This window comes from Gnatocerus cornutus, chromosome 1, assembly GCF_029298725.1.
Source record: "Gnatocerus cornutus isolate USDA-ARS CGAHR chromosome 1, icGnaCorn1.1, whole genome shotgun sequence".
NCBI lineage: Eukaryota > Metazoa > Arthropoda > Insecta > Coleoptera > Tenebrionidae > Gnatocerus > Gnatocerus cornutus.
In genome coordinates, this window is record NC_142233.1 from 34,376,069 (window position 1) to 35,485,866 (window position 1,109,798).

The following is a 1,109,798-nucleotide window of genomic DNA, read 5'->3' on the forward strand; positions in this document are numbered from 1 at the left end:
GGCCACGTTTCTATTAATCTCAATATCTAACAAAAACTTTTCAATTAACAAACCCCTAACTCGAGGTAACTCTCCCATAAAAATCAAAACATTGGCGCATGGTCCTTCGCTGGAAGGGTAGCAAAACGGCACATCCTCTGGGAGATTGTTAATTGAAGAGGTTTGGGGGTTGAAAAACGAATTCAATTTTTAGCGTAAAACCGCGAGATGACAGGTGGAATTTCTGAGAAAACTACCCGACAAATGTCGTTGCGTTAAATGTCGGGGGTGGCTCACAAGGGGTGATCATCAGATGGATATAATTTGTATTGGCCAGATTTACGCCCAGGGCAGTGTAATGAACACACAATTGTCAGCTTAAGTTTGATTGCACCCCCTGGCATGCATGCGCCCCCCGATTGAGAAGACTAGGACTTATACAATATTAAACGCTCGGTTAGTAAGGGCTTAGTTTGCGACGAAAGCGTGAACATGAATGAGGGGAGCACCAGGAGAAATCTAAATGCATCACCGAATATAATTAAAGCCACCCGCGCAAGTCTACCACCCTTTGAAGGAGACGAAGAATTCACAGCGTACCTGTGCGAAACGAAACAATTTCTAATGGAGTATTTTGGGTTGGAAACTGGAGATTTGAGAGTTTTTTGGGGCTGCAGGCTAAGAGAGTGAAAGGGTGGTTGATCAAAGCTCTAGGATTAATTCAATCTCCGGGTGTATTTCTCGCTCAATTGTTATTCTATTAGGACAAAGCCCTGTCAGTATGCTACTTATTCTATTTACACGTTTTATTAAAATGCAGGAGGGAGTTGGAATAAGCTGAGGATTTGTCGTAGGAAAAATAAAATTTTGGGGTTGAGCAAGTGGTAAGAGCGAGTCCCGACTGGTTTTGTCAAAATTTTCATGGGGAAAAATTTAATACAATTGGAAGATTGTAATGAAATTACGTCGGAAATTCATGAAAATGTTTTGCTTAGTCGGCGAGGGCAAATTTATGTAATTTTGGTTCAATATCTCGTATATTTTTTTTTTCAGTAAACTTTGAATATTTCGGCTAATTTTATGCAGAATTTTACGTAGATTCCAAATCTGGACTTGAAATTCACACCATTAAATGAGTTATGGCCGATCAATGTTTCGGCTAGTTGATTTTCATTTTCCTAATTTTTAAAGTTAAATATCTCGGAAAATATTACAGATATTAAGAAACGGTTTGCGCCGTCTTTTATGTTCCTTTAAAATTTGCCTTTAAATACCCAAAATTTGATGGTCTTTTTTTTGGCAAAAAGATTTCGACCCAATCGACAAATTTTTTTCAAATTTTTGTTTTTTTGCCCAAAACTTGTATACTATTTGTCCGATTGATCTCAAATTTGGTCAGTGGATGAACTTTGAGCTGCTTTTTCGATTGATGCATAACTCAAAGTTATTACACGTCGTTTTTACCTCAAAAAAAATATTTGAAAATCACCCAAAAAAAAAGCCTTTTTAAAACCTTTATTGGTCAATGTCTCGTTTATTTTTGAAGCAAAGTTAACTCAATTGGGCTCATTTTACGCAGACTGTTACGCTGATTCCAAAACCGAAGGAATTTTTAACGTACGATAACAAATAACTAAGTCATGGCCGTTTGAATTTTTGGGTTGTTGCCAGAATGCCAAATTTTTTTGTGCTTTTTTTTAATTTGATTGAGTTAGAGATTCTTTCTTTTGGTCTGTCCACTAAAATTATAGATTTTAATAAGATGAACTGAAAATTTCTGGTCACCTTAAAAGCAAAAATTTATAAAAATTCTCTCGTTGGTTCTATGATTTTGACATTTAGCACTCTTAAAAAGTAGAACACAAAGCGCAAGTTCCGAAAATTTCATATCTGCAGCACTTATATTAGCAAAATTACAAATAATAATATTCAATAAAAAAATGGAGATTTCTAATTTGCCATAAAAAAATCTAAAATTTCTTCCTTCGGTACTACAATTTTGACATTTAGCACAGTTTATAAACAGGACACGAAGGACAAGTACCTAAAATTTTATGAGACTTGCACTCATAAAACCAAAATTTCATTCATAGGAAAGCAAATGCGAATTTGACCTTCTCTCAGGCGACAATTCGAGATTTTGATCAACTATAACTCCGTTATTTGTTGAAGTACGGAAAAAAGCTACGCATTATTGGATTCTGCGTACAATTGTGCAAATTATGAACCTTAATAATTAAAGTTAAATAAAATAAGCGAAAAATCGACTTAAAAAACTAAAATTTTCAACTTTCCGAAAAACGATGGCAAAAACCGTTTCATCCCATTTGTCGTAGTTTTCGAGATATTGAGCTCCGATATATTCGAACCTTCAAAAATTTGGCCTTCTGGCAACAACTCAAAAATTTAAAGGCTTTAATTCAATTATTTGTTCGCAAAAATTAAAAATTCGCAATGCGTGACATTCAGCGTAAAATAAACCCAAATTTGTTAAGTTTTCTTAATAAATAAAAAAGGCCAAAAACTGTTTTACAAAGGTCATTTTGGGGTGATTTTCAATCGCTGTTTCAAGGTGAAAACGACGTTTAATACCATAGTGTTCCACATCAATTGAAAGAGGAGCTTAATATCTATTTAGTAGCCAAATTTGAGATCGATCGAACAAATAGTTTACGACTAGTCAAAAATTAAAAAAATGAAAAATTTTTATCGTTTGAGTCGGATTTTTTTCGCGAATCAACTATCGAATTTTGAGCTTTTGAGAATTTTTTCGAATGTAAAATGACCTGAGAAAAAAAGATGACCCAAACCGCATGTAAATATCTCTCATAGTTTCTGAGATATGTATTAAGCTTTAAAAATTAGGAAAAATTAAAAAAAATTAAAATCAACTATGCGAAACTTTGATCGGCCATAACTCAATTAGTTGTCGGATCTGAATTTAAATCCCAAATTTGGAATCTGCATAAAATTCTGCGTAAAATGAGCTATATTAACTCAATTTGACTTCAAAAATAAGCGCGATATCGACCTTAGCACTTTGGCATTGGTTTTAGTCGTACACTTTTCCGAAAAACTCAAACTTACAAGTTTTGGAAAATTTAAGAAAGATTTCTTAGCCAAAATATCGCGAGAAAAACGATGGCGAAAACCGTTTCTTTCGATCTGTCGTAGTTTCCGAGATATTGAGCACAAATTGTTTCAAACCTTCAAAAATTTGGCATTCTGGCGACAACCCAAAAATTCAAACGGCCATGACTTAGTTATTTGTTATCGTACGTTAAAAATTCCTTCGGTTTTGGAATCAGCGTAACAGTCTGCGTAAAATGAGCCCAATTAAGTTAACTTTGCTTCAAAAATAAACGAGACATTGACCAATAAAGGTTTTAAAAAGGCTTTTTTTTTTGGGTGATTTTCAAATATTTTTACCTCAAAAAAAACTTCAAATATTTTTACCTCTTTCAATTGATGTGGAACATAATGGTATTAAACGTCGTTTTCACCTTGAAACAGCGATTGAAAATCACCCCAAAATGACCTTTGTAAAACAGTTTTTGGCCATATGAATTTTGGCCATATTCCATTATGAATGAAATTTTGGTTTTATGAGTGCGAGTCTCATAAAATTCTAGGTACTTGTCCTTCGTGTCCTGTTTATAAACTGTGCTAAATGTCAAAATTGTAGTACCGAAGGAAGAAATTTTAGATTTTTTTATGGCAAATTAGAAATCTCCATTTTTTTTATTGAATATTATTATTTGTAATTTTGCTAATATAAGTGCTGCAGATATGAAATTTTCGGAACTTGCGCTTTGTGTTCTACTTTTTAAGAGTGCTAAATGTCAAAATCATAGAACCAACGAGAGAATTTTTATAAATTTTTGCTTTTAAGGTGACCAGAAATTTTCAGTTCATCTTATTAAAATCTATAATTTTAGTGGACAGACCAAAAGAAAGAATCTCTAACTCAATCAAATTAAAAAAAAGCACAAAAAACGACCTTCTTATCCCTGACTTGTTTACTGATAAATTCCAAATTTCTAGAGCAAATTTTCTGTTGAATTTTAGTCAACACGTGTGTATCAAAACGGATATTAGCAAGCATCGCAGTGTTTGTATTCGAGTATTCTCTTTATTTTGGATTAAAGTTCCGATTAAAAACTTGATTCAATTTTCCAGACGCTACAGTTCCCGAAACTTTATCACTGACTCGCGCAAATAGTTCCAAATCTGATGAAATAATCGCGATAATGTCCCACATTTTAATAAAACAGACGAATTAGACACTATTTGTGCAATATCCGGCGGAAATTCACTTCACTTGTCGTATAATCTGATAATCAAACATTAGCATAGAAAACATTGACAGAGGGATATACCTCTATAAGTGAAAAGATTAACAAAATCCATGTTATTGTGCGCTAATATTAGTGTTTGTATAATTGCCATTCACATCTGTTTATTATGTATCGGCGCGGTTTCAATATAGCCGCCCGATGCAACAAAAATCGAGAATTTCCCCGAAGCGTTTTGGTGTCATTTGCATTCTTGTGTTGGCAATAACAATTATTGTTGCGTTTCGAGTAGGTCATGGTGGTGACAAAGTGCACTAGATTAAGAACGGGCCTCATTGTTGAGCTGTCATTGCGGCCACTCCATCAACGAAGGTTTGTTACAAACAGACACGTAGTTTGCTAGAAACGTCAGTCATTGTCAAGTTTGGACGTTTTCGGTTGGCAATGAACAAAAGAGGAAATTTTTCTTCAAACTGCAATATCTGTATCCGCAGAACCGTGGGATAAGCTCCTGATTGCGTTCGCCTGACACGCGCTGCTGTTTTCCGAATCCACGTGCCATGAAATAGAGCCCCTTTGTAAAGACGTGATTTCGTCGTAGCTAAATCAAATCCCCATCTAATGTCTTTAATTGAAATCGTATTCGTGTAGCCGAGGAAAAACCTCCACCGGCCTACTCCCAGTGATGCACTTGTTCTTTGTGCCGGCATACGTTAATCCCTAGTTCAAATGACACAAGCGAACAGACGATGTTTGCGGGGAATCCCCAGTGACTAGACTGAATTAATTAACGACGACCAATGAGGAAGAACCTGTGCTTTGCTCTCAAGCTTTAAAGCTTTTGCAAACTTGCTTTTAGAGCTGCTTTTACCTGAAATTTGCTAGGTCTGCGATGCCGATGATTCGACAAGACTATTCTGGGACCTTTCAGCGCTCGAGATTGACTTTAAACCGGAGTTTAAATTGCTGGAGCTATCGATTTCGCGAAGAAGGATCATTTTCACTAAACCATTACCACACAAATAACACTATGTAACAACAAAAATAATTATTTTGTTCTTTTCATATTTATCGTTAGAGACAGACGTATTTTGTAACATGTTATCATTGGTTTTGTCGAAATGTCGGTATACTAAGAAAAAAAAAACATTTTCAAAACTTTCTGTTTTCGTTGTTTTCCCCACTGCGAATTAAAAAGTGGGCGCAAGATGACAATGTAAATAATTTGCGGATCTAATTATCTACGTAAGGGGGTGTTATACAGGGTGTCCCAGAACTCATGCCTAGCCGAAAACCGGGGATATCTGGAAAAGGTGTGAATGTGTAAATTACTGAAAAAAAAGTTCCAGCTCCAACAGAAACTGAGAAAAGACATGACAAAGTTGACCAATCACAAGGCCGCGTGGAGATGGTCTGGAGGATACACTGGCGTGTTGCTAAGAAACCAGTTTAAATTTTCTCCTTTAATTTTGTATGAACAATCTGGTCCACTATAAATTTCACTGACGTTAGAATGACAGGCTTCAATAAATCTAACTCATATTGAACTTAGTGTGCAGAAACGGCTCAGCGTACTTTAGAAATTGACTAGAGGGTTGAAGACTACTGGTTGACGAGCGTTGAATGACAAGAGACACACCTGGAGGACAACTGACACAGTGAAAATCGAAGTGGAGTGTGAAACGGCGTTTCTTTTGGTTTCCCTTGCTTGCTGGTTTCCTAGTTGGTGTTTGGTGTCAACAAATATCCTAAAACGGTTCAGGAGTACTCGGCGGCAGAATGCCTCGAAATGCGTCTTATTTTTGAAGAGTGCTATCGAAATTAGTATTAGCAGCAAGAACGTACCGAGGACGTTGTCCAGGTCGTGATTATTATCCGGACAACAAAACGATTCTTAGTGTTGTTTCTCGGGCTGGACACACTGATCAGTTATTAACAGATCGGCGCGAAGTTGGTGGAGCACCAAGACAGGCCAGAACTGATGAAAATAAAAAAGCCGTTTTGGAAGCGGTTGATGAACACTCCACGCAAATTATCTGAACTGTGGGACGCCAGTTAGAAATCGGAAAATCTTCTGTACAAAAAATTCTCGCGACAGATCACCGGCACCCGTACCATGTCAAAGTTTAGTTAGAAGAGCTCATTTGTGTGTCCAAAATAATGGTGGTTTGTTCAAGTATTTGATTTAACCATTACATCATGTGCCTTGTTCTGTTTCTTGTTGTAATAAAAGGGTTCTTTTTAGAACCGTCATTGTGTGGTTTTTATCTGTCAAATTGACATTAGATGTCAGTTATAAAAATGTAGTGGACCAAATCAATTTTCCTTTTTCGGATTTAATTATGAAACCTAGCAACGTTAATATTATTTGTGCTTGAGCGTCTGGGATTGGTCAGTTTCGTTAACCAATTTCTCAATTTTAATGCACATCAGGACAAAACAAATTGCATTTTTGGCGTCCTGATTGCTGTCGGCATCCGCCCTTTTTCGGCTAGGCGTGAGTTCTGGGATAATTAAATTATTAGTGAAACTCAAAATAATTTTCGCGACAACATTTTGGGAAGCGTATAAAGCCTATTTCGGTATTAAAATCTCCAAATCGGCAAAGAGCTCAATGTCTTTTGTAGAAATTGTCCCTTTAGTCTAAAGTAGTATCCATGAGTCTTTGAAGTCAATGATATTTACAAATATTAGTATCCGGAGAACTTCAAGATCATTTCACTAACTGCAATGTTTGGTTGCTGTTATTTTCTATTTGTTAACAAAAAGGAAAATTGTATTTTGAATTTTTATCGTAAAACCGCATTTTATTTTCGTAGTTTTATTGGTTTTTTAACAATTGTTTTATTTTATAAATACAGATGTTCTCGGATTGAGTTCACAAGAGGGTAAAAAACTTTATTTTCCATGTTACAAAAAAATGACAAAGGAATAACATTTTTTGCTTATTTCGAAACAGATAAATCTGCAATTAAAATTTCAAAATTATTAGTTTGTACTATTAAAATTAATTTTTTCATTATTTTTTTTATTAAATTTTGTAATCGTATTTAAATAATAGCAGGCTGTGGATTCACAATATCAAATAGTGCGTTAAAGATTAAAGGAAAATTTACCCAATAATGTGTAAGTATTAAAAAATTGGAAAAAAATGCTATTGCATCCTTAACAATAATTGAAAAAATTCGAAGCAGTCTTTTTCTTTTTTCGATTTTAAGAACACACCTTGATAATATTAATGTTTTAATTAAAGATTTATTTATTTTAAATTAAGCAAAAAATATTATTCTTTTGTCATTTTCTTGTAAAATGAAAAATAACGTTTTTTTTCCTCTTGTGAACTCAATCCGGGGACATACTGTATAATTGTAAATTTTCAAAACAAATGAATTTATTATTTTTCTTGCAGACAACTCACACAAATGATATTTATATTCTTTAAAAGAAAGTCAAATTACAACTATATTAACAAAAAAAAACAGATAAATATAACTTTTGCAAAATTTCGTTACACAGTGTAATATAATGTAATATCCATTTACAAAACATAAAAATCAAATTACCTTAGATTTTTGCTAAATCAGAGTGTACTTGGCAAGCTGCATAAATCGAACTCTCTGTGGTATACTGTACTTTGAAGTTTGTTGTTAATGTCAGATGCATTTATTTTATTATAGGTTAACTAAGGGAAGCGTTTTAAGGATCCAGTTGATACATCTCAATGGAGAAATTATCGATTTCTTTAGTTATTCTCGCTCAACGTAAAATTCAAGTCGAATTTGAAACTTTGAAATTGAACTGATGACATTAGAATTAAAAACGCCCATTTAGTTACCATACTCTCGCCAACTGTCACGTTTAGGAAGTTTTGTATTCGCCAACCTTAGTATACAGGATGTTCAAAAAATGGCGGACCAACTATTCACTACGTGAATCTTCAGATAATAACTAGTAGCTAAATTAAGTTTTTTCCATTATTGAGTGCTTCGTTGGAAATCTACAGCCACTTAAAGTGGCGCTAATTATGGCACAAATTTTTCCTTATAATGAACTCAATGTTTACAAAATTCTACTAAAGTTCATGTTTTGGGTGACATTTACATACTTACAGTCTTACATGCCTTAAATGTTGATGCAAAACGTTATTTTGCACTTTTAAAATTAAGCTCAAAAGCGCAAAATTAATCTGGCAACATTTCACTTCAAGAATTCAGTAATTAATTGTTGCCTAGTGCCTGACAATGACCATTTTTTTAGAAAAGTCAAACATTTTTTAGGTGACACAAACTAGAGGAGTTTATTTCTCTAAAGATGTATAATTTTGCTGAATATACCGACACGTGATGGAAACAGTCGAGAAGCAGTAAGGGGCAGTAAGGCTTGTGAATTTCCTAACTGGCAAATTCCCTCCAAGAATACTTTTCAACGAGTTTATCAACAGGTACGTGAGACGGGCCGATTGGAACCAAATTTATTAGGATCATGGAGGACCCAGGACTATTCGCACACCAAGAAGAGAACAAATGGTTCTTGATCTACTTTGTGACTTTTACTAGTCAGGTGTTGTCAAATTTAATTGCAAACCATAGTAACCAATTACATGATTTATTAATAATTGCAACTACCAAAGTGTTGCTCTGGTCTCAAAATTATACTCGTAATAATTACCGAAAGAATTGAACACTGTTGCCGTTTTTCGCAATATTTAAAGTTATTTTGCTCCCGTACAAAACTCCAAATAAAAATTTTAAACAGCATTTCCAATTCACAGCGTCTTGGAGTTTGACGTTCTTATCAGTTGGTCCGCTATTTTTTGAACACCCTGTATATGTATAACTTTTATGTTTTGTGAATAGATATTACAATGTTTTAATGTGTACACGTATTTTAAAGCTATTTTGACAATTTGATATCAATTTTTACTTTACAGAGTGTTTTACTTCCTCAAATACTGATAGCAGTCAGTATTCTTCGTGGAATACAGTTTTATAATTTATTAAAATTAGTACATAACACATAGGTAGTAACTTTTCCAAGTTTCGTAGCCGATGTACGGACATTATAAAAACATTCCAAATTTAAACAAAGGGTGTCTAAATTTTTTGCTCCGCCTTAACAAATTCTAAAATTGGGTCTTTTGCTCTACAGTTTTGCAATTGGTAGTCAATTGACGGATCAAATGTTGTATTTTCCTCAAATTTTATAGCCGTTAGCATTAAAATTACCAAACTTATCATAAAACTAGTTATTTTGATAACCACGTTATTGCAATTTCTTATCCATCTGCTTTGGTTTTAGTGAGTTGTATGATATAAATGCTTTTCATATCTCTGCTTTTCACAGCAAACATACTGTTATGATTATGAACTTTAAACGGCTAGGCCATCAAAAGTTTAAAAAAAAGGAAATTTCAAATATCGATACATACATTTCATAATTTTTCAAAATAAAAGTAATTCAACTTACGATGAATTAAAAGTTGACTTTTTTGAAAAAGGAGGTGTCCTAGAATACATTGTTGGTTTTCGTTTTCATGAGCAATTTTTTTCGAATAAAATTTTTTCCGCCGAACTGTGACTATTCTGAGACCTTTCAGCGATCGAGATTGACTTTGAACCAAAGAGTTTAAATTTCAGGGTGCTATCGATTTTACGAAGAAGGATAATTTTCACTAAAGCATTGCCACACACAAATAATCGGCGATTTAAAGAATTACCTTTCGCCATAATTCACTAATCGATGAAGCGTCCCAACTCCGATGAATAAAATAGTATTTAATTAAAAATTAGAGATATCCTGGATAAAGTGCAGTAGAGCGTTTTAGCCGTGTTCGTTTAACAATTTTTATATTGAAATTTATGTTTGCAGTGTATTAAACGGTGGTTATTATAACAGCTCAAAACTGAAAGTAAACAATGTATTAAGCAGTGTGTACAGAATTTTTTAAAAATCCTGGCCCCCAGTAATGAAACAGCAGTAAAATTCATAATACAAACTTTACTCAATCAACAGGCCGCGAGGTTCGAGCGCATTTTTAATAACTAAGTTGCATTTAAAAGCACTTTTATAATGTGATTATTTCAATATTTGCTTTCAGCATGCGCTGAATTTGATGCATGCAAATGAATGGGTTTTAAGAAAAATTTGCGATTTTTGTTTGGTTTGTCAATTAGCATGTCTGGATCGTTAACTTGGGGAATGACGACATCGATTGGTATTACGTTCAAAAATGACAAGTTCCATATGCCTAATTAATTTATTTTGTGTCACACTGATGTTCTATATATCTAAATCTTTTATAAACAAGCTTTAGGTTTTTTTTCTGTTTGTCTGACTATTAATGTTTGTGTTGCGGATTAAAACAAGTATTTACATGACGTTTGGACGAATATTCATGTTTGTTGTTCCTGTTATTTTAATTATTGATGTATTTAAATTAATTGGAGTTTTTATGGCTACAAGTGCATTTTATTTAATAAATACCTATATATGAGCATGTTGGATAAATAAACAACTTTCAACACATTTTAAAAAATTTCATGCAGCGGAAATTTATTATTCACTTCAATGTGAAATCTTTTTTCAGTGTTTTTTGGCTTTAAATTTCCTCACTGCTTTATCTATTTTAACTTTTTCTAGACTTTGATTTGTATTTTGCACCAATTTTTACCTAAAATCCATATCAATTTTTAACTAACTTTTTAATAATTTTTTAGACTGAAAAATGTAGATTTTGGCTTTTAGAAGTCGATATTTAGTTCGCTGTTTTGACTGATGAAGATTGCAACGAACTTGATGGCATTTATGTGCCAAAAAAAAGCTTTTCAAAGAGACAAATTTTAGAATTTTTTTGTTGTACGCCACTTTAGAAATTTCCAAATTTTTAATTTCGTTAATTTTGTTGTTATAGGTACGAAATTTTGGAAGCTTGCTTATTATGGTTTATTTATTAACTGTGCTAAATGTCAAAATCATAGAACAAGAGTGATTATTTTTGGAAATTTTTGGTTCTAAAGCAAATCAGAAATCTTGAAATCATTTTATTAAAGTTTGTTACTTTGGTAATATTAGTGCTATTGATATAAAATTTTGGGTTTTTGCCCTACGTATCAATGAACTGTGCTAAATGTCAAAAAAATAGTGCAGAAGATACCGACTTAAAAATTTTTTATTATTAGGGCAAATGGGAAATCTTCAATTTTTTTATTAAAATATGTAATTTTGTTAATTTTAATGCTATAGACACGAAATTTTGGAAACTTGCTCTTAGTGCTTTACTTATTAAATATACTAAATGTCAAAATCATAGAATAAGAGAGATTTTTTTTAGAAGTTTTAGATTTTGAAGCAAATCAGAAATTTCGAAATAATTTTATTACCATTTTTAGGTTTAGTAATTTTAGCGCTATTGACATGAAATTTTGGATACTTGCCCTACGTATCTTAGCTATGAACTGTGCAAAATGTCAAAATTATAGTGCAGAAGACACCAATTTTAAAAAAATATATTTTTAGGGTAAATGTGAAGTCTCCAATTTTTTTATTGGCGTCTGTAATTTTGTTAATTTTAGTGCTATAGACCCGAAAGTTTGGGAACTTGCCCTTTGTGCTCTAGTGATTAACTGTGCTAAATGTCTAAATCATAAAACAAGAGATATTTTTTTTTAATTTTTGGATCTTAAGCAAGCCAGAAATCTCGAAATCATTTTATTAAAATTTGTAAGTTTAGTAATATTAGCGCTATTGACATGAAATTTTGGGTATTTACCCTATGTGTCTTACCTATGAACTGTGCTAAATGTCAAAATTATAGTGCAGAAGATACTAATTTCAGAAATTTTTACTTTTAGGGCAAATGAGAAATTTCGAATTTTTTTTATTGGCATCTGTAATTTTGTTAATTTTAGTGCTGTAGACACGAAATTTTGGGAACTTGCTTATGTTCTACTAGTAAGAGAGAGAATTTTTAGAAATTTTTGGTTTTGAGGCAAGCTAAAAATGTTCAAATCATTTTATTAAGATTTGTCTGTAATTTTGTTCATTTTACTGTTATAGACCCGAAATTTTGGGAACTTGCTCCATACAAGTTTTGTAATAATAGCTGTGTTTATTATTATTGAAAATGAAAAATTTCCTCTTTATCAACTATCCTAAATACCAGAATTATAGAACAAGAGAGCAAGAATTTATCTGTCTGAAATATATTAATTTTTTGTTGGTTTTCGGTCCGAAAAACACTCTTGAGAGCGTGGAAAATTTTGAAGCACCTGAAATCATCAAGCCGACGACAAATTTAACCTTCTTGGTTTCTCCAGCTCCGTTTTTGGGTTAAAGAAAGTACCCAAAAAAGTGCAACATGTCACACATCCGTGTAAGCACCTCGTTAATATCCATATTTATTGCACATTACACAAAGCCATTCCATAAAGCTCAGCGGTTTGCTTGAACCTCCTCGCCGCTTCTAATATAAGAAATCTTCCTAAGATAATTACAGCAATGATTATAAGCAAACAAAGAGTCTGCGTTAAACAAAATCAGCCTTGAATGTAGCAACAAGAAAAATGGAATGGGAACAGCGAGGCAGAGCGGAGTAACGGGGAAACGAATGTGTTCAAAGCAAACACAAGATGAGAGAGATGCTGTAATTTATTGAGTACACGGCATACCTGGCCTTATCGTGCCAGAGATAACACAAACCGCCATCTTATGCAAACACTGAGACTGGTTTATGGTCACATAGGATGTCTTGTTGCAGGTTGGGCAATATTCCAGGAATTATATCACCTTATCTTGCGCTTCTTACGAAACATGCGGGGAAAATTCAACGCCATGTACGCAGTTAGATTAATATAGAAAAGCTGCGAGGGGGTGGAAACACTCCAAGTGACGCGTGGCCGCTCTTTGTCTCGCTTTCCAGCTGGTTATGCTTTTATTAATGCCCTTCGGATTTAACATTGTCTATTTTTAGAGTTAACACATTAAGAGCGATGAGATTTTTATTTTTCTTCGTGTTAAGACGTGTTAATAAACGATGATGAAACTGGGAAATGCACGCCATTGTCGTTAAATTAGACACGGAGAACTAACTTCTGAAAAATAGAATTACTGTTATTTCATGAAAAACAAACTTGGAACACTCTCTAAACCACTTTATTGCCTATCAATCATCAGTGGTACAAACAACATCAAAGTCTAATTACCGGACCCTAAACCCTTGGAAAAATAAGGAGCAAAGGTCGTCTTCAAGAAGTCGAAAATAAGATAAGAAATGAGTCAGTTAGCAGGGCTACCATTACAATTAAAATTCTAGAGCCTCACGCTGTGATTTGCCGAGATACAAATTTTGTTTGTCGGGAAGTATTAGCTAAATTGGTTTTTGTCAATAAGCTTCAAAATAAGATAAGCTTTTCTGAGTCAGCTACTTACTAATGACGGATTTTGCACCAGACAGCTCGTTGCCAACAATAAACAACAATACTAAATATTTCGGTACACTTTGGGTCGAATAAATATTTACAAGTGACGAGTTTTGAAAATAACTGCACTTTTTGGTGTTAAGTGCCTTTTCTTTGTTGAGATTTTATTAGGATGGTCTTTAAACATTTATAAGAATTTTAAAGCAGCTCCAAAGACCTCTAAAAATCTTTAAAAACGTATTTTTTGAATGTTATCGAATTCAAAGTACGATGAATTTAAACAAAATGTGAAAAAATGTGGGAAAACCTAGAATTTTTTTCAACATCTTGTATTGTCTTTATTTTTGACGTTACAAGAATGAAATTAGTAGAAGTTTGTCCTGTTCTCTGTACTATTAAAATCGCAAATTTACAGAAAATTTGCTCAAACAGAATAATTTTTAGAAATTTTTAGTTTGAGCGCTATGAAAAATGGATCAACACCTTGTATTGTTTTTGATGTAACAGCAATGAAAATAACGTAAATTATTCCTTTTGCTTCTTTTAATAAAACCACAATTTTACAAAAATTTTGCTCACAAAGAAAAATTTTTAGAAATTTTTACTTCGACCACTATGAAAAAAATTATTATTTTTTTTAACACCCTGTATTGTCTCATTTTTGATATTACAACAAAGAAAATAATGGAAATTGTTTCTTTTGCTTGTTCTAATAAAACCACAACTTTACAAAAATTTAGCTTACATAGAAGAATTTTTAGAAATTTTTGGTTTGGGTATACCAAGAAAGAATGAAGAAAAAATTTTAACGCTTTGTAATTCCTTCATTTTTAGTGCCGCAGTTTTAAAACTTGAGACAGTTCCTTATTTTGACTCACTTATCTGTAGTAGCAAGTTACAGAAATTTAGCTGAAAAACAACAATTTTGAGAAATTTTTACTTTGACCGTTATGAAAAACTCACCATTTTTTTTCAACGCCCTGTATTGTCTTCATTTTTGGCGTCACAAGAATGAAATTTATGGAAATTGCTCTTTTTGCTCTTCCTATTAAAACCGCAAATTTACAGAAATTTAACTCAAATAGAAGATTTTTAGAAATATTTCTTTTGGGTACCAAGAAAGATTGAACAAAAAATTTTAACATCTGTGATTTTTTTATTTCTAGTGTCACAGAGCTGAAACTTGAAACAGTTGTTGCTTCTGTTGACTCACTTATCTGTTGTACATACCAACTTACAAAAATTTAACTCAAAATGGATTTTTTTTGAAATTTTTACTCTGGGCACTCTGATAGACTCAATTTTTTCAACGCCCTGGCGCTCCACGAATGAATTTATTGGAAATTGCTCTTTTTGTTTGTTCTAATAAAACCGCGAATTTACCGGTTGGTCTGGTGATTGCTTCATTTTTAGTGTCATAGTACTGAAACTTGAGACAGTTACTTCCTTTGACTCACTTATCTGTTGTACCAACTTACAAAAATTTAGCTCAAAAAGGAAAATTTTTAAAAATTTTTACTCTGAGCAGCACTCTGTTTAACTTATCAATTTTTTTCAACATCTTGCAATGTCTTTATTTTTAACGTTACAAGAATGATATTAATGGAAATTTCTCCTCTTGCCCTTGCAAAATTGTGCATTTTGGTACCTCCGACTTTTCTTTTTGGAACACAAAAAATTGACGAAGCCTTTAAAAAATGTTTCACCTTCTGGAAGTGCTGAGCATTAAAGTTACTAGAATTACATTAAAATTACTAGAAATTCACTTTGATGGTTTAACAATTGGTTGGTAGCACTGCCTGGTGTCAAAACATCAAAACTAAGCACAGTGCTACCAACTTAACCGAAATATGAATCACAAATCACACCCTTCTCAAATTTTCACAAAACTCTCCGCTGGTAAAATTCACTCCATAAGTTGCAAGCAGCATCTCTGTGAAGCGTCGGAACCGACTAGTATTAAAGATCTTTGATGGCGAGAATCCCGCTGACACTAAAACTGCGATCTCTTAAATAAACAGGGGAGAGTTGCCCTTGCAAGGCTTACTACAAACTATATGCACTTTAATCCATCATTCGAGCATCTACTTCAGTTTTAATTTAATACTCAAGTTAAATGTTTCTTGTACTCGCTGTGTAAATATTGAATAGTAAAGTTTCTTAGAAAACTGTGGATGTTCTAATTGAAAGGACGAAGGAAGATAAACTCGGAAAAAATTTTGATCGTACGGCGTACAGCGATTACCTTTTATACAACCTACTCAGTGCTCCAGCGGTACCGAAGAGCAGATGTCTAGTAAATACGATATCGGTGAGTCCGGACAAAGGATGTGTACATAGGACAGAAAAGCAAACACATTTTAGTCGCGCGGATTTCATACCGAGCCTCATACGACTGTTGCGCCCTCTTTATCTCCAATTAAAGCGCTTTACTGCATACGACAAAGAAAACTCACATTTACGCTGTGGAAACTTTAGGTGGATGTAATGCATTAGTGGGAAATACTGCCCACGTTTGACTGACAAGCAGAAATTTGAACAGAATTATCCGGGGTATTGATTTTTTGACCACCGATAATTGGGGGCAAAAATATGGGTAATTTGCGATTAATTCGGACTTTCCCACATTGATGGACTAGAAGAACGTTGCAGTTATCTGATAAGATTACCGAGAGTTTTACGATCTTCACACGCTGAATAAATAGAGTTCTGAGAATCGTTTGATTTTTCAGGGAAATATGTTTGTGTATTTTTATAGAGAAGAAATGTCTAGAAGGGTCTATAAAGTCGTTCAACTAAATCAATAGATAAAAAAATTACGTTGATATTGCCAACATTCCTCCCATGAAGAATTATAAATAAAGTTTCCAGCGGAAGGAAATTATTTGTCTTAACAAAAACACTCTTTCTCGTACAGGCAATGTTTATGTTATTATTTTACGTTGTTTTTCCGTGTTTGTTTGTAACAGGATAAAGCGTCACTTTCCTTTATTTATATTAGTTGTAATCATGGAGATAAGACATTACCAATTCCTTTTCAATAAGAAGCTCAAAATAAATATTTGAGTTGAAGCGATATCACTCGGAAAACGGTTAAAGCTGGAAAATACAACACAAATTATTAGAAGAGAATGAAAAACAAAATTCTAGAAATTTTCACAAATAGAATCGAATTATTTAGATGAATTGCGTTTTTAAAGTTCTGACTTTTTAATCTTTATGAGATTAGACACTTCAAACTGATTCTACATCGAGATTTTTCCAGTTTGATTCGTTGAGATTTATAAAGATTCTAGATCTTTTTGGAGATGCGTCGGAATGATAACACTAGTGAATAAGTTTCGGAGCAGTGAAAACTCTTTTCTAAAGCAGAATTACCTCGTGATTCTAAATCCGAAGCCCGTTTTGCTCCATTAGGTCAGAACTAAGAGATATTTGCAAATTTTGAGCCCTATGCGTTCACTTTTTGTTTTTCTCAGTTTTGCTTAACAACCTGCAATATCATGAAACTCAATAATATACGTTGGAAAGGTAATTAAATAAGCTTTCGAAAGAACTATAGAAGTCGCCGGAAGAATTAGTTTTTTCCAAGAAATTTGAGAAAAACTGATGAAAATTTCGAAAAACGAACGATGTTTAAAAAGTTTTTAACTCTTTTTGCAGAGAACTCCTAAATTAGTGCTTTGATTTTTTATTGTAATTCGTCATTACAAAGGTTAAAATCTCTGTTTTCAACGCGGAGTTAAACAAGTTTTTATCTTTTGTCATTTTAGAAGTTACAAGACAAAGAAAATGGAGCGAATTTTAGAAAAAAAAATCATGTTTTGAAAACTGTCGAAGATTTTGTTGAAATTTTGATTTGAATACACACACAATTGTAGTTTTTCGATAAATCTCGCTTCGTTAAACGATTTCACTGCTCAGAATGGAAGATCATAGATAAAAATTAAGCAACTTAAAAAGTTCTGGTCGTGTTTTTTAAAATTTAAATGAATTTCGAAGACGGTTTCGTATCAGTCTCGATAATTTTTAATTAATGTTTTTCGTAAAATTGTTGAAATATTTTTTGGTCCAATGCCACCAGATTGTCCGGAAAAAATTTTAAGTGAAGATACAAAAAATAAATTTTCCGTGGCATTCACCTCTCAATTTTGTGCTAACTATTTTACAGATTGGCGAGTATTTCTGTTTAACAGTTTTTTATTGTGTCTCTTAGAAAATTCTGAACAATTTCTTTCAAAAAATTTCCACTCTTTAATTTTTTTAGTCCATAAGCAAACTAAGAACTCTTCATCATTAAAAAGTTTTCTTGTGTATTATCTTTCGGTTCGTTAGCATTAAATTCATTTTAAAACTCAATAAGTATCTAGAATTTAGAACTTTTTTAACAGTGGCATTGATTTTTTTATGAAATCGACAAAAATTTGATTTTTTTTTAAACCCTTCCATGTTTTTTGTTCTGTAACTTCTAAACGATAAGAGTGTATAGTTTGGGGACTGAAATACCGTGTTTATGACTTAATTGGGGTACTCACTGTACAAGGAGACGAAACCATCACCGTTGTTGATTCCTTTATTTTGTGGTTTTGTCTCTTTGTGCAGTGAGTACCCCAATTAAGTCATAAACACGGTATTTCAGTCCCCAAACTATAGCAATGCAAACGCAAGATTTCAAGCTTTTTCAATGATGTATTTATTACAATGAAGAATAAATGTAGTAATTTTCGAGTTATATGCAAAATTGCATTTGTAAATCGCTAAAAACGGCATTTTTGGGATTTTCAAAAATTTCATGAAAAGTACCTACTTGTGCTAGCAATGGGTTCAATATGCCGTTGGAAAGCTTATTAATTAGCTTTCCGAAACACGGACGAGCAATTTCCTAACTTTACAAGTTTTTAGGAAAAAATTTTAGGAAATTCTTGTACAGTAGAATCTAAAAAAATGTTTTTCAAATATATTTTTGAATCCGGACCTGATGGTGCAAAACGGACTTTTCATTTGGAATTGGCCAATCGATTTTTGAAATTACTCCACTGCCTTATTTTTTTTTAAATTAACCGACTAGAGGAATTAATCCAAAAGATAAAAATTGAATATATTTTTCGAATTTGCCGCTTTAATAGGTCTATTAGAGTACTCAATTTGGAGTCGTTTATAGGTATCTATAAAAGAACTCAAAGTGGGAAATTTTGTTTTTTAAGAATTGGCAGAACTAACTAGTCTGGCTGTCACCTGTCTCCTGTCAAGTTCTTGGTCAATTTGGTTTTTACGATTTGTGTTTAATAAATTGCTGCGTGAATAAAAATGTATGAATATAATTGAACTGTACTTTGCGGCCAACAATAATTGTACCTAAATATAATAGATATGAATACTGGCTGTGAGGTTAGGTTACGTTATGTCAAAATTCAGTGACAGTGAAACTCAATAAATGTCAAATTTTAAATTAAATTTGAAAATCAAGTGGCAAGTCGTGGTTACAAAACCATTACCAATCGTGTAAAACGAAAAGTCTTAGAAATGGAAAAGTTAAATTTTTTATTAAAGAAAGGGTGCAAATTCGAAAAAATAGTATAAAGGACTTGTTTTATAATGACATTGGTGCACTCGTCCCATACAAAACTCGCCTAGGGCTCGTTTTGTACACCGGGACCTCGTGCACCAAGTTGGCCATTATAAAACACGTTCTTTAATATACTATTTTTTAAATGGTGGATGCGCCGGACTAAATATGAAATTAGATCTAAATTCGAAAATATTTGGGAAATAATTTTCAACATTTGTTGACTAGTGTAATAGAAAATTTTATAGGCTCCCAGAGATAATGGGAGATTCTTTAAAATCTTGTTATCTAGAAGGTGATGAAAAAAGGCGCCCATGCTACCTATCATGTTGCAACTAATTCTTCCCTGAGCCCAAAATTTAAATTAATTTCTGGAAAGTAATGTTAAAGATGCTTCAAAATTATTTAAGATTATTTTGGCATATTCTCAAATTGTCTTAAGAAACAGAATCCTCTCTTAATAGAAGTACTAAAAGAATCTTGGAGATTTTTTAGAAATTTTCTGAAAACTTGAAGGTTTCTTAGATTATTGTAAAGTTTTAAAGATTCCTAAAAATTATTATTAAAAGTTCCTTAAAGTTTTTAAAGGTTTTTTTATCATCCACCAGGAGAGTTACTGCAATTAAAATAACGCCAATGGGGAGAATAAGATCCGCAACCGATTTTTCCGCAATATTCGTGAAACGGTCTTAATCAGAAACTTAAACAGAATAGCAAGTGCTATTAAGGAAGTTCCAGTGTCTTAAGTTGTACGGATATATCATAACTAATCGGCTTATTACCGGTCATAAGTAACATTAAAATCAAGGGTCGCATGTTTGCCTTTCGCAAAGATAAACTGTAAGGTTTCGCATCAACACTCGCCATAATCTGCGTAAAATAAAAATCACATCTTAATTCCCCGCGACAAGACTTCCACTCTGATCTAGTACGTAGATCTCCCCACTCCAAAAAACAATCGAATCCAGCATCCATATCATATGACCCAAACACAACCGGGGACCAGCGGCCCTCCCCTTTAAGTAAACAACCAATCAGAGACCGGCCTGATAAAATCATGGGACCATAAAGCTATGCATGTACATGCTACATGCGTGTTTGTTGTTTCTCTCGTTTAAATCTCCCCACGTCAAAACACCGGAGTTAAGACAGAGAGAAACGCGCCGCGGTGGTGACGGAAAAGATGGAAATTTGATGGCTGCGTGCAGGCCGCGTTTAATGCACCTCGTGAATTTTTAATGATCGGGGGGAAGGGGAATAGTTTCGATATTGGATTAGTTGAGTTTTCACGAGGAATTTAAGAAATGAGGAGAAGCACGCAAGCACCGACGTACGTTTCAGGGGCTCGGTGCGATCTTGATCTTTTTTTTTTGGTCATGCATTTTTAATAATTGTCGCAAATGATCCTAAAGTGTTTAATGATTGCCCTTTTGACACGTGACCTTACTGATGCCAGCGACACGTGTCCTCGCGTCGGCCGGAAGTAGATTCGGTTTTATTACTCCCCCATTCGTCTTCCCGGTGACACTAATTAATAATATGTTCACATCGCAAACTATGCGAAGCAACAATCCAACTGAAGTACGTAGTTATAACTGGTTAATAATTCTATAATTTACAGTTTACACATGTACTTATGCAATTAACGTGTGTTTGAACAAATGCATTTATATAAATTATTAGCACAGTCAGGTAAGGTAATTATTTGCATTTCTATGTCGAACCATTTCAAAATTCTAGAATGTAGTTAAAGTCGACTTTAATTTAAAAAATCTCGAATTGAGTGTGTGCTCTAATGATTTTCGAGCAACGATGAGTATTGTTCTTAAACATTTGTTTGCTTGTTACTGAATTAACGGAGATGTGATAATTAGCACGTTGTCAAACACGAAATGATGGAAGGACACCCTGTATAATCAAGAGCGCTTATTCCGAATTCGGTCTTTTGTTTGCGTATGTTTAGCTCACGATGTGTAATTCCCCACATTAGTGTTTGTTATAAACAGTATTTAACCATTAGAGGGTTAAATAAGACACTGATGCTTGCAACTATTAATCGAGACGTGTTAATAAGGAAGAATAATTCTGCGAGGCACAGGGCGATTAAATTGACGGTACTCGTTCTACTTCTCTAACTTTATCTAACTGAGCCAACAGTTATTAAAGTTTACCAAAAATCTAATTAGGGAAGTTAATAAAATAGGAGTGGAAGTATTTTTGATGCATTTTTACTTACAACTGGGCTAAACCTGATTTCAGCGGATTTGGGGTGTTTATTTATATTACAAACCACATAAATTTTCGTAATTAACTACTTAATAATAATTATCATGGGAAGCAATGTTTGCACCAAATATGATACTGTAAATTATTTTGTCGCTGTACATTGATACTAATGACGTTTAAACTGGTGATCAAAATTCAAGCGCATGATGAAGAGCTCTTGCAAATTTGTTTATGTTGGTAGCTCCGATTTTTCTTTTTGGAAATGTTAATAAATGTGGAAACTTGAACTGTCAAAACGCATCATGTGGAGCTTTGTTCTTAAGATAGAAAGGAGTATTTTTAGAAATGCTTACTTTGAGCACAATGAAAGTTAACAATTTTGTTTTCAACACCCTGTATTGTCTTTTGCCGTTACAAGAATGAAAGTAATGGAAATTGCTCTTCTTGCCTTTTTTATTAAAAGCCCAAATTTACAGAAATTTAGCTTAAATATCCGAATTTTTAAAAATTTTTACTTAAAGCACGATGAAAAATGTATTAATTTTTTTCAATACCCAGTATTGTTTTTATTTTTTATGTTACAACAACGAAAATAATGGAAAATGTTGCTTTAACCTGTTCTAATAAAATCGCACATTTCCAGAAATTTTCGTTTATCCATAGTACCAACTTACAGAAATTTAACTCAAGCAGGAGAATTTTTAGAAATTTTTACTTTGAGCTTCATGAAAAATTTTCCAATTTTTTTCACTCTATATTGTCTGTATTTTTGATATTACGACAATGAAAATAATGGAAATTATTTCTATTACTTGTTCTAATAAAACCACAAATTTGTAAAAATTTAGTTTGAATAGAAGAATTTTAAAAGTTGTTTTGGGTACTAAAATAGTATATTAAAGAACGTGTTTTATAATGGCCAATTTGGTGCACGAGTTCCCGGTGTACAAAACGAGCCGTAGGCGAGTTTTGTATGGGACGAGTGCATCAATGCCATTATAAAACAAGTCCTTTATACTGTTTTTTCGAATTTGCACCCTTTTTTTTAATAAAAAAAATATATTTTCCAATTTTAAGAGTTTTCGTGTTACACGTTTGGTAGTCGTTTTGTAACCACGACTTGCCACTTGATTTTCAAATTCAATTTAAAATTTGACATTTATTAAGTTTCACTGTCACTGAATTTTGACTTAACGTAACCTAACCTCACAGCCAGTATTCACATCTATTATATTTAGGTACAATTATTGTTGGCCGCAAAGGACAATTCAATTACATTGATACATTTTTTATTCACGCAGCAATTTATTAAACACGAATCGTAAAATCCAAATTGACCAAGAACTTGACAGGAAGCAGGTGACAGCCAGACTAATTAGTTCTGCCAATTCTTAAAAAACAAAATTTCCTACTTTGAGTTCTTTTATAGATACCTATAAACGACTCCAAATTGAGTACTCTAATGGACCTATTAAAGCGGCAAATTCGAAAAAAGAACGAACAAAACGCCCTGTAATTTTTCATTTTTAGTTTCACAGGACTGAAACTTGAGACTGCTGCTTTTCGTGATTCATTTATCCATAGTATCAACTTATAAAAATTTAGCTCAAAAAATAGTTATTTGTGTACCAAGGCCAAAAAGTGTTTCTTTTTTGGTCGAGCCTGTTTTTAATGGCCGAGGCGATAGCCGAGGCCAGAAAGAAGGCGAGGGCAAAATGTCACTTTTTGGCCGTGATACACACAAAATTTTTTAGGCGACATCATTAAATTTACTAGTTAATTAATTTTTACTTATGATTTATTGATTTAATTATTTATAACAACTGAATAATTGGAAATATTTATGAATCCTTTAGAAAAGTTCATATTTTTTTTTTACATTTGCAGTTTCGGCATGTGTAGCTTCACAATTTGTATGAATTAGGTTTGATGTGCTTTTTGATGTTGTTGCAGCAGCACTGCTATCCATGTTCATTTTCAATAATTCAACACGTCTTTACAGCAGTTTGTCGATTTGATTTTACCCAAATAATTATAAAATTGAGGGTAATATTGGTATCTTGATGTAATATGCAAAACTATGGATAGATGGCGCCACCATAGATCGGCCGAAAATGTTTGCGGCCAGAAAAGGCTCACTTTTAGCCGCTTTTAAAGCCTAAAAATTTCATTTTCAGTTTAAGTCGCCTAAAAAAGAATTTTTAGCAATTTTTACTTTGAGCGCTATGAAAAATGTATCTTTTTTCAACATTTTGTATTGTCTTCATTTTTGATATTACAGCAATGAAAATAATGGAAATTGTTCCTCTTCGTTGTGCTAATAAAATCACAGATTTACAAAAATTTAACTCAAATAGAAGAATTTTTCGAAATTTTTACTTTGAGCGCTATAAAAAAATTATCAATTTTTTTCATCGCTCTGTATTATTTTGATTTTTGGTGTTTTTGGTGTGAAATTAATAGAAATTGCTCCTCTTACCTATCCTGGTGAAACCGCAAATTTACAGAAATCTAGCTCAAATAGAAGAACTTTAAGAAATTTTTGTTTTGAGTCCAAGAAAGAATGAACAAAAAATTTTATCGCTTTGTATTCGTTCATTTTTAGTACCGCAGTACTGAAACTTGGGACAGTTCTTTCTTTTGACTTATTTATCTGTAGTACCAACTTACAAAAATTTAGCTCAAAAAGAATAACTTTGACCATGCGTTTATTTTTGAATGAATTTAAAGTTTAAATGCAAAAAAACACGAGATTTTCGGTGAGACTAAGCAGCCAAAAGTTTCCTACAGGCTCAAAAAAACTAAAAAAAATAAAAAAAAAATACTTTTAAGCGTTCTTAAATTGTCACAAATCTACGACTCTTCAAATGAACGTTTAACAGTCAATAGAAAAAAATTCTGGTAAGATAGCGCCGTATAGATGTCAGTGGTCAAAAAATGAGCATATCCGCTCGATCGATTCCTTATTGAAGAAACATGGCAACCACCACTCCGGTTTTTAGCTGAATGAGCCCATTATGCTTCAATTCTGAGGGTGCAATGAAGCATTTTATTGCTTGAATGTAATGATTACAAACAGTTGGTATGCCTATTTGAGTTTTAGCCACAGGGCACATCCCCTCATCCATAACTCGTACATTCATAAATAAAATTCCATTTCTAATTAGCCTGAAACAGGACAAACAGGCCGCTATCCCAATCAATATCCAAGTTTTTAATTCGCCACCGATGGATACAATACAATCTTCCTCATGTAATCCCGTTTACCGTGACCGATAACGAAAGAACCAGCGGTCCCGTAGGCTAAACCGGTAATTTATTTATCCTCCTCAATATACAGGATATCTGGGATTACGTGTACTACGGGATTTATGTCGATGTTGCCGATTATAAAAGGTTAAGTAAATTCGTTCCAGCTTGCGGATTTTTTGTCAAGTTCAGCGAGACTATGGAAACTTTTCCAAGGCTGGAGGATATTGCTAAACAATGTTTAACAATTATGATCATAAATTTTCCCACTATTTGCTCTACTACCTATGATATTGTTATCACGTCTGGTTTGGTGATCCCTACGGTTTTCATCAAATATTCAATGTTTAAATATTGAAACTATGATAAATAATTCTTGAGACTTTGACCGTGTGACCGCTGCGTGGATGAAATTTTATTATTTTAATTTAAACGTGTTTGCTGTTTCATTCATACTTTTTAGTTTTCGATAAACAAAAATTACAAACACTCAAATATTTATGTTTAATAGTATAAATAAATTAAGTAGAATGGGAATTTCATATTTATTATTTGACTTTTTTACGGTTTTATATTAACAGTTTGCCGTGCAAATTTACAAAACGATTAAATTTGAGTAAATTTCTTTTCTATGCCGTTTGTATACAAATTAAAGTAGTAAGTGTGGCTCCGTCCATATAAATAAGAATTGGTCAACAACTAGTACAAACACGAGGATTACAAGTTGAACTTTGTAATCGTTCTTTGTGCACATTATTGACTATTGATTCTGTCTATTTAGTCATAATTGAGTCGATAATTGTTCCTAGTTGTTTATTTGCTTTGGGATGTCTTCATTTTTCATTGTATTCCTCCACAAATAGACGGGGAAAATTGGGGGCTGCCGGGGCCCTTTCAACCATCGAAACATTAATAAAATGTGTATCAAAATTATAATTTTGAGAAGCTGTGCTTGGGTGAGATTCTAGAGTGTTCGGCTTCGGAAGCATATTAAATGTGAAGTTGCGATTTGAATTTTTCACCGCATTAATATCGCGTGCTTGAAATTAATCCGCTTATAGTAAATTTATATAAAAAAGGAAACAATGCTTCCCTGTATTTACGCAGTCAACAAGTTGTGTGCTCGGGCAAATAACTAAATATTGGCCCATCGCGCACTGCGTTTGATCTGTTCAAATTTGAATTTAAGATTAAATTTGTTAGACCTACAACCCACCTGTCAACATTATGCTCAAATATTGTTATTTTTACAAGTTATGTTGATGTTTGCTCAATATAGTTGTTACATTTGTATACTTTCCGTGTTTGGATTCGATGCAGCTTTAATCATCATTCTCACTTTTCTCCTCATTTTTCCCTTGTAAACACTCGATGATTTATTTGGTGAGTTATTAGCGAATATTTCAGCGATTCGATCCGTCGTCTTTACGATTCGGTTTGCGGATTAGGGGCTGTATATACCGAGGAAACGTCAACAATGGGCTTTTGTGACCGTTTAACTTCCTGGATTTCTTTCGGCGATTGGGATGCGACGTTACGCCTCGGAAATTTATTTCACAACTTGTGTATAATTCCGATAATTTTTCAAATTAGCTTCGTACGAAACATTCTTCATATTTCTTCAGTTAGTATGATGGCGTTAATGATTATGGTTCGTTGGCGTTCGACATCTAATTGAGGCTCTGCGGTTAAGTTATAATTCATGTAATTGTCACTGTTTGCTTTACTTATCAGCTACAAGAGATACTAGCGTTCAATCCATGATAAATCAGTTTCTTATGGGTTGCGACCAAAACGGATTTTTACCTTGGATTTATTGCCCAGTTCATCCACGATTTTATGCAAAGCGCGAAAGGTGCGATAAATTACAATTAATTGCCTCCTGATTCTAAATCCGAAGCCCGCTTTGCTCTATCAGGTCAGGACTCGGAGATATTGCTAAAATACAGTTTTTTTTTGAGACTTTAGACTCTAGCGATGAGTTTTATAGGTCGTTGGAAAGCTTATTAAATTGGCTAAATTAACTTTATTAAGCTGCCGGTTTTAACACTTTTTCTTCATTCTTTCTTGGTACCCAAAACAAAAATTTCTAAAAATTCTTCTATTTGAGCTAAATTTTTGTAAACTTGTGGTTTTATTAAAACAAGAAATAGGATCAATTTCCAATATTTTCATTGTTGTAATATCAAAAATAAAAACAATACAAGGTGTTAAAAAAAATGGATAGATTTTTTCATAGCACTCAAAATAAAAATTTGTGAAATTCTTCTCTTTGAGCTAAATTTTTGTAAGTTAGTAGTATGGACGAGAAGCAACTGTGTCAAATTTCAGTGCTGCTACACTAAAAATGAAGGAATTACAAGACGTTAAACATTTTTCTTCGTTTTTTCTTGGTAAGTACCCAAAACAAAAATTTCTAAAAAAATTTTTATTTGAGCTAAATTTTTGTAAATTTGTGGTTTTATTAGAACAAGCACGAGTAACAATTTTTATTATTTTTATTGTTGTAATATAAAAAATGAAGACAATACAGGGCAACAAAAAAAGAATAAATTTTTCATAGCGCTCAAAAACTAAAAAATTCTAAAAATTCTTCTTTTTAAGCTAAATTTCCGTAAGTTGGTAGTACTGATAAGAAAGTCAAAAGAAGCAACTGGCCGAAGTTTTAGTACTGTGACACTAAAAATGAAGAAATCATAGGATGTTAAAATTTTTTGTTCATTCTTTTTTGGTACTCAAAACCAAAATTTCTAAAAATTATTGGATTTGCGCTTAATTTCAGTAAAAGTTCAGTTTCAGTTTTAAATGAACAGGTAAGAAGAGCAATTTTCAATAATTTCATTCTTGTAATGCCCAAAATGAAGACAATACAGAGTGTTGAAAAAAGTTTTTCATAGTGCGCGAAGTAAAAATTTCAAAATATTTTTTTTAAAGCCAAATTTTTGTAAGTTGGCGTTACAAATAAATGAGTGAAGAGAAGCAACTGTGTCAACTTTCAGTACTGTGACACTAAGAATGAAGGAATCACACGGTGTCATAAATTTTGGTTTATTCTTTCTTAGTGGCCAAAAGAAATGTTTCTAAAAATCATTTCTTTTTAACTAAATTTTTGTAAATTTGTGGTTTTAATAGGACACTAATGATAAAGCAAGGCCATAACTTCCCTAAATTTTATATCTAGGTATAAAAAAAGCATTTTTTTGGAAATGAGATCAGTTTTTCGAAAATTTGATGAGTTTTATAGGTCAATAGAAAGCTGATTAAATTGGCTTTTCAAAATACAATCGAACAATCCTATAACTTTGCAAAGAAAAAGTGAAGAACACCAATTTTTGACTTTCCATTTTTATAGTAAGTGCAATTTTTTTCGAAAATTTATTATTTATTAAAACGACTTTTGATTGGTTGACAGTTTAGACTCTAAAACGACAAACTGCACTGACAAACAGTTAAAAGAACAGAAAATGAATGATAAGCAGATAAGTTGAAGCTATTTTTAGCAACAAAACTGAAAAAGTGTCTCCTTGACGCACATGTGTTGTAATTTAATTTCAGTGCTGCTTCACAATGTGTTGTAATGCAGTGAATTATTTACAATATTGTTCTTCATCCGGTTGCTCTGTGATATGTTTATTACTCTATTTTTACCTAAATCTGGCGTCATAATCATAAATAATAAATTTCTTACGGTCATAATTTAACAAGGGTAGAGATAAAGAGCGTGATTCACGAGCATTGTTTGAGGAATTATTTATCTGACACGTACAAATCTTGTGTCTTTGGGTACTTTAGCAGTTTAAATAATAGTTTTCGTCGGTTTTTGTGTCAACATTCTCGTCCTAGTTGATAGGATCGATGGAGGCATCCAAATGAGAACCGTTCAAATATAATAATTTGACAATGTGCACAATCCATATCACATTATAAGAGTGTCAAATAATAAAGTAGAGTGTTCCAGAGCTCACTAGATTAAATATGTACTATGTACACTGAAATCTTTGCCCGTTGTACGTGAGGAACGGAATTTTGTACAAACTGTATTTGGAGAGTATACAAAACGAAAGTATGCCTCAGTTTGGTCTGGAAATATTTACCGACAGTTATACATTTTCCTGCTAAATAAATTATTTTAGTAAATGTCGGCATTATACACCAAGGAGGGAGCGAAAGTCAATGTTTGGTATGAGTGATGGAGGAATGTTTTAAAATGTTTGCCTGTTCAAAACTCGGCAGAATTATTTTGCTTTTCTTTGCAAGTTAAAGGGAAACTCTCCCGCAAACAATTCCTCTGCCTCTTCCATCGCCACATCGGGACAAAAAACACTATTTAAATAAGCCGCGGAAAATTTTATTATCTACGCCATGCTTAATTTTATGTTAAATAAATAGAAATTTGTGTAATTTAGCCGTTAAACGGAGGGAAGAAGATGAGCAGTTTTCAGCAAATATTTTCGTTTGGAAAAAATTTTCAATTGAGCACACCTCGGAGATTTGTCTAATTCATCTAGTTTAGCTACCCTCGGCGTAATTGATATTGTGGCAGAATTTAGGGGGCGTGGGGTGAATTTCACGGAGGCTTTGTCAGTTGACACCTGGCCTTCCCAACCTTTTAACTTTTTCAATGTCCTGTGTGCTGCTTGTTCTATTCATGTTCTGTTGACTTTTACAACGTTTCCGATGCCAATTTATATGTGATTTGGGATGTTTAGACCCTTTTATGTCCAACTGAAAGGAGGACGCGCGGCATTTACACCAGTGATTAATATCTAAATTATGACGCGATAATTTTAAATAAACTAAATCACACGTCGAAATATGCAGTTATTAATTACATTTTTCATCAAAAGTCAAAAGTTTGTGCAGAATAATAGCACCATTGCACACAAATAACCGGAACATCCGACGCAATATCAAAAGAAGTTTGTTTGTATACATGTATAAGTTCTTTGTCCTTTTTTTCACAAAAGTCAAAATAGGAAACACACCGTAATCTTGTAAAATGCATTTAAGAACGTGATGTTTGTCCCTCGTGTCTTTTGTAACGCAGCGTGGAGGTGTTTGCTATTATAACATTTGTGAATGGGGAAAGAAGCACTGGCGAATAAATATAAAATATAAAAATTACAAAGAAATCGGAGAAGTGGCTAGAAAAAGCAGTTTTGCAGAACCAGATCAGGATCCACACAAAATCTGTGTAATTCTAATAGTTTTAATACTATAGATATAAAATTCGGTAAGTTTCTCCTTAGCATTAGTGCCAAATTATACAGGGTCCGGCAACACTTGTGTCCACCCCTAAAATCGTCTTTAATTTTAAAGATAAAATTTTGAAAATTTGCATACGCTTATAGTTGACAAAGCTCTAGAAGCTGACACAAAAATTTGTTTTGATATCACGGTTTCTTTGGCGCCGCGACACCTAAAAAGTTTAATTTTTAGCGATTTTTGAGTTTTTGCGGTAATATTAGCGAATTCAATTTTTTTTCAACATAACTGTAATACAAATATTTGAGTTTTTATTTTAAATCTACTTCAAATGGTGTTTAAAATTTGCGAAAAAAACGCTGTTTTATCAAGTTAGTTTTCAACATTTTGACGGTGCAGTGACAAACTACGTTTACACCAAAATTTCACAAGTCACTTCATTCATTCATATGAAGGTGAATTTTGATTAGCTCGGGTATGTTGCACGTTCTGGACACTAGAAATCGTTAATTAACATCGACAAAGCGACAATTTCGCCAAGTAAGACTTTTGTTACCTTCTAAAACGAACCAAAGAATAGATGTCATTTGTGACACAAGATGTTGACAGATGGGTGTAAACGTAGTTCCCAATTTTGACGTAATAAAATTGGAAACTAACTTGATTAAACAGCATTTTTTCCTCAAATTTTGAATACAATTTACATTAAATCTAAAATGTCAACTGAGATATTTTTAACACATTTATATTGAAAAAAAATTAAATTAGAGGTTCATTTCATAAAACTTCACAATTAGCTAAAAAATACACTTTTAAGGCGTCGCGACGCCAAAACTATAAGTGATAAAAAATAAATTTTTGCGTCGGCTTCTAGAGCTTTGTCAACTATGAGTGTATGCAAATTTTCAAAATTTTATCTTTAAAATTAAAGACGATTTTGGGGGTGGACACAAGTGTTGCCAGACCCTGTAGATTTTTTAACCAAAGAAGAAGAATTTTAGATTTTTTTGATTTTAGGAAGAATAAAAAATATCAAAAGTTGTATTCTAGACACTGGAATTCGGGTAGTTTAAACTCTATGACAATGAAATTTGGGAAGCTTATTCTTTATGACTCGCTAGCTAATTTCACCAAATTACAAAATTATAATTTAGAAGACAAAAATTCTAGAAATTATTTTTATTAAGAACAAAAAAGATTAAATTTTTGGTCTTGGCCTTTGAACTCGGAAATTTTGAAACCTTTTACAATAAAATTTTAGGAGTTACATTTTTATGACTTATTTAATGACTCTGCCAAAATACAAAATTATTGAGCAAAAGACAAAAATTCTAGATATTTTCATTTTTAGGCCAAGCAAAAAATTCAAAATTTTGTTTTAGACTCTGAAACTTTGGTGGTTTAAAATGTATGACAATGAAACTTCGAGAGTTTATTACTTATGACTTGCTTGCTCATTGTACCAAACTACAAAATTATAGAGTAAAAGAAAAAAATTGTTTAGTTCAGCCACAAAAAAAATCAAAATTTTTGGTCTAGGTCTCTGAACTCAGATAGTTTTAATGCTATGACAATAAAATTTTTAGAGCTTTTTTTCATGACTTTCTCAATAGTTGTTACAAATTACAAAATTATTGAGGGAAAGACAAAAATTCTAGAAATTCTAGAAACACCCTGGAACTTTGGTGGTTTAAAAGCTATGACAATAAAATTTGGGGAGCTTATTATGCATGACTTGCTTGCTAATTGTGCAAAATTTCAGAATATTAGAGCAAAACAGACAAATTTTGGAAATTTTTATTTGGAAAAAGACAGTTTTAGAGATTTTCGTTTTTAGGAGAGCCAAAAACACTAGTATTTAATTTCTGTTAATTTCTGACAATACCTCAGAGCCAATACTAGGTAAAAAATTAATTAAGGACATCGTAGAAGCGCAGAAAAAACTGTCAGAGTAAAAAGCAGCGCAAAAACTGCGATTGCATAATACTCCACCAATTAATTTGTCTAAACAAACATTTTTACATTTCTTTGCAATGCCAATTTGTGCTCTTAAACTATAAAAACGCCATTACCATAAAACTAGAGACTTTTTGAATCTAAAAACTCAATTATAATTGATGAAGTAGTTTTTTTATTTACACAGTTTCGCATTACAACCCATCAAAGACTCGCACAGCTCAAAATAATTAATGAGAAGGCTAACCACTTTGACGAATCTGATCAAGTCATCTAACGTCACCCACATAAAATTCGACACAAAATGCGGAATTCAAGCGATATCTTTTGTCTCAAAGAACCAAAATTGGGCGAAAACGATGGCAGCCAGATCTTCTCAGTCCGAGGCTCAAGTTTCTCAAGAATAAATCGCCGGAATCAAACCACAAGCAACGTTTTCCAGTTCGGCCCTGAAATTAACGAAAATCCCGAACTTCCCGTGCTTCCTGAGACTCTTCCCGAGGAAGTAGAGCAACCTCCTGAGGACGAACCTCAACTTCCTGTTGAACCAGAGGATTTGAAGAAACCTGCGAATACTTCAAGCATGCCCCGAAACCCCTTAACCGGCGATGGGATGTTCGACGAGCACCCCCGTGGAACAAGAAAACGCGCCGAGAGATCCGACGGAAGATGGTTGTGGTAAAGCGTGTAATTGGTTCAGTGTTGAATAAATCATGTTGAAATATTCATGGTGTATTCCTGAAATGTTTCGCTATCTGTCGAAGTGCATTCGCACTATCAGCAGGAACAGAGCTGATAGGGAGAGCCCCGTTTTCACCCTCGTATTGAGTAAACACTCTACCAGTCGGCCCAGCTAGCAAATGCCCCATGGAACTTGTCCAAACAATGTACTCATCAATCAAACACCACCCACTGGTCTTGCGTATGTGTGAACTGAACCTAACGGTGGTCGATATTTAGTGATAGATGTCTGTTTACAATTATTCGGGTTTGTTTTTTAGGTTTTTGTGGAGGTTTGCGAGGATAAGAGTGAAATGTAGGCAACACAACATACAGGGAATTATTACGGTTTTGAGTTATGCAATGTGGTGCGCGTTTGTAGAATATGCTGCGGGAAAAACAGTTTTTTTCTGAGACTGAGGGCAAGATACGAAAAATTTTAGGTAAATTTAAATCAAATTTACGTTTAAATTTAATAAACGAAGAACACAAAAATAATTTTTGAAACGGTGGATGCGCCCGACTAAAATGTTAAAATTAGTCGAAAAAAAATTGGGCGAAATTTATACTGGTGAAATTGAAAATCGTTTCTATAGTAGAATTGTCTCCTGATTTTAAATTCGAAGCCCGTTTAGATCAGGTCAAAACTTAGAAATATTTGCAAAATAAGTTTTTTCTCAGTTTTGCTTAACAACTTGCAAAATTAGGAAACTCTATAATATATCATTGGAAAGGGAATTGAATAAGCTTTCCAACGAACTATGGAAGTCGCTGAGTGAGTAAGTTTTTGCCACAATATTTGAGAAAAACTGATGAAAATTTCGAAAAACGAACGGTTTTTAAAACTTTTTGACACTTTTTTGTAGACAACTTTTAAATTGGTATTTTGATTTTTAATTGCAATACGTCATTATAAAGGTTAAGATTTCTGCTTTCTAACACGGTGTTGAACAAGTTTTTATCTCTGGCCATTTAGAAGTTACATGAGAAATAATATGGACTGATTTTTAGGAAAAAAATTATGGTTTGTTAACTTTCGAAGATTTTGAATTTTTTTAACTTGGATGCCCACATCTCGCGCTTCTAAATGATTTCACTGGTCAGAATGGAAGATCATAGATGAAAATTATACAGCAAGTGTTAAAAAGTTGTTGGTCGAGTAAATTTGAAGACGTTTTGGTATCAATCTAGATAAATTTTTCGTCCCAGATATAATTTTTTAGAAATTGATGATATTTTCATCGGTTACTGCCACCACATTGTCCAGAAAAAAGTTTAAGTGAAGATACAAAAAATAAATTTTTAGTGACATCCACTCCCCATTTTATGCTAATTTCAAGAATGTCTCTGAATCCGGACGTGATGGAGCAAAACGGATATCAGATTTGGAATCAGGAGGCCGTTTCACTTTTAAAATGCCTTTCCACTTTTCGAATACAAAGATTACCAAGTTTTTAAAAAATGGTGGATGCGCCGGACTAAAATACGAAAGTGGAACCTATTTCGAAAACATTTTTACATTTACACAGAATGTAAAAATTATTAAGCCCTTCAAAGTATGAATTTTTAAGTTGCAAGCTCAATTAGAAGATTTTTGGAAAAGTTTGTGAAATTATGAGTTTGAAAAATTTTTTAAATTTGTTTTTTACTCAAAAGTTTTGAATTTTGGGACAATTTATAAGCAAAGCAGGATCAGAAATCTCCTAAAATTTGATTCCAAGACCGTGAAAATTAGCACAGTTACGGATTTTTAAAAAAAAAAATAAAAATTTGGTTTCCCTCAAACATGAAATTTTCTGCAATCTGTTTTCTTTGCTCGAGAATTTTGAAATTTGGGATAATTAATAAGCAGAGTAGGACCAGCAATCCACCCAATTTTCATTCCTATACCGTGAAAATTACCAGAGTTACAAATTTTTACAAATAAAAATACAAATTTTGGTTTCCCTTCAGAACAAAATTTTCTGTTATCTGCTTCCTTTGCTCTAGAATTTTGATTTGGGACACTTAATAAGCAGAGAAAGATCAGAAATCTCCACAAATTTTATTCCAAGTCCGTCAAAATTACTAAAGTTACGAATTTTTACAAAAAAAAATAAAAAATTTTGTTTTCTTTTTGGATGAAATTTTCTGCATTTTGTTTTCTTTGTTCTACAATTTTGAAATTTAGGCCACTTACTCAGCGAAGCAAGATCAGAAATCTCTCCAAATTTTATTCCATGATTGTAAAAATTAGCAGAGTTACAGATTTTTACAAAAAAGTTTAAAAAATGTCCTTCAGAATGAAATTTTCTATAATGTTTTGTTTGCTCTGGAATTTTGAAATTTGAGATAATTAATAAGCAGAGCAAGATCAGAAATCTCCCCAAATTTTTACAAAAAAAAAATATATTTTGGTTTCTAAAATTTACTTCAATCTGTTTTCTTTGCTCTAAAATTTTGAAATTTGGGAGAATTAATAAGCATAGCAGAATTAGAAATCTCCACAAATTTGATTTTTATACCATGAAAATTATAAGAGTTACGTCATTTAAAAAAAAAATTTAAACTTTTGGTTTTCAATTTCTTTGCTCTAAAATTTTAATACAATTAATATGCAAAGCAAGACCAATAATTATTCCAAATTTCAAGAACAAAATAACGGACCAAGGAAGACAAATTTTAAAACCAATAAAAATTTTAGCATTTTTGACTGTAGAATAATAGTTTTATTAGTCCGATAGCAGTCAAATTTAAGTAGTTATTTTCAACACTAACAATAAACTTGAACTAACAATTTTTGTATTTAATCCAAAAATTGAAATTAACGCATTTTTACATTAAACAATTATAATTTAACACACAAAATTTTAAATAAAACATTTAATTTATTTTTTACATTTTGAAACTTGATTTTTTTTATTTTTGACAAATTACAAAATAAATAAATAAAAATGGTGTATGCGCCGCATTAAATGTTCAGTTAGCACATAAACTGTGCCTCTTTTGAATAATTATTCGAAAATTTTGTACATTTTTCGCACGATATTTCTGTTAAACATTTCACGAATTTCCATAAATATTTTGGCCTACAAATTCCAATGAAACTACAGAATAAGTTCCTGCAAAGAAATGTCATCGCACAATTTAGGCAATCCGAGTAATAAAACGTTCAAAACAGGACAAAATATTGAAAAAACATAAAAAAATAAATAATAATAAAAATATTATAAAATATTATAAATACTATTCTCACATATCGAGCGCCTTTCTGACCCTCCCCACATTCGCATTCGTGAGCCGAATCCCGATTAACTTCTCATACGAAAACTTATTCGTATTAACATAAAAATTCACCAAAAACCTGTTCTTATTCTTAATCGCCTTTTTCTGCTTCTTCGGAGTTTCCTTCAAACTCAAGTCCTCAGCAATGGTCTCGTCAAAAATTAGCGGATTTACAAACCTGCGATGCTTCAAATAAAACCGCTCCAAGGTCTCCAAGAAAATCAACGTATTCTTGTTTCCCAGAACCCCAAAACTCTCCTGAATATTCCCAGAATTGTCGTGAAAATAAGTGACTGAATTGATAATAGTCATGATCACAATCACACCGATAAACGCCCCGAAAACTAAAAGAGGCGTGCTCATATCTCGGTGCTCCTCGTGCCCGACTAGGAAGAAAATGCGGAAAGCTGCGCCGAAGAACAGTAACAAACTTATAATGTAGAACATGTAGGAGAAAAGCTGCGTCATCAGATTCACGAGGAAAGCGTGGAATTGGGAAAAATTCGGGCTAAATCGCCAGAATAAGTGGAAAGAAAGAGCCATCAGCATTGTCGCGGCTATGCCCAATTGATATCGGAAGACGTTGCTGGAAATCAGCGAAGATAACAGTAAAATTGCGACAACGGAAATGTCGACAATCTCATGAAGTTTGTTGCTCCTCCAGTTGAAAATCGACCAAATCCTGCCGCTAAAGATGAGAGCCAGAGGAACAGCAATGTAATTTAAGAGGTTTAAGTTGATGAAGGCCATGATGGTCATGAGGTAAAACAACATGTTGAAGACAAAGAATTTTTGATAAATGGGCTCGATAAGCTTCCACTTGATATCAATGAACGACGAGATAAGTGGATGTTGTAATAAGTGACTCAACTTCGGTGACTTGCAGATTTTTTGAAGGATCTCCAGCTCTGAGGTCACTCTTGACCCTTCAACTTTGATCAAATTCCGGAAATTGAACGCGAGCTCATACTTCCCGTTATTGATATCGTTGTAGCTATCCGGAATTATACATCGGTTTAGATAATTCTCTAAATCCTCCGGCGCCATGTAATCTAGAGGACACTTCTTGGAGTCGTTTTCAACAGTGAGCGACGCCCCGCGCTGAAGAAGCGCCCTGATGGCTTCTCCACTAGAAAAGATAACAGCGTAGTGAAGAGGAGTGTTACCATTCGCCGACTTTATCTCCAAATCCAGGTTCTTGTACTTGAGGATCTCATCAAAGTACTTCGCTTTGATGTGCTTCGGACGCCCCCGGAGAAACACCAAGAAGATCTCCTCGTCGATTCGCATCTTGTTGGTGTTGAGGAGTAACTCGAAGATTTCTGGGTGGTTCCTCCGCGCGGCCAACTCCAGAGGGGTCGTTTCGTTCCTTTCGGTGGTTTTACACACATCTGCGCCTTGGTCAATTAAAAACTTTGCCGCTTTCTTGAAGTTTTTCTCACAGCAGAGTTGGAGGAACGTGTTGTTGCCATCGTCAGCGTCCAAGAGGCGTTTCACCTCTTTGGATTTAATGAAGGCGTCTTCTTCGTTGTGCACCAGGAGTTTGAACAATCTGTCTTTTTGTTGCACCTCCACGTTGCCACTGCTGTTGTATTCTAACTGAGAAAAATCCTTGAGGACTTCTTGCGTCTCTGGAGTCAACACCGCCACGTCAATGGCTTTAGTGTTCAACAGCAGTTGGATGCAATTCGTTAAGTTTCGCATCACTACTTCTTGTTTATTGGAGCGTTTGTTGTAGCGACTAAACGTGCTGCTGATGAAGCTGATGGGATTGTGCGAGAAGTAGTCGCTCCGATTAACATCCACCCCCGCGTCGATGACGATTTTCATACACTCGGGGTACTTCTCGTCAGCGATGTTCCCGTACTTTATCAAAAACATCAAAACCGTGTCCCCTTCTCTCACTTGGTTGATCCCAGTGGAGCTCTTCTCCACGATGCGCTTCACGGAATAACTTAAACTTTCTGTGTCGCATTTGGCGGCGGCGAAGAAGAGGAGCTCGTTCACATTGTCTTCTTTCGCGTAGATTTCACAACCCGTTTCGATGATCATCTTCAGGGCGTCGTTGGCTTTGGGGATGCGTTTCGAGAAGCGGATTCGGGGGATTAGAGGGACGAAGTTGATTAAACCGAAGTTGTACTTAAGGATGGCTTTGTTGTTAAGGATAATCTGGCGGGCTTCTTCGAGGTTTTCCTCCTCGATGAGTTTGATGACGGCTTTGGTCTGTTGGCGTACGTGGATTTCGGTGGCTTTGGTCGACATTTTCTGGAAATGGAAAGAGTTAGTTTTGGTTTTGGGGGAGGATTTGGGGGGTTACCTTCTGGGGGGGTGATAAATAAGGGAAATTAAGGTTGGGATGTCTGAGTTGGCACTGATACTGATACGTTTGTTGTGATCAAAGTTAAATATATCGATAATTCTTATCAATCTTATCAAATTGGAGTACGAAATTATAAGAACAATGAAAATATGTTTCTAGGCGCCTTTAAAGATTTCTAGAAAATTTGTATTTCTAATGAAATCCTGCGTCATATCTAAAGGGTTTAAAAAACATAAAAAATACAAAGAAGTAACTGAATGTAAGAATCTGATTCAAACAATGAAATTATTACAGCTTGCAAAAAAACAAAATTTTGCAATTTTTGTTCTTTCCTGTAATAAAAATGTGTCTCTTTTGCTGTGAAAATTTGTATTTTAGCACAGTTAGTCACCACGTTTCAATTAACAAATTCTCTAAATTTTATTTTCATAGCGTTAAAATCACCTGAGTTACAAACATATAAGTACCGGGTGTTCCGCGGATTGCTGCATTAACATGGGAATTTGAATTTTATTTTTTTCCTGCTCTCCCAAACCATCAAATTAAATTTAAGAGAATGTTTAATCTAAGAGATACTTTTAGAGTTTATATTATTTATATGTTTTGACGGCATTAATAAAAAAAATAGTTAAAAAATTGACATTCAAGATTTGTCACAAAATTAATGCAGAAAAATGTTTCCTTATTAAAATAACAATTTTTTCCCAAACACCAAATTTTTACAAAAAAAGCTGACGCGCGTTTCGATAGCAATGCTATCATCAAAAGAGCGATTATTAAACTAAAAACTAACAAATAATTCGTCCTTATATGTATACTAAAAGCTTGTCGACGCGCACCCTTTGGCGCAGGTAAAAGCGAGTAGAGGGAGGAGGAGGGGATGGGGCCGTTGTCTGAGTTCATTATTACATTTTTGTTTCTAAATATTTCCAGACTTTCATAAATGTCTAGAAATTTATAATTATTTACATTTTTAATTAAACGAAGACAACTTTCATCAATGTGGTGGTCATTGTCGAAAACATGTTGGGCAACGCTTGATTTTTCAAACCTTCCAAATTTGAGATGAGCTTGATGCTCTTTGAACCTTTTTAAAATTGACCTTCTTGTTTGCCCAATATATTTCTGTTCACAATCTTTACAATTAAAGATGCTGCCAGGTGTAACGGTTTTGATTCCAACATTGTTGATAAAATTGTTAAAAAATTTAGATTTAAGAAATTGGTCACAGAATGTTCTACTTTTCAGAAAACACCTGAGAAGACTTCTTTTGTCACCATCCCTTACTCACCTTCAGTGACAAAGGGACTGGAAAGAATTTTCCAGGGTTTGGATCTCAAAGTAGTTTTTACGTCGGGTCCAAGCCTCCAAAGTCTTCTAGGTAATCCTAAAGACCGAATAGGAACAACAGAAAAATGGGGAATTATGAAATTAAATGTAAAGATTGTGATCAGAAATATATTGGGCAAACAAGAAGGTCAATTTTAAAAAGGTTCAAAGTACCGGGTGTTCTACGGATTGCTGAATTAACATGGGAATTTGAATTTTATTTTTTTTTTCTGCTCTCCCAAACTAATGTAAAGAAATGTAAAATTTTAAATTTTCCGCTCAAAATTTCGAAGGTTGTCTGACTGCAAAACGAAGATCTGTCATTGTGTAACGTCGTTTTATGTCTAAACTAACCTTTTTACTGGAAATATCTCTCCAATTTTCAGTAACACCAACTTTGAAATTTTGTGCAGGAAATTTGAAATTTCACTTTTTTTATTCAATTTTTTGGAAAATATTGGATTCTAAAAATTGTTCTCGAATTAAGAATCTCTTAAAGCACAATTCCTCATTAACCGGATTTAATTTGAAAGTTCGTGAAAGCAGAAAAAACATAAAACTTAAATTTCTGTTTCGTGGAACACCTAGTACTTAAAATTAGATCTAGAATCTAAAATTTTATCGTGCAATTCCTAAAACTTGACCTCAATGTGTAATTTTCTTTATAAACTGCCAATAATGAGAGTTTTCAAAGCCACAAAATTACAAGATTAGATAAAAATCATCGAATCAAGACCATTAATAAAAACACAAAAACATTTTTTACTGATTGTCCTTAATAATCCGTAAAACGAATCTAGGAAATCGTAAACCGTTTTAAAGCACAAATAAATGATAAGAAACGCTTTTATAACCACCACGTGGTCCGAAAAAGTACAAATTTCAAACCTCCGATTTTACAGAGTGTTTCAACAAATATGCACACCTCAAAATTTGTTTAAAATGTCCTTAAAACGAACGATTACTTACTTTTTTGTAACGAAGCCTCAACGTTTTGGAGTTATACAAACCAAACTATTGTAATCTTATCATTTTGGCTGTTCATTGGCTGATAGAGCTTCCACAACGAAATGAAACTCGTCACGCAAAAGCGGGAAATGTTTGTGATAACTTATCTATTCGCGGCAAACATGGAAATGACAAGTTCTTTCATTGCCATTTAAAGTGATAATGGCCGAGCAAGATCCACTCATCTTAGACATTCTGCCCTCAGGTACTAATTTGACTTTCCGGGCCTCCCCAATTAAAACTTTCTTTCAGAGAAACCGGAAAAGAAGAATGTCTCCTCCAAAGTGTTCAAAATCATCCGCAATTTTGATAGGGCGTGTAACCAGAAAAGGTACGGCGAAATTAGAAAAGTATACAAGGAAAACAGCTCGTTTTTTGATAAAATTGGGATTTCCGAAGACTTGACCACCATAACGAAGAAGATACTGTTGAACCAGACCGAAAGAGGCAGTTTCAGGGAGAAAGTAATCGACTCAATTCTGAGATTTGCGTGTGAGCAGTCTAGAGATGACATCGAGCGTTTGTTCTTCTTGGCCGCAAGATATCAATCTGAAGAACTCCAGGAAGTGATTAACAAAGTGGGATCTTCGGAGGATATCAAGAGAACCAAGTGTAGCGATACTGCCATTATCTTCGCCTTGAAGTACGGACGCGTTGATAACGAGAACTTTGTGAGTTGCATGACTATGTTATTTGAAGCTGGAGTCGATATCAATAAATTCGATTTTGAGGGAAAAACGGCCATAGATCATGTTGCGATTTTGCACGAAATTCACAAAAATGACTTCTCCGTGGTGGAAAATCTGCAAAGGGTCGCCGCGGTGTTCTTGCAGAACGGAATTTTTCAACACGACAACAAAACCACAGTGAAATTTCTCACACAACTGGGTGTTGACACTGAAAACTTTCCACCGATGGACGAGAAAACGAAGATATTTCTGTGGACGACAAGGAACAACGTCCAGGAACTCCTCCACTTTGAAGGTATCGACTCCTTCGTCAACTCAGACGATGGCGAAAACACCCTCCTCCAACTCGCCAGTCAAAAAACGGACAAGATGCTACCAGTGGTCAGGCTTCTTCTCGCCAAAGGAGCAAATCCAAATTTAACATCCTCCAACGAACTAACACCTCTCGAGCACGCAGGGTTCATGAACTCGGCGAAAATCTTCGAAGAACTGTTACGGAACAACAAGACAATCATAACGGAGAAGCAGTTCTTTCGGTTTGTGAAGTGGCGGACGCAACCGATGAAGGCCAAACTGTTTGAACTTCTCCTGGAGTCGGATAAACTGGACGCGGATTTTGTCTGTGGAAAGACGGGGAACTCGCCTCTTCATTTCGCTGTGCTTTTTTCCCATAAGAAAGCGATTCAATTATTGTTGCGTCGTCGACCGTGTCGTCTTATGCGGGTTTTGGACATCATCGACCCTGAGGATCTTGAAGAGTATTTCGATTATTGCCTCGCGTCGGATAATTACACGGATTATTTCACGGATTCTAATTGTAAGATGTTGTTTCGTTTTGGTTGTTTGATTGATGAGAATTTAAGACAAACCAGAGTGGTGACCAAAATTGGGCGCCAGCAGAATCTTGAGCATCTCTTAACTCACCCGTTTATCCACACGTTTCTTGCTTTAAAGTGGTTCAAAGTGAAGACTTTCTTCTGGATTGTCCTACTTTTCCAAAGTGTTATCTTTCTGTCTTTATCCCTACTCTTTTACCAGCAACCCAACACTCCTCTTCGTGTTGTCTGTGGAGTAATCGCAGTGGTAAATATAGCTACAAAAGCTCCAATCTTTTTGGCTTGTAAGTTCAAAAACCGCCGCTGCGATTTCTTCGTGTTGAGACGAGCGGCTCTGCACAGTTGTCTTGAGATCCTCCTCATGGTAACAACGATTGGCAGCTTATTCCAAGACCAATTCCGCGCGTTTGTTTTTGTGGAAATGGCGATTTTGTTCTTGTTGACTGCTGGGTACCACCCGAAGATATCCAAGCGGTCTGTTATGTTGCAACAAGTCTTTACTACTTTCAGCGAGTTGTTGTTGTTCTTCTCGGTCATCATCATCGCGTTTGGTATGGGCTTCCAGATCTTGTTTGCAAAGGAGAAATTTTTTGGGAATATTGGTACTTCAGTTTTCAAGTCCTTCATTATGACCACTGGAGAGTTTAATCTCGAGGATGTTTCGTTATTTGAATCCTCCGGTTTTGGTGGTTATATGCTCTTCTTTCTTTTTGCAATGAGCATATCGCTGGTTATTGTCAATTTCTGGACTGGTATCGCGGTTACTGATATTGAACGCATTGAAAAAAACTCAAAAGTGAATGCTGCGAAAAATGTGATCGTTTTCATGCAGTTTACGGACTTTATATACAGTGGAATTATAAAAAGGTTTCCAAGGACTGGGAGTTGGGTGAACCCTTTGCTATTCTCTGAGACAAAAAAGGAGGATGAGCTTTACTACTGCAATTTTTATGTAAACAGAGAAAAACAGTTCGATGTTGATAGTCTTCCGACGAAAGTAGACATGGAATGTTTTGATAAAATTAAGAAGCATCATAATAAATTGAAGAGGATTACGAATCAACAGGAAGTTTTGAATGATTTGAAGGATATTAAGAAGATGTTGGAGGATCTAAAAGCAAATAGTTCCAAGAGGAGCTAATGAAGAAATGGATTGTTTTATTACTGAAAATAGTACTATTATACGGCATGTCAGAAGGTCCATTATTTACAAGTTGATGTTTGCGACCCGAGTGAAATAGGAATATAACATGCAAGTGTAAAACTGTGCTTTATCTACGACCATTTTCTGAAATAAGTATGACAGTTTTTTTAATAAAAATCACTAAATTCTTTGACAGCGTTAATTTTTAGAAAAACAAATTTTTGAAAACGAAGAAATTTTGAAGCTGAATTTTGATAACTTCACACTTGTCAAACTAGTCGAAAATTCTGCGTTAGATATCTAGTTTATTTTTAGAGAGATTGTTTAGATAAAAAATTGTTCTTAAATTTTTCAAAAGTCGAAAGTTGACGTTTTTCGCAAAAATTCATGACTAAAACTAGGTCAAATTTTTAATATCGATATCTTGCTTATTTTTTGGACTTGCGTTGTGCGCAGAATTTTCCGCAGATTTCAAATCTGGGATTGAAATTTAGATCCGACAACAAATAACTGAGTTATGGCCAATCAAAGTTTCGGATAGTTGATTTTCATTTTTCCTAATTTTTAAAGTTTAATATCTTGGATACTATTAGTTTTTCTCGGCTCATTCTAAGTTAGAAAAAGTTCTCAAATGCCCAAAATTTGATGGTCAATTTTTCGACTCAATAGGTAAAAAATTTGCATATTTTGTATTTTAGACAGTCAAAACCTACGAATTTCAAAAATGATCATGTTATAAGCGAATTATTTGATGGCCGTAATGAAATCACTTTTTCAAAAATAAACAATATTATTTTAGCTTGTCCCGGTAATTTCTGTTCATTTAATTGCATAACAATCGTTCCAAAATCAGCATTGCATGAAGGGTTTTCCGATACTATTGATCTAAAATAATCTTTAAGTGTTAAACAAGTTAATTCAATAGTAAACGCTGTGATAAGCTATCAAGTCCATATAACGAGGTTCCCACATTTTCACGTTGAAACCCAATTTTGATGATATCAGAAACTTTGTGATACCTAATTACAGAAAAATGGCGTGTCTCTTGAATCTCCATCAAACAGGTATTTTTACACATCTAACAATAAATTTCGCCCCTTAACTTCTTTCAGGACACAATAAAAATTCAAACACGTTGCACACCTCTCTCTGGTGAAATTTTCTTAGAAAAATAACGTTATCAGATAACAGAATTATAAAATCATGTAATTTATTGACTTCAAACCTTTTTCTTCCAGAGACCGACTCTGTTGAAGACTCTTACTACCTCTACTTAATACGAACCTTCACCAACGCAATCAACCGCAAAGATTTCAGCAGAGTCGAGAAACTCTACAAAGAAAATCCTTTACTCATGAAAAGCATTGGGATTTCCAAGAAACTAAAGCACGTTCCACGAACCAAATACTCAGACCACAAGAAGAGAAACGAGTACAGAAACGAAGTCGTGGAGTTAATTCTGAGCTACGCTTGCAACAAAATTAAAGATAAAAACACACTTCTGTTTATAGCCGCTGCAAAATTTGAACCCTCCAAACTTCAGGAGGTGGTTAAAGATGTTGAAGACATCAACACGAGTAATTTTTGCGACACTCCCATTATCTTCGCTTTGAAATACGGCAACACTCTTAGCAAACGTTTTTTGGAGTCCACGAAGATTTTAATCGCCGCTGGAGGAGATGTTAACAGATTCGACTCTGAAGGAAGAACCGCGATGGATTTTATCGCCGCTCTTTACAGTGAAAACAACGCCGATGAGCTGAAGACAGTCGCTGAGCTCTTGGTGCCGAAGATTTACCAGCCGTTCGACTTCAACTCGCGAAGATTTCTTACAACTGTGTTGAACCTCGACGTTGAGAGCCTTCCACTTCTTCCAGTAGACGATAAAACGAAATTATTTCGGTGGATGCGTGAAAATAACATCTCCGAGTTCATTTCGTTCGAAAACATCAAAGAACTTGCAAATACTGACGATGGTAACAACACTTTATTACAACTAGCTTGTCAAAAGACCGATGAAGCGCTTCCGATGGTTCAACACCTCCTGGAAAATGGAGCTGATCCCAATCAAACGGGCGTCAATAACCTGTCGCCGGTGGAACTCGCTGGATATTGCAACAACGGCAAAATATTCGAAGAAGTGTTAAGTTGCGACAATATCACCATTAGTTTGGAGCAGTACCGAAACTTGTTGAAGTGGCGCTTCAAACCGATGAAGAAAGAACTGTTTGATCTTCTCCTCGTTTCCAAGAAGCTTAATCAAGAGTTTAAGTGCGAAGGAGGCAACACTCCTTTACACTGCGCCATCGTCTTCTCTGATAAAGATGTGATTCGTCTTTTGCTAACACGCCATCCTCGTCTCCTCGACACCAACAACACCGGAAAGAGTGTTTTGGATATTATCGATCCGGACGATCTCGCAGAGTATTTCGACTATTGTCTCGACTTTAATAAGTCGAATTGTCATTTCAACGACATTAACTTTCACATGAAGTTCTGTTTCCAATCTTTGGTTAACATGTCTGGTGATGACACCATTCCAAGAGAAGTTAGAGTAGTATCCAAGATAGGCCAACACGCGAATCTTGAGAACCTGTTGACCCACCCTCTGGTCCAAACTTTCATCTCTTTGAAGTGGTTTAAAGTGAGATTTTTCTTCTGGATACTCTTTGGTCTTCAAACCTGCATTTTTGCACTTCTTTTTGTGTTGTTTTACTTTCTGTCCGATGGCTCATTTGTGTACTATTTGTGGATCTTCGTGCCCACAGCTCTCAACATTGCCATCAAAGTCCCCATTTTCTTAAACTTCAGAATGAGAGACAACCGCCCTGACTTCTTTGTTCTGAAGCGAGCGGTCTTACACGGGTCTCTTGAAATCCTCCTGATGGCCACAACCATTGGGAGTTTGTTCTACAAGCAGTTCCGCGCCTTCCTCTTCGTGGAAATATCAATTCTGTTTTTGCTCACCGCTGGGTACCACCCAAGACTCTCCAAGTGGTCAATCATGTTGCAGAAAGTCTTCCGGACGTTCACAGTGCTACTGACTTTCTTCTCGCTAATCATCATCGCGTTTGGAATTGGACTCCAAATCCTCTTCCCGGAGGACACGTTCTTCCAGAACATCCCAACTTCGATTTTCAGGACCTACATCATGACCACCGGCGAATTCAACCTGGAAGACCCGTCACTCTTTAAGTCTTCGGGATTTGGAGGCTACCTCCTCTTCCTGTTTTTCGCAATGAGCATGGCAATGGTTCTTGTAAACTTCTGGACGGGCGTCGCCGTCAGCGACATCGACCGCATCGAGAAGAACTCAGAAGTCAACGCGACGAAGAACGTCATTGAACTTATGTCGTTCATTAACTTTATTTACACGAAATTCGCGAAGAGGTGTCGATGGGTGCAAAATTATCGGAGTCCGCTTCTGTTTTTACGGTTCCAAAAAGACTACAAGCTTGTCAAGGTGGAGAAAGTTGATTTTTACCCCAATAGGGATGAACAGTTTAGGCTGGAAGGTTTCCCGGCGAGGTTAGACGACGGCTGTCTTAACAGCCTGAGGAATTATTACTACAGAAGGAGGAGGATGACGCGGGAGCGTAAAATTTTGAATGAACTGGCAGGTGTTAAGAAAACGTTGGAGGAAATGAAGACGAAGTGTTTGTGTAAGAACGAAATTAAATTGTAAAGTAGCAACTCAATAAAATTATTTTTTAGTTATTACGAAGCCGATAGCAAATCAACCTAATCTATTTTATCAAAAAAAGTCATTGTGCGATATCTTATCTTTATTAATTTTCACGACGGGAAAATCCGAAATTTCTAGTTTTTCTAAATGCCCTCCAGCAGCACGTGATGGTTTCTGAGTAGCACTTAAGATGCTGCATTATTGTTTAACATAACTTTTTTCAATCGCGGAAAAGAAGTTAACTTGAAAACCAGTTTTGAATGTTGTGCAACTAATAAAATAAGGTGAAAATTGCAAAATGGTTGACCGGAGTTCCTTTATCGTGGATATGAACCCAGCAGGTACTTTTGTCAATATTAAGGTAGATTAAAACTCACCTGGTGAAGATTACTGGAAATTGTCCGTAGTTTTCACTTTTAGAGAACTAGAGACGCGGATAATGTCAAGGTTTTATCTCGATTACCGTAATGATGAGAGATGTTCGACCTTCAGCATGGGAAATTTTATTCTATTCTTTAGTGGGTTTTTTTGTTGTGTACGATCGATTTCTGGTGTCAAAATTGCAAAAATACACGTCCATTATTGAGAAAAAAAATTTTTGCTGCTTGAAACTTGTTCAGAACTTTGAATTTTCGAGATTTTTAAACTGTTTTAGTTTCATTAATCAACAAATTTTGGAAAAAAAATGTACTAAAGGCGTGGAAGGTTATTTCTAAAGTGTATGTTTTGCTCCTCATTTTTTTTGGTTCTACTAGGCAAAAATTTGTTTTCTTCACTTTTTCCTAAAAACTTACAAAGTTATACGATTACTCGCCAATGTTTTGGAAAGCTACTTTAATAAGCTTTCTAATGACCCAAAGACACATTGGTAGGGTAAGTACGTTTCATGATATTTTAAAACTGGTCTCATGTCCCAAAAAAGTTTGCTGTTTTTATGTTCAATTTTGCATATAACTCAAGAATTATTACATCGATTTTTTATTGTAATATGTCATTGGAAAGATTGAGATCTTGACTTTTTGAGCATTGAAACGTTTTTCGAATTTTTTTTTCCTGTAAATCGCTCCATATTCTATGTAATGTAACTTCTAAATGGCAAAAGATAAAAACTTGTTTAGCACCGCGTAAGGAAGCAAAGATCTCAACCTTTATAATGACGTATAAAGACAATCAAATATTAAAGTACCAATTTAGGAGTTCTCTACAAAAAAGTATCAAAATGATTTTAAAAATCGTTCGTTTTTCGAAATTTTTATCAGTTTTACTCAAATATCTTGGCATAAACTTTTTCGGCGATTTCCATAGTTCAGTAGAGGGCTTATTTGATTACCTTTCCAATGATGTACTACGGTGTTTCATGATATTGCAAGTTGTTAAGCAAAACTGAAAAATAACAAAGTGAACGCAGTGTATTCAAAAACTTTAATACTTCGTTCGAAACTTTGAATTTTTGAGATTTTTAGATTGTTTTGATTTCACTAGTCAACACATTTTGGAAACAAATTGTGCTATATACGTGGAAAGTATCTGTTTTGCTCCCACAGGTCCGGATTCAGAGATTTTTTAAATGAAACATTTTTTTCGGTTCTACTGGACAAAAATATGTTTTCTTCACTTTTTCTTGAAAACTTGCAAAGTTATGGGATTGTTTGACAGTGTTTTGGAAAGCCGATTTAATAGCCTTTCCAACGACCTATAAAACTTATCGGTAGGTTAAGTACTTTTTATGATATTTTTGAAAAACTGGTCTCATGTCCTAAAAAACGCTGTTTTTAGTGATTTTCGTTCGCAATTTTTGCGTATAACTCAAGACTTATTGCGTCGATTTTTAATGGTAATGTATCATTGAAAACCTTGAGATCTTGGTATCACTTGTCGATTTTTTTACAAGACAAAAAACATGCAGACGAAAACAATTTTTATTTCTAAAAATCGTTCCATATTCTTGGACATGTAACTTCTAATAACAGGCAAGAGATAAAAACTTGTTTAACACCGCGTTAGAAAGCAGAGATGTCAACCTTTATAATGGTATATTACAATAAAAAATCAAAGTACCAATTTAGAAGTGTCAAAAATATTTCAAAAATCGTTCTTTTTTTGAAATTTTCATCAGTTTTTCTCGAATATTTTCCCAAAAACTAACTCTTTTGGCGACTTCTATAGTTCATTCATTGGAAAGCTTATTACTTACCTTTTTATTGATGTGTTACAAAGTTTCATGATTTTGCAAGATGTTAAGCAAAACTGAAAAAAAACAAAAACAAAAAAAAATTGCAAATATATCTAAGTTCTGACCTGATCAGAAAGCAATTCTACTTTACAATTCTACTGCCCAGTACAAATTTAGTTCAAAATTTGTTGATTTTTTAAATTTTTTAATTCTCCGGAATGCAAAAATTGCAATTTTTTGACCTTTTTGACTTTCGGATTCAGTTTTCCAAATTTCATTACCATGGTACCAAAAATACCAGAATTGCAAGTAATAATAAAAAATAGAAACTTTTAGGCTCGTTCTACAAATAAAATTTTTCAAAATTCATATTTTATGTTCGATAAATTTAAGATTTGGTTCAATTAACAAACAATTTCGGAATATTAATGCCTCAAAATTTGATTATTCTAGAGCCAACACAGCCAGAATTATAGTTTTTTACAAAAGAAAAGATTAAATTAAGACATTTTCCCGTTTTTATTACCCTGAAAACTATTTCAGAAAATGCTGAAAATGGAACCCCTCAAAACATCTACAAAATTATCCGCACTTTCACCAACGCATGCAACCAGAGAAACCTCAAAGAAATAAAAAAACTATACCAAAACAACGCAGTGCTGAAAGAACTAAAAGACTTGGAGGAACCAACCTCGTCTACGCTCTCAGATCCAAACAAGAAAAACGCATTTAGAGACAAAGTTATCGATTCAATTTTAAACTATTCTAGCACCCAACTCTACGACGAAACCGATAAATTGTTCATTGCTGCGGTGAAACTCGACCTGACCAAACTCCAAAACCTCATAGCTGATTTCAAGAAAAATTCTTCGACGTATTTAGGGAAAATCAACAAGCCGAAGCTGTCGGATTCTGTCATTCTTTTCGTGTTGAAGTACGGGAATGTCCACAATAATAATTTCCTTCCCTGTGTGGCTCTTCTGGTGGACGCTGAGGTGAATATCAACAAGATGGACGGGACAGGGAGGACTGCTATCGATTACGTCGCCGCTTTGTACGAATCGACTAAAAACAACGATGAAGCCGTGGAAACTTTGAAGAAAATTACTTCACTGTTTTTGGATAAAAAGATTTTCAAACCTGAGAATCAGAGGACGTTGGATTTCCTCAAAAACGCGATGAAAATCGACGTGGAAAACTCCGAGAGTTTCGTGGAAATGGACAAGACAACGAAGCTCTTCCTATTTTTACTGAAAAACAAAACTGAAGAGTTCTTGTCGGTGAGGAAAATCAACAAAATTTCGAATTCGGACGACGGAGAGAACACGTTGCTGCAACTGGCGACCGCTGCCACGAAAAAAACAGACGCGATGCTACCAGTAGTGCGGCACCTTCTGAAGAACGATGCGAATCCGAACAAAACTACGGAATTCAACACGTTGACGCCTTTAGAGTTCGCGGGTTTTTACAACAACGCCCAAATTTTCGAAGAAATCCTCAAGAACCGAAAGACGAAGCTTACAGAGAAGCAGTACAACAACTTCGTGCGTTGGAGGTCGCAGCCCATGAAGGTAAAACTCTTCGATCTCTTACTGGAGTCTGACAAGTTAGATCCCAATTGGATTTACGAAAAAACCGGAAATACTCCTCTTCATTACGCGGTGATCTTCTCCAACAAGAAAGCCATCGAGGTCCTGTTGAAACACCACACGTGTCTTGTCGACAATAAGAGCAGCAAGAGCATTTTGGATATCATCGACTCTGAAGACCTCGAGAAGTACTTTGATTCTTGTCTAACTCTGGACAACTACACGGACTACTTCAGCGATGTTAATTACCGGATGTCCTTCCGGTTCAACTGTTTGGTGGACAGTCCAGAGAGTACAACACCGAAAGAAGCGAGAGTTGTGTCAAAAATCGGGCAGCGCCCCCATCTCCAGCAACTTCTTACTCACCCTTTTATTCAAACGTTCTTGAATTTGAAGTGGTTTAAAGTGAAGACGTTCTTCTGGATTATTTTGTGTCTACAAGCCATTATGTTCTTGCTGCTGTTGTTCTTTTTCTATCGGCTACCAGAAGATAACAATTCCTCCTGGGAGTGGATTGTTTGCTTTGTTCTTACAGGGATCAACTTCGTTATCAGAGCTCCTCTCTTCACAACTTGTAGAACTAAAAACAAACGCCCCGATCTCTTCGTGTTGAGGCGAGCTCCCTTGCACGGCTCCTTCGAAATTCTCTTGATGGTAACAATGATTGGTAGTTTCTTCCACAGGCATTTCCGCGCTTTTCTCTTCGTAGAAATGCCAGTACTGTTTTTGTTAACCGCTGGGTACCACCCAAGACTCTCAAAGTGGTCGATTATGTTGCAGAAAGTCTTCAAGACTTTCACGGTTTTGTTAACTTTTTTCTCACTTATCATCATCGGGTTCAGTTTCGGCTTCCGCACCTTGTTCCCCGAAGACGAATTCTTCCATAATATCACCACTTCTATCTTCATAACGTATATTAAGACCACCGGTGAGTTTAATCTTGAAGAGAACTCAGCCTTTGAAGATTCGGGTGTTTTTGGTTATGCTCTGTTTCTTCTTTTCGCGATGACCATGTCAATGGTTCTTGTTAATTTCTGGACTGGAGTCGCGGTCACTGATATTGATCGCATTGAGAAGAACTCGGAAGTGAACGCTTCTAAGAATGTCATCGTTTTCATGCTCTTCGTTGATTATATCTTCACGGTACTGTTAAAAATATGTCCGAGGATACAGAATTATCTGAATCCTTTGTTGTTCTTTCGTGTCGGAAAAGGCAACTCGGAGTACACAAACGTTAATTTTAGTGTCCCATTTTTTGTCAACAAAGAAAAGCAGTTTGAGGGTGGCGACCTTCCGGCCCGAGTGGACGATGACTGTTTGGAGAAGATCAAGAATCATTACAATAAATTAAAGAAGTTGACGGGGGAACAGGAGATTTTGAAGAAGTTGGATGATCTCTCGAAGGCGTTGGAGGAGATGAAAGCAGCCATGCTGAAGAACTGCGATGATGGTGGAGACAGTGGCGCCAACACGGGGAAGAATTGTCGAAAGTGGAAACCAAAGAAATAAACAGGTGGATGCGCCGGGATGACTTTAATTTCACCTTTCGGTTCCTCAACTTCAAATTTCGCATGATTAATCGAAAGAAGCAATCTAGTCGAAATTGAAAAAATCTCATGACTAAAACTATGTCAAATTTCTGTGATCGATATCGCGCTTATTTTTGGAGTAAACTTTAGTTATTATACATCATTTTACGAAGAATTTTCCGCAGATTCCAAATCTGGGATTTAAATTCAGAGCCGACAACAAATAACTGAGTTTTGGCCGATCAAAGTTTCAGAGAGTTGATTTTCATTTTTCCTAATTTTCAAAGTTAAATATCTCGAAAACTATTAGAGATATTGAGATGCGGTTTGCGTCATCGTTTTTCTCGGCTCATTTTACGTTAGAAAATGTTCTCAAAAGCCCAAAATTCCATAGTCGATTTTTTGCGAATAAAATTTTGACTCAAAGGATGAAATTTTTTCAATTTTTTAATTTTTGGCCATAACTTGTAAACTCTCTGTCCGATCGATCTCAAATTAGGCCAGTTGATATATTCTGAGCTTTTTTTTCGATTTTTGTATAAGTTCAGGGTATTAAACGTTGTTTTCACTCCGAAAAGAATGATTAAAAATTACCCCAAAAGACCTCTTTAATAGTATATTATGATACGAGTTCTATACTGAATATTTTGTCGCACGCACGGGTTTAGGGCACGACGAGCGCAACGAGGAGTGTCCTAAAGGAGTAAGTGCGACAAAATCCAGTACAAACGAGCTATCATACGCTATTTTTTTTATTTTGCGCATTTTTAATCAAAACAAGAACATTTCAAAATTTAGGGAATTTTGCCACATTACTAGAATATGAATTTTTGAAATAGACGGCTATGGATATCTTTACAACTATTTCAAAACGTCATATTTTGTTTGTCATCTTGTCATCTTTAAAAAATGAGTGAAGAAATTGAGTGCACACGTCCTGAAATTCGGGCTTTGACTGCAAGCACAATGTGTAATTTGCTCCCGACAAAGGCAGCGCCAATATATGAAAAAAAAAATGGGCGTCAAATAAAACCGATGCCAACCTTACAACACAACATTGCACTGTTCAGTACGATACGGAAATTGCTCAGTACGACACCGAAAACAGTATCGTACTAGCTTCAGTACGAATGCAAAATAAAAAAAAACAATTTTTGGCGACTGCCTCGTTTATTTACTAAGCAAATTCAACAAATTTTGGCTCATTTTACGAAGAATATCACGCAGCATACAAAGCTGCAAGAATTTTTAATTATTGTCAACAAATACCTGAGTTATGGCCGTTGAATTTTTGGGTTGTCGCCAGAAGAGCAAATTTTTGAAAGTTTAAAACAATTCATGCTCAATATCTCGGAAACTACGACAGATATTAAGAAACGGTTTTCGCCCTCGTTTTTTTCGCGATTTTTTAGTTAAGAATTCGTTTTTAGATTTTACAAAAGCCAAAAGTTGGAATTTTTCGGAAAAAATACACGACTAAAACTCGCTTATTTTTGGGGCAAACTTAAGTTTATGCAGAATTTTGTGTAGATTCTAAATCCGGGCCTAAAATCTACGTAGGACAACAAATAATTAATTCATGGCCGTTTAAAGCTTTGGAAAATGAACTCTCAGTTCCAAAATTTTTAATGCTCCAATTCTACGAAACTACGAAATTTTGAAGAAGTTAGATGATCTCTCAAAGACACCGGAGAATATGAAAGCAACCTTGTTAAAGAACAGCGCTGAAGGTAAAAGAAGAATTTTCAGAAGTGAAAACCAAAGAAATAAAATGGTGGATGCGCCAGGCTAGATTTAATTTTACCTTTCCATTCCTCAACTTCAACTTTTGCATGATCAATCGAAAGAAGCTATAATCTAGACATCTATCAAATTAAAGGTAGATTAGCTGCATTGTCTGACATTGTAACAACAGATCCACCCGGTTTAGACGAGGATATTTACATTCGAGACGGATTTGCAAATATTTGAGCCTGTTGACTGTTACCTGTTCTACGATCTAATCAACAACGGGAGTTTGAGCGTCCTCTATGTCTTAATGCACGAACCAGAAAGAGATGGCCATAGCGTCCCGACGCCAATAATGCGATTATTTCGTATTAGTTCACTCTTTATTGCCGCGATTCCACAGCAAACATCAAATATGTGCTTAATACACATGCGTGCTTGTTACGCCTTTTAAATCAAGCTTTGGATGTCTTTGATATAAAACCAACAGTGGAACAACGGCGTGTTGTTATTAGAAATATTGTAAAAGTTGAGTTACACCCACATTGAGGCACAAAAAACATTATAATTTTTAATAAGTCTCATATTGACACAAGTGAATGAATATTCCATTTAGAGATACATAATTAATTTTGTTGTGCGAGCCGTTCTTATAAGTTTCCATTTTAAAGTTGGTCTCATCCAAGTGGAGGCAAAGGGTTGAGATGACGCTGAACAAACAACAAGACGTATCTGAAGCGCTTCCTTAATTAATAAACTTCTACTAATGAAAGAAATAATTAATTTCAGCCTGCCACTGCGGCGCTATTTTAGACAAAATCACTAAACTTTCAGGAATCTTTGTTTCGTCGTTTTTGGAAAAAAGTCATTCGGAGGATGCACAAATTAACTAGCGAATTCACTAGTTAATTTACAATTTTCTATTCAATTTCTTTACGGTCAATGTTTCAGAGGCGCGACACATGTAATAATGAGTACATTGTTTACTCAAGCTGACGTCAATGTTTGTCCTGTCTGACATATTGCGAACGGCGAAGGGTAATTTCCTGCCTGCTTTTCGTTGCTGGTGAGCGCCGCGCCGATATTGCCTCCATATGGCTTTCCTAAAAGCATTTTGGGGCGCACATAGGCGACAAACGGATTTTTAGTTTGAAGAGATTCTCCATGTTCTTGCGATGGATTTCGGAATTTTCAAGCCATAAGCCGATTGCGGAATAATTTAATTTTTAATCTCTAATCTCCCGAATTAAGGCGAATACAAAAAAAACCTTTTCTCGCTTTTTTAGTTTAGAAATTGATCTTCGATAGTTCGAATTAGAAATTTAATTTTTTTTTAGCTTGAACGTTAGCTGCTTTTCGGTCTCTAATGGAGACACGGTCGATATCTCGCTTATTTATGAAGCAATATTAAAGTATTAGTCCTCATTTTACGCATGATTCAAAAAGGTAAAACTTGTTGAGATCGGTCCACAAATAACTGAGTTATGAGCGGTCAAAGTTTCGGATATTGAATTTTGAGTTGGAAAATCTCCGAAACTAGAAAATATTTTGAGAAACGGCTTCATCGTTTTTCTCGGCTCATTTTACTTTAGAATATATCCTTAAAAGTAGAAAATTCGATCGTCAATTTTTTGGGCAAAAAAATTTTGCGAGTTAATTTTTCGTTTTTCGATCACCGCTCGTAACTACTAGCCCTATCGATCTGAGATTTGGTCAATTGATAGATCTCAAGCTCCTCTTTCGATCAATATATTTCAAATTTTTTATTTGTTAAGTAAATTTGAGCTGCATAGGCTCATTTTACGCCGAATTTTGCGCTGAATCCAAAAATACCATCATTTTTCTCGTCCGTCAACAAATAACTGAATTAGCGGTGTTTGAAATTTCGAGTTGACGCCAGAGGGCCTAAATTTTGGAGGTTTAAAAAGGATTTTGCTCGATATTTTCGGAATTAAGACAAATATGTATAAAAAAAACCTTTTCGAAGTCGTTTTTCTCGCAATTTTTTAGCTCAGAAATCAATCTTTATATATGCTATTTATTTTGAACGCGAGGTCCAAAGTCCAACATGTGTCCAAATTTTGGGACTGTACGCAAAATTGTGCATGGGGTTGTACTTCTTAGTGATATTTTTTGGTTTATTAGGTCGCATGCATTGTCTTGTTGACAGTTGACTTTGTTTACAATTAACTGAAATGACAGAACCAATATTAGCAATGTGAGAAATTATTTAATTTTCTCAAAATTTAGACAAAAATCGTCAATGGTTTTGTTCGTTATGTGTAGAACTTTTTTTGATGAAAAGATGGATCTCCGTAACTCACAGTGAGACTGAAAAACAAGGGTTGTAATTAAACATAACCTATCGTGCTAGTTTTTAACTGTAATTAACAGTAGAGGGTGCAGTGGGTGCAAGTAATGTTTAGTTTATGGCTTAACATGTTCAGATCCTCAAATTAAAACGCTCACTTTGAAACCTTTGAGAAAAAAAAGAGAAAAATATAATCTTCGAGAATCTAAATGTTGATAACTTCGTCTTTTTTGCTCACTGAACGTCAATAGTTGCACTTGAATGCAAAATGTTTGCCTAAAGGTTTAATTTGGAAAAATAAGCGATTTGTTTACAAACATGTTTAGTAGTCAAAAAAACATCCACATCGCGTAGTACAAATCTTTTATTAACCACTGTTCATCAAATTAGACTTAAATCTTTTTGTATTTTCAGTAAATTCCAGATTTAACCAAAAGTGTCAATCAAAATGTAAACAAACTTATTTTGACGCCCCCACGCTAAATTAGTACCAACTTTGATAAAAACCCTTAACTTGCCAGATACACTCAGTTCTCATATATACCTTCCGCCACTACAATTGGGACCTTTTATAGGTAATAAATGAAGTTTAGTTCGAATCCAAAAGATTCGTTAAAATCGGTCAACAAATGATTGAGTTATGAGCGATCAAAGTTTCGTATATTGGATTTTGAATTGAAAATTTTTCAAAGCTCAATATCTTCGAAACTAAGAAAAATTTTAAGAAACGGTTTACACCATCGTTTTTTCCGCCTCATTTTACTTTTTCGGCATAAACTTGTACACTGTTTGTCCGATCGATCTCTAATTTGGCCAGTTGATAGATTTTAAGCTTTCGATTGATCGATAACACGAAGCTATTAAACGTCGTTTTCACGTTGAAAACAGTGACCGAAAATTACCCCAAATAGACCTCTTCAAAACAGTTTTATGTCAATGCCTCATTTATTTATAAAGCAAACTCAACTTATTTAGGCTCATTTTACCCAGAATGTCATGCTGAATCCAAAAACATAAAAAATCTTTAATTTTTATTCACAAATAACTGAGTCCTAATTTAATTAGAATTTTATTGGGTTGGGATGGTTTAGGGTTAATTTCTTAGATAGATAGATATTTTGGGTTGTCGCCAGAAGGCCAATTTTTTTAAGGTTTGAAACAATCCGTGCTCATATCTCGGAAACTGCTAGAAATATTTTCTCGCTATTTTTTACATAAAAAATAGTTCTTAGATTTTTCAAAAGTCGAAAGTTGCAGTTTTTCGCGAAAATTTATGACTAAAACTATGCCAAACTTCTGATATCGATATCTCGCTTATTTTTTGAAGTAAACTTGTTATTATGTACACTAGTACGCAGAATTTTCCGCAGATTCCAAAACTGGGATTTAAATTCAGATACGACAACAAATAACTGAGTTATGGCCGATCAAAGTTTCGGATAGTTGATTTTCATTTTTTCTAATTTTTCCTAATTTTTAAAGTTAAAGATCTCGGAAACTATTAAAGATATAGAGATGCGGTTTGCGCCATCGTTTTCTTTGGCTCATTTTACGTTAGAAAATGTGCTTAAAATTCGATAGTCGAAATTTCGACTCAAACGATAACAATTTTTCATTTTTTTTATTTTTGACCATAACTCGTAAGCTATTTGTCCGATCGATCTCAAATTTGGCCAGTAGATAGATCTCAAGCTCCTCTTTCGATTGATCTATAATTCAAAGGTATCAAACATTGTTTTTACCTTGAAAACAGTGATTGAAAATTACCCCAAAATGACCTCTTCAAAACAGTTTTTGGTCAATGTCTCGTTTATTTTTGAAGTAAACTAAACTTATTTGGGCTCATTTTACGCAAATTTTTTTATTTTTGTCAACAAATAACTGAATTATGGCCGTTCGAATTTTTGTCAGAGGGCCAGAGAAATTTTTGAAGGTTCGAAGCAATCCGTGCTTAATAACACGGAAACTATTAGAAATATTGGGAAACCGTTTGCGCCATCGTTTTTCTCGCGATTTTTAGCTAAGAATTCGTTCTTAGATTTTCCAAAAGTGAAAAGTTGGAGTTTTTCGGAAAAAATACAAAACTAAAACTAAGTTCTGTAATCGATATCTCGCTTATTTTTGGACTACACTAGGGTTATTATAGCTCATTTCGCCCAAAATTTTGCGCAGATTTCAAATCCGACCTCAAAATTTACATCCGACAACAAATAACCAAGCTATGGCCGTTTAAAATTTCAGATAGTTGATTTTTATTTCCCAAAAATGTAATGCTCGATGTATTCGAAACCACAACAGATAAAAAGAAACGGTTTGCGTCATCGTTTTTCTCGCGCTTTTTCATGTACATAATTGTCAAATGGCAAAGTGAAATCTGTGTTTTTTTTCAATTTCCGATCAGCTGATTTTTCGCTCAACTGTCAACGTCAAATTGCACACATAACCTGTCTTTTCCACTCTAAGAAACGAATAATTTCACCCAAAATTACCTAAGTTTCCATGAAGTAAACCCAAAAAACATGTTGCGACAACCCAAGGTATGCCTCATTTAATATTACCTGCTATTCCAACAATAATTTATAGGTTAGATTTGCCCCCTTCAGACTCAAAACGGGCAATTTTTCCTTAAAACGATTTTCTTCCAACGTAGTAGAGCCTTTGAACAACAAAACGTTGCTCCGAGTTTCTGGAGCAGAAGTCAAAGACTATCTCCAAGGTCTAATAACTAATGACATTGAACATCTTAATTCAGGACCTGGTAGTATGTACACTGCGTTTCTAAACAGTGCAGGTCGACTTCTTTACGATGCTATAATCTACCGGAAAGTAGAACCAAACGTTTATTTAATAGAGTGTGATGTTAAGGCTTCAGATCTGTTGCAAAAGTACATGAAATTGTACAGAGTTAGGCGTAAAATTGATATTTCACACGTGGGAGACGAATTAAAAGTTTACGCTTTATTTAACACCAAAAGTGACGAGTTACCACTTTCAGATGGTCAAGAACTGAGCAAACCCCACGAAGACGTGACGATTTTTCGGGACCCAAGAATCGCGGAATTAGGGTCTAGAATCATAGCCCCCACAGAAATCAAAATAACAGACCACCTCGACGATGTTTGCATAAAAGACCCTCAAACTGAGCGGAATTATCGGTGGCTGCGTTACAGCCTAGGAGTCGGAGAAGGAGTCGAGGATTTACCCCCAGGAGATTGTTTCCCTCTGGAATGCAACTGCGATTACCTCCATGGAGTGAGTTTCCACAAAGGCTGTTACATCGGTCAAGAACTAACAGCTCGAGTCCACCACACGGGGGTTGTCAGAAAGCGTCTCATGCCCATACATTTCACGAAAATCCCATCAAACCCACCGGAGAAAATCGTACAAGACAAAGTCAACTTGGGGAAGTTAAGAGGCGTCGAGAACGACGTCGGTTTGGCGTCGCTACGAATTGAAAAAACTTTAGCCTTCAAAGAAATTAAGCTCGGGGACGGAATTTTCGTCACGGCCAAGCCGAAGTGGTGGCCGTGCGAAGCACCGAAAGAAAAGGCGAACATCTCCAAGCTGCAGTAGCAAGGATGGAGTCTAAGGCGACTAAAGCTGAGGAAAAAGAAAGTACACCGGAACCCAAATACTTTCAGTGCGAAATTTGTGCCTTACGTGAAATGTACGACTATTTCGGACAGGAGCCCCCTTTCACTAAGCAGTACAAACTGGTAGAAAACGCGTATGTGATCGAAGACCCGTTTGTGCCCCCCAAACAAAACGAGTTTATTGTCTTGGGGGCTCACTGTATCAAATGCGGGAAAAGTGTTTGTAAGGATAACAATTGTAGTTTGTTTTATGAGGGTACATACTGCATTTATTGCGCTAAAAATTGTAGTGATACGTTCCCACCAACAGTCCAGGAGAAATTAAACAGAATTGTTGTTTACTTGGGGGCTATTTGTTTCACCTTTAACTTCTTTTGCAGCAAGCCTTTGTTGAGCTTGTTTTTCTGAAACAAAAATCGTTAGACAGTTCGGCTGAAGAGAATTTTATTCGAAAAAAATTGCTCATGAAAACGAAAACCAACCATGTATTCTAGATCACCTCATTTTTCAAAAAAAAGTCTAATTTTGAATCATCGTAAGTTGAATTACTTTTATTTTGAAAAATTATGAAAATTTATGTATCAATATTTGAATTTTTCTTATTTTTTAAACTTTTAATGGCTTAGCCGTTTAAAATTCTATAATCGACAACAGTATGTTTGCTGTGAAAAGCATTTATGTCATACCAACTCTAAAACCAAGGCAGATGGTTAAGAAACTGCAATAACGTGGTTATCAAAATGACCCAATTTTAGAAATTGTTAAGGCGGAGCAAAAAATTTAGACGCCCTTTGTTTAAATTCGGAATGTTTTTATAATTTCAGTACATCAGCTACGAAACTTGGAAAAGTTACTACCTATAAGTTATGTACTTACTAATTGTAATCAATTACAAAAGTCAAACTTTAGCAAACTGGAAAATTGATGAGAAAAAGGCGCATATTCTAGAGATTTTAACTATGTTCACTACCCAGCAAAATTAACGCAAAATCGGTCTATTAATGTTAAAAATGGCTTCAAAAAAATATTGACGATTCACACCAACTTACGATTACTTTAATTTGATAGAACATTTATAGGACAATGCAAAATTGCAAATTAAACTTATGCAATGCAATTTTCTTTGAATAAAATTCTCTTCCGGCGAACCGTGTAGAGACTACTAATGCGACTCCCACAACAAACCTTTTTCGGTACAAATTTAACGCCTTGAAAAGAGTTCCCAGTGGGTTTCTCTCCAGGATCTTCAACCTCCTTATGTTCCCGCGTCCTCTTTACTCTCCCTGGTTTGTTCTTCTTCTCTTTGTTATTCTTTATGTTCTTTTTCGCCGCACCAAGATTACAAGCGCTGATCCTAACTTCCCTCTTTTTGATCTGAACGTTCTCCATTTCCAGCGCGAGGGTAACAGCGTCGGAATTCTCGAAATTCACGTAACCAAAACCGCGCCCCATTCCAGTTCGCGAGTCTCTGACGATGCGGACGGACTCTATGGGGCCACAAGCCTCGAATGTATTCCACAAGTCGTTTTCTTCAGCGCCTGGAAATTAAGAATAAAAAAGGAGTAGAGAGAAGTGGAGACGTACAAAAATTTAAATTTCCAACGAAAATCGCTCTGCTTTCATCGGGTTTTTCCTGGGAGTCACACAAGTGGATTCTTAAGTGGTGCTCTTTGTAGATCATTCCGTTTGCTTCTGCTGCTTTCACGGCGCTATCGCGTTCATTGAATCTGAAATTAAAATTATAATTGAGATTAAAAGAAAAAAGTACAAGGGGGCTGTACCTGACGTAGCCATAAAGGCTCTTTCGCTCAGGGTGGAACTCCTTCTTAATATACGCCACTTTTTTGGGTGTTTTGGGGTTAGCAACTGGGATTCCTCTGATTCTCACTGTATCCACAAGGCCAAATTTCGAAAACTGTTTTTTCAAACAGTTGGTGTCTGAAGCAATGGGAATGTTCCCCACAAAGACAGTCCTAGCGAGTTGCTCAGGATCATGTTCAGTCTTGGCTTGCCCCTGCAGGCCGATTCTCCTTCTAGCACCCTCATCATTCTTGACTTTTTTAGGGGATGGTGCTTCGCCCTCTTGGGGCTCAACACTCACGGATTTACGCTTCTTTGCCTTCGGTTTTTGGGCTTTTGAGGGTTTTTCGTTCAGATCATTGTCCTTCTGCGAGTCTTCTTCGGGTGCTGGGGTTTCCTCCAACAACGTGGTCTTCTTAACCTTTTTCTTGATCACTTTTTTCTTATTCGGGGTTACCGAACCAGTAATTAAATCGGATAAACTTCCAACTGAATAATCCATGAAAAAAGATTTTGGAAATCTGAAAAACTTGAGCACGATGGTTGACAACAACAGAGGTTAGAAAAAACACGCGGTTTTGACTTTTGACAGATCGTGCAACAATTGTGATTGGTTGGTTAAAACGCCCTCTTAAAAAGGCGATTGGTTATTGGTTGCTTTAAATGCGGGAAAATTGAAATAAACATTTTAAAATTATGGTTTACGAAATATTCAGTTTATTGTGCTAAAAATTATAATTAGATTGAATGGGATAAAAACAAGTCCATTAACTGTCAAAAAAGTTACATTATTATATGAAATGTATTTGTCCCCATTACGATGATTTTTGGGCTTTCACCTTCTTCTTGGGGGTGATTTTCTTAACCTTTTCTTTCTGTAAAAACAAACATCACAAAAACACTAAAACAATTTGCAATTCAAACCTTTTCCGCAGGTTCCTCTTCAATTTTCCTCTGTTTCTTGACTGTCTCTGATTTGCTTGCATTTATACTTTCTTTTTTTTCTTGATTGTCTTCTTCACCCTCAGACTGCTCATTCTCCTCTCGTTTTCTCTTTACTGCCTCTGTTTTATCTACGCAGGGAAAAATCTGGAGCTCCCTTCCTCGTATTACAACATCTTTCATTTCGAGAGCACGAGCAACAGACTCAGCCTTTTCAAAGTTAATGTAACCAATTCCTCTTGATTTTTTAGTATGGCGGTCCTTTAAAATATTAACAGAGTTTATGTACCCACAATACTGAAAAGTTTTCCACAATTCATCAGTTGTAGCGGCTATAAAAATAAAAGTGAGAAATGAACTAATTAAAAATGATAACAAACCATAATGTAGATTTTTAAAGTGAATTGAATTATTCCTATCAACATTTTTCGGATAAGTACTGCATAAGCTGATTGATAATTTTTCACCATTGTGCATTATTAAACTATTTACAGCTTTTTCAGCACTTTCTTGTTGTTTAAAGCTAAAATAAAAACTTATATAATAAAAGAAACCCATGAACAAGGTCAACTTACGTGATGAACGCATAAAAACCTTTTATTTTACGCTGAGTCTTCTTCTGCACAAAATTAAGATTTGTAGCAGGAGCCGGAACAGCCATCATCACAACATCCTCAATATCTCCAAATTTTGCAAATTCATTTCTAATTTGAACTGAATCAGAGCTCACAGGAATCCTTCCCACATGAATTGTTCTAGCATTCTTCTCTGAATCGTTTTTATTTATAACATTGGTTTTCTTCTGTGGTTCTGCTGGCTTCTTTTCTTCATCTGCACCACCAGCTTCTTCATCAGAGGTGCTTTCTTCGTCACCTGAAGCGTTTTCTTCGTCACCCGAAGCGCTTTCTTCATTTTGGGGCGTCGAAGTTTCTTCCTCAGCAGAAGAACCACTTTCTTCAACAGAGTCTTCTTCAGACGGTGGGGCGAGTTCCAACTTGGTCTTCTTTGTTACTTTTTTCGACATTTTCTCAATCATTATTATTTATTCGGGTTACTGAACTAGTAACAGACTCTGCGAAACTCTCGAAAAAGAGTGCACCTAAAATTGTGACAAAAAAAACCACAGAACTTGCAGCACTGAAAACACGATGCCGAATGAGGTTAGAAAACCGCGTGGTTCGACAAGACACCAAGCAAAAGTATACTCGACAAACTTCGCCACTGCTCGGCTCGTCCATTATTGGCTGCTGAGCGCGGTGGGAAAATTTTGTTTTTAAAAAAGAAATTTATGATTGGTTGCCGCAACGCGGGAAATAAGAGTGGTTTAAACCCAAGGTTCTTTATTTCAGTAAGGGTTAATACTTCTGCCGCTCGCAGAAGACATTCGACTAACACGACTACCGCGGCTACTGTATTTTCGAGGATTTCTTGAGCGGCGGCGTACACTGGCCTTCTTCTCAAATATGAACTCGAAGGGCACATCCTCGTCGTCTTCATCAAAGTTCGGAGGTTTTCTGCAACGAAATATGAGCGAAAAGACTGTTTAAACTATCTCTTTACATAAACCACGTTGCTTTGGCTTTTTTCAAGCCCGTGGCCTGCTTCATTTCTCTGAGCGCAGCATTAAGATCCATCTAAAAGAAAAAGTAGTTTAAAATCTAAAAAAATAACTCGCACGTCTTTAATCTGCTTGCGTCTCGACCAAATCTTCAAGTTTTTCTTCAAGACATTCATCTCCGCTTTGGTCTTTACATAGTCTAATATTGGCGGTACTCGGTAATTCTCACTCTTCAATTTTATCTTATCGTGCTCCTTTTTTGTGTTTTCCAGTTCAACTGCTGCTTTATCGCATTCTTCGTCGAGTTTAACAATCAAGTCTTCTCGAAGTTTTATCGTCTCTTTAATCGCGTTCAGACTTTCAACTTTCTGCAGTAAATTCTTTTTTGTTCGGCTCAGAACCAAATTCGCGGCTCCGTTCATTTTCTTCAGCTCCAGAAGAAGCAAATTTCTTTTTTCAATTTTTTCAATCAGATGCTTATTGGCGATTTGGAGCTGCTCAAAGTCCACTTCTTGGAGATTTTCACCGAGCGATTTCTTTTGAGCCAGCTGGCTGCACACTTTTTGGTATTGAACCTTCAAAGAGCTCGTTCTGAGGCGGAGTTTGTCGATAGCGGTGCGGTTCTGGCGAAAATTCTCTTCCATAAATCTAAAGAGACATTTTATTATTTTACTCGGCGCATCCCCCAATTAATATTAATAAAAACTATTTTATTCCCTGACCGTGCGAATCTGTCTGCCGGATTTTTCTGGGCGAATTTCTCCGAATTTCCCTGAACAAAAGCAGCGTCGAACGTCTCTAAACTTTCTTTGAGTTCACTTTCTCTGATGTACATTTCTTCTAGCTCAGCTTTTAGTTTGTTTCGAGCTTTATAGCATTTTGCTCTTAGAATTTCAAGAGCTGCTTCCGTGTCTTCCATTTCGCGGATGACCAAATCCATTTTTTGTGTGATATTAATTCTAGAAAAAATTGTTATTTTGATCATATTCAAACTTAAATAAATCCCGCCTCCACTAAAGTCAAGTCAAACCAACCACGCGGTCAGAAATTCACCAGATTTTACACCGAAGTCAACGACAAACTAGTGACTTTTCTTTTTGTAGAGTTGGTGGACCGGTGAAGCTGTGAATTCGAATCAACATAACCAAAAAGTGCGAGTCATTTTCCGACGAAAACGTGGGTTTCTCGCCTTTTTTAAAGTGATCTAACCTCGTTTTTTAGCCATGGACAGTGCAACCCCCGTGGACGGTCACTACGTTGATCTAATCGATGACAAGTGGCGCTCCGAGAAACTCCCTGAAGACGACATCAACGTCCCCACGTACGAATTAGCAGACCCTGAGGCTGACTCTGGTGATATTCATCTCACCCTCAAAGAACAAGAACAGAAGTGGACGGACATTGCTCTCACTGCGTTGAGTGAGCACCAGTGATGGAGCTCCCGCGTTTGGGGCAACAGTGTGCTCACACTGCCTGCAAACAGTTGGATTTCCTCCCTCTGTTATGCAAATGCGGTAAAAAGTTTTGTTCCGAACATTTTAACATTCACGTGGAGGAGTGTGAGACCACCGTAAATCTAGAACGCGAGGAGAAGCGGAAAATTAGCGATGTCTTCAAGTGTTCGCGCGAGGACTGTAAGGAAACGAGCATTGTACCCCTAATTTGTCAGAGATGTCGCCAGCATTTTTGTATCAAGCACCGGCACCTTGCTCAGTGTTTTGAAAAAGACGAGAAGACTCTTTCTGAGGAAAAGGAGAAGTTTGCAGCCCCTGTAAGACAGTTCAATGAGGCTAAAGTTGCGGTGGATAAGCAGATCGAGAAGAACTTGTTAGAGGCGAAGAAAAAAGGGAAGAAGACTAATTTGGTCAATAAAGTACAGTTGATGAAGATCAAGAACAAGGCCAAGGGACTGGGAAGCATCCCAGTGGTGGACCGGGTGTACTTCAACGTCTCATCCCCCGGAAGTCAGGGTAACCCACTATTTGTTTCCAAAGCTTGGAGTCTAGGGCGCGCTATCGATGCCATCGCCGATGGATGCAGCTTAAAAAACGACAACAATAAGTCTGGGAGCAAAAAACTTCGCCTGTTCAAACACGACACTAATGAGATCCTTTCAACAAATCTTGCAGAGACTCTAGACGCTCTTATTTCCACGGGTGTTATTGTAGATGGAGACAATTTAGTTATAGCTTATGTAGACGACAATCAGACGGTTTTATCTCCTTGATTTGGATTTTATTCACCTACCGGGGCCCCTCCTTTCCTGTGCCTAACGACGCGTCGAAACTAACAGAGAGAATGGAGCCCAGAAACGCAGATTGGCGGGTAGAGCGTCTGGATAAAGTCAGACGTTTGGCGAAGCTAGAACGGCGCTCTTGCGCCACTTTTATCCCTTGCTGCATTTCTAAAATTTCGTGTTAGTTTGAGTGGAAATTGAGATTGAAATTGCGGCACCTTCAAGGGATGAAGGGTCGTTCTTTTCCAGGAAATGCTGGAAAATCATGTTTTCTAACTCAAAGTGCTTCACACTTTTCTGCAGGTCTTGTACGGCGTTGACCAAATCCGTGTTGTTCATGTCTAGGAAGAGAGTTATCACACTGGGAATAAGAGAGGGTTTGTACCATCTAAAGGGTTCTTTTCTTCCGGTCGGATTTTTTTCAATGGGCTTCCCTTCTGCTCCAGACTGTTGTAGCTTTTAATACTGGAATGAGTCCGAAGCTTCTTCCCTAAGCAGAAATATTAAATAATACACTGAGTTTAAAAAAAAATGAACCTCCCTGAAGGAGTAAACATAGAACGTCCAAATTTGACTTACGTCTTAAGACAAATACGGTAGAACCTCGATTATCCGGATCAATGTTCAAAAAAAATACGTGACGAAAAGTTTTCTGTTATCGCTTCAGATTACTGGTGTCACGTCAATAAACAATGCGTGCCAAAGAGTTTCTTGGTATTGCATGAATTCGAGACTTGGCGAGGTCGCCACTAAGAAGAAAAATTGTACCTATCAAACAATTACAAAATATTCCAAAATATATATATATATAATATTTGTATTTACATGTTTAACTTTCATAATATTACAAGTTTTGCATTATTTTTTTGTGTTTTATTATCTTAAACTGATTCAAGTGAAGTGAAATTTCTGGGGATTTTTTTAGGGTTGGTAGTACACAAAAATGTAGGGATTTTTCTTGATAAAATGTGATAAATTTTATAAAAATATTACCAAAATAAAAGAAATATAAAATAAAATTTACTGTAAAATGGTGGAGGCGCCAGTATAATAATAAAAGTTTTGAAAATTAGTCATTTTTTCAAAAAAATGGAGAAAAACCGTGAAAATCTGGAAGCATAAAGCATTTGAAGAAGTTTTTAATAAGAGAGTGGACTGCATTTATTTAAAGTTGGAATTTTGACAAATCAGCTTTAAAGTTTTTAATATGACAAGGTATCATTGTCCCCCAGTATTTGACATTTAACATGAAATTTGTTGTGTATTATGGTTATGATTCGTACAGTGAGAGATTAAATGACAGAAAAGTCACCACGTCTGCGGAATAAAAAGTGTACGCGCGAAATTTAAAATAACAATATAAGCCTACAACATACATCATTATCCCCCAGAATTTGACATTTTCCAATTTTGGCAGAAAAATTGTTATGCATCACAAGTACGTAATTAATTAATGCAAGTTCTTAAACTGGTCCTTCAGGTGCGCGTAATAATTTCTGGGGATTTTTGGGGGTTGGTAGTACAAAAAAATGTAGGTATTTTTTCTTTATAATGTGACAAAAATTTCATTTAAATTGTACCAAAAAAATAAAGAAAATATAAAAAAATAATACTGCAAAATGGTGGAGGCGCCAGGTTAATAACAAAACTTTTGCAAATTGTCATTTTTTTGTGAAAAAATTGGGAAATATCGTGAAAATCCGGGGACGTAAAGCATCTGAAGGAGTTTTTAATAAGACAGTGTACTGCTATCTGGTTTATATGTAAAGTTGAAATTTTGACAAATTAGCTTTGGAAATTTTGAGTTGACAAGATTGGCAACATTGTTTCCCACAATGTGTCATTTGCTCTTTTGACATGAAATTTGCTGTGTATTAAGGTTACCTAATTAAGGGGATATCAAACAAATTTCAATATAGGGCAAATTCAATGTATTTTTCCAAACACGATTACTCAAAAACTATTTGCGTAAATTGCTCTCTGTTTTGAATATGAATATGAATCTGTTCAACGTGCACTACGTTAAATGCTATTTATAATTTTTGTAAAATGATTCTTTAATGATTTTTGATTAATTAAATACGAAAACTTGGCTGAAAGCGAAATAGTTTTTAGCATTCCACATGCATAGACTAATTTTACATAATGTAATTTTATAAATAATGTTTACAAGCTGAAGCTTAAGCATTACGAAAAAGACCACAGGAAAAGAGTTATTGGAAGCCAGTGTTATGTACATATAGGTTGTCTCAAAATTCGCGAATTCCGAATTCAAAGCGTTGTAGAGAATCACTTCAGTAGTAAAACATAAAGATTCGGGAATTCCCCACAAAAATACATTGATCTGAATGTGTACTCTTTGAACTACATTTTTTTCAAATGCAGGGTAAAAATTTCTGTGTTTATTGTTATTTACGGTGTTGACGATTGTGGATAATAATAATGTAAAAGAATTTCTTTAAAAATTTGCTTTATTTGGGAGTAAAAAAATCTTAAATTTTTGTAATTTTTCTTAAAAATGGAACGGCAACGTGGCTAGAAATTAGTCTGTTACTATGGATGCAGGCAACTATATATAAATTTTGTCAAAATCTGTCACCCCGCTAAAAATTTGATTCAAATGATGGATTTTTTTTATTCAAATAATGAATACGGAGACATGTATTTGGTTTTGGAGGCATCAGATAACAGATCTGTGGTACATAGATGCTCGCCTATACCATGAGCGATAGCCCAAACGACTGCGTCCGCCAATTTCAGGAGTCTTTTGTCGCTGGACGCAGATTCCACACATGGAAAAGCCGATTCTTGCCGCTTACCGTAACGATCCAAAAATTAGCACACGAAACTTGGGTCGTCAGTTAGATGTGCATCTGAGATGAGGTTGCGAACGTATCTAAGCAATACAAATAGAGATCATCAGATAGGTCAGGATGTGAGTTTTGCACTGTTGTCGAATTGAAGAAAAAAAAGTGCTTACATCTTTTTCAGGAAGTGCGAAAAACATTTTTTTTAAGTATTTACGGGCACCACTGGGTTCTCTCTACCGCGCTCTGAATTCGGAATTCGCTAATTTTGAGACACCTGTATAAGGCGCCAGGTCTTTTATTTTCTTTGACTGAATTTTATTGATCCTTTATACCATGTAATATCCATTCACAAAACATAAAAGTTACTATAGTTGGCGATAAAAAATAACCCTAAACGGAACAGTTGGTGAGATTGGTAACCAAATGGACATTTGACAATTTTAATGCCAAAACTTCAAAATTAAATGTTTAATTTCAACTCACTCTGCAAGAAAGCGTAAGAAATAGATAATTTCTGCATTGGGAAGTTTCAACATGACACTAAGAAGTTCTCTAAGGTAAACTAAAATTGAACAAACTGAACTGACATTGACAACAAACTTCAAAGTACAGTCCATTAATCAAACACTTTAGATGAGAAAGTTCCCCTAAAAGGGCCGGGATTAAATTTGGAAGGTTTGAAACTTTGCTAAAACTTTCCCCCACAATTGTGAGATACCGCTGCGGTCGCTGCAAATGCCACGTGAATGATTCTAATGATTCTGATTGGCCGAACTGGTTGCTAAGAGCATTGAGTCGTTATGGTTGTTACAAACTTACAAACTGCGCAGACAAATGTGTGGTGTTGTCACATTATCATTCTCCAAAACGTTCAAATCAGTTGTAAATCCGAGCCCAAGAATTGATTTAACACTAATTGAAGCCAGAGGACATCAATTTTCTACATTACGTACATCAGGCCCAGGTACCATCATCAGCTATAAAGAATAAACAAACTGAACTGTTTTCAGGAATGAACAAGTTCTCCATTAACAAAATATCGAAGATAATATGCCAGGAAAGAAAGGTATACTAAAATAATGATTCCCTAAACCGAGTTAACACATTCAATTATCTAGGAATAAACAAGAGATTCTCTTGTCCAGATGAACAGGCACAAAATGGAAGGATGAACGCTCAAAATAAAGGACAATGTAAAGTTTTGAGATGTGGACTTATACATAGATGGATAGACCAGAGTTCTAGCGAAAAATCGCCAAGAAGAATGAATAACGAAACCGATAATCAATCAACAGGAAGAAACTGAAAAATGTTATCTGTGAATGGATCACACCGGGGGAAAACTAATCGTTTGCAAGATTGGCTGTTCCCAACATACATAAAACTATTCAAGAACATCAGTTAAAGTGCAGTGTACGTACTACTAAGAAATAAAAATTACAACAGCGATTTTTGGGTTATTTGATCTTAAGTGAAACTACAATAAAAATAATAGTAATACTAATCGTAATTCAATTTTAATTCTCCCCACAAACACTTTGGCGCTAGTGTTTTCATTCCGCCTATAATGCATTCACGATCTTTTTAGACCGCGGCAAGCCATGGAAATCTAGTAACTTGGTTGGTAGTCAACCTTTGTGAGCCAAAGTTTCCTGAAAATGATTGACATTTGTTCTGTCGATTGGAGTTGTCACCTTTTTTTGGTTATGAATTGTGTCTGAAACCTTTCCTCTGTTGCCAGTTTGAACCGAACATTCAGAACTTGATAATTTTATTAAATTTTTATCTAAAATTTTGAAATTATTTTTCAACAAATGCAATATTAATCATAATGGAAGACATTACTGCTGCTAGTACATTCCATTGGCAAGAAGTTTACCATTCTCAAGAAGCACTTCTACCAGGTCTTGATTCTAGTCATAAAACCTTAAAAAAGTTTATTTGATCGAATTAGCATTTGAGCCAGGGTTTTATGTTATGGAATCTCACACTAAAAGCAAACTTTGGCGAATTTCGTTAACTAAAAAGTGCAGCAATTTAGAATTTGAATTGTTTTTGTTTATATAAAGTCTTGTGATCGTTCACTTCTCTGTGTTTGTAACTCATAGACTTAATAATTTTGAAAAGTGTTGTTTTCTCGGCATAAAATTCTAATTGTTGCCGCTTATCAGCCAAAACTTTTCATCTTTGGTGTCCAGAACATTGGAAACGGTTGCACGCCGCATCTAAAAATATTTTGAAAACAAACGTCTATGGGACCTTGTACCTTACAAAGAATATATTTGTAACACCTCAGATCGTTTGTTCCCGTCTTAAATCAAGGCGATCTTTTTGAAACTGCAAATAGCACATTTTTTGTTCGAAAACGAAATCACTTTAGGCATTTTATTGCAATATTTTGAAGATAATGCCTTTAAACTGTTACTTTCACGATTAAAAGGAAACACACGATTTTTCCGGTATCAGAAAAGTGGCAAACTTGCATGCATGAAAGACACATGTCAGATGTGACAGTGAAAAAACTACCTCTGTCAGTCATTGTAGCCAACAAAAAGAAAAAAAAACATGGCCTACTCTGGTCTAAAAAGATCGTGAATGCATTATACTACACCGTACTTACTCATCTAAAGTGTTTGATTTATGGTACAGTCCCATGAAATGATGATTGAAAAGTACACTCTGATTTTACAGAAATCAAAGGTAACTTGATTTTTATGTTTTGTGAATGGATATTACATACCGCCGCGGGCACAAAATCTTAGACGTCATTTTTCTGACGCTTCAAAAATTTGAATGTAGTCTGTGTATTACCGTCATTGTCAGTACTGACGTTAAAAACATCAAAGTATTGACAAGTTGTCAATTCAGAATTGGCATGACTGAAGCCGATAATATTAGAATAGTCTCTTTAGTACAGAGTGGCATAATCTACAGTTCATGGGTCTAATTTGTGAAGTATAGAACTCAACTATCACGTATTTAAGATTTACGGGCATGGGCAATAATAATTTGGCCATCAGTGTATTCAAAACTATTAGCTATTGTCCTGACCATAAGATGATGGTAATAATAATCTAAACCACTCGGGCTGGGGTTTTAAGATTATTATCGTAGTAAGCAGAGGGTAAACTCACTAAAAGAGTGCCGTCTACAAATCGCGACGTGAGAATTATAAGGTTCTAAGTGTTTTTTTGTGAAAATTTAAATTGTTTGTTTTGCGAATTTTTTTAAACATTTTCTATCATGAATAAAAATTGAAGAAATTTTTTGTGACCTTGGGTGGACATTTACTTTAACTAATTGTAGAAAAATTCTCTGCAGGAAAAATGAAGTTTAGAGTCTGCCAAATAAAATTCATGGCATCTAGAGATTTTCTTGGAATTTTTTTAGTTAGAATCTAGAGATCATTGAAATTTTGATCTGGCACTGGATGCAATGAACCATTTTATTTCCAGCACGCCCAGGAGAGTACGAAGAAATGTTACGCATTTGTAGTTTATTTCTATGTAAATATTGTTAAAACGTTCTACGTCAACTCCTTCAGGGTGGTTCATTTTTTTTGAAACGCAGTGTATTTAGTAAGAGAGTGGTACCTCGGCTCCCTCGGCTCCCTCGGCTCCCTTCACTTTCCCCCGACGTGGTGCTGTCATTGGTATCACTGGAAGCCTCCTTTTCCACCGAACTTTCAACACTAGCCATTGTACAAAAAAATCACACAAAAACCTACGCGTCACTAAAATGACTTAAATTCCGATGGTTCTCATGACAACGCCCATTTGTCTTGCTAAAATGGCTGTCTCCGTTCAAAATTGTGTCAACTTTCAAAATGCACCGAAAGCGCAAACTTCCACGGGGCGATATCATCGCTACATTCCGCAAGTTCCTCAAGAGTTCGACTGTGTAAGTGGCGTGTGGTGGAAAGTTGAACTTTAGAGGGTTTTGTAGAGGGTGAAGTCACCTGTTACCAAAGCACAACTTTATAAAGATCTCGTGATTAGGGATGAAGAGTTCAAGACGAATTATTTCGGGGATTATCCGACGAAGATTGTCTTGTCCAATCAGTGTGTTAGGCCTCCGGTTTGGAAGGGGGTGGAATATACGAGGACCGTGGAGGAAAAAGTAAGTTTTTTATTTATTTAGTTGGGCGTTTGAGTTCGGAGAAGACTTTCGATTTCTTTTCCTGGAAGTACAAGCGCTTTATCGATTCAACAAAGTTATTTCATGGACAAGACGAGTCGTTTTAATATGACAAAGTTTTCACTTTTCTCCTTTAAATTCCTCAAGTTCAAAGATCAGACATTTAACCCTTTAACTGTTATAAACGTATACCTATATATGGGGTATTCCATACCAAATCGACCACTTTTAACCCCGGCCCTTTTCGATTCGGCTGAAAGTTTTTCGTCTTTTTCTACCCGATGAAAAACAGTTTTTAGAATTTTTTCAAATTGTTTTACCTAATTCCAAAAAAGTTATGAATTCTTCTAAAATATGTTTTTTTTATTTTCAAATAGCTATAACTTTTTCATAAAATAACTTATTGGGACGTTTTTTTATCAAAATTTTTGTTTTGAAATGTAATTTTTAGACAAAAATACAAAAATAAATTAAGACGATAAACTCAATAAAATTTTCGTCTTTTTTGAGAAAAAACGCTATTTTCTCGAAGTTTTCCATTTTTATTTTTTATTTTATTTTCTCAAAAAAAAAAACTTCAATTAATTTTAGGGCTGAATAAAGAAAAGCATGCTTATTTCAAAATGTGAAAAAAACAAAAGAAAGCAGCAACAAACTAAAATACTCAAAATAAGCATAATGATTAGGCAAACAACTTTTCAAATAAAAAAGTTGCAGCCATTATTTGATACTTTTGTTACACACTGTATACGTTTACAACAGCTAAAGGGTTAATTGAAAGGTGGTTAAAAATGGAGAATGCGCCGCCACTTCTTTAATCTTTATTTACTTCGCGCCCTGCTTAGGCACAACATTCTAATGAAAAATTCATTTCCACTGAACCTTAACTGAATAAATTTATGATTTTTTATTTTTATTTCAGTTACGCTCGGATCCCCCGGCTCCGATCGCGTTTCGCCTTTCGGAAATGAAAGATTCGCACAGAATAATTTACATAAAACCTCAATACGATGAAGTCAGAGCTCCCTGTAACTTAGCGAAATGCCACGTGGGTTGAAACTACTAATTTTCGTCACACTGAGAAGTTTTCTTTAGGTTGTGAAATTAGGCAGCGAGCAGCAGCCTGGAATCCAGGCAAACTTCCGGAGTTTTTGGAAGTGGAACGATCCGTACCTGACTAACTACAAGTCCGATTATGTTCCGTACGATATGAGCAACGTTCTATCGGAAAAAACCCTAACTTTCCAGAACGTAAAACCCCAATTTTTCGTAATTACAAAAAACCACCTCGTTGCTTTTTCCAGAGACGAGATTTCAACATCGATGTCTCCTCAGGGAACAAAACAATGTTCGATAAACAAGTCTTTAAGAATGTTCTCCCAATGAGACTTCTCACACGAGCACAGGACCGTGTTCCCAATTTGTGAGTTCCGAGAATCCCAAACTCAAACCTGAAGATTTGTTTCAGCGGGATGCAGTCCGAGTACCAGGACCAGTACCTCAATCAAACGTTTTCTTACTTGTATCCATACCTGGAAGATCGTTGTACGATTTTCGATGACTCATTACCTCCGGCGAGTCGATGGCAGAGTCTAGCACCGCCTGGAATGTACTGTTCTGAGTATTGCAACATCGGGGGTTTGCCAGTTCGGAGAACTGTGGATGTGGCTGCAGCCCCGAGAGAGATCAAGCGGACGGAGGGTTGTTGTAGCTAAAATTTGGTTTTGCTAGTTTGGGTTTGAACAGTGGGCATTTAACCTTGAAGGAACAAAGAACCGCAATAAAATTCCGATGAATCATAAAATGAATCGATTCTTTATTAATTTGTAACCCATTTATATCTCATACAAAGTGAATGTTACCAATAAGTGTCGTTTGCATGTTTGCAAAGTCCGTTCCTCCATTGTCGAGGCCTAAATGGTCAATAGAGATAAATAGGGGAAGAGCACCGAATATTGGATACTTTTAAAAAAATTATATTAAAAATACTAGCTTTTAAATTGAATCAATTAAGTTATTATTTATATTGAGTTTGAGATGTTTACTTTATGATCTTTACGTTTAAATTACAAAAAAATATACGATTTTTATTTTATCGGCAGATATTTATTTTCATTATTTGTTTCAAAGGTTTAATTGTATTTTAATGAATAAGTAATTGAAAATTAGCCGTAATAATTAATAAAAATCCTTCAATACAAGGTGTTTCAGTTACGGTTTTGTGTCCAAATTTTTGTTTTTTAGGTTTCAAACCACAATTAGAACTGTTTTTTTCTCAAAATTTACTTTACTCTATGGTTGAGGTTGAGGACTACAAATGTCAGTTGAACAATCTATACCCACATTTATAAAGAGCGGCAAATTTCTTTGACATTTCATAGCCACCCTTGATGCTAGAAACATTTATTAACACCTTGTTTAACATTCATTTACATGGTTACTTAATTCTGGATATTTAATATTAAGGGCACCAAAGTATCCAATATTAGGGATTTGCATACTTTCGGAAAGAAAAATCAGGTATTCATTATGCCAGATTCAGATTATTGATTTTTATTGATTTTTTTACTATAAAACAAACATTAAATATGATTTACTTACCCAATAACTCAAATTTAATAATAAATAATTATTTAACTCGCGCAAACAAAATATTCAATTTAGCACAAAATACGTTTGTGTTATTATTTTCGAGATACAGTAGAACCTCGATTATTCGGATTAATTGTTGCAGAGGTCATGCGGATAATCGAAAATCTGGATAATAAAATATATGGAAAAAAAACAGTAAATCGGTGATCTGGATAATCGAGGTTCTAGTGTATTGAAAAACTGACACGTGCGAGGAGTCTATGACCTGAAATCTTAATGGCTCGCTTTTCCAAACTGAGTTAGGGTGGTATCCAATATTAGGCAACCATTCGGTGTTCTTCCCCTATCACTGATAATGTCGCAACTTTTTATTCGACAAGCTTTTGTTGAATGTTGTCGTTTTTCCCAGAGTTGCACTCAGTTTCACACAAATGAGTCGGGAATAGTTGGATCGTTGCGACATGACCAGTTCCCAGTAGAGCATACAAATGGTATTCTTGTTATATTCGTCCTATTTCAATTGTTGCTGGGAGCAGTTTTCAGAGAATGAATGCGAATGTGAATTTTTACAGGAAACTGGCATCTAGATTAAAACTAAAAGGGGCGTCGAAGCAGGCTGTGGAATCTGCTGGTGACACTGCAATTTAAATTTTTTATATTAATTGTTATTTTTAATATTCCAGATGTTTTTATTTATTTTTGAAACGAAGAATTTTATTCCTTTGTCCGGTAATTGCAGTAATTTGGTGTGTCGCTCGAGGCGGATGACCTTTGACACGAGCAAAGGGATTAGAAAAAGAATGGCCAGAAGAGGCGCATGTAAAAATAAAGGCCAGGAGCAGCAGAACAGGTGCACATGCAATCTCGTCGATCGTGTGTTTTATGTCCACCGGATCGATATCGTTGGTGGGTGTTGTGTCGGCGGCGTCGTCGAAAATCCTGCCGTCGCGACGCCGCTCCCGCTCCGTTTCTGGGGGCAAAGCTGATGGTTCTTTGTGTCCGTCGACCTCTGGTGGTGGCAGTCTCGCCGTCCCGCGAACCACTCGGCTTGTTTTTGTTTTGATCGTGCCGGTTTCGATGGTGGGGGCCATAAACAAATCCGAGGATTCTCATTCGTCGCGGAGTGCTCTAGCCAAGGACGATTGTATTAGCAGTCCCGCAACAGTGCTCCTCGAGTGCACGTTCTGTGAGTTGGCCCCAGCGAAAAGACAGCTTTTGCGGACTTTTCGCCAGCAGGAATATGATTTATGCGGGTAGGAACAAGCTTGAGGTATGTTGGACATTGGTCATTCTTCGCGAGCCGATCTAGATAGAATTTTTGCTTTGTTTTTATTGACGTTCCATTGTTTGATGTAAATCAGCTGATTGTGTAAACGTCAACTTTGGTATTGAGTTTTCATTTTTTTATGACATAGCATGGGCACGACGTTTAGTTGCGTTTTTTATTTTTTATTTTGCTACTTTTCTATTATTTGCATCGCTAGTTGTTTATTTTTCTTCTCTTTGTTCACGAATTCGTTCCTACTACTCATTGCAAACATGTCCGCCGTTTAATGACATTTCTCAAATTCTACGTCTTAAAATTCTACCATTATCAATCATTCATTACATCCCTCATATTGTCATCTCTTATCAACACATTCATTACGATGCACGTCATTTAAATACGTCGACATTTTTCTCTCCTTGCTTCGACGATACGTTTTATTTTTGGACCAACAGAACTACGAATCTATGCAAAATTTACTTAACGTCCAACCATAATTTACGACACCTCATGTAGATTTATTCAAAATTATTTCTGCATGAAGGCATTGTTACATTCGCTCGATTTTTAATTACACAGGAAAAAAGTTTATTTGGGTTCAATGTTTTATCAATGCCAATTGAAAGATAACACTATCAGTTGACATCAATTTTTTATTAATACATTGAGGCAATAACTGACGAGGCCTTGGAATCTCAAATGTGTTGGTAGCCCTGTCTAGGGTCATTTTGACAGAACATTGACACGGAGTTGTCACGTGCACACAGGATTATCACTTTATCGACTAAAGGCAGAGAATTTAAAATGCGGGTCTGTGATTCGTCGTCAATTTTTTAAATTCCGGGTTATCAAACAAGAACTGTCGCATTTGACAGATTGTTGCCAAATTGTAGGAGCATCAGCAATAAATTTGTTTTTCTATTTTTTCAGTGCATATTTACAGGTAGTTTATTATATTTTTATGTTTTTTGTCATTATATTTTGCGATAAAAAACTTGTCAGTTGCTTGTGTTAATCAAAATTGACGCGTATTCATTACAGGTATCTAACTTATCCACTTCAAATTCGTCTGAATTCTAAAATTGGTGAATTCTCTGCAGGAAAATTTACCCGATTTACAAAGGACCAATTTTAGAAATCTGCAAGATTTGAATAAAATAAGTTAAAAACCGGTAGTGGATACATGTTAATTTTGATTAATTGATGGCGCCACAACTAAATGTCAAGTTTTTAAGTAAAAAAACAGTCGCGACTCATGTATATAATAATTTTATTGACATTTTGAAAATTTGAGTGTAGTCTATGTATTACTGTCAATTTGACTTTCAGTCACTACTGTCAAAAATTACAGAAATAATGAAATTCATAAAGAATTCTTTAACTTTATGTCAGTTAAATGACTGATGTCCAAAATGATTAAGTCACGACTGTATTTGTACTTAAATGAAATGTACTTGAATGAAATAAGTTAAAAACCAGTAGTGGATACATTATTGATTGATTAATAGATGGCACCACAACCAAATGTCAAGTTTTTAAGTAAAAAACAGTCGCGACTAAATCATTTTGGACATAGTTTTATTGATATTTTGGAAATTTGAGTGTAGTTTATGCATTACTGTCAATTTGACGTGCAAATTAAGTCAAAACTGTCAAAAATGACCGAAATAATGAAATAATATAATTCATAAAGGATTTTTTAGGCGACTTAAACTGAAAATGAAATTTTTAAGCCTTAAAAGCGGCCTAAAAGTGAGTCTTTTCTGGCCGCAAACATTTTCAGCCGATCTATGGTGGCGCCATCTATCCATAGTTTTGCATATTACATCAAGATACCAATATTACCCTCAATTTTATAATTATTTGGGTAAAATGAAATCGACAAACTGCTGTAAACTACAACAAAGACGTGTTGAATTATTGAAAATGAACATGTCTAGCAGTGCTGCTGCAACAACATTAAAAAGCACATCAAATCTAATTGTGAAGCTACACATGCCGAGACTGCAATTGTAAATAAAAAAAATATGAACTTTTCAGAAGGATTCATAAATGTTTACAATTATTCAGTTGTTATAATTGATTAAATCAATAAATCATAAATAAAAATTAATTAACTTGCAAATTTAATGATGTCGCCTAAAAAATCTTGTGTATCACGGCCAAAAAGTGCCATTTTGCCCTAGCCTTCTTTCTTAATTAAAAAAAGGCTCGGCCAAAAAAGAAACACTTTTTGGCCTTGGTACACAAATAGCTATTTTACATTTATGTTAATCAAATGACTGATGTGCAAAATGATTTGGCGTTGACTGTCAGTTCTTGTTTGACATTTCACAGGAGTTTTAAAAAACGCTCTACCAAATAATCATAGAGCTGCATTTTAAATTTGACCCCTCCGAAAATTCTCTGCAGAAAAAATGTTTAAATAAAAAAGATTGTTTTTGGCTAGGAATTAGATAAAGGATCCATTGTTAATTAATACAATTAGTGCTATCGGTCAAATTATAACAAACAATAATTATAAGAGGCAGTCACCTCTCAATTATATCGCTTTTTTTATTCTCACGGTTGAGTTAAAGTCGAGACATTTTACATCAAGCTCTGAGCAGAACTGTACGCTTTATGACTGTGGCAACCTTGGTCTATTATGAACAATAATTTCGCATTCCGGAGGCTTCGGAATTGGAAATATGTTGGTAGGACCGATTTGTTACGACGTTTCGAGATAAAAGGCGTCATTGCAACACTGCTACCAACCTGCTAATAATAAATTATTACTCAAAAGCCTGATAAGCAGAATTTCTTTGTATGATTTATTGAATAATGTCAATTAACAGCATGATTAGCGGTTTGACTGATAATTCGAACGTCTGCAGTTCAAGGTGGAGATGTTTCTGAAACGTTCACCCACTTGTGTTATCAAACTTTAATTTCAAATGTTTGTTAGTCGCGTGCAATATTTGCCCCTTATCGTTTCCGGCCAAATATTAAATATTAATTTGAAAAATCTGTCGACAAAAGTGATTCCGCCTTTGTTTTTGGGGCGAAAATTGGTCTGGCGTCTCGTAAAAACTTAGCAAAATTGTCGTATCGACCATCTCATCTCATTGGCGAAATTGTGTCTTTAATAAAGTGCGTTATTTCAGGGGATTTAGCGATCTGATTTGGCTGGGGGAGCAGAAATTATTTAATGTAAGAAAACGATGGCTCTCACGAGTACTGTAAGGTAACACGTAGCATTTTAAATATCGTCCACACCAAATTGGGGAGGTAACTTGTCAAAGCGTTGAATTAAGTTAAAGGAACAGTTTTGTTTTGTACACGACGGCACAATGCAATTATATTTCTAGATTTTCTTTGGTTTAAGTTCTTTTGAATGTTTTTATTTTGCATGTTAGTCTGCTCGCACAACACGTGAAGAAGGACATAATGAACTAAGTGCAACTGTTTCTAATCTAGCACGCCGTTGGTGGCGAAGTAAAAAACATTCTAAAGGGTCTAATAAAGAAACCAATTCACTAATGGCTGTAGATACGATGAAACAACAGGTTTGTAACGTGTATGTATGTGAATTTGCATGTTTCGTAGAATTAGAACGAGTGTCTTAATCCCCCCCTGTGGTTCCTCCGACTGAACAGATCTTCTTGTAGTTAACAAAGGTGCTATCCGACGATGAGGCCCTCATCAATAAAAAATTGCCAAAAGAGCTTCTCCTCCGGATATTTTCCTACATAGACGTAGTGTCTTTGTGCCGTTGCGCCCAAGTCTCCAAAGCATGGAACGTGTTAGCTTTGGACGGGTCAAACTGGCAACGAATCGACCTCTTCGACTTCCAGAAAGACGTCGAGGTAACACCGAACTCTCCCCTTCTGTTCTAACCGCCTTCTTCAGGGTCCCATCATAGAAAACATCTCTCGAAGATGCGGCGGCTTCCTCCGCCAACTCTCCTTGAGAGGATGCCAGTCCATCGCGGACGGCTCAATGAAGACTCTAGCTCAATTGTGTCCAAACGTGGAAGATCTAAATCTCAACGGCTGCAAGAAATTGACCGATGCGTCGTGCATCGCGTTCTCGAAACATTGTTCCAAACTGCAAAAACTTAACTTGGACAGTTGTTCGGCCATTACAGACAACTCGCTGAAAGCTTTAAGCGACGGCTGCCCCAATTTAACTCACATTAATATTAGTTGGTGCAGCAACATCACGGAAAATGGAGTCGAAGCTCTGGCGCGAGGGTGTAGAAAACTCAAAAGTTTCATCAGTAAAGGGTGCAAACAGATTACTTCAAGGGCTGTTATTTGTTTAGCGCGGTTTTGCGATCAATTAGAAGTTGTTAATTTACTGGGGTGTAGCGTAAGTGGAGGTTTTGTGGTGGCGTGTAATGTGTAATGAAACTCTTTTTTTTTAGAATATAAGAGACGAAGCGGTCCTAGCGCTGGCGGAAAAGTGCCCGAAACTGCACTATTTGTGTCTTTCAGGCTGCTCGGCGTTGACCGACGCTTCTCTTATAGCGCTGGCTCAGAAATGTCACTTCTTGTCCACGCTGGAAGTCGCTGGGTGCTCTCAGTTCACCGACGCGGCATTCCAAGCTCTTGCCAGAGTAAGAATTAAGATTAAGATAAATTTGTGCTAACCCCCTTGTCCCTAGAGCTGCCGATATTTAGAGAAGATGGACTTGGACGAGTGTATTTTGATCACGGACAACACGCTGATCCACTTGGCTATGGGGTGCCCCCGAATTGAATATTTAGTAAGTGTGCACAGTTCGAAAAAAATTGTTCATGGAAACGAAAATCAACCATGTATTCATTGTAAGAATGTATTTTTTTTCAAAAAAAATCAAATTTTAAATAATCGTAGGTTGAATTACTTTTATTTTAAAAAAATATGAAAATTTATGTATCAATATTTGAATTTTCCTTATTTTTTAAACTTTTGATGGCTAGCGTTTAAAATTCTATAATCGACAACGGTATGCTTGCTATGAAAAGCAGAGATGAAAAGTATTTATGTCATACAACTCTAAAACCAAGGCAGATTGATAAAAAATTGCAAAACCGTGGTTATCAAAATGTCGTAACTATACAGGGTCCGGCAACACTTGTGTCCACCCCCAAAATCGTCTTTAATTTTAAAGTTACAATTTTGAAAATTTGCATACGCTTTTAGTTGACAAATCTCTAGAAGCTGACGCAAAAATTTGTTTTTTATCACAGTTTGTTTGGCGTCGCAACGACTAAGAAGTATAATTTTTAGCGATTTTTGAGTTCTTGCGGAAATATTCGCGATTTAATTTTTTTTTCAACATAACTATGATACAAATATTTGAGTTTTTATTTTAAATCTAATGCAAATTGTGTTTAAAATTTGCGAAAAAAACGCTGTTTTATCAAGTTAGATTTCAAAATTCTGACAGCGCAGTGGCAAACTACGTTTACACCAAAATTTCACAAGTCACTTCATTCACTCTTATAAAGGTTAATTTTGATTAACACGGGCATGTTGCACTTTATGGACACCAGAAATCGTTAATTTACATCGACAAAGTGACAATTTCACCAATTAAGACTTTTGTTACAATCTAAAGCGAGCCAAAGGATAGATGTCATTTGTGACACAAGATGTTGACAGATGGGTGTAAACGTAGTTCCCAATTTTGACGTAATGAAATTGGAAACTAACTTGATAAAACCACATTTTTTTCTCAAATTTTGAAGACAATTTGCATTGAATCTAAAATAACAGTTGACATATTTTTTACACATTTATATTGAAAAAAAATTAAATTAGGGGTTGATATCACAAACTCTCACAATTAACTAAAAATTACATTTTTAAGGCGTCGCGACGCCAAAACTATCAGTGATAAAAAACAAATTTTTGCGTCAGTTTCTAGAGCTTTGTCAATTGTGAGCGTATGCAAATTTTCAAAATTTTATCTTTAAAATTAAAGACGATTTTGGGGGTGGACACAAGTGTTGCCGGACCCTGTATAGTTTTAAATAATTTTGGTAATTTTAGTGCTGCGGCCATGAAATTTTGGTGAACATACAACTTTTGAGCCGCAATTGGCTCTACCAAATTGCAAAACTGTAGAGCAAAAGACCCAAAAATTTTAGAAATTGTGAAGGCGGAGCAAAAAATTTAGACACCCTTTGTTTGACACCCTTTCAATGTTTTTATAATTTCAGTACATCGGCTACATCGGCTACGGAAAAGTCTAGAACCGAAGACACTGGGGTCGATTTCAAGTGTGACTTACAGCGTTACTGCAAATCTCATTCGCAACATAGCAACCCCAATCACATTGCTCATACCTTGGCAACGATTGCAAATTTGCGTTAACGCAGTGACTTGAAATCGACCCGACAGACTTTAAAAATTTTATTTTAAAAACGAAGCCAAAATTTCCGATATCCACCATTAAAATTTCGGTAATTTTATTACTTCAACATGAAATTTGGGAAAACTACTACTTTTGACTTGTGTATTCATTCTACTAAATTGCAAAATTGTGTTGCAAAAAACATAATATTTGGAAATTTGAATTTTCAAGAGGAAGCGAAATGTTCTGACATCCACCACTAAAATTCGTAATTTTAGTAATTTTTGTGTGACAGCTATAAAAATTGGGAAATTTTCTACTTTTCACTCGTATATTAACTTTAGCAAACTGAAAAATTTTTGAGAAAAATGCGCACATTCTAGAAATTTTAACTATGTACACTACCCAGCAAAATTAACGCAAAATCGGTCTATTAATGTTAAAAATGGCTTTAAAAAATTTGTTGACGATTCACACCAACTTACGATTACTTTAATTTGATAGAACATTTATAGGACAATCCAAAATTGCATATTAAAATTTTGCATTCAGAACTAAACAGTTTCATTAACTGATTTAACACAAATATGACAAAAATTCGTTAAGTAAGAAGTCAGAAATGGCTTTATGCCACGAAGAATACTGACTGTTATCAGTATTCGAAGAAGTAAAACACTCTTTCGAGGGCAACTCGATCCTTAATCGCTATCATTACACAACTTGTTGGTTAAATAACTTTTCCGGCGATCGTTTGTTTTTAGGTACTATTAATTCATGATTTGTCGGTTGAAATTATGCTTTAAATTAATTAATGAATGATTTAATGTGTTAATTATAGGCAACCAATTACACACGCAATTCGATATTACTCACTCACTACGTTCGTGCCAGTTAAAATCGCTCAATTATTAATCGCTTTCATTAACCAACTTGTTTGTTAAATAGCTAATAAAATGCATATAGATATTACAAAAAATAAATTTTTAAAGATAATTTTGCGGCGCGGTGTAGTTACACTATTTTGCCAACCACGTTATTGGATTTTTTTTACCCAGTTGTCTTGGTTTTAGAGTTGTATGACATAAATGCTTTTCTCAGCAAATATTTTGTTGTCGATAATAGAATTTTAACTAGTTAAATCATCAAAAATAAAAAAAATTAAAAAGTGCAATTATTGAAACATAAATTTTCAAAATGTAATTAGTTCAACCTACGATGGTTTAAAATTTGCCTTCTTTTGAAAGAGAGGGTGTTCTAGAACACATTGTTGGTTTTCGTTTTCATGAGCAATTTTCTTCGAATAAAATTTTCTTCCGGCGAACCGTGGTCATCCTATCATTTCAGACTCTTTCCCACTGCGAATTGATCACCGACGAAGGCATCCGCCACTTATCTATGTCTCCATGTGCCGCAGAAAATCTCACAGTTTTAGAATTAGATAATTGCCCCCTTGTTACCGACGCTTCATTAGAACATCTAATATCATGCCATAACTTACAACGAGTAGAATTATACGATTGTCAACTCATCACCAGAGTCGGAATTAGGAGATTAAGAGTAAGTTTAACGAGAGGAAACCCGCGGATTTATGGGGTATTTTCAGAGCCATTTGCCCAACATTAAAGTTCACGCTTATTTTGCACCAGTGACGCCGCCACCATCCGCTGGAGGCTCCCGACAGAGGTATTGTAGGTGCTGCGTGATTCTATGAGAAAATGACCCCCTTGGCTCCAATGATATGCCACCGTCATAATGCTATGTGTTCAGCACGCGCTTCACGTGAAATTTAATACGTATTCACACGGAACTCTTACCAGACAATTGCGCAGTTTTAAAGGCTTTAGACGTGAATTTATGACGCATTTTTTGAAATTATTTCGACGCTTCTCCGTTTCTTTACGCGATTGTTGCGTAAGACTCCCTGAAAATGGTTAAAAACGTTGAAATTAGCTCGTATGGAAGTGTGTATTGTGCTCAAACAACGTTTTTAGTGCATTTCATCTATTGGGGCCATTGTGGGGCAATTCTACAAGAACTTGTATATTTCTCATTTCTCATTGTTTTAACTAAATTATTGTTAGTTTTAATATTATTTATACATAATATTGGGTGCTATTAGTATAATGTTACGTTATAAATGCGAGGTGGTGCTGTAAACTAGTGAGAGCATTTAAGTTCAAGTTTCAGAAAGTTGGTTTCTTTAAGTTTTTGGGCGCGACAGCACGTCTCGCATTCACGAGATTTTAACTATTTGTTGAGGTTACAGAATTGTGTGATCTTTATTTTAAATTATTTTCAAAGTTATAGTATTTAACGGTAATGGAAAATTGCAAATATAGTCAAAGCATTTCTAAATATTATATAGACGTCTTTAGTATCTGTAATGTTCAATATCACCACTTAAGCTGACGGATTTTCGGTGTTTCGTCGTACTTGATCGCCAAGTACGCCGGAGGTGCCAGTTTTTTATCCCAGTTTTCTTTCAATTTTTATTGGTACGCCTCAAATTGCCTGTGATAAAAAATGTCCCGAATATTACGTTTTGTCAAACTCGTCCGATCTTGGTTTATTTTCTGAAATTGTCGTTTGATATTGGATTTTATTTCAAGTTTAATTGACTATCAGTTCGAAAATTTTGTTGACTGAAAGTGTTTCCCGGGTAGGTGCGGATTTCCTTTGAGACAATGATAGAGAATGTTTACCATATTTTTGTATTTAACTATTATAGGTGTTATATGTTGTGTTATACACAAGTTAGTATGTATATTATGTCACGATGTAACATAATATTAAGAATAAAATAATGTGTAGGTTTTTATTAGCCCTGGCGGCGTTAACTATAGGAATATTTATTTACAAAAGACTGAGCACGAGCTATTAGAAATTTTTATTAATTGTATTGTATGTGCATTTTTAATAAACGATAGTCTAAGAGGAATTCAATTTTTGAATCTAGCGCTTAGACCCTTTGCTCCTTTTTCGACCTCAAACGTGAAAGTTTTGAGATCTATGCGAAACTTCGTTTATTACATATCTTGGCACTCCTAAATCCATTTCGTTAACAGATTTTTCAAGAAAATCCAAAATTAACATTTGGAGGTGACGTTTCCACTAACAAGTCTAGTGGAATTTGAATCGACTTGTACCCTTGCAGACAAAGAAAAGAAATTTTCTCTTTATTTTCCTTTTAAAATGCTGTTAAAACTAGGGTCAAATGAATACATTTTAAATAAGTAATAATAAGTTATGAAAATAAGTTAAATTTATAACAGAAGGGAAAAAATATCCCGGCGCATTGACTATTTTTATAAGTAATCACGAATTTTTGGTACGTTTATGAACGTTCAACTAGAAAGTTGAAATTTATTCTCTTTAAAAATGCGATAATGTGAGTTTTCTGTTTTGAGATTTAACTGTAATTTAAACGTGAGGGAAATAAAACGAAATCTGTTGATTATTGTACAAATTTTATTAACTCAAATACAATATATTCATTAGATTATAATTCAAACATACTTAATTAAATTAACAAATTTTAACAATCTTTAGCTTCAAACGTTAAACACTAGTCGTTTTCGCATTCAGAAGAACTTGCAAATCTGAGAATAAGAAGAATCAGTGTATTCATTCAGGACCGGACTCCAGAATGAAATCCACGAAGATTGACTCGAAACAAAAGAGAACAACACCTGTGTTATCTGTGACAGTGAAGGAAACAAATATATACTCACCGGGGGTCTCCACCCCCTAGCTGTAGACGATGAGAGGCTCGAGCTGTTGTCATCTGTTAACCTTTTGGAGATGTCCATTTGGGTGCTAGCACTGGACAAACCTAAAATCGAAACAGTTAGAAACTCAAACCTAAATCAAGGAACCAATGATTTTCACCGTAATCTGATCTGAAACTACATTTAAAATTTTAGAAAACAGCAATACTATAAAAAGAAAAAGAATTACCATCCGTCAGCATCTTGTCTCTTCAAGAACTGCTACTTTAATTTTTGGTCCTCTGTCTGCCATTTGTGCTCTAGAAAAAAAAAATTTTAGTCAGAGGAGCCGGCCCTGGTGTAGTGGGCGCAAGCGCTCCACAAGTGACCAAGGGAACTCTGCGGAACTCTGCTATCTGAAACAAAAAACACAACACAAAACAACAAAAATTAAAAAGATACAAACCGGTGCTAGCACTCAACATTTCCAAACCTGAAAGAGAAAATGATTAAAAACTTATCGCTTTATTTGTGGGAACATCTCCGGGAACTTCGGAATCCAGGAATCGCTTGAGAAATCCTCGAACTCCTGCAGTTTCAGCTCTGGAAACAGCTTCTTTTGGTGACACCTGGCCCTGGTGTAGTGGGCGCAAGCGCTCCACAAGTGACCATGGGAACTCTGCAGAACTCTGCTATCTGAAACAAAGAACACAAACACAAAACAAATCAACAAAAATTAAGAAAATTATTCAATTGGGTGCTAGTACATGTTCAGACCTAAAAGAGATACGGTTAGAAATTCAAACCTGTCGTCGACATCTTCTGCGTGGATTGTGACATTGTGAGCACGGAAAATTTCCAGGATTCTAAAATCTGAAATATTTTATTTGCATATACAGGGTCCGGCAACACTTGTGTCCACCCCTAAAATCATCTTTAATTTTAAAGATAAAACTTTCAAAATTTGCATACGCTCACATTTGACAAAGCTCTAGAAGATGACGCAAAAATTTGTTTTTTATCACTGATAGTTTTGGCGTCGCGACGCTTTGAAAATGTAATTTTTAGGTAATTGTGAGGGTTTGTGATTTCAACCCCTAATTTAATTTTTTTTTAATATAAATATGTTTAAAATATCTCAGTTGTTATTTTAGATTCAATGCAAATTCTCTTCAAAATTTGAGAAAAAAATGCTGTTTCATCAAGTTAGTTTCCAATTTCATTACGTCAAAATTGGGAACTACGTTTACACTCATCTGTCAACATCTTGTGTCACAAATGACATCTATTTTTTGGCTCGCTTTAGATTGTAACATAAGTCTTACTTGGTGAAATTGTCGCTTTGTCGATGTTAATTAACGATTTGTGGTGTCCATAAAGTGCAACATGCACGTGTTAATCAAAATTTGCCCTTATAAAAGTGAATGAAGTGACTTGTGAAATTTTGGTGTAAACGTAGTTTGCCATTGCGCCGTCATAATTTTGAAAACTAACTTGATAAAGCAGCGTTTTTTTCGCAAATTTTAAACACAATTTGTTTTTGATTTAAAACAAAAATTTAAATATTTTTGTTACAGTTATGTCGAAAAAAATTTGAATTCGCGAACATTTCCGCAAAAACTCAAAAATCGCTAAAAAATAGACTTCTTGAGCGTCGCGACGCTAAACAATCCGTGATAAAAAACAATTTTTTTGTCAGCTTCTAGAGCTTCGTCAACTGTGAGCGTATGCAAATTTTCAAAATTTTGTCTTTAAAATTAAAGACGATTTTGGGGGTGGACACAAGTGTTGCCGGACCCTGTATATTTGTTAGTCCCGTGTTAGTATCCCAAAATGTTAGTTTCCCAATAGTTAGATATCGTTAAAAACCCAATGTTACGAAAAATTATTTCCTCATCCCGTTTTATTATGTGCGCACTTATTCTAAATCTTATTAAATAACTTACTTTCTAAACTTATTTCATAGCTTACTTGCTAACTTAATTGTTAACTTAACTATAACTATATTAGGTACAGGAGAGCTCTGAAATAAAGACTTAAAAAATACAAATCACTGAAAAAATGGAACTCGAATTTTCCTGAAGTTCTTCTCTGGAATTCATCTGAAACGTACAGGAATTAGTGAAAAGAAGCATAAACTCAGTTCGAGGCAAGCCCTGTAAAAGAAAGTAGTGAAATGAAATGAACTTGCTTGCTGGCCGTAGCGTTGACTCCTCGCATCCATAAAGACCCTCCTGGAAGTCGACCTTTTGTCCTCCTCCACTTCGAAGTCTCCTAGAATCTGTAACATTCAGAACATTAAAAACTTCCAGACAAGCCCTGAAAAGAAAAGTAGTAATGAAAACACGGACTTGCTTGCTGGCCGGGGTGTCGAATCCTCGCTTCTTGAAGATCCTCCTGGAAGTCGACATTCTGTTTTCCACTCCGATGATGACTACTGCAATCTGTGACATTCAGAACATTAAAAACTTCTAGACAATCTCTGAAAAGGAAAGTAGGATTGAAATGGGACTTGCTTGCTGGCCGGGGCGTTGACTCCTTGGATCCTGAAGATCGTCCTGAAGTCGACTTCCTGTCCTCCACTTCGATGATGACTGCTGCAATCTATTACACTCAGAACATTAAAAACTTTTAAACAATCCCTGAAAAGAAAGAAACAAAAATGAAGTGTAACTTTGATCCAATGCAACCTAAAAATATCAAAAAAGAAATTAGTAAAGACACACACTTGAGGAATCGCTTCTCTCCTTCATGACTAAGAAAAGAATGCAACATTTGTTCCCATCAACTCATCTGAAGATTTCCGTGGAAAGGGCCAATAGGAATGAGTCCTGAAGCTTCTCATGTTTTTTTACAGTGGACAGGTTGCTAGCAAACCGTGTCCACAAACCCTCCTCCTTTTATCCGGGCTTGGGACCGGTAGCAGCGTCCTTAGTGCCTACTTAATGCACCCCAGGACGCTGCAGGCGGAGTTAAAAACTGTTTGAAAATGAAAGAATGAACAGAAACTAAAGCGAAATGTGTCTAAACCGAAACGTCCCTAGTACTAGTACCCACTCTGCAATGATTCAACTTCAAACTCGCTTTATTTCTCACACACGCAATATTAGCACGTCTATCTTCGTCGAGAGCCACTGCACAACTGCCCTAGTGATCGACTAATTAAAAACGATTACCTAACTCTTTTTTTTCAAAAAACTATTTGTGGCAAACAAAGGCCCAGACGAGAGCCGCTAAATGATTGACACCCGAACATCTTATGAAATAGGATTATGTGATTACCTAACTGTTTTTCTTATTGCGCAAAAAATTGTTCGCTAATAAAGGCCACTGCGCTCCCGAAACAATGAAAATTTTAAGGGACGTTTCAATTTAGGCACATTTCGCCTTAGTTTCTTCGGACTTTTCGTTTATTACTTTAAACAATTTTGCTTTTAGATTTTGGATAGATACATGAATTTACAGGAAACATTCGGTTTACTTCCTTAAAATTTTCATTGTTTCGGGAGCGCAGTGGCCTTTATATATTTTATACAGTTATCTCTCCACTAGAAAAGCTAACACATGAAGCTATATCAGCTAAGTTGCGCATTGAATTAGACTTAAACAAATCTTACTTTAAACAAGAGTACGATTTTAAAACTTATGAATGAAAAGTCCCGCGAAATGTTTCTGCACTGCATTGTTCCCAAATAAACTCACCTACCTTTTAATTCAAATCCACAAACGGCACTATTTCACTTCACATGCACCAACACATCCGTTCACTTCAAGTCGCGGCGCTCAACTGATTAAATGAAGGGATTAAGTCATTACGAAACCGCGGTAAAAACTGTCCTTCGCGTTCATTCGTCGCTGGATTAAGACCGCCACATTGTTGTTAATATTTTCGCGCGAAAATTCAAACAAACGTGGGAAACCATAGCTAGCGAAGAAATTCCAACTTGTAGGACTAATGTGAGACGACGAGTCGAAATTCGACTGTAACTTGTATGATGGACAACTGTATTGTTGGTTGCCTAATGTCAAAATATTTTAGCAGCTTTGACATTACACCACTTTTCAAAGTTAAGAGAAACTAGAACAAATTACATCAATTTTGAGATGGTAAAACGACTCTTAGCTGCTCTAGAGTACCCGCAATGTGACTCAGTGAACGTAAACGGTAATGTTGCCGAAATATTGCCGGCTTTATTTATCTAACCTCACTTTTCAGACGAGACAACTTTTAGGAAAATCGTAGCCTGGCTGGAAGTTAATAAAATAAACAAAGCGAGCCCTGATGTGAAAAATGAGTTAAAAAATGTGAATTCCAACGACTGGACTGCGAGTTTTGAGAAATACAGACACGAGCTTGGGGCTCCAAACTTGGAAACTCCACAGGAGCAGCTCCAGTGGCTCCTGGGCTATGCCGTGCAAATAGAAACTCATAAGAACAGTACGAGTCGTCGGGTTTTAAGGAATTTGTCCTGATTAGCTTTGTTTTAGGAGATCTGTACATTAAACATGCAGTGGAGAATTTGAAAGTGTCTTCAGTTCCTAGTGTGGTGGCTGAAAATCCTTTGGACAAACTAGACTGTAAATTGATCACAATTTTTGATTCTTTTTAACGCTTTATTTTCAGTTCAAAGTAAAGATTTCGCTGATGGCATTACAAGTGTAGCCAAACAGTTGAATATAACTCCACATCCTGACCCTCTGGTGACTCTAGAAGCTGTTGCCAAACTCATCACAACCAGACTGTCTCCTCAAGCGCAAGCAAATCCAAGCGAAGTTATAATCAAGGTACTAAAATCGGAGTTTGCCCCTTTATATTTTGATTATTTCAGGGCACCCCATTCCCATTCCAAGACGCAGATTTAGGCTTTGATCTGAACGACCCTGTTTTAAACCAAGCCGCTAAAGTTTTACGGATTCTGTACATCCACGATCTGCGCGACTTACAGACGAGGGCTAACGAACTGATTGTTGCTGTACAAAACGTCACAGCTAACCCCAAAACGGACACCAAGTTAGGCAAAGTTGGAAAATGAACGCGTTTTATTCATTTTCGGTTAATTTATTGGAGCGGCGAAACGGCGATCGATCGAAAATTTCACCAACGGCTAAACCTATAGAGCCTGAATAAAAAATTAGAACGTTTTATGGGGGTTTTAATGATAGAATTACCCAGTCCTAGTAAAATTAGGGAGCTTTTGTGTCGCTGGAGGGGCTGCTTGGCTTGATAGATGAGGTAGCCCCCAATGCCGCTGAGGCAGCAAATTGAAGTTACTTTGCACGAAAAGCACGTTTCGACGGTTTTCGACATGATCCAAAAATGGTAACATAACCTCACATGTTACCTCCTTAAAAGTCGTAGATTATTTGTACCGGTGCACCTGTACCTACTACAACAAGTCTTAAAAAAATTAGGAAAAGCCTCACTTTTGGCATTGTAATTTACCGCAGCATTTCAGGACTCAAATCCTCACATCTTGTTGTTGCAGCAACTCGAATTTATTACCAAATAAGTGACGAACGGTAGGTGTTGTGCCTCGAGAGTAGGTCAAATTACACGTTGCCACGTTACCCGTAGTTCGTTTCTCCGAGTGTTAACCTGAAAATTTGACACTTCTTCACGAATCAAAACCCGCAAAATGACGGCGATAGACCGCGTCCGCGTAATGGTCCTGGGCGACTCGGGCGTGGGTAAGACCTCTTTTGTCCAACTCGCTGCGAACAACGAACCCATAAGATCCCCAAGTTGGACGGTCGGTTGCTCCGTCGAAGTGAAACTCCACGAATACAAGGAAGGCACCAAGGAGCAAAAGACCTATTTCATCGAATTCTGGGACGTCGGAGGCAGCAATAACCATCGAAATACAAGACACGTCTTCTACAACCCCTGTCATGGGGTTATTCTAGTCCACGATCTTACAAATCGCAAAAGCGAGATGAATCTTCACAAGTGGCTGCAGGAACTGATAAATCGCGATGTTAACTCCACGTCGATTTTAAGTGCAGTGTCGGTGGACGAGTACGACCCTGAGAACTTCTTGGGGACGACGCAAATGCCGATTCTGGTCATTGGGACAAAGGTGGATCAAGTGGATGAGAGGAAATCTGTAATAGGGACGTTGGCGAGTCAATTTGGGGCAGATGAGATCGTTTTAGACTCGCGACAAGCGAGATACTTGGCAGCGGGGTCCTCCAACGCCGTTAAGTTGTCCAGATTTTACGATAAAGTCATTGAGATGAGGTACCACTCACAGAACCGGTCTTTCAGTGAGAGGTTTGGGAGCAACACAGTCTCGCCTGTGCTGCCTTCGAAGTTTTATTCGCCCCATCAAGATTAAGACTGACTATTAATTTATTATTACATTACTTTTAATAAAAATTACTTCCGTACGTTCAGAAGTTTGATCCCTTCCTTGATCAACTCAACATGCTCATCCTTGAGGTTAATCAACGGCCCTCTTGCTTTCCCTACGTTGATGGGCGTGTACAGATTCATGGCAGTCTTCATGGTGGGCACCCAAGTCCCATTTTTGGTGATCACATCGCAAATTTCAGTCAGAGTATCTTGAGCCTGTCTGGCCTTGTCCACTTGGGATTTCTTGATAGAATCTAGAATCTCTACTCCCAAATGCGGGAAGATGTTCAAAGTAGTGGCAATCGCAGAGTCCAATCCGAGGGCGTACGCCCCGGCCATGAGTTGGTCAGCCCCCAGGAAAACCGCGTATTTCCCATCGTTGGCTTTCAAAGCGCTCACCGCTTCCACCAAGTCAGTGGAGGTAAATTTAATTCCGTGGAAAGTGGGGATTTTTCCGACGACTGCTTTCAAGAACTCGCCCATGTGTACTGAAAGTGCGAGTTTAGTACAAAAAAGAGTTACTGTGCCGGCACCAAATTCCGTGTTTATGACTTCATTGGGGTCCTACCTGCACAAAGGGACAAGATTACTACAGTAGTTGATTCTTAAATCTTGTAATTTATGACAGGCATCGGTAAAAGTGATCACCCGGTGTGGGGTGATGTCGGTACCTGCCATAAATAACAAAATTTAAGAATCAAGTACTGTGGTGCAGTTAGGACCCCAATTAAGTCATAAACACAGCATTTCGTGCCGGCTATTGTAAACCCAGTTGACATACACCTAGTAAATTTTATGGCCACATTATGAGAGGACCGGACAGTCTAATCCTTGCGGTTGGGGACCATAAAAATAGACGCACGCCTATTCAACCATCGGTCAACCCTCTACCTAGTCATTTGTCGGCTGCAGTTTACAACACCCAGTTTTATTTCTAAAGAGCCCCACAAACCTCGTTCTTGCACGACGTTTCTGAACGACGGTTTCGACGGTTGGAACGAAACGGTCGGAAAAACCGAGGTCTGTGGGCAAAAACCGTCGTGTTGAATCGACAGTTTTACCCACAGACCTCAGTTTTTCCGACCGTTTCGTTCCAACCGTCAAAACCGTCGTGCAAGAACGACGTTTGTGGGGCCCTTAAGGGTGGTTTGACTTAAGCCATAAAATGTTTACTAGGTATATACAGTGCAGTAATTATTTACTGGCGACGTTGGTAAAGCCCGGAATGTGGTAATAGAGCAGTGGCGTCTTGGGGGCCGCTGCGCCTATAGTTTTCAAGTATTCAATGAGGTCCGCAGAAGTTTTAGGTTTGAAGTAGAGATCGGGCAAACAGAGAAGGGAGTGGGCACCCACAGATTCCGCATGTCTTGCCAATTCCAAGACGTCGGGCAAGGGGGCTCCTCCAACTTGCACCATTAGGTGTTGATTCGTGTTTTTGACCGCTTTGACCCATTCTTCAGTTGATTGTTTTCTTTCGATTACGGTCATTGACATGCCCTCGCCGCTCGTACCATTGACTGCAAGAGTTTAAATTAGAAATGGAAGGAAAAAAATATTTCAAATTCGATTTTTCATGTGATAATCCTTACTTAATATCCCTTTAATGTTTGCATCGGCAAGAAATTTTGCGTAGTCCTCAATGACCTTCAAGTTGAGCGACCTATAAAAAAATTATATTATGGAAAATAGACTGGAAAAACTCACAGATCCGGATTGAAGGGGGTGAGGGTGGGCGCCATAAGCCCCCTGAACGAGAATTTCGACTGTAATTTTTCCATTATGGTTATTTACGTCAAAGCACTCGCACTTACCATGATTGATGACAGTGATAACTTCCAGCAGACAAATCCAATCTAAAAATGAGTAAAATTAGCTTTACACTATTACTATATCATCAAGCTGCAGATAACACGCGTTATTGAAATGTTCTTTTCACTCAAAAGATAACAGTCTCATATTGGACAATAGCTAATTGTGGTTTACACTGATTAACATCTTTTACTACAATAATTCGTAGTGAAACCAAGATAAATAATAGAATTCCATTAAAGATACTTACAATGGACGTGGAATTGTTCTGATACAATGTTCTGATAACATTTTATGACGCAAACAGCTTCTGTAAACATTTTAATATTAAAAATACCTCAAGAAGTGTTTAAAAAATTAAAAACAAACAATTGACATGCTGACCGGTGTGAAGTTAGCGCTTGCTTGGAATTTAAATTTAAAATCTACTAAAAGCAACCTTTTTCAGTTCGGTGAGAAGATTGAACCCAAAGAAAGAAAATTTAAACTCTGATTTAGGATTCAGGACTTGATCCTTTTATTTAAATTTAAAAAACCCGCTGTGACGTGCGTCTTAGCTTGGATTATTTTTGTCACTGTCACTTCTGACAGATGATTTTGAGGTTATATTTCCTTCATCCACGTAGGAAGAAATGCAATCTTTGGTGTCGTAACTTTAGTATCCCACCATGGTTTTACGTCGCTCGAAAGGCTACCAAGACATTGATGGCAACAGCACTACAGCCCCCACGTCTGACGCGGACAATGGTTTGCCCCAGGACATCGAAATGGCCTCGGTGTCGGTGGTCCCCGATGGTAAATAAACAAATTTTTGTAACTGTGCCCCCATGGTCTTGTTTTAGACACATTCACGGTGACGCAGGCGGTGAATGCTTTGGGTTTTGGGTGGTTTCAAGTCAAACTGTCTCTGTGGACTGGTCTTTGTTGGATGGCTGACAGCATGGAAATGACGATTTTATCTATTTTATCACCGGCGCTGCATTGTGATTGGCACATTTCTAGGTACCAACAAGCGTTGACTACCACAATTGTGTTCTTGGGGATGATGTTGTCTTCAACTTTCTGGGGGAATCTAAGTGATAGATATGGGCGTAAACACGTAATTATATGGGCGCTTTTTGGTACATACCAAACTAACTCACGTTTTTAGGCCCTGACTTTATGTGCAGTTTTGTTGTTTTATTACGGCTTGCTAAGTGCTATAGCGCCTAGTTTTATGTGGATTTTGCTGTTGAGAGGCTTAGTAGGATTTGCAATTGGTTGTACCCCCCAATCGTAAGTACCGTTTGTTTCCGTTTGTCTTTGCATTTTGTTACGTTTTTAGAGTGACGCTTTATGCAGAGTTTTTGCCCACCAAACAAAGAGCAAAATGTGTTGTCTTGCTTGATGTAAGTCCTCCCTTGTGTGTGTGGTTTGTTTTTATTTGAAATTGCAGTGTTTTTGGGCATTGGGTGCATGTTTTGAGGTTGCACTAGCATTAGTGGTCATGCCTACACTGGGCTGGCAGTGGCTCTTGGCCTTGTCAACTGGTCCATTGTTAGCTTTCGCTGTAGTTTGTCCTGTAAGTGACCACTCAACCATTCCCATTTTTCTACATTTTAGTTTTTTTAGTGGCTGCCTGAGTCCGCCAGGTACCACGTCGCGAGCGGACAAACCGACAAAGCGTTAGAAACGTTAGAAAAAATCGCTAAAGACAACGGGAAACCGATGCTACTGGGACGCTTGGTCGTAGACGACGCTACGACTTCTTCGCCTCATCGGGGACGCTTCCGGGACCTCCTAGTACCCTCTCTGAGAAGAACATCTCTTCTACTGTGGTTTATTTGGTATGACAGCATCACCTTATTCCCTTATAACGTGTTGATTGAAGGATGGCGTGCGCGTTTTGCTACTATGGCCTCGTTCTTATGACCACGGAGCTCTTTGAGACCTCCAGCATCTTGTGCTCAAGCACTCCTCTGCCATCCCAGACTCTCGATACCTGCGCCGCGGATTGCAAGCAGCTGCAGACCACAGATTACATGGACTTGTTGTGGACCACTTTGGCGGAATTTCCGGGTATCTTTATCACGATCTTCACCATCGAGAGATTCGGGCGGAAGAAGACCATGGCGGTGCAATTCGTGGTGTACGCGGTCTCCTGCTGCTTCCTCGTCGTCTGTTCAGAAAAGTACCATTCAATAATGTGTCTCTTTAGTTCCTTTACGTTCTTTTTCAGACGCGTTTTCCTGACGATAATGTTGTTCTTAGCCCGTGGAATCATCGCGGGGGTGTTCCAAGCCGCGTACGTCTACACCCCGGAAGTCTACCCCACGTCTTTGAGGGCTGTGGGAGTTGGATCCTGCAGCGCTATGGCTAGATTAGGGGCCATGGTCACACCCTACGTCGCTCAGGTACGCTAATTTTTCTAAAATCGGATTATAAGTTCTGTTTTTAGGTACTATTGAAAAGCTCTATTGTATTTGCAACTAGTATCTACACCGTGGCTGCACTTTTGGCAGCGATAGCATGTCTGGTACTTCCATTTGAAACGACAGGGAAGGAATTAACGGAAAACGTTCAACAACATGCTAATGCGAACGTAAGAAATAACACGAATAGTACAAACACGAATTAATTATTAACCCGTAAGACTGCTCAGTATTACAATGTGGTATTTTACTAATACTAATGAGATTAAACCAAAGTACTTATGCTTTTTGCACATTACCATATACATGATTGTTGATATTTATTTATTTATTCATGTTGTTCGTCTAATTTATTGTAGTCTTAGGATGCAACCGGTGCTGGATTTTGTAATTTTAACAAATAAAATTTTAAAAATTTGAATTTGCGTATTTGTGACAAGAAACCTGTAACGCTCGTGGCGTCCTCTGTGATTAATCACGCAAAACTATAATTTTGGAGTCGAAACAAATGCTGGTTTTGTCTCCACTGTTAATTCGACGAATTTAACGTAATTTAACGTGGTCACGGCTTGTGTATTGCAAGAATTAACATAAAAAAAGTAATTTAAGTTAAAATGTAGGAAGAAACCTGTAATACCGACCGCGGCGCCCTCTGTGGGCGGCTGCCGCCGCGTCAGCTGTCAAGCTCCTGTCATTGAAATGTCAGACATCAAAGTCGATCCGAATTAATATAAACATGCTGGTTTTGTTTATAAACGTAATATTTCGGATTTAACGTAATCGCAGACCTTGAGCAGGTTGTGGTGGTGCAGTGCGCCCGGACAGTGGCCAATAAGTGAGCTTCCAACAGGTAATTAGTCGGGCTAGTAATGGGCATGTTTATCGATTCCACTGCTCTATCGTAAGTTTCGAACAATTTAAGTATTCTCCCGCGTCTAGGATGTCAGTCAATCAAAACACTTCGAATAGTAAGGGTCAGACGAAAGGAAAACGGGGCTCTATGAATCGACCGCAGAGTGGCATCATCGACGGAGATTTTTTCTTTGGATTTCGCTCAGACATAGAAAATGATTGTCCGCTCACGCCGGCTTACAAGACGAAGCTGTTTAATTTGTTTAGGCTTATTGAAAAAGAGTTCGATATTTTGTATCAGGAGAATCAGACATGTAAGTTGCTCCCGTGTGTAGCTGCAGTCCCAATTGTGTTGTTGCAGTACAAGATAAGATAGAATTGCTGAATGAGAAAATTGAGAAGGACACGTTCGACAAACCGGACTGCGTCGATTATGAGAACAACATATCAAAAGTTTTAACAAAAAAATGTAAGTTCTTGTGATTTTGTTGCGAAATTCTCATTGTTGCTTCCAGTGAGCTCATCTTCTCAAAAGTCCAAAACCGCCCATAAACTGAAGGCTCAAACGAGCAAAATAGTGTCGAGCTTCAAGGCCCCCCAGTACAACTGTGGTCTCATTAGAGACTACTGTGGACACAAGGATGGAGTGTGGGAAGTATCTGTGGCAAGGCCAGGTGTTCCGGTAATTGGGACCGCTTCTGCAGGTATGAATCTTTTATGGCGACCTTGACCCTTAATCAATTCGCAACTAGCGGCAACATGTGTCCAGATATCGATTCGATAATAACAGAAGACCAGCATAATTATTGCCAATCAATATTGATATAAATTATGCAATTATACACATCGAGTATTGAACACCAAATTGCTGTGGAATAAGAAATGAAAGGTCACGGTCAGATGAATAAATGTATAGTGACGCAGTGAGGCGATCAAAATTCACAGGATCTCGTCAAAACAGACAATGGATAAATGGGAAAGTGAATACAATTCCAGAATTAATTCAACGAATGAGCCGTGAAATTTTCAGCGACTCGAAAGTTAATTAGGCGATTACGGCTCTGGGCGGCGACCTAATTACCGGCGCTTTTTAACAAAATCACATTTTTATTTAGTTTAATTTTAGCACGTTAAATGTGTGCATGCTAAATGTCCTTGGAGGCGCGATAGCCAGTTCTATAATTATTAAATACAAGTAAATCCAACTGGTCACAATAAAAGAGACTTTCTAAATGTTCGTTTTTCCGATTTAACAACTTGAATAAAACGGTAATGTTACACTTTTGAGAACGTGCTTTCAAATTTAATTGTTGTTTTACGCCGTGGTTAATTTTTATGGACTCGCGATAGTGATGAAACATTTATTTTCGAACGATTTTACGTGGAAAACGTCCAGTTGATATGGGGAATAATGCAAACATGTTTACAATGTAAAGCGATTAAAATATGACTTGATAAATATAATTAAATTGGCGACTGGCAGGAAATTTGTGTTACTCAATTGAGGAAATCGAAACTTTGGTGTTATTGTTTACAATTCGTACAGAATATTACAAAATATATTATCTTATTTTGTATTTAGAACCAACAAACTTACTAGGAATGTCCATATTTCGCTTCAGAGAATACGAAAATGGCACTTTTAAAATGATGGGTTCGGTGCCGTGATGATAACAAAAAGGGTTTTTTCTCCGATTGTATAATAATCTACGTTTTACGATATCGTTCAGCGTCCATAAAGTGGCTTTTTGTGGACGACATCCGTAATGACAAGTAAAACGACCGCTTGTCAATGCCAAATAATTATAAATAAATAATGTCAAAATAGAATTTAACCTCTCGTATGCGTTGTAAATTTCTCCATACACATTTCTGGACTAGTAGAATAAAGACTTGCACTTGCACTTCAAATGTAAATAAAGTTTGTAACCATAACATTAAAAACGGCGCAGTTAGAAGCTGTCACAAGTTTCTATGCCTAATTTTATTCTTTTAAAAGAAAATTGTTACTATAGTCAGAATTTTATAACTTTGGTTTAACTCCGCCTACCTTTTGGGCCAATTGAATTTTACCTGGAAGTCTGATTTACTCTGCAACATTTTGATAGTTCTTTGATATTTGCCAGAAGCCGGAGTAGAAATGTCTACACATTAGAAGACGAAACAAGATCAAAATCGACGAAGGTTTTACGATTAATTAAATTCCCGCAAAACTGCAAATCTTCTTGACAAGTGTGACACTAGAGTTGTCAAATTTTTGATTATGTTGTGTAAAGGAGGCTATCCATTCCTTGATTTGACAAATTCAAATCGTCATTTGTCTATGGGGGCGGGGTTAAACCAAAGTTACAAAATTCCTAGCATACTGTTATGGGACCTTCTTGGGACTTGTCGTCGTCAAAAAGGGAAATCAGTGATGGGCACTCACAGAGACACTCAATGTACTTAATTAAAATGTATATTCGACAAAAATACGTTTACAGGGTAACCGCAACTACGATGGTAAAAACGGAATTGAATTATAACAGGGTGGTGGTGGTTTTATATGAGTTCTAACAGATAAAAATGGGTTAAAGACCAAATGTCTAGTGGGGGACGCATCCGGATCAAAGATCAAATACATAATTTCTATTAGAAATACAAATTAAGAATATCTACCCGGATCAAAGGGCAGACGTCTATATTAGGGTAGTATCAGGAGCAAAGGTTAAGCTTAGTTATCAGAGATAAACCTACCACCCACTATACTTTAAGTAATATGAATAAAAATTAATTACAAATACATGAAATATTATTAGTGATTATAACAATACAACTGAATATAAAGTCTTGTATGTAATTCGTACATAATTAGGTTTTTTCCTGCAGGAAATTTACCGACTTACAAAGGAACAATTTTTGAAATCAGCAGGTTTTGAAAGGGATAAGTTAGATATCTGTAGAGGATACTCGTCAATTTTGATTCATAGATGGCCCCACAGCTAAATGTCAAATATAATGATCATTGATCCAAATTACCATTTTCTTCCTAGGCAGAAAAAGTGTTTCCTCGACAACAAGCGCTTTTTATTACCTATAACAAAATTGCCTACTTTATTGTCTAATAACGACCTAAAAATAGTGACTTGTTGTGACGTTTGGAGAAAAACAAGTTGCTGATGCTTCTACAATTTAGTGACAAATGTGACAGTTCTTGTTTAAAGGACCAATCATAGAGTCGCATTTAAAATTTGGCGCCTACACGACATTATCTACAGTAAAATTGCAAATTTGAATTAAGGAGGTCAAAATTAGTATAAACTTTGTTTTCATTTGTCTAAAACAAAAAAATATGCACATTAATGTTACTGTCCGCCTCAGAATGCTACATTTAAAAATGCTTTTTATTATTCACACGAAACAAAAAAATATTTGTAAACTAGTATTATCGATCTCTCAAAAAAGAGCAAACTCGTTCAAAATTGAACGTCCGGCAACGCGCACGAAAGGTAACGAATTCATCGTTTTTTCTGCACTTTCGTGACCATGGTTCGACCGCTCGTAAAATTGATGGGCAAAAAAGACAGTTTTTTACGAATCAATAGTAGCCACCGAATTTCCCTCGAGTACCTAATACAATTTCCATCGTCGTAATCACGCATTACAGTTACATAACGAGAAAATCTACATGGTCATTCTAAACCTGAGTTATCCTTATTGACTTTTAACGAGTTTGGTGCATGTTTCTACTTAAATTCATGCTAATTATTTAGTAATGCGATCCTTGAAACGATTTAAATTCCCATTTCAATATTTCGGTTATTATTAACTAATTAGTAATGTGTTTACGTATCGGAACAATCATGCAAATTTCTTCTTTTTTTAGATCACAGTGCGTGCATTTGGAGCATCGACACAACACGATGCTTGCTTCAATATCAAGGACATACAGGATCAGTGAATTCCATCCGATTTCATCCTTCGAAAGATTTGGTTTTGACCGGGAGCGGCGACTGCTCTGCCCACATATGGCAGGCCGCTTTGAACTGGGATTTACCGGTAATTTTCCGCGCAGAGTTCTCAGTTTTCATATTTCAGTGTTTATTTATAACAACAGTAATTACAAAATAATTACTTAAACATAAGTTCTGTTTTTTTTAATGACTAAGTATCGTAGCGAATTATCTATGATGATCCTGCAGTTCGCCGATACACTTCGACTTGTTTAATAATTGTCCACTTTGCATATTTTGCGATTGACCTTCTAAGCGAAACCAATTTCGCCATCGAGCAAATCATTTAAAAAATCGAATATTTACGCATTCAATTGGAAAATCTCCAACTCAACCGATCGAATTTAAACGTGTGACTCATCGGTAATGTTATAGAAGGGCCAATCATCCGAAGAAGAACTTGAAGGAGACGAGCTTGACGATAAAATAGACGCGAAGATCTCATCCCTTCGGACGCCCTTCAGAGAGTTACTGGGGCACAGCGGCGCCATTTCCGCCGCCGAGTGGCTTATGGGGGCCGACCAGGTTATCACCGCTTCGTGGGACCGATCCGCGATTCTCCATGACGTCGAAACGGGGATTACCATCTCTACGCTCTCAGGTTTGGGGGAGTTTCTATAAAAACGAGTCTACTTTTTCTTCCCTAGGGCATGACCAGGAGTTGACTCACACGGCCACTCATCACAGTCATAGACTGGCGGTGACTTCGTCAAGAGACGCTACGTTCAGGCTGTGGGATTTTAGGGAAAGTTTGCCGTCGGTTTCGGTGTTCCAAGGACACACAGAGTGAGTCATTTCGCGGTCTGACAGTTTTTTTGGGTACAAAATTATAAATACCGCTCTGTTTTGACCGTGAAAGAATAATATTTATGGAAGGTCTAATTTTACCAATTCTGCTTTGAGGTGGTTCAATTCAAAAAACGAGTGGAAAGAACCGTTAACTTAATGTATCGGGTGTTCCGCGGATTGCTGAACATTGGGAAATACAGTCGAACTTCCACAATTCCAACTTCTATTACTCGAATTTTTCTACAACTCGACTTCATACGATATAATTCGAAAATTTCTTCTGAAGTTGATTAATAGGTTTAGATGTGACCATGAATCTAGAATTTTATCAAAAGTGCTAGATAGCTATAAAACTTGCAACAAGATGCCCAAAATTGATCTTCTGGGTTGTGTAAAAATCGTATCCGCCATATGGAGCTCCGATGTAACCGAAAAAACTATTCAGAATTTTATTTCGAAAATCTGGTTTTGGTAAGTGATTCTGACAACGATATCCCACTAGATGAATTGAACCAGACAACAAATTTCTAAGTGCAAGAAAAAGAATATTCTAAAAAATCTGATCAGAATGAGATCTTTAACAAAAATTTCAGAAAATTATAAAAATTGCAACTCGAAACGATGTAGATTTTGAAGATTTACAATTAGAAGTGAAAAATGCGTTTGAAATATTGAAACTTTTTTTTGCTATGACTATGCTATACTGACTTTTATAATTCTTTAAAAAACAATTTTATGAAAGAAATTGTAAGAACAAACATTTGTGCTAAAATTTAATAACGGATTATGTACTTTTATAAAATTTTAATTTTTTCTTTAGTTTTTCTTTAACTCGAACCAATTGTGGTTTGCCTTCAAGTTTCGAGTTATGGAAGTTCGACTGTAACAATTTTATTTTTTTCTTGCTCTCCCGAACCTTCAAATTAAATTCGGTTAATGGTGGATTGTGCTTTAAAAGGTTCTTAATTCGAGAGCCATTTTTCGGATCCAATGATATTGCGGCGTTTTTCGAAAATTTCGAATCAAAGGTGTGAAATTTCAAATTTCCCGCTCGCAATTTCGAAGTGGTGTTACTGAAAATTGACCCAAGGTCACAAATTTAAATTTTCTTCGTGTAATTCGTTCCGGTTGCAAATGTTGCAAAGCGCAAAAGACGATCGTGTAAGTTTCAGTTGGTTTAGGTTGCAAATGTCTACCCAAGGTCACAAATTTTAAAATTTTCATCGTTTATTGTAATGCGTCGCAATTAGGTTTGTTTCTTACCGATTTTCAACACCAGTCGCATCTTTGGGGAATTTCACTTCACTTGGAACATCTTTAAGGGCACACACTGATTAATTACGTAATTTTTGATGCACACCAATTTTCATTCATGTAAAAATTGATAAATGTCGGGAGAGACAATGGTGCCAACATTGTAATCTTAAAATTTCCAAAGTTACTTGATCGAGATATCAACTTTACATAAAATAACTCAAACTGTGACCATTAAACTGACCATAAAACTGCTTTAGAAAGGCTTATTTGGAGGACAAAGTTTAGTTTAGACATAAAGCGACGTTACACAGTGACAGATCGTCAATTCGTAGTCGGACAATTTTCGAAATTTCGGGCGGGAAATTTGAAATTTTACATTTTTATAACTCAATTTTTTACCAATGCCGCAACAACATAGAATTCTAAAAATAGCCTTTGAAACAAGAGTTCTCTAGTGCACAATTCTTAAATACCAACCTTAAATAAAATCACTGTCAAACTGGATATTTGCAACCTAAATAGACTATAAAACTGCTTAAGAAAGATTTATTTGGGGTATAAAGGTCAGTTTAGACATAAAGCGAAGTTACACAGTGACATCTTTAATTCGTGGTTGGACAATTTTCGAAATTTCGGGCGAGAAATTTTACATTTTACATTTTTATTACTTGATTTTTTACCAATGCCACAACAACATAGAGTTTTAAAAATATCTCTTGGAATAAGAATTTTCTAGGGCACAATCCGCCCTTAACCAAATTTAATTACAAAGTTAGGCAGAGCAGGGAAAAAATAAAATTCAAATTTTCTTCGTGGAACCCCCGGTATATCGCGCATTGCTGCAGGAACTGACTGGCAGTTATGCAAATTTCAGATTAATAGTTTCCTATTTTTGTTCGGTCACCTAAAAATTATGTTTTAGTTATTGGATTATAAAACTTTATTGGTTTTACTTATTGCTTTCAACTCTAAATATTTCTGCAGGAGCGTGACGTCGGCCGTCTTCACTCGCGAGGACAAAGTGGTCTCTGGTTCCGACGACCGCAGCGTGAAAGTCTGGGACCTGAAGAACATGCGGTACCCGGTGGCCACCATAAGAGTTGACTCCGCCGTGAACAGACTGAGCGTCTCTTCCGCAGGAGTTATCGCAATCCCGCACGACAACCGCCACGTGAGACTCTTTGATTTGGCTGGGCAGAGGTTGGCGAGACTGCCGCGGTCCAGCAGACAGGGGCACAACAGGATGGTGGCAAGCGCAGCTTGGGCCGACGACTGCACCGGCAGCGTCAGTCTCTTCACGTCGGGGTTCGACCGGAGGGTGTTGGGGTGGAGCGTGATTTCGTTGAAAGATCAGTAAAATGTTTAAGTTTCCTTGTTGTATATGTGATAAGTATTTATTATGATTCTTTTAAATATGAATATTTTTTTAGAATTTTTTTCGGGCATCGGATAGAGATGTGTTGAAAATTGAAGACAAATAATTGTTGATATTAAATTATTTTAAACCTTTCCAACTTCCAGGTTGTCGGAATCAATGTGAATTAGCTCAAAATTGTTAACAATCATAGGCTCATTATGTAAGTTTTATTAGGCACTAATTCTAGTCACGTTTCAAATATTTTTTCAATCACACTTTTACAAGTTTTCTACATTTCGCATTGAAGAAAGTGTCAATTTTATCGTTATAATGATAACTTGCCCTGTCGATCTTTAATGTATAACTGTTGTATCTCTTAATTGTTGTATTAGTTCAATAAATCTTTATTCAAAGTTGAGTTTACTTATCGGACATAACAGCGAGTTCTTCAGCCGCTCCTTCAAGCAATTGGGGTGGAAAGAGTGGTTACAAGGGGTGATTTTTGCGCGACTCATCCTGTTGAGACGTCGTCAATATCCTCCAAGTCTTTCGTGCTGGCGCTCCGGAAATTATCAAAATTTCCATTTTTTTTATTAAAATCATAATTATGCTATTTTTGAAACTATAGGAATGAAATTTAGAGAATGCTCTAATTTTGAGTTAATTTCAAACTACTAAATCGCAAATTTCTAGAGTAAAAGAAACAAATTTTGGAAAATTTCATGTTTTTGACGATGCAAAATTTAGATTTTTTGTAAATTAAAATTTGTGTTTTTGGTAATTTCAACGTTATCGCAATGAAATCTGAGGAATATCCTAAATGAAATTTGTTTATACATAATTTGTACCAAATTACAAATTAATAAAAGAGAAGAAACAGATTTGGACAAATTTTTATTCTTACCACAAATCAATATTAATTTTTTTTTATAAAATTTTGTAATTCTTATAATTTTAAAGCCATTGCAATGAAATTTTGAAAAATATTTTTTTTGGATTTGTTTAACAACTGGACTAAATTAGACAGTTGTAGACTTGAAGAGACAAATTTTTGAAATTTTTATTTCAAGGTTGACCAAGTTTCTATTTTTTTTTATTAAAATCGTAATTCTGCTATTTTCAAAGCTATAATAATGAAATTTGGAGGAACCCATAATTTTGACTTATTTTCAAACTTCACAAAATCACAAATTTTTAGAGAAAAAGAAACAAATTTTGGAAAATTATTCTTTTTGTCGATGCAAAATTTCGTGTTTTTTTTTAAATAAATATGTATTTTGGGAAATTTCAACGCTACAGCAATGAAATCTGAGGAATATTTTAATTGAAATTTGTTTATTAGTTGCATCAAATTACAAATTATGTAATAAAATAGAAGAAACAAATGTTAACAAATTTTTATTCTTACGACAAATCAATTTTTTTTTTAATTTTTGTAGTTTTGATAATTTTTAAGCTATTGCAATGAAATTTGGGACAATATCTATTTTTGATTTGTTCATAAGTATACTAAATTAGATATAGTTATAGACCTGAATCAACAAATTTTAGATTTTTTTTTCTCGGATGACCAAAAAAGTTTCCAAATTTTTTTATTAAAATTGTAATTCTGCGTATAATAATGAAATTTGAAGGACGGTCTACTCTTAACTTAATTTCTGACTTTCCTAAATCGCAAATTTCAGAGTAAAAGAAACAAATTCTGGAAAATTTTATCCTTTTGATGATGCGAAATTTCGATTTTTTTTAAATTTGTATTTTGGATGATTTCAACGGTATGGCAATAAAATCTGAGGAATATTTTGATTGAAACTTGTTTATTACTTGTACCAAATTACAAAGTAATAAAACAAGAAACAAATTTAGACAATTTTTTAATTGCTACGAAAATCAAAATTATTATTTTTTTATAAAATTTTGTAGTTCTGATGATTTTAAAGCCATTGCAATGAAATTTGGAAAAATATCTATTTTTGATTTGTTTATTAACTGTACCAAATTATGCAGTTGTAGATATGAAGAAAGAAATTTAAGAATTTTTTTTTAAATCGTAATTCTGTAATTTGCGAAGCTATAATAATGAAACTTTGGAGAACTTTTTAATTTTGACTTCATTTCTAACTCCACTAAATCGAAATTTTTTAGAGTGAATGAAACAAATTTTGGAAAATTTTATCTTTTTAACGATACGAAAATTCGTTTTTTTAATTAAAATTTGTATTTTTGGTAGTTTTACCGATATAGCAATAAAATTTGCGGAATATTCTAATTGAGACTTGCTTATTAATTGTGTCAAGTTACAAATTAATAAATCAACAAAAAAAAAACAAAAATTGAGACATTTTAATTTTTACATTTCAAAATTATTATTATTTTTTACAATTTGTAGTTCTAATAATTTCAAGCGTTGGACTTTTAACGCATAACCTGTTGTATCTTTTAATTGTTGTATTAGTTCAATAAATCTTTATTCAAAGTTGAGTTTACATATCGGACACAACAGCGAGTTCTTCAGCCACTCCTTCAAGCAATTGGGGTGGAAAAAGTGGTTACAGGGGGTAATTTTTGCGCGACTCATCCTGTTAAGACAAACGGCGCAAACGTCGTCAAAATCCTCCAAGTCTTTCGTGCTGGCGCTCCGGAAGTTATCAAACGCTTCCCGCGCCACTCTTATGATCTTCCAGGAGTTGTAATACGCGTCTTTACTTCTTATATATACAGTGAAGAAGAAACAAACTGGAGCGAAGACCACAAGTGGTTGCGTCGCGAGTAAAACCGCCTCCACGCCCACCCCCAGGGCTATAGTCACCGCGTTCAACGCGAGAGGGGTGTAGAGGTGCTCCAAGTCGTCGAACCACTCCAAAGAAAGACTCTGAACGATCTTCAACGCGATGTCGCAGAAGATCCTCTCAGTACACACGTAGTAAAGGAATGTTAGGCTTCCATAGAGAGCGCTCGGCTGGAAATGAATGCCTTGTTCCCGAAGACAGATGACCACAACGATGGCTTTCGCCCATTCGATCACAATTCTGCAGAAGCCCTCGGTGAAATTCCAGTTCTGGAACAAGGAGGGGCGCCCCGTCGTTACGATATCTCGAGTTTTCGTGGTGAAATACGCGATGACTGAGTAAAAGAGAAGCGTTTTCAAACCGCCGAGTATAAAATCTTCTTTTCTTCCCTCTTCGGTGTACTCTCCAGTCACGAGAGCACACGCCAGGAAGAAGAACATCTACAATGGAAGAATGAGAGTTGGGGCACTACTGTGGGGGCTTACCTGTGAAACCAGCGCGTAAATGTTGTGAAGTTTGATGTAGAACTGCTCGAAGTCGTGGACCTCGGCTAGAGCGAATCTGAGCGGGTGGAGGATGATTCTCAGACCTCCTGGAAATTTGAGTTAGAGCGTTATATAGCGAAGAAGTGGAGGAGTACTGTTGGGGGACGTTTCAGACGCCATGGAGGATGCTGCGGATTTTACATTTTTTGAAGTGACAGTGACGTGTCACTGAAATTTGGGACGTTTTGGTGGATGCGCCGGGAGCAGTTTTTTGATTGGAAAAGGTGTCGTCATGCAAATTAATGAAGGCTTATCGCTGATAAAAATTAATTGTTTAATCACGTGCAAGAATGAATAAATTACGTCTAGTCGGAATTAGAAAAAAAATTATCTTTGGTTTATCATTATCGCGTTAGACTTTGTATGTTTACGTGGGTATTTTTATTCCTGTTTTGAGGAATTTAAAGTCAGAGTTTTTAACAACAAGCGAAAATTTAGATTGGAACCTGATGGTGTGCGATTTAATTTTTTTTTTTGAAGCGTAGCAGCCGAACTTGGCGATATTTTTTATTTAGGGCTGTAACTCTGGTAATTTTAATGCCACAGCGGTCAAATTTGGGGAGGTTGGTAACTTGGAGTTGATTATTAACTGTGCTAAATTTTAAAATTATCAATAGTAATACCATGAGTAGATGAATATTCGTGATAATTTAGACGATTTATTAGCTAAACGAAATTTATGATAATTTATTTATAAATTTATGATGATAATTTAACATAAATTGAGTTTGCTAATAAAAGTTATCACAGAATATTCATCCTACGAATTGTATTTTGCACGACTATTCCATGCATACAGTAGTAATAATAATAATAATTTCGTCAGCGGAATTATTAGCAAAACGACTCATTTTTAAACGTCAAAAAATTAATTTGCTTATGTAGCCATGGTTGACACCAGCACCGTGCTAAGGCTTGCCGCGACTATTCCATGCTTATAAGTTAACATCCAATCAGATTTGAGATCTACCATGGTATTATCGCGGCAAGCCTTAGCACGGTGCTGGTGTTGTCAACCATGGTTACATAAGCAAATTAATTTTTTGACGTTTAAAAATGAGTCGTTTTGCTAATAATTCCGCTGACGAAATTATTATTATTATTACTACTGTATGCATGGAATAGTCGTGCAAAATACAATTCGTAGGATGAATATTCTGTGATAATTTAGACTTTTATTAGCAAACTCAATTTATGTTGCTCTTAGAAAATACCACTCGTTGCTACGCAACTCGTGGTATTTTCATAGCAACATAAATTTCGTTTAGCTAATAAATCGTCTAAATTATCACGAATATTCACCTACTCATGGTATTACTATTGACTATACCATGGTAGATCTCAAATCTGATTGGATGTTAACTTATAAACATGGAATAGTCAATAAAACAGGCCAAATTTTGGAATTTTTTTTATAGAGGTGAACCGACATTACTCGACTTTTTTAATCAAAATTTATAATTTTGGCAATTTTAACGCTACAGCAATGAAATTTAAGGAATATTCTAACTGGGGCCTGCTAATTAATTGTGCCAAATTACAAATCAATACAACAAAAAAACAAAACATGAGAAGTTTTCTAGTTTTTCTAGGATGACCTAAAAGTTTTCAATTTTTTTATTAAAATCGTAATTATGCTATTTTCTAAGCTAGAACAATGAAATATGGAGGACGTTGTAACTTTGACGTAATTTTAAACTCTACTAAATTACAAATTTTTAGAGTAAAAGAAACAAATTTTGGATTTTTTTTTTATTTTTGACGATGTGAAATTTCGATTTTTTGAAATTAAAATTTATATATTTTGATATATTTACATTGAGTAATTTCAACCTTTATAGCAATAAAATCTGAGGAATATTTTAATTGAAATTTGTTTATTAGTTGTACCAAATTACAAGTTAATAAAACAGAAGAAATAAATTTTGACAAAATATTTATTCTTACGACAAAATTATTATTATTATTTTATAAAATTTTGTAGTTCTAATAATTTTAAAGCCATAGCAATGAAATTAGGGAAAATATCTATTTTTGATTTCTTTATTAACTGTACCAAATTAGACAGTTGCAGACCTGAAGAGACAAATTTTAAAAAATTTCATTTCTAGGAAGAACTAAATGTTTTTCAAATTTTTTTATTAAAATTGTAATTTTGTTATTTTCAAAGCTGTAATAATAAAATTTGAAGGATGTTTTAATTTTAGCTTTATTTCTAATTCTACTAAATCGCAAATTTTTGTCTGAGCGATGTCTTAATTGAAATTTGTTTATAATTTGTACCAAATTACAAATTAATAAAACAGAAGAAATAAATTTTGACAAATTTTATTCTTGCGATAAATCAAAATTATTTTTTTTATAGAATTTTCTATTCTAATTCTTATACATAATTTTAAAGCCATTGCAATGAAATTTGGAAAAATATCTCGTTTAGACTTGTTTAACAACTGTAGTAAATTGGACAGTTGTAGACCTAAAGAGACAAATTTAAAAAAAATTTATTTCAATTATGACCAAAAAAGTTTTCAATTATTATTAAAATCGTACTTATTTTTGAAGCTATAATAATAAAATTTTGTCTTTTTGACGATACGAAATTTCGATTGTTTTAAATAAAATTTGTATTTTTGATAATTTTAACTCTATAAGAATAAAATGTAGGGAATATTCTAACTGAAACTTGCTTATTAATTGTACCAAATTACAAATTAATACATCAACAAAAAAAAAACAAAAATTGAAAAGTTTTAATTTTTTCGTTTAAAAATTGTTTTTTTTTATAAAATTTTGTAGTTCTGATAATTTTAAAGCCATAACAATGAAATTTGGGAAAACATCTCTATTAGATTTGTTTAATACCTGTACTAAATTAGATGGTTGTACACCTGAAGAGACAAATTTTAGAAATTTTTCTTTAGAGGATGACCCAGAAAGTTTCTAAATTTTTTTATTAAAATCGTAATTCTGCTATTTTCAAAGCTATATTAATGAAATTTGGAGGACGTTCTAATTTCGACTTAATTTCAAACTCTACTAAATCTCAAATTTTTAGAGTTAAGGAAATAATTTTTGGAAAATTTCATTTTTTTCATGATGCGAAATTTTCGATTGCGAAATTTTCGATTTTTTAAAATTAAAATTTGTATTTTGGGTAATTTTAACGCTACAGCAATAAAATGTGAGGAATATTTTAATTGAAATTTGCTTATTAATTGTATCAAAATACAAATTGATAGACCAAAAAAAACAAGTTTTGAAATTTTTTATTTTTTTAGCGGAGAAAATTTTTATTGTTTTTTAATTATAAAAACTTGTAATTTTTGTTTGGACATTTTTTGATCATAAAGTTTTGTAGAACTTAATTTCTTTAATTTTTAGGTATAACAGAAGGAAAGCTCAAAATTCAAGTTTATAAAAATGGTGGATGCGCCGGGAAAAATACTAAAAATGCAAAGATTCTGTATTTGTTGTTAGATTATATATTTCTTAAAACTCTAAACATGTCCAGTCTTTTATTGTTAAAATACTTTTATTCACATACAAAATATAAATACATAAATAAATACAATATAAATGTAGCAAAACTACTCTACTTGCCTATTTTAAGTCACGTACAAAATTTTTGCTAACCCACTTATGCTCATAAATACAAACTGGCTACAACTACTGTGTTAACGTACAAAAGTATACTCTCTTTTACACATCGGACAGTTCCCGGAAGCACTCAAGCACTGCCTAAGACAGCTCGCGTGGAATAAATGATGACAAGGCGTAACTCTCGCTCGTTCCATCGGACTCAAACAAACAGCACAGACATCATCACAGTTCTCTATTTCCTCATCTGTAGCATTGCGGAATTGCCCCAACACCGCCTGTTCGTTCCTCAGGACTCTCAACGAATTCGCCACCATGTCTTTGATCCTCAGATAAACCGTCAAATAAACGGCGATAAAAGTGAATCTGACTTGTCCATAAAAGCACAAGAAAATGACGAGAATCGTCGCGACGGTGATGGTGTAGTATCTCAAGATCACCGGGGCGTACAAAGCCTCCAAGGCCTCGAAGTACTTAATCCGCAAGAAGACAAGAAGTGGAGGAAAGAGTTCGATGAAGACTTTCTCCGTGCACATGTAATAACTCCAGGTGATGAAGGTGTAGAGCGCCGTGGGCTGGTAATGCTCCAAGCCTTGCTCTAACCCAAAAACGAGCAGCATAAATGTTACGGTGATGATGAAGGTTATTGCTTTAGTCCACTCGAGGACGATTTTCGTCGCTGACATGGCCACGTGCTTGATGTTGCTGTGATGGGTCATGTTGACAGTAACCGACCAATCTTCCTTCTCGATCAGTTCTTTGATGTACGACACGCAATACGCGATGACGTTGTAGAACATGAGCGAGTACAACCCCGTGACTTTCTTTTGGGGGCAGTTGCCGCCCCCGAGGGAGCACAGCAGCACGCGATCGCACATCATGAAGAACACCAGCTGGAAAAAAACGAATTAGCGCCGGGTTTACAGGCCAAATTTACGTACTTGTGTTGCCAAGTTCGACAAGTTTGTCATTTTCATGAACATTTTTTCGCATTTGTCCAGAGGGGAGTACACTCGGCTTAGGAAGTACCACACTGGACCTGACCACTGGCCTAACACGGCTGAAATCGAAGAATTATTCTTTGATTGGGAAATTATTTTAGTTATACCTAAAAATAATATCAACATTTCTTTTGTCATATTTTTGGACGTTCTCTGGCACTAACTCCTGGAAAGTGCAAATTTAGATGCATGATGAATGGCGTGCCCGTGCTAATTACATAACTGCACGTACTATAATCAAAAATGATGCAATTGTGTCGGATTTGAGGAGTTTATCGAAGTGCAGACTAAATATTTATTGACTTGATAAAAGTGTCACATTTTTATTAATTAATGTGGGCTTGTTTTTGAACCAAATAAAGAAAGTATGCTCCCAAATAGACTATTATTGACTTGTTCACAAGTTTGATAACACTCATTATATTTAGAAAGTCATAGAACTTCAACATAGCAACAACAAAAGTGATAATTTTCAAACGCGTTGCCTAAATATGATACTGAGCCGAAAACGATTAAATAGGTCGAATTTAAAGAATTTATTGTTTACATGTTGGCAGTGAAGGTTTTGCGTAACAAATGTTGGTGTTTAACCTCAAACTGTCAACGAAACGTATTGCGATGAAAGGCAGGGATACCAACGGAATTTCGGTTTCTGAGCTTCTCTTTAGTAGCTTTAGCTGTTTTTAAAACCTTATAGCATTTATATTAGAAAAATCTATTAATTTTAACTTGTTTATTAACTACTTAAAATATAACAAATTACAAATTTATACATCACAACGAACGAAAATTCCATTTTTTTATTACATCTTGCTATTCATACAATATTAAAGCTACAACAATGAAATTTGGGGAGATGGCTATTTTAGATTGGCTTATTGACTGTACTAAATAACAAATTTGTAGAATTGAAGAGACAAATTTTAGTTTTATTTCTAGGATAAATAAAAAAAGTTTTTTTTTTAATCGAAGTAATTCAGGCAATTTTAATGCTATAGCAATGAACTTTGGAAAATAACATAATTTGGATTTGTTTATTAAGAGTATTAAATCACAAATTTGTATACCAAAAAACAAAATTTTGGATATTTTTTTATTTTTTTTTAAATTAAAATTTGGAATTTTGGTAATTTTTGCGCTGTAGCTATAAATTTTTGAATATGATATAATTTTGATTAGTTTATTAAGCCTACGAAATCACAAATTTGTGTGCCAAAAAACACAAATTTTGAAAATTTTTATTGTTGGTAGGTACCATCAAAAATCCAAGTTTTCTTAATTAAAATTCGTAGTTTTGGTTATTTGTGCGATATAGCATTGAATTTTGAAAAATGTCTTAATTTGGTTTTGCTTATGTAGCGTATTAAATATTAAATTTGTACGTCAAAAGATACAAATTTTGAAAGATCTTATTTTTACGTCGATAATTTGGATTTGCGTATTATGTGTACACGTTTGTACGCCAAAAAAAAACAAATTTTACAATTTTTTATTTTTAGGGCGATGCAAAACTTGAATTTTTTTCAATTAAAATTTGTAATTTTGGTAATTTTAACGCTGCAGCAATGAATTTTTGGAAATATAATAATTTGAATTTGTTTAATTGGTGTACTAAATCTCAAATTTATAAACCATAAAAAACAAGTTTTAAAAAAAAAAATTTTTGACGATCTGAAATTCCAATTTTTCTTAATTAAAATTCGTACTTTTGGTAATTAATGCTATAACAATTAATTTTGGAAAATATCGTAATTTGGATTTGCTCATTATACTAAATACTATTGTACTAAATTTCAAATTTGTACGCCAAAAGAGACAGATTTTGAAAATTTTTATTTTTAGAACGATTTAAAATTCGAGTTTTTTTTTTTTAATTAAAATTCGTACTTTTGAGAGCGATGCAAAATTTTATTTTTCTTAATTAATTTTTGTTTTAATTAAAATTTATAATTTTATTAATTTTAACGCTGCAACAATGAATTTTTGGAAACATAACAATTTGGATTTGTTTATTAAGTGTACTAAATCTAATCTAATTTGTACGCCAAAAGAAACAAATTTTAGAAATTTGTATTTTAGGGCGATACAAAATTTGAATTATTTTTAATTAAAATTCGTAACTTTGGTAATTTTAACAGTATAGCAATCAATTTTAGAAAATATCATAATTTCGATTTGCTTATTAAGCGGACCAAATCACGAATTTGTACAGCAATAAAAACAAATTTTGGACGTTTGTATTTTTAGCATAAATCAAAAAATTCCAATTTTTTATTAAATTATACAAAAAGGACCAATTTGTGAAATTTCGAAACAGCAAAAGAAAAATAAATTCGAAACTGTACTTTTTATTGAAACCCGCTAAATTTCCGGCTTTGAAGAAAGTTTAAGTGCTTTGACCACAGGGTCCACAAACTTATTAGTTATTTCTGTCTTTTCTCTATTTCAACGTCGTCCCACGCCCCGTCAATAACTGTCTTTGACAAATTTAATTCTTCTCAGAAAACTGCACTCCACATTGCAGACATTCCTGCATGCCCTCATTACAAAATGCCTCTGATTTGTCTATTTTTAGAATTAATCATTTTAATGACATCTCCAATTTTTTATTATTCAAGACCGGGGGAAGATCGTCCATAAATAGTCGATAAAAGTGACACTTTTTAATTTATTTTCTGCCAACACTAGTTTCTTAAAACCCCAATCAGGCCAACACCTAATTTGTAAATCAAGTGTTAATTGGTGCCCCATCAAGTCGGCTCATCGTGACAGGCAAGCAGTGGCGTTTCTTGCAGTGTTAAATATTTTAGTTTATAAAACACAATAATTTAATGGTTCATGACGAGGTCGCGAACTTGCTAACCCTCGATTTTGTCTGGAAGCTGCACAGACGAAAGATAACGTTACTTTGCTACGTCGATATAAAAACAAGTCGTAATAATTATACACAATACACAATACGAGATAAGGGAGATGATTTATGATTCGCCGCCACTGGTTGCCTGTCAATTAAGCCACACGAGGGTGTTTTTGAATATGTTAAGATGTGGGGTATAAAAATGGTGGCTTCCAAGCTACCACCACACATCAATTCCAGTCCCTTCAGCGGTAGTTTAGGGTAAGTGACTTATTGAATTTAGATCTGTTTGTGTGGTATCTGGAGAAGCGCCAGACGAATTTACACTATTCAAAAAATAGCGAATCTTAGTAAACATTACGTCGTATTTACCGAGTTAAAAATACAAGAACATGACTTATTTACATTCGGAGTTATTTTCGATTTTTGTTTATGTCCGAGCGGTTTTTGGAGCGATAAACCTTTTGTACTCACCTGGAGCCTTATAAAAGAGCTTCTTCAACCATCTCATGGGGTACTTGTAATTCGCGGAGATTAATACTGGCAGGACTAAACACGAATAAGTGGCGACGCACCACCCCCCTAAACTGACCAACAGGGGTGCATGTCCTCTCGAGCAATAGGGTAAAAGGAACAGAACGGAAAGCAGACACACTGAAATCGTTTTCTTAAAATTCGGGGATGTTTCTTCTTGGTTCTTCTTACCTGTTTCTGCAATCTTCTCGTCCCGGACCTCAGGATCAAGCTTCTGTATCGTGTGGAAGCTCCTTAATCTCCCTCGTACCCTCGTGATCATCCCCATTACAAACCGCGACGAAGTACTAGAAAACTTCTAGAACACTAAACTTTTAAAATAGAACGACGTAGAAAGCCGCTGTTGCTTCGGTCTGTTCTTTGTGCTAACTGGCGAATTTGTTTATTGGATTCGTTTGTTCATGTTTTTGTCTCTGCTTTGCCCCCCCCACTTCGCGATTTTTTTATGTCCCACTTTTACTCTTTTGCGTCAGGATGGCGTGCCTTTTGGCACACACGCGATTTGACTTTTTCAATGTTGTGGCGCTCATCTTCGCATGCGGGGGATTATTTTTAAAACTTAGACGCGTAAACATATTTTCGGTTTTTATTCAATCTGCGTTGTCAAAAATCTTGTTGTTCCCTTGAACTAGGGTCAGTGTTGATGGAGTTTACCAACAACGCGTCTATTCTTGAGGCCTGGAATTCGAACAAAGAAATTTTATTGCGTCTGGTGCGAAAATGGGACTGAGTGCATATAAAAAGATTCGCTAGAATCGTTGGCGACATTTCAAGCGGGATTTTGAATGGTTTTTTGTAATAAAACCACATCCTGGTTTCAAAATTTACGACAGGAATTTTATCATTCTCATATTTTTATATTAATAGGAAAGTACGCGTCTGCAGCTCATTCACTTCTCGAAATGTTTTCGTGAACCTAAATAAAGTGTGACCTCTGCAATCAGATCTGTTCTTTATGGTTCTGTTATCGTTGCTACGTTTCATTTTTGCAAAACGCACCAAGTCAACTAAACCGGCACAGAATGGGAAATTTTGATCTTTAGATCGAATGGAATTTTTTTACATTTTTGCACATGTAACTCGGTCAGTTTTAATGTTACTGTCATGAAATTTGAGGACAATTTTATCTTGACCTTATTTATCAACTGGACCAAATTACAATTTTCTAGAGCAATAAATACATTTTCTAGATTTTATTTACATCGATCATAATTTTCTTTTCTTTAATAAAATATGTAATTTTGGTAATTTTAATTCTACAGCAAGGAAATTTCGGGAGCATTTAGACTTGCTTATTATGTGTTTAAAATCACAAATTTATACAGCACAAAACAATTTTTTTTTTGAAATTTTGACTTTACGACCATCTAAAATTTGCGCTTTATTAATAAAAATTTGAAACTTTGTTCATTTTGAAGCTACGTCAATGAAATTTGGGAAGCATTTTAAGTTTAACTTGCTCATTAATTCTACAAATTTACAAATTTATAGAACAAGTTGGAACAAACTAATATTTTCAAATTTTGTGGTATTATAATTTAATTTATCTGCAATTTTGTTATTGTATCTGCTACAGCATTGAAATTTTGTAAATTTTTATTTTTTGACTTGTTGATTGACTGTATGAAAAAACTAAGTTTTCGAACAAAAAAAAAGTTTGAAATTTTTTATTTCCAGGGCGGACGAAAAAGTTTCGATTTTTTCATTGGGATCTATAATTCTGGTAATTTTAACGCTACGACAATAAAATTTGGGAAATATTTTACTTTAGCATTGCTTAAAAACTGGATTTAAGCACAAACTTGTGGACCAAAAAAAAACAAATTTAGGAAATTTTTATTTTTAGGGTGATTCTAAATTTTGACTTTTTAACATTTAAAGTCCGTAATTTTCGTCATTTTGACGCTTAGCAATGAAATTTTAGTAAAATTTTAATTCAGTCTTTATGATTAAATGGACTAAAAGACAAATTTTTAGAGTAAAAGAGACAAATTTTGGAAATTTTGAATTGTCGGATGAACGAAAAAGATTTTTTTTTTTAATTTGTAATTTTGGTAATTTTATTGTTGTAATAAAATTCGGGGAATATTTTACTATAGCATTAGTCTTAAGGACAAATTTGTAACGCAAAAGGAACGATTTTTGGAAATTTTTATTTTTACGGCAAGCCAAAGTTTTGATTTTTTTAAGATTTAATTTCGTAATTTTCATCATTTTGACCCTGTAGCAATGTAAAATTTAGTAAAATTATAATTTAGATTTTTTGATTAAGTGGACCAAATGACGAATTTTTAGAGTAAAAAAGACAAATGTTGCAAATTTTCAATCCTGATTATGAAAAATTTTCCATTTTTTTAATTAAAATCTGTAATTCTGGTAATTTTAACGCTACGGTTATGAAATTTAGGCAATATTTTATTTTAGCATTGCTTACAAGCTGGACTTAAGCACAAGTTTGTAAACTTAAAAAAAAAATTGTAAATTTTTATTTTTATGACGATCCTAAATTCCAACTTTTTTAAATAAAAATTTTTAATTTTTTTCATAATCAATGAAATTAAAGCAAAATTATAATGTAAACTTGCTGATTAAGTGAACCAAAAGACAAATTCATACAGTACAAAAGACAAATTCTGGAAATTTTCATTCCCAGGATGAACGTAAAAAATTATTATAATTAATTATTCTAATAATCTTAACACTGTGGCTACAAAATTTGTAAAATATTTTTATTTAGACTTCCTTCCCAACTGTACTTAAGCAAAAAGTTACAGAACCAATAACAAATTTTTATTTTTCCAGCGGAATTCGGAATTTCGATTTTTGTAAATTATATTTTGTAGTTTTGGTAATTTTAACGCTGCAGCAATGAAATTTAACAAAAATTCTAATAAAGACTTGCAGATTACAAAAAGTCAAATTTATATAACAAAAATAACAAATTTTAGAAATTTTTGTTTTTAGGATAAACCAAAAATGTTCATTTTTTAATCAAAATTAATGTAATTCTGGAAATCGCTACGGATAAATTACAAAATTATGAAGCAGCAAATGTTTTAAGCTTCCTGCAAAATTAGGTAAAAACAACTAAATTTTTGGCGCTTGATTAAAATGATTAATCTTGGCAAAATAAGAATGCAAAAATTTCAAAAACACAAACAAAATTGCGTCAACATTTCCATCTTAATAGAACGCTATCAAGTTTCGGTTTAGCATTTCCGGAAAAAAGCAAAAACAAATTTTTAACGAATTATTTGAACATTACATTTCCATTACTGGTAACCTCAGGCAGGTACGAAAACCCACGTCAAATCAACACGGAATTAGAGAAAATAATGATCGCCCCAACCTTTGTTTGTTGTTTGGTGTCCACTATTAATAAGCATCCAAAAATACAAATAGTTGCTTCAACTTGTAAAATAACACTTCAGTTATCTCAGTTTTTCTTCATTATCATCCCAATTTATCTAAAATATGCCCTCTTCAAATATTTTGCCCGAAAAAGTCCTCTTAAAAATGGAATTGAGTCCACAGGCATTTATAGAATAACAGCTCGATCTTCCGAGAACCGTTTTAGTGGTGAAGCACGATGTCAAAAATTATTTCTGCAGTCCACCTCCTCACAATCCGTGACGTCTTTTTATTCTACTTCCAACAACATAGTGACTATTTTCCATTGAAAACTCGTGTTTTTCACGCGATTCTGGCATACGCCACAAAATTAAAATTTTATCAATGAAATCCAGCGCTAATTTTAACCGAGTGACACAACAAAGCTCGACTTTCAAAGAGAATTATCTAGGATTTTTCTCATTTGTGCACTTTTTGGACTCTTGTACTGTTTACTGTCGGACTGGACGACAAACAAGATTGTGAACTTATGTTTACTGCTCTAAATACAACGGACTCTTTATTTTGAGAATTGGAGAGAGTTTTCTCTGAACCGATTCCTCGTGGGGGTGCTAATAAATTGACCTAAATCCGAGATAATCGTTACGTAATTGTAATTTCGAATTTTTCGATAATTCTCCGTGTTTGTTATTTATTGACTTTTGAACTTCGATACCAATATCTGAGCGACCTTGGAGTGGGAGGAAAAATGAGCCCCAATTTTTCATTCGCACTTTTCAGCTGCGAGTTATCGCAAGGTCGCCCCATGAAATTCGGCCCCAGCTAATAATATCTTATCTGAACAAAAACCCGATTATTAATAATTTGTTTGTAAGTGCATTTCCCGAATCACGTTTGTTTTTAGTGTTCCAAAAAACAGAGATAAGGACGAGTCTAGGTAGAGAAAAACTCTTGAACCGAAAAAATAAACACGCCAGTTGTCATCGAATTTCTATTCTTAGCCACAATTAAATTATAAATAAAAATGGTAAATATCAGTGTCGCTCATTATGGTGACTTAAGATAAGTAAGTCTTGATGGGAAAGCCAACAAGAAGCAGATGTTCAGTGCCCGGTCATCCTCCGGTCCATCACGACGGTGGCAATTGCAGTTTTCCAAGGTGCGCTTTTAAAAACATAACGATATAGTTTAGATGTATTGCAAAAAGCTCGGGTTTTGTAAGTTTGTGACTCTGGAGCTGGATATTTACAAATTGCAGCTCTATCAAACCGGGAAAAGCAAAAAGGTAATTTTTGCGCAGCCCCCTAAAAACCCGTACAAAACCTCCGATTCTTACAAAATCTGTTTTTTCCAGGACAGTATTTTTAGAGCATTCCAGAAGCTACAGCAGCCGCTGGAGCAAACGCTATGTTTTCCTTCCACAACTTCCTCCTCGTAGTTCTAGCTCTCACCATCACAGTTCTTATTTTTAGCGACAAGTAAGTGCTCGTAAATCAATATTTTACAACTTGAAATTAAATTCGTCTTCAGAGGGACCGCGATACGACTCCCCTGCACACGCTGCAAAACCGCTGAAGAATGTAACGACGACCCTCCTCAACTTTGCGTGTACGGAGAAAACCGAAATTACTGCGGGAGAAGAGTCTGCTCGAAGGTAAGAGTCCTGGACACCGTCTTCTGGAGTAACTGTGTTTTATTTTCCCCAGGGACCTGGAGAGAAATGTGGGGACAAATTCGACATTTTGGGGACTTGTGGAGAAGGACTGTGGTGTTCAAATCGAGATAACAGGTGCCATGGGTGTTACATTCCTACAATGGCTTGCTATCCAGATGATTAATGTGATCTCAACTTTAGAAAAACAGTATTACTTAGTTTTTAAAGATTATCACTTGATTACGTTTTAGCTTGATATTTATAACTTACCTGATGTATTGCGGTTACGTGCTTGTATTTATTTTATTAAAATACAGATCTCAGAATGGAAGGAATTGTAGTTTAAAAAGAAGGACTAGGCACGTGTATTTTAATGGCGATGTGTGTTTCTGATTAAAATATACCAGATGGAACAATAGTGGTACTTTTGATTATTATGGCTTCTAATTACATGTCTGTGAGCGCAAATTGAAGTTACGACATCGAGGAGCTATTTGCTGTGTAATTATTTCATTGCTATCAGGGATTACGTGAAAATGCGAGAACCACTGGCGAATTTAAAGATAAAATAAAAAATGTATCCAAAGTGTGTGGTTTTATTTATCTTGAAATTGCGCAATCCTCAAGTAAATAACATGTTTTCGAGTTAATAGGGCAAAAACTAGAATCAATATTTTCCAACGTTGTTTACTAATATTTGTAATTTTGGCACTTTTAGTGCTACCGCAATCAAATTTGGGGAGGTTACATCTTTTAAGTTGCTTATTAACTCCACCAAGTTATAAAATTATAGAACAAGAAACACCAATCTAACATTTTTCAACGTTTTGTACAAATATTCGTAATTTTGAAAAACTAAAAATTTTCAAGGTTGTCTACTGAAATTTGTAACTCCAATAATTTTAGTGCTATTGCAATTAAATTTGGGGAGATTACAATTTTTCAGTCGTTTGTTAACTCCACCAAGTTATAAAAGTATAGAACAAGAAACTCACATTTTAGAAGTTTCAATTTTTAAGAAGAACTAATATTTTCCAACTTTTGTACTAAAATTCGTATTTTGACATGTTTGGTGCCATCGTAATCAAATTTGGGTAGGTTACTACTTTTAAGTTGTTAATTAACACCACCAAATTGTAAAACTATCGAACAAGAAACACGAATTTTAGATTTTTTTTTTAAAGAACCTAACATTTTTCAACGTTTTTTACAAAAATTCGTAGTTGTGACACTTTTAACGCTATTGCAATCAAATTTAGGGAGGTTACTACTTTTGAGTTATTTATTTACTCCACCAATTTCTAAAATTTGAGAGCATGAAACTCGAGTTTTAGAAATTTTAGTTTTAAGGAGAAACCAATATTTTCCAACATTTTGTTCAAAAATTCGTAATTTTGACATTTTTGGTGATATTGGAATCAAATTTAGAGAGACTACTACTTTTGAATTGCTTATTAACTCCACCAAATTGTAAAATTATAGACTAACAAATACGAATTTTAGAAATTTTAATTTTTAAGACAAACCAATATGTTTTGTACAAAAATTCGTAATTTTGACATTTTTAGTGCTATCGAAATCAAATTTGAGGAAGTTACTACTCTTCATTTATTTTGAATGCCGTATTTCAAGGTCACAATTTGTAAAAAATTATGGAGCTCTACGGCAAATTTGAGAGGATTTACGTATTGAATTGAATGAAACACAAACAGGTCTTTGGCTGTTAAAGTACTTATTTATGTTCAATCCAACGCATAAATCTTCTCAAATTTGCCGTAGAGCTCCACAATTTTCCCAAATTATGACCTTGAAATGAGGTATTCAAAATAAATAAGTCTTACTTTGGAGTCGGTTATTAACGCTAGCAAATTGCAAAATTATAGACCAAAAAATAAAAACATTAGAGATTTTTACTTCAAAGACAAACTGAAAATATTCAACGTTTGTCTGTTGAATTATTTTTTCGACTAATTTTGATGATGTTGGCTGCAACACACAATATTTCTAACGTTTGTGGTTTTATAATCTCTGAAACGCAGCGTCCGATTGTTAGATGGAGTCCCAATTAAAAGAAGCTTCTTCGAAGGTCTCTGTAGATTCGATAATCGTTTTTTCTTTTTCTTTTTTGCTATAAAACCTTGTAAATCAGTGAAATCAGTGGAGAAAGTAAGTTAATAAACGTATCTAAAAAAATAACACTTTATTAAACATGTTATAAATTTGAGTTAAAGCTTTAGTTTTAGTAGAACAGTAAAAAATGGAGAAAAAGCGATTTTCCAAACTTACAGGGCGATCAATTGAAATCGACCAGCGTTCTGCTTATTATCTTTTCCTTGCTCTTTTTGCACTGATTATTCGAACATGGTTTTTATTTCAAGTTTATCTGCTTCCACGCGACAATATCAAACTCAAAAAAAACCTGAAGGTTTCCATAAAGTGCAAAATTGCATACCTGAGCATTACAATTTATTCTAATTTATCGAAACCGGAAACTTGTTTATTACTCATTCATTATCAAAGTATGTGCCGACTATTGCTGAGTCAGTCATATCATTTAGATCTCGCAAAATTTGATTAAAGCAAAATTTTTAATAATAATTTACGTCGTTCCGGGTCATGGTGTTTACGTCAAGCTTTAATTACTCCAAATTAGTTAATTGCGGTTAATATGATTAAATCAAAAGTAGACAAAGGTTTATATTTTTATTACGTTTCTAAGAAAATATAAATTCTTACAATTTTTCGAAAAATACGGGTGCTCAAAGTGGATTTGCGTACTCGTATTTATTCATGACTAAATACTACAAGTGCTTATCAGCTATTGTTAATATAATTGGAATTATGAGATTACGCTTAACAATTTGCAGAGCGACGAGATTTTCGCGTGTTACTAAAAGGAAAAATATGCCGAATTGAGGTTAACACCAAACGAAAATAACCTGCAATTGCAAATAAACCAAATCACATTATTTCTACATAGTGGAAATATTTATAAGATTGAACTTGCACCAGTTTTTCATGGCCGCGAATGGTGAAACGCCGATTTAAAATAAGAATGTTGCATTAGTGCGCCTCCTTCCCCTGCTTCTGCTTCTTTTGTCGTCTGCGAACCAGAAACCCCCTCACTCCGGCTTGGATCTTCACAGCCGACTTCTCCTCGATGTCACTTGGTTGCTTCGGTTTGTTCTGCAGCATCCGCCCGGACTCGGACAGTCTTCCGGCACTCTTGCGTCTCGCCGAGCGACGCTGGTTCGAGATGTCCCCGGGGGCGCTGATCTGCAAACGTGCTCTAATTATTTCGTTTAATTGATCATGATCGTTGCGCGTGGGCAATAAATCAATTCCTTATGAAAATAGCGATCGTCTTCAAGTGCTTGGGTTTTGAGCGGCAGCCAAACACGATAATTAACAAACAGGGAAGAAAATTGCTCATGAAAACGAAAACCAACTATGCGTCCTAGAACACCCCCTCTTTCAAATTTTAAATCGCCATAGGTTGAATTACTTACATTTTGAAAATTTATGTTTCAATAATTGCATTCTTTTTATTTTTTAAATTTTTGATGGTTTATCTGGTTAAAGTACTATAATCGACAACAAAATATTTGCTGAAAAAAGCATTTATGTCATACAACTCTGAAACCAAGACAACTGAGTAAAAAATTTGAATGACAAAATATTATAACTACAATGCTACAATTACAAAGAAAAGCATTTATGTCATACAACTCTAAAACCAGGACAACTGGGTAAAAAAATTTCAATAACGTAGTTGACAAAATACATAAATAAATATATTTTTTTTAAATATGTACTTGCATTTTGAAGCTATTTTGATATCAAATTTTTTCTACAAAATTAACACTTGTTGCAAAATAGTTGGAAAAAACCAAATTAGGAATCGCTGTGAGTTTTTACCTCGAGATTTACAGTTGGCCTCAAATACTGATAGGTGATAACTAGATCAGTATTCTTCGTGGCTTACAGCCATTTCTGACTTAACTTTTCTTATTTAACGATTTTTTGTCACATTTGTGTTAAATCAGTTAATAAAACTGTTTAGTTCTGAATGCATTGCAAAAGTTTAATATGCAATTTTAGATTGTCCTATAAATGTTCTATCAAATTAAAGCAATCGTAACTTGGTGTGAAGCGTAATAATATTTTTAAAGCCATTTTTAAAATTAATAGGCCGATTTTGCGTTCATTTTGCGGGGAGTGTACATAGTTAAAATTTCTAGAATGTGCGCCGTTTTCTTAACAATTTTCCAGTTTGCTAAAGTTAATATACGAGTGAAAAATAGAAAATTTCCCAATTTTTTCATAGCTGTAACACAAAAATTAATAAAATTACGAATTTTAGTGGTGGATGTCAGAACAGTTTGCTTCCTCTTGAAAATAAAAATTTCCAAATATTGTGTTTTTTGATGTACAATTTTGTAATTTGGTAGAATTAATACACGGCTCAAAAGTTGTAGTTTTTCCAAAATTTTGAAGGAAATCCACTATTTTCCAACATTTTGTACAAAAATTCGTAATTTTGACACTTTTGGTGCTACTGCAATAAAATTTGGGAAAATTACTAATTTTGAATTGTCTATTAACGCCACCAAATTGTGAAATTAAAGAGCAAGAAACACGAATTTTAGAAATTTTAGCTTTTAACCGAAACCAATATTTCCCATCTTTTTGTACAAAAATTCATAATTTTGACACTTTTGGTGTTATTGCAATCAAATTTAATGAGGTTACAACTTTTGAGTTGTTTATTAACTCTACCAAATTGTGAGAATATAGAGCAAGACAAAGGAATTTTAGAAATTTTAGTTTTTAAGAGAAACCAATATCTTTGTACAAAAATTCGTAATTTTGACACTTTCGGTGCTATCACAACCAAATTTAGGGAAGTTACTAATTTTAAATTGTTTATTAATTTCACCAAATGGTAAGAGTATAGAGCAAGAAACACGAAATTTAGAAATTTTAGCTTTCAACCGAAACCAATATTTTTCATCATTTTGTACAAAAATTCATAATTTTGACACTTTTGGTGCTATTGCAATCAAATTTGGGAAGTTTACTAATTTTGAATTGTTTATTAACGCCACCAAATTGTGAAAGTATAGAGCAAGAAACACGAATTTTAGAAATTTAGTTTTTAACCGAAACCAATATTGTCCAACACTTTGTACAAAAATTCGTAATTTAGAGTCAATTAACAGCTTAAAAGTTGTTTTTTCCCCAAATTTCATAGCCGTACCACTAAAATTACCAAAATTATCATAAAATTAGTTATGACAATATGATAACCACGTTATTGCAATTTCTTATCCATCTGCCTTGATTTTAGAGTTGTATGACATAAATGCTTTTCACATCTCTGCTTTTCGCAACAAACGTACTGTTGTCGATTATAGAATTTCAAAAGGCTAAACCATCAAAAAATTAAAAAATAAGAAAAATCCAAATATTGATACATAAATTCTCATAATTTTTCAAAATAAAAGTAATTCAACCTACGATAATTTAAAATTTGACTTTTTTTGAAAAAGGAGGTGTCCTAGAATACATTGTTGCTTTTCGTTATCATGAGCAATTTTTTTCGAATAAAATTCTCTTCCGCCGAACTGTGGAAGAAGGAACACCTTCACCTTTCAACGAATTGTTGCGCTTCCAAGCCCCCGAGTACATCGGGCTATTTTTGCGTTTTATAATTAGTCACAAGACTGAAAGCCAAACTCCAATATTAATAATCGTGTTGGGTCGTAATTGACATTGACATGTTTAAAGACGTCTTTCTTTCATAAATTTCCAAGAACAACATTCCGTGTTCAATGATCAAGGCGTAAACAATTTAATTTAGGAATATGATATACTTTCTTGGCACTGACACGAGAATTAGAAGCTACAAAGTCAATAAATGTTTGGAAAGCAAATACAAAAATTCTGTTTATCGCCGGTGCTGCGCTCGCATCAACAATCTATAAAACTGACTTTTATCTCCGGAGGAATTTTTAGTTTGCCGATGTTACACGTGTTGAAATTGCAAACAAAACGAAGAAATTTATTCGTGAAGGCTACACAGAAAAAACACTGTCCATTCTATGCAGATATAAGTGCAAATGAGGGGTAATTATACAAGTAGAAGACGTCCAATTTTACTTTCTTTTACGTTGGTGGGCCAAAATTAAATAAGAAACGCGCCAACAGACGTTTGGAATGCATTTTTACCACAATAAAATGGATAGAAAACACATTCTAACACCACTCGGCTGAAGTCTCGTGTTATAAAAAGAATTTCTAATTTCAAACCGTTTACGTTCGTGCGGCGTGGCCACCATGGAGGAGTTAAATTTGTTTGTAATCTCTTGATGACAATCGCATTAGCATTAGCGAGAAAACTTACAAACGTTTCAACAACAATTTGGCGCGATTTATCGACCACTAACCGTTTTACTTCCTATTTTTTGGCACAACTTTATAGTAATAAAACAATATTGTAGTTTCCTCAGATTATGTAACTTTAAAAGACTTAAAAATAGTTGAATTTTATGATGATGAGTCGAACACGAACGCGTTCATTATGAATCTAAAAATTGGTGCAATTAGCGTCATCCCAACTAAAAATATCGCAATTATGCGCGGTATGAATACATCAAATCTGTTCTAAAGTTAAGTACGGGGTTATCTGGGGAATTTATTTTTATTTTGTTGGGTAAATGGGAATTTAATTAACTGGTTTTCAAGTCAGGGAGTTCAGGAGGCTGCTGATTTACTAGAATTGTGAAATGTGGGGTTCTAAGAATAAGAATGCTTACTCAATGAAGCTAAGACGAGAAAAGTTTTCTTTTTCTTTGAGTTTTGAAATTGAAATTTCTAAAATATTTTTTGTGGTTCAAAAATTTTGTAATTTGGTGGAGTTGATCAATGGAATTGACGTAGTAATGCCTCCAAGTTTCATTGCGTGGCGTTAGAATTGTCAAAAGTGTGAGACTAATTAGAAAATTACGAAAATTTTTGGTTGGTCCTAAAAGTAAGAATTTTCTAGGTGGCCATTTTTTGATCTAAAATTTTGTAATTTGGCAAAGTTAATAAGCATGTCAAAAGTATTAATGCTCCTAAATTCCAGTGCTTTGGAGTTAACACCAACAGAGTTATTAATTTTAATAAAAATTTAGAGGTTTTGGATTTGATATAAAAAAATATTTTCTTTAATTTTTGTTTCTTGTTCTAAAATTGTGTAATTTGGTGGAATAAACCAATCAAACTCACGTACTAATGCTTCCAAGTTTCATTGATGTAGCGTCAAAATTATTAGAGTTGCGAGGCTAAATTAAAAATTTCTAAAATTTTTGGTTGGTCCTTAAATTAAAAAAATCCCCAGATTGCCATTTTTTGATCAAAAATTTTGTGATTTGGTGTAGTTAAAAGAATTTTCTGAAGTAGCAACGCCTCTGAATTCATTTTTATAGCGTCTAAACTACGAAAGTTAACGAAATTAACTAGATAGAAAATTGTGAAATTTTTCAGTTCGTTCGACTGAAAAATTTCTTTCATGTCTCAAATTTTTTTAATTTGGCATTAATTAATATACACATTGATGCTAATAACTCTACCCACTTTCAAATTTAGTAAAAAATTTAAAATGTTTAAAATTCTAGAAACTTTTTTTCTTTCAGAAAAGTCGCGGATAATCCTTTCGTTGTAAAGTCCTAATAAGTCCCTTTATATGCCATTTTTTATTATCAACATAATCCACGTAATAATTTAATTCATTTTAAAGTTGATGACCCATTCTTTAAGAAAAATTTTCCGTTGAAAATACTTTAGGTTAAGCTTGAATTTCAACACCTGATATAAAAACTAAGTGTAATTTAAACACATAAAATTATCAAACAACGTGTCATGTTTTTACTTAGAAACAAAAGGAATGTCTACCACTCAAAACCCAACAAATCGAAGCTATTTTCGCCTCAATATCAGTGATTAACACACGCAATTATTGAATAAGTCATAACAAACATCTCCATTTTATAAATATTTAACCTCCCATCGGTCCATTACGAAAAGCAAATAACCAAACCTCTGATTTACAGTTTTTGATCTCAAGAACGCGCCATGAATGCAAAAAACTCGCTTACCTTGTTCTTCAGTTGCTTCCGGACCTGGTAGCCCCGGAACCCAGCTTGTATCTTGGTGGCCGCTTCAGCTTCCATCGTTTTCTTCTGTATCTTTGTCGCGTTGTTCCTTTTTTCTGTTTCCATACCAGCTGCCGACGACGATGTGTTGTCTGGCTGAGTCTCACATGTTGAGGCGTCTTTATTTGACGCCTGCGCTCGATCCTGACCGTCGGTGCTGATTGACTCGGACAGGAGTGACGTCAGGACCTCAGCACCTGCTGAACATCGAGGAAAAGAAGTGTTAAATTTAAGGCCTTGGTGCGCCGACTTCCTGGTGTAATTGGTCAATTAGGTTTGGAGGCACGCGGAGATTTTTATTGCTGAAATGAGTAAGCAGGCAGAAAATGTGCAGTGATATGAAAATTCTTGTCCGATAATGTTATCGGCTTTATGGCGAGCGGCAATTTCGCGTTATTGCCGTTGAAACTGCCGTGTTAACGGCTTTTCCTAATTAAAATATTTATTGTGGGAGGTTTACCGCTATTAATAATCTGTTGAGGATAAGAGAATTTTTGCTTGACAAGTGACGTCTTTCTGACGATATTTTTACCGCGGAACAAGTATCCATCGTATGTACACCTCCAAGATTAACGACTGGATATACATGCTTTATTTTTAGTTTTGTTTTATTTGTGTCATGCCAGAAATCTGTTCCTTTCGAATAACAGACGTAATGGACGTTGGCAATAAAGCAAAATTGCCAAAAGTTGTAGATTTTCAATCATCTCTGCTCAATGTTATTGTCTTGGCAAGTGAATTAATGGAGTTCGCTCGTGCTTGACAATGAAAATCTGTGTGGGGCCCACTTACTATTATAACAAATACTTGACCTGGTGAGGCGTCGTTCAGCTGAACAGATAGGGGCAACACGTTATCGTGAAGTTCTCCCGTATTTACTAGACCTGGAGGTGTGTTGGGCTGACTTGGCGCCGGTGGAGTCAGCGAAATTGGGACGGTGATGGTGTCGTGGAACTCGCCGCTGTGCACCAGGTTGATGGTCGTTCTTCCTTTATCCTCTTTCTTCGGCTGATCACTGAGTTTAGATTCCTCCTCCAAGTCTTCAACGGACTCCGTCGACGACTTCACGTCCGCGTCTTCTTCTTTGATTTCCGAGAGCTCGCGGAGAGGAATGTGAATGCGGAGGAGATCTTTGTCGGTGTAGACGACACTCTGTTCAGGGTCGTCTGTACCGGAAGCAGCGTCGACTTTCTCAGTTTCGCTTGGTAGTGAACGTTCTGTTAGAGTTGAAGTTGTGGCTTCGGAGTCGTTCTCACTAAGACCGGAAGATGGTCTGTTCTTTTCTACTAGTTCTTGGAGTTTATTGTTAGTTTCGATCTCTCGTTCTAAAGCGAAAATGTTCAATTTGTTGTTGGTGTGGTCATAAAGAGGCGTATTTTGGTGAGCCGGTTCGTTTCTACTTGGATCTGCAGGTTCAGAGTTCGTGTTGTGAAGTTCGGATTTTCGGGTCGCTAAATCTTCAAATTGTATATTGTGGTCTTCTATTTCGCTTTCTAGGGCGGGTATATTCAGTTTATTATTCGTATTTTCTGAGAGTAACTGGTTTGTTGCACTTTTCTTGGAAGCATCGTCGTCTATTTTGTCGCTTCTTTCTGACTGAACCGTTTCTTTATCGTTTTTACTTTCAGTACTTGGTAAAGAGGAAGATTCGCTTATTTCTTGGTCTTTTTCTTCAAGTTTTGAAGGCTCAGGTTGACGTTTCTGCAGCTCCACAATTACATTTTCTTTCTTCACTTTATCTTCGCTTTTTGGTCCATTTAAGCTCGCTTGTTCTTCACCAATTTCAGGTTTCGGTTCTTGAGATGGACCATTCGCTGTTTCATCGTCTTTTCCCCCTTTATTTTCATCGTCCTTTGAAATTAACATTTGATCCGTTCCTCCTTCCATACCTTCTTCATCTTTTTTTTCTTCATCATCATCCATGGAGAGTTGCTTGTCGCATTCTTCCTGTGACACAAGCAAAGGCTGCGAACTGGTGTCATTAAAAATAACAGTAGCTATTGAATCGACCGATGTTGACGATTCTTGGCTGGCGGCCAGTAGCAATTTACTCGTTTTCGTCGCTTCGCTTTTTTCCCCGTTTTGCTCTTCAGCTTCGAGCGGATCATTTTTTGTTGGCTCTTGAATCAGTTTTGAAGAATTTTCTTTACTTATAGACTGTTTTTCTTCACTCTCTTTCGCTTCTTCCAGACTTTGTTTGCCTGATAATTTCCGGGCTGATTTTTGACTTCTTCCATCTTCGTCTCCACCTGTTTCTCGAGATTTTATTTCTTCCGCTTTTTTTGTTGTGGTTTTAATTTCTGCTTCTTGACTGCCGTTTTGCTCTTTACTCTTTTCGTTTAATTTGGCGACTTCAGTTTCATCTTTCTTTGACGATTCATGAACTGGCTCTGAACGGCTTCCATTTCCACTTCTTTTTATTTCTTTTTCTACACTTTCCTTTACTGTTTTTTTACTTTTTGCGTCTTTTTGATCGCCTCCTTGATCTAGTTTTTCTTCTACAACTTCTGGACCTCGTTTTTCTTCAGTTTTATCAGCTTCGGCTTCTACTGATCTTTGACTTGGTTTATTTTTTTCGTTTAATTTTATTTCTTCTTTTTGTGTTTTCTTCTCATCGTCGTCAACAATAAGTTCTTTTTTTGTAGACTCCTGACCGATTTTTGAAGAATTCTGTTCTTCACTTTTTCTTGTTTCTATTTCAGCACGCTTATGTTTTTCTTCACTCTTTTTTACTATTGTTTTATCCGGTTTTTCTTCATTTTCGGTAGCTCCCATTTCTATTGATTCGTGAGTGCTATCATTTTCTTTTTTTGGTTCATCCATTTTCTTTTGTACGTTCTTCTGATCGGTTTCAACACCCAGAGATTCTTTCTTTTCAGTTTCTTTAGTTTCTTCATTTGGTCTAATTTCAGTTTCATCTTCCTTTGACGACTCTTGGACTATTTTTGAAGAGTTTTTGTCTCCACTTTTCTTTATTTCATTTTCAATACTTTTACCATCTTTTTCTTCACTATCTTTTGCTGTTTCTTTACTTGCTTTACCCATTTTTTCTTCGACAACTTCTTGAGCTAGTTTTTCTTCATTCTTTTTAGTCTCGACTTTTACTGATGCGTGACTGCTTTCATTTTCTTCCTTTAGATCATCCATTTTCTTTTGTACGTTCTTCTGATCGGTTTCAACACCAGGAGGTTCTTTCTTCTCAATTTCTTTAATTTTTTCCTTTGATGTAACTTCAGTTTCGCCTTTCGTCGGCGACTCTTGGACTATTTTTGAAGAGTTTTTATTTTCACTTTTGTTTATTTCATTTTCAATACTTTTATCATGTTTTTCGTCACTATCTTTTGCTATTTTTCCCCTTGTTTTACCCATTTTTTCCTCGACGACCTCTAGAGCTTGTTTTTCTTCCCGCTTTTTAGCTCCGACTTCTACGGTTGCTGGACTGCTTTTAATCTCTTCTTTTTGTTCATCCATTTTCTTCTTCTGATCGATTTCAACACCCAGGGGTTCCTTTTTGTCAACATCTTGAATTTCTTCATTTGGTATAACTTCAGTTTCGCCTTTCTTTGGCGCTTCTTGGACAAGTTTTGAAGAGTTTTTATCTCCAATTTTCTGTATTTCATTTTCAACGCTTTTACCATATTTTTCTTTATTATCTTCTGCAATTTTTTCACTTGTTTCGCCCATTTTTTTACCAACAACTTCTAGGGCTTGTTTTTCTTCAGTTTTTTTAGCTTCGGCTTCTACTGATCTTTGACTATTATCATTTTTTCCGATAAATTCCTTCACTTTATCTTGAGATTTTTTCTGATTGTTCTCAACACTCAGAGATTCTTTTTCCTCATCTCCTTTAATTTCTTCATTAGTTTTAGCATGATCTTCAAGTTTTGAAGATTTGTCATCTTCAATTTTTTTCATTTCACATTCAGAACCTTTTTTCTGTTTCTCTTCATTCTCTTTTGCAATTTTTTCTCCTGTTCCACTCATTTTTCTCTCAACAGCTTCTTGGTCTTGTTTTTCTTCAGTTTTTTCAGCCTTCGCTATCTTCTGATTGCTCTCAACAGCCAGCGAATCTTTATCTTTAACTTCTTTACATTGCTCCTGACTTACAGTTTCATCTTTATGTTTCTTCTTTTCTTTTTCAACACTTTTATTAAGTTCGTCAGCCTTTCCTGCTTCTCTCTTTTTTCCTTCAACAACTTCTTGAGATCGTTTTCCTACATTTTCTTTAATTCCGAGTTTAATTACCGATTCTTGGCTGTCTTTTTTATTCTTTTCATTAAGTTTCTCCACTTTCTTTTCATCAAGTTCTTCGCTCTTTTCTCGCTTTTCCTCCTCTGGAATCATATCGGACGTGACCGGCCGTGTCGGCGCATCTTCATATCCCAGCCCATCATGGCCTGAAATTAGGTCAACTTCGTCTTTGTTTACTCTGCTATTTGAAATAGAATCATCAATTATCGCAGTCGTATCTAAATCAGACAGTTTATTTGTAGTCCTAGAGTTTAATTCCGCGCCCATAAATTTCACTTCGTTTTCGGTTTCTTTATTATCCTCTTTGTTACCCATAATCCTACTATTTTTAGCGCCCTCACTTTCAATCTGTTTATTTTCTCTGTTTTGTTGCGCGCTCGAGTTACGATTTGTTGAAACTTCCTTCTTTTTACTTTTCTCTTCAACAAGTGGAGAGTGACGTGGCACCTCCTGTAACCCCTCGAGCGTCTTCATAACTTGTTCATCAGACAGTTTAACTTCAGCACCCGTTTCTTCAGTGATGCTGTTGAGGCTGGAAAAAGTGTGTTTCTTTTTACGCACCATGTAGCCGCGGACTCCAGCCTGGATTCTCGTCGCCGCTTTAAAAATGTCGTCATCGGTTAATGCGCGTTGCGAATCCAACTCGTCGCATTCGCTCGGTTTTTGCAGTTCTGCTAACTGAAAGAAGAGTTAGAATTGAGGGAAAAACACGTGTTGCTGTCTTACCCTCGCATCGACGTCTTTGATGTTTTTTCGTACTTTGTAGCCTCTCCAGAGGGCCTGGATTTTCGACACGGCTTGGTGGGTGTCGGATTTTTTCACGAGTTCTAAAGGCTCTTTGGTTTTGACGTCTTTTGAGACGGTAGCGCCGAAGAACGTGTCTTTGGAGAGGTGTTTGCGGACCTTGAAGCCGCGCCAGAGGGACTGGATTTTTAGCACTGCCGCCAACGTCTTCATTTTTTCAACGTTTTCTGATTTAAGGTCTTCTTTTAATTTGGTTTCTTCATCTACAAATTGTTTCATTGTTTCATTACCAGGTGCATCTGAAGATAACGCCAAAGTGTCTTCTTTTTTGACATGTTCTTCTTTAGTGGTGTCTTCCGATTCTTCTTTGGGCGCTTCTTTAGTTGTTACTCCGCGATCTCCAGCAGTTCCATTTTCTACGTTGTCTAATTTGTTTCTTTTTTCTTCAGCTGTGGCGGCAATCTCTTTTTTGCTTTCTACAATTTTCTTAACTTCTTTTTCCCCATTCGCCTTCTTTCTAGATCGAAATCCTCTCCACGCAGACTGAATTTTAATAGCCGCAACAACTTCATTGGCCACGACGCTCATTTTCGGCTTTCCTGCACTTCCTTCAGACGTTTTCTTAATCTCCTGCCTCAGTTTATAAGGATTGTAGCTATTCTTAAAATTCGTACTCCTGTTTAGCTCTCCAGCTTCCTTAATCTCTTCACGCAGTTTCGAAGAATCAAAACTTGCCGCCTTTTCTTTGGATGAAACCGATCTTTTGCTTCTTTTCCTTTTAATTTCTTCATTCTTTTTGAGATCCGACGCGTCTCCGTCGAAGAGTTGTTCTTTCGATTTTGTTTTCTTCACTGGTTTTTTTATTGAATCTACGGACTTGACGCGTTTTACTTTCTTCTCGTCTTCTTTCACTTTTAATCGTTCTTGAGATGAGGACTTTGATTTGGTGTTCTTTATTTTGATGGCTTCTTTATGATCTTTGGTTTTGACTACCGGTTTTGAGGTTTCGGCGGTTTTGCTTCTTTCATTCTTGTTTGTATCTATGTTTTCTTTATTCTCATGGTTATCAGGTTTTGGCACTTTTTCCGTTTTTGTATCTTCCTTCGTTTCTTTCGTTGTTGCGCCAACCACTTTTAGCGTTTTGGTCAAACCGTTTGTTATTTTATCGAGATTTTCTTTATTCTCATGTTTATCGGTAGGTTCTTGTTGTCCCGTTTTTGTGTCTTCTTTCGTTTCTTTTTTTAAATCTTGCAATACATTTTTGGACGAATCTTCAGTGACTTCATTTTTGTCGTCAAGCTTTTTCTTATTATTTTCATCTTCCTTTTCAAGTTCTTGTGGTTCATTTTGTACATTTTCTTTCATGTTTTTTTCTACATCTTCTGTTTTGACTTCACCACTTGTATCCACTCTTTCCGACACTTTAGACAAATCCTCAGTGGTTTCTTGGGCTTTTTCGTTCTTGATTTTATCATCATCCTCTTTGTTCTTACGTTCATCTGTGAGTTTAAGAGACACTGCTTCTTGTTGCCCACTTTTCTCATCTTTATTTGTATCTTTTGTTAAATCTTTTGTTTTATCTCCTACAATTTCATTCTTTGCATCGATTTTTTCCTTTATTTCCTTTTCTAAATCTTCTATCTTATCGTTATCAACTGCATCAGCTTTTTCGTTCTTAGTTGTATCAACATCTTCTTTGCTCTCGTGTTCATTTGTTGACTTAACAGATGTTGATTCTTGTGCAATTTTTATTTTTTCTTTTACTTGCTTTTCTGTGTTATCATTGCTATTCGAACCAACTACTTTTTCCTTCTTATTTATATCAACATTTGCTTTCTGCTCTTGTTCATCGGTAGATTTTTCAAAAATTGAATCTTGTTGTTCCTTTGTAGAAACTTCCTTCGTATCTTTTTCTACATTTATTTTCTTATCATTATTACTTTCTTTCTTTTCATCAGCTTTAACAGCATTTTCTTTGCTTTCATGTTCATCGGTGGGTCCAACAAGTGTGGTCTCCTGCCCTACAATTTTTGTTTCTTCCTTTATTTCATTTTCTACATTTTCCAGTGCGGCATTACTTTTATCTTCCTTATTTGTTTTAACATTCTTATTCTTCTCATTTTCATCTGTAGGTTTGACAGTTGATTCTGTTTGTTCGCTTTTTGTAATTTCTGTTTTATCTTCACCTTTCGAATTGACTGTTTCTAAAGTGTCCTTTTCTTTATCTTTTTGGTTCAGAACATTATCAGCATTGTCTTTGTTCTCAGATTTTTCTGTGACCACAGATTCCACTTTTGTATTTTTCTCAGTTTCTTTTGCAAAATCTTCCGTTTTATCTTCAATGATTTCATTCTTCTTATCAACTTTTACTTCCTTATCACCTTCGCTACTTTCTTTGATTTCCATTGCATTAGAGAGTTTTTTTGATGCAATTTCTTCAGTTTTTGCTTCTTCCTTTCGTCCTTTTTCTAAATCTTTCGTTGCGTCTTTATCATTTTCTTTCAGTGTCTTAAAGAGGTCTTCGGTGGTCACTTTTCCCAAATTTTCATTTATTGATTCTAGAGCTTTAGTTTCGGTTTCATTTGCATGTGTTATGAAGTCTGCTTTTTCTTCGTCTTTCTTGTTTTTACTTGATTCTCTATTTTTCACGTCTGTTTTATGTTTTGACGCTTTTTCTTCAGTTTCTTCTGTAGCAAGAGTGTCTAAATTATTTGACTTTTCTTTGATTTCGTTTTGCTTATAATCTTCTTTATTAGGCGAAGAAGTCGATTTCATTGTTTGTTCTTCTTTATTTTGGTTTTCTTCGTTTTGCTTTAATTCAATTTTGTCTTCACTATCAGGAAGTTTTTCGTGTACTTCGTTCTTCAATTCTTTATCACCTTCCATTTTTGATGTTTTTTTATCTATAATTACATCTCGGTTCTGTTCTTCTTTATCTGTTTCATCTACAGACTGCAAGTTAGTATTTGTTTTAACTTCTTCTTCTTTCCGATCCACTTCGTCCACAGACTTAACGAACGAAGCATCTTCTCCTTTCTCCCCTGAAAGGTCTTCTTTTTCCGATTTCTTTTTCAACACTTCCTCCACCTTTAAGTCTTCAGCTCCCGCGCTCTTCAAGACGCAACCTGCAACCGTCTTCTCCACATTCTTAATAACTTCCACATCTTCCTTTTCCTTTGTTTTTTGACCAACTTTAATCACCTTCTTCGCACCGTTTTTAGTCCCAGACTTCTGCAATTTTGTCTCCGCCTTACGCGGTGTCTTCGCACTTTCTTCAGTGCTTCGACTCAGCGACCTTTCGGTGCTACGTGGTGTTCTTTTCGGTTCCTTTTTACTCTCATCCTTACTGTTTTTCCGAGCTTTTCGTTTATCTAGAAACGTTTTGGCTTTATCGATCTTTTCTTCTTTGGAACCGAGAGTCATTCTTCGTGTAATCAGTGGCTTTTTAGCCGGAGAGTCAGACATGATGCTTCTTTGACGAGTGAGTATCTTCGCCGTGTCTACAGAATTGGATTTTATTTTGAGGTTCCTCATCATTTTCTCGGGGGAAATTTGTTTCGCGGCGGAGTGGAGAGTTTTTCCGTGAGTTACTAAAATCAGATTTTAGTGAAAATTAGTCGGAGGATTTACCAACCTTTTAAAGATCCTTTCTCGCGAAGATTAAGAAGATTGGCGAAGTACTCAGAAGCGAATACACAAATGTCTTTTGGTTTCTTCAGAATTACTTCTTTTGTTAAACCTTCCATTAGCTCCTCGAGGCCCACAGGGACGCTCACTCGTTTTACTATCATTTCCCCGTTGTCACCTTCTACGGATGTCGCCATCTGCATGATTAGCAGTTGTGGACAGACGACTGAAGACTGAAGGATATTTGATAACAATGAGGTGTCCTTGGGATTGGTCACCTTGCAGCGATCGAAATTATGTCGTGACGTTAGCTGGAAAAGTAAAGTGGTCTGTTCGATCGATACTTCAAACAGCCCAGAAGGTTGAAATTAGAGCTGTTGAACCCATAATCGATGGAAGTTGTAAAAAACTTATTTACATAACTTCTTTTCTGGGAAGTTAAGACATAAAGGTAAGGTGGTTATTTGGTTGAAAGGAGCTACTGTTGAGCCCCTTTAACACCCTTAGATCAATAATTTTACTGCGCTGTTTTATTGATTTAACTTGAGGGAGAAAGTCCGCCAAGGTATTGAAGGAAATATGTTGTTAAGCCATCGTTTTTCTCCCGATTTGAAAACTCTAAATTTTTGGTTTTCACTTTCTTTGGTCAATTTCTCGCTTATTTTTGAAGCAAATTTGCTCATTTTACGCAGATTCCAAATCCGAATAAAATAATCGTGTTATAGCCGTCTAAAACTTGAAAAAAAATCCAACTCAATCGATAAAAAAAATTTCAATTTTTTGTTTTTTGGCCGCCTTTTTTAAACTATTTGTCTTACCGTTCTGAAATTTGGTCTGTTGATTGACTTTGAGCTGCTCTTGCGATTGATGTTTAGCTGAAAAGTACCAAACGCCGGTTTTGCCTTGAAAAAAATTATTAATAATCACCTCAAAGAAACCCTTTAAAAAAAAAATCGGTTAATAATATCTCGTTTATTCTTGAAACAAACTCATGTTGTTTGCGTTCATTTTACGCAAAATTTCACGCGGAATCCAAAACTGTCTGAATTTTTAACGTACGTCAAGAAATAACCGAATTAGAAGTTTTTGAATTTTGAGTCGGAAGTTCCGGAATATTTAGGGCTCCATATCTCCGAAACTACGACAGATAGAAAGATGAGGTTTTCACCATCGTTTTTCTCACCTTTGTGTTGTCAAGAATCGATTCTTACATATCTTAAATTCAAAAATTATATTAAACAAATTTTAGTTATTTAGTTTTTTGTTCTTAACTCTGAAGAAAAACAAAATTACATAACTGATTGTGTTCTTTTTCTGTAAAAGTCGTTACAAATACAACAAAAAACAATCGATGAAGCAAGTTGACCGTTTTATTAATTTTCATAATAAATTGAGGTGACAATAATAGATTTTTCTCTTAAATTGGGTGAATAGATAAGCCTGTAATTTTCTATTTTTGGAAATTCAACCGGAATCTTAGTCAGACCAGTTGTTTATCATTGACAATCATTTTCATAACATAATAAGGTATTAGAAGAGGTCATTGTGCGCAAAAACTGTTCTTTCGGCTCTAATTGATTTGAGTTAACAAAAATAAAACAATTTTAGATAATAAAAAGTTTATTCAAATTCTAAATTGTTCAAGATATTCCAATTCAAGAGGATGCAACACTGGACTTGGGACTATAAGAGAATGCAGGGGCCTCCCTAGATCCACACTGGCCATCCTCTCAAGACTACACGCCACAATTTGTTGATTGTCAGATCCAACTCTCGCCAAGCCCACACAAAGTCTCTCTTCAGTAACTACAAAGAATTTATTATTCAACAGTTTTCATTAACTTTCAATTATACCTGAGCCCCCTGGGTCTTGTTTCTTTACAATTTCGAGTAGCTGCTGAGCTGCTTCACCCACAGACATGAACCTGGGAGGCATAAACTCCTTTTTCTTCCTAGTTAAACTCTCTAAAGTTGGTTCTTTAACTTTGATATCCAATAAACACAACGTGTGCATCTTATTCGTGTAATTTGAGACAATTTTCTGGAAAAAACTGTCTGGTTTCCAGGTTTCAGTCCAATAAGGAATGGACACAGTCTCTCCAAAATTGTACAACTGCAAACCACAACACCCCACAGCGTTCAAGATAGACGCATTGTGAACAACTTTAGTCTGAATTCCTCGTTCCCGCGCTCTCAGAACCAGATCTGTGTGAGTGGTGGCCCCAAAGGGGTCCCCAACCACCAGTAACGCGACGTCGGTGGTTTCTGCACCTTCCAGGATGTCGTCAGCGCCCTGTTCGACAAGATCGCGATCAGCCACAATCAATTTTCGCCCGTAAAACTCCTCCTGGAAGTAAAAACAGGGTCATGGGGGCACAGGGTGGAAATTACTCACTAGGGCCTCCGTTCCGCATGTTAAAATCGACGTGTAGGCTTCTAAATAGACGCGGTCACACTTTTTGATTATTTCCAGCCCTTTGACTGTGACATCCTTGCAGTCGCCGAGGCCGAGTCCGATTATGAAGAACATTGTGGAAAGTGAGGTTAGCAACAGACGTCAGAAAAAATGTAAAAAGGGGGATTGGGGGTGACCAGACGTTTGATAATCGCTCTTTTATTACGATAGAGTTCAAAAGTGAGGTCCTTTTAATCACAGAGTGTGGTAATTCCACGAAAACCCGAAGTAAGTTTCAATTTTACTAGGGACTTTCGTGTTTCCACCACACGTGGTCTGTTGATTTGACATTGACAGCTAAGAATTTGACATGTAAACAAACGCTTTTAGGCATTGATTTTAATATATTGTGTGGTTTTCCTTCCGTTTTGCGACTTTTAGTGAAGGAAACAGTCTCAAGATGCCCACGGTGCTCCTCCTGGACGTGTCTCTCTCCATGACCCGCCCGGTCCAAATCACCGAAACTGCGGAAACCACAAGGAAAAATTTAGCAGTTTTGGGTATAAATGCCTTTTTGGACCATTTGAGCGTCCACTCCAAGCTCGAGTTCATCTCTTTGGTAAGTTTCGAAAACTAAACCTAACTTTTTTTTTGTTAAGTTGGCAACGCTCCTAACTGCCAACGAAAATCCCCCAGATTTTGACGTACACCATGCGGGAAAAGTTGTTGCCATTCAGTGTTTTCCGTGAAAAAACGTTTTGAATTGGCTTCTCTCGTAACTCAACGAACTCCCCGGCTTCGGTTTCTAGAAGCGCAAAACAAGTGATAATTTTTATGTGATAAACACGTGACGAGGTTAGGTCACAATGGGTGAAGTAAAGTTGGCTAAAAATGGGAATCGGTGCACTACGGTGGCCATACGGTACCGCTTTATCCTGCAGAACGTCGGCGACGAGCAGCTGGTGAAATTTGTCCCGCACAAAGTCAAGAAGTTGAAGGTAGAGCAGGTGAAGGAAGAGGTGCAAGAAGAGTTGACTCCGGACAGTGTGGAGTACGAGGACGACGTGGAATACTTGCGGAGTTTAGACCCGAAGGAGTGGAAGAGTCAGGACCATTACAAAGTCCTCGGAATTCCCGATCTTCGCTTCCGGGCGACTGAGGAGATTATTAAAACTGCGTACCGAAAAAAAGTGCTCAAACACCATCCAGACAAGCGAAAAGGGCTGGGGGAGGAAATAAAACCCGACGACGACTACTTCACGTGTATTACAATGGCATACGAAACTTTAGGGAACCCGCTAAAGAGACGTTCTTACGATTCCGTCGACCCAGAATTCGATAATAACATCCCGAGTGGCAACGACCTCAAGAAGGATTTCTACGAGCTCTTCAAGTATTACTTTGATTTGAACTCGCGGTGGTCCGAGAAGACGCACGTTCCGACTCTAGGGGGGCCGGAATCCAGCCGCGAAGAAGTGGAGAAATTTTACTCGTTTTGGTACGACTTCAAGTCGTGGCGCGAGTACTCCTATGAAGACGAAGAAGACAAGGAGAAGTGCCAAGATCGAGACGAGCGGCGGTACGTAGACAAACTCAACAAAGCCGAACGCCTCAGGAAGAAGAAAGAAGAAATGTCGCGAATCCGTAGTTTAGTTGACCTGGCTTACAATAACGACCCCCGGATCGCTCGAATTAAACAAGAGGAGAAAGACAGGAAACTCGCGGCGAAGCGAGCGAAACAAACCGCCGCACAAGCCAAGAAAGAGGAAGAAGAGAGAATACTCAAAGAGGCGCTCTTAAGAAAAGAGCAAGCCGAAGCCGCCGAACGCGCTAGAATCGAAGCGAAACGCCAAGAACGCGAGGCTCTCAAGAGAGCGCTGAAGAAAGAACGGAAAATCCTCAGAGATTCGTGCAAAGCGAACAACTACTTCGCTGATAACACAGAGCAGAATCTTGTCAACATGACCGGGCTGGAGACGATTTGCGAGATGCTGTCGCTGGAGGAGCTGGAGGAGCTCAACAAGAATATGATCACCGACGCGAAAACTGCCTTTGAAGAAGCCTTGAAAGACATCAATGACCGCATCGAGAGGGAGAAACAGGAGGTAATAGAAGCGGCGAAGCAGAAATCCACAGATAACAACAAAGACGCGGTTGCTAAAGCAGTTCCTGATTGGAATCAAGAGCACATCCAGCTCTTGGTCAAGGCGGTGAATCTCTTCCCTGCCGGCACGAATCAACGCTGGGAAGTCGTCGCTAACTTCATCAACCAACACGGGAGCTTCGATTCCAGCGCGAGGTTTAATGCAAAGTCGGTCCTGGCCAAAGCGAAAGACTTGCAAAATACTGACTTTTCGAAGAATAATTTGAAAGACGTGGCTAATAAACAAGCGTTTGATAATTTTAAGAAGGATAAGCGCAATGTGTTGAATGTCGACGAATCAGGGATTTCCAAGAAGCTAGACGGTGTTAGTCAGAACGGTGACAAAAAACTTACAAACGGTGACGCGAAGCCGAAACTGGAGACTCCGTGGACGACCGCTGAACAGCAGCTGCTGGAGCAGGCTTTGAAGACGTACCCTGCATCCACTGCGGAGAGATGGGATAGAATCGCCGAGTGCATTCCTAATAGAAGTAAAAAAGAGTGCATGAAGAGATACAAAGAACTCGTGGAGACTGTGAAGGCGAAGAAAGCCGCTCAAGCGGCGGTCGGAGCTAAATAATGTCTGTAGGGAATTGTGTTTATTTATTTTTTGCAAGCCTGATGCCCTAACAATAAAGCGAAGTGTAAATCTGTAATAAAGCCGGTAATTAGGACATCCTCTTAAATTATACAATAAAGTTATATCTTGACAAGACTGTGTTTTTATTGCGCATTTTTTGGTACAAGGCCGAAAAAGGTATTACCGAAGTTTTTTGCGACGAGGTCGACAAAGTGTGTCGCTTTTTCTAGATGGCGTTTTCCTTATATCTTGACAAGACTGGGTTTATTTTCATTTGCGCACTTTTTTTTAACAAGGCAGAAAAAGGTCTTACCTCACTGAAGTTTTTTGCGACTAGGCCGATAAAGTGGCTGCTAAATTTCGATGTGCCACTTTTTCCAGATGGCGTTCTTATATCTTGACAAAACTGGGTTTCTTTTCTTTTCCTCACTTTTTGGTACAAGGCAAATAAAGGTCTTACCTCAAGTTTTTTGCGACTAGTCCGATAAAGTGCTGCTAAATTTCGATGTGCCGTTTTTTCAGATGGCGTTTTCCTCCCTCTACGAGGAAAAATGCGCCTTCACCCGAGACTACTCCCTCATCAAAAACGAGCTGCAAAACATCGACGATTACGACAAAACCTGCATCGAAACAGCGCTCCACGGCGTCAACCAGATGGTCCTGGGGGAATGGGGTAACAACACGGCGTGCCAGGTCTGTCGCGTACCTCCTATATTAAGACCGCCAAGAATGTCTCGATATTTTTAGATAATTCTTATAACCGATGGAAGCACCGGCCTCGGACCAATGTCGCTGAAAGAGTCATTTTCGACGTTGAATCAGCGCACGGTATCGAACCCATTTCCGGTCCCCTTCTCGTTCCCCGCGAAGCTCCACGTTGTTTGTATAGCGCCGTCAACAGATCCGAGTTTGGTGAAATGTAAGAATCTCTCGGTAGAAACCCGCGCTCATCTTTTCTTCCAGCGAAACCTTTGTACCAGAGACTCGTGGATTTGACAGGGTACGATGGGTCAATTTGCGTCCCTGATGGTCCTTTGAACGAGACCACGGTGGTTAGCATGTTTCAGAAGTTAGCCGAAGACATGTACGCGTCGTTCAAAGGCACCCTCAAGTGTGGGAATTTAGAGTCGAAGGTCATCCTCTCCCCGGCGCCTGTGGTGAGTTCAACACCACTTCACCTGGCGCTAACACACAATTTCAGCCCTACACCAAAATCACCGACTTCGACTACCAGACTTTCACGCTCTCGGAGCTGATCGAAGTCTGTGGCTTCATCTCCGTGCCGGACGTGGGGTCCCCCATGGCTGTCAGCCGCCATTTGGTCCTCCCAGCGAGTGCTAACAAAGACCACGTCCCGCTGCCCGCTGAGATCGATCTAACCGACGACGAGGCGACGGATGAAGGCAAAGCCCCTTCGTTCTGTGTCCTCCTGCATGGAGCCCTCAAAGTTGAAAACATGGCCGCATTGGTCACTCTAGCGGACAACTGGTTCGGGTTTGTCTACTCCTGGGCCGACTCTAAGAAGAAGTCGAATTTGATGCTGACTATTCTCACCCCCGGTTCGGATGTCGTACCCTGGCTGGGCGATTTGCACAATTTGGGGTCTTTAGATTCACCCCCGGAACAAACAGGATCGTTTCCTGTGCGACCACAGGAAAAAAGGAGTTATTCCCAGAACGGCGTCGTCTGGATAAGACAAGCGGGGCTGCAGAGCGACATCCAGAAGATACTGCGACACGCGAGGAAGCTCCCGGAGAAGACGCAACAGTTTTACAAAGTGAGAACCCCCGAATTTAGTCACTGTTAGTTAAAGTTTGTTGTTCCAGGAGCTCAACAGATTACGAAAGGCGGCAATTTCGTTAGGATTCCTCGATCTCTTGAACGGATTAGCGTCGATTTTTGAGCAAGAGTGTTTGCAGCTGCCGGGGAGCGCCCACCCTGACTGCTCTCTTCAGTTACAACACGCCGCGGAGGTTCTCCGGAAGACGCAGAATCGCGACATTAAATACGTTGTTGTACCTTTACAGACTAATTATAACAGTTCTTAGTTGCTATTGTTTTATTTTACAACAAGGGAACAGTTTGGTTTTAACTAAATGCGGAAATTTAGGGAGACGAATAAGGCAAAGCACGCTTCTGACAGCGGGTCCAGTGTAGTGCAACATCGCGGAGTGCATCTCGTTTCGTGCGGTCAAAAAACTGTTGTGCAGAGGCGGCATCTTGAAGTTATTTACGCTGTTTCGGGCGAACGAGTAGGAGAGGATATGGATGGTGTCCAAGAGGTGCCGCTGAAACGACGTTATCATGTAGAGGACTGTTAGCACCATTCCGAAGATTAACAGTTTGCGGATTTCGTTCGTTTTTTTCGTGACGATGTTGTTGGTACCACTCTTCACCGTCCTCCCGAGCTTCACTGTTAAAACAACCAGACTTACGAGTAAGAGGAGCACAGGCAGTACGACCTTAAACACCAACATCGAATACTGCAAGATTTGTCCATAGAACATGTCTATAAGTCCGCACAAAGCGTAGTTTTCCTTCAACTTGAGCGTCGACGAGAAGGTGAAGTTTGGCACACTCAACGACACCCCGACAATCCACAAGAAAATCGTCGGGAAAATGATGGAGATGTCGTCTTTCCGCTTCCGGTAGTCGATGGTAACGAGGCGGTTTTCCTGCTTCGTCACGAGACACTCGTTGGAATCGTCAGTGCTGCAGGAAGTCAGCGGGTTTTTGTTGTTTTTCTTGATTTGCAGGTGGTGGAGGTTCCAGAGGGAAATCGCGTGGAAGTTGAAGCAGAGGAGGAGGTAACTTAGTACGGTGTTGAGGAGGACTTCCGTTCCTTTGAAAATGGGGCAGTATTCAGGGGGGATGAACCAACTCTTGCGGTTGAGGGTGAGGATCTCGCTGGCGGCGACGAAGAGGACGGCGATGTCCACCAGCGCCAGTTGAAGGATCAGCGAGAGAATACCTTAAGTTTCCAGAGGGTATAAAGAAGTGTTGGAGGTGGTACTCACCGTTCCTTCTGCTGCGAAGGAGCGCCAAGGCGTGCACGGCATTGACCACTCCGCCGCATCCCAAAAGAACAAAGTAGACCATCATGATCGATTGTTGTACCACTGTGGTGTCTGTGGCATTTTCGCTAATTTTAATTTCCGTCTCATTATCCATTTTACGGCGCGAAGAACATGTGTACAGCACAGGTTCTTAAGTGTACGTCATGACGAAGACTGGCGTTTATTGTAAGGGAGAACGCATGATGAATAATAGTTAAGTGTCTGTATAAAAAGAGTAAAACTATTGAGAAGGGGACATGATATACCGCGCACATGTCTCGGATCGCATTTGTGACATTATTCTTGGAAGTCTTTCACGACCCTGCTTAGCCTGTTCAGCAAGGTTGGTCAGTGGCGTGCGGCCTTTGTACTGGTGGTAATGACATTCTATTTTGGGACACGCTGTAGGTTTAAGAATGCGATTACCGCGGCGTGATTTATGCGAGGAACATATGGATTTAAACGGGCCCATAAATCTGACCTGAGAGCGAAAATCGACTTTAAAATTTGCATTTTTAGACAGCGGCAAAAGTTAAAATTTTTCTACAAATTTGGCTGCTATAGTTAAATGCAGAAAATAATAAACACACTTTTTTCATAATATAAATCACGAAAAGAAAGCTTTAATTACAAACAAAAATTTTCAAAATTGGACAACAGAGACATCAATAATAGCGTAATAGGAATTATTCGTTTTTCTTTCTAAACGATTGTGACCTAGTGTGGAAATCCTATTAGCCAACTCCATTTTTTTACCAAAATTATTTTTTTTTGTAACGTAATGTAATGAGAATATCAAATATTTCAGAATAATAGAAACCTGATAGAAATGTTTAGAAAATGCTTAAAATTATAAATTTTTTGTTATTAATTTAACAAATATTTAACAAAAAAAAACAAAACAACATTAAACCATCAAACAATAACCAATCAATTAATAAAAAACTTCAAAAATCTTGAGCTTCTGGCCTGTGAGGAAGTTTTTTAAAATAATCTTGATACTCTTCTGGAATCTATTTTAGAAGCGACATCAATTTTTTATACTTTATACAACGAAGGTTGTCTTAAAAAACAGTTTTTTTGACGACTTAAACTGAAAATGGAATTTTAATGCCTCAAAAGCGGCCTAAAAGTAAGTCTTTTCTGGCCGCAAACATTTTTGGCCGATCAATGGTGGCGCCATCAATCCATCATTAAAAAAAAGCTCGGCCAAAAAAGAAACACTTTTTGGCTTTGGTACACAAATAACTATTTTTGTAACGTAATGTAATGAGAATATCAAATATTTCAGAATGATATAGAAACCTGATAGAAATGCTTAGGTAATGCTTAAAATTTTCAGGTCGGTCGTCAATTTTTTTTATTAAAATAAAAGTTTTGTTAAATTTTTTGTTATTAATTTAACAAGTTTTTAGAGCTACTCTTGGCTGGATATACACAGCCAGATCCTCTTCAGAATCAAAAGAAGAATATAGAATAAATTGCAGTCGATTGTTTGAGTTTCCAATTTACCCAAAAATTGAGTTAAGCTGTTTTCGCACTCAGACACAGAAATGTTCGCGCGTTTATTTCATTTTTAAATATATTACGACATCTAATAAAAACATAAATAGATCATATTTCGATGTGAAAAGAACCGCCGCTGCCAAGTATCCAATATCAGCTGCGTTTGTAGCAAAACATGTGTGTACAAGAGATGGATGCATTTAATTGGAAGATTACGAAATCGTCGCACTGTTTGATTGAGTTTCTGAAGGTTGATGCCCTCTTATCTGCAGGGTTTGGGTCGGAATTTGAAGTTTAAATAGACGCTGCTATCCTAAGACTCAAAGTACTGTAAAGACAATAAAAATGGTAAAACCGGAGGTTGAGAATACAAAACACAAAACGTCGTTTATTCGCCAAATTTTACACCTATTTATCTTCGGATTGATCATCCCTCGGACTCATCATGAGTGAACTGTCCGCCGATGACCTCTCAGTCTCCTGTCATCAAAAGTACGAAATATTTAGTAAAGACACATCACCCGTGAAGAGATCGAGTACATTTTTTTCCTTGCTTCCATGAGCGCCGTCGTTCGTATTGTACGAATACCAAGGATCGCTCTTAATCCCTGGGATTCTCACCCGCGACTTCAGAGGTGCTAGAATCTTGTTAATCAACGATTTGCACATCAGCGTGATCTTCGGTTCTTTTGGAAAAATCACTTTATTGGACACTTGCTGGTGGAGGAAAGTTTAGCTCTGCGGTAAGTTGAGGGAAAGTTACCTTCACTAGGTCTCTGTAGTTGGTGTCGTCGAAGGGGAGTCTGCCGAAGACCATGGCAAAGAGCACCACTCCCATCGACCAGACATCGGAGTACTGGGGTTGATACGGAATCCCTTTGAGGATTTCGGGCGAGGCGTAGGCGTAACTTCCACAGAAAGTCTCGCTCAGAGGAGCTTGTCCGTTTTTGATTTTCATGTTCCCGCGGGCGAAGCCGAAATCGGACAATTTGATCTCGTTGTCCGAGTTCAGGAGCAAGTTTTCGCATTTGATGTCTCTGTGGACGACGCCTCTTTCATGGCAGTAATCCACCGCGTCCACCAGCTGCCGAAACCAGCGCCTCGCTCGAGTTTCGTCTATATACGAGTCTTTACGGATTATCTCTAGGAGGCTGCCACTCGACGCGTACTCCATGATAATATACACCCTAAACAAAGAAGAAAGTCTTTTTTTCCGGTAAGAACTCGACAAACCGGTGAGTCGTCTCAATCGCCTGAAGAAACCGAATCAGATTCGGATGCTTCAACCCTTTCACTACTTCAATCTCCCTCGGGAGGAACTTCTTCAGGTAGTCAGCCGGGGCTGAAAATTTGCTTACGATCTTCACGGCGACGTCCATGTTGTGTCTTTCGCTGTGCGCCATCTGAGTGACCAGGAGACAGTAACAAAATGTCTTGGATTTGGATACGAACCCGCACAGTGGCGTAGGAGCCGGACCCGATGGTCTTTCCCAAGGCGTATCCGTGGGATTCTAGGACTGTTTGCTTTTTGCTGTCTTTGAGGATTTGTTGGCCGGCTACCACCGGCGTGGTGACCACAGTGCTGTCGCTTTGCTCTGTGTGAGGAGACGACATTGCTCGGGGTCCCCAATCATGTCATTGTGAACGAAAATTTTGACAGTTGCGGAGTGACACGGTTTTGTTTCTTGGGTTTTTATGTTGACAGGCTCTCAAGCTCTTTGTTTTGTCCTTCACTGCATGTATTCGCAGTAATTTGCATCACACGTTTAAAAATGCCGCCTCGTCTTCGTACTTTTTTCTGATCTAGTGACATTCACTCTTCAAGGTTGCCCGTCTAGTAATAAAATATTACATTTGAATAATTTGAATGGATATTAATTAGATTTCGATTGCAATTTCTTTATTTCATGTCAAAACGTCGAAAATGAACTATTTATTAAAACTGCAAATAAGCGAATAATCTGTACTTCGCTGCCACCAGTGACATGTTATCACTAGAGTTCGGACAAAATATTCGGTTATCGCTTAGATCACCCTCACTCTTTCCCACTATTGTCTTGCTCCGCCTAGATCTCCCTATCATATTTAGGTATTGATAAGGTGGGGGTTCGATCGCGCTGTGATGTGCCCAGGACCGAATTAGGCTGAATATTTTGTCCGAACTCTAGTTATCACATATCTAGACGGTGAAAAGCTAGTGGTGGGAGTAGAAATCTGTGTTCCTAGCAGAGATTTGGAAAATAATAGATCCGGTTAGCATATGGAAATTTGGACATACGTTACACAAAACATGTGCAACAATAATTTTTATTTCTGTCTCTACCTATTGCACTGATTCCTATCGCTGATACGCTTATGCAGTATTGTCTCTCTCGTTAGGATGGAACCAATCAGAGATCATGACGTAGATCGTTACTCGAATTTCAAATGGCAAATTCAAATTGTCATAGCTAATGTCAGTAAAGAACTTTGAATGCAAAGTTTTATGAATTTAAAGGTTTTAGACGTTATTTCTCTTGTATGATGCTAAATTTTGTGACAAAGTTCTTTCATCACTAGTTTGATTTCGTTTTGCTGTCTTTTATTGTTGAAACTTTCATTCCTTAATAGGCCGAAGCTCTTCTACATCAAGTGGAGACTCCCACAATATGAATGCGGTAAAACCGATCATTTATAGCTCCACAATTAAACGATATTGATACAATTCTCAGAGTGCATAACATAGTTTTCAATAGGTTTAAGGTCAAACAGTAATGACAAAATCAAAATTACCAACGTGTGACTAACACTTTTCTAGTCTGACACCAGAAACCTGGCAAAATGGAGAAGCTAATTCAAACAGCCTAGATTAATTGTAAGAACATAGAAAACTTTACATTAGACCCAGACTTCTAAAGAAGAAAATGCAGAAAGTCTCTTTTAAGATGTATTTGCCACTATTTACATCAATTTGATTTTGTTCCTCGTCCGAGTATAAGAAAAAAGCGCAGTCTTCTCTCGGTCTGCCACGATCTTCTTTTACTCCTTTCTACTCATTGTCAACCTTTTTGCCTTTGTCCAAATCTTAGACAGAATCTTATTTGCTACAATGTCACAGGTTTCCTAGCGTGTTCTTCTTTCTGTTCTTACTTGTCGTCAGAGCTGTCCATTATTTTGTTAACCAGTTCTGGAGCTTCTTATATTCTTTTGATGTTCTCAACAATCTACTTGTCCCTTTTTAATGTATTATTTTACTGCTTCCATGTATATTTCTTCAAAACTTTGAACATTTCACCATTCATCCAATTTAGTTAGGTACACCTTGGATTTTTATTGATCTTTTCTCTCTTCGTCAAAATCCATGTTTTTCTTCCTCTCCGTATGTTTGGTGACTTCCGTTTCAATTATAAATCATCTGCTAATCGCATAATAATTCACTTTCTTTGCACTTTCTAGTCTGTGGTTAATTTTCATATTTTGCTTCTCAATTTCTCCACAGACGACGATTTAGTTCAGAAACATGCCAGTTGTAATAATATTCCATTGATTTTTATTTCATTAGTTAGCCCTTATTTGTACCATTTCTATTCTACGCTTATTACAAAATCTGTTTCGACAATTCTCGCACAAATTTGTTCAAATGCGTCTTAAACCAAAAATTCTTCTTTCTGAACTCACTTTCTGTCGTCTGTAGTATGCGACGTCAGTGGTTTTATGGTGCTGAGAGAACTTGTTGTGTTACAGTACTCATTGGATTACTCATTTTGCTGTGAACTGTCACACATTACAATTGTTGTCAATCTGTTGTCAAGTTTTAAAATTAGCCAATCAAAAACTCTCCATCCTGGCGAGAGAGATAGGTATACATTGTATCCAGTGAATGCGTGCAACAGACAAGGACGAAAGTTGTAAAGCTAGTCGTAGATATAGTTTCTAAGACTTTTGACTATGTCCCCCCATCTATTAATTCCAAAATCTCTGGTTCCTAGCATGGGCCATTTTGGAAATAGCATTTGTGTATGCAATGACATAAATCTGTTACAACGGCGTATCAAATGTTGCCTATATTGCATAATCAGTTTTACATTTTGAAGGGCAAAAAAGATGTTATTATAATTTTTCTAAGATGTTTTTCCAACGATGTCATTAAAACTAGTTGACATGCATCGTTATTTATTAAAATAATGGGTTTTATAATAAAAATGTATGTATTTGGAAGAAGTCAATGGTAGTCTGATTTCTTTTCTTTGCTGTCGTAAAATTCTCAGTGATTTTTGATAAACTAGTTTCTACTTTATCGTAATGTAATAATAATAAGTGTAAATGCTAAATGGTCTGTAGTTTTTGTAATGTATAAAAATAATTAAAAATGTAAGAGTGATCACCGGCGCATTCACCATTTTTCATAAGTAATAATACAATTTATAGTTCGGGGACTGAAATACCGTGTTATGACATAATTGGGGTACTTACTGCACAAAGAGGCAAAACCACAACATAAAGGAATCAACAACGGTGGTGGTTTCGTCTCTTTGTGCAGTGAGTACCCCAGTTAAGTCATAAACACGGTATTTCAGTCCCCAAACTATACCTCTCAAACAAAACTGTAGAAATAGTTTGTTATTGGACAACTTTGTCTCCAAAGCAATTTTTCAGGAATACACACATCACAATTTTTCAGCAGCTTATGTAAAAAAGCGCGAAAGAAACTATGAAGTTTAAAAAATTATTTTTGAAACTTTTATGAATATTTAGTTTACAGGTTCGAGGTTTTACTGTAATTTTAATTTTAACGTGAGGGAAATAAATCAAAATTTGTAAATTTGCGTTCACATTTTATTAACTCGAACAGAATACATTCATAATATATTTCAAAAATTACTTATTTAAGATACTCCTAATACATTTCCTACAATCTTCAGTTTAAATGTTAAACACTGTCGCCTTTGAACCAAATTTCGAATCTAAGAGTAAAAAGAAGGATCGTCTAATCCGCCTGATTGGGTCTTCCAGAATTGGATCCACAATGATTGACCCGAAACAAAAGAGAGCAACACGTGTTTTATCTGTGACAGTGAAGGAAAGAAATGTACACTCACCGGGGGGTCTCCACCCCCTAGCTGTAGACGATGAGGGCTCGAACTGTTGTCATCTGTTAACCTTTTGGAAACGTCTTTCAATTTCCATCTTCTGGTCAGGTGACCTCGAGAACCTTAGATATCTGGAAATAGGAGACAAACACAAACAAAAGCAAATGCGAAAAATCAAAATAAACAAAAGTTACCCAATGGATGCTAGCACTCAAGATTTTCCTAAAAGAGAAAAAAGTTAGAAACTCATCGCTATTGTGGAAACATCTCCGGCAATTTCCGAATCCAAGAACTGCCTGAGAGATCCTCGGACTCCTACAGTTTCTGCTCTGGAAACAGCTTATTTTCGTAAGACCGGCCGACCTTTCGACCGGCCGGCCCTGGTGTAGTGGGCGCAAGCGCTCCACAAGTGACCAAGGGAACTCTGCAGAACTCTGCTGTGAGTGGCAGCTCCGACAAATTTTGTCATTTGTTTCAATTGTTTTAAAATTGTGAGTGTTCTTTTTGTTGTTAAAAGTTAAAATGTAAATAAATTGTTTGTTTTTATGTCTCAACTGAATAACTAGTTTTTTTTCGGAGGCCTAGGCCGCCAAATGCTGTTTTCCGGCCTGTTTACATGCAATTGATTAACAACCAAGTTTTTTCTTGTAAAGTTTATTAAATATCGCATGAGACTGCCAGTTATCAAATATACAAGAATACTTACATAGTTTACAAGTTATTTGTTGTTTATTTATTGGACACAAAGTGTTGAAGCGAAATGATGTTGACAAACCGTACGACTAGAATTTGCTGCAGTGAACTCTGACTAAGTTAATAAAATCTGTTCCCCGATCACTCCCCATTAAAATTATTTACAAACCAAGGAAGTGCAGAATTTAGCGTGCTTTTCCGTGCGATCACTTATCAGTAAGATCTTTGGTAAAAATTTTCTAATTTTCAATGGCACTATTCGAAAATGTTACAAAATTAAAATATTTTATCACATTCATCTACATTAACAAAGTTATTGCGTTAAAATTAGTTTGTACAAGATAACAGTTTAACTACGATATGAGTATGATTCAACAAAATGTGGATATGTAAGTACGAAATGAATTCCTCCCGTTTCGCCCTAAAATGTGAGTATTACAGAGTTATGGCACTTTAGCGCGAAAAAGGATCCACGTTTAAAAGGCACTCGCTGCAGCGTCCGATTGCAGTAAAGGCAGTTCTGGACATTGGCGCAACAGCGTGAAAGCGGGAGACTTGATGTCGATAACCAGTGTGACCCCGGCTTTATACTCCGCCGGAATTTTAATATGCGAAGTGAAGACGTAATCAACTCGAGCCTCCCTTCTACTCTCTCTCACAACTTTCGCAATTTGCCCTGAAACAAACTTTGAGCCAAGTTCTTTACGTAATTTGCTACTACTGACCTACAACGTTCAATTCCTTCCACCGAACATCGTTAATCCTCATTAACTCGGGGAGATCAACTTTCGGATTCCACCTAGAAATTACGTCCTCGGTCCTAACAAGCAACACGGACTCGGAGGAAAGTTGCGGCCACAATTGGTCGGCATCCACGCACTCCAAAGGGTTCGTTAGGTAAACTCCTTCTGGACCCACCCCGAAGATCATTTGGTGATGCCAACTATCAGGAACGCTCCCCTCGCATTTCTGGAGATTGAGAGTCGCTATAGGAACTGCCCCGTTCTTGATCCAGTAGCCCAACCACGACTGGAGATTCACCAAGCGCTCCGGATGCATCGCGAAGAACCTCGAGTAGATCTGCTTGTCAGAGAGTTTGTACAACCCGGCGATGACATCGCGATGGGTGCACCCCGCTTTACTTCTAGAGAGCAAATACTCTGTCAACGGGCTGGAGTTGGCCCGCAGTCGCGTGTTAACGCACTCCTGGACCTTCTCCAGAGTGGGAATCGGGAACCTCAGCGCGTGCAGCACGTTCAACACCGCGGTGGCCCCGCACGCCGAGGGCCCCACCTGCGTGATCTGCTTCAAACACGCTTCGTGGTGCGTCCAGATCATGTTCTTCTCCACGTCACTCCCGACGGAATTCTTGTCGTCGATGACAATCTTCCCCTGAAACGCGTTGACGTTAACGTCGCCGTTCAAACCGGTTTCGCTCGGCGAAGACAACTCTCCTCGGGAGCTGTGGTGCTTTTTGACGGTTCGGAGCGACTTCGCGGTTCGTGTCCTTTCAGCGATTGTGCAAGACCAGGGCATTTTTATCTCGATTTTAGGGGCGACGGGAGCTTTAACGGGCTCGGGGATTGTCTTAGTTAGATTCAAAAATTTCGGTTTCGCGACGTCGTTCAGATTTTCTGGTTGGATTTCTTTGTTTAAGTCCTTTGAGCAGCAGGGTTGTGGGTCTTCCATTATCTCGGTTTTGGTGTCCAAGGGGAGACTCGCGGCGTTGTCGAGGTCCGTGTTGGAGACGGAGTCCGAATCCGCGTCGCCGGAAGGCCCCGGGTCGAAGTCCATTTCAAGGAAGTCCATTTCCGGACTGGAGTTTTCTGGAAAATGTCTCATTAGTTTATGCAATTATGCAACGCTAAAAGTGCACGTTGGTTTTGTCCCACTATTTTTAGACGTTGTTTACTGAGTGAACAATAGCATTGCATCTCATTACTTTAAATTCTATTTCCTGCGCTTGGTGCGCAAATAAGCTACGTACCCTCCCTGCCATCTCCAGAAGCCTCCTCCAGAGGTGGAATTTCCAGATTATAAAACGAACTGGGCAAATCCGCGACGTGATCCCCTTTATAAGTGTAAATGCACCCATCATCTGATATTGACAGCAGTTCATTATCATCACTTGAGCTGTCATCCTTTGCGTTTTGCTCCCTGTAAGTCCCCCGGGCTTCCGCCAGGTTTTCAAACCCTGACGTTGAGTATGACCCATTTAAAAAATCATTCTCCACTGGAATATTCAAAGGACTCCTTTCAAACAAGTTAATGGGACGCCCTTCCTTCCCCGCTTGCAACCCCCCACATTCCACATAAGTATTGCTTAGAAAATTGCTACAAGTTGCGCCGGTTTTGGAGAAACCGTTGATTTTGACCGTTTCGTCGTCCACATTGTTGTTTGTCTTCTTCTGGGCGACTTTCGAGAGTCTGGTTTTTGGTATGGCCCCCTTACTCTCGTCGGTTGTCAAGCTCAAGTTTGCGTTACTGTCGGGATTCGAGATTTGGCTGCTTGAAGGTAGATTGTCTTTGTTAACCCCACTTCTTGCGGTGTCATCTGAATTCATCGTAGATGCTGAAACGGTGGTTTAGACGAACTGATTCATTGAGTCTGAATGTGGGACTGTTCCATCAGTGGCTACTAGAAGTGCTTCTGCAGTTTTGACACAGTCTGCTTGTAAAAACTGACACTACATTGGAAACAATTTGCAATTACCATTATTTATTTTTATCTCCGCCATGACAGTCATGCTTGGCAGTGAATTGACAGCTGACAGAAAAGTCCCCAGAATACCTTCAAAATTCCCTATAAACACGAGACCACCTAGCGGAATAATACCGAAGTTGTAGTTTAAACGTTTCTCAACAGAGGGCTACTTTTTTTTGACAGATAAATAACCTCAATTACGACTTTTTGAATTAAATCCGTAATCATAACAAAAAGAAGAATGTCATGTGAAGTGAAACAAATTGACGGCTCCATGCTGGAGGGCGTGAGTGGATTTCGCCCCATTTCCCCCAATATGACGAGTTTTTTTAGGGGGGCCAAATATTGAGAATTGCCCTCGCTTTGAGCGTCATCAGGAAGATTCCCATCCGAATTTCGAAAATTCGGGCAGGTCGCAGTAAACCGGGCCTAATGGAGCAACATTTAAAAGGTGACCCCCTCAAACTCAAACATTGAGCCCTCTTTCACTGTCGACATTCAAGGTATTGAGCTTCTGCGCGACCTCAGCAATGCCAAAGTCAAAGGAGTCGCTCTGGGCTCAACGGAAGTGGAGTTCTGGCCGGGTCAGATAAAAGGGGGTACCCACGAGGCGCGGGTTCGCACAGCCGGGAGTATAAGTCTCCTGTTACAGGCTGCCTTACCTTGTGCTCTATTCGCGGATTCTCACTCAACCCTGAGATTGCATGGTGGAACAAACGCTGAGATGGCGCCCCAGATTGATTACACAACTGAGGTTTTTAGACCGCTGTTGGAGAAGTTTGGGGCTACTTTTGATTTTGATTTAGTTAAAAGGGGGTACTTCCCTAAAGGTGGAGGTGAAGTCATCATCAACGTCGATTCCGTGGTCAAACTAAATCCTGTTAATATCACCGACAGGGGTCAAATCAAATCAATTTTTGGTTGGAGTTTTGTTGCGGGAACTCTTCCTATCAAACTTAGTCATTTGATGGCAGATTCAGCCAGTCGAGAGTTGAAACGGTTCTCCAACAATATAAAGATAGAAAGGTACAAAGAGGACCGTAATATCGCCCCAGACAACTGCGCGGGCATAATGTAAGTCTGAAGCCCTTAGTTTCCATAAACAACACTGAAATTTTAGATTAGTGGCCGAGACCACAACTGGATGTCTACTAGGAGGCTCTGCTCTTGGTAAAAGAAACGAACACTCGGAAGAAACAGGAAAGCGAGCGGCGCAAGACTTAGTGAAACCGCTCGAAGAAGGAGCTTGTTTAGATTCGCACTCGCAGGATCAATTCGTGATTTTTATGGCTCTTGCTGGGGGGCCTTCTAGCGTGAAAGTTGGGGAAATTACCATGCATACAAAGACTGCGATTTTTATTGCAGAGGAAATGACCAATGTAAGGCACTAGTTTGGTGTTACCGGCCGTAAATGTGGTTTTGTAGGCAAAATTTGAGATTGAGGCTGCTGGTTCCGCTAATATTATACACTGTAGGGTTCAAGATGAGGAGAAGTACCACAGTGAAACGTGTTCGACGTGAAGAAGTGCGAAAAAAAATTGTTAGATTGTATTGTGGTGTATTTATGTAAATGTGGAAGTAACAATAAAAAGTTTACATTTTGTAACTGAAGTTTTTCTTTTCAAGTTTTTTCGAAACTGTAATTTAATATTACGTAAATTACAGAGCAAGAAATTTATTCATATGTCTCTAAAGGGGTTTTTAGTCAAAACCGGACGTAGGCGAATTACAAAGTAAAGTTTAAAAAAAACTGTTATAAAATAGTTGTTTGTGTACCAAGGCCAAAAAGTGTTTCTTTTTTGGCCGAGTCATATTTTAATGACCGAGGCGACAGCCGATAATTATAAAATTGGGGGTATCTTGATTAGTAATTTAAAGAATTAGCGATAAATGGCGCACCCCTAGTACGGACCAAAATGAAAGCAGTCAGAAAACGGTCATTTTGTCTCCGCATTTGAGAACTGAAAATTCAGTTTTTAGTTGAGGTTGCCTAAATTTTTTTTTATTTAACCCAGATATGCATACTGTCCTTTTAAAAGGACACACTGCAAAGGTTTCTTATTAGCAGGATTAAATAATATCTATATATAAAAGTAAACTCAGTTGACATATACCTAGTAAATTTTATGGCCACATTATGAGAGGGCCGGGCAGTACTAATCCTTGCGATTGGAGACCATAAATGAGCACGAAATGAATGCGGGCCTATTCAACCATCGGTCAACTCTCTACCTAGAACTTTGTCGGCTGCAGTTTACAACACCCAGTTTTATTTCTGTGGGTGGTTTGACTTAAGCCATAAAATGATTACTAGGTATATGTCAACTGAGGTTACTATAGCGTCATTTTTTTTCTGTTAAAGAGAGTATTTTAGCTTTTTTTGGCAGTTTATTTAATGCTGATTCCGGTACATAACGTTAAATTATTACATTGACTTAACCAATGGCTAATCAATTAGACCTGAAACTTGTCGGGTAAGTTTTTCGGATTTGTTGAATAAGAATTTGGATATGATAGACACATTTGGAACATTTTTTTAGGCATATCCGGGTTAAGATGAAATTTGGTTGTTCTAAAAAAATTCTAAAAATCGTCCACCGCCATATCGTTTATAAAAGTCTTCTTCCAGTTCAGGCACTAATCTCAATTACCAAAATCCGCATCCAATCGGAAATTCAAACAAATCTAAACTAGGACCGTTCGTATGATTAAATTTCCTTTGTAATTCGAGAATATTATAATCATGATAGTTCATTACAAATATATCTAGAGAGAAACCTCTGAATATAATTTCGTTCAATATTGGCTGACGCTATTCAAATCTGAATCATTAGACAGACAATCTATTATAGGTACATAGAATTATAGTGGTGCAATGTTTCTGCGTTGCAACCAGTTAATAATATTCGGTTTCCGTAACACAAGATCTATTAATTCTCCCATTCAAGAGAATGTATTCAATCTTGCAGATTATCTCTTGCAGAGTTGCAAGTTCTCAAATGAAGAGAGAGAATTTTATAACCGCCATCGATCTACTTAAACCATTGCCGCCATGATGTCATGTAAATTTCAATATTAAATTATCTTTCACACAAGCGTAAAGCTTCACGTCATCGTTAACATGCAATATTTAACGAACGTGTGAACCCCTCAAACTAGCCGCGTTTAGCATGTAATAATTATATTTTTGCTTGTTTGTCATCATCACGTATTTCCACAGAATAATTATATTATTCACGTAGGTAAATTCCTCTGCTTTAATTATCTCCTATTGTTTGTCCATTTTCGTCGTGTCGTAGTCTCCATTATATCTACTTAACTCGAGAACACACTTCTAATCAGATTCTCGAGTGGCGGAATTGTGCTTTTAATCAAACCGCGATCAATACCAATTGCTGTGGTATAAGAAAAGTCTTGATAACAGGTCCACACGCGAGTATTTTATCAAGCTTGCACGGGAAAAACAAACAGACAACTTTTAAGCCAGATGTAATCTATCAGAAGAAGAAAACTTTCATCCAAATAATTTAATAACTTTGAGAATACCACCGAAAAGGAAATTCTAACCCATGCAACTTTACCACTTGACTATTGTAATAAAGCTATTAAGACTACCAACTTGGCGCATTGTTTGACGTTTATTTGTATGCTTTATAGACAATTAGGGGGCTAGTTAGGATAGATTGCCTTATAGGATCAATTTGCAAGAATAGTTCCGTGGCCGTTTTGAATTTCCCTTTACTGCCATTAGGAGATTTGCTAGCTGACAATTCGCGCGAAAAACGAGCAAAATGCAAAAAAATAAGTTTTTCGGTGAACGTTTGTTTCTGGGCTCTATTAATGCATGATTTTTCGGCTGAAATCATGCATTAAAGTAGACTATTAATGAATGTTTTATTATAGGCAACCAGTTCTACACGCAATGCAATTATGATTAAGGCCCTGTGGATCTGTTTGTTTACTAATACCTAAACGACGATTTTTAGACTTCGCTTAGAGACTCCTAGTTCGATAGACATCGTTTGGAATTACATTCAACTTTGACAACTGCAAACACATCGGGCACATTTATTATACACATAACCACACTTTAGTTTTTGTATATTTGGTTGCATAACAACCTTTGTACCAATTTTCTTTTTTTGGTGAATTTTTCAATATTCGATCACCGGAAAAGTTTTGTAACTAACTCTATGGTTCATGGACGATTAATAATCTCGATTATTAACTTAAAATAGTTCAATTATTAATCGCTTTCATTAACCAACTTGTTTGTTAAATAGCTAATATCGAATCTCCATGTTTACTGTCTGGAAAGTAACATGACTCAATTAAATCTTAAAGTTTGCAAAGACAGTCTCGGAAAAATTAGAGAAAAATAAACATTACTCCACGTTAACTTGCTTTATTGTGTAATAAGTAACGAAGTTAGCTGCAGCGTAGTTCCGGAAACTTTTAGACAACGAATTATTTATGTTTCATCTTAATATTCGAGTTTTAAAACGCAGTCAACAGTAAAATAAGCTCCGATTTGTTGATTTTAGTATCGGTATTTTAGGGTAGAAGCCTCCACAAATCAGGCGCGTAATGAGGCTATATATAAAAATAAAAATTAAAAGTACGAAGATCCGCAGTAGATAACCGGAGAAACCCACCCAAGCATTCAAACTTTTCTGCTTTTAATGTATCTCGCAGTGCTTTTAAATCTAATAAAAAATACTTGCTCCGACAATATCGCAGTTTCAACAGTTTTAACCCGAAGGCAGCCAACTCGTGAAAGTAGAAAGCCCTAAAGCGTCTCTGATTCTATAATATGTTCGATACTTTGACATCTGTTACGACCTCGAGTCATTCCATTGGTAATAAAGCTAAACTTGAAACAATCCGAAGGGCTTGAGGAGAATTTTGCTTTACCTGGATGGGAAGTTTCCGAGTTGAATAAATTAAAATTCATAGTTTGTTCAAATTAGTCGGATTTTCAATATTTGTCCGAGGTAATCTTAAAAGTACACTGGGATGGTGCAGGATGGGATAAAAGGCGGTGATAACTAAGTCTGTCCCTAAAAAACCTTCCAAGCATGAATTTACGCTTCATGCGAACAGCGAATAAAAATTACGAAGCTGTCTTTTGTGTGATTCCTTCCGTGGAGGGCGCAAAATCCAAGAGGGCAACCGAGATGAATAGATAAAAAATATAAAAAATTGAGATTATTTGTTAAAACTTACGCAAAAAACGAATCAAACATTTACTAAAAACTGTTTCAGCTTTCGCTGAAATTTAATTTTTAAATCGCTCTACGTAGCTAATGTCATTCCACAAATAGAATGTATGTTTTATGCATGAAGAGAAAATTGTTATTAAATTTTAAGAGATTTTTACATAAAATGTATTTTCGTCGACTAAAGGTTAAATCAATCGATTTGTTAGAAGGGGGACAATTAGCTATCTGTTCTAATTCCAAGGATATGAGACCCCGGAAGAAGTAATAAGATAATAGAAGATAATAATTTTTTACAGTCCGGCAAACCCGGAAAATCATCAACATTTTTATAGTTTAAATGATATTGAGGGACATTCTTTTAATTAATCTCCGATTTAGTCAGTTTTAATTACTAGGTAATTATATTAATTGATTCATTTTACCTTCGACACTTTTGTTGAAAAGCAATACAATGGTGATGCAAGTAGCAACACTATCGTTTTTGTATGTGACGAAATTTATAACGACAGAACTGAAATTATTTAATTTATAGCCATATAAATACGTATAAATTTTAGCCTCGTTTTCAGGCTGAAAAAACGTGACGTGAAGGAGAATTTCACACAAAAATCGATAAAAATTTTTAACAAATTAAAAAAAATGCTCAAAAAATGGTGGATGAATATTAGAAATTTTTCGAAAAATTGTCTATTAACATTGAAGTAATCGGTTTTATTTTGTATACGAACAAAAAAAGAAAGAAATTTATAAGAGATTTTAACAATTTTTGTGAAATTTTATTCTGCGGACAATCTAAAAATTTTCAATTGTTTAAGTAAAAATTTGTATTTCGGAGAATTTTGACACTATTATAATAAGATTTGGGGATTTATAAATTTGAATACGTTGATCTTCGCTAAATTAGAAAATTATAGACCAAAATAGCCTAAAATACGTGACGCGAAGGAAAACTTTACACAAAAATCTCTAGAAAATTTCCAACAAATTAAAAAAAGTTTGAAAAATGGATGCGCCCAAAATATTGGATATTTTTAGATAAATTCTCTATTAACATTGAAGTAATCGGTTTTATTTTGTAGACGAAGTAAAAATTATAAATTTATAAAAGATTTTTGTGAAATTTTCCTATGCGGACAAGCCAAAAATTTCTAATTTTTTAAATAAAATTTTTATTTCTGATAATTTTGACGCTATTATAATGAGATTTAGGGATTTTTTAGTTTGAACACCTTGATCATCGCCAAATTAGAAAATTGTATACCAGAACAGAAAGTTTTTAGAAATTTTTATCTTATGGCTAAACGCAAAATTTCGAATTATTAAGAATACAATTCGTAATTCTAATTATTTGAACGCTGTAGCAGCAGTTTAAATTAATTTTAAATTTAATTTTAATTTAAAATAAATTATAAAAAATTTTGTGTAAAAGGGAAAGCTTTTAGAAATTTTTATTTTGCAAACGAACTAAGTGAATAAATTTTCATTTTTGCAATGAAAATTTATTATTCTCGCGCGATAAATAATTCGATAGAAAATTTCCAACGCATTATCAACAAATTAAAAAAATGCTCGAAAAATGGTGGTGCGCCCAAAATATTGGATATTTTTAGATAGATTTTTAGATATTAAAGTAATCGGTTTTATTTTGTAGACCAATTAAAAATTTTAAATTTATAAGAGATTTTAACAATTATTGTGAAATTTTCTTCGGTAGACAAGCCAAAAAATTCTAATTCTTTATATAAAAATTTATTTTCTGGAAATTTTGACGCTATGGTAATGAGATTTTGGAAATGGAATTGTTTAAGCATTGCCAAATTAAAAACCTGTAGACTAGAAAAGACAGTTTATAGAATTTTTTATTTTATGAACAAATGCAAAATTTCGAATTTAGCAATTAGCAAATAGCAATTAAATTTTAGCAGTTTACTAGTAATAGACGAAATAAGAAAAAAATAGAACAAAAGGGCCAATTTTTAGAATTTTATTTTGTTAACCAACTTAAAAGTTTCATTTTTTCTCCATTAAAATTGTATCTAATTGTCATATTCATTGTGCTATTGTTAGTTAAATCTGATTTATTATCAAAACACAAAACACATGAAAGCTTTGTGTATTGGACAGATAATAATTTAATTAAAATCTGGTAGTAAATGAAAATAATTAATTAGACAATACGATTTGAAAAGATTTTTGAAAATCGCGCCAACGTTGCGTATCGAATTAATTTAATTTTTCCCGACAGCTTGCCTCTAGATTTGAATGTTAAATACGCCTCTAGAGCCTTTAATGAAAATAGCTGAACCCCTCGCCAAATTGAGTTGGTCGTTTCTTTGATAGCAAATTCAAGCCGTATCCTCAAATAATTCTATATTAAACCGTTATAGAAATTCCTCGGAGCGCTAATTGTACACATCTTTATTTCCAGTACAGACACTTTCCACCCCGTGTGTGTATTCCACAGTCATTTCACGCAAAACTTTGCCCCAAAACGACCCTTGTCTAGTGTCGGCAGCGACTCGAATATGAAAACCCCGAAAAAGGAAACTGCGGAAAACAACTGTCACCTCATTGATATGACCGAAGAAGCGGTAGGATTTATTGATTTTTGAAATTAATTCTTTGTTGACGCATGAGAGGGTCATTAATCGTTGTATAGTAAGCGAATCTTGAAGAATTCGTGTCTTTTTTCCGCGCGCTTCGATGAAATCTAATCAAATCTTTTTTCGGCCTGCCATAAAATGGTACAATACTCAATCAAATCTCGCTGAAGGGTGGTCGCCGCTAATAATTTCGAGGCGGACGTGGTTTTGTCCTCCCGAGGGTAATTTATGCGACGTCCTTTCAAGATGACTCGCTTCACACAAAGTAACGTTTAAGTTATATTAAACATAGACGAGGAGCAAAAATCTGAATTTGCTCTTCATCAGCGTTGACGTCTCTTCGATCATTATTTTGTTTCGTGGTGACATCACAGTGATTTCAGTGTCACTTACTCAAACTTTTTTTGATAAGGATCTGAAGCTTTCAATAATAATGAAGTTAATCATTGAGCTTTCGCTCGATTATTAAACACCCACGACAGTTCTTCTTCCAATCGTATCGATGTGGGGAGAAAAACGGGCATAATGAACGTCGTCTTTGCATTAATTTCAGAATCATTACTCTTGATAGACTCATTAAAATTGTGCGAGCAACATTCCCTGCTGATATCGGGCAATTATTGTTGTTAGTTTAGCAAGTTCTTAGATAAATCAAGGCATCTGAACAATAGCTCATCATGTGGGTAAGAAATTCGAAACTGGAGCACACTAATGGGTTTACTTGCACCTCGAGAGCGCAAAAACAGTAATAATTTGGAATTAAGTAAATGGTTCATTAAAACGGTGTCGGGCGAGTTTTTAGAAGTAGATATGCGTGTTCAACTTCACAACACGACCTAATGTTGCTTTACAGCAAAAATGTGTTCTTTGTACCGTTATTATGATGGGGATGAGAGAAATATAAAGGATGCAACAAAAATACGCTTTATTTTTCAACTGAATTTCAGCTTCTATCTCAGACTATGATGGATCAGCAAGTTTGGATGTAGGTTAATTATGTTTGTATAGCCGATGTCTGAACATTTCAACTGGTTCTGTCATGCCACCGAAGTATCGTCAAAAACGCCCTAATTGGAGGTAAAGTTTCTTCATTTACACAGTAATCAGTACACACAATTAAATATAACAAATTTCTGTTACTTTAATTTCATTACTTTGATAAAGACAATGCCAGCCAATGGAATGAATTTAGGGATTTTTACATAAAGTTTATTCTCGTCAACTAACTCAATCGATTTGTTAGAAGAGGACACAATTAGCTATCTGTCCTAATTCCGGGGATATGAGATCCCGAAAGAGGTAAGAAGAGTAATATTTTTCGCAATCTGGCGAACCCGGAAATTTCAAACGCGAATATTTTAGCTCTCCGTGGCTTTGGTCATATCGGCTGAATTCTATGTGAAATTCTGCATAAAATGAATGTAACACATTTCATAGATATTCGGCCGAAATTATTCAATTTACGCAACAGATACATCAATTTTAGGGCTTGTTTTTATTTTATGGTGAATAATGATAAAATAACAACAAAATTCAGCTGCGAGACGTTCTTGCAATTTAATCTCGGATTCAACAGCATGCAGCTATAATTCTGTGGTCCTAATTATTTACTGATTAATTTTACCTTTGACACTTTGTTGAAAATGCAATGTGATGGTGATGGAAATAGCAACACTATAATTTTTGCATGTGACGAAATTTATAGTGAAATTATTTAATTTATAGCCATATACCTACATACGTATTATTTTCAGCCTCGTTTTCAGGCTGAAAAAACGTGACGTAAAGGAAAACTTTCCACAAAAATCGATAGAAAATTTTTAATAAATTATCAACAAATTAAAAAAAAATCTTAAAAAATGGTGGATGCGTCCAAAATATTGGATATTTTGAGATAAATTGTCTATTAACATTGAAGTAATCGGTTTTATTTTGTAGACGAAGCAAAAGTTATAAAAACTTATAAAAAATTTTAATAATTTTTGTAAAACTTTATTATGCGGACAAGCCGAAAATTTCAATTTCTTGAAAAAAAAATGTATTTTTGTGTGTATGTATGTTTTACAATGAAATTTTGGGATTTTATTAGTTGGAACAAATGTGATGTGATGGAAAACTTTATACAAAAATTGATAAGAATGTAAAATTTCTGATTATTAACAAATTTATGAAAATTGCTCAAAAATGGTGGATGCGCCCAAAATCTTAGATATTTTAAAATAATTTGTCTATTATTAACGTAATCGGATTTATTTAATAGACGAACTAGCTAGTAGACGCACACAGGTCAAAAATTTCTATTTTTTTTAAATAAAAATTTGTATTTTTGGGAATTTTAACTCTATGGCAATTATATTTGGGCATTTCATTAGTTTGAACGTGATAATATCTTCCATCAAATTAGAAAATTGCAGAAAATTGCATTGCAGAAACGACAGCTTTTAGAATTTTTGCTCTATATTTTGGTATTGCAACAAAATTTAAGCCGTTGACTACAGTAGACTCTCGATAATTTGAATATTCAAGGTGCCTAGGAAAAAGTTCAAATTATCGATAGTTCAAAATATTGTGTGATTCAAATAATCGAGAGAAAGAGAAGAAAAAATTCAAATAAACGAGAATTTTAAAGACAATAGTCAGAATAGACAAATCAATTAGAGAAGAGAGCGTAAAATCTATCAACTCCACTTTGAAAAAATATCGTGAAACTTATGTTTTGTGAGCAAATTATTCTTCTGGTGAAACAGATTTATATTACGACGAAACTTCCAAGAACATAAGACATAAGTCAAAAAAATTAAAAATTTGATTTTAAAGCTGCGATGGAACTTTTAGGAATGCCTTGTTCGGAAGTTTTCAGATTTTCTTGTACGCCCACGCGAGGAACTTCCAATTAACGAGAGTTCGAGATGGAAAAATTCAAATTATACAGTGTTGGCGGGAAAAAAGTTTTCGATTTTACTTCATATTAACGAGGGGACCAAAATACAAGGTGTTTATAAATGTTTCTAGCATCAAGGGAGGCTCTGGAATTCCTGCAATGCACTATTTTGCTGCTTTGTTTTCATAGTGAACATACCTATGTTTAACTACACTTAAAATGTCACTCAATGACGTTTCAGTTACGAATTTGTGTTCACGTCTTTGGTTTTTAGGATTCAAACAATAACTAAAACAGTTTTTTTTGTCAAAATTAACTTTGCTTTATTGAGTTTAACTGCAAATTTCAGTTGAAACATCTAAACCCACATTTGTAATGAGCTGCATATTTCTTTGACATTTAATAACCACCCTTGATGCTAGGAACATTTATAAACATCTTGTACTTTGAAAATTTTTAATTTATCGAGAGAAATCGAAGGGATCGGGAAAAAACTTATCGAGAAATTCAAATTATCGAACTTCAAATTATCAAAAGTCTACTGTAGTTTGAACATGTTCTATTAAATCGATAAATTTTTGAAAAATTTAGTGTAGAAGGAAAAGTTTTTATAAATTTTTATTTTCGAAACGAATTGTAAGTAGATACATAAATTTCCATTTTGCAATAAAAATTTATCATTCTGCTAATTTTCGCGCGATGGCAAGTAAATGGAGAATTCACTAGTCCTATGAACATGTTTATAAAAATTGTAGAGCCTCGGAGGTATTAGATATTACAAATTTCGACGCAAATTAAAAATTTGGATCCAACTCAAGCATGATTCCGTGGCGTAATCAAATCCGAATTTTCGGTAGTGGCAAAACTAAAAAAATGGTTCTTTCCGTCCATAATTTTGAAATTTGAGTTTGGCAAAAATAGTAACATCCCAATTTCTGTTTTGTTTTCGCAGCTTTTTGCTTTCGCTTTGTACGGCGTTTTTTGCCATAAAAACTATTTTGATAAAGCTAATGCTAGTCAATAGATTGAAGGTTTCCAATCTTTAAATATTTTTTGTTGTTGTAGAAGTTTGTACTTGGGCAAAAGTCATTACCATTTTTTGCAGACTTGTTGTGTAACCAAATATAACATTTTTCGTGTTTCTTGTACTACGCGTAAACACGTGATTGTATTACTCTCGTGTTTATTTTCCCAAAAAAGAATCCCACATTTTATTTAAGCCTAGTTCAGAGCTTCCCATCGATTTATCTGACTTGGCTCACATCCACTTCCCCTTGGTTAAATCTGTCGGATTCCAATCGCCAACAATCATTTATTCACCACAAATAAACAACCAGAGTGACACAATACAAGCACGACCATTCATTTCTGCAGAAGAATTCGGCAAAGAAAAATATTAAGACAAAGAATGTTTATTGAATCTGTCTCGGATTAAAATAATAAACACCATGTGGTGGTTGTTCTGGAAAGTTTAATTACTAGATAATTACGCGGCTGATTAGTTGTTTGATTCAGTGAAAAGATTAGGGAGCTGCTTCTAGTAACAATATTTACTTTGGGTTTAGTTGCATGCAAAAGAAAAAAGGAACATGTGTAGTATAAATCAACAGCTAATGGCACCACTGCGGATCGAAAACAAACATTCACAAGGAAGCTACTTGATCTTTTAAGAACTTGTAATGTAAAGCAGAGGATTCTTAACGTAAATTCCACGTTAGCCGTCGAAGATCAAAGAAGTCATTTTAAGACATGCAAAGCGAGATGTTGCATGTTTTTCCAACACTTACTACAATGTTGACCTAACATTCAATTTGAGTTCATTCCGAGGAATGTTTCCTTTTATGGTTCTATTGTTACTCAGTGCTAACACGGAAATTGTTCACGTTCGTGTTGTTTTATCTAGTATCTCTAACGTCTTTAGCCCACAGATTAAACAAATCACTAGAAAAATACACCTCTTGTTATTCTAAAGAGTATGCAAATATTTGTGAGTTTGAAGATGGTATCGAGTTACTAAACAGAATTCTGAATGAATTCGCCGGGAGCTACTTGAAATAATATTAACGATGTGGTCGTTTTTTGCTACTGGGGCCATTACACATCTATTTTTACTGGTTATACAAAATCAATTCGCTCCCACGGAACGTCTGATTGAATTCTACCAGAAAACACTCCTTATGCTGTTGTCAGCATCTCTGTACTATTGACACAAAGAAATATGAATTCGTGAGCTGTTTTATTAATGTCCTAAGTGCACTTCACATCTACGTGACAGAAAATTGACCCTCAATTTTTGTGGATCTACCATCAAATCTTATTGAACTAAATTGGATTAAATAAAGCCCTTTGAATACGCGGAAAGGTTATATAGCGAACTGAAACGCGATGCAATTTCCATCACCGCATTTTAATGGCGCCGAACTCTATTTAAATCACAAAAATACTATTCTGAATCACGATTTGATTATGTGTTTGAAATATTGCAATTTGTGTATAATGAGAATAATGACGTTCAGGTTCGGTCAAAAGTGGTTGTCTGAACAAGGGCGTGGAATTTGCGCTTTGAATTGGAACATATAAATTCGTTTAACTTGTGATGGACGCTAATAATTGTGTTTTTAGAATTTTGCGCTGAATCAAAAACTACCCTTATTTTCCCCGTCCGTCTACTAATAATTGAATTAGAGGCGTTTGAAATTTTGGGTTGTCGCCAGAGTTCCAAAATTTTGAAGCTCTGGAAACGATGCACATAGGTAGATATGAGCGATTTAGGCGGCAAAAATTATTTAACCGATTATTACGGTTCGAATATAGATTTTAAATAAAAATGTTTCTTTTATTCAAGTAAGTAAGTAAGCGGTAAGAGCGAAAATGTTTATTCCACGCTTCTGCTGCCTCATCTGAAAGTTGTCCAATCGGCAGTAAAGATTTTTCTATAATAGCCCCACCATGAATCAAGACTTTATGCATTGTTGGAGTCATAGGATGCTATCCATACAACTCAATATAGAGTTTTGCTGTTTCAAAGGCGTATTGATTGTATTTCGCAACATTTATATCATGGCCACTTGATATTGCTTTCAATATGACTTTTAGCCTATAAATTAAATCATAGTTGACCCCTGTAATGTTAGCAGCCAGTTGTGAATTTTCAAAAAACCGTCTACTGATGTTGCTGTCATTGGTGTTGCCAAAATTAGATTTTGGCATGTCAACCAAGAGCCCTGTTTCTTGACGAAATCTTTCCTGTATTTCCTGTTTTCTATTTAATTCAACTTTTTTTTTCTTGGGTGTTTCTTGCGCGATATTTTTTAATGGATAATTTATAGGCCAGATGTAGAATACTTTCAAATATGCGGATTCTAGCATGTAAAGCAGAAATAGCAAACTCCAGAGCATCTGGACTAACTTCATTTTTTTTGCTCAAATCATTAGTTTTTCGATGTACCATCACATCGACTTGTTGATTTTGTGTCGGTGGCAGCATTGCAGACCTTACCATCAACCATTGTCATTTTGAAAACATGCTCAAAATAAAATTTTTGGCCCTTCAAATCTACTTCCGTGGTGGCTAGCGACTTTGCACTATCTTCAACATAATTTATTTCTTTTCTTGTTACTTCCTTTGATTCTTTTAAGAAGCGGAATCTGATTGGACGACAATATCGTGGAGACGAAGGTGTCGGGTTTTGCCAAACAACTTTTGTTCTATCTTCTCCACAAACAACTTGCAATGGCACAAAGGAACTTAAAAATATATTAGCGTCAGATTCCGTAATGTTGTTAAATTTTTGCTTAAACTGAGCCTGTTGGGAACCGTCACAACCTCATTTGCAAACTATTTGTGGCGAATTTCTTTCGGTCTCATTGAGTGTTAAAAGAACTTCCTCGATTGACAAGCGCCTAACCGTAAGATCCATAAGGCACTGTAAATTAATTTTCTTTCTTTAGAAGGATAACATTCTTCTTTTGCCTTTAACAGCAAATCATAACAGGGAAAAATTTTTTCGTTCGTTGTTCTGATTACTTCATATTGGCGTCTTGTTAAATCAGCTTCTATAAACATCCACAGTGCCTGCTGTGGGGTCAAAGAAACATCTTCCTTTGTTTCAGAAAGTTTTTTTTTGCATTTACTCACACTTATTGGTGAATTCGTAATGTCTTTTAATACTTTTGATGCATTTCTTTTCCCGCTCTCTTGTAAAATTACTTGAGCAGCATGGATTATGATTTCATCTTCCACCGCAGTACGAACTTCTTCCGTTTTTCGCCTCTTGCTTCTCTCGCTCAATTCCATAAATGACTTTCGGGCCGACCTGGGCGACTTTGCGCCACGATTGGAATTTCAAATGTACCACGTAACCAAGAATCGTTATTTTTCAAAAATTTCTCTCTTGTATTATGTGCATTAGACCATCTTTGTTTTACATTCGCTTTAAAATGTGAAAATCTATGTTTTAGAGACTTTTTATGGTCCTCTGTATCACCGTAACTCAAAAGGAGATAATTTTCCAAGTATTCGAGTTTTGCAGTGATTGATGACTAATTCTGCTGATTCATTTGTTCAAAGAGATGTCTCCGAGTGACAACCTTCACACTCGAGGTGTCTAATGAGCCTATAACAAAAAATAAAGGCATATTTATAATTAAAATTTGCCCAAAAATCTTTTAATTAAATTATTTCAAAGAGTGGTGAAAACTGGTGGCTCCATTTTGGAGGCATATTAGATAAAGGTATGTAGTATTAACCCATAAAAAAGATACAGTCGGGACGGACAGGGAAACAACAAATACGCGAACCAAAACTAAATTGTCTCCAAAGAATGTTAATAGTTATTTACAGTCGCGTGTGGTAACTTACATTTTACAGCGCGAAATCAGTTTGAAGCACGACGGCGTAGCCGGAGTGCTTTAATGATTGAGCGCTGTAAAATGGTTAACGCACAAGAGTTGTATTAAAATTTTTGGCCGAAAAATTTTAATTTAAATAATTGGGTTTTTCGAAATTCATGAGAACTGTCACATCTGACATTTGTAAATTTCATCATCTGTCAATTCTGTCAATTTTGTAGTTGGTGCACAAAAAGTACACAAGATGGCGTTGTATAAAAAACGTTTTAATATTACTTTAAAAATAGAAATACTCTCTTAATTGAGATAAGAATTTAGGTAGATTCCACTTTGGTGATCAATCTTCATTATGGTAAAGTGATTTTAATTTATAAACGCATCTGAAGAGCAGACGATTTGGGCAATTTTTACAGCACGGCGTGTGTAAACGTCCAGGGCGCTTGTAAATCTAGTGTTTCCGAAGATGTCAATTGAATGTTAATTTGACGTTTACAATTCATGAGGCCAAAAAATATGTAACAATCTTATATGTGCTTACCTGAATGACTGGAATCCATATTTTTGATTGAAAAAACTGTATTTCTATTCAAAAATGTGCTTTTTGACAACGTCAATACTGACAACGCCAAAAAAAAACGTACATACACGAGCGACAATAAAATTCCAACAGCAAGTAGGCCGTTTCCACGCAATAAAAATGATGGGGAAGGGTTGAAATTTGTTTTTCAAAGTGTTTATTAACTTATGTATTGTATTGGTTTTGCAATCCGACTCAATTTTTAAAATCTCTTATGATCGGTTAAATCGCCCAAATCGACCTATGTGCGATGTTTCCCGATATCTCCTGAATTAGGTCAATTATAAAAAATCTCTTTTTAAAATCATTTTTATTGCGATTTTTTAGCATAGAAATCGGTCTTGGATTTTTCAAAAGTCGAAAGTTAGAGTTTTTCGCAAAAATTTCATGACTGAAACTATGTCAAAGTTCTGAAATCGATATCTTGTTTACTTTTGGAGTACACTTGTGTTATTATAGCTCATTTTACGCAGAATTTTACACAGATTTCAAATCCGTGCTCAAAATTCACATCGGACAACAAATTGAAAATGACTTTAAAAACACCCTCTGAAAATCTATTTCGGTCGACATCTTGTTCGCTTGTTAAGGACATTTGAGCTAAATGGGCTCATTTTGAAATATTGCACATCGTCTATAATGAGAATAATGACGTTCAGGTTCGGTCAAAGGCGTGGAATTTGCGCTTTGAATTGGTACATATAAATTCGTTTAACTTGTGATGGACGCTAATAATTATGTTTCTATTTGAAATGAATTTTAATAATATCACTCATGACGAGCTACAAAATTTATTTTTATATTTATACAAAACCTAAATATCTGGTTCCAGGACTGTATAAAATCCCAAATAAATTCACCATTTTAAATTAAATTTCGAGAATCTAATGATTTCAGAGAAACTCCCAATATTTAAAATAAATATTCCAAACAAAATATAAATTGATATAATTTCAGGTCAAATATCCGACATTTAATAATAGTTGCTCAAATAGGGATCCCAATAATTGACATGTATATAAAATAAAATTAATTATAGAATTGATGTTGATATTTATTAATATCTAATAATGGACGCCCCACGCACGCACGTAAATAAAGCAAATTTAGTGTCATCAAAACTCGAAATCCCAGCTTGAAAAGGCTCAGAAAAGTTTGCTTGAAATATGTGGCATCTGCGAGTCAACATTCCCACGTTTCAAAAATGTTTTCTTTTTATTTCGGTCGCTTGTTTGTTTTTAATTTCATGTGAGTACATGATCTGCGCTAGTAATAAATTCTGTAGTGGATTACCCCGACAAAAAGTGCATCCATGGAGCCATCATTAGAATACATAAAGTAATAACACAACGCTCGCTGTTGGCATAAATTTACAAATGAGCACCTCGCTGCTTTACTCTTCCTTTACAATTTATCTTAGTTTGTTTCGTATCATCGTGCCCCACATGTTCAACGAACTAGGCATTAATGACGCTTTCATCCTAAGAGCTACATGCTCACGTGTTTGTTTGAAGAACGCATATTTATTTTTGAATCTAGAAACACCGCTTCCATTAATTTGAATTAGTTGCAAACTAATCCACTTGCTGCGGCGGCGTTTGTGGTGTAATTTATGTAAGTTTTGCATAGAAATAGTCTCACGGTACATGTTAAACACCATCAATTTGCAATTTCTACTACCACTTAATGCATTATTTTCATTTTGGAATAAAGCAACTAGTGAAGATGGGGGCGGTGTGTTTACCGCTTCTGCCGCCGAGCGCTGCCTGCAACCGGCGCTTCAGTACGTCGTGTGCCGTCGCGACGGTCACTTGCTTGTGCTTTGTCATAAACTTCTCAAACTTGATGACGGAGGTGTTAAACCCCCGACTTTAGTTCGTAAAAACTCCATTATCGACTTGTGTAAGTATCCAATTCTAATCACTTCAAATTGAATTTGGCGCGGCGGCGGAAGGGGGAGGACAATCTCCGAAAAGCGCTTTCTTCGTAGAAATCACCGGAAACACATTTAGACACTCGCGTAATTTTTTTTTATTAAAATCGACTCGTATTTCTTCTGAATTGTTGCACAGAAAGACCGGAATATAATTACGTAATAAGGAAAATAAACGTAAAAAATGCCTCGCTTAACTTTGAGTAATTCCTTTTAAATTAGGTTTGATTAAAATTTAAAAATTGGACAGCCTGGAGAAAAAAGCCGCGATTAAAATTTAAGCTAATTTAAAAAAATGTTTTTACCATTTCCTAACAACTGGAGTTGATAGATTGTTTCAGGGCTCAGGCGTGGCGTCACAATAAATGCCAGTTTTTATAAACATTACACGCTTTGATGATAAATAATTCAGGAATTAGAGTTGATTCTATGGATTTTATCAGATGAAACAGAATAATTATTCATGTAAAAATGGAACTAGGCAGCTACGATAATATTATTGTATTGATTGCCGAATTAAAAATTACCCTGAATAAGAAATTGGTGGTTAAAATTTGATTGTATAGTTTGGCGTCATTATTAGAGTATTAAAAAAAAATTCGATACGTTGTCGTTACATCTATGAAAAAAGATTTTCGTACAATGGAATAAAGAAGAATTGGATATTAACCCATTTTGGGCTGTTATAAAAATATCATGGAAAACTAAATGTAAAAATAATGTGCACATCATTGAAATATAACATCAAACTAAATCAATATTTAAACTCACCTCATTGCCATCATTCTTTCTGTTTAATTCACTTATTTCCCATGTAATAAATACACACGTATCCATTCATAAAAATAAAGAACCTCATTAGAATCATTCAAAGCGACCAGCTTTTTCACCAGAATTAATTTAATTTGCGTAGGTACATGAAATTAAATTTGATGGGAATCCAAAAAAGTGCGATTAAAATGTGTCTCATTTTATGAATCAGTCAACCATTGGTGTTTTATTTTATTTACGATGAGAGGCAATTTAATCAAGACAAGTTTGACACAGAAAGATTTATAGTCACACCAAAGCTTGTTTTCGTAGGCCCCGAATCTGTTTTAACTAAGGATTACACAGCGTAGGTTGGAGTCCCGCAAAAAGATGAAACCGGTCCTGGTATCTGCATAATCGTAATTGACAAAGCTTGAAAATATACCGTGGGATCAAAAAAATTGATATTTTAAGCTCAATTGATCAAAAACTGTCAAAATTTTGGTTATTTGTCGAGAGTTTGGTTTGCTGCAAATTTCTGATTATAGATATTTTATTTAATTTTTTTCACGAGGTGGGTTCTAATTTTTAGACCTTTAAATAATTAAATCTGTGAATCTTGCGAATTACGGTCTCTAATTCAGACACGGTCGATAGCTCGCTTATTCATAAAGCAATATTAAAGTATTGCTACTCACTTTACGCAGAATTTCACGTAGTATCCAAAAAGGTTAGACTCGTTAGGATCGGTTCACAAATAACTGCGTTTTTTAGCCTACGCATCAGTCTTTGATAATTTGAATTTGAAATTTTATTTTTTTCAGTATGGAAATCATCTTACGCAGAATTTTGTGCTGAATCTAAAACTACCATCATTTTTCCCGTCCGTCAACAAATAACAAAATGAAATTTGAAATTTGAAGTTTGAAATTTCGGGTTGTCGCTAGAGGGCCAAAATTTGGAGGTTCGAAAACGATTTTGATCGATATCTCCGAATTATTATTAATTAAGACGAATCGAATTTGTTCTGTAAATTTAGGATTTTTATTTTATATTTTTGACAAGGTTAATTCTAATTTTTAGACCTTGAAATAATGGAATCCGTGAAACAATTTGCAATTCAGCTCGCACACTTAAAAATATAATCTATTTGAGTAATTAACACTACACAAAGCACATTAGTTATTCGAGTGGAATGTATTGTCAACGTTTCGATGCTAATTGAAATTCCAGTTCTAATATTCTAATATTAGGTCTGAGTTTCTAACTTAATTACGCGTTCAATTTGAAATGACGTTCCAATTAAAATTAGAATATTGTTCGTCTTGGGCGTTATGTTCCTCAAAGGAGCATCTGATCCGTAGTAGATAGGTCAGCAATACACATAAATAGTTGAGTTAGAAACCTCATAACTTTATTACAATCGATCGAAGCAAAGAAAAATTTGATGAATTGTCGGATGAACACGTGAAATTATTACACACTTTTTTGTCCTATATCTCGATCCATAAAATCAATGTTTATTTTATGAATCCGCATGTTAAAAGCGCTATTGTATGGCAATGAATCAACATTAGAAACTCGACAATATTGGCATTTTTAATGCGATAAAATCGCTGCATGTCAGTCGAAAAGAATGTTTATGTAATCGAGTTTTCAGCTCATGTTTACCTGCAAGGTACTTAGTATTATATTTGCTTACCACAAGTTTACGAATTACAAGAAAGCATTTAATCATTTGACGCCCACATGCATTAAAATTCAATTCCGCCATTATTCGTGAAGAATTTCGAAGAAATAATGAAGTGGGAATACTCTACATTTTTCTATTTCATATTGAAAGTGGATGAATTATTCATACAGATGAAAGAAAAAATGTTGACTAAACTGGAGGCGCCGGAATTATCGAAATTAATTACGTGAAAAATTTCTATGGAAACGCTCACAAAAAATGTTTTCAGATGCTAATTTATTTAAACCGCTTTTATTCAAATGTAAAATCAATGATAATGATGCTATTACAAATGTAATAATTGGAAAAACTGATCGATTAAACGCTACGACCTGTATGGACATGTCAACTGCACGTGAAAAGTTAAAGCAGGTCAAAATTTCACTTTTTCTTTAGCAGATGCATCCGAGGCTAAAACCAATAATTTCGCAAACTTTTATTCTAAAGCTTATGGATCTGTTAACATTCTGGCAGATCAAAATTTCCGCTCGAAATTGAGTTCCAGAAAACCTTTATTGCAAAAGTTTATACTATCGCAAATACCTAAAAAGCCGTATCAAGATAATAAATCTAAAGCATTAGTAGTTTGAGGAGTTTTCTTTTTTATTGCTGCATAAAGTCAAGACATCAAATTATTAAGTTTCAAAAGCTTTTAGTTTGCTTTAGAGCTCATTTTTTTAATTAGGGAATTTAAGAAGGTCGCGTTTTATGGTGATGTGGATATCGGTTTTCGTCGGAAAATGCTAGTTCCACGTGGATTTTAAAGGTTGAGAGGAAGAATAATGTATACATTCTTTGTCGTAGCTTGTAATTTTTCAGCCTGTGCTGGAATATTCTATTTTTTGCTTCCACAAAATTTTCGATGAAAATGGTGGATGCGCCGGGCAAAGTTTCCATATTTCTATTTTGATATCACCGCATTTCACGTATCTTTTTATGTATTTTATTGATTCGCCCTAGTTCCCGTAAAACAGTGGGTTTGTCTTAACTCAATTTCCGCGTGATTACAGTGATTTTTATCAAACTTTCTCGAGCGAAAGTACGTAATTTTTCTCAGCAAGTGTGCACTCGTCATAAAGAATGATACACTCAGGAGATGATTCTGTGACAATTTTTAGGGTGGCGCGCTAACCCGAAATAAATTTAGTAAATTCAGCACAATTGAACGGAATAATTACGAATTCCCTTCGAAAAGTTTGAATGGATTTCAGTCGAATAAATTATTCTCGGGAGTTTTTCCCATGGAACTTTGGGTTTATAGGACGTGTTTAAATGTGTTTTAACGGTATTTGCTCATTTGCAACTTTTCGAACAATCCGTTCCCTGTTAAAAACTTAAAGAGTCTGACGATAAGTGGGAAACTTTTAACGGGTTTTAGACATATTTAAAGTTCAAAGACAGCGGTAAGTTTTTCGTGTACAAATGTGGTATACATTTAGGCAATATTTACATTTAATTTGAATATATAGCGCTGTTCACCTTTGTGGAGTGGAGCATTAAGCAGATGTCAGCTTTGTCTTCTCAGGAGTCGGACGCAACGTCTCATGTAAGCTTCGTATATTTCCGTATGCAGAGCGCATAATGTTTGCCATGAATAATATAAAAGTATTCAGCTCAGCCTGATATCAGAATACACTGAATTTTACTAATTAAATGTCAACGTGGACCCTTTTTCTCTTGATGCGCAAATTACTGCTTCGTGTCGAAATGGAAGTTTTTGTTCTCTTCACACATGTACAACAAGATTGCTATCATTTTCATGTACTTTGTGTGTAAATCCACTCCACGTTTTCTAGATAAAATCACGCTCTGATAAAGTCATTCTCTTATTCATACAGTCGAATCTTTATTTCCAATGATGACAACAAGTCAAGACTAAAACTGTTTCACCAAAAATACATTTATATTTAAACAGTCGATGTAATGGATTTGGACGGCTAAATCCTCCGGGATTAAAAACTTTTAAATTGGCATTTATTACAAAGTTAGTATGCGTATTTATTACCGGGGATTACGGGTAAATATTTTATTGCGTTTTATTACGGGTAGTGATGCATAACTGATACTATGTTGATTTTACCTGCATTTGCATAAATCGTATTATTGTGGTGTTTGTAAGCGGAAATGGCACTAGTTTAAGTTTTGGTCGAAATTTATAATTTTTCGTGCAAGGCCTCCTTTATTTTGTACTGCGGAATTCATATTTGTCAGGGAAAATGTAGCATGTCAGTTGGCCAGGTAGATTAATACATTAAGTTGGAATCATTAGTATTCAGTTTTCACCGTGTATTATTTAAAAACTGTTTTTTTTTACATTTGTTGTTTATAAATGAACGCACAGGAGGAAAATTGAGACTCCGGTGGGAGTAAAAAATTTGTATAAATATCTGTAAAAAAATTGGACTTTTAAATTTTATTTTTTTCATTATTGAAGTTAGCTGCTTTTCGGTCTCTAATTCAGACACGGTCGATATTTTTTTTATTTATGAAACAATATGGTGCTCATTTTACGCAGAATTTTACGTAGAATCCAAAAAGGTAAGACTCGTTAAGATCGTTTACAAATAACTGAGTTATGGACGATTAAGGTTTCGGATATAGAATTTTGAGTTGGAAAATTTTCAAAGCTCATCATCTCCAATACTACGAAAGATTTTGAGAAACGGTTTTCATCATTGTTTTTTTCTGCACATTTTATTTTAGAATCCGCCCTCAAAAGTCGAAAATTTGATGGTGAATTTTTTGGGCAAAAAAATTTTGCGACTTAATCGACCAAATTTTTTCAATTTTTTGTTTTTTGATCACCCCTTGTGAACTATTTGCCCGATCTATCTGAGATTTAGCCAGTTGATAGATCTCGAGCTACACTTTCGACCGATATACATATAATTCAATGGTACTCAGCATCGTTTTCGCTCCGAAACAACTTCTTGAGGATGACCCTAAAAACACTCTGAAAATCTAATTTGGTCGATATCTCGTTTATTTGTTAAGGAAATTTGAGCTATAGGCTTATTTTACGCAGAATTTTGCGCTGAATTCAAAACTACCACTTTTTTTGTCCGTCAACAAATAACTGAATTAGAGGCGTTTAAAATTTTGGGTTGTTGCCTGAGGGCCAAAATTTTGGAGGTTCGAAAACGATTTTGCTCGATATCTCCGAAATTTAGGCGAATATAGAAAAACCTTTTTTTGAAATCGTTTTTCTTGCTATTTTTTAGCTTGGAAATCGATTTAGATAGTTCAAATTCAAAATTTTATTTTTTTAGTATGGAAGTTAGCGGCTTGTCAGTCTCTAATTCAGACACGGTTGCTATCGCTTATTTAAGAAACAATAATTAAGTATTGGTGATCATTTTACGCAGAATTTTACGGTGATTCCAAAATTACCATTATTTTTAATGTACGTCAACAAATGATTGAATTATGACGGTTTGAATTTTTGCGTAGTCGCCAGAGAACCAAAGGTTCGAAAGTGTCTGTGCTCAATATCTCGGAAACGACAATTCAAATGAAGCGGTTTTCACTATTGTTTTTCTCGCATTTTTTGGTTAAGAAATGGTTTTTGGATTTTCCAAAAGTCAAAAAAGTGAGTTTGTGCAAAAATTTATGACTAGAACTAGAACGATGAAATATTTTTTGGTTAATCTGTAACTTCAAAATTGGAGCTTTCTAAATTCAGAAACACTGAATAACTATAAATTATGTTATCAACAAAAGCGCCAGTGAAACGATGGCGAAAACTGCATTTTTCTATTTTTTGTTGTTCCGGAGATCTGGAGCATCGAAAATTCCGGAAAAAGTCCACCAAAACAGATTTTATTAAAAATTGAAAAAAAAACCGAATTCGAATTCCGAGTTTTGCCCGGTTTATAAATAAAGTTAAGAACTCTTAACAAGCACAACAATATACACTAAACTTGCCTACTGCCTCGAAAAAAACTTCCGTTTTCAATGTACACAAAACGCAACAAATTGTTTAACTCAAACAATTCGTTTACACTGTCAGAAGCCCGCGTTAATATTTAATTTGACGGAAAAAGAACTTTCCTTGTTATGCATTTATTTAGCCGCACATCTTTGCCTTTCTATTCGGTCGGGAATGCAATTTTCCATAACACCCGTAAAATCTCTGACCTTAAAAATGGTGGAGGCGCCGCTCAATTAAACCCACTGCACTTTTAACAAAGCCCTAACGAAGGTATTCGTAGTTTTATCACGCCTGATGTTAATTCGATGGATATGAATATTTTATCAGGTGTTTGTTTCATTTATGATAAATTGATAAATGATCAAATAATTGTTTGGTTAATGATGGAGTGCAGCGCTAAAATGGTGTTTTAATAGTACTTCCGTTCCGAGTTATTAAAACACTTTTTCTTTCTTGTTGAACGCAATAGAATCGTCGTCGCATTATAGTAAGTGAATGGTAGTTTATTAAATGGGCGAGTTTGTATCTGTCTGGGCAAGAAAAATTGTACTATTAGGATCGATTTTTTAATGTAACAGCTGATAGTAGTGGTTTTCAACATCATTGCGTTTGGATAAATGAGCACTTTTTTTTATTATCAACAGCTTTAATTTGATAATAAACGTCTTTTTGGGGTAAATACGATAAATCAATAGCTAATCTAATCGAGCGTCTCCTGTTGTCACGTTTTTCTTAATCCAAAAAATGATGGATTTCGCATTCAACTTTCCCCCTAATGATGATGGTATCTGTTGACAAATTATTATTCTTTTAACCTCTCTTTTTCGTGCAAAAGAAAGCTTTCTCCCTAAATGGGTTTTCAATGGACAATGGTATAATTAATCTAGTGTTTGTCTTAATTATGGGCAAGTTCGATCGATAAGACAACTCGGACAGTAACAAATGATTGCGGTTGTTTTCACCCTATTTTAACCGATTCGGCGAATAATGTTTAAATTTAAAAGCGCTAGACCGGGAGAGGCTATTAATCATTTGAACATAGTAATCTCTAGTTTCATTAGACAACAGTGATTAGAGTTTGGCGGTTCGAATCAGAAAGTATGTCGCGGTATTGAGTGACTTTCAGGGCTCCAGGATTTTACGTTACAAGATGAATACATTAATTCCCAGTGGGAATTCGGGTTATAAAGTTTCTAATTCCCAGAAGTGACTTTTGTCTTAAGGAACTCAACACTGCCGCTAACAGAGTCGCTTTTTGCTTTTGCGACATTACCATGTTACACTACATTGGCTTAAATTAGATACATCTCGAGCTAAAAATTGAGCGTATTTTTTCAAAATTTCTGCTCCATTTACCCGTTTCCGGTGTTATCTATATTTTTCCGTCGTTCCACTCATAAACTGCAGAAAAACATTAAGTCCGAATCGAGTGAATAGTGTTCGGAAATCTGGAAAAATTATGACGGACGCGTCGAGCCACATACCGAGCATTCGAGTGGAAAATTCTGTTCGTCCAGTTAGTTTATTTGAATCGTGTCAAGTTTTCATCTCACTGACACAAAGTTATTATAAACGGCCCAAACTTTATATTTAGAGAGTTTGAGAACTGTCAGCTCCGGCAGGACTATTGTTATAAATTGGTGTGCTCATGGGCTTACCTTTGTTTAGATACATGGAAATTTTCGAGCTGAAAACCAGATTTGTGGAGTAATTGGGATCTTCTTTCTTCGAAAACATGAAAGTCTAATATAACGAGTTTTTTAATTACACGGCAAGCCACTTACGCCAGAGTGGCACTAATTATCTTGCTTTATTTAGGTTAAAACTTTTCTTTGTAGAATACAGAGCGCATGTAGCAAATTAAAATTTATGTTTCTCACACAACGCGTTTCGTCTCTCCTCGAGGGCAATTAAATTGATAAAATACGTCCTCATTTACTTGGAGAAAAAAATAGTTGTACTGAAAAATTATTATGTGATGCTATAAAACCGTCTAAGTTTGTCGTTAATTTTAATTATAGAAAATAATTGTAAACTTTGTAATTCAGAAATTAGTTTTTCGTAGCAATTCAGACACAGTTGATATCTCTCTTATTTATAATGAAATATTAAAGTATTGATGCTTATTTTACGCAGAATTTCACGTAGAATCCAAAAAGGTAAAACTCGTTAAGATCGGTCTATAAATAACTGCGTTATGAGCGATCACAGTTTCGGATATTGAATTTTGAGTTGGAAAATTTTCAAAGCTCAATATTTCCAAAACTACGAAAGATTTTGAGAAACGGTTTTTACCATTGTTTTTTTCGGGTCATTTTATATGGCTGTATGAGCTCATATTACGCAGAATTTTGCGCTGAATCCAAAACTACCGTCATTTTTTTTTGTCAACCAACAAATAACTGAATTAGAGGCGTTTGAAATTTCGGGTTGGCACCACAGGGCTAAAATTTTGGAAGTTCGAAAACGATTTTTCTCGATATCTCCGGAATTAGGGCGAATATAAAAATAGATATTTATATAACAAGTACGGAAAGTGACCAATTTCGCACGAGTGTAAAAGTAGATGCACGAGGCGCCAGCCGAGTGCAGATGTTACACGAGTGCAAGAAAGACACTTTCCGACGAGTTATGTACACTATTTTTCCTACGACCTTTCATCATCAGGAAGAAACCATAAGTTTTGATAATAGTTCATTTCTTATCTATTCTAAATGTCATTTTTCTACAACCTCATTAAAAAGTGACGTATTTCACATATTTAGATGGTTCATGTTTTTGTACATCCAATTCCGAAAGTAAAAGTCACTCGTGTGATATGAATATATCCGCACAGACCTGTCAAAACTGATTTGTCAAAAACGACCTAACCAATTCATTTTTATCATTATGCATGTTGTTTTACAGTGAATCGTCTAGATATTTGAGACAAAAATTCAGGAGTTTCATTTGTATTTGAAAATAACTGTCAATTTTGACAGGTCTGTGCGGATATATTCATATCACACTAGTGACTTTTACTTTCGTAAATGGATGTACCAAAACCTGTCAAAACTGATTTGTCAAAAACGACCTAACCAATTCATTTTTATCATTATGCATGTTGTTTTACAGTGAATCGTCTAGATATTTGAGACAAAAATTCAGGAGTTACATTTGTATTTGAAAATAACTGTCAATTTTGACAGGTCTGTGCGGATATATTCATATCACACTAGTGACTTTTACTTTCGTAAATGGATGTACCAAAACATCAACTTTCGGAGTCATTTAACCGTGTGGAAAATGTTACTTTCATATGGGGTCGTAGGAAAAACTTTTTTCAAAATGTTTTTTTTGTGATTTTTTAGCTTAGAAATCGATCTTCGCTAATTTTATTTTTTTCAATATAGAAGTTAGGTGCTTTTCGGTCTTTAATTTAAGCAATATTAAAGTACTGATGCTCATTTTACGCAAAATTTATTTTTTTCACAGAACACGTTTCGTCTCTCCTCGAGGGCAATTAAATTGATAAAATACGTCCTCATTTACTTAGAGAAAAAATAGTTATCCTGAAAAATTACAATGTGAAGCTATAAAACCGTCTTAGTTTGTCGTAAATTTTAATTATAGAAAATAATTGTAAAGTTTGTAATTCAGGAATTTGTTTTTCGCAGCACGTCGGAGATAAAAATTGAAATAAATGTTTGGGTAATACCTATAAATTTGTGCAAGCAGGAAATGAAAAAAAAACTTTGTTCGTAAAATACAATTTATCACACAGTTGTGTGTGGGATCTGTGTAATTTTAATACTATCAGTTTTTTATTATTAAGCGTGGAAAATGTGTACCTCAGACATAAATTCTCTCAAAGCACTTATTACCGTTTAACTTGTATATAAAGAAGGTATTATTTAAGCGGTCTGAAGTTTTCGTCTCGAAAGTGGCTTACAAATCTTTTTAGCAAATTTCTGTTCTGTTTGCCTCAAAGCGATTCAGGTATGACTGCTTGAGGAGGCACGAAATAATAGCTACTTAAACTCATAATTGGTGAATTTTTTGTGGATCAAAACTCATGGAGCTCAATGGATAGCGGTGAATTCGGTGGAAGATCAATAGAAAAAAACGGAGCAAAAACGAGTTTTAAGAGGAGCGAGCGACAAAAAATTAGCACGGCGGGGAAAGAAAGAAAAGAACCTGAAAAGTGGCGAATTGAAATTTCAAGATTTGGCGCATCCACCATTTTTTTTTTACGTTTTGGGTTATTTGGTACGTCCATAATATTGCGACTTCTAGAATAAGCAGCATATTACCATTTATACCTCTCCACTGATATAAAAAAGTCGTTTTACGGCAATGAGAATTAATGTAGGGACTTAATTTTAATAACCTCAGTGGCATTTTCGAACTAGGTTTTACCAAGTAATCTCTTTCACCGCACTAAAATTAAAACTTCCATTAAGTCCGAATTATTTATTTAAATACGAGTACTATTCCCTGGAAAAATTGCCTCCACATCCGAGCCCGGAACACAATTTATTGGTGTTGTTTGGAAATTAAACATTGAATCACTTTTTTGTACCAATAAATTAATACGAACCCGTTTCATGTAAAATATTTGGAGCCCATTTATTTATTTGATCTTGTAATGATACTCTGATTGATCGCTGACAAATTAATATTAATTGGAAGAATCAATTAGTGTAAATATTTAAATGTCCGCGTCCAAATTGTGGAGTTTTATTCAATTAAAACTAAATTAGCGCAGTCTGCGTGATAAATTCGCTATTAAAACTGGGAAATAAAAGTTAAAACAAACAAAAAGGCGCACTTTTTGTTCTGTACTTGTTTGTTCTCGTTTTACTACTCACGCGACAAATTTCCACTATGATCGATCAACACTCTTTTCGTGGACATTAGCAGCAAAGACATGCAATTTTTAAATTAGTATCAACACATGAAGCTGAAAAATCCCTGCATCTATTTTAACTCCAATGTGTCAATTAATGTAACATCCTGTGCATTTTTCGTCGGGATGACAGCTAACAAATTAGGCAGGCATGCTTAAGTCGGTTCTGATTTGTGGAAAGTTTGTGAGACAAGTGTGCTCCATATTTTTAGAACAAAATTTAATGGAAATGTGGAATTTGTCGATATTTTTCTTATTTATAAAGCAATATTAAAGTATTGGTGCTCATTTTACGCAGAATTTCACGTAGAATCCAAAAAGGTAAGACTCGTTAAGATCGGTTCGCAAATACTGAGTTATGAGCGATAAAAATTTCGGATATTGAATTATGAGTTGGAAAATTTCAAAGGTCAATATCTCCGCAACTACGAAAGATTTTAAGAAACGGTTTTCACCATCGATTTTCTCGGCTCATTTTACTTTAAAATTCGTCCTTAAAAGTTGAAAATTCGATAGTCAATTTTGGGCAAAAAAAGTTTGCGACTGAATCAATGAAAATTTTTCAATTTTTCGTTTTTCGATCGCCCTATTTGCCCTATTGATTTGAGATTTGGCCAGTTAATAGATCTTGGGCTGCTCTTTGGATCGATATACATATAATTCAATGGTACTCAACGTCGTTTTCGCCCCGAAACAACTTCTTGAAAATGACCCTAAAAACACCCCCTGAAAATCTATTTCGGTCGATATCTCGTTTATTTGTTAAGGAAATTTGAGCTGAATAGGCTCATTTTACGCAAAATTTCGCTCTGAATCTACAACTACCATCATTTTTCCCGTCCGTCAACAAATAACTGAATATTAGAGGCGTTTGAAATTTCGGGTTGTCGCCAAAAGACCAAAATTTTGGAGATTCAAAAAAAAATTGTGCTCGGAATCTCCGTAATTAGGGCGAATATAAAAAAAGCCTTTTTGAAATAGTTTTTCTCGCAATTTTTTATCTTAGGAATCAATCTTCGATAGTTCAAATTTAAAAGTTTATTTTTTTCAGTAGTTAGCTGCTGTTCGGTCTCTAATTCAGACACGGTCGATATCTTGCTTATTTGTGAAGCAATCTTAAAGTATTGGTGCTCATTTTACGCAGAATTTCATCGGGATGACAGCCAACAAATTACTCAAACATGCTTAAGTCGGTTGTTCTGATTTGTGGAAAGTTTTTGAGACAAGTGTGCTCCCTATTTTCAGAACGAAATTTAATGGAAATGTGGGATTTGTCATTCGAGAGTTGATTTAAATTCTTCATTAAATCCGCGCTCAGCTGGAGGCTAATTTTAGGCCGGATTTAAGATGACCTGTCAGGTTTTATGGCTCGTTTTGATATTTCGGACCAGATGAGGTCTCTGCATTATTTGCATTTTTATTTCGATTTAATTTCCGACTCTTCAAGTCAAAGGTAAAAATGTGAACAAAAACTTAATTACTTCCGCTTGTCTAATTACATCCCTGTCAAAGTGTTAATTAAAAACAAATTTCTCCCCAATAACCGGATCGATTGAAATTGAGTTGTAACGAAGATGAACTGATTTTTGTGCACAAATAAATTCGGAACAATTGCTCGGAGAATTTGCATAATAATAACCGCTGACAGAACGGGAACGTGCATTTAAATTTATAAATAAAAGTTTACTTGAGCTTAAATTTTCAGTTAAATTTTTATTTGAATTTTAAATGAGCCAATTACGAATGAAATTTCGCAAATAAGTTTGAAACTGGTGCACGTTAATTGCAATTACAATCCATGACTTCCCAATTAACATTTAGAAGCGCGTTATACAAGATTTAGGTTGTAACCTTGTATGAAATTGAGAAATTAATTATTTAAGCGCTTAAAGCGAACACATTGTTTCAAATTAGTCACATTTTTAAGTGAACTGAATTGTAGGACAGCTTCTTGATATTTAAGTCGGATCGATTGAAATTTATTGGTATGGAGAATAAAAGATGTTCTATAACTCTCATGTCTAGTTAACATTTAAGTGGATGTAACATTTAGATTTATGCAGGTCAATGGAGGAAGAGGATTAAGAAAGAGTTTTTACTCGATAAAAACGCTACGCCTAATTTCCCCATTCTTCGCAAAATGCGCAAGAAATTCCTGTGGAAGTAGGTAATCGTGTCACCTGAGTAACAAGATGCCACTTAAGTCATTTGAGCGTGTTTAGAAGAAGATAAGCTTGTTGCTAACTAACTTTAGACATGCTAATTGCACCGCACTTCCATCTTGACTTCCATTACGCTGGGTTTAATTACACGTCACAGAGAAACTCGTGTTGTTTGACCCTTACAAGAGGATCTGCAAGCAATGTTTACAAAGGAAATTTGATAGTTCACAAGCCTACCCCGAGCAAATAAATGTTTACTTATCTTAATCTTCTTTACATGTGGCTACGAAAAATTAGATTTACATTGTTGATGATTTTTTCGGGTTTTCGCACCCTGTTGACTCCAATTTACCTAATAAGCTCAGATATAATAGGGTTATCCTTAAGCTGTAAAAGTGTGAGGGTTGGTAATTAAAATTACACCTGCTTTTAATTTAACTTTGTGGCGCTTAAAGCAGGGGCGAGTGTAGAATTCTTGTTCGGCGAGGGAAAGTGAAACAGGTCAGGCGGTATCGTTTTATTTTTTTTATTGTTTTGTTAGGATGAATTCAATTGTGAAGTGTTTATTAATTTTTATTTCTTGGCGCATCCACCATTTTTACATTTTCTTTTGAGACAGAGATATTGTTTTACAATTTTTTTTTGGTGTCACATAAAATATTGCGTCTAATTTTGAGAGTACCTACTATAAATTCTTAACAGATTTCTAGATTTTAAGCTCTATTCTGCAAAAATTTAGCATTAAAATAAGCGGATTTCTCTACGAATTTTGCAAATTTCGTGAAGATTTCTGCCGTTTTCTCGCGATTTCGCCGTTGAATTTGATAAAAATAAGTAGTTTTTTAGATTTCAAGCTCTACTCTGCAAATTCAACTCAGAAAACGGCCAGTTTTTGAATTAAAAATTGGTTTCTCATCTTTCATACTCTTTCTGGAATAGCGCAGAACTGTTTTGTACATGCAATTCAATAACACTCTGTATACAACAATATTTGTAATGGCTTTGGATAGGTTTTTCTTGAGTCCCTAGGAGTAATAATTAATCATTTATGTACCAACTTTGTAATTTTGGGCCCTGTGGTTACCAAAAATCGCCTTTGATTTCGAAGATAAAAATTTGCAACTTTGCATACACTTGATCAAGTACCACAATCTGACTCAAAATTTTCTTATTTAAGATTGCTGTTTTTTTTTATTTTTTTTTGACAATTTGCATAAAATCTAAAATAACTCGTATTTTGACATATTTATATTGAAAAAAAAAATAAAATAAGCCGTCGCGACGCCAAAACTATCAGTGATAAAATAGTTATTTGTGTACCAAGGCCAAAAAGTGTTTCTTTTTAGACCGAGCATTATTCTATTGTCATAGGCGACAGTCGAGGCGAGGGCAAAATGGCATTTTTTGGCCGTGATACAAGATTAAAGCATTAAATTTACAAGTTAAATAATTTTTATTTATGTTTATTTGATCTGATTTATTGAACTGAAAAATTGTAAATATTTATGGAACCTTCAGAAAAGTTCATATTTTCTTTATTTACATTTGCAATTTCAGCAAGTGTAGCTTCACAATTTGTATAAATTAGGTTTAATGTGCTTTTTGATGTTGTTGCAGCAGCACTGCTAAACATGTTCATTTGCAATAATTCAACACGTCTTAGTAGCACTTTACAGCAGTTTGTTGATTTGATTTTACCCAACGTAATTATAAAATTTGGGGTAATGTCTGTATCATGATGTAATTTAAAAAAATAACGATAGATGGCGCCACCCTAGTGCAGACAAAAATGAAAGCGGCCAGAAAACGGTCATTTTTCGTTCGCATTTGAGAACTGAAAATTCAGTTTTTAGTTAAGGTCGCTTAAAAATACATTTTTGCGTAAGATTCTAGAGATTTTCAGGCGATTTTGAGGATGCCACTGAGGGTGACGAAAACAAAAAATAGTCGTTTTTGTATTGAGGTGAGATAAATATACTCGAAACTCATTACAAAAATCGTGTGACAAAAGTTGTGCCGAATTGGTAAGAAATAGTAAAATACTTGTTAAAAAAAGCGAAAAAGTCCTGTTTGTCATCAGCAGCTAATAGAGAAATCTCCCGCTTTAGCCGTCAAATTAAGTTTTAATGAAAGTTATTTATTACTTGTTTGTAAATTTCGAGCAAAGCTGACAGGCCCGTTCTTCACTCTCATTGCTTCCTCAGTTCTTTATAACTTGTATTTTTTGCTGTCCGCGTTATTATCTCAGCAAACTAATTACGATTTTTCCGCGCAACTCCTCAAATTCCAGCAATTAACTAAAAAAATAAAGCATTTCGTTGTTTCAGATGCATATGGTGTCGTCTAACAAGGGACGTTCGTCGTCGCTATGATACCAACTAGTACCATCTCATTAAAGCAGAATAACACCTCGCAATCTCTTCCTGACGGAACCCCTTTTCAGCAAATTATGAAACAATGGAACAGAGCGCCTGAAACACGAGAATTGCCGTAAACAAAGCCGTTCCGCCGTGATGTAATAATAATAGTAGCCGGGTTGTGTATGTACGACCTTTTGTGATTGTGCGGATTTCTATGTGCGGCGATTCGATTAATTATGCACCAACAATTAAGACTGATCAAGACTATCTTCCGAGGATCTAGCGTTAACAGCCGTTGATGTGTGGTTTGTTCTTTCTTATTCCATTTCATCCGGAATAATGGCAGTGATTGTGCATTCTCTGAACATTTACACCTGTTTCTTCTTTGTTGTCTCGGCCGAAGTCATGATGACTTCCTCCTTACATTACCAAGGTTTGTATTCAATTTGTTTGTTGTTATTAGTCAGATCTGACTCATTAAAAACTAAAACATCTTGCAGAAACATAATTTTGTTAAATTAACTAAAACCATGAATATTTGAAATGTTTGCGCTTGATACTTTAAATAACCACTTTATTTTCAAAATTAATAGACCGATTTTTTGTTAGTTTTGCTGGGTAGTGTACCTACATAGTTAAAATCTTTAGAATGTGCGTCTTTTTTCACAATTTTCCGGTTTGTTAAAGTTAATATAAGAGTCAAAAGTAGAAAATTCCCCAATTTTCAGAGCTGTAACTCAAAAATTACTAAAATTATGAATTTTAGTGGTGGATGTCAGAATATTTCCAAAAATTGTGTTTTTTGCTCTACAATTTTGCAATTTGGTAGAATTAATACACGGCTTAAAAGTAGTAGTTTTCCCAAAGTTCATGCTGAAGCAATAACATTACCGAAATTTTAATGGTGGATGTCGGAAATTTTTGCTCCGTTTTTAAAATAAAATTTTTAAAGTTTGAGCCTTTCCGTTCAAGGCTTTTGTAATTTATTAAAATTAGTACATAACTTATAGGTAGTAACTTTTCCAAGTTTCGTAGTCGATGTACAGAGATTTTAAAAACATTCAGAATTTAAATAAAGGGTGTCGAAATGTTTTGCTCCGCCTTAACAATTTCTAAAATTGGGTCTTTTGCTCTACAGTTTTGCAATTTGGTAGAGTCAATTGACGGCTCAAAAGTTGTATTTTTTTTGTAACTTTCATAGCCGTAGCACTAAAATTACCAAAATTATTATAAATCTAGTTATGACATTTCGATAACCACGTTATTGCAATTTCTTATGCATCAGCCTTAGTTTTAGAGTTGTATGACATAAATGCTTTTCACCTTTCTGCTTTTGACAGCAAACATACTGTTGCCGATTATAGAATTTTAAACGGCTAAGCCATCAAAAGTTTAAAAAATAAGAAAACTCAAATATTGATACATAAATTTTCATAATTTTTTAAGATAAAAGTAATGTCCTAGAATACAATGCAATTTTTTTCGAATAAAATTCTCTTCCGCCGAACTGTGAACTTCTATTATAATGCTCACATGGTGAAGAAACCGTGGTATGGGAAGCACAATTAAACGTATCGTTCACAGAAAGGCTATAAACAATTCTGCAAAGGATTTCTTTTTGAAAGCAAAAAATCAATTAATAATATGAATATTTTGTATACTTATGAATTCAAAGTTAAAATACCTAAATCAACTAAGTAAAAATATTTAAGCAATACCAAATATCCAACAATATTTCATATTTTGTCCAAATAAAGAAGTTAGTTTAGGGTGGATGTACGTCTAGAGGATATAAGTACATTCTACCAATTTGTGAAAATGAAACTCGGGGCTGTGGGCGCCTTTGCCTGTGTAAAATGTAATTTACTTTGTTCAAAATGTTACAACATAAATAAAATTAGTCTTGCTGCTATATTATCTTTATTTTTTAGCATTTTTTGCAAGGTTTAATTTTAAAATATACAGTGCACAATTGAAATGGTTATTTTAATTGCAAAGAGGCTTAAAATGTCTACCTATAGTTTATATATATACAGGATGTCCCAGAACTCATGCCTAGCCGAAAACCGGGGATATCGGGAAAAGGTGTGAATGTGTAAATTGCCGAAAAAAAAGTTCCAGCTCCAACAAAAACTGAGAAAAGACATGACAAAGTTGACCAATCACAAGGCCGCGTGGAGATGGTCTGGAGGATACACTGGCGTGTTGTTAAGAAACCAGTTAAAATTTTCTCCTTTGAATTTTGATTAACAATCTGGTCCACTATAAATTTCACTGACGTTAGAATGACAGGCTTTAATAAATCTAACTCATATTGAACTTAGTGTGCAGAAACGGCTCAGCGCACTTTAGAAGTTGACTAGAGGGTTGAAGACTACTGGTTGACGAGCGTTGAATGACAAGAGACACACCTGGAGGACAACTGACACTGAAAATCCAAGTGGAGTGTGAAACGGCGTTTCTTTTGGTTTTCCTTGCTTGCTGGTTTCCTAGTTGATGTTTGGTGGTAACAAATATCCTAAAACGGTTCCGGAGTACTCGGCGGCAGAATGCCTCGAAATGCGTCTTATTTTTGAAGAGTGCTATCGAAATTAGTATTAGCAGCAAGAACGTACCGAGGACGTTTTCCAGGTCGTGATTATTATCCGGACAACAAAACGATTCTTAGTGTTGTTTCTCGGGCTGGACACACTGATCAGTTATTAACAGATCGGCGCGAAGTTGGTGGAGCACCAAGACAGGCTAGAACTGATGAAAATAAAGAAGCCGTTTTGGAAGCGGTTGATGAACACTCCACGCAAAGTATCTGAACTGTGGCGCGACAGTTAGAAATCGGAAAATCTTCTGTACAAAAAATTCTCGCGACAGATCACCGGCACCCGTACCATGTCAAAGTTTGGTTAGAAGAGCTCATCTGTGTGTCCAAAATAATGGTGGTTTGTTCAAGCATTTGATTTAACTATTACATCATGTGCCTTGTTCTGTTTCTTGTTGTAATAAAAGGGTTATTTTTAGAACCGTTATTGTGTGGTTTTTATCTGTCAAATTGACATTAGATGTCAGTTATAAAAATGTAGTGGACCAAATCAATTTTTCTTTTTAGGATTTAATTATGAAACCCAGCAACGTTAATATTATTTGTGCTTGAGCGTCTGGGATTGGTCAGTTTCGTTAAGCAATTTCTCAATTTTAATGCACATCAGGACAAAACAAATTGCATTTTTGGCGTCCTGATTGCTGTCGGCATCCGCCCTTTTTCGGCTAGGCGTGAGTTCTGGGACACCCTGTATATGATATTTATGAATTAAAGGAGGAGATTTTTGTTATTCACAGAAATATAAAAAAATGTTAAAAATAATAAATTTAATTTGTGCGCGTCACACCAGTGACACCACAAGTTAATTTGTCTCTCTATGATCTGCAATTGTAACTTAACAAATTTTATTTAAATTATTTACAGCACTGTAACTTACTTGATAACAGTACTCTTCTACTTGAAAATAAATTAAAAAATTATTGTCATTTTGTCAATTAGTCATTACATCTACATAAGTTTTTCATTTAGTTTCAAGCTTCTGACTTTCAGCAAAAAATCCCAATCCCCGAAACTATGAATAAATTTCAAAATAATAACCAAAGTTAATCCCTAATTGGTACAAAAAGTCTTCGTTTTGTCTAGAATTTTAATTCAACTTAGCTTCCGGCTAAATGAACGCAGAAAATTTAGTTCTTAATTTAGCACATTTTGAGTAAAAGTCACCGAGCAAATTTAAAATAAACGTATTCAAAAAAACTCTGGCTTTTAATATACCCACAAAGTCTACCTTCCATTATTTCTCATGTATAAACAAATAGCCCTTAGCAAAGCTGTAGGATTTGTGTGGTAATTCCATTGGCGAATATCTGAAAATTGACGATGCTCTGAATTATTTAAATCTTTGCTTGTACAGAAACACAGAAACAGCCGGAAGCTCCTCACATTAGCGATTTTAGATTTTTAATAAGGTTGAATTTGTAACATTTTGACTGGACTTTTATTAGTGGTGGAGTCTTACATTGATCCATGGAATAGCGTGGGAAAATTACATTAGGCCTGCATTACCGAGTCACTTTAAAAAGGTCAGTTTTATATAAATAGAGACCCGGTGGATTTTCTTCAATTGCGACTCTCATATTTGATACTAGATGAAATCAGCCCAGAAGCAAACATTCCTAAAAATCCGCCTCGCAGTTTTAATAAGACGACTGTTTACCTGCTAAATAAATCAGCCGATGGCTTTGTTTGCCTCGGGAAAAGCCAGAAGGTGACTCAATATAAAACTGGAGCCCCTAAAGTTCTAATAAAGAACGTAAAAGTAGTAATTCAAGGAACTCCTTCGCTGCAGATGTTCGACTTTCGGTACTAACTCTCTCGAAATTTAACGCTAGAAATATTCCAGATATGGTCAAGTTAAGAGATAAGAGATCGTACGAAACTCATCGAAGCAGAGACAATGTGGTGAAACTCCCTTCAGTGACGCTGTCCGGCAACGTCTTCGCAACGGCCAATTCGACGTCGGTGGCGGCGCAGATTGGTGGAACGGCGAAGTTGCCCTGCATCGTTCGCAAGTTCAACAGCGGCGTAGTAAGTGTAGTCATAAAGTTGATGCTGCAGTAGCAGACTTTTCGAATAAAAACAAGATCGCACAGCGATATCAGTTTAAACCGGTAAATAGGCTGCGCATTTACAGCTTAGATGGTATCTTCTCGAAGTCATTGAATGTTTGTGTTTCCTAACTTTAAAAGGCACACTTGACATTTTCGAGGGGAACGAGCGTGCTGCCAAATCCACTACTAAACAGGCGCCGTTTGCTTTATTAAGGACTCGACTCGGTTCGGTTTTTCAAAGAAACTCATTTTCAATAAAATTTCTTTCAAAGGACTCTTTAATGTATGCGCAGGTTTTTAATTCGCGCGAGCTGGAGTGGAGGTAGTTGTGAATTATTAATTTCGTGTGCAAGGATTTGCGTCTGTAACAATGCAGATTTTTTCATTTTGACGTACTTAAAAAAGTTGCCCACAGTTTAATTAGTTCGCGAATCAATTTAATTCGCTAAAAACGCGGAATTAGTTAAAGATAATTCTCGGCGAAGTTAAGCCCCAGACCCGCTTCTAATTGTATTATCCCAGATATGTTTACCTGTAAAACACACTGAACCGCGTAATCACAGTAATTCCCATTGATCCATCGAAATTAATTTAGGTTTTAGAATACTAGAAACTTTACGGTCCGCTTCATTTTTGCTACATTTGTTGAAACGTAAACCATTCATCCGAATTATGGAATTGGAAACAAAATCCGTAGCTGCCAACATTCCATGCTTACCTTAGCACACATAAATAAATTTCGTCGTGGAAAGTGAACATAAATTTACGTTTCACCGAAGACTTCAAGATCAAACGGGAGTCCTCAATAACCCAGATTAACGATATAAATTAATGTGGCTTGAGTATGATGAATGTGGTGGCTGCAGCTCCAAATCCTCCAAGAGACCTTGTAATTTTGCCCTGAATTTGATATGCTAGTTTGCGCCGGTAAGGGCCGATTTCACCAACTAGTGTTTAACTGTAGTTTTAATAAACTGAATTTAACTGGTGATTTTAAATTAAGTTTTGTTTGTTCTGATTTCACCAAGGAAATCAAAGTTTCCCTAAACCGAGATTTATAAAACAGCGATCAAGACAAAAGGAACACTGGCAATGCTGCAAATTTTGCCACTATGACAAACTATTACTTTTTATATATTGAGAAACACGTTCTGGTGATCAAACGCAAGGAAAATTAATTTTTTTAGCATCAGTATTGGTAGATCTTGTGATAAATGTGATTAAAGAAGAAGCACCAAAAAATAAAGATTTTTGAGGAAAATTCTTTGGGGTTCTGTAGAGCTTCTTTTTTGGTAACGACGATTAAGCCTGGAATAGACTTAAGAGAAGCTCGCGACTCTTCTCGCGCGAGTTTTTGCTTATGTGTTTACACTGTTTACAATAAATTCGGCAAGTTTCTTTCGCGAGAATTTGGAGAATTTTGGCTTTTGCAATTTCTCACATACCCTTTATTTGAAAGAGTTGCGACAACTTAAGCAAGATCAAAAATCGCTCGCGCGAGAACTTCCGCGAGTTCCAGAGAGTCAACTTGCAGCGGTAGTTAGACTAGGAAGAGCACTGTCCGACAGAAACTCAAATCTATTTTTGCCTTTACCATAGCTCAAGAACCTTTAAAAAATGTGTCTACCAGCTACTGGCGTTTGATGTTTTTGATGATTTGGATTATCTCTTCAACATTGTTTAATCTTAACAATGTTTTTGAATCGTATCATGGGCTATGAGATAATTTTTAGACACAGGAAGGAGTTACCGAAATTTTTGGAATCATCTAGAAGAACGTTCTGCTCTACGAATTATGGGCAGAAGATTAGCTGTTGCAAGAATAATGATAAATTTAAAAGCAGCCAATATTTTTTATTCATCTGTGTAAAAAATTCAAGTAACTCTGCAATTGCCTTCAAAACAAATGGCACTTTTTGGCTTTACGAGGTGCAATCTTAGGTACATTCCTAGAACAATATTTAGCATCTAGACTATGCATGTAGTTTATTAGCCCTCCTGGAACCACAAATTCTCGCTCATTCTTACTAGAATCGCCAAAAATCCTCTCTTTATCTCTCAATTTTGATAAACATTTTAATGTCAAAAATTGACAATTCATTAATCTCAGTTTTAGATCGTTAACTGCTGGTTGAAATTGGCCAGTTACTTGCTGAACGTAGATTAGTACTAAACTAAGTTTAAAAATGTTAAATCATATTTAATGTTGATCTACGTTTGAGGGAAACTAATTATAGTTTAAGTGGGTAGTGAAATCGGCCCTAAAAGTAGTAAAAGCATCGGTTTGTCGTGTGCAAATAGAATCAAGCACGTTTAATAACTAGCAAACATTCTTCTCTAGAGCTACAAAATTTAATTGCCTGCATAAGTGCAATATTAAGTTTGAACCGAAAAATGCTCCTGTGGATGTTTACATGGTCTGTTGCTCTCGAATGCCCTCTCACTACATTAACTGCACTCACACGTCCTTTGTTCAGAATCATACGTATAAACTTAGCTTATAAATTTGCCTAAATTGTTGCTCGAGTATCATAAACACCCCCAGAATCGCCCTCGGAAATTAAATAACGTGTGGATACTAAAGCCAAAGTAAAAAACCTCCGACAATAGAGTCTTCTTTTGGGTACTTTCAACACAATACGAATCGATTTCCAATTTCCACCGCCGCTTTTCCCCGGCAATGAAAACCGCAGGTTTCGTTTTCCGTAGGTGTCCTGGATCCGTAAAGATGTCACTCCTCCTACAATCCTAACGATCGGTCTTGGTCCATACATAGCAGATGACCGTTTCATGGTGGAACACGCCAGACATCTCCAAAACTGGGATTTGCTGATAAAACATGTCCGACCATCAGACGCTGGACTTTATGAATGTCAAGTGTCGACACATCCTGCGACCAGCATTTTCATCGAGTTACGAGTCACAGGTGAGCAATACAAGAAAATCACCACGAACACTTTCATTGTTTCTTTTGATGGATCATTTCGTTTGGGATTGGAGCGGATTCGCATTTTTTGCTTAATTAAACAGATAATTAATCATATCGCGCTTTTATAGGACGTAAAAGGATTTTCAATGACTCAATCAAGGTACTCGTAAAAACCAATCAATTGCGGTTTATTGGGGTTTTTAAACTCGCAATGAATGGGAAATTGGATACTGTGTGACGGGGAGATTTGATAAAGACACTTAATGCTGTTACAGCTTATCCAATTATTTTTAAACGGTCTTGTTTCAAAAATCTAATGCTTTTAGCGCAAGTCGAAAATAATAAAAACATCTTAATTAAGCCCAGGAAACGCTAGAGCGCACAGAAACAAATTACGTATTAATTACAACTAAATATTTAATTAGAAGTAGGTATATATTTAGGTACAACTTTCCAGGGAGTTTGAAACACAAATGGTGGATGCGCCGGGAAAACGAAATATGTATTGTAAAACATTTTTTACAACTTTGCTCATATCCCTGGAACCTGATCTTTCTGTTCTTTTAGGAAAATATTGCGGATTGAGGTTGTATGTATTTTTTAGGTCCACGAAATGTTATTCACTGCTTTTATTTTTCTCTTGAAGTGGACTGTTATTTTTGGTGGAAAGCTTCCATGTTATTTTATGTAAATAGTCAATATAAAATCGTAACTTGTATGGCTGTGATCTGGAGCGAATACTTTGATATATATCTTGCATTATAAAAAGGATGAAAGTCGCCAAAATCTAACCGGAAGATATCGACATCGCAAACATGCGTGTGCTGTTATTGCCGAATTTTCATAGTTTTCGGCAATTTCCCCATTAAAACTACAAAGAGGTAATTTCATCGCTATTTTGCGTCATTAACAAACCATTGCAAAATGTGTAAACATAACGCCACTTTACAGTTAATTTATCAATGGGCTTTGCTAAAATTACATCTAAATTTCGCTCGAAGGCTATTTGTACAAATGTAATTAATTCGCCGGTCATAAACAATTTGCTGCAGAAAATAAAATTTTGTCTCAGAACGAAACCAACTCCATGCAAATGTAGAAAGTTTTAACAGCCATTATCGATGCAAACGACGTGCCACAATAGGCCACCAAACTATTATCAGGTGCTTCCATTAAACGTGCAAGATCTTTTCTAATTACACAAGGAAATGTATTCTCGCAGTTTTTGTGCGTCACACCGAATTGTGTCGCTTGTAAATATTTAAAACAGGAAACACATTTATTCATCTTTTACCTTTATTGACATTACACGCCATTGTTGTAGTTGGCAGGAGTGAATGCATGGACATAAAAATTTTCATTTATTACTGACAGCACTGGATTCACAGGAAACCCCAACGATTGTGGTCATTAGCAGTGTAGCTTCGAGCAAATAATATTGTAAATGACTGAAAAAGTTCGTGAGATGTGGCTACAAACGACTGGAAACAGATATCAATTTTTGTATTAATTTCAAACGACTGGGTTTGCCGTGTTTGCCCCCAAGTCATCACTTTTTCAAGCGTATCAATTAACGGGTACCTGCGAAGTTTGCATAGAAATTGATGAAATTTTCTGTAAGTTTCGAAGGTCAAACGGTTTGTTTGAGGACATTTTGTATTTGGGATAGCTCAAATATTTGGCGTGGGCCCACTGAGGACATGGATCACGATGAGTCCACTTTCAAAAATGAGAAAAAAAATTGTCCATAATTTCTAATATGCGGAAAAGTTGGGTGACTGAATGTGTAAAACAATGACAATGACAAAGTATTACAAAAAAAACGTTTTGTTTCTATGTAATACCAGATCTTGTGTATTACACTAATTTATCGACCCTTATAAAATTTATATCCAGAAAACGAAATTTAAATAAACAATTTGTCATCTTAAAAAATTGGGATTGATGGAGGAGATGGATTTTTAATAATAAATATATGTAAGTACAGTACAGTACAGTCGTTCTTACAAAAAAATTTACGCTATTCCAGATGGAGTATGAAGTATGAAAAACCAATTTTTAAATCATGACAAGGTAAAATTAACTCCAATCCATGTACTTTCTACACCACTGGCAAAAAACCCATCTGGAATGACTTGTTTTCAAAGCAACCAGCAACTAGATTTATTATTCACTATGCCTCTCAAAAACACTCTGTATATGTATAAAACGAATCTACAAGTTTAACAAATGGAATAACTCTACCGCAAAAAAACATTTTATCATGTAGCAATAGCTAAAAATGTTCACTTCACGTATTGTTTGGCACAGTTTTTAATAATATGCAGAAAAAATTTCTGGTAGTTTGTAAAAACTGGCCAAAAATGAGTTCAGTTGTGTTATGTTAAATGTTTGATGCCAATAAAAATATTCTCTCTGCCTGCTTCGGCAATATTCTCGACTCTAACTATGTGGAAAAAATAAAAACTTTTCGTAAACAATTTTTAAAACTTGAAATTAAAGTAGCGCCCAAAATTTTAGTTTTATTATTAAAAAAAAAAAGTTTAGGGCTTTTTAGCGAGCAGACGTCGGAGTTGGTTTATTCTGATTTTACGAAGATACATACAAAATTCTTGAATTTTATCTCAAACTCGTCATTTTTTTTAATGCATTACATTTGTAATTCTTTTTAACTTTTTTATTGTTTTGTATTGTTTATTAATTGTTATGGCTGTTTGTTATTGTTTTTGTTCTTTGTCATTCCACATTTAAAATTAAACTGTTTTTGAGCTTATTTTAAGCTGTTCAAGTTTATTTTAAAATAAAACGTAGTTTTTTTTACATGAAGCTGTTTTTGTAATTGTAGAAATGAGTTTTATCATGCACAATTGTTTAAAATGATGGACAATTTTTTTCGCAACTTTATTATTTGGATTAACCGTGGGGTACAATCGTTACAAGTCTGGATATTTCTGCATATTTCGTAAAACTTGTTGCATAAATTTTTGAAAAATTGGGACATAATGGTGTAAAATTTCCCTGCGCTGTGGCGTGAAATCTATGCATTTGGACTAGAACAGCGGTGGAGATAGCATCAGAGCGTGTTTTAGAGGCCGTAAAATGCAAACGATCGCAAAATTCAAACGTAAAAATATAAAATGTATCTTTAAAATGAATTCTGAATCCATTTCATTGTTATTTGATGTTAATGACATTTTTTATTGAATCAAGTCGGAGTGTGATGACCCGTGTGCTAAGTCTGGCGTTGTTTATTTCATTAAAAGCAGTGAGTAAAAAGGGAAATGTAGAATTTAAAATTTTACGACATACAACCGCGTCTGGTAATTACGGTTTCGTCAAAAAACTTCGTTACGGTTAACCCTTGGGCTTGGAGGACGTCGATTCCGCCATTAACAAATTTAAAACCCTGTCAGTACATAAGCGGGATAATTCTTGTCGGTTTCCTTTGTCATCTTTCTCCGTTGTGTTTGTCGTCATCAAATATTTGTGTTTTTGCACAGGTACTCCCCCGCTTTCATCCAATATTTATTTGCTCGCCTCAACGATATCGGTTGAAATATCGTCTGTTACAGAAGCCTCAGCGGAAATCATAGGGGCTCCAGATCTGCACGTTCGTGCGGGTTCCTCTCTTCGTCTCGTCTGCACGATTTTCCACTCCACGGAGACTCCGGTTTTCGTGTTCTGGTACCACGAGCAGAGGATGATCAATCACGACGCGGGAGTTACCGTGACCATCGACAAGAGTAGCAGCGTCTTGCAGTTGGAGGATGCTGATACGACGCATAGCGGAAACTATACCTGCGATCCTGCCAATGCTATTCCTGCATACATCAATGTTCACGTTCTTAATGCTACTGAAGGTAACGACTGCGAAAACCGCACGACCTAATGAGTTTCGAGCGGAGAATTACCTAGATGCTGGTTTATGCATTAAAACCACCCGAGAACATGCTCGAGTTTCGTACTGTTTAAACTTTTATTGATGCATATTATTAATATCGCGCGCTTCAATCTTTTACGATTCAAAACGACACATTTTCTTTTAATTTATTTTACATCGCATGCTCCTGGGTTATATCACCTCAAGAGGTTGGCAGGTTTGCTTTACATTTGTATATTCTGACGTGCTAAATAATTACAGGAAAATACGTCCCTGCAACATGTAAAAGACTTTTGTTGAAAAACGTCGTGTGTAGCGTATTGTTTTATTCACAGCTTGTTTATGCTGCCCCTTTATTTTCTGTCGAGCTTGACGAGTGTTTCCGTTTTATGAAATGAAACCTGGTCGCTTTTTAGGTGAATTGAGGTATTACAGAATTTAATTATTTTTAATTGCGTTCTAAAAAGTTCAAGTTCGAAGGATTAAGGTCAATGGTGCACGCTGCAGAAATTATATAGCGGTCAATCCGGAAGTGGGTATTAGCTTTGTTAGTGGAAATGGGACGAAAATGAAAAGGTTTTTCGGTTAGCACTAGAACTACCAAGGCGGTCTAATTCACCGCTCGCGATGCTTAATTGCTTCAAAAAAGTAATTCTATAATGCTGAGATTTTATGACTATATGCTTTCAATTATGTGGACCAATTTTTCCTAACTTGATATAATTATTCCTGTAAAATACAATGATAAATATCGAAAACTAACATTGCTGTCAGATTGACCGTTAAGAATCTACAATATTTTCCTTGAATATTTGTCATAAATTTGTTACAAAAATGGATAAAACAATGTTTTTCACATGTTTCTGCATATTTAGCTTACAATCCTGACTTATAAGCCAGAATTACACGACATCCTTTAATTGATAAAGAATTACGAGAGTGTTTTCTAACTCTTACCGAAGATGATTCAGACATGAAGATTTATATCGAATCATTTAGCAAAAAGAAAGCTATATGTCCAATTTTTATAATGATAGTTCTAAGGATAATCAATCTTCAATTATCAAAATAGTGCCAAACCAATGAAAAAAAGTTTGTAATAGAAAAAATTGATAGGTAAATATAGCATAGGAAATAGAAGGAGTTTTGATTCTAGAACTTCATCATAGCTAAATGTTGGGAAAAGCAAAAACCGAAAAAATTTGTGCCGCTTGGAGAAAAATAGAAATGTGGTCCGTGTAGCAAGAAAACGTGTTGCGTAAACTTGTTGAAAAGAAATGTAAATAAATAAATTAAATTAACGCATATACAGGGTGATTTTAAAATTGAGGCGAAAAAAAATCCATTACAGCTTATTGTATAGTAAATGAAGGAATTTTGCAGGTTTCGTTTTTTAAATTGCTGTCTGAGTTAAAAAAATAAAACAAAAGATTCCAATTTTCATGCTACGCCAATGATCATACTAAGGTTACTATGCAAAGGTACATTATTAACGACATTATTATTGACGTCGAGTAACGTCAGGATTTTGGAATTTTTACCATCACCTTAAAATTAATAAAAATCACTGAAATCGTTTTCTAGGTATTTCCGTAAAGCCGTGTTTTTTTTCCGCTTCTATTTCAAAACCACCCAGTATATTTTTTTAATTATTTGTTAAAATCTTTGTATTGTTCGTAGAATTAAACATTTGTTCGTAAAAATTGCATAGAATAGTAATTTGGATCATAAGGCCGGAAATGCTCTTGGAGTAAAATTGCGGAGGCGGAGCCGAGTCGAAGCAACATGAAGATTTTCCAAAGCATTTTCGTACGTGTGATCCACACTGTTTTTTAGGTCAATAAAATTCTGATCTAGCGACTTTAACTCTTTAAGGTTGCTCTCCTAGTAACTCTTTTGGAAATAAAATATTTTAACCTCGTTTAAAATATTTCAGCAGACTCCTCTGTCAATAATTGATGCCAGTGACCAGTAAACAAAAATATATTTAGTTTATTTTTTGGAGGCCTAGACCGCCAAACGCCGTTTTTCGGCCTATTTATATGTCTCCAAAACCGTTAAAAAAGGACGGCGGCCTAAAATAGCTATTTGTGTACAAAGGCCAAAAAGTGGTTCTTTTTTGGCCGAGTCTTTTTTTAATGGCCGAGGCGCTAGCCGAGGCCAGAAAGAAGGCGAGGGCAAAATGTCACTTTTTGGCTGTGTTACACACAAGATTTTTTGGGCGACATCATTAAATTTACAAGTTAATTAATTTTTATTTATGATTTATTGATTTAATCAATTATAACAACTGAATAATTGTAAATATTTATGAATCCTTCAGAAAAGTTCATATTTTCCTTATTTACATTTGCAGTTTCAGCACGTGTAGCTTCACAATTTGTATGAATTAGGTTTAATGTTGTTGCAGGGGCACTGCTAGACATGTTCATTTTCAATAATTCAACACGTCTTTGTTGCACTTTACAGCAGTTTGTCGATTTGATTTTACCCAAATAATTATAAAATTGAGGGTAATATCGGTATCTTGACGTAATATGCAAAACTATGGATAGATAGCGCCACCATAGATCGGCCGAAAATGTTTGCGGCCAGAAAAGACTCACTTTTAGGCCGCTTTTAAGGCCTAAAAATTTCATTTTCAGTTTAAGTCGCCTAAAAAGGTTATTTTATCGGACCGCAGTGGAAGTTCTAGTGTTAATAGTAATTTCCACAGGAGTCTAGTGTAACGCCAACTTTCAAATTAGTTTGATTTAATTTTAGGCCATAGAATCAATCCATTTTAAAATATGTAGAAGCGAAATGGTAGCTTTTCAGGGTATCCAACTATATAATTACGTCTCGATATAAATTATCGATAATTTTTATTTTAGCTTCCTGCCGATAATGATATTAAACCTAAACCACCGTAATCAGTAGCTCGTGGACACAACTAAAATGTAATAAACTTCCCGTAATTCAATTAATTAGCGGCGAACTTTTCAGTTTTATTAATGAAATGAGCGATTTGAGCTTTAGAATTAATTATCACTTTTCAAAGCGCTTTTGACACGAAAGTGTAAAGTAACAACACAGAATCGTAGTCTCTTATTATAGTATTACGTGCTCAGATAATTACAGTATTTTCATAGTTGGAAACTAATTATTTTCTTTCCGTTTTTGCTTTCAGAGGAAAATCCAGCAGCGATGTTGCATGCAAGCAGCAGTGGAGTTTCAACGGCGCTTTTTATGACTGTAATTTTAATTGTTACAATTCATGTGAGTTTGTCAGTAGACAGTTGATTTTCCTCTAAACTGTATAAATTGTAAATATTTTGTACAAAATTATCTGTAATTCAGTAGAAACCGAACTATTGAATTGTAGCATTTTCTGCATTGTATCATCAACTGTGTGTTAAATAAAATAACAATGAAATTCACGTGACTTTGGATTGGAATATTAAAATCATCCTGAAAAAACGCAATTTATTTACCCATTATCCCGGTTGAAATCTGGCGACATTGAAAAACTCCAAAGTAATGAGCGACTTATTTTTCATTATCTTTACCGTGGTAAGCATCACGTGAAGTGGAAAAAAAGTGCGTGGACTTGTAGAGGCACGCAAGCAATTACTATAAGTTCTTTGTGTTTTTTAGTGTCGCAACCGTCGAAGTAATTAACGCCACATTCGATTACGGCGGGAAAGAAATGTTTGGACAACATCAAGGATTGTGCGTGCACATTTAAATATGTAAGCAGGCTTTTCCGGAGTCTGTTTAACAAAAGAACTTTGATAAAATCGGATTTGGACGTGACAGACTGAGGTAAGTGCAAAGTTTGAGGTAATTTAAGTTTTGAAAAGCTCATTCGGTTCCGAGTTGGGTAAATAAAATAGTGGCTAATTTGAATTCTGATTAAAGACTGTGTGTATGGCGCCACTGGATTTAAATAGCCAAGGGTGAGGCGGATTTATATCCGTATAGTCTTATATGGGAGTCTTTACTGCCACTGTGGAGCTTTTATTAAGCGTTATAGTTCTGAACCACTTGAGAGCGCAGCTGATACCCGATAAACTTTAATATTGTTTGATATATCTCTTTCCGCGAATAATGCATATTTAATGTTCGACCGCTGCCATATTCTGGGTCATAATTCGTCGAATACAAGCGCAGCAATGATGCGGTATGAAATGATCATGACAAACTATGCCAAATTTCTGATATCGATGTCTCGCTTATTTTTTGGAGTAAACTTGAGTTATTTACATCAGTGAACGCAGAATTTTCCGCAGATTCCAAATCTGGGATTTAAATTCAGATGTGACAACAAATAATTAAGTTATGGCCCATCAAAGTTTCGGATAGTTAATTTTCATTTCTCCTAATTTTTATTTAAAGTTAAATATCTCGGAAACTGTAACAGATATTGAGATGCGGTTTGCCCCATTGTTGTTCTCGCGATTTTTTACATAAGAAATATTTCTTAGATTTTTCAAAAGTTAAAAGTTTAGTTTTTCGCAAAAATTCATGAGTGAAATGGTAAGCAGTTTGATGATAAGCGGTTTTGATGCATGATTTTGAACAAGATAACGCGTAAATTCAAACCTGAATTGCCCGAAAGCCATTTTAGAACTTTGAGGTCTAGGGTCAGAAATCAATTCTCCAACTAATTATAGAAGGTTTATTGCAATTTAAATGCCAAAGTTTTTTAGACAGACAATCTTTTAAATTCAATGAATTTTTAAGGTTTTTTGAGTTGTTCATACACATGCGGTGCACTTTGAATCCTTCATAATTTCAATTAAGCTAATTAAAATTTCATTCCAGCGGGTTCTAAATTAGCTCCACTACAAAACATTTTGATTCAATACGCAAAACGCTTGTACCTAGAAGACTAATAAAATTTGCATAAAAAGCAAGAATACCGCCTGAAATTCCCGTCCTTAAACATCTAGTATTTATGCCGAATTAGACAATAGTAAACGCTCATAATTCTTCCCTTGACTTTACAAGGGTCCTTTAACTTTCTGTGGAGCATCCTTTGGATATTGTTGGGTTCGTAATGAAGAGAATAAAAAAGGCAATTCCTGCGAATAAGCTTTTCTAGCATTTTGTAGCTCCTATCCCTTTTTCTTTTTGTGGCGCTTTTTAAGTTGAAAGCCACATTAAATAAATTGCTATATCAATGAATTTACTGTTCAACATCACACTCTTCTCATTACGAAAACTCCTCCGTATGAGAATAAAATAAATCGTTTGACACAACTACGGGACAATAAATAATAAATGGGCTTAAAACGTGTCGGAGAGACACGCAATGTTGCGCTAAAACATACATTTCATTTTACATTGTAATTTATGTATTAAAATATTATCATTTTAGTTTTGGTATCGATCGTGAATTTCTTCAAGCTCGCATCAAAGTTCCAGTGCAATGTAACAAATGCGTTAGTAATTGATGTAAATGAAGTGTAGCACCACCAGTCAACTTGTCAATAATTCATAGTTTTGTCGGTTGTAACATGAAGTGCTGTGCTTTATGACACCCTATTTGTTCAGCCATTAGACCCACAATAAAGCTCTAATGTGTGTGTCTGTGGTGAACATCGCGATCGAATTTCGGTTGGGGCGCGAGGAAACCGCCACTCCATCCACCAAGGGAAACAAACAGATGGTCGAAAAATTAGCTCCGGTTATTGGACGAATGATTCATCGTCATATTTTCTGTATTTTAACCTTACACCCTCTAATTAGCGTCAGAATTTTATAGAAAACTGAAATTTATTGGCTGCGAAGAGATCTGTTTTGTGTTTTTAACCGATTAAAATGAGCGAAATTTTCTCTGCCCACTGACTTATTTCTAGCTATATTATTTTCCATATTTCCGTAGAAATGCGCGCTGTTTGATGCTCTCCGACGTTCTCTAATGGAAGTGATTTAAATTTAAAAACTTCTCTGCAAAGCAGACCCAACAATGCCACTACCGCTTCCGGTTAGAGGGATTTCCATGAAGAATGGAATTTTTCAAAACCGTTTGCTGCATTAAATTTGCAGGTGTCTAATTGTTCACGACATTAGCTTTGATCTCATTAACAATCCCTAATTGCATTCCGTACACTTTAGAAAAGATTTACGAGCTTTGCGCCGAGTTTTTTAAATAAACAGACTTATACGCCAAGGTTAAACTTCTTGCCTCAGCCCTCTTTAGTGCCTGCGTCTGATAAAGTGGCACGTCTTGTTCTTGATGCCTCCCCAATTAATTAATAGACTAAATTTAGCTAAGGGGCGACATGACTGCTTTAACACTTCAATAACATTATTTACTGGTCCGATTTTTTCTCAGCTGGCGTAAATAAGTCAGGCGAGTTTGACTTTATTATTTACTGTCTGGAAAGTCCGAGACATCTTGTGGGAATTGCCGGAAAACCACCAAAAGGGTTTCGCAAAAAGTCCGCCTCCAACCAATCAATACTGCAGTCACAATCCATAATTAATTAAAACGATCGTATTTTATGAATTTTCCGTTTTGATTGGACGTGGCGTATTAACTTTTTTATTGCAAAAATAATTGCAACGACCACAATTTAACCAGATTCATATTTTGTTTTTTTTTTGCTTTTTTGCGCTGTTCTATTTGATTGTAAAGTTTTAATTGCGTTGTAAAACTTGCGGCAAAAAGACGAGTGTTAAGATCCAAGTTTGGGAATTTGTTGGCTGTGCGGTTGAGAGAATTGAGATACTTTCTCGGATTGAATACACACAATCGACTTTACGGTCAGATATTGAAGTTTTTGTCAACAGTTTCTGTTTTAAAGCTTCACTAGTCATGCAAAGTTTGGGGCTAATACGAGGGTCGTCTGAGAAGTTTTCGACCTTCCGAATTGGATTAAAGCAGAAAATAAAATTGGTTTATTTTGGTCTAGAATCTTGTAGTTCAGCATTAATAAGTATGATAAAAGTAATATTTTCTATAAATTTCAGCGCTGTTGCGTCAAAACTAGCAAAATTAGAGCATTAAATATAAAATTTTCGAAATTTCGAATTGAACCCAAAAATGAAGATTTCTAAATTTTGTTCCTAAGTCGTAATATTTTGTAAACAGACAAAAAATAAGTCATTTTAGAGGAGTAATCTCTATAAATTTGATCTATTGCAACTCTCAGAATGAGAGCCGTAGATATAAAAATTTGCAAAATTGTTTGTTCAAACAAAAAAATTTCTAAAATTTTTGTATTTTGGTCTATACTTTTCAATTTTTGTGCATTTAATAAGTATGATTAAAGTGATAATTTCCATAAATTTGAGCGCTGTTGCGTTAAAACTAACAGAACTGGAGCCATAAAGATTTAGTTTTTAAAATTGAACTTTGTCACAAAATTGAAAACTTCTAATTTACATTTCTAGTGTTGTAGAAATTTGTAATCTGGCACAAAAAATTAGTTATTTAAGAAGAGTATCCTTATAAATTTGATTGCTTTCCAAAATTTTTATTGGCCCAAAGAAAAAAATTAAAATTTGATCTCAAAATATAACTGTTCACGCATTTAACAAGTATGATGAAAATAAAAATATCCATAAATTTGATTGATATAGTGTCGAAACTAGCAGAATTAGAATCATACATACAAAATTTTCCGAATTTCTCGTTTGTCCAATCAAAAAAATCCTAAAATTGTTCTATTTTGGTTTACACATTTGTAGTTTTGCACACATAATAAGTATAATAAGTATAATAATGTCCATAAAATTGATTCCTCTACTGTCAAAATTAACAAAGTTAATATAAATATACAATTTTTAAAATTCAATTTTGTCACAAAAATGAAAATTTGTAAATTTTGGTTCTTGAGTTGTAGAATTTTGTAATTTTGCACAAAAAAATAAGTCAGTTATGAAAAATATTTTCCATAAATTTGATTGCCGTAGTCTCAAAACAATCAAATTTAGAGCTTTAAATATTAAAATTTTGAAATTTCTCCTTTGTTTATAAACAAAAAAATTTCGAACATTGGTTAATTGCGGTCTATAATTTTGTACGTATTGCAAATTCAATAAGTGTGATAAAAGTAAGTATATGCATAAATTTAAACTAGAATCAAAACTGTCAAAATTAGAGCTATAATTATAAAATTTTCGACATTTCTTTTTTTTTGCTTAAACAAAAAAATAATCTTAAAATTAGTTTATTGTAGTCTACTATTTTGTACTTTTACACAATTTATAAGTATGAGAAATGGAATGTTATCTATAAATTTTATAGCTGTAGTGTCAAAACTATCAAAATTAGAACCATAAATAAAAAAATTTTAAAATTTCATTTTCAAAGAGTAAAATTCCCAAAATTCGTCTATTTTTGTCTATAATTTTTACTTTTGCCTATACTGTTAAAGTAATAATATCCATAAATTTGAAAATTGTGGTGTCAGAACGATCAAACTTAGAGCCATAAATTAAAAACTATTAAATTTTTTTTTCGGTTTTTGAGGCCAACAGTGGTGTAAAAATGGTGAATGCGTCACGAAGGAAAATCTAACTAAAATCAAGATGAGAATGATTCCGCAACTAACGTGGAGAAAATGATGGATCTATAAAAGCTGTCTTAAATAACATGCAGTTGTAAAATAAAAATATTTGAAAGTTTTAACATGGCGAAGTCAGAAATTCGTTCCAAAGAAGTTTATGTGAAAGGCGAAATTTTCTCGGAAACACGCTATAAAGAATATTATGAGTCCTGAGAAACAAGTTTCATTTAGCTAAAATACCGTAAATTAGAAATGTTGTTTGTGTTACAAATTGCGGAACGCACCATCGAGGTATTTCATTATCGATTGAGTTTTGTCATTAAAGTACATTCAAAGAACGTTAACAATGTCAGTATCGATACATAACAGGAAATTACATCCTGATATGCTTACACGACACGTTTGAGCTCCTCTCTAAAATAAGAATAAGTGTATAGTGACTTGCTATCTAATTTGTGTCACAGATGAAGATAATTATACAAAGTATGATTTATGGAATGGAAGTTGGGTTAATAATAAATCGAGTTCGGGACCGGGAATGTTTAAAATTAAATTTCAATAGCAACCATCACGACATCACGAACATCCGATAAATCCATCCCCAACCCTGAAATTCCTATCGGATCACTTTAATACTTTAAGCATCGGTTTAACTGGGATTTTCCAACAGAACAATGAAAATTGTGGCAACAACGCGCCAATTGTCGTTTAAAAACATCAACCGACTAAATACGTGGAAAGCAACCACAAACCCTGCTCAAAATGCATGCATTTGTACGAATCCAGACAACAGAAGTACAATAAGCCATTTAGTTCGCCCTAGTCGTGCAACTATTAGAACACAATGGCCTGGTAAATGCAGGGGGGCGGCGAAGCCCGCTCAGATTTCGACTTGGCCATGACAACACCGCCGTCGGTCGGTTATTTATTAGGGTGGGCGGAAGCGGACAGCGACTTGCCGCCAAATTCTAAACGACCAGACTGGAGACCTCCGAATTTATTGTAATTTAATATCTTGAGTGTTTTTGATTTATTCCTTTCGCTAATTTCACCCCTCACGTCCTACACAAAAGATTCTTATTCATGGGGGGAATTTTTTATTGACCTTTCAAAGCCGTAAACTAAACACAGCGTCGACGGGGGCGAAACGTTCACTTTTCTTCATTGTAACTGTTTATTTGCCATCAATCAAAAGCCGCTGAATTCTGGAAGGTTTAAATTCATGCTGCTTTTTGTGGGAGGATTAAATCGATTACGGCACGACGGTATTAATTTTCTACATTTGTTTGTTAATATTTTGCACAGGCGCCAGGTGGTGCAGGCGTTTGGAAAATGCAAGCTTGGTACAACGATTTTAGTAATTTATGTTGTCATAAAACAAATGGAAACTTTGACTTTTTTATAAATGAATATCTACGACCATTTAGTTTAGTTTTCTGAAAGAGAAAACATCCCATCGCGAGGTTCATCGTCGCCCAAATCCCGTCATGTAGAAGGAAAAAATCGTACCTTGTTAGACCTACTGTAATTGAAAAATAAATATTACTACATATAAATTTTAGAGGAAACGAAGTAACTTACCCTTTAATCCTGCCCACGCGCTGTATCGACAGGCTCGTACCTCTGCATCCCCCTCTAGGAACCAGGAACCACTCACTCACTTTGTTTCAAAGACAATTTTAACTACATTTTTAAGACACTACTGAAACTAAACTTAACAATCAAAAGTTTTGGCACTCGAAATCAATGGTGGAATTAGCATAAGAGGAATAATAAGAAATTAAAAAAAAATTGAAGTAGATAAAATGACAAAATTAGGAACGTCATAAAATAATAGAATGAAGGAAAACTCAATTAAAACTGGACACAAGTAAGTGGCAAAATAAAGACCGTCAGGGAATAAAGAATATTTCAATAGAAATGAGACAAGAATCGAATAAGAAAAAACGGACTCTGGGAAATGATGAGATTAACATGGAAGTGTTATGTCAGAAATTCAAGTCGACAGAAATGATGATTGTTAGACTGGAGAAAATAAATGAAATTCGGGTGACTCTCTGTAGCTGTAGCACTAAAATTACCAAAATTACGAATTTTAGGGAAGGATCTCTCATATTTCTGCTTTACTTTAAAAGAAAAATTTCTAAAATTTTTGTCTTTTGATGTACAATTTTGCAATTTCGCAGAGTTAATAAACGATTGAAAACAAGTAATTAAGATTTCATAGCTGTTCCACTAAAATTATCAAAATTATGAATTTTAGCGAAGAATTTCTCAAATTTTCTGCTTCGCCTTAAAAATAAAAATTTCTAAAATTTATGTCTTTTAATCTACAATTTTGAAATTTCGCAGAGTTAATATTTGATTAAAATCTAGTAATTCTCTGAAATTTCAAAGCTGTAGCAATAAAGTTAACAAATTACGAATTTTAGGGAAGGATTTTTCATATTTCTGCTTCATCTTAAAAATAAAAATTTCTGAACCTTATTTTTATCAATTTTTAATTTTAAGTCAATATACTATGGAAAACTAGTAGTTTCCTGAAATTTCATCTATGCTGCACCAAAACTACAAAAAAAACGACTTAGGGAAGGATACCTCATATTTCGGCTTTGCCGAAAATAAAAATTTCTAAAATTTATGTTTTTCGATTTACCATTTTGCAATTTGGCAAACTTATTGTTAGATTAAAAACTATTGCTATAAAATTACTAAAATTTTAGGAGAGGATAGATATTCGAAAATTTCAAACATCAATTTAATAAAATGTATTTCTATTTAATTCACATTTATAGATAGACTTAAATCGTAGATAAACATTTGTCAAAACTAAAAAAAAGTCTAAACTGAGCACAAAGACCGTGATGTTAAACTACTTTTATTAGCACTAACAAACCGAAAAACTGACAATTAAACACGTCTAACGTTTCTTTGAATTGAAAATCTTTCAAAACGTATAGGTGAATAGTGTGAACCCCCCTAATAAATATTTTACTCAGAACAGCAAATACACGCGCAAAACGACTCTCTCCTCTAAAAGTCGAAACACAACTGATTCCAATAAAGAGATTAATGCGTAATTTCCTAATTGTTTATAACTATCTATTTCTTGAGCGAACAAAAAATAATCAGGTGGCGGTTGTGTCATAACCGAGGGTAAAGAATGACAACGACTTTTTAGAAGGCCGAGTTTCAAAATAATTGCGGTCGTAACCATACAAAATTATATAGTTTGAATATCTTCAATCTGATAAAATAGCAACAATAGGGCGAAAAAACCGAAAACTGCGTCTTTCTATCTGTCATAGCTCCGGAGCATTGAAAATTCCAGAATAAATATCCACCAAAATAGATTTACATTCTAATCTAAACAATTGAGTTTTCGAAATCCGGACATGCAATGAAGTTAATCCACGACTGAAAAGTACAAACTTTTTCAAATTTCATAGCTGTAGCACTAAAATTACCGTAGTTTTCATCTTTAGTAAAAGATTTGGACAATTTTTGCTTGGCATTAAAAATAAACATTTCTATAATTTACGTTTTTTGATCTACAATTTTGCAAGTTGACAAAGTTAATATACGATTAAAATTTAGTAATTTATTACAAATGTCTTTATTTTTAGGAAAAGAATGAAAAGTAACGTCAGAATCCCGGTAAAAATTCTGGCATTAGATTTACGAATTATAATACAAAAATAATCTTTACAATTATTTGACATAAACATTTATAAAAGTCACAGTTTTCTTTAAATTTATTACATTATGCCAAAAAATTGACAAATCGAGGCAACCTTATTCAATACATGGTTCTACCAACCTTGGGAAAATGCAGACTTTTGTGATTTATTGGGAGCACTGCAGGTGCGTTTATTATCTCGGTTGGGCGCAATTCGATACCATTCATCACGAATTAATAAGAGCCATTTTTGCGGAACAAATTAACCAAAGTGTCACAAACTCTGGAGGGAATTAGCGTTCGCAATTGATTAGTAAATATTAGTAACAAGTCGTTGCCTAGTGCAATTATGCGGTAGATGTAATCTAATCTCAATCTGCAATTTCTAATAAAGCGATTTGAGATATTTTCCCGCATGAAAATGTAAAGCAAAGTCAAATATCCCGACACAAAACTGTCAATTTCTCGTCCCAACATTAAAGTTTAATAATCTCCAAGTTTTCTTCACCGCAACCTGCTGAGCTCCAATGATAAAAACTTCTCTATCTCGTGTTTTATCAACCTTTTCCAAATGAACAACCGTAAAAACTTTTCGTTATTGATGTAAGGTTTGCTTTTATAGACACTGAACTGTTGATCTTTCGCTAATTTAGAATGCTTTCTCGAGATTTTACCTTCTTGAGATTGTTCCTCTATTAAGTCTTGATTTATGAGGGTTTCCCGTTTAGTACCTCCTAATTTTAATGCTGAAGTCCACCTCTCCGATTTTTTTAAGGTTGTCCTCTAACCAAATTCAAAGGAGTGATTGGTTTAACTTACGACCTAATCAGAGTTTCCTGCCAAATTCAATCAATGTCCTTCTAAATTGTAAAGTGCTCTGGACGCAAGAAGCTTTCTTTGAAAATTCTCAGGAGAGGTCAGGTTTTTTAATGAGGTTATAGTGAAAGGGACAGTTTTTTCTGCCAAAGATGTCTAAGATGCTGGGAAATATTTATAACTTTGCACGTTTCCCGGATTTGCATTCGAAAAGACATACATTGTTTACGAGACAGGAGATGCGAATCAAAATTGAAGCGACGCGAAAATGTAGCAAAAATAAAATTTTAATATGCTCTCAAAAACAACAGGTATAAAAAAAGGATTATTCAAAGCGGCGAAAATACCCAGCAGTTGATTAAAGTAGAAATGATTGCAACATTTTATATTTATTTACGAAATTATTTCGCCAAAATAAAACTTGAAACTACATCAAAACGTCCGTCGCAATAAAGATTTTGTTGGTCTGCAAAAATCAAATGTGTTGAGCTCTCTCATAAGTAGAATCTCGCAGCCATTTTATGCTCTGATTTGGTGTGGATAGTCTATAGAAACGATCCACTTTGTGAATATTTGGTGAAATTTGCGGATCTTGCAGACATGAAGCCAAACCCCTGAAGCCTATGAGCCATGCTTTGCTCTACAATAATTCACAAACTTCGTGGCCCCTGCAATATGTGGAATGTAAACTACGAGCAGCATTCGTTCGGTGTCAAATAAACGAAACCCTTAGCTGAAAGGCCGCGTTTTCCGAGTTCTTCAGCATCGAGACGACACATTCATCCGTGTTAGCTCAAGGCGACTTGGTTAAGTGGCATTGTCAGCTAATACTCCAACGATAATGTAAATGTTTAATAACTAATCTCGAGCGAATGTGCAATATAACGTATTGTTCTGTTGATATTTTATGACGTTTGTAATTTAGGGCTGTAAATATTTAATTTGACTGAACGGATTTCCGTCATCTTTCGAATTATACGGTGATTCAACACGTTCTGCAATCCAAATTTTCTTTGGGAATTTATTGTCTATTTGAGTTTGTAGATTGCAATTAGTTCGACTTCACCAAGCTGAAAACGCCACTAAATTTTACACTTCGCAATTATGTTTCTTTAATCTCAGACGACTTTAATAATTTTTGAACTTCGTGAAGTCTGAATGTAAGGGAAATGTCTCGTTAGCGAAGATCTATGCAGTTGTGATTCAAGCTTCCGCTTTACCAGTAATTAAAGGAGAGAGGTGAGGACCGATGACCGTTCTTCTGGTCTAAAAATAAATTTTTATTTCTGCGCTCCGCACTTTTTGTATAATTAAATTTGTAATTAAACGAATTTAAATCAAACCCTTGATCCCGTCGCAAAATGGAAGCGATTTGCTGATTTAATTTGCTGTCATTTGTACTCATTCGCTGAAAATACTAATTAATTAAGTTCCGCAAATGGCGTTGGCTGCGACGATAAATGACTTTTTTAAAAAGTCAGGACAATGCTAAAACGATCCAATTCAATCCGATTCCGGGTCATTTGTCGTATTAACATTCTTTGAAAAATGAAGAAGTAATTTCGGAAAGGTCATAAATTTAATGGAACATCGATTTTTACCTAGTTGAGGTGAGTAAACGTTCCGAGCAAACTGTAAAAGTTGAACGTGTTGCTGAATCTAATTACTTGACCATTAGGTGGTAATTGTCTGCTCACGTTGACTGCAAAATGTGTGGGCAGGAGCTTGTCAAAACAATGTGGGCTTTCATTGCCGAATAAAACGCTGTTTTATGGCACACCGGACAAGACTGAATCTTCTCTTGCTCTATTTAAAATAAGAACTCTGCGTTGATTGCAAATTAACTAGCTTTTCATAACCGAAAATTTATGGGAATAACGATATTATGGCTGATTCTGATGCAACTGTGTCAGTCGAAACCACTTTGTAAACCGGGCAGGTATTTGACTAACGGATATCTCATTAAACTTGATGGGTAAAAATCAACATCAAAAACTATTTTTGAAGCTCACAGAATCATCCCTCGAACATCCTCGCTCTGGAGTAGACAAATGCATTTCTAAACGTGTAAGTATATGATGACCCAGCGTCGACAAAAAACTACTCTGACTACTAAATACGCTTTGAAGCTCTTAAAATCTTCAGTAGTTAGCCATGAGGAAATTTCGCGAACTAAGTAATCAAATGTTGGACGTTATAAGTGAGTGCATTTAAATAATTTATTTCGGGCTGTGAAGAGAAAAATGCGGACTAAGCAATGACTAAGCAATCATATTTTGATCATGAAAATTGCAATGTAAAGTTATTACAACAAATTATATTTCTAAATCTAATTTTGTCGATATGTCGGTTATTTGTGTAGTAAATTTAAATTTGCGATGTTTTACCTTAGAAATCGGTCTTAGAAAGTTTGAATTCGCAATTTTCAATTTTTCAATGTAAAAGTCAGCTGTTTTTTGGTCTCTAATCAGACTCGGTCGATATTTCGCTTACTGATGAAGCAATATTAAAGTATCATGCTCATTTTTCGCAGAATTTCACGTAGGATTCAAAAAAGTAAGATTCGTTAAGATTGGTTTCCAAATAACTGAGTTATGAGCCATCAAAGTTTCGGATATTGAATTTTGTGTTTGAAAATTTTCAAGCCTCAATATCTCCGAAACTACGAAAGATTTTTGGGAAACGGTTTTCACCATTGTTTTTCTCGGATCATTTTACTTTACAATCCGTCTTCAAAAGTTGAAAATTCGATGGTAAATTTTTTGGGCAAAAAATTTTTGCGACTCAATCGAAAAAAAAAATTTCAATTTTTTGTTTTTTGATTGCCCCTCGTAAATTACTAGCCCTAATCTAAGATTTGGCCAGTTGATACATCTCGAGCTGCTCTTTCGATCAATATGTGTAATTCAATAATACTAAACGCAGTTTTGGCCCCAAAATAGCTCCTTAAAAATGACGCTAAAAACATTCTCTCAAAAAGGAAATTTAAGCTAAATGGGCCCGTTTTACGCAGAATTTTGCATTGAATTCAAAACTACCATTATTTTTCTTGTCCGTCAACAAATAACTGAATTAGAGGCGTTTAAAATTTCGGGTTGTCGCCAAGGGCCAAAATTATAGAGGTGCGAAAACGATTTTTCTCGATATCTCCGGAATTAAAACAAATATAAAAAAACCCTTTTCGAAATCGTTTTTCTCGCAATTTTTTAGCTAAGAATTCGTTCTTGAATTTTCCAAAAATCAAAAGTTTGAGTTTTTTGCAAAAATTCATGACTAGAACTATGTCAAAGTTTTGAGGTACATATTTCGCTTATTTTGGGAGTAAGCTTGCGTTATTTGAACCAAATTAGAAACGTTTGAAATTGCGGATAGTAAATTTTGAGTTCCTGTAAATAAACTTTGATAATTCCGTAACTAAGGCAGAACGAAAAATGTGGTTTTTACCATGGTTTTTCTCGCGCTCTTTTACCTAGAAATCCCAAAAAAATTTTCAAAATTAGCGTCGAAATTTTTTAACTATTACAGCTTCATCCAGTTTCTTCGGATTCATCAACTCTTCGAATTTATTATAGTCTTCGCATACGCTAGTAAATCGCACATGTAAAAATTCGTTTTTTCCCAACATTTAGTTGAAATGTTTTACACAAAAAGCGATTTGCTTTCCAGTTCGCTGATTTAATGACCACCTTTGATTTCGTTCCTTACTCTTTCGAATCGAGTTTTCTCAAAGTTTTCCCAGCATAATTTTACATACGTTGCTTCTAACAAAGTAAGTACATTTAATGGTCTGCGTGAACCGCACGTAAGCACATTTTATTTCTTCCTGAAGTTTCCAACTTCAGGTCGTAACAAGTAAAGCCGTTAATTTGTTTCACAAAAGTTGAGTGTAGCGAGAAAAAATTCAATTCCATGTGAGGTTTAATTTGTCGCTATCATTCATGCGAATGTCGGCTTGGGCGCGTGAAATTAGGTGTATGTATATTATTTGCATCAGCAACATTCCCTTCCTGATGGAATATACGTGTTGCGTCCATCCAGTCAGTAAAATATTTATAAACGCGGTTGATTAGCCTAGAACCAGATGGTGTTGGCCACTCTGAAATCTGCGTGTATGAGAGTTTAATAAGGTGAGCATGGAAAATAAATGATATCGTATTTTGTTCCCTTCCGGTCGTCATACTTTAATGGAGTTGTAAAGTATTTAGCGTACGAAATACGTGCACTCTGACGTACAAGTTAGCGAGTTGAAGCTTAAGAAATGGAGTTAGCAACAAAAAGTGTATAAATTTAAAAGACCATTTAAAGTTTTAGCACAGGATATTTCGCTTATTGTGTGATGTAAAAGTTCCAGGCCGTGATGTACCAGCAGCTAGTTTGCAAATAAATGGCTTTCCAAGTAGCCTGCATTGTTCCCGACGAATCCCTCAAGAATTTCAGCGGAAATTTGCAGTGTTTATGTTCGACTTGACGTCTGGAGTCGACCAAGAACGCCGACAATTCCGCACCAACTTGGGCCGTTTGTTGCAGCATTCGATACGGAAAAATAGCCGCTGTAATAAACAGGAACGGACTTGCAGAAACAGAAGGGTCGCCGGCGTCGTTAAGCGCCCCATCTATAAATGTTGGCTTTCGAGGTATCAAGCTTTATCTACTGTAACGAAATAGGATGTCCGACATATTCCGAAAAATAAAATTAAGCCTCCATGAAATATGAGGTAGTTTTATAACCGCGTCATTACTCTTGGTCGACGGCCGACATGATCCATGCCGATGACCAACCTTACAGATTACTTCACTTTTTATCCCGCTTTGCCTCTCACGGCCGGTTTTTCCAAAACCACAAAGAACTCACTACATTTTACCGCCTGATATACGACTCTTTAATAAGCTAGGGACATATTACCGTTACCTGCCTCAACCACATAAAAGTTCGGTCACCAGACCAGAAAAGAGCTTCGAATATTATTAGTCCTGCGTCTGGAAAAAAAAAAACAGTTCAACGATGACCTCTCGCCCATCCCGTGTTTAATTCCTCTTTAGTCCAGGCAAAATAAGCATGAAATAATAAAGTTAATAAAGCTGATTTTTTGTGTGGATCTTTATTCAGAACTAATCGTATTCAAAATAGAGTGATTTTTTTTTTAATTTACAGGAAATTTTTTGTTTTTTTTTACAGCATCTTCAAAATAGACTAATTTGAGCGCTCTTTTTTATAACACAATACATCGAAAAAGTGTAATCCATCATCGTATAAAATTAATCTTCATCAGATTGAATTTCTTTGTGTATATTTTCTCCAAGAACTTGATATAGTTTCTGAAGATCCTAAAAGAAATAAAACGGATAATTGTATATCTTTGATGACATTTCACACTTAAGCGTTATTTTCATCGGATTTGGGCTAGATGAATTACGGCAATTACCCACCATAGTGTTCAAAAATTAAACTTAACTATCCAATGTGTTCTATAGTTCTAACTACCATTTTAAAATATAAAATTGAGTAGTTTATCAGAAATGGGTAAAGGCACAGTTAAGATTATCTCCAAAATGTTACATTTTAATTTTCATCACCGTCTTTAGAGGCGGTGACTTAACAAATTAAGATCTGCCGTCTATAGTGTAATAACATTAGTGATTTATCTAGAACGATAGTTTGAAATATTTGAGCAATTCTTTGTACACAAAATGACAGAAGTGTGTTTCACTTGTTCGAAAACGTTTACTGATGGTAAAATTCTTAATGAAACACAGAGTATTTTAAAGACCTTAGAACTGCTTTTAGAATTCACAGACCCGTGAGAATTTAACATTTTATTTCAATTTACGTTTACTGTCTACGTCGTACTGTAAAATTGTTGCAGCAAAAGCAAAAAAATGATTTGAAAGGTGTGAGTACTTCTAGGACTCAACCTCGCAAAAGGCTTCCACAAAGTAAAACCATTTTTGCTTTTAAGAACTCTAAAGGATTTTACAGTGACAAAATGGTTGAAAATGTTCATTACCAATTTTAAATATTGGTAATGACCAATTTTATTATTGCTGATTGTTGCTGAAGACAGACATGAGGACTAAAATGAGGTTTAGAAGGCAATTAAAACTGTGTCTTTATTTATTTCAAGTAAACTAGTGAAAAGTAATTGTTTTAATGGTGGCAAGAGTTATAATTTTGATTTTGCGTGAAAAAGGTAAGTTTTATTTTTCAACAGTATGCGCTAATTGCTGTGGTTTAACCTGAATCTTAGGTAAATAAGTCCAAATTGTACGATTTCAACCAAGATATACATAAAATTCATCCTGTTCTTTTGAGGACTTTCAAAAACTAGAAGAAGTTCTTGAAGAAAATAAACTCCATGAAAAAAAATTTGAATAAGATTAATTTCATAAGTTGCTGGAAAATTTCGTGGATTAAGAATGCTTCCTCAATCTAAAAAACACACTAAGTTCTATGTTTCGAATGTAGTGAACAAAAGAATAAAAATTTTGAAATTTTGAGAAATACTTTCATATCTCAAAAGTGGTAACTCCTACTAAAAATATTACGAAATCATTTTTGTGTCAAATTTGATAAGGTACAATTTCCATAATAAGTATTTTTGCCATTGGAATCAACAGTGACAAGATTTTGCAAATATTTTTTTTCTTTGACATTAACTACCGTGTAACTTTTTTAGTAATACACTTATAAATGGGGATTTTTGACATTTTGTTTAGAACAATACAATGAACGTCTACACAAAAAATCAGCCTTATGAGAATTATTCCCAGCTTTTGAAATTTTTGTGTGTATTTTGCCTAGACTACTTTTTCTGAGCTTAGAGTTGAGCGTATACACAGCGCCTCAGCGATTACGTTGGACGCTAAATCTACGGATTAGCCCTATCGATATCAAAACTAGATTTAATTTGTCGTTTACCGTAGGGATTGTTTTCCATTATCAAACATTCTATGAATTAGAGTCGGCTCAACAAACACATGTGATTTACAGTCTAACATCTGGAAGGTGGGGCACAGATGTACCTGTGATAATTTAAGCACTAGAGGGTGTTTGTTTAGAGTTGAGATTTAAGCTCGCTCTAAATGGTGTCGTAACAGGTTAAGTTTGTGTTTGAACTGCATTAAAGTATCGTGGATAGGTTGCCGGCAACACCGCGGTTACGTTTCTGAAACACTCATTAAGGGATTTGTGGTAATTATTTAGCATTTGAATCAGCGAATTTCGCTCATTTTTCACCGTGGATGCTAATTTCGCGTGATCCTTATACTCTACCGCAACAGTCACTTTATTATCCGATTCTCCAGTGCTGTGGCTAATGTAGAGGCCAACCGAACTTAGTGGTCGCTTCGAAACTGGAAGTTGCCGAAGTGAATTTCCACTTTGTTACTCACACATGACGAATTATATAAGCGCATCAAGTTTGATAATTGCCTCCAGCTACAATTCAGAATGCAGTAGAATTATCGATCGTTAGAGTTGGACCGAAGCCCACCGTTGATATTTACGATCAGGACTGGAATCTTGCATAAAAATTTTATGTCCGCGCTTGCACTTGAAAAATAACCTCGTATAAACGTTATACTCTCATGTCTTTCTGATTATACCACTCCCGAGTTCAAAACTGATAATTGGAAGTATTACGATATGTACATAATATCCGTCTAACAACTTGTACTACTAGTTTAAGCAATAAATTGCTTATCAAAGTGCAGACTGAAGGCAAGTTTAAACAATCCTCGTTACGAAATTATTACATGAACCGCATGCTATCGACAGCTGATGAATCTCCCCAAAGGAAGGCGCGAGCAGCTTGTTAATATTAAACAGACCCCAAAGCTTATCGAAATATAAATCATTAATTTTTAGTGTACACATGAGTAAAGACCACACTTTTAAAGCAAAGCGGAATTTAAATAAGCTTTGATTTCCCGTATATTCGCTCGCAAATTTACTGCAAAAAATTACTTAATATACATGATTCATTTCCCCAATAAAAAATGGATAGCAATGAAAGTATCATGTGAAAAAAGTAGATAAATATTTTCAGATCCAGTAGGTACATAAATTTATATCGGAATTTTGAAGTTGCGCCAATTTTGTAACAGAACTTAATATTTTCAATGTTTTTAGTGTCAAATCGTTTTATAGCACTCATTTATTTTGGAATAAATTTATAGGCATTTTGAAACACCCCAATAATTCCACATTTATTTGCACTCATAGAACACCACAAGATTTCAGATAGTTTTAGAAAATGGTAGTATCCTGGAAAATCCCAGAGAATCCAGGCGAATCGTAGAGAGATCTAAAAAGTATAGAAAAACCCAAAGAATGCGAACAATCCTACAATATCGCGGGGAATTTCAGGAGAGCAAAATAAATCTAAGGATTGAAATAATTCAGATCCGTGAGAGTTCTGGCAAATCCTAGATCAGTCTAAAAAAGCGGCCTAGAAATCTTAAAAATTCTTGCATAATCCTGAAAAAGATTCGCAAATCTCAGATGGTTCTAAAAATCCTGGAAAATTCTTAAGAATTAAAGAAAATCTTGAATAAATATTAAGAAGAAAATAGAAAATTACATCCACTTTTTAGCGCTTGCAGTGAATTTCAATAAAACCATGAAAACGTTATAGAATCCTGGAGAATCCTTGAAAATCTTAACAAGTTCAAGATAATCCTAAATAATTTTGCAACCACGGCAATTATTTTTGCTGTTTCTCTTTCTTCTTTCAAAGCCCTTAGCAAATCCTCGCATCGATCAAATTATAAAATAAAATTGTCATCCGGAATGAAAAGCAGAATTCTAAACAACAGAGTGAATTTACATTTCATATTAATGTGCTAATTTAATATTTCAATAAAGTTGATAATAAAACCAGAAATGACTTGTTTAAAACTGCATTATAAAATTCAAAAAAATGTTTAACCATTTCCTGACACTTAATTTATAATTAATTAAGGTAAAAGCAATCTAGACCCGTATTATTCATTACATTTTGTGATCGATTGTTCGAAGTGTAAAAATAGAAAATGCGTAGGTGAAATCATCGGGTTTGTTTGTAGTAGGTATTATTTTTGAGTAGATATTGATTAACAATTATTTGTTATCGGTCTTCAAATAGATCAAGTGTTTACAATTAGTTTAGCTTGCGGTATATTTATCTATAGAAACTTTTTATTATGCTTGGTTAGAGTTAGTTTATAGCCGCCGTTTTATTGCCGATACTTGATCAATACGGGCCATAAAATCTACTTTGTTGTTTATCAGACGTCGCTTTTTAATAACAGATTTTCCTCATTTCACCGTTTTATTAAATCACATGTCAAAACTTGTCCGTTAATCTTTCGTTTTTTATTTCACTTTCGACGTGCTTCAGACATTTTTTACCCGTACTTCATTGATCAAGAAGATCACTTTTATATGAAGGTGGATGCGCAAGGGATTACAAACGTCTTTCGAATCTCCAATAAAAGGATGGTGTAGATTTTATGAAGTACGTCACAGGCGAACATTGACCGCTTTTGCCAAGTGATTGATTAAAGCTCTTATCATCTCAAAGCACGTTTACTTCAAAACAGAACACAGAAGCTTCGTTGTTATTTATACAATCGTAACAAAAGGAAATTGTGATTTTATTTCGAGCTGGAAGAATCATCGCTCACTCTTTAACACCACCGCTTGAGGTCTATTCCAATACAAACAGGTTTTGCATCCTTATGAAAATAAATGCGTGAATAAAAACTGCACTGGTAATTCTCTCCGTGACGTCAATTTGGAGGAGCAAAAAGAAAATTGAGGTTTTGTGAGATAGACAAAAAGCGCGCGGATCTTGTGTTTGGGGCGTACGAGAATCTCTCTTCCAAGATCTCCAGGTTATTAATCATCTAGTCGAAGACCAGCGATTTCCAAACAAAAAGAGAAAGGATTATCACTGCCTGCTAATGACAAACTTGAACTTTTGGCGGTTGCTGGTTCAAAGGCGACAATTTTTCATCTTATTTTTCTGTTTCACTGAAATTATTATAAGCGGGACCAACACCGACATGAAAATATAAAGTGGGCATGAACAGCGCCGTAATAAAATTGCGAAAGCGGATATTATGTACATATCTAATCTGCTTTTTATTAACTTATTCTCATTGGGGTGCTTTGCGGGGGAATCTTTTGAAATAATTACCTGTTAAATTTTTTTTCGGATTTAGGGGGCGCATCACACTAGTTAATTACGCGATAAAAAATGTAAAATATATTTGGTTTCCTAAAATATGCAAATATGTAAACAGATATTTTAGTGCCCAAAACTTTAAGAACTTAATTTCTCCCCAGAGTGAAAATAAAATCCGCTCTTGATCGCTTGTCATATCCGCAAAGAAAGTAATTTATTATCTGAGTTGACACTGCATACCAAGCATCGCTTAATAATGACAACAATTATACTGTAATTACAAATTAAACTTTAGGTGATTAAATCGCTGATTCAACGGAACGTCATTATCATAGTCGCTTATTGAAGGTTCTAATGAAGGCTTTCACGATCAGGAATTCCATCCAACTGATTTAATTAAACCAGAGATTATCTTATTTTTGAGATCGTTTATCTTTTACGGCTGGTAAATTTTAAAGCCTCATTTGGAAGTTTGAGAGTATTGAGATGCTCGAGTTTTAAGTTCATTTAGCTGCCATAAATGTGTCTTACTTTCCGCTGTACATACTTATTAAAGGAAACACATTTACTTCTTCCGTTTCCGGTTAATTACCACAAAGAGGCGGAGGAAAATTCCGGATTATTGTCATCAATTTGTTTATGTCGAATATGGTTATGTTTGGGATGGCTATTAGAGCTTTGGTCGGGCAAACCGCAACTTGTCCATTAAATGTAAAGTTCTGTACGAACCTCAAAGGATTATCGCAAATGGATTTTACTGAAACCGACTGGCCAATGCATATTCAATAGTTTGCGTTTCGCCTTTCCAATTTCTAACCGCACGCCCTTCAGTTAATATATTGAGATACTTGAGCAAATTGGGCTAGATGAGGACGAAATTCCTGATATGTCGGAATTAAATTTAGAAACGTTTTATTGCAACGTTCGTGTTTACGGCGAATTGACCATAACTGAGTTAAAACGTTTTTAAAGTCGACAATAAAAAGTAATCTCGCTATGTGATTTGAAAAATGTAGACAACTTCTTGGTTTTGCCGCAGAGTGAAAATAAACAGACACGTCATGCCCGCCACACCGCTTGTTAATTTGTATCAGGGTCATAATTATGCGGATGATTAAAACCCTATCATTAGTGTGCTAATCAAACAATCTACTACAAATTAGCAAGACCAAGGTAATAATCAAAATCCATACAAAGCTCGTAAGCTAATTAGAGTTATGTAAAACATAAATTCCCATTGTTGGTTTGTATTTTCGAAATTGACGCCCAGAAACAGTGCAACCTTAAATTAGGCGTACTAAACGAGTTTAAAGGTGGAACACTAATAAATAATTCCGTAAAGTAGTCAGACCCCTCCAACAATATTCCACGGTAATTACTTGCATATGAATATGTAATTTTCTTCACCAAAGTCCTGCTTTATATGCAATAGAGCGAATATTGTATCAGTACTACAGTGGCGGTTGTAATTAGATCAAACACATGATAATATTCTCGATTTCGTGCTAAAGTAAACAAATGTGAGGACTATTGTTTCGAGTGGGTTTTACAAGCGACTGACTATTTGCGTTATATGAAATTTTAGCAGTATGTTTGTCTTGCGTGATACTATTTCACGGCTAATTTTGTTGTTGGTGCATCCAATTATGTTAAAACGAGTGACTAAAGACCTAATTGGAAATTCAACGGAGACATTACAAATTATAATTAGCCGAATTTCCCCAGTCTAATCTCAACTACAAAAATGGTGGATGCGCCGTTTTTTTTCCATGATTCGATTTCGCCGTACAAATTTGTAAGGTATCATTTCCAAACTTTTCAATTTCGTTATTCTCTCGTCTCTACAAACATATACATACCTATTACATCCGAAAGGGCGAAATTAATTTACGTAGAATACGGTCCAACCGGCATCGGCAACCCTTTTCACTTTCCTTTGAAACGGGTTTACGAAGTGTAACATTACCCAGAATCTAAACTTTTTTCTTGTGTCATTTTTTTCTTACATTTTCGGTGCTATTTGTCATGAGTAATCTCTATCGCTCTTTGCGCTTCAGTTGAAAATTATGAAAGCCCAACGGACTTGATACAACAAAGTTAAATCAGTACAAAATAAATTACAAATCAGTGAACCTGAAGAATTCGACCAATTGGAAATTCAAACTGTGCTATTCAATTCACTGATTTACGATGCTTGGATTGCAGGAGGTTTCATTTAGACATAAATAAGTGTAACCGGTGAAATTGTTGACGAAGACAACGTCGAAGTTTTGGCTAATTGTAATTGACGTGGAAAATATAATAGGAGTTTGTTAACTATTGTAATTTCATTTTGTATTCATGAACACAGGAATTGCAAAATTATTATTGAAACTTTTCGAAAATGATGCAGAGGTTTAAATAAAATGAAATACATCAACAGTACTTTTAAGTAATATTTTGGGATAAAATTGGGTATCATTTGTATTTGTACATTGCGGCAGAATTTTAAAACTATTTGAACTTGATTGTGTTTTAATTATTCGTTGTGGTTGTAATTAAAAACTCAATAATTAATTAAACAAATTTATTATTCACTTAAAACAAACCCGCAATAAATATTTTCAATGTTTGTTAACCGAATTCTATCGTTGCGTCCAGTTTGTGTTTGTACTGATATTAATAAGAAACTTCTCCAAAGCCCGTTAATAATTTCGGAATTTTTCCCATCAGCCATCGATCGCTTTGCTCCAAAATTTAGATTTCCAATCAGGTTAATTAGGTTATCCATTTTTCACCGCGAGCAAAATGGTAAAAATTGACACTGACCATATCAAACAAGGAAAATAAATTTAATAATGTTGAAACAACGTTTTTGTGCTTTGTCCTGGAGCTGCAGACTGTTTTGCACACAATTATAACCTTCCAAGAACGGCGCATACAACTCGGACTTTGTGTTTGTGGTGGACAATGAATTTCCCCACCCCATCTAAATCCGAAACCTATTTTAGGATCACTGGCAACACAATGTTGTCTTAAACATTAACGTCGGCAAACACGTTTTCTAAGACTAAACTTGAATTAGTTATGCACAGAAATGCGAAGTTTGCTGTGTGCTTCGAGAAATATTCCAGCTTCATTTAATTAAAATCAAACTACGATCAAGATTTTTCGTCGTTATTAATTGCATCAGTTTCCAAAACATGTTGCCACATCACAAACGAATCGATCAAACGTATTTTGCCCAAGGGAGAATCCGTCAGCACATCCAGACCTTGTACAGACTTATAGCTCAATCACTCAGATGTGACACTTGTCTCCGGTTATTTCCGGGTACCTTTACTAACCTTCGACGACGGATATTTGCTACCGTGTTTAACTCGAATTTAGCGGAGCGGAAAATGCGGTAAAACGTAATGGATATGACCGAATTTCAATTGGAGTATTTTTTTAAGCAACGTCTCGGAAACAAGCTGTTGTGTTGGGACCTAAACCAACAAGATTTCAGAATCCAGAAGGTGTAAAAGAGTTTATAATTGCGACTTAGGACATTAACGTTAATCCTGGAGGCTTATTGCGCGGAGTTCTCCGCCGCCCCTCGTAGCATGCATTGTTTATAGCGCCTAAATTGGAAAGGAAAGATTTGCCTATGTTGTAGGAGTTGCCTAATTTAGACTTCAAAGCCTACACGCCCCAATAATAACAGACATTGATGCATTAAATTGTTTATGTTGTTTGAGCATCTAGGTTAATCTCTCGTGTAATTGACTTTGCTATAAAGTTTAAACATCCATCAAGTTCGCATTCGAAGCAGCTTACCACAACGAACGAATTTGATTGCACGCTTCTCTTAAAGAGGAATGAAATAAATAAAATGTGGAGGTACCGAGTTAAAGAGAAAATTATAAGGATCATTTTATTTTAAATGAATAATCTCCGTTAAGAGCTTGACATTTAATCAAAGAGATAATACGTTCTCTCGGCATTAGAATTCCCGTCGCAACTAATTCCCATATAATAATTTAATTAATAGCAGTCATTTCCAAGACAAAGATGGCTTCGAAGTTAAACCTTCAAGTAGAAGTTTGAGTCTAAAATATGAATTCATATCTAATATTGTTATGATATGCTATATGAGACGCGCTCTGGTGATTGAAATAAGGAAAAGACAGTTTTCTTACAGGGACGTAACGCGTTCTTTTTCCGGGTTTCTTTATCTACATTTTCAATTACATAACGTGATGCATTATTCATGGCACGTTGTCAGATTCACGAAAAGACAGCTCTACCCTCTACAGATTGCATTTGTAAATTTTTAAACTCACTTTGGTAACAGAATATGTATGGAAATTGCTAACAAAGACTTTATTGGAATTACATTTAATAACGCGGCGGAGTCTTCCTTCCAATCGCAGATGCTTCAGCGCAACATACCACATACCAACATTTTCAATTCTGTGACAGGGGAGGCAGCGCTCAAACTGAAAGCAGCAGGGAAGAATACATCCCTAATTTAATTGTTAACTAACTTCTATTATTTTAAACTTTTACTCAGCGGTCTGTTATTGTTCTCTCTCTGTTTAGACGTCCAATTTAACAAGCTCCAATTATATTTCCACAGGTGGCGTCTTTATTTCCGTCACATTTTTGTAATTCCGCTTAACGAAATTGTCGGGTTTTATTAAAAACTTTTTGTCTTTTTTAGGTGGAGCATCATACAGGCAACAAGAGAGCACAAGAACCTGGGAGTCACACGTGCGTGTAATATCTCTAACTTTCATATATGAGTTTGACGGTCCGACGATATCTCCGACAAATGTACCGGATGTCGCACTTACAGAACACGCCGTCTCGTGTAAATCACATCGCTTGTTAAATTTACAACGACACATCTCTTTAAAGTTATTATTTTCGGCAGCATTCACGTTGGCACGGATTTAGAAGAGTGAGGGTTTTTCCCTGTTAATTTATGTATTTCTTGTTGTTGGAAGTTGGGAAGTTTTTTACATTGAAGAGAGTTCCAATAAGCTCTATGATTCTTTGTAGAGGTTTGGATTCGATTAGTTTGGGGACTCGAGGGAAACGAAACTTACTGAGATACGTTTACCTAGTTGTTTCGAGTCGAGAAAGTGATGTCCGTAAAATCAAACGACCGCTAAAAGTTATAGCCATAAACTCGATATTTTACTTTTCTTTAGTCTTGGCTTTCTCACAGCGGTAGTGGACATAAAAAGGCTTAATTAGCCCATTTTAGAGTTACTGATTCAATTTGCCACTAAAGAATAACGACGTCCTAAAAGACTAGTTTCACGTTAAAATGCGATCCTATTTAAATTACACTACACTCGTTTTATTGCTGCAGTTGTCGATCAACGTTCTTTCAATAAAATGTTGAAATTTGAGACGGCTTTTGAAATATAATTTAATATTTTATGCAACAATGTGCAGTCAACTGCAATCCGTAAATATTTATGGAGGATGGCGCTCTAAATAAAAAGGAAAAATACATGGCTGGCAGATTCCTTCGATGTTCTCATATTGATCAAAAGGACATCTCAAACTTTAAACCTTCCACGGTTATTCCCCAGAGCACGAGATATCAGCAAAAACGACGTTAAATGTTTTCCAGTCGACCCACATGGGGGCTGTAATGGCGCCCCTAAACAATCAATTCATAACCTTCAGAAAGATGCGGCCACCTTTGACAATTTTTTCACTTTATACTACTTCCAAACCTATTTTTAAAATTACTCTATGACAATAAATGACTGAATAACACTGTGTCACAAAATTTTAGAAAAGTCATATTTATCAGATTTTTTTGTTAATATAGTTGCAATTTGGATTTTTTTAAAGAATATAAATATAAATAAATATTTGTGTGAGTTGTCTCCAAGAAAAATTATAAATTCATTTGTTTCACGCTTTGGAAAATTAACAATTATAGTCATAAAATAAAACAAAAGCGTTAAAAATACAATAAACTATTAAAAAAAAATGCGGTTTTACGTTAAAAATTCAAAATACAATTTTTGTTCATTTCTTTTTGTTAGCAAATGTACAATAAAAGCAACCCAAAATAGCAGCTACTGAAATGATCTTCAAGTTCTTCAGACACTGAGATTTGTAAATGTTATTGTCTTCAAAGACTCACGGATACCTAAGATATGATACTCAGGCAACCCGAACGCGTCCAGCTCGCGCAGTGACGTCACTCGGAGAGTAGCAGTTGGAAGAATTGCCATTGTACGGTGCTTAAAAGCAGGAATAAAAGTGTTATATTCTTGTTATTAAATAATATTATTAAAAACAATGTTTTACACAACATCGATTTAATTAAGGAACACTTTAAAATTCGTTTTCTATTTTAATGCTGAATGAAGGCAGTTAAAACAAGTGAAGGTTTATAGATTTGAATTATAGATTTTTATAGAAATGAGGTTCTAAACATTTCATTAAACATACGAGCGAAGATATATCAGTTTAGAATAATGAAATCACTAATCAAGGGTGTGATTTTTTCAGATGTAGAAATAAAATATTTTGGTTTTGATGTAATTATGGTATTTTTTGCAACTCCTCAAAAACCATAATGCGAAAAAATTTCAAATTACGTATTTTTAAAATTAAAATTGTCAACATAACATATCATACTCTTTTTAATCTGCAGAAATTGGTAAGCCATGCTATACTTCTTTACCCTCATTTCAAAGATAAAAAAAAAACAATAAAGTAAGTTTGAAAAAAGTTTTATCAAGTTAGAAAAAAGAAATCAGAAGCTACAAAAACAAACTTAATTTGTAACGAAAATAGTGTCAATGCGCTCCGCCCCACCCTCTGCCTAGGCACCACCGTCGCCTTCTCGGACATAACGGCCAAAGACCCCACTCCACCACCCTCACGATTCATTGGTCCAGCTCAGCGCTGTATTGTAACGGTCACCCGCAACCCTCTATAAGATGCACCGCCACCAACAACGAGCACTTGTTTCTTGATCTTTCAATAAGACTTTTCTTTGAGAGCGGTGCACCGGCAGCGGTCCCAATCCCAAAAGAACAAGCGAGAAAGACTCCTGCGGAGACAGAGCACCGGCTAGCGGTCCTGACCCCAAAGGCAATTTACTGTAATAATTATATTCCTTGTAAATAAAGACATTTAAAACTTAACAGAGTTTAGTTGTTATAACTGACGCCCAACGTAGCGGCCCGAATCCCGCCAAGAGATTTCAATATTGCGCCCACGACGCCGATTACAGTTCGAAGAAGTCTTCGCTTGAACCCCGACATGGCACTGCAGATGTCGAATGAGCAGTTTCAGCAACTGATCGACCACCTGCGAAGAGCGACTCCACAAGCACCTGAAGCACCGCAGGTCCAGGTGTCCAAGCATTTTAGCCAGTGCTCGGCACGCTTCGACGGTACCAGAAACGCCGCGGTTGTCGATGAATTCATCATCGCTTCGACTCTCTACAAAAAGGTGGAGAAGATCGCCGATGCAGATGCCATCGAAACACTACCACTGCTTCTCAGGGGAGAAGCTCTGCAGTGGTGGAACGGCGTAAAGGCAAACGCCACAACCTGGGAGGAAACCGTAAAACTAATACGGGGTGCCTTCGCACCAACGGTTCCGAATCATCGCCTCTTCGTCGATATCTTCAACCAACCCCAACCAGATGACATGACAACAGATAGATACGTCACCATCCAGCGGGAGAAGATGTCCAGAATGTCTAGAGAGTTGGATGAAGAATGGCAGATAGACATTCTTTATGGCCTCCTCCGTCACAAAATTCGTGACCGTGTCACGCGCACCAGCGTTACGAGCTTTGCTGATCTCCTAAACAAAGCTCGCGCTGTTGAAGACGGCGAACAAGAAAGGAAGGGAAGTAAGAAGACGGTAGTCGAACCTGCAGGCCACAAAAAGACTGAACACGGTACTCGCGCTTCCAGGCCGAAATGCGACTACTGTCGATGTTTCGGTCATCAAGAGCAAGAATGCCGTAAGAAAAAGCGAGAAATGCCACCTTCATCGAGCTCCACCCCACAGAACCCGGCTGAGGGAATTAAATGTTACGGTTGCAATCGTCCTGGGGTGTTCCGACGCAACTGTCCTAACTGCAACCCCAAGCCAACATCAAATGGGCCGAGTACAGAACCCATGGCATTCTGTGCCGTGGAAGCGACCACACTGATACCACGGTCGCGTCCAGCGATCCAAGTCAACATCGCCGGCTCAGAGGGAACCGGTTACCTAGATACCGCCGCCTGCAACAGTGTAGCCAGCGCGTCACTGTACCACCACCTGCTGAAAACGGGGCACACGGCCAAGACAGAACCCGTGCTAGCTACCCTCGCTGATGGTACAACTCGGCACCTGGTGGTTCCTTCTATAACCACTAACGTCGCGGTCATGGGCAGGATTGTGAAAACCACTTTCATAGTCCTGTCAACCAACAACAACACACGTACTCTGCTGGGAGCAGACTTCTTGGAAGACGCCCAGGTGGTCCCTGACCTGTGTGGCAAATATTTCTACTTCCGGGATCGTCCCGATCGGCGCCATCCGTTTGTAGATATGGACAAACATAAGACGCCCACGAAAGAACAGGTCCAAGCGGTGTTCCAAGAAATGAATTTGGACGCAATGATCGAACCCATGGAAGATGATGACATCTACGAAGGGTATGGTCCGGCACCACCTGTCCCACAGATACAACAGACCGGTATTATTACTCCACACGGGGTATGGAACGTGTATCAAGCTCGGCACGCAGATCAATTTATGTGGGGAGACGCTAACGTCGCCATCGCCGACGCTTATGAAGAGATGCCGCAAATGGATCTTTTCCCCGGCGGCCCACGCAAAATATTTATCTCATCGTTGCACTTACGACCCGAAGAAGGCACGATGTACCAAGGCAAAGATCGCAACATATTCAACGAGACTATCGACGAGTACGCAGACGTCTTCAAAGAAAATGGACCTCCAACTCCATATGCTGAACACAAAATTGAAACCGGCAGTCATGCACCAATTTCGGTACCCCCATACCGACTTACGGCCGCCAAACGAGAACTACTTCAAGCAGAGATCGAGAAGATGCTGCGAGCCCAGGTCATTGAAGAATGCGATAGCGCATGGTCAGCACCCGTAGTGCTGGTACCCAAACCCAATGGCACCGTTCGACCATGCATCGACTACCGTCGACTCAACGCTATCACGCAGCCAGATGCGTACCCCTTGCCACGATTAGACGACCTTCTACAGTCAGTTGGGCAAATTGGGTGTATAAGCACACTTGACCTCCAGGCCGGATACTGGCAAATCCAGGTGCGACCGGAAGATCGAGATAAGACAGCCTTTATATGTCCCTTCGGCCTCTTTCGATTCTTGCGACTTCCGTTTGGGCTACGAAACGCGCCCGCATCATTCCAAAGACTAATGGATCGATTTCGCACTGGACTCCCAGACCTCTCTCTACTTGCATACCTGGACGACTGGGTCGTCATCTCGCCTGATAAAGACACCCATCTACAACATTTGCGGTTGGTATTCGAGCGAATGCGTGAATTCCGATTACGAATCAACCGAGCTAAATGCAAGTTTGGATGCCAAGAAGTGCAGTACCTCGGCCATATAATATCACCGGCCGGCATCGCAACAAATTCCGAAAAAGTCCGCGCCGTCACACAAATACCTTCTCCAAAGAACGTAAAACAACTACAGTCGTTCTTACAAACTTGCTCCTGGTTTAGACGCTTCATCAACGGTTTCGCGGCTATTTCGAAACCTCTGTGCACCCTACTAAAAAAGAATGCCTTTTGGGAATGGGGTCCAACTCACCAGGAAGCATTTGAACAACTGAAGAGTCATCTTGTCGCCGCCCCTATCTTAAGACAAGCAGATCCAAACATTCCATTCATACTAAGGACTGATGCTAGTTCTTACGCCATCGGTGCGGCGCTCCTCCAGGGGGAGGGTCCTGAAGAGAAACCGCTCGAATATGCAAGCCGACTCTTAACCACCCCAGAGAAAAACTATTCTACTACTGAAAGAGAAGCCCTCGCCATCGTTTGGGCTGTGAGAAAGTTTCGTGGATATCTTGAAGAATCATCCACTATTGTCATCACTGACCACCAACCTCTTAAGTGGTTGATGACATTAAAAACACCTACCGGAAGGCTCGCCAGATGGGCTCTTCAACTACAGCCTTTCAACCTGGTCGTCGAATACACCCCTGGAAAAGCAAATGTAGTCGCAGACATGCTCTCTAGACCTTCGATTGAAGAGACAATTACTTCTATAAGCACCGTGGAAGTTGACTTCCCAATCCGAAAAGCAGACGAGATCCGAGCTGAACAGCTCAAGGATCCAGAGTTAAAGAAAATCATTGAAGATATCACTAAATCTAGTGCTGACCTAACTCAACCCTGGGTTACACGAGGCTACATCCTAAATCAAGGAGTACTGTACCGATACTCCCAAGATGGTGAAAGAGATGACGCTCAGCTCGTTGTTCCAAGTCATGAACGCACAAAGATTATGGCAGAATACCATAATTCACCAACTGCCGGTCATTACGGAATCGAACGAACAACGCGTCGCATTGCACAACGATATTACTGGACGGGAATGCGACGCTACATTACAGATTATCTTAGAAATTGTCTCGAGTGTCAACGGTATAAAACCGCGAACATGAAACCCGCTGGGCTACTACAAACCCCGGTGCTGCAACAGCGCATGGAAGTACTCGCCGTTGATTTATTTGGCCCACTACCCCCATCTTCGAAAGGAGAAAAATGGGTCTTGATCATTGAAGATTACGCCACTCGTTGGATTGAAGTATTCCCGTTAACCGAAGCCAACGCCGAAACGTGCGCTAGCACTCTGATTAACGAGGTTTTTCTACGCTATGGTCTACCCAGACGTCTCGTCAGTGACAATGGCACCCAATTTATTAGTGCCGTAATGCAGAAAATCACCTTCTGTCTGGGGATATCTCAGTCATTCACCCCAGTGTACCACCCAGAAGCCAACCCTGTGGAAAGAAAGAATCGTGACCTTAAAACGCAACTAGCAATATTACTAGGTGATCAACCTCATCCGAATTGGCCCCAGAAATTGCCAGCCATTCGATTCGCGATGAACACCGCCTGGAACGTTAGTACAGACTATAGTCCGGCATACTTGATGTTTGGGCGTGAACTCCGTACCGTAGACGACGTCACCCACGACTTACGAAGCATCACGCTTAGCGAAAACTTCATACCAGAAGCAACACCTCTTCTACTAGAACTCGATGATACCTTAAAGAAGGCCCGGGAAACCCATGAAAAGGAGCAAGATCGTCGGAAAAAATACGCCGACGGAAAAAGACGAACCACTCCCCCATACATCCCTGGTGACCTAGTAATGGTAAAAACCCATCCACTCAGCAACGCCTCCAAAGGTTACACCTCGAAGTTTGCCCCTAAGCAAGATGGCCCCTATGTAATCCTCCAACAGAAAGGAGCCACTAGCTTTGAAGTTGCCAGTCCCTCGCAACCAGACCTGGTGTTGGGAGTATACCACGCATCCGATCTAATACCATTTAGAGGACCTCTAGACGCAGCGACCAACCCCATCGCTCCCCTACGAAAACGAGGTCGACCATGCAAGATTCAGGCCCACTAGCCGAGTCGTCTTCATGGGCCTGAGGGGGAGATTGTAACGAAAATAGTGTCAATGCGCTCCGCCCCACCCTCTGCCTAGGCACCACCGTCGCCTTCTCGGACATAACGGCCAAAGACCCCACTCCACCACCCTCACGATTCATTGGTCCAGCTCAGCGCTGTATTGTAACGGTCACCCGCAACCCTCTATAAGATGCACCGCCACCAACAACGAGCACTTGTTTCTTGATCTTTCAATAAGACTTTTCTTTGAGAGCGGTGCACCGGCAGCGGTCCCAATCCCAAAAGAACAAGCGAGAAAGACTCCTGCGGAGACAGAGCACCGGCTAGCGGTCCTGACCCCAAAGGCAATTTACTGTAATAATTATATTCCTTGTAAATAAAGACATTTAAAACTTAACAGAGTTTAGTTGTTATAAATTCAAAATTAATTAATAATTTTCACAAATTCCCTCTACCTTTTAATCTTATTTCTTCTTTCTTTTAAAACTAAATTTAATTTATTAATTCTAAAATTTTTTCTAAAGTTATTGATTTTCGCTTAAGTAAATCTACTTTTGCTGTCAAGTCATTTTCGAAGTCTGTGTTTACGCTATCGAAACAAAAAGTAAAGTTTATTTGATTATTTGACAACATGCAAAAACATGCAAACACAAAAATGATCTCTGAAAAAAAACTGATTTTCCTTATTAGGTGAAAGTGTAAATTTACCCGATAAATTTTGAAGTTGAAAGCACATTGTCAATAAACGTTGCCGTCGTGTTATTGTCGATCTTAAGTTCCCTATAAAAATTTGATTAAAGAAAACTGAAAAAACTATAAAGAATACAATCAAAGAAAAATTGTTTGATTAATTACTACTTTTCAGCAAATAATGGCCTCATATTTTACATAAATAAAAAGAAATTAAAGTAATGTAGGAAAATTATTAGCGATGAGTTACCAACTTATTCCGTTTCAATTATGTTTTTCACAAATTTGGCTTGATCTCTTGAATTTGCACGCTTTTTCTTCCAGAGCTGTTGAAGGTTTGCGTGATTTTCTTTTAGGAAGAAATAAAGAAGAAACAGCTTCGTCTTTTAATTTTCTTCCCTTCTTTGGTAAATAATTTTACAGTTCGTATATTAAGTTTCTCTCTGTACAGAACTGTTTTGAACATATTCTGGCATTTTCTAAATTAAAAAATCAAACCGACGAATCAAACACGAAATCACCCACAATTTTCTTGTCACACTGGTTTTGGAAAATCTAAAAAAAATGATATTCTTTTCAACATACTTTCCCTGATTGTCACTATTGCAACCAAATATAGAACAACGCATTTTAGTATTTATTCGCGACGTGAGAATTATAAGGTTCTAAGTGATTTTTTGTCAAAATTTAAATTGTATGTTTTGCGATTTTTTTAAACATGTTTTATCATGTATAAAAAAGAAGTGAGTTAATATTTTAACAAGCCAAAATGATTTTAATAAATCCTGTCATTTTGTAAATAAATGCTTAATAAATTAAAGAGATATCACTGATAACGTGAACACTGGATCAATTTAATGCTGTTAGTTAGATGTTAGTTAGAACCTTATAGTTCTCAGGTCGCGTATTATAATTATCATTATTATTTTATTAACGAATTAACTTAAAAATATAATACAGAAAATTTGAAAATCGTTAAAAGCTGGAAACAAGATAAATACAGATTCCAATAAGACAAACACGTGCCTTACATGTGAACTAACGACTCTCCGAGTGACGTCACTCCCCACTCCGTAGATGCGCAATATCATACCTTAGATTTCATTATACCATGCACGGATACCATGTCTTTAGACTCGATGCGCAATTTGGAGATTTTGATGCCGAAATAGGCTTTATACGTTTCCCAAAATTTCGTCGCAGAAATTATTTTGAGTGTGACTTATTTAATTGTTTTATACCACCTCCCTATGTAGATAAATAGATCCACATATAATTTCCGTTGTCATATTGTGGTCACTTTTTAATTCGCAGTGAGAAAAACAGCGAAAACAGAAATTTTTGAAAATATTTTTTTTCTTTTAATATAACGACATTTCAACAAAACCAATGATAACATGTCAAAAAGTCAGTCTCTAACGATAAATATGAAAATAAAAATAACATACTTATTTTGTTGTTACATAGTGTAATTAGAAGCTGTTTTTGTTTTCTGCCTTCTACTTCTAAAATATTTGATTTGTAAGTAGAAAACTGGCGTAAACTAGAGTAAATGTAGTCTTAAAATGATGAATATTAAAATGCTGCCGTGATAAAAACCGCATTTTTTAAACTTAATTAATTACCATTACCGCGGGCTAATTAATAAGCGAATGTTAACGAATGAAAGTGATGGATAGTTAGAGGACAAGGGACAAGGGACAAGTGACAAGTTAATGGTGTAGCTTTAAGATAAGGGATGAGGCTTTCTACTTGGCGAAATAAAACGGGTAAGCCGCTTAATCTTTGTACGACATAATTTAACGAAAAAACAGTTTGTGATTTAACACTAAACCAAATAGGAAATAGATTAAACGAGTTTGCATTAAGTTTCCGCTTCCTTTCGGCTTAAACAACTTTAATAAGGTGCACTTGTTAAAATGCAGGTATTTTTGGCCCAAGTTTGTCTTTAGAAGTAGTACTAAAGTTAAGTCCTGCTTCGGTGGGACTATAATGGAATAGGAGTAGATGAGACACTAAGGAAAATAGACGCCCACGCAAAGAAAGTGTCTCGTAGAGCGTATAGAAACTAATCTCTTCGTTACAACTTTATTCTCTAAAACTTATTACGGTGTATTTTCAGCTGATTCTGCTCTATTCCGGAAGATTACAAGAAACCGATCTTAGTTGAACAGACTAGCTAGTGAATTAAATCAAGAGCAATTGACAACACTTGGGTTCGGCTCTAGTAAAAAATCTTAGAAATGTTTGCGCATAAATCTCCGAGGTCGTATTGGAAATTTCCGCCACATTCCACTCTAGAATAAAACTGTGCTGTTAAACAATGCAGAATGACAGATATTGCGAACTTGAATCTCGGATATTATAGGATAGAGTTAGCTTGTTCCCGGCTGCAGGTGATGCCGATACAGAGATGCTGAGCAAGCTTGACAAGATAAGATGATCACCGAAAAGGGAGGGTTTCGAATTAGCATCCCTATCTCTTCTCCGTTTTCGTTCGAATTGTAAGGTTCGCTACTCATCAGGATTGATTGATAAAGGGTCGATATGTGGTTGAGAAACGAGCAGACAACTTTCATTCGACTAATGTCGGCGTGAAGAGATTCAAACCGGAAGACAGAACATCACGTTTTAAACGGAAGTATCAGACACAATGCCGCGATGACGCAGATAAGTCAGGTTTTAATGTATAGATTTGATCGACTTTCTTTGTGGAGCGGGAAATTTGCACTCAAAGAACTAATTATTCTGTCGAGCGGAATATATGAAGGGCGAGGTCGACGTTGCTTGCAGAAAAATAATAAAGATTTTTCGGATGGGTTCTTTAAACGATTGTATTATTCATGGAGTAATTTTTCTTTTGTTATTATTCCCCTGGAAGCAGCTTAATGGAGTATTAATTACACAAAAACCGAAAAATGAACTTGGCAGGGAACTTTATAGCGTTGCGTTAATCCGGATTTAGCTATAATTGCACACTTTGCTTTCATTGTATTTATAGATCAACTATTAAAATTGAAGATTCTTCTGTTGCTTTTCGGGATTTTTTAGCACCACAAAATGAAAAGGACTTTAGTTTAAGAATTCTGGAAAAATTGAAAAAAGAAAAATTGAGAAGTTTACAATAATTTTAGGCGTTTATCTGTCACTTTGAGGATGATCTAGGATTTGTCTAAATCCGCCAGGATTCTCTTGGATTTCATTCTCTTAAATTCCCTGCATCCTTTCAATTTCTAGTTTTCTCCAGAATTCAATAGCTCTAGGATTTTTTATCTTATCTGTTGAATTTTCAGTTCTCAAATGCGGACGAAAAATGACCGTTTTCTAGCCGCTTTCATTTTTGTCCACACTAGGGTTACGCCCTCTATCGTTAATTTTTTTAATTACATCAAGATACCGACATTACCCCCAATTTTATAATTATTTAGGTAAAATTAAATCGACAAACTTCTGTAAAGTTTAACAAAGACATGTTTATAATGTCTAGCATTGCAGCTGCAACAACATCAAAAAGCACATCAAACCTAATTCATACAAATTGTGAAGCTGCACATGCTGAAATTGCAAATGTACATAACGAAAATATAAACTTTTCTGAAGGATTCATAAATATTTACAATTATGCAGTTGTTATAAATGATTAGATTAATAAAACATAAATAAAAATTAATTAACTTGTAAATTTAACGATGTCGCCTAAAAATCTTGTGTACATCAAGGCTCGGCCAAAAAGAAGCACTTTTTGGTCTTGGTACACAAAAAACTATTTTAAGAAGCTCGTGGGAAACTGAAATCTAAAATTGACGTAAATTGCAAAACTGAGATACTTAATTAAAGAACTTAAACGTCATTCCAACGCTGTGACAATAAATTAAGAGGAACTAACTTTCAGGTTGTTTTTTGTGTTTTTGTAGAAGATTTGATGGTGTTTTAATGCCGCCGCAATAAAACTCGGATGAAAAACAACACGATTTTTATATGTTGCATAATATAACAAACTAATTTCCCTCATTTTTATGCATGTAAAATCCCGAGTTATTTAAGAGCAACACGCAATCATTACTTCGGAAATTTATGCAATTACTTTAAAGTTGCACATTAAGGCCCCATTAATAACATTCCCGTCAAAAAGTTTAGTTATTAGATAATTACGAAGAATTTTACTGCAGACGGCCGCTAGTTAAGTGAGTTTTCGTTTCTTTTTAATGTCGTATGTTTTGGCTCGAATTTAAGAGTAGGGTTTGACGATAAATTTGATTTTTTATGCACGTTACCGTTGTTTTGAGAAGTCGTTACCTGAGTCTGGTTGAACATATGGAAAGTGTCTGAACAATTTGCACATGTCCTAATGGTTTGGATACGTGTTCTGGTCCTGAATACATTCTGACAGGCTTCATTTCTCCCGGGAATATCGTATGAAATAGTTCACGTTACTGAGAACCACCGTTTTCAATCCCTTCGAGAAATCAAACCAAACTATATTACACTTACATGAGAATGGTATAATCATGATTTGTGTACAGTATGTCTGACTGAAAATTGAAGGTTCCAATTGTGTGGACACAAAAATCCGATATTAATTCGCAACTGGGAAATATGGTAACGTAAATTAACACAGTGAAGCAACGGTTTTAATACGACGCCCGTCTAAACGCGGATAATCCTCTTAGTCGCACAAATTAAATTAATCTTCCACATACCGTCTCTCTTTTTCCCAAAGAACGTTTCATCAGACGGATTTTACTTCAAAGGAAAGATTCATTCAAGTAATCCAATTAGTTTTGTGTTTATGCGCGCTTAAATACTAAAAAAAATACTACAGTTGTATAATCTAAGATTAGCTTTGTCAAGCATGATTGTCATTTTATTTAGGTCGCACATATTTGCATCAAAGAAGGAAGCTAATACACAATCAGCAAGTATTTTACAAGGAAACGTTTTTCGCAACTGGCACAAGCTAAAATTCTACAACGAATTTATGTTCCAAATTGAATTCAATGAATAACTTCGTAATTTTCCGTTGGAAACTCGAGCGAAACAAGTAGAGAAAATTCTTGCTTCCACTTAGCCAAGCATGGGGTATTAACAGTCCGCAGCCACATGTTTCCACTTTTTAAATATTTGCGCAGGATAACCACAAGTTCTTCGGGTCATTTTTAATTTACATATGCTCCGATTTCCCTTGGTTTTTCCGCAAAATCCGCCTTTAAAGGAAAACTACATCGAGGGCGCAAATTGCAAATTTGGTCGTTCTAAAATTCAGAAAGCATTTTACTTGCACAAAGAAGGGGTTGATTGGGTCCGGAAGGTCGAACTTTACAGCCGGAACCCAACCGAGGAGACAAAGGCTTATCACTGCTGACGACTGATCGGAACAAAGATATATCGCCTGCCACCCATCATTCTCTGATTGAACTTTGCAGACATAATTTTACTATAATTCTCCCACATTTTATACTGACCCCATTAAAGTCCGGCGTGTTTGCGTAGGACGAAGATTAGGTCAGTATATTTACTACCAACAGCAGAGAATATCAATTTTTATAACCAAGTTACATCGATTTTGATAATGGAACTAATTAAACTAGAAAATTTTGTTGTTATATTTCAATGTTTGCGATAGTAATAACAACAAATATTATAACGCTGGATTTCATTGTTCGACATGTAATTGCTCAATTTTCAATATCAAATTCGAAATTCAATAAATGCAATTATTGGGAAGGTTGCAGTACAGTTGAATTAACATTGAAAAAGCAGATTTAACTGTTAAAAACAACGAAAATTGCATTATTTCTGTTTGTTTCTTCTTAAAGAGTTAAAAAGTCCACTAAAACATTCAGTTTTGTTCGCATTTACAACGCTCCGTTATCATTATTTGCTCATAAAATTAAAGCCAACAAAAAGAAATTTAATGCACAAACTATCCACACTTTTTAGTTACTTTTGAAAACAAATTACTTCCTAGAATGTTACATATTCAGTGTTCTATTTTCGAAACATATTTAGCTGGCGCATGGCGTTGCCAAAACGCTCTCTCAGCTGCACAAACTTTTCATAACTTCCGAACGCGCATCGACCAAACTTTATTATTTCGACATAACGGAACCAAAAATATTTAGTCTGATTTTCTTCCCGGAAAGTTTCCTTTTTGTCTATTCATCGAAAGATTGAAGACACAATAAAAAGCGAATACAGGGGCGTTTTATCGATTTCGCTGGGGCCGTGGGCAGAAATTCATAATCTTGGGGTGGTAGGATAATTGCATAAGAGGATTAGAGCGCAGGGCGGAAAGTTATTGGACGTTGAAGAAGAAGCGTTGCATTACTGAAGTTGTTAGTAAGTTGTTATGTGGAGGTTCGGATAGTTTGAGCGAAATAAGAAATGTAGCCCAAGAGCAAGACGAGATTGTTGTAGATAAAAAATTCCACTGTAAACGAGAAAGTTTTAATGGAAAAATTACCATAAGACGACGTGGTGTTGCATTCAACAATTTTTTAGAAGAAACGTTGAATATCTGCACAAAAAGTGATTAAGAGCGGCGATTTTCAGTTCCATAACGATCCTATTCATAAGTTCTAATAGAAATTTTTCCCATGCATATTCGGTATGAATGCCGACATATTCGGGCCACTATGATAATTTATCTCCCGTTATTTTCGCTTATGTCCAATTGAGTTTTTGAAATGCAATTTAAGTCGTTAACAGTCGAGCTCATTGTGCTTGGTGGTACCTCTCCCAAAGTCCTTGGAAGAAAGTCATTAATTTAAAATTGCAAAACGCTATAGATACCTATTTCTATTTTCTCATCGTAGAAAAATACGATTTGAATCGAAGCAATGATCGATCTGGAGGAATTGAAGCCGTTCGTTTCCGTGTTTTGTTTGTGTCGAAAATTTCCAGATGAATGAACGAATAATATTTCAGTACCTAACGAGTTTTTGCATCGTCTACGCCAGCCCTGTTTACCGCATTGCAGTTCTCGTGTAAGAAACCAAGGACAGCTTTCCGATATTTTCCGTAATAATGATTGATTTTATAAGTATTGAAACAGGGTCTGTTAATCGAGAATAACTCTATGTTCTTACCTAACGAAATACATATTCATGAGCTTATTGAATATTCCGTCATGAATGAACGGACTCGGACAGAGAAGAAAATTGTCGCTCGACGTTAATTACGAAATACTATACAAATTTCATGAGAGAGTTTTTGGATGGAAGTTAATTTTGTCCGTATAGTCAACACCGTTTTCCTTAGTCGTGTTTAAATATTTTGTGCACTTGCTAACAACTAAAGGTTCATGTGATTTCTCAAGGGGTTAGCTTTAACTCAAGCTACCCGAACCCGTGAGACTCTGATCAGAATAGAGCTCTGCTGTATACAAGAAAAATGGAAATATGGAAAATGATTAATTGTCTGATTAAAAATATCATGGGCTGAATTCCTGACAAGGGCTATTTATTAAAATTCGCTCTTGTTGATATTAAAGGCCATAAGAATCAGATTGTAATCCAATCCCTAATGGCCTTCGAGTTTAATTATCGTAAAAGGCATTTTTTCATATAAAGAAAATTTAATAATACACGAACTTTACTTAACCGATCTCAAATTGATGACAATAAAAAATCCGTCTTTCACGATATTGGCAAAAATGGTGGATGCGCCAAGGTAATTCCATAAAACCTCTATTTCTTAACAAACTTAAAAATCTAAAAAAATTGTACAAAAATTATGGATGTGCCGGTTTAGTTTCCTATTTTTATTTTGTGCCGTTTCAGCCGGAACAATGTCAACCCAATAATCCGGCAAACGTCCTCCAATTTTGGCTCAAAGTAAAACCGCCCCCACCAGAAATCAATTGAGACTGAATGATAGAAAAAGAAGTTGTTTACACAAGTGGTAAGTTAAGGTGAATACGTGAACCGAGTTGGAACCGCCAAATCCGAGAATATGTTGCACATGGGAAGGAAACATAGTCGTAAAACGATGTGCGCCAGCACTCCTAGTGCCAATACAGGTGGATTCTGGAGAAAAATAAGTGCGTGATCTGTATAAAAAAAATCTTGGCCGCAAGCTGCACTTACTATAATAGAGAATGGGCGTAATTAGATGCGCTATAAGCAAGTAATCTGCATTTAATATGAAATTACCGCCCCATTTTCCCAGCAGAGGCTTTTTATTCGTTAACGCTGCAGTAGTGTCAACATAAAAACAAATAATGACTTTAATTCTACATGTTGGTGCTCTAGTTTTTAATACATATTTTTCCCAGTAAATGGAGTAGAGCAGTTTGGAGTTTCCTGTATTGTCCTGTTTTCTAATTTATTATTATAAAAAGAACAAGCAGTTTTCTTGTAGAATACGAGACAACTTGGCATCCAATTACACTATAATTTAATAAGAAACTCAACATTGATTGTTGCGCAGATGCGATCCGTGACATCGTTATTTCCTCTGCAATGAAGCTTTCTTTAAAAATTCATTATTACTATGTTCTACTCTTGGGAATTTAATGTTTTGCAGATAACCCGAAATCCATGTCGTTCGCCCCAAGATAGTTCCGCATATGAGCTCGTTCGTCTCAGGTAATAACAATTTTATTGCGGCTCGTAATATTTCAGAAGTAGACCTAAAGTCGGAAAATAAATTGGAAAGAGTCGTTTTGTGATAATTTTTTCGCACCTCCGCAGGTGTGCTTTTGTTGACACAAGCGGTGGGTGCTCGCAAACGATAAGACCGAAGTCCGGAAAAGTCCTTAATTACGTTTAACCGGTGGCATTCCGCCTCACCGAGACAAATAGCTGCATGTCACGAGTCAAATATACCGTCGAAAAGTTTTTAATTTCATTAGCATAATTCGACGATTTTCGAAAATCACGCAACGAAGAAAAACAAAAATACTCAGCCTTAAAGCGACTTGGCGATGCGAAAATCCTCACAGAATATAAAACGATTTCTCTATTAGAAAGATCGCGTGGAAAAGCTTATTTCGAATTCGGACCGCACCGGAGGATTCCTCTCCAAATATTGCAGGGATATTAAGGTATCTTTAAAACTTATTATTGCTTTTAGTTTCTGATTTGTTGGGTTCATGGAACGCTGTTAACGTCAGAATTGCAGTGATAATGCCGCTTTATAGACGGGATTTTAGTATTTTATATAAAAGGGAGCTTATCGAAGCATGTCAGAACTAGAAGCAGAAAAATGATTATCAATCAGCTTCCACTGGGTATAAATATCGCGTTACGCGGCTACAAGCATTGCACATTGTTTTCTGATAACTTTAAACACTGACGAGCATTTGGGCCATTACACATCCAATTTCTATTGCAGTCTCAGCTAATCCGTGATTTACTGTAATGTTCCGGGCTAAAAATATCTCGTGGAAACCAATCCGGGCTCTTTTAACTCCTCCTTTTGTTGATGGGAAACCTGCCTGCATAATAATAAATGACAATAAAATTTCTGTAAAAGTTTAGATAGTTCATTAAAATTTAGATGCTTGTTATTTGCACTGTAATTCGGGTCAAATAACTTCCCATTATTACCAACCGTTAAGGAAGTAACGAGACAATAAATCCTATCAATGATCGTTATTTTATAGAATGCGGAACTATCAAGTTTTCACGGACGATATTTTCAGATAGGTTTGTAATTTACAATAAATCTTTCTATTGCCGCGATTCTGTGCCCCAATATTCATAGATTTCTGCTTTGTGTATGGTCCACTAATTCATAGGATAAAACTTGCGAAATACGCTCGTGATTTATATTTTTACGTTGCTATTTTAAAAATTAAGATTTCCTCTATTGATACATTGTTACATTCCTGCAAACACAGCAAATTTAACGCATCACAGCTCCGACTTTACATAAATATTGCCGCCGATCTCGACTCTAAGTAGAAATAAACAGCTTCATTTCCTGTGAACGCTCTTTAATTAAAAGACTTTCTGGCAACGAAGTAACTATAGGAAAAACGAAAACATCTTATCGCGTTTGAACGTAAGCAGCAGGCGGCTCATTGCTCCTGAATTCTTTGTTCTCAAAAAAGGATCCCATTGATAAACTAAGTTTGTGAATGCTTTCATTACGCTTTTAGTTAACAGTTTGTAATTTTACAACCGTAGCGATATTGAAATTCAACCAACGTAAACGGGAAATTATACATTAGCAGTGATTTTAATTAGATATTATTTAGTCCAATAGGCCTCAATTACTCGCCATGTCAAGATCAATGGTCTGTTTATTGTTTCCAAATAGCTTCATTGACGTGAAGTAGACGCCACAGTAGATAATATGACTAAACTTAGAGCATTTGCTTCATCATTAGGTCGTTAGTATGAGTATAATAGTAGGTATAATATTTATTACCCCTTTTAAAAGAGACGTTTGTCAGAAGATGTGGTCACGAACAAAAACCCAATGAATCATAAAATTATCAGTACAAACAGTCCGGAATCTGCCAACTATCAATAAATAACAACTGAATTAATTCAACGGGCGAGAGGGACGGAATTCATCGCACCCGGTAACGGAATTTATCGACTACCAAGACGTAAAATAAGGTTAATGTCGCCGAGAACGAAGATTTAACGGCTTCTGATTTCGGAAGCGCAAGACGCGATAAATCCGTTACTTTTAAGGGATTTTTAAATCGACTTTACGAAAAGTTTTCGCATATAGAGACGCTTAATTGGAGACAATAACAAGTATAGAGGCCGACAATCTCGTGAAACTGTGATTGTTCATAATAAAAAGTTTCTTATGGCAAACGCGACTACTAAAACACTTGCAAGTCGTCACTGGAAACTTCTAGTTGTAAACCCAACTCCAATAATGAATAAGTAATTAATATCCATTACTTGCTGACCTAGTTTCTTTGAAAATCTTTAAAAGTTTGTTTTCTATTGAGCTGTCATACTCTTCTGGATGACTTCCAGCCGACATGCAAGATCGATGCTTGTGCATCAACCAGTAGAGAAAAAACGTAACAAGTCAGCATTTTTTATTCGATGGTAAAATTCTGCAAAGCTCACAATTATTCGCGGTGCTGCAAAAATGGCATTAATTAACAAAAAATAGCGTTGAATTTATTTTAACTAATCAGAATGCTGGTGGCTCCAAAACGGCACTAATTATATTTAAATTGAATCGTAAATAGAAAATAGAAGAAACGAAATAAAGTTTCGCATTTTTGACGTTTTCAGAGAAACAAATTTGGAAAATTTGACTCAAAAATAGAAACGAAATAAAGTTTCGCATTTTTGACGTTTTCAGAAAAACAAATTTGGAAAATTTGACTCAAAATCTGTTTTTTAAAAATTGTGAAAAAACAAAAATACCTACTCTTCACCATTGACTTCAAAACGGCACTAATTGTTTTAAAATTCAATCATTAGTATCGAAAATATAACAGCCTAAAAATAGTTCTGCATTTTAGATACTTTTTAAAATTTGTGACTAGAAATCCACTTTTAAGAAACTAAAAAAAATCACACGATGTTTTTTACCGTTGGCGGCAGAACGGCTTTAATATATTAAAATTGAATCGCTAATATTGAAAATAGAAGAAACGAAAGAAAGTTTTGCATTTTTGACAACGCTTTCAGAAAAATAAATTTTAAAAATTTGTAAGTCAAATTCCGGCCTTTAAAAAATTTTGAAAAAAATTAGAATAATACTCTTCACTATTGGTTTCAAAACGGCACTAATTATATTAAAATTCAGTCATTGATATCAAAAATATAACACCTAAAAGTAGTTCTGCATTTTAGGTACTTTTTCAAAAACGGAATTTAAAAAAATTGTAACTCGAAATTCAGTTTTTAAAAATTTTTGAAAAAATTGGGGTGGTGTTCTTTACTGTTTGCTACAAAACGGCACTAATTTTGATAATAAAAGAAACAAAATGGAGTTTTGCATTTTTGCCAACGTTTTCAGAAAAATAAATTTTAAAAACTTGTGACTCAAATTTCGGTTTTCATTAAATTTAAAAAAAAAAATGGAATAATTCTCTTTACCATTGGCTTCAAAAAGCAATAATTGTATTAAAATTCAATCATCAGTATCGAAAATATAACAGCCAAGAAGTAGTTCTGCATTTTAGATAATTGTTCAAAAACGGAATTTGAAAAATTTGTAACCCAATATTCAGTTTTAAAAAATTTTTGACGAAAATTGGGGTGGTGCTTTTTACTGTTAGCTTCAAAACGGCACTATTTGTATTTAAATTAATCAATCAGCAGTATCGAAAATATAACGGCCTAGAAGTAAGTTTGCATTCTAGGTCGGGGTAGGTAGGTAGTTACTTATTCAAAAATAGAAAAAAAAATAAAAATGTGTTACTCGAAATTCACAACGATGTTTTTCATTGTTGACTACAAAGCGACTCTAATTGTATTAAAATTGAACCGTTAATACTGAAACTAAAAGAAACAAAATGGAGCTTTACATTTTTGACATATGTAGAACATTAAGAACAGAGAAAAAATTAAAAATTGAGAATAAAATAAGCCAAAGATCAAGCAAAATAGAAAACCTGGAATCTAATATGTTACGACCCAGAAAGTTCGTAAACTTGAAATCTGAGTTCAATTAATTTTGAAAAGAAAGCCTAATCGATCAGATGAAAGTAAAGTTAATTGTAATTAAATTTTTGTGTGATAATTAATTTAATTTTTTGTACATCTATACAACCACCATCAACGTTTTTTAAATGAATCGAGCCACCCCAAATCGAGTATTGTTTTTGCCACCCAAATTCAGCAATTTGTCATTATATTAATATGTTTGTTACCAACGCAACAATCGATTGGCGTTGACAATTGCACCCCACAATTGAACTAGCCTGTTAACATGATAATTAATCGTCTGAACTAGCATCCAAAACAAGAAATTCAGTAATATTTTAGTGGAAATCATCTCTGGTAGCTCATCTCGCAATTAGAGCCGCACTTTTTCTCACAGCCAAGTGTAATAAAAGTTTCACTTTTGGTAAACTGCCCTAGCTCGGAAAAAAACCAGTTCTTTATGTCTCGCAATTAAATGTTGCGTGACTTGAATTCAGCTCGTTTTTCCTCGAGAATTTTCCTATAAAAATTAATAAATAAGTATACATTGTTTTATAAAGAAGGCATTTTAGTGCAAATATCAAAGACGAATTTTATTTTCGTCGTAAAAAATGTATAGGGGGAAAAAACCATTGTGTGTCCATCCTATCGCTACGATAACACAACCTGAATTATTGCAGGAACGCGCTCTGTGCAAACTCTTTTATCAGCGACAGGAAGAAGTACGGATTGTTCTCTGACCTCTTCTCGAAAACCAACAAAAGTCGGCAATTGTTTCCGATGTATTTTTTCAAAACAAAACGATAATTGGAACGAGTAGACAGACAATACCGATGATATTCGAGATTAAAGTTAAACGAGAAGAATTCTTAATTATATGCCTCGGGGGTGAATACTAAAACCTGCCCCCAAATCGGGGCGGCAAGGAATGGGAGATTTATGGCGGTTTTCCTTGATTTCATTGTAATTAAGATGGGCTCAATAAAATTCAGCCTAAGGCTGCGCTAATTTCTGTTCCCGGGACTAATGACTGTTAAGATCTACTCGTAATTAGCTAATTCTTCTCAAACTGTCTTTGTTAATACAAGAACGATGACATGCAGCCCGGCGTCATATCAAGAGCGAAACTGAATGACGCGCCTATAATCGACTCCCCATAAATCACATTAAATCACCGCGATATTGGAATTCTTCGTGCGTTCAATGATAAACGACAGTATAATATGAAAAATTGAGATTTTAATGAGTTTTTAAGCTGTGCCGTCTCTGATTTAAGACGAAAAGTAGTTTAAAAGAGAAGAAGAATTGGACTAATACTTTTTATATTTAAGAAGGTTGGGTAAGTGACAGATTCGTTTCCAGGCGCTGCCACTGATTATATCACAGCCAGATTTCAATTCTCAAGTTTTTTAATCAGAAATGCACTCATCAGCCACGAATAGTATAGTTTCAAATATGTGAAAAAAATTGTCCATAATTTCTAATATGCGAAAAAATTGGGTGACTTAATGTCAATGACATAAATTCAATGACATAATGTCAAACAATGACATAAAGTATAAAAAAATACGTTTTGTTTTTATGTAATACCAGATCTTGTGCATTACACTAATTTCTGACCCTTATAAAATTTATATGCGAAGAACGAAATTTAAATAAACATTTTTGCCATCTTAAAATTGGGATTGATGAAGGAAAAGGATTTTTAATAATATATGTAAGTATACAGGGTGTTCTTGAAATGCATGTACATAAAAATTCTGCGCTATTCCAGAAGGAGTATGACGTATGAAAAAAGGTAAAATTAACTCCAATTTATGCACTTTCTACACCACTGACAAATAACGCATCTGGAATAACTTGTTTGCAAAGCAACCAGCAACTCGATTTATTATCAACTTTTAAATCAGTGGTGCCCAAGTAAATTAATTTAAATTTTTGTGTAATTTTATCTCGAAAACAGAAAGTCTTTTACTAAACATTTTTTCTCTTAATAGACTCAATTTGTGACAAGGTATTGCCACATTCTTTTTGTACATGCCTTTCAAAAACACTCTGTATATAAAACGAATCTACAAGGTTAACATCAGAATAACTCTACCGTAAAAAAAATCATTTTATCATGTAGCAATAGCTAAAGATTTTCACTTCACCTCTTGTTAGGCACAGTTTTTAATAATATGCAAAAAAAATTTACGGTAGTTTGCGAAAACTGGCCAAAAATTAGTTTAGTTGTGTTCATTTGTGTTATGTTAAATGTTTGGAGTCAATAAATAGTTATTTGTTTCACTAGGCTAAAAAATGGTCTTTTCGAAATGCAAGGAAAGTATTGAAAAGATTTCAATTTCCGAGCATTTCCAAAACATTTTCTAGCCGTGTCAGACACGAAATTTTGTGCGCCGACAATTAGAGGAACGCAGGGTAATGGAAGCCATCGGGTAATGGGACCGATAGTAATACAAGAAACAGTAGGCACATTTGCGCGATCGTAAGCACTCGGTCGCTTCCGTCAACCATCGTTAAACTTCGCCCGATGAACACGAGTCGTTAGCGCCATCCGTTAAGTCACGAAGAAGGGTTGTGTGTTTTTCGCTCTATGCTTATAAAAAACTGTCGATTGCCAGCGCCAAGCTAAGCATGAAGTTATATTCTATATTTATTTTTTATTTGTGTTACAAATAGTTCATCGCATTAATAACTAAGATCTCATTTAAAGTATGTTTAGTTGAATTTTCGGGCCAGAGTAAATATTATGGCCCAATTTCCCAAAAAACGTTAAGTGGGCTCTCATTACCCGCATGTGTTGTTTTTATCAACATTTTCCCTTAGTAGGCTTCCATTACCCTGGTTTCCCCTATTAATAGTTATTTATTTTGACTTTTGGTTTGAATTGGAAACGTCATTCCCTCATATGGGGGAATTTCATCAGCTGGGAAATAGGTTGGTAGCATCCCACTCAAATCAAACGATTGCAGATTAATTTAAATTCAAATGTGTTTCAGCAAATTTTGGTGGTATCTTTACTTAATTAGTTTACCTTTATTATTTTTTAAAGTCATTGGCCTCGAAATCGGCACACAAATTAACACAATTGACTTTTATGCAGCGATGCGAACTTGCAAAATAAAACCAGTTATTCGAAATGTCACGTTTGACTGCCTAGACATTCAAAAGGTGATTTTCTTGCCGCAAATGAGTATCACAAATCTCATGAAAAATGACAGAGGCGCACAAAATATTGTTTCTGCCTACTTCGGCAATTTTCTTGACTCTAACTACGAGTATATGAAAAAAAATAAATACTTTTTGTAAACAATTTTTAAAACTTGAAATTAAAGTAGCGCCTAAAATTTTAGTTTTATCAATTATAAAAAACAGTTCTGATTTTACGAAGATACAAATAAGTGAGATACAAAATTGTTGAATTTCATCCCAAACTCGCTAGCAAATTTTTTGACGTGACATTTTTTTCATGCATTACATTTGTAATTCTTTTTCATTTTTTTTATTGTTTTGTATTGATTATTAATTGTTATGGGTGTTTGTTATTGTTTTTGTTCTTTGTCATTCCACATTTAAATAAGCTGTTTTTGAGCTTATTTTAACTTTTCAAGTTTATTTTAAAACAAAAAGTAGTTTTTTTATGAAGCTGTTTTTGTAATTGTAGAAGTGAGTTTTATTATGCACAATTCAAAAGCATTAAAAATGATCGACAATTTTTTCGCGATTTTATTATTTGGATTAACCGTACAGCTCATCCATAAAAGACATCCTCCTAGCATCACTCGTCTATTTGTCTTAGCAAATAAAGTTGAGAGTTGTACGAACATGTCAGCACGCAATCAAAATCCCAATACGCCACAAAATTGCTTTCCCGTGTACTCTGTTTGATGGTAAATGTAGACAAGCTCCACATACCCATAACCATCGGCAATTCACAACCCAAGTAAATGGAAGTTGGACTCTGGGGTAGTTCATACTTGCATGTTTAATAATACGAAACGATGGTCCAACTAATTTCATACAATCCCGAGATGGTCATTCTCCCATTCAATTAGGTCAGAACATTCATGGGTTTTTGCACTTCTTGTGTCAACGAAAATAAGAGATTTTCAAAGCAATCGTTTCGCCCGAAGAACCCTTTAGCACTGTCTAATAACACCAATGGATGCACGTCGAAAGGATACTTCAAAATAATTGCGTGTGGTAAGCTTCCCAACTACGTGACCTGCGAATTGCTAACGGTACAGAAAATATTCCAATGGTGCGAAGAGGAGAGAGGAAAAGAGGTATTGTGTAAATTCGCGGTGGGAATGTTACCTTAACCCTGCGAGATTTAAGAGAAGGAATTTCTTAGGGTCTTTATTACATTTTAAATACATTCTCCTTCTTCACATGCTGAATACAACATGAAGCTGGTTAATCTCAATTACTCACCGGGGAACGGTTACGTGCTCGATAAAGATTATATAATATTTACAAAAGAAACCATTGTTTAGGGAAACATCGGAGCGGTTAAAATAAATCTTTATTAAAAATTCGTACAAACATCGTCATCCATCACTGGCATAATAGCTTTTTATTAACAGAACATTGGTCACGATAAAAATACAATTTTTAATTGTTTACATTTTTATATAAAAATTTAGAAATATGGAAAATTGGTAGATGCGTCGGGTACTACCTTAAAACAAAATGAGGTTCTCGAAAGAACTAATCTTTCCGACTCGTTTTGCGAAACAAACTGAAATTTTAATTAGAAACAATATAATAAAAATGTTACCTGAAGTTATTGCGAAAAAGACCCAAATGCTAACTTCACTCGTAAACAAAACACTTTATAACTTTAGGTGCATCACAACACTTTTGAAGAAACCACTGGCAAAGAATAAAAAAATCTAACTCAAAATAATGCAAATTTGAACAAATTTGCACTGTAAAACCAACATTTCTTTACCACGAATATTGTTAAATTGACAGGAACTCCGGATAAAGACGTTTTTTGCTACGATTTTTTAGCTAAGAAATTGTTCTTAGATTTTCCAAAAGTTAAAAGTTGCATTTTTTTAATTTATGACTAAATCTATGGCAAAATTTTAAAATCGATATCTCGCTTATTATAGAAGTACCTAAACTAGCGTTATTATAGCTTATTTTACGCAGAATTTTACGCAGATTCCAAATCTGATATTGGAATTCAGATCCGACAACAAATAACTGCGTTATGGCCGATCAAAGTTAAGGATAGTTGATTTTCATTTTTCTTCATTTTTCCTAATTTTTAAAGTTAAATACCACGGAAACTAAAATTAGAGATATTGAGATGCGGTTTGCGCCATTGTTTTTCTCGGCTAATTCTACGTTAGAAAAAGTGATCAAAAGCCCAAAATTCGATAGTCAATTTTTCGCGAAAAAAAATTTTGGCTCAATCGATGAAAACTTTTCAATTTTTTTTTTATTTTTGGCCATAACTCGTAAACTATTTGTCCAATCGATCTCAAATTTGGCAAGTAGATAGATCTTGCGCTCCTCTTTCGACTGATTTAAACATAAAGGTATCAACCGTCGTTTTCATCTTGAAAACATCCCAAAATGATCTTGTTAAAACAGTTTTTGGCCAATGCCTCGTTTATTAAGCAAATTAAACAAATTTTAGCTCACTTTACGCAGAATGGCGCGCTGAATTTAAACTCGCAAGAATTTTTATTTTTTGGCAACAAATAACAGTTATGAAAGTTTGAATTTTTAGGTTGTCGCCAGAGGGCCAAATTTTTGAAGGTTTGAAACAATTCGGGTGCAATATTCCGAAAACTATTACAAATATTAAGATGCGGTTTGCGCCATGGTTCTGCTCGCAATTTTTTACATAAAAAATAGTTCTTAGATCTGTCAAAAGTCGAAATTTGTAAATTTTTGCGAAAATTTATGACTAAAACTATGCCAAAGTTCTGACATCGATATCTCGCTTATTGTTTGGAGTAAACTTAAGTTATTATACATTAGTGTACGCAGAATTTTCTGCAGATTTCAAATCTAGAATTTAAATTTAGATCCGACAACAAATAACTGAGTTATGGCCGATCAAAGTTTCGGACAGTTGACTTTCATTTTTCCTAAGTTTTCCTAATTTTTAAAGTTAGATAATTTGGAAATTATTAGAGATATTGAGATGCGGCAAAAAATAATTCTTAGATTTTTCAATAGTCTAAAGTTGAAATTTTTCGCGAAAATTCATGCTCATGACAAATTTTGGCAAAGTTGCAAAATCAATATCTCTACATGAATATAACTTGAAACTAAATAATTTTTGGCTTTTAAACCTTTTAGAAGTTGTACTCTTCAAGTGAAAACGACATTTTGAAACGAAAACAAAAATCCAACTAATTTTATAGGTAGATTTTTTTCTCGAATTTTTAATGCTTCATATCTTCGAAACGACGAAAAGTAGGAAGATACGGTATTCGCTATTGTTTCCTACGCATTCCAATTAATGAAAAGCACAAAACTAACTGTTTGATTAGTCATTTCAAAAATATCACCATCACATCGTTTGAAGCAAACAACAACTTTTAATGGCAAAATCGACTAACTCTCTTAAATGTTAAACAAGTAACTAAGTGCGCAATTTTTTATGAGACGTCAAGCTGTCACCAATTTGTAAACGAAGTCGTTCAATCTGTAATTTGTCGTCTATTTTTCAAGCCATTCAGTGACAAGCGCAATAAAAATTGTAGCGCAAGTTTTGAAATGAGCACAATAAACCAAATTATTTTATTGCGCTCGTGTAATTCATTTTATGACGTAGAAGTTGAAATTGTTTTTCCTCCTCCACACATTAATAAGTTATGATGGGTCATAAATTAAAAAAGGTGCTCTCATACAAAATAGACGAAGAAATAGGTCAAGAGTATGACAAGCTTATATCATGAAGAAAATATTTATCGACAGGGTAAAGTGTTTCCTGGAAACTGTAATAATATATTTTACAACAGCAATCACACATTTCTACCAGTGTTTGATATTTATTGTGTAAATAACCGACAAAGCTTGTTTGTGTACCAATGCAATATTTACAAACGTGAAATTTAACAATCTTCGCGTAAAAAATGATTGTTAATAATGCGGCAGATGTGGATAATGGATTCTAAAAAGAAAAAATCGTAAATGGCATATTATCATCGCCTAAAAAGAGCTTATCGATATATTAAACAGTAACGAGATGAGAATTTTAAACAAGTTTTTGCTCGATAAATTTTATCTCAACTTAGTTTAGGACAACAGGTGCTTAGTGAAACAGTGAAAGAGCCCATTTAAGTTCACAATTAGACAGTCTAACACGACTTTACTATTTTGTTTTTATCAAATTTTGAAGCGCTTATTAATTATAGAACTGCGCCTAAAATCCTTGTAGATATATCCTAATAGGAGCTTTTTTTACTTAGCACGTAAGCCGGTAGAAAGCTCCTGAGGCAATTTCCCTTTCCGACAGTTTTTTCAGTATCAGTAGCCTCTCGTTACGCATTCTAATGTATAACATCATCCCAGTGGGACCCTGACGGACGTGACTTGAGCAAATTGCTCTAGAAAATTTGACTCCTTAATTTCGTTTTGATTGTGTGAAATGTCGCACTTTTAATTAGTTTGAAATTTACATTCTCTCTAAACGGAGCGCCCTAAAAATTATGATTTAAAAATGATACAATATGATAAAAATACGTAAAGTGTATTAAATCGTAGACTAATTAACCGGTGGAGGTTTAATCTCTTGATGTGCATCCCCCGGACGTCCGAGACCTTAATTGGTGGATGGCGGCGATTATAATATGACAAATTTATTAATTAAGATTAGCTCGTAATAAATTTACGCTACGTTGTGTATGTATCGGCTTAATTGCATTCTAATCTGGTTAAGGTGTCTCGTAATTAAACGCTCCATTTGAATATTAATTTTCACTCGCTGCGTAACTTGCGTATGTTTTGTAAACTTGTTTGACAGCACCGTCGCAGCTTCAACAAGGGAGTTATTTTATTCGCGATTCTAGCGAAGTGGTTTAGATGATTTATTCTAATTATAAGATGAATGACTATTTCGGCTAACTTGGCTGAATAGAATTTCAACAAGTTCGCATATTCGCAAGGAAATTTTGATGAGGCGCTAAATTCATTGCGAACGGAAAAATTCAATTGAGGGACCTTGTTCACAATGTGGCTATTGTTGTGTTTATGAAATCAATTTGTGTGATCTTTTGTTGTGGTGTAAGGCTATCCTGTTATCGGGAAGACGAATCGATTTCGTATCCATTTCCCAACAGCTTCGTCATTTTGATCTCAATACTTCGACCTCATTCATCATCGGATGTGTAACATACTGTTCCCAATAACATTGTAATTAAATAGACTCGCCGACTTGTCATTTTTCGCGATTTTATTACGGTGGGTATTAAGTCCCAAGTGTTTAAATAGTGTGAATAACAATACCCAATCCTTCTGTTATTGCTGCTTTACTAGCATTTTATGTCAGTCTTTTCAGTTCGAAATGAAAACCTCCGCCTCTTGTTTTAGAGTGGCTTCTATTTTGTTTTATTTCCTTGGATGTCATTTTTATCCCTTTCAATAGCTCAGTTCAACATAGTTCATCTCACACAATAGTGCTGGTTTATTTTATCTTGCAATAATTTTTATCTGATGTATCCGCATATATTCGCTCACAATAAAAGAAAGACGATAATGGCGGAACGTCATAATTCGTTGCACTCAATTCGAGAGATAACCAAATCTTTATTTTGCCCGATAAAATGAGTCATCTTTTTCCCAATATTATTTTATAACTTCTGAGGCAAATATATTGTTCAATATCAGTTTGTAATAAATAAAATGTTTAAAAATGCATAGATGAGCTGAAGCATTCTAAAAGGTCTAAATAATCTAAAATAAAAAGTGTACAAAAAAATAAATGAGAAATAAACAAATAATAAAATGAGACTTTCACAAATTCAGATGAAGAACTATTCTATGAAAATGAAATATTGGCGGCCAAAGATAAAATTAACTCTTAATTTTTTCTACGGTTTTTTGTATATCCGTTTTAAATATGGCAGCAAAAACAAATACCTTGTATCTATAATAATTCTAATTGTTGAGGATATTAAAATGCAATGTTTATTTGCGAATTAACGAATTTTTACCTAGAAACTCATCAATTTGTATAAATTTGCAAGATTCTGTTTTTTTTTTCTTGCTATGACGTGGTGCCCAAATGAGAGAATACAGGTGTGTCTTATATTTTTTCTTTGTTAATTGTAATAGAATTTGCAATGGGCTCAGAAACCATGAAAGGCGCAGCCTCTCTGATTTATGAAGTTTCTGCGTAGTACTGTTAAAGCCTGTTGGTTCTATAATTTATTTTCTTTTAAACCTTTTTTTTTTCATTTTAAAATTTTCAGAAAAATCTACATTTTGCCATGCTTAATTATTTGTATCCAAGTTTCAAAAATCAATAAACACAACACAAAATATGAAGTTATCTTAAAACTTTCTTTGCTAAATGTTAAATGACAAAATACAATAGCGAGATCCACGAAAAAGGCGAGATCTACAGAATTCCGAGAGCCATCTAGTCTAGTATAAAAAGTGTAGAAAAAAAAAAGAAAAAAAACAAATAAACTAAACAATAAAAAGATACTCTAAGAAATCTAAATGAAAAATTCTATGGAAATGACATATTGGCGGCCAAAGATAAAAACAAAAGATTAAAACAAACTCTCAATTTCCATTTCCAAGCGCGAAAAATTTAGTCCGATATTTCAGCCAGCACTCCAAGAAAACTAAAACCAATTTCCTCCTTACCGAAACTTTGTCTAAATTTCCGGGGCAGCATTACCCAATGATACATGCTACTAACACGGGAATAAATCCTTATTAAGTACTTTAGTTTTTCTGCCCCACTTTATGTGTTTCCTTAAGTTTACTTTGGTAAAAGATACTTGGATGTTTGTGGTTTTCTGCATTTATACTTTACACTTTGTAGTAAAGTAAATTATAGCCTAGGTACGTAAACTTTCGAGTCTCTAAGAGATGTCGACATGTAAGATTAAACCAGACCAGCTTACAAACATGTAAATTTCCCGAAACGTACGTGTTTTATGAAAACGAATGTTAAAGCCATCCCGGAGAAAAACTATTAGAAAAGTTATTGTACATTAAACCGGCTAAATTCAGAAATTTTAAAGCACATGTTTACATGGCGTGGATGAGTTACGACCTGCAGGTTACAAAGTAGAAAATGTAAACGCTCCCGACTATTTTCCTTCCGTCCCGCAGCAATATAAAGAAATTAATTTGAAATGGAATTGAATTGCATTCCGTTTGACAGCGACATCAATTAAAGGCACAGAGAATTGAATTTTTATCTTAGTAATTTGAGACAGGAAAGCGGAAGCTTTTCTTGTTAATGGTTATGGACTTTATTACGGAAAGTATCAAAACAGATGGTGTAAGTAGCCGAGATTATGTAAATTAAGTGGTACTTAAAAGAGTGTATTTTCCCGGCATATTCGTAGTGGGATAAACCAGAAAAATCCACTAAAATCAGTGTACACTAAAAGGAGTTGTTTAATTTTATGATGTCTGCAAGTTCTCAAACGCAGCAGGGCGCAAATTTACACCGAAATATAATTCATTGCCTCATAAATAACACATGACTAACTAGTTAAATTCCGGAATAGTCCCCGGAGCTCACGCATGCCACGAGACCGCATCTGTCGTTTTATGGTCCATACATCCAGCGACCAAAGTGCCCGTTCTTCCTGTTCTTGTCCCAAATTTCCCAAGATTACATCGTGAGGATCTTTTACTTTCGGCGAAGCAGCGCATTATGCTGCTTTTACCAACATTGCATAGCAACAAGTCTAATTTCAGGAATGTTTCTGTTAACTTTTCCTACTGATTCGCGCCAAGGAAAAAACCTATTGAATCTGTGAAATTTATGAAGTTATTCCCCCATTTCCGAAGAAATCTGAAGTGTGCGATTGAGAATATTGAGATAAGTTCGACGTGATATGGTTGTTAGGAGCTTAACTTTATCCTATTGTATAATGCGGCAGTCAATAATGCTGCCTGTCATTTTATAGGATTTTCGGGGGAATTGATAGATAAGATAGTTGCAAGCATGACGATTCCTTTTTCAGAAATATTAAAATTCAACTAAATTTATAGTCGCGAAGCTTTCGCATAAATTTGTAGTAAACAAAGAAGAATTTACATGTTACAATACGACGCAATTTTAAATTTTGGTTAGTTTCCTGTCGAAACTTGCTCCTAAGATTTACTTTCAAGTATCATGGAGTTAATCAGACAGTTGAGGACGAAATAATGTATGAAAAGCAATTTCCTTGTGACATGGTGAAAGATTTATTAACTATTTTGCATAATAAACAAATATATTGCGGAATTATGTATATGCGGCGGTTTTGTAAAAAATGTAGCTAAGAGTTGTTAAGCAGCCCTGCTAAATCATGCGCGGTCATACGATATAATAAGGTAGTGGCAATAGTTATGTTATGAGGGATCAAAGTTTTGGATCCTATTGAATTTTGAATTGAAAATTTTTTCAAAGCTCAATATTTTCTCATCAGTCAACAAATAACTGGGTTAGAGAGGTTTGAAATTTTGGGTTGTCGCCAGAGAGCCAAAATTTAGGAGGTTTGAAAACGATTTTGCTCGATACCTCCAGAATTTTCGCTAATATAAAAACAACCCTTTTCAAAATCGACTTTTTCGCAATTTTTTCGACTCAATCGATAAAAAATTTCTTTTCTTCTTTTCGTTTTTCGATCGCCTCGAGCTGCTCTTCCGATCGATATATAATTCAATACTACTAAACACAGTTTTCGCCCCAAAACAGCGTCTTGAAAATGACCCTAAAATCACCCTCTGAAAATGTAATTCGATCGATATCTCAGTTATTTGTGGAGGAAATTTGAGCTATATGAGCTCATTTTACGCAGAATTTTGCGCTGAATCCACAACCACCCTTGTTTTTCTCGTCAGTCAACAAATAACTAACTTAGAGGCGTTTAAAATTTCGGTTAGTCGCCAAAGGGACAAAAGTTTAAGCTCCGGAAACAAATTTTTCTGATATCTCCGAAATTATGGCGAATATAAAAAAACCGTTTTTGAAATCGTTTTTCTCGCAATGTTTTACCTAACAAATCGATCTTAGATAGTACAAATTCAAAATTTTATTTTTTTTAATGAAGAAGTTAGCTGCCTTTTAGTCTCTAATGTAGACTCGGTCGCTACCTCGCTTATTTATGAAGCAATATTATTAGCAATGGTATTGGTGCTCATTTTTGAATCCAAAAAGGTAAGATTCGTTAAGATCGGCCCAGAAATAACTGAGTGATGAGCGATCAAAGTTTCGGATATTGAATTTTGAGTTGGAAAATTTTCAAAGCTGAATTTCTCCGAAACTGAGTAGAATCCAAATAGGTAAGAATTGTTAAGATTTGTCTACAAATAACTGAGTTATGTTATAAGTAATAAAGCCGGCTTATACAATAATTTAATTGATTTAACTTAATCTCGCAACTAATTTGACGATTCGTGACATTTGATTGGCGGAAAAACGATCTTATGTCACTTTAACATGATGTTAAGTATTTAATCAAAATTAAAGATTTAACGTAGCTTTTGTAAACCGGCCCATAATGTTATAAATTCAAAGATTTTCTTGTTTATAAATATTAGACCCGCTAATGCTTTTATTAAAATTAATAATATCCTAAGTAGAAACAATTGTAGAGCTAAAATATTTACGACACGACGATTGAATTGTTTGCAAAGCTCCCCTTTAAAACTTGCGAAAAGTTGTACAATTTTGCTACTTTTATTTATCTTAACTCGCTCGTGTAGAACAAAATGAATAAAACAACGCCGAGTTTAAAATTCTTGTCATTTTAAGAGCTGTGTGATTAATGCTATTTCTTTTTTTGACAACATCTTGCCCCTTCGAGTCGCCAGTATTATTTCCCCAAAAATGTATTTGAAATCAGCTTAAATGTACTGAATGTTTTGCGACCAAAAAGGGTTCTGCGAGCAAAACACGAGCGAAAGGATGGAACGTCATGTGGTTCAAACGAAAGCGCAAAAAGTTCAAACTTGCAGCTCGTTATTTCGATACCCGATCTCTGCAGCTAGTTTTATTAAATTTTCGTTGAAAAACTATTTCTACCTAATAAAATAACGCAACAAAAAGTGAATATTAGCGAGTTTTTTAAGCCACGGGGAAAAACTGTTGTCGTGTTTATTGTGCTTTTCCCAAGTAAACACGCTTTTACTTTTAAAGCAAAATTGTGTAGTTGATAAACGGTGTAGATGAAAAGATAACAGAAATTTAAATTATTCTATTAAACTAACACTAGCCGGTTTTGATAAAAATAATTAAATTTGTTGCTCGGGTTTCTCGTAGATTGTTGGAAACTTCCTCTATGCACGTGAAATTCTAGTTTAGAGTCGCTAAGCTACAATTTAATCGATACTTGTCGCGAGTATCAAAACCTTTGATTTAAGCGAATATAAAAACGTCAATAAAGTTCTGCTTCGCGGCAATAAAAAGTAATTTTTACATTGGTGAAATCGTAAACTTGTCGGATTACAAGATGTTTCCAGCATAGTAAATTTGAATTAAATTTAATTTGTAAACATAGCGGATCAAAAATTCCCCTCAAATAAATTAATCACGTATTTAATTATGTCATCTGTTGTAAATTGAAAATCATTACATTAGCGAACGTGTCTCGAGCATTATCACGTTTCTCGTTTCGCCCATTCTCAGCCTCATTCAGGGTGTACCTAGATTGAACGTTCTTACCGCCATTTTATCACGTGCTTTTGACATACACTAGATGAATATCAACGCTAAAAATATTCATTGTTGTAATGTTATTAACGAAGTTTCTTTCCAATTTGTCTCAACTCCGGTGGCCCAACAAAATTCATACATAATTTATAGATTTCGACAGCCTTTCTGCAGATTGCTTCTGTGAATTTTTTCAAAACCCGTAATTCGTGCGATATTGTAAATGACGCTGCCATATTGCCGCTGGTTGTTCTTTGGATGCTTGCCAGATTAGGTTTTTGTTGATGTGAGAGATCAAAATTTTCATGTATGTAGTGTGTTCTCTCTTTTGCTGGAGGCCAAACTTTCATTAATATTTATGTTATGAAGAAAACGCTATATCATCGCCAACATTACTGCTCACAAGAACTTGCATTATAATTTTAATTGAAATGCCAAAGAAGCTAGTAATGAGTAAAGCAGCAGCATGCAACTTTTGTAATAAGTGAGATCCTTTGTATTATGCCCGTTTTGAAATGTTTTGCAAATGTATGTCAGTGCCAAGACAATGAAACCTTATTTAATTCAACTGCTCAATTTTGCTTCGCTGCGCAAAAACCGTACATAAAATGGTGGATGCGCCGGGAAAATTGTCACAAAAATTTGGTTAACACCTAAACCTTCTCACTTTCTTTTATTCTGGTAATTGATGGACTCATGAAACAAAACAAAATTCTTGATAACAAGATTAATGCCGTGCGTGTAACATAGACGAAGGATCATTAATTATAAATGTTAAACATTTAACGTTACGAGTAATTGAAAATAGGCCAAGTTTAGGGCATCGCTTTAAATCAAATGCGGTTCGACGGCTCGCGAAGTTTCGGGGGGTGATAACATTCTTCACACCATTAAGCAGACACTATCGTTAGCCGTAACAGTGCGTTATCTAAACACTTTTTCAAGCGACGTACCACCGTTAATACGTCAAACAAATCACTTTTTCGCCGAATTTTAATATCGTTACACCCTTTACGAGGAGTCTAAAGTTGGCCATGCGGGGTTGAAACTGGGGGAGATGGGACTAGATAACTGTGTCAGTCGGTTAGGGTTTCCTGAAATTTTAGACTTAAGCTTCCTAGAATTTCATAAAAAATTAATTGACAAGTTTGACCCCCAATATTTCCACCGTTTTATTTTTATTTCTACAATTTTCTCGGATCGACTTTAGCCCTGCTGTACCGTAACCGTTACAAATTTCATAATTCCTGCAAAATGCAGCAAGATTGTTGGGCATTAGTATTTTTCTCGCAATTTTTTACCTAAGAAATCGATTTTAGATAGTACGAATTTAAAATTTTATTTTTTTAATGTAGAAGTTAGCTGCCTTTCAATCTCTAATTTAGTCTCGGTCGCTATCTCGCTTACTTATGAAGCAATATTAAAGTATTTGTGCTTATTGACTCAATCGATAAAAATTTTTCAATTTTTCGTTTTTTGATCACCCCTAGTAAAGTACTTGCCCGATTGATCTCAGATTTAGCCAGTCGATAGACCTCAAGTTGCTTTTTTGATCAATATATAATTTAATAAGATTAAACGTAGTTTTCGCTCCGAAACAGTATCTTGAAAATGACCCAAAAATCACCCTCTGAAAATAAAATTTGAGTTATATGGGATCATTTAACGCAAAATTTTGCGCTGAATCCAAAAATATTCTTATTTTTGTCGTACGCCAACAAATAACTGAGTTAGAGGCGCTTGAAAACTTGGGCAAATATAAAAAAAAACCTTTTTCGAAATCGTGTTTCTCTAGCGATTTTTTAGCTTAGAAATCGATCGTCGATAGTTCGAATTCCAAATTTTATTTTTATCAGTATATATATTATTTTTCTCTGAAATTTTAAATTTAGGCATTCTTAAATTCCCAAAAAAATTAATTGACAAGTTTCACCCTCAAGCCCGCCCCAATATTTCCACCGTTTTATTTCTATTCTCGGTCACAAAGCTCCCGATTTGTCTCTACAATTTTCTCGGACCGACTTTAGCCCTGCTGTATCGCCGTAACCGTTACAAATTTCATAATTCCTGCGAAATGCAGCAAGATTGTTGCGCATGAGTGTTTCAGGCCGCTGAGAGGATGATTCGAAGTTAAGTTCAGTGTAGTTTTCAGCACGGGGTAGATTACGCCATGCCGCACGGACAAGTGTTTGTGAATTGTGTTTAAAACTTCTTCGCGCTGAAACGAGGATTATTTCCCTCGAACGGAACCATCGAAAAACGAAGGTAAGTGGTGTAATTCGAGCGAATGCGACTTTCCCCGTGAAAATATGTACGGAAACGTTCGCGATAAAAAAAAACTCGGCCGCTATTTCTGTTTAAAAGTTTTATCTGGCAGTGAGGAAGAAAAAAGTGGAGTTTTCATTAATACGGAACTAACCGCCCCTCGCAATATATCATTACGGGGAATTACGTGATAAATACCTCATACATAATGCAATCGTAGAGATGTAGAATCTGTTGAAAGCGGTTATGTGTATGATTTTTTCTACCCTGTCTAAGAGGGATTATTTATTAGCCTTGACTTTATCGCACCCTTAACAATGCTGTTAATAATGTCATTCTGTTGCAGGGGAGGTTTGCGGTGAGGGCTCGATATTAGGGATGTGAAGCTACAGCCGCGGCAGTCTAAACGAAAATCTAGTGCTTAAACCATAGTTTGCCAATGACGTGAAGAATCAAGATGGATGCTTAAAAAACAGTGCTCTGAACTAACCGAGAATGGCTTTACATTCTCTGAACACTCTAATGTACTTTGTGTTTTTTTTCTACTTTGTTCACGTCATAAATGGATCTTCTCATTACTTAAGTAAGTGCTCCACCAATCAATATCCTCACCGAAACCAATAAACTGTTTCCGTGTTCTTGTCACTACCATTTATGAAATCAATAAATCTCCGCGACGGATATATCTAGAATTACTGATTTTTTGCGAGGGTTTGTTTCTCCGATTGTGGCCCCAAAAAAATCTACTCCGACTGCTTTTAACGGGGGCGGTCCGTCTTGATTAGGGGCGGTTATTTCTTGACTGAAAGGTTTACGACAAACGCTGCTCGACACACAAAAAAGTGTCGGAGGATAGAGGATTGTTAAAAGTGGTTTTTGCTGCACAAGGTATAAAAGACATCAAACGCTCGCAAAAGTGATGACATCAAAGAAAATCAAATTGAACAACAATAAAATTTTGCAGCATTTACGCGTTATATGTGAACTGTGTTAATGACAAAGAGCCTTTATTGTCATAGGCGGTTACTAATTGCGTTATGGAGGTTGCAAGTTGTGACTGACAGTGAGTTTTAACAAATGCGGATTTTGTTATCAATCCGGTTGTGGTCAAATGGTGTTAATTCAGTTTCATCAATTCTGCAAAATTTTCACTAATTTTCCAAAGAGTCGTAAAAACTCCACCAAATACATTTCATGTCGTAAATTGAGCTAAATCTAATTTCGTTCTAAATTGTGTCATTTTGCCAGACACGAAACACATCAACTCACAGATATTAAATTATGCCTAGAATGAGTTTGGGAACGACACTTTATAAAGAAGTGTGCATAATAAATAAGGAAAAGTCGGTTTTTTTTTGCTCCAAATGAGCACATAAACATCTGAAAGAAAATTTATTTACTTTGACCAGTCAACAAAGAATTTAACTTCAACATTTGCTCATTAGCCTCAGACGCAAATACTTTTTCGCACATGTTTATCTCGTCGTTGCATTTACATGTCTCACTAATAAATTCAACATCCATAGATACATGGATACGTAATTTATTGACCCGTGCCATAAACGCATGCAAAATTCATGCAGGCATATCACGTATTCTCGAATGGAACATCAATGCGTATGAGTGAAGTTCCGCCAAGTTTATTGGATTTTGAGTACCACACGTATTAAAATTTAATAGATTCAAATTATTCAAAATAAAGCGGTCTAAACTAGACTTTGAAGCTATCGGAAATTCAGCTCCAACTAACTAGTAATCTAAAATTAAAAACTAGTAATTTTAGAATTTTACTTGTCATATGTTAGAACAATGAAGTTCGATCGATGGCGGTGATATTAACTGCAATTAAGAAAGAATGAAATATCAAATTAAGTGCGCGACAAAGCTACATGCAGTTCCTTTTGTCACCGCCTTGCATAGTTTGAATTTTAAATTATCTTTGTCAAAAGAAGTAATTTTTATGTAAAATTTCTTTATTCAAACTGCTTGCGGAGCTATATGCAAAGTCTTTAATTTTATTCTGAGAATAAAAGCTATTATTCTCCGCATTTGCTTCTTTTATGATTCACATTGCTAAACACAAACTTGTCCCACATCTCTCTGATATTATTTAAATTCAAATTCCCCGGCTAGCAACAATAAGAACAAACCATTTGCAGAGTGTTATTAAACACGACAGCCACACAAAAAGTACGATCGAAAGAAATTTAATATCATAAAAGCATCTGTAGACCGAATTCTAGAAAAGTTTACAATCAAAATTAATGAATCTTCGAAGATGTGAAAAATGTTTATGAAAAGGTCACAAGATAAATGTTTGATCACGTCAGTCATGATTAGCGCTAAATTCTTAAATACAGTCGACTCCGCTTAATTGGGTTTCCGTATAATTGGGATAACCGCTTTATTGGGACGTTTTATAAAAGACAAAATCAAATATAAGTAAAGTTTCTTCTCTTTATTGGGACAAAACATCGGATAATCGGGACAGAGTATTCTGGAATTCCACATTTTCCAATAAACAAAATATTTATAAAACGCAATTTTCGAAAAACCAATATAATTAACTAGACAATTTACGACTCCCCACTAAGAATTGGACTTACAGATCACTGCACTACATGCTTTTGGTGTCGGTTTCAAATTTTTAATGTTTCGGAATAATTTAAGCATTTTTAAAAAACTGGAACTTTTAAAATCATTGACATTTCTTTAGTTCCTATTGTACCTACTAATTTTATTATTGTTTTTTTTTCCAAAAATGTAAAAGAGATTTCTGGATATTCAGGCGTCCTGATTACGAAACAGTAATCGGTTTTTCAAGATCAAGTCTAGTTTTTGAAAAAATGGCTACTTTAATGTCACAGGCTAAACCAGCTATAAAAATACTGTATTCCAAAGTTTTTTTTTTTAAGTTTTCTAATTTATTTACAATCGACATGTTAAAGCAACATCGCTTAGAAGACTGCAGTGATAATCGACAAAATCGCAAGAATTGGCCTTAAGAAACATGTAAAATTTTATGATTTAAGGCTAAATCTGGAAAGAATCGACAAAAATCGTAAATTTAAACTTAAATTGATTAAATTGGACAGTCTGACTTTTGATTTTCCTTTTCATGTTGCCAAAATTGCTTCTTCTAAATTTAGAAAAACAATTGAAAATAAAAAAAACTAGAGCTGACATGATAAATCTGTTGACTCTAAATTAAGAAGAACCGTTGAGACTTTTTTAGAAAAAAAAGAAAAGTTCAATTTTGTTAGATTGTGTAATCAATAGTGAAAATGTAAATTAGAAAAAAACATATTTTTCTTCAAGTTTTTGCGGAGATTATTGGGAACTCCGGATTATTATGACAAATTCCCTTTTCCCGATGTGTCCCTGTTAAGCGGAGTCGACTGTATTGCTAACTTTTAATTCTTGCTTGGTGTCAAAGAAGATCTGCACGTGCAACACACTGCGCTGCTTAAATGAAACCACCAGAAAAACGTTGTGCACTTGGCGTTTTTATTGAAAAGGCAGCTCGCTACTTTGACATATTACCCGTTGCTAACTACGTGTCACGAGGAAATTGGGAATGTATTTTCTTGCTTCTCTTAGCTGGATTCGCTCACATCAAATTTAAAATATAGAGTTTTAAGAGTATCATCGGTCCAATCTTGATCCAATCTCGAAAGGAATTGGAATCCGACGAGCCACACGCTGAATGTTTCAGATCCCTTTTGAGGAAGCTGCTTTTGAATTTATATCGAATTTTAGCTGTATTTGTTGCATTCAAAAGAGCCATTTATCCGCTGACGTATTGTGTAATTACAGGGAACGAATAAAATCGTTCTATTTCTACAGTATTGCCACTAATATCGTTTCAATTAGTGACGCAATTTGGAAAGGTTAAACCTGAAACACCTACGAAGTCGCGCTAAAATATGAATTGGCTTCGATCACGTAATTATTTTATTTAGGAACCGTGACGACCACCATTAGCCCCCGGTTTGAGCATTATTTAAATAAGATAAATTGCGCGAAAGTCCCACGATTGTTTTCGTGATAAATGTCTAAAATCATAGAAGAAGAGATTTCATACGTCAACGTTAGCGGTAAAATAATGCGCGTCTGCTGCGCTTTGTTCCAGTTTTATACTAAAACACGGAAATTCTTTATTCATCCAGGTCGAGGAAGTTTAAAGAATCTCACTCATTTATTAAGACTCGGTTTATTTGAGTTACACTCGGAATGAGTTCGACCCTTATAAATTAAAAATCTTCCCTCATATTTTAAACGAGACACTGCTGACCGCACACCTTTTTCAATTTTTACGGTCTTCATTGCTTATTCATGAAAAGAGAGAAATGCGCATCGTGGAAAGAACAATGACACACGTATTAAAGGTACTTAAAATTGCTAAAAGATTTAGGTACCTCTTTCACGACTCAAAGCCGAAGATAATTTAGTTAAATTTTGCAAGAGCGGGGCTATAAAAATAATTGTTACATCCACAGAAGGAGTTGTCTATTAAATTTTAACGGCTAAAAACCGGAGAGGACCCGAGGATCGTGCAAGCACATTCTGTTCTCTATTTTCTATTTATAGTTTTAATAATGTCCAACGAGTTAACAGTTATTGCTGGTAAAAATGACCGTCCCTTGCTGTTTGGCAGAGAATAGTTAATTTCACTGAAAATTGGAGTGAAAAAATTCAGTGTAATTCTCATGAAAGCACGTCCCCATTTTCTCGGTAACTTTTTTGTTGTCCACTGTATTCACTAGGTAATAAATAATTCGTAATGTTCATGATGGAAGCGTGTTGCATGTTTTGAGTAATTTCCCACATTATTTTCAGATTTAATTGAGGACGATGGACGATATGTTTTTACTGCTACTTTAAAGGGTTTTAAAAAGTTTCCGCTCTCTCCGCTAAAAACTTTAGTTATAGAATTTCCATCCCAGTATGTAAAACCGGTGAGCATGGCAAACTTCACGTTTTTGTACGACTAAAGTAATTAAGTTTTAATGGAATAAGACGAAGCTTTGACCCAAATTACCAAGCGACCGGGCAGGTTTATCTACCAATTACTTAATAAATCATTTAAAAATTCCAGTTTAATTGTATTACCGCATTTATCGTAAACAGGAAGCGCTTCTTCATTCTACTTTTTGCCGTATCCTATCTGCTGTCACTTTCAGAAAAAAGAAGAGGGAATGCGTGTGTCACGCAAGTTGCGGCTAACCACTTGCTCGCACCAGCTAAAGTTTTTGATATTGGTTGAGCAAATTTATGGCGAAATTTCCGAGTTTATAATTTACATTAATTTCGTCTGACGTTACACCCTAATATTACAGTAGACATTTCAGCAGGGTATTTCGATTAGCCAAAAATACGAGAACAGTAATGATAGGGTGAGGCGTAATTTACCACACATTACATTATTTTCGAATTGAGCCAACACTTGAGGTGATAATTCCGCTGAAATTGGAGAAGTTTTTAACCATTTTGGTGTCCGCGAATTACATTTGCAGCACTTGATTTAACATCTATATGCAGAATGTAACGTGTATTTTAACCTAGCAGCTCGTTTTGCTATGACATTTTCCAAACACCGCCGTTATAGATCGGTAATTACCACAACGATCCAATGAAGTGTTAACCAAAATGTCACTGGGTCAATTCTTAAAATGAAAACTATGCGGATCATATTTTACTAGAAGCTGCGGAGAAATTACATCCATAAATTCGGATCAGTGTTTTATATTTAATTGCGGCTATCCGACGGTCGTAAAATTTTGAGTCAAAAATGGTGGATGCGCCGGGATACAATTTAATTTCCATCCGGATTCCTCGAAATTTTGGAACGGCGATGATTAAATCTAACAAAGTAGGTTGACTAAAATTAATTAAATTCAATTAATAGGCCTTTTAGCAGAATTAGACTAGATCACAAAAGACGAGCTTGCACTAAATTCTGCAGTGATCGGCGAGCAGACTAATTTAAATTAAACTGGACCAAATTAGATTGAAATGAATTAGATGGAGCTACATTTGATTAAACAAACTAGATCACACTAAATTAATTAGATCATTTATGATCAAGGTTGAAATTTTCGTGAAAACGGACGGGTGACATTTTTTATTGATGAATCGGTAAAATCGAGTTCGATTTCCAAATCTTGAAAAGGAAGATAAATCGCAGCATCAACGGTGTCTTCACAGAATCCTACAATATTCAAATAAATAGTTGACGAAAAATTGCAAATTCTTTTGCTTTTTTGCATATTTTGTCAAACAAATTGATTTTGATTAAGCAATAACGGTTATCTAAAAATAGTTTCGTTTCCATTCAATGTGTAGTTTAAACTTCGGGCAATCAATGCATCCGAAATAGTATCAATTTATTATTCACGATTTTCACCTCAAAAATAGACATAAACAATGTGACAGAACTTATAATTTGAATGATAAAACAAAAAGATTATTCAACTTCTGAAACCGAATGAAATGTAATTTTAAAGAATATAATCGACCGCAAATTGCTTTCCTGGAAAGAATAGCTAAAGTCTCTCTTGCAGTTTTAATTCAGTAGAGGAAGTGACACGCGTCCCCTCAATCTCCTTCATTATTAACGTGATTGAAATTTAACACAGTGGCAATCTTTAAGTGTTCTGTCACAAATAACCAATCCTATTAAGATAATGGCTTCGCAAACCACACAAAATTCGGCAGCGTCAATCTCTTTGACAGTTACATACTTTCTATATTGATCCCCTAAATTTTACGCTTCCAGGATTCATATTCATGTAGAATTTCCTCGTTGGAGCGCAGCCCCTTGAAATTTTTGCAGTCAATTTATATTTGATAAGTATTCAAAATTCAAAGCGCGTTCTCTTATAAAAAATGAAACGGTTTGTCCCCATATCAAAGTATTTTAAGCAACGAGGGTGCTTTAATACCGCTCCTACCTTAAAACCGCCTGCTTGTAAAATAACACAAATATGAATAAGAAACCGCTTCTTTGTTACAGAAAACGTCGACAGCGCCATGTTTCGACACAGAAGAAGCTACGAACTCCGACGCAAAGGAAAAGAAAGTGTTGTTGATAACAATTCTTTCAAAAGTACGCTAAATGGCAGCAAGCCTGGAGTTTTTGCGACGGAAAATTGCACCGTGGTCGTCGCACAAATTGGAGGGACGGCAACGCTGCCTTGCGTTGTCAGAAAATTCAATAATGGGGTTGTAAGTAGACATTCATATTATTCAAGTTTAATTAAGCTAATGCCATAAATCAAAAATAATTTGTTTATCCGGTGAAGTTGTATACCAAAAAATCTACATTAAAAAGTTAAATTGTTTTAAAACGGCGGAACTCGGTCGGGAATTACCTCTTCCTTTATTTTTCATTAGCGTTGTTTCAACAAGACTTAATATTTAATGATGAGTGCAAAAAATAATTTAATTAAAACGAAAAAGCGTATTTGCCTACGCACGAAAACGACGGATATTTATCAAGTCCGACAAGTATAAATTATAAACAAATCAACTAATAACAATAAAATTCCCATGGTTTCTCTGAAAACTAAATTACGACAAATTAACTCGCAATTATCAAGTACTTAACAATCATATTGTCAATAATACAACTTTTGTTGATGATCCCATCCAATTTCACAATGATACTAAATAAATACGTTCTCGTATTTCACTGTGACCTAAATTCGCCGTTAATATATGGCAATCAAAATTCTCGATAATAACAGACTTTTATGAACACATCAAATATTGCATGATTTGCGATACATACATCATCGGCTGGATAGAAAAATGGAAGCAATAACATAATTGCCGCTATCTTTCAGAGCACTGAATTCAAGCCGGCAATACTTTACATTTCTATAATCCATCATGGCATTACTAGCTAAATTCTCGCTCAATGGGCTTTAAATTTTTTATTTTTCGTAATGGAAATGACCTGATTCAACTCTACTTTGCACGTCTGATATAAAAAAAATCGGACATGGCAGTTCAATTAATATAAATGCGCTATGACTATTGACTGATTTCCTGAACAGTGCAATGATTTCATTAAAAATTTAAAATACTTGATGCCCTTGAATGTTTAATTCCATCATAAATCAATAAAATGGAGACGTTAAAAGCGAAGTAATTTAGTCTACGAAGCATGAATTATTCTCATTAATATTAATACAAGAAACTATTTTATAAGACATCAATACCTTTGATTTTATGCATGATAGACAAGACTCATGCATAAGTTCCAAAGTTTAATAAAACCGTCGGAAATTTCATTAAGTTTAAAGTATCGGTGCTGTTGGTGCGGAATAACAGGAACAAAATTAAAAGGTCAAAACCGAGATGAAATATAAAATATGAATTAAGACACAAATCTCCTCCTAACTATGAAATTATTAAAAATGCTCTCTTTGTGCTCTATTGTATGCATCAACGTCACGATTCTCTTCTTTCTCCAATTAAAATTCAAGTCCGACCTCACAACGAACTTTCTTTTTTCAAACTTATCTCGAAAACGGCGTAATTACCTGTCAAAAATTCAAGGAAAATACTAGAAAGTTCCAAATCGCCGCCAGCAATAAAACAAATATTAACTTCGTCATTTGCACAGTTCAAGTCAAATTTCACGCAAACAACCTAAAAATGAGCTTCATCTCCCTAAGGCATCATTGCTACGCTTTTGTAGGTAAAGTTCACAATTTCTCGAGCTTTGGAAGCACCTGAAGCATCCACTACTGTATAGCCGAAAACTGTAATTGAAAATGGCGTCTATGCGAAGTTAATTGAATTTTTTATCTCGAGGTCTCGTGGATTCGCAAACAGGATTATCACCTCCTGACAGTCGGTCCAACTACGTACAATACAGACGACCGCTTCTTGGTGGAGCATGTTCGACATCTTCAAAATTGGGGCCTCCTTATCAAGCACGTTCAGCCCTCGGATGCTGGTTTCTATGAGTGCCAAATGTCGACTCATCCACCGACAAGTATTCTTATCGAACTTAAGGTCACTAGTAAGTATCCTTGACTTTGCACAATTATTTGAACTCTAAAGGAAGCGCACGGACAAAAGCAAAGAGGAAGCTAATCATTTTAGTTCCTTTTGAGAAAATGAAAATTATTCTATTTTTTTGTTTGCTTTTATAAAGAGCGTGGTGCTCTTTGATACCGCTACATTAAAGGCGGTGCACTGAATTTATATGACGGTGGAGAAAAATCGGCGAAATGCAACGACGTTAACGCTAAATATTTGCCAAAATAAAGAATTTCTTTGAGCATTTTTCACGGAGCTTTTCAATGAGCTTTCCTGAATTGTTTAAATTCTTGATAATCTGGAAAAATTCGGTCCAAGTTAAAAGATTGAGAATTTCTATTGCCGAGTTGCATAAAATACGCTCATATTTCGTTTGCTTTGTGGGATATTTTCCATTCCTCAGTTAAACAGCTTTTGACGCGCTGTGTAATTTAGCAACTTTTCAGCAACAATAATTTCCACTTCAACAATTATTCAATGTAGAATAAAGACCGTTTAATTAGATCTCCAAAGATAATAAACCTGTGTTAGCTTGAAATTTTTGGTCCGTTGGAACATCAAACTTTCATCTGTATAAGAGGCGACATGAAATTGGGGAATAAATTAAAACTTTCGCTTTAATTACAATTAATTATATGTTTCAACGTCAAATATGCAACATTAATTTCCGACTCGACTAAATACGCTTTGAAGTGAAGTTACAAAGTGCATAAAAAATTTCTTTCCCAATTTAAGAATACCTTAACAAGCTAACTTCAGTAAAAAATTCAAGATCGCGACCCTTAATTAACAAAAATGTAGTGTCAAGGCAATTAGTCTGACCCCTTTGATGGAAATGTTGTGTTCCTTGCAGAGGCCTTAGCGGAAATTCAGGGTGCCCCCGACTTGTATATGAGAGCGGGGTCGTTGCTTCGCTTAGTTTGTACCTTGCGGCATTCCACGGAACCTCCCGCCTACGTTTTCTGGTATCACGAACAGAGAATGATTAACTACGACCCAGGGGTTAGCGTGAAAGAAGGCCGCTCTTCCAGTGTTCTCCTGCTCCAAGATGCTGATAAGAGTCACAACGGCAACTACACCTGCAGCCCTTCCAACGCGGTGCCCGCATCCATTAACGTCCACGTCCTTAACGCTACAGCTGGTAAGAATACTACAGCTTCTTGAGTGTTTCTTGCAATTAAATCTGCTCGTGGAAGCCTCTTAATGTTGCATAGGTTTCTTCTTTTTGTTGTACAATGTATACCGGAAAGTTTCTAGGTAAGAGGATTTAATAGTTGTGGCAAAATAACGACGGATGCTTGTGGCAGTGATACTTCAGAGATTACGAACTTACTTAATTAATGTATACTGTAACAATTCGTTAATTAATTAAACAAAACTACATTGTGCTACTTAAAAATAACAGCTCGAGGGGTCAACGCCTCCAGATCTTCTTTAAAATGGTAATTTGAATTGCGACGACGTGTCACACCAAATTTCATTCAGTTGGCGACATCTTAAAGGCGTAAACTTTGCTCCTTCGGGCAACCATTTGTTTCTATCTTTGCAACACGACTGATCAGATAAACTTTCCCAACATAGTCGCAGGTTTTGCCATAAAAGAGCTGCTTCCATAAAATACATTTATCCAGTGTTCTAGTTATTATAAATTATACAGCAACATACAGTTTGATAATTGCCATACATAAAACATGAGTTTATTCAGAGATCCTCCGAATAGAATTTGCTGGCAGAATCAGACGATCTGAAATTTCTGGCTCTCATTTTTGGTGTAGATAAAAAAGTCGTTTGTACATCTAAAACTACATCTTAAACTACATCAAATCATGTATGCATGGCTTCATATTTAAAATGGCATTTTACATGTGTCTCATATGAAGTGACAATAAAAAGCAAGTGCCTCATATATCTTAATATCCACTTAAAATTCTATTGTGTACGAATACAAGATGTGTGTGTTTCTACCCCGTTTTTACGATTCAATTTAAATGGGCATGTAATATTGAGGATTTCATGGCATCGTTTTTATTGGCGCATCTACCAATTGTGTCGAACAACTTAAAAGTGAAATTTTTCACTGATCGCAAAAATAAAAATTTCTAAAAACAGGTTTTTTTGTTCTAAAATTATGTGATTTGCTACACTAAATGAACATAGCGTGAAAAGTAATGTCTTCAAATTTTATTGTTTTAGCTCCAATATTTCACATAAAAATGATTATAACAAAAATAGTAGATTTTCTTATACGGCAGAAACGTGGTATTTTTGTCGAGCAATTAAATTGCAGTAGCAAGGCGAAGGGTAGCGTAGCCGAGCGTATGCAAAATTGCGAGACAGCAAAGCGACTTTTCGGCCAAATAACAAATACTACTTTTTCTCCAAACGTTAAATTTAGTCTTACGACCGACCATGAGTGCACGCAAATTGAACTTTAAACATGGATGGCTATGCATGTAGTTGTCATTAATAACATTTACTGTGATAAATATTGGTTTCAAAAAGAGTTTCAAAGTTACGATCGTTCAAGTACTATACAAAATGTAAGTCTCAAATAGTAACCGTCACAAAAAGTACTTTTTCTGCTTAGACAGTAAAAGTGTTTTCATGTCAACGAGCGCTTTTCATTACTTATAACAAAATTGCCTACCTTACCGTCTAAAAACGACTAAAAATAGTGACTTTTTGTGACGTTTGGAGAAAAAAGTAATGTTTGTAAGTTTTATTGCATTAACTCTAATACTTTAGAAGTTACAGTTATTTCTAAAAAAAATTGAATTTTTCCTGACAGTAAAAGTAAACATTTTTAAAATCTGTCTTTTTTGTTCTAAAATTTCGCATGGATATATAAACAGTAGTAATGTCTCCAAATTGTATTGTTTTAGTTCTAACATGACAAGATAAAAGGAAAAGAAATTTCTAAAGAATTGTTGAAACTTTTTTACCCCGTTTTTACGATTCAATTTAAACGGACATGTATACTTCATACCAATTGATAGTGAGGTCCAAATGTCAAACTTGGCCCGAAATTTGGGACTATCCCGAAAAATTGTGTGGAGGAATGTACTTCATAGGGACATTTTTATACACCAAAAGTTGACGACCTTGTCTGACAGCACTTTGACAGAAACGTCATCATTTGTAAACATTGACATTTGGCTCCCGTATTTACGGAAATTTGAAGTTATTTCAAAATTGGAATGGCTTTTGAATGGTTTTCAAAGAAGTGGATTCTTTTTCTAGTTGTTGACAATGAAATTATAAAGTTTGCGTGGCCCGCAGTCATATGAGTGAAATATTTAAGTTGCTAACTTATTAGAAGAACTGGTTAGAAGTGAAACACATGGAGAATTTAGCAGAGCTTTTAATGTTTCCATAGTCAACTATAAAGTGTTCAATTCGTATTTAGGTTTGTAAATTCTATCTACCTCAACCATCGAGGATTTTGAAATGCTAAATTTGAATACGTCTATACCTCACATATCAAAGATTTTATATTGTTTTAGTGTAGGAAATAAAATGTCGTCTTTTTTCAAATTATGACCAATTGTCATGGGATTCACTCTGACGTGCGGTTGTCAGCACAAAACTTCCCATTGCAAAGAAGTTTAACAAAGTTGTGTCCCTTTAATGGTGCATTTTAAAGATTTGTAGCAATTAGACGGTTCCAATAGTAGATTACATACCGAGGTTGGAAGTTCATGATTCCTCTCGAGAGAAAAAGTTTGTCACCGAGGCGTCAGCCGAGGTGGACAATTTCTCGAGAGATAGGAATCGAACTTCTACCGAGGTTTGTATACTATTTTATTCACAATCATATTAAAAAAAATAATAAAGAAAGTTAAAAGTCCAATATTGTTAAACGTTTATTAGCTTCCAAAAACTGTTACCAAATTACTTTCGCCCATGCTCTACATTGGAAATGACTCAATTTGTGACAGTTGTGAAGCTTTACGACAAATTTAAGAGGATTTATGTATTGAAAACAATCACGAACAGGTCTTTGGGTGTTCCAGTACTCGTTTATGTTCAATTCAATGGATAAATCTTCTCAAATTTGCCGTAGAGCTCCACAATTTGTACAAATTATGACTTTGAAATGCGGTATTCAAAATAAATGAGGAGTAAGTAGTTTAACTTGGTTCAACCTCCTACCAAAGTCGCTACTGTCAATTCATGAAGTTTTAGGTTAAGAATTTTTGATTTCAATACAACTTTATTATTATAAATATCTTGAATAGTAAGATGAACAATATATTTAATCAACGAAACGTAAAACTCACAAGTTAAATTATATTAGAGGAAACACCGTTAATGTTGAATGTGAACGAAGAGTGATCATAACCTGCAACATACAGTGTCAGACCTTATTTCAGTTGTTCACTTGAAAAGTTAAACTCCTGCAGTCAAACGAGACGCGGTTGTTTCTCCTCTTAAAATGTTGACATTCTTCTCATTTTTTGTAAAATTCTCCGGAAAATGTACTAGTTTTAAACGGTATAAGAAGCTTCAGCATCCATTTCACACACTTTTTGAAATCAACTTCGACGCCAAATGACAAGATAGAAATGTCAAATTTAGTAACGCGGCCTACTTCATTTATCAAAATCTAGTTATCTGGCATTTGGAGGTCGGGAAATGATCACTTCCCAGCGAGTTGGGAAGTGAATTACCGTAGTAACAGCTCACTTTCCACCTTACGAAAAGTTAGAAAATGAACAATTGTTGACTGATTGTGAATAAAAGTATTTTCCTTTACAAAAGTGATCACTTTTTTTAACGATATCGTATGTGTACACCAAACAAACTTTACAATAACCAAACTATCAAATAGAAAGAAGTTGAATTGTGGCCTGAAATACACCAAACATTAGGTCTACCTTTCTTGAATGGTGAAACTTACAGAACAGTGAAGTTCATGGTGGCCAAACAATATTCCTTTGTAACCATTGAACTCTCGTCAATAGTTTATGCTCTAAAATTTTAAACAAAATAATGACCCTCATGTGAAACCTTAAATGTCAACTTACACATTGGTACAGAGCAAGTGAAGACCGAAATGGCTTTTTTTAACGTTGGCGCAAGCATTTTCATCCGCTTACAATCCACTTTTTGAAAACCAGAAAATGTCATCAATTAAAACTTTGACTGCGTCATCCCCCTCTACTTCATTACTTTGCAAGTAATACCAACTTTTCCAAAATTTCCTAGCATAGTACAATACACTGCTCAATGTGTATATACTCTTTAACACTAAAATGGGGGCCACACTATCAATTGGTATGAAATATAATATTGAGGATTTCATGGCAACATTTTTATAAATTTATTATTTCTCTGTATGTTTGACATGGAAAAACTTGCTTAAAATGATTTGCAGAGTTTAATCGCCGCTGTTAATGAGAGTTTAGAACTTTATAGCCATCGACACGAAAGTTAATTAAAAAATTATAACCGAGTCCGTGTTGATAGACTAATAAAAAATTAAAAAAAGTGATTTGCTTATACGTGACAGTCAGGGGCAACGAGATTACAACTAAAAGTTCCACTGCTAGTAGAGAGAAATTTCGTTTTTTTGTCTCCTATAACCGCTTATAGGAGATTTCTTATAATAAATCTCGAACGGAACATAAGAACATTCATTCGGCGGTATACATCTACAAAGAAATTGCTTTTCTGGATTGGTTCTCTTTGCTCAAGATTAGTGTTGCGGGTGCTGAGTTCTGTTTTATTTACCCGAAATTTACACGAGTCCAAACACAAATTTCAAAAGGATTTTTAAGGGTCCAAAACGGCCCAAAAACAGTAAATCTAAAGAGTCTGGAAAATCAATCCAATCTGAAGTTAGTTTACATACTTGAACTCGCACCTAATTAACTTTCTACAATATAACAATAACTATCTTCATACCCAAGCCTGATTTCGACAGTTCACTGAAAAGGGTACGACCGCCCCCGCAAACTTCATCACGCCCCCAACAAAAACTTACCAACCCCTCACTTAATCGCCGTAAAAATCCCCAACTGATTGCTGCCACTAACTCAACTCAGCATGAAATTCAAGTTTCATTGTAACCTGCACTACACAAGACATTCATAATCTTATCAAAAGCGAGTTGCTCCAACCGACTGAATGTAAATAATCGCCTATTGATTACACGCATTACCAGCTGTACTCCCTCGAGTTAAATTTGTTTGAAATCTTCATTAATAACAGTTTGTGTTGATGCCTTGGTAAGGATTTATCGGGGATTAACACATAATACAATGAAACAACGGACATAAATATTCGTACGAAATAAAACATTAGTTTTAGCCCTAGCCATAGGATGTCCAAATTAGTCCCTGCATAAAACAGAATTGTCCTTTACATCGTGTTTATTTTATATGGGGTCGTTGGCTAAATTTATTGTTATTGCTAGATGTTAAAAGCATCACGATTAATGACGGACAATGAAAGGCATAAACAAGAAAATAAGAAAACTTGGGAACAACGAGCATTCAAATTTAACTACATTTCTGTAGTGTGGTGGGTAGTTACATACCAAATTCCAATGTTTTATTTAGAACTGCGATGAAATATGCATTACTGACTACCTGGGCTATTTATCTCAAAATCCACGCTCTATTGTTCCCACCCTCGTAAAATACAACAGCTTGGATTCATTCGAATTTTAATTGAATGGGAGTTCCACGTACGCAAATATTTCCACAAAAACGTCATCCCAGTAATGATACGTCACTATTATTATAAACGTCGATATTTACAAGGCTTCAAAACACTTTCCTAAATTAAAATAAGTGGCAGCTATAAATAGAAAACCACACCACCAAACTGGGAAGAGATTTTTAGTCGTTTTTTGACATGCAAAGACTGCTCCTGACACGAATATAATGAAGATTTTTATTAGAAATAAAAGTGTGTCGTGTCGAAATATTGTTTATCACCAGATTTTCTTTAAGTGGGCCTTACGTCGCAGAGTATACTGATATCCCAACGAATAAAAGTATATTTTTATAAACTTTGACAATGAAAGTATCTACTGGGGAATTTCGGGAGTATTCGCCGCAATTCACAGGGGATACTAAATCTTATTGTAAGTGCGAAAGAAGGTCAAACCCCCCGACTTCACCGCTATTTGAATCGTAAAATTTTAGGGGTTTCGGTGATCAATCATTTTAAGATAAACGTCAAGATCACGTTATCGAGATTTAATCAATTCGGTTGTGATGACTATTATTCGAAAATTGCCGGACATTTACAATTCTATTGGTCATTTTCGACGATCGATGGAGTTTTTCAGTTGCTAGACAAGAAAGCACTTTGTGGAATTGACACTCGGTCACTTAGTCACCAAGCATTGCTGCCACTCTACATTTAATTAAATCGCCAAACTTGTGCATCGACTGAGTACCGGTGGCGATGTGTGAACATCCCGGAGATTTCTGGCGTGACTCCGGAGAGCGGAAATGTGCAAGTTTACAGCTTCTTATTAAAAGAGAACGGACTAAAACGGACAATTTTTAATTTCTCAGATTTTCAACTCTTGAAACCTTCTATTTCTTAGTGAAACCTGAGAAAGAAAAAAAATCCAAATTCCTTAAATTCTGCATTTACCTTGCTAAAATTCCGCATTCTTGAAGTCGCCACCACACTGAAGATCGCTCATCAAAACCCTTTCATAATTATCTGGAATAAAAAGAAAAATTTGTCACGTGATGAAATTACGGCCCAAACACGAAAGGAGTCCTAATTCACCCAATTTGACGCCGGAAAAGAACAAACTGTGATATTAGTTCTTGGAAAATGGAGAATGATAAATTGATTCTGCAGCACAAGTAAACACGCTTTAGTTCTGCATTTCGTTTCCATAAATAATTGGAAGGATTTTCTGCCTTTTTCATTAATTTCCACGGAAAGTCCCGATGTGGCCACGTCCAGAGAAAATTTCCAAACAATTGACGTCGGTGAAATTACAAATAAAGTTGATTGTCGGTGATTTGGACTTTGGCTTTTTTCAGCGTCAACCTAATTGAGCTTTACGAGACATTGATTTTCTCTTAACAGTGGCGTAACGGTGTTTGTGGATAAACTACACCAGTGCTTTAACAGGAAATCGCAATAATTCCGTATCTTGATATTGGGAATTAATCAGTGGAAAAGTTAACAAATTTTCTGACTCAAATTTTCTGACTTTTAATGAACCGGTGGCAACTTATTGATTTGTTTCAAAGCAGGGCGTGACGAGATAGCTAAATATTTTGTCAAGTGTTTCGTATAAAAAGTTGCGACTCCACCTGTGAAAATAAAAAGCGGCGCATCCACCAATTTCGACCACATTATTGTCACCGAATCTAATTTAGCGCGTGAATCAAAATCCAGGATGTTTTATTAAAAATGCGCAAAATAGCGATTGAATTTCTAAACGTGAAATTCCCAAACAATTCTTTTGAACCTGGCGATGCAATTTGGATCCGGCTCCAGCGATGCGAGTCACAAAAGCGTCCCCGTCTCATTAAATTCTAGTTAACGTGGACGAAAAATTTCGGGTAATTTTACATTCTTTCTGTTTTAGAAGAAAAGCCAGCGGCCATGCAACACGCCAACACCAGCTCGTCGTCGTCGTATTCCCTCGTGAAATGCAGCATTCTCTTCATCGTCCTCATACCAGTGCTACCAACCACGTGATCGTGACACAGGACGAGATTTATTGGACTCCTGTTTGTGATGTTTTATAAGTGATATGATAGTACTTCGTAAGCCTAACTCAACTTTGTAAATTTGTAAATATTTGTTTATAAACGTTTAATTGAAACTGGGATATTATGTATCATTGCCAAACACTTCCATGTATTAATATGTGAAATTCGATTTTATTTTTATTGAATAAATTACTAAAATATCATCGCTTTCATGTATGTGCGCCCACGGAGCTTGGAAAACGAATCAAATTCACACGATGAGATTGCTTACATTTTCATTTTCACGTCTACAAAAAGACGTCTTCTAGGTATCTATCAGCTAGATTTATTTTCGGGGGAAATCCTATTTGGGTCGTGCGAAATTTTATCGATTCGCGCGTCCTGCCGTATTAACAAAAATCACCTCTTTTTTCTCTAAATTCGGAAATTAATGAAACCGGCTCAAGTGGTCGGAACGACAAACAATGAGAAAACACGACATAAATTATTTCGTGCTAGGGGACTTAAAGCTGCGCAAACAACATGATCACTACAGTGCCCAACCGAAGTGAAAATTTATATTATTTAAAGAAAAAAACGCCCTTGCTGCTATTTTTTATGAGATGACAAGTTACCTTACAACCCCAAACGCAATAACAATACAAATACCAACACTTATCCTTATTTATTTTTATCCGAAGCGACTGAAATATTTTTCTTGGCGAATTTTACACCGCAATAGAATGAATCACATATATCAAGCATTAATAAAAAAATATTTACCGCCATTTCGCGGAAAATGTAGTTGTAAATCAAAGCGTTCGCTAGCAGTGAGAATGCTGACGGTTGGTATGATTGGTTTGGTTATTTTACTGTTTTACACAGCGGGTATTGCATTACTGCAACTGTCGAGAAATGCATGGAAATCGTAATTCAAAGTTCTTTGGAAATGCTGTCCAATTATCGTAACAAATTGAAAATGCACCCGAATAAATGGAAATGGTGTGGTTTATTTACATTCGTTTCATTGTTTTGAATATCGGCGAATTGCATTGAAAGGAATGGAGCGAATTGTAAGATGCTTTGATCTGATTGTTAAAAGGGCGCTGCGCTGGTTACATCAACTGCATTAGAGGAAGACTTTTCCGTAGGTAAGTTTAAAACAGTTTTAATTCTAGTTTTCTACTTATTTCTGCTTCATAACTTCCAAATGTACCAATTATTCATTCAGTATTTTATAAAAATGGAATGCAAAAAATAAATTATCACTTTTTTAGACTTTTTCAGGTTCGGAGGTCCCATAAATCAGAGATTTGCAGATTTGGGTTTACAAGCTTTCAGATCTGATTAAATTTTTAGACATCCAACTTCTCGTCTCGCAGTTTCTAGATTTTCCAGCGTTTAAGTTTGAAGCTCTTTCCGATTTCTTTCAAATTCTTGAGACCTACATTTGCCAGTTTTTAAATCCTGCGATTGAAAATGATAAAAAAATAAAGTTTTATTGGCGCATCCATCAATTTTGTCGAACTCAAAAGTGAAATTTTTCAGTGATCGCAAAAATAAAAATTCCTAAAAACAGTCTTTTTTGTTCTAAAATTATGTAATTTGCTAAACTGAATGAACATAACGTGAAAAGTAATATCTTCAAATTTTATTGTTTTAGCTCCAATATTGCATATTGCAAATGTTGAAACTTTTCATATCGTAAAAGTAAAAATTTCAAAAATTTTTTTTGTTCTAAATTTGTAGGTACATTTTGATACACAAAATGGATATGTTAGCAGTAGTCTCGAAATTTTATTGTTTTAACTCTAAATCTTCATGAATGAAAAGTAATTTCTAAAAAATGTTAAAACTTTCCAGATCGTAAAAATAAAAAAAAAAAATTTGTTTAGTTTGTACTAAAATTTTGCATTTTGATACTCTAAATGAATATATCGACAGTCTCTAAATTTTATTAAATTAACTTTAACACTACACGAGTTACAGTCATTTTTAAAAAAACGTTAAAATTTGTATAATCGTAAAAATAAACAAAAATTTGTCTTTTTTGTTTTAAAATCATGTAATTTGCTACACTGAATAAAAATAACAAAAAAAAGTCGCTAAGTTTTTTTTACTGCATTAGCTCCAATACTTCAGGAGTTATATAACTATATGACTATATAGTCATTTCTAAAAAAACCTTTCTTGACAGTAAAAGTAAAAATTGCTAAAATCTGTCTTTTTTGTTCTAAAATTATACATTCTGGTACACGGTATCAACAGTAGTAATGTATCCAAATTGTATCGTTTAAGCTCTAACATGACAAGAAAAAAAAAGTAATGTCTAAAAAATTGTTTCAAACTTTTCTGATCGTAAAAATAAAAAATTCTAAAATTTGATTAGTTTGTTTAAAAATTTTGCAATTTGATAATTCTGGTAATGTTGAATCTATCCTGCCAGTAAAAATGAAAATTTCTAAAATCTGTCAAATTAAGCATGTGTTAAATTAATTCTTCTGTTTTGACTTGGACAAAATTTTAAATATTTTAGAGTGCATTTGAGTTCACGTTAATGTAATCACTTGGGAAATTAAAAATTTTGCTGGAACGCTGCATTTAATAACCCTTCACATATTTCAATGTCACTCATCGGTGTTTTCTTATAAAAGCGACGTGAAATAATCAACCAGTTGCTTATAAATTACCCTTTTAATTTAATTGGCTATTTAGAATTCCCGCAGTTTATAAACAACATGAATGCTTTGTTTTAATGCGAGTTGTAACTTTTAATGAATTAATCGCAAAATGTTCAGTCCAGAAATGCAGTTGAAAACTTTATCGATTTCCTTGTTGCAATCGGAAGTGAGTGCAACCACGTTGAAAAATATCCAAGGATCCTCTTGTGCTTTCATCACCCCGTCGATTCCAACTCGTCCTAAATTCGGATACTGTTCGGTTCACTGATGACTATCTTGATGGAAGATTTTAATTCTTTTCTGGCTGTGGCGTTCGATTTTCCACCAAACAATAAAGGCATTGTTAGTGACAACACGGCTAACAGTGTTGCGTTCTAAAAATATTAAATTGCATGGAAGTATATAGAATTCTTATCAGGCGTAATTCGGATCCAATAGATCGAATGTAAAGCACATAAAAGTGAGACACAAAAAGTTTATAAGAGCGTAAATTTGAAGAGTAAAACTGTTTCTGAACTGCACAGATGTTCAAAGAAACGGAAAGAATATCTGCCGCCCTTAAACTTCATCTAAATGGAAATTGCCACATATTGCTCGGCCTAAATTTACGGCATTTTCCACCAGAGATAAGGGAACAAGAAACGCGGAAAAATTATTTTCTCTCCGCAATTGGACGAGTTTATGAACGAAAATTATCAGAGGATCCCGGCTATTATTAAATCCTCTAATCAATCACTAGGCATGGACGTAACGTGCTGTGGACTGTCGACCTTTGAGGAATCAATCATCATAAAACACAGTAGCGGCGCGAAGAATAATTTAGAAATTGCCTGATACGTACAACCCAATCGACAGGATGTTACTAAACCTCTTGATAATACAGTTGATTAAAACTAGGAAATGGCGGTGAACAAATATTAGCATCATTATTTGTTTGTTTATTTATTTAATTAAAACAGAGTGTAGTTTAATTAAACTAAAACGAAAAAAACCTTCTGAATATAATCTTGCATATTTTTATATTTCCGAGCACTCTGTGCTAAAACGTATCCATTATTTACTACTTACTGAGAGGTGTTTGATAGAGCCTTTGTTCATAATACCTCATTCATCTTTGATGAAAGATTGTAGCTTTAGTGGCTGCGATAATGTCTTGACTCTATTGTCTATGAACAAACTTCAATAACATACTCGTATGTACGGAAAATAGGCGATACTTTGTTGAGAGATACCGACACAACTTTAACAAAAAGTTTGTTTCCCAGGGGAACAATAATTACCCGCATTTTAAGGCCAGAGCAGCGAAATTTAGAACCATTACTGTTTTTAAAATGCTTATTAACTCAACCACGTCACAATCTCCAAAATTTTAATATAAAGTTTTTGAACAATAAATAAAAATTTAAGATTTGTTTTCAGATCAATCCAAAAATATTTGTAGTTTTTGCATTTTATTTCCGTTGAGTGCAATAAAATTCTGTACATAACTCGGCTCCAATTTCGTCTTTACAACTTTACTCCCGTCTAGCGGCTCATACGAGAAACTTGCGACTCAGTTCCAAAATCCAATTTTCTCTACTCGTTACGTAAATAGCTTTAGTCGAAATTTTGCTTCAGAATAAGTGTGTTTTCTCAAAATTACCGTAAAATGGTCTTTATAAATATTAAAATAACAACTAACAATATCTTCAAGTTGAAAAAGAAACTTTTCCAAGAACTTCTTAATTAAATGAAGTGAGTCCTTTTCCAATTAAGTTAGATAAAACTTGAGATTTAACTTGTTAATTTGATAGATACATTTGAGTTTTATGTAGTTCCTTCAGCCCTAGCAACATCAAACGTTTTATACGAGCATTATTAATTAAATAGCAGAAAAGTGCCAAAACAAACTTTCATCGTAATTAAGTCGTAGTGTACTTATCCGATTGAAATCTAAAGTGTTGTGAGTCGTAAAGCTCCCCATGAAATGAATAATATTTTAGCCGTAAAAATAAATCGAAGAGTGATACGTATAGGAAATCGGATTGAACACCGATTCGCGTAAAAGCAAAAGGTGTTAAATATATTCGGCACGGCTAAGTATTTTCCAGTTCAGTACTGTTGAATAATGTTCTGTTAAGATTTTGGTTGAGAGTGGAGACCGAAAGCTCGACCGAAACTTTTAAACATGGAGACAGATGTTGACAGAACTAAGTCAGGAAGAATCGATAGGGTCCTTGGTGAAAGGCAAGCAACTTTGCTGTCCCTAAAGAAAACTAATTTAATAGACTGGTCGTGGCTCACGTTTGACTTTCTCAAACCAACCTAATAAAGTGTGAGGAGGATCATAAGGAAGTCGAAACATAGTTTTATGCGCTAAATGGGATAAAAGTTCGACTACAAATACCGAATTAATTTAAAGCTTGCTTTTGTCATGTCAGTGGCTATATCTGTATATTTGAACACGTACAGGAGCTACTATAGATAGAGAATTCCAATTTCCTAGGATTTCAGCTTGACTTGGTTGATAACAAGCCATCCTATTCGCTGTGCTCTGTCTTAGAGATTTGTGAGGCTATCGTTGTTTTCGCTGACTTGGAAACGTGGCATCGTTTTACAGCCTAATCTTTCCGATGACGGTTGTTTGGTATGTAACGTTACCCCCAAAAATCCTTCACTTATTCATATCCCCTCGAGCAATTAGATGATTTTCGCGTTGGATTGGATATTCTCTCTCGGACAATCACGACCGCAATCTGAAGAACGCAACCACTCGCAGTACTGTTATCGTTGCCTTCACTTAATTAAATGAATATTCATGAATGCGCTTGTTGAATATTCCGACCGGCTTTACCACAACGGAGGAAAATTGTCACGGTATAACAAACAGAGAACCGAATGTACATATTTTCAAACTTTTCGTTATAGCAGAAAAGGCGCCATTTCATATTCAAGCCACACATGCTTTTTAACTCAAACTCATTTGTTTCAGTAATGTAAGCGGACAGACGGACTCGGAAAGTTCTGCTTTATGTACTTAACAGGCATTTTATTTTTCTCATATCGGAATTAAAATTTTTCTAAAGGAATGTTCAATTTGCCTTTCATGTTAATTTTCATATTGAAATTCTTACTTCCACTCTAGACACGTAATAAAAACAATTTTTTCTCGCCCGTAGTAAAAACTAACTTAGTTCTGCAAGTGTAAAATTACTCCTTTTAATCTTCGATAAACTAACACCGAGCAAAAAGGAAACTAATTATAACTTTACGTGCAGGTTAAATACGTGACCAAGTAGTTAATGAAAAATGTTAGAAATTTACACATTTCACTCGTTAATTGGAAGAAGCAAAAACAGATTATTAAGGAAAAATCTAAAAAGTTTAAATATAAGCTTTGGAAAAATCTCAAAATTCGCAGGCTTTGGAACGAACCTTGAAAATAAACAGAACGAAGAGAATAAAAAAATTGTTAAAGTAGACGTTTAAAAAATCTTAAGTCTATAAAAGTATTTGAAGAAAATTAAAAATTTCAAACATTTTAAATATTTTAAACAATCCAACAAAAGTTTGTTGAATAAAAGAAAATGTATACATATTTTATTTCTGTGGATTTTGTTCTATTTCCGCTCTTTTAGATGTGTAACTTGGAAACACACAACTCTAGCTGCAGATATATTTGTAAATTGTTTTTTATTTTTGTTTATTTGATATTGTTGTCTACTTTAAAAAACCGGCGCATCCACCATTTATTTTCTTTGAAATTAACATTTTTATTTAAAGTGATTATCAGCACTGAGAAGTAGCTAATCGACAAACGTAAACACAGACAAAACAAACTAACATTAAAAATGATATTTTCAGTCCTCTTTGTAATACGCGAATAAGAGCAAAACTGTGGCTTATAGCAATTGTTTCTGGCATGAAACGAAGAACAATAAATTTTTCTTATTGGAAAACAAAATGTGAATAACTGTGCCAAGTTTCCCTCTGACAATTCTCGTTCTAGCCGACTTTACAAGCATTAAAAACAAAGTTGGGGCACAAAAATGCCACGCATTTCATTTAAACAAAGGCAAGTCTTTAGTTATCACCTGCGAGTGAATTCATTAAAATTACAAAGCCGCAGGATTACGCATTAATCAAAAACCGGAACCGTCACAACCTCGCAGTGAATTACCCTAAAAGCAATTATTATTCTAGTAATAATTAGTCAAACTAATTTTGTTGTCAAGTTGAAAAATTTCCAAGTTGGAGTAAGAATTCTTAAATTTAAAGCTCTGACAAGCAATTTATACTCGAGTGGTTTTTGTCGGGACGTATTTATTTACTTTATAATTGAATAATCATTTGCAGATCGTAGAAATTCCTTTCAGTAACCCGACAGCTCACTCTTAAAGACGAAAATTAGAAAATTATGAGGTGCGTCGAAAAGTTTTCTTTGCGGCATCTTGAGCAAGGACAAATTGTATTTTTAACGTATTATGCAAAACTGAGAAGAAGTCAGTTTGATGTTCGGTGGAAACTTCCTTCTATGTTTGTGAAATAAACAAACTCAGGTCTTTGGAGGTGGTGTTCCGGGAGGGCATAAATTTAAACAGCAGACTTGCGGAAACGAAACAAAGCATTAGTCTTTCTCTAACACTATTTCTTTTCAACTTGGACGCTAATGAAAATCGCAAAACGAATAGCGAGATAATAAAGACCCAGTTGCAAAGGCCATCGCATGAGGCCACTTCGCTGGCGCTTTGATCTTTTCGGACAAATTAACAGTTGGTACATTCTCGGCAGCATAACAATTAAATATTCATTTTACTGCGGTTGGTTTTCCTTTCCTGTCGCTCGGCAAAATGAAAATAAATACTCAAAGGCAATAAAACTTTCCCGAAAATGTCGGAAAGTAGTGTCGTTTTCTCCTAAGTGCGTGAAAATAACACGCGATCGAGTGTCTTACACCCGTGGGATAAGTTAATGCCATGTCCATTTTCCCAACGTAAGGTGCTCAGGATTAGGAAGCCCTCACGTATTTCACGTCAGATAATCGATTGCTTGTAATGATTAAGGGGATTTAGTTGGTCAGATTGACAAGCAGTTGGTCTTTGTGGACATGAGAGATGAATTAGGAGGATCTTCATCATACAGACGCTCGCTCATTCGGCTTAACTTCTTTGACATTTAAGAAAGTTTGGATTCTTTGTTGCATTCCTCTTCAAATTTCCCAGCGAAGAAAATTAAAATTCAAGCAAAAAGTTAGCGAGCGATTTATTTCCAGAGCCGAAGCTGGCAGTTTTTTAACCCCTTGAACTTGAATGTTTCACAAAAAAAGAAATACAACCGATTTTACATTTTTTTAGTAAAAATTTTATCCAGAAGAAGCGCAAAAGCGATAATTGCCTTTGGGGAGGCGAGAGTTGCATCTATCTTGTTTACAGCTACCAATAAAATAGAAGCATCTGCAGCTTGTAAACTTCATACATTTTAGAGTTTTTCTGGCTTTAAACAGTGGTTAACAAATGCTGAACGAATACTGTTTCAATGAAACTAACATAACAGTCGATAAATCGTAATTTTTCGCTGATTTATTGCTAATATTTCCTACGGGGGAGTTCAATCTTATTAATATTCATAAAAACTTTTCAACACGAGATACATCATTCCGAGAGCAAATAGCTTAGTTTTAACCGTGCTTGAACCCAGTTATGGTAATTCACCACATTTTAACGCAGTACACATTCCTGTGCTTGTAACAAGTTTAAATGTGCCGTTTTAATGGATTTTATCGATCATTCAGGAAGTTTGGAATGTAACATTGATAGTTTTATCGCCGGAGCAATGGGATTTAGAAACATTATACGTTTAATTTTAGTATGGATTAACAGTGTCAATTTAGAAATTAACACATTTTTATATTAAAAAAAACAACATCAGTATGCTCTCTAACTGCATGCGAATTAAAATAAAAAACAAAAACAAACTAACAGTTATTATTATCACGTAGATGAAGCTCAATTATTCGGCGTTGTTTTATTCCAAGCTGCATGGTGCGTTGGTTGCAAAGTTGTAAGCTCACAACTTTAGTGCCATAAACTAAAAAGCAACAAAATAAGTTTGTCGGTGATACATTCAATGTAGAAATAGCCGGAAACCAATTTTTTCTATTGTAAAAATGTTAGAAATGGTGGAGGCGCCGGGACGTCAATTTAATAAAGCTTTTATAACAGAGCCTAAATTAGGTTTGTTTTTTATACATGTGTCTGTATCAGTTCCAGGTAAAGCCATTAATATCCCTAACAAGATTTATTGAATACCATTTGTTACAATTTAATATCCAATAAAGTGCTAAATTCGGTTAGATTATTTTCTGGATTAGCCTGAAAATAACACCGCCTCTCTTATTCAGATTTCAGGCTGAATAATTTATTTTTTACGTAAGACCAATATCGATTAGTGTGATTGATAATAATGAGATTGACGGCAACGGAATACAATGCGTGTCACAATTCAAGTGCTGGTTCGTTGTAATACTTCAAAATCATATCGATCAACAACATGACAGCTTACTGAAAGAAAAACTGATTGAAATTTAAATCGGCTCTTCACATATTTCGGAAACACAAAACAGTTTTTTTGATGGAGAATTAAAGTTTATGAATTCACCGAGCCATAAAACTACAAGCGTTGAAGTTTTTAAGACCGACATAATTTTACTGTGCCGTAAAATAAAATCGTACTAATTACCGCTCCGTTATTAATACTATTAGAAATTGTTATTTATTTAAAATCGCTCCCGCATAAATCTTAATATCAGAGATTAGCTGTCTGGAAGGGCGCTCACGCATGAAATATGGGATTCATTTATCAGCACCGTTCGGACGTCGTGTAAATTTCAGGAAATAATGTCAAGACTTGTTACGGCGTAATAAATTCAACGCAGCGGGATTTGTTTATTAAAAATTCATAACATGTCTTTATCACTCGGAAGCGATTCATCAGCTGTAAATGATAACTGTAATTAAAGACGGCCGTTATTTATTCTTGCGTCGAGGTTCAACTCGGCACAAATTTCTGCACATATTTCATCTTATCTATCCAAGTCATTTGTTTTTCTTAGACAACAGAAACAAATCTGGGGCGAAGTTCCGACAACTCTTGATATTAATGTAAATATTGTTGTTTCTGATTCCCGAATGTTGGAATCGCGACGTTGACGATAATTATCAGTACAGTTTAGGATCGATAAAATCCATTAAAAGGGCACATTTCAACTTGTTACTGGAATATGTACTGCGTTAAAATGTGGTGAATTACCATAACTGGGTTCAAGCGGTTAAAACTAAGCTATTTGCTCGAGGGATGATGTATTTGTGTTAGAATTGAGAGGAATGTTTTTATGAATATTATTAATATTTAATTTTAGGTGTGCCCCAAAAATTTACTTTTTTCGAGTATTTCGTCGTTATAAACAATTCCATGGAATCCCGGAAGTTGAAAGATGTGTATATGCAAAATGTGCAATTTACGCCGCGCAAAAACATAACGTTTATAACCTTCCTAAGTGCATCTAATAAAGTTAATTATCTTCCTAACCGAAATGCTCAATGGCCTTAAAGGTAGGAGAAATGCCGAAGATTAAATATTCACCGCTTCGCCTACAAATTACAGTTCATTTTATTGTTCCCTTGCGAGATAAAAGCTAACCGTTAAACGAAGAAGCATCCTTCTTCATTTATCAGCTAGCATAAGCCCTGTAAATGTTGTAATTGAAAATTTTCTTCAGAATCCGAGTGAATTGCTCATTGTTGCTTACCAGTGTCATTTTTATTGCCTGAGAATAGCATTTAAGAAAAGCAGCGAAACAAGAGATTGTAAAGAAAAACAAATCACGAATGAAGCTTGTAAAATATGTTGTTTTCGTGATAAAGCACGGTCATTTGTTATAACGTAATATATAGCGATCCCTGAGGATGTATGACCCACTGTTAATAACGACAAGATAGCATCTTTAAATATCTACGCTTCCAGAAAACAAATGTTTGAAAAGAGGGAGCGAATGTATAACGTAAAATACGAGTGGATTCCCAAGATCAACAAGTTGAGAGCCCAACAGAAACTATCTCTTTGCAAGAGCTCATAAACCGATAAATTCCGTTTATAACTGAACCGAGCCGTTTTTTTCTTTTCTTTCTTGATTTGTGTACACCGGCGAAACGTGTCGGTTTGTGAATACAGCCTCGCAAACATTGATCTCCTATGCGGAGGCTAAAGTGAAGACCGATGTCGAGTACCTAGTCGTGTCGAAGTAGATCTACCATAAGGACCATTTACAGGAATTCGGTATTGCTCATGTTGACGCTACACGACTAGGCAATGATGCCGACCGCCATTTCCTGCGAACCTATTTGCTAGGTGAGATGCCTTTTCCGCATGTAAACAACACTTGTTTGTTTTTACTTGTTTAACACGCGCTACTGGATCGAAAAGATGGATATGAGCGCTTACTATGCAAAGTATTTGCACTCTCCTAAATTAAATTCGGACGATTAAACGGAGTCATTAATTAACTGGAACATTGGAAATTGCACGGCATTTTCTCAGTTTCATACAACGTTTCATCAATAGCAATCCATGCAAAATAGACAAAAAAAATCAAAAGCTTGGAATATTTCCCATAAAGCTGATATTTTGTGTGGACGTTTATTTTATTGCTTCAAACAAAATGTCAAAAGTCCCTATACAGGGTCCAGCAACACTTGTGTCCACCCCTAAAATCGTCTTTAATTTTAAAGATAAAATTTTGAAACCTTGCATACGCTCAATAGTTGACAAAGCTCTAGAAGCTGACGCAAAAATTTGTTTTTTATCACAGTTTGGTTGGCGTCGCGACGCCTAAGAAGTATAATTTTTAGCGATTTTTGAGTTTTTGCAGAAAAATTCGCGAATTCAATTTTTTTTCAACATAACTGTAATACAAATATCTGAGTTTTTATTTTAAATCTAATGCAAATTGTGTTTAAAATTTGCGAAAAAAACGCTGTTTTATCAAGTTAGTTTTCAAAATTATGACAGCGCAGTGGCAAACTACGTTTACACCAAAATTTCACAAGTCACTTCATTCACTCTTATAAAGGTTCATTTTGATTAACACGGGCATGTTGTACTTTATGGACACCAGAAATCGTTAATTAACATCGACAAAACGACAATTTCACCAAGTAAGACTTTTCTTACAATCTAAAGCGAGCCAAAGAATAGATGTCATTTGTGACACAAGATGTTGACAGATGGGTGTAAACGTAGTCCTCAATTTTGACGTAATAAAATTGGAAACTAACTTGATAAAACAGCATTTATTTTCTCAAATTTTGAAGACAATTTGCATTGAGTCTAAAATGACAACCGAGATATTTTTAACTCATTTATATTAAAAAAAAATTAAATTAGAGGTTGATATCACAAACACTTACAATTAACTAAAAGTTACATTTTTAAGGCGTCGCAACGCTAAAACCATTAGTGATAAAAAACAAATTTTTGCGTCAGCTTCTAGAGCTTTGCCAACTATGAGCGTATGCAAATTTTCAAAATTATATCTTTAAAATTAAAGACGATTTTGGGGGTGGACACAAGTGTTGCCGGACCCTGTATACAGGGTGTCTCACAACTCATGCCTAGCCGAAAACCGGGCATATCGGGAAAAGCTGTGAATGTGTAAATTGCTGAAAAAAAAGTTCCAACTCTAACAGAGACTGAGAAAAGACATGACAAAGTTGACCAATCACAAGGCCGCGAGGACATGGTCTGGAGGATATACTCGCGTGTTGCTAATAAGAGACCAACATTATTACCTAGCAACATTATTATTATTTGTGCTTGAGCTTCTAGGATTGGTAATTTTCGTTAAACAATTTCTCAATTTTAATGCACATCAGGACAAAACAAATTGCATTTTTGGCGTCCTGATTGCTGTCGGCATCCGCCCTTTTTCGGCTAGGCGTGAGTTCTGGGACATCCTGTATAGGTTGCTAAAAATATATATAGTGTATATATATAGTGCTGCTAAAAAAGTTACGCGGTGGTAAATGTCCAAGGCAACAAATATTTGCAAATATCTTGTCACTAGTGATTCCAATGACAAAAATACTGACTTATTAAAAAAAATTGTACCTTATCAAACTTGCCACAAAAAAGATTTCGCAATATTTTTCGTAGGAGTTACCATTTTTGAGATATGAAAGTTATTTACAAAATTTTATAACTTTTATTCTTTTGTGCACCACAGTCAAAACATAGAACTTAGCGCCTTTTTTAGATTGAGGAGCATTGAGTCAACTTAACCCACGAAATTTTCCAGCAATTTATGAAATTAATCTTCTGCAAATTTTTTTTCATTGTTTAGGAATGGACTGTTGTTACGTAAATAATAATCGACATCACTTTTTGGGTTTTTTAATTGGAATCTTCAACCGGCTGCCCGGCATTTGGCGTCTCATCAAACACTCTCTTTTGCTCATGCACAGAATGCAAAACATGGGAATACCGCGAAATTCGATTATACGCCTGAACATTCATGGTACATATTTTCTTCAAGTTTTGGAAAGTTCTCAAAAGAACAGGATGGATTTTATGTATATCTTTATAGGTAAGATGAACCGGCAATTACCACATACTGTTGAAAAATAAAACCTCACTTTTTCACGCAAAATTAAAACTATAACTTATACCACCATTAAAACAATTACTTTTCACTAGTTTATTTGAAATAAATAAAGACACAATTTTAATTGCCTTTGAAACTTCATTTTAGTCTTTATGTATGTCTTCCGAAACAATCAGCAATAATAAAGTTGGTCATTACCAATATTGAGAATTGGTAATGCGAACTATTTTTAACCATTTTGTTACTGTAAAATCCTTTAGAGTTCTTAAAAGCAAAAATTGTTTCACTTTGTGGAAGTCTGCTCCGAGGTTGACTCCTAGAAGTACTTACTTACACCTTTCAAATCATTCTTTTGCTTTTGTAGCAAAAATCTTACAGTACGACGTGGACAGTAAACGTAAATTGGAATAAAATGTTAAATTCACATGGGTCAGTGAATTCTAAGAGCAGTTTTAAAGTCTTTAAAATAATCTGTTATACATTAAGAATTTTGCCATCAGTCAACGTTTTCGTACACGTGAAACACACTTCTGTCATTTGGTGTACAAAGAATTGCTCAAATATTTCAAACTATCGTGTTCTAGACAACTAAATCACTATGTTACTGCACTATAGACGGTAGATCTTAATATTGTTAAGTGTCAAACTTGCCTCTAAAGACGGTGATAAAGATTAAAAAGTAACATTTTGGAGATAATCATAACTGTGCCTTCACATATTTCAGATAAACTATTCAATTTTATATTTTAAAATGATAGTTAAAACTATATTTTTATTTTAACAGATTAGATAGTTAAGTTTAATTACACACTATGTGGTAATTGCCAAGATTCATCTAGCCCAAATCCGATGAAAATAACGCTTAAGTGTGAGATGTCAACAAAGATATACAATTATACATTTTATTTCTTTCAGGATCTTTAGAAACTATTTCAAGTTCATAGAGAAAATATACACAAAGAAATTCAATCTGAAGAAGATTAATTTGATACGACGTTAGAAAATCTGGTGGATTAGATTTTTTTCGATGTATTCTGTTATAACAAAAGCGCTCAAATCACTCAATTTTGAAGATGCTGTGAAAAAAAGACAATTTCTTCTAAATTTCAAAAAAATCACAATATCTTGAAAACGATTAGTCTTACGAAAAATATTATAACGTTTTTTTTTGTTGAAAATTCAACTCACCATAGATTCGACCAATAAGTGACATTTATTTTTTCAAATATTTTTCACACTAGTGAAATTTTCAGTGACAATTCCACGCAAAAATATCACGCGAGCTGTCAGTTGCTTGTCAGTTCGTTGAATTCATGACGAATATAACTCGGGAGCTCGAAATTGTGGGAAATTTTTCCTCCAGTACTACTCGTAGTTTGTTTCTCCGGACAATTGATCGTCGAAAAAACTATTCGTCTGTCGGAAAAATTTCCGACAATTTCGAGCCCACTCATATTACTTATGAAAATTTGATAAAGTACAATTTTTATAATGGGTGGTTTTTCCGTTGGAATCATCTGTGACGAGATATTTGACATTTACCATTGCGTATTTTTTTTAGCAGCACACCTATCGATGAGAACTTTTAACAATTTGTTTAGAACAATACAATGAAAGTCCACACAAAAAAAAATCCTTATGCGAATTATTCCGAGGTTCATGTTTATTTTGCCAGGACTATAGTACACGAGAAAAATTCCTCAAAAAAAATAACTCTAAATAAAAAAATACAGGTAAAATTAAAATTGGTGGATGCGCCGTTAGCTCCATCGCATTTTTTATTTCTCCATGACTAATTTCCAGCAATCCGCGCGTGTTCGAACCAGTCAGATTGTGATACACGATAGACCATAAAAAAGTAATTCCATTTAATATTTCCATTATACCGGACTTCTGCACAAAATGTGTTAAAACTTTCCAAAGTTCTAGCAACATGGTTTTGAATTTTTTTATAGCCTTTGATCATGCAAATAGCGGTAAGTTAATAACCGAGCACGCACTATGTGCCATTGAAATCAATTACAACAAAAAAATTCCGCACAACACCGTTTTCAATAATTCATGTGGTGCGAATAGTTAAATGTCTGCCTCACCGATTTATGTTTGTAGTAAATAGAGAGTGAATGTTATTGTCTCCCAAATCGGTAGTAATTTTACTTGGGTGTCTCGGTAAAAAATACGGGTAGGCTCGCACCGATATTGCTTTTCTGCTACTACAAATGCGTGTTTTTTGTGTTTGTTTTAAGACGGCCAACACAAGGAGCTATAGACGTAATTTGTCAGCGTGTGAGTGATGAGAAGAGCTCGTTCATCACACTGACGAGAATCCCAGCAGGCGTGGAGCCGTCCATCTTACCGATGACTGGGTGCACATGCTCTTCATACCAGAATTCCGCTCTAAACAGATTTGGAATCGTGTTATAACATTCACTCACATAACGAGTCGACAAATTATATTAATTACACGTGTGTCGGCTTGCTTATTCAAATATATGGCAGCATACACCTGCGTGAAGAGACTTCGCAAGCTCATTGCGCGAGTTTGCAGATCGTGTTTCCGATTTCATTACTGATTAACTGATTTTGTCATGTTTGTGTGCGGAGGATTCAAATAAATACCAGGAGGAGTTTAATTAGAAGATTTTTCTCCAAAGAATTTAACTTAATCTTCTCAAAACATTTTTACCAAGTTACCTATTGTTAAGTAACGTTAATTGTGAACACTTTAAATAAGTCTCTTAATTTCAAACTCTGAATGCTCCCTCCTCGGTATTTAAGGGAAAGAAGTCTTTTAAATTTAATTCATCTCCGTCAAGTATCACCGGAGATGAAAAGTCTGAACAGAAAACAGCAAAATACGGATTTTCGTAATTGGTGGGGAATTCAAATAAAACAAGTATACTTGTAGCAGCCTTACTAGTTAAACCAGAAAGAAAAATGTTTTGAATTTACCATGTTTTTGTGCCGGGGCAAAAAATCCGGGAGTTAATTAGAAATATTTTTCCAGACTTTAGAAATAAAATAAAAAAATAACAGACGTATATTTTTTTCTTCAAGAACTCGGGATATCAAACATTAAACGAGAAACAGTTATTCTATCGGAAAGCCCGAAATCTCTCGAGACTTTCTAAATAAACTTGCAGGGTCAGCATTTTAACTATTGCGAATTAAATCCAAATCGAATTTTATATGGTTAGCTAACGAGCAATATTTTCCCTACCGTTCTACCGACATGCCATGGAGAGTTGCGATCAAGGTTATTGATTATCCTCACCCTTTCCAAACTTCTGGCACTGTACGACGTAATCAAGTCAAAATTATTCTGTCCTTCAACTTGTACAGGGTAAGTGAATTACGAATGAAAATGTAACGTGTTTTACAGTGTCGAGAACAAATGATAATTTGTTTAAAATTAAGTCGTTAACCCTCTATTTGTTCGTATCAGTAAATTTATCGCTTTGTACACATTTGTACGAAGAAAATGTAGCACTGAAATCAATCGAATTGTTTTAATTATCGCAGAGAAAATGCAGTTTCCCAATGTACGAACGTCCAAACTCACATTCACGACTAATTACGTACAAATAACCACCATAAACAAAGAGAGTTTAAGGCGAAGATCATTTATTTCCATTTTAAACTGTTCACGTTGACATTAAAGTAGAAAATACGCCCGTTTTCCCAACACATGAGTTCGTTGGCGGCGCATCTATCTTGATTGGAATTCTAGCAATTCTTTCTTTAATATCACAGTCTTTTTGAGTCGATAACGAAGAAATCATTGAGTTAAGTGTAATATATGTCCGTGGCCGCACGTCGCATCTAACGCAAGGAGAATTCGAAATCAACTTCAGTGCAAGCAATAATCTTCACGCTGACAGTTTACGATTTTAAATGCGGATTGTTCTACAACTGTGACAGAGTAGGATTGTTAACTATTTGACTGAAAGTGCCCCGGACACTTTCGACGTTTTATTGAATTTTCTAGCGTTTATTAGAGACAGGTCTAGGGGTTGCTAAATCGAGAGGAAGGAGCGTGGAAGACGAGATAACAGCTTACTTGAAACAAGGAGTTAAATTATTTTCGGCTGGTGGTTGTGCATGACAAAAATTGTATTAACAGTGCTGGCTGCAAGAGAAACTGTTGAGACCGCATGTTTTGAGAAAAAAACGACAGACGGAGTTTGCTAAAAATGATGGATGCGCTTGGTTTAACAGACTTTTAGACCACGAAAGCGGACTAATTTCTAGTTTTCTAGTAAGTAAATCTCAGAGCCTAAAAAATTCTGAATCTACAAATATTTATTCTCAAAAATTGAAACTTTCTAGTTTCTATCTGAAAAATAAAAAATTCTGAAAAACTAAAAATTTCTAATTCACCTGCAAAATAAAAAGATCTAATAAATTTGTCGTTTCCTCTACAACATTCTAATTCTGAGAAGTTGATAAGCAATTCCAGATTAGTAACTCCTCCAAATTTTGTTGTAGCGTGAAAGCTTCTAAAAATGCAAATTTTTATTTTCAAAAATTGGAAACATTCAGTTCATTTGCAAAAGAAAAAATTCTAAAAAAATGTCTTTAGTAGTTCTTCATCATTTTAGTTTGTTGGAGTTAATAAGTAGGGTTAAACTAGTTACCTCTGTAACACACAACGTTGTTGTCATAACGTAAAAACCTCCAGAATTACTTTTTTTTTTTCAAAAACTTAAAATTGTTAGTTCATCTGCTAAACAAAAAATTCTAAAATATGTGTCTTGTGTTCTACGACATTCTAATTTAAGAGAGTTGATAAACAGGTTCAAACTAGTAACTTCTCCAAACTTTATTGTCAAAGCGTAAAAATTTCCAAAGTTACAAATTTTGTATTTGAAAAATTGAAAATTTCTAGTTCATCTGCAAAATAAAATATCCAAAAAAATTCTCCTTTGATCTACGACTTTCTAATTTAGAAAAGTTTCTAAAAAACGCATTAAATTCTATAAATGAGTAAAAACGGTGCGGGATATACCTACACGAATTTGTTTTAAAACAAATTGGATAAAATTTTATTTTAATTAACAGGAGCTCAGAAATCACCAGAACTTGAACAAAAATAGACGAAATTTATTAGTAGTGGTTGCTTTCAATACTCACATTTATAAATTTTCACAACTTCATATTGAACGTAAATGAATTGATTTTTCTGTAGAACTTTCAGTCTTTTGATTTTTTGCCTTGCGCACTTTGTCCCAAAAAACTTAAAACAACCGCATTAGTCAATTTAAAATTTCCACAACATAAAAGTAATCTTAAAACTTAGCAAAGCCTTAAAACGATATATTTAGGAAAGAAGGGATGGAAGAGCAAGCAAGCGAGGACCCATAAAAGCGTTTCATACTAGTTCCAGCAATAAATAACATTCCTTTTAAACATTTCGTAGTTCTACGTCTCTCTGTACTCCTTCAATTACACATAAAGCCTAGTCCCATTTCTAACAAACTGCCTAAATAGTCTTGCGGCCCCATGAATGGTAATTGTAGATAATTTGAGCCAACTAGAACAATATAATGACTCGAAGTTTAAGAGAAGGGAGAACAAGGTCAATAATTGAGAGTTTAATAACTCGCGTTAATTACTTTATTGGAAGTGAAACGAGTTCCATTTCCGCCCACGTCGTGCGATAAAACCGCGCCATTTTGTTATAGTGATTTGTTTTACGCTTGTCATAAAAATCCCCATACTTATTATGTAAACTCGAAAAGCTTGGCTGTAAACGCTTTAAAAATAAATTCTGTTCTCGATCTTGTATGAAAAACTTTTCGTGTCAGAAGCTGCCCGGAACGGGGAAAAGTTTCAAAGAAAATTACAAACAGCGGCAGGGGCATGACGTGATGTGTTTATGGCCTACAAAAAGTCTCCGAGTTTTGTTATTTTTATTCACTACCAACCTAATTAATACCGAACCAGATTGTACCGTAATGACTGTGCAAATTTTAACAACAAGCAGTGCAGGCATATGAATGTTGATTGGCTTCGTTGGAACGGAAATACAATCACATTAACTCCAAGTTCTGCAGCACGACGGGCAAAGATAAATACAAGCTAGGATCAATCGCAAGTGTCAGAAGCTCTGTGTTATATTCTTTTGTAATTCGCCCGGTTCAGCTAAGCGTGAATGAAAACAAGATATACGTGTTACTACAGAAAAAATTAGATCAATAGAAGAATGCGCTGCTAAAAAACAATTTTGGTCTTGGCGAGGTCGTGTCCAACAACTACACGTTTATTTCTCTATTTCGGCCATGAGAAAATCTCATGCAAACAATCCCACGACTGTCACTAGCTTTTGAATAAAACATTTGAAGCATCGATCGTATTTTATTTTAAACCGAGGCAACATGATGTGAATTTTCCGAAAACGTGAAAAAATCGGGAAATCGCTCGTGGAGATTCTGCTCGATTTCCGTTGTTTATGCCAGCTCACCACTCGTGTTATCTACGTTACAACTCAATAACAACCACCGCTACTAATATTCCGTAAACAAAAGATAATTATATTATAAGCAATTACCGATAAAGTTGGTTGCAGTCTAAGCATAAATGCACCTTCCATGCCCGGAAATTAATTGGTTAACAAGCACCAAATAAAAAAACACTTGACGAGAAATTTACATATCCGAGGTGGAAAAACAATATTTGAAAATAACGTAATAAAACGACGGCGACGGCTGGCAATTACCACGCAAATCGCCTAATTCGATTAACTTTAATTAGAACGAATGTCTGCTCATAATAAATGTAAAAGTAGCAACTGACTCGACTGTAGTGTGGCAAATTCGACGTTAATTAAATTAAACCATTTGTTTTGAGGTGCAAATATTTCCTTGATTAATCAGCGCCGTGCCACATAAAGGTGATGTTTTCGGAATTAACTTGCGTGAAAAATGATGATCGTTCTATCTTAGATAATTATTTTGCCACTTTGCGGAAATAGGATTAGCAGGGGGAGGCATAATGTCTGGTGACAGCTCAATTAGAATTTTTAGAAGAGTTTATTGTTGACTGTACGAACTTAGATACGAGCACTTCCAAGCGAACTCTTCTAGCAGATTGAATGTAAATAAACAAAAAAGTTTTCAAAAATATCTGCACAAAAAAAAATTTGAAAAATTGAAAGTTTGTTAACCCGGCGCATCCACCATTATCACACACGGTTTGCCGAAAAAGAATTTTATTCGAAGAAATAAAAAGTAAAAAGTAGAAAATTCGCTAGAAAATTAGAAAAAACTTTTATAGCTGTAATACAAAAATTACTAAAATTACGAATTTTAGTGGTAAATGTCAGAACATTTTGCCTCAATTAAAAATTTAAATTTTCAAATATTGTGTTTTTTGCTCTACAATTTTGCAATTTGGTAGAATTAATTAATACACAGAATAATTTTAATGGTAGATGTCGAAAATTTTTACTTCATTTTTTAAATAAAATTTTTAAAGTCTGTGTCTTCCGTTCTAGACTTTTGTAATTTATTAAAATTAGTACATAACTTATAGAAAGTAACTTTAAGTTTCGTAGCCGATGTACTAAAATTATTTCATTCCGAATTTAAACAAAAGGTATCTAAATTTTTTGCTCCGTTTTAACAATTTTTAAAATTGGCTCTTTAGCTCTACGTGTTGCAATTTGGTAGAGTCAATTAACATCTCAAAAGTTGTATTTTCCCCAAATTTCATAGCCGTACCACTAAAATTACCAAAATTATTATAAAACCAGTGACATTTTGATAACCACGTTATTGCAATTTTTTATCCATCTGCCTTGGTTTTAGAGTTGTATGACATAAATGCTTTTCAGATCTCAGCTCTTCACAGCAAACATACTGTTGTCAATTATAGAATTTGAAACGGCCAAGCCATCAAAAGTTTAAACAATAAGAAAAATTCAAATATTGATACATTAATTTTAATATTTTTTCAATATAAAAGTAATTCACCCTACGATGATTTCAAATTTATTTTTTTTTTGAAAAAGGATTTGCCCTAAAATACATGAATACATTGTTGGTTTTCGTTTTCATGAGCAATTTTTTTCGAATAAAACTCTCATCCGCCGAACTGTGTACTACGAGCAGACATTTCAACACCTCTTTATTGGCTGTTATTTTCATTTTTCCAAATCTTGGCCCGTTTTTCCCTTTTCAACCCCAATTATTTGCCGTCCGTGGCCGCCTCGTTCCGCTTATAAGAACCCCAAAATTTAACGCCCTCCTGGCTGAGCAAGCAAGGGTCAGGAACGACTTTCTTGCAGTAAAATTACAGAAGCAAAGTTTGGTGAGTTTCTTGTTGACACTCTAGAAAGTGTTGCCCTTAATATTACCAACGCGTGTTGAATTATGTCTTTTGTGCGAGTCAACTTTTTAGAGAAATTTGAACACACTCAACCTGATAGGTTTAGTTAAAAAGTGGAATAAAACTCCAGTGAACGACATTTTTTTGGTGGGTGAGTGCTTATTTATTATTTGTGCACAGGAAAAGATCTTTGGTAATCTATTTATCTCAAGACCGGAAGTAAGAGGAACTCGTGAGAGACATCTTTGAGAGTAAGTCTGTCAGGCGAATATCGGTAATGCATTTAGACGTGTGTATTTTTACCATGACTTACAAGATCGGATAATCCATGCATTGATGGAGCTGCGCTTTGAATTTTCATTGCAGCTCACGTACGAGCTTATCTACGTAAAACAGTACAAATAACCTGATAAATTTTAGTTCGTCACTCGATATATCAAATATCCATTCGTCATGTTTAATTTTTATTTGCACAAGGTAATAACAGTAATAACGACCACTTTTGGAAAAACAGAATATTTAAAAATATGCACGTGAAATGTAATATTTGACGACTGATTTATGTTCATTTTAAACTGAACTATTTTTGTACAAATGTTTGTTCGATTGGAACCAAAATAGAACGAGCGAGTTTTTTATCATTTTCTTATTGATTCCAGCAACTAACAGATCGTATGTCGGAAATGCACCAAAGGAAACTGATCGGAAAACCGCACTGACATTTAAAAACGTATTATGAAATCCACAGATCTACCTAAATTCGTTTTTCAGGTTGTATAACACGAAGCATAAATCTCTGTCTGTGCGAATAAACAACATGTTATCTTTCGGACGTCCCGGAATATTTTCCATCCTCTAAATTTCATTACATACCGTGTGGGCACAATGTTGAATAGATATAATAGCATCCAGTTTAAACTCCAAACTTCAGCTTATAAAGAGCGCATTTCCGTTGTAGCTGCCAACTTAGGTGAGATTAAATCAGTTTGCAAATATCTTGGTGCTCACCACAATCAACTCCAGTCGCTGTCTAAACATTTTTGTTGGGCCAAAAAATGAGAATAATTAATTGTCGGATTGGGATTGAAGTGACAAACTTTATTTAGGTGAACGTGGATCAAGTTGGATTTATGGACAATCGATACTTTTTCTCTTAGCTGATGAAAACAGTAACTCGATTTGCATTTATTTGGCTCAACTTTTCGTCATTACTTAAGACAAGATAACAAAATAAGTTGTTCAAAGACAAGAATCAGTGAATGTAAATTTCTTGTTATCGGCAGTCTTTGCCATCTTCTTGTTACTCAAGTCTCCATTCAAATGTAGAAGTAAGCTTATCAGGTCTGTTTGCAGAAGACCTTCCGAAAGGTCGCATTGGTTTAATCAAATTTAAAAGACGTTTATTTGCAAATATAATCGCCTCGCATGTTTTTTCATCATAAGCTTTTTGGCTCCCAATCAAATCGATTTCACCAAATAATTAATCTTATTCATTTCTCTTTTGCGCAATTTTCCAATATCTACAAGGATTCGCTCTCAACGCCAATGCTTCCATCAATCACGCCTGTTAATTACTATACCATTACGCATATTAAAAAGCGGCTGTTTCACTGAAACGAACCAGATGGATTCGATTTATTTATTTTGTCGAGACCAATACAATTAGTCGCAATCATCAAGCGAAAAGTCGTCAGGATTTATTTTAAAGAAAAGCTCTATATCTGACAGAGAACAGACGCAAATGCGGTTTTACCACAAGTCCTTAGGGGAAAACCCTACTTATTTTATTTGTGTTCTATTATCGCAAACTAGGGAAAAAGGGTGTCCAATGAATTTCAATTAGTGAAAATTACCCGTCGGCGTTGTTATTAATTTCCGCGCTTTCAATCAAAAGTCGGGAATAAATGACAACAGAATTAGAAATGTTGAGGGAACGCGCTGAAATGTCTGGGGACACAAAAGAGGTTTTTAAAAGTAAATCGAGAGCCTCAAATTTAAATCTATGAATGGAAAAATGCAAAAAAGTGCCAAAGAATAAAACATGGATTGAATTTTATCGCGTAAATTGAAATTTTTATTCGCAACTATTTTTAGTAATTTGCATTAATTCTCAAGATATTTCTTTTTATATTAAGTCTGTGAAGAAAAAACGTGGAAAGTTGTGTTAACTACTCGCCCGACACCTAAAATCATAATGGCGCATCCACCATTTTTACACTTGTGAACCTCGACTTTACGATGTCGCGGCACCGCAAAATTCCTAGATAATAGCCTAGTTATAAAAATCAGAAAAAGCAGTGTTAGCAACTTGTGGCGTAAACCAAATAACACGTGTCAATAGAATCAAAAGCCAATAAGTCCGCATCCACAGAGGTCACAATCCTATCAATTTAACCACCGCAGTTTGAGTGAACATTGCACTTGAAGCCAAAACCAACTCACCATCTATTTGTTACTGCAACGATTTAATTGCAAATTAAATGTAAACGTTCACCATCATCGCTTTAATACCACACTATTATTTGTTAATTTACGCATTAAAGCGTAAGGGAATCCACAGCATGCATATTAATTTAACTTTATCTGGTGGTGTGTAGTTGCTTTATAAGCTGCATGCAAATGTAATATAATTACTGCAAACAACGCATAGAAACGCAATTCAGAATCGACAAAACTCTCATGACCTCTCCGGTTTCATGATATACTGAAAAGTGGTTTCGGATTGTGTTAAAAAACAAAGAACTGAATTCGAAATAATCTGATTATCTGACAGGGGATAAAAATGAACCTTAACTCGCCGAGAATAAAGACGAAGATAAGTAGGTTCCGGGTGAAATATAGACCAAGGGTGATTCGCATGACAGTATTATAAAATTTTTACAATGCTCATTTCCAACTGCCTCGAATATTTCATTTCGGTGGGTTCCCGCTTTCACGGTTGTATCACACATCTTATTATTTTTCCTGTTGATGAAAACGGACTGTAATGCACGTATATGACGGAACTGAAGAGGGCTTTTATTATACTGGGTATTTTGCCAGCCTGATTTATTCTCTCACGTAATTAGGAAGATACAATTGACGCGCAGCACAGAGATTGTAAAATGTACTCGTATCTCGCGGTAATTGCGGATAATTAAGGCGAAAAGTAAACTCCAACTGTGATTTTTAACAACACGTCGTAAGGGATGGCATAAAACGGGTTTATAGGCGGTTTCACTTCGTTTCATTAAAAAACTGAAACTCATTCAGGCAAATCTAAAAAAAAATAATTATTTCAATTGGTCATGTTGTTTGCAACCCCCGGCCAAAAATCTGTAAAATTTTCTATAGTCCAGGAATTATCCCTGATCCTCTATATTCTAAGAAAGAACAAGAAATTGAAAGAAAGAGACGAAAACCTCAAAAATACTTCTAGTAATAATTTGCTGACAATTTCTGATTGTCCGCCTGAAAAATCTGCAAGAATTGCAGCAGGATTAGAATAACCCCGCGATCGTTAAAAAGCAATTAGCAGCTAAAGAAAGCGATAATTGAGCACGTAACCTCCCCTTGAACGGCACTTGTCATTATTGAGTGATTGGTTCCCAATAAAAAATCCAACATTTCCGATTTTTGGCACATTACTTAGCAGAGCTTCCATTATTAATCTAGGACTGTTTGGAAACGAAGACATCAGCACTTCTGTTTGACGTTAGCTTCACGTGTGAATGATTGATGAATCTCGTCAACAAGAACCTATCTGTGAGCTTCTGAATTCATTCCTTGCATATCGCGGCTATGTTCGGATGGAGACGTGCGATTCTGGCACGATTTAATGTGAATCAAGCATAATAAATCATTTTGCATGGACGTTATATAGATGGAAGTGCATATCATATGCCGACTTCACGCGGAAGCTAAACTACTTTTATGATAAATCTGAAAACTTGTGCAGGCATTGGAATTCTCTTAAATGTATGAGGATTATTTTTCTTCGGAACCAATATCGTTGAGTATCCGAGCTAGGTCGAAATCCCAGGAATTCCTAATTCCCAGCTAAATATCACACGTAACAAACTAGGTACGGCGTAATAAAATTCCTTTAGATTTTGAGCTTATAAAAAGTAATCAGAGGAAGAATACTCTCATCAGCTCGAGAGCTTTTTGAAAAACTTCATTCATAACGAAAGACCGACTCGCACAAAAGAAGTAATGTAACTTGTGTCATAAACAGCTTAAGGGTGGAATATGAAGAGCTGAGTCGGTAGGAAAATGCAAGCTCAACTTGAGTAATAATTAACTTCCAGGCTATTGTGCCCATGTAGAGTTGACGCGTAAACATCGTCTCGCTAGCAAGACATAATGAATACGATGGGCGAACTGCGAACTTTGATCAATAACTAAGTGAACACTAGTACGATTGCTGACGTTAAATGGTTCGTTTGTTAGTGCTATAATTACTGTAACCGGGAACACGCCCAAATGGACAGGGAGCTGCCAGTTAATGTTTCTCCATCTCTGATTTGTTTTGTATTCTTTACTATTAAAATAATTTAATTTACCTGTGTTGCTCCTTCCTTTGTCTTCAATTAAGAAACAAGTTTTCGCGAGATAAAACGTTCCTTAATGAAAGACTTTCGTCAAACTTTAACATTATTATTTTACTTTACAACGCCGAAATCTGAAGACTTTGTTTGGACTTGAGACGAACCTCAAAGGGTCTAATTTGATTTCTACCTTCCAGACATCTTTGAGTCTTAATAAAGCACCATTTCTTACAAACGCAATAAAACTACAACGTTGAAAAATTGCGACAGTTAAAATAGTGCAATAATAAAACTGAACCGTCGCTATCTTCACTGGAATCTTCACGATTAAATTAAGATGGAAAATTAATTTTCCTTTTCGAATTCCTCCACCAGTCAATCTCCAATCCTTCATAAAGTAATTTAAAATTCAGATAAAATAAAATACCGCACTTTTTGCAGCTCTAGCCTTATTATTACAAAGTTCGTTTTAATATTATCTTTTCTGAGACAATTTTCAAACTGCAAGTTTGTCGTAGGCGTAAATAACTATGCAGATTTTGTGAGTGCAACTCTAATTATTCCAGCTTGAAGTTTGTTTCATATTCGTTAGCAAACAAAACAGTGTTCACTCGTCTGAAACAGGTAAAAGCAAGACAACTATCGTAAAACTTTTAAGGCAAGCACTAATAAATTTACAGCTTGATCGACAAAAATTGTATCTGCAACGATAAACCGTGTCTGCGGCGGTTGAAGATGCTTATGAAAACAGAATTAATCACTGAATCGATAAAAGTTGCAGTTTGCCGTCGGCAAACGCTTTAATAACGCATTAATTACTGTAAACCTGTCGACGATTCCGAAAAAGAATGGGCTCATTGGAGCGAACGTAATATAACGTTGCGTCACTTGCAAGCAAGATTTATTTCGTAGCTTAATCCATCTTAATTATGCCACTAATTTTACCTTTAGATTAAGCGCAAGACACTTTAAAAGGATTCCTCCTAGTTCAGATTTATACCGTGTAAACACACATCGGGAAAAAGACGATTTGCAGCACGTGCCAGTGAATAAATTGCACGATTTAAAAATTACTTAAAAAGCAAGGACACGAAGTGGCAGGATTGTTATTAATAAACGGGTTAAATAATGGAAGTAAATAAAAAAATTCCATTTCGACGCGATGATCTCTTTGGCACCTCGTTTTTGCCATGTGGTGTTGAGATGTAATAGAACTGGGGGAGAAACGATTCCATTTCTGCTTGGTTGGATTATACCTCAAAATTGCTTACCAGTGAAAATATTTTTTAATAAAAATGCTGATTCTTGCATTACTCACGGAAAGGAAAAGGGTCAATCTAATTTTCTAATATTCCACTTGCGGGAAAAGTCACATGAATATTATATGGAAGGCGCTTAAAACAAGAAAATTGAGACCAGAGGGGGGCGGCGAGACGAGAGACATTTCAAAAGCATATTCTCAAGATCCCAGATAGCATAACCTTTTAAATTTTGTTTTTTTAACAAAACAGAATTTGTACCAAAAATGTAATAATTTTTATACTTCCTTTAGGCGATTTCACCCGTATTTTGCTTATAGGTATTAAAATGTCAAGTTATAACAAAACCTCGAGAATTAAGTAAAGTTTTGGCCATTTTTTTTAATGAAAGTTGTTCTTATTTAACAGAGTTCCAATTATTCTGATTTTGTTGGTAAAAATTCAGTGTTATATCTTTCGGATCCATTTTTTTTTTCGAAAATGTGAGCGAAAATATTTCGGTTAATATGTCATTTATTTATCAAGCAACACTCAAGTTATTGATGCTCATTTAACGTAGAATTTCAAGCAAAAACCAAAACTGTGCATTTTTTGCGTGCGTTAACAAATAACCGAATTTTTAGACAAAAGGTAGCTAGTTCAGATAGTAGATAGTTTTAGAGATTATTTTTTTAGATTTTTGAACCTAAATATCTCTAAAACTAAGACAGATATAAGATGGGATTTTTACCATCGTTTTCCTCACTTTTCAGCCGATCAGAATCATATATTATATAACTAAAAGTAGAAAACCAAAATAAGTAAAAAAAACAAGCTTTCTAATCAAATTTGATCTCGCTTATTTACACAGCAAATTTAAATTATTAGTGCTCATTTTGCGCAGAATTCAACGAAAAATCTAGCTCATACCATTAGTCATCGTATCTCCACAAATAAAAACTTGGAAGCAATTAAACTGTCGGATATTGAAGTAAAGCTAAAATTATCATTCTTGCAAAGTAATAAAGAGAAAAATGGTGGAGGCGGCACTACCTAAATAAACAAACCGTTGAAGTTTAAAAAGAAAACGGAAACTTTGAAATTAAAATTTTATAAAGCGCGAGAACTAAAAAGAATTCCTCTAATGCCTTCATTTCCGTTCGACTTCAGTTCCGTTTCTTGATAAGTTCTTTACTGAGATTAGGTGTCATTAGCTGCTCGAAAAACACAACAAAAAACGCCTTAAAGTTCTCAGATCCCTTCGCTTCCAATTTGATTTATTTCCATGCGTACCAATGTATCAAAGTTGAAAGAGAAGCACAATTTATTGACAAGTTTGTCACTTTGAAATAACGCGCATTTTTTACGTAATCAATATTGAGGAGAAAAAAAGTGGATACGAGCCTGCAGCGTCTTAACGCCGAGTTAATAAGACAGAAAACAAACCAGTAAAAAGCAAGTCAATTACGCCTTAAGTAAAATTCTCACAATCCTGAAAGCTACAACGAAAGCTTTATTTCTTAAGAATTGGAAGGAATCTGCATATCTGATTCCCAAGACTATTTGTCAACTGTAGAATTGTGCCGGTGTCGGAACTTGAAATGTGGCTGCAAAAGAAGAAGAAAGAACCTCGGCAATAACCGTAGCTACGAGACTCCATTTAAATGGAAATGATGGTCTACATCCGCAACCATTTACATCCTGTTATATCGGTTGTGACAATATGAATATGAGTATATTGATTGTGGAGGGTGCAGGTTGCTCGAAATGGTTTATTAATCGACTCGAAAAAACAGAGAAAACTCCGGGAAACAATGCAACAAGGCGTGTTCAACGAAATGCATTGTTTAACAGGAAAATCCAGGAAGATTGAGGAAATGACCCTTTATTGTTTCGAATGAGTCCTGAAATAGAGTCGTATATTCAAATGACGCACATCAAAAGATGCTTATCTAATACAGTTCTTGTTATACTTATAAATTGCAAAATTTCCTCCAAATTAACAAGTTTAGAGCACGGGTAACATATAAATAAAAGACGCTGCTTTCCAATTTTATACTTTAATTAAAAACTTTCAAGTGCGAGCCAAAGCTTTTGCTTTTCACCAACTTTCAATATTAGAATTCGGGAGATAGCTTGTAACTCTCACGTGATTAAAGCCAAAGTAAACCTACAGTTTGAATGACCGATCTAGGAAAAGGAAATTTAATCAGTCAAAATAAATTGAGTACAAAGTTTCTCCGACTTTAATTCGGTGCTACTATTATCTACTTATTTCCATTAACTGTAAATGCTTATTTATAAATCGCGAGGGTGCTTTGGGAAAGAACTTGAGTAAATAATTACTTTTTCAATTCTATTAGCGCAAAGTTTTAAGCACTTGAAAAGACAGATTTTCTTGAAAAGACAGCAGTTTTTTTCACTCGACTACATTATAACGTATAATTAATGCACGACTTAAGTGAGGTTTATTAAGGGTAGTACGCGAGCGAACTTACAGCTTTGTACTGTAATTAAATTACGAGTTGAAGTGTAGTTGTACAAATTTTTGTTATGTTAGAAAGGGTACTAATTTAACATCATAAGTAGGACTCGCCGCATCCGTGGAATTTATTTAAACAGCAAAGTCGCATTGTCGCTCCAAATTACAACAGAGCACAGCTCGAAATGAAATAGTTTAATTCCATTTAAAGTCGGATAAAATCTTAGCTTTATCGTTGCTGTATACATTCAGATCCAAACACAATTGTCTTCTACCTCAAATTAGTTACGAAGTTACGCTGCAATGTATAGCAGACATAATTGCACCGGGAGACATACACAGTTTATCAACAAACAAGATTTGATTGCATTTGGGACTGTGCAAAACTATGACAGATTGTGACACTATTTAGCTACAAAGTTTTTGCAACCGAACCGCTCCAGATTATTGTTTAACTTGTTTGCATAGCGGTCAGATTATAACTAATCATCTGCCAGAATAATGTTCCGTTAGATTTAATTGATTAGCTAACCCGACTAGGCAAAACGTTCATTTATTGTTTCCAAGTAAAATTCGCAAGTAAATATTAGTCAAGCAATTATAAATCACAGTGGTGGCGTGTTAAAAACGCACCAATTTTGTGGATATAAACAATGATGGATGCGTCGAGCTAAAAATTGGTTAAGCAAGGATTACCGCTTATTTTTTACATAGTTAATTCAATTAATCATTTTGGTAATAGAGCAGAATAATTTGAGCTAAATTTGAGTTCGAGGCGACTATTCTAATCAATCAAACTGGATTGCAGGCGCCGACAGCTGCTATTTTAACCGGCGGAGCTCTTTTAGTAAACATTATATTAATTATATATTTATAGGTTATAGTGGTTCGAAGTTGGGTGTAAATAAAGGCGAAGAGGAAATTGATTTTGGAAATGCTTGCTTTCATAAATTAAATTTAGTTGGATTTTTTTAACTCAAATTTTTTAAATTTTTCTTCATTAAAACAAACAGAATCGAAAAAAAATATATTTTAATTTTTAATCTTTTTAAAAATGGTGGATGCGCCATGTAGATTCAAATAAAATTACTAATTAATATTGTAAATTTACATTAAATAAATACAACAATAAAACAAATTTTTAAAAACAGCAGAATGTCAATAAATTGATTTCCCTAGCAAATAATACATTTTCCAAATAAAATTAATCAGTTCTGGCACTTTAAAGTTGCATACAAATTTTGTTTGCTGTTTTTAAATGCATAATTCTTGTTAAAATAAAGTGGTTGAAAACTGAGTAGGCATCTTTAAATTATTCTGCATAAATAAATAGTGTATAGCATAACCCATTTATTTGAATAAATGTGCATCCTGCATATAAACTAAGCCTCAGCTTTAAATTAGTGCCTCGTTAAAAATTTTCTCCCGGAACGCCATTTGGGGTTTAATCCGGTCTTAGTTGTGTTTGATTAGGAAACAGTTGACTGGATTAATTTATACTGCGGCCCCGAGCGGCCCGAATTGTTCTATCTTTAGGTGAAAAATTGAGGAGGACCCTTTAAGATTTACACAGTTAATTTCCATAGCTTAGTCGACCAAGCAGGGAACAAATTACATGGCGACAACGTTAAAGTGGGCACCCGGGAATCTGGTTTCTAGATTACAACCTCGTCAACATGTTTTACTGCAACCAATTTATTTGCACATGCATATTAAAACACTCGTTTAACTTTTCGACCGTAAAGATGAGTGGCTTAGTTGAAGAATTGTCGGGCCGCCAAGAATGACCTTAATGACAATCATTCCTGCTTAGTCTGCCATTTAAATGGAGGGTTTTCCAAGCGTGCAAGTTTTTCACTGGATACTTTAATTTTTAAAGCTCATTTATTTTCTTGACATGGCTTTTAGGGCGGCCTTCCGGTTTCACTTAAACAAAAAACAATAAAATGGTGGATGGAAGGGTCGGCATATCAATGGTCCCTCGATTTTTTTTTATTTTAATTTAGGGAAAGTGTGCGGTGGTTAATCAACAGAAAACCAATTTCCGTATGCAGCAGACTAGAAATACGATATACCACACAAATTGAACGTCATTAATAGTAATGACTCTTTGTTGGACGGCTGCTCAAATCAAAATTAATAAGCAGAGGCAGACACGAAAAATCACTCGTTAAGTGCAAGTTTATTTAGTTCTAAATAAACTAAAATGTAATTACTTATAGCTCCCAAACTAGTTCTCGCGTGAAGTTTTAATTTAATGGGTCTTCATTAGAATTAGAGCTTCTTTATCGCAAAGTTTTTAATGTATCCATTCGAGTTATTCCGAGTTTGCTTATCACGTATTCGTGATGGCAAGCCTTTATATTGCTGCTACACATTTTTGCTTTTTCGTTTAATGCATTTACAGATTTAACAAAGTTGTAATGTTACTAAACTCTTTGATGTAGTGAAATGCGTTAGAAGTAAACACGTCTAGAGCACTTTGTATTGTCGGAAATTTCAATATTTGTAATGTTGATCGACCGGCAGGAAACTAGCGGAAAAAGCCAAAAAAATATTGCAGGTCGAGTGCTCTTTAGTTCAAGCTACTTAACTTTGTATTGATTTTCCAGAGGTGGTTTTATTTTTATGTTTTCTTGAAGGATGGTCTACTTTTGATAACCTTAAGAGCAATAAAAGTAAATATTTTATTTCATATATAAAATCAATATTTTAAATGTCGTTGGATTACTACACTGGCGGAGAAAATAAAAATTAGAACATGTCGTCTTGATAAAAATTAGTGTATACCCTATGTAATTTTGATCGGAGAACACGATGGTAACATTGAAATTTTTCCAGGACGTCTAGTTTTTGAGATATAAAAAAACTGCTAATTTGAGTGCAAAAGCATCTAAAATCATCTCAAGATAGTGTATGCAAAATATTATGAAAATCGGTGAAACCGTTCTTGAAAAGATTTTATAGTAAAATTTCAGGAATTAGATATAAATATCTGTCGTTTTCATTCATCCAACTAACTGAAAGTCTTCGTTTTGATAAAAAAAAATATGTAAGGTAAGTTGGGGTAATATCAGACGCGCGGGATAAGACCGAACGAGGCAGATTTGTAGTGGGTCTGTTCATGTTTGAAGTTATCTTCAAACTCTCCTGACTGCTATTCTACTAAAAAGTTCTTTGTGTCAGAATTAATAATTTTTTTTATTTTTTGTGTAAAGTTCCTTGATTCGTTCTTTTCAGATTGGATTTATATAGATGAGTACATGAAATTAGTAGTTACTTGAATAACCTTTATACACATCAAAGTTATGATTCCTTAAATTTAGTGAAAATTGATCCAATTTCTAGTTAATTGCGAGTTAGAATTTAAAACTAGTCTAAATAACGTTTGATGGTTCTGACTTAAATTACAGTAGTCATAGATCACAGTAACAATGAAAGCTACAAAAAACACGTAATTAAAAATAAAACAATTTGATTACACTTTTTTGGAAAATCTGGTTAACTATGAGCGCATGCAAATTTTCAAAATTTTATCTTTAAAATTAAAGCCAATTTTGGAGGTGAACACAAGTGTTGCCGAACCCTGTAATTTTTTTTAATATAGTTTATTGGGGTAAAAGTCATATTTTGAATGGTACTTAATAAATGCTTAACAATTTTCACATAATTATAAGAATCATGATAACAAAAACATATTCAGTTAACCGTTTTTTGAAATAAAATAAAAGAAAAATTGATATTTTTTTTTTCATCTAAAACATTTTTTGAATAGAAATAAGTGATTATCTTGAGTTTTTATATATACACGGTCCGGCAACACTTGTGTCCACCTCTAAAATCATCTTTAATTTTAAAGATAAAATTTTCAAAATTTGCATACGCTCACAGTTGATAAAGCTCTAGAAACTGACGTAAAATTTTGTTTTTTATCACTGATAGTTTTGGCGTCGCGACGCCTTAAAAATGTAATTTTTAGGTATTTGTGAGGGTTTGCGATATCAACCCCAATTTTTTTTTAATATAAATATGTTTAAAATATCTCAATTGTTATTTTAGATCCAATTCAAATTGTCTTCAAAATTTGAGAAAAAAATGCTGTTTTATCATGTTAGTTTCTAATTTCATTACGTCAAAATTGGGAACTACGTTTACACCCATCTGTCAACATTTTGTGTCACAAATGACATCTATTCTTTGGTTCGATTTAGATTGTAACAAAAGTCTTACTTGGTGAAATTGTCGCTTTGTCGATGTTAATTAACGATTTCTGGTGTCCATAAAGTGCAACATGCCCGTGTTAATCAAAATTAACCTTTATAAAAGTGAATGAAGTGACTTGTAAAATTTTGGTGTAAACGTAGTTTGCCACTGCGCCGTCATAATTTTGAAAACTAACTTGATAAAGCAGCGTTTTTTTCGAAAATTTTAAACACAATTTGTATTTGATTTAAAACAAAAACTCAAATATTTGTGTTACAGTTATGTCGAAAAAAATTTGAATTCGCGAATATTTCCGCAAAAACTCAAAAATCGCTAAAAATTATACTTCTTAGGCGTCGCGACGCCAAACAAACCATGATAAAAAAACAAATTTTTTGTCAGCTTCTAGAGCTTCGTCAACTGTGAGCGTATGCCAATTTTCAAAATTGTAACTTTAAAATTATAGAAAATTTTGGGGGTGGACACAAGTGTTGCCGGACCCTGTATATCTCAAAAACTGGAGGTCCTAGAGAATTTTCAGTGTCACAAAAATCGTGTTAGCCAGTGTTATTAGAAATTGCTCGCACTGCTAAATAAATAAACATTTTTCCGTAATGTTTATACAAATATACAGTGGTGTTTCCACAAGAGCAGCAAAAATGTTTGTATAACAAATAGATCATGAACGTGCCGGTTGCTTTCAATTTAATTGAAACAATATTTCACCATAATTAAAACAGATCGGTAGTTCGCGTTGAAAATGGAAGCGATTTGCTTAACGTTGCAAACTGTCTTGAAGCACAGTCTTAAAACAACCATAAATAAAGTCAAAATAAAATCTACACAAAGTGACGGTGTTGCGATTTGCAAATCCCTCATAAAGTATTACGACTGTACATATGCGATACAGTTTCGGAGCACCCTCTCTAAATGCAAAACGTTTCTAAGTGTAAATGTAGAGCGGGGCTCTTGAATGCTTCCTCGTGTTAAACTCGACTTGGCAATTTAGCAAACGCATTTAATTTCCTCGATTTAAAATTCATTCGATAGCGCGCGTTTTGATAAAAATGCACTTTTTCACAAAGTCCCTTCAAAGTGCCTCGAAAAGACAAAATCAGCTAAGCGGGCAGCAGGACATCTCTCCAAGGAAGTTAGTTAATTTTCTTGTTGGTTGCACAGCTTTGGTTTGTCCTGTTCGTGATTTGATGAGATAAAAGCAGCGTCCAAGCGTGAATTCTTTTTCTCCAACATTGATTAAGCTAAAGAGACTTGTCAAAACTGGAAAATGTGTTTGGCATTTGATCGGGGCCGCGCCGGAGGTGACGTTAACGCTTAAAATAACGCAATTATCGCACTCAACTGTTGTACGAACATAACCGACATCTCGACTGCGGAGAAGTTCAAATACGGTGGAGAAACTCCTTCAAAACTATGTTTTGAGAGTTATGAGTCGTGACCGAGACTGCATCGTAACTGAATTCTTGTAATTAGTTTAACTTCTGAGCGAGCGAAGATTTCTATTCCAAGTCCCACAGTTCCGGTTTATTAACTTAACCTCTCTTCAAAATACTTACGAAACAATATAATAAGATGAAGGAATTAAGGTTTCCATTTTAATGTCTCTCGGAACAACATTGTGAAGTGGGGTTCTAGTTTACCGGTTTGAAGCTGAGAGGGAAATTTATACAAGAATTCCAGAAAATCCCGTTGTTTTCAGTTTTAATTGCCATCGACTTGCTGCTTAATCAAATGCATCATCATCAACTGACATTTTAAGAGTCACCTAGATTTAATTTACCACAATAACAAGCACAGTTATTCTGCACCTAGATTAGTTAAAAGTTATGTTTCAATGTATAGGAGACACAATTGCACCAGAAGACACAAGCAAGATTGATTGCATTTCAGACTATTCAAAACTGTGACGGTGTATTATTTGAAATACAAGGAAATTGAAGAATGTGCTGCATTAGGAACAATATATCAAAGTTTGTTGTAGTGCGCTCAGTCGATATTGCAATGATCTTTTTGGAATACGCGCAACAAATATGTGCTACTAGAAAATTTTGTTTTTTTCAGCGGCATTTAATTTAGAAAAAGCCTCGTAAAAACCCAATTTCACAATTTTATTCATTTTAACACCGAGTTAGGAACAATACAAAATGGAAAATCAAAAGAAAACATAGAAAAGAATTTAAAAGAATAGCCAAAAAAATGTAAACAAATTTAAAAACAATTCAAACACACTCTAAAATAAATCCATCATCTAAAAAACAAGCCAAATCCAAAAATTAACTCAAAAGTCTAAATCTAAATCTAAAAAAACGATCTAAAAAAACTCAAAATCAGAATTCAATAAATGGTCCGGCAATACTTGTGTCCACTCCCAAAATCGTCTTTAATTTAATTTAATAAAAGCTAAAATTTTGAAAATTTGCATACGCTCATAGTTAACAATGCTCTAGAAACTGACGCAGAAATTTGTTTTTTATTACAATTCGTTTGGCGTCGTGACGTCTAAGAAGTATAATTTTTAGTGATTTTCGAGTTTTTTCACATTTCTGAATCAAGAAAATTAATATCTTCTAAATTATAAAAAAAAATTATGGGTGTCAATTTAAAATAAGAAAGTTGAGTATTGCCCAAAAGATAGTAATTTATTTAGAAAAAATTTAAAATCATCAGTTTATAGTAAGTTAAAAACCATTTAATTTGTTTTTTAAATTTTCGAAATCAGTTTATAAATAAAAATTCTACAACGCCTGCCGTTTTTTTTAAAATTACCCTGTATATTAAAAAAAAAAAAATCTGCGGTTGATTTCACAAACCCTCACAATTAGCTAAAAATTACATATTTAAGAGGCCGCGACGCTATCAGTAAAAAAAAATTACGTCAGCTTCTAGAGCTTTGTCAACTACGAGCAAACACAAATTTTTCAAATTTTATCTTTAAAATTAAAGACGATTTTGGAGGTGGATCCTGTGTAAGATCCAAAAAAAAATGTAAACAAAATTAAAGTAAAATCTGAAGAAGATCCAAAGCTTCTAACAATTAAAAAATTGAGCGGAATCTAAAAATTCGAATCACATGAATCACTTATAACTAAATGTTCATCCTCAGTTCTTTATTCATATCGTATGAGCATCTGTTGGCGTCGTAGAACGGACTAATCTCGGTTTTATAGACAATAAAGTCTATCTTCTAAATAAAATGTTTGTAAGTACGGAATGTGATAAATCAGATTGAATTCGACAAGCAATTAAGGACGATAACGTTCCACAGTCGTTTCAGCCGCAGAGCATAGGGGCGTTCCGCACATTAAAAGGAAGATAATACACGTTATATCTTGTCCAAGAACATTTATACGTCGCTGGAGAATCATCGACTTCTTCAACGAAATGTGAGTCGGTATGGATTTTCCGTGATAAATAATAACCAATTCATGCTGAAACATCTGTAAAAAGCTTACACTCGTACAAATTATGTACTCTCCACTCTAATACCTTTTAATAATAGAATAGTTTTAATGGAAAACTTTGTTTACAGTTTATTAAATTTTGATGTGCAGAACAACAGATTCAATCATAATTCTAAAATGGAATTTAAATTGAACAAAAGCTCCAGATAAAAACGTGTATTTTCGAAATGACTACAAATTGCTGCTAGTTTATTGTGTTCAAATTTCGAGCTTTCCGCAAACATGGATTTTAAAAATAAATAATCCATGGTAAACCCCAAGTTGTCTTTAAGCAAATACCATAAGCTTAAAGGAGTCTCGTTTCCCGCAGCGTGAAGGGAGGGATTTAAAAGATACCAACTTAATTTTCCTTGTGACTGCCCTGCTACCCACGTAATCTGATAAGGCCAGTGTGAACCCCTCGCCAATATTAGCTTCTACATGTGTCTCAAAGTCGGAATGAAACTTATATTTCTAAGTTTTGCGTCATTTACTGTCATATCGCTTTATATGTAAACTACTAATCTCGGATTCAAACGAATCTCTGAGCTTGATTCTTGATATCCAGTCACGCACCAACACGCTTATCTCAGTTAAATAGCCGAGCTTTCTGTGCATGATATTGATGTTTGGCTTTAGTAAAGTGAAAATAATTTCCCGTTGAGCTCCCGGCATTTTGATGCAAATTTTATTTGCAATTACACTTTAGCAGATCTGCCTCCTAATGGCACAGTGGAATCATACTTTACATTTTAGACTTGACAATTTAATGAAATATGGGAATTGTTGGGGATGCACGATACATGAAAGTTTTATTAAATACAAACGGCTCAACTAACTGGGAAAACGACCACAGAAAAACTAGCCAATTTTTGTGCAAAATTGAAAGAATCCAAAATAGTCTTAAGACTGATTTTGTAGCACTAATGTGATACATAAATCTCCAAATTTTTCGCAAATTTTGTCGCAATTATTTACAAACTTGATCTGGAAGTTAGGATATATTTCCGCAGTGTTTCATTTCCGAAACTTCGACATGTTTATCCGTAAACTTTTTTAATATTCTGATTTGCTTTGATTTAAAGCCCGACGCCAAAAGGCACAACACTAAATCACACTCGAAATCGTCTTGCGAACAAAAAACCCCAACAAAAGTTGGTGGTAATGTTACCTTTTTCACGGTCTGTTTTAAATTTCAGAAAGATATCTACTAACACGATTTATCGCAGTGCTATCGAAAAGTGATTATTTTTTAATATTTGCCTGTGATTTATGAAACTGGCAGCTTACCATTATTTGAGCCGAATGTTTCCCATTTCCACACACCCATAATAAATTTCCCTTGGGCATAGTGATGCATTTCAAACAACGCGTGTATTCGCAGATTCCGTACTATTCATCGTGATAACCGACAAAGGATGGACGGATTTATTAAACCCGACGAGCCACATCTGACGTATGCATCTAATAATTGTGGCATTGATTACCTGCCCAAAGAGCGGCGGTTTGGGGAAGCCGCCCCTAATCTCCACTCGCTGAAAGTAACACAGGCTCCGGCTGCGTCAACATATCTCTACGGACGGAAACAGTCATTTTGAGGGGGCTTAATTCTAATACTTCCTCGGGAGATGAACACATTTATTTCTACGACGCACGATTCTATTTTTAGGGAATATATTATTCACGGCTCGGGGGATTTATTATTTAAACCGTAATAAACTATGAAATTGGGAAAGACGACCTAAATTTCGAAGCAATTAAAACTATTTTTTAATGATCGTACGGTATAATTTCTCTCATTTCGCCTTTAGACGCATTTTTGCGCGACGAGAAACCCAACACCTGCCTCTTCGTACTTCGAGATTTAATGAAGGGAACTGAGTTTGGAGGAACTGCAAGTTAGAACAAAGTGTATATTTTCAAATTTATAAACCTCAATTCTTCCAGTTCGAGGCTCAAATCTCTTCAGGGAAACTTGCCGGCGCAAACTTTATTGTGTAAAGCTATACTTGCATTTCTATAGCGACTTTCCACTTAATCAATTATTGTTCAACTAGAGTAAGAACTTGTTCCATTCCAACTCATTAATATGGTTTCCGGGGGAACAAAAAGCTCTTCCGGGAAAGAGATATTGACAATTAGAAGTAATAACCGGATTATTTCTGTGCGGAGACAAGAAGAATTGTGTTTTTATTGAAACTGCAAACATTGCAGCGTAAAGTGATTTGTTATAGCGGCTTGAAATGAATTGGAACTGATGCACTTTAAATAAATAAAGTTGGTTTATAACTTCGATTGGTTATATTTATTTTTGCAATATCCGGGTATACGGGGAAATAATTCAAGTTTTTTCCAACAAACGCGGATATCAAAGCACAGCGATATATTTATGTTTGTTTAGTGAAATACTGAAGCCATAAAAATGTGTTTCAAATTGTAATAAGAGGGCTTTTCCGCACGACATTGTCAAAATTAAATTAAATTGTATTAAAAGCTCGAGAAAATTTTCTAATCCAAATAGTAAAATGGTGGATGCGCCGGACTAAACTATTTATTTCCATATAAACAAGGAATAGGCAATTTAATCATTAATTTAGTCCAATATTGACTTGATCATTAAGGACACATCTCAACATAAAAGGAATATTTTAGATCAGTGCGCAACATTCAAAAGAACAGAGTTCAGCGAACATGCCCCCAATTTCAAGTGACTGTTTGTGGCTTTTCCGCATCATCTGCGTCGACATTTTCAAAATCAAACTTATGAAAATATTACTAAAAGTTTCACTAATTATTTTGATTATCCTAACACTGCTTCAAACGATCGAGTTCGTGCGACAATCAGACAGATACTACTTCTTGAAATACCAACCGGTTTACTTCGGATCATTTTTTGTAATTTCTTCAATTTCCACCTTACGACAATCTCAACTGGCTTGTTTTAGATTCTACTGTCCATCTATTCACTTCCTTCGTTTGCGAACCATTTAATGGTGTTCTTGAATGATATAATTATTTTACCCATTGACTTCGCGGGTCCTGCATTAGAACGCCGTATTAAAACAGAATCTCTTTGTTGTCACATTTTTATAGTTGTTAACACTGGAATCGCTCTAGTCAGTGGAGTTCTTCACGCGTTGCCGCTCGAAGAAGACGAAGAAATTTTCTACACGCTTGTTACCCTGAGGACGTATTTTCCTCAGTGGGGACACATTTTCTCGTTTTTCTACAGATGCGGGTTTATTCTTGTCTCGATGATAATGCCCGCCAGCATGTATCTCGTCATTTATTGTACAACCCATCTGAGATTCCAAGGGTATATTCTTATTTATTTTTTACAAGAAGTGAACCGGGCTATTAATGACAGTACGAAAGAGCTAACTGGCGATGCAGAACTCCAGAGAAAAGTCACCACATTGTTCAGATTCTGCATTGAACGTCACTCGCGTTTCTTGATGTAAAGTGAAGATTTTTGAAGAAACTAATTATACTGAGTTGTTTGTAGAAATGGAAACATTGTTTTGGAGAAAGTAAGACCTTACATCTTCGGTTTCACTGTGTTTGGAGCAATTCTCTTTATCAGCATCATGGCTTTTATTTTTTCGGTAAGTTTTAAGTTTCGAAGACATTAATTTTTTTATTAGTTTGAGGGATCGTTCGAAGGGCGATATTCGCGTTTAGTCACGCTTGTGATACCAGCAGGACTCATTTTCCTTCATGTTATTCTCTGTGGGCAACTCGTTGAAGAAATTGTGAGTTCAAAAGTTGAAAGTATAAAGTTAAAAAATATTTCAATTTTAAGGGAATTGATGGGAACGATGTTTTGTTGCTTGCAAGTTGGTACAATTTAAACCACACCAACAGGACAATGTATTTGATGGCGCTTCCACACACATTAAAGGCTTTTAAACTGAAATTTTCAGAATCCATGTCTATTAACTACGAGTTAGCAGTGTCGGTATGTTAAGTGGATGAAGAAGTAGAGATATTTGATATTTTTTTTAGATTTTGAAATCGGTGTATTCAATTCTGTCGGTCATGGGATATTTTAAGAATTTCAATCTGTAAAACTCAAATTTTTGGAGGTTTACGAGGGCGGGGTGAAATGTGACTTCTAATGTGACTTCCATCAATTCCTAAATCTTAAAAAATGGCTTGGTGGAAAAAGATTTGCAAATGATAACCAAGTGATCGACGCCAAAAACGAATATTTTGAAGAACTCGACAAATCCACTTATCAATCTGGAATAAATGCATTGAAACATCGTTGAAGTAAATGCATTGACCTCAATAGAGATTATGTTGAAAAATAAATACGAATTGTTACAAAAATTGCTTATTTTCCTGTTCAGGCCCGGAATATTTCACCCCGTTCTCGTATGTTTATCATTATCACAGTTTAAACACCTGAAATTTTAATAATAAAAAATGTTTGTTTAATGAAGAAAATTCTCTGTAGTTGTGTTGGAAATTGAAAATTTCAAAATTAAAAATTGTTTTTCTAGTTTTATCTAATAATCTTTATATCTATGTCAAACATTGAAAATAAAAGCGAAATACTAAAAAACTGCTTGACCTAAGTTCCCAGAAGCAAAAACAATTCTCAAAAGATCAATATGCGAAGACTCAAATAGAATAATAAATGAAAAAATATACAAAACAACATCACTAGAATAATTTACACGCTCTACTTAATGAAGCCTAGACTCAATAGAATTTTATTCCCTAATAAAAATCACAAGAGGACAAACTTACAAGAATTTTTATTCCTTGGAAATTAATTATTTCTTAAGAGTTATTCAACAAACCTTTTCTGTTTAGTGAAATTAGTCGTCTAATCACAATAAAAAAGAAAATCTCGCCATGTCCTCTCAATCGGGTAACTAACTCCAATTCTTTTATATCCATTTTTATTCATTTTTCTTTCAGACTATATGTGGCTTTTCCGGATCATCTGCATCGACATTTTCGAAACCAAACTCATCAAAGCGGTTATAAAGCTCACGCAAATTGTAATCTCTGTTCTAACACTGTTTGAAACATTTCAATTTCTGCATAAGTCTGACATTCATTATTTTATGAAGTACCAACCAGTCTACTGTGGCTCACTTTTTGTAAGCGTTGCCTGTTTTCCCTCAATTTTTACCCAATTTTTCAGATTCTTTTATCAATATATTCACTACCTGTCGTCATCAATAACAGCAAAATGTTTCTTAAAAAGTTGGATTTTTGGCCCTTCGACAGTGCAAGTCTCATCATGGAACGCAGAATAAAACAAGAAGCTTTGTATTGCCACATTTTTATTGTTGTCAATACTGTAATAGGTTTACTCAGTGGAATTTTACATGCTTTACCACTGGAAGAAGACAACGAAATTTTTTACACTCTTGCCACAATCAAGGAGTTTTTTCCATACTGGCAACACGTTTTGTCTTTTTTCTATAGATGTGGTTTTGTGTTTACCGCACTGATAATGCCAGCTAACTTTTACATTACTATTTACTTAATAACTCACTCGCGGTGGCAAGGCTACCTGCTCATCAGTTTTTTAGAAAACACCAACAAAGTGATCAATGATGCTACGGACGAACAAATCTGTGATGAAGACTATCAGAATGAAATAACTAGAAAGTTTAAGTTTATGATTGAGACACATGCGCGGATTTTACGGTATAACCACTCTTTACTGATAATAATTTATAAGTCTGTTTCTAGATGTGCATCTGTGTTGTTAAAAAATCTAAAATTGTTCATTTTTGCTTTCAGTGTATGTGGTACAATACTCTTTATCAGTATCTTAGCTTTTATTTTTTCGGTAATTTACGCTAACGATTAGAGCCTACATTTTTTTCTTCAGTTTCAGGGATCCTTCGAAGGACGGTATGCGCGTTTGGTGACATTAATAATTCCAGCAGGACTCATTTTCGTTCACGTTATTTTATGTGGTCAACTAGTCGAAGAAATAGTGATTTACATATCTGAACTGTAATCAAAACTAATTATTATTATTTTTCAGTTTAATTATGGTTACGATGTCTTTTTACAAACAAGTTGGTACAATTTGAATAAAAAAAATAGAAAATTGTATCTAATAGCGTTGCCCCACGTATCAGCAGGATTTCGAATACAATTCTCAGAATCTATCGCACTTAATTATGATCTAGCAGTTTCGGTGAGTTGAGGCTTAAATCTTCAACATATTAATTTGTATTTTTTAGATTTCAAAGTCTGTTTATTCGATCCTGTCGGTCATCGTTTCTTTCAATCAGTTCTAATTTAAAAATAAATCTAATAAAACAATTTTGGGAAAATATGTATTTAAAAAAAAATATATTAATAATAAAAAAAGTTTGTTTAGTAAACAAAATTAAATGTAGGTGTATGTACATTAGAAGTTTAAAAAATAAAAATTCTTTTTCTACTTTTATTTACTAATTTTTATATCCGTGTCCAAATATTGAACATAAAAGCTAAATACTAAAAAGCTACTTGACCTAAATTTTCAGACACTAGAAAAAATTTCAGAAGATCAATACCTACACGAAAAGTCAAATAGAATAATAAATAAAAAAGTAAACAAACAAAATCACTAGAATAATTTACACGCTCTACTTAATGAAGCTAAACTCAATAGAATTTTAGTCCCTAATAAAAACCACAAGAAATCAAACTCTCAAGAATTTCATTCCTTAGAAGATTAATTATTTTTTCATTTTGTGTTTAGTGAAATTAGTCGTGTAATCACAATGGAAGAGAAAACTTTCGCCATGTTCACTAAATCTGGTAACCATCTCTAATTATTTTTTATTCATTTTTCTTCGTTTTTCTTTCAGACTATATGTGGCTTTTCCGGATCATCTGCATCGACATTTTCGAAACCAAACTCATCAAAGCGTTTATAAAGCTCACGCAAATTGTGATCTCTGTTCTAACACTTTTTGAAACATTTCAGTTTCTGCATAAGTCTAACATTCGTTATTTTATGCAGTACCAACCAGTCTACTGTAGCTCACTTTTTGTAAGCGTTGGCTGTTTTCACTCAATTTTCACTCAAATTTTCAGATTCTCTTATCGATTTATTCTCTCCCTGTCGTTATCAATAGTACCAAATTGTTTCTTAAAGAGTTGGATTATCAGCCCTTCAACAGTGCAAGTCCCATCATGAAACGAAGAATAAAACGAGAAACCCTGTATTGTCACATTTTTATAGTTGTTAATACTGCAATAGGTTTACTGAGTGGAATCTTACATGCTTTACCACTGGAAAAAGACAACGAAATTTTTTACACGCTTGCCACAATCGAGGAATATTTTCCACTGTGGCAGGGCATTTTATCTTTTGTCTACAGATGCGGCTTTGTATTTATGGCACTGATAATGCCGGCAAACTTTTACATTTTTATCTACCTGGTAACTCACTCGCGGTGGCAATCCTACCTTCTCATCACTTCCTTCGAAAAGACCATCAAGGTGGTAAACGATGCTACGGACGAACAAATCTGTAATGAAGACTTTCAAAATGAACTAACAAGAAAGTTTAAGTTAATGATTGAGACGCATGCACGACTTTTACGGTATAATTTCTCAATAGTGAATTTGATTTAACAGTATGTTTCTAGAAGTGCATCTTTGATGTTAAAAAGTCTAAAATCGCTCATTTTCGCTTTCAGTGTATGTGGTACAATACTCTTCATCAGTATCTTAGCTTTTATTTTTTCGGTAATTTACGCACTTACAGATTAGCACCTACACTTTTGCATCAGTTTCAGGGATCTTTCGAAGGACGATATGCGCGTTTGGTGACACTAATAATTCCAGCAGGACTAATTTTCGTTCACGTTATTTTATGTGGCCAACTAGTCGAAGAAATTGTGATTTACAAATTTGTGGTGTGATTAACACTAATTTTATTTTTAGTTCAGTTCTGGTTACGATGTCTTTTTACAATCAAGTTGGTACAATTTGAATATGAAAAATAAAAAAATGTATCTAATAGTGTTGCCTCACGTTTTGGCAGGATTTAAAATACAATTCTCAAAATCTATCGCAATAAATTATGACCTTGCGGTTTCGGTAAGTTGAGACTTTAATCTTTCAGATAATAATTTGTAGTTTTAGATTTTAAAGTCTGTTTATTCTATGCTGTCGGTCATCGTTTCTTTCAATCAATTCTAATTCAAGATTGCACCAAAACGCACTGTTGGCTTTTGCGTCATAATAATTTTTTGTACGACCATAACCTAAAATGACATTTTTGACACTCCTTACGAACGTCAAAAGTATGGCTTTTTCGAGGAGCGTTAAAAATTTTTTTTTACGGCGTGATAAAAAACTTGAACAATAGGTTAGAACATGTAATTAAATAATTCAAGCTGCAATTAATAATTTAACCATTTTTAATAAGATTTTATTCAACATTCAACTACATACAAATATTTAAAATTCTTAATAAAAAACATAAAAACTTGTTAACGAAAAGTAATGTGGATTGTACTATTTTGAACATTATTAATGTTTATTCCTGAAAGTAAAGCTTCCGAGGAGAATGTAATATTAGGGCCACGTATCTCACACTGAGCTGAAGGTTCTGGATCAGGAATATTAACTCCATTTTTCTCAGCATCAACAGACCTATTTCCACCTTTACTAGCAAAATTTTTTTTTGCTGTATCCACTTTCGTACGGACACTTTCTTCCACGTATCCTTCAGCAACACTTGACGACTTTCACCCTCCTAGTCGTTTTAATGTTAAGATGTCTGTCCCAAAACTTGCCAGCAACGATGCCAAAGATCTTCTAAAACTGTGCCCGGTGTACCGTTCGGGATTAGGTAACTTTAGGTAATGAGCTATTAAACTTGGTATTTTTGAAAACTGGTTAATCCCAACACATTGTACGGTACATTTTCCTTTCTGATACTGTAGGAAAAACCGTCTGTGTTTCACATGAACCGGACGTAGAGCAGCGTATTTTTCGTAAACATCGAGTAGATTTATTCCGTTAACTTCCTCACCTATGACAGTAAATGTCCGTTCAGTATGTGTTTTAGAATCCGGTATCTTGACGAGAAGAATTGACTCTTTTTTGATAATGTCATCAATAGTTATGTTGCAAAGTTCTTCCCGACGATAAGCCCCTGCTAGTCCCATTATTAACGTCACTTTGTACAGCAAGTACGTGTCATCTGGAGCATTCAACAAAAATTTTTCCACATCTTCCCTAAAAAACACTTTATATTTCTTCGATCGATATCCGACAGACTGTCTCTTCAAAAATGCCTTCAGTTTATAGTATTTAGTCACATCAACATGATCCTTAACGTATAATACTGACTTTAGCATTGAGAATTTGGACCACAATGTTGAAGATTTGCATGTTCTCGACTTCTCAATCAAGTACGCTAGAAGACCGGATTCCGATATTTTGCTTGCCGTCTTCTGTTCGCACCACTGCTTAAATCCTTCATACTCCTTTTCGTATAAAATACGTGACTTTCTTGGTAATAAATCGAAAGATGCATCATTTGCTTTTTGTCTAATTTCAGGAGGAGTACAAGAAAAATCTGTTTCGCTATCACTCATCGTGTTTTGTGCACGTTTTGTGTTGCAAATTTAGGTTATTGACGATTTTTCCTTAGTAACATCAACAACGACGACTGGATTAAATTCAGGAAATTTTGATCAAAAATTCCTGTCCGTTTTCAGAAAGATGCCGACATGGAGGACCATTCTTCGCATTTAGAAAAAGCTTTGGATACGAGATTCTTCATTTTTATTTTAAGTAGCTTACGTTCCATTCATAGTTTATAAATTACTTTGACTTAAATAAAAATAATTAGATTTCTTAAGAAGTATTATGTTAAATTATGGTCGTACAAAAAGTATTGTATACAACACGTGGCTAAATAGTGCTTTTTTTACTTGTGGGCTTTATAGCAGTCGCCTTCGGCTCGTGCATATAAATGGCCCACGCGTAAAAAAAGCACTATTTTAGCCACTTGTTGTATAAAATACTATTGCACGAATACTTTGTTATTAAGTTATTATAAATAAAACTAGTAAAACAATTTTGCAAAAATATTTCTATACATAAAATATATTTGTGCACTAGTTTTGCCTATAGTCAAATCCATCATGAGTTAACATTTAATTTTTTTAATCAATAAAATTGTTGACCTTGTTATATAAAAAAAGTCTTTCTAATGAATCCTACTAATGACCAAACTGCATAATTTATACAATAAAGCACTTTATGGAAAATTACAGATCAAAATAGTCTTCAAAGAACAGTAAAAAAAACGTGCACATTTGCCCCAGTCATATGTCTTCTTTACGAAATTTACTCTCCGATAAAAAAATGGAATATTTTTTCCACTTTCAACGAATTTTTAGATGATTGCTTGTGGTTTTCTCGAATTATCTGCATTGACATTTTCGACGACAAACCAATGAAAATTCTACTAACCGCTACATTTTATATGATAGCTTCTCTGACACTGTTCCAAACCATCGAATTTTTACGTGAATCGGACTCGCAGTATTTTATAAAATACCAACCAGCCTATTATAGTTCATTTTTTGTATGTAGATAACTCTCAACTTTAGTAACTGTTCTAGTTGTATTTTTCCAGATTCCTATTGTCAATTTATTCGCTCCTGATTGTTATCAACAACATAACAATACTTTGCAGGGATGTAAATTTTTGGTCCATCGATTCCGCAGGTTCGGTGGTAGAACGTCGCATCAAACGAGAATCTTTCTTTTGCAACGCTTTTATTTTTGTTAACACTGTTCTTGTGGTGTGGAGTGGAGTTCTTCACGCTTTACCACTCGAAGGAGACGAAGATATCTTCTACACATTAGCAATGATTAAAAAGTATTTTCCTCTGTGGCGACATTTTTTGTGTTTCTTTCACAGATGCTGTTTTGTGCTTGTGTTTTTTATAATGCCTGCGAATGAGTACTTAGTCATCTATTTTTCGAGTCATGCTAGATTCCAAATTTACATGCTCTTGCATTATTTAGAAGAGACCATCAAGTGGTACGATGATATCACAAAAGAATTAATTGACGATGAAAAATTCCAGGAAGAAATAAGAAGAAAGCTGATCTTTGTCATTGAAAGACATGCTTTGCTGACTCGGTTAAAAAAGGTAAAACTCTTAAGTTTAAATTTAAACTTTTTTTCTAGATATGGAAGAGACTTTTTCTAGATATGGAAGACAATCAAAAAAGAAGAACCTTTCATTTTCGCTTTCAGTGTCTGCGGAACTGTTCTCTTTATAAGCGTCCTAAGTTTAATTTTCTCGGTATTTTTTTCAATTATCTAAATCAACAATTTCTGGGTCAGTTTCAGGAATTTTTCGAAGGACATTATCCACGTGTCATCACAATTGCGATACCAGCAGGACTTATTTTTCTTATGGTGTTTTACTGTGAACAATTATTTTAAGAAACAGTGAGTTGAAATCGTCATCTTTGAAATCTGTTTTTTTTTAGAAAGGAAGTGGTTACGACTGTTTACTGCGTTCAAGTTAGTACAACTTAACGAGAAGAACAAAAAAATGTATTTAATAGCCCTTCCCTATGCATCACAAGGTTTCAAAATAAAATTCACTGAATCCATTGTGATTAACTACGAACTGGCAGTTTCGGTGACTTCACAAGGTGAAGAAAAGCTAGAAAATGCGTGTTTTCTTTTAGATTTGCAAATCTGTGTATTCGATTCTGTCAGTCATGGGTTATTTTACAAGAGAAAAAGACTAATTTCAAAATCAAATAGCACACGTTTCAGATGGTTAATAACACCACGAATTTTTAGAATAGTACTTTTAGTATTATACCACTTTTGACCCAAGTAAAACGTTGTTCTTGTGATGTTATCAAAATTCTGTTTGTAATTCGATACTACTGGTCACTGCTTCTTTCAAATAGTTCTAATTTAAGATTGCACCCAACGCACAGTTGTCTTTCAGGTATGTCAACTACTTCATTGTTTGAATATTTTCATTAATAAAAAATGTAATAGTGAATAAACTCATCATCCTTGACCTATTTATTGTTGTTGCTTTAACAATGATCCAGTTTAGAAACCCAATTTGATAAAGTTTAGTAAGTATGCAAAAAATAAAAATGTCATAGATTCAAGTGAAGATAACAACCTTAAGGCCTTGACGCTTAAATTATATTCATGATGGTCTTCTCAACCTTGGTGGAATAATGTACTTGTTATTAATGATAATGAGAATAATTTAGAATGCTTAGAACGAATAATTTATAAACTAGTGCAGCTAGTTCTATACAAAAGAGAAACAATTCAGTACTAGTCATCCAATAAACCTTTAAAAAACAATTATTTTTATTGTACTAGTGAGTGTATTAGAACTATAGGGTGTTCTATCATAATGTTATTTTGAAATCGCCATAATCGATTACGAATATCAGACAATTATTTCCAAACAATCGATGACAATTAACTAAGAAATCGAAGTTGCCCCAAAACTAGAATAATTCTTTCGGATCGAATTCATAGTCTATACAACATGAGCCTAATAGATACTTAATAATTTATGCAGAACTAATAATACAAAACTAGTTGGAAGCAAATTTTCTCATTGAATCCCAACAACGAATATAACCAGACATGTCCTCTCAGACCATTTCAAGCTTCGTTCCCGGTAAATCTAAACAATTGACTATTTAGTGTAAAACTAATTTTTTAGATGACTGCTTGTGGCTTTTTCGATTCTTCTGCATCGACATCTTAGAAAACAAACTCATGAAAATTTGGTTAAAGTGTACTTTCCTTGTGGTTTCTTTTCTAACATTCTTTCAAACTATCCAATTTTTGAGAGAATCTAATATGTTTTATTGTATGAAGTACCAAATGATCTACGTTGAATCAATTTATGTAAGTTTACATTTCTTTCAAAATTCACGTTTATCATAAGTTTTAGCTTTAGTTGTCTATTTATTCGCTGTCGAGGGTTTCTAAGAATGTTGCAGTTTATGTTAAAGATACAAATTTTTGGCCCATTAATTATGCAAGTCCTTTCATCGAAACCCGCATCAAAGAAGAAACTTTTTATTGCCACATGTATATAGTTGTACACACTGCACTCGTGTTAGTGGATGGAATTCTTTTCGCTATACCCAAGAAAACGACAAGGAAATTTTTTACAATCTTACATTTAACGAAAAATATTCAACATGCGGAAGTATTCTGTCTTTTTTCTATAGATGCAGTTTTGTCTTCGTATTATTGGTGTTCTATGCAAACTTATTACACACAGTTATTTATATTGCAACCCACGGGAGATTTCAGATTTACATGCTCTTTGACATTTTGGAAGAACTTAACAAAGATTTAGACGATAATACAAGAGAACTGAGAATCGATAAACATCTTCAGAAAAACGTCTAAAAAAAATTTAAGTTTCTTATAGACAGACATGCATTGTTAATTGAGTATAAGCAACAACAGTCACCATTTAAATTAAAAAAATATTTTTGTTAGAAATGGAACTGCATTGTGTATAAGCGTAATTGGTTTTATTTTTTTGGTAATTTTACTTTAGGTATTCCAAGTAGTAATTTTTGAGTTGTTTTTAGGGACGTATGGAAGGACAATATCCGTATAATCCTGCTAGTAATTTCAGGCAGAATTAGTTTCGTACATATTATAATCTGTGGACAACTTATTGAAGACGCAGTAAGTTCAAAATACGTGTTTATCTAAATAAGCAGTTACTAATTTTAAGACAACCAATGGTTATAACGTACTCTTGAGGGTAAATTGGTACAATTTGAGCAAAACTAATATAAATATGTATTTAATAGCCATATCATACGCGTTGAGAATATTCAAAATAAAGTTGACAGAGTTGCTAGCAGTTAACTACGAGTTAGCAGTTGCAGTAAGTGTAACCTTCAATAGTTATAATTAAACGAGATTGTTTTTCAGATTGGCAGAACTGTATATTCGATGGTGTCTGTCATGAGCTATTTTTATTAGTTGTAATTAATTTAGTACCCTCATAATAGATTTAGTATCCTAGATATAAAGAACCAAGTGAATCATGAAATAGCTCTTTGTGTATTAGGTATTTGGCGAGACTGCCGCGCGACATCTCTGTCTTTCGCAATCGGCAATGTGAATTTTCGCGCTCTTAATACACAAATAACTATTCTAACATTGGTTATTTAAATCAATAAATAATTAATGTAATAAATGTAGTAAATAAACTCATCGTCGTTGATCTATTTTTTCATTAATAAATATGTAAAAACACACTGCATTTTTTTTATTCAAGAAGATAAAGTTAATAAACCCAATTTCGTAAAGTTTAGTATTGTGAAAATTTCAATCATTAAAGTGACGATTACAACTTTAAGGTCTTGACGCTTAAATTATAATCATGGTCTTCTTAATCTTTTTATTAAAGGTAATGAGAATAAATTAGACTAATGCTTAAACCGAATAGTTTATAAATTGGTGCAGCTAGTTTTATATAAAAGAGGAACAGTACAAAACAAATCTAATTGATACTTAATCACACTGAATAATTTATCCTGAACTAATATAAAACTAGTTAGAAGAAAATTTTCTCATTTAAACCCAACAACGAATATAGCCAGACATGTCCTCGCAAACTCTTCGAAACTTGCTTCCCGGTAAATAAAAACAATTAACTTTTTAATCTTAACATACATTTTCAGATGACTGTTTGTGGCTTTTTCGTTTTTTTTTTGCATCGATATGCATCATCAGTTTATTTATAGTAAATTAAAAACCATTTAATTTGTTTTTTAAATTTTTGAAATCGGTTCATAAAGAAAAATTCTATAACACCTGCCGTTTTTTAAAAATCACCCTGTATAATCTGTGAACAACTTATTAAAGAAGCAGTAAGTTCAGAATACGTGCAATTTATTTAAAAAAAAACAGTTAAATATTTATTTTAAGGGACATAATAGATATAACATTCTGTTACGCTTAAATTGGTACAATTTGAGTGAAAATAATAAAAGAACATATTCAGTGGCAAGGACATGCACGTTGAGGACATTCAGATTAAAGTTGACGAAGTTGGTATCTGTTAACTACGAGTTAGCAGTTTCGGTAAGTGTAGTTTTCAAAATTTATGTATAATAAACAAAATTGTTGTTTTTTTTAAGGTTTTCAGGACTTTCGATGATGTCTGTCATGAGCTATTTTTATTAGTTGTATTTTAAATATAATAAATAAACTCATTATCGTCGGTCCATTTTTGCATTAATTAAAAACACACCCAATTTGATAAAGTTTGGTATATGGAAATGAGATGAATAAAAATTCCCTCATTTTGTTCTAAAGGTTGTAGATTTAGTAATTTAAGTGCCACAACAAAAATTGTTCATTCTGAGGTATTTAAAAAGTGTTAAATTGTAAAAATTATAGAGCAAAAAAAAATAAAAAAAATATTTTTGAGATAAAAAAAATACCCCATTTGGTTCTAAGGGCTGTAGATTTAGTAATTTTAGAGCAACTAAGTGTTTTATTTTAAAGTGTTTTAAAAACATGCAAAATTGCAGAATTATATAGCATAACAAAAAATTTTTATAGTTTTTTATTTTTGCGATCAATAATAATGTCCCCATTTTGTTTTGAGAGTTGTAGATTCAGTAATTTTAGTGATAATGTAACTAAATTTGGCAAGATTGTTTTCTTTGAAGTGTTTCAAAAGTGGATCAAGTTGTAGAATTATAGGGCCAATGAGACAAAAATTTAGAATTTTTTATTTTTTGATAAATAAAAAATGACTCCATTCTAATCATGACATAAGCGACTTTCTATATTGATTGTAGAAAACATATTTTGTTTGTTATTATTACATATTATTATCAATAAATAAGGATAATATGTTAAAAAAAGTAAAATTATATCTAAAAAATGAATTTATTTATCCACTAGTTTCCTTATACGTATAGCTAAATTCATTAAAAAATGGTAACATTTTAATTTTTTATTAATCTATCCTACTAATGCACAAACTGCATAATTTATAGAATAATGTCTTTATAGAAAAATACAGAATAATTTTCGAAAAACAGCAATAAAAAACGTCCCATTTGAGTAGTGTTTCTACCAAAGAAAAGTTCTTTTCTTGATGATCCTACGAGACCATGTCTTCTTTACGAACTTTACTCCCTGGTAAAAAAAAAACAGTTATATTTTTGCCACCTTGATAGATTTTTTAGATGACTGCTTGTGGCTTTCTCGAATTATCTGCATTGACATTTTCGACAACAAACCAATAAAAATTTTACTAAACGCTACATTTTATACTGTAGCTCTTTTGACACTGTTCCAAACCATCGAGTTTTTGCGTGAATCAGACTCCCAGTATTTCATAAAATACTTATCAGCATACTGTAGTTCATTTTTTGTAAGTAGATAAGTTTCTTCTTTAATAACTACTCTAGATGTATTTTTCCAGATTTTATTGTCGATTTATTCGCTCCCGATCCTCATCAATAACATGACAATATTTTGCAGAGATGTAAATTTTTGGTCCATCGACTCCGCGGGTTCAGTGGTAGAAAATCGCATTAAACGAGAATCTTTCTTTTGCAATGCTTTTGTTTTTGTTAACACAGTTCTTGCGGTATGGAGTGGAGTTCTTCACGCTTTACCACTCGAAGAAGACGAAGATATCTTCTACACATTAGCTACAATTAGACAGTATTTCCCTCTGTGGAAACATATTTTGTGTTTCTTCTATAGATGCGGTTTTTTACTTGTGGCCTTAATAATGCCAGCGAACTTCTACACAGTCATCTATTTTACCAGTCACGTTAGATTCCAAACCTATATACTCATTCATTATTTAGAAGAGATTATGGAATCTTACGATGATGGCACAAAAGAATTAATTGACGATGAAGAACTCCAGGAAGAAATCAGAAGAAAGTTCATCTTTGTCGTTGAAAGACATGCTTTGTTGACTGGGTTAAAGAAGGTAACACTCTTAAGTCAAATTTCCAACATTTTTTTCTAGAAGTGGAAACCAACTTCTCAAAAAGGAAAAATCTTTCATTTTCGCTTTCAGTGTCACCGGAACTGTCCTCTTTATAAGCGTTCTTAGTTTTATTTTCTCGGTAATTTTTACCGTATGTAAACCAATAATTTTCGGGCCAGTTTCAGGGATCTTTCGAAGGACGATATCCACGTTTAGTCACACTTATGATACCATCAGCACTTATTTTTCTCATGGTGGTCTACTGTGGACAATTAGTTGAAGAAACAGTGAGTTGAAAATTCGTCATCTTTAAAATCTGTTTTTCTTTTTAAGGAAGGAAGTGGCCACGACTTTCTACTGCGATCAAGTTGGTACAACTTAAACGCGAAGAACAAAAAGATTTATTTAATAGCCCTTCCCCATGCGTCACGAGGTTTCAAAATAAAATTCTCAGACTCTATCGCGATTAACTACAAACTGGCAGTTTCGGTGACTTGATAAGGTGAAGAAAAGTTAGAAAATGCGTGTTTTTTTTAGATTTCCAAATCTGTGTATTCGATTCTGTCAGTCATGGGTTATTTTACAAGAGACAAGAACTAACTTCTGGATTAAATAGCGCACGTTGCTTGGTAGCACGAATTTTATTACCACCATTTTTAGAATAGTACTTTTTGTATTCAAATAGAATTTGGCCAGTTTATTATTCACATGTTATCAAAAAAAAATTCATAAATAAAAAACAAATTTAGCATATTTACCTTTACTCTTAAGTTAAATAACAACCAATTAAAATGAAGAAGGAAAGATAATCAGGCTAAGCATGTATTTTAAATTACATATTGATCAATAAACTGTTAGTTCCTCCTAGTATCTATTTTTTAGATCAATAATCATCATCGACCTCAAAACAACGAGATTATAAAATATAACTTAGGAACTTTATCCACTAATGTCTTAACTAAATAATTCATATGAATAATGTAATATACCTACTTTACTAAGAGCACAAAAGGAAAAAGTCTTCGAATGGCAGTCCCACTCGAGCAGTAGTCATTGTTATCATGTCTTCTATAGGAGTGTTGCTCCCCGGTAAATAATTAAAATATTTTGCATAAATTTCAACGATTTTTCAGATGACTGCTTGTGGTTTTCTCGTGTCCTTTGTATCGACATTTTCGAAAACAAACCAATGAAAATTTTATTAAAATCGACATTTTACATTGTGGTACTTTTAACACTGCATCAAACCATTGAGTTTCTACGTGTATCAGACTCTCAGTATTTTATGAAATACCAACCAGTCTATTGTAGTTCATTTTTTGTATGTACCACTCTAATTTAATCAAAACTGCAGTCGTCGTTTTTCAGATTCTATTATCGATTTATTCTCTCAAGACCTTTAGTAACAACGTCATGGTGCTTATCAGAGATGTAAATTTCTGGCCCATTGACTACGCAGGTCCGGTGGTAGAACGTCGCATTAAACGCGAAGCTTTTTTTTGCAACGCTTTTATTTTTGTTGTCACAGTTTTCGCAGTGGTAAGTGGAGTTCTTCACGCTTTACCCCTCGAAGACGACGATGAAATTTTCTTCACCTTAGCCACGTTTAAATTGTACTTTCCTCAATGGGAAAGCATTTTTTCTTTTTTCTTCAGATGCGGTTTCATACTCATGTCGCTAATAATGCCTGCGAATTTGTACATTGCCATTTATTTTACAACACACTGTAGGTTTCAACTCTACGTACTCAATCATTGTTTGGAAGAAATAAACAAATTTGACAATGATAACACGAAAGAATTATTCGACGACGAAGAATTCCAAGAAGAATCCAGACGAAGATTTACATTTTGGATTGAAAGACACGTGGTGTTCATTCGGTTGAAGATGGTAACACTGCTGGGTCAAATTTCACAGATTTTCTTCTAGAAATGGAAATATAATACTCAACAAGGAAAAACCCTACATTTTTGCGTTTAGTGTCATGACAACTATCCTCTTTATAAGTGTCCTACTTTTTGTTTTTTCGGTAATTTCTTCAGCACCAAAACCAACAATTTTTGGCCAGTTTCAGGGATCCTTCGAAGGACGATATTCACGTTTAGTCACTTTTATAATTCCAGCAGGACTTATTTTTCTTCACGTTATTATATGTGGACAATTAATTGAAGATACAGTAAGTTTCTAAAACGTTATCTTTAGAAATTACGCATTTTTTTAAGGAAAGTCACGGTCGCGATCTGTTATTACTTTTAAGTTGGTACAATTTAAACCAAAAGAACAGAAAGGATTATTTGATAGCCCTTCCGTATGCATCAAAAGGTTTCAAAATAAGATTTTCAGAATCCATCGCGATTAACTACCAACTGGCAGCTTCGGTGAATTAAAAATGTGTGAGAACGTAAAAAGTACGAAATTTTTTAGATTATCAAATCCGTTTATTCGGTTTTATCAATCATGGGCTATTTTACAAGTGACAAGTTGTAACTAGAGTTCAACGGACCACGTTTAAATTTCTTGCAACTTTATGTTCGTTTACCTTAATAGAAGCACCCCCACAGATGTTAAACTGCTAATAAGGACCAGAAGAAGTGGAAAAGTGGAGTGGATTGATCTTTCGGTATTAATATTTAAGTATTTTTAAAGATCTTGATATTAATCTAGTAATGTCGTTTGTTGTATTAAGCTAAATAAATAGATTAAAGATAATTGTTTTTAATTAGTAGGAGCTGCATTTTAACTCAAACAGAATTATTTATATTTATAATGCCTTGAAAACGTTTGTACAAAACTAGTCATGAGAAACATCTTTGAATGTTCGTTTTAAGCCGCTTATTTTAAATTGAAGTCGAAAAAATTGTATTTTACAAACCAAGTTGTCTTCGAAAGCCCTGCGAGACTTATTTCCTGATGGTAAGTCAAAACGAGTTCTAATTTTCCCAAAGTTGCACCTTCTAGATGACTGCTTGTGGTTGTTTCGCATGATATACATCGACTTTCTTCAAAACAAAACTATGAGAATTCTACTAAAATTCATGTTCTACGTGTTGTCGTTTTTAATACTCATCCAAACCATTGAATTTCTGTATGAATCAGATTTTCGTTATTTTATGAAGTACCAGCCAGTTTACTTCGCCTCATTTTTCGTAAATGACCATCTAATTCTGTAATTCTATTCTAGCTGTACTTTTCCAGATCTTGTTGTCAGTTTATGCACTTCCAATTCTTAGTAACGAAGGAATGTTATTAATCAAAAATTCAAAATTTTGGTCAATCGATTATGCAGGTCTTGACATAAAACATAAAACGTCGCATCAGACAAGAAACTCTCATTTGCAACATTTTTGTTATTGTGACCACTACAATCGCGCTGCTCAGTGGAGTTCTTCATACTTTACCCCTTCAAGACGACGAAGATCTCTTCTATACATTAGCGACAATTAAAAAATTCTTTCAATGGAAAAGTATTTTGGGTATTTTCTATAGATGCGGTTTTATTCTTGTGTCTCTAGTAACGCCCGCTGATATGTACATCGTCATTTATCTTACCACCCATATAAGATTTCAATGCTACATGCTAATCCATTATTTGGAAGAAGCGATTGAATTCTATAATAACACGTTGGACGAAGTCATTGGGAATGAAAACTTTCAGAAACAAGTCGCAAGAAAGATTGGGTTTTGCATCGAAAGACATGCTCTGTTAAAACGGTAACATAAACTAACATTCAAATATGTCAACTAACTATCTTTACAGAAATGGAAACTTATTTATTAAAGAAGAAAGACCCTTCATTTTTATGTTTAGTGTATGTGGCACCATCATCTTTACAAGCATCCTAAGTTTCATTTTCACGGTAATTTTCAAACAAATTGCACTGATAACTAAATCGAACTAGTTTCAGGGATCCTTTGAAGGACAATATGCACGTTTAGCCGCACTAATTGTTTCAGCAGGACTCATTTTTTTTCATGTTGTTATATGTGGACAACTAGTAGAAGATATCGTAAGTTGATAAATACAGCTGTCCCAGAACTCGCGCCACAGCGACAATTCAAGGCAACAATTCTGAACCAAAATTTTTAAACTAAATTTTTTTAACTCAAAAAATAATTGAGATAAGACGAAAAAACGGTAGCCAATCCCAAAGCTGAACAGAATTTGAAAATCGGTAACTATGGACACATAGTTCATCCATTGGTCAGATGAACATTACACTCTTGTTGCCTAGGAAATTGGGATGGCCTTTTACTCCACTTCTCAAATAAGCTTTTGAGATTGGTTGCTAATTTTTTATTCGTTCTCGAATACACTATTAAATTTAGTCAATTTACCATCTGTATTGCGGTCGACCCCTCCCTTGCTCTCTGGGGCGCGAGTTCGCGACAGCCTGTATAATTATTTGTATAAACAAATTATTTTTTAAGACAAGTAGTGGTCACGACGTTTTATTGCGCTCAAGTTGGTACAATTTGAACAAAACCAATAGAAAAAACTTTTTAATTGTTCTACCACACGCAACAGAAAGTGTCAAGCTGAAATTCTCAGAATCGATAGCATACAATTACGAATTAGCAATTTCTGTAAGTTTGATTTTAGCAATGGTGTACACAACATGAATTTTCTTTTAGATTTTGAAATCGGTATATTCGATACTGTCAGTTTTGGGTTATTTTACGTTTGATAAGTATGTAGCTCGAGAGCCAAATAGAACCAATTGTTAATAAAAGAACAAAATTTAGCAGTTTTGTTCTAATTCCAAAAACTAATAACTAAATTGCACACAATAATTTGAAAAAAAAAACATAATATTAATAGTACCTACTAATAGTAAATAGTAAATAAGTAAAACGGCTATAAGAAATCTTAAATTAAGTTTAAGTACTTAGATTGCAATGAAAAAAAGAAGAAATTATTATTACCTGAAAAAGAGTCACTTTTCAATTTTAATATTATTTATTATTACACTAATTAAATCAAAATAATATGAACATAAAATAATTATAAAACCTTTTAAACAAACTGATTGCAACATTTTTGTAGGTGTTAATACAATTATGGCGATGGTGAATGTCATTTTTCATATTCTTCCCATCGAAGAAGACGAAGAAATTTTCTATAGTCTCGCTCTATTTAAAACATATTTCCCACGATGGGAATTCATCTTGTCTTCTTTCTACAGAACCGGATTTTTTCTTGTAGCTCTTGTGATGCCTGCTTACTTATACATTTCAATTTACCTTTTAACCCATACAAGATTTCAAGGGTACATTCTCATTCAATCATTCAAAGTTTGTCTCTTGCATTGAAAAACACGCTCTGTTTGTGCGGTTTAAGTGAGATAGAATTAAACATATCCACTCCGGTATTTTTTCCAGAATCGGAAACTTGTTCATCAAAAAACAAAAACTCTTCATTTTTACTTTCTGTGTATGTGGTACCGTACTTTTGATAAGCATCTTAGCTTTCTTTTTTTCGGTAATGTTCGGATTAATGGCACCAACCCCCTATGTTTGGATTAGTTTCAGGGATCCTTCCAAGAACGATATGCACGTCTTGCAGCACTAATTATTCCATCTGCACTGATATTTGTGCATATTTTTATTTGTCGACAACTAGTTGAAGATATAGGAAGTTCAAAGTTTGTATATTTAAAAATGAGTTTTTTTTAGGCAAGTAGTGGCCACAATGTTTTATTGCAATCAAGTTGGTACAATTTAAACAAAAATACAAGAACATCTTTTTTATTGCTTTGCCGCATACTTTAGAGGCTGTTAAAATACAGTTCTCAGAATCGATCGCAATTAATTATGAATTGGCGGTTTCTGTAAGTTTGATTGTGAAACTGTGAACAGGACATCAATTTTTGTTTTATTAGATATCAAAAGCGGTTTATTCCATTTTGTCTGTGATGAGTTATTTTACGTTAGACCAATTAACCTAAGAATCAGAGACTTTTGGATCTTTTCTAGACGCACAAAAGTCAACGCCACAACTTTTTAGAAAAATGATGCTGTTATGTATTCACAAATTTTACAATAAATATTAGCAACATTTTTTTGTATCTTTATTATGTTACCTATTTTTCAAAAGTAAAATTCAAAACATACCACTTAATAAATAAATAGCAGATAAGTAAGTATTCCGTTTCCAAAATGTGAATCGGTCTCTTAATTACTGTTTCATTAAATAGCATTTGAATGGATGCACTTGGAAGTAATCGTGTGGATAAATGAATAAAAAAAAACACTAAAAAAACACGTTTCTAATCTATTCTGAAACAGAATAATAATTTATGCAATAATGTTTCTTTCCTGCGATGAGTCAGAGCTAGTCCTCAATAGCAGTGTGTCTCCCAGTTTCGTTGAAACTCCTTTTTTAATAGTGTAGTCTAGAAGTGCAAAAATCACCATTTGTCATGTCTACAACCCGAAAATCATTGTTTCGTGGTAAATTAAAAAATTTAGTAATTTTTCCAAACTAACCATAATCTTTCAGATGACCCTTTGTGGCTCTTTCGCTTGATTTGCATCGACTGTTTCGAAATCAAAACCATGAAAATGTTACTAAAGTCATTGAGTATAAAAATAATTTAATACTCAAGGCTAAAGTTCACTTTTCGCATATTGTCGTTGCTGACACTGATCCAAACGGTAAATTTTTTGTACGCATCAAACATTCACTATTTTACAAAGTACCAAGCAGTGTACTGTTCTTCATTCTATGTACATATCTAATTTCTTACCGTTCTACTCTAATTGAGATTTTTTAGATTCTGCTATCGATTTATTCGCTCCCTGTTTTTAGTAACATAGTAAAAAAGTTTTTCGAAGCTACAAATTTATGGCCTCATAATTATGCAGGTGTTGTGATTGAACACCGCATCACACAAGAAACGTTGTTGTGCAACATTTTTGTTGTTTTTAATACAATCATCGTCCTAGTGAGTGGGGGTCCTTCATGCTTTACCTCTTAAAGATGACGAAGAAATCTTCTATACCATTACTACCATTGGAAAGATTCTATATTGTGAAAACGTCTTGTCGTTTTTCTACCGATGCGGTTTTATATTTATGTCTCTAGTGATGCCCGCCAACATGCACATAATTATTTATCTGGCAACTCGTATGAGATTTCAAGGCTACATGCTTCTCCATTATCTAGAAGAAACGAACGAGTTCTACAGTGACAATGCGACCGAAATCATTGACAATAAAGACGTTCAAAAAGAATGCACCAGAAAGTTTACGTTTTGCATCGAAAGACATGCTCTTTTGCAACGGTAAAATTAGGCGAAGCTTTTAATTGTTTGTTAAAACATTAGGCACACTGGCTACTTGAAAACTATAAACCCTTTATTTTCACATTTAGTGTGTGTGGAACTATGCTTTTTATTAGCATTCTAAGTTTTATTGTATCGGTAATGTCTAAAAAAATCGCGCCAGCGTGTTTTAGTCGAATTAGTTTTAGGGATCCTTCGAAGGACGGTATGGACGTATAGTGACACTAATTATCCCTGCAGGATTCATCTTTGTTTACGTTATTATATGTATGTGGACAACTAATTGAAGATACTGTAAAAGTCGTCGATCGTCTGGCCTGGGTGGTTTAGTCACGCCGGTAATTTCTGGAGGGTCCGCAAAATACTTACGCACGCGCCTCCACCAAAATTACCTTACCCTGTTAAACACACACGGAAGAATTCTCAAATTACTCTTTGTTCGTCTTAACGTTGACCCTTTTGGTCCTACAAATAATTTATGTCTATCACGATCGTCCTGTACTCGTTTTCCTGGTCGAAATTCAAAGAACGGACCCAATTGCTACGTTGTGTTTTAAATCAAAAAAAGGAAATTCATCTTCGATGGAAATTCGTTGTGTTCTCCGGAAGACAACTCGGGGTCTTCCGGGTAACCAGATTACAGCAAGGCCGCTGCTGCAGAAGGAAATGAAAGATTTGGGCACACTTCACTTAAGTTTATTTACAAATAAAACAAAGAAAAAAACCACGAACTTAAATAAATTCGGGCAGATCGCTTATCCACAGGGCTGTGCTCCCCCTAGGAGTCTCTTTACGTTACGAGCGTGGGATTTCCTGTACGCGAAGGCTTCACCCTAACTCATTTTATCCGCGCAGGCTTCACCCTAACTGACTCGTGCGAGGTTCGCGAAGGCTTCACCCTAGTTAATTTTCAGTCTCCCGAAGGCTTCTCCCTAACTACTTATTTTTGTTTCGGTCTCGCGTCGGACTTTAAGTTTTCTGGATTATCACAGGTAGTGGGTAATTGAACATGTTCGGTCTCTTCCCGTCGGCTTAAAGGTTTGAATTTCAAACAGAAAGATATGTACTCCCAAATGGAGAAAAAAAATTAAGTTTATTAGCTGACCCGAGTTGTGGGCAAGAAAACGGAAATTACCCTCAGGGTTCAGCGGTGATTTAGATAATGAAATAAAATACTTTAAATCTGAGTACAGTCGCGGAACAGTAGTGTCGTCAAAATTAGACACTAAACAAAAGATATTTTCAAGAATTAGTTGCAGATATTAGAAAGTTCTACAATAGAGCAAGCTGAAAGGGTTGCATTTTGGTGGTTTTCCAGGACGCTTAGCGCTAAGGTTGGGATTTCGGCGAACGGCTTTGGGTTCGCTTGGCAAAGCGACACGGGTGACGGCGGCACATGGTGCGGCGGTCGGTGACGGCGACGAACGCGGTCAAGAGTTAAGCGGGCGGTCAGCGGATACGCAAGGCGGCAATCAAAGGCTCGGACCTATACGATCACAATCTGAACAGGCCCTGAAGGTGCCGTTGTTGTGATTTAGGTTTATGATTTTTGGATAACGGATACAAAATGCATTACCACCTTCATGGGTCAAATTACTTATGGCTTATTTGGATGTGAGGCAACAGTGTTGCCTTGATGAGGCCAAAATTTGGCGATTTCAAACGTGAGGTCGTCAGCATCATGTGCTTTAGCCGACCAAACGATACGTGATACTACGTGATGGCGGGAATGCTCTACGGCATCTAACTCCCGGACACGGTAAATTAAAGTTAAAGATACTGAAGTGATTATGTGATCCTCTATTGTAGTTGATTCAAAAAAAAAACAACTGTCTAAGCAGTCATATTGGGGAATAAAATTGAACCACGTTAGCACTGAAGTTGCTAACGTCCGGTGACGGTAAGATTTGGTTCTACAGATTAAACAAGAAATTTTCTAATGGTGTTCTACCTCAGGAGCAAATTTAGCCAGAGAAAGGTAACATTTAAAATCCGATAGATTATCGGGCGACTGTACGGAAGGTTCAAAAAAAACAATTGAGTTTAAATAGGGAAGCTTCGACCATTACACGTCAAATACACCGCTGCCCGGAATCCAAGTGCCTTGGTGTTCTTTTCTCAATCGCGTTGCCTCGAACATTAGGATGCCGAAATTTGGGGTCCTTTCAATTTTGAAATACCGCGATGACGATTGGCGCAACGGTTTATGCGTACACGAAGAACAACAGAACAAAAAAAAAAAAATGCTCGACTTACAAATCTCCTCCAAGGATGGCACTTCACGATTTTTTTTTTTGTTGTAATTAACGATGGTAAAAAACAAAGATTTTAACAAACTTCGCACTGAATCTGGTAGTCAACAATTCACGAAGGAAAATCCGACTCAACCCCTCGAAAAAAAGACCCTTTGGCCCTTTTTAAAACTTTGGTTGGGGGTCGTACCCCACGCTAACTTCTTGGCCAATCCTAACTGCTTTAAAACGACGCGTCCACGCTATTGGCCAAGCATTTCCCCCGAACGGAGTACTCCTCATTAACTCTGGGCTCGCCTAATTGGCTTCCCCGACTCCTAATTTACCCTGATTGCGGAATCCTAATTAGCGATCATACCCTGATTACAATACATTAATTAACTTATTCATATCTTCCTCGAGTTGCCACGCCGGCTCACGAACTATCTGCATGGTCTTAAGTACATGAACTCGATTCTCCCTACTTATCTAATTAATTAATTTGAGCGGCACCATGCTCATCTGAAACTCAACCTGCTAGTTTGACTCCCTGGCAAATCTACAGAAATTGTGGCGAATGTATCATGCAAGAAAATGTCCAGCGGATTCGGAGAATCCTTGCTTATTGTCTGATTAATTGTCTATTAAATTGGACTTCGTGTTTCATTAAAAAGGTTTGTTTCTATAAAGTACTACTGAACTCTAGGTCTGCAGAAAATCAGGAATTAAAACGGCTACTTTGATACGGTTAAAATGGCATGCACGTTGCTAATTGTTAGCAACAATTGGCGGATTTTAGGGTAAAGCACCCTGTAACTTTAGAAGTACCCTACGAAGATAGATGGAGCTACTGGGACTGGTACCGAAGCCCTTTTTGCAAAAACTGTCATAAAACCTCAGGGAAATTGATTAACGGATCAAATTGTTCAGCTGGTGGTGACTAATTGAATGGAGAAAGTACTAATGAAGAATCGGGAGTCAAATTTCGCGTACAACTTAATTATCTTAATCTAACTTAATCTAGCTTCGACTGGGGTGGCGTTTTCGCAAATCCGCGGTTTGCGACACGCTGACGATTTTCGGTGTTCCGTTGGTACCCGTAGTTGATCATTTCGCGAATTGAAAGCGTTTACGTGACGATTAATCCCGTTTCTCCGAATTACATAAAACTGTGACGACCAGCGACGCGGTCCCCACATCTGGAACCCATTGGCCGCGCTCCGGGTGAGCCCTCAAGCCCGTTCCGCTTGTCACAGTATCGATGACTTAATCGAGAAAAATCTACTTACTTGACAGCTTCCTCAATAAATTAGTCAAGTTTATCGCTAACAGACCAACTAACGGAGTCCCGATTTGAAAAGAAATGTCCACCCCGTCGAAGTAATGTCTTCCGATAATTTTAGGGAAAGTCGAACCATCACATCGCGCCCCCTTTTGTTGTCCGGGTCGTCGAAGTCGATCCCCGGGGAACAAAATTTCTTAGTGATGGCAGGTTGTTGCTCAACTTGAACCTGGTGTCGTCGGAGCCCGATGATACACTTTCAAGTTGGCTACGTTGTAGACCCCTTTCGTCTCTTTCGTCTTCGCATCCATCAGTCGGCAGGTATTTGGATGTGGTTTGGCAATCACCACATATGGACCCGAGTACAAAGGTAGAAATTTGGCGTACACCTTGTCTTCGACTGAGGAAACTGGTTTTTCGCGAAGTAGAACCCAGTCATCGACCTCTAACTGGATTATTTCGCCCTTCTGTTGTCGTTGTCGTTGTTGTGCTTGCTTCTCCTGGTGAGCTCGCACGGCGTCGTGGATCTCCTCGATATCTGGACGTCGTGTTGGCGGCAGGAACTTCTGTATGATTGCGTCAAATGGTGTCGGTGGTTTTTCGCCGTACAACACCTCATGTGCCGAAAAGCCGGTACTTGTGTGGCACACGTTGTTTAAGCACTGTTCAATGTTCTTTAGGTGGGACACCCAACTCGAGTGCTTCTTTTGGCAGTATGCCCTGAAAATTCGACCTAATTCACGCATCACTCTTTCACTTGGGTTTGATGCGGGATGTCGGATTGATGTGTGCCGTACTTGAATGTTCGCACTGTTTAACCTGGTTTGCCAATGTCCTGACGTAAACTGGGTTCCCCTATCACTCAAAACACACCGTACTTCCACATATGTGGCGTAGTCTTCAACAAGTTGTTTCGCGGCTGCTCTAGCTGTGGCTCGTCGCAGAGCGTACAGTCTCAAAAACTTGGAGAAACAGTCTATCACCACCAACACGTATGTTGCTCCCCCACGTCCTGCAGGTAGTGGCCCGTAGAAGTCGACACATACGAGGTCACCGGGTCGCTGCGCCAGGATGGGGTGAAATGGTCCTTGTGCTTTCCGATTGGGATGTTTCGTCTTTTGGCATAGGTCGCATGTCTTCAGAACTTTCTTCACGGTTGCCAACATCTTCGGGAAATGGTACTCGCGTCTTAGGGCGGCGTGGACCTTGGCTGGCCCAAAATGCCCTAGCAACCGGTGATGGTACCATACGAGTTCCTCGATGTGTTGTCGTGGAACCGTTAAGCGTGATATTTTAGTTTTTGGACACCTGTGGACCAAACAATTAGAATGGATTTGATAAATTTGCCTTACGCGCTGGTGGGTGTCCTCTACACCATCTCCTTCCAGGATGTCGAAAATTTTTGCTAACTCCGGATCTTCACGTTGTTTCTGCGCGAGGGTTCGATGTAGTTCCACGAGGTTTGGCGTGTCCTCCACCTCGAAGAAGGCGATCAAAGGTTGCTCTCGTGGATACTCGTTTTCTCCGTTGCCGTCAAAAGGAAATCTAGACAGCACATCGGCCACGACGTTGTCCTTTCCTTTCACTACTTCAACTTCATAGTCGTACTGATCGAGGATGAGTGTCCACCTCGTCAGTCGTTCGTTCATCAGACGGCATCTCTTCAGAAACTTTAGCGCTCTGTGGTCGGTCCTCACCACGATCTTTCTTCCCTGAAGGTAAGTTCGGAACTTCGTGAGCCCGAACACAACTCCCAAAAGTTCTTTCTCCGTGGTGGTGTAATTTAGTTCGGCGCCACGTAGTGAACGACTCGCAAACGCGATTGCGCCTCCAAATCTGCACACAAATTGACACAATTGACATTTATGCAGCGATGCCAACTTGTAAAATAAAACCAACTATTCGAAATGTCACGTTTGATTGCCTAGACATTCAAAAGGTAGTTTTCTTGCCGCAAATGAGTATCACAAATGCCATGAAAAATGACGGAGGCGCACAAAGTACTTTGTGTGACGGGTACTATTTGAGACTTACATTTTGCACTTGCACTTGCACAATCTTAACTTTGAAACTCTTTGAAACCAATATTTTTCACAGTAAATGTCATCAATGACAACTACATGCATAGCCATCCATGTTTATAATTCAATTTGCGTTCACTCATTGTCGTGAAACTGAATCAAATGTTTGAAGAAAAAGTAGTACATATTTGTTATTTGGCCGAAAAGCGGCTTTGCTGTCTCGCAATTTTGCATACGCTCGGCTACGCTACGCTTCTCCTTGTTTACTGCCATTTAATTAAAAATAAGGATTAATCAGAATATTCATAGGATCATTGGTATCATTGGTGACCAATGGTTTTGCTCGACAAAAAGTACCACTTTTCTGCCGTATAACAAAATCTACTATTTTTTAGATTACCAAATCGGTTTATTCAATTTTATCGATCATGGGCTATTTTACAAGTGACAAGGTGGAACTAGAGTTCAACGGCACACGTTTAAATTTCTTGCAACTTTATGTTCGTTTACTTTAATAGAAGCACCCCCACAGATGTTAAACTGCTTATAAGGACCAGAAGAAATGGAAAAGTAGAGTGGATTGATCTTTCGGCATTAATATTTTAGTATTTTTAAAGATCTTGATATTAATCTAGTAATGTCGTTTGTCGTATTAAGCTAAATAAATAGATTAAAGATAATTGTTTCTAATTAGTAGGAGCTGCATCTTAACTCAAACAGAATTATTTATATTTCTACTGCCTTGAAAACGTTTGTACAAAACTAGTCTTCAAAGAGCATCTTTGAATGTTTGTATTAAGCCGCTTATTTTAAATTGAAGCTATGTTTTCGGAAGACCTGCGAGACTTATTTCCTGATGGTAAGTCAAAATGACTTCTGATTTTTCCAAAGTTGCACCTTCTAGATGACTGCTTGTGGTAATTTTTATTTCAGATTTCTAAATCGGTTTATTCAATTCTGTCTGTAATGAAATATTTTACGTTTAAAAATTATAAATTCTAGTGTTATTATTTACGCAAAATTTAGTCTAGCAAAAGATTGTTTCTTATATTATAAGAATACAATTAATAAAAATCGTTCCACGTGGAAGAATCTATTTATTTCCATTTCCACGATTAATTACAAATAAATTGTCCTGAATAATTTAGTGGAAGCGAAGGGCAAATGGAAAAGTTTTACTGACAAATTTTTCCATAATCAGATGACTGAAGTTACTCGAGGGAAAGTGTCTTTAGCTATAAAAGAGTCACTGGTTCTTGAGGAACATACTCTTCTATTCAATTTGTGAACAACCGACTTTATTTATATGGTAATTTCAATTATATGGCCTGATGACACCATGTCTTCAATTCGAAATTTGCTGCCCGGTAAAAAAAAGTTTGATATTTTTTAAACTTGCAGTGGTTTTTAGATGACTGCCTGTGGCCTTGTCGCATAATTTGCATTGACATTTTCGACAACAAACCTATGAAAATCCTACTCAAACTTATATTCTACGTTCTGGTTGTTTTAATACTATTCCAAACCATCAAATTTATGCGTGAATCAGACTCGAAGTATTTTATGAAGTACCAACCGGCCTATTGTTCATCATATTTTGTATGCAGGTACCGAACTCCCAAATTTAGTTCTAGTTGTACTCTTCCAGATTCTATTGTCGATCTATTCGCTCCCAATCTTTAATAACAACATGGTGGAGTTCATCAAAGACCTAAATTTGTGGTCTATTGATTATGTCGGTCCTCAAGTAGAACGTCGCATCAAACGCGAAGCTCTCTTTTGCAACGTTTTTGTTGTTGTTAACACAGTAATCGCGCTGTTGAGTGGAATTTTCCACGCTTTACCTCTCGAAGAAGACGAAGATATTTTCTACACATTAGTTACAATTAAAGAGTATTTTCCTGAGTGGGGATATATGATTTTGTCTTTTTTCTTCAGATGCGGTTTTATACTTATAGCCTTAATAATGCCTGCGACCATGTACACAGTCATCTATTTTACAACCCACGCTAGATTCCAAACCTATTTGCTTCTACATTACTTAGAAGAGACTGTCGAATCTTTCGATGATTGTACGAAAGAATCAATCGACGATGAAGAATGTCAAGAAGAAATTAAAAAAAAGTTTACATTTTGCATTGAAAGACACACTGTATTGACCCGGTTGATAAAAGTAAATACTGCTAAGTTTAATTTTAAACATTTTATTTTAGAAATGGAAGAAAACTTCTTAATAAGGAAAAACCCTTCATTTTCGCTTTCAGCGTATGTGGAACTGTTCTTTTTATAAGTCTCCTAGGTTTTGTATTTTCGGTAATTTTTGTAAGTAGGTATGTATAAATCGAAATTTGTTGGTTCAGTTTCAGGGATCTTTCGAAGGACGGTATCCACGGTTAGTCACTCTCATAATACCTTCGGTATTAATTTTTCTTTATGTAATTTTATGTGGACAACTAGTTGAAGAAACTGTGAGTTCTACAATCATCAAATATCACAAATACATATAAAAACTGTTTTGAAGGAAAGTCTTGGTCGTGATATTCTGTTGCGTTCAAGTTGGTACAAATTAAACCAGAAGAACAAAAAGATTTTTTTAATTACACTACCGCATGCATCCCAAGGTTTCAAATTAAAATGTTCGGAATCCATTGCTATTAACTACGAATTGGCAGTTTCGGTGAGTAATTAAAATTACAAATATTTAATAATGTGTAATGGTTTTAGATTATGAAATCTGTCTATTCGATTCTGTCCGTCATGGGTTATTTTACAAGAAGCAAGTTCTAGCTTGAGGGATAAACTATACATAAACTTTTTTCTAATTTTAGTAATTCCAAAAAATGCGTAGAAAATTATATGTATAACTTGTACACTAGTCCACTTTTACAAAATAATAAAACCAAATTGATTGTGCGTGCTTCAAAATAAATATTTTTACACTATGAACAAAAGAATATGTGAATAAACATATAAAATATTGAAAATTGCATAAAATAGTAAAGAGAAGATCGGAACATATACAAAAATTATGTCAAAATTTTTTTTAGATCAATAATAATACTCCTTATAAATTGTTGATTTTCATATTAAATAAGAATAATAAATATAACAAAAAAAATATTTTCACTAATACCAAAACTAAATAATTTATACAGTGTGTAACAAAAGTATCAAATGATAGCTGTAACTTTTTTAATTAAAACGTTACAAAATTTTTTTTTTAAATAAAATTTGTTTCTTTTATTATTATGCTAGTTTAAAATTTTTTAGTTTGTTGCCACCATCTTTTGTTTAGTTGCGATGGGAACCAACTCTGTTTTTTCAAATAGTAAGTAGCATGCTTGTTTTCTCTTATTTTGAAATAAGCATAATTTTTTTCATTCAAACCCAAAATTTTACAATTTTTAACCAAAAAATTAGCAAAGAAAAGAATGTTTATTACGACCTAGTGGTCAAAATGCTAAAAAAAATTCACAACTAAAATTATATCAAAAAAAAATTGGATCAAAAAAGTAAGAAAAACAAACTAGGTACACAAAAAATGTAACAATACTAAAGTATTGGCTCTATTAACTGCTGATATTTATTTAATAATAATCGATATTTATTTTTAACAACTTGTTTTATCAAAACTTACAAAATTTTAGGTCTGAATAAAGAAAAACATGCTTATTTCAAAATGTCAAAAAAAATAGTTACCAGTTAAAAAAAAACAAAGTTGGTTACCATGGCAACAAAACAAAAGAAAGTAGCAACAAACTAAAATACTCAAAATAAGCAATGATAAGGCAAACAACTTTTCTTTGAAGAGAACGAGAAGCCTTTTTTGCAACATTTTTGTGTTTGTTATCACGGTAATCACGCTGTTCAATGAAATTCTTCACGCTTTACCACTTGACGAAGACGAAGACAATTTTGTTACGTTGGCTTCATTTAAAAAGTATTTCCCTCAGTTCTTCTACAGATGCGGTTTTATACCGTTGTCCGTAATAAATGCCTGCGTACCTACTCATCTACTATACAAGCCACGTGAGACTCCAAAATATTTATTATCTGAAAAAAGTCAACGAATGTTTTGTTGATAGCACGTAAGAAATTATCAACGACAATAAACTCCAAGAAGAAATCAGAAAAAAATTCACGTTTCGCATTGAAAGACATGCTCTATTGAGTCGGTTGAAGATGGTAACACTCTTTACGTCTAATTTCAAATATTTTTCTAGACATGGAAACATACTTCTCAAAATGGAAAAACCGTTTATTTTCGCTTTCAGTGTCTGCACAGCTATCCTTTTTATAAGCATCCTTAGATTTCTTCTTTCGGTAAAATTCTTTAGTCCCAAAAGCAACAATTTTTGGGCCAGTTCCGAGATTCTTCGAAAAACGATATCCACGTTTAGTTACTCTAATCGTTTATACCATCAATAGTCATTTTTCTTCATGTTATTTTATGCGGACAACTAGTCAAAGAAACAGTAAGTTCAAAAATCATCTACTTTACAAATTATTAAGTCGCAGTCACGACATTTTACTACGTTCAAGTTGGTACAATTTAAACCAGAAAAACAAAAAAAAATTTTTGATTACACTTCCGCTTGCGTCACAAGATTTCAAATTAAAATTCTCGGAGTCCATCGCGGTTAACTACAATTTAGCAGTTTCGGTATGTCAAAGTCTGGAAAAGTTAAATGAGTTATGATTTTTTTAGATTTCTAAATCTGTTTATTCGATGATGTCCCTAATGAGTTATTTTACAAAAAGCAAGTCCTAGTTTAAGGAAGAAAAGACGCATGTTTTAGATTTTCTTAATAGCACGAATTTTGACACCATTTTTAAGACGACGTTTGACGACGTTTTTACTTTTCCAGCAAAATGATTATCTTGAAATAATTAAAAAATGTCTTTTATTATAACAAGAAAGAATTGATCCACGCTATAAAACTTAGTTTCCAGCGAATAAGTAGTAAATTAAATAACATAAATTTTACGAAGAAATAAGACCAAATTAGTTGTGCAAGCTTCAAAATAAATGTTCGATGTCTGTTTTTACTCTAAGCAGGTAGTTAGGTACATAAAAATATGTGAATAAACAATAAACATTGAAAATAGCATAAAATAGCAAATAAAAATTTAAACAACAAAAATTAGAACAGAAGAGAGAAGAAAAACGAAAGAAATACATATGAGATCGATGAAATGTCAATATTTACCTATTTTTAGATTAATACAACATACAAAAGAAGGTATTAAAATAAAATTTTCAGAATACATTGTGGTTAATTACAAATTGGCGGTTCTGTAAGTTCTGTCTGTAATGGAATATTTTACGTTTAATAAGTAGTAATTCGCCAAAACAGCGCAAATTCTAGTGTTAAAACTTAGACAATTATAATATATCTATTATAAGAATAGAACTATTAAAAATCGTTCCACGTGGAAGAATCTTTTTATTCCGATTCCCAAGATTAAGAACTAAATTGTCCTAAATAATTTAGTAGAAGTGAAGGGCAAGTGGAAAAGTTTTACTGACAAATTTTTCCATAATCAGATGATTGAAGTTACTAAAGTGAAAGCTATAAAAGGGTCACTTTCCGTCACTAGTTTTTGAGAACATACTCTTCTATTCAATTTCAACTATTTGGCCTGACGACGCCATGTCTTCTTCAATCCGAAATTTGCTGCCCGGTAAAAAAAAGTTTGATATTTTTTAAATTTGCAGTGGTTTTTAGATGACTGCCTGTGGCTTTGTCGCATGATTTGTATTGACATTTTTGACAACAAACCTATGAAAATCCTACTTAGACTTACATTTTACGTTCTGATTGTTCTAACACTGTTCCAAACCATCGAATTTATGCTTGAATCAGACTCGAAGTATTTCATGAAGTACCAACCGGCCTATTGTTCGTCATATTTTGTAGGTACCTAACTCTCTAATTTAGCTTTAGTTGTACTTTTCCAGATTCTACTGTCGATCTATTCGCTCCCAATCATTAATAACAACATGATGGTGTTCATTAAAGACGCAAATTTCTGGTCTATTGATTATGTCGGTCCTCAAGTAGAACGTCGCGTCAAACGCGAAGCTCTCTTTTGCAACGTTTTTGTTGTTGTTAATACAGTAATCGCGCTGCTGAGTGGAATTTTTCACGCTTTACCTCTTGAAGGAGACGAAGAGATTTTCTACACATTAGCTACAATTAAAGAGTATTTTCCTCAGTGGGGATATATAATTTTGTCTTTTTTCTACAGATGCGGTTTCATACTCATGGCCTTAATAATGCCTGCGAATATGTACGCATTCATCTATTTTACAACCCACATTAGATTCCAAACCCACTTGTTCATATATTTCTTAGAAGAGACCATCGATTCTTTTAATGATGACACGAAAGAATTAATCGACGATGAAGAATTGCAGAAAGAACTCAAAAGAAAATTTACGTTTGGCATTGATAGACACGCTACATTGACTCGGTTGATAAAAAGACACATCTCTAGGTCCAAATTCATAACAAAAATTGTTTTCTAGAAATGGAAACAAACTTCTCAAAAAGGAAAAACTCTTCATTTTCGGTTTCAGCGTCTGTGGAACTATCCTTTTTATAAGCGTCTTAAGTTTTGTATTTTCGGTAATTTTTGTAAGTAACTATAAACCAAAATCTGTTGGTTCAGTTTGAGGGATCTTTCGAAGGACGGTGGTCACGGTTGGTCACTCTTATGATACCATCAGCACTCATTTTTCTTCATGTTATTTTATGTGGGCAACTAGTTGAAGAATCTGTGAGTTTTAAAGTCGTGAAATATGATGAATATAAAAACTGTTTTGTAGGAAAGTCGTGGTACTGACATTCTGTTGCAATCAAGTTGGTACAATTTAAACCAGAATAACAAAAGAATGCTTTTAATTGTATTACCGCATGCATCGCAAGGTTTCAAATTAAAATTTTCGGAATCCATCGCGATTAACTACAAATTGGCAGTTTCGGTGAGTAATTAAAGTCGCAAAAAATCTAAAAAATCTGTGATGTTTTTAGATTAGTAAATCTGTCTATTCGATTCTGTCGATAATGGGTTATTTTACAACAAGCAAGTTCTAGCTTAAGGAAGAAAAGACACTTGTTTTAGATTTTTGATAGCACGATTTTGACACGATTTTTAGAACAACTCTATTAATTTTCAAGCAAAATGTAACTACCTTAAAATAATTGAAAATTTTCTTCTATTATTATAAGAAAGAATTGATCCACGCAATAGAACTTTTTTCCAATAAATAAGTAGATGCCTAGTAAATTACACAACATCACTTAACATAACAAAAAATAAAACCAAATTGGTTGTGCGTGCTTCAAAATAAATGTTCGATAACTGTTTTACTTTATGTACTTAAGAATATAAGAATAAACATTGAAAATATCATAAAATAGCGAATAGAAAGCTAAACAAAAGACAAGAGAAAGATGAACGAAACAAATACATACAGGCTGTCCCAGAACTCGCGCCCCAGAGAAAATGGGCTTATGGAGGCAACAATTCTGAACCAAAATTTTGAAACAATAATTTTTTAACTCAAAAAATAACCGAGATAAGACAAAAAAACTGTAGCCAATCCCGAAGCTGAACAGAATTTGAAAATTGGCAACTATGGACACAAACTATCATCTATTGGTCAGTTAAACATTAGACTCTCGTTGCCTAGGAAATTGGGATGGCCATTTACTCCACTTCTCGAATCAGCTTTCGGGATTGGTTGTTAACTTTTTATTAGTTCTCGAATAATATTAAACTTGGTCAATTTTTGTTTTGAAATTTACCATCTGTATTGCTGTCGGCACCCTCCCTTGCTCTCTGGGGCGCGAGTTCTGGGACACCCTATATAAGAGATCAATGAAATGTCAATATTAATTTTTTTAGAGCAATAATAATTGTTGCTTTTCCTATTAAATATGATTATTTAATATAACTAGAGAACTATTTTTACTAATATCTGAACTAAATAATTTATACAATAATGTGTTGTAACAAAACCACATAACAAAATAGTCTTCGAATAGCAGTAGTGACAAAAGTCCCATTCCAGTAAGTCTAAAACTCTAGTTTATAATATTTTTTTACTAATTTTCAGCAGACGCGTAAAGACAAAATAAGAAGACAAGAAAAGTGGAGATCATGTCTTCTATACGAGCTTTGCTCCCCGGTAACTAAAAGTTAGATATTTTCAAAAATTTCTATGATTTTTTAGATGACTGCCTGTGGCTTTCACGCATTCTCTGCATCGACATTTACGACAACAAACTAATGAATTTTTTTCTAAAATTTACATTTTACACTCTGGCTGTTTTAACATTTTTCCAAACCATTGAATTTTTGCGAGAGTCTGACTCGCAATATTTCATAAAATACCAATCAGTGTATTGTACATCATTCTTCGTATGTATCTAAATACACTTTTTTTTAGTTTTAGTTACTATTCTTTCTATAATTTTGCAGATTCTGTTATCGATTTATTCACTCCCCATCTTCTTGAATGTCACGATAGAATATATCAAAAATGCCAATTTTTGGTCAATCGATTATGCAGGCTCCATTGTAGAACATCGCATCAAACGAGAAGCCTTCTTTTGCAACATTTTTGTGCTTGTTAACACGCTAATCACGCTGTTGAGTGGAATTCTTCACGCTGTACCACTCGAAGAAGACGAAGACATTTTTTTCTCGTTGGCTACATTTAAAAAGTATTTTCCACAGTGGGGTTTTATTTTGTGTTTCTTCTACAGATGCGGTTTTATATTGATGTCCGTTATAATGCCTGCGAATATGTACGTACTCATCTACTTTACTAGTCACGTGAGATTCCAAGCCTATATGCTTATTCACCGTCTGGAAGAATTCAGCGAAAGTTTCGATGATAGCACGAAAGAATTAATCGACGACGATGAATTCCAAGAAGAAATAAAAAAAAAAATCACGTTTTGCATTGAAAGACATGCTTTATTGACTCGGTTAAAAAATATAACGGTCTTAAGTCTAATTTCAAATATTTGTTTCTAGAAATGGAAACAGACTTCTCAAGAAGGAAAAACCGTTTATTTTCGCTTTCAGTGTCTGTGGTGCTATCCTTTTTATCAGCATTCTTAGTTTTCTTCTTTCGGTAAGATTCTTTGCTAACAAAACCAACAATTGCGGAGCCAGTTTCAGGGATCCTTCGAAAAACGATATCCACGTTTAGTTACTCTAATAGTACCATCAATTGCCATTTTTCTTCATGTTATTTTATGCGGACAACTAGTCGAAGAAACAGTGAGTTTCAAAATCATCCACTTCACAAATTATAATTTTTTTTAAGGTAAGCCGCAGTCACGACATTTTACTACGTTCAAGTTGGTACAATTTAAACCAAAAAAACAAGACAATTTTTTTGATTACACTTCCACATGCGTCAAAAGCTTTTAAATTAAAATTCTCGGAGTCGATCGCGGTTAACTACAATTTAGCAGTTTCGGTAGGTCCAAGTCTGGAGAAGATAAATGAGTTATGAATTTTTTAGATTTGTAAATCTGTTTATTCAATTTTGTCTCTAATGGGTTATTTTACAAGAAACAAGTCGTAAATTGAGGTAGAAAAACACATGTTTTAGATTTTTGATAGCACGAATTTTGACACCATTTTTATGACAACGTTATTACTTTTCCAGCAAAATGTTACCACCCTAAAATAAATAAAGAATTTCTTCTATTTATAAAAAAGAATTGATCCATGTGATAGAACTTTGTTTCCAGCGAATAAGTTGTAAATTAAATACCATAACTTTTTCGAAAAAAGACCAAAATGGTTATGTGTGCTTCAAAATAAATGTTCGATGTCTATTTTTACTCTATGTACATAAAAATATGAGAATAAACAATAAACATTAATAATAGCATAAAATAGCATATAGAAAGTTAACAAAAATTAGAACAAAAGATGGAAGAAAAGAGAATGAAATACATATAAGAGATCGATGAAATGTCAATATATACCTATTTTTTTATCAATACCACATGCAAAAGGAGGTATTAAAATAAAATTCTCAGAATCGATTGTGGTTAATTACAAATTGGTGGTTTTTGTAAGTTTAACTGAGAACGATGTATAAAATTTTAATTTTTATTTTAGATTTCCAAATCGGTTTATTCAATTCTGTCTGTAATGGGATATTTTACATATAATAAGTAGTACTTCGCCAAAACAGCGCAATTTCTAGTGTTAATATTTACGCAAAATTAAGTCTAGCAAAAGATTGTTTCTTCTATTATAAGAATAGAACTAATAAAAATCGTTCCACGTGGAAGAATCTTTTTATTTCCATTCCCAAGATTAAGAACAAAATTGCCCTCAATAATTTAGTAGAAGCGAAGGGCAAGTGGAAAAGTTTTACTGACAAATTTTTCCTTAATCAGATGATTGAAGTTACTTAAGTGAAAGCTATAAAAAGGTCACTTTCCGTCACTAGTTTTTGAAGAACATACTCTTCTACTCCATTCGCGAACAACCGAGTTTATTTATATGGTAATTTCAATTATATAGCCTGACGACGCCATGTCTTCTTCAATCCGAAATTTGCTGTCCGGTAAAAAAAAGTTTGATATTTTTTATACTTGCAGTGGTTTTTAGATGACTGCTTGTGGCCTTGTCGCATGATTTGCATTGACATTTTTGACAACAAACCCATGAAAATCCTACTCAAACTTACATTTTACGTTCTAATTGTTCTAACACTGTTCCAAACCATCGAATTTATGCGTGAATCAGACTCGAAGTATTTTATGAAGTATCAACCGGCCTATTGTTCATCATATTTTGTATGTACCTAACTCTCTAATTTAGTTTTAGTTGTACTTTTCCAGATTCTACTGTCGATTTATTCGGTTCCGATCATTAATAACAACATGATGGTGTTCATTAAAGACGCAAATTTCTGGTCTATTGATTATGTCGGTCCTCAAGTAGAACGTCGCATCAAACGCGAAGCTCTCTTTTGCAACATTTTTGTTGTTGTTAATACAGTAATCGCACTGTTGAGTGGAGTTTTCCACGCTTTACCTCTCGAAGGAGACGAAGAGATCTTCTACACATTAGCTACAATTAAAGAGTATTTTCCTCAGTGGGGGTATATGATTTTGTCTTTTTTCTACAGATGCGGTTTTATACTCATAGCTTTAATAATGCCTGCGAATATGTACACAGTCATCTATTTCACAACCCACGCTAGATTCCAAACCTACTTGCTTCTACATTCCTTAGAAGATACCATCGAATCGTTCGATGATAGTACGAAAGAATTAATCGACGATGAAGAACGTCAAGAAGAAATTAAAAAAAAGTTTACATTTTGCATTGAAAGACACACTGTATTAACCAGGTTGATAAAAGTAAACACCGCTAAGTTTAATTTTAAACATTTTATTTTAGAAATGGAAGAAAACTTCTTAATAAGGGAAAACTCTTCATTTTTGCTTTCACCGTATGTGGAACTGTTCTTTTTATAAGCGTCCTAGGTTTTGTATTTTCGGTAATTTTTGAAAGTATCCATAAACCAAAATCTGTTGGTTCAGTTTCAGGGATCATTCGAAGGACGGTATCCACGGTTAGTCACTCTTATAATATCATCGGCATTAATTTTTCTTAACGTAATTTTATGTGGGCAACTATTTGAAGAAACTGTGAGTTCTAAAATTGTCAAATATGACAAATACTTATAAACACTGTTTCAAAGGAAAGTCGTGGTCGTGACATTCTGTTACGTTCAAGTTGGTACAACTTAAACCAAAAAAACAAAAAGATTTTTTTAATTACACTACCGCATGCATCTCAAGGTTTCAAACTAAAATTTTCAGAATCCATGGCGGTTAACTACGAATTGGCAGTTTCGGTGAGTACCTATAATTAAAGTGGCAAAAATCTAAAAAGTTTGTAATGTTTTTAGATGACTAAATCTGTCTATTCGATTCTGTCCGTCATGGGTTATTTTACAAGAAGCAAGTTCTAGCATAAGCATAAGTAATAAACGACACATGTTTGGATCCACGCGATAATTTTTTTTTTTCTAATTTTAGACATTTCTGAAAATTACGTAGAAACTTACATAACTTATGCACTAGTCCACTTTTACGTAATAATAAGACCAAATTCATTGTGCGTGCTCTAAATAAATGTTCGATATCTATTTTTACTCTGTGTACATAAGAATATGTGAATAAACGTTAAACATTGACAATTACATAAAATAGCAAAATTAAGCAACAAAAATTAGAAGACAAGAGAGAAGAAAAACTAAAACATACATACAAGAGATCAATGAAATGTAAATATTAAATTTTAAGATCAATAATAATACCTAATTGTTAATTTTCATATTAAATAAGATTGTTAAATATAACTAGAAAACCATTTTCAACTAAATAATTAATACAACAATGTGTTGTAACACAAGCACATAACAAAATAATCATCGAATAAACAGTAGTGAATAAAGTCCCATTTCACGTCTAAAATTCTTATTTATAATAATTTCTTCATAATTTTTAACAGACGCGTTAAAGCGTCTCTAATATAAGCAGATGCGAGCTTTGCTCCCCGGTAAATAAAAGTTGGATAAGTATTTTCTAAAGTTTCAAAAATTTTTTAGATGACTGCCTGTGGCTTTACCGCATCCTCTGCATCGACATTTTCAAAAACAAACTAATAAAAAAAAATCTAAAACTTAAATTTTACACTTCGGCTGTTTTAACACTGTTCCAAACCATTGAATTTTTGCGTGAGTTTGACTCGCAATATTTCATGAAATACCAATCAGTGTATTGTGCATCATTCTTGGTATGCATCTAATTGTACTCTTCTTTTACTTCTAGTGACTATTTTCATTATTATTTTACAGATTCTGTTATCGATTTATTCGCTCCCAATCTTCATATATGCCAATTTTTGGTCAATCGATTATGCCCGCCCGATGGTACAACGTCGCATCAAACGCGAAGCTTTCTTTTGCAACGCTTTCGTGTTTGTTATCACGGTAATCACGCTGTTGAGTGAAATTCTTCACGCTTTGCCACTCGACGAAGACGAGGATATTTTTTTTACGTTGGCTTCATTTAAAAAGTATTTCCCTCAGTGGAGTTTTATTTTGTGTTTCTTCCATAGATGCGGTTTTATTCCGATGTCCGTAATAATGCCAGCGAATATGTACGTACTCATCTACTATACAAGCTACGTGCGATTCCCAATCTATATGCTTATTCATTATCTAAAAGAAGTCAACAAAGGTTTTGATGATAGCACGAAAGAAATAATCAACGACGATAAACTCCACTCCACAAAAGAAGAAATCAGAAGAAAATTCACGTTTTGCCTTAAAAGACATGCTCTATTGACTCTCTTACACCAATTTCAAATTTTTTTTAGGCATGGAAACATACTTCTCAAAAAGGAAAAACCGTTTATTTTCGCTTTCAGTGTCTGCGGAGCTATTCTTCTTATCAGTATGCTTACTTTTCTTCTTTCGGTGAGATTCTTTAGTATCAAAACCAACAATTTTTGGCCAGCTTCAGGGATCCTTCGAAAAACGATATCCACGTTTAGTTACTCTAATTGTTTATACCATCAATAGCCATTTTTCTTCATGTTATTTTATGCGGACAACTAGTCGAAGAAACAGTAAGTTCCAAAATCTTCCACTTCACAATTTATTAATTTTTTTATTGTAAGTCGCAGTCACGACATTTTACTATGTTCAAGTTGGTAGAATTTAAACCAAAAAAACAAAACAATTTTTTTTATTACACTTCCACATGCGTCAAAAGCTTTTAAATTAAAATTCTCGGAGTCGATCGCGGTCATATAACTACAATTTAGCAGTTTCGGTATGTCCAAGTCTGGAGAAGATAAATGAGTTATGATTTTTTTAGATTTCTAAATCTGTTTATTCGATTCTCTCCTTAATGGGTTATTTCACAAAAAGCAAGTCCTAGTTTAAAGAAAAAAGACACACGTTTTAGATTTTTAATAGCACTAATTTTGACACCATTTTCAAGACAACGCTATTACTTTTCCAGCAAAGAATTTCTTTTGTTATTATAACCAAGAATTGATTCATGCGATAGAACCAGCAAATAAGTAGTCAATTAATAATATAACTTTCAGAAAAAAATAAGAAAAAATTGGTCCACGTTTAGTCACTCTTATTGTACCATCGATAGTCCTTTTTCTTCATGTTATTTTATGTGAACAACTAGTCGAAGAAACAGTAAGTTTCAAAATGATCCACTTTACAAACTATTTAACTTTTTAAGGTAAGTCGCTGTCACCATATTTTACTACGTTCAAGTTGGTACAATTTAAACCAGAAAAACAAGATTTTTTTGATTGCACTTCCGCATGCGCAACCTTTCAAATTAAAATTCTCAAAATCCATCGCGGTTAACTCCGATTTAGCACTTTCCGTAAGTTAAAATCTAGGAAGGATAAATAAGTTATTTTTTTTAAATTTACAAATCTGTTTATTCGATGCTGTCACTCTTGGGTTATTTTACAAGAGAGAAGTTGTAGTTTTTCAATTCACCACTAATTTTTCCCCATTACTGCAATATAGTTTTAGTCTTCACGCAAAATGTAGAAATTTAATATGTAGCAGCACTGAGTATTACCGGTAATCAAAAGATATTTTTCTTATTAAAAAATCCAATAACATTCATAATATTAACATTAACATTTAACATTTATTTTTTAGATCAATAAGAAATGTCTGCCTTCATAATACACAATACTATTTTTCAAGCAACTAATGGCGTACACTAATGCTCTCTAACTGAATAATTTAAATAGAAATACAGATTATAAAAAACAAGATCCAGAGAAGCTTCTCCAGTCATGACTTCTCTACGAATTTTGCTCCCCGGTAAAAAAACTTAAAAATTTCCTAAACACTCAATAATTTTGTAGATGACTGCTTATGGCTCTCTCGCATTATCTGCATAGATATTTTCGACAACAAGCCCATGAAAATTCTTCTAAAAGCCACATTTTACACCGTGACTCTCCTAACGCTGTTTCAAACCATTGATTTTCTACATCAATCAGATTCGCAATATTTCCTGAAATACCAACCAGTTTATTGTGCATCGTTTTTTGTATGTCGCTCTAATTTAGTAACTATCCTAGCTGTACTTTTCCAGATTCTCCTGTCGATTTATTCACTTCCGATCATTAGTAAAACCATGTTGTTTATCAGGGATTTGAATTTTTGGTCCATCGATTATGCCGGCCCGATGGTACAACGCCGCATCAAACGCGAAGCTTTCTTTTGCAACGCTTTCGTGTTTGTTAACACTGTTATTGCGCTGTGGAGTGGACTTCTTCATGCTTTACCTCTAGAGGAAGACGAAGACATTTTTTACTCGTTGGCTACTTTTAGGCAGTATTTTCCTCAGTGGAGACATATTTTGGCTTTCTTCTACAGATGCGGTTTAATACTGATGTCGCTAATAATGCCTGCAAACTTGTACATGGTCATCTATTGCACAACGCACGTTAGATTTCAAGTCTACATGCTCATTCATTGTATAGAAGAGACCAGCAAATGTTTTAGGGATAGTAGAAAGGAAATAATCCACGATGAAGAACTCCAAGAAGAAATCAAAAAAAAAATTGTGTTTTGCATTGAGCGGCACTCGACACTGCTTCAGTTGAGAAGATAACACTCTTTGATCTAATTTCAAACGTTTTTTTCCAGAAACGGAAACGCAGTTATAAACAGACAAAAACCCTACATTTTTGCCTTCACTGTTTGTGGAACCATCCTCTTTGTAAGCGTTCTAAGTTTTCTATTTTCGGTAATTTTTCTCAGTTTCCGACCAACAATAATTTCTGGGGCAGTTTCAGGGATCCTTCGAAAACCGATATCCACGCTTAGTCACACTTATCGTACCATCAGGTCTCATTTTTCTCCACGTCATATTATGCGGGCAACTAGTCGAAGAATCGGTAAGTTTCTAAATCCTCAGCTTAAAAAACTGTTTTTGTTTGAAGGAAAGCACTGGTCGCGACATTTTGTTGCGTTCCAGTTGGTACAATTTAAACCAGAAAAACCGGAGGCTTTTTTTAATGGTCCTTCCACATTCAGCACGAGGTTTCAAAATAAAATTCTCAGAATCCATCGCGATTAACTACGATTTAGCAGTTTCGGTAAGTTGGAGCGAAAATTTCTACCAGTGGATGATTTTTTTTTAGATTTCCAAATCTGTTTATTCGATTCTATCGGTCATGGGCTATTTCAACAGTGATAAATTGTAGTTCCATCAATTTAAATTCTCTTGATGGAAGCACCAATTTTTGCATCTTAGTATTTACATTAAATTTATGTGCACGAATTTCTCAATAAATGGTTTCAAATTTTCTGTTCATTTCATTTCAAACTAAAACTCTGAAAGTATTCAGATCGACAAAAGTAGATATAGAAATTAGAAGAAGTAAACATGTACGCACTTAATAAATATAAGCCACGTTTTAATTAATATTTAATCAAAGCAGCGTTTTATGGCGTGGATCGCTCAGCTCAGCTAATTAAAGGTATTAAGGTGATGTGGCCGAAATTGATGAAACTTTTTCATTAACACTCAAACAGAATAAATTATACATTAATGTGCGTAGTGGTTTGAACAATATCGGTCAAAACTAGTTTTCAAACAGTAGCAGCAACAACAAAAAACGTTTGTTTTAGTCTGAGTGAAAAAAATAAGCCATGTCATTTTCCGAAACTGACCCTTTGTGGCTTCTTCGCATTATTAGCATGGATATTTTCGAAAAAAAGCCCATGAAAGTGTTACTAACAATGACTTTTTACATAGTGTTGTTTTTTACTCTCTTCCAAACCCTCGAATTTCTGTACGTATCTGACCGTCTGTATTTCTACCAGTACCTACCAGTACCAGTCTACTTTTCTTCGTTTTTTGTATTTATTCGACTGATCTCTAATTCTATTCTAACTGTAATTTTCTAGATTGTGTTATCGATTTATTCACTCCCAATCTTTAGTAACAACGTGAGAGTGTTTATCAAAGAGTCAAACTTTTGGTCCATCGATTTCGCAGGACCAGTAATTGAACGACGCATCAGACGACAAGCTTTCTTTTGCAACAGTTTTGTGATTGTTAATACAATCAGCGCGCTAGTGAGTGGAATTCTTCATGCCTTGCCCTTAGAAGAAGACGAACAAATCTTCTACACTCTTGCGACAATTAGAAAGTTTTTTCCACTTTATGAAAACTGTTTGTCTTTTTTCTACAGATGTGGCTTTGTCTTTGCGGCGTTAGTGATGCCTGCTAACTTTTACGTGACAATTTATGTTACTACTCATATAAGATTTCAATGCTACATGCTCATTCGTTACTTGGAAGAAACGAATGAGTACTGCGAGAACGAAACGAACGAAATGATTGACGATGAACACTTTCAGGAAGAATTCAAAAGAAAATTTACGTTTTGTTTAGACAGACATGCTCTATTTATAAGGTAAAAATAAAGAAAATTAAAGAACGTTCATTAATGCACCGTTTCCAGAAATGGAAATTTACTTCTCGACAAGGAAAAGCCCTTTATTTTCACATTTAGTGTGTGTGGAACTTTACTCTTTATCGGCATCCTAAGTTTTATTTTTTCGGTAATTAATAAAAACAACACTAGCAGCTATATTTGGATTAGTTTCAGGGATCCTTTGAAGGACGATATGCACGTTTAGTCACACTAATTATCCCGGCAGGACTCATTTTTGTTCATCTTTTTACATGTGGACAGCTGATTGAAGATATAGTAAGATGAAAACTCATTATTTTTAAAAGCTAATTGACTTTTAAGTCAACCCGTGGTCACGATGTTTTGTTGCATTTAAGTTGGTACAATTTGAATCAGGAAAATAAAAAAATAGTTTTGATCACCTTACCACACACTTTAAATGGTTTGAAATTAAAATTTTCAGAATCCATCGCAGTTAATTACAAATTAGCAGTTTCGGTAAGTTCTGTTGTGGTATAATACAACAAGATTTCAAGTTTTGTTTTAGATGTCCAAATCGGTTTATTCATATCTGTCAATAATGGGATATTTTACGTTTGGCAAATAATTTATAATTCAAGATTATAAAACAAGTTTTGCATTACCATTAGCACAACATCACAACACAATAAGTGTAACCAATCAAATAAACGTAAAATATGAAATTCCGAGAGCCGAAAAAAATGTAACAAAAAAATAGTGGATCCGCCAGTTTGGGTTTTGACTGTGGTTCCTCTTTTTCACATTTTCTTTTTAAAGGCAATTCAAAATATTGATTGTTTTACTTATTCCCATTTTATAAGCATTTCCGTTGTTAAAACATTATCGTATAAATTATTCTGTTTTATATCCGAGTTGTTACTAATGATCCGGATATATTGCTTTATTCAACCATTCCTCCAGGGTTGTTTTATTTTGTTTTAAATGTAATTTAATAATTTACATAAAAATTATATGTTGACTTAATTGTTTTTGCAGTTTAAAAAGAAGTTACTGAAAAACAAATTGAGTTTAGAGTGCAATTTGTCTCGTGTGATTTTCGTTCAATCGCACCTTGAGGTGTACTTTTACGACTCATTTTAAATTTTAATTTAATACGCGAAGCACTTTAAATTTAAATTTAAAAATTTAAAATTTATGAAAATCATGTTTTCCATGGAAATAAATTACTACAAGTTGTAGTACTATCGACGACAACGGCAAAATTGTCTAGCGTAATTTTCACTTTAAATCATAGGCGCACTTCTAATTGTCATTTATGACAATTGATGACAGTAGTTAGTTAAATTCGGCTGAACATTGAACTTTAGTCGAAAAATCAAGAGCTTTTGCTAAAATTGATGAAAATCGGTCGCTAAGCGTTTTATAGGTAAAATAAAATGTTTAGAGAAAAATCAAAAAGAACGTTACTGCTCAAAGTCTGATTTACATTATTGAAATTCAGAGAAAAATCCATGACGAAAAAGTCGTTCAAATTTCGGTGTCGCCATAAGTACCAACTTAACTTTTTATCATAAAATTTTTACCTTCCGACAATTTATATTAAAACTCAAATAAAGTAATTTATGGTAAGAATGTGCATACTGACTGGACAACAACAAAACAATGTCACCAACATTGAAAATGAAATTTTTTAAAGTTTTGATTGTGCTACAAACTCCCCTCGTGGAGGTACAATAGATCGGTCCGCTTTTAATTTAAAAAGTGATAAAAATTACCTTAATTTCGCTCCTTTGGACTAGAAATATGGCACAAAACTCTCGGAACACTTCCATAACCGTTTTGAACACTCATTTTCACATGAGAACACTGCAAATTGCGTTTTTATCGTAAATTAAAAAACCGACACAATCACACCACTAGTAAAACTACTGATAGTTTGCGCCGCAGCCTACTCGAGTTTTTGAAACTGGAGTTTAACCAAATCGCAATTTAGGGTGTTAAATAAAAAATCACCGCCAACAATTTGGAAGAAACAAAAATAAAACAATGAATGCAATATGAAGAAAAATCTTGAAAATCCTTACTGTGAATATTTAAAACTTCAAAATTTTAAAAGAATATTAAAAAAACACGCAACCTTGGTGCTGCCACCTACACTTCACCAGCAGAACTAAGTACAGAAATCTACTTTTAATGGTAGCGCCACTAGTTTCCGGTCGCCATTCTTTCTTTCTGTCAACTTGCGTGTGCGAAGTGGACTTTTCGTGGTTTTTACCAAATAATTAAGGAGAAAATGGGTTTCCAAAATATCTGGTACTCTCACCCCCGCAAATATGGTCAAGGATCCAGATCTTGGTGAGTTTTAAACAAATTTGTCTGAGAAAGTTCTATAACCTCAAAACGGCGTGGTATTTACTAATTGAATTGAGAAAAACGTTTAATTTTCGTTTAAATTGCAGCCGAGCTTGCTCAAACAGGCACGGCCTGATTCGTAAATACGGCTTGAACATCTGCAGACAGTGCTTCAGAGAATACGCTGCTGATATTGGTTTTAAGAAGGTAAAAACCCCATTTCTAGCAAACACGATACTAAAGCCATTATTTCAGCTCGATTAAATTAGCTCTGGAAGCTTCAAGCATCGTAAGAAACTTGAAAATGTAATTTAATTTTGTTAAATAAACAACCACATTTAGTAAGAATTTTTTGTTTTATTTATGTACAATAATTTAGTTTCAGTCAGGTTTATGGGGCAAGTCTGTTTAAAATGTCGCGAGCTGTCTCGCTGGGGACAATTCTCTCCGCCACTGTCGTTATTAGCGTCAGCAAAGACCGCTTGGCCGGGCGACAGTACCGTTTCCCCCGTTCCTGGCAGCACAAATTCGGGAAACAGTCTAAAGGATTGTTACAGGTCTTCGGGAACAAATCCAGGAAGGGCGGTGGGGGCGGCGTACACTGCATGTAGCTCATGACCAAATTAAGGGCTGAAAACCAAAATGAGCGATAATTCTTCACCTTCTTCACACTTACGCTCCATTAGGGGCCTAATCACCGGAAGCCGGTCCCATTTCGGTTCCGCTGTCCTGCAATACCCGACGACGTCCCCGCTGGGCAGTTTCTCAGGACAACATATCCTAGGGGAGCACTCCTTGTCCTCCTGACACTCCTTTATCTCGAAAATCTCGGGAATATAAACCGTCGGACAGACTCTCTCCACTAGTCCGAACAACGCTAAATCGTAAATCAATCGATTATGTAAAAGTATATGTGCGATAATTGGCCATTTTTGCAACTTTCTCCGGTCTCAAATAAAAGAAACTGAGAGGAAGTCGGTTGCGTAACTGGCAATGAAAAGACTCATCTCAGTTTTAACGATGAAGAAAGTCGAAATATTACATAAATGGACTTTCCAAGATCGGAAATCTGCACGGACCATCATTAAATCTGATTATCTAATCAGCAGTGGATTGGTACGTCCCAAAATAAAATGTTCTAAAATTTTGCACTTTGACACAGTTAATGAACACTTTAGAAGAAGTTACCTCCCCAAATTTCATTGTCAAAACTTAAAAACTAACAAAAATACGAATTTTAATAACAAAAAGTTGGGAATATTTGGTCCGTCCCAAAATAAAATGTTCTAAAATCTCTATTTTTTGTTATAAAATTTTGCACTTTGACACAGTTAATGCACACTTTAGCAATAGTAATCTTCCCAAATTTCATTGTCATAACTTGAAAATTAGCAAAAATACGAATTTTAATAACTAGATGTTGAAAATATTTGGTCCATCCCAAAATAAAATTTTCTAAAATCTCTATTTTTTGTTCTAAAATTTTGCACTTTGGCACAGTTAATGAACACTTTAGAAGTAGCAACCTCCCCAAATTTTTTCCAAGATCGGAAATCTGCACGGACCATCATTAAATCTGATTATCAAATCAGCCGAATTAGAGAAATGGTGAGGTACTTACGAGAGTGGACGGGCTCTTCGGGGGGCGCGGGGACGCCTTTCAAGCACCTATTGTTACAACATTGGAGCATTTTATTTCCTAATTTGGTACATTCTTTTGTGACTTTGCAGGGGATGGAGAAGAAGGGGCTGGAGGCATCTTTGCCGGGGCAGACGAGCTTGTCGACGCTTTTAGGGGTTGCTGTCACATTGAGCTGTTTTTCTTTGGACTTTTTTTCCTTCGACACCTCATAATCTAGAAATTCAGTAATTAACACAGAATGACGCAATTGTTATAAAATATAAAAAAAATCCATTGTTAGGCTCAACCTTGGACCAAATTAAACTAATATAGTCCGCACTAATTAGATCTTCAGTGTTGAAAGTACAATTTTCGTAATTGAAGCAGTAATAAGACCAAGAATGCGCCGTTTACTAAAGTCCTTGATAAGGAAAAAATCTCACCTGTTTTTTTCTCCTGGCACCAAACACAATTGCACAACAAAACCACCGCGAAAAAAGAAAACGTCGTAAATCTCATATTCAACACTTGTAACTACATGTCTTCTACCAGTTTCGGGTCTGCAGAGATGTAAATTAAGCCACCACTAGCTGGGATTGATATTTACACTCTGGTTTTGCTTTCACGCAGTGACCAACAGCTAAGAAATGTTGGGGATACCTACATTCGCATATTAATAAAGAGCACGAGTGGAAATGTAATTAATTGTAAAACTATTTGCTTAATTATACAATGGTCAAGTGGCGAGCAATCTTAAGTTGCATAAGGTGAACTAAATTTGTGCGATTATAGGAAATGCAGGTTGAAATGAATGTTGTTTTTCGCGTTTTTTTCTAGTTTTTTCTTGTTTATTTGGGTTATGGAGGTGTTTTAAGACTAATTATGCCGTATTTCTAACAATTCTCTGTAAAAGTACTTCAATTTCTTAAGGTGTAATAAAATATGTCATGAAATTCCAAAAATTCGATTTCTCCGGGTAATATGAATAGAAATCCACCAATTTATTGATCCTCGTAAAATGCTTAAAATTCTACGTTTTATAATTATTGTATTTTCTGAAACACAGGTGCAGAATGAAACAAATACGCATAAAATACCCTAATGTTTAAAAGTCTTGCACTCTCCCCATTTTTGTTCTTAAGTTAAACAAAATTTTCTGGTCATTAACTTCTTTAAAGCGATTATAACAATGCTATACACCAAAAACCAAATATTTTCAACTTTTTTTTATTAAAATTCGTATTTTTGTTAGTTTTTAAGCTATGACAAAGAAATTTGAGAAGGTTACTACTACTAAAGTGTTCATTAACTGTGCAAAAGTGCAAAATTTTAGAACTAAAAATAGAGATTTTAGAAGATTTTATTTTAGGACAGACCAAATATTTTCAACTTTTTGTTAATAAAATTCGTATTTTTGTTAGTTTTAAAGTTATGACAATGAAATTTGGGGAAGTTACTTCTTCTGACATTAACTTTGCCAAAGTGCAAAATTTTAGAACAAAAATTTGAGATTTTAGAAAATTTTATTTTGGAACGGACCAAATATTTTCAACTTTTTGTCATTAAAATTCGTATTTTTGTTAGTTTTTAAGTTACGACATTAAAATTTGGGGAGGTTACTTCTTCTACAGCGTTCATTAACTGTGCCAAAGTGCAAAATTTTAGAACAAAAAATAGAGATTTTAGAAAATTTTATTTTGAGACGGACCAAAAATTTTCAACTTTTTGTTATTAAAATTCGTATTTTTAAGTTATGACAATGAAATTTGGGAGGTGCAAGATTTTTTAACGTGAGTGAAATTAGAAACATTCAAATTTGGAAAATTTATCAAGTCATCTTATTTTTCAAAAGCAGCCATTTTATTGGTCAAATCCTAAATTGCAACGTTCTGATTGGCTGGGAATTTCCGCGGGAAATAATCTCGTGTTAATCATCGATGCATTACTGGAAACTAGTCATTTCTCCACCAGGGAAATATGACGGGTCATTTTATTAGTTATCACAATCAATCTAAAGAGCAGCGGTCGTAACCTTTAACTGCAAATCGTAGATTCTTTACGAAAGTGTGTGTGTTAATCGCCGTGAAGCAAAAGAACATATTTCCAAATTCTCGTCGACATTTACCGCGAAACTTTCCCAAGAACCGCTTCATATAAAGAAACCGTAAACTTTAACACTTTTAAGAGATAAGCTATAAATAACAAGTCCCAAACTGATAATAATGTCATCATATCGCTTTCTACGGCTAAAACTTAAAAAACTGTTGAAATTAGTCATGTTTTATTAATCCTAGATAATCATGAAAATTATTCCACCCACTGGTGTCTATCAATAAACATTTGTTATTAGAAACGAATAATGAACATCTAATCCACGATATAAAAATATAACAAGAAAATCAGAATAATCAGTTATCACAATATTTGGTAAGACTACCACCCGTGTCATCCCCTCGCTTGTCTTTGAGCACTGAGCACCATCAACTTCTCCCCCAATTTCGCGTTGTGCTCTTTCAAGAACCTGATCAAATCGGCTTGTTTCTGTAGGAAATCGTGCAGTTTTTCCCCTCGTAGAGGAGAACCAACTTCTGTCGCTTCAGGGGTGAGACAAGCGTTCCACTCTTCTTTCTGTACATCCGGGGGGGCTTTCTGGGTGTTAAACCTCCTAACTTTGACTAAAATTCTAGTTGTATTCAATGCGGATTTGGGTCAAGATTCTTACTAATGTAATTGATGTTAATCCCGGCGATCAGACAAAACTCAAAAGTTACAAAGGCACAGAGATAAGCCTTGGGGGACATCGCCCCACCGTTGATGCACTTCTCGGCGAAGTTATCAGGGTAGTACTGCTGCACCAATGCTTGGATTAGCATAATGACGGCGTTCCATAAACTCACGATGTATAAAGGAAGACGATGATGCACCGCTGTTTGGTTGTAAAACTCCAAATATCCTAACATTCTCAGACTATAATGTTTGCTCCTTGCTATCTGATCAACAATCTAGAATTTAGGCTAGTTAAATTAGGTCTTACAGGCCAAACAGAGCTACCAAAGTAAGGAACCACAACCCTATATGTGCGTAGATAACAATAAAGTACTCTTCACATCGACTACTTTCACTGGGGTGCAGCACTGCAAAGACCACAGCCAGAATTTCAAGGGCTAAAGTAACAATCAAATGGACAGAAAATGCAGGGGCTGTTCCCAAAGGCCGGAACGTCCCATAAGACTCCAGAATCGGCTGCAAATATTCAGCATCCGCCATGTTCCCGGATTCGCTAAAAAAGGTGGCTCCCTGGAATATTTTGTTTATAAATAAACATGATCACTTGTCAATGTCACGGGTGAGGTTATGTCGCCTGCAGGGAAAATTGCGACTTACCCCAGAATTCGTATTGAAGCTTCTTGATAAACTGACCATAATTTGATTTTTTGAGTTTGGAGGTCCACTGTCAGGTTCTGCCACCTTTCTTGTGGAAGATTCGATAAGTTATCATTTCAAACGAGGAGACACCACTGACAAAATTAGTCGAATCAAAACATTGGAGGGTAGGCAACCAACACTTCACTGGGCAATCTAAAGTTGCTCAAAATGTGGCGATGTTAAAAAGTATTTTGGAAAGAGGCAATTAAATTATCGGTGCTCGTTTTGCGTAGAATTTCACGTAAAATCCAAAAATGTGTGATACTTTCACGTACGTTAATAAATAGCCGAACTAGAAGCGTTTAAAGTTGCGGATAGTGAAGTTTTGGTTCCGTTGTTTGTTATGTCGGAAGCGACAAATCAAAAAAACGGTTTTTCCATCAATTTTCTCGCAACTTTTAGCTAAGAATTCCTTCTTAAATTTTTCAAAAGTCGAAAGTTTGAGTATTTCGGTAAAATTCATGACTAAAAGTATAACAAAGTTCAGAAATCGATATCGCGCTTATTTATAAAGCAATCTTAACGTATTTATGCTCATTTTACGTAGAATTTTATTTAGAATCCAAAAAGATAAAATTGATTAAGATCAGTTTAGAGTTATGAGCGATCAAAGTTTCGGATGTTGAATTTTGAGTTGGGAAACTTTCAAAGCTGAATATCTCCGAAACGGTTGCCATCCTTCGTTTTTCTCGGCTCATTTTACTTTCAATCTTCAAAAGTTAAAAATTCAATGGGCAATTTTTTGGCCAAAAAATCTCAATCGATAAAAAATTTCAATTTTTCGTTTTTTAATCGCCCCTCGTAAACTAATTGTCCTATCCTTGAGATTTCGCCAGCAAATAGATCTCGAGCATAATACCATACCAACGCAGTTTTCGTCCCGAAACAGCGTCTTGAAAATGACCCTAAAATCACCTTCTGAAAATGTAATTCGGTCGATATCTCGGTTATTCGTTGAGGAAATTTGAGCTATATAAACTCATTTAACGCAGAATTTCGCGCTGAATCCAAAAATATCCTTATTTTTCAAGTAACATCAACAAATAACCGAGTTATAGGCGTTTGAAATTTTGTGTTGTCGCCAGAGAGCCAAAATTTTGGAGGTTTTGCTCGATATCTCCGGAATTATGGCAAATATAAAACAATCGTTTTCGAAACCGTTTTACTCGTAATTTTCATTATTTCAATGTAGCCATCATATTTTTTTAGTTAATTTTAATGGTTGCATATGAAGGTATGCAACCAATAATACCCTAACGGATCTTGTGCAGACTAACGAACAAAACAACTGTGAAAGTCAAAATTCTAACCTACAAAAAGTAGCAAACTTTTAATTTCAGAAATCTCGCCACTTTAATACAGACATGTCTGACTCAGAAGACGACTACATGTCCGACAAACTCCTGCAGACTTGGTAAGTGAAAATTCCATCGGCCTTTGAAATTTAACTCTGGAAATCAGTCAGGAAGACGTTCGCCCTGGACTTGTCTTCAACCGCACAACAAAACGGAGGTACGACTTGGAAAAGAAGAAAAAGGAAGTGGAAAACAAAAAGCCTAAAAACAAACATGAGTTGGAAGAGGAGCGCAGACAAACTGGTCTAAACACTGCCATTTCAAATGATAACAAAGGCTTCAAAATGTTGGCCAAAATGGGCTTCAAACAAGGCGAAGGCTTAGGAAAGGCCAAAAGTGGAATCACAGAACCCATCAAAATAGAAGTCAGAAGTGGAAAATCGGGGGTCGGTCTAGAGAAACACGTTAAAGAAAAAATCAAGAAAAAATTGGAAATGAAGAAAGAGGATCTAACTGTGACTCTGAACGAATTTCAAAAGACCAACAGAGTCAAACAGGCGTTGAGGTTCCTGCACAGGGACTTTACCACCGCCCAGAAGACCTGTGAAGACTTGGACACCAGAAAAGTAAATTCTTTGTTCTTCTACCTTTCATTCATAAATTATTTCAGGATATTGACGAGCCTATTCAGGAGTTCTTCTGGACGCGCGAAACCATCAAGAAGAGACGCAACATTGAGGACGAAGAAGATGAAGAGGAGTTTGATGAAGAGTTCAGCAGCTACACCACTGAAGAAAACTTGACAGAGATGATCCATTACCTCAGAGAAAAACACTTGTATTGCATGTACTGCGCGTTTATTGCAACAGATGAGGATGACCTCAAAACGAACTGTCCTGGTCCCTGCAGAAGTGATCATGATGATGGTTAAAAAGCGTTTTACTTGATTATTTTATAACAAATAATTGTACATCAATAGCCACTGATACACTTAAGTATTGTTAATGCTTATTCTAACTACAACCTATGATAGTTAAGGTCCTGAAAATTAGCCACTTATGTCCAGATGTCTTCAGATCTTCCAAATTTGAATATAAGAGAAGCAATGAATATGCAAACGTTTTGCAAGAACAAGCCTACGCCCGGCCAGTAGTGCGCGTCTTCTGAAAAGAAAATTAATCTTACAATGAGAGTGGAATTTAACTCACTTTTGCCAACAAAATCCGCAAATAAGATTCCACAAGAAGCAATCACTGAAGCAAAGCCCATGACAAAGCCCACAAACAACCACACTTTGGCCCCTCTGGAGCCCAAGCAGCCTCCTTCATACGCATCTCCGCGCATTTGGGCATTAGAAACTGAGTTGATCATGATTAGAGACAGGGTGCCAACAACCCCACACATGTGATATCCTGCCACAACTGTGCCGGGGTAAGCACTGGCGGCGTCAATTATAAACCACCATCCTACAAAGAACTAGAAACCCTATGAATCACCACCGATTTTACAACGGAAATCTTACCAAAAACCCTGAGATTATCGATGCATAGGCGTTGCGGCGGTCGCCCCCTTCGAACCAGATGCACGGGGGGAGATTTATGTTCTCGAAACAGTCAGCAATTCCCATTGCGAATCCCACAATCTCACTCTAATTTGTAAACATTAAAGAAATATTGACGTTTGTCAAGAGTGACACTGACGTTTCTTGCGACTTTGGGGGCGTTGTCGTGGCAGACCTGTAATTTGACACTGACACAAACAAAACCTCAAACTGTCATTGTCAGAGTTTTGTTTTTTTTCACTTTAGTTTATAGAGATTTCGAGCCGAAGACATGAGATTCAGGTAATACTCCCCAACACCAATAAAAGGGGGCACAGGAATCACCCCAACTTGACGAAAATCCCATGTCGACGTCACCACCCCCGGCCCCAAAATGATGCAACAATACATGAAGGAGCTCGAACAGGTACTTTTTGCCCCCTTCTTTAAAGTCGCGTCATCAACATCTTTCAGGAGCCGTTCGACCCCGAGGAATTCGTTGAAAGACTCGCGTGGCGTACCATCCAAGAGACCAAGACGGCAGACGAGGAGGATTTCAACCCCTCGCTGCTGCACGACTCCTTCGTTCAAGCCATTAAGTAAGTTACCCCCAGGTTACCACTTCTTATTGTTGTCTTTAGAGATCTAACACTATTACAAGAGCGCCAGAAGAAGAAGTGCGAGAGGCTGGAGACCACAGTGCGTGAAGACGAAGCGCAGTTTTTCCAGGAGATCCACAGTCTGTTGGAACAGAACAAAGTGAGTGCAAATTTGTGGTTAAAGGGGGCTCATGGTTTGATTACAGAGGGCTATAGACACTTTCCAAGAGTTAGATGGGAAGATCAACCACGTCGCCACCAAAGTCTTGCATCTGGGGGACCAACTCGACAGTGTCAATGGTCCCAGAGCCCGAGTTGTGGACGCCCAGAGTCTCATGACGCATTTGAACGAGTTTATAACCACCGGCCCCCTCACTTCTAGTATTTTCACGGACTCCACAAAGGTACCCCCAGGTTTAATCCCAACTCCACTCAACTCTGTTTTTCAGATCGACAAAGCGGCGGAGATCATCCAGAAGCTGTACTTGATTTCCCAAGACCTGCCATCACCAAAGTAATAACCAATGTGCCCCCACGTCTCACTTAATTTTATTGCAGATTTGAGGGATTGAAGCGCAAGATTGAGCGAAAATACGACGAGACCGAACGAGCCCTCATTGAGGAGTTTTCCTCGGCGCAGCGAAGGGATGATTTTAAAAGAATGAAGGAAATTGCGAATGTTTTGTCGCAGTTCAAGGGGTACCCGCACTGCGTCGACGCCTACATTGAGAACAGCCAAGCCGTAATCACTCCTCTTCGTTATTTAACAGTGCCAATGAGAGTCGTTTCAGGGTTGCCTGCTCAGCAAAGACGTCTTTGGCCACCTGGTGGTGTTGTGCCAACAAAACTACAACGTCATAAAGATGGTCTTCAACAATCCCGAGCAAGTTATGGCCAAGTTCGTTCTCAACATCTATCATCTGAAGCTGCAGGAGTACATAGAGACCAAGTTGTCCTCCAAGTTGGACAGTTTCAACTACTTGAAGATGCTGTACGATTTGTATTTCAGGTAAAGAGATTTCGACGCGAACTTCTTCGTAATTAAAGACTTGCAGAACCAACCAGCTCTCGCAAGAACTGTCGGTCTTCAACATGGGCAGCGACAAGAACTATTTGAGTAAACTCACGAGCAACATCTTCAACAAACACATAGATAACTACATCACGTAAGAAGCGCGGAAAGTCGTCGTCTCTTCTAAACTCGTGTTTCAGATTGGAGCTGAAGTGTTTGAAAGAGCGAAGCTCGGCGAACCTGCAGAGATACTACGAGTCCAAGAACCACCAAAAGAAGCAGATTCAGTCTGGAGGGTACAATTTTAACACTAACCCCGCCGGTATTAAAGCCAATTTTTAGTTTTCAGGACTTGAGGAGGGACCTGCAGGCGGTGATCGGCACCAGAGCCAACATCAACATCGCGCAGATCGAAAACTACGGAGGAGAGACGTTTCTCTCCGAAGAACTAGCCATCACGATTCTACAAGACACCAAGCAAGCCTTCCAGCGGTGTCAACTGGTAAGTTCACAGTCGTACTACCACCAGTCTTCAGGTTCTTTTTTAAGTTGTCAAAACCGGAAGACCGCAGCTCCAACGCAACTCAAATCCTGGACCGCCTGTTAAACTCTTTGATGGTGGAGCACGTGGACTACGCTCTGGAGTTGGGGCTGCAGGCGATTCCGGTCGTGGAAGGACCGAAGACGCCGCCAACATTATACTTCTTCACTGCTGTCCATCAGAGTAACAACATCACGCATTTGTTGGAGAAGCAGTTCACTGATCTGGCAGTGCCGTTGATCATGTAAGAAATAAACCTCCGCGTCGTTTGTTCTTATGGTGGTTTTAGCAACACGCCGAAGTACAACGATTGTATGCAGAAGAAAAAGTTCGTCCTGGAGGACATCGAGAGAAAGGTGAACACAGGCTTGGACAGGACTCTGAATGCGGCGACCAACTGGGTCAAACTCTACCTCCAGTCCGAACAAAAGAAAACCGATTTTAAACCGGAAACGGACGATTTTGATACCGTCGCCTCTCCGGTAAAACCCCGGAAAAGCCATTCAGATGATAACAGTGTAATTCCAGGCGTGCAAGACAGTTTCGCAGTACACAACAACCCTCATCAAGCAAATCAAAACGAATCTCGATGGGAATAACGTGTCGGCGCTCCTCCAGGAGCTCGGAATTCGTCTCCACAGAGTCGTTTACGACCATCTCTTGCAGTTTCAGTTCAACACACCTGGAGCTATGGTGGCGATTTGCGATTTGAATGAATACAGGTCGTGTACGAAGCCTTTGGGGCCCATGGTGGCGGAATTGTTTGAGACCCTCCACGCGTTGTGTAACCTTCTGTTGGTCAAACCGGAGAATTTGCAGCAAGTTTGCTCAGAGGACTCTCTGGTGAGTGCCAGGGGGTTGGTGGTGAGATTGATTTGTTTTTTTAGGTGAATTTGGACAGGTCCGTACTGCATAATTTCATTCAATTGCGGAGCGATTTTAAGACGCAGAAGCAGAACTTTTTGAAGGTGTAGAAATATATTGCGTTTGTAAGTAAAAAGTGTTTTATTTATGGGCAGAGAAGTGAGAAAAACACGAGAGTGAGAATGTTCTTTTATTAATATATGGTGTACAATGTAAACTCGCAAGAATTACATACTTAATTCGTAATAGGTCCTGCAACTAACTCAATTAATATAGTTCTACCAAGACCAGCTGCTTTCACGATTTATAAAACTGACAGTAGCCATTTTATAATCAAGATTATTACAACTTGAATACTTCAGTGTTTAGAGTTTAACACGGAGATTCTTGACAACCATAAAAATAAAGCAAAGTTAAAAAAGATCTGCAACTTATTGGAGTGAACATAATTTAAAACTTGACAGGGTAATAAAATAGTCTAAGACTAGCCTCAAACTCAGGATCTGTTTGAAAAGTCATGAGAACATTTGAATGGTAAAAAAAGAACTTTTGAAATATTAACGCATACGGTATCTATTGTTTTCGTGAACTTCACAGAGTTCTCCTTTAAAATTAAGTTCAATAACAAAGTCCAAGTCCCTGTTATTCCTTGGATTGGGCTTCATGGTGAAGGCCCCACAGATTTCTTCCCCCTTTTTAACTGTCATGTAGTCTTCAAAATAAAAAACGGTTTGCTTCCAATGAGTATACGGAGCATCTGGGGCAGTGGTGAATCCAATTCTCTTGTGGCATTTGGTGAATTCCACCGTAAAAAACGTGACGAGAGCTTGAACATAGTCGTTTCGGCGAACCAGCAGGTTAAAAGGCGCGGAAAACTCCAAATCTTCCTTCTTGACTGTGTATAAATCCACTTCTTTCACTAAGCACGAGTTTGTGACGATTTGTTTCGGGTCGACGACGTCAACTAAAGGTTCACTGATAGCCACCTTACGAATGGAGCTCATATCGAAACCGTAAACGTCGTCCCACCAGTTGATCTTCTCGTCTTTATACTGTCGATCCTCGATTGCGGTGATAAACAAAGAGCAGCGGTCGGGGAATAATAGGCCGTCGGGTGTGAGCCACTTGTCGCGGGCGAATAATACTGTATCTAACATACTTTCGTAGAACAAGCAGTAGCCCATCCACTCTGAGATGATGATGTCGACCTTCTGTACCCCGTCTGGAAGCTCAATCTCCTCGACTTTCCCCTTGATTATGGTAATTATGTGGTCTAACTTGTTCGTTTCTACGATTTTTCGCGCATAATCGACAATATTGGAGCATTCTACTGCGAAAACCCGTTTCGCCCCGGCTTTGGCAGCAAACATACTTAAAATTCCGGTGCCACAACCAATATCCATCACAATTTTACCCGCGAATAAGTGTTTATTATGGTGCATCGAGTTACGGTAAGTTAAAGTCCTTACTTCGTCTTTCAACATTTCTTCGTGGATCCCAAAGTGAGCGTAAGAGTCGAAATAGTAATCGCGCGAGGTCATCTCTTCAGCGGGAATATCCTCCATTCTTTCCTCCTTGTGGACGTGATTATTGGTCGCTGCGACGTCCGTTGTGTCCATTTTCGTAAGATTATCCTAAGAAAAAAAAACGGAATTTTACCATGCGCTCGCATAACCCCACAAACCGCAATCGACGCAAAAATCCACCCATTTCGCCACAATTCGACGGGGAATCAAAAATACGACCAATTTTACCTTCGTTCGCTTCCAATTGGATCGAAACTGATTTTTTTGGCGCCGACAAACACGCTTTTTCTCACGACACTGTCAAAATGACAATGACAATCTAGGGGAATTTCGTGTTCACCGTTACCAATTTTAGTAGTTTTTATAAAAGCCGCAAAGAAGTTGCAAAGTACGCAATTACCAAACGGGGAAATGCTATTGATCTACGCAATCGGAGATGATTGATTAATACGCACATTTGATCCCACAATGCCTGTGCTGTTGTTAAACACTAATGTTTCTTTTAATTCACAAGACGCCATACCTGTCAACTTGCAAACAACTGAAGCTCGAGGAAACGGGCTGGGGGGCGAGGAAATTTGACAGTTGCGATCAGCCAATGGAATTCGCGGACGCAGAGATGCGCAATTGCGGCGTCGCGGGCAGGGCCGGACTAAACCCAAATCTTACTTTTCCACCCTTTCATTACTTTTTCTTTCTTAAATTCTCGATCCTTTTCTCTTATTGTACAACCGCAGAGAGAAATTTATGGGTTTGGTCAATAACTTTACAAAATTTCATATTTTTTCGTAATGGTGGATGCGCCAGGTCAAAATCACATCCAACTTCCGTTTCCGTCTCACTCTGTATAATTCCCATTTAATTTAATTAATTTTTCGGTAATCGTTTGTTTCTGGTTTTTATTGATGCATGATTTTTCGGCTGAAATCATGCATTAAAGTGAGCTATTAATAAATTATTTTATTATAGGCGACTAATTATACACGCAATGCAATTATGATCTTGAGTTCACATATAGACTCCTACTAGTTCGATATACATCGTTTGGATTAATCTATAATGCTAATAACCACAGTTATTTAATTTTTAAATTACACTCGAATTTGACAATTACTTAACGATCATCCATCATACACTTAAGTGTCATCTCGTCTTGTACCAATTTAAAAAAACTCTTATTTTGATAATTTTTTTAAGATTTGATCACCGGAAAAGTTCTGTAACTAACTCTATTGTTAATGGGCAATTAATAACCGCTTTTATTAACCAACTTGTTTGTTAAATAGCTATTAAATAATTGTCGATTTTATTCAATCGAAAGTTGGCTGTGGCTCTTACGGCGCCGTGGCACGTGATGTGTCGTCGCCGTCGTCTTAGCAACGCCCCTGTCAACACTGCCACATGATGATTACTTGCGAAACAATTTTAGACGTAAAATGCCTGAAGAGCTAAAACAAGAAGTCGTGTTAAAAACACAAAAATCTCTCGGAAAATACGTGAAAAAGCCTCCGTTGAGTGAGAAACTGTTAAAGAAACCGCCTTTCAGGTTTTTACACGATGTGATCAACACTGTGATCAAAGAAACGGGATTTTTGAAAGGCCTCTTCTCCGAGGAGGAATTAAATTCTGAGAATGTGAAGGAAAAAGACGCCAAACTGGCGTTTTTGAGCAAATTAATCGATGCAGTTAGTGAGTATCTTAAAATTGATGTTGCGCAGTTATTTTTGCGTTTTTTTAGAAGCAATAACTAACACGGATTTGGCTGTGCGCCCCAGTAAAATCGTGGCGGGGCTCGAACCCGCGGAAACCAATTTATTACTACAAACAATTGGAAAAGCAATAGAGAAAAAGCTAGATAGTGGCGAGTACGTAAAACAGGTTCGCTCCGGCGAGATTATCACCACTGATAAGAAGAAAAGCAAGAAACCCCCGGAAAAGAGCGACAAGACTAAAAAACCAGCGACAAAAAGTGAAGTTAAAGTCCGGACATCCAAGACTGAGACCCCGAAATCCACCGACCGAGACAAGGCGAAGACCAAACGCACCTCCAAAGACTCCAAAAGTAAAGACTCTGACGCTAAAACCAAGAAACCGAAGAAGAAAGAGGAAGCTCAAGTCGCTGTAGAGAAAGTGTTAGTTCTGGAACCGGAGAATCCAACGCCCCCAGTCGACATTGTAAGTCCTTCGATACAGGAAGAACCGACGATAAAAACCCCCGTTGAGCCCTCAACTAACACCATCCTCGAGTCCTCGGCGGAATCTAAACCCGACAATGAGCCCCGAAAACGGAGCGCTTCGGCGTCGCGCCCCAAGTCCGCGCGCCCCCGCAGTGGCGATTTGAAGTCTGAAGAGCCCAAAGAACCCATTCAGATTCAAAGTCGTCCGAAAACCTCCCTCCGCCCCCCCAGTGTCAGACCTTCCAGTGCCCGACCTGGAGCGCCGCGCCTTCGTCCGGATTCTGCTCTCCCGGTGAAGGAAGTGGTGCCCATGGGAAAAATAAATGTGATTGTTGAGAATTTCGACAAAGATGATGAGGAAGAGACTGTGGTTATACAAAGCAATCCTGAAGTTGTTGAAGACGCGGTGGAGAGCGTGGAGGTTCCTGGGGACAACAAGGGACAGTTAGTCGAGCAGATCCTGGAGCAAATTAACAAGAGTGAAGGGAACAAGACGGAGAATGAGTGGCAGAAAGACGGTGAGTATTTGTACCAACAATGCAAGTGTTAAATTGGTATCAGTGTTGTATGGGAAAGATTCCACGACGAAAGAAACCAACAATTTAAAGTCGCTGATACAGTCGTTGACGAAGACGGCCAATCCCTTGGGGAAACTGTTGAATTATCTTCATGAAGACATCGATGCCATGCATGTAGAGCTGGAGTCCTGGACGCACGCTAAAAGACAGTTGTTCGACGAAATTACCAAACAAAAAAAGTAAGTTTCTTAGTTATTAATAGAATCAATAGCTATTTTTACACGGTGAGTCATAAAAATCATTACTGATAAGCAATCCCAGTGTTAAATTAACAATTATTTTCTAGAATAAGCGCGGAGATGAACAAGCCTCTGGTCGCGCAGCTCGAGCACCTTAACCATGAGATCCGCAAAATTGAAAACGAGCTCGTAAGCACCAGAAGCAACATCCTGCGGAACGACACGAAAATCAAAGAACTTTTATCAAAGTAAAGTAAGATTTTGTTGTTAATTTTGTTGACTTTGCACAAGGATCTGTAGTTTTTGGGTGAAATCATGAGTGTGGATTTTGAAGTTGTATTGTTATAAAATTTACATTTTATTACAAAACTGGCCCAAATGTAATGTTAATGTTTTATAAAATATAATAAACAGCAATGCGTTCTAAAACTAAATTAATAGAGGACAGGTGAAAATAAATAACAGTCAACCAATTTAAATAAATCCAAATTTATATGACAATAATTTTGCAAGCTGTTATCCGTTCAACTGGAGTTAAACAGTCACGTAAAGACAAATATTAACAACTTACTAGTATGAGAGCAACGCACACATGTAGGCAACACTCATCAAAAGAAGTATTGTCTTAAATTAACCAGAAAACTTACATAAACTTGTAAAACATTGCAAAAATTTTAACATATATAGAGGCTAGTACTCGTCTTCGTCACCTCCGGTCTCCACCTCGTCGGGCGGGGCGAAACCCTCCTGCAAATTAAGCTAGTGACTTCCTTCATTAGCTCTAAGGATCGAGATTCCTTACCTCTGTGGCATACAGAACGTCCAAGATCTTTTGGATGAGTGGGTTCTGCGCCTCTTCAGCCTCTTGACACATCACTTCGATGTCTCGCAACTTGCCAAAATAAAAATCCCGCTCTTTTTCCAAGCCATCAATGGTAATCTGCAACAGCTTTGATTGGACGAGGGAGTGGAAAGGGCGTACCCACCTTAAACTCTGCAATTTGATTGGTCAGTTCGTCTAGTCTCCCAGCGTCTCCTCCTTTGTTTTGAGGATTTTTCGTGATGGGTCGAACGGTATTGACTTTTGGCACTAAAAATGTGAGATAACACTTTCGAGTTCTTTGAGTGTGGTGAAGAAAATAGCAAAGAAAAAACGAAAGCGACATTTAGAGAAGGCTAGTGGGAAAGTTAGTGCATTCCAATTAGCCTTAATGGTGTTAGGCGGTAATTAATTAGCGACAAAAAAGTGTGACCTACTCGCTCGGCCTATAGGTTTCGTCGGAGGTGATTTGGCAGGTGAAGTCGGAACCGTCCTTTTTGCCATTAATGAATTGGTGCTTCTGGGGGCATTCGCGCCGCCCCCTCCCATGACCTCGCCATTCCGACACGACAGCGCATCGTATTCATTACCCCTATAGTTAGCATCGAAGAATTTTTTGAACCATTGCAAAAACTCAAAATTGTCTTGAAATCTTCCTTTCACCAGTTTGTCAATGGGGACTATCTAATCGCAGCCACCAAAACAAAAACAAAGCGAAATGAAACAAACTAAAACGAAAGACCACATGCTTGACAAAAAACAACAAAAAAACGGGAGGTGGTGTCTTCGGGACTAAAGCAAAAGCGCGAGAAATGGACGAAACCCACCGCATGGGTTGATTTCGTTAGGACAGGTAAGTGGATTTACCCTGTCTGTTAGGTGCAGGTTTTGCCACGTGGGGTACAAGTCCTCCAACGTGGTGCTCATGTGCGGCCGAGCCGATTATTATACCACCTCTTGCTTCGTTTGCGTCGTATTCTCTACCATCGTAATTGGCGTCAAAAAATTTCTTAAACCATTGCAAGAATTCAAAATTGTCTTGGAAACGTCCTTTTATCAATTTATCTACGGGTATAATCTACAATTATCGCAAATAGCCCGTTAATTGATAAAATTCTGTTAACAACAAAGAAAAGTTATATTTGAGCTGTTTTTACTACTGTTTACAGCGTTTCATTCAAGTCAAATTGCGTTTAAAAATGGCTTTTAGTTGATATTTTTATAACTTCCTTTTTATGTAATCACATAGAGAAAGAGCAACGAATAATTGGATGGTTGCCTAATATTGTATATCACCCTAACTCAGTTTGGAAAAGCGAGCCATTAGTTTACAGCTACGTCATTTGAATATTTTGTTTGCGCGGGATAAATACGCTTATTTATAATAAAATTTGAGTTATTAGGTTATCATATTTATTTAATGTTTGTTTTTTAGTAAAAATCAATATAACATGTGAGATTATCGTTTTGTTTCACCCTCTAACTAAAAAAATCGACGTGCAGGGTTTGATCTACTTGTGAAAATGTTGATAGGAAAACAATATTTAAAAATAATTAGACTAGTTTCATTCTTGCAGGCAAACCTGTGTACCCTAGTGTAATTTAATTCATTCAGTTTAATTTTTTTTAAAGTATCCAATATTCGGTGCTCTTCCCCTACATCAAAAAATAGGTGACTAAGCATGACTTTTGAGTGATCTAAGGACAAGAATGTGATTAACAGAGGCATGAATCACCGCAGAAACCTCAATTAGCCTGAAAAAACAAAACAAAAACTGCGGTAGCCTTCAAGTTACCCAACAAAATCGAAATTTGACCTGAATTCAGAGTTTGCTGGTAAAATATTTAACAATTACAGTAAGCTGAGTTAAGTGCACGCATTACAGTTACGGCATATCTGTGATCTTTTGCCTTACAAGCAAAAGACCCATAATTGTTTCATCAATAACCCCATAAACCCTGGTGACGTCACCTTTGTTACCTCAATTGAAAATGGAACAAGTATGCACTTTACTCCATAATAGGACTTGACAAAAAATGATAATCAATAGAGGAAGTATTGCAATAAAATCAATGTCCATTGAATGAACGTCATTTTGGTTGTTTTTTAGTCAGACTGCAACGCCTTTTCCCTTAACATTTCTTACCTTGTCCACACCCATCTTCTTAAAACCAGCTTGTAGAATTTTAAAGTTCTGAATATACTCATGTTCCAAGTTTGTACGGAATTTCACTCGTTTCAGTTGAACTGAACCAGGGAACAACATGTCCATAAATTGGCAGTATGCGGCTCCTGTACATAGCTCTTCGATCTTACCGAAATTACTTTGCAAGCACTCATTAACCCATGCTAGCATATCATGTCTTGACAAATTCTCCGAAGTAACGTTAGTAGAATACACATTCACCGCCATTTCTAGAAGAGACATTGCATTAAAAAAATTCCACGGCTAGATTTAGGTTAATATAAAGTCGTAGAAATACCACGCGACTGTTGTATTGAATCAAACCAAAACGAATTGAGTAGGATTCAATACCTCGATTGTAAATTACTTGAGGCGAAAATGATGCATACCGGTTTTTTCACGGGATGTTGTTCCGTTATCGTGGAAAGCTTAACCAACGCGTCGGTTCTAAAAATAAGTTCTTTTCGACAAGCAAATTTGCTTGTTACGAGAAATATCGCGTTTTTTCAGAGGGTTAGTCAAAAATTTTCATCAATTCCTTCAAAAGTCGGAATTTCGGCCATGGCATTGACGTTTCAAAAACCGCAGGACAAACCCAAAGGAGCGACGTGCGGAAATCGCTCAATCTCGACTTACTTTAAAAGGGAAAACGCGGGGGCGACATTAAAACTAGTTAATTATTTACCTGTGAATAATTAATTTAATTCTTGTGGTCGGGAGTGGTTGGAAATTTAGCAGAGGATTTTAACACCGGTCTACCGGTCATTCACCATATTCTAAACTTTGCGGAACGAAAGTCCCCACATTTCGGAGGCCACACTGGAGACGAATTGTTGGTTGCATAGTCTCCAGGCCATGAACTAACCTCGAAATGCGAAACGTAAATATTTACGAAAAAGTTTTAGTGCGATGAAGAAAGTTACGAGCTGACAGCGTTTACCAGGTATTGATAAGAAACTTTATTTGACTTTTAATCTATTTAAAATTAATAAGCACTTTGTAATTTTTGATGGGGCTCCCTTATTCTATTCTTTGAGGAACCCCAAAGCCGAAAATCATCAATTAAATTACGTTTCAAAGGAATGATCGAAGTAAAATAATAAAACTCGTCATTTCTTTAGCAAAATTTATTTAAAACGATATAAAAAGAACACGCAGTCGATGCCCTACAGCCCCTGAGCTAATTAATTATTCTACTCACACTAAAATTATCATTGAACGACTTTTTTGATTAGAACGAACGTGACATAAATCCCTAATTGTGTTCAACAACTTAAAACTACGCACTTTGTGATCAGTCTTCTTGGTACCACCCCTGAAATCTCTCAACAGCTTCCTGCCACTTGTTAAATCCGGCCTCAACTTTACCCCCGTCACTTCTCGGTTTGAAGGTTTTTTCCACTTGGTTGAACACCTCGAGGTCTTTGTAATTCTTCCAAACACCTGAAAGAATCGTCAGGGGCTAAACAGGGAATTACAGCCTCACCTATTGATAACCCCGCGAGGAATCCCACCCCTAAAGCCGACATTTCTCTGAAAACCAATCGTTCGACTAAGACTCCGGTGAGGTCCGCCAACATCTGGCAGACGAAGTCGTTGCTGGAAACTCCTCCATCGACACTGGAAAAGAGTGTCTTCACCGTCAACTTAACAATGAAGTCTCTTACATTAGTCGTTTGTACTCCCGGTCTCTTTCGTCTTTTAGCGTCTGGTAGGCGAGGACTATCCTGTAGATAATCCCTTCCATAACGGACCTGACTAGATGAGCATGAGTTGTCGTAGCTTTGACTCCCAGAAAACCCGAACCGGCTTGTTCATCATTAAGAGGGGGCTGCAGTCCAATCCGATTAGAACTTTGTTAAATATTTGCAAGTTTGCTTACGCCTAATCCGCTGAACGCGGGGATGAAGAAAACCCCATCGCTGTCTTCAACGCTTGTCACCACGTCGTAGATTTCTGAGGGGCTCTTAATCAAACCTGAAGGTGCAGTTAGTTAAAAACACTCGTTATTTAAAGGGTACCTATGTTGAGGAGCCACTGAACCAAAGAACCGCAGTCGTTGCAAGGTACTTCTCCTATGTGGACGGCAGTGTCGTTCAACCTCCAACCAACTAAAGGATAAATCCCTGTTACACTAGTGTGGATCTTCGATGAAGTATTGACATTCAAAAAGGCACCCGTTCCTAGAGTCGCTTTAATATCATCAGTGGCGAAGCAACAGGAACCGAACATCGAGGAGGATTGATCTGACATCTAGAATCTTTTTACTTCTTTGGTGATACAACTGGTTCCACTTACCACACAACCGATGGGGATAGACACCCCGAAAACCTCTTTGCTGGTGCTCCCAAAATCAAAATCGTTGTCTACGACCTGCGGGAGGATTTCTTCGGGGATTTTAAGGGCGAGTTTCGCCCAAGAGCCCCACTCTTTGATGAAGGGATCGAAAAAACCAGTCGCCGAAGCGTTGCTAATATCCGTGATGTGTAATTTTCTCCCGGAAAGTCTGTAGAGTAACCACGTGTCGAGAGTCCCGAACATTACGTCGTTTTTTATGTCGGCGGCTTGGAGCTCCGGGACGTTTTGCAGGACCCATAACAGCCTTCCGGTTACCTAAACTCGAACGTGAGTGAGAAATAAGGGAAGTGGTCGTACCTACGTGATTCGACGAGATTTTTAGCCTACTTCCGGTGAGAAACCTTCCGCTTCTGGTAAAGAAGTAGATGCTGTATGCCCCGTACCGAACCGCCTAAAGTCACAAACTTACTACCAAGGGGGTACCAAAGCTGTTTACCTTCAGATAAAACGAAGAGTTGAGTTGTTTACAAAGTTGTTTGGCTCGGATGTCCTTCCACGTAATAAAATTGTGGAATGTTTTTCCTGTTGTTCGAGACCACGTTACAAAGGTTGCGCGCTGAGTAGATATTCCGAGGCTTTTGATTTGAGTTGCGTCCAACGCAGCGGCCGCGATGGCGTTTTTGATCACTTCTATAATTTGATTCCATAGTTGGTTTGGGTTGATTTCAACAAAGCCGGGTTTGGGGTACAGTAATTGGACCTGCATGTTTTCATTATGTTAAGAATTTTTTTTCATTGGACTTACGTTAGATGTGGAGGAGCCCACGACTTGGGCTTGGGGGTTTAGAATGAGGCATCGTAGCGTTGTGGTTCCTATGTCTAATGAGGCGATGTATGAGTTGGGGCCTTCCATGGTTCATCTTAAAAAAGAGTTTTTATGAGTGGGACTGCAGTCAGTGTTTTTACGACATTCATTTCAATTTCTTGAAATTTGTGACAGATTTTTTATCGACACTGCCGGAGAATTAAGTCATGCTCACGTGCATGTTGACAATAACGGGCGATATTATCTTATCGTAAACAAGTTGCGGGCTAAGAATCATACAGATTACATCACTATCTACCTAAACTTTTATCGAAGATCTATTTCTCGAAGCAATAATTTACTCGATCATTGGAAGAAATCAGTTTTTATTTGATACGCCGCATGCTATCGCACCCACAAAAACTTTCAACTGATAGAGATATACTCGTTTTGGGTATTAACAAACAACCTTCGAAACGAATTATTCAATTGCATAATTTAATACACAATTGTCTACTTACGCAATAATAAAATTATCAACAAACAATATAATAATAATTTTATGTTATCTGTGGTTTTCAACACATCTGGAATGCAGAATGTGTGGTTACTGTCGATGACCTCTTTTTTAAGAGTGACCACATTTGCAATTTACAATACTATGATCTCGACTGACCAGTTAAGTTCGTTATCATTATTTACAGTAAATATTGACTTTGCGCATGTGTGACTTAAATAAAGAAATCGATAATTAGGTACTGCCACTGTTTTTTTATCACCAACAGTGGTGGACCATTGTACCCACATAATTACCAATGCAAGTTATAAATTACACTGGCCGACAAAATAAAAGTTAAAACATGTCGTCTTGATAAAAATCAGTGTACCCTATGTTATTTTGATCGAAGGACACAATAGTGACCTTGAAAATTTTCCAGGACTTCTAGTTTTTGAGATATGAAAAAACTGCTAATTTGAGTGCAAAAAATCATCTCAAGATGGTGTGGGCAAAAAATTATGTAAATCGGTGAAACTGTTTTTGAGAAATAAAGATTTTATGGTAAAGTTTCTGGAACGAGATATAAATTTCTGTCGTTTTTATTCACCTATGTGGTAGTCTTAGTTTTAAATAAAATTAAATTTTTGATAAAGAAAAAAAATTATGTAAGGTGTGTTGGGGTAATATCAGACACGGGGTAAAACCGAACGAGGCTGCGCATGCAGGCAGGAAAATATTTTTAGTGGGCTGTTCACGTTTAAAGCTATCTTTGCTATTCTAATAAAAAGTTCTTTGTGTCAGAATTAATATGTATTTTGTTTTTTTTTTTGTGCAACGTTTCTTGATTTGTTCCCTTCGGATTGGATTTGTATAAATGTGTACATGAAATTAGTAGTAACTTAAGTAACCTTTGTATACGTCAAAAATATGATTCCTTAAATTTAGTTAAAATTGATCCAAATTTCTATTTAATTGAGACTGAGAATTTTGAACAAGTCTACATTACCTTCGATGATCCTGACTCAGATTACACTTGTCAACCGTTTTTGAGACAACTACACAAGAAAAAAATGGCGTTTTTTTTCTTTTTTGATATTTTTCTTCGTGTAAAAGATCTTTTGAATAGAAATAAGTGATTATTTTGAGTTTGTCTATATATCAAAAACTGGGGGTCTTAGACAATTTTCAAGGTCACCATCATGTTCAGGGGATCAAATTACATAAGAATATCAACTTTTTCGCTGACGACAAAAATCGTATTGACCAGTGTTATCGTGACAACAGGATTCTCATGTTTTTCCTAAATTACTCACGAAATTGTTTGGATTTTTTTGTTTTCTCTTACAATTCGGAGAATGATAAAATTGAGCAAAATTAATTTGTTGTAAAACAAAGAAAAAGGCAAAACAAGTGCGAGTGCAAATTTCTTCATGCATATAGAAACAACTTTCCTGTTAGGTAAATATTGAATAATATTGATTAAAAAAAATTGTACCTGTTCCAGGCGTATGCAACCAGTAATACAGTCGGTATTTCGGTGCATTCCCAAAATCCTGAAAATTCTCTCCCATCGGAAGGTTTAAAATAGCGTCGCGGCGTCAGGGTCAGGATTTTGCGGTGTCGGGCCCAGCGAGCTATAACCTAGTCCGAGCCTGGCAATCAGCCATGTACGAGCGTCGCTAATTTCCTATCTTTGGTCCAACCACTTAAGCTTTTTATCTTAGTGTCTCGTAGTGGAAGTGCGAAAATCAACAACAGCCTCAACATGGATCCGGAGGCTTTCCTCGACATCGCCAACCAGGTGGTCAAGCTCAAGATGTTTCCCTATTTCGACATTGCGCACTGCACCTTGTGCGCCCTGTCCGTGAGGGAAGACCTAGGAAGCGGTAGGTGAAATTAGACACGGAGGACAGTAGCCGTCCTACTTTTATTGTTGCGATTCGAAATGTGATAAGAGATAACAATAGTTATCAGGTTGAGGATGTTACTGCAGGGAATATTTTAATGATGTAACGAGGGCAATGTGGCGCTTGCGTGATGGGGAATTTTATCTATGGATTTCATTCAATTTAAATACAGCAGGAGTTATTTACGGAACTTGGATACATTGCGTTTTGATGAGTGGAGCGTGTTCTTGACATCGCCACGGAATTGCCGCTCACTTTTGCATTGTCATCGTATTATTATATCACTCTCATGACAAACATTTCTAGGCGCTCAGGCGTTTTCCCGCAAACACCCTCTGGCCTGCTGGCTGTCGTACATGCTGGTGGTCTTTGCCGGTGGCATGGTGGCGAATGGACTCCTCGCAGAGCCAATTTTAGCGCCTCTCAAAAACACCCCCCAACTAGTGGTCGCTACTCTAGTCTGGTAACTTGGCCTTTCCTCCTTGACCATTTCTTACTCTTCCTCTTGTAGGTACGTCATATTTTACACTCCGGTCGACTTGGGGTACAAACTCGCCAAGTTTCTTCCAATCAAGGTGGTTTTCTCCGCCATGAAAGAAATCTACAGATGTAAAAAAGTATACGATGGTGTCACCCACGCCGCCAAACTCTACCCCAACGGATACCTCATCATGATAATCATCGGAACTCTCAAAGGCAACGGCGCCGGTTTCACGCGCCTCTTTGAAAGACTCATCAGAGGCGTGTGGACTCCAACAGCCATGGAATTCATGCAGCCCAGTTTGTACGTATTTTCATCCACTCTCGTCTTGTTTTAACTCGAGTTTGTAGCTACACGAAGGCGTCTCTCGTCGCTTCCATCATCTTTATTTTGGATAAGAAGACGGAGCTCATTTCCGCTCCCCACGCTTTAGTATACTTTGGAATTGTGATCTTCTTTGTGTATTTCAAATTGTCTTCCATTCTTCTCGGAATCCACGATCCTTTCGTTCCATTCGAGAACTTGGTGTGCGCGTTGTTCTTTGGAGGCATTTGGGACAGCTTGGCCAAGATCTTGGGCAGGGGACAACTTAAAGAAGGCGAAGTCAAAGATGCCAAAAAAACGAATTGAAGTGATTTTGTCGAAAAGTGCAAATTTGATTGAGTGCGGAATATCAAATTTGACTTTTCAGGTTTGAATTTGAAGACTTGAGAAAATAAAGCTCTTCATTAGATGCTGATGTAGAGCTTTATCGAGTGACAATAATTTTGTGTTGTACCAAGATACTTTCATTTGTATTTATAAATAAATTATTTCTCTTCATTTCACGTTTCTTATTTTAAAACTAGCCTGTTCTGTGCCGCGCCGCTCCGCTCAGTCGGGGCAATAAGCGCATAGTCCGTCTATTTGTAAGTAAATAAGACAGTCGGGGGAATAAGCGCATTGTTCGTCTATTTGTAAATAAATAAGATAGCCGGGGAAATAATCGCATAGTCCGTCTTTTTGAAAATAAATAAGATAGTCGGGGGAATAATCGCATCGTCCGTCTATTTATAAATAAATAAGACAGTCGGGGAAATAATCGCATAGTCCGTCTTTTTGAAAATAAATAAGATAGTCGGGGGAATCAGCGCATAGTCCGTCTATTTGTAAATAAATAAGACAGTCGGGGGAATAATCGCAAGTTTGTCTATTTATAAATAAATTACTTCTCTTCATTTCGCGTTTTTTATTTTAAAACTAATAAAATTATCCTTAAAAACGGATCAGTCTGTGTTCAAAACAAGACAAACTCCCTGTAAAATCCAATGACTGATGTGCTCGGTCGTTCCAAGATCGGCCTCAAACACTAACCCCACCCCCATGGCGTTCCTTCTCATCGACGTGGTGTAAACTGGCGTTCGCAACGTGTTTTGCAACTTCAAACGAAACGCCTCGATAGGGATGACGTTCATCACTGGTAGTTGCTCGATCAAAATTTTTGGCAGCGACCGCCGAAGACATCTATTTTCGGCGTCCCATCCAGCTCCTTCGAGATACAACCCGTGGATCATACAATTACCCTAAACACCGTGTTAATATCTTGGAGACGCTCACCACCATCTTACCGCAGGTGGTCTCAGAGTGACATCGTTCGGATCGACGTACTCGCTCACGTTGGTGTACAAAGTCGAGCGGTCTAACGGCCAATTGTTAAGACGACACGCGATCTGCACCAACGCCGCCAGATAAGTCTCTGGAATGTGCAGACCGGAGATCCACAAAACCGCCGGCTCCCCCGTGTTCGCCTGAAAAACCAATAAAAATGGTTCCGAAACTGGTTATCGTACCCAAGTGAAGAACTGTTCTTGTCGCTTTTCAAAGTACTCAATCCAACCGCCCAAAGTCTTGCAGGTTGCTGGACTTAACTTCCTCCAAGCATTGGGTAGTTGCCCGTTGTACAAAGAGTACGCGACGTTGTCCAAAACCGCATCCATGCCAATATCCCCGGCTAGCGCCTTCAAGAGTTGTGTCAACGTCCGTCTCATCATGGCAATGAGAGTGTTGAAACGCTCCAGTTCTTGTAAAAGAACGACAACTGTCGGTGACATGACTCTCTGGAAGGTCCGTCTGACTCTCCAGACTTCGTACTCGTCGGGGATCTTTTTCAAAATGTCGTCGGTGACGTTCTCTATGAACTCTTCGCGACTGATTCCCTCGCCGCTGGAAGCTGCCAAAGAATTATGTGGTGGTTGGGTTTTTACTCTTACCCGTTTGGGGTTGCAACTCGATTAACAGCCGCCACATTTCTTTCGTCGCTTGGGTGTAGTACCCGATTTCGGCGTTGGGGTGAAGACCGAAAACATCCGGAGAGTTGGCCAGAGGAAGCTCGTCGATGGTCGCTGCAACGAAAAGTTAACCAACTAGTACCACCAGTGAAGACCTCACCAATATATTCGTCTTTTTCTCCATCTGGAGGGACGACGTAGTCAACGGTACTATCGCAGTAAAAGTGGAAAGGTTGGAAGGTGTCAAACAAGAAGTCGCCCATGTACTCATCCATGTACGTGGCGACAATGCGCCGATCGAAATCATCAATCACTCTTCCTCCGTACATCACCTCCCCTATCAAATATTTGAGGCTGTTCCAGGGGATTCTCGTGTCTTTCGCCTCCAAAGCCTTCATTAGATAAGTGTCCAGGATGTGCACGCAGACGTTGAAGTCTGACTCGTTGAAATCGTAACAAATATTCCACCCGATCTTGTCGTACTTCCGCCGCTCTTGCACCACCGCGTGGAAGAACGCCAACACGTAAACAAGCGACTTGTAAGCCGGATGGCTACAAGCCTCCAAAGTCTGTTCGCGGATCTTAAAGTATGTGTTTCTCAAATTTAACTTTAGACCGTTTGGTGGTTCCGTGACGACTTTTAGTGAACTCTGCAGAATCCCAATGGGAAAGTTGTTTACTGGGTCTGTGGTCAACCACAATCTAAAGTCGGGATGTGGTTTGGACACCTTCTCCAGCTGTTTTTCCAACAACCGAACAAACGATAACAATAAGTGGCAGTTCTGGAACATCAACCATTGGCCTCTGGCGACGGCAGTGTCCAGTAACTGCAACGCGGCGCTTTCCTGTCCTTGCCCTAACGACAAGTACCTGAATTTTCCACCCCCGAAACCACACCTGTCTGCTAATTTCATTAACTCAGCTGTTGGATCCGAACCTGGACTTAACACGAAGATCACAGGAGTATAAGGACTGCTTTGGTCGTAAATACTATCAAAGCTGATGACCGGCGGCATTATGTACTCCTCCCCGATAACTTCAGTGATGTAGTCACCAACAGCTCTGTAGACGCGGTCGACGCGGAAACAACGCAGCATCATCAAAACTTGGAACGGCCGAAGTTTTTCTTTGTACTCGCAGGGAAATTCCGCCGCCTCCGGAGCGTCCAAGTCGTACCACTTCTGCCATTCCTCCGTGTATCGTTGGATATCATCCGGAAGAACGTTGAAAGGCTCGGCGAAATCAGCGCTTAGTTTCATCAAATCCGCCCATCCTGCAGGGGTAATAAACTTCGTTGGATTCTCCCGAGCTGTTTTCTCCAAAGTGACGCAACCTTTGATGAAGAACTCCAGCTCTGACTGGGAGATATTTTCTTCGTTGAGCTCGAGTTTCGTGGTCATTTGGAAGGAAAACAACAACTTGTGGACTTCGAAGATCCCGGTGCATCCATAGTCGTAAACGTTCTTCGTCAGAGTGTTGATTATGTTGGACAAGCGCCGATTTAGCACTGTGTGAGGCAGCGCCTTCCGGAGCGAGTACGCGAAGACCTGCAGGTACGACGAGAGGGAGTACTGGTACATTGCGTTCACTCCTGCCATGTCTGATAGCACGAAGTATAAAATAGCCCCACGTCTAGACACGGGTCGATACCCATCTCTTAATTTATTGATATCGCGAGCGGTGTCGGCGGCGAGTAACAACTTATCCGATACTTCTTTCGCTTTGCTTTTGGTGTTTTCAAGCGTCTCCACCAGCTCGCGATTATCCAACATGTTCCCCGTGGTGGTGGACAACTCCCTCAGGAGCGAATCCTCCAAGTTTTGCAACAGATTCTTATTCTCACTCGTCTCCTCGATGAGGTTTTCCCGTTGCTCCTCCAAGTCCGGTCGTTCGTTTCGGACCACCACACTCAAAAGTTGGTCCTCTAACCCTGACAGCGTCACCGTGTAGTTGATGACCACGGCTTGGGCGTAGACCGCGGGGTTGAAAAACGGATTGGAAAATTTCGTGGTCATGTACATCCTAAAGTGAGGGTCATAGTCAACTTCTTTGTCGCCGAGCATCACGAAGACTCTCCCAGAGACAACTTTCAAGCTCTTTTGTATGACGTCCGTAGCCACGGGGTCGATGTAGTCATCAACATCTTGGAACAAAATTGGAGATCCGTACTTGATGGCCATGTCCAGAAACTTCAAGAAGTCAGGATCGTTGAAATTCAAGATTTTCAAGTTGTTCTTCTCTTCACGTCGCTTGATCCAGTTGAGGGCTTGTTGCTGCGGGTCAATACACAGAGGAAATCGGGAGCCTTTCAGCGTCAGAATGCCGTTTTGGACAGAAAGTTCGTCCGGTGGAAGACTTTCGGAGTTCCACATGCTGATTTCCACGTCGTTGGAGAGGTTTGATTCAACTCTGTACGGTTGCGTCAGAGGAATGTTCCTCTGCAAGATGTCATTCTGCCAGTCGTCATAGATCATTTCCTTCCGGAACTCGTAGGTAAAAGGCCCGCAGTAGCTTAAGAACGCCGACGACAACAAACAGTTACCAACCAAGCGCTCTTTCTCCAAATGCAGCATCTCCAAGTCCTTCGTCCATCGGTCTCTTTCCGAGCTCAAACCGGTAATTAACTTATCAGCGGCAATAAGTCGCCTCATCATAATGTCCGTTTCTTCTTGTAATTCTTGACGGCGCTTCATCGCCGCCTCGTACTTCTCATTCAACTGAGCTAGAGCCTCCTCAAGTTTTGCAATCTCGCTATATAACTTCTCTAAACTTTTCTTCGCGGCGTCGTAATCTCTCTGGAGTTGCTCCACTCGCTCTTTCTTTGGTTTCACCTCGCGATAGACAGTGCAGTAGCCCAAGACTGCTTGGACGAACTTGAGGAGACCATAGCCCGCTTTACTGATGGACGCCATGTCGTCCAACTTCGAGGATTTCTTCATGTGCGCTTTGACAGCTCTTTGTTGGGCTTGCGTGATTAGATCACAGTTCATTTCTTGCAGAGTTCTCAGGAAACTGGAGTCCGCCATCATCCCTTTGGCTGTTTTCCACGAAATCTCTTTATACCCTCGTATGATGGCCACGCATTCGCACACAATCTGCACAGCTTCTGGTGGAGTTGCAAAAGATCGAATTTCGGTGATGTCGGACTTGTCAAGATCCGCTAAGGCTAGTCGTGCGGTTTCCAACGCGGGCAACGCTGCTTGGAGCGCTTCTTCAGCGTCCGCTTGTTCCAAACCGATTATCCTCGCTTGTTCTTCAATTTCGTTACTTTTGAGCGACGCCAAGTCCTTCTTCTCCGTGGCTATCTTGGTTCCTTCGTCGATTTCAATCAACATCGCTTCGCATTTCCGGGTGGCTTCTTCCACAATGATTTTTTGCTTCGCGAGTCTGGCGTTGAGCACCGCCAATTCAGCGCTAGCTTCTTTGATTTTTGCCATCCCGCTCTGAAGACGGTTGCACTGACTCTCAATGTACAAATTCTTCTCGTCCAAGAGCTTCAAGTACGTTTGCATCAAATCCAGGTAATGTTTCGGAGTGACGTAATTCTTCCTCCTCAGTTTCAAGAAGTAGTCGCCGACGTAGTTCCCAGAGGACTTGTGCACGTGCACCACGTGTTCGATGATGTTATCCCGGTAGATTTCCGGGATTTTGGGGTTTTCTTTGAGGAAGACTTGCGCGACTGCAAACAGCGCTTGGTCGGGCCAGTTGAAAATCCAGTCGATTGTAGTGTTGTTGACCAAACCCGGGAAGCTTCTACAGCGCTTACTTAAGACGTCGCCAGAAGGTGACATTGCGAGGACCAGGTGCAAGTTGTCGGCGCACCGGTGGAGGAAGAACTGCCACACCGCGTCTTTCGCAACGCCGTATCCGGCATTGACTGCCGCGCTGCGTAACTGCGAGATTATTTGCTCTCTTTCGTCGTCGGTGAAGAGGGCCGGGACGCTCCCAATCATCAGAATGTTATTGATAAACTCCAGGAAACCTTCTTCGACGATTTGGGCGGCCGTGAAGTAGAAAACTGTCGGTTTTCCTGCGACCCCAAGTTGGTTAAACAACACTTTTAGATCTTCTTTGAACGTGGTTTCGGTGTAGCCTTTACAGAGGACGATTTGGAAAACCTCGCAGCCTGCAGTGAACGCCGCAATTTTCGTCAAGCTTGACTTACCACTTCCTCCGATTCCCACTAACATGACGTGGCCTCTTTCGAGTCTTATTCCTCGATGGATTCGTGTTAGATGCTCTAAAGCGTCGTCGAAGAGGACGATGTTTAATTTTCCTTTGCGTTCGCTGAAGACTTCCATGATTTCTTGGAAGAGGAAGTAAATTGCTTCGTAATCCAGAAGATCCTCGTAGTAGCGAGCTTCGTCTTCGTTAACGGCGTTGCGGTAGTCACCAAAGAGAAGAGGATTCCTCATTGAGTACTCCACCACGTCGATTTGTTCTTCTTCCGGTGCTGGTTCCTCTTCAGCTTTCGTTTCATCGAATTCAAAAGACCCGATGTCGTCACCTTGAGGAATCACGACTTCTTCTTTAACCGGCGCCGCGTAGAACTTATCAATTTGTGTCTGAATCTGCTCAGTCATGAAATTTTGATCTTCGGTGTTTATAAGTCGATCGCAAATCACCCTCGTGAATTCGTTCCTCCACACTCTCACCATCAGATGAAGCGCGTAGAAGAACTTAGGGGTGGTTTTACACATCCCCGCTGTTATTCTAGACAGATCTCGCATGTTAAAAATGTAGTGAAACTTGCTAGGGGTTGGGGGTAGCTGCACTATTATTATATTATAAAGATTCAGAGTCATAGTGATCAAAGTCTCTGCCTGTTGAACGACTTCCGGAAACCCCGCCAAATGCCCCGCTAATATCGAAGTATAAACATGATGAAGAGTTTCCGACGAAGGAAAAATTAGATTGAACACCGAAAACATCGAAATGAAGCGCGGATCGATTTCGTTGCGACCACCTCCGGCTACTCCCATCGCCGCAAAGTACGAAACATCCTTGAGAATCTTCCAGTTCAAGTCTTTTCCTCTGTCGTAGAACCCGTGTCTTTCAAAAAGCAGCTTCAGAAGAGCGATGGGCTGCTGAGTGCCGTAGTCATCAACTTGCGGCATGTTCATGTCGTCGATGAAACAAATCAGTCTTTTCCCGATCGGAGGACCGTAAATGTCCTTCGTTCGTTTTTCCACGCACGACTCCAAGTTCTGTTGGACGTCCAAGGAGGACGTCCGCGAAGAAAAATTAATATTCAAAATGATGTTAGTGTCTAGATTTAAGTTGCGCAGGAAGTTCTGAATGATGGCGGTTTTGGAGGTGCCAGTCTCACCAACCAGCACGATGGGTCGTCCAATTTTGTTCATCAAGTTCAGCAGGTAGGTGATTTTTGCCGTGTCCACCGTGGGGACGAGGATCTCGGAAAACCTCCTGGAGGAGTCGTGGACGTAGTCCGTTACCACCCATTTCCAGGCGATCCAAACTAGTTCTTGTACGTCAAAATAGTAGTCGTACAGCGACGGAAAAGCAGACGGCATGTGCTTGTGGTCCGCCTTGTTATCAACGGTGTCGTCCACTCGCAACATTGAACACTGGGATCTTACGAATTCGTCGAAATCCACTCTGCAGTCGGCAACCAGAGCGGCCCCAATCGAGTTGTAAATACAATAGACGAAAATGCTTTCAATGAGATCAATATCGACTTCTTCCTCCGGGTCTCGCGTGTCTTCAAGTGGTTGCGGATACACCGAATTTATCATGTTACAAAGTTGCGTAATCATGTTAAGCCCACTTTGAGGAATCACAGTTTTCAACGGAGCCACTTGTTTGTTGGTGAGTGTTCCTTCCAGCACGTAGGCCATCAAGTCGGGGATGTACTTCTCGTACACTTCCTGGAACGCCTCCTGCTCTGGAGGATGTTTCCGGCTTTTAACCCACCGGTCCCAGTACGGCTGGAACCCCAAATTCTTCGGATCCACGTAAACCATCCCTGCTCTGGAGACCGTCGCCGGCGAGGCGTACTGCAAGTCGCCCACTTCGAAAAGAAGAGCGCACACTGGAGTCTGCAGTCTGATCCTCTCACCATTCGCCAAAGTCAAGAGTTTATTGTCATCCATGACCGAATTCATGTTTTCAATCCATAGCGCGTCCACGTCCCCGTCGAACAAAATGTACCGCCTCTCCGGCTTCTCGGTGACTTTATTCATCTCCCTGAAGATGTTGGACAAGAGCCCGTCCGTCCAATCCCTGGAAATTGGGTCCAGGATTCCGTAGAGCTCGATAACAGAGCACGCTTTCGGATTCAACGTGAAAATCTTCGTTTTGAGCCCCAAAAGCGTCTGCGCTCGAGCTAGTGCTTCGAGCACCACAGTCTTACCACCACCAGTAGGTCCCACCAACATTGTAGAATGACGAGTCATCATGGTCTCATACAGCTGAACGACTTTATCGACTTGGTACGGCAATACGATGTACCGCTGTTGTTCCAGGACTTTCTCAACAGCGGAATTAAAATCGGGATAGCCAACCCTCGGGCAGTCCATTCCAGGGAACAAGTCCCTGATCAAACCAAGGAAGAGAGGGACGTCCTCGTAGACAAACTTCGGGTGGTTCATGTCTCGTAAGGCTCTCATTAGTACAAGAGCTTCGTTTAAATCAGGAGAGGCTCTCTTTAACACACCCGCCATGCGGAGGACAGCGTTTAAAGCCCGAAGACCCCAATCGTAGTGGTACTGCTTCGACAACTGTTCTCTTGCGAGTTTGTACAACACTGTCATCTTCTTCGCGAGGACTTTGGCGTGGAGAAAACCGTCCGAAAATAAGGAGATTAGGCAGATCATCTCCAAATCGGGGACGATACACACTACTGGTCGAAACAACGCTTTTACTGACTCTGGGAGTTCCGTCCTTCCTGCGTATCCGGGATTCATGGTGATGAAGATCCCGACTTTGGAATCCAAGTTTATTTCCGTTCCTTCAAACGTGAACTTTTCGAGTTTCAACTCCAAAGCGCTCCTGATGGTTTGAAGTTGCGTTGAAATCACCGACAAGACTGAAATGTCGATTCTGTTGAACTCGTCGAAGCAACCCCAAGCCCCACATTGCGATAATCCCGCTAAAATCGTTCCAATAGCCCGAAAATCCATGCCTTCGCCGCAGTTTGTTACAATGCACAAAAGCGCCATCGCTTTCGCCAAATCCTTGGTGGTTTCAGTTTTTCCGGTTCCTGCAGGTCCCGCGGGAGCTCCCCCTAAATGCATGATGAGCGCTTGAGTGATCGTCAAGTAGATCCGGTCGGTTAGAGGGGTGATGACAAGTCGCCCGTTGAGCCCCATGTATTCATAGCCGTACTCGAAGCTACCAGTGCACTGGGTCACCCATAAATTATCCAAATGGTTGACCCAGTAGAACCGGAGTTGACTCTCCCATTCAAACTCTCTGATATCCGTGACGCTGTTGGTGACGAAACCTTCAATAATATCCCTCGCGTGCACTTCGATGATGGCGATGGTTCGAAACTTCGTCCGATCATTTGCTGTAAGTTCAGCTCTGACTGTTATCACGATCTCATCGAGTTGTTTATTGAGCTGCTCCAAGTATTCTTTCATCGCTCTTTTGTTCCCTTTCTTAATTTTGACGAAGACGTTCTCAACTTCCGCCGTCCACCAAACTTGACTTCCGGCCAAACAAATCATTCCTTGGTAGTCCAACATCCATTCCGGTCTCGGGCGTCTTATCTTCCCGTAGTAGAAAATGGCGCTTTTGGTGATGAATCTGTTCGATCGCCGCATCTCATTAAGAACGTCGTTCATCCAGTCTTCGATTTTACCACTGACAAAGACAACGTTGCGAAACTCCATGACTTCACCTTCAGAGGAGATCATGGCGCTCGCGACCATTCGATCGTTGTTGTCCAAGTGCATCCTCAAGGATTTGATGTTGTCAAACATTTTAATCATGTGTTCTTGCACCACCTCGGGGTTGCTACTTCCAAGAATCGACAGGAGTTCCTCGGTGGAAATGAAGTAAAATCGGGGGAATCGTCGTCGCTTCGAGTCCAAGTAGTCATTTAGGGACTTCTGACACTTGTCCAGACCAATGCTGAGTCCTTGGAACTCCTCCAGGCGTCCTTGGGTGTTGCAACACTCCATCACGTTTGCTCGTTTGGCGGTGTCGATCATAATTTTCCTGAAACTCTTGTCGATATCGTCGAATTTCTTCGCTTCTTCGGGTAGTTGCGACCTGATGTCACCACCGATGAAGATTCCCTCCAAGTACATCCACTTCCGTTGTACGCTCAACCACTCATCGATCACTTCTCCGATCATCGCCAAACTCTTCTCAAGCTTCTGGACCTGTGTTAAAAACGGCCCCACAAACTGCGACCCCGCCATGCTCTGCAAATTCATGGAGTTGTCTTCCAGTACTTGCATGATCTCTTCAGTTGAACCAAGAACGAATCCACGGTCCTCACTCCCTTTCATGTGCTTATGGAGGATGAAATTCAAGTTGGTCCACGTCTCGACAATCTGTTTGACTCCTTTTTCTATCGCGAGTTCTTTAATCGCGTGGTTGATGATCTCTTCGGCGATGTCTTGGTAGCGATGAAGTTCCATCGCGAACATGTTGTCCAACGTGAACCGTTCGGCGGACATGTCGAACTCGATGCCGGTTTTCTGCATGAGTTCCTGCCAATGTCGCTCTCGCAGCGCTTCGTTCTTCAGCGCGACCATCAAGGGGATGACGTTCTTGAACTGTTTCATTTGAAGATCCACCATTTGTCCCACCGGTATTGATCGGATGGCACGCGGGATTTTGCGGTAGTCTTTCATAAAGCCGTCGATGCCGTCACTGAGAGCCTGGGGGTCCAAGTTGGCCCATAAAGTGCGCCCCCACACTTCCCTGGCGTGCTTCTGTGTCTTGTAGAACTTGTAGATGATCCCCATTGCGTCAAAGTCGTTTTTCACTCGCAAATACTCCGAGTAGTCAGCTAGAGGAATGTCGAACAACATTTCAGCATTGACGAGTTCAATTCGACGCTCTTCAAGATCGACGAATTCTTTGCCGTATTCCTCCATGAGAGCGACACCTCTGTCGAGGTTTTCGCCAACAGCACCGGGGCCTTCCTCCTCAAACCTCTTAACAAACTCGGCCAGGATGTCGCAAAACTCTCTGATTTCCGTGAGCGTCATCTGGGCAAACCTGTCTTTCGTCAGCTCGAGTTTTGTTTCTCTGTAAAGCGCGGAGAAGTGGAGGGCCTTCCAGTCTTTCTCCAACTGGTAGGCGAGGTCCTCGTGCTCCTGCTTATAGTTTATATCGTGTTGGCGAAGAATCGAGTAAATATCTTGACACTTTAGATATCGCAGCTCCATGTCGACGTTGGTCTTCAGAATCGTTCCAATTGCCAGCATCACCGACTTGAATTTCTCCAGACCTTTGATGTTTTGATTGACCATCGCGCGAAGCTCCTCCATCGTGTTCTTCATCTCTTCCATGTTCTCTTCGGTGTTGCGGTCGAGAATAATCCCAAGCGTGTTCTTCCACTCCTTTGTGTGTTCAATGATTGTGTCCAGAAGCGGTGTCAAGTTCAATCGGATGGACATAATATCGATGTGCTTGTCGTGGTGTTGCATGTCCTTGACGATATCTGCATAAAACATGAACTTATCGTCATATTTTGCAAGCTCTGTGTTCTTCTCTATGAACATCTGACATGTGAGCTCTTTGTCGTAGCACCAAATGTTCCGATACCGCTTCCACTTCTGTAAATGTCGCTGCACCTCCAGTATCGACTTCTGGGAGATGTCTTGAAGCTTCTGCAGAGAGTCTGCAATGTCTGGCACCCGCAGCACCTCATCATAAAAGGTGTAAATGTACACTTCTCCCGACGGTAACGTCTGAGGAGGACACAAAAGACACATGTCGTTCATCCACCGCGGAAACCTCTTCAGTTTGTCGAGGAAGTTCTTCACGCTTTTCACCATGATATTGTACACCTCCGCCGACGTGGGTTTCAGAAACAGCTCAGGTGTTACGATGACGGCGTCCACTTGAAAAATCGGCTTCTTCAGCTGCATCTTTGACACGAACGTGGTGATGTTTCTGATCGTGAAACTAATAAATGCTTTGTAAATCTCCGTTTCCCAAAAGGCGTAACTGCTCATCATGAACGGCGACTTCCCCGTGTTCGTCCCCAAAGTCAACGTCTCAATTTTGATCAAAATCGGCCCCAAACTCTCGTAGATCTTCATCATTTGGCAAACGCGCTTCAGCCGCATGTCCGCCATGTCTGTGAAGAACTGCTTGCATGGGAGCCGCTCGGGGTTTTCTTCGATAGTCTCATAGTCGAAAAGGTTGAACGAGGATAAGAGTTTGATCTTCATTTTTAGTTCGTTTTCGATGTGCACCACCTGGCTGTAGAGGTTTTCCAGCGACGAGATTTTATTGTTGCACAAGTTCGCGTAGTCCACAATCCCCAAAGAGGTCCAGTTGATCCTAGAGAGTCCCTGCTGGATGAAAAGCTCCACGTTCTTAATCTCATTCCGGAGAAGGTTCATCTGCGGTACGCTGAGTTTTTTCATAATGGTGTTGTAACTCTCCAGCATCTTCTTCACCGCGGCGACGTCTTTCTGAATTCGATCTTTCCTCGACGCGATCATTTTAACATTGTCCGGCAAGTCGTACTTCATGGTGTCTAAAAGCTCCGTGCCGCGGATGCACATGAGGAGATCTTCGTTGAAATTCAAAGCGAACTCAATGTTTTGTTCTATGACGATCATGTTGCCCATTATTTCGTGCCAGGTTAGACTCTTTTGCGAGCGAATCTTATCCATGACTTGGTTTGCCATCTTCTTACCAGTGACCCACTTCACCACGTGTCCCGCTGTGGACATTCGGGCGATTTTCGCTTGGGAACGGACTTTTTGAAGACTTTCGCCTCTGCTGGAGGGCGTCGCTTCGGATTGGATGGTCATGACGCTCCTTCGGAAGCTCCGTTTGGAGTCGGTGTCTAAAAAGGAGATTTGAATTAGGACGGGTTTTGGGGGGTACGAACCTTTTGCCGGGACGGCAGCGTTAACGAACTTGAGGACCTCCATAAGCATGGCTTGCTCCATGATGGGGGTGCAGTGCTCCAACCATGAATTCAGTTTAAAGTGTTGGTAAGACTGCAACGTTTTAACAGTAGCGAGGTAGTTTTTGAAGATCTCGTCCTTTTGCTCCGCGTGTTCTAATTCAGGGACCTTTTGGAACTTTAAGATTGGCATCTTGACCAAGTTTATTAATAGTTGCACCCAGTAGATGGCCCCTCCGTGGGGCGGATGGTCTTTGCAGATCGGAGGATGTCGCTTGTTCCTCTGCAACAATCAGTCAACGAAGGAAGCTAGAAGAAAACTCACCGTAAAAGCATCGTCAATCACCAACAGCTCCTTGTTAAACTGGTCGAGAATGTTATCGAACTTTGTCAGGAGTCTGTCGAGGATGACCTGCCTCGTCTGGACGTTCTTTAGCTTCGACAACATCTCTAAAGCGCTCTCAGAGGACCTTAAGTTCTTGAAGCTTTGATCAATGAACTTGACTCCTTCCTGCTCGAGTTTTCGGACCTCTTTGTAAAAGTACACGATGATGGCCTCCCAGTTCTCTTTGTAGTTCTCGTTGAAGATGTCGAAGTCCGCGGACTCGATTTGAATGACGAGTTTCTCGACGCGTTTCGCCACGTTGTCGATTTTTTGAGGATCCACCACCATCGCCCGCAGTTCCGGGCCGAAGATATTGTTGAACTCTTCAATAATGATGGAGACTTCGTATAAATCCTTGCAAACTGTGGCGATGTAGTCTGACTCGGCAAAGAGTTTCTTCTTGTCGAACTCCCATCGCTGGCCTTTCCCAGAGTCTTCGATTTTCTGGCGAGTTTCCATGTAGGAAGTCTTCCAGATCTCCAGCATCTCCTTGGCGGAATTTGTCAACGATTTAATCACCTGAATGGAGTTTCTAAAAAGAAATTAACTCCAGACTTCTTAGTTTTGTTTCTACCTGAATAAGAATTTGGTATCCAAGTTTGATTTTACTTTCTCCACGAGACAATGGACGATTCTCTCCATGAGGGGTACCATCGTCTCGTCCGTGCAGTAGTACCTTGATAAGACCCAGATGAGGTGCAAGCCTTCGATCAGCACCGGAATGCACTCTTTAACACGAACGAAGTTCTCACAGCTTGTTACCATCTGAAAAAACTCTTCTTCAAGTGTTAAACGAAGAAATTCACACCTTAAAATGACGGAGAACTGTCGACAGGAATTTGACGTTGTCTCTGGCTTGGATGTGGTACTTCTTCAGATCCACCAGATAGTTAATGAAGGCGTTGATGACCGGTGACATGGCTAGTTCTAGAATTTCGTTGACTCGCACCACCATCGGCTTCTTCAGCTGTTCGACGATGGAACTCAGCGCGGCTTCGCGTTCCCTCCAGTATTCGTACTCGGGAATGGGACCAGCTCCCTCAGGAGTCTAACAAAAAAAGTTTTCAGTCAACAGTTGAGAAACTTTAATGTGTTACTTTAGCCAGATAAATTTCGAGGACTTTGAGGATGTGGCGTTCCCACGCCATTACCATTTCCTGCAGAGTTTCAATGAGCTGCTCATCCTTCACCAGCTCTTCGTTCGGTGTGTCCGACAGCAACACCTCAGGAAAGTTAACCAGCGGAAGATCAATTTCATCGTCCACATGCTCGATGGTCCAGTTCAAAGACTTCTCCAACGCGCCCACTTCCACGACCAGCTCGTCCTTCACAGGCGTGTCAGTGAGCGTCTTCTTCTCGCCCTCATCGCTTGTTTTTTTCTCTTCAGCTGGTTTCGTTGGATTCACGTTTGACATGGACAGTTTCCGAAACCCTGAAGGCGTTTTAAAAGTTTGATCCGACTCATCGCTGAAGTTCTGTCGCGAGGTTTTTGTCGCTGGTCTTTTAACACCTCCAGGTTCCACGAAGGAGCTGTGAAGCATTGGCGCAAACGTCTCTTTAAAGAGGTATTTCAAAGAAGTTAGAAAATTGCCGGTGCAAGAGCCGATGAGGAAAAACGAGGGCATTTCAGCTTCGGCTTCTTCGTACGTTTCGAAGTTTGAGACGGAGATGCCTTCTTCGGATCTCCGGAAGAGATAAACGAAGCGTTTGTTTTCGGTGTTGAGGATTGCGTCGTTAATGCTGCCGAAGTTGCCGTGGAGGATGTGGTCGATGATGAGCTTCTGGACGATTTTCTGTAAAATCACCGTAAAGTTGTGAAAATAGAAAAGTTGGTGGTACCGGAACGTAGATGATTTCCGGCTCGCCTTGCTCTTCCTCCGCGGTTTCTTTCTCTTCTTTGGCTTTCTTCTTTTTGCCTTTTTCCTTCTTTTTCCTTTTTTTACCCTTCTTCTTTCCCTCACCATCACTCGCGTCGGAGTCTCCAGCGCTCTTCTGTTTCTTCGACTTTTCTGTGTCTTCCGCTTCTGATGACTCACCTTCCGTTGATTGTCCCATTGTTTCAGTGATTTCCGAAATCGTTCCTTGGATAGGTGAGGATTCTTGGCGGTCGTCTTTTGGTTCGGATTCTTTGCTGTCCGTCACGTCCGTGGAGGCGTCTTCTGGGCCACTTTCCACTTTTTCTTCTCCTTTGTCCGTACCTGGTTAAAATAATTGCTGGAGGGAAGAAATTTTTAATATAAGGTGTTAAGTACCGTCATCGGCAGAGCGCGCGGAGTGTGGAGAGGCCTTTCCCTTTTTTCCCTTCTTTTTTCCTTTGTCTTTTCCTTTTTTTCCTTTTCCTTTTTTTGTTTTCGTCTCTTCGGCGGGTTCCTCGAGAACTGCAGATCGCTGCACTAAAAATCAAAGTTGTACCCGGGAAACAAAAGTTGTTTATTTTTCCTCAAGTTTACTTCATTTATTTTATTGCGTTTATCCTTTTATTTTTACTGCTTTTTAATGGTATTTTATCCAACCGGAAGAATTGGTGAGGTAAGAAGAACTCACCGACTTCCGGCACCATAATCTCCTCGTCTACCAGCTTCTCGTACGAGGTCTTGCAGACGTAGAAGAGCTTCTTGTGCGCCTCGTCCTTCTTGAGGAAGTCGTCATCCAAAAACGACGCCAATTGGTACTCCAAGTCGTCGTTCTGGGCCAGCATATTCTCGAAGTACTCACCAGAATCCAGCCCGAAGAACCTGGTGATGCTATTTTTAACCCATTCCCGCCGAAAGTCCGTCGTCATTTTAACTATTTTATTATAAAAGTACAAAAAAATAAATCCAACTCGAAAAGTCTTGTTTACAAACACGTCTCCAAGCTCCCGTTACCAAGCCATTCAAACCTCGCGCGCCAGGTCGCCACGCCTCCAAACCGAAATTCCCCACTCGTTTGACATTTGGTGAAAATGACGTGTAGTTTTGACAGTTGACATGTTTTGAACGAAAATATTTATTGCAAAGATGCAGTGAGAACTGTACGATTTAGTTTCAGATATTATTAGTTATCGGTTGGTTTTATTTCTTAACGATGGCTTCGACCACTGAAAGTGAAGTCGAGGTGTTGAAGCACGAAATCGAACGGCTTTCAAGGGAACTCGACCAGACTAGCAGCGAAAGAGAACAATCTGCCCAATACGGCCTTGTGCTTCTGGAGGAGAAGACAGAGTTGGAAAGGCGATGCGAGGATCTCGAGGTGGCTTACGAGAACACGAAGCATGAGCTCAAAGTCACGCAGGAGGTAAGAACTGGGTTTGCTTAACCTCAAGTCTTTCAAACTAATTGCTTCAGTAAACAGTTTCGAATTCTTTTATTGTACGTTTAGATCACTGAAGTAGACGGCGGTATTGATCAACTAGTTAATTCGCTAATCGTGTCGGGGCAGAGTTAATTATTTAAGTTCTTAAATTGATGGTTATCACGCTTCATGGTGTTATGAGTGTGCTCAGGCACTTTGGTGTTTATTAAACAGTTGTGGAGCACACATAGGAAAATTTTATGCAAATTTTGTGTTGTTAGTTGTGGTCTGGAGCTTCTAAGATGAATTAATGTAATTTTTATTGAACACAAACAATCATTTTCTTAGATATAAATACTGATAGAAAATACTCCTCTGTGGTCAAAAAAGACAGAAAATTATCAAGAATATAAACGCCTTTTCGTCTACTTTTTTTACATGACGGTTCTGCTCATTTTTCGTCAAAAATTATGACAAAGTAGGCAACCCAACATACAGACGACATTACGAAATTAATTTCTTTGGTCATAAACTGGTAAATTACGCAGTTTTATGGTTATTTAATTTCATGCTATTTATCTTTTGCCTCTTTTTAGTCTAAACAATAATAAAAGTTTATTTAACAAGTCGAATTTATTGCCGAAAGGTCGTAAATAAAAACGCCAACGTCCCTTGGTACTCGCTTATTTATCCTTTTGTACAAAACTGATTCACAGTCATAAGATAGATGATAATTTTGCTAACAATAACAGCAAATAAAAGATGATCCTCTTCAAATATTGAGCTCAAATTCAACAAAACACATTAATAACTCGCATTTCCGTCTTGCTTTTATAACTTCCTGTGTTTTCATCAGAAAGGTTATTCCTCTGCGCCTCTGCTACCGGAAAGCTTTCCAATTTAAACCTCAATTATATCTAATTTCTCCCGAGTCTAAATAGGTCGCGTTAATCAAACGAAAATCAATAATTTGTCGCCTCGTTCTTCAAATAACTAATCTGCTTCCTCCCCAGGCCTTGGCGAAGTTCCAGTCCAGCCACAAAGTAACTACCAAAACTGGCATAGAAACCGAAGAGTCCCTCCTCTCGGAGTCGGCGGCGCGAGAAACCTCCCTCAACTCCCAAATAATCGAACTAGAGAACGAAATAAAGCAGCTCCGGCATGAACTGGACCGCGTCACCACTGAGCGCGACCGCATGCTGCAGGAGAACACGGATATGGGCAAAGACAAAGAAGACAGAAGTATGGAGTGTAAGAAGCTCCGAACGGAGCTCCGCGAGATCAAATTCAGAGAAAACCGCCTCATCAACGACTACGCGGAGTTGGAGGAGGAAAACATCGCGTTGCAAAAGCAGGTTTCGGTGTTGAAGAGTTCTCAGGTGGAATTCGAGAGTTTGAAGCACGAGATTCGAAGGTTGCACGAAGAAATGGAGTTGTTGAATCTGCAAGTGGAGGAACTGACCAATTTGAAGAAGATTGCGGAGAAGCACATGGAGGAAGCGCTGGAGTCTTTGCAGTCGGAGCGGGAAGCGAAATACGCGCTGAAGAAGGAACTCGACCAACATATTAACAGAGAGTCGTTTTACAACATCAATAACTTGGCGTATAGTATTCGAGGGATGGGGGATGAACCGGCACTGGGAAGCGACGGCGAAGACGACATTCCAGGTCTTCGACGAATTGAGGCGAGTCTTGGAAGCACCAGCGCCTCGGAGTTGACGTCGCCGGACGACAAACAAGTCGATTTGTTCTCGGAAGTCCACCTAAACGAGTTGCGAAAACTGGAGAAGCAGCTCGAAATTATCGAAAAGGAGAAACTTACTCTGACGCAGAACCTGAGGGACAGTCAGGCCACCGTCGAGAAGAGCCAAGGGGAGTTGCAAGTTTTCATTGCGCGACTAACGCAGCTGGCGGCTCATGTGGACTCGTTACAACACGTCTCGCAGAATGTCGATAAAAGCGTATCCAAGCCGGCACAAGAAGCTGGGAAGATCCTCAACCAGTACCAGCAGTGGTTCAAGATGTCTTGTAAGGAAATCGAGCAGCTCAAGCAGGACATCCGGGAGTTGGAGAAGTTGTCGAATGTCTCGGACGCGACGTTGCAACTCCGGACTGAAATCACGAATCTGAAGAACAAGTTGTCGGACACGGAGCAGAAGAGTTTGGACTTGGAAGGCGACTTGAAACTCCTGAGGCAGTTTGCGAGCGAGGCTGGAACTTCTCTGGATGAGACTCAGATCAACATCCAGACGGTGACGGAGGAGTTGGCTCAGTTGTACCACCATGTCTGCACGGTAAACGGCGAGACACCAACTCGAGTTGTCCTGGACCACGAGAAGGAAGGAATGACCCCAAGTGAGTTCCAAATTTGTTGAGATTTAGATTTTAGAAAATGACCGTTAAAAAATACAAATGATTAGCAAACAAAAGTTTTGAAAGTTGGCAGAAAAAATTGACAAAGGCATCAGGAATTAATTAAAAAAAGTTCTATCTATCTAACATCCCCAAAAATTGTTTCCTTTATTTGTCTTCTAAACTATTTACTTTAGAGCAAATCGTCGTCTAAGCGGCAACATCCGCAACCTCAGTTGTGAAAATATTTTATTACTACTTTTTCTCAGATAAATTTTTCAGGGAAAACTTACTGGTAGAGATTATCTTTTGGATTACTGAATAGATCTAACCTTAAGCTAAAATTTGATATAAAATAGTCATTGAAAAAAATTATCTACACTGACGAAAAAACTATTTTTTTGGGCTCCCGCATGACTTTGTAAAAATTGAGATTGCGGTAGTTGCCGCTTAGACGACGAAATATAGAAGTAACAAAAAATGTTGACAATTAAATTTTCTACAAAAATTGTCTCATCCATTTTTTACGTACAGCGAATGGTACTCGCCCAAATGCGGCCCGAAGATGAGAGTGAGTAGGAGCAGCGTCCTGTATGCGGAGTGTGCGTGCCATTCATTCTCTAATTAACAAATTTTAGAAAAAAATTACTTGAAGCCTGAAAACCTTATATCTGAAGTTGAATGACCTCATGATTGTGACTCTACATATAATGCATTTTGTTCTATCACAGGTCAGGACTCAAATTTGTAAAAAAATGCGAGTAGGTACACCACGTTTACCTACAATTTATTTTCCCAATTTTATTTAAATCTTTTTTTTGAATCTTTGTTATAAATAATCTTAAAGTAATTAAATAAATTTTACAAGCTCTTGCCAAGATATTTATGGAATTTAAAAACAAACTTAAGCTAATATGGTCGCAACATCCATTTTCCTAGGATTTTTATTCAACTTTGCACCACAAAAGTATTGCCGAGAGGTCCAAAATTATAAATCGTATTTTTCAAAAATCCAAAAAATGTCAAAGAGTTTCAAGAACTCCGAGATTTACCGAAACATCGTTTGCAATAGTTTACACACATATTTAGATTTCTTGACATTATCCATTGAAATTAATAAAATTTAACTTTTTAATAGCACTTTTTTTCAAGTTTAACATTCAATTTTCTCAAAAACTGTACGATAGATCAATTTATAATTTTAGAGCATTGCTATTAGGCCTTTAAAGAGTATTTCTATAAATAATTTAATTCAAAAATTAGCATAGCGGTTGTTTCGGCCTTAAAATTTATTAGTTATTTACGGTTCAACTAAGTTATTTTAGAAATTACATACAAGAGGGATAGTTAACATAGATAGTCATTGAAAATAATATAGAAATTAATTTTTCGATCGATCCATTTAAGAATTAGTGATTTCTTAGTGTGGCTTTAATAGTTTTCTTTGCATGGCAATAAAATATTGATTAATGACAATTTCAAAAACCAAACTCTATGTGGAAACGAATGAAATTCTACAAATGATGAAAAACTGAGATTCCATTCTTTATAATGATGTATTACAGTAAAAAATCAAAACGGCAGTTTATGAGTTGTGCATTAAATGTCTTTTCAAAAGTGAACTAGTGGGTTTCTGAAAAACTTCTGGAAAATCAGTTTTTCTGAGATATCCTGGCAAAATCGACGATTTCCATACTGAGTTGGATAACTTATTCACTTTTTCAATGAGATATAACAAAGAATTGTGATATTGTAGGTATGTTAAGAAAATCTGAAAAAAAAACAAATATAAACAAAGTGTACTTTTGGCGACCCCAAAATGTGAACGACTTTTTCGTTGTCATAGATTTTTCTCTGAATTTCCATAATGTAAATCAGACTTTGACCAGTGGCGTTCTTTTTGATTTTTCTCTAAACATTTCATTTTACCTATACAACTCTTACTAATCAGCAGCCACTGCTCTTAGCGACCCATTTTTATCAAATTTTGCAATAGCTCTAGGTTTTTCGACTACAGTGCAATGTTAAGCCGATTTTAACTAACTACTGTCATCAATTGTCATAAATGACAATTAGAAGTGCGCTTATGATTTAAAGTGAAAGTTACGCTAGACAATTTTGCCGGACACATTTCGTTGTCAATAGTACTCAGAAAACATATTTTTAAAATAAACCTTAGTCCTGACCTGATAGAATAATATAAAAAGCAGATTCGGAATCATGAGGCAATTCTAGTTTAGAAATGATTTTTCACTTTTCCAGTACATTTAAGGTTGATGTTTTAAGGATTCTTTCTGCAAACTTTCAAAACTTTAATAATTTGTTAGGATTTAAAACTTAATTTCTTTGAACTAATTGTTCTAATTGATTTCTAGTGACGGAGACTGCGCCCCCGATCGGAGAAATGTCGAAAATTGAACTGTTGAGAAGCCGCCTCAAGAGCGACATCCCCTTGCACGATCTAGAGGTTTTGAACGACACTTCTGTCTTAGCTCGGAACGTTTGCACCATTGTGGACCAAATTAAACATCTCAGAAATGCCATTGAAAACACAATAGAATTATCGAAAATAAAAAGAGAGAAATCAAACGGATTATACGAATGTAAGTTTGCCCCGATTTTGCCCCGCGAGCGCTAACATTTTCCCAACAGCCAACAGAGACGAAAGCAGCGAAGAAATAGCCGAATTACAAGAACAGGTGATCCGATTGAAGAGTTTGCTCTCGACTAAACGCGAGCAAATCGCCACTCTACGAACCGTCCTAAAATCCAATAAAAATACTGCCGAAGTGGCGCTCACGAACTTGAAGGCCAAGTACGAAAACGAGAAGACCATCGTCTCGGAAACGATGATGAAGCTCAGAAACGAGCTGCGACTACTCAAAGAAGACGCCGCAACATTTTCGAGTAAGTCTTCGGACGATTTGAACAAAATTAGTGTTGTTTTCCCTTCTCAGGCTTGCGGGCGATGTTCGCCGCTCGATGCGAAGAATACGTCACCCAAGTGGACGAGCTCCAGCAGCAGCTCAGCGCCGCGGAGGAAGAAAAGAAGACTTTGAACCAACTGTTGAGATTAGCCGTGCAGCAGAAATTGGGTTTGACTCAACGATTGGAAGAACTGGAGGTTGATAGAGAGATTAGGAACGCACGTAAGCCAAACAATCGCAATTTCCAGCGCCCCGGCCGGTCGAACAGAGACATGTTCTAGCGCAGGTCGAAACCTGTGATTTACGCGATTGCATTTATCACCACATTCTTTAAACTTTGAGGTCTGAAATTTGGCGCTGAGGGAAGTCCGGGAGATACTTCTTCCAAAGTATTGTGAGGTAACTAGTGCATTTATCGATTTTATTTATTTCGGAATATTTTTATATTGTAGTGTAGGTCTGGAATTTTGTTTAGTGCAATGGCCCTGCTGCCAGTTTTTTTGTTAATTCGGACTAGTAGTGGAACATTACGAATTTAGACTAGCCTACAAACTGAATTATATATTTATTGGTAGATGTGGCCCTATTTCGTGTGATGTATAGATTTTACTCGAGTTTATTTATTTAGTCTACTTAAATTAGCCCTTGAAGGGATTTTGCAATATACGTTAGTTAGTCATGATTTGGTGGTGTCAAAACTAAGAAAACTAAAATGAAATTGCCAGTTGTGTCCACTGAGGCAACGTAATAATACTGTGGTCTGAAACAAGTTGAGAATTGATTTATTTTCTAACTGTGGTACTAAAATGTAATGATTGTTACGGTTAAAAAAATAGTTAACTTTGTTAAGACGTAGGTTAAGAATAAAACGGCGAATTGCTGTTTAATAGTGAATATATCACAATTCGTCTTTTCCGTTGGTTCTGAGTCCATGATGATCATGTTTGTTGATTTGTCCTGTTTCCGAGCCTATGGACCACGGAAATGCCCGTCCCTTACAATAATATTAAAAATCCTTAATGTTTAAAACATGTGCATGCTCTAACACGTATTTTGTTAATTCTTTCGTCAGACAGCTAACCTGTTACTTTTTATATTTATTGTTATAAGTTACTTTAACTTTTGCTTATATGTGGTTAATGTTACTTAATTGTACCTAATATTTTTAATATAATTATTACTTTAACTACGACCGGAGATTTATTGTCCTTGGAAGTCGGATATTAGCAATGGGCACTTATCACTGTTGCGTTATCTGTTACGACCTTAAATTATCGCCCGGTGAAGGTTACAAAAAATAAATATTTATATTTGTCATTGAATGTTACTAACAAATTGAGTTTTATAATTTCTGGTGTCTGTTTAATAAGAATAAAACGTTTATAAAAAGATATATTTATTCTATACTTTCAAAGAAATCACAAAATAGTTTCCTATATATCATATTTACTATGTTAAATATCAGTTTGAATGGTAAACAAGTCAACACGAAATCATCCTCAATTGTGCCGATATGACAGTGATATCTTAACAAAAGCTTCTAGAAGGAAGATCCTAGATTGTTGAAGTTCTAACGCCGCCAAACTCGTGGCCGAAGATCACAGTGTCGTGAGAATGACTACAACATTAAGTAGCGGAGAAATTAAGAAAAATATGAATAACAATTTTATTACAAAATTAAAAATGGAAAACAAAATAAACTACAATGAAAAGCCTAAAGGTAACATAAATAATCAACACAACAAACTCTGTCTGGCGAAAATACGTATTATTTTGGTTATATCAATGCGCTCAACTGTAAATTTTCGCTACAACTCAAACAGCTCATCCTGCTGCTGCTCGTGCTGTTGGAGAGACGATTTCACCCTCCGCCCCTGTTGCACCACGATGGCCTGGGGAGGCGAGAATAAGTCACTGGAGCCGTTATTGTTCACTGATCTTTTCATGCGGGAAACCGCGGCTTTCCGCTTTTCCGTATCAAACTCCCCTGCAAACCTACAAATGGGGGCTATTAATTCATTTACACACGCTGAAAAGGGGGAATTACTCGCTGTTGTGTTGCGTCCTCTTGACGTCTTTTTTCGTACTCGCGATGGCGGCGTCGATTTTCCCTAAAAAATCCTCCACGTTGTCGTCATCGAAACTACTATTGCTAATCGGCGACGAGATCTGCGGGGGGCTCACTACAGGCGGCTCAGAGGCGTTGGGGGGCACACAGTTATCACGCGCTGGTATTAGTAAATACTCTTTGAGGAACAGACTGTCGGAGGCCCACAAGCGGTTGATTCGGCGGATCTGCTCGATCTGAAAATCGCCGATTTAGTAAGAGGGTGAGACCGAGGAGAAACTTACAGTAACGTCGTATTTTAGGGCAATTCCTTGAAGCGTGTCCGCCTGTGAAACGTAGTGTTTAAAACAGTTTTCGTTGCGATTCACGTGTTTGCTGGTACTGCCGTATTTCTTGAGAGATCGGGCGGAATCCCTGATTGAGAGCTTTTCATAGGAGCCTCTATCCATTGCATTTATTTTTAGAGAGACTGAGGATGAACGTTTCTAATCACTGGAGATTTACGAGCGCTGAACCACTAACCCGCTTTATTTATGTCTACGAATGATAAGGAATACTCTACTTATCGCTTTAATAGATCACTACATTGCTGCGAATTTGTAAGAAATTATAAGAATGTTGACACTTTAAACGTCATAATGTCATTCTGTGACAGTTGTGAACTTTCTTATCGCAGCGACGTTGCCGGATTGGGAGAGATCGCGACCAAATTCGGCTTTTCAAAATTCACCTTCTGAGCAAAATTGACTCGATTTTCCATAAAACCGCTCAAGTGGCAAAATACTTGAGGTGGAACTACCGAATTAATTTTTTCGCGACTCTTTTACGACGCCAGATTGAACGTTTGATGTGGCAACGCTGCGCGTTTGGGAATTTTGCGTGCGCGTGGTTGGCCGTCCCCGCACCACCTGCGAATTGACATGTTGACGTCTGTCATTTTGTTTGTTAATTCTCAAGATTCCTTCTATGTGAGATAAAGTAGCAGGTAACCACCCAAATACTCGCAATTACCCGCAGAAGCATTGCTTAGCAATGTCGTATCAGTTGTACAGAAATACGACTCTTGGACACACTTTGCAGGAAAGTTTGGACGAGTTAATACAGGTACTGTTGATTTTCGAAAAACTGTTTTACTCGCTGGTTTTTTCAGTATGGCCAAATCACCCCGCAGCTAGCATGTAAGGTTCTCCTTTTATTCGACAAGTCCATAAATATGACTCTGGCGACTCGAGTCAAGTCGCGGTTAACTTTTAAAGCTGGAAAACTCAACACTTATCGCTTCTGCGACAATGTCTGGACGTTCATGTTGAACGATGTTGAATTTAGAGAGGTGCAAGAGTTTACGAAAGTTGATAAAGTTAAGATTGTGGCCTGTGATGGAAAAAGTAAGTTTTTCTTAGTGAGGGTTCCAGCTGACTGTTGTTTTTTAGGTGTTGGTGATGAAGGGAGCTCAAAGAAGTAAATTTATTCCAAATAAATTTACTTCCCGCCTTGTTGTACATATTTATAATTGGTATAAGTGTATGGCTATTCTTGTGTTTTAAAGAGACTGTTTATTACATGTTGTGATTGAATTAAATTCAATTTAATTCAATCATAACAAACAGACTGAGTGGCGTGAATTTTTTCTATTGTTATCATGTTGAAATACTTAAAGCAAAAAATTTTGTAACATGTGTAACAAATAAAAGTTTTAATTGGCAACAATGCGAGTTTTATTTATTCCCTTAATTTTAATCAGGCGTGGGGGGAATTTCCAGGTAAACATAACCTAAAATTCGGCAGGGAAATGATGCGAGACTCCCAAATTCGATGCTTCTAAGACGAGATATCGGCGAAAAGGAATTTTTTATTTATACCGCAATATGGATCGGATCTGTGCTGTATTCAATTTATTGCTTCACAACGAGCACCAACAAATGTGAGTTTCAGCTCTTTGTTTACTTTCTTAACTTTTTTTTTATCTTCAAATTTTCCAATTTCTTTTCAGATTTTCGGCACTATCAAGACCCCTATTCAGATTTCCGCCCCGGCTGGTCCTTCATCCCCCGAAAAAAAGACGACGTGGACGAAGAATGGCGCTTGTTGAAACACCTCTTCAAGAAACAATCAATTTGGCTGATAATTTCGACCACCGGCTCTGAAATCCTTCGCCAATTCAAACTCCTTCACGTAACTCACCCAATTTTTTTTCTTTCTAAAAAACTGAACTTTTAGCTCCTACCACTATGGCAAATCCTCATCTCAACAATCTGCGTCTTGTTCGAATTGGGGCCCCTCGCCTTTGGAATCCTCCTCTTCCAACCCTTCGTCTTTTCGCTCGTGGCGTTACAACGAAACAAACTGACGATTTGGGGCACCAACGCCCTCAGTTTGTTGCTGCTTCTGTCGTACAAGAAGTTCGGAGATGACGAGGATTTTCGGGGGGCTCTGGGATTGGACGCCCGGAGTTACTATTTCGTTTTTGTGGGCATCTATTGGATGAATCTGCGGTGTGTGAGCTACTCGCTAGACTTGGCCGAGCACCCCGAAGAGTCGCACAGTATCAAGTTTTTCTCGTACTGCTTTTATTTGCCGTATCTTATCAGCGGGCCTTTCGTACCGTTCCGGGATTTCCAGTCTTGCTACCAGAGCTCCGGTAATTTAAGGGGGCGCTTTCTCAAACTAGTTCTGCAAGTGGCTCGTTTCCTCTTCTGGATGTTGTTTGCGGAGTTCTTTTTGCATTTTATTTACGTAAATGCAATAGGGTACCACCCCCAGGTAAGTCGCCTCACGGATCCAAAGTCTTTATTGGGTTTTCCAGCGGATTTCCTCCTTCGATTCGTGGTCGTTGTACGGCTACGGCTACACCATGGGGCAGTTCTTCCACATCAAATACTTAGTGACGTACGGCCTGGCCAACAGCTTCTCTCAATTTGAGAACGTCCAAGTTCCCACACTCCCTATTTGCATCGGACGGGTGCACCTCTACTCCGACATGTGGAAATATTTCGACGCCGGACTATACAAATTCTTGCTCCGGTACATTTACATTCCTCTGCGGAAGACGTATGTGAAAAACAGACTCCTCTCCAGTTTAATGTGCTTCGTCTTCGTTTACGTCTGGCACGGAACTGAAAATTTTATTTTGATTTGGTCGATTTTGAATTACCTTAGCATAATAAGTGAGCAATTCGCCCAATGGGTCAACAAGAAATACGTGGAAGACTCCGCGATTTCTAGGAGAATTGGAGAGAAATGGATGCGGAGGGTCACTTGCGTGGTAGCGAGCCCACTTTTAGCCCTCTCGGTGATTTCCAACTTTTTCTTTTTCGCTGGGACCGAAATTGGGGGGATTTTCACCCAGAGAATATTAAATGGTACTATTAGTTTTTCACGACTCGTCTTAATTGTTAAGTTTCAGATAGTCTCAAGTCGAGTTTGGTGCTGTGGGGAGTTATTTACACCTTTTGCCAAGTCTCAACGGAGTTGCGATCGGAAACAAGCCGTTTTTGTAAAAAGAACAAATAGGTGATCTAAATAACCACTTTTTAAAGATAAATGGAATAATGATTATGTAATATAAAAAAATGTTAACATTTTAGTTTGGTAATAAATTATAGTCTCGTTGTTAGCGTACTTTTGACCTGAGAAGCGTTCTTCTTCCGATTTTCTTGCAATTTCTTCAAAGCTTCTTGCCGCTTCTTCTCCACCATTTCCTGCAGCCTCTTGTTTTCCAGTTTGGCCAACGCCTGTTGCCTCTTCTTCTCTATTTCTTCAAGGGAGCACGTATTTGGCGACTTGTTCTTCTTTTTTGCCTCCAATTTCGCCTTGGCTTCAAGTCTCTTTCTCTCAATTTCTTCCATCACACTTCTGGAGACTTTATTCTGTGTGCTGAGCCCTGCCAGCTCAAAACTTTTGGTTCTGTGAAACTCCAATTTACCAGAAACAGTCTCAATGACGTTGGTTTGCGTGGTAATTTTATCCGCTGAAAATGTCCTCTGGAATGAGACTTTGGTCCTGAGATTAACTGTGGTCTTTTGGAGTTCATTCAAAGAAGTGGGGCTGGTTAGATTCTTCTCACTATATTTCTCAATCAGAGTATCTATGCTAGTATCACATTTTTTAGGAGGACTCAACTTCTTCTCGTTCTCAATCTGCTGGCTGAATATAATAAGTTGCTCATCTAAGGAATCATCAAACAGATCGTTAAACTCATCACATATTGGCTGAGATTCTGGCTCAAACCCCAAATCAGTGTCTTTAAACTCCAGTTCTTGCTGCGGAGAGACACACAACAAGCTCTCATCAGGCGCCGCCAGTTCCTCTTGTAAAGCCTTCAGTTCATTTCGCAGCTTCTCAAAGTTTTGGTTGTTACTGTTAGAAGGGTGTCTTTTTAATGGGTATTTCGGTGACTGGGCCGGAAGTAAAAGCTTTTGCTTCCTCCTTTTCCTGTGGGAGCTTTGGGGAGAGTGCCAGTCCCACAAAACATCAATCTCTTCATTTGATTCTTGAGTCATTGGAAAGTAAATAGGGCTATAGTCGTTGTCCAGGTCTCTGCATTCCTTGTTAGGGGTGGAACGCCCAGATTCATCTAAAAGACTCGATTTTAAGCTACTGGAGGTGTTAAAACGGGTACAAACCTCTTGCTTTGAGTTTGAAAGACAGTTTGGATTTCGCCACAGGAGTCGTCGTCATCACTTGAATTCAGCAAAAATTCAGTTTATAAACGCATAACTTTTACTGTAAAAACCAAACATTTAAACTTAAACTAAGGTTATGTCACCAGTCGGTTTAGTAACTTTCTCTGTCAAATCCAGTGAGTCGTTTTTTCCCCTAGACTTCGAACCATCACGTTGCCAAAGCGCGCGAAATTCAAATTTCGTTCAATTTTATTCAAGATACAAAATTCAACTATAAATCGTTAGTGTACAAGCTCGCGGCGAACACAATGTCCCTCTTGATGGCCGTGGAAGCGTCCTCCATCTTACTCTGCAGTTCCGGGTCCCCTATAATCCTCGCCGCGTTCCGCACGTCGCAAATCGTGTCGTTGAGCTGCTGGATGCAGCGGACAATAATTCCCTCCTGGATGTCGGTCAAGCACATGATATCAGCGAAAGGCTACGAAAAATTGTAGTAAAAAAACGACGCCGCGGCGACTTACTTTAGCGGAGGCCCACTCGTAGACGATCTCCACGAGGGCAAAATTCAAGTCGTTCTGAAACTCGTCGGTTTTGATGTCCAGGTTCATCTCCAAGTTGGCGATTTCGAAGTGGATCTTTTGCATTTCTTTAATCGCCTAAAACTCATTTTTATTGATTGATTGCGGGAGTGTGAGAAGACCTTGGTGAGATCCTCGGTGATGTGCACGTCTTCTTCCTCTTTGTTGTCTTTCTTCGGCGAGAACACGAGGGCGGATAGCAGCGCCGCGACCTCCGCCGGCTGGAGTTTGGTGAGAATGTTGCGTAGCACCAACTCGGTGATGAGGAGCTCGTTCATCCCCATTTCGCACGCCACGCGGCCCTTCAACTGGACTAAAAACCACAGAAATTTGTCTTTTGTAGCATCAACATCACTTATCCATTACCTCGATTCTGCAAATCCACATAGCTCAGTCTTCGCAGTAACTCAATCCGATTTTCGTAGTCTGGATACAAAGACAGGCTGGCACTAGATAAGTAATGCTGCAACTCGTCCCGCTTCCTCTCCAAGAACGTTCTTGTAAAAACCGTAGAGAACTGCTCCTCGAAATTCGGGATCTGCGTGCTGGGGAGGTGGTCAATCAAAATGTCCTTGAACCGGTACACTAGCAGGAGGTCCTCATGGATCTGTTGATCGTTCACCTTCAAATCTTGAATGAGGTGTAAATACGGCTGACTCTGCATTTTGTTGAGCGCCATGGTAAACTTGTGCAGCTCCTGGATGGCCTGTTGGCAAGTCTGTCCCACTGGATCGTTCTTAAATCGCTCAATTTGCCTCTTATCCCAGTCTTTGACGACGAGATCCGTGTCGACTTTCACCGTCTTATCCGCAATCTCAAAGATATCTTGAGCTGGGATGGTCAAAACCAAGTGTCCCGGTGCCCCCAGAGGGGTGAAGACGTCGTCGTGCGCCAACCCCACCATTTTGTACCAAAGATCGTGCTTTTTTTCTTCGATTTTCGAGTCGGTGAGCACGAGGACCTTGTACGATGGTTTCTTACCGCGGACGATTGACAAGAGGAGCGCTAATTTATTCACGTGCGATTTGTGCGTGATTAAAAGAATCCTTCCGGGTGTTAACACTTTGAGGACTTGTGGTGACGACATCACACTCTCCTGCAAAAAAAATAAGCCGGAAATCAACCTTCGCTCGACTTACAATGCTGTGGTTTCTAGCATCCAGAAAAGACGACGCCGCTTTGTAGAACTTCACAAGAGGTTGCAGGTAGCTGCTCAGTTCTTGCGTGCAGAGGTCTTTGATTTGGTTCTCCACAGAGACGAGTTCTTGTTGCTTGTCCACCATCTTCTTCTGGTGGTCCGCTTCCCGGAAACTCCGGCTCATCATTCCTTCCACGCTCAGGCTTTCCACGCGTAAAAGACTCAAAACCTGCGAAAAAAAGTTGAGAAACTAACCCGTTTGGACGTTTGGGGAGTCGTACCATTCCGTAAGTGAGCCGAAATTGGCTCTGCAAGACGTTCGGACTCCCCATCATCATCGCCTGGAGCTCCTCAACCCTCGGAATTTTATTCTTGCAGAGAATGATGACCGTCCCTTCACTGTCGAGGCCTCGGCGGCCCGCCCGTCCGGCCATTTGGATGTACTCTGCGGGTTTCAAGTTCCGCCGTTCTTGACCGTCGTGTTTGGTGATGGAGTCGAAAACGACGGTGCGAGCGGGCATGTTCACCCCCATGGCGAAGGTCTCCGTGGCGAAGAGCAACTGAAATTCATTATTAGACAGCATAAGAGTGCGCGCGCGCAGACCTTTATCAGCCCCTTTTGGAAGAGCATCTCCACAATTTCCTTGATGATGGGCAAAACCCCACTGTGATGCACCCCGATCCCTTTGTGCAAGATGTTCCTCATCCTTAAAATCTGCGGGATGTTGCGGTCAGGCTCCTTCAAGCTCCTCACGCACTTCTCGAAGAACATGTGAATCTGAGCCTTCTCCTTGTTGGTCGTCAGATCCAAACTCAACAAATTCTCCGCGTTCTGATCGCATTTGGCTCTGGAGAAGGTAAAGGCGACGATGGGCAACAAGTTGTTTCTCTTCAGATGGTCAACCAAACCGTTCCACAGGACTTTCTCCTGCTTGGGGGTGAATAAGAAGTGTTGTTTCGCCTGGGGGTAGGAGGATTTGGGGTCGATTTTAGGCAACGACGCCACCGCGTTGGCGTACCCTCCCATTTTCCACCCCTCTGAGTTCAAAACCATGAATCTGTTGTCGCGGGATCCGCCCCCTGTCCCCGTGTATAAAAAGTGAATCAGAGGCACGGGTCTCCTGTACGTCGTAATAACGTAAACTTTCCTTTGATGAGTCCTCCCCAACCAGTCGGCGAACTCGATGGTGTTAGGCACCGTCGCGCTCAACAAAACGACGCACACGTGCGCTGGGAGCAAGATAAGCACTTGCTCCCACACGTGCCCCCTTTCCCTGTCGTTAATATAATGAACCTCGTCGAAAATCACGTACTCTAAATCCCGAGTTATGTCGCTCCCGCAATACAGCATCGACCGTAAAATCTCGGTGGTCATAATAAGACACGCCGCAGTCTGATTGATCTGGAAGTCCCCAGTTATCAACCCCACGTCCTTAAACTCCTTCTTAAAATCCCTGTACTTTTGATTCGAAAGCGCTTTGATGGGACTCGTGTAAATCGTCCTGGTCATGTGCCTCTGGGACAAGGCGATAGCGTATTCAGCCACGACGGTTTTACCAGCGGAGGTGTGGGCTGCCACAAAAATATGATTGTGTTGTTCTAATTGCAGAATCGCGAGCTTCTGGAATGTGTCGAGTTCGAACGAGAACTTATACGCCATTTCCGGGATTCGCTCTTTAAAGTCTTTGATGGGTTTAGAGGTGTCAAGGAGGATCGCCCACTCGGTGCTCTTTAGCTCGCTGGGAGGCGGAATGCTACTAATATTTAAGACAGGGGGGTCGTTGGGGAGAACCTCGTCTTCCTCAGGAAGGGTGCCGCGGCAGGGAGAACTCTCAGAGACGTCCTCAGTGGCAACTGGGGGGTCTGGAGTGCTACCTAAAAACCCATGCTCCTCCTTCATGATTTCTAACAAATTAATAACATTTTTGGTGGTATCAACAAACTCCTTCTCTGTTTTTTTCTGGTTTGAGACAGTTTGTCCGTCGCTATCGAAAACGATTCCCCGCGAGAATCCCGGGGGAACAGTCAGGAGCTCTGAAACAAACCCTCAGAATAGGGACATGGGAATTCCTTGTCACCTGTGTCCAGGAGGTCAGGTTTCGTCACCTGGGAGCTGAGCTCAGGGAAGCTCGCCGGCCAAAACGGGATATACGAGGCGTTCCCTCTCACAGCCTCCGAAGGGGGCGCCGGGGCGCGGTTCAACGACATTGAGTTCTTAGCGTTCGCCCCCGCGGATTGAATGGGAATTTCGCGAAACTCTACGATTTCTCCAGTATTGGGATCGCGCTGGACCTGAATCAAATCGTTTATTTAAGCTCGGGACTAAAATAAAAAGTACTTTAAGGGTGGTACTCAGGGGGGAGAGCCCGTAGTGGAGCAAATCTTTGATGTTGGTGTCGCGCGGCCAAAACTCCTGATTTCGCTCATATCTATGAATGGGGAGACGCTCTGGGCAGAGGAGGTAACTCTTCAGTTCTTCAGTAACATCGGGTAAGATGGGTGGGGGCTCCTGAAACGTTAGAATAGCATAGAGGATCGAAATGGGGGTTTTACCATTGTGATGTGTGAGGTTATGTCCACTTGTCACCATCAGAGAGTCAAATTAAACAACGCTTTTGTTGTCAGGGACTCCTTTGAGACGTTGGGGCTATCAATTAATTGAAGAAATTCCACGTTTCGGTCAAATTTAAATCAAACAAACAACAGATGCTGGTGTTTTTGGTTTTGTCACATTGGTGGCGACTTGTCAAAAGTGTCAAATTTGACCCGGGGTCAGCGCCCCCTGCCATCAGATGTTCTTCCGTCGAGTTAATTATAACCTACGAAATGGGAGGTAAATATTAGAAAATTCCACAATAGTCCCGGGTCTAATTAAACCAAAATGACCGCTCGAAATCCCGCGACCTTAATGGCAATCCCAGCAGAAGACACGTTCGATTTTTTATTCAAAATCGTCTTAATTGGAGACTGTGGCACTGGAAAAACCTGCATAGTACAAAGATTCAAGAATGGGACGTTTATCGAGAGACACGGCAACACAATAGGCGTCGATTTTTCCATGAAAACTGTTATGGTCGATGGGAAAAAAGTCAAGGTAAAGAATAAAAATTTGTCCCTTAAACTAATAAAAGTTTCAGCTGCAGATTTGGGACACTGCAGGGCAGGAGCGGTTCCGCACAATCACCCAAAGTTACTACAGATCAGCCAACGGTGTCATTATAGTCTACGACATTACAAAACGGTCGTCGTTTCTATCAGTTGCTCGTTGGGTGGAGGAGGTGCGGCGGTACTCTGGCAGTGCTGTTCTTTTAGCTCTTGTTGGGAATAAAGCTGACATGGAAAGTCTGAGAGAAGTGGAGTTTGAAGAGGCGGAAGTAATGTGCCAGTATATGCCGGAAGTTTTATTTGTCTTAGAAACTAGTGCAAAAGATAACTCAAATATAGAAGAGGCTTTTCTCTGTCTTGCCACGGAGCTAAAGGTGAGAATCTGAGTTTGATTTGTGGTACTCATGGATTTTTGCAGCGGCGACACGACAACGGGATGTTGGGTAATGATGATGATGATGATACCGTCAAATTGGGTGATAGTAGAGCAGTGTCAAAGTGTAGTAGTTGCACTCAGAAGATATTTTAATTGGTGTGATAGTAACGAGACTTTGTGCCTTAATTTGGTTTTATAACTGCATTTCTAAAATTTACACTGATTTAGATTTAAAAAAAAAAGCTCTCTAAATGGTAGAACTGATAGTTAATACTCATTTATTGGTTTCTGTATCCCCAAAACTGTAATTTGTAAAGTGATATTAACTTTGTTACGTAATTGTATACATAATTTGTTGAAAAAGATCTTAATTTTTGATGTATTTATATATTAGACCCTAATGTTAATTTTAGCGACTTTTAAAACAACTTAAAACTTTTAATAATAAAAATTTTACGATAAAAACTTGTTTTTTTTTAAGTAATACATTACGTCACCAGTCCGGAAACTAGTGTATTTTCGCACGAGTGATAACTTTGACTCGGAAGTGTTTTCCGAAATTTTTTTGAAAAACCCGTTTCTTTCTCCTTGCTTCGTCTTTAATTGCGAATTGACGTGACGACATAATTACACCAAACCGTTGCTTTTTTTTACACATCTCGACTAAGCTGTGCCCATTAAATAAAACATTGTGATAAATAAATAATTATATTTACAATAATTAAATTTATACACTGTACAAGTAATATTCATTAATAAATAAACAGAAATATGTAATATCGTACACTTATATATTTCAAGATCGTCCAATTCGTGGTGCTTAAAATTCTACAAATCATTTATTAATGCCAAAGATGTACAAGTCGTAGCATATCGTCTCTACAGTGACTTAGTTCGTCTCACCCGTTTTCTATTATCGCTAATTTTCTTTTTTTTACATATTTTTTACTGTCGCGTCGTAGGTAACTTTGTTTTCTTCTTCGATCACATTGTCTTCGTCCGAATCACTACAAAAAAATCATAAATATATGAAGAAATAAACCTAAAAAAAAGTACCTGTAGTGATTATGCGAAGGGAGAAAGAGCGATTTGGGGCAGTCCTTCATGTAAGGCCAGCACTCTGCAGGGCCCCCGGATTTACCGCGACCTGCATTTTCAGCTTCCACGTATTCGGCGAGCAGAGCTGAATATGGCGAGCTGCTTGCTCTGAAAGTTTCATGATAATGATATTTTCACTATAAATTATTGATGATATTCAGGTGTCTTAGAATTCTCGCACTTTCTTTTAATGGGAAATTTTACATCGAAATCTGAAATAATTTTTGTGTCGCACAATGTGAAAACAAGGAAAAAGTTTTGTTGGTAACTTAGCGACGGAACAATGTCAAGCGATTTATGGACTGTGATTGGCCAATATAAAGCGATTGCAACTTAAAAGCTATAAAAGTCCCTAAATATTGCACTTAGCAACGGAACAATATCTAGGGATTTATGGACTGTGATTAGCCAATTTAAACTGCATCTTATTCAAAAACTAAAGTCCCTAAATATTGCACTTAGCAACGAAACAATATCTAGCGATTTATAGACTGTGATTGGTCAATTTAAAGTGATTACAACTCAAAAACTATAAAGTCCCTAAATATTGCACTTAGCAACTAAACAATATCTAGCAATTTATGGACTGTGATTGGCCAATTTAGACTGCGTCTTACTCAAAAACTAAAGTCCCTAAACTTTGTGCGACACAAAAATCGGTTTGATGAGGCGTTCTGGGATACCTGTATAAATTCTAAGGTCTAAAAAAGTATCGAAAAGAACAGATCAAAGTTAAAAATCAAAGAAAAATAAAAGAATTTTTGGAGAATTGGTCAGAATTTAGAGCGAATTATAAAAAGAAAACAATTTTTAAAAAATGTTTGCAAATATTTACGAATCTAGTTCTTACTTTTTTAATTAATCGAATTCTAATCATCGCGTGATGATCGATGAATAACTGTTCAATGAAACGATCAATAAAACATTAACAGAGTGCTAATAAGACAGGTTAACGCGTCTAAAAACGCCTGTTTTTCTCGCAAGTTAATCTAAGGAGTGTTCCTAGCAATGATTGCGCTGAAATCGATTGAAGAATTTACATAATTACAATGTAATTGACCGGCATCGAGCTGACACTTCCACCACGTGACAAACTAGCAGTTAATTTCAATTAAACTCTGATTATCATAATGAGCGAGTTTAATTTCAATTAAATTTATAGCGACGTAATTTGATTGGAACTCACGTCAGAAACAATTTGAGCATTTCTCCAACGAGCCCAAAGTTCCTTAAGGGATGAGCGTGCACCTCGCAGATGGCCCTCAATAAGCACGCCTTCCCATCCATTCCAAAGTTCTCTAAAAACTCTTCGAGGACAACATACAACAGCGCTCTTTCACCCCCGTGAAAAGCGTGTTTGTGTTGTTCGGGAGGTTGGGGGGCTTCCGCAACTCTCTTACTTCGACTTCTTTTTCTATAATCCAACAAACTTCCTATGTAATCGGCTAAGACGCTTCCTGCGGCTCGCCCCATGGAGCGGGCCAACACTGGAGGCACCACTCCGAAGGGGTTTTCGTTGTCGGTCAATCCCAGTTTGTTGAAGTCAACTGAAAGTGACCACAGAGTCAAATAAAGAGTGGAAATTAAGGGAGGAAACTTACTCGTGAAAGGCAGACTGACCGTCATGTTAGAAAAAAATCCATCGGGAGGATATCTAACGAATGGCAACGAAAGAGAAGGAGTGATGACTAGAGTTGTGCCCGGAGGTAAGGCCAATCTACCGTCGGCAGTTACCCAGAGGATTCTTTTTTGTCTGGAATGGATCTCTTTCTCGGAGAGGCATGCAGGGGATAAAAGAGACAGTAGGATGAGTGTTATGGCGTTTACTTCTCTCCACATGTGTTTTCTTGGGACTGAAATCTTCATCCTGCAACCACAATGTCGTGGAGACTTAGCAAATCAAATAGGCGATTATATGCTGCACATCAAAAACCAACTAATTTTTTTAAACTTTTTTAATAAAATTTGTATCATTGTTAATTTTTCAATTATGGCTATAAACTTTGAAGAAGTTACTATTTCTAAAGTGTTCATTAACAGTGCCAAAGTGCAAAATTTTAGAACAAAAAATGGAAAATTTCATTTTAGGACGAACCAAATTTTTCAACTTTTTGTTATAAACATTCATATTTTTGTTAGTTTTTAAGTTATGTCAATGAAATTTTGGAAGGTTGGTACTTTTAAATAATTTATTAAATGTGCGAAAGGGCAGAATTTTAGAACAAAAAAAATGGAGATTTTAGAAAATTTCATTTTAAGACGAACCAAAATTTTCAACTGTTTGTTATTAAAATTCGTATTTTTGTTAGTTTTCAAGCTATGTCAATAAAATGTTGGGAGGTTATTAGTTCTAGAGTGTTCCTTAACTTTGGCAAAGTGCACACATTTAGAACAAAAAATGAAGATTTTAGAAAATTTCATTTTAGAACGAATCAATTATTTTCAACTTTTTGTTAAAAAAAACCGTATTTTTGTTAGTTTTTAAATTGTCAATAAAATTTTGGAAGTTTAGTACTTTTAAAAAGTTTATTAACTGTGCCAAAGGGTAGAATTTCAGAACAAAAAATAGAGATTTTAGAAAATTTTATTTTAGAACGAAGTAAACATTTTCAACTTTTTGTTATTAAAATTCTTATTTTCGTTAGTTTTTACGTTATGATAATGAAATTTGAGAAGATTAACACTTTTAAAGTGTTCATTAACTGCACCAAAGAACAAAATATTAGAGCAAAAATTAGAAATTTTAGAAAATTTTATTTTAGAATGAGCCAAATATTTTGAACTTTTTGTAATTAAAATTCGTACTACTTTTGTTAGTTTTTAAGTTATGACAATGAAATTTTAAAGTGTTCATTAACTGTGCTAAAGGGCAAAATTTTAGACCAAAAAATAAAGATTTTAGACAATTTCATTTTAGAAAGAACCAAATATGTATTGTATATGCAAATTTTGTTAAAAAAAATTGTCTTTTTGTTAGTTTTTAAGTTATATCAACAAAATTTTGGAAGATTAGTACTTTTAAAAAGTTTATTAATTGTGCCAAAAGGCAGAATTTTAGAACAAAAAATAAATATTTTAGAAAATTTAATTTTTGGACGAACCAAGAATTTCACACTTTTTTATTAAAATTCGGATCTTTGTTAGTTTTTAAGTTATGTGAATGCAATTTGGCGAGGTTACGATCTCTAAAGTGTTCAAAAAATCTGTTTGTTAATACTAATGTTCCGGAGTTGCAACCCCCCAGAACGCAATAAAATCCCAATTCCGACGACCCCAGAAATTTCTAACGAGACTCAGTTTCAGCGACATTCTGCACTTGGTCGTTAGTCCAAAACCGTCTTTCCTCGAGCCAAATTCAGACAAATCGCGCTCGCGAAGTAATCTGCCGCACTTGTTCTTGTCTCTATAAAATAAGTTAAACATTCTAACGGAAAACGTCATAAATAAATCAAGATTAGTTAGCCAAAGATGGATCTTCGCTCTCTTTGAATCCTGACGAAGACGAATAAAGTGGAAAATCCGCCCCAAGAGTTATACAATAAACAAAAAGACAATGTTAATTACTTCGTCCGATTACGCAATTTAAAACAAGTTCCTCAGCCTTGACCGAATCAATGCAATCTTCCGATGCACTTGCAAATTCCCCAGCCCCGTTTCTCATCGATATGTCGAATGCGTCCAATCCAATTTCTCCATTTTTGTACGCGGCTGCACACCCGTTATTAACACCGAAAGAGGGCAATGGGTGTACCGCGGAAAATCCGCATTTTCCTCGTAAAAAATCGATTGATAATAATTAAAAGTTGTGACATAACGGTCCGAAATTATGATGTAAGCAACACGCGACGGTGTGAACTACTTCTTGGTGGTTCCTGGTATTTTTTTTTATTTTGATCGAGTCAAAAAAGTCGGTCAGGTGCAATTTGCGAAAAGGTTCAATATCCAAACGAGTTCGTCGTTAAGATGCGAAACGGGTTATGGTAAACTGGTACTGAAAATATTCGAGGTACCACCCATGAGTTTAATTTTTGAACCAGATTTGGTTTATGATGTAATGACGTCAAAGTTGAGGATGATTGACGGGTGCTGGGTGATTATAAAATACTTGAGATTTTTGGGGGCATCAGTCAAAAATTTAGTTTCTTAGAAGAAGTGTGGAAGAAACACGGAAGTTTCTGGCAAAATTTTCCTATTTTGCTCCACGACTTGTCGATCGAAATTTATCGCACATTAATAGAGGACCTACATACTTTTTTTTTTCTTGATAAGTCACTAAAATGCAAATATTCGATTTATATACGCGAAGAACGCGAGCTTTTCCTAAACTAGACACCGGTTTATGCAAATTTATTCGCCTATTATGGAAGATAAATATTTCAGTTATGTAATTTAAGTATAAGATATTAGTTTTTTAATTCCAGTTAAATGAATGGCGATGAATTGATTTATGGTTGTCTACTTAAAGAAAATTTATGGCATTGGTGGAGTTACATTTTTAGACACGGACGTGATACGATTTATGAAAGGGGCTTTGGAATTTAAATTGGGTTGGTAGGACTGTTTTATATCAACAACAAGTTTGAGACTTATCGGGTCATGTCAACAATATATGAAGTTTTTTATATGAAGTGACAAATTGTCGAATAGAAAAAAATTGTAAATCCGTTAATTTTGGTACTATTATAATGAAATTTGAAGGAGTTGCCATATTTGACTTTAATATTATCTCTGCCAAATATCAAAATGTTAGCACAAGAGGGAATTTTCAGGGTAAAGTAAAAATTTCCGACTCTTTATATAAAAATTTGTAATTCCGGTAATTTTGGCACTATCTCTATGAAATTTAAAGGGGTTGGTATTTCTGACTTTATTATTATCTCTGACAAATACCCAAATTATAGCACAAGAGGGACAACTTTTAGAATTTTTTATTTTTAGGGTAAAGTGAAAATTGCCGACTTTTTATGTAAAAATTTCTAAATCTGGTAAATTTGGCACTATCACAATGAAATTTAAAGAGGTTGCTATTTTTGACATTCTTATTAACTCTGCCAAAAGTCAAAATTATAGCACAAAAGGAACAAATTTAAAAAAATATATTTTCAGGGTGAACTCAAAATTTCCAAGATTTTATATTAAAATTTGTAATTCCGGTAATTTTAGCACTATCCCAGTGTAATTTGGAAAGATTGCTATTTTTAACTTTATTATTAATTCTGCCAAAAGTTACAATTATAGCACAAAAAAGACAAATTTTAGAAATTTTTATTTTTAGGGTAAAGTGAAAATTTTCGATTCCTTATCTAAAAATTCGTAATTCCGGTAATTTTGGCACTATTACAATAAAATTTAGAGACGGTTTTATCTTTGACTTTATTATTAACTCTACCAAAGGCAAAAATTATAGCACAAGAGAGACAAAATTTACAGGGACTAATTTCAGATTTTTTTGACCCACATCACACATCAGTGATCTGCAGTTAATAGCTATTTTTTTTTCATCTAAAATATCGTGCAAACCTTTAGAATTATCATGAAGATACCATCGACTGAAAAAAGTGTCTTTAAAACTGCTAATTACAAAAGTAGGTTACCATTAAAATCATTTAATATTTGTCAATAAAAAACTGAATAAATTTGTAACCACTTAATTATTATGTATCGCGTGTTCAGCATAAAAAAATGTTTGTTCTGTTATGTTATAAGTTATAACTTATCATTATCAATTAGTTAGGCGAACTTGGAACATTACTTCTTGCAGTTCGAAGCGGATATAAATAAAACTAACTGATAAGTCAATCAAAAGTGATAAATCCGTCAAAAGATAACGATTCAATTCTCTTCACTCTACTAGCTTATCCTCCTTCCGCCCAATTTCCCAATTACAAAACCACAATGTGAATTTCTTCCACCATAAAGAGCGGAACTATCTTCAATAGATTTCTCATTAGCACGCTTTTTGAAGAATGAAAGCACACGACACGTGCTCACGCAAGCTCTCGCAAACCACTTTCGTCTTTGTCGTTGCAAAAGCCCAGTAATTAGAACAGACGACTTTAAACAATTTCAAAAGTACCAGGAAGTGCACAATTTGAGTAAACCCACAAAGAGATAAATATCATTTTTCTTTAGTTATGCTGATGAATGGTACTGTACGTTGTTCCATATTAGTACTTGTCTGCATAACAACACCCACGAAGGGAATTTGACATTATAATATCACGTACTAGTCCTGAATATTGAATTCAACAATGCGCGCTTGAAAGACATACATTGAATACTTGAAGCACCGGACTAGAACCTAATTCATTTAGTTTACTTTCAATTAGAATTTATAATTGTTTAGTAATCGGTTAGGTGGTTTCGCCGGTGTAATTATGATGGAGTGTTTGATTATTCAGTCCACGAAAGATGGTGTTGAATAAGGGCGCTAACGGTCAAAATCGCATTGGCGACCTCGCTAGACAAAATAACCGAGTTGACATAGCAATATAATAAACACGTTATTAACTACCTGATCTACATAGATAATTTTACGATTAGCATATAGTATAGATACTAATTCGATTAACTGTATAATGTAGAAAAAATCCGGGCAAAATCATCCCGGCAGTAATTACATTAGAACTGCTGGAGATGTAAGAATTTTTACAGTTGTCCATAAGACAGTACCGTTTGCGAATACTATTAAAGTCGTTGAATTATTTATACGCAATGTTTCAAGAACATAAATGGTCAAAATTTCTAATTGTCACAAGACAACGGAGCCACATTCCAGGAGCTTCATTTGATTACCGCAAAATCGTAAAAACTCAAAATTTCAGAACTAAAATCTACACATTGTAAAAATTTAAATACCTCAATTGTAGTCTTCTAAAAATAAACCGGCGGCGTGTCCAACAGGTCCAAGAAGTCCGCGATCCCGCTGCACCCCGTCATTCCTCCAGATAGCACGAAAATGACAACACTTCTTTTAAGCTCTTGCAAACTGTCTGGTGCTGGTGCTTTCCCGAGGATTATTCGCGTGCGAATGCGACTCACTCTCTACTTCGCTGACCGAGTCCGTGGCGTACGATGGCCAATTCTTGTGCAAGCTCTGTCCTGACCAACGTCACAGTTTCAGGACGTCGTCTGCTGAACTTACTGAACTAGTGTCCTAGCTTCAGGGCTGGCAGATAAAGTAGATCACTTGTGGAGGTTTTTTGTGCGATTTCAACGGGAAATTTGAGATGGGATGGGGAGATGGGAGATGAAATTTACTTTCAGTTTGTTTAGTTTGGAGGTTTTTGTGGGGTTTTATGCATGTTGGGGGCAGTTATAGAAAGAATTCTTTCTTTCTGGCAGAAATTTTAATTTTTAAGATTTTTATTAAAATCTGTAGTTCCCCTAGCTTTGGCTCTTTCACAATGAAATTTGAAAAGATTGCTATTTTTGACATTCTTATTAACTCTGCCAAAAGTCAAAATTATAGCAGTACTGGGACGGATTTTACAAATTTTTATTTTCAGAGTGAAGTAAAAATTTTCGGCACTTTATATAAAAATTTGTAATTAGGGTGATTTTTTTCACTGACACTACAAAAAGTGGAAAGATTGCTATTTTTGTCTTTCTTATTAACTCTGCCAAAGGCCAAAATTCTAGCACAAGAGAGACAAATTAAATTAAATTAAATTAAAGTAAATTTAGCACTATCGCAACGAAATTTAGAGGGATTACTATTTCTAACTTGCTCATTAACTCCGCCAAAAGTCAAAATTATAACACCAGAGGGACGGATTTTGGAAATTTTTATTTTCAGGTTGAAGCAAATTTTAGAAATTTTTATTTACAACGGAAAGAAAAAATTTGTAATTCCAGTAATTTGGGCACCATGACTATAAAAATTTAGGAAGATTGCTAATTTTGTCTTTCTTATTAACTCTGCCAAAGGCCAAAATTATAGTAACAGAAGGACGCATTTTAGATTTTTTTTTTCATGGTGAAATGGAAATTTCTGACTCTTTCTATTAAAATTTGTAAATTCCGGTAATTTTGGCACTAATACAACTAAATTTTAAGAGAATATTATTTTTGACTTTATTATTAATTCTGCCAAGAGCCAAAATTATTGGACAAAAGAAACAAACTTTAGAAATTTTTATTTTCAGGGTGAAGAAAAAATGTTCGATACTTTTTATTAAAATTTGTAATTCCGGTAATTTTTGCACTATTACAATGAAATTTTTAGAGATTGCTATTCTTGACTTGCTTATTAGTCTGATAAAATTTAAAATTATAGGACCATAGGCATAGATTTTAGAAATTTTTATTTTTAAGGTGAAGCAAAAATTTCCGAAATTTATATTAAAATTTGTAATTCCGGTAATTCTAGCACTATCACAATGAAACTTGGAAGAGTTACTATTTTTGACTTTCTTATTAACCCTGTTAAAAGCTAAAATTATAGCACAAAAGAGACAAATTTTAGAAATCTTTATTTTTAGGGAGAAAAAAAATGTCCGACTGTTTTTATAAAAATTTGTAACTCCGGTAATTGTGGCATTATGACAATGAAATTTAGAGAGGTTGCTACTCTTGACTTTCTTATTAACTCTGTTAACAACCAAAATTATAGCACCAGAGGGACAAATTTTAGAAATTTTTTATTTGTAGGGTAAAGTGAAAATTTTTATTAAATTGGTATTGTAGCTTTTTTTCAATATTCTCTGATTCTCTTTTTGTTTATATTTTCTTAATAGCTTGTTAATTGAGTATTTTAAAAAGCAACAGATACGCAGAAATGCTTCGCTACTTTACCATATAAAAACTAAAAATGCAATGAAGAAATATCAACAAGTTCTTTTTCAAGTTTTCCAATTCTAATCAATTTCTTCATTAACGATCCGATAATCCAATAAAATTGCTAATGAGCCCAACACTTGCTTTACAATTCCAGATAATTCCAACAGCCGCATGTGCTCATCTCGGACTCAAATCGAAATAAGATAAATGATAAAAGCACCTCTCCGTTATATAAGAATAACCGGTCTCTTTGACACTTGGTCAGTAGAACTGCACCGGTTCATGTGCGACTTCTTTCCAGAAACAACCAAGCCTCTAGTGATACTTCATTTCGCAAAAATCCACTAAAAAAATAATAGCATCTAACCGCATTCTTATTTTAACGTGTCTCTGTTCCAATTAGAGCAAAAGACCGATCGCGCGGAAATGACACTTCATCTTTAATTATAGGTAAAAGATATCGAGATGTTTGAGCTGTTTTATATTGCAAAAAAGTAAAGACGGAATTTTACGAGTGACTGCCATTCCATAAGGTCATGTCGAATGATGCAATTATTTAAGAAGACCTAAATTGTACCTTAATCTTGCGCCGATAAAAAACACAACGGGTCTTGGAAAGAGGATTCATGTTTGCAGTTAACGCCGTCTTGCTGCAAGATTCATGAGGTAAATAAGACTTTTCGCGTAAATATTCAGTATCAACGTATTAGCCTGTCGCTGAGGAATCTCGGAAATTTATAGGATTTTACAAATTCCTAGCGAATTTCGTAGTTCAACAGAAGTCAGAAGCGCATTTTTCTGTGGATATCTAAATTAATGTAATGAGATATTTTTTATTGGAATGTCTTCAATTTTCACATTTTCCATCACGCTTTCACGGAACACGTTGACAAAGTACGCAATGAATTGTTAAGTACTCTATTGTATGCAACAACATCCTGTGTTCTATAAAGAAGAATTAAAATTCCACTCTGGTGTCACATTAGTTAAAATCGATACGATTTCCGAATTTTTGGGCGTGTTTTGCCCCAAAATGTAATTAAGTGGGACTAACAAGACTTGATTACTTAATTTTTTATTGGTTTAAAGAACATATAAATGTGTTAAGTCTCAGTAAAATCAGCTTTATTTTATGGTTTTATACCGCGTTCCATGTTTATTGCATTTTCTTTCTGCACGTTTAATGAAGTCATTTATCATAAGACTCTTGCAACTCCTGGCACCCTTCCCAAATTTCGTTATAAAAACAAAAATTTGTAAAATTTTACTTTCTTGTGCAAAAATTGTGGCCTTTAACTGAGTTAATACGAAAGTCAAAAACGGTTATTTCTCCAAATTTCATTGCGATAGTGCTAATATTACCGGAATTACAATTATTTTTTGTAATTAATTTTTTTTTCATCCTAAAAATGAAAATTTCTAAAATTTGTTTCTCTTATGCTATAATTTTCGCCTTTGGCAGTGTTAACAACGAAGTCAAAAATAGCAACCTGCACAAATTTCATTGTGGCAGTATCAAAATTACCGGAATTATATATTTTTATATAAAGTTTCGAAAATTTTTACTTCTGAAACTAAAATTTTCCAAAATTCGTCCCTCTTGTACTATACTTTGGCCTTTAGCAAAGTTAATAATAAAGTCAAAAATAACAACCTCTTTAAATTTCATTCTGCTAGTGCCAAAATAAGCGGAATTACAGATTTTAAAATAAAGTGTCGAAAATTTATATTTTGCCTTGAAAATAAAAATTTCTAAAATTCGTCCCTTTTGTGCTATAATTTTGACTTTTGGCAGAGTTAATAAGAAAGTCAAAAATAACAACCTCTCCAAATTTCATTGTGATAGTACCAAAATTACCGGAATTACAAATTTTTCTATAAATTGTCGCAAATTTTGACTTCACCCCGAAAATAAAAAATTTTCTAAAATCCGTCCCTTTTGTGCTATAATTTTGATTTTTAGCAGAGTTAATAAGAAAGTTAAAAATAGCAACTTCACCAAATCTTATTGTGGTAGTGCCAAAATTACCCGAATTACAATTTTTTTTATAAATTGTCGCATATTTTTACATCACCCAGTAAATAAAAATTACGAAAATTCGCCCCTCTTGTGCTATAATTTTAACCTTTTGCACAGTTAATAAAAAAGTCCAAAATAGCCACCTTTCCAAATTTCGGTATGAGAGCGCCAAAATCACCGAAATCTTTAAAATTACAATCGCTGATCAATCATTTCTGGTAATCCCCGTTCAATCTCAAAAAACGAATTTATTAGATAATTATAATCTTGTCTGATTTTTCTTTTTTTATTTGTTTTCGAAACTCGATCAATGAACGCATCACCGATAATAACTCCTTGTTGATCTAAAAAAACAAATCAAAAAAAATTTTGATTCACTATTTTTATCATTTTAACACAAAATCTGTATTAAACTAATCTGTTTATATTGACACAACAATAGAATGTCAATATTTATCGTCTTTTCAAAACGATTTTCCCAATAATCAGATAAGATAACAGACAAAACTTTGCGAAACTTTGCGAAACTGCGTCGAGATTCTTTTTCCTGCACGATGAGCGACGTAGTTAGATCTTCCGTTTCCAAAACTGAAAGTTTCTCCAAAAGCAAATCTGCGCACAGAAATCTCCGATTAAAACGGCGTCCACGCTCTCAAAGGTACTTCAAGTCGTCTAGTTCTGAATTCTTAAAATTTCTGTTTTAGACAAGATTCCGTTGGTGTGATCGAGGAACTCGTACAATGCGGGATTTGTCTGGAGAAGCTGATCGAGCCGAGAATGCTCCCCTGTCAGCACACCTTCTGCTTAAGCTGTCTTCACTCCCATTTCACGGCCAACAGAGTCCTTCTTAAGCAAACTCCGGAGAGCCAAACCTCCTTGAAATGCCCCGTTTGCCAGAAGAAGGTCGACTTGGAGAAAGGCGCGGAATCGTTGAACAACCTCCCTAAGAATCTTTACATAGATTCAGTTCTGCAGCTTGTGGAAGGAAACCTCTCTCCTGTCGGCCCCAAACCTGATTATCGCTGCGTGAAGTGCGATATCTTCGCACAGGGCGAAGAGCAGTGTTGTCAACACTGCATGCAGGTGAAGATTTCACTCCTTTAAACACCACTTCACCGTGGAATTCCAGGTCTTTTGCAACGTCTGTTGGAACATCCACTTATCTGAACTGGAGTCGAACTTGACGGTTCTCGTCCAACAAATCGAAGAGTCCAAATTGAAGCTCCGGCACAAGTTGGAGAACTTCGAAAACAGATGTGAGCAACTCAGAGAGAATATCCACGACGCCACGCTCCAAAAGATCGAGTTGTTGAAGATGGACGAAGAAAAAGCGATGAAGGAAGTGGAGTCAATCGTCCGGGAAGGCAACGTCACTTATGGCAACATCTCCACGAAGATAAACGACCTAAAGACTAAGATCTCCACCAGCTCCGTGGCCAAAAGTGGAGGAAAAGTTAGTTCTTTCGTTACCTTTCCTTCGTAATGTTCCTCTCAGGTTTTCAGCTTCATGAATTTGCACCGTGAGACCTCCCGTCTTATTAGCTCAGTGAACCACTTTGGGGAAGCTCGCGTAATTTTCGACAAAGATTCGTTTCGTTTGGACCAAGCCACTGAGGGGGTGTACAATGGGGATGAAGACGACGCCCCCAACTCGTTCGAAGTTGCGAGTCAGCAGTACAGAAACCGCTCTTTTGTACCGAAATTAGTGTGGAAGAAGTGCCCCCGACCGGCGAATGTCGCGGTGCCACCGTGGGATAACAGTCTTCTTTACATCGCCGCAACGGATACTCACTCTGTCTTGATCCTCAATAGAGACAGGAGGAAGTTGCAGGGACGCCTCACCTCGCCGGAGATGCTGTACCCCCAAGGTCTCGCCTTCTCCAAGCTGCGCGAGGAAATCTATGTGTCGGACAAGTGGAAGCACTGCATCCACGTCTTTTCAAAGACCGGCGACTACTTAAGAGAAATGCTGCAAAAGGGCACCGGCTCTGGAAAAGTGCGGAGCCCCGATGGAATCGCGCTAATGCAAAACGACCAGTTGGTCGTTTCGGACAGTGGCAACGACAGACTCATCGTGATAAACCCGCAGACGGGAGACCACTTGTCCACCATTGGGATTGTTAACAAGAAGACGATGCTCAACATGCCCACTGGAGTCGCCGTCCATGGAGACAACATCGTTGTGGCCGACACAGGCAACCACAGAATCAAAATCTTCCAAATGGACGGGAAAAAACTCCAAGAGTTTGGCGCCCTGGGTAAAAATAAAGGACAGTTCAGATCGGCGGAAGTCGTGGCTGTGGATCCCTTGGGATTTATCCTTGTGGGAGACGGCGGAAATGCAAGGGTGCAAATTTTTAAGCCTGATGGGACCGTGGCGAAGGTTTTCGGCGGGGACGATGGTTTTGGATGGGTGTCCGGGATTCACGTCACTCCAGAATTTGATGTTATTGTGGCCGACAGCAAAACGAGGTGTCTGAAGATATTTTAGGTGGTATCGCGGCGAGGTGGTGGGTTAAATAAAAAACTAAATTACAAAATAAAGTTTTTTCTCAAAGCGACTAATTACTGTCCCTACTTTTTTCACCCTGAAAATTTCTAAAATTTGTCCTTCTTGGGCTATAATTTTGGTTTTCGGCAGGGTTGCTAATAACGTCAAAAATACCACCCCTCCAAATTTCATTGTAATGGGACCAAAATTACCGGAATGACAAATTTTTTTGTAGTGTCGGAAATTTTCACTTCAAACTGAAAACAAAAATTTCTAAAATTAGTCCCTCTTGTGCAATAATTTTGGATTTTAGCAGAGTTAATAATAAAGTCAAAAATAGCAACGTCTTTAAATTTCATTGTGCTAGTGCCAAAAAGATTTAAGTTATAAATTTTAATATGAAAAGTCGGAATTTTTTTCTCCACTCTAACAATAAAAAAATCCTAAAATCCGTTCCATTGGTGCTATACCTTTGGCCTTTTAGAGAGTTAATGATAAAGGCAAAAATAGTAATCTCTCCAAATTTTATTATGTGAGTGCCAAAATTACTGGAATTACAAATTTGAATATAAAGTGCTGCAAGTTTATAGTTCACCATGAAAATGAAAATTTCTAAAATGTGTCCCTCTTGTGTCATAATTTTGGCTTTAGCAGAGTTAATATTAAAGTCAAAAATAGCATCCCCTCCAAATTTCATTGTGGTAATACCAAAATTAACGCAATAACATATTTTTATATAAATTGTCGCAAATTTTCACTTCACCCCGAAACTAAAAATTTATAAAGTTCGTCGCTTTTGTGCTAAAATTTGACTTTTGGCAAAGTTAATAAGAAAGTCAAAAATAAAGTCCGTTTTTTATTAAAAAACCACCAACACCGCACTCTCCCACCATTTTACAACCGGCAACGTCGTCAATGGTGACTTTTTGGTGATAAAATCAAATAGGTTAGTTGCCTAATTGACAATTTGATTACACAAAACGACCTTTCAGGCTGTGCCGAGTCTTTTCACTATTAAATCATTTGATTTGCAATCCAACAGGCTGTAAAAGAAACGTTTTTAACGGAAACACTGCCTAATTTTCAGAAATTATTTTCTCACCAAAAATCTCCATAGGCAACGTTGCCGGTTGTAATGGAGGGGAAAATTGCGGTGTTGGTGATTTAAAAAAAAAAAACGGACTTTAGTAACCTTTCCAAATTTTATTTGTATTTGCATTTTGTAATGCTGCTAAAATTACCGGAATTACAGATTTTAATATAGTGTGGCAAATTTTTACTTCACCCTGAAAATTAAAATTTCTAAAATTGGTCCCTTTTGTGCGATAATTTTCGTTTTTGGCAAAGTAAATAATAAAGTCAAAAATAGCAACCTATCCACATTTAATTGTGCTAGTATGAAAATTACCAAAATTACTTATTTTAATATGAAGTTGGAAATTTTTTCTTCACCCTAAAAACATTCTCTGGTATGTTATCGTTGCAGACAGCAAAACGAGGTCTCTGAAGATATTTTAGGTGGTACCGCGGCGAGGTGGTAGGTTAAAAAAAAAACTAAATTACAAAATTAAGTTTCTTCTCAAAGCGACAAATTACTGCCCTATGATCCAGAGCATGTTGACTCCAGCTCTCCCTAGATTAACCCTTCCGAGCATCCCGTGCTCCTGCTTGTTCACATGGTACAAAAAAAACAAAATACTGTGGAACAAGTTACTGTAACCCTGGAAACAAAGCAATAAAGTCTTGTTTCTTTTGTTTGAAAAAAAATTACTTTGACCATTTCGTAGACTGTCTCTCCGACGATGACTCTATAATGAGGCGGTTTTTCCGACACCTGCTGTATAAAAAGACTCGTGGGGGTCAACAGAGGCAACTTATCTTTGCATTTGATATAATAGAGCCCGCTAAACGGCTTTGTGTCCGGCATACTCGGCAGCGGCATCAACTGGGTGTCCAAATACGACGCCAGCAAGTGCATTATCACCTGGAAAAAAACAGTGTAACCGTTTGGCCCCAAAGTCGGTTCATTTTACCGCTGAATCCGTTGGTAAGGACTCGTCCCAGTCCTTCCCATTGTAGCTGCTCCCACTGTTCCACCGAAAGTCGCTCATGCAGCCCCCTTTCGCTAACTCTCGGATCCTCTTCTCCAGGTACTCCTGGTTGGACGTGATCTCCAAAAACGGGATCAAAGTCGGTAAACTCGGGATAAAATGCGTGATATGAGCAATCTGCGCAGTTTTTCTCAACCGATCCAAACCGACGCTCCCGATTTTAATATCCGTAAGTCCGTGTTTTTCAAACGACTCGTTGATCTTATTAAACTCGCGGACAAGCCGCTCCAGGATAGTCTGCGAGACCCATTTTCGAAGATTCTCGTTCCATTGCGTCAACGCGACGATGTCCACGTTGATCCGCGTCCAAGGGGCTAAAGCGGAGATCTGCGCGTTCGTTGGAGAGACTTTGAGCTCGGTTTTAGTCTTCGGGCTGCTCGAACTGGTATCTGAAATTGGGTCTAGAATCTCGCGAGATTTTTTATTGTTAACTACCAGACTGTGAAGACAACTGGTAGGCGCACTGCCGCAGAAAACTCGACATGTCTTTGGCGCTCTTGGTGACAGGGTGGCTCCAAAACGAGCTCAACAAATTGGAAGTCTGCTGGGTTTGATTGTTCAGGTTCTTAACACTGGAGTTGACTTCGAAATCTTTTAAATATTTATCCAAATCGGTCTCATCTGAGATGAACTCAATGCCAGAGGTGTCTTTGTACTGGATGTTACTCAAGGGGCTGTTGGAAAAGGAGGAGAGATTCGCGTCCGGGGAAACTTTATGATAAGTCCAGGATGGTGAAGACAGAGAGTAGTTTAAACCTGTGAGACTTGGATAAATTGTTGTATTAAAATCGTAGTAAAATCTTACTGTCGCTCGGAGACAAGTTGCTCCTCCAGCTCAACGCAGTCATGTTCATTGGAGTGCTGGATGATGGTAAACTAGGGCTGCTCCCTGGGGAGCTTGAGAACGAATGAACAGGAGTCTGGACGCAGGCGGAGGCTACAGGACTCACAATCTTGAAATTGGGGTCTAAAAAACAACTTTAACACGAAAAATGAAGGCGCACCAACCTCACCAGTGTCACTAATCCCCAGAAGCTTCTTCTGCTCCAAAGTAATAGGAATCAATTCTTGATTAAAATTCGAGATCATAATTTTCGCCACGTAGTATAAAATATTTACACCTATTATAACAGTGAGAACAAACTTAACGTAGTCATAAACATCGTAACGAAACGGACATGAATTCGTGCTGCAACAAAACGGGGTTAGTTGGGGCTCTATCACAGCAACACCAAGTTACATATCATAAAGGAGCACTGAAAGGAGAAGAAAGTTTACGGAGCCCCAGATAAAACTCTTGCGGACATCACGCCGGTTTTTGCTAATTGTTAAACTTCGCTCCAAAACAAACGAGGAGTTGGGGTTGAAAACGTTACGCTTAGGGCTAAAACGCAGTTCTTATTAATAGGAAAATTGGGATTTAGAAGTACTCACGTGCTCATGGTAAATGCAGTAGCATGTCACTGGAAAAATTAAAATTTCTGCAACGACCAACCGGCCTAACCTACGATTCTTAAAAAAACTAACCTAGCTTTTGGGTTCAGGCGGCAACGCGATTCCACTAGACTTAAAAAACTCGAGTTGTTATTGGTTGCTATGGAGTTTGACAACCAATGGCGATCGTGGAAAGGATTGGCGGGATTCAAAAGAGCCACTCACGGAGAAAGAGTTCACAAGTTTAGTGGAAATTGAAAAATAAAATTATAATCCTTATTAAATATTAATTTATGATAACTGGGTAATTTCTACTTTATTTATCAAACTTCGTGGTGGTTTCCCCTCGTCTCCTCTTATTCAGCGCGCTTCTAGGATCATATATCTCGAACCAATCGTCGTCTTTCTTATTGGCATCTTTGGCCAAAATAGGGGTCTTGTCTTGGAAGAATAATCTGTGCTTCAGCCTAAAAAACACACTTGTACCCCCACATTATTGCTATTAGTACCCACCAAGCTTCCTCTTCGTCATTGTTCTCTTCAGTTTCTTCACCCTCTTTCATTGACTGTATCTTCTTCTTAAACTTCTCCAGAAGCTGCAGAGTGTACTGCTCTCTTCCCGCTCCTTTTTTGGGAACAGATTTCGTCTTGTTTTTATACATGTCGTATTCATTTTTATATTCTTGAACCGTTTCGTTTTTCTGCATTTCTTTCTTTTCTAGAACTTTCTCGTCCTTTTTCTTTAGCTTGTTTTTATGGTAGTCTTTCTTCACGTTTTGGATCTCTTCTTGGATCTTGTCACTGAAAAAAAGAGTGAATTTGTGGACAAAATGAAGGAGAAAAGTTACAAAATCTTCTTCTTTTCTTCCTGTCTCTGCTCCTCCAAGTATGACTCATAGGTGTCAATAGGTTCAACTGCTGTGGTGGTCGTGGGTATTGGCTCCTTCTGTTTTCTCTTCAGTTTCCTTCTTATATTCTCAAGTTGTTTCTCTGGATCCACTTCCTCTTCTTCCTCCTCCTCTGAATCAACTTCTTCAGTTTTTGAACTCAGTTTAGGATCGTCTAAGACGTCGTGCGTGGATTTCCCTTTCCCCGTCAATTTAACGTTTACTCTCAGCGACTCCTCCTCGTCCTCTTCGGCTTCCGTTCCAAAAGACAACAATTTAAAGTTTCTGAAACAGATCATCACCACCTGAAGAACGTAGAAACTTTCTTACTTCACTCCCGGAGTTTTCTCCTTCTTCTTCTTTTCCTTGACTTCCACCTTTCGAAATCTCGGCTCTATGTCACTGAAGGGATTGTTCAGCACCTCCGCTCGAATAATTTTGTGTGGATAAACCGGCCTCTCGTCCCTAACGAGCCCTTCTTCAAGTTTCAACATGTTGAAAATGGTTTCTCCGGTGATTTTCCCAAATATTGTGTGTTTCTCCTGTAACTCCGGTGCAGCCCCCAGGGTGAAAAAAAACTGGGACCCGTTATCGTCTTTCCCTGCGTTGGCCATTGCCAGCAGCCCCCGCCGAGTAAACCGCAATCTCTGGTGGAACTCATCCTTGAAAGGCTCCCCATAGATTGACTCCCCACCTGTGCCATCACCATTGGGGTCGCCCCCTTGCACAATAAAGCCTTTTATCACACGGTGGAATATCGTATTGTCGTAATAACCCTCAAGACAGAGCTGGATAAAGTTGCGACAGGTTTTGGGGGTTTCTTTCGCCCAAAGTTCGATGTCGATGTCGCCAACCGACGTTTTCAGCAAGACCTGGTAAGTTTAGTTTGAGTTGGGGGGTAGTATTTTAAGGGGGTTTACCTTTCCGGTCGTTGGGGGCTCCAAAATGTAGACGTTACTCATTTTGTTGGGTTTTTGAGTTTGTTTTGATGTTTAGAAAGTGACAAGCTGTCAAAGATTGAGGTTAATCGTGGACACGGTGACGGTTTCTGATGAATCTTGGTTTAGTTGCCGGTGCGCTAGAATGTCGCGCCATCTAACAGGAAAACACTAAAAGTGCTCTAAGAGAGTAAAAAAAACAGAAATCTAAAAATTAAGTACTAAAATGTTATTTAAATAAATGAAAAAAAGGTAAATAAAAAGAAAATGTTTCTCTTAATTTTATTCTTTGGAAAAACTGCTCGCTGAAGTCTTAGCTGCTTTATTTAAGTGTGTCTTTTTAAAATTTTAAAATTTGCTGTAGTTAATAAGAACAAAACAGATAAGAACAATATCTCCAAATTTCGTTGTCGTAAAGTGTAAATATAAAATTTTGAAATTTTTGGTTTATTCCCAAAATAAAAATTTCCAAAATCTGTGTTTTTTGGTATAAAATTTTGAATTTTGGTGCAGTTAATAAGCAAAACGAGTAAAGTAAGCTTTTTAAATTTTGTTGCTGTAACGTAGAAACTACTAAAATTACACGTGTAAATATAAAAATTTTAAATTTTTGGTTCATTCTCAAAATTTAAATTTCCAAAATCTGTGTCTATTGGTATAAAATTTTGAAATTTGGTGCAGTAAATAAGCAGGACAAGTATAGTAAGCTTTCTATTAATTACATGTGTAAAAATAAAATTTTGAATTTTTTGGTTTATTCCCAAAACAAAAATTTTCAAAATCTATGTTTTTTAGTATAAAATTTTGAAATTTGGTACAGTTAATAAACAAGACGAAAATAGTAATCTTCTTAAATTTCGATGCCGTAACGTTAAAATTGCTAGAATTACACGCGTAAAGAATGAAATTGTGAAATTTTCGTTTATTCTCAAAATAGAAATTTCTAAAATCTGTGTTTATTGCTACAAAATATTGAAATTTGGTTTAGTTAATAAAAAAGACGAGTATACTAAGCTCTCTAAATTTCGTTGTTGTAGCTTAATAACTTTAAGAATTACATGTGTAAAAATTAAATTTTGAATTTTTTGGTTTATTCTCAAAATAAAAATTTCCAAAATTTGTGTTTTTGGCTATAGAATTTTGAAATTTGGGAGAATTACTAAGCAAGACAAGAACAGTAATTTTGGATTCGGCAACGGTTTCTGCTGATTTTTGTTTTTGTTGTCGGCGCGCTATAATGTCTCGCCATCTAGTGTAAAGCATCTAAAGTGTTCTGGGAGAGTACAAAAAATCAGAAATCAGAAAGTTAGGTGGTAAAACGTTATTGTTTGAATGGAAACACGCCAAAAAATGGTTGTCTTTTAATTTTAATTTTTACAAAAACTGCTCAATCAAACTTTTGGGATAAAAATAGAGTAGAAAAGTTGAGATTAGATTCAGTTATCGTGACATTTCTGTAAAAATCTAAAAGAAATTCTGATTGTGAGTGATGGTATTCTCTGAGGACAGTTTTCCAACCGACGGCGAAATTATCAAATTTATTTAATTGTAGTAAAACCGCGCAATAGCTATGTTTAGAATTTCTGGGATCAGCCTAAAAACATTTATTGTCTTAGCTGCTCTATTTTAGTGACCACTTTATGATTCAGTGACCTTCGTTGTTTGCTTCCTAAAACTGATCTTCTTTTCTTTTTTATAAACAAACAATTTCTTAAGAGTTCAACTCTTATCGCGGAAGCTTTTCCGTTATCAGTCAATCCAGACTTGACAAAACAATAAAAACCGAACAGATTGTTACGAGTATTTAATTGAAGCTAATCTCGCTTATCTCCAAACCAAACTAATCTGTGAAAATTCGGGAGAAGTTGAACTCTAGAAGCAGCTTCAAGAGTACACTAAAATTAGATCGTTTTGACCGCGACGCAACACCACTCGAAAACAGTGCTAAGATTAAGATAAAGAAATCCAGTGATAAGATCTTCAGGTATGACAGACAGGTGTCTGGAAGCATCTTCAAATGTTAATTCATGTTAACAGTAAACGGGTGTTGAAGATATGAGTAGACCCCCCAGCAGTATCGAAGGTAATTTCTTTAGTTGTTTGAATGTTTCGTTATTGATATTAACTCTTATCCAATCGCCGCGAATTAAATAAACAATTTTTATAAATGTTTTTGATAAAATTGGGTCAGTCTTGGTATGCACTTGGACTATAACCAATGCTTTGTTTGGCGTAGTGGTGACATGGAACCATGTGATATAGTTCAAAGAGAATTTTTTCGGAAGTTTAGAGGTAAAAACATTGTTTTGCTTGTATTTGTAGGACTGATTGGTGTGTTTAATCATGTCATGATGACTGATAAGTTTATCATTTTGGAACGGCAACCAATTGTCTGGAAAATTTTGGTACACAGCCATATAAATTACGACGTGGGTTTTTGGGTACAAATAATTTAATTCGCATAATATAAACTTTTTAATGTAAGATAAATATTCTGTAAATAAACAATTAAATTTTAGGGCACTATTATTATTTAACATTGCTGTTATTAATAATTGTATTTAAATGACAATTTGGTAATCTCTGTTAAGCACTTTTATTGCTCTGTGATCATAATTATTATCTAATCTTTTGTAAATCCAAAATGCACCAAAAGAAGAGCGATTAACAATACAAATATATTAAAAGGTTGTTTAATTAGTTTGATATTTTTACAATTAGATGGCAATGATAAATTATGCAAAATTTGGCAAATGCTGAAGTTTTTATTTAAGTAAAGAGCGACTCTAAAATTTTATATTACAAGTGCATAGTTTTTTTGACTTTTTAATTATTTAATGAGTTTGAATGAAATGAATATTTTGGTTTTTGCAGCTGTTATACTATGATTATGAGATAACCTTTACGACATTTAAAGAAGATTATTTTTAAAAGGGTCAATTTAGCGTGACTTGATTGCAATTTTGCATATTTATACATTTTTTTTAGAATATGTAATCACATATAATTGAATGGTAGAAGACGTTTTAAAATAAAATTTTTCTTTGATTTGTGTGATTTTTACCAACTTTTTTAGATCATCAGTTAATATCTCTCTCAATTTTGGTGCTACCAAATTAAAACTAAAATGTAACGTAAATATAAAAAAATGGAAATTTTTGGTTATTCTAAAAATTAAAATTTTCAAGTTTTGTGTCTTTTGGCATAACCTTTTGAAATTTGGCGCAGTTAATAAGCAAGATAAAACAGTAATCTCTCCAAATTTCGTTGCTATAACATTAAAACTGCAAAAATTAAACGCGTATATGTAAAATTTTGAAATTTTAGTTTATTTACCAAACTAAAATTTTTAAAATCTGTGTTTTTTGGTATATAATTTTGAAATTTGGTGTAGATAATAAATAAGGCAAGAATAGTTCTTCAAATTTTATTGCCGTAACAAAAAAACTCCCAAAATTACACGTGTAAATACAAAATTTTATTTTTATTTATTCTCCAAATATATTTTTTTTTAAATTTGACTCTTTTGGTATAAAATTTTGAAATTTAGTCCAGTTAATAAAGAAAACGATGATAGTAAATCTTGAAAATTTTGTTGGTGTAATGAAAAAACTTTAAAACTTACACGTGTAAATATAAAATTTAGAAATTTTTGTTTATTCACAAAATAAAAATTTCCAAAATTTGGGTCTTTTGGTATAAAATTTTAATTTTTTTTTTAAAAGGCGAGAATAGTAAGTTCTCCAACTTTTGTTGTAGCAACGTAAAAACTGCTAGTATTACACGTGTAAATATTTATAAAATTTAGAAATTTTTAATTCATTCTCAAAATAAAAATTTTCAAAATTTGTGTTATTTTGTTTAAAATTTTGAAATTTAGTACAGTTAATAAGCAATATAAGAACAGTAATCTCCCCAAATTTCGTTGCCGTAACGTAAAAACACGTGCGAATGTAAAATTGTCAAATTTCTAGTCTAATTAAAAAATAAAAAAATTCAAAATCAGTATCTTTTGTTATAAAATTTTGAAAATTGGTGCAGTTAATAAGCAAGACGAGAATAAAAAGTTCTCCAAATTTTGTTGTTTTAGCATAAAAACTTCGAGAATTACACGTGTAAATATGTAAATTTTAGTTTATTAAAAAAATCCAAATTTTGTAGTTTTGAGTATAAAATTTTGAAATTTGGTAGAGATATTGAGCTACACAGAAATAGTAATCTTTTCAAATTTCGTTGCCATAATGTTAAAACTGCTAGAATTACACGAGTAAATATAAAATTTAAAAATTTTTGGTTTAATCTCAAAATAAAAATTTCCAAAATCTCGTGTTTTGGTATAAAATTTAGTTAATAAGCAAGACGAGAGCAGTAAGTTCAGAAAATTTCGTTGTTGTAACAAAAACGTCAAAAATTACATGTGTAAATAAGTAATTTTTAGTTTATTTCCAAAACAAAAATTTCTAAAGTTTGGGTCTTTGAGTATAAAATTTGGAAATTGAATACAGTTATAAGCCACACGAGAATAGTAAGCTCTCCAAATTTCGTTGTTGCAACGTACAAACTTCGACAATTACACGTGTAAATATAAAATTTTGAATTTTTTCGTCCAATCCAAAAATAATTTTTTTTTATATCAATGTCTTTTGGTATAAAATTTTTAAAATTGGTGGAGTTAATAGGCAATACAAGAATAGTAATCTCTTTAAATTTCGTTGGCGTAACGTTAAAATTGTTAGAATTACACGTGTAAATATAAAATTTTGAAACGGTTCATTCCGAAAGGATAATTTCTAAAATTTGTCTTCTTTCTCAATGCGTCGTTTTAATGTTATCCTTTTGTTTCATTACAATAACACTTTATGATTATTATTGTCAATCTTAGAACTGCGTATTACACAACTCCATCTCTTTTAAAAAAAATTCCGCGGTTGCAGCACAATCTTCGAGATAAAAACACAATGGCCATTCTACTTATCTAACAATGGACCTAATCCACCTTTTTTTTACAGAGTGTCCTTTAAATTCAAACAACCAGTGTCAAAAACGGCCAAGAACTCTCAAAGGCCCTCTTCGCGTCCTCCGACTATGCATCCTAGGAATCTTCCTCCCCAGCTTACTGATAGCAGTTCCTTTATACATGCGCTATCATGTCTACGGCCATCAACTTTACCCTTTAGCAATGTCAGACATGCGACTTCTTGATAACAAAGTTTCAACCACATGGTGCCAAGTAGGTTGTTGTCCTACTAGTCTTACCACTGACTTTTAAAATTGCAGAGACAGCTAGTCAGAGTTAACACCACATTCAATGCTTTCCTCCTGGAAGACTCTCCTAGTTTATCCAACAATTTTCAGTACCTGACGATGGTGCGGCACTTAACCCTCGAAGACGACACGAAGGAGTACTGGGGCTTCTACCTGTTGCAAGGCTCTTCTGTAACAGTGTCTACTTGTGTAAGGTAGAGATAATTTAACACTTCAACACCCTCTTTGTATTGTCGGTATTTAGATGGCCGGGCGCATCGCTCACCGTCCTCAGAGGCCACAAAAACCTCCACGAGTGTGCTTTTATAGGTGATGATTCATCTGAAGAACTCGACGAGTTGATGGAAGCCGTCCGAGAGAAGGGCTACTTGCCGAAGGAGAGTGAATCTGAAGATGATGCTCCGGCCAACGAGCCGGATTTGATGAAGCGCCACCGCGAAGAAGTCGAGTTCCATCATCCCATCCACAAACAGAACGCGAAGAATTTTACTATCACTAGAACAGTGGATGATTCTGACATCACCGATCCGAAGAGGTTGAAGCCTCTCTTGGAGTCTCTTCAAGTTAAAGCGAAGAAGAACAAGCAACACTCGGAAGAGCAGCACATGCATGTTCACAGGAACTCCACAGTTGCGAAAGGAGAGACGAAGAACGTGAAGATCGAACCGGCGCATCCTGATTTAACTAACTCAAGAGAGGCGTTAGATGCCATCATGAAGAAGTTGGAGAGTTTGGGGAATAAGAGTAGTGTGGTCCTGCAGGAGATCAACAAGAAGTTTGGTAATAACATTGAGAAAGATGCCAACAGGAGGAGGAAGCGGCAGATTGTTATTTCCAACGCCATGAAGGCGAGTCTTACTGAAGACGACGAGGAGCACGACGTGGCAATTGAAGAGGTGAGAGTTTGGTAAGATGTTGAGGGATATTTATTGGGGTTTCAGGGATTCACTCCTGATGGCATCGCCGACCATCGAGGAACCATCAATGAGACGACTCTCAACGACTACAGTAACAGCGAGTTTTGGTCGTCTTTCTCCAGTTCCGAAGAGGCGCTCCTCAACTGCAGTGGTCTTATTCTGAATCTTCCTCTGACTCCTCACCACAAGTGCAATTCGGACCTCACCGACGAGCAAGCCGAAGAAACTAATCTCGCCAACACCATCACCTACAAGTACCAGTTTCTTCGTGTTTTTCCACCTCTAAATCTTCTTTTGCAGGGTGCCTATCAACGGCTACTACTTCTTCGTTTTTAACAGCGAAAATGAGATCCAACCCAATTATTTCCGAGTACAATTCTCTTTGAAAAAGTCAATTTATAATGTGACGAACGCAGTTTCGACTTGTATGAACAGTTCGGAGACTTGTGCCATGAATCTGAAGTTTTTCTCTTCGGAGAAGTTGGTCATGGAGTTACCGGTGAGGGAAAATGGGAGTTTGTGGAATCAGGAGTTTATCGTGGTGTCGGAATGTGAGCCTAGGACTGTTATTTATGCGCTGTGTGTGATAGCGGTGCCTGTTCTTGTGATACTTTTTGCATTTTCGTGATATTTTGATACAGAAATAAATGATAAGAGGATGCAGAAGACTTTTTTTAAGATCAAGTTTTCTGTGAAACTTTTCGAGGTCTGTCTTTACATAAGAATAAAAAAAATCAAATTCAAAATCATAGTTATTTGATGTAGGATTTGAAACGTCATTTACACATTTAGGGAATTTTGTTCTGTACGCAAATGGTTTGGTAGCACCGCATTCAGTTGGTCTAGGTTGCAAATGTCCACTCAAAGTCACAAATTCTAAAATTTTCATCGTGTAATTCGTTCCTGTTGCAATGGCGGTGTTGTGTGAATTGGGTTTTAGAGTACAAAAGACGATCGTGAAAGTTCTGGGAAATTTATGTGTCAAAATTTAATTTGTTTCTTACCGTTGTTAAACAGCAGTCGCATTAGAGGGAAATTTCACTTCACTTGGAAAATCTTTAAGGGCACGCACTAATTAACTACGCAACCTTGATACAAAGCAAATTTCATGTCAAATGGCAAATGTCAAATGCTGGAGGACAATAATGCCAATCTTGTCATCTCAAATTTTCCAAAACTAATTCAGCAAGATTCCAACTTTAAATAAAAAAATAACTGTCAAAATGGACGGTTTGTTGTAAAGTCCGTAGTTGTAAAGTAGGAAAAAAGTGTTAATATATTTTTTATAGATAATTTTATGATCTACAATTTTAGTTTGAAGTATTTTTAGGATAAAACTTACCGTTTTGCTGAAAATCGCGAAAAACTCATTTTTATGACGTTTGACCGTGAATAAAAAATTTTCCATACACGGGAATGATGGGGAACTTTCAGGGTTTGTTTATAATTGTATTTTGAACAATTGTACCAATATTCAGCTTGTTGCGAATTTATGTAACTTCACCCTAACTTTTTGGTCTAATTTGAACGGACTATCTTACTTATTTTAAGTATCTTTCAGGGAAATTACACTCAAAGTTGTAAACGCTTCAAATTTCATTGCGATAGCGTTAAAATTCCTAAAATTACGATTTTTGTTATACAATTTTGAAAATTTATGATTGTTCCTATAAAAAAAAATGCATTCACGATCTTTTTAGACCGCGGCAAGCCATGGAAATCTAGTAACTTGGTTGGTAGTCAACCTTATTGAGCTAAAGTTTCCTGAAAATGATTGACATTTGTTCTGTCGATTGGACTTGTCACCTTTTTTTGGTTATGAATTGTGTCTGAAACCTTTCCTCTGTTGCCAGTTTGAACCGAACATTCAGAACTTGATAATTTTATTGAATTTTTATCTAAAATTTTGAAATTATTTTTCAACAAATGCAATATTAATCATAATGGAAGACATTACTGCTGGTATATTCCAATGGCAAAAAGTTTACCATTCTCAAGAAGCACTTCTGCCAGGTCTTGATTCTAGTCATAAAACCTTAAAAAAGTTTATTTGATCGAATTAGCATTTGACCCAGGGTTTTATGTTATGGAATCTCACACTAAAAGCAAACTTTGGCGAATTTCGTTAACTAAAAAGTGCAGCAATTTAGAATTTGAATTGTTTTTGTTTACATAAAGTCTTGTGATCGTTCACTTCTCTGTGTTTGTAACTCATAGACTTAATAATTTTGAAAAGTGTTGTTTTCTCGGCATAAAATTCTAATTGTTGCCGCTTATCAGCCAAAACTTTTCATCATTGGTGTCCAGAACATTGGAAACGGTTGCACGCCGCACCTAAAAATATTTTGAAAACAAACGTCTATGGGACTTTGTACCTTACAAAGAATATATTTGTAACACCTCAGATCGTTTGTTCCAGTCCAATCAAGCCGATCTTTTTGAAACTGCAAATAGCACATTTTTTGTTCGAAAACGAAATCACTTTAGGCATTTTATTGCAACATTTTGAAGATAATGCCTTTAAACTGTTACTTTCACGATTAAAAGGAAACACGATTTTTCCGGTATCAGAAAAGTGGCAAACTTGCATGCATGAAAGACACATGTCAGATGTGACAGTAAAAAAACTGCCTCTGTCAGTCATTGTAGCCAACAAAAAGAAAAAAAAAACATGGCCTACTCTGGTCTAAAAAGATCGTGAATGCATTATAGTAGAGAAATTTTTTCAAAATTGGATTTTCCACGAAAAAATTTTGAAATTTGGCACAGTTAATAGGCAAACTAAAACTTGTAATCTCTCCAAATTTCATTGCAATATCGTTAAAATTACTAAAATAACGATTTTTGTTATAAAATATTGAAAATTTTTGGTTGCTACTAGTGGAGAAAATTCTAAAAATTATGTTTTAAACGGAAAATTTTTGAAATTTGGCACAGTTAATGAACAAGTTTAAGATTAAAAAATCCCCAAATTTCATTGCAATAACTTTAAAAATACTAAAATTCCGAGTTCTGGTATAAAATATAAAATAAAAAATTCAATTGTTTCAAAATTGTGAAAATTTTTTGTTTTTAGTTGATTATGGTTTTTATACCACAAATAAAATACCGAAGAAGACATGACATTGCAACACCAAGCATTAAAAAAACTAGTTTTTTTAGAGGTCTAGGCCGCCAAATGCCGTTTTCCGGCTTATTTACACCCCTCAAAAAACTGTAAAAAAGGACAGTGGCCTAAATAATTATCTGAGTCTCGATCCGGCCATTTAAACGACCTCTTGAAAAAACTGTGGGAAAGTGGCATTATAATAATCCAAATCCTAATTTGTCGGACACGCGTTTTTAATCCCTCATCCAAATTAATTGACGCAGGCAGCGAGAAGATCGGATTACAGATTAAAACTATTGGGGTGAATCTTCACTGTCTTTGCCGGATTTTTCGAGCCCGTCTTAAATAAATTATCTGACGTGCCAAACTCATGATACATCTCTCACTGTTTTTAAAGTGATAACACAAAGCTCCCGAGTATTGACAGGGACAAAGCATCATCCCTTGTTGACTTGTGCCCCCCGACTTCACCCTGCCTTATGGATGCGTCAAAACATCTTTTGTTATCACATTAAGCTCGAGTGGTCATGAAAATTAAACCAGATGAGTGGCTAATTTTCCCACCAAACTCGTCAGATTTTTTGGTCCTTTGAGCCCCCTAATCACCCCGTAATGAATAAAAAGTCACCCAAGGTGGTTCCCAGCACGTTTTTATTTATAAGGGTGTTTGGGTCGCGTGCGGGCGCCGCCCGGCCCTAATATAGCTATAAAAAACATATTAGCTTTTAAATCTATTCGCAGAATAGAAAACTGATTTAATCGCGCGATTTTTACTGTTATAAAGTCGCCCTTTCCTAGCGTAATTTGTATGAATTTCAAGTTTTCATATAACGGATCGACCCTTGGAGCTAGGGGAGGGAAACATCCGATTTGGGGGCGGTTCCAGCGTTATCTCGCAGTTGCAGGTATGTTGACTTTACACTTGGAAAAACATCAATTGTGTGCTTAGAGTGACGAAGGCAGGACCGGCTCGAGGAGGAACTGTTAAGAAAAACACTGTTGGAGATGAAGGAGAGGCCCCATTAAAATTACCACTTAAAAAGAAAGAGGAAATAATTGAGTTCAGGGACACATTTAATTAATTTTGACCTAAATATTTATCAATTTCCGCGCTAAAATTTCGTATGGGCATCGCAGCCCTCATCACACTCATCACCCTTCGGGGTGGAGTTTGGCTCTCTTTCCCGCCTCCCCTAGATATTTGCCGAAGTCATTGGTCCAGCGGGGGTGGCTGCTGAACAGAGATAACACTCCCGGCAACAGGATATGTTGCTGATATTTCGATTGTGGCGTTTTGATCATTTCCGTTTTAACTCTCAACGTGGCGATAACGAAAAGTGAATAATTTCTTGTGGTTATTGTTGTGGTCTAGTGCCACTGTAAAAACCAATTGCGAAGTCAAATGGTGAGTCTTCGGTGGATGTGGGAATTTTTCCGAATTTTCGTTTTGTGGTAGCCGATGATTACAATCTCTGATATGGAATGGTCTGCCGATGGGGAAAATACAGATTATAGTACTTCGTCGTCACCGATAGTACGGAGGAATCTGCAAAATCCAGACCCGGATTCGTTGTCAGAGGAGGACGATTTTTCAGATGAGTTTTCGGTTATTGATAGTGATGACGAGAAGAGGGCTTTTTCTCAGCATGCGGTGCTTCAGGTAGAAAAATTCTTTAAAAATTATTTACTTTTTATTTTTTGTTGTACCCAGATGAAAAAATTTCTCAAATTTGTATTTTCTGTGACCAAATTTTCAAATTTCCCAAAATTTCATTGCAGTAGCGTTAAAATTACCAATATTACGATTTTTGGTGAAAAATGTAAAAAATTTTGCTTGCTTTTAGTTGAAAAAATTTCTACAATTTATGTTTTTTACGGAAAAAATTTGAAATTTGGCACAGTTAATTTGCAAGTTTAATATTGTAATCTCCCCAAATTTCATTGCAATGCCGTTAAAAATATCAAAATTACGAGTTCTGGTAAAATTTCTAAACTTTATGTTTTCTGTTAAAAATGTTTGAAAGTTGGCACTGTCAATAGGCACACTAAAAGTTGTAAACTCTCTAACTTTTATTGCAATAGCGTTGAAATTACTTAAATTACGATTTTTGATATAAAATATTGAACATTTTGTATTGTTAGAGAAAATTGCTTGGGTTTTCTACGGAAAAAAAAATTGAAATTTGCAAGTGTGAGATAATAAAAACTCCCCAAATTTCATTGCAATACCGTTAAAAATACCGAAATTACGAGTTCTGCTATAAAAGATTGAAAATTTTATGTTGTTCTTTGTAGAAAAAAATTACTCAAATTTGTGTTTTCCACAAAAAAAATTTTGAAATTTGCCACAGTTAATAAGCAAGATTGAGATTAAATATTCCCCAAATTTTATTACAGTAGCGTTACAAATACCTAAATTACGAGTTCTGGCATAAAATATAGAAAATTTTTGGTTGGCCCTGATAAAAAAATATTCTAAACTTTATGTTTTCCAAGAGAAAATTTTGAAATTTGGCACAGCTAATAAACTAGTTTAAGATTGTAAACTCCTCAAATTTTTTTGCAATAGCATTGAAAATACCAGGAGTACGAATTATGGTGAAAATGTTGATTGGAATATCTCCTAAAGAAAAAATTTCCAAAATTTGTGTTTTTGAAATTTTGGTACACCTGACAGGCAAGTTATGAGTTAAAATCTCCTAAAAAATCATAGCTATAGCATTAAAATTGCCTGATTTACACGTTTTTGAAACGTTTTAAATTTCTGTTTAGACCCCCGTGGAGATCCCAACTCGCGGCGTGGTAAAAAAAATCTTCACCAACAGCCGCGAGCGCTGGCGTCAACAAAACGTCAGTGGAGCCTTTGCAGAACTCCGAAAACTCGTCCCAACTCACCCCCCCGACAAGAAGCTCTCAAAAAACGAAATCCTGCGTATGGCAATCCGGTACTAACTTTCCGCACTAGAAACTCTCCCATAATTTAGCAATTTTCAGATATATTAGGCTGTTGAGTAACGTATTAGAATGGCAACAAAGTCATGAAGGTCCCATTCAGGTGAAATGCGAGGACTCTGTTTTTATTAGCCGCCAGTCATCTGTTATTTCCGGGCAGCACTCGTTACGCATGAGGGCGCGTTTGCGAAGAAGTGGTTTACCATCTCAACCACTTCCTTTGTGCGATCGCAACGGGAACAACTTGTTGATGATTGCTCCCAATAATCACCTACCGCTGCGAAAAGTGAACATTTTTGTTGATCTTGGACGGAGGAATGAGAAGATCAAAGTGGAGTTGGAGGACGTGAAGGAGAAGGAGGACGAGTCCAAAGACAAGTCGCAAGAGTAGAAATTTTGTTCTTTATTTGTTATCTGTTTTGTTCCGTCATTTCCGTAAGATTACGATTGTATTAAACAAACCACCCAAAATAAACTTTGTGCAATAAAACGCTCTTTTGCTGACTGTAAGTACTGTCGAACATTAAAAAACAATACACATCCTGTCATTTAAATTTCTTATCGCAGGTTCTGATCACTCGGAAGTCGACACGCGAAGACTTCCTCTCTTCTTTTACTAGTAGATACCTTCACTGGTACTACAATGACGTCACACCTGTCGACCTTGTGACCAATGGGAGTGGATTCCTAGGTACGACCGCGTTCACTGCTGTGAAGAGTTTCAGATCGGTACCACGTATCGCGTGGACTTTTTCCGTCGGCCTTTCTAATACACTTGTGCGAAACAAACAATACTGCGGTCGTGGAAATGGTGTGAATTGTGAATAATTTGTGAGAAGTGAAGAAAACGAGTGGAAATTCAGAGAAATCTGATAAGTTTAAGAGATTTTATTGTGGGCAAGGTGAGGGTCAGTGAGATTGTTTGGAGGATTTCGTGAAAACTCGAAAGTAAGTACGAATTATAGGTGCAAATGCGCGAGGGTCAATTCAAAGGTTGTTGGGTGTTTATAATCGATGATATAAACAGGTACTAAAAATAAGTTCTGTGGTTAAAAGAGAGATGGGCACCGTGTTTGAGAAGTGTGGAATTCCACGGTTTGATCGGTGAAATTGTAAAAATCGTAAATACGACGTTATACGTCGTTTTAGTGTCCAGTTAAGTATGAAAAAATTTGACTATAAATTAGTGAAATGTTTGGCCACCCCGAGCAGACAAAATTTCTAAAATTTGTGTTTTTCATAAGAAAATTTTGATACTTGGTACAGTTAATAGGAAAACTAATAACTGTAAACTCTCCAAATTTCATTGCAATAGTGTTAAAAATATGAAAATTACGAGTTCTGGTATAAAATGTAAAACATTTTTGGTTGGTCTGAGAAGAAAAAAATTGTAAAATTTGTGTTTTTTACGGAAATATTTCAAAATATGGTACAGTTAATAGACAAACTAAAAACTGTAAATTCTCCAAATTTCATTGCAATGGCATCAAAATTTTCATTTAAACATAGAAATAAAATAATACAAAATAAATAGAATATTGAAGTAGCAATGATGTTATCGGGGATAATTGAAGTTAAAAAATTTGTTCAATTTTTTGCTGTCGGTTTTGCGTTTGAGAAGCTGTGGGACCTGTCATGGGTTCCAACCATTTTATGACTTAGCGGACACTAACTTAGAAATCGCCTTAATTACTGTGGAATTCTATGAATTGAACTGTCGTCATAAACAAAAATTATCAACAGCAGTCTTTTTTTAAAAACTGAAAATCTATTGTGTAATTGCATGAGTTCAAGAAAGAGCGCAAATAAACCTTTTTTGCAAACAGCGATACTCGAGAGGTTAACCTTCCAGAAAAATCACGAGAAAATCAGGAAAATTAATGAGAAATCACTTGAAAATTAGGGTCAATCAATAGGAGATCAGAGGAAATCACTAGATCAGCGGAAGTTAGACGAAATCACTAAAAAATCAGGGAAAAATATTAGAACATCAGAGGCCAATCAAAGGGAAATCAGAGGAAATCATAAGGATATCAGGGGAAGTTAGACGAAGTCATAAAAAAATCAGGGGAATTTGGACGAAATTACAAGAAAATACAAAGAAATAAAGAAAGTTTGGCGTACGCCATTTTTGAAAATTTTAACTTCTGAGATTAATGTTCCTGGGAAATCAATGTATCAGTCTTAATAAATTACTATGAATCAGAGGAATTCGTTACGAAATCAAGGAAACTTAGACGAAATAAAAAAAATCAAAAAAAGTTAGACGAAATCATTGGAAAATCATTAGTATATCAGGGACAATCAATAGGAAGCCAGGGAAAGTCAGACAAAATCAGAAGAAAATCAGGTAGTGTTAGACGAAATCTAAAAGAAATCAGGGAAAATTAGCGAGGAAATAAGAGGAAGTTAAGTGTAAGCCATTTTTGAGAAGTATTAATCTCTGACAAGTCATGTCATCAATAAAAAATCACTAGACAATAAGAAAAAATCATTAAGATATTAAGACTTTAAGATATCAATTGAAAATCAGGAGTTAGACGACATCAAAAGAAAATCAGGGGAAGTTAGACGAAATTACAAGACAGTCAGCGAGGAAATTAGGTGAGCTCAGCCTCTGGTCAATACCAATTTATGAATGAATAAGCTTAAACAAATAGTTCGTTTCCAAACAATGAGTTCCAAAATATAAATTATTATTAAGAAAGAAACCTTTAAAGGCGCAGCCTGCCTGATTTATGAATGTTCTGCGTAGTACTGTTAAATTTTTAATAGCGAAGTCCGTTGGTTATTTTTTTTTAAACCTTTCAGTCTGTTTTTTTTCTAAAATTTTCAGAAAATTCTTCATTTTGCCATGCGTAGTTATTTGTATCAGAGTTTCAAAAATCAAAAAACACAAAATATGAAGTTATTTTAAAACATTCTTTGCTAAATGTTAAATGACAAAATACAATTAAAATTTTACAAAATGGCCCTCGGAATTCTGTAAAACTCGCCTTTTTTGTTTCATAATCTAACAAACAAACAATTTCAAATTAATATGCAACGCCACGGAAAAGCGAGGTCCACGAAAAAAGCGAGTCTACAGAATTCCGAGGGCCACCTAGTAGACAAACTAAAAACTGTAAATTCTCCAAATTTCATTGCAATGGCATCAAAAATACGAAAGTTACGAGTTCAGGAATAAATTATTGAGAATTCAACTCACCATAGATTCGACCAATAAGAGACATTTATTTGTTCAAATAAACCAATCACAGCAAACTTTTCTTGAAAATTTTCACTAGTGAAATTTCCAGTGAAAATTTTTGGTTGGTTCGAGCAGAAAAAATTTCTAAAATTTGTGTTCTTTACGGTAAAATTTTGAAATTTGGCACACTTAATAAGCAAGTTAAGAGTACCCACTTCCATAAGTTTTATCGCAGTAGCGTCAACACAACGAAACAAGATTTTAATGTAGGATTTCGAAAATTTGTGGCTCATAAAAATATATTTTTTTTTATATTAGTGTCTGTTGTTCTAGAATTTTGTAATTTAGCACAAGTAATAAGCAAGTTAAAAGTAGCAACCTCCCCAAATTTTATTGCTCTAGCCCCATCACAACTAAAGATACGGATTTTAATGTAGAATTTTAAATACTTTTAGCTAGTTTTAAAAATTAAAATTTTTAAAATTTGTGTCTGTTGCTCTAGAATTTTATATTTAAGTACAGTTAATAAATGAGTTAAAAATTGCAATTGCTTCAAATTTCATCGCTGTAGTGCTAACACAACCAAAGATACAGATTTCAGTGCTGAAATTTGAAAATTTTTAGTTTATTGTAAAAATAAAAATTCCTTGCTTGAGAATTTTGTAATTAAGCAGTTAATAAACGAGTTAAAAGTAGCAACCACCCTAAATTTTATAGTTGTGGAGCCAACACAACCAAAGTTACAGATCTTAACGTAAAATTAAAAATACCAAAATTACCAGTTCCAGTATAAAATGTTGAAAATTTTTGGTTGGTTCGAACAGAAAAAAATTCTAAAATTTGTGATTTTTTTACGGTAAAATTTTGAAATTTGGCACAGTTAATAAGCTAAAATTAGTAAACTTTCTAAATTTCACTGTAATAGCGTTAAAAATACAAAAATTACGAGTTCTGCTATTTCCGAGAAAATTTCTCAAATATGTACTTGTTTTCCACGGCATTTTTAAATTTAGCACAATGAATTATAGCCATTGATAAACAAATTTTACTTATCAGAGATTGTTGTCTAGACGAGTCTGTCCCCACTCAATAATTTTCGTATCCCAAACGTCCAATAAATTTAATGACCGATTATAATCAATTTTCACTTCACCCATGGAAAAATGCATTACAATGTCACCTTTGCGAAATCCAAAGGACAATTTTCCTAGCATTTCCATGACTATGTTACCCTCGAGACACAAAATCACCACTTCAAATTAATTAACGCAGATGAATTAGATCATTATTTTCAAACAGTTAGTATTAGCTTCAAGGCACTTCGTTGCATACACAAATGGAAAAAGTGAGGTCATGCATGTTTATTACGATGCAAATCCTCGGAGAAGTTGTCATAAAGTTACCTTCCTCGTAGCTTTATGAAACCGTAAATAACAGCTGTGGCGCATTAAAGTATTTCTTGTTAAACTCCAACTGTGAGAAAGCATATAATAAATAATTGTTGGCATTTTCCGATTTTCCGCGTTATTCTGCATGTTCACTCCAAATATCCCAGTTATGTAGGCTTCGATGCCAACGCCTCTGGATAAAATTGTATAAGCAATGCTTTAACTTTCTCTAAATATTGTATAGGTAATCATGTGAAGTAATACGTTCACATACTTCATCTAACTCAAAGAAGGTCAAAAGTAACTTCTGCGTTTGAAGTCTCTTTGACCGCTAATTACTTCGAATCAGGTAAAACGAATTTTCGTGTCACATGTCCGTGAAGGTTACACGTATTTTACACTTTTGTGTAATTCTTAATTGTTTCTGAACCGTGCCAGGCATTGATAAGTATTGATAACTCGCCTTGGCTTCATTTCATGGGAAATAACTCAAATAATTATCAACAACTTGATAAATACCCACCACTATTATAATCCTAAAATTAGATTTCGTAGTAAACCGACAATAAATCCAATGAATTTGTAATATTATTGATCTAACGCTATAAGTTGCCATTAAAAAGTACACTCACCTCCTTCTTTTCACCCCAGTAACTTTCACTATTGACATTACTAAACGTGGATTGCGTTACTGTTTCAAAAGAACCATCGCCAAAGATCCCAAAGACTTTGTTCGTTATTAAAATCCTCCAAGTGGAAATAGAATTTCCGTCGCGTTTGTACAATATTGGGTTTTTCAATTGACCTGATTTGTAAATCACCTGTCGGTCTCCGCTGGTCAGTGACGCCGGTTTATAATTCTTATTCCGGCGAGTCTTTGAAGCTCAACGCACGTGAGTTTGGTGTCTATAATTGTTACTACTGCAATGTTATTAAAAGTAACTGCACTTCTTCATGGTGATGCACACGTTTTCCGTACCGAAAAAAATCAAGTTTGTTGGCTTATCAGACATTAAAATGTATCTTTTGGGTTTTCTTATCGTTTTCCGTTTGCCTTCTTCGCCGGTGGTGAATCATTTTGTACATTTGTCCATATCCTGTGCGATAGGATAGTACCTACTTATAGACGGCCTAACGAGGCTTTAATATTGTCTTGTTGGAAGTATTGTGCAAACTAATTGTCAATTTACCGTGTTTGGATTATTGATGTAATGACATTTATAAAGGAGAGTTCTCTATGCATATTACTGCAGTTGTGTAACGTTTTTACCTTTACAGGTTGTGTATTAATTTACACAGAATTATCGTGAGTGTATAATTTTACATTAATGTGCGAAAGATTTGTTCGACCTAAAAATAAAAATTTGTGTTTTTTGCTCTACAATTTTGCAAACTGGTACAGTTAATAACACTACTCAAAAATAGTAATGTCTCTAAATTTGATTTCTGTGGCAATAAAATTACCAAAATTACAAATTTTGTTAAAGAAATTTTAGCTTCGTTTTATAAATAAAAATTTCTAAAATTTGTGTCTGTTGCTCTAAACTTTTGCAATTTAGTGTAGTTAATAATTGAGTCGGAAGTAGCAATATTCTTAAATTTTATAGCCGTAGTGTCAATATAAATTTTAGTACAGAAATTTGAAAATTTTTAGTTTGTCGTAAAAATAAAAATTTCTAAAATTTGTGTCTGTGACTTTAGATTTTTGTAATTAAGTGTGGTTAATAAATGGCTCAAAATAATCAATTTCTCTAAATTTCATCGCTGTAGCGTCAACACAACCAAAGATACAGATTTTAATATACAATTTTTAATATTTTTGACTTATCCTAACAATAAAAATTTCTAAAATTAGTGTCTGTTACTCTTGAACTTTGTAATTTAGTACAAATAATAAACAAATTAAAAGTAGTAACTTCTTTAAATTTCATCGCTGTAGCGCCACCACATTCAAAAATACAGATTTTAATGTAGAATTTTGAATAATTTTAGCTAGTTCTAAAAATATTTTTTTTTAAATTTATATCTGTTGCTCTAAAAATTTGTAATTTAAACCAGTTATTAAACAAGCTAAAAGTAGTAATCTCTCTAAATTTTATCACCGTAGTGTCAACTAACCTAAATGTACAGATTTTAATGTAAAATTTTGTAAATTTTTGGTTCAGCCTAAAAATAAAAATTTCTAAAATTTGTGTCTGTTGCTCAAAAGTTTTGTATTTTCGTACAGTTAATAAACAAAATAAAAGTAGCAACACAAATTTTATCTCTGTAACGCCAACACAACCAAAAATACAGATATTAATATTTAATTTTTGGTTTGTTCTAGAAATAAAAAAATTCTAAAATTTGTTTGTGTTACTTTTGGGATTTATTGCTATTATTATAAATGACTCAATAGTAGTATTTATTTTTACAACTGGTTGATACATAACTCAGAGGCCTTAAATGTTTGAAATCAATTTTTTTAATTAATTTTAAAAACATAAAAACATAAGAAAATTATGTCTTCTTTAGATTTTCGCTAATTCGAGTGAACTTTGTTTTAAATAGCTGTAAAACATCTTTTTGAGAAACGCAGCTTAATTTCAGATTCTCCTATCTTCAGGGAAATTTTACAAAATTTTGTATCGGCGCCTGTAAGAAACGGCGCCAAGGAGAAAGCATAGCTCGATTTTCAACCGTTTCTCTCTTTATTAATTCATTTTAAATTTCATTTAAATTTATTCCTGTTTTTGCTCGTTAGCGTAAAGTATATATAAACACAATATCCAACAGTATAACCTGAATAATTATAATAAAAGCGTAAATTTATGACGATGCACAGATTACAGTTCAAATATTGTTATTATGTATGTATTATAATATAGTAGCAGGAAAGCGACAGATTGCGTGCAATTGAAAGTATAATTTAAATGTTAGCGAGAGTAATAAAATAGTGATTTTAATTTTATTACATTGTCAATATGTGTTCCGATAAATTAAAAAAGAAGTTTATAAATACATAACGCATAATAAAGAAATTCAAAATTAAAGTAAGTCCTTGAACATTAGTCCAGGCAATGGTGGTATTATCAATCACTTATCAGTTTGTTTACATCCATTTTAAATTGCAACTATGAACTTGAACATTGTTTAAAAGCTCAAAACCATAAAACTTCAATTTCAGCGCTCTTGCTTATTTTATTAAACACTTTTAATGCGAGTGGGTTTCAAAATGTGGGCTCTTAATTTGACTGAACGTTCTAAAATTAGACGAAGAAGTTCTATGTTAATTGTTATGGAACAAACAATTTTTTGTGGCCCCAAAAGTTACGTTTATTCTCTCAACAATAATAGAAGATGACAGACAACAATTAAAAAAGATTTCTAACTAGGAAACTGATATTTAAAACAATAAAATTCTATGTGGTTGCCTTCAAAAATGCCATGTTTTGTATTTCCCAACAAACATTGCTAATTTAACTGCTTTTTTGATCTCTACAGCATTCGCGGTTTTCGCAAGGTTTAATCAAAGTTATTTATTGTTAAAATATAGTCACGTTTTCGATTAAAGAACCATGTTTTACTTTAGAGTGTTAAATTGTGTCGCTTCTTTTAGCTTAAAGTGTTTACATCATCCAAATTCCAAACCAAACAAAACCACAATTAAAATAACAAATAATTTGATCAATCTCGTGCTTCACTTCTTGAAATATGCGTCCACTCTTTCAGGGTCACGGAATTTCCTTGGGTTTTTTAACAATTCATTGTTAGTGACTCACATGTAGTCAGAGCACATAACCACTTGAAGGTTGCAAAAACTCACGCATTCTTACTCTCGAGGAATTTATTCATACAATTTCGGTGCTCTCTGATTTTAATAATTTAATTGCAATTGTTACAGGTCATGATCGCTGCTTTCCTCTTCCTCCTTTCTCTTACCTACATCAATGCACTCCCTCAAGGAGCCCCCACGAAAGTATGTCAAACCATGAAGCCGTTTCACGGGCGCGGAATAGCCCCGCAGAGCGACTTATCGCCCTATTCGATTTATATGAGGCGGAGGAATGGCGGCGTCGTTGTTACTCTCAAGTCGGATCTTAACATTCCGTTCCAAGGATTTATGCTGCAGGCGAGAACGCCGAGCAGGGAGCTGTTGGGTGTTTTCCAACCGAAAGGAAACGTGGCGCATACCATCGACTGTGCAGAGGCAGAAGACACGCTGACTCATAACAGCGCGGAGAATAAAGATGTTGTGGAGGTGGAGTGGCTGCCACCGGAGGATTTCGAAGGAACTGTCATCTTCAAGTACGCCTAATTCTAATTAGTCCGGTCAAAATAGACTTTTCAAATAACAAAAATTCCGACAGAGCTGAGACTTTAGGTACGCCTGTAGAAATAAAGGGTCAAAAGTCCCCATAGATCCTATGTGTGGTAAAAAGTTATTTTTTGGCTTTTTTTTGAAAACGGTAAGTTTTATCAAAAATATAGCCCAGATAAAAATTGTAGATCATAACATTATCTACAAAAATAATTCTTATACTTTTTTTCCTAACGATCACCATTTCTAAGATTTCGCCGTTCTAAAAGTTGAAGGATTTACATTTTATCTGATTTTCATAAAAAATGCAACACCTAGAAGCAGTAATAAGATTTTAATGAAATTTGCAGAAAAGCTTTATTTCAGCATAAAATTAAAATAACAAAAATTTCATTAAGATATTTTAACTGGTTATGTCTTCCTGGCTTTTTGCTTCTTGATAAAGTACTACTTTTAAATGTGTTTTTATTGCAAAAAATACGATTTTTAACAGTTGTAAATAAAACCTTTGTACAAATTTCACCACAATCAGCTCACCCCATTTCTTTTTATGGAAATCAGTATATTTATTATACGTGGGATTTGTGTGCATATCATGTATATTGTAAATCCTTCAACTTTTAGAACGGCGATTTCTTAAGAATGGTAATTTTGAAGAAGAAAAGTATAAAAGCCATTTTTGTAGATAATTTTATGATCTACAATTTTTGTCAAGGTTATATTTTTGATAAAACTTATAGTTTTTGAGAAAATTCTAGAAAACCAAAAATTTTAACTTTTGACCTTAAATAACTTTTTTAGCACACAAGGAATCCATGGGGCTTTTGGCACTTTATTTCTGCTGGTGAACCTAAGATCTCTACCAAAATTCAGCTCTGTTGGAGTTTTTGTTATTTGATCACTATTTTTATGTCTATTTTGACCGCACTAATGTAAAATGTTAAACTGTCAATGTGTCAAATCTTAAACTTAGAAAATGGCAAAAATTCTAAGAGAAATCAAGTAACATTTGAAATTGACACTAAAAGTGACGTTTCAATGTGTCAAATGCTAAACATTAAAAATGGCAAAAATTCTAAGAGAAATCAAGTATTATTTGAAATTATCATTAAAAGTGACTTTCAATGTGTCAAATGCTAAACTTTAAAATTTATCAAAAATTCTAAGAGAAATTAAGTAACAAGTGAAATTTACACTAAATGTGACTTTTCAATGTGTCAAATACTAAGCTTTAAAAATGGCACAAATTCTAAGAGAAATTAAGTTGTCAAATGGTAAACTTTAAAAATGGCAAAAATTCTAATAAAAATTAGACGATTAAAAATCAACGATTTCTTTTAGCTCGACGTTCGCGCAGAACTACCAGAACTTCTGGGTCGGCGTGGAGTCCCAACCCATCCAAGTAGGAAAACGATTCGCGGATGATCCCATCGTTGAGACTCCCAACAGGAATCGAGGGACCACTCCCCCGAACTTTTTCCCGAAAGTTGAGAGCGACGCTGTAGGTTTTGACCCGTTCTACGAGGGCTGTGGGGTCAGCAAGCTGTGTTTTGGAGCCCCGGCGAACTGCATCGACTCCCGGGACTGTAAAGCTGTAGTTGCTGTAACTGTAAGCGGCGAGCGGTACGAGTTTGAGATGAAGGCGACGACGAATCCGGGGTGGGTGGGTGTGGGGCTGTCAGACGACGAAAAAATGGGGGATGATTCTGTTATTGAATGCGTGAAGGATGGGAATCGGCCTGTGAGAGCCTACATGTCTTGGACTAGTGGAAATCCGAACTACGGCGCCGCTCGACTTAGCAATGTAAGTTAAACTCAACTCGGACTTATTGTTAGTCTTATGGTGTCGTTTTAGCCCCAATTGGGAATCCGCCTCCTCAACAGCAGCGTGGTGGACAACGCAATTTACTGCAAAGTCTCAAGAGATGTCCGCACCAAAGTAAACGGAAGAATTTTCGACTTAGCCAACGAAAAGTACAATTTGTTGATAGCCGCAGGTTCTGAAGCGACTCGTAAGTGTTGAAAGTCGACCCTTCCAACCACACTGTTGGAATTTCTTGCAGCCACTTCTGTTGGATTTCACACCGTGGCATTCTTGGCTAGCGGCTCCAAACAGGCCTTGTCCGACGTGAGCGCCGTGGCCGCTGCTTCCAGACTCTTAATAAGACTCCACGGTTCCTTCATGTTGGCGGCTTGGATCGGTACCGTTTCCGTCGGTACTCTCTTGGCCCGCTACTACCGCAACACTTGGGTCGGCAGCTCCATGTGCGGGAAAGACATTTGGTTTGCTGTGAGCTCTTTTAGACCCCCTAAACAAACCCCTTAACTGTGATTTTCCAGTGGCACCGAATGTTTATGGTGTTGACTTGGGCTCTCACCGTCACTGGTTTCGTCCTGATCTTCGTCGAACTCAAAGCGTGGTCTGCGGAAAGGAACCCTCACGCTATCCTGGGGACTGTTACAACCGCCCTCTGCTTCTTCCAGCCGATTGGGGCGTATTTCCGGCCCCACCCTGGAACGCAGAAGAGACCGATTTTCAACTGGCTGCACTGGTTGGTTGGGAACGCCGCCCACATCATTGGAAGTACGTTTCGTGTTTACTGGAACACCTTCATTACTTACTTTTTGCAGTTGTCACGATTTTCTACGCAGTCAAGCTAACGAAAGCTGAGCTCCCTGAAGAAATGGATTGGATTTTGGTCGCGTACGTCGCCTTCCACGTCGTGGTTCATTTAATGCTCTCGGTAATGGGATGCATCTCGGAAAAGTCTTCGGAAAGACGCGTCACCTCGTTCCCTATGAAAGACCTCGGAGGGTCGGGGAGAAGTTCGGCTTATGCAGATCGGAATGCTGATGCTCCTGTGAGTGCCATATTCATTTCCACTTTCTCTTCTAATTGTTTCTGTTTTAGTACTCCACTTTCCGGAAATGTATTCTGGCGCTTTATATTATTATAGTACTAGCTCTCGTGGTCGCCCTCATCATGATCACAGCTCTTGCTCCGATTAAGCAGTGGTGGGACACCGTAAGAAATTCAGTAATGTAGTTGGAAAATACCAAAAAGTATGACATCTTACAAATGACTGATCTTTTTATATAAATGTAACGATTACGGACGTATGAGTGTAATAATAAAAAATTAGATTAAGTGCGATGCTGTAAGGAAGTTATTTGGACATTGACAGCACTTTAAAGATGTAGGTGTTATAGATTTTATACGTTGTTTAGAGGTCGTGCTAATTATTTTAATTGTTAGATTAGAGAGTACTATGTAGCTGATTTATTTGTAAATAAACGTTGTTTCTAACTACTTTGTTGTTTTAAATTTGTCTAATTATCTACGTTTTTGTAAGGGCGCAAAAATAAATTTCCGAAATTGAAAATGTCAGGCCAAGCAAAATATGAATAACAAAAAATATGTAAAAAACATGCTCAAAACGCCTGCAAACTCGACAACTAGCTAAACACAAGCATCGAATTGCGACGTATTTTGGTCGAAATCTAGCTTATTTGTGGAGCAATCTAAAGTTATTAATGCAGAATTTGATACAGAATCAAAAATCGCGTGGGTATTTTGTTCCATCCACTAAAACTATGACAAAGCTCTGAAATCGATATTTCGCTTATTTTTAGGAGTAAACTTGCGTTATTATAGCTCATTTTACGCAGAATTTTTAGCAAATTCCACATCTGGAATCAAAATTCAGATCCGACAACAAATAACTGAGTAAAAGAAATGGGCTATCAATATTTCGGATAGTAGATTTTCATTTTCCTAATTTTTAAAGTTACATATTTTGGAAATTTTTAGAGATATGGAGATGCGGTTTGCTCCATCGTATTTCTTGACTCATTTTACGTTAAAAAAAATTCAAAAACCCAAAATTTGATAGTCGATTTTTCCCGAAAAAAAAAATCCAACTCAAACAATGGAAATCTTTCAATTTTTTGTTTTTTGACCGAAACTCGTAAACTAAATGTCCGATCGATCTCAAATTTGGCAGGTTGATAGATCTTGACCCACTCTTTTGATTGATAAAAACACAAAGGTATTAAACGTTGTTTTCATGTTAAAAACAGTGATCAAATCAGCCCAAAATGACCTCTTCAAAACAGTTTTTCGCCAATACCTCGTTTATTTATTAAGCAAACTGAACTTATTTGAGCTCATTTTACGCAGAATGTCACGCTGAACTTAAAACATTTTTTTTTAATTTTTGTTAATAAATAACCGAGTTATGGCCATTTGAATTTTTGGGCTGTCGCCAGAAAGCTAAATTTTTGAAGGTTTGAAATTTACATTTACTTTTAACATAAAAAATAGTTCTTGAAAATTCACGAAAATGCATGACTAAAACCATGTCAAACTTCTGATATCGATATCTCATTTATTTTTTGGAGTTAACTTGCGGAACTCTACATCATGTTACGCCAAATTTTCCGCAAATTTTAAATCTGAGATTAAAATTCAGATCCGACAACAAATAACTGAGTAAAAGAAATGGGCTATCAATATTTCGGATAGTAGATTTTCATTTTTCCTAATTTTTTAAGCTAAATATCGGAAATTATTACAGATGTTAAGATGCGGTTTGCGTCATTGTTTTTCTCGGCTCATTTTACATTAGAAAAAGTTTTAAAAGCCGAAAATTTGCTAGTCAAATTTTAAAAAAAGATTAAATTTTTTTATTTTTATTCGTTTATTGGCCATATCTCGTATCTATCTGTCCGATCGATATATCGTATCTATCGGACTATCTGTCCGATCGATCTCAAATTGGGCCATTTGATAGATTTTGAGCTCCTCTTCGATTGATGTATAACACAAAGATATTAAATGCTCAAAACAGCTGCAAACTAGACAGTCAGCTAAACACAAGCCTCTGTGAGCGCTACTCGAATTATGAGGTATTTTGATCGAAATCTAGCTTATTTGTGGAACAATCTAATGTTAATTATGCAAAATTTGACGCAAAATCAAAAATAGCGCTCAAAATATTATTTAGAAAAACGGTTTAAAAACGGCTAATGGGACCACTTCGGGCATGTTTGTGCGTTTGTAGACGTTTTGGCAATCTCAACTTTCATTGGAGAGGTGTGAAAACAAAATTGCAATTGGTTACTTTATTTAGTTTTTTAAGTGTTTTTTGGCGAATAGCGGTAAGCAAACGCCGGTAAAAGAGCGAAATTGCTTTGTTGCGTACACTACAAAATGCGTCAAGAGATGGCGCCACTATCGATTCTTCTGGTCTTTTTGCCCTATTGTTGTTTCAAATTGAGAGAGATCTCTAGAGGGCAAACTGCTTCCGCGGGTTGTACGTTGCTCTCATTTCGTGCAGAGGTCGTCCGCTGTCTTCGCCGGCACCCTTTCCCTGGCGTCGCCGGCGTCGCGTCACCCCTTCGCAATTCCCCATCTCGCCGCGCCGGGCGCTGCCGCCACTTCGATCCGCCACCACCAGAGTATTGAACGTTGTATAGTATTTCACCAGCCATAGTCAATTAAAGGGTCGTGTAGTGCGCGCAGGTATGATTCCTTAACATCAAAGAAGTCGCCAATCTAATCTCAGGCCAGCCCGTCAATTAAACCAACTTTGCCATATCGTGGGTCAGACTTTAAAGGTGTCCATACATCGGCGGCATGCAACAGTTTGACGCTAAATGTTCATGAATAATAACTAGTTAATTAGTGGGATGTTGTGTAATGTGATTGTAAGTGGTTTACTAGTCTCCGGGGTAGCGAGTGTGTGATATCTGACGTGATGAAGAATTACTAGCCATGGAGGTGTTTTGGGGCGTCCTTTTAGGGCTAGCAGCCCTACACTTTCAAGACTGCGGCGGGCACGATGCCGACGACCCCAATAAAATACAGTTCGAGGCGGCTTTTCAAGGTAATGCGGAATTGAGAGCTTTATAAACAGCTTTTGTTGCTCGCGGCTTTTCAACTTGAAGTGTTTACACTGTTTTTAATGATGCGACTATGCGAGGATTTTGTTATAATTAACGTGGGGGAGCGCAGTTGACTCTTCTATTTTTTGAAGCCTTTCAAATACCCTTTTTCCATACTCCGAACTTAAACGATTTAAAGTTTTGAAAAAATGTAATAACGTAGAACGCGGAAAAATTTACGGCGTGGAGCGATTTTTTATCGATCGTTATTACAATAAATCGCTCCTGGTTTATTAATACTTTATCGGATTAATGCATTTTTGATTACCAATACTGGACGGGGGAATTATTAATAAACGCCCCTTTTTTCGTGCTCATTTCTATCTTCTCTCTAAATTATTTACGAATAGTTGTGACTTTATTTTTTGATGAACGTGTTAACAAGGCAGATGTAGTAAAAAATTCACCTCGATTTCTATTATTTAAACATTTGTGCCTTACCAATGAAGTGACCAATGTTACTTCTCATATCTTTTGGTTTTAAAGACTTTAAATTTAACAACAAATAAAGTAATGTAAAGTGGTGAAAAATGGTGGAGGCGCCGGTCTCATTTAAAACTTTTCCAAAATTGCAATAAATTACACGTCGAGGTTATATTCAGCTGACACTCAACACATGTTACGCTCATGTGTAACATTACGAAGTATTTTATTCCATCCTCTAAAACTATGACAAAGTTCTGAAATCGATATCTCGCTTATTTTTTGAGCTCATTTTACGTAGAATTTTGCGCAGATTCCAAATCAGGGCTTGAAATTCAGATCCGACAACAAATAACTGAGTTATGACAGATCAAAGTTTCGGATAGTTGATTTTCATTTTTCCTAATTTTTCCTAATTTTTAAAGTTAAATATCTCCGAAACTATTAGAGATATTAAGAAGCGGTTTGCGCCATCGTTATCCTTGGCTCATTTTACGTTATGAAAAATTTTCAAAAAACCAAAATTTAATAATCGATTTTTTGCAAAAAAAAAATTCTGGCTCGATAAAAATTTTTCAATTTTTTTATTTTTGTCTATAACTCGTAAACTATTTGTCCAATCGATCTCAAATTTGGCCAGTAGATAGATTTCGAGCTTCTCTTTCGATTGATAATTCAAAGCTATTAAACGTCGTTTTCTTCGTTTTCGGAAATCACCCTAAAATGACGTTTTCGAAACAGTTTTTGGCCAATGCCTCGTTTATTTATTAAGCAAACTTCACAAATTTGGGTTTCATTTTACGCAGAATGTCACCCTGAGTCCAAAAACATGAAAATTTTTTAATTTTTGTCAACAAATAACTGAGTTATGGCCGTTTAAATTTTTGGGTTGACACCAGAGGGCCAAATTTTTGAAGGTTCGAAACAATCCGTGCTCAATATCTCGGAAACAATTAGAAATATTAGGAAACCGTTTGCGCCACCGTTTTTCTTGCGATTCTTTACATGAAAAATCGTTCTTAGATTTTCCAGAAAGTTGCAGTTTTTAGCGAGAATTTATGGTTAAAACTATGCCAAGTTTCTGATATTGATATTTCGCTTACTTTTTTGGAGTAAACTTGCGTTATTTAGCTCATTTTACGCAGAATTGTGCGCAGATTTTAAATCTGAGATTCAGATTGAGATCCGACAACAAATAATTGAGTTAGCAAAGTTTTGGATTGATGATTTTTATTTTTTTTTACGTTTAAAAAAGTTCTAAAATGTCCAAACTAACAAATGTTACTTGTCATATCTTTGGTTCTAAAGACTTTAAATTTAACACCAAAGAAAGTAATGTGGGTGAAAAATGGTGGAGGCGCCGGTCTCATTTCAAACTTTTCCAAAATTGCAATAAATTACACGTCGAGGTTATATTTAGCTGACACTCAACACATGTTCCGCCCATGTGTAACATCACCGTCAAGTGTTTTGTTCCATCATTAGCAATATCAAATTTCCTGCGGCATAAGAGTTAATGACATAATTAGATTAATAGGTGCGGTCTGAAACTAATATTAAATTACGAAATACGAGCTCTTAAAAATGCGCGCAGATCAGATAAAACAAACAAATTAAATGTCAAAGCTAATGCAGCGCAACAAAGTTGTTCAACAAAACTGTACAATTTAAAACACAAACTCAACCTGCATTTACATCATTCGCTTAATTGCAGCTTGAACATGCATGGAACGTATAAATGCTAAACATCTCCAATGTAACACAAAGTTGAGTGAAACAACTTTGCTCAACCACCAAAGATTAAAGAACACTTAGAGTCACTTTATGAGCACAGTATATAAAATACGGCGAACAAACTTATTTTACACATAAACTACTTTCCTCTCTGAAACGTTTTTAATGCTGGAGGCCCTAGAAAATTGAACACGAAAACTCGATGAGCACTTCTTATGTGTTTCGAAAAGTGTTAAGTTTTAAGAGCTGTGCTTGTTTTATTGGGGTTTGAACGCGAAATAAAGATTTCTCGCACGTTGCAAAGTGGTGAAAAAAATATACGAACATCCATTTCTATCAAGTCTAGCCGCAAATAGACGTAAAACAAATAATCAGCGTTGTTTATCATTGTCTCTTCTCAGAAACCGAACGATAATACAAATCAATCATTGCGTGGAAATGTAATCCTATGACAGACTCAAGCATTTTTCACGTGTTCAAATGTTGGAAGAAAATAGACGAGTGACAGGAAACGGAAACTTTAATTGCTGCAAAATTGTGGAAAAAGTTCATGTGAGCCGGAATCCGACAAATAGTTACAAAGCGCCGGTGTCTGCTTCTAATTAAATAATAAATTAGATTAGCAAAATGTAGGAGGATTTCGCAAAATTCCAACGTTTACAGCCAGTTTGTTTTAATAATGCAGGAGATTCGTTTGAGTAATTATTGCAAGTCGCCGGAACAATACAATTAACATAAAAACCGTAAACTCGCAAAATAGACGACAGTTTTAATTAAAACTTAAATCGATAACTTATTTGAAAACTTCATTATCTTGTGATCCTCGCTTTTTTAATTCCTCGGCGAGGAAGAAACTTTTCCTTTTTGTTCCGTCTGCAGGTAACGAGCACGTTCTTCATATGTATGCTGGGTAGACACGTCGCGTTTTACTTATATATAAATTTAGATATTTTATGTTCGTTGTTTCCGCAATTTAGAGAAAAATCTCAATTTCGCTGACAGCACGTCTGAACAGAACATCTGAACGGGAGGTCAGCGAAACAAAAATCGTCTTAAATCAGCTCAATTTTTAGGTATTTTCAAATGGAAATTGTTTTACAATTTTCGCCAGTTTCTGCTTAATACTTAAATCTACAATGTAAATCCGGTAAAGTATGTACTTAAAACTTCAGCTTGTTAAAGAATACACTATGAGCAAAATTCGTTTTATGGAAATTATGTTTCTTCTAGGTATGAGGAGACTCGGGCATCTTGTGCTCAAAAGCACGGATTGTTTGCTGGGAAGGCGTCGACGATTTAACAAAATTATAGTTGCACGACAGTTGCATTTTAATTTAGTTTTAATTAAAAATGACTTTAATTTGCAAGCGTCAACAACAGAATCTTTCGCAGGGCGAAGTTTAAAAGGTTTTCTTCTTTGACATCGTGAATCTACAGGTACAATAGAAAATGTAATTTAGACTTGTTGTTGGAACGACTATCGCCATTGCTTTTCTCGCGGTTTTTAGGCTAAAAATTTTTTTTTAAACCTTCTGAAAAACAAAAATTTGATTTCTGCCATCGATATCTCGCTTATTTTTGGAGTAAACTTTCATTATTATAGCTCATTATACGCAGAATTTTCCGCAAATTCTAAATCTGGGATTCAGATCCGACAACAAATAACTATCGGAAAGTTGATTTTCATTTTTCCTTATTTTTTCTAATTTTTAAAGTTACTATTTGAGATATTGAGATGCAGTTTGCGCCATTCTTTTTCTCGGCTCATTTTCCGTTAAGAAATGTTCTCAAAAGCCCATATAACTCGTAAACTATTTGTTCAGTCGAACTTAAATTTGGCCAGTAGATAGATTTTGAGATCCTTTTTCGACTGATGTATAATTCGAAGGAATCCAACGTCGCTTTCACATTGAAAACAGTGATTGAAAATCACTCCAAAATGACCTCTTTAAAACGGTTTTTGGCTTATTAAGCAAATTAAACAAATTTTAGCTCACTTTACCCAGAATGTATGGCTGAATCCAAAACTTCAAGAATTAAATTTTCGTCAACAATTAACTGAGTTATGGCCGTTTGAATTTTTGGGTTGTCGCCAGACGGCCAAATTTTTGAAGGTTTGAAATAATTCGTGCTCAATATCTCGAAAACTATTAGAAATATTAGAAAATTGTTTGCGCCGTCGTTTTTTCCGCAATTTTTTACATAAGAAATAGGTCTTAGATTTTCCAAAATTTGAAAGTTCGTGTTTTTTGCGAAAAGTGTATGACTAAAACTATGGCAAAGTTCTGAAATCGATATCTCGTTAATTTTTGGGCAAAATATTTGGGCACATTTCGCGCAGAATTTCCCGCGCTCAAAATCAAGAATGACTTCAACGTTTTAACAAAATTATAGTTGCCCCCCCACGACAGTGCATTTTAATTTAGTTTTAATTAAAAGTGACATTAATTTGCAAGCGTCAGCAACAGAATCTTTGGCATCGTAAATCCACAGGTAAAATAGCAAATCTAATTTAGACTTGCTTATTAATCGTGCAAAATTGCAATTTTATAGACCGGAAGGAAGATTTCCGAGTTAAAACTTCCCACCGCGCAGTATTTACGCCTCTTATCTTGTTGTCTACCTTGTTGACATTTACATTAACATCGCCCTCCCAAACTGACAAACTTTTCTTTTTTTAAAATATCCCAAAACTTGATTTGTTGGATGTTTGGGCTCGGAAACTTTCCCGATGGAAGCTGTAATGAGCCACGAAGTCCTGATTAATGTTCAATTTTCCAAAAGAACTTCTCCAGTCTTACGAAACGAGTAGAGGTATTTAATTATTTAGCACAAAACGTCACGTTCGATATCCTTCATTGGCATTTTCCCCATCTGCTCATCCATTTTCAGTAAATAAAATTAAATTAATCTTCGAATAAACTTAGTGAAGAGTGATGGCAGCGCTCCAACAATTACTACTATCACCTGTATTGATTGTAAGGTAATTGTCCGTATTTAGTAAAGCTTGGTCCGAAATAATTTATAGCCAATATTGACGGTCATTGTACACATAACATGCTAAAGTACATTCAGTTGTAATTTATGATACAGGCCGAGATACGTATGTGTGGATAATAGGCCATTTCCAATGACAGTTGTAATGTGTGGTGATTGAAAGGTCTCCGATGGAGCGTACATGGGCGAGTTCACCACGAAAACCAACGCAAACAAGTGGAAAGCTCTTAGATAACGGAAGTTGGAGTTTAAGTTTGCCTGTGTCCACCGGAAATAAATTCTTCACAGCTAAACAAGAAACTTTCATTAAAATTCAACGAGTTGTGCTTTATTTTAACTTAAAACAAATACAAATGTGACCTGGCTTGTTTGCGGGAAACTCTTCCCCCACGAAACCGCACTGAATAAACATGAAAAAGTCATCCAATTCGGGGAAATACAACAAGTCAAATATGTTCAAAGTTAATCAAGATCCATCTCCATCGCGGTATCTGCACGAAATTGATAGATTCTTCGGGACATTGTTGGTTTTATCTGAAAAAAAGAAGCGATTTTACTGTGGAGTTACGAGGTTGTGAATTTGAAATGGTTATTAGTAATGGGTTCATTTAACGCAGAACTTCACGCAGATTCCAAATGCGTGCTCAGAATCCACGTACGACAACAAATAACTGAGTCATGGTCTATTTAAGTTTCGAAAGGTTGATATCCATTTTTCAAATTTTTAAAGCTTCGAAACTACAACAGATATTAAGAAACGGTTTTTACCATTACCGAAAAACAAATCTCTAATTCAGACACGCCTATTTATGAAGTAATATCAAAGTATTAGTGTTCATTTTACGCAGAATTTCACGCAGAATCCAAAAAGGTAAAATTCGTTAAAATCAGTCTATATGAGTTAAGTTTTGGATATTGGATTTTGAGTTGGAAAGTTTTCAAAACTCGATATGTCCGAAATTAATAGAGATTTTGAGAAACGATTTGCATCATCGTTTTTCCCAGCTCATTTTACTTCAGAATAAGCTCTCAAAAGTCAAAAATTCGATGGTCAATTTTTTGGGTAAAAAAATTTTGCGACTTAATCGATGAAAAAATTTTGATTTTTTGTCTTTTGATCGCATCTCGTAAACTATTTGCCCTGTCAATCTGACATTTGGCCAGTTGATAGATCTCGAGCTCCAATTTCGATCGATATTAAATTCAATAATATTAAAATCAATTTTGCCTCAAAACAGCGCCTTGAAAATTACCCTAAAAACACCCTCTGAAAAGCTAATTCAGTCAATATCTCGATTATTTGAGCTATATGGGCTCATTTTATGCAGAATTTAGCGACGAGTCCAAAACTACCATCAGTTTTCTCGTCCATCAACAAATAACTGAATTAGATGTGTTTGAAATTTCGGGTTGTCGCCAGAGGACCAAAATCTTAAAGGTTCGAAAACGATTTTACTCCGAAATTAAGGGGAACATAAAAAACCCTTTTCGAAATAGTTTTTCTCGCAATTTTTTAGCTTAGAAATCGATCGTTGATAGTTCAAATTCGAAATTTAATTTTTTTCAGTATGAAAGTTAGCTGCTTTTCGGTCTAATTCAGACAAGGTTGATATCGCGTTTACTTATAGAGCAATATTAAAGTATTGGAGCTCATTTTACGCAGAATTTCATGTAGAATCCAAAAAAGGAAAGATCGGTCAAGAAATAACCGCATCAGAAGCGATTGAAATTTTAGATTATTGCAGAGGGCCAAAATTTTAAGGTTTGGAAATGTCAGTGCTCTATATCTCCAAATCTTCAACAGATACCGTTACGGTTTTCGTTATTTTGCTTTTTGACATTTTATTTACTAAGAATTTTCTTTTAAGTTCCTCAAAATTCAAAAATTTTATTTTTTTTGAAAAAAGTTTCGAATTTACTTCGGTCGATATCTCGTTTATTTGCGGAGCAAACTTAAGTTATACGTTATTAATTTTAACGCTAAATTGCATCCTGAAACTTGTACTATTACACAATTACGAACTGATTGCAGTCAAAGCTTTATTTGCTCAACTGATTTCGTTATTAAATAATTGATTAGGCTAACTGCCGTGCAGTCATGAGATATTATTTTGTAGCAAAAATACCATTATGTTAATGTGTTTGCGTTTTGTATTTATAAACCGAATATTTCGAGAGAAATTACGTTAAAACAAAATCAACAAGCACCAAAGCTGTTGTTGTTGGTAAAAAGCACAAATTATTTAGTTGTTAGTCAAATAAACGTAGAGAATAAGTTTTCTTTTTATTGTGAAATTTGAAAAGTAATGAAGAATGGCAATAAATATTTATTTGAGTTTCAACCAATTACACGACCATCAAACGCAACGAAGCCAACAAAAATTAATTAAACCGACGATTTCCGTTCCATGAATATCAATTTTGAATCAATTGTTTTGCGGTATAAATGCAAATTAGTTGTTTATTCACAATTATTAAATTAAAGTCGTGTATGACAGCTTCGCAATTTTTCCCGACGACAGTTTTTCATGCAAACCAACAAGCTTCAAGAGAAGTAGAAATGAGAGACTTGAAAATTTTATTAACCGTTTATTTTCCCGCATTTCTATTCTCTTTTTGCGCGTTGAAATCAAACACGAAATCCGTGTATGTACAAACATTTCCTCGAGTACGTACTGATCTTTATAATGCATTTAGGCTTCATTTACCCTCATCACAAAGTACATGTCTGGGCTTTATTGGCTTGACCTGTGGTGTTCCTCCAGAGTTTTCGGGGCGACCCCAATTAATTTTGAAACAATGGCCACCGCTCGTTCCATCAACATTCACTTTTTCCACTGCGCTTCGCAAATAAAAAAATCCAACAAACTCAATCAAAACCGACAAACTAGTCAAACTCGGAGCCAGATTTCATATTTACTGCAAAGGAATTCATCATTTTATTCGATAACTGCCACATCAGTCATATTAGTTGGTGCAGAATCCAGAAATTTGATATTTCGCCTTCGACAATCAATCATGTGTCGATGAGATCAATACTTTTTTTTACGGGAAATTTATTTATTTTCTTGAGCGCGTTGAAATTGACTTGAAAAGCTGTAAAATGTTTGGTCGCTTATTTATGAAGCAATATTAAAGTATGAGCGCTCTATATTACGCAGAATTTTACGTATAATCCAAAAAAATAAGATTTGTTAAATTCGGTTCAATAATAACAGAGTTATGGCCGATCAAAGTTCCGGACATTGAATTTTGAGTTGAAAGCTCAATATCTCCGAAACTACGAAATATTTTAAGAATTACTTTAGAATCCGCCTTCAAAAGTCGAAAATTTAATGGTCGATTTTTTGGGCAAAAAAATTTTCAATTTTTCGTTTTTCGATCGCCCCTCGTAAATTCGTCCTATCGATCTGAGATTTGGCCAGTAGATAGATCTCGAGCTCCTCTTTCAATCGATATTCAATAATACTAAATGCAGTTTTCGCCCGGAAACAGCTTCTTGAAAATAACTCCAAAAATACCCTTTGAAAATCTAATTCGGTCGATATTTTGTTTATTTGTTAAGGAAATTTGAGCTATATGAGCTCATTATACGCAGAATGTTTCGCTAGAGCTAAAATCATACATCTACAAATAACTAAATTAGAGGCGTTTGAAATTTTGGGTTGTCGCCAAAAAGATAAAATTTTAGAGGTTTGAAAACGATTTTTCTCGATATCTTCGGAATCGTGGCAAACAAAAAAAAACCCTTTTCGAAACTGTTTTTCTCGCGATTTTTTAGATTAGAAATCGATCTTCGATAGTTCGATACTTTTTAATTTTGTTCCGAGATATTTATTTATTTTCTTCCGCACGGCGGAATTAAAGTTATCGTTGTGGCAGCGCCGCAGAAATTGACTTGGTAAAGTGCAAACACTTTCTCTGCGAAGCTGTAAAAAGTTTGGTCGAGTTAAAGGCTCTCATCTTTGAAACATTTTTCCATGTTTAGTGGATAAATTAGAGTTGCGAAGTTGGCTTTCTTGAAAGAGAACCAATCAATAATTCCACTCCACTGGTCATGTATAATTCAACCGGCTATCTATATGCCATTACCAGACGATGAACCCCTTGGTTCTGAACCTTTTACAAACATATTTCTTTACCTGTCAGAGTCCCGATTCTTGATCATAAAACATAAATGAGAAACACGAGTTATTATTGCAAAACAATTTCGGATTTTTAACGAGACGAGCTTAAATTAAAATAACGAGACGCTCGAATTTTTGGATCGGTCGTAATATTTTCTCATTACGGCCACGTTCTTCTTCGCGTTTTTTAGCTTCGAAGTTAGCAGGGAGGCTAAACATTCCATTTAAATGAAATATGTTGCGTAATAGAATTTGTAGAACAAAAGACGTTATTTGAACTGGGTTTGGGAGAGATGTTTTCATTTCAAAGCTATATTCATTAGAGGAATCCTCGAAACAATAAAATGTGTAATCCTTCCAGCTATAAGGACCTCCTTGTACGAGCTAGTAGCAACAATAGTTCAACTTCACTTTGCGTTTTTGTGGCTTCAACAATCATTTTAATTCCACATGCAGTAAATTTCATTTATAATGATTTATCGCTCATTCCGTCCGAAATTGACAGAGTGACGGCATGATTCGCTATCCATCATGCAAATAAGCGAGTTTCGACAACATCGCGATTTATTTAAAATGAACTTTCTTGGATTCGCTTTCGTTTTTAGTTGCTTTAAATCACGGCCGCTTAATGTTTGTTTTCTTGCTATTTTCACTTCTCGTTACATTCAAGTGCTGTTTAAGCTTTTTAAAGTGCAAGTGGAGGAATTTAATGTTTGCAGGTTCGTCGGTTTGTACCGCATTGTTGTAATTAGCTTTTTGTAAAGGATTTAATGTGATCATTGGGAAATTGAAGGAACTGAATGGCTTCCAAGAATTCGGAAGAATTCCGTCAAGTTTTTGAAATCACAAAGAATTATAAAGAATTCCAGACGATCCTGATAAAGTCTAGGAAATTTAGAAAACTATAATTTCTAAAAAAATTTGGTACTTATCTTCAAAAATCTTTTCTAGAAAATTTAAAAAAATCCAAAATAGTCATAAAGTTTTTTAAAAAAATTTCGAAGAATGTAGAAAATCCTAGAAAATTTTCGAAAAAATTGCAGAGAATAGTAAATTGAAATGAAATTTTACTAGAGTAGTGGAAAACTATAAAGATAAGAAAAGCATAAAATAATAAGTTTTTATCAATATCCAATGGTTGGTTGTGGAGAAATCGGCTAAAATGTGCATGAATCAATCAATCAAAAATAAAATATCAAAAATTTTGAATTTGGAGTTCGTTTTGCTTTCCAAATTTTAAAATTTTTTTTTTTCTAAGAAATTCCATGAGAAGGTAAAAAATAATGCAAATTCTAGATATGTCTCAGAGAATCCTAGAAAAGGATCATCTTCTCGGTCACATAACCGAATAAATGATTATTTTCTACTAACCATAAAGACATTGGAACTCTATACTTTATTTTTGGGGCATGATAATTCCTGACGATCCTGAAAAAATGTAGGAAATCTAAAGAACTAAAGCTCAAAGAAACTTCTGTAAAAATAGTTCATAATTTTAGGGTCTAGTCTCAGAAAATCATAGAATTTTAGAAGATCCTGATAATATCCCAGATATTTTAAAGAATTCAAAAACTCGTGGAGTTGTTTGAAAAATCCTGAAAAATATTAGGAAACTTTAAAAATGAAAAAAACTTTATGAAACCTATAACTATGACAATCCTAAAAAGACCTAGAAAATTTTAGAGAATTTTCGGACTAATTGCAAAGAATACTAAAAAATTCAAAATTCTGGATAACACTAGTCAACAAGTTTTGGGAGAAAATTGTACAGAAGAATTGGAAAGTCATTTTAAAAAGAGAATTTGAAATCTGAAGTCTGATTTGCTCCATCAGGACCGGATTCAGAAATATTTTTGAAATAGATATTTTAACCTTGTGACAGTAACCGATGAAAATATCGTCAATTTTATAAAAATTTTATCTGAGGCGAAAAAATTGTCTAAATTGATACAAAAACATCTTCAAATTTATTTAAATTACAAAAAACTTGCCCAACAACTTTTTAACAGTTTGCATGATTGTTATCTATGATCTCTGAATCCTGACCTGACCAACTTTAGAAATGACTTGTTGACTAGTGTCAAGAATACAAATAGTTCTTTGCCCTTCTCATTAGATCAAAACTGTGGAGATTGAACCATAAAATTTCTGTTCTTGCAGTGCGATTTGAAAAATTTAATAAAAGCTAGAGGATAGTGGCGGGTCAATATTCGGCTCCCTTGCCATCACGCTTAAGACTAATATAACGCTTTCCCTCGCTTATGTAAACCTAGAGCAACCCTCTACTTTCAAATGTCTGCCTCTAGATTAACCCGGGATTAGATAGTCAGTAATCTCTGTCGTCACTCCTTGCTATCTTAGATGTGGCTGTCAGGTTTACCTCATGTAAATTCCTTCAACATTTTCTGTTGTATAAACTTGGATGTTTACTTTGTGTAGCAGCGCATTAGCAGCGTTATCGTGGGATGACATGCATTATCTTGATTGGAATTACAAAAATTGAGCCCTGACAGGGGATTTAGCGTCGAAATGAATGCAGTAATTGGAGGGAAAGTAATAAATAATTCACCGAAATTGACCGACAAAAAAATTAGTTCGTTTTGGTGAAAGCTCCAGGCTGTGTTGTCATTTCAGGAATTATATTTCCTTTTGGTAATAAACGTTATAAAACGCCCTCGCTCTGATGTATTTAAAATGAAATTTTCATGAATGATAAATGTGTAGGCAGGCACATTTTTGTCTCAACCAACCCACATCATTCCCTCTAAATTTTGCTGGCTAAAACAGACCATAAACAGTTTAAAATTCTTCATCGGCTTGGATTTAACCCCAGCGCGGTTGGTAAAAACTCGACACTAGCATCCTGTCGACATCAAGCCTCCAGTTTTAATTAATGACTCGCGATCTGCATGGCAAACATATTAATTATAAACCAAAAAGCGACTTTACATTACTATAATAATGAATTCCGATTCGGTACAGATTCCTGTGCTTCATTACAGCTATTTATTACGATCGAGATGTTCGATCCGGTACTGGAACGATAACTCCGGGCCAAATGTGCCGGAATTGTGCTCAAAACGTGCTTAGAATATCAATATCGGGGCTGCTGGTGAGGACGCCGATATGTCTGAATTTTCATTTTCTCCCGAGATAACCGCTAGTAAAAGACTATTTTGGTGGATTGGTCGTCCACGCAGCTATTCGTATGAATTGAGACACCGAGAAAAATGGGTTTAGTTTAGCCGATATTGCGCTTTTGGGTTTCACTTTGAGCACGATTGGCGGCGTTAATCGAGCGAAGTACAAATATTGTACTAATTTTCTGAGTTGGAAGTCTATTTGGTGGAATGAGCATCCGCATGCAACTGTGGCGGTGTCGAGTACGTGCACTGTTCTGCATTCAACGCTCAGCGCTCATCTATTTTTCACGGTGCATTTTAGGGGTGGTTTGCAGAAATATGTGTAAACGTTCGTGTAATGGTGGAATTGACAGCGATGGCGTGTTCGTGAAGCTCAAAATGCGAGTCTGGAGCTGGGGGATTCAGAATTCTAATCTAAGAGATAGTACAAGTTAAATCAGGTTGAATTTTAGTTTTTATGGTTAAAAACAAGGGATTTTGAAATAAAACTCCTAACTAACAATTTCTTTAAATTTTGTTGCCGTATTGTTAAAACTACCAGAGTTACATGATGTAATCGAAAATTTTGAGTTTCGAGCTCCATCTATGAGTGAAAAATTTTAATTTAAAATTATATTACATTTAATTTAATTTAGTACCTTTTGATCTAAAATTCTGTAATTTGATACACTCAATCAACACTTTTAAAATAATATTTTTTTTTAAATTTGATGGCCGTACTGTTGAAATTACTAAAGTTACGTGATGTAGTCGAAAATTTTGAGATTTAAGCCACGTCTACAAAAAAAATAAAATTTTCCCCTTTTGTTCCAAAATTTTGTCGTTTAGTACACTTAATTAACACTTTTTAACTAATAATTCCTCAGAATTTTGTTGCTGTACTGTTAAAACTGTCAAAGTTACAAAATTTAATAAAAACAAATTGAGTTTGGAGCTTCTTCTGTAAATAAAAAATTCAAAAATTTGCATTTCTTGTTCTAAAATTTTGTAGTTTGGTACACTTAATTAACAATTTAAACTAACAGTTTTTCAAAATTTTGTTGCTGTACTGTTAAAACTTTCAAAGTTACACGACGTAATAAAAAAAATTGAGTTTTGAGCTTCTTCCTGCAAAAGAATAATTCTAAAATTTGCACTTTTTCTTCTGAAATTTTGTAAATTGGTACACTTAATCAACACTTCAAAGCTAATATTTTCTTAAAATTTTGATGCTGTACTATTAAAACTACCAATGTTACATGATGTTGTCGAAAATGTTGAGTTTTGAGCTTCTCCTACAAGTGAAAATTCTAAAATTTGCACTTTTTGTTCCATCTTTTTTTAATTTGGCACACTTAATCAACACTTTAAAGTTAATAATTCCTAAAAATTTTGATGCCATACTGTTAAAACTACCAAAGTTACATAATGTAGTCTAAAATTTTGAGTTTTATGCTACTTCTACAAACAAAAAATTCTAAAATTTAATAAACTTAATTAACGCTTTTAATCTAATATTTCCTAAAAATTTTGTTGCTGTACTGTTAAAAATGTCAAAGTTACATGGTGTAATAAAAAGTTTTTAGTTCCTTCTGGAAGTGAAAAATTCTATTTTTTTTTTAAATTTGGTACACTTAATCATTACTTCAAAACTACCAATTTTTTAAAATGTTAATGCCATATTGTTAAAACTATCAAAGATACATGATGTAGCCGAAAATGTTGAGTTTTGAGCTCTTTCTACAAATGAAAAGTTCTAAAATTTGAATTTTTTGTTCTAAAATTTTGGAATTTGGCACATTTAATTAACATTTTTAAACTAATAATTCCTCAAAATTTTGATGTCGTACGGTTGAAACTAGCAGAGCTACATAATGTAATCGAAAATTTTAAGTTTTAAGCTAATTCTCCTAATAAAATTTTTTTAAAATTTGTAGCTTTTTCTAAAATTTTGTAATTTGGTACACTTTATTGACACTTTTAAGATATTAATTTCTTAAATTTTTAATGCGTTACTGTTAAAGCTACGAAAGTTACATGATGTTTTGAGTTCCTTCTACAAGCGAAAAATTTTAAAATTCACATTTCTTGTTCTAAAGTTTTGTAATTTAGTACACTTAATTAGCACTTCTAAACCAAAAATTGCTTTAAATTTTGTTGCCGTACTCTTAAAATTAACAAAGTTACGTGATGTAATTGAAAATTTGAAAAATTAAAAGTTTTAAGCTCTTTTTACAAGTAAAAAACTTTAAAATTTGCATCGCTTGATCTAAAATTTTGTAATTCAGTACACTTAATCAACATTTTTCAATTATAAACTCCTCAAAATTTTGTTGTTCTACTATTAAAAATATAGAAGTTGTATAATTTTATAAAAATTTTTGAGGTTTGAGCTCATCCAACAAATGAAAATTTCTAGTCAGACTTTCGCATGCTTTTTAATATTTAAATAAAATGCTCAAAAAGGAAAAAAACTTTAAATTTAATGTAAGCAAAAATACAGATGACAGCTCCAATTACAGTGAGCATCTCGAAATCGCGATATACTCCCGGCGCATCCACCATTTCCGGATTAAAAATTCCATATTTTTGAGTGGTGGAACCGCATTGTCTGTATATTTGGCCTCAAATGCTAAACACTCCAAGATTTATAACATTTTAAGCTAACCACCAAACCATGAAATAAGCGACATTACTCATATCGTTTCTCTCTCAGCTTTCCAAACAGTTCGACAACAAAACCAAACACATGTAAACGTAAATTTATTCGTGATGATGCCACAATAATTCGCGCTTACGCCACACCAACAATCCTCCCCATTATCTTGATTTATGATTACGACTGAATAATTTGTTTAATTGATGTCACGTCAGCGAGATGCGAGCATTGCTTGGCGCTTTATCGTCCTTTTCAATTCGAAATTGGAAAACTCCAGCATTATTGAAATCATCGCCGCTTCCGAGATTGGCGGCGTTTTGGTTTGGCATGCAGATGGCCCCGGAATGTTGTTCTCTGTCGAAAGTCGGTACGTGACAGACGTCCTTTTTCTAATTTTCCCAGATTGAATCGAGCCAAAGAACTCCGGGCATGGCTACTTTGGACGCGGCGCTATGCGGCCCCGTTTCCACGGAGACACGATCAAACATTCACCTGACGCTTACGAATTGATTCAAGAAATTCGAAAGGGCTGCCACCCTTACAACCACTAATACACAAGGTTATTAATGGGGGCGGCGGAGAATGGATGGCGTTGCTAATCAAAGATTGGGGCGCTCCCTTGCGGAGGCGAAATATTTATAGACACCTGGAAATGTGCGGCTGAGTTGAGTTTTGAGCTCCTTCAAGTGAAAAATACTACAATTTGCACTTTTTGTTCTAAAATTTTGTAATTTGGCACACTTAATTAACACTCTAAAGGTTATAATTCCTCAAAATTTTGATGCCGTACTGTTAAAACTACCAATGTTACATGACGTAGTTGAAATTTTTGAGTTTTTTGCTATACCTACTGCTACAAATCAAAAATTCTAAAATTTTCATTTCTTGTTTTTTAATTTTGTAATTTAACAAACTTATTTAACACTTTTAACCTAATAATTCCTCAAAATTTTGTTGCTGTACTAATAAAACTGTCAAAGTTACATGACGTAATAAAAAAATTGAGTTTTACGTTCTTTCTGAAAACAAAAAATTTTCAAATTTGCACTTTTTGTTCTAAAATTATGTAATATAGCACACTTAATCAGCACTTTAAAGTTAATAATTTCTTGAAATTTTGATGGCGTACTGTTAAAACTATCAAAGTTACATAATGTAGTCGAGAATGTTGAATTTTGAGCTTTTCCTAAAAGTGAAAAACTCTAAAAGCTCCACTTTTTGTTTTAAAATTTTGTAATTTAGTACACTTAACTAACGCTTTTAAGCTAATATTTTTTCAAAATGTTGATCTTGTACTGTATAAAACTGACAAATTTATATAAGGTAATAAAATTTTTTTTAAGTTTTGAGCTTCTTTTATAATAAATAATATAAGATAATAAATCCTAAAAATTTTGATGTTGTACCGTTAAAACTACTAAAGTTACTACTTGATGTAGTCGAAAATTTTGAGTTTTATTTAGTAAGTTAGTAAAAAAATTATAGTCAGAATTTTGTAACTTTGGTTTAACCCCGCCCACATGTACAAATGACGATTTGAATTTGTCGAATCAAGGAATGGCTAGCCTCTATTACACATCATAATCAAAAATTCGACAACTCTAGTGTCACACTTGTCAAGAAGATTTGCAGTTTTGCGGGAATTTAATTAATCGTGAAAGCTTCGTCGATTTTGATCTTGTTTCGTCTTCTAATGTATAAACATTTCTACCCCGACTTTTGGCAAATATCAACGAACAATCAAAATGTTGCAGAGTAAATCAGACTTCCAGTTAAAATTCAATTGGCCCAAAAGGTAGGCGGAGTTAAACCAAAGTTATAAAATTCTGACTATAGTTTTACATTCCTTCTGTAAGCAAAAATTCAAAAACTTGGACTTTTTGTTCTACAATTTTGTAATTTAGCACACTTAATCAACAGTTTACAATTAATAATTTCTTAAAATTTTGATGCCATACTGTTAAAACTACCAAAGTTACATGCTGTAGTCAAAAATTTGAAGTTTTATGCTACTTCTACAAATAAAAAATTCTAAAATTTTTATTACTTGTTTTTCAATTTTGTAATTTGATAAACCTAATCAACGCTTTTAACCCAGTAATTTCTTAAAATTTTGTTGTTGTACTGTTAAAATTGTCAAAACTACATAATTGTAAAAAAAAATTAAGTTTTAAGTTCTTTCTGTAAGTGAAAAATTCTAAAATTTGCACTTTTTGTTCTAAAATTTTGTAATTTGGTACACTTAATTAGCACTTTTAAACTAATAATTCCTCAAAATTTTAATGTCGTACGGTTAAAACTAGCGAAGCTACATAATGTAATCGAAAATTTTGAGTTATAAGCTAATTCTACTAATAAAAAAATTTCTAAATTTTGTACCTCTTTTTTTAAAATATTGTAATTTGGTACACTTAATTAATACTTTTAAACTAATAATTCCTCAAAATTATGATTTCGAACTGGTAAAACTACCAAAGTTACATGATGTAGTTGAAAATGTTGAGTTTTAAGTTTTTTCTGCAAGTAAAAAATTCTAAAATTTGCAGTTTTCGGTCTATAATTTTGTTATTTGGCGCATTTAATCAACACTTCAAAGTTATTAACTTTTCAAAATTTTGATGCCGAATTGTTAAAACTACTAAAGTTACATGATGTAGTCGAAAATGTTGAGTTTTGACCTCTTTCTACAAGTAAAAAGTTCTAAAGTTTGAATTTTTTGTTTTAAAATTTTGTAATTTGGTACACTTACCTAATTGCCACTTTTAAAATAATCATCCCTCAAAATTTTGATGTCGTACAGTTAAAACTAACGGAGCTACATAATGCAATCGAAAATTTTGAGTTTTAAGCTAATTCTACTAAAGAAAAATTTCTAAAATTTGTACCTCTTTCTTTAAAATTTTGTAATTTGGTACACTCAATCAACACTTATAAACTATTAATTCCTCAAAATTTTGATGCTGTACTGTTAAAACCACCAAAGTTACGTGATGTAGTTGAAAAATTTGAGTATTTAGTTCCTTCTGCAAGTGAAACATTCTAAAATTTGCATTTTTTGTTCGAAAATTTTGTAATTTGGTACACTTCAAAATCAATAATTCTTCAACATTTTGTTGGCGTACTGTTAATGGGGGCGGCGGAGAATGGATGCCGTTTCTAATCAAAGATTGGGGCGCTCAATTTCGAAGCCGAAATATTTATGGACACCTGGAAATGTGCGGCTCCGGGGAATTCCGCGCCGATGACATTCGAGATTTTTTTGGACTATAATTTACTCTGACAGTTAAAAGCTTATTAATTCAGTCCTCGATCAAATATTTAATCCACCGGCGTAAATATTTAAGTTTCGATCGTAAAAACTTAATTGAAATAAGTTTCGTTTTTTCCCGGATAATCCATGACAGGCTTCTTAAAATGAAAACTTTTAGATTATGCTGTGTTCTTTCCTGACACTTGAGTTATTTACAATTCTCATTTCTGTCGACATGAAAGAGGGCACTGCTTTTGCATTTTTCGTCGGATGGAATTCCTCCCACCAGTTTTTGCAGTTCAGGCAGCGTCTGCCAGTGACAAATTTAATGTGATGTGCTTGAAGAAGATTTGTTCGAATGTTTGCTTCATATTAACAAACTTAGATCTTAGAGTCTCGCAGTGAAAATCAGTACAACAGCCGATTTTTATTGTTAATTTTTCTCCCGGAGCGCAACAAAATAAAACTTCCCTAATTAATCCGGGACTTTTTAATAAATACAGGTCCCCGTTTCATTTACATACGAAGCTAAAAAGCGCACCGAGGTCATTACTCGATTTTTTCCCACTTTTAGTGACACGCCGCCAATTAAAGCTTTTAAAAATTTAATGAGTTAGGCTGCACTTCGCTTTTAGCCCGAAGGATAATTCTGTTTCTGTTTCAGGACGATGCGACCGTGGGAGTCCTTGTGAGCAGCTGTGCTACGAACTGCATGATGGCATGTACGAGTGCGATTGCAAATCCGGTTTTATACTCCGGGCAGACGGCTACAGCTGCTATGGTAAGTGCTTTTGTACGACGGCTTTCCCGAAAAATTAACTTCTGAGATGTACAACGCGAGCTAAAATCAACAAAGTGGAATGGATTTAATGAGTCGATCTTTATGATATTCCCCCCGATTACATTTCCTTTGTCACTCTTCTGTTTACCACAAATTGTAACAAGTTTAATACTCCGACGCAGCTTTGTGTTCCGATGCTTTCACGTTATGTTAGCACAAGGAAAGAAAACATAATTTGGGGGATATGATATCTGAGTCTATTCCGCTGAGTCAAATTTATTTGTTTTAGAGAGTTGGGTGGAAACTTTTAACTTATTGTTCAAGTTTTACCCACTTTAATTAATAAGATGCGTCTCACTAAGTCGAATTTACGACACCAATAACATCAAATTTTGCTCGGGACTTCACATTCAAAGTTTGCAATAGGGGAGATTTTTTGTTAGGGACTTTTTGAAAGGGAGGCAAAACAATTTAATCAGAAAAAGTTTAATTGTTGGAATTTCGTGTTTTACACGATTCAATTTGGGTAATCAAGGCCTACAAAATTCAAAATTTGTCTCTACAGCAGTACTGAAATATTTGTTCTGAAATTCTGTAAATTAAAACGCGTAATAAGTAATTAAATAAAAAAGTAAAATTACTGGCTGTAACAGAAAAAAATCAGTTTTGAGCTTTTCTCGGGAAATCAAAAATTCTAAAATTTTTATTTCCTGTTCTAGAATTATGTAATTTAAGACGGTTAATGAACACTTCTAAATTAATAATTTCTCAAAATTTTATTACTCTTCGCTTAAAATTGCCGAAGTTGCAAAATTTAATAAAAAACTTTGAATTTTGGGTTCTCCGTACAAACTAAAAATTCTAAAATTTGTACTTCTTTTTTCTAAATTTCTGTAATTTAGTACACTCAATGAACACTATTAAACTAATAATTCCTAAAAATTTGGTTGCTCTACGGTTAAAATTACCGGAAATACGAACTTTAATTGGAAAATTTGAATTTTGGGCGTGTCCTATAAATGAAAATTTTTAAAATTTGCACTTTTTGTTTTAAAATTTTGTAATTTGGTACAAATCAACACTTCTACACTCAAAATTCCTCTAAATTTTAATGCTAATCTTAAAATTAAATTAAAATTATGAAAGTTACTTGACGTAATAAAAAATTTTTGTTTTGATACAAATAAAAAATTCTAAAATTCTCATTTCTTGTTCTAAAATTGCGTACTTTGGTACTTCTAAACTAATAATTCTTTAAAATTTGGTTGCTCTACTTTTAAAATTGCCGGAATTGCAAAGTTTAATTGGAAATTTTAAATTTTGAGCGCGTCCTACTAATGAAAAATTCAAAAATTTGCTTTTCTTGTTTTAAAATTCTGTAATTAAGTACAGTCAATGAACACTCATAATTCCTTAAAATTTGGTTGCTTTACTGTTAAAATTGCCGGAATTGCAAAATTTAATTTGAAATTTTGAATTTTAAGCGCGTCCTACAAATCTAATATTCTAAAATTTGCTCTTTTTATTCAAAAATTTTGTAATTTAGTACACTCAATAAACAATTTTGAACTAATAATTTCTCAAAATTTGTTTGCTCTACTGTTGATATTTCCAGAATTGCAGAATTTAATTAGAAATTTTAAATTTTGAGCGCGTCTTACAAATGGAAAAATCTAAAATTAGCCCTCTTTGTTCTAAAATTTTGTAATGTAGTACACTCAACAAACACTTTAATACTATTAATTCCCCAAAATTTGGTTGCTCTACTGTTAAAATTGCTAAAGTTGCAGAATTTAATTAAAAATTTTGAATTTTGGGCGTGTCCTAGAAATGAAAAATTTTAAAATTTGCTTTTCTTGTTCAAAAATTCTGTAATTTAGTACACTCAAAAAACACTTTTAAACTAATAGATGCACAAAATTTGGTTGCTCTACTGTTAAAATTACCGGAATTGCAGAACTTAATTGAAAATTTTGAATTTTGAGCGCGTCATACAAATAAAAAGTTTTAAAATTGGCATTTTTTTGTTCTAAAATTTTGTAATTTAAGACACTCAATTGACACTTCCAAACCAACAATTTTACCGAATCATGTTCCTCTACTGTTAAAATTGTCGGAGGTACAAATTTTAATAAAAAATTGAGATATTTTGAGCTAGTCCCTAAACATAACATTAATAAAATTTTGACTTGTTCTAAAATTTGTTCAGTTACATTAATAAATGCTCATAAATTAATAATTCCGACAAATTTTGTAGCTTCATTGCTAAAACTCACTAAAATAAAGTCTTTTAAAACTCTTATTTCCTTCTTAGAAATTTTTAATAATCGAAGCTACGCTTTTTATTCCAAACAAAATGGAGATTCTGATTGAAACGGATTAAAACCCAAAAAAGAAATAATTCTATTGGTTCGCATTATCTTTATCGCAGTAGTTTTTATAACAAAAAACGCACTCAAACAACCCACTCGGTCGTAACTTTCCATTCATTGGCTGGATGTCCAAAACTGTTGTTTATTGGATCGAGTTCAAACCTAATTAAGTCATGCACAAAAAAGGAGTCAGCTCATTGGACGTTGGTGACAAAAAATACACAAAACAAAAGAAATCGAGCGCTGCATTTGATCCGTGGGCTTTTGTTTATTGGATGGAAAAGACAAAATATGTGCTCAATTTTAGTCATACCCATATTGTGTTGTTTAGTACTTTCAATAAACTGGTTTAAAATTAGTCCCTGTCGTATGACTTTAAAGTCAGGCGCATCCAGCAAAGAAGAAAATTTTAGAACTTTCCAGATTACAGTTTTAGCCCCAACTTCGCTATTAACTTTCGACAGTTTAATAAAGAAAAATTAGCCCCGAGTTTCCGCAACGTAATCAAGAATCGCTCTTTCAAAAATATTCGTGCTGATTTCACATTATGCACTGTTGGTATAGCCAGCGTGTGACAAAGTGTACTTTTAGATAAGCATTCATGCCCTATGAGTGATGATTTTGTAGATTTTATATCCCAATTTTAGTTCGCTGAAAATCCAACACTGCAATTCTTGAAAAATCATCCAACAAGATAACATACTTTCCATCCGTGCAATCGTTTAAATAAAAAATCGCTGCCATCCACCTCCGTGTAGGATCACGTTTATTTTGGTGTGGTGTTATCGGCTTTGCATAAACATGAACAGCGCGAATACAGAGCATATTTATGGCGAGCGATGTAAAGAAATTTCTTTTTTCAGAGATTAACTCCACGGCCTCTCCTCCGACTCCCGAGGAGTCGCGGGCCTTCAACCAAGAAGAGGACGTGCTGTACCAAAAAGACGCCGTTTTCGACGCTTTAGAACTAGTTTCGTACAATATGTCCAACGACATCAGTAATTTAACGACGAGTTCGGCGTCGAGTACAACACAAGGTCCCAGTTTAGAGCAAAAGCTTACGGAAGTGTCGTCGGGCGCCCCTCGAGCCACTTTGCCTATTTCCACGGAACGGCCGTGCCCTCTGGATTGCGGCCCCGGGGGCGGCTGTGTCATTAGAAATTCAAATGAAGAACCCGCATGCCTGTGTCCGTTAGGAAGGGGCGGCGACCGATGCGAAAAGGGTGAGTTTAAGAGGGGTAGGTCACGTAATTTCGGGTAAAAGTCGAGGTGTCGATTATTGATGATGAATTGGAGCACTCGAAATTTGATTTCGTCTGTGTGTGACAGCTTCGAAAAATTTATTTTATTGGTTCGGGAGGTGTGACGGAAATTCCAAAGAGCCATAAAAGCATATAAGTTTGACGGAGATTAGGTTCATGGTTTGACTAATAATAACAGAATTTAACTTCGAGGGTCGCTGATACAACAGCTTTTGGCCATCTCCACCGAATTCAATTATCGGAGTTGGATTTGCTTTGCTTTGCTTTTTAGGAATTTGAATACGCGGCCGAATTAAGCCGCAATTTATAACTTATCACACTTTAAAAGCACTTTCAAGCACGAGAAACGGGCTAAGGCTAATTTTACGTTCAAATTTGGCGCCTTTTCGATCTCATCCGACAACGGCCGAACTTGTCTCAGCCGGTAATTTACGCGCATTAATTTTTGTCAAATTCTCGGTGCCAAAATCTGTTTTTTCAGCATTTTTAGCGTTTGTCTGGTTCCGGTAGTGCATTTTACGCATTTTTCTGGTCTGGCGGTTTAAATGCAGATTTATTAGTGTTTTTGATTATTTCAAGCGCATTTCAGCCGATTTCGATTGAATTAACCGTTGAATCATGATACAACTTTATTATTTCATGCATTTCGGTATTCAGTTTGTTGATACCGCCTCAAAAACCGTTTTTTTCATCAAGAAAATCGTCATTTAGCTTCAAATTTAGTTGATTTTTTGACAAATTTTGTGAATTTGAAGCACATTTTAGCCGAATTTTGTTGCTCTCCAAAATTTTGAATTTTGAATGCGTCCTATAAATGAAAATTTCTAAAGTTTGCTTTTTTTCTCTAAAATTCTGTAATTTAGTACACTCAATAAACAGATTAAAAATAATCATTTCAAAATTTGGTTGTTCTTCTGGTAAAATTGCCGGAGTTGCGGAATTTAGTTACAAGTTTTGAATTTTGAGCTTGTCCTCCAAATAAAAATTTTCAAATTTTGCTTTTCTGTAATTTAGTACACTTAATGAACACTTTTCAACTAATAATTCCTTAAAATTTTACCCTTTTACTGTTAAAATTGCCGGAGTTGCGGAGTTTATTAGGAAATTTTCAATTTTGAGCGCGTCCTGCACATGAAAATTTTGAAAAGTTGCTTTTTATTTTCTAAAATTCTGTATGTTGATAAAAACATACACTCAATAATAACATCAAAACTAAAAATTCCTCAAAATTTGGTTGTTCTACTGTTAAAATTGCCGGAGTTGCGGAATTTAATTTGAAGTTTTGAATTTTGAACGCGTCCTACAAATGAAAATATGCTCTTCATTTTCTAAAATTCTGTAATTTAGTACACTCAATAACCACTTTTAAACTAATAATTTTTCAAAATTTAGTTGCTTTATGGTTAAAATTGCCAAAGTTGCCGAATTTGATAGGAAATTTTGAATTTTGAGCGCGTTCAACAAATAAAAATTTCTAAAATTTGCTGGTCTTGTTCTAAAATTCTGTAATTTAATACACTAAATGAACACTATTAAACTAATAATTCCTCCAAATTTGGTTGCTTTACTGTCAAAATTGCCGGAGTTCCTGAATTTAACTAGAAATTTTGAATTTTGAGCGCGTTCAACAAATAAAAATTTTTAAACATTGCTCTTCTTGATTTAAAATTCTGTAATTTAGTACACTTAATGAACACTTTTAAGCAAATAATTCCTTAAAATTTGGTTGCTCTACTGTTAAAATTGTCGGAGTTGCGGAATTTAATTAGAAGTTTTTAATTTTCAGTTTGTCCTACAAATAAAAATTTCTAAATTTTGTTCGTCTTGTTCTAAAATTTTGTAATTTAGTACACTCAATAAACATATTTAAGCTAATAATTCCTTAAAATTTAGTTGCTTTAATATTACAATTGGCAAAGTTGCGTAGTTTAATTGGAAATTTTGAGCGAGTTCTACAAACAAAAAATTCGAAAATTTATTTAACCTAAAATTTAGTTATTTTTTCGACTAATTCTGCGGATTTTAAGCACATTTTAACCGATTTCTCCAAAATTGATTTGCCAAGAATTAAATTTGCGCAGTTTTACAAGAAAATGGAGATTAGGCTGATTGGTTGATATTATTTCGAAACGTACTGAAATGTGGTAAAGGTGAGTTTACACGTTTCGTGTGGTTATGCTCATTCTAAAAATTCGAAATAGACGCGGTAATTCCCAATTATCGAACTGTCAAGTTTTTCCTCTCCCTGCAACGTTTCCAGTCTGTTCGTATTGGAGCAAACATTTTTCGGGAAGCGGAAATGCAGGATATTTGCTTTAGCAACAAATTACTTGTTTTGGTTTCGGTAAATAAACATCACGCCTGCTCGAAAGTTCCGTTGTGAAATTGTGTTTGAATAGCAATATTAATTTACGAAATGAAAGCAGACTTGAAATCTCCGAAAAAAATTGCAGTAACTTCCTCGTTCCAATTCTCGAGTTCATCAAATCTCGCGTAAAAACTTTTCTGGCACGTTCTAGATATAATCTTTGATTTTGATATGAGACCAACAAAAAGCTCAGCTCTGAAAGCTACTTGAGAGCTTTTTACCGTTCATTCGAATGCATAATAGAGGCCCGACTAGATAAACATCGCACAAACAACTCTCTCTGTTTACATTTTAATAGATGGTGTCTTGAGACTGGCTCAACTATAACCCCATTTTCGCTCACAATGCTTGCAAAAAATAGGGTAATGTGAAAGTTCGCCGGAATTGGTTTTGTGCCAAGGGGCTAAAAACTTTGAATAATTACTGGTGCAATGCACTGAGAGAATTCCGAGAATGATTTCGAAAAAAAAAACTTGATTGCTTGTTAATTTTGAGTTAGTTTAACCATGCGGAAAATTTCGAGTATTTACGATTAACCTGGAATTTGGAACGGGGACCAATAGCTACTTGTTACCAAGGAAACTCCCTAGTCATTCTGCTGATGTCATTATGAAAATACGATTTTCTCAACTTGTGTTATAAAAAAGTTTGTGTATAATAAAACTCAACGGCTTTACACCTACTGAGAGCGTTTATTGCTTGTATCAATTATTTTGTGGACGAACTACTAAACGTCGCAGTTTTTGCCTATTAACTCCCTCGTTTTATGTCGGAACGTTATTAAATATTGTTTCTAACGTACATTTAATTAAAATACCTGTCACGACTGCCGTTTATCGTTTTTATGATTAAATCAACTTTTACGCTACACAAACTCAATTTCAATGTTAAAAAAACCGATACTAAAACCCCATCTTTCCAGTCTAATTTATTTCGGATATTTTTAGATTCATCAATCATCATTAAAACAGTTATTGATTTCTACAGTTTAGTTATTTTTAAGCTCGTTGAAGTTCAAAATATTACGTTTTCAGCTTCTTTTATCTATTTCCCATGTGACTAGTTATCTAGGTCACCTCGATGCAGCATCGCAAGTCTTCTCCAATTACTTTTTTAATCTTGTGACCACAGCGAAGTCCCAAAGTCCTCAGACTAGTAATTTACAAGTTATTAATCTATTAAGATGAATTTTCGCGTATTGATTGGTGGAGTGGAATTGCCTAGAGGCTGACTATGTTTCTCTTTCTTGGGCTCCAATCTCTTGAACAGAAAAAATTCTAAAATTTGTGTCTTCCGCTCTACAATTTGGCAATTTGGTACAATTAATAAATAGTTTAAAAGTAGTAACCTCTGCAAATTTCATTGTTTTAGAACAGAAATTGACAAAATCAGGAATTTTATAAAAAAATATTAAAGATTTTTGACTCTTCTTCAAACTAAAAAATTTTAAAATTTGTGTCTTTTGCTTTACAATTTTCAAATTTAGTACGATTATTAAATAGTTTAAAAGTAGTAACCTCCGTAAATTTTGTTTCTCTAAAACAAAAATTGACAGAATTAGGAGTTTGATAGAAAAATAATGGAGATTTCTGGCTCCTCTTGAATAAAAAACAATCTAAAATTTGTGTTTCTTGCTCAATAATTTTGCAATTTAGTAGACGTAATAAATAGTTTAAAATTAATAACCTCCGTAAATTTGTTGTTAAATTATTAACTATTATTAATTAAATTTGTTGTTCTAGAACAAAAATTGACAGAATTGGGAATTTTATAGAAAAATATTTGAGATTTTTGGCTCTTTTAAAATTAAAAAAAATCTAAAATTTGTGTCTTTTGGTCTACAATTTTGTAATTTAGTACAATTAATAAATAGTTTAAGAGTGGGTACCTTTGCAAATTTCATTGCTTTAGGACAGAAATTGACAGAATCAAGAATTTTATAGAAAAATATTGGAGATTTTCTTGAAGATTTTTGGCTCCTCTTCAAACTTAAAAATTCTAAAATTTGTGTTTTTTGCTGTATAACTTTGTAATTGGGTAAACTTACTAAATAGTTCAAAAGTAGTAACCTTCGCAAATTTGATTGCTTTAGGACAAAAATTGACAGAATTAGGAATTATATAGAAAATTATTAAAGATTTTTTAATAATCTGGAAAATAAAAACTTTGTGCTTTTTGCTCTACAATGTTGCAAATTGGTATAATTAATAAATAGTTTAAGAGTAGGTAACCTCCGCAAATTTTATTGCTTTAGGACAGAAATTGACAGAATCAGGAGTTTTATAGAAAAATTATAAAGATTTTCTTGGAGATTTTTGGCTTGTGTTCAAAGTAAAAAATTCTAAAATTTCTGTTTTTTGCTCTATAATTTTGCAATTTGACGAACTTAATAAGCGGCTTAAAAGTAATAACCTCCAGAATTTTCGTTGCTTCAGAACAAAAATTGACAAAATTAGAAATTTTATAGAAAAATATTGGAAAATTTGGGCTTTTCTTGAAAATAAAAAATTCTAAAATTTGTGTTGTATGCTCTATAATTTTCCAACTTAGCGAACTTAATAAACAGTTTAAAAGTAATAATCTCCGGAAATTTCGTTGCTTTAGAACCAAAATTGACAGAATTAGAAATTTTATAAAAAAATTTGGCTTCGTTTTAAAGTAAAAATTTTTAAAATCTGTGTCTGTTGCTCCACAATTTTGAAATTTGGCACAGTTAATCAATGAGTAACTTCCGCAAATTTCGTTGCTCTAAAAATTGACAGAATTACGAATTTTATAGAAAAACGTTGAAGATTTTTCAATCTTATTACCACAGCGAAATCCCAAAGTCCTCTGACAAGCAATTTACAAGTTATTACTCTATTAAGATGAATTTTCGTGTATCGATTGGTGGACTGAAGTCGCCCAGAGGCAAACTGTGTTTCTCTTTCTTGAGCTCCAATCTGTCGCTTTCTGGGGATGTGGCAAACACAATTGCTCCGAGGCGGAACGGGTTCTGTCCCAAAAGCACAAAAATGAAGAATTGGACTAGTTTGACCCCAAGTTTCTCGACTCTTCTTAAAATCTAGTGTATAATTGGTTGCATAACACGTCACTTTTTAAACGTGGGAGATCGAAGTGGGCTGCTGTCACGGCGTACCTAAAGTTTAAAGCAAACACAATTAAAATTGAATCAATTCAGTCAATATTGAAATTATTATGAAATAATTATTACCAATACTTTTGAAAATTCAATATATTTTTCGCCGAATTATTATTTGTTTGCTTCGAAATACTGAACTCGTGATAATTAAAATTTCAGAGTCAATAACGGCGTATTTGAATGTGAAAGTTTTTAAATTACTCACGTGATAATTTTACTGCGACGAACATCGTTCAGCTGGCTCGTTGGTCTAGGGGTATGATTTCCGCTTAGGGTGCGGGAGGTCCCGGGTTCAAATCCCGGACGAGCCCACACTTTTTTTTCGCATTTTTTCGTCGTGTTGTGGTTCATTCTCCAAAATCAAGTCGCTTCGGAATCACGTCATTGGATATCTTTCCATGGCAACGTATGCATAACCTCAAACTGTCCAAACCACACTCTGCAGAGCTGCCAACAGAATTCATACTCCAAAGATCCCTGAACTATCCATTAAAAAACTCCATTGAAGAATGAAAATGTTTGTTGCTGAAAATAAGCTCCCTGTCTAAAATTAGCGGATTTTTCGCCATCGCTTCGTTTATACATTTCAGTGTAAACAGTGGAGAAAATTGAAAGCGCGTTGGGTTAAAAAAGAGGGTGCAACAATAAAGTGGATACATTTTTAAAACTAAGCGACTGGAAAAATTCGCTCAAACACTAAAGTCACAATAAAGCGGAGCTGAAATATTGGAATATATGAAGTTAGAGTTCTTATTTGTATGGACCGTCGTGCTCCTTACGAATTTATTTTCGTATACTTATCATCATTGAACTCGGTTCAAACTCGAGCCATTTATAAGTTTTATTAGCGCAACTCGCATTTATAAATTGGTATAACTTCGGTCTACATTTCATAGAAGTTTGAGAGTTCATGATCTCTCTCGAGATATGAACGGTTGCGAAAACACAAACGCCCATCGAAACAGATTTTTCCTACGATTCTATATAAAACAGGCATTAAAGTTTGGGTTTTTCTCTTTACAATTTTGCAGTTTGGTATAGTTAATACATAGTTCAAGAGTAGCAACCTTCGCAAATTTCATTGCTCTAAGAGAAAAATTGACAAAGTTAGGAATTTTATAGAAAAATATTGGAGATATCTGGCTTTTCTTGAAAATAAAAAATTCTAAAATTTGTGTTTTTTGTTCTACAATTTTGTAATTTAGTGCAATTAATAAGTACTTTTAAAGTTGTAACCTCAGCAAATTTTATTGCTCTAGAACAAAAATTGACAGAATTAGATAATATTTTAGAAAAATATTGCGCGACCTGAGAATTATAATGTTCTAACATTTGCATTAAATTGATCAGTGTTCACGTTATCAGTGATATCTCTTTAATTTATTAAGCATTTATTTAAAAAATGGCAGAATCTATTAAAATCATTTTGGCTTGTTAAAATCACAAAACAGACAATTTAAATTTTCACAAAAAATCACTTAGAACCTTATAATACTCGGAGATTTTTGGCTTCTCTTTCAAATAAAAAATTCTAAAATTTGTGTTTTTTGATCTCTAATTTTGCAATTTGGTACAGTTAATAACTAGTTTAAAAGTAGTAATTTCCGCAAAATTTGTTGAGCTCTGGAACGAAAATTGACAAAATTAGGAATTTTATTGAAAAATATTGGAGATTTTTAGCTCCTCTTACAAATGAGAAATTCTAAATTTTGTGTTTTTTGATCTCCAATTTTGCAATTTGGTACAATTAATAAGTAGTTCAAAAGTAGTAACCCTCGCAAATTTTGGAAATTGACAGAATGCAAAATTTTATAGAAAAATATGAGATTTTTGGCTCGTCTTCAAAATAAAAAAATTCTAAAATAAGCGTTTTTTGCTCTACAATTTTTGCAATTTGGTGCAATTAATAAGTAGTTCCAAAGTAGTAACCTTCGCTAATTTTGTTGCTCTAAAACAAAAATTAACAAAATTAGAAATTTTATAGGAAAATATTGGAGATCTTTGGCTTTTCTTGGAAATAAAACGTTCTAAAATTTGTGTTTTTTGGTCGTTTCTAATTTTGCAATTTGGTACAATTAATAAGTATTTCAAAAGAAATAACTTCGGCAAATTTCATTGCTCTACAACAAAAATTTACAGAATCAGGAATTTTATAGAAAAATATAAGAAATTTTTGGCTAGTCTTAAAAATAAAAAATTCTAAAATTTTAAAATTTGTGTCTTTTGCTCTACAATTTTGCAATTTAGTACAATTAATAAGTAGTTTCAAAATAATAACCTATGCAAATTTCATTGCTCTAGGACAAAAATTGACAGAATTAGAGATTTTAGAAAAATATTGGATATTTGTTTAGTTTTATTATATTTAGATATTAGTTTTTTTTGGTTTCTAATTTTGCAATTTGGTACAATTAATAAGTAGTTCAAAAGTACTAACCTTCGCAAATTTCGTTGCTCTAAAATGAAAATTTCGGAATTAGGAATTTTATAGAAAAATATAAAAGATATTTGGCTCGTCTTCAAAATAAAAAATTCTAGAAATTGTGTCTTTTGTTCTACAATTTTGCAATTTGGTTCAGTTAATAAGTAGTTCAAAAGTAGAACCTCTGCAGATGCTTTAGAACGAAAATTGACAAAAGTAGGAATTTTATTGAAAAATATTGAAGATTTTTAGCTTCTCTTACAAATAAGAAAATCTAAATTTTGTGTTTTTTGGTCTCCAATTTTGCAATTTCGTACAATTAATAAGTAGTTCAAAAGTAGTAACCTTTTATAGCCCAAGGGCAGAAATTGACACAGTTAGGAATTGTAAAGCAAAATATTGTAGATTTTTGGCTCTTCTTAATAATAAATTTTTTTAAAAACTCTGCTTTTTAATAATACAATTAATAAATAGTTCAAGAGTAGTAACATCTGTAAATTTTATTGCTCTAGACCTAGATGATGCAGAGTCGTGTATCTACATTCCCACTCGTACGAAATTCGGCACTTTTTTGCACTTGTTCCGTAAACATCTATTTCAAAACAGTGCGTATTGTACGCATGCACGTACCTCTGCGGCTCCTTTGAATATGACGTTTAAAACCCGGAAATACTAAGTAAATTCCAGACCCTAAAGTTTCGTTTATCATTTTAGAGAATCCAACAAAGGAAAACATTCCGATGTCAAAACGCCAACAAAGAATGTATCGATTGAGAGAAAGTTTATGGAGAATAAAATTCGGTTTTCATGGTTGAAACGACTTTTATGCAAAGGAAGCAAAATTTTAATATCATAAAATGTCCCTGCAACGGTTTTTCGGCAACTGAAATAATTCAATTCAACAGCTTTTTGTTTAGAACTTGTAATTAATGGCTGCATTCGATATTGTCGGAATCATTCGTGCATGTTTTCGACGCGGCCACAAACTATATTCGATGTGTTTAACATCAATTGTAATTTTAATCCTGTGGACAAGTACAAAATGTACACAAGTTATCCATTAATTATTTAGATTAGTTTGTCAACTCGCCACAGAGTGCCACATAATTTATACCATTGCCCCGATGACAAATTGGCGGAAAAAAATTAGAACAAGCGAAAGACTGTTGGCTGGACGAACACCTAAAATCGATTATATGGTAATTTCGATCTTAGTGAAAAAAATTCTGTTGCGGAACTAATTTAAAATTTAAATCTAGAATTGGCAATGAGAATAAAATAAATTCGGAAGATAACACCACAGTTTGTCGGGATATAAAAACACGTTTTTGTAAAATATTTATTAGAAAAGTTTTCGGTTCTTTTTCATTTTATTAATTTAGTATGAAGCATCATCCTCGCAAATTTTATTTCCCATTTTCCGGCGTTTAATAACAACCATTTGCGATAGTGACGCGGCTCCACTTATCTTCGACCAGAGACCGGAAAAGCCAATTTTTCTCTCCGTTTTAAATTCCGCGAAATACGTCTCTTTATTTATTAACGACGAACCAGTTAATGAACTAAAATTGAAAAGATCTGCATTCTATCAATACACGCCGGATTCTCTCCATTTACTCCGGAATATTGGAGCGGCATCGATATCAAATTAATTCAACGGGCGAAGGGTTATCATTATTTTCTTTATGTAATCAATTTCGTAATTTCGCAGATTCGAACAATCTTATTTGGTATTGTTAAAAATTTCATTATGTCGGATAACAAAAAGTGTGCCCATTGTGCTCCCCCTCATATTTACCGAGGGCTTATTCAACAACCCAAGGCTGAGTTGATTGAGTTATTGTTAAACTTGGCTCTTTTTCCTTGTGGTGAACTTTGCACAGGTGATAGATGGCGCAGGGAAATTAGTAGTGAGGTCCGCATCGATGGTAAATTATACCAGCAAACACCTTAATTGCAAAATCGATGGTCGTAAATAAGCAGTTTCTACGACTGGAATGATAACGGGTTGCACTAGTGGTAATACACACATCGATCGATTTGCATTTGACCGGTACTTTTAGCCCGAAAATTATCGCCGAATCTGTCTTCATAATTTCCGGTACAATTACGAACTTTCCAGCGCAATTATCGTGTGTTTGTTTTATAACTCATTTAAAAGTTACGATTTATATCCGTCTGCTTCTAAAACCGCAACTATAAATTGAGATCTGAAACTTTCAAAAACGTCGCGAGCGAATCTCGAAACTCACTCACATATTTGGATCATATCTGGAAAGTAGCGTGCTTGAAAACAACATCTGCGTGACTCGGAACATCACCAAGCCGAGTTTTATAGCCCGTTATTCCTGAGGAGCTTTTAAACGTATTCCTGAGGTATTTATGGAGCGGTGATATTTTTGCTATGTCACGTATTCTTTTGCTTAAGCTGACTTGGACAAACGAGGATGGAAGAAGAAAGCAGAACTTGGAAGTTTGGAAGATGGCACAGCATGGCGCGTTGGGGGCTTTCGTTAGCCTGCCAGATCGGCCGAAATACATACGCGTCCAAAAATTTTTGCACCCCTTTAAGTTTTAAGTTTTTGGTCCGTCCGAAAAGGAGATTTTTCTAAAATTTCGGTTTCTTGTTTTAAAATTTTGCACTTTGGCACAGTTAATGAACACTTTAGAAATAGTAACCTAACCAAATTTTATTGCTTTAACTTAAAAACTAACAAAAATTCGAATTTTAATAACAAAAAATTGCAAATATTTAGTTTGTTCTAAAGTGAAAATTTCTAAAATTTCTAATTATTGATCTAAACTTTGGTACTTACGCTCAGTAAATGGACACTTTACAAATAGTAACGTCCCCGAATTCCATTAGTATAACTTGAAAACTAGCAAAGCTGCAAAGTTTAATAAAAAAAGTTGAAAACATTTGGTTCGTCTTGAAAAGAAAATTAATAAAATCTCGATTTCTTGTTCTAAAATTTTGCACTTTGACACAGATAATAAACACCTTAAAAGTAGTAACTACTCCATATTTTATTATCATAACTTAAAAACTTCCAAAAGTACGAATTTTAATAACAAAAAGTTGAAAAAATTTGGTCCGCCTCAAAAAAAAAAAATTCTAAAGTCTCTATTTTTGTTCGAAAATTTTGCACTTTGGCACAGTCAGCTTTTGAAGTAGTAACCTGCTTGAATTTTATTGTCATAACTTAAAAAATAACAGAACTACGAATTTTAATAATAAATAGTTACAAATATTTGGTTCATTCTAAAATAAAATTTCTAAAATCTTTATTTTTTGTTCTAAAATTTTGCACTTTGCTACAGTTAATGAACACTTTTGAAATAGTAACCACCCTATATTTCATTGTCATCATTAAAAAACTAACAAAACTACGAATTTTAATAACAAAAGGTTAGATATATTTGATTCGTTCTAAAACAAAAATTTCTAATATCTAATAAAAGAAAGTTGAAAACATTTGGTTTGCCCTGCAATGAGAATATTCTAAAATCTCAATTTTTGTTCTAAAATTTGGCATTTTGTCACAGATAATGATCACTTTAGAAAAAGTAATCACCCCAAATTTCATAGTCATAACTCAACAAAAATACATTTTAAGAATACTTTTAACTTTTTGATATTAAAATTCGTATTTTTGTTAGTTTTTAAGTTACCAGTATGAAATTTGGGGAAGTTACTACTTCTAAGGTGTTCATTAACTATGCCTAACGACTAAATCTTAGAACAAAAAATGTAGATTTTAGGAATTTTTATTTTAGGATGAATCAAATATTTTCAGCGCGTAAATTTTTGTCATTTTGCAAAATCATAATGTATAAAATGATCCCCAAAATAGTTTTCGTCAGTTTTCTGTAGTTTTGCACTTTTATTTACCGGCATGATCCATTTTGTTGCAAATATTCAAATGGGAGTTCTTTTAATATGCACACTGCATTACTCCAAGCTCTAGAGAAGGCACTAATTTAATTCACCTTTAATCTTATCATCTTATTTAAGCTCGCTAGAGTCTCTTTTCTAAATTTGTATTCTTTTGAAGCGTCAGTCCGTCCTAAATCGTATTTATTACGCAGGTAATCGTTAAATCAGCGATGAAATGATAAGTTGCAAAGGTCGCAGTTCTTTCAGGAGCACACAGATGGTTTCTACACTCAACATGTTTTTTCCTGCGTAATCTCATTCCTTTATCATCAAAGAGTAGAGATGTTGGAATAAAACAAGTTTATCTCAACGTTGCACACAAATACATTGGTGCTTTCTTAGTTCAATTGATTGTTTCTATTGAAATGGCAGCAGGATACGGCTTCCTTTTATTGTATTTACCTCCAAGTCTTTGTAAAGAAATTTACGAGAAAGATAGAAGTGGCATAATATAGCACACATACATTTTAAACGTGGATGGAATGATTGAGATGCGGAGAACTTTGCAGTCGTTCTCTGTAACTGCTATGAATAATTGATGAAAGGTTTTCGAATCATTAAATTACTCGTTTTGTTATTTTTATTGTCGACTTGCAATACTAAAAAATTGAAATGAGCCCAACGGGACAGATTTCGCTTTATTAAATAGTAAAGTTTTCTCGTGAATACTGCATCGTCTCGCTGGACCCAACAACTTCAATCTGCACCAGTTAATAGACGTGGACCGACCCTAGTTTCATTCTGCACCGCCCCTGTTAGCAGCGACGCAAGGGTCAGATTACCCACCTGCAGCCCTTATTTATTACTACCCACACTTCTGCGACGGGGACTATGTCTAGGAAACTTTCCGGTGGCAAGGGAAGGAAAAGAAGCGCAACTTTTACGACTTCTGTTTGCTGGATTTGTAATAAAGAAAATATGTTGTGGCGTATCGGACGAGATCGGAGCATTTTTCTTAATTATTATTGCGGATATTTCCGCAATTCCCGACTAAAGCCCTCGTTCGGCCAGTTTGATACTGAAAGCCCCGTCATAAATCTTGCGAGGTATTTGAAAGAATTCCTTGGAGGATTTCATTTTGGAATTCTCCTTTTAATACCTGCATTTAATTAATGGGAAAGCGAAAGGTTAACGACTTTGGACAAACGAAGCAATCATAAGTGGATGTCTTTACCTTCTGTTCGGTTTTATAATAATTGAAATACTGTTTTGTGTACAATAAAGGATCCGGCGGCGGCGCCTCCACCATTTTTAATTACAGGACCTGTTTTTTATATTTTTTCAGGTTTGCGGAAAATTACAAATTCTTTGTCCTCTCACCATGAAAGAGACGAAATCTGCAATCAAACGCTCGGAAATTAAATTGCTGGGGTTGCAAAATTGGCCTATTTTTCCGAAAATCAGTTTGGCATTCTTGTTTGCCCACAAGTTTTAAAGAATTTTTTTCTTGTAATGTGATCACCAATTGTTTGACGTTTGTACTAGTATTTTTCAAACAAACAGACAACCGCTTTTGCCAATTTTATTTATTTGTTTAAAAGTTCGTTTAAATTTCTATTTTACACTAATGTGAAAAGTCTTGTGCCCTCTCGATTTTTGTATTTCATTTGAAACTGAAAATTTCATGCGTTTAGAAATGTTTTTGCTTTTTGGTTTAAAATTACACAAAAATTTGTAGCCTTAAATTTCTTTGATACGATTGTATGCTATATGCCAAAAAACAAATATTTTTAATTTTTTATATTAAAATTCATTTTTTTGTTAGTTTTTAAGTTATGTCAATAAAATTTGGCGAAGTTACAACTTCTAATGTGTTCACTAACTGTGCCAAAGTTCAAAATTCGAGAACAAGAAACCGAGATTTTAAAAATTTTTATTTTATGACTTTTGATTTTTTGTTTTTAAAAAGTGTGCTTTGGCACAGTTAATAAACACTTCAAAAGTAGTTACCGCTCCAAATTTTATTGTCACTATTTAAAAACTAACAAAAATACGAATTTTAATAACAAAAAGTTAAAAATATTTGGTTCGTCCGAAAATAAAAATTTTTAAAATCTCGATTTTTTGTTTTGAAAATTTGTACTTTGACACGGTTAATAAACATTTCAAAAGTTGTAACCTCTCGAAATTTCATTGTCATAACTTAAAAACTAACAAAAATAGGAATTTTATTAACAAAAATTTGAAAATATTTGGTTCGTTCTAAAATAAAAATTTTCTAAAATTGCGATTTCTTGTTCTAAAATTTTGCATTTTGGCTCAGCTAATGAACACTTTAGAAGAAGTAATCTTCCCAAATTTCATGGTCATAACTTAAAAACTAACAAAAATACGAATTTTATTAACAAAAAGTTGAAAATATTTGGTACGCCCTAATATAAAATATTCTAAAATATCTACTTCTTGTTCTAAAATTTTACACTTTAGCACAGTTAATGAACTCTTTAGAAGTAGTAATCTTTCCAAATTTCATTGTTATAACTTAAAAACTAAGAAAAATATGAATTTGAAATAAAAAATTAAAAATATTTAGTTCGTCCAAAAGAAATTTTCTAAAAAGTTCATTTCTTGTTCTTACAGGAGTATTTGAACCATTTGTGGATCAGTTATAAAAGTGTTTTGGGTCTATTAAAATTTGTATATTTTGCTTTGGGAGAATATGACAATAATACTCGTAAAAGGAGTAAAATTAACAAATAATTTTTGTACGAATCTTCACTCCGTGATCGATCATGGAATTGGAATACAATACCCAAAACAGAAAAATTTGTCTAAAATTACAGAATCTCGGAGCTCTGAAACTCCATCAACCCGAAACTGCCTGTCTCACATATTAAAAGAAAACGAAACATTTGTCGTCGTTCCATTATTATTAAAACACATATTTCCGTTAAACGGAACGTAGAATTCTGGGTGTGGTAGCGAAAGTAAGACCTTTCACTTCGTTTTCACAGCAGACGATATCAGGTGTCGCTCTGATATGACATCGGCTCGTTGGTCTAGGGGTATGATTTCCGCTTAGGGTGCGGGAGGTCCCGGGTTCAAATCCCGGACGAGCCCTCCATTTTTATTAAAAAAACATATTAAAAAACAAACTGAAGAGACATACATTAAACCTCAACTTATTTTTTTCTTCATATTTTGCACGTTGCAGGCCCTAATCTCGCCTAACCCGCCCCTGCTTTTAATCAAATAGAAATCAAATATAGATTAATCCCGCGCCTTCGTTACAGAGCCGAGCTTATTTTAAATGTTAATTAAATCGATCGAAATTTAAATTAAGTGAGCGCCGGTGTCGTTAAGTTGACTTTACGACACTATCGATAGTCTTGTTTTAGCAAAAATGCATTAATACCACACGTTAAAACATCGTAAAGTTTGCTTGTAGTTTCTAAGATAAATAAGTGTAACCATAAAGTGAGGTTTATCAGTGTAATAAAAACTTCAATTACGTTATTGCACCGAGATAAAGATTTATATTTCCCACGGCGGACTAAAATTCGATAGGACGAAAATATACCATGGCTCGTTGGTCTAGGGGTATGATTTCCGCTTAGGGTGCGGGAGGTCCCGGGTTCAAATCCCGGACGAGCCCGTTTTTTGTTTTCACACTATCCAGGTTAATCCCGGGGAAAGTTTATACGGAAGGGAACTGTGAAGTGATTATTTCGATAAATAATGCAGCGGGGTAATTACAGCGAGATTGCGCCTTTATTTTTCATATCTCGTATAACATATTATTACCACATTGGAGGTAATTTTATTTGGATAAAGTTTTGTACGGAATAAAGTCATTTATTAAACAATATTTTCGCTTGTAATATAATTTACATTTGAAAAACTCGACCCAGATTTTATCTTTGGGTTTTACATATTGAGGTTGTAATGTAATAACGCAATTTGAATTCGTGCTTTATTTAAATTTTAAGTACGGACATTTGTTACACGTGAAATAGTAATTAAAACTGAGGTAAAATCTACTTAAAAATGTAATCATGTACGGGGGTAATTAGACCAAATTATATTTGTTTCTAGTTAGTTTACATATTTCTGAATTAAATTCTGTTTAGAGCTACATCAAGCACTTTCTGTTGTTGTTAATGACGCGTAATTAAAGTGTATGTAGTGTAAATTGCAGGTTTAGGTAGCATACAGTGCGTTCTCTGAATAGCGTCTAACTTTAGAAGTGTATTCATGAATAAAGCACGGGAAATGTGCCGTTAGACTAAATAGAATTACACAAGTCAACAAATTTTGGAAAAAATTTGCTAGCTAGTGTTGTGGAAAGAGAATTAAATTATCCTATAATAGATATTTATTATATAAGAGTGTAAGGACGCAAATTATTCACGACAAAAATCAATTATTCTCGAGACGATCTCGAGAATAATTGATTTTTGTCGTGAATAATTTGTCCTTACACTCGAATATAATACTAGATTTTACCCAAAGCCTCTGTTGGTTGCAATTAAGGCATTAAAAGAATTGACAGAAGTGACAGCAGTGACAAATTTTTAGCGTTTAGAAAGCCATCTTGCATTGTTGTCATGGAAATGTGGCATAATTTTCTTTAAAGTGTTTAGAGAGTAAAAGAGAAGTTTATTTGTCTAAAATTAGTGAATATAGTACTACTTTATTAGTGCATTTTGGATAAAACTTTGTTATATAGGCCAAATTATAAAATTATTGGACGATCTAGACAGATTTTAGACTTGAAATAAGCAAAATTTTGAAAAATAAATTGAACATTTGAATAAACTTTTGTTAATTCGTTATTAATTTTGCTACAACCTTGAAATTTTTGGAAATTATTACCTTAAACTTGTTTGTTATATCTGCCAAAAGACATTAATATTGTATGTAAAAGACCGATTTTACAAATATTTATAAATTAGAATAAGCAAAATTATAAACAATTTTTAAATAGATTTTTGTAAATAATTTACTTATAGGACTACAAGCTTGAAATTGGTAGAGATTATTATTTTCCATTAGCTTGTTACATGAAATAAATTACAAGATTATTGGACGATTTAAACAGATTTTAGAAATTATTACATGCAATCAGCAAAATTTTGAAAATTTGATTAGACTTTTGTAAATTCGTTATTAAATGGGCTACAACTTTGTAATTTGTAGAGATTATTAGATTAAACTTGTTTGTTATATCTGCCAAATTAGATTAATATTAGATGTGAAAGACAAATTTTACAAATATTTATAAACCAGAATAAGCAAAATTTTGGGCAATTACAGTAATATTGGAAGAAAAAGAGAAAATTTATAATTTTTTATAAATTAAAATAAGCAAATTTTAAACAAGTTTAAAAAAAATTGTAAATAATTTACTTATAGTTCTACAAGCTTGAAATTGGTGGAGATTATTATTTTCAATTGGCTTGTTAGATGGACCAAATTACAACATTATTGGACGATCTAGACAGATTTTAGAAATTTTTATTAGGTATATGATAACAAGCAAAATTTTGAAAATCTGCTTAAACTTTTGTAAATCTGTTATTAATTGAAATTTGTGGAGATTATTAGCCTAAAGTTGCTTGTTAGATCTGCCAAATTACAATAATATGAGAAGGAAAAAACAGATTTAACATTTTTTTTTAAATTAGAATAAACAAATTTTGAACAAAATTAAAATAAATTTTTGTAAATGATTTATTTATAGCTTGAAATTAGTAGAGATTATTAGCCTAAACTTGTTTGTTAGAACTGCCAAATTAACAAAACAACAAAAGTTGAGTTTTTCGAGTGGCGAAGACAACACTCGTCTGATTCATATCGGTTGAAAATTGGATCCAGGAACTCAATCCAGGATGGGCGTTTTTGCGGGTCTGGGGTCAGTACAAAGTACTTATAATTAACTAATCAATAGAACGGAAGAAGGAATTTAAAGTTCGCGACAAAATAGCACTGTACTAATCCTCTTCATCTCTCATCTGGTGACATCAAAAGACAGAGAATAGGTGGAATTTCAGATCTGCATAGTTTCGAATTTTATTACCACTAATACAATCCCATTGTACTGCGAAACCTCTCAATGAGTCAGTTTCACTAATTTTGCCCTCGTTCTAATATTTTGAATCCTCTCCAACTTTCGGCAAGTTTAATGCAATTTGCGTTCAACCCGGAAATTAATAGGCCCTGTAACATTACATGACACGCTTTGTTTGAAATCGTTCCGTTGATTAATATTAAATCCGTCAGGATCTGTTGCCATATTCCTAGTTATTACCCTTTGATTTCGTGGAGAACCACCCTTGTTGTAGTGGTAAAAATGGTACGAAATGTTTGAGAGACAGTAAATTATGAAAATAATATGTGAATAAAATTTACTCCGAGTCGCTTTTTTCACAAAAGTGAAATTCTTTGCGAGCGTTTTTATTCTTTAATTACTACAAAATAAACTTGGCAAGACTTTGGCAACAGGCCAAGCGAGCGCAATTTTAATTCGGTCAGATAACAATGTAAACGGAAGACAAGGCCATTACAGGCTGTTTTGTTCTTCCATAAACACATTTTTCATTGCGCCTCTTAATTTTCATACTTTTCCGCCGACACTTGTGACACAGCAATTTCCCGCAGAATCTCTTTTAGTGGACACTACTGGAATTATAGTTAATGGACCAGTCGCGTTATTAATCGAAGCTGAAAGCGCCATTAATTTTTTATTGTTTGCGTGTCCGTATCGATCTTCGATCATAAAGTCGCTTTCGCCAAAAGTAGCCGTGCTGGTTTAACACGTAATGCAATCATTTCAAAGTTAAAATCTCCATGTAAGTAATAAATTCAAAAATTACCACGTCGAACTCGATTTGCATTTTCACGTCGAGGTGAATATGCAGATTGAGGTGCGACGGAATAAAGTTTTAATGAATGCGAAATCCGACAAAAAACTTGGAGGAACAAAGATGTTGCTGCTTATGACAAGTTTACGGGGATTTCGATGCGACTATTTACAGGAGAATGGAATAATTGTTAGTTTATTTGCGCAAGGAATTGCGTCTCTTTAAAGTGCACATTCCTGTACAAATATTTGCTCGAAAGAGTTTGATGGAACATTCGTCTCGCAAACATGCATTATTTATTATGTCCTTTGCTGAAGCTTGCATTCGAATTTTTCTTTGGAAAATTTGCCGAGCTGGAATGCGTCTCAGGTGGCAAAGATGCAGCATATTAAAACATAAAATGTAACTGCCGGTTCTGTCTTTATAGAGATGTGGGTTATGACGGCTTTTATTATTTTGTATTAAAATAGCGCGAGCAATGTTGGCGAGTTAAAAGTAATCCTCTAGGATTACTCTAGGGGAGTTTTTATGGAGTTTTTATAGCCTTTAAGGACTAATATTTTTTATCAATTTATCTTTTACCTTATACTGACCCAATTTTTTAGATTCTTTCTTCATGTTTCAAATTACTCTACAATTTAGAGATTTTCGCACGATTTTCTTGAAGTGAAATTGGTGGGTTTGTCATCAATCACCTCTAAAATTTTGATATTTTTTTAACTAAAAAAAAACAAAGAATAGCAATAATGAAAAAAATGTTTCCCCCTGATTCTAAATCCAAAAGTTGTTTTGCTCTATAAAGTCAGGACTCAGAGATATTTGTAAAGCAATAAATAAATTATTTAGAAAAATCTATTAAAAATTTTGTCAAAATTTGCTTACTCTGATCTATAAAAAATTGTAAAATCTGTTTTTTTCTTCAAATATTATTGTAATTTAGCAGATCTTACAAAAAAGTTTAAGGTAATAATCTCCACAAATTTCAAGGTTGTAGGCCAATTAATAACGGATTTATAAAAGTTTAATCAAATTTACTAAATTTGGTTTATTCCTAGTAAAAAAAAATTCTAAAATTTGTCTGGATCGTCAAAATATTTTGTAATTTGGTCCATCTAATAAGCTAATTAAAAATACTAATCTTCACCAATTTCAAGCTTGTGGAGCCATAAAAGTGAATTATTTACGAAAATCCTTTCAAAATTTAATCTAATGTAAAAAAAATGGAAAATCTGTTTTTTCTTTCCAATCTAATTGAAATTTTGCAGATCTAATAATCAAGTTTAGGGTAATAATCTCCACAAATTTCAAGGTTGTAGCCCAATTAATAACGGATTTACAAAACTCTAATCAAATTTTCAAAATTTTGCTTATTGCATGTAATAAAAATTTTTAAAATCTGTCTAGATCGTGTAATAATTTTTTAATTTGGTTTCCAATATTATTGCCAATTTGGCAGATCTAACAAACAAATTTAAGGTAATAATCTTCATAAATTTTAAAGTTGTAGCAAAATTAATAACGGATTTACAAAAGTTTATTCAAATTTTCAAAATTTTGGTTAATTCTTGTAATAATTTTTTTTAAATCTGTCTAGATGGTCCAATGTTTTTGTAATTAGGTCCATCTAACAACTCAATTTAAGATAAAAATCTTCACCAATTGCAAGTTTGTAGTCTAATAAATAAATTTTATTAACAAAAATCTATTTAAAATTTGTTCCTGACGGATTTGATTGATTTGATTTATTAATTTTAATCAACTGGTTTGTATTAGTGGTAATAAAATTCGACACTATGCAGTCTCAAAATTCTGTCTTTTGATGTATCAGATGTGGAATGAAAAAGATTTCGAGCAATTTTGTGGCAAATCTTAAATTCCTTCTTTCGTTCTGTTGATTAATTAATTACCTTGTACTGACCCCGAACCCGCAAAAACGCGCGTCCTGAATTGAGTTCCGGGATCCAATTTTCAAACGATATCAATCAGACGAGTGTTGTCTTCGCCACTCCAGTGTTTTTCGCCCGGACCCGAGTTTTTTACTCCGGGAAGTAGCACCGATATGAAATTAAAATGTGGGATATAAATCACCACCGCAATATATCGAATGATAAATTTGAGTCACATCTTTATGTGTCAGAAGTCGGGAAACTCGTACTTAAACCGATTCGAAACGTTCAATGATCAGATTCACCATCTGCGGCGCAGACAAGTGTAACGGAAAATTGACTGTTTTGTGCGCTTTTATTGGATCACGTACGAAAATGCACCGGGAAATATGTACGTTTGCAGATGGAGGGACACTAAAAATGCATCGAACTGACATGTAATCGAAGTTTGGGGATTTTAGGGTGCGCAGGACGTGTCAAGGTTAAAATCATCCCTTTGACTTGTCTGCAAACTTCAGAATTGGTTGCATCGATTTAATGAGAAAGCACAGGTCAGCACAGTATCGCATCTATTCCAAACTATTGTTTTCTGATACTTGCATATCCTGCAGAAAAGCGCGCTTCGCTTGCAACAACATCAAACTTTAATGGAGGAGAAAGAAAGTTAAATAAACCTCTTTGACGTGGATAATTTAATATTAATTAGCGAGCTTTCTGGAGTTTTGGAACTGAAACTTCTACATGACTAGTTTTTTTCGTGCTCCTGAATAATAACGTCGTGGTTTGAATTCGGAATAAATTACAGCAATGCTCTAAAGCAATCAGTCTTGTGTGTACGGGATTGTCGACACGGGCGATGACAACACGATAAGACCAGTTAATCAGAGCCCTTCAGGAAAATCTGCTATTACTTACGGGCACGTGCTGGTAGATCGGTTGTACTGCGACGCTTAACATTTGCTAATTTGAGAAAGTGTAGAAATGTTGTTTAAAGTCGCATCGAAATTGAAAATTTAGCGTTGTAGTCCAGGCAAAATAAACAACAAGCTGATTTTTGTGTGGGCCTGCATTTTATTGTTTTAATCAAATTGTCAAAAGTCCCCATCGATAGGTGTGCTGCTAAAAAAGTTACGCGGTGGTAAATGTCAAAGAAAACAATTTTTGCAAATATCTTGTCACGGATGATTCCAAGGGCAATCGCATCTATTTTAAAAATTGTATTTTATCAAATTTGCAACAAAAAAACTTCATAATATTTTTGTAGGACTTATCGTTTCCAAGAATTAGGGATTTTTTTTAAATTTACAAGAAATTGTCTCTATTTCACAGCATCTTCAAAATAGACTACTTTGAGTGCTTTTTTTTATAACAGAATACATCGAAAAAGTCTAATTCACCAAATTTTCTAACATTGTATGAAATTAATCTTCTTCAGATTGAATTTCTTCGTGTATATTTTTTCCAAGAACTTGATATAATTTCTGAAGATCCTAAAAGAAATAAAATAGATTCGTAATTGTATATCTTCGTTGACATCTCATACTTAAGCGTTATTTTCATTGGATTTATATTACCCACATAGTGTTCAAAAAATTAAACTTAACTCTCCAACGTGTTTAAATAAAAATATAGTTCTAACTATCATTTTAAAATATAAAATTGAGTAGTTTATCTGAAATAGGTGAAGGCACAGTTATGATTATCTCCAAAATGTTTCATTTTAGTCTCTATCATCGTCTTTAGAGGCAAGTTTGACACTTAACAATATTAAAATCTGGCGTCTTTAATGTAATAACATAGTGTTTTAGTTATCTAGAACGATAGTTTGAAATATTTGAGCAATTCTTTGTACACAAAATGACAGAAGTGTGTTTTACGTTGACTGATATTTAATGTATAACAAAGTATTTTAAAGACCTTAGAACTGCTCTTAGAATTCACAGACCCATGAGAATTTAACATTTTATTCCAGTTTATTTTTCCGTAATTTTGGTAGTTTTAACGCCAAGACAATCAAAATTAAAGTGGTTACTACTTTTGACACGTTTATTAACAGTGCTAAATGCCAAAATATTCGGTGAAGAAAAAGCTGAAAATGAAAATGAAAAATTTTAAAAAATTGTATTAAGAGGGTAAGCCAAAATTTTTCTCTATTTACTATAAAATTCCGTAATTCTGATAATTTTAACGCCAAGACAAACAAAATTTAGGTAGTTACTATTTTTTGCATGTTTATTTACTGGGCCAAATAACAAAATATTACAGCAAAAAAAACAATTTTAGATTTTTTTTACAAAATAAACGAAAATTTTCCTTTTTATTCTATTAAATTCCGTATCTTTGGTAGTTTTAACGCCAATACAATAAAAATTGGACTATTTACTACTTTTAACATGTTTATTTACTGTGCCAAATTCCTAAAAAATAGAACAAGAAAGAGCATATGTAGAAATGTTTGCTCTTAGGAAGATTAAAAAAAGGCAGCATTTTGTAAAAAAATACGTAACTTTGCCAACGCTAAAACAATAAAATTTGTCGACACTATAATTTACAACATACTTATTAACTTTACTAAATCTTAAAATTTTAGAACAAGAAGGAGTATTTTTAGAAATTTTTATTGAGAGGATAAACCAAAATTTCCTTCCATTTATTATAAAATTTCGTAAATTTGGAAATCTAAACGCAAAAAAAAACAAAAATAAACAAAAAGTTTATTAACTCTGTTAAATGCCAAAATATTAGATTGTTCTTCAGAGGAATGAAAAATACCACAATTTTCTCCAAAATTACGTAACTTTGACAATTTAAACACTAACTCAATACAATTTTTCTACGTTATAACTTACGGTACGCTTATCAATTCCACTAAATTTAAAAATTTTAGAGCAAAAAATGCAAGTTTAGAATTTTTTATTTTTTTATTTTAAGACCAAACCAAATTTCTACAGTTTCTATAAAATTTTGTAACTTTGCTAGTTTTATCGTCAGTAGTCAAAAACCATTTTTGCTTTTTATTTTACAATGACAATGGTTAAAAATGTTGTGCATTATCAATTTTTAAATATTGGTAATGACCAACTTTATTATTGCTGAAGACAGACATGAAGACATGAAATGAAGTTTAGAAGGTAATTAAAACTGTGTTTTTATTTATTTGAAATAAACTAGTGATTTTGAGTGAAAAAGTTAAGTTTTATTTTTCAACAGTAAGTAGTAATTGCCGCAGTTTATCTTACCTGAATCTTAGGTAAATGAGTCTAAATTGTACGATTTTAACAAAGATATACATAATTTTTCTTCTGTTCTTTTAAGGACTCTTAAAAACTAGAAGAAGTTCTTGAAGAAAATAAGTACCATGAAAAAGAAATTGCAGAAGATTAATTTCATAACTTGCTGGAAAATTTCGTAGGTTAAGTTCACTCAATGCTTCCTTAATATAAAAAAAAAATAATAAAATTCTTGAAATTTTGAAAAATACTTTCATATCTCAAAAATGGTAACTCTTACGAAAAATATTGCGAGATCATTTTTGTGGTAAATTTGACAAGGTACAATTTTCATAATAAGTATTTTACCATTAGAATCACAAGTGAAAAGATATTTGCAAATATTTGTTTTCTTTGACATTTACCAGCGCGTAACTTTTTTAGCATTGGCATTTTTAGCATTTTTAGCATAGTTGGAAAAATAAAATAAACGTCCACAAAAAAATCAGCCTTATGGGAATTCTTCCGAGGTTTTAAAATTTTTGTGTTTATTTTGCCTGGACTAGTTTGTTGATAACAATGAAACCGGCGCATCCACCATTTTTGAATCCTCAATTCTCTTTATTTTCGATCATTTTTATTGCGCCTCGCCTCACTTGGCGGTGACAATGTCGTGGCAACTTTACGACGCTACTAGCTCTAACTTTATTGTGGTAAGTGGAAAACAAACAGATTTTATTCAATCGATTCCATTGGCGAGAAATATGATGGCGTCGCGGCGCGCTGTGACAATGTTTGCGTTCAATTTTGCGACAGTTTCCAAGATCTTGTGTAAGCTCGTGACAAATAACCGCCACGCATTTTGTACTTGACGCTAATCGTACAGTTTTTAATCCGAAATTTTAAATTGCGATGCAGCAAAAAAGTGAGTTCCATTTTCCTTCTTCCATTCTTTCCTAATAAAATCTTATTTATTGCACTCTTGACTTTATTCCGCCTGCGAGTTTTCGGAGGAGAAAATTTCATTTGGTGACCGGGAAAGGTAATGCAGGCGGTAATTTGTGTATTTATTGATTGAACGAATAAAAGTGATTTGAAAATGTTTTTATTGATCTCTGGGGATAACTGAATGAAAATTGACTTGGTTGTGGCATAATTTCGCTTTATTTTCGACTAAATAATCGGTTTGCATGTTACTCATGAAATAATGGCTAGAGTGGACGAATTTCGTGGTTGTGTAAGCGGAATTCGAGTGCACCACCGCTCTTTCATTTCATCCCCTAATGACTAGAGGGGACTCAGATCGATGAACATTATTGTTGAGTTATTGCTCATCATTACGTTATTACTAAAATAGAGGGTGAAGTTGTTCAATTTCGTTTTTTCAGGAAATCAAACTCGTGCTAACAAGTGGTACACTGAATAATTTCCTTTTGTTTGGCGACCGCTCTGACCTGGACTTCCAATTTCCTTAAATTCTTTTTATTTTGTTGATAGAATTGGAAATCCGGTCGCCGCGGTTCACGGGTTCAAGTTGGCTGGCATTTCCGGCTCTTCGAGGAGCGTACAAGCACGTCCAAGTCAGCCTGGAACTGCGTCCGGAGGCCTACGATGGAATATTCTTTCTGACCGGGGAAAGGGATGACATGGCTGGTGATTTTATGGCCCTCTTACTACATCAAGGATTTGTGGAGTTTAGGTGAGACTTTGCTGTTGCTCTGTTAGATAGGTCATTTATCTTCGCAGTATTTATGATGACAGGATCATTGTGAAAGATAAAACACACAGGTGGATATTTCCACGAAACGTGCGTCTTGCGAAAAAGGGGAACTGTCACAGGGGAAATATCAGGGATGATGTTAAATCAGAATGGGATTATGGGGGGAAGTGCGGCTTTATTACACGCTCGTTCGATTTAAATTAATATAAAAATGCACGAAAATGTTGAATTATTCTCATTTTAGAGCAGTTTGTCGCGCAATTTTCTCCCGTTTAACCCGAGCGCTCTAATATCCGCCACATTCATCAATCATGTTTTGTCGCCAAGGCTAAGACACGCACTTTTATGAACAGCTGGAAAAACAGCAAAGAAAATCACTGGTTTGTACGAATCATTAGAATTTTGAACAGACTACTGCAAACTACTCCAAAATTTTAGAACAAAAAATACTGATTTTATTTTGAAACGAGCCAAAATTTTTCAAATTTTTGTTATTAAAATTCGTATTTTTGTTAGTTTTTAAGTTATGTCAATGAAATTTGGGAAAGATATTATTTCTAAAGTCTTCATTAACTGTGGCAAAGTTCAAAATCTTAGAACAAAAAACAAATATTTTAGAAATTTTTATTTTAGAACGAATCAAATATTTTTAAATTTTTGTTATCAAAATTCGCAGTTTTGTTAGTTTTTAAGTTATGGCAATGAAATTTGGGGAGGTTAGTACTTTTTAAGTGTTCATTTACTGCGCTAAAGTTCAAAATTTTAGAACAAGAAATCAAAATTTTAGAAAATTTTATTTTAGGGCAAACCAGAAATTTTGAAATTTTTGTTATTAAAATTCGTATTTTTGTTAGTTTTTTAGTTATTTCAATGAAATTTGTGGAAATTATTACTTATAAAGTGTTCAATACTGCGCCCAAGTGCAAAATTTTAGAACGAAAAACAGAGATTTTAGGAATTTTTATTTTATGACAATCCAAATGTTTTCAACTTTTTGTTATTAAAATTTCTATTTTAGTTAGTTTTTAAATTATGTCAATGAAATTTGGAGAAATTATTACTTTTAAAATGTTAATTTACTGTGCCAAAATGAAAAATTTTAAAACAAAAAATGGAGATTTTAGAAAATTTTTATTTTAGAACGAACTAAATGTTTTCAATTTTTTGTTATTAAAATTCGTATTTTTGTTAGTTTTTTAGTTATTTTAATGAAATTTGAGGAAATTATTTCATATAAAGTGTTTATTAACTGTGCCAAAGCGCAAAATTTTAGAACAAAACATACAAATTTTAGAAATTTTCATTTTAAAACGAACCAAATATTCTGAAATTTTTGTTATTAAAATTTGTATTTTTTTAAGTTATATAGTTATATCAATAAAATTTAGGCAGGTTATTGCTTCTCAAGTGTTCATGAACTGTGACAAAGTGCAAAATTTCAGAACAAAAAAATTGAGATTTTAGAAATTTTCATTTTAGGACGAACGAAATATTTTGAGCTTTTTGTTATTAAAATTCGTATTTTTGTTAGTTTTTTAGTTGTGTTAATGAAAGATAGGGAAGTTATTGCTTTGAAAGTGTTAATTAAATGTGCTTAAGTACAAAATTTTCGAACGAAAAATAAAGATTTTAGAGACTTTTATTTTAGAACGAATCTAATATTTTTAACATTTTGTTATTAAAATTCGTATTTTTATTGGTTTTAAAGTTATGTCTATTTGGCGAGATCACTACTTCTAAAGTGTTCATTAACTGTATCAAAAGGCAAAATTTTAGAACAAAAAATACAGATTTTAGAAAATTGTATTTATTTATTTTAGGACGAACCAGAAACTTTCAACTATTTTGTTACCAAAGTAATTTACTTTTAGACTAATATTTTTCCCATTTATCAATCAAGTTTTGTCGTCAAGTCCAAGACACGTATTTTTATGAAAATCTGGAAAACCCGCAATAAAAATCACAGTTTTGTACCAATGACCAAAATCTGCAAACTACCTCTAAAATGGTTGCTTGCGGCCATTAAACTCAACAACCATTCTGTCGCTCGTTTGTTCTTTAACCTTTTGTCATTTTAACAATGTGACTTTTATCAAAGTCTGATAACTGAGAATAATCGAAGCGCTTTTGAGCTGTGATGTTTTTTGTTCTCCAAAACAAACTCATATTTTTTGTAGCTTGTAAATGGATTTTCTCCACAGACGTGTTTTTCTTTTATTTTTTTATTACATGCACAGTTCAATCAATTTATTCTTAATGCTTTCGTCGATTACAGGCGGGACAGTCGATAAACTCATGAAAATTCCCCGACATTTATGAGCTCTTTTTATGACATTTTCATGTTGTTTATTAACAGGTGTCCGCTCAAATTACCGGAGAGCTAAAACAACTTTTGGTTGCAGCAGATTCCTGCTCGTTTATTATTCAATCTCCGAAAAATTCCCGGCGCATCCACCATTTTTATCAAATGGAAATATTTTCCTTCGTAGTTTGAACAAAACAGACTAATCCATTCTGACGTTAATTGCATTCTTGAAAAACAGAATTTTCAATATGAGATGCACGCCACTGAAAAACGTTGCATTGATTTCTCTGAAAATCTTTGATGTTTTAAGCATTACTCGAAACTTAACGACGTGGAAATCACCTTTAATGAACCTCCCGAAAACTTAACTTAGAGTTTTCTAAATTAATATGTTAGCAGGGCTTGATAATTATCTTCGTTGCTGACACGGCCTGAAATTTCGAGCTAAATATTTGACTTTGGCAACTGTATCCTCCCAACACTGTAGTTTTTCACGCTAGATCGATTTTCTCCCCTTGAAAGCCATATCAAATTTTTATTTTACAGCGTCAAGTTGCCACTTCATATCTATTGCCCTCCTCCCCCACGTCGCCGCCGCCGGGACTCTCCTCAAATCAAAATTAATTTCATTAAAATTAAATAAAAATGTGATTAACTCCGTTGTTTTTGAAAAAAGTCGTGTCGGCCCGGACATGAAAAGGCTTTTAATTTTATTAACATTCTGAAGTTTCGCCGGGATTCTAAAATATGTCCACAAAATCGTAAGACGGAATTAACTCTGAATTATTTAAGTCTTTAATAAAAAGTTACAAGGTAGGAACTCTTTGTTGTAAAACAAGTATTATTTATCTTTTTCTTTGTTCTTTTGGCTCGGAAAAAGTAATTTAAGTTAAATAATTCAGCAGTTCTTCAAACATTCTTATTTGTGGGATATTCCAAGTTCTAATAGAATACTTTTCGCCAACAGTAAGACAGTTAATTTAGTGCAGACGAGTCTGTGGGAAATTTAGATTTCAACGTCAGATAAAGTGCAATTTTCAACAAGAGTTCTCGGGCACTTCATTATTTTAGAGTTAAAATGGTGGATGCGCCTTAGTTTTTTTAATATTCAACTTAAATATTTCCGGGAAAATGTGTAGCTTTTTCCCAAATAAATCTAGCATTTCTTGGACATTCATTAAAAGTGAAGTTAAAAAGTTAAAAATATTTGGTTCGTCTTAAAATCTCTATTTTTTGTTCTAAATTTTTGTACTCTAACACAGTCATTAAACACTTAAAAAGTGGTAATCTGCCTAAATTTCATAGATATAACTTAAAAACCAACAAAAATACGGATTATAATAGCTAAAATGTAAAAATATTTAGTTCGTCCTAAAATGAAATTTTCTAAAATCTCGATTTTTCGTTTTAAAATTTTACACTTTTGCACAGTTGATAAACACTTTAAAAGTATAGTAATCTTTACCAATTTCATTGTCATAACTTAAAATCGAACTAACAGAACTTCAAATTTTATTAACAAAAAATTACAAATATTTGGTTCGTTATAAAATAAAAATTAAAATTTCCATTTCTTGTTCTAAAAAATGCACTTTTGCACAGTTGATAAACACTGTAGAAGTCGTAACCTTCCCAAATTTCATAGTCAGAACTTAAAAAACAACAAAAATACAAATTTTTCCAACGAGAAGTTGAAAATATTTGGTTTTTGCTGTTTAGCATGTTATCGCCTCAGTGAAGTTTATGGCTAAAAATGTATCTAATTTAAGACCAAAAAACAAACAGGCTTTTGGAAAAGCATCTAATTTCTAGTTTTCTTTAAAATAATACAAAAATGAGGAGAGTGCAAGACTTTTGAACACTAGTATATTTAGCATAATAAGATCAGTATTAAATTTGAAATTCACGTGCGGTGTTATCAAGATAAGTTGTTTGCATTTATCACGGAAAATAAAACGACTCTTGAGAGAAAAATACGCACGCAAATTTCGTGTCGACGCGGTGCGTTGGACGCAAAAGGTGGGTTTTATGGAAAATGCAGAATATGCGCCAACTTTTGCATGTTGTATGCATAAATCTTTTATTATAACTTGTGAGCCAATTAGCTTAAGACATATTACCTCCATACTTTATAAATATATTCTGCTTATCTACTTCGTTTTAACAGTTATTTATTATACACGACGATAAAGAACCGTTTTAACTATCGAGTAACAAAGTGAATAATTCGGTTGTTATTTGTGCCCTAAAAAGATTTCAAAAACAGTTTTAAATTCTCCGTAAAACAATGATAAATTGTGCTAAATCTATCGCACTTCGGGCAAAAATATGATCGAACGTTCGCCGCTTTAACGATCCTGACAATCTGAATTTCATCCCCGAAAACTTATCTACACAAGTGGCTACATATTTTTATGATAAAACTTCCGAACCGCCTTACATTAGTCTAAAAGCCACCAAATCCCCTCTGAGTATTGTAAAAGTAAGACACCACATTCCTTCAAAACGGGGGTAGACACCCCAATTTAAATTTTTATTGGAAATACAACCCCATCAGTGTAAACCAGCGCCTATTAATAATTGCCTTCACCACCTCATTGTGCTCATTAAAGCTGTTGGTTAATTAGTCACCACGTTCCCTCGTTTCCGTTAAAAAATTCATCCCCCCTCTAAATGTCCGTTTTTAATCACCGCCACATTGTGCAAAAGGGTGAGCAGCACGGTGTTGATGACCGAATAGTTTATGGATCATTAACAGGCTTGAAAGTTGGTTACCCCCGTGATAGTTATGTTCAAGTAGAAATTGTTTTGGTCTATTAATAAAACCACGTTAATGTGTGTTTTGCTCGGGTGATGCGAATCAGATTAGATCTCAGCAAAGTTTGTAATCCTATTGAAACAGAAATTTGAAAGGTATTTGAGGAGTCGGGTAATTAATTAACTTAGTAATCGAACAGATTGGGAACTCGTGCTTAGCTAAAAATAGAGCGGATTATATCGTCTTTCTTACATGACTTGAACAATTATGAGCGACTCTTTAAAGTTGCATGTGCTAAAATTAAAGTCCTTTCTCAAATACTAATTATGTTTTAACCGTGTTGGCCTCTGTTTTGCACGAAACTGTTGTCACGTGTAAGTAAGCACGTTTGAAATTTAATTGGTTTCCAAATTTAACACTGAAACGTCAAGCCGTAAAAACGATGGATAACAATAAAACTGTGACCTGGGCCACGCTAAACGAAAATAATAGCAACTCTATTTGGGTTATTACTGCCCGATTGTGGTGTGCTATTTTAATTACGAAATTTAAGGAATCGATTTTGCAATCATAGAGTTTAATAGAAATCTGTTTTAATCACAATGCGGTCAGTTATGCATCGCATCAAAATGGAAACTAAATAATTGATTGTAAAAGAAAGAGTCTCAATAAACTTTAGCTTCTAATGCTATCGAAGTCATAATCATTCCAGGATCATAAAACTTGACGGGAGTTCCATTTAACTCCACTTCCAAGTGAACAAACACTTTGAAGGTCCGAAGAATGTTGGAGTTATTCGGGAAAATGTGTAGCATTTTCTCGGAAATATTTTAGTTAAATATTTTGAAATTTATGGCGCATTCACCATTTTTACTCTAAAAAAATGAAGTGCCCTAGAATTCTTGATAAAAATTGCACCAAAATTCGCATTTTTGTTGATTTTTATTTTATGACCTTAGAAAGTGTTCATTAACTACATATGCCAATGTGCAAAATTGTAGAACAAAAAATAGAGATTTTAGAAAACTTTATTTTAGGACGAATCAAATGTTTTTAACTTTTTGTTGTTAAAATTTGTATTTTTGTTGGTTTTTAAGTTATTACAATGAAATTTGGAGAAGTTAGTAATTATAAAGTGTTTACTAACTGTGCCAAAGTACAAAATTTTAGAACAAAAAATGGAGATTTTAGAAAACTTTATTTTAGGACGAAACAAATACTTTCAACTTTTTTTTATTAAAAATCGTATTTTTGTTAGTTTTTAAGTTATGATAATGAAATTTAAGGACTCCTAAAACGTTTCTTAACTGTGCTAAAATACAAAATTTTAAAACAAAAAATTGAAATTTTAGAAAATTTTATTTTGAGACGAGCCACAATTTTTCAACTTTTTCTTGATAAAATTCGCATTTTTGTTAGTTTTTAAATTACGTCAATAAAATTTTAGAGCAAGATATGGAAATTTTAGAAATTTTTATTTTAGAACAAACCAAATATTTTCAACTTTTTATAGTTAAAATTTGTATTTTTTGTTAGTTTTTGAGTTATTACAATGAAATTTGGAGAGGTTACTATCTATAAAGTGTTTAACTGTGCCAAAGTGCAAAACTTTTGAACAAGAAATCGAGATTTTAGAAAAATTTATTTTAGAACGTACCAAAAACTTTCAACTTTATTTTAATTCGTATTTTTGCGACCAGGCCCGAGTCCATATGTGCAATGCGTGCAAGGCACGCGGGCGGCCACATAACCCCGGCTTATTAAAAAATACTCAAAACAAAAAAATTAAAAAGCCCAAACAAAATAACCGTTCAAATTAAAGATATATTTCTGATTGTTTTTATTCATTTTTAATATGTAGTCCTATACCAAGAACTATTGTACTCTATGATCAATTTCGTTGCAAACTACCATAAAAGACATTCCTTTCTATTATATTTCGTTTCTCTTTTCCAATTTGGAAGCACTTAAAAACAAACGTATGTACGTGCCTATCAGTTCTGAAATTCAGCAAATTTTTGTGTGAATTTTTAATCGTCTCAAATGACGCTAATAGAAGTGCGATTTTAACGTTCAACAAATAATATCCTTTGAATATCGAGTTATTTCCGTTGGCATATTTTTTAAGTTAGTGCCTAGATATTCAAGTGTCCGGAAAGTGGCGCACCACCTAGAAAGGGGGTAATTGGATGGTTCCCGAGAGTATCAAAAAAGGTTAAAAAAAATCCACACTCTGCTTTCGCAGTAGGATCAAATTAAAATTAGAAAGATCGCAACATTGCTAAACTGTTCCCCAATAATTTAAATTGCCAGTCTTCAAAGTTATTATAGTAGCGTTGCTGTTGTATTGTTGTTGGCGTTAGTTAGGTCAGCTCATGAACAAGTAATGTAACGGTTTCATGTGAACGATACCATACTGATCGACATCTTAATTGTTAACAGTTTTTAGACATATTTTTATTTTTTCGATTTTTCTTGAATCATTAATTTGCGCAAAATGTTCTTTACGTAACAAATTCATTTGAACGTGAAACTATTGAACAGAAATTGTTAATATTGGAATTAAACTTTTTCTCTTCAATCCATCACATCTCTAAAAATTGAACATGGATATTTTTAAAAAATTTTCTGATGATTTATGTCCGATGATACACTATCACGGTGGTGTACGACTTGCCGGACAGCTGTAGTTAATAAGATACTTCATAAATAATAAGAAGCGTAAAGATGTAATTTACAAAATAATAAAAAACATTTACAATTAATAGGCAATTATTTCTAATATCGGGGCTTGGTTTACCGAAAGTAACTTAACTTTAAAATTTAATAATTGTTGAAATATTAATTTTGGTGTTAAAGCAACGTGATTGTTTTTTTGATAATCAAATGTCGGCTATCATCAAATTAACTACGCGATTAAGTGAATCTCAATGTAAACTGGCCCATTATTTATGAAATTTCTAGCACATTTCTACAAAATGGAAAACAGACACCTGCGGACAGCCATACAAGACCAAAATTTTAAAACAAAAAATGTTTAAGGCGAAAGTCGAAGATACGGTAGCCAATCACAATCGTTGAACCTATAAAAATTGCTGACTAATTAAAAACTGAATTTTGGAATTATATTATTTGTATTTTTTTGTTTTAAAATTTTGGTTGAGTACTGTTTGGGGGGGAGATGGGGGGCGGCACATTTGGTTCGCACACGGGCGCAAGAAGGTTTCGGCTCGGGCCTGTTTGTGACAATGCCCATAATCAAATTTTAATATTTATCATATTTTTATAAAGGGGTGCAAGATTTTTGAACGTAAGTGTATTTGACTAGTAGTAGGTAAACCTTGGCCTCTGAAAAATATTTCACGCGTCGCGTCCCCAAATAAAATTCCCTCATGCTCTTGTTTATATTACTGTAAAACCTTTAGTACCCCCGAGGCTCATTCAGCTTTCTCCCTCAACAACGAAAGTTATACTAAGAAAATGATTTCGTTAAAACCCTTAGAAATTCGATTCTTTATTGTAGCGTTTCTGTTATCAGCATCGCGTTACACCCACAAAAATGTATAATAATGACATGGAATGGCGTATTTAACGAAAACACGCATTTCAACAGACGATAATATTGATCGAATACCTGCCAGGTGGTGTGTACCCGGCAAATTCCGGCGCCAGGGGTCGCCCGACACGTGCTCGGGGTCAAATTCCTTATTCATAGCAAATTTGAAGAGTTTACGTGAGACGGGAAAAATGAAGGTGGGTCTTAAGAGAAAGCTGTCTCATTTATCTTGCTACGAACAAATATTGGCCTACATCGAAAATTAATAGATACGTTCCTTTGGAATTTTAATTAAGTACGATGTGAAGAGTTTTGTATTAGTGTCAATACTAGGAGCTTGGAACTTGACATCTTTCGACCGCTTTTATTACTTTCCTGCTAAAAGTTCGGATGAGTTGTAGGCGAGCTTGACTCGAAACGACATTTATCTGGCTCGATGTGGCATTATTTAGATGGATGGGGGAAAAACAGCAAATGGGTGAAATCTTTATGAGGACAATTAAATTTTTTGTGGGGAAAAACACACGCCTAGTCTATAAACACACTAAAATTCTATTTTTATTGTGACGAAACCTTTTACTTCCTGTTTCATTCGACAAAGCATTTAATCTACTTTATCGGAGTTGGGGGAAACGACTTTAAACTCACTTCCGGCGACCATTTTATTAATTAAAAACGTGTATTTAATAGACGAGTAATAAATTCAAATTCGCTTTGGAAAAATAACGCAACGTTCATAAATTGGGAATTAAAATCGAATCACCACTACTCTTGTTTTTCCGATATTACAATTTTTACAAATGTATTTTTCCGAGTTTTCCTTAATTAAAATTGTCACGAAACGTAATTAAACCTAATTGTGAACTTATTTAAATTACGATCATTAAGAGGAGAAAATATGAAAACAACTGTGCAATTTTTTGCGGAAAGTTTCTAGATTTGGGCCTGGAATTAGCGTGCAACTACGTAGATATTAATATTAATTTATTTATAGAAACTCGTTAATATTTTCTTTTGAAAGTGACCTAATGGAATACGAGTCATCAAAGCTTGAAACACTTTTTTGTGTCTCAGGCTTGTTATTAATATGTAAATTTAAAAATTTATAAAAATTGAATGCATGAAAATGTATTAGAAGTATTATTTTACTTAATACAATTTTGTTTGAATTTTGCGGATTTCAAGCACATTTTAGCCGAATTTTGTTGCTCTCTTGTTAAAATTGCCGAAATTGCAAAATTTAATTGGAAGTTTTGAATTTTGAGCAAGTTTTGAATTTTAGCGCGCTCTACAAATGAAAATTTCTAAAATTTGTTCTTTTTTTTCTAAAATTTTGTAATTTAATACATTCAATGAACACTTTTGAACTAACAATTTCTTAAACTTTAGTTGCTTTACTGATAAGATTGTCAGAGTTACAGAATTTAAATGGAAATTTTATAATTTGAGCGCGTTCTACAAATGAACATTTCTAAAATTTGTTCTATTTTTTCTAAAATTTTGTAATTTAGTAATTTGGTTGCTCTGCTATTTAAATTGCAAAAGTTGCAAAATTTAATAAGAATTTTAAATTTTGAGCTTGTCCTAAAAATAAAAATTTATAAAATTTGTACCCGTTGTTTTAAAATTTTGTAATTTTCTACATTTAATGTTAACTTTTAAACTAATCATTTTTCAAAAATTGGTTGCTCTACTGTTAAAATTTCCGGAGTTGCGAAACTTAATTGGAAATTTGCTTTTTTTTCTGAAATCTTGTAATTTAGTACATTCACTGAACAGTTTTAAACTATTAATTCCTCAAAATTTGGTTGCTTTACTGGTAAAATTGCAGAAGTTGCGGAATTTAATTAAAAATTTTGAATTTTGAGCGCGTTCTAAAAATGAAAATATCTAAAATTTGCTTTATTTTTCCGAAAACTTTGTAATTTAGTACATTCAATAAACACTTTTAAACTAATAATTCTTCAAAATTTGGTTGCTCCACTGTGAAAATTGCCGGAGTTACGGAATTTAATTGAAAATTTTGAATTTTAAGCGCGTCCTACAAAGGAAAATTTCTAAAATTTACTCTTTTTTTTCTAAAATTTTGTAATTTAGTACACTCAATAAACACATTTAATCTAATACTTTCTCAAAATTTGGTTGCTTTACTGGTAAAATTGCAGAAGTTATAACATTTAAATAGAAATTTTGTAATTTGAGCGTGTCCTACAAATGAAAATTCTAAAATTTGCTCTGTTTTTCCTAAAATTTTGTAATTTAGTACACTTAATAAACCCTTTTAAACTAACAATTCCTCAAAATGTAGATGCTGAACGGTTAAAATTGCCGGAGTTGCGAAAATTTTTAATTTTTAGCGCGTCCAACAAATGGAAAGTTCTAAAATTTGCTCTTTTTTCTAAAACTTTGTAATTTAGTACACTCAATGAACACTTTTAAACTAATAGTTGCTTAAAATTTAGTTGCTCTACAGTAAAAATTGCAGGAGTTGCGGAATTTAATTAAAAATTTTGAATTTTCAGCGCGTTCCACAAATGAAAATTTCTAAAATTTGCTCTTTTTTTCTAAAATTTTGTAATTTTATTTAATTACTTTACTTATTTATTTAATTAATTTAATTTATTAAAAATTTTGAATTTTGAGCGGATTCTACAAATAAAAATTTCTACAAGTTGCTCTTTTTTTTAAAAGCTAATTCAAGCTAATAATTTCTCAAAATTTGGTTTCTCTACTGTTAAAACTGCCGGAGTTTCGGAATTTAATTGGAAGTTTTAAATTTTGAGCGCGTTGAAATGAAAATTTCTAAAATTTATTTAGCTTGAAATTAAGCTGATTTTTCGACAAATGTTGCGAAAATTAAAGTACATACATTCCAGTATTATTTACTTAATAAATTTTTGATCGACTCGAAACACAAATAATTGCTTCCAAAACATAAATTTTCGATCAAACCCGCCCCCAAGTCGTCACTGTCCAACCCCCGAGCCAGAACCGGAATCTCATTATTTCCCTCTAACCCAATTTGTTTATCTATTCCGCCCGTCGCTGTCATTGTCTGTTATTTTCAATATTCCCTATATTACCGCTGACAATAGTCTTGTAAGCCTTCACCACAACTATCTATTCATTATTACGTACATAACGTTTGCCACATAAAGCCGGTGAATCTAGAACAATCATTACGTCAGAGATTCATAAATGTTAATATCTGTGCCATATGTGCCTGACGAAAGTCGAGCATTTTCATGCAAATACAGGTTGAGAATTGGGGGTGAACTTTTCACTTATTTACGGTGGATGGCATTCTGTTTTAGCGGAGTCTAAATTAAAAGTCGATGAAGATTTACGGGGGAAAATTGCTACAGTTTCATGAAAAATTCGGATCTGTGAGCTCGTTTTAGCTTAACAAATTCATGAAGTAGTCTAAGCTGTAGTGCTTGCAGATTATAGTGGTAAAGTATTCAAGCACACACTCGATTAACTAGGTGATACATGGCGGCTAAAAAACGATAAGCTTCAACACAAACCATACAAGCAATAATTAAGCAATTTCCTCCCAAGTCTGGTGACATTCATCCCGTATATCTTCGCCAAGTCAAATGTTTACGTAACATAATGAACGTGTTAGTTAATTAGAATTTCACTTGGAAGCTCGTACATACAGCAACAGCCACTGCGGTGTAAAACAAGCAGGAAGTCCGTGGATTACCAAACAGAATCCGCTGACTTCATAAACAGCGAAGTTGTACTTTGCAAACTGGTGTCTATTGTGGTAAAGGCGCTGAAACAATTTCCTTTTTTCTAACGAACGTTATTCTCTTGCAGATTTGATTGCGGCTCTGGCGTCGGCGTCGTTAGATCCGAAGAAACTGTCTTACTGAACCAATGGAACCATATCACTTTGTACAGACACAGATGGGACGCATGGTTGCAACTCAATGGAGGCAAACACGTGCAAGGGCGATCTAAAGGGTTATTCTCGAGAATTACCTTCAGAGAACCCTTGTTTATAGGCGGTGCCGGGAACACCACGGGGCTGTCGGAAAAGTTGCCGGTAGCTGTTGGTTTAAAGGGGTGCATTCGGCATTTGGAAGTTAATGACCATGTTTACAAATTCGCCCTTGAACCACATGGGGAAGCTTCGAAAGGATATGGAATTGGTGAGTTTTACTTTGTGAATATTATATCAAAAAGCGCCAAAAATTTATGATATTTACCGGTTTTTGGACACTCAGGAATATCATATTTTGATACTAAAAATACAAAACGTAAACAGTCGTCTTGGAGATGATAATATTGCTCGACATCACCACTTCTAAAAATTACATTCTGTGTTAACTGAACAAATATTTGCGATCAATACTGGGCCGCGGCAATGAAAATATTTTTCTTCGATAATATTAAACTCGTTGTTGTTGACACCGTGACTTATATCGCATTAAAGTCACTTGTGCTTCAACATTTCTTGCTTTTTTTTGGGAAAAAAAATCGGATTTGTCATTAATTTATTATTCCATGAATACCAACAAATTGCAATGTCATAAATTTATATTAATTCAAGTTTATTAAACTGCTAAATTCACTGAAATTTGGTGATTCTGATTATAAATATTTTGATCACAATTAGTCATGTTTGATTACGCAATAGAATTGGAAAATTAATTAGGTTTAACTCTTTTATATTTTTTATTTTTGTTCATTAAAACACAAATTACATCAAAACAAATGCTGAATTCATTAAAATTACTGATTAAAAAGGATGTAATTAAAAAAATGACCAGTACTAGGAACTTTTAATTTTGTTTTTCTATTCTTATGTTTAAAACGTTATTTAAAGTTATTTTACTTGAAAACATTTAGGGTGGGTTTCACCAACGTCAGTTAAATGCTCAGTTAGTTATTCAATAGATAAATTTTATAATTTTTTTTTTAAATTTTAGTATTTCTAAAATCTTTATTTTTTATTCTAAAATTTTGCACTTTGGCACTAATTCAGACACGGTCGCAATCTCGCTTATCTATGAAGTAATCTTAACGTATTGGTACTCATTTTACGCAGAATTTTACGTAAAATTCAAAAAGCTAAAATTTGTTAAGATCGGTCCAGAAATAATTGAATTATTAGCGATCAAAGTTTCGGATATTAAATTTTGAGTTGGAAAATTGTCAAAGCTCAATATCTCCGAAAATAAAAAAGATTTTGAAAAACGGTTTGCGCCATCGTTTTTCTCGGCTTATTCTACTTTAGAATAAGCCTTCAAAAGTCCAAGAATCGATGGTCAATCGATAAAAAAATTTCAATTTTTCGCTTGTGATTGCCTCTCGTATACTACTTGCCCGATCGATCTGAGATTTGGCCAATCGATAGATCTTGAGCTTCTCTTTTGATCGATATATAATTTAATAATACCAAACGCAATTTTTGCCCCAAAACAGCGTCTCGAAAATTACCCTAAAATCATTCTCTGAAAATGTAATTCGGTCGATATCTTGATTATTTGTTAAGGAAATTAGAGCCAAATGGGCTCATTTTACGCAAAATTTTGCGCTAAATCCAAAAGTACCCTTATTTTTTTGTCCGTCAACAAATTACTAAGTTAAAGGCGTTTTAAATTTCGGTTAGTCGCCAGAGGGTCAAAATTTTGAAGCACCGGAAACTATTTTTCCTGTTATCTCCAGATTTATGGCAAATATCTACCAATCCTTTTTGGAATTGTTTTTCTCGCAATTTTTTCCCTCAGAAATCAATCTTAGATAATTCTAATTTAAAATTTTTATTATGTCAATGTAGAAGTTAGCGACCTTTAGTCTCTAATTCCGACTCGGTTGCTATTTCGCTTCGCTTAACGTAATAGTACTCATTTTACGCAGAATTTCGCGTAGAATCTAAAAATGCAAAATTTGTTAAGATCGGTCCAGAAATAACTGAGTTATGAGCGATCACAGTTTCGGATATTGGATTTTGAGTTGGAAAATTTTCAAAGCTCGATAGCTCCGCTCCGAAACTAAAAAAGATTTTGAAAAACCGTTTGCGCCATCATTTTTCTCGGTTTATTTTACTTTAAATTTTGCGACTCAATCGATGAAAAATTTTCAATTTTTTGTTTTTCGATAGCCCCTCGTAAACTATTTGCCCTATCGCTCGATATATAATTCAATAATACGTCTTCACCCCGAAACAGCAGCGTCATGAAAATGACTCTAAAATCACTCTCTGAAAATGTAACTTAGTCGATATCTCGGTTATTTGATGAGAAAATTTGAGCTATGTGGGCTCGTTTTCCGCAGAATTTTGCGCTGAATCCAAAACCACCCTTGTTTTTTTCATGAGTCAACAAATAACTGAGTAAAAGGCGTTTGAAATTTCGGTTAGTCGCCAGAGGGTCAAAATTTTGAAGCTCCAGAAACGATTTTTCCCGATATCTCCGAAATTATGGCAAATATAAATAAACCGTTTTCGAAATCGTTTTTTACCTTAAAAATCGATTTTCGATAGTTTGAATTCAAAATTTTATTTTTTTCAGTTCTAATGAACCTTCCCAAATTTTATTGTCCCGAGTTAAAAACTAACAAAAATACAAATTTTAATATCAAAAGGTTGAAAATATTTAGTTTATGTTATATAGGATAGGTGTAATCGCGTCTGGAAAGTTTGGGGCTAGAAATTTTTGGCTAATTTAAGACCAAAATTAGGGAGTTTTTAATCTAAAAAATGTTTATTTCGAAATTTTGGTTCAGAATTATTGCCTCCATAACCAATTTTTTTCTGGGCCAAGAGTTCTAAGTCACCTGCATATTAATCAACAATACATATATCAATGTAATTTAATTACATTATTTTTTGCATCTAACTTTAGAATAATGCTAAATAAACAAACATCTCACTCGCGTTTATTGTTAGCAGAGAGCATTAAATTTTCATCCATTTATTTCGAACTGTGCATATAACTGTATTACCCTAAAATTGAAACAAAACCGACAAGCCGTTGAGTGATTCAAATGAATAAATCAACACAATTATTTATTTATGTTTATTACGACTCTCCAAATTTAGTATGATAAAAATGGTGGATGCGCCATGTAAAGTTTTGATTTCGATTAGTCACTACTAAAATATAGGCAGCAATTACCCCTAACGACTCACTTCGCAACAGTGTCGAAATTAAAATGTGTTCTTCTGAGCATTAAAATTAATAACCTCTCGAAAATTAGGTTTAATCTGCTTCGCTTTCTAAGAGTAAATTGGTGGAAGCTCAGCTAAATTAAAGGTCGAAGTCTCTGTACAGCTTGCGCGCTGAATTCATGCTAGCCTAAAGATGTCGCTCTATTAGCTTTTATAAATTCTCCATTCAATTCACATATCCGCTAAACCCTTTTTATCCAATCTAAATCGCTTCTCTTGAGTATCATTTAAAAGCCCCTCCGATCCGTTCTTGTAATTCTGCTAAAAGTTTAGAAATCCACAAATAGTTCTAGTGGAAAGTTCATTTTGTCAGATACAGAAAAATTACGAGAAGAGGGTCACCAAGTCTGATAATTTGAATGGAAATTGGTCGGGGGTCTCCCTTTGCGTGTGAGTATTTTCCATATCATCGACATAATATCATTATGTAGATTTATTCGTATGGAAGGTCTACACTTAATGCATATCTGAATATAAAAAGCGACGGTACTTTAAAATCTTACACTTTGATGTCGACGCGCTCATTTTTCATTATCATTGATTAGCTGTAATGACTAAATAATTGTTTGCCCGCTCTAATGAACTATAAATTAAAGGGAATAAACCGGGATAACAGTAATACAGTTATTGCGCTTATTTAATATAGCCAGGAAAGCTTCATGGGAAAGCTGGGCAACTGCTGGCAATTCCCCGCACGATTTATAACTGGAGATCAATCCGGGATAAGACGGTCAAACTGAATTTACACCATCAAAGTCACGATAGCCCATCCACAACTGTTAGAGCTAATTAGTGTCGAAGACTGTAATCATATGGATGAATTTCCTGTCGATTTTAATTAAGGATGTCACAAAGGGCACGCACTGTTCGCCGGAGGAGAATTTTATTCGAAGAAAATTGCTTACGAAAACAAAAACTAACAATGCTTGCTAGAACACCCCCTCTTTCAAAAGAAGGCAAATTTTAAATCATCGTAAATTGAATTACTTACATTTTGAAAATTTATTATTTTATAATTGCTTCTTTTTTTTTGAATTTTTTGAAGGTTTAACGGGTTAAAATTCTATAATCGACAACAGAATATTTGCTGGAAAAGCATTTATGTCATACAATTCGAAAACCAAGACAACTCGGTAAAAAAAATTCCAATAACGGAGTTGGCAAAATATTACTACACTGCGCCGCCAAATTAACGCAAACTTTAAAATTTGTTTTTTAATATGCACATGCATTTTAAAGCTATTTTGACAATTAACCTTTTTTAATAATTGGAAAAATTTTTAAAATTTTAGAGCAAAAAACACAATTTTTCAATATTCTCAATTTGAATCAAGGCTAAAGTTTGGGGATTTTTCTCTAAATTTCTGTAATTTTGCTAATTTTGATCGTAAAACAATGAAATTTACAGATTTACTACTTTTGGCTTCTTTATTAATTAAACAAGATTTCAAAATTTCAGAGCAAAAAATACATTTTTTAGATATTATTTCTTTGAAACGAAGCACAACTTTGAAGATATTCAGTAATTTCGACAATTTTGATCGTAAAAAAGTGAAATTTGCCGACTTTAGTACTTTAACCTTGTTTAATAATTGGAGAAAATTTCTAAATTTTAGAGCAAAAAATACAATTTTTAGAAATTCTCAATTTGAACCGAAACAAAACTGAGGATTTTTCTGTAAATTTCTGTAATTATGACAATTTTGATCGTAAAACAGTAAAATTTACAAAACTTACTACTTATTTAGGCTTGTTTATTAATTAAACAAAATTTCAAAATTTTAGAGCAAAAAAGACAGTTTTTAGAAGTTTTCACTTTGAACCGTACCAAAATTTTACACAATTTTTTTATAAATCTCTGTAATTTTGACAGTTTTGATTCAAAAACAGTGAAATTTGCAGGTTTTATTACTTTTGGCTTATTTATAACTTAAGTTAGAATTAAAAATTTTGGAACAGAAAACAAAATTTTTTGAAATTTATAAAAAGCTAAAAATTGGTGGATGCGCTAAAATTGTAATTTTTTTAATACAATTTTGTCAGTTTTGATCGTAAAACAGTAAAATTTACAGATTTACCACTTTCGACTTAGGAATCGGTGTAATTTTTACCTCGAGTTTTACAGTTTTACGTATTCTTCGTGGCATACAGCCATTTCTGACTTCTTCTTGTTCTTGTTCTTCTCTTCTTCTTGTTAAATCAGTTAATAAAATTGTTTAGTTCTGAATGCATTGCAAAAGTTTAATATGCAATTTTGGATTGTCCTATAAAAATGTTGTATCAAATTAAAGTAATCGTAAGTTGGTGTAAATCGTCAATAATTTTTTTAAAGCCATTTTAAAATTAACAGGCCAATTTTGCGTTAATTTTGCTGGGTAGTAGTGTACATAGTTAAAATCTCTAGAATGTGCGCCTTTTTTTCAACAGTTTTCCAGTTTGCTAAAGTTAATATGCGAGTGAAAAATAGAAAATTCCTCAATTTTCATAGCTGTCACACATAAATTGCTAAAATTACAAATTTTAGTAGTGGATGTCAGAATATTTTGCTTCCTCGTAAAAATTACAATTTCCAAATATTGTGTTTTTTGCTCTACAATTTTGCAATTAGGTAGAATTAATACACGGCTTAAAAGTAATTGTTTTCCAAAAGTTCATGCTGAAGCAACCAAATTACCGAAATTTTAATGGTGGATGTTGTAAATTTTTGCTTTGTTTTTTAAAATCAAATTTTTAAAGTCTGTGTTTTCTGTTCTAGACTTTTGTAATTTATTAAAATAAGTAAAATTTAAATATTGAAACATACATTTTCATAAATTTTCAAAATAAAAGTAATTCAACAGCAATTCCATATGTCACGGGTGTGACAAAATGACAACATTTTTTTAATTTATTCACGATTAAGAGCTTTTTCAAGCAGAAGTACACTGTTATCAGGTAGGTTAAAGTGCTGCAAATTATCTAAATAAAATTTGTTAAGTTACGATTGCAGATCATAGAGCAGCAAATTAATTTGTGGTGTCACGGGTGTGACGCGTACAAATTAAATTTATTGTTTTTAATATCATTTTTCTATATTTCTGCGAATCACAAAAGTCAGATTCCTTCTCCTTTAGTACACAAATATATCAACTATAGGCACACATTATAAGCCTCTTTGCAATTAGAATAACCAATTCAATTGTGCACTGTATTTTTTAGAAAACTGTAACGGGTGTGACATACATTTGTAACGGGCGTGACAAATCAAAACTCGTTAAATAAACGTTGCTAAAAAATGAAAATAATGTAGCAGAAAGACTAATTTTATTAATGCTTGTAACATTTTGAACAAAGTAAGTTATATTTTACACAGGCGAAGGCGCCCACAGCCCCCAGTTTCGGTTTCACAAATTGGTCGAGTGTACTTATATCCGCTAGACATACCTACATCCACCCTAAACTAACTTCTTTATTTGGACAAAATTTGAGGTATTGTTGGATATTTGGAATTGATTGCTTGAATATTTTTACTTAGTCGATTCAGATATTTTGACTTTGAATTCACCAGTATACAAAATATTTATATTATTAATTGATTTTTTGCTTTCAAGAAGAAATCCTTAGCAGAATTGTTGATTACCTTTCTGTGAACGATACGTTTATTTGTGTCTCCCATGCCATCCAGAGTTGTTTTAACATGTGAGCATTTTAATAGGAGTTGTTAAAACCAACTGTGTGAACATGTTTAAGCCTTAAATCATCAAATTTGGAAAGTCCGATCTAACAATTGTCACAACCGTGACATTTATTTTCAGTATTTCTCTAATTTATCTTTTAACTTTAATTAGTGCAAAAACTGCATTATCAATTTGTTACTTTGTATACAAATTATCAATTTTTAACTCCACAGATTTCAACCAGTTTTGCCAACTTTTGTTAAAATATTGTCACGGGTGTGACAAATTTTCTTAACAAAGTTTTAATCCAAAAACAAATTATGAAATTACTTTTTTATGTATTCAGTATCTGATGTGTTAAGTAAATAGTTCAAACTGATTTGTTCTCTAATTTTAAATTCTTGGAATTTATATTTTGAGTGAAAAAAAATAAGTGAAGTTAAGCGAAAAATTTAAATAATATAGATGAACGAAAGTGTAGTTAAAAGAAGGTGGTTATTTAAAGTATCAAGGAGCAAACAATTCAACCATTCATGGTTTTGGTTAATTTAAGATTTATATATTCGATTTTTAACAAAATTATGTTTCTGCAAGATGTTTTAGATTTTAATATGTCAGGTTCAGTTCGTGTGGAACTGCTGTCAACCTACGACGATTTAAAATTTGACTTTTGGAAAAGGAGGTGCCTTAGAATACATTGTTGGTTTCGTTTTCATGAGTCATTTTTGTGAGGGCCTTTGTGGGCGAAAGTTCATATTGTCGTTGTAATACGCTCCTGTAAAAACGAAGCTAATTGGGGCATGTCAAATGTATGCTTGCGCCTCCAGAAATTCTCCCTCTGGTGGTTGATTAATAAAATTCGTTTATGAAAGGTCATACCGCCCCCGACCTTTTTACCGCTCCAAACTTATTTTTAGTTACATGAAGTCTCGTTTATCATCGTAAAAAAATTACAGTTATCACATAACACGAACAGGAGCGAAAGTTGTTTGTCGTAAATCACCAGGTAAAGTTTAAGACAATAATTTTAATAAGAGAGCGATCTTTTTGCCGTAGTTTCCTCGGCAGAGACGAAGGGTTAATAAAGTGCCCACAAAAAAATAAACACCGTTGTGTTGGTGCAACTGTAACCCCAAAAATGAATGTAGAATTGTTCCATTGATTCTTGTTTCGTTTTCTGCTTTTGTTCTGTAATCTGCGTGGGATGTTTCATAAAGAATACAAAAGCGAACTCGGTTACATAATTGGGAAAAACGCAGATTACGGGGTCATAAACGCCATTTTACGGTTGGAGCCTATTCAGGCTGCGGAAGAAAAAATTCTTCCAAGTTGACTAGTATTGAAGTTATGAACTCAAAGTTTCTATCAGGACGCACCGATCTTTTATGAAACAAGTTAATGAGAAATGTTGAGAAATTCGCTATTATTATCACGTCTTTGGTGCTTCAGTTTTTTTTAATTTCGATGATTTATGGAGGAGGTTTTAATAACAAAACGCGAAATGATCGAGTAGATCAGCACGTGCTAAAATAAAAATGAATAAACAGAGGAGGAATGCTAATGCAGACATTGAAATTGGGTAAATTTGAGATGTTGCAATTTAAGTTTGTTAGGGGCAAACTTGGCTTATTAAGAATGTTCAGGGAATAGAGATTTCTAGTATAACTTTGCTTGTAGTTTGTACAGTCAGCTCAAAAGAAATGAGCTCAAGTATGTCAAAGTTCTGAAATCGATATCTTGCTTATTTTTTGGAGTAAACTTACGTTATTACACATCAGTGTACGCATAATATTTCGCTGATTCCAAATGTAGGATTCAAATTCAGATCCGACAACAAACAACTGAGTTATGGCCGATCAAAGTTTCGGAAAGTTGATTTTTATTTTTCCTTATTTTTCTTAATTTTTATGGTAAAATATTTTGAAAACTCTTAAAGACATTGAGATGCATTTTTCTCGATTTATTTGACGTTAGAAAATGCTCTCAAAAGCCCAAAATTCGATAGTCGTTATTTCGCGACTCAAACGTTGAAACTTTTTCAATTTTTATTTTTGTCCATAACTCTAAACTTTTTATCCGATCGATCTCAAATTTGGTCAGTAGATAAATCTTGAGCTCTTCTTTTGATTGATGTAAAACACAACAGTGCTAAACGTCGTTTTTATTTTAAAAACAGTGATTAAAAATCACCTCAAAATGACTTCTTTAAAACAGTTTTAGCATTGGTCAGCCTCGTTTACTTATTAAGCAAACTTAACAAATTTGGGCTCATTTTACGCAAAATGTCACGTTGAATCCAAAAACATAAAAAGTTTTAATTTTTGTCAACAAATAAGTGATCGTTTGAATTTTTGCGTTGTCGCCAGAGGGCCAAATTTTTGAATGATCGAAACAATTCGTGCTCAATATCTCGGAAACTATTAGAAATATTGAGAAACCGTTTACGCCATCGTTTTTCTCGCAATTTTTTACATAAAAAATAGTTCTTAGATTTTCAAAAGTTCAAAGTTGCAGTTTTTCGCGAAAAATCATGACTAAAACTATGTTAAAGTTCTGAAATTAATATCTCGCTTATTTCTTTAGTAAACTTGCGTTATTGTCGCTCATTTTACGCAGATTTCAAATTAGTACTAAAAATTTACATCCGATAAGAAATAACTTAATAAGTTATGGCCGATAACAATTTCGGATAGTTGATTTTCCAAAGTACCTCCAAGTACCCAAAATCCGGTGGTAAATTTTTTCGCAAATTTTCTTTATTATTTCCATTTAAATTTCACTTAGTTCATAGTACCGGAAATTCAAATAAATCTCTATTTCATTCCCACTTGCTCTTTGAAGTCTAGCTAAAAGCGTCGTTAAAACTTATTAAAATAGAAATCTGACTTGACACATCCTCATTTTTAATAACTCCACGTTCAAGACTTTTTTGATTTGTTTTGTTGCTTCTCTCATCGTATCTTCATATTACGCTGAACTTTACAGTAAAACCGTAAAATTCAAGAATTGACTTGGCGCATCCACCATATTTAAAAACTCTAATGATTTTTTTATTGACATGATTTATTACCCCACTTGCACTTTTTAATACCAGAAATGATCGATGAGACATAAACGCGCTCATATTTTCCAGTATTTAGCCGATGCGTTGTGTTGAATCCCAATTATTATCATCATTTGTCTAAAGTCTCTAAAGAGATTGAAGATACGATTTTTCCACTCATAGTTTATTTATGGCTCTCCCACACACAAAATTGGTCACTAATGAACTACATCGTCGAAATTCCAGTGGCAGTAAAGTTTTGTAATTACATTGGAATCGATCCGATGGATTGGAACGACAATTTTGTATTGACACCACAGAATGGAAATATTAAATGTGAATTATTTCCGACGATGGCAAAGCTGCGGTCATAAAAATCGTCCTATTTGTGTTGCAGAAGAGTGCACCGCCGACCGTTGTAGTCGAGTGCCATGTCAACACGGAGGCAAATGTTTAACCAGTGAAGATTCCGCTGTCTGTTTATGTCCTCTGGGATTCTCCGGCGACTTGTGTGAGATTCGCGTCGATCTACAGGTTCCGTCTTTTAATGGCTCGAGTCATCTGAGATACAGAGGATTGGGAGAAGAAGCTTTAACATGGCTCGACTTCGAGATTACTTTAAAACCGACAGCGTCGAATGGGCTAATATTGTACAACGGTCATCGAGGTGACGGCTTCGGCGATTTTATGGCTCTTTACTTGTACGACGGCTACATTGAATTCGCCTATGATTTAGGAACTGGAGCTGGAATTGTCACGAGCCAACATCGAATAGCTTTGGGCGAATGGCATCGGGTAAGTCAAACCATTTTTGTATGAATGAATTATTGATCACCATCGGATTTTATCTGGCGGTAATCGCTTTAAATTTATCAACGAAAGCTGGAAACTATGCCACTCAGACAAGAAGCTTCACGTTAAGCTTTCACCTCGCAGTGTTAAATTTTTCATCGAGGGAAAAAAGTTTCGGTTTCGGGGTTTAAAAATTTACAAGGCGACGGGAAAATTCGGTTTCTTTATTGGGAGGGAAATTTGTTAATTTTGCATAAGAGACACGGCTCGGGCGGAATTTCGCAGTTTTTTGTACATTGACATGTTGGGGGTTTTTGAAGTTTGGAAGTTGATTGAAGTATAAATGAGAAATTTTGTCGATCTGGTTATTGAAAAAGGGAATTCGGGAAAAATGCAATTAAACTTGTTGGGAATTTAATCCTGGGGGCGACTCTGTTTTTGTTTTCATTTTACGAATAATTTGCATGTCGTAACAAATAATTCTATTCTATTTTAAGATAATTCATTTATGAAATCGATAAAGAAATCTTCAAACATTTAAGGACAGTAGACATGAAGAAACTGGAAGATTAATAAATGTTTTTAAGAAGGATTTGAACATTCTAAAACAATTATTAGAATCATAGGTAGCATTAAAATTTTTAAAAATTCTAGAAGAATACTTAATTTTTGAAGACTTTTGGTTTCTCTAAAAAGCAATGAGATTATTATTATTAATTTTTATAAAATTAGGTACTTTTGGTTCGTCTTTAAAATAAAAAATTCCAAAATTATTAGCGATTCACGTTCGGTAGAAGTAACTAATAGATATTTTTGTGTCGCTACGTTGAATTTCTAAAATTACTAGGAATTAAACATTGGCATCATTGTCTATCAAATAAATTTGTCATTCAAATTTGACAATACAACGAGATGGAATCAATTATTACAAGACAAGCAGTTTCAAAAGGATAAAAACAGAATCGGAAGGAACAAAGTCAGAAATTTATGGTTAAAATTAATTTCGCAAAGCACACCAAAACCTTTAATGACAAACCAAAAATTGTCATTTGAATGACATCTGTTTTACAAGATATTACACTAGAAAAATTATAACCTTAGTTACATAGCTCAAAAATAAAAGTTACTAAATTTAGTTACTTCTACCGAACGTGAATCTTTAATAGTTTTTTTTGCACTAAAGTTCTGAAATTTGGCCCAGTTAATAAGCAAGTTTAAATAGCTAACTTCCTCAAATTTCATTTTTGTGGCATTCAAATTACTCGAGTTACAACCTTTAATAAAAAAAATTCGCATTTTATGGTTATCCAAAAAATTTAAATTTCTAAATTTCTAAAATCAGTCTCTTTTACTCTATAATTTTAAAATTTGATACTGTTAATAAACAAATTTAATTAAGTTCATGTAAGTTAGAAACCTCCCTAGATTTGATTGTTGTGGCCTTAAAATTACAAGAGTTACAACCCTTAATAAAAAAAAATACAATTTAACGTTCATCCAAAAAGTTAAATTTTCTAAAATCTTTTTTTTTTTACTCTGCAATTTTGAAATTTGACACAGTTAATAAGCAAGTCAAAGTTAGTAACTTTCCCAAATTTAATTGTTGTGGCATTGAAATTACCACAGTTACAATCCTTAATAAAAAATCGCAGATTTCGGATCATCAAAAAAACAAAAATTTATAAACTCGGTCGTTTCTGTTCTACACTTTTGAAATTTGACTTATTTAATAAATAAATTTAAACCAATAAACTCTCCAAATTTTATCGTTGTGGTGTTAAAATTACTGTTGAGTTGAAGTCCTTAATAAAAAAATTTACAATTTAAGGTTTATCCAATAAATTAAAATTTCTTCTATTCTATAATTTTAAAATTTGACACAGTTAATAAGCAAGTTAAAGTTAGTATCGTCCCTAAATTTAATTGTAGTAGCGTTACAATTACCAGAGTGACCAACTTAAATTACCCTTAATGTTACAACCCTTAATGCAAAAATTTCGCAATTTATGTTATAGTTCAGCCAAAAATTTCAAATTTTTAAAATTGGTTTCTTCTACTCTACAATTTTGAAATTTGGCACAGTCAATGAGCAAGTTTAAGTTCGTTATATTTTGCCACTCATAGTTCATCCAAGAAACTAAAATTTCTGAAATCGGTTTTTTTAACTCTATAATTTTGAAGTTTGGTATAGTTAATAAGCAAGTTGAAGTTAGTAACCTCCCTAGATTTTATTGTTGTTTTCATTGAAATTACCAGAGTTACAATTCTTAATAAAAAATTTTGGCAATTGATAGTTTATCCAAGAAATTAAAATTTCTAAAATAGGTCTCTTTTACTATACAATTTTAAAAATTGACACAGTTAATAAGCAAATTAAAATTAAATTACTTTCCCAAATTTTATTGTTGTGGTCTTATAAGTACTAGAATTACAACCCTTCATAAAAATTGTATGGTTTATCTAAGAAATTAAAATTTCTAAAACCGGTCTTTTTTATTCTACAATTTTGAAATTTGGCACAGTTAATAAACAGGTTTGAGTTACTTACCTCCTAAAATTTTATTGTCATTAGCGTTAAATTACCAGAGTTACAACCCCTAATAAATTTTTTTTTGCAATTTCTAGTTTATCTAAGAAATTAAAATTCCTAAAATAGGTCTCTCTACAATTTTGAAATTTGGCACAGTTATTAAGCAAGTGTAAATTACCCTCCTCAAATTTGATTGCTATGGTGCTAAAATTGTGAAAGTTACAGCCAATAACACAGAACTTTTTGATTTATCTTCAAAATAGAAAATTAAATAAATTTGTCACTTTTGTGGTAAAATTTTTAATTGGGGGAACGTGTTTTGTTTTAGATTTAATCAACAAAAACCAATAAAAAAGTTACGCCGCAACTACAGCGCTCGATTTCTTCTGTTTCGTGAATTTTTTTTTGTTACCAACATCCAATGAGTTCACTCTTTTTTGAGCATGATTTAATTAGCTTAGAAATCGATCCAATCAACAATGGTTTTGGACATCTAACCAATGAACATTTGAGTTGGTTGTTTCAGTGCATTTTTTATTATAAAAACCGTAGCGATAAATATGATGCCAGCCAATGAAATGAATTGTTTTTTTGGATGTTAAGCCGATTTATATCAGATTCTCTATTTTGTCATGAAAAATGGGTGAATCTTTATTAAGTAAAAATTTTAAAAATTGGTTTGTCGGAAGCATTAAAACTATAAGAAATACATAATTTTACGATTTGTAATTTATAAGAAAAATTTGCGAGAAAACCAGCACTTTTCGAATCCGAAATCGCCAATGAAAAATATCAGGAAATTCCCGTTTAATTTAAGTAATAGTTGATATCTTTTCTCACTCCTATTAATGAAATTGGTACGTGGTAAACACTGATGGATTTTTTCCATTTAAGCTGATTTATCGTACCAATTACTCCACCAGAAGCAACAGAAAAAGCAAAAATTGATTCTACATTTAATGATTCCACAGAGCATTGTTCCACTCCACTATTATCGATAGCGATCTTAACATGATTACCACGCATAAACATTTTAATGAATTTTCTTCTAGGTCAGAGTGTCAAGAACCGGCCGTCTCGCCATCCTCTCCGTCGACAACCAATTACCATCGGAAGTCCTCTCTCCCGGCGCCTTCACCCAACTTTCTTTACCTCTCAACCTCTACCTCGGAGGCGTGCCGAACTTCGCCATTGTTTCACCCCAAGTGCGCGTCCGAACTGCCTTTATCGGCTGCGTTCAAATGGTAAACATAAACGGCAGAACCGTCCCAATTCTGGCCGAAGCCCTCGGGGGCGCCAACGTCGACAACTGCCCGCATCCCTGCATCGCCAGGCCCTGTGGAGAAGACGGCGAGTGCGTCCCCGAGCTCGACTACTTCACCTGCAGGTAAATACGACAAATGGGGAGGAACAGTTTGATGGGGTTGTTTTTAGGTGCAAGCCGGGGTACAGGGACCAACTGTGCGCTCGCGGGCCCCCTTCGTTCCGCGGTACGGACAGCTACCTCCACTACAACGAGCCCTTTACTTTAGAAGCTCTCAGTTCTGATCCGCTGGATGTTAATGTTCGGTTTAAGGTGTCGTCGGAAACGGGGCTGTTATTATGGATGAATTCGGGTTATGGAGAGTTCCTGTCGTTAGGACTGGAGGAAGGGGCGCTGGTGTTGAGATTCACAGTGAGGGGCGAGGAGGTCGTCGTTGTGCACAATTCTACTACCGTCCATGACAATCTCTGGCACAGGGTCAAAGCAGTCAGGTAAAATCTTGACTAATTTTCCGGCCGGAATCCCCGGAGATTGAAAGTGAGCTGACATTACGTCATTTAGCTGCGACGCAGTTAATTATTCAAACTTCCCAATGACAAATGGAGTTTCACAGTTAAACTTAAAAAACTTGTTCCATGATCAATACCACCACATTTTTTCAACCTATTTCTCAATCTCTCAACAGTCATTAAGGAGCACAACTACTGTGAAATTTGAAAAAAAATCGTTTGTTTTTTTTGCATATTTCGATGGTCTATACCTTTAAAAATAACACAAAAATTTTAAATAAATATTTTAAATAGTTTTTTAGTTATAAGGTAAAATTGCTAATAGTCGGCACCCCCTCATTACTCAGCACTCTCTTTTAGTTTTTTCTGAAAATAAGAGTTGTGTGTATTGTAAAAACCTGCCGAACATTCTAAATGATAATCCTACTTTTTGAGAAACCTTTTAGTACTTTAAAACATCTCTAAGAAGTATGACGACAGCTAAAAAAATATTTTACTCGATGGTTTTATACGTTTCCAGAAGTGAGCTGTCTTTAATTGTTTTGCTAAGAAATTGCTTGCAATTTTTTTTTTGACTTGCAATGCGTATTTTCTTGGGCTCTTCGTGACAACTTGTTATCTTAGGTTCTAGCTTTCCATTCAGATAATTTTTAATTAAATTTATAAAATAATAGTGTTAGTATTTGGTGTGCCCACTATTGAATGACGTTATTTTTTGATTCGTTTTGAAGTTGTTAGTTTTCGTTTAGTTAACTTTCGTTTGCTAAATTACTTGCAAAATCTATTTTGTTTTCCCATGTGTTCTTCCATATGTCGGCACACCACATAAGTAATAATGAGCAGTGCCGATTATTGAATAGCCACTTATGATAAAATTCCCAAATGAAAATTAACATTTAACGTTTATTTAACACTGTTTGTATCTAATTTGAAATGGTGAAGTGTACTTCTCAAAAAAATGATAAAAAGATAAGTAACATCCTATCAAAATCCATTTCTCCTCAGTAATGTGTTCATATTTCATACCAAAGTAAAGTTACTACCACAGAATATAAAAAAAAACATTTGGAAGAGAAAGCGAAAAAGAAAAATGTCTAAGAGTCGAAAAAGACAAAGGAAGTTGAGAGAGAAATGAACCAGAAAACAAATGTGCTATTCAGAGCCAACAAGAAAAAACTAGGACAAAAGACTTTTACCATAAATAATTTTTGTTATAATAATAACTATTATTATACCAATTTACAATTTTGCAATTTTGGTAATCCTCTAGAGTGTTTTGAAATGGTGCCTATAAAAGGTGCCTATAATTAGCTTAATGCTGTGTCTAGTGAATTTTGAAGATTTACGAGTTTTAGCAATAACTGCAGGTTTACAACTATTTTTACAACAACAATTTAAACAACAAATTAAAGATTTCCCTCTGTAACAAAATTTTACAAAAGTCATATTTATTTGATTTGTTTTTGTTAATATAGTTGTAATTAAGCTTTTTTTTCAAGAACATAAATATCATTTGCGAGTTGTCCCCAAGAACACTAATTAATTCATTTGTTTCTCGCTTTTGAAAATAGTCAATTAAGGAATTATTTTTCAAAACTCAAATCCAATTTGGACTGACATTGGGTTTGATGTATATTTAAAATTATTTCGGGTAAATCTAACAATGTGTATTTTTTATTCAGTGAAAAACCTTTTGCTAAAACATTGAATACCCTCTTATGGCAAAATAATTGAAGAAAATTTGAGGAAAATTGAACAAATTATCGCTTTTTCTAAATCCTTGTAAAAATTTAGGAAATAAATTTATTGAGTTTTGAAAAATAACTCCTCAATTATGTATCTAAAATAAATCTAAAATGTTAAAAAGCCAATGAGCAAATGGAAAATAACAGCAACCAAAAATTGCCGTTAGTGAAATGATCTTGAAGTTCTCCAGAAACTGAGATTTGCAAATGTCATTGACTTCACAGACTCATGGATAAGATGTCTTTAAACTAAAGGGGCAATTTCCACAAAAAAACTGAGCTCTTGACATAACCGATTTAGAGACTTTAATGCCGAAATAGACTTTATACGCTTCCCAAAATTTTGTCTCGGAAATAATTTTGAGTTTTACTTATTTAATTGTTATTTATACAGGGTCCGGCAACACTTGTGTCTACCCCTAAAATCGTCTTTAATTTTAAAGATAAAATTTTGAAAATTTGCATACGCTTATAGTTGACAAAGCTCTAGAAACTGACACAAAAATTTGTTTTGATATCACGGTTTGTTTGACGTCGCGACGCCTAAAAAGTATAATTTTTAGCGATTTTTGAGTTTTTGCGGTAATATTAACGAATTCAATTTTTTTTCAACATAACTGTAATACAAATATTTGAGTTTTTATTTTAAATCTACTGCAAATGGTGTTTAAAATTTGTGAAAAAACGCTGTTTTATCAAGTTAGTTTTCAACATTTTGACGGTGCAGTGACAAACTACGTTTACACCAAAATTTCACAAGTCACTTCATTCACTCATATGAAGGTGAATTTTGATTAACTCGGGCATGTTGCACTTTATGGACACCAGAAATCGTTAATTAACATCGACAAAGCGACAGTTTCACCAAGTAAGACTTTTGTTACCATCTAAAACGAACCAAAGGATAGATGTCATTTGTGACACAAGATGTTGACAGACCGGTGTAAACATAGTTCCCAATTTTGACGTAATGAAATTGGAAACTAACTTGATAAAACAGTATTTTTTCCTCACATTTTGAATACAATTCACATTAAATCTAAAATATCAACTGAGATATTTTTAACACATTTATATTGAAAAAAAAAAAATTATAGGTTGATATCACAAAACCTCACAATTACCTAAAAATTAGATTTTTAAGTGGTCGCGACGCCAAAACGATGAGTGATAAAAAAGAAATTTTTGCGTCAGCTTCTAGAGCTTTGTCAACTGTAAGCGTATGCAAATTTTCAAAATTTTCTCTTTAAAATTAAAGACGATTTTGGGGGTGGACACAAGTGTTGCCGGACCCTGTATAACACCCCCTTACGCAAATAAATAGATCCCCAAATAATTGTCATCTTGTGCCCTCTTTTTAATTCGCAGTGAAGAAAACAGCGAAAACAGAAATTTTTGGGTTTTTTTTCTCTTAATATAACGACATTTTGACAAAACCAATGATGACATATCAAAAAGTACGTCTGTACTCTAACGATAAATATAAAAAAATAACATAATTATTTTTGTTGTTACATAGTGTTTTCTGAGGAAAATGACAACAATCATACAGGTGTAGAACAAAATGGTGCCGATTATTGGTAGTTTTATCCTAGCTATTAGTATAATAAACTATAACTGCTATTAACTATAATAAAGTTTCTTAAAACTACATTTTTCAAATTTACTGCAGTTGTAACTCGAAGACAAATCATCCGATCGTCTTGAATTTTTTTTTTGTTTTATTTTGTATATCTTGTTCTGTACGATAGACAAACCTCCAATTTTTCGATCATATAAAAATGTAATTTTGGCTGGCCAAAAATCATCAAATTTTTGAGCGAAATTCGCCATTTTGTCAAATTTCAAAATTTCTCTACTATCGAAGTTGATCATACGGGAAAAAGTATTCTAGTTTAATAATCTTTTTATTTTATTTTTATTTCAACCATGGTGAAGGCCGCAATCACTGGAGGGTCTTTTTTTTCTAGTGGCTTGAAGAAGATACTTAATAACTCGGGCAAAATTAAATATTTTCATCTAAAAAATTCAATATTTTCATCTAAAAAATTCAACTTTTCTTCATTATTTATGTAAAAATATGTCCTCTAAATTTGAAAACGTTTCATGCAGCAGTTTTCTTAAAAAAAATCCCAAAATTCACTTTTTTTTTTAGGCGGTCACAGTGGTTGAGCCCCTTAAAACTTGTCAACAACTGCATTGACCATTTACCCTCGCGAATAGCTACTTTCGTGTTTTCGGGCTATTTCTCTCGGCAAGTGATGTGAACACAAACTGATAAATGGTTGTGCTTAACTGAAATTTCATTCTTGGAGGCGGGCATCGATTTTTTCGCAATTATATTGTGCGGGGTTCCCACAATAAACTTGTCTCCTTGAGTGCTTCATTTATTATGATTTTGAGGTTCTTCAGGTCTGTTTACTTAATTGAATCAATTAATAAAAGATGAAAAGTGAATAAGAGCTTCTTACGTGTTCAGGAAGCGGAAACTGAAAGGTTGATGGAAGTTCATCGAAATATAAAAGGGCGGCCGTGAACGATGTGATTTTAACAGAAGTATTGTTGGATTCTTCTTGGGTGAGAAAAACATACTTTAGCGGACTAGGCTCTGAAAAATGGAGCAAAATTTACTTCGGATTTTAATTAGTTTACAAAGGGAAAAACGACTTTTTAGTTTGCATCCGAAAGTAAATAATATTTTTTAATGCTAGTTTCCTACGTAGAAAATTAAAAGAGATTACATATCCGCCTCAAAAATATATAAAATATGGAGCTTTTAGTCTAATTAAGAAAATATGAATACATTTAGAATCGCAGAAAACTACCGGCGTTATCTGATATGAACTCATAAAAGATTCAAAATTTGCCACTCATTACTCATTAGTTCATTAGTCATTACTTTCCGAGATAATTACCATAAGAGTCCGGCGAGTCTGGACAGTTTCGCAATAATTAAAGTACACAAAAGGTCAGATTTTGTACGTGTCACTGAATGACTAATCCATGCGTCAATACAATCTGCTGATTGTAATTTTATCAAAATTAAAATTGTTTACTTGTTTTGTGGCCTCGTCTTCTAAATAACATTGTAGATAGAATTGGTGCTATTTTTGTCTTACAAATAGCTGATAGGAATAAAAGTAAAGACTTTTCTTGATTATTTATTGTGTTTAAAAGTATATAGTTGTTTTACGGACTCTTTTAAGTCCCTAAAATGAGTCTTTTCCGGATTCAATCTCAAAAAGTTGACATAACAACTAATAAAGTATTGGGGTTCAATATAACAATTAAACAACTTTATTTATTCTAATAGGTACATCAAAATGAATAAATTATTAAGTTTGTAAGTAAATCAACACAACGATTAGTTTGCAAAAACTATATTTTAGGTCCTTGAATCACAAATTAATTATTTGATGTCAAGTACGCAAATAAAGTTTTAGCGGATTCGAATCGACGGAATATTAAATGAGGCAGCTAAAACTATTGCTTACGTTTGAATGCATCGATTTTGAGCACCAGAAAGTTACCTTTTTGTGACGTTTTTAACGATTTTTATACGTTCACGTTTTAAGTTCATAAATATGAATTTATTTTTGCCTTTTATTAGACCTAAAATATTCTAGCATTTAAATAAATCAAATATTATAAAGAATTCGTCCGAAATCCCTCGTTTTTCATACTGCTTTATTCCAAAAATGCGTAATCTAAAAGACAAAATGAAGAAAAGAACTGGTAGATGTTTAGTAACAAGAAAATGAAACAAAAGAAGCTAAATCTAGTTCTCTGTTTTACATTTTAGTATACGCTCTCACAAATAGCTATTTTGCCGACTCATTTAAGTCCATAAAATATGTGTTTTTCGGACTCAATCCAAAAAAGTTGCCAAGACAACTAATAAAGCGTAGTGGTTCAATGTAACAATTCAAAAACTTTATTTTATATCAATATGAATAAATTATTAGGTTTGTAACTAAATAAAATACAAAAATTAGTTCGCAAAAACTATATGTCATGTACGTAAATAGAATTTTAGAGGATTCGATTCGACGAAATATCAAAGGAGGCAGTAAAACTATTGCATGCATCAATTTTGAGTATCAGAAAGTTACTTTTTTCAGTCTGCTTTATTCTAAAAGTGCGTAAACTAAAAGACAAAATAAAAAAAAGATCTTTGAAATGTTTACTAACAAGAAAATGGAATACAACAACATAAATCCTGTCTTCTAATTTACTTTTTAGTATTCGCCCTCAAACATGGCTACTTTACGGACTCATTTAAGTCGATAAAATGAGTCTTTTCGGACTCAATTCCAAAAAGATACTATGACAACTAAGAAAGCATAGTCGTTCAGTACGACTTTATTTGATTTCATACGAACATCAATATGAATGAATTGTTTGGTTTGTAAGTAAATCCAACACAATTTTCTTCGTGTTTTTGTTTTTTTTATTACCCATTTTTTGAAAAAAAACATCAACTTTTATGTTTATTTTAAACAATCTTTTAACACCAACGATTAGTCCGCAAAAACTGTAATTTAGGTACTTTTTTATATTAAGTGCGCAAATAGAGTTTTAGCGAATTATAATCGACGGAATAACAATGACGCAGCTAAAACTATCGCGTACGTTTGCATGCATCAATTTTGAGTACCAGAAAGTTACTTTATTTATGACATTTTTAACGACTTTTTATGCTCTTATTTTTGAGTTCATAGAAATGAATTTATTGTAGCATTTAAATAAATCAAATGTCATTTTTTCTTAAATATCGAATTCGATCAAAATAAAATAAAAACCTGGGAGATGTTTACTGACAAGAAAATGGAAAAAAGAACTCGTAAAATCCTGTTGCATGTCTAATTGACTTATCCAAACTCGAAAAGTTTCAATTTCATGAATGAGCATTTTGTAGTGAATTTAGCCCTTCAATGTTTGATGCCCCCAAAGTGAAGATTTACGTTCTAGGAGAATAAATCGCCACCGGCGGTATTTTTCTCGCAAGTCAGTAATGAAAATTTATTTCAGAGATGGATCGTCCGCCGTCTTGATTGTTGACAACGGGCCAGCGCTGACCCGTCAGTCCGTAGAAATCCCCCCCATGAGCACGTCTCTGGGGGAGAATGAAGGCCTCTTCGTCGGAGGAATGCCAAACGCGTCCCTTCAATCCTTTACAAGGTACAAACACGGAATCAAAGGCTGCGTCGCAGATTTAGTATTGAATACAGACTATCGACTACAAGTAATTAATCACTCTGAAGTGGGACACAACGTGGGAGAATGTGAGGTTTAAAGTCAATAAACGGAAGTGGAAGCAAGCCTAAAAACTACACCGTTAATGTGTACTAATTAATGTGTGATTTCTGAAATTAAACATAAGGCTGACTACTTGGAGCTATTAAGGGAACAATCGTAAGAAAAAACGATGCGAATCGAAGGCCTAATGTGGGTGTTTTTTGTGATTCGTGTCGTCGTCTCTTCACACAAAGCCCCTATTAATAATAGTTGTGTGTCATATCTGCATCCGAGCCTCTAACACGGCTTCAGCAGATCTCTAAGGATTTGTGTTAGGATTGTAGATAGTCTTGATTAAGAATGAGCTTTTTGTATCTTTTTCATTCTTTTTTGAACTGCGCCCGGGAAAGAGTTAACGAAGCATTTAGGGAACGTTTCCACTTTCTATATTACGAAATCTCAACTTGCAGGTGGTGTAAACGTGCCTTTACACACAAACGCACTGTCTTCATATCATTCTAGATCTAGGAAACACTAGCAATCATATACAGTGTGATCGTTACACTTTTTCCCTTGCCTATTTTACATTTGCAATAAAGTAGATACTAATCGGTCCAGTGTAAAATTCACATTGTTAAATAAGTATGTATATGAAAACCTAATTTGTACAGGTAGACTACTGTGTGTTAACAATAAAGCGCTTTTGACTTAAATTGTACCTTTTTTATAATCAACACACTGTTAGTTCATTTTCAAATATTGTCTCGTAGCGAATTTTCATTGTTGTAAATATATATTTTAATGGGATCATTTTTTCTTTCCTTTACCACAAAACCTCTTCCTTCATTGTCCAATCGCTGATATTGATCAAACAAACGTTCTACCTAAATTTGATTGCTGCAGGACTAATAAAACCACTAAACCAACAGACAAAAATATCAAAAAAAATTATTGATTTTAAATTTGTCTTTCCTGGTCCATTATTTTGTACTTGAAATTTGGTAAAATGGTTGGTCTTGTTTTGCCTACTAATTGCCTTAAACTTTTAGAACATAGAAACAAAAAGACATTTTAATTTTTTTGATTTGAAAAAATTTGCAACTCTAGTAATTCACGGTATAGGAATGCAATTTGGGAAAATTTCTGGTCCTGGTCTGCTTATTAATTGCCTCAAATTTCAAAATCCTAGAGCAAACGAAACAGATTCAGAAATTTTTATTCTAAAGGAAAACCAAAACTTTTAATTTTTTGTAAAAATCCGTTACTTTTCTAATTTTCACGGTCTTGGAATGACATTTGGAAAATTTTTGATTTTGCTCTGCTTATTAAGTGTTCTAAATTTCAAAATTTTAGAGCAAAGGTTATAAATTTTAGAAAATTTAATTTTTAAGAAAAACCAAAATTTTTATTTTTATTTGTAAAAATTCGTAATTGATAATTTTCACGGTCTTGGAATAAAATTTTAAAAGATTTTTGATCCTGCTCTGGTTATTAATTCTTCCAAATTTCAAAATTTTAGAGCAAAGGAAACAGCTTACAGAAAATTTCGTTTTAAGGAAAGACCAAAATTTTTATTTTTCTTTGCTTAACTCTCCTAATTTTCACGGTATAGGAATGAAATTTGTGGAGATGTTACATTATTAAAGTGACTTAAATTTTAAAATTATAGAGCAAAGGAAAAAAATTGCAGAAAATTTCACTTTAAGGAAAACCAAAATTTTTATTTTGATTTGTAAAAATTCGTAATTCTGGTAATTTTCACGGTCTGGAATTAAATTTTGGGAGATTTCTGGTCCTGCCGTGCTTATTAATTGTCTCAAATTTCAAAAGTCTAGAACGAAAGAAACAGATTTCAGAAAATTTTGTTCTGAAGGAAAACCAAAGTTTTTAGTTTTTTTTTAAATCGGTAACTGCTAATTTGTACGGTATATTAATGAAATTTGGGGAGATTTCCGGCTCTGCTCTGCTTATTAATTATCCCAAATTTCAAAATTCTAGAGCAAAAGAAACAGATTATAAAAAATTTTATTTTGAAGGAAAACCAAAATTTTTATTTTTTTTGTAAAAATTTGCAATTTTGCTAATTTTCACGGTCTTGGAATAAAATTTGGGGAGATTTTTGGTCTTGCTCTGATTATTAATTGTCAAAAATTTCAAAATTTTAGAGCGAAGAAAACAGATTACAGATACTTTCATTCTGAACGAAAATTTTAATTTTGTTTGTAAAACTCGGTAACTGCTAATTTTTACGGTCTTGGAATAAAATTTGGAGAAAATTTTTACCTGGCTCTGCTTATTAAGTGTCCTTTATTTCAAAATTCTACACTAAAGGAAACAGTTTACAGAAAATTTTATTCTCAAAGAAAATCAAAATTTTATTTTTTGTAAAAATCCCTAACTCATCTAATTTATACGGTCTGGAAACAAAATTTAGGGAAATTTCTGATCTTACACTGCTTATTAAGTGTCCTTAATTTCAAAATTCTAAAGCACAGGAAACAATTTACAGAAAATTTCATTTTTAAGAGAAACCAAAATTTTCATTTTTTTGTAAAAATTCGTAACTTTGCTAATTTTCAGTCTTGAAAAGAAATTCTGAGAGATTGCTTTGCTTATTAATTAGCTCAAATTACAAAATTTTAGAATGCAAGAAATTAATTTTAGAATTTTTTATTTTTAATAGAAACCAAAAAATTTACAAATTTCATATTAAGCTTGCAAGTTTAAAGTTGATAATTTGAAGGCCTTAAAAATTTTAATTATAAAATGTAAATATATATTTTAATAGTCTCATTCTTTCGTTCACCAAAAAACCTCATCCTCCATTGTCCAACCGCCGATATTGATCAAACAAACGTCTACATGACAATCACGAAATTCCGAGCTGGGCCGCCAAAAATGACTGACAAAATCAAAAGAAAAGTCTCGAAAACCTCCTCGATAAAAACCCGTACGAAGAAAATCACCCACGTGTACCTCAACGACAAGTACTTGAAGAAAATTGTGAGTAAAATTCAACACTTCTTCTTTATTACCCTCCTTTTTCAGCCGCGTTTCCCCAACGGACACGACCTCGTCGTACTTTACCTCCACAACAACGAAATCCACGAAATTCTGAACCTCGACAACACGCCGAACGTGACAAGTTTGTACCTGCAGAAGAACATGGTTCTGAAGATGGAAAACCTCGATAATTTACGCAGCTTAAGGAAGTTGTACCTGGGGCACAACACCATCAGTGTCGTGGAAGGACTGCAAAATTTAGATAGTTTGGTGGAACTCCACCTGGAGAAACAGTACCTCTTTGAAGGAAACGCGCTTTGTTTCGACCCCAGGAGCATTTGCGCCCTTTCGGTAAGTACTTTCGTTATAAAACGAGTGAAAGAGTTCCTCCGTAGCACTCCTTACAAGTGTTGAACATTTCCCACAACAAAATCCAAACGATCGCATCCCTGGCGCCTCTCAAATCCTTGAAAATGTTGAACGCCTCCTTCAACGACCTCAGCAACATCGGTGAAGTCTGCGAGACTGTTAAAAACTGGTTTTATCTTAAAGACTTAAACCTCGCCCACAACCCCATCTGTAAGAGTCGCTTGTACAAAGAAGACCTCATTGCCAACACGTACTGCTTAGGTACGACTCTGTTCTGCTCGTCGGAAATTTAACACTATCGTTGCAGAGGTGCTCGACCAGAAGCAAGTTTCCGACCACACGAGGAATTTTCTTAAGCGGTTACATGGCGAGCGAGTCGCGCAAAGACTCCACAAGAGTGTTAACTTGGCGGAGAAGATTCCGGAGTCGAGGAATTATCCCTCTGCGATTCAAAAAGCGGTTTCTATCAGTGTGTTGAGGCAGTTCGAAGATGGAAATGAGATTTTTGATGAGAAGGACGCTGTTTATATCCCGTGGAAGACTTGTGAGTGCGGAAGAAAATTTTATTCGAAAAAAATTGCTCATGAAAACGGAAACCAACAATGTATTCTAGGACGCCTTCTTTTTCAAAAAAAGTCAAATTTTAAATCATCGTAAGTTGAATTAAGACTTTTATTTTGAAAAATTATGAAAATTTATGCATTCAGAACTAAACATTCTCATTAACTGATTTAACACAAATGTGACAAAAAATCGTTAAGTAAGAAGTCAGAAATGACTGAATGCCACGAAGAATGCTGACTATTTTCAGTATTTAAGGAAGTAAAACACTCTGTCGAGGCCAACTGTAAAAGTGGAAGTAAAAATCACAGCGATCCCAAAATTGTCATAATTACCGAAATTTACAGAAAAATCTCCAAAGTTTTGCCTCGATTCAAATTGAGAATATCTAAAAATTGTGTTTTTTGCTCTAAAATTCTGAAATTTTCTCCAATTATTAAACAAGGTTAAGGTAGTAAAGCCTGCAAATTTTACTGTTTTACGATCAAAATTGTCCAAATTCCAGAAAAACCTTCAAAGTTTTGCTTTGTTTCAACGAGAAAATATCTAAAAACTGTATTTTTGCTCTAAAATTTTTAAATTTTGTCCATCAACAAACATGTCTAAAGTAGTAAAATCTGTAAATTTCACTTGCAAAATTACAAATTATAGAAATTTACAGAAAGTTCTCAAAGTTTTGCCTCGATTCAAATGGAAAATATCTAAAAAAAATTTTTTTTGCTCTAAAATTTTGAAATTTTACCCAATTAACAAATAAACCAAAAATAGTAAACCTGTAAATTTCATTGTTTTACAATCAAAATTGTCAAAATTACAGAAATTTACAGAAAAATCCTTAAAGTTTTGCTTCGATTCAAATTGAAAATATCTAAAAATTCTGTTTTTTGCTCTAAAATTTTAAAATTGTAATTTTCAAGCAAACTGTTCTGATATCCATTACTAAAATTCGTGATTTTAGTAATTTTTGTGTTACAGCTATGAAAATTGGGGAATTTTCTACTTTTGACTCTTATATTAACTTTAACAAACCGGAAAATTGTTGTGAAAAATGCGTTAATTTTGCGGCACAGTGTAATTCTAATATTTTGCCAACTAAGAATTTTTTACTCAGTTGTCTTGGTTTTAGAGTTGTGACTAAATGCTTTTCTCAGCAAAAATTCTGCTGTCGATTATAGAATTTTAACCAGTTAAACTATCAAAAATTTAAAAAAAAGCAATTATTGAAACAAATTTTCTAAAGGTAAGTAATTCAACCAACGATGTTTTAAAATTTAACTTCTTTTAAAAAAGTAGGTGCCCTAGAATACATTGTTGGTTTTCGTTTTCATGAGCAATTTGCTTCGAATAAAATTCTCTTCCGGCGAACCGTGGGAAGAGGTGGTGGATTTTTAATGAGGGATGAATTTCAGTGCCGGCGCCGCAAAGTGCGCCGAAGTTGAACCTGTTGAGCAAGAACCAGAAACTCCAGAAGCGGAAGGTGCCAAAAACTGACGACTTTGTGATAAAAATCTGATTTTATTGACGTTTTTTTTTAATAACTTTATTACAAATTACTGTTGAAATTCTGGAAGTTTCCGGGAGGTCCTCGAATCAGACAACTCTTGCTCTTCCAGAAGTCCTGCAACAACACATTAAAACCTACTCACTGATTTGGTGGTACTAACGTTGAATTTGAGCGGAATTCCTCTTGTGGCGCTGATTTGTTCAACTTCCTTAGAAAGCTCTTCCTGGGTGGTTCCTTTCACGTCAATAAAGTAACAGTTACTATCCGCGTAATGACAACATATTGCTTTTCTGAATCCCTGCAAAAATCTCTTGGTACTGAGGTCACAACCGCAGTGGTACTACTTTGGTTCTGTTAGGTCCGGACCCGTGAAGAAGAATCGGATGGAAGAACACAGTGTCTCCTTTCTCCATACCCAGATGGACTTTTGGAAGATGATCAAAACCCCGGACTCCATGGTACACTGCGTTTTTAAAGCCCTCGGGATAGACGTGGGGGTACAACTCCCATTTATGGGACCCCGGAATCACGTAGAGACACCCATTACGCTCGTCCACCCGTTCCATAGCGGTCCAGGAAGCGGCAATTTTCTCCGCTGGTCTAAACGGGAAGTAGTGTAAATCCTACAACACCATCTTAAAGAAGAAATGGTACTTCATGGAAGAATACTTGATGGAGAGGATGTAAGGACGCCTGCGGATCAGCTTCTGGAGGTTTATTTATGAGCATTCCATTAATCGCTGTGATATTTGGTCCGATAATGTTGGAAATGACGTCCACGAGAGCTCCATGAAAAGCGTATTTGCCCAAAATGTCGTCATAGAGAAAATCCTGGAGCTAAAAACGACCGGATACAAGAAAATGGTGGTGAAAAGTCGTACCTTGTTAATCAAAAATTCTCCTTTCACTCCTTTGGGTTTTAAAGAAGGGTCTTTCATTACGGTCATGAATCCAGGATTAATCTTCCCATCACAAATATCAATGAATCTTTGTCTGCAAAAATGTGTTATTTTTGAAATTCTTAGGGAGGACCATACCGAAGTTCGTCAATCAGAGCATGACTGATGTTGTTTTTTATTAAGATGTAGCCGTTGTCCTCGTAGAATTGGCGCTGTTCTTCGGTTAAAATACCGCCACTGTGTGTGTACTTGAATCTGAAAGGTCTAAGAATAAACATGGTACTAAAATGGCGAAACAAACCTTCCCATTTTGAGTTTATCCACGGACAACTAGGGACTGCTTTTACAAATTGCCAATCATTGCTTATATGTTCTTGGTTGTACATTGAAAACGTATCTTTAATATTTTAATGGTTAACAAGTAGTTTACAATGTAAATTTACGATTATAAAAAAGTAATGTTTAAATTTTAATTTTGTTGAGGCCAGGCAACTAAATATACACATACAATATTGTGGAGCACGTTTCAAATTCCACCGAATTTTAGTAGAAATGTCAACGAACATTTTGAATTTTCTCGGAAAACCTTTGAGATAACGAAAAACTGCCTACAGAAATGGATTAAGGAGTGCCAAATTATGTGGTGTACAAAGTTTCGGGCCGATTTAAAGTTGGACACCAAAAAAAACACCAAAGGGTTATATAACATAGTTCATGGATTTTGGCGGATTTTGACAAAAATTAATTTTTTTTAAAGACCGACTTTTTTCATTAAAAAGCACCTTAGGAACAAGAATCTATAATCAGTTTTTTGATCCGGCGCTTCCTTGATTTTTTATCGATGTTTGAAATTTGATACAAAAAGTTGAATTTTTGGTAAGAATAAATACAGAAAATGACTTTGTTTGCCAATTTTAATTCCTTAAAAAAGAATCTAAACTCTAAAGATTCAAGACGTAATTATTATTTTATTTTATTTAAAAATCTCCGTCGTGAATTTTTGGTAAGAATAAATACAGAAAATGACTTTGTTTGCCAATTTTAATTCCTTAAAAAAGAATCTAAACTAAAGATTCAAGACGTAATTATTATTTTATTTTATTTAAAAATCTCCGTCGTGCCGCGTGTCTTAGCTTACCAGTTTTCAAATTCCACTAGACTAATTACAAAAAATGTCACTATTTTTTTTTGCAGCAAATTTTTGAGATAACAAAAAACTAAAAGAAATAGGTTCAGGGGTATCCAGTTTTAGTAGTGCGTGCCAAATTTAAGCTCAAAACTAAATTTAAAAAAAAATAAAATTTAGATAATAGGTATGCAACCAATTATACACATATTCTTCCTGCGACTTTTTATGTTCATAAAGTGCAAACCAAGGAATTTTATATAGAAAGACTACTTTAGAATGAAAATATCAACTTTTATTTACATGTTAACAATAAACCCAACCCAAAAAACATTACATATGACTGTCAAACTTCTGGAAGTTTCCAGGTACTCCACTAACCAAACGACTCTTGGACTTCCAAATGTCCTAAAACAACGCAATTAAAAACTTCAAAACACTGCACCACACCGTGGTACTAACAGCAAACGCAAGTTTTGCTCCTCTTTTAGCAGCCATTTGTTCAATTTCCGCGGAAATATTCTCCTGGGTGGTACCTTTGACGTCAATAAAGTAACAATTACTATCCGCGTAGTGACAGGATATTGCCTTTCTGAACCCCTGCAATCAACAATAGGTACTCAAGTCAAAGATAGGAGTGGTTCTACTTTGGTACTGTTTGGCCCCGACCCGTGAAGAAGAATGGGGTGGAAGAAGACAGTGTCCCCTTTCTCCATAACCACGTGGACTTTTGGAAGGTGATCCAGGCCTTGTACTCCATGGTACAACCTATTTTTGTACCCCTATAAAACCCCCATTAAATTAACTAATCAATAATTAAGAAACCAGTACTTCTGGGTATCCATGCGGGTACAACTCCCCTTTATGGGACCCGGGAATCACGTAGAGACACCCATTGCTCTCATCCACCCTTTCCATAGCAGTCCAGGACGCTGCAATCCTCTCCGCCGGTCTAAACGGAAAGTAGTGCAGATCCTACAATCTCTCTTATAAATAGCGAAGCGAGAAAACAAGAAAGTACTTGATGGAGAGGATGTAGAGACGCCCCAGGGTCCGAATCCGGAGGCTTATTAATCAACATGGAATGAGCAGCGGTGACATTGGGGCCCACGATACTGGAAATTACATCCACAACGGCCCTATCAGTCGCGTATTTGAACAAAACGTCATCAAACAAAAAATCCTGGATCTAAAAACGAGAGGGCAAAATCCAAAGATTAGTGCAATTATGGTACAAAGGTTGTACCTTGTTGATCAGATATTCTCCTTTAACTCCTTTGTTTTTTAAGGAAGGATCCTTCATTACTGTCATGAAACCGGAATCTGCCCGTCCATCACAAATATCAATAAATCTTTGTCTGTGAAAAGTGTGTTACTTTCACTGGAGGTCTTAGGGAGGATCATACCTGACTTCATCTATCAGAGCATGATTGACGTTGTTTTTTATCAACACGTAGCCGTTGTCCTCGTAGAATTTGCGCTGTTCTTCAGAGAGAATACCACCACCGTATGTGTACTTAAATCTAGAATTGTTTAAATAAACAGATAACAAAAAGAAGGGCGAAACGTACCTTGCCATGTTGGTAGTTGTTCACCTTGTCCGTTGTCAACAACTGATTCTATAAACTGAAAATCATCTTGTTTATATGTTGTTGCTAATACATAAACACTTATCACTGAGTTAACTCTGATCTTATCTATTTATTTATTTATAACACGTAAACAGAAGGTCGTTGCTAAACAAACTGCAACATTGGTGTGAATAATTGGTTGCCTACTTTTACTTTGCTAATCATAAAATGAAGAAAACTAGATTGCATATTTAAAGTGCAGCTCATTACTATCGGTCTACTCATTAAAAAGTTAAGTTGGCAGCAGCTCCTAGCAATTTTTATTGGTAACAATTGGCAATAAGAGTGTTTGACCTTGACGCAACTGTGGCATGCTATCAGTCCACTCTCCTGTGTAAATTTTCGAAAATTTTTGGGTGTAAATCTAGCTTTCATTCTTTAGGGAGAAAATTAGGGGAAAATTGAAGGTGGCGATTTTTGAGGTTAACACGTTGTCAAAGTTAAGTGTATTAATTAATAATTAATTAAAATTTTGTTGCAAAAGAAAGGTTTCAATAAAGATTTAACAAGTTTTACCAATCGTGCGTAAGACGATTAGCTTCAAGGGCAAATGCTTTTGCTGCCAACTGTTAGGAATAAAAATCGCTAGGAGCTGCTGCCAACTTAACTTTTTAATGAGTAGACCAATAGTAATAGGTCTGGTATAGAAGCTAATCGTCTTTAACTACTAATCTCTATTAAAAACTTCCTGTTGTAACAAATGTTTAATTAGTTATTTTTTCTACGACTCCGTATGAAGTGACATTTTCCAATTAAGTCCAAAGGAGTACTTTTAGTCTAAAAAGTTGTTTTTTAAAATTCATCATAAGTAGAAAGACGCTAGAAAGACGATGGCGCAAACCGTTTCAATTGAACTCTGTTAACCTCAAAAATCACTACATTAAATTTTCCCCTAATTTTCTCCCTAAAGATTTGAAAGCCTGATTTACACCCAAAAATTTTCAAAAATTTACCCAGGAGAGTGGACTGATAGCACAATGAGCTGGACTTTGGATGGATTTTATTCAAAATTTGAAAAGTTTATTGCAAATTAACAATGAACTGAATTACAGATGTGCCCAAAAATCTTGGAACCTTCCTGGCTGGCCCGCAATTAGCCGCCCCTTGGTCTTCCAGATATCCTGCAACAATTAATAAGAACTGCTGAAAACTTTTCCTGTAGATTTTACGTTGTAGCGAATCTCCAGGCCCCTTCTCTCGAAGGCCTGCTCAATTTCCACCGAAATTTTCTCCTGGGAAGTCCCCTTCAAGTCAATAAAATACGAATTGCTATCAGTAAAATGGCAGGAAATCGCCTTTCTAAACCCCTGAAAACACTTGTGAGTGATAAGAATTTGATAACACCGAATACTTTGGTGAAGTTTGGCCCCGAGCCATGCAGAAGCACCGGATGGAAAAAAACGCTGTCGCCTTTATCCATTTCGAGGTACAGTTTCGGAAGATGATCCATCCCCTGTACCCCCGGATACAGCTTAGTTTTGTGCCCCTTGGGGTAGTCGTGCGGGTACAACTCCCCTTTGTGACTCCCCGGAACCACGTAAAGACACCCGTTTTCCTCATTTACAGGTTCCATGGCAGTCCACGAGGCGACACTGCGATCCGCTGGTCTAAACGGGAAGTAGTGAAGATCCTGCAAAAACTTCAATTACCGGAAGCGGCGGAATTCAAAGAAATACTTGATGAAGAGGGTGGAGAGACGAATTTGGATTCGCGTCCGGAGGCTTGTTAATTATCATGGAATTAATCGCAGTGATGTTGGGGCCGACAATGCTGGCGACGACGCCGACGAGGGCGTCGTCTGAAGGGTATTTGAAGAGAACGTCGTCGTAGAGAATGTCTTGGATCTGCAAAAAGACCTTTCAAGGGGAGTTAAGAAGGTGCGGACCTACTTTGTTCATGAGATGCTCGCCTTTCATTCCTTTGCCTCGCAAGGAGAGCTCTTCCATCACCAGCATGAAGCCGGGGTCCACTTTTCCATTGCAAACATCGACGAAGCGTTGGCTAGAAAGAATTTATAAAGTTTTTTGTCGTTTTTGGAGCAGATTTACTAGAATTCGTCGATGAGCGCGCGGCTGATGTTATTTTTAATAAGGATGTATCCGTTGTCTTCGTAGAATTGGCGCTGTTCTTCGGAGAGACTCCCATGGTCGGTGGTGTACCTGAATCTGATTGGTTTCAGAAATTTTAATTGTTTTTTTTTCATAATATTTACCTTCCCATTGTTGTTGGAATGAAAATGACTCGGCGCAAACTGCTGCTTTTGTTACGACAAACGCAATTGCGTAAAGACCTTTCTTATCAAAGTTCTTCCGATTAAGAAAATCAACAATCATTGTTGCTGCGTTGATTTGGAAAAAATGTGTTGTTTATTTCCATATTATCGTCTAAAGGCGTCTCCGCTTTGCTAAATGCAAAAAAAAACTAGAATCTTCCAACATTTAAGACGGCTTAATTTTTTTTTTTTTTTTAAATTAAGCTTTCAAAGTAAAGGCATAATGATCATTATTGTCGGCCTAACAATGACATTAATAAAACAAAAAAAAAATACATTGATCCATGCTTAGGTATATAGGGAGTTGGCTCAGGTTGCAAATGTCCACCCAAGGTCACAAATTTCATAATTTTCATCGCATAATTCGTTCCTGTTGCAAATGTTGCAATGGTGATTTTGTGTAAATAAGGTTTTGGGGTACAAAAAACGATCGTGTGGGTTCTGTCAATGTAAATCTGTCAAAATGAAATTAGTTTTTTACCGTTTTTAAACAGCAGTCGCATCTGAGGGCCATTTATGTTACTTGGAACATGTTTAAAAGCTCGCACCAATTAATTCCGCCTTGATACACCTCAATTTTCATTTCAAAATAGACAAATGTCAAATTCTGGAAAAAAATAATGCCAACCTTGTCATCCTAAAATTTTCAACATTGCATTATTGTTCAAACCTTAAATAAAGAAAATAACTGTCAAAGTGGACACTAAATCGACTGTATTTTCGTTTACTTTTAAATATACAAAACACCTTTATGCCTTTACATTGTAGGCGCAACTTAACCCTTGTAGGTTCAAAATTTTCAAGTGCCTACTATTGGTAGTTGTGATAACGTAGTTCACGAATTTAATAATTTTTGGCTTGAATTACAATGTCGTTCAGAGCTGTACCTTTTTATTTTGGCCGTCATTGTACAAAGAATTAACTAATATTCTGCTTTGACAACATTAAATATTACTATAAACATGACCGAAGAAAAAAAATCGTGAATTTTCAAAAATTCTTAGGTGTAAATCAAGTTTAAATTTAAGAAAAAATTTAGGATAAATTTAAAGTAGCAACACGTCAAAGTTGGCTGTATCAACATCTCAAATTAATTTATGCTTAATTAAACGTATAAAAGAGAGATGCAAACAGAATGAACACACCCCCTACCACCGATATGAGCGTACCCACAAGAAAAATCGTGCAGATTTACAATTTTTGAAATTTGAAATTTCCAACATCGCGGTTGGCACCCCTGAATTCCCCAACTCGCAACGTCAGTTGTCAATGTCAAGAGGGGCGGTAGAGGTTAGAAATCAATCAAATCAATGAAAACTTAGCAATGATGTGATTTGTTTACAACAATTTCGGAAAACTACAGATAAGAATGTTTCTTCGTCACTCCTAACCCCACCATTGCAAAACCCAGAAAAATGTCATCAAGCCTTGAAGTCGAACCAGGGGCAGCTTCAGAGAGCGTACTAGTTACGACCGATTCCTTCGAGAATTTCGATCATATGAGTTCAAGTCTTGAAGAAATAAAGAATTTAAACGCCGTTTCGGAAAACGAGGAGTCGAATGTTGAAAATAGCAACGTGGAGAATTTCGAAGAGGCCGCAGAAAACGTCTCTGTAAACAGTGAAGAGGATGATTTTATACAGTCCAAGGAGTGGGCGACGAGGAAGAAGCACGTTTTTGTTCTTAGTTTAGCAGGAAAACCCATTTATTCAAGGTGAGGAACTTAAAGTCACTTTACTTTATTACTGTGGGGTTATTTTACAGGTATGGCAATGAGGACAAACTCGCGTGGCTGTTTGGAGTCATGCAGACTTTGGTCAGCTTCGTCCAGTCGAATGACGACACCATCAGGAGCATCCACGCGGGGGACATGAAGTTCGTCTTTCTCATCAAGAAGCCGCTGATTCTAGTCGCGGCTTCCAGGACCCATGAAAGTGTGAATCAACTCTCTTCTCAGTTAAAGTAAGGCCTCTGTTATTTCCACCATTTGACTGAACTCTTTCTTTCAGTTATGTCTTTAATCAAATAGCTAGTGTCTTAACTTTGACTAGACTGAACAAAATTTACGAGCAGAGGCAGAACTACGACCTCAGGAGGCTCCTGGCGGGCGTGGAAAGACTAATTGACCACTTGCTGGATTTCTCTGAGAAAGAGCCCTCCTTCACGTTAGGTGCAGTGCAGTGCCTCTCATTGGCCTCCTCAGTCAGAGACAGTATCAGTTCCGCCATCGTTGGAGCCTGCAGTAAAATCAAAGTAAGCCCTCAACTTCAACATCTGAAGACTTCACTCCTTTTTTGCAGAACATAGTGTTTGCGATACTCCTCGGCAACAACAAACTGATAACTCTGGTGCGGATGAAAAAATACTGTCTTCACCCCGCGGACCTCCACCTCATCTTCAACCTGGTGCAAGCCTCAGAGAGCCTAAAAACCGCCGAAAGTTGGACGCCCTTGTGCCTTCCACGCTTCGACGCCAGTGGTTTCCTCTACGGCCACGTCTCCTACCTCGCTGAAGATTGCCAAGCTTGTCTCCTCCTCCTCACTGTCGAAAGAGACGTCTTCTTCACCTTAAGCGAAGCCAAGCAACGCATTGTTGAGAAACTCCGGCGCAGCAACTGCTTGGAGGCGATGAACGAATCGTTGGGGGCAAAAGAGGAGACTTGTTCGGTGGCGGGGTTTCCGGAATTACGGCACTATTTGTACAAATGTAAAAGCACCGCGCAGTTCTACCAACCTAGTTTGAGCCCCCCGTACAACAAACACAGCGAGAAGTTGACGGATTTGTACAAGAGGGCGCACCAACAGCTGCACTGTTCCACGCGCCCCCTGAAACTGTTGTTTGAGAAAAACTCTGATGAGGCTCTTCTGGCGTGGGACACCAGGGGGTTTGAACTGTACGTGGTTTTTGAGCCCTTGATTGATACCAACAGCGCTATTGGTTCCGTGGGGCGTCTGTTGAATTGGATCAAGAAACGCGAGGAGAAACTGTTCCATCTCAATGCCCCCACGTTTTAGTTTTCAAGGGTTTGAAAAATAGTCTGTGATATTCACACTGTTGATGTATTTAATTATTGTATGATAAAAAAAATTAATGATGGCGATCTCGGTCTCGTTTTCGGTCTTTTTCCTTCCGGTCTTTGCGGTCTTTCTCGCGATCTCGGCGCTCCCGTTCTCGTTCTTTTTCGCGTTCGCGTTCCCGTTCTTTCTCCTTTTTGTGGCGTTCTTTGCTTCTGCTCCTGTGACGCTCCCTGGATCTGCTACGTTCGCGTTTCCGCTCCCTCTCCTTCTTCTCTTTCGGTTTTTCTTCGGTGGCTTGGTGTTTGTTTTCTTCCTCCAATTCGATTTCTTCGTCTAGGTCGTCTTCCAGGGCTGAGATTTTTGCCTCAATCTCATTACTTTCCTCGAGAACGTGGCGTTTCTGGACCCTCGGCATTATCACGTCGCAAACCTACAGTTAGAGAATCAGCGGAGAAAACCAAAAAGTGTTCTCACCCTTTCTTCTCTTAGTAGTTCGTCTATAAACTCGTCCATATGCACGATTTCAAACTGCGCTTGTCTGTTTTGTCTTCTCAATTTTCGGTTATCGTTATACAAAGGTTCGAGGTACTTGTAGCAGTCCAAAGACGACCCCGTCAGTCTCATGTAGAAAGCCCCCAGCGCCCTAACATACTTGAACTCTTCATTCTTGATAAACTCCACCACGATGTCTTTCTCGGGCTGAATTTGCAACATTTTCAAAATCAAGCATAGGAAAGGGGTGGGTTTGATGTTGCCGCCGAAAACCCCGCCAACAAAACGCAGCTCCATGGCCTTGTCCACCAGGAGCTCCGCCGTCAGGGCGAAACATTCTTCCTTCCAATACTTGGAGTCGTAGATGCGGGAACGGATGATTTTCTCCACGAGGTACTGCGGGTTCGTTCCGTGGACCGATTTGGCGTCTTTCACTGTCCGGTTTGCCATTTTTACTGCGTTATTGGAACCGAAAACAAACACAAACTGGCACTGTCAAAATGTTGTTGTCGTAGGAAAAGTTAAGTTTGGTTCGCACACCAGTGTAGGTAAAGCAGGAAACTACAGAATGTCCAGTACTGACGCGCAGTAAACCTTGATTCCCCTAGATTTAGTTTGCTTGCACACCAGTGGCGTAGAGCAGGAAATACATAAAACAGGGTTTACTTCAAAATGGCAATTATTTTTAGTATTCTTTTCTCATTTAACACTTTAGAGTAACGACACCAATAGATGGACGGTTAAGCAGATTGTGATATACTTTTATCAAAATAATGCAATAAATTATGAATAAAATATAATCAAATGAATTATATTTACGTAAAAATATTTAATTAATTAAAAAAAATAATTAAAATCTTGTGTAAGTTTAATAAAATAATAAAATAGTTTAAAAAAGAGCTCATACCTCCAATAGCTGTATGAAATCTCCAGTAGATGGACGCTTCTTAATCACAATATACTTTTATCGTATTATTCATGTAAAAAATAATTAAACTTTTTCAATGTTTAACTAACAACTTGCGTTTAACAAAATACATATACTAATAAATAATAAATAAGGCAATAATCTTTAAATAAATGCAATACAATTTTTATAATCTTTAAACTCGCATAGATTTTATACAGAGTGTTCAAAAAATAGCGGATCAACTGATACGAACGTCAAACTCTAAGACGCTGCGAATTGGAAATGCTGTTTAAAATTTGTATTTTAAGCTTTGTAAGGGAGCAAAATAACTTTAAATATTGCGAAAAACGGCAACAGTGTTCGATTCTTTCGGTAATTATTAGGAGTATAATTTTGAGACCAGAGCAACACTTTGGTAGTTACAATTATTAATAAATCATGTAATTGGTTACTATGGTTTGCAATTAATTTTGATAACACCTGACCAGTATCTCAAAATAGATCAAGAACCATTTGTTCTCTTCTCGGTGTGCGAATAGTCCTGGGTCCTCCATGATCCTGATAAATTTGGTTCTAATCGGCCCGTCTCACGTACCTGTTGATAAACTCGTTGAAAAGTATTTGGAGGGAATTTGCCGGTTAGGAAATTCACAAACGTACTACTCCCTTACTGCTTCTCGACTGTTTCCTTCACGTGTCGGTATATTCAGCAAAATTATACATCATTAGAGAAAAAAACTCCTCTAGTTTGTGACACCTAAAAAATGTTTGACTTTTCTAAAAAAATGGTCATTGTCAGGCACTAGGCAATAATTAATTACTGAATTCTTGAAGTGAAATGGTGCCAGATTAATTTTTCGCTTTTGAGCTTAATTTTAAAAGTGCAAAATAACGTTTTGCATCAACATTTAAGGCATTTAAGGCATTTAGGTATGTAAATATCACCCAAAACATGAACTCTAGTAGAATTTTGTAAACCTTGAGTTCATTATAAGGAAAAATTTGTGCCATAATTAGCGCCCCTTTAAGTGGCTGTAGATTTCCAACGAAGTACTCAATAATTGAAAAAACTTAATTTAGCTACTAGTTACATATTATCTGAAGATTCACGTAGTGAATAGTTGGTCCGCCATTTTTTGAACACCCTGTATCTCAAACCACATGTTAATATCTTAACTATTGATTGATAAAAATTTAAAGAATATAACAAAAATAATATATTATATTTTTTTTCCTTTAGAGGTTGATTTTCTTTGGTTTTCAAATTCTCTTCTTTTATTTTCCGTTTCAATTCAGCTTTTTTCTTCGTCAATTCGGTTTTTTTTTATTTAATATTTGTTTTTCTCTTTTTTATTTTTCTGTTTCTTCATTTTATCCTCTTCTTCTTCTTTTATTTTCGTTTTATTTTCTTTTCTTCCGCTTCTAAGGTTTTTACCTTTGGTTTCTCTAATTTTTTGATGATATTCTGGCCACTCAGAAGCTGTTAAAGTTGTCCAAGTTTTGCTTTGTCATAGATCCACTTTTCAGTGCACTTTATATATTTTTTTATCAGACATCTGAAAAAAGAATAAAATACATATAAATCAGAGCGTATTACTATCGCGGAATCAAAATTTCGAACATCACTTTTTGACATGACAATGTGAAGCAAGCTTTATTGTCATTGTGACTGATGTGACTGCCATACAATAAATTTCCGACACTTGCTGTGCCGTTTATAAATTTTAAGGTTATAAAGATAAAGGACAGTTTACAATTTTTAAACATCAATCAATTTAATGTTCGAAATTTTGATTCCGCGATAGTAACAAACTTCTGTTATGAATATAAAATACTTAAATATAAATTGCAAATTTATTATACAGATTTGTATATACAAAGATTTGATTATACAAGACATTTATCACCAATAAATGGCCAACAAATTTTTATAATTTTTCAAAACTTTTTCATTTCGATTTATTGCTATATTATTAAAATACAAATATAATTATACAATACATACCTCATTATTAAATTAAATAAATAATAACAGACACAGCTGATACATTCTCTGGCAGATTTTGACTAGCGGTGTCGCTAGTGAGGCAAAACAGCGAAATGTCAAATTAATATTATCACAAAAAAAAGATTTATATTTATTTATATTTATCATATAAAAAAGAGTTAAATTAAAAAATAGTAAATTTTGTTATAACAAAAGGCATACGGCAGAAAAGTGGTACTGGTAGCGTAGCCGAGTGTATGCAAAATTTCAAAACAGCAAAGCCTCATGAATATGCACATTAATATAGTTTATCCGGTGAAAGATTGGGAGATTTCGACAGTTGACATATAGGTTGGTAGCGAATTATGCTACAAAATTCACTAAAAACACTAAATTCCTACGCGAAATGGGTTGACAGGGTTGTCAGTAACTGGGGTTATTTTGTTATTTTAAATATCGCGCGTATGGTACACTTTTTATCGCGTAGATTTAGATACTTTTCTGTCATTCAATCTCTCACCGTACAAACTATAAAAAAATCAATTATATTTATGATTTTTCTCCTAAATTTATTATAATCTGTTTTTAAAGTAACATTCGTCCATCTATTGGGGTCGTTACCCTAATAATGCCGTTTTCTGCACATAATTCATAGTCCATCGTGAACGGAATTTTAAGCCACGTGGTGTTAAGATCCCTCCAACCCGCCGCCACTGTCGATATTTGAATTGCCGCCTAATTTGGTTCCATTGCGCTTGCAGCTTGCACCTAGTGCTTTTTCTGTTGGTATCAAGTTAAACGTCAAAACGTCAACATAACCTACTTTCATGTTTACAAGAATTTCGCCCATAAAATGATCGAAGTGACCGCGAGACTCCTCCACGGCCACGTCTTCCTATCCGGCGAGACCGTGGAGTGCACCATCTCCTTCAGCCACCCGCCCTTGGCCTCCCACAAAGTGTCCCAAAGCCACACCGACGTCTTCGAGAGTTTGGCCTGGGCCGCGGCCCAAATCCACTGCCAGTGCTTCACGGACTCCAAAATCCAAAAAGACGACCGGCTGAGTCTCCAGCCAACATTCGCGGACACTGCATTGGGGGCGTCGAGCCACGAATCGGGCCAAGTGCAGATCGCCACCAAGCCTAAAATACTCTTCTGTGATCTGAGGTTGTCTCCGGGGCAAACCAAGACGTGTAAGTACCCCCTTGTTGTTTCTTCATAGTCGGTTTAGATATTTATAGAGAGAAGATTCCGGCGGATGCGCCCCCGTCCTACAGAGGGCAGTTGGTGAAGTATTCTTATAAAATTATCATTGGGACTCAGAGGGTAAACAGTCCGGTGAAATTATTAAGGGTGCCGATCAGAATCTTGCCGCTGTGTGAGGTGTCGCTGAACGATGGGGCTTGCAATGAGACGACGGAGGAGCTCACGCCAGCGAATCCTTTCCTGGAGATCCGACAGAAGGAAACAACTCTGGACATTTCCCTGCAGACTTTACAGGTGAAACGAAGTCAGTCTGGACGGACTTTATTGTTTTTATTTGGTAGAACATCACAGCGAGGCGAAATCCCAATTTCTACATGATCTCCAACACTTGGGGCAAAGTCGCCAGATTCTGCCTCTTCAAACCCGCGTATAAACTAGGAGAAGACATCATAGGGACTTTTGATTTCACAGTAGCCACGGTCAATTGTGTTCAAGTTTCCGTTTCCTTGCAATGCGAGGAGGAGACCACTCTTGACGTCAAAGAAAAGGACAAGTCTAAACAAGTCAGAATTACAACGTTCAGTAAACATCATGAAGTTTGTTTGGGGTATAAATACACGCAGTTAATTTTGCCGATTCCTCTTCATGTTACCCCCGCTTTTAGCACACATTTGGGTAGTATTTTCTGCGTTTTTTTTAAATTGATTACGTGAATATTTTAGTCGCACTGCGATGGAGATTACATTTCGAGTTTGTAACGAGCACCAGCAAGGACCTGGAGGCCCCAGGAGTGGACCAGTGTGGTTGGCAAGCCCCTTCAGAGATCCCCATTGAGACGATGGTCTGGAGTTTGCCCATAAGGTTGTATTCCACCACCCCCATTCACGTGGCGCAGGGGGTTCAAGGCAACACCGCTCACAAATTGGTGATTAGATAATCGAAAACGAGCGTTTTGTATTAGATAAACTGCTTTTTTATTAAAATATGTATTATTAACAATACTTTCCCATACACATACAATAACCCAAAAAGTCAGTAATCTACTGAAGTTGATAAAGGTGACCAACGTCAATTTAAACAGTATATGAAAAAAATATAAAGACGAAATAATAAAACAGTGACAATTACAAATCGCTGTAGAAATACGCTCTCAATCATAATAATCCTAAGTACTCTCGGCCTTTGCTAGCCTCAAAACATGCAGTATCACCTCGTCCACCGTCTGATTGTTCAACAGCGACTTTACAGCTTCATCATCAATGACGACAGTAAACAACAACTTGGCGTTCTCGCGCATTCTCCCGATATAATCGAAATCCTCCTCCGACGCCGGTTTGTGTCCACACCGCTTGATAACAGAGTCCAGGATCTTATCAACGGGAGCGTCCGGGAACCCGAAATCCTGCAAACACGCCTCGTCCACCAGAATCGTCAACAGCTCCTTAATGGATTCGGTCAAAGTCAGTTCGTTCCAGACCATATTCTCAGTCAAACTCCCTTGATTCTTAGCGACAGCTTCGGTCGCCGCGTTCAACAACTGCTGTTGCAACCTCTTCTTCTCAGCACTCGCCATGATATCCTCGAGGACGTCTCGATGACGAGCCCGCATGTGCCGCATCAGGCAATCCTGTCGGATAAACGCGCGCCCGCAGGTGTCGCAGCTGCACGGGGGCTCTTTGCGGTGGGTCAATTGGTGGATCTTCAGCGAGGATTTCACGGCGAAGGATTTGTGACACACGTCGCATTCAAAGGCTGCAAAGAAGAATTTAAAGACACTTTTGATAGGTGGGGTAACTTACGTCTCTCGCCGGTGTGTGACAAGAAGTGTCGGGCCAAATCCTCCTTCCTGAAGAAGGTCTTGTCGCATTGGGAGCACGACATGGGTTCGGCCCCCTCGTGCATATATTTGATGTGAGTAGTGAGTCTGAGTTTTCGGTTAAATGCTCTGTTGCAGTGGGGGCACGTGTAGGCGTTCTCACCAGTGTGGTGGAAAATGTGGGCGCGGAGTTGGGAAGCTTGAATAAAGGATTTTCCGCAGAATTGGCATGAATGGGGCTTCTCTCCGGTGTGGGTGCGCATGTGGCGGTTGAGGGTCTCTTTGGCGGCGAAGCGGTTGTGACACTCTTTACAGGCGTAGGGCCTCTCCCCAGTGTGCATCCTTCTGTGTTTCTTCATTGCCCCACTAGAGGGGAATTTCTTCGGACACAAATCACACGCGTATGGTTTTTCACCTGAAAAAAAAAAATAAGGGAAGGTCCACGTGAAACAACCCTCACCTGTGTGTGTCCTAATATGAATGTTGAGCAAAGCAGAACCGTGGAACTCCTTCTGACAGTATTCGCAGATAAAGACCTTCTTCCTCTTCCCTTGGCCTGCATGGGCCCTCAAATGATCCGCCAAGTTGTCTTTGCGATGAAACACTTTGTTGCACACCTAAAACAAACCAGTGGAGCTTGAATTTGAGAAAGAACGCCGAGGGGTTGGCCTCCCTAGGACATCATTAGGAAATCACTAGGAAATCAGGGGAAATCAGAAGAAATCGGAAGGAATTCACTAGGAAATCAGGGGAAATCACAAAGAAATCAGTCGAGTAAAATTACTAGCAATAAAATTAAAGAAAATTTCTAAGATGTCACTGAAATGTCTCAGAATATACAGTATGTTCTAATAACCTGTGAACAGAGCATTACTCCAATACTAATAGGAATCTTGCAGAACGAAGCTTCTAGCGGCCTTCACATTTTAAACAAAAATTCACAAATTACAGCAGAACCTCGATTATCCGGGTGCGGATTATCCGTGCATTACAAAAAAAAACGCACAAATCGAAGACCAACTACTTCGTATTTTTGCTTCCAATGTTAGAAAAGTTTAAATTTGGAATTTCATGAGTAAAAGTTGGTGTAGTTTAATGAAATTTAAATCAGAGTAGAGAGCAAAAACAAAATTATGAGTTAAAATTTCTGTCCTTGAATAGTAGTGTTCGCAAACATTAAGAAAAATGCTCGAAACAAATTCTTTTGGAATGAAATTCTTCATAATTAAGAAAACTGAAAATTCAAGTGGCAGAGAAAATTTTGGGACCAAAAAAAAATAAATAAATGAAAGTTCCAGATTTTTTTTACTACAAAAGTTACTTTTATGTAATATGTCTGATAAGAGTTAATTGTTTCAATTTCTTACAATATTAAAAATTGTTACTGTTAAGATGTTGATAATTTCTGTTAAAGTTTTACATATTTTGAATTAAAAAAACGTTTCAAATAATTCTGTTGCCTTAAAACGTATGTTTACTGCAATGTTTATAGCAATTAAAAATGCGTCCGCTTTAACCAAGTTTAGCCCATACCTTCCACGAGCAGCTCGGATAATCGCAGTTCTACTCTATTATAATATTATGGAAAAATATAGTTTTTAGCTCCCTAGTTGATTGACAATTTGCATACAGCGACTCTCTGCATTAAACTAAACAAGATAGTCAATAAAAATACTAGATTTGGCTCAATTTGTTTTATAAATAACTTAAAAACGCTTAATACTGCAACACAATTTTCAAATAATATAAAAGTATACATATTTAAGTTATCAATGTTTTTGATTAGCAAAATTTTCAAGACTATACAGGTGTCCTAGAACTCATGACCCATAAAACAAGGGAAGGTGCCGGCAGCAAGACAGATGGTAAATTTTAAAAACAAAAATTGATTAAGTTAAATGGTATTCGAGAAAGGATAAAAAATTAACAACCAATCCCAGAAGCTTATTCTAATTCTAATTCTAATCAAAGACATGACTTGAACTTCCAAAGCCAACTGAGGATGAGTTTTTATTTGACCTCTCGATATAAAAACTCAAGATTATCACTTATTTCTATTAAAAAGATTTTTTTGATGAAGAATTTCAAAATTTTCAAAAGTCACGTAATTAAAAAAAAACTTTTATTACTTGTTCCACTTATTTCTTACTTCTTTTTTGAACTTTTTTTCTGGTATGATGTCAGAAATTTTGTTCTTTTAGCATACCAAATAAAAAAAAATCCATTATTTTTTTAAATGAAGTAAGGTGAAGTAAATATTTGTTGTAAGAAAATCGACAGTCATCGTTTCATTGTAACTGTTCTATGACAACAGTAACCTGAGTTGTTTCCTCAGAAGTCAGGACCATCGAACATAACTTAGACTAGTTATTAAGGCATAAGGCCTAAAAGTCTGAAATCATTATGCTTCATCTAAGATTTAAATAAGTTGATTACTAAAAATTTTCAAGAAATCTGGGATAATCGAAAAGTATTTGGTAACTCACAGTTGATTCCTCCCGATTTCCTAACGATTTCATAAACATTTCTAGGAAATCATTAGGAAGTCAAGAAAAAATACTATGAAATCAGGGAAAATCACAGGTATGCCATTTTTGAGGCATATTAACCCCTCAAAGAACGCTTTACCTTGCAGACAAATTGTTTCCTGGGCGCCCCATTGCATCCAGTCTGAGCAATGTGTCTATCTAAATGGTATTTCCTGGTAAACTCCCTACTGCAATCGGGGCATTTGATACATTTAGACAGAGGATGGACTTTCATGTGTTCAATGAGGTGCTCTTTCAGTTTGAAATCCTTTCTGCAGTCCACGCATTTGAAGATTTCTCCTTCACAGTGCTCTATGCTGTAATGCCGATCTAAACTGTTCTGTTGGACAAAGAGCTTGTCACATTTCTCGCATTTAAAGTCGCCAATCTACAAAAACAAATCATCTACTGATTGCAACAATGGAAGTTATTACAGTGTGGGCTGAATCCACGGGCTCCCCACAGCAAGGGCACAGCTGGAAAGTCAGAGGGTCCTTCAAGTCTTCTTCTTCTGCGTGGTTAACCGTGATGTGTCTCTTCAAGCCCTGTGACAAAAAACAAGTTAGAAAGGATAAAAGGGGGAATAAACCAACTCACAGCTGTGGTTTTGAATTTGCGATGACACAGATCGCACTCAAAGTCGCCCCCTTCAAACTCCAGAGGATCCACATAGTCAGGTTGATCATCCTCAACATCGTCCTCTTCAGGTTCCACTTCATCAACATACTCTTCGTCAAAGTCCATTGAGTTCTCTTCAACTTCAGCAGCTGAACTCTCATCAAGATCAGCGTTTTGCTCGTCTCTCTTGAGGTCAGTTGTTTCGTCGTCAGTGTCTTGTTGCTCAACAACTGTAGTTTCTTCATATTCAATGTTGTTGTACTCTTCTTGCCTACATAAAACTGTAAATTATAGACTAGTCTGAAAAGTAAACATACTCAATGATGTAGGTGTGGATAACATCCTCTTGGACGCTATTAACGTGGAGGTTCCCATCGGAGTTGTTCTCCATGTAATCGCCGAAAACTATGGGAATTTCTTCCTCATTTTCCATGGGGATGTTTTGAAGGACGATCGTTTCTTCATTCTTGCGAGATGGGGTCTCTACCTTCACACTTAAACCCTCCTCCATCTGTTAGAAACAACACAAAAATCACCAGAGCCCTAAACTCTATTTACAAAACAGGGAAATGACGACACTATATGCAACCAAGTTTGGGGCAAGCCTAAAATCGCTCTCACTTAATTACCATTAGGCGAATCGAGTTTACGTCGCCACGGCAAACACCCGCGAAATAACCCCCAAAAACCGATAAGATTATAGAGGGATGCAATTAAGGGGGTGAATTTTCACAAATTGGTTTTACTTACGCCCCTGGAACGTCGTCAACCGTTTTATCACGCGTATACATAAAATGGAGGCGGACTATTTTCCAGGCGCGTCCAAATGTCAATGCGCATGACAGACCGCGCACGGGGGGGATTCGGTGGTTCTCGGAAAAGCGAATTAAACGTTATGGGGGTAAAACTAAGGGTTGAAAGTTTAGGGATGAAATTAATTACCTCACCTGTCTTCGCCGCGCAGGAGTTGTGTCAGTTCAGTAGTAGGCTGGATCCGCTCCGATTGGCTCCCGCGACGAGTTATGTTGGCACTCCTTCACGGTTGTTTTCGTGGTTGTCAACCCTGAATTTTTGTTGTCATTTGTCAACCTGTCATGTTTGTACGTCATTTAGTGTCTTAGGAGGTTGTTTTCTCAATTTATTTATTAATGCTTTGTAATATAGTAAATAAAAAAGAACCAGTTAGTGGCGATTAGTTTGTGTCCGTTGGCGTGTTTTATGTATGACGTAAGTGTCGTCACACTTCTTGCAAGATCATAGGAGTTGCCTAACGGTACTATCGGTCTTATTGCAGAACCTCGTTAAATTTGTCTAAACTACCCCCACGTGTCCAACTAGACCCCTCATGTATTTACAATGTTGTTTTCCCTGCTAGTTCTAACCAAGAATGGATGGACAGGGGCCAGAAGTAACATTTCTCTTCCAATTTGGGCTGATTCGAGATGCTATCACCGTTCCAGTGGCTTCCTTAAACCTCAAAACCATCAAGGACTTGGCCTGCAGCTTCCTCAACTCTAAAGTGAGTGTTTGTGGTGCTCCCAACCCCCTTACTCTTTGATTTCAGATTCCAGACCATGGAATCAACCGGATTGAAGACCGCCTGCTCCTTTTCCGCCATGAATACAACTCGAATAACATCCTCCAGTTCATCAACTCTGCGTCGGAAATCGTCGACGAGACGCTCATTGAGATTGTCTTGACAGGAAAAGGTGCGTTCGGGTTTTAACAGTATCAGAACTGATTTTATGGTTTCAGTGATGACTTCGTCGACGCCGGATATCACGATAGTCAGACCCCACGCTCTCTCAGTTCACTCTTACAAGACTCCGACGTTCTGCGATTTCTGTGGCGAGATGCTCTTTGGACTCGTGCGCCAAGGGCTCAAGTGTGAAGGTGAGAAATGGCAAAGTTTGTGACCTTGGAGATGATTATCTGACCCTAAGATTATGAGAGAAATTTTAAATATTTACAATGTTTGCCCGAGCTGTTTACTCGCGGTAAATATTTCTGTACCTCTAGTGTACAAAGCCGCAATTAAAATCCGGCAAGGTCGCCTTTACACGAGGGGTTGGCCTTCCTAGGAAATCGGTGTATAAGTCTTAGGAAATTAGGGGATATCAGAGGAATTCACTAGGAAATCAAGGGAAGTCACTAGAAAATCAGGGGAAATCACGATGAAACCAGTCGAGTAAAATTACTAGCAATAAAATTAAAGAAAATTTTTAAGATGTCACTAAAATGTCTCAAAGTATACAGTTTGTTTTAATAACCTGTAGGCAGAACATTACTCCAATACTAATAGGAATCTTGCAGAACGAAGCTTGTACCGGCCTTCGCAATTTAAACAGAATTTCACAAGTAGAACTCCGGTTATCTGCGTTATCCGAGCCGGCTTCTCGAAAGTAGTTGGAGTAGTATTTTCCGAATTGCAATTAAAAATGCGTCCGATTTATCCAAGTTAAGCCATACATTTTTTTCGTTAGTTTTTTATGCGTTCTTAAAACAAGACAAAATAGATTATTTTGTAGCTTAAGAAAATAAAGAATATGAAATATGCATACACATGCATTTATTGTTAAACTTTTTAAATAATACTCTACTAATAATAATATTATCCGAATTTTTAATGATCCGAGGAGCCTTCCACGAGGAGCTCGGATAATCGGAGTTCTACTGTATTACAATATAATGGAAAAGTAGGTTTTTAGCTCTTTGGCGAAAAAACACGTACATTTTTTAAAACCCTTCAAAACTGCATTAAAAAATGTATTTTTAGGCGACTTAAACTGAAAATGGAATTTTTAGGCCTCAAAAGCATTACCCCCAATTTTTAGGCCTCAAAAGCATTGCCCCCAATTTTATAATTATTTGGGTAAAATCAAATTGACAAACTGCTGTAAAGTGCAACAAAGACGTGTTGAATTATTGAAAATGAACATGTCTAGCAACATCAAAAAGCACATCAAACCTAATTCATACAAATTGTGAAGCTGCACATGCCGCAACTGCAAATGTAAATAAAAAAATATGAACTTTTCTGAAGGATCATAAATATTTACAATGATTTAGTTGTTATAAATGATTAAATCAATAAATCATAATAAAAATTAATTAACTAAATTTAATGATGTCGCCTAAAAAAATCTTGTATGCGTCACGGCCAAAAAGTGCCATTTTGCCCTCGCCTTCTTTCTGGCCTCAGCCATTAAAAAAAGGCTCGGCCAAAAAAGAAACACGTTTTGGCCTTGGCACACAAATATCTATTAAAAGAGTTGATTGACATTTTGCATATGGCGACTTTCTGTATTAAACTACATGAGATAGGCAATAAAAAAATTGATTTAGCTCAATTTGTTTTATAAATAACTTAAAAACGTTTCATAATACTGCAACACAATTTTCATTTAAAAAAAAAGAGAAGACTGTCTGAAAAAAATATTTAATTTTTATTTTAAATTTTTTCTTTTCATTGTAACTGTGTTCCATGACAACAGTAACTTGAGTTGTTTCCTCAGAAGTCAGGACTAGTTATTAAGGCATAAGGTCTAAAATCAATTATTATTTCTCGTATCAGGCTGAAATTATTTCGCTTCACCTAAGTTTTAAATAAGTTGATTAATGAAAATTTTCGAGAAATCTGAGATAATTGAAACATATTTGGTAATTTACAGTTGATTGTTCTTGATTTCCTTGTGATTTCCTCATGATTTCACAAACATTTCCAAGGAAATACAGATTTCCTCTGATTTCCTAATGATTTCACAAACATTTCCAAGGAAATCACTAGGAAATCAGGGGAAATCATCAGGAAATCAAGGAAAATCACAGGAAATCTGGGGAAATCAGTTAGTTTGGTAATCAGATCTATGCCATTTTTGAGGCATAATTACCCCTCGTCTTTACATTAATTATTTTGTTGGTTTTCTCAGGTTGTGGCCAAAACTATCATAAACGCTGCGTGGTTAAAGTTCCGAATAATTGCTCTTATACTCTGCTGGAGGAGAAGCAGCGGCGGCGCTCAACCACGCTGCAGCTGCCGAGGAGCCCCTCAGGCGGCTCGAATTCGTCGCTTTTGTCGGCGAATTCCACGCAAACAGAGGACAGTAGCTTGGTAAGACTTGCTAATTTTTTTACGGGGGGCGCCAATCTCAAGGATTAGTCCTATTTTATCATAACAAAGCATTTAATACACTCAAGTGTTTTTTGACTATTTGCACACTCAGTATTCAATTCTGATATTACTTTTTGTTTAATTGTGATATTGTTCCGTCCATGTCATGAAAGACCTGTTATTGGTGGAGGTTTAGCTCTGTATTATTTTTCTATGTATATTTTTTTTAATATATTTTATTTACTCCAGTTTTTGTTTTATTCAAAACCGAATCAGTAGTACCAATAGCAACCCCGCCACGTTTGCGTAACACCGTTTTCCCGGCAGTTTCTTAGCTTTCTCGTTAGTTTCAGGGTCAAAACAGATCTCCGTCTCTGGGAGGACGTCCGGTGTGGGTAGAGAAAGAACTGTCGAGTCGCGTAAAGATCCCGCACACTTTCGTTTTGCACAGTTATACCAGACCAACAGTTTGTCAGTACTGTAAAAAATTACTCAAAGGACTCTTCAAGCAGGGCTTGCAATGCAAAGACTGTAACTACAACGCACATAAAAAATGCATTGATAAAGTCCCCAAAGACTGCACCGGAGAGCTGCCGAAAGACTCCGGGAATTCCGAATACGCGGAAAGTTCGGCGAGTAATGACAGTCAGTACAACATGACTCTGGTCGAAGACGAGCATGAGAATGAAAAACTGAATGGTGCTAATAAATATATTGAAGTTATTCCAGTTCATGATGATGACAACGACTCAATTCCTTCCAGGTACGACTCCCCCTTGTAACTCTGTTTGAAAATGACTCGTAGTTGTAGTTCTTCTTCCTCTCCGAGTGCCAACATTCCATTACAACGAATAGTCCAGTCAGTTAAACACACGAAGCGAAGAGGCTCCAAGGTGATTAAGGAGGGCTGGTTGGTGCACTTCACAAATAAAGACAGAATGGTGCGACGGCACTTCTGGAGACTGGACACCAAGTCCATCATTCTCTACCAGAGCGACCAAGGCTCCAAGTACTCCAGGGAGATCCCTCTTTCGGAGATCCTAGCGATTGACTCGGCGCGCATCAAACAAGCCGGTAAAACAGATTTTTGGGGGGTTTACTTACTCGTGGGGGTTGTTTACAGACGTGATGCACTGTTTTGAAATTAGAACTGCCAACGTTGACTATTTCGTCGGGCAAGACCCTTTGTTCGACCTCCTGGATGGGAATAATGTCAATTTACCGCCGCCAGATAGCGGCATAGGTGCTTACCTGGCCAAGAGCTGGGAGACGTCCATTCGGCAGGCGCTCATGCCGGTCACCTCGGGGCCCAGTAAGTAACTTAGAGCTTCGTACCCGCAGAAGTAACACTCTTTCACAGAACCGGAAGAGGCCAAAGAAGCCGAAGAACACATCACCGACATGAGTCAAATCTACCAGATCTACCCGGACGAGGTCCTCGGCTCGGGACAATTCGGAATTGTCTATGGGGGGATTCACAGGAGGACCTCCAGACCAGTTGCGATTAAAGTGAGTCGAGTCAAAAAAACAATTCTCTGTTAACTGTCTTTCCCCAGGTCATAGACAAATTAAGATTTCCTACAAAACAAGAAGCGCAGCTCAAGAACGAAGTGGCGATTTTGCAGAATTTGTCGCATCCGGGCGTCGTGAATTTAGAGAGGATGTTCGAGACGCCCGAGCGGATATTCGTGGTGATGGAGAAGCTGAAGGGGGACATGCTGGAGATGATTTTGTCGCACGAGAAGGGGCGGCTGACCGAGCGAGTCACCAAGTTTTTGATCACACAGGTAGGCTTAGCCCGGCGCATCCACCAAATTTCAAATTTCGCGCGACGGAGGACCAATCACGGCCTCAGATTTTCTCGAAATCCAGTGGCAGGTGTCAAAAATTTAGTAATTTTGGGTTTATTACTGGGATTTGAAGCGACAATTTTGAAACAATGAAAATGAAATTGAGGTTTTGCCTGGAAAAATCGCAGAGAAAACGTCGAAATTCCATTTCTCGCGAGTCTAGTTACCATAAAGACAATCTGTTCGTCTCAATTTCGAGCACATGTCGCCGCAGCGCGTCCATAACGCTCGAAAATTGCCTGTTGTATTCCGTTTTGTATGCCGGTCGTTACAAAACCAATTCTAGCGAATGGTTGTACTCGCCCATAAACCCTGGAAATGGGGCGTTTGCTGGCACATTATCCTGATTATCCCGGAATTTACTCTTCTCTCTTTCAGATCTTAATTGCCTTGAAGCACCTGCACAGTAAAAACATCGTCCATTGTGATCTAAAGCCCGAAAACGTCCTCTTAAGTTCCGACGCGGAGTTCCCCCAGGTGAAATTGTGCGATTTCGGCTTCGCTCGCATCATCGGAGAGAAATCTTTCCGGAGATCCGTCGTCGGGACGCCCGCATATCTCGGTAATCTCTCTGAAGGAAAAAACCGGAAAATTATAACATAATTGCAGCGCCGGAAGTCCTCCGCAACAAAGGCTACAACCGCTCCTTGGACATGTGGAGCGTCGGCGTCATCGTCTACGTAAGTCTAAGCGGCACATTTCCCTTCAACGAGGACGAAGACATCAACGAGCAGATTCAGAACGCCGCTTTCATGTACCCGCCGAACCCCTGGAAGGAAATCTCATCGGACGCCATTGACCTCATCAACAACTTGCTGCAAGTGAAGCAGCGGAAGCGGTACACCGTGGACAAGTCGCTGCAGCATATCTGGCTACAGGTGAGGGCGTCAAAGGTGCGAGTTTGTCTGTAATTGAATTTGGCAGGACTACCAAACTTGGTGCGACTTGCGAACTCTGGAGAATCAAATCAGCGTCCGGTATCTAACCCACGAATCCGATGATGCGAGATGGGAGCGCTACAGGTCGGAGCTCTGACCTGAGAAAGGGTGGCTCCACAACGTTAAAAAGTGCCTACGGGGTATGAAGACATAGGCAGCTCAAATTAAACTCGTGGAATTGGTACACATATTCGTTGTCGATAAAACTGTCCTGTGATGTTTGTTAACACAAGAGTTTTTAGTCACGGCACTTTTATCGATTTTTCTAGACGACTCAGTTCAACCTTTACATGAACTCAGTCCCATGTTACGATGAGTTACTTATATTGTTTATTTTTATATTAATTTTATTTTATATTTTGTTTTGGTTTTATTGTTGACACGTTTTACGGCGCGGTTCGACTTCAGGTATAATATCGCGGACTTGTGCCGGTTGCTCTCATTTAATACTCAATTCATATTACGAATTTAATAATAAGCAAAAGTGCACAGTAGTAGGAATAAAAGCTTTAATATTCGTACTTGATCTAATTGTGTATACTTATGTATTTATTTTATTGTTAAGATCTAAGTGTAATTAAATACTAGTTACTAACTTATTTTTCACACAAGACTGTCAAGCGCTGCGACACTCTTTTTGTCGCAAGAGATCATTCCTTTGCAAAACCGGTGTCCGCAGCTTTGACTCCGCTTTTCTTCGTCTAACACTGACTCCGCTTCCGTTAGCCAAAATAGTGGCCTTTTAACTCGTTGCTTCCGAGTTGTGATCCTCCTGAAGCCAAGTGTTAGACGACCGAAAGTCTTACTCTTAAGGTTGTGTTTGTTGATATTATAAATTCGCCAAATGATTTGAATCTCAAGTAGGGACTTATTCCATTAATTCTGACCTGATCTTGTGATGACAATACACGGTTCGCCGGAAGAGAATTTTATTCGAAGAAAATTGCTCATGAAAACGAAAAACAACAATGTGTTCTAGAAGTCAAATTTAAATTTTAAATAAATCATCGTAGGTTGAATTACTTACATTTTGAAAATTTATGTTTCAATAATTATTGCATTTTTTTAAATTTATTTACTGGTTAAAATTCTATGATCGACCAGAGAATATTTGCTGAGAAAAGCAATACATCATACAACTCTAAAATCAAGATAATTCGGTAAAAAAAATTCCAATAACGTGGTTGGCACTATAAACTACACTGCGCCGCAAAATTACCGCAAACTTAAAAAAAAATAATAATATGTACATGCATTTTAAAACTATTTTAACAATTTAATATCAAATTTTTTCCACAAAATTTACACTTGTTGCAAAATAGTTGCAAAAAACAAAAGTGGGAATCGCTGTGATTTTTACCTCGAGATTTACAGTTGGCCTCAAATATTAATAAGTGATCAGTATTCTTCGTGGCTTACAGCCATTTCTGACTTCTTTTTTAACGATTTTTTATCTCATTTGTGTTAAATCAGTTAATGAAACTGTTTAGTGTTGATGTATTGCAAAAGTTTAATATGCAATTTTGGATTGCCCTAAATGTTCTATCAAATTAAAGTAATCGTAAGTTGCTGTGAATAGTCAATAATTTTTTAAAGCCATTTTTAAAAATTAATAGACCGATTTTGCGTTAATTTTGCTGAGTAGTGTACACAGTTAAAATCTCTAGAATGTGCGCCTTTTTCCAACAATTTTCCAGTTTGCTAAAGTTAATATACGAGTGAAAAGTAGAAAATTCCCCAATTTTCAGAGCTGTAACAAAAAAATTACTAAAATTACGAATTTTACGGGTGGATGTCACAACATTTTGCTTCCTCTTGAAAATCAAAGTTTCTAAATATTATGCTTTTTGCTCTACAATTTTGCAATTTGGTAGAATTAATTAATACACGGCTCAAAAGTAGTAGTTTTCCCACAGTTCATGCTGAAGCAATAAAATTTCCGGAATTTCAATGGTGACTGTCGGAAATTTTTGCCTCGTTAAATTTTTAAAGTATGTGTCTTCCGTTCTAGACTTTTGTAATTTATTAAAATTAGTACATAACTCATAGGTAGTAACTTTTCCAAGTTTCGTAGCCGATGTACTGAAATTATAAAAACATTCAAAATTTAAAAACAAAGGGTGTCTACATTTTTTGCTCCGCCTCAACAATTTCTAAAATTGGTATTCAATTGACGGCTCAAAAGTTGTATTTTTTCCTAAATTTCATAGCCGTAGCACTAAAATTACAAAAATTATTATTAAAAAAACTAGTTATAACATTTTGATAACCACGTTATTCCAATTTCTTATCCATCTGCCTTGGTTTTAGAGTTGTGACATCAATGCTTTTCACAGCAAACATACTGTAGTCGATTATAGAATTTTAAACGGCTAAGCCATCAAAAGTTTAAAAATTAAGGAAAATTCAAATATTGATACAGAAATATCCAAAATATTCCAAAATAAAAGTAATTCAACCTACGATGATTTAAAATTTGACTTTTTTTGAAAAAGGAGGTGCTCTAGAACACATTGTTGGTTTTCGTTTTCATGAGGAATTTTTTTCGAAAAAATTCTCTTCTGCCGAACTGTGAATAGTGTGGTAGACCAATAGTATTGCACTTAAAAATCTGGCCTAATAAATGTGCTTCAGTATTGTATTTAAACTTTAGTGAATTATAAGTGTTAAGAACGGTTCTTTCCTGACGAGGATTTGATTTTAACTGTATTTATATATTTGTATTATAGTGTTGGCTTGGTACAGGGAATTATATTTTATATTAAATGTACATGTACATATACAGAGCGTTGCGTTTTATTGCGTATCGGCGTACAGCACCAAATCGATTTGCACGTCGAGCTCAGTCACTGGTAAGTCCTCCAGGACTTGTTCGTTGAACGCCAAAGCGACCACAGCTGGAGGAACTGGTTGAGATTCCTTAATACCCCGCAGGAAGCGGTCGTAATACCCACCACCGTGTCCCAGTCGGAGCGCATTCGCCGTGAAAGCAACCCCTGGAGCGACGATAAAATCCAACCCTCCACTCTTCAGAGCGTCCTCTCGTTCCTCCTTCAATTTCGGCTGTTTTATCCCCCAGCTCGTCACAGGGAGCGTCTCCCAGTCTTCGAACGAACGCAACTTCACCATCTCCATTCCGGCTTTGCTGTACCGAGGAACGAAGCATTCTTTGCCAAGTTCGAAGATCTTCTTAATGATGGGTTCAGTGTCGATCTCGTTGTCGATACTCAAATAAGTAGAGACGCGCTTACTTTTTTGGAATGATGGCAACTTCATTAGCTTCTCAAAGACTATTCTGGACTGTCTTTGCTTCTCTTCGGTGGAGAGAGTTTTGAGTTTTTCGGCCACTTCTTGCCGGATTGCGGCTTTGGCGGAGGCGATTGTTGACATCGCTGCTGAGGGAAGACACAGTTTTTGGCAAGCTAAATGAAAGAAAACGAACAGTTATCGTATTTTTATGACCTCGTAACGAGTTTATCAGTTTTGATGTCGTAAAAGTGAAGAGAATTCTTCAATGGCTATTTCTGGGCGGGCTCTGGAGAGGATTATTTTGAGATCGCCAGATTCCAGCGCAACTATTTCGAATTAGGAGATTAGAAACTAATTTATATGTAAACTTGACTAAACAAGCGACCTGTTTTCTAGTTAGCACGAAGTTTAATTATTCTAATTAGAGTCAAGTTCAAAAGATTGAGAGTATTAAATAACTAGTAAAGAACAAAAAAAGGAATATTATGTGTTATTGCGTCGTTTTTCCGATCTTTGGAAGGTAATTGCGTGACGTAATAAAAAATGACTAAAATAGTAACATTTTTGGATAGCTTTCGCATAAAAATTTCCAAAATTTTAGTTTTTTTAGTTATAATTTTGTAATTTTGCACAGTCAATAAACATGTCAAAAACTGTAATCTCCCCAAATATGCAATATCTCAAAAATTAAAAAAGCTACGAATTTTAATTAAAAATGTTCAAAATTTTTGTTCGGCTTTCGCATAAAAATCTACAAAATTTGAGTTTTATGTGACATAATTTTGTGATTTTACACAGTTAGTAAACATGCTTACGGACAATTCAAAAAATGTCTAAAGTACGCGTAAATTTTTACTGACGCACATCGTTTTTCGGACTGTTGGAAACCGTAAATAAGTGGCTTGATTGTGACCACAATAAATAAGAACAAAATGTAAGAAAACACTTATTACTATCATCAAAACAGACAAGTTTCACTCCTTCATCGATAATCTTCAATGTCAACAAAAACAGCTACTTTCTCGTACTGGAGAGCGTCAAATAAATAACTAATTTTTCACCAAACCCGCTAGATATGAGTAGTTAATTTACAATACTAAATATTTACTAGAAAAAAACATGACAAACCCCTTTAACTTCCTCCTGATAGCAACAACAAATATTTGGGAGCTGTAAACGCTCCTTTTGTTACTCTTAATTTACACTTGTAGATAACAAACGTTGCAACAAGACTGCGTATCTACAATGTTGAATATTAACTAAATAATAGTCGAATTATTATTTTTCCAGTGATAAACGATAACAGCAAACACGAATGTCCAGAAATGTTTGCACTACAATAAATTCGTGCTAATTATTCGTTATTTCCAGCAATTGGATAAAGAGCATTTTTATTAACATACGAATTTAACTTTGGCGAAGTTATCCAATCGTACGTAATTTCGATACTCGGAATCAATTAGAATTCACGTGAGAACCTCATTGGGGTGAAGATAGCAAGTGATCACAAAGCAATTAAAATCAAAAATCTCGGAAAGAAGTTAGAAATTATGGGAACTTTGTTCTTTTTATCCTCAATTTGGAAGTATTTTTTTAAGAATTCCGCAGATTAATTCGTCTAGAGTTGACGGATTATGGCTATGAGCGCTATCTTCTCGGCGCAGATCACGTGTTTACGTGCAAAAGTGACGTTTCCGAACATGGCCGATTTGGGATACCACCAGCGAAAACCAACGAACAATTTCAGTCTGTTTTGAAATTCGGGGTGGAATGTATCGTTTACGAGTGTTGTGCAGTTGTTACGATAAATAGTTCTATTTGACGCATGCCAAGGCAAGTGAAAATTTCAACTCAAATTAATTAAATTCGGCTCAGTTTCCAAAAAAATAAAACTTGCGCATTTGGGATTGTATTATTTAAAATTATTTAATTTGTTTATAATTATGCACAACTTCGCGGAGTGTTGAGTCTTTTTTTACCCTGAATTTACCTTTAGTTCTAATTTGGTGCAAACTGGAATATTTTTAGGCAGGAAACGCGCTTTTCCGCCGTCGCTCAAAACTTTTTTGAGGTTATGTCGCCGACTCCAATGTGACGGTAAATTGGGTGTCGCGCTCGTTTTTTTGCCATTCAGTCTTGACACAAATAGAAAAACTCACCTTTGAAAATCATTTTCACCTGTTGTTCCCACGGGATTTCCGGGACTTCGCTTCCGGATCAAATTAAAGAAAACAATTAAAAATGACGCTCAATTGATCGCTTCGTGGAAGAAACTGATTGATTTCGTACGGACTGCTTCCGGTGTTGAAATATTGATAAAATTATTAATGATTGCGGGGGTAAAGTGGGTTTTATTTGGTCATGATTATCCATGAATGTTTGTAATTACAACATGTTTGTTGATAATATTGATAATATTTGTTTTGCGGGGGAAGGTCTGCCGCAACGCGATGTTTATTTTCATAGGTCAACATAATTTTCAAGATCTAAAGTTAATTTTCCGGGCAAAATCGGCGGGGGCGATTCTAAAAAGTTTCACTTGAGTAGCTTTTTGTGACTAATTTTATACTATTTCTCATGTCTACAGTTGTGTTTTATCGCAGGTATGCAGTTGTGATAAAAGAGTTTAATTACAATGTTTCTTGGTAAACTAAACACTAAAATTGTGTGTCATTTCATGATAATGCTGATGGGTCATTTGAAAAGTTGTATCCAAAAAATATTTCCAAAATTTTCTATATCAAGATAACTTAATGTTCTTATCATAGTCTTAAAATTTTATTTAATTTTGTGATTTCGCGCATTTAAAAAAGATGTCAAAAGCTGTAATCTCCCCAAATTTCATTGCAATTTCTCAAAAACTACCAAAGTTACGAATTAAAAAATCTTCAAAACTTTTAGTTCATTTTGGTATAAAAATTTCCAAAATTTGCGTTCTTTGGTGCCACAATTTTGTGATTTCGTTAATTAGAATGTCAGGAGCAATAATCTCTCCAAATTTCATGGGGATATTTAGAAAATTAACAGAGATACGAATTTTAGTTAAAAAAGTACAAAACTTTTGATTCGTCTTCGTATAAAATTTTCTTGAGTTTTTTGTGGCATAATTTTGTGATTTCGCACAATTAATAAACATGTCAAAAGCTGTAATCTCCTTAAATTTCATTGCAAAATCTCGAAAATGACTAAAGTTACGAATTTTAGTTAAAAAGTTCAAAATTTTAGGTTGGCTTTCGCATAAAAATTTCCAAAATTTGAGTTTTTTGTGCCATAATTTTGTGATTTCTCACAGTTAATAAACATGTCAAAAGTTGTAATGTCCTCAAATTTCATTGTGATATTTCAAAAATTATCAGAGTTACGAATTTTAGTTAAAAAAGTTCAAAATTTTTGGTTGGCTTTCGCATAAAAATTTCTAAAATTTGAGTTTTTTGTACAATAATTTTGTGATTTTGCTGTTAGTAAATATGCTGATGGGTCATTTAAAAAGTTGTTTCCAGCAGAAATTTCCAAAATTTTCTATAAGATAAGTTAATGTTCATTTAATCATAAAATTAAAATTTGTCAGGTTATCTGACATGATTTGATGTACAAGGTGTTTATAAATGTTTCTAGCATCAAGGGTGGCTATGAATTGTCAAAGAAATTTGCCGCTCCTTACAAATGTGGGTTTAGATTTTTCAACTGACATTTGCAGTTAAACCCAATTAAGAGCAAAGTTAATTTTGAGCAAAAAAAACTGTTCCAATTTTGCTTTGAAACCAGAAAATCAAAAACTTTGACTCAAAATCGTAACTGAAACGTCGTTGGCGTAAATGACATTTTAAGTGTAGTTAAACATAGTTATATTTACTATGAAAACAAAGCGGCAAAATAGTACATTGCAGGAATTCCAGAGCCGCCCTTGATGCTAGAAACATTTATAGACACCCTGTATTATATTGATAAAGTTATTATTTTTAGTAGTTTAAAATTTTACGATAGATTAAGAACACCCACAAGATTAACTAAATTTAGGAATCTCATAAAAATCCTTATAAATCTCAGGAATTTTGAAGGAGCGCTGCTAAACTTTATACAACAAATTCGATGAAACTAATCCGATAAGTCTACAGTAAACGAATTTTTGTCCTGCAAAGTAATGCCCCGAATGCATGTTGAAATTACAGACGTGAGTTCAGTTTAAAACTACAACTTCATTTGCTCGGAATTTATTGAGAACGACTAGCACAATCCATTATTCGACATTCTTCTATTTTCCGAGAAATCTAAACCATTTTCGTCCTCTTTCGAGTTCAACGGAATCAATAACTTCGTATTTTCGTTTCCAAATCCACTGATCTGCACTCCACAAATAATACGAAACTTCATTATTTCGACCCTAATAAATCGAAATTACGGTGCCGCAACTGCAGTTAATTAATTATTTCTCTAATTACAGATATTTCGGCGAGTACGTGCATAGATGTGGTCTTGTTTTATTAAATTCACGGGCGTTTTATCTCTTCTTCTGTTAAATGATAAGATCGTCAGTACTTTTGAAGCAGTTTCCGTCCAACTCCTTGAAATTACATTTGCACGACTCGTTTCACTGTTCACATTTGAACCACTTTTTTTTTGGTTACAGAACCACAACTACGGAGTGGTTTGTGAAACAATGGTAGAAACAGTATTGTCCAGTGAAATTACGCGCAGCCAGCATGAGGAAGTCCAAATCGCACGCCAAAACGGTAAGAAACCCGATCAACTCATCCATCATCCATCATTCATTGAAAACAACATTGCACGATTTTTTTTTAATTGAAACTGCAATTAATCGATCGCGTGCGGCCCGAGACTTCGTTTTTGTAATTTTCAGGCATTATCGCTGCCGGCTTTGTTGGCTTAGAAAGGTCATGTCGAGCTAATGGTTTCATTTAAAGAAATTAACAGCTTCATGTTCGAGCGTCTGTTTTTTAGATAAATATTTTCTGAAGTTGTACTAAAGGTTGTACAACGATGGTAAGTTCTGGGGTCTTTTGGCCATTTTTCGACAATTGTAAGTAATCGAAGTCGAGGTGTTTTAAATGTGTTTTTTTTTATCTCGATGTTTTTGTGATGGAATTTAAAAAACTCAGCATGTTGACGTGGTTTTCTGCATTTTTGTTTCTATGACTGTTCTGCGAATTTTTCCACTTCTGAACGATCTGTAATCGAGAATTAAAGATCAAATAACAGTTTTTACTTTACTGTTTCCCCTTTTTGTTTCCTCGCTTTTATTTTTCACTTTAGGTGTTGTCCGGCTTCGTTTAAAATTCTGTTTTCTTCTTGTATCTTCTGCCTTCTCTTCCTTCGAGGTTTTCAGAAAATTGATCGATTTGAGGAATAGGACGAAATTATTTAAAAATATAATATCTCGAAAATTACCAGAGTTACGAATTTTTCTTAAAAAAGTTCAAAATTTTTGCTTCTCCCCAAATTTCATTGTGATTTCTCAAAAATTACCAGAGTTACGAATTTTAGTTAAAACTCTTGAAAACTTTTGGTTCTTTTTCGTATCAAAGTTTCCAAAATTTTTTTATGCGATGATTTTGTGGTTTTGCACAGTTATCAAACATGCTAAAATCTGTAATCCCTCTAAATTTTATTGTGATATCTCCAGAATTACCATAGTTACGAATTTTAGTTAAAAATCTTCAAATCTTTTGGTTTGTCTTAAAAAAAATCCAAAATTTGAGTTTTTTGTGCCATTATTTTGTGATTTTGCACACTTAATAAACATGTAAAAAACTGTAATCTCCCTAAATTTCATTGCCATAGCTTGAAAATTACTACTAGACTTAAGAATTTTCATTAAAAATGTTTTTTCTCATTCTGTCCAATTTTTTTTTCTTCTCTCTTCTTCACTTCTTTCTTCAATTACGGTCTTTACCCCAAACTTTCTGCCTGTTTCCTACAACATTGTTTTTTTCTCCAATTCAATTCCAACATTTCCTTTTTTCAATATGAACGTATCGAAAACATTTTTAAACAAAAAAAATTGCTATTATGTTCATTATAATCGAAGAAAACTAGCGCCTAATTCAACTATTCTATGAGTTAAATTCTGTTGGTAACACCGCTGACAAATCTGTAATATCAAACTAACAGAAATACCAACATAATTTTTCCGTGGAGCTTCCCAACTTTTCGAAGCGCAAATTAGCGATTGAAATTCGACGAAAATTAGCTTCACCCACGTGGAACAAAATTTTGTTTATCCTTACATGCTTCGACTCCCATTTGTCGAAATTAGATCATTTTAGGCCGAAATTGTCATAATCAAAGATCCATCCAATTTACGATACGAAGTTGAAAGCTCCATATAATGGAATTGATTGTGTGTGCATTACTCTGATTGAACTTCTACGATGTCTAATCGTATGTAATTCAGCTCAAGGCCACTCTAATAGCACTCAAATGCAAATTCGTGTATTTATACCGCTATATGGACAATTATACCTATTGATCAGAGTGTATATAACACGCAGAGTGATGGCTCGGAAACGTTTATGTGATACGAGCACTTCCGGTTTAGAATTGGGGGTGATCAATGTGTAACGAGCTTTTCTATGAAATCGAGTTGATTTAAATTCAATTAGTGTTGATCCAAATCTTGTCACTTCTTATAAAAGGAAGTTGCCTTTCGTACACTAATTTGATATTCTCCTGTGTACGCGGAATACAAATCCGAAAATGCCCGCTTTAATTAAATTGATATCAGGATTTGGAAATTGCAATTTAAAAGTTTGAAATGTCGGAGACTCGAGTAATTGTGTTTTTCCATTGCATTTTTATCCTTCTGTTTTATTTATTTATTTTTTTCACTCTCATGTGATTAAGTTTCAGACTCATCTAATCTTAATTAAACCCTAAGCTTGATACTGACGTGTGTGAATTTTCAGCAATTTTCTTATCTGGATAAACCAAGAGCAAAAGTAAGTTGGATGTGGCTTTCGTGAGCGCAGCTTGCACGCTTCGCCTTTCAAAAAATGAGCATGATAGTCCAGGCCAAATAGACACAAAAATTTCAAAAGCTTGGATTAATTCCCATAAGGCTGAGACGTTCATTTTATTGTTCCAAACAAAATGTCAAAAGTCCCCATCTATAGGTGTGCTGCTAAAAAAGTTACGCGGTGGTAAATGTCAACGAAGACAAATATTTGCAAATATCTTGTCACTGGTGATTCCAATGGCAAAAATACTTTATTATGAAAATTGTACTTTATCAAATTTGCCACAAAAAGATCTCGTAATATTTTTCGTAGGAGTTACCATTTTTGAGATACGAAAGTATTTTTCAAAATTTCAAGAATTTTATTCTTTTGTGCACCACAGTCAAAACATAGAACGTAGTGCCTTTTTATAGATTGAGGAAGCATTGAGTGAATTAAACCACGAAATTTTCCAGCAACTTATAAAATTAATCTTCTGAAAATTGTTTTTCATGGTACTCATTTTCTTCAAGAATTTATAGTTTTTGAGAGTCTTCAAAAGAACAGGATGGATTTTATGTATATCTTTGTTGAAATCGTACATTTTATATTAATTTACCTAAGATTCTGGTAAGATGGACCGCCGGCGCCGCCATTACCACATACTGTTGAAAAATAAAACCATTAAAACAATTACTTTTCACTAGTTTATTTGAAATAAATGAAAATACAGTTTTAATTGCCTCCTAAACTTCATTTTAGTCTTCATGGCTGTCTTCAGCAATAATAAAGTTGGTCATTACCAATATTTAAAATTGGTACTGCACAACATTTGAAACTATTTTGTCACTGTAAAATCCTTTAGAGTTCTTAAAAGCAAAAATGATTTTCGACCATTGACAATAAAACTAGCAAAAGTTGCGAAATTTTATAGAAACTGGTGGAAATTTGGTTCGGTCCCAAAATAAAAAAAATTAAAATTGCTTTTTTTTGTTCTAAAATTTTAAATTTGGTGGAGTTGACAACCGTACCGTAAATTATAACGTCGACAAATTTTATTGATTCAGTGTTTAAATTGTCAAAGTTACGTAATTTTAGAGAAAATAGTGGCATTTTTCATTCTTCCGAACAACAAAAATTTCTAAAATTGTTCTTTCTTGCTCTAATATTTTGGCAATTAGCACAGTTAATAAACGCGTCGACAGTAATAACTGCTTTAATTTTGATTGTCTTGGCGTTCAAATTACCAAATTTACGTAATTTTATAATAAATGGAAGGAAATTTTGGTTTATCTTTTCAATAAAAATTTCTAAAAACGCTCCTTCTTGCTCTAAAATTTTAAGATTTAGTAAAGTTAATAAGTGTGTTGTAAATTATAGTGTCGACAAATTTTATTGTTTTAGCGTTTAACCTTTTCACTGCGCAATGTTTTTTGGAAAATTTTGTAACTGTGCGCGGATTGTCAGCTTCTGCGACAATATACGTTCCGAGCAGTTGATCGCTGTTTTGCCTTGGCGTCTATTAACGTCTTGAGCACTTGTCCGATTAACTAGTTTTAAAAATGTTCATAGAGATTTTAATTTTCCACAACGTCAATATAAATATTAAACAAGGTAACATTAAGATGAGAGCTGATTATTATGGTGATATTACCTGGCCCTTAGTTCGGACCTACTTTTAAACTGCGTGGATAAAAAAATGCATGGAATAGATTTCAAATGAATTTTAGTCGTAGACGGATATACAGGGTCCGGCAACACTTGTGTCCACCCCCAAAATCGTCTTTAATTTTAAAGATAAAATTTTGAAAATTTGCATACGCTCACAGTTGACAAAGCTCTAGAAACTGACGCAAAAATTTGTTTTTTATCACTGATAGTTTTGGCGTCGCGACGCCTTAAAAATGTAATTTTAGTTAATTGTGAGGGTTTGTGATATCAACCCCTAATTGATTTATTTTTCAATATAAATTTGTTAAAAATATCTCAGTTGTTATTTTAGATTCAATGCAAATTGTCTTCAAAATTTGAGAAAAAAATGCTGTTTTATCAAGTTAGTTTCCAATTTCATTACGTCAAAGTTGGGAACTACGTTTACACCCATCTGTCAACATCTTGTGTCACAAATGACATCTATCCTTTGGCTCGCTTTAGATTGTAACAAAAGTCTTACTTGGTGAAATTGTCGCTTTGTCGATGTTAATTAACGATTTCTGGTGTCCATAAAGTGCGACATGCCCGTGTTAATCAAAATTAACCTTTATAAGAGTGAATGAAATGACTTGTGAAATTTTGGTGTAGACGTAGTTTGTCCCTGCGCTGTCATAATTTTGAAAACTAACTTGATAAAACAACGTTTTTTTCGCAAATTTTAAACACAATTTGCATTAGATTTAAAATAAAAACTCAGATATTTGTATCGCAGTTATGTTGAAAAAAAATTGAATTCGCGAATATTTCCGCAAAAACTTAAAAATGGCTAAAAATTATACTTCTTAGGCGTCGCGACGCCAACCAAACCGTGATAAAAAACAAATTTTTGCGTCAGCTTCTAGAGCTTTGTCAACTATAAGCGTATGCAAATTTTCAAAATTGTAACTTTAAAATTAAAGACGATTTTGGGGGTGGACACAAGTGTTGCCGGACTCTGTATACGTTCTGAGCAAGGAACGGTAAAAAAAATGTATTTAAAAAAATTAAAGCTATTGTGACTGTGTATTCCTAAGAGGTAGATAACCATATTTGCGTCTTCAAAAAATTATGTTTTGAGCAGTTGACCACTTCTTAATCAATGCGAATATATACGTTCGGAGCAGTTTGAGCGAAATATTATTTTGCGGATTTTTCCGGGCCGAGCAGTGTAAAGGTTAAATTGGCAAAGTTACGTAATTTTTTAGAAAATGAAGACTTTTTTAATCTTCCTAAGTGTAAAAATTTTGAAATTTGCTTTTTCTTGTTCTAATATTTTGGCATTTGACACAGTTAAACATGTTAAAAGTAGTAAATAAGTCCAATTTTTATTGCATTAGCGTTAAAACTACCAAAGATACAGAATTCAATAGAATAAAGAGCAAAATTTTCGTTTATTATGTCAAAAAAAATTCTAAAATTGTTCTTTCTTGCTTTAATATTTTGACATTTGGCACAGTAAATAAACATGCCAAAAATAGTAACTACCCCAATTTTGATTGCGTTGACGTTAAAATTACAAAAATTACGGGATTTTATAATAAATAGAGGGAAATTTTGACTTACCCTGTTAATAAATTTTTGTAAAATTGCTCTTTCTTGGTCAAATATTTTAACATTTAGCACTGTTAATAAACGCGTCAAAAGTAGTAACTACTTCAATTTTGATTGTCTAGGCGTTAAAACTACCAAAATTACGGAAAAATCGTAAATTGGAATAAAATGTTAAATCCTCATGGGTCTGTGAATTCTAAGAACAGTTCTAAGGTCTTTAAAAAACTCTGTTATACATTAAGAATTTTACCATCAGTCAACGTTTTTGTACACGTGAAAGACACTTCTGTCATTTTTAAGATGATGTGATAATGTGACAATTTCTTGTAAATTTCAAAAAAATCACTATATCTTGAAAACGATTAGTCCTACGAAAAATATTATGAAGTTTTTTTTGTTGTAAGTTTGATAAGGTACAATTTTTATAATAGGTGTTTTTGCCGTTGGAATCATCCGTGACGAGATATTTACAAAGAATTGTTTTCTTTGACATTTACCACCGCGTAACTGTTTTAGCAGCACACCTTTCAATGGGGACTTTTGACAATTTGTTTAGAACAATAAAATGAAGGTCCACACAAAAAATCAGCCTCATACGAATTATTCCAAGGTTCATGTTTATTTTGCCTGCTGGACTCTAATTTGAAATTTAGAGCGCTTGCATAATTTTTTTATCGAGCAATAATTCGGCTTCGTCGACATCTGGACTTCATTAAACCGAAATCATAATAAAGCTCTCATCAACTTGTTACAACATGACGAGGACCATCGTCGCGTGTACTCAAACACAACAGATCAATTGACTCCCTTGACACCAACAATTAATTGTTCTCTGCATTCATCGCTGATTTTCCAAACGTATTGTTCAACGAACAATTTCTAGAATCCGGTAGTTAATCTTGAGGACAAACCTGATAACGTCACAAGAAATGTAAAATTATCAACTTAAACAAATAGCTCTCTGAACGATTCATTTAGTGTTGGTAGGCGCCAGTGATAGTGTTTGTACGAAATGACATTGACCAAAAGTGATATTTTACAACTGTCTGAACGGCTCAGTGGCAGTTTCCAGGAGCTGAATATCCTGCGGAGGAAAAAAAAGAAAAAGGATGAGGTAGGAGCTGAATTTTTGATAATGTGTTATCAAATTGCCTCCTTTGTTCTTTTACTCTCGCAAAAGTGGAATTAATTGCGGGCAAGGGCGCTCGGTTTTCAATCCGTTTGGTTTTTATTATGCATGGAGGGATGGGATTACTGTGGCGGGGTTTTAGGGTTGTTCCAGAATCTTGAAAAAAATCCCGAATTGTTTGTTCACTTATTTTTGTTGCTACGCGCATTGATATAATTCCGGGTAAAAATTTTATCGCTAAATTACTCAAATATTAGTCATTTCCGATTCTATACCTACTAAAAAATTTCACTTTGAAACTTTTGCAGTTTTTAGTCCACAGGTATACAGAAGTTCAGCTTTGTGTTAAGAATACCGGTCTTGGGAATCAAATGGATTTATGCTAAACTTACCTGTGCACCGAAACGTTTGAAGTGTGTTTGAATGTTCCGAAGATCAATAGACACGCAGAAACTTTGAAAGTTGCCGATAAGACTCTCGAGTTCCTGGGAAATAATAATGCGATGATTGGTATTAAACCCTTTAAGTTTGTCCTAAGTTTGCGTTATTTTTGCCGTTTTGTTGAAAAAATTAAGAATGAGGAGTTAGAGAATAAAGGAACAGAATTTGTTTTAGAATTTCTTGGTTTTCAGATGTCATTTTTTTAGTATCGAAATTGCCAAAGTTACAAAATTTTATAGAAAATGGTCTAAATTCTTAGTTTATCTTGCAAAAAAATTCGAAAAATTCCCATTGTTGTTTTAAAATTTTGTAATTTAGCACAAATATTAAATTAATCAGAAATAGTAACTCCTATAAATTGTACTATGTATGTATTTTGTAATTAAAATTGACAAAGTTAAAGAATTTAATAGAAGTCGAAATTTTTTGTTCGTCTTAAGATTTTGCACAGTTAATAAACACCTCAAAAGTTGCAATGTTCCAAAATTTCATTATAACATCTCAAAAATTACCAGAGTTAGAATTTTGGTTAAAAATGTCCAAAACTTTTGATTCGTCTTCGTATAAAATTTTTCAAAATTTGAGTTTTTAGTGCCACAATTTTGTAATTTCGCACAGTTAACAAACATGTCAAAAGCTGTAATCTTCCCAAATTTCATTGCAAGAGCTTGAAAATTACCAGAGTTAATTAGCTTGGAAATTACCAGAGTTAGTATGTTCGAAATTTTGGTCGAAATTTTTAGTTCAGCCTGAAAAAAAATCCAAAAATTCACATACTTGTTCTAAAATTTTGAAATTTAGCACCAAAGTTACGGAATTTGGTCGAAAAAAAGGAAATTTTTAGTTTGTTTCGTAGATTGAAACTTCTAAAAATTCTATTGCTTGTACTAAAATTTTTTAATTTGGCACATTTAAAGGACGAGTTTAAGCTAACAAAACCACCAAATTTCACTGTTTTAGAAGCAAGATTGACAATGTTACGGAAATAATAGATAATAGTCGAAATTGGCTAATTTGGGGGAAGTTCCGTAATTTTAGGACTTTTCCTGCGGGAGATATTCGTGTTTCAATCTTCCTCCGCTGTCCCCAGTAGAACTAATTTAATTAGCCTAGAAATTTACCCAATAAACAACAGTTTTTGTCGTTTATCCAATGAGGGAAAAGTTCCGATCGAGTTAGTTATTCAAGTGCGTTTTTTGTTACAAAAACTGCATTGATAAGGAATGCCAGCCAATAAGCGAATTCTTTTTTTGGGTTTTAATCCGACTTCAATCACATTCCCTATTTTGTTTCGAAAAAGAGGTGGATCTTTAAATAAAATCGTTTAATATTATAATTTTGCTAAATTTTATTTTACATTTCGATGGAATTTTGGAGCTTCATAACTCCGGAAATACGACAAATCGAAAGAATAATCGTGCAGTTATAATTACCTAGTCCGAATTTTGAAACTTGACAACTGAAGATGTGCTCTGAAGAAGTTGAATTTCCGAGCAAAATCTCCAAGACAGTGAATAAGATTTTTATGAGATAATCAAGTTCGAGCAAACTCGGGATTATAAATTTAAAAATAAAAATATTCATCTTTCTGTTGAATGCAGTGGAATTGCAATGTTGTCAACAAACGCGGGAAATGCCTGTGATAACATTTCAGCATTACAACATGAATTTAATTTCACGATGAATAAGAAAAAATTCTTTCAAATTACGACAATTTTGATAAAGCGAAGTTTTTTTTAAATTTGTTATTAATTTTTAATTACATGCATTGATTTTGAGTGAAACCAGAGGAGTGCATTAGCGGCATTATTAGGTATATGCCTTCAGACGCTACAGGACATTGAACAACATGTTGTAATTGGGTTAATTCAATGTCATGTTTGAACCCTCGTTTTTATCAATTATCGATTAATTAATGCATTTTTATAATTTTAAACGTAGGGCGACCCGCTTGTAGAAATATGCAATGAAATTAAATCTACCGTACATCGGGGGTAATTCCCCTAACTCCACCAACGCTCATAACTCCCCAGAATATGGGGGGAATGAGACAAATCACAAAACCACCAAACAGAAATTGATAGTGCAATAACAACCCTCAGTGGTATTTACGTACGCTTTAAAATCGATGATGTAGCAATGATTATTTCCCCCGGGACACGTTTATTGTTATGTTTAAATGGTTTTTTTGTGACCTTTAACCTTCGCCACCGCACTCTTTGATTTTCAGCAGTGAATAAAAGTAGGTCAGAAGAACTAGCCTTTTCAGCGGTTGCTAAATTAACTCTGTATTTCCACTGAAAACCTTAAAAGAAACATTGTATATGTGCGAAGTGGCACATTGTCAAAATAATCACGAAACTAGGTGCGGTAATTTCAGTTTTGTGATCCTGGAACTTAATAGTTTCAGGATTTCAGGTGTTGAGGAAAGTGGCTGGATGTCTAGCAGGAGCTCCATTGTTTGGTGTAATTATGTTGGAGTTTAATTAAAAAATACGTGATGTTAAGGGCGGAATAATCTGCATACAGAAAGGAGATTAATGGAAAAAAGCATCTTGAATTTAGTTGATAAGTCTGCTGCTTGAAACACGATGGTTTTATTAACTTCAAAACTGCTATTTTTCTTTGGATTGTTGTTTAACGTTTGTCTGCAATGCGTTTTTCCACTACTTCGTGTATCAATCCGTCTTTTTGCCTGGGGACGATAAAGATAAGTTGCTTTCGATTTTCAGCTGATTGAATATTTTGTCATGTTGCCTTTCAACACAAATCATTTTCAATATCGCTCCTGCTCACAAATCTTCCATTTTTTATTACGAAAGTTCAACTTCCACACTAAATTTGACTGTAAACCTATGCTTTTTGTGGCCCCATAAACTTGTTTTGCAATTAGATATATCAAGATACTGAGCTTTATAGTGCTTATGCCAGGCTAGCACTAACTGCCCCCAGTGGAAAGTTACTAATCGCCGTATTTTTAGTAACATAATCCCCCTGCTGCAGACTAATCCAACAATAATCCCCACATTTAGCCTCGTATTAATTTTAATTTCATTTAATCACCGCTTTAGTGTCTTCTTGTAGTGGCCTCTTTAACTGTTTTTTTTTCTATAATTATTTGCAGCATCCAAGTGGAATATTAGACTCTTTAGTGAGTTCTTTGTCAACGTTTTTATGGCCAGTGGCACCTCCATTCTCCTCCGTAAGTCAATATGTATCGCCTATCGGGAACCAATACAATAACGCTTTTATGGTCTGTACACGAAGAAATTATTCTAACATTGCATGACAGTTTTGTCGTTCTTTGGGGTGTAGGAAAAGTGTGTCGAGAGACATTTTGGTGTTTGTTTTATAGGTTTTTCTTTATTTAAAATGCATGTATGTAGATTTATGTAAGTGGATGGAAAAATTAGAGTTTGGTGTTAAAAGGTTCGTGCCGTGATTAATTTGTCTTTTTTTTATTTAGAATTAAGAATTGCGGTTTGTTTCTAGGACAGGTAATGTTTTAGGTGCATTTGCAGGATTGGACGTTGTTTTCAAAGGTGGAGAGTCCAAATTTTTTTCAGGACTATTTCGATATCTAAGAAAAACATTTTTTTGATAGGGCTAGGTTTTAAAATTTCATACCTAACGGAAAAACAATTTTAAGAAAATTTTTTGATTGCCTTTAATTTCTAATTTCAAGATGTAGTTGTACACTTACGTTCAAAAGTCTTGCATTCTCTCTATTTTTGTTTTTTAGATAAAAAATTCTAGTCATAAACTTCCCTGAATGCTATCAGAACACGTACTTTTGTTTGTTTTTAAATTATGGCAATTAAATTTGAGAAGGTTACTTACCCAAGTGTTCATTAACTGTGCCAAAGTGCAAAATTTTAGAACAAAAATAGAGATTTTCGATTTTTTTTTTTTGGGCGGATCAAATATTTGCAACTTTTTGTGATTAAAATTCGAATTTTTGTTAATTTTTGAGTTATGATTATGAAATTTGGGGAGGTTACTACTACTCAAGTGTTCATTATCTGTGCCAAAGTGCAAAATTTTAGAACAAAAAATAAAGATTTTGGAAATTTTTATTTTAGAATGAACCAAATATTTTCAACTTTTTTGTATTAAAATTCGTATTTTTGTTAGTTTTTAGTTATAACAATGAAAATTGAGGAGGTTACTACTTCTAAAGTGTCCGTTAACTGTACCAAAAGACAAAATTTTAGAACAAAAAATAGAGATTTTAGAAAATTATTTTTTAGATCGAAATATTTTCAACTTTTTGTTATTAACATTCGAATTTTTGTTGGTTTTTAAGTTATGACATTGAAAATTGGGGAGGTTACTACTTTTAAAGTGTTCATTAACTGTGCCAAAGTGCAAAATTTGAAAACAAGAAACAGAAATTTTAATATTTATTATGGTTTTATAATATAATATGGTGCAAGATTTTTGAACGTATATATAATTTATTTAATTTCTTACTTGACAGCTTGAATAAAATTGCATAAAATTGACTTTTAATTTGATTTTGCAACAGAAAATCAATTGAAAAATTACATAAAACCTAGAAACTTTTCCATTCCAGTGAAGGCTGATTTTGATGAGATTTTGCATTGAAATTCAGTCAATTTTTTGGTTTCTCCGGTAGTTTATCCCATTTGATACTGTCTTCTTTTTATTTAATTTGCAGTTAAGAATTAATTTATATAACCTTGAGATTTATCGGTTTTGGGTGAATCCTCTAAAACAGGTAAAATATTTCGATGCAAATAAACTAGTTTCGAAGTACCAATGATTTCTTTATTATTTTTTTCAATTTTTTGGTCGGTCCATTATTCTTAATCAAAATTTCATAAAAGTGTAATACAAACAAATTGATTTTTTAGCACACTTTGTAACAGTTGAAAGCAGATCTTAATTTACTTTTTTTAAAGGAAAGTGCTAATGACTCGTCCAACAAAATATTATCCAATCCTCTGGTTTTCCACGAACTCCAATATTTCATAAAACTCGTTTTTTTCGTGTCTATCTCTATTTGTTCATCTAAATTACATATCCACCCACATCGCCTGGACAAGATCGATCGCCTCCCTCTTCTAATCTCTTCTTGAAATATTTGTCTTTTTACCTGTTCATTTCCCTGTGCTTTTCCGTCCGTAAAAGTATGTAAATACAGCCGTGTCTCCAGACCTTATTATGAATTTCACGTCTTCATTAAAACTGGGGCTTATTTCAAGAACTTTGACTATTTCTTTTCTCTCGCCATCAATCAGTGTAGTAATTTCAACAAAACCAAATACGATCTTAAACTTGAATTTCCATACCGAGCGAATTCCTCCGGGGAATAAATTTTTTCTTCGGTTCGAGACATTAAAGAAATATTTCGTCCGCATCATGGAAATAACTTCTCTGCAAGTTACCATCAAGTCGGCCGTTTGAAGTTATTTTATTTATGGTGAAGGGTGCAGTCGTTCAGTGTTAAACTTTTGTGTTTTTGCAGGCTCCTGCGCGGAGTTGGATAGAAGCGACTTTCCACAAGAGAGAGTGTACGAGATTCATAGCCCACACCAAAGATGAGCAGAGGTGAGTGATAATGACATTGTGGAAGTTTTACTTGTGACGTCGACTCACCGTAAATATTTACCAAACGTGACTGCATGAAAAGTTTAAATCGCTCGAAATGCATTCGCGAGTTTTTGGGGGGAGTCCAAACTGATTGAGAGTTTTTTCGCAAAGCTGCTTACTGCGAATTTCGCGACCTTATCATTATTTTCGTATAATTTCTTGTGTCTTCGTATAATAATAACTACGAAGGACGTACCTTCTTAGATAACATAGAATAACATAAATACGAATGAAGAAATTTAATTTCCATCCCATGATTTATTCATCGGTAATAAAATGTAACCGTATTGCGAAACTTTCCGCTTTGAATATAGATTTCGAGTGGTTCAATTAACGTTTTATCATCCTTGCACTCATTTCTTTTGAAGTGTTTAAAAAGCTTCTTAAATTAGTTCCATTATTACGACGGTATTAAAATTTGAGTTGGGATTATTGAGAAATGAACCGAAAAAAGGACTCGGGCTCCTTGAGGACTTCCGGGAATTTTTTGCGCGCGGCCGAAACAGTTTTCATTATCGTTATTGATTTGGCAGACGAGAGATGGAGATGAGAGATAATTTACACCATAAATTCAATCGCGAGCGGTTTTAAATGTTTGTGTGATAAATTCTGTTATTGTTTACGTCACGATTAATTGCACTGTTCTAAATTAATTGCGTGAGACTGAAACCGCGTGCGTATTTACACCGGGGATTGTTTAGAGGTGGTCCCAAGGTTCTTTAAATTCACGAATTTTTGTGTGTTTTTAGATAAGTTTATTGAAAAATGTGATTTATCTAGTTACAAAGCCTGACTCGAGCCGATACCGCTTATATCCACTTGAAATACCTTGTAGCATCCCTTTATAAAACTATGATACATATTAAAATTTAAATATGGGCATAATAATTGTACTTTAAGCAGCGTTTAAGAAGACAAAAATTCACAAATAAAGCGTAGAAAATATTTTGTTCGTTCTAAAATACAATTTTCTAAAATATCTATTTTTTATTCTAAAATTTTGAACTTTGGCACAGGAAATGAACACTTCAAAAGTAGTAACTTTCCCTAAATTTATTGTCATAACTTAAAATCTAACAAAAATACGAATTTTGATATCAAAAAGTTAAAAATATTTGGTTCGTGCTAAAATAAAATTTTCTAAAATCTCTATTTTTTGTTCTAAAATTTTGCTTTTTGGCACAGTTAATGAACACTTTAGAAGTAGTAACCTTCCCAAATTCCAATGATATAAACTCAAAAACTAACAAAGATACGAATTTTCATAAAAAAAAATTGAAAATATTTGTTTCGTTCTAAAAATGAAATTTTCTAAAATCTCTATTTTTGTTATAAAGGTTTGCACTTTGGCACAGTTAATGGGCATTTTCGAAGTAGTAACCTCCCCAAACTTCATGGTCATGAGTCATAACTTAAAAACTAACAAAAATACGAATTTTAATAACAAAAAGTGAAAAATATCTGGTCCGTCTGAAAATAAAATTTTCTAAAATATCTATTTCTTGTTCTAAAATTTTGCTTTTTGGCACAGTTAATGAACATTTTAGAGGTAAAAACCTTCCCGAATTTCCTTGTCATAACTTAAAAACTAACAAAAATACGAATTTTAAATAACAAAAAATTGAAAATATTTGGTTCCTAAAATTAAATTTTCTAAAATCTCTATTTCTTGTTCTAACATTTTGCACTTTGGCACAGTTAATAAACACTTTAAAAGAAGTAACCTTCCCAATTTCCATTCTTATAGCTTAAATACGAATTTTTTTGACAAAAAATTGAAAATATTTGGTCCGTTCTAAACTAAAATTTTCTAAAATCTCTATTTTTGTTCTAAAATTTGGCACTTTGGCACAGTTAGTAAACACTTTAGAAGTAGTAATCTCCTCAAATTTCATTGTTATAACTCAAAAATTAAAAAACGTACTAATTTTATTAACAAAAAATTGAAAATATTTGGTTTTTGGTGTTTAGAATATAAATCGCTTCATGGAAGTTTATGACTAGAAATGTTTGTCTAATTTAAGACCAAAAAAATGAAATAAATGGAGAATGGGGAAAAAATCTTGCATTTCACGAAACTGAAAAACAAATTTTATTTGGGCGCACCCACCATTTCTTACAGTTTAAATTTTTCTTAATTAGACGAGGATTTTCGAACAAACCCCTTTTGTTGTTAACATATTATACTCAGAGGTAAATCTCCACATTTTCGCGAAAATACACGTACGCAAAATTGCTGCAAGCCTTTTAAATTAATTGCAGAGCTTATTTTAACAAGCCCCAAACAAAATCGTTACCAAAATGTTCTCACAATTTCGCGTAGAATTCACAAATAAAATTGTCCACACATTTGAATTAAAGCAGAACTTGGGTTAAATGGGTTAAATAAAAATTCAGTTGAACATTAAAAAAGATATAATATTTATTGATCTTATTGATTTACATATCTGTAATTTACAACAAAAATTAAAGCATTACTATAAACATGCCAGACTTTAAAATCACATAAAACTAGCGTGTTAAATATCCATAACTCTGACTACGCTGCGACATTAATTACCGCGTTTAAACCGTCTATAAAAATGTCAATTTTCATCACATATTTTATATTTATCGCGAGGGGATACTCCCAATATGCGCGCCTCGTTTTCTACTTTAACAAAAAAAATGCTAATTGGCTAATTCTCCTCTGTTCAGACGGCAAACTTTCTTATTAAATTCACGCCTCGCATAGTTCCATTTATCGTTATAATCAGGAATTCAACATTACAATTGCCTTTGGGGCAGGTAATATAACAGAGGTCCAACTCCTCCAAGCCAACATTTCTGATTAAAATATGAGTTTCGTTGTTAACTCTGGCGCCAGATGTATTTGAGTTAGTTACATCTCTCGAGTACTGATAACTTGTTAAAAAGGTACAACCTGTGGGAGAAACAATTTAATTTTATGCGCCCCTAAAACCAGATGATGAATGATAAGTTGATAAGGGTACCTGAAAGGATACTTAGCGGAAACAAACTGCTGGGTTTGGCAGAGGTCGAGAATTTGTGGTGCGGCGGTGGTATTTGCGTGCTCGGGTTGATGCATCGGAAAGAAAAAAACCGTGTTGCTCAGCAGGAAATAAAATTGTTTGTTCGGGGTTAACCGTGTGAAGACAGGAAGCGTGCGTGAAAATGGAACCTTTTTTTAGATATGAAGGTAGCCGAAGAATTATTACGTAAAAATAACTGAACACCAATTAATGTAGTTTTGCAACTCACTCAATGTAAAACTTCGCGTTAAAAGAAAAATTTTCAATCCAAACGTCTAGACAATTGCCCTGGGAGTCTGGACTACATTTAGGACTATGTGTGCCCCCAAGGACTCGTTCGCTAGACAAAAATCCACCGGAGACGCTCTCTCCCAATTAAACCAATAAAACGATCTTGCAACTGTTTTAGATTAATTTAGTCTGAAGCGCTATCACTTACGAAATTAGACAGCGATTGTGTCAAAAATCGAAATTAATAAGTTAGTGATAAATCGATTTCCGATCGCCATCTAAACGCGGAATAAACAGGACGCGCCTTTCGGGTAATAAGAATTTGTCACGAATTTCCAGGATGATCACCGCATTGCGACACCTCAACTTCGTCCTACGAGGATACACAAAGCCCCAGTTTCCTGTTTGGTTATTTCTCCAATTTGTTGAACCAACGAAACCCTTGTAGACACGTTCTATAAACGATTTCTAACTGAAACGACACGCGTTATAACTTTAGACAACAAACTTTAATAAGTTGTGACGTGAGTTTTCAGGGGATTTCTTGGAAAAGCTTTTGTAGTTTAATTAAAGCGTTTTATTGTTGTTTCTAACGTTATTTGTAAAAAGAACGCGATGGCTTTTGTCTGGGAATTTATGAATGGGTTCTATAATTTTTACAGGACATCTGTTGAAATACAATTATTAGAATTTTAGAATTTAATCTACGGAGGAATTTTTTAATTTGGCAGAGTTAGTAAGCGTGTCATAAGTAGTACTGCCTCCAAATTTCATTCTTATATTCCTGAAATTTACGAAAATACGAAATTTAGAGTTAGTAAGCGTGTCACAAGTAGTACTGCCTCCAAATTTCATTCTTATATTCCTGAAATTTACGAAAATACGAAATTTAATCTAAAATACTGGAAATTTTTAGAGCGTCCTAATATAAAAAATTTCTAAAAATTCTGTTTCTGGGTCTAAAATTTTGGAATTAGGCAGAATTAATAAGCGTCAAAAATAATGACACCTCCAAATTTCATTCTTGAATTTCTAAAATTAACGAAAATAAGAAATTTAATCTAAATTATTGGATATTTTTAGTTCGTCCTAACATGAAAAATTTAAAAAATTCTGTTTTTGGTTCTAAAATTTTGGGTTCGTAAGCGTGTCAGAAGTAGTAATGCTTGCAAATTTTTTTTCCGGAAATCGTCATTGAAACAGCATTTCCTTGCGACATTAGGCGCAGGAAAATTGGATTTCCCTGACTAGTACTGTAAAAACTACAAAAATGACGCAAAATAATTAGTTATTTAAACAAGAAAAATTTATTCAAAATTTCGTAAATTACACTATTTACAGATACATATTAACATTAATTGTAGAATTCGATATATTTGCAATGTTAATTCCAGACAGAGATTTATGATCAAGTTTAACCTTTTTATCAAAAATTTCAGTCGAGATTTCGGTGCAACAGATTTCAGATGAATCAACTTGTAGAGGGACACGTCTCGATATTAGTGAAGGGTCTTTTTTTCGGACCAGCTTGTATTTTATTAGCTATATCTAATTTATTTTCGATGGACTCTTCTATGTATCCTTCTGCTACTGAACTGCTTTGCCATCCTCCATGCCTTTTTAAGTTGGTAATATCTCCTCCTCCGTCTACTAGTAACGTCGCGGAACTGCGCCGCATACAATGTCCTGTGTATTCCAGAGGTGTTGGTAGACCAAGGTAGGTAGCAATTTGAGAAGGAAATTTACCAAATGAATGCAAGCCCACTGGTTGGACCGTACATTTCCCTTTCTTGTAATTTAAAAATAAGCGCTTGTGTGGAGTACTAGGCGGACGTAATTCCAAATAACGTCTGTATGTAGCAAGATTTCTTTCATCAACAACTACAAAGCTTCGAGGTTTTTTTGTTTTAGAATCAGGAATGTGTACTATGAGCACGTTATTTTGATCTTCAATGTCGTCAACTAACATCCTTGATAATTCGTCGCATCGACAGGCTCCAGACACCCCAAAAATAAGCGCCACCTGAAATTACCAAATTTAATAAAACTTAAATATGTAATCATTGTAATAACTTACTTTCATTAATAAAAATTTCTTGTCGGGAGCTTCAAGCAGAAATTTATCTATCTGGTCCCGAGACAAACATTTCGATTTTTTTGGTTGGTAACCAGTCGATTTTCGTTTTAGGTAAGCAGTTACCTTACAAAACTTGCTGATATCCAAATTTTCCTTCAACAAAAGCACGGCTTTCAACATAGAGTAAGTGCTCCAGAGGCTTGAAGCCTTATAAGAACTTGATTTTTCCGCAAAATAAGCCAGAAATACGTCTTCCGTTAGCGAAGTAACATTTTTAAGCCTGCGCCAATCTTCAAAGATTTGGAACTGCTTTTCATACCGCTCCTTAGATTTCGACGGTAACAATTCTTCTGTAGCAGCAGCCGCTGCTTTGCTTAGGTCAAAAGGAACATCCTCACCAGTGTTTTCGCTTGTATTCATAATTAATTAATGAAATAAACACACAGCTCTGACGTACGCACAAAATTTTATAATTGTTTTGTTTGTAACCATCGTTTTCAACAAATTGACAAACTAGATTTTTGCGCAATTAATTAAAAAACTTGTTGGAAAATCTCGATTTTTAGCGATTTATTGCGATTTCCGGAAAAATTTAATACAAAACTCGTCAGTAAAATGTCTTACTTGTCTCGGAGCTTTAAAATACTCGGCACAAAGTGCCTCGTATTTCAACATAGCTCCTCTTCAGTAATGAGACATTTTCCTGACTTTTATGTAAATAACTATTCTTGAATTCCTAAAATTAAGAAAATACGAAATGCAATCTAAAATATTGGAAATTTTTAGTTTGTCCTAACATAAAAAAAATCCTAAAAATTCTGTTTCTGGTTCTAAAATTTTGAAATTTGGCAGAGTTATTAGGTGTGTCAAAAGTAGTAATGGCTCCAAATTTTATTCTTAAATTTCTAAAATTAGCGAAAATACGAAATTTTACCTAGAATATTGAAATTTTTTGGATCGTCCTAACATAAAAAAATTCTGTTTTTACTTCGAAAATTTTGAAATTTGGTAATAGTTATTAAACGTGTCACAAGTAGTCATGCCTCCAAATTTCTTTCTTGAATTCCTAAAATTAGCGAAAATACGAAATGCAATGTAAAATATTGGAAATTCTTAGTTCATCTACAGTATGTCCCCGGATTGAGTTCACAAGAGGAAAAAACACGTTATTTTTCATTTTACAAAAAAATTAAAGCTTGCTATTATTTAAATACAATTATAAAATTTAATAAATAAAAATAATGAAAAAATTAATTTTAAGAGTACAATCTAATAATTAAGAAATTTAAATTGCAGATTTATCTGTTTTGAAATAAGCAAAAAATGTTATTTCTTTGTCATTTTTTTTGTAAAATGGAAAATAAACTTTTTTTCCCTCTTGTGAACTCAATCCGGAGACATACTGTATACATAATAAAAATTCTAGAAATTCTGTTTCTGGTTCTAAAATTTTGAAATTTTGTACAGTTATCAAGCGTGTCACAAGTAGTAATGCCTCTAAATTTCATTCTTGAATTCGCAAAATTAGCGAAAACACGAAATTTTATCTAAAATATTGGAAATTTTTAGTTCGTCCTAACATAAAAAAATTTCTAAAAATTCTGTTTCTGGCTCTAAAATTTTATAATTTGGCATAATTAATAAGAGTGTCAAAAATAGTAAAGCCTCTAAATTTCATTCTTGAATTTCTAAAATTCAAAATTTATTTATCTAAAATATTGGAAATTTTTGTTTTAAAATTTTGAAATTTGCCAGTGAGGGTGTCAAAAATGAATGAATTATTATGAATTACCGAAAATACGAAATTTAATCAAAAATATTTAAAAATTTTGGTTTATCCTAAAATAACTAATCAAAATTCAGGACCTATCGAACTGAACTAATTTTTTCGTCCTGACCGAACGGGGAATTTAATATGTGGTATTACTGGCAGCCCCGAAATTTTATCTTTGTTAATTTTAACGTAGCGTGGGCGGAAGAATTTCAAATATTAGAGCATTTTAAGGTACAGAAGAACTATCTCAAAGCTTTCAAGTTTGTTGATTGCAACGTTCAGACGGTAGAATGTTTAAGACGCCTGAAACATTTCCATTTAACAATCGGAGATATTAAAATGTAACTTTTAGTACAAAGCAACCGAAACGTTACATGTTCGTGCTTATTTGGACACAAAAAGAGTTTTGTCTTTGTGGAAGAGTGAAACTGAGAAAATAACGAGATGTCAATAGAACCTGTGAAGTCTGATAAACGAAACGTTAAAGAGAAATAAATGAAGTGCCACTAAAATAAAAGTTTTTCTCAATTATTTAGTGCGCAAAGAGGATCACTAAATTAGTGTTTATAATTAATTTATGGTTAATAAATAAATAACGCAATGCATTATGCAGTAAAATGAATACTATCAAGGCGCTCAACTTTCACGCAACCAGTCCACAATAATAACAGAAATCGAAGACGCTGTTAAAGGCCATTCCATATTCATCGAGTTATCGATGTACTTTTTCATAAATTTTCATCATGCGCTTTTCAATTCCACCTTCATATTCACGTAGTTCTCCCACATTCAAAAAAATGCACCACTCTGAAAGCACTGGCAAACTGACGGAAGCCATTTACAGGCCCACGCCGCGATTCTCGAATATTAAACCCCTTCGGGATCCCACCCTAAACCCGCGATTTATGCTCGACCTTGAAAAAGGGGAACAAAATCCACCCTTTTTCCTATTCCAACACGCGATGATTTTCGTCGGTGTGAATGAACCCGTGCGACGTTCTAATTACAGTCTGTGCAAGGTAATTCGAGCTCAACGAGATTTCTGGAACCAATTTAATTTTACTTGAAACTTTAGTGCCTTTTGGGATTTAGTTATAGCATGGTGATAATTTCAGTGTGTTTTCGTCCGGGCGCCTCCACCAAAATTCCCCGTTTTTTTTTTCGCCTCTAAATCTTTAATGGCACAACGTGGGAACGTGCTGGAAATATTTTAATCCTTAAGCCGTTGTTTTATTTGGTGTGGAGTTTTAAACAAGAGTTTTTATCGCCTAATGGCCGCGTAAAATGAGAATTCACTCACCGGACTATTACAGCCGATATTAAAACGTTTTTATTGTGGCACCAGTGGAAATTTTAACATCTTCTTCTGCTCTTGCGGTGGGAATTTGCCTGCAGTGCTGTAAGGATAATCGCTGGTTTCGGGTATTAACAAAGCTTTGCCAGAGCGTATTATTACATTAGCATAACACAATGGGCTTCTAGGTTTGGTAACCCAACGTGCCATCACAGAGAATTGTACCTAACTGCTCTTTTCTACCATTAAAATTCTTTTCTGAGCAACTCATTGTCTAGCCAATTACCATTGTTTTCCCAGTGCCGCCCGTTAAAAGTTAATTAATTCCCTGTCAAAAACTGGCATATTCTTTAGAGTTTTCATCAAGTTTTAATTAATCACCACAACTTGACTTGATCATCAATTAATTACTTGCGAAATTGTGTTAAATTCGTGGGCACATTTTTCATGGGTGCCACAGTTTAATCAAAAAATAATCCGTGATTAACAGAGCGATTTATTACCGGAAAACGTAATTTTAAAATGTTGGAGGACAATATTAAAATCTCGTCACAAAGCGAAGCTGCTAATTAGCTAGGATAAGGTTACAACAATAAATTCCGGGGAAATGCAAATAGCGCCGGAAAAACCGGACAACGGCGGTGTAACTTTTTCTGTGACTCCTAAGTGTCATTCCGCCACTACAATAAAATCGAATTTCCTAGTTTATTTTCTGTAGGAAACAAAGAATCCTTTCCGCCCTCACGCGGTTAAACTGTTGGACAGCTTTCAGTAATATTGGAGTGAAAAATGCAACTGCAGTCACGAATGACTTGTTGCATTTTGTACTAAAAAGACCTTCAACTCGTCTATATGTGTTTTGGCTGCGCTTTGAAATACAAATGAGGCGTAGAGCGACTCGTTGTGCAATCGGACAAAGGCCATAAAGCGAAACTTTTATTTTTATGCATCTGAATGGAATCATTCGGTCATGATAACGCTAAAGTAATGTCGCACTTTTGGTCAGAGTCATAAATCATCCAAATTGATGCATTTAAAGTAGATGAAGAGCTTCAATTTCATTAATAGTCTAGACGCAAGTTCTGCCGTGTTGAAGTCTAAATAAGTGGAAAACTTAAAGCTGCAGACCTAATTTATAAGAAAGCTCTTGAAAGCTCAAAGTTACGGAAGACTACTTTTAGCTCTAATTGTTAATTTATGCAGCAGAACTACTTTTTAGGTGTAGATAATTCGTCTCTGATTGATTCCGCACATTCGCGCCTTGCTGCTATTAATCAATCAACGTAAACGCTCCAACTTTTCCATTGAATAATTAAAATTCATCAACTCAAGTGGTCTCATTTGAGGTTTAAATGCCGACTTCAAACTTTTAATTAATTCTTAACCTCGCCGCTTTTTTTTGACACACGAAATGAAATTGGAAGATCCTCCTCCAACATGAAAAATTCAAATAACACACCGTCTGTCAATATCCCTCCGACTCAAAAGAAACAAGAGCGTTTGCCGCCTGCGTGAGCAATTTACAACAGTAAACCGACGATAAAACGTGTGAAATTACATATCAATTCTCTAAAATCGTTAGTTAACATCCGGTAAGCAGGTCAAATCGATCCGAATTTATAGTTGGATTAAATTTCAATGCAGATGTTGATTAGAAATGGAGATTGAACACAATGCAATGTTTGGGAATTTTCTAAATTTAATTTTCGCGAAAGCACGGAATCGTGTGGGTGAACACTGGCACATGATGGGTGCTTTCAAAACGAGTAATAAAAAGCTGAGAGCTTTCACTTTAAACCCGAATGTGGGTGTTCGTGTCCTGGAGATAACGACAAATCAAATTACGTGACGGATTTCATAAGTTCTGACAAAATCGAGGGAATGTCTTCACAACAGGTGAACGATCTTAGGAGTGTCCTTTTAAACAATTTTACGGCGAAGAATTTATTTATTTATAGATTTTTTTATATTTGTCTTGCAAATTTGGAATTTTGGAGGTTCGGAAACGATTTTTCCCGGTATCTCCGGAATTGTGGCAAATACAACAAAACCGTTTTTGAAATCGTTTTTCTCGCAATTTTTTACCTTAGAAATCAATCTTAGATAGTTCTAATTCGAAATTTTAATTTTTTTCAATGCAGAAGTTAGCTGCCTTTCAGTCTCTAATTCGGACTCGGTCGCTATCTCGCTTATTTGTGAAGCAATCTTAACGTATTGGTGCTCATTTTACGAAGAATCCAAAAAGGTAAGATTTGTTAAAATCGGTCAAGAAATAACTGAGTTATGGGCGATCAAAGTTTCGGACTTGAGTTGGAAAATGTTCAAAGTTCAATATCTCAAAAACTACGAAAGATTTTGAGAAACTGTTTTTACCATCGTTTTTCTTGGGTCCTTCTACTTGAGAATTCGCCCCCAAAAATCGCTCCTAAATTGAAAAAAAAAAATGGAAATTTATTAAATTAAATTTCGTTTCCCAAATCCTGAAATTTGCAATGCACTGAACACAATAGAAATTCCTGGATTGCTGCAAAAGGCGAATGTGCAAACTCTCTAATTTCCAACTAAAATTTTTACAAACCGTGACGATTTCCTCGCTAATTTCATCTGTCCAAACAGAGATGCTCGCAGTTTTCCTAATGAACTTTAAAAATGGTGGATGCGCCAACACAAAAACTAACAAGAACAAAAACCGCGACGCGACTAAAACTTCATTTGACAATTTAACAAATTTCCCTAATTCCCGTTTTAATCCCAAACTAATAAAACAGTTAACTGCATCAATACAATAAAATTTTATAGTCGAACGTTCCAGCAGCTAAGCATTGAAATCGCTCAACGCCCGAAATTAGTTATTTGCCATAAACGCAGAAAACTTCTCCGCCAAACAAAATAATCTGCTCTTTGATCCGCAGTAATTAGCCAAGAGCTACAGAATATGCCTAATTACGGATTGTTCAGAAACACGATTTCAAGCTCCGTCGGTTGCGTTTGATCAATTTTTAATGATTTTAGCTCACCAACAAGATAACTTAAATTGGCAAATTATCGTGTAGAAGCATTGGTTTGTAGCTTCAATAATTCAACGCTGGGGTAATTAAGCGTGTTGAGCTGGTGAAAATTGTTGAAACTTTCCAAGCACTCGAATTAAAAATTCAGAAGAGTTTAGTTGAGTGTGCAGTGTGTGTGTTATTAAACGTAATTTATTTTATTTTTTTTTCTCTTTTCCCAAATGATCGTGTGCACGAACAAATAGCGAAATGGGATCTTTTTAAGTGTATACGCCACATTGATCGACTTTTGCGAGAGTATTTCATTACGATTTAAGTGCTTGTGTTGGTAACTTCCCAATCCAATCACTTTTGTCGCTTTGAGGTGGTTGGTAATTAATTATTTGTCTGAAGCTAAAACAAATACGAAAATTAACAAGCGAATGAAGGGTGGTATCTAGGAGATAAAAGACAATTGTCAAGCGGAACGTATTTGAATTTCCCATCACGAATGAGGTAACAAGGGAAGTTATGAAGTTACCTTATAATGGAACGTGCGAGGGTCATTCAAATAAAGCTCATTGTGTAACGTGTAACGTGTAACTTTATAATGGATGTATGTGTTTCGCCGTTATTCTCAAGAAGCTATGGAGAGGCAGAATGTGGGGCGGATTTCTACATTGCAAAACAGTTCGGAGTTTGATTTAATATAAGGAAAAACTCTGGAAAAGTTGGGAGTTGGGGGTTGGGCAAATCAATCCAACCAAAGTTCAAGTCAAAGTACATTTGATAAAATAAATATAAACTTTGAGAAATAGTTGAGAAAATTACGAATTTTAAACACGCAAAAATGGTAGAGGCGCCAGGACACAGAAAACTTGTGACTCCTCAGTTTAAATAAGCATTTGATGTTGTCTGAAGTTAGGAACAGAAGTAAAACAGGACGACCTTGTACAGGAATAAGAATGAAAAATCCTCTCATTTGCGAGGACAAAAGCTGTAAAATTTGCATTCTACGCCACCTAAATCTTCTTTATTGTGACAATATCCGTAATTGCACCTTATAAAATTTCGACTAATGTAATACAACTGTCTGATTTATGTTACTAGGCTGTAAATAAAATCACTAATACTGTCGTACAAACGTAACTGTAACTTTCGCTTAATCAGCTCGATGCGTAATCATTACTTGTTGACTCATTAATTAATTGTTAACGAGTATATCAAACGTGTGGGTATTAAAATAATAATACTAGTCAATAAATGGGCGAAATTTGTACTGGAGTAGTGGAAAGTAGAATTATTGCTCTGTACTTTCATCAAATCCTCTTTTTTGGATTATTCAGGACTATTTTAGGGATCTTTCAAGAATTTTTCGGCAGTCTTCAGAGGTGCTTCAAAGAAAGTTCAATGATTTTTTTTCTGTTTTTTAATTTTGAGTCTAAAAGTTTGCTCGTTTTTTAGTTCTGTGAATGTTCGGAAAATTCCAAAATTTTGTGTTTAGATATAGAAAATCTTCTAAAAACAAAGTTTTTCTAAAATCTTTTTGGCATTTAAACAAATTTCAAATATTTTGCATTCGGCCCTGTAATTTTTGTAGTTTTAATGTCAACGTAATGAAAATTGGGGAACTTGTTACTTTAGAGTGGCTAATTCATTGTTTTAAATCTCAAAATTTTAGAGCAACATGGACGAATTTTAAAAATTTCCACTTATAGAATGGGCCAAAATTTTCCAAAATTTTGCATTTGGCCTTGTAATTTTAGTAGTTTTAATATCAACGTAATTAAATTTGGGGAACTTGTTACTTTTGAATGACTAATTAACTGTTCTGAATCTCAAAATTTTAAAGCAACAGGGACAAATTTTTGAAACTTTTACTTATAAAATGGGCCAAAAATTTCCAATATTTTGCATTCAACCCTGTAATTTTTGTAGTTTTAATGTCAACGTAACGAAAATTGGGGAACTTGTTACTTTTAAATGGTTAATTCAATGTTTTGAATCTCAAAATTTTAGAACGACAGGGACGAATTTTAGAAATTTTCATTTTTAGAATGAGTCAAAAATTTTCAATATTTAGCATTCGACCCTGTAATTTTAGTAGTTTTAATACTAACGTCATGAAATTTGGGGAACTTGTTACTCTTGAATGACTAATTAACTGTTCTAAATCTTTAAATTTTTAGAGCGACAGGGCCGAATTTTAGAAATTTCCATTTTTATAATGGGTCGAAATTTCCAATATTTTGCATTCGGCCCTGTAATTCTAGTAGTTTTAATGCCAATGTAATAAAATTCGGGGAATTTATTACTTTTAAGTGGCTAATTCATTGTTTTAAATCTCAAAATTTTGACCGACAGGGACGAACTTTAGAAATTTCCAGTTATAGAATGAACCAAAAATTTCCAATATTTTTGTAGTAGTTGCCAACATAAATATTTTATAGTTCAGTAGACATTTTTTCACCAGTTTTTCCCACGATAAGAATCATCACTCCACTTCTTCAGTACAACCATTTTTTCCAAAATTTGTTAACAAGTCAATTAATTCAATTCGACTTTTTTCCTGTCTGTTTATAAAACCCTTCAGAGCATCAATCTGCGGAAATCCCGGTTTATTAGAGCAACCACGCATTCTCAAGACATGATTTATCTTGTTTAGGTTACAATATAAGCTGTCTCTTGGTACATCTATTAGCAAGCACGCAAATGAGGGTGGAATTTTCAGTAATTTGCTTTGTGTTTACTTCCTCCGAAAAATCTACTTTTAACTTTTCGCGCTGTCTCTTTAGTTTCCCCCATTCCGAGACATTTACATAATAAATAAAAAGTTTCAAAGTAAAAGGAAACTTGAGAGAATATCGAATATCTGTATTATAATAAGATTAGTGTCAGAGCGCAAACCACAGATGTGTGCTAATTACAAAGTTGGTTGAATTTATCACCCTTTACGGGAGATGTTATAAACACTAATTAAACTCCTTTTTATATGTATAGAGTACCAGTATTTACGGACGCGAAGTTTGAAGAGCTTCTGGCAAGCTTCCAGATTAACTTAATAACTTCACCCATAGATCATTAGTTGCATCAGACACTTGTATATTTTACGTGCGTTCGCCACTTTCTCCCCCCCGACTTCAGATCTTCGACTTGACCGCATTTAGAATAAAACACTTCGGACAAAGCAAGATTCTTTTGATTTGCGAAAGTTCCAAGAAGACATAACAATGCTGCTTGGATTTATGACTTAATCATTACAGTGGTAATTTGCATTTATGCTTCTCCACTTCTTTGCATAAACTTGAGACGCGAGCTTCTGCACTGCACTTTCGTATCGATCGCTGCATTCTTATTTTTGCGTTTTGGATCATTGAAAAGGAAATCTGTTTTCGTCATATTTATCTAGGGACAGAAGTGCGCCCCCGGCTTTTTAAAATTTCGAGCTTAATTAACGTGGCGTCATGTAATTTCGAATTTAATTACAAAGCTTTGTGCCATTATGGGTTTATTAAGACGGGATTTTTTCGCAAAATCTTGACTAATTGGGGATAAAAGCCCGGAATTTCTCGCTTTTATTAAATGGGTTGCGTAATTTCAGTACAAACAGTTGTTGAGTGATTTCATGTAGAAATTGCTTGTTGCTACAGGAATGAACAGTCTCAGATTAATTAGAGATGTTATTGAATTAACAGACTTCCAGATGTGTCTAAGTGTGTGCTAAACCAGTTTGAGGTTTCTTGGGAACACATTTTTGGCTATTTAATAGAATTCTGCCGTCGCGACGTTTCTTTAGCGTGATAAATTTCTTTTTACATTTACATTAAATCTGAAGCCGGTTCACTTACAGTCGATAAATTCTGTATTGCCGCTCGTACAATGAAAAATAGAGCAGTTCAATCAGATAATTGTCTTTTTAGAACCGATTCGTTTTGAATTAATAATTGCGCGGAACGAGGATCTTGGGAATACATTAACATAACTTTGAAGAAAGTTTCGGTAAAATTTCAATTACCAATAGTTTCCTCGTGGGAATCGTACAAAATTAATTCTTCATGATGTGACAAAAAATAACTTTTAAAATTGACATTTTATTGCCGCGTCTTTACCTACTCAAAAGCTTCTGCGTTATGACTCAACAGATGCACAGCTCCGTTTTGTATTAATCGAAAATTTTATAGCCCATTTACGAGCGTAAAGTTGACATCAGTTATCGATTGAACTATTGTGTTATTTAAAATGCTTCGTGACGTCAATTTTTACAACCGCACGATTTTAGAATTAATTTATACGAATGATGACGTTTGTTTTATTTTTCCAAAACTTTTAAGTTGGAGTTTGATGGATTATGCATCGATCACGATCTGTTAACACGTGTCGGTGAGATTTAGATCAGAAGCGGAAAGTAAAACGTTTGGAAAAGTACAAATATTGATATTCTAGTTTATAGACACTCAACAGTTTTCCACGTGGCGTGGATAAACAGAATGGACTAACACGGGTGAAATTGTAGGGAATTATGGGGTAAATTACCCACTCTTTACTGCGTATTTAAAAAAGTGCGTCAGTTCGGTGTTGATAGAATTTTTAATAGAAAAAAGAAGCCATCAATTCGAATATTTGGTGCTTCAAATTGGAAAATATGATGATGGCAAATTTTTTGAATTTGTTTATTAGAAAGCCACGTTTTAGCTAGGAAAAACTAAAGAAAATCTAAGAAGAGAGACGCTGCAGTAAATTATGTTGAAAACTTAAAAATCTAGAGAGAAAACGCGAAGAAAATATAAGAAAATTCTGACGAAAAGTGGAAAATAACGCACTTGCGTGTCTTCTAAAATCTACTCCTTCGAAACGATGGCTTTGGCACCTCTGAAGCGGTCATCAGCGCAGAAAATGACTGTTATTTCTTCTTTGCGAACTCCAGAAGCTCTAATTAAACTGACATTATCAGAAGGTCAACTTTCAAGTGATTTCCGCGAAACTTCGTCGAAATATCCGAAAACCATCACGAATTTAATGCAGTTTTAGAGCCAATTACCTGCACAATTAAAAACTAAAATAGCTAATTAATAAGTGTAATATTTCACAACACGTCGAACAAACGCGTTTTATAACAATTTAACAACTGATTTCATTAAACGTGCGACTCAGCTAAAAAAAACCTTCTTTAGCAGAATAATTTTCCTAACCGTGCAAATTTTTATCCATTTTCCACCGCATGATGAAAATTGATAATCTTCGCGACCTTTCCAACGTTTCATCAAATTAAATTCACAGCAACTGACACCTGTAACTCGTTTACGCATTCAACGGGGTTTCTCCGAGTTGTATTAGCCTAAAACTTCCAAATCCTCTTGATAAACAGTCATCCTTACAGGAAACGACCCTAAAGGAACTTGATTTAGGGGGTGTTGCTTTCATCTTTATACTCGCGCAATGAGCGGTGTTTATTGGGATAAAACACACCTGTTTTAGACAATTAACAGATAAATTTAAAAAGTCTCCCTCCAAGTGGTAAGTAGCCACTTTGGCCAGTTTGAATTAGGACTATAATCCCGGTCACATTCATACGCAGCAGTCCTGATAGTCCTGGTGATCGATGCAGCGGTAGCGTTAGTGCAAGTGCTGCCACCTGTGGGGCCCCCAGATTGAATAAATCTAATATCGGGGAAAACCTTTGGGGGAAAGTTAAACTTCGTGATTTTTTTTTCACAATTTAATAAAAGCAAACGACAATAAAAGATTAAAACGGGGAAACTTCCCCATCGTCAAGCCCGCAGGATTCTGACTTTGTACAATACGACGTCTTCGAGGTTCATGTAGGTTTCCAACACCAGCGTCGGGACGGCTACGCAAAATCCGCTATCGGTGATCTCATCAATTTCCTTCACATCGTCGTGACAAATTTCAGAAAGCACCAATTTCCTGTCGTGGAACTGATCGGTGAAGACTTCGATCTAAAATGAATGAATTAAGCTCCAATTGGGTTAGTTTCACCGTCAAACCTCGAAGTAAAACAGAATTGCGTCTTCCGAATGTCCGATGTACTGAACAGCCCAGTAAAAAGTGTCGTTTCTTATTTTAGCATGCACGTAAAACATCTCGTCGTAGGCTAACATCAACTGTAAAACCGTTTTATAATTTATAGCCCCCGTCAAAATAAATACGTTACGTAAATCACATGATTGGGTTTATCCTGTTTCCAAAAACAAATACACTCGCTCCCGATTAAAATCCTGCTGTCGTGGCAGGAAAAGTAGTGTTTTTTGAGATCCTCGCGGCGCCCTCTCCAGTTGCAAAGTTTGTCCAAGTGACAATGATGGAGGCGATAATTGCACACTTGGTGATGCTCCTCTTGTTCGTTCATGTAAACGGATTTCTGGCACCCGTTTTCTGAGTAGTCGCACGGATAAAGGAGTTCGCTGCTTATGCTTTCCAGCTGAAGATTCCTCGTGGTAATCACTGGTTTTTTGCACACTGGACAGTTGGTTTTTGAGCAAACATTACACACGCTGTGGCCTAAAAAAACAGTGAGAAAACGAACAACTGGAAGGACTCCTACCAGACACGCAGATGTAGATGGGACTCTTCATGTACTGGGAACAACAAGGGCACTGAAGAGATTTTAAAATTGTCGCGTTTGAAACGTCCATCTCGTTAAAAGTTAGTGGCGAACTGGCGTTTATCGCGGCACGTTTTTCAGCGGCGGTGGTTAAAAACTCGCTCTTTTTATCTAAGAAAAACTGTTTATTATAAGTTGACACCTTCGATTCCATGCATTTATTAGAATTTCTTTTTAGCACCACTTGAGGGTTTCACGGCGCGGTGGCTCGGAAAATTGCCGTCTTTTAACAGAAAATTTGAAATTGTTCTTTCAGGCGCCCAAATTCGATGAAATGGCTTAGAGAAATGTTGAAAATAAGAGCTTCTAAATATTCTTGTCAAAAAATCTGTTCCAAGTGAACTTAAGCATCATTTTCGAAGCGTTTCGTGTTTATTTTGTGTACTTATCTATTCAATTTCCAGCACAAGAAGTGCAATTAATTTGCTTTGAAGGTTTAATGGTGCGGCTTCAAATGAATGCACTTTTATAATTTCGTGCCCGCGAAAGCGAACAGCCGCGTTTTCTTTGTTTCGCATTTAAACAAGTTCCCCAAATATTTTGTAATTTTAGTAGTTTTAATGCCAAATTTGGAGAAGTTGGTACTTTAGAATGACTAATTTAATATTCTAAATCTCAAAATTTTAGAGCGACAGGGTCGAATTTTAGAAATTTCTATTTTTAGAATGAGCTTCAAATTTCTAATATTTTGCATTCAGCCCTGTAATCATAGTAATTTTAAGGCTAGCGTAACGAAATTTAGGGAACTTGTTACTTTTGAGTGCCCACTTCATTGCTTTAGATCTCAAAATTTTAGAGCGACAGGGTCGAATTTTAGAAATTTTTGTTTTTAGAATGAACCACAAATTTTCAATATTTTGCATTTGGCACTGTAATTATAGGGGTCGATTTCAAGTGTGACTTGCGTTACTGCAAATCCCATTTGCAACATAGCAACGCCAATCACATTGCTCATACCTTGGCAACGGTTGCAAATTTGCGTTAACGCAGTGACTTGAAATCGACCCGATAGTAATTTTAATGCCAGCGAAATGAAATTTAGAGAACTTGTCCCTTTTGAGTGGCTTATTAGTTATTTTAAATCTCAAAATTTTAGAACGACATGGCCGAATTTTAGAAATTTCCATTTATAGAATGAGCCGAAAATTTTCAGTATCTTGCATTCGGCCCTGTAATTACAGTAAATTTAATGCCAGCGAAATGTAATTTGGAGAACTTCTCCCTTTTGAGTGGATAATTAACTGTTTTAAATCTCAAAATTTTAGAACGACAGGGCCGAATTTTAGAAATTTCCATTATACAGTGTCCAGCCCCAAAATCGTCTTTAATTTTAAAGATTAAATTTTGAAAATTTGCATACGCTCAATAGTTGACAAAGCTCTAGAAGCTGACGCAAAAATTTGGTTTTTTATCACGGTTTCTTTGGCGTCGCGACGCCTAAGAAGTATAATTTTTAGCGATTTTTGAGTTTTTGCGGAAATATTCGCGAATTCAATTTTTTTTCAACATATCTGTGATACAAATATTTGAGTTTTTATTTTAAATCTAATGCAAATTGTGTTTAAAATTTGGGGAAAAAACGCTGTTTTATCAAGTTAGTTTTTAAAATTATGACGGCGCAGTGGCAAACTACGTTTACACCAAAATTTCAAATGTCACTTCATTCTTTAGTATGAAGGTTAATTTTGATTAACTCGGGCATGTTGCACTTTATGGACACCAGAAATCGTTAATTAACATCGACAAAACGACAATTTCACCAAGTAAGACTTTTGTTATAATCTAAAAAAGCGAACCAATGAATTTGTGACACAAGATGTTGACAAATGCGTGTAAACGTAGTTCCCAATTTTGACGTAATGGAATTGGAAACTTACTTGATAAAACAGCATTTTTTCCTCAAATTTTGAATACAATTTGCATTAAATCTAAAATGATAACTGAGATATTTTTAACACATTTATATTGAGAAAAAATTAAATTAGAAGATTGATTTCACAAACCCTCACAATTAGCTAAAAATTACATGTTAAAGGCGTCGCTACGCCAAAACTGTCAGTGATAAAAAACAAATTTTTGCGTCAGCTTCTAGCGCTTTGTCAACTATGAGCGTTTGCAAATTTTCAAATTTTGTCTTTAAAATTAAAGACGATTTTGGGGGTGGACACAAGTGTTGCCGGACCCTGTAGAATGAGCCAAAAATTTTCAATATCTTGCGTTCGGCCCTATAATTACAGTAATGTAAATGCCAGTGTAATGAAATTTGGGGAACTTGCTACTTTTTAATGGCTAATTTATTGTTTTAAATCTCAAAATTTTAGAGCGACAGGGACGAATTTGCGAAATTTACAAGAAACTAGAAGTGCAATTAATTTGCAACGGACTGCCTTTGAAGATTTAATAGTCAGGCTTCAAATGAATGAAATTTCATAATTTCAAACCCGCGAAAGCGAGCAGCCGCGTTTTCTTGTAAATAAGGCGCAGTTTATAATTAAATAATATAAATAATAAAATAAACCGCAACGCAAATGCATTAAAATTGCCATGGGAATGGAATGTGGAAGCTTATGAAAGTGTCAAAAGTTCAGGATGTCCAATAGAGCCCTTTGAAATTTGATAATGAAATAACCGTGTGGAAAATTCTAGATTTCGTTGCTTAATGTCACGATTTTTTCTTTGGCTATCACCAAAGGTCAATGATAACAATAAAAAATTGTGATTTGAGATTTTCATCCCGAAGATTCATTGAACTTCAATCCTCGCCGTTTTATCTAACGAAAAACAATTACGGCAGAAATAAACTCATCGGTTTGTCGCATGATCAAATACTTTCGAAGCTCTCGATCGTTATGAATAATTAATTGGATTTTTCAACAGATGCTTGCGGCTACATGCCATCGCGTCTTATCTCCCAACCTTTCAACTTCCTTCATTAAAATGTCATTAACAACGACATTACTTTTCAGATGTGGCTGTGGACGAACTTTGGCACAACATAAACACGACACTGAAACGGTACCGCCACTGGCAGGAGAAATATGGTTCCCTAGCAGATGTACTGTGGCGTCGCCGACGGACGCCCATGGAATACTCGAGTTTCAGGGAGGGCCTCATCCTTCCAAAGCCCAAGTAAGACAGTTTTTATTTTAAAAAATGGCTTTTTCGTGGGGTTGAAATGAACATCGTGCGAGGATCAGCCTGTTGCTGATGTTCCGATTTTGCTTTCTTCTCTTTATCTCTCGGTAATGATTGATTTTTATGATTTCTCTTCGGGTCGGAAGACTTATCGCAAGACAGTTTCATCAGGAGACAAATGGACGGAAGTAAAAGGGTGAAAATTATGGGGAAATGTAGACGGAAATTAGGAAAAGACAAAATTTTCTTAGGGGCAGAAAAGACGTGATTAATCTAGAGAACGCAGCGAAGGGTTATTAATTACAATACAACAACAATAAACAGTTTGATTGTATTGTTATCTCGACCTCTTTATTAACTGTATTTTCATAACTCCGTGAATAATGGGCTAATATAATCAAGTCTCAATGTGGGATAGTTTAATTTATAATCTATCAACAAAACTGATTTTGAAAGAGCGTCTAAATTTCTGAAATTCCTCGTAACAGAAGTGGTCAAATTCCAAGTTCTATTTTTAGTTTTTATCTAGGAAAATTAAGAAAATTTCCCTACACGCGGGTCCCAAATGCTTCCCACCCGAACATATTAAATTCTAAAAAAGTCAACTTTTCGTAGTTACACTCACGTTCAAAAATCTTGCACCCTCCAAATTTCATTGTCATAACTGAAAAGCTAACAAAAATCCGAATTTTAACAACAAAAAGTTAAAAATATTTGGTTCGTCCTAAAATAAAATTTTCTAAAATTTCTATCTTTGGTTCTAAAGTTTTGCACTTTGGCACAGTTAATGAACACTTTTGAAGTAGTAACCTTCCTAAATTTTATTGACATAACTACAAATCTAACAAAAATACGAATTTAAATACAAAAAGTTAAATATTTGCTTCGTCCTAAAATAAAATTTTCTAAAATTTCTATTTTTTAATCTAAAATTTTGCACTTTGGCACAGTTAATTGGACACTTTAGAAGTATGTAGTAACTTCCCCAAATTTCATTGTCAAAACTTGAAAACTAATAAAAATACGAATTTTAATAAAAAAAATTGGAAATATTTGGTTTTTGGTGTATAGCTTATAATCGCTTCAGGGAAGTTTATGACTAGAATTTTTTCCCAAATTTAAGACCAAAAAACATGCTAGCTTTTCTAAAAACAAAGGCGGGGAGAGTGCAATACTTTTGAACGTTGGTGTATAACTGATATAACTACGTTTTTTGGAATTTTATAAGTTCGGGTGGGAAACATTTGGGACCAGCATATAGGTAAGTTCTCTTATTTTTTTCTATTTTTTTCCATTAAAAATTCTTTTACATACTTTACATATTTGAATATATGAAAATTAAAAAGAGGGAACGTATCGATTCCAAATTCTAGAACCGATTAGTGGCGAAAATCGTAATAAATTTACTTGGATTTGCTGGACTTTTTTCGGAAAGATGTAAGCTCGGATTCTTCGACAATACAACTGTTGCACGTTGAAAGAACTTGCGCTTCCACCAAATTTAGTTTTCCACTTGGAAAATTTAAAAGTACGATATCTTTGGGTCTTGGAATTCGGGCGACTTTCCCTTCGCTCTCTAGACATAAAGAATTTTCCCGAAGGAGATCGAATTATCCGGGGATTTACCCCTACACCACCAATGTACATTCGTTACAATTTATTAGAAACTGACAGTGGTGAGTTTGAAGTTTTTCCGGTATCCGAATTTCAATGGATAATAATTCAGTTTATGGGAGGCATAAAGACGTTTCCCCAGTGGCAATTCCAGAGTTGGGAAACCTGACGTCCATAAATTATCCCGTGACACGACTTGAAAACTTATTGTCTACCTGCTGAAATTACGAATAAAAAAGTCATATTTTCACACTTGACGGGGCATAAAACCAAATAAAGCTCATCGGTGATAATTCTCTGAAATCGTGGAATTGAGCTCATTACGTCAGAAGTGTCAATCACGACCAGGGCCGCAGAAATTAGAAGGTTAACCATTCTCTAATTATTGTGACATTTTGAGAGATAAGTTATTTAGTGTTGTTCGTTTTATTTGTAATATCAACGGTTGGGGCGTTCCGTGGCGGAAGAAAACTCAGTTTGATTAAAAAAACATCAACCTGAAATTGTGGTTTATGTCCACAAGAATGAGCAACCCTCATCTTCAATTTATGACGTTTTGATTTATCCGCGCCACACAACCACCTGCAAAGTAATCAATAACTTTACGTATTGGAAATGCATTCGCATGAAATCAATACGAATTAATGTTTTACCAGGTTGAGTTAAAATGGTTCTTTTCAAGCCACGTCGTTAATTTCAGTCTTGATTTTTTCCATCCCCTATTTGGGACAGATACCAGTGAAAAAGTGGTTCTTTTGTTCGGAGTTCACGCTCACCTCCAGGCAAAATGTCTTCAAATAAACTTACATGAAATGAAAACTTTAAAAGCGGCAAAAAGTTGGAGTTGAATATCACGGTCATTTCAGTTTTAAAATATGAAAAACTTCGGACGAGTTTTCCTACACAAGCAAACAGATTTTTGTGCGATTCATCTGGGAGATTCATCCAACGTTTATTCTTGTTGTTTTTCGTTAAATTTTGTTTGATCAGAGAAAAATTGCGATTTCATCAGAGAATATTTCGAGCTGCAATAGACTGGTACTGACAGAAACATCAATGCGGTTTGTGGTGAATTGTGTTATTCAGGTTTCACCCGCTAACCGGGAAATTGTTAGTGTACAGTTTTTCCTTTCAGTATCTTGAAAATTGTCACCATTTGGATGATAAATTAAGATTTATTTCAGACTTTATCGCATTTTTATTTAATAGCGTTTTCCACTTAATCATGTCTGCCAATCTAACTTCCCGCTGACTTCATCCTTCTTCATTATGCCGAGCATTTTCAAAATAATTTCTCGTAAATCGCGAAATATGTTTTTACGACTAAATAAACTTTAGTTGCGCAATTTCAACGAAGAGTGATTACAAAACAAATGCGATATAAAAGCTCTCTTTTCTCAATTTTTTTTCGATGATTCTGTTGACAAATCAGTGTGCGCTAAATTTGCATGTCAAAGGGGATAAAAGTAAACGAGAGTTTTGAACTCGGTGATTTCCTTTTATAAGATTACGACGGCAGTTAATTACGCGGAATGGAAGATACGAAGTTTGTATTTGCAGATATCGGATTCTTCTAGACGATGATCAACATTTATTTTTTTTTAAGTTGGGGTGGGAAATTTTCCTATTTTTCCCCATTAAAAAAACCTGATACACTCGCATTCAAAAATCTTGCACCCCTTCCCTTCGTTGTCATAACTTAAAACCCACGACCTGCTGTATATTTACGACCTGTGCATTCGAGTAGTTCCACTGTTTCTCCGCATATGCTTTGGAAAGCGCCGCTGCTCGGGCACTTTTGGGAACATTTTACCATATTGGGTTTATTACCAACGTTGTTTTTGACATTTCAAATTTTAAGTTTGAATTTTCAAATTATTACACGTTGTTTGTTGCTTTTTGAAATTTTCTTTGTGTGCTCTGTTTACGATCGTTACATTGTTCTACGTTAGTGTTTTTTGTAGCTATCAAAAGTCAAAAATCTTATTAACCCCAAAATTCAATTTGTCAACAATGTCAAAAGCGCCCGAGCAGCAGCGCCCTCCTCGGCAAAAAAATGCGTTTTCTCGGAAACATTCTTGATACGGGGAAATGAGATTTTGCTCAGGCCGTAGATATACAGCAGGTCGTGTTAAAAACTAACAAGAATACGAATTTTGATAACAAAAAATTGAAAATATTTTGTTCGTTCTAAGATAAAATTTTCTAAAATCTCTATTTTTTGCTCTAAAATTTTGCACTTTAGCACAGTTAATGGACATTTTAGAGATAGTAACCATTCCAAATTTCATTGTCATAACTTAAAAACCTAACACGAATGTACATAACAAAAAGTTGAAAATATTTAGTTCATTCTAAAATAAAATTTCCTAAAATCTCTATTTCTTGATCTAAAATTTTGCACATTTTAAAAATAGTAATCTCCCCAAATTTAATTGTCATAACTTAAAAACTAACAAAAATAAATAAAAACAAAAAAAATTGAAAAAAAAACCTAAAACCTCTAATTCTTGTTCTAATGTTCTAAATTTTGTACTTTGGCACAGTTAGTTAATGAATACTTAAAAAAAGTAACCTTTCCAAATTTCACGGTCATAACTTAGAGGTAGTAACATCCTCAAATTTCATTGTCATAACGCAAATAAGAATTTTAATTACAAAAAGTTGAAAATATTTGATCCGTACTAAAAAAAAATTTTAAATTCTCTATTTTTGTTCTAAAATTTTGCACTTTGGCACAGATAATGAACACTTTAGAAGTAGTAACCTCTCCAAATTTTATTGTCATTACTAAAAAATTAACAAAAATACGAATTTTATTAACAAAAAGAAAATATTTCGTTGGTCCCAAAATAAAATGTTCTAAAATCTTTATTTTTTGTTTTAAAAGCTTGCACTTCGGCACAGTTAATGAACACTTTAGAAGAGTTAACCTCCCCAAATTTTATAGACATTACTTAAAAACTAACAAAAACACGAATTTTAATATAAAAAATTTGCAAATATCTGGTTTTTGGTGTACAGCATATAATCGTTTCAGGGAAGTTTATAACTAGAAAATTTTGTCTAATTTAAGAACAATTATGTGGAGTGTATAACGTAAAATGTCCCATTATTTCGGTTCTGACGTCTTTTCCAATGTTAACGAAAACGCACAGGTAGATTTATTTTAAACCGCTAGAAAAATATGCAGAATCGAGCTTTCATTGTTCTCTATTTATATTCTCCTTGGCGCAGTGTCGGATTGAAATCATTTCTCATTGAATTTTAACGCCTACAATATTCGGGACGCTTCCACAGGGTAGAGTTTTGTTTGCCAGCACTAAATAATTCAAAATTCGGTAATTTCGTCCTTCAAAACCCTAATGGTGGTCTCATTTCCCATGCATTACAATAGAAAAATAATTTCAATTTGTGTCGCTGCTAACAACGAATCGATGTAGATTTTATTTCTATGATAAATAGCGGTGGAAAAAAGTAGGCGAATCACGCGAGGGTTAACTTGACCTTTTGTGGTAATGGGGTGGTAATTATCCCATGCAATTTTGAGTGCCGAGAGTTATAAAGTTGTATTAAATTTTTATAGTACATCCGAGTGGCGCACGATACGAAGCCGGAACATCTTATGCAGCTTATTACGCGAGAATGGAACTTGGAACTTCCTAAACTGCTCATTTCCATCCAGGGAGGGAAAGCCAACTTCGAATTACAACCAAAACTGAAGAAAGTTTTACGCAAAGGCCTATTGAAAGCGGCGCGGTCCACGGGCGCTTGGATCTTCACTGGAGGCACAAACACTGGTATTTCCAAGCTGATTTATTTCAAGTGTAACTCTCTGTGTTTAGGTGTAACGAAACATATAGGAGACGCTTTGTTGCTCGAACGCTCCCAACGAACTGGCCGGGTGAACACCTTGGGAATCGCGCCCTGGGGAATCGTGGAAAACAATCAGGAGCTCATAGGTCATAACACGGAAGTGCCATATCACTCGATATCATCGCCTCGGTAAGTCTCAGTTTGATCTGCTAGCCGTCGCTTCTGATAACAAAGTACACTCCAAGATCGAAAACGCACTTATGTTCCACTCTGGAGGAGCATCTTCCGTGTAATCCCGCGAAAACTCCGTCTGCAGAGCAACCAAAACCAATTTGTAACTCTCACTGGCGACTTCGTGCCATTTCAAAGCGAGGACTCTCAAACCGACTTTGCACAACATTCGGGGGCCGTCTTTGTTGAACGTCACTCCGACAGGAACGAAGATTTTGATGTCTTCGGGTTTAATCAGAATCAATCGCTTCTGAGCAGAGGTTAAACGATAATGAATGTCGTCTTCGAGTTTCATTCGAGCAGAGACGGTCATTAAACCGCTCAATTCATCGGTTTTGCCGCTGCTGATTATCTCTGTTATTCTACACACGGCTTTAGTCGTTCCATAGATAAAAGCTCCTTCGGAAAACTCGGGATCCCACCACTTCTTCAAGTAGGTGAAGCCGATCTTTGATTTGATCCAACGGAAAATGTGAGGCATGTAAATCAATTCGGGGGTTTTGGGCACTTGCTTTGTTGCCCCAGAAGTGCAGATGCTGCGTGTCATCGGAAGGCGGACTGATTTTGAAAAGTTGCGAACGGTTCGGAAGAGGAGTTTGGTGGTGAAGCGATGCATAACGGGAATTTTGAAGGCGGAGGCGGAATGGGTGCTGTCAGAGTCGCGACATTTTACAATTTGACGTTCCGTCACCGGAATTGGGAATAAAAAGTGCGGCGATTATTAAACAGTCGTTTGAGAAGTTAAACGCAAATTCTTTCTCCCGGGACTCGGTAACGATCAAACGGCTTTTACCTTGATTAACTCATAAAATCGCCCTGTAGCATAAATACCTCCACGTTATGTTAAATGAGGAATTGCGTGTGGTCGTGTTAAATATTTTAGAATTGTAGTTACACTGTTTGCTCTGTAAAATTTTCCAATCTACCAAATGGCAGTATAACCTACTTTTCCGTTGTCTTTGATTCTCTCGCTCCATTTTACATTCACCTCCTTATTTATTCATATTTGTCAAAGTTGCTATATCGCAATGCTTCGCTCTAAAAACTCTCCGTGTTTGGAATAATAAAACAGATCTGACTTTTCGATTCAGAGCTTTTACTTTTATTGGTGTTGTTTACAACTTTGCTCATTACGGAGAATAGATAATTTCTCTTGTGTGCTCCTGTTGGAGGAGCAATAACAAAGTTGCACAAGTTGTTGAAATTATTTGTAAGAATAAGCTTAGGTTAACACTGTGTTGTACGAAATAAAAAAAGCTCGTTGATCCCAAGCAGAGCCGGAGATAATTAAATTAGCAATGCTCTTAGAACTAATTTTATTTAATTGGATTATGTGGAAATTAAAACAGCAAGAAACTAATAGAGATGCTTGTTTTTAAAAACGTGCAAAGATTTTCAGGACATTCGACCTGGCGCCTCCACCATTTTTGCGATTCCCAAAATTTGCTGTCTAGTAAAGTTATTAGCCGAACTTCTTTGGACTTTGTGAAATTATATGAGCTCAACAAGTTTCGACGTAGTTTGAATTTAATCTCACAAAAATAAACAGAACTTTGGGATTATGCATTATGTAGAAACAATCTACTCTATGCAAAAACGCTGATCGATAAATTTTTCAAATGTCATTAATAGAGTTCGGACAAAATATTCAGCCTAATTCGGTCCTGGGCACATCACAGCGCGATCGAACCCCCACCTTATCAATACCTAATTGTGATAGGGAGATCTAGGCGGAGCAAGACAATAGTGGGAAAGAGTGAGGGTGATCTAAGCGATAACCGAATATTTTGTCCGAACTCTAGTCATTAAATTCGATGAACTAATTTATACTTTTCAAATCCTGCTGATGTTTAAAATTGCTCCTGTGTAAATCGATAAATTCTCTGCAGGAAAAATGACGTATAGAGCTTATTACTAAAGGTCGACTCAATAAAAAGTAAAGTTGAGAGCTCCTATGTAGTAATTTTAATCGGTAGCACTTGGTAGCAAAAGCGTTTGACCTTGACGCAACTTAGCAATGCGTAATTTAGAAGCTATAGGGGTCAATTTCAAGTCGTTTGCGACGTCGCTGTTTAGTTGCTACATCGCAGGCACCTTTAGCGACGTCGCTAAATAACTTGAAATTGATCCCTTTGAGTTTGAATGACAGAAAAGTCACTAAAAATCTACGCAATAAAAAGTGTACCATACGCGCGAAATTTAAAATAACAGAATAACCCCAGGTACTGACAACTCTGTCAACCCATTTTGCGTAGGAATTTAGTGTTTTTAGTGTATTTTGTAGCATAATTTGCTGCCAACCTATATGTCAACTGTCGAAATCTCCCAATCTCTCACCGGATATACTGTAATCGTCCTGCGCAAAGTTGCTAAAACTTATTAAATCCTTTTTTAAATATCTTTTTTGAGTTTTTTTTTTAATATTTTTTAACTACTTTAGAATGTTAAACGTGTTAGTGTTAGTTAATTTTCTTCCTAAAGAATTAAAAGCTTGGTTACACCCAAAAAGTTAAAAATTTATATACACAGGAGAGTCGACTGATAGCAATGAGCTCTATTTTAAGTAAAAAAGTATAATCTTTGAAATATTCCAAAAGATCGCTCACCTTTGTTGCTCAGTCAACACTGGAGAACACTTTGAGAACACAGAAACAGTCCAACATCGCGTTTTTTCATTGATTTTAACACAAGAACACACCGTCTGTAATTGCGTCTGTTTTCGAACAATTGGCAGCGCCCGCTTTGAATCTAGTGGGTCCGGACAATGTCGCCAACTTCGCATAATGAAGTCCCTAGCCGAATTTAAATTTCAGTGCGTAATTAGTAACGTTAAATGTAAAATCGCCTTTCAGGGTTTGTTGGCTAATAAAAACGTCGAATTGCGAAACCAAAACGAAAAAAAAAACACTTCGCTATGAGCAGTGAACACTGGAGACCACTTTGAGAACACAGAAACAGTCGACATCGCATTTCTTCGTTAGTTTTTATAGTTTTTTAATCACTCCGTTTGTAAATATCTCTGCTTAGATCTAGTGTGTCCGGACAATGTTGCCAACCTCGCATAATGAAGTCCCTAGCCGAATTTAAATTTTAGTGCGTAATTAATAGCGTTAAATGCTAAAATCGCCTTTCAGGTCCAAGTTTGCAGCTTTAAACAGTAGACACGCTTATTTCCTACTAGTCGATAATGGGACTATCGGAAAATACGGTGCGGAAATAGTCTTGCGGCGAAGACTGGAAAAACACATATCAAAACAGAGACTATATCCATGTAAGTACCACTTAAACCCCCTTGGCAAGACGTGAATTTGTTTTTTTTTTAGTTACCCAAAGTCCCATACCTATAGTATGTTTAGTAATAGAAGGGGGTACCAATACTATCAGGGCTGTTTTAGAATACGTCACCGACGATCCTCCTGTGCCCATCGTGGTATGCGATGGGTCAGGGCGAGCCGCCGATTTAATTGCCTTCATGTGCAAGTAACGCTACCATTCTCGTCGCTTTTTAACCTAATTGTGATCCTTTTAAGGTATGAATTGTCGGTGTTGAAGTCGATGCGAGATTACATTTTAGCTACGATTACAAGGGCATTTGAAGTGAACCGCGACTTGGCTGAATGTCTATGGGGGGAACTCATGCAGTGCGTCGAGAATAAAAATCTGGTAAATATTGTTTCTTAGCCAGAGGAAATTCATAAATATTTGCTTCCAGATAACTGTTTTTCGGATAGCTGATAAGTACGATCAAAAACCGCAAGAGCTTGACCAAACGATTTTAACTGCTTTGTTCAAATCGCAACATCTTTCTCCCACTGAACAACTCAGTTTGGCTCTTACATGGAACCGCGCAGACATCGCGCGCTCGGAGATTTTTGTTTATGGTCAAGAATGGCCGCGCGGGGCCCTCGAAGACGCGATGATCAAAGCCCTGGAGCACGACCGCTGCGATTTCGTGAAGCTTTTATTAGAGAATGGGGTTAGCATGCGGAAATTTTTAACCATCCCGCGATTGGAAAATCTATACAACTCCAAGGAAGGGCCTAGTAATACCTTGCGGTACATCCTGAGGGACGTGCGACCTCACATTCCAGCAGGTTATATTTATACTTTGCACGATATTGGGTTGGTGATCAATAAATTGATGGGGGGCGCCTACAGGGCGTTTTACACGAGGAGGAAATTTAGGCCTATTTACGCCAAAGTGATGAACAAGGGGCAGAACATGCAACGAAATTCTACTTCGTTTGTGAAGCAGTATGGTAATGCCATGAGCTTGTTGGCTCAGGCGCTGCCATCCAACGCGAATCCCTGTCTTTTCGATTATCCTTTCAACGAGCTATTGGTGAGTTGCCCCTCATCCAACCACCTGCTAAAACGAATTTTAAGATATGGGCTGTGTTAATGAAAAGACATAAAATGGCACTGTTAATGTGGCAACACGGCGAAGAAGCCCTCGCCAAGGCTCTCGTGGGGTGCAAACTGTACAAAGCCATGGCGCACGAGGCCGCCGAGGACGACATGGAGACGGAAATCTACGAAGAACTGCGCTCTTACGGAAAAGAGTTCGAGAATATAGGTTAGTAGCCCAGGAGATTGGATCCTTCCTTCATCATTTTTTTAGCTTTGGAGGTGCTGGACTATTGCTACCGCCAAGACGACGACCAAACCCAACAACTCCTCACTTGCGAACTCCAGAACTGGTCCGGCCAAACCTGTCTAAGTCTAGCGGTGGCCGCGAACCATCGAGCTCTTTTAGCCCACCCGTGTTCGCAGATTATCCTCGCGGATTTATGGATGGGCGGGCTTCGTACCAGAAAAAACACAAACTTGAAGGTACTGCAGGGTTGTAACGAACGATGTAGTCACTCTGTGTTTAGGTCATCATGGGACTTTTATTCCCGCCGTACATTCTTAAATTGGAGTTTAAGTCAAAGGAGGAGCTCCAGCTGATGCCGCAGACCACCGAAGAGCACATGGAGCTGGAGAATGAAGACGACGACAAATCCGATTCGGACAAGATAGTAGACGGGGAAGTAAGTGTTAGTATTTTTGTTTCGTGTTGTTTTTAGATCGCTGACGATGACGTGCTAACGAATTGTTTGTTTATAGCGTAAAGTGGTACGAAATTATATAGAATTTAACCCAAAAGTAAGCAAATTGTGTTTTTTGCACTGGTTAAGATGCACTAAACTGCGGATTACACTTTTTCGGTTCACTGTATATAAACTCTGACTTCTAAACCGCCATTGTAAATACTTTCTTTCTTAAATTCACAATGGTCTGTCTTAATTTGCTTTGGTTTATTATTTATTATAGAAACGCACTCGAAGTTTGAGTATGAGAAGCAAGTCTGCAAATCCTCAAGGTGTAAAGGTAGCGAATAAACAAAAGTGTTGTTGTTGTGACTAATCTTTCACATTCTACACATTTACATCTCTTACACCGCCACCAGAGAGCAAATAAAATTGACAGAGCGAAGGAAAACTCTTCTTTCGTTCTCCGTTCCCTTCTTTATCTGTGCTGTTCTTGCCTGCGCCACAAATCAAATTAAATCAACACCTTGTTCTGTCTCCGCTTGCCGTCTTTTCCGCTTTTCTCGTTATTCCAGAATTTGTCCATAGCCCAAATAATTGTCTAAACGTGGCGGTATCTCTTATAGGCCTTGCTCACCGAAAATTTCATCCGCCGGGAAACCGTCGTCCAGGAAAATGGGAAAGTCCTGTCGGACCCCGAAGAGAACAAGTACCACGTTTTCTTCACCGACATCCACTACGATAAAGTCCCCAGGAACCGCGAGCTGAAGTTCAGTAAGAAGTTGTACGAGTTCTACACCGCCCCCATTACGAAATTCTGGGCCAATTCTGTAAGAACCCGTGAGGCTGAGTCCCCGCTTAACTACTTCTTTCAGCTCGCGTATCTGATCTTCTTGATCATGTTCAGCTATATTATCTTGGTCAAGATGGACGAGACGCCCTCCTGGCAGGAGTGGTTGGCCATCGCGTTCTTATGCACCTTTGGTTGCGAGAAGCTCCGCGAGTTGTTCTCTTCGGAGCCTGTAGGAATCAAGCAAAAGCTCGCGGTGTGGTGCTGGAATCTGTGGAACCCCTGCGACATGGCCGCGGTGCTCTTCTTCCTCATCGGACTTGCTCTTCGATTCCGACAAAGCACGTTTGAAGTTGGCAGAGTCTGCTATTGCGTCAACAGCATCTATTGGTATCTCCACATTTTGAACATCCTCAGCGTGAACAAATATCTGGGTCCTCTGGTGACCATGATGGGGAAGATGGTCAAGAACATGATCTACTTCGTCGTTCTCTTGTTGATAGTCCTCATGAGCTACGGGGTGTCTAGACAGGCCATCCTTTTTCCCAACCACGAAGCGGATTGGAGCATCGCCAGAGATGTTTTCCTCGAGCCGTACTTTATGTTGTACGGTGAAGTATATGCGGATAAAATCGACCCGCCTTGTGGGGATGGAGAGGACGAAGAATGTCTGACCGGGCGGTGGGTTTCGCCGCTTATCATGTCCATTTATCTGTTGGTCGCGAATATTTTACTCATTAATCTTCTCATTGCTGTCTTCAACAACATCTTCAATGAAGTCAACGCGGTGGCGCACCAAGTTTGGATGTTCCAGAGGTTTACTGTGGTGATGGAGTACGAGCAGAAGCCGCTGCTTCCTCCTCCATTCATCATCTTCTGTCATATTTACTTACTTTTTAAGTATGTGAGGCGGAAGATGGAAGGGAAAGAAGAGAGTTACGACAATGGATTGAAGCTCTTCTTGGACAGGGATGAGATGGAGCGGCTCTACGACTTCGAGGAGGATTGCGTGGAAGGCTACTTCGCCGAGCAAGAGTACAAGTTGCAGCAGTCCACCGAAGAACGTATTAAAGTTACGACGGAGCGCATCGAGCACCTCACCCAGGTGAGTTCAAAGAAGTTTCGCCTCTGGATTATCACTCTCTTTTAGAAAGTTGAAGATATTAATACGAAAGAGAACATCCACACCACCGCTCTTCAGAATTTAGAGATCAGATGCCGGCGCTTGGTCGAGCAAATGCAGGAAGTCTCCAACGACCTGGACAAAATCCGATCGTCCATCGAAAGTCAACCCCCAACTGCCGCGCAATCGTTCGACACCGCGTTCGTCCGTGAGCACACCGTCAGCGAGCCCGTGGAGCCTTTATTAGAAGAACTCCCTAAACCAACGAAGCGGAAGCCGATTGTTCGATCGCTCACTGAAGTGCGTCCCGACGCCTACATTTTCGACCACGGCCAACACATCGAATATCGCTACGACGAGGAGGACGAATGCAACGAAGACTTGGACATCATTCCCAAATCAGGTGAGAAGGAAACTGGTGACGATACGAGACGTAAAAGTTTGTTTACAGAGAGTCAACAACCCCTGACGCTTGAACGACAGAGAACCAGAAGCACCGACTCGAAAACTTCAAACGAATCAGCTGAAGTTTCCGCCGATGATTTGGGGGCTCTGAGTTTAGAAGTTTTGAGGAACTGGGCGATACAAAGACGGAAGGATTCGACGGGGACGGGGCGGCGCGGCTCGGACGGGGGGAATGGTGAGAAAACAAGTCAGTTTAATGAGATTAAATCATTTAATTTCGTAAGGGTAGTTTTTAAAAGGAGACAGTTGTTTGGTACGTTTCATGTGGGATCACACAAAAAATGACACCAAATCACGGGGGTTTTCTTCTGGGAGTATCTGCTTTTAATCACTAATTGCTTCATTCACAGCGCTTCTACTTACTGCGCGTATTATCTAACCGCTTTTGTATCTTTCTGTCAGCATGCGAAAAACTGCCAATTTCACCACAAAGCCTATTTTTCGACCACTATTACAGGACAGAGGGTATGTTTTAGTTACCACTCGATGTGCTTTATGCTACTGTTAAGGCCCCTTCAGAACACAACACGTTTTTAAAGTTTTAGGAAAAAGGTTAATAAATCGCAAGAAAATTGAAAGAAAAATATATTTTATTTAGGCATTATTCTGTACTGGTGTCGGTTTCCAATGCCACTTCCCTCGAAACAGCATCTGCGCTGCAAAACATACAATTATTGTAAGGCAGAGCGAAAATTAATAATCCTTCTACAATTAACGTTTAAATATTTTTATGACCCTTTTATGGTCGTTCCCTTGTCCACTACCTGTCTGCCACTCTGATGGAGCTGTTTTATTGTTGCAAATTTCCCTAAGAAAAGCCAGTTTTATGAGAGGAGTGTCTCTGGTCAAAGAGGGTAGCCGCGTTTGACAAGAAAGTAATAAAAATAAGGAGATGTCGAACAAAATCTTTCGAGACCTTTATTTTTCGAGCAATTTTTCAATCCTTGCACCACCCAAAAGTCATATTTTTTACAAGACGTGATGCTACTGTCTGGTTGTTTTGAAAATACGTTTATGTGAATTTTGAAAAATACAGGCTGTCCCAGAACTCGCGTGTCAGAGAGCAAGGGTGGGTGCCGACAGCAATACAGATGGTAAATTTCAAATCTAAAATTGATTAATTTTAATAATATTCGAGAAAGGATACAAAAATAACAACCAATCCCGGAAGCTTATTCTAGAGATGGAGTAAAATATCCTAGGCAACGAGAGTGTAATGTTCATCGGACCAATGGGTGGATAGTATGTGTCCATAGTTACCAATTTTCAAATTCGGTTCAGCTTCGGGATTGGCTACCGTTTTTTCATCTTGCCTCAATTATTTTTTGAGCTAAAAAATTTTTGTTTCGAAATCTTGTTGATATTCGAATTCAAGGCACTAATCAAAATTCACCAAAATTGGTCGTAGAGGCCATTTTTTTTGCACCACTGTTATTATTTTATACGTACCTTCGACCATATTTGTCCCCACAAAACACTAAATGGATATAAAAAAATTACACGAGTCAGTTAAAGGCCTTTATCTAATAGGTTTGGATTCGGGCTTTCGTTTATACAACCACGTAACTTCGACCGTTGTTAGATTGCTGGACAGTTGGATAGAATGAACCAGAGGGTTGTGGAAACAGGGTTGAAATGGCGCCGAAATGAAACCGCATGCGCATTTAACATTTTACATCGTTTTGTGCTTTACGGCCACACGACAAACTATATTTGAAAAACGCGGAAAAGTGGTTCTTAGCACAAGTTCCTTTTTCGTTGTGGAGGCTTATTTTACATATTTTAATTTGCGATTTGCTGAATTCAATTAAACCAACATTTCAAAAAAAGCAATGTAACAAGTTAGTGAAAGAGAAGAGTTTCATCGGAATAAAAATCTCTGAGAAGAAGTGTTGTGTTCTGAAGAGGCCTTACTAGTAGTCATTGCTGTTCACTAAAATTAGTTTGGTGTGTTTAAACTTGAACTTGTACTGAAAAAATACCCGACTAACTTAATTTACTCAGCCGCTCTAGTTCCGTATATGAAAAATGAACATAAACTGTCTAAATCGCTTATTTTTAGAACAAATGATGAGCATAATGAGATATATTATAAACGGACTCTAATAGGATGTGGCTGATGAGTCAGTTTATTTACACACGTGTAGCTCACACTTTTTATTGTTCAGAGTTCCGGTAAGAGAAATGAATTTTTTCGCTAATAAAACACAAGGCCGGAGTTAATTCCTTTTGTTTTTTTTTTTGGGGTGACTTATGATTATAGAAGCAGTGATCGATGTTGCTTAATTGAGCGGTGGAAATTTACCAAAAATGACATCGTGATCCTCGTCTTGTTTTTTATTGAAAACGAATTTTTAATTCGTAGAGACTTCATAAATAATATATTTAATCAAAGTTTATTTAGCCGGCGCGACTGGGAATATATGAGTTTTCCAGATGAAATGAATTTTTAATAAATTCTGCTTATGAACTTTCGGTAAACTAATAAAACAGTGAAGTAGAGTTTTGGGTGTAAATCAGGCTTCGTCTTATTGAAAGAGTGGAATATACTATTTTTTCTACTTTGCGACGAAAATATATATTTACCAAAAATAAAAAAATCGATTAGGGATTTTTGACAGGTTCGGTTGGTAACAAATGATCAAAATTTGAATTTGAGAATCAGTATCTGTGACGTTTTTTGCTTAATTTTTGTTTCCAAATTGTTTTTTTCCTAAATTAGGTATCCTAACTTTTTTTTGGAAATTTCTGGTTTATCTTCAGAATAAAATTTCCACAATTTCTGTTGTTTGGCTTACAATTATGTATTTTAACACAGTTAATGAGCCATCCCAAATAACTTACTTCCCAAAATTTGATTGTAGTGAGGTTCCAATTACCAACTTTACAAACATGTATAAAAAAAGTCTCAGTTTTCAGTTCGTCCAAAAAATTGAAATTTCTAAAATCTGTCGCTTTTGGACTACGATTTTGAATTTTGGCACAGTTAGTGTGTGTGTCTAGATTAGTAACCTACCCAAATTTCGTTGTTGTCACGTAAAAATTACTAGAGTTATAAGCTTGAATCTAATTTTTTGGCAATTTTCAGTTCATCCTCAAAAAAGAAAAATTAAAATTTTGTCTCTTTTGGCCTGCGCATAATTTTGAAATTTAGCACTGTTAGCAAACAAGTCGGAGTTAGTAACCTCCCTAAATTTTATTGTAGTTGCACTGCAATTACCAACTTTACAAATATTAATAAAAAAAATCTCAATTTTCAGTTCGCTCAAAAAATAAAAATTTCTAAAATCTGTCGCTTTTGGACTAAAATTTTGAATTTTGGCACAGTTAGTGCATGTATCTAGATTAGTAACTGCCCCAAATTTCATTGCCGTCACGTACAAATTACCATAGTTCTAAGCTTGAATCCCATTTTTTGGAAATTATCAGTTTATTTTCAAAATAAAAAAAAATAATTGTCTCTTATGGTTTACGTATCAGTTTGCAATTTAGTACTGTTAGTAATTAGTAAAGAAATCAAAGTTAGTAACCTCTCCAAATTTGATTGCTGTGATGTTAAAATTACCAGTCTTACAAACTTCATTAAAAATTTTTGGAAATTTTGGATTCACCTTCAGAATAAAAAATATCCAAATTTGATTGTGATTAACTTACAATTTTGAAATTTGACACACTTAATAAGAAACTCTAAATAATTAATTTTCCCAAATTTTGTGGCTGTGGCGTTAACATTACAGGAGTTACAGCCCTTAACTTTTTGCAGAATTTTTTGGTTCATCCAAAAAATAAAATTTTCTCAAATTGGTCGTTACTGCTCAATAATTTTGAAATTTGGGACACTTACTGAGTCGGTCTAAATCCGCCACTTCCCCAAATTTGATTACATTTGGGTTAAAACTACCCTTAATAATTGCCGATATTATGAAACGCATTTGAGTTTCCTAATAAAAGTAGAAAAAACGAGTTTTTGGTGGAGAATAAGGCCAGAAGGATTCTAATGAGAAACGTTCTAAAGACTCTCAACCTTGAAATGTCCTGAAAAATCGCCAAACCTTGGACGATTTGACTGTATTTTCGAGAATAAAACCAAACTAAACAAAAACTGTGCCGGCTCGTAAAAAACGCCCCATAAATTCATCATTTCTCTTCTATTTTTACCCGAACAGCCCCGTGTGTTTCGAAATCAATTAAATTTCCACGACACCGCTCGAGCACTAAATTTAACATTGACCGGCACGTGTTTTGCTTTGTGATCTATTGACGCGAGATTCACACTTTCCTAACAAATTTCCACTGAAATGAACAAAAAACTTTTCGCTCGTCGATTGAGCGGCTTGAAATTTACTTATTAGCAGGAAGCGCTTGTTGCATGCGACCTAGAAACTGTTTAACACTGATCGGCTAATCAAAGTTCGATTTATGTTATTACTTAGAATAATAAACGCTGCTAATGGCTCTAAGTGGTAAAATTAAACATCGCTCCTAATTTTAGCATGAAAAAATCGTAGATACTTCACTGCTTGACTCGTTTTCCACGTAACGCGTGCGAGTAAATTTTTTCATCGGACTTTCTGCAATCAAGATTGTGCAAATAAACGCGGCGTGAGATCTTCCAGTTGCTCCATTGTTTGCTTGTTGATTAAACAATCTCTCGCACCGAACTGGGGATCTAAATTTGCGTAATTTTTGTCAATTTTAATCCCCAGGCGCCACGTGGTGGAAACGAAGGTAACAGATGCAAAGCCGATTTGAATGTAATTTTTGCTTGAGTCACTTCTGCACAAACTGTTTTGTCGATAAGGGGTGTCTATAATCCATCCCTTGCTATCTTAGGAGAGGAATCGTCTCATGGAAGCAAACGCAGTCTAAACAAAAGACAGCTCTCGCAAACTCACTCCGAACCCGAAAGCAGCGATCCTCCTGCGACCGCCAGCAATCCGACGCGGCCCGTCTTGGAGCGCAGTGTTACTTTTACGGAGCCGAGGATAAAAGTCATACCGCCGGCCGCCGGTGGCAGCAATCGTACGGCCATTCTTATGCACATGCACACGGAATATACGAGCATCACCGACGAGCTTGAGACGGTCTGCGGCCTCCTCAGCCCTCCGAGGTCGCCGCGGCTGCTCTCGCCGCCTCGGCCCGACCAGTCGCCGCCAAGTAAGTCCTCCGGGGGAGATGCAATCGCAGCTTGACTAACCCCTTCATTCAGTCATGTCGCTTCGCTGGGCAAGGTTCGCCGGAAGAGGATTTTATTCGAAGAAAATTGCTCATGAAGACGAAAACCAACCCTCTCTTTCAAAAGAAGTGAAATTTTAAATCATCGTTGGTTGAATTACTTACATTTTGCAAATTTATGTTTAAATAATTGCATTTTTTTTTAAATTTTTTGATGGTTTAACGGGTTAAAATTCTATAATCGCCAACGGAATATTTGCTGAGAAAAGCATTGATGTCATACAGCTCTAAAATTAAGACAACTCGGTAAAAAAATTCCAGTAACGTACTTGCCAAAATAATAAACTACACTGCGCCACAAAATTAAAAACTTTAAAAAATATATATTTTTTAATATGTATATGGGATATTCCATACCAAATCAACCACTTTTGATCCCCGACCCTTTTCGATTTGTCTGAAAGTTTTTCATCTTTTTGAGAAACAGTTCTCAGAATTTTTTCAAATTTATGTTCTCAACCCAAAAAAGTTATAAATTTTTCCAAAAAAAGACTTTTATATTTTTAAATAACTAACTTTTTCAAAATTTAACTTATTGGGACGTTTTTTTTTCTAAATTTTGTTTTGAAATGTACTTTTCAGAAAAAACATACAAAAAAATTTAAGATGATAAATTCAATAAATTTTTTTTTTTTTTAAGAAAAACCGTTATTTTCTAGAAGTTCGCGGTTTTTTTTTTATTTTTTATTTTATTTTATCAAAAAAAACTTTAATTAATTCTGTGATTATTCCCACGTATCCGAGAGTCGGCCGATTTTTTTAAATTAATTGAAAAAAAATCATTTAATGTTTTTAATTTTTTTTAAAAGCTTTGTTTATACAATAAAATAAATGCAATTAAATGATTTTACAGGGTTATAAACTTAATTTATAGTTTCATTTTACAAATATAATGACTAGGATTTATGTAATTAACATTTAATGATTTTAAAAATAATGCACCAAATCACATTATTAAAGAGCCGTAGACTTATAACATAAAACATATTCGCGTGGGTCTAGTAAACTGGCTGTAGATAAGTCTGTCATGCCCTAGCTTACCGATCTAATTAATATATTAAATTTGAATCCTAGTTGTTAAGAAAGAATGAAACTATAAATTAAATATACAATCCTGTAAAATCGTGTAATTGCAATAATTTTACTGTACACCTTAAAAAAAATAATAATTTTTATTTTTCAATTGAATAAAAAAATAGAAAAAAAATCAGCCCACTCTGGAATATGTGGGAATCATCGCAAAATAATTGTTTTCAGTTTTTTTGAGAAAATAAAAATGGCGAACTTCGAGAAAATACTGTTTTTTCTCAAAAAGGCGAAAATTTTATTAAATTTATCATTTTAATTTTTTTTGTATTTTTTTCTGAAAAGTACATCTGAAAACAAACATTTTGAAAAAAAAAACGTCCCGATAAGTCAATTTTTGAAAAAGGATTAGATGCGACCAGTTTGTCCCCGACAGTTTACCCAATTGGTCCCTCACCAATTCATCCCCTCTGCAATTTGCAATTTGATAACACTGCGCAACAGCACTTTTTTCTCAAGGATGTAAAAGGGGTTTCCAGATATGCAGGGCGTCTGATATACAGATCAGCTCTAGTTTTCAAAAAATAGCTACTTTAATATCAAACTTCAGGCTTCAGCTGTAAAAAATACTGTATTTCTGAAGTTTTTTTTGAAGTCCTCAAATTCATTCAAAATCGATGTTATTCTACAAACAATGCCATTAAATGTTAGAGCAACATAGCTTAGAAGATTGCAGTAACAAATGGCGAAAACGCAAAAATTGGTCTCAAGAAACATGAAAAATTTTATGATTTAAGACCGGAAAGAGATCGATGAAAATCGTAAATTTACACCTAAATTGATTAAATTGAACAGTCAGACTTTTGATTTTCCTTCGTCTTATTTCAAAAAAAAAACAAATAAAATAAAATCGTCGCTGGGAAATTAAAATATTTATAGAGAAGACATACAAAAAGTTGCAATATTAGCATGCGATAAAGACGCATTACAAATTAAAAAGAGTCCGACGAAGAATTAAATTAATATTATTATTGTTTGAAACAAATTCTAAATTATTTTCAATGATCGAAAAAAACGTCTTTTTAAGAACAAACATCCGCAAATTAATTTTTAACTTTTAGGAATATACAAAAAAAAACGTCAAAATTTATATTTTAGGAGATTTTTTTCAAATTTTTAAATATGGAATGAGTATTACCCATATAAACTTATAAAAATTACTAGTTAATAAGAAAATAGGGTAAAAATAGTTAATAATTCTGTATTCTTCGTGGTTTACAGCCATTTCTGATGTCTTACTTAACGATTTTTTGTCACATTTGTGTTAAATCAGTTAATGAAACTGTTTAGTTCTAAATGCATTGCAAAAGTTTAATATGCAATTTCGGATTGTCCTATAAATGTTCTATCAAATTAAAGTTGGTGTAAATTGTCAATAATTTTTTTAAACCCATTTTAAAATTAATAGGCTGATTTTGCGTAAATTTTGCAGTTTAGTGTACATAGTTAAAATCTCTAGAATGTGCGCCTTTTTCTCAACAATTTTCTAGTTTGCTAAAGTTAATATACGAGTGAAAAGTAGAAAATTCCCCAATTTTCATCTGTAACTTGCTAAAATTTATCTGTAAATTGCTAAAATTACGAATTTTAGTGGTGAATGTCAGAACATTTTGCTTCCTCTTGAAAATTAAAATTTCCAAATACATATTGTGTTTTTTGCTCTACAATTTTGCAATTTGGTAGAATTAATACACGGCTCAAAAGTTGTAGTTTTCCCAAAGTTCATGCTGAAGCAATAAAATTACCGAAATTTTAATGGTGGATGTCGGAAATTTTTGCTTCGTTTTTATAAAATTTTTAAAGTCTGTGTCTTCCGTTCTAGACTTTTATTATTTATTAAAATTAGTACATAACTCATAGGTAGTAACTTTTCCAAGTTTCGTAGCCGATGTACTGAAATTATAAAAACATTCCGAATTTAAATAAAAGGTGTCTAAATTTTTTGCTCCGCCTTAACAATTTCTAAAATTAGGCCTTTTGCTCTACAGTTTTGCAATTTGATAGAGTCAATTGACGGCCCAAAAGTTGTATTTTACCCAAATTTCATAGCCCTAGCACTAAAATTACCAAAATTATTTTTTGATAACCACGTTATTGCAATTTATTATCCATCTGCCTTGGTGTTAGAGTTAGTTGTATGACATAAATGCTTTTCACAGCAAACATACTGTTGTCAATTTTAGAATTTTAAACAGCTAAACCATCAAAAGTTTAAAAAATAAGGAAAATTCAAATATTGATACATAAATTTTCATCATTTTTCAAAATGAAAGTAATTCAACCTACGATGATCTAAAATTTAACTTTTTTTAAAAAAAAGTAGGTGCCCTAGAACACGTTTTCGTTTTCATGAGCAATTTTTTTCGAAAAAATTCTCTTCCGCCGAACTGTGAATAGTGTGGTAGACCAATAGTATTGCACCTAAAAATCAGGCCGAACTGTACGGGGGTGGTTCTCAGTCTTCCTAGTCTCTAAACTCGTTTTCTTAGCTCAACGCCGCCGCCACCCCTCCGAGATGTCCAACCCCGAAATGGCCATAAACTTCGAGAAAGAACACCTCCGAAGCGCCGAAGAGTGCGATTACATGGTGATGGAGAACCTCATCCAACGCCGCTACGACGAGGAGGAGGAAGACGGCGGCCAAACCCCCGTCAACTCCGACTTGCTCAGCGTGGTGGCCGAAACTAGGGAGTTTCGGCTCACTGGGAGACCTCTCCAAAGAGCGAGCGCTGTGGAGGCCGATGGACAATCGCAATTAGGTAAAGGACGCGATCGTTTTGCATCAATGTGAGGTACACTACTTTTTCCACGACGACAAAAAGTGATGATAATTCAGTACTAACACAATTCGGTTTTAGACGGCGACCAAGCGGCCTCCAGTGAAGTGACAACAGCTCTTCTGAACGAACCGCCGATGCCTCAAAGACCTTCGATAGTTATAGACTCGTCGCAGCTACCAATCCAAAGAGAAGTCCAAAAGGCTGATTCAAAAAACAGTCTCCACATGCAGTCGGAGACTATGTGTTAAATCTCTCGGTGTCTTTCTTCACTCCTCTGTGACTCGCACAGAATTCATATCACCGCACTTTCTTTTCTACTATTTGCCTAACGTTTTTATAATGATATATACAGTGTGTCCAAATAGACGTATCCCTTAATCTAGGAACTAAAATAAGAGGTAAAGTTTTCCGTTCCTCGTTTTCTTTGCCAAAGAAAAAGTGAATCGATGTCATTTTTTAATTGTAGCGATAATCCCGATCTTCCTAATAACGTAAACAATAATTCAATGGTTTTATTTATGAATTGCAACGGACGGCACTTGCACTTGATAGGATCTGTAGCATTTGTGTTCCTTAGATTAAATCCAACTAGCTTAGTTGCATTAATAAAATTCGTATTGTAGTAACGGCCAGAGGCGGTTCGTCATTTCCACTCCACCTAAAACAGAGCAAGTTTGGAGCCGCCCCTGGCTAGTAATAGTGCTTAGTTGACCTTAGATTTCAAATTTCTAATCGGGCCAACACAAAGCCCGGTCCCGACTTGTTTATAAGTCCGGGCAATGTGTTAACCTCCCCAAAATAAAAACACCAAACATATTTTTGCTAAAGTTTAGGTAGAATTTGTTTTTCATTGTGATAAGTTTCCTGCTGGGGTCAACTGTGCTTTCTTTCTTGTGATATTTTTTTGAGGTTTCACGAATCGACAATATCAAAAGTTCCACCTGAAATATAAAATTCTTCTTAGCGCGAGACCAAATTGTTTATATTTGCGGTGGGGCGCTAGTCTAGGAAAGTTTTGTTTCCTCTGTATATAGAGATGGGGAGTAATTTTATAATGGAATGAAACAATCAAATCCCCGATCTTTTTTAACCGAGATTGTAAATAGTAGCTCAAAATGTAGTGCTCAAATTCTAGCAATACTTTTTGGTTTGGATCCTTCTGTGTCTCATGTAACTCTAAATAAGAACTATTTGTGTAAGAATGCGTAAACCCCAAAGTAATACATAATTAAAAGTTTTTAATCTCTGTACACTGAAACTGTATTTTTTAACAACATATCATCTGTAATTACGTTACCAAGATTGTATTAGTTTGCCAACTCACTGGAAATAAAGAAACTGGTGTTAGATTGTGTTTTAGTGAGACAAAAACTGGACAAAATGCAACTTTATTATAGGAGCTTTACAACGAAATGATAAAGTAACTTGTTCGTATTTAAATGAAATAAATATCCAAAAAATCCACCATTTTCCATATCACAAGTTTGGAGTTATTAAAAAATGTAAACTACATCCAAGTTGTACGTAATAAAAATATATCTTTTCAACTTTCGCGTCAAATTAGTGATAAAACATGGAATGTCATCTCGATAAATAAAATACTTACTGCACTGGACCGTTTAGTAAATACAATTCCCGCGTTAAAACAAATTAGTCATCTTTAGGATGCAACGGTATGACAAACTTCGGGCCAAACGGCGACTTGTACTTGATCCCAACCTCCGAGAAAACCTCCACTGGGAACCCCAAGTTGCATAAATACAGCTTCCCGTTTTTGAGGGTATGGGGTAGAGGCAATACGGGTAATAAGGAGAATTTCGGCGTTATTCCCGGCGTCCCGACGGACGGAGGATCCAGAGCCAAAATCGGCGCTCTGTTCCTATTAGCCCAATCACACAGATCGGGGTAACTCTTTGGGTTTTCCGTGTCTTCGCACAGCGCGACGATGATCAAATCCGCAAAATTCGGCAAATTTGCCACAGAGTGAACGACTTTGTTCCGCGTGAGCATGTAAAGCGCCAATTCCTTCTTTATCACCGCCACTTCGGAGGAGACGAGGTAGACCATCGTGTGGACTCCATGGCTTGCTAGTTGGCGGGCGGCGTTGAGGCCCATCGCGCCTTGCCTGCAAAGGAGGTCAAGTCGGGTTTTGCGAGCTTGGGGACTTACTTATGGGGGCCACATAGCACCACGACGGTGGGGAACTGGTGCGAGTTGTGGGGATTCAACCGGTGGCCGCCCCCCAGGAGTTGAATGCAAATTTCCGAGGCTGCTCTCCCTAGGAGTTCCACGCGTTTGTCCCAAGTCAAGCCCACCTGGTCGGCGACTTCCCAGAGCTTTTTCCGCAGGGATCTCGGGATGCTCGGGATTATCAAACCGTCATCAGTGACGTACTCGCAGAAGTCTTGTTTAGGCACAATGATCTGCCTATACGCTGCAGGAGTGGTTGCAATGACGTTCTCGTCATGCCTGGAAATCGTTTGATCTATTAACGCCCGCTACCAGAATAGTTATTTGTGTACCAAGGCCAAAAAGTGTTTCTTTTTTGGCCGAGCCTTTTTTTAATGGCCGAGACGATAGCCGCAAAATTTTTGAAAAAAAAAACGTTCCAACAAGTAACTTTTTGAAGAAGTTTTTGAAAATAAAAAAGGAACTTTTGGAAAAATTCATAACTTTTTTTGGATTGAGCAAAAAAAATTGAAAAAAATCTGAGAACTGTTTTTCATCGGGTAGAAAAAGTTTCAGCCAAATCGAAAAGAATACCCCATTTTCAGTATATGATTTTACAGGGAAAAAATTAAATATGGGCTTGAAAAAAAATGTTAATGTACAGTCAAAAAGACTGTAGTTTATGGTAAAAATTAAAGCACACAGAAAAAACAATTCTAAAGTACTTAAAAAAAATGTAAACTGGCTGTACTACATATATAGATATAGAGTAATGGGTTAAAAAGGGCCACGAAAAAAAGAGATCCTCACCTGTATTTAGAGGGCTTCTTGCTCTCAATGTTGCGAATGACGTCCGGTTTCTGTGAGTTATTAATCTCGTCCCATATAGCTTGTTTATCAAATAAAGCTAAATTCTTCTCAAAATCAAAATCTTTGTTAATTTTGGGATCAAGAGGGGAACCGAAACATTCCTCGTCTTTCCAGCCTTTGGACCACTTCCCCTTTGTTTTCTCCCTCCTGTTTGGGGTCCCGTTTTTGAACGATCCGTCATTAAAACTAAAATTGTTTTTGGGTTCAATATCGATGGGTTTAGACTTGTTGTGAGATCCATTAATATTCAGGTGCTTCATGGCAGAATTTGTAGCATCTGAGGTGCTCTGGGTCCGCCCCACTCGCTTTGCAATGGGCTTTGCGATTGTAATCGTACTACTCTGCTGTGGGGACCTGGACTGCTTATCAATCAGTTTCAATTCCTGAATGTCCTTCGCCCTAAAACACCCCCATAAAACACCAAAGACAACCGAAAAGTCGTTACCTTATGGTGACTGCGTTCTGAGGACACGGAATGCCATTACAGAACGGCTTCGCCAAAGTAATTTGGGCCGTTGTGGCCGCACTTATCTCCCCTTGATACGCCGCATCGTCTCCGCATTTAATTGAAACCATGTAACCAACCCACTGTGCCATTTTCTTTACAAATGTTAACAGCACAAAACAACTGGTTGCTTCAATTTCTAGGAAGTGGGGTTAGGAAACACTGCACAGCTAATTTCACGTTTTTCTTTTCTGTTTTCGATGGATTACGTACAAATAGTGTAAGTAAACAATTTTTTTCAAATATTTTCAAACACGCGAAAGCACAATGGGCCCAACACCGTTTTCTGTCTTCTATTTTCGGACCGTTTTCTAAACTGGAATGAAAAGCACGTCAACACTCTCTCACTTTGTCCAACTACAGGAAAAGTGCAGCGGAATTGTGTCACGTACGTGGTGTGCTGTTTCTGTCTAAAACCAAAACATACGTGCACGAAAGACAGGGGCGGAGTGGCCCTTTCGGTCTAAAATTTTAAAACTTTCATTTTTACTTTATTGTTTTCGGTTATTACAATAAAATCTCCGAATCAATTAAATGTTGGGGAATAAGGCCCAATTTTTTCGTATAAAACTATGTATCGATGTCTACTTTTTGATAGATATCTCGCTTATTTACGGAGCAAACTTAACTTATTGAACTCTTTTTACGCAGAATTTCGTGCAGAATTTGAATCTGTACCATTTTTTGCCGTACGACAAGAAATAACTAATTAGAAGCGCTCAAAGTTTCGGGAATTAAATTTTAATCCTCAATATGTCAAAACTACGACTGATAGAAAAAAACAGTTTTTGTCATCGTTTTTCTCGCGATTTTTTACATAAGAAATCGTTTTTAGAATTTCCATTAATTGAAAGTTGGAGTTTTTCGAGAAAATTCATGGCTTGAAGCTGATGGGTAGTAACAACTTGTTTATTGAAAATATTTACAGATAGTTATATACAATTGGAAAGATTAATGTAAACGAGAAGTAGGGCGAGCGCCCTCTTCCAGGTTGCAACTGAGATAGAATGGACACCAATGGTTTGTGGGTGCAACCATGGGGTGAATTAATCTCAAAAATTTTAAATATTTTCTATTAACTTCTGTAGTTTTGATAATTTGACTGCTTCAGTAATAAAATTGTGGGAAATTAGTCATTTTAGCGTGCTAATTAAGTCTGGCAAAGTACAAAATTCCAGGGCAAACAAATCAGGTTTTAGAATTTTTCATTTAAAACCAACTAAATATTTTTTTTATAATTTCCATTATCGCCTGTAGTTTTCGTAATTGTAGTGCCACAGTTATCAAATTTTGGCAAATTAGTAGTTTTAACATGCTAATCAACTATGCCAAAGTACAAAATTGTAGAACAAACGAGACAAATTTTAGAATTCTTCGTTTTAAACACTCTTTAGAATTTTGTATTCACGCTTGTAGTTTTGGTAATTTTACTGGTAGCGTAATCAAATTTGGAGAAATTAGTAGTTTTAACATGTTAATTAATTCTGCCAAAATCCAAAATTTCAGAGAAAACGAGTCAAGTTTTAGAATTTTTCACTAGAGGGCCCTCGAAAATCGGTAAATCTCGCTTTTTTCGTGGACCTCGGATTTCAATTTGGGATTTTTTATTTGTAATTCTATGAAACAAAAATGGTCACGGAAAAGCTAAATCCACGAAAAAACCGAGATTTACCGATTTCCGAGAGCCTCCTAGTTAACTCTCATTTAACATTTAGTAAAGAAAGATAACTTCGTTGTTTATGTTCTTCGATGTTTGAAACTTTGATATACAGAAATAGTTGCTCTTGGCATTTTTTTTAAATTTTAGATTAAGTACCAAGGAAAATGGTGACCGCATATTTTTTAATATCTGTCATTGTTTCGGAGATATCGAGGTTGAATCAAAAAAACTACTAATAAGGCCCCTTTAAAACACTTTGTTTTTTTAATCATTTTGTCATGTTTTTCAAGATAACAGTTTAATAAAGTTAAATTTTTGAGAAATTTACCGGGTTTTTTTTCAAAAAAATCAACATTTCAAGGAAAATACCTCGTTTTTCCAAACAAGAATACGATTTCGTCCAAACAAATTTTCCTTTCAAAAACACTCAAAATTAGGTATTTTGCCTTGTGTTAAAAATTTTTTTCCTGTTAGGCCCTTTCAGAACACTTGTTTTTTTTTTATATTTTACCCTTGTTTTTAAGGTATATTTTAAAATTAACATTTTTCAAAAATTTTACCCTGTTTTGAATTTTGTATGTACTTAGACAAGGAAATATTGTGGATGACGACATTGTTATTGAGTACGAAGAGGGTGACGATGTTAATGTACAAGAAGTGTACATCAGGGTCGCCAAATTCGAAATAACATAATACAACATCACTTTAACTTACATTATTTATTGTTCAAACAAAAATACAAGAAAATAAATTAGATAAATAAAATGTTAATGTTAATTAATAGTTTCTACCGTTACATTGTATTTTAATCGGAGTTTTGTCTCTTGAAGCAGAAGTTCTCGTCTCTTTAATGCCACCAATTCATCCAGGGATTTTTCAATGTTTTGCAGGATAATCTCGCTTCTTGACTTGTCTTTTCTAGAATGTTTTGCAAAGGTTTTCGAAGACCTCCTGTCGCAAATGTTGATTTCCGAACAAAAAGTTTAATTTTTAAACGTGAAATTTGTTTGTATACCTTTATTCTTCATAGGGGTTCTAGTATGTCTGGCTGTTGTTGTTTTTTTCTCTTCTAACAATGGAAATAATTCCTTTTGCTCCAAATTTAAACCCACTTCTTTATTTTTCGCTGTAGAAATTTGGTTTTCATTGTTGCTCCTCTTTCGATTGATGTAAACACAATCGTTGTTTTCACCTTGAAAACATTGATTGAAAATCACCCCAAAATGACCTCTTCAAAACAGTTTTTGGCCAATGCCTCGTTTATTTATTAAGCAAATTAAACAAATTTTAGCTCACTTTACGCAGAATGTCACGCTGAATCCAAAGCTTTAATAATTTTGGTCAACAAATAACTGAGTTATGATCGTTTGAATTTTTGGGTTGTAGCCAAAGGGCCAAATTTTTGAAAGTTTGAAACAATTCGTGCCCAATATCTCGGAAACTATTTCAGATATTGAGATGCGGTTTGCGCCATCGTTTTTTTCGCGAATTTTTACACAAGAAATAGTTTTAGATTTTCCAAAAGACAGAATTTCGATTTTTTCGCAAAAATTCATGACTGAAACTATGCCAAACTTTTGATAACAATGTCTCGGTCTCGATTATTTTTTGAAGTAAACTTGAGATATTTACATCCTTTTATGCAGAATTTTCAGCAGATTCCAAATCTGGAATTTAAAGTCAGATTCGACAACAAATAACTGAGTTATGGCCGATCAAAGTTTCAGATAGTGAATTGTCAGTTCCGAAATTTTTAATGCTCAATATATCCAAAACTATTTTCGCATCGTTGTCTGAATCTCATGTTTAAAACTGTTTCTTTGTAATGTTTTATCGTCTTGAGTCAAAAGCATTCATTCCTTATCTTCTCCAGATCCAGCTGATCGAAACGTCAGAAATGTCAGAATTGTAGGTTAGAATTAGTTTTTATTTTTAGGTTAACCGACTGTTATTCACGTTGTTCTTACAATTTAACTTGACAACAGTCAGAATGGTCAGTAACATGACCCTCGTAAAAATGGGGGCAATTGGAGGCATCCTAACAGTGTCCATGGGAATGGCCTTTCGACACAAAGTCATTGACAACGTCAGACAGACAGAATATTACAAAGACGCCCTAAAGACCCTCCGAACGAACAAGGGGGCTGTTTACTTACTAGGCGAACCCATCAAAGAGGGCCGCATCGATATCGGCAACGAAGAGAAAAATTACACAAAAGATAACACCGCACATTATGAAGTTTCTATTAAAGGGCCAAAACAGAAAGGGACTTTGTACTTCTGGGCAAACAAACAAGACGAAAAATGGATCGTTAATAGGATAGAATTAGGGCTAAGCAACGAACCAAATAAAAGACTTTTAGTTAAAAATATCCAAGAGGGTGAAAACTAGGCGAATTTACTTATTTCATTTGTACACTAAATAAACAATAAATTACCAAAAATTCCACGATAAAACGCCGTTGGGTCTCTCAAAATGACCCTTTTCTCTATAATCCTGCAAAAGAACCTCCAGTCGCGTCACAGGTCCACCTGTATCAATCTTCTTCAACATGGGTATGAATTTCTCTCCAATAATTCTCACTAATTTTTTGAACGCGAGGCCATAAACCGCCTCCATTTCAAACCCCACAGTTTCAAGAAAAATATGTAAGGTGGTGGCTGTAATATCCAATTGGGGCTCCAACCTCAAAAGCGAGACCAAAAAATTCCACGCATTTGTAATATCATGAGGATTTTTCGCTTGGTCTCTTTTGGGCTTTGCAACGGCTATTGCAAAATACAGTCGGAAAATCCCAGTCATCCTCTTGAGGAATTTGTCTTGTTTCTCAATCTGACCATCGTTGTAGTGGTACCCCAGACTAACGTAGTACTCCTCATTCGACTGGTCCTCAGTTTTTGGTATGTAAAACGGCACCAAATAGGGGCACTGGGTGTAGAAATACCCCAGAAGAAGTCTCCCAAAGTCCGGGAAATCGTTCCAGAGCGAAATTATAATCGTGGCGTAGCAAAAAGCCGCCTCGGGGTTGCTAGAAATCATCAGGTCTCCTTGCAGCACGAATTTCCGAGCCAACAAGTCCATGCAGAAGGGGACACCTGCAAAACCACCATTAGAAAAAAAACGAAATTTGGAGACTCACCTTGAGGGTGCCTGGCGGCGTTTATTTGCTTATCAGCCACGCAGACGGTTTTCCCTGATAACAAGTTCGCCAATTTTGTGTATTTGTCTCTCAGGTGTTCAGCGCTCACGGCAGAAATCGCGTTTACGGGAATATTCACGGCCTTTTTGCAATCAAACCGGAACTGTTTAAGTTGCTCGTCATTCACCAACTCTTTGAAGAGTTGCGAATGATGAGACAAGAACTGTTTGATTTCCGAGTACCTCCTCAGGTTCGTCGCGCTGATGAATTGGTCCACGCCGGCGATGCTTTCAACTTCTTTCGTCTTGGTCTCTTTAACCGGTGGTGGAGCGACAACTTTCGCTTCTTCTTTCTTCTTGATGTTTGAAACCATGTTCTCCATCTCCAGTTTTAAGTTCTTCAGTTGGAGGAGAATGTTGGCTGATGCAGCCAATTGTTCCTCCTCCACGTTGTAGTTCTTGCATTTTGAGACAATTTCCTCGAAGCTTTCAGGGAGGGACTTTAACAATTTGAAGTTGTCGCCTAAAGCCCTTTTGAGCTCTTCGCCTGAGCTGCAACTCTTGATGACTGCGATGATTTCCTGGTAAACTGTTCTGAACTCAACCTGGCACTTCTTGATCCTCTCAATGTTCTCATTGAGTTTCCTCTGCTTCTCCTTGGTCTTCTCCAGTTGCTGTTCATAGTGCATTTTCCTCTGGATCATTTCCTGGTAGTGTTTCACCAACTTTTCGTTTTGGCGAGTTTTATTAACGTCCTGTTGATTCACAGCATTGAGGATCATTTGTTCACCTTCATGAACACTCTGTATAAACGCCTGTTGTTTGCTAATCCACTGGTTCGCTTGCGTCTCATTCTGTATCTTCGAAAACGTCTCAAATTTGTTAAAGTGGTCATCTATCGCCTCTTGAACTTTCTCTTTCCGTTGCGTTTCGAACTCCTTGAAAATGTGGGCTAGCGGGAGTGGAGTTTTACTGGGAGAATCGTCCTGAAACGATACTTTTTTCTTGGTTTTGGGTTTTCGCGGCTTTGGTTCTTCGCGACTGGTATTTACGACACTGTTGGGACCAATGGTCACATTATGAATGTCTCCCGTTAGTTTGCTGTATTTGCTAAACGCGGAGATCTTCACCTTTTCGAACTCTGCCGTTAACGCGTCCATTTAAACGATAATTTAACCACACATACCGGGGACAAAACAAGTTTTTTAGGTTAAAGTTTGACAGTTTGACATTTGAGGTAGCGACATCTAGCGAAATATCGCGAAGAAAATTTCGACCCAAACGATGAAAATTTTTCAATTTTTTGATTTTTGACCATAACTCGTAAACTGTTTCTCCGATCGACCTTAAATTTAACCAGTAGATAGATCCCGAGCTCCTCTTTTGAAAGATGTTTAAGACAAAAGTATTAAACATCGTTTTCACCTTGAAAACAGTGATTGAAAATGACTAAAATGATCTCTTCAAAACAGTTTTTGGTCAATGCCTCTTTAATTTTTAAGCAAACTCAACAAATTTCGGCTCATTTTATGCAGAACGTCATGCTAAATCCAAAACCGAAAGAATTTTCAATTTTCGTTAACAAATAACTGAGTTATCGCCGTTTGAATTTTTGGGTTGTCGCCAGAGGGCTAAATTTTTGAAGGTTTGAAACAATCCATGCTCAATATCTCGGAAACTATTAAAACTATTGGGAAACGGTTTGCGTCATCGTTTTTATCGTAATTTTTTACATAAAAAATAGTTCTTTGATTTTTCAAAAGTGGAAAGTTGCAGTTTTTCGCGAAAATTCATGACTAAAACTATGCCAAACTTCTGAAATCGATACCTCGCTTATTTTGTAAGTAAACTTGAATTATCACACATCAGTGAACGCAGAATTTTTATCAGGATTCAAATCTGGAATTTAAATTCAGATCCGACAACAAATACTCCTCATTTATTTTGAATACCGCATTTCAAGGTCAAAATTTGTGAAAATTGTGGAGCTCTACGGCAAATTTGAGAAGATTTATCCATTGAATTGAACATAAACGAGTACTGGAACACCCAAAGACCTGTTCGTTATTGTTTTCAATACATAAATCCTTTTAAATTTGTCGTAGAGCACCACAACTGTCACAAATTATGACCTTGAAATGCGGTATTCAAAATAAATGAGGAGTAAGTGAGTTATGGCCGATTAAAATTTCGGATAGTTGATTTTTATTTTTTTTTTATTCTTATCAGGAAATCATGAAATTTAAAAAAAAATAAACAAAATTGTCTTAAAACACGAAATATATAGAAAACTTATTCTATCCACATCTGCCAAAAAAATATGAAATTTTATTATGTTTTAGTGAAAATGGTGAATGCGCCGGGATATTTTTTAAAATAGAAATCTTTGCGCCATCACTATTATCTATACTTATGTGACAAAAACACAGAGGTCGGCACCATCGTCCCCCCAGACGTAAACAAACAGTGCAGGCAATCTCGCGAAAAACCCTAGCAATTTGACGTCTAGCGGTTTCGGCATTTGTCAGAACGGCCGAAAGAACAGTTTTATCGCCACTTCTTGCGCTAACTATCAGTGATTGTGCCCCAATTACCATTCCTACGGCTTGCCCCCACAATTTGGTGGTTTTTATCATATTTTTTTTTACACTAACGGTAACACACCCACGTACTCTTTTAAGCATTACCAAAAATGGTGTTAGTGATCACGCAACAAACCTTCGACGAGGCCGTCCAAGAGAATATCAACGACTTAGGGCTGTCCCCCGAGGAGGCTATCACAGAGGCGGTGAATCAGTTCAAGGCTCAGGTACGATGTCGTATTATAATAATTTGTTTGCTACAACACTTTTTTTAAAGGGTGTGGATCTTAGGAACGTTGTCACGAATCCGGGGGCTGCGTCTGATTTCGAAGCCCTGACGCAAATCATTGAGAAACTACCCCAAGTGCAGGGGGATTCTCAGGAGTGCTCAAACTTACTTCTTGCTTTAAAGCAAGAGTGTGATAAAGGAATCCAATATAGGGTGCAAACGGGCAAAACCGGGGGCTATGGGGTAGTTTTAGACACTTTTCTAAGCCCCCACGCGAGCAATGAGGTGAAACTGAACGCTCTCAAGTGTATGGTTGCTCTAATGACCAAACAACCAGATCTGTTGGACGAAAAGGGGGCACAACTCATTGTCGCGAATTTAGACGCATCTGTGGATGTTGAGATTAAGAAACTCACCTTGAAGTGGTGCAAAGAGTGTTGCATCATGCATGAAATTAATAGGTAAATCAATAATAAAAATACCTTGAAATCTAATGGTTGCTTCCAGACAAAATCTGATTGGACTGAATATTGTGGGGCCCTTGTCCAAGCTCTTGGAGGAGGGCAACCCTGCGGTGCTCAAAGAAGTCTTGACGGTGCTAAGAGTCTTAGTTTTGGACGATGACATCCGCGTGGAGTTTGGGAGGGCCCATGAACACGCCCGCATCATCGCCTCAGAGACGTTGGAGCAAATCCTCAAACTCATAGAAAGTGAGGTCTCTGCAACAACTTAACAATGTGGTAACAGATTTTGCAGAAACTAAAAACGACGAGGGGTTGACCAACGACCTCATTTCCACCCTCTCCGTCCTGTTGGTGCGAACCGAGTTTTGCAGGAAAGTGGATGAAGAGGGCGGAATAGAACTGGTGAAGCACGTGATGACTCAATTTCTTCAATCTGAAGTGAGTCTCGACGACCTCTATTCGTTTATGTAGTCTTTTTGTTCCAGAAAATTGCTAGACAGTGCTTTAAACTCCTCAAAGCTCTTGGTGGGAACGATGAGTGTAAGGTCCACGTCATCCAGAAGGGCCTGGCGCCCGTAATCTCCGCTTGTTTGAGCGCCCATCAGACAGTCGTGCAGACCTCTTCGGCGGGGCTCAACTGTGTCGCCGCGTTGAGTTTGCGGTGCCCCGATAACAGTAAAGCGCTCTTTGAAGCGTCGATTCCCGACGTCATCGTGGAGATAATGAAGAAGCATCCGAAGGAAAAATCGATTCAGGTTGTTGTCTTATTGAGGGGAAACTCTCTAAATTGTTTGTTTAGAGACCGGCGAGTTGGGCCATTCGGAATATGGTCTCGCGGAGCCGCTACCAAAACCCGCACTTCTTGGAGTTGGGAGTTGAGGAGCTCCTCCAGAAGAACTTGGCGAGATTCAAGGAGTTTGAGTACGACGTCAAAGCAGCTCTGCGCGACTTAGAGTGCGACGTGGAATTGAAGGAGGAGTGGACGGGATCTGGGGGGAAAATCACGTCGGAGACTGCACTGAAAAAAGACTAATTTTTTACTTTTTTATATTTACACCACTGCGGCTTTAATACAGATTTTTACTTTAATCAAAGGTTTCTTAACTTAACAACATTGACTGTGAAGTTAAATGCGGTTTGCGCCATCGTTCTTCTTGCGATTTTTTACATGAGAAATAGTTCTTAGATTTTTCAAATCGAAATTTCCAAATTTTCGCGAAAATTTATTAGTAGTAAGTACTATGCCAAACTTCTGATATCGATATGTCGCTTAGTAAACTTGCGTTATTATACATCATTTTACGCAGAATTTTCCGCAAGTTCCAGTTCTGGGCTTAAAATTCAGATCAGACAACAAATAACGGAGCCAAATTTCCCGATAGTTGATTTTCATTTTTTTTTCTTATTCTTGTCGGGAAATCAGGAATTCTAAAAGGAAATAAACAAGATCGTCTTAAAACACGAAATAAAAAACTCGTTTTATCCACATCTGCTAAAAAATTTTGAAATTTTATTAATTACTTGTAAAAAATGGTGAATGCGCCGGGATATTTTCTCTTCGCGCCATCAATTATGCATACTTATGTGACAAAAACACAGATGACGCCACCATCGTCCCCCTAGATGTAAACAAACAGGGCAGGCAATCTCAGCGAAAAGCCCTAACAATTTGACGTTTAGCGGTTTCTGCAGTTGTTAAAACGGCCGAAAGAACAGATTTATCGCCATTTCTTGCCGTAACTATCAGTGATTGTGCCCCAGTTACATTCCCCCGGCTTGCCCCGACAATTTGATAGTTTTTATCATTTTTTTCACACTTACGGTAACACACCCAGGGACTCTTTCATGCATTAGTAAAAATGGTGTTGGTAATCGCGCAACAAACTTTTGATAAAGCCGTCCAAGAGAATGTCAACGACCTGGGGCTATCCCCCGAGGAGGCTGCCACAGAGGCGGTGAATCAGTTCAAGGCTGAGGTACGACGTTTTCGTATTTTCATTGTTACATTTATTTCCAGGGAGGGGATCTTAGTAACGTCGTCACGAATCAGGGGGCTGCCTCCGATTTCGAAGCCCTGACGCAAATTATTGAAAAACTACCTTAAGTGCAGGGGATTCTCAGGAGTGCTCGAATTTACTCCTTGCCTTGAAGTAAGAGTGTGATAAAGGAATCCTGTACAGGGTGCAAATGGGCAAAGCTGGGGGCTATGGAGTGATTTTAGACACTTTTTAAAGCCCCCAGGAGAGCAAAACCCGCACTTCTTGGAGTTGGGAGTTGAGGAGCTCCTCCAGAAGAACTTGGCGAGATTCAAGGAGTTTGAGTACGACGTCAAAGCAGCTCTGCGCGACTTGGAGTGCGACCTGGAATTAAAGGAGGAGTGGACGAGATCTGGGGGAAAATCACGTCGGAAAAAAGACTAATTTTTAACTTTTTTGTATTTACACCACTGTGGCTTTAATACAGATTTTACTTTAATCAAAGGCTCCTTGTTTCAAAATATTTCCCCCGCATGTCACTCATTTCTTTTATTTTTATTTACAAGTCCGCTTCTTGTCTGCGTCCCAAATTTTCGTGTAAAGTGATGACATAGAAACCCACCATGGGTCGAACAAAGATTGGTCCTGGACCAGGGAAATACTTGCTCCCGCCTCTGGTCGGGTACAGGGACCATGATCCGACAAAATATCGCAATCCGCAGTACTCAATGGGGCTCAAACTACCCGGTGGTAAGAAGCAGTTGGGCCCAGGGCCCAAGTACAACACCGAGCAGATGACAACCTATGGGAGGACGCACCCCCCGGCGTACTCCTTGGCCGACCGATGGCACGATCTGAGTAAGTTGTTTAGTACGAAGACACTTTTCATTGGCTTTTAGGGGCTTTCCAGGGCCCCGGACCGGCGGCGTACGCCATCCAGGACGTGCCGCGGATGAAGGAAGCGCGACCTCCAGCGTTCTCTATGGCGTACCGGCATGACCTGAAGAGGGCCTTCGAGACGCCTGGACCAAACAACTACGACGTGCCTTCAACCATTGGACCGAAGGTGCCCGATAAGCCGGTTAATGGGGCTTTCAGCATGTCCCATCGGAATCCGATTTTGTCCAAACAGAGGTCTCCAGGACCGGCGAAATACGACCCAACTCCTCCAAACAGCTACAAATATAAACTCCCCGCATATTCTATGTCTATAAAGCATAAGCCGATTCGAGACCGGACGCAATTCCCCGCGCCTAGCGACTACTGTCCGAAGCAAGTGGGGTGCAGGGGCGGGTACTCCTTTGGCCTAAAGACTGATACTTCTCCATACATTACCGCCGACGACGAAATGCCTTGTATTAACAAATAAACACAACTGAAGGAACTTTATTCTTTAATAATCGCATTATTGGGGATGCAATCAATACTTTGCTGAAGTGGGCTCTCCCGGTACTCCATCAACGTCTTCACTAGCTTCTGTATAAAAGGATGCTTAAACTTCCCTTCCGTGGCGTCAAAAAACTCTTGCATCTTCTTCGGCGTGTTATCGCGCTTCTCGTAATGCGTGGCAGTGATGAGCATATCCAGCCGATCTGCAAGAAGAGTTCAATTCCCACTAAGTAGCTTCGCCCCCTTTTACAAACCCAAATCCTTCACAAAAATCGCCTCCGGGGTCTGTTTAGCCTCGTACTCTTTATACAGGGTGTAGATCATGTTGCCGATGTCCTCCCCCAGGTGCGACGTGATCTCCTTCATGGCCTTGTCCTCCAGAGCGTGTTTCTTCTCCTCCGGGATGTTGTCATGGGGTGTTATGTCTCCTACAATGCTTTCGGCCAAGTCGTGGACCAAAGCGAGCTGAAGACACTTAAATCTGTCTAAATTCGAGTTGTTTCCCAGAAGGAAGGTCATCATGCCCATGGCGTACATATGGCCGGCGATCTGCTCGTGGTTCTCCACATTGATGATGGACCAGCCGCGGCGTGAGCTGTGCTTTAGATTGTTGACGAGGTTCATGAATTTGAGGACGTTTTCTGGGTTGAGAGATTCCATTTTTGTGCGAAATGAGGGAATTTGCGGATGAGATAACCTAAAAAAATGGGAAAATTTTTATCGTTTTTTCACAGCCCTCGCGATTTTATGGAGTGAAGGGTGTTAACAATTTACCTTTTTTTATTCTTCTGGTGCTTCACGGGGAATCACAAAATAATACTGTTGCTGAAATGACCTGTTTGTTATGGTAACTGATGGTAACTAGAGCAAATTTTTCCCACGGAATTTGAATTTAAGAACCGCAAATCGTTATCAGAAGAAAAGCGAGTAAGCACTGATTTGCATCCATGTCTGGGTTCGTAGGCCTTGTTGTGGCTTTCAGTACCAGCTGTAGATTTCTTGCGTTTCTCAGATTCCTAAATTTTCAAATTTGAAATGGAATGGATTAAAAAAGGGGGACATAAAGTAATGTCTAATCGAGGAAGGCCAACTATTTTGGAATCCGAAATTATTCTAATTTTATTCGTTTATTTCAAAATTTTCAAGATTTTAAAATCGTCCAATCAGATTCGTTTAATCCAATTTTGAATTTTGCGAAAATCCATTTAGTCTTTGGACCAATGACATGGCCATGAATAATTTGACAGTAAAATCAGTGGCGTCACTAAAAGGAGGAAGCAGTATTAAGAAACGTTCAAAATTTGACTCATCTTCGTCGACTACCTATTTAGACAGCAGATCTTAAGATTGCTAAGTGTCAAACTTGCCTCTAAAGATAGACTCAATTTTGCAGTTTGAAAGACGAGCAAAAATTTTGAATTTTTTTATAAACGCCATAATTTCGAAATGTGAAGAAATACAATTTTGAAAGGTTGCTATTTAGAACCTGTTTATTAACTGTACCGACTTACAAAAAAATTGGACAAATACATCAATTTAAAAAAAATTCTATAATGGACAAAAAAAATCTTCCAAAATAAGATTAAATTATGGGAATTATTTCAAGGTTCGTGCTTGTTTAGCATGGACTAAAAACGAATTTCGACCAAGTGAAACTATTAAAATATATATTTTCTTTAATCCCATATAACATACAAAGCATAATACAGCACGTTTCAGATTAAAAATATATACATCAGTGATAAAAAAAAACAGACAACAGAAATAAAAATTATACATAAAAATATTGTAGACGACGAATAAAATTAGTAGGTACATATGAAACTGAAAAACACTCAGATCAACGCATAACTGATCGTCATAAATTTGGCTTGAAACTTGTCAAATGCCGAACTTTGCTCGATGCATGAACCGTTTTTATAACAACATTATAGGAATATAAAATACTTTCACGTTTAACAGTTGCCTAGTCTAACTTATAAAAGAACGAAGCTATTATAGTCTACAGTAAATAGTTTAAAACATGTATAATATATTTACAAAGTACTGATAAAAATAACGACTCCAAGATCACTCTATAAAATATGTAATATTAGTATTGATTGAATAGATGTTCAAAGACTTATAGATTTAAGTAAATAATGGACAGAATAATAGTAAGAATAGACTCCTGCATATCTTAGTCGACACCTGCGAAACCTTGCGACCCTTCTATTGCTTTGATTAGTTTGTCTTTCAGGTGTTGGTAACTTTCATAAGGAGGTAGATCTAAGCGGTTAAAACTGCAAAAAAACAAATCAACCCCACGAAACTCCTCTTTTCACTTACCAAGTGTGAGCTCGCGGAAAATTATCCGGTGTTCCCCATTTTTCAATCGTAAACAACTGCGGCCCGTTGCTCCCATACAACTCTTTGAACCCGTTCATGGGCACTCGCGACGTCCCCGTGACGAATTGCAACAAACGAGCCCTCATTTCATTATTAAACGACAACACCACCCTCCAAAACCACTGAATGACTATGTGATTCCCATGGTAATCCCCTTTATACAGAGTGTTCTGTTTCCAATCCTTCACGTCAATGTGTTGGATTCCACACATGAGAAGCTCCAGCTCGTGTTCGTCGAAGATTTTAAGAACACTCAGCGGAACCAAGTCGTTGAAACCCGACAAGAACGCGTTCATTTGTTGTTGAATGCGCTCGACGAACCGCCACTGGATGATGCACTTGATATATTCGTCTTTGTTGGAGTCGTCCAACGGGATATTAGCACCTCTTTCTTTAAGTTCGTGGACGGTGGTGTGTCCTAGGGACTCTTCGTCCACTGAAAACGTCAAGTCTAGTCCTGAGGGATCGTTTTCCTTGATCCAGAGGAGCGATTTGTAATACTCGGAATCCACGGATTCCATGTCTTTAAGATCTATAGATTTGCCCAGCATCATCTTGTAAAATGGTCTAATGAAGAACGCGTCTAGGAGCTTCCCATGGTACACCGCCATCCCAGCCACCCGACCAATGAATTTAAAGTAGTTCAAATGCTCTTCATTGCACAAACCCGAAAATGGGTTGATCTGCAACGTGTAATTGTCCCTGGAAAAGTACGAATTACATCAAACCAAAACTAAGAGGGTGGTTACATTGCGGAATACTCAAACAACCCGTAGTACGGATTGAACATCTCTTTGGACAGGAGGTAGAACCATTCCCTGGCTAAACCCCCGTAATCTAAGCCCACTTCGCCTTCGAACTCTATCCAGAGTTTCGTTTTTAATAATTCTACTCTAGGGACGGATGTGATCACCCGGAATGAATCTTCCAGAATACTTCTTCTCTTCACTTTGATTTCAAATTTGTTGGGAACGTTGTTCTTAAAGGAAAAGTCAATTAAACCCTTGGGAACTCCTCCAACTTACCGGTTTTCGGAGCTGCGTTTTCATGTACTCATATTTTCGTTTGTAATCTCTGGAGTACGGGATCGCAGGTCCCGCAATTTGGGGATTTGAGAGCCGCGGATCCTCCCACTGTGTCGTCCTAGTATCTAATAAAAACCTCGTATTTACTTCATTCAAGACACTAAAGGGTCTTACTATGATCTATGAAGAAAATCCTCCCATCCGAATGCACGCGCTCCTCCCACCCTTCCGGCAGTGGCCCTAAGTCATCATCCGGTCTCCTGTTGACTAAAGGCACAGCTTGATTAGGCATCGGACTCGCACGGCCCGTGCGAGGATCAACCCAAGAAGTCGTTCTTTCATTGTGGTCAATAAAGAATAAGCGTCCGTTAGGGGCAACCTGGACCGTCCAACCAGGGGGCAACCCTTCAGACAACTGATCTAGGTGATTAGGGGTGTTGCTATTGCTAGTTGTAGAGACTGTGGAGTCGCGACGGGACGAACTGTTTGAAAGACTGTCGGTCTGATCATCGCTCTGGAAAAAGGCGAAAGTCAACAAAATGTACAAGTTGTAGCATTCTTTGTTTTATAGTGCAACAGTTAATTAAAACGAGGTCGTTGAAAAAAAACAAAAGTACAAGGTCGGTAAATATTTGTCGGGTCGTCTTTTTGTCTGTTTAAATTCCCCGCCCGCGAGTTTTCAGGGGGGAAATTAAAAATTACCAAAGTTTTTAGTGATTTTACTTTTGTACCCCTAAATTTTCGAAACTTTTTTAGAAATGCTATAATTTCGAAATGTGCGATGCAATAAGAATGCAATTTGGAGAGGTTACTACTTGAAACCAGCTTATTAACGTTACCAAATTACAATATTATAGAACAAATATGATAAATTTTGGAAATTATCGTTTTATCAACAAGCCATAAATTTTCAAAATTTTCTTATAAATCTTATAATTTTGAAATGTGCAATGCCACTGTAATGAAATTTGGAGAGGTTGCTACTCTGAACCAGTTTGTTAACTGTGCCAAATTACAAAACTATAGAACAAATGTGTCAAATTTTATATATTTTAGTTTGAAGGAGACAAAAATTTTGAATTTTTTTATAAATGCTACAATTTTTTTTATAAATGCTATAATTTCAAAATGTGAAGCGCTACAAGGATAAAATTTTGAGAGGTTGCTATTTTGAACCTGTTTATTAACTGTACTGATTTACAAAAACAATTGGACAAATACGTCAAATTTTAGAAATTTTCTTGAATAAAAAAATCAAAAATTTTCGAAACTTTTTTAAAAATGCTGTAATTTCGAAATGTGCGATCCAATAAGAATGAAATTTAAAGAGGTTACTATTTTTAACTAGCTCATAAAATGTACCAAATTACAATATTATAGAACAAATATGAGAAATTTTGTTATAAATTTAATAAAAAATTACCAAACTTTTAAGTGATTTTATTTTTTTATCCCTGAATCCACAGCGCAAAATTTGGTACTTTTTAATTATTTTATTTTTTTGCCCCTAAATCCTCGGCGCGAAACTTGAAGTTCAAACAGAAAATTAATCGGAAAATGAATAGCGTGCACAACTTATTTTATTGAACACAACTTTAAAGATACAATCAACACGCGGCAGCTAAAATTGTCCATTCAGCTCAAGTATTTTTGTTATCGCGGCTCCCTGAGAAAATCATGACTAATCCATTGAAAAGATAACGTTAGATAAGTTTTCGGCTGAAGAAAACTTATGTAAATAGCACAATGGTGACCGTTCACCTATGACTAACGATTTAAATTAGCAACGCGCAAAAACGACTGAAAGCGCACCTAAAAAATTAGAACAATAAACAATTTAGGTACGTACCGACATTGGACATAATTCCGCGACGTATTAAGTCCATGGCAGGAAAAATCACATTCGTAACTCGAAAATGAGGCCGTTTTTTAAGTGACACGGACAAAGACCCCGCGAAAACGACAATTTGCAAAGCTTGTAAACAAAGGATTGTACAAATAGAAATGAATTCCCTATAAATCGAGTTTTTCCATTTTTTATGCACACGTGTTGTCAAGTCACGATCAGATTTTAATATTCTGTTGTATTCAGAGTTGTGTTCAGTGCAGCGATTCATGCAAAGTGACCGAATTTTCTCAACTCTGACCGACCTTGGGTGAAAATTTACGACCTTATAAATTAGGCTCATAAAAGTAACTTCAGTTATCGCAGATTTGATAATTGATAAGATTGTAAACTGAAAATTATCATCGGAAAATCCGGACAGTTCAAGGAAACCCCTGTCTAATGAAGTTTACTCTCCGAGCGACCTTCATAATAAAATATTGAATAATCATTTTATCAATACGCGCAGTTCGGCGGGAGAGAATTTTATTCGGAAAAAATTGCCCATGAAAACGAAAACTAACAATGTATTCTAGGGCACCTCTTTTTTCGAAAAAAGTCAAATTTTAAATCATCGTAGGTTGGATTACTTTTATTTTGAAAAATCATGAAAATTTATGTATCAATATTTGAATTTTTCTTATTTTTTAAATTTTTGATGAATTAGCCGTTTAAAATTCTTTAATCGACAATAGTATGTTTGCTGTGAAAAGCAGAGATGTGAAAAGCATTTATGTCATATAACTCTAAAACCAAGGCACGTGGTTATCAAAATGTAATAACTGCTTTTATAATAATTTTGGTAATTTTAGTGTTACGGCTATGAAATTTGGGGAAAACACAACTTTTGATCCGTTAATTAACTACCAAATTGCAAAACTGTAACAGACCCAATTTTAGAAATTGTTAAGGCGACGCAAAAAATTTAGAAATCCTTTGTTAAAATTGGGAATGTTTTTTCAGTATAGTTCAGCCAAGTTCGTCTGAGCCACCATATAATCATAAAAATTAGACGGCAACCGCAACCGGGCAGTTTGCGGTATTTTGTCATTTATGACGAGACATCTGGCCTGTTTAGGGATGCTGTTCTTATCGCAGGGTGCAAACTTGAGGAAATAAACCTTCATTATGTGCACTTGAGAATCTTTTGCAGCTGTCCCGTTGCGGTAGCCCGCAAATTTTTATACTTTTATGGTAGACCAACTTGGCTGAACTATACATCGGCTACAAAACTTGGAAAAGTTACTACCTATGAGTTATGCACTAATTTTAATAAATTACAAAAGTCTAGAACGGAAGACACAACTTAATTTTTAAAGTGACTTTAAACAAATTATTGACGATTCACACCAACTTACGATTAGTTTAATTTCATAAAACATTTACAGAACAATCCATTATTAAAATTTAAAATTACATTTTAAACGTTTGCAATGCATTCAAAACTAAACAGTTTCATTAACTGATTTAACACAAATTTGACAAAAAATCGTTAAGTAAAAAGTCAGAAATGGCTGAATGCCACAAAGAATACTGACTGTTATCAGTATTCGAAGAAGTAAAAGACTGTCGAGGCCAACAGTAAAACTAGAGGAAAAAATCTCAGCGATTCCCAAGTCGAAAGTGGTAAAATCTGTAAAATTCACTGTTTTACGGATCAAAACTGACAAAATTGTATTCAAAAATTACTATTTTGGCGCATCCACCATTTTTGAGCTATTTATAAATTTCTAAAAATTTTGTTTACCGTTTTAAAATTTTTAAATTTAACTTAGGTCATAAATAAGCCAAAAGTAATAAAACCTGCAAATTTTATTGTTTTTGAATCAAAACTGTCAAAATTACAGAGATTTATAAGAAATTGTTCAAAGTTTGGCTTCGTTTTAAAGAGAAAATATCTAAAAACTATATTTTTTGCTCTAAGATTTTGAAATTTTGTCCAATGAATAAACAAGCCTAAAGTAGTTATTTCTGTAGATGTCACTGTTTTACGATCAAAATTGTCAAAATTACAAATTACAGAAATTTACAGAACACTGCTCAAAGTTTAGCTTCAATTCAAATAAAATATCTAAAAAGATTTTTTTTCATCTAAAATTTTGCCTAATTAACAAACAAACCAAAAATAGCAAGACCTGTAAATTTCATTGTTTTACAAATAATAATGTCAAAATTACAGAAATTTGTGAAAAATTTTGCTTTGTTTTCAAGTGAAAATTTCTAAAAACTGTCTTGTTTGCTCTAAAATTTTGAAATTTTGCTTAATTAATAAACAAACCTAAAGTAATAAAACCTGGAAATTTCACCGTTTTACGATCAAAATTGTCAAAATTATAGAAATTCACAGCAAATACCTCAAAGTTTTGCTTCAATTCAATTAAAAATATCTAAAAATTGGGTTTTTTGCTCTAAAATTTTATAATTTTAATTTTCAAGAGGAAGCAAACTGTTCTGACATCCACCACTAATATTCGTAGTTATAGTAATTTTTGTGTTATAGCTATGAAAATTGGGGAATTTTCTACTTTTCACTCGTATATTAACTTTAGTAAACTGGAAAATTGTTGAGAAAAAGGCGCACATTCTAGAGATTTTAACTAAATGTACACTATCCAGCCAAATTAACGCAAAATCGGCCTATTAGTTTTAAAAATGGTTTTAAAAAAAATATTGACGATTCAAACCAACTTATGATTAATTTGATAGAACATTTATAGGACAATCCAAAATTGCATATTAAACTTTTGCAATGTATTCGGAACTGAACAGTTTCATTAACCGATTTAACACAAATGTGACAAAAAATCGTTAAATAAGAAGTTAGAAACGGCTTTATGCCACGAAAAATACGACTGTTCGAAGCAGTAAAACACTCTGTCGAGACCAACTGTAAACCTCGAGATAAAAACCACAGCAATTCCCACTTTTGTTTTTTAACTATTTTGCAACAAGTGTTAATTTTGTGGAAAAAAATTGATATCAAATTGACAAAATAGCTTTAAAATGCATGTACATATTTAAATTTTTTTTTTTTAAATATTGCGTTAATTTTGCGGCGCAGTGTAGTTTTAATATTTTGCCAACTACGTTATTGGATTTTTTTTTACCTAGTTGTTTTGGTTTTTAAAGTTGTATGACGTAAATAGTTTTCTCAGCAAATATTCTGTTGTCGCATATAAAATTTTAACCAGTTAAACAATCAAAATTTAAAAAATAAAAAAATTGCAATTATTGAAACACAAATTTTCAAAATGTAAGTAATTCAACCTACGATGATTTAAAATTTGATTTCATTTGAAAGCGGGGCTGTTCTAGACCATATTGTTAGTTTTCGTTTTCATGAGCAATTTTCTTCGACCAAAATTCTCTTCTGGCGAGCCGTGTTCGATGAAACATGCAAGCAGACGATGACACATTTACGCAACAATCCACACCTATTTAGCCATGAATGAGTGCCCTGTGATTCCCCCGTGCCTTCACGAAACTGAAGCAGTACATGCACACACGCCTACCAACCTCCGAATCCGTGTCGACAATTTCGAAATCGTCATCTGGCCGTCGATCAACGCGTGATCCAAAAACGCGTCCTCCTCTTAGCTCGAATTGTGGACAGTCAAAAGAGCTCCTTCGACTGCTCTCGTTACTTTCGGCTGAAGCGTTGTATTCGGAATCGTTATTGTTTTCTGTCGTCGATCTGACACTGAGGCGATTGTTGAAATTAGGGGCGAGCGTGTCGTCTGGCTCGGTTTCGACCGATATTGCGGGGTCGTTAGTTAAATCCGAAGCAGCAGCGGCGAAGTCTATAGGCGGACTAACGGCCTGACCAGCATGCAAACAGAACGCTCATGCAACGCTAGCTATTGTTAATTGTGTTAGTGGATGGCATGTACAAGAGAATGGGCTTTGCGAAGATGCTTTCTGGTCTTTTCGGAACTTTGGAGGGTCGCAAAAACAGTCGAAATTATGACACTTTGAGTGAACAAGTTTTTTTTTTAACCTTTTATTATGACAAGTTTTAGAAATTATCGTTTTTCTTATATGTAATAAATCTTATAATTTTGGAATGTGCGATGCTACAATAATGACATTTGGATAAGTTGCTACTTTGAACCTGTTTGTTAACTGTGCCAAATTACAAAACTATAGAACAAATGTGTCAAATTTTATATATTTTAGTTTGAAGGAGGAGCCAAAAATTTTGAACTTTTTTATAAACGCTATAATTTCGAAATGAGAACCGCTACAGGAATAAAATTTTGAGAGGTTGCTAACCTGTTTATTAACTGTGCCGACTTAAAATAATAAAATAATAAGACAAATACATCAAATTTTATTCGATTCGTGTTATCCGCTTACTTTTGTCCCCAAAATTTCAAATTCTTATCATTTGCATTTTCTGAGAAAAATGGCAAAATACGTTTACAACAGTTAAAGGGTTAATATCTATCCAAGTTAAAATTTTATTAGGCCCATAAAACTTGAGTCATAATGGAAAACAGTGTCATTTCTAGTACTTATAGTATGACAATGCACTTTATCACCATTTAATGGGACTCTTATAAGAATCAAATGTTTCGATAAGACACTTAAATCGTTTCAGAAACGTGGAAAAAATACATTTTTATGCGTCGCGACGATTAAGTGATAAACAATTAGTTCGATCCCAGACTGTTATTATTATCAGCCAGATCAAAATCCGTGTATATAGATCCACGCGTCTGAATATCTAAGCCAATTATCGTATAAATATTAGATATGCATACAATTTTATACACAATATGTCAACAAATTTTTTGCTGCTTACGTAACACCAAAATGAATAGGTAAGAAGCAAAAAATTCGTGAAATTCGTAACAAGCAATTAATGGAACGTTATTATCTATAGATTATTTCTAGTCATAACACTCCAAGGCCGAGTTTCGTACCCATGAAAGTGTTAACTCATTCGTTGAGACTTAATGAAAAAGTATCACAGCGTTAATCATTAAGTTAACTGAGGAGTTTGGAGAGATTAATTTCGACGTTCGTCACTTCCTCTCTAGATGAAACTAGATAAAGTTTGTGTCAATTTTAAGTGAATTAAACCGCCAAAAGCATTGTCACCAAAGCCAGTGTGAATCTGTCTGAAATGGCATGAAAGTCCGACATGTAGAGCTGATGAATGAATAGCCAACCACCAAAATCCGTCAACACTGCATCACCTCATACATGCATTACCACTACTCAAACACCCCAAACCTACTTGGCTGGTGTTATTGGAGTCTCCACGCCCGTTGGACTCGTCCTCGGCGCTTATGTGGTACCGCCGTTCGAACACCGCAGCCTCCCTCTGCTCCTGGAGCTGATTATCCACATTATTGCTGCAAAACCCGATCAATGAATGTGGCAACTCGCGAGTGTTTTACCTAGACGTCGGTCTCTCCCATTGGGTGGTCCTGGCGATGTGGTTGACGTAGTACGTCCTCCCGTTGGCGTCCTGGCGCTCCTCCCATCCACTGGGCAAAGGCGCGTGGGCGTCCGCCGCAGCGTTCACATAAAGAGCCTACAAAAAGTTACAAAATAATCGGACAAATACGTCAAATTTTAGAATTTTTCTAGAACGAACAAATAAAAAATTTTCGAAATTTTTTTAAAATGCTGTAATTTCGAAATGTGCGATGCAATAAGAATGAAATTTGGAGAGATTACTACTTGGAACCAGCTTATTAATTGTACTAAATTACAATATTATAGAACGAATATGACAAATTTTGAAATTATCGTTTTATCTACAAGCCAAAAACTTCAAAATTTTCTTATAAATCTTATAATTTTGTAATGTGCGATGCCACAGTAATGTAATTTGGAGAGGTGTTATAGTACCTGTGCGGGGCTCTCCTCTCGGCCTTCGCTGATGATCTCCCAGTCGCGGTCCTCGCCGAAACCTTCTTCAGGATCTGCAAGAGGCGGCACTTCACTGTCGTAAAGGAAGGCGTGATACAACTCGAGGTGACCACGCACTCTTGAACGCGCGCTAAAACCGCTACGTAGAGTAATCGAAGAGAGAGAGAGACCAGCATGCAAAACATTAAGCAGAGAATTAATAAAACATGCATCAGGCAAGGAGTTGTAATCACCTTCTTTGTCTCAGGAGGTACTTAACGGTGCCGATGTTCCTCCCCTCTTGTTCTTTAGGGAGGTTGATCAACGTGAGCTCCACCATCCCCAGGAAGTCGTCCCTGGTCAGGCGGTTCTCGTCGAAGACCTGGAGGACCAACTTGTGCTCCGCTGGTCGGACTCTGAAGATAAACTCCTCGTTCCATTCCGGGTTTAACGTCTAACGGAAAGAGTTAATATGGGGTGCAAATGGAGGAAACTCACCTTTTTCTTAGTTTTTGTCAAGACAGAGTCGATGGTTTCGTCCCCGTTTATCGTGTTAAGGTCGATTTTCACATAAGGATCACTGAAAGAGCTGCAGTGACTCACTTTTTACACGACAAGGTTAAAATCAGTCTTACCTAGCACCGAAAATATCCTTCTTCATTAGATTCTTCCCACGAATTATCTTGAGGCGAATTCTACTCGTTGGTTCCTCGGTCTGGAAGAAACACGGAAATTACAACACGATTACGGAAAACTAGGATCGATTCCTCCGGAATAATTTATTTAATTTGTCACGGCAAATCGAAGGAATAACATAAATGAATGACATTGACTGGGAATGCTCCTAATTGCTCGGATTTTTATTACTTACATATCCATCGATTCCTATTTGAGGAAGGTAACCAAATATATTATCTGATGCCATTAAAGATATAAATTAAATTTCTACGTTACATCTAACGTCAAAAGGATCACAGCCACGAAAACAATTTATGTACCATTCCAACTAGAATTGACAAGCAACACAAACTGAAATGTCAAACTTTTTTACCACAGTGACGTCTTTTAGGGAGTTTTGGGCCGCGCTCGGGCAGACTGTTTGGCGGCGAATTTTAAAAATAAAAATGGGAAACATCGTTCCTCCGTTATTTCGGTCTTAAATTAACATCTCCAAGACTAAAATTCAAATACGCGACAAAATAAAACTTTTACTTAATCCCAAGCGACACAAACTGAAATGTCAAACTTTTTACCAAAGTGACTTCTTTTAGGGAGTTTTGGGCCGCTCTCGGGCAGGCCGTTTGGCGCCGAATTTTAAAAATAAAAATGGGGTATACTGTCCCTCCATTATTTTGGTTTTAAATTAACACCTTTAACAGAGCAAAATACGAATAACACGCGACAAAATAAAACTTCCATTTAATCCCAAGCAATACAAACTCAAATGTCAAACTTTTTTACCACAGTGACGTTTTTTGGGGAGTTTTGGGCCGGGCTCGGGCAGACTGTTTGGCGCCGAATTTTAAAAATAAAAAAGAAAAACTCCGTTTCTCCGTTATTTCGGTTTTAAATCAACAACTTCAAGAGTAAAATACGATCAACACGCCACAAAATAAAACCTCCACTTAATCCCCGCGTTGTTTTGAATATTCCCCCTATTATCGCAATCATATGATTGCGACTCCTCAGCCTTACCAGCGTGGAAACGCAAAAAGACCTCCGCGGCACTTGATTCAAAGAAACGATCGACAGGGACCGCAGTCTGTTCCCCCAGGATCTACTCCTCCTTCTGGGGCCATCCGAAGAGGCACCGGAGTGATTTTGAACTGTTACCGACATTTTTGGAACGACCACATTTAACACTTAACTTATCACTATCTTACACATTCTCACAAAACTAATAAATCTCCGGCGGTATTTCACGTTAAAATTTGTCACACAGTTTGGTGTCAGTTCACCTGATGGTGACGAGAATCTTATCTCGTTGCTGAAATAGAGGTGATAATGTTTGAATAAATATCTTAAAGCAGATTAGTATCGCTGATAAAAAATAAGTGTCTCTGGCAAATGTGCGCGGGATTCAAGTCAGGGATGAGTGAAAGGAGATTTTCAGGGGAAAAAAAAAGTTTGAATTAAAATTTTTAGCGTCTTTCGTTATATTTTTAGACAAATTGTGTGATAGTGCAAAATTGGGGCCACATTGCGGTCTAATGATATACAGGAAGTGATTAGAATTTCCACAAAAAACGATTACGTAAGAAACTTAATTTAATCACCGGAAAGAGTTCGGAACAAAGCTCCAAAGTTCCCTTTTTTGCTTGTTTTTTATAATTATAATTAATAACTTATGCGGAACCACAACTAGTGGCGTGAAATCTATCAGAATTAACCAGAAAAAGTCCGTTTTAATCGCCCACATTTTTTAAATTCAAATTACCCTCTGTCATTTAAATTCGTGCCGGCAACCCAACACCCTGTAATACCAACGTGTCCGCAAATCAGGAACCTGTAACGTCAAAACTGAACTGACAACTGACAATATAACCTCACTTTTGGTTTATGATGGGTCCGAAATAGCCCCCTTGAGCCATGAGACTAACGCAGCTACTCCTTTCCAAAGTGGGGAAGTACTCCAAAGACTTCTCCAATCTCCCGGACCGCTACATAAAGCGCGCGATGGAGCAGGTGGAGTGGCGCAACCCCAAAGGCCTCCAGTACAAACCCAACGCAGTCATCCAACGTACGAAATTCAAATTCGGAATGCACCGGCCGTGGTCGACCCAATTCCGGGATGAAAACGCCCCCGGGAAGCACCACGCGAAGGTCTTCGTGGAGCCTATAAGGAAGTGGAGCTTTTTCCGGGGAGACCGCGTGGAGATTCTTGTGGGAAAAGACAAAGGGAAGCAGGGGATAGTGAAGCAGATTGTCCAGGAGCGCAACTGGGTGACTGTGGAAGGGTTGAATTGTGTCCTGGATAAAATGGGGGAGAGGAAGGATTTCTCAGGGGTGTATTTGCAAGTTGAGAAGCCTCTCCTGGTTACTAATCAAGTCGCGTTAGTGGACCCGTCGGATTTGGAGCCCACGCCGATCGAGTGGAGGTTTACTGAAGATGGGGAGGAAGTTAGGGTGTCTACCAGGACGGGGAGGATCATCCCCATGCCCCCATCAGCTGAGGAGACTATTGATTATAAGACCAAAGGGACTTATAAAGAACAGCCGAAAGACACCAGCGCCGACGATGCCGTTGCCATCAGTTTCGAGCCAAAGTTGAAGACGTTTGAAATGGAAATTATGGAGAATATGGGGATCAAAGAAGACAGAGTTCCTGCTAAATACTACTGGTATTAAAATAGCGAAATGCTTGTAAATAAATTGTAAAAAAAACGTGTTTTGTTCGAAATTCCCGCCCATTTTCTCCTGGGCTAAATTTAGCCATGGGTCGTCGACCTTGAGTTGGTCTTGGCTGGGTCAAATCGTCCCACAAACCCTTTGTCTTCCCTTTGTTCCACGAAGGTACCACCCGCACGCCACTGGCCCAGCGCATCTGTTTGTTTCGGGGAAGTCCCTGCCTACATGACCACCCCGGATTATTTATACCAGGGACCGAACTAGTACGATTCAGACCAACTTCAGCTCTCGATTTAGTCACTGCCTGCTGACTTGTGATTGCAAGACAAATCAATCAAAAAATGCTGCGCGAATTAGCGGTGCTTGTGTTGTTCCTCCACCAGTGCGAATTCCTGAAAACCAACGATGGAAAGCTCAGGTAAGAGTTTTTGTTAAGTTTTGATCGGTTTTTTTGAAATTTTCCGAGTTTAGTTTCGAGATTCGGCGTCAGAAGACACCGACTGAGCAATATCTCAACCATGGGCACCATTTGGGGGCGAAGTTTCACAAGTATATGAAGGGGGCTCGGGATAACGACTCCATTGCCTTGTACCGGTTCTTGGATGTAAGTAAATTTAGCTGATTGTTTAAATTAGATTAGAAACATTGGTAATCAGTTTTTGTTGGCTTTAGGCGATAAGAACTTAGATGAGGGCGTCTTGCGAATTTATTTATTTGAAATTATCTATTTATACAAGTTTTTTGCGATGAAATTACATGCAGTGACAAATATGGCAGAGATATTTGCTTCATTTATTAATCATATCCGCAATGTTTATATTCTGTTATTGATAAAATAGGAATAAACGGCTTCAACTGATAACACTGTAACCCGTAAGATGTAAATCCATCGTCCATTATACATAAAAAACTTGTTATTATTACGTAACTTGTTCTTTGTAAGTTATGCAACCAAGAATACTTTATTTATTTTATGTGATTCACCAATTTAACTAAAAAACGGGCAAAAGGAAAGGAAATGTAATTGTAGAAGCACGTGATTGCTCAATCAAAGCCACTTTATCATCAAGGTCGGATTTATTGGCTTATTTTATTTCTTGATAGTTTCTTGTTGAACAAAATCGTAATTTGGATCAAATAATTTTTTTTCTAATCTAGTGACATTTACTCTTCAAGGTTGTCCGCCTATTTTAATAATAAAAAGTTCAAAATATTTCGTCCGTCCTAAAATATAATAAAATTTTCTAAAATCTGTATTTCTTGTTATAAAATTTTGCATTTTAGCACAATTAATGAACACTTTAAAAAAAGTAACCTCCCCAAACTTCATTGACATAACTTAAAAACTAACAAAAATACGAATTTGAATAAAAAAACGTTGGAAATATTTGGTTTTTGGTGTACAGCATATAATAGCTTCAAGGAAGTTTATGACTAGATTTTTTTCTCAAATTTAAGACCAAAAAAATGCCTTTTTCCGGCCTGTTTAGATGCCTCCAAAAACGATAAAAAACGACGGCGGCCTAAAAAAATCTTTATTTGCATCATTATAACATCCCATCGCCTCTTCAGCGCTTGCGGAGTTTACAATAGTAAGTAAACATCCCGTTACAAGCATAAGAAGCCAAAATATTATTAGGAAACAAAATGCATTTCTTGAAGAGCTCCTCCGAGTTGGTGTCCGTGAAGCAGAGGTCGCACCTGATCAACTTCCGGTCAGGCTTCCTCATATCAATAATCCCAATATCGTAAATAAAAACGGAGTCTTCCTCCTTCTTCCTCAACACCTCCACGGCCCAAAAACTGTAATCCGAGTTCCTCTTAAAGCTCAATCTGAAGATATTCTCATCGAAAACCATATAAAACTTCTGCTGGAAGTTGTAAAAATCGATCATTTGCTCCAACCGAAACTCCACAGTGGTTTTGTAGAAATCCGTAGCAATGACTTTATCCTTGTGTTTGTCGTCGAGATGCTGCCCTATGGTGGAGTGGGTTCCTACAAACGAATTTCAATCAAAGCGAAACTCTCGTTGTCACTACCTCTAAAACTGCAGTCATCCAAAGGACACGGATACGGCTTGTACGGACAAACCGCTTCGTGCTTATCGGAGTCGTGGACTTGCAGCGTCTCCTCACATCCAAGATGATGGTACATGCACGCGTAACTTATCCCAGCGGTTAAGCCCTCGAGGGAGTAATTCCGAGTGGTCCCAAAGAGCGCGCGGCAACTGGGGCACTTCTCCAGTTTCGGCCGACAGTTACTGCAGAAGCTGTGCCCAAACTTGCACTGGTAGATCGGGGGTCTCATTAGAGTTTTACAGACGGGACATTCGAAATATTGGAGGATTTTCTCGTCGAATTCTTTGGTTTCGTTCGGCGGCGACGTCCGTATTTCGATTCTTACAGTGTCGGAGGCTTCAGTCATCTGCTGGAGAGCCGTGAGATTAACTTTAATTGTCTGAATGTTGTTGAGCGAGGAAACTTTGCACTGGGTTTCGACACAGTTGCTGTTCTGGCCCAAGTGTTTGATAATACAGTGATAATTGCATTCGGGGTTTTTCACATCACAGATTGTGTACAAGAGACAATCGGCTTCTTTGTCTTTCTGTATTGTTATTATGCATTCTTGTTTCCCTTTTAGTAGTTTTGTGACGTTGGTGGCGTCGCTGATGTTGAGTTCAATGACGTAACAACTCGACTGGGTTGTAAGTACGTGGTCTGAATGGCACTCAGAAAAATGACGAGGGAAGTGAGTTTGGATTCCTCTCCACTCGCACCCCATATGGGACATGAGACACGGCTTCTTGTGGAACTTACAATTCACCTGGTGCTCCTTCAGGTCCTCGAAAACCACGCGTTCTCTGCACCCCGTAATCTGGAACTTGCACGGAATCTTCAGTTCCTTAAGAATCAGCTCTAATTTCACGTTATTAGCGCCAGTGTAGTTCGTCTGTTGGACACACTCCGCACAGACGTTCCCCACGTCTTTCACTAGGGTAATCGGCAGCGACAGGAGGTTTTCACACACGGCACAGACGAAGATTTTCTCTTCCAGCAACTTGTCTGTGAACTCCGTTAACGAGACCTCTGCCATGGCGAATTGTCACAGGACTACTAGCGAAAATAACTTCATTTGACGAGGTTTCAACACGGGGGGTACATAATGTTTGTCAGTGACGCTACTGACCGTTCCGATAACCTCGATTTCGACACTTTTGTGTAAATCGGGTATTGATTGCATCAGCTGTTATCGTGTGGGACGGGATTTGTTTGGAAAAATCAATGTAAATAAGACATTGTTTGGATAACCTCACTTTTGATTATGTCACCGTGACAGAGTTGCCAAATTGCAGTGGTGCCAAAATTCCAACCTAAAAAATCCCCAGACACTTTGAATTTCATGAGTCGGAACATTCTGGGAATTACCAAGAAAGAAAACGTGTTTTCAAGCAATTGTCAAAGCGTCATTTCGCAGATATTTCCCGTTGGCGGACTTTAAAGATAATTTTTCTGCAGACAGTTCTTTGTAGGCGCTAAATTTAAAATGCAGCTCTGTGATTGGTCGTTAGCGCATTTCACTGATTTTTTTAAACTCCTGCAGTTCCTACGGGACGTCATTCTACATGAATGTCTTTTTTGACGGAATTTATTGAAATTTGCACTTGAAATTGACATTAATGCATAGGCTACACTCAAATTTCTAAAATGTCAATAAAATGATTTCTAAAATGATTTGGCCGCGACTGTATTTGACATTTTCTTTGAATTTTCATTCATTGTTCGTCAAAATTTTGAGATTTAAAGACAAATTTGAAAATATTGACGCATTAGATTGTACTTTAAAAGGTGTTTAACTCATAAGGTCTTGTTTGTGCTACAATTCAACACATAAATTCTTTTAAATGTGCCGCAAAACTCCAAAATTTTGGCGAAATATGACTTTAAAGTGAATTAGTAGCATCAGCAATGAATTTGTTTTGTTATTTTTATTTAAGTTTAGCAGTTATTCAATTATAGGTTTGTTTTTATCATTATAATATTCTGCGACTATTAATAAATATGACATTTACTTGTAGAGCCATCTATTGATAAAAATTGACATTATCCATTACAGGTGTCTAACTTATCCCTTTTAAATCCTGCTGATATCTAAAATTGCTCGTTTTTGTTAGTAAAATTCGTATTTTTGTTAGTGTCTAAGTTATGATAATGAAATTTGGAAAGGTTTACTACTTCAAAAGTGTTCATTAACTGTGCCAAAGTGCAAAATTTTAGAACGAAAAATAGAAATTTAAAAAAAAATTATTTTAGGACGGACGAAATATTTTCTATTTATAATTTAATAATAATATTATAAATTATTATAAATATTATAAATTATTAAAATTTATTTTTTTGTTGGTTTTTTAGTTACCTATGTCTGTAAAATTTGGGGAACTTACTACTTTTAAAGTACATATTTATTAACTGCGCCAAAGTGCAAAATTTTAAAACCAAAATTTGAGATTTTAGAAAATTTTATTTTAGAACGGACCAAATATTTTCAACTTTTTTTTATTAAAATGTGTATTTTTGTTAGTTTTAAAGTTATGACGATGAAATTTAAAGAGATTACTACTTCTAAAGCGTTTAGTAACTGCCAAAGTGCAAAATTTTAGAACCAAAAATAATGATTTTAGAAAATTTTATTTTAGGACGGACCAAATATTTTCAATTTTTGTTATGAAAATTCGTATCTTTAGTAGTTTTTTAGTTAGGACAATGAAATTTGAGAAGGTTACGACTTTTAAAGTGTTTCTTAATTGTGCCAAAGTGAAAAATTTTAGAAAATTTTATTTTATGATGGACCAAATATTTTTTACTTTTTGTTATTAAAGTTCGTATTTTTGTCAGTTTTTAAGGTATGACGATGAAATTTGGGGAGATTACTACTTCTAAAGTGTTCATGAACTGTACCAAAATGCAAAATATTAGAACAAATAATAGAGATTTTAGAACATTTTATTTTGGGATGGACCAAATATTTTCAACTTTTTAAATATTTTTTTCTAAACATTAAATTCCCCTAGATTCGATTAAAAAATCATGTTTTCTTTCCAATAATATTTCAAAAATCCCTTGGATTCTGCGAAAATCCCTAGACCTGACAACACTACATGACAGCGAGTGCCGCGCCATCTGTGAATGATGGGCAAAAGTTCGTGCGCGCCAAAGCAGATTTTTAAAATTCTCGTGTTGAAAGAGTTTAAATTTCGCTGAGAGAGCGTCTCAATTGATTAGTTTTTAGTACGAATCTAAATAATAAACTAAAATTAAGTGCTAAACACAGTGGAGGCGCCGGTTTTTACCCAAATCCTTTCCTTTTCCAGGACGAATTCTACGGAGAAATCGTCATCGGCCACCCAGGCCAAAAACTATACGTAAACTTCGACACCACGTGGAGCTACTCATGGGTGTTGTCCTCCAAGTGCAGTTCCATCAAAACCATCGGATGCTGTAAGTACTCGTATTTTCTACCAACTCCTCCAGCTGTTTCTCTAGACTTCCACGACAAATACGACCACTCCAAGTCCTCCGAGTACAAAAAAGACGGCCGCCCCTTTTCTATGGACCTGGGAAAGTACAATTTAACCGGATTCTACTCCTACGACAACATCTCGGTAAATGAACAAGTCCTGTGATTCCCCCATGTTCCCGTTGGATTTCAGATCGCCCATTCCAACGTAACAGCGCAGTCCTTCATCGAAATAACGGACGTCCCGTACGATTTCATCATAAACAAAGCCGATGGGGTGATGGGGTTGGGGCTGAAAACCGACGATAACTACACGCCGTTCTTTTACACGCTGCTCAAACAGAAGAAAATTAAGAACCCCATTTTTTCCATTTATTTGAACAGAGATCGCCAGTCAAACCGCGGGGGCAATGTGATGCTCGGGTTTGTGGACTCCAAGCATATTCATAAAACGGTAATCAATAACAAACCAGTGCCAGACAATTTCACTTATTTGCCGGTGGAGAACTTCGCCTATTGGCAGTTCCAAATGGATCAGTAAGAAACGACTTAAGTAAAAAATGTGGTAATACCAACTTAAATCGTAGGATCATTGTCAACGACAAGAAAGAAGGAAACGTCGTCGTATGCGAGAAAGGCTGCAAGGCCATTCTAGACACCAGCTCAAATACGATCGTCGGTCCAGTCGATGAGGTTTTTAAAATACATGACGCAATCAACGCCGCCGAGTTCGTTCTGCACAGATATACAGTATGTTTGCTAATAAACTCACTTCTCGACTGTCTTCTTTGATTCGTAGGTCAATTGCGACACTGTTAATAAACTCCCCAAGATTGATTTTATGTTGGGCGGAAAGAATTTTACTCTGGGTGGTGAGGATTATACAGTGAAGGTACGGAAATTAGGGGTGTCTTCCTGTAGTAATGTTGCGAGTTTTAGATGTCTTATCATTCCATCACTCTGTGTCTCTCTGCGTTTGTGCCGGCCTACACTAAACAGGAGCAAGACAGGTGGATTCTTGGCGCCGCATTTTTGTCCCAGTTCTACACGGTTTACAATGTTAATGAAAAAACTGTTGGATTCGTCAAGTCTCATTAGTGCGTTCAGCGAAATTTTATTATCATAACATGCGAATTTGAATTTTATTTCCTGCTCGGTCGAACCTCCAAATTTAATTCCGTTAATGGTGGATTGGGCTTAGGAGGTTCTTAATTTCACAGACATTTTTAAGATTCAATGTTATTGCGGCGTTGTGCAAAAAATTCGGATCGAAAACTTCAAATTTCAAATTTCCCGCTCGAAATTTCGAAGTTGGTACTACTGAAAATTAGAGAACTGTCACATTTTGTAAACTAATCTTACTTTTGGAACTGATTTGCGAGGGGGGCTGTGCATTTGGGGTTTTTGTGGAGAAAAAATGCAGTTAATTCCAGATAATTCCACTATTTCCAGAAAAAAAAATTGTCGCCAATTCCAAACAATTTTATTACTTTACGCATGCGTAAAGCAATTTTTTTGTTTCGACAAATGAAGAAGAAAACTGGAAAACTGAAATTAAAATGGTGAGCTAATCGTTTGGTGTAAATCTGGCTATTGAAAATATGTGATATTTGGTGACATTTTGAGTCGTTCGTTCAATTGCACCTGGCTTGCCACGTCAAAATAATTTTAAACATGAAAGACATTTTTTCCAACTGCACAGGAAAAAAATCCCTAGAAAGTTGTAGTACGAACTTTATTTTTGATCGAGTGATAAAAATGAGAAAATAAATAAAATAAATTCACACCAAATTTTACGAATACCCTAAAATTCCAACAACTTCTCTAAAAACTCCAATTAAAGAAAGTTCCTAGTGGACACACACGTAGCATAAAATTTCTTTCGAAAGGCATATTTATAATTTTTGTAGGCGCCAAATTTAAAATGCGGCTCTGTGATTGGTCGTTCATACTGATTTTGCTACAGTTGGCTTAGCTTGCCAGTGTCCTCCCAACCCAAACAGGAAATTTTCATCGTGTAATTCGTTCCTGTTGCAAATGTTGCAATGACGTTCGTCTTTTGTACCCTAAACCCAGAGGTAATTTGTAAGTGTAAGTTCTGTCAATGTAAGTGTCAAAATTCACATTTGACTTGCCGTTTTAAACAGCAGTCGCATTTAAGGAAAATTTCGTTTCATTTCCAATCAAAACTTTAAATAAAAAAAATACTGGCAAACTGGACAAAAGACGATCGTCAGCCAATGTAATGTGTCGAAATTCAATTGTTTCTTAACGTTTTTAAACACGAGTGGCGTCTGAGGGCAATTTTACTTCATTTAGAACAGTTTAAGGGCTCCACTAAATAATTACAGTTTTGATGCACAGCAATTTTCATGTCAAACTTGGCAAATGTCAAATTTTGGGGGCAATGAGGCCAACCGTGTCATCTTAAAATCTCCAAAGCTAATTCATCAAGACTCCAAACCTCAAGTAAAAAACTCAAAACCGCAACATAAACCGACAAAAAAGTTACCAAGGTTGGCGGAACTAAAACATCCTAAATGTGACAATTGGCGACAGTGGTAATAAAATGGGCAGTTGACTTTTTTAATCTTAAAAGTTTAATTTTAACATTTTAAGTTCGACTAGATCTTTACTTTGTTTAGTATTTGGTTTTCAACAATTTATTTTACTATTAAAAAACTTTTTGTTGTGAGAGGGCGGGAAATTTTAAATTTAATTTTTTTTATCCCATTATTTCACTAATGCCGTAAAATCATCGAATTTTAAAATTGGCTATTGATCACAATTGGCATTTACCGATTACAGGTATCTAATTTACCTCTTCTAAATTCTGCTGGCTGAGTTTAAAATTGCTCTTTTGTAAATGGGTAACTTCTCTGCAGAAAAAATGACGTTTGGGCACAAGCTTCAAAATTTTAAGCGGGAAATTTGAAATTTAAATTTTTTAGTCCCATTTTTCACTAATGTCGTAATATCATCGAATTTAAAAAATGTCTCCCAGATTAAGAGTTCAGTAGAGCACAATCCACCATTACCCAAGATTAATTTGATGATCGAGGAGAGCGGGAAAAACATAAAATTCATGTTCATGTTATTTCCATAACTTTGAAAATGTAATTTTGTATTCACGATCAGTTTAATAATATTTTTTTTGATAAATACGTGGTAGCTTGGTTTAACCTCTACAGCTAATTGATCAAGACTCAAAAATAACTGTCAAAGTCGACAGTTGCAACACAAATCGACATAAAACATAAAAGTTACTAAAGTTGGCGAAAATGAAACATCTTAAATGTGACAGTTGGCGAGAGTGGGTAACAAAATGGGCAGTTGACGTTCCTAATCTCAAAAGTTCCATTTCGACATTTCAAATTCGACTAGATTCTTATTTTGTTTGTAAATTTGATTTTTATTAATTTATTTTACTATTAAAAAAAAATGTGGAGCCATCTATTAATCACTATTGACATTTACCGATATTTAGTATATTATATATATTAGATACAGGTATTTAATTTATCTCTTCCAAGTTCTGCTGTCTGAGTTTGAAATTGCTTCTTTGTAAATCACAAGAATAGTGACGTTTTGGCACAAAGTTCAAAATTTCGAGCGGGAAATTTGAAATTAAAATTTTTTACTCCCATTTTTCCACCAAGACCGTAATATCATCGAATTTTAAAAATGGCTCCAAGGTTAAGAGTTCTGTACAGCACAATCCGCCATTAACCGAGATTAATTTGAAGATCGAGGAGAGCGGGAAAAAAATAAAATTCAAATTTCTATGTTATTTCCCTTAGAAACTGTAATTTTGTATTTGCAATTAGTTTAATAATATTTTTTTTTGATAAATATGTGGTTTGGTTGGAGCCCCCCAATAATCTTCCCCCCATTCTTGGGTTCCATCGGCACGAAGCAGCAAATTATTCTTTCATGTTTGCATAATTCCAGACGCGTATTGTTTGAGAACAAAATGTCGAGCAGGATGGTGGATGGCCCGCGGCCGCTTGTTAGTATTCTGACATCGTAGATGAGACGGCAGCCCCCGTTTGTTCACGCTCTTGTCTTGTGAACACCTCACGAACAGCCCTATTCAACCGAGAGCTTGCGGTGAAGAATCACCCTGCACGATAACAAAAACACGAGATACCAGTAATTATGCAAATTTTATTAAGTTGTGGGATGACACTGGCAGATGGACCTTTATGCCTCGAGGGAGCTCCCAGAAACTTTGAAACGAACGGGAGACAGGAATGTTGTGACAGGGAGGTAATCCCAAGATGGACCTGACCTGACTCTCGCCGGGATCCATTGTTAAGCTCTTGTTTCTCTTAATCTGCAAGAGTAAATGTTGGTTTAACACTTCCAAAAGGTGCGCCCAAATGAACTTTTTTTCAATGCCTGCATAACCAGTAGTTTAATTAAATTAGTATTCGCTTTGGGAAGTTTTGGGGTGAATATTGTTGTTAGCAGAGTGTTGGCAGTTCGTCTCGAATATATTTTTCAGCGAAGCGAGCGCTTAGGGCCGGATTGTATCCATTTCTGGAGTCGCTGTGGCGCCAGCACAGACTACTGCACCATCAATCGATTAAATCATTGCAGTGGCTTTATGTAACACTGATTTTTTCGATTTATTATGGCGGATAATAAGAAATGTGTCGCTTTTTCAACATGCATGGACGGCTAGATGTGATATTTGCATGTGAAATGCAAACTTGTCGCTGACATAAATCTTGGAGAATTCTGGATTTCTGTGTTTGACAACCATCTGCATTACGGTTTGCAGGCTGATGGACTTTTATCAGATGTGGTTTTATATGCGCCTCCGAGCGTGGAATAGGTTCTGCATTTGTTTAATAAGGAGTTGAGTGTATTTTGGCTTGCCTAGTGCTTGCTGGCTTCGGTGGAAATAATTAAAATGATCTCAAGATGAGTCTTTGATCTGTTTTTATTTTACCGAAAAAAATAAGATTTTGTACACTCACGAGGTAAACTAAGAATAGAAATTTGATCTAAATTTGTTGGTGCAATATTAAAATTGCCGAACTTACAGGTGGGAATGCAAAATCTTTAAAAAAAATCATTAAGTTTAAATATGGAAAATTCTAAAACTCTACTCTTTTGATGTAGCTTTTGAGATTTAGCACTCTTAATAAGCAATTTAAAAACTTTCAGTGTCTCAAATTTCATTACAATAGCATAAAAAATGAAAATTGATGCTGTTTTGGTCGAAAAAAATTCTAAAATTTGTGTTTTCCACAGTCAAATTTTAAGATTTTGTGCACTCAATCAGAAATGTAGAAATGGAAATTTACCTAATATGTATTAATGTAGCATTTAAATTGTCAGAATTACAGATGGAAATGTAAAATATTAAGAAAAAGTTTATTCTTAAGATGGAAATTTCTAACATTTGACTCTTCTGTTGCAGCACTTTGAGATTTGGCAGGCTGAATAAGCAAATTAAAAACTATAAGCACTTTAAATTTCATAACGATAGCTTAAAAAATATCAAACTTACGAATTATTTTTGGTAAGAAATGTTGAAAATTTTGTATTGTTTCGGTTAAAAAAAATTTTAAAATTTGTGTTTTCCACAGTAAAATTTTAAGATTTTGAGTACTCAATCAGCAAACTAGAAATACAAATTTCTGTAAAATTTATTAACATAGCATTAAAATTAAAACTTACGAATTTTGGTAAGAAATGTTGAAAATTTTGTGTTGGTTTGGTCAAAAAAATTCTAAAATTTGTTGCGAAAATTTTATGATTTTTTGCACTCAATCAGCGAATTAAAAATAGAGATTTCTCAAAAATTCGTTAATGTAGCGTTAAAATTGCCATAATTACAGGTGGGAATGTAAAATATTTAAAAAAAAGTTTATTTCTAAGATAAAAATTTCTAAATTTGACTCTTTTGTTGTAGCACTTTGGGATTTAGCAGGATTAATAAGCAAATTAAAAACGGTAAGCACTGTAAATTTTAACCCGATATCATAAAACGTACCAAAAATACGAATTTTGGTAAGAAAATAATGAAAATTGTGTGTTGTTCAAGCGAAAATAAAATCAAAATCTGTGTTTTTTACTGTATAATTTTAAGATTTTGTGCACTCAATCAGCAAACTAAAAATAGAAATTTTCCAAAAATTTATTAATGTATCATTAAAATTGTTAGAATTGTAGGGGGAAATGTAAAATATTAAAAAAAAAGTTTATTCCTAAGATGAAGATTTTTAAAATTTTACTCTTTTGCTGTATCATTTTAAAATTTAGTAGGATTAATAAATAAATTAAAAACTATAAGCACTCCAAATGTTATTACGATAGCATAAAAAATACTAAAGTTACGAATTTTGGTAAAAAATGTTGAAAATTTTGGGTTGCTTTGAGGAAAATAAATCTAAAATTTGTATTTTGCACGACAAAAATGTAAGATTTTGCTACAGTTTAATCACAACTCTGCTCTGCAAGACAAAGTAAAACAAAAAATTTGTACAGTAGAACACAAAAAAACACCAATTTTTTAATTTATTTTTTTTAATATCTTTGATCCGGCCCTGATGAAACAAAACTGACTTTAAATTCGGAATCAGGAGGCCAAAGCAAATTTTTTTTAGATTTTCAAGCTTCTAAATCCAGACTCCAGACTGTATTATCCTGATTTTAGCCATTCTTCAAAATTGTTATTATCTGCTTTTGTTTACACTTCTCAGTCTTCATATTGGTAATATTTCCCGGTTTTTAGTATCCAATTTCATGAGAGACCGTTTCCGCGGCTTTAAATGCAAGTTTCATTTCAACCTTAGATTTTTAATTAAGAAGATAATGAAAGAATTCCAAATATTCCTGAGGATTTTTACCAGTTATGAAAATTAGGATAATTTCGAAAAGACCTGCACACACTGCCTGGAACAAAATGAAGCTTTTTCCAGCGCCAAACTTTGATCTCAATAATTAAATGTGCGGTAGTCAAGGAGGTTTTCAATGAAATTAACTGTTCGCGTCGCCCTTTGCCATTAAATGGACGTTCTTGCAAAGCGGACTGAAGGAGTTAATTTCGTTGAGTTAATTATCGGCGTGTAGTTTTTGGAGACGGGCATAATTTTGGAGTGCTTACAATAGATGATTGCGAATTGTCCATAAACTAGCCGAAATGTACTGAAATAACAGTTTTATACTGCATTTTGGCCAACATCTAATACTGTTGGCTTGTAGACAAATCCTCCTCCATATATTTCACATTGCGACAAAAAGACGGTAGCCCTCAAAAGATAAATTTTATGGAATCATATAGAAACTTCCCTCTCCAAATACTTTGCATCGCATGATAACGCGCGCCGTTTCTCTCGAAAATATGTTTCAATTTTTAAGCGACAAAAATATTATGCTCCTCAGTTTGTTATCCCCGTCGCAAAGTGCCCTTATAAATAAGTACACTTTTTCGGTATTGAACCGCTGATTTCACCTTTCATTTTTCACGGGGAACATTAGCGCAATCTGCCGCCCCCGAGCTTAATATAAGGTGGCTCCAATTTGACAGAGATTGAGTTCAGGGGGTGTAATAATGACCGGCCGCGTATGCCCGAGCTATTGATTCAAACAATTATTAATTGATACCTCTTGGACGGCTGCTGCCATTCTTGTTGTTTCGACACAAACGCCGCCTCCAGATCATCGTCTAGAAATTGGATCATCCATTACGGGGGCAATTCACACAATACGTTGCTATAATGGCGGTTTTGATGGACGACACAGGGATAGAGATAAACAGAATTTGTGCGGTTTGGGGGTGGCGGGAGGCGGCGGTGATAACGTTTACGGTTTAGGCTCAAAAAAGAGTTCAATTGAAGTCGATATGAATTCTCCACGTGTTTCGCACAATCGCATCTGTCGCACGAGTTAATTAATTTGTCGGATGATAAATTATTTATGAGGCTTAGTATTCCACGGGAACTCCGAAGGTGAACTATTCTCTATTCAAACAGGAAATCACCGGAATAGGGACGAGTGCAGAACAGGATTATTTTCCAACACTTCCATTACGCGTTTGTTTCCCTCAATTTATGTATTTATGAAACAAAAGTGGAATTAAATCGGCGCAACTTCAGCTTCGACCATATTCGTTCTGAAAAGGAGGATTTAAGTTCAAAATCCATCAAATTCCCATCAGTTTTTCTTTTGTGGCCGCGAAGAAATTCGTGGACGTGTTGAGCAATGTCAACATGTTATGACTGGTGATTTGCTTTGTGGTGACGCTGCTCACAGCAAGCTTCTTTTAATAGGTAGAGCCGTCGCAAGTAATTATGATTTATGGTTCAGCATCTTCTTCAGTCATACGTGAAATTTAAGTTATAAAGTCGCAGCGCGTGCCTTTAATGGGTGATTTTATGCTCAAATGCTGCTAATGCATTAGCGTCTGCTTAATATTATCAAAACCGTATTCGGGGGATTTTCAGGAATTTCGTTTAATCAGAACGGTGCTGGATTACTTTGTTCCATTAGTTGTGGATTTTATTTAGAGATGCATTTTTTGGATTTTTTATGGGAAAGTTGTTGATACGGAATTAAACAAAGAAGTGAAAAGTCGATTAATCTAAAGCGTTCAAAAGATAGACTAAATTTTTTTAACAAATCTCAGTTTTGTAGATTAGTAGGAGTACTATTTTTAATGCTCTTTAAACTCTGGAAAATTGTATGTTAGGTACAAGAAAAATTATGAATTTTAGAAATTTTTTAAAATTCTTTGTTTGTACTTAATTCTCTTATATTTAATGCCACAGCAACAAAATTAAAAAAAATATTTTCTACTGAGTGTATGAAATATTAAAATTTTACCATGGAAAACACAGATTTTAGATTTTTTTTCCGCCAGATCTATCAATCAAACTCTGTAATTTTGGTATTTTTATGCTATTGTAATGAAATTTAGGGCAATTGCAGTTTTGAAATTGCTTATTATGCGTGATAAATCTCAAAATGGCTACAAACAAAAGAGTAAAATTTAAAAAAAAATTTTGTTTAGAATAATTTTTTTTTAAGTTTTTCCATTACGGATTGTAATTCTGGACATTTTATTGCTGCAGTAAAAAATGTTGGAGAAACTTTTTCTTTGAGATTTCTCAGTAAGTGTAGAACTTTTTAAATTTTATTGTGGAAAACACAGAATTTAGAATTTTTTTCCACCAGAACAACTCAAAATTTTTAATTTTTTTACCAAAATTTGTAACTTTGTTATTTTTTATATTTTATATTTTTATTTGTTGTAATGAAATTTGGGGCACTTGCAGTTTTGAAATTACTTATTAAGCATGCTAAATTTCAAAATACTACAACTATAGATTCAAATTTTAAAAATTTTCACATTCATATTCCCCCCAGAATGGAATTAAAAATATTAAAAAAAATAAAAAAATGTAACTTTGACAGTTTTAACGCTGCAGCAATAAGATTAGGGAAATTACGACATTTTTATGGTTTGTTTACTGAAATAAATTGTAAAATTCTAGTACAAACGAAATCCATTTTGGAAATTTTAATTTTCATATCGAACCAAAACTTTTGATTTTTTTAAATTAAAATCGTAACTTTAGCAATCTTTATGCTAGAGCAATGAGATTTAGAGAAGTTACTACTTTTTTATTGTTCATTAACTGTGCTGAATTGTACAATTTTAGAGCAAAGCAAACTCACTTAAGAAATTTTTATTTTAGAATCGAACTGCAATTAAAATTTTTTTTTTTCAATTAAAATTTGTAACTTTGACAGTTTTAACGCTACAAAAATGAAATTTGGGGACATTACTACTTTTTCATTGTTTATTAACTGAAATAAATTGTAAAATTTTAGAAGATAGGAAACCCATTTTGGAAATTTTTATTTTGATTTTGAACCAAAAATTTTGATTTTTTTTCAATTAAAATTCGTAACGTTGGCAATTTTAAAGCTACAGTAATGAGATTTGGGGACATTACTATTTTTTTGTCGATTATTAACTGACGCAAATTGTAAAATTCTAGAACAAAGAAAACTCATTTTGGAAATTTTTATTCTGAAATCAAAGTAAAAATTTTGAATTTTTAGGTTTTTCATAATGATCATGGGAATAAACCGTTTGTCTATTCTCCTCATCGAATTGAGAGCTGAATTAATAAAAATTAATAAATGAAACGTCCATCAATGCGCGCAATTTTCAACTTTCGATCGATCTCCTTTGAAAACGATGTAATTTTAATCCTGTCTCACCGTGTTGCGGTTTCCATACGCAACACACGTTCATGTCATATAAATTTCTCACAGTGGCGCAGTGAAAGATATAAACTTGAAATGTGTACTAGAGATCAGCGATAATCGCACCCGCCTCTAGTGATAACCAATTACAATCAACGTAGTGTGTAATCAAAGCAAAAGGACAATTTGATGCTGAAAATGAGATACATGTGCAGATGCGAGTTGCAGCTGCATTGAGCAAACAGGAAGTGGCCACCGTATCAACCGGTAGAAGATTGTTAACATTGTGCGTGCATCCTCCAAGAAGTCGTAAAGATCTAAGTACACTTTTCTCATTTGTGAATGAATTTCGGTTGACTTTGGAAAATGATAATGAGAAGGTCAAGTAAACTACTCATGTTGAAATAAATTTATTGATGGATTGCTTGTTGTTGCGCTCGGGCTAGTGTAATAATTTAAATTTGGAATTTTATTGCAAATCTGTCGAAATAATGGGATGTTTATACCCTTCTGATAAGTGGTTTGGCTAAATAAATCGCGCAAAGTTAGAGAAAAAATTAATATGAGACAGTTTCAATGCGAAAAAATATTTCCTAAAATGGACATTTGTAAATAGTAAATCCTGGAATACGAAAAAAATTCTAAAATTTGTGTTTTCAAAGGGAAAAATTTAAGATTTTGTACACTTACTGAGAACACTCAAAATAGAAATTTTCCTAAAATTTGTTGCTGTCGGATTCTAATTACCAGAACTACAGGTTGTACTCGGAAATCTTAAAAAAACTTGTTTGAAAATTTCTAAAATTTGTCTTTTTTGTTGTAACATTTTGATACTTAACACGCTTAATACGCAAACTGTAAATGCCCCAAATTTCATTAAAATAGCATAAAAATGCTAAAGTTACGAATTTTGATAAAACAATTTCGGTTGAACTGGCGGAAAAAAAATCTAAAATCTGTAAAAATTTAAAATTTTGTACACCTACTAAGAAAACTCAATATAAAAATTTCCTAAAATTTTATTATTGTAGCATTAAAATTGCCAGAATAACAAGTGCTAGTGAAAAATCTTAAAAAAAATCTTTAGTCTAAATATGAAAATTTCTAAAATTTGATTCTTTTGTTGTAGCATTTTGAGATTTGTTACGCCTAATAAGCAATTTAAAAACTGCAAGTGCTCCAAATCTTATTACCAGAGCATAAAAATTAACAAAGTTATTGTTATATATAGTTATAGTTATAGTTAAAAAAAATCAAAATTTTTGGTTTTTAGGTGGAAAAAAAATTCTAAAATTTGTGTTTCCCACGGTAAAATTTTAAAAATTTTTACACTCGCTGGAAAATTTCAAAGTAGACGTTTATCTTAAATTAATTACTGCAGCAATAAAATTGCCAGAATTATAGTTCGTAATGGAAAATCTTATTTATTCAGAATTGATAAATTTCTAAAATTTGACTTTTTTGTTTTAGCATTTTAAAATTTAACACGCTTAATACGCAATTTAAGAACTGCATGTGCCCTAAGTTTTATTACAATAGCATAAAAAATTACAAAGTTACGAATTTTTGTAAAAAAAACAAAATTTTGGGTTCTTTTGGTGGGAAAAAAATTCTGAAATCTGTGTTTTCCACGATAAAATTTTAAGATTTTCTACACTTAGTGGGAAATCTCAAAGTAGAAATTCCTCCAAAATTCATTACTGCGGCCTTAAAATTGCCAGAATTACAGTCCGTAATGAAAAATTAAAAAAAAATGTTTATTCTCAATTTGAATTTTTTTAAAATTTGACTTTTTTGTTGTAGCATCTTGACATTTAGCACGTTTAATAAACAATTTAAAAGCTATAAGTGCCCCAAATTTCATTACAATAGCATAAAAAATAACAAAGTTACGAATTTTTGTAAAAAAAGAATCAACATGTTGGGTTCTTCTGGTGGAAAAAAATTTGTAAAATCTGTGTTTTCTACGGTAAAATTTTAAGATTTTGTACACTCATTAAGAAAAAACAAAATACAAACGTCCCCAAAGTTAATTGGTCTAGCATTGAAATTGCTAGAATTATAATTGGTTCTGAAAGAATTTTAATAATCTTAGGGCTTTGACTAAACCTCACAGAGTATCAAAAAATTCTAAAGAGTCCTGAAAACTTTTCAAATATCAAATTCAAGGATTCGAAAGAGATTCTTAGTATTCCAGAAAATATTATACCTAGTCTTGAAACAGTATTAGAAGTCCCGGAAAATTCTGACAAATCCTGAAAAAATCTAGTTAATTCCAAAGTTTGAAAGAATTTTATAGAATCCTCGAAAATTCGGAAAACTTCTCCGGAAATTATACATTTTGAAAGTCAATAATAATAATAATCTGCAATTTCAGGAAATTTCAAAGAAAATCCTATAGACTATCGAAAAAAAAATCGGGAAATATAGAAAATTTTGGAAAAGCTAACCAATTCCCAGAAAACCACAGAAAATCGTAATTTTTGAAAGAATCCAGGAAAATGCGAAGAACTTTGCAAAAAAATTACAATTTAATAGGCTGTGGTGAACAGGCCGTATTCTCTAGCTCCCGCTGCCCACCGCCCTTCACTTTTTCGCCCAAACTAGAAATAACCAACAATTTCTTCCATTACCCCCATTCCACTCTCCACTTGAACAACCGATCTGAATTCCGGAATTATTCCGGTGTCGAGTTCCTTTCACGAAAACTCCCCAGATATGCAAAACGTGCCACCGCTCGCTATTGTTAACCACCTCGGGTGCCACAAGAATTAGCATTTCCGTAAAAAACAAAAACACTAAGAAAGCCAAATCACAGTAGGCGAGCGTTCGCGCGTCCGTCGAAACAATTGCGAATCAAAAGGACGACACATCGTCCTAGGCCCACTATGTAAATGCAACAATACGGGGTTGATGCGGTCGATACGAATACGGATACGCTACGAGCGGTGCCGCAAGCAGGCATTGCCGACGATCGTCATTCGTTTCTTGGCTCCGGCAACGAGAGCATCGCGATACCCGCCGCGAAACATCCGACTGTCGTGTGCGAGGAAGTTTTCAGGATTTTCAGTGCGTGACGTTCGAGTGCCACCCGCTCACGGTTCAAGGGGTTCGTTTCAGTGGCTTGTGCTCAAGTGGGACGAGGCGGCGCTGATCATGTGAGCACTTTTTTTTTATTTCCAATCCAACATTTTTGATTTTTTTTTTAAATGTTTAAACAGAGCAGTAATAAGTGGAAATGTGTCGTGAATTAGGCAGAGACGTACTGCAGTGGTTTGTGGAATGCCGTTAAATATTTAATTGAACTTTTCGGGGTCTAGGCGGTGTTATCAAACAGATAATGAATTAATGAAAATACGCAAAACTACAAAATAGTAATTTTTGTTTTGATAACGTTAATAGAAACTGTCTAAATGAGTTAATCGAGTTTCTTATCTTTTATTCGTGTTTGGTCTGTGGTTTGGGTTAAAACAACATTATTATTAGAAGCGTTGATTGAAAAATTGAAGATACCATTGCGGGTAATCAAATTTTTCGTGATTCTTCGGAAATTACCTTGAAAATTTTCATTTTGTGTTGTCTTTCAATCAAATTAATTGATTATTTATTATGATTAAGAAAGAATAAATTGTTTGGCCTTTAATAGTTAATGAATTTGAAAATATTGATCCTAAAAAATTAAAATTTTTCGTGACTGAAAATGTTGAAAATGGAGCCTACATTCGACCACCGGAATCATCTGTTAGCTCGAATATTTGAAGAGAAACTGTAATTATTATAATGCAAAAGAACTGTATTTCATGAAGATGAATAGATACAAAACTACTCAATGGATTTTCAACGAAATTTGTACTGGAGCAGCGGAATATCATTTCTAAAATGGAATTGCCTCCTGATTCTAAATCCGGAGTCAGTTTTGCTCCATCAGGTCAGGACTCGGAGATATTGGCGAAATATTTTTATTGATTTTCAAGTTTTATAGCTGTAGCGTTAAAACTGTTAAAGTTACGAATTTTAATTAAAAAAATCAAGAATTTTAATTCGATTCTAAAATCAAAATTTCTAAAGTGGGTTTGCTTTGCTCAAAAATTGTACAATTTAGCACACTTAATAAGCGATAAAAAAGTAGTAATTTCCCAAAATCTCATTGCTGTAACTTGAAAATTGCCAAAGTTACGAATTTTAGATAAAAAAATCAAAAATTTTTGTTCGATTTTAAAATAAAAATTTTTGAAGTGGGATTGCTTTGCTCCCAAATTGTACAATTTTGCTCAATTAATGAACGATAGAAAAATAGTAATTTCTCAAAATCTCATTGCTGTAGCTTAAAAATTGCCAAAGTTACGAATTTGAATTAAAAAAAAAATCAAAAATTTTTGTTCGATTTTCAAATAAATACTTTTGAAGTGGGTTTGCTTTGCTCTAAAATTGTACAATTTAGCACAATTAATGAACGATAAAAAAGTAGTAATTTCCCAAAATCTCATTGCTGTGGCTTAAAAATTTCTAAAGTTACGAATTTGAATTGAAAAAAAATCAAAAATTTTTGTTTGATTTTCAAATAAAAAATTTTGAAGTGGGTTTGCTTTGCTTTCAAATTGTACAATTTTGCACAATTAATGAACGTTAAAAATGTAGTAATTTTCCTAAATCTCATTGCTGTAGCTTAAAAACTGTCAAAGTTACGAATTTGAATTAAAAAAAGAACACAAAAATTTTTGTTCCATTTTAAAATAAAAATTTTTGAAGTGGGTTTGCTTTGCTCTCAAATTGTATAATTTAGTACAATCAATGAACAATAAAAAAGTAGTAATTTTTCAAAATCTTATTGCTGTAGCTTAAAAATTAACAAAGTTAAGAATTTTAATTGAAAAAAAATTAAAATTTTTAGTTCGATGTTAAAATAAAAATTTCTAAAGTGGGTTTTCTTTGCTCTACTATAAGAAACCAAAAAATAAAATGTTCGTTAAAAAGTCAAGAGGAAGAAAAAATAGAATTTCTCTTCGAAGAATTGAATGTTCTAAATATCGAAAAGAATATCAAATCATTCTAAAATTTCTAAAAATATTTAATAATTTTAAAGAAAAAAAAATGGAAGGAATTAGTGGAGACCTAAAGGTACCAGATGAGATTGTGGTAAAAATATCTCCTGATACAGCGGAACGGTCTTTGGATTTAGAACCAGAAGGTTTTACTTTAGAAGCGCTTGTTTGACTAGAGACTTGACTGCTGCAATTTTTCCAATAAACATTTTTTACCTGTTTTCCGAATTTCATTTAATCCGTCTTTTACATAACTTTACTCCCTTGTTGCTTGTTCACCTGACTGTAGAAGTAGACAGCCCTATTAATTAGAAAATCATCAATTAATAAATTAAACACAACATCAAATTTAATGTAGCTATAAACGAGGCTTAAGCGTTGTCATTAGTATTAATTTATAGTTTCACTCATGTAAAATACGAGTAATTATTACCATACCATAATTAATTTACGATAATTTACTAACGTGCCTGTCCATAAAACTAAACTTTTCTCCACCAGTTTTGCCCCAAAATTCCCCATATAAAGTTGTCAGTACTCGTTCACCGAACCTACTAAATAACAAAGAATGGATCCACCAGTCTGAAAAGAGTGGAAAGAGTTAATAAAATATTGGCATCGTACGAATTGGCTGATAGTGTCTATAAAAGAGAAGCGTCCTTGATCTGTCTACTCTTCGATTAATATCCTTTCCGAATTGTTGATTTTTTCCTCGAGTTATTTACGAGCTTTTCTTTTTTACCATCGAACTGTACATTTCTTCCTCATCATAATAATTAGTGTTAAGTGTGATTTATGCCTGATCGATGGCACTTAATTCTTAATGAAACAAGCAAACAGATTTCTTCACCGCAAAAGTAACATTTTATTTCTGGGATAATTGCGCTAACAAGATCCTGGCGGGCGTTGGTAATCGCTTATTCCATCACGTTTAATGTTTTTAACAACTATCTCGTTAATAACGCAAATGCACGTTTCAAAAAAGTCCTCCGTATTTGGCCGAGGCACGACTGGGCAGGTTAATGCATTCTCTTTCCGAGAAGAAAGGATCTCTTAATTATTTTAAATTTAATAGTGGGGCTTTTAAGTGTTGGAAATAATTTAGAAGAGATTTTAACGATGGGAGAGAACGGCATCAAATTAAAAAAAGCAAAATATGGCGCCATTGATTTTCAGCGGAAGCTAATTCGCAAGTTGTTATTATTGTTAATCAAAACACCTACGCACCTCACACTTATTAATTCATCGATCAATCTCAGGCGTACCACTCTATTATGGGAATTATGAAGAAAATTGAGCTTATGAATAATAAGTGCTTTCCTTTGAACCTTGCGTGGTTTTGTGCGGCCGGAAAACCTTCGTGGAGGTCGCGGAAAAAACGATTTTCTTCCATTCGTAACGAGGGAAAATGAAAATAGCGCTATTGGAGTTATAGCAACATTTTTATTAATCAATGTTTTTACATCTGTGTCTGCAAAACATTTTGAAATTTTTTTATTCCTTCTGAGAATAAATTTTTTTAAAGTTTGACTTTGTTGTTTTAGAAATTTGAAATTTGGTACAGTTAATAAATGAGTCAAGAGTAGCTACCTCCCTAAATTTCATCGCTGTGGCTCTAACACAACCAAAGATAAAAATTTCTGTTTTAAATTTTGAAATTTTTTAGTCCGTTCTAAAAATAAAATTTTTTAAAATTTGTGTCTATTGCTCAAGAATTTTGAAAATTGGCACAGTTAATAAATGAGTGAAAAGTAGCAACCTCCCCAAATTTTATTGCTGTAGCACTAACACAACCAATAATAAAACTTTTTTTCTACAATTTTGAAAATTTTTGATTTGTCTTAAAAATATATTTTTTTCAAATCTGCGTCTGTTGCCCCAGAATTTTGAAACTAGGCACAGTTAATAAATGGATCCAGAATAGCAGTCTCCTCAAATTTCATCGCTGCGGCTCTAACACAACTAAAGATACAAATTCAAAATGTTTAGTTCGATTTTGCAATTAAAATTTTGAAAATGAGTTTTTTTTTCTAGAATTTTAAAATTTATTTGACTTAATAAACCATGACAAAGTAGTAATGTTTCCAAATCTCATTGCTGTAGCGTTAAAACTGTCAAAGTTACGAATTTTAATTGAAAAAAAACCAAAACTTTTTAGACATCAAAATAAAAATTTCCAAAATGAGTTTTCCTTGTTCTAGAATTGTCCAATTTATTTATGTTAATAAACAATGAAAACGTAGTAATTTCTCTAAATCTCATTGTTGTAGCCTTAAAACTGCCAAAGTTACGAATTGCATTCATAACGAGGGAAATAAAATGGCGCTATTGAAGTTATAGCAACATTTTTATTAATCAGCGGAGTTCAATTAACGAAATCGGATTTAACCATTGTTTGTACCATGTGGTTCATTTTCCGCCGTAATCAACAGCCGACAGCCAATTAGCATGAAAAAAGACAGGGCCGGCTTTTTAATTCCGCTCGCACGTAACTCGTACGATAAATAAAACTTTTCCAGCTCGTTATAAAGAAGGAACGTCACAGAATTCGAATTTTATTCTGTGCAGTTGGCACTCCCTGCAGTTACACTGAATACTTTGTCAAATGGGGTTCATGCATTTTTAAGAGTGGAAAGTTTTCGGGGGATTCTGTGATTTTCAGATTACGGAATGAATAATTTAGTGTTTGTATGCATCCCACTTTGATGTTGGCTATTTGACTATCTTCGTACGAATAATTATTTGCGAATATGCAAATTCGGAGTGACTCATTTGTATAATCTGCGACGTTGTTTCGAATTATAGTGTCTGGGAAGTCTTTTTGTTTCCACCAAAAATTATTTTGGTTTGCCGCTATGAGGTCAAAACTCGCAAATTTCATTCCGTTTTGCACTCGTTTTTCGTAAACATATTTTGGCAGCGGTTCAAGCTTGGTGGAGATGGGGTGGGATGGGTTTTTTCTATTTTTCACTTTTTGCGTCTTAAGACCGACCGAAATAATAAATTACATTAGGACTCGGACAGATCAACACAATTTAGATTTTTTCTACGACTTTTATTGAGTTTTCGGGGCTTTTTCTAGCGAAGAGCATACTGATGGTGTGATGTGTTGATAACTTGGCTCGTGAAAATCACCAATCCATTTGAAATCGAATTTGGCCTGTGTAATATCAAAATCTTAAAAAGACTCATTTTAGGGATTTAAACTAGAAAAATAATTCCAACAGGAATTTCAATAAAAAAAAAATTGGCTCGTTCTAAAATAAAATTTTCTAAAAAGTCTATTTCTTGTTCTAAAATTTTGCTCTTTGAAAAACTTAATGAACACTTTAAGAGTAGAAACCTCCCTAAATTTCATTGTCATAACTTAAAAACTGACAAAGATAGAATTTTTAATAAAAAAAATTGAAAATCCCTATTTCAAATTAAAAAAAATTTGCACATTGGCACAGTTAATGAAAATTTTATAAATAATAATCTCCCAAAATTTCCTTGGCATTGCTTAAAAACTAACAAAAATACGAATTTTAATAACTTATATTTGGTTCCTTCCAAAATGAAATTTTCAAACACTTCACTTTTTTGTTCTTAAACTTCCTAAATTTTATTGCCATATTTTAAAAACTTAAAAACAAAAATTTGAAAATATTTAGTTTCTTCCAAAATGAAATTTTCTAAACTCTCTATTTCTAGTTCTAAAATGTTGCATTTTAGCACAGTTAATGAACATTTTAGAAGTAGTAAATTCCCCAAATTTTGTTCTCATAACTTAAAAACTAACAAAAATACGATTTTTATTAACAAAAATTTAAAAATATTTGGTTCCTTCCAAAAAGAAATTTTTTAAAATCTCTATGTCTTGTTCTAAAATTTTGCACTTTGACACAGTTAATGAACACTTTATAAGTAGTAAACTCCCCAAATTTCATTGTCATATCTTAAAATCTAACTAAAATACGAATTTTATTAACAAAAATTTCAAAATATTTGCTTCGTCCCAAAATGAAATTTTCTGAATTTTCTATTGCTTGTACTAAAATTTTGGTCCTTTGGCACAATTGATGAAAACTTTAAAAGTGGTAACTTTCCAAAATTTTATTGTCATAACTCAAAAACTGACAAAGATACGAATTTTTAATACAAAAAAGTTGAAAATATTTTATACGTTCTAAAATAAAATTTTCTAATATCTCTATTTCTTTTTCTAAAATTTGGTTTTTTGCCACAATTTTATCGAACCCTCTAAGAGTAGCAGTGCCCCAATTGCATTGCGTTCGTCTTGAAACTGCCCGACTATCAAAATTTCCTAAAAATCTTGAATTTTAAACTAATTTTCCAAATAAAAAATTCTAAAAATGTTACTTTTTTCAAAAGTGTTTCCAAAATTTGTTGACCAGTGTTACTCTAAACTTTTTAAAATCTGGTGCCACATACCCATCAAAATGAAATACGCATTGCAATTGAATTTATTTTGTGCGTAATCAAAACTAAACAAATTTATTTACCCAAGTTTTTCCCATTGAAATTGAACTAATGAACAATTCATTTTCTATTTATAAAAAAACAAACTGTTGATACATGTAAATTTTGTTATCCGACCACGGGGAAAGTAGCATCGGAAAACTGCATCAATTTTTAATTTACAGTTGCAGCAATATCTTAATATTCAAAGTCCTCTGATTTGACCGCGGAAATAAATCTATCCGTTCCTAGTTCATGTAAATTATAGGTTCCAACAATAAATTGCCTAATGATGTGAAATTACAGGGCTGAAATAAAATAATGGATTATACTGACACCGAGGCTATTAAACGAAACAAGTTTTAGCTTCTATTACGCTCAATAAAAATATCCACGAAAGAAATTGCTCAGTATCGACGTCTTGGACTCGTAAATCCGCGCTGCTTGTTTTCGGGAAATTATAGAATCGAAGACTTGTTAAATTATATGGATCAAATGGCGGCGCAAATTAAAGATTTGCCGGCAAGTTGGGACGTTCCTTGAATAATTTCGATGTTGGTCTTGGTGTTAACTTTCCCATTTTAAGAGTCGATTCATCATAAAGCTCCGGAGAAAAGTGAAGAAAAGTGGTAATGAGTGTTGACCCTTGCATTCCGCATCCGCGCGTTATTTGTAACCTTTCTGTCAATAGAGATCAAGGAGGATCGCGTCCGACACCGGTAAAGTAAAAAGAAAGAGTGTTTGATGTGATTTGCATTTTTATCTGTATAAGCTATTGTAACAGCGCTTGACTGGAGGCAATTCTCCTTCTACGGCTTTGGTTTCACCTATAGAAGCGACTTCTCACAATATTTGAGGCATTTATTGTTGCAGTAATAAAGAGAAAGTCTTGACCGTTTTGTTGAAACGTCAAAATAATTTAGCCGTCACGTTTTCACACTTTACTTTTTGTGGTTTTGTGGGATGTCAATGCCACCACAAAGGTAATGATTGGAGGGGCGCCAAGTGGAGGTGCACATGTTTGTAAACCGAGGGATGTTTGTGACAGATTTGTAATTAAAATTCCCAGTTTGAGACTAATCATCCCTCAACAGGGCGAGTTCACGAGTCGTCGGACAAACACCACCGCGCCGCGATTGTTCTTAAATATAATCAAATTTAATTAAAGATATGCGTCAAAACTAGTACGAATTTGTCTTCTGTCAGCGAGTTTAATCTCTAAATAAACGGCGCGCTTTGTTTGAGTAAGAATTTGAATTCACTCGTGTACTTTTGGTTTAATAATCACCAAGTTCCGCCTTGCGGTTTATGAAGAAATTATATCACAACAGTTGTTTGGGACGTAATTGATGTTGGAATTTGATATTTGGAGAACACACGCTCGGATTCTCCCGATGCGGTTAATTAAAACAGACCACACAATTGGCGCGTTTTATGTGCTCACAATACGTTTGGAAAAATCAACTGGACCGCATAGTGGGGCGCATGGGCCCTACGTGCTCATTTAGAAGCACTCTCAAGGGCGCTTTTGGCGCCGGGTTTTTCAACACGACTCCACACGAGAGGGTAACAATTGGACAATCATTTTCAGACGAACAAGATTTTTCGCTAACTGAAATTCACCTCTCCAGGACCTAATTGGGGCGGCATTTTTGGGGCGGCGGACAAATTCAACATTTCCGCTGTTTAGACCCCGCACCGACAGATTTTGTGCAAAATTTTAACACAAGAATGAGAAATATTTTGTTTTAGTGTTCATTCACAAAAATTGCTATTTTACAGACTTATTTAAAATCCTAAATTCAGCCCTTTTCGGATTAAATTAGAAAAAGTTGAAAACCCGAATCGACAGATTTCATTCCGTAAATTCCAAAATTTTAATACGAGAAAGATAGATTTTTATTTTTCGTAAGCAAGTAACTCTCCAAATTTTATACCAACAGTGCTAAAATTATCAAAATTTTGAAAGAATTATGTAAATTGCTGAAATATATTTTTTTTAAATTTGTGTTTTTTAGTGTATGCTGTTGTGAGTTCGCACAGTTTATAAAAGCATTGTGTAATTAAAAATCTCCAACTTTCACAACCGTAGCTTTAAAATTACCGGAGCTACGAATTTTAAGTGAGAATTTTGAAATTTTTTGATTGTTGTGAAAATAAAAAATTGTAAAAGTGTCTCGCTTGCTCTACAATTTTGTAATCTAGTACACTTAATAGTCAGATTCAGTACAACTAATTTCCCAAATTTCATTACAATAGCGTTAAAATTATACTAAAATAACAAATTTTTGGCAAAATTTTGGATAGATTTATGTAAATCGCTGAAAAAAATATTTTTAAAATTAGTGTTTTTTGGTGTATACTGTTGTAAGTTTGCACAGTTTATAAAGGCATCGGATAATTTAAAATTCCCAAAATTCCCAACCTTAGCTTTAAAACTGCCAGAATTACATTTTTTAAGTAAAAATTTTGAAATATTTTGTTTGTTCTGAAAATAAAAAATTGTAAAATTTGTCTCATTTGCTCTATAATTTTGTAATTAAATACAGTTAAAAGTCAGATTTAGTTCAATTAACTTCCCAAACTTCATTACAATAGCGTTAAAATTACCAAAATTGCAAATTTTTGGCAAAATTTTGGACAGATTTACGTAAATCGCAGATTTTTTTTTTTAAATTAGTGTTTTTTAGTGTACACTGTTGTAAGTTTGCACAGTTTATAAAGGCATCGGATAATTTAAAGTCCCTAAAATTTACAACCCTGGCTTTAAAATTGCCAGAATCACAATTTTTAAGAGAAAATTTTGAAATTTTCCGTTCGTCTTGAAAATAACAGAAATGTAAAATTTGTCTCGTTTGCTCTATGATTTTGTAATTTTGTAATTAATAGTAAGATTTAGAACAACTAAATTCTCAAATTTCAGTATAATAGCGTTAAAATTACCAAAATTACAGATTTTTGTCAAAATTTTGGAAAATTTATGTAAATTGCTGAAATAAAATTCTTAAAATTTACGTCGTTATAAAAAATTGTAGAATTTGTCTCGTTTGCTCAATAATTTTGTAATTTGGCGCAATTCATAATCGAAGCAAGAACAATTAACTCCCCAAATTCTATTACAATAAATACAATAAAAAACAATAAAATTTTGGAAATATTATGTAAATGAAGGACTTCAGATTCGGAATCATTTTAGAAATGATGTTTTGCTTTTCCAGTTTAATCTTTTTCGAAAATTTGTCGACTAATGTTATTATTACCTGAGACCACAACATTTCTAAGACACTAATAAAATTAACATTCATAATTTTGCCCTCAGTGAATAGAAATTCAAATTCTAAGATAGTGCAAACAAGTGTATTGAAGTTCCGCCAGTTTTATTGTTAAAATTAGTTCGAGAGCGCTGGATCAAAGAAACACGAAAGTTTTTGGTCGAGCTAAAGTTATAATTAAGTCTGCAATTATGAACTCATATTTCAATAATCTCGTTTTAAATTTAATACTCGCTGTGTTATCCGCCCTCTAATTAATTTAATTAGACTTTGTCTCATTGTCATGTTGAACACAAAACTACCCCTAAAAAAACTCGTTGCATTCCGTGCAATACTGTAAAGTTCGAACTCCGTTGGAGATCACCTCCAATTAAAACTTTCTCACGTTTATAATAAACTCCCGTTAATTGAGACATGTCAAAATTAATTTAAAATTAATTTGCTCGTTAACCTTGTACCCCCATATTAAACGAGGGCTAACGTTCCGATATCGCCGGGGGTGGTTCTCCTTGTTAACTTTAATTTAGATTGTATCTTATTTCGATCGATATTTATCTCACTTCTTTGATTTATGTTTTTTTCGTGTCTGACGGTCTCAGTTACTCGTGGGGTTGTTACAATTACTACTTGAAAACTTATTTTGTCTGTTTTAGCGAAACACGGAAGTGAGATTGGATAACATTATTCGCTTACGAGTTGACTTGGAGTAACATTGTTATCGTACATCGCAAGATGCCGGGGTCTTATGAACGGGTGTTAAACTGTATTTAGCAGATTTACTCCAGTAAATGGCAACAGTTGCCTCTTGAATATTTACTGATTAACAATTAGTTCTAACAATGCAGGAGTGGAGGGCGTTGAATATTCCTTGCACTAATTCGGTGTGAATCTTCAGCCCTCGATCGTTCATCACGTGTCTTGACACCTCTACCAGTTTCTGAACGGATCATTTTTAGGCTCGTTTAATTGATTACTGCTAATAAACATAAATACAAGTTTTTGTGTCACTGTCAACGAATTATCTACATATCTTACATAGTTTGTTTTGTAAGACGTCTGTATTATCACTGATTTACGTTAATTAACAGCTAGGAATGTGTTTCCATGATTTTTGTGGTTGCTGAACTCATGAAAAGGCGATTAAAATATTATCAGCTGCACAGAATTACTGTTTCATTAGGATAATGCACATGTTGTTTTCCTGGGTTGCATTTCATAACTGTGCGATTACTGCACCGCAGTTTTCATTGTGGTCGAGAGGTCAGAGGCTTCTTTCACTAGGGGCAAAAATTGCATTTATGCCGGAATTTTGCTGCTATATTCGTCCGGTCCGGTCTTACAAACCCGGAATTTCTTTCGATGACATTTTTGCTTTAAAATTATAAATGAGCAATTTTTTTTTCTGTTTTTGTGTTTACTGTGTGTGAATAATGGGCACGAAAACTACATTGTTTTTTAAAATGCATTTTGATCTAATAATACATTTAAAATTTCGAAAAACCAACTGACTTTAATATAATAATAGCACAAATTGTTGTTGAATTTTTTGCTGAAACTTTTTGCGCAGCGTAAAAATTAAATTTTCTAAAATCTGTAATGGTTTGCTCAAAAATTATGCAATTTGCTTAACTCAATGAACACATTTAGAGATGCAATTTCTACAAAATTATGTTACTTCCAAAATGACAGAAGATACAGTAATTTTTAGAAAGTTACCGAAACTTTTCTCAAATCGAAAAAATACAAAATTTCAAAATCTGCCTGGTTTGTTCTAAAATTATGCCACTTTCTGAACTAAATGAAAACATTTAAAGAAGCAGGGTTTCCAAATTTTATTAATTTGGTTCCAAAACTACAGGAGTTACAGTCATTTCTAGGAGGTTATTGAAACTTTTCTCAAATCGAAAAAATAAAGATGTCTAAAATCTGTTCGATTCGTTCAAAAATTATGCGATTTGCATAGTTAAATGAAGATGTTTAGCGAAGCAATTTGTACAAATTTTATTATGTTATTTCCAAAACTACAAAAGTTGTAGTCATTTCTAGGAAGTTACTGAAACTTTTCTCAAATCGTAGAAACAGGAATTTCTAAAATCTGTTTGGTTTGTTCTAAAATTATGCCATTTGCAGAACTAATTGAAGAAATTCAGATATGCAATCTCTACAAATTTTATTATGTTTTTATATATATTACAAAACTACAGGAGTTACAGACATTTCTAAAAAATTACTTAAACTTTTTTCTAATCGTAAAAATAAAAAAGTCTAACTGGTTTGTTCTAAAATTAAGCAATTTGCGAAAAACCTACAGGAGTTACAGTCATTTCGAGAAAGTTATTGAAACTTTTCTTTAATCGTAAAAATTAAAATTTTGAAAATCTGTTTAGTTTGTTCTAAAATTATAAAATTTGATGAACTGAATGAAGACATTCAGAGCAGCAATGTCCCCAAATTTTATTGATTTAGTTCTAAAATTACAGAAGTTACAGTCATTTCTAGCAAGTTACTAAAACTTTTTTCTAATCGAAAAAATAAAAATTTCTAAAATTTGTTTGGTTTGTTTTAAAATTATGAAATTTGCTGAACTCAATACAAACATTTAGAGAAGCAATGTCTCCAAATTTTATTGATTTAGTTCCAAAACTGCAGGAGTTTCAAATCATTTTCAAAAAGTAGTTACAAATTTTCTTATCGTAAAAGTAAAAATTTCTAAAATATTTTCATAATTTTAGAGTGGGCCACAATTTTAAATTAAAAAAATTACCACAAACCTCAAACCGTCTCCGAGTGGGCGCTTCGTGGCATTTTCATTTGATAATGAACAAAATTATATGACGACTATTGATTAGAAGCTCCATAAGTAGTTTATTGGCTAATAAAAGTGGAATGAATATGTTGTGACATAGACGAAGAAATGATTCTCATAGTTTTTGTTATAACGAAGTTTATTATCCATCAGCGAAGGACGCTTGAATTGATTTTATGATTAGATTTTCTTTACAAAATCAAAAGTGGAACTTGAGAACCAAAAATTTTTATTTCTTCTTACAGTGAGACAGGAAATGGTAAACTATTTTAAAAAAATCTCAAAAAACTTCCATACAAAACAGTGCACCACTTTTTCCAGCCTTCAAATTACTGAAATCATATTTCCCAAACCTTCATCCCGCACTTCTCATAAAAACCTCCAAAGATCGTTATTCACTCTACACACATTTTAATGATTCTGTCACCGCGGATAATAAATTATTACCGAGTGACATACGAATGAATGTTATTAATTTTTCAAATTCAATGAACACAAACATAAAGTCATTGAAAGCCCACAAATAACTTCGATATAAGACTCCCATCACACGTATTTTAATTTTTCACAATGCTCAAAGCGAAATATAGATCAGGAGCTTGTTTCATAACAATAATGACAGGTATTGATGTCGTTTTACTCATCCCACAACCACAGGCTTATACTAAAAGATGCGTTTAAGTCCATCCAGTTTTCGATCAGATTAGCATCTTATTTGGTAAAGATTAACATTCCTTTCAGTTGAGACTGGTATGTTGGGTATTACGCGTTTTAATAAGAGAAGCCTGAAGACACGGACTCAAAATAAAGATCCTTCCATTATTAACTTAACTTCTTCAACGTGTTGACAGAGTCCCACTGACAGTTTTATGTGTTATGCATATTAGCCAGGGGTGGATTTTTTCTCATCGAAGAATCGGGGCAACAAAGCGTCCGAATGAATATTAAATTGATCCGTTGATGTTATCTGACGTGAGAAATGGGGAGGACTTGTCCACCTTAATGGTCAGTATAAATGTTTGTCAGGTTGCACGATCACATAATTTCCCGCAGGTGCGTGATGGCTTTTCAGCAGCGCCAAAGTTTTCGCATCTCGAAAAAGTTTGTTCAGTAAACGCGTTATCATAATTAAAATGTTTTCGTAAACAAGTACAGGGAGTGTTAATTTGAATTTCTTTAAGTCTGGTGCAATTCTAAGGCAAACAAGGCTGGCCGCGCAAACATTCCAACAATTCTGCACCTTCGTGCTACCGTTTGTTTTTTAAATTTTTATTAGGTGCGAGATAGTAAATTTTATTCCAACGACTTATAGTAGGAATCTGTTTAATTAAACGAGAACGTAGCTATGGATATAATTAATTTTAATTATTAACGAAGTGTACACACTGTAACACGGCGGTTTATTATATTTGCCAGGAGGTATAACGAATGCACAGGTGTGGATTTGGAGGAATTTTTGAACCCTTGCAAGATGCGAGAGTGTGGTGATATGTCATGTAAATGGCCCATAATTTTCGCGGACAATATCACTATGACATAAAGGAATCAATAAAGCGTTTGATAGGTGGATCGCATTCAAAGGCGCCATGGAGCGATTTGGAAAAGTGTCCTTCTTTATTATTGGTGAGTGTTACAATGGGCACTTAAGTTATGGACCCAAGGGAACGACCCTAAACATTTTCACTATGGATCTTGTGAGATTTTATCAGAGTTAAATATAGAGAGTTTCACAAGGCCGCGTTTTAGGGGTTTGTTAAGGAGATCCAAAACCACAAATTTTAAAATTTGTATCGTGTGATTTGGATTCTGTCAAAAGTGTCAATTTTTTAATTCAGTTTTTTCTTCAATTAAATCCTGAAAATTTTGCCCTTTTAACTCAAAAATTGTGCAATTTACAGAAGTAAACAGAAAAAAATCTTATTTTTATCCTAATTTTAGAATTTTTATTTTCAATTTTCTTCCTGTTTTAGTTAAACTTTTGAAATTTTGTGTGTCTAGTACACCAATCAAGACTAATACATCCTTAAAATTTCGAAAAGTGTCCAATTTATGGGACTAAATAGAAAATTTTATGGAAAAATTATAATTTTTATCCTGCTCCTGTAATTTTTTTTTAAATTTTGTTCTTGTTTCAATTACATTTTTTAAATTTAGTGAGTTTAATGCAGCAATAAAAACTAGTACAGTCTGAAAATTTCGTTTTTTTAGCCCGAAAATTGTCTAATTTATAAAACTAAAAATAAAATTTTGTGAAAAATTTGCTATTTTTATCCTGACCTTAAAATTTTTATTTTTAATTTTTTTCATGTTTTACTTACACTTTGGTAATTTGGTATGTCTAGTACAAAAATTAAGATTTGTAAATCCTGAAGATTTCGACAATTTTATATGAAAATTGTTTAATTTACAAAACTAAATAAAAAAAACTGTGAAAAATTTCAAATTCTTCCTAAAAATTTTATTTTTATTTAAATTTTTGTTTTAGTTACACTTTTGAAATTTGGTATGTCTAGTGCTACAATCAAGACTAGTAAATCCTGACAATTTCGACTTTTTAATGCAAACATTTTCCTACTTACAAGACTAAATAAATAATAAAGAATAAATAATAAAAGAAAATTTTGTGAAAAAATAGTATATTATGAAACGCGTTTCATAATGAACATTTTGCCGCACGCACGTCATAAAGTAGTAAGTGCGGCAAAATGCATTATGAACAAGTATCATACGCTATTTTTTCTATTTCGCCTTATTTTAAACGAAAAAACTTGATTTCAAAATCTAGGGATTTCTAGGGTAGTTCGCATTTGCAAAATGTTCGGGAAAAAAATTCGAAGTAGCCAAATCCAATTTCAGTCAGTTTGACAGGTGTGACGTTTTGAGGTTATCGGAGCGCAAGGGGGCCAAGAGAGCGAAGATGTTGATCATGATCATGATGGTTCTCTTGCATCCAAAGAGTTTTTCTCCGATGAATTATTAAGCCAAGTACAACAAGAAATAATGGTGTATTGATCGATTTATCATGGTTTATCAAAAACAAAATCTAAATTGTCAACGTTGACGGCAGGTTGACGGTTTGTCTGCTGCAAACCTAAGAAAAATATATGTTCCTGGAAATATTGGCACGGGATTGGTCCATTACGATACCGAAATACGCTCAAACGCGTATCGAAATATCTTCATTATGAACGCGAAATAGAAAAATAATATTTTCTTCCTGATCCTAGAATTTTTATTTTCAGTTCTTTTCCTGGCTTAGTTACACGCTAAAAATTTGGTATGTCTATTACAGGAACTAATACTAGTGCGTCTTAAAAATTTCGAGTTTTTAATGCAAAATTGTTATTTAGAGGACTAAAAAGAAAATTTTGTGAAAAAATACTGTTTTCCTCCTGATTCTGGAATTTTTATTTTCAATTTTCTTCATGTTTTAGTTAACCGTTTGAAATTTGGTATGTCAAGTACAGCACTCAAGACTAGTAAATTCTGAAAATTTTGACTTTTTATTGCAAAAATTGTCCAATTTACAGGACGAAATAGAAAAATTTGTGACAAAATTATTATCTTTCTCCTGATCCTGGAATTGTTATTTTCAATATTTTTCTTGTTTTAGTTACACACTTGAAATTTGGTATGTCTACTACAGCAATCAAAACTAGTAAATCCTGAAAATTTCGCTTTTTGTACTTGAAAATTGTCCATTTTACAGGACTAAATAGAAAGTTTTGTGGAAAAATTACTATTTTCTTCTTGATCCTGAAATTTTTATTTTCAATTTTCTTCCTGTTTTAGTTATACTGTTGAAATTTGGTCTGTCTAGTTCAGCAATCAATACGAGTAAATCCTAAAAAATGTGACGTTTTAATCCGAAATCTGTTTAATATACGGAACTAAATAGACCGGTTTGTAAAAAATGCTGTTTTTTTTATTCCTGGATTTTTTTCTTTTAATTGAAATTTATTTATTTACTTTAAACAAGATAGTAGTCCTCGATCGAGGAGTCTGACATCTACAACTGTCAAAAAAATCAGAGCTACCAACATTTTTGCATTAGAACCACCTAGTTAATTAACAATTACCAATTTCATTACTCGCGGTACAGCTACCGATGTGCAATCCCAAAACTCAGCTTCGGATAAAATTTCCGTGATTTTCCCTCTGACATGAACAAATCCTGACGTAACTTTGTTGTTCCAAATAACCGAAATATCGCTCGTCTGACAACGTTGAAATGCATTACGACAAATATTTTCCTAGTACACTAAACCCTTTCTACTTTTACGTAAAACAAACTTGAATAATTACAGTTAACAGATAAAAATGTTTACATCCCGAATTTCATTTTTATCTTATCTCAAAGAGAGATCATGGAAATTCTTTTCGAAGCGAGCACCCGTGGACCGACAATAATAAAAATGATGATTACGTGCCACCCACACATTGTAAAAACGAAGAAATTAGAAAAAACGAGTCTTAATTGAATCGTATCTGTCGGTAGCCGAGATAATCGACGAAATATCGTTGGAATTAACTGTAAACGCGTCGCTTCTTGATAAGTAATTTGTATTTGACACCCACGAATTTATGCGCCGTTTACGTCCCATATTTTATAGGACAAACGATAAGATAAATGTCCAAACATCGGGAAGGTACGGAATTAAATTTAGGGCCCTGTTTGGTATTCCACGTGTATGGTCTAGGAATGACATTCTTTTTGTACCAGCGAGGTTTTATTTTCTTATTAAATTCAATATCAAATCTCTTTCGTATTCAGATCCTAAACCTACATGAAGGGGATTATAAAAGAGGATTAACTTTATCTTGATTACACGTGTCACGGATTTCAACGCTGCATTTCTAATCCCAAAACACAAGTTTGACGTCGATTTGCGTGCGTAATTGACCACACACCGGATCGGAATCCAAGAAGCTTTGAAGTCGCGTTTCACCGGCGTTTTGCCGACCAGTTCGTTCCCGACAATTCGTCCCTCATTAATTCGTCCCCGGGTTTTTCGTCTCCCGATCAATTCGTCCCGGGCTCTTTCGTCCCCAAGGCAATTAAAAAAAAAGAAAGAGTAAGAATGTTAGAATTTTTCATATGGAGGACTAACTCAAAATTAAAATTTGTCTATTAAATTTCGTAACTTTGACAGTTTTAAAGGTGCGATCTTTGATAATAATTAAAGAATGTGATTTATATAATTTTACTTGAAACTAATATCTGCAACACAAGGTAATATAATATACTAAGAAAATGTATTTTATTACAATTAAAAAAATCAAATATAATAAAATTGTCACTGGTAAATAAAAACATTTATAGAGAAGAAAAACAAAAAGTTGCAATATTACCATGCTATAAAGACGCATTAAATTACAGATTAATAAGAGTCTTACGAAGAATTAAATAATAATTATTATTGTTTGAAAAATATTCTAAATTATTTTCATCAATCGAAAAAAAATGTCTTTTTAAGAACAAACATCTGCAAATGAATTTTTAGCTTTTCACTATCCATGTCCGCCAAAATAAAAAATTACATAAAAGTAGTAAATCCGTAATATACATATTAAGAAAAATATTTTAATGATCAGATGCAAAGAACGTCTAAAAAGTAACTTTGAATGAGCGCATTAGTTTCCAGCAATACAGTAGAACCTCGATTATCCGGGTGCGGATTATCTGTGCAATAGTGTTCGTTCGATTATTCATGCCTCGATTATCTGTGCATTATAAAAAACACACAAATCGGAGAATAATTTTGCGTCCAATGTTAGAAAACTTAAAATTTGGAACTTTAGTAACGGGTAGTGTAGTTTAATGAGATTTAGGTCAGTGCAGAGAGCAAAAACAAAATAAGTTTAAAATTTTGTCTTTGAATAATAATGTTAGCATACTTTAAAAAATGCTTGGAGTAAATTCTTTTGCAATGAAAACCTTCATAATTCAGGAAATTAAAAATTTAAGTGACAAAGACAGAGTATTAGATTTTTTAATATACAGGGTCCGGCAACACTTGTGTCCACCCCCAAAATCGTCTTTAATTTTAAAGTTACAATTTTGAAAATTTGCATACGCTCATAGTTAACAAAGCTCTAGAAGCGGACGTAAAAATTTGTGTTTTATCACGGTTTGGTTGGCATCGCGACGCCTAAGAAGTATAATTTTTAGCGATTTTTGAGTTTTTGCGAAAATACTCGCGAATTTAATTTTTATTCAACATAACTGTGATACAAATATCTGAGTTTTTAGTTGAAATCTAATGCAAACTGTGTTTAAAATTTGCGAGAAAAACGCTGTTTTATCAAGTTAGTTTTCAAAATTTTGACAGCGCAGCGGCAAACTACGTTTACACCAAAATTTTACAAGTCACTTCATTCACTCTTATAAAGGTTAATTTTTATTAACACGGGCATGTTGCACTTTATGGACACCAGAAATCGTTAATTAACATCGACAAAGCGACAATTTTACCAATTAAGACTTTTGTTACAATCTAAAGCGAGCCAAAGGATAGATGTCATTTGTGACACAAAATGTTGACAGATGGGTGTAAACGTAGTTCCCAATTTTGACGTAATGAAATTGGAAACTAACTGGAGAAAACCGCATTTTTGTCTCAAATTTTGAAGACAATTTGCATTGAATCTAAAATAACAGCTGAGATATTTTTAACACAATTATATTAAAAAAAATTAAATTAGGGGTTGATATCACAAACCCTCTTATTAACTAAAAATTACCGACGCCAAAACTATCAGTGATAAAAAACAAATTTTTGCGTCAGCTTTTAGAGCGTTGTCAACTAAAAGCGTGAGCAAATTTTTAAAATTTTATCTTTTAAATTGTAGACAATTTTGGGGGTGGACACAAGTGTTGCCGGACCCTGTATAATTTAATATGTCTGATAAGGAGTTGAGTTTTAATTTTGTTCAATTTTTAAAATTGTTATTGTTAAGATGTTGATACATTTTGTTAAAGTTTATATATATTTTGAATTAAAAAAACGTTCCAAATATGTAATTCTGTTCCCTTAAACGTACATATGTTTATTTAACAGCTTGATTATCCGTGCTGGCTCTGGTCTCGAGAAGCACGGATAATCGAGGTTGCACTGTATTAATAAAATAAATACTGTTTGTTTGTACTCTCACGATGCCAAAAATTAAATTATTATTATTAACATATCTAATGCATTTCTAATCCCAAAACACAAATTTGACATCGATTTGCGTGCATAATGGACCACACCGGATCGGAATCCAAGAAGCTTTGAAGTCGCGTTTCACCGGAGTTTTGCTCTTTTATGAAATAAGGGGATGTCATCCGGAGTACCGGAGATACGTGCGTTCTTTTGTGAGATAACTGGAATTATTCTATTCCAACTCTGTTAATACAAAGAAAAATAAAATTGAGGACGTTACTCGTGTCAAAGAAAGTTTGTTCTTTACATCATCGTCACATTTTTATTTAAATTTTATACGGAGTGGTTTTTATTGCGCCGTATTTTCAATATACACTGCGGTGTTGTGTAGTTTATGGTCCGAGTTGAACCAAATTGTCACAGGGAATTTTACGTCTTATTGTTGTGATTTCCAGGTAATCCATACTTCCGTTTAAATATCTCTTGTTGGTTGTATAAAAAGTGAGTCAATTCCCACGAGCGAACATTAATGGGGTGAGACTACAAGCTATAGACCCACAAAAACTTGTAGTGATGGGTAGATAGTCGTGGTAATGGCATTCCAACCCTTCAGTCCTCGTTAGGCGATATGTTAATTCTATATTTTCATTTGATAAGACGAACTAATCTCCAAACTCATTAACCAGTCTGACTTGAGAAAAACCCAGCGGAAGGATTAGTTGCTCTCGCTCCAAAATCTGACTTTTGCCCCCCCGTAGTGTAACCTAATTTCGCTGCAAATCGACGCGAACTTTTCAAATAACCTGCGTACTTAGAACGTTGTGTAAGCATTCATTATTACAGGCTCTCCCTCAGGAGTCGAATTATAATTTGTAATTCCAACGTGTTTTCTACAACGCAAATTTGGCATGAATTTTGGATAAACCCACGAATGCTAATCCTGCAGGAATTAAGATAATTCCCTCTTTTTAGTCGGCAGTGATGTTGGTACAACCTTGAGAAATAAAACATGACGCTGCGGAGATTACAAGCGCAGTGACAGGTGACCGAAGACGCGGGAGGAAAGCTTTTCTGCAGGGTGAGGCAGCTTGGGTAGTCCTATAAATAACTATTTCATATCTTTGAAAAGACGAATGTAAATGTTTGAAAAAAATGCGTATTTGGAAATTAGTTTCAGTTTTTAGAGATGCTCCACTTTTGCAGAGCCGCATTTAACTCTTTTTCCTTAGATGCAACTTACCACTTTAAGTGGCGAATTTTGATGAGTTTTTGAGTAAACTATTCAAAAATATCAAGTTTTAAATTTTTCGTTGCGACGGTGTCAAGTTATGATTTTTTTACGAAAATAGTAAGTTTGTGGTAAAATTTAATTTTCTATCTCTATTTTTTGTTCTAAAATTTTGTAACACATAATGAATAGTTTAGAAATAGTAACCTCACTAAATTTTATTGACATAACTAAAAAACTAACATTAATAACAAAAAGTTGAAAATATTCGCTTTGTTCAAAAATAAAATTTTCTGAAATCTCTATTTCTTGTTCTAAAATTTTGTACTTTGGTTCACTTAATGAACACTTTAGAAGTAGTCTCCTCACCAAATTTCATTGGCATAACTTAAAAACTAACAAAAACGAATTTTAGTTACAAAAAGTTGAAAATATATATTTGGATTGTCATAAGTATTTTACGGAAATTTTTCCGACAGACGAGTAGTTTTTTCGTTTTTTTTTTTAAATCTCTATTTCTTCTTGTAAAATTTTAATAACCACTTTAAAAGTACCCCTCACCAAATTACATTGGCATAACTTAAAAACCAACCAAAATACAAATTTTATTACCAAAAAGTGGAAAATATTTGCTTTGTCCTAAAATAAAATTTTCTAAAATCTCAATTTTTTGTTCTAAAATTTTGCATTTAGGCAAACTTAATGAATTCTTTAGAAGTAGTAACCTCACCAAATTTCATAGCCATAACTTAAAAACTAATAGAAATACGAATTTTAATAACAAAAAGTTGAAAATATTTTTGCTTTGTCCTAAAAATTTTTTCTAAAATTTCTATCTTTAGTTTTAAAATTTCCTACTTTTGCACATTCAATAAATACTTTAGATGCAGTACATTCCCCAAATTTCATTGACAACTTAAAAAACTACAAAAAATACGAATTTTGGTGACAAAAAAAGTTAAAAATATTTTTTGCTTTGTCTTAAAATAATTTTTTTTTAAAATCTCTATTTTTTGTTTTAAAAGTTTGAACTTTGGCACACTTAAGAAACACATTAGAAATAGTGTTTTCCAAAAATTTTATTGCCATAACTTAAAATCAGACAAAAATACAAACTTTAATAAAAAAGTCGAAAATATTTTGTTGTCCTAAATGAAAAATTTCTAAAATCTCTATTTCTTGTTCTAAAATTTTACCCTTTGACACAGTTAATGAGCACTTTAGTAGTAGTAACTTCACCAAATTTCATTGACATAATTTAAAAACTAACCAAAATACATTTATAATTAAGACCAATAATGCTGGCTTTACGAAAGGCATGTAATTTTTAGTTTAATTTCAAAATGTGCATTTTTATTCAAACATTTACGTTCACCTTCTTAAAAATATGAAAAAATATATTTCTAAAAGCGTTACAGGAGAACTACTCAAGTTTGCCTGTACATTCACGTCGCTGCTAATGAACAAACTTGTGAATTTTGAACAATTCCGCCCGAAATTTTCACGCCTCACATGCTCAATTCGGAGAACTAGCGTGTGTACACAAGTTGTGTAAACAGCACTCGCTGAAGATACAAATTGGGTACTTTAGAGCATCGAGTGATTATTACGAAGACATCTTGTCTCATTTGGTGAAAATAATTTACGATTATACGTGTTTGATAACGTAATAAATCCAGGGTTTTGCGGCAAACGATGGTAATAAAGTCCAATTATCATTTGAGAATGTGACACGTGCTTTTGAGATAAGTAGGAGACTTGGGGTCTAATGAGAACTCTAGGCGTCTTCGGAATGGGACAGGTAATGTGGTGAATTACGCCCATAAAGCGTTCAAACACAATCCGAAAGTTGAGAATCGAACGAGACACTCCGGAGCCGAGAAAACACCTGATTTTGGAGCCGCTCCAGATTCTGCCGAGAAATGGTACAAATCAATAGCCATCCGTCTGGAGCTTATAAAAACCAACGAATCAGAGGTGAAAATTTTAGAAGCTATTATCTCGCTCGGCGCATTGTTCCAGAGTGCATTTTTTCTTGTTTTCTTTAGAATTTATTCACCCATTATCTCCATCAAAACAAATGTTTGCTTATCTCAAACAGTCTAATTGATGCTGCAAACGACATGAACATGAATTGAATTGACGTTTTATTGTTTCTACTTTGTCCCAATCCCAGATACATAACAAATGAGAAAATTTCTCCATCCGCGGCGTGGGTAAATCCCCCGAAAATCAACACGATTTTTATCGATTTCTCCGCCTTATCAGTTTAATTTAAAGGCACCCGTCTGCTCTCTGTTATTACAAGTCGGAGGATCCTAATATACAGGTTATCTTGTGCGTAGGCAGCACAGTAGGCCCCCATTGAAAATTTAAAATCAAAGAACTAATTACTGAACATTACGTCGTGAAGACGCTTATAATTGTTTCAAACCACAACACTATTAGCCGGGTTTCGAAGAGCACGGGAAACTTCGGCGTTGTGATAATGGATTCACTGTTTTTAATCAAGAGCGTGATTTATCGGTGGCTTGTACTAATGAGAGTTGCTCGATATGGGCACGTGGACCCACATATCCTCATATTTTTGCCCGACGTGGGAACGCCGCAACGAAAAGCGAAAAATCGACATTTTTAGATCGAGCAATTAACAATTAACGTCTCAACTTGGAACCGCAAACATTTTGATTGATTCCGAATTTAGAATAAAAAATTAGTTTTATAAAAAAAATAAAAACTTGTGTGATTCGAGTTTTTTCTTGTTTTTCTACGTTGAGAATTTGAGCTCTTCTAACTCTAAAATGAATGACCAGACAAATTTCAACAAAATCACAGCAGGGCTTTTAACCTTTATCTTGAAAATGAGTGAACAGGATCGGGTTTAAAAAATTGGACCCGCAGTGTTGGTGCTAAAAAATTTTGTATTTTGCTCTCAGAAGGTGAAGGAAACATTTAAATTATCAGAATTTCTTAATATTGGGGTTTTATTTCGGGGGCCACTGATTTTAAATTAAAAAAGAGTTTTTGTAGAAAAAAAACCCAACTATTCAGAATTTTAATTGGCTATAATTTAGTTATTTGTTGTCGTATGTAAATTTAGATCACATATAATAAATGAACAGATATTGATCAAATTAAGTTTTCAGAGAGTCTGTTTGGGGTCATTTTTAACGAGCTTATTCCGAGCGAAAACTACGTTTAATATTTTTGAGTTATACATTAATCAAAAGAGAAGAGTGAGATCTATCAACTGGTCAAATCTTAGATCGGTAGGTTAAATAGTTTACAAGTGGCGACCAAAAAACCAAAAATGTAAATTTGTATAAATTTGAAAAATAAAATTTAACAATCTGAAAATTAAATCAGTCATAAATCAGTTATTGGTTTTTACATACAAATTTGGAGCATAAATTTGGAACCTGGGTGAAATTCTGCGTAAGGTGAGCTCAAATTATGCAAGTTTGCATTAAAAATAAGCGAGAAATCGACTTTAGAACTTTGACATAGTTTTAGTCATGAATTTTTTTGGAAAACTTAAACTTTTGGCTTTTGGAAAATTTAAAAACAATTTCTTGGCTAAAAAATTGCGTGAAAAACGATGACAAAAACAGTTTCGTTCGATCTGTTGTAGTTTCCGAGATATTGAGCACTTTAAAAACCTTTAAAAATTTAGTCCTCTGGCGGCTGCCCTAAAATTTAAACGACCGTCACTCAATTATTTGATTAAAATTAAAATTAAAATTCGCCCAGTTTTGAATTCTGCGTGGCATTCTGTATAAAATATGTTAAACTAACTTAAGTTTGCTACACAAGTAAACGAGATATTGATCAAAATCTGTTTTCATAAAGTTTTTTTTGGGTGACTTTCAATAAATTTTTTTGAGGCGAAACAACGTTTTATACTTTTGAGTTTCAATTGAAAGAACAATTCAAAATCTATCAGCTGGTCAAATCACCGATGGGTAGGTCTATTAGTTTACGAGTTGCGGCCAAAAAACGAAAAATTGAAAAATTTTTATCGGGTCAAAAAAATTTTTTACGAGATTGATCATCGAATTTAAAGCATTTGAGGGCGAATTTTAAAGGAAAAAAACGCGAGGAAAACGGTTGTGAAAACCGTGTCTTATTAGCAATTGAAGTTTGGAAGATATTAAGCATTAAAAATTTGAAAAATAAAAATCGACTATTTGCAACTTTAAACGGCCATAACTCGGTTATTTGTTGTACGTGGATTTTGAGCCCGGATTTAAGATCTGCGCGAATTTCTGCGTAAAATGAGCTCTAATAACGCAAGTTTGCTGCAAAAATAAGTGAGATATCGACCGCATTTGTAATCTATAAAAAACTAATTTTCATTAATTTAGAAAAAAATCGTTCTCTTTGACAAATACAAGTTTTATACTTCTTTTTGAAATCGCGATGGTGAGCTCTTAAGACTCAAAAAGCACAGATCCGTGCTCCAAACCTTTATTTTTAAACTGCCTCAACAGGACCGGATTAAAAAAAGTTGGGCCCGCAGTGTTAAACCATTTCAAAATTTTGACTTTGTTTTTGGTCGCCGTCGCCATGTTTGCGATTATTTTTTTCAAATTGCTTGCTAAAGAGAAAACTAAGAATGAATGAAAGGACAAAAATTAACTTTAAGAAGCACAAAAACTGGCACAATTATGAAAGCTATGAGAGCAATTTCGAAAACTTGACGAAGATGAAGACGGAATCTAACATTAGAATTAAAAAAGAAAAATTTGATGAAGGCACATAAAGCTTGAAAGAATCTGAAGAGTCGGAGAAAATCGGACAATTTGAAGAATCTCGAGAGAATTTAGAGATATTTCAAAATTTGAAAATTGTAAAAATTATGTACGGCTTGATATTAATTTTTTTATACAGGTGTCCCAGAATTCGCGCCCCATAGAGCAAGGAGGGTGCCGACACCAATACAGATGGTAAATTTCAAAACAAAAATTGACTAAATGTTGTGACTAAATGTAAAAGCTTATTCGAGAAGTGGAGTAAAAGGCCATTCAAATTTCCTAGGCAACGAGAGTCTAATTTTTATCTGACCAATGGATGATAGTTTGTGTCCATAGTTACCAATTTTCAAATTCTGTTCAGCTTCAGGATTGGCTACAGTTTTCTTGTCTTATCTCGGTTATTTTTTGAGTTAAAAAATTATAGTTTCGAAATTTTGGTTTAGAATTGTTGCCTCCATAAGCCCTTTTTTTCTGAGGCGCGAGTTCTGAGACATCCTGTAAAGAGGTGCCCTAGAACACTCGCAATTCTCCATCAAAATACGAGATGATTTTTGTATTTCACAATTTCCAGGCATTTATAGTATTCAAGTCACAGCCGGTTTAAATGGCCAATCAGAGAGCATTTGTGTGTAATACAAGGATAAATTTTTGTTGGTAATTTAGCAACGGAACACTATCTAGCAATTCATGGACTCTGATTGGCCGATATAAAGTGCTTCCAATTCAATAACTATTAGAAATGAATTAGTGCGAGCGTTCTGGGACACTCTGTATCTAGTTGTGGCACTTTAAGATATTTTTTAGGCACATTGTCAAATAAAGGTCGATAATCGGCCTAATTTTCCCTTTTCTGCGATTAAAATAAGTAGCGTTCACTGTCCTTCACATCTATTTAAATTTTCATACGTCGCCAATCGATTCGCGTTACGTTGAATTTCTATTGAATTACAATCTGTTGCACCCTGTAAGCGCATGCACGCGAGTTTTTCGTAATTCCGTTTGCTGAGTGATGTGTTTTTAGTTTACTTACGTTTGCCTTTTCGCCCTTTTTCGTCCTTTTAGCTCTGTCCGTGTGTTGACTTTTCCAATGCTCGACTTACGTGCCGCCATCGATTTGGGCAATGGGGACAATAAAGAGCCAACTTTATACGAGAGCTAGAAATCTTTTGAATACTTCTCACATTCGAAAGCCCTATTTTAGACGAGAGAGCATTTATCGCATGAGTTACGTCAATATGTATGAGCATAAAGATCCTCTGAGACGCCGGCGATTATCCTTGCTACGTAAAAGAAGAATTGGCGAGAGGGTCTGCAGGAATGCGAATATTTTATTTCACTTCCGATGTACCTGTATGTAAGTATGGAAATTTAACTTTGTTTTTTTTTAAGATTATTTACATTTAAAAAGGATGCAAGTGACGACATTCGAGAAGGGACATGCAGCAATTTTCTGTACGTTTTTCCGAGCGAAGGAAACTCCGACGTGGATTTTATGAATACTGCATGTATCGATTGTGTGATTATAAATATTCCCGCACCGAAATAAGTAAACAGTTTAATTTCTATGGCGATGGAATTTTTTCCTCAAAGTCTTTAATATCTCCATCTGGACGGTTGTTGGTGCACCGAATTCCTCCGCAATAACTGAATTAAATTCTAGTCATTGTAATTTATGTTAGATATGCATAAACTCTTTCTGTGCCTTCTTCAGATTTTCTTTTAAATTCTAACGTTCGATTTCGTCTTCATATTTGTCAAGTTCTCTGAAATTTTTTTTTGGTTTTTGTGCTGGTTTCTGTGGTTCTTAAAATTAATTTTTGGCGCTTTCATTCATTAGTTTCCTGTTTGGCGAGCAGTTTAAAAGTAAAAATTGCAAACATGGCAAAAGCGCCCAAAAACAAAGTCAAAATTTGGAAATGGTTTAGCACTGTAGGCTCAACTTTTTTTAATCCGGTCCTGTTCAGGAGGCAGTTTAAAAATGAAGGTTTAGAGCACGGATTTGTGCTTTTTAAGTTTGAAAAGCTCAAATTTGCTATTTCTAGGAAAAGTAATAAACTAGAATTTGTAATTTTATCCCAGAGAACGAATTTTTCTAAATTATTGAAAATCAGTGGTCGATAGATTAGAAATGTCGGTCAATATCTCGCTTATTTTTGCATTATTAGGGCTCATTTTACACAGAATTTTGCGCAAATCTCAAATCCGGGCTCAAAATCTACGTACGATAACAAGTTACTGAGTTATGGCCGTTTAGTTAGTTAGTATTTGGGACTCGATTTTTATTTTTCAAATTTTTAATGCTCGATATTTTTGAAACTACCACTGTTAATAAAACACGGTTTGTACCACCGTTTTTTTCGTGTGTTTTTTTTTAGAATTTGCCCTCAAATACGCAAATTTCGATGATCAATTTTTTTCGGGCAAAATTTTTTTGAGCCAATCGATAAAAATTTTTGAATTTTTTGTGTTTTTGGCTGCCACTCGTAAACTAATAGACTTACCGATCTGAGATTTGGCCCGTTGATAGATTTTGAGTTGCTCTTTTAATTGGTGTAGAACTCAAAGGTATGAAACGTCGTATTCGCGTCGAAAAAATTTAATAAAGATGACCCCAAAAAAAATGAAAATGAAAATTTTGATCAATATCTCATTTATTTGTGTAGAAAACTTAAGTTATTTGGGCTCATTTTATGCAGAATGCCACGCAAAATCCAAAACTGGGCAAATTTCAACAAATATTTGAGTTAAAGCTGTTTGAATTTTCGGGTAGTTGCCAGAGGGCCAAAATTTTGAGGGTTTGAATATCTCGAAAACTTCACCTGATAGAACGAAAAGGTTTTTGTGATCATTTTCTCGCAATTTTTCAGCTAAGAAAAAATCGTTCTTAGATTTTTCAAAAGCCAAAAGAATTTTTCAAAAAAATTTATAACTAAAACTATGTCAAAGTTCTGAAGTGGATAAATATCTCGCTTAATTTTGGCGCAAACTTGCATAATTTCCAAACTGCAAACATGCAAACTTGCAGATTCCAAATCCGTGCTCAAAATTACTTACTAACAACTATTAACTGAGTTATGACTGATTTAAATTTCGGATGATAAATTTTTATTTTTCAAACTTTAAAAAGATTATTTTTTTGTTTTTTGGTCGCCACTTTAAACTATAACTATTTGACCTACCGATCTGAGATTTGACCAGTTGATAGATCTCCAACTGCTCTTTCGATTAATGTAGACTCAAAAGTATTAAACGTAGTTTTCGCTTCGAATAAGCTCGTTAAAAATGACCCCAAAAAAACTCTTATTTGATAAATATCTCGTTTATTTGTGAAGCAAACTCAAGTTGTTCTTGTTCAATTAAGGCAGAGTTTTACGCAAAATTCAAAACTGTCCGACTTTTCAACATACGTTAAACAGTTTAATTTTTATGGCGATGGATTTTTTCCCTCCAAGTCTTTAATATCTTCATCTGGACGGTTGTTGGCGCAGCGAATTCCTCCGCAACAACTGAATTAAATTCTAGTCATTGTAATTTATGTGACAGTTCATGATTGTACGCGGAAGATCTTGCATATGCAAGTTTATCCGTAATAATTTACAGTCGCATATGAACGCCAACGTGTCCGAAAAAGAGAGTCATTTATAAATAGATACCGCGTTTGTTGGGGCCCTTTTATAATCGTTTTGATTACCCGATATCATCTTAATTAGTCTCCAGGTAAATCATTTCTTCCCACTCGATCAGCTTCACAAATTTCCTCTGAAAGACCTACCGGTTTCGGTTGATAAATGAGTGCAAGCTTTGTTTGATAACGCCTGTAATGACTTTTCTTTATGAAATTATCGCACAGAAATAGGACCGATAAAGGGTCAGTTTGCATGCACACGCAAGACGCGGATTAGGTAAATTCGGTCGATTTGCAAAAATAACCCAATAAATCAAGATAATGACGCAATCTTTCATTTCTTCAAATCAAACTTCGGACGTGTTTTCTATTAAAATTAGTCAAAATGTGTCATTGGCTTGAGAGGTGAGAAAGTGTAATTTATACACCACTATATTACTTTAACGATGCAATAAATACGGGAGCCTGGGGGAACGTTGTGTTAACCCACCACACATGATGCAAATCGTTTAATATAAATAATATCAAAAGACCGTGTTACCGCATAAAAGTATGCACCTGATTGCGGCCAACTTGCAAGTCTGTTTTGTCTAGACTATGAATTTCAATAAGAGCCGTGCTTGGTGCTACGCGCTAGATTACGATCTAGTTTAAGACAACACTATCGAAAATGGGAAATCGGGTAAATTTCAGCTTGGCAAGTGTTTTGTGGGGGTGCGGGGCGGAATGCAGCTCTCAAAGCGGAATAATATCTGATTAGGGGCGCAAATTGTAGATCTCGCTGAAGTTCAAGAAATGAACTCCTTTAGGAGAGTCCTTTAGATTTTTCAAATGTTTTTTTGTGAATTTCAATTGTTTAAATTGCATTTGTTGAACTCTGAAGTCCGTTTTATTCCATCAGGTCAGGATTCGGAGATATTTGTAAGGTTTTTTGTACCCCGCGTTTACTTTTGTGTTTTTTTGGTTTTGGTCGACAACTTGCTAAATTATAAAATTTTATAGTATATTATTGGAAAGGGAATTAAATAAGCTTTCCTACAAACTATAGAAGTCGCCGAGAGACATATTTGAGAATGTTGAAAATTTTTAAAATATGAATTCTAACCGAAAATAAATTAAAAAAAAATTAATTCAATTTTTAGGTTTGATTCTTAAATAAAAATTTCCAAACTGTGTTTTTTCTGTTATAGAGTTTTACAATTTGTTTCAGTTAATAAACAATGAAACATTAAAAATTTCCCTAAATCTCATTGCTGTAGCGTTAAAACTGTCAAAGTTACAAATTTTAATTGAAAAAAAATCAAAATATTTACTTTTATTTCAAAATAAAATTTCTAAAATGGGGTTTCCTTTGCACAAAAATTTTACAATTGATTTCAGGTAATAAACAACGGAAAAGTAGTAATTTCACCAAATGTCATTGCTGTATCATTGAAACTGTCAAAGTTAAAAATTTTTAGTTTTATTTCCAAATAAAAGTTTCTAAAATGGATAAACAAAGGAAAAATAGTAACTATCTAAAAATCATTGCTGTAACTTGAAAATTACCAAAGTTGCGAATGTTAATTAAAAAAAACAAAATTTTTAATTCTATTTTAAATCAAAAATTTCTAAACTAGGTTTTCTTTGCTCAAAAGTTTTACAATTTTGCACAGTTAATAAACGTAGAAAAAGTAGTTATTTCCCTAAACTTTATTGCTGTAGCCTGAAAATTGTAAAAATTACGAATTTTATTTTAAAAAAATGAAGATTTTTAGTTTTATTTAAAAAAAAATTTAGCACATTTAATAACCAATAAAAATAATGTAACTTCCTTAAATCTCAAAATAGAAATTCTTAGTTCAACTTTAAAATAAAATTTTCCAAAATTGGTTTGTTTTGTGTTAGAATTCCACAATTTATTTCAGTGAATAAACGATGAAGAAATAGTAATGTTCTCAAATCTCATTGCTGTAGAGTTAAAACTGCTAAAGTTACGAATTTTAAGAACAAAATTGAAAATTCTTATTCTTTATTTTAAAATAAAAAGTTCTAGAATTTTATAATTTAGAACATCTTATAAATAATACAAAAATTGTAACTTTTTTAAATCTCATGGCTATAGATCAAAATTTTTAGTTCAATTTTAAAATAAAAATTTTCAAAATAAGTTTCTTCTGTTCTAGAATTCTACAATTTATTTCAGGCAATAAACGATGATGAAATAATTATGTTTCCAAATCTCATTGCTGTAGCGTCAAAACTGTTAAAAGTACAAATTTTAATTGAAAAAAAATCAAAATTTTTGGTTTCATTTTAAAATAAAAATTTCTAGAATAAGTTTTCTTTGTTTTACAATTTTACAATTAAGCATACTTATAAAATGATAAAAAATATAGTAACTTTGACAAATAAAATTATGTACTATTACTTGAAAATTGTCAAAATTACAAATTTTAATCGAAAAAAAATCAAAATCTTTAGTTTAATTTTAAAATAAAAATTTCCAAAATGGATTTCTTTTCTTTTAGAGTTCCACGACTTATTTCAGTTAATAAACCATGAAAAAAAAGTGATGTCCCCAAATCTCATTGCTGTAGCGTTAAAACTGTTAAAGCTACGAATTTTAAGAACAAAATTCAAAATTTTTAGTTCCATTTTAAAATCAAAATTTCTAAAATGTTTTTTTTTGCTCTAAACTTTTACAATTTAGCACAGTAAATAAACGATAAATAAGTAGTTATTTCCCTAAATTTTATTGCTGTAGCTTGAAAATTGTCAAAGTTACGAATTTTGTGAACAAAATTAAAGTTTTTAGTTTCATTTCAAAATAAAATGATCTAAAACGGATTCCGAATCTGGAAGCAATTCTACTTCAGAAATGGCTTTCCACTGCTCCAGCATAAATTTCGTGCAAAAGTTCTTAACTATTGGAATTATTTGAATTGCTATTTAGTATGAGCAAAATTATAAATGTTGTGGTGTCAAGTAATAATTTTCCTCAATTTGCATAATCCCGTGTCTATTTCAAACCATTCTTAAATGTCTCATTTATTATTTAGGTTGTAATAAACCATTTGTCAATGAATTTCTGTCAGGAAACATGAACATAGCAAAGACAAATGTTTAAATATTTGTTTCCGCCGTCCTTAGTGGGATTGTTTGTAAAAAATCTTCAACACGAATTGACCGAAATCTTCGTGTTCAGAAGAAATGAAAACTGTTCACTTTTGTGTTTGTACAGAGGAAAACTGAAGAAGTGAAAATTTAGTACTTCATTTACGGAAATTTGGCCGTAGATTCGTATAGTCTAAACAGGAAGTGCCCTCTTCACTGTCGACACACAATCTCATTAAAAATGTACCAATTTCATGCCATTATTATCAAATGCCTGTGTCCAATAAAAAACATATAAAGTGTCGTAAATCTCGTCGCAGGAAGTTTGTTATTAAATAAAACTGCCCCAAATCTCCAATCTTTGTTTTAGACTTGGCGTTTGCTTAATTCCGTCCAACTTGCCCCGTCGCTGGGAGAAAATTGCAATTTCGAACCTAAATAGGAAGTTTTCCTAATCCATATCGATTAAGTCGAGCAGGCTTTTATTGTCTCTTTTCCGCTCCCTTCAGGGAAATCTAATAGTACCATTAGTGGTTTAATAGCACAAATTATGATTGTGATTGAAATATCGAGTTTGGATTCTTATCGTGGAATCTCATTTCTCAATGGCTAATAAATTTTTCACGGCCATTCAGTATTTATAGTTTCTTGTCCGACAATGGATAGGGCTGTTCCCAATGTATGAAAAGTTGAAAAAACGGACATCAACTTCAATTTGGTGTAAAAATAACGGACAATGGGGCTCTAACGACAGGTCAGTTCTTTCATTTGTGAAAGTGTCCTTTTTCTTTGTCCGTTTTCGTTCCACTGCGGTATTTGGACCGCCCGCGTTGTTTTAAATTATGTATTTAACTGGATAATGCGGCGTACAGGCTCTAATTGTCTTGGGAACTGTTCATCGACACCAATAACTGCAAGAAATTTGCAGACGATGACCACAATCTCTGTGTTTTGTGACAAATTATTTATGAGCACCGACTTAAAAGTTTCTCTGAAGATTACATATTTATTAGTGTAGTCGTCTCTATTTTATCCTACTTTCTCGAGGATGAAGTAGACAGAACATAATTTAATTTCAAACTCTACATTGTACATGACATCTCTTTTTAACTAATGATTTTAATTCCGAGTGTGTTTTTCAGAGCCTGCGCTAGGAATCTGTTCAACGAAAGGTAAGAACACCATAAATAATACTGTGGACGCTCTTCGAAGAGCAAATCAATTACAATTTAAAATGAGTCCGAAGTGGATCATCATCAATCTTTTCTTTTTGGAAGTTCCTCAGGTGAAGGCTCTTAATGTGTCGCTGCTTTGGGAGGAAATTTCTTGTATTTTCGTCAGACCTTGTTTTTGTACGATTTTTTTGGAGATTTTATTTAAATTTTCCTAAGTTTAAAAAAAATTTAAAAAATTACTGGCGCAAATTTTGAGCAAAATTTGTTCTGTTCTAAATCTAAAGTCCGTTTTGCTCTATCAAGTCAGGACTCGGAGATATTTAAAATAAGTTTTGATTCGACGTTCCCGAGAAAAATAATCTTTCAAATAAAAAATTCTAAACTTCTTATATTTTTTTTAAATTTGTAATTTGGTGCACTTAATAAACGCATCTAAGTTTATAAATTCACCGAATTTCAGTACTCTAACGTAAAAACAGTCGATTTTACAGAGTTTAATAGAAAAGTTTGGCTCTTTATTTCTATCTGCAAAGAAAAAAAGTTCTAAAATTTGTACTCTTAGTTCTAAAATTCTAAAATTTAGTATACTTAGTAAATGTATTTGGAGCAGTCAGTCCACCAAATTTCATTGCATTGGATTTAAATTTGGCCAACTAAAAAAATATCAATTTTGGATTTTTTTAAGACTCTGTAATTTCTTCATTTTTTTATGCATTTTAACAAAATTTGTAGAAATTATCACTCGCTATAGTGATATTAGAAGTGCTAATTTAGAGAAGTTTAAACCAGAAATTAGAATTTTTAGAAATTTTTGGAGGTTTAGAGTACTGAGAAAATATTTTATCAAATGTTTTCAAGAGCCTGAAATTCATTCACTTTTTATGCCACAAAAACAAAATTTTTGCATGATTTCTTTCTTGTCTGTTTTAGTAACGTTATCATTTTGCAAAGATTTAGGCTTAATAGACAATTTTTTAAAAATTTTTGTTTTAACAACAAAAAAATACAAAAAAGTTTTTAAGACCCTTTACTTTTTAACTTTTTATCCGATTTTAACGAAATTTGGGAAAATGATAACAGTTATATTAAAAGTAGTAATTTAGAGGAATTTAGATCAAAAGGTAGAATTTTTGTTTAAAGAACTGCGAAAGGGATATGAATTTTTTTCAACACTCTGTAATTCCTTCATTTTCGATGTCACAAGAACAACAACATTTAGGTACGTTATTTCTTTTATTTGTAGTAATAAGATCACCAATTTGGAAAAATTTAGACCAAATAGTCGAAATTTTAGAAATTTTCGTTTAAATGAACACAAAAAAATGTACAAAATTTTTAAGACACTAATTTTTTTAGAAGATTTTCTTTAGAGAACTGCGAAAATGTTATCAAGATTTTTTTCAACACTCTATAAATCCATTATTTTTTATGTCAGAAAAACAAAATTTGTGCATGTTGTTTTTCTGTCTGTTCTAGTACGATCACCAATTTGCAAAAAATTAGACTAAATATACAAATGCAACAAAAATTTTGAAGACCCCGTAGTTTCTTTATTCTTTATGCGATTTTACTGAAATTTGGTGAAATTATTATTTTTAGCTGTCTTATTAAAAGTGCTAATTTAGAGAAATTTAGACCAAAAATAAAAATTTTTTAAAATTTTAGGCTGCAAAAATGTCAAAATTTAATAAAATAAAATTTTTTCAACACTTTCATTCTTTCATTCTGTCACAGGAATGACATTTATTCAGGTTATTTATCTTATCTGTTGTAATGAGATCACCAATTTACAAAAATTTTGATCATACAGAATTTTTTTTAGAAATTTTCGTATTAATGAACAGAAAAAAATACAACCGAATTTTTAAGACACTGTAATTTTTTCATTCTTTATGCGATTTTAACGAAATTTCACTTCTCTAGAATAAATTTGTTTCAAAATTTATTTACTAGTGAAATTAGCCACAAAGTTTTGGAGTAAGAGACATTTTATTCATTTACAGAGTGTTGACAAAAAATATTTTTCATAGATCTAAAACATTAAAAAAAAATATAGCACGTGTGGTCTAAATTTTGCAACATTTCAGTCTCGTAGCCGCATAATTTGACGATATACAGAGTGGTAATTCTAAAAAACTTTCTTCTAAATATAGTCCTAAATTTTGATCTATTAAAAGAATCTAAAAAGGATCTAAAATTCGCCCAACTCCCAGATTTTGTATTCGGTGTTCACCCTTTGCATAACGACCAAGGTAAAGTCTAAAATTAGTCTGAAATAGTATAGAACTTTGTTTCATACACTGAAGCAAACCTCGAGTCGAGTTAATTAAATTTACACTCACATATTCAGTATAAAACATTTTGAGTAATCGACTTGTGTACATAAAGGTCGCGTTAGAAAAGACTCATTAAATTACAACATAGTTGAATCAAGAAACATCAAGTTTGACTTGAATACGATACTTGGTTTTATTAGGGTTTACATAATTACATTTAATAATTAGGTATAATATATTTAGGGGGATTCCTTTGATCCAAAATTAATAAAGGTACAGGGTTGGTACGATGAGCAAATACTTTAACAATTTCTTGTGTAGGCGCACCGTCTTGAAATGCAGGTGTGTGCTTTCCCAGCACCCTTTTCTTCGTACTTATTGAAGGGAAGTTGTGAGTGGCTTGTTCGAGACACATTCTCGGTCTGAACTATTTAAATTTGCGCCGAGTGTCGCTTTTTCCTGTCTGAAACTGCGACAAATTGAGCTCCATTTGTAACAAAATAGCAAATTACTTTCATCGTGCTAAACTAACGGTTATTATGACAGGGGTTTAGGGGTTTTTACGCGCGCGCTTTGAATATTTATTTAAAGGGTTCTGCAGTGCGCTCCTTGTACCGTTTTGTCTTGCGGTGGTTAATAATGAAAACACGTTCCGTTTGCAGTAGTTGCACCTCGAGGAAAATTTGTTGATGGTAAATTAGATTTGTCGCGGCTAATGGCTATTGTATGGCGGTTTCTCGTCCTCTAATCACTTATAATAACTTGTAGTAACGCTCTAGCGTGGCCCAAATCCGCGCATATTTCTAAGGAAAAAAAATCAAAAAAATAAAGCAATTCAAATATACCGCCACATTCTTGCCAACCCTGGCACAACTATATCTCTAGGCGGCAGCCATACTTCATTACGTTTTGCGCGCCCAAACCGCAAGTGTGTTTGTCACCATATTCAGGTATTAATTCGTTTTTTTGTAGCTTTAGAAGCAAAAATGGACAAACATAAACAGCATAGAGTCACCTCCGACTCAGAGGATGAGCATGTTTCCCGCAGGAATTTTGCAAAGCGCTTGAAAACCCGGGAATTGAGGTTAGATGAACGGGGCTATCCAGAACCTCTACATCGTGGGATTTAGGGGGTTCGCGTGGCGATCCCAGTCACATACGGGTAAAGCTCTTGCAGAGTACAAACCCCAGAACCCCGCACTATCCACGTGGCAAACCTCTTTCACCCCAAATTCGTGGATAGTGTTAAAGTGGCATCAATTAACTCCAGTTTCTCAAGACTGGAAATAAAACTGTCGAGTTGCTGGGACCGGAAATCCTGAACACTCTTGAAGAGGACCCATCACGTCCCCAGCTTTAAGAATTTCAACTGCATCAATCTTCAGTAAAACGGGTCCTATGGTCCTAGGGAAACAATTATGTCCAAAATAGCCACTTCAACAAATTGCTCAGTCCTCAAGGCCCCGTAAGTTGGTTCAGAACGTCCTGCTGTCATCTGCCACCAACTTTTTGCTGTCATCCGTTAACAAACTACGCCAGGATTTGACTTTTGCAGGTTTCCAAAACCAGTTGGAAAAGGTAACCGTTTTTCAGGAAAGAACGATGACAACTTACAGTATAAGGAAGGAAACTATGAGTACCATGAACCATGTAGACTCATGTCGTTTACTAACTGACCCCTGTCGAAATTATCCGTCGAACGGCGGCAAAGCTTACTTACTTACCCTTCAACATCTGTAGGACAGGTTGTGACAGTAGTACTAAAATGTATTTTATTCAACAGATGTACAAGTCAAAGTAAACAATACAGACAAAGATGTATTACATACTGTTGAAAGCGCCGCTTTAGGCTTATGCCTCTTCAGCGCCGTTGTAGCTGTCCCTTCCATCAAACCAAGTTTTTTGTTCAGGTCTATGAGAACGTATCAAAGTGGCCTAGGCTATGGAGCTAGCACTCCAAACGTTCAGGGTGTCTCTCAACCAAGGTTTCCAGCTAGGTTTGTTCAAAGAAAAGGGGGGGGAGTAAGCGAACCTAAGGAGACGGCCATGGGCATCGTTAAACCGGAGAGCCTCGTCGTATTGAACGAGAGAGTCGCGGTACAAGACGGAAATATACCGTAAGTATATTCGTTGTAGGTGCCACAGCACTCTTCAGAAATGGAAACAAATTACCAATCACTTGGTAATCTCTGATGGATTAAGGGTTAAAAATTCCCTTTCTTAAAACTCCATAACAATCTGGTTCTTCAATCACTAGTCTCTCCAACAAAACACATAGGAATTTCAAGGCCATTGACGATTTAATTCGCAAGGGGGCAATCTGATTATGGAACCTCACCCCAAACTACCACTTCCTAGTAGAAAAGCCCTGTGACAGTAATCGGTTCATACTGAACCCTAGACAGCTGATAAACATTGTTGATTCTCTTCATTTAAAATGGAGGACTATCGTACCGAATCAAGTCCATGAAGCGAAGTAATTTGATGGCAAAATTAACCTATTTTGTTGTTTCCGTTCGTAGTGGACACCGAAAGTATCTTTCAGATTTTGGTTTCAGGATATACTGATGAATTTGGCTGGTTGATTTTGAGCTGAACTCGCTCTACTGGTTTTTTACTAAAATAATGAAACTCGTTGCAACTTGGCTAGGAAACAAAGGCATCCTCTGTATCATCTATTTAGATGTTACCCCGATAGGATACTTGGAGATACTCCCACACAGTGTTCATCCAATCCGATACTAACAACAACTCTATTAGAGGAACTTGGTTTCATTACAAACAGAGACAAAAGTAATCTACTTCTCTTCCAAGACAAATTTTTAAGTCGTCGTTTTTGATACTATCAACATCCTTATTCTTTTACTTGACGACAAGAAAACTAAAACCTCCAAGAAGATTTGATGTTTTCAACGACACTTCACGTGTACCGTTGGGACATTTATTTATTGGTTAGCATTTTTGGTATCGGCATATCCAGCAGTAAAATACGGTTAGCTCTATGTGCAAATTTTTCAAGGGGAATTTACTTATTTTTCACCAAGTCCTCAGAAAATATAACTCCAATATGTTGATTGCTAAAGCAGTTCACAGGATCTTGAAGGGTGGCACTCGAATATTGCAAAAGCATATAATTCAATACGAAATGAATCATTGGAAATTGAAAGTACGATGCATCCAGCTCAGGTCGGGCACTATGGCTGGTGGAGTTCTATGGTAAAAAGTACGATCTCTTTCGTATATTGTATTGAGAAAAGACTGCTTAGAATGTGTTTTATTTCTACTGACAGCTAGGGTGACGACGCAGTGACCAAACTGTTCGTACCGACTGCTGGTTACAGAATCTGGTTTTTTAGGAGCTTGCAGGTATAAACTGAGGATATATGAATGGGTTTTTTGATGTCTTGTGAAATTTCCACAGTTAGGAACTCCAAAATAGAAACAAAAATGTCGCTGAGGCTCAGCAATGAACCAAAAACCCTTTACAATAATGATCTTGAACTTTTGACAGTTATTTAGGTACCAAGTGCTTCGTCAAAGTTTACGAAGCTGTAATAAGGTAATGTTTTTCATTGAGAAAGGACAACACAACAGTCTTCTCTTACATAAATTGAATGGGAATTCACAACTTTTCAGGCTATCAAGAAGGATTGGCAATTTTGCGAGCATAGGAAGATGGTTGGATGCTTTATACATTTCTTCTAAAGAAATGTTTTCGCTGATCGCGATCCTTGAATGATCTCGATGGAAACCAAATTATACAATTTTTAATCAGATTGTACAGGTTTTTGGATCAGTTTGTGTTCAATTTGAAATAACAATATGATACATATTTTTCGTGGCTAAGAGATTTAAATTCCTTAGCGATAGATGCATTTATTTACAGTAACTTGGACAAATTTTTTCTTACCCTAAATAGATCTTTAATGACCAAGCTGAAGGCATATTAGTGGTTCCCAACTGACCGTTACAAGCATGGTTCTGATGCTATTAGTAAACCTTGTTTTTTATTATCGATTACAGATCAACACACACAATTGGTGGTAGGACTATTGTGAAAAGAAGAAGGAGAATGAAGTCATGCTTGTCTTTCCTACAAAATGTTTTTATTTCCAAAACAATAGTTACGATGTCACAGATCAGCACGTTGCTTTGTTTGGTTATACCAGATTGTCTGTCATTATCCCCTCTTAATAATATATGTACCTAAAGGATCTGTAAGTTGAGAACAGGAAAGTTCAAATATGAAGACGTATGGATACAGCTTTTCTCCAGTGCTTCAATATATCTTATTTTTGGTTTTAATTCTAAAATCTTAAATTGTTTCATTAATTTGTCCTACAAGCGAGGTAAACACTGACTTTTGGGTACTGCTCATCGGGTGCAAATTTTTTGTTACCAAAATGGAGAGGATAAAATCAAGATTTTAAATGCATTAAACACTAGCTCGCAAGCGGATATTCACCCCTGTTGCAGCTTCTCTTTTTTTAAGAAGATGAAAACTTACTCGTAGCGTCCATTTTACTACGTTACAAGATTTCATTCATGGAGGTATTGAATATTCATTCTTAGGTACTCAGATAAACCTCAGGAAGGCAACTAGTCAAAACATCAGTAGATGGATCAAGAGTACTCTTTCTCTGCAGCTGGTATTGATACTGAGAAATATTCTCATTTTGCAAGACATACAACTAACTTAGTTGTTAAAAGACAGGGAGTTTCCATAGATGTAATTTGGAAGACTGCTGGTTAGGCAGAACAATCCTTGTCCTTCGAAGGGTTTTATAATTGACCTGTACAAGGTACATACCACCTTTGGAAGGAGCATAATTAATATAGGGTAGCATCAATAATTTTTTAGTAAATCCTTTAATCGTATTCATGTATTCTTCCACACATCACTAAATAGTTTTATTTTTTGATGATTGTCTAAGGGAAAAATCGCAACGCAGCTTTAAACATCTACAAGTTATTATAAGTGATTAGAGGACGAGAAACCGCCATACAATTATTTAATCAAATGAATTTAATGAAATTCGATTATAATTGTATGAGGTTTCTCGTCCGAATAATCACTTCCCTCCCATCCCAACATATCTGCCCCAATTGGAGACGTTGCAATTTTAGCTAAATAGGGCTTTATGCTTTAAACATAATGAAGTATGGCTGCCGCCTAGAGATATAGTTGTGCCAGGGTTGGCAAGAATGTGGCGGTATATTTGAATTGCTTTATTTTTTTGATTTTTTTTCCTTAGAAATATGCGCGGATTTGGGCCACGCTAGAGCGTTACTACAAGTTATTATAAGTGATTATTCGGACGAGAAACCTCATACAATTATAATCGAATTTCATTAAATTCATTTGATTAAATAATTTATGGGATTTGCCCGGATTAGGAGCTTGATAAAAACCGCTGTTTCTTTCCCTTAATCTACGATATCGGCAAACTTTCCGACTGTCTGCATCGACTCAATCATCTGGACGTGTTCTGATAACTACTACCTACAATGGGGCTCAATTAACATTAAATTAATTGCAGCAGCAACGCGCCTATCTTCTCCGCACTCTTCTTCGAATCGCTCTTAAATTATGCACATATCTTAAGCGAACAATAAAACGCTTCAGCTGTAACCTGTGTCTAAATAATTGAAGACGTCGAAACTGCTTGTCTGTTTGATGGCTCAAGTTTGATATTGATTCCCGCAGAATCCAACACGTTCTTTAAAAATTTATTGTTTGTCTCGCTGGCGTTATTAAAATTATTTCTGCGCTTCATTTCAGATTTTGCGGTAAATGGTCATAAAGAAAATCGTTCCATTCGCACCCCTGAACTAGCTTTATGCAAATTGAAACATAAATATGCACCCGACGTGTAAAACAATGCTTGATCACAGCTAGGGACATTATGTTTCCAACAACTATTCTATTTATTCTATTATACACACACATTTACAGAGTCTCTTTGGAAGTGTACTTAAGCCTAAGTTTACCGACTACGAGATATTAAGATTGCCGTCTTGCACCATTGTGGACAATTAAAGGGTTACTTATACATCAACAAAGAATAAAATTAAATCCCCGGAAATTTGGGGGATTTATAAACATAGTTGAATGCGGTTGGCAACACGAACGATTTCTGTTTAATTATACATGCGAGATCGGTTTTTCTAATGTTTGAAAGGCTGCTTTACAGGATGTAAAGTGTAGTAACAGTATATTGAGCCTGTTTCTTGGCTATTTTGTCGCTAATAGCATTTGTACACAAATGGTGGCGAGTTATTTGAATTTTTTTCGACACTCTGTAGATCTGTTATTTCTGTGTTCGTATGTAGGAACACACTGTAGACACTTACTTTTAAAAAATGTGTACTAATAGTCGTAATAAAACCGTCTAGTCGTCTAGTCTGCCAAAGGTCTGATTTATGACATTTTAAATAAGCAGTAAAAATCCCCGTGTAATAAATACACTCGTTAATAAATTTTGAAAAAAAGTTTATGTGGTGACTAATACCAGCGCACCAGATTTGACGTTTTCGATCAAAAATTTTCGATTTGTGAGAATTACGAATTTCAGTAAACAGTGTTAAAACATAAATTTTCTCCTAAAAATAAAAATTTCTGAAATTTCTGAAATTTTTGTTTTTTGTTCTGGAATACTGAAATTTGGTGGAGTCTATAAACGACTCAAAATTTGAAACTTTACCAAATTTCATTCCGATAGCACTAACATTGTAGAAATTACGAATGTTAGTAAAGAATTTTATAAATTAAAGTTTCTCCTAAAAATTAAAATTTCTAAAATTTGGGTTTTTTGCTCTAGAATAGTGAAATTTAGTAGAGTTTATAAACAACTCAAAAGTTAGGAACCTCACTAAATTTTATTGCTGTAGCACAAAAATTATGGGAGTTTCGAATTTTCGTAAAAAATTTTGGAAAATTTATTTTCTTTTCAAAAGTAAAATTTCTAACATTTGTGTCTTTTGCGCTGCAATTTTATACATAATTCAAAATTTGTAACTCCGCCAGATTTTATTACTATAGCACTAATATTGTGGAAATTAGGAATTTTAGTAAAGAATTTTGAAAATCTTATTTTCTGTTAAAAAAAAAATATAAAATTTGAGTCCCTTGTTCTAGAATGCTAAAATTTGGTAAGGTCTATAAACAATTCAAAATTAGCAACTACACAAAATTTAATTGCTGTAGCACTAAAATTGTGGGAATTACAAATTTCAGTAAAGAATGTTAAAAATTTAATTTTCTCCTAAAAATTCTAATAATTTCTAAAATTTGTGTTTTTTGCTCTAGATTGTTGTAATTTGGTAGAGTCAATAAATAACTCAAAAGTAATAACATCACCAAATTTCATTGCCATATCACGAGAATTGAGAAAATTATGTACGAATTTCAGTAACAAATTTAGAAATTTTTATTTTCTCTTAAAAATCAATTTAATCAATCTTAATTAGAAGAGACTTCTACTTTCGTCCATTTTGTTGACCAGTGTTTTTACACTACAATTTATTTCTTATTCAGATTTCTAAAATTTTAATAATTTTTTCAAAAAAAAAGTTTCTTCAAATTTTTTCTGACCACTTTATCTCTATTTCAAAATCTGTTAATGCACCTACAGATAATTCAGTTTAATCAACTTGCCCCCCCCCCAGGCCAGGCAGTTAATCGCAAGCACGGACATTCATTATAAATTTATTATCCAGAATGTCAGTGGTTTCAACGTGATCAATACGATCAATAGAGCAATTCCTCTAATGTTGTAAATGATTCGGCGTTGAGTGTGTGTTGTAATTTTTCGCTTTCAAGTTAAGCCTTTTACATACCTCCATAAAGCGAGATAATCGTTTTTTGCCGGGTTAAGTTAATGCCCTCTGACAGCATTTTGCTTATTATTCCGTCGGTCGGTGGCGAAGGGCGAAAATCCGAAAAAAGAAGCCATTAATGAAATTGTGACAAACAATTAGTGGGGCAAATGAGTGATGGGCTCCGGAGTCGTCGATTCTGTGGTGGCTTAGCATGAACGATGTCCCTGGACGTACATATTGATATTCCGAATTCGTCTTCGATATGGATTTCCAATCCAATTAAAATTCCATGGCTGTTTGTTATCGGAAGGAGAAAACCACCATCGAGTCTATTCTTTATGACAGCAGTTTGAAATATTTAAATTTCACGTCGTTAAGTCAGAGGCTCATCAAATTGCAATATTGCATTAGAGCGCTTCACGAATCGATAAGCCAGGTGAGGGGATTCACCATATTCAAATTTAATTATGACTGATTTAAATTTAAAGCGGACCGAAAACGGGACCACTGACGTAACAATCAATAAATAATAGACAGAAATCCGAGTACGTTTTATTCCTAGTCTCGGAAATGATTGATTGAGATGATTTGCGCATAAAAGAATGTTATTCCAATTGATACCTTCATAATGGGGGAATCGACGATGCTTTTTCTCGAACAAATTCTTTGGATAACTTACTACAAAGGGCAGTGTTCCCGACTCGGGTGCATGACGGTTGTGATTTATTATATACAAAACACTAGGCTTTGTATAAATCATTTTAACAAAAGCGTGCTTTTGGAGGAGGTTGCATATCATTATTGATAACAATATCTTTATTTTTGATCTTATAATTTTGACCGTTGCCTTACGTACAGTCAGCAGCAAAAAAATATGTAACTTGGTTTGGAAATGCGCACTGTTTAACACACACCGTAGTTTGGAAATGCGCACTGTTTAACACAAACCGTAGTTTGCTAACATTTGCACTTTTCATTGCTGAAATCTCACGATTCTGTTGTTCTTTTAGCGAAGAAAATATTGAATAAAAAATCTTCAAAATGCTAATGTAAACAAAAAGTCACAAGTCACAAACAAAAAAAAAACTTCGTTCCTAGATTTTCAGAAAGTCGGAAATTTGATTTTGTCGAAAAACAAATTCATGACTAAAACTATGTAAATCTTCTTCGTTCGATTTCTCGCTTATTTTTGCGGTAAACTTGCGTTTTTGAGGCTCATTTTACGCAGAATTTCGTGCAGATTCCAAATCCGGGCTCAAAATTCATGTACGATAACCAATAATCGAGTTATAGTCGGTTAAAATTTCGGATAGTTGATTTTTATTTATTAAATTTTTAATGCTCGATATCTTCAAAACTGTATATATTGTACTACAGCTAAAACGAAACGGTTTGCGTCATCGTTTTTTTCGTGTTTTTCTTCTTGAGAATTCACCGTCAAATGTTTTAAATTTAGTCGCCGAATTTTTCGTAAAAATTTTTCTTTCGATTAACGTATAATTGAAAAGTATCGAATGTTGCTTTTATCTCAAAAAAAATTATTCAAAATTACACAAAAAATAACATGAAAACAGATTTTGATCGATGTCTCGTTTAGTTGTGAAGGAAACTCTAGTTATTTGTGCTCATTTAAGGTAAAATTTTACGCAAAATAAAAAAATGTGCGAATTTTGAATGTACGTTAACAAATAATGGAGTTATGGCGGTTTGAATTTAGCATAGCCAGGGGGGCAAATTTTTTAAAGTTTGAAACAATTTGTGGTCAATATCTTAAAAACTACAACAGATCGAGAGAAACGGTTTTTACCATCGTTTCTATCTGGATTTTTTAGCTAAGAACTCGTTTTTTAATTTTCCAAAAGTCTAAAATTTAAGTTTTTCGAAAAAAGAATAATATCTAAAACTTTGTAAAATTTCTGCGGTCGTTTTCTCGCTTATTTTTGGGCCAAACTTGGGTTAAATAGGTTCATTGTATGCAGAATTTCACGCAGATTCCAAATCTGAGCTTAAAATTCACATACAACAACAAACTAATGAGTTATAGCTAATTAAACTTTCGAATAGTGAATTTTTAGTACCAAAATTTTGAATACTTAATATCTTCGCAACTTTGACAGCTAGAAAGAAACAGTCTGCGCCATCGTTTTTCTTTAGAATTCGCCTTCAAATTTCTAAAATTATACTACTTTTTCGCAAAAAATAAAAATTCTTACTGCTTAATCGTTGAAAATAATTTTCTATTATTTTATTGGCCGCAACTCGTAAACTGTTTGATTTACCGATCTGAGCAGTTGATGAATTTTGAGTTTTTGATTTTGATTGATGTATAACTCAAAAGCGTTGTTTTCGTCTCAAAAAAATTATTGAAAATCGATCCAAGTTCCATTGAAAACAGATTTTGATTAATGTCTTGTTTATTTGTGAAGCAAACTCCAGTTATTTGTACTCATTTAAGGCAGAATTTTGCGCTGAATCTAAATCTGTAACAATATTTTCGTACCCCAACAAATAATAAGTTATGGCCGATTAAAATTTTGTAGTCGCCAGAGGGTAAAATGCTTGAAAATATTTTTGCTTCATATCTCAGTACCTACAACAAATAGAGAGATGTGGCTTTTACAATCGTTTTTCTCGCATGTTGTTTGCTAAGAATTCGTTTTTAGACTTTTTTAAAAGTCGAAAATCTGATTTGACTAAAACTATGTAAATCATCTTTGGTAGATTTTTCGTCAATTTTTGTGCTATTGAGGCTCATTTTACGCAGAATTGCACGCAGATTCCAAATCCGAGTTCAAATTCCACTTTTGACAACAATAAACCGAGTTTATGAATCCAATGTTTGGTAAAAAAATATCGTGCGCATTTACAAAATCATTTTAAAATCCAAGTCCGAGAAGGTGTAAATTATGTGCCTTCTTGCTCGAAACCGCAAGTTTTTTCCTTACACAACTGTGACACAGTAAACGATTCGGTTGATCGTGCAGCTTTCGTTTTTACATAAACAAAGCTCAGCTTTGATGGCATAATCTTGTACGGTCGAATCCCAGTCGAGAAGTCCGATGAATATTTGATAAGTGATCCGGGTGACCCAAACAGGGGACGACGCGAGAATGATATTCCCTTTGGTCGTCCCCAATTGACACCCAACCTGTGATAATATTGGCAGTTCTCAGCTTTCCCTGCGCTTGCGAGTCTTGGCACGCAGGAATTTATTTCGATGCCCGGAAAAAAAAATCAATCTAGTTTAGTTTTAATCAAAGTCTTCCGTCCATTTGGCGTGTGGGTGGTCGCCCCTGCATACATTCCATTCGGCGCGAAAAATACGCTGATCGGGTTCAATCTGATAAACATTTAATTTAGTTATATTAGCGCGATCCGCGAGCTAATCGATAAAAAGGCATCCAACTTAATTATTCCTCGATGGAATGGGTCCTGACTTTGTAACGTGACACTTTGAAATGTTTCCAGCATCAATTATTTCGACTCGATTTGTGGAGGTGTCAAACGAGGCCTCTTTGTCCACCCCCCAGACACTCGAACTAATTTACGAGTTTGCCTAGTTCCATCGATTGTCAAAACGGTTTCGCTAATCATTGTAACTCCGGGTAATGTCTGTTTTGACTCCGGGAGTGACCGGAATTGCATTACGATTCAGTCGAGGTAGGAAAGTTTGGCGAGTTTTTTCCGCGCCAACTTTATCTACAGACAATGGAAAGAATGGTATTGAACGGTACAAGACAAAACCGCCGAACGTATCAGATGAGTCTGCTACTCGGATCACCCCAACAAATTATTGTGGCGGCGCTCAGAACTTTTAGTTCAGGGAAATTAGATTTGAAATCCTAACAAATTATTAAAGGTTTGAAACTTTGCAGAAAGAATCCTTAAGACATCAGGAATTAAACAAAAAAAATTATCTCAACTAACGTGGGAGCTTCAATCAATAAAATTGGGGTAAACACCCCCAGAAAAGGTTTTCCTTATTTATATTCCAAACCATTAAGTTTGGAGTAAAAATAAAGATAATAAAAAATGTTTGAAATTGAATTTTTTTAACAAAAATGTTTTATTCTCTTTTTACGAACAGCTGATCCAACAGTGCAAATACGGCGCGAAGTTGGGGGTGAATCAAATTTTAGAAAAAACAAGAATCAGCAGAAACCGTTACCGGATCCAAGAATATTATTTTTGCCATGCTTATTAACTGCACTAAATTTTAAAATATTATACTAAAAGACACAAATTTTATGAATTTTTGTTTGTGTAACTAACGAAAACTTGAGCATTTTATATTTATACGTATAATTCTCACAGCTTTTTAAAATTTTACAATTTTATTATTTACACGTGTATTTCTAGCAATTTTAACGTTACGGTATCGAAATTTGAAGAGATAACTATTCTCATCTTGCTCATCAACTATACCAAATTTCATAATTTTGTAAAAAAAACACAGATTTTGGAAATTTTTATTTTGAGAATGAACTAAAAATTTCAAATTTTTATATTTACACGTGTAATTCTAGCAGTTTTTACGTTACAACAACGAAACCTAGAGAATTCATTAATCTCGTATTGCTTATTAACTACACCAAATTTCAAAATTTTATACCAATAGACACAGATTTAGGAAATTTTTATTTTGGGAATGAACCAAAAATTTCAAATTTTTATTTTACACATGTAATTTTTAAAGTTTTTATGCTACAACGACCAAATTTGGAGAGATTGTTGCTCCTGTCTTGCTTATTAACTGCACTAAATTTCAAAATTTTATACCAATAATCACCGATTTTGAAAATTTTTATTTTGGGAATAATCCAAAAATTTTTAAAATTTTATTTTTTCACATGTAATTTTTAAAGTTTTTATGCTACAACAACGAAATTTGTAGAGATTACTGTTCTCGTCTTGCTTATTAATTGCGGCAAATTTTAAAATTTTATACCAAAAAACACATATTTTGTAAATTTTTATTTTGGGAATGAACCAAAAATTTCAAATTTTTATATTTACACGTGTAATTCTAGTAGTTTTTACGTTCCAGCAACGAAATTTAGAGAGCTTAACTATATTAGCTTGTTTGTTTTTAAATTTCATAAATATCTTGGCAAGAACTTCGGGTAAAATCGGGAAAATAAAATGTAGTAGGTGAACGTAGTGTACTCGCATTTTTTTACAAATTTGAGTGCGGACCTGTGATAGAACAAAATGGCTTGAAGAGTCACAATCATGAGGTCATTTCCTTCAGATATGAGGTTTTCAGTTTTCAAGTTTTTTTTTCTTAAATTTGTGGTTGAATGAATGGCACGCATTTTCACATGGGCGAGTAACATTCGCTGTACGCAAAAAATAGGTAGGACAATTTTTGTAGAAAATTCAATTGCCAACATTTTTCGTCACTTCTATATTTGCTCTAAAGTAAATAGTTTAGAAGATAAAGAAATCAATTTTTGGAGGAGTTTTTTCCAATTTTAGGACGTTAGGTGAGAGAACTTTTTTTATTTAATTCCTGATGCTTTTAGTAATTTTTTAAAGTCTCAAAACTTTAATCATTTGTATTTTTAACGGTTATTTTCGATCAAATTTCCTTGAACTATTTTACCAAATATAAATTGAATTCGAGCGATGTCGGATTGGCGAGGGTTCATTAGTGAGTAGACAAAACCACCACGTGTGCACTACACATGTTTTTGTAGGGAATTTATTAGAAGATCTAGTACCTGCTATAAATTCTCTTGAGGTTAAGCCGGGACGTGTAAATCCTGCGCAAATTTACTGCCTGTTAAAGTTAGGAGTCGGACCAGTGGTAAACATTATTAGAACTCTGATTGAATACACGTCGACAAAAACTGTTTTGTTATAAAAATAGATAATTATTCAGGAAGTTTGACAGAAGATTAAGTTGACCCTTCGAAGGCCCGGATTAGGCCAGAGAGCTTAACATTTCAGAGGTCTGCCCGGAATGTGAAGGAAGGGACGACGATGAATACAAAAACCATTTCATCGCAGTATAAAGAGACACGTCAAACGTTAAATACCTGAAGAAAGATACTTAAGCCAAGTAAAGGTTAATGATGGCTAAGCAACTTCGTTATGACATTGGATTAATGGCCGTCATCGCCACGTTATTCACGATTTATCGCAGGAGACGTCTGGTAAATACAAAGAAAGCGAGACGGACTGTTGGAAGTTTGGGAGGGTGCGCGTGTTGTTTCACTTTTATTGTCAGACGTGCGTGTAAATAATATAACGTGAAAATCGAAGCTGTATATACTTGACTTGTTCGACCTTTGAAGGACGAGGCTTTGGCTACTTACAACTTTTAACCATTATTTACGGGGTGCCATCGGAAGCGATGATTTACGGGCATTTCCTTGTTCGAATTGGAAATGGATGTAATTTCGGGGGCTAAACTCGATATCTGAAGGCTATTCTATTGCACGAGGAAATTATTTCGTTTTCCAAGTGAAACTGTTAAGCCACACTCAATTTTATGGGGGCTTTAAGTTGTTTTGCGCCTTTCACTGACAAGAGTTTCATCTCCGTTTGCGTCATTCAATTTGCATGTGCTGTAAAAGAGATTTTCTTTACAAGACTTGAGAAAATAAAGTGTTGCATTTGAGCCGAAACTCAAAAAATAGACTAGAAATTAGGCTTGGATCCAAATGTCTCAACTAGACAACAAATTTTGGACGAAATTTGTAGGATCTGGAGCAGTTGGGAAGTCATTTCTAAAGAGGATTTGTTTCTTGATTCAAAATGCAAAATCCGTTTTGCTTCATCAGGTCAGGATTCGGAGAAATTTTGTAAAATGTATTATTTAATGAAAATTGTTGAAATTTTTACTACTGTAATGTCTTCATACTTTTTGTCACTTTAACGTCATTTGAGGAAATTATCATTCTCTGCTGCCTTGTTAAAATTATTAATTTAGAGAAATTCAGATTAAAAATAAGAATTTATTTTGTTTAAGGAACTGCGAAAATGTTATCAAATTTTTTCAACATTCTGTAACTCTTATATTTTTAACGTCAAAGGAACAAAATTTATATATGTTGTTTATCTTCTCTGGTTTAGTGACTTTACTAACTTTCAAAAATTTAGAACAAGTAGATATTTTTTTAGAAATTTTCGTATCTTGGCCAAAAAAAAATGCTATTAAATTTTTTAAGACCCTGTAATTGCTTTATTTTTATGCAATTTTAACGCAATTTTAGGAAATGATCAATTTCGGATATTTTATTAAGATTTCTAATTTAAAGAAATTTAGACCAAAAATAAGAATATTTAGAAATTTTTGTTTGTGAAAAATGTTATAAAATTTTTTCAACAGACTATAATTCCTTTAAATTTGATATCACAAGAACGAAATTTATGCACGTTATTTTTTTTGACTGTTGTAAAAAGGTCACAATTTTCAAATTCATTCAAAAATTTAGACCAAATACATAGACGAACTTTTAGAAAATTTTGTTTCATGAACAGAACAATTGCAATAACATTTTTAGACCCTGCCATTTGTTCAATCTTTATGGGGTTTTGACGAAATTTGTGAACATTATCCATCTTAACTGTCTTATTAAAACTGCTAATTTAAAAAAATTTAAACCAAAAATTAAAATTTGTAGAAATTTTCGTTTGAGGAACTCCGAAAATTATATCAATTTTTTCCAACACCTAGTAAATTTTTCATTTTTGATGTCAAGGGATCAAAATTTATACATATGTTGTTTTTTTTGTTTGGTTTGGCGACATTACCAATTTTTAAAAATTTAGACTAAATAAACGCACTTTTAGAAATGTTTGTATCTTGACTAAAAAAAATGCTTCTAAATTTTTTGAGACCTAGTAAGTTTATCATTCTTTATACGATTTTGATGAAATTTGAGGATATTATTATTTTTGTCTGTTTTCTTAAAACTGCTAATTTGGGAAAATTTAGACTAAAAATTAAAATTTTTAAAAATTTTTGTTTGAAGAACTGCGAAAATGTTATCAATTTTTTCAACACCTTGTAATTCTTACATTTTTTATGTAACGGGAACAAAATGTAAGCACGATATTTCTTTTGTCTGTTGTAATATAGATCACAAATTTGCAAAAATTTAGACCAAACAAACGAATTTTTAGAAATTTTTGATTTATGGAACAGAAAAAATGCAACCAAAACTTTTAAGTTTCTGTAATTTCTTCATTCTTTATGCGATTTTGTCGAAATTTGAGGACATTATCAATTTTGACTGACTTATTTAAACTGCTTATTTTAAACAAATTTTGACCGAAAATTAGAATTTTTAGAAATTTTGCTTGGAAAACTGCTAAGTCCTTAAGTTCCTTAATTTTTGATGCCACAAGAACGAAATTTGTGCACGTTGTTTTGCCTGTCTGCTTTAGTAAGATCAATTTTTAAAACTTCAGATCAAAGAAACAAATTTTTAGAAATTTTCGTTTTATGAACAAAAAAAGTGCAAATTCATTATTAAATACTACATTTTTTCAAAAAATAATTCAGCATACAGAATAACACTTTCCACTAAGTAACGACCTCACATTTTTCCCAGTCGATCATTATAAGCAGAATTGTGCACATTCTCCCCATAATAAATTTCATTGCTCGTTGTCATCATTCACAATGTCACTTCATCACGCGGACAGGCGTTACTAATTGATGAGAATCATTAAAGTGAAACCACAATAAATTTTTATTAAAGTCCGAATCTATCAAAAATTGTGCAACCTTTAGGTACAATAGACAACAGTTTCAGCTTTCCAAATCGGGGAGAAGCGATAATTCCGGGCTTATGTAAAAGTGGCACAGAATAAATTGTTTAATAACAACCTGTGCGGCATCCATGAATTGATAAATAATTTTTGATAATTTATAGGTTCGCGTGGGCGCCTGTGTGCGCTTCAAATTGATTAATAGCTTCTTAGAAATGATGAAACTTGAATTAATAACATCGGGATTATCTGACATTGGTGAAAACGCGCGATGGCTTTGGCCGAGATGATTCCGAAAGGGTTGGAATCAACAATGGGCAAAAAAACTCGTTAACACTTCATTAGCGGACTAGTAGAACAACCTATAAAGCGCAAGCATTGTAACAGAAGCTCATTTGCGATGCGCCTCCTGCTAAGGCCATTATCCTGATCATTATCTTGCAGGACTCGTTATGACAAACTGCTTCAATTGAAGAGTCTATATTTAAACACTAGCGCCCTTAGACTACCCACGTTGTTTGTATTTTGCCTCCTTTGAGCTTGCAATTATCCTTTCACAAAGAAGAGTGCTTTTTCTACATGACTTGAAATTTTACCCGCGAGATTATTATCAAAAAATCGCTTGTTTGTGGGCGGACGAACTATTAATGCGTTTTCACAGCAGGAACGCACCGAAATATTAAAACTTGATGAAAGAATGGCGGGCGCGAATAAGCTCGCCCGAGTGTCAAGTTTGGGGTCTAATGCCTCGCATGCGTTTTACTTTAAAAAGGTAATTTCGCAGGATAGAGAGTCTAATCGAAAATTCTATTACGGGAATCAGCTTTGACTTGAATAATTTAACGTGTTTGTATAATGAATACTACCGGTTTGTTATATATCCGGATTAAATGAACTTTGCTGTGGACTGGAAGTTTACTACACAGAAAAATTATTTTCGTGCCATTATTTACGTTTCGGCAACACTTGGTAATATCACCGCCTTTCATCTACTCCTTTCACTTTCAAGCTTTATCGTGTTCGTAAAATAAAATGTTATAAAGTCCTTTTGAACGTTATCTTCGCAAGCTCCACTTTGCGTTATCGTTATGCCTGTCTTCTTCAGACCGTCCTCACTTACATCTCATTACAGTTGTTACCACACGGAGAGCGATTTGTCTAAATGATAAACTTTCTTGGCGACCGTTTGGAAACTTATTATTAGTTCAAATATTTGGAAAGGGGTCGTTTATCTGTCTGCGAAAACCAGAAAGTGAAATCCGGCGATAATTGCATGGGTGAAACGAGCTCTGGAGGCTTTTTTGCATTGTTATAATTATATTAGTCGACAAATTTTAGAGAAAAAAGTGAAGTCCGTTTTGGTTCAAACAAAAAATTTTAAAATTTTTTATTTTTGGTCTAAAATTTTTCTAAACTAGCACTTTTATTAAGAAAGCCAAGAATGATAATTTTCTCAAATTTCGTTAAAATCAGATAAAAATTGAAGAAATGACTTACGAGTCGATTTCAAGTCACTGCGTTAACGCAAATTTGCAACCGTTGCCACGGTATGAGCAATGTGATTGGCGTTGCTATGTTGCAAATGGGATTTGCAGTAAAGCAAGTCACACTTGAAATCGACCCTGTAGATTCAAAAAATTTTTGTGGCAATTGTTTTATTCATAAAATAAAAATTTCCAAAAACTCGTCTATTTGGTCTAAATTTTTGAAAATTGGTAATCTTATTATAACTGACAAGAGTAACAATTTATTTTTGTAGTTCTACAAACAAAAATGTCAAAAAATTCTAATTTTTAGTCAAATTTTTTCTAAATTTTAACAGATTTAATAAGACATCCTGTATTAATATTGTCCTCAAATTTTAACAAAATCGCATAAAGAAAAAAGAAATTATAGGGTTTTAAAAAATTTAGAAGCATCTTTTTTGGTCATGATATGAAAACTTTTAAAAATTCGTCTATTTGGTTTAAATTTATGAAAATTAGTGACGTTACTAAGCCGGACAAAAAAAAATAACATGTATAATTTTCTTTCTTTTGACATTAAAAATGAAGGAATTACAGAGTGTTGAAAAAAATTGATAACATTTTCGCAATTCTCTCAACAAAAATTTCTAAAAATTTTAATTTTTTTTTTAAATTTTTCTAAATTAGCGGATTTAATAAGACAACTAAGATTGATAATGACCTTAAATTTTCCTCAAAATCGCATAAATAATGAAGAAATTACTGGATCTTAAAAATTTTAGTAGCATTTTTTGTGTTCATAAATCGAAAAATTCTAAAAATTCGTTTATTTGGTTTAAATTTCTGAAAATTTGTGACTTTATTACAGTAGACAAGACAAATAACGTGCATAAATTTCGTTTTTGTGACATCAATAATAAGAAAACGACTGGGTGTTTAAAAAAATTGGAAACATTCTCGTAATTCTCTAAACAAAAATTTTTAAAATTCTAATTTTTGGTCTAAATTTTTCTAAATTTTAGTAGATTTAATAAGACAGCCTGTATTAATATTGTCTTCAAATTTTATCAAAATCGCATAAAGAATAAAGAAATTAAAAATTTAGAAGCATCTTTTTTGGTCAAGATATGACAATTTTTAAAATATCGTTTATTTGGTCTAAATTTTTAAAAATTAGTGACGTTACTAAGCCAGACAAAAAAATTATCATGTATAAATTTCGTTCCTTTGACAATAAAAATGAAGGAATTACAAAGTGTTCAAAAAATTTGATTACATTTTCGCAATTCTCCAAACAAAAATTTCTAAAAATTCTAATTTTTGCTTTAAATTTTTCAAATTAGCAGATTTAATATAACAATTAAGATTGATAATGACCTAAAATTTTCCTCAAAATTGCATAGAGAATGAAAAAATTACTGGGTCTTAAAAATTTTGGTAGCATTTTTTTCTGTTCATAAATCGAAAATTTCTAAAAATTTGTTTATTTGGTTTAAATTTTTGAAAATTTGTCACCTTATTACAAAAGACAACGGGGAAAAATTTCGTTTTTGTGACATAAAAAATGAAGGAATTATATTTGATAACTTTTTCGCAGTTTAATACGAACTTTTCTAAAAATTCGAATTTTTGGTCTAAATTTTTCTAAATTAGCAGTTTTTATAAGATAGCCAAAATTAATAATCCTCGTAAATTTCCTCAAAATCGCATAAAAATGAAAAAAATTTCAAGCTCTCGAAAAATTTTTTTTGTTGCATTTTTTCTGTTCCATGAAACAAAAATTTCTAAAAATATGTCTATTTGGTCAAAATTTTTGCAATTTTGTGACCTCATTACAACAGACAAGGGTAATAACGTGCATAAATTTCGTACTTGTGACATTAAAAATGAAAAAATTACAGCGTGTTGAAAAAATTGGATACCATTTTCGCAGTTCTCCAAACATGAATTTCTAAAAATTCTAATTTTTGATCTAAATTTCTCTAAATTACCAGTTTTAATAGCACAGCCAAGAATGGTTATTTTCTCAAATTTCGTCAAAATTGCATAAAGAATAAGGAAATTACATAGTCTTAAAAAAAAACTTGTTCCATTTTTTTTGTTCATAAAAGAAAAATTTCTAAAAATTTTATATGAAAGAAAAATTTTTAGAAATATTTCTATTTGATCTAAATTTTTGAAAATTGGTGACCTCACTAAAACAGACAGGAAAAATAACATCCACAAATTTTGCTTTTGTGGCATCAAAAATGTAAGAATTACAGGGTGTTGAAAAAATTTGACATTTTTGCAGTTCTCTAAACAAAATTTTCTAAAAATTTTAATATTTGGTCTAAATTTCTCTAAATTACCTGTTTTCATAAGACAGCCAAGAATGATTATTTTTTTAAATTTCGTCAAAATCGCATAAAGATTAAAAAAATTACATGTCTAAAAAAAATTTACTGCATTTTTTATGTTCATAAAAAAATCTAAAAATTTGCCTATTTGGTCAAAATACACTAAAACAGACAGGAATAATTCTACTTTAGAAATGCCAAAATTTGTTGCCAAGTGAATTTCAAGTATCAAAACAAAAAAATCCTTTAAAGAGTTCCGAGATTCCCTTGCACATTTTCCGCTCTGTAATGCACATTTTTGCGGATTTCGGTAAACACGAAAGAATGGCGCTCTTGGTAATTTCCTGTCGTGATAAAAACAACCGAGATAACAGACAATATAAAATTAAATTTGAAGCTTTCGCCCGCAAAAAATAATTAATAATAAGTTGTTCTATTGAATTTCTCTTGAATTCTTCAACGATCCTTCAGACATAATGAGAACTGAAATTGAATAGACCAGAGTGGGCTGCAGCTCAAGATGACAAAAGCATTGTGGAAAAAACGACAGTAAAACTTGGGAAATCGAGTTATGCAATTGTAATTCCATTCCGTCTATTTTTTTAGGCGATATCTTGAGGTGCTCGATACCCAAAACGTAGAAGCTACTTCGGAGCACTAATCAAAGAGCAAACACTCGAATTCTCCATTATTATTTAATCCTAATGAATACTAAAGAAGCGTTCTTTTATTTGTTCTATCCTTAAATTTTTACGATCGAGAGATTCTCGTGTAAACGGAAATTAAATGCTCTTGTTGGTTGTTTCCAGAAGTATTTACGACAGCCGAATGATTAGTAAATTGAATATTAAGTCTCTTTACTGCCACGCCTGGAACTATTACTTATCTTATTGTTAGCCTCTTCAAGTCCCAGTTCGGATTTCACAACAGTAGACAACGTTATAACAACAAATGGCACTTTCAGTAATTAATAATTATGTGAGCTTGAGCTGAATTCAGATGAAAGAAAATTCAAGTGGTGCTCTCACCAAAGTACTAATTACTAATTAAACGGAGGCAGGTACGCTGAGTCTTTTAGTTAAATTCTTTCAGGTGACTGAAATTAAATTGTTCTTTCGCGCGTAAGGATCCTTCAGTTTGGAACTTTTCTACAAAAATATTTCCAACATGTTTCAACTCTTTTATTATCGTACAAGAATTCAGAATTGTTATGATTAAGCAATGAACTTGACGAAATTATAGTGCATTTTAATGAGGACCTGTTAAAGTTTTTAAAATATTCAGTAATTTCACAACCTTATTAGGCGACCGGACTATTCTCGCCAATACAATAATTTGCTCCTACGCTTTGGAGCTGCAGGCTTTTTCTCGTTAGATATTTATGTTAATTGCCTGCATCTATACTAATGTTATATTTAATCTTATAACGGACCAGTGTGGTGAAGATTTGACGGGAATATACAGGGTGAGTCACTCTGGTGTAGTGTGCCGTTGTAAAATCGATATCTCGCTTACTTTTTTAGTAAACTTGCGTTATTATAGCTCATTTTACGCAACATTTGGCGCAGATTTCAAATATATAAATAACTAAGTTATAGCCGATCAAAATTTCGGATAGTCAATTTTTATTTTTCTAATTTTTAAAGCTAATTTTCTCGGAAACTATTACAGATATGGTTTGCGCCATCGTTTTTCTGGCGATTTTCTACATGAAAAATGGTTCTTACATTTTTTGAAAGTCGAAAGTTGCAGTTTTTTGCGAAAATTCATGACTAACACTATGCCAAACTTCTAATATCGATATATCGCTTATTTTTGGGAGTAGACTTAAGTTATTAGTTATTATACATCAGCGTACGCAGAATTTTTCGCAGATTCCAAATGTGAGATTTAAATTAAGATCCGACGACAAATAACTGAGTTATTATGGCCGATTAAAGTTTCGGAAATATAATTTTCATTTTTCCTCATTTTTCGTATTTTTTTAAGTTAAATATCTTGGAAACTATTTGAGATATTAAGATGCGGTTTCCGCCACTCTTTTTTTCGGCTCATTTTACGTTCTCAAAAGCCCAAAATTTAATAGTCGATTTTTTGCGAAAAAAAATTCTGACTCAATAAAAATTTTTCAATTTTTTTATTTTTGGCTATAACTCGTAAACTATTTGTCCGATTGCCTCCTATGCCTCATTTATTTATAAAGCAAACTCAACAAATTTATTCTCGGGCCAGGCGCAATAATTTTAGTGCTCGCTATCTCCGAAACTAAGAAAGATAGAAAAATGGGGGTTGTGCCACCGTTATTCCTGCACTTTTTTCCAATTTATAAAGTGGTAACTATACAGGTAAAAAACTTTTTATAACCCTGAAGACAAAAAAATATATGTTCTAAACAGTTTAGTTTCAAATTCTTCGATACTATTTAACAAAGTCGCCAAGAAAATTCTTTCGCGGATCATCGCCCAACAAACTCTCTTTGTTTATTATTAATCAAAGACCCACAAGCTCCCACTTGTCAGCAATAAATTCCAGCACCATATTAAAACTCCTAATGCAACTTGGATTGCACTAGAGACCATATGTGCATTTTCTCACGTGATCTACACTTTGTCTATAATTCCAACAGCATTCACTGTCCGAACTTCCCAACTAAAAATCACGCATTAGCAGTGTCGCTCCACTTCCCCAATCCTAATGGCCTAATGAGACCGAAACTGTAATTAGAACCCCTCCGCCACTAGTAAAAACGAAGAATCCGGACACTATGCAGTTCACGCAGTGAAGTATCGATGTTTTCGATTAAGTGGGCTTGTAATGAGTTTCTGGGGCCATAAGTTGCTTCACGTGGTGTAACCTGTTACGTCCAATTTCAGGGATACGAGAATTCCGTTGAGTTTGTGGGTGTTGAATTTTTCCCAATGAAAAATATTGATATCGTCTTCCTTAATACACCTCTCCATTTATCTTCGCTTGTTGACTGCACTAAGCACGTGATGTCGTTTTGATTGATCACTGTCAGATCATCTCATTTCTGTTTTAATACGAACGGATGGTAAAAATAAGAAAGTGGCGCGTTGGCACGTGCTGGTGAATAACACAATAATCAGTTGCGGTTTCCACTTCGATTACTGATAAGAAAAGAAATGTACGAATAAAAACTTCACCGGACGTGTGTTTAGGACCATAAAACTGATTTACATGCCTCCCAACTTTATTATTATTTTTGGAAATTTTAAGTTTAATAATAATTTTACTCCTAAAAATAATAAGTCATTTCTAAAACAAAATCTGAATAAAGTCCATCAAGTTCAATTTTTATTACAGCGATTTACACAATTCTTTCAATATTTTGAAAAAAATAGTCGTAATTTTGATAATTTTAAAGTATGAAGTTGTGCTGAAATTTGGTGAGTTAATTGTTCTTAACCCAGTTATTAAGTGTACCAAATTTTAAAATTTTGACGCAAACCAGAAAAATTTTACAATTTTTTATTTTTAGAGCAAACTAAAAATTTGCTTTGATAAACAGTGTCTACTTACAACAGCATACACTAAAAAACACGAATTTAAAAAAAAATTATTTCAAGGATTTACATAGTCTTTTCAAAATTTTGACAAAAATTTTTAATTTTGGTAATTTTAAGGCTGCTCTAACAAAATTTGGTAAGTTAATTGTTCCTAACCGTATTATTTACTGCACCAAATTACAAAATTATTGAGCAACCGAGACAAATTTTACAATTTTTTATTTTCAGGACGAACTAAAAATTTCAAAATTTTGACTTAAAAATTCTAATTCTGGTAATTTTAAAGTTACGGTTGTGAAATTTTGAGAATTTTAATTATTTGATGCTTTTATAAACTGTGCCTACCCACAACAGCATACTCCAAAAGACACAAATTAAAAAAAAATAGTACAGTAATTTACATTCTTCAAAAATGTTGATAAAAATTTGTAATTTTGTTAATTCTGAGACTACTGTAATGAAATTTGGCAAATTAATCGTTCTTAACCTGATTCACTAATTAACTGTACTTAATTCCAAAATTATAGAGCAAACGAGACCAATTTTACAATTTTTAATTTCAGGACGAACTAAAAATTTTAAAATTTCTACTTAAAAAATGGTAATTTTAGTAATTTATAAGTTATGATTGTGCCAAATTAGAAAATTATAGAGCAAACAAGACAAATTTAATATTTTTTTATTTTTAAGACAAACCAAAATTTTGAAACTTTTACTTAGAGCTTGAATCTCTGGTGATTTTAATGCTGTGGTTGTAAAATTTGGGGATTTTTAATTATCAGTAGCCGTTTCCACTTCGATTACTGATAAGAAAAGTAACGTAGAACTAAAAACTTCACCGGCCATGAATTTTTTATCAACGTGTGTTTGGGGCGATAAAAGTGATATTTACATGCCTCCCAACTTCCTCAAATTTCAGCTTGATTTATTTATCGATCGCGATGTTTATCATTGGCTGTTATTCCATTTCTTCAGAATCTGTTTTGTCTGATAAAAACGCTCCCAATTTGAAGTAACTTAAAATTTTTATCCCTCGAGAGGATTGAGTGGGAAACTTTAAATCTCACCTGTGCGTCGCTCCTGCCTGTAATAACTCAACTAAAATTGCATCCGAGCAATTAACCGATTAAAAGAGCGTTTAATACTTTAAGCCCGCAATTTATTTTTCAGATGTGTCTGAAACCGTACTGAACAAGCCCTCTTACTTGATTTTAACAGATTACTTGCAGGGTTTCTTAAAAATATTACGGGCAATTAGGGTATGAATTGTAGGCCCGACGTGATTCCAGGAAGATTTGTGGAGGTTATCCTTGCGCAGGAGCGAAATTTCTGAGGTCTGGTGCGTGTGGACTATCAGCGGAAGATCTACAGACTTTGTACAGCGTTTTTAATTAATTTTTAATTAAGATTGTGTCCTCAAATCCAATAAAACGAATTAATGAGATTGGAATTATTACGGGACCACACCGCTCTGAAATTCACTCTCGGCATCACACGACGAACTTTGCTTTTTACTGCATAACTTTTATGTGCGTACGAAAGGAGTTTAATATTACAGAGGCCTCTTAAACGAGGAAATATTAGGTAATTAAGTTTAGGGTTACCAAGGGATTCGTGATGCGTGTCTGCACGGGTCAAGCTGTCCATTTAATTTAAATAAGGCGAAGTGGGTTCGCAAAATTAGGAACGCACGGCGTTAAGGTTAAGTACAACCATAATTTTGGTTGAGATCTTATCGAAAAGGACTTAAATGCGATTGATAACATCGGCAGTTGTGCACGTAACTAAGCATTGTGGTTTCCTACACTTTGCACAAAAAGACTCGGAAACTATTTTATGTTTATCCATTTAGGTCTAATTGCTATTGAACGGGGCTTTTTGACTCTGACGTTGATTAGCTTTGATGGCGCCTGGTTAACAAAGGGAACTAAAACCGTAAGTTCCGTTTATAGCCTGGGGGAAAGTGAAATGAAATATCGCAGTTTTTCGATTGGCGGCAATAAAATCAACGGGATAAGAAGGGATGTTTAATTTAAGGGCTCATGCAATATTTCCCTTATGAACGCTGCGAAATAAGGTTTTTAAACGAATTTTTGAACAAGCTGAAAAATTCAGAACTTGGCTATTACTGCAAACCCAAAGCTTCTGGCCAGAAACAGGACTACTTATTGAGGACGATTTTGGACTATATTACAATCATCGATAACTTTTGGACGAAATTCGTACTGAAGCAGCGGAAAGTCGTTTCTAAAGAGGAATTTTTTGTTGATTCTGAATCCGAAAACAGATCAAGACTTGGAGATATTTGGAAGCCAAGTTTGTATTTTGTACGTGTCGCGTTCACTTTTTAATTAGTCCTGAGTATAAAAAATTATAAAAATTGTTTCCTTTGCTCTATAATTTTGTAACTTAGTACAGTTAATAATCAGGTTAAGAACAATTATTTTTGCAAATTTTATTACAACAGTCTTAAAATAACCAAAATTATAAATTTTTCTGAAAATTGTGGAAGGATTATGAAAATCGCTAAAATATTTTTTTTAAATTCGTCTCTTTTGGTGTATTCGGTTCTAAGTAGGCACAATTAATAAAAGCAACAAATGATTAAAAATCTCCAAGTTATAAAACCGTAGCTTTAAATTTAGGAGAATTACCATTTTTTAAGAAAAACATTTGAACTTTGTAGTACCCCAACAATAAAAATTGTCAAATTTGTCTCGATTGCTTTATAATTTTGTAATTTATTACAGTTAATGGTCAGGTCCAGAGCAATTAATTTGCCAAATTTTATTACAACAGCCTTAAAATTACCAAAAATTACAAATTTTTGACAAAATTTTGGAACGATTATGTAAATCGCTGAAATATTTTTTTCAAAATTTGTGTCTTTTAGTGTATGCTGTTGTAGATTGGCACAGTTTATAAAAGCATCGAATGATGAAAAATTCTCAAATTTGAGCAAAATTACCATTTTTTAAGTAAAAATTTTGAAATTTTTAGTTTGTTTTGAGAATAAAATATTGTAAAATTTGTCTTATTTGCTCTATAATTTTGTAATTTGGTACGGTTAATAATCAGGTTTAGAACAATTAACTCGCTAAATTTTATTACAAAATCGTTAAAATTACAGAAATTACAATTTTTTTATCAAAATTTTGAAAGAATTGAAGTGTAAATCGCTGAACTGTATATTTTTTTAAATTCGTGTTTTTTGGTGTATGTTGTTGTAAGTAGGAACAGTTTATAAAGGCATCGAATAATTGAAATTTCCAAAATTTTACAACCGTAGCTTTAAACTTACCAGAATTACAATTCTTAAGTCAAAATTTTGAAATTTTTAGTTCGTTCTAAAACTCAAAAATTGTAAAAATTGTCTCGTTTGCTCTATAATTTTGTAATTTGGTACAGTGAACAATCAGGTTAAGAGCAATTAACTCCTAAAATTTTATTACAATAGCGTTAAAATTATGAAAATTACAAATTTTTGTCAAAATTTTGGAAGAATTATGTAAATCACTGAATATATTATTTATATTTTTATATATTTTTATATATATATATTTTTTTAAGCTCGTGTCTTTTGATGTATTGTGTTGTGAGTAGGCACAGTTTATAAAGACTTCGAATACTTAAAAATTTTCAAATTTGCAACCGTAGCTTAAAAATTAGCAGAATTACAATTTTTAAGTAAAAATTTTGAAGTTTTTAGTTCGTTCTTGAAATAAAAAATTGTAAAATTTGTCGCATTTGCTCTAAAAGTTTGTAATTTGGTACAATTAATAATCGGGCTAACCAAATTTCATTACAGCAGCATTAAAATAACCAAAAATCACAAATTTAAAAAAAAATGGAAAAAATTAGACTTTAGAACAACGTTTTTCTCGCTGTTTTTCTACATTTTGTTAAGCAGTGTTACTATTATTAAACTTAAAATGTTCAAAAATAAGCTTCTTTGCATTCATAACTGCATTTTAAATACCGCGATATAAAATCTTGGATCGAACCCGTCGCGTGCTTTGTACAAAAATAATTTCCCCCGCGATAATTACAACATAAACCGATTACTATAAGTCCGCAGATCGCAGCAATGAGCCAGAGTGTCGAAGTAAGGCCATAATGTGAAATCCCCGTTATAAAAATCGTAAAATCTCCTCCAATTTGAATGCGATCACTGTTAGAAACTATTTTAGAATTCCAACGATGTTTTAAGGTATACATAAGTTGTTTTAAAACTTTGAAAGTATATGATAACGGATATAGACCAAAGTTTGAAAACGTGTTATAAATTTTCAATACCTCTCCAGATTATGTCCGTAAAATTCTTATTTTCGCGGCGGCGGCAGTTAATTCAGCGCGACACGATTTACGATACGAATAAAAAATCATCTTGTTCCCGATCAAACGTCAATTCAAACTACACGCAATTTGCACTAAATTCCCAGCAAACAACACTGGAGCAAATTGCATGCCCGACGTGCTTTTTAATCTCATGTGAATCTGTACTAGTTTTACGTGCATGTCCGCGTCCATTAGGAAAATTGCGCTGGAAGGAAAGAAGGACGATTTTGAATGGGGGAATTATATAATTTGGAGAAAAATTCGCGCGCGAATAATCCCGTATAATTTTATTTACACATAAAATAGACGGGAATTTTACAGCTCTCGTAAAATCTTGATCAGAGGCGACGATGAGGTCCCATAAATTTGTAAAATGAGATGAAAATGTTGTCGGCGAAAAATGACCTTCAGTCCAGGCAAAATACACACGAAAATTTCAAATGGCTGATTTTTTGGATGGACGTTTATTTTATTGTTTCAAACAAAATGTCAAAAGTCCCCATTAATAGGTGTGCTGCTAAAAAAGTTACGCACTGGTAAATGTTAAAGAAAACAAATATTTGCAAATATCTTGTCGCTGGTAATTCCAATGGCAAAAATACTTATTATGAAAATGTACGTTATCAAATTTGCTACAAAAAAGATTTTGTAATACTTTTCGTGGGAGTTACAATTTTAGTATTTTTCAAAATTTCATGAATTTTATTCTTTTGTGCACCACAGTCGAAACATAGAACATAGTGCGTGTTTTTAGATTGAGAAAGCATTGAGTGAACTTAACCCACGAAATTTTTCAGCAACTTATGAAATTAATCTTTGGCAAATTCTCTTTCATGGTACTTATTTTCTTCAAGAACTTCTTCTAGTTTTTGAGTCTTTAAAGGAGCAGGATAGATTTTATATATATCTTTGTTGAAATCGTACAATTTAGACTCATTTACCTAAGATTCAGGTAAGATGAACCGCTGCAATTACCACATACTCCTATTGAAAAATAAATCTTAACTTTTTCCCCCAAAAATTAAAACTATAACTCTTACTACCATTAAAACAATTACTTTTCACTAGTATATTTGAAATAAATGAAGACACAGTTTTAATTGCCTTCTAAACTTTTTTGTAGTCTTCATGTCTGTCTTCAGCAACAATCAGCAATATTAAAGTTGGTCATTATCAATATTTAAAATTGGTAATGCACAACATTTTTAACCATTCTGTCATTGTAAAGTCCTTTAGAGTTCTTAACAGCAAAAATGGTTTTCGACCATTGACAATAAAACTAGCAAAGTTACGGAATTTTATAGAAACTGCTGGAAATTTGGTTCGGTCTCAAAAAAAAAATTCTAAAATTCCTTTTTTTCGCTCCAAAGGTTTGAAATTTGGTGGAGTTGATACGCGTACCATAAATTATAACGTCAACAAATTTCATTGATTTAGTGTTTAAATTGTCAAAGTTATGTAATTTTAGAGAAAATCTCACGAGACTAAATATTAGCCAATAGAAAAACAGAATTCGGTATGGTTTCTACGGCAATTTAGAAATTTTCCTGGAAATTATTTGCATCTTGCTAACCCAACATGAAATTAATAAGCGGAAATTTTTTCAGCCAATCAGAGAAAAAGTTGTGTATGTTGTCATGGATAATTCTGTTACACAACTTGATTTTTTGTTTGAAATTTAAAATTTTATTAAAAAGCATAGAATGTGTGTGTCTCGTTGCGATTTTCTTACCGAATACGCCCTGGTGCACTGATTAATATCCTGAAATTTTATTCTCATGCATTTCAAAAACGTAATAAGCCCTCGTGTTCCACGTATTAATTAGCCCGAGTGGAACACGAGGGCTAATTACGTTTTTGAAATGCATTCGAAAAAATTTCCTGAAATAATCAATGCACTAGGAATATTATAAGTGAAAATAGTGGCGTTTTTCATTCTTCCGAAGAATAAAAATTTCTAAAATTGTTCTTTTTTGCTCTAATATTTTAGCATTTAGCACAGCTAATAAACGCGTCGAAAGTATTAACTGTTCTAATTTTGATTGTTTTGCCGATCAAATTACCAAATTTACAAAATTTTATAATAAATGGAAGAAAATTTTGGTTTATCCTCTCAATAAAAATTTCTAAAAATGCTTCTTCTTGCTCTAAAATTTTGAGATTTAATAAAGTTATTAAGGGTGTAGTAAATTATATTGTCGACAGATTTTATTGTTTTAGCGTTTAAACGGGCAAAGTTTTAATTTTTTAGAAAATGACTTTATTAATCTTTCTTAGAAAAAAAATTTCTAAATTTGCTATTTTTGTATATTTTGGCATTTGGCAACGTTAATAAATATGTAAAAGTAGTAAATAGTCCAATTTTTATTGTATTGGCGTTAGAATTACTAAATACACGGAATTCAATAGAATAAAGAGGAAAATTTTCGTTTATCTTGTGAAAAAAAAATTCTAATATTCCTCTTTCTTGCTCTAATATTTTAACAGTTGGCACAGTAAATAAACATGCCAAAAATAATATCTCCCCTAATTTTGATTGTCTTAACGTAAAAATTACCAAAATTACGGAATTTTATACTAAATAGAGGGAAATTTTGGCTTACCTTCTTAATAATTTTTTTAAAAATTGCTCTTTCGTGCTCAAATATTTTACCATTTGGCAATGTTAATAAACGTGTCAAAAGTAGTAACTAGTTCAATTTTGATTGTCTTAGCGTTAAAACTATCAAAATTACGGAATAGTAAATTGGAATAAAATGTTAAATTCTCATGAGTCTGTGAATTCTAAGAGCAGTCTTTAAAATACTTAATTACTTAATTTACGTTCCGTTTTATTTTCAGGTGGTTTTTATGGCACGAATGACAGAACAGTGCAATAAATGAGGAAAAATGCAGGGAAAAAGACAAATGAGGTGGCTGGCCGCTCTCCTGCTTCTGGTGAGTACAAAAATCAGTTTTTACGTCGTGACAAAACTAGGGAATTTCGTTCTTTTCGCACGTAATTAATGCCTGGGATCGTCTCGCAGGCACGGTGGAACTTATTCTGCGTTACCTGTTTTCTATGCAAATTCGATTTACATATCACTATATGAATCTACAGTTTTAATAAGTGACATGAATATCTTTCTAGGAACTACAACGAACTATTTGTGGAACGGAAAAAACTAGGATTTCGAACCGGAAAGCTTTTAATTGTTTGTAACCAAAATTGAACCGGTCAATCCTGCTAAACGACAACAAAACGCTCCCACAAATAAAATTTTGTTTTTAATTGGATTTCCGCAAATACGACATTGTTTGGTAAATCTGTTGAATATTTATGAGGTTTTCCCCCATGCACAGTACAAGATTTACGCATGATTGATTATTACGAAAAAAGTACATTTATCATGACGTGATTGCTTTATTTTAACGGTGGGAAATATCTTCTTAGGCTTCTTTTAATCGAAATTGTTCATTACGGGTTTTCAAAATTTTGACTTAAAATTGTAATTCTGCTAATTTTAAGGCTACAGTTGTGAAATTTAAAGATTTTTAATTATTTGATGTCTTTATGAACTGTGCCCACTTACAACAGCATACACCAAAAGAATCGAATTTTCAAAATTTTTATTTCAGCGATTTACATTATTCTTTCAAAATTTTGAAAAAAAAAATCGAATTTTGGCAATTTTAACACTGTTGTTATAAAATTTGGAGAGTTAATTGCTCGTAACCCAATTATTAATTGCAAAATTATAGAGCAATCAAGACAAATTTTTCAGTTTTGTATTTTCAGGACAAAGTAAAAATTCCATAATTTTGACTTAAAAATTGCAATTTTTGTAATTTTAACGCTGCTGTAATTAAATTTGGAGAGTTAATTCTTCTTTACCCAAATATTAACTGTACCAAATTGCTAAACCATAGAATAAACGAGAATAATTTTACAATTTTTTAATTTTTAGAACAAATTAAAAATTTCAAAATTTTTGCTTAAAAAATGGTAATTTCAGCAATCTTCAAACTACGGTTGTGAAATTTGAGAAATTTTAATTATTTGATACCTTAATAAACTGTACCTACTTTCAACAAGAAAAAAATAAAAAATTTGAAAAAAATATATTTCAGCGATTTACATACATTATTCTTGCAAAATTTTGAAGAGAAATTTGTAATTTTGGTAATTTAAAGGTTGTTGTTCTGAAATTTAGGGTATTAATTGTTCTTAATCGAATTATTAACTGTACCAAATTACAAAATTATAGAGCAAACATGACAAATTTTACAATTTTTTGGCTTTAGAACGAACTAAAAATTTTAAAAATTTGACTTAAAAATTGTAATTCTGGTAATTTTGAAACTACGGTTGTGAAATTAGGGGATTTTTAATTATTCGATACCTTAATAAACTGTGCCTACTTACAAACAGGAAAAAATTAAAAAGACGAAAAAAAAAATGTATTTCAGCAATTGACATTTTTCTTCCAAAATTTTGAAGAAACTTTTGTAATTTTGGTAATTTTAACGCTGTTGTAATGAAACTTGGTAAGTTAATTGTTCTTAACCCGATTATTAACTGTACCAAATTACAAAATCATAGAGCAAACGAGACAAATTCTACAGTTTTTTATTCCCAGGACAAATTTTCAAAATTTTGTCTTTAAAATTAAAGACGCTTTTGCGGGCGCCCACAAGTGTTGCCACACCCCCTATACAATAATTTATGTGTCGGTTTTATGGAGATGTCGGAAGCAGAGCTTTACACAGTTTACAGTTTTGTAAATTAGGTTCTGCGAAACTGCAACAATGTCTTTAACATTCAAACTCCAAGTGACCGCAACTATGTTATCCAGACAACGGAATGGTCGGGAGCGGCTACGCCGCCTCCGACGCGTTGTTACGTTTTTTCTCGGGGGTGTAGATCATCCCAGATACACGAATCCGACTATTATCATTAAAATCGGGTAAATGGAGCGGAAACGGATTTAATATAAGGATCGAGGAGTTTGGTGCGAAAGAGGTTTCGGGTAATTTAGTGCTACAGACCACTGGATATGGATGTAATACCCGGATGTGTTTTTTTACTTGTGTTTGTTGTTCTTTGATAAAAACAGGAAGCGGCGTTTAGCGGGGGTTGATTTCTCATCCCTGCGTACAGTCAGCAGCAAAAGAAATGTGCTGATGGTGCTCACAACGGGTGGTTTCTTTAAATTCTTGACTAAAACTATGGCAAAGTTCTAAGATCAACATTTCGCTTATTATTTGGAAGAAACTTGCGTTATTATTTTACGCAGAATTTTTCGCAGATTCCAAATATGAATGAATGAAGATGTGACAACAAATAACTGAGTTATGGCCGATCAAAGTTTCGGTTAGTTAATTTTCATTTTTCCTAATTTTTCCTAAATTTTTAATGTTAAATATCTCGAAAACTATTAAAGATATTGAGATGCGGTTTGCGCCATCTCTTTCCCTGGCTTATTTTCAAAATCCCAAAATTCGATAGACCATTTTTTACTAAAAAAAATTACGATTTAATTTATTTTGGCCATAACTCGTAAACTATTTGTCCGATCGATCTCAAATTCGGTCATTTGATAGATTTTGGGTTCCTCTTTCGATGAATGTAAATTCAAAGGTATTAAACGTTTTCACCTTGAATATCTTCAATATCTCGGAAACTACGACAGATCGAAAGAAACGGTTTTCACCATCGTTTTTCTCGCAATTGTTTAGCTGAGAAATCGTTATTATATTTTTCAAAAGTCAGTTTTGGAAAAACTCCTGACTATTTCAAATTTTTGCGGTAAATATCTCGCTTACTTTTGGGTCAAACTTTTGACATTTGGGCTTGTTTTACGGAGAATTTCACGCAGATTTTAAATCCCTAAATCAACGTACAACAACAAATAACTGATTTATGGCTAATAAAACGTGAAGCTGAGTCAACTTTTTTTTGCTGTTGGCTGCAGGTTCAAAGTTGTCTTAAATAATTTAACCGGCGGATTATTTCTGAGAGGTTAAAGGATTTCGGACTTATTTCCGACAGCGGGGGCTAAAAAAGATTACAGTTGTAACTTTTCAGCGACATCCGTACGGGAGATTCATCTTTTTCAGGGGTGACAGGTCAATCTGTTGGGTCCCTCTGTGTACGTTATGCCTTGTTCCAACAGAACAGCCCCCGTCGTTGACCTAGTCACCTCGAGGTCATCTGTCTTTGACAAGCCATCCTACGTAGAACTTTCCACGGTAATGTCGCAATATCGCGATCGGATATCTAAATTATTTACTCGCACGAACGTGGCTTTCTTTGAGGATTCGCAAAAGCTCGCAGTTCACGTAGAAACATCGCAAGTCCGTGACAGGAGCGAAACAAAAACAGACAGAGCTAATGCGAGGGAAGAATAAAATATCGCGACAGGAACAAGACGAGCTGTTAAAAAAGTTCATTTTTGAAGTTGGGATCGAACTGCGCTTTTGCCTTATCGTGATGTTAATATTTTATTGCATTGTAGTAATGACTCTTCTGTTGAAAACGGGGAATGGAGTTTTATGAATTATTTCTCGATTGTGGTATTTTTCTCGTCATTCTAATGGACTTGTGTCTTGTAACGAGATTACGACTGAAAACAGATTAACGGTGGCTTCAAGTAACCAGTTTATTGCGTATTAAATAAACATAAAACGTTTGTTTTAGACGTTTCTACGTATTAACAAAGTCTGCAAATCGTAAACTGAAACTTGCTGCCGACGAACTCTATGCAAGAATTGCGCTTTATTTTTCTGGGTTTATCGTCCACGATTAACAGAGTTTTCAAACTCTATTTTCTTATGACCTGTAACTCCAGTTATTTAAACGACGTAACAATCAAATTTTGGGAGATTACTAATTTGGAGTTGGTTATTAAGTGTAGCAAATTTCAAAATTATAGATCAAACGAGACAAATTTTGGAATGTTTTATTTTGAAGATGAACTAAAATGTATGGAAAACTATTAAACGGGCTGTAACTCTGGTAATTTTAATCAAACAGCAATAAAATTTTTGAGAAAAACTAATTAGGACTGTACAAAATTTCAAAATTATACATCTGGGAAAAATTTTGAAATTTTTTATTTTGAGACTGAACTAAATATTTCTGAAAAAATATGATTTTGGCTCTAAATCATGTAATTTTAAAGCCATTTTAATCGATTTTTGGGAGATTACTAATTTGGACTTGGTTATTAAGTGTAGCAAATTTCAAAATTATAGATCAAACGAGACAAATTTTGGAATGTTTTATTTTGAAGATGAACTAAAATGTATGGAAAACTATTAAACGGGCTGTAACTCTGGTAATTTTAATCCCACAGCAATAAAATTTTTGAGAAAAACCAATTAGCCACTGTACAAAATTTCAAAATTATACATCATCTGGGAAAAATTTTGAAATTTTTTATTTTGAGACTGAACTAAATATTTCTGAAAAAATATGATTTTGGCTCTAAATCATGTAATTTTAAAGCCATTTTAATCGATTTTTGGGTGAGTACTAATTTAGACTTAGTTATCAACTGTTGAAAATTTTAAAATTACAAATCAAACGAGACAAATTTTGAAATATTTTATTTTGAGGATAAACAAAAATTTATGGAAAAAGTTAAACTGGCCGTAACTCTGGTAATGTTAATGCCACAGCAATGAAATTTTTAAAGGAATCTAAATTGCGCTTGGTTATTAACTATAAATTTTTTTAAAATTATACATTATCTGGGAAAAATTTTGGAATTTTTTATTTTGAGACTGAACTAAAAATTTATGAAAAAATATTATTCTGGCTCTAAATCAGGTAATTTTAACGCCATTTGAATCAAATTTTAATATTTTTATTTCAGACTTAGTTATCAGCTGTAGTAAATTTTAAAATTATAAATCAAACGAGATGAATTTTGATTACTAATTAAGACTTAGTTATAAACTGTAAAAAATTGCAAAATTTTAGATCAAACGAGACAAATGTTGAATTTTTTTATTTTGAAGATGACCAAAAAATTGCCGAAAAATATAACTTGAGTAATTTTATTGCCATAGCAACCAAATTTTTAGACGTTACTAATTTGCGCTTGGCTATTAACTGTGAAGAATGCCAGAATTATAAATAAAATAAGACAAATTTTGGATTTTTATATTTGAGGATGAACCAAATATTTATGAAAAAATATGAATCTGGCTCTAAATTAGGTAATTTTAACGCCATTTTAATCAAATTTTGGGAGATTACTAATTTGGACTTGGTTATTAACTGTAGAAAATTTCAAAAATTTAGATCGAACGCGACAAGTTTTGGAATTTTAAATTTGAAGGATAACCACATAAACGATTTTTTGTACGACCTTCGGCTCGTGCATATAAATGGCCCACGCGTAAAAAAAGCACTATTTTAGCCACTTGTTGTATAAAATACTATTTTTTATGAAGAAATAGGCTGAGCCCACTCATGCACCTCTCCGCCACAACTAGAAGTGCATGTAAACTAATGGCTTGCGTGTCAATGCGTCAAAAAAGGTGAGTTCAAAAATACCGCCAATATCCCCAAGGCGAAGAGCCCCATAATTCTTTTATATAATTAAGATTCGGCGCCTATGTAAATTTTACAGCCTCATGATGGTTTATATCAATTTATGTCGGTGCTAAAACGCCATTTAACATAACAGGCCAAACGATACATCAACGGTACAGACGCAGAAATCGAACCGGCATGTATACATAACTATTATTTTTATTGGGATTGGAACTACCCTTGACGCCATATTTCTTCAATATTGAATTCTTTATTGGTCGCTGAGAAATAATGCAATGATGAAGAGGCCAAAACTCTGGTTTATAAAGGTCTGAATTTTGAATTCCGGTGACGTTTTTCATCAGTCGGAGCCCATTATCAGAGGCGTAAAATTTATTAGCTATTTACACCCTCCAGGCCGTTGCTGTTGCTCCGTAACGAATGATACCTGGGAAAAACGCTTGTAGGCGCTAACGACATTGATAAGACGAAGATTTAAATCGCCGAAATGGTAGTAAACAAAGAAACGGGAGGAGAAAAAATTAAAACTTGCTTCTAGGACCATAAATATCCCTGAAATATTTTACGTAATAAAGGTGGGAGATAACACAGGTACACTACGTTCCTCCAGGCTGATACCAAAACACAAATTCGATTACCAGAGAGAACTAATAAATGAAGTCTACACGGAAGTTTTCAACTTGGAGACTACATTTTATGATATTAAAAGTTTCAGGTTTGAAATTAGTTCCGGTAGACCGGGCCGGTGTACCCGATCATGTATTATTAACTTTAGATTGAAAGCGAAGTACTCTTCTCATCACTCTCGGTCAACCACCAGCCATGTTCTTAATTACTGCAGATTTGCCCAGAAACTTGCTTTTTCGTCGAGTTAGTTTGCTGGTTATTAGAGAGAGTAGAGCCATCACGAGTTTGCTTCTAAACCACTTATAGTCTATGTAAAATAAACATAAACCTCGGAAAAATTCGCATAAAGCTGTTTTTCTGTGTGGACTTTCATTTTATTATTCTGAACAAATTGTCAAAAGTCCCCATCGATAGGTGTACTGCTAAAAATGTTACGCGGTGGTAAATGTCAAAGAAAACAATTCTTTGCAAATATTTCGTCACAGATAATTCTAACGGCAAAAAATTAGTACTTTTAACACGTTTATTAACAATGCTAAATGCCAAGATATTTGAGCAAGAAAGAGCAATTTTGAAAAGTTTTATTACGAGGTTAAGCCAAAATTTCCTTCTATTTACTACAAAATTTCGTAATTTTAGTTATTTTAACGTCAAGACAATCAAAATTAGGGTAGTTACTTTTTTTGGCATGTTTATTTATTATGCCAAATGCCAAAATATTGGAACAAGAAAGAACAATTTTAGATTTTTTTCTGACAAGAAAAATCTCTTCATTCTATTGAATTCCGTATCTTTGGTAGTTTTAACGCCAATACAATAAAAATTGGACTATTTACGACTTTTAACATGTTTATTAACTGTGCCAAATGGCAAAATATTAGAACAAGAAAGAGCAAATGAAATTTTTACTCTAAGGAAGATTAAAAATAGTTTCCATTTTCTACAAAATTACGTAACTTTGCCAGTTTAAACGCTAAAACAATAAAATTTGTCGACACTATAATTTACAACACACTTATTAACTTTACTAAATCTTAAAATTTTAGAGCAAGAAGGAGCATTTTTATAAATTTTTATTAAGAGGATAAACCAAAATTTCTTTCGATTAATTATAAAATTTCGAAAATTTGCTAATTTGAACGCCAAGGCAATTAAAATTAGAACAGTTATTACTTTCGACGCGTTTATTAACTGCGCTAAATGTCAAAATATTAGAACAAAAAAAAAACAATTTTAGAAATTTTTGTTCTTCGAAAGAATGAAAAATGCCACTATTTTCACTAAAATTACAATTTTAAGAATTTTAGAATTTTTTATTTTGGGGCCGAACATAAAACCATGGATTAAAATTAATTTTCGGTGCAGAAGCTGGAATGATTAGGTCTGTTCGACCTTTAAAATTTTCAGCAGTTTTTATAAAATTCGGTAACTTTGCTAGTTTTATTGTCAATGGTCGAAATCTATTTTTGTTTTTATGAACTCTAAAGGATTTTGCAGTGACAAAGTGGTTAAAAATGTTGTGCATTACAAATTTTAAATACAATTTGTAATGACCAACTTTATTATTGCTGATTGTTGCTGAAGACAGACAAGAAGACTAAAATGAAGTTTAGAAGGCAATTAAAACTGTGTCTTCATGTATTTCCAATAAACTAGTGAAAAGTAATTGTTTTAATGGTTGTAAGAGTTATAGTTTTAATTTTGCGCGAAAAAGTTAAGTTTTATTTTTTAACAGCAAGTAGTAATTGCCGCGGTTCATCTTACCTGAATCTTAGGTAAATGAGTCTAAATTGTACGATTTTAACAAAAATATACATAAAATTCATTCTCTAAAATTTTGTGGGTTAAGTTCACTCAATGCTTTCTCAATCTAAAAGAAGGCACTAAGTTTGACTGTGGTGCACAAAAGAATAAAATTCTTGAAATTTTGAAAAATACTTTCATATCTCAAAAATTGGAACTCCTACGAAAAATATTACGAGATCTTTTTTGTGTCAAATTTGATAAGGTCCTTTTTTTTGTAATAAGTATTTTTGCCATTGGAATCACCAGTGAACAAGATATTTGCAAATATTTGTCTTCTTTGACATGTACCACCGCGTAACTTTTGTACCAGCACACCTATAGATTGGGACTTTTGACATTTTGACAAAAAATCAGCTTTATAAGAATTATTCCGAAGTTTTGAAAATTTGCCTGAACTATTCATTAAAAATGAAAGGTGTCGAAGCAAAATAAAAGCAGCTCTGTATTTTACGACGACTTCTATAAGAGGCTGCAATAAAAATATCTCATGTCTCCGTTCGTTAAGCGTAATTTTACGACGTCACTTTGATGTGATTCTTGTTGTTCTCGTACATATTTGAATTAGGGCACATCTGCAACCTGTCGCAAGATGCGGCAAAGTCCATAAAGCGGGCATTCGCAGAACGCCACCTGGCCGGAGCGACAATATCAACGATTTTTCCTTCAACTCGGTTTTCCCTCGAGCTGAACTGCCATGTTAACCAGCTTAAATAAAACGTACTTTTCAATACAACCCCACATTAATTAGTTTCGAAGCAATTACCATCCCCGAAAAGCCTGTTAAAACAAAAGTAACTTTATTATAGAACTGATTTCGGCGCTTGTTTCCCTTTCAACTTATAAACTGGCGAATTTCGCGATTGAGATCGAAAACTAATCTGGAGGGTGATTGGTGCACGCTGGCACTGCCACTCAAGCGTCGCCTTCGCAGTTGTTGGCTGTTGACACCTGAATTTTCGAAGAATAAATAAAATAAACAGACGTGGAGGAGCGTGTTTGGAGAGGAAACGTGGTCATATTGATGAGATTGAGAATTCTGAGCAGGTGCGTTAATTCCACATACATTCGCCCTACTTTATGAGGTCTTACTCTGTAACTTGGCAAATAACTCAAGTGAATGTTCCTCAAGGGAAAGAGAAATACGATTCGGGTTAGAAGGGGTAATACAATTTGATGCAGGTTGTGTCACGGTATTGTTTTCATAATTTGCAAGAAGTTGGAGGAAGAAGAATCCTCTACAAAATAGCACTATTGATGTACGGCCCATTGTGTTCCTTCTAGTTAAATTTAACAACTCTTCAGCTACCATGAGCCTTACCTCATTGAAATGTCAGCCAGAGCTGATCACTCGGTAATAAGATCACTTCTAATCTCACATCGTTTATCCTTCAGCTGTTATTAAATCTGAGTTAGACAGGACATGAAGTCGAGACAAGTTAGAACTTGGAATTGGTTTGCAGAGTGAGTTTAGATGCGCGACATAGTGGCGTCACGTTATGGACCGCATTGCCCTGCCAACAACATTACGGCGATGACGATCAGGACTATGTTAATCTGCAAAGCTCGCAAACGCTGAAATTGCTCCAAATAGCTTCAGCTTTTTCAGGTTTTAATTCTAGTCGAACTAATCGAGAGGGGAGATATTGCTTTACGTGTCCATAAATAATAAAAAACGGTTTCGGGACGTTTTGAAAGTTTTATGCGGTCTAAAAATACGCTGAATGTCAGCCGGAATAAACAATCCGGGAAATATCACAGATCCGTTTGTCTGACGCTAAATCAATGCGGGGCGAGTTTTAACTTTCAGCGGGCTTTAATTATAAAAGGTATCGTATTTAGTTGCTAGTTTGGGGATTCAATTTGGGATTCTGGAGCGTTGTTTATTCGGGATTAAGGGGATTTCGGGCGCATTTTGCTTATGGAATTGCAGTGGAAAGTTAAAATAAAATATCTTCAGAATCAAGCGCTCATTTTACGCAGAATTTCACGCAGAGTTGTTGCCAGAGGGTCAAAATTTTGGAGGTTCGAAACTAATCTCCGGAATTAAGGCAAATATAAAAAAAGTCCCGTTTAAAATCGTTTTTCTTGCAATTTTTTAGCTTTGAAATCGATCTTCGATAGTTCGAATTCGAAATTTTAATTTTTTCAGTATGAAACTTAGCTGCTTTACGGTCACTAATTCTGACACATTCGATATCTCGCTTATTTATAAAGTAATCTTAACATGTTGGTGCTCATTTTACGCAGAATTTTACGTACAATCCAAAAAGCTAAAATTTAAAAATATTAAATTTTAAATTGGAAAATAGCTCAATATCTCCGAAACTAAAAAAGATTTTGAGAAACAGTTTGCTTCATCGTTTGATTGAAAATTACCCCAATATGACCTCTTCGAAACAGTTTTTGGCGCATAGTACTAAACGCAGTTTTCGCCTCGAAACAGCTTTTTCAAAATGACCCTAAAAACACTCTCTGAAAATCTATTTCGGTCGATATCTCGTTTATTTCTTAAAGAAATTTGAGCTTTATGGGCTCATTTTACGCAGAATTTCGTGCAACAAATAACGAGTTAGAGGCGTTTGAAATTTCGGTTAGTCGCCAGAGGACCAAAATTTTGAAACTCCGGACACGATTTTTCCTGATATCTCCGGAATTATGGCAAATATAGCAAAACCGTTTTCGAAATAGTTTTTCTCGCAATTTTTTACCTTAGAAATCGATTTTAGATAGTTCAAATTCAAAATTTTAAATTTAAGTTTCAGTCTTTTAGTCTCTAATTCAGACTCTGCAATCTTATCGTATTGCTGCTTATTTTACGCAGAATTTCAGACAGAATTCAAAACTGTGCAATTTTTTAACGTACGTCAACAAAAAACCAAATTATTAACATACGATCTGAGATTACGTGTGTTTGGAAAAAATGAAAAGTTTGAAAATTTGGTAGTTACATTTTTGATTAGAAATAACTTAACCTAGAACTGCCTATTTGGATCCAAAAGGGCAAAACTTGATTAATTTGTGTTTATTGAATGTTGGCCTTCCTGTGTCCTAAAGCCATTAGCATTGTTTACCTAGTTGTGCAATATTCCCATATTTGAAGTCTCATCTCTGTGTGTCAAACAGATTAATATAGCAGAGACAACAATATCGATTTCAAACTAATATTTTGGTATTAATATCCATAACCAAACACCAAATTACCACAGTAGTTCCCGGCTGAAAACTCAAACAAACGTAAATATGAGCGAGCATCCATTTATAACATCTAGTAATCACTTCCGTCAATCAATATCTGCATGTAAGAATTGCATTGCTAGCCAGACTATAAATCAGAGCTCATCCAGAGATAAGACAACAATATTGGCCAGTTAATTGCGAGCTAAGAATGCATCTTAGTCGGATTGATTTATTTGCGTGGTGGAAAGACCGCAGTGCTTAAGACGTTGGTCTTTTGGGGTAATTGAAATGAAAGCCATTGTTCCAGGGCCCCCATCATAAAGCCATTAATCTAGACTTGGGGAAAAAATAAATGGAACTAAATAAACGTCCGATACACAAGAAAATTTGAGAGCGTCAGAGAGAAAACGATCAAGTTTCAACTACTTTAAGGATCTGAGTCTTTGGAGATTTTCCGATATGTGTACTTCATGGAACGAAATGTAGGCCAAGAGACCTACATCTGACGTGCACTTTATTGAAAAGGATGCAATCAGATAAATGCATTTGTTCACTTCCTCCACTTTTCATTCTTACATGAAAAATTCTTTGCTGCAAAGATTTATTTTATTGCTTCGTCTAGCTTGTTATTATTGTTTGGAAATTTGAATCGAAACTTCGATTTGGATAATTTATAACTTCTTAAATCTTTTGATTGAGATATAAATTTGAGTGCCACACAGAAACTCCGTCCAAACAAGGAAATCGCTGATCAAACATCTTAATTTATTTTTCTTGGGAATAAATAAAATCGTCATTTCGTTAGATATCTCATTTATTTAGGTTTAATCTACTGGGGTGTGTTGGATATCAAATCTGTAGTCTGCGGACGTTGACGCTTTTCACGCTTCTGCGTCGAGAATTATCTGAACCATTCGTCCATGAATAAACCATCGCTCGTAATTACTGTCTCAAGTTCGAATTATCACTTTATAAGAGCGTGGAGGGGCTTTTTGCTGACTGCCGCCGTTTCGGGGGTGGAGCGAGCAGACGGTTTTTTTCGGGGAGAGTTTATTCAGTTCGTTACTATGGGCAAACAGCGAAAATATGTTTTATTTAAGGCAATTCACGAATAAAATCAATAGGTGAGCCAAACACTGTGTAGAGTGAGCAATTTTATTTTTAGTTTAGTTTTATTTATTTTTATTTTTTGTTTTTCGACCGCCTTTCGTAAATTAGTTGCTCTGCCTTTTAGTCTCTAATTCAGACTCGGTTGTTATCTCCCTTATTTATGAAGCAATCTTAACGTATTGGTACTCATTTTACGCAGAAATCTCACGTAAAATCCGAAAAGCTAAACATTTTTTTGACGTTTTTTCTCGCAATTTTTTACCTTGAAATTGATCTTAGATAGTTCGAATGCAAAGTTTTAATTTTTCGGTGTAGAAGTTAGCTGCCTTTTAGTCTCTAATTCAGATTCGGCCGCTATCTTACTTATTTTTAAACCAATTGTTAAGAATTGTGCTCATTTTACGCAGAATTTCACGTGGCATCCAAAAAAGTAAGATTTGTCTAGATCGGTCCAGAAATAACTGAGTTATGAGCGATCAAAGTTTCGGATATTGAATTTTGAGTTGAAAAATTTTCAGAGCTCGATACTTCCGAAACTAAAAATGATTTTGAGAAACGGTTTACGCCATCATTTTTTTAGGCTTATTTTACTTTAAAATCAACTCTCAAAAGTCTGCGACTCAATCGAAAAAAAAAATTTAATTTTTCGATTTTTGATCGTCTCTCGTAAACTATTTGCTCTATCGATTTGAGATTTGGCTAGTAGGTAGTCGCCAGAGGGTCAAAATTTTGGAGGTTCGCGAACGATTTTGCTCGAAATCTCCGAAATTAACGCGAATATAAAAAAACTCTTTTGTAAATCGTTTTTCTCTAGAAGTTAGAATCTCTTAAAATTAAAATTAAAATTTCCATATTGTTCAGCAATCGAGCTTCTGGTACTTTCTTGTCACGTAGGTCAACATTCGAAATCACCATGGGCACTATCACGTGCGTGTGAAAAGTGTGAACACCCATCAGATGGGGCAACCCGATACGCCATGAGCCCAAATGTTTTGATTTAAGTTGTCAACATCTGTGCTGACAGGCTCATAAATAAAAGATGAAATATTATTAACGAAGTGAATAAATTAATGTGCGCAGCACAATAAAGAGGTGCCTATGGAAATGAAGTAGTTAACAGATTGGACAGGCCATGGAAGACCACCCACCGCGTCGATGACCACTTAAACTTGGTCACCATAAACTCAATAATTTGAATTCTGTAAATTAACTCGCCTGGTCAAATGAAATTAGTTGTTGAGTTTAGTTTAGCGAACGCCTTCAAGCTTGGATAGTTCAAAGCTACCGCGACCAAATGATTAACTTCCATGGGAAGAATAGAGCTGTTAATTTAAAAAGTCGGCTAAGTCAAACTTAAACTTTCGATGTAAAGAACTTCTATACAAAAGTCTTTGTGTTGAACTTGCGCCCCGTAGTCACTTAGTTAATTGTCTTCGCTTGACGAAGTAAATTTGTCGCGAAGAGTAGTTGAGATTTCTGAGTTTTTATCATCTGATTAGATTGCTAATTTTTGGAGCACCTGACACTTGGAAACTTGCTTTTGTTGGGGATCCACTTAATACATGTTACTACATCACTTAATTATTTTCCATTGAATGCATTAACCATAAACAATGCCGAACGGCTCAAACTTTGCCCATTAATTTACACGAAGCGTTATTCAATCGATTTCATGTTGATTGCTGTCGGTTATATTGTTAGCTCCCTCTGAAAATTAGAGTCCAAGAAGTTGAATTGAGTTTTAAACAAATTTATAATTAATTCATTACAGGATGTCGCTTCAAGATCACCGCTTAGTTAGTTAAGGGTCCTGCGACGAAAACCCAATTTAGCAGTAATGTAAACAAGCCCTGGCATGGCGTCGTGGGAAATAACAACAATAGGACTCTTTCCTTTTCCGGTTACTGCCACTTGCTGAAGTACAAATACTCGATACCGGAGGTGCAGCCGAGCTGCCGGAGCCGCTGGAAATCCATTAACCTATTAACGCCCGCGCCAGAAATAATAATTGTTTTTTCATAAATTTTACATATGAGTATGAGGTTTAGTTCAGATAACTGAGCGATTCTACATAAAAAACTTGAATAAAAATGTTTGTCTTCTAGGTTTTTTAAGCTGTTCAAGGACACTGGGCGGATTCATATAGAAACGTTCATTAAATAAATAGAATTAAAATACAGTGCGTTGCAAAATGATAGACGCACCCATTATTTTTATTATTTTAAAACTTACGCATTGAGAACTAACTGCTTTTACTAAAGTTTAGTAAACAAATTTAACAACTTTAATAACCACTATAACTCTTCTTTTAATTATTCGCCAAACTGTAGTTTTATCGACTTCCGAATTCAGCTCGACGAATTTGATTCGCACTGTTTAAAGAATTTGAAGCATTTCGCAGAAGTAGTGCTTCAGTACGCCTAGACAGTTTTCTTTTTTGTTCTGTTGACTTTCGCTTTCTATAATTTTTTTGATCTTGTAGAAAATTTCTTATTGCATGGTCTGATATACCAAGTAGTCTTCCAATAGGACGCGCCGAGTTACCTGCTTTGTTTATTTCAATAATTCGTCCTTTTCGAGTTTATTTAATTGATTTCTACGATTCAAAATCTATAATACAATCAACCAATATCGAATTTAGTCTTAGCCTTTGTTATAATGTATAACAATTTAGATATTTTTTAACCTACAATTCAAGTTTAGTTCTTTGGTATTTTGAGACAGAACTAAAGCACTAAATTTGTCATAAAAAAAATAAGAAATAATAAAAAATGGGGTCTATCATTATGCAAGGCACTGTGTATCATATTTATAACAAAAAGTTTTTTTTTCATAATTTTTTCTTTGATCCCTTATGTTAGGTGCAACCCTTAGGGCCAGTTTCATAATTATGGCTTAAAGATGGCTTTAACTAAAGGTCTTTTAATTAGTTATTTAACAAACAAGTTGGTTAATGAAAGCGATTAATAATTGAGCGATTTTAACCGAGATAAGCGAGATTATTAATCGCCCATTAACCATAGAGTTAGTTACAAAACTTTTCCGGTGATCGAATATTGAAAAATTCCTAAATAAAAGAAAATTGGTGCAAAAGTGGTTATGCAAACAAAAATACAAAACCAAAGTGGGGTTATGTGTGTGATGTATGTGCCCGATGTGTCCACAGTGGTTAAATTTGAGTGTAATTCCAAACGATGTCTATCGAACTAGGAGTCTCTATGTGAAGTCTAAAAATTGTCGTTTTGATTTGGTATCAGTAAACAAACAGATCCAGGGCCTTCAGAACCGCGTTTTCAGATCATTATTGAATTTATTGAATTGGTTGCCTTAAATAAACACATTTAAACATTAATTAATGCATGATTTAGCCGACAAATCATGCATTAATTGTACCTAAAACAAACGATCGCCGGAAAAGTATTGTTACAACAATTTGTTTCTATGGCAAAAACTCATTTTAAATTTTACGAGAACTTTAAAATGCTTATGAAACTGACCCTGAGAGTTTGAACTTCATAGTTTCGTAACATTTTTTTTTTTATTTTTATGTCCAAATCTTACCCAAGTATGTCAGTTTTTAGGTTTCCAAGTATGTTATATAGTCATCCCACCTCCCCTATAAAGACTATCATCCTTTTATAATTAAGAATAAAATTGTTTGCGTTAGTAAAGGAATATGCAAAAATTCGATAAAAAAAAAGCGCAGACATACTTCTGTAAACTTAACGAATCCGCCCAGTGTCCTATATATAGGACAGCATAATTTACGACCTATTACTTCTATATAAAAATCCGAAAATATGTACAAAATATGTGGCTTTGTTAGAGATAAACCTTACTTGTAATAATCCATAAGTCAAAATATATATTCAGTTTATTAATTTACAGCAAAAAAATTAAATTCGGTGAAGTGATAAATGCACTGAAAATCGAGGTTTTTCCATTTTTTTTGCTAAAAACTGAAACGACCATTTGCTTGAAAAAAAAATGCTAATGGAAAGTCAAAAGACTGTAATTTATAGTAAAAATTAAAACATACAGAAAAAACAATTTTAAAGTACTTAAAAAAAATTGTAAACTGGCTGTCCTATACAACAGTGTTATGGAAATGAGTACACAAAATTAAACTGGTAAGAGAACTCACCATATGCAACAACTTTTCTTAATAAAAAAAATCCAAAATGCTTTTGTTTTCGAATTAAAAATCAATGAAAATTTGCTGTGAAAAGCGTTACCCGCCTATGCATTATAGTTATTTAAGTATTAAGGGCGGTAGGCGTTTTACTGATTGAGGGTAATAAGCTTGGAGGTCGAGGGCGCTTGCGCCCGAGACAACCAATATTACCCGAAATCAGTAACACCTAACGCCCGTGATGCTTATTACGTTTTTTGTACGATCTAATAATTAATAATAATTGATTTTGTAACGTAATTGCGTTTATTTTGTGTTTTTCAACAAAAGTTAGGTGGGCTTTGATTCGTTACCATGGCATATTGTTTGAAAAACGTACAGAAAAAAATCTTGCCAAATTTTGCTGTCGTTTGTATTCCTGCAAGCAAATGGAAGAAAGCAGCCAAAGCAGCGATTCTGACGGGCTGGAAGAAGCCTGGAACATCGGCTGTTCGTCAGTCATTCCAGAGAAATCAAGAGGCAGATATGAACAGACTTATAAAAGTTTTGAAGAATGGTGCAACGCAAAAAAGTACGTAGACGTCACAGAAAAGGTAGTGTTGGCCTATTTCATTAAAAGAAACGAGAAACTTAAATCTCCTGGGAGTTTGTAAGCGGAGTACTTCATGCTGAAGGCCACCATTTTCTTAAAGAAGGCTGTTGACATTTCAAAATTTTCAACGTTAATCGCTTTTCTTAAACGAAAAAATATTGGACACCGAACAAAAAAAGCGAAAATATTCACCAGAGAAGACATGTACAAATTTCTGCAGGAATTTCCCGATGATGTGTACTTAAACGTGAAAATTGGTATGATTTTTGGAATAGCAGGGGCATGCAGAAGAGAAGAACTGTACAATATGAAAGCAGAAGACATTCAAGATCATGGATCTTTTCTTCTAGTCCATGTTCCAAATACGAAAACTTGTATACAGCGAACGTTCACAGTAACCAATGAAGAAAACGGAGCAATTAATTATTTGGAGCTCTACAGAAAATATGTGAAGTTACGACCAAAAAATGTAAAACCCGGCAACTTTTTTTTGGAAATGCGAAATGGAAAAGTTACCTGCCAGGTAGTCGGCAAGAACACGATTGGAAGCTGGTCTTCTAAAATTGCGAAGTGTCTCAATCTGCAAGATCCACCAGGTTACACGGGACATTCTTTCAGGCGAACATCGGCTACTTTGCTAGCGAACAAAGGTGTTGATGTTCTAGGCCTTACAACGACACGGAGGATGGCGTTCATCGTCAGTCGCCGAGGGGTACGTGGAGGATTCCGTCCAAAACAAGATTGAATTTGCAAACAAAATTTTGTTCCGAAATGAAGCTAATACTTCTGCTCTCGCCATTGTAGCGAGTACTTCGAATCAACCTCAGGTATCCAGCACAGATATTATTGAAAGTGAGAAGATTGTTAGCGCAAATGCTCCTGTAACATTTAATAATTGTTCAAATATTAGTGTAATTGTTAATAAATAAATTTCAATTTCTAAAAATGTTTGTAATTTACACCGGTCGGTCGGTAAGTAAGTAATTACCACCCACGGTCGGTAAGTAATTACTTACCGATCAAGTTGTTGGTAACCATAACTTCCCAATAATATTAAATACTCAGTAAATACACCAAATCGCCCGATCGTGCAAAAAGGATACTAACCTTCGTCTATGCGACAAAAACTATTGCTTTATAAATACGAGTGGTTACATCAGGTTCATACTTTGTCGCTCATTTGTTTGTAGGAAAAAAAACAGCAATAAAATCACGAAAACCCAATTGAACAATTTGTTTATAAAAATTGTTCAAAATGCCGTTCTTCACTGTTAATGCATGCCTGAATTCTCCGGGCCATTGAAGTTGGTGTTCTCACAATTATCGCTGGGTTTTAGGGAATTGTTTCATCCCCAGCATTCACACGTTCACTTAATTTTTCCACTGAATTCACGGGGTTCGCGTACACCAACTCTTTCATATGTAACCACAAGAAAAAATCGCAGAGATTTAAGTCTGGCGAACGAGGGGGCCACAACACTGGTTCATTTCTACTTATCCACTTGTTTTCAAAGTGCACATTTAGCCATTGGGACACGAGTACTGTACAGACGCTTTACCCCGACCTTCCCCATAGAGAAGCATCATATCCGTGTATTCCATGTTGGTATAAACCATTTTGTACCACCTTTTGCACTTTAAGAACGATCTGATAACTTTGACACTGTGAAAATTCACAACAAACTGAGCGTTTTTAATTAAATTACAGCTAATCAGTCGTTTTTATGACAAAAAATTGTGATAAGGTTTAAGTCAAAAAACCTCCTCGTTGCAGAAATGAAAGTGAATTTGCCTAGAGATATCGAACGGTTGGCCAAATTAAGGGCGGAAAAAAGCGAAAATTAAAATGCGTTTACGGAAAAAATTATGTAGAAAAGTTGTAAATCTTAATACGTTCTAACCGGTTAAATTTTGTGTATTTAATTTCATTACCTGTTATGATTTTTTTTGAATACAATTTTTGTAAATTCCCAAAATGTTTTACTTTATGTTAAACTTAATAGTTCTAAAGACCACCGCAAATTAATTTAGAATGGTCATTAATAAAGTGTTTTACAAGTGAACTGATAACGCAGAGTTTTTTTATGCTTTTTTGTTCTTTAATTTTATAGCAATTCAATGGTAGGTGGGCGACTCGTCAAAATGTAGGGGGGGAAAATTAGTTTAAAAACATGCGATTTCAAAAAAAAATTATTAAGAAAAGTTGTTGCAAATGGTGAGTTCTTTTACCAGTTTAATTTTGTGTACTCATTTTCATAACACCCTGTATATAGGTGTACCCGAATAAAGTGCAAAGATTTTAACCCCAATATCAGACAAAGCAGTTTGACATAATAGCTAAATTTTGCGTTTCGAAACGTACCCGTTTCCGAGAAAAAAATGAATACAGTTTTATTATTATTATTATATTATTGTCAAGTTCAGTTCAAGCTTTTAACAAGTTGGGAATAAAAACGCGAATAAACAGTTTAACATTAATCGTGGTATAGAAATATGGATTTTACAGTACCAAATTGTACAATTTTGGATTATTTTGAGTTAGATTTTTTTATTCTTTGTCAGTGTTTTTTTCAGAAGTGTTGTGATTAACCTCAAGCTTTAAAAACTGTTTTTTTTACGGATTAAACTGAATTGGATCGTCTAATGGAGGGCATTTAAACATTTTTCGTAATTATTTCAGGTAACTTTTTCATTATTTCGTTTCTAGTTAAAATTTCAGTTTGATCCACAAAGCGAATCAGAAAAAATCATCTTACAAAACCAATCAAAATAAAGATCGGTCTTTTTGAGGGCCCAATTTATTTCAAAGAAATTAATTTTTCGCAACAGGCACTTTTAAAAATGATGTTTTTAAAACCATTAATTAAGTCAAAGTTATCAAAGTATGATAAGAGCGTTTTTTGTTCGAACGGTCGTTGGGAAACCGTTGATGAATTCGGTGCTATAAGCGTCGATCCAAGGGGGTTTTGCCTCATTCGAATTTTGAATTTTTTTTGTAGAATCTTTATCAACAACGGTGTCTAATATTGGGGTTAAAATCTTTGCACTTTATTCGGGTACATCCTGTCTAGGACACTGGGCGATAATGGGTTAAGCTCTTTTCGTCTTGTCAACAACACTCAAGGAAATTTGAGTGAAATTTTTAGAGACTTGTTTCGATAATTATCTCCGTGTAATTGATGGAGCTCATCAAAAGCAAGTGCCAATAATAAAATTTCTCGGAATATCGTAAAGGCCCTCGAACTGGACCAGATCGTAATCTGACACAGCCCCGATGTGTTTCTTCTTTCCCCGGCGCTCAATTTCGGGTAATTAACCGGAAAGAACATATGGGAATCGCCGTAATAAAGAAGGTGAGAATAAATTAACGCAAGAAAAAAGAAATACGAGCGGATGGTATGTAAATGGACACACATCACAATGAATCAATCGTGTCGTTGTCACTCCGACTGTGTTCTCTACAAGATGAAGGTGGGCGTGAGCACCGTTTAAGATTAAATTGATGCTCCGAATTAAATAGGAGAAAAACCGACTTGGGGGGATTTATGAAGGTTTTTGCTGTAATAAATTTGGATAAATTAGGGCGGGTTGACGGGTTTCTACCCCTGAACACAACTTAATTTCAAGTTTACTAGGGGGTATCGTATCGGTCATCGTTCTGAAGGTTGATGGTTAATCGTTAGATGGAATTGATTTAATTTGGTGGTACAAATTCAATTGGTGATTTTGGGAGAGATCTCTTGATATTGTACCATTCTGAAGCAATTTTTTGTTGTAAACTTGCGAAACATGGGATAGTTACTAAACATGTAGAAGGTAGAAAAACCTGCAAATTTCATTCTTATACCGTTAAAATTGTAAGAGTTATGGGGGTTAATATGCAAAATATAGAAATTTTAGATTAGTTCTTGTAAAAAAAATTTCTAAAATTGGTAATTTTTTATCTAAATTTGTACAACTTGGTAGAATTATTAAGCATGTCAAAGTTAAAACCTGCAAATTTTGCTCTTATATCAATAATATTTTAAGAGTTATAGGACTTAATATGCAAAGTGTAGACATTTTGGGTTAGTTCTTATAAAGAAAATGTCTAAAATTGCTAGTTGTAGATTTATGTTTGTGTAACTTAGCCCAATTAATAAGCTAAGTTATATTAGTAAGATCAGCAAATTTCATTATTATACCGTTAAAATTGTACGAGTTACAGGAGTTTTTCTGAAATCGGTTGTTTTTGATCTAAATTCGTATAACTTGGCAGAGTTAATAAGCATGTCAAGGTTAGTAAAACCTGCAAATTTTACTCTTATAACGTTAAAATTGTAAGAGTTACAGGTATCAGTACCGAGATATAAAAATTTTGGGTTGGTCCTCCAAAAAAAATAATTCTTAAATTGTTAGTTGTTGTTCTAAATTTGTACAATTTGGCAGAGTTAATAAGCATGTCGAAAGTAGTAAAACCTGCAAATTTTGATTTTATACCATTAATATTATATTAGATGGTCCTTAAAAAAATAATTTCTAAAATAGTTTTAGCGTCGAATTTCGTTTTGTATGTGTCGGACACAACGTTCAGCATTCTCCTCATTCCAGATTAAGTTAATGGAGATATTCATCAGAGCAGCAACCGCAGCAGGAAAATAAAATGATCTGCTTTCCTCGCAGAGAAAATTGCTTCGATGTGCAGACACCAAGAAATATTTATGGAAATGGAGAAGAACTTTACTTTATATCGCTTACTTGCACTATACGCGAGGAACATCAACAAACTGCAGTTTTAACCCAGTTAGCTTTCATTCAGCCCGGAATAAATTAGGACTAGACATACCGACAACCCCGGATTCCAAAACTTCATCAAGTAGGATAAATATTGGCGGAATTATTCCGACGGGGTGAGCCGAGCACATTTTGTTGTGTTTGCTGGAGTATCTGGCATGTTTCCAGCGGTTGAGGTGTGAGCGAAAATGCTACGGCGGTGCTGAATCATTCCGGACCGGAAGTCGGAAAGTCCTGGATTATCGAAGTTTTTTAATCATTCATTGCGGACCTTTCGCTTTCTCATACATACAACATTTAAACGGATCGTATAAATTTAATAATTTCGGTTTTAACTGCACCGAAAAAATGATAATTTAAATGAAAGAAAATTTCTAAAATTGCTAATTGTTGATCTAAATTTGTGTAACTTGACCGAGTTAATAAGCATTTTAAAGTTAGTCAAACCTGCAAATTTAAAATTGTAAGAGTTACAGGTGTTAGTGCGAATATATAGAAATTTTGGCTTAGTTCTCAAAAAGAAACTTACTTAAATTGCTAGTTTTTGTTTTAAATTTGTCCAATTTGGCAGAATTACTAATCATGTCAAAATTAGAACGACCTGTAAATTTCACTCTTATACAGTTCAAACTGAAAAAGTTGCAGGAGTTAATACGATGATATAGAAATATTGGGTTGGTATTTAAAAAGCAAATTTCTAAAATTGTTTTTGTTCTAAATTTGTACAACCTGGCAGAGTTACTAAGCATGTTAAAGTTAGTAAAACCTGCCTGCTTCATTCTTATATCGTTAAAATTGTAAGAGTTATGGGGGTTAATATGCAAAATATAGAAATTTTAGATTAGTTCTTATAAAGAAAATTTCTAAATTTGGTAGTTTTTGATGTAAATTTGTAGAACTTGGCAGAGTTGTTAAACATGTTAATGTTAGTAAAACCTGCCAATTTTGCTCTTATTCCGTTAAAATTGTAAGAGTTACAGGAGTTTGTACGAAGATATAGAAAGAAAGTTTTTTAATTATTCAATGCGAACCTTTCGCTTTCTCATCATTTAAGCGGATTGCCGAAATTTAAAAATTTTAGTTTTAACTGCATTGAAAATGATAATTTGAATGAAGCTGATGATAGCTGGGAGCCACGCGCTCGTAAAATTTAAAATTTATGGATTTAGCGCGAGTTTCATATAACAGCTGACCGGATAATGTGATGAGAGCAATAAAAGGCATTTCTGTGGCAAAAGAAATAAATAATTTACATTTAGCCGGGGCCCCAGTGATGGTGTTGCTTTAAAGGATCAAATTTCGGAATTCTAAATTGGATCAATAAATTAGTTCCTGTCGGGGAAATTTAACACATTTCAGGCTTGTTTTGGAGCTCCGAATTTATTTGAAATAGTCGAGGTGAAAATGCGCGCGTTTTTATTCTCAGTTTTTGTTATTGATAAAAACATTTATTCAGATTTGAGAAACTGGTGTTAAATTTGTTGGAATCTATTTCGCTTGATGACAATGTCGCTTTAAATCAGGAAGGCTCCAATTTCGGGATCAGGATTTCATTCTAAATTGGATGAATAAATTAGTTTCTGTCAAGCGAATTTAACACTACATTTTAGGTTCGTTTTTGTCCATGCAGTTCAAAATTTTAATGCAATATAATACGTATAAATTTAGGCCACCCGGAAGAACAAACCAATGAAAATACGAATGTGTTGTTTTCCTCTTTTCCCAGCTGTTTAATTTTTGGTAACGACGGAATTATTAGAGCAATAATTAAAAATGTGCCGGCCTGTAATTACCCGGGTTCTGAACACGTCCTCTTAAACGAATTGAAAAAATAATTAAATCTATTGATAAAAATTTTCCAGAGCCGTAATAAAATTTTATGCGGGTTAGTAACTCAAGCGATCGCATTAAATCGAGTTGGCAGAAGAAAAGGGCCATATCATGACTTGTCGTCTGTCTTCCCTTTACTGACTGCTATCTTTCTTTGCTGTTGTTTCCGAGTTCTCGTTTCCGATGAGGAAATTTAATTTTCTCGGGGTTTTATCGTCGCAGATAACTTTGCATTAACATCCATGTTTATATTTTCTTTTATTTTTCGGGCGTAATTTGTGGAAAATTTCAAATGAAAAACAGGTGATGGTAATGTGGAAACGCTTGAAGCCGATTCTAAATCATGAGATACAGTTGCGAGCAAAAATAACGGTGAAAGCGATATATTTGGAATAATTTATCGCCATAGGTTTGTGTACAGAATTTTGTTCATCAGAACACTGTAATCAATTATGGCTTCGGCAGTGGGGAAAAATTATTACCGCCGTATATGGAATGACAATTTACACCTTGTTTCCCAAAACATCTCGAAGGTGGTAAATTAATTAGTTACTCGACGTTTGAAACGAAATATTTCACACGAAAAACTAAACTTTTTAACTATCGCAATTAAAAGCCGCGTTTATACAGGGCGTGCCAACAACTTCCCGTTTTTCGTCGTCTCGAAATTTCCATTACAGACACATTGTTAGCTATTCATTTCCTCCAAGTTTTAGCATGTACAAGAAAAATTTGCATGACAATGTTGCTCGGCTGCATCGCCGCATTTTTCCCCAAAAAAGTTTGCTCGTGCCTCAATATTTGCGGATAGAAACCAGATATGGATGCAAAAATTTAAATTGGCACTTCCTCCCTTAAAATATTTGCATATAAACCTCGTAAATTCAGTGACGGAACTCGATACACCGGCGGATGTTGTAGTAACTCAGGTGTGTTTTGTGTCCCCAAGTAATACCAACCCCACAAGTCACAAAAGGTCCTAAATCAGATACTCTTTCAATGAAAAACGAGCGTTATTACCGCGGGTCCTGGCTTCATTTCCGGCGATTGACCGCGCGTTCGGTTTATAATTTTAGTTTTGTAAATGAACAATGGCTCACAGGAAGGCAGGCGACTTTTCCATTTTCTCAGATTCCACTCCGTATCTGTTTTTTTCTCGTGATCAATACTAAATCATCTGGAAATTTCAATTTTTGATTTGTTTTCTCGATTTTAATCTTTGCAGATTTTTTTACATTATCGATGACTAAAGTTAATCAACTCACGTGCTCAAAATCTAATTCTGCAATTTTTCAAAAGATACTTGTCAAGTTGCCATGTTATGCAATGTAAAACAGAAACCAGCATTTTTAGAAAAAAAAATATTAAAAACTGACCCAAAATTGCAACATTTTTATATTAATTCCACGACCTGCTGTATATTTACGACCTATGCATTCGTGTAGTTCTACTGTTTCTCCGCATATGCTTTGGAAAGCGCCGCTGCTCAGGCACTTTTGGGAACATTTTACCATATTGGGTTTATTACCAACATTGTTTTTGACATTTCAAATTTTAAGTTTGAATTTTCAAATTATTACACGTTGTTTGTTGCTTTTTCAAGTTTTCGTTGTGTGCTCTGTTTACGATCGTTACTTTGTTCTACGTTTGTGTTTTTTGTAGCTTTCAAAAGTCAAAAATCTTACTACCCCTAAAATTCAATTTGTCAACAATGTCAAAAGCGCCCGAGCAGCAGCGTCCTCCTCGGCAAAAAAATGCGTTTTCTCGGAAACATTCTAGATACGAGGAAATGAGATTTTGCACAGGTCGTGATTAATTCCTATAATTCTTCTAATTTTTAAGGTATAAGAGCAAAATTTACAGGTTTTACTAACTTTGACATGCTTAATAACTCAGCAACTAGCAACAACTAGCAAAATTATACAAATTTAGATCTAAAACTAGCAATAGAAAGATTCTTTATAGGAACTAATCCAAAATTTCTATATTGTATATATTAAGTCTCATAACTCTTATAATATTTATGGTAAAAGAACGAAATTTGCAGGTTTTACTAACTTTGACATGCTTAATAACTCTTCCAAATTATGTCAATTTAGATCGAAAACTAGCAATTTTAAAAATTTTCTTTCTAGGGACCAACCCTAAAATTCTTAATTTTTATATTAACTCCCACAACTCTTAACTGTAAACGTGCAAAATTTGCAGGTTTTACTAACTTTGCCATGCTTAATGACTCTGCCAAGTAACACAAATTTAGATCAAAAAACAAGCAATTGGAATTTTTTTATAAGAACCATCCCAAAATTTCAATATTTTACATATTAACTCCCAGAATTCCGATAATATTAAATGGTATAAGAGCGAAATTTGTAGGTTTTACTAACTTCTATATGAATATTAACTGTGTCAGGTTATACAAATAATCAAAAATTATCAATTTTAGAAATTTTGTTTTTAAGAACTAACTCAAAAAATTTTGCCTATTAACTCCCATAACTCGTATAATATAATTGGGATATAGACGAAGTTTGCAGGTTTTACTAACTTTGACATGCTTAATAACTCTACCAAGTTATACAAATTTAGATCAATAAATAGCAATTTTAGAATTTTTTTTAAGAATTATTTTGCATGTTTTTACTCCCATAATTCTTATAATATTAAAGGCATAAAAGCGAAACATGCAGGTTTTACTAATTTCATTATGGTTATTAACTGTACAAATTTTGATCAAAAACTATCAATTTTAGAAATTTTATTTATGACCCAAAATTTCTATATTTCCGTACTCCTGTACCTCTTTCAACTTTAACGGTATAAAAGTGAATTTTGTAGGTTTTACTAACTTTGACAAGTTTAATAACTCTGTCATGTTATTTATACAAATTTAGATTAAAAACTACCAGTTTTAGAAATTTTCTTTATAAGAACTAACTCAAAATTTCAATATTTTGCATATTAACTCTCATAACTCTTATACTATTATAAATGGTATAAGAGCGAAATTTGCAGGTTTTACTAAATCTGACATGCTTAGTAACTTTGCCAAGTTGTACAAAGTTAGAACAAAAACTAGCAATTTTAGAATTTTTTTGATAAGAACTAACCTAAAATTTCAATATTTTGCATATTAACTTCCATAACTTTTATAACATTAATGGTATAAGAGCGAAATTTGCAGGTTTTACTAACTTCTATATAGTTATTAACTGTGCCAAGTAATACGAATTTAGATCAAAAACTACCAATTTTAGATTTTTTTTTTATAAGAACTAACTCAAAATTTCTATATTGTGCTTATTAACTCTCATAACTCTTATAATATTAATGATATAAGAGCGTGCTAAGTTATACGAATTTAGATCAAAAACTACCAATTTTAGATAAAAATTCTATATTGTGCATATTAACTTGTATAACTCTTATAACATTAATAATATGAGAGCAAAATTTGCAGGTTTTACTAACTTCGATATGGTTATTAATTGTGTCAAGTTATACAAATTTAGATCAAAAACTAGTAATTTTAGAATTTTAGCCGACCCAAAATTGATTTTTAAAATCGCGACCTCCGTCGAAGACCCTCTATTTTTGCAGAAGACAAACTTAATTTCACCGAAATTTAGTGCAAAAATCCGCATTTTTCAGGCTTCAAAAGTGAGCACGGACCAACAAAATTTATGGTATCAAAAATTACTATAAACAACGCTCGCAAATTCGATTTGCAACGTAAAAACTGCACGCGACATAAGTTGCGGGAGTCATAAACAGTAGATAAAACAGAATTTCGCAAAATCTCCAGCGTTTACCAGCTTTACTTTGATAAATGGGCGAGAGTTTCGTTACTCGCTCTTTTAAGTGTACAATGCTAAAAGAGCTTTTTGTGTACGGCTAAAAATCCTAATGGTCAGAACGACGTAATGGCAGTGTGCGTGTATTTTCTGACACGAAGCGCTGAAACGACTGTTTTTGCAAGCTTGAACAAACGCTGCACTTATGGCTTATTACCGAAATGAAAAATGCCCGGATTAGTCCGGCTTTATTAGCACCTGCGAGGCGCCACCTGATAAATCAGATGTCCCGTCATAACTAATGATTTGTCTGGGAATGCGTGTCCAAGTGTAGGCGTGTGGATGAAGACGACATTATTAGCGGCGATGATGTACGAAAAGCATTGAAATCTCCGCGTGATAAATCACCGAGGAAAAACTTCAGACCCTAAATGTTTAGTTATTCATACAGAGCGCCCACCCGAACTCTTCTTTTTCTTTAGGCGAGTTAACCAGAGTTTGGTTGCAGCGGCGAGACTTCCGTCTCTTGCACTTTGCAAATGACGTATTTTGTTGCCGTAAAATTTATGAGAATCGAAGTTATGTCGTGTTTGTCTAGATCTCAAGCTGGGATTGCGTCTGCGAAATATGAAATGCAAATAAGACTTCGTCATACGCAGCACTAGAAGCTAAATTCCAGTCAATAATGCGAAATTGTCTCGAGACGTCGCTTTTTTTAAATTAATTTCTCCCCGTTCTCTGGTCTAATGAAGCAAAAACAGCGCCCGTCTGCGTGCTCCACGGCTCGTAATGAAACATAAGGAAAAAATCCCTTTGAAGTTTATCTGCGGCAACAGTTTGGAAAAATCAATTCCCGACGAGTTTTTTAGTTGGGCCGCCCACTAAAAGTGCAGTGTTACATTTTCACAGCTGAGGGAAACTCAGGATTAATGGAGTACCTACGTGAAGTCAAACGAAATATTAAATTAGAGTGGAGTTGGAGCATTCTTTCATAACGATAAAAAAAGTAATCAGATTTCACTGTCTGGTTTTTATCTAACTTACAATGAGCGAATATTTTACGAACTGCGACAGTTGTTATTGTTCCGTGTTTGGGTGTTGTATCGTGTTTTGGATCTATTTATGGACTGCACTAAATGTCATAATTTTAGACCAAAAGTAGTAACAACAGAAACTTTTTTTAGACCACGAATAAAAATTTAGGCATTTTCATCAATATATTCATCATTTTTTTCATCATCATTTTCATATATACATCATAATTTTAGACCAAAAGTAACAAATTTTAGACATTTTTTTAGACGACAAATAAAAATATTAAAAAAAAATTTTTTTCGTCTATAATTTTGGCAGTTTTTGTGCTATCACAAACAAATTTAAAGAACACATCTTTTTTGATCTGCTTATAGATCGCACCAAATCTCATAAATTTAAAGAAAAAAAAATAAATTTTAGATATTTTTTTTTAGACGAATAAAAAATAAAATATTTGTTTTTTCGTCTGTAATTTTAGCAGTTTTTATGTTATTGCAATGAAATTTAGGAAGAACATTCTTTTTGATCTGTTTATAGACAGCACAAAATCTCATAATTTTAGACTACAAGCATCAAATTTTAGAATTTTTTTTCGAGTACAAATAAAAAATTTAGAATTTTTTGTCCTTTCACTTGTAATTTTAACCGTTTTTTTAATCTGTTTATAGACTGCATCAAATCTCATAATTTTAGACCAAAAATAACAAATTTTATTCATAATCAGTCAACAAATGTTCATTTTCTAACTTTTCGTAAGGTGGAAAGTCAGCTGTTACTACGGTAATTCACTTCCCAACTCGCTGGGAAGTGACCATTTCCCGCCCTCCAAATGCCAGATATCTAGATTTTGATAAATGAAGTAGGCCGCGTTACTGAATTTGACATTTTTATCTTGTCATTTGGCGTCGAAGTTGATTTCAAAAAGTGTGTGAAATGGATGCTGAAGCTTCTATACCGTTTAAAACTAGTAGGTACATTTTCCGGAGAATTTTACAAAAAATGAGAAGAATGTCAACATTTTAAGAGGAGAAACAACCGCGTCTCGTCTGACTGCAGGAGTTTAACTTTTCAAGTGAACAACTGAAACAAGGTCTGACACTGTATGTTGCAGGTTATGATCACTCTTCGTTCACATTCAACATTAACGGTGTTTCCTCTAATATAATTTAACTTGTGAGTTTTAAGTTTGGTTGGTTAAATATATTGTTCATCTTACTATTCAAGATATTTATATTAATAAAGTTGTATTGAAATCAAAAATTCTTAACCTAAAACTTCATGAATTGACAGTAGCGACTTTGGTAGGAGGTTGAACCAAGTTAAACTACTTACTCCTCATTTATTTTGAATACCGCATTTCAAGGTCATAATTTGTGAAAATTGTGGAGCTCTACGGCAAATTTGAGAAGATTTATCCATTGAATTGAACATAAACGAGTACTCGAACACCCAAAGACCTGTTCGTGATTGTTTTCAATACATAAATCCTCTTAAATTTGTCGTAAAGCTCCACAACTGTCACAAATTATGACTTTGAAATGCGATATTCAAAATAAATGAGGAGTATTCTCTTAATGCCGTGTGAAAAAGTGGTTGTCTAGATATATCCACTTCAGATGAGTCATTTCCAATGTAGAGCATGGGCGAAGTAATTTGGTAACAGTTTTTGGAAGCTAATAAACGTTTAACAATATTGGACTTTTAACTTTCTTTATTATTTTTTTTAATATGATTGTGAATAAAATAGTATACAAACCTCGGTAGAAGTTCGATTCCTATCTCTCGAGTAATTGTCGACCTCGGCTGACGCCTCGGTGACAAACTTTTTCTCTCGAGAGGAATCATGAACTTCCCACCTCGGTATGTAATCTACTATTAGAATGTTTTTAAACAACGTATAAAAAAGATTGGAATTTTTGTTCTTTTGTCTGTAAATTAGACATTTTTTGTGATATTGCCATAAAATTTACGAAAGACGTTTTTTTTTGTTTTGTTTATAGACACATAATCTTATAATTTTAGACTACAAGTAACAAATTTTAGAATTTTTTTTAGAAAACAAATAAAAAATTTAGATATGTTTGGGGTTTTGCCTGTGATTTTGACGGTTTTTGTGCTATTGGAATGAAATTAAGAGCAAACACTCTTTTTGATCTGTTTATAGACTGCACTAAATCTCATAATTTTAGACCAAAAATAACAAATTTTAGAAATTTTTTTAGACAACGAATAAAAAAGATTGAAATTTTTGTTTTTTAGACCAATACCAACAAAATTTAGAAATTTTTTTAGAGAACAAATTAAAAATTTTGATTTTTTTTCCGTTTGTTTGTAATTTTGACAGTTTTTCTGCTGTTGCAATAAAATTGAAGGCAAACACTCTTTTTGATCTATTTATAAACTGCACCAAATGATAATTTTAGATAAAAAATAATAAATTTTAGAAATTTTTTAAGACAATGAATAAAAAATATTGAAAATTTTTGTTCTTTCGCCTGTTAATTTGGCACTTTTTGTGATATTGCAATGAAATTTACGGAAGACATTTTTTTTATTTGTTTATAGACTGCAGCAAAATCTCATAATTTTAGACCAAAAGTAACAAATTATAAAATTATTTTTGACTTCGAATAAAAGAAATTGAAATTTTTGTTCTTTCGCCTGTAATGTTGACAGTTTTTGTGCTATTGCAATAAAATTCAGGGAGGATATCACTTTTGAACTGTTTATAAACTGCACAAAATCTTGTTTAGACCAAAAGTAACCAATTTTATAATTCTTTTAGAAAATTCCAAAATGTATCTTGTTTGACTCACAATTTTGCAAATTGCCACAATTAATAATCAAATTAAAACTACTGAACTCCCCAAATATCATCGCTGTAGCTTTCAAATTACCAGAGTTATAACCCTTAACACATTTATGGTTCATTAACCGCCCACTAAAATGCAGTGTTCCATCTTTACATCTGAGAGAAACTCAGAATTAATGGAGTACGTAAAGTCAAACGAAATATCAAATTAGAGTGGAGTTGGAACAATCTTTCATATCGCTAAAAAGAGTAATCAGATTCCACTGACTGTTTTTTATCTAACTTACAATGAGCGAATATTTTTACGAATTGCGACAGAAATTTATTGTTCTGTGTTTGGGTGTTATTCAGAGGAAAATCTGATAACTTTTCAAAAGGTGCGTCAAAATATTGACTTTGAGTTTTACCCGTGTCGCGCCAGAGGATATTTTCACCACTGAAGCTTTTATGAAATTTTATACAGTTTTCTCCGCAAAAGTACATAATTACGGAAAATTTAATACCAGCGGCGACAAAGCAACAATATAAATATTCTAATGGTGAAATAAAGCAGGCTGCGGTGGGTTCTACAACTAACTTCACATTACACACATGAAAACAGAGCTCTACATGTGTTTTGTTTCCGAATTTTATTATTGTTTCTCCTACGCTCACAGCGGAGATGCCTGCAGGGAGGGCCCACCTGCAAAGCTTTAAGCAGGGAGGACGTGTGTGGTGGTATTTTGTTATTTACCAAATGAAAGAACAATTTTAATGAATCTCGGAAAATCGCTCGATTTACATGGTCGCTGAGCGCGTTTTTTCCTATCGGAACGGATCTTCGGATATAGATCACCTTTTTTTGGCAGTCCATCTTGGGGGCAATATATTCTTTTTTTGATAAATGGTAGCAAACGTATGTCAAACGTTGAAAAATGGCGTGTCCTCAACAATGTAGAAACTGCATTGGTCGATAACGTGCTGCAATATTTCTTGCGGAAGGGCCAATGGACTCAGTTCGTTGAAAGTTGAAATGGGAAAAATTGGCAGGAGATTTGTAATTTTGGCGTTCAAAGACAGAGCTGAAATTTTAAACACTGTGCAATGGCTTGGCTGGCGTGTTTTCAGGTTTGTCGGCAAAAAACGTCGTAGCTCTAAAATTTACAGAATGGCAAAGTTTTATTTTTAAATGGAAATTTCAGCAGTGGAAAATTGTTCTTAAAATTTTCAATTCTTGTTTGAAAATTTCATAATAAAGTACACAGAATAAATGCTTCTCAAGCAAAAACTCGATCAAATTTCACAGATTTAATGTTAAAACTGTCAGATCTAAAGAATTTATTAGAAAATTTTAGTTTTTTGAGTTCGATCTATATTTGAAGACAGCTAAAATTTTAAATTCTAGATCTTAAATTTTTTAACTTTGGATATTTATTAAACGTTTATAAGGAAACAAGTTCACAAAATTTCATTACTTTACTGTCAATACTGTCGAATTTATGAAGTTTTAGAAACATTTCAATTTTTAGTTTTTAGTTTGTCGTATAAATGAATCATTCTAAAATTTTTGCCTTTTATTTTAAAATTCTGTAATTTCGTACATTTAATAAACGTCTTTTAAGTCACAAAGTCTTTTAAGTCCGCTAAATTTGACAGCAGTAGCGTCAAAATTGTCAACTTTACAAATTTTTTTTAAATTTGAAATTTAAGTTTTTCCTAGTCGAAATGAAAATTTCTAAAATTTACAATTTTTGATCCAAGATTTTGTAATTTCGTACACTTAATAAATGTCTATTAAGTCACAAGTTTACTAAATGTGACAGCATTAGCGTCAAAATTGTCTAATTTACAGATTTTTTTTTTAAACTTTGAAATTAAAATTCTTCCTAATCGAAATAAAAATTTCTAAAATTTCTAATTTGTGCTCTAAAATTTTGTAATTTTTGTACACTTAATAAACGCCTCTTAAGTCACAACTCTACAAAATTTAACAGCATTAGCGTCAAAAATTGTCAAATTAACAATTTTTTTTTAATTTGAAATTAAAATTCTTCCCACTAGTCGAAATAAAAATTTCTAAAATTTGCAATTTGTGATCTAAAAGTCTGTAATTTAGTACACTTTATAAACGCCTTTTAAACCACAAGTCCACTAATTTTGGCAGCATTAGCGCCAAAATTAGCAAATTTACAGATTTAAAAAAAATGAAATTTAAGTTTTTCTTAGTCGAATTGAAAATTTCTAAAAAAACGTCTTTTAATTCACAAGCCTACTAAACTTGACAACAGTGGCGTCAAAATTATCAAATTTACAAATTACAAAAAATGGAAATCCGCGTTTGAAATGACCAAAATTTGTTGATTATTCTTAGTTCGTCCGCAAAATAAAAATTCTTTCTCGCCCAAATCCCTCCACGAAATTAAATTTATTTTCCTGCTAAATTGCAAGTTAGAATCTCAACAATTCTTTATTTACTGTCCATTATTCAGTAAACGATTGATAGTATCAGGGAATTCGTCGAAACGTTTTGGACGTTTCCGAGGGCGGTCCCAGCAAATCCAAAAGATTTATCAATCACAGCTTTTAGATAAGATTAGTTTTAAGCAGCCGTGTTCTTTTATCGCTCCTAACTAATCCACTTTAAATCTTATCTATTTTTAAGGTTTTTATTCGAACCGTCCGATTAAGCATCGATACTAGTGAAAGACTTGGTTTACCGCAGCGACAATTTTTGCTCCGCGGAGCGAAATATAATGTTGCCTAACTTCAGGGGCAAAAATTGACCACTTTTGCAGGAAAATTGAATTTTTCGTCCGCCAGAAGTTTGGCACAATTTCCCAGCGTGCGTCTGGCGAGATTTATTTATATAAAAATCAGCGGAGTTTTACTTAAAGTTCATGAATCGTCGGCAATTACGGACCAATTCCGGACTGTGTAACGAGGCGCCATTCCGGCTGGTCCTGCGAACCGGAGTCCTCGTCCTTGCCAAGACATCCAAGCCGATTTGGAGCTTTGCCTGCACAATCGTCTCCCACTCTTCACCCTCGTTAACCAACACACTCAACCCAATTCCGCTCGTTCTCTTATTGTATTGCCTATTTTTGAAACTTTCCTGAAGTAATTTATCTCTGCCATAAATTGTTTCGCATGTATCATCTATTTTTTCTGTTTTGTTACACATCACTAAATTCGTTCAGCATGTAATTACTCAAACAATTCATTATGTGTTTGCGAGGAAAAAGGATTTTCGCCGAGTTTTCCCTAAATCTCGGATTATTCGTTTCATTTATTAACTTACACAGCTAAATCATTCTGGATATTTGTATTTAAATTAGGGGAGAGGATGTTCTCCGGGGAAATAAATATTTTCGAGCCAGTAACTCATTTTGTACAATAGCGAATTTGAGTTAAACAAGAATGGCAGTTTTTTTGTTCTCCGGAATTTGATTTAATTATGTGGACACCCGGAGGAACTAATTGGTGTGGGAGGTCAAAGGTCTAACCTTTGAACGTGGAAAGGCTAGGTCTGAACTTCCAGATAGATTAATTCGGTCGATATCTCGCTTATTTACGGAAGCAAACTTAACTCATTTTACGCTGAATTTTGCGCGGATTACAAAAAGTGTGCGAATTTTTGACGTAGAACAAGAAATAACTGTATTAGAAACGATTAAAATTTTGAAAAGTAAATTTTGCAAACATTTATGACTAAAACTATGCCAAACTTTTGATATCGATATCTCGCTTATTTTTTGGAACAAACTGGAGTTATTTACATCATTTTACGCAGATTCCAAATCTGGGATTTAAATTCAGATCCAACAAAAAATAACTGAGTTATGGCCGATCAAAGTTTCGTAAAGTTAATTTCCATTTTTTCTTATTTTTCCTAATTTTTAAAATTAAATATTTGGGAAAATATTGAGATATTGAGATGCGGTTTTACGCCATTGTTGTTCTCGGCTCATTCTACGTTCGAAAAAGTGATTAAAAGCTCAAAATTCGATAGTTGATTTTTCGCGAAAAAAAATTGCGACCCATACAATAAAAATTTTTCAATTTTTTATTTTTGGCCATAACTTGTAAACTATTTGTCCGATCGATCTCAAATTTGGCTAGTAGATAAATCTCGAGCTGTTCTTTCGACTGATGTAAACACAAAGGTATCAAACGTAGTTTTCACCTTGAAAACACTGATTGAAAATCACCTCAAAATGACCTCTTGAAAACAGTTTTTGGCCAATGCCTTGTTTATTTTTTAAGCAAATTAAACAAATTTTTAACAATGCCAACAAATAAGCGAATTAGAAGCGTTTAAAGTTGCGGAGAGCGAATTTTTTGACCATTAAAAAAAGTTAATCAGAACGTCAGAGAAATCAAAAATGAAATAAGTCTACAATCAAAAAAATTTAGACAGGAGATTTACAAAGGAGTAGTTCAGACTTTATCAAGATTTGAAACAGATAAGTTAGATACCTGTAGTGACTACATGTCAATTTTGGTTAATAGATGGCGCCACAACTAAACATTGCAGGAGTATAAACCTAATTTTAAATTTTAAATTTTGCGCCTTTAAAGAAATTACAATCTTTAATAGTAATAATAATAATAATAATTTTGTTCAGACCTAGCCTTCTGGTGGTTCTTCGATGATGTTTCACCGGGGCGTAAGTAACCTGAAAGATGTATCCAGGGAGCAATGAAGCAGCTTGTCGCTCGCGTAATTCCGTTACACTTTGACTGAATTCCTGTGGGATTCCCTGATCACATTGTGCTCTCTACTCCACGCCTCACGGTGCCCGGATTCATCCCCTCCGGTGACACCTTAGTGCCTTTCCGGTCGGATCACCTCCTCAGTTAAATTCGGAATTTGTAAAACCTCAGCTGAAGAATGCCCCTTCGTTGATTTAATAAGCGCGCAAATTTATTTTTCCGAACGTGTGTTTATGAGAATAAAGCGAATAACGCGACAGGATTCAATCGAGCACAGCCTGTAGTGAAAACCGAATCTTATTCCATGTAATGGCCTTTTATTAGAGTTTATTGAATTGTACTCGTGTCGAGTTGGGTCGTGTTCAACCCGGAAAGGGCGATGTAGCGAAACCGGCAATCGCCTTCAGGGAGTTGCAGGGAATGCTCGAGCCGACTTCTTACCTGTTTTATTAACGACTCCATCTAGTTTTCCGAGCCACTTGCGGGTACACCTAATGGCTAATAAGAGGTTCAGCTACGAACTTTCCTCTTTTATGACGAATCGGCGCAACTAATAGTTGCCACAGTTCGGCGGAAGTGAATTTTATTCGACAAAAAATTGCTCATGAAAATTAAAATTAATTATTATTATATTCTAGGGCACTTTCTTTTTTAAAAAAAGTCAAATATAAGATCATCGTAGGTTGAATTACTTTTATTTTTATTTTTTTGCTGTGAAAAGCAGAGATGTGAAAAGCATTTGTCATATAACTCTAAAACCAAAGCAGATGGACAAGAAATTGCAATAACGTGGTTATTAAAATGTCATAACTAGTTTTATAATAATTTTGGTAATTTTAGTGCTACGGCTATGAAATTTGGGGACAATACAACTTTTGAGCTGTTAATTATCTCTACCAAATTGCAAAACTTCAGAGCAAAAGACCCAATTTTAGAAATTATTAAGGCGGAGCAAAAAATTTAGACACACTTTGTTTAAATTCGGAATTTTTTTATAATTTCAGTAATTCGGCTACGAAACCTGGAAAAGTTACTACCTATGAGTTATGTACAAATTTTAATAAATTACAAAAGTCTAAAACGGAAGGCACAAACTTTAAAAATTTTATTTTAAAAGCGAAGCAAAAATTTCCGACATCCACTATTAAAACTTCGGTAATTGTATTGCTTCAGCATGAACTTTGGGAAAACTACTACTTTTGAGCCGTGTATTAATTCTACCAAATTGCAAAATTGTAGAGCAAAAAACACAATATTTGTATATTTTAATTTTTAAGAGGAAGGGAACTGTTTTGACATCCACCACTAAATTTCGTAATTTTAGTAATTTTTGTGTTAAGCTATGAAAATTTGGGAATTTTCTACTGTTCACTGGTATATTAACTGTAGCAAACTGGAAAATTGATAAGAAAAACGCGCACATTCTAGAAATTTTAACACTGTACATTACCTAGAAAAATTAACGACAAATTGGTTTATTAATATTAAAAATGGCTTTAAAAAATTATTGACGATGTACACCAACTTACCTTTACTTTAATTTAATCTTTTCACTGCGCAATGTTTTTTGTAAAATTTTGTAACTGTGCGCGGTTTGTCAGCTCCTGCGACAATATACGTTCCGAGCAGTTGATCGCTGTTTTGCCTTGGCGTATATTAACGTCTTGAGTACTTGGTTGATTAAATAGTTCTACAAATGTTCATAGAGATTTTAATTTTTCACAACGTCAGTATATTAAACAAGGTAACATTGAGATGAGAACTGATTATTATGATGATATTACCTGGCCCTTAGTTCGTATCTACTTTTAAACTGCGTGGATAATTTTAGTCGTAGGCGGATATATACGTTCTGAGCAAGGAACGGTAAAAAAAATTATATAAAAAAATGAAAGCTATTGTGACTGTGTATTTCTCTAAGGTAGATAACCATAATTGCGTATTCAAAAAATGTTTTGAGCAGTTGAGCACTTCTTAATCAATGCGAATATATCCGCTCGGAGCAGTTTGAGCGGATTACTATTTTGCGGATTTTTCCGGGCCGAGCAGTGTAAAGGTTAATAGTATATTTATAGGACAATCCAAAATTGCATATTAAACTTTTGCAATGCATTTAGAACTAACAGTTTCACTAACTGGTTTAACACAAATGCGACACAAATGACTGTTATCAGTATTCGAGGAAGAAAAACACTCTGTCGGGGCCAACTGTCAAACTCGGGATAAAAATTACAGCGATTTCCACTTTTATTTTTTGCAACTATTTTACAGCAAGTGTTAATTTTGTGGAAAAAAATTGTCAAAAATACAGGGTGTCTCAGAACTCGCGCCCCAGAGAAAAAGGGCTTATGGAGGCAATAATTCTGAACCAAAATTTTGAAACCATATTTTTTTAACTCAAAAAATAACCGAGATAAGACAAAAAACTGTAGCCAATCCTGAAGCTGAACAGAATTTGAAAATTGGTAACTATGGACACATACTATCATCCATTGGTCAGTTAAAAAATTAGACTCTCGTTGTTTAGGAAATTGGGATGGCCATTTACTCCACTTCTCGAATAAGCTTTCGGGATTGGTTGTTAACTTTTTATCAGTTTCCGAATACTATTAAACTTAGTCAATTTTTGTTTTGAAATTTACCATCTGTATTGCTGTCGGCACCCTCCCTTGCTCTATGGGGCGCGAGTTCTGGGACACCTGTATTGTCAAAATTGCTTTAAAATGCATGTACATGTAAAAAAAATTTAAAGTTAATTTTGCGGCGCAGTGTAGTTACAGTCGACTCGCACTAATTCGAACTCTCGGTAATTCGTAACTCTTGGCATTTCGAAGCAAAAGCTCGGTCCCTTGAGAATCTCTCACTAAATCGATGTTTTTTAATGCATTTTGGTACACTTGGTAATTGGATGTAAATTGGATGATAATTAAATGTATTAATTTGCATTTTTTTTCTTTGTTTGTCTTGTTTGTAGGTTTTATAATTTAATAAGATATCGAGTCTGAGTTTGACATGAGCATCATGACTTAAAAAGAATTCAAGTGTCTAATATGTATATAAACATACTATATTACGTTGATGTATGTAGGCTAAATGACATTGAAATATATTTTTCATACAAATAAATACATAACATATAATCACAACTCTTGGTAATTCGAACTTTTTGTTTTTTCTTTCGCTAATTCGAAATTTTTTGCTGGTCCCGCCAGCTTCGAATTAGCGAGAGTCGACTGTATAAGATTTTGCCAACTACGTTATTGGAATTTTTGTACCCAGTTGTGTTGGTTTTAGCCATAAGTATTTTGTATGACATAAGTGCTTTTCTCAGCAAATATTCTGTTGTCAATTATAGAATTTTAACCAGCTAAACTATAAGAAACTTAAAAAATATGCTTGCTCATCTATTTATTTACGTGTTACAACCCTCTTAGTACAAATATCTGTAATGGGGGTACAGCGAAGAAACTACCGGATAACTGTACCGCACGAATGGCGCGGGGGCGGCGTAAACCAAACGTCTTTCAGCGACAGTCCCTGCAAAGTCATCCTTGATGATTTGGCCGCCATCAGGACCAGTGATTGTGGTTCTGGTGCTGGGGCCGAGGACGAATTTGTCGGCGACGGCGAAGGCGACGAGCGCAGCAAAAACGATCTGAAAATTACAAATACAAATAGAAGTGCTGATATAAATCATAATATTTCAACAGCTTACCAAAAGTTTCATTGTTATACGAGGAAGTCAGATGAACTGAGTGGAGAACGGATCGATTTTCGGGGAATATATAGGAAGGTTCAAGAACGAATTTTATCACGGCGTGGAGCTATTTTTTACGAAGTTACGAAGTAATCTTTTATTTGTTACGAAAGATGAGGATATCTTAGAGTGTAATGAGCGCGGTGTTGTTAAAATTCTATTAAATTTTCACGTGGCCGCTGGGCGGAGATAAATGTTAAATAATTTTTTATGGTGGCATAGTTTAGATAAAATATAGCTTAGATGTTGCGGCTAGGAAATTTTTTATTATGGGGAAATACAGGTTTATTACGAAAATTGGTTGAAATTAGATGTTTGACGCATCCATCATTTTTAACAAATAATTTTTTTTTTTAATTTTGTTCTTTGCTCTAAAATTTTGGGATTAAGCCCAGTCGAAGGTAACAACTCTTGCAACTTTCACAGGTTTAAGTCTAAAATTGCCAAAATTATATTAAATCATAGAAAATTTGGCTATTTGGTTTCTTTTCAAAGTAAAAATTTTTGAAAATTCTACTTTTTGCTCTAATATTTTGGCATTTGGCACAATTGATAAACAAGTCAGAAGTAGCAAAGTCTGTAAATTTTACTGTTTTACGATCAAAACTAACAAAATTGTATTCAAAATTTACAATGTTGGCGCATCCACCATTTTTTAGCCTTTTTATAAATCTTTAAAAATTCTGTTTTCCGTTCTAAAATTTTAAAATTTAACATGCGTCATAAATAAACCAAAAGTAACAAAACCTGCAAATTTCACTGTTTTACCTTCAAAATTGTCAAAATTACAGAAATTTACAGAAAAATCCTCGAAGTTTTTTTTCGATTAAAATTGAAAATAATTAAAAATTGTATTTTTTGCTCTAAAATTTTGAAATTTAGTCTAATTAATAAACAAGCTTAAAGTACCAAAATCTGTAAATTTCACTAATTTACGATCAAAATTGTCAAAATTACAGTCGTTTACAGAAAAATCCCCAAAGTTTTGCTTCGTTTCAAAGTAAAAATATCTAAAAACTGTATTTTTTGCCCTTAAATTTTAAAAATTTGTCCAATTAATAAACAAGCTTAAAGTAGTAAAATCTGCAAATTTGACTATTTTGGGATCAAAGCTGTCAAAATTTTTTTTTTGGCGCATCCACCATTTTTCAGCCACTTAAAAAATTTCTAAAAATTTTGTTTCTTGCTTTAAATTTTTGCAATTTGGCACAGTTGCTAAACAAGAACAAAGTAGTAAATCATGCAAATTTCGCCGTCTCGGGATTAAAACTCAAAATTATAAAAGGTTTTCTTCCTCTATCTAGTTGAATTTCCTCACCTGAAATCTAAAATCTTTTCCACTATTAGTTGTTTCTTTAAAACTTCACCACCTAATAACCGCTTAATTTAACAGCAAACTTTCCAAATCGCGACCCAAAAAACTTTCCCAAGATTACATCGACACAAAATGGCAGAAACCATCTAACATCTGCATCTGCAGAAGTGGGCTCAAAGCAAAGAGGGAGATAATTGAAAATCATATTTTTGATCTGTCCCAAAACAAAACTTTTCCGAATCGATTTCCAACGATAGTTTCCCCGATTAGTTTCGTGTAATAACCCAGAAACTTCCAGTGTTTTTCACTCAAAATATTTTTTCTTTCAGATGACGTGCTTCTTACCATCACGTGGTGTGGAAACCAACCTCACAATAGCAGAAGTTCCTATAACATCGGATGATGATTCCGAACAGGTAAAGATCTTATCAGTAGCTGCTAATGGGCAATTTTAAAAACGCGAAAGAGTCATTTCCAAGGCGTCTCGCAACACGAAATAAAGTTGGAAACAAGATCGACAAGTTTTATTTCACATCAAAATTTTCAACGAGTTGTGTACAACATTGCGATTTTGTGTGTGGAAATTAAGCGCAAAGCGCGACATAACGGCGAAATTAATGGTTGTGAAATGTCCGTGACACCTAGAAACTCTTGTACTGCCAACAAAATACGTTTTAATTACGCTGGGAAAAAGTGGGTAGTTTTTGGGGTGGAAAGGGGCGATTTTTATTGTTGTTCTGAGCGGCAATATCTCGAAACTGTCTCGTTTCAAAATTCAACATTAAAAGGTGTATCTTTGGTTGTCTTAGAGCCACAGAGATGAAATTTAGGGACGTTGCCAGTCTCGACCCATTTACTAACTGTACTAAATTTCAAAATTCTGAGATAACGGACCTAGAATTTAAAAAATTTTACTTTTAGAACGAACCAAATAGTTTCAAAATTTTAGACAAAAACTTGTATTATTGGTTGTGTTGGCGCTACAGCGATGAAATTTGGTGAACTTGCTACTTTTCACTCATTTATTAACTGTGCTTAATTACAAAATTTTGGAGCAACAGACCCAGATTTTAGAAATTTTTATTTTTAGGACGGACTCAAACATTTTAAAATTTTAAATAAAAATGGGTATTTTGGGTTATGTTAGAGCCACAGCGGTGAAATTTGGAGAGATTTCTACTTTTGATCCATTTATTAACTGTGCCAAATTTCAAAATTCTAAGGCGACAGACGCAGATTTTAAAAGTTTTTATATAGGACAAACAAACTTCAAAATTTCATAAAAAATGTTTCGTTGTGTTAAAACCACAGTGATGAAAGGGAGATTGCTACTTTTGTCACATTTATTAACAGTGCAAAATTTCAAAATGCTGGATCAAAAGACGCTGATTTTAAAAAATTTTGTTTTTAAGACGTACCAAAAAATTCAAAAATGTTATATAAAAAATTGTATTTTTGTGCTACAGTGATGAAATTGATAGAGGCTAATACTCATAATTTATTTATGATTTGTACCAAATTTCAAAATTCTAAAGCAACAACCTCAAATTTCAGAATTTTTTATTTTTAAGATAAACCAAAAAATTTCAAAATTTTAAAAACAAAAAATGTACTTTTGATTGTGTTAAAACCACAACGATGAAATTTGGAGGGAGAACAACTTTTAACTCATTTATTAACTGTGCTAAATTTGAAAACTCTAAGGCATCGGTCGGGGAACCGGGGTAAATTGGGGTAAAAATTAAACTTTCGGGGGTAAAAATGAAACTTTTGTGAATAAAAAGTATATAGTTTTAATTTGCTATTTAATTAACCTATTAGTATTTTTTCAACTTAAACAATTTAGCGACATATATTACTTATATTACTAATATTACCGTTATGTATTACTAGGTATTACATTGATAATTTGAATAAATGATGTTTAATTCAAATTTTTAGTTATTGTTGTCTTTTCAAAATTATCATGGGGGCTACAATATGAAAGATGCTAAAAAGAGGCGATTTCGTTTTTTTTTGCTCTTCGCCATGGGGTAATATCAACTTACACAAGAATATTTTGGGGTAATGATTAAAAAAATTTTCCAACCGCTGCTCTAAGGCAACAAACTCAGATTTTAGAAATTTTTATTTTTGGGACAAACCCAAAAGTTTAAAAATTGTATTTTGGTTGTGTTAAAGCCTTAACCATAAAATTGGAGATATTGCTCCTTTTGACCCATTTATTGACTGTGCCGAATTTCAAAATTTTGGAGCCACAGACGCAGATTTTATAAATTTTTATTTTTGCGAAGAACCAAAAAGTTTTAAAATTTTAAAAACAAAATTGTATTTTTGGTTATGTTACCAAGTTTCAAAATTCTAAGACATCAGACTCAGATTTCAGAAATTTTTATTTTTAGGATGAACGAAAAACATTCAAAATTTTATAAAAAAAATTGTATTTTTGGTTGAGTTAGAGCCACAGCGATAAAAGTGGGGGTGGTTGCTATTTTTGATCTATTTATTAACTGTGTCAATTGTCAAAATTCTGTAACAACAGACGCCGATTTTCTAAATTTATATTATTTTGGACGTATCAAAGTTTCCAAATTCCATAAAAAAATACGCTGTAAAAAGTGGTTGGTTTTTGAGGCATAAAGAAGTGATTTTGATTGTTGTTTTGAACGGCTACATCTCACTGCATCTTTCCCTCCAAATCGTAATAATTCCGCGAAAATCCCCGTGAAGTAATTGCTAAAGAAACAGCACTCTTCGTGAATTTACAAGAGGATTTTCATATCGCGCGGTCTTGCTAATACGTAATTTATTGTAATTTGCGAGTAAAGACGTATTTGCAATTCTGCAATCCAGTGCTTCCAAGAATCAACAATGCATTATTCATCGTAAGCTTCCGACTCTTCTTATTAGTCTTAACGTTGAATCTCAATCTCTACTTTATCGACCACAAAAATCCACTGTATTAACGAAAAGTCCGTTAAAACCCCCTCAGCGAAGTGATTACGTTCTATTTTCAATAGCAGCCACTTAATCAGGGTCTTCATAAAATCACTTACACTATTGGTCGGCGAATTTCGGGAAGAAAAATGTTGCCAATTAATATCGGAAGTGCTTTCGCCGAACAAAGTACGGGAATAAGAGAATTCTAAAACAAAGACGATCTTAGTGCCCTTACTCTGCAAAATTAATGATGTTAAGTACGTCTTCAGCACGAGAACATCGATCGCTCAACGTTTTTGTATAAACGAGTTTATTTACAGGAGCTGTCCTCTCAGCTGCAAGAAGTCGATGCGAGGACTGGAGAGTGGTCGCTATGGTCCGAGTGGTCGGGGTGCTCCCGGTCCTGCGACGGGGGAGTCTCTCATCAATTGAGGACGTGCAGGACCGGCTCATGCCGGGGGGAACACGTCAAATATAAAATATGCAACATGCAGGTAGGTCATTAACTGAGGCGTTGATTAACACGGGAAATAGGAATGGTTAATTATTATTGCAGAAGAGAATGTTAATCACGCGGCGCTGCAGTTTTCTGTTTGAATCCGAGTGAAGTTCGCCTTTGATTTTCGGTGGGATCGAGTGGGGAAGTTCAATTTTTCGTATTTGGAGAAAGGTGTTCGCAGGATTATTGCTTGTATCAACTTAGATATTTACAGAGTACGTAAACATTTATTGCCGGCAATAGCGCAAATTAAAGTGTAGTTAAACTAACTTTATTCGTCATATTTTAGAGTACGTCGGACGTTTATATTAAGCACTTAACTGGGTGTGTAATTTGTCTACTTTGTTGGAAAGAGTTTTTTTGATCGCTCTGTGTGACGAAAATTGGTATTTTGCTTAATTCGGCAAATTTTTAGAATTTTTTTAATGTATGTATTAAAAAAAAATGGCACATTTCGAAAACCAATAAAAAAAATCGTAAATTTGGTTGAAATTAATAAATGTATTAATAATAATAACTAATAAATTTGAACTTCAAAATTTTGGAGCATTTTATTTTTAGAACGGATCCAAAAATTTTAAAATTTGAAATAAAAATTTGTATCTTTGGTTGTGTTAAAACCACAGCAATGAATTTTAGTGACGTTGTTACTTTTACTATTTATTAACTGTACCAAATTTCAAAATTCTGAAATAACAGACTCAGATTTTAAAAATTTTTGTTTCAATGACGCACCAAAAAGTTTAAAAATTTTATAAAACAATTGCATTTTTCGTTATATTATTGATACAGAAATGAAACTTTTAGGTATAAATACTCATAATTCATTTATTAACTGTAGCAAATTTCAAAATTGTAAGACAACAAACTCAAATTTTAGGATTTTTTATTGTTACAACGAACAATAAAGTTTCAAAATTAAAAAAAATATTGTGTTTTTGGTTGTGTTAGAGCCACAGCGATGAAATTTAAAGAGATTGTTATTTTTAACCGATTTACTAACTGTGCCAAATTTGAAAATTCAGGAGTAACAGACCAAGATTTAAAAAAAATATATTTTTAGGACACACTAAAAAGTTTCAATATTTTATAAAAAATAATATATTTTTGGTTGTGTTAGAACTACAGCAATGAAATTTAGGTAGATTGCAACTTTTGAGACAACTGTGTCAAATTTTAAAATTCTGAAGCAAGAGACGCAGATTTTAGAAATTTCTATATTTAGAACGCGTATTAAAAAGTTATAAAAATTTATAAAAAAATTGTATTTTTAGTTATTTTAGTGCTACAGCGATAAAATTTAGAGAAGTTAATACTCTAGACTCATTGATTAACTGTAGCAAATTTCCAAATTCTAAAGCGACAGACTCAGATTTTAGAAATTTTTAATTATAGGACGAACTAAAAAGTTTCAAAATTTTATAAAAAAAAATTTTTGGTTGTATTAGAGCTACAGCGATAAAATTTGAGCAGGTTGCGATTTTTTATTCATTTATGAACTGCCAAATTTCAAAATTCTGGTGTAATAGAGTCAGATTTTAGAAAATTTTTTCAGGACCTATTAAAAAAATTCAAAATTGTATAAAGAAAATGTATTTTTGGTTAAGTTAGTATGAAAAAGATGAAGTGTGGGGAGGGAAATACTCTTAACTCATTTATTAACTGTACCAAATTTCAAAATTCTAAGGCAACAGACACAAATTTTAGAAATTTTTATTTTTAGAACGAACCAAAAAGTTTCAAAATTTTATAAAAAAAAAATTATTTTTGCTTGTGTTAGACTCACAGCGATGAAATTTGAGGAGATTGCTACTTTTAACCTATTTACTAATTGTGTCAAATTTCAAAATTGTAGAGCCGCAGACGCAGATTTTAGAAATTTTTGTTTATAAGACGCTTCAAAAAGTTTTAAAATTGTATAAAAAATGTATTTTTGGTTATGTTAGTGATACAGCGATGAAATTTGGAGAAGTTAATACTCAACTTATTTATTAACTGTAGCAAATTTTAAAATTTTAAGAGAACAGACTCGGATTTAAGAATTTTTTTATTTTTAGGACGAATTAAAACATTTCAAAATTGTTTAAATAAATATGTATATATTTTTGGTAAAGTTATTGCTACAGGGATAAAATTTGGGAAGATTAATACTCTTAACTTATTTATTAACTGTGGCAAATTTCAAAATTTTAAGACAGCAAACTCGGATTTTAGATTTTTTTTATTTTGAGGACGAATCAAAAAATTTCAAAATTGTATTAAAAATATATATTTTTGGTTAAGTTAGTGCTACAGGGATAAAATTTGGAAAGATTACTACTTTTAGCCTATTTATTAACTGCGAAATTTCAAAAATTGTGGAGCAACAGACTGACAACAGTTTACTTTAGAATGAACCAACAAAATTCAAAAGTGTACACAAAAATTGTATTTTTCGTTGTGTAGGAGTCACAGCGATAAAATTTAGAGAGATGCTACTTGTGGCCCATTTATTGACTGTTCCAAATTTCAAAATTCTGGAGAAACAGACGCAGAATTTAGAAATTTTTGTTTTTAGAACGTGCCAAAAAGTTTCAAAATTTTATAAGAAAACATTGTATTTTTAGATATGTATATTAGTGCTACAGCGATGAAAGTTTTGGAGGTAAATACTCTTAACTCATTTATTAACGGTTCAAAATTTTAAAATTCTAAGGCAACAATCTCAGATTTTAGACTTTTTTATTTTTAGGACGAACCAAAAAGTTTCAAAATTAAAAAAAAAAACGTATCTTTGGTTGAGTCAATGCTACAGCGATGAAATGTATGGAGAATACTAGTTTTGATCAATTTTTTAATTTTGCCAAATTCAAATTTAAAAGTTTTTATTTTTAAGGCGATTCAAAAGTTTCAATTTTGTTTGATAGATACCTCCACTAGTTTTTTACCAATTGCAAAATATAACGAAATAGCTGCGGATTCGCGTTATTTTGCGGAAAAGCGAAAATTTTCGTACTTCCCAATTAATTTCTGGCATTTAATCCCCGCCTAAAAATGAAATTTTCCATATAAAATTTCTTTCGTACACCTAATACCCCCCTTGATCATTCCCGCTCCATGCAAAGCAACTTTGATGTACAAACTTTCGTTTAAATGATTTTGAAACTTTCTTCAGACGAATTTCCTTTAATACTCGCAGCAAATTTGTTTTCTCGGAAAATTTCTTTCCATAACGGATGGCTGCGCCTTGTCTATATCGGCGGATTATTTAAAATGTTTCCAAACTTGTAATTGAATTTCTTCACTTAATGTCGTCTAACGAAGGTATCAGCGATGGTCAATTAAAGTCATTCGAAGTTGGTACTTATTGTTTTATGACTTATCCAGCCGATACCGGCGAAAGCAATCTTTGAAGTGAAGGGTCAATAGCTTTGTTACCGAAGGTTGTCCGAGCGCATTTGTCAAAATTGAAGTCGGCATCTTTACTGCCATCGCGTCTCTTTTCTCTGAGCAAATAATCCCGAGAAAACCTTAGTGGGTTTGGTGTAAACAACGTAATGGAAGAAAGCCCTCGCTCGTTACGTCAACAAAAATATAAAGTATTTTACGAGGGTTCAATTTTTAATGTGGATGAAGACATAACGGTCGTAAAACGCTACAATTTAACACTTTCGATAAGTCGAAACATAAGCATAAGTTCGCTAAAACACACGGAGATAAGGAAAATGATGACTGGACGAAAAGTGGAATTTTCTTTGCTTTACTAAACTAACAGGAGCCAACGAACCAACTTTCCTAATTGTGAAATTGCTAACGAGCCGTCTGCCAAACTTTATTAAAGGACGATATGCAAATTTTATTTATAATGCTAAATTATCAACGAACAGATGTCTGATGTAATTAAACTACTTTTGCACCGAAAACTGCACAATACATACAAGCGTGTTTATTCTCAAAATATTCGCACTGTTGGCTCGGATGTCATATTTTGCCGAAGTTGCTTTTATTTACTTGCGAGATTTGCCTTGGCATGCATTGACTACAATTGAAAGAGGAGCTGTCATTTGTTGCTTTAACTCGCATAAACGAAATTGAAATATTGTGCTGAAGCAAATACGACGCATAATATAAACTTCATTTCACGTTTGTTTTGGAGAGAATTTTTCTGATTTCTATTGCGGGTTCTAATAATAGTACACATATTTTACGACTTTAAGACGTTGTGCTTCTTCTACCTTCTCTGTTTAGACAGACGAAACCTGCAAAATGCTGACACGTTTTCATGACATTGAGGCTGAAGAAAATTTAGAGGATTGGCGCATCCACCATTTTTGCAGCAGTTTCTTTTTTGATACTTTGGAAAAATTTATATTTTTGCTTGTGTTAGAGTCACAGCGATGAAATTTAGGCAGGTTGTTACTCTTGACTCGTTTATTCATTGTACCCTATTTCAAAATTCTGAGGCAACACACTCAGATTTTAGAAACTTTTGGATTTAGTACGAACCAAAAAGTTTCAAAATTCTATAAAAAAAATAGTAACTTTGGTTAAATCGGCGCTACAGCGATGAAATTTGGGGAGATTACTACTCTCGGTCTAATTAATAACCAAATTTGAAAATTCTGGAAAAACAGATGAATATTTTAGAAATTTTTATTTTTAGTACGGACCAAAAGTTTCAAAATTTTATAAAAAAAAATTGTATATTTGGTTATGTTAGTGGTACAGTGATGAAATTTGGAGACATTACTACTCTAGATCCATTTATTAACTGTGCCAAATTTCAAAACTCTGAAGCAACAGATTCATATTTCAGAAATTTTTATTTATTTTGGAATGAACTCAAAGTTTCAAAATTTTATAAAGAAAAGTTGTACCTTTGCTTGGGTCAGTGCTACAGCAATGAAATTTGGTGAGTTCTTATCTCATTTATTACCTGTACCAAGTTTCAAAATTCTGAGACAACAGACTTATACTTTAGAAATTTGAATTTTTAAGACAAACCAAAAAGTTTTAAATGGTTATGTTAGCGCTACCTTCATTGATTAACTGTAAAAAATTACAAAGTTATGCACCAACAGAATCAAATTTTAGAATTGTTTTAATTTTAAAACGGGCTCAAAAGTTTCAAAATTCAAAATAATTATTTGCATCTTTAGTTGTGTCACAACGATAAAATTTGGAAAGGTTGATACTGTTAACTTATTTATTAACTTTACAAAATCTTAAAATTCTAAGGCAATATACTCAGATTTTAGAAATTTTTAATTTTAGAACAAACCGAAAAGTTTCAAAATTTTATAAAAAAAAACAATTTTTAGTTGTGGTTGCGCTACAACGATGAAATTTAGTGAGGTTGCTACTCTTAACCCATTGGTCAACTGTGCCAAATTTCAAAATTTTGGAGCAACCGGTGCAAATTTTAGAAATTTTAATTTTTAGTAGGGGAGAGGCGGGCATAGTGGGGTACCGGGGCATAGCGGGGCAACAGTGCTGCTGCTCAAATCAAACGCCGTGAAAAAAGTCGAATAGCATGTTTTGATTGGTTGTTAGTTGACAGTTGACCATGTGTGTTTTATAAAACAAAGTGTGAAAACCTATATGTTTTATAAAACAAAATGTGAAATTTAGTGTTTTTGTTAAAAAATTCGCGAAGTTAAAGAGCAAGTTTTTTTAAAATTTGGTCATACAAATGTAGTGGCTAAATATGATGAACCTACTCATTTATGTGCAATAAGCGTTGATGACTAAGTAATTTTAAAATGTTACTTTTTTTAAGTAAGTACACAGTTATTCAAAAATTTGATTGTCCCATAGGGTACCCCACTTTACCCCTATATGCGGGGCAAAGCGGGGCAAATCCCATTTTTCAAAATAATGCTCACATGTCGTAAGTTCTTTATTGGAATCAAAAAAAGTACAACCAAAATCATTCGCAATACATTAGTCTATGATATTTAGTAAAAAAATTTTGTTAATTCCTATTATTTTAGGAAGCGTGACTAATTGATTGTTAAGTTTTCCACTATGCTCCCCTCTCCCCTACGGAGCCAGAATATCCAAATTCAGAATTAAAATGGGTATCTTTGGTTGTGTTAGAGCCAAAACGATGAAATTTGAAGAAGTTAGTATTCTTAACTCATTTGTTAACTGTGCCAAATTTCGAAGTTCTGGAGCAACAGACGGAGATTTTTAAAAATTTTATTTCTTTTTTTTAAACGAACCCAAAAGTTTAAAAAATTTATATAAATACTGGGATTTTTGGTTGAGTTTGTGCCACAACGATGAAATTTTGTGAGGTTGTTATCTTTGGTCTATTTAATCACTGTACTAAATTTCCAGATTTTAAGGTAACAGGCGCAAATTTTAGAAATTTTTATTTTTTGGACGGAGCCAAAAGATTTAAAATTCAGAATAAAAATGTGTATCTTTGCTTGTGTTAGAACCATAACGATGAAATTTGGATGGGTTGCTATTCTTCACCCATTTGTTAACTGTGTTAAATTTTAAAGTTTTGGAGCAACAGAAGGAGATTTTAGAAATATTTATTTATTTTAAACAAAAGTTTCAGAATTTTGTAAAAAAAAATAGTATTTTTGGTTGTGTTTGTGCTACAGCGATGAAATTTGGTGAGCTTGCTATTCTTGATTTATTTAATAACTGTACTTAATTTCAAAATTTTAGAGCAACAAGCGCAGATTTTAAAAACTTTTATTTTTAGGTCGGAGATTTTTAGAAGATTCAAAATTGATAATAAAAATGTGTATTTTTGGTTGTGTTAGAGTCATAACAATGAAATTTGGGGTGGTTGCTATTCTTATCCTATTTGTTAACTGTGTCAAATTTCAACCTTCTATAGCAACAGACGTATATTTTAGAAATTTTTATTTATTTTCATTTTTGGACAAACCCAAATATTTTAAAATTTTATTAAAAAGCGCTACAACAATGAAATTTGGGGAGATTGCTATCTTTGAGCCCCTAATAACTGTACCAAATTTTCAAATTCTGGAGCAACAGACGTAGATTTTAGACATTTTTTTTAGGACGAATCAAAAAGTTTTCAAATTTTAGAAAATAAATCCGTTTATAAATATAAACAAAGATATGGGGCTCAAAACTCTTAGATGAACCCCCCCTGTAAATTTCAACTTTTGTCGCATCCCCCAGATTCGCAGCCACTTTTTTATAATTCTCCGGAGCTGCACTATCCAGATCCTCCTTATGCTGTTTATCCTGACAATGTCAAACCGCGCTCACCATTTTATTGCATCGCCAGGAACCGCATCCGATAGTGTAGCGTGTTATTTATCTATTCTCTTTATAATAATGCAATTTTCTCCAACGGCGCTCATCGACTCGAATGTCTCAAAGTTACAATGTCGGATGATAAAACGGTCCGATTGGCAAAGGTTATCACTGAAACAACCAATCGGGGAGCGATGCGAGATAAAAAAAATAAGCACAATAGACGCTCCAGACGAAAAAGGACAGCGGGAAATGTCCGCCCAACTTAAAATCTGATAAGGAAATGCCAATACGTTTCGGCCTTGCGAAATCATTACGAAAATGTAATATTTTCTGTTTTTCCGAGAAAATCTGTTTAATTTCGTCGGAATGGAGCCGTGCAACGAAATACAATTAAAACGTTTTTTTTTTGTTGTTGTTTCCATCAGAAACACGACGGTAAGATTGTGCGTTCCGAAGATAAGAACACTTAAAACTGGTAATACAAGTAGACAACGCCTTCCACATTTCACCGGAACGTTATGTATTTCAAGGACAATCATCTGATACATTAATTACACGTCTTACTAAATAGATTCCAGAGAAACGGACTGGAGAGAAATCCCAGGCTTCCTGCAGGTACCTGCTATATTTGCATGAGAACTAAAGCGATAATCTTATAAGGAATTACCGCCTATTGTAATTACAACGAATTCCGAAGAAAAGACAACGTCGTGATAATTATGCTAATTTGACTAGGAAAAACGATAATTGGGTGTTCAATTGGGGTTCTGGTGTGTGGGAATTTGGGGCGGAATTTAACTTTGTATGGACTCAGGAAATTACTTAATTTTGTCGCAACTGCGGACAATGAAATTTGGAGGTGTGTCGGTTTGAAGTTCAGGGTTAGGACCAGAAGTGGTTTCTGGCTTGAACGGAATGGTAATTTCGAGATGGAAAAATTGCGAGTAACTGTAGTTTATGGTGATTTTTGGGGAATTTTTTGTTTGTCGTAATTTTTAAAACGGGATTAGTTGTGGAGTTCCGATTTAGAAGGTTTTTTCTTATTGCTTCACATTTTAGCCTAAAATGTCGGAAATTAACACGAAAAAAAGACAGTGGTTGAGTTACAGGGTGTTTCAAATTTATTTTTGGACTATACAATTTTCGGAAAAAACAGAATTCCGGAACTTTGCAATTTTTAATCGTAAAGCAGTAAAATTTGGAGGTTATACTACTTTTGACTTGTTTATTAACGGTGCAAAACTACAAAAATTTAAAAGAAGAAACACGAATTTTCAAAACTTTATTTTAGAGACGGACGAAATATTTTTACATTTCCTATTAATTTCTGTTACTTTGACAGATCTAGTCATGTAGCAAAATTTTTACAAAAGTTTTACTACTCTTGACTATTTTATTAACTAAGCGAAAATACAAAATTTTAAAACAATAAACACGAATTTTAAAAATTTTATGTTGGAGACGAACAACAATTTCTTTACATTTTCTATTGATTTTCGTAACTTTAGCAGTTCTGATATAAAACAGTAAAAATTAAAGGTTTTGGTACTTTTTGACTAGTTTATCAACTGTGCCAAATTACAAAATTTTTAAACAAGAAACACGATTTTTTAAAAAAATTATTTTGAAGACGAACCAAAAACTTCTTACATTTTCTATGAATTTCCATAACTTCGGTAATTTTAGACATAAAACAGTAAAATTTGGAGGTTTTACTTCTTTTGACTAGTTTATTAATTCTGCCAAACTACAAAATTTTAAAACAAGAAACACGATTAAAAAAAAATATTTCGAAGACGAACGAAAAACGTTTTACATTTTCTAAGAATTTCTATAACTTTGGTAATTTTAGTCATAAAACAGTAAAATTTGGAATTTCTACTACTATTGATTAGTTTATCAATTGTGCTTAACTACAAAATTTTTAAGCAAGAAACACGATTTTTAAAATTTTTTTTTTAGACACCAACAATTTTTTTTGTATTTTCTATTAATTTCCATAACTTTGAAAATAATAATCATAAAACAATAAAATTTGAAGTTTTACTACTTTTGAGTAGTTTATCAACTGTGTCAAATTACAAAATTTTATAACAAGAAACACGTTTTTTAAACATTGTCTTTTAAAATGAACGAAAATTATTTTTCATTTTTCATTTTTTATTAATTTCCACAACTTCTAAAATAATAATCATAAAACAGTGAAATTTGGAGGTTTTACTTCTTTTGATTAGTTTACCAACTGTGCCAAATTACAAAAAAAACACAATTAAAGATATATATTTTGGAGACGAACGAAAAATTTTTTAAACTTTTTATTAATTTCCATAACTTTGGCAGTTTTAGGCAAAAAACAGTAATATTTGGAGGTTTTACTGCTTTTGACTAGCTTATTGACTAGACTAAATTAAAAGATTTTTAAGGAAGACACGCAAATTGTAGTAGATTTAATTTTAGAGACAAAATTATTTTATTTTGGCCATCCACACTCAAAAATTTACAAAAATTTTTTGCGCGAGTAATTTTTGCAAGTTGGTAGTCATAATAGAAAAATCTTTAAAAGAAGCTTTTCAAAGTTTCAACAGTGTAACACCAAAAATCCTAACACTACAGAGTTTTAAGAAAATAGTTTTTCATTCATTATTTCTCTAAACAAAATTTTCCAAAACTTTTCTTGGTTGTTCCAAATTTTTGTAATTTTGTAATATTGATATATCGGTAACGTAAACAACCTCCCAAAATTTCAATACTGTGACAGCAAAAATAACGCAATTACAGGGTGTTGAAAAAAACTAAAAATTTTCTTGCCACCCAAAATAAAGATTTTAATTTGAAATTAAATTTGTTATTTTTATTCGATTTTTCTAAATCCATAAATTGTTGTAATTCTTATTTTTTGGATTATCTGAATGCCCCCCAATTTTCTGCAACCGTTTTAGATTCACCAAAATTTTTTCTTCATTTTTTCCAGAAGAACAAAATAAATCGAAATAAATCCTTTGAACTTTTTTATTTTTCCCAATTTTTTACTGAACGAAACATAAATACTTAAAAGATGTACCCATGATGAGCATAGGCAAGCGGAGCATGATGAGCAACCACAGCAGGGGCGGCATAAGCATGATGAGCGACAACAGGAGCGGCGTAAGCATGATGAGCGACAGCAGGAGCAGCAGCGACTACAGGAGCAGCATGAGCAACCACTCCTCCGTGATGTCCAGCAATTACAGTACCCCCAGGAGCAGCAGAGGAAATAGAACTACCATCCGGTCCAACAACCGTAGATCTGCTGCTGGGCCCTTGGATGATTTGGGCGTTAGCACAGGCGAGGAGAGCCAAAACGGCGATAGCGGCCTGTAATAATAATTAATAATTTAATAATTAATAATTTTTAATAATTTTTAATTCGTGCGCTCTGATAAGACCAAGTTGGGTACTTACGAAGGAGTTCATGGTGGAATCGATTTCGATCTGATGCCATTTTGGGGCCCGAGTGGCTTTTTATATTGCAAAATCAACCTTGGTGACCACACACCCAATTTTCTGGGTTCCGTGCTGGGCCAGTTTTTGTTTACGTTAGGTAAGACAAAGACAAAGACAAAGGTAAGACAAAGGAATTGGGTGTTGAAATCGATAATGAAGACGATTTTCGGATTTGATGAGACACCTCATTAAAACGTAATCACTCTGTATTAAGTTCAATTTAGATGGGTATCAGACCCATAGCTATACAGGGTCCGGCAACACTTGTGTCCACCCCCAAAATCGTCTTTAATTTTAAAGTTACAATTTTGAAAATTTGCATACGCTTATAGTTGACAAAGCTCTAAAAGCTGACGCAAAAATTTGTTTTTTATCACAGTTTGTTTGGCGTCGCGACGCCTAAGAAGTATAATTTTTAGCGATTTTTGAGTTTTTGCGGAAATATTCGCGATTTAATTTTTTTTTTCAACATAACTATGATACAAATATTTGAGTTTTTATTTTAAATCTAATGCAAATTGTGTTTAAAATTTGCGAAAAAAACGCTGTTTTATCAAGTTAGTTTTCAAAATTCTGACAGCGCAGTGGCAAACTACGTTTACACCAAAATTTCACAAGTCACTTCATTCTATCTTATAAAGGTTAATTTTGATTAACACGGGCATGTTGCACTTTATGGACACCAGAAATCGTTAATTTACATCGACAAAGTGACAATTTCACCAATTAAGACTTTTGTTACAATCTAAAGCGAGCCAAAGGATAGATGTCATTTGTGACACAAGTTGTTGACAGATGGGTGTAAACGTAGTTCCCAATTTTGACGTAATGAAATTGGAAACTAACTTGATAAAACCGCATTTTTTTCTCAAATTTTTAAGACAATTTGCATTGAATCTAAAATAACAGTTGACATATTTTTTACACATTTATATTGAAAAAAAATTAAATTAGGGGTTGATATCACAAACTCTCACAATTAACTAAAAATTACATTTTTAAGGCGTCGCGACGCCAAAACTATCAGTGATAAAAAACAAATTTTTGCGTCAGCTTCTAGAGCTTTGTCAACTGTGAGCGTATGCAAATTTTCAAAATTTTATCTTTAAAATTAAAGACGATTTTGGGGGTGGACACAAGTGTTGCCGGACCCTGTATATGGGCAATTGCACATTTACATAGTTGCCTCAAAAGTCGGCGATTTTAACCTATTCCTGCAACGATTAAAATATTAATTAAGCAATTAATTACTGCTTCAATATTAACGAAATGTAAATAAAATTTAACTTATCAAAGCCGTTTACTTTTAACAAATTATTAACTATTATTCCAACACTTTATCGAATGTTTGAGAGAGTTTGAGCGGCTCGTTAATCTTTAATGTGATCAATTCACGCGACGGGGTTTTAAGTAGTTCTAAAATAATGTTCAACATTACATAGTACAGGTAAAAAAATCAATTCAGGTGTTGTGAAAGGTAAAAAGAGGCAATTAAGGTGAAAACTATACGCAGTATTTAAAAACTAGTTAAACCACGCGAGGTTTAAGAGCACAAAGCTAATTACCCCCAAGATTTAAGACCCCAAACTCGCAACAATCCGCAACAAAAAATCAATATTTTTCGTCATAATTTTTTATTAATCATAAATTACTCGACACCTAACAAATTATCTAGTAGTAAAGTCCATGGTAAGCAAGAGGAGCATGGAGGAAAGGAGCATGAAGCGCCTCCCTGGTGGCGATGGTTCCGGAAGGTCCAGCCACAACAGTATCCTGAGCGACCACACCATGTCCATAGGCTACGGGGGCAGCGTAAGCAGCGTGTGCGAGATAGGGGGCGGCGTAAGCAGTGTAGGCAAGAGGAGCGGTGTGGGCGACGACTCCAGCATGGTCTTCAGCGACAATGGAACCTCCTGGAGCGACCGCAGAGATGACGCTGCCGTCGGGACCGGCGATGGTGGTTCTGGTGCTGGGGCCTTGGATGATCTTGGCGGAGGGGGCGGCGATGAAACCAGCGTTAGCGGAGGCCAAGACGGCGAAGATGGCGGCAATAATCTAGAAAATTCAATTTAGCGATTGAAGAAGTGGGAATAAGGGGACTTACGATGGTGTTCATGTTGGTTGGTACTCTTGAGGTTTTCAAGTGATGTCGTTGGGTAAATCGATTCGGGTTTTTATATGGAAAAGCAACCTTGGAGTGGGCACACGCCCAATTTCTTTTTGGTCAGGATCCGTGTCGATTTTGGGAAATACGAGCGGAAAAGGCGTCGTTAAAAAATGATTAAAAAGCGGTTGGCGACTGGTGAAGATCCTGGAACTTATCTTGCAATTAAAGAATTGTGAAATTGCTGATAACATTTCGTAATGGAAGTGCATCGCTCATTATCGCTAAGTTTTTTAAATTTTACTGTCAATTTTAATCGCCAATTGGGCAAAGATGGAGCAACTCTCGTGTTCTGCTCGCAATAAATCAGTTTAATTAATAAAATTTAAATATCGAAACACTCCGTTTGTTTGAGTTCAAGTTCGAGCATTTCAATAAATTTGAATAAAAATCAGTTACCAAAAGTTTTGTTACCGCACTTTTATGAACCCTTAAATCAAGTTTAATTGTCTCCGAAGAAATATATCGGTTGTTGGCGGTGCTATCAATTTTAGAATCTTTCTCAAATATTTTATTCGCCGCATTAATTGACGAAAATCTCCATAAATATAGCATTTAAATGATTTCAAGCCCGCGGCAAGTTCGCGGGTAAATATATAATGGACCGATACCAATATGCTAATTTGTGGGCGAAGTATTGGCTAAAAATAGCCGAACATTAGTTGGAATTTGGTTCGGGTATATTTGATTTGGTTTTGAAGCTTTTGGGTCCTAAATATGATTTTGGAAAACGGTTTGATCCCAAATGGCCAATTTGTTCACTGATTTTACTCTTAAAAAATTGGCAAAAGTTCTTAAAATTGTGACTTTAAATTGGTATAAAGTTATGTAAAATACAGCCACGGCTTAAGAAAATTTAAGCCCTTAAGTATCCCTTCTAAAAAACAGAAAAGATAGTCTCCAACAACTAAATTGAGTTTTGATTTATATTTACCGCTAGATCAGTTATAAAAATATGAAAAAAATTGAAAAAGAGTTTGTCTTTAAATTAGTGTAAAATTAACTAAAATCCAGTGACGGTTTGAAAAAATTTTGACCCTCTAACATAATTCCGATGAAATGACTATGTTGCAAGTTTCTTATTAAAATTTTAAATTGAAAACTGATCGTTGTAGAAAGCTGAAATTTGGTTTCATAACATATTTTGAGGACCTAAACACATATCAATCAGATAAAAAATCTTACGATCCTGAGAGAATAAATTGCGTTTAGTTGAAATTGTGTGTATTCTTCGCTAGATCAAAAACTATTAGTTATAAAAAGACCAAAAAATTTCATATAATAGTTAGAAGTATTGTCTTTAAATTGTTGTTAAATTAACTAAGAACAATCACGGCTAAAAAAAAATTGAGCCCTTAAACTTGTCTTGTAAATATCCCCAAGACAAAAATTGCGTTTTGGTTTATATTCTCCGCTAAATAAGTTATAAAAAGGTGAAAGAAATTGGAAAGATACTTTGAGGTATTGTCTTTAAATTGGTGCAAATTGATCAAAAATCCAGTGGCGGATTATAAAAATTTTGTTCCCTTAACATACCAACAATAAAATGAGGATGTTGCAAGTTTCTTATTAAAATTCTAAAATAAAACCTGATTATTGTAGAAAGCTGGAATTTGGTTTATTGACGTAATTTAAAACTCTAAAAACATATTAGTCGGATAAAAAATTCTTCGACCTCAAGAGAATAAATTGCGTCCTGTTGAACTTTTTTTGCGATTATTTTAAATTAGCATGTAGATTCGCCGCTAGATCAAAAACTATTAGCTATAAAAACGTGAAAAAAATTAAAAAAACACTTTAAAGTATTGTCTTTAAATTGGTGCGAATTTAACTAAAATCTAGTAACGGATTAGGAAAATTTTTGTCCCTTAATATAACCTCCAATAAAATGATGATGTGCAAGATTCTTAATAAAATTCTAAAATAAAAACTGATCAGAGTAGAAAGCTGCAATTTGTTTTGATAACGTATTTTAAGGCCCTAAAAACATATCAATTAGATAAAAAAGATTTCGACACCGAGAAAATAAATTGCGTCCTCTTAAACATTTTTTGCGATTATTTTCAATTTGCATGTATACATAGTCGTCGCTAGATCGAAAACTATTAGGTATTAAACAACGAAAAAAATTGGAAAACAGTTTGAAGCATTCTCTTTAAATTAGTGCAAAATTCACTAAAATATATACGCGACTTACAAAAATTTAGGTTCTTAAATATATCTCCTAAAAAACAGTAGGAACAGTCCTAAAAATAGCTGCGTTTTAATTTATATTCACCGCTAAATCAGTCATAAAAAAGTAAAAAAAAATGAAAAGACTCTTGAGGTATTGTCTACAAATTAGCGCGAATTTAACTAAAATCCAGTGACGGATTGGTAAAATTTTGGCCCTCTAACACAGCTCTAATAAAATCTCCATAACTTAACCATTTAAACGATTTCAAGCCGCGGCAAGTTCAGCATGAACCGATACCAATATGCTAATTTTATGGACAAAGTATTCACTAAAAATCGCCAAACGTTTGTCTGAATTTGGTTCGGCTATCTGGTGGTTATTCATGATTTGTGTGGTAATTGTTTGTCATGAAAACCTGTTGAATTGACATGTTGTTACGCCCTTTGATTTCATGATAAAACTCGCCAGCACGGAGGCAAAAACAATAAATTGCGCACATCAAATTTACATTCTCGTGGTTCTATTCTTTTCTCAAGGTACTAATTATTTTAGCTCAATTCCTAGGTCACGCAGAGAATTTTGATCATAAAAAATAATTACTCATTGATGTAAAATCTGATTACGTTTTGCGTACGCGGAACTTTCGTTGCGTTGAAACTCGGAAGGTATTGACCGAGGGAGCCGGCAGACAAGGACATTATTGGAGAATGACGGGCGTGACGAAATTTAAATATCACTGGTCCACGATCTTCGGTAATTCAAGCCGAAGTTAATTATTATCGCAATTTTAAAGCGCCAAGAAGAAATTCGGAGTTTTTACGTTTGATAAAATTCGGGGGGCCTTGACATCTAGTGATGTTGTGGCAACCCTGACTGTCACTCCAAATGTCATTTTACAATGCTGCCAAATTAACATATTTTTTTAACGAAGGTAACAAAAAGAGAAATGTTCAGTGGATTTTTCGCATTTATTTTCGATTGTTGTCTTTAAGACAAAATTACACCTCTTCTAGTTAATAGAAATAGTCGCCTCTGTGGAAGGCCCTGAAAGGAGTGTACGGAAAAGTGTGCTCAATAGGCTTCACCAAACGCACGAGAGGCTTCTCGATAGGCTTAACAAAACGCACCAAAGGCTTTTCGATGGGCTTAACAAAACGCACCAAAGGCTCTTCGTGAAGGAAGGGCTTCACCAATCGAAGCGTTGGCTCCTCAAGAATAGGCTTCGTGAAACGGAACAAACGCTCTTCGTGTTCTTCAGGAAGGACGATTTCGTGGTGGGCCAGAGGAGCTTCGACGAAGGTGGTTTCGGGAGCGACAACGAAAGGTTCTTTGTGCACAAGAGGAAGTTCTTCGTGGATGAAGGGTTTTACCAAGCGAACGAGGGGCTCTTCGTGGAAAACTTCATGGTGGATTTCCGGGACGACGAGAGGAGCTTCGACTAAAGTTTCGTGGTGGACAAGGGGCAAGTGCTCTTCTTGGGTGATTTCTCCAGAGGGGCCGGTGATGGTGGTTTTGGTGAGAGGGAAAGTCTCGATTTTTTTTGTTTCGGGGAAGAGGATGGCGCTGGCGTTGGCGGCGGCCAAGAGAGCGAAGATAGCCAAGACTTTCTGCAAAAAAATAAATATAAACTAACAATAAAATTCCAGTAAAATTGTACTTACAGTGAACATTGTTGTAAGTTAGGTTCTGAGTGGTAAAAACAGAATGATTTACTGGCGAGTTGGGACGGTTTTTATACTAAATTTTCATCGATGGTAAGATAGACCATTTTGTTAATTTATTTTTAATATCATGGTAATGACAAAAATATTATTGTTCAATTTATTATGATATAGTTTGTATTTAAATCAAATTTACATTATTTTTACGTTAATTCTGTTGTTAGCAATGCGTTTTGTTATCTTCAGGAACTCGTTAGTTTCTGAAATCGTAAAAAGCAAGATATAGAGATTTTTTTTATAGAAATCTAAGAATTTTAAACTTAGAATGTAAAAAATTAACAATTTGAAGATTTGTGAGTTTTTATATACCAGATTAACTAAATTCTAATAAAGGGTTTTGCAATTTTTTGGCCTTAACATAATTTTGGAATAACGGTCTAATCGCAAATGCTAATTTCTTCACTGATCCAAAACTATCACTTCTAAAAATAAGGCCCCAAGACAAATAAAGCGTTATGGTTTATACTTACTGCTAGATCAGTGATAAAAATAAAAAAAATTGGAAATATACTTTGAGGTATTGTCTTTAAATTGGTGTAAATTTAACTACCATTCAGGGACGGATTGGAAAAATGTTGGCTCTCTAATATACCGCCGATAAAATGTTTGCAAGTTTCATATCAAAATTCTAAAATATAAACTGATCGTAGTAGAAAGCTAAAATTCTGAGGCATTATGAGGCCCTAAAGACATATCAGTCAAATAAAAAATTCTTTCACGTCGAGAGAATCAATTGCGGCCTGTTGAAAATTTCTAGCGATTATTTTCAATTTGAATGTGGATTCATCGCTAGATCAAAAACTATTAGCTGTAAAAAGACAAAATTGGTGAAACAGTTTAAAGTATTGTCTATAAATTGGCGTAAAATTTACTAACATACAGTTACGGCTTAAGAAGATTTGGGCCTTTAAACATGTCTCCTGAACAACAGTATAAAAAATTGAGTTTTGGAGTATATTGTCCGCATGAGTTAAAAAAAATTAAAAAAATTGGAAAAATACTTTGACTTCAAATTGGTGTTAATTTAACTTGAATCTAACCACTGTTTTTGACTCGTTAACTAACTCTAGGAAACTGCAAGATTCTAGAGCAGATTATAGAAATTTACAGTTTTGAGTCCAACTTTTTCAAAAATTTGTTATATTGATAATTTTTGTGCTACAACTATGAAATTTGGGGAATTACTATATTTGAGTCGGTAATTAACTTTATAAAATTGCAAAATTCTAGACCAAAAAACACAGATTTAAAAAAAAATTATTTTTGAGACCAAGCAAAAATTGTAGGTAAACAACTTTTTCAAAAATTCGTAATTTTAGTAATTTTTGAGCTGCACCTAAGAAATTTGGGAAAATTACTGTATTTGAATTGTTTATTAACTCTGTGAAATTGCAAAATTCTAGTGCAAAAAACACAGATTTTAGAAATTTTTATTATTTAAACCCAGTAAAAATTTGTAATTTGATAATTTTTGTGCTACAACTATGACATTTGAAGAAAGTACTATTTTTGACTTGTTGACTAACTCTACGAAATTGCAAGATTCTAGCTCAAAAAAGACACAGACTTTAAACATTTTTATTTTTGAGACCAAGCAAAAATTGTAAACAACTTTTTCAAAAATTCGTAATTTTGGTAATTTTTGAGCTACACTTATGAAATTTGGGGAAATTTCTACATTTGAGTTGCTTATTAACTCTGCGAAATTGCAAAATTGCAGAGCTAAAAACACAGATTTTAGAAATTTTAATTTTTGAAACCAAGCAAAAATCGCAGATAACTTTTTTAAAAATTCGTATTTTTGGTAATTTTTGAGCTACACTTATGAAATTTGAGTAAATTACTATCTTTAAATCGTTTTTTAACTCTGCGAAGTTGCAAAATTCTAGACCAAAAAACACAGATTTTGAAAATTTTCATTTTAGAGACCTACCAAAAATTGCAGACAACTTTTTAAAAAATTCGTAATTTTGGTAATTTGTGTGCTATAACTATGAAATTTAGTGAAATTATTATATTTAAGTCGTATTTTAACTGTGTGAAATTTCAAAATTTTAGAGCAAAAATTACAGATTTTAGAAATTTGTATTTTTGAGACCAAGCCAACATTGTAGACAACTTTTTCAAAAATTTGTAATTTTAGTAATTTTAGTGCTACAAATATGGAATTTGGGGAAATTACTATTTTTGAGTCGTGCATTAACTCCACCAAATTGCAAAGTTGTAGATCAAACGACACCCATTTTAGAAATTGTTACTTTTAAGAAGAAAAAATTTTTTGAGACTTTTCACAAAAATTTGTAATTTTGGTAATTTTAGTGCTACAACTATAAAATTTGGGGCTTTGAAAATTTAACGCCCATAAATAAATACATCAAAAATTCCCACACTGAACTAATGTTGTTTTTGGGATCTCAAATTTTGAACTTAAGTTCCTTAAAAACGAAATAAAGCAAAACCAAATCATTCATAAAAATGCTATTTATTTCCAAATTTCATTTCTCCATCACTCAATAGTAGTAGTCTCCATAAATAGAACGGAAATGCGTATTTTCGAACGGGTACGTCTTAACCAACAAACGCCTGTGTTCAACGGGCTTCACCCAACGCACCAAAGATTCTTCATGGGTAATTGGCTTAACCACACGCACCAAGGGCTCTTCATGAACAATAGGCTTAACTAAACGAACCAAAGATTCCTCACGAACAATAGGCTTAACTAAACGTACAGTTGGTTCAACCAAACGAACCAAAGGTTCCTCGTGTTCGATAACTTCTTCGTGGTGAATTTCCGGGTAAACAATGGGAACAACAGGAGGCTCTACGAAGGTGGTTTCGTGGGAAACAACAGGCAAATGTTCTTCTTGTTTGATCTCTCCAGAAGGACCAGTGATGGTGGTCTTTGAAACGGGAAAAGCTTCAATTTTAGTCTCGGGGACTAAAATGGCGCCGGCGTTGGCGGCGGCCACGAAGGCGAAGAGAGCCAAGAATGTCTGCGTCAAAAAACGAAATTACAATTATCTTAGAGATGCGTTGATACTTACAGTGAACATTGTAAAGGATCTGAAAACAGAATGATTTCCATGGGCCAAATTTCGTTTTTATAGAGAATTTTATCGATTTGAAGATGAACTAGTTACCTAATTTCTTTTTAAATGTGTGATTAAAAATGTCGTATTAATGGCTAAAAAATATTTTTTTAAGAATAATGAGATAATAATATGATTTGGACTGTGGGGATTTATTGATTACCGGGAAAATTCGGTTTAAATGGCGAACTCATTTAGGATACCGCCGAGCGATTTAAGCGACACTTTCTGTCATTAGAACACGACCAAATTGATTAACATTATCTTCTGCACTAATTAAAAAACGACGGGATAAAACAATTATTTTAACAGTTTTTTTGTTTCCAGGTAAGCCCACGGTGGAATTAAACGCCCACTTCTGTAAAAGGTAAAAATACACCAGGATCGGTAATTTTTGAAAACAAAAAAAATAGTAGTAGGATGAAACCCATTGGAAATGGAAGAAAATATAACATAAATGAAAAGAAAAATAAATTACGAGCGATTTGAGTTCGGGAAGCGAAAGAAGGTAAGTTTTAAGGGTAAAAAACAGTTCCGACAAAACTAAAAGTCCCATGAAAAAAGTTAAATGGCACAGTTGTAGAAAATAAAAATATCTACAACTGTTGTTTTTACACTTTGTTTACATAGCCTAAAAATGTATGCAAAAAATTCAAATAACCGAGTTTTGGTTTTATATTTTTATCTTCCACAAAAAAATTTATTTTTATGAAATTTGGTCTAAACTTACCCTATTATGTCCCAAACCCAATGCAATTTTGTTGATTTAAAATTTTTTTTTTCTTATTTTGACTAAATAACTAAAAAACACCCTAATTTTTAATCGAAAATTTTCCGGTCAAAATATCTGCTTTTTTTAAAACTCGTGTTTTTTGTTCGTTGAAATCTCGACTTTCTGATGGTGTAAAAAATATACATTATTATGTCAAATTTTTTCAGAAGATGCAAAAAAAAGAAAAAACCCGAACCCAAAAAATTAGTTCATTATTATGTAAAATTTTGAGCTGTTTGTTAAAATCTACACTTTTATTTCTCAAAAACGTAAGATTTCATGTTACATTTACAATTTTTTTGTTTATTAATGATTTATTTATATTGTATTTATTTATGATGTATAGAGATGTTGAAACTTAGTATAGAGCAAATATTTAACCCTTTAATTGCATTATTGTACCATTTAAATTGTTGGATTTATGGAATTAAATTTAAAAAATTCGACATTTTAGGTGCACTTTAAAAATAAAAATTTGCATAATTCATCTTTCTTATTGTACAATGTTGAAATTTATTAGACTTTTTTATCATGAGCAAAAATTTTAACCCTCCAAATTTCGTTATCGTACCATTAAAATTGTGTTGGATTTATGAAATTAAATAAAAAAAACGAAATTTTTAGGTGCACGTTAAAAATAAAAATTTGCATAATTTGTTTTTGTTGTTCGACACTGCTAAAGCTTTAAAAACTTTTTCATTATGGGAAAAGACTTTGACCCTCTAAATTTTATCATTGTACAATCAAAATTGTCTGATCCTCTGTATCTCGAATACTAACTTTTCCTACTTCTGTATCAAATGCCTTTTGATAAGCCAAAATTTTCCCTAGGTCACTCAGGTATATAAGTTATCTTAAAATAGTAATAACAAGGCATCTACGCTTAAAATTTAAAAAGTATTTTACAACTTTTTCTAAATGTTAAAGATGTCTTTATAAAATATTAATTTTGTTAACTTATTTGGTTGTTTTTTTAATTTTTTTTTAATAAAATCTTTCGTTTTTCGAGTAATTAAAATGTAAATTTTAATAAACTACTCAAAATTGTACATAATGATAAAAATTTCTACTTTACGTTAACAATACTTTCATTGTGAAACGCAAATTACGAGAATTTTTTTTGGTTTTGTTGGCTATGTTTTTATGTCGACACTTAAATGTTGAATCAAAACCTCAATGATGATCAGCATCATGATGACGAAAATTTGAATCTAGGAATAATTAATCAGAAGAAAACGTTGTACTACCTAATTTTGCAAAATTAAACAGAAAACGTCAGTAATTATTTGAATTAAAATTTTGTTAGACAAATGTCATTACCTCTTTTGTCAACAACCTAATTTGTCAAAAATCCCTAATCGAAAATAATTTCTTTCAAATGCAATTTTTAAATTTATTTACAATGAAAAAGTCAAAAAAAATAGTATATTACATTCATTTCATAAGACGACTTGTAGCACTCATTCTATTCTCATTCTCATTCTCATTCTAACTCATTCGTGCTACAATACTCGCCTTATGAAATAATGTACTGAAAAGGATTTAATCTGCCGTCCTTGCAGTTTTGATGATGTGGTTGATCGAAGATGATATAAAGTTGGTTAAGACGTTGGTTGAAATGGACCCAAATGTACGTTGTGTTTTTGCTCAGAAAGAAAGAAAAGAAATATTTAGAATCAAATTCTAAATAATTTATGTTGTGTAACCCCAAATTCAGTGAGGCCGCAGTTTACAAGACGAATGAAACACAAAGAAATTCGTTCAATTATTGTTTATTAACAAAATCAAATCAAAATGATTTGAGTTTTGGCCGTCAATTATTTTGAACTGTTTCAAATTAAACGCTTTGTCGGCGACACCACTCTGTCGCAATTCTTAGAAATTTAGAACGGTTCGGAACTTAAGAGTTTTGGATTATTGCTCATTTAGCCCTTTTTTTTTTAAAAAGTTGTTCTGCGTGTGTTTTCAGTCGCAATCGCCTTCTCTGGAATATCAGAGCATCGTGTGACTTGCAATGTTCAATCCTCAAAGTATATGAAGTTAAATTAAAACTTTGAGAAAAAAAAATAGAATTTGGTTTGGTCTCGAATGGAATTAAATCTGCAAATGGATTTGCAAGAGACTCAAACAGAATCGGACTTCGAAAGTCAAAATTAGATTAAATTGAATTAATCACGTGTACAGTCGTGGAAAATAGCCGTGTCAGAAAGACACTTGAAATTGATTATTAATTAGAATTAAATTTGAATAAATTTGAAATTGTACTACAATAGAGTTTTGGAAAGTTTCGCATTTTGTGGATGTGCAAAGGAGTTACAGCTTTCGCGTAACATTAAGGTACTGATTATTTGGATGTTCAGTTTTTCGCCTGGCAAAGCGACACGGTGTGGCGGCGGCAATAAGCGGCGGCCAGTGGCGGCAATCAGAGGCGGCTAAAGAGTAAACAGTTGGCCAGAAGATACGTAAGGCGGCAATCAGAGGCTCGGACCTGTACGCTCACAACTGTGCAGAACCTTTTAGTGCCATTAGGTTTAGGTGTTGTTTGATTCAGGATCAAAATGCACAAAATAAAGTTGCAGTCAAATATTTTGACTATGAATGCGTTTTAACATGGAGACGATCGGACTTGCTAAGCAGCGCTGATTAGTCCGGTCTCAATTAATGCATCTAGAGTTGCACCTTGGTGACAAGTTCTAGGAAAAATTGTCTTTGATTGGAATTACATGGTAATCGATTAATTCTCTCTATTGTAGTTGGTCAGAAGTCAATAGAATCGAGTAAAATTGACGAGAAAGCTCAAGCCAAACGCCTTAGCGTACGATTGTTTGACAAATCAAAATATTCATAGCGTCAGATGCGTTGTTAGAAAAGAGCTAGAATCGAAATTCTTGTGAACGCTAGAATAGAATCTGATCATTCATTATTGATCGCCTCGCACTCAGAAGGAGCATAAAATGGAGGGAATCAACGAAAATGAGACAAGAAAAATTAGTCTCAGAATAAATTTTGATTGTTGAATCAAAAAAAAACTCATAGTTCTGACGACTGCACGAAAATTGTGAAATTAAAATTATTATGTTAATTAATTTATGAATTAATTTATGAATTAATTAACGAGAATTAGAACATCACACTGCAAGTACAAAATGGCGCCGAATATTCGTGGCGTCATCATCTCGAGCTGGCGGTACTCGTAAGATAATGCATGGTTCTCCTAGCTAATGAATTTCCCGAAGGCTTCATCCTAATTGACTCAATCTTTCGCGTAGGCTTCACCCTAGCTAATTTCTTTAAATTTCCCGAAGGCTTCACCCTAACTAAAGGTTTATGATCGCTTCATAGTTTTAGCAAATCTATTGGCTTATTGTTTCGAAGGCTTCACCCTATCTAACGAATTATATTCGCGTTGGCTTCACCCTAACTGATTGTTTCACTTCGTCATCGCTTTAAAATGGGAGACCCCAAATCAGGTAAAATCTCATCCTCGCGATAAGGTTTATAAACAAACAAAAATGAAAAGGAAGTGTGATCAGACTTACGTGGCAAATTGCACAAACACTTCACAATTACAAATCGAATGAATCGACTCGTGTAGAAGAATCGAATGACCAGTCCGAATTAGAAAACAGAATCGAATTCGTCTCCTGTAGAACTTAGAATCGAATGACAGAATGGAATCGAATCCAAAATGTCCCGAAATCTTCAGTTTCAGCCCTTTTTAAAAGCTCGGTCGTACCCGACGCTATCTTTCGACCAATCAGCACTACCCTTCCAAAGGGGACGCTGTTCCCTATTGGCTGTTCAAGTTCTCCCGAATTTACTTATGTGTTGTTGGTGTCTCTTTCAAATTGTTCGATTGATTTTTGATTGATTGACGATGATCGACCAATGCCCAAAAATTACAAAAAAAAAAAGGTTTAAACTTAATTAGATCTTCTCCGAGTACCACAATGGCGACACGATCAATCTGTGGTTTTTTGAATTAACATTTCAACTCGGATCTCCCTGCTTATCTAATTAAATTAATTACAATTAATTTGGTTACAATTGAGGTACTGTCGTACCCAACGAAACAATTTGTCGCGAACCTGTAAAAAGATACTTCCTACAGCAATGGAGCTTTCGAAGCATTCGGCGCGAATTAATTACTAATTAATTAATTAGTAATCGCACTACGCTGATGCAATTTATGTTACACTTAGTACTCTTTTGTTTCCACGCTGTTTTTCTACTGGTTTCAATGCAAGCACTATTAGAACTACTAGAACAAACGATTAACTAATTAATTTAATTAATTAACCGCTAATCCGAAAGAAGAGAAGATCATGCTACGCTCTACATGCAAGTAGTTCTTCTACGACTCCAATTGCTTTACATGTCTTTGAAAACTTAAATCATTTAATTTACGCATTTCAATTATCGCGTCATCGAAGCGCGATTGAATGGAAAGTTACCACATCTGGCTGGACGCAAAGAGCGTCTTCCAGTTCTACCTGCTCCCGGAAGGGACAAGAGGAATGCAGGCCAAAACAAAAAGGTTCGGACAGCGTCTCCAGATGGGAAACACGTGTTAGCTGCAACACTTGTCGCGGTGACAAAATGTACAGTTTCAACAAAATTATGTCCGAAAAAATTCCGCTCGCGATCGCAAAGTCGTACCATTACAGTACCTACTATTTTGGAATTTGCGTTTTTTCGTTTTTTGAATTTTCTGAGAAAATTTGCCAGAGTAATGTATATTTTTTTACACCATCTAAAAGTAGAGATTCAAACAAACAAAGAACACACCGAGTTTTTTAAAAAAGCAGCATTTTATGACAGAAGAATTTTTGTTGTTGTTTTAAATCAAAAAAATTACAATGTGTTTGGAACGTGAAAAAGTAAAAGTTTTCACCAAATTTCAAAAAAAAATTTTTTCGTAGAAGATAAAATTATGAAACCAAAAATTTTATTATTTGAATTTTTTGCATAAAATTTAATGTTACGTGAAAAATGTGTGAAAACAAAGTTGTGAATTTTATTATTACCTACAACTTTGCCATTAAACTTTTTTCCATAGAACTTATAGTTTTGCCGGAAATCGCGATAAACCGTTGTTTACCCTTAAAACTTACCCCCTTTCGCTTTCGCAGATCGCCCGCAATTTATTTTTCCTTTTATTATTGTTATATTTTCTTCCATTTCCAATAGGTTTCATCCTACTACTATTTTTTTCACTTTTTGGCATTTTCAAAGGCTTCAACTCTGGTCTAAAAGTACAAAAATCAAATTCATATTCAAATTTTTTATTTCGATTTTTTTTTACATTTGTACAAAACAAAATTTATTTTCAGTGCGATAATTTAACTATAATACAAATCAAATGATCCCTTAAATTTAATTTACCAAACGTTGGCAACAACGGAGTGAGCAGAATGTGCAAGAACTGGAGCAGCAATTCCATGAGCTCTTCCGGTGACAACACTACCAGAAGGTCCAACAATGGCAGCATCAGCCACACCATGAACTCCATGGACACCATGAACACCATGAGCTACTACAGCAGGAGCGTGATGGGCAACAGCCAGAGGAGCAGCATGAGCAACTACACCACCATGATGGGCAACTACAGCAGGAGCAGCATGAGCAACCACACCAGCATGGTGAGCAACTACAGCAGGAGCATGATGAGCCACGGCTACAGGAGCGGCGTGAGCTACCACAGGAGCGTGATGAGCAACAGCCAAAGGAGCGGCATGAGCAACAGCCAAAGGAGCAGCATGAGCAACAGCTACAGGAGCAGAGTGGACAATAGACTGGGAAGAGTGGGAGACGGCTACGGGAGCGTGACCAACAACGGCAGAGTGAGCTACGGCAACGGGAGCGGCGTGGGCGACAGCGACGGGGGCGGCGGCAACGAGAGCTGGAGCGGCGTGGGCAACTACTCCAGTGTGTTCTTCAGTGACGATGGAGCCTCCTGGAGCGACAGCGGAAATGGCGCTACCGTCATTTCCGATTACGGTAGTTCTGCTGCTGGGTCCTTGGAGGATTTGGGCAGAGTGGGGAAGGAGGACGCTGGCTTGGGAAGCGGCCAAAGCGGCGACGAAAAATACGACCTGAAATTAGAAGATTATAAATTTTGGTTACTAGACTTTGATTTAATACTCACGAAAGAGTTCATGATTGGAATTGCTCGAACTGTGCTGATCAAGTGTGCAGTTTTCGTGATGAGGACTATAATTTATAGTAAGAGCCTTGGCGAAAAAAATCAATCAAATTCTTTCGTGTTGCTTCCGCTTATGTAAGCTTTGTCACTATTTCATGACGGTTTTGATTATTCTGTATGCAAATGAATGCTTGTAATTAAGAAGGTATTTTTTATTTGGTTGATTTGGCGGGTCAACCCTGAACAAGATATTTAAGGTTGTAGTTTTCAATGAGGAATTCGTTTGGTATTTGTGATTTAAAATAGAAACCACACGAATATTTTACGGCAGCACGTCGCAAGAATTTTTTAAATTCAATCAAACAAAAAAGATTTTGAATATCCATACGTAAGAAATGACTTGCAAAATTGGCATAAACTGAAATTTTATAACTTCTTTTCTTGGTGCTTCTATCATGCAGATCAGGAAGATTCGTAGTAATTGGAGTTGTAAGATTGTTTGTTTTAAATTATCTATAAAAAATATTAAACTTTACAACCTTGAGTAATTTAATACGTGTTTGATTAGATAATTACATTCAACAGTTACTGAAGAATAGTGTACGATTATCCTAATTAATGTAATTATTAATTAACAATTCTTTAATTGTTACCATGAACGATCTATCATTCTTAAAACGCCTATATTATTATTATGGTTGTACGAAATTTAAATAAACGCAGTTTAATTTTTTTGCCGTGCTTCTGTTTCCCGCACACGAAAAATCAACATAAAATATTCAGATTGGTTCAGTAGGTGTTGTAAAAACTTCGACTTACAAAGAATGTTTCAAGTTTCAAAGGCGCATGAATGAAAAGTTTCTTTATCTTCCTCGGGGTTAATTAAGTTACTATTTTGGAATCGAAGCAAAAATTGTCGACATGCTGTATTAAAATCTATAATGTTGGTAATTTTAGTTCAACATCTTTGAAATTTGGAAAAGTTACTATTTTTGAGTCGTGTAATAACTCTACTAAATTGCAAAGTTGTAGATCAAAAGACACATTTTTTGGAAATTTTTACTTTCAAGAAACAACATCTTTCACTAAAATTCGTAATTTTAAGAAATTTTGTGCTAAAACTACGAAATTTGAAGTAATTACTATTTTTAAAACATTTATTAAATCTACGAAATTGAAAAATTCTAGAGCAAAAAACACAGATTTTAAAAATTTTTATTTTTGAGACCAAGTTAAAATTGTAGACAACCTTTTAATTCTTTAATTTTGCAGACATTTTTTTTCAAAAATTTGTAATTTTGATAATTTTTGTGCTACAATTATGAAATTCAGGGAAACTACTATTTTTGACTCGTTGACTAACTCTACGAAATTGCAAGATTATAGAGCAAAAAAACACAGGTTTTAGAATTTTTTTTTTGAGAACAAGCCAAAACTGTAGACAACTTTTTCAATAATTCGTAATTTTAGTAATTTTAGTGCACCAACTATGAATTTTGAAGAAATTACTGTTTTTGAGTCGTGCATTAACTCCACCAAATTGTAAAGTTGTAGATCAAACGACAACGATTTTAGAAATTTTTACTTTTGAGACCAAACCAAAATTGTGGACAACTTTTTAAAAATTCGTAATTTTGGTAATTTTTGTGCTACAGCTATAAAATTTAGGGAAATTGTTTTTTTTGTGTCGTTAAATTTAAACAAACAAGTTAAATTTGAAGAAAGACCCGAATATATAAAAAAATATTTATTACTCGTCACGAATTATTTACAAACATCACATTTTTTTTACATTTTACGTATTGCAGAATCATTTCATTCATTTCATCCATTCCTCTTAAATTAACTTCAACTCTTTTAAAATCACCACACGGTGGCGACTAAAGGAGCGGCGGCCCACGAACCAACCAAAGGTTGACCTGCCGTAACGGTACCAGAAGGCCCAGCGATCACTGTAGAACCCACAAGACCAGAACGAGCAAGCACAGCGGGAGCTGCCCAACCAGCAGGAGCGGCAATCACACCGGATCTAGCAGCAAGAACAGCAGGTTCACCAGCAACAACAGCAGGAGCGGCAGCGAGGAGTCCAGAGCCGGCATCAGTAATAACAGTACCTCCGGGAGCCACAGACGAGATAGAGCTGCCATCGGGACCAATCAAGGTGGTGCTAGCACTAGGTCCCTGGAGGAGTCTGGCGGATGGAGCAAGAAGAACTCCGGCGTTGGCGCAAGCCAAAGCGGCGAGGAAGATAACAGCCTGCAAGAAAAATAAAATTGTAGATTGAGGGTTGGACGTGGTGGTGGAGTACTTACGAAAGAGTTCATGTTGGTTGAGTTGTTCTTTGATTGAACTGATGGAGAAGATGTGGTTTGATTCGGTTTTATAGGCGAGATCTGACTTTGAAAAAAATTATTTAAATTTGGTTCTGATGCAACGATTTTTGGAGTTTCGTGGATACGATGTTGCGGTGACATTAACCTTTTGTGACGTGTGCGAAAAGGTGCGTAGTGCAGATAGAGAAAGTGAAAAAAAGTGTTTGTAAACTATTTGAACTTTGGCCAAATTCTAAAATTTTTCTAAAAGAAATTCATGACTGAAATTATGTCAAAATTCTTCAGTCGATATCTCGCCTGTTTTTGGAATAAACTTGCGTTGTTATAGCTCATTTTACGCAGAATTTTACGCAGATTTCAAATACGGAAGTATGATCCACGTACTTGAACAAATAACTGAGTTATGGTCAATTAAAGTTCCAGATATTGAATTTTTTTCGCTGTGCTTCTGTTCCCGCACACGAAAAATCAACATGGAATATTCAGATTGGTTCAGTAGTTGTAAAAACTTTAACTTACAAAGATGGTTTTAAGTTCCAAAGACGCAGGAATGAAAAGTTTTTTTAACTTCCTCCAGTTGCTTAAAAAAAATTGCTGATATCCTGTACTAAAATTTGTATTTTTGGTAATTTTAGTGCTACAACTATGAAATTTGGGGAGTTTACTGTCTTTGAGTAGTGTATTAACTCCAGAAAATTTCAAAGTTGTAAATCAAAAGATACAGATTTTAGAATTTTTTACTTTTAAAAAGAAGCATAATTTTTCGATATTTTTCACTAAAATTCGCAATTTTGGTAATTTTAATGCTACAACTATGAAATTTCTATTTTTGGGTCGTGTATTAACTCCCAATTTGCAAAATTGTAGATGAAAATACACAGATTTCAGAAATTTTTACTTTTAAGAAGAAGCAAAATTTTTCGCCATCGTCCACTAAAATTCGTAACTTTGGTAATTTTAGTGCTACTATTAAATTTAGAAAAATTAATATTTTTGAGAAGAGTATTAACTTTGCAAAATTGCAAAGTTGTAGATCAAAAGACACAGATTTTGTAAATTTTTACTTTCAAGAAAAATCAAAAGTTTTTGCCATCTTTTCCTAAAATTCGAAATTTTGGTAATTTTAGTGCTACAGTATGAAATTTGGAGAGATTACTATTTTTGGGTTGTGTATTAACTCCACCAATTTGCAAAGGTGTAGATCAAACCATACAGATTTTAGAAATTTTTTAAGAGAAAAATTCGTGACTAAAACTGTCAAACTTCTTCAGTCGATATCTCGCTTATTTTTTGAGTAAACTTGAGTTATTATAGCTCATTTTACGTAGAATTTCACGAAGATTTGAAATCCGAACTTATAATCCACGTACAAAACAAATAACTGAGTTCTGGTCAATTAAAATTCTAGATATTGAATTTTCATTTTTTTAATGCTTAATATCTTCAAAACCACTCGTAAACTATTTGACTCACCAAACTTAAATTTGACAGGATGATAGATTTTGAGCTGCTCTTTCGATTGAGTGTATTAAACGTGGTTTTCGCGGCTTTCTCCTTTACAAAACAACTTCTGCAAATCAGATGAAATTACACTCGCTCCATTAATACTTACATTTCCGTGTTTATCGAAAAAATGAAAGTATTGAGTGTTTGTGTAGTAAAAACAATAAATGATGATTATTCATCACAGTAATAGATTCAAGAAAAGTAAGCATTTAAACGGGCCCTGCCCAGCTCTAAGGTCAACTTGTTGGTAGAACTGAATATAATAAATTTATACCACTTACCATGTTGGTGTCGCCAAATTGAGTTGATTAATCTTAAGGAATTATAAATTTGATCTTATCTAATTGATAAAAAAATAATTCGACACCTACAGAGTCTTTTCTAGGAATATTTCACGATTTTCAGCTCGTACAAGCAATAAATGATTTAGTATTCTTTGTCCGCATTTATTCCGTTATTCTAATAAACTTTTTGTCTCCAATTAACAGTTTTAGCTAAAGTTGTACTCGCGGATTTTTTAACTAAAGAAATGCGGGTTTTTTTGATAATCGATTTTCAGCTCTTGGAAGCTAAAGTAGCCGATCGCATGATTGTCGTCGTCGCAAAGTTGCACCATTTCCTTCGAATGCAAGTATGTGCAGACACGCGGAAAGAAAATGTGCAACAATGGCCTAAACGGGTGCGGACAAGGTTATTGATCACTATAAAACCAATTAGAACCTGCAATTGCATCTGTATTAGTCTAGTTACAATCCGTAGTGTAACTCCTAATCGCAATGAACACTCTTGTAAGTATTTTCTTGTAAAAATCTCCGGAAAGAACGCCCAATTCTAAAGGTCGTTCGAGTGCGTTGTAAGCGACCTTGTCTCGAACCAGCCCAGCAAATTACCCGGCTCCACCTGTCTAAAGAGCAACAAAGAGTTTTTTCCAATGTGTATTTTTCAGTGCGTCGTCGTCTTCGTGGGAATCGTAGCCGCAGCTCACGCTAGCGGGCTAGGCTTAGGAGGAGTTGACAGCGGTGCCGTCTTAACTGGACCCTCCGGAGTCGTCGCCAGACCCGGACTTATCGGCCACGGAATTGTAGGCCACGGGCTCGTTGGACACGGTATTGTCGCCGCCGCCGCTCCGGTTGTCTCGCAACACGCCGCCCAATTGGCTCTCGAATTGTCAGTTCCAGCAGGATCGGGGTTGGAAGGACAATGGATCCCTGACATCAACGAAAAATTGTACGACGATGGCCAATACAGACACCACTTGTGGTGAATTGCACCAAGAAGCCATCATTTGTAGCGAGAAGTTTTATTATTGGCTTTACCAAATTTTCGGAATAAATACTTTTATAATGAGTTGGGTTTTTCTCCATGGTCCATTTGCTGACTCTTGAAATATCGCGCTCCATATCGCATTACTGAAGAAATAATGGTTCGTTAATTTTTTTAGTTTCAAGGGCTCCAGGTTTTGTTCATCGATAATATAAACGCGGAAATTTACCTGGATTTTTATTTTCTTTCTTGTATGCGAAGAAATTTCATTTGTGACGGTTTTTACCCAGCTGTGCATTAAATGAAACGTGGAATCTCCAGCTTGATGAATCTGCGGTCATTATAAAACGTAACGGCGTTAATAGTTTGGATGAGCAACGTGCCACTTCTCTGTGCACTTCTATTTTACCTGACAGTGATTTATATAATGTACTTTACACATTTTGTAAATTAGTTAATTACGTTATAATTAGGTGTTGTTAAAAACTCGTAATTGAGGGGCGATTTTGCGCAACGTCAATAAATTACCATGGGATATTAATCCGTAATTTACCAATTACCTGAACTTTTTAATTAGTGCAACTTATCTGCCCGAAAACTCGAAATTCTAAGCGTTAAAACACAGGAATTTTGGATTTTGACGGACGCAATTATAAGTCTTGCAGAATACAAAGAACCTGCTTAACTTCTGACTTAATTAATTTTTTATTATTTATGATTTACGTTGCACAATTTTAACGAAATGATTCAAAGTATTAATATTAAAATATGGTAAACTTCGAGGGGAGGCAAGACGAAGATTGCAAAATGCGTTTCTTGTAAAAATATTACACTCACGTTCAAAAATCTTGCACCCCAAAAATTTTAATGTCATTACTTAAAAATTCACAAAAATACGAATTTTAATACAAAAAGTTGAAAATATTTGGTCCGTCCAAAATTAGTATATTAAAACACCGAGTTTCATAAGGCAATTTTTTAGGCACGAATCCAAGTTTATAAAACGAGCGGCAAAGCCGCGAGTTTTAAAATGGATGAGTGCCTAAATGGCCTTATGAACGAGGTTTTCATATTATTTTTCCTAATTTGTTCTTGTAACAGAGCTATTTTCGCTATTTTCCAATTCGTTATCAGTGCTAGAATATCCATTTCGATACGGAATGTTAGAATAGCATTGTTTCCATAGCAATTTCGGAATGTTTAAGATACAAATTAGGAAATAAAATGTTCTAAAATCTCTATTTTTGTTCTGAAATTTTGCATTTTAGCACAGTTAATGAACAATTTAGAAGTAGTAACCTCCCTAAATTTTATTGTCATAATTTAAAAACTAACAAAAATACGAATTTTAATCACAAAAATTGAAAATATCCAGTTCGTTCTAAAATAAAAATTTTTAAAATCTCTACATTTTGGTATAGTTAATGAACACTTTAAAATTAGAAAGCTCCCTAAATTTCATTGTAATAACTTAAAAACTAACAAAAATACGATTTTTACAAAAAGTTGAAAATATTTGGTCTGTCCCAAAGTAAAATGTTCTAAATTCTCTACTTTTTGTTCTAAAATTTTGCACTTTAGCACAGTTAGTGAAAACTTTAGAAGTAGTAACCTTACCAAATTTCATTGTCTAAACTTCAAAACTAACAAAAATAGGAATTTTAATAACAAAAATTTGAAAATATTTAGTGTTCTAAAATAAAATTTTCTGAAATCGCTATTTTTGGTTCTAAAATTTTGCACTTTGGCACAGTTAATGGTCACTTTAATAGTACTAATCCTCCTAAGTTTCATTGTCATAACTTAAAAACTAACAAAAATACGAATTTTACTAACAAAAGTTGAAAATATTTGGTTTATAATCGCTTCAAGTTTATTACTAGAATTTTTAGTCAAATTTAAGACCAAAAAACAAGTGACTTTTATAAAAACTTTTGAACGTTACTGTATTCATAATCTTACTCAGTAATAATTTATTAAATTGGAGGAAATTGCGAATTGTAAATAATTATCCAGCTCCGTTTGTTGTAGTAACAAATAAATTCTAAACAACGCACGACTATTGTTAATTTGATAAACAAAGAAAAATCCGCTGCTGCGCCCTGCAGCTATTTAATTTATAAATATAGTTTTAAAAAAACAACAGGAACCGATTCCAATTACTACTTTGAAATAAAACGAATCCTAGGATGGATTTCCGGCGAGCTCTTTCATTATCCGATCATTACTATTTAGGTTTTGCTTCGATGACTAATGTGCTGCATTTACTCAATTTCCAAACAGTCCGTGCTCCCCATAAGCAACACAGTTGCATCAGAAAAATACGCACTCGGTGTATAAATTTTTTCCGAGTGATTGCGCTCCACAAACAATATTTTAGGAACTAATTGCCCATGGGTGTGGGGTGTGCAAGGTTATTACCAACACTATAAATACGAAATTTCGTTCTTACACCAGTATCACTTCTGTGGCTCTCTGCAACTTAAGTAACCATCAAAATGAACTCTTTGGTAAGACTATTATTTTCCCATTAGTCCTCCAAACTAACCCATTAATCGCAGGGTCTCGCCATCTTCTTGGTAGCCGTCGCTGCCGCCAATGCTGGTCTCCTCGCTGGGATCGACTCCGCTGCTGTAGTTTCCGGACCTTCTGGCCATATCGTCAGATCCGGTCTCGGTTTAGCTCATGCTGCTCCTTTGGCGTACGCCCATGCTGCCCCCATCGCCGTTGCTCATCATGCTCCCATCGCCGCCCCCATCGCGGTAGCTCATGCTCCTCTGGTGTCCCATAGAGCCGCTCAATTGGGTCTCTCTCTTTCCGTTCCCGCAGGATCTGGGTTGGAAGGACAGTGGATCCCGGACATCAACGAGAAGTTGTACGATGATGGTTCCTACAAACCTTTCGTTTATGGATTGTAAGCGACAGGAGTGATGTAATTTAATTGTGTAAATGTAAATAAAAATTGGACAATTCAAAAAAGAGGTTTTATCTGTATTCGCCGTTTCTTACCGTTTTTTAACAGCGCAGCGGTAGCATCTGAGAAACTTTTCACTTCACTTGGAACAAGTTTAAGACCTAAATAATTATTAATTATGTGAAGGTAGCGATTTTCATGTCAAATATCAAATTATAGGGGAGACAATGGTATCAACATTGCTATCTAAAAATTTTAAAATTTGTGCGTTTGCTCTACAATCCATAGATAATTTCTAAGTAGTTACCTCCGAAAATTTTGTTGCTCTAGAACAAAAATTAACAGAATTAGGAATTTTATAGAAAAATATTGGAGATTTTTGACACATCTTAAAAATGAAAAATTCTACAATTTGTGTTTTTTGCTATACAATTTTGTAAATTGGTACAATTAATAAATAGTTTAAAAGTAGTAACCTCCGCAAATTTGATTGCTATAGGACAGAAATTATCAGAATTAGGAATTTTATAGAAACATTTTGGAGATTTTTGGCTCCTCTTGGAAATAAAAAAATTCTAAAATTTGTGTCTTTTGCTCTATAATTTTGGAATTTGGTACAATTAATAAATAGTTTAAAAATAGTAACCTTCGCTCTAGAACAAAAATTGACAGAATTAGGAATTTTATAGAAAAATATTGAAGATTTTTAGCTCCTCTTCAAAATTAAAAAAAAATAAAATTTGTGATTTCCGCTCTACAATTTTGGAATTTAGTACAACTAATAAATAGTTCAAAAGTAGTAACCTTCGCAAATTTCCATGCTCTAGAACGAAAATTGACAGAATAAGGAGTTGTATAGAAAAATATTGGAAATTTTTAGTTTCTCTTGCAAATAAAAAATTCTAAAATTTGTGTCTTCTGCTTTACAATTTTGGAATTTAGTACAATTAATAAATAGATCTAAAGTAGTAGCCTTCGCAAATTTCGATGCTCCAGAAGGAAAATTGACAGAATAAGGAGTTTTATAGAAAAATATTGGAAATTTATAGTTTCTCTTAAAAATAAAAAATTCTACAATTTCTGTTTTTTGCTCTACAATTTTGTAAATTGGAACAATTAATAAATAGTTCAAAAGTAGTAACCCCCTCAAATTTGATTGCTATAGGACAGAAATTGACAGAATTAGGAATTTTTTAGAAAAATATTAGAGATTTTTGGTTCCTCTTGAAAATATATTTTTTTTAAATTTGTGCCTTTTGCTCCACAATTTTGCACTTTTGTACAAGTTGATCGGTAATAGTTGGCAGCAAAAGTGTTTGACCTACGTACAGGCTATTTTTCCTGCATGAATTTTTTGTAGGCGCCAAATTTAAAATACTGTTCTGTGATTGTTCGTTCAGCAGAACAAGTTACACAATGCAACAATTTCCTGCAGAATATCAAACAAAAACTGTCACATTTGTTAAATTGTTACAACTTCAATAATAAACTTGTTTTGGTTATTTTCAGCGCAGATTTTCAGGTATTTTATTCTAAATTTAAATTTAAAATTTAAAATAAATAAAAAATTTAAAATCAAAATTGACATGTATCCATTACAGGAATCTAACTTATCTCTGCTGATTTTTAAACTGCCTAAACTTGTCAAATCCTTATTTAAATGTCTGTTTCGGAACAAATCTTCAATTAATTAGTAATTAACGTGGGATTTGATGCAGCCAACTTTGACAATGAAAGAATTAAAAGCCGGGTTTACACCCAAGAATTTACACAAGAGAGTGGACTGACAGCAATAAGCTCTAATTTATAATATAAATAAATATATAGTCGTTGCCTAATGGCATTTTAATTTAAGCTGTAAAACCGTGGTGATAAAATAAGGACAAATTATTGCATTTTACGATTTTGATTATAATTTCCTTATATAAAACTGCAAATTCTGTTTTTACACCGTGTAATGCCTTAAATTTCCGCTCTTACTTGGTTTTGAGAAAAAAATGTATCGTAGCTAACACCACTGACGCAGTTTCAACTAATGAAAACTAAATATTTACGAGATTTGACAGTTTTCGAGGAAGTAGCCGACATACGTGAATATGCTTGGCCTGTCTAGAATGGAAATTTAATTCATCACACGATGGAATCAATTTAATGAAAGCTGAAAAGTCAGACTTCATAAACTTGTTCTGTTATTTACGCCAGCTGTTATAATTTATGTATTAAGAGACATTTACAGACTAAAACTCATAAAGATTTTAATTTTATGCGGTTTAGCCACGTCACTGCTTTATTGATCATCGGAAATCCAAGAAAACTTTGTTCTTTGAGTTATATCCTGCAATATGTGGTGGAATAATTGAAATAAAATAAATATAGAAATGCCTAGGTCATATTCTCGTTGATATTTATATTATTTGGTATCGCATGTTTCTTTGTCGCTCTGTTTTGTTACAAAAAAGAATTCCTTTTCACTTACGCACGCACTCCGCCACTGTCCGGCGTTACGCAATTCCGCACGCACCGCCTCCAGCCAAAAACTTAGTCCACGTTATCTCAAATAATTTCAATATTTTTTGTCTTGTCCGCCTGATTAAAAACTCAATTTTATTCGCCTTTATTTGGGCGTGGACAAGGTTATCACCCACTATATAAATCCCAAAAATTTTGCCATCCGTATCACTTGTCCAGCTTCGCCCAAGCACCAAGTCCGCAAAATGAAATTCTTCGTAAGTATTCTATGACCCATTCCTCCGACTCTTTGTGAACTCTGTCCTTCCAGAGCGCTGTTGTCCTCCTCGTAGCCGTCGCCGCTGCCAACGCCGGCTTTGCCCCCGTTGACAGCGCCGCCGTGCTCTCCGGACCCTCCGGAACCGTGGTGAGATCCGGTCTCGCTCACCATGCCTACGCCGCTCCAGTCGTCGCCGCTCACCACGCTTACGCCGCTCCCGTCGTCGCCGCTCACCATGCCTACGCCGCTCCCGTCGTCGCCGCTCACCACGCTTACGCCGCTCCCGTCGTCGCCGGCGCCCGTTTGGTCGTTCCTGCCGGCTCCGGACTCGAAGGACAGTGGATTCCGGACATCAACGAGAAATTGTACGATGATGGCAGCTACAAGCCCCATATCTACGGATTCTAAACCTCCTAAGGCTGAAGTGAATTTTGTGATCCACGTTGAAAAATAATTTATTTCCTCTAGATTCTGTTATTCTGTTTCTTGTAAAATCCGCCGAACAAGTTTAAAGCTAAAAAATGTGTTTTTCTTCACACCCTCGGCGGGAAATTAAGTTTTTCTAACACGCTCGGTTGGAAAAACTGGACAGTTTTTCCGAAGTCATTTCTATAAATTACAAATGTTTGTCTGGGAACAGCAATCATTTTATTGTCTTGGCAAATGTTAATAATCGCCAATTAAGTGTTTGGAAAAGTTTTGACGCTGAGTCGGGGAAAACTTTTTGGGTCTTTAGGGCTCTGCAGTGACGTTTCATTCGTTAATATTTCGTCTCTGGATGTTTACTTATCAGGTTCGGATTTGGCGCAATTTTTCTAAAGGGGCTGACGAAAGTAATCCCATAAATTGAACTGAAGGAAAACCGAGCAGCTCACTTTTATTCAAGAATTTTAATTGAGGTGTACCAACATTCAAGACTAAAGCTGGTGTCGCATATTTATATAGTAACAATAAAAATACAGCCACCGCTTATTCGCCTTGACATTTATTATTCGTATTATTCTGCCTGTATTCAGACCGTTACAGTTTCATAAGCTTTAAATTCATCATATTCTTGTTTGGATTATGCTAATCGTCAAATGTGCAATATCAAAATAATAAATTATTGTAAGTTGAGTTGGTTTAGGTTCCAAATGTCTTCCAAGGTCAAATTTCAAACTTTTTATCGTGTAATTTGTTCAAATGTTGCAAAGTTAATTTGTCAAGATTTCAACTTTAAATAAAGAAATAACTGTCTAAATTGTCTGTTTTTTGCTTTTTTTTCTCATTGACGATTTGAAAGTTTGACAACTGTCACTATTGACAGAATCCAAAAATGACAGAAATAGTTCAAATACAGTACAGTGCGAGCGGCACATATAAAATTACATTCCTAAGGAATTTTTCATGGATTCAAACGGCCATAACTCAATTATTTGTTGGTGTTAAAAATTGTTCCTTAAAAATTAATTTTGGATTCCGCGTAAAGTTCTGCGTTAAATGAGCACAAATAACTTGAGTTTGCTTCACAAATAAACGAGATATTGATTAAAATCTGTTTTCATGGAGATGATTTTAATTGATTTTTTTCGAAGCAAAAACGACGTATTGTATTTTTGAGTTATACATCAATCGAATGAGCAACTTGAAATTTCTCAACTGGCTAAATTTCAAATCGGTAGGTCAAATAGTTTACGAGTGGCGATAAAAAAAACAAAATATTAAAAAAAATTATCCATTGAGTTTGAAATTTGCTTTGCGAAAAAATTGACTATTGAATTTTGGGTATTTAACAGCAAATTCTATAAAAGAAAACGCAAGAAAAACGATGACGCAAACCGTTTTCTTTTATCTATTGTAGCTTCAAAGATCTCAAACATTTAAAATTTGAAAATTAAAATTTAACTATCCGAAACTTTAGATAGCCATAATTCTATTACTTGTAGTCGTACGTATTTTAACCCCAGATTTGAAATCTGCGTGAAATTCTGCGTAAAATGAGCTTTAAAAACATAAATTTCTTTAACGAACAAACTCGATATTGACCGATTTATATTGAGCATTGAAAATTTCGAAGATGAAAACCAACTGTCCGAAACTCTGTAATAACTCAGTCATTTATTGTCGTACGTTAATTTTGAATACAAATTTGGAATTTGCGCAAAATTCTGCGTAAAATGAGTACTTACAACTTGAGTTTGCTCCAAAAATAAGCGAGAAATTGATTGACGTAGATTTACATATTTATAATTTCCGCAGGTTCAAAATTTTGACTTTCTAACAACAACTCAATATTGAATCGCTCCTAATATCGTTATATTTTGATGTACATAAAAAAATTAAAACAGTTTTGAATTCATCGTAAAATTTTGCGTAAAATGAGCCTCAATAATAAAAATTTTTTCAACAAACAAAGTAGATATTGACCAATTATGTTAAGTGTTGAAAAGCTTGAAGATGAAAACCAATTATCCGAAACTTTGTAATGACTCAGTTATATGAAGTCGTACGTAGATTCTGAGCACGGATTTGGAATCTGCGCAAAATTCTGCGTTAAATGAGCACCTTATAAGTTAAATAAATCTGCTCTAAAATAAGCGAGATATCGATCGAAGTAGATTGCATAGTTTTAGTCGAAAAAATGGAAAAATAGCTCATTTTGAAACACGGTGTGGTGGCAAAGTGAAGTTGGAAATTTCGCAAAAATAACGATTATTTACCTACAATTGAGTGCATTTTAATAGCCGCATTGACAACTTCTCGGTCCTAATCGCGCCATTAAATAGCCATATTTCGACCTTAAGTGTTTTTTAACACAAACAAACCTGTTTAGAGGCATCAAGTCCATTTTTAATATCATAATTCCGTTTTAATCATAGCAAGGTTTCAATCCTCTCTGTGCGTTATTTCCATAAAAGTATAGCAAACAGTCCATAAATTAAATTGGGGCTAGTAGTATCTCCATCTTCCTCGAGTTGAGTAATCGGTACAACGAACTCAGATGATTTACATAATTTTATTGATGGGTTTGAACCAGCGCATATTAATCATCGGTATGGATTTAGAGTTTACAACAAACAATAACTTTTAATCAAATCTGGAGAATTTGCAATTCCGACGATTGTCCATAAAGTGATGTCGGCGCTTAAAAATCGAAAACTATCGGACCGCCCCAACCCGATATGCAAATTTTTCTTTATTCATGCGGAAACTGTGCAATTTTGGGCGCGACAAGGCTGCCATCTCCCTATAAAACAACCCACCAAAACCGAAATCGGTACCATTTCCCCAACACCAGCACCATGAACACTTCCGTAAGTTAAAACAACCCTGAAACTCCCCGAAATCACCATTCTTTGCAGACTTTCTTAGTAACTTTGGCGGTGGTTGCCGCAGCGTCCGCAGGAAACATCGCTTTCCATCATGCGCCAATCATTGCGGCACCGAGATTGTTAGTTCCTGCAGGATCTGGACTCGAAGGACAGTACGTCCATGACCACACCGAAAAGTTGTACGACGATGGCTCCTACAAACCGGAAATTCGCGCGGTACCATTGAGTGCCTCTCCCGTGGGATTGGTACCATCGGGATCGGGACTCGAAGGGCAATATGTGCACGATTTTACGGAGAAGTTGTACGATGATGGGTCTTACAGGCCTCAGTTGAGGGCTTTGCCGTTGAGTGCTAGTCCCTATGGGTTGGTTCCTTCGGGATCGGGGCTTGAGGGGCAGTACGTGCATGATCTGACTGAGAAGTTGTACGATGATGGGTCGTACAAACCGGGACTGTATGCTTAGGTTAGGCGTGACTGTAATTTGTGATATTTTGGGAATAAAGAGTTGTGTTTTGAAACGGTGAAGCGGAATGTTTATTTTACATAATTATGGTAATGGTAATGTTTGTATGTGCTCTTTCAGTTTACACGAATTTCAGACCTTAGGAATTTTTGTAAAAAATTTTGAATATTTTTTTTCAAATTCGAATTTTAAAAATTTGTGTCTTGTGCTCGAGAATGCTGTAACTTGGTGGACTATAGAGCCTAGACTAGAAACTATAGAGACTATAGAGTGTTTATAGAAACAACCTAAACTTAGTAACCTCACCATATTTTATTGCTACAACACGGAAATTGTGAAAATTATGAATTTTGGTAAAGAATTTTGAATATTTTATTTACTTTTAAAACTAAAAATTTCTAAAAATTGTGTTTTTTGCTCTACAAATTTGAAATTTAGTTGAGTCTATAAACAATTTAAAATTAGTAACTTTACCAAATTTCATTGCTATAGCACAAAAATTGTAAAAATTACGAATTTTGGTAAAGAATTTTGAATATTTTATTTACTTTTAAAACTGAAAATTTCTAAAAATTGTGTCATTTGCTCTACAAATTTGAAATTTAGTAGAGTTTATAAGCAATTTAAAATTAGTAACATTACGAAATTTCATTGCTATTGCACAAAAATTGTAAAAATTATGAATTTTGGTAAACAACTTTGAATATTTTATTTACTTTTAAAACTAAATTTTTTTAGAAATTGTTTCTTTTGCTCTACAAATTTAAAATTTAGTAGAGTTTATAAGCATTTTCAAATTATTAACCTCACCACATTTTATTGCTATAGCACAAAAATTGTGGAAATTACGAATTTTGGTAAAGAATTTTGAATATTTTATTTACTTTTAAAACTAAAAATTTCTAAAAATTGTGTCTTTTGCTCTACAAATTTAAAATTTAGTAGAGTTTATAAGCAATTTAAAATTAGTAACACTACCAAATTTCATTGCTACAGGACAAAAATTGTGGAAATTACGAATTTTGATAAAAAAATTTGAATATTTTATTTACTTTTAAAACTAAAAATTTCTAAAATTTGTGTCTTTTGCTCCATAATTTTAAAATTTAGTGGAGCCTATAAGCAACTTAAAAGCAGTAACCTCACCAATTTTCATTGCAATAGCACAAAAATTGTGAAAATTACAAATTTTAGCAAAAACTTTTGAAAATTTTATTTACCTTTAAAACGAAAAATTTCTAAAATTTGTGTCTTTTGCTCTATAATTTTGAAATTCAGTGGAGTCTATAGGGTACTTAAAAGTAATAACCTCAAAAAATTTCAAATATTTTGTTGTCTTTTAAAAATAAACATTTCTAAAATTTGTGGCTATTGCTCTAGATTTTAAAAATTAGTGAAGTTTATAAACAGCTGAAAATTAGTAACTTCACCAACTTTCATCGCTTTAGCACCAAAATTGTGTAAATTACGAATTCTAGTAAAAAAAATTGAAAATTTTATTTTCTCTAAAATATAAATTTTTTAAAATTTGTGTCTTTTGCATTAGAATGTTAAAATTTGGTGGTTTTTATAAACAATAAAAAGTCATGTTCTTGAAACGGTAAACTAGAATTTTCATTTTACACAGTTATAATAATGATAATTTTTACCCGTGCACTTTCAGTCTTATGTCATTGATAATTTAAAAAAATGTAGCAAATCCGTTCACTTTTCTAATAATATTCGAATTATTTAAGCCGATACTTTCAAAAAAAGCTCGTTCAATCGTCTTCAGAGTACCATTTCGGTACTAACGCGCGAATCCCCATGAAACCATGAATGGAAGAACCATCAATGATCGTCATTACTACGTCGAATCCTCCAGACGCGTTACTATTTCTTAACCATACCGTTCAATAACACTATCTAAAGGGAACAATAGTTCTGCAAGGTTACCACCAACACTATAAATGCAATAACATTCCCTGCAATTTTCACTCGTTCAGTCATACCAGAACCATGCACTCCTTGGTAAGTACCCGCCGTACCTCCACCCACCCCATCTAACCCATAATTTAGTCCGTCGCACTTCTCTTGGTCGCCGTCGCCGCCTCCAGCGCCAGCATCATTGGCGGCCATGGGCTCATCGCCGGCCACGGTCTCATCGGCGGCCACGGTCTTCTCGGCCATGGAGTCGCCATTGCCCACGACCCCATCGCACTCGCTAACACCCACAACGCTGGACGTGTCACCGAACTCGGAGCTCCTGCTGTCCTTTCCGGACCCGCTGGACAAGTAGTCAGAGCTGGAGTCGCCGCCGTCCCCCATGCCGTCGCCGCCCCCGCTTTGGTTGCTGGACCTGCTGTGGTTGCCGGACACGGACTTGGACTTGGTCTGGGACTTGGACTTGGAGGCGGAATTGTTGGACACGGAGCTGGAATTATTGGACACGGAGGATTGATCGGACACGGGGGGCTGATTGGAGCCGGATCTGGATTAGAAGGACAATGGATCCCTGATATCAACGAGAAGCTGTACGATGATGGTTCTTACAAACCTCATGTCTATGGTCATTAAGTTTACAATGGGGGTGGGGTTTTTGGTCTCCAGTGTATATAAATAAATTTCATTGTGTTCATTTTTCTGTTTCTTCTACTTTCTGTATTCTTCTTCTTCAATAAAAACATTTTTTGTAATTTTGGGCGTTTTTAATAGGAGACAAAAAAGAGCATTTTTATCTCCCGACAACTATACTTTAATACTTTTTTTGCCGTTTTTGCATTGCAATTTAATTTGTCCTTGATTACGTGAAAATTAGTTCTAACTATCAGCTCGTTAGAAAAAGTCTAAATGTTAAAGTTTAAACATTTTCTGATAACTTAATTAGTTTATTTCAAGGTTTTTATTAAAATTTCTAAACTTTTTTTTCTGTTCTAAAGTTTTCTAATTTAGCTATGTTTTATGTGTGACGAAGCAAGTCTTTGAAAATTTATTTTCGTGTCTTGTGCTCTAGAATGCTGTTTATTTGGTAAACTCTATAAACAACTCAAAATAAGTAACTTCACCAAATTTTAATTTTATAGCACTAAAATTGGAAGAATTACAAATTTTATTAAAGAATTTTTAAAATTTTATTTTATCGTCAAAATAAAAATTTCTAAAATTTGTGTTTTTTGCTCTAGAATGCTGCAATTTCGACGATCTACAAGCAACTCAAAATTAGTAACTGCGTCAAATTTCATTTTTATAGCTCTAAAATTGTGAGAATTACGAATTTTTGTAATACAATTTTCAAATTTTATTTTCTCTTCAAAATATTTTTTGCTCTAAAATGCTGCCATTTGGTAGGGTCCGTAAACAACTCAACATAAGTAACTTCGCTAAATTTTATTTTTATAGCATTTAAATTATGGGAATTATGATTTTACTAAAGAATTTTGAAAATTTTATTTTCTGTTCAAAATAAAAATTTCTAATATTTGTGTCTTTTACTTTAGAGTGCTGCAATTTTGTAGGATCTATAAGCAACTCAAATTTATTTTTTTTTGGCACTAAAATTGTAGGAATTGCAAATTTTTGTAATAAATTTTGAAATTTTTTTTTTGTTAAATTTGTGTCTTTTGCTTTACATTTCTGAAATTCGGTAGGATCTGTGAACAACCAAATAAAAATAACTTCACCAAATTTTATTTCTATAGCACTAAAATTGTGAGAGTTACAAATTTTAGAAAAGAATTTTGAAAATTTTATTTTCTCTCCATTTTACCCCGAATTGGAATTGTTGTTTCAAAATTTTATAATTAATAATTTTAAACAAATCTTTATCAAATTATGTTAATCAATTTTCTATTTTAAGAACGAAATGTAGGTCGTTGAAACAGCTTATGAAAACTTTTTATCAAATTGTTAGTTGAAAAATTAAAAAACTTCTTAAGAGCCAGAATTTAAACAACAGGTCAAAAAGGTAACTACATAAGTACGTTGTATGCATTTATCGGCCCATAAACCGTTTTATCGTTTTAAGACTCTTGAGGGCAATAAAGAGCGCCAAGGGTCAAGAATACAATCTGGAGGCGCCTAGTCATCATTACAACTCTTCTAAAGACAAAAATGTACAATTTTTTGAACTAGTTTTTTATCGCCGTCAGGGCAAACATGCTGCGTCACGGTTGGCACCACTTCAAAAAGAAAAAACAATTTTATAAAATATCGCGGTGGCTCGTTTCTTAAGCAACACATTTGCGATTTGTTATAATAATTATATGCATTATATCGCAGTTTTTTCAGTTAATTACTATATCGCCCAGTAGATAGTGCTTAGAATGACTGGCGGATTTTTTTCGTTTTCTTATTATCGCGCTTTTATTTCCTCAAAGTATTGTTCAGTGGAAAAAAGCCGCAATTGAACACCCAATTAATAAAATAATAATTTATTGGCACGTGTTTACAAAGTCTTAGAAAACTGCCTAAATCTTCCTCCCACTAGCAGTGCTAAAATATTCATCCAGTATTAACAGTAATAAACCAGCGAGTGATAAACCGTGAATTATTTATTCCCATTCCCCTTTGTACGAGCCGTCGTCGTAAAGTTTCTCGGCATTATCAGGAACGTATTCCCCCTCATGTCCCGCAGCAACCACAGGAGCGACAGCAGGAACGACGCCAGTGCCCGCCAAAGTATGACTTGTAATGACAGATCCAGCGGGACCAGCCACAACGGTTTCAGGAAGACTGGCTAGAACCGCAGGAGCGGCAGGAATTACAGCTTGACCGTCTGTGACGACTGTGCCTCCTGGAGCTTCAGAATTGATGGAACTACCATCGGGGCCTACGAGGGTGGTTTTACTGCTGGGTCCTTGCAGAACCTCCACCAAGGGGATGGAGACCAGTCCAGCGTTCGCGAGGGCGAACAAAGTGAAGAAAATCGAAATCTGGAATTTTTTCCGTAATTACTGGTGTTACGGTAATCGTTACCTACCTTGGAATTCATTTTTGTCGGATTTGTGATTGTGTGTGGACTGACGAGAAATGCAACGACAAGTTTGCATTTTATAACCGCCCAGTAACCTTGTCTGGCCGAGCCCGAAGCGTGTTGGTAAATAGAGTATTGATTTACCATTGTATATTAATACCAGAAAATGTTACTATTATCTTGAAGAAGAAAAATTTTGGGTTGTTGAGTGTTGAGCAATAAATTTTTGGGCAAGCGGTTGGTCGATTAAACTGTCCTCAAATCGAATTAGAAACATAAGGAAATTATTTTAATGACGTGGATTAGATTTCGGCGATAATGAATGTGGAATTGAGAGTATAATTTCTCGATTAATTTGATGGTGAAGTGTTTATGGGCCGGCTTTGAAGTTTAACATTTTTCGGGAAATTAAAGAATATCTGTCTATTAAAACGCCCACGACTTGTCTTCAGGAAATCTATAAATTATTGGAAAAATTGTAATTTGAAATGTTTATAAGGCGCATTTATCAACTGTCTCAAATTACACGAAGATTGAGAATAAGAATAAAGAAATTATATGCAAGTTAATAAATATTTATACATAAGAAATAACAATTGACGAAGCTTATCGAGTTGCAAAACTTAAAAAAAAAACGAATTAAGCAAATTTTTATTTTTAAAATCAACCTAAAATTTCTAGTCTTTTAGACTAAATTCTATAAATCTAGGAAAATTAATAGTATCCATTTTTTTTTCATGCTAAAGAAGTCCACAAAGTTCCAATATTATAGAGCAACAAAGACGAATTTAAGTATGCAATTTTTTATTTTTAAAGTGCTTTCAAAATTTCGATTTGTTTTCTATTAAATACCATAAATCTGACAATTTTAATGGTACAATAATGAAAATTAGAGGGTTAAGTACTTTCTTTTATGCTGACGAAATCTACGTTTCAATATTGTAGAATATCAAAGACGAATTATACAAATTTGTATTTCTAAAATGCACCTAAAATTTTGATTTTTTTACATTTAATACCATAAATCTGACAATTTTAATGGTACAAAAATGAAATTTGGTTAAGTACTTTTTTATGCTAAAGTAATTTACCAAGTTTCGAATTATCCAAATTTTTATTTTTAAAGTACAAAAAAAATTTCGAATTTTTAGATTTAATACCATGAATCCACGATTTTAATGGTACAATAATTAAATTTGGTGTGTTTAATACTTTTTTATGTTAAAAAAGTCCACCAAGTTTCAACATCGTAGATCTAAAATTCCTAAAATTTCAATTTTTTTTCAAATCTGACAATTTTAATGGTACAACAATTTAATTTAAAGTGTTAAATAGTTTCTCAATGCTAAAAAAGTCCACCAAGTTTCAATACTGTAGATCAAGAAAGACGAATTATGCAACTTTTTATTTCTAAAGTGCACCAAAATTTTCGATTTTTTTCGATTATATTCTATAAATCTAACAATTTTAATGGTATAACAATGAAATTTGTACAGTTAAATAATTTTTCAATGCTTAAGTTCCAGCTGTTTTTTTAGTTTTTTATCAGTTTGAAAAAAGTTTCCATAACCAACATTTTAACTTATCTGGGGAATTCTGACTTGTTTTTTAGAACCAGATTTTGGTAATGACTGTTCCAATGACCTAAATTTCGTTCTAACAATAGAAAATTAATTTGGTCACTGTGGTAAAATAGAGCATCCCCTTAATAATTCTGCGAAATTAGAAAATTAAAATATATTCTAATTAAATTAATTAAATAAAATTTTAAGAAAAAAAATTGTATGTTTACGTCGTAATTTAAAACAAATAAGCAACAAACTCTTCAATAATTCCGCCACTCGACAGAAACCGAGACAAAAGTATGTCTCTGATCAAATACTTGCAAAGACAAATTACATGAATTCGAAATTAAATTCCCCGTTTCAGATAAGTAGGAATTTCCAATTTTTCCTCGGAATGATAATATTCAAATGATATGCAACATGATATTAAAACTTTAAAGGCCGCTCTATTTACTTACAATAACGAAGTTTTCCGGTAAAAAATCCCTCCACAATTCCGCATAGTATGAATATAAATACCGCAATTACCATTGACTAATCGTCCGATTTTTCACCGACCACAATTTCTAATCGCACCTCCGCCATAATCCGGCGGTTTCCCCCGTCATTCCTTTATTCCCACACATATTTGCGACATTTGAAATAATTCTCTGGACGCAAATCCAGAAAAATGATTGTGAAATGTCAGTGAAATATCCGGCATTGTTCGTGGGCCGCACAAAGTAGCTGACATTAACTCAGTGGTGCGTGTCGGGGTGTGCTTACACCTTCAACACCTGCGAATAAAATTGTCGAAATCCGGGATAAAAAGACTTTTTCGGTGATACCCCTGAACTTGTCCGGACGAAACAGTGAAAGTTCCGGTATGCGGACTCTCAATTTCAAGATCGAGGCCTCATAGCCGTGGGCTTCTTGTAATGTAGAGCAGAACCAGTTGGTGGCGACCTTGCTGCCAAAGTCACGTTGCTTAAGTTCCTGGAGTGGCTCAAATACTAAAAGAATTTTCTTTCCAGGTTTGTCCCGAAGCGCGCGATTTCCGAGAGGATCAGTGCGCGGCCTTCAACGGGAGCCCTTATCAGGGGAGTCTTTACGAGTGGTCGGCGCATTACGAAGATGATGACCCCTGCGCCCTTACATGCAAGGGAAAAGCGGTTTCCGAGGAGGACCCGGTGCTGGTCGTCGCGCGGCTCGCAGATAAAGTCCATGATGGAACCAGATGCAGGCCAGGGAGTTTGGACATGTGCATCGATGGGAAGTGTCAAGTAAGTAGATCAGGGTCGAACATTTTTGAAACCATAAAAAATAGTAGTAGGATGAAACCCATTGGAAATGGAAGAAAATATAACAAAAATGAAAAGAAGCAGGTGAGTTTTAAGGGTAAAAAACAGTTTATCGCGATTTTCGTCAAAACTACAAGTCCTATGAAAAAAAAAATTGCAAAGTTGTTGGTAATAAAAAGATCTACAACTTTTGTTTCTACACTTTTTTCACATAACCTCAAAATTTTTGTAAAAACTTCAAATAACCGAGTTTTTGGTTTTATATTTTTGTCTTCTACAAAGACATTTTTTTTACGAAATTTGGTGAAAACTTACCTTACTAAATGTCCCAAACACTATAATTTTTTTGACTTAAAACATTAATTTTTTTTTATTTTAACTTAATAACAAAAAAAAACACCCCAAAATTTAAATCTCTACTTTTTGATGGTGTAAAAAAAATATACATTACTACATGGCCAATTTTTTCAGAAAATGCAAATTTTTTAAATTTTTTGTATTTGCGTTTTTTCGTTTTTTTTTGCCCGTAATTTATTTTTCCTTCTGTTTTTATTATATTTTCTTCCATTTCCAATAGGTTTCATCCTACTACTATTTTTTTTTCACATTTTAGCTGGTCTAAAGTGTAACGAGGCAAATCAGTCGATATTATCGCGCGTATAAATAGAAATTTCTGTGTCGTATAATAATATATCATGCCACTACACACATCACAGTGAAGCCGAAAATGGATGGTGTGTCGCTTGCAGGCATTCAGCAAAATAAATTGATACGTGTTGCTAGTTCCTCATGTTTTGTCTAAAATGATTTGGGAATTGATTAATGTAACACAATAAAGTAACGGATAGAAAAATTCATATCTGTGACACTTGATAGCGCTTGATGTACATCACTTGCTGGTGAATTATTAAGACATCAATGCAACGAGATTTTTCTTATTTTTATTCCGACAGCTCTTTGGGATTTACATAATCATATTAATGTCACCGATATATTTCTAATTTAGACACAAAAATTCCTGTGAAAGTCACAAGTGCCATTAACACGCAAGAAAATGGACGGCTAGAGGAATATTAATTGCTGCAAAGCATGCAATATCGGATGCGAGTAATTGGAAATAAGGAGAATTTCTCTATGGAAATTAAGATCTATGAAGGCACCAAAACGATTTATATTATCAGATTGGGATAAGAGATAACTATCGCCACGACATCGGACCACGCGAGTAATTAGTACTCTTGTTTAACTTTTCTTCAAATTCTTTGTAGAAATTTAACAGCGCTACTTATATTTTTATGGCTGGGCTTTTTTTATCTTTAAAAATTGAAAATTTTACTTTCTTTGCAAAATAAAAAATTCGAAAACTTCTTTATTTTCTTCTACAATGTTCTAATTTGAGAGAGTTGAAAAACAAGCTCTAACTAATAACCTCCCCAAATTTGACTGTTATAGTATCAAAACTTTCAAAGTTACAAATTTTTATTTAAAAAAATTGAAAATTGTTAGTTCCCCTGCAAAATAAAAAAACCTAAAAAATCTGTCTTTTTTCTACAACGTTCTAATTTAAGTAAATTAGTAAACAGGTCCTAATTAATAACCTCCCTAAATATTACTGTCATGGTGTTAAAACTTCCAGAGTTACAAATTTTTATTCTCAAAAATCGGAAATTTTTAGTTCCCCTGCATAATAAAAAAATCTAAAAACTCTGTCTTTTTTTCTACAATGTTCTAATTTGGGGAAGTTGATAAACAGGCTCTAACTAGTAACCTCCCTAAATTTAAGTGTTATAGTGTAAAAACTTCCAAAGTTACAATTTTTTATTTTCAAAAATTGAAAATTTTTAGTTCCTCTGCAAAATAAAAATATAAAAAATGTGTCTTTTTTTCTGAAACGTTCTGATTTGGGGGAGTTAGTAAACATGCCCTAACTAGTAACGTCCCCAAATTTGACTGTCATAGTGTAAAAACTTCCAGAGTTCCAAAATTTTATTTTCAAAAATTGTACATTTTTAGTTCCTCGATGTTCTAATTTGGAGGAGTTGATAAGTAGACCCCAGCTAGTAACCTCTTCAAATTTGACTGTCATAGTAAAAAACTTTTTCAAAAATTTAAAGAATTTAAAGAACAGGCCCTAACTAGTAACTTCCCTAAATTTAATTGTCATGGCGTTAAGACTTTTCTACGCTTCCCTAGAATTCTTTATAATTTTCCGGAAGATTTTTAAGGATATTTGGTTTTATTACAAAGTGCGATCGTGTTGCTGCCGCCCCAGAATACAAACCCCTAAATCTTGTATAAACGTTCGGTCGCTTTATGTACCTCTTGGCTTTTATTGTATTGCGATTAAGAAGAAATAGGCAATTCCGTCGAAATCTGGCAACGTCGTTTAGTACCAACATTTATAGTTATTGATAAACGCGGTTTTTGCTCCCCGTTTTCGCCTAACAACGTATTCAAGAGGTACTTAAATTAACGAAACTCGTTCCGTCGCGACGCTCTTTTCCAGATTGAATAGTTTCACCTGGAATAAAAAGTTGGGAAAGTCACGTCATTTGCTTAATTACATTTCGGCACTCGAGTCCGTTTTGTTCAATTTTTAACTTGTAGAATCGGGCAAACAACGCCGCACTTTTAATTTATAGGATTTTCCGCGGAAAATCGAACAAACCAGCGCAAATTGATACTCCTAACAACATATTATTTTTCGCGCTGGAAAATTCCGCCCTGAAAGCTCGTCTAGATGAATTTTTTACAGCCTCATTTAGAACCCCATTGTAAATTTAGGTATCTCTGCAGTAAATTAAAATTACAGACCGTTCGGCCGCAATCTCGTTCCACCTAAATCTTGGAACAAAGAAAATGATAAAAGAACACTCGCTTATCTGGTTTTATTTGTCAACATTTAATTTCATTCTGATTTGGGGATTTGCAGGGAGATAGGTGGGGGCTCATCTAGCAGGATTTATGTTCTCGACTAGAGATTGACGCGACCTCGCCGTGAAAAATGTTCTGATAAATGTGGAACTGCACGAATATTCCGAGAGAGAAGATTCCGGGTCTCTCACCAACTCATTTGAGAGAAAGATTACTTCTTTATCCTGCACTCTAAACATCAAGTTTTGTTACCTCTTCGAGCACCAACAAGAACGATAAAGTTTGGCGGATCAAATCCATAAGGAGAAATCCTAGGTTCTCCCTAATTTTCACAAAAGGTGAAGATCAAACGACGGGAAATGAGGAAATTTATATGGAGAGTCAAATACTGCAGCTGGAGATGGCTTTTGGATGGAATTAGTGCGCGAGCATTGCGACAAAGCGTTGCAAATTTCTAGCAAAAGCTCTGCACGCTGTATTTTATAGAAATCGCGATTACTTATACTTATAATTAACCGCTGGATATTGATAAAAACTCACCATTTGATGTATTTCAGTTAATTATTTTGTCATAGCCTAAAAACTTTCAGAGTTACAAATTTTTATCTTCAAAATTGGAATTTTTAGTTTGTCTGCCAAATAAGAAATCTAAAAAGTCTGTCTTTTTTTAACGTTCTTGTTTGGGAGAGTTAATAAGCAGACCCAAACTAGTAACTTTCCTAAATTTTATAATGTAACGTCGTAACGTAAAAACTACCAAAGTTACACATTTTTATTTTTTTTAATTAGGATTTCGGTTCGTCTGCAAAATAAAAAAAATCTAAAAAATCTGTGTTTTTTTTCTACAACGTTTCAATTTGGAGGAGTTAATAAACAGTCCCAAACTACTAACCTCCTCAAATTTGACTGTTTTGGCGTAAAAACTTCCAAAGTTACAAATTTCAATTTCAAAAATTTGAGAATTTTAGCTTCTCTGCCAAATAAAAAATATCTAAAAACCCTTTATTTTCTTCTACAATGTTTTAATTTAAGGGAGTTAATAAGCAGGTCCAAACTAATAACTTACTCAAATTTGACTGTTCTAGTGTGAAAACTTCCAGAGTTACAAATTTTTATTTTCAAAAATTGGAGAATTTTAGCTCCTCAGCAAAATAAAAAAAAAATCTAAAACCCATCATTTTTTTCTACAATGTTCTAATTTGGGAGTGTTAATAAACAGGTCCAAACTAGTAACCTCCTCAAATTTAACTGTCTTGGTGTAAAAACTTCTAAAGTTACAAATTTCAATTTCAAAAATTGAAAGTTTTTAGTTCACCCGCATAATAAAAAAATCTAAAAACTCTGTTTTTTATTCTACATTGTTCTAATCTGAAGGAGTTAATAAGCAGATATAAACTAGTAACTTCCCCAAATTTAACTGTCATAGTGTGAAAACTTCCAGAGTTACAAATTTTATTTTTAAAAATTGGAGAATTTTAGCTCCTCAGCAAAATAAAAAAAAATCTAAAAACCCATCATTTTTTTCTACAATGTTCTAATTTGGGGAAGTTAATAAGCAGGTCCAAACTAGTAACATCCCCAAATTTGACTGTCTTGGCGTAAAAACTTCCAAAATTACAAATTTTAATTTTGAAAAATTGAAAGTTTTTAATTCCCCTGCAAAATGAAAAATCTAAAAATTGTTCTAATTTGGGGGAGTCAATAAGCAAGTTCAAACTATTAACTTCCCCAAATTTGACTATAATAATGTAAAAACTTTGAGAGTTACAAATTTTTATTTTCAAAAATTAAAAATTTTAGTTTCTCTGCAAAAATTCTAAAAACTCTGTCTTTTTCTACAATCTTCTAATTTTGGGGAAACAATTCCAAACTACTAACTTTAATAAATTTGACAGTCATAGTGTAAAAACTTCCAGAGTTAGAAATTTTTATTTTCGAAAATTGGAAATTTTTAGTTTGTCTCTACAATAAAAAAATCTAAAAAAATCTGTCCTTTTTCGATAACTGTATAATTTGGCGAAGTTAACAAACAGGCCCAAACTAGTATCCGCCTCAAATTTTATTGTTGTATCGTAAAAACTTTCAAAGTTACAAATTTTTAATTTCAAAAATTGAAATTTTTAGTTAGCCTGCAAAAATAAAAAACTCTAAAAACTTGTAACCTCCTCAAATTTGTTGTAATTTCACATAATTTGTTATTGTTTCTGGAGGTGGAATATAAAAAGTTAAAAAATGTATTTATAATAAAATTATATTTTACCAAATAAGCAAAATCGATACTCTTCACTCTTCTGAATTCCCTTGAAATCCAATTAATTTCGCATCCTCCACATTTCGTCAATTTCTCAGTTCTCGTAAAAAATCGCCGTTGCACCGCCCGTCATTTCTTCATTTTTAATTAAGCGCCGGTAATTTGAACGTGGACTAATTCAATCAAGTTGAAATTCGTGTCCCTTTCTGCTTTCATCTTCTCTGTCCCCTCAATTAATTTATATCATTACAAAGTCTCCATTTTCGCTCTCGAATTGCATTGAAAAGTCGCGAATGTCGAGTCTCGTGGAATGACAGAAGCACCACACTTCAAACCTCTCATTTATTCATCGGTTTGAGGTCTCGAGAGTCACCCCGAGCCCCTCGATAGATTTTTCTTCAAAGCACGTGCGAATTGAGTGCCAGAAATGGAGATGAAACCTAATAGATAAGGCGCGAATTTGCCACAATCGCTTTACATAAATAAATAAAACAGAGAATACACAAAAAGTGGGTTTTTCGCTTGGCTGTTTGATTTTTGCCCTTTTTCCAGAGAGTTGGATGCGACCTGAAAATTGGCTCGACGAGACAAGTGGACGTCTGCGGAGTTTGCGGCGGAGATGGTTCTTCATGTTCGAGGCCTTTATATCATTGGACTTTGACGTATATGTCGTTATGTTCGGCAACGTGCGGCGGTGGTAAGTTGGGAAAATATGCCCGATCGTGCTTTGCATCGAAAGGGAATTTGTTATGAATGTACGGCTGTGTTGATACTCTCTACAAATTTAATGAGCTCAGCGATGTCGCTAAACAAAACGTAAATTAACTATGGAATTACGCGGTTTTGCAGTATCGATTTGTGGGAAAAGGCGCTACAGTTATGCAGATCTGAAGCCATATAAGAGGCTTTCCACCCGGCGCATCCACCATTTTTTCCAGTCAATGCTAAAAGTCAATAGATTGCCAAAATTTAATACAGATTATAAACAAATCAAAGTTAGTAACTTTACCAAATTTCATTGCTTTAGCACAAAAATTGGATATTATGAATTTTAGTAAAAGGATATGAAAATTTTATTTTTCCTCAAAAATTAAAATTTCTAAAAATTGTGATTTTTACTCTAGAATGCTGCAATTTAGTGAAGTTTATAAGCAACTAAATCTTAGTAACTCCACCAAATTTCATTGCCATAGCACAAAAAGTTTGGGATTTACAAACTTTATTAAAAAAATTTGAAAATTTTCTAAAATTTGTGTCTTTTATTCGAAAAAGCTGAAATTTAGTAAAATGAAATTTAGTAAAATCAATACACAATTCAAAATTAGTAATCTTACCAAATTTCATTAATCTAGGATAATTGCGAGAAGAGAGACTTTTAGTAAAAAAAAATGAAAATTAATTTTGTTTTCTTTTACAAATAAAAATTTCTGACATCTTCGTCTTTTGTTCTAGCATTTTGAAATTTAGTGGAGTCTATCAGCAACTAAAAATTAGCAACTTTACCAAATTTCATTGGTCTAGCACTAAAATTGTAAAAAATACCAGTTTTTGTAAAAAAGTTTAAAAATTTTATTTTTTCTTATTACATATAAGAATTTCGAAAATTTGTGTCTTTTGCTCTAAAACGCTAAAATTTAATGAAAATTAAAAAAGATTCAAAATTAGTAACTTCACCAAATTTCAATGCTATAGCTCAAAAATTGTACAAATTACGAATTTTTTAGTAAAAAATTTTGAAAATTTTATTTTTTGTACATCTAAAAATTTCTAAACTTGTGTCTTTGCTCAAAAATGTTGAAATTTTGTGGAGTTTAAGAACGACTCAAAAGTAGTAACTTCACTAAATTTCATTGCTATAGAACAAAAATTATGGGAGATACGAATTTTCGTAAGAAAAGAATTTTGAAAATTTCTCTTACACATAAAAAAATCCAAAATTTGTATCTTTTGCTTTAAAATGCTGAAATTTAATAAAAATTAGAAACGACTTAAAATCAGTAACTTTATAAAATCTCAATATTATAGCTCAAAAATTGTGGGAATTACGAATTCTTGTAGTAAAAAAATTTGAATATTTTAGTTTCTCTTACATTTAAATTTGTAACATTTATGTTTTTTGCTCTAAAATGCTGAAATTTGATGGAGTCTATGAACGACTTAAAATTAGTAATTTCACTAATTTTTATTACTATAACACAAAAATACAAGGATTTACGAATTTTTGTAAGAATTTTGAAAATTTTATTTTCTCTTACATATAAAAATTTCTAAAATTTGTGTCTTTTGCTCTAAAATGCTGAAATTTAGTACAAATTATAAACGATTCAAAATTAGTAACCTCGCCAAATTTTAGTACAATAGCTCAAAAATTGTGGAAATTACAAATTTTTTAGTAAAAAATTTTGAAAATTTGTTTTTTTGCTTTAGAAGTCTGAGACTTATTAGAATGTATAAATAGTAAAAAATAAGTAGTAAGATTTCAGCGATCAATTTGTGTGAAAAGCCGCTGCAGAATTCCATGCGCTTTTCCCCTTAAACCCGGCGCCTCCACCATTTTTCCCAGTCGATTTCTTTTTACTCAGGCATGAATTTTTCCGTTTGATTTCAGGCTACAAGATGTCACGTCCGCTGTGTCAGAACCGCGTGACAGGCGAAGAAGTCGAAGAGGAGCTCTGCAACGAGTCGCAGAAGCCCGACTCCACGATAGTCGAGTGCAACACACACAACTGTCCGCCGAAGTAAGTGCGGCGTTATTGCAGTAAATTAGATTATTTTTGGTGTCCACTGCAAGAAGTGGCGCTGTTTAATCTCAAAACGAACGCTCATAGAACTGCATTAACCACAATATAAACAGAGCGGCTGAAATATTGCTGTAGCTATTAAACGAGAATTATGGCAATTTGCATATTTGTGTAATATTTGCTGTAAATTAACCAAGAAACGTGGCTCGACTAATTTAAAACGGTTAAGTTTGAAACTTTCCAGACATAAATATGGCGCGGTGTGATAATGTTTACTGCATTGAATTATAAATGGACGAAGAAGTATACGCTACATAATAATTAGATGGGGTGGAAATTTCTATAAAATTCACGTTTTGCCTCGTTATTCGCCAAATTTTCAAAATTTTTATGTTTAGATTAAATTGGAAAATTCTCTGACTCGTTAAAAACAAATTGATTTTATTATTAATTTATGATTATTATTAATAAAACGCATAGCCACGGGCAGTATTCATTTAAATTTATTTAATGGAATTTGTCCTCATAATAAATGCGATGTTATGTGCTCATAATTAAATCGAGCTCCAGTAGATGAAATTATGCTCTCGTCATATTGTATTACTAAATTGTTTCCGATTTAATAGTTTATTACACTAGTCAACCAAATTTAAGGAAAAACAAGAAGTGAAAAGTCATTTTTAAAGTGAAATGGTCTCTTGAATCCGAATCTAAAATCTGCTTTAATTGATCAAGTCCTGATCTACAGATATTCTTGAAAAATTATGCGAGTTTCAGTAAAATATATTGAAAACTTTATGTTTTTCTAAAAGTAAAAATTTCTAAAATTTCTGTTTTTTACTCTAGAATAATGTAATTTAGTGGAGTCAACAACTCAAAATTAGTAACTGCATCAGATTTCATTTTTATAACACTAAAATTGTGGAAATTACGAATTTTATTAAAGAATTTTGAAAATTTTATTTTCTCTACAAAATCAAAATTTCTAAAATTTGCGTCTTTAGCTCTAGAATGCTGAAATTTAGTAAAAGCTATAAACAATTCAAAGTTAGTAACTTCACTAAATTTCAATCCAGTAGCACAAAAATTGTGGATATTACAAATATTTTAGTAAAGAATTTTGAAAATTGTATTTTTTTTAAATAAAAATTTCTAAATATTGTGTCTCTTGCTCTAGAATGCTCCAATTTGGTGGACTCTATAAACAACTCAAAATTAGCAACTTCACCAAATTTCATTGCTATAGTACAAAAAGTGTGAGAATTTCGAATTTTAGTGCAAAATTTGTGTCTTTTACTTCAAAATGTTGAAATTTGGTGGAGCTTATAAACAACTTAAAATTAGTACGTTGGCCACATTTTTCTGCTGTGGCACACAAATTGCGGGAATTACACATTTTTTTAGTAAAAATTTTGAAAATTGTATTTTTTCTTACATATAAAATTTGTCTTTTGCTCTAAAGTGCTGAAATTTAGTAGAATTGATAAACAATTCAGAATTAGTAATTTTACTAAATTTCATTGGTATAGCCCAAAAATTGTGGAAATTCCAAATTTTAATACAGAATTTTGAAAAGAATTTTTTAAGCAAATATTTCCAAAATTTGTCTTTTGCTCTAGAATATTGCAATTTGGTGGAGTTAATAAACAACTCAAAATTAGTAACTTCACCTTTCATTGCTATAGCATAAAAATTGTGAAAATTGTGAGAATTACGAATTTTTCTCAAGAATTTTAGAAATTTTATTTTCTTTGCTATAGAATGCTGCAATTTGCTGGAGTCTTTAAACAACTCAAAATTAATAACCTCACCAAATATCATTGCTAAAGCGCTAAAACTGTGTGAATTACGAATTTTAATACAGAATTTTGAAAATTTTATTTTTTCTTAAAAACAAATATTTCAAAAATTTATGACTTTTGCAGTAGAATACACACAATTTAGTGGAGTTTATAGACAACTTAAAATAAACAACTTCTCCAAATTTCATTGCTGTAGAATTAAAATTATTAAAGTTTTATCCATAAAAAAAATGTCAAAAAGTCTTTAAAAACTCGCTCGTATTTTAAAATTTACATCAGTTTTCCTCAAATATTTTAGCAAAAACTGACATTCCCGGCAACTTCTTTAGTTCGTTGAAAAGCTTATTTATTTACCTTTCCAATGATGTATTATAGAGTTCTATGATTTACTTGCAAAATCTCAAAAATAATCAAAATACTATAAAAAGCTTATTTCACAAATATTGTCCTGACCTGATGGAGCAAAAAGATCCGGAGAAAATTTTACTTCAGAAATGACTTTCCACTGCTCCAATACAAATTTCGTATAATTAATAATTTCATGATTTTCGTTGCGCGTATTTAGGTGGCACGCTGGAGAATGGGGCTCCTGCTCCGTTACCTGCGGTGGCGGCTCAAGACTCCGCCAAGTCCACTGCGTCGAGGAAACAAACAACACAAAAATACGGGTAAGTTTCCGAATTAAAAAACTTAATTGCTTCCCAATCTCCATTTCAACGACACATCAGGGACCGATAAAATCGTTATTTTCCGAAATTACCCAAATGAAAATTGACTGCAAACTTTCTCCAATTGCGAATTACGTGCCGATGACTTCCCGAAAACTCATCTCTGCGGACTCCCCACTAATCGGATAACATTTCAGGTTAATGATCAGAAATGCACCGGACACAAGCCGTGGTTTCAGGAAGCTTGTAATCGGATGGACTGTCCAGCCTGGATAGCCTCCTCGTGGTCTGGAGTAAGTTATCCCCAACCGCAAACATTCCACTCCGGAATTTTCACTGTGGAAATTTTCCAGTGCTCCGTTTCTTGCGGCGAAGGGACTCAAGTGCGAGTGGTAGAATGTCGGGACTCCGCAGACAAGCCGAGTCTATTGTGCCCCCAGAAGCTCAAACCGATCGAAAGCAAGCCGTGCTCGACGGGGATTCAGTGCCCTCATCATGTCGATACCAGCGAAGAATTCCTACCGGGATTGTACCACACTCAACCTTTAGTTCAGCCGTACCCTCCGCCGCCTCCAGCGCACGCTGAGAGGCTCGTTGGGGAACAGGTTGTGCCTTCGGAAAGCACGTAAGTTTATGTGTTCTGGAGAACCATTTTCTTCATTTAGCTTTCAGTGTTAGTGCTTTGGACTGTTAATTCCTTTTGTGTGGTGTAATTCATTTTTACTAAATTAGTGTTGGATTCACTCCCTAAGCATACAACAAAAAATACTAAAACTTCATTTGGTCTAAAGAACAGGCATTTCGAATATTTAATTTCGTTTTTACGGGTCTATAAATGTTTAAGCATTTTCAGGGGAATAAAACCGATATCTATAAATTTGTACATTAAAAATTCATATCATTTTTTTATTATACATATTTTTGTTAAACATGGTCATCATCTAAATTGTCTTTAATTTTAAAAATAAAAATTTGAAAGGCGCTAAAATGCTGTAAAGATGTTAAAAATTTTGAAATTGCACTAAGTTAATAAATAAGTCTCAAATAGTAATTCCTCTAAATTTCACTGCTTTAGAGTTAAAACTACCGAAGTTGCAGAATTAAATAGAAAAAGTGGAAATTTTTGATTTCAGTAAAAATCAATATTTTCAAAAAATTTTCCTCTTGACCTAAAATTTCAAAATTTGGTAAAGTTAAGAAGCGAGTTCAAAGTGGTAACTTTCCAAAGTCTCATTACTTTAGAATATAAATTGTTATCAAATTTATCAAGTTTAGAAGCACAAGGGAAATTTTGGGTCAAAATTTCTAAAAATTGTCTTTTTTCTTCTAAAATTTTGAAATTTTGCGCAGGTAATAAATAGGTCTCTGGTAGTAATTCCTTAAAATTTTTATAGTTTTAATGTTGAAACTATCAAAGTAACAGAATTAAATTGAAAGGAGGGAAAATTTTTAGTTTCAATAAAAATCAAAATTTTCGAAACATTTTCCTAAATTTTTAAAATTTGGTAGAGTTAAGAAACAAGTTGAAAAGTGGTAATCGCTCTAAAATCTCATTATTTTGCCTTTAAATCTGCCCAAGTTACAGATTTTTATACGAAACGGTAGAAATTTTTGGTTCAAATAAAAGTCAAAATTTCTAAAATTTGTATCTCTTACTCTAAAATTTTGAATTTTTGCGCAGGTAATAAATATGTCTTTGGTAGTAATTCTTCCAAATTTTATTATTTTAGTGTTGAAATTAACAAAGTTACAGAAGTAAATAGAATAGAAGAAAAATTTTTGGTTCCTTTTTCCTAAAATTAAAATTTCAAAATTTGGTAGAGATAAGAAGCGAGTTAAGAGTGGTTACTCTCCGAAGTCTCATTTTTTCGAATCAAAATTGCCCAAGTTATAAAATATACAGTGGACATTTTGGCTTCGAATAAAAGTCAAAATTTATAAAAATTGGATTTCTTACTCTAAAATTTTGAAATTTTATTAAGGTATTAAATAACTCTAGTCCAAATTTCATAGTTTTAGTGTTGAAAGTATCAAAGTTACAGAATTGAATAAAAGATAGGAAAAATTTTTGGTTTCAATAAAAATCAATATTTTCAAAAATTCTTTCTTTAGATCTAAAACAAAATTTGGCAGAGTTAAGAAGCAGGTTAAGAGTGGTAATTTTCTGAAGTTTCATTATTTTGGATTTAAAATTGGTCAAGTTATAAGATTTTGTAGAACACGGCAGAAATTTTGGGTTTAAATAAAAGAGAAATTTTATTAAAATTGTTTTTTTACTCTAAAATTTTGAAATTTTGCGCAATTATTAAATATTTCTCCAAATCTCATCCTTTTTGAGTAGAAACTACCAGAGTTTCTAACTTAATAGAATATAGTGTACATTTTTAGTTTGCTTAAAATCAAAATTTTCAAAAATCCCTGTCCTAAAATTTTAAAAATTAACAAAGTTGAAAAGCAGGTCAAAAGCAATACTTCCCCAAGTCTTCTTAATTTGGCATTAAAACGCCCATGTCACGGATTTTTATACAACACGGTAAAAATTTTTGGTTCGAATAAAAGTCAAAATTTCTAGAAATTTAACTTGATGTTCTAAAATTTTAAAATTCCACACAGGTTAAAAATAAGTGTGAAGCAGTATCTGCTCGAAATTTCACTAATTTTAATGTTGAAACTACCGAAGTTACAGAATTAAATAGAAGATAGAGAAAACTTTTAGTTTAAGTGAAAATCAATATTTAAAAAAAAAAATCTTTTAGATCTGAAATTTCAAAATTTGGTAGAATAAAAAAGCAGGTCAAAAATAGTAACTCCCTAAAGTTTCATTATTTTGGAATTAAAATTGCCCAAGTTATAAAATTTTGGAGGACACTGTGGAAATTTTGGGTTCGAATAAAAGTAAAAATTTTTAAAAATTGGCAGTTTTACTCTACATCTGTGAAATTTTGCACAGTTAAAAAATAGGTCTCAGTTAGTAAACTCTCCACATTTCATTGGTTTAGTCTTGAAATTACCAAAGTTACCGAATTTGATAGAACAGATTGTAAATTTTTGGTTTGATTAAAACATTTTTGGATGAAAATCAGGCTTTAAAAATTACAAATTTTTATTTTTGAAATGAAAGGCAATTTAAGGGTGTTGCTGTCATGATTTTTACGCATTCTATTAGAACTGAAGAGGTTATTGAAAGACTACTTAAGAATGACTGTTTGATTAAGTTGAATCTATAATTGAATGAAATTAGAGCGCGGTGGAACGAACGAAATGGGAAAAAAGGCAAAAATAACTGTAATGTGCGAATAAAATAATAACAGACCCAACACGAATTCATTGTTTACACTGTGTACGCTTGTAGTTGTGTATCTAGCACTACCGTTGATGCTCATACAATGCAGATAACTCAGTATTCAACCACAAATTGAATTGTATGTAGTATAAAGGTCCATTTCGATAGGTTATCTGGATTGTACGTGCCACTCGATAGTTTCAATAGAGCTTCCATCACTCACTAATATTTCACTCATTTAGGCTAATTTAAATTCCACCTGTGCGTTTCACTACCCAACTACATGTCGATATTGTGTGCCTTGTGTTTTCCAGCGATTTCAGAGTGTTCTTTGCCTGCGGTTGGGTATATGTGAGGTACTGCAAACACAAATACTCTTTAATCCTTTATTTCTCTCTCTTACTCTCTCTCTAAAACTATAAACTGCACCCTTTTCGACTAATCGGCGTTTTGTTGGCCGTTTTCCTTCCCTGTCAAACTAACAACGATAGTTATTTGTACCATTTCGCCGGGAAAACGGGTGGTAAAACGCCAAGCCCTACACAAGTATAAATAGGTGATAAGCTTCTTAATAAAGCACCAGCTGTTGTCGAGCACGGTCTCATTCTATCCATGATTTAAATGCTTCGTAAAAATGCTGTTTTCACTGCGCTCACACTTCATTACCATTCCCACGCGCTCCCAACGTCATTTCTGCATGCAATCCAAAGGGCAAACAAGCGAGCGGAGAAAATGGATTTCTGACTTAAATTCCTCGATTGGATTAAGGAAGATACTGACGAAGGGTATAGAGAAAACGAAGCTCGTTAGTTTTTATTTGCTTGAAATCTCGCGATAAAACTCGCAATTATCTTGGGAAGGTCTTAATTTGCCTCGGGACGAGATCAATAATTTGATAACACTCCTGTTAATTACGATCTGGCCCACGTCCATCATCACCAATTCGCTTCTGTTTCTATAAACTGACTGCACTGACGCCCTGATGGTTTTAGCATGTTCCTCCACTGAATATTCAAATTCCTTCAGTCACTAACCACGGTTCGCCGGAAGAGAATTTTTTTCCAAGAAAATTGCTCATGAAAACGAAAACCAACAATGTGTTCTAGAACCCTTTTTTCAAAAAAAATCAAGTTTTAAGTCATCGTAGTTTAAATTATTTACATTTTGAAAATTTATGTTTCAATAACTGCATTTTTTTTATTTTTTATTTTTTGATGGTTTAATTGGTTAAAATTCTATAATCGACAACCGAATATATGCATTTACGTCATACAACTCTAAAACCAAGACAACTGGGTAAAAAAGATCTAATAACTTAGTTGGCAAAATATTATAATTAGTGAAAAGTAGAAAATTTCCCAATTTTCATAACTGTATCACAAAAATACTAAAATAACGAATTTTAGTGGTGGATGTCAGAATAGTTTGCTTTTTCTTGAAAATTAAAATTTCCAAATTTTAGAGCAAAAAACACAATTTTACAATTTTTAGATATTCTCAATTTGGATCAAAGCAAAACATTGAGGATTTTGCTGTAAATTTCTGTAATTTTGACAATTTTGATCGTAAAACGGTGAAATTTACAGGTTTTATTACTTTAGATTTGTTTATTAATTGGGCAAAATTTTAGAGCAAACAAGACAGTTTTTAGAAATTTTCACTTCAAAACGAAGCAAAATTTTGCACAAATTTCTGTAATTTTGACAGTTTTATTTGTAAAACAATGTAAGTTACAGGTTTTACTATTTTTGGTTTGTTTGTTAATTGAGCAAAATTTTAAAATTTTAGAGCAAAAAATTTTTTGTTTATATTTTCAATTTGAATCGAAGCTAAACTTTGAGGAGATTTCTGTAAATTTCTGTATTTTGTAATTTTGCCAATTTTAATTGTAAAACAGTGAAATTTTCAGGTTTTGTTACATTAGATTTGTTTATTAATTGGACAAAATTGCAAAATTTTTGAGAAAAAATACAGTTTTTAGAAATTTTCTCTTTGAATCGAAGCAAAACTTTGCACATTTTTTTATAAATCTCTGTAATTTTAACAGTTTTGATTTAAAAACAGTGAAATTTGCAGGTTTTATTACTTTTGGCTGAATTATGACTTAAGTTAAATTTAAAAATTTTAAAACGGAAAACAAAATTTTTAGAAATTTATAAAAAGCTGAAAAATGGTGGATGCGCCAAAATTGTAATTTTTGAATACAGTTTTGTCAGTTTTGATCGTTTTTCGATCGTTTTGATCGACTTGGGAATCGCTGTGATTTTTACCTCGAGTTTATCAGTTGGCCTCGACAGTATTTTTCGTGGTTTACAGTCATTTCTGACTTCTTACTGAACGTTTTGTTGTCACATTTGTGTTAAATCAGTTAATAAAACTGTTTAGTTCCGAATGCATTGCAAATTTGCAATGTTCTATCAAATTAAAGTAATCGTAGTAAGTTGGTGTGAATCGTCAATAACTTGTTTAAAGTCATTTTTAAAATTAATAGATCGATTCAGCGTTAATTTTGCTGAGTAGTGTAGGTAGTTAATATTTCTAGAATGTGCGCCTTTTTCTCAACAATTTTCCAGTTTGTTAAAGTTAATATACGAGTGAAAAGTAGAAAATTCTCCAATTTTCATAGCTGTAACACAAAAATTACTAAAATTACCAATTTTTAGTGGGGGATGTCAGAACATTTTGCTTCCTCGTGAAAATTCAAATTTCCAAATATTGTGTTTTTTGTTCTACAATTTTGCAATTTGGTAGAATTAATACACGGCTCAAAAGTAGTAGTTTTCCCAAAGTTCATGCTGAAGTAATAAAATTACCCTAATGTTAATGGTGGATGTCGGAAATTTTTGCTTCGTTTTTAGAATAAATATTTTAAAGTCTGTGTCTTCCGTTTTAAATTTTCGTAATTTATTAAAATTAGTATATAACTTATAGGTATTAACTTTTACAAATTTCGTAGTCGATGTACCGAGATTATAAAAACGTTCCGAATTTTAACAAAGGGTGTTTAAATTTTTTGCTCCGCTTTAACAATTTCTAAAATTGGGTCTTTTGCTCTATAAGTTTGGAATTTCGTCAATTGACGGCTCAAAAGTTGTATTTTCCCCAAATTTCATAGCCGTAGCAAAATTATTATAAAACTAGTTATGACATTTGATAACCACGTCATTGCAATTTCTTATCCATCTGCCTTAGTTTTAGACATAAATGCTTTTCACATCTCTGCTTTTCACAGCAAACATACTGTTGTCGATTATAAAATTTTAAACGGCTAAGTCACCAAAACTTTAAAAAATAATGAAAATTCAAATATTGATACATAAATTTTCATAATTTTTCAAAATAAAAGTAATTACGATAATTTAAAATTTGACTATTTTTTAAAAAGGAGGTGCCCTAGAAAACATTTTTTTTCAAATAAAATTATCTTGCGACGAACTGTGTAACATCTAACACTGAACCGACGGTAGGTACGAATGGTTTCTCAGCATGAGCACTCCCGCGTGGTCTTAGAGCCCTTTCTTCCCTTTACTACAACTGCGTTGCTTGCAGGTTTGTCCCCGACGAGTGGGGCCCTTGCAGCGTCTCCTGCGGGGAAGGCACCCGCAAGCGCGAAGTCCACTGCAAAATCTTCCTCGAGTTCTCCAGGACCATCGCCAAACTCCCCGACAAGCAATGCAGCGGCCCCAAGCCAATCGAAACCGAAAAGTGTTTCATGGAGCCGTGCTCGTCCGAGCGGATCGGAGTAGACATCAAAGACGACCCCTTCCGTTCGGACATTAAAGTCGCAGGGGGGTCCCCTGGTAAGTCGTACTCCTGGAAGGAGCAAGGGTACACCCACTGCAGCGCCACTTGCTTAGGCGGCGTCCAAGAGCTAATCGTGAACTGCGTAAGAGACGACACGCAGAAAGTCACCTCGCCGTATCTGTGCCCCATTGAGCTAAAACCGGAGATTTTGATGAGGACCTGCAACGACCACCCGTGTCCTCCAAGGTGGAACTACTCGGACTTCTCCACGTGCTCGCAGAGCTGCGGGATCGGCATCCAAACGCGCGAGGTTAACTGCATCCATGAGGTGACTCAAGGAGGCGGCAACACCGTCATCGTCCCCAACAACATGTGTCCTCAACCACCGCCCCCGGACCGCCAATACTGCAACGTTTTGGACTGTCCCGTCCGGTGGAAAGTCTCGGAGTGGTCGCGCTGCAGCAAGACCTGTGGAGGCGGCGATAAGACCCGCAAAGTCGAATGCAAGCAGGTGATGGCGCAAAACCACACAGTGGACAGGTCTCCGGAACTCTGCCCCTCGCCGAAGCCCCCGGACCGGAAGCCCTGCAACACCAAGAGTTGCATCGTCGAGAGCGACAAACCCCAAATCGACGTCTCCAACAGCACCTTCACCCAGAACGACTTCAAGAAAAAGAAAATCGCGCTGAAAGTCGGCGGCACGGCGACGGTCTTCGCCGGAACGACCATCAAAGTCAAGTGTCCGGTGAAGCGCTTCAACCGCACGAAGATCCAGTGGGTCAAAGACAAGAACTTCTTACCAAAAACCAAGAAGTTTAAAACGTCGAAGAAGGGGGCTCTCAGGGTCCAGAACCTGTCGCTGCGCGACAGCGGGCGCTACACCTGCATCGCTGGCCGCTCCTCCGCGAGCATCCAGATTTCCGTGCGACCCAAACCCGGGGTGTTCGTCAATTCCGAAGAAGTCCAGAAGCAGGGGGGCAAGCCGGATCGCGTAGATCTAATAAGCGACGTGTATGTGAATCGGGACGACACTAGTCCAATCTTCGGAACTGATGACCATTCCCACGAGCAACGTCCGGACGTCGTCCGCAAGAAACCGACGCCCAGGCCCCGATTGTTCACCCCGACGCTCCCCTCCTTGCGTCTGGACACCAACAGCGTCAACACGTACTCCTCGCAGAGCACAACTCTGCACTCCGACAACGTCCACGTAAGTTCCGTTCTAGAGTAAACGCGAATTCTCTCTATAATTACTAATTTAATGCTGCGAAAGGACAAAATGGCCCCATCGCATTTACCGGCGAGCTCTTCTGAATCACTGAAACCCTTTTATGGGAATTCGGCGAGTTCAGCGGGGCGAATCATGCCGCACTTTCAAAGACTTATATCTAATCTGCAGGTGAGCGCAAGGCGACGATAAATGTAAAATTCTTATAACTGTTGAAAACAGTTTACGTTCCTTTCGACAAAGAATAAAGTTGGAAACGGTGATGTAGAAACTTCAAAAACAAATTCGGCTTTAACTGGGTTTATACAAATTGATTTTTTATTTTTAACACGAAATACAGAATATTCGAGCGCCGCAACGAAAAACTAAAAATAAGTCGCTCCCGTTTAATAAAACCGGGATAACTGGAAATGTTAGCTTTCCAGAATCTACAAACACAAATCTGGATGAAAAATTTAATGTAGCTTCGTGCAATGAAATCGTCTCCTGTCGCGTTTAATAAAGAATTTCAGGATTGGAATTAAAACTGTTAAAGAGGTCAAATCGATTAATCGGTGTCGACAGATTTGTGTAATATTTTATGACGGTGAATTAATGTTAAAGCCGAATCGGTGTAGTCTAAAAATACACCGAATAATTTATGTGACAAAATGGGAAACAAACTTTTGAGCCAGTGCGCCGAAAAACAACAAATTAGCAGCTTTGAGGTGAATCTGCTTGTTTAGAATGCTAATTTTACTGTTTAATGTGGAAAATTAGTGGAAATATTTGCAAATAACGATTTGGTGCAATTTACACAACAATTACTAATGGATTTGCACATATTATTTAAACGAATGGTCAATATTTTTATTCGCTTTAATTTCACGCGTCGCTGACCGCCGGCACCGGAGGGTTGTTGCAAATTTTCAGTTTGTTTTGGAAATCTAATCAAGCTTTGCATCGGTTTTATTAATTAGAATCTCAGATTTATAGTTTGTTAGTGCCACCACTAACTGGAAGAATTGTAAAAAATGTTCTGACAACTTTAAAGAAAACTTTGTGTTGAGGAGAAAACTTGCAGAATTATAACTGAGGCGGAAGAATGATGCATTTTCTACTTCATTAATTTGTGGCGATGCTGTTCAATCGTAAACTGTCTTTAAGCATTAACGGCAAAAATTTTAAAAGTTTTAGCTTGTTGATAAAACGATAATTTCTAAAATTTTTCATTTTTGTTCTATAATATTGTAATTTGGTGCAGTTAATAAGTCGGTTCAAAATAGTAAACCCTCCAAATTTTAGTCCTATTGTGTCGCACATTTCGAAATTACAGCATTTATAAAAAAAATTCGAAAATTTTTTATTTGTTCATTATAGGAAATTTCTAAAATTTGACATATTTGTCCGATTATTTTGTAAGTCAGTACAGTTCTAGTAGCAACCTCTCAAAATTTTATTCTTGTGGCACTTTACATTTCGAAATTATACCGTTTATAAAAAAAATCAATTTATAATATTTGACACATTTCTTCTACAGTTTTGTAATTTGGTACAGTTAACAGGATTTAGAGTAGTAATCTCTCTAAATTTCATTACTGTAGCATCGCACATTCTAAAATTATAATATTTATAAGAAAATTTTGAAAATTTTTGGCTTGATAAAACGATAAATTCTAAAATTATAGCGTTTTTAACAAAATGCAAAATTTTGGCTCTTCCTTCAAACTAATCAAATCTGCCACATTACTTCTATACTTTTGTAATTTAGTACAGTTAACAAACGGGTTCAAAGTAGCAATCTCTCCAAACTTCATTACTACAACTCACATTTCAAAATTATAAATTTTAAACGAAAATTTTGAAAGTTTTTGGATTGTTGATAAAACGATAATTTCCAAAATTTGTCATATTAGTTCTATAATATTGTAATTTGGTACAGTTAATAGGCTGGTTCCAAGTAGTAACTTCTCCAAATTTATAAGCATTTATACAGCATTTATAAAAAAAATTTGAAAATTCTTGGTTCGTCCATTATAAAAAATTCTAAAATTTGACGTATTTGTCCAATATTTCTGTAAATTTGTAAGATTAATAAACAGATTTAAAATAGTAATCTCTCATAATTTTAATCCTGTAGCACTACACTTTTCGAAATTATAGCATTTCAAAAAAAGTTTCTAAAATTTTTGATTTGTTCATTATATAAAATTTCTAAAACTTGACGTATTTGTCCGATTATTTTCTAAGTCGGTACAGTTAATATACAGGTTCAAAGTATCAACTCCTCAAAATTTTATTTCTGTGGCACTTCACATTTCGAAATTATAGCGTTTACAAAAAAAATAATTTTTTAGCTCGTCCTTCAAACTAAGACTTATAAAGTTTGACACATTCGTTTAACAGTTTTGTAATTTGGTACAGTCAACAAACGGGTTCAGAGTAGTAACTCCTCTAAATTTCATTATAATCATAATTATGAATTTTATAACAAAATTTTGAAAATTTTTGGCTTGTTAATAAAACGATAATTTTCAAAATTATATATATAATAATAATGACATTGAATTTAAAAAATACTTTTTAGATTAAGAATCCTCTAAAGCACAATCCGCTATTGACCAAATTCAATTTGAAGCTTCCGGAGAAAAGAAAAAAAATAACAATCCGCGAAACGCTCGGCGAGGAAAGATTTTCCTGAAGTAAATTTTATTAATATAAAATATTGTATTTGTGTAACATTGCTTGGTTGATTCAGCAAACACTTCATCGTTTTTATAATTTTGTAAACAACTAGCAAACTAAATTGACAAAGTATAAACATGTGTATTTGTATTTCAAGTTTAATTAACTGATTGGACACAACTGGCAAAAATTTAGTTTCCCATTTTGCCTCTGCATGAACACCTGTAATGTATCTTTCTAATTCTAAACTCTTCACTCTTAAATGCACACACAATGTCTGCACTGCTCCTTATAGGTAAACAAACACACACAAAAATCCGTTCTTTGAAGAGACACTTAGATCTTGCATGCCCTAAAACGTCAATTAGTTTAGTTTGTGCCGTCCCTGGAATTCCTCAATTCCATGGACGCACTTCTGACAGATCGAGTGAAAACTGATTTTTTCTAATAAAAATTGCAGCAATTGTGGCCCTTCCAGACGTTCGGCAACTCCCGCGGCCATCGCATGGTGGCCTTCCCCGACGCCCCCAACCCACTAACCGAAAGCCCCTTCCCTGCCACATCAGAAACGGACGAAGAAGAGTTCGGCGCGACGGTCATCCTAGGCAAGGGCACCCCGGACAACTTAAAATTTGAATGGGTCATTTCCGACTGGTCGAAATGCTCCGAGACTTGCGGCGGAAATGGCTTTCAGATGAGGGCAATCCGCTGTATTGTCAGACTACACAACATGACGCAGGGTGTCGACCACAACTTATGCGAAGATGCCGGTCTGCAAACTCCGACGACCGAGCGGAAATGCGGTTTGAACGAGTGCCCGCGATGGGTGGCTTCCGGATGGACGCCGTGCGAAAAGTCCAAGTGCTTCAGCTGGCACACAGGTAAAAGTCGGCGATTTTTCCTCTCTAGTAATCCGTTTCATTGTAGCCATGCAAAGGAGGTTAGTCAAGTGCAAAATCGACGATAATGTGACTGTGGCAGAGTCGAAATGCGATGAAGAGAACAAGCCGACTCACAGACAGGAATGTACGAATGAGAAATGTGTGGGGAAATGGAAAGTCGGCGCGTGGTCAGAGGTAATGCTCTATTTGCGCTTTTCGGGGGAAATTATTGCCACGTTTTTCTTGTGTCAACGGGGTTGAGTAAATTGAATGGTTGGGAAGACGGAAAGCTATTTTTCTGGACCATTGCGTTCTTGATCTTTTGTGAAGCTGCGCCACTTAACAAGTTCGGTTTCTTGCTTATTGGAAAATGTGCAGTGGTGGATGTGCCAAGTCTTTATCTAGTTAGAGGCTTGTTCTTTAAGTACATAACTTTAAGTTTTTTACTTAAGAAATAGTTCTTAGATTTTTCAAAAGTCTAAAGTTGCAGTTTTTCGCAAAAACTCATGAGTAAAACTATGCCAAACTTCTGATATCGATATCTTGCTTATTTTTTGGAGTAAACTTGTGTTATTATACATCATTTCACGCAGAATTTCGCGCAGAATCGTAATCTAGACTCTAAATTCACATACAGCAACAAATAACGGAGTTATATCCGTTTAAAATTGTAATTTTTCCAGTGCAACGCCGGCTGCGAGATGCAAGGCGTGAAATACCGAATCCTGCAATGCGTCTGGTACGGCACAAAGAAGCCCGCAGGAACCGCCTGCAAAGATCTCCCCCGTCCTCCAGTAATGAAATCCTGCAAAGGACATTCCTGTTCAACCCCAGGTAAGAAAACCGCTCGCCTTTGTGTAAAAATCAGCCAATTGGTTTCAGAGTCCGAGTGTAAAGACCACTCCATGTTCTGTCCGAACGTGAAAACGATGAACATGTGTAAAATACTGAGGTATCAACAGCAATGCTGCAAGACGTGCAAAGTCGAGTAAAGACAGTGATAGTGTGTTCAACAAAAAATGACTCCATTATATCAGCTAATACATAAATTTCCTTGAACGAGAAGTGCTGCACTTAGCAATAGTAGAATAATTCAATACGTTTCTCAGCTTGTGCTGATCTGATGTATATTAATGTACTACCTGGTCGTGTTTATTGGGGAAAAATTTGTCACCTGAAGAGGTGGCAGGGATTCTCAGATAGAAATGACACATTCAAGACTGATGTTTTTTGTTACGATTTATTTGTTGGATGTATTTTACTATAAATCCCATGACATTCCATTACTACCGGTATTAAATAGTAGAAACTTAAAATAAAAGAATGTTACATGTAAATCCAAGTAGTTATAAGAACTCCACTTGAATTTTTGAGTTATTGCATATTTCACCCCAATTTAATTTTTTTGGTAATACATAGGTACGCCTTGTTTCAAAAAGATTTGTATCTAGTCGCTTAAATTAACAGTGCCGCTTTCCGAAGATTGGAAATTTGGTTATATAACCTCACAATTATTAGAAAACTAACTCAACCTCTTCTTAATTGATCTGTTTGTTGTCTAAATTCTTTTCCTATTAGAGATTTTGACGTTTGACACGTGACACTTTTGAAGTAATTCAAACACAGTACAATGCGAGCGGCACAAACGGTAACTAGGTATTAATTAATTAATAATTTTGAAACCGCCTGTATTTTGAATAGATTTCGTTTATAGTCCAGGCAAAATAAACATGAATCTTGAAATAATTCGCTTAAGACAATTTTTTTGTGTGAACCTTCATTTTATTGTTTTAAACAAATTGTCAAAAGTCCCCCGCTGCTAAAAAAGTTAAGCGGTGGTAAATGTCAAAGAAAACAATTCTTTGCAAATATTTCCTTACGGATATTTCTAACGGCAAAAAATTGACACGTTTATTAACAATGCTAAATGCCAAAATATTTGAGCAAGAAAGAACAATTTAAAAAAAATATTAATAAGGGTTTCCTCCATTTACCATAAAATTTTCCTCTATTTCCCATAAAACTTCGTAATTTTGGTAATTTTAACGTCAAGACATTCAAAATTGGGGTAGTTACTATTTTTGGTATGTTTATTTACTGTGCCGAATGCTAAAATATTAAAGCAAGAAAGAGTAATTTTAAATTTTTTTTGACAAAATAAACGAAAATTTCCCTCTTTATTTTATTGAACTCCGTATCTTTGGTAGTTTTAACGCCAATACAGTAAAAATTGGACTAATTACTACTTTTAACATGTTTATTAACTAATCCAAATACCAAAATATTAGAACAAGATAGAGCAAATTTAGAAATTTTTACTCTTAGATTAAAAAAGTCAGCATTTTCTAAAAAAATACGTAACTTTGCCAGTTTAAACGCTAAAACAATAAAATTTGTCGACATTATAATTTACAATACACCTATTAACTTTACTAAATCTCAAAATTTTAGAGCAGGAAGGAGCATTTTTAGAAATTTTTATTGAGAGGAAAAACCAAAATGTCTTTCCAGTTATTATAAAATTTCGTAAACTTGGTATTTTGAACGCCAAGACAATCAAAATTAGAGCAGTTATTACTTTCGAAGCGTTTATTAACTGTACTAAATTCCAAAATAATTAGAGCAAGAAACAACAATTTTAGAAATTTTTGTTCTTCCGAAGAATGAAAAATGCCACTATTTTCTCTAACATTTTGTAATTTTGACAATTTAAACACTAAATCAATAAAATTTGTCGACGTTACAATTTACAGTACGCTTATCAATTCCACCAAATTTCAAAATTTTAGAGCAAAAAAAAGCAATTTTAGAATTTTTTATTTTGGGACCGAACCAAATTTCCAGCAGTTTCTATAAAATTCCGTAACTATGCTAGTTTTATCGTCAATCGTCAAAAACAATTTTTGCTTTTAAGAACTCTAAAGAATTTTACAATGGCAAAATGATTAAAAATGTTGTGCATTACCAATTTTAAATATTAATAATGACCAACAACTTTATTATTGCCGATTGTTGCTACAGACAGACATGAAACTAAAATGAAGTTTAGAAAGGGAATTAAAACTGTGTCTACATTTATTTCAAATAAACTAGTAAAAAGTAGTTGTTTTGATAGTGGTAAGAGTTATAGTTTTAATTTTGCGTGAAAAAGTGAACTTGTATTTTTCAACAGTATGCGGTTATTGCCGCAGTTCCTCTTACCTGAATCTTAGGTAAATGAGTCTAAATTGTACGATTTCAACAACAAGGATATACATAAAATCCATCCTGTTCTTTTGAGGACTCTCAAAAACTAGAAGAAGTTCTTAAAGAAAATAAGTATTATGAAAAAGAATATGCAGAAGATTAATTTCATAAGTTGCTGGAAAATTTCATGGGTTAAGTTCACTCAATGCTTCCTCAATCTAAAAAAAAGCACTAAGTTCTATGTTTTGACTGTGGTGTACAAAAGAATAAAATTCTTGAAATTTTGGAAAATACTTTCATATCTCCTACGAAAAATATTACGATATCTTTTTTGTGGCAAATTTGATAACGTACATTTTCATAATAAGTATTTTTGCCATTGGAATCACCAGTGACAAAATATTTACAAATATTTGTTTTCTTTGACATTTACCACCGCGTAATTTTTTTAGCAGCACACCTATAGATAGAGACTTTTAACATTTTGTTTGGAACAATAAAACGAACGTCCACACAAAAAAAAACAGTTTTATGAGAATTATTCAAAGCTTTAGAAATTTTTGAAAAAACATGCAATAAACTCAAACTTTCTAAATTTTAGAGGGTGTTACGTCCAATGGATCGATGGGTGACTATTTTGCTAGTGTAGTGTAGGTAATTGAAACTTATTTTTTTAAGAGTTACCACCACTTTTTTTTTTGTTTAGGTGTTCACTTTCTTATCATTTATCAGTATTTTCACAATAGGTAGAGTTTAGTCGAATTGTATATTAACGAACATGTAAATATTTTGTTTTAACTTTGTATATACTATTGCGTAATTTATTGTTTCCTTCATTTTAAAATACCGGTATTTTTATGAATCTGAAGATGCTTTAAATTTAAAACAGGACGCTTGAATTTGTACATGAGGAATGTAAATTGTAAAAACTAAACGAATTATTTAATTAAAAATGATAGTCAAATATTGTTAACGATTGCCTAAGAGTATATACAGCTTATGTTATACAATGTTAAACTTATACTAATTATCACTGTAGTATTAATGATAAAGTTGATGAGGAAGACCGCAGTGGCACTCACAATTCGCCTCTTTTCGATATGCCACTGCCCACGTTTAGTCACTAAGAGTGGAGGAATTTATAGCATTTTTTATTGTTACTCTCTTAGGTTAATTTGTTTGGTTTGATTAGACCGTTCCATTTTGTATTTCTAAAAATGTTCAATAAAAGACGTTACTTTTAATCTTTTACTGCAAATTCATCACACTGCTCTAGTTCTGAAGAAGCACCTCGAAGAGCAGTCAACCCGGTTGCCTGTGTTTTTTAAAAATTACCCCAAATTGACCTCCCGAAAACCTATTTTAGTTCATATTTAAATTGTTTGTACGCACATTTTCCAAAATCTAAAATTTTAATTAAAAAACTACTCGAACAATAATATGTAAATCTACCTCCCCATAAGTCGATATCTCGCTTATTTATAAAGTATTGGTACTCATTTCGGATATTGAATTTTGAGTTGGAAAATTTTCAAAGCTCGATATCTACGAAACTAAAAATTTGAGAAACAGTTTGCGCCATCGTTTTTCTCGGTTCATTTTACTTTAGAATCAACTCTCAAAAGTCGAAAATTCGTTGGTCAATTTTTTGGGCAAAAAAATTTTGCGACTCTATCGATGAAAAATTTTCAATTTTTCGTTTTTCGATCGCCCCTAGTAAACTACATATTTGCCCCACCGATCTGAGATTTGGCCAGTAGATAGATATTGAGCTCGTCTTTCGATCGATATCAAATTCAATAATACTAAACGCAGTTTTCGCCCCGATACAGTGTCTTGAAAATAACCCTAAAAAACCCTCTAAAATGTAATTCGGTCAATATCTCGGGTATTTGTTAAGAAAACTTGAGCTATGTAGTCTCATTTTACGCGCTGAATCCAAAACCACCTTTGTTTTTCTCGTCAGTCGGCAAATAACTCTTTCGATCGATAAATAATTCAATGGTACTAAGCGCAGTTTTCGCCCCGAAACAACGTCTTAAAAATGACTCTTAAATCAGCCTATGAAAATGTAATTCGGTCGATCTCTCGGTTATTTGTTAAGGAAATTTGAGTTATATAGGCTCATTTTACGCAGAATTTCGAGCTAAATCCAAAACCACCCTTGTTTTTTTCGTCAGTCGACAAATAACGGAGTTAGAGGCGTTTGAAACTTCGGTTAGTCACCAAAGGGCCAAAATTTTGAGCTCCAGAAACGATTTTTCCCGATATCTCCGGAATTATGGCAAATATAACAAAACTAGTTTCAAAATCGTTTTTCTCGCAATTTTTTTTCTTTAGAAATCGATCTTAGAGAATTAGAATTCAAAATTTAATTTTTTTCAATGTAGATGCTTTTCAGTCTCTAATTCAAACTCGGTCGCTATCTCGCTTATTTATTAAGCAAACCTGAACTATTGGTGCTCATTTTATGCAGAATTTCACCCAGAATCCAATACGCCTTTATTTTTTCCGTACGACAACAAAACACTGAATTAGAAGCGATTAAACACTTGGGCTAAATAAAAGACGTTACTTTTAACTTTTTATTGCGAATTCATCACACTCCTCCACATCTGAAGAAGCTCGTTTTCGGGCCGCGCCCACAACTCCTCCAACAGCACCCAACCCGGCTTCGAAGTCACCAAAATATACGAATTCTTTGGATCCTGAAGATGAGAATACGCTCCCATGACTAGCGACTGGCAAAGTCGTCCAGCGATGCACGTCTGTAAACCACTCATTTAAAAGAAACAATTTTCAACATCGCCACAAACCTTCAGGAGGTGCAGTTCTTCTTCAGGTACGTTCCGCACGCTTTGGTAACCCGCGAGGACGTACCCTCCAGCTTCTAGACTCTTTCCTTGGATCATTATGTACGTCATCGCAATTGCCAACTCGTAAAGATAACAGTTGTACTGACTGTCGCCGAAATCCAACGCTCCTTTAACACACCAAGTGTTATTTTGTTCGGTGACGAGGATGTTCTGCTCGTTGAAGTCGCCGTGGATCATTCCTTTCGCTAGTTTACCAGAGGCTGTTAAGACGGTGCGGCAAAACGCTGCGAGGACCTCTTCCACGAGTTTTTTCCGGGGTTCATCGGTGACGGCGAACAAGAACTGGGATAGTTGAGGGACGGAGTCCAGATGCCAGATTGTCTTGTGGTCGTCATATGCAGGGTGGTGGAAATTCTAAGAAGGAACGTGGAGACTTGGTGTTCATTTTTGGCGGTTTTACCTTCAATGCTTCGTCTATTTGGGCCACGTATTTCCCGCATTGGAAGAATAGGTTTTGCGATGGAGGCACTTTGTGGAGAATTGAGCCGGGGATGAACGCCAATAAGCGAATTATGTGGTTTCCACTAGTGAAAGTTTGGATGGAGGAGTATTGTCCGTTTTTATTTCGAACTGGCGTGGGGCAGCAGATCCCGGCTTTGTCTAAAGAAAATTAAAATTGTTTTATTAATATTTTAATGGAGAGGAAAGTTTTCTCGTTTGCTTTATCTTGGATCTTTATTTAAAAGTTTTTATTTCACCTTTAAGTAAGAGTTTGCACTGGAAATTAAGGCCTAACGAGACGAAGGATGTTTGTTGGAATCCCAGATTGAGAATAAAGTCGGATTTTCAGCTACGAATACGATTTTAAGTAGAAATTTTTTTAATGACTTAAACTGTCGGCCTTCTTTGGTCGATATCTCGCTTATTTTTGGGGCAAATTTGGGCTATTTAGCCTCATTTTACGCAGAATTTTACCTTGAAATTGATCTTAGTTCGAATGCAAAGTTTTAATTTTTCGATGTAGAAGTTAGCTGCCTTTTAGTCTCTAATTCAGATTCGGTCGCTATCTCACTTATTTTTAAACCAATTGTTAAGAATTGTGCTCATTTTACGCAGAATTTCACTTGGGATCCAAAACGGTTTGCGCCATCGTTTTTCTCGATTCGTTCTACTTTAGAATCAACCCTCAAAAGTCGAAAATTCGATAGTCAATTTTTTAGGCAAAAAAAAATTCGACTCAATCCATGAAAAATTTTGAATTTTTCGTTTTTTGATCACCCCTCGTAAACTATTTGCCCTATCGATCTGAAATTTGGCCAGTAGATAGATTTTGAGCTCCTCTTTCGATCAATATATGTATATACAATATATTTTAATAACACTAAACGCAGTTTTTGCCCCGAAACAGCGTCTTGAAAATGACCCTAAAATCACCCTCTGAAAATGTAATTCGGTCGATATTTCGATTATTTGTTACCGAGCTGTGTTGGCTCATTTTACGCTGAATCCAAAACCACTCTTGTTTTTCTCGTCAGTCGACAAATAACGGAGTTAGAGGCGTTTGAAATTTCGGTTAGTCGCCAGAGGGCCAAAATTTTGAAGCTACTGAAACAATTGTTCCCAATATCTCCAGAATTGAGGCAAATATGACAACACCGTTTTCAAAATTGTTTTTCTTGTAATTTTTTATTTTAGAAATCAATCATAGTTTGAATTAAAAATTTTAATTTTTTCAATGTAGAAGTTAGCTGTCTTTCAGTCTCTAATTCAGACTCAGTGGCTACCTCGTCTATTTATGAAGCAATTTTAACGTATTGGTGCTCATTTTACGCAGTATTTCACGTAGAATCCAAAAAAGTTAGATTCGTTAAGATGGGTTTAGAAATAAGTGAGTTAGGAGCGATCAAAGTTTCGATTAATAAATTTTGAGTTGGAAAATTTTCAAAGCGCAATATCTCCGAAACTACAAAAGATTTTGAAAAACAGCTTGCGCCATCGTTTTCTCGGTTCATTTTACTTTAGAATCATCCCGCAAAAATCGAAAATTCGATAATCAATTTTTTAGGCAAAAAATTTTGCCACACAATCGATCAAAATTTTTCTATTTTTCATTTTTGTATCGCCCCTCCAAAACTATTTGCCCTATCGATCTGAGATTTGGTCTGTAGATAGACCTTAAGCTCCTCTTTCTATCGATGTAACTCAATAATACTAAATGCAGTTTTTGCCCCGAAACAGCGTCTTGAAAATGACCCTAAAATCACCCTCTAAAAATGTAATTCGGTCGATCACTGGGTATTTGTTGAGCAAATATGAGCTATATAGGCTAATTTTACGCAGAATTTTGAGCTGAATCCAAAACCACCCCTGTTTTTCTTGTCAGTCAACAATTAACTGAATTAGAAGCGTTGGAAATTTGGTTAGTCGCCAGAGAGCCAAAATTTTGAAGCTCCATAAACGATTTTACCCGATATCTATAAATATAAATATAATATAAAATATAATAATATAAAATAATAATATATACAATAATAATATATAATAATAATAATATAAAAATAAATATAATCTAATATAAAAAAAAACATTTTTCTGTCGATTTTTTAGCTAAGTAATCATTCTTAGATTTTCCAAAAGTCAAAAGATTGAGTTTTTCGAAAAAAATTATGACTAAAACTATGTCAAAGTTCTGAAATCGAAATCTCGCTTCCAAATCCAATTCTAAATCCGGGCTCAAAACCCACGTGCGACAACAAATAACTAACCAATTACATTTTCTGATAGTTGGTTTTAATTTCGGATCGAAACTCTCGGATAAGAGAAGATCATCATAAGTATCTAATCTAAAGGAAACTCATTGGACTAATCAGCAAAAACCGCCTTACCCAAATAAACGAGCAGTTCGTTCTGCGCCTCGAAACACCGCGGCTTCTCCGAATCCAAAGAATTGACAACCTTCAGCACATACCCGTCTTTATTCACCGACTTAACATAATTACTATCAGCCGTTTCATCCACTTTGACGTGGAAATTCTTATCATCGTACCCATCCAACTCCTGTATCGAAACACACTGGAATCCGTAAATTTTACTGAGAATTTCCCGCACTTCTTCTTGAGACACCACAGGCTTTATCGCCACGCCAGGCTGTAGAACCGCTGCCATCGTCCACCACAGTAACCATCAAAATACTAATTGAAAAAATAAACAATGATAAGACTGATAAGAGGGTAACGTACTCGTGATTATTGAAAATGATCTTTGAGAGGGAAACGTGCGACTTGAGTTTAATCAGCGTAATACGTTTGACCTCAGCTCTTTTCATTATTGATTAGACTTAATTTGCATTTTATGTTGTGTTCTGTGCAGGAATCTTCCTCTTTATTGTAGGAGAGAGATCAAGGCTTAATAAATTGAAAAGACATTGCGATTTGGCCCCTAGAAGATTAATTTCTCGTCGTGAAAAATGACGTAGAAGTTGTCGCATTCTTTGGCAAACATCCAAATCGTCAAAACTGCCATTATTTGGGAAATTATCAGAACGAATTGTCGCTCCACAAAAGCGAATCCGATTAAAAGTATTTGTATGCTAAAATATTCATTTAATAATTTTCCAGCTAGCAGAGTTTGAGATGTAAAGATCCCAGCTTTACAATCGCGCCCTTATCATCGCTCGGTACTGTCAGGGGATAAATTCTAGACGAGTTAATTTTCTCGTTAGCGAATTTATCCGGTGTTAGCAGCGAATTTCGCTGGTGATGGGAGGGGAAACACGTAAATTTCTTGTTTTGCAAGTTTGTGGGGCTCGGAAAGCCCAAATTTTATGAATTTTTGATCAGTGATATGAGTTTGAGTTGTTTAGCTCATTTTACGCAGAATTTTAGTCGCCAGAGGGCCAAAATTTTGAAGCTTCGAAATATGAAAAAACCGTTTTCAAAATTCGTTTTTCTCGCAATTTTTTAGCTTGAAATATGATCGAAATTTCGATTTTTCAATGTCGAAGTTAACTGTCTTTCAGTCTCTAGTTCAGACTCGGTCGCTATCTCGCTTATTTATTAAGTAATCTTAACGTATTGGTGCTCATTTTACGAAAAATTTCACGTAGAATCTAAAAAGCTAAGATTCGTTAAAGTTGGTCTAGAAACAACTGAGTTATGAGCGATTGAAGCTTCGGATATTGAATTTTGAGGTGGAAAATTTTCAAAGCGCAATATCTCCGAAACTGAAAAAGATTTTGAAAAACAGTTTTCACCATGGTTTTTCTCGGGTCATTTTTCTTTGGAATCCGCCCTCAAAAGTCAGAAAATCGATGGTCAATTTTTTGGCCAAAAACATTTTGCGACTCTATTGATGAAAAATTTTCAATTTTTCGTTTTTCGATCGCCCCTAGTAAACTATTTGCCCCATCGATCTGAGATTTAGCCAGTAGATCGAGCTCCTCTTTCGATCGGTATAAAATTCAATAATACTAAACGCAGATTTCGCCTTGAAACAGCGTCTTGAAAATGACCCTAAAATCACCCTCTGAAAATGCAATTCGGTCGATATCTCGGTTATTTGTTGAGGATATTTGAGGTATATAAGCTCATTTAAAGCAGAATTTTGCGCTGAATCTAAAAATATCCTTATTTTTCTTGTACGTCAACAAATAACTGAGTTAGAGCCGTTTGAAATATCGGCTTGCCGCTAGAGGACCAAAATTTTGAAGCTCCAAAAAAGATTTTTCCCGATTTCTCCGGAATTATGGCAAATATGACGAAACCCTTTCCGAAATCGTTTTTACCGCATTTTTTTACCTTAGAAATCGATCTTACACAGTTAATAAGAAAATAAGGGAAACATTGAATCCCGCATGGGGGAATATACGAATCGAAGGTTGGCTACATTGAGTTGAAGTTACTCCTAACCTCACTTTTTCCTGTCACAACACCAATCAATGTGTTTGTTTAGTCCACATCAGAAATGGCCTTAGGTGAAGACAAAAAGAGTCTAATTCAAGAATTCAAGCTAGACCAAGACAACGAACTCCGCTTCGAAGTCGAAGCAAAAAACGAGAAAGTGTACCTAACCTTAAAAAGTGGAACCGCCGAAGTCTTCGGCACGGAACTGGTAAAAGGAAAAACATACGACTTCGCATCAGGCGCAAAAGTCGCCGTCTTCACCTGGCACGGTTGCACCATTGAAATCAAAGGCAGGACTGATGTGAGTTACGTGGCTAAAGAAACCCCCATGGTGACTTACTCCAACTGTCACGCCGCTTTGGAGTTGATGCGGATCGAAGCGGAGCGAGAGAACAAAAAGGGGCCAACGACGATGATCGTGGGCCCCAATGACGTGGGGAAATCGACGGTGTGTCGGATTTTGCTAAACTACGCCGTGAGGATGGGGCGGAGGCCCATTTTCGTCGACTTAGATGTGGGGCAAGGGCAGATTTCTATCCCTGGAACGATAGGTGAGGTGCACTCGTACGATTTCTTGTTTTAAGGGGTGGTTTTAGGGGCGCTTCTGATTGAAAGACCGGCGGTGATCGACGAGGGGTTCTCACAGGAAGCCCCTTTGGTCTACCACACTGGGCACAAATCCCCGCAGACCAACGTGGCGTTGTTTTCTATGTTGGTCAGCCAGTTGGCCAACACCGTCAAGGAGAGACTGGAAATCAACAAAAAAAGTACTTGGAACTCACGGTTCGCCCGAAGAGAATTTTATTTGAAGAAAATTTCTCATGAAAACGAAAACCAACAATGTGTTCTAGAACAGCCACTATTTTAAAAGAAGTCAATTATTAAATCATCGTAGACTGAATTACTTCCATTTTCAAAATGTATCAATAATTGCATTGTTTTAATTTTTTAAGTTTTTAATGGTTTAACTGGTTTAAATTCTATAATAGATAACAGAATATTCGCTGAGAAAAGCATTTATGCAAACTTCTGTTATTTTGACAATTTTGATCGTGAAACTATGAAATTTACAGGTTTTATTACTTTAGATTTGTTTATTAATTCGGCAAAATTTTAAAATTTTAGAGCAAACCAGACAGTTTTTAGAGACTTTCACTTCAAAACGAAGCAAAATTAATAGACCGACTTTGCGTTAATTTTGCTTGGTAGTGTACATAGTTAAAATCTCTAGAATGTGCGCCTTTTTCTCAACAATTTTCTAGTTTGCTAAAGTTAATATACGAGTGAAAAGTAGAAAATTCCCCAATTTTCATAGCTATAACACAAAAATTTCTAAAATTACGAATTTTAGTAGTGGATGTCAGAACAGTTTGCGGCCTCTTGAAAATTAAAATTTCCAATTATTGTGTTTTTTGCTCTACAATTTTGAAATTTGGTAGAGTTAATACACGGTTCAAAAGTAGTCGTTTTCCCAAAGTTCATGCTGAAGCAATAAATTTTCCGAAATTTTAATGGTGGATGTCGGAAATTTTTGCTTCGTTTTTAAAAGAAAATTTTAAAAGTCTGTCTTCCGTTCTAGACTTTTTATTAAAATTAGTACATAACTCATAGGTAGTAACTTTTCCAAGTTTCGTAGCCGATGTACTGAAATTATAAAAACATTCAGAATTTAAACAAAGGGTGTCGAAATTTTTTGCTCCGCCTTAACAATTTCTAAAATTGGGTCTTTTGCTCTACAGTTTGGCAATTTAGTAGAATCAATTGACGGCTCAAAAGTTGTATTTTCCTCAATTACCAAAATTACCAAAATTATTATAAAACTAGTTATGACATTGTGATAACCACGTTATTTCTTATCCATCGGCCTTGGTTTTAGAGTTGTATGACATAAATACTTTTCACAACAAACATACTGTTGTCGATTATAGGAATTTTAAACCGCTAAGCCATTAGAAGTTTAAAAAAAAGGAAAATCCAAATATTGATACATAAATTTCATAATTTTTCAAAATAAAAGTAATTCAACCTGCGTTGATTCGAAATTTGACTTTTTTCGAAAAAGGAGGTGCCCTAGAAGACATTGTTGGTTTTCGTTTTCATGAGCAATTTTTTACTAATAAAATTCTCTTCCGCCGAACTGTGAACTAATTTAGAGAATCTAGACCCAACTCTATAATTTTTGGTAGCGAGAGCTTCTGGAGTGATCATCAACACGTGTGGTTGGATCAAAGGGACAGGCTACAAACAAATCCTTCACTCCGCCAAAGCCTTCGAAGTCCACGTCATTCTAGTCCTAGACCAAGAACGACTTTACAACGAATTGGTCCGCGATATGCCCAACTTCGTCAAAGTCATCTTCCTCCAGAAAAGTGGAGGCGTAAGTACGAAAACCCCCCCCAAACGCGAATTTACCTCAAATTATTATAGGTCGTGGAAAGATCAAAAAGCGTCCGATCCGAAGCGCGCGACCAAAGAATCCGAGAGTACTTTTACGGGACCCCAAAAAACTCCATGTACCCCCATTCTTTCGAAATCAAATGGAGCGAAATCAAAATATACAAAATCGGCGCGCCGGCTCTGCCAGATTCCTGCCTTCCTCTTGGAATGAAAGCTGAGGATCATTTAACGAAGTTGGTTCCAGTTTCGCCGAATCCTGGAATTCTGCATCATTTGTTGGCTATTAGCTTTTCGGAAGGAGAAGACGAGGATATTATTTCTTCGCATGTCGCAGGATTCGTTTGTGTGTACGTATAAAAGTGGAGGAAAATCGTTGTTTTGTTTATTGATTTTTTTTGTACAGGACGAATGTGGATACGGACCGACAAACCGTGACTTTATTGTCGCCGCAGCCGAAGCCGCTACCCAACAATATCTTACTTTTGTCTGAAATGCAGTTTATGGATAGTCATTAGGTTTTGTACAATCAAATAAAGTTTTTTTATCATTTCGTTTTCTGTTTTGTGTTGGATAAACATAGGATTTTGAGCATAGTTTTGGATTCTGAGTGAAATTCTGCATAAAATGAGTTGCTTCATAAATAAGCGAGATATCGACTGAATAGTTTTTTAATTAAATTTTCAGATTTTGGAAAATGTGCGCATTCTGAGCAAATAATTTATATATGAACTAAAATATGTTTTCGGGATGTCAATATCGACCGAATTAGATCTGGAAAAATTAAATCCGAAGGTCCTTTGGTCGAAAAAGTGTGTTTTTTTGAATTTACAAATTTAAAAAAGACCGGATCCTTATGTAAAAAGACGAGAAAAAAATGATGCCGCAAACCGTTTCTTTTTATCTGTTGTAGTTTTGAAGATATCGAGCTTTAAACATTTGAACATCAAATATTCAAAACTTTCAACAGACATAAGTAGGTTATTTTTTGTCGTACATCGTCTTTGAATATAGTTTTGGAATCTGGCTGAAATTCTGCGTTAAATGAGACCAAATAACGCAAGTTTGCTCCAAAAATAAGCGAGATCTCGACCGAATTAGATTTACAAAAATTAAATCTAAAAGTCCGTTTCTTTTTATCTAATTTATTTTTGAAAAAATCGAGCTTTAACATTTGAGAAATGAAAATCATATAACCAAAGTTTAAATTTTCATAACTCAGTTATTTGTTGCCGGGCGTAGATTTTAAATATAGTTTTGGAATGTGCGTGAAATTCTGCGTAAAATGAGACTAAATAACGCAAGTTTGCTCCAAAAATAAGCGAGATATCGACCGAATTAGATTTGGAAAAATTAAATCTGAATGTCCTTTGATCGAAAAATTGTGTTTTATTTTTTATTTTTTGAATTTGAGATATGTAAGACCGGATTCTGTAAAAAGACACGAGAAAAACGACGGCGCATATAGTATATCCGGTGAGAGATTGGGAGATTTCGAGAGTTGACATATAGGTTGGCAGCAAATTATGCTACAAAATACACTAAAAACACTAAATTCTTACGCAAAATGGGTTGACAGGGTTGACAGTAACTGGGGTTATTTTGTTATTTGAAATTTCGCGCGTGTGGTACACTTTTTATTGCGTAGATTTAGTGACTTTTCTGTCATTCAAACTCTCACTGTACGTATCTGTTGTAGTTTCGAAGAAATGTTTAAACATTTCAACAATGTTGAAAGCTTCAAAAACAGAAAAAGTCAAAAGTTCTTAATTGTAAAAATCCAAAACTAAAAAAAAAAGTTCAAAATTTTATAAATTAAAAAAAAAACTTAAACTCAAAAAAACAAAAATTCAAAAATTTTAAACTCAAACTCCAAAATTCGAAAATTCCAAATCAAAGAAATTAAAAATTCAATAAAACCAAATGCAAAAATTTTAAAATTCTAAAATTCCAAAAATCAATAAACTTAAAAACCTAAAAATTCGATAGTTCAAAAATGTAAAAATCCAAAACTAAAAAAAAAAAATTAAATTCAAAATGTAATAACCTAAAATAAATTAAAAAAATCGAAAATTATAAAACAACTAATATCCACAAATAATCACAAAACATAAAAATCAATTCACCATTGATTTCTGTAAAATCAGAGTGTACTTTTCAATCAGATTTCTTGGGAGTGTACTTTGAAGTTTGTTGTAAATGTCAGTTCAATTTGTTTAATTTTAGTTTACCTTAGAAAACTTCTTAGTGTCTTGTTGAAACTTTCCAATGCAGAAATACAGTCGCGGACACAAAATCTTAGACGTCATTTTTCTGACGTTTCAAAAATTTGAGTGTAGTCTGTGCTTTACTGTCATTGCCATTACTGACGTTCAAAACATCAAAGTATTGACAAATTGACAATTAAGAATTATCAAGACTGAAACGAATAAAATTAAAATAGTATCTTTAGTACAAAGCGATATGATCTACAGTCAGTTCCTTGCAATATTGAAAACACCGAAAATTTTGAAATTAAAAATTATAACTCAAAAATGACAGTACAAAAAAGTAAGGTTACAAATTCTAAGTGGGGTTTTACACCATGCGACAATTAAATGACATTGACGTCTAAGATTTTTTGTCCGTGGCTGAAGCTATTTCTTATGGCATTATAATCACAGCATAGATTATAATTGTCAAAGGTTCATTTGGTTGTCACTCTTACCAACTGTTTAGGGTGATTTGGTATCGCCAACCATAGTAATTTTTATATTTTGTGAATGGACATTAATTGTTGGTTTTTGTCAAAAAGCAAAAGTTTAACATTTTGCTTCGTAGTCAAAGCTGAGAAATTATGCGCCTATATTGGAAGTCGACAACTACTCTTCTTTACGCGCACATTCTCTAAAAAAAAATAAATTTTCCGTTGATCACCATTTTTGCACGTCACTGTAAAAACAAAACCAACCCGGCGCATCCACCATCCGTTCGATTTCGATTCAATTTTGACATAAAACTGACACTTTTTTTAACAAGACCTCGTTCAAAATTATGGCAGAGCCGCCGAACCTAAGCGAAGAAAGCCCCCAAGAGACACCATCTCAAACATCAATTGAAGATCCGAACCTCGAATTACTCCACAAATTCAGTAGCCAATACTTCTTACACAAGCAAACCTCGTCTTTCATCTGCTTGGCGCAAGAGCTCTGTTCCAAAAGCGATCTAAGATTAACATTAAGTTTTTTCCCAAATTTAACAAACCCGGGCCTGGATGAAGCGCTCGATTATATCGGTCAGTTTCTACTTGTATAAACACGATTTTAGTGCCTTTTTGCAGCTCCTGAAGTAGAACACAGCCCTGATGGTAGCGACAAATACCTCGAAATGTGCAAAAACCTGAACATAGTCCCAATGAGCAGAGTAATAAACTCTCTAACCACAGACACGTTAAACTTGAAAGTAAGTAAGTAGTCACCGCACCAACTTCATTTCAGTTCTTGTAGTTCTACGGCATAACTTTCAAACAAATGCGCGGCATCGCCGAAGCCCTCAAAGTCAACAGCCACGTTAAATACTTAACATTCCAAGACAGTTTTCTCTCGCCGGAGTCCACAGCTCTTGTAAGCGACATTTTGCGCGAGAGCGAGTCTCTGCGCGTGTTAAATCTAAAAGAGTGCCGCATCGGCCGAGAAGGTACCAACAACTTCGTCAAACCAACCTTGAGAATCTTCTCCAGGGGCTGAGAAACTCTGCGAAGGCATCTCCACCACTCAGTTCCTCCAAGAACTCGACTTGAGTTGCAACGACTTGGGGGACGCGGGCCTCCTCCTCCTGCAGCAGAGTCTCATCGAAAACACCTCCATTAAGAAGTTGAATCTTGGGCACAACAATCTCACTGAAGATTCTGGAGAAACTCTCCACCAGCTACTGCTAGAAAACAAGTGTTTGGAAGAGTTGGATTTGTCGTGGAACGGCTTCTTCACAGCTCCTGGGAACAAGAAGCTCTTTGGCGCCATGATAAAAAACGAGCAGATAACGTGGCTTAACATGTCTTGGAATGGCATCAGCACCGGCCCGGCGATGAGGCCCATCAACCGCTTCATACGAAGAAGTAAAACTCTGCGGTTTTTAGACATGAGCTGGAACCGATTGGCGCATCATCCCCTGAACCTCCTGAAGGGAGCTTTGACCAGAAACAAGTCTCTGGAGATGGTGAAAGTTGGAAACAACATCTTCACTCCGGAGGAGGCGTACGACCTCGCCGCCGTCTTAAGGAAGTCCGAGCGTCTGCGGGTCCTCGACATGGAGAACATGAGCGTCAACAAGAACTTCTTGCAAGTATAAACACACGCGGTCGCAACAGAGCTGTTACAAACCTTCTAGTTAAAGAAAGAACTCCGCAGCAAGGAGAAGACAGTGACGCATGGCCACGTTTTGAGCAACTTCGAGATCCACGGCCCGGATATAACGAAGCTGCTGTTTGAGCGCTGCAAGTTTTTGGCGATGAAGCCGAAGAAGAAGAGGTTGAGGAAGGATTTTGGGTGAGTTGAAGGAGTGGTGGGGTGATTGTATAGGCATTTTATTTTGGCGCTCCCGGATAAACGGGCGAGTCCGGAAATTTTCTTCGGGATTATGAAGAAGAAGAGGATTAAGAAACTCGACAAGGATCTGTTGAAAGAGTTGTTGGCGCGGTTTCCGGCGAAGAAGGGGACGATTGATTGCGTGGGGATGAAGGAGGTGTACATGACGCACTATCCTAATACGAAGTTGCCGGTGGAAACTAAGAAGAAGAGGAGGAAGAGGAAGAAGAAGGGTAACAAGGAGAAGAAGGTGAAGTTTGAACCGCCGAAAAACGAAGGTGGTGAAAATAAAAAAGAACAAACTGTGAAAACGCAGTGAAATATATTACGCCCTTGAGACTGAAGACACGATTTTCACTGAATAAATCACAGGCGTGGAGCTCGTCCGCGTGCTCTTCTTCACAATTTTAGTGATTTTCGCGCGTTCGTCAACCACAACTTTTCCGTTCTCCGACTTTTCATCCGCGTCCGCCTTGCTGGAAACATCAATTTCCTCTTCGCCTTTCCTCGAATTGACATCATTTTCGTCACTTTTCGCCGCGTCCTCTCGTGACTCTTCAGAGACCCCTTTGCCAAAAACGTCGTACTTCTTCACGTGTTCAATATAACTGATGGGCTCAGGTTTCGGTTTCGCCTCCTTGTCTTCATGAATACCCTCAGTAGCCCTATAAAAACACAGTAGTTCAAATTGTATAAGAATTTTGCAACTACCAGTCGTTGAATCTTTCTTGGATCGCGCCGAGTCCGAATTCTTCATACTGCTGCTTGGTGACCAACTTGTTCTTCAGCGCTGGATCCTTCAGTAACACTTTCCCCCCCATCCAACTGTACGTTATCGGACTGAAAGACAGTAAAGTGGTGACAATAAAACCGCTTTTTTCTTACTCTTCCGGTTGGTACACGTTGACTTTCCACGACGCTGACATCATCGACCTCACCTCGTTGTACAACCTCTCTCTAAACCCCTCAAACTTGGTGTTCCCCCCAATGCAGATGATATTCCTCGCCAAATCCTTCTGGTAAAACTGAGGACAGGACAAAATCGACTTGTACACCGCCTCCCCAATCCCTATACTTTTAATGCCGATATCCGAGGGATGAAACAGGATTTCCGGTACTGTAAATCGCTCGTTATTTAACCGAAGAATCTGGCAGTTTTCCGCAATTTCGTCCTTCTTTTCGGGGTCTTGAATATAACCGCGTCGGATGTTGTTGAAGTCGGGCAGCACGTAGTTGCGGAGGATGCGGTTTTTACTTGGGGGCAACTCGGCGGCGCGGATGTCGCTTTTGAAGTCTTTGGAGACGAAACAAGTGTCTTCTTTGACTTGGTTAATGACGAACGTTTCTTCCATGACGTGGTATTGGCGGTAAGAGATGATGTCTTTGAGGTGGTTTGTCAAGAGCTGAAAAATTACGAGGGGATGAGTGCTGGGACTGGATCAAGACTCACTTTTCCTCCGACGTTTATTCTCTTCGCCGCGCTGAGATACTTCTTTCCTTCCAAATAAGGAACTACATGGGTGAAGCTGTAGCCTGAGTCCACGATAATACACGGAGGTTTTGCTCCTGCAACTGGGAATTAATAAACTATTGAATTACGAAGAAAAGGTACCAATTTCATGGTGGTACTGCAGCATCGCCAAATCTGTAGGATTGAGCCTGAATATTGAAGGAACTTCGTACTCCTCAAAAAATATCTCATCGTAACAGTCTTGGATTGATTTGAAATTGAACAAAGGCTGCGTCATGATGACTGGATAATTATTAATAGGACACACGTTTTTACTGAAGACGAAGTCCCAAATGGGCTTCTGGACGTCCCATTTCGTCACGTACCCCCGTTCATTTGGTATCAAGTAATATAAACCTGAACAGTCTCTGCATTCATCAATCTGACTACCTATAAATAACCGTTTTCTCTCCGACTTGGCCTTCATAATACAGTTGGGGATAACTCTAAAACTCGCAGTTATGTTTACTAGTACCCCTACAAAAAACTCACTCACTTTGGTTGCTCTTCAAAGGAGTAATTAATTTTAATAGTATGGCCCCCATTGTCAAAAATTAGCCCCTGTAAGTTACTCTCTGCAACAATTGATCGTTATTTGTCTTCAGTATCGGTTTATTACCTTTCGGTTGGTGAATATTAGAGTCTCTGCTAGCCACCCGCAATCGTCTAGGCCTCTGCCTTTCGTACCTCCGAGCAGGAATGTAATTTCTCGAGTCGTGGCGAGGTTTTTTAGGCTCACTTTGCACCTCCTCGGCCTCTTCTTCGCTCAATGAACTGTCCATAACCTGGTTTTACTTCAAATGCTAAAAAAACTGTTTTATAAACTTTGTTTACAACGTGCGAGTTTTGAAAACGTCAATTGGCAAAATGACAATTGACAGGCAGTGTCACCAATGACGCAACAAAAGTAACTACAAATTTAATTTAAAAAAAAAACGTTTTTTATTAATAATAAACTGTAAAAAAAGATTTAAAAATTTTAAAGAGCTTTGATTTATGATTAAAAACTTGGAATTTTATTTAATGTTAAAATACGGTAAAATATGCAATCACGATACACCAGCTAAAACGTATGTCGTGGTTTAGCTCAAGTGACATTTAGTTCCAGAGACTTTAAATTTAAGTTTTCTCGTAAACTATAACAACTAGAAGTAAACTGATAAAAGAAATGGATTTAGAAGAATTAAATTATGTTGAGAACAAAATTTTGCGTTGATCTAAAAACTTTCATGTTTTCGGGCCAAAATCGAGCAAAAGAAAATTTTAATTTTTAAAATTAAAACCGATTTTTTATTACTTTAAACCCCAGAAACAAGAATCTGTAGCCAGTTTTTTGATTAGGCACTTTGTTGACTTTTTATCGATGTTTAAATTTTTTTAATTTGAGTTCTAAAAAGTTGATTTTTTGTAAAAATTAAAATAAGACTAATTTTGTCAATTAATTTAGACTTCAGAAAAAAGAATCTAAAACTCTCTTCTAGCAATCAAGATTTTATTGTCATTTATTCAACATTAAAAATTACATTTAAGTCTATGCAACCAACAATACACACATTTTGGCCTTATGTCGTAGCTTAGCACTAATAACGAAGGACAAATGACACTTTTGACAGGTGACATGCGTTCCGTTGCGTTTGTATTTTCATTGAATTGTGTTTAAGACGTAAGTAAAATGTCTTGATATTTATTAACTGTTATAAGTAAAATATAATTCGTCTGCTGCTTTCCGTTCATTGTCAACGGTTGTGTCGAAAATTCAAATAAATCGAATAACTCAGTGGCATCTTCACTTCATAACTGAATCGGGATGACCTACGCAAGTGGTACATTTTCTAACCGTTTTACACTTGATTATAAGAAAAACATTGCTTTCAGATCCAAAAGTAATTAATAAAATCAATACTATTACTATCAAGTTGTAACACGTGTTGTACTTAACCTATAATTCGGTACAGGTTCAAAAAAAAAGCTGACTCGTACTGTAAGTTGTTTGCATTCTTATAATTTGCTGTTTTTTTTTCTCTTTTGTTCCCAATTGTTCCGATTTGTTCTATTTAATGGTGTGTAACGATTTTACTTTTTTTAGTATTTGTCATTCTCATTCTTTCCCAATAGTAATTGTGTTTTTATTTTGCTACAGCTTTCTTGCAATTTTTTCTCATCATCTGAGGTCATCATGTCTGGTAGAAGAAAGAATCGACGGAATACACGCAAAACTTCCACAACAGCAATAAAATCGAAAAAACGGCTGCATTCCAATCCTGACGACACGGCTGAACCAACTGCAGTAAGTGATTCATTTGTTTCAAATACATATAAAGTCCAGCTCATTGCTATCAATCCACTCTCCTGTGTAAATTTTCGAAAATTCTTGGGTGTATCTGGCTTTCAATTCTTTAGGGTGAAAATTAGGAGGTGACGTTATTATTCAATTTTCCCCTAATTTTCTCCTATGAAGCCTGGAAACAGGAGAGTAATCTAGGTCACGTGATTGGTGGCAAAAAGCGTCGCGAGCTGATGGGTCGCTGCGCGGTGGCTACTGCGCAGCTTTTAAAACTGCGCGCCACAGCAAGCCAATAAAAACACTCACGGTCGAAAGCCCACCAGGGAAGCTGTCGATACTGTCAATCATGACTTTTTGATTTGTTGGTTATGGTCACATTTTGTTGATGACAGAAAAGTGTTTCATTACTTTATCTACGTTATATGAGAATATTTGTCTAAATATTCCGATTATTTTATAATTAATTCCGCCATTAATAAAAAACTATGTTGGTAATTTTTTAAATTAATTATTTTTTGGTCTGTACAGAAGTCAGAGAGGTGATATCCTATCACCTCTCTGACAGAAGTACAAATAGTAATGAATTGTGCTTTGGTCACCGTTCGCAACTAAACGTTTTGAATTCATCGTCAATCAAAAAATGTGAGCGCGCTTTTACTGCGCATCTACCGCTCTCGCCATCCCAAAGCGCACGACTTCTACACATAATGTAAGAAATTTAAATGTATCGAATGGCATGTTAAAATGGCTCGAGAATTTCCATCAGCAGAAGCTTTGCGTTTGCAATTTATTAAACAGCAAAGATGAGCACGTCATGAGTTGACCATGTGATGCCCAGTAGCCAATAGCAGAGAAGATGCGCAGACGCTACCGCGCAGAGCCCGGCAAGCTCGCGACGATTTCTGACTCGCGTTTTTCGACGCGCGGCATACAAGATTTACCTCATGTATACATATCTCCTTGTTTTCTCCCTAAAGAGTTGAAAGCCGGATTTACACCCAAGAATTTTAGAAAGCTTACACAGGAGAGTGGACTGATAGCAGCAATGAGCTGGACTTTATGTAAGATATTACGATTACATCCTCATAAACTGAAAAAATGTTTAATTCGTTTATTTACAATGAGTAAACGCAAATTGAACTATAAACATGATGGATGGCAATTTAATTGCTCGAGATAAAGTACCACTTTTCTGCCGTATATCAAAATCTGCTATTGTTGATTCAGCAACTATGTAATTCTTTTCTTTCTTTTTAACTATATAATTCTTTTCCAAGGGTACATCCCTCGGTCCAGATGAAACTGGTGCTACTTCTGGAAACAAAGTAAGTTGTTGTGTGAGTAATTAAATAATTCAATGCCTTATTTACAGAAGCTTTGCAGTGAGCTGAAGATCAATTATTATTCTGCACTCTTTTCGGAAATTAAAGAAACAGACCACTTTGTTGATAAGACAAGATTTATAGAGGTTCTTCTCCGTGATTCACCAGCTGTTCTGATAACAAGACCAAGACGATTCGGCAAATCCACCATGATGAACATGGTAAAAGAGTATGTGGAGAAGAAGGTATACACAACAGGAGATAAAGTGGGACAAGAGATCCCGAGGTCACCAGAAAATGATCGTGCATTTCCTGATATGAATTTGCGACTGTTTGAAGATGGGAACTTCGAAATTTCTAACTGGGATGGGTTTTCTAACCATCGTGGGAAATATCCGACCATTTACTTGGACCTCCAATCGGTTGATGGTCATAGTTATCGGACAATTTTGAGTTTGTTTAGCGATGCAATAAAAGATGCATTTCAACCTCACAGTTATTTACTGCATTGTGAAGATTTGTGGTCAACCGAAAAACATCCTGAAAAATTCGATAAAAATATCTTTTTAAAATATCTAAAGCCACCTAATTTTATAGACATGATGGCCAGCATCTCAGAAGAAAAGACAGCGATAACAGTGGAAGAATGTTTAGAGGAACATATACACAAAGCTTTGATATTCCTAGCTCAAGTTCTACACCGACATTTCGGTCATGAAATTTATCTCTTAATTGATGAATATGATGCACCGATTAACAACACAATTTTCAAAAATAAAGAACTTTGTGGAAAAGTTAATGGTCTACTTACCAATCTCTTCAAAAACCTTTTGAAGAAACAGCAAAGCAGTTTCATTGGTCGTGCTTTGATTACAGGGATATCTTATATTGGTTCAGTAGGCTTTGCAGGAGTGAACAATGTGAAAAAACACATGTTTCTCAGAGGAGAACTGGGTAGCGATGACAAGTATGAAGAATTTTATGGCATAACAGAAGAAGAATTGGAGCAGCTCACAACAAAGTTTATTGAGAGGTTTTGGCGGGGCGAGAACAAACTCCCTAAAGAAAAAGTGGATTCATATTATAATGGATACAAAAGTATTGGAAAGAGGGGAGTTAAAATATATCCCATTTGGTCAATTGTGAACGCTTTAGAAAACGAAGAGCTAAGTGATTATTGGGAGCAATCTGGAATCATGGCGCACGCAAAGGAGGGACTTAAAATCCCAGTTGTTCTGTTCGCAATTGAAGAGTTGTTGGCAGGAAAACACATCAAATGTGAAATTCCATATCGACTAGATCTACATGATCTCAATGTGCTGAGTGATGTGATTTTAAAACTAGAAGACAGCGCAAAGACTCTTGTAAAACCTGATATATTTCTTTCTTTTCTCATGCAACAAGGGTATCTAACATATGTAAAAAGACTAGAGCAAGATATATTTGAAATTAAAATTCCTAATGGACTTATTAAGAATGAATTTAGAAAACTGATTATAGCTCATCTTAAACCTGATTATGATGGGCTCATTGCAAATGTAACAGCAGTGTTTGATAAGTTCTCAGATGATTTAAGTGATGGAATTATTAAGGAGTTAATCAGTTCTATGCAGAACGTATTTGAACATGTGAGCAAAAAATGGAACCAATGCAATGAGGATGCATATCATTCCGTGATTTTTCACTGTCTATGCAGATCATCAAAGTACATGAGTTGCACTGAAGTGCGGGGAAAGAAAGGGATACTTGACATTGCGTTCAATTCAGAAAATCATGCAGTAATAATTGAGATCAAGTACTGTCAGGATGCATTAAGGGCCTTTGACCAAATTAAATCAAGAAACTATGTAGAAATTATCAAGAAAAAGTTATCAAATGAAGCGTTGAAATGTGTTTGTATCGGATTGAATGTGGATGAAAACAACGAAGTAACGATTGCGTATAAGAATGCAGACGATGATGGCCCACCACATATTGTGTCTCTGCAGCCTGAAATGTGAATGTTATGTGTATATTGTTATTGATTTTGGTAATCTTATTTGATGATGAAATTAAATGGTAGGCTTATGAATCATGTAAAAATAGTTTGTATTTAAGTATGTTCAAATAAAGGGAAATTTGCAAAAATTTTAGTCGCATCTTTAATTTTTTTTATTTGATTTTAAACTCAAAATTATATCGAAAGATCAAATAAAAACTCATCCTCAGTTGGCTTCGAAATTTCAAGTCATGTCTTTGATTGAAGAAACAGTCTTTTTTCGGTCAAGTAATTTGACGTCAAAATGGAAGTTTTGTGAACATTTTAATGAACGATTTTGACAACGCTGGCATGTTTGATTTATATTGCAAAAAGTTCACATTTGAAAAACTAATCACAACACTGACTTTGGCATTTCAAGACAGTTTTCATCTTATAACTTCAAAATTAGCTGCCGTCCTGCCGTCAAAAGGACACGCTGTGGAATTCCCAAGGTAACTGAGGATGAGTTTTTATTTGATCTCTCGATACATTGTATAATTATGATGAAAAATAATAAAATAAATAAAAAATCTTATGCATGGCGACCAAAGGTGGGTGTTTTGCACTTTTTTAAATACAAATTAATATTCTTCTGAATAATAATAATTTATCTAAAAGAATAAAATTTCCGTGGAACACCCGATAGAAGAAATGTTTTTTTTTCGTAAAATATCTCAAAAAGAAAATCAACCTGCGGTGTAATAAGTACAAGGTGTTTATAAATGTTTCTAGCATCAAGGATGATTATGAAATGCCAAATAACTTTGCCGCTTGTTACAAATGTGGGTTTAGATTTTTCAACTGACATTTGTAGTTAACCTCAATCATTTTGAACAAAGTTAGTTCTGAAAACAAACTGTTCAAGTTGTGGCTTGAAGCCCGAAAATCTATAATTTTAACCCAAACCGTAACTGAAAAGTCGTAGACGTAAGTGACATTTGAAATATTTGTGAACATAGTTATATTCACTACGAAAACAAAGCGGCAAAATAGCGCATGACAGGAATTCCAAAACCCCCCTTGATGCTAGAAACATTTATAAACACCTTGTATATGCAATCAACAATACACACATTTTGGCCTTATGTCGTAGCTTGAACCAACCACAGAACCAACACAGAGAATGACAAATGACACTCTTGACAGGTGACATTTCCCAAACAAACTCGCCGTTTTGACAGGTGTAAATATGTGACTTTCTGTTCGATTAGTGATGCTCCGCGCTTTTGCACCCCTTTCAAAATGCCTGTAGACATAAAAGAGCTGACCGAGGGCTGGCTGGAGCTAGAGAGTGACCCGGGGCTCTTCTCCCTCCTCTTGGAAGACTTTGGGGTGAAAGGGGTCCAAGTCGAGGAAATCTACGACATCCATAAATCTCTCGATGGCCCCGTGTACGGCTTCATCTTCCTTTTCCGCTGGATGGAAGAGCGCCGCTCCCGGAGGAAAGTCGTCGAACAAACCGAAGTCTTTGTCCGCGACGAAGAAGTGGTCAATGAGATCTTCTTCGCGCAGCAAATGGTCCCCAATAGCTGTGCAACCCACGCTTTGGTCTCGGTGCTATTGAACTGTGCAGATTTACACCTGGGGGCGACTTTGGAGAGATTGAGGACTCACACCCGCGGGATGTCTCCAGAGAACAAGGGCTGGGCTATTGGAAACACTCCAGAGCTGGCCAAAGCCCACAACTCCCACGCCATGCCTCAAGCCAAGCGGCGGCTGGATAAGAGCAGCGGGGTTTCAACGGGGCGCTTCACCGGCGAGGCCTTCCACTTCGTCAGTTTTGTGCCCATAAGTGGGCGCCTCTTTGAGTTAGATGGGCTCAAACCTTACCCTATTGACCACGGGCCCTGGAATGAAGGCGACCAATGGACTGACAAGTTCCGCGCGGTCATTGCAGACAGACTCGCCATCAGCGCCGGCGATGAATGCAGCGAAATCCGTTTTAATCTAATGGCGGTGGTGCCGGACCGCCGACTCGCCATCCACCACAAGCTTAAGATGTTGAAGACGAACCGCCAGATCGTCTTAGACGCCTTGAAGCACCTAGTTAAAGTAAAGAAGGATAAGAAGGAAGAGGACAATGTAAATACCAACAGCACTGAAGAAGAAGCGCCCCAGGTTCATTCCAGCTCGGACGAAGCGGCCGTCGCTGCCAAAGCCTCCGTCACCACGTTGGGACCTTTGGATTACGCGACGCCCTTGACTATCCAGACGTCCCCAGCGCCGAGCACCTCCGGCACCGACACGTCTTCGGAAATCGGCTCTGCGTTCAACTCCCCCACGCAGCCGTGGAATTGGGGGGCCCAGCAGCAACAGCCGAGTCCCTCATCGCGCGATTTGAAGAGATTCGTGGTTATTAGAATGTCGGAACAGGAGGAGGAGCAAAAGAAGCAAAGTAAGCCCCCGAATAAAATTTCTGTTGTTTATTCTGTTTTGTAGTGAAAAAAGAAACAGATCAGAAAAGCACAGCGAATGGGGCGGTGGCCCGAGTGCGAACCAGCGACGGGGACACCGTCGTGGCCGAGAAAAAGCACCCCGAGCTCCTGGAGCCCCACACTTTCGCCCCCCAGGACCTCCTCGCGCTGTTGAGGAACTTGGAAAATGAGATTTGCATGTGCGAAATCAATCTGAAGGACGAAAATGATAAACAAAATAAATACAAAGTAAGGAGTGGGTGCAAGAGGGGCCAACTCTGACGGTTTTGTCTTGCAGATTGATGATTGTAGGAGGACTCATAATTACGACGAGTTTATTTGCACCTTTCTGTCGATGTTGGCGGAACAGGGGAAATTGGCAGATTTGGTTGAACAACATTTGTTGGTGCCGAAGCGGCCGGGGACTTTACCACAGCCGAAAGCCGCCAAAGTTCCAAAGAAGCATGAGACGAGTGGCACGAAGAGGAAGAAGGGCAGGACGAAAGTGAAGAGGAGGAGGTGAAAACCAATGTATTTATTTAAGAATTACAGGTTTTAGTCCAGGCAAAAAATTCAAAAGCTTGAAATAATTCCCTGATTTTTTGGGTGGACGTTCATTTTATTGCTCCAAAATGTCAAAAGTTCCCACTTATAGGTGTGCTGCTTAAAAAGTTACGTGGTGGTAAATGTCAAAGACAACATATATTAGCAAATATCTTGTCACTGGTAATTCCAATGGCAAAAATGCTTATTATAAAAATTGTACCTTATTAAATTTGCTATAGAAAGACTTCGTAATATTTTTGAGATATGAAAGTATTTTTCAAAATTTCAAGAATTTTATTCTTTTGTGCACCACAGTCGAAACATAGAACTTAGTGCCTTTTTTTAGATTGAGGAAGCATTGAGCGAACTTAACCCACGAAATTTTCCAGCAAATTATGAAATTAATCTTCTGCAAATTCTTTTTCATGGTACTTATTTTCTTCAAGAACTTCTAGTTTTTGAGAGTTCTCAAAAAAACAGGGTGGATTTGATGCATATCTTTGTTAAAATCGTACAATTTAGACTCATTTACCTAAGATTCAGGTGAGATAGACAGCGGCAATTACCACATACTGTTGAAAAGTTTTAATTGCCTTCTAAACTTTATTTTAGAAACTGGTGGAAATTTGGTTCGGTTCCAAAATAAAAAATTCTAAAATTGCTTTTTTGCTCTAAAATTTTGAAATTTGGTGGAGTTGATAAGCGTACCGTAAATTATAACGTCGACAAAGTTCATTGATTTAGTGTTTAAATTGTCAAAGTTACGTAATTTTAGAGAAAATAGTGGCATTTTTCATTCTTCCGAAGAACAAAAATTTCTAAAATTGTTCTTTCTTGCTCTAATATGCTGGCATGTAGCACAGTTAGTAAACGCGTCAAAAGAAATAACTGCTCAAATTTTGACGGTCTTGGCATTGAAATTACCAAATTTTATAACAAATTGAAGAAAGTTTTGGATTCCCTCTAAATAAAAATTTCTAAAAATGCTCCTTCTCGCTCTAAAATTTTGAGATTTAGTAAAGTTAATAAGTGTGTTGTAAGTTATATTGTCGACAAATTTTATTGTCTTAGCGTTTAAACTGGCAAAGTTACGTAATTTTTTAGAAAATGCTGACTGGTTTTTAATCTTCCTAAGAGTAAAAATTTCTAAATTTGCTATTTTATGTTCTAATATTTTGAAATTTGGCACAGTTAATAAACATGTTAAAAGTAGTAAATAGTCCAATTTTTATTGTATTGGAGTTAAAACTACCAAAGATATGGAATTCAATAGAATGAAGAGAAACATTTTTGTTTATCTTGTCCAAAAAATAATTCTATAATTGCTTTTTTTTGCTCTAAAATTATAAAATTTGGTGGAGTTGATAAGCGTACCGTAAATTACAACGTCGACAAAGTTCATTGATTTAGTGATTAAATTGTCAAAGTTACGTAATTTTAGAGAAAATAGTGGCATTTTTCATTCTTCCGAAGAACAAAAATTTCTAAAATTGTTCTTTCTTGCTCTAATATGTTGGCATTTAGCACAGTTAATAAACGCTAAACGCGTCGAAATCAAAACTTGCTCTAATTTTGATTGTCTTGGCGTTCAAATTACCAAATTTACGAAATTTTATAATAAATGGGAGGAAATTTTGGTTTATCTTATCAATGAAAATTTCTAAAAATGCTTCTTCTTGCTCTAAAATTTTGAGATTTAGTAAAGTTAATAAGTATGTTGTAAATTATAGTGTAAACAAATTTTATTGTTTTAGCGTTTAAACTGGCAAAGTTACGTAATTTTTTAGAAAATGCTGACTTTTTTAATCTTCCTAAGAGTAAAAATTTCTAAATTTTGCTCTATCTTGTTCTAATATTTTGGCATTTGGCACAGTAAATAAACATGCAAAAAATAGTAACTACCCCAATTTTGAGTGTCTTGACGTTAAAATTACCAAAATTACGGAATTTTATAGTAAATAGAGGGAAATTTTGGCTCACCCTCGTAATACATTTTTTTAAAATTGCTCTTTCTTGCTCAAATATTTTGGCACTGTTAATAAACGTGTCAAAAGTACTAATTTTTTGCCATTGGAATCATCAGTGACAAGATATTTGCAAATATTTGTTTTCTTTGACATTTAACTTCTTTAGGACAATAAAATGCACACAAAAATGCGAATTATTCCAAGGTTCATGTTTATTTTGCCTGAACTATTTTGAGACATTGCGAAGCGAATGAAAGGGGAAACTGGGAACAAATGTAGTGTCCATTTTCAAAAAATGGACTTCAATTAGAAAGACGTTGACCCCTTTATTGTAGATTTAAAACTGTATTATCTGTATAAAGTATGTAATTACCGATAGATTTTTATTTTACCCACAAGAGTCTTAGTTTTTCAATAAAATTTATTATCCCAGAAAATAGACATCTTACACTCCTAAAATTTGACTATGTCACTTAAAACATTTATTGCATTTGTTTAACACTGGTAAATTATTTCGGAACGTGCAAAACACATAACATAAATTGACGCTTCAACTAAAAGTTCGAGTAGAAAAATCTTGTCTCTGTAAAATAAAAAAATATATGGTAACAATAAAAAATAAGAATTGAATGACACTACGATTTGTCTATGATTATCCTACAGAAAGGAGTTTGGTTGATTCTCCTTATTGGTCAACTTGTCAACAACACATCAAGACTTGGAATATGATTTTGAGATTCAAGTTATCACTTTAACTTATCCTTAACTTCTTGCGGAATTTTCGCTAGTAACTTGTCGTGGTCAACTCCACACGTCGCAAAAACGCCTCCACTATTCGGATGCGTCACTTCCTTGCTATAGTCGTAAGGGTTCCCGTGCATGTCCGTTAATCTACCCCCCGTGGCGACTAACACAGCCTCCGGCGCACAAGTGTCCCACTTTTTGCACCCTTTACTAGCGAAGACGTACGCGTGGGCCTTCCCGTCAATGAGCAGCAACACCTGCAGAGAATCATTAAGAAACGGAAATTCGTACCAACACCACATACTTTATGTCCGGCGCCCCCAACTCTTATAATTTCGTCTGGACTCAGCGCCTCTAAGGCCTTTTGGACTGTCCCGTCAGAGTGCGACCTCGTCGTGGTGACTATTAGTTTGCCTGTTGGAGGAGACTGGGGGTCGAACCCCCCGACGCCGACACCCACTAAGCCCCAGATGGTTCGTCCCGAGTTTTCGGCCTTGTGATTGAAATATGGTTGGTGAATCACCCCCGCGATGGGTTTGCCTTTCACCGCTAAACCGACTAATACTGTAACGTGCTCCACTAGACCCTGAGTGTATTCCGACGTCCCGTCCAGGGGGTCTACCCACACGACAATATCTTCGTTTCTTATATTGGCGTACTCCTGAGGACACTGTTTGGCGAGGACGACTTTATCGCAGTCGGTGACGATCCAGTCGCTGGGAACCTGCAAAAATTGATTAGAAACTGAAGGCAACACATCAACTTACTTCATAGTTGTTAGTTTCTTCTTCTCCTATGATCTTCAGGTCTGGATACTGCTGGGACAAAGAAGCGACAATGCAACGCTGCGCCGAGCGATCAGCTTCGGTTTGAAGATCATTAATCCCCTGCGAGGTTTAAATTAGCACCACAACTACCCAAAGAGTTTGTTTACCTTCTCCACAATCCCCAAGTCGCCCCTGGTCATAATATCGCGGATAATCTTCCCCGCTCTGTTCGCCGCAGTCACCGAAGACGCCAAAAGACGCAAAATTAAAGGAGCGTTTTGAGCCATGTGTGCTGAAACTCGACAAACTACTAAACCCACAATCACTCAGATAAGTACTTTTTAGTCTCTTGACCTTATTTGGGTCATGCACGATTTCTCTTTGTCATTACTTTTAAGCAAACAACCTTGTCTTTAGCCCAAGTCATTGCGGGCTTAAAAAATCCGAGCATAAAACAGATTAGATAGCCTCCACTAATCCAAACATTGGATTGAAATGATGCAAGTGGTGTCGTAACGGCGAAATTTGACCATTTTGACGGTACTTACAGGTTTTCGGGAGGCAACAGAAGCTAATTCGTTGGGGTAAAAAAATGCACTTATTGTTCCAGCTCGTTTTGCTTTTTTTTTGAATGTTTTTAATGCGACTTTGACACTGCTGACGTACCGGTCTGTCACTTTTTGGAGGTTAGTTTTTTGGTTCTTTAGGACGCGTCAAGGTGACGGAAGCAATGTCCCTAGAATTTGAAAAAAAGTGTGGGAATTAGCTCCGACCAAGCCAGTTGCACACAGCTGAATTTAGTTGGGCTAGTTCAAACATTAAAAATTATTGTTATGTTATAAATTAATGTATTAATTCTGACAGAAATAAACGCAACATGCTTATTTAAGAAAAGAAATTTTATTCAAATGATTTACGTCGAAATGAAATCATTTATTTCCCTAAGCAAAAAGTACATAATTTTGATGAAATTTTGAATTTGAAACTGTTTAAGGTCGAGGAAAAACTTTAATTTCCGCCCGACGAAAAACTCAAGTCAAACTTTGTTTTTACTTTCAAATTAAACGCATTATGTCGGTTGAAATTCCAAAGCATTGAAAAAAAAAACTTAAAACCACAGAACAACAACCGATCTTAAAGAATTTTGCTCATTTTACGCAGAATCCAAAAAGCTAAGATTCGTTCAGATCGGTCCAGATATAAACCTCATTTATTTTGAATACCACATTTCAAGGTCATTATTCGTCCAAATTTTGGGACTGTACACGAAATTTGACAGAATTTATGTATTGGGTTGTACTGTGAAAGGGTAGTTTTACGACTGTATGTTGGCACTGGTGTTGTCATCATCTTGTCATCAGATGACAGACACTTGACAGAAATAATAACAACGATGAAGTTTATCAATTTTCGATGAATTGCATTACAAATAAAGTGGTATTGCGTTTTATTCCATTGTGATTAAAAGTTTAGGACTTTAACTTCACAACAAATTAGGTAGACGAGACATTTATTAAGGATACAAATGTAGTGGTGCTATTGTTTACAATGAACAGTTTGAAATGTGATATGCCTGTTAATACAAATTAGGAAGTTCTGAATTTTGACAAAAACTTGAATAGTTGCATAGTTTTTTGTTAAATCTAGAAAGTGTAAAGTAGCTCGATATACGAAATGGTTATCATCATCAGCAAGTTCTTCTAGTTCGTTGTTCGTAATGAAGATAGTACCAGCAGTACCTTGGTCGTAATTTCAAAAAACAGTCCTCGTTTTTGTAAAAGACATCGCCAGAGTCAATAGATGATGTGTTCAGTACAACAATAAATGAAAAATAATGCTTTTCTTTAGGCGCACTTGCCTTGACTGTATTTTTTCTACTTGTAGTTAAACTCGGGATGTGGAATGGCTCTACCGTGGATTGTTTTTGAACCAACTTATCAGAGTGTATACGCGAAGTCTACGTGAAATTACATAAAATTAAAAACTTTTCAGGTTATAGTAAACAAATTTATTTTGACAGTGCCCCACTCCACCCCAGTTTAAACGTATTGCCAACGGCCGCTAATTACCCTAAAGTCTACATACACTGCGCGCTCACATACACCTTCCGCCACTAAAATTTGCACGGAGGTATAGGTTCTTAACAAGGAGTAACTGAGTTTTTGAGAAACGGTTTTCACCATCGTTTTTCTCGGAAAATTTTACTTTTGAATTCGCCTTTAAAAATCGAAAATTCGATGATCGATTCTAGCTCGTTTTGCTTTTTTTGAATGTTTTTAATGCGACTTTGACACTGACGTACCGGTCTGTCACTTTTTAGAGGTTAGTTTTTTGGTTCTTTCGCACGCACCAAGGTGACGGCACCAATGTCCCTAGAATTCAAAAAAACTGTGAATATGCGTTTTTTTTATTAAAATCAGTCAATCATTCCTCCTTCAACGCGTAGTACACGTCATCGGAACTAACATTTAAAATAATTCTTTGGTCAATATCATTACATTTCTGGTCGACGAGCAACAACCTGCAGGAGCCCAACTTGGAAACTGCCCTCAGCGCCACTGTGCAGGAAACTGTCTGAAAACCATTGAGGGCGCAGAGCGTCACCAACATTTTGAACACGTTGGTAAAGACAGTTTCTTCAATCCCAGTTCGTTCGACCTGAAAACAGTCTTGTATTGAAGGAATTACGAAAACTAGACATACTTCTGAAATCACAGCCTGTAAGAGGTACTGCTCCAACACCGAACAGTTCTTGATCGCTCTGACTTTCGGTTGAGTGATCATAGCTTTCAACGCTTCATTCACATGCGACATTGTTACTAAAGTGTGGTCGCCTTCAACTTCCGCGATTTCTGCGGCGCGTCTGCAGATATCCAGCGCTCTCCTGGCGTCGCCGGATACCGAGGCCACTTTTCTAGCCACCAGTTGGACGGCGTCCGGGTTAAAACTGTTAGTTCCCAACAGACGTTTCGTGACGATTTCTTGGAGCTGTTTGTGAGTGTACGCTTGGAAAGTCAGTCTAGTTAAGCCCAAGCGACTCGTGACGCGGTTCATCAGGAGGCGCTCAGGAAGATCCATGGTGTTGGCTATCGTTATAACGATTAACTGAGTGTTGGGTTTGGTGGGCCAGTCCAGCATGTTGTACACCACGTCTTGTCGTTTGGTGCAGATGATGTCCAACTGGAAAGTTAAAATGAGTGTTGGAATGAGGATTTGCGACTTACTTCGTCCACTAGCAGGATAATCGGGAGTTTCATCTTCTTAGATTTCTTCGTAAATTTGTCCTCTAGGATGCTGTGGGCTTGTTCCCACGCCACCGTTTTCCCAGTCAATTGTTTGAGGATCTAAAACTGATTGTTTAAACAGAGTTCGGCGGAAGATAATTTTATTCGAGAAAAATTGTTCATGAAAACGAAACCCAACAATTTATTCTAAGGCCCCTTACAACTTTTAATCCATCAATTGACTCTACCAAATTGCAAAATTGTAGAGCAAAAAACACAATATTTGGAAATTTTAGTTTTCAAGAGGAAGCAAAATGTTCTGACATCCACCATTAAAATTCGTGATTTTAGTAATTTTTGTTACAGCTATGAAAATTGGGGAATTTTCTACTTTTCACTCGTATATTAACATTAGCAAAAGGGAAAATGGTTGAGAAAAAGGCTCACATTCTAGAGATTTTAACTGTGTACACAACCCAGCAAAATTAATTGAAAAATGGCTTTAATTTTTTTTTTGACGTTTCACACCAACTTACGATTACTTTAATTCGATAGAACAATTTATACGACAATCCAAAATTGCATATTAAACTTTTGCAATGCATTCAGAACCAAAGAGTTTCATTAACTGCTTTAATATAAATGTGACAAAAAAATCGTAAAGTGGTAAAAGAGCGACGTACTTCAACATATGCCTGCCTGGGCTCAGTCAATTTCATCCCATTTATCCCAACGTACTGGAATTCCGGCACGTTTCCAACTTTCGCAGAGTCCAGAAGATGGGCAATAACACTTGTAACAGTAGCGGTCTTCCCGGTTCCTGGGACCCCGGAAATGTACATACAGCTAAAACAAACATGAGCAAGTCTCCCTAGGGTTGTTTCATCCTACCCTCCACATTTATCCAGAAGCTTCCCTTCCAGGAAACTGAGAATGTCTCCGTGCTCCTTTTCCCTACACGGCAGTTTGGTCGGGACGTACGAAACATGCAACTGACTCCTTGCCTGCCTCAAGGGGGTGCTTTCAGTCTCCACAGCTCTGCTCCTCGCCTGCACTTTGGGGGTGATCACCCCTTCGCGTATCAATTTGATTGTGCTCCTCGGTGTCGATCGCACAATCGCGTTTTTGGGAGTTTTGGGGGTTTTGGGGGTCTGTGCCCCCGAAAAAATCTCCTTAGCCAACGAAACGCGCTTAGAAGGCGTGTATTCGTTTCTCTCAGAGGGGGCCTTGACTTTCCGTTTGGCGGTGCCCCCTTTCTCCTTCACGGAGTCGTCGGAATCATCGCCACTCTCGTAGTAGTAACACTTCCGACGACAGGTTAAGGACTTCTTGTTTATCACCAAAATGATGTCCTCCTTGTCGTCATTTTTTGACTGCTTCGTGGGGGAACGGCAGTCGTCGTCGGTGCCCCCAAAGGAACTGTTCAAGTTTCTTTTTACCGAGTTTCTGAGACGTGGCGAGTAAAAAGTCGTCTGGACGGGAGTCACGGGGGTTTTCTGCAGGGCTTTGCTCAATCGCGATGACTTTCTTGTCGACATTTCGGTAAAACAACACTTGTGGAGATGTAAAATCACGTAAAACTAACACTTTTCACTTAGAAAACGGACAATAATAAAACTAACTGTGTGTTTACCTGTTGACTTTGACAGTTTGTTTTGGCGCGAAGGCTAGGGAGTTTTGCTGGTGTGAACTTGGCGCACTGATTTAGGTTGCTAAATCCCCACCATCAGCCCCGTTGCACACAGCTGAATTTAGTTGGTGGCCTAGTTCAAACGTTAAAATTATTGTTAATGTTATAGTTTGTACGGTGAGAGATTGAATGACAGAAAAGTCACTAAATCTACGCGATAAAAAGTGTACCATACGCGCGAAATTTAAAATAACAAAATAACCCCAGTTACTGACAACCCTGTCAACCCATTTCGCGTAGGAATTTAGTGTTTTTAGTGCATTTTGTAGCATAATTTGCTACCAACCTATATGTCAACTGTCGAAATATCCCAATCTCTCACCGGATAAACTATATAAGGTGCAAGGTTCCTAAATTAAGCAGGTTTGCTTGTTACTAAGGCTGAAACTCCATCCCCTTTTGGTTGCTAGGGACGTGCGACAATAAATGACGTCACAAGAAACTTGTGTTAATTGTTCTGCGGTGTATAGTTTGTACGGTGAGAGATTGAATGACAGAAAAGTTACTAAATCTACGCGATAAAAAGTGTATCATACGCGCGAAATTTAAAATAACAAAATAAGCCCACTTAGGCCCGGTATTTCAGTACTTGGTTAAAAACAAGGTTAACAAACCATGGTTAAATGTTTACCAGAAAGTTAACCAAGAAGGCGTATTTCAGTGCCAAAACGGTGGGATAAGATATTTCGGTTAACTAACCAACAATTTTCGTATGTTGGTAGTACTTCTTGTGGTGTTAACGGTCAGCGGGCTGTCAACTTAGTTGGAATCAGATTAGATTCTGCTTTATTCTGATGTTTTTATGCACCAAATTGACGAGTGTCATAATTTCTCGTGTGTAGAGATTTTTTGATCAAACGCCACGCTTTGCACTCATTACACTGCTTAAGAAGATTTAAAAACACATTTTTATAAGACATATCATGTAGCGTTTGAACGTTATGGACATATCTTTTCAAAAATACTAATTTTTAAATCAAGTAGATTATGACTGTGTAGGTATTAAACCTACTTTTTTGTTTTCAAATTGAAAATTTTTACACTACTCTAATACAATTAATTTAAAATTAGTATAAAAAGAACAAATTTTTGTGAGTGTAAAAATTCGCATCAAAGATAGCTGCGAAACAAGTTGTAATCTGTACCTGATACAAAAATTTCGAGAAATAGATATTATTTGGTAATGTCTTTAGATCACAAATTACCAACTTTTAAAAACGGTATTCAAAATTAGTTAAATTTGTCGCGCAGTGTTATTATTTACAATAATGTTATATTATACACAGTAAAGTTAAAACTTAACAAACTCAACAAACTCCAAACTTCGCAACGAACAGATCAAATACGACTGACATTCAAGTTTAATATTAGGTACTAAATATTTTTCATGTGACGCAGAGTACATTATCCCAAAGGCCCTCATTAAAATTTCGGAATTAATTACAAATCTTGTAATGCCAGATATGCCAGATTACAATTGAATTTGAAGAAATCTCAAAATGCGCGCGCAATAAATTTGGGTTAACCCACCCTCGCTACCTTGGTCAACTGACCAAGAAATTTAACCATCGGATGAGTGTAACCCAACACTGAAATACGCTTCAAACGAGTTAACCAAAAATTCTAGGTTTAACCAAGTACTGAAATACCGGGCCTTACTGTCAACTCTGTCAATCCAGTTCGCGTAGGAATTTAGTGTTTTTAGTGTTTTTTGTAGCATAATTTGCTGCCAACTTATATGTCAACTGTCAAAATATCCCAATCTCTCACCGGATATACTATAAAAACATTGTTGATCGCCATTGTTGTTTAACAAAGTTTTTGTAGAAGCATCAGAGTGTTAAATATTGCTATTTTAAATAATATTACCAATGAAAAAATTGAATCGGAATTTAAAAGAGTTTTCTTATGACGTATTCGCGCCAGTTTAAGAGGCCTGCTTCTATTGGCTCAAAACTTTGTAGCAAACCTGTTAATTTTAGTAACCTTGGTAGCAAACCTGTTAATTTTAGTCATAAATCAAACACTTTAGATGAGTAAGTACGGTGTATAATTTGTACGGTGAGAGATTGAATGAAAGTCACTAAATCTACGCGATAAAAAGTGTACCATACGCGCGAAATTTAAAATAACAAAATAAACCCAGCTACTGACAACCCTGTCAACCCATTTCGCGTAGGAATTTAGTGTTTTTAGTGTATTTTGTAGCATAATTTGCTACCAACCTATATGTCAACTGTCGAAATTTTCCAATCTCTCACCGGATAAACTATAGTAGGCGGAATGAAAACACTAGCGCCGAAGTGTTTGTGGGGAGAATTAAAATTGAATTACGATTGGTATTACTATTATTTTTATTTTAGTTTCACTTAAGATCAAATAACCCAAAAATCGCTGTTGTAATTTTTATTTCTTAGTAGTACGTACACTGCACTTTAACTGATGTTCTTGAATAGTTTTATGTATGTTGGGAACAGCCAATCTTGCAAACGATTAGTTTTCCCCCGGTGTGATCCATTCACAGATAACATTTTCCAGTTTCTTCCTGTTGATTGATTATCGGTTTCGTTATTCATTCTTCTTGGCGATTTTTCGCTGGAACTCTGGTCTATCCATCTATGTATAAGTCCACATCTCAAAACTTTACATTGTCTTTTATTTTGAGCGTTCATCCTTCCATTTTGTGCCTGTTCATCTGGACAAGAGAATCTCTTGTTTATTCCTAGATAATTGAATGTGTTAACTCGGTTTAGGGAATCATTATTTTAGTATACCTTTCTTTCCTGTCATATTATCTTCGATATTTTGTTAATGGAGAACTTGTTCATTCCTGACGAAAATAGTTCAGTTTCTTTATTCTTTATAGCTGATGATGGTACCTGGACCTGATGTACGTAATGTAGAAAATTGATGTCCTCTGGCTTCAATTAGTGTTAAATCAATTCTTGGGCTCGGATTTACTACTGATTTGAACGTTTTGGAGAATGATAATGTGACAACACCACACATTTGTCTGCGCAGTTTGTAAGTTTGTAACAACCATAACGACTCAATGCTCCTAGCAACCAGTTCGGCCAATCAGAATCATTAGAATCATTCACGTGGCATTTGCAGCGACCGCAGCGGTATCTCACAATTGTGGGGGAAAGTTTTAGCAAAGTTTCAAACCTTCCAAATTTAATCCCGCCCCTCTTAGAGGAACTTTCTCGTCTAAAGTGTTTGGTTAATGATTTTAGTAACCTTGTATTCAGTGAGCGATTGGGAGATTTCGACAGTTAACATATACAGTCGCGGACACAAAATCTTAGACGTCATTTTTCTGACGTTTCAAAAATTTGAGTGTAGTCTGTGCTTTACTGTCTTACCATTGCTGACGTTTAAAACATCAAAGTATTGACAAGTTGACAATTAAAAATTATCAAGACTGAAACGAATAAAATTAGAATAGTATCTTTAGTACAGAGCGGTATGATCTACAGTCAGTTCCGTGCAATATTGAAAACACTAAAAATTTTGAAATTAAAAAATTATAACTCAAAATTGACAGTAAAAATAAGTAAGGTTACAAATTCTAAGTGGAGTTTTACACCATGCGACAATTAAATGACATTGACGTCTAAGATTTTTTGTCCGTGGCTGTAGGTTAGTAGCAAATTATGCTACAAAATACACTAAATTCCTACGCGAAATGGGTTGACAGGGTTGTCAGTAACTTGGGTTATTTTGTTAATTTAAATTTTACGCGTGTGGTACACTTTTTATTGCGTATATTTAGTGACTTTTCTGTCATTCAAACTCTCACTGTACGAACTATATAAATTAATGTACTAATATCAATTCTGACAAAAATAAATGCAACGTGCTTATTTATGGGAGGAAATTTTATTCAAATGATTTACGTCGAAATGGAATCATATTTTTTCTATAACCAAAAAGTACATAATTTTGATGAAATTTTGATTTTCAAACTGTTCAAGATCGAGGAAAAAATAGAATTTCCGTTCTACAAAAAACTCGAGTTAAATTTGTTTTACTTACAAATTAAACGCACTACACCTCATTTATTTTGAATACCACATTTCAAGGTCATTATTCGTCCAAATTTTGGGACTGTACACGAAATTTGACAGAATTTATGTATTGGGTTGTACTGTGAAAGGGTAGTTTTACGACTGTATGTTGGCACTGGTGTTGTCATCATCTTGTCATCAGATGACAGACACTTGACAGAAATAATAACAACGATGAAGTTTATCAATTTTCGATGAATTGCATTACAAATAAAGTGGTATTGCGTTTTATTCCATTGTGATTAAAAGTTTAGGACTTTAACTTCACAACAAATTAGGTAGACGAGACATTTATTAAGGATACAAATGTAGTGGTGCTATTGTTTACAATGAACAGTTTGAAATGTGATAATGCCTGTTAATACAAATTAGGAAGTTCTGAATTTTGACAAAAACTTGAATAGTTGCATAGTTTTTTGTTAAATCTAGAAAGTGTAAAGTAGCTCGATATACGAAATGGTTATCATCATCATCAAGTTCTTCTAGTTCGTTGTTCGTAATGAAGATAGTACCAGCAGTACCTTGGTCGTAATTTCAAAAAACAGTCCTCGTTTTTGTAAAAGACATCGCCAGAGTCAATAGATGATGTGTTCAGTAGAACAATAAATGAAAAATAATGCTTTTCTTTAGGCGCACTTGCCTTGACTGTATTTTTTCTACTTGTAGTTAAACTCGGGATGTGGAATGGCTCTACCGTGGATTGTTCTTGAACCAACTTATCAGAGTGAATACGCGAAGTCTACGTGAAATTACATAAAATTAAAAACTTTTCAGGTTATAGTAAACAAATTTATTTTGACAGTGCCCCACTCCACCCCAGTTTAAACGTATTGCCAACGGCCGCTAATTACCCTAAAGTCTACATACACTGCGCGCTCACATACACCTTCCGCCACTAAAATTTGCACGGAGGTATAGGTTCTTAACAAGGAGTATGTATAGTTTATCCGGTGAGAGATTGGGAGATTTCGACAGTTGACATATAAGTTGGTAGCTTATATTATGCTACAAAATACACTAAAAACACTAAATTCCTACGTAAAATGGGTTGACAGAAGTCACTGGTTGACAGGGTTGTCAGTAACTGGGGTTATTTTGTTATTTTAAATTTCGCGCGTATGGTACACTTTTTATTGCGTAGATTTAGTGACTTTCTGTCATTCAAACTCTCACTGTACGAACTATAGTTGGTTGAAAAAAAAAAAAACTAAAACCCGAACAAAGACCAATTCTAAACTATTGGTGCACATTTTACGCAGAATTTCACGTAGAATCCAAAAATGTGAAATTCGTTAAGATCGGCCCATAAATAATATCCATTCACAAAACATAAAAGTTACTAAAGTTGGTGAATAGAAAACTTCCTAAACGTGACAGTTGGTGAGAGTGGTAACTAAATGGGCATTTCTAATTCTAACGTCAAAAGTTCATTTTCAAAATTTCAAATTCGACTCGAATTTCACTTTGTGCGAGAAAAATGAAAGAAATTGATAATTTACACATTGACAGGTATCAACTAAATCCTTGACTCTTTCCTTAGGAAACCTAAAATAAAATAAATGGATCTGCCATTAACAACAAACTTCAAAGTACAGTCCCATAGAAGAGTTCGATTCATGCAGTTCGCCAAGTACACACTGATTTACCAAAAATCTAAGGTAATTTGATTTTTCTGTTTTGTGAACGGATATTAACTGAGTTTTGGGCGATCAAAGTTTCAGATATTGGATTTTGAGTGAGAAAATATCAAGCTCAATATCTCCAAAACTACGAACGATTTTAAAAAACGGTTTTCACCATCGTTTTTTCGACTCATTTAACTTTAAAATCAGCCCTCAAAAGTCGAAAATTCAATGATCGATTTTTTAGGCAAAAAAATTTTGCGACTCAAGTGAAAAATTTTCAATTCTTTTCGGAATCATTTTTCTGGCGCTTTTCTCCTTTAGAACCCAAAGTTCGATGGCGACAATTATCTAGCGGTGTGTAGATGCCTTGATGGGGACGGTTCTACTTTGAGATGCGCTAGCTTCACACCAGTGGAGCTTTTGCAGTTGGTACCAATGCGGCGGTCAAGTCAAATAAACGTATTTAATTTATTAAAACAGTACGGTTGTATAACAACAATATTAGATTCGTTTTCGCTGCTTCAGCGCGCATCGGATCACCTCCTGGATCCCCTCGGCCAGTTCTTGCGCCGTGTAAGGCTTGTCCAAAGGCGGAACGTGGATGAACAAGGCCTTATTTTTATCCACGCTCAAGGACGAGTACAGCGTGTATTCACAAAGATACCTCCCGGCGTCTTTAGACACACAGGCTTGAATTGAGGTAGTGTTGTTCAAATGACTGCAAATCTCTTCCACGCTGAAGGACACGGGGATGCAATGGTCCGCGCAAGCGGCAGTACACTCAACTCCATTTTTGGGAAAATTCCCATGGATGTCTTTTCTGATATAGCCTTGTTTGTACGCGCAGGATTCCAAGGTGATTTTCGAGGTGAAACTTGAGACTCCCACGTGAACCATCAACTGAAAAACACCTATAAAACTGTTTTCAGCACCGGAAGATATTACCTCGGGATTGTGCTCCTTCCATAGAGCCTGGATCTTCCCATCGACAAAGTCATAAGAGACCACAATCTCCTCTTTGACCACTTTATGACCGTCGATTTCGTCCGGAAGGAGTTTCACGGATTCCCAGCTGGCGTTCACGGCGTGCTCTCCAAAGGGGCCGAATCCCGTCACGACTATGTTACTGGAGGACATGTTTCATCTGAAAAAATTCCGCGTCATTATTTAAATAAGACAATCCACTTTTTATCAGTTATCAACATTCTCCTGAAATAAATGAGGTAGGCAACCAACAATACACCAAATGTCACATTGTGAGAGGTTACGCAACTGTCACCTGTCACAATGCCCTAACCTCGAATTTCCGCTCATTTCCATTAATGTAAATATTGTACATAGAATGCGTGGCCCATTAAAGTCATTGCTCTCCAGCGCAGTCTTTAAAGTGAACCGAACCTTAAATCGCAACTTTGTTCGACCTCTGACGCAGCAACAGGTGACGAAACCGCACCAAGAGACACTCACAGGTAGACTGTTGCTTTATTTGAACACAGAGAAGGGCAAGGAGACTCCCAATTCCACCCCAAACCTCCTCAAAGATGCCCAGCAACGCAACCAGTTGTTTAAATTGAACACGGGCGAACTCGTATCACTCTCGGGTGCTCTGATCAACGAGGACTTGAGAGACGAGGCTATCTCAATCTTACACCAATTAGATTCAGAGTACTGCGCCAGATTACCCGAATTGAGCAGTGCCGATATCTTTAAATTACTCAATGTTTGCATGAGTGTGGCCCCTGGGAAAATCACCCGCTTGAGCTTCTACAGGCGCTCGATCAAAGTCCTCTACAAGTCTCTGCCGAAATTGAGCTCGAATGAGTTGTTGCAACTCGTTTTTTACATCGGTTTGACCAAGAAGACTCGAGACTCGCAGGAGATGTTGAAGCACTGCATGTGGAAAATGGATAAAACGTTCATTGCGAATCTCACCAGTGAGGAGCTGTGCTTGATTTGCAACGCGACGTTCAAAACGAGCACGAAAATCACAAAGAAAGAGTTGTTGGAAAAAGTCAGGAGTTACATCAACTGTAACTTGTCGGTTTTGTCCGACATTGCGCTGTTCGTTACGTTGATTAAGACCTTGAGGCACAACAGGTATCAGAACGAAGACCTACTCAACACTATAATCTGCGCGATTCTCTTCAATAAGACTCTAACTTTGTATTCTTTTCCTGTCAATTGCCACATTTTGGCTCTGTTCGCCGACAGTTTCTTCTACGATGTTAACTTCTTCAAGCTCATGACTAAGAAGTGTGTTGATCAGATCAGTGAAAGCAGTTACGTTTCGAGGAATTTGCATCCTTCCAAGCAGCTCCGAGGGAAGGATATTAAGAGATTTCTATGGATAATGAGCATGTTTAGTGAAATGAAACTTCTGAGTCAAAGTGATATAAAAAATGTGATAATTCCGAAATTAATAGAGCGAATTAAAATTGGAGAGTTTGCGGCGGATGTGGATTCCCTCGTCGACATCTTTTTATTTCTTTGGATGCTAAACTACCGCGCGCTGGAACTTGTGCCTTATCTCTTCACCCCGCAAAGCTGGCGGCTATTGAGTGAGTTTAACTCCTGGGGAAAAACTCTCTATTTTATTTTTCCAGAGATCGCTCCAAAGACCAAGTTAAGACTGAATCTCCTTTTACAAGCGATTTCCATAGAGGATCCTGATCTCTTGAAAGAAGTGTATTCGAAGCCTCTGGAGGCGCCCACCGGCGACTACTCCTCGGACTTCCAACTGAAGAAGAGACCGCTGATCCAAAGACTGTTGAAAAACTTGCAAAATCTGCGAGTGAAGCTCAATTTAGACAAATTCGAATTTAGCCAAGACATTCCCCATTTGAATATCGTTGGAATCACGGGCTATGGAGCCGGTGGGAAGAAATCCGTCCACGTTGAAGTCTTGGATGATTACACTAGAATCCGCAACGTGGATGAAGACGTGCCTGTAGGGCTCATGGCGTTGAAGCTGCGTCTCCTCGATCAATCCGAAGAAGGGGTCTTGGTGGTACGTTAACTTAACTTGAGAGTGTCTTGTAATGTCTTCCAGGTGTCGCAGCGCGAGGTCGAGGAGATGACAGACGCGGAACTGAACGAGTTCCTCTTGGACGAGTTAAAACTAGTTTGCTAAGTAAGATCAACCAAATTGTATTATTACTAGTCGTTTACACGAAATAAAGTACGCGAACTTGCCTCTGTTTATTCAATGGTACTAAACGCACTTTTTACCCCGATACAGTTTCTTGAAAATTACCCTAAAATCACCCTCTGAAAATGTAATTCGGTCGATATCTCGTTTATTTGCTGAGGAAATTTGAGTTATATGGGCTCATTTTACGCAGAATTTCGCAATGAATCCAAAAATATCCTTTATTTTTCTCGTACCTAAACAAATAACTGAATTAGAGGCGTTTGAAAATTTGGGTTGTGGCCAGAGGGCCAAAATTTTGGAGGTTGGAAAACGATTTTGCTCGATATCTCCGGAATTATGGCAAATATCAAATAACCTTTTTCGGAATCGTTTTCCCGCAATTTTTTAGCTTTGAAACCGATCCTAGAGTTTGAATTCAAAATTTTTATTTTTTCAATGTAGAAGTTAACTGCCTTTCGGTCTCTAATTTAGACTCTGTCGCTATCTCACTTATTTATGAAGCAATATTAAAGTATTGATGCTAATTTTAAGCAGAATTTCACGCGGATCCCAAAAAAGTCACATTCTGAACGAGTACCTCTTGGACGAGTTAAAACTAGTTTGCCAAGTAAGATCAACCAATTTGTATTATTACTAGTCGAAATAAAGTTCGCGAAATTGGCTCTATTTATTCCTAGATATAAAGAGATCCGTCTGCAGGTCCGAGATAATGGAGCGAAATCAAGATCACGTCGATGATCGTCCAAACTCCAAGTCCCCCAAAGCTGAACAACTTCCCTATTCCTTCTTGCCAGTGTCCCAGGTAAAACCTATCGGCCCCGAAGCCTCCTAATGTGATACTTAAAATAAGAGCGGTGGTCCAGCGGTAGCCCCCAGTCCAGTTGCACAAGACGTTTTTATTGAACGTGCGGTTTCCTACAAGCTTTCAGTTATTGACTCAAAAACGCGAGTTTAACTTACCTAGACACAAAATATCACTGTTTACTGTACAGTTTGTTATGTAATGAACTCGTGGCGAAGCCACCGAGTTGCAGTTTGCTTTTAAATCGCACTTGTGCTCCCAATCTTCGGTTTGATAACAATAGCGACAGATCAACTGCTTCTCAAAGTCGGTCGGCTCCAAACAGCTCACTTTACGATCACGTTCACATTTCGTTGTCATCAATTCTCCGTAAATGCACGACATGTTAAAAGAGCATTTGATGCAGTTCAGAGGCAGGGATTTGCAAGGGACGTCCGAGGGGCAGTGCAAAATTACGTCTCCTTCCTAAAAATATGTTTTAGAAGACTAAAAAAAGGCGTCGCGTCTTACGATGGGCATTGTTGGTTGCGATGTTTGTTCATTTGCTTCTTTTTCTACACTGTCCACTAAAAATTAACAGATAAAAACGTAAGACAAGTCTAAAAAGTACCTTCGTACCCATTTGGATAATATTTATGTTGTTCACTACTATGGATAATATAATAAAAGTAGCTTGCCGGATATTTACGTGTAAACATCGCATTGTTTGTTAAAATCGTTTCAGTCTTTAAAAACACGAATAAACACCTCGGTGGCACATAACGAAATTTTGAGGGGATTTTTAGGTTATGTTGTGACAGCTTCACAATGAAGTGACAGAGGACAAATGACGTTTGCGGGCGCGAGATTCAAATTTTTGAAGAAAGATTTTTCTATTGCAAAATGAACAAGTTTGACATGGTTGTCGTGTTTTATGCTTGACGCTGCTTACATTATTAAATAAATCACCGGAAGTCTAGAAGGTGCCGCAAATAAATTTTTCGTTCCTGCGAACATTAAAATTTAATTTATTCTTTTCAAGAAGATGCTTGCGTAAAATTGCCGGGATTATTTATTGTGGGCCGTAAAACTATGTGGGAGTGTTTAAAAGTCGAAAGTGCGTAACTCTTTCTTTGGCGTTTTCTTTCCTTTTGATCTGGCGTGGGTGTTCCGGGTTTTCCACATTTTTTCACCATCTTGTATTTTCTGTTATGACTTTGATACTTTTGATGCTAAAACAACGAAATTTGGAGACGATTTTATTTTTAGGCCGTTTATTGTGTCAAGTTACAAATTTTTTGAACAACAGGGAGAGATTTTAAAATTTTTTTCTTTCTTTGACATTTTCTTTCCTTCTGATCTTGCATGGGTGTTTCGGGTTTCCCACATTATACCATAAAAACGTCATTGGATCCTGGTAAAACCGGTACCAATCGAAAGAACAACTCAAAGAGTACGAGTGTGTGAAATTTCTACCAAATTGGCGCAATATTACCGAAGATACAAAAAAAATAGTTTGGCCGAAATCTGGTGGATGCGCCAAGTTGTTATTTTGAAATTTTCCCAACAAAACCCGAGAAATGGTTAAAAAGATAATAAAGAAAAGAATGCAATAAGTAAACCGACACTGCGCGACCTCAATTACATAATTTCCGGAAAAACTGCAACCAGGAAGCGATAAATTACCGAGCGATTAGTTTTTAATCAGTACAAACCAATAAATCGCAATTTTTATTGAATATTTACTATCTAAATAAAAACAAACTTACACAACTAGTTGCTACATCATTAATTTAACATTTCTCTGAACTAGTCTCGTTTTCAAGCCCCTATTCGTATAAATTCGATAAATACGCCTAACTACTCTCTACTTATTGGAAGAATCTCTGCGTCACATATTGCGGTCTTCTTTGCTGCAGAGGAATGTTAACTTCGTTAGGCGACCGGAACACCTGCCCCAGCGAAGTCTCGGGTCTCAAAGTCGGTCTGTGCTGGGGCTCCTCTTGTTGCACTCGTATCTAAAACGCGCCGAATTATAGAATTCAACAGTGAAAACTTCTTGGTTCTTACTGAGTTCCTGTGTTGGACGTTCTGCCGCGCATCCTGCTCCTCCCTGTCCTCGTAGTAGTTCTCCGGGTAGAACCTCTCGTGGTACCTCAAAGACACGTTGGGCTTCTGCTGGTACTCCTCCAAGTTAACCGGTTTGTAGAGGTACTCGTTGACGAAGTGGAATTGCGAGGACTTCTCGCAGATGTTGTCTCCACCAGGCGGCATACAAATCAAATGAACCTGAAACAAAGAGTTAACTCGAGACGGGACTAGTCACCACGTTACTTGATGGAAGGTGAATCCCTCAGGACAAATCCAGGAGTGTTTCGCATTATCCTGGCAATAATGGAACACCTCGCAGCCCAACTCTTCGTCCGCGTAGTATCCCGTGTTTTTGCTAGCACAGTTGAATTTGGATTGCGGAAGGAGTTGAGTCAGACGGTCGGGTTCTTCGATCTCTTCCTCTTCGAGCTCCTTGGGGTCCTTCTACAATCCCACTTCTAAGAACGTGGAGATGCAACTCTTGTTCTTACCTCTCTGAGTTGCTCCTGGGGGTACTGGCCGCCTTTTCCCCCAGATCTTAACGCCTGCTTCTGCTTGATGGGGATGGCGTTCTGGTAGACGTACGGATTCTGGATGTAGTTTGCCGATCGTTGTTGGGAGGCCTCGCTGTTATACTCCAGACCTGAGGTGAAGGGCGTAGGGGCTTTGGGGTTGAACCCCCGCTGCGGTTTGAGGACTTGTCTCGGGTAGTTTGGTTCTTCGGTCACAGTTCTTGGTAGAGCATGGATTACATGCGCGATTGTTAACACCAAAGCGGTGGTTAAGTAGAAACTGAAAGAACCAGTGCAGAAAAAATAAGTTAACAATTACAAATTGATGCCTCATTGGTGTCGGACGTTTCGTGTCATTTGCCAATTGGGCGAATTATTCAAAAATGGCTTAAATGCAGCGCTTAAGTGAAAGTTACTCTTAATGTTAATCGGAAAAGTGGTACAGATGGCGGCTTTCACTGCACAGTTGCTGATTTGCACTTTGTACCTGGAGCACAATTGCATTTTGGTCTAATTGGAATTCAGTTAGATAATTCGCGTAATTATAATCATACCTGCGAAGAATTTGTAACCTTTCGTTTACCGTTTTTAACATTCCACGTAACCGTTGCGCAATTCGCGCGAAATTTATTCCGATTATAAAAATAAGAAAATGAAGACTGGAACTCATTCATACGTATGTAGACCACTCTCTCTGGTCCACACCCAGAGAATTACAACACAATCTGGAACAAGAGGTGACAAAACTTTCATTAATCTTAAGAGTTCGTCGAGATTGCAGAATATCGACTATTGTTTTATTAATTATAGGCAGGTTTGGATGCACAAATTTGGAAAGCAGTGGAAGAGAAAGCGACATTGTTTAATTGCAAAAACGAGATTTAAATATTTTTCGCGAAATATTATGTTGACTGGGTAATAAACATCGATTTTAGATTAAACGGCTGCTTTTTCTGGAGGTGTAGGGAAAAAAACTAAATTAGCTGCTTAATTTAAAAACGCCCACAAAATCTCGATTTATTGACTTTCTCTTTCATGATCATGATCACTGACCACGAAGTGTATTAAGATTTGGAAGTTTTTGTGGAAGGTGAAGGTCTAGGTCAAAGTTTTTTGAGGAATTTAGTGCGAAGGCTTTTATCTGTTTGTTTAAGAAAAACTTAGTAAATTTCTATTTGAATTTTCAAGTCTTGGGGAAAAAAATTGGATTTTGTTTTGCATCTTTCAAAATATCCAATATTGTCCATTAATTGTACAAATTTCGAAGTTTTTGGACAAGAACGAAGGTCTTAAGAAATTTTTATTTGTACGAGCGTAGAATTTCAAAATTGGTCGAGAAATTTTGGACGTAATTTGAACTAGACCATTGGAAAGTCACTTTTAAAGTAGAATTGCTTGCTGATTCTGAATCTGAAACCCGCATTGTTCTATCAGATCAGGACTCGGAGATATTTGTGAAATAAGAGTTGATTAGTTAGTTTCTGCCAAGATATTTGAAAAAGACGTGATGAAAATTTCGAAAAACGAACGATTTTTAAAAACTTTTTGACACTTAAATCTAGAACTATAGAACATAGACATTCTGGAAAGTATCTATATCCGGGAAACTTGGAGAAAATACAGAAGAATCAAAATAAATAAAAAAATATAGATAATCCAGAGATTAGAAAATAGAGAATTTCAAAAATCCACAAAATTTATAGCACCTGAATCTGTCGGGAATCTAGAGAAAATGGAAAATAATTCAACTTGTCCAAATATCTAGATCATTTAGAAAATTGGGCCATACATAGTTTTAGAACCAAATAGAAACATTTTAGAATTTTTTACTTTGAAAAATTACAAAAAAATTTTACCATTTTCTATTTTCTGCCATAACTGTGGTAGTTTTTAGTGCTAAAACTACAAAATTTGGAGACGATACTACTTTTACGCAGGTTAATTGACTGTGCCAAGTTACAAAATTTTCGAACAACGAAATTTGGAGACAGTACTACTTTAAGGTCATTTATTGACTGTGCCAAGTTTTAGAACAAGAAAAAGAGATTTTAGAATTTTTTATTTTAAGAAATTACGAAATTTTTTCACCTTTTCCTATTTTCTGTCATAACATTAGTACCTTTAGCGCTAAAACAACAAGATTTGAACCCGCAACTAGATTAAAGGCGCTTATTGACTTTACTAAGTTATACAAATTTTTCGAACAACAAAGGGAGATTTTGAAATTTTTTATTTCGAAAAATTACAATTTTTTTTACCATTTTCTATTTTCGTTTATAATTTTGACACTTTTGGTACTAAAACTACGAAATGTGGAGACGATGTTACTTTTAGGCCGTTTATTGACTGTGCTAAGTTACAAATTTTTAGAACAGAGAGAGATTTTAGAATTTTTTATTTTGACACAAATTCAATTTAATTCAAACTACTTAATCCAGCAATGAGTTTTATAGCTCGTTGGAAAGCTTATTAAATTACTTTTCCAAAATAATATCGAGCAATTCCATAACTTTACGAGTTTTCACATAAAAGTAAAGAAAATAAGTGTTTGTACAATCGAACCTCAAAAAAATAATTTTCCAAGAATATCTCTAATTCCTGGTGAAGCAAAACGGACTTCAGATTAGGAAGCCGAAAACCAAATTTCCCATCTTCAGCACTTTTTTTCCAATATTTGTTCACTAGTGTAATATTTAATAAAATTTTAGAATACGAAACTCAAATTTCCACAATTTCTATTAAATTTTATATCTTTGGTAATTTTTACGTTACGATAATGAAATTTGGGGACGCCACGTCTAACAACTGTGCAAATTGAAATTTACAAAATTCAACATCAAATCCAATCCGTTTGCTAACCGAAACTATTTTTACTTCCTTTCAAAAATGCCGTTTTTTAGGACACCTTTAATTACCCCATTCGCCTATACAATCATAATTGCGATTACGTGGTTGCCCATTAAACAATTTCAAATTGCAGAACCTGTCGCCACAGAATGCGAGCGCTTTCATAATATGTAACACAATAATTTGTCATTAAAAGAAATTGCTTGAGAAAAAATCTGTGAGAGCGACAAAAAAACGAGAAATTATTACTATTGCAATAGCAACAAAACCAAACAATATTAATTTGCCACGGTTTCGGAAATAATTTTTTATAAAATCAATTGAGCACTCACGTCATTTCGGCGTAGTCCTTATCACGCACTGATCAAAAGCACAACAAACGCCTGCCAGAGAAATTCGTATCTAAATAACTTCTCGCAAGAAAGCATGTCGGTCGGGTGGGGGCCCTCCAGCTCCTCTACTTTCGTCTCGATTTTAATGACTTTAGCAAGAAGTTAATTAAGGTGACAAAGACTTGGGATCTTCAATGCTCTTTGATGAGTCGATGGAAACTCGTTTTTCTTTCAGGTGAGACGTTTTTTTGGGTAAAAGTCGGTGTCACGGATGTAGGAATAGCCCCCCAGGTAAAAAGTGAAATGGTATTTGGCTCAGACTACCGCACAGGTGCAGCCCTAGTGGAATTGTCACGTAACACTGTGAAAGAGGAGAAATAAAAAGAGTCTTGATAGGAACTTTATATTACTGAAATTGCACCATAAGAAGGTGGAATAAGATTAAAACTAATCTAAATACATAGACAAATGAATCGACTACATACTAATGCTAACAGCCCTAAATTATGACTGTAAATTATTGCGACAAAACTAACTTAAAACAAAACGAAATAAAACAATGATACAAATTGCAACTCGTCTGCAAACTAACACAAGACATGAAGAGACAAAGCAACGAAACTGTCATAGTACAATCTTAAAATAAACGAAAGATTAATGATATTAATCATTATAACAACTGAAATTGAATAAAATATAATCGAGAAATCTCTCTTTTGGACTTCCGTAAAAAAATCTCACTTCATAAAATTTCGATGAACATTGAGCGTCCACAAGAACCGAAGATTAATGCACATGAAAATCTTTGAATGGAAATTGTTTAGATTTATTTACATCATTAACCACAGCTAATGATTAGATCCATCAGTTTTATTTCATAAGTACCGACAGAAAACCACAGACAATCTAAAATTAAAATTCTTTTAACACAGGAACACAAACGATTGATGGCCGCAGCCGCAGGTCACAAGTTTTGCATTGCTTGGCAAAGATTAGGAGGAAGAACTAAATTGTGAGGCAAAATTCTCTCTAAATCTATTTACAATCAGTCTTCGATCAGTCTCCAATGTTGCGATAAAAGTATTTACAGTGACTTAACTACGTTTAAGGCAATCAAACTACTAATCTAAATCCGTACCTCCTCAACGTAGACTCTTAACAATAACGAAGGTACCTGAGTTTCCCTAACAAACCCTGAGTTAGTTTCAAAAATCAAAAGGAAAATCAAAGAACTTGGATGCGGGCGTTGCCGAAATCCACCACGACAATCCTCCCGCTTGGACTAAGACAGATCCCGGAAGGCCTGTCGAAATCCCCGGGGCCGTTCTTCCCGTAGCGCCCAACCCGGAAGAGGAAGTTTCCCCGCACGTCGAAGACCTGAATGCGGTGGTTCTTCGAGTCGGCAACCACAATGTTGCCTCTGTCGTCGCAAACAATCCCTTGAGGGCGCAAGAACTGCTTCTCTCTACTCCCTTCGCACCCTAAGAAGCGCGCGTTGACAAAACTCTTATCAATGATGATCATTCGGTGCTTATTAAAATCGCTGACGAGGAGGGAGCCGTCGGGGGTGAAGGCCACTCCACGAGGGCTATCAAAATACTTCCACATGGCGTTGTTGGATTCATACCCGTACTTGTTGATGAAGACGCCGGTGCTGGTGAAGAGCTGCACGCGGTGGTTGCGCGTGTCGGACACGGCGATCGCCCCCAAGGAGTTGCAAGCCACGTCCCAGGGGTAGTTAAACTGGCCGTTGTTCGTTCCTTTTTCGCCAAAGGCAAACATGAAGGTGCCGTCCATTCTAAAGACTTGAATGCGGTGGTTGTCTTTATCCGCGACTATGATGGTGTTGTTGGGGCTGACGCAGACTCCAGTGGGGCGCTCGAACTCCCCCATCCCATTCCCTTGATTCCCAAACTTGTACAAGAACTTCCCGTTGGAGTCGAACACCTGGATGCGGTTGTTACTCCGGTCGCTCACGATGATGTTCCCCAGTTGGTTGCAGCAGACGCCCCACGGACGGCACAACTCCCCGTCCTCCACCCCGTCGCTCGCAAACATCATCGATATGTCCGAAGGGTGTTTAACGACGACGTCTGAAGACACCCCGTAAATCGGCCGGCATTTCTGGACACTCGGAGGATTCGGCACGAGGTCGTTAACTGGCGCCTCTAGACGAGGTGGGGCTATGGGGGACGTCACCGGACCCCCAGTCACTTGTCCTAGAGATCGGAGCGCGTTGAAGAAGCCTCTGTCAGATTGCATGAATTGGATGTTGTCGTCTTCGCAAGGAGACAGTTCGGTGCGGAAAGAACGGATACTTTTGAGCTCGGTGTGGGCTCGCTCGTTCGCCACGATGAACTCGCTGTTAGAGGTGCTGACGTACGCGGCGTTGAGTTGGTTGGAGACGTATCGAAGACGCGCCTCCACCACCTGGAGGCGCTCCATCTGGCTGACGAGGCGGGAGACTTTCACGCGGTGGATGTACTCCATTTGTGTGACGAGCTCGTGGCTGCGGGCTTCCAAGGCCGCGATGTACCTTGAGAAGAACGAGGAAGTTAATTGCAGTAATTACGTAATTAGACACTAAGTACTGATTAGCTAATTGCTCCAGGTAAGTACCATCTAAAAGACGCGCAATTATTCCCTCAACTGTCTTGTTTATTTACGAAAAGACAAACCATGCGATTATTTCCCCGACTGTCTTGTTTATGTACAAAAAGACTTATTATGCTAATATTTCTTCTACTGTCTTCTTTATTTAAAAATAGACAAACCATGCGATTATTCCCCCGACTGTCTTATTTATTTACAAATAGACGTACCATGCGAATATTTCCCCGACTGTCTTATTTATTCACAAATAGACGGATTATGCAATTATTCCCCCGATTGCCTTCTTTATTTACAAGTAAACAGACCATGCGATTATTTCCCCGACTGTCGTATTTATTTACAAAAAGACGAACCATGCAAATATTTCCCCGACTGTCTTACTTATTCACAAATAGACGGATTATGCAATTATTCCCCCGACTGTCTTATTTAATTACAAATAGACGAATTATGCGAATATTTCCCCGACTGTCTTATTTAATTACAAAAAGACGAACCATGCGAAAATTTCCCCGACTGTCTTATTTAATTACAAAAAGACGAACCATGCGAATATTTTCCCGACTGTTTTAATTATTTACAAATAGACAGACATGCGATTATTCCCCCGACTGTCTTATTTATTTACAAAAAGACGTACCATGCGAATATTTCCCCGACTGTCTTATTTATTCACAAATAGACGGATTATACGATTATTCCCCCGACTGTCTTATTTAATTACAAATAGACGGATTATACGAATATTTCCCCGACTGTCTTATTTAATTACAAAAAGACGAACCATGCGAATATTTCCCCGACTGTCTTATTTAATTACAAAAAAACGAACCATGCGAATATTTTCCCGACTGTTTTAATTATTTACAAATAGACAGACATGCGATTATTCCCCCGACTGTCTTATTTATTTACAAAAAGACGTACCATGCGAATATTTCCCCGACTGTCTTACTTATTCACAAATAGACGGATTATACAATTATTCCCCCGACTGTCTTATTTAATTACAAATAGACGAATTATGCAAATATTTCCCCGACTGTCTTATTTAATTACAAAAAGACGAACCATGCGAATATTTGCCCGACTGTCTTATTTAATTACAAAAAGACGAACCATGCGAATATTTTCCCGACTGTTTTAATTATTTACAAATAGACAGACATGCGATTATTCCCCCGACTGTCTTATTTATTTACAAAAAGACGTACCATGCGAATATTTCCCCGACTGTCTTATTTATTCACAAATAGACGGATTATGCAATTATTCCCCCGACTGTCTTCTTTATTTACAAATAGACAAATTATGCGAATATTTCCCCGACTGTCTTATTTAATTACAAAAGACGAACCATGCGAATATATTCCCGACTGTTTTATTTATTTACAAATAAATGCGATTATTCCCCCAACTGCCATATTTATTTATAAAAAGACGAACATATTTTCCCGACTGTCTTATTTATTTACGAATAGACGGATTATGCGATTATTCTTCCGACTGTCTTATTTATTTACAAATAGACGTACCATGCGAATATTTCCCCGACTGTCTTATTTATTCACAAATAGACGGATTATGCAATTATTCCCCCGACTGCCTTCTTTATTTACAAGTAGACAGACCATGCGATTATTTCCCCGACTGTCGTATTTATTTACAAAAAGAAGAACCATGCAAATATTTCCCCGACTGTCTTATTTATTTACAAATAGACGGATTTTGCGATTATTTCCCCGACTGTCTTATTTAATTACAAATAGACGAATTATGCGAATATTTCCCCGACTGTCTTATTTAATTACAAAAAAAAAAACACACATAACATATACCAACTTTAAAACAAGCGAATGTCACCAGATCACATACAATAGCCTGTGGCACAAGACAGGCTAGTTAGACACTAAGTACTAATTAGCTAATTACTCCAGGTAAGTACCATCAAGAGGAAGCGCGCAAAGAACCACCAATTACCTGGTGAACTAGTTAAATAATTCAGATACCAAAGTGAAAATTCTTACATAGTTGTAGCTGCAAAAAAGAAATGTGCCACTCGAGCGTTAGGTCAGATTACGCAAGATTGTCTTTGAAAAATGACTATTGCGTAATTTCCTGCTCCACGTCGCCGATGGAAAATTTAACTAAATTTACCTTTGGAAGGTCTGTTTGAGGTCCGCCACCCTCATCTGCAGCTTCGTGTGCAGCTTCGTGGACATCAGTCTGACATTATCAGTGGCTCTGACCACAACAGCCATCGAGTTCCGCGCTTCATCCTGCAGCTTCATATGCACCGACATCATATTCTCCTCATTCATATAAGACAATTCGTGTGTCGAATGGATGTTGATCACACAATCGCCGCAAGCTGATACATAACACGTTATACAAAAAACTCTGGCAGGCTCTTGATGAATATCACAGATCATTCTTCTCGGATTGAAAGGACTGGTCGTCGCCTCCGAAGAATCGGACACTGAGTCGATTGATAAAGATGACGACGCCGTGTCTTGGAGTTTGATAATTTCGTGGTCTTTGTTGTGGATATTAATACAAGAATTGCACAAGTAGAGATTGCATTCGACGCATCTTGCTGAGGCGGTGGTTTTTTCACGGCAGTTTTTGCATGTTTCTTGCATAAAGGAGAAAAGGTCTACGAGGAGGCTGTCCATGCCGGTGCTGTTCGGAGCGGGCGAGCAGGAGGAGGAATCGCCGCTTTTGCATGACATAGTTATATGAGCACTGGAACAAAAAAATTGTTAATTTGAATCGGGGACTTCAAACGGGGGGTTTTAGTAAACAAGCGCGAGCTAATCTTAGGATTAAAAAGTGGAGAGCTTATGGGGTGTTGAAGCTCTTTCAAGATTGCTAGAACGTGATGTCCATGAAAATTGAGGATATTTATTGGAATCGACTCGTTGGCAGTCGGATCTTGTTGGGAAACACTAATGGCCATGACTGAGCGCTAACTTTAAAGAGATGTGTTATTCAATTGAGATTTTTCCTGGAAATGCTTTGTAGTCGGACGATAGAATGAGTATATTAAGAGTGGTAAAAAAGATAATAATTTATTTCAATTTTGATAAAAGGCCCAAGCCGATAGGAAGAAAGAATGAAATCTTGGAGCTTTGTAATATCGAATCTTTGCACTTTTACTGTTGTGAAAATCGTTCTTTTCGTTCTAGTTCAATCCTGTTTTAAAACAATGCAAAGAAACTGTTGAATCGTTTTGAAGTGGCTGCAACTAACAATACACAAATTCTTTGCATAAAAAGTTATGTAGTTTTGAATTTTTGGCATATTTTAGTTGAAATAGAAAAACCAACAAATTTTTTCCTCCCGTAGAAATAGAATCACCAACGGATTTTTTACCGTTTTCAATTTTCTGTCATAACTTGAGTACTTTTGGCGATAAAACAACGAAATTTGGACACGCTGCATCTTTTGGGGTGCTTATTAATTGTGCCAAATTACAAATTTTTAGAAGAGAGAAAAATTTTAGAATTTTTTACTTTGAAAAATTACGAAATTATTTCTCTATTTTCTATTTTCTGTCATAACTTTATAACTTTTGGCGCTAAAACAACAAAATTTGGAGGTGATGCTACCTTTAGGGCACTTATTGACTGGGCTTAGTTACAAATTTCTAGAACAACGGAGAGATTTTAGAATTTTTTATTTTGAGAAATTACGAAAATTTTCACCATTTTCTATTTTCTGTTATAACCTTGACACTTTAGCTGCTAAAACAACGAAATTTGAACACGGTACTACTTTTAAGCCATTTATTGACTGTGTCAAGTTACAAATTTGTAAAACAACAGAGAGATATCTTTAGAAATTTTTATTTTGAAAAAATACGAAATTTATTCACTATTTTCTATTTTGTGTTATAACTTTGATACTTTATGCGCTAATACAACGAAATTTGGACACGCAAAAATATATTAAAGGCGTTTATTGAACCTACCAAGTTACAAATTTATCGAACAACAGAGAGAGATTTCTATAATTTTTTACTTTGAAAAATTACGAAATTTTTTCACCATTTTCTATTTTCTGTTATAACTTTCATACTTTTGGTGCCAAAACAACGAAATTTAGACACGGTACTACTTTTAGACCATTTATTGACTGTGCCAAGTTACAAATTTTTAGAACAGAGATTTTTTGAATTTTTTTTTTTTGAGAAAATGCGAAATCTTTTCGCCATATTCTATTTTCTGTTATAACTTTGATACTTTTCTTGCTTATTAAACAACGAAATTTGGAGACAATATTTGGAGACGGTACTACTTTTAGGTCATTTATTCCCTGTGCCAAGCTACAAATTTTTAGAACAAAGAGAGATTTTTGAATTTTTGATTTTGAGAAATTACGAAATCTTTTCTCCATTTTCTATTTTCTCTTATAACTTTCATACTTTTGGTGCTAAAACAACGAAATTTAGACGCGGTACTACTTTTAGACCATTTATTGACTGTGCCAAGTTACAAATTTTTAGAACAGAGAGATTTTTGATTTTTTTTTTGAGAAATTACGAAATCTTTTAGCCATATTCTATTTTCTGTTATAACTTTGATACTTTTACTGCTAAAACAACGAAATTTGGAGACAAGATTTGGAGACGGTGCTACTTTTAGGTCATTTATTCCCTGTGCCAAGCTACAAATTTTTAGAACAAAGAGATTTTTGAATTTTTGATTTTGAGAAATTACAAAATCTTTTCTCCATTTTCTATTTTCTCTTATAACTTTCATACTTTTGCGAGGTAAAACAACGAAATTTGGAGACGGTACTACTTTTAGGTCATTTATTGACTGTGCCAAGTCACAAATTTTTAGAACAACAGAGAGAGATTTTGGAATTTTTTACTTTGAAAAATTATGAAATTTTTTCACCACTTTCTATTTTATGTTTTAACTTTGATACTTTTGGTGCTAAAACAACGAAATTTGGAGACGGTACTACATTAAAGGCCCTTATTGACTCTACCAAGTTTCAAATTTTTAGAACACACAGAGAGAGATTCTAGAATTTTTTATTTTGAAAAATTATATTTTTTTAACATTTTTTATTTTTTTTTATTTTCTAACATAACTTTGGTACTTTTTGCGTTAAAACAACGACATCTGGAGGCGATGCTACTTCTAGGGTGCTTATTAATTCTGAAAAGTTACAAATTTTTAGAACAAGAAAGAATTTTTAGAAGCCCATTGAAACCGAAATGTCTGTAGTTGAAAAATCCACACTTGGCTTCGTTTTTGAAAAGAGCAACGACCTGGCCATCCGACCCAGCCCCACTGGTAAATTTTCGCTGAAAAGAATTGTAATTCCACCAGCATCTCCGAACAAACACACCCGAGCCACCCTCAGCAGGTAGAAAGTACTAAAATTGTAAGCGAATGGCCCTCACATCTTTCAACCTCTTAACTAATACGGGTATAATAACATCGGGGCTGCAAAACCCGGATGGCCACCAGATGTAGAGATGCGAAACCAGTTTTCGACAATAAATAAACACAATGGAGCTTTTCTCAAGTCTTTCCGACAAGTGAACATGTGCACAAGGCGCAAAATTTCACTTTAAAACACAAGTTTAGGGAGGAGAAATCAAAGATTGAGGCGATTTTAGGGTGTTTCCGAAGAAATTCGTGTTATTGAGTTCTCGGAAAAGGAACCAGGGGTGCCACAGGCATGCGCTTTTTCGAACACACCCTGATTACTGGCGATGACTCGTGACGGCTCATAATGCGATAATGTGGTCATTACGACACGCAAACTGCGAAGGGAAAATGAGGTGTCAAAGTCTTCACGCCAAAAGAAAAAAATTGAAGTACCAACGTGTCTAAAAACTGTCTTTTCTTCATTGAATTTTCCTAAAATTCCACCGCCGGCTTGTGAAATTCGAGAGCTTTCTATCTCAGAGGTCCCCAACAATTAAAGCTCTTCAGCATTCCGAACCCTCCCATTAAAACCAAAGTAGGTCATCGCAGTTGGAGCTGTTATCATCTCAAGTGTTAATAAACCGAGGGCTGTTGGAAAATTCCTCTTGAAGAGAGGAAATTTGGTTTTAGAACCGCAGAGTTTGAGGATCTCTGATCTGCTCGAAGTCCTGCACTCTCATGAAATTGTTTGCGTAGGTCAGGATCAGGCTGCTAGCGTCTATAACGGGACTAGCAAAAGAGGATCGTTACGTCCTTCGCCACGGCCATCATGAAACAGAAAGAGAACGCGCTATATCTGACCTTGAACACGAAAGAAATTTTGAAATTGCGCACTAGCCCCCTGATTTTCTTTCATTTGAGCAAGGCGTCTTGAAACGAGGGAAATTAGGAGGATTTTGCCCCAAAAATTACAGAAATCTGCGCGTTTCTGTATTCGCAAAACCCGAAGAAGTGTTAACACAAGACACCGAAGATGATTTTAAGTGAAATTTTCAGTTTTTGCCCGGAAAACCGGCAAATTTTCCGCATTTTTGCTCCGCGAATTCTGCAAGTTCCGCGAGGTTTCTGACTAGTCTACTGGTTCTAACTCACATTCTGTCATAAAAATGGTGTTTTGATGGTGTTTTAGATGTTAAAATCACTCACAAGCACCACTTGTCTCACTACTGTGTCGTGTGTTACTGCGACCTTCCGAAGATATTAGAAATTTCGTACACTTTTCTGCCCTTCCCTTGCCCAACTAGGGGTTGCATGTCCCTCCCTTCACCACCATGCGCAGTTCGCACAATCGGGATGTGCTAAACCCTCGTCGAAATGGGAAGATTCAGCCCTTTTACGGATTTCGGTTTTTCTACGAAAATAAGAATGTAAGAAATGGAAGATAAGATCCAAGGCGGTGATTGATCGGGAAATCGAGAGTGGGACGCGGAGAGAGGAGAAATTTAGGAAGAATGGCACTGTTTTGGGTGTATCGTGCGATTAAAAAATTCATTCTGAGTTGGCTTTCGAATTTCAAGTCTTGTCTTTGATTGGAGAAACACTCTTTTGTTTCTGTCAAGTAATTTGACGTCAGAAGTTCGACATCTCGCTTATTTTTGGAACAAACTTGAGTTGTTATAGCTTATTTTACGCAGAATTTCGCGCAGATTCCAAATCTGGGCTAGAAATTTATAAGCGACAATAAATAACTGAGTTATGGCCGATCAAAGTTTCGAATAGTTGATTTTCATTTTTCCTAATTTTTAAAGCTAAATATCTCGGAAACGATTACAGTTATTGAGATGCGGTTTGCGGCATCGTTTTCCTCGGCTCATTCTACGTTACAAAAAGTTCTCAAAAGCCCAAAATTCAATGGTCGATTTTTCGCGAAAAAAAAATCCGTCTCAAACGATGAAAATTTTTCAAATTTTTTTATTTTTGGCCATAATTCGTAAACTATTTGTTCAACCGATGTCAAATTTGGCCAGTTGATAGATTTTGAGCTGTTTTTTTGATTGATGGAAACTCATAGGGATTAAGCGTCGTTTTCACTTCGAAAAAAAATATTGAAAATTACCCCAAAAAGACCTCTTCAAAACAGTTTTTGGCTAATGCCTCGTTTATTTATTAAGCAATCTCAACAAATTTGCTCATTTTACCCAGAATGTCGCGCTAAATCCAAAGCCGCAAGAATTTTTAATTTTCGTAAACAAATAACTGAGTTATCGCCGTTTGAATTTTTGGGTTGTCGCCAGAGGGCCAAATGAAGGTTCGAAACAAACCGTGCTCAATATTTTGGAAACTATTACAGATATTAAGGTGCAGTTTGTGCCATCGTTCTTCTCGCGACTTTTTACATAAGAAATAGTTCTTAGATTTTCTAAAAGTCGAAAGTTTGAGGTTTTTCGGAAAAATTCATGATTAAAACTATGTCAAAGTTCTGAGATCGATATCTGGCTTATTTTTGGAGTAAAATTGAGTTATTTACATATATATTATAGCTCATTTCAAGCAGAATTTCGCGCAGATTCCAAATCTGGGCTCGGAATTCACGTACGACAACAAATAACTGAGTTACTGCTGATTAAAGTACTTTTTTTGAAACGTCAAACAATTCAGCTCCACCATTTTACAATAATCAATTCCAAGACCGACAGATATTTTCTGGGAAGACTTCAGATCAGGTATCTGTTGGTGCCGACCGCCTTTATCGCCAAGCCTTTAATTTATGACCTCTTAAACTTAAACTTTTTTATGGAAAACAGGACTTTCCCAAATCTGCTTATTCTACGTGCCGACTACCACATTTGTTGGCAACCAAATTGAACTTTATGGAGCCTCATCTATTATTAAAAGTTCCCATGAACTGTAAAACTTCTCCTCTGGTAGAAATTCACCGTTTCAAGACCGGAATGCACTTATCTTGTTTAACATTTCTGAAATGTGTTCAAGAAATCTAAATCCATTGAATAATTAATTAAATGATATTCATAGTAAGGTATGAGTTTCTTTCCCATAAAAGAAACATAAAATAACACGCACATCTGGTCAGTACAAATACCCACTTTTCTTGACAACCGTGTAAATAAATTATTTTATGGGGGTAAAGGAATGGCACTCTCACGAACGGTCAGGACTCGGTAATAACTGTAAAATATCAAATGACTTCCAGATGTTTCACTTTTGTCGGGCGAGCTCTCAATTTTTTGCCGTAAAATGGCTCAATTTTCTCTGGAAAGTGACCAGCAGCACCTTTCCGTGAAGCATTAGGGACAGTGCAGATTAACAGGATTATGCACTTCAAAGACACCGCTCGGCAGGCGGTACCGCCAAAGCAAAGACTGCAAATTTCCGATCGCGTGGTTTTCGGTTTGAATTTAGCGCGTTGCGCGGCAAGTGCTGCCATCCCGCTGCAGGAGCAAAAATCACCAACAAAGTTGTCGCGATACGTCAATCGTAGTAGCCATTGTCCTAAATTTACTTATTTGTGTATGAAATTTCTGTAGTTTTACTAGTAAATTAAGGTGACAGTAAAGAAAAGTGCTCGCATCTAGTGTTGTTTAAGCCTATTGTTTATAATAAATAAAGAAAATATGAATCCAGAGTAGTAAGTATCGATTTATTTATTTTTTGACTTGTTGGAAGTGTAATGCAAAATTTTGACGTGTATTGCGCAGTTTGCGTCAAGATTTCCGTTTTTTCTTTCAATTATCATGCTTTCTAATCCGTGTAATTCGCCAAAATCGCCATTTCCCCGCGGTTCTGGTGGCGGCGATCAATTTCCTATGCGTTTCCACCCACTATTCACAACTTAATTATCTAGAAGTGGCACGTCATTTATGATTTCATGACTCAACTCGAGCTCTTTACTCATTGTTCCGAAATGTGGACTTTGCGATAGCCCCCTTGCATGTTTGCCTTTTAACCAACTCAGACTTTATTATTAAATTCGAATGCCAACACCTGACGGATCTCCAGTCAAGGTTACTCCAACAATAACATAAACTATAATGGGATTTCTTTATTTCCAGTGATTATCTGTTCAAATTACTCCTCATCGGAGATTCGGGCGTGGGGAAGTCGTGTTTACTACTTAGGTTTGCAGTAAGTTGTGGTTTACAAACGTGAGTTCAACTATTTTATTATAAACAATTTCAGGATGACACATATACGGAAAGTTACATTAGTACTATTGGTGTAGATTTTGTAAGTATTACATTACGAGGGTCGTAAACTCTACTTACCGCCCGCATGCATGGAATGATTATTCAGCAATTCTTCAAGTTGTTCGCCTGACAAAAACACTTTCTTGTTTGAACGTGTGGCTATTTATAAGTAGGCCTTGCTTTATTTTACCTGTTGGTAGACCTGTCTTACCAAGGCTACTATGACAAGGGGGGGTAGTGTTACCAACCCAACATAGATATCAGACCTCCACATACATAATCCAATAAATGCGAGTAAATATTTGATATTTTTGCTATAAAAATTAATGGTTCCAAGGCAACGTGAACATTTTATAGTTCTCATTGTCTATGGCCGTTTAAAGTTCGTAAATGCGAATGAAAAATAACGTGTTCACGTCTCAATTAATCTGAATGAGTAGTTTAAATAATCTAACTTGGTTCTAATTGAATTAAAAACACATAAAGGTGCTCAATACGCAGTAGATGATAACATATCTGTGTCAGTAGTACTACAAATTTGATGAACGTTGAATATTCATTTCATTTGGTTTTGTCCCAATTTCGTCTAAATTCTTATTTCTTTGTGATTTAGCCCAATTTCCCCTTATTTCCTTGTTACTTCGTAAAACTTCCCCTGAATTTTTTGTTATTTCGTCCAACTTCTACTTGTTTCCTTGTAATTTCGTCTAAATTCCTCTGATTTCCTTGTGTTTTTGTCCAAATTCCCCTGATTTCCTTCCGTTTTCGGCTAAATTTTCCTTATTTCCTTGTAATTTTGTCCAACATCCCCTTATTTCCTTGTTATTTCGTAAAACTTCCCATAAATTCTTTGTGATTTTGTCCAAATTCCCCATATTTCCCTGTGATTTCGTTCAACTTTCCCTTATTTTACTTGTTATTTTGTAAAACTTCTGCTGAATTCCTTATGATTTTTCGTCCAACCTCTACTTATTTTCTTGTAATTTGTAATTTAGTCCAAATTCTCCTGATTTCCTTGTGATTTTATCCAAATTTCCCTTATTTCCTTGTTATTTCGTAAAACTTTTCCTGAATTCGTTCAAACTCTACTTATTTCCTTGTAATTTCGTCTAAATTTCCCTGATTTCCTTGCGTTTCCGTCCAAATTCTCCTTATTTTTTGTGATTTTGTCCAATTTCCCCCAATTTCCTTGTTATTTCGTAAAACTTCCCCTGAATTCCTTGTGAATTCGTCCAACCTCTACTTATTTTTTGTAATTTCGTCTAAATTCTCCTGATTTCCGTGTGTTTTCGTTTAAATTCCCCTGATTTCCTTGTGTTTCCGTCTAAATTCCCCTTATTTTTTTGTGATTTAGTCCAAATTCCCCTTATTTTCTTGTTATTTTTTAACTTTCTCTGAACTAATTGTGTTCTTGTCCAAACTTTACTTATTTTCTTAGAATTTTGTCTAAATTCTCCTGATTTTCTTGTGTTTTCGTTCAAATTCTCCTGATTTCCTTATGTTTCCGTCCAAATTCCCCTTATTTTCTTGTTATTTCGTAAAACTTCCTCTAAATTCTTTGTGAATTCGTCCAACCTCTACTTATTTTTTGTAATTTTGTCTAAATTCTCCGGATTTCCGTGTGATTTCGTCCAATTTCCGCTTATTTCCTTGTTATTTCGAAAAACTTCCCCTGAATTCGTTGTGATTTCGACTAAATTCCCCCGATTTCCTAGTGTTTCGGTCCAAATTTCCCTTACTTTTTTGCGATTTTGTCCAAATTCCTCTTATTTCTTTGTGATTTCGTCCAATTCCTCTCTATTTCCTTGTTATTTCGTAAAACTTCCCCTGAATTCCTTGTGATTTGGTCCAAACTATTAATTTCCTTGTAAGTTCGTTTAGTTTTCGTCCAACTTCCCCTTATTTCTTTGTGATTTCGTAAAACTTCCCCTGATTTCCTATTGATTGTCCCTAATGTCCTAATGATTTTCCCCGATTTTCAGTGATTTTCTATTGATTTCCCCGACTTCCAAACAATTTCCCCTGATTTCCTAAGACTGATTCACTGATTTCCCAGAGAGGGTAATCAGTGAAGCGTGCGGGTGTTTTAATTACATCGTGTAAAGACGCATTGTTCACCATCTTTTCTTCCAGAAAATTCGCACAATCGACTTAGACGGAAAAACTATAAAACTACAAATCGTAAGTCCCCCGCCCCCTCCGTGTCTTTTTTTCAAATAGCGTTTTAGTGGGACACTGCGGGCCAGGAGCGCTTCAGAACAATAACCTCCAGTTACTACCGAGGTGCGCATGGAATTATAGTGGTGTATGATTGTACAGACCAAGACAGTTTCAATAACGTGAAACAGTGGTTGGAAGAAATAGACCGTTATGCCTGCGATAACGTGAACAAGTTACTAGTGGGCAACAAAAGCGATCTCACTACAAAAAAAGTGGTAGATTACACAACAGCCAAGGTAGAGTTGGGTTAGTTGAAGGAGGCCGAGTGTGACGATTTTTTGCAGGAATACGCGGATCAATTAGGCATTCCTTTCCTAGAGACGTCGGCGAAGAACGCCACTAATGTTGAACAGGCGTTTATGACGATGGCTGCGGAAATTAAGAATCGAGTTGGACCGCCCTCATCTGCTGCTGATCAAGCCAGCAAGGTGAAAATAGATCAAGGGCGTCCAATTGAAACAACCAAGTCTGGATGTTGCTGAAAATTTAGTCACCTTTTGTCTGCAGGTCATCTCTTTAATTTTTCTGGTAGCGGTGAGCTGCCTATTATAGTAATATCCGTCTTGTATGTATAGTTATTTTAAATTTGGTTAGTTTCTTCAGAACCTTGTTAAATTTTAATGTAATAAACACCAATATCATTAGCCTAATTATTGATAACTTCAAAGGAGTTTGATTTTGTTCAAATGCTTCTGAATACTGTATTATGTGTTTTTAGAAAAAAATAGTCTGAATGTCTTATATTTTATACTCGAACAGGACCTGATTATTTGTTTCTAAAAATATGTGATTTTTCTTGCATAGTCTATTTAATTAGTAGTTTTATTGGGTTTTGTTATTTCTTAACTTTCACATGTGATTTTTGTTTTAAGTGACTCCATTCAGTATAATACAAAATTCTCTGAAATGTTTGTTCCATAACTCTTATCAGTTCATTCTAAGATAGGAAACACTGTAGACACTGCACTCACTACTTGTAAAGAATGCACATGACTTTGTTTTGTTTTCATTTTCTACATGGGGAATAAATTCAAGTTTAGTTTGGTAGAGGAGCAAACGGATAAACTTAACCATTTTATAATCATTTCAAATTTTGTATGATTGCTGTTCATCTATGGTTAAACCAATCATAATAGATTGTCATTTTTGTAGTTCATATTTGTATAAGAATTATTGTAATGAGTAAAGAATTAATATTCAAATCGATTCTTTATTTTATTATAGCTCACAACAAATCAAGAAGTTGTTGAGTACTCAAACCAATATCCGTCTAAATTTCCCTGATTTCCTTGTGTTTACGTCCAAATTCCCCTTATTTCTTTGTGATTTCGTAAAACTTCTCTGATTCCTTGTGTTTTCGTCCAACCTCTACTTATTTTCTTATAATTTCGCCTAAATTTCGATGATTGCTTTTGTGTTTTCGTCCAAATTCCCCTTATTTCCTTGTATTTTCGTTTTAATTCCCATTATTTCCTTGTTATTTCGTAAAACACCCCCTGAATTCCTTGTGATTTTGTCTAAATTCCACTGATTTTCTTGTCTTTTCGTCCAAATTTCCCTTACTTGTTATTTCCTAAAACTTCCCATGATTTCTTTGTGTTCGTTCAAATTCCCCTTATTTTCTTATAATTTCGTCTAAATTCCCCTGATTTCCTTGTGTTTTCGTTTAAATTTCCCTTATTTCCCTGTCATTTTGTCCAATTTCCCCTTATTTTCTTGTTACTTCGTAAAACTTTCCCTGAATTCCTTGTGATTTCGTACAAACTTTACTTATTTTCTTGTAATTTCGTCTAAATTTGGATGGAAACAAAGAAATCAGGGAAATTTCGACCAAATTCCCCTTACTTCCTTGTCATTTCTTAAAACTCTCATGATTTCCTCGTGTTTTCGTTCAAATTCCCCTTATTTCCTTGTAATTTCGTCTAAATTTCCCCAATTTTTTTGTGTTTCCATCCAAATTTCCCTTATTTCCTTGTAATTTCGTATAGTTTTCGTCCAAACTCCCCTTATTTCTATGTGATTTCGTAAACTTCCCCTGATTTCCTATTAATTGTCTCTAATGTCTTAATGATTTCCCTCGATTTTTAGTGATTTTCTATTGATTTTCCTGATTTCCAAACGATTTCTCCTGATTTCCCAAGACTGATACACTGATTTCCCAGAGAGGTTAATCAGTCAAGTGTGCGAATGTTTTAATTACGCAGTTTTTACTATCTTTCCTTCCAGAAAATTCGCACAATCGACTTGGACGGAAAAACTATTAAACTAAAAATCGTAAGAATTATTGTAATAAGTAAAGAATTAATATTCAAATCGATTCCTTATTTTATTATAGCTCACAACAAATCGAGAAGTTGCTGAGTACTCAAATCAATATCCGCCGATTTCCTCTCAACGGCAACTTCCGGTTCAGTCTTTGGCGGGGACTTGGGTGGCGCAGCCACCACCACATCTTCAGACTTTTCGATTTTTACCCTCTTCGGCACAGTGTGGGGCTGCGTGAACGACTCCTCCAGGAAATCGAACGTGTCTGTTGAAGTCGACGGTTTGCACGACGTGTCTTCAATAGTCTCTGTTGAGTTTTCAGAGTCCTCAGACTCGGAAATCACCTCCACTTTCTTCACCGGAGCCGCTCGTTTCCTGGATTTTGAAGACACCAGCGGATTCGTCGTAGCTCTCCCGTTTTTGAACGCCTCCAGGAGCTCCGTTAAGTGCAGAATCCGCCGCTTTTTTTCGTTTAAAATCATGACAAACTGCCCGAATTGCTCGTTTTCCTCCGCGATTTTCTTCTCGATGAGGTCGTTTAGTTTCGATTCGCATTGGGTTTTATCTGCAATCATCGGATTAGTATAAGTGGGGTTGTAACTCTGGGGGTTACTTTGGAGGAGTTGTTCGTTTTCGGTTCTGAGGGCGTGGAGGCGCTCTGAAGACTTTAAATGGTCGGAGTATAATTGGTCCATGATTTGTTCCACGTGTTTCGTGTAGTCTACCTGTAATAAAAGTCCCCTTTTAGTGGTTGGAATGGGGGGAATTTGGGGTACCTTCTCTACGGCGCAGGTGAAGAATTTCACCATGAGCGACCCTGTTAGAACGCGGTTTATGGCAAATTCGGGGTTGTTGAACACGAAGGCGACTTCGGAGCCCCCATTTTTCACGTATTCTAGTAATTTAGTGCAGTAATCCTCCAGGGAGAGCTTGTGCTCTTTGGCCAACACCCCCAAACTTTTCTTCTGGACCTACAAACGAAATTTAAGGGAAAATTGCAGGTTTTAATGGAGAAAATACCGTCGATTTCCACGCATTTTCCTTCTGCAGTAAAATCGCCTCCAGGGAACTGCGCGAAACTGCGATATACAAACGAAAAGGGGTGTTGTTTTGGGTGCGAATTTCCTTTAAAACGCACTTTTCCATCGCTTTTCATCGAAAATCGTACAAAAAAGCGTTAAAACTGAGCAAATTCCATGCTTTCGTAGGGATTTTACGCGCATTTAAAGCCGCGGTTTTTAGGTTAGATACACATAACCTCAAAAAACTTTTTTTGTTCAGAAGGCCGGAATAGTTTTTATATTTATTCTACAGGTCAAATAACACTCAAATGTTTTTATAACTATTTATTATGAAATGTAGTCATACATTTAAGCAACTTGGTCGTCACCTTTCGTGGCTCTGGTATAAATAAGCTGAGCTCTATGTTGCACCACTTGTTTGATGAGTCCTGAAACAAAACAAACTGTAAAAACTGCCCCAATCTCGCGTTGAAGTGAGTCGCAATTGTTTTTCATCAGACTCATTAAATCAGTTTAAATTAAAACCGTCACAGACATTCTGGTTTTGGGAGTTTCATCATTACAGCTTCCTGGAGTCTTTGTAGAAGAAGAAATTACTCACCTTTCTGTTGCAGTTCGATCAACGCCCTCCTCGCCAAGGATCCTCGCACTTTTAACCTTTCAGAGACTATCGAGGGGGTGATAAGTTTGTACGAGGGAACTTCTTTGTACAACTTATCATAAGTGGCTTTGTCGAACAAAACTTGGTTGTTTAACTTGTCGCGGACCTTTCCTTTCGACCACTTCTTCTTCTTGGCTTTGCCGCCGCCGGACCCTTCTTTCTTCTTTTGGGTCTTTTGGGGCTGCTTCGCCGACGCTTTTGTGTCCTTCTTAGGGGGCTACAACAAACAGACGAGTTAAGACACGTGTTTGGTTATTTTTGGAAGTTACCCCAAAATAAAATAACCAAAGTACTAAGAAATGATCGAAAATTGTAATTTTGAGGTTACTTTTTGATTCTAATTTGAGTTTTCCGTGTTTTGGGGAGAGAAAAGCACGAGCACACTCACCATGTTGACGTTCACAGGAAGAGAAAGGCAGCCATCAACGGAAGTCGAGCTGTCAAAAGTCAACCCTTACCACAACAACGCGACGAAAATCCCCAACTACGAGTTGACGTTTTCAAAACAATCGATTCTAACCTCTCAAAGGAATGTTTTTCTCGTTTTTACGATTTTCGAACCAGTAGCGCGATGGAAAACGACAACTCTGTTATCTACGGGCTGGAATTTCAGGTAATTCCGTACTGTGGTGCCCCCTCGTCACTTTTATTTGTAGGCGCGAGCGTTGGCCCCCCAACTCGCCGAGACCGAGAAAATCCGTTTTTTTATTGGTACGCAGTCGTTGAAGCAGTCCACTAACCAGGTGCACTTGGTGGAGTTTAATGATGAAGACTCCACGTTGAAAACTTCGGTTTTTAACCACCCGGATGGGGAAATTTGGAAATTGACCACGAGCCCCGTGGAGGAGTCTCAACTCGCGACGTGTTACAACGCGGTTGCGAGCGACAACACGTGCTGCATGAAGACAGCTCTGTACAAGTTGCCCCAAAGCGAGAATCTCGAAGTGGTGGAAAGTCTACCAGTGCTCACAAAACTGGATACTAGTCAGTTTGGGAGTGAGGTTAAAACGACGGAATTCCACCCAACTGACCCCAATAAAGTCGCGTCGGTGATGGACAGTCAGGTTGTCTTCTGGGACGTGTCTGGAGAGGACGGGAAAAGTATTTTAAGCGTGCAATTGAGTGGGAAGAACAACCCAAAGTTCACAACCGGGAAGTGGAACCCGCACCAGAATTGCAATCAAGTAAAATTACTTCTCCCTCAGGAGTTGGAGTAATGTTCGATTGTAGTTCACAACAGCTACTGAGACACACTTGAAAACTTACGACGTGAGGTCTGGGGAAGTCGCCTGGAGCATTGATAACGTCCACAGTCAGTTACTGCGAGACTTGGATTACAATATGAACAAGCAGTACCACATTGCGACGTGTGGAGACGACGCTCTGATCAAAATCTGGGATTTCAGGCAAACTGCTCAACCGGTTTACTCAAGAAGTGACCATTCTCACTGGTACCTCCTCTCTTTGTTAATTCTTTAATCAGTCCGAAATTTTAGGGTTTGGTGTATCCGCTTCAATCCTTTCCACGATCAACTCCTTTTATCCGCCAGTTCAGACGCGCGAGTTTTAATATCGAGCGCTGCAAGTGTCAGCTCTGAGAACAATAACGATGTGTGTATTCACGACGATTCAGATACGAAGCAGATGTAAGGGGGAGAAATAAAATGTGGCACTTGTACTATTGGTTTAGTTGCAGGATCTCTGATGGCCCCCTGCAATGGTGCGAGCACGAAGACAGCGTTTATTGCGCCGAGTGGTCCCCAGCGGAGCCCTGGGTCTTTGCTTCATTGAGCTACGACGGGCGGTTGCTCATTTCGAGGGTGAAGAAGTCCCTGAAGTACCAGATAATGTTGTAGTGCTAATAAATTAATAATTTTACCCAGCGCATCCACCATTTTTACCATTATTTTTTTTGAATTTCCCGCGCGGTGTCAGTGTCGCCACTCCACGCCCGAAAAGTTCCCCAGCCGTGTTTTTAGGGTGACATTTACGGTTCTGTTACCTAATCCAACTGAAATCTCTCAATTTTGTTGTATAAACCGAAAATGGCACTCCAGTTCGTGCAGCGGCGCTTCATGAGCAGTGCTCTGCAAAGATGGGCCTACAATCTTTCTGGTTTCAACAAACTGGGGCTCATGAGAGACGACTGTTTGGATGAGTACGATCCTGACGTCCAGGAGGCCCTGAGGAGACTCCCCCAGCAGGAACGGGACGCTCGCAACTACCGGATTTTAAGAGCTATTCAGCTGTCGATCCAGAAAGACATTCTTCCGAAAAATGAGTGGACGAAGCTAGAGGAAGACCGCCACTACCTCCAACCTCTTGTGGAAAGAGTTATTAAAGAACGGGAAGAACGCGAGGAATGGGAGAAGAATTATTAAGTGTTGCCATTGATTGTAGTTGTATCTTGTAATAAATTAATGTTAACAAAAGTTTGTATTCTTTAAAAACTTACAGAAACGCTAATTAAAAGTAAGAGTAATATAAGAAAGTAATAAAATAATCTTATCAATAGACTTAATTTTCATCTTCTTCGATCTTAGGGGCAAGATAGAACCTCAAATGGCCAAGATCCGGAATCTGGTACTCCACAACTAAAGGAACGTTATCAGACATGGACAACTGAACTTGAGGAGCCAGTGGGGTGGCTTTGGTGAAAGAATTTAAATACTGGCAAGCAAACGTCAAAGTAACAGCCTCCTGCATTTCAATAGTTACTGACTCTTCTTCTTTATCAAAGTTGTTGGTCTGTGCAATCTTCACATTTGCAGTACCAATATCACCACCAGCTGAAAACTTAACTCCTTCTTTTGTACAAGAAATGACGATTGATTCCCCAAACTGAGCCAAATCTCTGCAAATCCTTGCAAATTCCCCAGAAGGCATCCGGATAACACACGAGAAATCAGTCTCAGGGATTCCCAGATGCTCCTGGTCCAAGTTCATGAGCTTCATTTCATAGTCCGAGATCTTCTCTTGCTTCTTGGCTTCAAACATGAAAGTCACGACATCTGCGTCGTCTTGGGCTTTGATGGTCACCGTGTCGTCGTTGTTGGCGCACTTGAAGATCTTCGCCATACTAATTGAACAATTACCGACTTAATTCAACGAGTTTGAAGGTACTTACTTAGCGAGGTTCATTCCCATGGTTAAATTACGATCGCATCTGTACTTATCGAAGCCGTCGGACCTCAACATCAAAGAAACCAAAGAAATGTGGGAGTTGTCCATGGCTTGGAGTTGAATCCCCGACTCGGAGCAGTCGAAGGAGGCTTCAGTGAGGAGGTCCTTGACGGCGTCCAGGATCTTCTTGAAGGTAGTGCTGCTTACCAAACGTGCCTCGAACATTTTTACGGTTTATTTACTGACGAAAAGAACTAAAAGTTGCAAGAAATAATAACAAACGGAGCACCAACACGTTTAGGCAGAAACCGCTTTGTCGGAAATGAAATGCGGGGGAAATCGTGACGAAAACCCGCCAAATTTAGAAGTTTCACCCTTGTTCTGTTGGTAGTCGTGAAAATTTCCACCAGCGTTCCGATTGGTTCGTCTAGTCACGTGATCGCGGATTTTACCATTTTCGATGCGAAACTCCAAAAATTTCGTAGATAAAAACTCACGTCTAATCGAGTTTCTCACGTCTTTCTTATCCGAGCTAATTATTGAACAAATCGCTCGTACAAAACAATTCTTTGAATTGTTAGTTACGCAACGATGTTAAGTTGGCAGCCGGTGTTGTCAAACAATTCGACAATTTGCCAGTTGACAGATGTAAAATTTGTGTTTTGTTATTACGTAGATTCGTGTTTAATCCAATTCAGTTCGAAGTGAACAAAAATGTTTAATCAGTCGTCGATCGGCGGCTTCGGTGCCACCCCAACCCCCAGCAATTCGAATCCAATGAAAGACTTCGAAGTGACGCAGCCCCCAGACGACTCCATCAGCTCCCTGGCGTTCTCTCCGGCTTCCATGAGCCAAAACTTCCTGATTGCCGGGAGTTGGGACAACAACGTGCGCTGCTGGGAAATCGAACAGTCCGGGAAGAGCGTCCCGAAGTCCATGCAAGCTTGTGGGGGTCCCGTTCTGGACGTTTGCTGGAGCGACGACGGGAGCAAGGTAAAGTCCCTTTTTTTGTCGCATTTTCAGTGGTTTTTCGTAGGTTTTCATGGCGGGCTGTGATAAGCAAGCTAAAGCTTGGGACTTGGCGAGTAATCAAGTTGTACAAGTTGCACAACATGACGCTCCTATCAAAACCTGTCATTGGATTAAGGCTTCGAATTACTCCTGTTTGATGACCGGCTCCTGGGACAAAACCCTGAAATTCTGGGACACCCGCACCCCCAATCCCATGATGAGTATAAATTTACCAGAGCGCTGCTACTGCGCAGACGTCGACTACCCCATGGCGGTGGTGGGAACAGCGGGGCGCCAAATCATCGTGTATCAATTAGACGGGAAGCCCCAACAATTCAAAGTGCTTGATAGCCCCCTGAAATACCAACACAGATGTGTTGCTATCTTCAGAGACAAGAAAAAAGCCCCAACGGGGTACGCGCTTGGGTCTGTTGAAGGCCGCGTCGCTATCCAATACGTCACACCAACAAATCCGAAAGACAACTTTACTTTCAAGTGTCACAGGTCAAATGGGGCTCCGAATGGCTACCAGGATATCTATGCAGTTAATGATATAGCTTTCCATCCTGTTCATGGGACTTTAGCAACGGTGGGATCTGATGGCACTTTCAGCTTCTGGGATAAAGACGCAAGAACTAAGTTAAAGTCGTCTGAGTTAATGGAGCAGCCAATCACACGGTGCGCTTTCAACAGCAACGGGCAAATCTTTGCCTACGCCGTCAGTTATGATTGGTCAAAAGGGCATGAATACTACAACTCCACCAAGAAGAATTATATTTTCCTTAGATCTTGCTATGAAGAACTCAAACCTAGAACCTCATCATAACTTTTTTTATTAGTTGCACGTTTATGGAATAAAAGTTTGAATGTACTGACAGTTTATTTAGTCTAATAACAGCTAAGAGAACACTGACTTAATGGTCAGTTCCATGCCCATGCCCATGGTCTGGTGGGTTCAATTTATCATAAATCGCAGTGGCGGCTATTGTAACAACGAAGGCAGCAAAACCAGCTCTAAAACCTCTGAAAAAAAACGTTTTAAGGCGACCACCTTCAGTCCCGTATTCTTTGCGATTGTAGCGCCAGACTTCATTGCGGAGCCAGGGGTCTTTGAGGCCTTGAGAGGCTAGGGCTCTTTTGGTCGCCACGAGTTCTGGGACTTCCTCAACTTTGTAGATTTTGTAGTCTGGAACCGTGTAAGGCTCATGATGCCCGTGACCGTGGCCCCCCATAATCTGCAATATAACCTCACTTTATTACGTAATGACTGTGGCAACAAACGGGGCTTACCGAGAAATAGGGTTATCTTGTTGAAATGCCTAAAACTGAGTCTTTTTCAAGGTACAAACGCACGTTTTGTTGTATTTATTACAAAATAATAGAGAACTTGAAAAGCAGTGTTGCCAACCGTGTAGAATTTTGACGTTTCGATGTCAGGTAACTCGATGAATCATTCTATTCTAGAAATAATTTGTTGGTACAAATTATATAGTACAAAAATTTTATTAGTAATATTAAAAATAATAAATATTAATAAAAGAACAGAAACATTGCAATTGTTTGAAACTAGCCAAAAATTGCGGCCAATATCAACACATCTAATCCGTGGGGCTCTGCACCACAATTAAAATGAACTCTTTGTCCGGCGCCACCATAATTTCGTGTTTCTTTGACCTGATGCGTAAAAACGTTAAATCGTTGGAAGGATCTAAATCTCTAACCACACTTCTGGCTTTATCGGCTAAAGAACTAATCAAACCCGCGTATTGCACCGTTGTGGTGTTGTCTAACGTTGTCTTAATGGGGATTCCTGAAACATTTTGTTAGATCGATAAACCGAACCCCACAGTCTCACCCTCTGAATTGACAACAATAGTCCCCACAACCCCCTTGTGGGACTGGATACGTTTCATCGTCTCCTCCACTTCGTTAGACTAAAAAACACAATTAAATAACAGCGAGAGACAACTTTACGTACCATTTTTAGCCGATTTCGAAAAAACTATCACGATTTTTTGACAAGTTTGACAGCTGTCAAAGCGTCACGTGACCACGTATTTACCAGTGCCACCAACCGTACCATCTGTCAAAACCGACATAACCTCAAATATTCGAAAACATGAGCCGGAACAGGGAATTACTATCCAAAATCGGTTTGAGACTCGACGGGCGGCGCGCCGACGAGCTGCGGAGGATCCGCTGCAAATTAGGGGTCTTCACCGAGCCTGATGGCAGCGCCTATTTGGAGCAAGGACTCACGAAAGTTTTGGCCGCCGTCTACGGCCCCCATCAGGTATATTCACCTTTGTTAGATTTGCCAGTAGGGCTCATGGCGTCTTGTAGGTCCGCGGAAACCGCTCGAAGGCGCAACACGATGCTGCGGTGGTCAACTGCCAGTTTAGCATGGCTGTGTTTTCCACCGGCGAGAGGAAGCGACGGCCACGTGGGGACCGGAAGTCCACTGAGATTTCTATACATCTCCGGCAGGCGCTGACGGCGGCTATCAAGGTTGAGTTGTATCCGTGGTCGCAGATTGATGTCTATGTTGAGGTCCTACACGCTGATGGAGGTTGTGATTCTCTTTGCATTTTCCACGTCTTTATTGTAGTTTTCAGGAATTTATCCAGCGTGTGTTAATGCGGCGACTTTGGCCCTAATTGACGCCGGTATTCCCTTGAAAGAGTACGTCTGCGCCTGCACTGCAAGCCTGGCAAATAATGATGTTCCCATGCTGGATGTCTCCCACCAGGAGGAAGTAATTGGTGGCCCCACTTTAACAGTAGCTGCATTACCGAATTCCGGGAAGATCGTCTTGATGGAGATGTCCCAGAGGTTCCACGTGGATCATTTACAGAAAGTCCTTGAAAAGGCGTTGCAGGGATGTAGGGATATTAGACATATTCTTGATGAGGCGGTCAGGAGCCACGTTCATGACGTTGGGAGTTCGACAGGATGGGCAAGCACAACGTAAGAAGTACAAATATTGTATATTCAAGAGTTTTAGGTATAATTAAAAGAAATATTTTCATACTTATAGCAGTCGTAGAAAAATTATTTACATTGCTCCTTCCACATAAAAAGGACACTTTGTAATTAGGTAATTAGTTGGCTGTTGCATCAGGGTGTCTCTCCAGGATCATTGCAACACCCTAAAAACAATTTTTGGATTTTAGGGGAGTTTCTAACGGATTGGTAAGACTTACTTGACCACCAGCGGCACAAGCCGCCACCAGTCCAAACTGTCCGTTTTCCTTCACTAGCCTATTTGCGGTATGCATCGCTAATCTTACCCCAGTGGCAGCAAACGGATGTCCAATAGAAAGAGATCCGCCCCAACTATTAAACTTGTTCAAATCCGGAGCCCCAGTTTTGCTCTTCCTGTTCATGTATTTCTGCGCGAACCAGTCGCTATCCAAAGCTTTGAAATTGGCCAAGATTTGACCCTGGAACACAATTAACACAGTGAGACACTTCGGACTTGAGGGGGCTTACAGCAAAAGCTTCGTGGAACTCCCAGACGTCGATGTCTTTGAACTGGAGACCCGCCTTGTCCAAGAGGATGGGGGTGCCGTACGCTGGCCCCAACAACAACTGGTCGATTGGGTCTTGCGACACGTAGATAAAATCGCGCAGATAAGCCTTAGGTTTGAGGCCTAGAGCTTTCGCTTTTTCTTCCGTGGTGACGATACATGCAGAAGCGCCGTCAGTCTAAAACACGCTATAAAAAACAGTTCGGCCGAAGAGAATTTTATTCGAAAAAAATTGCTCATGAAAACGAAAACCAACAATGTACTCTAGGGCACCCCTTTTTTTAAAAAAAAAAGTCAAATTTTAGAACATCGTAAGTTGAATTAATTTTATTTTGAAAAATTTTGAAAATTTATGCAAATATTTGAATTTTTCTTATTTTTTAAACTTTTGATGGCTTAGCCGTTTAAAATTCTATAATCGACAACAGTGTGTTTGCTGTGAAAAGCATTTATGTCATACAACCAAGGCAGATGGATTAGTTATCAAAATGTCATAACTAGTTTTATAATAATTTTGGTAATTGTAGTGCAGCGGCTATGAAATTTGGGGAAAACACAACTTTTGATCCGTCAATTGACTATACCAAATTGCAAAACTGTAGAGCAAAAGGTCCAATTTTAGAAATTGTTAAGCCGGAGCAAAAAATTTCGACACCCTTTGTTTAAATTCGGAATGTTTTTATAATATCAGTACATCGGCTACGAAACTTGGAAAAGTTACTACCTATAAGTTATGTACTAATTTTAATAAATTACAAAAGTCTAGCACGAAAGACACAGACTTTAAAAATTTTATTTTAAAAACGAAGCAAAAATTTCCGACATCCACCATTAAAATTTCGGTAATTTTTTTGCTTCAGCATGAACTATGGGAAAATTACTTCTTTTGAGCCGTGTATTAACTGTACCAAATTGTAGAGCAAAAAACACAATATTTGGAAATTTTTATTTTCAAGAGGAAGCAAACTGTTCTGACAACCACCACTAAAATTCGTAATTTTACTAATTTTTGTGTTACAGCTATGAAAATTGGGGAATTTTCTACTTTTCACTCGTATATTAACTTTAGCAAACTAGAAAATTGTTGAGAAAAAGGCGCACTTTCTAGAGATACTATGTACACTACCCAGCAAAATTAACGCAAAAACGGTCTATTAATTTTAAAATGGCTTTAAAAAAATTATTGACGATTCACACCAACTTACGATTACTTTAATTTGACAGAACATTTATAGGACAATCCAAAATTGCATATTAAACTTTTGCGACGCATTTAGAACCAAACAGTTTCATAAACTGATTTAACACAAATGTGTCAAAAAATCGTTAAATAAGAAGGCAGAAATGGCTGAATACCACTGACTGTTATCATTATTCGAGAAACTAAAACACTCTGTCGAGGCCAACTGTAAAACTCATATCGGTTCCCACTTTTGTTTTTTGCAACTATTTTGCAACAAGTGTTAATTTTGGGAAAAAAAAATTATAATAAATTGTCAAAATAGCTTTAAAATGCATGTGCATATTAAAAAAAATAAATTTTTAAAGTTTGCGTTAATTTTGCGGCGCAGTATAGTTATAATATTTTGCCAACTACGTTATTAGAATTTTTTACCCAGTTGTCTTGGAGTTGTACGACAAATACTTTTTTCAGCAAATATTCTGTTGTCTATTATAGAATTTTAACCAGTTAAACCATTAAACATGTAAAAAATAAAAAAAATGCAATTATTGAAACACAAATTTTCAAAATGTAAGCAATTCAACTTACGATGGTTTAAAATTTGACTTCTTTTGAAAGAAGAGGTGTTCTAGAACGCATTGTTGGTTTTCGTTTTCATGAGCAATTTTCTTCGTATTTTCTGGTAGTTTGGTGAGGGCCGTACCAAAAATGAGGCATTCGCTGCTGTTACAGTGCCGTGGGGCTTAATGAACGCCGGCTTGAGTTTCGCGAGTTGTTCAGGGGAGGAGACGCGGATGCCGTTGTCTTTGCTTATGACTTTGTCCCCACCAGGGAGCTGTAAACGATTTGGTATTAACAGAGTCGCAATTGGGGGGCAGAGGTTACTTTAACGGGGAACAAATCAGTAAAGTGCCCTTTTTCGTACGCCTGTTGGGCCATAGTGTGCGATCTGAGAGCATAATCGTCTTGTTCCTTCCTGGTGGCCCCAAAAGCGGCCGCCAAACGGTCAGCCGAGTGTCCCATAGTCTCCCCAGACGAAAACTCAGCAACCGCAGGCAACTAAAACGACAATAAAACACACAATTCTGCGAGATTTTACTGTTTTTTTCACCTCTGGAATGAAGAAATTGGGGCGAATGGACGCCAACAAGGCCAATCTTTGCTGCAAATTTTTTGCCTTATTCGCCTTAAGCATCAAACTGCGCATCTTCCGGTTGTGTCTGATGGGGATGTCTGACATGAATTCCACTCCTCCAGCGACAATGACTTCATATACCCCGCTGGCGATCAGACCAATCGCTGAAAGTAAAAAAAAAAGAGATTGGAGGCTTTAAATTTATTTTTTGTTGGTACCAGTGGTGATGGCCTGGTTTGATGAAATGCACGCCATGGTAACAGTGTGCGCAGGAGTCTTGTCACTGTACCCAGCAGCAAGGGCGGCCTCCCTCGCAATGTTTGAGGTCTTAACTTCTTGGATAACAGTTCCATAGATAACATAGTCAATGATGTCTTTGGAGAGGCCGGTTTTCTTTAAAATTCCTCTGAAAGACTTCAGTGTTAAATACAATCGTGTTGGGGTCAAAAAAACCTACGCGAGCGCCTCCTTGGCCAAATCGTGAGGCATCAAATTGGAATAATCAGTCCCAGATAGCAAAAACGGAGTTCTTATTCCGTCTACCAGCACAACGTTCTTCCCAGTCTTGTCTTTGAGGGTTTTTTTATTGCTTAATTGGGCGCCAAGGGTAAAAGCCCTCAGTCCGTCTAGAAGTGAACTTTGTACACGTCCAACAATTAAATAAATTACTCACTGTATTGTTGCTGGACCAGTCCTAGAGCAAGGGGGCTTTTGACCACATTCCGTGCTATATAAGACGCCATTATAAACAGTAAAATTAAATAAAATGAAATGGGGCACCACGAACTTAAATGTTTATTGTACGAATGATAAAACAGGTGATGAACAACTCTCGGGAGACTTTGACCTGCAGTGTTGCCAACCGACGAAATTGAAAAATTGGTGACAACACGAAAAACAAAAGAAATGCTGGGTTTTTATTGGACCAGGGGTTGTAAATCTGTCAAAGGCACGTCAGGAAGGGGATGATAGGTTATGTTTACGTGACAGGAGTTTGACACTTGTTGAATTCCTTTAATTTGAATTGCATGATTTCAATTAATTTATTCAGAGATCTGTACTTTGACCGGTGGAAAGTTCGGTCTAGAATTCGACTCATCTCAGAAAAAATTATCGAGATTTGGTTGGGATAATTCTAAATACAGTAGAACCTCGATTATCCGGACCACCGATTTAAAAGAAATACATGGCGAAAGGTTTTCTGTTATCGTTTCGGATTATACCAATAAAAAATGTGTGCCAAAGAGTTTCCTGGTTTTGCTGGAGTATTATTAAATGTTTCCTTAATAACCCTTAAGCGATTTCGAAACATAAGTATATAATATTTGTATTTATTTAACTTTCATAATAATCCAAGTTTTGCAACATTTTTTGTGTTTCTTTCCATATATGTATTCTATTATCCGGATGACCTCTGCAATTAGTCTGGATAATTTAAAATAAGCAAGCAACATGACTGCTACTTTCGGCATAACCGGAAGTGTCACGTAAATGCGGATCTATAAATGTGGTTGTCTCCAAGCAGACATGGTCGTCGCCAAACACGTGCCAATTGGATATTTCACACTTCTGTGACTAAGCCACTCGGCTGCGGCTGGTGGCTCAACAGTCACATTCGTGTGAAATATCCAACTTTCAGCACTAGTTATACAATATACTATTACAACAGTGTTGTTAATATTCATTTTTTTTTTAACAAATTATGATGTCACAATGATAAACAAAAAACGAGATTTGAACAATTCCATTCATTTGATATTTTTACGTAATAAAAGTCGTCCGGTTCGTTTTTCTGGTCATGTAACTAAAAGTTTCGATGCAAAACAAGTTGAAAGGACAAAACGTGCATCTGAAAAATTCCAAAATGTTTATTAAAACTTTATTTATCAGTTTATCACAGATAACAATATCACACGTGTATAATACTATGAATTGCTATTTCCCCTCGGAGGCAAAGGTCACAAACCTGCAACAGTAACAAAGGCCACAATTAGAGTCAGATAAATATTTCTTAGACAATTGAAGAGGTGTGGAATCATGCAATTTCTATGTCTTCTTTAATGTCTGCTGATAAGGGTAACATAAATATTACATGATACCATGAATCATACAAAAACAAGATTTAAAATAAACACTTCGTTTAAATAAAATAACATGCAGTGTGGTTTTTAGGAATAAAAAATTAAAAATATATTTAACGATTAAATTAGGCGCATTTTAATTGATTTACTGTTAATATTAATACTTTACCTGTGAGCGTCGTACGAGCACTAGAAATTTAAAGCAGCAATAAATATTAACAAGGGAATTAACGAGAGTTTTGTCCTATTCGATTTTTATTGAAGACACGATACAATTTATTTCTAAATTGATATAATCTAAACATCTACATTAGATTTCTGCGAGCTATTCTGTAAGTGAGGTGGCGCTTCGGCTTAAAGAATAGCTCATTTTACATGATGAGAATTACAAGTTTTTACGTTCCATATAAAGGTTTAAGCTTAATCGAGTTAAAATTTGTATTAATTGTCGCTATTAGGTTACACATTTAGTGGGGTTGTTTCGTGAGAGTAAAAATTTCCTAACCGGACCGCCCAAAATTGATTTTTCGAATGTCGGTTTTTTCTTTGAAATGAAGATTTGGAGGTTTAAAAAACTGTATCCAAATATTGATTTGAAATTATCATTTTTGATAATGATATGAAGATTCAAACTTTTTTACAGCATATCAGAAAAATGCATTTTTCTTGCAAACTACAAAAGATACAAAAAAGAACTTTTACTAATTTATTCACTATAGGCACACCCATAAAATGTGTAATTAAATAAATTAAATTAAAGAATAAAATAAAGTGTAATCGTTCTGCTGCTATTAAAAATGTTTTGCTTTTCTGATGGGGCTGAATTTCAATATAAAATAAATTAATTGTTATCAACTTGCTATATCGCGAGAAAGTTTTTTTGTATATCAGCTAATATGATATGATATGATTTTTTTCGCCACCGCCCATATAGGGGCAAAAGTCAAGCAAGTCCATTTCTGCTCAATTATAAATGCAAACATTTGAACATTTTTTACTCATAATTGATTCGTATTTTTTATTGCTTTTACTCGGTAGCAAATATTTAGTCTTCTTGTCTTAAGGCCACGTAACATTTTTAGCCCAAATCAAACACCAAACAAACATTTGTTTGACGCGCATATTAATTAACGCAAAAATATAAATTTATAAACTTATTTTCCACTTTTGCGACAAATAATAAAAAAATAAATAAGAAACTCAACTGCAATAAACAATCAAATCGGCTGTCGCTAGACGCGCTACGACTCGCCCGCCTCTGATAAAATGGGTGTAACTTTTTTATTTATGAAGTGCCAAGAAATGTTTTTTTTTAATCTTGTCCACAATAAAGCGTAGAATAAGCTGCGCTTTTAATTTTTTGACTAAATATACGAGAAGTTTATTGAGTTTTATTTTTTTGTTTTTAAAATGCTGTTTTTTTTTTAAATATTGTTTTATTGTTTAATTTAATTCATTTAGTAAATAAATCAGTAAAAGTTCATTTTTGTATCTTTTGTAGTTTGCAAGAAAAATACATTTTGCTGATTCGCTGCAAAAAAGTTTGAATCTTCATAACTTAATCAAAAATGATAATTTCAAAATAATATTTGGATACAGTTTTTCAGACCACTAAATCTTTATTTTAATGAAAAAAACCGCTTTGAAATTCAAAAAAACAATTTTGTATGGTCCGTTTGGGAAATTTTTACTCCGAGTAAATAAACCGTCATTCTATAAAAAATACTTTCAAGCTACGTTGAACATCATAAAAAATAAAAATAGAACGGTGAACGTAGAGATTTGCACGGTCTATGAACGATTGGGCGTTTGCCAGTGCCAACACGTAAGACCTTCGTTGTCGACGCCCAACCGTTAGCAACCATTCAGATCCCGGAAGCTCCAAAAATCAGATCTTTCAAGTTTATGACAACATTCATTTAACATTGAGAATTAATTCAACGCTCTACTTATTTATTCGGGCGAGTGTAGGGGGATGTGCGATAACGAGTAGTGTCACTGTGACGAGAAGCTGACGAACTTGCAGTCTTATAAGACTTCCACCGCTGCGATGGTTCTGTACACAATCGTTTAAAACTATATTAGATGCACAATTCAATTAATTTGGGGGAGTTAAAGAGTCGATCTTTCAATTTATCGCGCGATTTGGTTGGTTTAAACGAGTTTGGTTTAAAAAGAGGACTCTTTAAAGGACAACGTTTGTTTTAAGTTTTTTCGTTTAAAGTTTAGTTTTTACGTTTATTTTTAGCATGGGATTGCTCGAGGAAAATTCAAGTGCGACTTACCATAAGAACTGGAGCTTTCTCTGTAGTATTCGGGTTCGTAGTCGGGCTCGTAATGATGTGTGGAGTACGATCGAGAATGAGACACAGAACTTGAGTAGGGCTCGTAAACTTCGGCGGGTTCATAAGACTCTTCAAAGCCGTAACTCTCCTCCATGGCGATCCGAGCGCGGTCTAGTATCGACATGATTTTCGTCTTGGCCGGCATCACTCTCGGGGTCACCACGGGGGTCCTGGTCGCGGTCCTCATCGGCACGGGGGCGCGTGGGATCGCCGCTACAAAATCCTTTCAAACTTATAAACTACAGTCCGTTGCAAAATGGTAGACGCACCCATAATTTTTATTATCAATGGTTTGGTTTTAGGTATTCTTAATGCATGATTTTTCACCCGAATTAAAGAGGGCTTTTAATGAATCTATTTGTGTTTATTATAGGCAACCAATTATCCACGCAATTCAATAAATAATCTGAAGACACGGTTCTGAAGGCCCTGGATCACTACGCTCGTGCCATTTAAATTCGCTCAATTATTAATCGCTTTCATTAACCAACTTGTTTGTTAAATAGCTATTTTAACGTACAGTTTAAGTTTAAATCTTTGGTATCTTGTGACAGAACAAAAGCACCAAATTTGTAATAAAAAATTAGAAACAATAAAAAATGGAGGTGCGTCTATCATTATGAACCGCACTGTATCAAAATCTAAAGAAATTACCACGAATGATACCAGGAGCTCTTCGCGAACTCCTCGGCTCCTCGATGGGGATGTCCGACGACGTCATAATCTCCATTTCCCGCATCTGCTCCTGTCGGATATTGTCGTTGTTGTCTGGAATGAGATATTTGCGAACTTCGGCCAAAGCGAAGGCGATCCGCGCGTGGGCTTCCGCCGGTGGCCCCAATGCGGAGATTTCAACGTGGAGGTCATCACACAAGTGGGCGTATTTGGGGTCGAGGGAGTTGCGGAGCTCCTCTTCTTTCTGGCGGTCTTTCATGGAGCCTTTGCCAAGCACCGCCATCTTGCACATGGTTTCCTCTTGGAGGCGCTTCATTGAGTTTCCTTTGGGTCCGAGGAGTTTGCCGACAAAGTTAAACTAAAACAGAGACAATGGAATTTCGAGTTGTCTAATTCGATTTTTCTTCTTACCTTGGGGTGCTCCCTCACTGGAACTAAAACTTTTACTGTTACTTTGATGGGCTTCTCCCGGTAGATGTCGACGTATTTTACGTCTTTCGGGGGAATTTTGCCCATTGCCTGCACTTTTGTTATCTCTGCAAAAAAGGAGAATGTAAAAAAATCATACCAACCCGGCGCAGCCACCATTTTTGAAAAATTATACATTGACCTTTCGAGAGCGCATCATGTGTCAATTATTTTTAAAATTCCTAAAATTGTTATCTTTAAGTTAAATATTTTGTAACTTTGTGCAGTTCGTAGACATATCTAAAGTACTAAATCTGCAAAATTTAAACGCTTTACAGTTAAAACTGACAGAGTTATAGAATTTTACAAAAAATTTTGAAAACTTTCGGTTTGTCTCAAAGATAAACATTCCTAAAATTGTTATTTTTGGGTTAAATATTTTGTAACTTTGTACAGTTGGTAGACATATCTAAAGCACTAAATCTGCAAAATTTAAACGCTTTACAGTTAAAACTGACAGAGTTATAGAATTTTATAACAAAAATTGAAAATTTTCGGTTTGTCTTAAAGATAAAAATTCCTAAAATTGTTAATTTTGGGTTAAATATTTTCTAACTTTGTACAGTTGGTAGACATATTTAAGTTACTAAATCTGCAAAATTTAAACGCTTTACCGTTAAAACTGACATAGTTATAGACTTTTATGGAAAATTTAGAAAATTTTTTTTTTTTTTTAAATTGACCTTTCGAGAGCGCATCATGTGTCAATTGGGGGTATATTTAGCCCCATTGTACAATTCTTATTTACTTCAGCGAAGTGAAATATGGGGCAACGATGTGCTTCAATGCGCCATTGTCGCTGCGGTAGCGATGAACGGATTTATCATTCGTCACTCCGAGTAAAATCTTCCAGGACTATCAGCGCGGATTTCCGAAAGCTCGATTGTTGGCTGAAGGGATCAAAACATTTCAAAATACAGAGGACGCGAAAATCCTCATTGTACGTTAAATAATTCACTTGAAAACAAAGCTCGCGTTATTGATTTAATCGTTCGGAATTAGATGGTTATAATTACGATGCTTTGTACCCAGAAAATTCAATTTCACTTCACCTCCAAACCCGTGATTTTTTAAATTGCGTTTTTTGTAGACTGATTTTGTAATTACGAGCAGACGGGAGCGGCGTCAACAATTAATCTCGGATTAAATTGCGTCATTGTTAACCGTGTTAATAAAAAAGTGTACAAATGGTTTTCGCGTCGAAGAAACAAATCCAAAGCTCACTATTCGATAATTCACTTTGTTGGGGGATGTGAATTCATCACTGCCAAGAAAGTGTAAATCTTTGGAACGCACACACATTTATTTAGCGACTATCGATCTTTTATTCGTTATTCATTATTAAAGTGTATGGAGATAGCAGCAAGCAGCAGTGACAAATGTTCAGGTTGCGACTAGTGATACATCACCATCAGCCGACGAAGAAAAACAACCACGTCGTAACAAATCGAACGAGATGGAATTGGCTCTCTTAATCAGCAAATACTGTAATCTCTCCGATTTTAATCATCCATTTTCTTCTGTTTAACAAAGAAAATTGTAATTCTAAGAGGCAATTATCGAAATCCTCCAAAGATACTGAAAGCATTGGAATTAAGGGTTCTAATTACAGTAGAACCTCGATTATCCGAATCACCGATTTCACAATTACAAAGTATTCAAAAAAAACTTATATAATATTTGTATTTATACATATGTTTAACTTTTATAATAATCCAAGTTTTGCATTTTTTTGTGTTTTTTTATATATTCTATTATGCGGATTATCGATTATCCGGATGACCTCTGCAACAATTAGTCCGGATAATCGAGGTTCTACTGTACCACCCTCGGAAATTTTATAAATAAAAGTTCAACTTTGCGAGCGCGTTTATGGAACACCACACACCTACACCCCCGGAAATGCTGCCAACGTGGGATGGCATTTAAATCCCATTTACAAAATTGAATGTAGGTTTGTATCACTGTAATTGAGCACTAAATTGTTATCTACGTTGGTTCTGCGGTACATAATATTTAATTTGCTGCGTAATTGCGATAAATAGTGCTTCATTGGATTTGTAGCGTAGTTGCTTAACGTGGAGTAATATGCGTTTTTACAATTGAAAATTTGGGTTGGCAGCTTAGTATGACGTGATGTTTAACCTGGAACTGTCACATTGTAGCAGTGTTACCAACAGATTTTAAATTTCAAAGCCGCTTGTTAGGGAATAAATTTCAGGCATTAATTTTTTTTTTGTTATTGGAATATTGAGTTTGCAATTTTTAAATCTTTGTCCTTTAAATTTTAAATTATTAGGAATTTCGTTTTTTTTTTTCAAGTTTTTGAATTATACCAAGGCTACTTGATTCGCATTAAAAAATCGCAAATTTGCCACAATTACCTTGGTCGAGGAGTCTGCAGGCATTCGGCTGTTTATTTTGATCCATTGTTAATTTTTCCGCAAGCAACTCCCTGACATACTCCCCGGCTTTTTGTACCGCTGGATTGGCTTCTTCATTTTCCACCTCCCCGGCTTCATTTAGCTTGTCAGATATGCTCTTCCGTTTGAAGTTATCGGCGTAAGTACCGTAATCACCGTTTGAATCGTACTTATCTGCCATTTTTTCGTTTTTTTCTCACACTAATCAAGCAAACTGGGATAACAACAAAACACGATCAATAACTAAGATGGCTGAAATAGTTCGGGAAAATGACACGAGATGACGCTGAGTTGTAGAAAACTGTAATGTTATATAAGGAGTGTTGGATTTTCGGCAACACTATAAACAGCGGTTTGTATGTTTTGTTGACGTTTTTCTAAAATTGTTATTTTTAGGTCCCATATTTTGTAACTTTGTACAGTTGGCAGGCATGTTTAAAAAACAAAATATTCAAAATTTGAACTCTTTACCGTTAAAACTGACAGACAGAGTTATAAAATTTAATAGAAACTTTTAAAAATTCCTAAAATTGTTGTTTTTGAATCCAATACATATTTTGCAACTTTGTACAGTTGCTAGACATGCTTAAAGTACCAAATCTGCAAATTTGAACTCTTTACCATTAACTGACAGAGTTACAGAATTTTATAGAAACGTTTGAAAATTTTTAGTTTGTCTTAAACATAAAAATTCCTAAAATTGTAATTTTTTGGTCCTATATGTTGTAACTTTATACAGTTGGTAGACATGTTTATAGTAGCAAATCAGAAAAATTTGAACACCTTAACCTTAAAACTGAGTTTACAGAATTCTATAGAAACTTGAAAATTTTGGGTTTGTCTCACAGATAAAAATTCCTAAAATTGTTATTTTTAGGTCCAACATTTTGTAACTTTGTACAGTTGGTAGACATATTTGAAGTACCAAATCTGCTAAATTTGAACGTTGTATTGTTAAAACTGACAAAGTTATGAAATTTTATAGAAATATTTGGAAATTTTCGATTTGCCTTAATTAAATTGAAATATCTGTTTTCATGTTTATCCATCCGCTTTGGAGCGTTTTTACAACAGATATTTTATAACATAATTAAAATTAATTGTTTGTCATAAAAATAAATAATGAATAATAATATCCTGCGTGGATTCAACGCGGATTTTTAATCAATTTGTAATTTATATGGTAATTAATATTTGGTGCACAATGTTTTGTGGCTTTATTATCAAATTTACTGCATGTCGAGGCCATAAATATTTAATTAAAAATTGAACCTTTTTGATTAATTAAAAAACAGATCCTCTCAATAATTGAGTCAGTTATTTACCCTCTCTGCAGCTGCAAAAACTTCGTTTCCACCTTGTAATGGCATTAATTAGCAACTAGTTTGAAACTAGTGCCACTTTTATGCTCCCTGTGTGTAGAATACAGCTAATAACGACTTTCAATGCGCTTTTTTATCCGCCTCCATGGAAATGCCGAACATTGTATCCATCAGCATCAACGTGTAAATTTATTCTGATAAATCCGTGGATGTAAAATGTCTTTGAAACTTGATGTAATTTTGTACGACCAACTCGAATAAAATTCTGCGATAAATAGGGACGACGTAAAATGTTAGTGACCATAAAAGGTTGAAAGGCTCTGTATGCATTTCAAATAGTCAATATTAGCATTCAACACCTGGACGTAAAGTTTTATGTTTTTTTAGTTGCAAGTAAAGTTTTTTGGGTTAGTTAGGCTAAGAAGAGAGCCGAATTAATTGTGCAGGAAGCGTTCTCATGGGGCTTTAAATACAATAAATTGGGTGTAACAAATGGCCCCCGCCCGGTAGTATCGAGCTTATGTCAATTATTTATAGAAAACCGTTACGATACGAGACATGAAAAATTTTACACATTTACACCTCGATCGTTTTTCCAAGGTACACATCGTTGACCATCCATCTCCCCGCCTCGAAGGCAACTAATTATTTTCCAACGTCGGAAAACGCATTTCATTCAACACCCTCGCACATACAAGTCCCAACAAAGCAAATTTTCCTACCCCGAATGGCATAACAGAGACAGCTTCAAGTTACCCGCTGATGAAGGATTGAGTTTTCCGGCTACACACAAATTTCATTTAAAAAACGACAACTTTCTTAAATTGAATTGTCTGCTCAGTTAAATCATTTTTATATCATGGGAAAATGAAAGAGAGGAAAAAGCGTTCGTTTCTAGGAAAATTCGGACCGGTTGTAAATAAATAATAGTGAAGTTCGTTCTTGGTTTAAATTTTCAATAATTCATTGGCCTGTATAAACATTTCAAAGCAAAGGAGCCACTTTCTTGCGAACGGTGGAGGGCCAAGGGGCAAAGAAATGTATCCATGCCTCTACAAAGGTAATAGATTTTATGCGAAAAAAGAATTTTAAAGGATCGGAGCAACACTATGGGGAATATCGATCGGGCGCAATACTAATCTAAAGTATTTTCATAGCCGAGGGATTTTTATTCGGCGGATTTGAATAAAACTAATGAAAATGTGATGCGTTGCATTTTAATTTGCGATTGTTTTTGGTGCTTTTGCATCGATAATTTATAAACACGGATAAAAATTAATTGAATTCGCGGGGAACTGTTTTCAATTTTTAATAAAATGTTTTTTAATGTTCGCAAACAGCAATTCCAATCAAATTTTTGGCTGTTACAACTCCCACAATCCGCAAAATCTTTGGAAATTTTTTGAATATAAATCCACCAGATAATAAAAAAAGGTTAAAAAAAATCAAAATCCGCGTGACGTCCTTTCAAAAACTGATATTTTATGGCCCTGAAAAACTTCTGGAAATAGGCTCGACCACGTCAAATTGCCTGTGATAATTTTACAAATCCCTCTCGTTCAATTCGTTCAATCGTATGATTCAGAGCAAAACTTTCGGCAATTTGACACAGCCGCAGAATTGCGATGTTAATATAGATAATTTTTCCTGCGTTGTCATTTCTCGACAGGACTACCAACCTAATTGTAAATTTTGCAGGCTTCTCAGCCAAATTACCTTCGTCTGAAAGAATCCAAACCAAGTAGTAACTTCCATTGAAAAATGTGCATTGTATTTCAATATTAAAAGACGTCGTCGGGTGGTTAAGTCCTGGAGAACCTTAATTAAAACCAGACTTCTATCTTCGCAGTTTTATTGAGCGTATGAACGGAATAAATTACTATGAATTATTGAACTAAGATGTTAACAAAAGAGATCCGCGCTCTACAATTAGACGATCGGCGCCCCCGCAGGTTTTTCTTGAAATTTTCTCTATTGTTTTCCAGAGCGACAAATTATACGGTAGGTGGGCAAAAAAAGAGTGACTGCTCGAAATTCCAGTGTTATGAAAAGCAAAATTTTAACGCTTAACCATTACCTCTGGCAGATTTATAAGATTTTATAAAAACTTTTGAAAATTTTCGGTTTGTCTTAAAGATAATTCCTAAAATTTTTATTTTTGGGTTCAATATTTTGTTACTTTGTACAGTTGGTAGGCATGTTTATAGTAGCAAATCAGCAAAACTGGCAGTTATAGAATTTCATAGCAAATTAAAAAAACAATTGGTTCATCTTGAAAATAAAAAATTAGATGACTGGCGCCCCCGCAGGTTTACCTCGAAATTTTCTCTATTGTTTTCCAGAGCGACAAATTATAAGGTAGGTGGATAAGTGGCAATAACGGGGCCAAGAATAACTTAGTGATGAACTAAGTGATAAGAGTGACCGCTCGGGATTGCAGGTTATGGAGGGAGTAAGACATGGTAAAATGTAGATCCCTTTTATCCAGCAGCTCTTGAATCTGAGTGAGCGCCGACATCTTTTATATAAAGCTCCTGTTGCTTCTGTTTTCACTTCAAGCCTCGAGAAACTGTTTAGTGCATCAATTTAGAGCTCGTGATTAATAATCCGCCCGTGAAGGTAAGTGACTTTTTCTCGTCGTTTAATTACTCTACAATCCGTTTACTTTTGAATATTGCAAGTCAATCCGTGCCCTGTATTCTGTTTTGATTAGATTTTAAATTTTAAGCAGGGCCGTATCCTCAAATTGATTTCAGTGTTGACATGCAATGTACTCATAAGATGATTAATAAATATTAATTTGTTACGGAAATTCCAGCCAAGCGAACAGATAACGCTAATTTATTAAATTCAGTAACCGGTTCCAATTCCCACACTTAATTTCAGTACTCTCTGATGTTACATTATATCAAATTACAAGTTAATTGCATACGAAGAGATCAAACGTCAAAATCTCTCGCTCGTTGCTTGAGCAGAAATGTCCCGTGCAGATGCCGCTCCTCTTCAAAAATTTTTGCCACAGCTTTCATAATTAAAGCTCATTCATGTTTGCAAACTGTAATTACAGCTGCTGTGTTCTGACCGCTCTTCCATCAAAAATGTTTTTTTTCAGATGGCCCTATTTAACCTGCCGAAAATTATCTGCATTGCCGTTGCCGTTATAACAGTAGCCACAGGATTATCTCTGCCATCAGCGAGTCTGAGCAACGTACGAGATTTCGAGGAACAAATCCGATTTGCATACGAACCGGACGCGGAAGAACCGCTTCGACCTGGAAGATTTTTACCGGACGATGATTTCATGAGAGAAAACAGACAAGTCGAATTCCCAAAACTGCACCGGTGACGTCAAGGAGAAATCCGAAGGTCAACGGAACGCTGACTGCATTATTTATTTCTGGTAAAATTCAATAAAGTTGTACGATTCTAAAGGACTATTCGTTTCAATTTTAAAGTAAACAGTAGTGGGACTAACTCCAATTGAAGACGGGATTTTTGAAATGGATTTATACAGGGTTGGGCTTACCGATCTGTGTGAGCATTCTTTCGCTTTATTGAAATATGTTGAGATTTATGACGTTTAAAAACTCATATCCTACAACTTTATAAAGTTGAAGAATTCCATTAGAAAAATCTAATATAAAGTTGGAAGTTGCCGGTCCCGAGTTGGCCCATCTAATTATTCTCTTATTTCGGCGAATACCAATAGTTTGAACTAATTGGAGTGTTCGATTGCAATCACCAATCAGCCTCGTCTTTCTCTCGTATTTTATTACAAATAAAACAAAGCACAAAAACTCCTATCTATTTAGCCAACTTCCCAATCTATCGAACTTTTTGCCGTGGCTAGCAAACCACAGAGAAATCTTTCATTTTATTCATCTGATACAGTTCTGAGTTTATATACCAAATAAATAGATAGCTCCCGACCTCAATAAAGCGAAAATCCAAATTTATCTCACTTACGCACCAACAGCTGTCAATGCGAAGGAAGAAGGATTTTGGCCAGAAACGTACGTTTTAATTTCAACTATTCCAGGTGCTGGATTTAAAATGTATGTAAGTCTAACACTTCAATTACTCCGTTATTTTTTGACGTAGGAGGATTTTGAGCACAGTTTTGGATTCAGGGTGAAATTCTGCGTGGAATAAGCACGTATATTTAGTGTTTGTTTAAAAAATAAACGAGATATGGACATATTTAGATATTTCGGATGGCATTTAGAAGGTGAGATGTAAGGAGATTTTTCGGAACAGAAATGGCTTCTAATATCTTGTACCACTCGATGGGGCAACTCGAAATCTATAAGAAGACCAAATCTGATGTCTAGAAGTCAAGTATTTTAGAAGTTAGAGGCATAATAAAAACGTTAGGGAATTGGCAGTTTACCTAAAAAATAAAAATTTACATAATGTCTTGGTTCTTTTTCTCGATGTAGAAGTTAGCTGCGTATTGTGCTCATTTTACGCAGAATTTCACGTAGAATCCAAAAAGGTAAAATTTGTTAAAATCGGTCCTAAAATATCTGAGTTATGAGTGATCAAAGTTTCGGATAATGTATTTTGAGTTGTAAAAATTTCAAAGCTCGATATCTCCTAAACTAAAAAAAAATTTGAGAAACGATTGGGGCCATCGTTTTTCTCGGCTTATTCTACTTTAGAATCAGCCCTCAAAAATCGAAAATTTGATGGTCAATTTTTTGGCCAAAAAAATTTTGCGACTCAATCGATAACAAATTTTCAATTTTTCGTTTTTCGATCGTCACTCGTAATAGATATTAACATAACAAATACGGAAAGTGACCAATTTCGCACGAGTGTAAATGCAGATGTTACACGAGTGCAAGAAAGACACTTTCCGACGAGTTATGTACACTATTTTTCCTACGACCTTCAGAAAGAACCCATAGGTTTCGATAATAGTTCATTTATTATCTATTCTAAATGTCACGTATTCTACATAGTTAAATGGTTCATGTTTTCGTATATCCACGACCTAAACAATTCATTTTTATCATTATGCATGTTATTTTACAGTGAATCGTCTACATATTTGAGACAAAAATTCAAGAGTTAGATTTGTATTTCAAAATAACTGTCAATTTTGACAGGTCTGTGCGGATATATATTCTTATCACACTAGTGACTTTTACTTTCGGAAATGGATGTACGAAAACATCAACTTTTGGAGTCATTTAACCGTGTGGAAAATGCCACCTTCATATGGGGTTGTAGGAAAACTAATTGTCCTATCAATCGATCGATATATTATTCAATAATACCAAGCGCAGTTTTTGCCTCGAAACAGCGTCTTGAAAATGACCTTTTGAAAATGTAATTCGGTTATTTGTTGAAGAAATTCAAGCTACATTGGCTCATTTTACGCAGAATTTCTCGGTGAATCCAAAAATATCTTATTTTTCTCGTCGGTTGATAAATAACCGAGTTAGAGGCGTTTGAAATTTCGGGTAGTCGCCAGAGGGACAAAATCTTGGAGGTTCAAAAACGATTTTTCTCAATATCTGCGGAATTAAGCCAAATATTAAGAAACTCTTTTCGGAATCGTTTTTCCCGCATTTTTTTAACTTGGAAATCCATCTTCGATGGTTTGAATAATTTTTTTTTATTTTTTCAATGTAGTAGTTGGCTGCCTTTCGGTTACTCAAAAAAATAAAAATTTATAAAATGTGTGGTTTCTGCTCTCTAATTTTGACACAAAGTCTTGATTAGTAACTTCTCCAAATTTGATTGCTGTGGCGTTAAAATTACCAAAGTTACAAGCTTTAATAACTAGTTCTGGAAATTTTTAATTTAGCTGCAGAATAAAAAAATTCAAAATTCATCTTGTTTAACTTACAATTTCGCAACAAGTAGTAAGCATAAAATTATGCGGCAGTAATGTCGAGGGTAACAAAACCTAACGGGCTGTAACACCGTAAATGGCACAGATTCTGGAAGATGAAAGTGTATTAAGGTTAACGAAATTGGATTTGCAATATAGGAAAAGTAATAAGTAGATTGTTTTTATGTGGGATTGCACAAAGTAGGTGTCGGGAGTTTTTGCGGTTCCAATAAGTTTGAATTAAATTTTTATTTAAAATTTCGAGTGTTTAATAAAATTGATTCGCCTCTTTAAGAGGTAAATGTTAAATTTGCAATGTCATAATTAAAACAGTTCGTTTTCAGTAGTGAAATTGCTCCCATAAGTTATCCTAAAATAGTGCTAAAGTTGTGCGCGCCGTAAAATATAGTTTCATTTGTAAATGGCAGAAACTGGAAACTGAAATCCCAACAGCACCGCTCCAGGTAATAACAAGAAAGATCTAATCGCACAAGAAGGTCGTGATATGTAAGCAATTAACTTTAATAAGCAGCCACTTATTTATTCCAAATTGAACATTTAATTTCGAGTAATTGGATAAGTCTCAGTTTGCTGAAACTAAACTGAATATCAAACTAATTAGAACACTTTGCAACTTCTAAAATTAACACTTAATTCAAATATTGAAACAAACCCCTAGGAGGACATGCCGATTTCCGCTGTGAGGTCAACAAAACGAAATGTCTATAAACTCGACTCTGCCAAATTATCCATCATAATATTCCAATTGTGTTATTTATACTCGTACCTACACACCGAAAATAATGCACATGTTCTGCACAGCCCACATGCTGCGGGCTCATAATCGCGAGTTTATTCATTTATGGTAAAGAATAATTAGTGCGAGCGGAAATTTGCATTGATTGCTCTGGATTTGCATGCAGAACATACAAAACCGTTTAGGACTGACCTAACGGAAAGTTCGCACAAAAAACTGTGTCGAACACAGGTGTTGCTTGCCGAACAATTCGTAATGCGGAAATAACCGCATGCACCTATATTTTCAATTTCCTGCACCGGGATAATGTCGTATTTCTTGGATTTCCTAATAAAAATGGCAGAGATTACCAAGTTCACGTATGGGGCGCCGAGGGCTTAGCTCTGCCCACCTGAGAACCATCTGTCGGCTGCCTTCCTCATTAAATCCTTTTGATCTATCGGAATGCTGATATCAAGAGGTAATAAATGCCCGCTGAAGAACAATCGCTAATGGGTTAACAGAGAGTGCATTTACGGTATTGAGATCTAATTCCATCCGAAGGACGTTTTCTCAGTTCATGATCCTCTAAAAGAAGTTGTTAAAGTGGGAGATCGTTGTGTTACAATTGCTTTGGTCTGCTTTCACAGTTTCAACGACTTTCAGTTAAATAAATTGAATCCTGCCTGTTCCATAACAGGATCGTGGAATATTTAGAACATTTTTGTGTTAAACGGATGCAAAACCAACAATTTTGTGTGGGCGCCCAGCGATCAATACTGCACCGAATCAACAAACTTTTTTGGGAGCCTAAAAAGTGCCATCTTAATGGATCAATTTTGCGGTGAATTTGGCGTTATGTTGTTAATTGCTGTTTAATTATTCCTGGATTCATCTAGCAAGCCGCATTGTGTCATAGACGGCGCTGCGCCCTTCTCTAACCGGATGAGGTAATAATTCCCACATATTCTAGGCAAATTGCTCTTTCATTATTAAAAACGAATTGTGGGAATAATATGCTACTCAAAAATTAAGGAGTGCTCTAAGTACGAAGACGTTGAAAAAACTCATAATGGAGGTGAATAATTGAAGAGTTTCTTGGGTGCACATAAAGTTTGGTGATATTGAAATCCTATTAAATTGTTATCAGGCTATAACAGTTTTGTTTTACTAGAGGTTGCGCAACTTAGCCAACTTTGCCGAACAAGAATTCGAAAGATAATTAAAAATTTACATACGAGGAAGGGTGGTGGTATTGCCAATAATATTTCGTCAGAGCTAATAGTTATTTAAATTATGCTTCTGCAGTTTTGAGATTTTATAATTTATTGATGCAGGAAGAACGTTTAAATAGTAGTTACAAGAGACAAAAGAGTCCGAAAAAGAGGAATGAAAAAACATCTAAAAATTTTCAAAATAAATTGCACTTTTCTACAGTCATCATTCCAACTGCCAACTCTGAAGCTGCAAGCCATTAAATCCCAACAAAAACTTGGTTTTTACGCAATTTCTGGAATGAACTCCCGAGATGGTCCAGATAAGGGCAATAAATTTTTAAGTTTCCGATACATCGGGCATTCGTGTATTGTTAAACCGTCTTCTGACAATAAATCACTTCATTAAAAATTTCATTACCCGTAATTTTAACGCTTCTAGTTTGTTTATTTGTGGACGCACGTTAAAAATTCGCAGTTTTTTATATACGTGAAATTCTGCGTAAAAGGTGCACCAATAATTTAAGATTGCTCCGTAAATAAGCGAGAGATCGACCGGATTAGATTTCGAAACTTGATTGTTGCGACTTGTTTCAAACTTCCAATTTTGGGTATGTAATATACAGGAGGTTTTTAAAATACCTACATGTACAAAAATAGTGGTAATTCTGTGTCGCAAATAGAGCCAATTAATAGATTTTTTTTAGTAAAACATTTTTTGTTTTTGAGATAAAAATACACAAAAATTTCGGTATATTTGTTTGTGCGCCACTGATTTAAAAGTGAGCAAAAATCGAGTTGCTAGTTGCTTAGAAAACAAGTCATTTCAAGTGCGCTTTTGCCAGAGGTGTATAAAGTACGTGGACTGGAGTTAATTTAATCTAGTCAGTTTTCGATTTAAAAACTATTTTTTCATATTTCATACTCCTTTTAGAATAGCGCAGTTTTGTACTTGCCTTTCAAAAACACCCTGTATAATTTTTATCGGCTAAAAAGCGGGAAAAATTATGGTGAAAACCGCATCTTCATATCTGTCATAGTTATGCAGATATTTAGGTTCAAAAATCGAAAAAAAAGTCTCCAAAACCAAAAGGTCTATTTTTTCAATTTTCGAAGACCAGGTTCTCATGTAAGAAAGTGCGAAAAAAACAATGGCGCAAAGCGTTTTTTTTTATCTGTAGTAGTTTCGAAAATATTAAGATTTAAACATTTGGAAAACGAAAATCAAATATTCGAAAACTTATACGTCCATAACTCAGTTATTTGTTGTCGTATATAAATTTTAAGCCCAGTTTCGGATTCTGCGTAAAATTAAAATTCTACCTACAATGAGATCAAATACCGCAAGTTTGGTCCAAAATTAAGCGACATATCGACCAAATTAGACTTACGTTGTATTTTCGAAATCGGGATTATGTACGCCCAGATTCTTAACATCGAAATGGCGAAAACCGCATTTTTTTTATTTATCGCAGTACCAAAGGGCCTTAAATTTTTACAACATCGAAAACTCTCTTTTCCTAAATTAATTTGATAAAAAAATATCAATAACAATCAAGCAAAATCTGGAAAATTTAGTTTCTGTAGAATACTTACCTACAACTTTCATTTAAAAAAAATTATCAAAAATTTGCTCCGCTAGATATTTTGCTTTATTAATTTTACATTGCAATTTCCATAAGCGAAATACGACTGGAATCTAAAATCAATCAGGAATATGAGACCCTGCAGCACTCTGAGCTTAAATGCTTCTAAGCAGTACAAATTGAGGCAAATAAAATCAAAATTTTATAACCACTAAAAGCGAAGTATTTTGCTTCACACGCTATAATCTGCTTCCACTAGAAACAAAACTTTTATAACGTTCTGTAAATTTTTATAAGATACTTTGAAAATAGTGGCTACTCAATTCCTCTTTAAAAGCTGCTGCAATTTTCAAATGGAGCATTTTCCTCAAGGTTCTTGAAGATTTATTCGAATTGAGTTAAAAATTAAACAGTTTCTCACAATAGCCGATTGAGAAATTGCTCCAAATTTTTGTAGTTTTCAAAAATCGAATTTTTTTTTACCGCTTAAAAATGGTGGATGCGCCGGGTCATTCCGCCTCCAAAGCCCCGCTTCCAGAAAACATCTCTACACCCACGTCTCCAAAATCCAGCTGTGAAATTATGTAAAATGATTACCACGATTAGCCGCCCACCGAGCTCGCAGCTTGTTGCTTGCAGCTTTAATAAGTTATCAATCATTGCGATGATCTCGTTCTTCGCAGTGTCAACCGTTTCTTCCCAATTCGATTGTTGTAAAATGGCAATTAATCGCGTGTTGGCGTAATCGCCCACGCCTGTGTAATTAGCACAGAAAATTCAACAAATTGAACCCACGAGCTCGATCTAATTTCAATGACTTTGTGCGAGTAGAATAGTTTCATCACACACTAAATTATACAATACATCGTTGAGTATCATTGTAAGGTAGCTTAGGTATCTACATTAATCATTTAAATGTCGGATCTAACCCTCAAGGTTTGTAGTTGCGAAATGAGCTGTAGGTCGCTTCCAGAAACAGATACAATTGAAAAGATTAATTACACCGCATCTGACCACTAAGTACCATGTAAGAGTGGACGGTTGTAATTTCTCTTACTTTATACAGTCGCGCGGAAAATAAATTGAATAAACAAGAGTGTTTTTATTACCGAGATTAAGCGGAAACATACTGCGCTGTAAAAGCACAAAATGGCTCTCGTTGTTTTCAAATATGTTTGAATGGTTACTCTGAAAAATTCACGATTGTTGCATCGTAACACCACTTCTAGACTACTTTGAAGTTTAAAGATGCATGCTAAGCGAGGACACTGCTTAATAATGAAGTTTGGCTCCTCACTTCCAGAATGCACTTTTCTGTGTCTGAAATCGAGCTGAATTGATTTTTTCAGGTTGGCAGCAGCGCTACCAAAACTCGATTTGTAAAATACAACAAATCTTAAGAAGCAATCCAATCAGAAGCTAAAGTAAACTAGTTTTGGAGTAGATATTTACCGGTTTCTGTTTCCTGCTAATTCAGAAATTTATTAAAAGAAACGGCCACGGCAGTAAACGTGCTTCGTAAAAATTCACTATCTTCGGTAAAAAAACCTCTTAGCATGTGGTTGTTTGAGACCCGAGCGGAATATGAAATTCCTTTAAAGTATTTAATACGAGCGACTGCAAACTGGAATGCCACAGCAGAGAAATAATAACGAGGTATTCGTGACACAGTGCGAAATCTGCGGTGTTTATGTTCTTTTTAAAATCGAAGCTTTCTTTGTAGCGTTCCATCCAACGTCACGTTTAGCCGGTGCTTGATCCACACATGTTGAATCCAAATTTTAAATACAATGTTTATTTTACGAGACAAGTTTTCATTGGCGGAAAATACGGGCGGGATCATAAAATAACAATTACGCCGTGTGGAATTACCAATGAAATAGAAATTTTCCAATTTGGGAACGACTGCAATAGTGCAGTCGTTAAATGTCAAGTTTTCGTTTAATTAAGGAACTATAAATGGGTTTTGATAAAAACGTGACGAGAGCACACGAAAAATTAATAAATCGAGTTATATTGTTGTCGCGATGGTTATCGGATTTACTCCATAAATACCAGTAGGAACGCAATTAAATTTGATTGAAGTATGGCGAAAAATAACCCCGACCGCGTCAAACCAATATTAATTTATTAATTTATTAACGCACCCCAAATGATGTGTAATTAAAATCCAAATTAGAAACGTCCACTTCGGCCTTGCAAGCTTGAAGAATCAGAGAGCTTTGTGGCATTTTTCATAGTGTAACGGACGTTTTATTAATTACTAATTAAAATCCGGCATTTCCCAAAAATGGAAATTCTCGGAAAGACAAAAATCTGCGATACGTTGAACTCATTTTACGTTTTAATTCGCAATCAGTGTTTGCATCCGTTACGTTTTAATAAATTCTTTTTTAAACGATATGGGTTTGGACGAAATGCGGCAATCTAACTTGCAGATATATTGTGTTAATATGTATTTAATGATGTCTCCTGAAACTCGAAAAACTTCCGGAAAATCTTCAAACTTTACGAATATTTAACCAACTTTTAATTTTGGGACCCGCAAATCACAATTAAACCGTCTCTTTTCGTCTAGGGACAATAAACTTCTTCAAAGTCTCGTGATTTTGAAAGATGGAGTTGCTCGGAGCTATTTTTCCATGTACTTCTGTGTTTACATATCATTACGTTTTCTTAAGCTTGCAAAGTCGTAAACAATTTACGCAAAGGTAAGACAAACACGGTTTAGAGAAAATTACACACGCTAATTTTATTTTCTTAGCACGTATTACACTCCAAGCGATGGGGAAAATTGCTAATTCATTGGGGAACCAAAACTCCATTTCAGACAATGCAGCATTTAATCTAAGTACAGAGCTTGATTTAGATGGAACAAATAAAATTAATTTTTCACATTAAAAATTGTAGTTCTTGTATTTGTAACAGTATGACAATGAAATTTGTAGTGGTAACTATTTGTGTTATATTTATTAAATGTGTCAAGTAATAAAATTGTAAGGTAAAAAATACAGACTTTAAATTTTTTTCATTCTAGTTCTAACAAAAAATTTCAGTTTTGTTCGTTGGAAATGGTAGTTCTGATAATTTTAGCCGGATGACAGTGAAATTTAGAGTAGTAACTATTTCTACCTTCTTTATTAGCTGTGCCAAGATATAATATTGTTGAGCAAAGAAGACAAACTTTAGAATTTTTTTTCTGAGTCGGATAAAATAATTTCACTTCTGCATTTTAAAAATTGTAGTTTTTATGATTTTGACAGAACGATAATGAAAATTGGAGTGGTAACTATTTGTATCCTATTTAGTAACTGCGCCAAGTTATAAAAGTGTAGATCAACAAATACAAATTTTAGAAATTTTAATTTTTGGATCGAACAGAAAATTTTCTATTTTATGCGTTGAAAATAATAGTTCTAGGAATTTTAGCCAAATAGTAGAGAAATTTGGAGTAATAATTATTTAGATCTCATTTATTAACTCGGCCAAGCTATTAAATTGTAAGGTGAAAAATACAGATTTTAGAATTTTTTTAATTCTAGGTGTAACAATTTTTTTTTTAGTTTTGTTTGTTGGAAATGGTAGTTCTGGTAATTTTAGCCGGATAACAGTGAAATTTAGAGTAGTAACTATTTCTACCTTCTTTATTAACTGTGCCAAGATATAAAATTGTAGAGCAAAGAAGACAAATTTTAGAAATTTTTTTTGAGTCGTATAAAATAATTTCACTTTTGCTTATTAAAAATTGTAGTTTTTATGATTTTGACAGAACGACAATGAAAATTGGAGTGGTAACTATTTGTATCCTATTTAGTAACTGCGCCAAGTTATAAAAGTGTAGATCAACAAATACAAATTTTAGAAATTTTATATTTTGGATCGAACAGAATTTTTTTTATTTTATGCGTTGAAAATGATAGTTCTAGGAATTTTAGCTAGATAGCAGTGAAATTTGGAGTAATAATTATTTAGATCCTATTTATTAACTAGGCCAAGCTATCAAATTGTAAGGTAAAAAATACAGATTTTAGAATTTTTTTATTCTATGTGTAACAATTTTTTTTTAGTTTTGTTCGTTGGAAATGGTAGTTCTGGTAATTTTAGCCGGATGACAGTGAAATTTAGAGTAGTAACTACCTTTTTTATTGACTGTGCCAAGTTATGAAATTGTACATCAAAGAGGGCAAATTTAAAAAAAAATGTTATTAGTATTCAAAATGAGATAAAATATCCAAAATTAAAATAAATGTCATTTTTCAATTTACAAGGCCTATAATCCATTTACAAAATATAAAAGTTACTATGGTTGGCGATAAAAAATAACCCTAAACGGAACAGTTGGTGAGATTGGTAACCAAATGGACATTTGACAATTATAATGCCAAAATTTCAAAATAAAATCTTTAATTTCGACTCACTCTGGAAGAAAGCGCAAGAAATAGATAATTTCTGCATTGGAAAGTTTCAACAAGACACTAAGAAGTTCTCTACGGTAAACTAAAATTAAACAAACTGAACTGACATTGACAACAAATTTCAAAGTACACTCCGATTTTACAGAAATCAAAGGTAACTTGATTTTTATGTTTTGTAAATGGATATTAGTAAACTTTTTTTTATATTTGAAGCCTTACGCAATGTCGACCAAAATTTGTGCTATTTTTAATTTAACCGTCCTCCCCTTAATATTGGGTAAAACTGACGCTTTTTCGAATAAAACGAAAGATTTTTTCCCAAGCAGTAAAATTTAATAAAAGTCAACACATCAAATCTTACTTAAATAAATTTATTCAGCCGAATGAAATAAAATTTGAGGAGCAAGAATTTACAGAAATTAATGAAATATCTTCGTATATGTGAAAGCAATTAAATTTAAGTTCCAAAGGTGGTTTTGATTACTCCGTTTTTCTCTCACTTGATGAATTGTTTCGGGAACTAGGGAAAAACGGAGGCTCTATACTTAATTACTCTTCGATAAAAAGTTATGTTCTCATGTTGAAAACGTTTGATGATAGAGGACAGTTTTTGCGGTATTGTATCTATCCCGTTTCATCCTGTCATCAGGAATGCATTAGGCTGCGTTCGTCTTATCCATGTATCCGACACGAAAATATTTCTTATCGTTTATCGGACTTATTAATCGATATTTGGGGCATGTCATGATGAAAACGTATTGTTAAGGCAAATATTTAATTAGGGCTAATAAGCAATTTAAAGTGAGCGTTTGAGATGTCCAAGTCCGGTATCAAATTGCCAATCTAGCGTGGGCAAATATTTGCGTCGGATCACTTTGGGAAATTGAAAGTTTGATTGCTTATTGAAATATTTTCGGTTAAAGCACCAACTTTTATGTAGTGGAGAGAATAAAGCTCCTTTAACTAAACTCGGAGAGAGCATAAAAATACAAAAGGACGTTATGAATAGGAAGCTTGATATGGTTTCAAAGTTAACGAAATATAGCGAATGGAGATAAACGTTTCTTCTTCTTTTCTTGACCCTTTTATACCAACATAATATATGGGTTACCTGTATTGGAAAAACATTCTAGTTTTTGTGGAAAAACTTTCCTTTGTAGCCACAAGCTCCCGAGCTTCTATAGGTATTGTCAATTAGAATACCACCCGCGAGCGCTGGATTTCGTGGGTAAATAAAACAAAAATTGCTTGGGTGTGAAATCAAGATAGTCAAGGGTGGTTTAGAGGCGGAAACACTGCTAAAGTGGACCCTTAAGTTGACGTCTAAAGGGCAGCCAGCTCGTACGAACTCTGTTATTATTTATGCAGATTCGATCAGATTAGAGGAAGCTGGGTCAGTCTCAGTTAGAGTGTTTGTTGCAATATTAAATATCTGTCCTCCCAAAAGTCCCTATGTTACGCTTCACACATGCATACTTGTCGTAGAATTTAATTACCAACACCTAACACGATCTGCATAATTTAACAGCAGACGCCAGACAACACATCAAAAATTACCTGTATTAACCAAGCACTTCATCATTCTTGCATAAATTATAAACATCTTACAAAAATCAACAAATGCAATAGTTCCTATAAATTTCACATCTAGTTTATGACCGACAATCTGGTTGCTCTAAATTTCAAGAGATTTATTTTTACTTTTACTTTTGGGGCAATAAATAACATTTTAGACGTTAATTACAAAGTTACTGTACGCTTATTTTCATGTGTTCATTGAATTAATTATTGGGTTGAGCTGCTTAACTTTGAGGTTTGTGCAAATTAATTAAAGCGTTTGGTTTATGGTCCAGTGAATTTCGTTTTTTCGATCGAAATATGAGATTAAAGTGCAGCAGTTCCACACGAAATGGACCTGATAGAGTAAAAACTAAAACAACTTGCAGAAACATGTTATTGTTAAAAATCCAATGACAGCATTTTTGAAAAAGTTTCCGAAATTTTTGGTCAGTAACTGTAACAAAAATTCGTAAAAGTTGACACAATTGTCCTATAATTTTGTAATTTGCCCCAGTTAACAATCGACAGTAAAGTAGTAATGTGCCCAAATTTCATATCAATCGCGTAACAATTACCGGAATTTTAGCTTTTTTGAGAAAATTTTTGAAATTTTTGGTCATTAACTGTAACAAAAATTTGTAAAATTTGACACAATTGTCCTATAATTTTGTAATTTGGCACAATTAACAATTAACAGTGAAATAGTAATGCCAGGGTGATTTTTTTAAAACGGCAGGCGTTGTAGAATTTTTATTTATGAACCGATTTCAGAAATTTAAAAAACAAATTAAATGGTTTTTAATTTACTATAAACTGATGATTTTAAATTTTTTCTAAGTGTCTTAGTATCTTCTGGTCGATACTCAACTTTCTTATTTTAAATCGGCAACCATATTTTTTTTTCATAATTTGGAAGATATTAATTTCTTGATTCAGAAATGTGTAATATGTTCAACTTTTACAAAAAATATTTAAAAAAAAATATCAAAAATGAAAAAATTTAGGCAATAAAAGTTAATCAAATCTAGGTGCGTGGTGTCAAATAAAAGAATGCCGTTATTGTAATGTCAAAAAGCAGCAAATAACAGAAAGGATTAGCAATTTTTTTTGAAATTATTAATAACAAAAGACAATAATAATTGCAAATCAGAAAAAAACATCTACCTAATTTAATTAAAATACAGTTAAAACGCCATCCCTTATTTTCAAGGCACAATTGACATCATGCACTTAGATTTTATTAACTTTTATTGCCTATGTTTTTTCAATTTTGATATATTTTTTTGTAAAAGTAGAATATATTACACATTTCTGATTCAAGAAAATTAATATCTTCCAAATTATGAAAAAAAAATAGGTTCTAATTTAAAATAAGAAAGTTGAGTATTGACCAAAAGATACTAAAACATTTAGAAAAATTTTAAAATCATCAGTTTATAGTGAATTAAAAACCGTAACAAAAATTCGTAAAATTTGAGACACTTGTTCTATTATTTTGTAATTTGGCACAGTTAATAACTGACAGCAAAGCAGTAATGTCTCTAAATTTTATTACAATTGCGCTACAATTACCCAAATTACAGCAGTTTTGAAAAAAAAATTAAATTCTTGTCCAATCACCATAACAAAAATTCGTAAAATTTGACAAAATTGTCTTATAATTTTTCAATTTGGTACAGGTAACCATCAACCGCAAAGTAGTAATGTGTAATTTAAAAAAACCTCCATGGATATTAGAAAAAGTCAAATTACCTTCCGAAACCAGTGATCTTGAAGACCTAAATTTCCACTATTTGTACCCCCAGTAGATCATCACTTCCTATTAAATCCAGCACGGATGTGTACAATTCATTTAAAATGAAACAATCCGCAGAGATTTAAAGATAGGTATTAAAAGTATTCTCCCTGGAAAGGACTAACGCTAATAATGTTAAAGCACATTACACGCCCCCCATAAAATACACGCGATTAAATTATCTCTTTGTTCTTCCACCGCAGAGCAATCAAACTGGATAAACATGTCATTTTTCTTTCTTTATGACCACGGCTCGAATTTCCCTAAATAAAACCTTCTTGCCTCGCACGGTTTTAGGAACTTCATCAAACACATCCACAACGTTTACTTATTAGCAGTGACACGTGATCCATCAGGTCCTTGGTAAAGTTCGCGTTGAAAGAAACAACTAAAGTCTCAAAGTTTGCTTAACGCTCTCATTGGCATCGATAAACAATTAGTGTTGGTGGCACTGTCTTATTGTTAATTTAAATTTCGCGGCGGTGATAAAACCCTTGTCACCTTGGAATCATGATTATATTCCATCAGAATTCCCTGTTCAATTAGAACGTAACGTGCCTTCATTTTTTCTTTCACGTCGCCGTTCTAATTTAAAATGTGCCAAGCTTTAAGCTTTGCGAATATTTGAACAGAACAAACCTTAGAAAATGGCGACACGTCATCGTCACGATGCAGCGAGCGATATCTTGTAATTGACAGCAAGGTGACACGAAACGAGTCAACGTCTGCAATTCTCGCCAAGTAATTTGCTAATAATGTGTGCTCAAGAGAAGTCTATAAATAACGCCGCTTTAAAGCGCACAAAAGAAAGGTGAAAGAAGTGAAATTGTGGGAAATTAGCAGCGAGCTCGTACTGCTATAGATCATAATGTGTGTGATGAGGATGGAGTAGCATGGCAATGAGTGAATCCAGAGAAGCAAGCAGCCAAAGAGGAGGTTAAAAAGCAATCAGTGGCCTTTGTTTGCCACTTATCTGACAGGAGCTTTCCTATTTTTGATAGGAAGATGGTGAGTTATTAACCGTTAGACTGCTCCAGAAATCAAATAGCGCCAAGGGAATCAGCCCTCCTGACATATAAATGGGAAATATGTGTGGAAAATGATAAACACTTCCATAACAAGTTCTCAAAGTTGCCATAACTGGATTTTAACTCTTGTTTGTAAGCAGCTGCCGGCAGAACAAACAAGACGCAGATAGAAAGAAAATGAATTTATATACTTTTTTAAGAGGACAACTGTAACTAATATAACTGATAATAAATTTTAGCAAACTTCAGGTAGTATCAAAGTTTCCCATTCTTAAACAATTTAGTCAGACCGATCAAACTTGTTTTTTTCGTTGTGATTTACTAAGCCGATATGAATTCCGATGGTTTACGGTCTGCGGATTTTCATTTACGTACACTTTTCCTGAATGCATTAACCTACATCTTATCCTCGCGTTCGTAAACTTCAATGTAATTATACACGCTGCATAAGTTTTCCAATAGTTTTATCGAATATGGGGCTAGTTAAAATCGGAAAATACGGCCAAGAGCGAGCATTCTCTGTTCTCGTCTTCCATCCATTTCCGTTTGATAATAAAATTAATTTGTCGAGAATCGTTGCGATATTCTAAATTGCCTCTTAAAATTAGCCTTATCCGGAGGACACTTGATGAAGGGCTCTGATGAAACTCAAAACGGTTTTGTGTGACTGTTTTCGCACTATTCAAGAGATTGAAACATACAAAAGCCTTCAAATGTCGCCATGTGCCACTAATGAACGTTCGCTAATTGGGAAAATGGAAAAATGATAAAACACGAGGCGAGCTCACAGTTTACATGTTTACATGCACCACACTGCTGTTTCCAAATTCTTTTAATTTTTGTTAATGTTGCTACACAACTGAAATTTTGTACGCATAATATCAGGCGAAACGAAGAATTTTCTGAGAATTTAAAAACTGAATTTCCAACACCAAGAAGTGACAATACAAAGAACGAGGACCAAGAATACTAAAATAATGAAGAAAAACTAGGCAATTTAAAAAAGAAGATGTACGAAATTCTAAGACACCTAGAAACTGGAGACAATAATCCAGAGAATCCGTAAAAGAATCCCGAGAATCTGTCTTTTAACTTTACGAGACAGGAATTAAATTGAAATCAGATTTTCCATAACTAACCCCGAGATTTAAAAAATGTAAAATAAGACAAATTCGATATAAAAGAACAAAGTTTGGAATAAACTTTACAATTTGTAATTCTAGCCCGAATTTAAATTAACTCTTTCTGTTTTGCTTGGACAATTTCTGCATGTTACGAATTAGTTTCTTGTCTGTTGACTGAATAAACTTTAGTCTTGTAGATAACTGCACGAATTTGTTTTCGAATTATTTTTCTGGAAGACTGCAATGTTCGGCCCACTTTTATGAGATCGGTGAAGAAAATAATTCACAACACCAAATTAAATTGTAAGATTTTTAAGGTGCGTGAATATTCAGTGCCAACTGGGAAAGATTGATCCGAATCAAATTAAGTGTAAATTGCAAATAAGTAGGTACTTTTCTAAAATTTGTGTCATTCGATCTACAATTTTGGAATTTCGCAAAGTTAATAAACAATCAAAACTAGTAATTTTTTGAAATTTAATAGCTGTTGCAGTAAAATTACCAAAATTACGAATTTTAGAATTGGATTTCTTATATTTCTGCTTCGTCTTGAAAATGAAAATTTCTAAAATTTGTGTCTTTCGATCTACAATTTTGGAAATTTGCAGAGTTCATAAATAATCAAAAACTAGTAACTTCCTAAAATTTCATAGCTGTTCCACTGGAATTACCAAAATTAAGAATTTTAGGGAAAGGTTTCTTATATTTCTGCTTCGCCTTAAAAATAAAAATTTCTAAAATTTGTGTCTTTCGATCTACAGTTTTAGAATTTCGGACAATTAATAAACAATCTAAAACTAGTAAATTCCGGAAATTTCATAGCTGTTGCACTAAAATTAGATAAAATTACGAATTTTAGAGAACGATTTCTCATATTTCTGCTTCGTCTTGAAAACATAAAATTTCTAAAATTTGTATCTTTCGATCTACAATTTTGAAATTTTGCAGAGTTAATAAACGACCGAAAACTAGTAATTTCCTGAAATTACTAAAATTACAAATTTTATGGAGAATTCAACTCACCATAGATTCGACCAATAAGAGAGATATTTTTTTTAAATAAACCAATCACAGCAAACTTTTCTTGGAAATTTTCACTAGTGAAATTTTCAGTGACAATTCCACACGAAAATACCACGCGAGCTGTCAGTTGCTTGTCAGTTCGTTGAATTCTCTTGACGAATATAACTCGGGAGTTCAAAATTGTGGGAAATTTTTCCTCCAGTACTCGTAGTTTGTTTCTCCGGACAATTGGCAACTGATTGTCGAAAAAACTACTCGTCTGTCGGAAAAATTTCCGACAATTTCGAGCTTTCTTGTTATATTACTTATGAAAAGTTTTTCATATTTCTGTTTCGCTTCGAAAATAAAAATTTCTAAAATGTGTGTTTTTTGATCTACATTTTTGAAATTTCACAGAGTTAATAACCGATCAAAAACTAATAATTTCCTTAAATTTCATAGCGTTTGCACTAAAATTACCGAAATTACAAATTTTAGAGAACGATTTCTTATATTTGTTTTGCCTTAGAAATAGAAATTTCTAAAATTTGTCTTTGATCTACAATTTCGTAGAGTTAATAAACGACCAAAAATTAGTAATTTCCTCAAATTTCATAGCTGTTGCTCTAAAATTACCAAAATTACAAATTTTAGGTAAAAGTTTCTCATATTTCTGTTTCGCTTCGAAAATAAAAATTTCTAAAATTTGTGTCTTTCGATCTACAATTTTGGAAATCGGTAGAGTTTATAAACGATCAAAAACTAGTAATTTCCTGAAATTTCATAGCTGTTGCACTAAAATTACTAAAACTACAAACTAGCAATTCCTCCACATTTTAGATTTACTTGAATTTAAATTTCGCGCGATTACCTATGCCATAGTGTATTACTTACAGTCATTGATGTTCATTTGTCGAGACAGCTTTACAAAATGTCAGTTCTCCCAACTTTGTGCGTTTCAACCATCAGCGACGTCTGTCATTTCCACCAGTAATATAATTTGCACGTTTTTTGGTGGCAGCGCACGGCATCAGACTTATTATTTTACAATTTTGACAGATAATTTGAAAACTAATTTGACGTAGTGGATTAAAATAAGGTTCTCCGAAGCGTGGTGCGCTCTGCGGCTACCTGACCAAATTTAATCCCAAACCCCGAAAATTAATCAGATGAAAATTGGACGTTTGGCATCACCAACACGTTGCAGATTTTTCACCCCGTGTGCGCCATTTCTAATTCATTCGGGTGTCAGATAAAGAAAATAAGGGGACAAATAGGCTTGTGGAAGAAGAAGATAGAAACGTATCATCGCTCAGAATCGGATTCAAAGGAATCAAAGAAATCATCACGAATCTATTGAATATTCATCTCTTTGAGAGCTCCTGTGAAGTCACGTCCGGACAAATAAACTTTCGTAGAAAAAAATTCTTATAGGGTAGCAGTCCTGCAAACTCCACTCTTGTGTTAAATAAAAACAGGTACAAGATCCACGCGATGTTAAAAACCTTCCATGGACTTTGACGCATGCGTTGGACGAAGGAAAATCTGCATCGCTCAGTTTCCCAGGCAGTCCCGGACCGACGCCGACGACGTCGACTGTGCTTTCGTGCTCCAAGGCGTCGTGACGTGCTTCTGCATAATAACGACGAAACTCCACGAGAGTCTTTACCGGTTTTTTTCTAATTCATCCGATGATTTTCGCTCCTTTTCATGTAATTTGAGTATGCTTGGGAGTTTTGAATTTTTCAGGTATGTTTTCGTTGTAGACAATGTTGTTTGTTTGTCTGCTTGTTGCACACTGCAAGTTATTCTCGGAGGCCACGTTTTTTGGCAAAATTCTGGAAACTAGAGCATTATCACTGCTCATTAATCTCTGGCCCTGGATTTGATTCGATAGACAAATGTTGCAGAAATGAGTAAACCGGTAATTGGATAGAATTTATATTTATTGTTTACCTGACGTAAACAGGCTTTGATGAATTTCGTGTTGACCGTGCTCAAAACTTGTCGCTGCTGAGGACTTCATAAATGACTCTAAACCACTTCCACACGCATTTGATCTGTCAAAAGCCGAATAAATCCACAGATGACGGAATCAATAGAGGGTGCAATGTCACGAAAGGGTGAGAGACGCAATACTGACCAGAACAAAGGGTAATTAGAATGGAAAATTAGTTATTTAAATTTAAATTAGTAGAGAAAGAGCCCGCTAACGATTCCACTGGTACGCGAATTAGGGAACAATCAAAGGATCTGGTTAAAATTCTCCACAAAAGACCAACAAAGCTAGTGCTTGCAATAAGAGCAGAATTAAAATTCCCCAAATGCACCGCTTAGAATTTTGCTTAAACACACTGTCATGTTATCGCCTTGCAGCGAAACCGTAATAAAAAGGGAAAGTCGGGTAATAACATTTGAATAAACAAATCTCGATTCACGAATTTAGAAACTTGGCACTGTTGCGTGTTTTTTTTAAATCGTAATGGAGTGTTTTAAATACTGTTCTTCCATTTATCAATGACGCTCAATGCATTCGTTGCGTCTGGGCCAGAAATCTGGCAGTTGTAACAGAATTGTAACAAGATTGACGGCAACCGAAAACAGGCGAGACAGGTGACAAGAAACCTGGAAATAATACAGTTATTTTTTCATATATTCCGAATAATATCCGGAAAATATTCCACTGTAGATGTAGATTACCAAACTCATTCCTACCGCGCCAAAACGTGTTTGTACTTTCATTATTTTAACGGGCCAACAATAAAATGTCAAAAATGTCGAAAACAAGGTGATAGAATATCAAAGATTCGCCACACTACCACCATAACTTTAATGAAATCGACACGTAAACATCCGCGAAAAGTCGGAAAGTGTGCATTTCGCTTTATCGATGAATGGACGATTTTCCAAGATTTTAATTTTATTCACGTTGAAAATCTACTGAAAAATAAACGACTGCAAGTTTTAAAAATCGTTTGTCTTAAAAGATGCTTTTTAGAAATACTGAGGGCAACAAAGAAGGATTCTTTTCTTTTTAATATTCCTGTGATATTAAAATCATTGAGATCACATTACTGGAATGAGAGAAAAATTTGCGCAGCTTTAAGAGAAACAATTAATTTGAGATTGTACTTCATTTTGGAATTTTTAGAAACGAGAATCCAGCAGTCATTTTTAAATAAAATATTTAACATTACAGGTAAAATTGTTTTTAATAATGCGGAGTATTTAAATTAGCGAAGCAGGCAATATTGAATTATTAATATTTATGATATTTCATTTGGCATTTTGTTTAACAGATAGATCTAAATATTGAAAACAAATTGCCCCTTTTCATGGGCTTCATTTTGAGTATTTGATCTCTTCATTTCACGTGGAATTAGTGTTTATATTTTCACCCAGATAGTCTGCAAATTTATGCAAATACAGGATGTCCCAGAACTCGCGCTCCAGAGAGCAAGAGAGGGTGCCGACAGCAATACAGATGGTAAATTTCAAAACAAAAATTTATCAAGTTTAATAGTATTCGAGAAAAAATTAAAAATTAACAACCAATTCAGGTGGAGTAAAACGTCATCTGAATTTCCTAGGTAACGAGTGTAATGTTCATCTGACCAATGGGTAATAGTAGGTAACCATAGTTACCGATTTCAAATTCTGTTCCGCTTCGGGATTAGTTACCTCGATTATTTTTTGAGCTACAAAATTTTAGTTTCCAAATTTTGGTTCAGTTGCCTTCATACGCCCTTTTTCTCTGCGGGGCGGGTTTTGGAACACTCTATATAGTTAATAATCCCGCCGATTGTCCAGTGATTACAAGACAAGGTCGGCCTAATTAAAATTTTTGCAGTCAGAATAACTGTTGCCCCAATGGCGGTAAATAATTGGCGTCCAAACGAGCATAACTAACTTAATTTTCGGTAGTAAAAGTTCCGTTTTGGAACTTTGAAACCTCCATAATTGTGAAACCTGGCGGCAGAGACGAAATCTCAAAGGTGTCCTCAAGAAAACTGTAAAAAAACTGTTACGGATTGGGCCGTTTTATGTCAAGAATAAAATAAAAATGAATGCCGGCATCGATTTCGTTCGAGTGCGAATAAATTTGCAAAATAACTGAAAACATGGATAAAATGCAAATATTTGTATATCTAATAGATGCTTCTCTTTGTCATCGTAAAACAGAAAGGTCACATGGGAAATATTTTTACTCCGATAATACCTTAAAATATTCACATTCATCTCAAAATTGGCACGGCTCCAAAAATTTCGGTTCGAACGTTAAGTAATTGAATGGAGGTTTTTAACTACAAAGTGAAATTTAAAATTCGCTAATCTGCGCGTATAAATGAATAAATTTCTTAAATAAGAACAGAATTAATTCCCGGAGTTAGTTTCGTACAAAAGTTTAGATTTAAAAGTAATTTAAATGCAAGTGAAACAAAAACCGAAAAATATGCGCAGGGACGCCGTATTTAATTAATATCGTGTAAAATTTTACTTCATGAATATTAAAAAGTTTTCCACGAGACAAGGTCCTAAGGTAAATCCGCGTTTCCCCCAATCCCCGATTAATGCGTGTGATAGATGATAGCTAATGGTTTTTAGCGACATTTTGATAACTCAATCGTCCTGAAACTTTGTGGGCATTTTTCAGGAAATGTAGCGTTGCGCCCCGATGGTGTCATCGTGCTGTCAAGACAAAAGTTGCGAGAAGCATAATAGAATGGTTTTCAAAGCTTGCTAACGCGAATTTTTCACTTTACTCAACTGCCTTCCATTATCTCCCGGGATTAAGAATGGTTATAAATTTAAATGAGCCTAAAATCCAACATGCATACTTTAATGGGCTCATAATGTAGATTGTACTCGATATGACTACTTCATTAAATTAATGCTCAGTGCGTTTTCCATTCCCTGTTTACACGTTTTGGCGTAAACAAATCCCAGCTTTCCACAGACGCGACTTCAATTAACCTTAAATTGTCATAAAAAACGTCATGTTTACTAGACTCATATTAATAACGTTGAAACATATTGATTGCTTCTTATCCGACTGTCTATTTAAATCTCCTCGCGCGTCTGGCAAAGTCCCAGATTTTTTGAGAAAACACGGACAAGGTGGACAGTGCACTTTGAATTAATCAACCATCATTTCCGGAAGCAGGTGAAATTCGAAATGGGTCATTACGTAACAACCCGGATTTAGACAGTTCCAAAATATCTCTAGCCCCATTGCAAATGAGAAAGTTTCCTACAGTTTCACGTGTAGATACATATTTAAATATAAACTGCTGGTATTTATGCTCAGTGCACGAGACAAGAACATTTTCAGACGTATCTGGGGATGAACGTACTAAACTCTGATGCGTTCGTTGTTTGGCTGTTTTGAATAAAATAATGCTTCTTACGCCGACTACATATCTGCTTTAAATAACAAGTGGTATTATTTTATGCGAGTCGATGCTTAAATTTAGTATTTAAAGGAGGGAGGCAGCTTATGGCTTTGGAAGAGCTTTTTTGCTTATGTGGCGTAATTGGGATTATTTTAGGAATTCGCGCTACTTATATCGATTTTGATTGAAGTTTCTGGTTTTGTTCGACAATATTCCACATACACGTCAGTTAAAATTAAATTTCTCACATTATGAACCCGTTGTTCGAAATTTCGTGTTTCATGGCCATTTTAAACGGCAATATCTAAATAATAGTGATCGTAACCATGTTTGAATGTTTAAATGGTCCATTTGTGGTGTACACTGTCTTTATCTTCCATATACTGTGGATACTCTGAAATTTTAGTCTGATGTGGTGTAATTAGAAGTTTCGGCTTTTAGTGACCATTTCTTACTTAATTAGACCACTGTAAACATAAACATCACAACATTTTATGTTGGTTTTCAGCAATTTCATGTCACGGGTGTGATAGAATGACAATTTTTTAATTTATTTTTGACTAAGAGCATTTTCAAGCAGAAGTGTGCTGTTAACAAATTTTCTTATCAAAGTTTTAATCCAAAAACAAATTATGAAATTACTTTTTTGTATTCAATATCTAATGTGATAAGTAAATAGTTCAAACTTACTTGCCTACTAATTTTAACTTCTTGGAAGTTATATTTTAAGTGAAAAATTTAATTAAAGTAGATGAACGGAAGAGTAGTGAAACTAGTGGTTATTTAAAGGATCAAGTAGCAAACATTTCAAACATTCATGGTTTTGGTTAATTCAAAATTTAATAAAATTATGTTTCAGCAAGATGTTTTAGTTTTAATGTGTCAAGTTCATTTCGTGGGTGGAATTGAAGTTTTGTTGCTCTTGAGCGAATTTATTTAGTTTTTGAGTGAATTATCAGCGCATTTTCCGATTCGTTCGAATCCAGTAATTCCAGATTTCATATGATGATACGCGTTCAAAACAACCCTTTTTCTGTCAACTGGAAATATCGTTTTACAGTTTAAACTATTTGGTGCCGTTTTATCAATCCGGAGCGAGTTGAAATTTAGTTCGTAGCTGTTAATTATTGGCTTTTGAATTGATCGTTGGAACGATAATAAGAAACACCACTGACGTGACTATTTCGAGCTGTCTAATGTAAGATTCTTGTTCCAGACACTGACGCAAACAAGGAGCTTGTCGTCCGACCGTGCTATAAACTACATCCAATAAGACAGTGAAATAGACTACTCTAAAGACAGAACTCCAATTGCGTAGTTAGCTAGCACCGCTTCTTTGAGTTAATTTGAACTTGTTGCTAGAAACAAATGCGAAAGTTGTCATGTCGTAGCCCCCATTTCGATTAAAAAGGTGTTTTGAAAACTCTTGTCGCTTTCGGCGCAAGTCATTTTTGAGCTGTCACTGTGGAGTGGTCGGGGAGTGAACCTATGGACTGTGATTCTGTTGAGGGAATTATGAAATCAGACGAGGAGATGGGTCGTGACAAGCCATCTGGTGCAAGCTCCGCCAACCACAATCATTACTCCAGTAAGTATCACTTCTTGTTTAATTGTCCGGCCGACTCTTATCTATTCCATCGGCGAAATTTGATTTTATACACGCCACACGGTTCGCCGGGAGAGAATTTTATTCGAAGAAAATTCTTGCTCGTGAAAACGAAAACTAACGTTTAGAAAACCCCCCTCTTTCAAAAGAAGTCAAATTTTATTTGAAATCATTGTAGGTTGAACTACCTACTTACATTTTGAAATTTGATCTTTCACTAATTGCATTTTTTTTATTTTTTAAATTTTTGATCGACAACAGAATATTTGCTTGCATTTATGTCATACAACTCTAAAACCAAAACAACTGGGTAAAAAATTCCAATAACATAGTTGCCAAACTATTATAACTCCACTGTGCCGCAAAATTAACGCAAACTTTAAAAATTTATGTACCTGCATTTTAAAGCTATTTTGACAACTTGATATCAAATTTCTTCTAGAAAATTAACAATTGTTGCAAAATAGTTTTAAAAAACAAAAGTTGAAATCGCTGTGATTTTTACCTCGAGTTTTACAGTTGGCCTTGACAGTGTTTTATTTCCTCAAATACTAATAACAGTATTCTTCGTGACATGCAACCACTTCTGACTTTTTACTTAACGATTTTTTGTCACATTTGTGTTAAGTTAATGAAACTTATTAACTTAAGTTAATGTCATTTAAAGAAACTGTTTAGTTTTGAATGCATTGCGAAAGCTTAATATGCAATTTCGGATTGTTCTATAAATGTTCTATTAAATTAAAGTAATCGCAAAATGGTGTGAATTGTCAATCATTTTTTTATATTTTAAAGTTAATAGACCGATTTTGCGTTAATTTCGCTGGGTTGTGTACATATTTAAAATCTCTTGAATGTGCGCCTTTTTCTCAACAATTTTCCAGTTTGCTTAAGTTAATATACGAGTGAAAAATAGAAAATTCCCCAATTTTCATAGTTGTAACACAAAAATTACTAAAATTATGAATTTTAGTGGTGGATGTCAGAACAGTTTGCTTCCTCTTGAAAATTAAAATCTCCAAATATTGTGTTTTTTTCTCGACAATTTTGCAATTTGGTAGAATTAATACACTGCTTAAAAGTAGTAGTTTTCCCTTTATGCTGAAGCAATAAAATTACCGAAATTTTAATGGTGGATGTCGGAAATTTTTGCTTCTTTTTAAAATCAAATTTTTAAAATCTGTCTTCCGTTCTAGACTTTTATAATTTATTAAAATACATAACTCATAGGTAGTAACTTTTCCAAGTTTCGTAGCCAATCCACTGAAATTATAAAACATTCCGAATTTAAACAAAGGGTGTATAAATTTGTTGCTCCGCTTTAACAATTTCTAAAATTGGGTCTAATGCTCTACAGTTTTGCAACTTGATAGAGTCAATTGACGGCTCAAAAGTTGTATTTCCCCCAAATTTCATAGCCGTAGCTCCAAAATTACCAAAATTATTATTAAACTCTAGTTATGACATTTGCTAACCACGTTATTGCAATTTCTTATCCATCTGCCTTGGTTTTAGAGTTGTGGCATAAATGCTTTTCACAGCAAACATACTGTTGTAGATTATAGAATTTTAAACGGCTAAAGCCATGAAAAGTTTAAAAAATAAGGAAAATTTAAATATTGAATTTTTTTCGAATTAAACTCTCTTCCGCCGAACTGTGCATAGTATCGATTTGCAGTCAGTAATTTGTTAAAAAAAATTGCGTAAAAACGTCGCCGAAACTCGAAATAACTTTGTTTGGATCTTGACGTGTGTGCAGAATTTTCCGATATGAATGAATTTTGAGCCGATCCGAGGAAATTGCTAGAGACTTTGATAAAATGTAAAATACATATTGATTTAAGCGGCTGCATTCACCTGTGAAATTCGCAGCATACTTTCCTTTGAACATCCTTTTATTAATAAATAAAATCCGACGTTGAATAAAGTTATTTCCAGCAACTTGTGTAAGTGAGATCCTAATAACCAATATCAAACTAAGTGACAGCTCGCCATCTGCTTATCTCTTATTAAAGACTAGTGTCTCCACCTGGCCCCTCTGTCGGAGGAAGAAACGAAACTGCACAGGTGCCATCAAGTTTCTAAATTAAAAACTCGGGATTTGTCTGGGTCACGCGTGATCTTCCTTTCAATGTTTTAATTCGCCGCCGGTAATATTCCTAACGATGAAAAATCGAGCCACTTTTCCGGTTGCGGCGAAGACATTTTACCTTTAAATTTAAATTTTTCTCTATTATTATCATCTCCATCTATTACGGTATTTTTTCCCCATCGTTCATCGTTTATTAGAAATTGATCTAGAAATCTGTTTTTGATGTAATTTACATGTTTGTCCCACCAAAAATATTTTAATTAATTAATTAATTATCTGCTCAGCACCGATTTTAATGTGTAATGAGTGCAAATGAAATCAGCCGTCCACGTCCCATCGAATTTGATTTGTTTAAATGACCGATCCGAATCTCCCTCGCTGACGCATGCAAATGACCGCCGCGTTTTAAAATCGGATCTTAATTCTCCGCTTTTCATTAAATTCGTTTTTTATAAAGCAGACGAAAAAACCATATTTATTGAATTGGCTGAAAATCAATAGGTATAGGGAGCAGTAATCGCATTACGAGAGTATTTCGATCATCTTCGCAAATTTAGCTCCCCATTCTAAAATCTGTAAAGTATTCAGCACGTCTCGTCTGCTCAGTTTTTCGTTCCAAACCGCATGGCATTAAATAATCATAAAGCACAAAGGAGATAAAACTTTTCGTGGTATGAAATATTCGCAAGAAGCATATTTTCGCGCCAAATTCATGCGTGTTTAACGAACCTTTTTACGGAAGGTCGTCTAATTTTGTTTGGATTAGTGTCCAGTAAAATGGAGCAAGCTGCTAAAACAGAACATTCGGAAATCCTAAAAGCCTATCTTTACAAAGCCTACAAGATCATAGGAGGATTTTGTGTCAACAAATAAGCACAGGGCTAACACTTTCTCTGATCTTCGAATAGGAAGAAATTCAATTTTTTGTTAGAGATCCGTCTAATCAGATCCCGCATTTCATCTGATTGCTCGCACACTTTTTTAAAGCGCGCGACAATGTGAGTGACATTGTTTAGTGGTGTTATAATGGTTAATCTTAAACAACTGCTCGTGACAGTGTGTGGTTTGGATCTAATAGATTAACTTTAACAGCGACACTAAATGTTGCTGGGGTTACCTCTGACACTGCCAAATTTTCTTTAATTACTCGAAAAAAATGAAGTAACTGAAGAGGTAGTCTTTCACCTATAAAAGTGCTAACGACCCTATAAACCAGATACCACCGAGCGCCGTAGAATTCTCCCAGGAAATTAAAATGTATTGAGACATCGTTTTAATTAAAAACGCCCAGAATATTTACATATTTTTGAGACTCGAGCGGACATTCGTGCGGCCGCTAATTGAGGTATCCTTCACCTGTTTAAGCTTTAACGTTGATAGTGCTTGATCCTGATAATCCCAGCTAAACCACTGAATTCGTAATGTTTTTTCTGATGACTTGGTGCATAATAAAATCCTATTAGTTTGTAGGTAAAATCCGTCGAAGGTTTTTGTGGCGCCGCTGACAGAACCATAGCTAGTCCAGGCAAAATAAATATGAACCTCGGAATAATTCGCATAAGGCTGATTTTTTGTGTGGACCTATTCTAAACAAATTGCCAAAAGTCCCCATCGATAGGTGTGCTGCTAAAAAAGTTACGCGATGGTAAATGTCAAAGAAAACTATTCTTTGCAAATATAAATAAAACAGTCCCCATGAGATATTAACATTTTATTCCAATTTATTATTTTTCCGTAATTTTGGTAGTTTTAACGCCAAGACAATGAAAATTGAAGTAGTTACTACTTTTGACACGTTTATTAACAGTGCCAAATGTCAAAACATTTGAGCAAAAAAGAGCAGTTTTCAAAATTTTTATTAAGAGGTTAAGCCAAAATTTCCCTCTATTTACTGTAAAACTCCGTAATTTTGGTAATTTTAACTTCAAGACAATCAAAATTAAGGTAGTTATTATTTTTGGCATGTTTATTTACTGTTCCAAATGCCAAAATATGAACAAGAGCAAGAAAGAACAATTTTATAATTTTTTTGACAAGATAAACGAAAATTTTTCTCTTTATTCTATTGAATTCCGTACCTTTAGTAGTTCTAACGCCAATACAATAAAAATTTGACTATTTACTACTTCTAACATGTTTATTAACTGTGCTAAATGACAAAATGTTAGAATAAGAAAGAGCAAATTTAGAAATTTTTACTCTTAGGAAGATTAAAAAAAGTCACCATTTTCTAAAAAATTACGTAACTTTGCCAGTTTAAACGCTAAAACAATAAAATTTGTCGACACTATAATCTACAACACACTTATTGACTTAACTAAATCTCAAAATTTTAGAGCAAGAAAGAGCATTTTTAGAAATTTTTATTGAGAGTATAAATCAAAATTTCCTTCCATTTATTATAAAATTTCGTAAATTTAGTAATTTGAACGCCAAAAAAAATCAAAATTAAAGCAGTCATTATTTTCAATGCGTTTATTAACTGTGCTAAATGCCAAAATATTAGAACAAGACAGAACAGTTTTAGAAATTTTTGTTCTTCGGAAGAATGAAAAATGCCACTATTTTCTCTAAAATTACGTAACTTTGACAATTTAAACACTAAATTAATGAAATTTGTCGACGTTATAATTTACGGTACTAATTTACATCAACTCCACCAATTTTCAAAATTTTAGAGCAAAAAAAAAGCAATTTTAGAATTTTTTATTTTGGGACCGAACCAAATTTGTATTAAATTTCGTATTTTTTCTAGTTTTATCGTCTTTACCTAGTCAAAAACAAATTGCTGAAAATTTTTGAGGCTTAAGTTCACTCAATGTTTCCTCAATCTAAAAAATGACATTAAGTTCTATGTTTTGACTGTGGTGCACAAAAGAATAAAATTCTTGAAATTTTGAAAATATTATCTCAAAATTGGTTCCTCGTTCGAAAAATATTACGAGATCTTTTTTGTGGCAAATTTGATAAGGTACAATTATCATAATAATTATTTTTGTCATTGGAATCACCAGTGACAAGATATTTGCAAATATTTGTTTTCTTTAAAATCTATAGATGGGGACTTTGGGCATTTTGTTTGGAGCAATAAAATGAACGTTCACACAAAAAATCAGGCTTATGAGAATGATTTTGAGCTTTTGAAATTTTTGTGTCTATTTCGCCTGAACTAAACATGATTTCGGGGTAATTGCACGCACGATCATGATATGTGAACTGGAAAATTAGAGCAACTTGGCCACATCTGCCTGTAATTATTCACGCCGCTGCTAATTTTATCAAATCTTATAATTCAATTATGGATTGATTCCAAATTTTGCAGTTGTCATCCGCAATTGTCGCGCTATTTCGAGTTTTTTAAGTAGAACACTGCAAAAATAACAAAGTATTTATAAGATAGTTTATAAAACCGTAAATTACTCGCGCCCACACGTATCAACAAGGTTAATAGACGACAAACCGAGAAATATTCACAGGTCAAGATGCACAATTTGAAAAAATCGCCCATATTTTGCAAGGACGCCAAATGACTGTATAAATATTCGTGGTGTGTCGGTTTTCTATCATCGAGATCCAAAGACCTACATGATAAATAATGCAGCACATGCAGATTTATTTCAGGACTAACTAGCCATTTATAATCATGTTAGTAAAGTTGTAGATTCAAAGTGACGTTGTTTATAAAATTATTTAGATTCGTGGGCTTATCCTGATTTGGGCTTTCAACATCGCGACTTAATAAATTCTGATGAATTTTGGTGGAGGCGCGAGGAAGTTTTTCAACAAAAATTGTTAATTAAATTCGAGAATAATAGTGTAAATGTGCTCTATTCATCGCAATGAAGACGTTTTTATGTATTGTATGTATGACGGCATCATTTATACACGTCGCACTTATTACATCACAATAACAGCTCCTCTATTAATAGAACGGCGCTGAATAAATCAATGCTTAAATACGTAAAGTGGGAGATTCATTTTCTTGCTTAAATATTTAATAGTCTCTATGACAAGAAAAGCCGCTTCAAGTTTTGGGTAAGAAAATATTTTGCGAACTTGACGACTTTGAACACTTTTAAGTACGACGCCCTGAAGGATTCGTTGTATTAAATAAAACGATAATTAAAAAACTGAGAAGCCATAAAAAGGTCACTTGGAAAATCTGAATAAATTTACGCCAGAAACAAAATTCGAGTTTACATACTGGATACAAAATACCGGCAATGACGGGGAAGCGCATTTGAAATTTCTTCCACTTTTACAGGAATAATCACTTTTGGGAATTAAGTGCGAAGAATTTCCATTACCCGGAGCCTTTCGGTGTCAAATTACGCCTTTTTCTCGAAGCAGTGAATTAAACGGTAGGCGAAGATCGCACGTCCTTCTTGTTGCACTTGTTGCATTCTATTGTTGCACCATCTGTGCTCTAAAGGTGAGGTGCATATAAAGCATGCTTGATTGTACTGAATTCTGGAAAATTTAATTCAAACGTGAATGCGTTCCTTCTGAGAACTAATTGCGATCCAATTTATATAGACTTGATTCGGAATAAATCATAGCTTTGATTCCCTTCCTCCACATCTATTTTAATGGTTTTGTGTATCATCCTGCGGTGGCGGTGTAAACCGTAGTTGCCCAATTATTCGGAATCAATATTTCCATTGTGTGAGTCCCAAAAACGTTATGCTAATCTTCAATGTTGACGGAAATAATTAATTGAGATTCGTCGAAAGCCTGCAATCCCAGGGCTCATTCTGTTTGTACTGTACAATTCTCGTTTCGCTTCTTTCAAGTAATGGCGGCGAGTAATATTTTAATTGTCTCCCAGATCGAGTAGTTGAAATTGATTAGAACTGTGCATTAAGGTAAGACGGTCTCTGATCTGTTAAATTCGGATTTAACTAGTTCCAAGACCCTTTCATCACTTCCTGCAGACATATTCGTACTTATCTTTTAATCGCGGCTTAATGAAAGTGACTTTTTCTTACCCTTCGGGTAAATTAAGTGACCTCTCTAGCCGCCACTTTGAATATGACCCTCGGGTTTATGTGAAGATTAAATTTAACTGGTATCTTGTCATTACGTCAGCGCACTGACCAGCCCACATAAATTGAATAGCTTTCAAGTTGAATCCTTATTGTATTAGCAGCACCTGTGATTCATAATGGCAATCACTAACCGTCAAAAGGGTCTCAGAAGCCCCTTTCATGTAACGTCAACGCATTCTGCTTCGTATTACTACAACCATCTCGTTGAGATGATGCCCCCGGAACAAAGACTATAAATTTGTCCTTCTTGTGGCTGTTTTAAGGAAACGTTTGGCCATCGCGGTAATATCATTACCAAATATTTACCCCAGATAGTGAGGGCGTGTTTCACCCCCGTGTACAAGTATTTATATAAAAACAGATATTAACTTTTTTTGTTGACAAGGCAAATATGATACAGACATGACGGAACGTTCTTATAAAATATTAAACATGAAGGAATTATCCTTTTGTCGTCTGGCATCACGTCAATCCTTACAAAGACGCATGAGGAAGATAAATGCGCCACTTTTCCACCCCACTATTCGCAATTGTAAATTAAAAACTGTCTAATTAAAAACCAATCACGTTTAATTATGGAAACAAACGGAAAATGTTTGACACACACATGAATATTGATTTTCACGCAACAAGTGAGCACTTCAGTCCTCGCAAATCCTTTAATCTTCCTAGTTGCTGATTAAAAAACTTTCAGTTATTGGTATTGTGCGATGATGTCGGTTTGACAAGTGTTATGGTTGATAATTGAACCAGTTTTCCGTTCTTTTCGAAATAAAATTAAGCGTGCATGCTTTTTATCGTTATTACTTTTTTTGTGTATTTCTATTTTCTGTGCCGAATCAAAGTTGTGTACATAAGCGTAAACAAGGTGCCTTCAATTGTGTGTTTTTTTCATAAAGCTCACTTTTTGCTCACTTTTTATGCCGGAGGTTGGTAGTATGATTTGGTTGGATTTCATTCGTATCGTTCTTTGTGGCTTTTGTGGCGTAATTAGCAAAGAGCGGAACGTGCGACCAAATATAGACCAATATAAAACGCGTTCTAAAAAAAAATCGCCAAGTTTCATAGATTGTTGGTACTTCTTCTGTGTGTTCCAAAGGCTATTCGAATTCCCCAGTTCTCCAATTCTCTCGGATTCTTTCGGTCTATTGAGTGCTTAGAGACATTTAGAGGCTTGGGATTTGTTTGTGCTTCCGGGATTCCTTAGCTTGGTTATTTTATGTTTTTTTAAAGGTTCTTGCTTGCCATTTTGGAATTATGCTCTGAAATGAAAGTTTTGGAAAAAATTTGAAACTCTTGACCTTTGATCGAGCATGTCGTAACTTTACTCAAATCACACAGTAAAATCGTCAAGATAACCATAACGTGGAAAATTCGATCGGTTTTTTGCGAAACCGCCGCTAATAAGAGCAGAGATTGGGTAAATCACAAAAACAACTTTATAGCGTTAGTGGTTAGAAGTTTGTCCCATAAAATGCTGTCAAGTTATAAATCTAAAATGCGATTTACAAGGCTTTGGTGTATCGAACAGAGTAGCGGAATATTACATTATTTAAAGGCTCTATAAAATGGAACTTTAAAAAGACTTCCTCTATTTCCATTCTTTATTTTTTTTGGTAACACTTTCCTTTTATTATGTCACATTTGTGGCGCCCCTCGTACAATCCCAATTGTTACGATAGCTCTAGGAGTACAGGAAATGGCCTGGGTGTCATTTATCCTGTCATGACATCTATTTAACCTCAATTTACCGCATAGTTTGTTAACAGATTTAATGTCACCAGCACTTGCTGCACCATTACATTATCAAAAAGCTGGGCCACGGATTAATAGTGTCCCGAGGAACAATGGTCATGAAATTTTTCGCGAAACGTCTCGTACCGGTGCTTTGCATGCACACGATCGTAAAATAAAATATTGCCTCCCTGCCAACAATAAAAGTAATAATAATTATCCAGACGAATCTTGCTCAAGACATAAAGTCCGAAATTTACGAGGGAGTCGTGTCGGTTTTTCTTGTACATTCGTCCTAGTTAAAAAACAGTAATTGAAGATGAAGTAGCGTAGAGTATCGGAAATAAGGTTACCTGCAATCTTTCATGACCGGCGATCAAAAGTTAAGTAACTCAATAACGCTACGTATTGGAAACGACAAACTTAATTTCAAAACGGAATGCATTTTGGGCCCGTTGAGAAAACGTTTGATGTTGATTTTGTCAATATTTAAGTAACTAGTAACAAAGAGAATTAGTCTGACTTAATTAATGCAAACCGACACGAGCATTACGTTCAACTCGGTGCATGTCTTCGGTAGTTCTTTGATGACCGAGGTGTGAAATTTTAATTAATTTATATTTTAACTGCTTGTCGCCAAGTTTATTAAATTTTAAATTACTAACAGTTTGCGAATCTCGAGAAAGTCAGACGGAAAAATATAGCAAAAGAATGACTCGTCGTTTTGAAATTAGAGGTGAAGCTTGTGGTTTTAGGACTGTGCGAAAACAATGAGTGGGTGTTTAAAATTTTCAGTTGGGTAAGTAAAGGGAGTGGATTAATTATAGACCCTCAAAATGATTCACTTTGATGTGATGTTTTACTGGTGGTTTTTTATTCTTAGGGAATAATGTGTTCGTTTATTCAATATTAAATATTTTATGTAGGTTTAAATTTCAAGGGATCCTCAAAAAAATATGACTGTATCTGCTTTATAGGGATATTAATTTTCAAAGTGGAATAAACGCAGTGTTGGCGGGTTCTAACATAAAACCTTTATTAAAAAAGGAAAAGGAGAGACGTAGAGGGCCTCTTCAACGAGGCTTTTGAGTGAATTGTGTGAGGAACTCTCTCGTCTTATTAGGGGGAAAAATAGTTCTAGTTTGGATTAACTGGCATGCTTCTATAACGGGTTATAATAGACTCTTGGTATGAAATTCAATCTTATTCTCTGTTCCTCATCTTCTAGGTATGAAGGATTGCCATTAGTCACTACTCAACGCAACCCAAGTTGGTATAATTATTGTTCTCTAATGGGTCTTTCCCTCTCACACATAATGCAGCGCAATCTCAATTTCCCAAAACTAACTTTTGTTCCATTATCTAATCTACCTTATATTATAACAGCCTTCAAGTTAGTAAGTGACAAATTCCCCACTATATCACAACGAGACACTATTTCTAGTGCAGCCAGGACATACGTTAGAAGGCAATTACAAACTCAGACTGTTTATCCTCCAGGACTTTACACTTATTCCAAAACTTTGCGTATAAACATTACGAAAAACTCCGGAGAAATTTATGCTTGGCGGAGCAGTTGCATTATTCCGGATGTAAATGCAGCCACCTCCATTTTTTAAGCACCGGGATCCGAACCCAACAAACTGGAAATTATTATCGGTCTGTCGTCAAAGCAGTTTATTGGTCACTCCAATAAATATCCCATTATTATTTGTTTAGCGTGCAGTATTTGCCTCTATATCGCAAATAGCGTTCAGTTAAATTCTACTGATTATTATTTATATTCATGATTCATTACACAATTATGTTTTATGTGGACCAATAAATTCAGTTGTGCATTTGAGTAAAAGCGTGAGGCCCGATAGGAGCTTTGCAGCTCAGATTTGGTCTAGTTCCAATTGCAAGTGGAGGCAGCGATTCGAAATTGATTAAAACTGTCTTTGATCTGGGTGGAAATGACCAAAGCAACAGATTTCTGAATTATCAAAGCTGCGATGTGGTGGACGTGGGCGTTTGTTCAAAATGCAAAAAAAATCAGAGAAATTCAAAGATCAATGGATGTAGATAATCTAAGAGAATTCTCTAGAAATTCTTAAGGAATTCTAAACACTAGAGAATGCTATAAAATCTTTTATTCTCCCGAATAAAATCATAAAATTTCAACGAATTCTAGAAAGTCGTAAAAATTCATTAAAATCGAAAAAATATTAAAACTTCTAAGAGAATCTTAGAATTCTCTTGAGAAAATTAAAGGGTTCTAGAAAATTAAAGATCTGGAGTCCCTAACCTGGAGAATCTTTGAGAAGTCTTCAAAATCCTAGAGGATCCTGGACAACCCTATCGAATCTGCGAGCATCTAAATAAGCGAATTTGTTTAAAAAGACATCTAAAGAACTTCACAGAGCCACTGAAGAATATTGGAAGTTTCTAAAGATCTAGAGAATCCCATAGAATCTATACAGGAATCCTCTAGAGAGCTCAAAAGTGTAAAGAACTTTAGAGAATCCTACAGATTTTTTGAAAAACTTGGTAACTTTCCTCGATAATCTTAAAGACTCGTTTGAAAATTGAGAGGATCAGAAAAACTCATAGAAGAAACAAACTGAAGGATCAGAAAATTTTCAAGAGAATGTTCTGGAAAATCCAAAGAATTGTACGAAGATGCTTTAAGAAGTCATCAGAATTTCGAGAAAAACGATTACATTTCGACAACTGGTGAAATCTAAGAAAATCCGGAAAATCTTAGAGAAATTCGATGAGAAATCTAAACAGTTCTGAGAATCTTGAGATAAATCTAGAGAATCTTAAAAAGATTCCAAAATTTTCCGGTCCTGTAGAGACCCAGAAGATTTTTAAAACTCTAGACGATCCTAAAAATTTATTTCGAATACCAAAAATCTCAGGAATTTTTAGAATATCTTGGACAAACGTTAAAAATTTAGAGGTTTCTAGAGCTCTGAGTAACTTAATAAATCCTCGAAAAAATTCTAGAGAGGATTAGAAAATTCTGAAGAAAACCAGATAATCCTTAGATTCTAAAATATTCTGGACAAACCTAAAGAATTAAAAAAATTCCTAGAGATTTTCAGGATCTACAGGATCTTCAGGATCTACAGGATCTCGGGGAGTTTTTCAGACAATTCTAGAAAATCGTTGAGAATGTAAAAAATACAAAATTAAAAAAAAAACAATAAAACCCAACGAATCTTGGCATTAAAAACTTTACCTCCAAATAATAACGAGGCGTGCCGAATGTTAATCGCATTTTTCTTCCGAATCATCAGTCAAATCAAAAATTATCAAGAGATCGAAAACATTTTTCATAAAATTGCACTGAGGAAGATAGAACTGCCATTCTTTTAGTTAAAGAGGATTCCACTGTATTTCGCTTATGAAAATTGCAATGTAAAGTTTAAAAAAAGTGCAGAAAACCAATTTTCTCATTTTCCGAGTTTTGGACCGCAAAGAAAACGACTCCAGCAAGTGATAGATCAACAGACTAATTAGACGTTGCACTTAAGAACAAAACCGAGTTAAGGGTGAACATCCCTCACTGGACCATTGCATTCCTGTTATTTATTAATAATTTGTAGCTTCGACCACATTTGGATTAGTGTTATTTCGAGATTTGCCTACGAACGGATTATGGTAATTATAATCCTTCAAGCTTAAAGCACTCACTCAACGGAAATATTTATTTTCCTTTTAGAAAATGTTTTAGGATAGAGACAATTAACTCCAAATAATTTCCTCAGATCAAAGTCACTTTTACTACCAGAGGTAATAAAAATAAGTGTTATGTAGTGCCCGCGAATAAAATTATGTATTAGTCCCAAGCTTTCATTCTCTTAGCGCATAAACAGATTTAACGACGTAATTATAGAGCACGTGTTTGGCACCCGACTGGACATCACCGGAAGTAGTGATAAATTATATTTTCATTGGAAACACCCAAAAAGAAAAATCATTGTTTCAATGACACAAATAAATCAAAATCTCGTAAAATTTCCTCCAAAGTGTTGTGGCAGCGTTTTCAAACGGACTTTTCACGAGTTCAAAGGCTGTTCCAGCTCAAAGGCTTGTAAATGAAAGCACCTTTTTGAAATCAGATATTTCCTTGAATTCCACGAAATTATTTAATGCAAGGAAAGTGTTGTTTTATTTTCTCTCTGACCGCACTTGTAAGGATCCCCGTTTTATTTCTGTTTAAAAAAACAAACCGTGAGCTGCTTAGTCACCGAATTCGATCCAATCTCTGACTAATTCCAACTTCTCCAAAACTGCTTGGAATTGGTAAGGTGATGTAATTCCTCTCCGAAACTCCAGTTGCGATATTTCTTCGTTTCTTTGCGATTATTGCTATTTTATGCACCTGACTGCAATTCCCACTGATTTAAATCAAACTTGGGAGATCGAAAATTTCCAGGAAAATATTGTGGAAGATGGAAGCAATAAATAAGGCGTGTGTATTGAGTGCCGGTGAGATTACGTGAAATAAAACTAATGTTTCGGGAAATTGGTAATAACAGGAAGCTGCAAAGTCATAAAGGTTGGCAGTACGTTTTTATTTTGCCCGAATATTCGAATATTGGGCACTAAATATCAAGAAATTTGGGTTTTTTTGTTTGGTTTTCATTATTATCGTGTTCACCTGAAGCGGGCCGTAAGTGCTTTTTCATATTTAATTTGCAGTTCTAAACTTGATATATCGCCAGAGTTTAGTGCCCGCATTTACAATCTCCGTAAGCCTTTAGACAAAATTAAAAAAAAAAGTTTTTAGAGCTATTATTTTCGTTTTTTCGCAGATTAGTTTCGGTCCTTTTGCCACTTGGAAGGATCTTTTGAATTCTTTAGAAAACGTCTACAAGACATAATCCCGTCTGCGCCCAAATGGATGATGCTCCCATTTGATTGCAACTTTTGCGTTTCTAGGTCATAGTAGCTGCAATTTACTATCTTGGTTAATGCGACTTTTGAGATAAATGCTTGCAGTATCTCATCGCCAACTATTATGACTGCAACATAAGCTGATACATTACCATTATTAATTCAGTAGTTATCAAAGTTTTGGGAATAAAATGGATATTCAGCGCCGTTAATTTAATTTTGAGTGCATTTACTATCACGTATCAACTTTCAATAATGTGGCGAATGTGTAAAGTACAGTTATATGTATTTAAAGCTAGTAGGAACGTGATCGGGTCTATCTGCAGCTTTAAAGCGAATATAGAGTCAAGTTCTATTGACAAATGCATGTCAAGTGTGCGAATTTATGAAACTTATTTAGAGCATTGTGTGTAAAGGCGTGAACTGAAAAATCAATGTGTGCCTATCGTACTCGAGATGAGGGCAGTAAATGTACTTTTGATGTAGGAAATAATACGACAAATTTCTTTTATCCACGTAGGCAATATCCTGGGATTAGCCAAAAAAAAGAAGTGCAAACAGAAGAGTATTAATAACAGTTATCATTATACAAGTTCGTTCTATAGAAAATCGATAAAATTAATAGCTGAATACGGGAGAAGTAAAGATTGGACGTGCGGGATATTCTGTTATCTACTCCAATCATTTTGACCAGTAGTGGTTGAAGTAATGTTGGCGCAAAACTATCCAGACCACCATAAAAACGGAGCTTTTACAAAAAACGTTCTTTTATAGCAAAGTGAAGCACGTTTTTGTTGCAACATCTGTTATTTATTGTACGAGTTAAATTCATTTCTGATTTAATGTCGCCTGAGTCTAAATTGGCAACTTTTATTCGTGTTAATAACTGTGGGCACTCATGTTTAGATAATCAGACTAACAACAAAACTTTCTGTTGGCGCGATCGATGCCGATAGAAATTGAATTTCTGGCGATCCGTGTAAGATATTAGGAAAAAAAATCAGAGAAATTCAAAGATCAATGGATGCAGATAATCTAAGAATCTTAATGAATCTATCTAGAGAATCCTAATGAATTCTGAACAATACTAGAGAATCCTATAAAATCTCCTATTCTCCCGAATAAAGTAATAAAATTTCAACGAATTTTGGAAAGTCGTAAAAATTTATTAGAATCGAAAAAATACTAAAACTTCTAAGAGAATCCAAGAATTTTTTGAGAAACCTAAAACGTTCTAGAAAATCAGAGATCAGGAGTCCCTAACATGGAGAATCTTAAAGAAGTCCTCAGAATCCTCGAAAATCCTGGACATCCCTATCGAATCTACGAGCATCTAAATAAACGAATTTGTTCAAAAACGCATCTAAAGAACTTCACAGAGCCTCTAAGAATCCTGAAGAATATTAGAAGTTCCTAAAGATCTAGAGAATCCCGTAGAATCTAGACTAGAATCCTAGAGAATCTTTGACAAACTTGGAGAATTCTAGAGAATCGGTAACTTTTCTCGAGAACCTTAAAGAACCGTTTGAAAATTAAGAGGATCGGAAAAACTCAAAGAAGAAACAAACTGGAGGATCCGAAAATTTTCGAGAGAATGTTTTGAAAAATCCTAAAGAATTGTATGAAGATTAGAACATTCTGAAAAAAGTCAGATAATCTTTAAGGATTCTAGAATATTCTGGTCAAACCTAAAGAATTAAAAAAATTCCTAGAGATTTTCAGAAAATCTTTGAAAATTGTTAAGATTTCGAGAAAATCCTTGAGTAACCTACAAAATCTAGGGGAATTTTTCCCAAAGGATTTCAGACAATTCTAGAAAATGAGAATGTAAAAAAAAGACAAAATTAAGAAAAAAAACAATAAAACCCAATCTTTGCATTGAAAACTTTTTCTCCAAATAATAGCGAGACGTGTTGAGTGTTAATCGCATTTTTCTTCCAAACTATCAGTCAAATCAAAAAGTATCAAAAGATCAAAATCATTCTTCTTAAAACTGCACTGAGGAGGATAAAATTGCCATTCTTCTACTTTAAGAGAATTTCACTGTATTTCGCTTATGGAAATTGCAATGTAGAGTTTCAAAAAAAGTGCAGAAAACCAATTTATTCATTTTCCGAGTGCTGGACCGCGAAGAAAACGACTCCAGCAAGTGATAGATCAACAGGCTAATTAGACGTTGCACTTAAGACCAAAAGCAAGTTAATAACTTTAAGTGTCAGGGTGAACATTCCTCACTAGATCATTTAACTAATAATAATTTGTAGCTTCGACCACATTTGGACTCGTGTTATTTTTCGATATTTACCTACGAACGCATAAACTATGTTATCTTTTATAGCAAAGTGAAGCACGTTTTTGTTGCAACATCTGTTATTTATTGTACGAGTTAAATTCATTTCTGATTTAATGTTGCCTGAAAATAAATTGACAACTTTTATTCGTGTTAATAACTGTAGGCACTCATGTTGAGATAATCAGGCCAACAACAAAACTTTTCTGTGCGCGCTATCGATGCGGATAGAAATTGAATTTCTCGCGATCCGTGTCAGATATTAGAAAAAGTTTGTAGCAATCTAGGAATATATTAGCTGGAAATTTTACCGCGCGTCCTCAAAATTGGGACACCACTAGACGCTGCCGCCGACGTGGAGAGAAACAAAAGTTTCCCCGTAAATCACAAAAACACTTAAACATTTATTATGAAAGCGGAATGGCTGTTTTATCATTGTTTCACATTCTCCTTGTTGTGATTTAACTCATCGCAGGACATGAGCGAGACAAAGAAAATCTTACCTTTGCTCCCACGCAGGAAGACGCGCAGCCCAAGTTGCTCCTGTAAAAAATTAATATTGACAATAACCTCCTCGCAATTTGCATAAAATGTGGAGAACGTCGCAAATGATGCATGCTCCCACGTGTATCTTGATCTTAAGCTTCATTAATTTTCCGGAGGATACTTGTAAGGCAGCTGTAAATAAATTTCCATAATAAATGGTTTATACAAAGCGTGAGAAAATATAAAACTGAAAAAAGCTAAGATGAAACGGGCGGAGAAAATGAAGATGTCGTTTAACTTGGCCGTAAATAGAGACCTAATTCGACTGGCGCAAAAGGTGAAGATTAGTTCTTATGTTGCGGAATGTTGCTCCAGGGAAGGCATCCATATCAGCAAATGGTTGTGTCAAGACGTGATGCGCCCCGGCGCATTTCCTTGTAATCATGTCGTTGGCAGAGTTTGCATTTTGTTCAGAACTAACTTAAACTAATGTATCGGGCGTTAGAGACGCTGCTGGATTTTCCTTTTTTAAATGAATGGGGACTTGAACAACACTCTTTTACATTCTTGGTTACAATTTGCAGAAACTAGAAAGTCCGGAATTAATATTAAATATTGTCGGAAATATTTCCGACGAGCTAATTTACTGCAATTCAATTTTGCACAAACTTTTTTACTTGGCTGTTCACTTGAAAATAGAAAACGAATAAATTATTCATTAGGATACTCGTTCCTGTCTACTACCGAATCTATTTACAAACCGGAAACAGCGCGGATTTTATTCTCAACTCGCTAATTAACTAGCGGAAATATGCAAATTCTAGCATAGGACGATTATCAATTCTGCACAATAGAACTAAAATTGTGTACATATTGTTAGTAAAAACTTGCCGCGAATATTTGGGCGTCACATATGGTGGAGGCGCCGGGCAATCCCGTAAAAATTTCATCGCTCCAGCAGTATAAACTTTGATCGCTTTTATTATTTTTTTAATGCAATAAAGAAGATAAAACAACAAAGTTGTGAAGCATCAAATCTCGCCAAATTTAATCGCGCTTACAAAAATGCAGACCTCCAATAGGTCGTTCCGCTTTAAATGGGGCGCTTTAGCATGATAATTCTCTAGCTCTCATTAAACCAATACGAAACTTATTGGTCGATAATTCTGATGCACGCCCTACATGACTGGTCTTTAGTCGTAATCGCTTTGTAAATTGGACTGTTAATGTGAACTTTGAATAAGAGTGGATTGTGTTCTAGAAAATCGAGACAATAAACGGGGCCTCGGACCGAGTAAAAGTATTTTCCTGGAAACCCGCCCTTAGGTCTGAGATCATTTCCTCGTCCGTTGAGTTATGTTGCTAGGGGAAATTCCCATCACTATCAGTGGTCGGTGAGCGAAACAGTATCATAACATAAATACAAGATCATCGAAACCAAACTAGATTTATTCGGAGACGTCTCTAATGCAGTGTATTGTAGCCTTATCTTCCCTTTTGACCTAATAAAAATGGAGAAGGGACCATTAAATGAGCTTGTCAAAAAAAGAAAAATTTTACATCGGCCGTTATTTATTTTGACATTTAATAGTCCAGGCAAAATAAACATGAACCTCGAAATAATTCGCATAATATAATTTTTAAATGTCAAAGAAAACAATTCTTTGCAAATATCTCGTCAAGGATGATTCTAACGGCAAAAGCACCTATTATAAATATTTGAGCAAGAAAGAGCAATTTTAAAAATTTTTATTAAGAGGGTAAACCAAAATTTCCCTCTATTTACTATAAAATTCCGTAACTTTGGTAATTTGAACGCCAAGGCAATCAAAATTAGAGCAGTTATTTCTTTCGACGCGTTTATTAACTGTGCTAAATGCCAAAATAGTAGAGCAAGAAAGAACAATTTTAAAAATTTTGGAGACTTTTAACATTTTGTTTGGAACAATATAATCACTGTCCAAACAAAAAAACAGTTTTTTGGGAATTATTCCGAGCTTTTAAAATTTTTGTGTCTATATTGCCTGGACTATTAAAGAGCTAGACGGATCTTATTTATGATGTCTACTCCAATAATGCCAAGAAACTCTTTATTCGAACGCGCCGAGTAATTCGCCATGAAATCCTTAACGGAACGGGTGGAGAAAACTATAATTTTTCTTTTCAAATTCAAGGATCAACGCTTACAACCGAGACATTTTCATTTTGTGAGTCACGCAGGGATATTACTGGAGCAATCTAGAAAACGACGTTGCATGAATTTGACGTTTCTATTCAGTGGAAGGATATTTTTGAAGAATCTATGAGGTGAAAATGTAAAGCGCATATCAATGGAGCTGTAGTGGCTTAGTTTTGGCGAAATTCACGATAAATTTCGTTCGAGCACCTTGTTGTGGCGCAAAAAATGCACAAAAATCGACGGCGAATATTGAAAAATAAGGGAGGGTCGGGTTTATTGAACCTCATAATTTATCGCGAAATCAATATTTGAATATGTTGGAGTGTTGCTAACTAAGTAGTGCCTGTGAATTTTTATCACAAACGTTTCCGAGTTTGTTTAGTTGCATGTTTTACTGGGCTTATCGTTTTTCCACATTTTTGCGGTTGTGGGCTTTGATCACAGCTCTGAATTATTTTGTGAGACAAACTACACGATTTTGGTGCACAGGATTATTGTTTACTAATCGTTTTATGTAAAAAGATATATTGAACTCGGCGTTGAAAATTTGTGTATAACTGTTAGTTATTTCAGAACATTAAGCCGCTGCCAGCGGCAGAAACTGCTGTTAGTTCTCTATTATATTTGCACAATTGAATGTCAGTTTAATAACATCGCTATAATTACCCATTTTTTGATAAAATCCCTGGATTTGGAATTTTAAACGGAAAGTTTACACAACTCATGAATTTCATCCATGCGTTGTTTGATTTAGTTTTGTAGAAAAAGTAGAGTTTGTGTCAAATTTAGTATTCTGCCAACGCGGAACGTTCGTTGATTAAATTTTTAAATTTCCAACTTCACCTTTTAAGTTGCTAAACGCATTGTGCAGTTGCAAGACGAATAAACCTCAGGTTGTTCGAAATTAATTTGGAGCCGCGGCAATAATTTCGGCGATAATAAAAAGCATTCGAAGAGTCGAAATAATCTTTCCCAGGTCGGAAAAAGTATAGAGAACAAATTAACGAGTTAATTGGAAATACTTTTCCAAGGTGTTCTTATGTGGATTGGTTCCTCCATCGATCAAATGTTCTGTTTAAGACACGTTTACCTTGCAGCAAGTTTTGATATATCAAATTACACGAGCCATTTGGCGAAGCGTATTTTTTAGTATGTGCTTGTCTTTATCTTGACAGTTCAATCATATTGGGACGGCAAATATAGAGAAATGGAAACTTTATTTTGAAAGTTTTGGTTTCGGAGAAAGTGATAAAGATTATTGTCTGTTATTGGCAAACTACGTACCGACGGTTTCTTCGGATTCAATTTTCTGTGCTTATCGATCATGTAACGGAACGGCATCAAGCGTAAATTTCAGTTTTGCCAATATGAGGATGGAAAGCCCGTTCATGGAGAATGTTAGAAACCATGCAGTAAATCCATGTCCTGCAGGGAATCCAGGATCGAAGCCCGACAACTTGAGACTATTGTGTTATGTGAGATAGATAGTCTAGCTTCATGTTAGCCAGTAACGGTGCACCTCTCCACGAAAACAACGAAATTTATGGGGTTCCAGTGAATAGGAAACCGTTACGCTCGAATGGCAAAAGTACGATATTCATAAGTTTTCTCTGTTTTTGTTTCAAACAGCGTTTTAAAATAATTTCGGCGAGGACGGGCGCCCATTGTGCCGGGAATATAAATGGTCGTGGGTTTTTTGGGCGCAATGATTTCTCTTATTTCAGCTAGACGAACCCTGCCGAAAATTGAAATCCCTTGTACTGGCACTTACCTCGTTGCTACTCAATCCTCTGTGAAAATTACAGATCGATGCCAAATGTGCTTACCTACTCTCAAGTTTTAAATTTGATTTTTTTGTCAGACAAGTGTAATTTTTAGAGTGCTTTTTACTCGGCAAATTGGGTTTGTTTGAAGAATTGCAAATATCGATGAACGTGACTGTTGCACTGATGTTATAATAGGTACAAATTATGCATCAACATTCTACAATGGATACACAGAGCAAATACAACCACCCCTTTTAGAGCCGGAATCTCATTAAATGTGACGTGTTAGGTTAATAGTGGTCATAAAGTGGACTACTGGAATTTGACTAACTGTACTTAGCCGAACGAGTAGGTCAATAAGGCAACATTGAGGGAGGAAAATTTATGTTCACAAAGTACCCTTTCCCATCGGAAGCTTCAAAAATCAATGCTCCAATTTTACTTCGTTTTTGAATTTTATTTACGCGTTTTTGTAATTAGAACAATGCGGCATTCCGATGTTAGAAATATCCAACAATAAAGCGAAAAAATTGCAATAGAGCGAGTGCGTAAAATTTAATATCATCGGCAATAACAGTTTAAAGGATTATTTTATAATACTAATAATATAATATGACACGAACTTTATAGGCCTCCAAGATATTTATTTTTATTGTGGCGTTTACTGTTCCATTGCCGCGTCTATTTTTACACGTCGTTATTAGAAAAAATCCAGAAGAAGATTCTGTTGTAATTGTATCTATTTTAGCCCCCCAGTTGCGATTTTATAGCCTCCTATTGTGATTTACGAAACTATTCCGTGTAAATTATAAAACACAACTTCCACAACTCCACAAACATCTCTATATTTAGATTTTTAGACTTTTACTTTAAAATTTATTGTATTGAACAAGAATCTAATAATAGTTTATAGTGGTCTTCCCATAAAACGTGTTAGAACAATGAAGTTTGAAGAGATTACTATTATTTAATTGTTTATTGTTTACTCTAAATCTCAATTGTTTGAAGGACATGGGCGGATTTTATAATTTTTTATTTTCAAAACGAGCTAAAAATCTTCTCTGTTTTATCCGTTCGGATCTGTAATTTTAATTTTCTAAATCTAATTCGGTCGATATCTGAGCAATCATAAACTATTGGTGCTCATTTTACACCAAATTTCACACAGTTACAGTTTACAAATTTTAAATTTTTAGTTAGGTATCTATAAACTTCGATATCTCCCTTATTTTCTAAACAAACTTAAACTATTTGTGCTCATTTTACGCAGAATCTCACGCAAAATCCAAAACTCTGCGTTATTTTCACGTTCGTCAAAAAATAACAAACTTAAAATATTATTAAAATTTGGAATTTTTTGAAATCTCTACCTATCTATTTTGGGTATTAGACATTTTAAGACTAGCCAAAAATTTCCAATAGTTTCCATTCGGACGTGTAATTTTAATAGTTTTTATACCAAGGCAATGAAATTTAGACAGATTACTACTTTTGACTTGCCAATTGACTGCTCCAAATACAAAATTTTTCAAAACACAGACAGATTTTAGAGACTTTTATTTTAAAGACGGGCCAAAAATTTCCAATATTTTCTATGCGGACTTCTAAATTTGGTAGTTTCAATGTTAGAACAATGAAATTTGGAGAGATTACTTTATTTTAATTGTTTATTGTCTAGTCTAAATCGCAAAAAATTTTTGAACAGAGACGGATTTTAGATTTTTTTTTATTTTCAAATAAAGCTGAAAATATTCAATTTTTTCCGTTTAGAACTGTAATTTTGGTAGTGTTGATGCAAGAGCAATAAAATTTGAAAAAAAATGCTATTCTTGCCGTGTTCACTATCTGTTCCAAATCTCAAATATCCAACAATAAAGCGAAAATGTGGCAACAGAGTCAGTGCGTAAAATTTAATATCATCGGCAATAAAAGTTTAAAAAACTATTCTATAAAGCTAATAAAATATAATATAACAGGAATTACGTCGTTATTAGAAAAAAAAACAGAAGAAAATTTTATCTATTTTAGCCCCCCTGTTACGAATGTATTGCCTACTAATGTGAAAAATTCAACTTCTACAAGTCCACAAGCATCCCTATATTTAGATTTTTAGACTTTTCCTCTAAAATTTATTGTATTACGCAAGAATCTAATAATAGTTTATAGTGGTCTTCCCATAAAGCGCGAATGAAAATAATTTCCGTCCATTTCGCAAGACCGCAAATTCCGATGATTTATTAATATGAAATGACAGAATTTTTGCAATTTGTTGATTGCTATAAATTGATACTTTAAGCTCGTTTAAAATACTTCCTGTCATGGATTTATTATATTGCAACATTAATTCGTTCAATTTTCCTCTGACTTTTTAAAGAGGCGATTAATTAAAAATCCAATGTCCAACCAATTGCACTTGCATATTTTAGCGAGCGAGTGAAATCGATCAAATTGAATTGTGTTTGGACGTGGCTAAAAACACAAGCAGTTAAATAGGACATGTTTGACAGTGTGTAAAGATTTGTAGGTATTATACGTGAGCAAGCGCGCATTTGTCTTTTGACAAATCTGTATAAATTATGTGAGATTCGTAAAACATTTGTTTTAACAAAACTAGACTAGTTGATGTTCCTTTGGGATTTGAGGTAAAAAATATTGCCCGAGAGATCGTGTTATTTTTTAATTTAAATTTCTGTTTGTTTTCGAACGCTGGCGGTCATAAAATTATTAAAATGAGACTCTATTTTTGTGGGGATATTTAAATCACTTTGATGTGTAGTGGAGACTCCCCGATATGAAAGTTTGATTTCGGAAGGGTGGGCGTCGCATTTCAATCGAGTCGTAAGAAAAGTAAGTCAATCTGTATAAAAATTGCATGAGAACGATTCACGTACAAGAGTAAACATCCTCCAATTCCATACAGTCTGAGTTTCCTCGAAAGCCGTAAATTTAAAAGTAGCAACTGCGGGCATAAGTGGCGCTAGCAGGGTTTTACTGTTTGGCCACTCTTCATTTTATAGTCAATCTAGCGTCACACGCGTTGTAAAATGCCCAGATCGTCGCCTATACCATCTCGTGGTCGTGGGATATTGAAAATGTCTGACACCTGCCTCTGGTTCCTATGAATAATGCGAATATGCAAACATACATATGTAAACAGCGTGTTCCGGGCATCACAGGGAGTCCGGGGACTGATCCGGTGATGGGATGCCGTCGAGGCCGGTTTACCGGTAAAATATTTTGCTTGGAGACCGAAATGACCGCTGCGTTCTGATCCCTCATCGGGGACGTCAAATAATTGTGCACGACGTGTATTTACAGCCAAAAGGCGGGGTCGGGAATAAGATAACTTTGACAGTACTGCCGGAGTAAGCAAATAAGAGAAAAAGAGGCGACTTCTCCGGAAATTCGAATAGCTAGGGTGTTGATCTTTCGTATCTCTTCCACGCTATTTTGTGCCGCAAATCACCACAAGCTTTATTTTCACCAGTTGTAAACTTGATGTATTTTACACAACAAATTCTTCTTCCACTGGGGTCACTCTTTACAATATTTCATCTTGATAAGAGCAACGAAAACTCGATTCAAAAGAGACGAATAAAATACCGAAAGGTTTTTCATCGACTCGGCATTATTTTATTTTTATTGTTAGATGCAGAACCAAAGCATATCTAACATTCTTTTTCTTTTTTAAACACGAATTTTTGTGTTTTTTTTTTGGGTCGATTTTTCCCCAGTTTTAATACTGATATAATTGAAATTAAAACCTTCGTGCTCTTTTTCCAATTAATTCTGTATAAAAAACGTCGAAGAAAAGATCAATTGGTAAGATTTTGTAACTAATAGGGTCACTCAGAATAATTGCCTCATTTTTTAAGGATTGGAAACTTCGTCTAAGCTCCGGTTGAACCCATTTTCCAATCATGCAAAAGCAAATTTGTTCGCAATGTTGAAATGCTGAAATGTTTACAACGCATTTAGTTGTGACGCTTAATTACTACGAAATATTTACTAAACCAATTAAAATAATTCAAATATGAATAAATCTCGATATTTCGCTTATTTTCATAGCAAACTCAAACTATTTGTGCTCATTTTACGCAGAATTCCACGCAGAATCCAAAACTCTGCGTTATTTTTACGTACGTTTATAAGTTGCCAAATTTGAATATTATTTACAATTTGCAATCCTTTGAAATCTGTACATATTTTGGGTATTAGGAATTTTAAGACTAGCCAATCCTATATTTTCCATTCGGACGTGTAATTTTTGTACTATTTATACCAAAGCAATGAAATTTAGACAGATTACTACTTTTGACTTGCCAATTAACTGCTTCAAATACCAATTTTTTTAAAGCACAAGAACAGATTTTAGAGCAATGAAATTTAGAGGGATTCCAATTTTTTTAATTGATTATTGTCTATTCTAAATCTTAAAATTTTTGAACAACAGGGGCGAATTTAAGAATTTTTTATTTTCAAAACGAGCTAAAAATCTTCAATATTTTCCGTTCAGTTTTTGTCGTTTAGATTCTAGAGCAATGAAATTTGAAAAGACTACTATCTTTGACTAGTTTATTATTGCTCTTAACTTCCAATTTTTTTGAGCAATAAGGACGGATCTTAGAAATTTTTATTTTCAAGACTATCCAAAAATTTCTAAAACTGTCCATTTGGGCTTGTAATTTTGGTAGTTTCAATGTTATAGCAATGAAGTTTGGAGAGATTACTATTTTTAAATTGTTTATTGTCTACTCTAGATCTCAAAATTTTTGAACAACACATTTTTGAATTTTTTATTTTGAAGTAAAGTTAAAAATATTAAATATTTTCCGTTCAGAACTGTAATTTTGGTAGTTTTGAATTTAGGGCAATAAAATTTGGAGATATTACTATCTTTGACTAGTTTATGGTCTGTCTAAAATTCCAATTTTTTTGAGCAACAGGGACGGATTCTAGAAATTTTTATTTTCAAGACTATCCAAAAATTTCTAATATTTTCCATTCGGTCGTGTAAATTTGGTAGTTCCAATGTTAGAGCAATGAAATTTAGAGAGATTTCTTTTTTCTACCAAATTTGAACGTTCTATGCCTACTCCTTCAGTGTAGTTTCGATATTTCTTTTTAAATTTGTCATGTTAGTTTATGCAACTACGTTTAGATGAAGATTTCTTAACTAGCTCTTCCAACTCCAAACTAAATTCTGTAACAAACAACGTAATTAATTACTGTACGTTCAGATTAGGACTTGTAACGTTACTTACGTGATGAAATTATTATTCAATTAATTCTGGATTAAAACCTGCCGGTGTTGTTTGTGTTCAGATCGTGATCTATATGAACACATTATGCTGTTAATATCCGAAATCTATTAGATAAACGATAGGTGGAAATTGTATGCACACTGCATATAGCATTGAGGTGTTAATTACCAGGTTAATCGTACACTGTAGATTTTCTTGATTTACGATATTGTGTTTTAATTTCCAGCAACATTGCTTTTAATGAATAATAATTGCGTTTTAGATGCGGGTTTCAATTTTTAATGTCAATAACGTTTTTATCGTCTATAAAGTTGTAAAGTCGTTAAGGTCTAACGTGCGATAATAAAAACAATGAGTTTTAAAAGTGATCTGAACTTTGCGAGCCCAAATGAGAGAATAAATTGCGGGCCACAACAGACTTATATTTTTAGAGCTGATAACACGAAATCTAATGGAGTCGAGCTTAAAACAATGTCACTATCGCGAAACTGAACCAGTTAAGTTGAACATGATTTAATTGCCCGGTCATTTTTCGACCACAAAATCAATGTTTATGCTAGGGCAGTGTGTTGAATGAAATATCAACGTCGGAGTTCAGCATGTTGGAACAAGAGCTGCTATTCTTGCTCTTCATAAATACAGTTCTTTGTTAGTCGCTGTTATTAGGTACCATAAAATTCAGACTTTGACGTCCACCGACCCTTAAAATTTCAATTTTCAGTGACAGCAGCGTACTTGCATGCAAACAGTTTTAGCAATGCTCTTCAAGTTGCTAATCCGTTGTTAATTTTTTAGTGGTTCATGATTCACCTCAAAGCCTTGAAAGCAGTGATAAGTAACGCAAATGAGTTTATAACAAACATAACATAATTTCGTGGGTAATGCCACCTAAAACTATGTTGGAAATGGCGGTATGAAAATTTTATCGCAACAGGAGTCGGGCAAAGATATGGAACGAGCGGAATTTAAAAGTGGTTGTTAATAATAAAAACGAAGCATTAGAGGGGCGTTTTTGGATGATTCTTAATTTACGCACACATGTTCCGTGGAGGAGAAACTGCATGCGACATTTTTAGTGCCATTCAATATGCTATTAATTCACGGTTTAGAGAGCGGAAATTTCCAGCAATGTGTTCAAGTATGTTATATTGCTAAGATGAAAGACGAATAAGCTGTAATCTAATTTCTTGGAGATGTTTCTGCATCAGATAGCGGTCTAAATTGTTAATATTTTGTCCCCAGATGTGAATATATGACGAGCAGGAACAGCAATATCGCAGTGGCTTAATGAAACGCTGTCAGAAAAAAAGCACAAAAAATAAACTGACAGGTTTACCATTTGAAGAGTTTGTAGTTTCAGAAGCACACTTCTTTCTTGTTGATTCACTGAGGATACGCACTGACGTCAAATTTCCGGGGATGTCAAAAGGTCGATGTAAATCTCGAAGAATGGACGATTTGAGGAGTTTTGGGCTACACGCAAATTATTTGTGAATTGTGCAGTATAACGATTTTTAAAATTCTGTCTATTAGTGTATTCATTCATACAAATGACAAACTATTGAAAAAACATTCCAACAGAAAAATCATTTCGCTGCAAAAATAGGACACATTAGCTATTGGCAAATGCATTCGGCTTTCCAAAAACGGTGCTGAATCGAGATTTGTTTTACTCGTCAGTCAATAAATAAATGAGTTAGAAGCGTTTGAAATTTCGGCTTGGCGCCAGGGGGCTAAAATTTTGAAGCTCCGGAAACGATCTTTTCCGACATCTCAGGAATTATGGCAAATATAAAACAACTCTTTTTGGAATCGTTTTTCTTGCAAGTTTTTACCTTAGAAATCATTTTTAGCTAGTTCGAATTCAAAATTGGCATTTTTTCAATGTAAAAGTTAGCTGCCTTTGAGTCTCTAGTTTAGACTCCGTCGCTATCACGCTTATTTATGAAGCAATCTTAATTTTGCTCATTTTACGCAGAATTTTACGTAGAATCCAAAAAGTTAAGATTCGTGAAGATGGGTCCAGAAATAACTGTGAGTTATCAGCGATCAAAGTTTCGGCGGATATTGAAATAGTTGGAAAATGTTTAAAGTTCAATCTCTTAAAATTAAAAAAGATTTTGAGAAACGGTTTACGCCATCGTTTTTCTCGGTTTATTTTACTTTAGAATCAACCCTCAAAAGTCGAAAATTCGATGGTCGATTTTTTGGGCAAAAAAATTTTGCGACTCAATCCATAAAAAATTTCAATTTTTTGTTTTTTGATTGCCCCTCGTAAACTACAGGTGTCCGGAAAGTCGCGCACCATCGTAATATTGTATCATCGGACAATGCCATAGATCACCGGAAAATGTTAAAAAAAATCATGTCTACAGTTTTTCGAGATATAATGGACTGAAAAGGAAAAGTTTAAAGCCAAAATTAACGATTTCTGTGCAATTATTTTAGGTTTAAATAAATTTGTTATGCCTAAAAACTGTTTACAAAATTTTTGAATCAACAATTTCGATCGTTCACGTGAAACCATAGTTACATTACTCGTTCATGAACCGACCTGATTAACGCCAAAAATACAACAGCAACGTTACTATGGCTTTGAATACTAGAAATTTAAATTTTTGGGGAAACAGTTGAGCAATGTCGCCATTTTCCAAATTTTCTTTTAGCCCCCCTGCAAAAACAGAGAGTCTGAAATTTTTTTTAACATTTTTTGGTACTCTGAGAAATCACCCAATTACCCCCTTTCAAGTGGTGCGCCACTTTCCGGACACCTGTATTTGCCCGATCAATCTAATTCAGCGTCTTAAAAATTACCCTAAGATCACCCTTTGTGAAAATGTAATTCGTTACAGACATTTGAAATTTTGGGTTGAGGCCAAAGGGCCAAAATTTTGGAGGTTCGAAAACGATTTTGCTCGATATCTCCGGAATTATGGCAAATATCAAACTACCCTTTTCGGAATCGTTTTTCTCGCAATTTTTTACCTTACAAATCGATCTTAGATAGTTCGAATTCGAAATTTTTATTTTTTCAATGTAGAAGTTAACTGTCTTTTGGTCTCTAATTCACATTCGGTCGCTATCTCGCTTATTTATGAAGCAATATTAAAGTATTGGTACTCATTTTACGCAGAATTTAGCGATGATTCCAAATCACACTTGTTTTTCTTGTCAGTCAACAAATAACCGAATTAGAGAAGGTCGATGTAAATCTCGAAGAGTGGGCGATTTGAGGAGTCTCTGACTACATGCAAATTATTTATGAATCGTGCAGTATAACAATTTTTAAAATTCTGTCTATTAGAGCATTCATTCATGAAAATGACAAAGCTATAAACAATTTGAAAAACATTTCAACAGAAAAATCGTTTCGCTGCAAAAACAACACATTTGCTATTGTCAAATGCATTCGGCTTTCAGCAAAATTCCAATCTGCATCATGTAAGCGTGTGATTAACACTAATTAATTGCTTATTATCCTGTTGATCAATGATCTGTTACAGACAAAAATATGCGCATATTTCCCCAGAATCATCGAGATTCAACTTGTGACCCAAAAATTATGCTTCCTAAACGATAAAAACGCCATAAATATCGAGTTAATTTAGTAAACTTCATTCGATGTAGTCGTAAATTTCTTTGAAACTAGAGAAAGGTTAATAGAGCTCCATACAGCTCGAGGAGACATCTTCTGAATATCGTAGAACCCAAACAAGTAGTTGGTAAAAACTCCAGTACAAAGAGTTTCTTTGTATTGAGATATGAAATGTTCGAAATGTGTGTTTATGTTAGCTCCCCCCATAAAAGCGTATGAAACTGTAAGAAACTACGAGCTCTGTACTGCAAAACGTTATAGCTCCATACCCGACTATAATTTCCTTAGTTCTTTCGAATCGTCTTCCTTCCGCCTGTCAGTTTGGGCTTCTCGATATCGATTTTCGTAATTACAAATAATGAAACAGTCGCAACAGTAAATTAGTTTGCCTAGCGTTGATTCGCTGGTTTGCCACCTTGCCACGTTTTATTTGATTTTCCGTTCCGTTGATCTGGGGTGCGCTAAACTAATAATTTTAAACGTGATTGTCGTTATGAACTTGTATCAACACAGTTGCCTCTAATAAAATATAATTATGTCTCTGTAGAAGACCGCATTCGCATACGCGTGGAAACTGCAATAACTCCATGTTGGGGGGTAATTAAAGTGAAAGAGGAGCGTTGCACCGATAACATAAATAAAAAAAAGCAATTAGTACTACATAATAAATGTGCTCACTGGACGGGCTCTGGAATTATATCCGTAATGTCTTTTATGTTGCGCTGTTTTAAATATTTCGCTGGACGGGTTAATGCATGTTTTTTATGTTTTATTATGTGGGCGAATTTCACACTGTGTACACTCGCGATGAGCCGAATACAAAGTATTAAGCGAGCTGTTGCTTAAAAGCGATAAAACGCATTATCGGTATCGGGAAATTGTTTGCGGGGGATAAACTCTTTTATCTGATTGACTGCTATATTCGCAAAGAATCAACACTTTAATGTCAGTCTTATTTACTATAAAAATTCTCCGGCTTTCCCGGACTTAAATCCTAGAGGATCAGCAATTTAGCAATGTAATGGTGTAGAAAACAAATCCGGTTACATGTTGCATCTGGTGCTCTGAAAGAATTGTGCCAACAAAAGAACGCTTTTATTGTTACTTTACATTAGCATTCTAACCTGAGGCGCCAGAATCCAGATAAACTGGAGGAAAATCTTAATGTCGTAATAAGCCATTAACAAAACGCCTAACAAGAGTGTTGTTGCGGTGGAACTATAAAATTGAGTTATGCGCAACAACTAATGCTTGCTGCGGAGCTGAAAATTACCGGAGAATCAAATTTTACAGTCCTAGTCATGGAAGCGATTGCGGAAAAGAAGCGCCGAATTAACATAAAACAGCTGAGATCCTTTCCATTTTTCTAAATTCTCGCTTACAAGTTGTCACATTCCAAAATTTTAATTTTTTCAATGTAGAAGTTAGCTGCCGTTCAGGCTCTAATTTAGACTCGGTTGCTATCTCGCTTATTTATAAAGAAATCTTAAGGCATTGGTGAGTTACAGGCGTTTGAAATTTCGGCTTGTCGCCAGAGGGCCAAAATTTTGGAGATTCGAAAACGATTTTGCTTGATTTCTCCCGAATTATGGCAAATATCAAACAACCCTTTTCGGAATCGTTTTTCTAGCAATTTTTTACCTTAAAACAGATCTTATGTAGTTCGAATTCAAAAATTTTAAATTCAAAATTTTGCGCTGAATCCAAAACTACTCTTGTTTTTCTCGTCAGTCAACAAATAACTGAGTTATTCATAAAAATGACAAAGCTATAAACAATTTGAAAAACTTTCCAACAGAAAAATAGTTTCGCTTTCAAGTTACCAAAATCAATTTCTGATTGTCACATTCCCAAGTTTAAAAATTCAGAAAACTGAACATCTCACCGGATAAAATCAATTCCTCCTCCACTCTCACAAAGAACTTGACCTACAAAAACAAGTGGAGGTTCAGAATATGTGAAGAAATTCCAACAACCCACAACCAGATCATCGACTTAACTTTTGTTTTTCTTACAAAGACTTTTTTGTTAAAAACGGCGACTAGACTAAAAATATCCACACACAAGTCCGAACCGTCAAAATTCAAATTAGTCTTAAACCTAAGTAAATATTTATTCATCTGGTGCTGTTTTATACACCAAAATTCGGCTCCGTTTACCCAAATCTAACGACAATATTTTCGAAGGACCGATATCTTTGTACACGCACGCCACTGTTTTTTGTCTAGATCCAACTCTAATGTTGTGTCAATAACTCTGCAAACAGTTGCTTTGCGTCTTTGTAGCAGATTGGATCTGAGGTTGACTTGGGTTAAATTACCGTCAGAATTTACGTGACTGTTTGCATCTTAATACAGAGCGATTGCTTGGGCTTATCGGAGGCGAAATAAACCATCTCCATCTTACGTCGTAAACACGAGTATGTAGTACGGAAAGAGGCTAAATGACCATAATACTGAACAATGAAGTAAGATAATACCAACTTGGGGATATCTCAACGAGCAGGTGCAGTAAATCGATAGTTGGTACGAAATATTCCCTTGATTCTAGACACAAAGTATCCATTAAGCCTTTCATTTTTGCACCACTTTGATATTAAAAGTTGTTTAGAAGCTTTGAAAATCAAAATTGACAAGTCAATGAACTACCGAAACTTGTGTGGTTTTATGAGTCGCATTACTAACAAGAACTAGGGAGAATCAGCAGGCACTGAAGAGAGAAAATGTGAAAGCTCACTAGCTAACGGCGGGAGATGGAGACTCGTTTAACGAGGCGAAAGTCTGCAAGGAAAAGCACGTCTGCATTTATCCCTTAAGAGCTACCGGAAGTTACCGAATTATTTCTCACTACCCTGATAAACGTAACATCATTTTCAAAAAAACCTTATTTAATCAGAAGGAAAGGTTCGTATCGCAGGGAATTTACTGATTACTTCATTAGAAATAAATTCAATTTCGCATCTGAATAATGCAAGCTCGGTGCAGGCGTGTTTCTTATCGTTGCATTAAATCAATATTGAAACAAACGATTTTCTACAGTAATTCCATTTCCGCCAGCTATCAAAAACGTCAGTTACAAATTATAAATGAACTAAATGCTTGGAAGCTGCACTTTGGAGCAAGCAAATGATACTAAAACGCTGCATATTGACAACAATGGAATGAATCCTCGGCGTGTTATGAAAAATGAGTTCTAATGTGTCACGAGCTGATGACAAGTTTAAACAGTAAAATTGAAAAGAGCCGCGTTAATGTCGGGTTTCTGCGAGTTATTTACTGACGTTGAAATAATGCTTCCATTTGTTATGGGTCACCGCGTTGCTGGTAGTATTGCAGGTGAACTTGAGAGGATAATTGGTGGAGTTTCGTGGCAGCTTTGAGCGTTTTAACGAAGATGATTTAATTAATTGGGAGAGAATCGCACTAGATTGAACTTTTATACGCAAAAAGTTGCTTTCTTGAATGAAAACGAAGTTAGCTGTTTTGTTCATTCTTGGATTTTTGTTGGACTCTTTTGAAACTTTGCATACCGTGAATACTTTGCGATCTTTTTGCATTCTCATTTACGTTGTCAGTATTTTTTCGTAAAATTCAACAGACAAAAGTTACGGGAATAAATGTTCCCTTGAAAATTGTGATTTGGACAAAGCATAAAAATTCATTAATAACACAAAAATTACCAAAATTGTCGCCAATTTTAGCTTGGCTTTAAAAATTTCTAAAATTTGTGTTTGTAGTTCCAGAATTTTGCCAGTTTGGTACAGTTAATACACCACTCAAAAATAGTAACTTCCCCAAATTTCGTTGCTGTATCACTAAAATTACCAAAATTTCGAATTTTTTTGAAAGATGTCAATTTCAGCTTGGCCTTATAAATGAAAATTTCTAAAATGCATTGATGTAGCACAAAAAGTTCTTTTATTGAATGAAGACAACTTAACTGTTTTGTTCATTCTTGGATTTTTATTGAACTCTTGCAACTTTGCGATATTTTTGCATTCTCATTTATGTTGTCAATTTTTAGATGTATTTCTTCGTAAAATTCAACAGATAAAAGTTACAGCAATAAATATTCCCCCTGAAGTTCGTGATTTGGACAAAGCATAATAGCCTTCAACCCTTAAAAGTGGCTCACGTTGGGGGAATCGAATCATAAACTTCCTTGATCTTTCCCGACCAAAGTTCAGTTCGGCCGATGGACAAAAATATCCGCAAGTCAGTAGATATCAAAGAAAATCCCAATTTTAAGTAACGGCAATCATCCGGAATTAACCTTCACCTGTTGAATTGTTCCGATCTACTCAAAAATTATACCGATCTAAGCTAGAATTAAAAGTGTACTTGTTGAATTACCCAGATCAATAAATTCTCTTCGTGGAGCTTAATGGGGTGTACAGCCCTCATTGTGACTTGGCAAGTAAATGCAGTCGTTGATTGCACATGTTACCCTCTTGTTTGGTGCTCAAGTTTTATTTTTTCGGGTCGTGCGAAATTAAAAAATTGACCGGCTTGTAATTGCGCATCGTTTGAGAGAATCGCAGATTTCCCCTCGTTACAGCACCATTATTCTGCTATCAGAAATTCTAGATGGAAGGGTAAAAGTCTAGTTACGTCGCCTCGTTTAGTTAATCGAATTACTTGACCCAACGGCGCCGCTCGATGGGTCTTTACTCTTGCCAGTTAGTACCAATTTTATTTCTTTCCTTTCTCTCGGCTCGATAAAAACCCCGTGCGAGATTTGGTTATGTTGCAGAGAAAAAGCATCTGACAGAAGGGAGCTGTTTATATATAGCAGCACGTCGTTACGCTTCCCTTAAGCTTTAAGCTTAATAGAGGTGAAGCTCCTCGTGTCATAGGGGCTACGATGCCAAGACTCGCAATAAAACATTGGCATAAACGGTGCCAATCATCATCTTTGTTGCTCGCTTTCGATGTGTTAATTAAAATTAACAACAGCTTTAGCAAGTTTTAATTGCCAAGTTAAAAACATCTGTTTCATAGTTTTGTTTTATTTACCGCTGGCCTACCAATTATCTCGCGAAATGAAAGACTCGAACTTTTGACAAAAGTAAAAGCAAGTTTCTCATGAAACCGCGAAACTTGCGGCAACAACGAAGGGGGTCATTTGCCTGACGTTCTTGAAAACTCGAGGATATTTCACCGGCTGATGGTTGAATGTTCTCGAGAGATTTGCCTCAAAGACGGTTATATTATATTCATCCATTTTCCTTTCCAACTCGCTGTCTCGCTGTTTACCTCATCTGGTTATAATGTGTGGCATTTCTAATTAACGAAGCACCAGAACTGTGCTAATTTCGTGTAATACAGGTGTTCCGGAATACGAACTTGACGGAAAAACTGTCATAAATGCACGTCAACGTCGCTTTTACAATTGATCGTTACCTGGGACGATGAAAATTAGATAGTGTTCCAAAACTAATACAAACTTTGTAGTTTGTTTTCGTGGATTTAGTTGTTGCTCGGTAAACTAATGGAAAATTAACTCCATGTCTAGTTGCAGGAAAACTTCTCGATGTTTGTTGGTGTTAAAGTCAACCGTGAACTGGATGAGTTAATATTTTCTTAACAAATTCATGAAATATCACGTAGGTACATTTCATTCTGCCAGCACACTTTTAATCATAGTAAAGTTGGTATTCCTGAATTTTTTATGGACGCAATTTCAGGACTCGATTCCGGGAACATGTGTGTTGTTTATTTTTACACAAATAAATCCGAACAACGTAATGCAGGTGAGTCGATTTATTGCGCGTCGTCTGCGAAGAGGAACTTTGCAATATCTGCAGTTTTTTAATGTGGCGCCGAAATTAATTGACTGCAAATAATTTCTTGAACACTATAAAAAGTCGCAAAAATCGCAATGGTATAAAAAAACAGAACCACCATGTTTTCATCATGACATGTAAAATATCACCTAACCAATGTTGACATTTCATTTGCGCAACAAAACATCAAAGTCCAATTTTTTTAGGGATATAAACCGCGTTTGCCTTTCAGTGATCAAGTACTAATGGATTAACTTTGGGTATTTCGTTTTTCTTTTGTGGCTGTGTGGTAATTTTCTGCCTCATTGATTCGGTTTTCTGAGACAAATATGACAGAAATTGGACAAAGAAACAATGACGTTAGCTTATTAATTCGACGACATTGCCTTTCATGTCTTAAAGTTGCTCTTCTTTATTGATTTAGTCGTCGTGTGCAATCAGGATCACTTCATCTATTCACGTGCAGTTTCCTCACATATGGTAAATATCTTTCGACCTTTCTCAACCACCTCAAAAGCTGAGTTAATCTAGAAACATGTCATGTGGAAGCTTTCAAATGGAGTTTCGTTCCAGCGGGAAATTTTTGTTTTGGTTTACGAAGGAGGCAGGTATTTATGCCAATATTTACACTTTCGCTTCGCCACTGGTGATGGGTTTCGAGGATAATTTGGTCCCACGGAGATTCATTTTGCTTTTAACTTTGTCAAGGTCTGGAGAGCAACTAATGAGGCTAAATTAATTTAATTTGTCTTGGCTCCCTCAGAGTTTGTAGGCCGAATTTGCCAAATAGCTGTCGGTACACCTTGACAGAGAATATAGAGTATCACCACAATAAAAATATTCTATTAAAAGAGTCGCGATACAAATATGTAGAAAACTGCCAAAAATAAGACACGAAACATTTAAAATTCTATTGCCTACTTTTCATTAATTTGGTCATCTTTTCTCATTATTAATTCTGAACTTGAGAGCAAAAGTTTCAAGTTAAATATTTTCCAAGGGACTCGTAAGGAAAATGCAGTTAAATCGCCTTGTTTACAAGTTCAAATTTGAACTTTTAAACTTGTTTCTGCGTTGATCCAATTTCCACAAGTTATAATTTCCTGTGAAACTTCGAGACTATAATCTAGAGCAGTATTAGCAAACTTAAAAAAATTCTAAAATTTGAGTTCTCCGCTTCACAATTTTGAAATTTAGTTGAGTTAATAAATATTTTAAAAAGCGTAACTTCCCCAAATTTCATGGATGTAGCACAAAAATTACCAAAATTACGAATTTTTGTAAAAGAAGTCGCCAATTTCAGCTTGGCCTTCAAATAAAAATTTTTAAAATTTGCGTTTTTGGATCTAGAATTTTAAAATCTGGTACAGTTGATACACCACTCAAAAATAATATCTTCTCCAAATGTCATTGATGTAGCACTAAAATTACTAAAATTACGAATTTTTGTGTTTTTGGCTCTAAAACTTTTAAATTTGGTAAAGTTAATCCACCACTCAAAACTTGTATCTTTCCCAAATTTCACTTACGTAGCACAAAAATAACGAAAACTACGAATATAGTGAGCATGTCGACAGTTTTTGTTTGGCCTCAAAGAATTCAACTAATAAGTGATAAAAGAGTTCTATTGCATACTTTTCAGTTATTTGGTCATATTTTCGCCTCACTACTTCAGAACTTGTGAGCAAAAGTTCCAAGCTAAATATTTTCCTCGAGACTCATAACGAAAATGCAGCTAAATCGCCTTGTTTACAAGTTAAAATCTGAACTTCTAAACATGTTTCCACGTTGATCCAGTTTCCACAAGCTACAATTTCCCGTTAAACTTCGGGTCTACAATCTAAAGCAATATTAGCAAACTATCTCTCGATGGTATTGACTTTGGCTATCATTTAAATGCTGCAATCCAAACGCTCTTTATAATACTAGAGCTCCATAACGAAAAGCGATACGTTTCGAGCAAAATTTCATCTCTGAATGAACGAAATCAATTTTGCTACTTTAGCTAAGAGAATTATTTCAATGCCACACAATAAACAGGTCAGATTTCACCAACTGCTCGCACATGTTCGTCTCTGTAATTTGTTACACAAATCACTACAAATTTGATCTGTTGCCAAAGAAAAATCTGTGGTTGTATGTCACGTCGTCTGTCACCTATTACTACTCTGAATTCCCTCATGTCACAGGTGTTAATTTAGTTTATTGTTAATTCGCGAACACTCGTAGCAGAGGAACTAATATTATATTAAATACTCCACCAGATCAGTCTATAAATAGGATTTTTCGGCGAAGCAATAATCGATCTATTTGTGTATCGGTCATAAGTCAGTTTTTGAGCATGTTTTACGATAAAGTAATAGCGGAAGCAACCATTTATTATGTGCGAGACCCGGGTATGGGGAACTTTGACATCTACATAAATCGGTTACCTTCACTCGTCACCGAAATGTTTGGGCTTAGCACATTTTCGACAAATTTTCTGGAGCATAAGCGGCCTCGTTGTTTAATATAATTTAGCATTGGAAATGCTCAACAAAGGTCGACCCTTTTCGGGGACCCGGTTTTATCTACATTGACTGTTGAAAATATGAGGTAATTACGTTACAGAAGTTTCGTCGTTAAAAATTAACCATGTAAAGTGAATCGTTAACGAGTGTGGTACAGCCAGAAAGTGACTTGTTCTAATATTAGTTTAACAGGGTTCTCTTACAAATATGGGGTAACCAAGGGCATTTATAATTCACATTCAGTGGACTGTAACGGCTCAGTACTAAATTTGTACGCTAAATCAACCTAAACCAACAATATTGCGTAACTGTATCGTTTTGAGGGTTTGAAGATCGAAGCCGTAATTTCCTCTCGCAAAATGGGGCGCGTAATTTGATTATTTTTTGTATTAATGATTAATGAGAGTTGTACAAAACAGAAGCAAAGCAGACACACATGTTGCGAAGTATTTTACACCACTTTATCTGACGAAAACAATATCCTCTCACGACGGTAATAAAACGTGGTCATAAAGAAGTGGGAAAAAGAGAATGTAATTTGTTTCAATTCCGTACGCAGAAAAATACCACCCTTGCGATTAGTAAATCAAGCTATAACATATACCGTATAACCATCAATTATTGCTCCACCCACATATGCCATATTCGTTATTATACCGGCGGCCTCACTTTAATTGGTAGTTAATATTCTCGCCATCCGACTATACATACATTTCCTGCGGCGCGCAGGAATCATTTTTAGTGGAGCTCAGGTGCGCTTCTATTTTTTTTAGTTTATTTCGTTTACCTACCGCAACATCATCGCTAATAAACCAAACCAAAACAGATTATTAGTGGAGTGACGATTGATATGACTTGGAGTTTATTCAACGAACATCAAAATAAACACGGCGGTTTTAGTTTGACACTACATTGTAATAAGCAGTTAGATGAGGCGAAAATGTAAATATATCTGAGAGAATACGATAAAGTCTGCTCGGAAAAAATAACTGAAACTATTTCTGAAACACAAACGAACGAACAATTATCTATCTCATTTTCACTTCAAAGCTTAACCTAAATTTTAAACATCATGTGTTTATTTTGACAGTAGTAGTAACGTTCCCAAAATTTCATTGATTTAGCACAAGAATTACCAAAATTACGAATTTTTGTGAAGGATGTCGCCTATTTCAGCTTGGTCTTAAAACTAAAAATTTCTAAAATTTGTGTTTTTGGACTTAAAATTTTGCAATTTGGTACAGTTAATATACCACTGAAAAATAGTAACTTCCCCTAATTTCATTGATGTAGCACAAAAATTACGAAAATTACGAATTTTTGTAAAGGATGTCGACAATTTCAGCTTGGTCTTAGAAACAAAAATGTCTAAAATTTGTGTTTTGGATTTAGAATTTTGCAATTTGGAACAGTTAATACATCACTCAAAAATAGTAACGTCCTCAAATCTTATTGATGTAGCACTAAAATTACCAAAATTACGAGTTTTTGTGAAAGAAGTCGCCAATTTCAGCTTAGCTTTAAAAATAAAATTTCTAAAATTTGTGTTTTTGGCGCTAGAATTTGCAATTTGGTACAGTTAATATACCACTCAAAAATAGTAACTTCCCCAAAGTTCATTGATGTAACACTAAAATTACAAAATTACGAATTTTTTTGAAGGATGTCGCCAATTTCAGCTTGGCTTTAAAAATGAAAATTTTTAAAATGTAAATACACCGTGGTCCACGAGTGATAATGAGCCTGACCAAACTCAAACTGCAACTCAATATACATTTTCATAGCTGTCGTAATTATTTGAAATGATCGTCAAAGTTGACAAATTTTTCAGAACAATCTATTCACGCTATTATGCCTTTAATTTATGAAGACTGCTAAGTTTTAGCATTGCTTTTTCCTGCTTAACGTTTCGTCGGAGGAGATGCCATTCCACATGCGATTAGAAACTGTCTTAAGTGAAAGGATTTGTCGAAACTCTGACAGCTGTCTTGTTGTAAATATAAATTTGGCAACGAATGCTATGAAAATGTATTTTGGGTTGCAGTTTGAATTCGGTCAGGCTCATTATCACTCGTGGACCACGGTGTATAACTGAGAGAATACGATAAAATCTGCTCGGAAAAAATAACTGAAACTATTTTTAACAACACAAACGAACGAACAATTACCTCATTTTCACTTCAAAGCACAACCTAAATTCTAAACATCCTGTGTTTATTTCGACAGTACGTAAAGTGGGCTCGTTCAACAGTAATTTTATGCTGTGTTCGTGGGCATAATCTTTAACAAGAGAGATTTTTTATTTTCGTTTTAACAAGATGAAAGTGTTCCGAGAAAACAGAAAATCTACCAAACACTAATTTAAAAGAGAAAATTTTGCAAATGGCACACTTACAAATTTGCAATTACCGAAGAATTTGTCACTGACATAAAACGTGATAGACGATGTTTTGAAACCATGACTCGTTTAATTAACGAGGAGCATTCAAAACTTCTTAAAATGTGATTATCACTTAGTGAAACTTTTCCTTTGAGGAATTAAAACGGGAAAAATGGCAGTCACTCCTTCAGTATTTAATAACTGGAGATGCGAGAGAAACCTTTAAATTTTCTACATCTGTAATCTCCTTTCGGTCCAGTGTGGATAATACTCAAATAATTCGAAAAGAATTGTCCGCCGGGTCTTACAAATTCAAAATTTCGCAGTGTTCAGACGAAATGAAAATTTGACAAATTTTGAAAACGTTTATGTAAAGATCCGCCCTCTTTTCAAAACAAAATGGAGAATGTGATTGAAATCGGATTAGAACCCAAAAAACAATTCATTCTATTGGCTAGCATTATTTTTATCGCAGTAGTTTTTGTAACAAAAAACGCATTCAAACGCCCAACTCGATCGTACCTCTTCATGCATTGGCCAGAGATCCGAAACTGTTTATTGGATAAATTATTTCGAAGCTAATTAAGTTATGCACAAAAAAAGAATCAATTCATTAAACGACATGATAACAAAAATGCCCAAAACAAAAGAAATCGTCTGGATTTGCTGCGTAACATTTTATTGGTTTTTGTTTATTGAAAACAATAACAAAAGTCCGATGCAAAGAGACAAATCTACCTTTGGCATTGTTGCATATCAGCTAAAGCAACGAATTAGGTGATTTTAATTAAATCAGAAAGTTTAAATGAAATCTACCTGCCTACACTCAACTTCCCAGTACTGAATTAATATGTCCAAAAAGCTTTAAAACATGGCATGTTTCTCTTACATTTTTCTCGACCAAGTCTAGATGAAAAACGAGATAAAATGCTATTTAACCACAGTGTCAGCTTATTACGACTTTTCTCCTGTTATTTATTCGCGACCTGAAATTTATAATTATAAACTTTCCTGCAGAGTTCCCGACTTTTTAATAAAATAAATACAAGTGATTGGATGGTCCCAACTTTGGAGCTTTGACATGCAAACTTTCGCAATTTTTGTATCTCTAAACAGCTCGAATTATATTTTTCCACGTTCATCAGATTCTCCATGTTTTATACCTCGTTCGTTTTGTTATCAATTTCGTACACACTGTAAAAAATATCATTTTTCAACTCGCAAACTGGTTTTGTCATGGATCGCTGTTGATTTATGAATTTATAGATACCGAGTTCGGAAACGCAAAACCGGTTAAGACACTGTAGCTTTTAATTTAAGTTTTCAAAAGGCTGTGCGCCACCAAAATTCGTCGATTTCGTACTGCAGTTGGCTTTAATTAAATATCATCGAAAACGAGAGGCGGAAAACAAGAACGCTCGCTGCAGTTGAACACAAAAGATCGGCTCCACCATTGAGGTTAGCCGGGCTTTGGGAAGCTCGTCGGAGCTCATAAAGAGTTTGATGGAACTGTTGATGTAAATTGAGGTTGTTATTTTACGTGACCAACCTCAACTAAGACTTCGCTCGATTTGACAAAGAGACTGCGACTTTAAAATGTTTTCTGGCTCTTTGTTAAGACGCGATTTCACCCACTGATGATAGTTTTACAGCGGAAACTTTCGATTAGCTTGATTTATTCTATTTTGTTCACGTTTTCGAAGATTAGCGAGTTCTTTGTTGAAGGGGTCAGGTCTTTAGAGGTTTATAAGTTAGATCGAGGGTGAGAAGCTAATAAAGTTTTTAAAATATAGCAGTCAGGTGAATTAGCAAGTTTTCGCGACTAGACCTATCTCACAGTCTTGGAAAGTTTCAACGGCGAAAAATATTGTAATACAATACAGCCCTCTATGCAAATGCTTCCAGGAAGGTTATTTGTGTAGAGAGCCAGAGTAAACCTTGTCGGATGGGTCAATCGAAATTTAAGCGACACCCTTGAATTTATGTGTTTAAGATGCGAGATTATCTTAAAAGACGATAATGTCAACACGGGAAACGTAGTAGAGCTTCCGAGGATAAATGTGGATAAAAACTTAAGACCGTAAGCAAACACGTGTTGGCTCAGAAGTGTAAGTTATAACTCGATGCATGTCGGCTGTTAATGATTCCCAAAAGCGAGCAAATTGAATCCCTCTTGCATACTAACCTTGCCATTTTATAACAAGTCCCGAAGGAAAAGAATTTCTCCCTTTTGAAGGAGGGAACACTTATCAGATTCGAATACGCAAAAAGACTGCGGACGTTGCAAAATCTTAATTTTTTCGGTCAAGATCTAATTTCGTAATGGACTTTGCGTCATTAAAAGGAAATAGCTTGCAAATAGGTGTCGTTACTCCGCATCGATTCCAATTTATTACGCTAACGGGTAATATTCAGGCGTTTCATGTTTGTACAGAAATTCCTTCTGCTCAGACGTAATTTACGGGAAATCCTCCTAACCGATTTCTTTTTGTTGCAGAAAGCAAAGGAAGCGAAAGTAGAAGAATGGTCGACATTACGAGAGACAAACCGATAAAAGTGGCAGTCAGGGTAGTTGTGCCTGTACGAGACCATCCCAAAGTAAGTTATAATTACTTCGTTTCTTAATTCTTACTTCGTATTCTCGCCATAATCGCAGCAATTTAATTCCAATTAAGGAACGAAATCTTATTTCTTTCATCAGGGAAACTTTCCTGTATAATTTTGTCGTTTTCAAATAAACCAGTGTTGTGTTTACTCGGCGTGCAATAATAAAATTGTCTTGAGACTGGTATTCAAAGTCTCAACTAGAATATAAACTGCAATACTGTTTTACTATGTTGGTTCTGTGTAATACCGTGGTCGTGTTGAACTTAACTGGGTAAATAAAACTGAACAAATCTTTGGGAGTTTGCTGGTCCCATGTGTACTCACTTTGTACTTATACGAACTTATGCGAGGCCATTGTTATAGAAAACAAATTTTATAGAGTCACCCAGCAGACAAATGAGCCACAATTTGGATATGCATGGAAATTTTTCAAATTTTATGCAGAAATGGTGGATGCGCCGGAGATTGATTTCATTGTGTTCTCGCGTCTTAATTGAGATAGAAAAATAATGCAACCCCTCATAAATCAAAGTAATTTGTATGCGCGTTGAGCCCCCGGTTCCCTAACTCGAAGAAAGGTACAGCAAATTTGCTCAACAAAAGGTAATTTAATTTACTCTTTTTATTTTGAGGGTAAAATGTGGGTTACCTCTTTTGGAGAAACGCGCCAAGTTTAAGAAATTGCTTTTTTTGTTTACTCGACCGAAATGTAAAGCGGCAGGTTATTCATCTGCTAAAAAAATGTTTTAATTAATCGTGTTTTAGAAAGAGCCCCCAAATTAAGAGGCTCCTTCATTTTTCCGATTCCAATTCGTTGTCGGGTAATGTGGTGACGAGTCTCGATAGCTTCACCTAATTAAATGAATTTACCAAGTTTGTGAATAATTAGGGAACTTATGGTTTAACGACGCGATTTCCGAGTTTTAACATAAATCAAGACGTCAACAATTTATCGTTTGATAACGAATCATTAAAATGATTAAGACATTAAAGAGAGATTTAATTAGTTCTGATTCGGTAGCACAACTGTTTTCGGTGCCAATACTGCCAATCAATCACCACCAATCTGAAGGGTAAAAAAGTGGTTCAAGCAAACAAATCTATTTGTGTTCTTCTCTATGATTTATCTTCTTGTTATCAAACGTGGATGCGGTAATAAATAACTTTCTAGTGTTGTTTAATCCTATTACGATATTAAGATTCTTTCAAACCGAGACTTTTAGCCTAGTTTGCGCACATACACAAGTTGAATATTTCATTCTGTCAGAGAAACATGCTAAGCTGGTGCACGCGGTCCATATGTCGGAAGTTCCGTAAAAATAAAACGCATTGTTTTGGAGATAACCTGAATTATTTATAGCTTCGTTTATATCTTGTTCAAGATTTTGGTCCAAATAAGGAGGAAAAATGACGATAAATTCAAGCGAGAGGATGGTTAGAGCTGCAACTTTAGCATAATTGGAATTTATTAGAATTTTCAATAGAACGAGGTATTTTCCCATCTGCTCTGTAAAATTGTATCTCACGGTTTATTTACTCATTCCTAACCACGACAGTGTAAACTTTGTTTGATGTTCGGTGGAACCATTAGAGTTTAAATTAATATTAGATGTCTTCAAATAAATATTTACGAACAGTAAATGTGTTTTATTGTTAAGTTTTATACAACTGGTGCCTAATTTCGTGTCGATTACAAATTTGAATCAATTACAAGAATTCAATAAATGTCAAATTAAATTTTGAATATTTTTATGTTCGCTTTATATTTTATTGGTAATCAAATAAAAGGTTAAGCTTGTTTTAACCGAGGTTTTAACCCTTTAACTGTTGGCAACGTATACAGGGTGCCCCAGAACTCATGACCCAGAGAGCAAGAGAGGGACAGCAATACAGATGGTAAATTTCAAAACTAAAATTGATTAAGTTTAATAGTAATCGAGAAAAGATAAAAAATTAACAACCAATCCCAAAAGCTTATTCTAGAGGTGGAGTAAAAGACTATCCTAATTTTCTAGGCAACGAGAGTCTGACCAATGGACGATAGTATGTCATAGTTACCAATTTTCAAATTCTGTTCAGCTTCCGAATTGGCTATCGTTTTTTTATCTTAACTCGATTATTTTTTGAGCTAGAAAGTTTTTGTTAACAAATTTTGATTCAGAATTGTTACCTTCATATACCTTTCTTCTCTGGGTCACGAGTTCTAGGACAGCCTGTATATACGTTTTGGCATTTTTCTTAGAAAATGCAAGTGATGAGAATTTAAAATTTTAAGGACAAAAGTAAACAGGCAAGACAAAAAGAAAAAATAGATCCACATTTACGTGGCACTTCTGGTTATTGAATTTAAACGAAGCAGCCTATATTTTATTGCATTTTTGAATTCTGTAGGCAAATTGAAATTGATAATCACTTTTTGCATAATGTGCTATACCTAAATTGTATCATTTCTGAAATATCTTAATTTAAAAAAAAGTAAATTGCATTACAAAAAAAATATTTCGACAAAAATGTTTGAGAATTTTTTTATTTCTAGTAGACCAATAATATATGGGGTGTTTCATTTTAAATAAGCAAGTTGACTACTACTTCCGGCATAACCAGAAGTGTCACGAATATGTGAATATTGCCATTCGATTTGTCTTATTCGCTTATTTTTGTTCCAAAAATTTTAAATTTTCATCCTTTTTAGTTTATGAGATAAATATCAAACATAAAAAATAAAATTTTGCATGTTTTTTAATACGCTGAAACGGCAGAAAAAGCTTCTATTTTACCCCCATTAAAACTCCACTAAATTTACGTTTTTGGCGTCATTTGCTGTGGATCCCGTGCAGTAATTTTGAGTAATGTAAAGTCAAAATTTTAGAACAACACAAACCCTTAAATAACAAAATCTTGTATTTATAAAAGTTTCTCCGGAACCTTCGCAAGACCAAAAATTAAATATTACACACGATAAATACACACATATCCACTCTTACCTCAACTTTACAATGTGATAAGACCCTATTTTACATAATAACCCAATTACAACCTTATTTAGTAACGCGTTAACCTTAATAAGGTAAATGAAAGTACAACAGTTTCATGTATACCTCCACACATGACAAATTTCCTTAATCCGCCTCATGTACGACGTGCGATTTTGTTTGCCCGCCGGTTATAAACTCGCATTAGTCCAGATTTTTGGTATTTATGTTTGTGATTCCGATTTGAAGACAAATAGCTCAGCTGTATAATTAATCATAACAGGTGTACCGACATTTGTAGGTTTTTTAAAAGTTTTGGCACGGTCGCCATCTAAATTTAGTGGTCAGCTTATTTTTCATATCGATTGATCGAAACAGCGTGCAGAATTTAATATTGCATCCATTGCGGGATTGCAAAATCCGTTCAAATCCAATAATAATCCGTCATAAGTATTTGTTAATGCGGTTGAGGTATTAAATGTTAACTACTACGAAAGCACTCTAACTAATCTACTGTTATAATTTTACCATTGAGTGAAAAAATAACCTCCAGAGCGTCCTTTTGTATAAAAAAAATTGCGTTTACACAGCTGATACGGTAAATCCCTCCGTTCGTGTCCCTATGTACACATCACATACTCGAAAAAAATTAGCTGCAGACCACAAAAACTCGATATTTTTTTAGCTTATGAAAAGTATACTCCCGCAGTTTACTTATCGCATTTTGTGTATTTTTCATCAAACTCTCATCTGATTCGTCTTGTTCAATATTGTCGACACCTTTCCATTATAATCTCCAGTTATTTACACATTTCACTGTTAATAATCCCGTCAACTCCAAAATCAACAGGAAGTGTTGTGGTTAATTGTCTTCTCCGGTATTGCTTATATTAATAATTTAAATCAGAATGGGAGTAAATATCGGATAACAAGCAGCTCGTGCCTGTGCAATATCTAGGGAAATTATCACATTTTGTGCGGCAATACAAAGAATTTTTTAATACATTTAGATTTGTGTTGTCTTTGTACTAGATTTAGACTCCTTTCAGCCGTCACAAAAGAATACATTTTCCGAATGTGGGGTCTATGACAGAATATTAATCTCATTTCCTTTATGTAATTTCAAAGCGAGTTTGATATTTATTTTTGGCGGAAAAGAATTCAATTACTTTCACATTATGAGAAACGAATTGCGTTTCCAAGAAAATGAATAGAACATCACATTTTTCTACGGCCTTTAGTTGTCTTTTCAAATTAATTATGATGAAATTTATTCACGATAGTCTACATTGCCCCATTGTCTCTCAACAAAGGAAACTTTCCTGGATTACTCTTACTTTGTGGAATTAATTAGGCCGTGTTTCCACGTGAACTCTGTCTACTGTTATCCCAACATGATAATAAAATGAATATGTGGAATTAAACATAATTTTATCTCAGGTAATTGAACAACCTGTCAACAAACAACAAAAAGACGCGTCCAACTGCAAACTGCGAGCTCTCATTACTTTAACGCGATGTCAGACTTGACATGTGAAGAAGTCTGACGCAGGTGGTTGCGTCTAGAAAGTTTACTGGAACGAAATAACAATGGTAAACCACACTTCGGCACAAGAGAATTTTATTAGATTTTAAAAACGAAGCAAAAAATTCCGACATCCACCATTAAAATTTCGGTAATTTTATTGCTTCAGCATTAACTTTAGGAGAACTACTACTTTTGAGCAGTGTATAAATTCTACCAAATTGCGAAATCGCAGAACAACAAACACAATATACAGGGTCCGGCAACACTTGTATCCACCCCCAAAATCGTTTTTAATTTTAAAGTTACAATTTTGAAAATTTGCGTACGCTCATAGTTGACAAAGCTCTAGAAGCTGACGCAAAAATTTGTTTTTTATCACGGTTTGGTTGGCGTCGCGACGCTTAAGAAGTATAATTTTTAGCGATTTTCGAGTTTTTGCGGAAATATTCGCAAAATTTTTTTTCAACATAACTGTGATACAAATATCTGAGTTTTAATTTTAAATCTTATGCAAATTGTGTTTAAAATTTGCGAAAAAAACGTGGTTTTATCAAGTTAGTTTTCAAAATTATGACAGCGCGGCGGCAAACTACGTTTACACCAAAATTTCACAGGTCACTTCATTCACTCTTATAAAAGTTAATTTTGATTAACACGGGCATGTTGCATTTTATGGACACCAGAAATCGTTAATTAACATCGACAAAGCGACAATTTCACCAAGTAAGACTTTTGTTTCAATCTAAAGCGTACCTAAGGATAGATGTCATTTGTGACATAAGATGTTGACAGATGGGTGTAAACGTAGTTCCTAATTTTGACGTAATGAAATTGGAAACTAACTTGATAAAACAGCATTTTTTTCTCAAATTTTGAAGTCAATTTGCATTGAATCAAAAATAACAACTGAGATATTTTTAACACATTTGTATTGAAAAAAAATTAAATTAGGGGTTGATATCACAAAACCTCACAATTACCTAAAAATTAGATTTTTAAAGCGGCGCGACGCCAAAACTCTCAGTGATAAAAAACAAATTTTTGCGTCAGCTTCTAGAGCTTTGTCAACTGTGAGCATATGCAAATTTTCAAAATTTTCTCTTTAAAATTAAAGACGATTTTGGGGGTGGACACAAGTGTTGCCGTACCCTGTATGTATTTGGAACTTTTAATTTTCAAGAGGAAGCAAAATGTTCTGACATCCACCACTAAAATTCGTAATTTTAGTAACTTTTGTGTTACAGCTATTATGAAAATTGGGGAATTTTCTACTTTTCACTCGTATATTAACTTTAACAAACTGGAAAATTGTTGAGAAAAGGGCGCACATTCTAGAGATTTTAAGTATGTACCTACACTACTCCGCAAAATTAACGCAAAATTTGGCCTATTAATTTAAAAAATGGCTTTAAAAATATTATCGACAATTCACACCACTTAAGATTACTTTAATTTGATAGAACATTTATGGGACAATCCAAAATTGCATATTTAACTTTTAATGCATTCAGAAGTAAACAGCTTCATTAACTGTTTTAACACAAATGTGAAAAAAGTCGTTAAGTTAGAAGTCAGAAATGGCTGTATGCCACAAAGAATGCTGACTGTTATTAGTATTCAAAGAAGTAAAACACTGTCGTTGCCAACTGTAAAACTCGAGATAAAAAACACAGCGATCCCCACTTTTGTTTTTTGCAACTATTTTTCAACAAGTGTCAGTTTTGTGAAAAAAAAATCAATTGATATCAAATTGTCAAAATAGCTTTAAAATGTTTGTACATATTACTATTGGCGACACCGAAATGTAAACGACTTTTTCGTTATCATGGATTTTTCTCTGAATTTCCATAATGTAAATCAGACTTTGAGCAGTGACGTTCTTTTTGATTTTTTTTTTTATTTTATTTTACCTATACAACTCTTACTAGACAGCAGCCTCTGCTCTTAGCGACCGATTTTCATCAAATTTTGCATAAGCTCTTGGTTTTTCGACTAAAGTTCAATATTTAGCTGATTTGAACTAACTACTGTCATCAATTGTCAAAAATGACAATTAGAAATGCGCCTATGATTTAAAGTAAAAATTACACTAGATAATTTTGCCGTACACATTTCGTTGTCGTCGATAGTACATATTAAAAATAAATAAAATTTTAAAGTTAATTTAAAGTTAATTTTGCGGCGCAGTGTAGTTATAATATTTTGCCAACGATGTTATTGGATGTTTTTTACCCAGTTGTCACGAACCGTGAAACCTAATGCGGTTGTTCCAAATTCGAAGGTGCTCAAACATTTTCAAAAACGCGAGAAGAAAAAGAGTAGGAAAACTTTACAAGAACTGGTTCCAACATCAATAAAGCAAACACACAAGTTTATGTCGAGAACTTCGTCAACAATTTCAAGTCGCTCATAACCTGTGAAGTTCTTACGAGACGTATTAGAAAGAAGTATTTCATCATAATTTAAACTCTGAAAGTTTAAAAATGGAGACATGAAAAAGGAACGAAAAGTCGGAAAATAAATTAGAAAACAAAACCTTAAATAAACAAGACTCGACTCTAATTAAAATTAGTTTTACGTGCAATTATTAACTTTATAATCTACATGCATTACCTCGAACACGCAAGTTTTGAATTTATGTAGAATCTTTAAAGACTCCGGGCTTTAAAAAAAAAGTTAAATATTGGCGCGTTTGCAACGTAGGTATATCTACCTCTTCAAGACTGAAAATTTTATCAAATAATCTCCACGCGAGAGCAAAATAATTTCGAGTTGAAAATACCCAAACTAAAATAATTTTCTTGGCAACTACCAAAGTCAAAGACATTAGTGCTTTTGTTGGTCCTGCATGTACTAAATTAAATCATCCCAATAAAATATTTGAGTGAAATTAAACTTCATGCTGCAATAAAGCCGAAAGTTATTAAACTGATCATAATTTAAATAATTCTCGCGACGCCTCAATGGTAGTTGACAAAAACTGAATTCGAAAAGGTTTGTGGCGCAGCCATTTAGAACTCATTATAAAAGGGAATTTTCAGCTTTTGTTTATTCAAAGCGACATAAAATTTCGTAAATACAATGCTTTGCTTCACCGAAAACGCTTTAGTATCCAATTTAATTAGCTTTGAAATTAGGTGCATAACTGCTTCGAAGCAATTAAAAAGGCGAGACAGTGAAATTAGCTTTATATCATTTTCCAAATGCGAAAAGTGGAAATATCGCGCTACAACCTGCTGCCAAGGGAGTCGTCTGACGTTTATTATATTGTGGTAAATTTTCTTTTTTACAGTTCAACTTCGTTGGCAAACTTCTGGGACCCAAGGGTAACTCGCTAAAAAGACTGCAAGAAGACACAATGTGCAAGATGGCAGTTTTGGGCAGAGGCTCGATGAAGGACAGGCACAAGGTAAATAAAATCATTCTATCCGGTCTAGTCGTGACTCAATTCTGTTGGCACTGGGTGGAAGCTATAACAATGTAAATTTATGACAGTCCTCCACATCTTTAAAAGCAATTTAAATAACAGATGCGTCTATAAAACAAACAAACTGACAAGTTCGTGATGTGTTTTGTGTCGCATGCTATATCAAAAAAACTACTGCAGACCGCAGATATCATTCTAAATCATTCAACCTCGTGAAATTTAATATTCTATCACGTAAATGGTAGCATATTGGTAAATATTTCGCCGGGAATATGAAGCCTTGTCTTTCGCGTTTCGGTAGGCAGGAATGTTCATACGTTTTGACGTTTGTTATTCAACCATAATAGCGGATCTGTACATATAAGTTATAACACTCCCCCGAGTTTGAGAATTCACACTGAATTTGGGTTCAATATGTCGACAACATACATATGTATTAACTAATATCCGCAGAGAAGAGGAATGTTATATTCATAAGTAGCGGAACGTGAATTATGACAGAAATCTTCTGTCATTCATGACAAAGAATTACTTCCTAGAAACTACTCTTTCTCTTTACACAATTCTAAACTCATGAAACACGTAAAAATTAGTTTTTCCCCAGTGGACGAGCTGAAACGAACTTTGAGTTTTGTAAACAAGAACGAGTCAGAGGGGAAATGTAGTCATGAGAAAATGCAAGTTCTGCATAAAGTGTCTCCGGAACTTTTTTAATAATATCGGAAAGAGTTTGTTCGGAATAGCTGGAGCTTGATTGATAATTACGTTTGCGAAATTTAAAATACTTATCTTTCGTGAGAAACTCAAATGTGAATTTGATGTAAAAATCAATTTTTGGAAGCATGTTTCTTTCTAGTCTAAATTTCGACAAAAACATGTGGTTTCACGCTCTGATTTACATTGGAACAAGTGTGGAGCAAATTGGGGAATAATTACCGGAGCTGACTATTTTTATTGGTATTGGCCGTTTAAATTGTAAATTAGCACTAATTAATTTCGCTTGCTGTTAAATTAACAATAGAGACAAACATTGCACGTTTTATTGGTCGCATCTTGTTGTATATTAATTAATAGCGCAATGATGGTTGCTTCTAAAATTCAGTGTTTAACTTATCAAAGTGTATAATAATTCATCGGAATCCCGGCCTTCGCCTTTAATAATTCTGGAAACTTGTTGGGAATGAAGTTTTTCTTTGTTCTTGGTTCTATTCAGACTGTGGCCGTAATCCATCAATAACTCGAGCAGAGAATAATTTGCTTTATTAAATGTTTGATTTAGTCGCTGAACTATTGATTTATTTGCGATCCTTTGGGATGTAATTAATTAATTTAGTTAATCACTTCAGAACTGACCTTAAATGATCTATGGCACAAAAAGTCTACAATCTCCTAGACTTCTCCAGAACCAATTTCTATAATTAAATCTCTTCCTCTTCAATCACGGACGTCGCTACCTAACAGTTTTATGACGGCTGTCTCATTTTCATTTCTCTCGTGATTCTTGTGAAAGCATTCCTTTATCTGAAAGTTGGCAGTAACCTGCCTCTTAGTCTGTTTATTTAGTCGTTTTTCTTTTACGTCTAGCGAGTCACGTTGCTAGAGAAAAGCAGAGCTTTAACCCTAATAAACATTCCCGAAAATATATTTTCTTAAACGCCGTAGGCTCAGTGGCTGTTTTGCCAAGATAATTACTTACTGGTACTTCTTGGAAGCGACACAAAAATGCTTTTACCAACTGCTGTCAATTCCTAGGTGGTCTCAAACAACGAAAAGGTTCTGGTTTATGTAACTCAAGCGTAAATAAAAATTTTGTTCCACAACTCAAACAGTTAAAAACTGACCCGGCGCATCCACCAATTTTACCGATGATTGTTTCCAACTGACAAAAAACCACAATTTTGTCACAAATTCAATTTTAAATAGGAAATGAGTTATCGGCCCACATGCAGAAAATTTCGCGAAAATTTAACAAAATTTATCAAAGTAATTAAACTTCCAAACGTTTTAAATGCTGCCATGAATATTCAAATTGTTGTAATTGTTTTAAATTACGCCAAGAAGTTTTTCTACGAAATTTTCTCAGCATGTTTGGCACCTAGAGCCGTGCAATTAGGTGTCTCCAGTTCCGGCGGTTTACTATGCAAATATCGACAATTAAACGGATATCTCTTCCAGGAGGAGGAGTTGAGAGCAAGTGGCGACCCCAAATTCCAGCACTTAAGTGAAGAACTCCACGTGGAAATTAGCGCTTTTGCGACTCCCGCCGAAGCTCACGCTAGAATCGCCTACGCTCTGGCCGAAGTTCGAAGATTTCTCGTCCCGGTAAGTTGAAAAACTCATAGAGTTCATTCCATCGTTTTAATTAAGCTCGAATTGCCTCCACTGCACGTTTCCTGCACTTGTTGTAATTAAATGAATTATTTATACGCGTGGTTGTTATTTCGCGTTTGAAATTAACGTTTCATTCGACGACTTCATGTGAGACAGTTATGATGCAAATGGAAATTCCACGTGTCGTCGTGATTCTTATTACTTTTGCTTGCGTGGGAATTGACAGTGTAAAAACTCATGAATTCTACGTGTGAGTTATAAAATAATATCGCAGCAAAGCCAATCATCAATTCCAGTCATAAACCGAATTATTACATGAGTTAAGTGACTGGGAACTCGTATATGTCAAATTAAAACGCTCAAATCAAAAATATGGTTAATTTTACGATCCCCACATTATGGGGCGACTTGCCGACGGCTAATGGAAAATAAACCTTTGAGAATAATTACGATAACGCCGCCTCTGTTGTTCTCTATGTGTGAAAAGACTCGTCTAACGAAATTTAATTAACATCGAATCTTTTTTATGATTCGCGTGGTTACATCGAACGTAATAAATTCGGTGTTTTGTTACATCATTCCAATTCTCGCGTTATTACTCCACGGCTGCAATAAAACCGATGACTTATTCATGACTTTATATTGCGAAATATGACTGTGCTTTTTTGAAATGGATTAAAGCACATTCAAGATTAAATTATTTAAATATAGCCGGACTGACGGGAATTTGTAAGCTTTGTCCTGACAACAGAAAGATGTTTCCGACTTGTTTTGATGCAAACGCTCTGGTTTTATCAAAAATGATTTATCGGTGAACAAATTTATGGAAATTTTCAAAGCGGCGTTGTTTTGTGATCACGAAATTGTCACATTTGAACTGAATTTCTTTGAATTGGGGGCACACTGCTATGCTGCGGTTTTAATAAGAACATCAGGGAACGGCTGCGGAAGAAAATGTCGTCAGTCTGACCACAATTAGTGGCAAACTTTGAAACTAAGCACAACAGCATCTGTTGCGAAAACGACGAAAATTTTTCCTTTTGAATCCGTCAATATGTTTAAAATATCTGCAGGAAATTAACATAGATGAGCTGTAATTTGCAATTTGTCAACACGTTTCTCGTTATTCTTTGTAGCACTTTGGCTAAACATAGAAAAGCAAAAATAAGCGCGCAAATTTTACTTGTGTTGCTTTTTATTGTCTATTTGTTCCTCAACTCCATTCCACTCTGGTTTCTATCTCCACCATATCTTTCACTTTAATGTTTAGATTAGAATACATTGACTTAAATTTGAATATTATATGCGCTCGCTGTTATTCATTCCGTATCTGCTTTAAATTTGAGTTAAAACAATGACGGTTAACGTCTCACATGATGAATAAAACATAAAGAAATTCAGGGAACTTGTCAAGTCTTCACACTAATATAACGGACGCCCCAATTATCTCATTTTAGTTTTATTCGAGTTTCTAAAATTCCGAACGATTAACGAGATCACGTCACGATCAACTCCGGTAATTTTGCTTCGTTTCGCGATTTTTCTTCGCCCGTGTGTTCGGCGTAGTCATAAATCTTTTTCACGCCTTAGAAAATTCCACGGTCGCTAATTTCAAACACTCCATTAATGACTTTATTAGGATAGTGATAAGAAAAACTCCTCTTTTTGCTCATTTGAATTTAGCACGCTTAGTTGCCTCGTGGGGGCGCACATTGTCTCAGTTATTAGTACAGTTTACACGTATCTCATCAAATTTCTCGTGTTTGTTTTTACTGTCTAACATATGGGTGGTTTGAGCCGGCATAGTGGTAAGCAAGTTTCTACGTCCCCAGAGAGGTGTCTCCTGTCGCTCCCATCTCAGTGTTGCCATGTCATGTTTTTTATAGTTAATAAATTGAAACCACGTCCTAACACGAAAATTAATACGTTTGTACTGATAAATGGACCTGAGAGGGGCAAAAAATTGAATTTTAGAGAGGCGGAAATGGAGGATTATTTCCGATAATCATTTTTGTGGACGATGGCTCCAGGAAAGAGGTCAGGATGCTTTAAAATGGCATCTGGGATTATTAATTAGAGACAATTTCTCACGTGTTTTTAGGTTCATTTTCCTAGTTCTTTTAGGTTTTCTACACCTCTGAAATGTATTCTTATTGAGCCATCATTTGCAACCTAAATTAGGCGAGTGAACACCCTTAATTTGTAATCAGATTCAGCGCTGGTTCCGTATAAATCTGCGTGAAACAGCGAAATTCCTTCGCAACTTTCTTTGGATTCTTGCGGATGCAGACGTGGCTCTTCATTCATCTTCAGCTCTGCTAGGTCTTTTGTTTCAAGTGTTCCAAACGCGAAATGAGAGAATTGTTCTAAACATCAAATTAATGCGAATAAAAAAAGATAATCCTCGACTGCAAAAGCCCATTTGAAATGTTAAATTGTGTAAAAACACCGCCCCCCGAAGTAATAAAATCTAATTGGCACCACAAGAGCTTAATTTACATACTCGTAGTTTTCTCAGCCGGAGTAAAAGTAATTGGTGTAATTTATACAAGTGGTGCGAATGACGAATGTACCGTGTGCCCATGATAATTAAGCTTGAGGTGTAGTCGCGTTACGCAACAATAACGTGGCTCTCTTAATTGTTTAAAATGGCGGACGTGCAACTCCAAGAAGTGTCACTCATCAAAAACAAACAACCGCCTAAGACGAGAACAATTAACAAACTGGAAACTGGAAGGGCGTCTTCCATAATTAGCCCTTTAAATGGATAAGTACAGTTCGGTGGTGTGGTTGCAACAATTGTTAATTATATCTACAAGTTGTTTGTTTGCAGTTGGGCCCGCAGCTTCTCTTAGGGTTTAATTAGGCTCTTCCAGATTCTTTGCTTTATTGCGTTATCTCTGTTCAATACAACAAGACAAATGACCAAGCGGGTTGTTCTAGAATTAATACTCGAATAACGACCCTATTAAAGCGATGTTAAATCTAGGTGAAAACGGAAACTGTGAATAAATAACGAACATTTCTACTGTTACTCAGATTATCTAAGTTCCGTTTGTATCGGCTAAGGTTACCGTTTAAATACCAGATATCAATGATTTATGATCGCAGCTTTCGCTAACTGTCTTAAGTGGTTAAATATAAAGAGCAGCTTCCGGGAGCTACGTATATTAGGGAGATACAAACAGAAGCTTCGATAATATTAACGATACGATGCGTGACTACAGCGGAATCTCTGCGGTAATTTGTTGCTACAGTCTCCCACATCGTTTAAATTTTACTGTAAATTGTATTTTTTTATCTCGGCTTCCACAAGCGCGGAGTTAATAAAATATAAAGTTTTAGCACGCATCTAAGGCAAATATATGTCTTAGAAAAGGGACTGGTAATTGCTGAATAAAACAATAATTTAGATTGATGATTAATTTGATTTAATCACTAACAAAAACGTAGAATTTCACCCGGCGCCTCCGCCAATTTTAAATTGTCTTAAACTCGCACGTTTTTCCAACTTCTGTCATTATTCATTTCGATGCCCTGTTCGTGGCCGCGTATGCGCTTGTTGTTAATTAAACTTGATGTTCTGTCTGTCTCGTCGCTCAGCCATTCTCTACTTAAAACAAAACGGCATAAACATGACATTTGGAACAACCTGCAAAACTTAATGTTTCTTTCCCTTGATTAAATTTTATTTACGTGCGACTCAAATGTAAAGTTTTTAGGGGCGATTCGACGGGGGGAATTTTTCATGCAAAAAGTACCAACAAAACCAAAACTTGACGGTTATTTATGGTTGAATACGTGCTCGGAATTTTCATGTCAAGACGTAAATGACGGGCTATAATTTTCAGTTGCTAAACAAATTGTTCAAAGGGCTTTCGGTCAGAATGATGTGCGGAATTAAGGACGTGCACTTAGGTAATGACGGCGGTTTTTAACTGCAGAGATAATTTATTTAGAAAGGGCAGTTTTTTGTTCTTACACGACTTGAGTTCTATTACTAGGTTTTCTGTTCCTGGAACACACAGGGCTCTATTAAAATATTTTATAAAGGTGATTTGCTTATGAAAATTTCAACGTAAGAAAATATGTCGAGAACTCGAGGAATTCAATTTTTCTATTTCGTTGCATATTTGGCCGATTTTTCGGTGCTTCATCTCTGCTGTTATCGTTCGAACAGAATCCTCTCAAGCCTCCGCTCAATCTACAGGTAAATTTTTGAGTTTACGACTGTTATAATGTTTATTAGGTTTCTGTTGGTTACGACACAAAGACAATTTTATTTTACGAGACATTAATGTTAATGACCTACTTTATATACGCCTCCTCCTAATCCCGACTTTGTCAAATTTTGAGTTCCCGTGCCTGAAATGTGTCAAACTCATTTTTCACATTGTTATATATTCGCAAGTTTGATGTTCTCATTTGAAAGGGACTTCATTAAATTTTTATTATTATAGCCCATTAAAAGCATGTACGAAACACGATATACTTTCTAGAGAATCGTGTTATCAGTAGATTTTCCTTGTCATCGTAAATCCACCGATATAATTACGATTTGAAGGGAAACTATGGTAATGCTCTTACAGCAATATTTCAACTTTCACTGTAGTTTGGGAAAACTGCTCCCAACACCTCGCTGTACTTAAGTTTTTAATTAAAGCCTCTGGGATGTTTAGAGTTTTTTCAGAAGCAAGGATAAAAGTTTGAGAGTTTCAGAAAGTCGAAACTTTTAAGTGGTGTTTCTTAAAAAAGTGTATATTTATTGTTTGATGGAGGATTCATAATGTGGAATTAATATTGTAGTGGAATGCATCAAGCTCTTCATTTAAAATTCTCTGAGGTAACACTACACATAAAACTGCTTTTATTGCAACTTTAGATTTATACAGTATCGTGTTGCAATTATTTTATCACCCGTTGCTTTTTATGCAAAAAGAATTTATATTTAGATCAATCTGGAAATTGTATTTCCGATAGTTACAATAAAACGGCTGCAAATTATTGTTCAATTTTAGCACTTTAGCACCGATTAAACTATCAATTAAATAATGACGCTTCAATTTTATCGCCAATTTTTATTCATGAGCAGTGTTCGCAACTTTTTTTCAATTATGAGAATTTTTGACGGGTCAAAAAAGTTCTCTTTTAGACCTTGAACCTTTTACTTGCGTTTATTTTCTTCCGTTTAACGCGAGCTTCGAGCACTCGTATCTTTAGAAACTTTTGATTGAATTTTTCGTAGAAAAATTGGTTTTCATTTCATCGGTTTCAATTTCGAAACATGTTGCCATAAAACGTTTCGCATGTTTTTATTGTATTAATTATGGAGCGGAACGTATCGAGAATTTGAATAATTTTTGCTTTTGTGCACATTCACTGTAAAAACGTCACGTTGCGTATTTTTCTGAATTAAAGGCACTCCAAATTAATAAATATTCCGCACGTTTCCCGCAATATCTTTCCCACGTCGAAATTTACGAGTAAAATTAATCGTATTTTGCATGGAAGCGACAGTATTCCGTTGAGTGACACATAATTTTTAAAATATTATGTTAACCCCTAGTTGCTAAAATACACCTGTGGCACCAGTGGTCTGAATTTAGCAAGCAAATGATTTTTAAATTCGGAATTTTCACTCGCTAATGCAAATCGATTTTAAAAATTTTCCCAGCTGCAAATTTAGTTAACCGATTGACATCACCCGAAATGCATTTGGCGATTTGAAACGAGGACAGTAATTATTATGAGCGGATGTTTCATAATGGTTGCCTCTGAAAGACCATCAGAAGCATGTTGTTCCTCTCGAGTGGTGGCAGGTCTCCATGACGACGCTCTCCCTGTTGTGAAATGTTGGCCTGTAGTGAATGTCAAAACTAGCTCGTAGTTACACCTGATGCCCCATTGTGGCCCTGTTTAAAGAGCATTACAGGTTGATTTATTTCAATGCGATTGGTTATCTGATTGTCAGGTGGGACGGAGTAACATTATCCGATATTGGGCTCCTGTACCCTACTGATTTCCTTCAGTTAGCACCGTGCCAAGGGCGTCGGCAGGTATGTGCGTTATATCCACGAAAGTGAACACAATCGAATATAATTCCGCACATCTTGTATTCTCCGCAGCCACTTGAATTTCAAGAGAGGCCGCCTCGAGAATCAATCAGAACACAGAACATTAATTAAGCTGGAAACGAAACACAAATTAAATCAAACACGTTGCTTTTATTAACTTTGTGGGGAATTATTCCAGTTTGATACGTGTTTTATTTCTCGACGGTTTATGTCCTTCCATTTACTCATCTTTTATTTAATCAACATTTTGCTTTGCGGCGAATGAACTACTAGTTAAAAACACTAATGTTATTTCACATGGTTGACTTCTGAATAAAAATACAATACGAAAACAGATCCGTTTCAAACAGAGTGAAGTTGGAACATTCGCTTTTATGAGAGAGAAATCGCACCTGCCACACATCATTCCGCCGCGCCAGAAGTCATAATTGAGTGGTTTTTAAAGTCGAGAAGCTACGACTGATATAAAGAACACGTACTCGTTACCAACTTATTTGTTTGTTCGGAGAGACTGGAAAAGTCGCTCAAAGGTGTGTTCTCTTATTACCGCCGGAAATATGTTAGCAAAGTCGTCAACTGTCAGTAATTGGCGTAAAATCGAAGCTCTCTTTTATTGCGAGCGTGTGATCAGAAGTTTTTCACTTAAAGTCGGCCATTTCCCAGTACTGCCACCCGTAGAATTGCAAATGAAATGGAATCATCTCCCATTAATCTAAATGTATACAGTTTGAATTAAAAAGCGCTGTGTAGTGTTTTCCACCAGTTTAAATTAGAGCTAATCGAGTGAGAAGACTTTGCACTTTTGATAAAATCTTTTGCAGAGAAAATGGGGCCGCAATCGCGGCTCCAAGAGGCTAGTTCAAAGGCTGCACATGACATCTTCGGTTTGAGTATCTATTTAAGAAATTGAATCGGAAACTGGTGATCGATATTTGTAAAATTACGGTTTTAAATTTCTGTGAATTCGTTACGCTACATCCATTAATTAGCTGTTTGTTTTGGTGTCTAAACAGTAGCGGAACCTCGAACAAGGAGCACATCCAACCGGTTGACTGAGAGACTAATCTATGAGCATATACCTGCGCCTAATTAAATTACGAAATTACTAATTATTGGCTAATTTACACGTCTTTGACTACAGGTCTCCATAGTGGAAACCGCCACCTCCGGCTAATTTCGTTGATTAGCCCGAGCCTTGAAAAAACTTTGTTTGCAGCATTGGCACGCCATTGCCATCGTTAATTAACTTATTCCAGAAACTCCAGATTTTTGCTGTCATGTAACGTATTTATGGTGCGTTAACATTTAATCAAGTAAAGCTTTATACGGCTTACAAACAACCTAATTAGTCGTGTAACGTCTGCTTCCTTTTTGCTAGGTTTCTTGCAAAAATAATGAATATGCGACAAAACGTCGCTCACTGAAAGAATTCCGACTGTTTTCTTGTGTTACATTCCGAATAGAGGAAGAATAGAAATTGTTTGTAACTCTAGATGTTTATTTTATCTATTTGCGAGCACTCAATGCGTCCATTGTTCAGGTTAATTTTAGCGACGTTAACGATTTAACGTCGTTCGTCCGGTTCTGGCAGCTTTTTTCACTGCCTTCGCTTTTAGAATTTACGTTCCATCATAATTTTTATTGCGGTGATTTTGAAGTCATTTCGAGAGTCCCTTTCTTTAAGAAAAAAATAATCACTTTATTATAACCGCAGCCAAAGCGTAACTTGGCTGGGAGAAGAGACAAGTTATTTATAAAATTAAGCGTTTAGAACTCACAAACTGTCATTTACAATCTCTGCAGTTGGTCTCCTTTGAAGGTATGAGCAGCCACAGGATATCGCCCACTTGTCGCACAACTTGGAAGCTCCGTTGTTTGTTCATTTCGTCATCGATTGAGAGCTTTATGACGATTTTCAATTCGCTTTTTGGAAATTCGGGAGAAACTTGGAAAAGAGATTACAAACTTTCCAAAGCATGTTCAAACAAATCCACTATCTTAAACAACATAGAATGCGTGTTTGTCGAACACCCGATAAATTCGGCCATCATCAAAAGTTATTTTATTGTTTTGTTTTCTTCCCTTTGCTTTCGGGTCTCGGGACAATTTCATAAGGCGCAATCGTGAAAAAAATCACACACGTTCTCCCGATTAAATTAAGTTGGCAGCAATGTTCGCTTTGTCCCTTGACAATCAAATAAAACAAAACAATCCGACCAGCCTCTGAATTCTTCGAAAACACTCCTTGGGTGAAAAACCACAAATTCGAAATAAATTTATCCTGTTTACTAAACACGCGCCTCGATTATGACTTTGCTTGAAAACATCTCATGTAAATTTTACTTTTTAATATTGCATGAACGGCCTGAATATATGCATCAACTTCTTATTGTTACCATCGTATATCATGCTTCATCGAATTTATTCACGTTGTGTCGAACAAACTATTGATCCTCCCGTAGAAATCGGTAGAAAATGAGATCTCAAGTGTTTATGGCCAAACAGAGTTATAAATTAAAGAAAGAATCCGTTGAAAGTTGCAAATTTCTTGAATCCAAACAATATTTCTATCCAAATGAAGTTAAAATTGTTCCCAAGCCAAACAAAAGTCTGAGAAAGTTTAAATGACTTTTGCTATCTGTAAATTTACACAAATTGCCATCAGTTTGGTGTGTGTTCGTTCCGCGGATCTTTTTTTAATTTAGTGTCCAATTACAGGGGCGCCCACCAAAAATCATCGATCATCTCGTTGTAAAAATGCTTCTTTTTACGTTGAAATTTACTCGTTCCGTCGAATGAGTTTAAAGACTCCAATAAAAGCGCGTCCAATCAAGTCATAAAGCTTCTTGTTTTACTTATTGTGGCTTTACATTTTCCGATTTTACAGAGATCGAAGCCGTAAAAGTGATTCTTTATGATTGCACACGTAAAATGTTAAACGCGGCCTAATTAAAAAGCTTTTTTATGCAGTCGTCATTTTTTGATGATTTTGTTTTTACATCTATGTTTACGGTGATGTTTAATTCACTGATTTATTATCTCGTTCGAAAGCTGTTTCAACACTAGTAAACTTGTTATTATTACATCTCTCTAGAACTAATCGATTAGTTCTAAAAACCTTGGAACTCCATTCTGTAGGTGATCATAAATACCGAACTTTGAGCGCCAAGTCCTGAATGTAAATCGCGCGATATTTAGACCTCGCAAAAAAGATGTCAAAGATCGTGGATATTGAAAGAGACATGCCAGAAGGCAGATAAACAATTTTAATATTAGAAATTCCCGGAATGTTGGTGAGACTAAAATTACAACACGACCGAAAACTTCGCAAGAAAAAGTGTGTTGCCGAAGTAACCGTTAAAAGGACGCCGAAACTTTCCAGTTAATATCGACGCTCTTAATTTTTCAGAGTTTCAGTGTTTAAAACATAAATTTCGTACGCTGAAGGAGTCCAATGCACTGAGAGCGGATAAAGAGAAGATAATTTCATTGATTTAGGAGTCAATAGGTTTTTTCCTAGCGTCTGCTCTAACCGCGTTTTATTATCAAACTTCGGAGTTGGAGAATTGTAGGTTAAGTAAATTGCTTTAACAATAATTATAGAGTGGCGGTTAGTGCCTAAACGCTGTAAATGCAGTGATGTGATTGCTAAACAACCAATGCAAGAAAGTCGTAAGGTGTTTATATCCGATTTAATGACGGCATAAACTCCACCGACACGTGTATTTGCTGTTGTTGCGTTAATGAAACTGTAAAAGATTGCTTCGGCAAAAGGGGAACCAGAAGGTTGCTGCGTAAACTGGTATAGTGTTTCGCTATCTCCACGATACAATACATGAAACTTAAATTAAAAATTTAGCCATCAGCTAGGCCTAGTCATGGATATAATTTCGAATATAACGTTCGCCACTTTATACCAAAGTTAATTGTTGTTGGCCATTGGATGGTATTAACTCACTTATTGCTCCGCTTTCATGTAAATTTAATTGAATAACAACAATGTATATTGGTAACATATAACATAATAATTAATATTACACGCTACAGGCCACATTTCCTCCGGTTCGGCAACATGGAACAAGATTAATCCATTATAGTAAACTCCAAGAGTTGCTTTACATATATACTTATGCAAATCCTTTGATAAGTCTACTGTAAGCAATGATACACATTGACGTGCGAAAAATATGCGGGACGCGGTAAAAAAGTGGACAAAAAGTAATAGAGAAACATTTTAAATCGCAGTTGTAAAACCTAGAAGGGAACACTAGAAAAAAAATTTACCTGGCGCCTCCACCAATTTTAAGGAGTTATATACAGTCAAAATTTTTCTTAAAAAGACCTTTTACTTTATCAATTTTAATTAACTCTACCGAAAGTCAAAATTATAGCACAAAAGAGACGAATTTTGAAAAATTTTATTTTCGGGATTAAGTGAAAATTTGAGACAATTTATATAAAAAATCTAATTTCGGTAATTTTGGTACTATCACAATCAAATTTGGAGGGCTTGCTATTTTTGACTTTCTTATTAACTCTGACAAAAGTCAAAATTATGGTACATGAGGGACGAATTTTAGATATTTTTATTTTCAAAATTTCTGACTCTTTATACTAAAATTTGTAATTTCGGTAATTTTGGCACTATCACAATAAAATTTGGAAAGGTTTGTTACTTTTGACTTTCTAATTAACTTCTAGAAGTTAAAATTATAGCACCAAAAAGACAAATTTTAGAAATTTTTATTTTCGGGGAGGAGTGAAAACTTGCGACAATTTATAAAAAAAAATTGTAATTCCGGTTTTTGGTACTATCGCAATCAAATTTGGAGATCTTGCTATTTTTGACTTTCTTATTAACTCTGTCTAAAGTCAAAATTATAGCACAAGAGGTAGGAATTTAAAAAAATTTTATTTTCACTGTGAAGTCAAAATTTCCTACTCTTTATACAAAAATTTGTAATTCTGATAATTTTGCTACCACCGCAATAAAATTTGGAGAGGTTGCTATTTTTGACTTTATTAGTAACTTTGGGAAAGGCCAAAATTATAGCACGAGAGGAACGGATTTTAGAAATTTTTGTTATTGGGGTGTAGACAAATGTTGTTTGGGTAATAAATTCATTCGAACGTGAAATTATTGCACACAAATTGTTAATTTTGCCAATAAACTTTTACTCTTCAATCCAACATATCTCAAAAAATGGAAGACATGGATTTTTTTAACATTTTTCCGGTGATCTATGGCAATATTTGATGATACAATATCACGGTGGTGTGCGACTTTCCGGACACCTATATGTAACCTCTTAAAAGATAAATTTTGTGAAAACTGTCCGCTGTGCCATAAGCTCGCTGATTATTATCAAAAAAATTAGACCAAAAGCATCAGTTTAACAATCTTGTAAATAAATATTTAAATACAGAAGCAAAACAAAAGCGTCAAAATTCCCTCTAGAATTCGTCGAATTTTCGCATTTTAACGCAGCCACGTAAAAGCCCTAATCAAGGTAAACACACAAACGGCATTTACATTGTACGTGCACGTTTCAAAAATACAATTAAGAATTTACAAAAAAAGCAACTTTTTCACGTCCCAATTCTACCTCGCATTAAGAAGCCGTGTTGCGACCTTTTCACCTTTTCTTTTTGATATACACCCTCATTTGACACAGTAAACTCCCTTTTAATTGGTCCAATTAGAAAAAGTCATGTCGGTTGACATTTAAATACAGGAATCCTTGCGTGGGTCAAACGCAACAAAAAGCGGACACAACTGTCGTAACGTTACAATGAAAAATTCAGCGAAATAACTGTCTAGACCTTCGTAATTTATCAACAGCTTAAGTGTTTTTCATTTAGTTTGCATGATTCTTGCTGTTGTTTCAGTCCGTATCAAAAAACTTTGTTCGTTAGTGTATTTTACAGCAAGTGAGCCGAAGCTGAAGTTTGAGAGTTCTTGTCGCCGTGTTCGAGAGTTCCTTTCTTTACTCGAATCGTGTCGTAACACGAGAAAAGCTCTAGATATGTTAAATATTTCCTTTAAAGCGATAAAGAATGTCACGCATGAATAGAACTAATTAGAATTAGAAAATGTCCCTTTGGACAAAGAGAACGACGAGAATTTCTCACATCGACCGGACCAATTCAACACGAAACTGTACCATTAAATATGCTGAGACAAAACCTCTTATTCTCGTTCATTCGCTGTTTTATACCTTAATCTTTCTCCTAGTTTCGCTCCGCTTCAGTCATTTGAGGAATTTTCTTGAGACATTAGCTGCGAACTAAAGAAAAGCCCTTATCCTTACATTACGGCGATTTTTCATCGGGTTTTTCATCGCTGATAAGCCTCTTAGTTCAATGCAAAAATTGAACGGCCCAGTTTTATTTGTCTAGACACGTTTATCGGTTTCTTAGGTACAATTTCTGTTGATTACCACACGGAAATGGAATTCCTTTCTGTAAAAAGGGTCCGTAATCTTAATCTTAAGGATGTACGTCGGAAAAGTCCGCTTCAGAAGCCAGAATTGTTTCATCAACAAACTGAAGTGTGTCGCAAATTCATGCGAGTTGTTTCGGATTATTAGATTTATTGGATTATGGAATTTATGGCGCAAACACTCCACAAGTCTGTAAATATCTTACGTATAAAGTTATAAAGAGCGTCTTTTGATGTTGCAGATGTAGCTGTATTCAAAAATCCGCTTTATTGTTTAATATAACGTAGAAAAATCCGATTTCTTCGTCCCTTTCTCGATAAGTAGATGACAGACGAATTCGCTAGGAAACATGAAAGTTTTCAGATGTGGGTTACGACCATATAATGCAAAATTATTGATTGGGGCACCAAAGCAGTCATTTTCCACAAAACATATCTATTTCTATTCGAGAGTAATGAGGCTCTCACATTAGTCATTAGGGCGCACTATAATTTTATTTAATGTATTGCATAGTGGCGCAAAATTTGTAGCTTTCCAACCGGGCGCTACTGATTTCATACATTGTTTTATGCATTACATCGTCTATTACTTGTTGCATTATTAAACAAAACAAATTTTACGATCGTTGTTCCAAACTCCATAATATTGACACAATCAATTCCATGCTTCATTGTAGAAATAATGCATCCAGAGCCGGCGGCTCATTTATCTTGATTCCGGCGAAATAAGTTGAAGGTGCATCATTATGCAGACCACTTCGTATCAGTATTTATCGGCAGTTTTTCTTTGACGCCTCATGCAATATTAATAGCATAGAATAAATCAATCTCGAGCTAAAGAATTTCAATTACCAGAGGCAATTTTGGTTTTCCTACCTTTCCCAATAAGCGATCCTCATAGAATATTAAAGAGTACAAATTATTTCAGGACTACAACGACGATATTCGACAAGAACAAATGTGGGAGATGCAGGTGCTTTCGAGCCAAAGAAACAACAACAAGGGAGATGAAGCAAGCGGTGGATCCAGTTCGGGGGCGGAGTACGCCGGCGAAGACAGATTGAGTAGTGAGACGGCGGAACCGGGACCAGAAAGCCCCCAAGATGAGCATCCAGCACTGCGTGGCATTCAACCGGGTAAATGATTAAGTTTATCAAGCAAATTTTGGGCGGGGGGGTGAAATTGTTTACTTTAATGGATGGAAAAGCTCTAAATGTCGTTTTGTAATAAAATGCACTTATTGAAAATGAAGGAAAAAGACGCGTTCATGCAAACACAACAAGTAATCACTTTGCTCGAGCACAGTTAAATAAAATATAAAGATAATATCGTCGACTTTACAGTCAGTTCTGAAAAGGACAACTCCCTGAAAAAAGCAAGATTAATATCCAAGAGAAAAGTCTGCAATGGAAAGAATGCCGACTTGAGACGTAATAAAGATTATCACAAAGGGCTAGCAGCAAGAAATTATTTTAATATCCCTTTATAAACCATCGCAAAAAAAAACAGTAGCGCAAATACTACAATAATCTCATATAATTATGTAAACTCGCCGCAAAAACGTTCATGACGGATTAAATTCGGTCCGTTTTCGTGTGGCTTTCGGGCAAAAAAGCAACCGAATACGAATTGAAGTACGCCAAACAAAAAACGAGGGAAATGTGTCAAGTGTGTGCTAATTGGAGTAACACTACAAAGAACATTTAAGTATTTTTAAATTTCCGTCCTTTTGTTCTCCGCCTGAGCATGACTCGAATTCACCTTCTCTAATTAGCGATCAAAAACAACTTGAGCGTGAATTTAAATTCGAATGACCGTCTAGTTTTTCGTTCAGTTAACCACTTGACGTTTCCATCCGATCCGGATAAAGTTCTAATAAGCGGGCCGGAGTAGCATTTAATTATCCGAATGTTTCTTATTTCTTTTGTAATTCCGCCCCGAAATTCCCAGGCGCAATAATTAATGTGAATACTCGAGCTCTGAATTTTTAATCAAACTCTTAAAAGCTTTCCGAATTGGAATCTATACTGTTGCAACATGAACCCACTATAAACAGGACCGGAGCTGTTTTTTTTTCGCTTTCAACAGAAACTGACGAGCGTGGTTGCAGTGAAGAATCGCGTAGTTATTAACCCAACACAGACGAGGAATTTACGGAATGTGATATACGCGACTTCATTATGCACCCTCGGCTTTGTATAAGTGTTGACCTGGAGTCCTGCGCAATCTTCCGGCCAAGGAAACATTGCGATGTCCTGATTGTTTATTAAGGACCCACTACGGGACAGGTAAATGGGATAATTAAGCCGATATAAACCCTCGTATTTCAACGTCTTACCTCACCTTACGGTGGTAATCGCGTGAGGGGATCTTAAACACCGACATTTTATTATTTTCCGTCGAAGGACTCTTCAGAGGCCAATTCCAATGAATCTTTAAAACGGACATTACACACTACACGTTATGTCTCTAAATAGCAACATGTTCCAGTCTTTGGCGGTATTAAATTCCGACCATAACTGGGAAGTTATAGGAAATAATTAAGCGCGCTGAACAGTCCAGTTCGAATAGTTTTCTTCGAAAGAACGGAGCGCTTGCAACTCCATATTTTGGCGCATCCACCATTTTTACACATTTTAACAAATCGTTCCTAATCGACAACGGTAAGAAATTGGATGCATTTCAGCGTAATATTATAAACTCTGTTCCAATTTCCATCATGTAGAACATTATAAAGTAGAAGCTTTTAATTCTAATGAACTTTACAGAACACTAATCCTGTTACTTCATCGCGGTTCAACCTCGTTTAAGTTCAGTGACAGTTTTGCAAACAGAAGGGCATAAAATACACACGTGGAATCGCCCGAAATTCTAATATTAAATGTACTTTTCAGAGGCATTGTCTCCGGTTTAGTGTGACGGTTGTGGTGTAAAATTTATGCATTTCTCAAGCGTCACAGTTATACTGTTAATTTCTCTATTTGTGTCAAACCGGCTTCTTCATGCCTGTAGAGATAATAATACATGACGATGACAATGTTGCGTTCAAACTAAATAAATTCCTATGCTCACTGACCCGAATTTAGCCCAAGTTTGATTTTAATTCGTTGAATGATTGTCGACGAATGAGTGACATTGATTGGAAGCAGACTGAAGGACGGTAAAAATGATCGTCGATAGTCGTTTTACTTGCCTCCAGGGGTTATAAAATACCCTTCATTGATTTCTCTCATAGCTGAGAAAGCAATCAGAACGGCAAGCGTTTCTAAACCAAAATTAATCATAAGACAAAGGACTCTTTCTCTCGGTATCTGTGAACATTACACAGATGATATATTACTTTGTGGAATCAAAACAGAGATTTTCCATATTACGCAACTTTGTCCTGTCTGTGCGCGGAATTTTGTAAAAGAAAACTTTCCGGCCTTATTTCACTTATTCAAATAAAGTGGGAATAAGTTTGAAACAAGATGGCAACATTAATTATTCCGAAGGTTCCCAAACTTTAGGTGGTCACAAGAACTAGTATTGTGTGCCTATTACGAGGAGGCGGGTTTCCCCGGATTTACATTTTTCCGGGGCCATCAAATATTTAACACAGGGACGCACCGCCTGTTGGAATTAGCACAGACAAACTACGGCTTTCCGTGAAAAATGAAAACGAATTAAACATTTATCTCCCCAAGACGCGAATTATTGCCAATCTGTAAACTATTTAATTTTATTTCAGGCACTCCCTCGTCGACGGACACGACCGCCAGCGTAACCCCCGCGAATGGCAGCCAACTATCGCCCACCAATGGCATCGGAAATTGTTCATCCACAGGTGGAGGTGTTCTTGGAGTCGGTGGACGCAAAAGACCGCTGCTTGCTGGGGGTCTGAGGACTTCGATGACCCCGACAAAACGTACGGTTATGAGTCTTTTAGCTAGAGCCAGAGCGGCGCAAGCGAAGCAATTACCTAGCACCTTCCAAAGAGGAACGCCGGAGTAAGTTGCCTTATTAATTGCATCATTTTAATTAATTTTTGCCTCTTAGACGAGAGCACTTAGCGGAGGGCATTATAGATCGATAAATTACTCGAGTAAGAGTAGAACGCGACGGGAAACTTATACTCATTCATAAAACTCGGCTTCTTATGGAAATGTGTTTTTTGTTTGTTGCTTAAAATTTATATTCGCGGAGTTGTTGACTAAGGGACAATTCTAATTTATTGGCGGTGTCTGGAACTGACGGAAACTAAGTTCGAGGAAAAGGTTTATTTCGGGATATAAATAAACCTGCTTCGGATTGTTTGAAAGAAAATCTTACCAATAAATAAATTTTTAATATCCGGACATTAAGGAGTAATGAAAGACGTGCTCATTGCGATTAGGGCTAAGTGCATAAAATTTGTCGTCAACACTCATAATTGCAGCCCATTAAAACCAAGTTCAATTTCGGTATAATCGCAATATTTTCTGCTTTATATCAGTCTGCGGCTTGAATCTGCATTAATTGGAGGGATTATAAAATAACCATAACGACCCCGTAATTGTTGACGAACTCGAAAATAAATTCATTGTGTCCGCGACTTTAATCCGTTTAGAAAACTAGTAATTAGCCATGCTAGGTCAACGTGAAAATAAAACAGATTCTCATTTATGATCCGACTCACTTTTATTACGACATGCAAGTCAAGAAAAGAACGATTTTATAGCAGCTACTCTCAGTAACAACGCGACTGCTGAGATTGCGTCTACCTCAATCTCTATAGAAAAACCAACGAAAGCAATTAGAAAAATAGAAAAAAAATCCATAATTGGGTTCCACGGACGGGATCTCCACTAAACTGCCTCCCAATTATTTTTCTTAATTCCTGTAATTCCGTTGTTTAGAAACGCTAGATAATTTAGTTCTCGTAAAGTTAACCGAGCAATATTTTCTTGTGTTGTAATTTAAATACAACAGTAAAGTTTTATAGAACCACGTTAAAATTTATAATGAAATTTTGTCGGTTTATTATCATATAGTAATAAGTTCTGTTTCATTTACGAAATTCGAACGTTGGTTCTACGAGACTAAACGTGTCTAACGTCAGGTCGCGTACAATTGTTTGCACACAACTTTGTTAAAGTGCATCTGGTGCACCCAACTTGACACAAGATATCTCGTGAACTACACCACTACAACTTTTAATGAATAAATTTTAAACGCCGGCACAGAGAGAATGGAGATTTAATTTAGTTACGCAAATTTTTGTTATTTTACCCGCAAATTTGGCCGTTTTGTATGAAAGAATTACGAGTAACTATAATAAATTCCCAACGCAAATAAGACAGTGCGTCTCGTTTGTTTTCGAGAAGTAACACTTGTCTGAGACAAATTTATCATTGATTATTCACCAAGCTAGATTTATAGCTCTTATTTTGTCTTTGCCGATATAAGCAGATTAGGATCATCAGTATAAATAATGGGCGCCGAAACAGACAAACAAAACGAACTTGTGCAACGTGATAAAGATTAGAGGGAATGCGAAAGTTAGCACGTTATAGGGTAACAAATGCGACTGTTTTTAAGTGTAAATTATGTTTGGGGTCTTATCAATCACATCAGATTTTACGACAATTGTCGGTCTGATCCGTACTAAAATTTAACACTTGTTACATCAAATAAAGCCCCAATTATTCAACCCGCTGTAATTAAATTGGCTTTCATGATGAAACATTATTGACGTGTTATTAAATTCATGGAAAGTACATGTTTAAAGGCAGGTTATAATGCAGAGCGCATCTTCGTTTTATGGATAAATTAAGCATTTTATTAAAATATTCAACATGCGGTACAATTTGGAAAATTCTGCAGGAAAATTAGTGAGTTTCTCTAAACGCTTTGTTTTGTTCCAGACGCACTACAACATTGGTTCCTCTCTTGAGAGAAGATTACATTACGGGAGCTGTTAACCTTAATTTGATTTAATTTCAATGCGTGCCCGTTGTACAATCACTGACACAAAGTTTATTTAGTACCGAGAGAAAAGGCGATTGAAAATTGATCAGATCCGAGAAAATCCGTTGAAATTTGTTAAAATGTAAACTTGAAGAAAAAACGCGCATTCGTTGGTCCGGAAATTTGGTTTACTCGTCTTTTAGCAACAAACTTTCCATTGGAGCAATTAACGTTTTTTTTGTTCTGCGAATTTTCAATCGCTTCGTCAAACAAACATGTTTTGGTTGGGTGTTTTTTGGTGATGTCCACTGTTAATTATTCTAATGTAATCAATTACGCAATGCACGGACCAAATAATAATATTTATAATCAAAACACAAAAATTGTAGTGCAATTTGAACGTTACATTTACTTTTGTACAGATTTAGATTATATCACAACGAATTTAATGGATAAATAAAATATTGTAAAGAGGATTCGTTCCTATATGTTGTCCTTATTTGTATTAGTTTGTTTATGTGTTGGACGTTTTGTGAAGATGTGTAAATATCTAGAGAAATCGCGTAGGTTTTCAAATGGTTTTATTCGCTTTTCTAGAACATATCGATTAGAATTAAAAACTGTAAATGTAAGAGTACCTACCTGAAAAAAGCAATTAGTGCAGCTTCAGACTCGAGCTGAACTAATCCCTTAAATCTAGATGCCAAATTAGTTGTTAATTTAGCTATAAATATTTTAGATAACAGTTGTACCAGTGGCTAATTTATGGCAACAGTTTTAATAGTCACTGATAAAATAAATGAGCTAAATGTAAGAACTAAACCAATGATGTTAACCTAACTGTAATTTTTAATATTACATTTTACTGTTAGCATGTTTAAAATGTCACAATTTAATAAAAAAAAACATTAATGTTAAAGAAATTGTGCTTGCAATACTCGTACACGAAGCACTGGAGATTTCGTTCCTTAATGTGTTTATTAAATATAAAATTATAAAATAATATTTAAACTACGCTCTAATCATATGTATCTGTAATATGTGTAAAACAAATAAACTCGTAAAGAAGCCCCGAGTGTTTTATTTTCTCTCAAAACATTTGTTTTTTGCCCGCAAGGTAAATATTGATCTGTTTTCTATTGCATCCACCTTTATGGAGTATTGGAAAGAAGAAAATAAAACCAGGCACAACAAAATCTAATTCCTTCCATAGATTTAAAAAATATAAAAACATAATGGATTTTCAGCACGAAATGATTTCGGCACCTCACTCTCCATCTGTGTTTATTCACAGGCTCAGCCGGCAATCAGTTTACGGAATCATAAGAAAGCAATCAAAAACTTTGAGCCTATACTGCAGGAAACACACCATACAGCAAATCCAGGATTTTCAGATAAAGATCGGGATAAAATTTCCGCGTGCATTAAGCTCCCTGTCAATTATAGATTCGGCGATTCAATATATTTTAGGAGTGAAATACTTTCGCTTCGTCAACCGAGATCGGAGTGAGGTTTAGAGTTTAAGATGGCCATTAAAGGCCAAAGTGCTATCTTAAGTTACATTATAGGACACAATCTAACCTTCAGCACTCGCTAAAATACCACTTGAAGCTTCTTTCGGCTGAGCTTTCGATTACGAAAAAACGGGCTAATACTCACCTAAACCGATGAATGATGGGAATATAATTGGAGAGAACAACGCAACGGAATTTCGAACATTTGACCACAAAAGAGATTCTTCCCGCCTAATTCTCCGGAATTGGATAAATACAGGCGGTTTTATGTTTTGTTCGAGTGTATGAAATTAGCGGATCAAAAGGAATTCCATGGGAGCTGACAAGGTAAGCTTTATGTTTCAGAACGTAATTTGTTAGTTGCTAGAGAAAAAAGTACAATATAAAAAAATAACTAGCAGCCTTCAACTTTTTTCGGACCTTTTGACACTAATGAAACAAATGATTTTTTGTTCAAACCCTCGGCGGCTTCAAAGAAAACCCTTATTCATCAACAAATTGATTTTAAACCAGACAACACCTCTCAATCTTTACACCTCTTTTTCAAGCCACTTTAAAATGTCAGCTTTGAAGTTGTAGCCTACTTGAAGTTAGAGCCGAGCGTACTTACGAAACGAGGCATTAAAAGTAACTATTGACAAAAACGAGATAACTTTTACCCAACCTAATTGCTTCACCTGTCTGAATTTATTACACACAATCGGACTGTATTGTTAAACTCGAGTTTATAATAGTTTTTTTACCGATACCAGCTTTATATTACAATACATTGAAAGCGATTTTATCTATAAAATAAAAGCTCAACCATAATTAGTGTAGATAGCGAATTAATACATATAAAGGCTTGTTGTTAGATATAATCAGGTTCGCTTTATTAAACAAGCAATTGATTTACTAAGCCTTGAATGAATGGGGAAACTTTTCCAAATTACCGAACACATTTTATATTTCGTAATTTCTTTGTGCGCTTAATTTTCCACTGCTGCTTACTTTGTCAGCTCATAAAAGGCGTGGGTTTGTTCCAGATAGACGGAAAATTCGGTTCTAAGTCTATAGAAACCGTATTTTATTCAAGCAAGTTGTAGTGTATATTGTAGGATTCATTAAAACTTCTGACATAGATTGCTCGTTGTTGATTATTAAACTTTTAAGGTTAATACGCCGTAAATTTCAACATATGGGAGGTAATTAGTGTCGGCTTCATACTCAGTATAAATTCCAGTCGCTAACTGAAACTGTTATCCGCACTTAAGCTTTTAAAAAAACACCAGCTGAACTTTTAATATCGACTAGACCTCTTAATTCTGAAAGTAGAATTTCTAGCCGGCCATTTCCTACGGAAATGGAGTTTGAAAAGTTTTCACATAATAGTTGTAAGCGGATGACATTTTATTTTTCCCTCCACGGTCAGGTTTTCATCGTGAACCTATTCAAATTGAGATACTTTCTTTTAATTAATTATGGTGTACCGGGTGGGCAACATAAAATAAAAAAAAACATATTAAAAATTAATCAACTTCAACTCTCGTTAAAAATTAATTAAACTTTAACTTGAAGCTTTCTTCGCGTTTCGTTGTAAAATTCCACAAAAAAACACAAACGAAGAATTTTTAACGTTATTGTAATTAAATAACGTGTTCGTTAATTAGACAATGTAGTTTTAGTCTAAATACAAACATAACGAGCGCAATCTCGCCGTTACAAATTTAAAACGTGTGCGCTATTATTTAAAAGCTGCAAGTTTTACGAGCACCGGAATAAAAGTCGCAATAAAAAGAATCAAAATAAGAGCACTTAAAAGCAGCACTTCTGATTTCTCTTCAATGCTTGAGCCCTCCTCGGATGCATTAATTTAAGTGATGCACTCGGATTAAACAAATTTAGTTAATTTCATTGTAGCTTCAATTTGAAACTTACTTGAAACTTGGGCGTTGAAACTATTGTGCACGCGTTATGAAATCTACACGTATAACGCGGAAAATTTTGATCTTTTTTGGGTTAATTATAAACTATAATGGAGCCGCACACGGTGCATTAACAATTCAAAGAAGAGGACTTACTTCCGAGAATTAAATTATCTCAAAGTGAATACTTAATTTAGGAGGATAAAAAAATATCCGCGTACCTACTCGACGGGGGCGGGAGTTCGGAATTATTAACTCCAGCGAAAACCAACGAAAAAATATTTAGACGTACAATGTGTACAACTTACTTTAGGTGCGATTAGTCATAAAAGTCAAGTAAAACATTTTAAATCGACACTGGAAGATCAAAATTTTTACGACTCATTTTCGCTTTCCTTCATTCATCTTTGGGTGAAACTACTTAAAAGCACCGTCATCAATTCTCGGTTCATATTATTTAAGACGTCTGTCAGATCCAACGTGTCTTTTCGCATGACACGTCACCATTTTCACCATGCAGACATCATTGGTATTTCAGGTAAAATGCGTGAAAATTTAAAGTGGAATTTGTGCATTTCACTGTGGCAGTGGTGCAAAACAGAAATTTCACATTCAGTTACACGACATGGACATTACCCAATGTCACCTCTCCCATAATAAAACATAAAAAGAAACTAACTGAAGTAATGTTGGCGCGGCGGCGGCGCCTTCACCATTTTTACGAAGAGAGTTGCATTTTGATATGACTAAACGTTCAAAAGTTCTGCAATCTCCCCATTTTTGTTTTTAGAAAAGCCAGAATGTTTTTTGGTCTTAAATAATAAATTTTTCTGAAGCGAAACTTTTTTTATTAAAATTCGTATTTTTGTCAGTTTTTAAGTTTTGACAATAAAAATTGGGGAGGTTACTATTTCTAAAATGTCCATTAATTGGGCCATAGTGCAAAATTTTAGAACAAAAAATAGAAATTTTAGAAAATTTTATTTTAGGACAGACCAAATATTTTCAAATTTTTTTTTGTAGTTTTAAAGTTATGACAGTTAAATTTGAAGAGATTCCTACTACTACAGTGTTCATTCACTGTTCCAAAGTGCAAAATTTTAGAAAAAAAAATAGAGATTCTGTAAAATTTTATTTTTAAAACGAACTAAATATTATCAACTTTTTGTTATCAAAATTCATATTTTCATATGTTTTGTTAGTTTTTACGTTATGACGATGAAATTTAGAAGATTATTACTTCTAAAGTGTTCATTAACTGTCCCAAAATGCAAAATTTTAGAACAAAAAATAAAGATTTCAGAAAATTTTATTTAAGAACAAACTGAATATTTTCAAATTTTTGTTTTTAAAATTCGAATTTTCGTTAGTTTTTAAATTATGGCAATAAAATTTGGAAAGGTAACTTCTTCTAAAGTGTTCATTAACTGTGCTAAAGTGCAAAATTTTCGAGCAAAAAATAGACATTTTAGAAAATTTAATTTTAGGACAAAGCAAATATTTGCAACGTTTTGTTTTCAAAATTCGCATTTTTGTTAGTTTTTAAGTTATGACAATAAAATTTGAGGAAATAACTTCTTCTTAAGTGTTCATTAACTGTGCCAAAGTTCAAAATTTTAAAGCCAAAAATAGAGATTTTAGAAATTTTTATTTTAGGGCAAACCAATTTTTTCTTTACTTTTTTTTTAAATTTGCATCTTTGTTAGTTTTTAAGTTACGACAATAAAATTTAAGGAGTGTTTAAGGAGTGAAAGTTCTAGAGTGTTCATTAGCTGTGCCAAATTACAAAATTTTTGAACCAAAAATAGAGATTTTAGAAATTTTTAATTTAGGACGAACCAATTTTTTAAATAAAAATTTGTATTTTTGTCAGTATTTAAGTTATGGCAATAAAATTTGAGTGGTGCATGATTTTTGAACGTGAGTGTATTTAAAACGAATTTGAATGAATACATTAAAGGAAAAAAATGTCACGCCGCTCGCGCTCCTTGCACATGTCCAACAGTTTATGACAACCAGCTATAAAATCAAAAATTTATATTGCGTTAAATCCCCAAATGTGGCCAAAAAAATCCACGCTATACTTCTGCATCTATTGCCGTCACGACTTAACAGAAATTATTTCTTCCAAGCACTGATTGAAGAAAAAATTGTTTTGATCGTGACGTGTTCAAATCGATTTAGATGACCTGCGATTTCCTCTAAGATTTTTTACCATAAAAAAAAGATGAATATTGAATGAGGGTTCCACGCATGGGGAAAGTTGCATTTATTATAAACGAGCACTCTGCATAATTATCACGAGATACCCTTTTGAACTATTCAATTTTCAGCGTTATGCCACAATGCAAGTCAAATATTCATATCCCGAATGTTCCAGTCTGTTTGGAGATTAAAACATGAATGCAGGTATTTAGCTCAAGAACTACACACATACCTCGATGCAAGTAACCGGAAGACGAGTTAGTGACACTAATTGTAAGTTTATAGCAATAAAAAAAGTCCCTCTGCATTTGTTTTACGCGGCGCAATTGTACAAACACTCAGCTCCATTACTTTTTACATCGCAGTTTAAAAAGTCAACTTCACAACTCCCCAAAGCTTAAACTAAAACAAATGAATATTTTCTGACAAAACAAGTGGCCCTCTGTCTTTTTATCTCGGTGTAACAAGTTGTTACTCTAACCGAGCTCGTAAAAGTCACAAAATGAAAGTATATGGAACTATCTATCCATCAAGAACCGGCTAGCGGAAGGCTTCACTTTCTGGCGATTCAGTCGTAAAATTCATGTCCATTTTTTACGAGCGAAGGTGAATTTAAAATTGTTGTTTCATTGTATTAAAAAGATCGACATAGGTAATCCGATTACTTTTTGAAATCCATCAGCTTTAGCTCGGTTTATTTTAAACCGACCTGCCCACACGCGCTTCCACCCACAGACCCAGATTATTACAAATGGATAATTTTACACAAATTTAATATAAATGTCAATGTCCCAGAAAAAGTCCGCGATTGCGTATCACCAATTAATGCATAAACAAAGACCAAACATTTAATAATACTCCCGGATTTAAATGTATAAATGATGGGATTTGACAGAGCAAAGTATAATCATTTGCATGTGTTTTACATATTTGTAACAGCGGCATATTCATAATGAAATAATCTGGTTAAGGCATTTATTAATATGGATCTGAAAACAAAGCAAATTCAATGCAAATATTCCGCTATTAATTTAAAGCCACTTATATGCAGAATCCGCATAAGCCCGTCATCGAATGTAAAATAAATTATAATGTAAATTAATACTCACAAATGATTTATAACGAGACCAAACAACTACTAATGGCGAAGTCAATTTGTTTGTACATGAGAGGAAAACAGATCAAAACCGTCTCTGTATTTACCCATGTGATATTGGTTAAAAAAACAGGCAGCTAATTAAGCAAAGCGAAATTAAATAGTCCAGGCAAAATAGACACAAAAATTTCAAAAGCTCGGAATAATTTCCATAAGGCTCAACCTTCATTATATTGTTCTAAACAAATTATCAAAAGTCCCCATTGATTAGCTGTGCTGCTAAAAAAGTTACGCGGTGGTAAATGCCAAAGAAAACAAATATGTGCAAATATCTTGTCACTGGTGCTTCCAATGCCAAAAATACTTATTATGAAAATTGTACTTTACCAAATTTGCCACAAAAAAAAACTCGTAATGTTTTTTGTCGGAGTTTCCATTTTTAAAATATGAAAGTATTTTTCAAAATTTCAAAAATTTTATTTTTTGTGCACCACAGTCGAAACATAAAACTTAGTTGCCTTTTTTTAGATTGAGGAAGCATTAAGTGAACTTAACCCACAAAATTTTCAGCAAACATAGAATTAATCTTCTGCAAATTCTTTTTTATGGCACTTATTTTCTCTTAAGAACTTCTTCTAGTTTTTGAGTGTTCAAAAGAACAGGATGGATTTTAGGTATATCTTTGTTGAAATCGTACAATTGAGACTCATTTACCTAAGATTCAGGTAAGATAAACCGCGGCAATTACACACACCTACTGTTGAAAAATAAAATTAAACTTTTTCACGCAAAATTAAAATATAACTCTTACCACCATTTAAACAATTACTGTCCACTAGTTTATATGAAATAAATAAAAACACAGTTTTAATTGCTTTCTAAACTTTATTTTAGTCTTCATGTCTGTCTTCAGCAACAATAAGCATCAGTTGGTTATTATCAATATTCAAAATTGGTAACGCACAACATTTGTAACTATTTTGTCACTGTAAAATCCTGTAGAGTTCTTTAAAGATAAAATGTTTTTCGATCATTGACAATAAAACTAGCAAAGTTACGGAATTTTCTAGAAACTGGTAGAAATTTGTGTTTTTTTTTGCTATAAAATTTTTAAATTTAGTGTAGTTGATAAACGTACCGTAAATTATAACGTCGACAAATTTCGATGATTTAGTGTTCAAATTGTCAAAGTTACGTAATTTTAGAGAAAATAGTGGCATTTTTCATTCTTCCAAAGAACAAAAATTTCTAAAATTGTTCTTCCTTACTCTAATGTTTTGGCATTTAGCACAGATAATAAACGCGCCGAAATTAATAACTGTTTTAATTTTGATTGTCTTGGCGCTCAAATTACCACATTTACAAAATTTTATAATAAATGTAAGGAAACTTTGGTTTATCCTCTCAATAAAAATTACTAAAAATGCTCCTTCTTTCTCTAAAATTTTAAAATTTAGTAAACTTAATAAGTGTGTTGTAAATTAGTGTCGACAAATTTTTTGTTTTTGCTTTTAAACTGGCAAAAGTTACGTATTTTTTTAGAAAATGCTGACTTTATTTTAATCTTCCTAAGAGTAAAAATTTCTTAATTTGTTCTTTCTTGTTCTAATATTTTGGCATTTGGCACAGTTAATAAACATGTTCAAAGTAGGTTAATAGTTCAATTTTTACTGTATTATCGTTAAAACTACCAAAGATACGGAATTCAATAGAATAAAAAGAAAAATTTTCGTTTATATTGTCAAAAAAAATTTCTAAAATTGTTCTTTCTTGCTCTAATATTTTGGCATTTGGCACAGTAAATAAACAGACCAAAAATAGTAACTACCCCAATTTTTAATTGTTTTGACGTTAAAATTGTCAAAATTACGAAATTTTATATTAAATAAAGAAAAATTTTGACTAACCTTCTTAATACAAATTTTTAAAATTGCTCTTTCTTGCTCAATTACTTTTTCATTTAGCACTGTCAAAAGTAGTAACTACTTCAATTTTGATTGTCTTGGCGTTAAAACTACCAAAAAATGCTAAATTCTCATTCTCTCAAGGTCTGTGAATTCTAAGAGCAGTTCCAAGGTACAATTTTTATAATAGGTGTTTTTGCCGTTGAAATCATCCGTGACGAGATATTCCGAAATTCATGTTTAGTTTCCCTGAACTATAATGGCAAAGTCAATTTGTTCGTAAATGAGAGGAAAACAAATCAAAGCCGTCTCTGTATTTACACGTGTGATATTGGTTAAAAAAACACGTAGCTAATTAAGCAAATATAATGTAAATGCCGATCTTTTAAGTGTAGTAAATTGACATATTCGAAGTAAATCAGTGAAGCGACTCCCCGATAATATATCTCCATTAAAAAGGGGTGAAAAACCTTGTATTTCAAGCTTTCGAGTAGATATGCGGAATTGTAGGGTCGAAATTGCTCACAAGCATTTAAAATATGGCCCCTGATGGCATTTCAGCGTGAATAATATAAACCCTGAGAAGGCTGCACTGCTCAGTTTTCCGATATTCCACAAGACATCAATAGCCCACGGAGCATAAACGACGAAGAGTGGAAATTGATAGCTTCATATAAATCTAACATAGCTTCTGCGGTGACACCTGTACAAAGCCTGTCGATCTGCTTCCTGGTGCTCACGAACAGGTGCCAATACTACTAAACTTTACAAGGTAAGAGGTACGCGCATTTAGAGCCGTTCTTCCACCAAGGACCCTCGAGGGTGACATTTCTCAATCCAACTTTTAACCGAAACGAAACGCGCTCACTCGTGCCGCGATCCAGTCAAACTAGAAAAAATTTCTTTGTATTACCGAGAAAACGTGCCAAAGTTTAAATACCAATTTAATGTCCTTTGTGGAACTTTGCTTGTTTAGATATTCATGTTTGAGGAAAAATGAGCCTCGGTCTGGACGGATCATGTTCTAAAATCGTATTAGTCAACACTAGAAGGGTATTAAGAGATTTTCCCTCTAAACTCTGAATCAATAGGAACACGGATAGATTCCACGATGTTATAAATAATTCCATAACTCTGCAAACTGACTTAATAATTAATTCAATCACGTCCCAAATAGGTTTATTTCAAATTCGGATGAAACTAACGAGCTTTTTTACACCAGCAAAGACAAAGTTTTACTTTAACGAAGAATTTCCGTGTTCCCTTTTTAATATCTCTGCATCAAGTGAAATTGACAAGAAAATTGTAAATTATAGATCAAGAGTAAGCTCTGAAAATGACTTAATTAAGAAATTATGTAAATGAAGAGGGTCACGTTTTTAGAAATACTGCGTAATTATTTCGGGTCATTATTTATTCAAAGTAGAAAGGCGCTGTTAAATAAATTAATCAAAATTGCTGCGTTTCCACAGTAATAGCTATTTTATTATTTAAGCCGTAGAAAATGTGATTATCAAAATTTTTCCGAAGCTGACGAGCTTTCAACGGACAGACGAACAGTTTTTGACTAAATTTGAAGCAATAAATTTAATAAGAAAAATAAAAGTTGTTTCCTTAGCATACTTTTCGAAACTTGTAAAACTTGGGAACATTAACACAATGGAAAAGTTTTAGACACGGTATCTGGAAAAAGTCTGAATTTTCTAAACACTCACATAAATGAAAACGATCCTACCATAAATTCAATTCGTTGAATTAGTTCGCTTTTAAATAATTAAATTAGTGAAAGTATTCCGGAAGTCTTGTACTCCGAAATTAGTCTAACTTTATTACACCGAAACTTGCAGTAAGTGGAAAGCGATAAGCTTAAAGTGTTAACAAGCAGACACAGCTCCAAATATTTCACACTAGTAAATTCCCTTAAGAGTACCTCGAATAATGTCAAAGAAACTTAATGAGCCGCATGTAATACAAGCACAAACCGAAGATTTATGGTTAAATATTAAGCCCTTGGGCTTAGAATTAAACAAAAATTGAAGCCGACGTTTGATATCTACCGTTTTCAGTCAAGTTTAAAATGTCCGCTTGTCGAGACTCATTTCGAAAACATCAACTTGTGGAAAGCTTCGTTACGAGTTGTGTATTGCTAAGCACCTCACGTGAAAGTTTTGCGTTTCCTGTTCACCTCGTTTCCGGTTATAATGAACGCCAATCAAAGGAAGAGTAATTCGTGAGTAGACTGGGATATTGACGAGGGTCGCTTCAACTGGGTTTATGATTAAACCAGAGAAAATTGAAACTGTGCACTATAACTCCGGAAAAAAGTAAACTCGAAGCTAATGCGAGATTTTCCTCGAAGCCCGTGGAAATTTCGCCCGTTTTCTATTTTCTTCTTCATTAACATTAACAATGGCATTGTTTCTATGTTAAGACAACATTTATTCAACGCGTCATAAGAATATAAACCTACGAATTCTCTTGTTTGAGTTAATCCAACGCTGGCTGGCAAATTAAACTCGTCGAAATCTCGAGCTTGTACACAACAATTCATATTAAACACCTCGACAGACGCCCACTTTTGCAAAGGCAGAGACTGTGTCAGTTGATGCCGGCGGAAAAGAGGCCGAAATTTAATTTTATTGCTTAGTAAGCGTCAAAAACGAACAGCGAGACGAGTAATTTCAATTAAATCTTGTTTAGCTAATGCGTCTAGAGGCACATAATCACAAGGAATTGCTTCAAAATATTGTCGGAAGCTCTTAAATCTATCGCGTTTTCAGAGATATTAATGCCACGAGCGTCAGCAAATTTCGTTCTTTACTACTTTCCAAAATTTTCTACAACTTTCATATGCATAACGATAATCGTAAAATCTCCATAAAAGTACGATTTTATTTGTTTTAAAAATGGCGGTTATCGTTCGCCAACAACGGTCATAAAAAATCAAAAGTGTCTAGATGCATATTTTAGAGTTTTCCAGTAGAGACATACAGGTCATGTTTGAGTTTAATTAACATGATCGTATTACAGAAACTATTTCTGTATGTCATGACACAAATTAAACATTTACGATACTCGTACCGTAAATACACTAACGTTCAAAAGGTTTGCACTCTCCCCATTTTTGTTTACAGAAAAGCTAGCATGTTTTTGGGCTTAAATTTAACAAAAAATAAGTCATAAACTTCCCAGAAGCGATTATATGCTAGGTATACATCAAAAACCACATATTTTCATCTTTTTTTTATTAAAATTCCTATTTTTGTTAATTTTCAAGTTATAACAATGAAATTTGGGGAGGTTACTAAAGTGTTCATTAACTGTACCAAAGTGAAAAATTTTAGAACAAAAAATAGAGATGCTAGAATAGTATATTAAAGAACGTGTTTTATAATGCCAATTTGGTGCACGAGTTCCCGGTGTACAAAACGAGCCGTAGGCGAGTTTTGTATGGGACGAGTGCACCAATGCCATTATAAAACAAGTCCTTTATATTATTTTTTTGAATTTGCACCCTTTTTTAAATAAAAAATTTAAATTTTCCAATTCTAAGACTTTTCGTTTTATACGATTGGTAATGGTTTTGTAACCACGACTTGCCACTTGATTTTCAAATTCAATTTAAAATTTGACATTTATTGAGTTTCACTGTCACTGAATTTTGACTTAACGTAACCTAACCTCACAGCCAGTATTCACATCTATTATATTTAGGTACAATTATTGTTGACCGCAAAGGACAATTCAATTGTATTGATACATTTTTTATTCACGCAGCAATTTATTAAACACGAATCGTAAAATCCAAATTGACCAAGAACTTGACAGGAAACAGGTGACAGCCAGACTAATTAGTTCTGCCAATTCTTAAAAAACAACATTTCCTACTTTGAGTTCTTTTATAGATAAAGTCCGTTTTTTTTTTTAAAACCACCAACACCGCAATTTTCCTCTGCATTACAACCGGCAACGTTGCCTAGGGAGATTTTTGCTGAGAAAATCGTTGTCAAATTTTTGACATTTCTGAAAATTAGGCAGTGTTTCCGTTAAAAACGTTTCTTTTACAGGCTGTTGGATTGCAAATCAAAGGATTTAATAGTGAAAAGACTCGGCACAGCCTGAAAGGCCGTTTTGTGTAATCAAATTGTCAATTATTTGATTTTATCACCAAAAAGTCACCATCGACAACGTTGCCGGTTGTATAGTGCTGGGAGAGTGCGGTCTTGGTGGTTTTTTAATAAAAAAACGGACTTTACCTATAAACGACTCCAAATTGAGTACTTTAATGGACCTATTAAAGCGGCAAATTCGAAAAATTTTATTTTAGAGCGGACCAAATATTTTCAACTTTTTGTTACTAAAATTCGTTTTTTTGTTGGTTTTAAGTTTTGACAATGAAATTTGGAAAAGTTACTTTTTCCAAAGTGTTCATTACCTGTGCAAAAGTACAAAATTTTAGAACAAGAAATAGAAATTTTAGAAAATTTGATTTTATAACGAACTAAGTATTTTTAACTTTTTATTATTAAAATTTGTATCTTTGTTATTTTTAAAGTTATAGCAATGAAACTTGGAGAGGTTACTTCCTCTAAAGTGTGCATTAACTGTGCCAAAGTGCAAAATTTTAAAACAAAAAATAAAAATTTAAAAAAAAATTACTCTAGAGTGAACTAATTGTTTTCTACTTTTTGCTATTACAATTCGTATTTTTGTTAGATTTTAAGTTACGACAATGAAATTTAGAGGATGCAAGATTTTTGAACGTGCGTGTATTACGCCGTCGCGTCGCGTCGAAACCAAAATAGTTAAAACGAAAATAATTAGCGAGTAAACTGTTTTATTACTAAATGTTCCGTTTCAAAAATGCAATATTGGTCTCCTTATCAGCTGCAATAATTCAAGAGTGAAATACGATCTAATTTTCATATGTACACTCATGTATCAAACAGACAGTTATAGACAATATCAGTCGATTTATTCTAATAAATTGACACGAAATCCAATAAAACTGATGATTAATTGAAAATAAATTAAGTAGAAACTGTTATTCTATGAAAACTAGCTTTTAATTCATAAGCTTGTCAATTACATTCAAAAATAATCACAATACATGATCGACGAACCAAACCGCCATAATTTACCGTTTTACCGTTGGTACGCCGTAATTTAAGTGTCATAAACAAGATTTAGGGTTGTGCAACCTCAAGAGCAGGTGGAAATTTTAAAATCAATAGCATAGTATAATTAAAGCGACAGGGCGCTCCGGACAACTCCGGTGATTGTCAAAATTTAGGACCAAACCCTTCAATCCCCACTTCCTTTCCTTTTTAACAGTTACATTAACTTTCCTTTTAAGCTCTCGCTTCTTAATTATACAGAAAATCTATACACTCGGCTCGGTTTTTAATGTAAAATTCCCCCAAAATCAATTAACGCAGATTTCTTTTTACAAACGCAGCTTTAAACTATACAAACGCTCATCGCTTTTAGGAAATCCCGTGAAACACACACGAGTTTTCACATAAACCTCGAAGCGGGATTAAAGCTTATTAGACGATTTGGTTTAGGCTGGGATCAAAACCCTCAAGGATTGTAAATGGGATGTTTTGTACGCTTTCGGACCTCGGACTATTAATTTTTCCTCTTTAGAAAGTGGCGGTTTAATCCGGAAGTTAAAATACTGAATGAGTCTTTAGAAACGAATGACTATTATGTGGATGGAAAAATGGTGGAGGCGCCGGGCCAACCCAACATTTCGTAAATTTTTCCATAACAGGCTGCACTAAATAATCCTGTATTTATGGCAGGTATATTTTAAAGTCCGTTTAACAAAACTTCCGCATTTTCTTCGAAATAGGAAGTTTAAATCCTTCTATAATTCCACAGTCACTGGCTGTAACAGTTGGTTCCTAAACCAACTTCAGCTGCACAGCGTCATTCTGAGAGATATCTCATTAAATCTAAACTCTCTAAAATGAATGCAGTAAACCCATTATAAACGTCATGTTAGATTTTCTGCACTTCTTAATAGAAATTACTTTTGCTTCAAGCAACATAAAATGCACCCGTTCACACAAGTTGCGAAAGTAAGAGGCCGGACTATTTTGCATTAATTGCGCCTCTGTTTACATTTGTAATATAATCCAATCGGAGTGTGTTTGTCGACCCACAATCACTTTATACCCATCGAATAGTGCCAACAAAGCAGATAACGCTGATGAAACGATACTCGCAAACAAAAGGCTTATTATATGTGATATCTTAGCATTAGTTGCGAATCTGATGGAAGACTAAGGTTCTAACCCTGTTATTCCCAAGTTCATCCTTTATGACGCACTGGTTTGCCTGCCCACTCTTGTATAAAGTTTCCACGCACTTTGTGTAAACATGACATTCGCTTTGCTCAATACTGTAAACGTATCGAATATATGCCGTCTTGTAGTTTTGATGATAATGATGATGATGTTGATGATCGATGGTAAATGATGATGGTTGAAATTTTGGTTGAAATGGACCCAAATGTACGTTGTGTTTTTGCTCAGAAAGAAGAAAGGAAATATTTAGAATCAAATTCTAAATCATTTAGGTTGTGTAACCCCAAATTCAGTGAGGCCGCAGTTTACAAGACGAATGAAACACAAAGAAATTCTTTCAATTATTGTTTATTAACAAAATCAAATCAAAATGATTTGAGTTTTGGCCGTCAATTATTTGAACTGTTTCAAATCGAACGCTTTGTCGGAGACACCACTCTGTCGCAATTCTAAGAAAATTTAATCTGATCGGAACTTAAGAGTTTTATGTTATTGCTAATTTAGCATTGTTTCTCGTTCTGCGTGTGTGTTTTCACTCGCAATCGCCTTCTTTGGAATATCAGAGCATCGTGTGACTTGCAATGTTTAATCCTCAAAGTATATGAAGTTGAATTAAAACTTTAAAAAAAAAATAGAATTTGGTTTGGTCTCGAATGGAATTAAATCTGCAAATGGATTTGCATGAGACTCAAACAGAATCGGACTTCGAAAGTCAAAATTAGATTAAATTGAATTAATCACGTGTACAGTCGTGGAAAATAGCCGTGTCAGAAAGACACTTGAACTTGATGATTAATTAGAATCAAATTTGGTTAAACTTGAAATTGTACTACAATAGAGTCTTGGAAAGTTTCGCATTTTGTGGATGTGCAAAGGAGTTACAGCTTTCGCGTAACATTAAGGTACTGATTATTTGGATGTTGAGTTTTTCGCCTGGCAAAGCGACACGGTGTGGCGGCGGCAATAAGCGGCGGCCAGTAGCGGCAGTCTGAGGCGGCCAGTGGCGGCAGTCAGAGGCGGCTAAAGGGTAAACGGTTGGCCAGAAGATACGTAAGGCGGCAATCAGAGGCTCGGACCTGTACGCTCACAACTGTGCAGAACCTTTTAGTGCCATTAGGTTTAGGTGTTGTTTGATTCAGGATCAAAATGCACAAAATAAAGTTGCAGTCAAATATTTTGACTATGAATGCGTTTTAACATGGAGACGATCGGACTTGCTAAGCAGCGCTGATTAATCCGGTCTCAATTAATGCATCTAGAATTGCACCTTGGTGACAAGTTCTAGGAAAAATTGTCTTTGATTGGAATTACATGGTAATCGATTAATTCTCTCTATTGTAGTTGGTCAGAAGTCAATAGAATCGAGTAAAATTGACGAGCAAGCTCAAGTCAAACGCCTTAGCGTACGATTGTTTGACAAATCAAAATATTCATAGCGTCAGATGCATTGTTAGAAAAAGGCTAGAATCGAAATTCTTGTGAACGCTAGAATAGAATCTGATCATTTATTATTGATCGCCTCGCACTCAGAAGGAGCATAAAATGGAGGGAATCAATGAAAATGAGACAAGAAAAATTAGTCTCAGAATAAATTTTGATTGTTGAATCAAAAAAAAAAACAGAACTCATATGTTAGTTCTGACGACTGCACGAAAATTGTGAAATTAAAATTATTGTGTTAATTAATTTATGAATTAATTAACGAGAATTAGAACATCACACTGCAAGTACAAAATGGCGCCGAATATTCGTGGCGTCATCATCTCGAGCTGGCGGTACTCGTAAGATAATGCATGGTTCTCCTAGCTAATGAATTTCCCGAAGGCTTCACCCTAATTGACTCAATCTTTCGCGTAGGCTTCACCCTAGCTAATTTGTTTAACTTTCCCGAAGGCTTCACCCTAACTAAGGCTTGTGATCGCTTCGAGGTTTTAGCAAATCTATTGGCTTATTGTTTCGAAGGCTTCACCCTATCTAACGAATTATATTCGCGTTGGCTTCACCCTAACTGATTGTTTCATTTCGTCATCGCTTTAGATGGGAGACCCCAAAACAGGTTAAATCTCATCCTCGCGATACATTTACAAACAAAAATCAAAGTAAGGAAGTGTGATCAAACTTACGTGGCAAATTGCACAAACACTTCACAATTACCAATCGAATGACTCGAATAAGGAACCCGAGTCAGAATCCTATGACCCGAAATAGAAAAACCGAATCGAATTCGTCTCCTGTAGAACTTAAAATCGAATGCCCGAATGGAATCGAATCGAAAAAAATGCCCCGAAATCTTCAGTTTCAGCCCTTTTTAAAAGCTCGGTCGTACCCGACGCTATCTCTCGACCAATCAGCACTACCCTTCCAAAGGGGACGCTGTTCCCTATTGGCTGTTCAAGTTCTCCCGAATTTACTTATGTTTTGTTGGTGTCTCTTTCAAATTGTTCGATTGATTTTTGATTGATTGACGATGATCGACCAATGCTCAAAAATTACAAAAAAAAAAAAAAAAAAGGTTTAAACTTAATTAGATCTTCTCCGAGTACCACAATGGCAACACGATCAATCTGTGGTTTTTGAATTAACATTTCAACTCAGATCTCCCTGCTTATCTAATTAAATTAATTACAATTAATTTGGTTACAATAATGGTGGTACAGTTGTACCAGACGAAACAATTTGTCGCGAACCTGTAAGAAAGATACATCCTGCAGCAATGGAGCTTTCGAAGCACTCGACGAGAATTTATTACTAATTAATTAATTAGTAATCGCACTACGCTGATGCAATTTATGTCACGCTTAGTACTCTTTGTTTCCATGCTGTTCCTACTGGTTTCAATGCAAGCACTATTAGAACTACTAGAATAAACGATGAAATAATTAATTTAATTAATTAATCGCCAATCCGAAAAAAGAGAAGGTCATGCTATGCTCTACATGCAAGTAGTTCTTCTACGACTCCAATTGCTTTACATGTCTTTGAAAACTTAAATCATTTAATTTGCTCATTTCAATTAACGCGTCATCGAAGCGCGATTGAATGGAAAGTTACCACATCTGGCTGGACGCAAAGAGCGTCTTCCAGTTCTACCTGCTCCCGGAAGGGACAAGAGGAATGCAGGCCAAAACAAAAAGCTTCGGACAGCGTCTCCAGATGGGAAACACGTGTTAGATGCTACACTTGTCATGGTGACAAAATGTACAGTTTGAACAAAATTATGTCCGAAAAAATTCCGTTCGCGATCGCAAAGTCGTACCATTACATCCGCCCCCTTTGTTTTATGTCGAGCTATGTGAAAGGCGGAAAACAAACTAACTTGTGATGGTGCGACGTCTTTGTCGATCCTCTCAGGTGATGCTGCTCTTGGTCCGGTTGGAAAGCTTCTTCGCAGGTGTTCATGTTGAGTTTGTTGTCGCCCCCCCAAACATCAGATCTTGTGGACTTAGAACCAATTGTGTTGATTCTTCTGTGTACGAAGTATGCAGCTACCCAGTCGTACTTCTGCTTGATTGATTGAACTTTTGCTGTCAGCTGTTCGTCAGCTCGAATGACGAGAATTCGTTCGGTGAACTTTGTGAATTTCTTCAACTTGCACCTTGATCGGTTTCGCTCGAAATTGATGATGGTGATCCTGGTTGATTCCTTTCGCCCCCAGACGTGAAAAGTGCGCTGCCCCCTGATCATTTGTTACAGCTGTGGCCCTCTTCGTCGTCGAGGTTGCCGTTCGATTCGACGGAAAACTCTTCTGCGTCTGAATTTTCGCCCCCTAATTTTCAATTAACGAACCTTCTTTTCTGGTTGGATTTTCTCGTTTCTTTGACGAAATTTTTGGGATTTTAGTCCTGTGTTGGAAACTCGGACTTTGTTTGCTCCGCATGTGATTTTCTTGTGCTGAAGTTTTCAATTTGTGTGTGCACAATCGGTGAAATTTTCCGCCCCCATTTCTATGATTTTCCTTGATGTTTTCTCTTCTCGTCGCCCCCAGACTTTGCAACGGGTGGTCTTCTCCAATTTTCCTGGTGTTGTCTCCTCGTCGCCCCCCAGACTTTGCAACGGGTGGTCTTCTCCAAATTTCCTGGTGTTGTCTCCTCGGTGAGGAGGTCTTGTAAGTGCGTGGTCTCCTTCACTATCCTGGTCACGGCACCAAATGTAAACGTATCGAATATATGCCGTCTTGTAGTTTTGATGATAATGATGATGATGTTGATGATCGATGGTAAATGATGATGGTTGAAATTTTGGTTGAAATGGACCCAAATGTACGTTGTGTTTTTGCTCAGAAAGAAGAAAGGAAATATTTAGAATCAAATTCTAAATCATTTAGGTTGTGTAACCCCAAATTCAGTGAGGCCGCAGTTTACAAGACGAATGAAACACAAAGAAATTCTTTCAATTATTGTTTATTAACAAAATCAAATCAAAATGATTTGAGTTTTGGCCGTCAATTATTTGAACTGTTTCAAATCGAACGCTTTGTCGGAGACACCACTCTGTCGCAATTCTAAGAAAATTTAATCTGATCGGAACTTAAGAGTTTTATGTTATTGCTAATTTAGCATTGTTTCTCGTTCTGCGTGTGTGTTTTCACTCGCAATCGCCTTCTTTGGAATATCAGAGCATCGTGTGACTTGCAATGTTTAATCCTCAAAGTATATGAAGTTGAATTAAAACTTTAAAAAAAAAATAGAATTTGGTTTGGTCTCGAATGGAATTAAATCTGCAAATGGATTTGCATGAGACTCAAACAGAATCGGACTTCGAAAGTCAAAATTAGATTAAATTGAATTAATCACGTGTACAGTCGTGGAAAATAGCCGTGTCAGAAAGACACTTGAACTTGATGATTAATTAGAATCAAATTTGGTTAAACTTGAAATTGTACTACAATAGAGTCTTGGAAAGTTTCGCATTTTGTGGATGTGCAAAGGAGTTACAGCTTTCGCGTAACATTAAGGTACTGATTATTTGGATGTTGAGTTTTTCGCCTGGCAAAGCGACACGGTGTGGCGGCGGCAATAAGCGGCGGCCAGTAGCGGCAGTCTGAGGCGGCCAGTGGCGGCAGTCAGAGGCGGCTAAAGGGTAAACGGTTGGCCAGAAGATACGTAAGGCGGCAATCAGAGGCTCGGACCTGTACGCTCACAACTGTGCAGAACCTTTTAGTGCCATTAGGTTTAGGTGTTGTTTGATTCAGGATCAAAATGCACAAAATAAAGTTGCAGTCAAATATTTTGACTATGAATGCGTTTTAACATGGAGACGATCGGACTTGCTAAGCAGCGCTGATTAATCCGGTCTCAATTAATGCATCTAGAATTGCACCTTGGTGACAAGTTCTAGGAAAAATTGTCTTTGATTGGAATTACATGGTAATCGATTAATTCTCTCTATTGTAGTTGGTCAGAAGTCAATAGAATCGAGTAAAATTGACGAGCAAGCTCAAGTCAAACGCCTTAGCGTACGATTGTTTGACAAATCAAAATATTCATAGCGTCAGATGCATTGTTAGAAAAAGGCTAGAATCGAAATTCTTGTGAACGCTAGAATAGAATCTGATCATTTATTATTGATCGCCTCGCACTCAGAAGGAGCATAAAATGGAGGGAATCAATGAAAATGAGACAAGAAAAATTAGTCTCAGAATAAATTTTGATTGTTGAATCAAAAAAAAAAACAGAACTCATATGTTAGTTCTGACGACTGCACGAAAATTGTGAAATTAAAATTATTGTGTTAATTAATTTATGAATTAATTAACGAGAATTAGAACATCACACTGCAAGTACAAAATGGCGCCGAATATTCGTGGCGTCATCATCTCGAGCTGGCGGTACTCGTAAGATAATGCATGGTTCTCCTAGCTAATGAATTTCCCGAAGGCTTCACCCTAATTGACTCAATCTTTCGCGTAGGCTTCACCCTAGCTAATTTGTTTAACTTTCCCGAAGGCTTCACCCTAACTAAGGCTTGTGATCGCTTCGAGGTTTTAGCAAATCTATTGGCTTATTGTTTCGAAGGCTTCACCCTATCTAACGAATTATATTCGCGTTGGCTTCACCCTAACTGATTGTTTCATTTCGTCATCGCTTTAGATGGGAGACCCCAAAACAGGTTAAATCTCATCCTCGCGATACATTTACAAACAAAAATCAAAGTAAGGAAGTGTGATCAAACTTACGTGGCAAATTGCACAAACACTTCACAATTACCAATCGAATGACTCGAATAAGGAACCCGAGTCAGAATCCTATGACCCGAAATAGAAAAACCGAATCGAATTCGTCTCCTGTAGAACTTAAAATCGAATGCCCGAATGGAATCGAATCGAAAAAAATGCCCCGAAATCTTCAGTTTCAGCCCTTTTTAAAAGCTCGGTCGTACCCGACGCTATCTCTCGACCAATCAGCACTACCCTTCCAAAGGGGACGCTGTTCCCTATTGGCTGTTCAAGTTCTCCCGAATTTACTTATGTTTTGTTGGTGTCTCTTTCAAATTGTTCGATTGATTTTTGATTGATTGACGATGATCGACCAATGCTCAAAAATTACAAAAAAAAAAAAAAAAAAGGTTTAAACTTAATTAGATCTTCTCCGAGTACCACAATGGCAACACGATCAATCTGTGGTTTTTGAATTAACATTTCAACTCAGATCTCCCTGCTTATCTAATTAAATTAATTACAATTAATTTGGTTACAATAATGGTGGTACAGTTGTACCAGACGAAACAATTTGTCGCGAACCTGTAAGAAAGATACATCCTGCAGCAATGGAGCTTTCGAAGCACTCGACGAGAATTTATTACTAATTAATTAATTAGTAATCGCACTACGCTGATGCAATTTATGTCACGCTTAGTACTCTTTGTTTCCATGCTGTTCCTACTGGTTTCAATGCAAGCACTATTAGAACTACTAGAATAAACGATGAAATAATTAATTTAATTAATTAATCGCCAATCCGAAAAAAGAGAAGGTCATGCTATGCTCTACATGCAAGTAGTTCTTCTACGACTCCAATTGCTTTACATGTCTTTGAAAACTTAAATCATTTAATTTGCTCATTTCAATTAACGCGTCATCGAAGCGCGATTGAATGGAAAGTTACCACATCTGGCTGGACGCAAAGAGCGTCTTCCAGTTCTACCTGCTCCCGGAAGGGACAAGAGGAATGCAGGCCAAAACAAAAAGCTTCGGACAGCGTCTCCAGATGGGAAACACGTGTTAGATGCTACACTTGTCATGGTGACAAAATGTACAGTTTGAACAAAATTATGTCCGAAAAAATTCCGTTCGCGATCGCAAAGTCGTACCATTACATCACTTAGCACGTAATCATCTTATCGAACTTGCAAAATTACATCCAACTCATCCCCTTTGTCTCAAATAATGGAACCATGCAAAAAAACAGTAAAACAACGAGACATTTGTTTCGGTTTAATTGAAAATGTGACCATGTTTTGTAAGCCGAACTCCAAACAATAGTTTACGAGTACAAAATATGCTTTGTTAGGACAATTACATATCCATTTCAGCAATTTTAGAAATTAATTTCAATACTCCCGCAGGATTTTTACAATATTTGCACGTATCTCTTAGGTTCGATTAACAATGAAGAATGCGAGTCAATTTTAGAACACACTCAAAGAATCTCGTAAAGATGTCTATATTCGGCGGTTTTGTATTATTTCTCCTCAAGTATTTTTGTTATTGCAGATTCCAACAGAAGCATTGTCACGAACTGTGCGGCGCTCACGCGTTTGACTTTCCGGCCAAGTTTAAAAAATATTATTCAAAAATTTGTGATTTCTTGGAGCGACTCCTTAATAACAAAAATGATAGATAGACGTTGATGGCATTTCCTTCTAGCACCCTCCAACAAAACTTTCGAAAGAATATCATTACTATGCAAGCCGAGTCATTGATTGAGGCACATGATTGGAATCGTTATGCTAAAACTTATAACATTGATCAAGCTCAACTCTTTTCTTCCGTCACTGAAATTAACACCGCTAATTGAATTTCGCCTCCATAATGAATAAAAAACCACGCGTAGGTTGGTTAAAAATAGTCACAACTCTTGGTTGAAATGTCAAAGAACTACTTTCGATGACTAACGGAAGTGGTCTTGCCGTCACGCTAATCTCTAAAATAATAAACGCTAACGAAACGTGTAATTTTAGGATTATCGATACATTATCAGGGCTCGAAAAAGGTCTGGAAATTATACGGGAGAATACTTTGGCAAAAATGTTCTTTTTATGGTGAGTGAGCGTGCTTTATGACGCAAACCTTTATGTAACAACGCTATTGATAACGTAAATGAAATAAAATATGTAATCGATTCGGATTAACACAAGCGTGATGATCTCTGATTTTATGAACTGGATAACCATTAAAGGAGATGGCATCATCACAGAAATCAAAACAAATTATTTCCAATGTTCAATTTTGAGGTAAATACAAACATAAAAAGAACGTAAATATAAAGTTGCATAGTTGCCAATTGTTGACGTACAACGAGAACTATAAAACGGTTTATTATTATTGCGCGATTTTTATTAAAATTCAACGAAATATAGGTCAAATTTTGTTCCACGTTTCTTGTTTCAATTAGCGGATTTACCGGGATAAACAAAAACGGTGACGGTTACTCCCACGGGATCTGGACATATTAATTGCAGTAAGTAGTCTGGTTTACGTACAGTGACAATTCACCGTTTTTACGTCAGAAATAAAATTGTTTCTTTTGATAAAACGGCGGCAACAAACGGAAGAAAAAAGAATAACGAAGGAAGGAACAAGTGGCTGTGACAGACATACGTTACAAATTAAAGTAAATAATAAAATAGCGAAACGGGTAAAGAATGAGGCAACATAAGTGAAGCAACGTGCATACTTTCTGATAATTGAGCACATAAAACGTTAACATCCCTACTGTAATGGCTGTTTTGCAAAAAAAAAATCATTTAAAAAAGCTTGAACCGGACAGCTCCTGATTTATCCCCAAAATTAAGCGAAATAAAATTTGAATTTTAAATTTAGAGAAAAAGGGCTGCAGAAAAATTCGCAAGTTACGTAAAATAAATTCAAATGATTTTAACTGCAGTATGAACTAAAAAATTCTAAAATAATTCTAAAATAATTGGTTTTTGTTCGACAATATTGTAATTTGAGAAGAGTTGCTAGGAAGGCCCGAGCTAGTGACCTCCCCAAATTTGATTATCATTGCGTAAAAACTCCTAAAATTAAAAATTTTTATTTTCAAAATTTGGAAATTTTTAGCTTCTTTGAAAAATAAAAAATTCTAAAAAAAGTGTCTGCTGTTCTTCCACATTCCAATTTAGGGGAGTTAATAAGTACGTCCAAACTAGTAACCTCCCCAAATTATGTTGCCATAGCGTATACTTCCACAGTTACAAATATTTATTCTCAAAAATTGTAAATTTTTAATTCATCTGCAAAATCAAAATTCTAAAAAATGTATTCGCTGTCTTATAAAAATCTAATTTAGGGAAGTTAATAACTACGTCCAAAATTACAATTTTTTTATTTTTAAAAATTGAAAAAACTTAATTTGGGGAAGTTGATAGAGAGAGACCCAAGCTAACAACATCCCCAAATTTCATTGTGCAAGTGTAAAAATTTCGGGAAATTCAAATTTTTGTTTTTAAAAATTGGAAACTTTTAGCTTAATCTCGAACTAAAAAATTCTAAAAAATGTATCAATTTAAGGGAGATTATAAGTAGGTCCAAACTAGTAACCTCCCCAAATTGGATAATCATTGCCGTAAAAACTCCCAAAATAAAAAAAAATTAGAAAATTTCAGCTCATTTGAAAAATAAAAAAATCTAAAAAATTTGTCTGTTGTATTACAAAATTCTATTTTGGGAGAGGTAATGTGCAGAGCCAAACTAGCAATTATTTCAAATTTTATTGTCGTGGTGTAAAAACTTCCAGAATTACAAATTTTTATTTTTAAAAATTGGAGATTTTTAGCTCATCTAAAAAATAAAAATTTTTAAAATAATTGTCTTTTGTTACAAATTTTTAAATTTTTAGTTCATCAACTTTACTACTAGAATCGTTAAAATAGTTGTTAAAATAATGGTCACTAAATCAATTCAATAGCAGCTTATCCGAACTGCTCACCTTCATAAAATTTAATTTCATTCTAATACAGCGCAGATATTTTTTATAGAACATAAATTAAAAGCTCAACACCACAGACTCTGCTCCCAAACCCATTAAAATATCAAAATTAATTTAAGGACGCTGTATCAAAATTTGCGGTTTGTTAATAAAAACATATTTTTAATTAAACTTTGTGTTTAATTCTTAGCAAAACCTTTGAAAATAAACCTCAACATCGTGTGAATGTAATTAATATTAGATCCAATAAATTCTTCATTAGGCATGCCTCTGTGGCCTTGACAGAGTTCAGGCTAATTTGAGTTAATGTCGACTCGCAAACTTCAATAAAATGCACGCCGTATGAACGCATCAAAGTTAAGGAAACTATAATTAAATGAGGCATTAAAAGTCAAACTTTCTTTGAAATTGAAAATCCGACATGTAAACAATTCGCTAAGCATGAATTTTCCACACTTAATTTAAGCTGTACTGAGATTAAGTTTGTATAAAAGACAATTAATTTATAACCGAAATAACTTCTCTGATGTTCTAGGACATTAAAGTAAACGCATGAGATAAATGTTCGTGCTCGTGTAACCATATCTAAAACATGAAAATTCTCGGATGAAATGTTAAACTGTTTGCTGAAAGATTAGTATGCGGAATTTAACACAAGTCTGTAATTAAAGTTTTCGATTCCTTTATTCGCGAAAAATTTCAAAGACTTGAATACTAATTACAGCGCAGTCAAATTTGTTAAGACAAAGAATTTTATTTACATATGGAAATGTCGATGGAAACTATTTCCATGTTATTAACGGATAACCGGCGATTCAAACATGTTCCAAATGGAGAATATCGAATTGTACTTTGAAAACCGCAGAGCTGTTCTCGATTTGGAAAGTGTTCGATCGCTCCAACGAAATCTGGTCAGTAAATAGTTATTTCGCTTTGTAGCCTTAGAATTTTCATTAAGTTTGCGTTATTTTGCCGGTTTGTTGATTTTCAACCAATCAATGTAAAGCGAGATGAAATAAAGCCAAAGAACGAAAATAATCACAATTTGTTATCTTTATGGGTGTTCTTAAAAACGTATGTCGAGAAAAACCGTTTTACAGTAAGATTAATGTTTTAAATTAATGTCTTTTCCCCGGAAGTCATTCGAGTAAAATACATTTTCCAAGCCAAACACCTTTCAATATTTATCTCTTTAGGTTTTTTGTGTCCGTCCCTACTTTACTTTATTGGATTATTCTTCTCTCTATATAAATCCATTCGGTTTTTGCTATTAGAAAGGCTTTCTTTTACTGATAGCATCATCTCGAGGAATTCAATCCAAATCCAAAATTAATCTCTTATTTCAATTTGAATAAGAAAGAAAGGCGGTGCTACCAAAGTTAAGAAACCCAATTTGTTGCATTTTGTTGCATCAAGTCATTGGCGCAAGATGCAATAACAGTGTTGTCAAGTCAAAGAATTTTCCCCGAATCTAGAGATTTTTAAAATATTGTAGAAGATTTTATTTCAATTTTCGAACAAATATAGGAATTCTAATTATAATTTCGTAGACATGATTTATAAAAAATAACTGTTTTTCATAATACAATCACATACAAAACTTTTGCACCCTCTAAATTTCATTTTCATAACTGTCATAACTTGAAAACTAAGAAAGATACAAATTTTAATAACACAGAAAGTAGAAAACATTTACTTCGTTCTAAAATAAAATTTTCAAAAATCTCTATTTTTTGTTCTAAAATTTTGCACTTTGGCACAGTTAATAACATTTTAAAAGTAGCAACTTCCCCAAATTTTATTGTCAAAACTTTAAAACTAACAAAAATAAGAATTTAAATAACAAAAAGTAAAAAAAAATTGCTCACTCTAAAATAAAGTTTTCTAAAATCGCTGTTTTTTGTTCTAAAATTGTGTACTTTGGCACAGTTAATGAACACTTTAAAAGTAGTAACCTCCCTAAATTTCATTGTCAAAACTTAAAAACTAACAAAAATACAAATTTTAATAAAAAAAAGTTGAAAATAATTTGTTTTTGGTGTATAGCATATAAGAATTTTTTGTCAAATTTAGCACCAAGAAACATGCTTGCTTTGCTAAAACAAAAATAGAGAGTGCAAGACCTTTGGACGTTACTGTATTTATTCACTTCAAAAATATTTAAATTTCTTTCCGTAATCATTAGTTTTATTAAATACTGCCTTCGTCTATGCGTCATTTTTCCTGCAGAAAATTTACCGATTTACAAAGAAACAATTTTTAAAATCAGCAGAATTTGCTAAAGATAAGTTTTGTGTCTGCAGTAGGCACATGTCAGTTTTGTGAAAAAGATGGCGCAACAAGCAACAGTCAAGTTTTCTTATGATAATCGCAAAATCTAATGAAAAAAGTTTTTATTAATTACTTGTTAATTTACACTGAAAATAAAAGAACTAATTTTTACTGATGCTTTCACCATTTGGTAACAATTTCACCATTGAAAAGAAATTGAAAAGAATTTCACATCTCAGTATCGCAGCAAACAGACAAACTTTAAAGAATTCCTTAACAGTTTTCATTTGTGAAAATCTCAAATTAAAGTTTTCCAAAATTGAGCAAGACAGCTGGAGAAAGACCACGTGACACCGGCCAATCACAGCTCGCGAAAAGCGCAAAATAAAGTAGGTTTTGAAACAACACGAAAAGACGCAAAATGCGTCTTTAGATTATGGTCATAAATCTGAATTTATATAGTTAGAACTTCTACTTTTAGCCGGTCGTCAAGGAGACGAGGACCCAGAGATGCTACCATACTTTATCTTAAACATTTTCATTATTTTAATTTGAATAACAACAAATGGAGAGCGTGCTGCCAACACTTCAAAGCCCAATTTCTTGAATTTTGTTACATCAAGTCACCTCGTCGTGACGCCTTTTCTGCTCCAAGGCGCAATGAAAGTTTCACATTTTAGCAAAAGAGTAAACTTTCAAGAACTCCTCAACAGCACAATAACAGGAAGTTTTCTAGTACGAAATTGTGAAAATCTCAAAGTTTTCTAAAATTGAGCAAGACGGCGCCGGCGGGAGAGTGGCCACATGACACTAACCAATCAGCGCTCGCGAATACCGCCAAGATCAAGTAGGTTTGAAAACGAAATGGATTTTTTTAGGTTACGAGGGTTGTAGCCCCATTTTGCGTACGTAGAATCTGAGTTTAGTCATGTCTGCTTCTATTTTTAGCCGCTTTTTGAGAAAATGCGCTTACCTTAGGCAGCCAGGAAAATCGTCAAGTGGAGGACCCAGAAATGGTACCAGAATCTCACTTTTGTCTTAAATACTAGAAGAAATGTTACACAACACACCAACAGCACAATATCACTAAACTTTCCACTTTTCACTCATTTTCGCCACTTTTTGAACGTTTGTTGACGCGCTTACACAAGCTCACGGGAAAAAATGGACCAATCACATCGCGAGAAATATCAGTGGAGTGAATTATGTTAGGTTGGTAGCACCGGTCACGGAAGGATTAAAATTCACTAGATGAGCATTTTTGAAATGTGAAAAGCAAGAGAGTTTAGATTTAAATTCCCATCTGAGCGTATGTAATAGTTGGAGCTTTATCGCGGCTTTAAGCTCACTAAACTTTACATTGTGGAAGTTTTGCGTGGTGTTAATATGACATGGGAAGATATTATTATTATAGTCAAACTAGTGGCAACAAATTGGTGTGGTAATAAAAAATAGCGCCCGCATCCAGGAATTCCCTCGGATTTAGCAGGATCAAGGACCTTATTTTTCCAATAGAAAAACGAAATAAAACCAAAACTCCACGTTTGTTAGCGTCGACTTTGACTAAAATGCAATTACACCCATGCATCATTAAATACTGCAATTCCAAACGAGTTCCGAATGCACCGGATCGATAAAATGCATACAAACTTTATCTCCATCAGTTTGTCAGTTAACTTTGTCCGCAAACCAAACTGTCGCCACTTGGAAGAGTGGCTGCAACGGACAGACATGACTTAGTTGTTGAAGAGGATGGAATAGTGCGATTATGAATTATGCCGAACTTGCGCCAGCATGTGCATTTTATAAAAGAGATCTCTTTGTAAGTATGCAAATATTTACAGAATAATAAATTTCGTGTAAGTGTGACAGCTCATGCATGAAATTCCTCAATCGAGCGTTCAAAATTTTGCATTAAAATCTGTATCTATGGTTCTGTTGGGACTACAGCGATGAAATTTGGTGAGGTTGGTATTTTAGAGTCATTTATTAAGTGTGCGAAATTACAAAATTTTAGAGCAACAGACACAAATTTTAGAAATTTTTATTTTTGAGATAAACCTAAAAGTTTCAAAATTTTACATTAAAATCTGTATCTATGGTTCTGTTGGGACTACAGCGATAAAATTTGGTGAGGTTGGTATTTTGGAGTCATTTATTAAGTGTGCGAAATTACAAAATTTTAGAGCAACAGACACAAATTTTAGAAATTTTTATTTTTGAGATAAACCTAAAAGTTTCAAAATTTTACATTAAAATCTGTATCTACGGTTCTGTTGGCACTACAGCAATAAAATTTGGCGAAGTTGATACCTTACAGTCATTTATTAACTGTGAGGAACTAAAAGAATTCTAGAGCAACAGACACAAATGTTATAAATTTTTATTTTCAAGACAAAAGTAAAATTGTTAAATTTTTGCTTTAAAATCTATCTTTGGTTCTGTTAGGGTTACAGCGATGAAATTTGGTGAGGTTGCTATGTTAGAGTCATTTATTAAGTGTGAGGAATTACAAAATTTTAGAGCAACATTCACAAGTTTTAGAAATTTTTATTTTTGGGATAAACCTAAAATTTTAAAATTTTTACATTAAAACCTGTATCTATGGTTCTGTTAGGACTACAGTCATGAAATTTGGTGAAGTTGGCATCGTAGAGTTATTTATTATTAACTGTGCGGAATTACAAAATTCTATAGCAACAGACACAAATTTTAGGAATTTTTGTTTTTAAGACAAACGTAAAATTTTCAAATTTTTGCTTTAAAATCTGTATCTATGGATCTGTTAGGACTACAGCCATGAAATTTGGTGAAGTTGGCATTTTAAAGTTATCTTTTAACTGCGCGAAATTACAAAATTCTAGAGCAACAGACACAAATGTTATAAATTTTTATTTTCAAGACAAAAGTAAAATTTTTAAATTTTTGCTTTAAAATCTATCTTTGGTTTTGTTAGGGTTACAGCGATGAAATTTGGTGAGGTTGCTATTTTAGAGTCATTTATTAAGTGTGCGGAATTACAATATTCTATAGCAACATTCACAAATTTTAGAAATTTTTATTTTTGAGATAAACCTAAAATTTTCAAAATTTTACATTAAAAGCTGTATCTATGGTTCTGTTAGGACTACAGCCATGAAATTTGGTGAAGTTGTCATTTTGGAGTTATTTATTAAGTGTGCGCAATTACAAACTTCTAGAGCAACAGACATAAATTTTAGAAATTTTTGTTTTTAAGACAAACGTAAAATTTTCAAATTTCTGCTTTAAAATCTGTATCTATGGATCTGTCAGGACTACAGCCATGAAATTTGGTGAAGTTGGCATTTTAAAGTTATCTTCTAACTGCGCGGAATTACAAAATTCTAGAGCAACAGACACAAATGTTATAAATTTTTATTTTTAAGACAAAAGTAAAACTTTTAAATTTTTGCTTTAAAATCTATCTTTGGTTCTGTTAGGGTTACAGCAATGAAATTTGGTGAGGTTGCTATTTTAGAGTCATTTATTAAGTGTGCGGAATTACAATATTCTATAGCAACATTCACAAATTTTAGAAATTTTTATTTTTGAGATAAACCTAAAATTTTCAAAATTTTACATTAAAAGCTGTATCTATGGTTCTGTTAGGACTACAGCCATGAAATTTGGTGAAGTTGTCATTTTGGAGTTATTTATTAAGTGTGCGCAATTACAAACTTCTAGAGCAACAAACATAAATTTTAGAAATTTTTGTTTTTAAGACAAACGTAAAATTTTCAAATTTCTGCTTTAAAATCTGTATCTATGGATCTGTCAGGACTACAGCCATGAAATTTGGTGAAGTTGGCATTTTAAAGTTATCTTCTAACTGCGCGGAATTACAAAATTCTAGAGCAACAGACACAAATGTTATAAATTTTTATTTTTAAGACAAAAGTAAAACTTTTAAATTTTTGCTTTAAAATCTATCTTTGGTTCTGTTAGGGTTACAGCAATGAAATTTGGTGAGGTTGCTATTTTAAAGTCATTTATTAAGTGTGCGCAATTACAAAATTTTAGAGCAACAGACACAAATTTTAGAAATTTTTGTTTTTAAGACAAACGTAAAATTTTCAAATTTCTGCTTTAAAATCTGTATCTATGGATCTGTTAGGACTACAGCCATGAAATTTGGTGAAGTTGGCATTTTAAAGTTATCTTCTAACTGCGCGGAATTACAAAATTCTAGAGCAACAGACACAAATGTTATAAATTTTTATTTTTAATACAAAAGTAAAACTTTTAAATTTTTGCTTTAAAATCTATCTTTGGTTCTGTTAGGGTTACAGCAATGAAATCTGGTGAGGTTGCTATTTTAAAGTCATTTATTAAGTGTGCGCAATTACAAAATTTTAGAGCAACAGACACAAATTTTAGAAATTTTTGTTTTTAAGACAAACGTAAAATTTTCAAATTTCTGCTTTAAAATCTGTATCTATGGATCTGTTAGGACTACAGCCATGAAATTTGGTGAAGTTGGCATTTTAAAGTTATCTTCTATCTGCGCGGAATTACAAAATTCTAGAGCAACAGACACAAATGTTATAAATTTTTATTTTCAAGACAAAAGTAAAATTGTTAAATTTTTGCTTTAAAATCTATCTTTGGTTCTGTTAGGGTTACAGCGACGAAATTTGGTGAGGTTGCTATGTTAGAGTCATTTATTAAGTGTGAGGAATTACAAAATTTTAGAGCAACATTCACAAATTTTAGAAATTTTTATTTTTGGGATAAACCTAAAATTTTAAAATTTTTACATTAAAACCTGTATCTATGGTTCTGTTAGGACTACAGTCATGAAATTTGGTGAAGTTGGCATCTTAGAGTTATTTATTAACTGTGCGGAATTACAAAATTCTATAGCAACAGACACAAATTTTAGGAATTTTTGTTTTTAAGACAAACGTAAAATTTTCAAATTTTTGCTTTAAAATCTGTATCTATGGATCTGTTAGGACTACAGCCATGAAATTTGGTGAAGTTGGCATTTTAAAGTTATCTTTTAACTGTGTGGAATTACAAAATTCTAGACCGACAGACACAAATGTTAGAAATTTTTATTTTTAAGACAAACATAAAATTTTCAAATTTTCGCTTTAAAATCTATCTTTGGTTTTGTTAGGGCTACAGCGATTAAATTTAGTGAGGTTGCTATTTTAGAGTCATTTATTAAGTGTGCGGAATTACAAAATTTTAAGGCAACATTCACAAATTTTAGAAATTTTTATTTTTGGGATGAAAAATTTTCAAAATTTTACATTAAAATCTGTATCTATGGTTCTGTTAAGGCTTCAGAGATGAAATTTGGTGAAGTTGGTATTTTAGAGTTATTTAAAAACTGTGCGGAATTAAAATTCTAGCGCAACAAACACAAATTTTACAAATTTTCATTTATAGAAGGAACTTAAATCGTCAAAATTCTTCAATTAAATCCATATCTTTGGTTTTGTTGGCGCTTATGCGTCGAAATTTTAGGAGATTGCTACTTTAGAATAAATTATTAATTCTTCTAAATTACAAACTTCTAAAGCAACAGACACATATTTCAGAAATTTTTGTTTATCGAAGAAACCCAAAATTTTCAAAATTCTACATTAAAATCTGTATCTACGGTTCTGTTGGCCCTACAACAATGAAATTGGGGAAAGTTGCTACTTTGCATACTTACAAAGAGATCTCTGTGTAAGTATGCAAATATTTACAGAATAATAAATTTCGTGTAAGTGTGACAGCTCATGCATGAAATTTCTCAATCGATCGTTCGACGTTCCTGAAAAATCTTTAATTAAATGTTTGAGCAAAGAAAATCCTCCAGAGTGGACAATTTAGATGTAAATAAATTGATTAAAAGTTTTAATTTAATTCAGTGCGTGAACCATACATATCAATTATGAAGTTAAAGATTGACAGTATCGACTGTTAATATTTCACAGATCATTAGTCTCTCCGCTTGATATAAATTCTTGGCATATTTCGTTAGATTAGCAAGGAGTTGCGAGCTTATAAAGATGAATTTTACACCTCATTAAATCGGTTAAATAGTTAATTTCAAAGGCTTTTTTCCATTTTTCACGACTTTAAACCGCTTCATTACACATCGAACTTGGCACCTTAAGTGTAATTAATAGCACTTAAAGCCGGCGTGTTTTTCATCTTAGTACAGTTAAAGAGCTTCTAATTAGAATATAGTATTTCAGCGCGCGAGGTAGCAAAAACTAAATTGAAAATAATGCGGCACCCACTCGGAAAATGAATAAAACTCTCCCAAAGGGTGAAGCAATTTTTCCGGGCACTTTTCACTGTTGATTTTGTAATTGCAGTTATAAATAAATTGGAGTGTACTGCGGCTCGAAGAAAGTGTTATTAGACGATATATTTCGCGCAGGATTGCGACCATTAATCATAAGTACAATGTAAATAGAGCAGTGAACAAAAGCAGCGTAAATTATGTTTGGTTTCGGAAAAGGACGAGAAAATTAAAACTATTTTTCTTCGACATCGGGAAGGTGAACTGGTGAGGTGAGTTATGAGAAATACGGCGGTTACCCGCTTATATTGATTCCCGGGCTTTGTTCCTGATGGAATACAGGACCATCGTATTGAATTTCTATTAAAGAAAGATAATCGAACAATTATCTATAAATAATACAGGCGTCTGTTGAAGGTCTTGTTGACGACGGCAAACAGTCTGTTTGCATGTGAAAGCAGGTGGAAACAAACATCGCTGACAATAGCGAAACTCCATATTGAAGACAATACTCTCTCAACAACGGCATTCCTAGACGTCAAGTGGGTTTGTAAGACATGCATAAACGACCGGTCAAATATGAAGTGCAATATGGCAGCAATTCACTCGTTAAAATTAGAAAAGCTGCGCTTGCAGATGAAAGGAATGTCAAGTACATTGTGTCGAGAATGTGAATGTCCACTCCCGAACCCGCTAGAAAATAAGAACCAGCAGATACTATTTCATACTGAGTTATTATTATGAAATTCTCCAAAGCTGGGAAGTACATTACGATTTTGTCTTTTTACAAGGGTTGTTTCACGACCTCAGGGAAAAACATAATACGAATTTGTATCGAAATTCTTTGCGCTCGACACGCCAAGTGGTGATCACATTGAAGCCACTACACTATTGAAGTGACCAAAACCTTTATTAGTTATTTTATACAACAGTGCATTTTTTATTTTCCCAAACCATCGTTTCAATGATAAGACATATGGAATTATTGCCACTTTTTGCTTTAGTCTCCACTCTCATTGTCATGTATTGTTGCTGCTGCAATGGAGGCTTGGACGCCAAGAAGGCTGTACATCCAAATGGTCAAAAAGCAGAAGAACTTGAATAAAAGTAAAGTTGATCACTAGAAGCTACTTAATGGAAGTTTTAACAATTCTTACCTTCAAGTATTTAGTCATGTTTGTCGTTAGTCGGAGAAAAACTGTGAAGAACAACAAAAAGGGTCTTTGTTTATACTCAAAAATAATATTGTATTTACCTTATCCACAAATTTTTAAGTTTTTACAATGATTGCATGAATAATAATTTACGACATTTTTATGTTTGTGGAAATAATGTACTTTTCAAAAAAAACTGCTAAAAAAACTTACTTTTTGTCTTCAAAAGTTCATTAATTTTGTGGTTTATTTGTTTACTAGTCTTTATAATAAATATAAAATTATAATCGAAGGAAAAAAATTAAAACGCATACATAAACAATTGAAATAATAAATTAATTTACAGCAGTTATTTCTTTAGCGTTTGCTGGTCAATAATGTAAGGAAAAAATGTAAATTGCAGGAATAGTAATTATTGTCAGCTCTCATGGTTTAAATGGTGGATGCGCCAGATCTGTCTAATCAATTTTCTTCTCAAATTTGTGTCTAATGCTCTAGAATTTTGAAATTCAGTACAGATAAGAAATGACTCTACAATAATAACGTCTCCAAATTTTGTTGCAGTAGCGCCAACAAAACCAAAAATACAGATTTTATTGACAAATTTTGAAAATTTTAGGTTTCATCTATAAAGAAAATTTCTGAAATTTCTATCTGTAGCTCTAGAATTTTGAAATTTAGTACAGTTAATAAGTGACTCTAAACTAGCAACTTTTTGAAATTTTATCGCTGTAGCGCTAGCAAACCCAGAGATACCGATTTTATTGTTTTGAAAATTTTAGGGTCGTCGTAAAAATAAAAATTTCCAAAATTGGTGTCTGTTGCTCTAGAATTCTATAATTTCAAGGAGTTACTTAGTGACTCTAAAGTAGTAATGTCCCCAAATGTCATCGTTGTAGCATTAACAGAAGCAAAGATACAGATTTTATTATCATTTTAAAAATTTTACGTTCGTTCTAAAAATAAAAATTTCTAAAATTTGGGTCTGTTGCTCTACAATTTTGAAATTTGGTACGACTAATAAGTGGATTCAAAATGACAACCTCCCTAAATTTTGTCGCAGTGGCGCCAACAGTACCAAAAATACAGTTTTTATTGACGATTTTTAAAATTTGGGTCTGTTGCTCTAGAATTTTCAAATTGAGTACAATTAATAAGTGACTTTAAAGTAGCAATCTTCCAAAATGTAGACACAGTAGAGCCAACAA

At 35.2% G+C, this 1,109,798-nt stretch overlaps 121 protein-coding genes, 2 long non-coding RNA genes and 3 other non-coding genes across 187 annotated transcripts; 65 read left to right on the forward strand and 61 right to left on the reverse strand.

The window, feature by feature from the left end:
* Positions 1-32,196: 32,196 nt before the first annotated feature.
* Positions 32,197-32,574, forward strand: LOC148182008 (uncharacterized). The gene has a single exon (XM_088050100.1). The coding sequence runs from the start codon at positions 32,197-32,199 to the stop codon at positions 32,572-32,574; it is 378 nt and encodes a 125-aa protein (XP_087906226.1).
* A 2,979-nt stretch (positions 32,575-35,553) lies between these two features.
* On the reverse strand, positions 35,554-47,356 carry LOC148182009 (transient receptor potential cation channel protein painless-like). Of its 3 annotated transcripts, none has more exons than XM_088030191.1 (2): positions 47,265-47,356; positions 35,554-38,141 (listed from the first exon to the last, which is right to left on the reverse strand). In XM_088030191.1, the coding sequence occupies exon 2, from the start codon at positions 38,136-38,138 to the stop codon at positions 35,844-35,846; it is 2,295 nt and encodes a 764-aa protein (XP_087886317.1). In that variant the 5' UTR covers positions 38,139-38,141; positions 47,265-47,356; the 3' UTR covers positions 35,554-35,843. The 3 variants fall into 3 exon arrangements, with proteins under 3 accessions (XP_087886317.1, XP_087886333.1, XP_087886328.1); XM_088030207.1 differs by lacking the exon at positions 47,265-47,356 and adding an exon at positions 40,495-40,606; XM_088030202.1 differs by lacking the exon at positions 47,265-47,356 and adding an exon at positions 38,194-38,262.
* LOC148182010 (uncharacterized) lies at positions 40,629-43,356 on the forward strand. Its single transcript, XM_088030176.1, has 2 exons — positions 40,629-40,738; positions 40,786-43,356. The coding sequence occupies exons 1-2, from the start codon at positions 40,696-40,698 to the stop codon at positions 43,197-43,199; spliced, it is 2,457 nt and encodes an 818-aa protein (XP_087886302.1). The 5' UTR covers positions 40,629-40,695; the 3' UTR covers positions 43,200-43,356.
* LOC148182011 (uncharacterized) lies at positions 43,667-52,172 on the forward strand. Of its 2 annotated transcripts, XR_015769613.1 has the most exons (3): positions 43,667-44,266; positions 44,441-47,228; positions 49,604-49,693. XR_015769613.1 is itself a non-coding variant. In XM_088030155.1 (2 exons), the coding sequence occupies exons 1-2, from the start codon at positions 47,186-47,188 to the stop codon at positions 52,156-52,158; spliced, it is 2,598 nt and encodes an 865-aa protein (XP_087886281.1). In that variant the 5' UTR covers positions 46,886-47,185; the 3' UTR covers positions 52,159-52,172. The 2 variants fall into 2 exon arrangements, 1 of the variants encoding a protein (XP_087886281.1); XM_088030155.1 differs by lacking the exon at positions 43,667-44,266 and having other exon boundaries at positions 46,886-47,228; positions 49,604-52,172.
* Positions 52,173-58,598: 6,426 nt separating this feature from the next.
* Positions 58,599-59,893, forward strand: LOC148182012 (iron-sulfur cluster assembly factor IBA57, mitochondrial). Its single transcript, XM_088045456.1, has 2 exons — positions 58,599-58,754; positions 58,801-59,893. Exons 1-2 carry the CDS (start codon positions 58,737-58,739, stop codon positions 59,788-59,790), a joined length of 1,008 nt encoding a protein of 335 aa, XP_087901582.1. The 5' UTR covers positions 58,599-58,736; the 3' UTR covers positions 59,791-59,893.
* A 159-nt stretch (positions 59,894-60,052) lies between these two features.
* Positions 60,053-62,216, reverse strand: LOC148182013 (RNA-binding protein 34). Its single transcript, XM_088045443.1, has 4 exons — positions 61,592-62,216; positions 61,395-61,537; positions 60,996-61,348; positions 60,053-60,214 (listed from the first exon to the last, which is right to left on the reverse strand). The coding sequence occupies exons 1-4, from the start codon at positions 62,110-62,112 to the stop codon at positions 60,149-60,151; spliced, it is 1,083 nt and encodes a 360-aa protein (XP_087901569.1). The 5' UTR covers positions 62,113-62,216; the 3' UTR covers positions 60,053-60,148.
* Positions 62,217-62,304: 88 nt separating this feature from the next.
* On the reverse strand, positions 62,305-63,576 carry LOC148182014 (RNA-binding protein 34-like). Its single transcript, XM_088040887.1, has 4 exons — positions 63,128-63,576; positions 62,933-63,075; positions 62,535-62,884; positions 62,305-62,485 (listed from the first exon to the last, which is right to left on the reverse strand). The coding sequence occupies exons 1-4, from the start codon at positions 63,574-63,576 to the stop codon at positions 62,426-62,428; spliced, it is 1,002 nt and encodes a 333-aa protein (XP_087897013.1). The 3' UTR covers positions 62,305-62,425.
* A 276-nt stretch (positions 63,577-63,852) lies between these two features.
* Positions 63,853-66,692, reverse strand: LOC148182015 (cilia- and flagella-associated protein 263). The gene is made up of 6 exons (XM_088040918.1): positions 66,565-66,692; positions 66,358-66,514; positions 64,833-65,069; positions 64,230-64,758; positions 64,113-64,186; positions 63,853-64,066 (listed from the first exon to the last, which is right to left on the reverse strand). Exons 1-6 carry the CDS (start codon positions 66,683-66,685, stop codon positions 63,898-63,900), a joined length of 1,287 nt encoding a protein of 428 aa, XP_087897044.1. The 5' UTR covers positions 66,686-66,692; the 3' UTR covers positions 63,853-63,897.
* Positions 65,195-65,543, forward strand: LOC148182016 (anaphase-promoting complex subunit 13). The gene is made up of 2 exons (XM_088040908.1): positions 65,195-65,286; positions 65,332-65,543. The coding sequence occupies exon 2, from the start codon at positions 65,334-65,336 to the stop codon at positions 65,541-65,543; it is 210 nt and encodes a 69-aa protein (XP_087897034.1). The 5' UTR covers positions 65,195-65,286; positions 65,332-65,333.
* Positions 65,543-66,352, forward strand: LOC148182017 (AN1-type zinc finger protein 1-like). Its single transcript, XM_088040899.1, has one exon. It carries the CDS (start codon positions 65,543-65,545, stop codon positions 66,335-66,337), a length of 795 nt encoding a protein of 264 aa, XP_087897025.1. The 3' UTR covers positions 66,338-66,352.
* Positions 66,693-72,761: 6,069 nt separating the features above from the next.
* On the forward strand, positions 72,762-75,035 carry LOC148182018 (uncharacterized). Its single transcript, XM_088032770.1, has 6 exons — positions 72,762-73,056; positions 73,102-73,275; positions 74,216-74,341; positions 74,389-74,544; positions 74,598-74,716; positions 74,762-75,035. Exons 1-6 carry the CDS (start codon positions 72,910-72,912, stop codon positions 75,006-75,008), a joined length of 969 nt encoding a protein of 322 aa, XP_087888896.1. The 5' UTR covers positions 72,762-72,909; the 3' UTR covers positions 75,009-75,035.
* A 1,437-nt stretch (positions 75,036-76,472) lies between these two features.
* Positions 76,473-76,970, forward strand: LOC148182019 (uncharacterized). The gene is made up of 2 exons (XM_088032762.1): positions 76,473-76,516; positions 76,569-76,970. The coding sequence occupies exon 2, from the start codon at positions 76,569-76,571 to the stop codon at positions 76,869-76,871; it is 303 nt and encodes a 100-aa protein (XP_087888888.1). The 5' UTR covers positions 76,473-76,516; the 3' UTR covers positions 76,872-76,970.
* Positions 76,971-77,027: 57 nt separating this feature from the next.
* On the forward strand, positions 77,028-85,188 carry LOC148182020 (F-box/LRR-repeat protein 2). Of its 5 annotated transcripts, XM_088032730.1 has the most exons (9): positions 77,048-77,155; positions 80,299-80,344; positions 80,551-80,700; positions 80,803-81,000; positions 81,044-81,505; positions 81,561-81,752; positions 81,801-81,902; positions 84,822-85,034; positions 85,081-85,188. In XM_088032730.1, exons 1-9 carry the CDS (start codon positions 77,133-77,135, stop codon positions 85,186-85,188), a joined length of 1,494 nt encoding a protein of 497 aa, XP_087888856.1. In that variant the 5' UTR covers positions 77,048-77,132. The 5 variants fall into 5 exon arrangements, with proteins under 5 accessions (XP_087888861.1, XP_087888867.1, XP_087888856.1 ...); XM_088032735.1 differs by lacking the exon at positions 80,299-80,344 and having other exon boundaries at positions 77,028-77,155; XM_088032753.1 differs by lacking the exon at positions 80,299-80,344 and having other exon boundaries at positions 77,065-77,155; positions 80,612-80,700.
* Positions 85,189-91,184: 5,996 nt separating this feature from the next.
* On the forward strand, positions 91,185-92,327 carry LOC148182021 (tRNA-splicing ligase complex subunit RTRAF). The gene is made up of 5 exons (XM_088050003.1): positions 91,185-91,349; positions 91,401-91,622; positions 91,673-91,762; positions 91,809-91,969; positions 92,014-92,327. The coding sequence occupies exons 1-5, from the start codon at positions 91,289-91,291 to the stop codon at positions 92,215-92,217; spliced, it is 738 nt and encodes a 245-aa protein (XP_087906129.1). The 5' UTR covers positions 91,185-91,288; the 3' UTR covers positions 92,218-92,327.
* Positions 92,215-92,718, reverse strand: LOC148182022 (uncharacterized). Of its 2 annotated transcripts, XR_015771711.1 has the most exons (3): positions 92,628-92,718; positions 92,354-92,571; positions 92,215-92,304 (listed from the first exon to the last, which is right to left on the reverse strand). It is a non-coding gene; the product is annotated as an uncharacterized LOC148182022 (long non-coding RNA). The 2 variants fall into 2 exon arrangements; XR_015771710.1 differs by having other exon boundaries at positions 92,354-92,683.
* A 3-nt stretch (positions 92,719-92,721) lies between these two features.
* Positions 92,722-93,571, forward strand: LOC148182023 (rab-like protein 3). The gene has a single exon (XM_088050004.1). It carries the CDS (start codon positions 92,821-92,823, stop codon positions 93,517-93,519), a length of 699 nt encoding a protein of 232 aa, XP_087906130.1. The 5' UTR covers positions 92,722-92,820; the 3' UTR covers positions 93,520-93,571.
* On the reverse strand, positions 93,516-95,655 carry LOC148182024 (N-acetylneuraminate lyase-like). The gene is made up of 6 exons (XM_088050002.1): positions 95,596-95,655; positions 95,348-95,389; positions 95,241-95,299; positions 95,126-95,196; positions 94,739-95,053; positions 93,516-94,024 (listed from the first exon to the last, which is right to left on the reverse strand). The coding sequence occupies exons 2-6, from the start codon at positions 95,348-95,350 to the stop codon at positions 93,561-93,563; spliced, it is 912 nt and encodes a 303-aa protein (XP_087906128.1). The 5' UTR covers positions 95,351-95,389; positions 95,596-95,655; the 3' UTR covers positions 93,516-93,560.
* A 269-nt stretch (positions 95,656-95,924) lies between these two features.
* Positions 95,925-98,177, forward strand: LOC148182025 (synaptic vesicle 2-related protein). 3 transcript variants are annotated; one of them, XM_088049997.1, is made up of 9 exons: positions 95,925-96,140; positions 96,188-96,444; positions 96,496-96,620; positions 96,670-96,733; positions 96,781-96,906; positions 96,957-97,171; positions 97,216-97,515; positions 97,564-97,738; positions 97,783-98,177. In XM_088049997.1, exons 1-9 carry the CDS (start codon positions 96,014-96,016, stop codon positions 97,960-97,962), a joined length of 1,569 nt encoding a protein of 522 aa, XP_087906123.1. In that variant the 5' UTR covers positions 95,925-96,013; the 3' UTR covers positions 97,963-98,177. The 3 variants fall into 3 exon arrangements, with proteins under 3 accessions (XP_087906123.1, XP_087906122.1, XP_087906124.1); XM_088049996.1 differs by having other exon boundaries at positions 97,216-97,738; XM_088049998.1 differs by lacking the exon at positions 96,781-96,906.
* Positions 98,178-98,410: 233 nt separating this feature from the next.
* On the forward strand, positions 98,411-106,416 carry LOC148182026 (WD repeat-containing protein 37-like). Of its 3 annotated transcripts, none has more exons than XM_088050000.1 (8): positions 98,411-98,606; positions 98,679-98,922; positions 98,970-99,077; positions 99,124-99,312; positions 102,474-102,646; positions 102,976-103,201; positions 103,248-103,386; positions 105,631-106,416. In XM_088050000.1, the coding sequence occupies exons 2-8, from the start codon at positions 98,697-98,699 to the stop codon at positions 106,001-106,003; spliced, it is 1,434 nt and encodes a 477-aa protein (XP_087906126.1). In that variant the 5' UTR covers positions 98,411-98,606; positions 98,679-98,696; the 3' UTR covers positions 106,004-106,416. The 3 variants fall into 3 exon arrangements, with proteins under 3 accessions (XP_087906126.1, XP_087906125.1, XP_087906127.1); XM_088049999.1 differs by having other exon boundaries at positions 98,696-98,922; XM_088050001.1 differs by having other exon boundaries at positions 98,696-98,922; positions 102,979-103,201.
* Positions 106,417-108,377: 1,961 nt separating this feature from the next.
* Positions 108,378-117,980, reverse strand: LOC148182027 (uncharacterized). 2 transcript variants are annotated; one of them, XM_088038742.1, is made up of 4 exons: positions 117,498-117,980; positions 117,267-117,446; positions 109,278-109,384; positions 108,378-109,232 (listed from the first exon to the last, which is right to left on the reverse strand). In XM_088038742.1, exons 1-4 carry the CDS (start codon positions 117,592-117,594, stop codon positions 108,471-108,473), a joined length of 1,146 nt encoding a protein of 381 aa, XP_087894868.1. In that variant the 5' UTR covers positions 117,595-117,980; the 3' UTR covers positions 108,378-108,470. The 2 variants fall into 2 exon arrangements, with proteins under 2 accessions (XP_087894868.1, XP_087894862.1); XM_088038736.1 differs by lacking the exons at positions 108,378-109,232; positions 109,278-109,384 and adding exons at positions 112,797-113,827; positions 113,876-113,994 and having other exon boundaries at positions 117,498-117,742.
* On the forward strand, positions 116,971-122,749 carry LOC148182028 (neuroparsin-A-like). Of its 2 annotated transcripts, none has more exons than XM_088038754.1 (4): positions 116,971-117,053; positions 122,032-122,155; positions 122,208-122,331; positions 122,384-122,749. In XM_088038754.1, the coding sequence occupies exons 2-4, from the start codon at positions 122,085-122,087 to the stop codon at positions 122,513-122,515; spliced, it is 327 nt and encodes a 108-aa protein (XP_087894880.1). In that variant the 5' UTR covers positions 116,971-117,053; positions 122,032-122,084; the 3' UTR covers positions 122,516-122,749. The 2 variants fall into 2 exon arrangements, with proteins under 2 accessions (XP_087894880.1, XP_087894886.1); XM_088038760.1 differs by lacking the exon at positions 116,971-117,053 and adding an exon at positions 121,896-121,962.
* Positions 122,750-125,020: 2,271 nt separating this feature from the next.
* Positions 125,021-139,110, reverse strand: LOC148182029 (uncharacterized). The gene is made up of 4 exons (XM_088049692.1): positions 135,507-139,110; positions 131,342-135,458; positions 130,473-130,726; positions 125,021-125,607 (listed from the first exon to the last, which is right to left on the reverse strand). The coding sequence occupies exons 1-4, from the start codon at positions 139,059-139,061 to the stop codon at positions 125,395-125,397; spliced, it is 8,139 nt and encodes a 2,712-aa protein (XP_087905818.1). The 5' UTR covers positions 139,062-139,110; the 3' UTR covers positions 125,021-125,394.
* A 6-nt stretch (positions 139,111-139,116) lies between these two features.
* LOC148182030 (sperm surface protein Sp17-like) lies at positions 139,117-139,641 on the reverse strand. Its single transcript, XM_088049699.1, has one exon. The coding sequence runs from the start codon at positions 139,352-139,354 to the stop codon at positions 139,151-139,153; it is 204 nt and encodes a 67-aa protein (XP_087905825.1). The 5' UTR covers positions 139,355-139,641; the 3' UTR covers positions 139,117-139,150.
* Positions 139,642-140,753: 1,112 nt separating this feature from the next.
* Positions 140,754-141,758, reverse strand: Dph5 (diphthine methyl ester synthase). The gene is given in 2 exon segments (XM_088049698.1): positions 140,754-141,498; positions 141,547-141,758. Coding segments are annotated over 2 exon segments (858 nt in total). The 5' UTR covers positions 141,682-141,758; the 3' UTR covers positions 140,754-140,775.
* A 78-nt stretch (positions 141,759-141,836) lies between these two features.
* IntS14 (integrator complex subunit 14) lies at positions 141,837-146,319 on the forward strand. Of its 2 annotated transcripts, none has more exons than XM_088049696.1 (6): positions 141,837-142,165; positions 144,792-144,962; positions 145,017-145,188; positions 145,233-145,423; positions 145,471-146,046; positions 146,096-146,319. In XM_088049696.1, the coding sequence occupies exons 1-6, from the start codon at positions 142,007-142,009 to the stop codon at positions 146,315-146,317; spliced, it is 1,491 nt and encodes a 496-aa protein (XP_087905822.1). In that variant the 5' UTR covers positions 141,837-142,006; the 3' UTR covers positions 146,318-146,319. The 2 variants fall into 2 exon arrangements, with proteins under 2 accessions (XP_087905822.1, XP_087905821.1); XM_088049695.1 differs by having other exon boundaries at positions 141,838-142,165; positions 145,233-145,426.
* On the forward strand, positions 142,192-144,402 carry LOC148182033 (dnaJ homolog subfamily C member 2). The gene has a single exon (XM_088049694.1). It carries the CDS (start codon positions 142,413-142,415, stop codon positions 144,267-144,269), a length of 1,857 nt encoding a protein of 618 aa, XP_087905820.1. The 5' UTR covers positions 142,192-142,412; the 3' UTR covers positions 144,270-144,402.
* On the reverse strand, positions 146,311-147,650 carry LOC148182034 (uncharacterized). Its single transcript, XM_088049697.1, has 2 exons — positions 147,287-147,650; positions 146,311-147,240 (listed from the first exon to the last, which is right to left on the reverse strand). The coding sequence occupies exons 1-2, from the start codon at positions 147,438-147,440 to the stop codon at positions 146,321-146,323; spliced, it is 1,074 nt and encodes a 357-aa protein (XP_087905823.1). The 5' UTR covers positions 147,441-147,650; the 3' UTR covers positions 146,311-146,320.
* Positions 147,651-149,297: 1,647 nt separating this feature from the next.
* Positions 149,298-150,445, reverse strand: LOC148182035 (testis-specific serine/threonine-protein kinase 3-like). Its single transcript, XM_088048577.1, has 4 exons — positions 150,284-150,445; positions 150,065-150,234; positions 149,595-150,018; positions 149,298-149,548 (listed from the first exon to the last, which is right to left on the reverse strand). Exons 1-4 carry the CDS (start codon positions 150,443-150,445, stop codon positions 149,318-149,320), a joined length of 987 nt encoding a protein of 328 aa, XP_087904703.1. The 3' UTR covers positions 149,298-149,317.
* A 4,086-nt stretch (positions 150,446-154,531) lies between these two features.
* Positions 154,532-157,376, reverse strand: LOC148182036 (uncharacterized). Its single transcript, XM_088048468.1, has 3 exons — positions 156,581-157,376; positions 155,319-156,419; positions 154,532-155,269 (listed from the first exon to the last, which is right to left on the reverse strand). Exons 1-3 carry the CDS (start codon positions 157,155-157,157, stop codon positions 155,070-155,072), a joined length of 1,878 nt encoding a protein of 625 aa, XP_087904594.1. The 5' UTR covers positions 157,158-157,376; the 3' UTR covers positions 154,532-155,069.
* Positions 157,377-157,436: 60 nt separating this feature from the next.
* Rtca (RNA 3'-terminal phosphate cyclase) lies at positions 157,437-158,903 on the forward strand. Its single transcript, XM_088040874.1, has 5 exons — positions 157,437-157,583; positions 157,631-157,748; positions 157,801-158,371; positions 158,418-158,676; positions 158,723-158,903. Exons 1-5 carry the CDS (start codon positions 157,539-157,541, stop codon positions 158,816-158,818), a joined length of 1,089 nt encoding a protein of 362 aa, XP_087897000.1. The 5' UTR covers positions 157,437-157,538; the 3' UTR covers positions 158,819-158,903.
* A 16,311-nt stretch (positions 158,904-175,214) lies between these two features.
* On the forward strand, positions 175,215-206,060 carry LOC148182038 (lachesin-like). Of its 2 annotated transcripts, none has more exons than XM_088034860.1 (6): positions 175,215-175,333; positions 191,155-191,620; positions 195,627-195,811; positions 198,544-198,760; positions 202,336-202,623; positions 205,813-206,060. In XM_088034860.1, exons 2-6 carry the CDS (start codon positions 191,527-191,529, stop codon positions 205,923-205,925), a joined length of 897 nt encoding a protein of 298 aa, XP_087890986.1. In that variant the 5' UTR covers positions 175,215-175,333; positions 191,155-191,526; the 3' UTR covers positions 205,926-206,060. The 2 variants fall into 2 exon arrangements, with proteins under 2 accessions (XP_087890986.1, XP_087890997.1); XM_088034871.1 differs by lacking the exon at positions 175,215-175,333 and adding an exon at positions 188,801-188,828.
* A 60,663-nt stretch (positions 206,061-266,723) lies between these two features.
* Positions 266,724-285,064, forward strand: LOC148182039 (limbic system-associated membrane protein-like). The gene is made up of 6 exons (XM_088048396.1): positions 266,724-266,850; positions 267,197-267,433; positions 273,866-274,077; positions 275,674-275,884; positions 276,758-277,045; positions 284,477-285,064. The coding sequence occupies exons 2-6, from the start codon at positions 267,346-267,348 to the stop codon at positions 284,587-284,589; spliced, it is 912 nt and encodes a 303-aa protein (XP_087904522.1). The 5' UTR covers positions 266,724-266,850; positions 267,197-267,345; the 3' UTR covers positions 284,590-285,064.
* Positions 285,065-371,672: 86,608 nt separating this feature from the next.
* On the forward strand, positions 371,673-372,180 carry RpS29 (ribosomal protein S29). The gene is made up of 3 exons (XM_088042153.1): positions 371,673-371,835; positions 371,940-372,039; positions 372,088-372,180. The coding sequence occupies exons 1-3, from the start codon at positions 371,774-371,776 to the stop codon at positions 372,094-372,096; spliced, it is 171 nt and encodes a 56-aa protein (XP_087898279.1). The 5' UTR covers positions 371,673-371,773; the 3' UTR covers positions 372,097-372,180.
* On the reverse strand, positions 372,170-374,138 carry LOC148182041 (uncharacterized). Its single transcript, XM_088042143.1, has 4 exons — positions 373,897-374,138; positions 373,454-373,687; positions 372,509-372,709; positions 372,170-372,462 (listed from the first exon to the last, which is right to left on the reverse strand). Exons 1-4 carry the CDS (start codon positions 373,970-373,972, stop codon positions 372,224-372,226), a joined length of 750 nt encoding a protein of 249 aa, XP_087898269.1. The 5' UTR covers positions 373,973-374,138; the 3' UTR covers positions 372,170-372,223.
* Positions 374,139-375,717: 1,579 nt separating this feature from the next.
* LOC148182042 (transmembrane protein 192) lies at positions 375,718-377,028 on the reverse strand. The gene is made up of 4 exons (XM_088042131.1): positions 376,838-377,028; positions 376,505-376,750; positions 376,176-376,455; positions 375,718-376,128 (listed from the first exon to the last, which is right to left on the reverse strand). Exons 1-4 carry the CDS (start codon positions 376,874-376,876, stop codon positions 375,899-375,901), a joined length of 795 nt encoding a protein of 264 aa, XP_087898257.1. The 5' UTR covers positions 376,877-377,028; the 3' UTR covers positions 375,718-375,898.
* Positions 377,029-378,135: 1,107 nt separating this feature from the next.
* On the forward strand, positions 378,136-379,179 carry LOC148182043 (G patch domain-containing protein 11-like). The gene is made up of 3 exons (XM_088039197.1): positions 378,136-378,293; positions 378,341-378,800; positions 378,845-379,179. The coding sequence occupies exons 1-3, from the start codon at positions 378,244-378,246 to the stop codon at positions 379,103-379,105; spliced, it is 771 nt and encodes a 256-aa protein (XP_087895323.1). The 5' UTR covers positions 378,136-378,243; the 3' UTR covers positions 379,106-379,179.
* On the reverse strand, positions 379,112-379,801 carry LOC148182044 (transmembrane protein 50B-like). Of its 2 annotated transcripts, none has more exons than XM_088039216.1 (3): positions 379,697-379,801; positions 379,383-379,650; positions 379,112-379,334 (listed from the first exon to the last, which is right to left on the reverse strand). In XM_088039216.1, the coding sequence occupies exons 1-3, from the start codon at positions 379,799-379,801 to the stop codon at positions 379,231-379,233; spliced, it is 477 nt and encodes a 158-aa protein (XP_087895342.1). In that variant the 3' UTR covers positions 379,112-379,230. The 2 variants fall into 2 exon arrangements, with proteins under 2 accessions (XP_087895342.1, XP_087895333.1); XM_088039207.1 differs by having other exon boundaries at positions 379,112-379,337.
* A 248-nt stretch (positions 379,802-380,049) lies between these two features.
* On the forward strand, positions 380,050-382,866 carry Sec10 (Exocyst complex component Sec10). Its single transcript, XM_088039061.1, has 14 exons — positions 380,050-380,141; positions 380,189-380,313; positions 380,356-380,473; positions 380,520-380,717; positions 380,763-380,827; positions 380,872-381,055; positions 381,105-381,322; positions 381,369-381,479; positions 381,526-381,621; positions 381,668-381,827; positions 381,875-382,110; positions 382,156-382,348; positions 382,395-382,709; positions 382,754-382,866. Exons 1-14 carry the CDS (start codon positions 380,109-380,111, stop codon positions 382,838-382,840), a joined length of 2,139 nt encoding a protein of 712 aa, XP_087895187.1. The 5' UTR covers positions 380,050-380,108; the 3' UTR covers positions 382,841-382,866.
* Positions 382,867-383,062: 196 nt separating this feature from the next.
* Art1 (arginine methyltransferase 1) lies at positions 383,063-384,846 on the reverse strand. Of its 3 annotated transcripts, none has more exons than XM_088039128.1 (2): positions 384,780-384,846; positions 383,063-384,364 (listed from the first exon to the last, which is right to left on the reverse strand). In XM_088039128.1, exon 2 carries the CDS (start codon positions 384,347-384,349, stop codon positions 383,288-383,290), a length of 1,062 nt encoding a protein of 353 aa, XP_087895254.1. In that variant the 5' UTR covers positions 384,350-384,364; positions 384,780-384,846; the 3' UTR covers positions 383,063-383,287. The 3 variants fall into 3 exon arrangements, with proteins under 3 accessions (XP_087895254.1, XP_087895262.1, XP_087895246.1); XM_088039136.1 differs by having other exon boundaries at positions 384,712-384,836; XM_088039120.1 differs by lacking the exon at positions 384,780-384,846 and adding an exon at positions 384,485-384,573.
* A 769-nt stretch (positions 384,847-385,615) lies between these two features.
* Positions 385,616-387,624, forward strand: IFT54 (intraflagellar transport 54). Its single transcript, XM_088039109.1, has 4 exons — positions 385,616-385,945; positions 385,995-386,951; positions 386,995-387,190; positions 387,298-387,624. The coding sequence occupies exons 1-4, from the start codon at positions 385,693-385,695 to the stop codon at positions 387,440-387,442; spliced, it is 1,551 nt and encodes a 516-aa protein (XP_087895235.1). The 5' UTR covers positions 385,616-385,692; the 3' UTR covers positions 387,443-387,624.
* A 39-nt stretch (positions 387,625-387,663) lies between these two features.
* Eb1 (microtubule-associated protein RP/EB family member 1) lies at positions 387,664-390,996 on the reverse strand. 4 transcript variants are annotated; one of them, XM_088039177.1, is made up of 6 exons: positions 390,882-390,996; positions 390,158-390,426; positions 388,878-389,088; positions 388,177-388,280; positions 387,993-388,130; positions 387,664-387,949 (listed from the first exon to the last, which is right to left on the reverse strand). In XM_088039177.1, exons 2-6 carry the CDS (start codon positions 390,422-390,424, stop codon positions 387,881-387,883), a joined length of 789 nt encoding a protein of 262 aa, XP_087895303.1. In that variant the 5' UTR covers positions 390,425-390,426; positions 390,882-390,996; the 3' UTR covers positions 387,664-387,880. The 4 variants fall into 4 exon arrangements, with proteins under 4 accessions (XP_087895303.1, XP_087895312.1, XP_087895287.1 ...); XM_088039186.1 differs by having other exon boundaries at positions 388,878-389,019; positions 390,882-390,995; XM_088039161.1 differs by lacking the exon at positions 388,878-389,088 and adding an exon at positions 388,448-388,694 and having other exon boundaries at positions 390,882-390,992.
* A 56-nt stretch (positions 390,997-391,052) lies between these two features.
* On the forward strand, positions 391,053-397,008 carry LOC148182049 (trimeric intracellular cation channel type 1B.1). The gene is made up of 5 exons (XM_088039148.1): positions 391,053-391,139; positions 395,303-395,684; positions 396,012-396,168; positions 396,217-396,489; positions 396,537-397,008. Exons 2-5 carry the CDS (start codon positions 395,564-395,566, stop codon positions 396,814-396,816), a joined length of 831 nt encoding a protein of 276 aa, XP_087895274.1. The 5' UTR covers positions 391,053-391,139; positions 395,303-395,563; the 3' UTR covers positions 396,817-397,008.
* Positions 391,308-395,386, reverse strand: LOC148182050 (glycerol kinase 5). 4 transcript variants are annotated; one of them, XM_088039097.1, is made up of 10 exons: positions 395,294-395,386; positions 393,300-393,414; positions 392,991-393,254; positions 392,856-392,945; positions 392,495-392,809; positions 392,218-392,449; positions 392,079-392,173; positions 391,864-392,027; positions 391,683-391,816; positions 391,308-391,639 (listed from the first exon to the last, which is right to left on the reverse strand). In XM_088039097.1, exons 2-10 carry the CDS (start codon positions 393,405-393,407, stop codon positions 391,491-391,493), a joined length of 1,551 nt encoding a protein of 516 aa, XP_087895223.1. In that variant the 5' UTR covers positions 393,408-393,414; positions 395,294-395,386; the 3' UTR covers positions 391,308-391,490. The 4 variants fall into 4 exon arrangements, with proteins under 4 accessions (XP_087895223.1, XP_087895201.1, XP_087895209.1 ...); XM_088039075.1 differs by lacking the exon at positions 395,294-395,386 and adding an exon at positions 393,821-393,913; XM_088039083.1 differs by lacking the exon at positions 395,294-395,386 and adding an exon at positions 393,619-393,711.
* A 420-nt stretch (positions 397,009-397,428) lies between the features above and the next one.
* Positions 397,429-412,688, reverse strand: Dhc98D (Dynein heavy chain at 89D). Its single transcript, XM_088034322.1, has 13 exons — positions 412,451-412,688; positions 412,159-412,299; positions 411,746-412,104; positions 411,004-411,699; positions 410,715-410,954; positions 410,481-410,671; positions 409,847-410,438; positions 409,504-409,804; positions 398,614-409,458; positions 398,436-398,567; positions 398,016-398,395; positions 397,794-397,973; positions 397,429-397,748 (listed from the first exon to the last, which is right to left on the reverse strand). The coding sequence occupies exons 1-13, from the start codon at positions 412,686-412,688 to the stop codon at positions 397,452-397,454; spliced, it is 14,592 nt and encodes a 4,863-aa protein (XP_087890448.1). The 3' UTR covers positions 397,429-397,451.
* A 143-nt stretch (positions 412,689-412,831) lies between these two features.
* Positions 412,832-419,648, forward strand: BicD (Microtubule-associated protein Bicaudal D). Its single transcript, XM_088047950.1, has 5 exons — positions 412,832-413,182; positions 414,193-415,534; positions 417,907-418,134; positions 418,184-418,438; positions 418,489-419,648. Exons 1-5 carry the CDS (start codon positions 412,973-412,975, stop codon positions 418,737-418,739), a joined length of 2,286 nt encoding a protein of 761 aa, XP_087904076.1. The 5' UTR covers positions 412,832-412,972; the 3' UTR covers positions 418,740-419,648.
* Positions 419,649-420,110: 462 nt separating this feature from the next.
* Positions 420,111-421,212, reverse strand: LOC148182053 (uncharacterized). The gene is made up of 3 exons (XM_088048005.1): positions 420,811-421,212; positions 420,506-420,762; positions 420,111-420,453 (listed from the first exon to the last, which is right to left on the reverse strand). Exons 1-3 carry the CDS (start codon positions 420,973-420,975, stop codon positions 420,267-420,269), a joined length of 609 nt encoding a protein of 202 aa, XP_087904131.1. The 5' UTR covers positions 420,976-421,212; the 3' UTR covers positions 420,111-420,266.
* Positions 421,213-421,543: 331 nt separating this feature from the next.
* On the forward strand, positions 421,544-422,233 carry TfIIA-S (general transcription factor IIA subunit 2). The gene is made up of 3 exons (XM_088048016.1): positions 421,544-421,630; positions 421,677-421,911; positions 421,957-422,233. Exons 1-3 carry the CDS (start codon positions 421,559-421,561, stop codon positions 421,986-421,988), a joined length of 339 nt encoding a protein of 112 aa, XP_087904142.1. The 5' UTR covers positions 421,544-421,558; the 3' UTR covers positions 421,989-422,233.
* Positions 422,234-422,248: 15 nt separating this feature from the next.
* On the forward strand, positions 422,249-424,136 carry rasp (protein-cysteine N-palmitoyltransferase Rasp). 2 transcript variants are annotated; one of them, XM_088047971.1, is made up of 5 exons: positions 422,249-422,447; positions 422,517-422,698; positions 422,744-423,286; positions 423,330-423,885; positions 423,934-424,136. In XM_088047971.1, the coding sequence occupies exons 1-5, from the start codon at positions 422,339-422,341 to the stop codon at positions 424,038-424,040; spliced, it is 1,497 nt and encodes a 498-aa protein (XP_087904097.1). In that variant the 5' UTR covers positions 422,249-422,338; the 3' UTR covers positions 424,041-424,136. The 2 variants fall into 2 exon arrangements, with proteins under 2 accessions (XP_087904097.1, XP_087904088.1); XM_088047962.1 differs by having other exon boundaries at positions 422,250-422,447; positions 423,930-424,136.
* On the reverse strand, positions 424,056-425,334 carry LOC148182056 (uncharacterized). Its single transcript, XM_088047981.1, has 2 exons — positions 425,149-425,334; positions 424,056-425,099 (listed from the first exon to the last, which is right to left on the reverse strand). Exons 1-2 carry the CDS (start codon positions 425,201-425,203, stop codon positions 424,123-424,125), a joined length of 1,032 nt encoding a protein of 343 aa, XP_087904107.1. The 5' UTR covers positions 425,204-425,334; the 3' UTR covers positions 424,056-424,122.
* Positions 425,335-425,379: 45 nt separating this feature from the next.
* On the reverse strand, positions 425,380-429,628 carry tst (superkiller complex helicase subunit twister). The gene is made up of 10 exons (XM_088047936.1): positions 429,418-429,628; positions 429,203-429,373; positions 428,943-429,156; positions 427,469-428,898; positions 427,146-427,424; positions 426,866-427,093; positions 426,093-426,822; positions 425,849-426,039; positions 425,670-425,804; positions 425,380-425,626 (listed from the first exon to the last, which is right to left on the reverse strand). Exons 1-10 carry the CDS (start codon positions 429,418-429,420, stop codon positions 425,420-425,422), a joined length of 3,588 nt encoding a protein of 1,195 aa, XP_087904062.1. The 5' UTR covers positions 429,421-429,628; the 3' UTR covers positions 425,380-425,419.
* A 42-nt stretch (positions 429,629-429,670) lies between these two features.
* Rab19 (RAS oncogene family member Rab19) lies at positions 429,671-430,810 on the forward strand. Its single transcript, XM_088047991.1, has 3 exons — positions 429,671-429,958; positions 430,002-430,343; positions 430,388-430,810. Exons 1-3 carry the CDS (start codon positions 429,746-429,748, stop codon positions 430,496-430,498), a joined length of 666 nt encoding a protein of 221 aa, XP_087904117.1. The 5' UTR covers positions 429,671-429,745; the 3' UTR covers positions 430,499-430,810.
* Positions 430,811-431,094: 284 nt separating this feature from the next.
* On the reverse strand, positions 431,095-438,558 carry LOC148182059 (uncharacterized). Its single transcript, XM_088040625.1, has 5 exons — positions 438,302-438,558; positions 433,045-433,310; positions 432,630-432,990; positions 431,402-431,551; positions 431,095-431,352 (listed from the first exon to the last, which is right to left on the reverse strand). Exons 2-5 carry the CDS (start codon positions 433,307-433,309, stop codon positions 431,280-431,282), a joined length of 849 nt encoding a protein of 282 aa, XP_087896751.1. The 5' UTR covers position 433,310; positions 438,302-438,558; the 3' UTR covers positions 431,095-431,279.
* A 4,186-nt stretch (positions 438,559-442,744) lies between these two features.
* LOC148182060 (uncharacterized) lies at positions 442,745-444,809 on the forward strand. Its single transcript, XM_088049843.1, has 4 exons — positions 442,745-442,902; positions 442,949-443,327; positions 443,374-443,697; positions 443,740-444,809. Exons 1-4 carry the CDS (start codon positions 442,799-442,801, stop codon positions 444,733-444,735), a joined length of 1,803 nt encoding a protein of 600 aa, XP_087905969.1. The 5' UTR covers positions 442,745-442,798; the 3' UTR covers positions 444,736-444,809.
* A 1,485-nt stretch (positions 444,810-446,294) lies between these two features.
* Positions 446,295-448,407, reverse strand: LOC148182061 (transmembrane protein 209). Its single transcript, XM_088049846.1, has 8 exons — positions 448,281-448,407; positions 448,087-448,230; positions 447,860-448,035; positions 447,652-447,813; positions 447,282-447,602; positions 446,769-447,235; positions 446,507-446,719; positions 446,295-446,456 (listed from the first exon to the last, which is right to left on the reverse strand). Exons 1-8 carry the CDS (start codon positions 448,286-448,288, stop codon positions 446,328-446,330), a joined length of 1,620 nt encoding a protein of 539 aa, XP_087905972.1. The 5' UTR covers positions 448,289-448,407; the 3' UTR covers positions 446,295-446,327.
* Positions 448,408-448,510: 103 nt separating this feature from the next.
* LOC148182062 (spliceosome-associated protein CWC27 homolog) lies at positions 448,511-450,233 on the reverse strand. Its single transcript, XM_088049847.1, has 5 exons — positions 450,088-450,233; positions 449,498-450,039; positions 449,129-449,452; positions 448,794-449,081; positions 448,511-448,747 (listed from the first exon to the last, which is right to left on the reverse strand). Exons 1-5 carry the CDS (start codon positions 450,127-450,129, stop codon positions 448,597-448,599), a joined length of 1,347 nt encoding a protein of 448 aa, XP_087905973.1. The 5' UTR covers positions 450,130-450,233; the 3' UTR covers positions 448,511-448,596.
* On the reverse strand, positions 450,178-467,882 carry LOC148182063 (uncharacterized). Its single transcript, XM_088029171.1, has 3 exons — positions 467,870-467,882; positions 467,559-467,809; positions 450,178-450,276 (listed from the first exon to the last, which is right to left on the reverse strand). The coding sequence occupies exons 1-3, from the start codon at positions 467,880-467,882 to the stop codon at positions 450,178-450,180; spliced, it is 363 nt and encodes a 120-aa protein (XP_087885297.1).
* Positions 452,074-456,947, forward strand: LOC148182064 (uncharacterized). Of its 2 annotated transcripts, none has more exons than XM_088049845.1 (6): positions 452,074-452,188; positions 455,115-455,335; positions 455,383-455,564; positions 455,615-456,266; positions 456,312-456,541; positions 456,588-456,947. In XM_088049845.1, the coding sequence occupies exons 1-6, from the start codon at positions 452,161-452,163 to the stop codon at positions 456,913-456,915; spliced, it is 1,641 nt and encodes a 546-aa protein (XP_087905971.1). In that variant the 5' UTR covers positions 452,074-452,160; the 3' UTR covers positions 456,916-456,947. The 2 variants fall into 2 exon arrangements, with proteins under 2 accessions (XP_087905971.1, XP_087905970.1); XM_088049844.1 differs by lacking the exon at positions 452,074-452,188 and adding an exon at positions 452,302-452,397.
* On the forward strand, positions 460,660-462,933 carry HLH3B (Helix loop helix protein 3B). 2 transcript variants are annotated; one of them, XR_015771694.1, is made up of 5 exons: positions 460,660-460,801; positions 460,853-461,056; positions 462,169-462,341; positions 462,391-462,854; positions 462,916-462,933. XR_015771694.1 is itself a non-coding variant. In XM_088049848.1 (4 exons), the coding sequence occupies exons 1-4, from the start codon at positions 460,799-460,801 to the stop codon at positions 462,737-462,739; spliced, it is 729 nt and encodes a 242-aa protein (XP_087905974.1). In that variant the 5' UTR covers positions 460,660-460,798; the 3' UTR covers positions 462,740-462,887. The 2 variants fall into 2 exon arrangements, 1 of the variants encoding a protein (XP_087905974.1); XM_088049848.1 differs by lacking the exon at positions 462,916-462,933 and having other exon boundaries at positions 462,391-462,887.
* Positions 463,206-474,536, forward strand: LOC148182066 (ferric reductase 1). Of its 2 annotated transcripts, none has more exons than XM_088049841.1 (8): positions 463,206-463,296; positions 470,810-471,213; positions 472,568-473,030; positions 473,082-473,238; positions 473,290-473,516; positions 473,567-473,810; positions 473,858-474,087; positions 474,138-474,536. In XM_088049841.1, the coding sequence occupies exons 2-8, from the start codon at positions 470,813-470,815 to the stop codon at positions 474,270-474,272; spliced, it is 1,857 nt and encodes a 618-aa protein (XP_087905967.1). In that variant the 5' UTR covers positions 463,206-463,296; positions 470,810-470,812; the 3' UTR covers positions 474,273-474,536. The 2 variants fall into 2 exon arrangements, with proteins under 2 accessions (XP_087905967.1, XP_087905968.1); XM_088049842.1 differs by lacking the exon at positions 463,206-463,296 and adding an exon at positions 463,786-464,952.
* A 2,113-nt stretch (positions 474,537-476,649) lies between these two features.
* Positions 476,650-560,772, forward strand: LOC148182067 (pikachurin-like). The gene is made up of 9 exons (XM_088033392.1): positions 476,650-477,114; positions 496,149-496,265; positions 499,501-499,860; positions 525,164-525,365; positions 537,831-538,165; positions 548,285-548,682; positions 552,262-552,596; positions 552,644-552,964; positions 559,759-560,772. Exons 1-9 carry the CDS (start codon positions 477,003-477,005, stop codon positions 560,021-560,023), a joined length of 2,445 nt encoding a protein of 814 aa, XP_087889518.1. The 5' UTR covers positions 476,650-477,002; the 3' UTR covers positions 560,024-560,772.
* Positions 505,649-505,720, forward strand: TRNAP-AGG (transfer RNA proline (anticodon AGG)). The gene has a single exon. It is a non-coding gene; the product is annotated as a tRNA-Pro (tRNA).
* TRNAP-AGG (transfer RNA proline (anticodon AGG)) lies at positions 514,757-514,828 on the forward strand. The gene has a single exon. It is a non-coding gene; the product is annotated as a tRNA-Pro (tRNA).
* On the forward strand, positions 515,292-515,363 carry TRNAP-AGG (transfer RNA proline (anticodon AGG)). Its single transcript has one exon. It is a non-coding gene; the product is annotated as a tRNA-Pro (tRNA).
* A 2,071-nt stretch (positions 560,773-562,843) lies between the features above and the next one.
* On the forward strand, positions 562,844-565,411 carry LOC148182071 (uncharacterized). The gene is made up of 5 exons (XM_088033402.1): positions 562,844-562,968; positions 563,014-563,319; positions 563,364-563,598; positions 563,645-563,881; positions 565,308-565,411. The coding sequence occupies exons 1-5, from the start codon at positions 562,864-562,866 to the stop codon at positions 565,409-565,411; spliced, it is 987 nt and encodes a 328-aa protein (XP_087889528.1). The 5' UTR covers positions 562,844-562,863.
* On the reverse strand, positions 565,394-566,697 carry LOC148182072 (phytanoyl-CoA dioxygenase, peroxisomal-like). Of its 2 annotated transcripts, none has more exons than XM_088033418.1 (7): positions 566,603-566,697; positions 566,440-566,556; positions 566,284-566,395; positions 566,072-566,239; positions 565,747-566,025; positions 565,563-565,700; positions 565,394-565,516 (listed from the first exon to the last, which is right to left on the reverse strand). In XM_088033418.1, exons 1-7 carry the CDS (start codon positions 566,608-566,610, stop codon positions 565,442-565,444), a joined length of 897 nt encoding a protein of 298 aa, XP_087889544.1. In that variant the 5' UTR covers positions 566,611-566,697; the 3' UTR covers positions 565,394-565,441. The 2 variants fall into 2 exon arrangements, with proteins under 2 accessions (XP_087889544.1, XP_087889539.1); XM_088033413.1 differs by having other exon boundaries at positions 566,440-566,565; positions 566,603-566,625.
* Positions 566,698-567,700: 1,003 nt separating this feature from the next.
* On the reverse strand, positions 567,701-569,198 carry LOC148182073 (phytanoyl-CoA dioxygenase, peroxisomal-like). The gene is made up of 8 exons (XM_088033164.1): positions 568,999-569,198; positions 568,834-568,950; positions 568,674-568,785; positions 568,449-568,616; positions 568,259-568,402; positions 568,075-568,209; positions 567,890-568,027; positions 567,701-567,835 (listed from the first exon to the last, which is right to left on the reverse strand). Exons 1-8 carry the CDS (start codon positions 569,004-569,006, stop codon positions 567,761-567,763), a joined length of 897 nt encoding a protein of 298 aa, XP_087889290.1. The 5' UTR covers positions 569,007-569,198; the 3' UTR covers positions 567,701-567,760.
* An 889-nt stretch (positions 569,199-570,087) lies between these two features.
* LOC148182074 (phytanoyl-CoA dioxygenase, peroxisomal-like) lies at positions 570,088-571,353 on the reverse strand. The gene is made up of 7 exons (XM_088030522.1): positions 571,271-571,353; positions 571,107-571,223; positions 570,948-571,059; positions 570,735-570,902; positions 570,410-570,688; positions 570,228-570,365; positions 570,088-570,179 (listed from the first exon to the last, which is right to left on the reverse strand). The coding sequence occupies exons 1-7, from the start codon at positions 571,276-571,278 to the stop codon at positions 570,105-570,107; spliced, it is 897 nt and encodes a 298-aa protein (XP_087886648.1). The 5' UTR covers positions 571,279-571,353; the 3' UTR covers positions 570,088-570,104.
* Positions 571,354-572,575: 1,222 nt separating this feature from the next.
* Mon1 (vacuolar fusion protein MON1 homolog) lies at positions 572,576-574,430 on the forward strand. The gene is made up of 4 exons (XM_088044437.1): positions 572,576-573,044; positions 573,095-573,292; positions 573,340-573,583; positions 573,631-574,430. The coding sequence occupies exons 1-4, from the start codon at positions 572,746-572,748 to the stop codon at positions 574,342-574,344; spliced, it is 1,455 nt and encodes a 484-aa protein (XP_087900563.1). The 5' UTR covers positions 572,576-572,745; the 3' UTR covers positions 574,345-574,430.
* Positions 574,374-575,413, reverse strand: Prp38 (pre-mRNA processing factor 38). The gene is made up of 2 exons (XM_088044449.1): positions 574,822-575,413; positions 574,374-574,777 (listed from the first exon to the last, which is right to left on the reverse strand). Exons 1-2 carry the CDS (start codon positions 575,287-575,289, stop codon positions 574,418-574,420), a joined length of 828 nt encoding a protein of 275 aa, XP_087900575.1. The 5' UTR covers positions 575,290-575,413; the 3' UTR covers positions 574,374-574,417.
* Positions 575,414-578,484: 3,071 nt separating this feature from the next.
* LOC148182077 (RAB6A-GEF complex partner protein 2) lies at positions 578,485-579,925 on the forward strand. The gene is made up of 4 exons (XM_088030512.1): positions 578,485-578,929; positions 578,968-579,236; positions 579,284-579,617; positions 579,665-579,925. The coding sequence occupies exons 1-4, from the start codon at positions 578,590-578,592 to the stop codon at positions 579,877-579,879; spliced, it is 1,158 nt and encodes a 385-aa protein (XP_087886638.1). The 5' UTR covers positions 578,485-578,589; the 3' UTR covers positions 579,880-579,925.
* On the reverse strand, positions 579,893-584,745 carry LOC148182078 (uncharacterized). 2 transcript variants are annotated; one of them, XM_088030480.1, is made up of 8 exons: positions 584,655-584,745; positions 584,222-584,415; positions 583,884-584,175; positions 583,721-583,831; positions 583,387-583,674; positions 581,219-581,375; positions 580,742-581,173; positions 579,893-580,694 (listed from the first exon to the last, which is right to left on the reverse strand). In XM_088030480.1, exons 2-8 carry the CDS (start codon positions 584,413-584,415, stop codon positions 580,108-580,110), a joined length of 2,061 nt encoding a protein of 686 aa, XP_087886606.1. In that variant the 5' UTR covers positions 584,655-584,745; the 3' UTR covers positions 579,893-580,107. The 2 variants fall into 2 exon arrangements, with proteins under 2 accessions (XP_087886606.1, XP_087886614.1); XM_088030488.1 differs by lacking the exon at positions 584,655-584,745 and having other exon boundaries at positions 584,222-584,518.
* Positions 584,746-585,040: 295 nt separating this feature from the next.
* PKD (serine/threonine-protein kinase D3) lies at positions 585,041-591,663 on the forward strand. 2 transcript variants are annotated; one of them, XM_088030459.1, is made up of 13 exons: positions 585,041-585,131; positions 585,280-585,423; positions 585,469-585,613; positions 585,660-585,797; positions 587,834-588,015; positions 588,363-588,778; positions 588,821-589,089; positions 589,139-589,327; positions 589,376-589,524; positions 589,572-589,802; positions 590,244-590,427; positions 590,475-590,743; positions 590,790-591,663. In XM_088030459.1, exons 2-13 carry the CDS (start codon positions 585,292-585,294, stop codon positions 590,898-590,900), a joined length of 2,415 nt encoding a protein of 804 aa, XP_087886585.1. In that variant the 5' UTR covers positions 585,041-585,131; positions 585,280-585,291; the 3' UTR covers positions 590,901-591,663. The 2 variants fall into 2 exon arrangements, with proteins under 2 accessions (XP_087886585.1, XP_087886594.1); XM_088030468.1 differs by having other exon boundaries at positions 588,827-589,089.
* A 1,829-nt stretch (positions 591,664-593,492) lies between these two features.
* Mthfs (methenyltetrahydrofolate synthetase) lies at positions 593,493-596,331 on the reverse strand. Of its 2 annotated transcripts, none has more exons than XM_088030534.1 (2): positions 596,212-596,331; positions 593,493-594,225 (listed from the first exon to the last, which is right to left on the reverse strand). In XM_088030534.1, exons 1-2 carry the CDS (start codon positions 596,222-596,224, stop codon positions 593,600-593,602), a joined length of 639 nt encoding a protein of 212 aa, XP_087886660.1. In that variant the 5' UTR covers positions 596,225-596,331; the 3' UTR covers positions 593,493-593,599. The 2 variants fall into 2 exon arrangements, with proteins under 2 accessions (XP_087886660.1, XP_087886667.1); XM_088030541.1 differs by lacking the exon at positions 596,212-596,331 and adding an exon at positions 595,181-595,319.
* Positions 595,803-656,106, forward strand: Trpm (transient receptor potential cation channel, subfamily M). Of its 13 annotated transcripts, none has more exons than XM_088030354.1 (24): positions 595,803-595,885; positions 598,680-598,782; positions 608,943-609,020; positions 611,310-611,392; positions 632,418-632,580; positions 637,787-638,000; positions 638,046-638,205; positions 641,382-641,518; positions 641,571-641,727; positions 641,778-641,910; positions 641,960-642,589; positions 642,634-642,823; positions 642,869-643,080; positions 643,125-643,280; positions 643,357-643,395; positions 643,564-643,620; positions 643,907-644,110; positions 644,156-645,175; positions 645,221-645,596; positions 645,645-645,833; positions 646,061-646,123; positions 650,492-650,815; positions 654,469-654,738; positions 654,838-656,106. In XM_088030354.1, exons 2-24 carry the CDS (start codon positions 598,753-598,755, stop codon positions 655,005-655,007), a joined length of 5,055 nt encoding a protein of 1,684 aa, XP_087886480.1. In that variant the 5' UTR covers positions 595,803-595,885; positions 598,680-598,752; the 3' UTR covers positions 655,008-656,106. The 13 variants fall into 13 exon arrangements, with proteins under 13 accessions (XP_087886480.1, XP_087886560.1, XP_087886496.1 ...); XM_088030434.1 differs by having other exon boundaries at positions 654,469-654,771; positions 654,838-654,927; XM_088030370.1 differs by lacking the exon at positions 643,357-643,395 and having other exon boundaries at positions 643,125-643,286.
* On the reverse strand, positions 628,598-629,492 carry LOC148182082 (E3 ubiquitin-protein ligase siah-1-like). The gene is made up of 4 exons (XM_088049646.1): positions 629,392-629,492; positions 629,002-629,348; positions 628,835-628,951; positions 628,598-628,786 (listed from the first exon to the last, which is right to left on the reverse strand). The coding sequence occupies exons 1-4, from the start codon at positions 629,480-629,482 to the stop codon at positions 628,598-628,600; spliced, it is 744 nt and encodes a 247-aa protein (XP_087905772.1). The 5' UTR covers positions 629,483-629,492.
* On the reverse strand, positions 638,213-638,794 carry LOC148182083 (uncharacterized). Its single transcript, XM_088049727.1, has one exon. It carries the CDS (start codon positions 638,792-638,794, stop codon positions 638,213-638,215), a length of 582 nt encoding a protein of 193 aa, XP_087905853.1.
* Positions 656,107-656,131: 25 nt separating the features above from the next.
* Positions 656,132-658,641, reverse strand: Edc3 (Enhancer of mRNA-decapping protein 3). The gene is made up of 4 exons (XM_088030500.1): positions 658,244-658,641; positions 657,739-658,197; positions 656,929-657,228; positions 656,132-656,884 (listed from the first exon to the last, which is right to left on the reverse strand). Exons 1-4 carry the CDS (start codon positions 658,393-658,395, stop codon positions 656,410-656,412), a joined length of 1,386 nt encoding a protein of 461 aa, XP_087886626.1. The 5' UTR covers positions 658,396-658,641; the 3' UTR covers positions 656,132-656,409.
* A 2,022-nt stretch (positions 658,642-660,663) lies between these two features.
* Positions 660,664-664,335, reverse strand: Gle1 (Gle1 RNA export mediator). Its single transcript, XM_088045947.1, has 2 exons — positions 663,104-664,335; positions 660,664-663,059 (listed from the first exon to the last, which is right to left on the reverse strand). The coding sequence occupies exons 1-2, from the start codon at positions 664,260-664,262 to the stop codon at positions 662,398-662,400; spliced, it is 1,821 nt and encodes a 606-aa protein (XP_087902073.1). The 5' UTR covers positions 664,263-664,335; the 3' UTR covers positions 660,664-662,397.
* On the forward strand, positions 661,954-662,420 carry LOC148182086 (uncharacterized). Its single transcript, XM_088045955.1, has one exon. The coding sequence runs from the start codon at positions 661,954-661,956 to the stop codon at positions 662,353-662,355; it is 402 nt and encodes a 133-aa protein (XP_087902081.1). The 3' UTR covers positions 662,356-662,420.
* Positions 664,336-665,694: 1,359 nt separating the features above from the next.
* On the forward strand, positions 665,695-667,471 carry LOC148182087 (armadillo repeat-containing protein 6 homolog). The gene is made up of 6 exons (XM_088040021.1): positions 665,695-665,911; positions 665,962-666,374; positions 666,421-666,623; positions 666,670-666,815; positions 666,863-667,132; positions 667,177-667,471. Exons 1-6 carry the CDS (start codon positions 665,795-665,797, stop codon positions 667,408-667,410), a joined length of 1,383 nt encoding a protein of 460 aa, XP_087896147.1. The 5' UTR covers positions 665,695-665,794; the 3' UTR covers positions 667,411-667,471.
* A 534-nt stretch (positions 667,472-668,005) lies between these two features.
* LOC148182088 (armadillo repeat-containing protein 6-like) lies at positions 668,006-668,560 on the forward strand. 2 transcript variants are annotated; one of them, XM_088040055.1, is made up of 2 exons: positions 668,006-668,353; positions 668,395-668,560. In XM_088040055.1, the coding sequence occupies exons 1-2, from the start codon at positions 668,237-668,239 to the stop codon at positions 668,479-668,481; spliced, it is 204 nt and encodes a 67-aa protein (XP_087896181.1). In that variant the 5' UTR covers positions 668,006-668,236; the 3' UTR covers positions 668,482-668,560. The 2 variants fall into 2 exon arrangements, with proteins under 2 accessions (XP_087896181.1, XP_087896190.1); XM_088040064.1 differs by having other exon boundaries at positions 668,006-668,332.
* A 406-nt stretch (positions 668,561-668,966) lies between these two features.
* On the forward strand, positions 668,967-669,728 carry LOC148182089 (ciliary microtubule associated protein 1A-like). The gene is made up of 2 exons (XM_088040033.1): positions 668,967-669,211; positions 669,253-669,728. Exons 1-2 carry the CDS (start codon positions 668,977-668,979, stop codon positions 669,720-669,722), a joined length of 705 nt encoding a protein of 234 aa, XP_087896159.1. The 5' UTR covers positions 668,967-668,976; the 3' UTR covers positions 669,723-669,728.
* Positions 669,729-669,733: 5 nt separating this feature from the next.
* On the reverse strand, positions 669,734-670,730 carry LOC148182090 (5'-deoxynucleotidase HDDC2). Its single transcript, XM_088040043.1, has 3 exons — positions 670,517-670,730; positions 669,997-670,439; positions 669,734-669,945 (listed from the first exon to the last, which is right to left on the reverse strand). The coding sequence occupies exons 2-3, from the start codon at positions 670,400-670,402 to the stop codon at positions 669,740-669,742; spliced, it is 612 nt and encodes a 203-aa protein (XP_087896169.1). The 5' UTR covers positions 670,403-670,439; positions 670,517-670,730; the 3' UTR covers positions 669,734-669,739.
* A 662-nt stretch (positions 670,731-671,392) lies between these two features.
* On the reverse strand, positions 671,393-682,891 carry Nedd4 (E3 ubiquitin-protein ligase Nedd4). Of its 8 annotated transcripts, none has more exons than XM_088050113.1 (13): positions 682,598-682,891; positions 681,538-681,617; positions 681,401-681,482; positions 681,157-681,356; positions 680,903-681,053; positions 680,446-680,582; positions 680,283-680,400; positions 678,557-678,859; positions 673,330-673,669; positions 673,156-673,280; positions 672,880-673,109; positions 672,071-672,832; positions 671,393-672,024 (listed from the first exon to the last, which is right to left on the reverse strand). In XM_088050113.1, the coding sequence occupies exons 1-13, from the start codon at positions 682,739-682,741 to the stop codon at positions 671,922-671,924; spliced, it is 2,775 nt and encodes a 924-aa protein (XP_087906239.1). In that variant the 5' UTR covers positions 682,742-682,891; the 3' UTR covers positions 671,393-671,921. The 8 variants fall into 8 exon arrangements, with proteins under 8 accessions (XP_087906239.1, XP_087906237.1, XP_087906238.1 ...); XM_088050111.1 differs by having other exon boundaries at positions 680,903-681,062; XM_088050112.1 differs by having other exon boundaries at positions 681,401-681,491.
* Positions 682,892-682,968: 77 nt separating this feature from the next.
* On the forward strand, positions 682,969-684,274 carry mRpL24 (mitochondrial ribosomal protein L24). Its single transcript, XM_088050119.1, has one exon. It carries the CDS (start codon positions 683,492-683,494, stop codon positions 684,248-684,250), a length of 759 nt encoding a protein of 252 aa, XP_087906245.1. The 5' UTR covers positions 682,969-683,491; the 3' UTR covers positions 684,251-684,274.
* Positions 684,275-684,490: 216 nt separating this feature from the next.
* Positions 684,491-690,863, forward strand: LOC148182093 (lysosomal aspartic protease-like). Its single transcript, XM_088050118.1, has 8 exons — positions 684,491-684,668; positions 684,722-684,854; positions 689,620-689,746; positions 689,792-689,910; positions 689,959-690,302; positions 690,353-690,515; positions 690,565-690,657; positions 690,705-690,863. Exons 1-8 carry the CDS (start codon positions 684,592-684,594, stop codon positions 690,861-690,863), a joined length of 1,215 nt encoding a protein of 404 aa, XP_087906244.1. The 5' UTR covers positions 684,491-684,591.
* On the reverse strand, positions 685,772-687,622 carry LOC148182094 (E3 ubiquitin-protein ligase sina-like). The gene is made up of 2 exons (XM_088049482.1): positions 686,291-687,622; positions 685,772-686,246 (listed from the first exon to the last, which is right to left on the reverse strand). The coding sequence occupies exons 1-2, from the start codon at positions 687,342-687,344 to the stop codon at positions 685,819-685,821; spliced, it is 1,482 nt and encodes a 493-aa protein (XP_087905608.1). The 5' UTR covers positions 687,345-687,622; the 3' UTR covers positions 685,772-685,818.
* A 12,092-nt stretch (positions 690,864-702,955) lies between the features above and the next one.
* On the forward strand, positions 702,956-890,188 carry nolo (ADAMTS-like no long nerve cord). 3 transcript variants are annotated; one of them, XM_088048657.1, is made up of 17 exons: positions 702,956-703,153; positions 736,567-736,596; positions 769,932-770,027; positions 811,417-811,503; positions 814,348-814,521; positions 863,356-863,604; positions 869,300-869,444; positions 871,356-871,485; positions 873,856-873,958; positions 874,156-874,251; positions 874,312-874,583; positions 880,791-882,195; positions 882,259-882,384; positions 885,338-885,758; positions 885,805-885,953; positions 886,442-886,592; positions 886,641-890,188. In XM_088048657.1, exons 3-17 carry the CDS (start codon positions 769,980-769,982, stop codon positions 886,748-886,750), a joined length of 3,666 nt encoding a protein of 1,221 aa, XP_087904783.1. In that variant the 5' UTR covers positions 702,956-703,153; positions 736,567-736,596; positions 769,932-769,979; the 3' UTR covers positions 886,751-890,188. The 3 variants fall into 3 exon arrangements, with proteins under 3 accessions (XP_087904783.1, XP_087904791.1, XP_087904800.1); XM_088048665.1 differs by having other exon boundaries at positions 885,356-885,758; XM_088048674.1 differs by lacking the exon at positions 882,259-882,384.
* LOC148182096 (uncharacterized) lies at positions 820,299-825,209 on the reverse strand. Its single transcript, XM_088048784.1, has 3 exons — positions 825,198-825,209; positions 824,818-825,110; positions 820,299-820,385 (listed from the first exon to the last, which is right to left on the reverse strand). The coding sequence occupies exons 1-3, from the start codon at positions 825,207-825,209 to the stop codon at positions 820,340-820,342; spliced, it is 351 nt and encodes a 116-aa protein (XP_087904910.1). The 3' UTR covers positions 820,299-820,339.
* On the reverse strand, positions 826,911-827,531 carry LOC148182097 (uncharacterized). The gene is made up of 2 exons (XM_088048732.1): positions 827,344-827,531; positions 826,911-827,294 (listed from the first exon to the last, which is right to left on the reverse strand). The coding sequence occupies exons 1-2, from the start codon at positions 827,353-827,355 to the stop codon at positions 826,911-826,913; spliced, it is 396 nt and encodes a 131-aa protein (XP_087904858.1). The 5' UTR covers positions 827,356-827,531.
* Positions 840,463-841,407, reverse strand: LOC148182098 (uncharacterized). The gene is made up of 2 exons (XM_088048686.1): positions 841,310-841,407; positions 840,463-841,256 (listed from the first exon to the last, which is right to left on the reverse strand). Exons 1-2 carry the CDS (start codon positions 841,319-841,321, stop codon positions 840,543-840,545), a joined length of 726 nt encoding a protein of 241 aa, XP_087904812.1. The 5' UTR covers positions 841,322-841,407; the 3' UTR covers positions 840,463-840,542.
* On the reverse strand, positions 843,069-843,700 carry LOC148182099 (uncharacterized). The gene is made up of 2 exons (XM_088048720.1): positions 843,619-843,700; positions 843,069-843,562 (listed from the first exon to the last, which is right to left on the reverse strand). The coding sequence occupies exons 1-2, from the start codon at positions 843,628-843,630 to the stop codon at positions 843,170-843,172; spliced, it is 405 nt and encodes a 134-aa protein (XP_087904846.1). The 5' UTR covers positions 843,631-843,700; the 3' UTR covers positions 843,069-843,169.
* On the forward strand, positions 845,828-846,492 carry LOC148182100 (uncharacterized). Its single transcript, XM_088048779.1, has 2 exons — positions 845,828-845,933; positions 846,092-846,492. Exons 1-2 carry the CDS (start codon positions 845,922-845,924, stop codon positions 846,407-846,409), a joined length of 330 nt encoding a protein of 109 aa, XP_087904905.1. The 5' UTR covers positions 845,828-845,921; the 3' UTR covers positions 846,410-846,492.
* Positions 848,583-849,326, forward strand: LOC148182101 (uncharacterized). Its single transcript, XM_088048771.1, has 2 exons — positions 848,583-848,918; positions 848,970-849,326. Exons 1-2 carry the CDS (start codon positions 848,907-848,909, stop codon positions 849,324-849,326), a joined length of 369 nt encoding a protein of 122 aa, XP_087904897.1. The 5' UTR covers positions 848,583-848,906.
* LOC148182102 (uncharacterized) lies at positions 852,014-852,566 on the forward strand. Its single transcript, XM_088048758.1, has 2 exons — positions 852,014-852,048; positions 852,102-852,566. Exons 1-2 carry the CDS (start codon positions 852,037-852,039, stop codon positions 852,456-852,458), a joined length of 369 nt encoding a protein of 122 aa, XP_087904884.1. The 5' UTR covers positions 852,014-852,036; the 3' UTR covers positions 852,459-852,566.
* LOC148182103 (uncharacterized) lies at positions 855,324-855,851 on the forward strand. Its single transcript, XM_088048709.1, has 2 exons — positions 855,324-855,343; positions 855,392-855,851. Exons 1-2 carry the CDS (start codon positions 855,332-855,334, stop codon positions 855,824-855,826), a joined length of 447 nt encoding a protein of 148 aa, XP_087904835.1. The 5' UTR covers positions 855,324-855,331; the 3' UTR covers positions 855,827-855,851.
* On the forward strand, positions 857,725-858,501 carry LOC148182104 (uncharacterized). The gene is made up of 2 exons (XM_088048697.1): positions 857,725-857,836; positions 857,885-858,501. The coding sequence occupies exons 1-2, from the start codon at positions 857,825-857,827 to the stop codon at positions 858,380-858,382; spliced, it is 510 nt and encodes a 169-aa protein (XP_087904823.1). The 5' UTR covers positions 857,725-857,824; the 3' UTR covers positions 858,383-858,501.
* Positions 860,220-860,880, reverse strand: LOC148182105 (uncharacterized). Its single transcript, XM_088048745.1, has 2 exons — positions 860,784-860,880; positions 860,220-860,736 (listed from the first exon to the last, which is right to left on the reverse strand). The coding sequence occupies exons 1-2, from the start codon at positions 860,793-860,795 to the stop codon at positions 860,356-860,358; spliced, it is 393 nt and encodes a 130-aa protein (XP_087904871.1). The 5' UTR covers positions 860,796-860,880; the 3' UTR covers positions 860,220-860,355.
* A 1,327-nt stretch (positions 890,189-891,515) lies between the features above and the next one.
* Positions 891,516-895,027, reverse strand: LOC148182106 (hydroxylysine kinase). Its single transcript, XM_088038727.1, has 4 exons — positions 894,646-895,027; positions 892,221-892,420; positions 891,761-892,174; positions 891,516-891,712 (listed from the first exon to the last, which is right to left on the reverse strand). The coding sequence occupies exons 1-4, from the start codon at positions 894,923-894,925 to the stop codon at positions 891,530-891,532; spliced, it is 1,077 nt and encodes a 358-aa protein (XP_087894853.1). The 5' UTR covers positions 894,926-895,027; the 3' UTR covers positions 891,516-891,529.
* A 1,601-nt stretch (positions 895,028-896,628) lies between these two features.
* Positions 896,629-899,608, forward strand: cbc (protein CLP1 homolog). The gene is made up of 5 exons (XM_088048473.1): positions 896,629-897,212; positions 897,258-897,428; positions 898,848-899,038; positions 899,089-899,405; positions 899,462-899,608. Exons 1-5 carry the CDS (start codon positions 896,723-896,725, stop codon positions 899,571-899,573), a joined length of 1,281 nt encoding a protein of 426 aa, XP_087904599.1. The 5' UTR covers positions 896,629-896,722; the 3' UTR covers positions 899,574-899,608.
* Positions 899,609-901,750: 2,142 nt separating this feature from the next.
* LOC148182108 (uncharacterized) lies at positions 901,751-903,936 on the forward strand. 2 transcript variants are annotated; one of them, XM_088042359.1, is made up of 6 exons: positions 901,751-902,329; positions 902,375-902,496; positions 902,541-902,730; positions 902,774-903,375; positions 903,421-903,578; positions 903,612-903,936. In XM_088042359.1, the coding sequence occupies exons 1-6, from the start codon at positions 902,089-902,091 to the stop codon at positions 903,934-903,936; spliced, it is 1,638 nt and encodes a 545-aa protein (XP_087898485.1). In that variant the 5' UTR covers positions 901,751-902,088. The 2 variants fall into 2 exon arrangements, with proteins under 2 accessions (XP_087898485.1, XP_087898493.1); XM_088042367.1 differs by having other exon boundaries at positions 903,427-903,578.
* On the reverse strand, positions 903,921-906,016 carry Arp6 (Actin-related protein 6). Its single transcript, XM_088042349.1, has 7 exons — positions 905,747-906,016; positions 905,624-905,702; positions 905,230-905,573; positions 905,068-905,183; positions 904,503-905,020; positions 904,329-904,457; positions 903,921-904,282 (listed from the first exon to the last, which is right to left on the reverse strand). The coding sequence occupies exons 1-7, from the start codon at positions 905,907-905,909 to the stop codon at positions 903,943-903,945; spliced, it is 1,689 nt and encodes a 562-aa protein (XP_087898475.1). The 5' UTR covers positions 905,910-906,016; the 3' UTR covers positions 903,921-903,942.
* Positions 906,017-906,712: 696 nt separating this feature from the next.
* Positions 906,713-910,865, forward strand: LOC148182110 (uncharacterized). The gene is made up of 4 exons (XM_088049278.1): positions 906,713-906,790; positions 907,268-907,414; positions 908,689-908,736; positions 908,784-910,865. The coding sequence occupies exons 2-4, from the start codon at positions 907,304-907,306 to the stop codon at positions 910,731-910,733; spliced, it is 2,109 nt and encodes a 702-aa protein (XP_087905404.1). The 5' UTR covers positions 906,713-906,790; positions 907,268-907,303; the 3' UTR covers positions 910,734-910,865.
* A 999-nt stretch (positions 910,866-911,864) lies between these two features.
* Positions 911,865-916,053, forward strand: caly (ubiquitin carboxyl-terminal hydrolase calypso). The gene is made up of 3 exons (XM_088033646.1): positions 911,865-913,148; positions 913,193-913,416; positions 913,466-916,053. The coding sequence occupies exons 1-3, from the start codon at positions 911,996-911,998 to the stop codon at positions 913,688-913,690; spliced, it is 1,602 nt and encodes a 533-aa protein (XP_087889772.1). The 5' UTR covers positions 911,865-911,995; the 3' UTR covers positions 913,691-916,053.
* Positions 916,054-916,083: 30 nt separating this feature from the next.
* Positions 916,084-917,908, reverse strand: LOC148182112 (3'(2'),5'-bisphosphate nucleotidase 1). 2 transcript variants are annotated; one of them, XM_088033660.1, is made up of 5 exons: positions 917,740-917,908; positions 917,359-917,483; positions 917,192-917,311; positions 916,729-917,148; positions 916,084-916,681 (listed from the first exon to the last, which is right to left on the reverse strand). In XM_088033660.1, exons 2-5 carry the CDS (start codon positions 917,476-917,478, stop codon positions 916,427-916,429), a joined length of 915 nt encoding a protein of 304 aa, XP_087889786.1. In that variant the 5' UTR covers positions 917,479-917,483; positions 917,740-917,908; the 3' UTR covers positions 916,084-916,426. The 2 variants fall into 2 exon arrangements, with proteins under 2 accessions (XP_087889786.1, XP_087889793.1); XM_088033667.1 differs by having other exon boundaries at positions 917,359-917,489.
* Positions 917,909-919,184: 1,276 nt separating this feature from the next.
* On the reverse strand, positions 919,185-922,122 carry Orc1 (origin recognition complex subunit 1). Its single transcript, XM_088045823.1, has 5 exons — positions 921,307-922,122; positions 921,099-921,261; positions 920,416-920,535; positions 919,895-920,371; positions 919,185-919,849 (listed from the first exon to the last, which is right to left on the reverse strand). Exons 1-5 carry the CDS (start codon positions 921,951-921,953, stop codon positions 919,616-919,618), a joined length of 1,641 nt encoding a protein of 546 aa, XP_087901949.1. The 5' UTR covers positions 921,954-922,122; the 3' UTR covers positions 919,185-919,615.
* Positions 922,123-924,496: 2,374 nt separating this feature from the next.
* On the reverse strand, positions 924,497-925,280 carry LOC148182114 (uncharacterized). Its single transcript, XM_088047789.1, has 2 exons — positions 924,880-925,280; positions 924,497-924,827 (listed from the first exon to the last, which is right to left on the reverse strand). Exons 1-2 carry the CDS (start codon positions 924,893-924,895, stop codon positions 924,541-924,543), a joined length of 303 nt encoding a protein of 100 aa, XP_087903915.1. The 5' UTR covers positions 924,896-925,280; the 3' UTR covers positions 924,497-924,540.
* A 2,969-nt stretch (positions 925,281-928,249) lies between these two features.
* On the reverse strand, positions 928,250-929,286 carry LOC148182115 (pyroglutamyl-peptidase 1). Of its 2 annotated transcripts, none has more exons than XM_088039977.1 (3): positions 929,199-929,286; positions 928,746-928,944; positions 928,250-928,700 (listed from the first exon to the last, which is right to left on the reverse strand). In XM_088039977.1, the coding sequence occupies exons 2-3, from the start codon at positions 928,935-928,937 to the stop codon at positions 928,302-928,304; spliced, it is 591 nt and encodes a 196-aa protein (XP_087896103.1). In that variant the 5' UTR covers positions 928,938-928,944; positions 929,199-929,286; the 3' UTR covers positions 928,250-928,301. The 2 variants fall into 2 exon arrangements, with proteins under 2 accessions (XP_087896103.1, XP_087896111.1); XM_088039985.1 differs by lacking the exon at positions 929,199-929,286 and adding an exon at positions 929,004-929,065.
* LOC148182116 (uncharacterized) lies at positions 929,143-930,991 on the forward strand. 2 transcript variants are annotated; one of them, XM_088039953.1, is made up of 3 exons: positions 929,143-930,358; positions 930,404-930,807; positions 930,850-930,991. In XM_088039953.1, the coding sequence occupies exons 1-3, from the start codon at positions 929,143-929,145 to the stop codon at positions 930,928-930,930; spliced, it is 1,701 nt and encodes a 566-aa protein (XP_087896079.1). In that variant the 3' UTR covers positions 930,931-930,991. The 2 variants fall into 2 exon arrangements, with proteins under 2 accessions (XP_087896079.1, XP_087896071.1); XM_088039945.1 differs by having other exon boundaries at positions 929,143-930,807.
* Positions 930,992-931,559: 568 nt separating this feature from the next.
* Positions 931,560-932,557, reverse strand: amx (TM2 domain-containing protein 3 almondex). The gene is made up of 4 exons (XM_088039965.1): positions 932,372-932,557; positions 932,264-932,319; positions 931,912-932,218; positions 931,560-931,866 (listed from the first exon to the last, which is right to left on the reverse strand). Exons 1-4 carry the CDS (start codon positions 932,454-932,456, stop codon positions 931,625-931,627), a joined length of 690 nt encoding a protein of 229 aa, XP_087896091.1. The 5' UTR covers positions 932,457-932,557; the 3' UTR covers positions 931,560-931,624.
* Positions 932,558-933,450: 893 nt separating this feature from the next.
* On the reverse strand, positions 933,451-937,594 carry LOC148182118 (uncharacterized). Of its 2 annotated transcripts, none has more exons than XM_088038071.1 (5): positions 937,515-937,594; positions 934,315-934,615; positions 934,067-934,267; positions 933,803-934,021; positions 933,451-933,750 (listed from the first exon to the last, which is right to left on the reverse strand). In XM_088038071.1, exons 1-5 carry the CDS (start codon positions 937,517-937,519, stop codon positions 933,604-933,606), a joined length of 873 nt encoding a protein of 290 aa, XP_087894197.1. In that variant the 5' UTR covers positions 937,520-937,594; the 3' UTR covers positions 933,451-933,603. The 2 variants fall into 2 exon arrangements, with proteins under 2 accessions (XP_087894197.1, XP_087894188.1); XM_088038062.1 differs by lacking the exon at positions 937,515-937,594 and adding an exon at positions 934,890-935,023.
* A 345-nt stretch (positions 937,595-937,939) lies between these two features.
* Positions 937,940-946,813, reverse strand: wech (tripartite motif containing 71 protein wech). The gene is made up of 3 exons (XM_088049308.1): positions 946,670-946,813; positions 942,285-942,872; positions 937,940-940,050 (listed from the first exon to the last, which is right to left on the reverse strand). The coding sequence occupies exons 2-3, from the start codon at positions 942,857-942,859 to the stop codon at positions 938,739-938,741; spliced, it is 1,887 nt and encodes a 628-aa protein (XP_087905434.1). The 5' UTR covers positions 942,860-942,872; positions 946,670-946,813; the 3' UTR covers positions 937,940-938,738.
* A 2,148-nt stretch (positions 946,814-948,961) lies between these two features.
* Positions 948,962-953,144, forward strand: Rab1 (RAS oncogene family member Rab1). The gene is made up of 6 exons (XM_088033550.1): positions 948,962-949,163; positions 949,588-949,660; positions 949,715-949,762; positions 951,856-951,903; positions 951,951-952,178; positions 952,227-953,144. Exons 1-6 carry the CDS (start codon positions 949,150-949,152, stop codon positions 952,422-952,424), a joined length of 609 nt encoding a protein of 202 aa, XP_087889676.1. The 5' UTR covers positions 948,962-949,149; the 3' UTR covers positions 952,425-953,144.
* A 1,103-nt stretch (positions 953,145-954,247) lies between these two features.
* Positions 954,248-955,504, reverse strand: LOC148182121 (uncharacterized). Its single transcript, XM_088033522.1, has 4 exons — positions 955,228-955,504; positions 954,984-955,178; positions 954,821-954,932; positions 954,248-954,772 (listed from the first exon to the last, which is right to left on the reverse strand). The coding sequence occupies exons 1-4, from the start codon at positions 955,351-955,353 to the stop codon at positions 954,279-954,281; spliced, it is 927 nt and encodes a 308-aa protein (XP_087889648.1). The 5' UTR covers positions 955,354-955,504; the 3' UTR covers positions 954,248-954,278.
* Positions 955,505-955,538: 34 nt separating this feature from the next.
* RpS25 (ribosomal protein S25) lies at positions 955,539-956,370 on the reverse strand. Its single transcript, XM_088033564.1, has 3 exons — positions 956,279-956,370; positions 955,831-956,107; positions 955,539-955,657 (listed from the first exon to the last, which is right to left on the reverse strand). Exons 1-3 carry the CDS (start codon positions 956,279-956,281, stop codon positions 955,578-955,580), a joined length of 360 nt encoding a protein of 119 aa, XP_087889690.1. The 5' UTR covers positions 956,282-956,370; the 3' UTR covers positions 955,539-955,577.
* Positions 956,363-957,786, forward strand: LOC148182123 (EARP-interacting protein homolog). Its single transcript, XM_088033511.1, has 5 exons — positions 956,363-956,503; positions 956,547-957,074; positions 957,121-957,341; positions 957,387-957,536; positions 957,587-957,786. The coding sequence occupies exons 1-5, from the start codon at positions 956,462-956,464 to the stop codon at positions 957,744-957,746; spliced, it is 1,101 nt and encodes a 366-aa protein (XP_087889637.1). The 5' UTR covers positions 956,363-956,461; the 3' UTR covers positions 957,747-957,786.
* Positions 957,787-957,835: 49 nt separating this feature from the next.
* LOC148182124 (cytochrome b-c1 complex subunit 7-like) lies at positions 957,836-958,322 on the forward strand. The gene has a single exon (XM_088033572.1). The coding sequence runs from the start codon at positions 957,936-957,938 to the stop codon at positions 958,269-958,271; it is 336 nt and encodes a 111-aa protein (XP_087889698.1). The 5' UTR covers positions 957,836-957,935; the 3' UTR covers positions 958,272-958,322.
* Positions 958,314-959,329, reverse strand: PCNA (Proliferating cell nuclear antigen). The gene is made up of 2 exons (XM_088033526.1): positions 959,018-959,329; positions 958,314-958,969 (listed from the first exon to the last, which is right to left on the reverse strand). The coding sequence occupies exons 1-2, from the start codon at positions 959,236-959,238 to the stop codon at positions 958,408-958,410; spliced, it is 783 nt and encodes a 260-aa protein (XP_087889652.1). The 5' UTR covers positions 959,239-959,329; the 3' UTR covers positions 958,314-958,407.
* Positions 959,330-959,585: 256 nt separating this feature from the next.
* Rae1 (ribonucleic acid export 1) lies at positions 959,586-960,895 on the forward strand. Its single transcript, XM_088033521.1, has 2 exons — positions 959,586-960,006; positions 960,050-960,895. The coding sequence occupies exons 1-2, from the start codon at positions 959,728-959,730 to the stop codon at positions 960,848-960,850; spliced, it is 1,080 nt and encodes a 359-aa protein (XP_087889647.1). The 5' UTR covers positions 959,586-959,727; the 3' UTR covers positions 960,851-960,895.
* Positions 960,886-961,473, reverse strand: ND-B12 (NADH dehydrogenase [ubiquinone] 1 beta subcomplex subunit 3). Its single transcript, XM_088033583.1, has 2 exons — positions 961,315-961,473; positions 960,886-961,259 (listed from the first exon to the last, which is right to left on the reverse strand). The coding sequence occupies exon 2, from the start codon at positions 961,254-961,256 to the stop codon at positions 960,939-960,941; it is 318 nt and encodes a 105-aa protein (XP_087889709.1). The 5' UTR covers positions 961,257-961,259; positions 961,315-961,473; the 3' UTR covers positions 960,886-960,938.
* Positions 961,474-961,508: 35 nt separating this feature from the next.
* robl (dynein light chain roadblock) lies at positions 961,509-962,095 on the reverse strand. The gene is made up of 3 exons (XM_088033592.1): positions 962,003-962,095; positions 961,880-961,958; positions 961,509-961,834 (listed from the first exon to the last, which is right to left on the reverse strand). Exons 1-3 carry the CDS (start codon positions 962,003-962,005, stop codon positions 961,623-961,625), a joined length of 294 nt encoding a protein of 97 aa, XP_087889718.1. The 5' UTR covers positions 962,006-962,095; the 3' UTR covers positions 961,509-961,622.
* Positions 962,096-962,143: 48 nt separating this feature from the next.
* Positions 962,144-963,058, forward strand: Ski6 (exosome complex component Ski6). Its single transcript, XM_088033538.1, has 3 exons — positions 962,144-962,317; positions 962,368-962,593; positions 962,640-963,058. The coding sequence occupies exons 1-3, from the start codon at positions 962,144-962,146 to the stop codon at positions 962,993-962,995; spliced, it is 756 nt and encodes a 251-aa protein (XP_087889664.1). The 3' UTR covers positions 962,996-963,058.
* Positions 962,993-966,889, reverse strand: Mtpbeta (mitochondrial trifunctional protein beta subunit). The gene is made up of 9 exons (XM_088033498.1): positions 966,546-966,889; positions 966,330-966,498; positions 966,091-966,278; positions 965,849-966,036; positions 965,623-965,796; positions 965,441-965,572; positions 963,517-963,732; positions 963,228-963,467; positions 962,993-963,173 (listed from the first exon to the last, which is right to left on the reverse strand). Exons 1-9 carry the CDS (start codon positions 966,613-966,615, stop codon positions 963,126-963,128), a joined length of 1,425 nt encoding a protein of 474 aa, XP_087889624.1. The 5' UTR covers positions 966,616-966,889; the 3' UTR covers positions 962,993-963,125.
* Positions 966,890-967,737: 848 nt separating this feature from the next.
* LOC148182131 (KH domain-containing, RNA-binding, signal transduction-associated protein 3-like) lies at positions 967,738-974,140 on the reverse strand. Of its 2 annotated transcripts, none has more exons than XM_088040863.1 (5): positions 973,826-974,140; positions 971,385-971,509; positions 970,953-971,331; positions 970,239-970,511; positions 967,738-967,838 (listed from the first exon to the last, which is right to left on the reverse strand). In XM_088040863.1, exons 1-5 carry the CDS (start codon positions 974,043-974,045, stop codon positions 967,831-967,833), a joined length of 1,005 nt encoding a protein of 334 aa, XP_087896989.1. In that variant the 5' UTR covers positions 974,046-974,140; the 3' UTR covers positions 967,738-967,830. The 2 variants fall into 2 exon arrangements, with proteins under 2 accessions (XP_087896989.1, XP_087896981.1); XM_088040855.1 differs by having other exon boundaries at positions 967,738-970,009.
* Positions 974,141-977,597: 3,457 nt separating this feature from the next.
* LOC148182132 (uncharacterized) lies at positions 977,598-978,614 on the forward strand. Its single transcript, XR_015771033.1, has 2 exons — positions 977,598-977,805; positions 978,299-978,614. It is a non-coding gene; the product is annotated as an uncharacterized LOC148182132 (long non-coding RNA).
* Positions 978,615-1,002,108: 23,494 nt separating this feature from the next.
* Positions 1,002,109-1,074,047, forward strand: LOC148182133 (uncharacterized). Its single transcript, XM_088047667.1, has 7 exons — positions 1,002,109-1,002,469; positions 1,045,001-1,045,101; positions 1,052,903-1,053,019; positions 1,055,213-1,055,359; positions 1,068,813-1,069,020; positions 1,071,615-1,071,873; positions 1,073,770-1,074,047. Exons 1-7 carry the CDS (start codon positions 1,002,370-1,002,372, stop codon positions 1,073,840-1,073,842), a joined length of 1,005 nt encoding a protein of 334 aa, XP_087903793.1. The 5' UTR covers positions 1,002,109-1,002,369; the 3' UTR covers positions 1,073,843-1,074,047.
* The last annotated feature ends 35,751 nt before the right edge of the window (positions 1,074,048-1,109,798 follow it).

What these genes read in the sequence shown, in the direction of transcription:
- Gle1 (XM_088045947.1), bottom strand. Translation starts at nt 664,262, where the DNA reads ATGGACGCGTTAACGGCAGAGTTCGAAAAGGTGAAGATCTCCGCGTTT. An exon ending in CGCCGCCAGGCACCCTCAAG is followed by an intron (nt 663,060 to 663,103) that starts GTGAGTCTCCAA and finishes GTGGTTTTGCAG; the next exon opens with GTGTCCCCTTCTGCATGGAC.
- LOC148182063 (XM_088029171.1), bottom strand. An exon ending in ACTGGGGTGAAAAGAAGGAG is followed by an intron (nt 450,277 to 467,558) that starts GTGAGTGTACTT and finishes GAGCACTTTTAG; the next exon opens with TGTTTTCCTGTTAGATGGCG.
- LOC148182019 (XM_088032762.1), top strand. Translation starts at nt 76,569, where the DNA reads ATGTTTTTATTTATTTTTGAAACGAAGAATTTTATTCCTTTGTCCGGT.
- RpS29 (XM_088042153.1), top strand. Translation starts at nt 371,774, where the DNA reads ATGGGTTTCCAAAATATCTGGTACTCTCACCCCCGCAAATATGGTCAA. An exon ending in GGTCAAGGATCCAGATCTTG is followed by an intron (nt 371,836 to 371,939) that starts GTGAGTTTTAAA and finishes TTTAAATTGCAG; the next exon opens with CCGAGCTTGCTCAAACAGGC.
- LOC148182011 (XM_088030155.1), top strand. Translation starts at nt 47,186, where the DNA reads ATGGTTGACCGGAGTTCCTTTATCGTGGATATGAACCCAGCAG. An exon ending in CGTGGATATGAACCCAGCAG is followed by an intron (nt 47,229 to 49,603) that starts GTACTTTTGTCA and finishes AAACTATTTCAG; the next exon opens with AAAATGCTGAAAATGGAACC.
- LOC148182077 (XM_088030512.1), top strand. Translation starts at nt 578,590, where the DNA reads ATGATCGAAGTGACCGCGAGACTCCTCCACGGCCACGTCTTCCTATCC. An exon ending in TTTCCCTGCAGACTTTACAG is followed by an intron (nt 579,237 to 579,283) that starts GTGAAACGAAGT and finishes TTTATTTGGTAG; the next exon opens with AACATCACAGCGAGGCGAAA. An exon ending in CGCTTTTAGCACACATTTGG is followed by an intron (nt 579,618 to 579,664) that starts GTAGTATTTTCT and finishes TGAATATTTTAG; the next exon opens with TCGCACTGCGATGGAGATTA.
- IntS14 (XM_088049695.1), top strand. Translation starts at nt 142,007, where the DNA reads ATGCCCACGGTGCTCCTCCTGGACGTGTCTCTCTCCATGACCCGCCCG. An exon ending in GTAACAACACGGCGTGCCAG is followed by an intron (nt 144,963 to 145,016) that starts GTCTGTCGCGTA and finishes CGATATTTTTAG; the next exon opens with ATAATTCTTATAACCGATGG. An exon ending in TCCTCTCCCCGGCGCCTGTG is followed by an intron (nt 145,427 to 145,470) that starts GTGAGTTCAACA and finishes ACACAATTTCAG; the next exon opens with CCCTACACCAAAATCACCGA.
- Art1 (XM_088039136.1), bottom strand. Translation starts at nt 384,777, where the DNA reads ATGGCGTCTTGTGAATTAAAAGAAACATTAGTGTTTAACAACAGCACA. An exon ending in CAGGCATTGTGGGATCAAAT is followed by an intron (nt 384,365 to 384,711) that starts GTGCGTATTAAT and finishes TTTTTTTCTTAG; the next exon opens with GATAATCTTACGAAAATGGA.
- LOC148182042 (XM_088042131.1), bottom strand. Translation starts at nt 376,876, where the DNA reads ATGGTCAGTTTATCAAGAAGCTTCAATACGAATTCTGGG. An exon ending in GCTTCAATACGAATTCTGGG is followed by an intron (nt 376,751 to 376,837) that starts GTAAGTCGCAAT and finishes AAAATATTCCAG; the next exon opens with GGAGCCACCTTTTTTAGCGA. An exon ending in GATTAACATCAATTACATTA is followed by an intron (nt 376,129 to 376,175) that starts GTAAGAATCTTG and finishes CTAGAATTTTAG; the next exon opens with TCAAAGTTAGGAGGTTTAAC.
- LOC148182067 (XM_088033392.1), top strand. Translation starts at nt 477,003, where the DNA reads ATGGAGGTGTTTTGGGGCGTCCTTTTAGGGCTAGCAGCCCTACACTTT. An exon ending in AGACGGCTACAGCTGCTATG is followed by an intron (nt 496,266 to 499,500) that starts GTAAGTGCTTTT and finishes TTCTTTTTTCAG; the next exon opens with AGATTAACTCCACGGCCTCT. An exon ending in CAAGGATTTGTGGAGTTTAG is followed by an intron (nt 525,366 to 537,830) that starts GTGAGACTTTGC and finishes ATTCTCTTGCAG; the next exon opens with ATTTGATTGCGGCTCTGGCG.
- LOC148182013 (XM_088045443.1), bottom strand. Translation starts at nt 62,112, where the DNA reads ATGGATTATTCAGTTGGAAGTTTATCCGATTTAATTACTGGTTCGGTA. An exon ending in AGCCTTTATGGCTACGTCAG is followed by an intron (nt 61,538 to 61,591) that starts GTACAGCCCCCT and finishes TTTTAATTTCAG; the next exon opens with ATTCAATGAACGCGATAGCG. An exon ending in CGTTGGAAATTTAAATTTTT is followed by an intron (nt 61,349 to 61,394) that starts GTACGTCTCCAC and finishes CTTAATTTCCAG; the next exon opens with GCGCTGAAGAAAACGACTTG.
- LOC148182041 (XM_088042143.1), bottom strand. Translation starts at nt 373,972, where the DNA reads ATGAGATTTACGACGTTTTCTTTTTTCGCGGTGGTTTTGTTGTGCAAT. An exon ending in CGAAGAGCCCGTCCACTCTC is followed by an intron (nt 372,710 to 373,453) that starts GTAAGTACCTCA and finishes TTTACGATTTAG; the next exon opens with CGTTGTTCGGACTAGTGGAG. An exon ending in GATTAGGCCCCTAATGGAGC is followed by an intron (nt 372,463 to 372,508) that starts GTAAGTGTGAAG and finishes TTTGGTTTTCAG; the next exon opens with CCCTTAATTTGGTCATGAGC.
- rasp (XM_088047971.1), top strand. Translation starts at nt 422,339, where the DNA reads ATGCTTCTAAGACGAGATATCGGCGAAAAGGAATTTTTTATTTATACC. An exon ending in CACAACGAGCACCAACAAAT is followed by an intron (nt 422,448 to 422,516) that starts GTGAGTTTCAGC and finishes ATTTCTTTTCAG; the next exon opens with ATTTTCGGCACTATCAAGAC. An exon ending in CACCCAGAGAATATTAAATG is followed by an intron (nt 423,886 to 423,933) that starts GTACTATTAGTT and finishes AGTTTCAGATAG; the next exon opens with TCTCAAGTCGAGTTTGGTGC.
- PCNA (XM_088033526.1), bottom strand. Translation starts at nt 959,238, where the DNA reads ATGTTCGAGGCACGTTTGGTAAGCAGCACTACCTTCAAGAAGATCCTG. An exon ending in ATGGGAATGAACCTCGCTAA is followed by an intron (nt 958,970 to 959,017) that starts GTAAGTACCTTC and finishes TTGTTCAATTAG; the next exon opens with TATGGCGAAGATCTTCAAGT.
- robl (XM_088033592.1), bottom strand. An exon ending in TATTGTTGTCAATTCAGAGG is followed by an intron (nt 961,835 to 961,879) that starts GTGAGACTGTGG and finishes AAAATGTTTCAG; the next exon opens with GAATCCCCATTAAGACAACG.
- LOC148182026 (XM_088050000.1), top strand. Translation starts at nt 98,697, where the DNA reads ATGTCAGTCAATCAAAACACTTCGAATAGTAAGGGTCAGACGAAAGGA. An exon ending in CTTTGAACTGGGATTTACCG is followed by an intron (nt 102,647 to 102,975) that starts GTAATTTTCCGC and finishes GTAATGTTATAG; the next exon opens with AAGGGCCAATCATCCGAAGA. An exon ending in GTGTTCCAAGGACACACAGA is followed by an intron (nt 103,387 to 105,630) that starts GTGAGTCATTTC and finishes ATATTTCTGCAG; the next exon opens with GAGCGTGACGTCGGCCGTCT.
- LOC148182124 (XM_088033572.1), top strand. Translation starts at nt 957,936, where the DNA reads ATGGCACTCCAGTTCGTGCAGCGGCGCTTCATGAGCAGTGCTCTGCAA.
- ND-B12 (XM_088033583.1), bottom strand. Translation starts at nt 961,256, where the DNA reads ATGGGGGGCCACGGTCACGGGCATCATGAGCCTTACACGGTTCCAGAC.
- mRpL24 (XM_088050119.1), top strand. Translation starts at nt 683,492, where the DNA reads ATGAGACTAACGCAGCTACTCCTTTCCAAAGTGGGGAAGTACTCCAAA.
- Rab1 (XM_088033550.1), top strand. An exon ending in GTACTATTGGTGTAGATTTT is followed by an intron (nt 949,763 to 951,855) that starts GTAAGTATTACA and finishes CTTTTCTTCCAG; the next exon opens with AAAATTCGCACAATCGACTT. An exon ending in TAGATTACACAACAGCCAAG is followed by an intron (nt 952,179 to 952,226) that starts GTAGAGTTGGGT and finishes GATTTTTTGCAG; the next exon opens with GAATACGCGGATCAATTAGG.
- LOC148182033 (XM_088049694.1), top strand. Translation starts at nt 142,413, where the DNA reads ATGGGTGAAGTAAAGTTGGCTAAAAATGGGAATCGGTGCACTACGGTG.
- LOC148182087 (XM_088040021.1), top strand. Translation starts at nt 665,795, where the DNA reads ATGGTGTTAGTGATCACGCAACAAACCTTCGACGAGGCCGTCCAAGAG. An exon ending in ATCATGCATGAAATTAATAG is followed by an intron (nt 666,375 to 666,420) that starts GTAAATCAATAA and finishes GGTTGCTTCCAG; the next exon opens with ACAAAATCTGATTGGACTGA. An exon ending in AATCCTCAAACTCATAGAAA is followed by an intron (nt 666,624 to 666,669) that starts GTGAGGTCTCTG and finishes CAGATTTTGCAG; the next exon opens with AAACTAAAAACGACGAGGGG.
- LOC148182096 (XM_088048784.1), bottom strand. An exon ending in CTTGCCTATGCTCATCATGG is followed by an intron (nt 820,386 to 824,817) that starts GTACATCTTTTA and finishes ACGACATGTGAG; the next exon opens with CATTATTTTGAAAAATGGGA.
- LOC148182029 (XM_088049692.1), bottom strand. Translation starts at nt 139,061, where the DNA reads ATGATGAGGAACCTCAAAATAAAATCCAATTCTGTAGACACGGCGAAG. An exon ending in TCAAAGACGTCGATGCGAGG is followed by an intron (nt 135,459 to 135,506) that starts GTAAGACAGCAA and finishes CTCTTCTTTCAG; the next exon opens with TTAGCAGAACTGCAAAAACC. An exon ending in GGAAGCAACTGAAGAACAAG is followed by an intron (nt 125,608 to 130,472) that starts GTAAGCGAGTTT and finishes GCACGTTTGCAG; the next exon opens with ATCAGCGCCCCCGGGGACAT.
- wech (XM_088049308.1), bottom strand. Translation starts at nt 942,859, where the DNA reads ATGTCATGCAAAAGCGGCGATTCCTCCTCCTGCTCGCCCGCTCCGAAC. An exon ending in CTCAAACAGACCTTCCAAAG is followed by an intron (nt 940,051 to 942,284) that starts GTAAATTTAGTT and finishes GTTCTTCTCAAG; the next exon opens with GTACATCGCGGCCTTGGAAG.
- LOC148182089 (XM_088040033.1), top strand. Translation starts at nt 668,977, where the DNA reads ATGGGTCGAACAAAGATTGGTCCTGGACCAGGGAAATACTTGCTCCCG. An exon ending in CGACCGATGGCACGATCTGA is followed by an intron (nt 669,212 to 669,252) that starts GTAAGTTGTTTA and finishes ATTGGCTTTTAG; the next exon opens with GGGCTTTCCAGGGCCCCGGA.
- LOC148182038 (XM_088034860.1), top strand. Translation starts at nt 191,527, where the DNA reads ATGGCAGTGATTGTGCATTCTCTGAACATTTACACCTGTTTCTTCTTT. An exon ending in CATCGAGTTACGAGTCACAG is followed by an intron (nt 198,761 to 202,335) that starts GTGAGCAATACA and finishes CGTCTGTTACAG; the next exon opens with AAGCCTCAGCGGAAATCATA. An exon ending in CGTTCTTAATGCTACTGAAG is followed by an intron (nt 202,624 to 205,812) that starts GTAACGACTGCG and finishes TTTTGCTTTCAG; the next exon opens with AGGAAAATCCAGCAGCGATG.
- Ski6 (XM_088033538.1), top strand. Translation starts at nt 962,144, where the DNA reads ATGAGCCGGAACAGGGAATTACTATCCAAAATCGGTTTGAGACTCGAC. An exon ending in CCGTCTACGGCCCCCATCAG is followed by an intron (nt 962,318 to 962,367) that starts GTATATTCACCT and finishes GGCGTCTTGTAG; the next exon opens with GTCCGCGGAAACCGCTCGAA. An exon ending in GGTCCTACACGCTGATGGAG is followed by an intron (nt 962,594 to 962,639) that starts GTTGTGATTCTC and finishes TGTAGTTTTCAG; the next exon opens with GAATTTATCCAGCGTGTGTT.
- LOC148182008 (XM_088050100.1), top strand. Translation starts at nt 32,197, where the DNA reads ATGCGGAATTCAAGCGATATCTTTTGTCTCAAAGAACCAAAATTGGGC.
- Sec10 (XM_088039061.1), top strand. Translation starts at nt 380,109, where the DNA reads ATGATGCAACAATACATGAAGGAGCTCGAACAG. An exon ending in CAAGACCTGCCATCACCAAA is followed by an intron (nt 380,828 to 380,871) that starts GTAATAACCAAT and finishes ATTTTATTGCAG; the next exon opens with ATTTGAGGGATTGAAGCGCA. An exon ending in ACATTGAGAACAGCCAAGCC is followed by an intron (nt 381,056 to 381,104) that starts GTAATCACTCCT and finishes GAGTCGTTTCAG; the next exon opens with GGTTGCCTGCTCAGCAAAGA.
- IFT54 (XM_088039109.1), top strand. Translation starts at nt 385,693, where the DNA reads ATGCCTGAAGAGCTAAAACAAGAAGTCGTGTTAAAAACACAAAAATCT. An exon ending in CAAATTAATCGATGCAGTTA is followed by an intron (nt 385,946 to 385,994) that starts GTGAGTATCTTA and finishes GCGTTTTTTTAG; the next exon opens with AAGCAATAACTAACACGGAT. An exon ending in GAAATTACCAAACAAAAAAA is followed by an intron (nt 387,191 to 387,297) that starts GTAAGTTTCTTA and finishes ATTATTTTCTAG; the next exon opens with AATAAGCGCGGAGATGAACA.
- LOC148182015 (XM_088040918.1), bottom strand. Translation starts at nt 66,685, where the DNA reads ATGAACAACACGGATTTGGTCAACGCCGTACAAGACCTGCAGAAAAGT. An exon ending in ACAGGAAAGGAGGGGCCCCG is followed by an intron (nt 65,070 to 66,357) that starts GTAGGTGAATAA and finishes AATTTTTTCTAG; the next exon opens with AATTAATATCACACAAAAAA. An exon ending in GCCAAAGCAACGTGGTTTAT is followed by an intron (nt 64,067 to 64,112) that starts GTAAAGAGATAG and finishes ATTTCGTTGCAG; the next exon opens with AAAACCTCCGAACTTTGATG.
- amx (XM_088039965.1), bottom strand. Translation starts at nt 932,456, where the DNA reads ATGCGATGTTTACACGTAAATATCCGGCAAGCTACTTTTATTATATTA. An exon ending in CATAAATATTATCCAAATGG is followed by an intron (nt 932,320 to 932,371) that starts GTACGAAGGTAC and finishes GTTAATTTTTAG; the next exon opens with TGGACAGTGTAGAAAAAGAA. An exon ending in CGCAACCAACAATGCCCATC is followed by an intron (nt 932,219 to 932,263) that starts GTAAGACGCGAC and finishes ACATATTTTTAG; the next exon opens with GAAGGAGACGTAATTTTGCA.
- LOC148182123 (XM_088033511.1), top strand. Translation starts at nt 956,462, where the DNA reads ATGGAAAACGACAACTCTGTTATCTACGGGCTGGAATTTCAG. An exon ending in TCTACGGGCTGGAATTTCAG is followed by an intron (nt 956,504 to 956,546) that starts GTAATTCCGTAC and finishes TTTTATTTGTAG; the next exon opens with GCGCGAGCGTTGGCCCCCCA. An exon ending in CGCACCAGAATTGCAATCAA is followed by an intron (nt 957,075 to 957,120) that starts GTAAAATTACTT and finishes GTTCGATTGTAG; the next exon opens with TTCACAACAGCTACTGAGAC.
- HLH3B (XM_088049848.1), top strand. An exon ending in CTCAGCATGCGGTGCTTCAG is followed by an intron (nt 461,057 to 462,168) that starts GTAGAAAAATTC and finishes ATTTCTGTTTAG; the next exon opens with ACCCCCGTGGAGATCCCAAC. An exon ending in ATCCTGCGTATGGCAATCCG is followed by an intron (nt 462,342 to 462,390) that starts GTACTAACTTTC and finishes AGCAATTTTCAG; the next exon opens with ATATATTAGGCTGTTGAGTA.
- LOC148182039 (XM_088048396.1), top strand. Translation starts at nt 267,346, where the DNA reads ATGGCTTTACATTCTCTGAACACTCTAATGTACTTTGTGTTTTTTTTC. An exon ending in TGGATCTTCTCATTACTTAA is followed by an intron (nt 267,434 to 273,865) that starts GTAAGTGCTCCA and finishes TCTTTGTTACAG; the next exon opens with AAAACGTCGACAGCGCCATG. An exon ending in TATCGAACTTAAGGTCACTA is followed by an intron (nt 275,885 to 276,757) that starts GTAAGTATCCTT and finishes TGTTCCTTGCAG; the next exon opens with AGGCCTTAGCGGAAATTCAG.
- tst (XM_088047936.1), bottom strand. An exon ending in TCACCGAGGATCTCACCAAG is followed by an intron (nt 425,805 to 425,848) that starts GTCTTCTCACAC and finishes AATGAGTTTTAG; the next exon opens with GCGATTAAAGAAATGCAAAA. An exon ending in ACGAGTGGGCCTCCGCTAAA is followed by an intron (nt 425,627 to 425,669) that starts GTAAGTCGCCGC and finishes AATTTTTCGTAG; the next exon opens with CCTTTCGCTGATATCATGTG.
- Rae1 (XM_088033521.1), top strand. Translation starts at nt 959,728, where the DNA reads ATGTTTAATCAGTCGTCGATCGGCGGCTTCGGTGCCACCCCAACCCCC. An exon ending in GGAGCGACGACGGGAGCAAG is followed by an intron (nt 960,007 to 960,049) that starts GTAAAGTCCCTT and finishes GGTTTTTCGTAG; the next exon opens with GTTTTCATGGCGGGCTGTGA.
- Arp6 (XM_088042349.1), bottom strand. Translation starts at nt 905,909, where the DNA reads ATGGACAGTTCATTGAGCGAAGAAGAGGCCGAGGAGGTGCAAAGTGAG. An exon ending in TCCTTTGAAGAGCAACCAAA is followed by an intron (nt 905,574 to 905,623) that starts GTGAGTGAGTTT and finishes TGCGAGTTTTAG; the next exon opens with AGTTATCCCCAACTGTATTA. An exon ending in GCAGTACCACCATGAAATTG is followed by an intron (nt 905,184 to 905,229) that starts GTACCTTTTCTT and finishes TCCCAGTTGCAG; the next exon opens with GAGCAAAACCTCCGTGTATT.
- LOC148182082 (XM_088049646.1), bottom strand. Translation starts at nt 629,482, where the DNA reads ATGGACGTTTCAAACGCGACAATTTTAAAATCTCTTCAGTGCCCTTGT. An exon ending in CATCTACATCTGCGTGTCTG is followed by an intron (nt 629,349 to 629,391) that starts GTAGGAGTCCTT and finishes CTGTTTTTTTAG; the next exon opens with GCCACAGCGTGTGTAATGTT. An exon ending in CAATTCTGTTTTACTTCGAG is followed by an intron (nt 628,787 to 628,834) that starts GTTTGACGGTGA and finishes CATTCATTTTAG; the next exon opens with ATCGAAGTCTTCACCGATCA.
- LOC148182049 (XM_088039148.1), top strand. Translation starts at nt 395,564, where the DNA reads ATGGATCCGGAGGCTTTCCTCGACATCGCCAACCAGGTGGTCAAGCTC. An exon ending in GAGGGAAGACCTAGGAAGCG is followed by an intron (nt 395,685 to 396,011) that starts GTAGGTGAAATT and finishes AAACATTTCTAG; the next exon opens with GCGCTCAGGCGTTTTCCCGC. An exon ending in GAATTCATGCAGCCCAGTTT is followed by an intron (nt 396,490 to 396,536) that starts GTACGTATTTTC and finishes TCGAGTTTGTAG; the next exon opens with CTACACGAAGGCGTCTCTCG.
- LOC148182093 (XM_088050118.1), top strand. Translation starts at nt 684,592, where the DNA reads ATGCTGCGCGAATTAGCGGTGCTTGTGTTGTTCCTCCACCAGTGCGAA. An exon ending in ACCAACGATGGAAAGCTCAG is followed by an intron (nt 684,669 to 684,721) that starts GTAAGAGTTTTT and finishes TTCCGAGTTTAG; the next exon opens with TTTCGAGATTCGGCGTCAGA. An exon ending in GTGAGGATTATACAGTGAAG is followed by an intron (nt 690,658 to 690,704) that starts GTACGGAAATTA and finishes TGCGAGTTTTAG; the next exon opens with ATGTCTTATCATTCCATCAC.
- LOC148182071 (XM_088033402.1), top strand. Translation starts at nt 562,864, where the DNA reads ATGACTGACAAAATCAAAAGAAAAGTCTCGAAAACCTCCTCGATAAAA. An exon ending in GGAGCATTTGCGCCCTTTCG is followed by an intron (nt 563,320 to 563,363) that starts GTAAGTACTTTC and finishes GTTCCTCCGTAG; the next exon opens with CACTCCTTACAAGTGTTGAA. An exon ending in TGCCAACACGTACTGCTTAG is followed by an intron (nt 563,599 to 563,644) that starts GTACGACTCTGT and finishes CTATCGTTGCAG; the next exon opens with AGGTGCTCGACCAGAAGCAA.
- Dhc98D (XM_088034322.1), bottom strand. Translation starts at nt 412,688, where the DNA reads ATGACGACGGACTTTCGGCGGGAATGGGTTAAAAATAGCATCACCAGG. An exon ending in TCGAAATTTATCTGGCTAAA is followed by an intron (nt 410,955 to 411,003) that starts GTAACACATTAA and finishes TTTTTTTGTTAG; the next exon opens with ACTCCTGAGGGAGCTGGTCC. An exon ending in CAGTTCTCCGTCATTTTAAG is followed by an intron (nt 410,672 to 410,714) that starts GTGTGAATTTCT and finishes GAGTTTTTTCAG; the next exon opens with ATGGTAACAAGCTGTGAGAA.
- LOC148182110 (XM_088049278.1), top strand. Translation starts at nt 907,304, where the DNA reads ATGTCTGGTAGAAGAAAGAATCGACGGAATACACGCAAAACTTCCACA. An exon ending in ACACGGCTGAACCAACTGCA is followed by an intron (nt 907,415 to 908,688) that starts GTAAGTGATTCA and finishes TTCTTTTCCAAG; the next exon opens with GGTACATCCCTCGGTCCAGA. An exon ending in GTGCTACTTCTGGAAACAAA is followed by an intron (nt 908,737 to 908,783) that starts GTAAGTTGTTGT and finishes CCTTATTTACAG; the next exon opens with AAGCTTTGCAGTGAGCTGAA.
- LOC148182073 (XM_088033164.1), bottom strand. An exon ending in GCTCTGATAGATGAAGTCAG is followed by an intron (nt 568,786 to 568,833) that starts GTATGATCCTCC and finishes CACTTTTCACAG; the next exon opens with ACAAAGATTTATTGATATTT. An exon ending in GAGAATATCTGATCAACAAG is followed by an intron (nt 568,617 to 568,673) that starts GTACAACCTTTG and finishes TCTCGTTTTTAG; the next exon opens with ATCCAGGATTTTTTGTTTGA.
- caly (XM_088033646.1), top strand. Translation starts at nt 911,996, where the DNA reads ATGCCTGTAGACATAAAAGAGCTGACCGAGGGCTGGCTGGAGCTAGAG. An exon ending in GGAGGAGCAAAAGAAGCAAA is followed by an intron (nt 913,149 to 913,192) that starts GTAAGCCCCCGA and finishes TCTGTTTTGTAG; the next exon opens with TGAAAAAAGAAACAGATCAG. An exon ending in ATAAACAAAATAAATACAAA is followed by an intron (nt 913,417 to 913,465) that starts GTAAGGAGTGGG and finishes TTTGTCTTGCAG; the next exon opens with ATTGATGATTGTAGGAGGAC.
- LOC148182010 (XM_088030176.1), top strand. Translation starts at nt 40,696, where the DNA reads ATGGCCGAGCAAGATCCACTCATCTTAGACATTCTGCCCTCAG. An exon ending in CTTAGACATTCTGCCCTCAG is followed by an intron (nt 40,739 to 40,785) that starts GTACTAATTTGA and finishes ACTTTCTTTCAG; the next exon opens with AGAAACCGGAAAAGAAGAAT.
- LOC148182121 (XM_088033522.1), bottom strand. Translation starts at nt 955,353, where the DNA reads ATGGAAAAGTGCGTTTTAAAGGAAATTCGCACCCAAAACAACACCCCT. An exon ending in AAAATGCGTGGAAATCGACG is followed by an intron (nt 955,179 to 955,227) that starts GTATTTTCTCCA and finishes TTTCGTTTGTAG; the next exon opens with GTCCAGAAGAAAAGTTTGGG. An exon ending in TCACCTGCGCCGTAGAGAAG is followed by an intron (nt 954,933 to 954,983) that starts GTACCCCAAATT and finishes CTTTTATTACAG; the next exon opens with GTAGACTACACGAAACACGT.
- LOC148182060 (XM_088049843.1), top strand. Translation starts at nt 442,799, where the DNA reads ATGAGCGACGTAGTTAGATCTTCCGTTTCCAAAACTGAAAGTTTCTCC. An exon ending in GTTGTCAACACTGCATGCAG is followed by an intron (nt 443,328 to 443,373) that starts GTGAAGATTTCA and finishes GTGGAATTCCAG; the next exon opens with GTCTTTTGCAACGTCTGTTG. An exon ending in TGGCCAAAAGTGGAGGAAAA is followed by an intron (nt 443,698 to 443,739) that starts GTTAGTTCTTTC and finishes TGTTCCTCTCAG; the next exon opens with GTTTTCAGCTTCATGAATTT.
- Nedd4 (XM_088050109.1), bottom strand. Translation starts at nt 682,741, where the DNA reads ATGTCGGTAACAGTTCAAAATCACTCCGGTGCCTCTTCGGATGGCCCC. An exon ending in TGACAAAAACTAAGAAAAAG is followed by an intron (nt 681,357 to 681,400) that starts GTGAGTTTCCTC and finishes TCTTTCCGTTAG; the next exon opens with ACGTTAAACCCGGAATGGAA. An exon ending in TTGTTTGAGTATTCCGCAAT is followed by an intron (nt 672,833 to 672,879) that starts GTAACCACCCTC and finishes GTACTTTTCCAG; the next exon opens with GGACAATTACACGTTGCAGA.
- LOC148182014 (XM_088040887.1), bottom strand. Translation starts at nt 63,576, where the DNA reads ATGTCGAAAAAAGTAACAAAGAAGACCAAGTTGGAACTCGCCCCACCG. An exon ending in CTTTAAAAATCTACATTATG is followed by an intron (nt 62,885 to 62,932) that starts GTTTGTTATCAT and finishes TTATTTTTATAG; the next exon opens with CCGCTACAACTGATGAATTG. An exon ending in AAGAGGAACCTGCGGAAAAG is followed by an intron (nt 62,486 to 62,534) that starts GTTTGAATTGCA and finishes TTGTTTTTACAG; the next exon opens with AAAGAAAAGGTTAAGAAAAT.
- LOC148182056 (XM_088047981.1), bottom strand. Translation starts at nt 425,203, where the DNA reads ATGACGACGACTCCTGTGGCGAAATCCAAACTGTCTTTCAAACTCAAA. An exon ending in TTTCAAACTCAAAGCAAGAG is followed by an intron (nt 425,100 to 425,148) that starts GTTTGTACCCGT and finishes CGAGTCTTTTAG; the next exon opens with ATGAATCTGGGCGTTCCACC.
- LOC148182066 (XM_088049841.1), top strand. Translation starts at nt 470,813, where the DNA reads ATGATCGCTGCTTTCCTCTTCCTCCTTTCTCTTACCTACATCAATGCA. An exon ending in CGCAGGTTCTGAAGCGACTC is followed by an intron (nt 473,239 to 473,289) that starts GTAAGTGTTGAA and finishes AATTTCTTGCAG; the next exon opens with CCACTTCTGTTGGATTTCAC. An exon ending in CGCCGCCCACATCATTGGAA is followed by an intron (nt 473,811 to 473,857) that starts GTACGTTTCGTG and finishes TACTTTTTGCAG; the next exon opens with TTGTCACGATTTTCTACGCA.
- LOC148182036 (XM_088048468.1), bottom strand. Translation starts at nt 157,157, where the DNA reads ATGAATTCAGATGACACCGCAAGAAGTGGGGTTAACAAAGACAATCTA. An exon ending in TTCTGGAGATGGCAGGGAGG is followed by an intron (nt 156,420 to 156,580) that starts GTACGTAGCTTA and finishes GACATTTTCCAG; the next exon opens with AAAACTCCAGTCCGGAAATG. An exon ending in GAAGGAATTGAACGTTGTAG is followed by an intron (nt 155,270 to 155,318) that starts GTCAGTAGTAGC and finishes AGTTTGTTTCAG; the next exon opens with GGCAAATTGCGAAAGTTGTG.
- LOC148182034 (XM_088049697.1), bottom strand. Translation starts at nt 147,440, where the DNA reads ATGGATAATGAGACGGAAATTAAAATTAGCGAAAATGCCACAGACACC. An exon ending in CCTTCGCAGCAGAAGGAACG is followed by an intron (nt 147,241 to 147,286) that starts GTGAGTACCACC and finishes TGGAAACTTAAG; the next exon opens with GTATTCTCTCGCTGATCCTT.
- LOC148182043 (XM_088039197.1), top strand. Translation starts at nt 378,244, where the DNA reads ATGTCTGACTCAGAAGACGACTACATGTCCGACAAACTCCTGCAGACT. An exon ending in GACAAACTCCTGCAGACTTG is followed by an intron (nt 378,294 to 378,340) that starts GTAAGTGAAAAT and finishes TCTGGAAATCAG; the next exon opens with TCAGGAAGACGTTCGCCCTG. An exon ending in AAGACTTGGACACCAGAAAA is followed by an intron (nt 378,801 to 378,844) that starts GTAAATTCTTTG and finishes AAATTATTTCAG; the next exon opens with GATATTGACGAGCCTATTCA.
- Edc3 (XM_088030500.1), bottom strand. Translation starts at nt 658,395, where the DNA reads ATGGCACAGTGGGTTGGTTACATGGTTTCAATTAAATGCGGAGACGAT. An exon ending in CAGAACGCAGTCACCATAAG is followed by an intron (nt 658,198 to 658,243) that starts GTAACGACTTTT and finishes GGGGTGTTTTAG; the next exon opens with GGCGAAGGACATTCAGGAAT. An exon ending in GTGCTATGTGGCCCCCATAA is followed by an intron (nt 656,885 to 656,928) that starts GTAAGTCCCCAA and finishes CCTCCTTTGCAG; the next exon opens with GCAAGGCGCGATGGGCCTCA.
- LOC148182017 (XM_088040899.1), top strand. Translation starts at nt 65,543, where the DNA reads ATGGAGCTCCCGCGTTTGGGGCAACAGTGTGCTCACACTGCCTGCAAA.
- LOC148182094 (XM_088049482.1), bottom strand. Translation starts at nt 687,344, where the DNA reads ATGGCAGAGGTCTCGTTAACGGAGTTCACAGACAAGTTGCTGGAAGAG. An exon ending in GGATGACTGCAGTTTTAGAG is followed by an intron (nt 686,247 to 686,290) that starts GTAGTGACAACG and finishes ATTCGTTTGTAG; the next exon opens with GAACCCACTCCACCATAGGG.
- Mtpbeta (XM_088033498.1), bottom strand. Translation starts at nt 966,615, where the DNA reads ATGGCGTCTTATATAGCACGGAATGTGGTCAAAAGCCCCCTTGCTCTA. An exon ending in TTGGCCAAGGAGGCGCTCGC is followed by an intron (nt 966,279 to 966,329) that starts GTAGGTTTTTTT and finishes GAAGTCTTTCAG; the next exon opens with AGGAATTTTAAAGAAAACCG. An exon ending in CTGATTTGTTCCCCGTTAAA is followed by an intron (nt 965,573 to 965,622) that starts GTAACCTCTGCC and finishes AATCGTTTACAG; the next exon opens with CTCCCTGGTGGGGACAAAGT.
- LOC148182133 (XM_088047667.1), top strand. Translation starts at nt 1,002,370, where the DNA reads ATGGACTGTGATTCTGTTGAGGGAATTATGAAATCAGACGAGGAGATG. An exon ending in CAACCACAATCATTACTCCA is followed by an intron (nt 1,002,470 to 1,045,000) that starts GTAAGTATCACT and finishes TTTTTGTTGCAG; the next exon opens with AAAGCAAAGGAAGCGAAAGT. An exon ending in ACTGCGTGGCATTCAACCGG is followed by an intron (nt 1,069,021 to 1,071,614) that starts GTAAATGATTAA and finishes ATTTTATTTCAG; the next exon opens with GCACTCCCTCGTCGACGGAC.
- Mon1 (XM_088044437.1), top strand. Translation starts at nt 572,746, where the DNA reads ATGTCATCAAGCCTTGAAGTCGAACCAGGGGCAGCTTCAGAGAGCGTA. An exon ending in CAACTCTCTTCTCAGTTAAA is followed by an intron (nt 573,293 to 573,339) that starts GTAAGGCCTCTG and finishes TCTTTCTTTCAG; the next exon opens with TTATGTCTTTAATCAAATAG. An exon ending in GAGCCTGCAGTAAAATCAAA is followed by an intron (nt 573,584 to 573,630) that starts GTAAGCCCTCAA and finishes CCTTTTTTGCAG; the next exon opens with AACATAGTGTTTGCGATACT.
- LOC148182074 (XM_088030522.1), bottom strand. An exon ending in GCGCTCATCGACGAATTCTA is followed by an intron (nt 571,060 to 571,106) that starts GTAAATCTGCTC and finishes AATTCTTTCTAG; the next exon opens with CCAACGCTTCGTCGATGTTT. An exon ending in CTCTCCACCCTCTTCATCAA is followed by an intron (nt 570,689 to 570,734) that starts GTATTTCTTTGA and finishes AAGTTTTTGCAG; the next exon opens with GATCTTCACTACTTCCCGTT.
- LOC148182018 (XM_088032770.1), top strand. Translation starts at nt 72,910, where the DNA reads ATGGTTCTCATGACAACGCCCATTTGTCTTGCTAAAATGGCTGTCTCC. An exon ending in CGAGGACCGTGGAGGAAAAA is followed by an intron (nt 73,276 to 74,215) that starts GTAAGTTTTTTA and finishes TTTTTATTTCAG; the next exon opens with TTACGCTCGGATCCCCCGGC. An exon ending in CAGGACCGTGTTCCCAATTT is followed by an intron (nt 74,717 to 74,761) that starts GTGAGTTCCGAG and finishes GATTTGTTTCAG; the next exon opens with CGGGATGCAGTCCGAGTACC.
- nolo (XM_088048657.1), top strand. Translation starts at nt 769,980, where the DNA reads ATGCAGGGAAAAAGACAAATGAGGTGGCTGGCCGCTCTCCTGCTTCTG. An exon ending in TGGCCGCTCTCCTGCTTCTG is followed by an intron (nt 770,028 to 811,416) that starts GTGAGTACAAAA and finishes TTTTTCTTTCAG; the next exon opens with ATGACGTGCTTCTTACCATC. An exon ending in CAAACAACACAAAAATACGG is followed by an intron (nt 873,959 to 874,155) that starts GTAAGTTTCCGA and finishes ATAACATTTCAG; the next exon opens with GTTAATGATCAGAAATGCAC.
- LOC148182090 (XM_088040043.1), bottom strand. Translation starts at nt 670,402, where the DNA reads ATGGAATCTCTCAACCCAGAAAACGTCCTCAAATTCATGAACCTCGTC. An exon ending in GATTTTTGTGAAGGATTTGG is followed by an intron (nt 669,946 to 669,996) that starts GTTTGTAAAAGG and finishes CTCTTCTTGCAG; the next exon opens with ATCGGCTGGATATGCTCATC.
- Rab19 (XM_088047991.1), top strand. Translation starts at nt 429,746, where the DNA reads ATGACCGCTCGAAATCCCGCGACCTTAATGGCAATCCCAGCAGAAGAC. An exon ending in TCGATGGGAAAAAAGTCAAG is followed by an intron (nt 429,959 to 430,001) that starts GTAAAGAATAAA and finishes TAAAAGTTTCAG; the next exon opens with CTGCAGATTTGGGACACTGC. An exon ending in GTCTTGCCACGGAGCTAAAG is followed by an intron (nt 430,344 to 430,387) that starts GTGAGAATCTGA and finishes GGATTTTTGCAG; the next exon opens with CGGCGACACGACAACGGGAT.
- RpS25 (XM_088033564.1), bottom strand. An exon ending in GATCGAACTGCAACAGAAAG is followed by an intron (nt 955,658 to 955,830) that starts GTGAGTAATTTC and finishes GTTTTGTTTCAG; the next exon opens with GACTCATCAAACAAGTGGTG.
- LOC148182035 (XM_088048577.1), bottom strand. Translation starts at nt 150,445, where the DNA reads ATGTCGTCTCCTCACACAGAGCAAAGCGACAGCACTGTGGTCACCACG. An exon ending in GCTCCTACGCCACTGTGCGG is followed by an intron (nt 150,235 to 150,283) that starts GTTCGTATCCAA and finishes CTGGTCACTCAG; the next exon opens with ATGGCGCACAGCGAAAGACA. An exon ending in GCGATTGAGACGACTCACCG is followed by an intron (nt 150,019 to 150,064) that starts GTTTGTCGAGTT and finishes TTCTTTGTTTAG; the next exon opens with GGTGTATATTATCATGGAGT.
- LOC148182106 (XM_088038727.1), bottom strand. Translation starts at nt 894,925, where the DNA reads ATGGCAGCGGTTCTACAGCCTGGCGTGGCGATAAAGCCTGTGGTGTCT. An exon ending in CGAACTGCTCGTTTATTTGG is followed by an intron (nt 892,421 to 894,645) that starts GTAAGGCGGTTT and finishes AATTTTCTTTAG; the next exon opens with ACAAAGCCGGGATCTGCTGC. An exon ending in AAGAACTGCACCTCCTGAAG is followed by an intron (nt 891,713 to 891,760) that starts GTTTGTGGCGAT and finishes AGTGGTTTACAG; the next exon opens with ACGTGCATCGCTGGACGACT.
- LOC148182108 (XM_088042359.1), top strand. Translation starts at nt 902,089, where the DNA reads ATGGCAGAGCCGCCGAACCTAAGCGAAGAAAGCCCCCAAGAGACACCA. An exon ending in TGAAGCGCTCGATTATATCG is followed by an intron (nt 902,330 to 902,374) that starts GTCAGTTTCTAC and finishes GCCTTTTTGCAG; the next exon opens with CTCCTGAAGTAGAACACAGC. An exon ending in TCAACAAGAACTTCTTGCAA is followed by an intron (nt 903,376 to 903,420) that starts GTATAAACACAC and finishes CAAACCTTCTAG; the next exon opens with TTAAAGAAAGAACTCCGCAG.
- LOC148182024 (XM_088050002.1), bottom strand. An exon ending in ACCCCCTTCAATCCGGATCT is followed by an intron (nt 95,197 to 95,240) that starts GTGAGTTTTTCC and finishes ATTTTTTTATAG; the next exon opens with GTCGCTCAACTTGAAGGTCA. An exon ending in AAACATTAAAGGGATATTAA is followed by an intron (nt 95,054 to 95,125) that starts GTAAGGATTATC and finishes AAACTCTTGCAG; the next exon opens with TCAATGGTACGAGCGGCGAG.
- LOC148182027 (XM_088038736.1), bottom strand. Translation starts at nt 117,594, where the DNA reads ATGGGGATGATCACGAGGGTACGAGGGAGATTAAGGAGCTTCCACACG. An exon ending in GCTCTTTTATAAGGCTCCAG is followed by an intron (nt 113,995 to 117,266) that starts GTGAGTACAAAA and finishes CTTCGATTTCAG; the next exon opens with CCGTGTTAGGCCAGTGGTCA. An exon ending in TGTCGAACTTGGCAACACAA is followed by an intron (nt 113,828 to 113,875) that starts GTACGTAAATTT and finishes GTTTTTTTCCAG; the next exon opens with CTGGTGTTCTTCATGATGTG.
- LOC148182064 (XM_088049844.1), top strand. Translation starts at nt 452,304, where the DNA reads ATGCACTTGGACTATAACCAATGCTTTGTTTGGCGTAGTGGTGACATG. An exon ending in ACAGTGTCTACTTGTGTAAG is followed by an intron (nt 455,565 to 455,614) that starts GTAGAGATAATT and finishes GTCGGTATTTAG; the next exon opens with ATGGCCGGGCGCATCGCTCA. An exon ending in GCCAACACCATCACCTACAA is followed by an intron (nt 456,542 to 456,587) that starts GTACCAGTTTCT and finishes CTTCTTTTGCAG; the next exon opens with GGTGCCTATCAACGGCTACT.
- LOC148182062 (XM_088049847.1), bottom strand. Translation starts at nt 450,129, where the DNA reads ATGAGTAACGTCTACATTTTGGAGCCCCCAACGACCGGAAAG. An exon ending in AGCCCCCAACGACCGGAAAG is followed by an intron (nt 450,040 to 450,087) that starts GTAAACCCCCTT and finishes TAAACTTACCAG; the next exon opens with GTCTTGCTGAAAACGTCGGT. An exon ending in GAAGAAAAGAAGAAGATTTT is followed by an intron (nt 449,082 to 449,128) that starts GTAACTTTTCTC and finishes TCTTTTTTTCAG; the next exon opens with TGACAAGATCCAAGAAGAGA.
- BicD (XM_088047950.1), top strand. Translation starts at nt 412,973, where the DNA reads ATGGCTTCGACCACTGAAAGTGAAGTCGAGGTGTTGAAGCACGAAATC. An exon ending in AGCTCAAAGTCACGCAGGAG is followed by an intron (nt 413,183 to 414,192) that starts GTAAGAACTGGG and finishes CTTCCTCCCCAG; the next exon opens with GCCTTGGCGAAGTTCCAGTC. An exon ending in GAAGGAAGGAATGACCCCAA is followed by an intron (nt 415,535 to 417,906) that starts GTGAGTTCCAAA and finishes ATTGATTTCTAG; the next exon opens with TGACGGAGACTGCGCCCCCG.
- LOC148182009 (XM_088030191.1), bottom strand. Translation starts at nt 38,138, where the DNA reads ATGTCGACCAAAGCCACCGAAATCCACGTACGCCAACAGACCAAAGCC.
- LOC148182050 (XM_088039097.1), bottom strand. Translation starts at nt 393,407, where the DNA reads ATGGAAGGCCCCAACTCATACATCGCCTCATTAGACATAGGAACCACA. An exon ending in TAAAAATCTCGTCGAATCAC is followed by an intron (nt 392,810 to 392,855) that starts GTAGGTACGACC and finishes GTTCGAGTTTAG; the next exon opens with GTAACCGGAAGGCTGTTATG. An exon ending in TCAGTGGCTCCTCAACATAG is followed by an intron (nt 392,174 to 392,217) that starts GTACCCTTTAAA and finishes CTGCACCTTCAG; the next exon opens with GTTTGATTAAGAGCCCCTCA.
- Orc1 (XM_088045823.1), bottom strand. Translation starts at nt 921,953, where the DNA reads ATGTCGACAAGAAAGTCATCGCGATTGAGCAAAGCCCTGCAGAAAACC. An exon ending in CCAGGCAGGCATATGTTGAA is followed by an intron (nt 920,536 to 921,098) that starts GTACGTCGCTCT and finishes AATCAGTTTTAG; the next exon opens with ATCCTCAAACAATTGACTGG. An exon ending in TACAGGCTGTGATTTCAGAA is followed by an intron (nt 919,850 to 919,894) that starts GTATGTCTAGTT and finishes GACTGTTTTCAG; the next exon opens with GTCGAACGAACTGGGATTGA.
- LOC148182112 (XM_088033660.1), bottom strand. Translation starts at nt 917,478, where the DNA reads ATGGCTCAAAACGCTCCTTTAATTTTGCGTCTTTTGGCGTCTTCGGTG. An exon ending in ACTTGGGGATTGTGGAGAAG is followed by an intron (nt 917,312 to 917,358) that starts GTAAACAAACTC and finishes TAAACCTCGCAG; the next exon opens with GGGATTAATGATCTTCAAAC. An exon ending in AAGAAACTAACAACTATGAA is followed by an intron (nt 917,149 to 917,191) that starts GTAAGTTGATGT and finishes CAATTTTTGCAG; the next exon opens with GTTCCCAGCGACTGGATCGT.
- TfIIA-S (XM_088048016.1), top strand. Translation starts at nt 421,559, where the DNA reads ATGTCGTATCAGTTGTACAGAAATACGACTCTTGGACACACTTTGCAG. An exon ending in GTTTGGACGAGTTAATACAG is followed by an intron (nt 421,631 to 421,676) that starts GTACTGTTGATT and finishes TGGTTTTTTCAG; the next exon opens with TATGGCCAAATCACCCCGCA. An exon ending in TGTGGCCTGTGATGGAAAAA is followed by an intron (nt 421,912 to 421,956) that starts GTAAGTTTTTCT and finishes GTTGTTTTTTAG; the next exon opens with GTGTTGGTGATGAAGGGAGC.
- LOC148182020 (XM_088032730.1), top strand. Translation starts at nt 77,133, where the DNA reads ATGCGGGTAGGAACAAGCTTGAG. An exon ending in GGGAGCAGAAATTATTTAAT is followed by an intron (nt 80,345 to 80,550) that starts GTAAGAAAACGA and finishes TTTGCATGTTAG; the next exon opens with TCTGCTCGCACAACACGTGA. An exon ending in TCGGAATTAGGAGATTAAGA is followed by an intron (nt 85,035 to 85,080) that starts GTAAGTTTAACG and finishes GGGTATTTTCAG; the next exon opens with AGCCATTTGCCCAACATTAA.
- LOC148182028 (XM_088038754.1), top strand. Translation starts at nt 122,085, where the DNA reads ATGTTTTCCTTCCACAACTTCCTCCTCGTAGTTCTAGCTCTCACCATC. An exon ending in GTTCTTATTTTTAGCGACAA is followed by an intron (nt 122,156 to 122,207) that starts GTAAGTGCTCGT and finishes ATTCGTCTTCAG; the next exon opens with AGGGACCGCGATACGACTCC. An exon ending in GGAGAAGAGTCTGCTCGAAG is followed by an intron (nt 122,332 to 122,383) that starts GTAAGAGTCCTG and finishes TATTTTCCCCAG; the next exon opens with GGACCTGGAGAGAAATGTGG.
- Trpm (XM_088030354.1), top strand. Translation starts at nt 598,753, where the DNA reads ATGAGGAAGTCCAAATCGCACGCCAAAACG. An exon ending in AAAACAGAGACTATATCCAT is followed by an intron (nt 641,519 to 641,570) that starts GTAAGTACCACT and finishes TTTTTTTTTTAG; the next exon opens with TTACCCAAAGTCCCATACCT. An exon ending in GAAAAAACACAAACTTGAAG is followed by an intron (nt 643,081 to 643,124) that starts GTACTGCAGGGT and finishes CTCTGTGTTTAG; the next exon opens with GTCATCATGGGACTTTTATT.
- LOC148182088 (XM_088040055.1), top strand. Translation starts at nt 668,237, where the DNA reads ATGGTGTTGGTAATCGCGCAACAAACTTTTGATAAAGCCGTCCAAGAG. An exon ending in TGAATCAGTTCAAGGCTGAG is followed by an intron (nt 668,354 to 668,394) that starts GTACGACGTTTT and finishes ATTTATTTCCAG; the next exon opens with GGAGGGGATCTTAGTAACGT.
- LOC148182053 (XM_088048005.1), bottom strand. Translation starts at nt 420,975, where the DNA reads ATGGATAGAGGCTCCTATGAAAAGCTCTCAATCAGGGATTCCGCCCGA. An exon ending in CCCTAAAATACGACGTTACT is followed by an intron (nt 420,763 to 420,810) that starts GTAAGTTTCTCC and finishes GGCGATTTTCAG; the next exon opens with ATCGAGCAGATCCGCCGAAT. An exon ending in AGGACGCAACACAACAGCGA is followed by an intron (nt 420,454 to 420,505) that starts GTAATTCCCCCT and finishes CCCCATTTGTAG; the next exon opens with GTTTGCAGGGGAGTTTGATA.
- LOC148182083 (XM_088049727.1), bottom strand. Translation starts at nt 638,794, where the DNA reads ATGACACGCAGCATCTGCACTTCTGGGGCAACAAAGCAAGTGCCCAAA.
- LOC148182131 (XM_088040855.1), bottom strand. Translation starts at nt 974,045, where the DNA reads ATGGCAGATAAGTACGATTCAAACGGTGATTACGGTACTTACGCCGAT. An exon ending in CAGTGAGGGAGCACCCCAAG is followed by an intron (nt 971,332 to 971,384) that starts GTAAGAAGAAAA and finishes TCTCTGTTTTAG; the next exon opens with TTTAACTTTGTCGGCAAACT. An exon ending in AGAAAGCTCCAGTTCTTATG is followed by an intron (nt 970,010 to 970,238) that starts GTAAGTCGCACT and finishes GATTGTGTACAG; the next exon opens with AACCATCGCAGCGGTGGAAG.
- LOC148182044 (XM_088039207.1), bottom strand. Translation starts at nt 379,801, where the DNA reads ATGGGAATTGCTGACTGTTTCGAGAACATAAATCTCCCCCCGTGCATC. An exon ending in CGATAATCTCAGGGTTTTTG is followed by an intron (nt 379,651 to 379,696) that starts GTAAGATTTCCG and finishes TAGGGTTTCTAG; the next exon opens with TTCTTTGTAGGATGGTGGTT. An exon ending in TGCGGATTTTGTTGGCAAAA is followed by an intron (nt 379,338 to 379,382) that starts GTGAGTTAAATT and finishes TTTTCTTTTCAG; the next exon opens with AAGACGCGCACTACTGGCCG.
- LOC148182116 (XM_088039945.1), top strand. Translation starts at nt 929,143, where the DNA reads ATGCGTGGCCCATTAAAGTCATTGCTCTCCAGCGCAGTCTTTAAAGTG. An exon ending in CCGAAGAAGGGGTCTTGGTG is followed by an intron (nt 930,808 to 930,849) that starts GTACGTTAACTT and finishes AATGTCTTCCAG; the next exon opens with GTGTCGCAGCGCGAGGTCGA.
- LOC148182115 (XM_088039977.1), bottom strand. Translation starts at nt 928,937, where the DNA reads ATGTCCTCCAGTAACATAGTCGTGACGGGATTCGGCCCCTTTGGAGAG. An exon ending in GGAAGGAGCACAATCCCGAG is followed by an intron (nt 928,701 to 928,745) that starts GTAATATCTTCC and finishes GGTGTTTTTCAG; the next exon opens with TTGATGGTTCACGTGGGAGT.
- LOC148182030 (XM_088049699.1), bottom strand. Translation starts at nt 139,354, where the DNA reads ATGCAGATGGCGACATCCGTAGAAGGTGACAACGGGGAAATGATAGTA.
- LOC148182059 (XM_088040625.1), bottom strand. Translation starts at nt 433,309, where the DNA reads ATGAAGATTTCAGTCCCAAGAAAACACATGTGGAGAGAAGTAAACGCC. An exon ending in ATGCTCAAATTGTTTCTGAC is followed by an intron (nt 431,552 to 432,629) that starts GTGAGTTCCAAT and finishes TGAAACTTTCAG; the next exon opens with AGCAAGCAGCTCGCCATATT. An exon ending in CCTTCGCATAATCACTACAG is followed by an intron (nt 431,353 to 431,401) that starts GTACTTTTTTTT and finishes ATTTTTTTGTAG; the next exon opens with TGATTCGGACGAAGACAATG.
- PKD (XM_088030459.1), top strand. Translation starts at nt 585,292, where the DNA reads ATGGATGGACAGGGGCCAGAAGTAACATTTCTCTTCCAATTTGGGCTG. An exon ending in GCAGCTTCCTCAACTCTAAA is followed by an intron (nt 585,424 to 585,468) that starts GTGAGTGTTTGT and finishes CTTTGATTTCAG; the next exon opens with ATTCCAGACCATGGAATCAA. An exon ending in GCCGGTCACCTCGGGGCCCA is followed by an intron (nt 589,328 to 589,375) that starts GTAAGTAACTTA and finishes ACTCTTTCACAG; the next exon opens with AACCGGAAGAGGCCAAAGAA.
- cbc (XM_088048473.1), top strand. Translation starts at nt 896,723, where the DNA reads ATGGCCTTAGGTGAAGACAAAAAGAGTCTAATTCAAGAATTCAAGCTA. An exon ending in TTCTATCCCTGGAACGATAG is followed by an intron (nt 897,213 to 897,257) that starts GTGAGGTGCACT and finishes GGGTGGTTTTAG; the next exon opens with GGGCGCTTCTGATTGAAAGA. An exon ending in GTCGCAGGATTCGTTTGTGT is followed by an intron (nt 899,406 to 899,461) that starts GTACGTATAAAA and finishes TTTTTTGTACAG; the next exon opens with GACGAATGTGGATACGGACC.
- LOC148182025 (XM_088049996.1), top strand. Translation starts at nt 96,014, where the DNA reads ATGGTTTTACGTCGCTCGAAAGGCTACCAAGACATTGATGGCAACAGC. An exon ending in CTTTCGCTGTAGTTTGTCCT is followed by an intron (nt 96,907 to 96,956) that starts GTAAGTGACCAC and finishes TAGTTTTTTTAG; the next exon opens with TGGCTGCCTGAGTCCGCCAG. An exon ending in CTTCTACTGTGGTTTATTTG is followed by an intron (nt 97,172 to 97,215) that starts GTATGACAGCAT and finishes TGTTGATTGAAG; the next exon opens with GATGGCGTGCGCGTTTTGCT.
- LOC148182016 (XM_088040908.1), top strand. Translation starts at nt 65,334, where the DNA reads ATGGACAGTGCAACCCCCGTGGACGGTCACTACGTTGATCTAATCGAT.
- Eb1 (XM_088039161.1), bottom strand. Translation starts at nt 390,424, where the DNA reads ATGGCGGTGAATGTGTATTCTACTAACGTTACTTCGGAGAATTTGTCA. An exon ending in GAAACCTATAGGCCGAGCGA is followed by an intron (nt 388,281 to 388,447) that starts GTAGGTCACACT and finishes TCACATTTTTAG; the next exon opens with TGCCAAAAGTCAATACCGTT. An exon ending in ATCAAATTGCAGAGTTTAAG is followed by an intron (nt 388,131 to 388,176) that starts GTGGGTACGCCC and finishes AAGCTGTTGCAG; the next exon opens with ATTACCATTGATGGCTTGGA.
- LOC148182086 (XM_088045955.1), top strand. Translation starts at nt 661,954, where the DNA reads ATGGTCAGTAACATGACCCTCGTAAAAATGGGGGCAATTGGAGGCATC.
- LOC148182061 (XM_088049846.1), bottom strand. An exon ending in TCTGGGGATTAGTGACACTG is followed by an intron (nt 447,814 to 447,859) that starts GTGAGGTTGGTG and finishes GTTGTTTTTTAG; the next exon opens with ACCCCAATTTCAAGATTGTG. An exon ending in CCTTACCAACGGATTCAGCG is followed by an intron (nt 446,720 to 446,768) that starts GTAAAATGAACC and finishes GTTTTTTTCCAG; the next exon opens with GTGATAATGCACTTGCTGGC.
- LOC148182078 (XM_088030480.1), bottom strand. Translation starts at nt 584,415, where the DNA reads ATGGAGGAGGGTTTAAGTGTGAAGGTAGAGACCCCATCTCGCAAGAAT. An exon ending in CCGTGGATTCAGCCCACACT is followed by an intron (nt 583,675 to 583,720) that starts GTAATAACTTCC and finishes TTGTTTTTGTAG; the next exon opens with ATTGGCGACTTTAAATGCGA. An exon ending in GTCACACACCGGCGAGAGAC is followed by an intron (nt 580,695 to 580,741) that starts GTAAGTTACCCC and finishes TCTTCTTTGCAG; the next exon opens with CCTTTGAATGCGACGTGTGT.
- Rtca (XM_088040874.1), top strand. Translation starts at nt 157,539, where the DNA reads ATGTCATGTGAAGTGAAACAAATTGACGGCTCCATGCTGGAGGGC. An exon ending in ACGGCTCCATGCTGGAGGGC is followed by an intron (nt 157,584 to 157,630) that starts GTGAGTGGATTT and finishes GAGTTTTTTTAG; the next exon opens with GGGGGCCAAATATTGAGAAT. An exon ending in AATGGAGCAACATTTAAAAG is followed by an intron (nt 157,749 to 157,800) that starts GTGACCCCCTCA and finishes TCGACATTCAAG; the next exon opens with GTATTGAGCTTCTGCGCGAC.
- LOC148182023 (XM_088050004.1), top strand. Translation starts at nt 92,821, where the DNA reads ATGACGGCGATAGACCGCGTCCGCGTAATGGTCCTGGGCGACTCGGGC.
- LOC148182021 (XM_088050003.1), top strand. Translation starts at nt 91,289, where the DNA reads ATGGTAAAACGACTCTTAGCTGCTCTAGAGTACCCGCAATGTGACTCA. An exon ending in TCCTTTGGACAAACTAGACT is followed by an intron (nt 91,763 to 91,808) that starts GTAAATTGATCA and finishes CTTTATTTTCAG; the next exon opens with TTCAAAGTAAAGATTTCGCT. An exon ending in CAAGCGAAGTTATAATCAAG is followed by an intron (nt 91,970 to 92,013) that starts GTACTAAAATCG and finishes TGATTATTTCAG; the next exon opens with GGCACCCCATTCCCATTCCA.
- Prp38 (XM_088044449.1), bottom strand. Translation starts at nt 575,289, where the DNA reads ATGGCAAACCGGACAGTGAAAGACGCCAAATCGGTCCACGGAACGAAC. An exon ending in AACTACTAAGAGAAGAAAGG is followed by an intron (nt 574,778 to 574,821) that starts GTGAGAACACTT and finishes CTCTAACTGTAG; the next exon opens with GTTTGCGACGTGATAATGCC.
- LOC148182072 (XM_088033413.1), bottom strand. An exon ending in GAGAATTTTTGATTAACAAG is followed by an intron (nt 566,240 to 566,283) that starts GTACGACTTTTC and finishes GGTCGTTTTTAG; the next exon opens with CTCCAGGATTTTCTCTATGA. An exon ending in CCTTACATCCTCTCCATCAA is followed by an intron (nt 566,026 to 566,071) that starts GTATTCTTCCAT and finishes ATGGTGTTGTAG; the next exon opens with GATTTACACTACTTCCCGTT.
- LOC148182118 (XM_088038062.1), bottom strand. Translation starts at nt 935,005, where the DNA reads ATGAGTTCCAGTCTTCATTTTCTTATTTTTATAATCGGAATAAATTTC. An exon ending in CCCAGGAGCAACTCAGAGAG is followed by an intron (nt 934,268 to 934,314) that starts GTAAGAACAAGA and finishes GTGGGATTGTAG; the next exon opens with AAGGACCCCAAGGAGCTCGA. An exon ending in AGGGATTCACCTTCCATCAA is followed by an intron (nt 934,022 to 934,066) that starts GTAACGTGGTGA and finishes TCTTTGTTTCAG; the next exon opens with GTTCATTTGATTTGTATGCC.